This window comes from Carcharodon carcharias, chromosome 9 (genome assembly GCF_017639515.1).
Source record: "Carcharodon carcharias isolate sCarCar2 chromosome 9, sCarCar2.pri, whole genome shotgun sequence".
Classification (NCBI taxonomy): Eukaryota; Metazoa; Chordata; class Chondrichthyes; order Lamniformes; family Lamnidae; genus Carcharodon; species Carcharodon carcharias.
Genome location: NC_054475.1, coordinates 114,179,248 through 115,332,680, shown reverse-complemented (window position 1 = coordinate 115,332,680; position 1,153,433 = coordinate 114,179,248). Strand labels below are relative to the sequence as shown.

The 1,153,433-nt window shown below is 42.0% G+C and overlaps 1 protein-coding gene, 2 non-coding genes and 1 pseudogene across 8 annotated transcripts; all 4 read right to left on the bottom strand.

Moving 5' to 3' along the window:
* Positions 1-197,832: 197,832 nt before the first annotated feature.
* Positions 197,833-1,062,995, bottom strand: diaph2 (diaphanous-related formin 2). Of its 6 annotated transcripts, XM_041195327.1 has the most exons (30): positions 1,062,538-1,062,995; positions 984,395-984,427; positions 981,731-981,907; positions 938,426-938,530; positions 927,611-927,631; positions 812,789-812,928; positions 786,996-787,070; positions 780,986-781,055; positions 775,341-775,477; positions 773,907-774,015; positions 762,341-762,451; positions 761,128-761,246; positions 756,121-756,237; positions 754,100-754,218; positions 752,861-752,925; positions 750,495-750,599; positions 733,803-734,141; positions 708,355-708,469; positions 583,717-583,818; positions 583,297-583,391; positions 576,580-576,681; positions 565,503-565,742; positions 536,859-536,988; positions 536,700-536,768; positions 451,373-451,497; positions 388,812-388,976; positions 341,016-341,151; positions 301,507-301,602; positions 300,453-300,500; positions 197,833-199,078 (listed from the first exon to the last, which is right to left on the bottom strand). In XM_041195327.1, the coding sequence occupies exons 1-30, from the start codon at positions 1,062,646-1,062,648 to the stop codon at positions 199,014-199,016; spliced, it is 3,441 nt and encodes a 1,146-aa protein (XP_041051261.1). In that variant the 5' UTR covers positions 1,062,649-1,062,995; the 3' UTR covers positions 197,833-199,013. The 6 variants fall into 6 exon arrangements, with proteins under 6 accessions (XP_041051261.1, XP_041051264.1, XP_041051265.1 ...); XM_041195330.1 differs by lacking the exon at positions 300,453-300,500; XM_041195331.1 differs by lacking the exon at positions 536,700-536,768.
* LOC121282647 lies at positions 309,469-309,587 on the bottom strand. The gene has a single exon (XR_005944090.1). It is a non-coding gene; the product is annotated as a 5S ribosomal RNA (ribosomal RNA).
* On the bottom strand, positions 561,073-561,296 carry LOC121282665 (annotated as a pseudogene).
* On the bottom strand, positions 1,030,277-1,030,419 carry LOC121282700. The gene has a single exon (XR_005944117.1). It is a non-coding gene; the product is annotated as a U4 spliceosomal RNA (small nuclear RNA).
* Positions 1,062,996-1,153,433: the final 90,438 nt, after the last annotated feature.

Sequence of the window (1,153,433 nt, the reverse complement as noted above, 5' to 3'; positions counted from 1 at the left end):
AATTGTTCTGGTAGTTTTAAATGTTTTAGACAAAGTGAGAGAGTAAATATAGAAAATGGCCACAAGATTACTTTCTCTAACATTATATCAGTAGGCCTGCAAGGGCAGATACACCACAAGTAATGAAATAAATCAGCTAAATGTGGGTGTGCAACATTTGAATAGTGATCTCAATGGTACGTGAAGCAACTACTCTACTTGGAACTTGCTCATGGCAAGAGACCTAGGAGGAAAGCAGAAAAACTTCAGGAATGTCCTCAAAGCGTCCCTGAGAAAACATCCCCACCAACTCCTGAGAGCCTCTGGCTTATGACCAAGCAAAATGGAGAAGGTTCATTCAGGAAGGCACTGAGCATCTCAAGTGACTTTGCAGAGGCGAAGTCGAAGCACCGGAGAAAGCGCACAAACCTCCAAACAACTCAATTACCCAATCATTCAGGCACCACTCACCATACATTGGATTTATCACAGCCACCATCAAGCTGGAGTGGAAGCAGGTCATCCTCAATCCCAAGAGACTGCCTAAGAAGAAGACGACATGAATTAAGATTCAATCAGCAAGGAAAAAGCCATTACAAAAACTAAAGCACCATGTTGCATCATGACAGATTTTTAGAAGGTGAAAAGTGAGCTAGATATGGGGAGTGAAATGAGAAATTGTCTGTAGAGCAACAGTGGGAATTTGAAAATAGAGTGCAAACTCAAGAATAAGTATATTGCATTAAAAAAATGATGCACTGGATAAGTAAGGTTAGAAATTAATCAGAATTGAAGACGATGGTCTATGAACATATAAACATATGAATGAGGAGCAGGACTAGGCCACTCGGCCCCTTGAGCTTGCTCCACCATTCAATAAGATCATGAATATGAAAATAATCATGAAAAAACTAAAGGGGAAGATGGCAATGTAAGAAAATAGATTGAGTGAGCTAAGGAAAGTTAAGAAATGCAAATTCAAAAAACTTCAAAAGGATCAGTAAAATATTAGTAAAAAGAGAATAGTTAAAATTCTGGAACTACTACCTACCAAACTGCTCTGTGGGAGCACCTTCATTACACGACCGAAGCTGTTCAAAAAGGCAGATAATCACCACTTTCTCAAGAGCAACGCAGGATGGGTAATAAATGATAGCCTTGCTAGCAAAGCCCATAAACCAAGGTTTATTTTTTAAAAAGACAAGGCCTCTAATAGGAGATGATTGAAAAATTTGTTTATAATAATGAAAAATGGATGAAGGAAAATTCTACATAAGTTAATTTGGCTAGAGGAAGTCAAAATGCCAGGGCCCTGCATGCAACATTGAAAGGACGTCATGAGAGATGAGTGAGGGAATTATTAAGGCCATGAAACATCTTTAAACAGTTTTGGGCAGCAGATCTCAATTACAGGGTTGGCAGTTAATGTAGAAACTCTGTAAAAATCAAAGATCAGATTGATTAGTTGGATAAAAAAAAGCATTTAAAAATACGGGAACAGGGTTGATAAATGTGAGAAGAATTATTTGCTTGCCTGAAAGGTAAAAGCCAACATGAATTGACTGGGCTGAGTGGCCTGTTGTTACAATTTCTATCTATTGCTATGTTTTAGGCTGAGCAAGGAAAGGGAGTTTTAATCCCATCAGTCTAGGCTAGATTTAGCCATAATGCCAGTGGTGAAAATAAAGCATAGCTCATGTGCCATTGCCTTGTCCTTTTTTTGTTCCAAGTTACTTCAGTTTTACTCCCAATATCAAAATATGTTTTTCTGAAACTCATATAACTGGGCAATCTTCACTAAATAAAATTATAGGAAATAATAGGGCAGAAACAAGTCTTTAGCCTAACTAGTTTATACGTACATAACACAACATTAGGTAGGAGGTTCCAGGGTTTTAATGTAGCGACGGTGAAGGAATGATGATATACTTTCAAGTCAGGATGGTGTGTATCCTAGAGGGGAACTTGCAGGTGGTGGTGTTCCCATACACTTGCAGCCCTTGTTCTTCTAGGCAGTAAAGGTCATGGCTTTGGAAGGTGCAGTCAAAGAAACCTTAGCGAGGTGCTGCAATGCATCTTGTAGATTGCACACACAGCAGCCACTGGGCACCAGTGGTGGAGGGAATATATGTTTAAGGTGATGAATAGGGCATTAGCAAAGCAGGCTTCTTTCTCCTGAATGATGTCAAATTTCAGGAGTGTTGTTGGAGCTGCATTAATCCAGGCAAGTGGGGAGGTGAGGTGAGAGTGACTGCCCTTAACATCAAGGCTGCATTTGACAGAAGCTCTAGAAAAACCAGAGTCAATGGGAATCAGGGGAATATTCTCCACTGGTTAGAGTCATACCTAGCACAAAGGAAGATGTTTGTTGTTGGAGGTCAGTCATCTCAGCTCCAGGACATCACCACAGGAGTTCCTCAGGGTATTGTCCTCAGCCCAACCATCTTCAGCTGCTTCATCAATGACCTTCCTTCCATCATAGGTCAGAAGTGGGGATATTTGCTGTTGATTGCACAATGTTCAGCACCATTCGCGACTTCTCAGATACTGAAGCAGTCCATGTCCAAATGCAGTAAGACCTGGACAATATCCAGGCTTGGGCTGACAAGTGGCAAGTGACATTCACGCCACACAAGTGTCAGGCAATGACCATCTCCAACAAGAGAGAATCCAACCATCATCCCTTGATGTTCAATGACATTACCATCACTGAATCCCCCGCTATCAACATCCTGGAGATTACCACTGACCAGAAACTGAACTGGACTAGCCATATAAATACTGTGGCTACAAGAGCAGGTCAGAGGCTAGGAATCCTGTGACGAGTAACCCATCTCCTGACTCCCCAAAGCCTGTCCACCATCTACAAGGCACAAGCCAGGAGTGTGATGGAATACTCCCCACTTGCCTGGATGAGTGCAGCGCCCACAACACTTGAGAAGCTTGACACCATCCAGGACAAGGTAGCCCACTATATTAGCACCACATCCACAAACATTAATTCCCTCCACTACTGACGCACAGTAGCAGCAATGTATACCATCTACAAGATACACTATAGGAATTCACCAAGGCTCCTTCAACAGCACCTTCCAAACCCATGACCAATACCATTGAGAAGGACAAGGACAGCAGATAAGTGGGAACACCACCATCTGGAAGTGCCTCTCCAAGTCACTCACTATCTTGACTTGGAAATATATCACTGCTCCTTCACTGTTGCTGGGTCAAAATCCTGGAACTCCCTTCCTAACAGCACTGTGGGTGTACTTACACCACATGGACTGCAGCAGTTCAAGAAGGCAGTTCACCACCACCTTCTCAAGGGCAGTTAGGCATGGGCAATAAATGCTGGCCCAGCCAGCAAAGCCCACATCCTGTGAATTAATAAAAAGTATTCTGTCACAGCCCTGACTTATGCATTCTAGATGGTGGAAAGGATTTGAGTTACTTGCAGTTACTGAATGCCCAACCTCTGACCTGTTATTGTATCCACAGTATTTATATGCCTGATCCAGTTAAGTTTCTGGTCAATGGCGACCTCTGGGATGTTGTGGGGATTCATAAATAGTAATCCCGTTGAATATTAGGGAGAGGTGGTTAAACTCTGTTTTGCTGGAGATGATTATTCCTGGCACCTGTGTGTTGCAAATGTCACTTGCCACTTATCAACTTGTGCCTGAATGTTGTCATGGTCTTGTTTCATGTGGGCAAGGACTGCTTCATTAACTGAGGAGGTGTGAATGGAAATGAACACTGCAATCACCAGTGAACTTCCCCTCTTCTAACCTTATGATGGAGGGAAGGTCATTGGTGAAGCAACTGAAGAGGGTTGTGCCTAGGACACTTCATAGGAATAGACCATTTAGCCCCTTGATACAATTCTGTCATTCAGTTAAACCATGGCTAATCTGTGACCTAACTCCATGTAACCGTCTTTGTCCCAAATGCCTAAATACCTTTGCTTAACAGAAACCTATCACTCTCAGATTAAAAATTAATTGACTGAGCAACAATTGCCAATTGTGCAAAGTTCCAAATTTCTAACCTCCCACCCCACCCCCCCCCACCTACTCTAACCTGAAACATTATCCATATTTGCCTCTCCACAGAAGGTTTCTGACATGTGAAGTGTGTCCAGCATTTTCTGTTTTTGTTTCAGATCTCTAGCACCTGCAGTAATTTGCTTTTGCATCACCACCAGCTGCAGATTGCTTTTTATTTCGTTAGTGTGTCTTCGTGCAAAACCAAAGACAACATGAGAAAAAACTTTTTTATGTGTAGTGGTGGTTGGGATCTGGAATAGGGTGCCTGAGAGTGTGATTGAGGCAAATTCAATTGTATCTTTCAAGAGAGAATTGGATAATTATCTGAAGAGACATAAGTTGCAGGGCTACAGGGAAAGGGTGGGGAGTGAAACAAGCTGAGTTGCCCTTGTTGAATGGCATACTTCTGTGCTGTATCCATTCCACGATTCTTAATAGTGTTTATTGACAATCAAGTTAGGCATGTGCATCCCTGTATATGTCAAAAATATGTTCAAAAATATAATGTACCATAAATATACAGGTTCATGGTACAAATAGTTATTTTTCTCTAATGCTGATGAATCTGCTGTGCATTGCCAACTGATTTGATTTTAGATTTTCAAAATTTCTATTTTATTTGAAAAAATTGTACTTCAGTATGATGTCCTTTCATTAAGAAATTCCTTAAGAGTATTAATTGCCAAAAGATTTCAAAAACAATATTTTACAAGTTCAAATCACTATTAGAATTTTTAAGATTGCCCATTAAGAGTCTACAAAGTAGACTGCCTGTTACTACCTGGCTGGACTTGGCCTAAATAGCCAAGTGGTTATGGTACTGGGTTTGTAACCCCAAGATTAAGAGTTCAAATCTCACAATGGCAAACTATGAAACAATGTAACTTCATCTGAAACAGATGGAAACAGGTTTACTCAAAAGAGTATCAAGAGTTCAAATCTCACAATGGCAAACTATGAAACAATGTAACTTCATCTGAAACAGATGGAAATGGGTTTGTACTTGAAAGAGTTACTGCCTGGCTGCAGCTAATTGTTGCCATAGTAACACAGTTAATAGATGGATCTGCTATTGCTGCACCCTGATTGGTTAGATGAATTGCTAAACCTGTCAGAAGTTGCATTGTTGACCTGATTGTTCAGATCCAGAATCAAGATTTTCCATCATGCATAACAGAATACCTTATAACATAAAGAGGCACAGCTAGAAGAAGGTGCAAATTGGTTTCCAACGATAGGAGCATAGGAACAGGGGGAGGCCATTTACCCTCTTTATTCTGTTCCATCATTCACTGAGACCACAGCTGATTTTGACCTAACTCCACATATGCTCCACCTTTGCCTCATATCCCATAATATTTTTTGTTAACAAAAATCTATCATTCTCAGGTTTAAAATTAACAATCAAGCCAGCACGATTGATTTACAAGCATAATAATAGGACTCCAAGGGTTAAATTACAAGGAAAGATTACACAAACTAAAATTTTATTTCCTGGAAGTTAGAAGATTAAGGAGTGATTTGATCAAAGTTTACAAGAAATAAAAAGGAACTGATAGGGTAGATAGAGAGAAATCATTTTTGTTTGGGAGTCCAGAACCAGGGGTTAGTCTAAATGCTAAAGCCATTATAGCGAACTGACTCTGTACTGCCCCCAATGCAAATTTCTCCTTAAATAAAGAAACCAAAGCGGTAAGTAGTACTCCAGGTGTGGTCTCACCAATGCCCTGTACAGTTGTAGCAAGACTCCCCTACTTTTATACTCCATCCCTCTTGCAATAAAGGCCAAAATTCAATTTGCCTTCCTATTACTTTCTGTACCTTCATACTGACTTTTTGAGTTTCATGAATGGGGGCATCCAGGTCACTCTGTAGCGTAGCATTCTGTAATCTCTCTCTATTTAAATATCTTGCTGTTCTATTCTCCCTTTCAAAATGTATTACCTCATATTTTCCCATATTAGAGTCCATCTGCCATTTTTTCCCTGTCACTTAACCTATCTATATCCACTTGCAGATTCTTTTGTGCCCTCCACATAATTTGGTTTCCCAACTACCTTTGTATTTTCAGCAAATTTGGCTACAATACACTAATCCCTTCATCCAAGTCATTAATATAGATTGCAAATAGTTGAGGCCCCAGCACTGATTCCTGTGGCATCTCACGAATTACAGTTTTCCAATCCATGTTAAACATGTCTGGGCATAATTGTGTGCTCAAGGGCAATAACATCCTGTAGCAGAGGATAGAGGTATATCCTCTAACACAAGACAATCCTGAAAAAACAGGGACTGACCCCTACATCACCTCAGCAAGGCATTGATAAATTGTAAGATACTACAATTTAACAGTGAATAACATTAAGGATGACCCTAAATAACTGGTCAGCTGAATACAGGAAACTGATTGTAGTGACCACTATCTGCACCTCTAAGTATCCTGTCTGCCTGAAGGAGGTTGACTAATATGAAGGATGTTAATGAAAACAAAGGATGTTGTCTAGCACAAGTGCTCAACATGCTCCTTTTTGGTTCAGTTCTTTTATGGCATAAATATTAGAACCCTGCAGTAGCATTTTTAGGTTCATTAGATTCACTCCAGCTTTCCTTCAGGTAAAGGCATAGCTTGTAGTGTAGTAATGATAGTTCTCTCCCCATAATTGGGATGGAGATATCTTGCTGGACCCTGTAGCTTTCAACTCAAGGATTTAAGGTAAATATCACTTTAAATATTGATGGATATGTTAAATATTTCTCTGCAACATTAATAAAACTTGGATTCTCTATTAGAAAAAAGATTGTATTTTCATTTCCTAGAACTATCAACATTGTGATTACCATCAAAAGTGAACTGCATGTTCAGTTGTTCAATAAACTTTTACATGATTTAGAAAATATATTGTCTCATACAGTCTTCTGCGTCCAAACTCAAAAACCCACCTCCACACACTCTTCAGTGAAGGGATACATTGTTGAAGAGGACCCTTATAACATCTGGGCTGTTATAATCTAGCTAAAATGTGTTAAAAAGGCTAGCTAGAGAACAATAATATTCTCTAATGGTTCCTTTCCTTTAGGAAGAGTTAGATAATTTTTTCAGACCCATTTAATTGTTTGTGGGGCCTGATTTTCTCAACCTTAAATGAGAATGATCATCTGAGGAGTATGCCTGACCCAAAATGGCCACCAAAAAGGGCTATGATTATAATCCACTTCAACATCATGAGCTCTTATCGTGTCTAGTAATCTTTTGTTGTGGTGCATTATTAAACGTCTTTTGGAAATCCAAACACACTACCTCTACCAGTTCCCCTTTATCTACCCTGCTTGTTATAACCTCAAACAACTCTAATAAATCTGTCATTCATGGTTTCCCTTTCATAAAACCATGCTGGCTCTGCTTGATTGTATTCTGAATCTCTAAGTATCCTGCTATTAGTTCTTCTGTCTCTTTTCCCCCCAATTTTCTTTAATTATTGGGATGCCTTTAGTGGCTTCTACTGTGAAGACAGATATAAAATATTTGTTCAATGTCTCTACCATTCCTTGTTGCCCATTATTAATTCCCTAGTCTCACCCTCTAAGGGATAATTTTTCCCCCTTTATATATCTGTTGAAGCTCTTATTGTTTGTTTTTATATTTCTTGCTGGTTATTGCTTTTAAACTATTTTCTCCCTAGTTATTATTCTTCTAGTCATCGTTTGCTGTGTTCTAAAACATTCCCAAATTTCTGGTCTACTATTCATCTTAGCAATATTGTATGCCTTTTCTTTCAATTTAATACAATTCTTAACATTCTTAGTTAGTCACAGATGGTTCATCCTTCTCATTCTTTCTCAATGGAATATATCTTTGATGAGAGTTAGGAAATATCTCCTTAAATGTCTATTACTGCTTATCAATTGACTTACCTTTTAATCTATTTTCTGAGATTACTTTAGCCAACTCTGCCTTCATACCTTTATAATTACCTTTACTTAAGTTTGGCACGGATTTCACACCCAAGTAGAATGTGAAAGTCTATCATGTTATGATCACCTTCTCTAGAGGATCCTTTATGATGAGATCATTAATTAATCCTGTCTCATTACACATTACCAGGCCTAAAATTAATGATTAATAAATGGCACCCATGATTATTGCAGTACTTTTCTTATAGTCCCCATTATTTCTTAATTTATATTCTATCTTACTCTACCCACTGTTAGGACTATAGACTACTCCTATCACCACTACTTTTTCCCTTCCTATTTCTCATCTCCACTCAAACTAATTATACATCCTGATCTTCTGAGCCAAAATCATTTCCTATTACTGAACTGATCTCTTTATTAACAGAGCTACCCCACCTCCTTCTCCTTTATACCTTTGCTTTTGAAATGTCAAGTATCTCTGAATATTCAGTTCCCAGCCTTGGCCACCTTGCAATTATGTCTCTGTAATGGCAATCAGATCATTCCCATTTATTTCTGTTTGTGTCATCAATTCATCTATCTTATTATGAATTCTACATGCATTTTGTCTTTTTACAGTTTTTTTTCCCTATACTGTCACTATCTGCTGGTCCATTATTATGATGTTAAGCTCTGTCACTTCCTGTCACACTCTGCTTCTCATTACCTATATCCCTACCCTTCACTATTGCCTTGACCTTTCTCTTTTTAAACTTTCCCTCAGTTAAATTCTCCCACCCCCACTATTTAATTTAAAGTCCTATCTACTGCTCTGGCTATGTGCTTTGCCAAGATATTTTGGGTGAAGGCTATCCCAACAGAACAGCTCCCTACTTCCCTAGTGGTGCCACTATCCCATGAATTGAAACCCATATCTCCCACATAAATCTTTGAGCCACACATTCAACTCTCTGATCTCATTGACCCTATACTAATTTGCTTGTGGGTGGCGATCCAGAGATTATTACTTACTTAGGTCTGCCTTTTAATTTAGACCCAAGCTGTTCATATTCCCTCAACAGATGCTATTTCTTAGTCCTGTCTATGTTGTTGATACCTGTGTCAACCATGAAAACTGGATCTATTAAAAAGGGATGGCTATCAGTTGTCAAGCTTTGAGCTGGATTTTTGACTGGGTTAACAAAAAGTTGTAAACTGGTTGTCAAAGTCAGTGTTTATTTTAAACACCACATGGGTGAAATTTGACTTGAGAGAGCAGACAAAATATGCCACGTTACTTCGGGTGGTCATCATTCACCTTGTGCAATATTCAAGGCCACTGGAACTAAATATCGGACGGGACATATTACTGATGTCATGTGCAATACCATCTGTTTTGTGCCCTGCTAGTCAAATTTCATCATCCATTCCACTCACAGTTCTGAAACCTTTAATATAGAAAAATGTCTCAAGGTGATTCACATGGACAGAAGGAAAAGAAAGGACGGTGAGACGAAAAAGGAGAGTGACCAAAAGCTTGGTCAAAGTGTTGGCTTTTGGAGAGAATCTCTCAGGGAGAAAGGAAGGTGGAATAGTTAAGGGAGAGAACTCCACAGTATGGGATCTAGGCAGTTTTGACATGCATCATGTATGAACAAATACTGATGTTCATAATCAAATATAAGGTACAAGCTGTTAACAGTGGGTGAAGGGAAGAGTGAGGTGCACAAAGGCCAGAATCAGAGGAACGGACAGGTAAGAAACATTGCAGAATTAGGGATGGACAAGGCCACAGAGGGATTTAAGCACAAGGATGCAAATTGTAAACTCATTAATTATAAATACTTTCAATGGCTTCAGATATCAAGACATGATCATAACTTCACATCCAGGTTCCATCTTACATTCTGCCTAATGATGAATCTGCCAGGAGCCAACAGAAATGGTGCTTCTCTATTTATTGTTAAACAGGCCATAATGCCTCCACAATGAAATAGCTTGCTGATACTAACCAATTCAAACATGAAGAACATTCATTAAAGTGAGGTACCACAGATCTATCAGTGTCCCTGGGACAGTACCCCGACATGAACCATTGCCTGCAGAAAAGAATGGAAATTTGAGAAAAAAAACAACAACCCATCTTACTAGTGGATGTTTCCTGGAATGAATAGCCTTATGATCAAGTAGAAATGGCTGGCAGAATCAAGTTAGCAGTACACTGCAATCATAACAGTATTGTTACTTCATAGTTTGTATTCTGTACAAGATTTAATTGTCACATACACACAGTGACTCAAAGTTTTATTAACGGCCATTATTATTATTAAATTTTCTTTTCAACAGAAAAATTGAAGCTGGCATTAATAGAGATATATTGGAAATGAAATAATGGCTAGTCAGATGTTGATGTGTATTGGTTTGAGCCCATTGTTCTTTTTTGTCTAACTCATATTCCACATTCCCACAAATGTCATTGATTCATACCAAACTACCTGTTATTTTTTCATTAAATACATTTCTTTAAATTGCTTTCTTCCATCTGAAAGGACTGGCATTTTTTTTTTGTGGTCAGTTCTGTAGATGAGGGAATATGCAGTTTGTAATGAATACAGTTTTGACATGCATCATGTATAAACAAATACTGATGTTTATAATCAAATATAAAAAATTTAAAATACAAATCCAGCCAACTCAAAATGATTTATCTGTCATACTAGGAAAAGAATGAATTTCTTATAATATAGTTGATGTGGCTCCACATGGATTTAGGCGCCACTGATGCTGTTTCTAAAAAAAAAAAGATTGGTTTTGTTTCCAATGAATCAAGATAAACCACCTTCTTCTGAAAGAACTACTTCCAAATACTTTGATTTCCCCTCAGTCTGCTTCACTTCTGTGGCATTGCAAAATGTCATTCTTCTCTTGCACAAGTGGGAAAGGCCAAGCACACAAGGCTTTGCATATTTAGATACAGATGAGCAACTGTGCCAAGGAACCAAGGTGCAATGTTCTACCATCCCGCACCCCCCACACCACCCCCCCACGCCAACCAATTCTTTTTGAGATTTATGTGCTGGTTCAAAAGACCAAACAACTGGGGAATCGGCTTTCTGGCTTGCCAGTTTGCCTGTCATAAAGCAGTGCAGTTGAATACAAGGAGAAATAATCCTGTGGAAAATTGCACTCTTGCCATAAATCATAAACAACAAGCAAAACACAATATAAAGTACCATTTTATTAACTGTCTTTCAGCATTTACAGCATCATTTTTCTGGTAACTTATCCAGGGGGAGAACAATATAATGCCTGATGAGATCTATACGTGCAGGAAAAAAAATGAGATGAGAAATAAAAGGGCAAGAGAATTAGGGATTCAAGAAAGGGACAGCACTAGAAGATAAGCAGCCACCCAGAGAACAGTGCCAGTTTCATTATAACCGTGAAAAGAGATGGTATTTTTGCTGCATGTGTTGGCAATGAAGAAACATATTAATGCTGTGTCATCTCTTAATGTTGCAGCCATGTTCTTTTTATGACTACAGGCCCTTACTGGTGTGTGATCTCTTTGAATTTCTGATGTACCCCTCATCCTGTTATTTGACCTGACAGCTGCTAGCACCTTCAGAAAACTGTTGCAGTAGACATTACCTTACGGTATATTTCTTAGACTTGGCTCCCTCTTACATAATACTCGAGGGTGCCTCTGTGCCTCTTTTGGCAAATCTCATAAAGGCCTTTTGAGGCACTAATTGCTGCCTCCTAATCAGCAGCAAAGCCAATTGCTTCATCCTCTTCTCTTCCCGCCATTCCTGCCCTTCTTACCTGCTGAGAGCCCAAGCGAAAGAACAAGACTCAAAGTCACAGGTTTAGCTGCAGGTGCCACGTCATTTAATCCACCTTGTTGACTACCTTCTGACCACGTGCTACCTGATATTGGTTGACCTTCATCAGTATGCAACATTTGATATAGTGCACCCCAAGTAACTGAAGACATTCAGTTATCATTATGACATACCTCCTTCACCTAATTGAAAGCATGTCATCTTTGTTTTGTGTTTTTTTTCTTCTTCATCTGAACATCTGTCACTATCCTACATGACAACTTTCCAAGCAATGACATGAATTTTCAAAATCTAACAATAACATTTAAGTCAAATTTCTTTCACAAAATTTCCAAATTTGAGTATGACATTTACATGTAAGTCACATTTTCCATCATCACTTCCTGCTTAGTGTTTGTAGCTTAGGCTCCAATCCTTACTGAAGGTACTGCAGTAAATTTTACAAACAAACTGATTAACAAATCATTATTTTCCTAATTCACTGAGTGAATTAATTTCTTCAATTACGAATGTGAGGTAAGTTCAGTGCTTCACAATCTAATATATCTTCAGACTTATGCTCAGTATTTCACTTTCTGGAACTGCTGTTTCTCTGGGCGGAATTTTCTGTGCCCACTGGTGGCAGAGGTGATAGGTGGCATGCACAGACAATATGGCACAATGTTTCACGATGGCGGGAAGGCGCGATCGTCCACGCAGTCCGTCAACAGCAGGCCATGTTTCCTGCCAACGGTCATCTGGGAGCTCATTGTAATATATCAGCATATCATTAAAAGGCCATCCCGCCGGGCTCTTGGACTCCCAACCCCACCCCCGCCCCCCCCCCCAACCCACACCCCACCCCCACCCACCCCAGACTCCAGTCTGGCTTATGGCAGTGCGAATACCCTCTGTGAGAAGGCTCCTGTCATGGAGTTGCAGTGGATGACCTAATAATTGCTCAGTTGCAGAAAGATGATGACGACAACATAAACCTTCACATAGCCTCAGAATGTCTGACTCCTGTCTGGTGGAGGGCAGCTCTCTTCTGCTCCGTGATCAGGGTCACATCATAGAGATGCAGCCATGAAACTTCCAAACCCTTCAGGAGCTGGAGCACAGCATCACTGGTCACAGAGGCTGGTGTGATGGGGGCCAGCCCCTCCTTAAAGGTGTTGAGAGCACATTGAGAGAATGAGAGAGCTCTATGGAGCCTGCCCATTACATTCTGGCAGCAATGACCAGCACCGCCAAAGTGCAGGCATCAGTAATGTTTCCAGGGAGTGTGAGGCTGGACCATCACTGTGGTCTAAAAGTTGCACAGAGCACAGGGAAGAGGCCCTGGATTGAGACACCTGCATTTATCTTGTGCAGAAAAGGTTTCACATCTGAGTGACAAGAACACTGCTCATCAGAACAAGGAGCCATAGGCAGGGATACATTCTTGGGGGTTTATTGACAATAGTGAACAGTATGTACAAGTGATTAACATCCATGCCCAGGCTGTGCAACTGATTCTCCTTCACTTTCCTAACCCTGTTGCTACGTCTTATTGCTCCCCAGACATCGACAGCAGAGGTGGAGGCAGTCTATTGACTGCAACACCCTGTGATGACTTTGGCGGGTATCCTCTGGAGGGCCGAGACTTGGAGGACCATGGCCTGCTTTCTGGGTCACACTGTGTGGCAGTGGCACCTTCCTCAGCCTGTGGATCTGGAGCTGCTGAGGTCACAGGAAGAGGGGAGTCAGATTGGCTGGACACTCTTGGAGTCACTTGGATGAATGGGCCTGGAGCGTGCACCTGCTGATCTTCCTCCCTGTAGGTACCCGAGGGCCCCAGGCTGATTCCTTGAGGAGCAGGGGTAGCTGAAGTGGGATCGGGCTGCCTGGCACCCCTCCCGCACACAGACTGTTGGAGGCAAACAATGGCATCAGCAATGGAGTTAAGCCTGCGCAGCAGGGCAGGAGCGAAGTGCTGGACCAAGGTCTCCATGGCAGCCAAAACCTACCAGTGTTGACCTTGGTGCATTGACATGCGGCTCTATCACCTCAGTCTAAAGGCAGACAGACTCCTCCATCGTCCCTTACAACCTGAGGAGTGCAGGCAACATCCCTTCCTGAAGTTCCCTAGCTTGCCTTTGCAGCTCGAGCGACTGTGACATAACCAAGTCCAGAGGCTCGTCATCTGGCTCAGACTCAGCAACGTTCTGGCCTCCAGCAGTTCTCTGAGTGCTGGACAGCTGGGAAGTCTGTGCCGCCACCTGTAGTAGATCAGAAAATGCAATGTGCTCACTAGATTGTGACCCTGGGGTTACTCTAAAGCTAGTTTCCACCAGTGGAGGGTGGTGGGGGGGTGGCTGTCTGCGCTGTTGGAGGGTGTGGGTGAGCACTGTGATGGGACTCCAGGGAGGGTGCTCCAGATTCTTCTTCAGAGCTTTCTTCAAGGCTTGATTGGAAGCCCTGAGTCATGGATTCTGTCAGCTGTTTGGCAGATGTGCCTGCGAAAGCAAGGAGAGATAATTAGTGCATGGCAGTGGCTTGTGAAAGAGGACACATCACTCACAGCTTGGTTGCCATTGGATGTTGCACTGCTGGATCCTCACTTGGTAGAGCAGCACTGGTTTGATCTATATTTGGCCACATATGACAGCAACACCTTCTTCCAATCATTGTCATCAGTCTGAGCAATCTTCATTTGTTTCTCTAAGGATTTGTTTTATTGTTCCACTTCCCCATTTGTCTGTGGCCTTTTAAGGGTCACTCTGTGATGGTGAATGCCTGTGACTTACATGTAATCTGCAACGGTCCGTGAAATTAATTGTGGCCTATTATCTGAGTACAGAGACTAATAGACTGCGTCTTGCAGATATTTCAGTCACTGCAGACACTATTTTCTCTGCTGATGTAGACTTCATCACAGCACACTCAGGTTTTTTTTCCAGCTCTGCTTGTCTCAAGGGGATGAAACAATGACCTCAACAAGGATGTAACTCAATCAAGGAACTGATAACCTTGGGGGAAGAACTGTGGGACTTGGGGGGGGTGGGAATCAGCAGTCTTGATGTGGGTGTTGCAGCAGCTACCTGGGGGTTCTGAAGAAACACTCCTCCTTCTCCCAGCTCTACAGTCAGAGGTAAGTAACCTCTTTGGTTGCCGACATTCTATAGTGTTGCTTTCCCAAGTACCTAGACTCAGAACAAACCAATCTTGCACTGAGGACCTTGAGCACCTATTAAGCTTGATTGCCTTTTCAAAGGGATTAACATCACCTGAAGGCATGAGTAAAGGACTCTGTTTGTCCTTACCCAATATGGCAGTTGATGCATTTCAGTTGGAAGTGTGTACCCACATTCTGTCTGCCATTTTGTAGACTTAAGAGGCTGTTTAATCACTTGAAAAATGTACACTATACAGCCTAACGTGTAGGCCATAATGTGCCATTAAAAATGGTTTGATATGGTAATGACTTTTACAACATTTTCAAGATCCAGATAATGTAAAATTCAGCAGGAAAATTCCAGAAGTTGGTCTCATCTTAATTCTTTGTACCTGTCACAGGTTTACTAAAAATTAATGCAATGCTTATTTAACAAGTTTTTGCTTCCGCATCATTGATCACTTTCTCCCAACACAACGCATCATTCTTCAGCTGAACTTGTGCATGAATTACTTGTGATTGTGATGACCATATTCTAAGACCACATAAATTAATAAAGCTATTATTACCCCTGTAATTCCTGTGCTGCTGCTTTCTGCTAATAATGAGTGAAGTTTGACAGGATTTTTTTTTGTATGGCTGCAGAAAGGAAAAGACGTGCTTTGAAAGATCCCATCTGGGTTTAACAGTTAACAGGTTAAAATGAATGGAGCACATTAAATTCTTTGAGATTGAAGGGCAGTTAGGGATGGGTAACAGATGCTAGCTTTGCAATATTGTGTGAGCTAAATCAATTGCAGGAGGGCAGCTTGAGAGCACTTTCAGTTTTAAGTTACTTCTGTCCCTTCCTCATCCAAGCAATATAAACAAAATGAGCCTCCTTATAATATATCTCTCACTACTCTCTATCCATGGAGGCTCATTTGGACTCTTCATTCAGCAGCTCAGTTGACATGAATTGAAGAACAAGGCATACTTCCCCATCCTTGTGAAGTACCCAACCCAGGATTATTCAGGACTGACTGGCTAATGCTGTAATCTCAGCTTTTAGGGAACACTGACATTTTCTAGCCTGGATGCCTCCAGGTGTTATCCAGGATTAGGAAGTCTGTAGATCCAATGGATTTTTGATGAAAGTATACAATCTGAGCCTACATTGACTGACACTGCCCAAGTGACTCCTTCCTGGCTGGACAGATCCAAAAATGCAATTCTCCATTCGGAAGAAAAGAAAGATTAAGACTGCAAATGTGTGCTAAGATATAGACGTTTTAGCCTTATCATACATTAATGAGATGGGGCAATCACCAATATTGAAAAAGGTTTGTTCTGTACAGTCCTTCTCCATTCAGCAAAAAGTCTAGCTTTGTGTATTCAGTATATTTCAAACCTTTGCTGCAGTGCCAACTGGGGATGATGCAAAGAAGGAATATTTGAATGTACAGAAACAAAAATGATGTATCAATGATCAAAGCTTAACTAACAAATTATATGATGTGGGTGAGTTTCTGCATGTGCAGTACAAGTTCTTGAGAATTCTGCTCACAAGTGAAGGATAAAAGGGAAGGTCACCTGGTGGCAGCACTAAAAGTGTTAAGCATTTTTTTTAAGACTCAGCACCAGTGAAGTTAATTGAGATAGGGAGATTGTCTCATTAAAAGATACATAAGAGTAAGAATAGACAGTTGCCTTTGTATTACTTCAAGTCATTTTGTGGCCCTCAACCAACAGTGGAGAAGTATACATATTCTGGAATTTTGCTTGATTATTCCTGGGAAATATTACTGTTGAGCCTTCCCTCATGAAATTAAACAGAAGGGGTAAACATCATAGGGCAAGCCATCTAAAAAGTGTAAGCTCCAAAGGAGAGACTGCCTTTTCTCCCCTGTACTTTGGTTAACTTTATTCCCATCCTCCTCTCCTGAAGGCATGGAGTTAGGCTGGGCTATCGCTCCAAGGGTACTGACAGGTTCCCATTACCTCACCCATATGGCTATTTTACATAAGCCTGTATTTGAGTATAGGCTGGTCAGTCAACCATTGCAGGATATCACACCTGAGCCAAATCTTGGTCATATCTGATATCCATATAAGCAATGCACCCTTTAAAATTTAGCTGTCTACACAACAACTTTTTTCAGTGCATGGTCCCTTAAACATTTTTTGTGTGACCACGCATATATTATTTATCTTTTATCCAAACAACCGTGCTGTCACAATGCAACTTAGTGGGAATATTGCACACATACATTTTTCAGCAATAAGTCTAGCAATTAGCAGTCCCCTCTGAAATCTAAGGGCACTGAAGCCAATGATACCACCCCTACTATCATTCTAGCTGAAATCAACCAATTTAACAGAGGAAATGGATTAAGGCTCTCTCCTTCCCGGTTTATCTGGTTCAGTTACAGGCTAGATATAGACTTCACTAACTGAGCCATCAGATGAGCTATTACCCCCTTTCACATGTTATGATTGGAGTTTGGCTAAAGTAATGATTACTAGTCTGTAAAAAAAGTGCAAGATAAGCCATGGTTAATTTTGGTCAGGTGTAATACAAGTTGCTTTGGACCAATAAGTTTACACAGTAGTTTTCATATAGAATGTCACCTTTAAGAGAAATAATTACATGTGGGGGCATTGAAACAGTTTAGGCAATAATTATGTACAAACATTGATTCATAAGAATAGTGTTGTTCACTTTCCCCAGTGGTAATTTACCACCAATAGCAAATTAAGTCAGCAAATCAGAGCATTGTTGCAATAATAGATTTAACTGAGCAAGCTTAATAAGTCAGATCAATACAGATTACTGCACAGTAAAACTGACAGCACAAATGTGAAGAAAGTGCCTAATTAATGGAATAGACTGAGAAAACCATGATTTACTGAAAAGAAAAAGATGAGAGTGGACAAGGTGTTCAAAAGGAAACCAGACACCTTTCAAAGCAAACATCAATCTTTCCTGCCTGTCAATCCAGGGGATTACTGAAGCCATTAGACGAGAATATTCAGCTGTTGAATGCAACTTCCCTATGGAAAAAAAACTTGGATAAACATCTTAAATATTTAGTGACACTAAGAAAACTACACGCATCTGTCAGGCTCACAGAATAACAGGCCAACATCAGGAACAGGACCTCTGGGTGGGAAACTTTATGGATCACTAGGTGTCTCTTTCAATTTACTAAATGAAACATATCAAATTAAGTTCAACATTCAACACAAAGTGACACATTTAGACAGACTTACAATCCTGAGCATTGGTTCCAGCATTTTTGAAGTTGCAGATGTGTGACAAATTCCCTGCAATAGCAGCATCCACCATTACCATGCAGAGCACTTAATAGTGCCAGAAGATACAAAATTTTAAAAAGAATAAACATGGTACCAGAAAGAAACGCTAACCAACCTTGTTTCCTCCCTTCAGGAGAAAGTATTCTCTGGCATCTGTCCGCAGGTTCACAGATCTATTCCAGTGTGAGAACCCTGGAAGAGAAAGGAAAATTACAACTGGATCAACATGTGATGGAGGAACAGTTCAATATATGGCAGTTTACATTTATCACGGATAAATGTAGTTTTTTACACATGGTAGGTCTAATACTAAGGAGATGTATACCATACTATGTTCTGAATTAAAGACTGTTTAGTAGGGGAAAAGACTGAGGTGTTATTTGTTAATAAGATCCAAATCAGTTGGTGAAGCTGAAATCAGGACTCAGAATTATTCCTTACTGAGAGAATTTATTGACTTGTTCAGCCTCACAGCTCTCCTCCCACTCAACCCAGTATCCCAGCAATCCCCTATTTATATGTGCTCAAAGACAATTAATACCCATCACCAATTTCTCTTAACCTTAAAAATGTAATTGGCATGACACTAACAAACATTAACAATGTAATTGACAGGACATTAACAATTCTGAGTATGAGTCTCGAAGCATCTATAACCAGTGCCAAGAAGCTACAGCAAAGGCAAAGAGAATGTTATGATGTATAACTAGAATAGTCCACCTCAAAACAAAAAGCACCATTGTGTCCTTGTATAAGTCTTTGGTTATTAATTACAATGCCCAGTTATTGTTCCCTCACATGATGGGAAATATAAAACAGCTCTACAAAATGAGGGGAGGAGGACTACTTCACTCATACCTAGTTTAAAAACCCTTCATTATCACAATATGCTCAAAGTGCTCTATCTTTTTGCTCTGTAAAAGTGTAGACTCCAGTAATTTGACTGAAGAATTGCTTTTTAAAAATGGGCTGGGCAGTGTCCAGATGGATTAATTATTTGAATTGAACAGGTTAGAGAGTACCAGGGATATGTGTGTAAGTTACGTGGGCAGAGAACTGGTTTAGATATCAGGGTCATTGACTTTTGAAATAAATTATCTCATGCAGTTTCACTGCAACCTTTCAAAAGGGGTCTGGACAAATTCCTGGAGAAAGCTGATACAAAAGGGTGTTGGGGATTTGGATGTTATGGGCATGGTTAGCTGCTGTAAAACACTTTTATAACCTTAGGACATTAGAGATGATTTTCCCAAAATTCTATTTTCCCTGACTTGGCTGAGAGTATTTATTTAACTTCTTTTTCATTTTGCCTCACCGAGGAAATTACATCGCTGAAGGAGACGCATTGAGAGTTGTGATGCTTAATTAATTTTCCAAAAAAATGTCCCATCACTGCTTGCAGCCACAACGCACCTTCCCTTTAAGAGATGCAGGCATTTTTATGTAGCACTAGCTGTTCACAATATCAGGGCCCCTGCTGATGCACGCACCCAATGAAGAGCATGGGTAGCACAGGCTTCACACAGCAATCTTTTAAAAGATCATAGCGCAAATTTAAATTGCTGCTTGAAATGCAATGAACGGTCATAGGTTAATTCTGTAAACCCATTTTCAGGGGTTCTCCCATTACTTTTCAGAGCAGCAAAGCATTGAGCAGCTGTACTGTATCTTGAATAAGAAGATGGCACCTCCACAGTGCAGTCTTCAGTAGTGCACTGGAGCGTCAGCCTGGCTTACATGCTCAACTTTCTCAGGCGCGATTTGAACCCATGACATGCTGGTCGTAATCATCCCAGATTTGCACCAAGTGTGGCAGCCGGCGGGAAAGATGACATTTTGCCTGCCAGCTGCAATGGCAGCTTCTCATGCCATACCATCCTAGTCCCACCGCATAAATTATGCATTCCCAGGAAACACAGGTTTCGATGACGGGCGGGCTCTCATTCGCCCATGTCATCACTTTGCCACTTCATCACGCCTGGCACCATATTTAATGTGCTAACACACGCATACCTCCCAGTGCTTCCAGCCCAGGAGTGCCACATGAAAGGCATGGCCCTGAAAGGCAAAAGAACCACAGCCCCTAGGTTCAATGACGTATCCCTTGAGCACCTTTTCGACGCAGTGGAGGACCTCAGTGACGTCCTCTACCTCCACCCTGCCACAGAAAGGGCAGCAACCTCAGTAATCCAACTTGGAAGCCAGTGACAGCCATGGACAGCGCCAACACCCTGCAAAAGAGGACAGCCACCCAGTGCCATAAGAGGATGAATGATCTCCTCTGTTCCACCAGGGTAAGTCACTCTTCTCGTCACTCTCAACTCACACACTCACAACCCATCACACATCCACAGGGCCTTCACTCATTGCCAGTTCAAGGGACATCACCATGCACCCTCTCACACATACCTTCATCTGCCCTGTGGATCATCTCCTCATCCCACCCATGGCACCACTCACCACCCACACATGCCAGGCATACTTATCATCTGGCCTGGCAGGTGCCCTGCTTACACTCTCTCCATCTCTATTCATGCAGGACAAGCTGGCACACAACAACAGGGAGAGTTCGCAAACTGAAGGAGGAATGCCTAAAATCAAGGTCCTCACTGACTTTGAAAACAGAACCATCCAGCTGGCTGGCGACACTCTGGACTGGTCCTGTGTCGATGGTGAGGACGGCGCTGCTCTACCAAGTGAGGATCCAACAGTGCTTCATCCATCAGACAACCATGCTGTAACTGTTGTGCCTTGTTTCTCAAGCCACTGCCATGCACTAATATTCTTCTCCTTGCTTCTGCAAGAACGTTTGGGAAACAGCCAGAGTCCACAATGCATGGCCTCCAGTCAAGCCCTGACAAAACTTCTGAAGAGGAATCTGAAGGCACTCGCCTTGAAGCCCCATCACAGCGCTCACCAGACCCTCCACCAGTGCAGAGACACACACCTTGGTGGGGCCTAGCTTCAGAATAGTCTTAGGATCACTATCCGTGAGCACATCGCAATATCTGATCTGCAGCAGGTGGCGGCACGGACTTCCCAGGTGTCCGGCACTTGGAGGATTGCTGGAGGCCAGAAATTTGCTGCGTCCGAGTCAGGTGTTGAGCTTCTGGACATGGTTATGTCATAGTTGCGGGACCTGCAAAGGCAAGCTCAGGAATATCAGGAAGGGATGCTTGCTGCACTCCTCAGATTGCAAGGCACGATGAATGAGTTCGTCCACCTTCAGATTGAGGCAATAGCACTGGCATACCAACACACCGAGGTCAATGCTGGTAGGATGGCAGCTGTCATGGAGACCTTGGTCCAGGATGTTGCTCCTGCACTGCTGTGCAGGCTCAATTCCATCACTGATGCCATAATTGTCCTCCAACAGTGTGTACGTGAGAGGGGTGCCGGGCAGCTCAATCTCACTCCAGCTTCCCCTTCTCCTCAAGGAGTCAGCCAAGGGCCCTTGGTCACCCAGGTGCAGACCCCAGGGCCATCCACCGTGGTGACTCAGAGACCATGCAGCCCACCCGCATTTCTTCTTCTTGTGACCCCAACAGATCCAGCTCCACAGCTCGAGAGGAGGATGCCACAGCCACACAGCAAAACCCCGAAAGCAGGCCGGATCCCTCCAGGTCTCAGCCCTCCAGAGGACACCCATCAAGGCCATCACAGACAGGGCATAGCAGTCGGCATGCTGCCTCCATCTCAGCTGTGGATGACCAAGGAGCACCAAGACATAGCAGCAAGGTTAGTAAAATTAAAAAGATGTCATTGCACAGCCTGAGCATAGGTGTTAATCACTTGCACATACTGTTCACTATTGTAAATAAACTCTCAACAATGTCCCCCTACCTGTGGCTTCTTGTTTTGATGAGCAGAGTTCTTGTCACTCAGGTGTAAAGCCTTTCTGCACACGATAAAGGCATCTGTCTCAGTCCAGGGCCTTTTCCCTGTGCTCTGTGCAGCCTTTAGACCAAAGTGATGATCCAGCCTCACACTCCCTGGACACATCACTGATGCCTGCACCTCGATGGTGCTTGTCATTGCTGCCAGAATGCAATGGGCAGGTGTCACCAAGTTCTGTTATTCTCTTGGTGTACTCTCAGCACCTTTAAGTTGGGGCTGGCCCCCATCTCTTCAGCATCTGTGACCAGTGACGCTGTGCTTCTGAAGTAGTCAGGTGCTGAAGGCGGGCAAAGGATCAGGTGCTTTTAAAATTTCATGGCTGCATCTCCATGATATGACACTGATCACAGAGCACAAGTAAGTTGCCCTTTGGTCAGACAGGAGTCAGACATTCTCAGTGGCTATGTGAAGATCTATGGAGTGTCCTCACTGCATGCTGTCATCATCTTCATGCAATCCAGCGACTATTATGGCCTCACTGTGTCTCCATGACCAGAGCATTATCACATAGGGTATGTGCGCTGCCATAAGTCAGACTGGAGTCAAACATTCACAGATGCAATGTGGGGATCTACGGTGTCTCCTCACTACACGTTGTCATCATCCTCCACAAATCTAGCAGCTATGAGGGCCTCTCAAGCATGTCTTCCTTGTCTGGCCAATGTGAAGGCCTCATCGTCGTCATCGTCACCTCCTCACCCTCATTACTATCGACGTCCTCCGCATCGGCAGAGACTTCAAGCTCCTCCTCAGCCAGCTACTCTCTCCGTTGCAGCGCCAGGTTGTAAAGGACGAAGCAGATGATGACAATGTGTGACACCCTCTACGGACTGTATTGCAGGGCTCCACCAGACCAGTTCAGGAACCAGAACTCATTTTCAGCATCTCGATGGTTTGCTCCACCAAGTTGCGAGCTGCAGTATGAGCTTCATTATACCGTCACTCTGCTGCAGCCTGAGGCCGCTGCACGAGTGTCATCAACCACAGCTTCTATGAGGAGCCACCTCTGCAGCTTCAGTGGACCCTAGAAGACTGCAGTGATCGATGGCCGACTGAGAATGTAGGAGTCGTGGACACTCCCTGGAAACCATGCACAGACCTCCAGAATGCGTTTGTGGTGGTTGCACACAAGTTGCACATTCAGCAAATGGAAACCCTTGTGGGTGACATGGTTGACCGCTTGTTGCGATGGAGACCTGAGCGCCAAGTGAGTGCAGTCGATCACACCCTGCACCTGTGGGAAAACTGAGACCTGGGTCAATCCAATCGCTCTTGCATCCTGGCTGTCCTGAGCCCGGGTGAAATGGACAAATTTCTATGCCCTCGAAGATGGCATCCATGCCCCCATAGATGCATTTGTGGGTAGAGGCTTGTGATATCCCAGAGAGGTCACCTGTGGAGCCCTGAAAGAAGCCACTGGTGTAAAAATTGAGCACCATGGTCATTTTCACAGCCAATGGCAGTGGATGTTCCCGTGTCACCAAATCCTGCAGCAGCTGGCAGATGTGACCGACCAGTTCTCTAGACATGCGCAGTCTTCGGCAACACTGGTTCTCGGTCATCTGCAGGATTGGGTCTAGCTAGGCGTGACCAGTGACGGCTCATTGTGGCTCTTCGGCAGCGTTTGAAGGAGTTCCAGCTGTCTCTTCTGCCTCAGGATGCTGCCACCGATTGGTGGCAGTCTTGCCCATTGGACTGCATGCTGTGCTCTCATTCAGGCACTAGCATTCTCCTAACCCACACTGCAAGTCTGCACTGTTAGCTTGAACCATGGGGGAGACTGGTCCAAACCGGGATGTTGACATTGCAAGGGGCTGTGAGCACCTCCACTAGTGACTGCTCCATGGCCAGCTTTAGCAAGGAGACTGTACAACGTGCCCAGTCATCCGACTGTTCTGTGGTTCACTAAAATGCTCATTAGTTTGCAGTCTGTGCCCAAGGGGTGAAAAACTTGGGAGCACTTGGTGGCACTTTCATGCTTCTACATTGCTTGAGTGGGCAGATAAGCTAGAGGCCTGACTCTATGCATGTCAATGTGGCTGCATCTGAACTGTCTCAGTTACAGAGGAACGGTCACTTTATACAAGGTTTCCCTAATGCATGGCCACTTTCCTCCCCCACCCCACATGTGCTTGTGTGCTACCATCAGCATGGCAGCCCTTGACCCACCCCCAATGTGCCTCAACCTTGATGTTCAACAGGCAACCCTCATGAGCGCTGCCCAACGTTACTGTGCACTCACCAGTTGGCACAGAAATTTCTGCCCTCTGACTCAGAAGCAAGAGTGCTGCACTGAGCAAAGGCTGACACCAGTGGAGATAGGACAGTGTGCTGAACCACTGCACGGCTAGTTTCTTTTCAAAATTCCATAATGCTATATGTAAAGTTCATATCAACTTTGCAGGAACTGAGACCACTAAACAAGTTAGTAAACCTTTCCTTATGTGGAAACTAAACTATCTTTACTTTTTGTTGTTTGAACTGGCTTTGGTGCTGAAACACGATTCATTTATTTATTAATCTTGAGTCTGCCAACATGAGATTTGAATCAGCTTTGAATCATTGTCGCGAAGGTTGAATTGTTTATTTAATTTGCAGGAACATAAGAATGTGTATTTGATTACAAGATCACATTCACTTGTTTCCTTGGTTACACTTGCAGTTTTATTCCTTTAAAGCAAAGAACTGATAACTAATTTGTTCCTTTCTGAAGGTTTTGATGTAAATATAAAAAAAATGATCATACCTTTCTGCATATTCCCCACTCTACTTATGATAGCTATTTACTGTTGTCAATTCAGCATATGTAAGAAGGAAGCTTGAAATTCAAGAATGCCACTGTCACGTTGTCATAATGGTATAATGGCACCAATCACTCACAAGGGATTGATTGGGTAAGCATGGTGTGGGTTCATTTATTAAGACTAGGCCATGAGAACAGCAATACATGGACAGAGAGCTTTAAGACATCATCAGCAGAGCTGTCTGTGCTGTGCTCTGCTTAAAAGTAAAAGTGAAACTAAACCTGGGTCATGTGACACAATTCCTTTCTAGTGATGTAATATGCCTTTAAGGGACTGCAGCATGACAACAATCCCATCAAAAGTGTTGGTTTTGTCATCTATGCGTTTAAAGCAGGGGTTTGAAATACTATGGTAACAATTTGCCACTTGGTTGGAATTACATTAGACATCGAAATCTGATTGAGGGACAATGTCATACAGAACTGTTAAAGACAGTATGAAGCAACCTGCATGTTTCATGCAGAAAACAAGACTTTGTTGAATTTACTGACTTATTGGGCAGAATTTTAACTGCCAAGAAGAGTGAGCATTCAGAAGCTGGCAAAGGGTTCCATCTGAGAAAATTGCCAGTGTGTTGGAAATATCATGATCCCACCCACTTCTGGGTTTTACCAGGGCATTTTGTTATGACCCCAGCTGAGATTAATCCCAGAGTGGAACCCAGCATGATAGATCCTAACTTTTAATTATTTGTTTAGATACGTGGAGAGTAGCTACTGAACAGGGTCACAGGAGTCAGCTAATGCACTTTTTACAGTGCACTAAACAAGATGAATTACATTACAATACTCCTTCACCCGCAACTATACCTTTACAGATATATATAGATTTGTAAGGATAATTCAAGTTACAAAAACTCTAATATCCACAGTAAGTACACCACCCATATACCAATAGGCACACTGTGGTCCGAAACACCACACTCTGAAACCAAGTGACAGATGCAACCTCAAGCAGATGCTACAGATCTCTCTTCAACTCCCCCCAGATGCTTGTCACATCATGACCCAGTCTCACTGCACTCTGTCTTTCATACAAGGGTTTCCAATCTCTCATTTTGGAATCTTCTCCCAAACCTATGCTTTCTCACAGATGCCTTCTGCAAGAGTTCACCTTCAGAGTTTTGAACTCTCTTCTGATGTTCCTCTCCCCAGGCCACCACATGTATTCAAGCAGTCTTCCACGCACTCTCTCTCACCGACTCAGCTGTCAACAGTACCACTGCTTCACATGCCCATAGAAAAGAGTTACAGACCTTCAATTGTCTCTTTGAACCTCCTAACCTCTTGCAAGCTGTTCTCACTTTAAATATGCTTTCTGCAGCTTGAAACTTTAAACTTGAAGTTTGGAGTCTTTCTTTGCCCCTTACTCTGAACTTCACTTAATTGGACCTTTTCCAAGTTCCTGTCCTTTCTTGACTAGAATGTCTGCTTGGGACTTTCCCCTGTTCCATGCCACTGGATTTGGGTTCGTTTCTTTAGTTTGGTACTAGCTATCTGTCCTCTTTGCTCCAATCTCTCTCTCTCTCTCTCTCTGGCAGCTACTTCCAAAACCAACTGAACTCAAACAGCTTCCAAAATCAAACTAAAACAGAATTACCTGGAAAAACTCAGCAGGTCTGGCAGCATCGGCGGAGAAGAAAAGAGTTGACGTTTCGAGTCCTCATGACCCTTCGGGAGGACTCGAAACATCAACTCTTTTCTTCTCCGCCGATGCTGCCAGACCTGCTGAGTTTTTCCAGGTAATTCTGTTTTTGTTTTGGATTTCCAGCATCCGCAGTTTTTTTGTTTTTATCCAAAATCAAACTGCTGTTTCTCTTGTGTCTGTATTTCTGTGGGAGGGACCTACTTCTCTGGACCCTTGTTACTAGGCAACAGCCCAATTCTTCTACTCTTGGTGTTTACCTCAGCTGCAACCATTGTAAAAACCTTATTAGGAATGCAAGCACCTTTTAAAGTGAAACTAAAACTCAATTGACCTTAATGCACAAATGCAGAACTACAAATCAAACTTAAACTTTAAAGCCAAACTCATTCCTAACACCCACAAAATATAAATGTATCTTACATAAACTGTCTCCATTTCCTAACAATGTTCCGAGGCAAGCAGGAAACACCCATGGTCCTGTCAGGTCAGTCATTTAAATAATCAGATAGTCAATTAATTGAGCCTTTAATCCAGAATCCTGAATTTAACAGCCAGTGCACAGGTTTCCCAGGCTGTTTAGAACTCACCAGGGTCAGCAAGAGAAAAGAGTGATTGATCAATGAAACTGACAGAGTAGAAAGTGAAACTGCAGAGCTGTTGTTCTGCCTATGTGAAAGGTTTGTGCTCACAGAACTTCTGAGAAAGTGATTTCACTGTTTTCAAGGTGATTTCCAAATTTTTAGAAGTCATTTCACCTGCTTTGGATTTTTTTCCCACTTATTCTTTCATGGGATGTGGGTGTTGCTGACAAGCCCACCTTTTGTTGCTCATCCCTAATTGCCCCTTGAACTGAGTGGTTTACTGGACCATTTCAGAGAGCAGTTAAGAGTCAACCAGATTGCCATGGGCCTGGAGTCACATGCAGGCCAGACCAGGTAAGAGTGACAGATTTCCTCCACTAAAGGACATTAGTGAACTGGATGAGTTTTTACTATCAACTTTATCTGATTTTCCTTGATGTTAGCCTTCACTGCTGCTTGAGGGTGATTTAAACAGCTATACAGCCTGATCCACTGATGAGGAACAAGAGGAGAAACCACAACAGCAGCAGAAGTAACAAAACCCACAGCATAGCAGCAGAAGGAGCAATAACAATAGCAGCAGCAGGAGCAGTAACACCAACAGAAGCTGCCTGGCCACAATCATATACTGCTTCATAGGACAGAGGGGATGGACAGAGCTCCATCATGAATGAGACAATATTCCCAACACAGGATATGCAGAAAAATTATCAGCTTCCTGAACAGGATCCAGGAATGATGCCTCAGGAGATTCAGGTTTTTGCAGCAAGTCATTGCTGACATCTGCAGCCTTCTGGAAAAAGACCTCCTTCCAAGAGGACATGATAGGCATGCATTACCATTGACCATCAAGATGACCACAGCCCTGTATTGCTTCACCTCCATCTCCTTCCAGGGATCTGCTGGTGACGTGACATCAGAAGAGCATCCTCTACTGCATTAGTGTAAGATTTTTCCTCCACTTGCACCCTCAATCCTTGCAGCAACTCTGAGTGGCTGTTTTTTTTCACGTAGTTACTGCAGGCAGAAGAATCTGTTTGAATTGAACACAGGATCCAAAGGAGAAAGAGTAATGTCCTAAACCAAAGTGTACCCAGTCCCCCTTTGCAAAAATGTGTTAATGCCTTGTTTATTCAGTCCATTATACAAGTTATGGGATGATTTACAATGTGTTCTTACAGCTGTTCTAACTGGCCTTGATGTGAAAAGAAATGCCCTCTATCATGGTTCTACAGCCATAGGGACTGGAATACATTTAGCTCTGAATGGCTGACATGAGGGATGCCTTCCAGTCTAAGCTGAAAGGATGAGCAGACATTTCGAATGTCATTTACATTGGCCTCAGCCAGGCTGATGTGAAATCCTATGTTATTTGATTTGGAACCTTTCAGACATAGTAAGGGCCCTCTGGTCAACACTGTGCCTTTGGTGTTTTAAAATCCAAGCGACACATCTTTCGAAGTGACAACAAAAGTCATTTTGTTTGCTGGTGAGATGGTGGAAGTACTTACTGTCCCCAAAGCAGGGACATCAGTGAGTGTCACTGCTCCACCTCCGAGCTCAACTCAAAGTCTCTGAGAGGAGAATCTGATGTGTCTTCTCCTCCAGCAGTAACCATCCCTGGCTTCATGTGATAGAAATATCAAGTACAGCAAATAGGGCTGGTGCCATACAACTTTGTTTGCAAAATAAAGACAATTCTGTTAATTATTGTGTGCTGCATCTTTACATTAGGTATATTAAGATCAAATTAGAACCACTGTAAATACAAATATTGACATTTCAAGACAATTTATCTTGTGGTGAAGACTGGTGATGTGACAACAGGGCATGGTTTTTCAAGTGATCCAGTTTACAAGGCTATGCTCATACACTTTATTGATGTTCTGGAGCAGGGCTGCCTCCTCCAGACAGCAAGGAATTAGGAAGGGGTCAGCATGAAGCTGCATCATGAACAAAATGTTCATTTCTACATATTTTTAAAATTAATATTTACTCACTGTTATTCCACTTGTCCGTGTTTAATTAAAATATCTAGCAACACATGGTGGCAGCTGGACACAACCAAAAACCTAAGATGTACCAAACCACATGCAGGTTTGATCAAAATCAGAACTGAGCCTTCATGGGACCAAAATAGGAGATTCACCCACCAAACGTAAGAAGGGAAAATAGCAACTCTTCCATTGTCTGCCCTCATCCCAGAGAAATTTATTTCAAAAAGCTTAAAAGCTGAGTTTATTCAAATATTTGAGCAGTACAGATAAAACTTCTAATTGATATGGAAAGGATGATTAGTTACAGATGACAGTTTCACTGATATTCATGAAGGGGGAAAAAGAGATGATTTACTATCTGAGTAAGCAAACTGAAAGGGAGGGAGAGGAGGAGAGAAGGAGAAAAAGAGAAGGAAATGGCAGTAAGAGAGAATGAAAAAGAAAGAAAGGAGAAGGAAAGATAAATAGAGAAAAAGGAGAGATAGAGAGAAAAAGAGAGTGAGAGGGGGAAAGAGCAAGCACTGAAACATTTGTAAAGCATGTCATTGTGCATAAAAAACACATTTTTGATGACAGCAATTTTTAACTAATGAAAACAAAAGGGGGGATCTACAGACAGCTACTTTATAGCCCAGTATTCCTTAATGGTTTTGAGAGTAACACTGACTACACAATAAAATGACCTGTGACCACATTATAGATGAAGAACAATCGGTTTTGTCTGGATCGTGAGCTTACACTCGAGAAGAAATGCAAAAGGCAAGACAGAGCTGAGCTATTAAACGGAACGAGCTAGTATTACTATAACCAAATAGGAAAGAATATGTGGATCAGCTGAAGGCACAGACATCCAGCCAAAGTATCCTCTAATGCAAAGTCAGAAATGGAGAGAACCTTGCAACAGCTCTGGACCTGCATCACCAAATGCAGGGTTTATGTGACCAAAGCCCCACCGACCCCCACATCCACCAAAACATAATATGCCAAACATCTAGGAAGATGAGGCACTTCTCAGCTTGTGCTGGAATTTGTGAGCCATTCAAGAGAGTGATATGGTCAGGATTTTGAGGTTGAAGGGTGGGCATGGTTGGCAGACCTGGGAGCAGCTGGGAAACCGCCTGCTGCCCGTGATCAGCCCCCGACCGTGATTTCACACTGGTGGGCCAATTAAGGCTCACCCGGCGTGAAACGCGGCTACTCACTGGTTGGGGACAGGCGGGCGGAATGGCTGCCTGTCGGCCGTCGGGTCAAATGGCGACCCGGCAACCGGTTCAGAAATGGTACAGGCAGTCCCTGGAAGAACATCTCCTCTGTGTTGTCAATATTGAAGTAATGGAGTCAAGTGCGACTGGACACAGCAGCAGGAGGGCAGGTTGGGTGGGCACTTGATCCCCCGCTTTTTGGATGAGTGCTTCATGGACCTTCTGGAGGAGGTGGCTGCCAGGAGATACACCCTTGTTCCCAAAGATGGGAGGAGGAGGCCACTGCATCTCACAAAGAGGGCAGGGGGTGAGGTTGCAGCTCTGGTTAGCAGCCATGACATGGTGTAGTGCATATGCATGCAGTGCTGGAAGAGGTTCAATGACTTGGTGCGTTCAGCGGGGGTGAGTACCGTGTTAGCATGGGTCAGTGTGCAGAAGTGTTAAGGTGTGGCCGTTGCCATGTGGACTTCAGGGGTGCTAGAGCTTGAGTGCCAGCTGTCAGTGACGCTGGAGCTGGCCAAGCGGGATGAGCCCTGGCTACTTAGACTGAATGCCATGTGGCTCGTGGGCCATGACTCGGATGTGCCCTCCAAGCTGTTCCTCAGGTGGGGTTGGCCAGACTGCAATGCCACTGCAGGTAGAGAGAGGGCTAATCAATGCTCCTCTGTTCTTTCAGGAGAAGGCAAGCCATAACCAATTGGAGAGGTCACAGACAGGCTTAGGCCCACACAACCTGCTGCTCAGCAGGTTCGAGCAGTACACCCTGGAAATGGAGAACCGGAACGGTCCACATGCAATGGGCGTGGAGAGGTGGGGGGTGCCAGAGGAAGGTAAGAGTGCAATGCACAGAGGTGAGAGTTTTGGATTGTGCAACCATTCTAGTGTAGTCCCTTCATTGATGGGAGTCTCAAACCTGGAGTTCCCATTGATCATTGAAAGACGATGGCACCATGATGCAGATCTCTCACCAGGGTGACTGGCATGCACAATGACAGTGTGATGACTTTAACTAATTAAATGCGCTTGTTCACCCTTTTAGATTCACCAGCAGGTGCATGCTCTGTGGACCCTGAAGAGCCACCCCTGAAGCTGCAAGATCACTAGGCTTCAGTTGCACCTGTGTCACACCCACTCTCTGAAGCAGGCACCAGCGCAGATACCAGCAAGTCAGTGGGCATTAGATTGACAGCTAGAATATCTGTGCACGTTGGTGAGGGCACTTTACACTCGCTTGAGGTGCAGGCGGAGGCAGAGGGTGCCCAGGGTGCCAGCAGTCAGAGGGCTGCTGGGGAACAGGATGATGCTCAGTCGAAGGCAGGAGATGAGCCTCTGGAGCCGTCCATTAGGCGGCAGATGCTGGATGTCCAGCGGGATGTTTGGGAAGATCTGGTGAAGATCCAAGAGGGTCTGTATGCCATGGTTTCCATTGTACAGGAGTCCATGCAGAGCATCAGCAGCGCATTGACCCTCATGGCTGAGTGCACTGCCTCCTCCATGAGAGAGTGGCGACTCTCAAGGAGAGGCAGCTCCAGGGACAGGATGAGGGGTTCCTGGGGTTGCCCTCAGACCTGCAAACCCTCACACAGGCAACAACTTCAGCTGGTCCATGTCAATGTGAGAATGGCTGAGGCACGCAGTATCCCAGCTAGGTGCCCGCCCATTAATGGTGAGCAGGGAGGATAAGAAGGACCTCACGTTGGCACATGAGCTACTATCATCTCTGCGGGCTCCTCTCAAGGCTCTCTGGATGACGGCAGCTCCTCCACAACTTCACCAGTGACCGTCGCATCTGATGAGGCTGCGGCGACTGGGGAGATGCCAGACATGGCACTGGCTGCTCCCTTCTAGGCGGGACCAGTAGAGGCTCCACTGGCCAGAGGACATCCACCAAGGTCATCAAGGCCAACTAGATAGCAGAGTCAGCAGGATGTCTCCAACGTCAGGGGAGTGGGCACCAAGACATAGCACTCGGAAACCTAAGTTAAAGGTACCATGAGCACAAGAGGGACAGTTCATGGGTGATGTTCTGTTTATTTATGTTTGGTTAACATGTCTGCTGGTGTGGACATCAATGCCAGTAATGGTAATATCATTATACATTCAATGTGACAATAACATTAAATTTGCTTTGGTTCTGATGGCCTGAACGTGCTTCACCTTTTTCCTTTCTGGTGCCAGGGTACGCCAGAATGTAATACTGGATGGGAGTGGCTTGATAGTTTATTGCACAGGCATTGAGTGGACTTTGGGTGCAAATGAAAGTGTCATTTCAGACATCTGGGATGGAGGCGGCAGCCCTGGCAGGAGGTGGAAGCAGATATTTGGCAGCCTAACTGAAGGAGTGTTGGAATAAGGCATCCCTGGTGTCTCTGCCTCCCTGGAGGTTACCAAATTCTGCCTCCACACCCTTAGTGTTCTCCTCACCATGCTTCTCTTCTGGCTCACCACTGGATTCATCCTCTGTGACCTGTGCACCTGTGTCAAGATCCTTTTCCTCCAGTGGGTCCCTGCTTGCCAGTGCCAGATTGTGGAGAGTGCAGCATGCAACCACTATCAGTGACACCCATTCTGGGAGGTATTATAGTGCGCCCCCTGGAAGGTCTAGGCATTGGAAGTGCATATTGAGAAAACCTATGGTACCCTCTACCACCGCCCTTGTGGAGGCATAGCTCCTATTATAACGCTGCTCTGTCTCTGTTCTTGAGTGGGGGAGGGGCATCATAAGCCACCTATTCAACAGATAGCCCTTGTCACCCAGCAGCCAACCATCCAGTCAGGCTGGAGCACTGAAGAGCCTCGGCACCTGGGAGTGTCTCAGAATGTAAGCATCATGGGAGCTGCCAGGGTACCTTGCACAGACTTGCAGAATCTGCATCCTGTGGTCACACATTATCTGCCCGTTCATAGAGTGGAATCACTTCCTGTTGATGAAGGCACCCGGCTGACCTATTGGCGCCTTGATGGCCACATGTGAACAGTCGATGGCATCCTGGGCATGGGGAAACCCAGCAATCGCTATAAAGCCTCTGGCTCACTCAGCCTGGTAAAGAATAAAGGTCAGTACCCACCTGGACAGAACTTCTGTCACCAGCTTGATGCAACTGTGGACAGCCAATTGGGAGACTTCACATAGAGCCACCACTGACCCCTGGAAAGAGATGGAGGCATAGAAGTTGAGGGCCACTGTGTCCTTCAGAGCCACTGGCATGGGTTGTCCACCCACACAGTGGGAGCTGATCCCAGGCCCAATCATCTGACAAATGGAGGTCACACTCTCCCTTGAGAGGCAGAGCCTTCTTTGGCATTGCACCTCAGACATATTGAGGTAGCTGCATCGCCGCCTGTAAACCCTGACAGCAGGATAGTGGAGTCTTCTGCGGCCCCTTCTGCCGTGGACTTCCTGCTGGCCCTGAGCCCCTTGTGCCTGTGCCTCTCCTCCAACAGGCACCTCTCCTGAAAGCTGCATGGGACACCTGGCCTCGTCTCCCTTTTGCCCCTCTCTCCCGCCTCAGAGGAGGTGCCACCAGTGGAGATCACAATCCCCATTACCAGGGCAACAGAGGGCTGTCTGATACCTGGAAGGGTCCACGCGGTCAAAATCCTCCAGGGGCCTTGGAGACACCAATGAGCCCTGAAATGAAGCCTGGAAATGCTAAGACTGAAGCCCTGAACAGAGATGAAGCTGCCAAGTACCAATAAGGAACCAGCAGCAAACTATCTCCTAAACACCTCGCTACTCACACTGGCAATGCTGCTGACCCTTTTTATCCTGCCCTTGGATGAGGTTTTTGAAATTGTCAGCTGCCTGCTTGCCCGTTTTGCCCGTGCGACAAGTGGGATATTGCACACCATAAAATACAGCTTAATTGTCTTTTTAATGACTTTAACTGGCTTCGTTATTGAGGCAGGTGCAGCTCCGACTCCTACTTGCGCCCGCCAAGCGAAATCTCGCACGGGTGCACGATGACACTGGGACGCTCACCGAAGTCACCACCTGCTATTTTACATTCAAGCGTGTCAGGTGCACGCCTGCACTCTGAACAAAAAATTCTGGTCTATATGTTCCTGGGTGAAATACACAAAATCCCTGGACAATGGGATTGCTTCTTTATAATGGCTAACTGATTTCCCAAATGAGAAGGGGATGTGATAATCATTTCACAATTCCAGCATATATCAAAGCTAACAAATGCACATTCAAGACTGATCAAACAAAATATGTAATGCATCCAATTATAATTTGCCAGATGTTCCTGATGAAGAGATAATAGACTAAGGAGTCTGTGTTGGATACATTGTTAAGACTACTCAGTGACTCAAGAACTCTAACGCCCAGACTAACTACAGTATAAATGTGGAAAGTTGACAAAATTTCAACAGGCTGGACAAGCTTTTGAGGGGAAATGATGTAAAGCCTTTCTCCATTTCTATTCCTTAGGTGTTTGTGGGGCCCATAGATGCACACAATGAAGCTTCAAAAACCACCTCTAAGGTTTCAATCCATATTCCCATTAGTTTGCAAATTTTTCATGTCACCAATTTAGAGATTTTTTTTGCAAGTGATGCAGCATTGCTGAAAATGGATCTTGGATCCATAGGATGCTAACAAGACAAATTACTGAATACAAAATAAAAATCCAAATTGGACTAAGTTTCATGGGTTCAAGGGTTTCCATAGCTTTGGAAACTGCATAGCCTTATGGAAGTGCACATTCCTGCCTTACCATAGAACCATTCCCTTAACAGAGAGAAGGTGAAAGAATTTGCCAAGGGAGAATGGCTAAATGTTGTTTCTGCAGCATAAACATCTAGAAGCTGGTTAAGCTGCTATGGTTATAGACCTGAAACAAAATGTCAATGAATTTCTGTGAAGACTTGAACCGTGTATGGTCACTGGTTCAGGAAGTCTTGGGGAAGCTCCAAGATTGATGAAAGATATTAATGCAATTTTTCAAAGACGAACGTGAAATTTAGGACATGCCAAAGACGTGGCACTCAAACGTGGCAAGAGAATGTAATCCAGCTTGGAAACTTCACAGCATTCCTAATGAGGAGACAAAACTGCAGCAAGGTCTGCAGTGTAAAACAAATCCTGGAGTTGAAACTGAGAAACAGTGCAAGCATTTTGAGCTCACCCGTAGGACAACTTTGTCAGACTGAGAGAGAGAGAGAGCTCTGAGTGTCAGTGGATACTTCATTTGGCCTTGGTGGCAAACTAGCTTAGGAATCTAAGGAAAGGTTCTAACCACAGGCAGGTTATATTTCAAGAGCAATCAAGTAGTGGGATGCACAAATTGAAAAAAATGCTTTATCCACAATAGTTAATCATCCCTGATTAGGAAGATTTCCCATATTAAAATTGATTTCAAGTCACTCATTATTATTGGGACCTAAAAACGTTCTTGAATTACCATCACGAATAAAGAAATTTCATTGATCCCAGGAAGTTCTCTTATACCATCTCGCACCTGCAAAGAAGTGCCCAAAAATAACAACTATTGTAACGTCACATTTCAGGAATTTGATCACTTCTCCATGGAAATGGTTCTAGATATAAATTATTTCAAACGCACTTAGAGTTAAAGCCGCCTGTAAGACAGATAAATATCACAAGTCAGCCTTATAATGAAAAGTAAAACTAAAAGTTAGATGAATAGTAATGAACATGCTAATTGAAAGTTGTTTTTCCCAAAGACTCAACAATAGATATTTATTAGCTTGTCTGGAGATTCAGAAAGACATTTTATACCATTGTAGTCGGAACCCCTCCAATGCTTGTTGGTTCATGAGATCAACTTTCAAAAGTTATACAGATAAAAAAGGTTGTCGGACAGCAAAATGTTAAGGGAAGGTTGAAATTGCAGGTGGCTGTAAGGATAGGGGTTAAGATACACAAAATAGAGGACTTTGAACCTATTCACTCAGTAGTAGCCAATGTTCCTTGTCTTTGTGAAGCAGTAGTTGGTAGTCAGAAGTAATAGCAGAGGGTTAAAAGTTAGATAAGGTCCATTAGCAGGCCCAGGGATCATGATGATTGATTGCCCTGCATCCAGTCAAGGTGTTGCCAACAACATGCAAACTTTGTGTTGTCTGCTCAAGTCCACTGTAGTGACATGCAGCCCAGCAATGAATGTGCTGCTTAGTCGCTGCACACTCAGCCAGAGATCTGGATTCAGGTAAGGCTGGCATAAGTTAAAGCCAGTCTACATCTCTGTTGCAAGAATTAGAAATGGCTGGGAGAGACTTTGTTAGCAGGAAGAAAGCTGGAAATAGAGCAACAGGCCAGATAGAGGGCTCCCAGGTTCCCTGATGCAGAATTGAAAGATTTAGTGCCTCTTGGAGGCATAGTTCACCTCCTTGATGAAGCATAGCCAACATAGATACTGCTCTTGTTGAGGTAAGAGAAGCAATCTGAATACCTTAATTGGGTAAGGCCTTGTGTTGAGGGACTTCCTCCTCCAACCTCCATGAACAGCTTGTCCTCTTTCTTGCTGCCTCTGCTCCTTCCCCCTGTCATTCTACAGCCCAAGAGGACTGCAACTACAGTCCCCATGGCAGGTTTACTGCTCACAGGCCTTTCTAGTCCACACCACTCCCTTCTGACTGAAAGAACTTCTGTTAACAACTTAAACAACACAGTACGCAGTACTTGCACTAGCTTTGCAACAGCAAAGGGAACTCAAAAACACTTCATCTGAAATTGGAATGGTCACCTCATAACAAAGTTTTTGGTCGTTCCTCACGCATCTGAATGCTTGTTCAGCTCTCTCTGTTTATGAGTTGGCATTAACATGACCTTCAAAGTCAAACATAGCAGGTTCATCATCAAACCTATGTTACACACTGACTGATGTCACAATCTGAATTTTGTAGCCAGAATCTTTCTGTTGTCCTCCTCAGGCTTTCTTAGCTTATCCTGGTAGTTACAAGATTATTTTTGTTTTCTACTGCAAGACTTTTACCTCGCAGATGTAAAAGTACCCTTGCCAAAACAAGGTCTTTAAGGTGGGAGAATCAGAGGTTAGAAGTTCAATGTGCCAACACTAACCAGGTACAGAGAGAGATAAAATGTGTCAACTAACTGCACAAATTGACTTGAGACCAAGAAAGGTGAGAAGTGAGGTAATTAGTTCAAATACTGGTACTCATGTCAGATGAGGTCAGCTGGATCCAGAGAACAGAAAGCCCTGTCACCCATACAGGTTCATGAACTCAATACTTTAGAAGCTAACAGGGGCACAGAGAAAAAATGAGATCAACTCAGCTACTCTGGTTATAATGATAAGGTCGTGTAAGCTCTGGAACTTTACATTACATAGATTGTGAACTATTCGAAAGAATGGCAATCTAGAATAACCTCACCAATTGCAATAATCTCAGGTTCTGATCACTGCTATAATTAATTGTCCATTAATGCTGGTTTACAGTGTTACACTGAATTGCCTGCGCAAACTCCGTTACTCATTTGTTAAATAACTCTGTCCATTAATGGATAACTATTTAAGATGCCTTATGACCTTGACTATGGCTGTTTAAAACTATTAATTGCTCATACACTCAAATGTTTAACTTTATATTGTAATTATGTGGTAAATAATTAGGTGTTAGTACATGACTTGTTGTCTTGCTTCATCAAAGAGGTTCATTCATCCACTCAGTGTCTTGCAGTTATCTTAATTGAGGGTTGGGAAGACAATCTCAAATTCCATCCAACCTGGTTAATTATAAAATGGTTCAGCAAACCACATTCGAGCATCATTCACCCCTAAACTAGGTGATAAAATTCCAATTGGATCCATGATGAAGAGTTAAGCATGTGTGTTATGCATTCATCACGTTCCTTTGCATACTCAAGATACCGAAACCCAGCATGCAGTCAGAATCTTACAGCAGCACAACAGATAACAACACTCCTTGTAAAGGGGCAGAGAAGTTAAGTACACTCACCAGCGAGGAAGAAAAGTTTCTATCTTTCTTTCTATGATCTTTCTGTTTCTATCCAGCAAACTATTTAGAGAGAAGGGTTCAGAGATATGCTTAGAATTAGAATGTTACAATAGGTCAAGCTGGATTTTGTCCTGTTGTAGCACTGTTCAGTTTTGTTTTGTAGCTCATGTTTACAAAGGGACATAGAAACAGAAGTTAGCACTTAGCCTCTGCAGCCTGTTCCACCATTCAATAGGATTATGCGTGATATGCAACTTGACACTGTAAACCCACCTTCGCCTATATTCTTGAATACCTTTGGTTAAAAATCTATCAATGAAGTTTTAAATTAACAATTTGACATCAATTGTCATTTGTAGAAGAGAGTTTAATTTAAAACTCAAAAAAAATTAAAAGGTAGTGGTTCCCAAACTATTCCCAGTCCCCTCTGATCATAAAAATACTGGTTTTATAAAGGTGGCAGTTTCCAAGCACAAGATGAAGTACTTATACACATGATAGAAATGCAAGATACGCAAAGAGAATGCTATCTCAGTAGCATTTATGAAATGTTTGTGACAATGGACTATTTTGGAATAATGAAAAAGTAGTTTATGTAACCCCCACAGCCCAATTCAAAGAAAATATGGGCCAGAATTTTATGGGCTGGCAAAATGACAGGGGTATGTGTCAGGAGGGAAACTCATCTTCAGGTCATCATGCCATTTTTCAAGTGGTGGAATGCTGCCAGCTCAAGATCCATTTCTCACCTCTGCAGGTTTTCCCACATTGGGAGGGCCTGTCCCAACATGGGGAGACAACCAGATAAACCCTAGTGACCTCACAGTGGATTCCAGTGGGGAACATTCCTTCATGGGCACTCTATGGTCCATGAAGCGCCCTGCCCTGACAACTGCACCCACCCCCCACCCCCCCTCAACCTTAAAGACTGCCCTCATGGCAATAGCACCACCAGTGCTTCAACGCTGCATTGCTTTTGAGGCACTCTTTCCCTAGTCTTGCAATGGCCAACACTATTGGTGGCACTGCTGAACTGCCAGCCTCTGATTGGGCTGGCAGGTCTTCGGGGTGGACTGCCATTTTAAATTGGATGGCAGCCTTAATGGCAGCCTCGTAATATGCCGGCCTATGTTCCAATGCCAGCCAAAGCAGGGTTGGCTCACACCTTCAAGCAGGCAGCAGGACTTCAGTGTTACCAGCCAATTTCAGCTCACTTTCCACTGGTTTTCAATCATCATCAGCATTTTGTTTTTCAATGTTTAAGGTAAGATTCAATTGCAGGCTTTTTAGATTTATACCATTTTAAAATATCTGTACCTCTACTAAATGTGTTCTTGTTCCTCTTGTCAACATCCTCTTGTGAAGGTTACTCTGCTCTTAATCTTGCTGATATCAATACTGCTGTGTTGTCATGCTATATAGAATGCAGCAAATAAAAATTCTGATCACTTTCGTGTGATTCACATTGGAGGCCACTTCTGGTCTCATCATTGTAAGGAGAGGGGTGAGCAACAACCATTTTGAAACCTGACCACAGACTGGCAGATGTTCAAGGGTTGAGGAAACTGAAGAGATCTCTGGGGAGGAGGGCCAGAAACAGGACTCCTCAATTGATATCTTTCTCTTCTATTTCTCAGAAGATTGGGGCATACCTGTGGCTAGAGCTATTATTACTCAGGGTTCAGTGTAGCAATTAAGCTGGATTGGCCTCCAATCTGGCACCAAGGTGTATGTTTCAGTTGGTGCTACAATCTGCACCAGTTGAAGCAATATACTGATGCGCTGGTTGGGAATAGACATTCTGCTGATACAAGAGATTAACCTAAGACCTGAGCCAATTTATGGCAGATGCTTCAAGAGATTGTGAGCAGCCCAGCATCAATTTACCTTTGTGGATAGATATAGAACATAGCTTGATCAGTGGTTGTGAATGCTTACAATCAATTTCCTTTGACGTAGGAATGTTGGTAAGTTCAGGTATTGAGCTGAATCCTGATAACTCTAGGGTGTTGACAGGAATTGAATCTAATAGCCAGGATCCACTAACAGTGAGATGAATCAATCATGTCAACAATCATGTGTTGAGTCTGGAGATATTTGAGATAGGTTTCACATTTCAAAGATCAAACACCAACAATAGTACTGAAGAATTGTGCTCCAGAACTTGCCGCGCCCCTAGCCAGTACAACTACAACACTTGCATCTACCTGGCATTGTGGAAAATTGCCCAAGTATGTCCTGTGCACAAAAGGCAGGACAGATCCAACCCAGCTAATTACGCCCCATCAGTCTACTCTCAATCATTAGTAAAATGATGGAAGGGGTCATCAACAGTGCTATCAAGCATAGCAATAACCTGCTCACTGATCATCAGTCTGGGTTCCTCCAGGATCACGCAGCTCCTGACCTCATTACAGCCTTGGTTCAAACATGGAAAAAAGAGCTGAACTCCAGAGGTGAGGTGAGAATGACTGCGCTTGACATCAAGGCAGCATTTAACAATGTGTGGCATCAAGGAGCCCTAGCAAAACTGGAATCAATGGGAATCAGGGTGGAGACTCTCCACTGGTTGGAATCATACCTAACACAAAGGGAGATGGTTGTGGTTGTTGGAGGTCAATCATCTCAGTTCCAGGACATCACTGCAAGAGTTCCTCAGGGTAGTGTCCTCGGCCCAACCATCTTCAGGCTGCTTCATTAATGGCCTTCCTTCCATCATAAAGTTAGAAGTGAAGATGTTCACTGATGTTTGCACAATGTTGGCACCATTCACAACTCCTCAGATACTGAGGAGTCCATGCCCAACTGCTGCAAGTCCTGGACAATATCCAGGCTTGGGCTAACAAGTAGCAAGTAACATTCAAGCCACACAAGTGCCAGGCAATTACCATCCCCAACAAGAGAGAACCTAACCATTGCCCCTTGATATTCAATGACATTACCATCACTGAACCCCCACTATCAACATCTCGGGGTTATCATTGACCAGAAACTGAATAGGATTAGCCATATAAATACTGTGGCTACAAAAGCAGGTCAGAGGATAGGAATCCTGCGAAGAGTAACTCACCTCCTGACTCCCTAAATTCTGTCCACCATCTACAAGGCACAAGTCAGGAGTGTGATGGAGTACTCTCCACTTGCCTGGATGAGTGCAGTTCCAACAACACTCGAAGCTTGAAACTGTCCAGGACAAAGCAGCCCACTTGATTGGCACCCCTTCCACAAACATTCACTCCCTCCACCACCAATGCACAGTGGCAGCAGTGTGTACCAACTACAAGATGCACTGCAGAAACTCATCAAGGCTCCTTAGGCAGCACACTCCAACCCATGACCACTACCATCTAGAAGAACAAGGGCAGCAGATACATGGAAACACCACCACTTGAAAGTGCCCCTCCAAGCCACTCAACATCCTGACTTGGAAATTTATCACCATTCCTTCACTCTCACTGGGTCAAAGTCCTGGAGTTCCTGCCCTACACTCACAGGGACTGCAGCGGTTCAAGAAGGCAGCTCACCACTACCTTCTCAAGGGCAACTAGGGATGGGCAATAAATGCTGACCCAGCCAGCAACGCCCACATCCCATAAACAAATTTTAAAAAAGAAAGAGGAGAAGGCAGGTGTCAAGAAACTCAGTGCCTAGAAAGAATCTGTGGCACTCAGTTGTCATGCCCAGTACAGGCATGAGGATATTACAAATTTTATTATTTTAAATGGACACAACAGTTTTTAAGATGGCTGACAACATGTCATGTAGCTTTGGGATTAACCAGACAGAACTGAATCTCGAGCAAATACTTCATTAAAATGTGAACAATCCCAGCCACTCTCAGGTCCTTTTGTTAAGGATGTATAGAACAGGACAATCACATATCCGTCAACTTGTCGTCCTGGCCTATACAGCCATCAAAGCTATTCATGAAAGTCATCCACAGGGTAATGTGAATTGAATGGGTCACTCAGTTAGAATGACCTTGGCCGTCTCAAGAACTATCAAGGTGTGAAAGACCACAAGATGTGAAGAAAAACAACCCACTGCCCTTTTTTGGGAGAAGGACTTGAACTCAAGACATGATTTAAGGCAGCTATATTTGTAACCTTTCTTCTTAAAAATAACAGCAGAAGCCGTTCAGGTCAGAAACATCATCTGAAAAGCCATCAAACCAGCTGCAAGACAACACAGTCAAGGTAAAACAGCTATACCTTGGAAGAGGAAGAAGGAATCCCCCCGCCACCCCCAACCTTTTCTGACTTCAAGTTCATCTGAGAACCAGCCTCCTGGAAATTCAACTACAAGAACCATCACAGCTCATTAGATTCCTTTGCTTTACAAGACCACCACTCTAACTAATGTATCAATTTTACTGAGAAACTACAGGCTTGCTACGGAGGACACTGAAATCATTCCAGCTGGTAATTGTCTTTTCTTCTTTATCTGTAGCTCATCTGTGTGTGTGTGTGTGTGTGAGAGAGAGAGAGAGAGTGTGTATGTGGTAGTGTTGTATTGTGGGTGAGACTACACGTTCAAACCTCTGGGCCAAGTGTGTGACATTAAATAATCTTTATTTTTTTAAGATTCACAAAAGCTTGTCAATGAAAATTATTTAAATTGGGGCATTCTTAGGGGAAGGAAATACACATTAACCTCACACATTAAAACACTTTGATCACGAACAATAATAAAACTCATAATTCTCACTGTGATACAATGCATGGATCAGCAGCTGCAGTAGAAGTCGACCTGTAATTGATCTTGGTGAATAAGGCTGCAATTGGCCTCAAGTCACAACAGCATAAACATTATGAAAACTTTGCAGTCTTAAATTACTAAATTAATCTTAATAAACTTCTGCAAGCTAAATATTCACCAAAGAGTTTTTGAATTGCTTGATGGCAAAGAAAATACAGATATAGGATGATTTGTCTTCCTCTGGTGTGGAAGACACATCTAATTGTTGAAAACGGCAAAGACAACATCTGTGTGGGAAGTTCACTTGAGTCAGATCATATAGCCATCATATTCCAAGGGCAGAATTTTATGTCCCATCGGTGGGCATGCGCCCACCCCAATTGGGCATAAAATCATGCAAGATGACATCAGGCAAGTATCCCAACGTCATTGCGGCACGTGCAGCAGTCAAAAGTGCGTCCGCCAACAATTAAGCCTATTAACAGCACAATTGAACACAATTTTGTTGTAGCCCATCCAAACTTACAGTTTGGCGGATGGGCCAATCAGCCAGACGGCCTTTACGTTTTTCATGAAACCACATCCAAGGGCGGGAACAAATCTCCGTTAGGAAATAAAATAAAACTAAATATCTGGGGCAACATTTTTTATGAGGTATGCTTTCAGCTGCTTGATTGTGCTGCATGGACTTTTTTTGCAGCTTTTTTAGGTTTTATTTTATTATTTGCAGGTCTATGGCGCCCTGAGGCAGCTCTCTGCCTTCAGGGAGCTCTCTCGCAGTATTCTCTCATGCTCACAGGTGACGTAATCACCCGGCCTCTTCTCGCCCCCACCCTGGCAGTGCTGAGCTTTTCCGTGCATGTTTCACGCTTGCTGGCCTTTAATTGGCCAGCCAGCGTGAAATCATGGTCAGGGACTGATCACACTCGGGGGCCTGTTTACCAACTGTTCCCAGGCCCCCTGATCGCGCACGTCCGACTATGGAAAAATTCAGGCCTAGGATGCTGTTCATGCCTTATTTCATAAGCATGGCCAGAATTTTCAGGTTGGCGTGCGGGGGCAGGTCTGTCACGCCGATGCATAAAATGACGCATGATAACATCGGGCAGGCATCGCGGCATCACCACGCGCCATCATGATATTTCGGAAGGCGGGCGCACTTTCAGTTCTGAAGCGCGCCTGCCGTTAATTAACGGGCCAGTTAAGGCCCTTGAGGCAGTAATTGACAATGATTTTGCGCAGCCCGTGCAATTTTCAGTGCATCGCATGGGCACAATGGACAAGCGGGTTTAAAATCCTCATCCACAGGTAAGATAAACAAGGTGAGTGGGCTCGCTAATGGAAGTTGTTAGAACTTTAGTTTTTAAACTTATCACTATTTGCTTGTGTGAACAGGACAACTTTAATTCTCTTCAGAGCTGCTTTGACAGAAATAACAGGCTTCAGTTTAGGACTCTGGAGGAGCCATAAACTTGGGGCCTTGCAGGTATCAGACAGCCTTCCTTTACCCTCGGAATGGGGATTGTGCTCGCCGCTGGAGGCAGCTCCTCTGAGGAGAAGGAGAGGGCCAGAAGGGGAAGGAGGCCAGGAGTCTATATTCAGCTTCCAGGGGAGGACAAACACAGGCACAAGGGGCGCAGGGCCAACAGGAAGTACAAAGCAGAAGGGGCCGCAGAAGGCACCACTATCCTGCTGCCAGGGTTTATGGGCGGCAATGCAGCTACCTCAATATGTCTGAGGTGCAGTGCCGAAGGAGGCTCCATTTCTCAAGGGAGACAGTGACCTCCATCTGTCAGATGATCAGCTCTGAGATAAGCTCCAACTGTGTGGGTGGACACCCCATGCCAGTAGTGCTGAAGGCCACGGTTGCCCTTAACTTCTATACCTTCGGCTCTTTCCGGGGTCAGTGGGTGATCTTTGTGTAGTCTCTCAATCAGCTGTCCACAGTTGTGTAAAGCTGGTGACAGATGCTCTGACCAGGCGTACATTGAATTTCATTCACTACCACTCTGACAAGGTTAGCCAGACAGAGCGAGCCAATGGCTTTGCAGTGATTGCAGGGTTCCCCCGTGTCCAGGGAGCAATAGACTGCACACATGTGGCCATCAAGGCGCCAGCGGGTGAGCCAGGTGCCTTCGTCAACAAGAAGGGCTTCTACTCCATGAACGTGCAGATAGTATGTGACCAAGGATACAGATTCTGCAAGTCTGTGCAAGGTACCCATGCAGCTCTCATGACACCTACATTATGCTCCTGTGCGACATCGGTGGCAGCCTTAGGACGGCTGCCTGCGCCATTTTTGAATAGGTCGTCGGGTCGCCATTAGACCTGGCAGTCATTGGCCTCCTGCCATCGCCCGCCCCTTCCTGCTGATCTTGGGAGCTGCGATTTACGCAGGGCGGGCCTTAATTGGCCCGCCCACATAAAATGGCAGCATGGAGCCGATCACGGGCGGCAATCAGCTCCGTGCCCACTCCCGACCAGCCCACCTGCAATTAGTAAAATCCTGGCCCATGTTTCTGATATTTTAATGCTGTGTAAGTGTGTAATTATAATCAGGCTATTTGAAGACTATTGTCCTAATGAAATTGAAAATGGCTGGATTGATAAATAAAATTATAAAAACACTGCTTGTATGCATATGATGGGAAATGACAGCAGTACTTGAAAACATATTAATGAGTTCTTTACTATTACAGTACTAAGCTCGATTCTAATTTCCCTTTAACTTTGCATTCAGTATGTTGCTATAAGAATGTTGTTTGCAAAACTTTGGTACAGCACTCCCTACTGTACCAATATGGTAACTCCTTTTACCATAATCTCTTTCTTCAGAGTGTCTGAAGGTGACATTGTCAGATTAATAACAGCTGAGGCCTATTTTTGCTCAGAATTTATGTTCTCTGGAAACTGAATTGAAACCGTGGCATAAACCATTTCAGTCATGTCCTTAAACAGCCATTAGACAAGGGACTTTAATTCTATCCATTAATGCAAGATTCATAACTAGGTCCCAGAAGTGAAGGATTAGTAGTGAAACTGCTTTCCATGGACTACCTAAAATCTTTAATTTATCATGAAGTTGTCAAATTGTCTAAAATTGGATAGGTTAATTCAAAACACATTTTCTTATTCAGATGCATTATAATTGACATGATTGTCTGAAAGTTTTGTTTTATGTATGTTAATCAAGTTGTGATTCATTTATATTTTGAGAACTTACAAGATAAAGTACAACAAAAAGAAAACTCCAGGGATAAAGTGTTCTGTAAATTATAGAAAAAAACACCCGGCTTAACAACTACTGTATTCCAGTTAATGTATATTGAGTGACTGCCCAAATCATTCTTCCAGTTGTTCACAATTATCATTTAGTCTCTTCTGTGTACTTACTACACCATCCTAACTCATAATACACTTTGGACTGAATTTTACATTCCCCAGGCAGAATGGGCGGTTGCCCACCTTACCACTTTCCTGCCCACACCCATAATACGTGGGATGGGCAGGCGTCAAAATCTGCATCCAATTGACCCTGATAATATGCTGCTGTGCTGTTAAAATTTTGACATGGGCAGCCAGGCAGGAGCAGGCAGCCCGATTTTTTCATTTACATGTTTAAAGGGCAGGATGGAAGGGGAGGGTGGTCGCTCGTCAGGGGCTGCCCTTTGCCAGTCAGGGGACAGCACCCCTTAGGTCAAATCTCCCCCTTCCTTCCTACCCACTCCCTCCCTCATACCCACCCTCTCCTCACCCTTCTCCCTAACCTACCCAAACCATCCCGGCCTAAGACCACAGACTTAGCTGCTCCAGGGATCCATGGGCCTTGGCCTCCTTCTTCTCCAGTCCCGACCGCAGCCACTGACACCCTCTTGGTACTGTCCGGACTGATGGAGCGGACTACCAATCCGACTGGCCGGAAGCTCCAAAGGGTGGGACTTCTTCCCCAGTGAAGGGTAGAAGTTCCACAGCACTTTATGGCTGTGGGACAGGTCGGCGTAGAGCATGTCCATCCTGACTTTGTTTACGGTGGTGGGGGCGTCGGGTGGCGGGGGACGTGTCGTTCCCTCTACCCCTCCCCCATATTATTACACCCTTTGTTTCGAAAACATTAAGTCTTGTACAATAAAATCTTGGATCTTGCCAAACCGAAACACAATCACAGAGTTTGTAAATATCATCATACTTTCAGCCTAAATTGTGCAATAGTCACATTCTGGTTGTTGGGTTTAGTAGATTTTTATTGGTAGCCCATAATAGTCTTTTTTTTATTCATTGGATGTGGGCATCACTGGTTAGGCCACATTTATTGCCCATCCCTAATTGCCCTTGTTCAGAGGGCATTTAACAGTCAACCACATTGCTGTGGGTCTGGAATCACATGTAGGCCACACCAGGTAAGGACAGCAGATTTCCTTCCCTAAAGGACATTAGTGAGTGAACCAGATGAGTTTTTACAACAATTGACAATGGTCATCATTATACTTTTAGTTCCAGATTTTTATTGATTCAAATTCCACCATCTGCCAAGGCAGGATTCAAACCTGGGTCACCAGAGCATTACTCAGGGTCCCTGGAATACTAGTCCAGCGACAACTGCACCATCATCTCCCCTTATTCTGTACTGCCTCCTCATACTGTAATATTATTCTTAAGTAAACTACTTATGAAAATTCATTGGCCTTCTCAGACTCTAGAATAAAATTGTTAAGCTGATCTTCACAGCTGCCATTTTCACATTGTGAAGATACATAAATAGGGTGTAACTGTTACACTATTAACTCATTCAATTATCAACTAATTCATTGCAACTGAGAGTTGACAAATGCAAATAGTATGCAAAATTATATATGAAATGTTCAAAGAATATGAATGTAATGAGATGGCCAAAATGTTACAATCACTTCAATCAAAATATATCTGCATATTTCACAGAATAATAACCAAAATTTGAATTCTATTTACATAACTCATTTGGTACTCAGTTATTAAACACAAACTTGTGCTGGATGTGGAGTAATGTTAAAGCACAGTGAAGGAAATAAGGAATTTTTGATTCATTTGTTTCTACAGTAACTATGTCTTAAGTTGAACTAAAATATCTCTTTAAAGACCATTTGTCCTTCTAACTCTGTAAAACTATCAGTAGAATGGTGAGCAGATTTTACACAGTGATACCCATCTACGCCTTTGCTGCACTAACCACAGCCACAACAGTGTGAGTGGCAGCATCTTAGTCACAGAACTGACTTTGTCAGAAGATACAGCTGGAAGTGATTAAGATCTGCTACTCTTCTTCATTTTTTATGACAAGCATATTATTTGTGTAACCAGTACTGACTGTAATAGAACAGAATATTAATGGCTGGAAATGAATTCTGTCACTTCTGGTGACATCAAATTTTCAGTTTGCATTTTATTTTCAAATTTAGTTGTGCTGACATCAAAATATGCATATTCTATTTTATCAGCATCCAATGTTTCATTTTGAGCAAGTGGCAACATTTCAAAAATCTGATAGTCAATTATTTAATTTTGTAAGTGGGTGAATTTGATCTGCACATTTGTAAGATGAACTGTGAAGACTGTCTCCATAGGAAACTATTTCCTCTTCTATACTTCTCCTTGGTGTAGTGTAATTTGCACTCGGCACTGATTCACTGTAGCGTTCCTCTTTTATGTTTTATGAAGGTGAGGATGTTAGGACATCGAACAGATTTACAATGCACTCAGTGATAGCATCAAACACTTTCTGGACAGGCAAAAAAAAATTAGCTTCAATATTTTCCTGACAGTGTGTTTTTACACTCTCAGAAAAATGTTCTCTATTGCACACTAGTATAAAAATTCAATTTTCCACACTTTCCAAACTGTGGCCTCTTGGAATGAGATTGCTGATTTAATATCACCAGTGCCACATATGAGGATGAGATAGTTTTGCAGTGGACTTCAGTCCACTGCACTTCCCAAATGCATTTCATCAGGACGCCTTAACATCTGTCAGAGAAAGATTATTCATTCAATGCATCTGGTCCAATTTCAAATCCAGGCCCAAGGAATCGAAAGAAAATATACCAAAATATTATGCTGCGCAATCACAACATTATTCTAATTATTTTGCAGCTCAGAAAGCACGAAGAATGCAAGAGTGAAATGTGATGGATAGAAATAACAACTTCTGTGGCTTCGATTGATAGCCAATACAGACAGTCACGTCAATTTACTGGAGATTTAACAGTTAGTTCTCTCAAGCAATATGTAGCACCTTGTCTATGGAATGAGTTATCTGACATTGCCACTATAACCAAAGTTCAAGAGATTCGGGGGGCAGATGTGAGTATGGTGGCCATTACCAAGCAGAAAGTGCTAGGAAAACTGAAAGATCTGAAGGTGGATAAATCACCTGGGTCAGATGGATTACACCCCAGAGTTCTGAAGGAGATAACTGAAGAGATAGTGGAGGCGTTGGTGGTGATCTTTCAGGAATCACTGGAGTCAGGGAGGGTCCCAGAGGACTGGAAAATCGCTAATGTAACCCCCCTGTTTAAGAAGGGAGTGAGGCCAAAGACGGGAAATTACAGGCTGATTAACCTGACCTTGGTCATTGGTAAGATTTTAGAGTCCATTATTAAGAATGAGATTTCAGATTACTTGGAAGTGCTTGATAAAATAGCGCAAAGTCAGCATGGTTTCATCAAGGGGAGGCTTTGCCTGACAAATCTGTTAGAATTTTTTGAGGAGGTAGCGAGTAGGTTAGACAAAGGAGAGCCAATGGATGTTATCTACTTGGACTTCCAGAAGGCCTTTGACAAGGTGCCGCACAGGAGGCTGCTCAGTAAGATAAGAGCCCATAGCGTTAGAGGCAAGGTACTAGCATGGATAGAAGATTGGCTGTCTGGCAGGAGGCAGAGAGTGGGGATAAGGGGGTCCTTCTCAGGATGGCGGCCAGTGACTAGTGGAGTTCCGCAGGGGTCAGTGTTGGGACCACAACTTTTCACTTTATACATTAATGAAGAAACTAAGAGCATCCTGGCTAAGTTTGCAGATGACACAAAGATAGGTGGAGCGACAGGTAGTATTGAGGAGGTGGGGAGGCTGCAGAAGGATTTGGACAGGTTAGGAGAATGGGCAAAGAAGTGGCAGATGGAATACAACGTGGGCAAGTGTGAGGTCATGCACTCTGGTAGGAAGAATAGAGGCATAGACTATTTTCCAAATGGAGAGAGAATTCAGAAATGGACTTGTGAGTCCTAGTCCAGGATTCTCTTAAGGTTAACTTGCAGGTTGAGTCGGTGGTTAGGAAGGCAAATACAATGTTGGCATTGAGGACTAGAATATAAAAGTAGGGATGTGTGGCTGAGGCTTTATAAGGCTCTGGTCAGACCACATTTAGAATATTGTGACCAATTTTGGGCCCTGTATCTCAGGAAGGATGTGCTGGCCCTGGAGAGGGTCCAGAGGAGGTTCACGAGAATGATCCCAGGAATGAAAGCCTTAACATATGAGGAACGTTTGAGGACTCTGGGTCTATACTCGATGGAGTTTCGAAGGATGAGGGGGGATCTGATTGAAACTTACAGAATACTGAAAGGCCTGGATAGAGTGGATGTGGGGAAGATGTTTCCATTAGTAGGAGAGACTAGGAACCGAGGGCACAGCCTCAGAGTAAAGGGAAGACCTTTTAGAACAGAGGTGAGGAGAAACTTCTTTAGCCAGAGAGTGGTGAATCTATGGATTTCATTGCCACAGAAGGCTGTGAAGGCCAGGTCATTGAGTGTATTTGAGACCGAGATAGATAGGTTCTTGATTGGTAAGGGGATCAAAGGTTACAGGGAGAAGGCGGGAGAATGGGGTTGAGAAACTTATCAGCCATGATTGAATGATGGAGTAGACTCGATGGGCTGAATGGCCTAATTTCTGCTCTTACGTCTTATGGTGTAAATGTCACAAATACAAAAATGTCAACTTAAGTAAAATTCACTGTTAGGTTTCCAAACGGTGAAGGGATCAGATGCATCAGCTATGGCAGTGATGACCAAATGATTTTGTTACCTTCAAACTAATTGACTCCCTCCATTGCTTCCTTATATGTCAATTTATGTGGCATTAGGCGAGCTCACTGGTGCCTGGGCTCTGGAATTTAATTATTCATTAAAGAACATAAAGAAAAGTTTATTTTAATTAATAGTTTCCGGCAAATTGCATCATGCAGTTGATGATTTATTCCAATTTTTAAAACTTTGTATTTTGCTGCTTCAATGCAGATTTTATAGCACTAAAGTAACTGGTTTGCAAATCTAATTCATTTTCAGTATCAGAAAGAGTGAGAGGACATTGTCAGGCAGAAAGTTGGTGTGGGGGTCTAAGATCTTTTTTTTTAATTCATTGATTTTTCTTTCTTTGGAACGTATAAATACAGCTTCGATTTTCAGCCAGTGGGAGGGTTTTATATTTTTCTGACAAAGCTAGCATTTATCGCCCTTCAGAGGTATTGGTGAACCTTCTTCGTGAACCACTATGATATTTATGATGAAATTACTCCCACAGTGCTGTTAGATAGGCAGTCCAAATATTTTGACCCAGTGATGTTGAGGAACAGCGATCTGTGTCCCAAGTTGGGACAATGTGTGGCCTCGAAATTGGTGGTTGTTTTCCCTTGCTTCTTGTTGCCCTTGCCCTGGCGGTGGAGGTTGGGGGTTTGGAAGGTGTTGCCAATAAATTCTTGGCAAGTTGCTACAGTGCATCCTGTAGGTAATATACACTAGAGCCATACTATGACAGTGATGGAGGAATGGACATTTAAGTGAATAGGCTGGGTTCCTGTAATATACTTGAAGTGCAGGGCAGGTCTCTTGTAAGAAACATTAAACGTTACAGAGCTCCTGATGAAGCTACATGCTTGTACCAAGACCAAGACTAGAAACCTCAGCTGCTAAGATTACCCACGCTTAGAGCTGATTCATCTGTATAGTGGTATGATCCCCACAACAGTATGAAATGTTTTACTTACAATTATTACAATACCAATCAAGCTTGAGTATATACAGCAGCTCTCTCCACCATAAATACATTCTAAATATCACTCTTCTCCTTACCAGTCCTTGTAATTTAGACAAACAATGATGCCAATTAGAATGCTCCAATAATCTTATCATGCATTTTATTTCAAAGTGGTTACACTTAGAATCATATTCAGCAACATCAGACATAAAAATGAAGATTGACTAGTAACACTAATAATAGATCATGTTTACAATTCCCATTGCCAGCATTATTGTATCCAATGGGAATTAGTCATTAATTTCTACATACTTGAACTCACTGGATTCATTTTTACAGTAATGATAGACGTCTTCACCCATATGTTTTTCTCTTCTCATTAAGCAAAATATAAAGTACTAAGCACATGAATCTTGGTGGAATTAGACATTTTGGAACCTGTGACCTTTACTTCTCTTACCATTGGGAATGTAATGGCACAATGATGTACAATGTATCATAATGTATGATTGCTGTAGAGAAGTAATTACTTACTACTCATTTGTCATGATTTATTTGATGCTGAAATAATTGACCCATCCTTTGTGCAAAATCAAAGTGCAATTTATTTGAGCAACTATTGGCATTGAGAAAAGTTGAGTCCTGGAGTTAACAGGATAATACAAGTAACAGACATCACCTAGTGAAAGGTATAGACAGAAACTATTATTGTAAAATGATATTGGTCAGCAATAGCTTTGAAGTGCTATTTGCTCATACAGTTGTTAGAACATTGATTTTATGTAACATTTCAACACATTAAGATACCTAAATTAGATTAGGGGTATAAATGCAGAGAATCAACTCACCTTCTTAGAAAATGGAAAAATAACAAATGTGGCACTCTCATCTTAAGGGAATTTAACAAATGGATACAGGCTATAAAATTGTACATAATTAAAGGGAAATAAATGCAAAGTACAAGCATGTATGAACTAGTTACTACAGAATTTATTGAATCACACATCTTTTATACATTCAGGGCAAACATTCTTTAATGCAGTTTAACAGGAAGTTCAAACTTAATTATCAGTAACTTGAAAGATAACTTTCGACAATGGTGAGGTTTTGTTGGTAATTGCCTGCAGACTTTTTTTATATAAAAGCATATTGTACAGGCTCAGCTGGGATATTATGATGCTGATATCGACAAGCATTTTCTGTTGAAAATTAAGTGCTTACAATGGGGAGATCATATCTACAATGTTATTAAAACTCCAGAAAAAGCTTTAACACTTATACCCTAACCTCAGATAAAAATGATGATCTAAATGCTATTACATTGGTTCCAGTGGAATCAGAGTTAAGCAAAAATTGACAATTACAGTAATTGGCCATTCAGCAGGCCCACAATTGAAAGAGAATATCTTTAACAGACACATGCCAGCACACTGATGGAGGAATACATTTGCAGCAGATTTCATTGATTGTTATTTCTTTTATTATCACTTTGTCATGTTCATAAAGCTCAAGCTCTTTTCTCCATTTAACATAAGTTCATCGATCTGACAGCAAAATATTGAATTGAATATTACTATGAATAGCGGTGCTGCATGAAAACTTGACACATCTGAATCAGATTGCTTTCTCCACTATTTAAAGGGAGGCATTAATCGTTTTGACTAAATGAGTTAACTCCTCAGTTAAAAGTTCACATGATAACATCACACCCAGTAATCTCCAGAATAATAGAACCTTATTAATAGCAATTGCATGGATAATGGTTTTATCCAGTTCCTGCAATATTACTGATCATTAAATGTGTTTTTTTAGGGGATTAGTGAATACTGTTGATGGGCTTTAAGGCTAACAAATATCAATGTTTCAAGCAAATCGCAAATAATAAATCAAATCCAAGCAATTTTAAGCAATTGAAATTTTTCTCACCTCTTTAGTAATGCAGTCACAGGCAAAACCTGTGTGGCTTTTAATGTTTAGTCCTTTGACACATAACAAGCCAATTGTACTGAAATATTTGTAGGTCTCAGAGGATATAGAAACAAGGAAGAAATTTTGAGTTTTGGGAAATGCAAATTCAAAATGCAGATTGTTCCAAGCCTTGATGCTTTTCACAGCAACACCATCACTTATTAAACAATAAGAAAAATGATGATTTTATTCTCGTGGGCTATTTATGATTTGAAAGTTGATAACTATCCTTCAAGCTGAAGGATAAAAACAGAGCTGATGGAAAATAAATTGCAAGAGAAAAACCATGCCCTTTAAGACACAATTAATATTTCATTACTATTTCGTGTATAAAGATGTACAGAGAAGAAGAGCACACAGAGAGCAGACCTGCGTGAGAAGGGCAGTGGCGGCAGGAGACAAACACCGAAGGCAGGGAGCCACTTCAACCTGTTTCTACCTGTCAGAGCCAAAGTGTGATGTCACAGGAAAACAGATAGGTGATTCCATGTTTCCTTTGATTGGCCAAGTGATTTAAATCAGGAGTCGTTATTATAGCTGACAATAACAGTTAAGAAATTCACTTTTAAAATATTTAACATCCAAATGAATTAATTAAATAGAATAAAGGTGGCTGGGCAGGCGATGTGTGGGAGCTCGTGGATGCCAGTGCGATCCACAGTGGCCACATGTGCAGCAAATGTGGGCTGCTCAAGGAACTTTGGCTCAGGGTTGATCAGCTGGAGTCCGAGCTGCAGACGCTGCGTCACATCAGGGAGGGGGTGAGTTACCTAGACGCTGTTTCAGGAGTCATTCACACACTTTAGTTAATTACATCAAATTTGGGCTGTGGTCAGGGACAGGAGGGTGTGACTGTAAGTGAGGCAAGTAAGGGGATCCAGAATTTAACTTTGGAGGAGCCTCAGCCAGTGCCCTTGTCCAAAAGGTCCTGGCAAATCGTATAACTAGGATTGCAGATAAGACTTCAAATAAAATAGTCGGGGTGAGGGTTCATTTGAAGGGAAGTTTAAAAAATCCAAAAAGAAACGAAGAGGCGAATGACAATCAAAGTGTGACAGGATGGGGCAGAAAATATAGGCAGAAGGGTGCAGCAGAAATTAGAACCAGAATGAATAATAATGCTAAAAAGTCAAAGCTTAAGGCTCTTAATCTGAATGCACACAGCATTTGTAACAAGGTAGATGAGTTGACGGCACAAATAGAAATAAAGGAATATGAACACACAGCTATTGCAGAGATATGGTTGCCGGGCGACCCAGTCTGGGAACTCAGTATTCAAGAGTATTCCACATTCCGGAAAAATAGGCAAAAAAGAAAAGGAGACGGGATAGCTTTGTTAATAAAGGAAGGTATCAGTGCAGTGGTGAGTAGTGATATAGGTGATATGGAATCAGTTTGGGTGTAAATAAGGAATAGCAAGGGGAAGAAGTCACGGATGAGAGTTGTCTATAGGCCCCCAAAGAGTTGCCTCACTGTAGGACAAAGTATAAATCAGAAAATAATGGAAGCATGTAAAAAGGGCTCTACAATTGTCATTGGTAATTTTAATCTGCATATTGACTGGACAGATCAGATTAGCAGAGGTAACAGGTAACATGGAAGACAAATTTGTTAAGAGCAATACATTGAAGAACCTAAACAGGAACAGGCCATTTTAGATCTGGTAATGTGTAATGAGATAGGATTAATAAGAGATATCATTGTTAAGTATTCTCTAGGGGGTAGCGATCACAACATGGTAGAATTTCAAATTAAATAAGGGCAGTTACAGAGAAATGACTAAAGAGTTGTCTAAAGTGGGCTGGGAAAATAGATTAAGGGGAATGTCAGTTGATGAGCTGTGGCGGGCATCTAAGCAGATATTTCATAACGCTCAGCAAAAATTTATTCCAGTCAAAAAGGACTCAATGAGAAGGATGAACCACCCGTGGTTAACAAAGGTGGTCAAGGAAAGTATCCAATCAAAAACTAAGGCATACAAAGTGGTGAAAACTAGCGGTAGGCTAGAATATTGGGATTTTTTTAGGAACCAGCAGCAGATGACTAAAAAGCTAATAAAGAGGGAGAAACTTGATTATGAAAGTAAATTGACAAGAAATATAAAAGCAACCAGCAAGAGCTTCTATGGGTATATAAAAAGAGAAAAAGATAGAGTGGCTAAAGTGAGTGTGGGGCCCTTGGAGGATGCAACTGGAGAATTGATAACAGGGAACAGGGAAATGGCAGACAATTTAAAGCAATATTTTGCATCAGTCTTTATGGTGGAAGACACTATAAGGGGTTGACTTATCAAGAACACTAAACAGGTTAGGTATTTATGCATTAGAGTTTAGAAGAATGAAGGTGATCTTATTGAAAAATAGAAGGTTCTGATGGGGCTTGACAGGGTAGATGATGAGAGGATGTCTCCACTAGTGGAGAAATATCAAACTAGGGGACATAGTTACAGGATAAGGGGGCACTCATTTAAAACTATGCGAAGGAACTTCTTCTCTCAGAGGGTAGTGAATGTCTGGGATTCTCTACCTCAAGAATTGTGGAGGCTAGATCACTGAAAGTATTTAAAGAGGAGGTAGATAGATTTTTGAAATATCAGGGAGCTGAGGGCTATGAGGAACTGGCACGAAGGAGGAGTTGATGCCTGGGCCAAATCGGCCATGATCTTATTGAATGGCAGGGCAGGCTTCAGGGGCCGAATGGCCTACTCCTGTTCCTATTCCTTATGTTCTTATATTTCCTTTCAGTGACGGGCATATGTTTTCTCTCAAATATTTGCTCATGTGCCTCTGAATTGAGAAGGCACTTTGGAAGACTGCTGTGAGATCACCAACAGTGCCCAATTTGGCTAGCTCTCAGAACATGCATATTGTTTTCTTGCAATTTATTCCCTTCAAGCAACTGTTTACAGCCTTTACATCCCTGCCAATGACCACCATCAGCAGTGGTGACTCGTGTCTTCTCTCTTCCTATCCTCTCCAAATGAAAACAGTATCTGATTTAATCAGGAACTGAGAGGAGTGAATAATTTGACTTGAGTCTCTTTTATCTGTGGCACTTACTAACCACACAAGCCAATGTTTAACATGTCAGTCAACATTTGGGCCTGGCATTTTCCTTGTCTATGGTTAGGCTTCAAAATCAGCACAAAGCTTGTGCAAACTATCTGCTTCCAAACTTCTGGGCTACTGTTCTTAGCTCTGAAAGGATGAGAGAAAGAATTTACATTTTCATAGCAGCTTTCACAGCTCAAGAATGCTGAAAATAGATCTATAGCCAATGAAGTAAAGTTGTAAAGTAGGAAATGCGGCAGCCAGTTTGCACACAGCAAGCTCCCAAAAAACAACGTGATGATGACCAGATAATCTATTTTACCAATGTTTATTTAGGAATAAATATTGTCCGGGATCAGTAAAAACTTTAAGATAAAATCAAAATACTGCGATTGCTGGAAATCTGAAATAAAAACAGAAAATGTTGGAAAAAATCAACAGGTCTGGTGGCATCTGTGGAGAGAGAAACAGTTAATGGCCAGAATTTTCCTCTCATCGGGTGGGCTCGGCGGGAGCGGCCAGGGGCAGTTGCAGTTGCAAAGCCGACCCGCCACCCACGATTGGCTCCAAGCCGCAAATTTATGCAGGCAGGCCAATTAAGGCCCACCCAATGTAAGACGCAGCTGCGGAATGAGCAAGAAGGGGCGGGAGCTCAATATCCGCCAGGTCCAATGGTGACCCGGCAGCCGACTCAAAAGCAGCCGCTGCAGCCATTCAAAGGTTGCCAGTGAAGTACTTGCACCTCATAATGGAGCTCATAGCGGATGAACACAGGAGGGTAGGTCGGTGGGGCAGTCGGCCCTGCGTTTTTCTGATGAGTGTCTCACTGCTCTCCTGGAGGAAATGGCAGCACAGAGAGAGATCCTTGTTCCCAGGGATGGGAGGCCACCTCGCCAAAAATGCCTGGGAGGATGTGTCATCCAGGGTCAGCTGCCATGATGTGGTGAGGCGCACGTGGGTGTAGTGCTGTAGGCAATTCAACGATCTCCTGTGATCGGGAAGGGTGAGTACTGTGTTGGCATAGGTCACTTAACACAGCAGTTAAGAGCTACTCACCAGCCCCACCTTGGACCTCAGAGGTCTTAGAGTGTGAGTGGCAAATGTCAATGAGGCAGCATCAAGGGGGTGAGCCCTGGCTGCTTAGAATGAGTGCCTTGTGGCTCCAGGGTCACAATCGGCTGAGCCCTGTGAAGTGTCCCTCAGGTAGGGTTGGCCAGGCTGCAATGGCTATGCAGGTACAGAGTGGACTAATCAATGCTCCTTTCTTCTTTCAGCCCATAATAATGCTGAAAGTTTGTGGACCGGCATTGGAGTGGCCCACCTACTCATCCTCACTTAATATGAGCAGGAGGCCCTGGAGCTGGAGAGGCGCCATGTGCCTAGGTCAACCAACTGCGATGAGGTTAGGGTACCACAGGGAGGTAAGAGTGCAGTGCACTGAGGTCAGAATGTCTGTAATTGCAACCATTCCACTGTTGTCTGTGTATTGATGTGAGCCTCGAACACGGAACCCCCATTGATAATGGAAAGACAAGGACCTGACGTGGGTGCCAGGCAGGTACAGTAACAGAGTAATGACTTCAACTAATGATATGTCCTTGTTCTTCCTTTCAGGCTCACCAGCAGCCCATCGAGGTGAGGAGCCTGAAGGCCCACCACTGACCCCAGAGGACAGCAACCATCACAATGCACCAGCGTAACACCCACAGCCAAGCAGGCACCAGCACAGATACCAGCACCTCAGTGGGCATTTGATCGGAGGCTAGTATTTTGGCATGCATTGGTGAGGGCACTTCACAATCACTTGAGGTGCAGGCGAAGGCAGGGAGTGCCCAGGGTGCCGGCAGACGGAGGACTGCTGGAGACCAGGAACATGCTCAGTCGATGGCTGATAGGCCTCTGGAGTGGCCCTTGAGGCAGCAGCTGCTGGAAGTTCAGCAGGATATGCAGGAGTATCTGGCAGAGATACATGAGGGACTGTGTGCCACGGTCTCCATTGTGGAGGAGTCCATGTGGAGTGTGAGCAAAGTAATGACCCTCATGGCTGAACGCACTGCCTCCTCCATGGAGATGGTGGCGACTCTCATGGAGAGGCTCCTCCAGGAGCTGAATCAGGGTTGCCTGGGGATGCGCTCAGACCAGCAAGCCCTCACACAGACAATGACCTCACTGTCACTGATGACTGTCACTGTGGGAGATTGATTGGGCAGCCAGTATCCCAGCTAGGTGCCCAATCATCAATAATAAGCAGAGAGGTCCAAAGTGACCTCACGTTGGAGTACGAGCTGTCTGTCGTTTCTGTAGACTCCTCTCAGGCACTCCAGATGATGGCAGCAGCTCCTCCTCCTCCTGCTCCCTCCCAGACGGGGCCAGCACAGGCTCCAGGGGCCAGGGGATGCCCGCCAAGATCTTCAAGGCCAACAGGACAGCAGAGTGAGCAGGCTGTCTCCAAAGTCAGTGCTAGAGAGGGGGGAGCACCTAGACACATCACCCACAAGTGAAAACCTAAAGCACCTTAAGCACAACATGGGCCTATCACTGGTGATATTTTTTTCCTCCACTATTAAATGTTCATTGGTGTGATGGATAACACCTATCAATTTCATTTGTGTTATGATTCCCAGGCACCACATCATTAAAAATGTTTCTGTTCAACAAGCCTCTGGGTGCTTCTTTTGTTCTGCAGGTGTAGGGTAACCCATGATGTTATGAGTGGCTTGTTTGTCATTGAACTTCATTGAAATGGCACATAGTGCATGCTGTTCACCAAGCAAATGTTCCTGTCAGGTGTCAAGTATGGAGCCTGCAGCCCTGGCATGTGGTGGTGGTTCATCTTTGGTAGGCTTGCTGAAGGAGCATTGGATCAAAGCCTCCTGGATGCCCCTGCCTCCCTGGAGGTTGCCCAGGTCAGCATCTATCCCCTCAGCATTCTCCTGACCATGTTCATCCTTGGACTCACTACTGGATTTATCGTCTGTTGCCAGAGCAGCTGTGTCAACATCTTCTTCCTCCACTGTCCACCTCCCCCCCACCCCCCCTTTCCAGTGCCAGATTGTGGAGAGCACAGCATGCAGCTACAATCAGTGATACACGATCTGGGGGATATTGGAGTGCACCGCCTGAACAGTCCAGGCATCGGAAGCACATCTTGAGAAGACCGATGGCCCTCTCTACCACAGCCCTCCTGGAGGCGTGACTCCTATTGTACCACTGCTCGGCCTCTGTTCTTGGATGGCGGAGAGGCATCATGAGCCACCTCTTCAACAGATAGCCCTAGTCACCCAGCAGCCATCCATCCAGCTGGAGAACTGAAGAGCCTCAGCACCTGGGAGTGTCTGAGGATGTAGGCGTCCTGGGAGCTGCCTGGGTACCGTATACAGACTTGTAGAATCTGCATCGTGTGATCACACACTATCTGCACGTTCATGGAGTGGAAGCTCTTCCTGTTGACGAAGGCTCTCAGCTCACCCACTGGCGCCTTGATGGCCACATGTGTGCAGTCGATTGCACCCTGGACACGGGGGAAGCCAGCAATCGCTGCAAAGCCTCTGGTTCACTGTGTCTGGCTGGCCTCATCTCAGCGGTAGTGAATGAAAGTCAGTGCACACCTGAACAGAGCTTCTGTCACGAGCTTGACACAACTGTGGACAGCTGATTGGGAGGCTCCACAAAAATCACCCACTGACCCCTGAAAAGAGCCAGAGGCATAGAAGTTGAGGGCAACCATGACCTTCAGCGCCACTGGCACGGGGTGTCCACCCACATAGTTGGAGCTGATCTCAGGGCCTATCATCTGACAGATGGAGCTCACTGTCTCCTTTGAGAGGGGGAGCCTCCTTCAGCAATGCACATCAAACATATTGAGGTAGCTGCATCGCCGAGTGTAAACCCTGGCAACAGGATAGTAGTGTCTTCTGCAACCCCTTCCACCTTGGACTTCCTGTTGGCCCTGCACCCCTTGTGCCTGCATCTCTCCTCCCACAGGTGGCTCCCCTGAAGGCTGAATAGAGACACCTGGCCTCCCCCTGCTTCTGGCCTTCTCTTCCTCCTCAGAAGAGGTGCCTCCAGTGGAGAGCACAATCCCAAGGTAAGGGAAGGCTGTCTGATACCTGGAAGGACCCAAGTGGTATTATTTGCCCAGAGTCCTGAATTGAAGCCTCTTATTTCTGTCAAAGCAGCTCTGACGCGAAATTAAGTTGTCCTGTTCACACAAGCAAGCAGCAACAACTTATAAGCTAAAGTACAAACAACTCGCATTCACAAGCCCACTCACCCCTCTTATTCCGCCCATGGATGAGGTTTTTGAAAATATGGCCCACCCGCCTGCCCGTCGCGCCCATGCGACACCCTGAAAATGGCACGGGCTACGTAAACTCCGAGACAATTGGTGTCTCAGGGGCCTTAACTGGCTCGTTAATTAATGGCAGGTGCGAGACGCGGAGACTGTCTTCATTATGCGCTCACCTAGCTAAATATCGCGAGGGTGCGCGATGACATAGGGACGCATGCCTGACGTCATCGCACATCATATTACGCTCAGGCCTCCGCTGGAGGCACTTTTTCTGAGGAGAAAGAGAGGGCTCCTCTGCCCTGCTTCAAAATAGTGCTATGGGATCTTTTACATTCTACTGAGGTGCCAGATGGAGATGTGGAATCTCAAAAGCAGAATTTACCTGGAAAAGAGTAAAGGATCTGACTTTTCTCTTGAATGTGAATACTTGTCAAAGTACAGGAACGCCAGTTCACTGGGTTGTGCTCTAGGATAAACAGCTGAACATTTCTAAGGCCAGGACTGTAGGAATATATTTGAATAACTGATTTGTCATTGCTATTCATCTGTTTGAACATAATTGTGAAATAACGGCATTACATTAAAGATTGTCCATACTCCCATAAATATGAAATGGATGGTCTACCATTGAGCAACTACTCATGTACAGAATCAAATTAGGAGGAGTGTTGGCTTATTCACAACATATTTAAATTTTCTTATGAATTTTATGTCAAGGTATTTGTATAAAATTAGCTGTGCATCTGATTAACAAATTCTTCAGGAGAAAGTATATTAGAATTCTTCTGACTTCTTGCATTAACATGAACATGCTGATATTTACATAATGTGAGTTTTTTTAAAGCTGCAGTTACCATGGAAATTATTTTAACATAAGAAACTTAATCTTCAAATCATTCTATTCAACCTACAGCTCACAGCAAAATAATTTTCCTGAAATGTGTTTTGCACAAATAACTTGACTTCTTTATATTTTGCCAACATGCAACTTCTAAATTGTCACCAGCAGTTGCAGATGGGGAGTGACAATAGTAAAAGCATATGGGCTAGTGCCAAATTGGACTTAACACTCATGTTTAACTTTCATTTCAGTTGAATTTATTCAGGTAAACATCAGGAAAATATCTGTATGTCTATTTTGTATTTCTTCAAGTTCCTTTCTGTAGTAACATTTTGTTCCATTTGTTCCACTTTTAAAATGTTCATCACTGTTGTTTCATAATTTCATTGAAATGCCTGGGTGATTGTGGCATTTCAACATGCAGATTAAAGACTAAAATACATTTGTATTTATATAGTGCCCTGTCAGGGCCTGAACTTGACATCTTATCTAAAGAATGGCACCTTCAATGATGTACCCATCCCCTCAGTCATGCTGTAGACTTACTGCACAGGTTGCGTAGTTAGCTCCTGGTATAGGGCTTGAACCCATAACTTTTGGCACAGAAGTTGCTGAGCAGCTTCAAAAATACTGAGGTAGATGCAAAAGAAAGCTGACAACTCAATAAACTAACATAAGTACACCAACTGAGTCAAGCTGACAAGACAAAAACACATTCAAATGTTGGAAAATGCATCTAAATAAAATGCAAAAAAAAATTCAAATTTTTAGGTGGCGTAATTAGATGAATAAGTGTTGACACTTTTGCCTGAGGTTCATCTCAAAGAATATCACTGAGGTCATATTTCAGAAAGAAAGACTCACATTTCTATAGTGTCTTTCATGACCACAAGGCATTCCAAAGAGTTTTACAGCCAATGAAGTAATTTTGAAGCCTATTCACTGTTGTAATGTAGGAAACACAAAAGCAAACTCCCACAGCCTTGTGATAATCACCAGATAATCTGTTTTTGTGATGTTGACTGAGGAATAAATATGGGCCAGGAAACCACAGATAACTTCCCTGCTCTTCCATGAGATAATGCCTTTGGATCTTTTACATCCATCCACAAGGATAGACAGAGCCTCATTTTAACATCTCACCTGAAAGGCAGCATCTCAACAGTGCAGCACTCCCTCAGTACCGGCATTGGAGTATCACTTGATTTCTGTTCTCAAGACCTGGAGTGGGACTTAAACCCACAACCTTCTGACTCAGAGGCAAATGTGCTACCAACTTAAACATAATTGTCATGTTCCAATTGATACCAGTCCATTGTGATGGCCACTTCCCACACTCAAGCACTGGCCACAGACCTCCATAAAAAGTAAATCTTGTGGTTTCAGTTGACTACACCACAAATTAAGTTACGACAAGCCGAAGTGCTACTGCCATTTGAGTAGTACTAATTATTTTGCTTGCCAGCCTTCACTTCCAAGTGTTTTAGAATTGTCATTTTTTTTGGCTGTCAGTATTTTTGAAACAGTTCAGCTTTTTCTAAATTTCTACATTGATATGTTGAATTAAGTTCATTCCAACTCATGTCACCCCCAACTTAGCTAATACTTTAATTAATACAGTGAAAGCTTAATCATAAATGACCAAAATATTTACATTTAGGAGCATTTCATCAAGAAAATAATTAGCAATCATGGCTTGAATGATGTACCATGAATTGATATTTCAATAATAAATATTTAATTTCCAATCATCATGTGCTATTGAGTGGATTCCATTGCTTGCAAATTGAAATGTAATACTTCGAGAAGAATTTAAATGGTATGTTTGTCTTTATTCTAGTTTAATGTTAAGGACAATGAATAAAGATTTTACCAGGGAAAACAAGTTATCAGCAAACATCATTAAACTCGGCAAAGCAAAGACAACGGGAGAGCACAACAACAGTCAAGTGAATGCAGCACATGAATTCAAGGTGTTTACTCTGCAGTTAACACTATCAGTTCCTCAAACAGTATGATGCAATAACTGTGGCCAAGAGAATTTATTTAAGATGCTACAAAACAAGTGCAAGTAATTCCAAGTGCTTACAAAACACTACATACCCAATGTGCGATTTTTGTGTTATGCCAAATTTTTTGGAATCATTTTTGACAAGCAACATCCCACTTTAGTGTAATTAATCCTTTTGACAGCCTTTCAAATACCAGATATGAGTCAGGTATGGAAGCAGACCGTCCAAGGAAAATAAATTTGATCTCACTGAAAATCATAATCAACAACTGTCAGACTGAAACAACCAATAATAAACAAGTGGATTTTAAAGAAGTGGGACAAATTGTGCTACCACACATAATCACATCTCCACAAGTAATGTTTCCGCTGACTTGGGCTCTATATTTAAATGAAAAAAAATCAAAGGGAGCCTTTGAAAACGAATCACCATCAATAATGGTTTTGTGTGTAGTGAAAAAACTAACCTCTTAAATGATAGTGCAAGGTATATATCAAACTACAAATTATGTTTCACTTCAGAAACTCCTAGATTCCAAGGAAGATCAATGGAGAATGCTAAAGACATCTTTATTATGTATCATCTTTTTTAAAAAAATAGTTTTATCCTCCTGCAAATTGTTCATTATCATACATTTTAAAATGACCTGATTTATTATTTTCTTTAAACTGGTACACATTTTCTACCTGTAAATAGAAGCACCAATGTATGCCATGACTAAGACACATGAAGGACCTATACTATATTAATCGACCATACTGGCAACTTAATAAACAAATGCAATTGGAAGGAGTTAGAAGAATTATTAGTTGCCCTCCTGGAAAACAACATTTCTACAGTACTGAATTAGAAATGAACATCCTTGTTAATGACAACCTTTCATTATTGTTGTGTCTTTCTGTCTCTCATGACATTAAATAGGGTCAAAGCTATATATCAAAACACCAGGATATGTGTTAAAATGTCAACAGCTGATCAACTATTGTAACTTGTTACACTTTCTGGCCATTCACAAATTGGCATTCATGACAGGGAGCATCCACAGTATGTCATTCTGACCATCATTCTTGTGGTTTCGCCTATCTTATCCAAATGGAACAAATTATTTCCTCATGACATTTTGTCTGTTATCCTGATTAAGAACTAATGGAAACTAGTACAACTGAGGCAAATTATTGCAAATGATTGAGAGCAAAACAGAGTTAAGGTTTCAGCTCAATTACCTTTCCAAATGTGTGGTAATCTGATGTGTAATATACCTTTAAGAAGAATGTTATAATGGAAGAGTACATGATCTTGGTATCCAAAAGCAGAGTAGCGCAGGCTACCTCTGTAGTTAAAACAAAAACAGAATTACCTGGAAAAACTCAGCAGGTCTGGCAGCATCGGCGGAGAAGAAAAGAGTTGACGTTTCGAGTCCTCATGACCCTTCAACAAAACTGAGTGAATCTTAGGAAAGGGGTGAAATATAAGCTGGTTTAAGGTGGGGGGTGGGGAGAGAAGTGGGGGGGCTGGGTGGTGTGGTTGTAGGGACAAGCAAGCAGTGATAGGAGCAGATCATCAAAAGATGTCACAGACAAAAGAACAAAAGAACACAGAGGCGTTGAAGTTGGTGATATTATCTAAACGAATGTGTTAATTAAGAATGGATGTAGGGCACTCAAGGTACAGCTCTAGTGGGGGTGGGGTGGAAAGGCCAGCGGGGCATAAAAGATTTAAAAATAATGGAAATAGGTGGGAAAAGAAAAATCTATATAAATTATTGGAAAAAACAAAAGGAAAGGGGAAGAAACAGAAAGGGGGTGGGGATGGAAGGGGGAGTTCAAGATCTAAAGTTGTTGAATTCAATATTCAGTCCGGAAGGCTGTAAAGTGCCTAGTCGGAAGATGAGGTGCTGTTCCTCCAGTTTGCATTGGGCTTCACTGGAACAATGCAGCAAGCCAAGGAGAGACATGTGGGCAAGAGAGCAGGGTGGAGTGTTAAAATGGCAAGCAACAGGGAGATTTGGGTCATTCTTATGGACAGACCGCAGGTATTCTGCAAAGCGGTCACCCAGTTCACGTTTGGTCTCTCCAATGTAGAGGAGACCGCATTGGGAGCAACGAATGCAGTAGACTAAGTTGGGGGAAATGCAAGTGAAATGCTACTTCACTTGAAAGGAGTGTTTGGGCCCTTGGATGGTGAGGAGAGAGGAAGTGAAGGGGCAGGTGTTGCATCTTTTGCATGGGCATGGGGTGGTGCCATAGGTGGGGGTTGAGGAGTAGGGGGTGATGGAGGAGTGGACCAGGGTGTTCCAGAGGGAATGATCTCTATGGAACGCCGCCAGGGGGGCTGAAGGGAAGATGTGTTTGCTGGTGGCATCATGCTGGAGTTGGCGGAAATGGCAGAGGATGATTCTTTGAATGCGGAGGCTGGTGGGGTGTGATAAGTGAGGACAAGGGGGACCCTATCATGTTTCTGGGAGGGAGGAGAAGGCGTGAGAGCGGATGCATGGGAGATGGGCCGGGCACGGTTGAGGGCCCTGTCAACGACCATGGGTGGAAAACCTCGGTTAAGGAAGAAGGAGGACATGTCAGAGGAACTGTTTTTGAAGGTAGCATCATCAGAACAGATGCAACGGAGGTGAAGGAACTGAGAGAATGGGATGGAATCCTTACAGGAAGCGGGGTGTGAGGAGCTCTAGTCGAGGTAGCTGTGGGAGTCGGTAGGCTTGTAATGGATATTGGTGGACAGTCAATCACCAGAGATTGAGACAGAGAGGTCAAGGAAGGGAAGGGAAGTGTCAGAGATGGACCATGTGAAAATGATGGAGGGGTGGAGATTGGAAGCAAAATTAATAAATTTTTCCAGGTCCCGACTAGAGCACGAAGCAGCACCAAAGTAATCATCGATGTACTGGAGAAAGAGTTGTGGGAGGGGGCCGGAGTAGGACTGGAACAAGGAATGTTCCACATACCCCATAAAAGAGACAGGCATAGCGGGGGCCCATGCGGGTACCCATAGCCACACCTTTTATTTGGAGGAAGTGGGATGAGTTGAAGGAGAAATTGTTCAGTGTGAGAACAAGTTCAGCCAGACGGTGGAGAGTAGTGGTGGATGGGGCTTGTTCAGGCCTCTGTTCGAGGAAGAAGCTAAGGGCCCTCAGACCATCCTGGTGGGGAATGGAGATGTAGAGGGATTGGACGTCCATGGTGAAGAGGAAGCGGTTGGGGCCAGGGAACTGGAAATTGTTGATGTGATGTAAGGTGTCAGAGGAATCACAGATGTATGTGGGAAGGGACTGGACAAGGGGAGAGAGAAGGGAGTCAAGATAATGAGAAATGAATTCTGTGGGGCAGGAGCAAGCTGACATGATCGGTCTACCGGGACAGTTCTGTTTGTGCATTTTGGGTAGGAGGTAGAAGCGGGCCCATGATTCGTCTGACACCTTATGTCACATCAACAATTTCCAGTTCCCTGGCCCCAACCGCTTCCTCTTTTGATTATTTGCTTCTATCACTGCTTGCTTGTCCCTACAACCACACCACCCCCCCGACCCCCCCACCTTAAACCAGCTTATATTTCACCCTTTTCCTAAGATTCACTCGGTTCTGTTGAAGGGTCATGTGGACTCGAAACGTCAACTCTTTTCTTCTCCGCCGGTGCTGCCAGACCTGCTGAGTTTTTCCAGGTAATTCTGTTTTTGTTTTGGATTTCCTGCATCCGCAGTTTTTTGTTTTAACCTCTGTAGTTAGTAGTCTGTAGTCAGTAATTAGGTAGAGTAGTGTAGAGATAGAGTTTGAAGTGTCAGCACATGTTTAGTTGCTGCTGAGTACTTTTGTAAAAAAACACTGAGTTTCTACCTATGAAGTACCTGCTACTCAACAGTGTCATTAGCTCCAAATCGGCCACCCCTTACAACAAGCGTGAGAAGAGGATCCAACAAATTAGCAACGAGGATTAAACAGGTTAAACAGAAGCAAGCAAGAGAAATGAAATCGGCATTGTAACTCACACAGAAATTGTAAATAGAAGTTCTGTTCAAATCATCAAAGTAACTCTCTCACAACATGCCACAATTTAGAAGAACTGATCCTTTCGATCCAGCAATGGACGGTTGGTCCCTCTATATTGAGCGTCTCTCAATTTTCTTCCGAGCAAGTGAGATTTCGGGGGAAGAGAAGTGGCAGGTGTTCCTCTTAAGTACATGTGGGAACAAGACTTATGGCTTGATTTGAAATTTGACAGCAACCAGTGCCCCAGATTCGAGAAATTTTGATGAATTAGTGGACCTGGTGAAGAGCCATTACCAACCAAAGCCCTCAGTAATGATGCAAAGGTTCTACAATTAGAATTAGAACCCCGAGGTTGCGAGCTATGTGGCAAGCTTGAAGCAATTAACAGAGCATTGTGATTTTGGTACATCCTTATACGATATGCTTAGGGATCGTTTAGTGTGCGGTGTGAATGAGGACACGATTCAGAAGCAATCGCTATCCGAAACAACTTTGGATTTTAAGAAGGCGCTAGAGGTTGCACTGGCTATGGAAAGTGCAGTTAGATATTCAAAAGCCGTACAGGGTGCACAAAATCACGCCTTCCTCCACTTAGGGTGGGAAGCCCCAGCCAAAAAGGGTGCAAAAATGCAAAACTCTACTGAGAGGCAGGAAACAGTCGCCACTAGCAGGAAAGTGAGTAAAAAACAATTCAGCAGTGAAAACAAGGAGTAATATCAGTAGAGGTGGAAATAAACAACCTTTTAACGATTGGCACTTTAAAAAAATAGAATGTTTTTATTGTCATAAAAACAGTTACATAATGAGACAGTGTAAGGAAAGAGTCAAGCAGACTTTTAAACAAAAGAAAAAAAAAAGTGAGATCTACTATGTAAAAGAGCCCAAAGCAACAGATTCACATATTTATTTGTTGTATAACTTTAAGGTTGGAAGAACAGAACCAATCTATGCAACAGTGAATGTGAATGATAGACCTGTTCAAATGGAAGTGGACACAGGAGCTTCAACTACAGTGATTGGGGAACATACTTTCAAATGTCAGAGTAATGGGAAACCTCAATTAAATTTGAAAGAAACAACTGCCCAATTAAAAACATACATGAGTGAAGATATCCATTCAAAGGCATAAGTAGTGTAACTGTTAATTATGGGAGCCAATCAGTAAAGATACCCTTGATGGTAGTGGCAGGTGAGGGACAAGCCTCCTAGGGAGAAACTGGCTAAAAGAGATCAAGTTGGAATGGGCTGAAATTTTCCAATTGAGAGCAAGTGATTACCAGAGCTACTGCAAAAGTACGCCACATTCTTCAGGGATGAACTTGGGAAGATCCAGGGGCTGCAGGCAAAAACTCATGTGGATCCAGAGGTCACTTCCCGATTCATGAAGGCCAGATCAGTACCTTATGCATTGAGAGAGAAGGTCGACAACAGATTGGACAGACTAGAAAAACTGGGTGTTATACAACCTATGCATTTCTCAGAATGGGCAGCACCCATAGTCCCCATCCTTAAATCCGACCAGAGCATCCGTATTTATAGACTGAAAATTGATGGTTAATGAAGTAGCTAAGCTAGACACACACCCCATACCAAAAATCGAAGAGCTATATGCCAAGCTGGAAGGTGGAACCACCTACACGAAGCTTGATATGAGTTATGCTTGTCAACAATTCGAGTTAGATAATGCCTCCTGGGAATTTGTCACAAGTAATACCCACAAAGGGTTGCACCTAATTGATGTCTCCTCAGCTTGTGCCATCTTCCAGAGAACAACGGAAAGTTTACTGCAGGGACTTCCCCAGTTTTGTAGTCTATTTAGATGATGTTTTGGTGACAGGTTTCACTGAAAAAGAGCACATGGCAAACTTAGAAGAATTCTTAAAATGCTTATTACATGCTGGAGTATGTTTAAAAAAAGAAAAGTGCACGTTCCAAGCAAGGGAGGTAATCTATTTGGGACACTGAATAAATTCACAGGGGTTCCATCGGTTGAGGAGAAAGTGAGAGCCATTAGAGAGGCGCCTGCGCCAAAGGACACCTCAGAGCTCAAACCATTCCTAGGAAGGATCAATTATTATGAATGGTTCTTAAGCAATTTGTCTACAGAACTAGCATCCCTACATTATCTATGCAAAAAGAACCAACATTGGTTTTTGGAGGAACCCCAGAAAGCAGCTTTCAAAAAGGTCAAACAATTGTTGCACTCGACCAACCTGTTAGTACATTATGACCAGAGGAAAGAATTAGTGTTGGCTTGTGACACAGCCCCCCCGGAGCAGGAACAGTGCTCTCCCATCGGATGGACGATGGCACAGAACGGCCTATTGGTTATGTATCAAGAGCACTCACCAAAGTGGAAAAGGGTTACTCGCAGATAGAAAAAGGCCTGTCAGTCGTCTTTGGTGTTAAGAAATTTCACCAGTACGTACACAGCTGTCATTTTACTATCGTTTTAGACCACAAGCCATTGCTAGGATGGTTCAGCAAAGACCGCTTTATACCACCCATAGCCAATGAAAGAATACAACAATGGGCTTTAATCCTGGCAGCAGTCGAGTATACTTTCGTACGTGGGCCTGCTAGTCAAATTGCAAACGCCGATGCCCTTAGTCGTTTACCTTTACAAGAAAAGGGTGTGGAAGTCCCAGTTCCAAAAAAATGTATTTTGTTGTTACATTTCTTAGATTCATCACCGGTATGTGCTTGACAGATCAGAGAATGGACAAGTAGGGACCCAGTCCTACCACAAGTATGAGGATAAATGCTTTATGGTTGGTCACAAGAGCCTGCATCTGATGAGATGAAACCGTACTTTAACAGAAGATATGAAATAACCAGCTAGGACGGTACCTTATTGTGGGGAGCATGAGTGATAGATCCTCCAAAGCTAATTGAACTATACAGCACACATCCAGGAATATCCCGAATGAAGACCATAGCATACAGCTATCTATGTGGCCTGGGATGGATGGTGGAATAGAGAGTTTAGTAAAGAATTATGTGCAATGACAGCAACTGCAAAAGTTACCTTCAACAGCTCCATTACACCCTTGGGAGTGGCCAGGAAGACCACGGGTGTGGTTACACATTGACTATGTTGGACCTTTCAAGGGAACAATGTTTCTACTCATTGTTGATGCCCACTCAAAATGGATGGACATATATGAGGTGAAATCACCAATGTCTTCTGCTACAGTTGAGAAGTTATGTCAAAGTTTTGCCATTAGCGGGCTATCAGACGTGGTCATTTCTGATAATTGCATAGCATTTACGGATGCTGAGCTTCAGCAGTTTATCAGCCTCAATGGTACCACTGATGTGAAAACTTCACCATACTACTTTTCCTCAAAGGGACTGGCCGAAAGGGTGGTTCAAATATTCAGGGCCGACATGAAGAAATTAACTGGAGATTCCTTAACAACCAAGCTAGCATGCTTTCTTTTCCATTATAGGACCACCCCTCACACAACAATAGATGTCACACATGCAGAATTATTGATAAAATGCTGTCTCAGGACAAGATTGAGCTTAATAATAATAAGTTTAGTGGGGAAGGAGGAATGGAGTCAGGGAAGTCAGAAAACTAGACACAACTGGCATAGCCGCAGAGGAAATTTACCATTGGAGAAACTGTATACGTGAAGAACTTAGGAGAAGGATCAAAGTGGTTACCAGGTGAAATAAGTGCAGTGACTGGACCTCTATCTTACCATGTGGAGGTGGAAAGCCAAGTCATATGGAGATATGTGGATCATCTAAGGAAAAGAGGAACTATGCACCAAGAAATGATTCCACCAATGTTTGCAACCGGGTCAGCATTTCCTGTTGAAAGAATTCAACCCAGTACAGGCACATCTGTTGTTCTTTCACGAGTGGAGGATACAGGCCTGCAGGAGCCCATGATGCACCTAATATTCAGGCAACTCCAGAAAAGGAGATTCCTGACAAGGCATCTGGAGTTGTAGAGCTGAGACGCTCTACATGCACAAGGAAACCCCCAGAAAGACTGAATTTGTAAATTATTTATCAGTGTAAATATTTTGCTATCATGAGAAAATTGTAATTATAAATATAAAATGTATTTCTGAGTAAAGGGGAAGGGATGTGCTCATATGATGTGTAATATACCTTTAAGAAAAATGTTAAAATGGAAGATCTAAGTATTCAATAGCAGAGTAGCAGAGTAGTTAGTAGTCTGTAGTCAGTAGTTAGAGTAGTGTAGAGATAGAGTTTGAAGTGTAAGCCCATGTTTAGTTGCTGCTGAGTACCTTTGTAAATAAATGCAGAGTTTCTACCTATAAGCACATGTTTAGTTGCTGCTGAGTACCTTTGTAAATAAACGCAGAGTTTCTACCTATGAACTATCTGCTACTCAACTCTTTCATTAATACCAAATCGGCCACCCCTTACAACAAGCATGTGACTAGGGTCTAACAAAATGTTAACTTGGGTTTCTCTCTGCACAGACGCTGAGTGACTTGCTGAGTGTTTCAAATATTTTTTGTTTTTATTTCAGATTTCTAGCATCCACAACCTTTTTCTTTTATTTTAAATGATTGATGACTCAGGAGCAGAAAAGTATGAGCCTTTTGATTTCACTTCCACTTAATACCTTGAGTATCTGGTTCCCCATTGGAAAAACAGAAATTCCATTTAAAACAGCAAACCTTGTTTATTCACACAACAATCACTTCTTGGCCAGTTAGTCAATTCACTAGGAGATCAATTATTTCAGATGCAGTAAATGCTTTCATACGCATCATGAGCATTCATAAAAAGCTATTAACCATATTGGTTACAAAGATTCTTATTATGTCACCAAAAGTCTGGAACTTAGTCACAAATTACTTATCTTAGCAACTGCTTATATCCAAATATGGCATATACTGTGTATGGATTTCACTTCAGATCATGATTTGGGTCAGTGAACCATGGTGTAATAATCATATACTGCAGATGGGTCTTTCACATAACAAAAGCACTGGCAGGGAAGCAAACACAGATCTCATGCCTACCAGATGTGGCATCAATTTTAATACCACCTGTGAACCCAATCAGCATTTATCAAGAACAGGTCAAGTAAGTCAACTGCTCAAAAGTTGAAACACACGTTAGCAATGACCAAGGAAACCATTTAAATATTTGGCCAAGTATATGGCTTCCCCTTTTCATACTGTTCAGTAAATATCAGACTTAAGAATTGGGCATATTGGAATATATTACCATGTGACACTGTTGAGCTCAATTCTAGTAATTCTCGCAAAGGGGAGGCCAATACTAAATGGCATCTAAACACCATGGTGCATGGGTCCAATGATAGCCATGATGCTGAATAAATTTGGGCAGTAACAATCTCCAAATAAAGATGGAGGAAATTCCTTCCTTTAAATTGAATAAGTAAAATGGTTGCAAAGCTACAGCAAGTAATTTATGACAGTATGATATCATTGCAACAGTGTTTCTCTGAGGAACACTTCATTCTTTGGTATTGACAGTATACTGGAGCAAAATCCTTCATGATTACTGCCAGTTTATTATGCTTTATTTGATCACAAAGAGAAAGTGACAATGAAACAGCATCATTAAATTTCTGACAATTCTTTCAAAATACAGAACTGCATTAGATACCACATAATGATATTACGAGCAGCACAAGGTGCAATTCATCACCTTTATACATCGGGAATAGATGCTGAAACATAGCTAAGATCATTTTTTGTTCATTTATAATTTCTATCATCATTCGCTGAAAATTGTGCCAATGCATTTCATTCTAATATATTCTGAATGCACTGATGCTCCTAAAACTACTGGGGATTAAAGACATTGTCCTCCTAGTCATGTCCTAACATCCAGCCATTCCAAACAGGTGTATCACTAAGATTCTGCCAGGAACTTCTGCCAGGAACTGGGAAATACCAGGCAGTCTATTCAAAGAAACCCATTCAACACAAATTCCATTCTCAGTTCAGCAACTCATCTACTGGTCATTATTAATGCCAACACCAAACACCATGATATGATCATTATTCCTCCCTGCCGCCCCCAACTCTAATTAACCCTAAATTCAGAACCTAATAAGTTGCCTCATATCTCCCCCATCCCCAACTACACCCCACAACTTGACATACATTATTCCCAATGCAAGCAACCTGCTATGGCAATGCATTCCTCCTCCACACAGTGAGAATGTGGTGACTTCGCAATATGTATCTGGGAATGTGCAATCTCCTGAAATGTGTAATTATCTGATCCAGTATATATTGTAAAATATCTATGTGATTATATGCTGCTTATAAAGTGAACTCATAAAATGATCAGTAAGCAAAGCAAAGGCAGGTTTGTCAATGAATCCAAAACAAAACCAGAATTACCTGGAAAAACTCAGCAGGTCTGGCAGCATCAGCGGAGAAGAAAAGAGTTGATGTTTCGAGTCCTCATGACCCTTCAGCAGAACTGGGTGAATCCAAGGAGAGGGGTAAAATATAAGCTGGTTTAAGGTGGAGTGGGGGGGAGGGGGGGTGCTGGTGATGGAGAAGTGGAGGGGGGTGGTGTGGTTGTAGGGACAAGCAATCAGTGATAGGAGCAGATCATCAAAAGATGTCACAGACAAAAGAACAAAAGAACACAGAGTTGAAGTTGGTGATATTATCTAAACGAATGTGCTAATTAAGAATGGATGGTAGGGCACTCAAGGTATAGCTCTAGTGGGGATGGGGGGGGCATAAAAGATTTAAAAATAATGGAAATAGGTGGGAATAGAAAAATCTATATAAATTATTGGAAAAAACAAAAGGAAAGGGGAAGAAACAGAAAGGGGTGGGGATGGAGGAGGGAGGTCAAGATCTAAAGTTGTTGAATTCAATATTCAGTCCGGAAGGCTGTAAAGTGCCTAGTCGGAAGATGAGGTGTTGTTCCTCCAGTTTGCGTTGGGCTTCACTGGAACAATACAGCAAGCCAAGGACAGACATGTGGGCAAGAGAGCAGGGTGGAGTGTTAAAAAGGCAAGCGACAGGGAGGTTTGGGTCATTCTTGCGGACAGACCGCAGGTGTTCTGCAAAGCGGTCGCCCAGTTTACGTTTGGTTTCTCCAATGTAGAGGAAACCGCATTGGGAGCAACGAATGCAGTAGACTAAGTTGGGGGAAATGCAAGTGAAATGCTGCTTCACTTGAAAGGAGTGTTTGGGCCCTTGGACGGTGAGGGGAGAGGAAAAGTGAAGGGGCAGGTGTTGCATCCTTTGCGTGGACATGGGGAGGTGCCATAGGTGGGGGTTGAGGAGTAGGGGGTGATGGAGGAGTGGACCAGGGTGTCCTGGAATGCTGCCGGGGGGGGTGAAGGGAAGATGTGTTTGGTGGTGGCATCATGCTGGAGTTGGCAGAAATGGCGGAGGATGATCCTTTGAATGCGGATGCTGGTGGGGTGATAAGTGAGGACAAGGGGGACCCTATCATGCTTCTGGGAGGGAGGAGAAGGCGTGAGAACGGATGTGTGGGAGATGGGCCAGACATTGCCTAGGGCCCTGTCAATGACCGTGGGTGGAAAACCTCGGTTAAGGAAGAAGGAGGACATGTCAGAGGACATGTTTTTGAAAGTAGCATCATCGGAACAGATGCGACGGAGGCGAAGGAACTGAGAGAATGGGATGGAGTCCTTACAGGAAGCGGGGTGTGAGGAGCTGTAGTCAAGGTAGCTGTGGGAGTCGGTAGGCTTGTAATGGATATTGGTGGACAGTCTATCACCAGAAATTGAGACAGAGAGGTCAAGGAAGGAAGGGGAAGTATCAGAGATGGACCATGTGAAAATGATGGAGGGGTGGAGATTGGAAGCAAAATTAATAAATTTTTCCAAGTCCCGACGAGAGCATGAAGAACGCACCAAAGTAATCATCGATGTACCAGAGAAAGAGTTGTGGAAGGGGGCTGGAGTAGGACTGGAACAAGGAATGTTCTACATATCCCATAAAAAAACAGGCATAGCTGGGGCCCATGCGGGTACCCATAGCCACATCTTTTATTTGGAGGAAGTGAGAGGAATTGAAGGAGAAATTCTTCAGTGTGAGAACAAGTTCAGCCAGACAGGGGAGAGTAGTGGTGGATGGGGATTGTTCGGGCCTCTGTTCGAGGAAGAAGCTAAGGGCCCTCAGACCACCCTGGTGGGGGATGGAGGTGTAGAGGGATTGGACGTCCATGGTGAAGAGGAAGCGGTTGGGGCCAGGGAACTGGAAATTATTGATGTGACGTAAGGTGTCAGAGGAATCACGGATGTAGGTGGGAAGGGACCGGACAAGGGGAGGGAGAAGGGAGTCAAGATAACGAGAAATGAGTTCTGTGGGGCAGGAGCAAGCTGACACGATCGGTCTACCAGGACAGTTCTGTTTGTGGATTTTAGGCAGGAGGATGAAGCGGGCCGTCCGAGGTTGGGCAACTATCAGGTCGGAAGCTGTGGGAGGAAGATCTCCAGAGGAGATGAGGTCAGTGACAGTCCTGGAAACAATGGCTTGATGTTCAGTGGTGGGGTCATGGTCCAGGGAGAGGTAGGAGGAAGTGTCTGCGAGTTGGCGCTCAGCCTCTGCGCGGTAGAGGTCAGTGCATCAGACAACAACAGCACCACTCTTGTCAGCGGGTTTGATGACAATGTTGGGGTTGGACCTGAGAGAACGGAGTGCAGTAAGTTCATAGAGAGACAAATTAGAATGGTGAGAGGAGCAGAGAAATTGAAATGACTAATGTCGCGCCGACAGTTCTCAATGAAAAAATCAAGAGAAGGTAGTAATCCAGAGGGAGGGGTCCAGGTGGAGGGAGAATATTGGAGGTGGGAAAAAGGATCTGTTGAACGGGGAGAGGACTCCTGCACAAAGAAGTGAGCCCGGAGACGAAGACGGCGGAAGAAAAGTTCAGCATCGTGCCGAGCCCGAAATTCATTGAGATGAGGGTGTAAGGGTATGAAACTAAGTCCTTTGCTGAGCACTGAACGTTCAGCATCGGAGAGGGGAAGGTCAGGGGGTATAGTGAATACACAGCTGAGGCTGGGATTGGAAGATGGGGTGGGGACGGAGGGACAGGCAGGTTTGTTTTTATATGTTTTTGTCAATGAATCCTCCTTGCTGATTGAAATCACATCTTCTCCATTATCAATGTGTCCCAGTTTTCCCTAATTTTAATTGACCTTTGTCCCCCCAGGACTTTCATTACCTGCTTACCTTAAGCCAGAAGCTTTGGACTTTACTGTTGATTTCTGGATTATCACCCACAAAGAAAGTAAGACCAGCATGAAAACATCTGCTCAAAGTAATGCTTCCTGGGATGCCTTTAATAAAGTGAGAATTTTGCTTTACAGAAGCAAGAGGCCATCACTCTAAAGATGTCACTTCCTTCTCCTACAAGGGAACCCAAAGTTCACTACTGGCATAATTGATACAACGAATGAAAATTTCTCCAATTTTCTGAATATTCTGGATATCTCCATTGATCACTTTTATTTATACTTCATAAGTGTTGGGACCTTTGCTTCTCCTAATGTATATTAATGACCTAGGCCTCAGTGTAAAGGGCAAAATTTCAAAATTTTCAGATGATACAAAATTTGGAAGCATTGTGGACTGTGAAGATAGTGTAGAACTTCAAAAGGATATCGGCAAGTTGGTGTAATGGGTGGACAGGTGGCAGATAAACTTCAATGCAGAAAAATTTGAAGTGATTCACTTTGGTAGGAAGAACATGGAGAGACAATATAAAAGAAAGATTACAGTTCTAAAGGGGGTGCAGAGGTACCTAGGTGTATGTGTGCATAAGTCACTGATGGTGGCAGGACAGGTTAAGAGAATGGTTAATAAATCTTAGGCTTTATTCAAAGGGGCAGAGAGTACAAGAGCAAAGAGGTTATGTTGAATTTGCATAAGACCCAAGTTCAACATCAGCTGGAGTATCATATCCGGTTGTAAAGGCATCAGAGAGAGTTCAGAAAAGAATCACGAGAATGGTTCCAGGAATGAGGAACTTCAGTTATGAAGATAGATTGCAGAAGTTAGGGCTGTTTTCCTTGGAGAAAATAAGGGTGAGAGGAGGTTTGATAGAGGTATTGAAAATCATGAGGTCTCTGGACAGAGTAGTGAGGGAGAAACTGTTCCCACTTGTGAAAGAATCGAGATTGAGAGGACACAGATTTAACGTAATTGGCAAAAGAAGCAAAAATGATACCAGAAAAAACTTTTTCATACATCGAGTGGCTAAAGTCTGGCATGCACTGCCTGAGAGTGTGAGGGAGGCAGGTTTAATCAAAGCATTCAAAAGGGGGACTGTTACCTGAAAATGAAGAATGTGCAAAGTTACAGGGAGAAGGTGGGAGAATAGTAATAAGGGAATTGCTCATTTGGAGAGGTAGTGCAGACAAGACGGGCCGAATGGCCTTCTTCTGCAATGTAACAATTCTGTGGGCAGAATTTTACGCCTCGCAGGTGGGCCCACACCTGACCTGAATGGAAGTGAAATAGCGCAAGGTAACGTCAACTGAGCGTCCCAACGTCATCCTGCATACAATCAATGTTCAGGTCGGTGGGCACACACGGCAGTTGGAAGCGCCCCAGCCTACAATTAAGTAGGCAATTAAGCCCAATAAGGGGGCAATTGAAAGTGGTTTTCATGGCCCGTCAGCTTTTACAGTTGGTGGAAGAGCCAATCGGCCAGGCGGCCTTTACATTTTTGCTCAAACCTCAATCCGGGATAGATTGAAATCTCCGTGGGGAAATGAAATTAGAAGAGATACCTGGGGACTGTTTGCTTAGGAGGAATGCTTTCAGATGCTTGATTGTGTTTCATGGACAATTTTTTATTATTATTATTTGGAGGTCTGCAGCTCCCTGAAGCACCTGTCTGCCTTCAGGGAGCTCAGTGGAAGGGCCACCAGCACCCACTGTGATGTCAGCACCCACCCTCTTCCCACCCCCAATGGTGGTGCTGAGTCTTTCTCAGCATGCGTTTCATGCTGGCTGGCCATTAATTGGCCAGCCAGTGTGAAATCATGGTTGGGGGACGATTGCGGCTGGAGGGCCCGTTTCCCATCCACTCCTGGGCCTGCCGATCACGCATGCCCAACGAGCAAAAAATTCAGGCCTGTGATTCTGTGATCTCTGTTTAGCTCTCAGCCCTGTCATCTTCACATCCAGCTAAGGAGTTGTTAAATGGCATTGTGGAATATTCCATAACACAATGCCTAAGTTGGCAAGCAGCTCACTGGTAGCAGCACCTGCCTACCCAAAAGCGCATAAACTTGAGAAGGACTGCCATCTGTTTTCACACAGATGGAAATACCCATGTCAGTGCTTTGCCCAAGAAATGATCAAATTCATCACACATATGGTATGTGTGGTACAAGAACATCAGTTTCCTCTGGGACTCAATCCCACAAACATGAAACATTGCTTTGATATCAGGCTGCATAGAAAGTAAAAAAGGCAATAATAGGCAGAAAAATTGCAGCTGAAAAGCAATTGAGCATGTGTCACCATACTAGTTTTGGGAAGAGGTGAAAAGAAATATTAGAAACTCATGAGTAGTAATGTAATACTGTCATGAACGTATGGTTATACTATCATAGATTTTGAGGACAACTGTTTGAAAAGCACATGTTTGCTAGAAAAAGTCTTCAAAATGCCTTTGCTCAGAAAAACGATGCATGGACAGACAACTTGGCACCTTTCAGCATTGGTTCCAAAACCCTATAAAACTGCTTATCTCAAGAAGGGTCATTGTTCAATGAGCGTTCCACAAGTGTAAATGAGATCTTTCCACTTGCTGGTCTTCTTTCAGAACAAAGACAAGTAACTGATAAGGATCTTAATGAAAAGCTAAACAAAGAATCTCAGATGGGAGGTAGGCTGTTTGAATGGCCAACACCTAATATGGTTCACCAGTTTGGGAGCAGCCATCTTTGGGTTTCATATTATATAAAAAAGCTGGAAGCTGCCTAAAGGGAGAATCATCTTGAAAATCATGAGAGAGACACCTTGAATCAGAAACTGCTTCTCAACAGGGAGAAACCTAGGAAGGTTTCTAGAAACAACTAAGGAAAAATAGAAGAGAGGTGAAACATAAGCTGGTTTAAGAGTTGGGGGGGCGGGACAAGTAGAGGGCCAGTGATAGGTGGACATGGCCAAAAAATGTCATAGACAAAAGGACAAAGAGGTGTTGAAGGTGGTGATATTATCTAAGGAATGTGCTAATAGGTGACATTAAGGGGAGAAAGCAGGACAAAAGCAGGGGATCTTAAAAAGGAAATTAGGAGAGCAAAAAGGGGGCATGAAAAAACATTGGCAGGTAAAATAAAGGAAAGCCCAAAGTTATTTTACAAGTACATTAAGAGTAAGAGGATAACTAGGGAAAGAATAGGGTCCATTAAGGACAATAGTGGTAATTTGTGTGTGGAGCCGGAAGACGTAGGTAGGGTTCTAAATGAATACTTTGTGTCGGTGTTCAAAAGTGAGAGGGACAATGTGGGTATGTAAATCAGGCAGAAGGACTGTGAATAATTAAAGAAATAAGCATAGAAAGGGAGGAGTTCTAAGTGATCTGGCAGGCTTAAAAGTAGATAAATCTCCAGGCCCGAATGAAATTTATCCCAGGCTGTTGAGTGAGGCAAGGGAGGAGATAGCAGGGGCGGTAGCAATAATTTTCAATACCTCTCTGGCCACAGGAAAGGTGCCAGAGGACTGGAGGACAGTCAATGTGGTACCGTTATTCAAGAAGGGAGGAAGGGATAAACCAGGGAACTACAAGCCAGTCAGTCTAACCTCAGTGGTGGGGAAACTATTGGAAGCAATTCTGAGGGACAGAATTAATTTACACTTGGAGAGGCAGGGATTAATCAAGGACAGTCAGCATGGTTTTGTTAAGGAGAGGTCATGTCTGACCCATTTGATTGAATTTTTCGAAGAGGCAACCAAGTGTGTAGATGAGGGCAATGCATTTGACATGGTCTACTTGGACTTCAGCAAGGCTTTTGATAAGGTCCCACATAGGAGACTAATAACGAAGGTAAGAGCCCATGGGATCCAAGGCAATTTGGCAAATTGGATCCAGAATAGGCTGAATGGCAGGAAGCAGAGGGTGATGGTCAAGGCGTGTTTTTGTGACTGGTTGCCTGTGTCCAGTGGGATCGGTGTTGGGTCCCTTGCTGTTTGTGGTACATATAAACAATTTAGACTTGAACGTAGGAGGGTTGATCAATAAGCTCACAGATCACACGAAAATTGGTGGGGTGGTAATTAGTGAGGAGGATAGCCTTAGATTACAGGAGGATGTAGATGGGCTGGTCAGGCATGCTGATCAGTGGAAATTGGAATTTAATCCAGATAAGTGTGAGGTGATGCATCTGGGCAAGACAAACAAGGCACTGGGAATACAGAATGAATGGTAGGACCCTGGGAAGTACCAAGGATCAGAGAGACCTTGGTGTGCATGTCCACCAGTCCCTTAAGGTAGCGGGAAAGGTAGATAAGGTGGTTAAGAAGGCATATGGGATACTTGCCTTTATTAGCCAAGGCATTGAATATAAGAACAGGGAGGTTATGCTGGAACTGCATAAAACGCTGGTTAGGCCACAGCTAGAGTATTGTGTGCAGTTCTGGAATCAGCATTATAGGAAGGATGTAATTGCACTAGAGACAGTGCAGAGAAGGTTTACCAGGATGTTGCCTGAGCTGGAGAGTTTTAGTTATGAGGAGAGATTGGATAAACTGGGGTTATTTTCCTTGGAGCAGAGGAGGTTGAGGGAGGACATGATTGAGGTGCATAAAATTATGAGGGGCATCGATAGGGTAGACAGGAAGGAACGTTTCCCCTTGGTGGAGGGACCAATAACCAGGGGGCATAGATTTAAGGTAAGGGGCAGGAGGCTTAGAGAGGATATGAGGAAGAATTTTTTTCCCACAGAGGGTGGTGGGAATCTGGAAGGGTGGTAGAGGCAGAAACCCTCATAACATTTAAGAAGTATTTGGATGTGCACTTGCAATGCCATGGCATACAAGCCTATAGGCCTAGTGCAGGAAAATGGGATTAGAATAGTTAGGCACTTGTTTGACCGGTGCAGACTCGATGGGCGGAATGGCCTTTTTCTATGCTGTAGACTTCTATGACTCTATCCGAACCTCAAGTTTCAACCCCTTCACTTCAGAAAAAAGAATTCAAGCAATGGGGCTGCAATGATATCTCATAGAGACTGATTTGAAATCTCTTTAAGTATCTTTTCATCTTCATCTATTAATCTTTGTATCAGTGTTTTAGTTAATAACTTTATCACTTTTACCTCAGTAACTTTCAGCAGTAGTCATGGTAATAAACTAACCTTTATCTTGTTTAAGATGAAAGCTTGTCTGCTTGGTTATTTTTAAATCGAACCATTCATAGATTAAAAGGGGGCTACACACACACACAAGTTCTTAGCTCATGGACCACTTTAAGAAAACACCTTTTACGTAGTCGTGACAAACACAGAACACTCTTCTATGCAATGTCCACAGATTAGGCACAGTATCAAATATAAGGAAAACCCCTGCCCTTTTTTATGTTGGAAAAGTGCTCCCAAATTAAGAGCATTTACCATTGTATCAGTAAAGCCTTCCCATCTTCCAAACCATTAATTCTCATGTGGTGAGCGAACACATGAAAATTATTTTTATTAACTTTTTAGGGCAGTTTTGTGCTGGAACCCTGTGACAACTGAACATTGAATTGGGGTAATTTAAATATTTTTTTGCTCAACATGTTTAATAGCCAATATGGGTCCAAATAAAAATGGTAGAGATATGACATATGGCGATTGAATCCAAGTATCAGTAGTAAGGATTATTTTTTCACAGTTTGTCATGCGGTCTTTCTATCACAATGATTTTATGTTTGGTCAATCCTGGTTTGATTTATTGAATGTTCATGGATGGGCAATTGGACAGATCCCAACAAAGAGATTTATGAAGGGCTCATGATATCATTCATTGAGATTGAAGAAAATTCAAGGTTTTTTTTAAGGCAATGATTGTTCCGAGATTCATGAGAAGATGGTTCTTATTTTGTTTATGTTTTGCTCCTAAAGAACTCGCGACTCCTGAAAGACCGTCACTTTTAGTGTAAAGCTAATCAAGCTGATTCATTGAGGTGATAAACGAACATTTCTAGACACACAGGCAGACAGGCAATCTTAAGCATGATCATTTTCAAAGGGATTGCAAGAGTCCCATGAGATTAAGTCACTTAAGTTTGTTGAAAAATAACATATCAATGCACAATTTTTATGGTAATTGAGGAGACAAATGAGAGCCTGATGAAAATGTCCTTGTGCAGTTTGTTGGAAGCTGGTGGACTTATTTGCAGATGAACAGTCGGATACAAATTATTTCAATGCGTAGATGGATTTTAACACAATTTTGCATTGAGAAGCTAGTTTGTATGTGTACAATTAATTTAATATCCATTGGCTATGGTTGGTAATGAATAGTGGTAAAATTATAGATTAATGTTTTCCATCTGTCAAATTAATTACCAGCATAAACAACACCCATACTAAATATAAAGCTGTCAAGCTTCATTCATAAAATGTTAACAATGATTCTTGGCCATGCACATTTGTAACATATTTTTAGTGGGCATGTTGTAATGTGCATTTTTGACTTTGCACAGCTTGACTTTTTTAAACACATTACGACTTCATCAGGTCAACACAAGGAGCCATGACAGTTCCTGCCAGTAGACAATAATGATCATTTAGCTGTCTCAGTGATCCAGCTGTCCATTCAATTTGACATTCGCTCTAATGTCACACAAGGAACCTGAGTCCTGTGCAGTCTCTTAAGCATTTTTGTTCCTCAGATTGCTAGCTTGGCATTCAGAAAAGTACAAAAATAATTTTTAGATCTTGGTCAGTAATTATAGAATCAAAAATAAAAACAAAAAACTGCGGATGCTGGAAATCCAAAACAAAAACAGAATTACCTGGAAAAACTCAGCAGGTCTGGCAGCAACGGCAGAGAAGAACAAAGTTGACGTTTCGAGTCCTCATGACCCTTCAACAGAACTGTTCTGTTGAAGGGTCATAAGGGACTCGAAACGTCAACTTTGTTCTTCTCCACCGATGCTACCAGATCTGCTGAGTTTTTCCGGGTAATTGTGTTTTTGTTTTTAATTATAGAATCAACCTTGACTTTCATTGGCTGCAAGAGGCTGAATGCATGTCCATTATCTGGGGGAAAATGTTATGGTTATAAGCAATAATACAGATTCTTCTGTGATATCAATCAGATATAAATCAATCATAGGCGATTGAAAGTGAGCTGTGTAGTAGGTGTTCTTGTGCCTTCTTGCCAACTCTCAGGGCAGAACCTGACCCATTTGTTAACAAGTCTGAATGAAGTGCTGGGCACCACTGAATAAAACAAAGTCAGGCAGAGAAGCAGGTTATTAATGAGGGAAGCCAAGCCACTGTTTTGCTGCAAGTAATCTCAGTAGCATACATAATTAAGGCAATTCCATCAAGCTGTACTCTCCATAAAACTGAACAATGTAACCCATATCAAATATGTATTTCTGTTTCCAAGAACAGTACAATCAAAAGCTGCTAAGAGGCACGTATACACTAGAAACTGCACTGATATCAATACATACTTTCAAGTAACAATTCTGTTCAGCTGCAGAGTTGACAGAGAGAATACAGGGAAAGATGAGAAAAAGATTAAACCAGCAAAAAAAACACCCTGCTTGAAGTCTTGAAGGGAAAGAGACATTTCAAATTCCAGTCTAATTATACTAGGAAGGTAACTTTGGGGTGATGAGGACTCAGAAATTGAACAGCTTTTTTTTAACTCAGACATCTCAGTGCTGCTAACAAAAGGGTTTCATAACCTTTCCAAACACCCTGCAGCTTAGTCATAAACACATCTCTTCTCATAAATACTGACTTATTTTTCATATAGATTTTTCCCCCCATCAGCCATCACAGTAGAATAGAGTTTGGTAAAGTTTTTGAAATGTCCTTTTGAACACAAATTACTTCCTATTTCCTGGGCCTCCTCTCTTGTAAACGGAACCTGCTGAAACCAAATTTAACAGTTTAATTGATTATAAGATATTGAATAGAAGTATATGATTGTTTTGCTATTACAAATACTTTTGCTTCTTAATAGTCTTTCTTCATTGCACAAATGCTGATCCTAATATATGACTGACAGCAATGAAACTTCATCGCAGTAGTATTCAGTAGAATCCATTTACATTGAATAGCTGGATGCAATGCTCAAATTCTGATTCTCAAAACCTTTTTATAGCAACCCTGTGGGCTTTCCATTGGTTGTACTTTTCAGTTTTGTGCTATATTCCACCACATCATCCTTTTCTGATGTTGTTTCGCAATTGATGATATGAGAGTAAATTGTGCTGTTAAAGAGTTGAGCAGCTACTGAACAATGTTCCCTTTAGAATGATGGTTTGGGACTGAATGAATACAACAGAAAAAAAATAGAATCACCAATATTAAAGGCACTGTTATTAAGAACAGAAGCTGACAGATGAGACTGAATAGCTGATTAAGTTCCTAACAGGCAGCCCAACATTTCATTTTGGTACCATATACTGATCAATTGATTATACTGACTTTTTGATGATTGGCTTCTTGCTCGATGTTTACTGAATTATCCTATTAAAATATAGAAACAAAACAATGCTAAGCCAACTCTCTTCCCCCATCTTCCTCCATTATTATTTAAAATAATAGCGCAATGTATCTATGTGTCAAATTTCTTTCAAGTTTTTTCATTCAAGAAATTTTCTTTGATTAATAATTGAAACTAGAAACAAATTATATATTTCCAGCCGAATGAAAATGTAGCACCTTCCAGCTCATTCTTCATGCCTGACACTGTTTTGATCTATTGATCCAGTATCAGTTTCTAAGTAGTTATACAGCATTTCTCGGTCTGGGCTCTCAACTACAAAGTGACAATTTGCCATATTGTCCATTTAAAACATGCCCTTTTAAACATGTTTAAGTGCTCAATAATACAATAAACACTGGGGCAAAATTCCTTGGGTTCTGTTCCCCAGGATCACTCTAGGATCACATCCAGCTGTGTCCTTTGGCATTACCCTCACCAGGGTTTGTGGAGTACTAGGAGAACTAATTAGCATGGAGCAGGCTGGCATAAATCCACTGTGGATGTCCATGTGCCTGAGAATTTTGGCCTCCTGGCACCTTCAGGCATTCAGTCTTCTTGCCCATCCTGGAATCCACCGTGGGGCACAGGTATGTCTCCTTTCACTTGCTGTTGGGCCTCCTTTCACTTGAGAGGTTGTTCCCTGAATGAGGCTCAAGAACAGGGTCTCCCAACATAAGGCCTACTCAATCTGGCTGCAATCCCTAGCCACAAGTTGCCTAAGAAGCTGCCCTGTATCAGGCAATGAGGGAACTCGCAAACAAGGCAGAGATCCTGGTCTGGACCTTTCTCTTGAGTGAATGCCTGTCTCCTGTTGGAATTAAGCCAGAAAACCATGTGGAACATTTAAGTGTTTACATAGCTTCAGTGTTCAGAGGCTTAAATCAAAGTACCAATTCAAAAAACAGTTATATGTTTGCTGCTGCTAACCATGTCAAAACTGGAACAGATAATTGATGCTCCTGTTCTAACAACCGAGACTACATTTCCATACTTCTCAGATCAACCTCCTCCACCAATCATCTCAGCTACCTTTGCATTCAAAATGACTCTGCAGTTTGGGTCAAAGGAGAATATGTATACAAATGCCTGAAATGTGGATTCAAATTGATATAAATAAATCTATTTGATTTGCATCATAATGTGCAGCTATTATTTGGCATTGTTGTACATGTGAACAAGATGGAGGAGAACAAACATCCAAAATAGCCTAGAATCAACCACATCCCTTTGTTTTGATTCAGTTATTTTCTTCTGCTAGTACAAGATCAGAATGCAGCAAAGGCTTCAATGCTTCTGATGGTAGGTGGTGCAACTGTGTCTGACTAATCATTGCAGTTCAGCAGGATATTGCTCCAATTAGAACAGCACTATTTCCTGAGCTCATGCTAATCGAATTTAGGGAAGCTTTGAAACCAGCCAATAAACTGAAGGTAGGTTTCATTGTATTCCCAAAGAAAATGACTACCTTATAAATTCTGTAGAATTTTGCAGTTGCGTTTGACTAAAAAGAAAACAAGCCTAATAACACAAAGGGTTGTAATTGAAAATATTGATGGGTGGAATTTTCCACTCCCGCCAGTGGTGGGCAGTGGCACTAAATTTGGCCTCATGGAAAAAGTCAGTTTCCCACCGGCGGCAAATTGGTTTGGAATTTTGCTGTCCTGACTTGATGGTAGGTAAAAGTGGTTGAAGTTTCCCTCTGATGTATGTCGGGAACCACATTTGCATTCATTTGCATCTCATAAGTGCTCATTAAAAGGCCAACTCACCAGAACTATGTTCCTCCTCCAAATTAAGTGCCCCACCAGTAGATAATTGGCATGGCTTGTTTCCTGACTACATATAAATGGTGTGCACCGAGCAAGCTTCAGTTCATCAACAGCTTTGAGGTCAGTAGATGCTACTTAAGCTTTTCTTTACGAGTGTTGCTGTGAGATTTTAGGTGCCTGCAACACAAGCTGCACCAAGGCTAGGCAAGGGAGGCAGAGGCAGGGCTGGGAGAGGGGTGTGGAACAGGGAGAGGAAGGGAGGGGAAGAGAGAAGACAGAGGCAGGACTAGGATAGGGGTGTGGAACAGGGGAGGGGAGAGGAGGGGAGGGGAGAGGAGGGGAGGGGAGAGGAGAGGAGAGGGGAGAGGAGAGGAGGGGGGAGAGGAGAGGAGGGGGGAGGGGAGAGGAGAGGAGGGGGGAGGGGAGAGGAGGGGGGAGGGGAGAGGAGGGGGGAGGGGCGAGGAGGGGGGAGGGGCGAGGAGGGGGGAGGGGCGAGGAGGGGGGAGGGGCGAGGAGGGGGGAGGGGCGAGGAGGGGGGAGGGGCGGGGAGGGGGGAGGGGCGGGGAGGGGGGAGGAGGGGGGAGGGGCGGGGAGGGGCGAGGAGGGGGGAGGAGGGGGAGGAGGGGGGAGGGGGGAGGAGGGGGGAGGGGGGAGGGGGGAGGGGGGGGGGGAGGAGGGGGGAGGGGGGGGGGAGGAGGGGGGAGGGGAGGAGGGGGGAGGGGAGGAGGGGGGGAGGGGGAGGAGGGGGGAGGAGGGAGGAGGGGGAGGAGGGAGGAGGGGGGAGGAGGGAGGAGGGGGGAGGGGGGGGGGGAGGAGGGGGGAGGGGGGGGGGGAGGAGGGGGGAGGAGGGGGGGGGGGAGGAGGGGGGAGGAGGGGGGGGGGGAGGAGGGGGGAGGGGCGAGGGGGGGGGGAGGAGGGGGGGGGGAGGAGGGGGGAGGGGCGAGGGGGGGGAGGAGGGGGGAGGGGCGAGGAGGGGCGAGGAGGGGCGAGGGGCGGGGAGGGGCGAGGGGCGGGGAGGGGCGAGGAGGGGCGAGGAGGGGGGAGGGAGGAATGTTAGAGGCCAGACTGGGGGTGTGCAGAACATGGGAGAGGAGGGGCAAGACAGAGGCAGGAATGGTGGGGTGGTCAAGGAAGAGAGTGGAGTAGTGAAAGATTGTCCAAAGAAATGTCTGTGATTATTGTGGGATTGATATCATGCTGACGGGGACATATCAAAGAGACTGTCCTGTGGCTGTGCAGGCCATGTTAGAGGGCCTTGCATATCACATGTCTTGGTCCTGGTATTGGCTGTGGGAAGGCTTCTTTGGGTAATGATGGTCATGCAGAATATGGTGTGCAGGGTGTGGTCAGTCACTTAATGTGTTTGGTCCTGGGGGTTAGAGACATGATACTGTGAAGCAGATGGCAGTCATGGTCAGGGGTGGCATCTGTATCTTGTAAGTTGGTAGCTGAAAAGTTATGGGGTGGTACTGGATGGTCTCATGGTGGGGGTGGCGTTTCCTGGAAATATGAGGTGCATGTGGCCTCAAGGAGGGTAGGGGTCAGATTGACAAATGGCATGATGACACCAATATTAAAGGGTTCAGAGGGGAGGACAGGAATATCAACATGGATAATGATGGGATCAATGGTAACGGGGGAGACTGGATAGTGATAGGAGGAATAGGAATTAGGAGTCGGTAAGGATGGAGGAGGATGGGAGGGGCTTGATGGGTGATGGGGGAGTTTGGAAGCTGGTTTCCCAGAAGGAGGTCAGTGGCACCATTTTCAAGATCAACTTATAACGACACAGTTCAAAAAACAATGGTTGGGGAGGAGTCTCAGGGCCTGTGGGAGGAGTTCAGCACAGCAAATCTTAGACGATTGAAGGGGCACCTTCTCAAACCAATGAGAGCATGGCTCGGCTGAGTGCTGGATTCGAGGCTTTAATACACAACGAATAAGCTTGACTCCTTTACTAACGGTGTGCACTCAGGAGAGAATCCATTAAGTTTAGATGCTGCAGTGCTTTTGGTCTTAACTGGCATCAGCTCCTTACAGAGGCATGTCAGAATGAATGTAGGGTCAAAAAATCAATGGCTATGTATGCTGTACAGAGGCAGCATAGCTCTTACAAGTCTCCATGTTGCCAGTGCATTGGTTATGGCATTCAAGGCACCATGCTTGCACTCAGGACATAAATGCAAGGGCTGGGTATCCATAGTTATTGTCAGGTCCAATGGAGGACAACCAACACAAGGTTGACTGTGGCTTCTAGGACTTGGGTCTCTTGACCCTAATTAAAACCCTTGATATGAATGCACAGTCACATCTGAGGGGAAAGCTGAGCTCCAGGATGATATTTTCCTGCAAAGGGTGGTTTTGGTATGTGATGTGCAGACTAAGTGAAGGGCCGGAGACTGCATTCCTACCTTGTATATGGCGAGAGACCATTCCACGGGAACTACCATTGATTATTCAATTGTATGCGTTCCATGCGTGCAGAATTGAGGCTGCAGGCTCCAGTGCCTTCTTGATAACTTTGATTAGAATGAGGACAGTCTCTGATTGGAACAGCTCAAGGAAGACTGTTATCCTGAGGAACAAGAGACAGCAGGCCCCAGGAAGGCCCAGATGCTGATGAGGAGAGGACAAATCCACATAGCTACTTATGTAACCAAAGGTCTATAGAAGATGCAACTCATACACGGAGATGAGCAAAAAACAGTGATGCAGATGCATTTGCTTGCCTAGGAATATGGTAGCTTTTCTTTACCACATTCTCCATGAGGAACTCATGCTACACGGACTTGGAGGACATCCAATGTTGGTTGCTCTGATGATTACCTCTACACTGAACATATTGCCTGCGGGTCCTTTTGGGCTTCACTGGGACCTTTGTGGTATTTCACAATCAGCGACACACAAATGCATAATGGAAGTGACTGATGCCCTTTACAATAAAGCTTACTATTAAATGCAGTTCTGCATGGATGAAGCATGCTAGGCTGCCAGAGTTGTGGGACTCGCTGTGATCTTAGGCTTTCCACAAGTGCAGTGCGCCATCAACTTCCTACATGTGGCCTTGAGAACTCCCTGACAGCAGCTTGTGGGATTCATTAATAGGAAAGGATTTCACTCTCTTGAACGTCCATCTCTTTTGTGATCACAGAAAGCAGATCATGCATGTTTGCACTAGGTACCCAAGGATCTCACACAACTGGTGCATTTTGAGTCACTCCCAAGTACCAGAGATATTTGAGGGAGCTCGGCGTTTAGAGGGTTGGCTCCTCAGTGAAAAGGGGCATCCCCTGAAGACATGGCTAATGACGCCCATTCATCATCCACAGAGTGCATGTGGGGAGAGATACAAAGCTGCACGTTCAGCCACAAGGTCCTTAGTAGAGCAGACCACTGGCCTCTTAAAGATGCATTTCATATGTTTGGACCACTCAGATGGGGTTCGCCAATGCTCACCTCACAGTGTCCCATTGTTTTCTGTGCCCTACATAAACTAATGCTGAAAGTGGGGATGTGTTGCCACAGGGAGACATGGAGGTGCGAGATGTCTCCCTGGATGGAAGGGGATGAATCTGAACAGGACGAGAATTCAGATAAGCCACACTAGGATGTCATTGCATGGGCACGATGCGACAAATATGCCAGTGGCAACCTCACAGCTATAAAATTCCAGGAGAAATAAGGTGAAGACAGTTGTTACAAGCATCATTCTCATCGTGCTTCAAAGCAGGGGACACAATAACACCTTTGTTTTCATCTCCCACAGGTTACAAAAGGGCAACAATCTCAAATGGTCATGAAGGAAGCGTAAGTCATCTTCAACCCTAACGATGGGGCCATCCTTGGAAGGTGCAGTAGCCTAGGGACCATGTGGCCGCTGAGGAATGTGCTTAGCACTCCACAAGCACACATTCCTAAGTTACTACACACAGTGCAGTCCTTTCAACCATGGCACCAACAAGTCGGTGGCCATGGCATCCTTCAAGAGATTGAAAACCTATTGCACACATCAGTGAGCTCATGCCTGCAGGACAGCAGCTTAGCAAGGCAGCTCTAAGAGGAAAACATTTGTCAATGATTAGCACTTGACTGTCTCAAGAGGGAGCTACTTCCAGACAGCACCTTCTCTTCAAAAGCCAGAACTCAGGCATGATTAATGCACAGGTCTCTTCTTGATTCGGAGTCACATAATGTCTGCCTAAGATGCAAGGTTTACATGTATATTGTCCAGCCATCATTTTCACATAGGAAGTGCCTTTGTTCATGTCACATGACAGCATGCACCTAAAACTGCAAGTTATGTTAGCATTATCCTCGCAGAGAGTTGTTCAGGAGGACCATCATGTGATTATTGACAAACACTCATTACCCTGCATTCATCAGAAGCCTGCTAAGTTTACACCCAGCATTGCCTTGGCACCTGGCAGAGATGTGGTCCAGTCAGTTTTGACACAGCAGTCAATGATAACTTATTCCCTTCATAGATACCGATGAACATTCAGGAGATGTGCCAGGGCAGCACTTTCACGCCATTACAATCCTTGATGTTGTCCATCTCACAAAGACTAATCACTTCTAGGAAATCCAAGTCAATGAGCGCACAATCATGCGATGAATTACTAATCGATTTGCGCTCTGTGGCCTCACAGAGAGATTCCATGAAGCAACACGAGGCAGGAGCCTAGTTCAGGAGCAAACAATGATCCTCATAGATAAGTGGACAGGTTCGTTAGGATGAGCACACACACTGACATCACACACTCATTCCAATCCAGCAATCACTTCAAACGTCACTAAATGAAACCAATTCCCATCAGTCAGCGTCAAGCGTGGGAAAAGTGGGAACTAATAAAGGAATAACGTTCAACCTTAAATATAGAGACAAAATTATGCTGCAGGAGGCATGAAAGGCTATGGTGATCGCCGATGAATGCTACTTTAGCCAAAACATCATAGTCATAAAGGAAACACCATTGCACTTGGGTGAAAAGACTCCAACGTTGGTTGTGACAAATATCATAATCCCACTAACTGCAGACTTAAGAGCGACAGCATCAGGATAAACACTAATCTTGATGAACAATACTCATTAGGTCACATAATGTCTGCCTAAGATGCAAGGTTTACATGTGTATTGTCCAGCCATCATTTTCACATAGGAAGTGCCTTTGTTCATGTCACAGATAAGTTACTGAGAGGAGGTTGAATTAGAATTCGTGGAACTGAGGAACAAGATGGGAGATAATTGCGAGGGGTGGAGGGTGGTGGTGGTTGGGTGGGGGCTTTGTTTTGTACCCTCGAATCACCTTGCATCACATCAATTAGCCATTCAATACCTGAGACTTGGGGAGGCATAAAGGCAAAATATATTTACAATAGTGCAGATTACGTTCAGCTGTGCCACCAGTGCTCTGAAGAAGAATCACACAGACTCAAAATGTTAACTCTGTTTCTCGCTCCACAGATGCTGCCAGACCTGCTGAGTTTTCCCAGCATTTTCTGTTTTTATTTCAGATTTCCAGCATCCGCAGTATTTTGCTGTTATCTGACTGCTGTGCCCTGTTGCCTGAGATGACTTTGGTAGGCATCCTCTGGAGGCCTGAGGCCTGTATGGTCCCAGCCTGCTAAGGATCCCCTGCTCTGGGGCAGGTGCACCCTCCTCAGTCTAACCTTCTGGAGTTAAGGGGGTCACAGAAAGAGGGGATTTGGAGTAGTAGGACACCTTTAGAGTGTCCTGGGTGGATGCCTCCAGGGTGTCTGTGTGGCATTCCTCCCTTTGCATGCCCAGGAACCCCTCCCTGACACCTTTAGGAGAAGAGCACCTGGAGGGAGGTCGAGCTGCCCCTCTCACCTAGCCATTGCTGGAATGCACCCATGACTAGGCAAAGGTGTGCAGGTCCAAGCACAAATCTGGCAGAAACTGCTGGATTTGGCTCACCAAGGTGGCTGCAAGCACTCGCATGCTGGAGCCATGACATCAGACAGAAGCTGGGCGGATTCCTTTGTTCCAGTCTGGTGACGGCCTCTGTCAACTCTGCCTGATGTTCCCCTATTCCCCTCCTTGTCTCTGCATCTCCAACATTTCTCTCAGCAAAGCCTCATCATCGGACTTCGACTCTGCAGGGCCCGGGCTCCAGCAGTCCTCCGAGTTCCAGAGATCTTAGCTGTCACTGCCTCCACCTGTTATGGGGATGCATCCATGAAGTGATCCCCAGATTATGACCCTGAGCTTGCTCTAGAAGTAGGACCCATCAAGGTGCATGTATCTGCGCTGGTGAAGTGTGCAGGTGAACAGTGACAAGTCTTCATATGCTTCCTCTGCCTCCTCATCTGAGGTGGACTCAGGGCTGGGGTTGAGGCACTTGCACTTGCTTAGCATCTCCCTCCACCTTTTTTGCTAGTGGCTGGAGAGACAAGGGATAATTTGTGATTGACTAGGTAGGCTCCTACACTATAGGTCACTCATATCATTGCCCGCATGTGGTCGATGTATACTGGATGGGCCCTACTGGCTTGTTGGAGAAGATCAATCTTATCTTCCATGGAGGAGCGATCTCTGTCCTCACCAGCCAGCCCTGCTGCTTGCTCTTCATGAGAGGCAAGTGTCCTGAGCTCTGGGGACCCCCTCCAGTCTTCACTCCCTCCTGTCGGTTGTGGGTGTCCTTGTCCTAACATGAAGATAGATTGACTGTGAGCACTATGGTTGAAAGAGCATTTCGGAAGCATGCGTGCCTGTTGTGTGTGCTGACCATCCCCAGCAAGGGATTAAGACACTGTTTGTACATGAGACGATGATCTTAAAGTAGCTGGCAGACATTTCATGCTGATGTCCCATCCGCAGGGACTGTGAGATACCCCTGTGGACTCTAACCCTTAGACTGCCCGATGTCCTTATGAGAGTCTGAGTTTGGAGTGAGTAGAAGTTTCACTTACCATGGCAGAGCAGATCAGATTATTCTTTCATTTTCTGCACTGCAGGGACATCCTTTTTTGTGTGCCACAGACACTGACCTCCCTAGTAACCTCCTCCGAGGCCGGCATGGTCAAGTGGAAGGACCTCCTCTCGCCTTTCCTGGATGCACTGGAGAAGAATCAACAGGGAGGCCTTGCTGAACCGTGGTGCCAAGAGTTTGTTGTGTTTGGTCACCATGGTAATGCAGATGTTCAGCCCAAACCTGGCCTGCAGTGAGTGAGTGAATGTCTGTGCAGGTGCCGTTTAAATATGGTGCCAGGACCTTCGACTCCATGAGGTAATGGCAGGGTAGACAAATTACTGCCTACCCGCCATGCGGTTCAAAAAGATCCTCGTTGTTGCATAATTAATTAGCTGAAAAGCAAAATACTGGCACAAAAATCCATCCCACCGCCCAGTCGGAGTCCTGCCGCCTTTCCCACCCGCAATGGACTTAGTCTCCAGAAAAGAAAATTCCGTCCAATAAGTATAGTCATAATGCAGACAGCATATCAATGTCCACAAGACCATGAGCATCTCAGCAATGTATCAACAAATCTTCCCATCTCATGATCCTGGCAGGAAGGAAGCTTTCATCAAAATGCAGGCATCAGTTAGTCTTCACCTCACAATCCTTGAAAGCAAAGGGAAAATTAATCATAAATGGTGGTGACTAAATTTAGTGTTTGCCATTAGTATGAGAAGTTATAGACAAAATAGCAGAAGAAAGTACCAGGAACAAGAGCTATAAAACCATCTGAAAAAAATTAGATAATCCAGCTATCTATTACATTTAAAACACTTTCACTGGCTTATGTTGAATCATATAAAATAACATTTGGGACTTTGTTACTGAATGTAACATAATCTTAGGATCACAACTCCTTAAAAATGCTTCAGCTGCAAACTTGTGGTTTGTGAGTAATAAGAACTCCAATTATGTAGAAAGCCTTTAAACAAGCAAGTCGACTATTCCAGACTAACTACTGATGAGAGTTTTTTATTCTAGATAATCATATCCTCTTCGAATTGAGTGTTATGTTTTGACAATTTTTGCCCATTTTTCTACAACAGGAAAAAATGCTACTTCTAAATGTGTTTAACGTGTACTGTGTTCACACAAGAGAATCTGAGACAATAGGTAGTTAGTTAAAATACTAATGAGTTATCTTTGATATTGTTTCCCCATAGACTGTAATAAGTAACAATTTGTTGGCTTGACTCAGTAATTGAAAACACTTATACTCATTTTGATAAGAACTTGCTGAACCCAGATGCACAGGAGGGTACCTGACTGTCCTTCCCTTTCAGCTGTGAACACTGAAAGATAAAAGACAAAAGGGATAGATTTGGTTTTGGTAGCTGCTATATTTTGGGTGCTACAAGGTCCCTTAAGGCTCCAAAATAGCATCCATGGTGCAAACACACACTTCTGATATGAAGTGCACCAGGCACCATATGGGTAATGAGCACCTAACCTCTGCTGCAGCAGGCAAAGCAGGCAGATCATGACACCAGTCAGTGTGCAATGCTGATTTGACACCAGCCATTTTGGACTTTCACATTCCAGCCTATTGGCTTCTCTTCATGTCCCATAGCTGAAGATGCATTTAACACCACGAAGAACCCCTCACCAATGTTATTTAAAGGGATCATCAATTACTTACACATTAGTAACTGAATGATTTCTTCTGGTTGTTTCTGCAATTCCACACAGTTTAGGTGTTTTCCTTAACATGTTAAATGTTGCCAACAGTCTACAGGAAATGCAAAACAAAAACAGAATTACCTGGAAAAACTCAGCAGGTCTGGCAGCATCGGCGGAGAAGAAAAGAGTTGACGTTTCGAGTCCTCATGACCCTTCGACAGAACTTGAGTTCGAGTCCAAGAAAGAGTTGAAATATAAGCTGGTTTAAGGTGTGTGTGTGGGGGTCGGAGAGATAGAGAGAGAGAGAGAGAGGTGCGGGGGGGGGGGGTGGTGTGGTTGTAGGGACAAACAAGCAGTGATAGAAGCAGATCATCAAAAGATGTCAACGACAATAGTACAATAGAACACATAGGTGTTAAAGTTAAAGTTGGTGATATTATCTAAACGAATGTGCTAATTAAGAATGGATGGTAGGGAACTCAAGGTATAGCTCTAGTGGGGTTTTTTTTTATATAATGGAAATAGGTGGGAAAAGGAAAATCTATATAATTTATTGGAAAAAAAAAGGGAAGGGGGAAACAGAAAGGGGGTGGGGATGGGGGAGGGAGCTCACGACCTAAAGTTGTTGAATTCAATATTCAGTCCGGAAGGCTGTAAAGTGCCTAGTCGGAAGATGAGGTGCTGTTATTCCAGTTTGCATTGGGCTTCACTGGAACAACGCAGCAAGCCAAGGACAGACATGTGGGCAAGAGAGCAGGGTGGAGTGTTAAAATGGCAAGCCACAGGGAGGTTTGGGTCATTCTTGCGGACAGACCGCAGGTGTTCTGCAAAGCGGTCGCCCAGTTTACATTTGGTCTCTCCAATGTAGAGGAGACCACATTGGGAGCAACGAATGCAGTAGACTAAGTTGGGGGAAATGCAAGTGAAATGCTGCTTCACTTGAAAGGAGTGTTTGGGTCCTTGGACGGTGAGGAGAGAGGAAGTGAAGGGGCAGGTGTTGCATCTTTTGCGTGGGCATGGGGTGGTGCCATAGGAGGGGGTTGAGGAGTAGGGAGTGATGGAGGAGTGGACCAGGGTGTCCCGGAGGGAGCGATCCCTACGGAATGCCGATAAGGGGGGTGAAGGGAAGATGTGTTTGATGGTGGCATCATGCTGGAGTTGGCGGAAATGACGGAGGATGATCCTTTGAATGCAGAGGTTGGTGGGGTGATAAGTGAGGACAAGGGGGACCCTATCATGTTTCTGGGAGGGAGGAGAAGGCGTGAGGGCGGATGCGCGCGAGATGGGCCGGACACGGTTGAGGGCCCTGTCAACGACCGTGGGTGGAAAACCTCGGTTAAGAAAGAAGGAGGACATGTCAGAGGAACTGATTTTGAATGTAGCATCATCGGAACAGATGCGGCGGAGGCGAAGGAACTGAGAGAATGGGATGGAGTCCGTACAGGAAGCGGGGTGTGAGGAGCTGTAGTCGAGATAGCTGTGGGAGTCGGTGGGTTTGTAATGGATATTGGTGGACAGTCTATCACCAGAGATTGAGACAGAGAGGTCAAGGAAGGGAAGGAAAGTGTCAGAGATGGACCACGTGAAAATGATGGAGGGGTGGAGATTGGAAGCAAAATTAATAAATTTTTCCAAGTCCCGACGAGAGCATGAAGCAGCACCGAAGTAATCATCGATGTACCGGAGAAAGAGTTGTGGAAGGGGTCGGGAGTAGGACTGCAACAAGGAATGTTCCACATACCCCATAAAGAGACAGGCATAGCTGGGGCCCATGCGGTACCCATAGCCACACCTTTTATTTGGAGGAAGTGAGAGGAGTTGAAGGAGAAATTGTTCAGCGTGAGAACAAGATCAGCCAGATGGAGGAGAGTAGTGGTGGATGGGGATTGTTCGGGCCTCTGTTCGAGGAAGAAGCTAAGGGCCCTCAGACCATCCTGGTGGGGGATGGAGGTGTAGAGGGATTGGACGTCCATGGTGAAGAGGAAGCGGCTGGGGCCAGGGAACTGGAAATTGTTGATGTGACGTAAGGTGTCGGAGGAATCACGGATGTAGTTGGGAAGGGACTGGACAAGGGGAGAAAGAAGGGAGTCAAGATAACGAGAAATGAGTTCTGTGGGGCAGGAGCAAGCTGAGACGATCGGTCTACCGGGGCAGTTCTGTTTGTGGATTTTGGGTAGGAGATAGAAGCGGGCCGTCCGAGGTTGGGCGACTATCAGGTTGGAAGCTGTGGGAGGGAGATCCCCAGAGGAGATGAGGTCAGTGACAGTCCTGGAAACAATGGCTTGATGTTCAGTGGTGGGGTCATGGTCCAGGGAGAGGTAGGAGGAAGTGTCTGCGAGTTGACGCTCAGCCTCTGTGCGGTAGAGGTCAGTGCATCAGACAACCGCTTCCCAACCAGTATACATCGACCACATGCGGGCATGGTGGTGGCATCATGCTGGAGTTGGCGGAAATGGCGGAGGATGATCCTTTGAATGCGGAGGCTGGTGGGATGATAAGTGAGGACAAGGGGGACCCTATCATGTTTCTGGGAGGGAGGAGAAGGCGTGAGGGCGGATGCGCGGGAGATGGGCCGGACATGGTTGAGGACACTGTCAATGACCGTGTGTGGAAAACCTCAGTTCAGGAAGAAGGAGGACATGTTTTTGAAGGTAGCATCATCAGAACAGATGCGATGGAGGCAAAGGAACTGAGAGAATGGGATGGAGTCCTTACAGGAAGCGGGGTGTGAGGAGCTGTAGTCGAGGTAGCTGTGCGAGTCGGTAGGCTTGTAATGGATATTGGTGGACAGTCTATCACCAGAGATTGAGACCGAGAGGTCAAGGAAGGGAAGGGAAGTGTCAGAGATGGACCATGTGAAAATGATGGAGGGGTGGAGATTGGGAGCATTATTAATAATTTTTTCTGACAAGAGCCTGAAGCAGCACCTGAAGTAATCATCGATGTACCAGAGAAAGAGTTGTGGAAGGAGGCCGGAGTAGGACTGGAACAAGGGATGTTCCACATACCCCATACAGGCATAGCTGGGTGTTTAATTGACTGCCACTCCTCTTCAAGAAATGCCTACCTTGAAGAAGTTTTGTTCCTCTCTGCGACAAGATTTCCGTATCTCTCTTTTGCCTTGTTCACGTTCACTGCTTTCCATTTCTTTCCTGGTGTTTGCAAAGGTGTTTACTAAAATCCACTTTCACAATCATCAAGCCATTTCTTCCAGGACTGTCACTGACCTCATGTCCTCTGGAGATCTTCCTCCCACAGCTTCCAACCTGATTGTTGCCCAACCTCGGCCTGCTTCTACCTCCTTCGCAAAATCCACAAACAGTACTGTCCCGGTAGCCTGATCGTGTCAGCCTGCTCCTGCCCCACGGAACTCATTTCTCGTTATCTTGACTCTCTTCTCTCTCCCCTTGTCCAGTCCCTTCCCACCTATATCCGTGATTCCTCTGACACCTTAGGTCACATCAACAATTTCCATGTCCCTGGCCCCAACTGCTTCCTCTTCACCATGGATGTCCAATCCCTCTACACCTCCATCCCCCACCAGGGTGGTCTGACGGCCCTTAGCTTCTTCCTCGAACAGAGGCCCAAACAATCCCCATCCACCACTACTCTCCTCCGTCTGGCTGAACTTGTTCTCACACTGAACAATTTCTCCTTCAACTCCTCTCACTTCCTCCAAATAAAAGGAGTGGCTATGGGTACCTGCATGGGCCCCAGCTATGCCTGTCTCTTTATGGGGTATGTGGAACATTCCTTGTTCCAGTCCTAATCCGGGCCCCTCCCTCAACCCTTTCTCTGGTACATCGATGATTACTTCAATGCTGCTTCATGGTCTCGTCGGGACCTGGAAAAATTTACTAATTTTGCTTCCAATCTCCACCCCTCCATCATTTTCACATGGTCCATCTCTGACACTTCCCTTCCCTTCCTTGACCTCTCTGTCTCAATCTCTGGTGATAGACTGTCCACCAATATCCATTACAAGCCTACCGTCTCGCACAGCTACCTTGACTACAGCTCCTCACACCCCGCTTCCTGTAAGGACTCCATCCCATTCTCTCAGTTCCTTCACCTCCACCACCAAACACATCTTCCCATCACCCCCCTGGCAGCATTCTGTAGGGATCGTTCCCTCTGGGAGACCCTGGTCCACTCCTCCATCACCCCCTACTCCTCAACCCCCACCTATGGCACCACCCCATGCCCACGCAAAAGATGCAACACCTGCCCCTTCACTTCCTCTCTCCTCACCGTCCAAGGACCCAAGCACTCCTTTCAAGTGAAGCAGCATTTCACTTGCATTTCCCCCAACTTAGTCTACTGCATTCGTTGCTCCCAATGTGGTCTCCTCTACATTGGAGTGACCAAACGTAAACTGGGCGACTACTTTGCAGAACACCTGTGTTCTGTCTGCAAGAATGACCCAAACCTCCCTGTCGCTTACCATTTTAACACTCGACCCTGCTGTCTTGCCCACATGTCACTCCTTGGCTTGCTGCGTTGTTCCAGTGAAGCCCAATGCAAACTGGAATAACAGCACCTCATCTTCCGACTAGGCACTTTACAGCCTTCCGGACTGAATATTGAATTCAGAACTTGAGATCTTGAACTCCCTCCTCCATCCCCACCCCTTTTCTGTTTCTTCCCCCTTCCTTTTGTTTTCCAATAATTTATATAGATTTCTCTTTTCCCACCTATTTCCATTTATTTTTAAATCTTTTATGCCCTGCTAGTCTTTCCACCCCACCCCCACTAGAGCTGTACCTTGAGTGCCCTACCATCCATTCTTAATTAGCACATTCATTTAGATAATATCACTACCTTCGACACCTCTGTGTTCTTTTGTCTGTGACATCTTTTGATGATCTGCTCCTATCACTGCTTGCTTGCCCCTACAACCACCCCACACCCCCCCCACAAACAACTTTTCTCCCCCCTCCCACCTCCCCCGCCCCCCCCTCCCCCTCCCCACCTTAAACCAGCTTGTTTTTCATCCCTCTCCTTATATTCGCTCAGTTCTGTGGAGGGGTCATGAAGACTCGAAACGTCAACTCTTTTCTTCTTCACCGATGCTGCCAGACCTGCTGAGTTTTTCCAGGTAATTCTATTTTTGTTTTGGATTTCCAGCATCCGCAGTTTTTTTGTTTTTATCAAGCAATGTTTTACCCACCTTCTGCAATGGCGGATTTTCCCGCCATCTCATCCCAAACCCGCCATATTATTTATGCATTCCCGGGAAACACGCCATTTCCATGGCAGATGGGCTCTCATTCACCCACCCACCATCACCTCACCGCTTCATCACGCAAGCGCCATATTTAAAGTTCAGCCACGAGCACACATCTCAGTGTTTTCAGCCCATGACTGCTGCGGGGAAGATGTCCACAAAAGGCAAAAATACTGCAGACCCTAGGTTTAACGACGTATCACTGGAATGCCTTTTGGATGCCGCTAGATGTCCTCTGCCCCTGCTCTGGCCACAGGATGGGCAGCAGCATGACCAGCCAGGCTTGGGAGGTGGTGGCAGTGGTGGTCAGTGCCAACGCCCTTCAAAAATGGGCAGCCACCCAGTGCCGCAAGAGGATGAATGATTTCCTCTGTTCCACCGGGGTAAGTTAATCTTCTCATCACTCTCAACTCACACACTCAAAAACCCATCACACACCCACAGGGCACTTACTCACTCATTGCCAGTTCAAGGGACATCACCATTTATCCTCTCGTATTCACAGTCATTGTCTGCATCCCATCAAGGGACCACTCACCAGCCACACAGGCCAGGCATACTTATCATCTGGCCTGGCAGACATCCTGCATACACTTTCTCTATCTCTATTCATGCAGGACAATCTGGCACACAACAACAGAGAGAGGTTGCAGACTGGTGGAGGAATGTCTGAGATCAAGGTTCTCATGGACTTTGAAAAAGAGCCATCCAGCGAGCAGGTGATGATCTGGACCAGTCCTGTGCTGACGGTGAGGTCAGCAGTGCTCTACCAAGTGAGGATCCGGCAGAGCAACATCCAGCAGAGCAACATCCATCAGTCAACATGCTGTGAGTGATGCGTCCAGTTTCACCGTCCACTGCCATGCATTAATTATCTCCCCTTGCTTCCACAGGCTCATCTGGGAAACAACAATGGAGTCCATGTCCCAGGGCCTCCAATCAAGCCCCGAAGAAACCTCTGGAACAGGAATTTGAAGGCACCCTCCTAGAAGCCCCATCACAGTGCTCACCCACACCCTCCACCAGTGCAGTGACACACAGCTCGGTGGGATCTAGCTTTAGCGTAGCTCTGGGATCACAATCTGGTGTGAACATTGCACTGTCTGATCCACAGCAAGTGGCAGAAACCCGCTGGCAGTGGATGCCCTCCATGTCCCCTTGGTGCCAAATCCTGCAATAGATGGACAAATTCCCTAGACATGGCAAGTCTTCAGTGACACTGGTTCTTGATCATCTGCAGGAACGAAAGGCAATGGCTCTTCGGGGTCGTGTGCGGGAGCCCCAGCCGCCCCTTCTTCCAGAGGGAGCTGCTCCTATCTCTGCGCAACCATAGCCTCAGTCACTCTCTCCTCCCATTGTCTTTGCACTCTGTAGGTCATCAGGCATGCAGCTAGTTTACCAGGCTCCATGGTCCTGATGTGCTCATCCTGCAGGATGAAAGAGAGAGACATGTGGTTAGCATGGTGAACTAAGAACCTGTCCCGGTTAAGTGTGAAGACCCCTTAACACTTCCCAGAGAGTGCTGGCCACCACTTGGATGTCCAGAAATTAGTTCGCTGCATGGCTGCCCAAAACCCCATCCACAACCACCCCACTCCACCTGACTGATTGGCAGCAGCTTTGCCCATTGGACTGCATGCTGTAATCTCAGCTCAGGCTCAGGCATGCTCCTAACCCATAGAACCATAGAAAAGTTACAGCACAGAAGGAGGCCATTCAGCCCATCTTGTTCATGCCGGCCCGAGGACACGCAGGTGCCCTTTCTAATCCCACCACTGCAAGGCTGCACTGTTAGCTGAACCATCAGGGAGACTATTCCAAACTGGGATGCTGACATTGCAAGGGGCTGTGAGACCCTTCAGCAGTGATTGCTCCATGGCCAGCTTCAGTGAGGGGATTGTGCAACGCATGCAGTCGTCCAACTGTCCTGCAGTCCACTAAAATGCTTACGACTTTGCAGTCTGTGCTGGGGGCAGGGTGATAAAAAGCATTGGAGCACATGGTGGCACTTTGGTGCCTCTGCATTGCTTGCATGGGCAGAGAAGCTCAAAACCTGACTCCAATCATATCAGTGTGGTTGTACCTGAACTGTCTCAGCTGCAGAGGAATGGTTAATTTATACAGGTTTCCTAAAGCTTGGCTGCTTCCCTCGTCCACCCTACCCCCTACCCCGAATGCTGCCCTTGCCCTTCTCCAACTCCCCACAAGTCACCTCAACGACAGGACCGCCCTTCAGAAGTTGCCTCAATTGCAAGGTAGCGCTTGCCCCCTCACACAAGTCACCTCAACAGTAGGGCTGCTCTTGCACACCCCCCAACAACTACAAGTCTCTTCAACTGCAAGGCTGCCCTTGCCACCACACCCCCCCTCTCCATCCCCATGCTCCTCAAGCCTGAAGTCCAACAGGCAACCCTGGCAAGCACTGCACATTTTTACTGTGCATTCACCTCCGAGTTCCCCTCAAAGTGCAGCCCGTCAAGTGCATACCTTTTATGCTCTGTTGTGAAACACATCACCATGTTTTCCCGCCAACATGGGTGGATGATCCAGCGGGGGAAGGGAGTGAGGGGGGGGGGGGGGCAATTCCGGTGGGTTGGCCTAATAATGATATGCAGATGTATTACAGTGAGATTCACGACATCAGATGGCATGGAACGCGACCCGCCTTCGGCAGGTTGATTGGGCGATCGCAAACTGGTTTCACACCGTTATGAAACCGATCGCACCATATTGTCTGCTCACGCCACTGAACACACCCAACGTCGGCGGGCACGGAAAATCCCGACCTCTGTTCCCACTGCCTTTTGAGGAAGAAAGTTCCAAAGACTCACATCCCTCAGAGAAAAATTTCTCCTCATCTCTGTCCTAAATGGGCAAACCCTATTTTTAAATAGTGGCCCCTAGTACTAGATTCTCCGACAAGAGGAAACATCCTCTCTACATCCACCTCTGTCAAGGCCCCTCAGGATCTTATATGTTTCAGTCAAGTTGCCTCTTACTCTTCTAAACTCCAGCCAATGCAAACCTAGCCTGTCCAACCTCTCCTTGTTCACATAGTGAACATCCCAGGTTGCATGCCAAGTGTTAGAAGAGTGAGAGAAGGAGAGCCCAAGCATGGATTAAGGCTGGTATTGAGAGGGTGTCTGAAGGTGAGGAGGGACGAAGCAAGGGAGAGGAGGTTCAGAGCAAGAATTATGAGGTGTGGAGCCCAGAAAGCAGAATGCTCTGCTTACATAATTAAATAGTGGGAAATCTGTAAAGTTTGAAGACTGTGTGGCTCACAATGGCATTTAGGGTTGGGAAGAGGCTGCAGGGGTGGATGATCAGGCCAGGACATTGATGGACTTGTAAATGAGGATAAGGATCCTGAATTTAATGCATTTGGAGGAATGGGAGTAATAGAGGTTGGCATGGTTAGGAATAGTGAGAAGCAAAACAAGTTGTGGTATCAAGGACATGAGTGGAGTTTAGGCAAGTTGGAGTTTACACAGGGTGAACTCGGGCTGCATTTTATGCTGAGAGTGGGCTCTCTGCACCCCAGTGTCAATTTCAGGGATGAGCTCGCCTCCTCTTGGTCAGCTTACCCCACTTTAATTTTTTGGGCCTCAACCCTTTAATTTGAATGAGGCACTACTTCCCTCCATCTTCAGGGGGATGTCCATCTCATGGAGCTACCGATCAATCAGAGGCCAGCAGATGTACACACTGGTATCACCAAGCAGGAGTGGTAGCCACTGCTGATGCTGCAGATAGGGCAAGGAGGTAGTGTTCAGTGATGGACCCAGACATTCAGCTAAGTCCAAGATCTCACTGGGACTAGGCTGACAGGTCCCAGAGAGGTGGGGATCATGTTGGACAGGGTAGTGGGGGTGGGGGAGGGAGGGTGGACATAGAGAAGAAAAAACATGAAAGTGAGCCTTCAATTCACACAGGGTTCCCGGAAAGGGGGCATCCATCCCCCTTTCACTCACCAGTAGCACGCAGGCCTCTCCCACCACCTGGTATATCAGACTGGCAGTGGGATGAGGCTTTTAATTGGGCATTAATTGCCGACTTAAGGGCCTTATTGGACCCCAGAAGTACGACCCACCGACACCTCCCCAACCACCCATAAAATCGTGGGACTGAGTGGACCAGTGGCGGGTATGCCACCGAAGGTACTCCGCCCTAATTTACTGGTCTGTTTTCCCACCCGCAAGTGGCCCATGAAATTCAACCGCTCAAGCCTGGAACTCATGAAGGCATGATGAGGATTTTCACAGCGGCGGGTGTGGTTATGATGGAGGGAGAAATACAATCTTGATAATGGATAGCGCTTTAGGGGATCCAGAGCTTGATTGGCTCTGAGTTCAACAAGGCTCTAATTAAATTTGCTGATCGAGTCAAGGGCAAAATGAGGAGGCCAATCAGCCTGCTTTAGATCATGCTGATGTTAAACTGGAGCGGGTTCTGGCTTACCAACTGTTTGATGTTGATAAGCATTTAGACACGTTGTGGATCATGCTGGTGACTCAATGTACCTTTAATTTGTTTATTTTAATTTTATGAGTTACTCCTGAAAAGTTCATGGTAAAATTTACTTAAAATAAAGCCTGACAAAAATTCTCTTAACCACCAGAATAAACTGAGAGTCTTTTATTGTTGTCGCAGGGAAAACATGCCACAACTCAGACCAGTCTGTTACACAGCAGTCCATGTCTCACCATCTGCAATGCCAGCATGTAGAACACACCAAGTGCAGCAGAGTACCACAGTGGCTCCAATTATATTACAGACAGAGACATCAAGCATGCTGGGGATTCCTAATGTAATTAGTGAAACTAATGGCTGATCATTTCAAAAATAGCTTGTACAGAATAAAAAGTGCTTCTGAAAGTGGTATTAGCTTCATTGCAAACAATGAAAAGCACTGAAAAGCTCTGTACCAAGTGCCTCCTCACGATTCTGTCCCTTACTCCAGTACTCTGGGTGACTGCAAATATTTTCATTACCCATTGTTCATGAAGCACATTATCTGAGGTGAGAAGTGGCACAATTCTTTTGATGCATAATTACAATCAAAAAATGCTAACGTCATCAAGGAGACCAAATAAAAGCTCCAACTGAGAACCTTTGAAGCTGAGGGTGCATCTATGTGTTTAAAAGGTTTACCAGAAGATATTAATAATTTACAAGATATTTAACTCCTTGTATTGTGAAAGCAAAAACTCCAACAGCTGACCCGTAGCATCATTCATATAAAGCCTCTTAACAAATCAAGTTCTAATAAGGTAATGGTTTTGTACAGAGTTCTCCCATGTAAATTAGCATAATACATGTTCTGACATGCAAGTGATTTAATACTTCGGAGCTCATGTGCTACAGAACATAATGGTGAATGTTTCTTCAGATGTGTGGGATCACATGCTTACAGTTCATCTTTTTGGGGTGGTGGAATTTAACATTCGAAAGGGTGAAAACAAACACAACAGCACATTCATGAGAAAGAAAATCAAAATTCCAGTGGTGAACAAATCCCATTCATTGAACGTGTGCCTGGTTGTGGTAGGTATTTTACAATGTTCTGCCTAGGTTTGAAACTGGCATTGTGGATTGATTGCTCATCATATTGAATAATGTTATCTTGAGGGCAGAAAACATTGCTTCTGCTTAGGAGTGGCATCTCTTCATTCTGCACCCAAGCAATGCTGACATCATCATTAACCTTAAGCAAGGTCTCTGACTTGGAATTTTATTAATTACATAATTAATGAAAAACTATATTAAAGTTGGACAGTTTCTATAATTGGATGGCCAATTCACAAGTCCCGAGTGGCATGTTGAAATCCTCTATCAGTTTTGTAGCATTAACTCACTAACAGCCTATACAATATATACTAACTTCTTTAACAAAGAGATCTTTAAGTACATTTTAGAAAATGGATTTTAAAAAAGAGCATTCAGCCCACCATGACCTCTCTCCACATATTTAATCTCCTGAAGGAAAGTCCTGCATAAGTACCCTTGATCCTCCAAGTGAATCAAGCAGGGACGCTTGATTGCAGAATATTCCTGCAATTAATCAAACATTTTTGTTTGATCATGAGGTTAACTTATCTCCTTGTTTAGATGTTAGAGTCTAGGCCATGGGTCAACAACCTGAAGCTCAGAGCCAGATGCAGCTCATGAAGGGCTCATGAGAGTTTCCCAACCTGGAGTGATCAAACCCAATTTTTCCCTCAATCTTTAGAAAATAGTTATCTAAATGTGCTTCTAATTTAAAAAGAATATCAGATACATAGTCTCCTTGGAAATGGATATTTTAAAAGATAGCAGCTATAATTTGTAAAATGTTTAATTACATAAATATGAAATTCTATTGAAAAGTTGTTTGGATCAAAAGTCATGACAAGTTACATTTGCACTATTTTGTCAAGCAAATTGATGTCATGCACCTTGTGTTAATGGTTTATGCAGTGTAAGACATAACCTTCTACTTTTGACAACGCTACCGGAGCAGCATTAATTGCTTTAAGCTGAGATTTCCACCCTTATCTTGGGAAGAAGTCCTGCCTTTGAGAGCTGCCTTAAAATCCGCCAGCAAGGGAGCATAAAATCAAGCCCAATGACACTCAAAGACAATATTAAACTCAAATGTCTACTAGGTTCGGTAGGAATATCAGTTAACAAGACAATATGCCTGTTTTCAATACACTCGTTAACAATACAACTGTTGGTCACAAATGCATTAAGGAGTTATACAAACAATCAACTCAGTGAACGGTCAACCTCATGTCAATTGTACTCTTCAGCAACTGACCACATTGCTCAACTGTAGCACCAAATCACTTTTTACAATGATTTTAATACTTTTCTTTCAGATCAGGAAGAGTGGTTAGGTGACAGCTTCATAGTGTTCTTTCAAAATCCACATTAGGCTACAATTGTACAATGGAACAGCTAATTCTTTTTTCAGAGTTGGTCCTGACTTAATTGTACACTTATTTTAAACTTCCTTCAATAATTGCATCACTCTTGTTGTTGCAGTTTTCTTTAGATCATTATCAATGCACCCAGCAGCAGCTTCCAAGATAATTAAACAATCAGAGTCCCTCAAATTATTGACTTTTTACAATACGTTGCTTGGTGAATTAAAGACAGAGTTTATCTGATAAAGCCTATAAACAAAAACATTGCTCCTTGTGGACTTAGTTTCCCTGTATTACTAAAGAATATGAACTTTAATATCATCAATCAACATCAATTTGAGCCAAAAAGATAAAAACAAAAAACTGCGGATGCTGGAAATCCAAAACAAAAACAGAATTATCTGGAAAAACTCAGCAGCTCTGGCAGCAATGGCAGAGAAGAAAAAGTTGATGTTTTGAGTCCTCATGACCCTTCAACAGAACTGTTCTGTTGAAGGGTCATGAGGACTCGAAACGTCAACTTTGTTCTTCTCCACCGATGCTACCAGACCTGCTGAGTTTTTCCGGGTAATTGTGTTTTTGTTTTTAATTATATTCATTAGCTGCTAGAGGCTGAATGCATGTCCATTATCTGCAAGAGGCTGAATGCATGTCCATTATCTGGGGGAAAATGTTATGGTTATAAGCAATAATACAGATTCACTCAGTTCTGTTGAAGGGTCACGAGGACTCGAAACATCAACTCTTTTCTTCTCCGCCGATGCTGCCAGACCTGCTGAGTTTTTCCAGGTAATTCTGTTTTTGTTATCAATTTGAGCCACTTGCTGCAACTTTCAAAACATTCTGTGCAGTAACTAAGCCAGCTGAATCAGTATTTTTTTAAAAACATGTTCAGTCATGCCAATCTTTTAATCATCAGGGTTGGGTTTTAAAACCATTCAGAATAGGCATTATCTTTCCACATTTTTCGTGTACTTGTCAAAACGTGAAGTTTCAGCAAAGTTCTAACTTGGCATCAAAGCAAAATGCAGCTTTGATATATGCCTGTTTGTTGGTTTCAATCCTATTTTATGACCTTTGGGCCTCTTGGTCAAACATTTTATAGCCTGAAAGTGCTATTTTCCATCACAGATCAATGATCATGTATATGTGAAAAAAGCCTGACAATGGCTAAAACAAGAAAATACTTCACCTTTTATCTGAACCATTGAATCTGTGCTTAGGTTTGGAAATGCAATCATGTAAGAAATGTCTATCTGGCTTGCTGTGGTCATGTGACCTCTGCCATGAGGTACAGGGCTGGGGAGAGCTATCTTACATTCAGTTCAATGAAGACATTGACTATAGCATGGTACTTCTTGAGCTCATAACATGGTGTCAGAATTGGAGCTGAAAATGAATTTTAAAAAGCTGGAGAGAAGCCAGAGCAACTGAATGAGGAACACAGAAAATTCAGAGCTACTAAAAGCTGCTGAAAAAGGCCACTGACAAGGAAAAGCAAACACAAGCCAAAGGCTGTGAGAAAATCACTGGCTGATTCAAAAATAGCTGTTAATCTTCCTTTCCCTGCTCCTGTAAAAATTAAAGGTGATATGAGGAAGAAATGGCAGTTTTTCCACTTGCAATGGCTAAACTACAAGATTGCAACAGATTTAATCAACAAGCCAGAGCCAATACAAGTAGCAACACTTTTAACACTATTTGGGAGAAACTGTTACAAATTGTTTTCCACCCTTAATCTCCCTGAAGAATAGAAAAAACACACAGCATAGAGTTTGAAAACATTGAAAGCACACTTTGAACCCCAAGTGAACGTAAATTATGAACGTTCCGTTTTCAACACTGGGGGTCAAGGTGAAAAAGAGTCCATTGGTTAATATGTGGCTGCAGTAACACAGCTTGCAGAATCATGTGAATTCAGGCAACTAAAAGATGATCTCATAAGAGATCCTGCCATGAGATTAAGTCTACTGAGAGAAACGAAACCTACTCTCAAGAAAGTAATTGACATATGTGGAAACACAGGGGTTATAAAACGTCAGCTGGAGCACATGTGTGGCAGAACAGACCAGGAGTTACTTTATGCTGATAGACATTTGAGGCCAAAAGAACAGGACAATCACATTCAAAAGACAGGATGCAAATTTTGTAGAGGACATCATTCAAAGGAAAAGAAGGATTGTCCAACGTGGGGAAAGCAGCATTTTAACTGCAAGAAGCTGAATCACTTGCACACGAGTGTTTGGCTAAAAAGAAGTAAAAGAAGCCTTTACAAAGGGCTACTGGAGGGATATCAGCCGAAGAGCCTGATGAAGCACTATACACCATGCAACAGGTTGGTTCCATCAAGTCTATAGGTGATTAGTGGTTTGTGCCTGTTAGAACAATGACCACAGAAGGAGAGCATCAGGTAAACATGAAGTGTCGGATAGGCACTGCTGCATCATGCAAAATCATGACCTTTACTGACCCGTGCAAAGTGGCTCAGCATCGCGAACCAAAAATTAAGACCTCAAAAGTAAGGTTGAGGCTATATGATGGTACGATACTTATACCGAGAGGACAAATTATCCTGAGAGCTCAGTGCAATGGCAAAAATGAAGACCTGGAGTTCCAGATCATAGATGGTATGCAACAGCCACTCGTCTCAGCTGGAGCAAGTCTAAAGCTTGGACTGGTAACCTAAACCTGCCACCAGACATATGTCACAGCACAAAACCATTGACTGCTGAACAGATCCTGGAGAAGTGTTTACAGAGATTGGATGTCTACCTGGAGAATATCATCACTAAGTGGATGAAAATGTAAGACCAATTCAGCATCTGCCAAAAAGAATTCCAGCTGTACTCATGTCGAGCCTAAAAAACAAGATAGAAGAGCTGGAAAAGAAGGGAGTGGTCAAGAAAATAACAAATCTTTCAGACTGGATTAGCAGCATGGTAGCAGTGAAACAACCTGGAAAGCTGCAAGTATGCTTAGACCCAAAGGATCTAAATAACACACTGAAAAGATCTCACTACCCCATGCCAACCATCAAAAGAATTTTGCCATAACTTGCCAAGGCAAAGATCTTTGCTACCCTAGATGTGAAGGATTGTTTTTGGCAAGTGAAGCTGGATGAAAGTAGCAGCTTTCTAACCACATTCTGAATGCTGCTCGGGAGATGCAGATGCTATTTGGCATTTCCACAGCTCCAGAAGAGTATCAACATAAGCAGCATGAGTTAGTCAGTGATCTTCCCAGAGTGGAAGTTGTAGTGGTTGATCTACTAGTCTATGGATGTGAGATACAATGGAAGAAGTCATTGCTGACCACGATCAGAATCTAGTGCGACTGCTAGAGAGAGCTCATTAGATGAACCTGAAGCTGAACAAGAAAAAGCTGCAACTGAAAATGCATGAAGTCAAGTAAACAGGTCACATACTGACAGCAAAAAGTCTTCGCCCAGATCCTGACAAGGTGAGAGCTGTAGCAGTGACCAACAGATGTGAAAGCAGTGCAATGATTTTTTGGATTCATTAACTACCAAGCAAAATTTTTTGCCTAATTTGTCATCAAATGTGAACCATTATACAAGCTCACTGCCAAGGATGTGCAGTGGTACTGGAGCACTGAACAGCGCTCACTAAAATCAAACTAGTGATGGCAATGCCAGTGCTCAGGTACTATGATGTCATGATGAAGTCACCTTGTAGTGTGATTCCAGTGAGACAGGTCTCGGAGCAGCCTTAATGAAACAAGGACAACCAGTCGCATTTGGATCCAAGGCGTTAATGCAAACTGAACAACACCACACTCAGATCTAGAAAGAGTGTCTGGCTATTCTTTTTGCTTGCAAGCATTTTCATCAATATCTGCTTGGGAGAGACAAAGCAACAGTGGAGTCCAACCAGAAACCACTTCAAAGCATTTTTATCAAATCACTACTATCTGTTCCAAAGCAACAGCAAAGAATGCTAAGATAAAAGCAAAAAACTGCGGATGCTGGAAATCCAAAACAAAAATAAAAATACCTGGAAAAACTCAGCAGGTCTGACAGCATCTGCGGAGAGGAACACAGTTAATGTTTCGAGTCTGTATAACTCTTCAACAGTTCTGCTGAGTTCTTCCAGGTATTTTTATTTTTGTTTTGGCAAAGAATGCTACTTCATTTGCAGAGATATCATCTAGATGTGACATACAAGCAAGGGAAACAGATGTACATCACGACATGCTGTCGAGAGCAGCACCTCCCAATGAAGAAAGTTGAGGATGCTACAACAAAATGTGAAATCTTTGTTATGATATGGTAGGTGGTATTTTCCAGGCTGACCAAATCCCTAAGGGAAACTTGACTATGCTATCACAACAATTTTGCAATTTGTATTTATTACGAGAAGGTTTGTGCACTGAAGTCAGAAGTAATGAGTACACTACCATTTTTAAAGATTTTAAAGATCAAATTAAAACTTTTATTAACAAAAGGGAAGAAAAAAATTAAACATACATAAGATTACAGTTACACAGTTATTTATTCTTATAACAGTTCCCAAAATTTCTATTTAACTAGACTCCCAACTACTTTCAAGCAACAGTCCAAAATAGATTATTAATCTATAAAACATCCAGCAAGATTACAACAAGTACCCACTGTTGCTGTTAGGGAGCTATTTCACAGGTTCTCTCTCCATCTCGCTGGACAATGGAATTCCAAGGCCTCTTAAAGAAAATCCCTACACTCTGGAACAAGCAAGTGCTGCTCTCCGAGGTGGCTAGAGGTTTCTCCTTCTTCACAAGTCTATTTCACATAGCCAAGATCTCAAATGGCCTCCCCCATACAGCTTTCCATCCTTCTTTAAATATATAACCTCCCTTTTGAAATGTAAATTCCATTGTTTCAACCTTTCTTTGGAATTTACTTTTCCCAGAACATAAAATCTTTCATATCGTTATTATGGCCAGCACTTTTGGGAAAAATAAACACAATAACTTTACCTTACTCATCTTGTCAGTTGGAAACATCTTATCATGCCCCTTTGAAAAGTCAACAGCCTCTCCACTTATCTAAAAATGCAAATTCCATTTTTTCACTTATCTCGTCCATTAGCATTTCATAGAGGGTGGGCTCTCATTCACCTGCTCTCCATCACGCCACTGTTGCATCACGCCGGCTGCCATATTCTTTTTTACAGTTAACCTTTTTGATGATTCAAACCTTGCAGTCTGACTGTCTGTAGTTTAAGTAATTTAGTTACAGAAACAGAAGCATGCACACACACAAAGATAAGCCTGCTTTAAAGTATACCACAGTAAGAACAGGAAAAATATGATAGTTCCTTTACATCTTCCAGGTTCAGCATAAAGCTGCAGTTCAACATGCTCTGGAAGCCATCAACCCAGCAAAGATATTGGGCAGAATTTTCCCAGAATTGCACTAAGTGCGGTAGCGGATGTGTAAAATTAAGTCCTACCTGCCGACGAAAATGCAGGTTTTCACGCTGTATCTTCCCGAGCCCACCTCATTATTTATGCATTCCCGGGAAACATGCCATTTCCATGGCGGGATGGCTCTCATTCACCATCACCCCGCCATTTCATCACACCAGGCACTATCTTTAAAAGGCAGCCGCGGACAAAGCTCTCAGCCCCCCACTTCAATGACGGGTCCCTTGAGCAACTTTTGGATGCCATGGTGGCACAGCGGGATTTGGTCTAGCCCCCAATCTGGCCTCAGGATGAGTAGCAATGTCACCAACCCAGCTTGGGAGGGGGTGGCAGCGGTGGTCAACGCAAACGCCCTGCAGAGGAAGACAACCACCCAGTGCCACAAAAGGATGAATGATCTCCTCCATTCTTCCAGGGTAAGTCATTCTTTTCATCATTCCCAGCTCACAAACCCATCACACATCTACATCCTCACACTGCCAATGCAAGGGAAATCACCATTCACTCTTTCACAAGCACCTCCATTGTCCTCATCCCATCCATGGGACCACTCACCACCCACATTAGCCAGGCATACTTATCAACTGACCCAGCAGCAGTCCTGGTACACTCTCCTGATTTCTATCCATGCAGGAGAAACTGGCTCACAACAGGAGTGAAAGGTTGCAGACAGGTGGAGGGATGCCAGAAATCAAAGTTCTGGCAGAATTCGAAAACAGAGCCATCCAGCTGGCTGGCGATGACCGGGACTGGTCCTGTGCTGATGGTGAGGTCGGTGCATCTCTACAAAATGAGGATCCAGCAGTGTAACATTCATCAGACAACCATGCTGTGAGTGCTGTGTCCTATTTCACAGGCCACTGCCATGCACTAATTAGCTCCCCTTGTTTTCACAGGCACATCTGCCAAACAGCTGACGAAGTCCATGACCCAGGGCCTCCAAACAAGCTCCGAAGAAACCCCTGAAGAGCAATCTGAAGGCACCCTCCCTGAAGTCCGGTCACAGCACTCACCCACATCCTCCACCAGTGCAGAGACTCACCTCTGGGTGCGACATATCTTTAGAGTAGCCTTGGGATCACAATCTGGTGAGTACATCGCATTTTCTGATCCACAGCAGGCAGAGGCAAGGAATTCCCAGGTCCCCAGCACTTGGATGATTGCTGGAGGCCAGAATGTTGCTGAGTCCGAGTCAGACGACAAGCCTTTGGACGCAGTCACGTCACACTTTCTGGAGCTGCAAAGGCAAGCTAGGGAACAAGAGGAAGGGATGCCTGCTGCACTCCTCAGATTGCAAGGCATGATGGAGGAGTCCGTCCGTCTTCAGGCTGAGGTGATAGCGCCGGCATTGCAACGGATTGAGGTCAACACTGTTAGGATGGCGGCCGCTATAGAGATAAAGGCAAAGAACTGCGGATGCTGGAAATCCAAAACAAAAACAAAAACAAAAATACCTGGAAAAACTCAGCAGGTCTGGCAGCATCGGTGGAGAAGAGCATATTTGACGTTTTAAGTGCTCATGTCCCTTCAACAGAACTAAGTAAAAATAGGAAAGGGGTGAAATATAAGCTGGTTTGGGTGGGTGGGAGGTGGGGGGGGGTGCAGGGGTTGGGACATGAAGAGCATGAAGACCCAGTTAAAGGGCCAATGATAGGTGGAGATAACCAAAAGATGTCACAGACAAAAGGACAAAGAGCACACCCTGGTCCACTCCTCTATCACCCCCTACTCCTCAACCCCCAGCTATGGCACCTCCCCATGCCCACGCAAAAGATGCAACACCTGCCCCTTCACTTCCTCTCTCCTCACCATCCAAGGGCCCAAACACTCCTTTCAAGTGAAGCAGCATTTCACTTGCATTTCCCCCAACTTAGTCTACTGCATTCATTGCTCCCAATGCGATCTCCTCTACATTGGAGAGACCAAACGTAAACTGGGCGAACACTCTGCAGTATACCTGCGGTCTGTCCGCAAGAATGACCCAAACCTCCCTGTCGCTTACCATTTTAACACTCCACCCTGCTCTCTTGCCCACATGTCTATCCTTGGCTTGCTGCATTGTTCCAGTGAAGCCCAATGCAAACTGGAGGAACAGCACCTCATCTTCTGACTGGGCACTTTACAGCCTTCCTGACGGAATATTGAATTCAACAACTTTAGATCTTGAACTCCCTCCTCCATTCCCATCCCCTTTCTGTTTCTTCCCCCTCCCTTTTGTTTTCCAATAATTTATATAGATTTCTCTTTTCCCACCTATTTCCATTATTTTTAAATCTTTTATGCCCTGCTAGTCTTTCCACCCCACCCCCACTAGAGCTGTACCTTGAGTGCCCTACCATCTCTTCTTAATTAGCACATTCGTTTAGATAATATCACCAACTTCAACACCTCTGTGTTCTTTTGTTCTTTTGTCTGTGACATCTTTTGATGATCTGCTCCTATCACTGCTTGCTTGTCCTACAACCACACCACCCCCCTCCACTTCTCTCCGCCACCACGCCACCCCCCCCCCCACCCCACCTTAAACCAGCTTATATTTCACCCCTCTCCTTGGATTTACCTAGTTCCGTTGAAGGGTCATGAGGACTCGAAACGTCAACTCTTTTCTTCTCCACCAATGCTGCCAGACCTGCTGAGTTTTTCCAGGTAGTTCTGTTTTTGTTTTGGATTTCCAGCATCCGCAGTTTTTTGTTTTTATAAAGGTGTTGAAGATGGTGATATTAACTAAAGGTATGTGCTAATTATGGGTAGAAAGCTGGATAAACAAGCTACAGATAGCCCTAGTGGGGGTGGGGTGAAGGAATCTAAAAAGGCTAAAAGGTAGAGATAAAACAATGGATGGAAATACATTTAAAAATAATGTAAATAGGTGGGAAAAGAAAAATCTATATAAATTATTGGAAAAAACAAAAAGGAGGGGGAAAAAATGGAAAGGGGGTGGGAATGGAGGAGAGAGTTCATGATCTAAAATTGTTGAACTCAATATTCAGTCTGGAAGGCTGTAAAGTGCCTAGTCGGAAGATGAGGTGCTGTTCCTCCAGTTTGCGTTGAGCTTCACTGGAACAATGCAGCAAGCCAAGGATGGACATGTGGGTGTGAGATCAGGGTGGAGTGTTGAAATGGCAAGCGACAGGGAGGTTTGGGTAATGCTTGCGAACAGACCAAAGGTGTTATGCAAAGCGGTTGCCCAGTTTGCGTTTGGTCTCTCCAATGTAGAGGAAACCGCATTGGGAGCAACGAATGCAGTAGACTAAGTTGAGGGAAGTGCAAGTGAAATGCTGCTTCACTTGAAAAGAGTGTTTGGGCCCTTGGACAGTGAGAAGAGGAAAAGTGAAGGGGCAGGTGTTGCATCTTCTGCAGTTGCATGGGAAGGTGCCATGGGAGGGGGTTGAGGAGTAGTGGGTAATGGAGGAGTGTACCAGGGTGTCACCGAGGGAACGATCCCGACGGACTGCTGCCGGGGGTGAGTGAAGGGAAGATGTGTTTGGTGGTGGTCATTCTGGAGTTGGCGGAAATGACGGAGGATGATCCTTTGAATGCGGAGGCTGGTGGGGTGATAAGTGAAGACAAGGGGGACCCTATCATGTTTCTGGGAGGGAGGAGAAGGTGTGAGGGCAGATGCGTGGGAGATGGGCCTGACACGGTTGAGGGCTCTGTGAACCATCGTGGGTGGAAAACCTCGGTTAAGGAAGAAGGGGGACGTGTCAGAGGAACTGTTTTTGAAAGTGGCTTCATCAGAACAGATGCGATGGAGGTGAAGGAACTGAGAGAATGGGATGGAGTCCTTACAGGAAGCGGGATGTGAGGAGCTGTAGTCGAGGTAGCTGTGGGAGTTGGTAGGCTTGGAATGGATATTGATGGACAGTCTATCACCAGAAATTGAGACAGAGAGGCCAAGGAAGAGAAGGGAAGTGTCAGAGATGGACCGTGTGAAAAAGATGGAGGGGTGGAAATTGGAAGCAAAATTAATAAATTTTTCCAGGTCCTGATGAGAGCATGAAGCAGCACCGAAGTAATCATCGATGTACCGGACTGTACTGCAGGGCTCCATCAGACCGGTGCAGGCGCCGGATCCTCATCTTCAGCATCCCAACGGTCTCCTCCACCAAGTTGTGAGCTGCAGCATGAGCCTCATTATAGCAGCACTCTGCTGAAGTTTGAGGCTGCTGCATGGACGTCAACAGCCACGGCCTCTGCAGGTAGCCCTTGTCCCCTAGGAGGCAACCCTGCAGCCTCTGTATCCTGGAAGACTGCAGGGACCTACAAGTGACTCTGGATGTAGGTGTCGTGCTCACTCCCTGGAAACCGTGCGCATACCTGCAGGATACTTTTCTGGTGATTGCATATCAGCTGCACGGTCAGTGAGTGGGAGCCCTTGCAGTTGATGAAGTCCACTGATTGCAGCAATGGAGACATGGGCACCACATGATTACAGTCAATCACACCCTGCACCTGTGGGAATCCCAAGATCAGGGCGAATCCAATGGCCCTTGCATCCTGGCTGTCCTGGTCTTGGGCGAAATGCACAAAGTTGTGTGCCATGGAGAAGATGGCATCCATGACCTCATGGATGCATTTGTTGGTGTTGAATTGTGAAACCCCACAGAGGTCACCTGTGGAACCCTGAAATCAGCCACTGGCATAGAAATTGAGCACCGTGGTCACTTTCACAGCCACTGGCAATGGATGCCCTCCATGTCCCCTTAGCGCCAACTCCTGCAGTAAGTGGCAGATGTGAGCCACCAGGTCCCTAGACATGCACAGTTGTCGGCAGCACTGGTTCTCAGTCAACTGCAGGATTGGCAGGCAGCATCTATAGACCCTGGATGTCGCTAGGCACCGACCAGCCACGGCTCACTGTCGCTCCTGGGCAGTGTGTGCAGGAGCCCATGCTGCCCCTTCAAGGTTGCTATTCCTGCCTTTGCATGGCCAGCTGCCTCAGTCACTCAATCCTCCATCTTATACAGTCTCTGTAGGCCATCAGGGATACAGTTAGGTCACCAGGATCCATGATCCTGACGTGGTCCTCCTGCAGCATGAAAGAGAGAGAGAGAGAGACGAGGTTATCATGGCTACACTTAGCACCTTTCTGGCCCTGTGTGACCACCCCTTAATGCTTCCTGGAAAGTGCTGGTCACCCATCAGATGGCGAGAGATGAGTGCACTGCATGGCTGCCCTGTCAACCTGCAACATGTGGGACTTTGGTCCAAACCAGGATGTTGAGATTGCAAGGACCTGTGAGCGCCTCCAGCAGTGACTGCCACATGCCAGCATTGGTGAGGAGATTGTACAACGTGTGCAGTCCAACTGCTCTGAGGTCCAATAGAGTGGTGGCAGACTCAAAGTCTGTGCTGGGGGGATGGGTGGTGGGTAAGATATGGGGCGTTTGGTGGCATCCGCATTGCTTGCTTGGCGGGCAGGCTAGGAGCCCGACCCCAATCATATCACTGTGGCTGTGCCTGATCTGTCTCAGTTGCAGAGACATGGTCAGTTTATACAGGTGTCCTTAATGCGTGGCCACTGCCCTCACTTAGCCTGCCCCCATCTCGATTGTCTGTGCATGGGATGCAGCGCCAGGGTAGCACTTGACCACCCCCCAAACCCCCCACCCCAACCCACCTCAGCAGTCGCCTCTGAGGCTAGCCAGCACTTGACCCCAGACACTCACCCCACCCCCACTCCCTCAGCCATCGCCTCTGAGGCTGGCCAGCACTTGCCCCCAGACACCCCGCTCCTCCGCAGTCACCTCTGAGGCTGGCCAGTACTTGCCCCCACCCCTGGCGCCCTGATGCCTGTAAACAACAGGTGAGCTGTGGAGAACGCTGCTTCTCACTTGCCTCAGTTTCCCCAAAGTGAAGGCTGCCAAGTGCACGTCGCCTGTGTGCTGTTGTGAAACACGTCTGCATGCTTTCCCGCCAATGTGGACGGACGATACGCCGGGGTTCCAAAAGCCTGGCAGGATGGCCTTTTAATTATATGCTAATGTATTACAATTAGCTCTCTGCCAATCGATGGCAGGAGCAGCCCGCCATTGGCGGGCTGAGAGGACGATCGCGACCTGCACTTCATGCCATCGTGAAGCAGGCCACGCCATATTTTCCCCACACGCCACCTACCATGCCAGCGGGCTTGGAAAATTCCATTCATTGAATCTGACAGAAAACTGCCTTGCTCAAATCAAACGAACTACCTAACAAGATGCAACTCTTCAAGTGCTGCAAGAGGTAGTGATGACAGGATTGCCTGAGAGCATCAAGGACACATCCATGGAGCATTTTGGGCACAGTGAGATGAATTGACACTGAAGATGGCATCTTGTACAAAGGAAATAGAATCATTTTCCCTAAGGAAATGAGAGGAGAGATGCTGAAGCACATCCATGCAAGTCATCAAAGAATTAAACCAAGTCTGAGGAAGGTAAGAGAAGTGCCTGCTGGCCAAACATGAGCAATGAGATTAAGGCCAATGCCATGTTTGTAACAAATACCAAGCTAGAGAGCCGCTGATGACACATAACATCCCAGACAGACCATGGATGAAGCTGGGAGTAGATCTATTCACTCTAGCAGGAACTGATCTATCTTATCACTGTAGACTACTATTCTGACTGCTGGGAGCGAGACCAGTTGACTTTGGTGATGACCGGTGAGTTTGTAGAATGCCTGAAAGTGCACTTCAGTCATTACGGCATTCCAGACAGGGTGATGAGTGATATGCTCTTCTATTCATGAGTGAAAAATTGAGCTACTCCACAAAAGATTGGGAGATTGAACACGATTCATCAACGCCACACTATCCCAAGTTGAATGGAAAGGCTGAGGCAGCAGTGAAAATTACCAAAGGAATCACAAGACATTGAGTAAATCTAGCACAGATTATACAGGGCAATACTCAAGTTGAAAGAATGGAAAGTAGTGCAGTCCAAAAACAAATATTCCATTGCACCCAAACTACTCTTCCAATAGCAAAAAAGGCATTGAAGCCAGAAGCAGTAAAAGACATGGGTGAAAAAAAATCAAGATAAAAATGGCCAAATTTAATTTTGACAAGATTACCAAACCATTGCCAGAGTTGAGCATTGGAGAGCCAATCAAACCTCAATGCTCTCAACAGGAGTCAGCCCACGTGGCAACTTGGGACATGCATATAACAGTTGTCATCTCAATTGTACAAGGCAGAAATGAATGACCAAATATACTGGCACAACCACAGGCATTTACGAACAAGAAGAGAAGCCATTCTTTCATTGAAGGTGGCTGATCAGGAAGATGGGATTTCTCTCTAGCTGCACAGGGTACAGAATGGCCATCAATCCCCAAAGGTCCACCAGTCCCCAACAACATAAATGGAACAACAGCAACCATTACCATGGTGGCAATAACAAGTGCCATGGAAATGACACTCCCCAGTGAGGAGTTCGTTATGGAAAGGGAGATGTTTGGGTTTTGAAATGCAATCATGTAAGAAAGGTCCTATCTGTCTGCCATAGTCATGTGACCTCTGCCATAAGGCACAGGGCTTGGGAGAGCCATCTTACATTCAGTTCAATAAAGACCTTGTACTAGAAGCACTGTACTTCTTTGAGCTCGGAACACCCAGGTTGAATAGCTTTCTCAAATCTCAACCTCAAATTTCACTTAAAGTACGATTACAGTAGTAAAGAATATTACAACTTCTCACAATATTGTCCACTAGCTGATCATGCGAGGCAATCACAGTTGTAGATGTACATGTCAATAAAGGAAGTAACTGTGTCCCTTGTTTTGAGGTTGTTTGGCCCCAATAATTTTAATTTTACAGGAAACAGAAGCTTGAGACATTCATTAGTAGAACGATGCAAAATAAAAAGATCAGCAGAAATTTTTAAAAATTGGTTAGCATTGATATTAATTTGAAAAAAATGACATAATTAGTGGGGTTGAAATGGCTACAAAGGAGAAACACGTGTCATATTTTTCATTATTATTAGCATTTGATTACCAACACTGGCTCTTTAGATGCTGCATTTTTGAATAAATTTAAAAATATTTCTTCTTGTTATTAAGGTTGCTTGGCCTAGGCTGTGCTATGTTTCTCTTCTCTCCTCAAAAGGTTGTGTATATTTTCCCCCACATCTATCAAGATGGTTTTTAGAATTGCCACAGTACTCTAATCTTCTCTTCACTGCTAATTTTTGCACCAAAGTATTCAATATTGCTTATTTTGCCTTCCTCCATTGTGGCAGTTTCCCAATGGAATTGTAAGAAATATAAGCAATTATAAGTAAAGGAAACAGTTGATCTGCAAAGGTTGATGGTATTTCGACTGAGAAACGGATACAATGTGAATGATGTAATTATGGTTTACTGAGCACCTGGGAAACCAATAACATGATTTACCCATAATTCGTTAAAGATAAGATTGCATGAGCAGTGATTGGGCCAGAGGAATAAGCAAAAATTAAAGTAATGAGATATAAAATAAATTAAAAAGAGAAAGTGAAATAAATTGCTTCACCATTGGGGTTTTATTCCCCTTCAAGCTGGTTGTTGATACATCCACCCACCATATAATGAAATGCACTGCGTTATGTCACCTTATCATGGCTTTCAACCTACGTGAATTATGAGGAGTGAGATTTCATGAACACAAGTGTCAGACAGATTGCAAAGTCACTGAAACATGTAAAGCTGGATAAAAGCAAAATACTGCGGATGCTGGAAATCTGAAACAAAAACAGAAAATGTCGGAAAAACTCAGCAGGTCTAACAGCATCGGCGAAGAGAAAAAAACAGTTAATGCTTCAAGTCTGTATGACGCTTCTTCAGGGCTAAGGAAAAGTAAAGATGTGATAAATTTATACTGTTTAAGGGGACTGGAGCAGGTGAAGCTGGATAGAAGGCCAGTGATAGGCGGAGGCAAAGGAGAGGTTGCCAGAGATGTCGTGGACAAAAGGGCAAAGGGGGTGTTAATGGTAGTGGCTAAAGAAGGTGCTGATGATGGTATTAAGGTCAGAAAGCATATGATAATAGCATGACAAGGGTAAGCAAGCACTCTGGAAAGAACAACATGAACAAGTGACAGATGGCCCTTGTGAGTGTGGGATGGGCGGAGGGGATGGTGGTGGGGAAATAGATTGAAAATAGGATACAAGGTGGGGATAAAACAATGAATAAAAATGAAAATAAATAAAAATAAAAATAAGTGAATAAAAAATAAAAATGAAGAATATTGAAAAAAGGGGATGAAAAAGTAGGTGAGGATGGAGGAGAGAGTTCATAGTCTGAAGTCGTTGAACTCAATGTTAAGTTCAGGAAGCTGTAAAGTGCCTAATCAGAAGATGAGGTGCTGTTCCTCCAGTTGGGCTTTACTGGAACATTGCAGCAGGCCAAGGACGAACGTGTGAGCATGAGAGCAGGGTGGGGTGTTGAAGTGGCAAGGGGCAGGAAGGTCTGGGTCATGCTTGCAGACAGAGTGAAGGTGTTCTGCAAAGCAGTCACCCAGTCTGCGTTTGGTCTCTCCAATGTAGAGGAGACCGCATTGGGAGCAGTGAATGCAGTAGACCAAATTGAAGGAGGTGCAAGTGAAGTGCTGCTTTACCTGAAAGGAGTGTTTAGGCCCTTGGAAAGTGAGGAAGGAAGAGGTAAAGGGGCAGGTTTTGCAACTTCTGTGATTGCATGGGAAGGTGCCGTGGGAAGGGGATGAGGCATTGGGGCTGATGGAATGCCGACAGGGCGGGGGGTGAAGGGAAGATGTGTCTGCTGGTGGTATCATGCTGAAGTTGGCAGAAATGGCGGAGGATGATCCTTTGAATGCGGAGGCTGGTGGGGTGAAAAGTGAGGACAAGGGGGACCCTACCATGGTTCTGGGAGGGAGAGGAAGGTGTGAGGGCAGAGGCACGGGAGATGGGTCGGGCACGGTTGCATGCCCTGTCAATGAGGGTGGGTAGGAAACCTTGGTTAAGGAAGAAGGAAGACATGTCAGAAGCGCCGTTTTGGAAAGTGGCATCATGAATCAGATGCAACAGATGCGAAGGAACTGAGAGAATGGGATGGAGTCCTTACAGGAAGCAGGGTGTGAGGAGCTGTAGTCAAGGTAGCTGTGGGTGTCGGTTGGCTGGTAGTGAATATTCATGGAGAGTCTATCACCAGAAATTGAGAGAGAGAGGTGAAGGAAAGGAAGGGAAGTGTCAGAAATGGACTATGTGAAGGTGATGGAGGGGTGGAAATTGGAAGCAAAATGGATAAATCTTTTCAGGTCCAAACGAGAGCATGAAGCAGCACCGACACAGTCATTGATATACCGGAGAAAGAGTTGTGGAAGGGGGCCTGAGTAGGACTGGAACAAGGAATGTTCCACATACGCCATAAAGAGACAGGCATAACTGGGGCCCATGCAGGTACCCATAGCCAGACCTTTTATTTGGAGGAACTGAGACAAATTTAAGGAAAAATTGTTCAGTGAGAGAACAAGTTCAGCCAGACGGAGGAGAGTGGTCGTGGATGGGAATTGTTCAGGCCTCTGTTCAAGGAAGGAGGGGAGAGCCCTCAAACCATCCCAGTGGGGTTTAGAGGTGTAGGGGGATTGGACATCTATGGTGAAGAGGCGGTGGTTAGGGACAGGGAACTGAAATTTGTAAGGCATCAGAGGAATTGAGGATGTAGGTGGGAAAAGACTGGACAAGGGGAGAGAGAATGGAGTCAAGATAGGAAGAAATGAGTTCCGTGGGTCTCCCAACCCCGGGCAGCCCGCTTCTACCTCCTCCACAAAATCCACAAACAGGACTGTCCCAGTAGACCGATCATGTCAGCCTGTTCCTGCCCCAAATAATTCATTTCCTCCTATCTTCCAGTGTCAGATTTCAAGGAGAGAACAGAATGAAAGTGGGGGAGATGCATGAAAATGACATGCAACTGGAAGGACAGGGTCATTATTGTGGACTGAACAATGGTGTATCGCAAAGCAATCAATTCTGCATTTGGTCTCTCCAGTATAGAGGAATCAGCAACTAGGATTTTCCGCTCTGGTTTGTGATAGGCGTCATGGCGGTGGTAGGGGAGGGGTGGGGGGTGGAATTAGGCGTGAAGGACAGAAATTGATTTCACTCCAGCGTGAAATCACAGCGGGAGCGACTGATGGTTTCCGCCATGGCAGCCAGCGTGAAATCGATTTGTATTCCACTAATAGGATGCAAAGTAAGGTCCTACTGGAATCACCCCCCACCCCCACCACATCCGATTTACCTTTACACTGGTGGGAAAGCATGTCGGTCCAGAATAAGCCTGGACAAACGTGACAAACAAAATTAGGGATTTACCTTTAGGATCTTGCTTAGATTGCGGACATCCGAGGAGAAAATGATGCTGGAGCCATACTGCTACCAGACTCTATAGGAACACATGCATCAGATGGCGGATGGATCCCCAGGCATATGGCTCTGCTGCGAAGCAGCTCTCAGAATGTGGGAGGTCTCCACGCGGCTGCTTCGACTTCAAAGAGATTTCAGATCTTCATGGACTTCACTGATGCTTTGGACCTGCTTTGGGACTTCACGTGCTTTGCCATGGGCTCGCAACATCTTCCAGGGACTTTGCCGTGGGCTAGTACCATTTTCCAGGGACTTTGCCATGGACCAGTATGGATGAGCAGTGAGAGGGGGAGGTGGTGGAGAGGAAGGTGTAGGTGTGAGTGGGAAGATGAAGTGTGCCAGTAGGGGGAACGGTGTTAGGGGGGTGAAGTTGGGGGGGCGGGTGCAAAGATGTAAGTGGGGAGGGAGGTGAACGGAGGGGAGAGCGTGTACAAAGTGGATGGTATACAGAGGGGGGAAGGTTTACGGAGCAGAGAGGGTGTTTGGAGAGTGGAGGAGGTATGGTGTATAGAGGGTGGAAGGTTTACAGAGAGAGGAAGGTGTACAGAGGAGAGAGGGTATAAGGGGAGGGTGGAATGTCCAGGTGAACATGCAAGGGAGGGGTCTGTGGAGTCAGTATAAGCATCCTGGGAAGTGAACTCTGGGTGGGCATGATAGGATGGAATGGTGAGTGTGAGAGGAGGCAGAGGGAGCCGTTAGGATGCTTCGGAACCGGTAAAAGGGGCGGCGAGGGAGGTTGGTGGGGACACGGAGGCAAACACGGAGCCTGGTGTTGGGAATGAGGAGGTCGGGGAGGTTAATGTGGATGGGGATGGGATTTTCATAAAGGTAGTGAATGTGCACGTTCACCTGGACATTTGTGAAGAAGAAGGATTCGGGCTGTAGGGTAACGGTGGGTAGGTGGAAGGTGATGCCAGGTGTGTTGCCTGTGATGGGGGAAAGGACATGGGTGACTGGGGAAGGGGAAAGGACAGAGGAGCTTATCAAAAACTTAACGATGACCATGCTGTGCAAATCAAAAGTGAGCAGAGCCTCATGTTGGAAAGGCACAGGTGTTACATGGGAGTGTGATCAGTGGGTGGATGGAGATGCAGCTCAGCTCAGATGGACAACTGAAAGAGAACCCCGGCAGGCAGCATTGAAAATGCTCGGGATAATGAGATGAGTGTGATGGATGAAGGCTCCGCATGCGTGGGAGAGGCTGGCACGAGGCTCCGAAAGGCCTCGTCACACACACACTTCTCCTCCAGATTCACTCCTGGACCAGTTGCATGTAGCTGAATTGCAAGTGAGGAGTTGCAGGGGGATGACTTGAGAAGCCTGTAAATGAAGCTGAAAGATAACATTACACATTATTCAGTGAAAGTGAATATATTTATAGATTATAAAGTGGCAAAATGTGTTCACCTGTGCAACCATTTGTGCTCAGAATTTCTGACTTTTCTCGGCCTACCATTTCTTATAAATGTTGCCCTGACATCTGCAGCAGAGGTAGAGACAGCCTGAGCACTTTGATAACTTTGGCATCCGTCCTCTGGTGAGCCAAGGCACGGGGCTTGCTTTGGCTGACCTTCTGTGAGCCAGCTGCTCCATCTGCAGTGACAGAGGATGAGGTTGAGGGGGCCACAGGCAAAGTGGACTCAGAGGGAGAGGACAGGCTTTGAAATTCCTGAGTGGTTGATGCAGGGGTGTCCAGCTGCTGCTCCTCCTCCCTTCAGGTACCCAGGGGTGCCAGCCTGACTCCTTGAGGGGAAGGAGCACCTGGAGGGACATCAAGGTTCTCCATTTCCCTCTCACATTGCCACTGTTGGAACTCAACCATGGCTATCGCAGTGATGCGCAGGTCTGTGTGCATCTCCGCTGGACCAGGGTCTCCATGGCATTGACCATCCTTGCCATGGAGACCTCCAGACATGCACATGTGGGCACCACTTCATCACAGATCAGGCGGACGCATTCCTCCAGCTCGCCTACCACTCTATTGAGGGATTCCAGCAGCTCTGTATGTTGTTCCTCCGCCTTCTGCTGACTCTCCACGATGAGTTGGAAGGGCAAATCCAGAAGCTCTTCATCTGAATCCAACCTCATAGATGCGTCTTCCCCAGTCCTCGGAGTGCGGGGAGCTCAGCTGAGCCTACCTTCTCCTGCTGCGTACATGTGTCCGTGCAGTGGCCACCAAATTTGAGCCCAAGCCTGCTCTACATCTAGGTCCCATTGAGGTGTGTGTCTCTGCGGTGGTGGAGGGTGTGGGTAAGAGCAATGATGGGTCCTCCAGGCTGCTTATTCGTCAATGGAAGAGGTGTCCTCTTGGCTGGAGGTGAGGACCTGGATGGAGCTGAAAGATTGGCTGGCTGAGGCTGCGGTTGCTTAGAGCTCCCTGTGAACCAAAGTAGAGATAATCACTGCATGGCAGCAGAGTCAAAATCAGGAGAAAGAGAACATTCACACTTGCTTTGAGAGAGGGATGATGTGGTGCAGAATCCTCACATGAGCGTTTGCCTCTGACCTCACCATCACCGCAGGAATGGTCCACGTCCTCACCAGCCAGCACGATGGTGTGCTCCTCAAAGTGAGTGAGGGCACTGCATCCCCAGTGTGGACTTCTGCCTCCTATTGTGGGCCAGCTTCTCCTGCAAGAAAACAGGTGGAGACACTGTGAGCAAGACACATGGCACTGCATGGAATGTTTCTGTGGTGAGCGGAGCAATGGGCAGGATGATGACCTGAGCTCCAGAGGATATAAACCTGGTGGAGATGTGAGGATGTGTGTGAGTTAGTGGTATTGTCCCTTGAGGTGTGAGAATTCCTGTGGATGTGTGATGGGCTTGGGACTGTGTGAGCTGAGAGTGATGAGGTGGGTGACTTACCGGGCGGAAAGGATGAGATCATTCATCCTCTTCCTGCACTGGATGGCTGACCTCTTCTGTGCTCCATTGGTGCTGACTGCTACTGCCACTGCCTACCAGGCTGGGTTGGTGACTCTAATGGACCTCCTGCAGCAAGAGCAGGCATATAGGACATCACAGAAGATGTTCCAGTGAGGCATCACTACACCTCGGAGCTGCTGTCTTTCTGTCTTTCAGGGCCATCTGTCACCTAGATCAGTCCTGGTCTGTATACATGAAGTAGGCTGTGCTCTGGTGCACTTCAAATATGTCGCATGGAATGCGGAAGCACTGAGGTTATGGCATAGCAGGCAAATCCAAAGCTGTCTATCAGCAATCTGACCTGTTTCCTGTGCATGTATTATTAAAGAGGTGGGACGTGCCAGGAAGCGGGCGATTTGGCACAAAAACCCGCCAATGCAGCCTAGGGGTAAAATGTCATTTTTCACACCCACTTAGAGCAAATCTGGGAAAATTCTGCCCAACATTGTGAGAAGTGAATACATTATACTAAACTGGAAGAAGCCAACTATGTTTCTGTTTCACCTGGAAAGAGTTTTTGACCTAGGACAGTCGGAAAAGATAAAAGGACAAGCGTGGCATCCACTGCTCTCTCAGAGGAAAGTGCTGTGGGAAGGAGAGGTGTTGTTGGAGATGATCCAGGGGTGAATCATGGTGCTGCAGAAAGAATGGTCTCTTAGAATGCTCAGAGGGGAGGACTTCTGGACAATGTGGATGTTGATGGGTGGAAGACATGGGGAGCTGCCTTGTGGATCTGGGAGGTGGTTGTAAGAGTGAGAGCAGAAATGCATGAAATGTAACTCACCTGGGTGAGAGCACTGGCAACCATAGTGTGCAGGGATCTGAGTGGTGGGAAAATTCTCACTTTGAGAAAAAAGGGAGGCATATTTGCAGCACTGGTATGGAAAGTGGCATTTTCAGAACAGATGTGACAGAGACGGAGAAACTGGAAGAACAGAAAGGTCTTTGTAGGGAGTGGGATGTAAGGAAGTATAGTCAAGGTAGCTGTGGGAGTCAGTGGGTGAATATGGTTGATAGCCTGTCCCTAGAAACGGAGACAGGAAATTCAAGGAAAGGAAGGGAAGAATTGAAGATGGACTATGTGAAGGTGAGGGAATGGTAAAAATTGGAAGCAAGGTTGATTAAATTTTCAAGTTCAAGTGAGAGGAGGAAACAACACTGATACAGCTATCAATATACTGGAAAGAAGGAGACCAGAGTAGGTCTGGAATTATAAAGAATGTTCACATATTGCATGAAAAGGCAGACATTTGCAGTTCAATCAGATCAGCCGGATTGCTACGTCCCTGTGGTGAGATAGTACTCTTAATAATAAACTTGCGCTGGAATGAAAAAAATTAATGTAAAGGATAGTCCAGAAAAGGACCGATGAGTCTCAATGCAATTTCTTGTGTTGGGCTCAGGAAAAAGGTAAATGCAGCTGAGAAGAGTATAAATAAAACATGGATCTTTTCAACTGCTAACCTGTATATTCATCATCAGCAATGGCCAGGATTTTACGGCCTCACCCTGATGGATGCAGTGAGCAATTTAAACCTATATTCATTTTGGCAGAACTGTAATATCCGGCTGGGCGGGACCAGCCGTAAAATCCTGGTGGCCAATGTATAGTTTACCCTTTAATATGAAGCTTCAAGTGTTTAGTCCATGGGGTGTAGTGTGTCTAAGCTTTGCTTCGTAAGAGATACAGACCTGCTTATTCGAGCCGCCATTTGTACTGAGCAGAAGTGGAGCGTTGAAGGATGACCAACATTGTAACAGGCATTACCCACTTACCTAGTTTCACAGACAAAATTTACTCACTTGAGGGAGTCTTTTGGGCACAAGGATTTGAACATGTGCCAGTAATGAGATAGATTGGCTTTTAAGCACATTGTCATCCATCAGCTTCTGGGTGGCTCCTTGTATTGTACTGAACCAAATACAATAGGAATTTCCAGTCAGACCAGAACTATCCATGAGCTTGGCTGATGGCAGAATAGGTTATCAGATTGCAATTTTGTGATGCTATACAGTACTATGAACTAGTTGCCAAGTTTGTTGTATAAGATGTAACATAATAATATCACATTTAAAAATTATTACTTGTATTCACCTTTTTCCATAGCCACATTTGGATCAAAGCACTTTGGCTTCAAAACGAATCTTCCGAGCATTCTGGATGTTTGGCTCCAAATAATTTATGACTGGTCACCACCTGTCCCATTTTACTGCAATGGTTGGAAGCTGAAGCTTATATCCATACCCCAGCCTTATACATGGCTGATTATTTGCATAATCAATTCCAAGCTGTCTTGTTTCACTTACAAAAATGAACTGAGATGTCATGGAGAGTGACACAAATGGGTTTGAGTGGTGCTGACTCTGGACTCAAACCAGATCTGGCTCTAGCAATTGCCTAACACTGGCCTAGGGCACCTTCAATGATGCTCTATTTCCCTTCTGGAGGCAAAGCAATATTCAGATAAAGACAGTAGCTCCATGTGCTTGCTTGGTCAGCTAAGGCCTATGCATCTGCCATCTTTTTTGTTGTGAACCTTTATTTGAAACAGTGGGTGAGCAAATATTTCCTTGGCATAGCTAAGGGAAGGCATGCATTTTGCCACAGTTGGTTTTGACCAAGAATCGTGAGAGACAGCAAACATTTGTCCAACAGGAATGGAAGGTATAGCAAGAAAGAAGGTAAGACTAGTTAAAATGCAATAATTGTACTCAAGATGCCTAACCCATGTAACAAGCATCCTTGTTTGGCAAGCATTTGTTAGGTTGTCTCACTCAATCTGTTAAAAATGCAACAACTTGTGGGTAGCACACACTTTTGACTGCAAATGAGGTTTCCTGAGAAGAGTGCTAAGTGCAATCTGATTGTGAGAAAACATTAATTACAACATGCAACTGAATTTGGAATTGCTGACTCAGTTCTCTGAACAAAGTTTTTTTTTAAAAAAACTACTGTTTTATTTCACACATTAACTAAAGTGCAACGTTCTTTTGTCCATTGACAAGCTACAGCAAAACAACCAAACTATATTGCAGTAACCTTGAATATCTGCTCAGTTATGGTGAAATAGATTGAGTTTGGTTTGGAAACAAATTGAAAGCAGTAGAACTGAAAATCTAGGATCAACACAGTGCATAACCCACCTTCCTGTCTGAAACAAAATTACAAAGCAAAATGTCAGCATAAAACTCATATCTTTGAATGTCATAAGGCACAACTGGGGAAATCGTAGGAAAAAGAGTTTGGTTTATTCTGATTCCCACTGGAACAGGATGCAGAGTTGAAAAAAAGGTTGCTGATCTCCAGAAGGTGCTATGCACAGTGGGATACAATTCCATGCACACCACCCAACCAACTATACATCACAATTGCAGCCATTTTTAATGCAGAAGGCTTGATGGTTAGCGGTAGACTGCCAGATGGATGTCCTCTCCTGCTGGCAGGAGGCCCATTCCATTTAGGGCATGAGCCTCACTATATCACCTGACCACAAGCTGCGTGCACCAAACAGGTGACCACTGCCCCTCACCAGTTTCAGGACAGTGTAATATCAGGCAACCCCACAGTCTGATGCAATTGATTGGATGGAAGGTGTGATTGTGGAGGAGTAAGTCAGCCCCTAGCAGCAAAGGCACACATTATTCTTCTGCTGTTTATTAAATAGTTGTAATATTTATCTTTTGGCATTTCTTTTACTGTACCACCATGGTGTACTGAGCAAATCCTCCATTGCACATGCTCCACGAGTAAACTGGTAAAAATGTATATCACAGAACCTCAATGATTAGTATGGCTCACCTTAGATTCATGTTGACATCCTATTCATCTTGTGGAAGGTCTGAAGAAAAAAGACAATGGAGTGATAAGTCCACCACCTCTATTTTAACTCTACTACTGCCCCATTTCTGCCAGGTGGAAGAATGGGGGGGAATTGAAAATTCCCCGAGTCTCAGCAAGCTACTACACTGAGGCACGCCAGAACTAAGTACCATTGTTCATTGGAAAGTAACAGCAGTGGCATTCTGATTAATGCTCTAACCGCCCTTCAACAATAACCATTTGCATTTATATGGCATCTTTACTGTAGGAAAATGTACCAAGGCACTTCACAGGAGCACAGTCACAAAAATTGACATTAAACCAAATGAGATATTAGGACAGGTGACAAAATGCTGAGTCAAAGAGATAGGTTTTAAGCAGTCTTAAATGAGGAGAGAAAGGTGGAGAGGCTTAGCAGGGGAATTCCATTTTAATACAATAATATTTTTGCAATATTAATTTTCACAGTATAACCTATAATACATCTATTTTCATTTCAAGAAAGAAGGTAAGACGAGTTAAAATGCAATAATCATGCTTAGGATGCCTAACCCATTTTTATATTTTTGGTTACCCAGTTCGTTTTGTCCAGCAAACGTGAAATGGGCTCTTGATAGTAACACATTAGTTAGTGCTTTAAGCAATACAGGCAGAGAGACTGATTAACTGAACAAAAACATTGGTGGTTTATTGGAACTAAAAACAGAACACTAACACCATGTGTGCTTCTTCAATCACCTTCAGCTCTAGACTTACAGGTACCCAAGGAGGCAGCACTGTATAGCAATTGGTCGATACAGTCACGTGGTCAGTTAACTACATTCTCTTAGAAGTACATAGCACTCCACTTTACTGCACCCATGTAAGAAATATCCTTGTTTGGCAAACATTTGTTAGGATGCCAAACTCAATCTGTTAAAAAATGCAACTTGTAGGGGACACACCTACCCTCCACCATGCCTGAGACTGATTAACTTAGTGCTAATCTGGCATTGAACCTGGGTACTTTCTGGTTTTATTTTATACACTGAGTGCTTGTGGGGACTGGGAATGTCATTGCCTAGTTATTTCTTAGACATATGCACTGGTTTAGCAATACTCCAAAGATAATTTTCCCAATAAAGAATGAAAATAGATGTATTATAAGTTATACTGTGAAAATTAATATTGCAAAAATATTATTGCATTAAAATAACTAAGAAAAGCATTAAGAATTGTAAATGAAAGTTGAGTTTCTAAAGCAAAAATAAAAATACCCAGAAAAACTCAGCAGGTCTGGCAGCATCTGCGGAGAGTTAACGTTTCGAGTCCGTATGACTCTTCAACAGAACTAAGTAAAAATAGAAAAGAGGTGAAATATAAGCTGGTTTAAGGTGGGGGGGGGGTGGGGGGGAGAGGTGGGACAGGTAGAGCTGGATAGAGGGCCAGTGATAGATGGAGATAGCCAAAAGTTGTCATAGACAAAAGGACAAAGAGATGTTGAAGGTGGTGATATTATCTAAGGAATGTGCTAATTAAGGGTAGAAAGCAGGACAAGCAAGATACAGATAGCCCTAGTGGGGGTGGGGTGGGGTGAAAGGAAGGGATCGAAATAGGCTGAAAGGTAGAGATAAAACAATGGATGGAAATACATTTAAAAATAATGGAAATAGGTGGGAAAAGAAAAATCTATATAAATTATTGGAAAAAAAAGAAAAAAAGGTGGATCGGAAAGGGGGTGGGGATGGAGGAGAATGTTCATGATCTAAAATTGTTGAACTTAATATTCAGTCCGGAAGGCTGTAGAGTAAGTTTCTAAAGGTTTAGCAAGTACAATAAAGACACAATCAGGTTATGCCACCTGTAAATCCCATCAGTTTTATTGAGTAGTCATGGACAGTGATGAAGGATCAAAGAACTATGGCACTACTGCATTATGGTTGAAAAGAATCAGAGAATCATATACTTATACAGCAGAGAAGGTCATTTGGCCTGTAGGGCAGAATTTTGTGCTCTCGCTGGTGGCGAGCTTGGAGGCAGGAAGGACATGAAATGAGACGGGAAGTGACGTACTCAAACTCAAATTCCGCCGCCTTCCAGCCTCTGCCAGAATTAAGTTCTGGACAAGAAGGCCCATGGTCAACCTTCTTGCCCTGCAAATGTATCCAATTCAAAACCACCTAAGGGCCCCGTCTTATCACTGCTGGTATAAACCTAGCTGCAGGTAGATGGGCTTGTCACCGCACTGCATACACAGCAGCCATAGCTGTGCAACCAGCTTGTCACTTCCTGGGGGTTGGGGGTTCCTTAATCAAAGGCACTCAATGCCAAATCGAGGGGCTGTACATCAGAGAGGTGGGCCACTGAGAGCCATACTCTTGCTGCTGACCCCCTCTTGCACCCCTCTCCCCATCACACCCACCAGCGTACCACGCCCCCTGCCCATCACTTAGCTGATAAGTGGACCTGGTTCACCCCATGTTCTTGGAACTCCACTGCCTCCCAACAGAAGCCACAGCCTCCCCAGTGGCATGCTGAGCACAAGAGCTGCTAATCTCTGATTGGCTGGCAGCTCTTGATAGGCGAGAATTCCACCCCCAGGATTTTGACTCAGGGGGAAGGTCCACCACTGGCCTTGCCACTGCCTGATTGGCTTTGGTTTGGTGGGCATTCTCAAAAAGACGGAACATGAGTCTCAGGGTGGGTCTCCAGCTGGTAAGCAAGACCCCCAACACCTCAATGAGATTCCGCTCATTGTGGTGTGCTGGCTCTTTCATTTATCCAGAGATAAAAACAAAAAAACTGCGGATGCTGGGAATCCAAAACAAAAACAGAATTACCTGGAAAAACTCAGCAGGTCTGGCAGCATCGGCGGAGAAGAAAAGAGTTGACGTTTCGAGTCCTCATGACCCTTCGACAGAACTTGCGTTCGAGTCCAAGAAAGAGTTGAAATATAAGCTGGTTTAAGGTGTGTGTGTGGGGGGCGGAGAGATAGAGAGACAAAGAGGTGGAGGGGGGGGGGTGGGGGTTTGTGGTTGTAGGGACAAACAAGCAGTGATAGAAGCAGATCATCAAAAGATGTCAACGACAATAGTACTATTGTCGTTGACATCTTTTGATGATCTGCTTCTATCACTGCTTGTTTGTCCCTACAACCACAAACCCCCACCCCCCCCCTCCACCTCTTTGTCTCTCTATCTCTCCGCCCCCCACACACACACCTTAAACCAGCTTATATTTCAACTCTTTCTTGGACTCGAACGCAAGTTCTGTCGAAGGGTCATGAGGACTCGAAACGTCAACTCTTTTCTTCTCCGCCGATGCTGCCAGACCTGCTGAGTTTTTCCAGGTAATTCTGTTTTTGTTTTTTCTTTCATTTATCCTGTTCCCTATCCATAGCTATTTCATTTATCCTATTCTCCTGCCCTTCCCCATAGCCCTATACATTTTTTTCCTTCAAGTAGTAATTCAATTCTCTTCTGAATGTAATTCTTGAATTTGCTTCCATTTTCTTTTCAGCCAATACACTCAGGCCACAACAACCCGCTCTGTAAAGAAAATAGTTTCCGCATGTCGCCACTGGTACCTTTTTCAATCACCTTAAACCTGTGTCCTTTGGTTACTGACCCTTCTACCTTTAGAAAAGTTTCTATCTATATTTATCTTATCAAAACCATTCATGATTTTGAACACTTCAAACAAAATCTCCCCTTGGTCATCTCTGCTCTAAGGAGAACAACTCAAGTTTCTCCAATCTCTCTACAAACCTGAATCCCCTCGTCCCTGGTACCATTCTAGTAAATCTCTTTCCAAAGGTTTGACAGCCTACCTAAAATTTGTTCAGTGTTGAATACAATGAGAGAGAACATGGGGTCGATCAAGAAGTATTGTTGATGTCTTCAAGCTTGCGTGTAAATGCCTTTATATTATTTGCTGTAGGAAGGAAAGTAAGATTCAGAATGGGAGACAGTTGAAGTCTTGGTCAAAACAGTCACACACTTGGAGCTTAAAGTGAATTATTTAGGAAAACCTGACATTAAGACAAAGCACAAATGATCTAAATGAAATTTGTGAATTTTTTACAGCAAACACCTAGTGTTAGCAGTGTTGACTTTGTATTACAAATGAGCAACAACAATGCAAAATCCCCAGTCACACTGGATATGTACAGCAGGTTTTTCTCTTTCCACATTTACAATTGTTTTTAATTGGTTGTTAAACAATAAAATAATCACAGTTAATCTCATGATCAAGGTTTTTAATCTCTGTAAATTTTGATTTTAATCACATATAATTGGTCAACCACTGTATCCATTTTGTTCAGGTTTGTTTTATTAATGATGCTATTACCACCATCCAAACAAGCCAGCATATAAACCTGGTTTTGCTATTTCTGGAAAGATAATGTCAAATAAATGGATTTCATTCAGGGGAAGGTGTATTTTACTAACACCAAATTCTGTTCACTTATCACTTCTACACTGGCTCTCAGTCAAACGATGCCTCAACACATATCAGATGTGCCCGGTGAAGAGGTGTGTGGACTCGGGACCTGACAGAGAGATGGGCATGATCTTGGGTGTGGTATGGCCACAGAGTTGGGTCTTGAGGGGTGGGGAGGTGACGGCATGGACAAAGGCCATAATAGGAGTGAGGACACAGAATCAGGCTGTGACAAGTATTGGGGCACATACTCGACAATTTGCATTTATATAGCACCTTTAATGTTATAAAATGTCCCAGGGCACTTCACAGGATTATTATAAACAAAATATGACATGTAAGGGAATAATAGTGCAGATGGCCAAGAGCTTTGAGTGCCATAGAGGAAAAAACAGGTTGAGAATTTAAAGATAGTGGGCTGGATTTTCAGGCCCCGACTCTGTCAGAACGGGAAAATTTGGCCAGAATTCCAGAGTTTAGAGCCTTGGCAGCTGAAGGCATGGTCACCAAAGGTGGAGCAATTAAAATTGAAGATGCTCAAAAGGTCAGAATTAGAGTAGCTCAGAGGGTTGTGGCCTGGAGGAGATTACAGTGACAGCGAGGAGTGAGACCATGGAGGGACTTGAAAACAAGGATGAGAATTGTAAGATTGAGGCATCGTTTGACTGAGAGCCAGCGTAGAAGTGATGGGTGAACAGAATTTGGTGTTAGTAAAGTACATAAAGTGTTGAATGACCTCAAACTTGTGAAAGGTAGAATCTGGGCAGCTGGCCAAGTGTGTATTGGATAGTCAAGTGTAGAGGTGAGAAATGTATAAATAAGGGTTCAGCAGCAGATGTGTTGAGGAAGGGACAGAGCTGGATGTTGATCTTAGTGAATTCCATGTTCTGTGGTCAGAAGCTCATCTCAGGGTTAAATGTGATACCAAGGTTGTGAGCAGCCTGGTTCAGCCTCAGACAGTCGCCAGGGAGAGAGATGGATGTGGTGACACAAGGACGGAGCGGCGACAATGGTTTTGGTCTTCCCAGAGTTTAATCAGAGGAAATTTCTGCTGATCCAGTATCAGGTGTTGGACAACTTAGAGACCATGGAGGTGGTGGTGAGCTAACACTGGGTGTCATCAGCGTACAGGTGGAAACTAAAGCTATGTTTTTGGATAATGTTGACGAGAGGCAGCAGGTAGAAGAGAAATGGGGGGCAGGGTGCAAAGATAGATTTAGCTGTTGAGGTGTTGGCATTCAGTCAGGCTGTGAACAGGGGCTCAAGACTTGGGTTATGAAGGGGTGCTTAATTTGAACTGTGTCAGGAGAAGGGCTCAGACTCTGGCAATGAGATGAGGGCTTGGACTCAGGCTCAGAGGAACGTGATTTTGGGCTGTATCCAGTGGGTGTGAGGATTCAGAATTTGGTTATGAAAGTGGGGTGATCCGATTCGAGCTAATCAATTTTTAACATATGAAAATGGGAAATCTGCACAAATTGTTTACTTCTATTAGTTTTATGGAAACATTTAATGATTTCTAGTTCTGTCCTGCATTGGGCCTCGATACCTGGCATGTGTATTGGCCATTGGTTGCTACACTCCCTATCAGCTGCTTTGCTCACTAAGGCAGATTGTAATTCATTTTCCAGAAAATGGTGGCTTGAATTCTCAAGTCAAGGACTGCGGAGCACACAATGGTCCAGCTTACAGTGTTAATCACTAATATTGCCATTTTAGCCTAATGTTCCAGAGCTAAGCACTAATAAAATGAAAACCTCCATTCCAAATGATTAATTAACTACACATGGAATCTCATTTAGAATATTATGGTATGCATGTTATTTACTGGATATCGTTTGGGATATAGACGTGAGAAAAACGGAGTAGCATTTCTGCATCAAAATAAACCTTCAGTTGTCTCTATTTTTCCATTTGAAAGTGTGTTCTTGCATATTAAATATTTCCTGCAATCAGAGCACCTTTTTCCATCAGATAGTTGACGCAGTCTTTTGGAAGTTACCACCAAGACCCCCCACAAGTATTTCAATATTCGCAGTGGGTATCCATACAGAAATATGTAAAAAACCATTTAGTTAGAACATGCTTCATAAGAAGCTTACCGCAGATCAGTGTTGGATATTTCAAAGGATTTGTGTCTTCGTTGAAAATGCATCTAATTAATAATGCAAAGATTAAGAAGCAGCAATGATGTACTCAAAATATTCACCATAATCCATTATGAAGCAAATCCCTTTTTTCATCAGTGCAGGGTCAGGGAGAAAGAGCTATGGAAATATATCCTGTTGATGACAGCTTTGGATATCTTGAACATAATGTCAGAGTTGATGGACATAACACAAGTTCAGTATATGCAACAAAACTTCCACTGTAAAGACCAAAACAGACAGAATTGCAGAGCAATTTATGGAACAAAACAGAGATTTTAGGAATGCTTTTGCCAATAGGAAAAAAATTGCAAGTAAGTCTTACAAAGTGAAGGAAATTATGCTTCAATTACATAGAACCTGGGTCACATTAAATCTGGATTACTGTGTTCAGCTTTGGGAAACAAACTTCATTCAGGATAAATGGCTCCTGGAAGGGTTAAAACATCCAGAAGCATGATTCTGGGGGTAAAGGGTTAAATTATGAGAATGGGTTGCCTAATTTTGGCTGGTATCCCTTTCAGTTTAGAAGGTGAGAGGTGAATGAATCAAGGGCCCAAATCTTGTGATTAAAGTCGGAACTGAGTCTGACACTGATCAGATAAAAAGCTTGACCTGGATATGTTTAAAAGGCCAGACTTCTGATCCACGATGCAGAAGAACTCCTTCAGCACAGAAGTCCACATAGGGGACAGTGAAAAGAATCAGCACAGGAGACATGCCCCCTTTTAACAGCTCTAGCTGCAGTAAGGTAAGCTTAAATGTCCAGTGTGAATGTTAGTGAATAGTGAATGGGTGAGTGGATGAATAATTGCATGGGTAGGATGGGTAAGGTGGCCGGGGTAAGTGGGTAGGGTGGCAGGTGGATGAGATGATGGTGGGCAGGGTGGCATGTGGACAGAGTGGTGGGTGGGTGAGTGGCAGGTGGGTGAGGCAATAGGGTGGTAGGTGGATATAGTGGTAGGTTGGTAGATTGGTGAGGTGAGTAAGATGGCAGGTGGGTAGGGTGGCAGGTAGGTGAGGTGGGTAGGGTGGAAGGTGCATAGGGTCACAGACAGGGAGGGTGGCAGATGCTGGGTTAGGTGATAGGGTGGCAAGTAGGTAGAGTGGTGATTGGATAGGGTGGCAGGTGGGGGAGGAAGGTAGGTGGGTTAGGTCAGAAGAGGTTATCGTGTCAGAGCCAATCAGGTCAAGTCAAGAGATAGTTGGGTGGTGGGGGCTAGTCAAGTCAAGTCAGTGGAGGGGTAGTCGGGTTGGGTTGTGAGAGCCAGGAGATCGGGGAGAAGTTGGGGTCAGGGAGTAGTCAGGGGATCAGAGCATTAGTTGAGGTGTTGGGGGATGTGGGAGTCATGGGTGGGATGGTCAGTGTGACTGATTAGGGGGACGGTCAGTTCTGTAGATACCCAGGTGTTAGACTAGGATTTTTGTCTAACATTTCCTGGGGAAGTATCCAGGAAAGTAAATCAGAACTGTCCAAAGTCTCAGACTCTAACTCAGAGCCAGATTCTTTTTTAGAGGATCCCGGGGAGCACGGGAATTGTTAATTGGAGGTTCAAATTTCCTAGGTAATTCCGATGAAATGTCAGGACTTCTGCAGGGTCCCAACTTGCATCTTGGGTTGTACGTCCAGTCTCCACTGATCCGGAGACCAGAGGATCTGTGCTGAGCTGTTTGAAGTAACAAAGGAATTCTATACATGTACATACAGAGGATCTATTTCTCCTGCTGGAGGAGTTCAGGACAAAGGGGACACAATCTTAGAATTACAGCCAGCTTATTCAGGAATGGAATCAGGAAGTACATTTGCACACAAAGGGAAGAAGAATTCTGGAACTCTCTTCCCCAGAAAGCTGCAGATACTGTGTCAATCAAGTGAAATTTTCAAGACTAAGATTGACAGAATTTTGTTTAGTATGCAAGGGATATGGATCAAAGGCAGTTAAATGGAGTAGATGCAGAGATTAGTAATGATCTAATCGAATACTGGAGGCTCAAGGGGCTACATGGCCTAGTACTTTTTCTGTATAAAATAACCTTCTTATCAAATTTCTCGAATGAAAAGGGGCACCTGACTGACAAGGCACTTCAACTCTTCTTGCTACATTTTTCAGGAAGTTACTTTTAATTTTTCTAATCAAGTCATTTTGAAATAGATCTAGAAAATTATTCACACTGGGAAATTCCCAAGATCCAGTATCAGAATGCTTAGTCATTTTTCATGATGCTTGTGAAACATCCATCTGTTTCAAAGTATCTCGCTTCAACAGATGAAGTTTGGTGGTGTCATACATAGTCTAAGTGATTTGTTATTGTTCAGCAGCTGGCAACTTCCATTACCCCTGGGACTCAGGCAGGAAATTGCACTATGAGTAGAGAAATTCATGGAATTTAGCACAGGACGTCATGCCACACATCATGTCACTAGCCTCTGAACACATGGACTTGGATTATACATGGAGGGTGGGCTCCCTGCATACCAGCGTAAATTTTAGGGGGGAGAGGCCAGCTCATCCCCGCTTTAATTTTTTGAGTGATGGTGCTTGAATTAGTATGAGGCAGGACTTCTGTTCGTCACCTGGAGGAATTCACGTCTCCTAGACCTGTGGGCCAATGGGAAGCCAGCAGCGACGTGCCACACCAGGGTTGGTGACCACTGTCAATACTGCAGGAGGCCTGGGAGGCAGAGGAAGCATGGATGCTCCTAAACCCAGGTAACTCTGGGATCCTGCCGGAGCTGGGCTGGCAGACCGTAGCATGGGCAGTGGGTGGGGGTGGGGTGGGGGGCAGTGGTGGGGGGGTGGGGGTGTCCTGTGGGACAGGGTAAGGGGGAAGGAGTGAACACGGGGAAGAAAAACTGTTGGGGGGCCTCCAATTGGCACTGGGAGCCCAGTAAGGAGGCACCCTCCCCATCACTCACCAACTTGCAGGGTTAAACCTTCCAGATTATACACATCTGATGGCTAAATCTGAGCGGTGGTAGAATGAGGTCCTTAATTGGGCATTAATTGCTCACTCAATGACCTCAATTGAGCCATGAACAGATGGCCCACCCAACACCTCCTCTCCCACCATAAAATCATGGTGGGGCAGGCAGCAGGTACACTGGCAAGGGCATGGCGCCCTCATTTAAGGGTCCACTCACTGCCTATTTGCTCATCTGCAGAGGTCTATAAAATTCAGCCCATGGTCTCCTGAAAACAAATGGTGCACCTAACTCAGCTATCCAATCTACATTCTCCACACACCTGCAACAATGCTGCTGAAGCACAAAATGCCAATGACTCAGCACAAATAGAACACTAACTTAAACAGAAATACAGAAAAAAAATTATCCAAGCAATCCTTGCTACTTCTAACATATCGGGCCTTGATGTGTCTTTTGATGAGTACGTTCTCCTGTTTCCACAGCAACCATAACACGCAGGACAAAACATTTAAAGATATATATGAAAGAGATGGCACACAAATCAATACAAAACACTTGGTCATGTGTTTAAAAACAAGACGGCACTGAATAGTTTTGAAAGTGAATTTTGACCTAACATTACCAGAGGTTCTCTTTGAAACGAATTGTAGGTTTGTTCATAGGAACTTGAAGCAAATATGGAAATAGCAGAAGTCAATATGTCAACACAATAAACAATGGCAGAAAAATGAAATATCAGAAACTCGAACTTGAAGAAAAATTAAACTAGATAGTTGGTTACAAAATAACAGACAAATGCAGAATAACCAGGACCCCGCAACTCAAAAAATAAACCAGATATTTTAAATTCTTGAAGAATGTGGCAGTGTATGGCAATATCCTGCAGCTGTGGAAACCTGAGAGTTTGGTGAGTGGGGGAGTTTGGTGAAGGGGAGGAGGTTTTGGTTTCCTTTTGCTTTTTCTAGTTCTCTCAGCCTATGAGAATTGGTTCTTACTGCACTACAGGGTAAGGAGCTAACTGTTTGGTGAGTATCTGCTAAATGTTTATTTCTATTCTATTCCTAAGGTTTAAAGAAGTATACAAATTGGTGGTAAAGTTAATATAATATATAAAAAAGCAACATAAATAAGTGAATGATATAATTAAGTAATTAATTAAAACACATTACGGATGACAGGACAGGTGATGTGTCCAGGCTGCCATATATGGGAGCTCCTGGATTTCATTGTAATCCAAGGCAAACACAACTGCAGTAAGTGTTTGTGGCTTGAGGAACTCTAGCTCAGAGTCATTGAGCTGGCGGCTGATCTGTAGACTCTACAACACATCAGGGAGGGGGAAAGCTACCTGGATGCTTTGTACCAGAAGGCAGTCACACCACTTAGAATAGGGTCTTTCAGTTTGGTCAGTGGTTAGGGACAGGAGGGTGTGACTGTGAATGAGGCAGGTAAGGGGACCCAGAGGGTAGAAGTTCAGGAGTGTGAGCCTCTGCAATTATCCAACAGGTTTGAGGATCCTTCGGCTTGTTTGGATGAGAGTGGGGGCTGCAGGATGGAGCAAACAGACTATGGCACCGTGCAACAGGAAGCCATTCGAGTGACGGGGGTGGGGGTTTGTCAACAAGGAATGTAGTGGTAGTTAGGGACAGTATAGTGAGGGGGATTGACATGTTTCTCTGCCGCAGAGACCAAGAATCCAGATGGCCGTGTTGCCTGTCTGCTACCAGCATTCGGAACATCTACTCAGGGTTGGAGAGGAACTTGCAGTGGAAGGGGGAGGATCCAGTTGTTGTGGTCCATGTAAGTGGCAATGGCATAGGTAGAACTAGGAAAAAGGTACTGCATAGTCAGGATGAGAAGCTAGGCATTAAATTAAAAGCAGAACCTCAAAGATTATACTCTCTGGATTATTAACTCAGCTGCATGCAAATTGGCATAGCACACATAAAATTAGAGTGATGAACATGTGGCTCAAAGACTGGTGTGGAAGAAATGGGTTCCAGGCTGTGGAGCACTGGCACCAGCACTGGGGAAAGTGGGGGCTGTACTGTTGGGATGGTCTACACCTGAATCATGCTGGGACCAGTGTTCTTGTGAATCACAACTAGGGAAGTAGAAAGGGTTTTAAATTAAATAGTGGAAGCATGGGATCAAATGTGGAAAGATGTGGCATATCAAAGAGTAGAGAGAAGATAAGAGAAGAAAATAGTAATTTGGGAAATAAGGGTCAGAGAATGGTAGGGAGTGTCAAAGAGAGAAATCTTAAGAATACACGAACAAAGGTGACAAAAAAACAAAACTAAAGGCTCTTGTGCCTGGACGCGCTAAGCACACAGTAAACGAATTGATAGCGCACTTTGAAGTAAATAAATATGAGGATCCATCCTGAATATTGAGGGGTAGATGACATTCAAGAAGAATAGGAAGCTAGGTAGAGGTGGGGTGGGGGTGGGGGGGGTGGTGTGGTGGTGGGATAGCACTGTGAACCAAGGATGGCATTTGTGCAATAGTTAGAGATGACCTTGGTTCAGGAGATCAGGATGTAGCGTTGGTTTGGGTGGTGATGTGGAATAGTAGGGGAAAGAAGTCATTAGCGGAAGTGGTCTACAGGCCCCCTAACAGTAACCACAATACGGGACAAAATATACAAGAAGAAAAAGTAGAAAAAGCAGATTGGCAGTAGTAGCCTGAGGAGTTCATAGAATGTTTTTCAGATAGTTTCTTACAACAACACATTCTGGGACTAACTAGAGACCAGATTATATTAGACTTGGTATTGTGTAATGTGACAGAATTAATTAATGAGCTCAGAGGAAAAGCATGCCTAGGTAGCACAATCACCATATGATTGAATTTTACATCCAGTTTGAAAGGGAGAAGAGTGGATCTAAGATTAGTTGTCCACCTCTAATTGCCCTTGAGAAGGTGGAGGTGCTCTGAACTGTTGTAGTCCATGTGGTGAAGGTAAACCCACAGTGCTGTTAGGGAGGGAGTTTCAGGATTTTGACCCAACAACAGTGAAGGAACGGTGATGTATTTCCAAGTCAGAATGGTGAGTGGCTTGGCAGGGAAATTCCAGGTGGTGGTGTTCCCATCTATCTGCTGCCCTTGTCCTTCTAAATGCTAGTGGTCGTGGGTTTAGAAGGTTTTGTCTAAGGAGCCATAGTGAGTTCCTGCAGTGTATCTTGTAGTTGGTACACACTGCTGCCACTGTGCGTTGGTGATGGAGGGAGTGAATGTTTGTGGATGGGGTGCCAATCAAACAGGCTGCTTTGTCCTGGATGGTGTCAAGCTTCTTGGAGCTGCACTCGTCCAGGCAAGTGGGGAGTATTCCATCATGTTCCTAACCTGTGCCTTGTAGATGGTGTACAAGCTTTGGTGAGTCAGAAGGTGAGTAACTCGCCGCAGGATTCCTTGCCTCTGATCTGCTCTTGTAGCCAAAGTATTTATATGGCTAGCCCAGTTCAGTTTCTGGTCAATGCTAACCTCCAGGATGTTGATTTTGGGGGATTTATCAATGATTAATGCCATTGAATGTCAAGGGGCAATGGTTAGATTCTCTCTTGTTGGAGATGGTGATTGCCTGACATTTGTGTGGCACAAATGTTACTTGACACTTGTCAGCCCAAGCCTGGATATTGTCCAGGTCTTGCTGGCCATGGACTGCTTCAGTATCTGAGGAGTCGCAAATGATGCCGAACGTTGTGCAATCATCAATGAACATCTCCACTTCTGACCTTATGATGGAAGGAAGGTCATTGATGAAGCAGCTGAAGATGGTTGGGCCTAGGACACTACCCTGAGGAACTCCTGCAGCGAAGTCCTGGAACTGAGGTGATTGACCTCCAACAACTATGCCCAATAAGGGCAACTATGTGGGCATGAAAGCTGAGCTAGCTGAAATTAACTGGGATATGAGTCTTGGGAATAGATCAATAGAAAGCAATGACTGACATTGAAGGGAATATTTCAGAATGCTCAGAATAAGAATATTCCTACTGTAAAGAAAAATTCTAAGGGCAGGACTCACCATCCATGGTTAACTAAAGAAGTTAAGGAAAGCATCAAACTTAAGGAAAAAGCATATAACTGTGCAAAGCTGAGTGGCAGGTCAAATGATTGGTCAGAATATAAAGAATGGCAGACAATGAATAAAAGGTTAATCAGGAGAAAGAAATTAAGAGTATGAGAGGGAGCCAGCTAGAAATGTAAAAATGGATAACAAGATTTTCTGTAGGTTTTTAAAAAGGAAAGAGTAAATAAAGTGAGTGTTAGTCCTCTAAAGAGTGAGAATGGGGAGTTAATAGTGGATAATAAGCAAATGGCAGATGAAATAAACAAACATTTTGCTTCTGTCTTCACTATGGAGGATACAAAAACCGTTCCAATTATAGCTGTAAATCAGGGGGTGGAAGGGAGAGAGGACCTTAGTGAAATTACAATCACTAGAGAAGTGGTACTGAGCAAACTGATGGAGCTGCGGGCAGACAAGTCTCCTAGTCCAAATGGACTTCATCCTGGGGTCTTAAAAGAGGTGGCTAATGAGGAAGTCAATGCGCTGGTGTTAATTTTCCATCGTTCCGTCAATTCTGGAAAGGTTCCATCAGACTGGAAAGTAGCAAATATTAGCCCTCTATGTAAGAAGGGAGAGAGGCAGAAAACAGGAAACTATAAGCCAGTTATCTTGACGTCTGTTGTGGGGAAGGTGTTAGAATCAATCATTGGAGAGCTTATAGCTGGGCACTTAGAAAAACTCAAGGTAATTGGGAAGAGCCAGCGTGGTTTTATGAAAGGGAAATCATGTTTAACCAATTTATTAGAGTCTTTTGAAGGAATAACATGCGCTGTGGATAAAGGGCTGTCTGTAGGCATACTGTACTTGAATTTTCAGAAGGCATTCAGTAAGGTGCCACATCAAAGTTTATTGTGAAAGATAAATCTCATTGTGCCGGGGGTACCATATTAGCTTGGAAAGAATATTGGCTGGTTGACAGAAAATAAAGCTAATGCATAAATAAGTCTTTGCCTGATAGGCAAGATATGACTAGTGGGGTTCTGCAGGGGTCTGTGTTGGGGCCTCAACTTTTTACAATTTACATCAATGACTTAGATGAGGGGAGTGAAGGCATGGCAGCTAAATTTGCAGACAACACAAAGATAGGTAGGAAAGTATGTTGTGAAGAAGACATCAGGGGCTGAATTTTACGGCCCCGCTTTAGCGAGGATAGGGCTGTAAAATGCAGTGGGCCATTATAAATCCCATTGACAACAGCAGGAATGTAAAATCCCGCTGTCATAAAATTCTGCCCAAGGAGTTTGCAGACGGATATGGTAGGTTGAGTGAGTGGATAAAAATCTGGCAGATGGGGTAAAGTATGAAGTTATTCACTTTGGCAGGAAGAATAAAAAAACAGAGCACTACTTAAATGGAGAATGAACTCTGAGGCGCAGAGGGATCTAGGTATTCTAGTGCATGAGTCACAAAAAGTTAGTGTGTAGGTACAGCATATAATTGAGAAGGTTAATGGAATACTGTCCTTTATTATGAGAGGAATTGAACATAAAAGTAAGGATATTATGCTTCAGTTGTACAGGGAATTGGTGAGGCCACACCTTAAGTAATATGTGCTGCTTTGGTCTCTTTATTTTAGGAAGGATATAAATGCATTGGAGGCCATTCAGAGGAGGTTTACTGGATTAATAACTGGAATGAGCAAGTTGTCTTCTGAGGATAGGTTGGACAGGCTGGGCTTGTTTCCACTGGAATTTAGAAGGGTGTGAGGTGCCTTGATTGAAGTATATAAGATCCTGAACAGTCTCAACAGGGTGGACATGGAAATTATGTTTCCACTTGCAGGTGAGTCCAGAACTAGGGGGCACTTTTTAAAATTAGGGGTCACCCTTTTAGGACATAGAAGAGGAGAATTTTTTTCTCTCAGAAGGTTGTGCAACTTTGGAACTCTCTGCCTCAGGAGGTGGTGGAGGCGGGGTCACTGAATGTTTTTAAGGCAGAGGCCCTTGCTTAACAAGAACCTAAAGTTATCGGGGGTAGATGGGAATGTGGTATTCGAAACACAAACAGATGAACCATGATCTTATTGAATGGCAGGGCAGGCTTGAGGGGCTGGATGACCTACTTCTGCTCCTATTTCGCATGCTCGCATGATACTTAGCAATTCACTGTTCCCACAGAGTGAGAAGTCGTTAATCTTTGGAATTCATTAACCCAGAGAAAAGAGGAGGCTGGGCCACTGAATATGTTCAAGGCCAAGTTAGACAGATTTTTGATCTAAGAAGAAGTCAAGGGCTATGAGGGGTGAGTAGTGGGGGGGCAGACAGAAAGTGGAGTTAAGGCCACAACCAGATCTTATTGAATGGTGGAGAAGTTTGAGAGGCCCAATGGCCGACTCCAATTTCTTATGTTCTTACCTTGAATGAAGAGGACACAGATATGAGATCTAAGGCCAAAGGGCAGGAGATATTTTTCTTTTACACGGAGGATTGAGAGCCTGTGGAATGCACAGCCCAGTGTAAGCAATTGAAGCAGAGACCATGTCAACATTTAAGAATAGATTAGATGATTTTTTTAAGCAAAAGGGACATGGGAACAGGGCAAGATCATTGGATCAGGGCTACAGCTTGTGCCAATGATAAACATCAATGGAGATTGGTTGGTTCAAATGGCCTGCACCTGCATTGTAATTTCACTATAAAAACTGAGGCAGTGAGGAAAAACATTAATAATTATCAAAAATAATCAAAGTTTGCAGGCAAGTCCTGCAACAATATTCTCCCTTTAAGATTGCTCTATGATCCAACCAGATCACAGTATTCATCATGCATCCAGTTTCCATAGATAAGCCAGAAGATAAATCTGTCCAAAACACATGAAATCCAGTATGCTCATCAACACTGTGATTTCTAGACTTGAAATGCCTGCACTGCAGCACAGTCTCTCCCACTTTCAAAATATCTTCACTTCAAAATGCTACATGGCTGCATTTAGGGCACATTGGCCTGGCCCTGTCACAGCCCAAAGCGTGCCCTTATTAGGAACACATTGAACTTCAGGCAAACTCACGGCATGAAATCAGGTCAATTGGGAAGTTATCCTGAAACATAAGCATAGACAACTACAGAATAGCATTGACTTTCATATCATAAATAAAACTTATTAGCATGGCTAGGACTGATTGGGGCAAGGATCTAAACTTGACTCAATTAGTACCTGCAGCATACCAATGATATAGTGAGACACAAAAATCAGGCCATTGCCTGCTAAGGATAGAGACTTCTCCTGCATAACACTCCATGCTTTAATTAATCCTTTCACTGCTACTGGTTTCTAGGATATTACCAATGGTAAAGGAAAGGGAAGTGGAAGAGCCTGGGTAATGAGCAAGTTCAACGGGCTGAATCTTCTGGTTGATGCACGGGGGGGCGGAGCCCGCACGTCAGCGCTTAAAATGTCACGCACTGAACTCCCGCGAGCGTCCTGATGTCAGCGCGCGGCATTGCGATATTTAGGTGGGCAGGCGCTATGAAGCGTGACACACACCCGCCATTAATTAAAGACCTTATTAAGGCCCTTAACTCAGCAATTGAAGCCGATTTTGAGGAGCCCGTGCGAACTTTGGCTCGGTGCACAGGCCCAATGGGCAGGCGGGTAACTGATTTTTTAACAAACCTCATCCACGGGTGGGATATGTGGGCTCAGAGGGGTTGTTAATGTTTTATCTGAAGTATTTAATGCAGAAAGTGTTTTAAACTTGCCTGTGTGATTGTTAGCAATTCAGATCGATTTCCAATAGCCTTCTCTGTACTTTGAAGCTTCAGCTCAGCTGTCTCCAGACAGTAATATTTATTGGGCCTGCAGCTTTCCGGAGGCCTCCATTTAGCCTGGGTATGGGTTCTGACATCTCGACTGGAGGAAGGGATCGATAGAATAAAGAGGAGGCCAGGAGTGGACAATCAGCCTCCAGGGGAGCCACCTTTGGGAGGCCAGGAACAGGCACACAGGGCGCAGGGCCAAGAGGTTGTCCAAGGTGGAAGGGGCCACAGAAGACGCCACTATCCTGCTGCCAGGGTATACAGGCAGCGAAACAGCTACCTCAATATGACTGAGGTACAGTGCCAAAGGAGGCTCCGTCTGTCAAGGGAGACAGTCAACTTTATCTGTCACACGATTGCCCTGAGATCTCCTCTAACTGTGTGGGTGGATACCCCATGCCAGCGACTCTCAAGGTCACAGTTGCCCTCCACTTCTATGCATCTGGCTCCTTCCAGGGCTCGGCGGGTGATCTTTGCAGTGTCTCCCAATCAGCTGTACACACTAGTGTCAAGCAGGTTACAGACGCTCTGTTCAGATGGGCATTGACCTTCATCCACTTCCGCTGCGAACAGGCAAGTCAGATACAGCGAGCCAAAGGCTTCTCGGCCATTGCTGGCTTCCCCCACGTCCAGGGTGCAATAGACTGCACACATGTGGCCATTAAGGTGCCAGCAGTTGAGCCTGGTGCCTTCGTCAACAGGAAGGGATTCCACTCCATGAACGTGCAGATAGGGTGTGATCACAGGATGCAGATTCTGCAAGTCTGTGCAAGGTACCCAGGCAGCTCCCACGATGCCTACATCTTCAGACACTTGCAGGTGCCAGGGCTCTTCAGTGCTCCAGCCCGGCTGGATGGTTGGCTGGTGGGTGACAAGGGCTATCCCCTCAGAAGGTGGCTCATGACGCCTCTCCGCCATCTAAGAACAGAAGCTGAGGAGTGCTACAATAGGAGCCACGGCACCACAAGGGCTGTGGTGGAGAGAGCCATCGGTCTTCCCAAGAGGCGCTTCTGTTGCCTGGACCGCTCAGTGGGTGCAGTCCTGTACCCCCCAGATCACATCTCTGTGATAGTGGTAGCATGCTGCGCTCTGCACAAACTTGCACTGGAAAGGGGGGATGCAGTTGAAGATGAAGATCTTGACGCATTAGATGAGGCTGCACATGATGAATCCAGCAGTGGCTCAGAGGATGAGGAAGCACAGGGTGATGATGAGGGGCAGCACGCTGACCCGCTACTACACCAAGGAGGCAGGGACACCCGCGACAATTTAATCCAACGAGCCTTCAGCTAGCTCCACACACATGGATCAGCAGGAGCAGCATTGCCTGGCGCTTCCACACATGGCACTTAGGTGCTACATCTTCCACCTCATCAGCTGCAACTAAGAGCTTAGTGCAGAAACATCAATGTCCACTCAAACACTCATGAGATGCCTGTAAACCATACAAATGCAGCACAAAGGAAAAACCCTCAGCCATGATCAGAAAAGTTGACTTTATTCCATCCAAAATAGAACACAAACGTCGCTCAGACGTACATAAATATTTTTTCCCTAATCTTGGGCCAACACAAAATCACCAGTGACATACCCATGAAGTGCCTAATGTGCCTTATGCTTTCGCTTGCGGGTGCTACATCTAGGAGCCGCCCCATCGCTAGGGTGAGACAGCCTGCTGACTCTGCTGTCCTGCTGGCCTCGATGACCTCGGCGGGCCTTCCTCTGGCCCATGGAGCCTGTGATGGCCCCGCCTGGGAGGGAGTGGCCCGTTCCAGAACTGACACCTCCCCAGTTGTCGCAGCATCAACGAATGCAACGGTCACTGGCAGAGGGGCAGAAAAGCTGCTGCCCTTATCCAGAGTGCCCTGAGAGGAGCTCGCAGCGACGACAGGCAGCTGCTGCGCCGACATGATGTTACATTGGACCTCCCTGCTCACCGCAGATGCATGGGCACCAAGCGCCGACACTTGGTACCCAGAACATCTCCCACATTGCGAATGACCACCTGTGGCCACTACCGCTGTGAGGGCTTGCAGGTCAGAGCATAACCCAATCAGAAGATTCTCAATCTGACCGAAGTCGCCAATCTCTCAATGGAGGAAGGCTGAAGCTCTGTCCTGAGGTTCATACCATCACTGACACTCGGCCTGGATTCCCCCACCACAGAGGCCAACTGAGGCACACCCTCATGAAACCCTGCCGGATGCTCCCGTGAATCCTGCCGCTTGTCCTGCAGCTGCTGCATTGGTGACATTTCCAGAGGCACATCAGCACTGCCGGACTCAGCATGTGCCTGGTCCCCTGCAGTCCTCTGGCTGCTGGGGCCATTGGCATTCTCTGTCCATGCCATCTCCTCCAGCGATTGTGAAGTACCATCTCCACTGTGCCCCGGGACACTAGCCAACGTTATATTCCCCACCGAAGTGTTTGTCGCTGCGCTGGTGCCTGGTTGGCTGAAATGATGTGCCACGAGTTGCAAGTCTTGACCCTCAGTTGTGGAGGGGGTGCTCTGGACGTGTTGGTGGTGGCCATGCGGTGGTGATGCTGAAATTCACAACAAGGACAGTGTATCAGTTAGTGTTCAGTCAGTAACACCTTTCATCCCTTTCCCCCCCAGCCTCATAAGTCGCTCACCCTTCAATAACCTAAGGAAACGAACATTGGTGGGGTGATAAATAGTCAAGAGGAGGCCCAATCATTACATGCGCTTACAGTCAGGCTGGTCAGATGGTCTAAGGAATGCCACATGGAATGTTATGTGGATAAGTGTTTGGTTAAACACTTGGGCAAGACAAGCAAGGTATAGGAATACATAAGTAATGGTAGGACTGTGGGAACTCACGATGATTACATGGACCTTGCTGCTCAGACCCATTAAGGTAGCAGAACAGGAACGTAAGGCGTTTAACAAGGTTGAAGCCAGACTTCATTAGCCGAGGAATAGAATGTGGGAAAAGGGAGGTCATGTTGCAGGTGCAGAAAACGCCGTCAAGGCCACAGCTACACTTCTGTGTCCAGCTGTGATCAGTGCTTCATGGGAGGGATGGCATTGAAGTGGGGAGAGTGCAGGGGTACCTGACCTGGATACATGCTGGCCTGGAGAGTTGCAGTGATGAGGAAACATTGCATACACGTGACATTTGCCGTGGATCACAGGAGATTTTGCAGGTCACATTATTGACCTTCATACCGTATGAGAGGCATAGAACGGGTGGACACAAGGCAACATTTCCCTTTGGCGCAGGGATGACGAACGTGATGGCATTTATTTAAGTTGGGTGCCATGAGGTTGACAGGTGAGGTGCTGACGACCTTTTGGACAGAGTAACGTGGGATGCACTGGCTGAAAGGGTGGTGGAGGTACAAACCCTCCTAAGATGGAATAAGCCTTTGGATGTGCAGCAGCGATGCCTTGGCATGTTAGGCCATGGGGATAGTGGCCACAAATGGGATAAGGCGACTTTGGAAGATGCTAGAGACGTGCATCTTCAAGAGGCCAAGGGACCTTTGTGTTTGACCCACACGTCTGACTGTATCAGTCTGTGAATGAGCAGTGTTGCAGCATTAACGATTGCAGCAACCATCAGTGCTTTGGATGGTGGGGAGACAGGGTGGATGGGACTGTGGCCCTCAAATACCTGGCCGCTGCACCCCAGCCTTGCCGACACCTGCCGCCCTGGCCGCCTAGCTCCTCCCCAGCTCCATGGCCTGCTCCTCATAGCTGGTGAGGCACTGCTGCATGGCTGCTCCCTCATATTGTTCTCTGTTTTTGTCTGCAGAACAGAGAAGAACATTTATTGGGGCTGATCGCTCATGTACTCTGCACATGCACACTGCACCCCAACCACAGTGGCCCATCTGAGGCCTCCAGCGGCTCCTGTCCACACTACTGGTGATCAGTCTCCAGAAGATAGTACGGCTGGTCCTCCTCCAACGACACCTTGGACACATTCAGCGTCCATCACTTTGAATAACACATCGGTCTTAGTGCCCATGGCAAGGAGGCGCAACTAGGTGTGGCACCGAGGCCAGCAGATGGCTCTTGGCTACAACACCTTGAGGCTCCCCTTCCACCATCTCATCACCATCAATAAGACATGTGTTGGAGTTCTGAGTATGTATCAAGCTGCCTCCCCTGCAGGTTGCCCCCAGATTACTTAAATGCGACAAACACCAACATCTACTGTGGGGAGAACCCATCTTCTCCTCAACTACTAAGGCTGAAGTAAGCATGGTCACTATCTGTTTGCCCACCCAGCATGCACCAGATGCCCAGTGCAATAACGACAGTAAGATGGGGGAAGGGGTCAAAGGCTAAGGCTACCTGCTGGGTCAAATGGCCAAGGCTGACGTGGTACTCACCCTTCCAGTGCGCAACAATTCATTGAAGTGCTTGCGGCACTGCATTCCGGTGCGCCGCACATCGTCATGGGAGCTTACTGCCTCCGCCACCTCCTGCCACGCCTGCCTGGTGATGTGGGGGGCCCTCCTCCTCCCATCCTCTGGAAACAAAACATCCCAATGGTTGCACACGTCTTGGAGGAGGACAGAAAGGCAGGCATCTGAGAACCGAGGGGCACAGTGGCAGCCTGCCCCTCTCTTCCTCCTCTGCCCTCAAATCATGTCCTTCCCTATGAGTGGCCATGGTGAACTGCCTCAAGGAGGCTGCCTGGCCACTCTTTATATAGACTGCCGGTTCCTCATTGGAACCGGCGGCCTGAACACGCCTGCCGCTGATTTGACTTTCCCGTTGTACATGGGAGTCACAAACCTGCTGGGCGGGCCTTAATTGGCCAGCCCGCACAAAATGGCGGCGCGGCCCATTTCGGCGGCAGTGATCAGCTGTCCACCTGCCCGTCAAGGGTAAAATTCAGCCCAATATCTTTGCTAGTGAAATTGTTTATCCAAATCTTTACTCTTGTGCATCGACATTTCTTAAAAAATAAAGCTGATACCTAATTATGAATATCAATATCAGCACAAAAGAAGGAAGTACAAAAGACTTATTGGGGTGATTGCAAAACTATCTAACTTCATGCCAAATCCTGCAACAGAAGCATTCCAATCGCTATTGCAGAAGGGTGTAAGAGTGGAACTGGGATAAAAAAAAGAATTATTTAATGATGTGAAGAGAATACAATTCACAATACAATGCACAAAAAGCAGGCATGTGAAAAAAAATTAATCATAGTGCCAGTGGACACATCATCAGGTGGACTGGGAGCGTTGCTTTGTCTGTTACCAGCTAATAAGCATAAACCACATATGGGGCTGAATTTTGCTGTTGGCGAGCAGGGGGCAGGGTCCGCTCACCGACGCGCAAAATGACACAGGATGACGTCGGGGGGAACCTCCAACGGCATCCTGCTCCATTTAAATCTTCAGGAAGGCAGGGGCACAGCGAAATCAGCTGTGCACTCACCGACCTGTCAATGGCCAATTGAAGGCTGGTGGGCAGGCCAGGAGCCCCAGCAGGCTTCTGAAAAAACATGAAACCTCATCCACCGGCGGGATGAGGTTGCATGTAGGGTTTAAAAAACTTTAGTAAAGTTTTAGTGAAATTTATTAACATGTCCCACCTCATGTGACATGTTTGTGCAAGTGTACATGATCTCCCTGAGGCAGCACTTAGCCTCAGGGAGATATGTGTTCTTTCGTGCGCATGCGCAAAAAAGAGCACTCTCGCATTTGGGGAATCCCCCCCCCCACCCCCGCCCGCACAGGAAGCGACTTAGCGCTTCCCGCCGGACATCACTCTGGGCAGGCCTTAATTGCCCTGCCCACTTAAAATGGCGGCAGAACCCACTTCTCCGGCAGGGATCGGCTCCCCGCCCGCCTGAGATTGGGTTGGGCCCTCCTGCCCGGCAGGCAGAAAATTCCTCCCCAGATCAAAAGCCATCAGTGGGATAACTCAAAAATATGAAGACATAGAAAGAAATAAACCCACAGTGTTTAGTTATGGAGAGATTTCATTATTATGATTTCAGAAGGTAAGTGAAGGCACATCATAAATCATTAGAAGTTATATTTAAGCCCACAACAGAAACATCATTTGGTTTAGATGTAATGAAGTGACAAATAAGTCTGTGCAAGTTAAAACACACAATAGAAAGAAAGAACTTGTATTTATATCACATCTTTCACAACCTCAAGCTGTCTCAAAGCACGTACAGCCAAAGAAGTACTTTTTCGTTTTAAGTGTAGAGATTGTTGTAAAGTAGGAAACGCGGTACCAATTTGCAAGTTGGTGAAGAAAGGAAATGAATGCAGGGGACACAAGAAGAATAGTAATGAAGTGAAGGAACTTTAAGAAATTAAGACTGGCACATAACAATCTTGCTTATCTATTTTTAATGAGAAACTAAAATAAAATAATGCAAAGTGACAGGACACTGCAAGTGGTGAAAGCTGTAAAAAAGGATGCTAGGTCATGAGCAGATTCAATTAAAATGTGAATGGTGCCATTTTGACAAAAATCAGTGTACAGGATATGCTATTGCTCAAAGAATTGATATTAACTTCTAAAACAGTTCATCAGAATCTTTTGAATAGAAAATTGTAAATTCCATCATAACCTTATATGTCTGGCCTGATGAGGTTTCTGACCATTAAGGGTACAACAAACAATTTAAATGCAAAGAAACAATGGCAGAAGGCTAAGTGAGTTTTTTCTGTATTAAACATTGAAAATTATCTACTTATAGCAGGTTTGTATTCCAACTGTTTAATGTGCGCATGTTGACCAATGTAAAAGATGTATGACTCAGAAAATACCTCAGTATTTTTTCCCTTGTTTTCCTAATTCCTAAATAACACCCACCACACCACCACCCCCCCCCGACCCCATTGAAATTTCATGATAAACCCTCAGAATCTCATTTCTACACCCAACAAGGATAACAATCCAATGCACCTCCCTCCAGCTTTCATTTGCTGAGATATGATCCGACCTCCACTTTCTCATCAAAATATCTCCCCAGTGGTAATAACATACTGGAATACATTTTGCTTCTGCTTCTGAATGAGCCTTCTGATATAACTGTTTTAATTGCAAATCATTTTTCTGTAATTCCACTAACGTCCTTGAGTTAAACACTCTAGCTAAATTGTCCTGTACTCCTTCCTCCTGAACAATGTTATCAAACACAGTGCCAGCTAATTGGATTTCAACACCTTCTTCTTGCCCTTGAACTGCCTGCCTTTCTCATTTTTCTTGTTCTTCCCTATGAGCCTTTGATCTTTTTACAACACAATCAGGAAACAATCCAGGATAAAAACAAAAAACTGTGGATGCTGGAAATCCAAAACAAAAACAGAATTACCTGGAAAAACTAAGCAGGTCTGGCAGCATCAGCGGAGAAGAACAAAGTTGACGTTTCGAGTCCTCATGACTCTTCAACAGAATGTTCTGTTGAAGGGTCATGAGGACTCGAAACATCAACAACAATCCAGGATGTTCCTTCTGTAACACCCCTGTTTAAATCACTTCTACAGGCTGCTCAACTACCATAGGCATCACCTACATTTGCGATCCAGCTAAATCATTACCCAGAATAAACTGAACACCTGAAATGGGCAATTTTTCCACCACTCCAACTATAACTTCTCCTGTCCTCCATTTGCTCTTTAAATTTACCTTGTACAATAGAATAGATTTAGCATCTTCATGAACCCTACTTATTTTAACCTACTTCTGCATTACTCCTTTGAACAGCGAATATCACTATCCCACAACGTTAAGGATTGACTAGTTCCAGTGTCCTTAAAATTTTAATATCTTTACCTACTCCACCCTGAACACATGGAAAGGCTTTCCCTTTACACCCAAAATCTTTAAACATTTCTGCAACCTGCTCCTCAGAATTCTCTTGAGTAAACTGTGAACACCTTCCCACTTCTTCACCTGTCACTGATTCTCCCTGTTTCATCTGTACACAAACCACTGGTTTCTCCTGTGCCTGAACCTCAGAATCCACAGTACTTTTACTTTCAGAGCTTTTCTGTACCCCAGCAATTCCAATAGATTTTTCTTGCAATCTCCAACACACTGACTTCGTGTGCCTCACTTTATTACCAGGAAAACACCTCAATTTTCAAATGTTACTTCTAACTTCAGCACCTTCCTTTTTATTCTGAGAAAAAACTTCCTGGGAACTTGAAGCCACCACTCCTCCTCCCTGACTACCTACCTTCCTTTCACCTTCCCACTTTCTATCCTATTCCAATTTGAAAGATTGACAAAAAAAAGTTTTAGCTTTATGAACTTACTCATAATCATCAGCTATTTCTGCTGCTTGTCTTACAGAATCAACCCTCTGTCCCTCCACATGAGTTCTCACTACTGAAGGGATTGAATCTTTAAATTCTTCCAAAGGAATTACTTTCCTAAGAGCTGATTACATTGTTTCTATTTTTAACACCCGTATCCACCAGTCAAAATTACTTTCTTTTACTCTTTCAAACTCAATATAAGTTTGCCCAGGCTGATTTCTCATATTCCTAAATTTCTGCCTGTATGCTTCAGGAACCAGCATACATGCATTCAAAATAGCCTAGTTCATCACATCATAATTCACAGACATTTCTTCTGATAGCAAAGCACATACCTCATGCACCCTACCTACTAACTTTGACTGTAATAATAAAGTCCAGTTTTCCTGTGGCCATTTCATATGCTTAGCTAGCTTCTCAAATGAAATAAAGAATGCTTCAATGTCTTTTTTCTCAAACTTTGGAAGAGCTTGTACAAATGTAAACATATCCCCACTGGGTTCTACTCTGGAGATAAGTCCTTCCTCACCTGCTGGTATCTCTTTTTAACTGCCAAAATTTTCAGTTGGAATTCTCCCTCACTTTTTCTCTTTCCTCCTCCTCTAACTTCACAATTTCTAATTCCTTTCTTGTTTTCTTTCTATCTCCTGCCTTTCTACCTGTTCCCTTTTAAAAGCCATTTCCCTGTCCTTTACTTCTACTTCAAATCTTTTTCAGTTCCTTTGCTTGTTCAAATTTAAGTGCCTTCATTTGTAACTGAAGTCTCACTACCTCCAGCAGTAACTCACTAGTGTCAGGTTCCACTTCCAACTGGAGATGCTATGCTATACTTTTAATTAGATCTGATTTCCTGGCACCCTCAGGCAATCCCAATTTTAACTTATCTGCCAACTCTGTTAACTTACTTTTGGTTATTTTTCCCGACCCAATCAGATTTATATCTCCTACTCCCAGACACATCTTAACAATTGCCAAAGCTATCTTGCAGTCTCATGACTTCTACAAAACCTCATCAACTCCTGAATTCAAAGTACTTCTTGTGCTGTAACCTTAAGATTCATCAATTCCAAATGAAGCAAGGGATTAGAAATATTTTTACCCACTAGAGTCCCCAACTGTTATGACACAGCAGTTGGCGAAGGCTGTTAATTAAAATCCCAGAGGGAAACTTTAAACAACTGTCATTACCTATATTTTTAAGTGGTATGTTTTGAGTTGCAGCTTTAAGTTCAGGAATCAAGCCATCAGTTCGCAAGAGGTTTTTATATCTAGCTACATGAGACATTAATTAATTTTCACAAGTTAAACGTTTACACATGGCTACAAATTACTACTATCATAATTTTTAACAAATTCCCAAACTAATCTCCACTAAGGCAACAACAACCCATAGACTTTAAGCAGACACCAGGCAAAGCATTTTCACCTTACAAATTCAAAATGAGGTTCCTTTCACTTTGGTTCCTTTGCAGACAGTTGTAGGTTTACAGCTGCTTTGATGTTATATGCCTCTGACTTCCACACACAAAACCATGTTCTGTTATACCCAGCAGTTTTTGAATGTAAATTCTCATTGTATCACCAGGCCTTTTGAACTCCACCTCTTCTAACAATAAAACCCCATAGTGCCAATTTTATTTGTAATATAAAAATATTGCTTGGTCTCTCCTAGCTAGTTGCAAGATTTCACCCCTAGTCTTTGAATGCTCTATTCAACAAAATGCAAATGTCCTCTACCTCTGTGTTCACATCTCAAAACTACTATGCATTAAAGCACCCAGACTAGTTGGCTTTAATCCAATTAAAACACACACAGACACACCCAAGGACTAAACCTCTATTTTTTTTTTTAAATTCCAATAATATTATATATATTAATAGCTTCATGACAGGGGGGGCATGTCCAGGTGAACATGCGAAAGAGGGTCTGATGAGTCCATGACTGCATCCTGCTGCACAAACTGAGAGTGGGCGTGATATGAGGTCATGTTGAAAATGACCGAGGGCAGAGTGAGGCAGTAGGGTGGGAGGGTGAGGGTTTGATGATAGCAGTAGAAGGGATGACAAGGGTGGTTGGTGGGGACTCAGAGGCAGACATGGACCCTATGGGTGGGGAGGAGGTGTTCATGGAGGTGAATGTGGATGGGGATGGGATTTTTGGGAAGGAATGGAATGTACACGTTCATCTGGACTTCCCCGGATGGTGGAAGGTGATGCATGCCGAGGGATCAACTTTGATGGGGGAAAAGGAAATGGGTGATCAGGGGAGGGGAAAAGACAGGGGAGCTGATGAAAATGTAATCCAGGCCATGCTGTCCAAATCGAAAGTGAAACAACAGTCATGGTGGGTGAGATTAGGTGTAGCATGGGAGCGTGACCATTGGATGGATGGAGATGCAGGTCAGCTCAGATGGACAACTGAAAGCGAACCCCTGTAGGCAGCATTCAAAATGCTCAAGAGGTTGAGGCAAATATAATATGTGAAGGATCCATATGCCACACAAGCACTTCTCCCTCCAGGATCACTCATTGGCCAGCTGCTCCCTCTGCAGTAACAGAGGGTGAGGTTGAGAGGGTCACAGGCAAAGGGACTCAGAAGGAGTGGATAGCCTCTGGGATTCTTGAGTGCAAAACCCAGGGGTACCCAGCTGCCGCTCCTCCTCCCTTTGGGTGCCCAGGGCCCTGGCCTGACTCCTTGAGGGGAAAGAGCACCTGGAGGGACATCGATGTGCTCCATTTCTCTCTCGCATTGCCACTGCAGAGACTCACCCATGGCTCCCGCGATGGAGTGCAGGTTTGCATACATATCCACATTCTGCTGGACCAGAGTATCCATGGCATCTGCCATCCTTCCCATGGAGACCTTCATACGTGCACATGTGGGCACCACTTCATCAAAGAGCAGGCGGACGCACTCCTCCAACTCACGTGCCACTCTATTGAGGGCTTCCAACTGCTCTGTGTGATTTTTCCCTATCTTCTGCTGACCCTCCAGGATGAGTTGGAAGGCCAAATCTAGAGGCTCGTCATCTGACTCGGTCTTCACAGATGACTGATCCCAGGCAGTCCTCCGAGTGTGAGGGAGCTCACATGAACCTGCCTCCTGCTGCTGCGGACATGTGTCTGTGTGGTGACCACTAGATTATGAAACCAAGCCTGCTTCATGTCTAGGTTCCACTAACGTTTGTGTCTTTGTGCTGGTGGATTAGTGAGGTTTCTGCCCATCCTGTGGCCAGAGCGAGGGTAGAGGTCATCATGATGAGCCTTCATTGTGTCCAAAAGGCACTCGAGGGACATGTCATTGAACTTGGGGGCTGCAGTCTTTTTGCCTTTTAGGGCAATGTCTTTTTGCAGCAATGTCTTCATTGTGGGCTGGAAGCCCTGAGAAGTGTGCACGTGGCTGGACTTCAAATATGGCACCCAGCGTAATGAAGCAACGAGATGATGACAAGACGAGCAGAGGAGACCCTGCCTGACATAGAAACGACATGTTTCTCAGGAATGCATAATTAATGTGGCAGATCTGGGACGATACGGCGTGAAAAGCCACCATTGCAGCCAACGGGTAAAATGTCATTTCACCCCTCTGCTACCACACTGAGTGCAAATCTGGGATGATTCAGCCTAATATATTTTCTAAATTATATAAAAGTTTTTTACGAACGAAACATGCAATTTGCATTTGATGTTAAGTCTATAGCAACATTGATAGTTACGCAAAATAGGTATAATCTAGTTTCTATTATAGAATTCAGGTCTTAATATTGTTATAGAAAGATATTTAAGATATCCATCAATATTTAAAGTAGTATTAACCTTAAATAAACCCTTGTAGAAAGCTACAGAGTTTGGTGAGACATGTCTATCCCAGTTAAGGGGAGAACTACTATTGCTATACTACAGCAGCCACACCTTTACCTTGAGAGATGCTGGAGTGAATCCACTGAATCTAATAATCCTACTGTGTGGCACCAATATTTATACCATAAAGAGCTGGACCATCAGGCAACATGTTGAGCATTTGTGCTGGACAACATCTTTTGTTTTAGTCAACATCCTTCAAGCAAACAGGATACTGAGAGGTGCAAATGGTGGTCACTTCCTTGCTATACTAAATTTCCAGGATTCAGTTGACAAGTGATTTAGGGGCATCTTTATGGTTATCCATTGTTGGATTGTTGTATCCTACAATTTATCAATGTCTTGCTGAGGTGGTGTAGAGGCCAGTTTTTCAGGAACTGCCTTGTGTTAGAGGATATACCATATTCTATGCCACAAGATGTTGGTGTCCTTGAGCACACAATTATGCCCAGGCATGTTTACAAACTTCTAACCCTTTGTCCAGCAGATGAACTCTGCTTTTAATTTTAATCCTGACTTCATAGGGGAATCACTCTTTTTAATCTTTTAACACCATATTTTTAGCTGGATTCTCATATAATTCAGTATTTATAGCTCCTTTCCTCCACAGTCCATTCTGTTTCTAGCTCTGGTGGAGCCTCTTGGTCATCTGACTACTGATGTCACAGTTACATCATGGTCTTATTAACATATTCATTAACCCATTTCTTAATAGTTATTTGAGGATGTAACAAGCAGGGTGTATGAAGGAACATACTGAATTGTAGCCAAATTAGCTGATGATACAAACATAGGTAGGAAAGCGAGTTGTGAGAAGGATACAAAGAGTCTGCAAAGGAATATAGTCAGTTAATTGAGTGGGCAAAAAATTGGCAGGTAGAGTATAACATGGAAAGCGTGAGATGTCCACTTTGGCAGGAAGAATGAAAAAGCAGAATAGTTTTTGTGCATGCACTGGTTGGGAGCAGGCTGTGCATGTGCAGTTAAGTGTTTTAAGTTCATCAGACCAGGGACAAATGCCCAGTGCCCCTGTGTAAGGAAACAACCAGCGCAAAAACCCAATCACAGGGCCCAGGAGTAAGGCGCCATAACACTAGGAGTCCTGGGGCAGGGGACAGGGAGATGGGGCAGGGAGTGGTCCCAGGGAGATAGGGAGAACCGGGAAGGAGACACCCAGAGGAGACCACCGGGAGGAGGAGCCCACTGGTAGGAACCGCCAGGGAGAAAAAGCAGTGGGGAGAGGAGCAAAGAAAGAGGCTCCAAGCCTCTTTCTTTAGGGGAGGCGGTGGCATAGTGGTATTGTTGCTGGGCTAGTAATCCAAAAAAACAGGGTAATACTCTGGGGACCTGGGTTCGAACCCCACCATGACAGATGGTGGAATTTGAATTCAATAAAAACCCCTGGAATTAAAAGTCTGATGACGATCATGAATCGATTGTTGTAAAAATGGTTCACCAATCCCCTTTAGGGAAGGAAATCTATCGTCCTTACCTGGTCTGGCCTACACATGTCTCCAGGCCCACAGCAATGTGATTGACTCTTACATGTCCTCTGAAATGGCCTAGCAAGGCACTCGTTTGTAACAAACCACTAAAAGTCACAAAAAAGGAATGAAACCAGACAGACAACCTGGCAACGACCAAGGCACCAGAAATGACATCAGTAATCCCAACCCTGTCGACCCTGCAATGTCCTCCTTAGTAACATCTGGGGGCTAGTGCCAAAATTGGGAGAGCTATCTCACAGACAGTCAAGCAACAGCCTGACATAGTCATCCTCATGGAATCAAACCTTACAGATAACGTCCCAGACACCACCATCACCATCCTTGGGTATATCTTGTCCCACCAGCAGGACAGGTCCAGCAGAGGTGGCAGCACAGTGGTATACAGTTGGGAGGGAGTTGCCCTGGGAGTCCGCAACATAGACTCTGGACCCCATGAAGTCAAACCAGCAGCAAATGTTCATCAGGTCAAAAATGGACAAGGAAACCTCCTGCTGATTACCATCCCTCCCTCAGCTGATGAATCAGTGTTCCTCCATGTTGAACACCACTTGGAGGGAGCACTGAGGGCGGCAAGGGCGTAGAATGTACTCTGGGTGGGGGACTTCAATGTCCATAACCAAGAGTAGCACCATTACTGACTGAGCTGGCCAAGTCCTAAATTACACAGCTGCTAGACTGGGTCTGCGGCAGGTGGTGAGGGAACCAACGAGAGGGAAAAACATACTTGACCTCATCCTCAACAACCTGCCTGCCACAGATGCATCTGTCCATGACAGTATCGGTAGGAGTGACCACTGTACAGTCATTGTGGAGACAAAGTTCCACCTTCACATTGAGGATACCCTCCATCATGTGTGCCACTACCACCGTGCTAAATGGAATAGATTTTGAACAGATCTAGCAACTCGAGACTGGGCATCCATGAAGCGCTGTGGGCCATCAGCAGCAGCAGAATCGTACTTGAACACAATTTGTAACCTCATGGCCCAGCATACCTCCCATTACCATTGAGCCAGTGGATCAACTCTGGTTCAATGAAGAGTGCAAGAGGGCATGCCAGGAGCAGCACCAGGCATACCTAAAAATGAGGTGTCAACCTGGTGAAGCTATAACACAGCATAAGCAGCAAGTGATAGACAGAGCTAAGCAAACCACAACCAACGGATCAGATCTAAGCTCTGCAGTCCTGCCACATCCAGTTGTGAATGGTGGTGGACAATTAAACAACTCACTGGAGGGGGAGATTCCACAAGCACCCCCATTCTCAATGATGGAGGAGCCCAGCAAATCAGTGCAAAAGATAAGACTCAAGCATTTGCTACAATCTTCAGCCAGAAATGCCGAGTGGATGATATATCTCGGCCTCCTCAGGAGGTCCCCAGCATCACAGATGCCAGCCTTCAGCCAATTCGATTCACTCCACGTGATGTCAAGAAATGGCTGAAGGTACTGGATACTGCAAAGGCTATGGGCTCTGACAATATTCCAACAATATTACTGAAGAATAGTGCTCCAGAGCTTGCCACACCCCTAGCCAAGCTGTCCCAGTACAGCTGCAACACTGGCATCTATCCGGCTATGTGGAAAATTGCCCAGGTATGTCCTGTACACAAAGAGCAGGACAAATCCAAGTGCCCCATTAGTCTACCCTCCATCATCAGTAAAGTAATGGAAGGGGTCATCAACAGTGCTATCAAGCAGCACTTGTTAAGTAATAACCTGCTCATTGACACCCAGTTTGGGTTCCGCCAGGGTCACTCAGCTCCTGACCTCATTACAGCCTTGGTTCAAACATGAACAAAAGAGCTGAATTTCCAAGGTGAGGTGAGAGTGACTGTGCTTTATATCAAGGCAGCATTTGACAGAGTGTGGCATCAAGGAGCCCTAGAAAAACCAGAGTCAATGGGGAATCAGGGGGGAAACTCTCCGCTGGTTAGAGTCATACCTAGCACAAAGGAAGATGGTCGTAGTTGTTGGAGGCCAGTCATCTCAGCTCCAGGTCATCACCGCAGAGGTTCCTCAGGATAGTGACCTCGGCCCAACCATCTTCAGCTGCTTCATCATAAGGTCAGAAGTGGGGATGTTCATTGATGATTGCACAATGTTCAGCACTATTTGCAACTCCTCAGATACTGAAGCAGTCCATGTCCAAATGCAGTATGATATTGCAGCCAATATCCAGGCCTGGGCTGACAAATTCTACGTAACATTCGCGTCACACAATTGTCAGGCAATGACCATCTCCAACAAGAGAGAATCCAACCATCACCCCTTGATGTTCAATGGCATTGCCATCACTGAATCCCCCACTATCAACATCCTGGGGGTTACCATTGACCAGAGACTGTACTGGACTAGCCATATAAATACTGTGGCTACAAGAGCAGGTCAGAGGCTAGGAATTGTGCAATGGGTAACTCACCTCGTCACTTCCCAAAGCCTGTCCACCATCTATAAGGCACAAGTCAGGAGTGTGATGAAATATTCCCACTTGCTTGGATGAGTGCAGCTCACACAACACTCAGGAAGCTTGAAACTGTCCAGGTCAAAGCAGCCCACTTGATTGGCACCACATCCACAAACATTCTTCCATCACCGATGCACAGTAGCAGCAATGTGTACCATCTACAAGGTGCACTGCAGGAATTCACCAAGGCTCCTTAGGCAGCACCTTCCATACCCACAACCACTACCAGCTAGAAGGACAAGGGCAGCAGACACATGGGAACACCACCACCTGGAATTTCCCCTCTAAGTCACACACCATGCTGACTTGGAAATATATCGCCGATCCTTCACTGTCATCTGGGTTAAAACCTTGGAACTCCCTTCCTAACAGAACTGTGGGTGTACCTACACTACATGGACTACAATGGTTCAAGAAGGCAGATTACCACCACCTTCTCAAGGGCAATTAAGGAAGGACAATAAATGCTGGCTCCAGCCAGTGAAGCACACATCCCATGAATGAATTTTTTAAAAGCAGTAAAAGTGCTGTTGTTGACAGACTCCTAGTAGTGAGGGCATGAGAGAAGCCTTGGAAAGCTGAAAAGGCAGTGGAATGTTGGTCACTCCATACTGCAGGCCTTTGGGGCATAGGTAACACTTTAGAGCAGTGGCAGTCTGCTCGGCATTGTGAAGAGCTAGAGTTGTGCCTTCGAACTGGTGCTGGAGTGCAGATTCGGGAATCCAGGGGAACACAGTCTCAGGGGATGAGATTGAAACCCTAGGAGCTGAGCAGTTGTTGAGGCAGTCTGAGTTGGAGTCACTTTGAGGGAATTCAGAGACTTGACCTTTGAAAGTGAAAAGTTTGGAAATGCCTCATAAGGGAGACAGAGTTTAACGAGATTGTGTGGCTTACAGTGGATACAGATGTGGGGTGGGTTGTTGAGAAATCTGTGGGATCTGTCTTGGTCGCATCTGCTATACAATGACCACAGTTTGCCTATTAATTCATATGCACCTCATGTTAACTCTGAATATTAGAGTACAAGGCTGATATTATAAATTGTTTAACTTTTCTGACTTTGTGTTGTAAAGTTTATTTTATTTGTACAAAAACCATGGGATCTTGTACCTTAGCAAGTAGCTGAGGTCTCAAATTTGGTCTACTTCAAACAAAAAGTTACTGGTCACTAACCGGATCATACCAAAAACTTTAGGGGGATCTGGTCCAGGATCATTACACTGCTGATGTAGTGATTGAGTTTAGAAAAGCAAAAAATAGATTGAATCATTATTATTTATTATCGAAATCCAGCAAAGGTCTGTTTTCCAAAGCCATAATATGGTTCCATTTTCAGGCTCAAAAATTACATGTTGTGATTTTTGATAACATAAGCCAGAATTTTTCAATCAGCATGTGGGGGCAGGCCCGACATGCCGACATGTAAAATGTCATGCGATGACGCTGGGCGTGCGTCCCGACATCTTCGGGATTTTGCGATGTTTCATTCGGCGGCCGTACACCAGTGTCGGCTGCATGCCCACCTATTAAAGCTTTTAAGGAAGTAATTAAGGTCAAATTTACGCTGCCCATCCAACCTTACAGATGATGGGCAGTCGAAAAGGCCAAGCAGCCTTTATGTTTTTTAGGAAACCTCATCCATGAGCAGGATGAGGTTTCCTAAAGCTTTTATAAATCAAATTTTTTAAATTTCTGAAATATAAAAACATGTGCCATCTCATGTGACATAGTCATGCTTAATTAAATTTTTATGTTATTTATTTATTTATTTCAGAAGCACTTCAATCTCCCTGAGGCAGCTTTATCCCTCAGTGAGATTGAAGTGCTCTTTCGCGCACATGCGTGTGAAAGAGCGCTAGCCCCAACTCACCCCATCCGCACAGGTAGTGTTACCGCTTGCATCTTATGCTGGGCAGGCCTTAATTGGCCCGCTTGCGTAAAATGGTGGCACGGAGCCAAGTGCGGGTGGCGGTCAGCTCTGCGACCGCCGCCTCCTGCCGAGTCCACCTGACGTGGGAAAAATTCTGGCCATAGTTTCAAAGGAAATGGAAAACATCCTGCTCCATAGTTTTACAGAGAGGGATAAGTGAGAACATGCTGAATGCAAGTAATATTAAAACCAGTGAGCTGTGCTAAAGCTAGAGTTTCAAGTGAAAGCAGATGGATAGCAAGTATTACAGACACCAAGTTGAGTCTTAGTGCTCTCTCACTGGTTAAGGATGTGGGGGTTGAGGTGGGGGTGGAAGGGTTGGTGGAGGGGGAAATATCAGTGTTTGGGTCATTTTGAATTGATTTTGCTCCAACTCAATTCCACATTTTAAAAGAAAAAGCAACAGATGAAATTGGCCACTCATTCTAAAGCAGAGTTATGGCACAAGAGGGATGAAAAGGACAAATAAATGTATTCTTCAAACACTATTATACCAATCAAATCATTCATATTAGTTTCATAAACTATTTAGGCTGTCTACATTGTATAACATAGCACACACAATGCTAGATTATCCAACAACGCAACAAGCATTTCTATAAAAATACACTCAGACCAATGCTCTCCATGGTTCTTGTCAGAATCCATGCTGTTTGCAAAGGCATTATTTCAACTGAAACAGACCTTACACCCAGGCTGCACAGTATCGTATTACCTCATGCAACTGCTGTAATTGCTTCCAGCTCAACAACTGTAAAAACAAATCATAAGTATTCAAAAAAATGAAAGTTCCGAATGCAAAATTTCTCAGAATTAAAGAACAATTATTAATTTAACTATTTTTCTAACAACTGAATAATGCTCACAGGTCCTTCATACACTTGTGAATTCACTGCCCATACAAGCAGAATACACTGTGTGTAGGCATTCACACACTAGGGACTGAACTGTGGGACTATCTTGTGCTTGTCAGTTTCACACAAAACCTCGCTAGCGAGCATTATACAAACTATAAAAAAAATCCCTCCTTTGACGAGCTTTGCCTCACTTAGTAGTCAACATTTTCAAGTTTACATTGCCTGATCCTTTATTTTTTGTTTAAAAAGGACACACTTGTGGTTTTAGAATTCACACTATAATAGATTGTAGACCTTTTTTTAAACTAGCTATAATGATATGTTATGTACTAATTAACACAAGTTTAAAACTGCAATTATCGCTTTGAGTAGCTTTGAAAAAGACGTCATAATATAATTAAGATTTTAAATAAGCTGTAAAACACATGATTTTCTTTAATCTGTAACAAAGTGAATGTGTTTCAAAGATAGAACATTCCAAGTCTGAATTTTCTGCTGTGCATAAGAGTTTCCTGACCTCACCCCTGAATGGCCTAGCTCCAATTTTAAGGTTATGCATTCTATTCTGGACTTTCCCATCATTCAGTATGATCATGGCTGATCCTCTATCTCAAAGCCATACTCTCACTCTCTCCCCATACACCTTGATGCCTTCAGGCATTGCTGGCAAGGCCAGGATTTATTGCCCATCCCGAATTGTCCTTGATCTCAGTGGCCACTTCAGGGGGCACTTAAGGGTCAACTACATTGTTGTGGATCTAGAGTCACATGTAGGCCAGGCCAGGTAAGGATGGAAGATTTTCTTCCCTAAAGGGCATTCGTGAACCAGATGGCTTTTTATGACAATTCATGATAGTTTCATGGTCATCATCACCAAGACCAGCTTTCAATTCCAGAATTATTCACTGAATTTAAATTCCACCAGCTGCTGTGATGGGATTTGAACCCATGTTCCCAGGGCATTAGGCTGGCCACTGGATTACTAGTCCAGTGATATTATCACTATGCCACCATCTCCCCATTATATACACTCCATCAAAAGCTTTCATAATTTTAAAGACCTCAATGAGATCACCCCTCAGCCCTCTTGTTTCAAGAAAGAAAAGATTCAGCCTGTCAATCCCTTCTTGATTGGTATACCAGGGCATTTCTGGTATCATCCTTGTATACCCTGCACCTTCTCCAGTGCCTCTATATCCTTTTTATAATATGGCAACCAGAGATGCATGTGGTGCTCTAACTGTGGTCGAAGTATGTCGGACAATTATCTACAGATAATGGTCAAAATTCTAACGTTCCTTCCTTTTGAACCTGAGTGGAACAACTCTGTGCCAATTACTTCTTTACCCATCTTTCTAGCCCCACAATTGATCAACATTTTATGAACGTTAAGTTTCATAAATTTATGTGGACATCTACGTACTGCTTCAACAGTTTGCGTCCACTTAATTCATTTGTTGGTAATTATCCCCTGTACTCCGCACTTGGGGATCCCTGCTGACCCAGCTCCCTGTTGACCTCTTTAATTTTGTGAGGGCTTGTCTGAGCAATTCGTACATGATAACCAGTTAAATTTTGACCAATGACATGCATTATGATGCTGACAGAAAAAAATCATAGTAAGTTGTACAGAATGCTACTATGTACTATATTACCAAGAAATCATGAACTTAAAAGATTCTCCACCATTATCCATCTTGTGGAATCATCCATGTTAAAAGTTATTTCTCCCTGGTCCTCAATTGTCCACATCTCATTGTTAACTCAAATAAAACCATCCCTGAATTTTGTAAATCCAAATTCTATGGCCCTCCGATTTAAATTTCTCTGACAGATACCAGTCTGTTTTACTCTATCCTGCTTGGTTCATAAAAAGGTTAGTGTCCTTAAGTTAGTGGAGCATGTGTCAGTCCCCTGATTAAAAAGTTTTTTGTCACATGGAACACATCAAATTTACACACCTATTCCAATATCATGCCACACATGACATTCTTGGACTTTCAGATTACCTAATCAAGGGGAGGATTGGGGGTGGGGGGTGGTGGGTAGGGGTGGTAACTGGGGGGGTGGGGGCAATGGGATCTAGAGACTGTTGCCCACCTTGTCCCAATGTCTCAGGTGCTGCCAGACCATCAAATTGATTTTTTCTTATTGTTCAGTACAGGCAAGGACAAAAATATCTCCAAGAGAAAGTTACTATTTAACTACACTTTTCTGATTTTGACTAGAATGTACATTTATACCAAACTGATATCTTTTGATGAATTTTGCCCAGGTGATTTATGCTACTCATGGATGCGCTTACACATCTTTTCTCAGATCTTTTTGGATTTATCCTAATTCATCCAAGTAAATTATTTTAGAAAAATTCTCAGTTGGCCAGAAAATTTTCCTCCTCTGAAGAAGTCATATAGACTCGAAATGTTAACTCTGTTTTTTTATCTCTCCACAGATGCTGTTAGACCTGCTGAGCTTTTCCAGCATTTTCTGTTTTTGTTTCAGGTTTCCAGTACCCGCAGTATTTTGCTTTTAATTTTCCTGCTGCTTGCTTTATATCCTCAATCACTTCTTTTCATTCAATTTTATACAGTAATAAACATTTCATTCATGAGCCCTGGAGGAACTTTACAGTCTAAAACATAGATGAAACATTGCCACTTGGTCCAAGGTATTAACACATTGTTTATTTTACTTAACTGAGCCTCTTCTTGGACCTATCGTTTCCCCTCATTATGTTGTGCCTAAGTTCATTTTTCATTTCAAAATTATTCCAGATCCAAAGAGCTGTATTCTTGGACTTAAAGGACGTGTCAATGTCCTATTTTAATTCCCCAAAACTTTCTTCCTTGATACTCAGATTTGGCAAGGACCACCTGGAATGCACTCCTTTCTTTTAAAACAATTTGATTACCTCCTTCAGCTTCAGGTAAATTTTCCCTTCTCGAGTACTTGAACAGCTATTCATATCAATTTATATTATCAATTCAAATTTCAGAAACAAATAATACCTAGGCAGTAGACGTAGAAGTGTTTATATTCCCCCTTTTCCTGTCCTTTAGAGCTCTCCGTCTCATAAGATAACAAATGACCCCAAATGGGTTAAAGCTGACCTTCTGAGAGGTGAATCCTTTCATCCAAGTCGTCTGCAAGCTGTGACATTTGATGTTTAATGAAGTATGCAGATAGGGTTTTAAATTCTTTAAACTACTGGATCTCATTCTGCACCAACATTTTTCCCAAAGGTCACTTCGTCACTCTGCAAAGCCATTTTTATGTCAAAAAACTATGCTTGGTAATTCGCACCATCAACATTCATGTGGTTTAAATGTAACGATAAACAGAGAATCCATTGGGATTCTCTTTGAGAAGATAATTGTCAGAAAAATTTCAGTCACTTCATGGAAATTAAAAACAAAACTATGGGAAAAGACAAAAAAGCTTTTCTATTTCACTTTTTTTCTGCAAAGATGTGCACCTTTATATCTTCCTTCAAAATTGAAAATCTGCTAAAACAGCAGCAATCATGAATAACATCATTATTTACTTAAAAACAATTCTCAAATGTGTTTTGTTCAAATTAAAATGTAACTGTTTTTACCATTCATTTAAGAGGTATGTAAAATCCTCATTGCTTAAACTCTTTGGTTAGTTCAGACAGTCCAAGTACTAAATCATTGCCATAGTGATGGCAGTAGAAAATTAGATTGTCTTTTTGGATCACTTTTTGTCTGATGATAGACAAGCACAAAATCTAAAAGTGCGTCACAAAAATATGCTCTGTGTCAAATAATGATTTTTTTAATCCACCCACTGGAAACTAAAACTGACCTTTAAAAACAGAGACTTTTTAAAAAAGCAGAGACTGAGCATGACTTAGCTCACAGGCAAAGGTGGCTTACAATTTGCATCACTGTGCCCTCCACCTTCCAATCCATTGAGATGAAAACACGTCTGCAAAGTCCCATCCAGGACATTGACCTCAGGAGGATATGAAGGAGGCACATATCCTGTCACCATTAGCAAGGCATCAAGGAAATTACCTGGAACATTCAACAGAGGGTTCCCAGACATGAACTCATCTAGGAATATGCTTTAAACCCAATCACATGAACAGAAGGATCCTGGTTGAGAGAAAGGATTCCCAGACATGAACTGATTTATGCTACAAGGGGGAATACACTAGTAATGGTCATATTTGAATCACTGGGTGACAGTTACATGACAGGCCCACCCTTTGTGTGTTTAAGCTTCTGCTTTCTCTGCAGTAAGTGAAAAAGCAGCTGAGACACTGATGAGGGAAGACTGGAGTAGGGTCCATCCTTCTTCCCTCTCTCTCAAACCCAAATTACAAGCCTTCAAACCCTGTTTGCTGACTGTGGCCATCAGGTGCTTCCGTTCTGCAGACAGAGACTTCTTGAAGGAAATCAACCCCACACTCCTGTTTCCAGGAGAACAGCCAAATCAGCCACCTACACCTTTAAATTGTCACAATACCGGAAGCATCGGGACCACCAGAGGGAAGTCACAAGACTACCAAATTCAGCCTAAAGTTAAGCAAGTCACCAACCTCCACAGACTGTATACCCTTTTATTTCTCTGGACTCTAAAGGGGGAATTTTCCATTTCGCAGACTAAGTGCTGTGGTGGGTGGGTTTTGTGACACGTTTCCAGCTGGGCAGCGGGTTGGGAACTCGCACCCGATTTCATGCTTGGAAGCTCATTAATTATGCATCAGTGAGTAGCTCTCCAAATCACATGGCTGGGTGGGCAATGATTTGTCCATCTTGCCATTACCTAATGAGGTCAAAGGTCCGGGTGCCATATTTAAGCACCACCTAAACACACACATTACCCTCAGCAGGCCAGCTGTGTGCAGGAAACTTCTTGATATGGCTCCAATGAAGTAAAAAGCTGCTCCCAGGTTCAGCAATGACTCCCTTGAGGCCCCAATCCATGGTTTCCGCCAGCACTGGGATGTCCTCTATCCAAGGGATGGCTCAAAGAGGCCCACTAGCCTCACCTCGCCAGCCTGGGAGGCAGTTGCAAGGGAGGACAGCAAGCCGGTAACCCGTCCAAGACACGCCATCCAGTGCAGGAAGAGGATAAATGTTCTCATCCACTCCATCAGGGTAAGTCAACTTTCAGCTCATTCCAATCTCTCATTCTCATAATAGTACCATGCACTCAAAGAGTTACACTGCTCAGGAACCTCACACAATATTAGCGGAGGACACATCAGCACTGATTGTCTCAGGGGTACTTTAACATCACCAGCATCTCATCTATCATGCTGCACAAACTCCATCTTCAGCCCTTACTGGGGAGGGCTCAGCACACATAGCAGGCATGCTCTCCTCCATCTCTACTCATCACATTCCATTCCATTTGTCTTCATGTAGGTGAAGCTCACCCACAACTGGAGGGTGATATCCCAGATGGGAGGAGGGGCGGCAGATGTCCAGGAGCTGGCCCAGTTTGAGGAGGATGCCGCCAAGCTGGCAGGTGAAGACAAAAATTGCTCTGTTGGGAAGGCAAGATCAGCCTCTCCCAGCAAACCAGTACGGATGAGCTCTCCATGAGTTTATCACATCCTGATAATCACATTGAGTGACAGGCAATGTTGTATTCTGCTAGCTTATGAACTGAATCTATCTTCTCTCTCTTATAGGCGCCAGTAGGCCCCAACAGAATTCCGGACCATTCATTAACCCCAGCTCCAAGCCACCTCAAAGGAGGATGCTGAGGATGCATCAGATGAAGATCCATCATTGTGTTCACCTGCACCGTCCACCAGTGCAGAGACACACACCCCGGAAGGTCATGGTTCCACATCAGGCTCAGGGTCACATTCTGGAGAACACTTCACTGACACATCTCCGCAGCAGTCAGAGGCAGTGACAGCCCAGGTCTCTGGTACGCTGAGGGCTGCTGGAGATCAGGCGCCCACTGAATCTGAATCAGATGATGAGCCTCTGGAAGTGGCCACCTCAAAGGTGCTGTGGATGTAACAATAGGTGATAGAAAATCAGGTAGAGTTGCGAGAAGTAGTCAACAAACAAGAGCGAAGGATGGAGTTCTGCCTGTTGTCATGGCTCCAACAAATGAGCACCTTGAGGTCTCCATGTGAAGGATGATGGCCACCTTGGAGACCTTGGTCCAGCAGGTTCTGCTGATCATACGCTTGGATCTGCATTCCATCGCTATAGACATTGGTGGGATTCATCAGTGGCTAGGTGAGAGGGGTCAGGGCACACTGACCTCTCTCCAGGAGCCCCTACTCCTTGGAGTCAGGCAGGGGACCTTAGGCACCCAAAGGGAGAAGGGCCAGCAACTGGATACCCCAGGGCCATCCACCCAGGTAACTCTGAGAGTGTCCAGCCAATCCCAATCCTCTCTGCCTGTGACACCATCGTCTCCAGCTGTACAGGCCGAGGAGGGTGCACCTGCCTCACAGCAGGAGATCCAAAGCAGTGTGGGCCCTCCCAGTCTCAGCCCTCTAGAGGAAGCTGCCAAAGTCATCAAAGACAACAGAGCATAGCAGTCAGCCTCCACCTCTGCTGCGGATTTCGGGGACACACCTAGACATAGCAGTAGGGTTAGAAAAATTAGGAAACTTTGACATCATTTCTGGGGCGCGGGTGTTCAATCGCTGTATATATCATGCAACTTTGTAAATACATTTGTTCATGAGAATGGTCTCGTCGTTTGAAACTGTTGTGCATCTGCATCTATGTGCCCTCTTATTGTGAGAGTGAGCCACACTTCCACTCAGTGATCACCTCCCTTATGAGCCTCACAGTCATGTGATGTGTAGCTGACTCAAGACAGTTACTCGACCCTTGTGTTATGTCAGGGAGATGTGTCAAATGATTTACTGGAGGTGTTTGCAAAATGCATTAGATCCCTACTCCTTACAAGACAGCAGGGAGTTAAGCATGCGCACTAGCCTAGGAGGGTGAGTTGTAAATGAGATGGCTGCCTTCATTGGCGGTGCCAATGCACAATACCTGCAGCCATGATGGTCTCTCCAACCATGTGCACATCTCATTGTCTGCTAAAAGTTTCTCATTAAATTGATGACGACTGCATCAAGTCCTTTGACACAGCATTTGCACTATTGTGTTGACTTTCACTTCCGAGACCGCACAGATACACGGACTGACCGTTCCAAAGATTAGGGCCTGATGAATCATGCTGAAGGCTGAAGTCCAAATGCTGAACTCACTCAATGTCACTAAGCTGTAAAGGCTTTTTAGCGCACTGTTATGGCACTAAGTCACAGAAGGAATGTGGCTGTGGCCCGTTGCCTGTACCTTAATCCTTCTGGAATCTTGTGGCTATCAGTGTGGCACGAGCATGTCTTCCACATCGTGCTTCTTTGATGGCATCCTCTGTGGAAGCCGACCCCCATCTCCCTCTTCAGGTTCCTGCTCTTGGTGCTCTTCATCATCCGAGGAGCTTTCAGCTTCCTCCATGTCTCCCTCTGCAAGGGATCCCCCCTTTGAAGCACCAGGTTGTGAAGGACACGACAGACAATGATGATGCGGGATACCTCCTGTGGAAAATTCTGCAGAGCCCCACCTGAGTGGTCCAAACATCAGAGGCGTGTCTTCAGGATGCCAATGGTCTGCTAGATGATGGATCTTGTCGAGCTATGCACTGTGTTGTATCTCTCCACCGAGGTATTCTGAGGTTGTCACACAGGTGTAATGAGCCATCATTTGACCGGGCACCCATTATCCCCAAGCAGCCAGCCCTATAATCGCTGAGGTCCTTCAAATATGTGAGGCACCTGGGAGTGACTCAGAATGTATGAGTCATGAGAACTCCAAGGATACCTGACACAAATGTGCCTGATGTGCTTCTGATGATTGCACACCAGCTGAACGTTCAGTGAATGGAACCCTTTCCTGTTAATGAACATCAGGGGCTGCTGCCATGGTGATCTCAAAGCCACATGCATGCAACCAATTGCACCCTGTACTATAGGGAAGCCTGAGATAGTTGCAAACCCCAGAAATCTAGCAGCCTGGCTAGCTTCATCCAGTGTGAACCTCACAAAATAATGAGCTTTACTGTAGAGGGAATCTGTCACCTCATTGAAAAGTCTATGTGTTGAGGGCTGTGAGATGCTGCACAGGTCCCCTTTGGATCCCTGAAACGATCCGCAGACAAATAACTTTGATCATGGTGGTGACCTTCAGGGCCTTTGGCAGGGGATGAACTCCCAGTCCATGGGGCATTAGATCCTCCTGCAGAATGTGGCAGATATGATCCTCTACATCGCTTGACAAGTGCAGACGTGCGCGGCAATGTCTTTTGCTCATCTCCAGAGAGGAAAGTCTTCCCCAGTAGACCCTTGGTCGTGCAAGTTGCCTCCATGGGATGGGTCTAACCTTCTTATCCTCTAGGACTTGCTGGGGCTCCCCTAGACCATGGACCTCAGCTGGGCCTCCTCTTGAAACTGGGCTAGCTGGTGCCAGGCCCTGCTCCTCCTCAATTGGATCACTGCCATCAAGGCGGCAACATTGAGCACAGGCTCCATTTTTCAATCCTCCTTCTTGCTGTGGACTGATAGGTGCAATAGATTAATAAACACTGGGTAAATATGGTAGACCTCCCACTCGCTTACAGAGAGCCACTGTCATGCCCTGTAGCTGCGTCTGTGCTATTAGCTTTTCGCTGATACAGCCTTGTAGCTGAGGCACACAATCACATATATAGGTGACCACGATGCCAACTCTGATACGTGACATCTCAATCCCACAGAGCTTGGGAGAGGTTTGGACACATTCATGAAATGTTCCACCTTACCAAAGGCACTCCTACAATCTCTGATCTGGTATGCTGAAAGAGCTCAACTTGCACCTCAACAATGACTGGATGCCCTTTGGCCCATCATCCATGCCAACTGAAGAAAGCACATTAGAGGCTTCCATTGATGACTTGGCAGATATGCAGCAGCTGTGCTTCCTTAATGGTTGCCTGCATTTTCCATTCTCACATACCTTTCTGTTAATGCTCAAATGGAGCAACTGTGTTGTGAAGCCAATGATTCCTGCAGTCTCTCATTAAACTGCACCAAAAGGCAGTGAATCCAGTTGCACCTTCTCAAGGAAGCCTTCCTCTTTTCTCTCAGCTCTCACTCCATTTCAATGTTGTGATTCTAAGCAGTTTGAGGGTGCCCCCTCAAAGGGTCCTGAAGTCCTCCCACACTGCCTTAGACCCCTCCCGTGCAGATTCTTTTTCAGTTTCAATTTTAAACTGTGCAATAGTTTTGGGGTTTCAAGACAGTGGTGCTGTAATTTTACTTTGAGACCAGATTTGGCCCTCTCCCTGTTAGTGTTTGGGTCCCTCCAATCTTCCTGGAGCTCATGGCATGCAGGTGTAACAATCTGGTTATTCTCCAGCTTCATGGAGTGTGTGTGTGTGTGTGTGTGTAAATCAGAGCATATTTTATTACTTTACTTTGCTGGGTTAAGTGTAATATAGCAAACCTCTTTCTTGTTACAACTTAAGAAAACCTGCCAGATTGTGCCTTTTATGATCACAACGTATTAACAGTTATACACTCACTGAATTGGCAAGTATCCTTTTGACAAAAATCCAGTTACAAACGATAAGAGGGAAAAGAGGGAAGCCATTCAATCCCTCCTCACCTGATCGTAACAAGTGTTTGTTAGTTAAGTAACAGCTATCACATTCCAGCAGGGCCAGGGAGGGAAATCAAGGGCCCCAGCACTTCTCCTCTTCTGGACCCTGTATCCTCTCCTTGCCCTTTAGCCCTCCCCTCAATCATGAATGCTATTTTTCCCCTTTCAAGATTCACCAATCAATTCACTAAACAATCAACGAAAGGTCCCAGTAAAACGATAAAAACCCATTGTTGGCATCTGGTTACAAGTATCATCCAATGTGTATGCAGCATGGGTCATTAATATTAAGAGCAGCAACAATATAATGCAGTGTTAGTTTGTGTGTGTCCTATAGGTGATCCCACTGAGATTGTTGAACAAACCAGAGAGCACAAATTTTAGTTTAACAGCATCGTGCACTATTATTAATTTGACAGGAAAATGTCCCATTATTATTTATAACACTGCAGATGATAACATTGATTTTGGTGACTGCCTCGTTAACATGTTCTGTACATTGCACCATATATACATGGTGACAGTAAATTCTTATTTGGGGGTTTTAGATACCTATGCTATGGTAAGAAACCCAACATTGTATATTCAAAACTTAATCCTAATTGCTATTTTTTAAAAATGGACTTTCTCTGCTGAACAAAGAAAATTAAGATGGCTGCCAGAAGTCACCTGATCACAGAGTTGGCCCTCTGTCTGGGACTATGACTATATCCCCAGCAGTTTCAGGAATAAAATAATTCTTTTCTCAGCTTCTGGATTTTCACATTTTATTGTTCAAATCCCTTGTAATCAATGATGGCAGAATAATTACAGACGAAAAGGCTCTCCCATCCTAAACTATCACAAAAGAGAAAGATCAAACCTCTTGATACTGGAAGAGATACTAATAAGCAACTTGTCTCTGTCCAAAGGAAACACAAAGGAATTCTGGCCAGAAGCATAGAAACTAATTGTTAAGCTGCAATTTTGCATTAATAGGCCATGTCACATGACCCAAGCCTCTGGCCTTTTGGATAGTTTTAACATTGCAGCTTTGGGCATCACAGTCAGTCTGTTGTTTTAACATTGAACTGGTGAGCTAAAAAGTAGGCTCCACAACAACTTGCCCAATCCAGTCTGGCTCTGCTGGAAGATTTTGTACCATTGTCTATGGAACTGACTCACTCTCTGTGTATCTGTTTCATTTTGAGGGATCAGCATCAACTGAAAAATAAAGACTACAACTCCCCAGCTGAACTTGAATGCCAATGTGAAAGAATTCCTCATTTGACACTGGAATTCATATGAATTAATATTAATTTGCCATAGTCTTTAAAGCCACTTTTTTCTCTCACCTCCCGCCCACCCCCCTCTCCACCTCCTTTACTGTGTGTATGTTTGTGTGCAGCGTGGGAAGAGGTAAGAGCTCCTTTTTCCAGGTTTTGAATGTGTAAAATAAGCTAACCTTCTGAGTTAATCATAACTTGAACTTGCTGTGGATTATTAGTGAAATTGGATCACAAAAATTGAGGGATTCGGAAAACACGTCACCACTAATCCTTAAAAGATTAATTCAAAACACCTTCTGCTTACTGACAGGCGGTAAGAATAAATCAGTGCAGACTGACTCTGTCTCTCTCTCTTTCCTGTCTGTAACAGGGAGAATGTTATAGAGTTGATTTGCCAGGCATCTTTTCTTGGTGGAAACATCAAGCTTTATTTTGAAGACAGCAGCAGCAGCTACATGCATGCATCTAACTCCATAACTAAAGAAGTACTCTTTCCTGGAGGTTCCCTGCACTGCAAATCCATTGGTTTATACAGATCATGTGATCTTACAGCACAGAATTATTCTTAGAGCTACAGTCCTACGTTTATCAGAACTATAATTACTACAGGAAATGATTCAATACTTGCAGTTCAGATTACAAGAAAATCTCTCAGGTTTTGTTTTATATATTTCAACTACCTGTTCTGCATAGAAAAGGAGCTCCATGCTGCAGCTCAATTATTTCATTGTTGGTGTGATGATGGACATTACTTTTTTAAAAATATTTTTGGGAATATGGTAGTATTCTGTTAAAAAGAGTTTGTGTGTATGTATGTCCATGATTAATTAAACTGGGGGGGTTAATAAAGACAATTTGTCTGTGAGAACTGAGAGATAAAAGGGTCAAGGTGTTAGGTTCATACATTTGTAATGAGAGGTTATGATAAGGTTGGATTTATAAGTAAATAGGTAAGTGGAGACCTAGGCCAAAATTTTCCGGCTGGTGAGCAGGCAGAGAAGGAACAGATGAGGTCCCGATTGGTGCCCGCGATCGGGGCCATGCTGCCATTTTGCGCAAGCGAGCCAATTAAGGCCCACCCAGTGCATTTCCGACTCCCGTGGATAGCGGGAGTGTGCAGGCTGCGGCAGGCATGCACAGACCGCTGGGTCCAATGACGACCTGGCAGTCTGTTTAAAAGAAGGCCTGGCAGCCTCCTGTAGGCTGCTCGCAATGGCCACCTGGAGACCCAACCGCAGGGGGTCTGCTCAGCAGTGCACTCTGGAGGGAAGGGCAGAAGAGCAGGGCAGGCTGCAGGGTCTGCCACAGGAGCAGGGAAGGCTGCAGGGTAGGCCAACGGGGGGCCAATGTGCCCTTTGCTTTTCTGATGATTGCCATGCTGCCCTCCTCGAGGAGGTGGCATCATGGCGGGAGGTGTTGGTCCCCCAGGATGGGAGGAGGAGGCCCCCCACATGATCAAACGTGCATGGGAGGAGGTGGCGGAGGTGGTGAGTTCCTGTGACATGGTGCAGCGCACCTGGATCCAGTGCAGTAAGCGCTTGAACGATTTGTTGCATTCCAGAAGGGTGAGTACCATGTTGGCATTGGGCATTTAACCCAGCAGGCAGCCTTAGCCTTTGAGGGCCCCCCCTCCAAGTCTTACTGTCGTGACTACATTGAATCAATTTGGGCATTTCTCGTATGCTGGGTGGTCAAGCAGATAGTGCCCATGCTTACATCAGCCTGAGTGGTTCATGAAGAGATGTGTTGCTCTTAGTTGCACATGACTAGTTTGGGGGAAGCCTGCAGGAGATGCAGCTAGGCGCATACTCAGAACTCCAACACATGTCCTATTCATGGTGATGAGATTGTGGAAGGGGAGCCTCAAGCTGTCGTGTCCAAGAGCTATCTGCTGTCCTCGATGCCGCACCTAGTTGCGCCTCCTTGCTATGGGAGCTAAGACCGTGTGTTTCCTAAAGTGATGGACGTAGAATATGTCCAAGGTGGCCATTGGGGGTGGGTTGGGAGTAGGCGTACCATCTTTGTGTGACTGACCAGCAGTAGCGTGGAGAGTAGGCACTGGAGGCCTGAGATGGGCCACTGTGGTTGGGGTGCGCATGTGTGTGCAGAGTCCATGTGCGATTAGCTGCAATGAATGGTCTTCTTTGTTTTTTAGGAGAAAAATGCTCACAAAGCCTGTGAGTGTTCGCGCACTGGAGGCAGCCAGGCCCAGCTGATGATTTTGAGCCTATTCGAGCAGGAGGCCCTGGAGCTTGAGAGGCGCCATGCACCCAGATCCACAGGTGGTGGTGAGGCTGGTGTGGAACAGCCAGGTATTTGAGGTCCACAGTGACATCCGCTCTGTCTTTCCACCATCCATAGCACTGATGATTGTTTGAATCGTTATTGTTGCAACATTGCTCATTCACAGAGTGGTAAAGGCAGAGGTGTGGGTCATAGACAAAGATCCCTTGGCCCTTCAAAAATGCGTGTGTCAACTACCTTCCAACCTGATCCCATTTCTGACCGCTATCCCCATGGCCTTGTATACCATGGCATCGCAACTGCACATCCAAATACTTATTACATGTTAGGAGGGTTTCTGCAGTCACCACCCCTTCAGCCAGTGTGTTCCACGTTACTGTGTGCAAAAGTTGCTCATCACCTCACCTGTCAACCTCATGCCCCTTACCTTAAATCAATGCCACCAGGTTACTCATCCTTCCACCAAGAGGAAAAGTTCCTTTCTGTCAACCCTATCTATGCCCCTCATAACATTATAAAGCTCAATGTCACCCCTCAATCTCCTCTGCTCCAGGGGAAATATCCCCAGTCTATGCTGTGTCTCCTCATAACTCCAACACTCCAGCCCAGAATTCATCCTGGTCAGCGACCTCTGCACTCTCTCCACTCTAATCACATCCCTCCCGTGAAGTGCATTTCACAACTGCACTCAGAACTATAGCTGTGGCCTAGGCAGCATTTTCTGCACTTGCAATGTGATCTCCCTGTTCCTATATTCTATTCATTAGCTAATAAAGGCAAGTATGGCATTTACCTTCTTAAACGCCTTATGTACCTGTCCTGCTACCTTAACGGGCCTGTTGACATGCCCCTCTCATCCTCCTTACTTTCCACAGTCCTACCATTCCTCATGTATTCCCGTACCTTGTTTCTCCAGCCCAAGTACACCACCTCACACTTATCCATATAACATCCCATTCGGCATTCCTTATGCCATCTGACCAGCCTGTCTGTATCCACCTGTAATATTTGGGCCTCCTCCTGACTATTTGCCACCCCACCAATATTTGTCTCCATAGGTTCTGGAAGGTTGAGCACATAATGAGCCTGGGGGAAAGGGGTGAAGTGTGTCGCTGTGTCCACGCTAACTGATCCACTGTCCTTGTTGTTAATTTCAGCATCATCAGAGCCTGTCCACCAGGAGCAATTCCAGATGCCCCCTCTCACACCTGAAGGCCCTTAACTGTCACCTGCGTCACACCATTTCTGCGAGGCAGGCACCAGCGCAGATACTAGCACATCGGTGGGAATTGCAACATCGCCTAATGCCCCAGGGCACAGTGGAAAGGGCACTTCACAATCACTGGAGGAGATGGCAGAGACAGAGAGTGCCGATGGTGCCAGCAGCCGGAGGACTGCAGGGGACCAGGCAGATGCTGAGCCGGTGAGTCATGATGTGTCTCTGGAGTCATCCGCAACGCAGCAGCTGCAAGAAATGCGACCGTGTGTGCAGGAGCATCTGGGATTGTTGTATGAGACTATGCTTCGCTTGGTGTCTACGGTGGAAGAGCCCAAGTGGAGAATCAGAGATACAATGAGCCTCATGTCAGAGCATCATGCTTCCTCCATGGAGAGAGTGGCGACTCTCATGAAGAGGGGCTTCCAGGAGAACAAGCAGCTTCTCCTGGGGCTACGCTCAGACCTGCAAGGCTTCACAGTGCCAGTGGCCACAGCTGGTCATTGACAATGTGGGAGATGGTGTGGGCTTCAAGCTTCTCAACTCGTTGCCCATCCATCTACGGTGAGCAGGGAGGTCCGGGGCGGCAGCTGCCTGTCATATCTGCGGGTCCTCTCACGGCGCTCCGGATGAGGGCAACAGCTGCTCTGCCCATCTCCCAGTGACTGCTTCGTCGGGTGAGGCTGCGACGACTGAGGAAATGCCAGCTGTGGACCTGGCAGCTCCCTCCCAGGCGGGGCCAGCACAGGCTCCACAGCCAGAGGATGGCCGCCAAGGTTATCGAGGCCAACAGGACAGCAGAGTCAGCAGGCTGTCTCAGATGCCACTCCCAGCGATGGGGTGGCACCAAGATGTAGTGCCCATAAACGTAAGCATAAGGCACCTTAGACACACCACGGGTTTCTCAACTTTTGTGTTGGCCCTAAATTAGGAAATTATTATTTGTTTATGGTTGAAAAACGTTTTGTTTTCATTTTGTGCAATCTTATGATGAAGAAAATTAAAACCAGATATGTTAACATGGCTGAGGGTGGCTCCTTTGTTCTGCATTTGTATGTTTTACATACATGTCATGAGTGTTTGAGTGGACATTGAGGTTTATGTCCAAAGCCCTGAGTTGCAGCTGATGAAGTGACAGATGTAGCACTTAAGTGCTACGTATGGAAGCTCCAGACAAGGCTGGTCCTCCTGATCTATTTGTGTGGAGCTAGCTGAAGGTTCATTGGATTGAAATGTCCCAGGTGTCCCTGCCTCCTTGGTGTAGTCCCTGATCAGCATTTAGCCCCCCATCATTTCCCTGTGCCTCCTCATCCTCAGAATCAGTGCTGGACTCATTGTGTGCAGCTGCATCTACTGCGTCAATGTCTTCATCATCCACTGCATCCTCCCTTCCCACTGCAAGATTGTGCAGAGCACAGCATGCAACCACTATCACAGAGACATGATCTGGGGATACTGGAGTGCACCCCTGAGTGGTCCAGGCATCAAAAGCGCATTTTGAGAAGACCGATGGCTCTCTCCGCCACAGCCCTTGTGGTGCTGCTCCTATTGGACTGCTACTCAGCTTCTGTTCTTGGACGGCGGAGAGGCGTCATGAGCCACCCTCTGAGGAGATAGCCCATGTCACCCAGCAGCCATCCATCCAGCCGGGCAGGAGCACTGAAGAGCCCGGGCACCTGGGAGTGTCTGAGGATGTAGGCGTCATGGGAGCTGCCTGGGTACCTTGCACAGACTTGCAGAATCTGCATCCTGTGATCACACACTATCTGCACGTTCATGGACTGGAAGCCCTTCCTGTTGACGAAGGCACCGAGCTCACCTGCTGGCACCTTGATGGCCACATGTGTGCAGTCTATTGCACCCTGGACGTGGGGGAAGCCAGCAATCGCTGCGAAGCCTCTGGTTCGCTGTGCCTGACTTGTCTGGTCGCAGCGGAAGTGGTTGAAGGTCAATGCCCATCTGAACAAAGCGTCTGTAACCTGCTTGACACAAGTGTGAACAGCTGATAGGGAGAAACCTCAAAGATCACCCACCGAGCCCTGGAAGGAGCCAGACGCATAGAAGTGGAGGGCAACTGTGAGCTTCAGAGCTGCTGGCATAGGGTGTTCACCCACACAGTTAGGGGAGATCTCAGGGCCAATCATCTGACAGATGTATTTGACTGTCTCCCTCCTTTGGCATTGCACCTCAGTCATATTGAGGTAGCTGCTTCGCTGCCTGTATACCCTGGCAGCGGGATATTGGCATCTTCTGTGGCTCCTTTCACCTTGGACAACCTCTTGGCCCTGCGCCCCTTGTGCCTGTGCCTGTCCTCCCAAAGGCGGTTCCACTGGAATCTGATTGTGCACTCCTGGCCTCCTCCCCCTTCTAGCCCTCCCTTCCTCCTCAGAGGAGCCGCATCCAGTGGACATGTCAGAACCCATACCCAGGCTAAATGGAGGCCTCCAGAAAGCTGCTGGCCCAATAAAGATTACTGATTGCAGAGTGCTGAATTGAACGTTCAAAGTACACAGAAAGCTGCTGGAATTCGTGCTGAACTGCTACAGATCACACAGGGAAGTTTAAAAAACTTTTTGCAATAAGTACTCACAGACCAGATTGACAACCCCATTGAGCCCTCTTATTCTGCCCGTGGATGAGTATTATTACAATTTCTCTTACCCGCCTGTCTGCCTGTTGCGCCAGTGCGCCAAGCCTGAAAATTGGCGTCGATTACCGATTTAAGGGCCTTAAATGACCCGTTAATTAATGGCGGGTGTGTTTCAAACTTCATCACGCGCCCGCTCAGTGAAATATCGCGATGGCGCGTGGTGACGTCGGGACATTTGCCCAACTTCACCGTGCGTCATTTTGCGTGCTGACGTGAGGGGCCTGCCCCCCACCCCCCACCCCCCGTATGCCAAGCACAAAATTCTGCTCCTGGTTTTTTGGCTGTTGAATTTTAAATGGAAGTTTAGAAGTGACAAGGAACTTTTACAACTTCCAGCTGTTTCATAGGTGAACTGGGGGAGGTATGTTGAATTTTATTGACCCAGAAGTATAGGCAAGAGGAGAACATACAGATTTTTATATTTGGAGAAGTTGAGCTCAAAGAGATGTTGAGGCCAATGAACAGGGAAAAAGATATTTAAGGAAAGATGTTCAGCTGAGTTTGTGGCTGTGGGAGGTCAACCCACTGAGGACAGCTTCTGAGTGCTGGAGTCCTGAAAAGCTGCAAAGAATTTGAGTTGAAGAAGGCCATCCACTTTCAAGAAAGAAAAGCCTTTGCTTTCATAAAGCAGTCTGTTTCTGAACCTGAGTAGAAGTGTTTGAGGAGTCATGTGGTATACATTTATTAAAGTGACAACAATTCTTTGCCTTGAGTAATATTACTGGATTTTTATAGTTAAAGTCTGTAAGGGAGTTGTTGCCAAGAAGGTAGATTACTTGTGTGTTTTGGCCAAGTGGGTTTTTTTGAGGGCTGTTCTGTATGACTGTTTTAACCTCAATCTTATGTGCTTTTTAATAAATTATTTAAAAATCTTAAAGGTGTTACTGGAGTTCTATGCTTTTGTGGTCAGTAGCATTTCCTTCTTGTTTTCAAAAAGAAAGTTTATGATCAGTAAGACAGGTTTCCCTCTGGGATCTGGCTTGCTCAGCAAATAACATCTGCTGTGGTCGTAACAGTTGGAGATTTGTAGATGTAAAGAGGGAGGAAGGAGGACAGGGGATGGGCCCATTCACTAGTTGCTGCCTAAGCTCTCTCCTTCCTCCCCGGACACACTGACACAGCGCTGACTGACCTTGTTCAAGATAACTCAGTATCACTAGAAGCAAAGTCCCAATTCCCTGGGTGTGGCTCATGCTGTGGACATAGATGACAGCTGGGTCCAGCCTTGCACGGGGCTGAGTGACAGCTTCCCCGGGTTTGGTCTGGCCTCATTACCAGAGGAGACTCCTTGCTGTTCTTTCATTTTCTGCTTCTTCTCCTTGGCTTCCTGAAGATATCATCACAAATCGTTCAGTGTAGCTGAAAGACTCTTGCATGTTGGCCTTAACCTTTTAGCTCCATGAATTTGATGCTGCTGAAAACGCTAATGATTACTTATGCCAAGAGAAATGGTATTCTGTGGATCTCTCCACCGCTGGTCCCTGAAGAAGATTCGCTTTATTGTAATGTATTTTTAAGTTCAAATATATGTTTATTCATCTGATTCCCTAGAAAACATAAACAGATAGGTTTTCGATTGAAACCTTAAACAGCCTAGTTTCAATTCCAGCTTTGTTAACTACTCACCCCCGCAAATGATACCTGCAAAACTGGAGAGTCCAAGAAATCTTTGCTGCTTTTCCACTCCTCCTGCACACATTTCCATAATAACCTTTGTCTTCCTCTCACTCGCCATGGTTGATGTGATTATAGATGGAGGCTTTATTTCCAACCCTTCCTCTCCTTCACTCTCTACCCACCCACCACCACCCTCTCCCCTAGCATGACCACCTCTAAATGCACATCCTCCTTTTCTGATCACCCTTGTTTCCTTTTTTTCCATGAGTTGTATGCATAAATCCCAGAGTAATTGATTCAGAAAAAAAAAATCCATTCCATATTAACTGAAGGCACTGAGAAATATTTTGGAGGCCAGCGCACAAGTGGGAAAAACAGGATCTGCCATTGGACGAGCAGCTCTATCTTTCCCGCACCTGCTGCTCCTCTAATCACTGCTCTGCCATCAGTTTGACCTTCGAGCAGTTTCATGGTTGACTGGCTTAAAAAAAAATCAGAATCTCGAAGCTACCTGAAGATCGGAAGCAGCAACGCAGCAACTCAGTGAATGTGACCTTAAAGACCGGCTTTAAAAAAAACAGAGCTGTCTGGCTGACGGTTCTGATTTTTTTTTTAAAGATATTCTTTCAGATCTTCAACTCTGCCTCTGGCTGCTCAGACTGGAGACAGGACAAACTCTAACTACAACACCGAGCACGGGCCCTCCTAGCCCCCAGGCCCTGCTGATTTGTATCGGGTGCACTCCTCTCTCCTGGATCCTGCATTCCAGTATATCCAAGGTGATCAAACAAACAGCATCAACTAAAATATCCTGCAATGTTCCACTTCAAACCATGAAGTGTTTGGAAAATTCAAAGCTGCCAATTTTAGTCTCATGTTTGTAATTAGACACCACCACATAATTTACAATAACCAGAATTTCACTGTGGCCACAATGAAAGCCATGTTTTCGCAATTTAGTAGATTAGTTAACTTCAGTGTATCTCACTTAATTCAATCAAATATTTTACCAGCTAAACTCAATACAGAACAGATAAAATTACCAAAATAGCAGGCTTGCAAAACAAGTAAATCACATCATTGTTCTTCTTGTTCTTTCTTCCAATGCCTTTCAAAGGTGGAAGGAAATGTTAGTCTTTTCACAGCTACACTCAATCTTTGTCAATTCTTACACATTGAAATGAGTGAGGGCAGAGTCACAGCAGTGGCACCAAAACAGAAACAATATACTGAACTCTAAAGATTTCCTGCAGTTATTACAGTAAAAAAAGGATCAAATCTTTCCCTTTCTCCTGCTTTATTCTATAAGATTTAATGCTTTTCCGTCAAACCATGTGCAATTTCTGATGATTGCCACTGAACATATTTGGAAAAAACAATTATAACATGATATAATAATTACTTATGTGTCCTTTGAATCTGGCAATTTGATCAATCTGATTTGATTCACCCTGCTGCTGTCCACACGGGACATGGGCCGAACAGACCACCTTATTTGAAGTGACTCCGGGATTACACATTTGCAGTAATAAAATGACAAGTTAACTTGCTCTTTTCTGTTAAAAGCATTTTTGGATCACAAGTCCTCATTTTTGATAGTTGTGTGGCTTGATTTAATTCAAGGATCCTCGCCCAGCACCCACCGCAAGATCTAAAAGGGGGGATGTTTCACTTCAAACTTTACTTATCTGGCCCTACTAGGCGATGGTGCTTCCCAGTCTCAAAATTCTTGGCTAGCTGGTTTGCCCTGCTGTTCTTCCTGGCCCATGGGACAATGTTAGAAGCAGGTCCCAGACTTGCAGTAACCAAACTAGAAAAACAGTACTATGGAAGTGTTCAAACTGATTTAAAACAAGACCGTGAAGCAAAGAACGTGCAAACTGATTAACTACCAGACATCAACTGTTTTTAAAAAAGCAAAATACTGCGGATACTGAAAATCTGAAATAAAAAAACAAAAAAACGCTGGTGCAACTGGTTTGGCAGCATCCGCGGAGGGAGAAAGAGAGTTAATGTTTCGAATCTGTATGACTCTTCTTCAAGAAGAAGAGTCCAAGAGGAGTCTTCAAGACTTCAAGAGGAGTCATACAGACTTGAAGCATTAACTCTGTTTCTCTCTCCACAGTTGCTGCCAGACCTGTTGAGATTTTCTACCATTTTCTGTTTTTATATCATAGCAACTGTAACTTGTAGCTCTTTAAGGCTGAATGTTTCCTTTTTCTCAATAAAAAAAATCCATCTCCCTCTCCTTTTCAGTTGTACAAGTAGACTTTAGTCAAAGTAAATACTCACTAGGGTTCGTATGTTTAATTTAAAATGTAAAGCAAAAGGTTTGCTCCAATTTCTGGGTTCAGAATCTTAAATTAAAAAGAACACACTCAACAGCCGTATTTTACTTCATGCACTTAAGGTCTCGCTAATGGGTTATGAACTCAAAGTGACCATTCTTTACATGTTAGTCTCAGGCCAAGAGCCTAAGAAATAATCATATTGTTTAAATCAGTTTAAAACTGAAAGTATGGCTCAAAATATCCTCAAAAAATACCTGTATACATACATAGAGAAAACAATTTAACAAACTGCATACACTTGTAGAAGACAACAATTAAAATGCTTAAAATCAAAGATAAGATCACAGAGGGTTTAAGCTTCTTATAGGTCCGTTAAATATTCATAGGTTAGTGTTGAAGGGTGTTGGATACCGTTCGGTAGGTCTTAATGAAGTCTTCATAGTCTTAAGTAGGTTAACTATATATTTATTAACTACAAGAACTATGAACATATGTATGGTAAAGGGTTCAATCTAGGAGCTGTATCCGTGCTTGCTTGTGCACAGGGCTCTGTCCAACACTGCTGCAATGTTCCAGTGAAGCTCAACGCAAACTGGAGGAACAGCACCTCATCTTCCGACTAGGCACTTTACAGACTGCTGGATTTAATATTGAGTTCAACAACTTCAGATCATTAACTCTCTCCTCCATCCTCACCCAGTTTCTGACCCCATTTTTTCTAATTATTTATATTTTTAAAATATATTTTTCTTTCCCTACCTATTTCCATTATTTTTAAATGTATTCCCATCCATTGTTTCATCTCCACCTCTTGGCCTATTTTGATCCCTTCCCCCCACCCCACCCCCACTAGCGCTGTCAAATGCTCATCCTGCTTTCTACCCTTAAGGTCACCATTAGCACATTTCTTAGCTAATATCACGCCTTTGTCCTTTTGTCCATCACATCTTTGACAATCTCTTCTTTGCCTCCACCTATCATTGGCCCTCTATCCAGCTCTACCAGTCTCACCCCCCTCAACCAGTTTATATTTCACCTCATTTCTATTTTTCCTGAGTTCTGATGAAGAGTCATAAGGACTCGAAACATTAACTGTATTCCTCTCCGCAGATGCTGTCAGACCTGCTGAGTTTTTCCTGCTATTTTTATTTTTATTTCTGCCCAACACTAGACTGGCTCCTAGATATAGGTCATATAGTCTCTTACATTACTGTGTGGGTGGTACAGTACTCAGTCCCACATTAACCTTATATGTACCAGATCCTTATAACACAGTTAGCAAACTTCCATACATTTACACACATTCATATTGGTTGTCCAAGAAATGTTAGGCCTGTCATGCCTCTTTTTGCTATTCATATGGTAAATATGAGTACTCATTGCTACAAATATCCATTTGCTCTGTTTTAGTCATGTTCATACTAGCCAACATTATCAGCTGCTTCTTTAGCTTTTAACCTTTCCCGTGAAGAATTACTGCCTTCAGTGTCTTGTGGTAAATTATTGTTACGGCATGTATTATGCCTTCCTGCTACTTTAAATTTTTCTCCAACTCCTGTATAGTCTTTTGACAGTGCATATATCTTGATTATCTCTAATGCTACATTGGTCCCCCTATTGTTTGAAGACCCCACTTAAGGTTAACTCCTCTATCTTTGTTATAACATTATTATTTTAAACATTCATGCTCTTTTTGCTCCATGTTGCATATTTCTAATTTTTCTTGCACATTCAGCTTGAAAATAATCGGCTGACACTACTACAATCGTGCTTTCTTTGGCAGCTTGATCTAATTAGGTTTTCAATCTTCTGATACAGTCGCTATCTGCTTACAATTGTTTCTTTAGCTTTATAATTTGCTTTACAATCTTCCTTTATTAAAAGCATTTCATTTTAGTTTGTGTTTTAACCAACTCAATCACTGTCGTATGTTTTCTGTTTGGTCAATCAAGTGTATGACCAGTCCTAATCATTTTTCCCTATAGTTGTGGATTGTAGCACATAAATTCTCTGGTGCACCTGTCATTTTTATTTCTTTCACTTGAGGGATTGGCTGCTGTCTGTACCTTCGCCACAACTAATTATTTCCCTTCTGATTTATGTTTGCTGAGGGGTGGGTTACCATTTAAAATTCAATCACAACCAAGTATTTACCTTCTTCCTCAACTCGGAACTAGTCAAACTCTTAACACTTGTTATTTTTAAGCTTTTAGCTCAAACCCACTGAAGGAAGCCAGATGTTGGCGGTTTCCTGTGGTCACTGTCACAACAAAGGTGATTCAGTCTGAGAGGTTTTCAATAATAGGCTTTAATTTATAATCACCATAACAATATTATTTCATATAACTATTCCACATTATTATATTAACTGACAAGTAATTAATACAACGTGTTTCCTCCACAAAGTTTAAGGTAATCAGACCTGACCTTCAGCAGCTACCATTAAGGCAAATTGATTTCTTACGTCCCGAGAGCTCTAACAGGTTATGTTTTCTGTCATACAATCATACGATTTGGCTACCTTGAGCTGCATTGTCTTTATTGTCCTGCCAAATTTATGCCACACTACCAACTCCTAACATCTGTCGCGCAGGCTTGTTAATTTCTTCTCCTCTTATTCTTAAGTTTCTGGTTATTTACAATTTGTTTGAAAACAAGATCTATTATCCGTAAATCCAACCAGTATGTCACAAGGATTTTAAATTGCTGTATACAAGGCAGGGTCAAATGGGAAGATAGTCAGCTGATAATTGTTAATATTCAAATGCTACCCTGTCAAATTCTTTAATCATCTTAAATACTTCAATTAGATCACTTACTCTTCTTATTCAAGAGAATGCAGACCTAGACTGTCAGCCTGCCCCACTAACATTCTCATGAATCCATGTTGCATCCCCACCAAGCCCAATATACATTTCCTGTGTTGTGGTGCCCAAAACTGCATGCACCACATCAGATGGGATCTAAACAGAGCTCTGCACAGCTGTAACATACCTTCCATCCTTTAGAATTCCAAATCTCTTGTGATAAAGGCCAAAAGACCATTAGGCTTAATAATTATATCTTAAATTATTTTTTGTATTTTGGTGAGCTGCCTGCTGATGCTTCCATGTCAATACATGGAAATATGGCCCAACTTTCAAAATTGGCAGGTGTATCTGGCACCAAGACTGGAGGATAGCATAACTACCTTACCACCCACTGGCCACCACACCTTATATTACTACTAAAAGTAACACCTATTACAATCATCCCATTTAGCAACCATAACTTCACATCATGTTTTAAAACATATACAAGAGGGTCTTCAGAATTATTGAAGTAAATGCCTTCAAATGAAAATGAGAAGTACAAAATCAATTAGATTCTCCTTGATGACCAAGCAAATCATTCAGGTCTGCTGAGAGCAGATTCACGTTCAAACTAATCTTACACAGTGTAAGACATTTTACTAGTGCATTATCTATAGAGAGCACAAATCCATTGTCTATATTCAACTTAATGAACAAGTGACTTTACTGTGTGCATGTGTGTGTGCAACATTACTTTCAATCTTTGCAGATAAATAAATCCTGATGAAAGCTACAACAGATGTAAAGTTTTTTTTCCACATATCAAAATCCTGGAACGCCCACTCTAACAGCACTGTGGGTGTACCTACTGTTACAATCACAGCCAATGTTTTTCGCTGAGCAAGCCAAATTCCAGAGGGAAACTTGTCTTACTGATCAGAACTTTTTTTTTGTATTTATAAATGAGGGAAGAACTACTGATCCTAGAAGTATGGAATCCCTGTAACACTTGTAGGATTTTAAAATTATAAGATTTATTAACAAGAAGAAAAAAAACTTAAGCATACTGATTAAAGTTACACAGTTAATAGTCTTACAAACCACCCCCTCCGCCCCCAAAAAACCACTTGGTCAGAACACACAGGTAAACTTGGCAACAGCTCTGTTATAGGCTTTTAACCATGAAAGTCCAGTAATATAACACAAGGCAAACTGCTGTTACTTTAATAAAGATATACCACACAACTTCTCACTCTCTTCCACTCAGCTGTGGAAATCCAAAAGGTTCAGAAATAGACTGCTTTCTGGAAACAAAGACTTCTCTGGCTTAAAACTCAGTGGCTGCTCAAATTCACAACTTTCACACCATCTCCCAGCACAGATCTGGCGTCAGGGCGTCTTCCCCCACACAGCCACCACAACTCAACTCAGCATTTTTCCTTAAATATCCTTTTCCACTTTCATTTTCAATTCCATTGTCCTAAACACCTCTTTGAACTCCAAAGTATAAAAATCTTTTATGTTTTCCCATTACCTCCACTTTCGGGTCGAATAAAAGGTAATAACCTTCCCTTGTTTACGTATTAAATCTTTGCAAGTTGTCAAAGTCCCTTAAACTCACTTTTGAAATTTAACAGCTGAAAAGCCAGGTCTCTATCTATCTCTTAATCCAAATTTCATATCCAACCTTTTCACTTTAAATTCAACTTCACCATAGCCTCTTATTATAAATGCATATATCTAGCACTTTAATCTCTCATTTCCCACTTTATTAAACTTTCCCCCAGGGTAAACAAACAAACACACACACACACACACACACACACACACTCACTCTTCTTTGCAGAATACCACCATATTCCCAAAAATATTATGAAAAGTAAAACCCATCTTCACATTACACATGGACATCAGCGGTTTAAGAAGGCAGCTCACCACCACCTTGTCAAGAGCAAGTAGGGATGGGCAATAAATGCTGACGCAGTGATGCCTACATCCTGTGAAAGAATAAAAATAAATTAATTAAATTTTCCAAATGACAATGTTGTCAAAACATGTTCGTACAACCTTTAAAAAGAATACTGATCTAAGTCTTTAGGTAACATTCAATATCTTTATAACTGTCAATAAATAATATCTTGCTATTCCCATAACCAATTTGAATTTTGAATATTTATTAAATATAAAGTGATATGAGTTCTTCATTAAACAGCCCATAATATTAAAATATGGAAGTTCCATGTAGGCTGGTGCAACATTAAAATCATTCCACAAAATTAGGTCTTGCAATAACCCTAAAATTAACTTTCAGATTAGAAAGCTTTGTTTTTAAAATTCACCAATTATTTTATTATAGCAATAATGAACATTGAAGTATTTAAATATTTCATAAACATATATCCTCAATGATCACACATCTAAAAATCTAACCTCACTAATTGCAAGGACTCTTGCTGAAAGGTGACTCCATTGCTTCGCCTGGAATTTTCAGACCCACTGACAGGTTCAGCATGAAACTAGAGATACGAGAATTGTCAACAATTTTTAGTGTATTTGAGTAAAATTTACTTGTGGACTCCAATGCATTTACTTTACATTATTTAATAATTTGCATATCACTGAAAACGAGACATGCTGTTGAAGCTTTTTGTCTTATACTCATCAGGGCAGACACAAGAGTGCTAAATTTCAAAGGGAGCAACAATTTATACTGCATGAGAAAAGGATACTGATTGGCTGGCACGTCTACTCTGATTTGTCGAGATGTTGCCATGGAGAATGCACCAGGGAAATATTGTCACCCACGTTTTTGTTCAATTCCAAAAAAGCAAATACCGAGACATGTTCTTTTTTCCTGCAGAGGACAGATCCTTGTGTATGACTATATGTAGCTTCCAGCAAGCATAAATTGCCACAACTGTGCCTTTTTTTTACTACCAAGTGACAATTTGCATATTTTTATATTTATTTTTTATTGATTCTAGTTACATCATAAACAAGTCTTGAATTACACATGGATTCGCTGTAACATGTGGGATCTACTGCATACATCCAGCAAGTAGTTTCCAAATAGGTCCTTTTGTACAACTGTATCAAACATTAAAACCACTAAAAATTGACCTACAAAAACACATGGATCCCATTCTTTCATTCAGGGCCCTATTTCCGCACGACTCTGAACAGACAAAAAATGTACACTTACCTTCTTCCAATATTTCAGCGCAGTCTTCTGATGGAGGATCCTTCCAAAATGATTCAGCTCAGGAAACCTTGGAGGGAGCAGCGGAGAGAATGTGTACAGAAACCATGCCCCTTTTTTATGGCATTAGCTGCTATTTTCTATAAGTAAAGAGTTTTAAGTCCCAAGGCTTATTTGAAAAGCTATGGAGAGAAGATAAGTGTGTAAAGGGATGGGGTGTGTAAAGGGATTGGATGGTTAACGGTAAGTGGTTAATGGGGGAAGTGTGCGGTGTGCGTAGGGTGGTAAGGTCAGGTCAGGTCGGTGATGGCAAGTGGTCAGTGGGGGGAGTCAGGTGGGTCGGGGAAGTTGGAGGTCAGGGGGGAGTTGGTAGGTTGTGGACTAGTCAGGTCGGGTCGGGAATCAGGCGGGGGGCATTCTGGGGTCAGGGTTAGCCAGGTCAGGTAGGTCGGTGGGAGTCAGGGACCAGTTAGGTTAAGTTAGGGGAGAATCAGTATCAGGAGGAGTCAGGTGTGTGGGACTAATCAGGCTGGGCCAGGGATTGTTGGGGAGGCGGTGGTTAATCAGGCTGTGGGGGCTGGTCAGGTCAGGAGAGAGTCAGGGGGGTTGGGAGGGAGTCAGGGGTGTCACAGGGAGTGACTGGTGGTCAGTTGTATAGTTACCCAGAAGTTGAGCTAGGTTTTTTCTATTTACCATTTCTTGGGGGTAACCATTCTGGTAAGTGACTTATAACTGTCCAAAGTCTCTGACTCTTACACAAGAGTTGGAGGCTTTTTTTGGAGGATCTCAGGGAGCAGAATTGCCCATCCTAAGTTCAAACTTCCTGGGGAAGTCCCATGAAGTCACTGCATTGGGACTTCTGAGGGATCCCGCAGCAGATCTTGGTGGGGCAGTGGGGTACATCTGATCTTTGACTATATAGAAACCAGAAGAACTGGACCAAGGATTTCAATTATGTAAGAGAAATCAAGGTAACTTGCAAAATACGTTATAAAAGACAAAATATTCATTTTATGAACAGTGGAAGTGACACCACTGCACCACAAATCATGTATATTGTCATGTTAACTGATATATGCAAAATATACATAGCTTTATCTGTAGGCAATCGTGCTAAAATGGAGTTATGTGCAAGTCAAAAATAAGGTTTAATTTTGACAATATTTTTTCTCCCCTAACAGGTTATCTCTGAACTGATATCAAGGCCACAGGGTAAAGGTGAGTTCATTGCTTGCACCTCAACAATTTACAAAATTGTTATTATACAATAATTAGGTAAAGTTTGGAAATTTAAAAATATTTTAAATCATGTTTAATGAAATGCCTGTGCTCATTGGGTCGTAACCTCTCTGTCACTATCTTGGACATTACTTCACCAGGCTGCTCTTTTTAAGAGTAATGCTAGCATGCAATGAATCTTTGGAGTGTCTGCGGAGCCAGAACATTTGGTTTTCTTAGTAAAACTTTACAGCCTTAAACCCAAGACTCGGCCTTTACTTGAATCTCAATCTTATTCTGGCCTGTTTTAGTTTTTCTTAGCAATAGAACTAGGCAGAAACCCCAAGTCTCATGTGAATGGATTCTTATGGTGACCAATCATGATACATCACTGACAGTATCAGGGGAAGTCTGTGGTCCTGACCATCTGATGTTTCTGGCCGAAGGAAGATCTGAGTGGCATGCAAGAACACAAAAATAGGAAAGAGCTCCTACAAGGTAAAAATTCATGAAATTTAGGGATGCAATTTTGTCATGTAGGTCAAAGGTTTTGTGTACTACTATGAAACTCACTCAATTTTTTATTTAATTGACGAAGTTTCCTTTTTCGCATCAAATGACTTGACCTCTACAATGCCAGATGAATCTCAGATCCAATTTTCTATAAGTGTTCCCCCCTCACCCCCCCCCCAAACCAACCAACTACAAATCTTCATTGTGTTGGATGCTTCTTTACCATTTGCTACAATTGCAGACAAATCTGGTGTCATCTTCTAATGTCTTGAACTTCCTCCAATCTCTGCTTGCTTCTTTGGCTGATTTGCAGGGTAATTCCAGTTCAACTTTTGTAACTGGCTGCCTATTTGAGAAGGTTTACTCACCATGTGTCATTGTCATTTGTTCAGCTGTCTTCTGAGTTGAAATCTGTCAAAGGCATAGCTTCCTTCTGGCGTTTGGAACTAAATTGTACACATCCTTTCTGATGGTGCTTTCAAACAGAAGGACACTCATAATGCATACATTGGACAATAGGCTCTGGAGACAGAAAGCTGCAGCAGACTAGTGTTAAGTCATATTTCTCCCGTGTAATTCTGAGAATGTGAGCCCATGGCAAAATTACATCTCCATTATTGACTCATAGCCTTTAAGTGGAAAAGAAAGAATGGAGGGGAACATACAACCTTGGAGCGAGAAGAAGTTTCTTTAAAAAAATTGTGAAAGCACAGATAAGGCTGAGAGCTATCAGTGAAGTTATTTGCCTTGGGGAGTAAGTACTGTCAGCGAAAGCGTTAACCACTCTAAACATCATCCAGACAACATCTGTGGTAGGAAGTAGACCAGTCTCAGGCATAATTAGAATATGAATTGAATATTTCCATCAACAAAAGGGCATGTCTGGCCCAGTGGCCTAAAAACAAAAGCAGCAGCAATGTAGGGCAAAAAGGGTCAGTCAGAAACAATGGCTCCATTCAGGATGACTACAAGATGAAGATTTGTTCTGATAGACTGAGACAACTTGTTTTCACAGTACCAGAATTCATTTATAATTTTATAAAATACTTTGAATTGAGAAGAAAGCAGGTGTTGTATGTGTACTGGAAATACAATAAGTGACAACAATCTCAATAATATCAACTTTATTTTAAACATTAAAGGCATTGTGCTGATATACATTCTATTTTCAATTATATAAGATAAGCAACTCTTAAGTATTTGCAAATTCATTTACAACATACCTTTTTCCTTTATTGATTTGGGACTCTGTTGACTATTTGTAGTTGTTATGTTCTAGTGAAGATATGTGCTAACATATAAACTGGTTACTAAGTTTTAACTGAATATTTCATTGGTCTGATCATTTAAACACATATCTCAACTATTGTTGAGATCTGCTTATAATATTTTTTAAAACAGCTTTAAATAGAATGCTTTTTAAGATGCAATTTCCAAAATCTTAATTTCTATAAAACAAGCACAAGTGTTGCAGCATTGTTATTGCACAGAGTGGATATGAACAAACTTCCACTGCAGCAAAACTAACCGTGCAATAACTACATGACATTAAAACAATCCATAATCAATGTATTTTCCCATGTGACTTAAGAAATCACATGTAATACAGACTTGCTACTTAACAAATGTCATTCTTTAGTTATAGGCAGTGACAAAATAAGAATGCTGTATTCATTTTTTTCCTGAAAATATGCATATAAAGTACATCCAAGTGCATAATTAGAAAATATTTTTGCTCAAGAAAAATACTTCTTTTAGGGAAAACATAAATCTAAAATAAATCCTTCCAAAAGACAGAAAAAAGACGGCTATTTTGCCACAGTTGATTTGCTGGGTGTGTTCAGACTTTGGTTATTTTGGTAACATTCCATGGCCCCAAAGCAGAGTTATTTTGAGTTTGCTCATGTAAAGCACACACTCTAACTTACGAACAGAAAAGAATCAGAATCATGCCAAATTGGGATCCCAAGCATTTGCTTTCTTTCTCTCATTTTGTTTTGCAAAAATATAAAACAAAATCATTGAAATGAATTTCACAACACCATGGATAAAGTCCAACTACTTGCAATTCTAGGTCAGTTAGTGGGAATATAAAAGTTAAAAGTTTCTTAAGGGTCGGCAGAGAGTGTTCAACTCTGCACATTCTCAGACACAATGTTTTCATGATTCCTCTGGATCGCCTCTTCTAGCCCTCACAGATCATTGTCTGCACCACAGTTTTGAGCTGTTCTGATGCCCAAGGGTTGGTAGAAAAATAAGCTTCAAGCTTCAGTCCTCTGGCACCTTGGGATCATGCAAATGTTGTATTTCCATTGTGACGGGAACGTGACCTCTCCAAAGTAATACGCCTGTTTTCTATGACAGGAGAAATAAAAGGTTTAGGTTTTGTTGGTAAGTTTTCCAAAGAAAGTGGCAAAATACAAAAGTAAAAATATAAACATATTTTAGCATGTAAATAGAAATAGCAAGTTTAGCCATATACAAATTACATTGACGCTGAAATGCATTTAAGGATCTAAAATAAATTGCATTTTAGATCATATGAGCAAGGTGATAAAAGCTGAAGAAGAATGCATAGACACATTCCCTTGGACGCTTATGAAGCAGCAATCCCAATTAAAATTGTCTACATATTGGGAATCTATCTAAGTGAACGTGAAATGCACTTCAGATAACTTTGGGGATTGAATCATATAGTGGTAAAAATGCACAGTGACTGTTAAAAGCAAAAGCAGCTAAGCAACAAAGATTGAAATGGTAGAAATGCAAGGCAAGGTCTGCTGGCTCCCTTTCATGTAAAGTGTCTGTATTAGACAACATCATGTCATCAGTGATCCATTAATATTAACTATTTCACTGCCAGCAATACTGGAAGTTTGATATTGTACACTGGGTTCTACTGGGGGCATCCTTGTCAAGGTACTCCAGGTTGCAAGAGTGATTTATTTGACTTGCAATGCCTGAAGCCAAGATGTAAAAGTGTCATTGCAACAAACATATCATATCTGTAACCTAAGGCTACATATTTTAGAGCTAATTCACCAAGATTACAGTAGTTCAATTAGACTCCATTGAGTTATGGTCATGGAGCTATATAAAAATACAAGATATAGTTGCATTTTCACTGGGATAATCTGATATATGACTTCTGATATAAAGTGCATTGTTTATGATGGTGTTGTTAACAAAGAAAGCACATAAAATAACCTCTCTAAAAGATGTCCCTTGTTCTCCTTTCTGGAAGAGTGATGCATGGTCAGCAAGTACCATGTATAAATCAGAAAGCTTTTTCCTCTGCAGTTGTTTGATATTTCTCATTCAGGATCTGGAGGACTGCTTCTCAGTGAGCTCATGCAGTATGTTAAAAAAAAGCTTGTTGGAAATTATAAAATAAATTTTAGGGCCACAGCTATTTACAGCAACTATGCATTGGCACCAATGTGACTATTACTGCACAAGCTCGACAGAAAAACCTGAAACTGAAAACACCTGCAAATCGGTATACCTACACAACAAAAAGCACAACTGATTAACAGTAAATGTAAAAAAAAACTTTGCATAAAATTGAAACTGTCAAATTTGGTTGCTAAGAAAATTAACAAAATACAGCGATGTGAAATTAAACAAATTTTCAGTAGAAGTTTCATGTCCAAAACTTTAAGTTTGAAGAACATGAACAGTATGCCTGCTAAACAGATACACAATACATCTATTTGCAGTAAGTAACTTGCCTAATTAAATTGCTATCTGTAACTGACCATATTTTGCAAACTGTACTTGAGGGTGCAGGCAGTGGTCTCTTGCATCACCATACCATGCAACAGTGTTGTAGAATGCAGATTTGATCACCTTCTGAATGTCCAAATTAAGCCATTAAAAAGGTACCAAATAGAAGCCAGTCCCGAGGGGAAGAAAGAGTGCAAGCTCTCATGACAGGGAACAATGTTACATGCATAAAAACTATTGAATACTATACATGAAATTATTTACATGCAACAAAATACTAAATAAAATGATTAGAAACAGAGTTATGTAACGGTTTATAATTTGTTCTGCACTAGTATTTTGGAGGATAGAAGTAATAATTAGAAGTGCTTGCAATCAATATATTTATTGAATTCAAGTTTCGCCATATTGCCTTTTCACCACAGGGTCAAAACGCACCATGAGGAACTGATGTTGAATCAAAATTACAGATAACTTACAATACTGAACTAAAAATGTTACAAAGAAAATGGAGAAAATCCAATGGGGAACTGTAGAATTCATGAGCAGGGAAGAGCTGATAACATGAGTGCTAAAACATGAGAGAATTATAAGCTTTCCTCAAGAGTGGAATAGATCCCATGCTCACAGATTTATGGTTTCCTATTTGTGCAACATACATGCAACGTAAAAACACAAAGACTGAAGTAACTGCTGAAACATATTTTTTGCTTACAGCATAGGTCTATATGATAATGACACTTCAACACAGTTGAAATGTTGAGTACGATCCATAAAACAGCAGACTGAGCTAAACGACAGTAACTTCAAACGATGAACTATGCCGGAATCCGCACTGACTGGCTTTTCAGTGAATCAAGAGACTTGCAAATAACCTGTGGAGTGAAACATGCTAATATTGGGACTTGATAAGTAGGTGAGCTGCATGAGTATTGGATACTCTGCCATTAAGATTATTTCAGTTGTGGTTCTACCAGAATAAGGTAAGGGTTCTCACTAGTCTACATCAATTGTATTCAAACTGTAAATAGGTTTTGCCTCAGGAAATCAGCAAAGTGGGTCACTTCATTTGACTATTCAATGATTGCTCAATTGATGTAATGTTAATTGTTTTAAGGATAATTTTAAGATTTAATTTTTACCTCATTTTACTGTACATTTTTAAATTTTGTTTCTCAAGTGTTCCATGTATTAGCAGGGTTTTCGTAGTATAGCCTTTTTAAAAAAAACTCTCTTCAAGTTATTGCTCTTCATCTCCTTTTTCTCTCACAGATGTTCTGAGATTAGTAGTTAGACAAGTGAAAATAGTTCAGACATTTCATTCCTCTGCCTTCAAGGAAAGTGCCTGGAGTGCACTCCATGGGCAGAGTTTTAACATCCTTAAAAATAATCACATATCTCATGTTTGGGTAGCGTGCCGGATGCCTCAATTTTCTGGGAAGTGGCCTAAATGGCTGCTTCCGCTGCCCAATTAAGGATGGCAGCTGCGTTCCAGAGGCTGCAGCCCAATAAGAGGGTCTGTTATCTTAGAAGGACATCAGCCTCTCCAGCAGAGGTGGGTGCTGTCGTTGTAGGAGGGATCTGTGAGGCTATCTCCAAATTGAGGCAAAATTAACTCTGAAAAGGTTACAATTTTGATTAATAAACCACGGCCACAGCTACCAGACCAACACAGTCAAGGGGAAACCCTTCTATAGGATGGCCCATGGTTGTAGCTGTGGTCTGTTTATCCAAGTGGCTCTTTTGGGGAGAATGTGTAGACGGCCTTGCAGGAACCTCAGCCAGCCACCCCTAAGCCACTTCTGGGTACCAGCCAGGCTTTATCCTCAGCAGGGTCCTGTCCGTTGCTGCGATAGGTCCTGGTGACGTCTCCAATCTGTCCACCACTGGACACTTACTTACGCAGGTTGGCTACCTGCCACTGCCTGCTGTGTCTGTTATCATTGTAGTGGGTCTTAGATGGGGTTATCCTTGATCAGGTTTGATAGAGACTGCTGGAGGCAAGGCTGTTGGAAAATTTCACCTTTCATCGAATCTTCTACTAACAATGTACAATACAATACAAGCTTCACATAGAATTCTCTCTCTCAGCATATTGTTTTCATGTGATAAATCACTGATGATGTAGACTGTCTATTTAGATATTTAACATTAACCCTTCATACTACATCTCCCCAAGTCTCTGACTCAATTAAATACATTATTTACATCATCCCACAAATCTGGTTCACAGAGATAGGAGCGCTGATGGTTTTACTAATCTCTCTGACCTTGATCTCAGCTCTCTCAGAGATTGCATGGGATTCAAGTTTTCCATGTTCTCTCTTGAATTCAGTGGAATAGCATGTGAATCATCAGAGACTTATTGGCTCTCTGTTTAGGTTGTCTTCCGGATCATCTGAGTAGTTTATCCATTGCATTGATGGTCTTCATCTTGTAGGTACAAGTGCGCTTGTGTTTCTTCTCACTATTCCATTTTCAGTCTCTAGATAAGATCACAGATGCAGTGTTTTTTTCCCCAAAATTTAGCCTTCGAATTCTGGTCGCGATTCCAGACTGATTCACCTTGTTGGAATTCTGGTAAATCCTGCACTCTATGGCATTGATTGCAGTTTCTAATTTGATTTGCACGATGCTCATCCTCCTTCTGCCCAACTTTCTCTATAACTGCTACTTTGAGACATGGCATAAACGTGTGTGGAAGAACAGGAAGCTGAGTCTGTAGTTGTCTTCCCATCAGAAGTTCTGATGGAGTCAACCCATTCTGAAGTGGTGTGGAATGGTAGCTCAACAGTACTAAGTTGATATTGTCATTTTTCTTCAACAAAGCCTTCATCATCCTCACACTTTGTTCGGCCTTTGCATTTGCTTGTGGGTATCTGGGTGAATTAGTCATGTGGACAAATATGCAGGCTTCTATGAACTACTTAAACCGTTCGTTTACAAAATGTAAGCAATTGTCTGAAATGACTAAATTTGTAATTCAATGGGCAGGATTTTCCCCTCCATCAGAGGCGAAGTTGAAGGGCAGGCGTGTACAGGCGTGCTTCCGATCAGCACCCCCAATCGGGGGCACGGCACCATTTTACATGGGTGGGCCAATTAAGGCTCGCCCAGTGCGACATCCGCATAGAAGCGCAATGCGCTCCCTATGCGGGCAGAGCTGGGGGAGGGGGGTGGGGGGGGGGGGGGTGGGGCGGCGGCGGATCCCAAAATCAAGAGTGTGCTCTTTCACACATGCACACGAAAGAGCGCACTCATCTCCCTGAGGCTAAGTGCTGCTAGAAAAAAACAATTCCTGACATGTCCCCTCACATCATTTTTACAAAAACTTTAATAAAATTTTTAAAATCCTGCATAAAATCCCGCCTGTGGATGAGGTTTCATGCTTTTTCTAATTCCCGCTGGGGCTCCTGGCCTGCCGCCAACCTTAAGGTCCATTAATTAGTTTAATTACTCTGTCAGTGGCCTCAATTGGCCATGGACAGGTTGGCGGGTGCGCAGCTGATTTTGTTGTGTCCCCGTCACTGGAAAATTTAAATGGGGCACGGTGACGCGGGAGTACTGCCTGACGTCACCGTGCATCATTTTACGTGTTGGCGAGTAGGCCCCGCCCCCGCATCATTTTACGTGTTAGCAAGTGGGCCCCGCCCCCTGCATCATTTTATGTGTCGGCAAGTGGGCCCCGCCCACTGCATCATTTTATGTGTTGGCGAGTGGGCCCCGCCCGCGCATCATTTTATGTGTTGGCGAGTGGGCCCCGCCCCCCCCCACTCGCTGACGGGAAAATCCCGCCCCGTGTGTGTCAAGAATTTTATGGGTGATTTAATTACTGCATCTGAGGTTGGATCATGAAAACATTTCACCTCAGTCCATCTGGAGTAATAGTCAACAACTATGAGGAACGTCTTCCCCTTGAGCTCAAAAAGATCCATTCCGAGATGTTCCCATGGTCTGGACAGCAATGAGAATACCTTTGCTCCTGGTGATGGATTGCACAGGTGATGTAGTTTAAAATCATTTCTTCCAATGATTTTGAGAGCTTTCGTCATTACATGGAATTTTGCACTCTTGCATGACACTTTGTATTTCTCAGGTGTCCCTGGTGTACTTCTTGAAGATCTTGCATCTGAGGACTCTAGATATGACCAATCTCTCATTGCAAATCAGCAGGTCAGATATGACACTGAAATGTCTTCTTGCTCTAAGCATTGTTTTAGGATGAAATCATTAGGAACATGCTCGTTCCAACCATTTTTGCAGTATTATTTAATTTTAACACATTCTTCATATGCCTTTTGTACCTTTCAAATTTCATTTAGCCTCTGTGTTGTCACTGATAGAAATTTTATGGTCAATGGTATTTTAGGCTCTACATCTTTCATGAAATTTATGTCTTATTCAGGCTTTTCAACAGGAATACATGACAATGCGTCTGCTGTTGTTTGTTATTTTCCCTGGACATATTCGGTTTTAACATTGAACTTCGTGAGTCTCAGCCAGACTCTTGGTGGCATCTTTGCTAATTCTTTAGTATTTAGTAAGGTAACCAACGGTTTATGTTTATCTCAATGGTAAACTTTAGACCCGAGATGTAGTTGGGAAGGTTCTCACAGGCCCACGTAGCTGCTATTGCCTCTTTTTCAATTACAGCATTTTTTTAATTCCATTTCAGTCAATGATCAAGATGCATAGTATACAGGTCTGAGTTTCCCATATTTTCGAAGTTGATAGGGTACTGCTCTTAGTCCAGTCACTGCAGCAACTACCGTGGGCTGTTCCAGGTCACAGTGTACCAATATGTCTGGTGAAATGTACATCACTTTTATCTTTTGGAATGAAATCTGTTGATGTTCTTCCCAACACCATGCTTGGTCTTGCCTAAGCAACTGTCGCAGTTGTTCATTTACATGTGCCAGATTAGGTATGAACTTCCTTACTTGATTGACCATCCCCTTGAAGTGCTGAAGCCACGTAGTGTTGCGAGGTGGGAGAAAATCCCTTAATTACCTTGGCCTTTTGTGAATCAGCCCTAACATCTGATGCATGAACAATGTGCCCCAGAAATTTAATGGTAGGTTGAGAGAACTCACGTTTACTGTTGAGAGTCAGTCCTTCTTCTTGCAAGCATTCTAACTGCTCTCACCCTTGCATCATACTTCAGTACAGTGGGCATGTGGATCAGGATGTCATCCATATGAAGGTGACCCCTCATAATCTTTCAACAATTCCCATCATCATCCTCTGAAAAATCTCTGATGCTGATGCAATTCTAAAGGGTAGCCAATTGAAACAATATCTTCCAAATGGTGTAATTTATTGTCAGGAAGATATAATAATGTTATTGGAATTTATTGTAAAATAGTGGCATCTGTGTCCATGTGCACGTGTGAGACTTAATTGAATTAAAAGCAGTGGGCCTGAAGGCTTTGACATATTAGAAGATAAGCTAAGTTTGAAATATTAAGTAGGTAAACATGGGGGAAGTTTAGAATGTAAGGTGTAAAAGAACAGTTGCATTTTTAAATAAATCAGACAAGATTGTTTTCAAAGGAGGGGCAAAATGTGTCACCTAGCCAGGTGAAGTTCAGAAACAGTATGCTTATTCTTCCCAAAGATTACTGGTAAAATTGGTGCTATGATAAATTTTTATGATCAGGGAAGTAAAGTCCAAAGACATAGTGAAACAATGGGAATTTGCATTCAAAGGGGAAAATATGCATAAAGGAGAGAAGGCTCTGTATAACGGCATTTTAAAATCTATCAAGTGTGAAAAGCCGTCAGCATCTACGCTTCAAGCTGCTGTCTACAACGAATAGAAGTTGAGAAGCTCACTTTGAATTGCATTGTTCAGGGTATCATGTTTCTTTGCCTGGGTCTTTTAAAATCTGTGTGTCTTACTGTTGCCTTAATGGAGGTGTAACTGGGAGTCAGATTAGGGGATTTAGAAGTTATTTTAGTAGTAATTTGTCGGCAAATGTATATGCTTAAAATCATTTCTCTTATTGATAATTGTTAATGTAGGTTTGTAAAAACCTATAAGGCTCGGTGGGCTTATTTCTAATGAATTCAAAGCCCGCATCTCAAAACATACAAATTGCAAAAATAGTTATGATAGTTGTCTCAAGTTTCTCTCTGGGGTTTGAACAACATAGCATTTACCTTCGGCTGTTCCATAACAGTATATAGACAGTAGTTTGGATTCCTCGTGAAAGGTGGTTGCCAGAAGCCACTGTTTGCATCCAGCTTTATAAAAAGTTAGCTTTGCTTTTGCTAGCTTTGCCAGACTCTCATCCACAGGCATCATTGGGTGGATCTCCCTTTCCACTGCTTTGTTCAGCTTGTGTGAGGTCAACACACCTTTGTACTGAGCCATTTGGCCTTGGTACAGGAACCATACCTGAATATCACCTTGTAGGTTTGGTTACAGATGAGATGATTCCCTGATACAACGTTAACTCAATTTTTTGTTTCACCTTCTGTAAAAGCAAGTGTGGAACATTCCCTGGGGTGAACAAGCATGTTAGGTTTGCATCTGGTCTCATTGTGAAGTAGGAGGCTGTTTTCAGACCTCCAAATAATTGTGGAAATTCTGTCCTGAATTCTTTTGTTTTTTTTCTTGGCTTCCCAATTAGTCTACTTTATGAGCGAGTTGTAGGTCTTTGCATGTCTTTTTGCTTAACGGTGAACACTCTTCAAGTTTTGGATTACATATAAAGTTTCTGTGATTTCTCTCCCTTGTGGTGAGGCTTAGCAGTCAACTGTCCCTTGACCTTCAGTTGAATGCCTCCTGGACTGTGGAGCTATATGTTCGATGGCTGGAGGGATTTTTACTTTAGCTGCTGTTCTGTGTTTGAAGGAACTAAAGCTAATTTAAGTTTGTTTTATTTCCACTGATCATAATTTCTGCACTCCAATACTTCCCATTACATCCTGTAATTTCTCCCAAGAATGATACTTCATTGTCTTTTTCATCTCAATTTCCTAAATACTACATGTTTTAATTGGTTTCTCCTCGACTTTTTATATTAGGAGCTTCTTGCTGCGGCATACAGATCCTCTCCTCTTACAGGAACGACACCCCACGTTTTTGGTGGGGCATTCTTCGCACTGGTTCAGCCTCTTGCTGCCACAGCGAGAACACTGAGTAATGGTAGCTACTGCGCCTTCTTTGCTCTTTTCCTGTTTTTGAGTAGGTGCATTACTACTGTGTCCCCCAAACAGCACTGTGTCAGTTGTTTCTCTCCACGTGATCTCCTTATTGCCTCAAATAAATAGACAATTTTGCTTTCTAACTTCTGCCTGTCTTGCTAACTGCACAGCCTTTGACAGCATCAAATCATCCCTTGACTACAGAAAATCTGATGTCTCCTCCAAAACTCCAATTAGTGCAATCCCAAATTAATTTGTCTTTCAGGGCTCCATTTTCTCAATTCTCAACTAATGGATATAACTCATTATTGAAGGAATCTACGCTTTCTCCAGGTCTTTGGGTGTGTCGATTGAACTTCATCCTTTCTATGATGGCGTTCCTCCTAAGGTTGAAAAATGTGTCAAAGGCATTATGACCTCTTTATATGTCACCATCTCTTTGTTTATGCCCCGTCTGGCCATTGAGTCATCTGCATGACTGCCTATAACGTTGAGAAGGATACTGACATGTTCCTTGCTAGTTTCCTCTGCTACTCCCGAAGTGGTTCTGTAACTGGTAAACCTATAACCTCAGTTCAGGCAATTCTCAGCTTGATCCAGGCCTTCCACATGGTCAAAGCACTCAACAATAGGAAAGACTGTCTCCCATGGCTTTTCTTCACTCTAGCCTTTCTTCGAGTACTGCTGGCGTTTCTCCAGCTCTGTTGTTGTTCCACAGCCATTTCTCTTGCTGCACCTTCCATTGCTCGGCTCTTTATTTGGAGCTTTTCCTGTCATGTTTTCTCTTGTCACCATCTGTTATCATTGTTGAGGGTCTTAGATGAGGCTATCCCTGGTCTGGATTGACTGAGACTGCTGGAGGCTAGGCTGTTGGTAAACTTTACTTTTTAGTGAACATTCTACTAACTATGTACAGTACAAAGCTTAGCACGAGGCTTAACATAGAACTCTCTCTCAGCATACTTTTTTGTCATGTGATCTTACATCTGATGATATGGACTGTCTATTTACATATTTAATATTAACCCTTTATACTTCAGTGTGCAGACCTTCCTGCTTCCACCCCACCTCTGGCAAGACTGACCAGAGCAGAGAAAGGAACTCATTGCGTCACCTATCCGAAGCCCTCCTGTCCTACCTTCCTCCATGTCCCATCTTCAAGCGGAACCGTGAAGATTCCATTCAACATGGCTGTAATTAGGAGTTTAGTGTCTGTTGGGTTATCCTAAAAGTCCATATGCTACCAGCTCACTCAGAAGAACACCAATTCTCTGCAGTATAAGTTGGTACATTTCATTTCTTAGAAAAAATATTTTAGTATACCGATATACGCTGACACATTAGAAAATGTAGAGAAAAAAGTCTATTCATCCCACAACTCACTCTGGCATTAGATTTTTTACTTAATCTTTCTGCCCCAAAGCCATATTCTTTTACTTTCTGCTGAATGAAGAATGGATTAAATTCTCTTTTTAATAATTCAATTCAGTCAACATCCACTCCAGTGGCTGCCCAAATTAATAACTCAAAACATAGAAAGGCTATTTCTTATAGCTTATGTGACCAAACAAAGAGCCCAATTACCAATTCTTCATATAAACATCAACTTCTTGTGCAAATAAAAACACAAATAATATTTCCATCAGCAATAGACAATATGAATGTGGCAAACATTTTACACTGCATGTCCAAATATTGACCCAGGGCCTCTCATATAAATGGTGAAAATAACCTTTCTTCTGGCGATAGATAGGTTCTTGATTGTAAGGGGATCAATGGTTACGGGGAGAAGGCGGGAGAATGGGGCTGAGAAACTTATCAGCCATGATTGAATGGCGGAGCAGACTTGATGGGCCGAATGGCCTAATTTCTGTTCCTATGTCTTATGGTCTTATGAAATGGTCACAAGGCTAGTTTTTCAACTAGCTTCTGACATACATTCATCATACCTGCTGTCTTAGATATAGAGTCCTCAGCCATGTTAAAATGCTAAAATGCGAAAGAGAGAGAAAGTAGGAGCAAAGACAATACTCAGTTTGCTTGAAACTCAGGAACATGTAACAATGGACAACAGCAAGACTACTGCTGTTACTGCTGATCATGGCTGCATACTAACAACTAGAATTAAACTGCTGTTTCTGTTTAAGCAAAAATTTCACTTTTAAACACATTCCACCAGTTCTAATTGAATTGAACCATTATTTAAAGGCTTAAGTTCATCAATATGGATCTCAAATACGCTTTAAGGGATCCCACAATACTGCTATTTGAAACATTTATGAAAGATTGTCACACTTGAAGGTTTTGGGGCACAACTGAAACACTCATGACATTGGGCTATCAAGAAGGATAGAGTATTCATTGTCTTAAAATTGCCATCTGATTTTATCTGATTTTCAGTATATTTTGGAACAGGTTTCACACTGATTTGATTTTCCATCATTTAGAAGTGAATTCTTGCAAGTTTCACAAATGCATGAATGGTTAAGATTTGACTGCTTTTTACAACGGTGTCAAAGTAGAACTTAGGAAATTTAAAAGAAGCAACAAAGAAAGGAAAAAAAATGTTTAGTTACTCTTGTTTTTGAAGGAGCCAGACCTGAATGATTTTGTACCACCTTGTATCTGAAGGGTCTTTTATGCTGAGATTGATTATATGCTTTTAACAAGATCAAGATGCAGCTTTGTAGGGTCACCAAAAAGAAATCACATATATTCTCAGTGAGTATGAAAGTTCTGAGAGAATCAAACAGCTCCTGACATATGCTTCTGTTTGTTAATTTATCAGCATTGTGGCTCTGTCAACCTTTGTGGAAAAATCATGCTTTTAATATTGAGCTAGTATTAAACATCTGACAGCCAGGTGGTGAAGGAGGAGACCAGAAGTTAATCTTTACTCAGTTTTAGATTTCCTCACAAACTGAGACATTAGAAATGTATAGTTCCGAACTCTATAACCCACCAGCAGTGTCAATAAGTATCTCTTTATATGTGCACTAAAAATTATCCAATAAGTGTCGCCACTGGTACACACTTAAACTTAATATATACAAGTAACATCTAGCATTAGCAACCTTTTCCTTAAAGAGGCAACTTTATGAGTCCACACCACCGATGGAGAGAGAGCCATTCCCAAAGCTGTGCATATTGGAAGTTTGGGTGCACACAGTTCAAGCTTTTCTAACTACTAATGCAACAGCATGGACTTGTAAACTTACTCAATAGATGTCTACTTCCCCAACCACTTTCTTGGGGAAACAAAATTGTTTCAAGTAACCAAACCATTCACCACGTATAGTCAGTCACACGTTTTAGTTGCAAAAGACTATCAATGTATAATTATTTTCTGTTAAGTGGTTAAATGAAGGTGACTTTGTACTTTTGTTCCTTTGTCTTCTTACGTCTATGCCACTATGTATCTTCCTTTAGACAGAATTCCAGGCTTGTCCAGGGTGTAGATGCTCCCATGAATACTGTCAAAGCCACTCTCCAAAAAGCAAATATGACATGTGACTCAAGCATGGTAAGACACTGAATGCCAATTACAGTGGAATACCTAATTTCCTAACAACCCAGATGATAACAGGCTAAATTCGCCGAACTAAGTAGCAGATCCACTCGCCACCTTCTTGTGGGGAAATGATAACGGCTGCCAAAGTAAATTATTTTATTTACTGTTGCATCCTAAAGTCATGTGGTGTTTAACAAAATTCAATAACATAGAAACTAGGAGCAGGAGTAGGCCATTTGGCCCTTCGAGCCTGCTCCACCATTCATTAAGAACATGGCTGATCATCCAACTCAATAGCCTGCTCCTGCTTTCTCCCCATATCCTTTGATCTCTTTCACCCCAAGGAGCTATATCTAACTCCTTCTTGAAAACTTACAATGCTTTGGCCTCAACTACTTTCTGTGGTAGCAAATTCCACAGGCTCACCTCTCTCTGGGTGAAGAAATTTCTCCTCACCTCAGTCCTAAATGGTCCACCCCATATCCTCTGGCTGTGATCCCTGGTTCTGAACTCACCTACTGTTGAGAACATCTTTCCTGCATCCACCCTTTCTAGTCCCATTAGAATTTTATAGGTTTCTATGAGATCCTCCCATATTCTTCTGAACTCCAGCAAATATAATTCTAACCAACTCAATCTCTCCTCATATGTCAGTCCCACCATCCCAGGAATCAGTCTAGTAATTCTTCACTGCATTCCCTCTATAGCAAGAACATCCTTCCTCAGATAAGGAGACCAAAACTGTACACAATATTAAAGTTGTGGTCCCACCAAGGCCCTGTATAATTGCAGCAATACATCCCTGTTCCTGCACTCGAATCCTTTTGCTATGAAAGCCAATATATGTTGTCATAACAAATGTTGTCAGCTTGGGATGTCATTATAACAGAGATGCCAAAAATGTTACATTACTAGTTTAAATGTGTTTTTTGTAACAGATTCTCTTAATAGGCATCTCATTTAGTTGAACTCAATGCTAGTGGATACCCTTGATGCTTGGACCACTTCGATGTGCTTGCTTGATTGTTAGATATGCGTTGAATGGCCTGGAATGCAGCTACTTTTAATCCTGTGAGCACAAGGGAACAGGGGATTGCTGATGGGAGTACTATGATGCTAGTCTCCTTTATGGTCTTGTAGTTATGGTACATATTTTCTATAGATAGCAGACCAGGTGCAGAGACAAAAGATTGGCAGGTCAGATCACTCAACAGTGTTCCCCAAATATCTCAAAAAAATATGGACATGGGTATCACTGCAACTTAACTCACCTGGTGGCAAAATGATAGAGTGGGATCAGTTAAAATTACCCCTCATATAGTCAGTTACTAGGTAGTGGATAAGACTGTATGAAAGGTGCTGGGGGCATGAGGGATATTATTAGCATGTAAAGAGGAGAGCTGGAAATCAAATTTTTGAGATGGAGAAGGTAAAATAGCATGAAGAGGGCAGGAAGAGAAAGTAACAAGATAATTATGCTGTCTCTTATTTTTTTCTACTGAATTAAATGCCAAGGCTAAAATAGTGCTGTTGTGGAAATTACAGTAGATACCATAACCTCATGGCACTAGGAAGGGAAGCTGATTTTTAACTCCAAGATGTAAATAGTAAAAAATACAGTTAGGTAAAGACACTTCAGGTTATAGATTTTGGCATGTAAAGCAGATAATAAAAGCTGTAAAACTTATTTTTCCTCAGCCTAAAAGATGTGGGCTAGCACTCATTGATACTGAGCTCAATATTTTGCATCTTGGTCTTAATCTGATTCCAGCAATTAAAAACAACATAATGTGCTGTAGAATGCCCCAATCAATTCCTCTTACCATATAATTGTTCACCGTAGTTCCTTACTTCAACCAGTTATGTGGTTAGTATTGTTTTGTAACATGCTCATGAGGTTACACATTTATTCTAGCAATTATTCAAACCCTTTTAGGAGCATCTTTATAAATTTGCCTGGTTTGTATTTTTGAAGGCCACATATATTGATGTCAGTGCCAATTAGATAGTGAATCAGATGCCAGGGAAGCATCCTCAAGACAGCAAGAATCTCTTCATTTTTCTGGGCAAAAGAGATCACCAGTGCCACACAAAGCAATATAGCCAGAAAATTTCCTGTAAAATCTCTTAACAGTGAAGAAGTGATAATGATAGAACTAGTATCCATTTGAGAAGTACCTCCACAACATGATCATGTAAGTCTAAAATCATTTCCTTTATAATGGCAACAAATTAAAAATTGAAGATCTCAGTGAAAATGCAATCAAAGTGATCTAGCGATTATTTTCAGTCATTCAAACAAAATTTTTGTTAAATTTATCTCCACATCGCTATGAAGTGCAAGGAGGGAGCATCTTGGTTGCATGCTGTGTAGCATTTTACTTGGATCTTTTTACTCAAGAGGAAACCACTACTCTCAGATAAAAAAAAATCTTTTATTTCAAACAAAATTCAATCAGATTTCTCTAATCCCAGGCTGACAAGTTTACTGTTGAATCAAAGGTGTTGCAAGAATAGCACTTACAAGAATAGGGGTCAACATCCTCAGGACCACAAAGACACTTTGTTTATATTGAGGAATTGCCTTGGAATTACTGTATCACTATATAATATCAGAATGCTGTTTTCTGAAGCTTCAGTTCAATAGAGGAAAACGTCTGCAGTTAATCCCTGAGTACAATGCAATGGAGCAGTGTTAAGAATAAAAAGAAGGAAAACTGGATTGGTGCCTTAGTGGTCAGGATTACAAATTTTATTGGGGTATTTCCTATATTATGGATGGAATCAAATAACACCTTCCTAATCCACCCCAACTATCCAATTTCCACCCCTTTCTTTCCCTTCCTCTCCTCAAGTTCTAGAATCATGCAACATGATCATTCTTCTTGTGAGAGTCCAAATGTTTTTGGAGACATTAAAGCAAATCAAGAGAGGTACCTTTGTAAAAGCAAATTTAAATACATTAACACTAACACGGTATTGCGACAATAGTGACATAAGGGGCAGAATTTTCAGGTCGGCGTGCAGATGAGTGCCCGACCCGCTCGAGTGTAAAATAGTGTGTGATGACGTCAGGTGAGCGTCCCAATGTCATCGCACGCTCGCGCGCTATTTCAGTCGGTGGGCACGAGCAAAAATTGGAAGTGTATCTGCCAACAATTAGGAGGGCAATTAGGCCCATTAAAGTTGTAATTGTCCCCGATTTTTCGTGGTCCTTCCACAACACTCAAGAAGCTTGACACCATCTAGGACAAAGCAGGCTGCTTGATTGGCACCACATCCACAAACATTCACTCCCTCTACCACCAATTCACAGTAGCAGCAGTGTGTACCATCTACAAGACACACTGCAGGAACAAGGCTCTTTCGACAGCATCTTCCAAACCCATGACCACTACCATCTAGAAGGACAAGGGCAGCATGTAGATGGGAACACCACCACCTAGAAGTTCCCCTCTAAGTCACTCACCATCCTAAATTGGAAATATATCGCCGTTCCTTCATTGTCGCCAGGTCAAAATCTTGGAACTCCCATCCTAACAGCACTGTGGGTGTACCCACACCACATGGACTGCAGCGGTTCAAGAAGGTAGCTCACTACCACCCTCTCTAGGGCAATTAGGGATGGGCAATAAATGCTGGCCCAGCCAGCAAAGCCCACACCTCATGAATGATTTTTTTAAAAACCCTCACGTTGGTGGATGGGCAAATCGGCCAGGCGGCCTTTGCATTTTTCACGAAACCTCATCCAAGGGCGGAATGAGGTTTCCGTTATTAAATAAAAATAAATCTGTGGACAGAATTTTTATAACATATAAGTTCAGGTGACTGTTTGTGATGCTTGGACATTTTTGTTCTGATTTTAAAAACTTTATTTAATACTTTTGAAGTTAGCAGTTCCCTTAAACAGCTCTCTGACTTCAGGGAGCTTTCATTCCATGCTCGCCCATGCCTGCGCTTACATCAACGCCCACCCTCCTCCCGTCCCCACTCTGGCAGTGTGAGAATTCAGCGTGCGCTTTACACCGGCTGGCTGTTAATTGGCCAGCTAGCATGAAATTGCGGTTGGGGGCCGATCGCGGTCGGTGGTCTGTTCCCTGGCTGCTCCTGGACCTGTCAATCGCGCCTGTCCGCTGACTTGAAAATTCTGCCCAAGGTTTCTTTTAAATTATATTGCTAAATTCTGGTTAATACTACAATACCACAAGAGTTAGTACTATTCGCAAAAATTGACCAAAGATTTGTAAAAAGTCAAAACAAAGAACTTGCTGATCTGTTAAGTCTTTTTAATCAGTGTCTATTTTCAGGTGAATTCAGATTTATCAAGTATATCAATATGAGCAGCTCATGTTGTTTGAGCAGGTGAGACATATTTAGGAGTGTCCCTGTAGTCCATTTTTAGTATCTTACAATCAGCTTGTTTTTCTGATTATTAATTAAAAGCTAATCATTTATTGCCTCTGATAACTGTTTGTTTAAACCAATTGAAGCACTTAAACTGAATACACGTGATAGAGTAGATCATCTTGGTTGGTTAAATGCTGACGTTGGTGGAAATTGCTGGCGTCTTTAGTGATAGGGTAGGCGAGCACCTTGAACATCTCTACCCCAGAGGCTGTGCCATCACTGAATATATTTAACACTGACATTGAAAGATTTTTGGTCTCTCAGAAAATCAGAGGATATGGAGAGCAACCGGGAAAATGAAACTGAAGCCCAGCCATGATCAAATTGAATAGTGGAGCAGGCTTGATAGGTCGTATGTTCTTTGCATGCTCCTATTTCTTATGTTCTTAAGATTAAATGTTTAACACGCGATAAGTTGACAAAAGCAACTTTCCAAGTGCATCAAACTATTAGGTAACATTTTACCATAACAGCAGTAGGTAAAAAGTTAATATATAATAGAGAAATGTTTGTATACGTTAGCAGAATGAGAAAATTCCTACTTAAGAAACAGGCAATGATCACAGACGTTGATTCACCTCAGATAGAAATGAGGGATTTAAACAAACAAGTACAAGGTTTTACGTTGTTGCAGCCATCAAAAGCTTAAGCCGTGTATTCAAAACTGTTAATTTGGAAGTGACATTAGTTACAGACCATAAATTTAACCTTATTCAGCCATATGGTAATTGTGAACACTCAGCATAACTGTTATAAATCAAAATGCAGCTAATGCAAACTACTGTGATACACAAACTACTTTTGTACAGTAATGATTTAAACTCTCATTAGTCAATTACATCTACTCTAATATCTATTACAATCATGATGCCATTATAAATTGGTTTCATGCCACTTGTATATAATCATCTTGAAATAGGTAACAGAACAGGTGAGTGCTGTAAGTTTAGTTTTCCTGGAAACTGCTCAAGTTTTTATTTCTCTAGAAACAAGTATGTGGAAATAATTATTCTTAGATGATGACAGCTATACCCAGCCCGAAAAGCAGCCATGGTGAGATGAGGCCTAGTGGGAGAGCAACTGGGTAGATACTTAAAACAAACAACTATTCTATAAAGCTGCATTGGCTTTTCATTTAACCTTACTTAATTAGGACTCTGCTGGAATATAAGTTAATTAGTGTGTAAGAATAGAATAGGAGTTATTTTAGTGAATCACACCATGGCTCAATAGTCTGATAAGAAATTAGAACAGACTAGTTTGTCATTATGAACAGCTCATTAATGTGCAACATGAACAATGAAGTCTCTGAGGATAGTATTTGAGGGAGTGTCCATGGATAACAACTTGAGAACAGATAAGGAAAGGATGATGCAAGGCCTGGACTTGACTGATCAAGGACAGAAGGTATAGGAAAGGCTCAAGAAGTTGAAGGTCTGGCAGCATCGGCGGAGAAGAGGTGACGTTTCGAGTCCTCATGACCCTTCGACAGAACTTGAGTTCGAGTCCAAGAAAGAGTTGAAATATAAGCTGGTTTAAGGTGTGTGTGTGGGGGGCAGAGAGAGAGAGACAGAAGTGGAGTGGGGGTGTGGTTGTAGGGACAAACAAGCCGTGATAGAAGCAGATCATCAAAAGATGTCAACAACAATAGTACAAAAGAACACATAGGTGTTAAAGTTAAAGTTGGTGATATTATCTAAACGAATGTGGTAATTAAGAATGGATGGTAGGGCACTCAAGGTATAGCTCTAGTGGGGGTGGGGAGAGTATAAAAGATGTAAAAAAAAATAATAAATTTTTTTTTATAATGGAAATAGGTGGGAAAAGGAAAATCTATATAATTTATGGGAAAAAAAAGAAAAGGAAGGGGGAAACAGAAAGGGGGTGGGGATGGGGGAGGGAGCTCACGACCTAAAGTTGTTGAATTCAATATTCAGTCCGGATGGCTGTAAAGTGCCTAGTCGGAAGATGAGGTGTTGTTCCTCCAGTTTGCGTTGGGCTTCACTGGAACAATGCAGCAAGCCAAGGACAGACACGTGGGTAAGAGAGTAGGGTGGAGTGTTAAAATGGCAAGCGACAGGGAGGTTTGGGTCATTCTTGCGGACAGACCGCAGGTGTTCTGCAAAGCGGTCGCCCAATTTACGTTTGGTCTCTCCAATGTAGAGGAGACCACATTGGGAGCAACAAATGCAGTAGACTAAGTTGGGGGAAATGCAAGTGAAATGCTGCTTCACTTGAAAGGAGTGTTTGGGTCCTTGGACGGTGAGGAGAGAGGAAGTGAAGGGGCAGGTGTTGCATCTTTTGCGTGGGCATGGGGTGGTGCCATAGGAGGGGGTTGAGGAGTAGGGGGTGATGGAGGAGTGGACCAGGGTGTCCCGGAGGGAACGATCCCTACGGAATGCCGATGGGGGGGGTGAAGGGAAGATGTGTTTGGTGGTGGCATCATGCTGGAGTTGGCGGAAATGGCGGAGGATGATCCTTTGAATGCGGAGGCTGGTGGGGTGATAAGTGAGGACAAGGGGGACCCTATCATGTTTCTGGGAGGGAGGAGAAGGCGTGAGGGCGGATGCGCGGGAGATGGGCCGGCCACGGTTGAGGGCCCTGTCAACGACCGTGGGTGAAAAACCTCGGTTAAGGAAGAAGGAGGACATGTCAGAGGAACTGTTTTTGAAGGTAGCATCATTGGAACAGATGCGACGGAGGCGAAGGAACTGAGAGAATGGGATGGAGTCCTTACAGGAAGCGGGGTATGAGGAGCTGTAGTCGAGATAGCTGTGGGAGTCGGCGGGTTTGTAAAGGATATTGGTGGACAGTCTTCCAATCTCCACCCCTCCATCATTTTCACGTGGTCCATCTCTGACACTTCCCTTCCCTTCCTTGACCTCTCTGTCTCAATCTCTGGTGTTAGACTGTCCACCAATATCCAGCTATCTCGACTATAGCTCCTCACACCCCGCTTCCTGTAAGGACTCCATCCCATTCTCTCAGTTCCTTCGCCTCCGTCGCATCTGTTCCGATGATGCTACCTTCAAAAACAGTTCCTCTGACATGTCCTCCTTCTTCCTTAACCGAGGTTTTTCACCCACGGTCGTTGACAGGGCCCTCAACCGTGGCCGGCCCATCTCCTGCGCATCCGCCCTCACGCCTTCTCCTCCCTCCCAGAAACATGATAGGGTCCCCCTTGTCCTCACTTATCACCCCACCAGCCTCCGCATTCAAAGGATCATCCTCCGCCATTTCCGCCAACTCCAGCATGATGCCACCAGCAAACACATCTTCCCTTCAGCCCCCCTGGCGGCGTTCCATAGAGATCGCTCCCTCCGGGACACCCTGGTCCACTCCTCCATCACCCCCTACTCCTCAACCCCCTCCTATGGCACCACCCCATGCCCACGCAAAAGATGCAACACCTGCCCCTTCACTTCCTCTCTCCTCACCGTCCAAGGACCCAAACACTCCTTTCAAGTGAAGCAGCATTTCACTTGCATTTCCCCCAACTTAGTCTACTGCATTCGTTGCTCCCAATGTGGTCTCCTCTACATTGGAGAGACCAAACGTAAATTGGGCGACCGCTTTGCAGAACACCTGCGGTCTGTCCGCAAGAATGACCCAAACCTCCCTGTCGCTTGCCATTTTAACACTCCACCCTGCTCTCTTGCCCACGTGTCTGTCCTTGGCTTGCTGCATTGTTCCAGTGAAGCCCAACGCAAACTGGAGGAACAACGCCTCATCTTCCGACTAGGCACTTTACAGCCATCCGGACTGAATATTGAATTCAACAACTTTAGGTCGTGAGCTCCCTCCCCCATCCCCACCCCCTTTCTGTTTCCCCCTTCCTTTTCTTTTTTTTCCAATAAATTATATAGATTTTCCTTTTCCCACCTATTTCCATTATAAAAAAAAAATTATTATTTTTTTTTGCATCTTTTATGCTCTCCCCACCCCCACTAGAGCTATACCTTGAGTGCCCTACCACCCATTCTTAATTAGCACATTCGTTTAGATAATATCACCAACTTTAACTTTAACACCTATGTGTTCTTTTGTACTATTGTTGTTGACATCTTTTGATGATCTGCTTCTATCACGGCTTCTTTGTCCCTACAACCACACCCCCACTCCACCTCTCTCTCTCTCTCTCCGCCCCCCACACACACACCTTAAACCAGCTTATATTTCTACTCTTTCTTGGACTCGAATTCAAGTTCTGTCGAAGGGTCATGAGGACTCGAAACGTCAACTCTTTTCTTCTCCGCCGATGCTGCCAGACCTGCTGAGTTTTTCCAGGTAATTCTGTTTTTGTTTTGGATTTCCAGCATCCGCAGTTTTTTTGTTTTTATCAAGAAGTTGAAGGGCAGGTGGATAACATTAATGACTTCACCCAATTGCTTAGGCAAAGAGCTCAATGGTTTATAGGGTATTTCCAAATAATGTAAATCTTTATAAGGCAAAAAGGTCCCGTCAATAAGCCATCCATGTATCCACTCCTGAAAAAAGGTACAACTTAAGAGACTTTGGGAGGCCTCAGTGCAGTAGGCAGTGGAGAGAAACTCCATAAGGATAGATCCATGCTAATACTCTTGGGTAGCTTGAAAAGTTGTGAAGACATCAGGCACCGAGAAGAAAAGAGTGAACTGCATACAGTTCTTGTGATTGGTTTGGTCTGTAGAACTGTAATATATTTTAGAATGGGTAATGCAAAGCTGTTTAAAAGTGAGTGAGCCCCTAGACACCTGGCATTTCTGATTTAATCAATTTTATCCATTCACAAAAAGGAAAATGTTAGAATGATACCTCTTAACATAGATTAAATATCAGATGTTCTGAGCTATTCCATACATAGGGGATTTGTTCTACTGTCTACTTGGCAATCTTTTCAAATAATTGAACAACCATTACCTGGGTAACTGAATCATAGTAGCAAATAAAACAAAAGTTGCTCCTAAATGGCAAGTGCAAAAAGGTTCCTTTTTAAGCTAATGAGTTAAAAAAATAAACACAGAATCCTTTTTTTAAATGTATAATTTGATGGGATGTAGACATTGCTGGCCATGTCAGCATTTGTTGCCCATCCCTAATTACTCTCAAGAAGGTAGTGGTGACCCACCTCCATGAACCCCTTCAGTCCATGTGATGTAGGTATACTCCACAGTGCTGCTAGGCAGGGGAGTTCCAGGATTTTGACCCAATGACAGTGAAGGAGTGGCAGTATTGTTCCAAGTTAGGATGGGTGAAGCTTGGAGAGGAACTTGCAGGTGGTGGTGTTCCAGTGTATCTGCTGCCCTTGTCTTCCAGGTGGTAGAGATCACAGGTTTGGAAGATGCTGTCGAAGAAGCCTTGGTGAGTTGTTGCAGTGCGTCTTGTAGATGGTACACACGGCTGGCACTGTGCATTGTTGTTGGAGGGAGTGTTTAAGGTGGTGGATGGGATGCCAACAAAATGAATTGCTTTAGATAAAAACAAAAAAACTGCAGATGCTGGAAATCCAAAACAAAAACAAAAACAGAATTACCTGGAAAAACTCAGCAGGTCTGGCAGCATCGGCGGAGAAGAAAAGAGTTGACGTTTCGAGTCCTCATGACCCTTCGACAGAACTTGTGCCGGGTCTGCACTCATGTAAGCAAATGGAGAGTATTCCATCACACTCTTCGCTTGTGCCAGGTAGATGGTGAGCAAACTTTGGGGAGTTTGGATACAGAATTAGAATGTTATTTCCTTGGGATGTAGCATAGCACCACTTTTAGTCCCTTTCTTCAATTTATATCTGTAGCTAACAAAATCAGAGGAGGTTCAGCTGTTTGTACCATCAAGTCTTACTTATAAATTAAGTCAAAGAGAAATACAAAAAATGGACATGCACTTCACAGACTGTCCAAAATCCTGATCCGATACTTTCATGAGTAATTAATGAGATGATATAAAACTATATCATAATCCAAATACTCTACTAAAGCTGAAGGACAATAATCAGAAATGTTTACTGCCACAATTGTCTGTCAAAGATAGATCTTTATTTCTATACCATTTAGGTTGGTAAATTATGCCCTCAGATAATGACTACAGATAAAACAGCTGGAGATGCTATCGGTCACATGTCAGGAATGTACAAACTTAAACAAATTTTTTCAAACCTATGTATACCAAACCGCAGGAAATTGCACATTGATTACACAAGAGCACCACATAAAAACATTGCTAGATATCACACAGAGCAAATACAATATGGAACACATGTTTGGGTATGGATGTTGCTCTACATGTTTTCTTGAATATGTAAAAATATTTTAGTAAAGCAGACTGTTCTCACTAGGTTATGATGATAATATTCTCTGAGCTCCGCTCCGAAGCTGGATTGAATTTTTATGCTGTATAACTAGCCTCTTGACTTGAATCATTGAACGTATTTCCATTGTGCTCACTGAAATAATTCTTCCTGGTTAAATTTTTGAAATAAATGTGACCCAAGGCAAACATGGGCTCTGATTTTCAGCCTGCAGCAATAAGTTACTGTCCCATGGGGTATGAAAGTAACCATGGGAGTCCAATTTTAATAGCTTAGGCACTATGACATTCTCTCGAGTCAACAGTTTACTACTAAAGCCCCTGGCAGTGAATAACTGCAAAACTGATTAACTGTCCCAGGGACATTTCATTCTTAACAGAGCCTCCTCCTAGCATTCACCTCACAATAAGTTCTGATTAGCTATCATCCACCAAGTTCTCACAAGGTTCCAATATCTTTTACAGACAGAAATTGATGATCATCAAATTTGATCTCTTTTTAGAAATACACGCCAACTTCTCTTCACAAACATTAGGTACACTGACTGCCACCATATTTATGACTTATGGTCAAGTCCATTCACTAATAATGTCATCTTCAGAATTGAATGTTAATTTTACATCTCTTTTAAATCCAAATTCCAACTGTTGTGAAAATGTAAAGGTATTATAAGTAAGGTACTTTTAGAAGTAAATTGCAAAATGAAAAAGGAAATGCCTCAAATGTATGCTGCTGCTATATAAAATTGTAGAAATTAATTATTTTTTGGAGAAAACAAACAACACATTCAGAATTATTTTGGGTCTATGCACTATGAACTTGAATATCTGTATAAGTGCTCTACGCATGGATAGATGGATGAAACTGAAACTACCAACTTATGCATTACTGGTTTAAATATGGCAGTGAACTAAATGCCCCAACATTTTTAATTATATGCATAAAATAGCCATAAAGTTCATTTATTTGCTGACTGCTGTTGTATTACTAAATATTTCAAGTAACTTTTCTGTTAATAATTTTTAAGCCTACCACAAAATGAGCTTTAAACATCAGTCCATTTTTTTAAAGTGCATTTACCATACGTGCAACAGTGAGAGCAGCAGAACATCTAATATACCAATGGTCTATAATCAGATGCCACTTGTCGAATATTAATACTTTGGCTCTAAGCTTCTCAAAGACTTCTTCAGTTCGAAGAGCTTCTTAATGAATTCAAATAGAATTCTGCTTGGTCATTATGTGACACTGGTTGAGAATGCTTGAGTTTATTTAATTTGGGGAGAATTAATGCTTTAATGCGAAAAACCCATCCCACTGAGAATCAACGAAACTTAACAGCAGATAGATCTCAATTCCTGGCTGACAGCTCTGAATGTCAAGCAATGCTGAACACAAATCAGGAATTATCAGACTGTGAAGCTAGGAATGTAATAGCTATATTCTTGGAGTCACCATTAATTTCTGGTTAATGATAACTGCAAATTCCAGGAACATCTTTAGATCTACAACCTGGGAAAAGTAGAAGTTAAATAGGGAGATACGGCATAGTTTGGTCCTATTTAAGATTTGATCACCAATTTTCTAAGTAATGGCGATCAATTTGCTAGGTAGATTTATAACAAAAAACTTAAACTTAAAATGCTCTGTTTGAAAACAAATCACCTTTGATTTGGGCAAGTTAAGGTATTGTGGCTGCATGCTAACCTTAGATCTGTTTATATTGTACAACCAGAAATTACTCTTACATTAGTGGCAGAACACTCAACATTTTGCATAATATTCCTCTGTCTGCTAGTTTATCAGGGCTATCAACTTACTTATTTTAATTGGGTTAATGCTTATCATAATATTGTAGGCTGAGGAATGTTATATGAATGGCAGAGCGACACTAATTTCCACGCTCATATTCTTTCCATGTAGATAAAAACAGACACAGCAACCTCACTATGTCTGTTACTGAAGCTGGCAATTGATTTGGGGTTGCAAAGAGTACAAAATCTTTTTCTTAAATGGAAAATGGTTTCATGAGATAGTGGCAAGGTTATAGTTAGGTTATTTTTCAAATAAAAATAAACAGTGCTCTTACAGACCACACCTTAAACAATAATCTATGCATCATAAACCAAAACCAAAATACTCCAGATGCTAGAACTTTGAAATAAAAACAGAAAATGCTGCAAGTACTTGGTAGGTCTGGCTGCATCTGTGGAGAAAGAAACAGAGGGTGGTATTTAATGGAGGAAATGAAGGTCTCGTCCACCAGCTGGAGAGCCAGAAAGAGCCCTGCACTGCATCTTTTACGGAAGGCCCACAGTATTAAGTGCCACTCAGGCACTTAACTGGGCAGTGGCGGGCCTTCCCTGGAATCAATGACTCAGGGGACAGAAGTCCCGTCCGGCAAGAGCTGCTGGCTAATCAGAGTTCAGCAGTGCCACCAGAGAGGGGTGGCTGCTGCTGGTACGACACCCACCCGCCTAGTACTATCACTGGATCCCAGGCCACAGGTGAGTGATGGTGGGAAAGAGTCATGGGATGGGGGTTGGAGGGGTGTTGGCAACTAGGGCAGGGGGTGGCTCTCAGCTGGCCCGTCCCCCCTTTCTGATGTTGGATTTCCTGATCTGGCAATGAATGCCTTTGAACGAGGGATGACCCCCATCCACCCAACCCCAGGAGCTCGCAAGTAACCTTGCAAGGGTTTGCTTGTTGTGCTCCATTCACGGAGAGCCCCACCTCCCAACTCTGGAGTAATACCAGCGGTGGCCGGATGAGGCCCTTAAGTAGTGTCATTTAATTGGCAACTTAATTGGCTGCTGGTAATAGGGTAGGAAGGCTGTCCACAGGCCTATCCACCACACACTAAATTGGGGTAGAGCCAGGAAGACGGCAGAGTCTCTTCCTGTCTAATTAAATACCCCCTGCCACCAAACTCACCATCAACGTCAGGGGGAGGTGTAGAGGGAGCATTAACTTCCGTTCAGAGTTAATATTTTGGGTCATCAGTGGAACCCCTGTATCATTGACTATAAGACATGGGAGTAGAAGTAGGCCTTTCGGCCCATCAAGTCTGCTCTGCCGTTCAATGAGATCATGGTTGATCTAATAATCCTCAATTCCACTTTTCTGCTCTTTCCCCATAACCCTTGATTCCTTTACTGATTAAAAATCTGTCTATCTCAGCCTTGAATATACTTAACGACCCAGCTTCTACAGCCCTCTGTGGTAAAGACTTTCACAGAGTGACTAGCCTCTGAGGGAAGAAACACCTCCTCATCTCTGTTTTAAATAGGCACCCCCTTACTCTGAGATTATGCCCTCTGGTCTTGGGCTCTCCTACAAGGGGAAATAACCTCTCAACATCTACCCTGTCAAGCCCCCTAAGAACCTTATATATTTCAATAAGGTTGCCTCCCATTCTTCTAAGCTCCAATGAGTACAGGCCTAACCGACTCAACCTCTCCTCATTAGAAAATCCCTCCCCGGGATCAACCTAGTGAACCTTCTCTGTACTTCCTCCAATTCCAGTATATCATTCCTTAGATAAGGGGACCAAAGCTGTTCACAGTATTCTAGGTATAGTCTAACTAGTGCCTTGCATAGTTTTGGCAAGACTTCCCTATTTTATACTCCATTCCCTTTTAAACAAAGGCCAACATTCCACTCGCCTTACTTTTACTGCTGAACTTATATGCTAGCTTTTTGGGATTCATGCACGAGGCCCTCTGTGCTGCAGCTTTCTGCAGTCTTTCTCCATTTAAATAATATTCAGCTCCCCTATTCTTCCTGCCAAAGTGCATAACCTCACACATTATATTCCATCTGCCACATTTTTACCCACTCACTTAACCTGCTTTTATTTGCATTTATTTGGCATTGTTTTTATATTCTATTGCAAGCATAGCAAAAAATTATTTTGGATTATTTTCTGTCACAGATTTTTGTTTTAAATTTCAATGTCAGAATTGCAACTGTAATTTTCAAGTTTTAAGTCCTGTGGCAGAGTCATCATTTTTGGCTGTCACACCATATGCTTCTGGAATTGGACAATTTACAAGGGTAAAATTGCAAATTGATATTAGATCTGTAATAACCATTCATGGTATTGGATATGGTAGCATAGTGGTTCTGTTACTGGACTAATAATCCAGACTTGTGAGTTTAAATCTGACAACAGCAGTTAGGGAGTTTAAATTCAGTTAATTAAATGAATTTGGAGTAAAATTAGTAATGGTGACCACAAAACTATTGGATTGCTGTACAAACCCAACTGGTTCACTAATGTGCTTCAGAAAAGGAAATCTGCCATCCCTGATCCCGTCTGGCCTATATGTGAATCCATAGCAATGTATTTGACTTTTAATTGCCCTCTCAAGTGGCTTAGCAAGCTAATCAGTTGTATTCACAAAGGTAGTTCACCACCACTTCTCAAAGGCAATTAGGGATGGGCGAGAAATGCAGGCCTTGCTAGCGATGTCCATATCCTGAGACTGAATGAATGAATGAATAAATAAATAAGTCTGTTAGACCATAAGTAAGTGGGAACTGAGAAAGATCCATTGGTGGGTGATGCTTATATATATATATATATATATAAAAAAAAAGAAAAAACTGCAGATGCTGGAAATCCAAAACAAAAACAGAATTACCTGGAAAAACTCAGCAGGTCTGGCAGCATCGGCGGAGAAGAATTGACATTTCGAGTCCTCATGACCCTAGTTCTGTTGAAGGGTCATGAGGACTCGAAACGTCAACTCTTCTCCGCCGATGCTGCCAGACCTGCTGAGTTTTTCCAGGTAATTCTGTTTATGCTTATATATAGTTGGTTGCTAAGAGGTTTTACTGCAGCAACAATATAGGTGTATTGAACTCACAAAATAATAGTTTTTTAATTTATTCATTTTGCCACCTTTACTTCATACATTCTCCCCTTCGCTTACATAAGGTCTTAGCTTACTTTTGTTCACGCTACCAAACCATTCCACAAGAGATCACCTGTTTTCAAAGTAATTAGGCATATCTGTCAGCAGCCTACATCAATTTGAAACCTTAAAATACCTTGACAACACTCCTCTTAATTGATTACCTGAACAAATGTTCAGGACTATAAAACTAATGGTGATTATGAAATTCTACAAGGAGTATGGGGATGCTAAATATCTGTGGGAAAGCAAAGTTAGTAAGACAACTGTTTTTTCAAAGGAATATAACTGACATTGCAGAGGTCCCCTTGCCCTGTGCATTTTTTCACTAATGATATGTAGCGGCTGTGAGCCTGCAATAAGCATGTAAGTGTCCATTTGGATTCCCATCATTTTGTAAAGCTGGGCCGAGTTCCTCAAAAACAGAGTCACAGGAGACCAGAACCTGCTGAGGCTTGAAGGCATTTTTTGACAACAGCCTTCACTTCGCACTTAATATGAAAATACTGGATTTGACACTACATACACCAAGTCATACGAGAAACCCTTTCACTCTCTTCTCAAAAGAAAATCCCTGACAGAAGTCAATACCAATCCTAAGATGCAGCCACAAAATCATCAAAAACTTGAAATGAAAGTCTGAAGGGCTGTTTTTTGAGATATTCTGTAAAATATTTTATTAAACACTACGGAGAGTGCATTCTACGCAGAGGGAGTTTTATTTCTATTTCTGTACAATCTGTGCTAGCACATGCCGTTTTAAATAGCAGAAAGCAATTTGAAAGCAGTCCAGATGGACTCATCCTACATGTAACGCAAAGGACAATATGCAAAATGAGAAAAGGCTTGAATATATTGTTTGATGGAATCATTTTACTTCACTGCTACTCGAGTGTTGTTCCTTTATGTTTTTCTGCTAAAAGCAATAGTGTTTAACATAAAGCAAAAATTCATTTTTTTTCTTGCTCTTTTGGTATAATGATTTTAAAATAAAACACCACTTCAGAAACCAAAGGTAAAGTTGAACTGGACATGTGAAGAAAATGCTTTGTTTGCAGAAAAAATTACAAACAGAACCACTGTCTCTGTTTCTTGTATCCCAGTGTTATAGACTAGTGAACAAAACAAAAATTGACCTGAATCTTACATGAAAGGACATTGTATGATTCCAAAAGTTTTTTTTGTGCTTTTAATTTGCCAATGCCAACAGACATTAGCAAATAATGCATTACTAAGTTAAATGCCAAAAAGCCCCTTGAGTCATGAATGATTAGTAGATTGCAACTCTAAAGTCCACTGTTTGCTCACAACATGGAATATGTAGTTTCTACCTCACTCATCAGAAATACACAGAACAGAACAAGATTCTTGCTCTACATAATGATTTGAAGAGTAAATGAAATGTCTACATTTTCATAATTATGTAAGGATTGCTGTCCTTTCCCTCTCAAAATCAAGATTTTAATGTTGATACCAAATATCTTATTGTGATCACCCATATTATAAGCATTTCTCAACAAATCCCCTGGTCATAGGTAGCACTGAAGAATATGATGCACCCTCATCTGGACACTTCCAAATGCAAACAGACACATCCCTCTGCAGATCTTTACACTTCTTGTTGTAATAGAACTGAACTTATCTGGATAATTTCTATTTTATAGTACAAATATTTTGAGTAAGAGGTCAGCATAAATTGTTGATGTATTTTAACAAAAACCTTCTTAATTTAGATGTCTGTAAGATTGTAATTATGCAATTTAAATATAAAATCGCATGCCATCATTGCACAGCCATTTTGCCAAAGTTATGGTGGTTCAATAGTAGTAACAGCAAACAGGCAACCCATACAAGTTAAAGCACAACAAAATTGGGGACTGAGTATAATGTATTCAAGCTTGCTGAGAATTCAAAGATAGCACAACGACTGCTAAGCTGTGAGAATGATGCAATGCAATTGCAAAGGAGGAAACAATCAGTAGTGAGATGGGAAATGTGAAACTATGCACTTCAGTAGGAAGCAGACTTTTTTCAAAAGCCGAGGACTAGTAAATTTTGGGAAGTAGAGCTGTTGGGGGTCTTTGTATATGAATCACAGAAAGTTAATATGCAAGAACAGAAAGCAATTTGGAAGGCAAATGGTACATAGCCTTCAATGCAAAGGGCTTGGAGTATAAGAAGGAGGAAGTCTTGCTGTGATTAAATAGAACTTTGCTGAGACCCACACCTTGAGTACAGTGTTCAATTTTAGATCCCCTTACCCAAGGAAGGATCTCAGGTTTCCTGCACCTTTAGTAAAATAAAATTAATGACTTTTCCATGTTGATGAAGAAATTTTGAGTGGGACTCATGTGAAAGATTGGAGCAAGTTGGTCATGACTACAGACATACAGCAAATGAATCTGCCTCCACCATCCTCTCAGGCACAGCATTCAGACTTTATCTCTTCCACCATGTGCTTGATACTGCTCTGTCTTACCTTGTTTACCGTGCTCCAGCAGTGAAAAAAACACCCGCCTCATCCTCCGTATCCACAACAGCAAAAATCTGCAACTGGCACCAACGAAGAAGCTTTTCTTCACACAAGGCAAGCAAGAAAGGAGGAGCTGGGGAATTGGATGCGCACTACTTGGCCAATAACTGTTGCTGTTCTGCCAGTGTCCAAAGCAGCCAATCTGGCACGTCGATCATCCCTGATTGACAAGCTATTTGGCCAATGTTTGCTGTTGTTCTGACTGTTTCCAAAGTGGTGAATCAACGGTGGCAATGGCAGGAGGAGAACAAAATCTGCAATGATTCCAGGAATGCGAAGCGAAGCAAACAATTACATAGAGGGGGAAGTGGACATCGGCAAAACATTGGAATTCCACCCAGTCAGAAAACTGTCTTCCAGGTCTTTATAAAATTCCGTGATTTTTCAATGACTTTGGGTCTTTTTGGGAAATTTCCAAGACTTTTCCAGGTTTTTCACGGCCCACAGGAACCCTGCGAGAGACTTGCCTTAGAAGGGGTGCAATGAAAAAGTTTCACTAAACTGATTCCTGTGATGCGGTAGAGCTGAGAAACTCTAAGGGGCAAGAAACATTAGTGGGGGCTGTATTTAGACCCCCAAACTGTAGTGGTGATGTTGGGAATGGCATTAAATAGGAAATTAGAGATGCATGCAACAAAGGAACATCTGTAATTATGGGTGACTTTAATCTGCATATAAATTGGGCAAATCAAATTACTAACAATACCGTAGAGGAGGAATTCCTGAAGTGTACATCCAGGAATGTTTTTCTGGACCAATACATTGAGGAACCAACTGGAAAACAAGCCATCCTAGACTGGGTATTGTGTAATGAGAAAGCAATAATTGGCAGTCTAGTTGTGTGAGGCCCCTTGGGGATGAGTGACCACAATATGATAGAATTATTCATCAAGATGGACAGTGACATAGTTGATTCTGAGACTAGGGTCCTGAATCTTAACAAAGGAAATTACGATGGTATGAGGTGCAAGTTGGCTATGATGGATTTGGAAGCGTTACTTAAAGGGATAACAGTGGATAGGCAATGGCAAACATTCAAAGAGCACATGGGTGAACTGCAACAATTGTTTATTCCTCTCTGGAGCAAAAATAAAACAGGAAAGGTGGCCAAAACATGGCTTGCAAAGGAAATTAGAGATAGTAAAAGATCCAAGGAAGAGGTATACAAATTGGCTAAAAAAAACAAAAAACCTGAGGATTGGGAGCAGCTTAGAATTCAGCCAAGGAGGACCAAAAGATTGATTAAGGAGGGGAAAATAGAGTACGAGAGTAAGCTTGTGGGTAACATAAAAACTGAATCTAAAAGTTTCTATAGATGTGTGAAGAGAAAAAGATTGGTGAAGACAAATGGTCCCTTACAGTCTGAAACAGGGGAATTTATAATGGGAAACAAAGAAATGGCTGACCAACTAAATACATACTTTGGTTCTGTCTTCACAAAGGAGAACCACAAATAACATACCAGAAATGTTGGGGAACACAGGGTTTAGTGATAAGGAGGAACTGAGAGAAATCAGAATTAATAGGGAAATGGTGTTGGGGAAATTGATGCAATTGAAGACTGATGAATCCCCAGGGCCTGATAATCTACATTCCAGAGTACTTAAGGAAGTGGCTCTAGAAATAGTGGATGCATTGGTGGTCGTCTTCTGAGATTGGATAGACTCTGGAACAGTTCCTACAGATTGGAGGGTAGCTAATGTAACCCCACTATTTAAAAAGGGAGGTAGAGAGAAAACAGGGAATTACAAACCAGTCAGCCTGACGTCGGTAGAGGGGAAAATTCTAGAGTTCATTATAAAAGATTTAACAGCTGAGCACTTGGAAAACAGTGGTAGCATCGGACAGAGTCAGCGTGGATTTATGAAAGGAAAATCATGCTTGACAAATCTACTGGAATTTTTCGAGAATGCAACTAGTAGAGTTGATGAGGGGGAGCCAGTGGATGTGGTTTATTTGGACTTTCAAAAGGCTTTCTACAAAATCCCACATAAGAGATTAGCATCTAAAATTAAAGTGCATGGGATTGGAGGTAGTGTATTGAGATGGATAGAAAATTGGTTGGCAGACAGGAAACAAAGAGTAGGAATAAATGGGTCTTTTTCCGAATGGCAGGCAGAGACTAGTGGGGTACCACAGGGATCGGTGCTGGGACCCCAGCTATTCACAATATATATTAATGATTTAGATGAGGGAACTAAATGTAATATCTCCAAATTTGCAGGTAACACAAAGCCGGGTGGGAGGGTGAGCTGTGAGGAGGATGCAGAGATGCTTCAGTGTGATTTGGACAAGCTGAGTGAGTGGGCAAATGCATGGCAGATGCAGTGTAATGTGGATAAATGTGAGGTTATCCACTTTGGTAGCAAAAACAGGAAGGCAGATTATTATCTGAATGGCTATAAATTGAGACAGAGGAATGTGTAACGAGACCTGGGTATTCTTGTACACCAGTCGCTGAAGGTAAGCATGCAGGTGCAGCAGGCGGTAAAGGTGGCAAATGGTATGTTTACCTTTATAGAGAGAGGATTCGAGTACAGGAGCAGGGGTGTCTTGCTGCAATTATACAGGGCCTTGGTGAGACCACACCTGGAATAGTGTGCGCAGTTTTGGTTTCCTTTTCTGAGGAAGTATGTTCTTGCTATAGAGGGAGTGCAACAAAGTTTTACCAGACTGATTCCTGGGATGGGGGACTGACATAGAAGGAGAGATTGAGTCGGTGAGGATTATATTCACTGGGGTTCAGAAGAATGAGGGGGGATCCCATAGAAACCTACAAAATTCTAACAGGACTAGACAGGGTAGATGCAGGAAGGATGTTCCTGACGGTGGGGGAGTCCAGAACCAAGGGTCACAATCTGAGGATACGGGGTAGACCATTTAGGACTGAGATGAGGAGCAATTTCTTCACCCAGAGAGTGGTGAGCCTGTGGAATTCACTACCACAGAAAGTAGTTGAGGCCAAAACATTGTATATTTTCAAGAAGGAGTTAGATATAGCTCTTGTGGTGAAAGGGATCATAAGATATGGGGAGAAAGTGGGAGCAGGCTATTGAGTTGGATGATCAGCCATGATCATGATGAATGGTGGAGCAGACTCGAAGGGCTGAATGGCCTACTCCTGCTTCTATTTTCTATGTTTCTATGATTGGAAGAGGAAAGTGAGTGAGGGGAAGGGGAGTGAGGTTGGGGGGCGCGGGGGGAAACAAAGGTATCAGAGGGGAGTGAAGTTGGTGGGGGAGAGAAACCAAAGGGGTCGGGGGAGTGAGGTTGGGAGGGGAGGGATAAAGGTGTCGGAGGGGTAAGGTTGGAAGGGGGGAGGAGGGCATAATGGGGGAGAATGTGGAAGATGGGGAGGTGGGTGTGAGGGGGAGGAAGGTATAAGGGAAGGAGTTCAGAGGGGACAAGGAGTTCGGAGCAAGGGAAGGAGTCAGGGTGAAGGAAGGAGTAAGGGTGGTGGAGGGTGTGTGTGTTGGGGGGAGGATGTCCAAGTGAATATGCAAGGGAGGGGTCTGTGGAGTCAATGACTGCCTCCTGGGGAGTGAACTGAGGGTGGGCGTGGTTGGAGAGAATAGTGAGTATGAGAGGGGGCAGAGTGAGCTGGAAGGGTTCATGAGGATGCGACGGTAGTGGTAAAAGGGACGGCGAAGATGGTCATGGAGTCTCTGAGGCAGACATAGGGGAGGGATGGAGGAAGGATGGAGGAGGTCAGGGAGGTCAATGTGGATGGGAGTGGGATTCTCAGGTAGGAAGGGACTGTGCATGTTCACCTGGACATCTTGGGAAAAAAAAGGGTTCTGGGTGGTAGGTGATTTTGGGGAGGTGATGCCAGGGGGTCAACAGTCATGGGTGAAAGGACATGGGCGACTGGGAGAGGGGAAAGGACAGGGGAGCTTACCAGAAACATAACTATGGTTATATTTTTCAAATCAAAAGTGAACGGAGCCTTGTGTTTGACGGCACAGATGCTGCATGGGAGTGCAATCAGTGGGTGGGTGGAGATGCAAGACAGCTCAGATGGACAACTGAAACAGAGTGATGAGGTGGTTGACATACCTTGGTGGAAAGGATGAGAGCATTCATCCTCTTCCTGCACTGGATGACTGACATCCTCTGTGTTCCAGTGACGCTGACTGTCACCGCCTCCCAGGTTGGATTGGTGGCTCGGGTGGATCTCCTGCAGCCAGAAAGGGGATTGAGGACACCATGGCAGCCTTCCACTGCTTTCAGTAAGTGCCCCAGAGAGGCCTCATTAAATTTGGAGGTTGCCGCCTTTTTTGCTTCCGGGTCACCTGGAGCAGTTTTGGTCTGAAGACGTGAAGTAGGCATGAGCTCTGCTGTGCTTTACTTATGGCAGTCTGAGTGAGGAAGTGCTGAGGTCACAAATCTGAGCATGCCCAGCAGTGATCTGGCGTGTTCTGTGTGAATGAATAATTAATGAGGCAGGTGCACCAGGAATGGGATGATACGATGCGAAAAGCTGTTATTGTGGCTGGTGGGTAAAACGTCCTTTTTCCCACCCACTATCGCACTTTGTGCAAAACTGGGATGATTCCACCCTAGTCTCAGGATATGGAGTTTGGCATTTAGGACTATGATGAGGAGTAATTTCTTCATTCAGAGCATTGTGAATCTTTGGAACTCTCTGCCCTATATGGCTATGGATGCTTAGTCGATGAATATACTCATGACTTGGGATTGATAGATTTTTGGGCAATAGGGTCATTAAGGGATATGGGAATAGAGTGGGAAAGTGGATTTGAGGTTGAAGATAAGTAATGGTCTTTTTGAATACTGTCGCAGTCTTGAGGAGCTGTGTGGTCAAATCCTGCTTCTTTTTCTTATATTCTTTAAAATCTTTGAAATTATGTAACTATTTTCTGACATTATTAATCGCCTTTCATACAATAGCTTTCAATATTAGGAAATATTATACAATGCAACTTATAAAAGCCACTGCAGAATAATGTTTGCAAGATTTAAAATGTTAGGAAAGAGAAGTCCACCGGCTTGTACATCTCTTAAAATGGATAAATGTCTCCAAGGAGAATAAGTAATCATTCAATGCATTATAAAATGCCTAATAATTACCTCTCTCTTTATACTCAATTTTGTCAACTCTTTCTAATATTAGGCATTACAAAAGTCATAGAATCATGGAATGATTATACAGAAGGTGGTCATTTAGATCATCATGTTCATGTGGGCTCTCTGCAGAGCAAGTCAGCCTGTCTCACTCACTCACCCTTTCCGTATAGAATTTGCAGGGCTCTCTCTTCAAGTGCTTATCCAATTCTCTTTTGAAAGCCACAAGCTTTAAACTACTCTGACACTGGAAGCATAATCATAGTCACAGCTATCCTACATTGATAAATGCATGCAATGGAGGTAGGACATCTGAGATGCATTACAGGGTGGGAAAGAGAACATAATTTTATCTAATGATGTAATAAACCTTTAGTTACAAAATCTGGATAGCTCATTGGGTTTTTTTCTTTATTCCTTCATGGGATGTGGGTGTTGCTGGCAAGGCCAGCATTTGTTGTCCATCCCTAATTGCCCTTGAAATGACCTTGGTAGCTCATTTCAGGGAGCAATTAAGAGTCAACCACATTGTGAAACAGAAACAGAAAATAGCCATGATGTCAACACTACAGGCATAAATTATTTCACACAGAGATGATCGAATACACTACTGAAAACAGTCCTATGCTAGTTCTGAGCTGTATCCCATGGAATCAACCTATTGTGTCACTCAAACTACCATTTTCTGTGTAAAATAGTATGGTCATTCTCCATGATAAACACAAGCAACAACCAGCCACCATTTATTCTGCTCCTCTTGTATAGAATGAATGTGGCACAATCTTAACACTATTCATTTCTTCAAATAACTGCTGCATCACTGTCACCGATGGCCTCTGCCCCAAAACACTCATAACCTTATATATGTTCAGTGTCTAGAATCACAGCTCCTAAATGAAAAAAAAGATTTTGATTAATCATCACTCAAAAATAGGTACATTTGCAACGGTGGTGCACTTTTTCCCTGTCAGGTCCTTGTTGCTTAAAAGGCTGAGAATAACTGCAGCCACTCACAGATCAAAGAACTCAATGCAGATTCCAAAGATACACCTTTTAATCTGAGCGACACATTCCTAAACTTCTAATTTTTTTCAAGCGTAGAAAAAGTTGTCTTTCAATTTATTGTGCTAAGCATCAAAAAGGTTCAGGGAATGACTGATTTGATTATTAGAGGGAAAATAATTCCAATGTAATACATAAGATTAAAAATTCAATTTGCCTTTCCCCTTCATATAAAGTATACAAATTTTTTGGCAACCAATTTAAAAGGTATACATAACAGTTTATTACAATGTCCTTCTGCAACTTAAATCCATTTAGAATGGTAGATTAATAATTCCTTTTGACAGAAAATCAACATTTAATGAACAACTGCCACCCTTGAGGAATAACTAGTTATATATAGTATCATTTCCCTGAAATCCTAAAAGCTCTTGTCCAGGCAACTCCTCTAAGAGTACAAGGGATGTTTCCACAATCCACCAATGGTATAATATTTCACAATTGAAAAACAAATAGTTTGTGAGCTTCTCTAAATACAAATTGTTTTTTTACAGGTTAAAATATACATGATGCTGGTGCTTTCATCTGTTACAGTGTTATGCCACTTGGAGGTCCAATCTAAACCAAAAATGCATGTCATTACTTTCATATATATCAGACTATTATCCATTGCATGAATTATTTTCATTATTTATCAGTAATCTGTATGCATTGAGGGCGCAGTTATTTTGGAACTTCAGCATTGGTGTGAAGTGATTTTGGCTCTGTGTGGATTCTAAACTTGTGTAAGTTTAGTAAGTTAAACTGGTATAAATCTGGCATTAGGCCTATCCTGTCTCCAGAGCAGTGGAGAAAGAAGTCTTCCTCTAAGAAGTCTCCTTCTACTTCACTCTGATGTCAAATGAGGCCCCCACTCACGATTCACAACTGAGGTACCAAATCAATGGTAGACCAGCAACTCTCAACAATTGAAATATGAACAAAACAATAGACAAATAGAAGTAAAACTGAGCTGCTTGTGTATGAACCAAAGATATGAGTGAATTAAAAATTTAAACAAGTGCAAGACTTAATTCAAAAGCATTTCGAACAAGGTCAAAAAATGAAAGTGAATATGGAAAATAACCATTGTGCCATAAAAATATCTGCCAGCACTAATATTTCCTGTGTTATACATTCTTTAAAAGCTTGAGCAATCTTCAATTTTAGGGAAATTATTCTATTATAAGTTCACATATTTACATGTATGGAACCTGGAATGACAAAGCACAGAAAGAGACCAACATTCCTGTGGCAGTTCTTTGAAAAAGCAATCCAATTAGTCGAAGTCCCTTGCTCTTTCTCCATGCAAATATTTCCATTTCAAGTATTTATCAATTTTTCTTTTGAAAATTAGTATAGACTCTGCTTCCACATCCTTTTAAGCAATGCATTCCAGCTACAACTTGCTGCATGAATTTTTCTTCCTCATGTCACGTGGAATGTGGGCTAACATTTATTACCCATCCATAACTGCCCTTGTTCAGAGGACATTTAAGAGTCAGTCACATTGCTGTGGGGCTGGAGTCACATGTAAGCCAGACCAGGTGTAGACAGCAGATTTCCTTCTCTAAAGGACTTTAGTGAACCAGATGGGTTTTTACAACAATCTGCAATGCTTTCATGGTCATCATCAGATTTTTATTCCAGATTTGTTATTGACTTGAAATTTCACCATCCGCTGTGGGTCCCCAGAACATTAACCTGGGTCTCTAGAATACTAGTCCAGTGACAATACCACTCTGCCACTGCCTCCCCCGCCTTAATTATCTTAAGTCTGTTTCCTCTGATTACCCTGCCGCCAACATGGTTTGTAGATGTGGGTTTATCCCTCCTTTTTTTGAAGGGGAATGGGATATAACATTTTCAGCCCTCCGGTTCTCTGGCACCATTTCCATAACTAAGGAGGACTGGAAGATTGTAGCCAGGGCTTCCCAATTTCCACTCTTACTCCAGTCAGCAGCCCAGGAGGTATCCAACCTGGACTTGATGACTCTTTTTAAAACTTTGAGCATTGCCAACTCTTTAAGTACCTCCACTTTAACTACTTTTTAATCTTATTCAATCTCTCCATCACCATCTCAAGTACTGTGACATTGGCAGCTTCCTTTTCTTTAGTGAAGACGGATACAAAAAATATCATTTAGTACTTCAGTCAAGCCCTATGCCTCAAGAGATTTTTTTTTTGGTTCCTCATCAGTCCCATCCGCTCTTTGACAACCCTTTTACCATAAAATCATAGATATTTACAACACAAAAGGAGGCCAAAGCTGCCAGTTGTGCCTGTGATGGCTCTCTGAAAGAGCAGTCGTGCTTGGATCCACATCCTGATATTTGTCCCTAACCCTGTCAACTCCCCTTCTTCAAGTACTTATCCAACTCTTTTTTTTAAATCATCAGTAGCTTCCACCACCTTGTATGAGTAGAACATTTGAGATTTCAAGAACTGAGTAAAAAAAAATGCCCTCATCTCCCCTACCAACCTTTTGTCAATGATTTCGGATCCATGACTTCGAGTACCCACTGATTAGAGGGAATTTTTTCCCTATTTACACTATTAAAACCTCTCATCATCTTAAAAACATCCATTAGGTCACCTCTCAACCTTTTCTGTTCCAAAGAGAAGAGTCCTAACTTCTCCAATCTCTTCTCATAACTCAATTCCCTCATCCCTGACAACATTTAAGTGCTTATCCAAAATCATTGCAATTACATTCTCCTGTTGATTCGTTAAGTTGTTTTATCAGTGAATTACAACTGATACTGAAATTCGATGGTATACTATAAAGGGACCAAAAGGTGAGGTTGTTGTTATGATCATAGAACATACCACTTTTTCACCCATTTAATCTATCTCAAGAAAATTGGCAACTTAAACACTTTAAAGGTGCACTCACTTTTATTTTACAATGGTAGCTATAGTTAAGGACCTAGAGTTAAATTCTGACTTGACATAAATGTGAGGCAGATTGAAATTTCATAGAGGTGGGCATCTTGCTCCACTTAGCTCCAAAGACAAGCAAGGTCTGAAGGGCAGCTTTCTACTACACAAGATTAGCATCCATACAAAGCCAAAATCATGTCACCAATGCACAATAACTGCACCCTAAACGCACATACAGTCTATCAATTTGTGACACTGATAGAGTAGTTTCACTCAGTCTTCAATATTTCAGCTCTACTTCAAATTTCATTATTTGTATTTTCATTTTATCAATATAAATATATATTTGTCCAATTAAGCAACACACATGCATACATTTCCTGTTTAACACACTTCTCAGCCTTAATTTTCTGATCCAGAATAAATGGGTTATCTTCGGCTTTGAAGTAATACCGACTGAACAATTTAGCAGCCTGTGTACCTGAATTCATGTTTTTAATTGAAACCCAGGCTTGACTTGATATTTTTGCAGACACCAGTGACTCTGGTAGGTGAAGGCAGTTCCTGCTAGGATCTGAGCTTCTGCACTCTGTATAATTTCCCTGCAGCATGAGTTGCATTTTATCAGCTGAAATCATAAAATGATTCCCGGTCACCTCCAAACAGTTTGGCAAATAACAATAACATTTATTGAAAAAGCCATAAGGGTGGATGAAACCGGAATTAAAATCCAAGTGGCACACTAACTGTTCATTTCCCACACTGCAGTTATTGCCACTGTTTTCTGGGGTGGTTGAGGAACCTCCCTTGCTGAGGCACAAGCCTCATAAATAGATGCAAATTGGGCTCCTATAATGCTGTCACAGTTTCAACTGCAAAGGTCTGTTCCTCCAGACTGTTAAAAATTTAACATTAAAAAATAAGCTTGTTTGACTTCTAATTGACTGATGGATTTTCTGAAGAAAATCACGACTGAATTTTTGCCACGGAGGTGGGAACTTGGGATCGGGGCTGTTTTAGGGTCAGAAACCCGTCTATTGTGGGGGAAAACTGATTAAAGTTAATACTTTGGCATAGGGAAGCTCTTAATTGGTATGGAAACAGTTTCTTGTCCACTCAGAGCCAGTGGGGGTGGGAATTGAGGCAGGCCGGATCAAGTTTGGGGGAGGTCTGCAGCTTGTGCCAAAGCGAGGTGTCACAGGGGAGCTAGAGGTCTGGCATCCAGGGTAGGGCAGTTTCCCCTTCAGCGATGCTGACCTGAATCTAATGCTGGAATCACAGGGGAGAGGAGGGAGGTTCTCTTCTCAGAGCTTGGCAGGGGAAAGGCCACCTTGTCATGAATCTCTCTGTTTAGCAACATATTCCTGCACCTCCAATTCCTTCTCCTCTCTTACCTCCAGATCCTCCCATGATGAGCCGTTCCATTCTAGGGCCTGAACACCTCAATGGAGAGTGCACCAGGTCACCACAATGACTGAGATCCTTTCAGGGAGGGTATTGGAAGGCACCACCTGACCAATCCAGACATCGGAATCACATCAAGTCTGATAGTCTTCAATAGTGATCCTACTGCGTGGTTGTATCACTTCTGTGCCTTTATTTGAGGCTCCCACAGAGGGATAAGTAGCCATCTCTTCATCCCTTGTTCTCTAGGATTTTTTCCAGGCACTTTGGGGATTAGAGTGAAGATCTGAGACATCCTGGAATGTCTGAGGACAAGGAGTCTTGACAGCTGCCAGGAAAGTGAGCATACACATGGAAGAAGCTCTTGCGGTGGTTGCGGCCCAGTTGGACACTGAAGGAGTGAAAGCCCTTCCTGTTGATGAATCTCACTGGTTGGTCACTCGTTGCCTTGATGGCCACATGGGTGCAATTGATGATGTCCTGCACCAGAGGAATTCAGCAATGGAGACAACTCAATGTCCCCTGTTCTATAACAACAGGTCCATCATTAAATAAATGTATTTCCAGCACTGGCAAAAGCAGCATCAATGATCGGTGAGATGCAGTGGTGTGCAACTATTTTTGGGAGGCGACTAAGATTTGCAACCAATCCTTGGAAGGAGATAGAGCTGAAGAAATTCAAGGCCACTATGACTTTGACAGCCACCAGCAAGACATGGTGACCAGTGCTGTGAGACACGAGGTTGTTGGTGACAAGGACACAGATTTGTATGACCATGCATTTGGAGAGTTGCAATCTCCTGCGGCACTCATTCTCAGTTTTCTCCAGGTTTCTCGATCTTTGGCAGTAGATCCTATGTTGAGGTTTTAGCTTCTGCTGCCATCCTGCTTCTCCTTCCTCACCTGTACCCTCCTGCTGCTTGGGATTCTGCCCTTCCTGTGGAGATTGTTGCCCCTTATCGCCACTGGACTCAAAAGCAGACAGCTATGGCCCCATTGCCAGCCAAAGCCTTCTGTCTGAGCAGGTGGCTGCCCAATTGTCCTTGGCAGCTTTGCCCCTGCTCCTCTGCAACCACAATAGCAGGGTGGTTTCACACCTAATTAAGCCAGCACGCTGAGTACCCACTCTCCTTGATTTCTATGCAGCACCAAGGGCACACCTTACCAATTGTCCAGTTCCCCTTTGCCTTGCTAACCCTCTTATGGGGCTGGGGTGATGTCCTGGGCAAGGCATGGCTGGCTCTTTGTTATTTGCCTGTCTCCCTTCAACTGGTCAGTTTCTGAAGGTGTGGGTAGCTTGCCTGCCCCTTTAAAAATGTAGGATTCTACCTTTGACAATCTCTTAATGAGCTTTCTAACAGTTTTAATTGATCTAAATTGGAGGAGATTGAGATTCCTGTCCTGATTTCTCCCCGCTCTGGTGATTATTGCTAGTGTTGGGATGGCTTCATGAAACAGACACACTGGCCAGTACCAGTATTTTTGGGGACATCCTCGCCTCGATTCCCAACTTTGGGGGAGCCCTCAGACTCTGACCTCAGGACGACAATAATACCTAATATTATTTTTTAACTCAACGATACCCACCACATGGTGTACAGCTAAGTCTGTCAACAGAGTAAAATTGTCCGTTACATACATAATGTTCTTCTTATAAAGCCGTTGATCCTCCAATTTAATATGAGTAGTGCTATGGGCTCACATCTCTCCATATACCGTTCACCAGTTTATTATAAATTATTTAGGATTTTTGGTTTTTGGATTTTACTTTAAATGCAAAGTTCTGAACTCAGTTTATGTTGATGAAAATAACAAAATACTGAACATTACATAAAAAATGAAAAATTAACAGTATACTTTCACCAACATAAGAACATAAGAAATAGGAGTATGCCCTCGAGCCTGCTCCACCATTCAGTAAGATCATGGCTGATCTTTTTGTGTTTCGATTTCCACATTTCTATCTACCCCAAATAACCCTTGATTCCCTAACAAGAATCTGCCTTAAAAATATTCAATGACCCCACCTCCAACACCTTTTGAGGCACAGTTCCAAAGTCGCACAACCCTCAGAGAAAAAAAAATCTTCTCATCTCTGTCCTAAAAGGATGATCCCTAATTTTAAAACAGTGCCCCCTAGTTCTGGACTCACCTACAAGAGAAAAATTCCTTTCCATATCCACCTTGTCAAGGCCATTCAGGATCTTGTCTACTTCAATCGAATCACCCTTCATCCTTCTAAACTCCAGTGGAAACAAGCCCAGTCTGTTCAACCTTTCCTCATAAGACAACCCACTCATTCCAGGTATCGGTGCCCCAGAAGTCCACCATTCCATTCAAAAAAATCCTACTGATTCAAAAATATTTCACAAGTCTATATGTTAATTTAGGAGTACAGACCATAAACCATAAATCAGTCAGACTTCATTCTAAGATAAAAGCAAAATACTGCGGTTGTTGGAAATCTGAAAAAAAAAACAGAAAATGCTGGAAAAATTCAGGTCTAGCAGCATCTGTGGAGAGAGAAACAAAGTTAACATTTCAAGTCTGTATGACCCTTCTTCAGAGCAGAAGGATCTCTGTCACATGGACTTGAAATGTTAACTCTGTTTCTCTCGCCACAGATGCTGAGTTTTTCCTGCATTTTCTGCTTTTGTTTCCGACATCATTCGCATTGGCTACAGGGTCGAATGAACTACTGCAGTAATGCAAATTCTTATCGATTATTCCCAACCATCTTTAACCCTACATAGACACCGAGGTAAATTGAACATAGAAGTCATTTTGAAATGGTCTCCATCTGATGTTGACAGCCAAAGTAAGAGCACTTAAAGTGACTCAAACTCCATCGTAGCAGCTTGATTATTGGAGATCAGTTTTTAAAAAATAGGGAATGAAAACAAAAATTGGAAAAACCCAAGTAGTGCTCTGATATCCTTGAATGAAGGAAACCTGCTGCTCTTACCTGATCTGAGCCATATGTGTCTCCTGTCTCAGCACAAATGAAGTTGAATCTTAACTGCCTTCTGAAGTGGCCTAGCAGTTTTTGAAAAAAAACAATCAAACTGGTAAACTACATGGCTGGAAACTTGGCATCAACCTTGGGATGGATTTCAAACAGGTCTGGTAACTCAAAACTGGACACCCATGAGGCGCTGTGGGCCACTAGCACAAGCTGTTCCAGTATAGCTCCAACACTGGCATCTACCCGCAACATGGAAAGTTGCCCAGGTATGTCCTGTACAAAAAAAGCAGGACAAATCCAACCGGACCAATTATCACCCCATCAGTCTAATCTCGATCATCAATAAAATAATGGAATGAGCCATCAACAGTGCTATCAAATGGCATTTGCTTAGCAATAACCTGCTCACTGATGCTCAGTTTGGGTTTCGCCAGGGTCACTCATCTCCTGGCCTCATTACATCCTTGGTTCAAACATGGACAAAAGAGCTGAACTCCAGAGATAAGGTGAGAGTGGCTGCCCTTGGCATCAATGCAGCATTTGACTAGAGTGTGGCAACAAGGGGCCCTAGCAAAACTGGGATCAATGGGAATCAAGGGGAAAATTCTGCTGGTTGGAGTCATACCTAACACAAAGGAAGATGGTGTGATTGTTGGGGGTCAATCATCTCAGTTCCAGGGCATCACTGTAGGAGTTCCTCAGGGTAGTGTCCTAGGCCCAATCATCTTCAGTTGCTTCATTAATGACCTTTCTTCCATCATAAGTTCAGAAGTGGGGATGTTTGCTGATGATTGCACAACATTCAGTACCATTCCTCTAATAGTGAAGGAGTCCATGTCCAAATGCAGCAAGACCTGGACAATATTCAGGCTTGGGCTGACAAGTGGCAAGTAACATTTGTGCCACACAAGTGTCAGGCAATGACCATCTCCAACAAGAGAGAAGCTAACCTACGCCACTTGACATTCAATGGCATTATCATCACTGAATTCCCCACTATCAACATCCTGGGGGTTACCTTGACCAGAAACCGAACTGAGCCAGCCATATAAAATACTGTGGCTACAAGAGCAAGTCAGAAGCTGCAAATTCTGCAGTAAGTAATTCAGCTTCTAACTCCCCGAAGCCTGTCCATTATTCACAAGACACAAATCAGGAGTGTCATGGAATAATCTCCACTTGCCTGGATGGCAGCTCCAACAACACTCAAGAAGCTCCAAACCATCCAGGACAAAACTGCCTGCTTGCTTGGCACTGCATCCACCATCTTAAACAGTCACTTCCTTCACCAGTATCACACAGTGGCAACAGTGTGTACCATCTACAAGATGCATGACAGCAACTCACCAAGGCTTCTTCAACAGCATCTTCCAAAGCTGTGACCTCTACAACCTAGAGGAACAATAGCAACAGATGCATTGAAAACACCATCACCTGTAAGTTCCCCTCCAAGCCACTCACTATCCTGACGTGGAACTATATCACCAATCTTTCAAAATCACTGGGTCAAAATCATGGAACTCCTTTCCTAACAGCCTTGTGGGTGTACCTACACCACATGGACTGTACTGGTTCAAGGCAACGGCTTACCACCTCCTTCTCAAGAGCAATTAGGGATGGGGAATAAATGCTGGCCTAGCCAGTGATGCCCATATCTCATGAACAAATAAATAAAAATTAGGACACGACAAAGGCACAACCATTTCAGTCCACGGCCAAAGTCCTCCTCACTAACATCTGGGGATTGATACTATACTTAAGGGAGCTGTGTCACCGATTAGACAGACAACAACCCTGTAGTTAGACAGTATTACACATTTCAGCCTAAGTCTGACAGTCCTCTAATTATACTTTGTCCCACTGGCAAGACAGTGGCAGGTGAGTTGGATGGTGTTTACTGGTTGGTAGCTAAGTGCTGGGAGAGCAAGAGTAGCCCTAGAACCTTAAGCTCTCAACATCGATTCTCAACCCAGGAAGTCTTGTGGATTCAGGTCAAATGAGTGCAAGGAAACCTCCCGCTCATTATCACCCTTTCTGAGCTCTTCCATGTTGAACACCAATGAAAGAAAGTATTGTGATAGCAAGAGCACAGATCTTTTCCCAGTGAACACAAGAGGTCAGGAAACCAAGGACCCTCATTTGAAGCTGCCCTGCAGCAATGAGAAAGTGATAGAATATAGAGACAGAGGTAGAGCTGAGAGGCAATGTCCAAACCCACTGAGTAGGGGTAACTAAGCATGTCTTCCATGTTGAGGAAGTAAACATCTAACTCACAAAGAGCTCAATTGGTAATTATTAGTTAACAAGCTAAGTACCCATCAGGTATGTAGAAAAAGAGAAAGCAGGTGACACAAGGATCCTGTTGCGTTTTATGCACCAAAAATAAAACCCTGTTTGAAGAAGCCAGTCTTGGTCTTTATCTTATTGCCAAGCAGGTATTGGGACGTTATCACCCCATTCTGTAAGTTGAGGACCAAAGTGGGAGAGGTCACAAGGTGTCCAGATAAATGCTGCAGCAAAACATATGGCTACTGGATCCATGGTCCAGTGAGCTTAGTGTCAACTTGATGCAGCCTTACTAACACGGCATGCAGTGCACTTAGGCAATCACTTAGCTCTTTAATACATGCATGTTCATGTATATATTGCCACAAGGAAGACCTTGTGTTGCAGAAATATGGTTCTTTTGTTGCACATAAATCTTACAATTCATGTGCCTAAAACATGCTGCAACACAAGGTGTTAATGTGCTATCTTTTCTTGGACCCATGCAAAGTGGCAAGTAAGCTTTGATTTGGTGGATATAGCCTCTGCCTTTTCAAATATGACTGCGCAGTTTTATATCTTTACAGGAAAAGCTACATATAATAGGCATGTGTGAAGAGGTACCTTGAGAGAGGTCTTTAAATTACCACCTCCCATCTTGGTGAGAGAACATTGGCCTTCACATCAAAAGGCTGAAGGCAATAGGAGTGGGACACAGGAAGGTCAAAGGCTTTCCCAAAGCTCAAGACTAATATTCTTTTCTTATTTATCTTCCTCTTTCACTCAATCAGTAACACAGTGAACAGCAACAGCACAGCACACAATATATTGGCACATCATCTCTAGTTGAAGGAATTCTTTGCTGTTGCCATTCCAACACATATTCCCTTTCTGTTTTTACAGAGATCTCTGAAACTGTCAGCAAACAAGCCAGCATTTCTCAACAGCCCATCACTCATTTTCCTGCTGAGTTTTTCCAGGTAATTCTGTTTTTGTTTTGGATTTCCAGCATCCGCAGTTTTTTTGTTTTTAACTCATTTTACCTAACAGGTCAACAAAAGCAACAACAAAAACTTTTTAAATTGTGTATTTAACATCGGAAAAAAATTCTAAAGTGCTTCACAAAGGTGTACTCAGACAAAAATGGACATCGGGCCAAGGAGATATTTGATGGGGGTGCTTAAAAACTCTATAAAAGAGGTGGGTTTAGGGCAGGACTTAAAAGGGGAAAGGAAGAGGCACAGGGTTTTAGGGAGAGAATTACAGTGCATGGAATTTAAAAGTAAGACTTGCATTTCTGAAGCACTTTTCACAACAGCTGCTTGTCTCAAAGTGTCTTACAACCAATGAAGTACTTTTTGGAGTGTAGCCCTGTAGGAAACAGAGTCATTAATTTGCACTTAGGAAGCTCTCACAAACAGCAGGGTGATAATGGCCAGATTATTGGTTCTTTTGTGTGATGTTGGTTGGGGGATAAATGTTGGCCAGGACACCAGAGATAACTCCCCTCTTCATTGAAATAATATAGTGGGACTTTTACATCCACCTGAGCAGGCAGTTTAACATCGCATCCGAAATACAGCATCTCCATTAGTACAATACTCCCTCAGTAGTGCAATGGAGTGTTAGCGTTGATTATTATGTTTATTGTTATATTTTGATTATTAAGCCCTGGAGCGGAACTTGGACCTGGAACCTTGTGATTCAGAAGCAAGTGTGCTGCCAACCAAGCCACAGCTGACCCTGGGGATGAATTTCCATCCTAGCGAGCTGCCGGTCAATCAGATGGCTAGCAGCTCTGTAGCCCAGACAGTGGCAGGTTTGAGAGGTGTCTACTGCTATGACTACAGCCAGTCTCTGAAGAAGAGGAGCTGTGGACACTGAGTAAGCCCAGAGTATCGGTAAACCAGTGAGGGAAGTAAAAGAGTTTGGGGGCTGGGTTTGAGAGGCCGAAGGTGTGGGGAGGTTAATGGGAGGTATGGCCTGGACCAGGGGTGCCTCTAACAGGCACAGGAATCCCCCAAGGGAGGAACATCCCCCTCAGCTCAAGCACCTAAAGCTGCTAGACTACTTGTTTGGCAGGTGTCTCCCCCTGCTGCGGGTTAGAAAGAAAGGGGCAGGAATAGGGGCAGGATAAGGCACTTAAGTAGCCATTAATTGGTCACTTAGGGCCTTAATAGGCCCAAGGGTAGATTTCCCAATGCCTCTGATGGCCCCCATAAGATTTGAGAAAGGTTGGGGGAAGGTGGGTAGGGGGCAGGCAGGTAGGTGGCACGCAGGCCATGTGTTGAATTTATAAGCCCCGCCACCTCAATCACCTTTAAGCACTCCCACTACCTGGTGGTGGAACCTTAAAATTTAACTTGATGGGGAGGTCGTAGGCTGTAGAATGCTACAGAGATAGATATAAGAAAGTCCAAGAAGGTAGGCATTTTAAACGAGTGGCATTGTGGAAATGGAAACCAATGGCAATGAGGAAAGAGGTGAACAGAATATTGGTTAATGTAGAAGCCAGGTAGCAGTGATTTGGATGAGCTCAGTTTTACAGATGGTTGCATTTTGGGGATGGAAGTAGTCAAGAGAACATTGGAATTGTTGAATCTCTAGGTGACAAAGGTATGAATGAGGGTTTTAGCAGCAGATGGGTTGAGGTAAGGGTGATGCAGCCAATGTTAGGGGTGGACATTGGCAAACTTTGCAATGGAGAGGTTAAGGGGTCAGAAGCTCACCTCTGGGTTGAATAGGATGCCAAGTTTATGACCTGTCCAGTTCAGCCTGAGGAGGTATGAAATCAATAGCAAGGGTATTCAGTTTGCAAAAGCAAAATACAGCGGATTTTGGAAACCTGAAATAAAGAGAGTGCTGGAAAAACTTAGCATCTGCAGACAGGGGAACATAGTTAATGTTTTGAGTCCAATATTACTACAAGTTCCAAAGAAGTGTCAAACCTGTCCAGGAAATGTCAAAGCTGTCCAGGAAATGTCAAGCCTGTTGAGAAACTGTCCAAGGATTCTAGAACAAGGATACTATGTGAGTTGGCCTGAGGGGGTAAGGGCAAAGAGTGGTGGATAGGGGAAATGGGTTGGCATGAGTTGGCAATGGGTTGGTATGAGTTGGCACTAACTTGGCATAGGGGCAATGGGGTATGTAGAGGGGCACTAAGTTGGCATAGGGTGTGAAGGACCTTGGGGTGGGTGGGGGGCATAGGTTGGCAATGGATGGCGCACAGTGTGCAGGGTGGGTGGTTAGCATGGATTGACATAAGCTGGCATGGATGGGACATATGAAGTATTTAGGGAGGGGGTTACGGCTGGAGGGATGTTATTGTTTTATTATTTTAAAAATTTATTTAAACAGTGCCAGGGAACAGATGCAGGCCTTGCACCCAGCCCGCCTCCGCATTCATTCCGGGGTTGCCCTCCCCGACTCCTTTCTCAGCCTGACCCCACTACCCCTGACCGAGAATCTGACCTTCGGGCAGACATGTCCTGACTCTGCCAACCTGGCCTGGGGATGAAAATCTGGGCTATATTCTTTCTTTCACAACAACTTGTGACCCCCAGCAAAAAAAAAGTAATTCATTTGCCAAGCAACAAGTTTAAATTTCTACATCTAATCATTACTCCAAAGTTTAAAACATTCAGAAGACTTTAACTCCATGTGTTACTTTTAGCTCCCTATTTTGTAATTCTCAAAGTTGCTAATCATAGAATCATCACTGATCTCATCTTCCCATGGACTATCCTCCATTGGTGTAGAGATAGAATGAGATAAGCTGATTATTTGCTCTAGTAAGACACAAAATTTATCCAGCAGCATAATTATACAGCAACTAGAACCACATCCCTCTATGGCAGCTGTGACAACTTGACTTTTGGGGGTGCAGGGTAGGGTTGAGTTAGCATATGGCCTCATTTAAAGTAAACCTAGTGGAACTGAAATGACAAGAGTACAATATATTTCTCTGCAGACACAAGCAAGTTGAAAACATATTCATAATCAAATTCCTTTTTCTTACATGAAGCCAATTGACTAAATATACTTACTAGATGGATTACTTGTCCTTGAAGCAGCCCCATGGAACTAACACTTTATCCTTGCTAAGAGATACTTCAAGATGCTAACTGGGGAAAGGTGAGACACACGATGCAAGGGGAATAATTAGAACAATCCCTGTGCTTAAGATTCTCCTGATGTTTTAAAGGAATATTTTTATTTGGCACAGAACTGCTCACAAGTAATTGTGAAATAAACTGGGTTTTTAAACATTTTATCAATGGATAACTTTGATTCATAACATTTGAGTGAAAAACATTTATCACAGTAAGATTAGATTTTTCTACTGATAGGACATGAATATAAAACATAAGAAATAGGAGCAGAACCATTCGGCTCCTTGAGCCTACTCGGCCATTCAACATGATCATACCTGATCATCTGCTTCAACTCCACTTTTCTGCTTACTTCCCATATCCCTTGATTCAGACACTCCAAAAATCTATCTGCCTCAGCATTAAATATACTCAACAATAAATAATCCACAACCCTCTGATGTAGATAATTCCAAAGAATTCCTCAGCCTTCTCCCACGCTGCTGATGTATTCATGGCCATTTGCCAGAAATCTCAGATTCACAAGCAAACAGGCTTTCTGCCCCTCTTTCACCAAAGTTACTGTTGCTGCTGAAGAGAACCCCGAGCAAACTCGTCGCAAAAGTCATTTTGATGCATATAGATGCTCTTACCTATTAGTTTTATTTATTTTGCATAATGCAAAACTTAATTCCAAACTTCATTTGGTGGGTTGGTTATACACTATCTGCACCCCAAGAGCTCTGCATCATAAGTTTAGCATGTTAATTTTTAAGTCATTAAAACAGCAATGGCTGTTGGGTGGCTAAAAGAAGTGTCTGCATGTATGTGAATACATGACTTTTGGAGTGTTCAGGCTCAGAAATAAAAGTGACTTGCCCTTCCTTTTACTACTCATATTCCCTCCGTCCTCAGATTGGGTCCTGGTCACAGATTCAGGATGTATTTGCACAGCAACTACAAAAGCAGAGCAAAGCCAAATCAACGCTACAGGTGGAATGTGAATGTGTGCTAAATATGCAGCAATGAACTACTAATTTGGGTGTGTGTTCCATATCAAAGAATAGTGCAGTTGTAGCTAGTGATGTAAGAGTCTGGCTCCCAGAGCTCAGATCATAAACGTTTCTGTAGGTAATTTCTAAGGAGGCGACCATGTTAAGTTTCATAAAAAGTAACTCCTGTTAGGATTTGATAATGTGCAGATTTACACATCATAGTCCAGGTTTAATCAAATAGAGAAATATTCCAAACTTCATGGATATTAAAGAGAAAAATAGAGTCCTGTTTTTCATAAATATTATTGTGATCTTGTGCAAAATGTTCATATTTCATGGTAGCTTAAGGGTCATAATTCATTTAATACTCTTTGTTCTTTGAAACATACAAAAAAATCTTTAAAATATCCTTCGGTATTCCTGCAGACAGTTAAATTATTAAAGAAAAGCTACCTAATTTGCCGCACGATGTTTAAAAAATCAGAATGGTTGCTCTGACCCTTTTTATTAAGTGTTGCAGATGCACTTTTCCTACTATAAAGTCCACGTGCTTGTAATAAATTCATAAAACTTTACACAATTAGCTTCTTCAACAGGGGAAAGGAAGACTGCGAGAAAATTGATTCTCATTCCACCCTACTTCCCCCCACCCCCCCCTTAGTTATGTGTGCAACTGAAATACCATAGTACAAAGTATACCAGTTAAATCCTCTTAAGTATACACCACCACTTGGGATAATATTAACAAGGAAATGGTTAGCATTTTTTAGTTTACCATAAGAGTCCTGTTTATAAATCACCAACCCCTCACCCCCACATACACACATTGTTCTACAATAACTCCTGTTAATAACATTCATGATGATTCTATATTATAAAGGACATTTTGAAAATCATAATGTGAACAAATACATTTATGATGCAGCCTAAAAACATAATTAGTTCGCCCAGGGTTCATCAATACACTCCAACACTGTACAGAACTGGCCCGGAGTCCCTTTGCAACCCCATTTGTTTCAAAGGTTGTTATTTTTTAACATGCCTAATATACTTACTTTAACACATAATTACTGACCATGAAAAAAGCCTCGCTTTTAAGATTTTAAAATGTTGGCTCATATTTAAGAAGAAATCTCTGGCTCTAAAATGCTACACTTAAGCATTTTGAGACCTTTTTAAAAAAGGTCTTTTAAAAAATTAAATATAAACATATCACTCATTTTGTAATACTCCAGCCTCAGCAAATGAACCTGTCTTTTGTGCACTCATCATGGTTCTTTCAAATCATTCTCCTTTCCTGGATGTATAAGGAGCACAACGTGGAGACATGTGAGACAATTTCACTTAAGCCACAAACCTTCAATTTAGTTTTTGATGTCCTGCTGAAGACTTGGATCATTCCTAGGTCACTTATACCCTATTCCAACTCCTCATCCTACCTTGAATTAAATTGCATCAATAATACACCAAAAATTAACCTATAGAAAGATCACTCATTGTTTATATCTCCCTATTCTGGAGCACAACATGGAAATAAGCAGATGCAACACAGAACAGCACAAGCTGCTTGAAGAGGGTGGAGGAGGGGGGAGTGGGGAAGGGGTCACATCAGGAGGCTGTATCTGCCTAGGGTCTTCAGGGTTTTCTACCTCCATTTCAGTGAGGAACAGTGCATCGGATGTCTTGGCTTTACTAAAGTCTGCCATCTGCTGCAATCCAAAGTGCAACCGTACATGAGGGCACAGATGGCATTGCCAATGGATGTGAAGGTGACCCTGGCCATGAACTTTTATGAGACTCCTTCCATGCCACAGTAAGCAATGCTTACAACATCTTCCAGTTTGCCTTTCGCTGAGGCTTTGTAATGCAAAGAACTAACTATATTTCATTCTCTCTGACCAGAGTGAGGCAGACAGAGCAAGCATGTGACTGCCAGAATTGCAGGTTTCCTCATGGTGCAGCCATGATCGGTCAATCAATCAATCCTCATTGATGGCACACAAATCACTTTGTGGAATTTGCATGTAAATTCTGAGATATACTGCAACCAGAAAGAATTCTAGTCCCTCAATGTCCAGTTGGTGTGCAACATACCTAGCATATCATGCAGGTTAATGCCAAGCAGCTTGGCAACAGTGGTGAATGTCTTTATCCTACAGCAGTCCACTGTGCCATCTGCATTTGAGCCACCATAACAAACTAGCGGTTTCCTACTGGTGATGAGGAGATCTGTTGGCCACTTAATGACTCTGGTGCACGACTCATGCACATATGGGTAGCATGCATAACAAAAGCTATTTTGCCATACAAAATGTGATCAAGCAGGCTAAAGCAGCAATATTCCTGCCTGACCACTGCAGTAATCTGCAGAGTGACATCACAATTTGTCATGGTCTACTGCTTGTTGTACAACCTTGTCATCATGAAGGTGAGCGGCTGAGGTGGAGTAAGAGGAGGAGGAAAGGAGGAGGCAACTAGCAAATCCCCTTACTGACTGGACTGGCCAGGATCGGCACCTTACACAATAGAGAATGTTCTCTATAACTCCTCATTCATTATTCTGGCTACACGTTCATGCTCACCTTGATGTTTACTACTCATATGAATAACCCAAAGGACCTAGTGTAGGTTCATTGAAGAGATAAAGAGGAAGTTCAAAAGCATGTATCCTTTGCATCACAGCTAAACATGCATCATAGCTGTCAAGCTTACTGATCTTGTCACCTACAATCTGATAACACCCTCTCTTCCTTCTGTTACTGACCATCAGTGCGTCTTTTTGGCCATAATGCTGAAATAAAAGCCACCATAAAACGAATCATCTGCTTCCTACGCTGAGTCAAAATCCTGGAACTCCCTCCTTAACAGCACAGGTGGGTGTACCTATGCCACATGGACTGCAGCGGTTCAAGAAGGCAGCTCACCATCACCTTCTCAAGGGCAATTAGGGATGGGCAATAAATGCTGGCCTAGCTAGCGATGCCCACATCCCATGAATGAATAATGAACAAAAAAATCCCTTCTAAATTGAACTGTCTAATGGTTTTGTACAAAAATTAACTGACCACCTTGTACATTCCCTGAGTACCTGTCTAGCCTTTGCCTGTCCGAGTGCTCCTATACAGTGGTTCCCCAGCATGGACTGTGGAAGGCTGCTGACTTTCAGTGGGGAGGTTGGTAGTCTTGGAGGATGTCCTTGATCAACTCAGAAGGCCTGACTTGCAGCACCTCAGCATAGGTGGCAGCAGTCCCTGCTGGCTGACAGGCAACAGCAAGAGCACTAGTGAGCATAAATGCCATTATCCTGAGAGAGGACAACAGGTTCACTGAGCCACTCTTACAGAGCGGTGCTTCAGCAATCTTAGCAATTTGTTAGAAGATGGATTTCTGGATGGCTGTGAGATCCTGCAAGCACCTTTGAACACTGGTGTCTGCAGCTATGTTAGCATGAGCTTGCATGACTTCAGTCTGACCTTTCACTGCGGCACCCGTTTGTGTAGCTTTTGCTGAAAGCTGAGACATTGGCCATCAGATGCTGTATCATGGTTGGGTTTATAAGTGTGCTAATGTAGTTTGCCGCTTCTTCCACAATGAAAGGATGGGCTCCAAATCAGTGATAAGCCCCTTGCCAAGTTGGTGCTAGATTTCTCCATGCTCCTTGGCATTGACAGCAGGCTTTCTGGAAAAGCCTGTTAATGCACTAAGCATTTTGATGTGCATACCGATCAGCCTTTTCTGTAGGCTGTCCAACTGATGTCTTCTTCTGAGTCCTCTACAGCAGAACTTGGTGAGCTGGCAGCTGTGCTGCCCTTGTACCCTGTCCTGGCAGCAGGCCACTCATGCCTGGTGTCTCAGCATGTGCATATCCCGTCTCCATGCTATTCTCTAAGTTATATGATATCTGTACACGAAATGGTAGGTGAGTGTCTGAGAGCAGGTGATGGTATTTCTTCTTCATCTCTTTCTCTTCCACAATTGTCTGGCTAGGTTACTGTAAACTAGAAGAGATTGTGGGTTGAGGGGAAGTCATATGTGAGAAGTAGGCTCATCTTTGACGATTTCAGCTCCACTGCTGGCCATGGCCACAATCATGACTGCTCCAATGATGGTGAGCACTATTTCCTCCATATCTCCTCTGGTTAGGTATCTAGTTATAAACCCCTTTCCTTGCAAGAGAGAGGGAAGTCTGCCAGTGAGTGTGGTGCAATGTGTTTGGATGATGTGGCTGGCATGGTTGAACAGTTAGTAGTGTATTGCAAGCTATAAGATGTGGATGTGAACCTTGCAGCTATGCCAAGTGGGTGAGGGTGAGCTGAAGCTATTTTAGTTATGACCCCTGGGGAAGAATTTTCCTGTTGGCGAGCGGGGACGGGGCCTGCTCCCTGATGCATAAAATGACGTGGGGCGGAACTCCCAATGTCATCTCGCATCATTTGCATTTTCAGGTCGCCGGGGGCGCAGCCAAGTCAGCTGTGCGCCCGCCGACCTGTCAACGGCCTATTGAGGCCATTCAAAAAACAATGAAACCAATTAGTGGACCTGCCCATCCCACTTTAAGGTTGGCGGGCAGGTCAGGAGTGCTGGCGACCACCTGAAAAAGCACGAAACCTCATCCACGGGCGAGATGAGGTTTCATGACTGAATTAAAAAACTAAGATTCACTTTTATTTTAAGTTATGTCCATGTCCCAACTCATGTGACATTGTCACATGAGGGGACGTGGATGGTAAATGAAACTTTCCACAGAATAACTTTTTCACTTTGGGAACCGATCTCCCTTGATGCAGCACTTAGTCTCAGGGAGGCTGGAACACTCCTTCCCGCACTTCTGCATTTAGCATTCCCCCCCACTCCCGCACAGGAAGCGCATAGTGCTTCCGTGCGGAAGTCACACAAGGTAGGCCTTAATTGACCCTCCCATGAAAAATGGCGGTGTGCCCCCCGATCGGGGGCACCGATTGGAGGGCCGCCCACCCACACCCGCTCCCGCACTTCCCCCCCAATGGGCGGAAATGTTGCCCCTGATTGACAGAGGTTGTTGGTAAGTTGAGTAGTGCAGGATATGGAATTTGAAGATGCACTCACCAAACCTGACCACTTCTATAAAGTTATTGAACTTCTTGTGGCATTGCCTCTAGGCCATGGGCTTAGAATCCTAGCATTAAACCTCTCAGCTATCTACTCCCACTTCCTTGTGGGAGTTGTCTAAAGGGCATTCTTGCCCCCTGCCCCAAACAACGTCTCTAGTGCAGAGTTGGAAAACCTTGGAGCTCACTCTCTATCATGTTGTGTCATAATTCAATGTTCTTGCTCATCGTCTCTTCTGCAACCAGTTCCTGCACCTGCTCCAGCCAGAATGCATCTCCCCTTTCAGAGAGACAGGTTAGCTTTAAGTAGTAGAGGCTAACTTTAACTTGTGCTAGCCTCTTATCATTCCACCCCACCCCACCCCACTGACCCTTTACGAGGGTTGTAGCCAATCAACTGCACAATTAGTGTGGCTGTGTGCTACAAACATTTTAAGTGAGTGGGAAGCATAAAGTTTGCCAGCTGACTGCATCATAAGCAATTGGCAAAATTGCTCATCACCATCCACATCCCTGTGGTCAGGTTTTATCGAATTTCATGGCCTAAGACTGTGGCCATGTTACCATTTGAAGTGACATAGTTTGCTTCAACCACGAGCTCATTTAGATTTCTGGTAAGACAGTAATTAAACAGAGGCAAATATTGTGTACTTGAGAGTATGTTTGTTGACCAAAAGGTGAGAATGCATACATAGATTAAATGTTGATATGCTTACAATTCAAACATTATCCAGGTACTGAAGGGAGTCCACAGAGAACATAAGTGACTATTTTAGGTTTTCTCCCAAAACACAAGACATCAGTGCAAGAGCAATTTACAAGAGAAGTTCAGCAAACCTGACAGCTGTAATGCAGAGGTCACATGTTTCTGAACTTCCACTTTATCTCCTTAATGAAACCACACTAGATTCTTTGGGTTATTCAGATGAGTAGGAAACATTGAGGTGAACATGACCATGCAGACAGGATAGTGGGTGGGGAGTAATAGGTAATGTAGTATCTGACACACATCTAACAAGCAAGCTCTAGTCTATCAGACAATATATTGCCTCTTACTATAATTTATTGTTTTTGAATAATTTCAACTTTCAAAGGCTAAACAAATTCAAAGCCTCTTTAAAGGCAGACACTTTTGTTCACAAACAAAGAACTTGCAAAAGGTACTCCACTGGATGAAGTCCGTTAAGAATCAGATTAATTCCACAGCATACTTCTTTTATACACCTGCCAGTTCAAAATGTACCCTGCATTATGTCCCTGTGAATACCCATTTTCCTTTGGCTGCTGCTATATGGTCAATCTTGTAGTTCACTCGGCAAAAAAAAGTATGTTTTCTGGAAGAAACTGGGCCACATGGCTCGGAGGAGAAGGCTTGCATTATTTCATTCCCACCTTTTCTTCTTTTTTGGCATCTCAGAGGCTTTCTATGCCCAGAAGTGCTTCAGTCAGACTGGACCATCAAATCAATTATCACAGCAGTCTGCTTTCCAAATATGAATAGCAATGAATGACAAAGGCTAGGGTAACTTTCAGCTTAGATTTATCAGCAGTCAGGCATCTTTTGTTTCATTGGAGTTTGTCGGAGCCCAGCAATTCATCTGAAACTCGCATTGCCTGCTGCATCTGCAGTGTTAGAACCCCAAATAAAATAGCTTAAAAGAGACCTTTACCTTGCTAAGTCGATATGAATGCACAAAGAAACATTAGTGCTATAAAAGCTTCTGGGTTACTGATTTTTGAAAGCTTCTGGCAAAGCATATTTATCACCACATTTTCAACTGAGTTTCGAGTAGCTATTATCAGGGATAATTTAAAAGAACAATAACATAGAAAAAGACAACTCTGAAAATAGTGTCATTTGACTTAATTGGAAAAATGCTAAAATACTCAGAATCAGAGTTGCACACTGAAGTTACTACATAGGAGCTGAGTCATCATGAAAGATCTATCAATTCACCATTTATTAATGGTATTTATGCCAAATTCACCAATTGCGACAGCATTTTAAAGCTGCAGCATTTTTCTTGGTTGCCTAATTAAGCTGACCTTTAGAACTATCAAATCAGTACTAACAAATATATCTCATTATAATATGGCCTCTATGTGGTTAATACTTATGTATAAAAAATGGCATTGAGATGCAAGACAAAAGACTTCTGGCATAATTTTAAAATGTAGCTGTCATCTCTAATAAAACAAAAGGAAAACTCTTGCACCATTAATGGCAGATCATATGACATTCAAGTCAGTCTAATAAAAAGGAAATCATTCCATATGGAAATTTAACTCATATACAAAACAGTTTAGACAGTTTATCAAGTAAATTTTGTCTCCATCTCTATTTGACAGATATATCCTTCTACCGAGGCCTTCATTTAATTTAATTCCATAAACCAACTGATATCCAGAGTGATGTAGAAGATAAGGTTATGCGGAAAATGGCCACCATCCTGGACAACAATTAGATTAGAATATACTTGCAGCCATTTTATATCTGAACAACAGAGCCCATTATCTGAATAAAATTCTCCCCATCAATATGCCCCTATTGTACTTCTGTGGCATGGTCCCACTAGTTACATTAAGGAACTAGGTAGAACAAATCTAGTAGCCATAAAAGTAAGTCACCAATGTAAAACATGAATTCCAGTAGGAAGAAAATGTCAATACTATACTAATCATATTGAAATGGGCTTTAGGCTGTTTAACAGTATGTCATAGCTCTATACTAGCCTTAGTCAGGCATCAGTTATTCTCTTTACATCATAAAATGACTCAAGGTCTATCAGAACTACATGAATTACAGTAAGTCTATTATCCAAAATAATACTTATAGGGAGTTTTATAACCAGATAAAACAGTACATTACTTTTCAGCAAAACCTTGCATGGCCATTTGATAAGATTACAATCGTGGTCCATCATCATAATTTTGTAACCCCAAATTCTCTTTTTATGATTCTCTAATGAGTATCTTAGCACAACTCAATGAGCTAAGATGTTAAATTATCAATTGTAGACATGGTCTGGCTCATTCCAGGAATGATGCTCAAGCATCACATACATATAGACCTTGCCAGTGTTATCCACATCCCTAAAACACATTTAAAAAGGAGCTTAAAGATAAGGACCTAGGTGGCTTAAAATTCCAAAGGTGGCGAAGGGGAGGTGGGATGTACATAGGATAGCAAAGCACCCTTGACCCTGAAGATGGAAAAGATTTAATTTTATATTTTTTGATCAGCTCCAAGGAGCAAAGATGGTGGAAAATACCACATGGTAGGCTGGTGCTGATGTTCCCAGCAGCATGGTGAAGGTGGACCTGAGATTCACCAATAGAATCCACGATGTGGGCGATTGGCAGCCATATGCAAAAGATGTGGCCTCCCACTGATATTGAACTCTGGTGGGCTGATACTTGAGAGCACCAATGGGTATACTCCTGGCTTTACTGCTGAGATTGTGGCCTGTACATTTTCAGGAATTTGGTTTCTAATCACATTTCCTTACTTCTCTTAGTATCACCAGGGTAGGAAAGATGAGTGCATGGGGCGGAGGGGTCGGGGGCACAGTCAGTCAAATAGGGAAGGAAGGAGAGGCAGGGTGAGAGAAAGAATAAGGGGAAAAGAGGATGAAAAGAAAGGAGAGAAAGATGAGCAAGAAAAACAAGAGAGATAATCGTTAAATCTGGCACAAACAAATGACTGTGGAGATTGGTGAAACACAGGCTGTGGTAGATTTTTCATTTTTAATTAAAGGACTCATTAGTTACTGAGACAGCTGCTTCATCAAAACAAAAACAACAGTGCCTCTACTGGAGAAAAATGTCTCAAGACATTTAATACAGGGGGTAGAAACAGCAAAAGTTAGGAGGGGCTAACTGAAGGCACCAAATAGGAGGCTTTTGAAGTTGGGAGATATTATGAAGCACAGCTGATTGAAAAAAGAGAATTCTAATGAGAAGGGGCTCAGCAACCAAAGTCTTTTCCAGCATGGAGCAGAGGAATAGGCTTTCATCAGATGTGAACTAGAACATAGGCCTGAAAGAGGTTGCATCAGTAGACTAGAATATAGCCATGTAAGCAAGGATAGGAATTTTGAAATCAACGCATCGATGGACATGGGGTTAATCAAGGATAGCAAGACAAGAGCTGATAGTTGAGTGGGACTTAGTTGGGGGCACAATTCCAAATGTGGCGGATATGGTGCGAAAGACTTGCAGCTTTTCTTTTGTGCCTCAGAATCATACATGTATTTTTCAAATAAGCAGTGGCCAATTTGGCCACGGACTCGTCCTGCAAATGACTGAATGACCAGTCAATCTGCAAATTTTTGATGGTGTTGATTGAGGGATAAATGATAGGCAAAGATCTGGGAAAACCTCCTGCTCTTCTTTGAATAGTGCAATAGTGCCATGGGATTTTTATCTCCACCTCAACATATAGATAGGGCCTGTTTAACATCTCATTTGAAAGTACTGCACTTGAGTCTCATCTTAGATTATGTACATATGTTTTGGAGTGCACACTGAATCCACAAGCTTCTGATTTGAATCAAACTGACACTTAAGATGTAGGAAGAAAATTGGGAGATGAGAATCAAGGGTTTCAGAAGCAGAGACTAAGGATGCAGCAGTTAATTTTATGGATGTGCTAACAGATGTACTCAACATTGTGGTGAGTGCATTGTTTGAAGGTGTGCATCATCAGGGTCAGCTTGAGTAAGCAGTCAAGAAGAGGGATGGACTTGGGATCGAAGGTGCAACATTTCTCGTAGAGTACAAACATCATGGCTTTGATCTTGGTAATACTACTGAGCTGGAGAATGTTATGTCTTATCTACGATTTCAGACAAGCAACAGTAGAATGCTGCAACTGTTCAGGAGTAAAGGGTGATGGTAGAAAGTCAAATTGGTGTCACTGGAAACATATGAAAGCTGATCATTGGCAGCAATGAAGTAACAAATATGAGGAGTTCAATATGGAACCTTGGTACACATGCTTAGTGAAGACATGAAAAGACAATTCACTGTAACAGATGTGCTGGCAAGGTTGTGAGGGGTAGGAAGGAAGGAGTACTGACTCACAGGTGGGGCAAAAAAAAGAGACCCAGTAGAGGGAGATGGAGTATCTGACCACATCAAAGAGCATAAAGAAGTTGGGTATAGATAATAAGCCATGGTTCAAAAAGGCAGTGTTATTATAGTATTGTCACTGGACTAGTAATCCAGTGACTGGGCACCTGGTTTCTGCCACCACAGCAGATGGTAGAATTTGAATTCAATAAAAATCTGGAATTAAAAGTCTAAAGATGACCATGAAACAATTGTCATAAAAATCCATCTGGTTCACTATTGTCCTTTAGGGAAAGAAATCTGCTGTTCTTACCTGGTTTAGCCTACATGTGTCTCCAGACCCACAGCAATGTGGTTGACTCTTAAATGCTTGGAACCTACACCACATGGACTGCAGCAATTCAATGAGGTGGCTCACCACTATCTTTTCAACAGCAACTGGGATGGGCAAAAAATTCTGGCCTAGCCAGCAATGCCTACATCCCATGAATGAGTTAAAAAAATTGATACATGCGAACATATGAAATAGAAGCAACTCTAACCTGCTTCGCCATTCAATAAGATCATGGCTCATCTGTTTGTGTTTCGAATTCCACATTCCCATCTAACCCCGATAACTTTTGATTCTGTTGCCTAACAAGAATCTATCTATCTCTGCCTTAAAAATATTCAATGACCCTACCTCCACTGCCTTCTAAGGCAGGGAGTTTCAAAGTCGCACAACACTCTGAAAGAAAAAAAAAATTCCTCATCTCTGTCCTAAAAGGGTGACTTCTAATTTTAAAACAGCGCCCTCCTAGTCTTGGACTCACTCACAAGAGAAAACATCCTTTTCACGTCCACCTTCTCAAGATTGTTCAGGAGCTTGTATACTTCAATCAAGTCACCCCTCAGTCTTCTAAACTTCAGTGGAAACAAGCTCAGTCTGTCTAACCTTTCCTCAAAAGACAGCCCACTCATTCCAGGCATCAATCTAGTAAACCTTCTCTGAACCGCCTCCAACATATTTGCATCCTTCCTTAAATAAGGAGACCAAAACTGCACAAAGTATTTGGGATCTGGTCTCACCAATGCCTTGTACAACTGAAGCATAATATTCTTAATTTTATGTTTAGTTCCTCTTGTAATAAAGGATAGCATTCCATTAGCCCTTTTAATTACTTGCTGTACCTGCATACTAACTTTTTTTGACTCATGCACTAGAACACCTAGATCCCTCTGCACCTCAGAATTCTGTAGTCATTCTCCATTTATGTAATACTCTGCCCTTTTATGTAACATGTGGCTTTGGCCAAGGAAATCTCTGTGCTGTTGATGGGATGGAAATTCTTCAGCAGGGGTTCAAATATGGGTGGCAGGAGTAGGATGACAATGACATATTTAGGTATCTGGAGAGAATAGAGCGGTTGGAGACTCAGAAGGAACAGACAGTTTTAAATTGGGTTGTTAAAAAAAAGGAATGGGGATAATAGTTTGACAGAGGTGATCAAGTAATGCCTGAGGACTTAAAGCAACTGACTCCTACAGAGTGAGCACAGGACCAGATCAAGAGCAGGCAGAGTAGGCAGCAGCCTCATTTTAGAACTCAAGAAACAAGTTCCACACAGATATCAGAGGTGAAGTCGGAAGAAATATTTTTTCTGCATCAACCCTTTGAATTTTCTTTTATTATTTTAAGCACCTTGAATAGATTTCACCGCAAAATTTTATACTCAAGGGAATACAAATCAAGTTTATGCAAAACGTCCTCATAATTTAATCCTTTAAACACTGAAATAATTCTGGTGAATCTGTATTCTACTCCTTCCAAGGTCAAACTATCTTTCCTGAAATAAAAACAGAAAATGGTGGAAATACTTGGCAGATGAGGCAATACCTGTGAAGAAAGAAACAGTGGGAAGAATTTTCCTGTTGGCGAGCAGGGGCGGGGCCTGCTCGCTGACGTGTAAAATGACACGCGGTGACATTGGGCGGGTGTCCCGATGTCACTGCGCGTCATTTAGATTGTCAGTTCAGCAGGCGCACAGCCAAACTGTCAAAGGTCTATTAAGGATCTTAAGAAAGTCATCAAAGCTGTTAAGAATGCTGCCTGTCCAACCTTAAGGTTGGCAGGCAGGTGAAGAGTCCAGGCAGCCTTTGCGCTTTTCATGAAACCTCATCCATGAAGTTTCATGAAGTGTTTTATAACAATTTATGCTTTCATTCTTCGACATGTCCCAGCTCATGTGATAGTCACACGAGGGGACATGTTTTAAAAGTGTTACAAACCTTTTAGCACTGAAACCAATCTCCCTGAGGCACGAAAGAGTGCAGGGAACCTCTTAGGGAATCCCCACCACCCACCCAACCCCCCCCACCCCCCGCGAATGCTAAGCACTTCCAGGTGTGTGTCATGCTGGGTGGGCCTTAAGTGGCCCCCCCCCCGCCCCACATAAAATGGCCGATGTATAGAGCCGATTGGGGGCGCCGATCAGGTTCACGCTCGCTCCTGCCCGCCCCCGCACAATCCCCCCCATAGGGGGAAAATTCTCCCCAAAGTGAATGTTTCAGGTCAGTGATGCTTCGTCAGAACCAGGAATGCTTAGAGAAGTAACAGTTTTTAAATAAGGCAGGGGGATTAGAGGAGGAAAGAATAAACAGGAAAGTCTGTGGTAGGGTGGAAGGCAGGAGAAATTAAATTACAAAAGGGATGATGGTGCAATACAAAAAGACATGGTAATTGGACAACTAAAGAAACAAAAGTGTCTGGAGCAGGTACATCTGGGAAAGCAGCATTACCACCAACAGCTCTCATTGTTAAAAAAGGGGCCAGAGGTTATGATCTGAAACTGTTGAACTCAATGTTGAATGCAGATGGCTGTGAAGTGTCCAGTCAAAAGATGAGGTCCTGGTCCCCAAGCTTACACTGAGCTTCATTGGAACAGTCTATGATGAGGACAGAAAGGTCAGAGTGGGAGTGGAGCAGAGAATTAATCTGACAGGCAACCAGAAGCTCAGGGTCACACTTAAGGATTAAATGGAGATGCTTCCTGAGGTTTAATGTCCAAAACTGAATGCAGTATTCTAGATGTGGTTTGATTCTGTGACCAAGGCTCTATACAACTGAACCATCACTTTCCCAATTTTGAATTCCAACAGCCTCAAGGTAAAAGCCAATATTCCATTAGCCTTTTTGACTACATTTTGCGCATGTGCACTAGCTCTTAGTGATTTGTGTACATGGACATTTAAATTGCTTTGTTCCTCCACAGCTTCTTGCTTGATGTTGCAGCTTGAGGTTACACTTATAAGACTCTAGCATATCTTGAATGAGGCTAAAGATGCCCTTTAAGTTCAGCAGCTGAAAATCCATTTTGAATCTTTTTGTAAATTTTCAACTTGTTCCTCTTTTTGGTTGCAGCTTGTATTTTTATCCTTGCTCTTTAACTTTCTACTGTGCTTTGGCGGTAGACTTGTTCAGTCAATTTACTTGAACCCTCGTTAATTTGGCAGCACTTTGGCCAGGCTATTTCTCTGAGAGCTGTATTTTGTTCAGCACCCATGCAATGAGGTGTGGGAGTATGTGGAGTCACAGTTGGCAGAATAAAGGTCAACTGCAGAAGCTGAATGACGTCTTAGGCAGGAGGGCAGAGATGAAAGCAATTAATGACAATGGAGCCACTGCTTTACACTTGAAAGAATTGAGAGGTTGCTGGTGAGGTTGTATGAAGGAAATACATTTGGAAAAAGGGGTTAAGTGAATATAGTTTGCCTTTGTTGATGCAGGAGAGAGGGAGGGTGGTAGCTCACTAACTATAAATGGAGCTGGTGCAGAAAGAACTCTAGCAGGGCATCATTTGGAAGCTGTTGCTTCAACAACAGCTACAGCATTGCTGTTATTTTTCATGCAATTTAAAAAATCAATGTTTTCAAAAGAAAATTGGATGGGCACTTGCAGAGAATAAACCTCTGGCAGGGCCACGGGGATTGATTTGGGGAGTAGGACTGACTGGGTTGCTCCACAGGGAGCCGACATGGACTTGATGAACTAAATGGCCTCCTTCAATGTCACAAAATTACTGTAGGGCTCTATGGGTGGAATCGTCCCAGATTTGAACAAAGTGTGGTAGCAGGTGGGAAAAAAGTCATTTACTTGCTGGCCGCAATGACAGGTTTTCATGCTGTATCATCCCATTCCTGCCTCAGTAATCATGCAGCCACAGGAAACACACCATCTTGCTGGTGGGCGGCCTCTAATTTGCCCACCATGCGCTTCCTCACGCAGGGTGCCATACTTAAACTGCTGTCGCCTGCACACTTCTCAATGCTTGCAGCTCAGGACTGTTCCAGTGATGACATGGCCCCCAAAAACTAAGAAGAGTGCAACCTCCCAATTCAGTGACGCATTCCTGGGGCACTTTCTGGACACTGTGGAGGCCCGCTATGATGTCATCTATCCCCACTCTGGCTACAGGAGGTCCATCAGTCTCACCGCTCCAGCTTGGGAGGCAGTGGCAGAGGTGGTCAGTGCCAATGCTACACACAAGAGATTGGCCATCCGGTGCAGAAAATGGATGAATGATCTTATCTGTGCCGCCAGGGTAAGGCAACTATCTCATCACCCTGAACTCACACTCACAAGGCCATTAGGGATTCACTGCCATCTCAAGGTTCATCACCACTCACTCTCTCACACAGACCATCACATCTCCATCTGGCCTCCTCCTCTGGAGACTGCCTCCTCAGCCCTTGTCATCTCGAGGCCACTTGCACAGGTCAACATGTGCTCCCGCACACACCCTGAGATACCCCACTTACCCAGTACAGCCCTCACCTGGCAGCCTCCTCCCTTGCCTGAGGCCATGTCTCCCCTTCCGCAAGCAAGCCCTAGCCCTGCAGCCATTGATAAGCCACCCCCGCCTTACGATTGGTCTGACCAGTCAAGATCTGCCCATGAGCCTCGCCTAAAAGTGATGTGGTGCTGCCTGTGAAGCCTGGCGCTGATGACTATGATTGCTGCCCAAAGTAAGGTAGGCAAACAAACCATGAAGTCCTGAGCGAAGTACAGGTCGCCAGGTGCACGTTGCTTATGTACAGTTGTGAAACGCATGCCCAGATGATCCAGTATGTGGGGATGATTCCGTAGAGCAGGGCTTATAATGAAATGTTGAAGTATTGAAATTAGGTTGCAAATGTGCAACGGCGGGAAACATGGCCTGCCGTGGTGCAGCGGATGTTGCAAACTGGTTTTATGACGGCGTAAAACTGATTTTTGGCCTTCTCACCATATTGTCATCCCCCCCCCCACCCCCCCGCACACTGCACCCGCAATGACACCCAATGTCAACGGGGTTGGAAAATTCCAGCCTATGTTTCATCCATTCCTACGTCTGTTAAATGGTTCCAATAATTATGACTATTCATGCTGCTCAAAACATATATAAATACTATGCAAAAATAAGAATAAATGGTTTGTAAAATGTGTGTATGATTCAAACCAAAGAATACAATTGAATGTATCAATATCAGCAGCATAAGCAAATGGGCAAAAAGAGCATTCTGTTCAAATAACTCATATTATTCCAACGCGAAGCTAAAAAAATGTAGGATTTACCTTAGGTAATAAAAATACTTTATGATAATTTTCCTTTTCACACTACAAAACAATCTAAACAGCAAGATGACAAAAGATTTCAGTAATAGTCTAAAACAGTCCCCTGCCTCAGGTTCGCCTTTGCACAAATTTTTTTAAATGACACCAAGGACAGGCATTACACTTTACAGCTATTGTTCAGCAACCTGTCCCACAAACTCTTTGATCATTGAAATGTGCTCCAAACTCCATTATGTGAGACTCACTAGATATCCACTTGATTTACAATCTTTGAAGGTGGCAGGACAAGTTGAGAAGGCTGTTAAACAGGCATACAAAATCCTTTATATTATAAATAGAGGCATGGTGTACAAAAAAAAGTTATGCTAAGCCTTTATGAAACAGTTGTTTGGCCCCAGCTGGAAAACTGGCAATTTCTGACATCAACATTTCGGAAGGACTTAAAAAAGGTTCTTTACTGAATAAAGCCAGCAATGTGAGGCTTCAGTTATGTGGCGGAACTAGAGAAGCTGGGTTTATTCTCCTTACAGCAGAGGAGACTAAGGGGAAATCTGATAGGGCTGTTCAAAATCCTGAAGGGGTTTGGTAAGATTAAATAAGAAGAAACCATTTTCCAGGGACAGAAAGGTTGGTAACCAAAGGACACAAATTAAAGGTAATTGACAAAAGAACCAGAGCAGACATGAAGAAATTATTTTTTCACAAAATTAATTATGATCTAGAATACACTGCCTGAAAGGGTGGTTAAAGCAGATTCAAACACAACTTTCAAAAAGAAATTGAATAAAACGACATAGATGGGTTGGTGGAGTGGGCAGTGAAATGGCAGATGGATTTTAACATAGAGAAGTGTGAGGTCATACATTAAGGGAGGTCAAACAGTTACAGGGATTACAAAATAAATAGGAATATACTAAAAGGGGCAGATGAAGTGAGAGATCTTGGCATACAAGTACACAGGTCGCTGAAGGCAGCAATTCAAGTAGACAAGGTTGTAAAGAAGGCATATGGAATGCTCTCCTTCATTGGCAAAGGCATAGAATATAAAAGTAAGGATATAATGTTGGAATTGTGTAAAACACTGGTGAGGCCACAACTGGAGTACTGTGTGCAGTTCTGGTCACCACATTACAGGAAGGACGTAATAGCTCTGGAGAGTGTGCAGAGGAGGTTTACAAGAATGTTGCTAGGGTTAGAAAAGTGTAGCTACGAGGAGTGATTGGATAGAGTGGGGTTATTTTCCTTGGAACAAAGAAGGCTGAGAGGTGACTTGAATGAGGTGTACAAAATTATGAAGGGAATAGAGAGTGGACAAGGTAAAATTGTTTCCCTTGATGGAGAGTTCTAGAACCAGGGGACATAGATTCAAGGTAAGTGGCAGAAGGTGTAGGGGGGGACATGAGGAAAACTTTTTACGCAGAGGGTAGTAGGTGTCTGGAATTCGCTGCCCAAGTTGGTGGCAGAGGCAGAAACTTTAAACTCTTTTAAAAAGTACCTGGATCTGCACCTAAAGTGCTGTAAGCTGCAGGGCTATGGGCCGGGTGAAGGAAGGTGGGATTAGAAAGGGCACATGGGTATCCTTGGGCTGGCATGGACAAGATGAACTGAATGGCTTCCTTCTGTGCTGTAACTTTTCTATGGTTCTAAATGCTTGAAGGGAAAATATTTGTAGAGCCATGGGGAAAGAGCATTGGATTGGAGCTAACTGGATAGCTCTTTCAAAGAGTGGCAAAGGCAGGATGGCCTCCTCTGGCTCTACAATTCTTGTGATATATAAGTAAGACAAAAATATGAGACTATAGGAACACAAAGAGCAGGAAACTTCCTATATTCAAACAAAAAAACATTGGCTACGTTAGAGGACAAATACTGAAAATGTTCCTGTGGCATTTCAAAGAGAGGCATTCAAAGAATGGTCAGAGAAATGTCATAAAAATCATAGAATCATGCATCAAGTATTCAGTTACTTTCAGGAATATATAAAGAACCAGTTCGCTTCAGTTGTATATTACATGTTGAAAGCACAAATTCAGATTAAAAGCAGTTTGAAATTTACGACTATAATGTTTTAGATGTATTGGACAGGAAGTAATATTTGGGAATTCTTACAAGGCCAAAGGGTTGACATTGTGAATTGCGTGCACAACAATGGAGTCATATATAGTTGGCATCTGAACCCTGAGGTGAGATAACTGTTTTGACACAGTTTCAGGATATCTTTCTTCAATGCACATCAGGAACATTACTGGTTGGTTTTATTTTGTTTTTTAGTTGTTTTTTTCTTTGTTGCAGTAGCTTTCAGCACAAATTACAACAGCCAGTGAATCTGTATTTCTGACACATGATGGTAACTGTACTAAAGCATTAATGGTTTAGACACAATCATGCGTAATGAAAATGATTTCCAATTTATTCAACAAACAGATGTTCATCTGCTACACACAAAATTTAAGTGTTTCTACATCTAAGAAGTAATGGTTGTCATGTTGTAATGCAGAAGTAAACTGTGAAACAAATTTGCATTTAGTTTGTGTTAGAAAAACAGAAGAAATGTTTGTAATGACTTAACAGAAGCTGAAGTGACTCTACTTAAAATAATTCACTTCAGGTTCAAGGACCAATGTTGTCAGACCCTGGTGAGTTGCACAATATAAATACTTAAATCTCAGAGCGCTGTAGGTAGAACATTGTGTTCACGACCAGGATTTTATATATTATATGTATTTAATTTGATTGAATGCCATAATTGATTGTACCCCATAAAACAGTCTGATTGGTTCTTGCAAATGATGCTTGTGGGAGTGCATTGCAACTGTGAAACACCCTTCTTGAAGATGGGAAACAATTTCCTCACATGCAAAAGCATGATAATAGCCAACATAGAAAGGCACTAATGGTGCTCATGGCCAAGGATTAAATGAGCAATTTACACGCAAGATTAATAAAGAGGAGACGGTGAAGTGCTTTAAATAAAATATACAGATATGATACATATATGGTAGAAATTGACTAGACAGTAGTTTAGCAGAATTGTTAAGTCATAATACATGAAAGATACTTAGTGTTATCATGAAAAATGCTATTTGCAGTTATACTGGGCTGAAACATTTTAAGTACATGATGTAATTAATTATTTTTTGAAAAGCAGTGGCTGCAGTTATGAAGGCAAACTAAAAAATGCAGCAAAGCTGATTTATTGCTTTAGATATTTGTTACTTTTGATATTGTGTACAATAAATTCTTAAGTATTTTACTTACAATTATTCATTTAGTGCAGCAAATGAGGCATAAGAAAGTTGCAAAGGTATCAGACAAGAGTAATATAGGACCTGAAGGTAAATGACACTACGTAACTGAATGACTGGTACTATAGAAGCACCAGTTTTGATTCCAAAACAGACCAGGAAATGTACTACATTGAGTAAGAAGTATTTTTAGAGCAATGCAAAGTTGTATCATATCTCTACAAGATAACATAATAAACATGATTACTGCGTATGCAAGGTGAACATATGTTCTGAATAAATTCAAGTCTTGCACTGATTGTACCTCAATCCTCCTTCTGTTGATCTATTGCAGCATTTCTAGGGAACCAAGTAGTGTTAATGAAAGGTTAATGCAGGCAGTCCCAGTGTGGGACCATTTTTCTCCAATATTTTTAGTGAGTGGAGTCCCTCACTGCTTTCTCTGACTGACAGCGCACAGACTCTGACCTAATGAACCTTTCAAGCTTAAAGCTGATGCACCTCTCCAGATAAGCGATGAGCCAAAGTCGAACCCTCTGTACCCTTTCTTGGATCCCTTGTGTGCTGAATATTGTGCCAAGGTCTGAAAAACCACTGTAAACATTTATGAAGGACAGTCTCTGTAGAAATGTTGTCAAATTGATTTCCTTTCCATCAATTTACTTCCTTTAAAGAAGTTCCTGGAGAATTCTTTTCCTGTTCCTACCAATGAACTTTACTAGATAGATGGGGCACATTCTATTCTTTCTCTTTCCCACTCCTCAGTATTTTCAGCCCTCTATGCATGGATCCAGGGAGGCATGGCCAGCCCCCGTCTGATAGGTCTGTGGGCAGGGGATCTGAATTGAAAGGGAAATCTTTTGTGGCAGTGGTCCAGGCAAATTGTGTGGAGTCTGGAGGAGCAGTCCGGGTTCTCCTGGCAACATGCAGATAGAGAATCAAGCAGAAGACTAGTTTAAAATGTAAATAAGGATTGCTTGCAATACTTAGGATTCTGCCATTTTAGAACTGTACTGGGCAGACACGCACAGCCTTTTGAGGAGGAATGGAAAGTTAAGCTTTTCTTTATCTGTATGGAGCCAGGAGAACTTGGACAGCTCCTCTGAGCTCCACAAAACTTGCCTGGGCCACTGCCACAACAGATTTCTCTTCCAGCTCCAAATCCTGGCCCAAGGACCTTTCAGACCAAGGCTGGCCATGCTCATGGAGCCATACATAGAGAGAAGAAAATATTGGGGAGAGGGAAAAAAAAATAAGAATAGAATATGCTCCATCTGCCTACTAAAGTTCATTGGTAGGAACGGGAAAAGAGTTCTATGGGAACTTATTTAAAGGAAGTAAATTCTGGCTACCAAATGGTAGGCCCATGGGAGACTATAGTAGCCACAGTGACAATGGAACAGGGTGGCAAGTCACTCCTCACCACTTTCACCAAGCAGGGGGCCTCATCTATCCACAGGCTGATTTGCTTTCTGAACAAACTGTGCAACTTGTAAGGGACTACTTATTGGGAGCTGTAGCCAAGATCAAGAATTTATCATTTGGGATATAACATCTTCTTATTTGATAATAAATAGATGTGCAAGTTCCACCTGACTAACCTACCTCATTTTGTATTGCAGTTTGATTTTAAATTGCTAAACTTGAATGGTTTCACAATCTCTTTCTTTAAATTCCTGGCAATCAATAAAATGATTCAATACCTTTCAACTATTCCTCATTTTTTCTTCACTTAACCATCTTTGCAACTGAACATTTCTCTCCATCCTGCAGAGAACAATTTGAGGAACAGTCTGAAACCTTTGCTGATCTATGTTTCATTTTTATCGTGTATAATACTTTTTGACATATATGTCCCGTTTAGAAGCCAATTTAGATTGAATCAATTCAGCAGTAACTCAAACTGAATTTCAGTGGAATGCTTTATCTTTTTGCTGGTTACCTTAAAATGTTTTACAAAGAGTGAGATGACTTACTGCATTCTATTTTAAAAGATGGTAAACTATGTCCTCAACTACACATCTAATCCAACTGGCCCCACCTCCATCTAGATGAAGTGGAATGCCAGATATGACAGAGTTTATTGCTTCTATCATTGTCCCATGACAGTCTGTGAAACAAGGCAAGCAGCACCATGTTGCTGATGTCTGTTCAGTTCACTTTCAATTAAAACAGCAACCCTGGCCGGAGATCAGGTCTGTTACTGTTTGAAAACAGTTTACTTAATAGCCATTGCAATTTGCACTACTTATTGAATTACTGCATTGAAAATAGCAGGTCATGTGTGGCCTAATTGCAATATAGGCAATTATGAAGATGACAAAGATGACAAAAGGAGTAAAGGCCATTTGATCCGCCGATCTTATTTCGTCTAGGCTTCTATTAGCAATGAAGAAATGCTGCTTCTTTAACTGTGCATGAGATTTTCCAAATTAAACATTCCTTTGGTTTTCAAAAATTATAATTGAACATTATAAAGATGTTCCTTCTCTCACAGTCACACAATAGGAAAGAAAAAATAATTATTGGAAGATCTACAAATTATATTTTTTTCACAACAGCTTCATTAACCATTCAGTACTGCAGCTACATTCATTCACTGGAAATGTGACAAGAATTTCACATTTATTAATATTACACATTTCATTTTAACTCCTAATTTCCTATCAACTGACATGAGGATTAAAGGATAAAACTTTCAAACAAAAAGGGAGGAAAATGTTGGGAAACAAATCTGTTTAATTCTTAAAACAAAAGACTAAAATTCAAATTGGATAACCCTTAAGATTTCTTTATTGGTTATATCTTCTAAACAAACTTAGAAGATTGCTTTTAGAATTTGGTAATCATTTTCCTGTTACAATATGGTGCAAGATTTACTTGAATAACAGATAGATTGGAGGAGGAAAAGATGAAAATACATAATCTTTGCTTATAGTGCCATGTGTTGTCTGTAGTTTGTTCATATTATAGAATTCATTAGTCCATCTATTTTCAAATTGGGCTCAGCTCTGTCACAAAGCTCAGTACATTAGCTCCATAATTTTTCTTCTCCACATTTTGTGTTCTCTGAGCAGTGCAACGTATTTTTTTATGGGGGGGTGGTGGGAAGGAAACAAACATCTGAGGCAGCTTGAAGGCTCTGCTTGGAACATTTGGGCAGATTTCAAGCAGCAACAGGCTCAGTATGAGAATCTATGCTTACAGACTGAGTGAAACTATGCTGTTTACACAGCTGCTTCTCAGTGGAGGCCCCTCCAGTGGGATTCGTTTTTAGTGTTTCTGTTTGTGCATGTACACATTCATCTGCATGTATGGGCAAACAAAATAATTTTTATTCTATGTGGTAGATCAAACAAAGCAGTGATAGCTGAACAAAACGGAGGTCAATCAGAGCTGTGGTGACTGTTTATCATGCATTGCCTCAGTTTTGGCCCAGTGTCACATTCCGGTAGGAAGGATATTGGGTCTGATTTATATTAACATTCTTGCATTCAAGTTAAATCCAGATTTTGGGAGAACTGAAATTAACATAGCAGTTTGAGGATTCAGTTAGTGGGGAAAATGTGGATGCGTATTAAAGCTAGAGGAATCAGCTTATGAACATTTCTACACATTGTTAAAATCTCTGGGGGGGGAGGGAAACAATAAACCAAAATAAGTAAATTTACTGAATGACCCCCAAATGAAGAAATTACCAACAAGGTTCCAATTTTTGTAGCTTTTACTTTAAAAAGAATCAGAACCAATGCAGGTAACACATGGGGCATGATTTTATTTTGGCGGGTGCCCACGATCAGCGGGTCCGGGTGTGGTTGGGAAAGGACCGCCGATCGGTCCTCGACCACAATTTCACACTGGCCGGCCAATTAAAGGCCAGTCAGTTTGAAAGGTGCGCCGAAATGCTCAGCGCTGCCGGGGTAGGGCAGGAGGAGGGTGGAGCGCTGAAGTCAGTGCGGGTGTGGAATGAAAGCTCCCTGAAGGCAGAGAGCTGCCTCACAGAACTGAAGAATCCAAACGCTATAAATAAAGATTTTAAAATGCCGAAAAATTTGTCCACGCATCAGAATCAGTCATCTCCAAATATGGATGATGAAAATTCTGTCCGAACATTTTTATTTTTATAAATTAATATCAGAAATCTCATCCCGTCCTTGGATGAGGTTTCCTCAAAAAGGCAAAGGCCTCCTGGCCGATTCGCCCGGCAACTGTCATGTTGGACAGGTAATGAAAAGTCTCCATCAATTACAATGCTAATAGCCTTAATAGGTTTCTTAATTGTCGGTGGGCCCATTGCCAACTCTCACACGTGCCCGCCGACCAAAATATCACACGAGTGCGCAATGACGTCGGGACACTCATCCAATGTCATCACGTATTATTTCATGCGCGAGCAGGTCGGGCACGCACCCACCTGCTCAGGCAAAAAGTTCTGGCCATGGATTAATAGCCAAATCAAACGTCAACTAAAAAGGTAAACTTCACTTTAAATAGTCGATATATCAAAGATACATCTTACACAACCACAAGCATTTGCATCATTCCCTGCACAAACTGGAGAGTCACCCAATAACAGAAATAATGGGCTGAATTTTGCCCTTTACGGGCAGGCGGGCCTGACTGACTCAGCGGCGGGCAGGCAGCCGATCACTGCCGCCGAAATGGGCCGCGCCGCCATTTTGCGCATGCGGGCCAATTAAGGCCCGCCCAGCGGATTTGCGACTCCCGTGTACAACGGGAAAATCGTATCTGCAGCGAGTGTGTTCAGACTGCCGGTTCCAATGGGGAACCAGCAGTCTGTAGAAAGAGTGGCCAGGCAGCCTCCTTGAGGCAGTTTACCATGGCCACTCATAGGGAAGGACATGATCTGAGGGCAGAGGAAGAGGAAGGGGGCAGGCTGCAGGATAGGCCGGGGGGGGGGGGGGGGGGGGGGGGCGCCTCTGTGCCCCTCGGTTCTCAGATGCCTACCTTGCTGTCCTCCTCCAAGAGATGTCCAACCATTGGGATGTTTTATTTCCAGAGGATGAGAGGAGGAGGGCCCCCCACATCACCAGGCAGGCGTGGCAGGAGGTGGCGGAGGCAGTAAGCTCCCATGACGCTTTGCAGCGCACCGGAATGCAGTGCCGCAAGCACTTCAATGACTTGTTGCACTCTGGAAGGGTGAGTACCATGTCAGCCTTGGCCATTTGACCCATCAGGTAGCCTTAGCCTTTGAAGCCCCCCCACCAATGTCTTAGTGTCGTTACTGCATTGGGCATTTGGCACATGCTGGGTGGGCAAACAGATAGTGACCATGCTTACATCAGCCTTAGTGGTTGAGGAGAGAATGGGTTCTCCCCGCAGCATATGTTGGTGTTTGTCGCAATTAAGTAGTCTGGGGGCAACCTGCAGGGGAGGCAGTTTGACACATACTCAGAACTCCAACACTTTTTATTGATGGTGATGAGATGGTGGAAGGGGAGCCTCAAGGTGTCGTGGCCAAGAGCCATCTGCTGGCCTTGGCGCCGCACCTAGTTGCGCCTCCTTGCCATGGGCGCTAAGACCCGTGTATTATTCAAAGTGATGGACGCCGAATGTGAGCAAGCTGTCCATTGGAGGAGGGGGTTGGGAGAAGCTGTACCATCTTCTGGGGACTGATCACTAGTAGTGTGGACAGGAGCCGCTGGAGGCCTCAGGTGGGTCACTCAGGTTGGGGTGCGGAGTGCGCGTGCTGAGTACATGAGCGATCAGTCCCAATAAATGCTCTTCTCTTGTTCTGCAGATAAGAACAGAGAACAATATGAGGGAGCACCAGCGGACTGGTGGTGGGTACGCCGTGCTGCAGCACCTCACCACCTATGAGGAGCAGGCCATGGAGCTGGGGAGGAGGCAGGCGGCCAGGGCGGCAGGTGTCGGCAAGGCTGGGGTGCAGCGGCCAGGTATTTGAGGGCCACAGTCCCATCCACTCTGTCTCGCCACCATCCAAAGCACTAATGGTTGCTGCAATCGTTAATGCTGCAACACTGCTCATTCACAGACTGATACAGTCAGATGTGTGGGTCAAAAACAAAGGTCCCTCGGCACCTTGAGGACGCGCGCCTCCAGCACCTTCCAAAGTCGCCTTATCCCATTTGTGACCACTATCCCCATGGCCTAACATGTCATGGCATCGCTGCTGCACAGCCAAAGACTTATTGCATCTTAGGAGGGTTTGTACCTCCACCACCCTTTCAGCCAGTGCGTCCCACATTACTCTGTCCAAAAGGTCCTCAGCACCTCACCTGTCAACCTCATGGCACTCAACTTAAATAAATGCCACCAGGTTACTCATCCCTGCATCAAGGGGAAATGTTGCCTTGTGTCCACCCGTTCTATGCCACTCATAACGGTATGAAGGTCAATAATGTGAGCTGTCAATCTCCTGAGCTCCACGGCAAATGTCGCAAGTGTTTGCGATGTTTCCTCATCACTCCAATTCTCCAGGCCAGCATGCATCCAGGTCAGGTACCTCTGCACTCTCCCCGCTCCAGCACTATCCCTCCCATGAAGCGCAGGTCACAACTGGATGCAGAAGTGTAGATGAGGCCTCAACAGCATTTTTGGCACTTGCAACATGACCTCCCTTTTCCGACATTCTATTCCTCAGCTAATGAAGGCACTTCTGGCTTCGACCTTGTTAAACGCCTTATGTTCCTGTTCTGCTACCTTAACGGGTCTGCGCAGCAAGGTCCCTGAAATTATCATGACTTCCCCCGGTCCAACCATGACTCATGTATTCTCATACCTTGCTTGTCTTGCCCAAGTGCTTAACTGCACACTTATCCACATAACATTCCATTCTAAGGAATTCCTTAGGCCATCTGGCCAGCCTGTCTGTATGCACGTGTAATGTTAGGGCCTCCTCTTGACTATTTACCATCCACCAATGTTCGCCTTCTTAGGTTCTTGAAGGATGAGCGACTTATGAGGCTGGGGGGCAAAGGGATGAAAGGTGTTACTGAGTGAACGCTAATTGATACACTGTCCTTGTTGTGAATTTCAGCATCACCACTGCATGGCCGCCCCCAACACGTCCGGAGCCTCCCCCCCACACCTGAGGATCAAGACTCGCAACTTGTGGCACATCATTTCAGCCAGCCAGGCACCAGTGCAGCGATAAACACTTTGGTGGGGAGTGTAACGTCGGGGAGTGTAACGTCGGCTAATGTCCCGGGGCACAGTGGAGAGGGCACTTCACAATCGCTAGAGGAATTGGCACGGACAGAGAGTGCTGATGGCGACAGCAGCCAGAGGACTGCAGGGGACCAGACACATGCTGAGTCCGGCAGTGATGATGTGCCTCTGGAGATGTCACCAATGCAGCAGCTACAGGGCAAGCGGCAGGATGCACGGGAGCATCTGGCAGGGTTGCGTGAGGGTGTACTTCAGTTGGTCTCTGTGGTGGAGGAGTCCAGGCAAAGTGTCAGTGAAGGCATGAACCTCAGGACAGAGCTTCAGGCTTCCTCCACTGAGAGATTGGTGACCATCATGGAGGGGGCTTCGATCGGATTGAGACTCTTCTGATTGGGTTACACTCTGAACTGCAAGCCCTCACAGCAGTAATAGACACAGATGGTCATTCGCAATGTGGGAGATGTTCTGGGTACCAAGTGTCGCCGCTCGGTGCCCATGCATCTGCGGTGAGCAGGGAGGTCCAATGTGACCTCATTTCGGTGCAGCAGCTGCCTGTCGTCTCTGCGAGCTCCTCAGGGCGCTCCGGATAAGGGCAGCAGCTCCTCCGTCCCTCTGCCAGCGACCATTGCATCCGTTGAGGCTGTTCTGGAACTGGCCACTCCCTCCCAGCCGGGGCCATCACAGGCTCCACGGGCCAGAGGACGCCCGCCAAGGTCATCAACGCCAACAGGACAGCAGAGTCAGCAGGCTGTCTCACAAGCCACTCTGAGCAATGGGCGGCACCCAGACGTAGCACCCCCAAGCGAAAGCATAAGGCACATTAGGCACTCCACGGGTATGTCACTTGTGATTATGTGTTGGTCCGAGATTAGGGAAAAAAATACTTATGTACGTCTGAGTGACGTTTGTATTTTATTTTGGACGGAATAAAGTCCACTTTTCTGACCATGGCTGAGGGTGTTTCCTTTGTGCTGCATTTGTATGTTTCACAGACATCTCATGAGTGTTTGAGTGGACATTGATGTTTCTGTATTAAGCCCTTAGTTGCAGCTGATGAGGTGGAAGCAGTAGCAGCTAAGTGCCATTTGTGGAAGCGCCAGGCAATGCTGTCCTGCTAATCAATGTGTGTGGAGCTAGCTGAAGGTTCGCTGGATTAAATTGTCCCGGGTGTCCCTGCCTCCTTGGTGTAATAGTGGGTCGGTGTGCTGCCCCTCATCATCACCCTGTGCTTCCTCATCCCCTGAGCCACTGCTGGATTCATCATGTGCAGCCTCAAGGTCTTTATCGTCAACTGCATCCCCCCTTTCCAGCACAAGATTGTGCAGAGCACAGCATGCTTCCACTATCACTGAGACGCGATCTGGGTGGTACTGGAGTGTGCTCCCTGAGCGGTCCAGGCAACGGATGTGCATCTTGAGAAGACTGATGGCTCTCTCCACCACAGTCCTTGTGGTGCCATGGCTCCTATTGTAGCGCTCCTCAGCTTCTGCTCTTGGATGTCGGAGAGGTGTCATGAGCCACCTTCTGAGGGGATAGCCCTTGTCACCCAGCAGCCAACCATCCAGCCGAGCCGGAGCACTGAAGAGCGCCAGCACCTGGGAGTGTCTGAGGATGTAGGTGTCATGGGAGCTGCCTGGCTGCCTTGCACAAACTTGCAGACTCAGCATCCTGTGGTCACACACTATCTGCACGTTCATGGAATGGAAGCCCTTCCTGTTGACGAAGGCACCGGGCTCACCTGCTGGCGCCTCGATGGCCACATGTGTACAGTCTATTGCACCCTTGACATGGGGGAAGCCAGCAATGGCCGTGAAGCTTCTGGCTCGCTGTGCCTGACTTGTCTGGTCGCAGCGGAAGTGAATACAGGTGGATACCCATCTGAACAGAGTCTGTAACCTGCTTGACACAACTGTGAACAGCTGATTGGGAGACGCCGCAAAGATCACCCACCGAGCCCTGGAAGGAGCCAGATGCATTGAAATGGAGGACAACGGTGGTCTTGAGAGCTGCTGGCATAGGGTGTCCGCCCACACAGTTAGGGGAGGTCTCAGGGCTAATCACCTGACAAATGTAGTTGACTTTCTCCCTTGAGAGTCGGAGCCTCCTTCGGCACTGCACCTCAGTCATATTGAGGTAGCTGCTTCACCACCTGTATACCCTGGCAGCAGGATAGTGGCGTCTTCTGCGGCCCCTTCCACCTTGGACAGCCTCTTGGTCCTGCATCCCTTGTGCCTGCACCTGGCCTCCCAAAGGTGGCTCCCCTGGAGCATTCAAAAAAAAATTCCAGAAATTGCAAGTACTTCAACTCTAATTAACACAAATACAACAGTCCAACAGGAGGTTACTTTCCAAACATTTGCGAAAAGCAAAATTCCTAGAGTTTTAAAAGGCGAGGTGGGTGATGATGTAGAAGAATCAGATTTAGATGTTCAGCATCTTCCTTATTCTATCGCTCCCTTCGCCCTCAGAGGAGCTGCCTCTAGTCGAGATGTCAGAACCCTTATCCAAGCTAAATGGAGGCCTCCGGAAAGCTGCAGGCCCGATAAAGATTACTGTCTGCAGATTGCTGAGCTGAAGCTTCAAAGTACAGAGAAGGCTATTGGAAATCGATCTGAACTGCCAGCAATCATACAGGCAAGTTTAAAACACTTTCTGCATTAAATACTTCAGAAAAAACATGAACAACCCCTTTGAGCCCACATATCCCGCCTGTGGATGAGGTGTGTTAAAAAATCAGTTACCCGCCTGCCTGTTGGGCCCGTGCGCCGAGCTGAAGTTCGCACGGGCTCCTCAAAATTGGCTTCAATTGCTGAGTTAAGGGCCTTAAAAAGGCCTTTAATTAATGGGGGGGGGGCGCGCGTCACACTGCATAGCGCTCACCCACCTAAATATCGTGATGCTGCGCGCTGACGTTGGGATGCACGCGTTACATTTTAAGTGCTGACGTGTGGGATCTGCCACCCGTGCGTCAACCATAAAATACAGCCCAATGACAATTGAAACAACCCAGGCTCACGAGGAAAGACGTTTGCTTTTGCTTTTACCAAACAGACACAGTGGGCAGAATTTTGCTATCTGCAAGCAGGTGACGGGGCCCGTTCTCCAACACGTAAAATGACGCAGGATGACATCGGGCGGAACCCCTTTAAATTTTCAGGAAGGTGGGGGCGCAGCAAAATCAGCTGCGGGCCTGCCGACCTGTCAATGGCCATTTGAGGCCATTGACAGGATCATTGAAACAATTAAAGGACCAGCCCGTCCAACCTTAAGGTTGGCGGGTCGGCCAGAAGCCCCGGCGGCAAATAGAGAAAACATGAAACCTCATCCAGTGGCGGGATGAGGTTTCATGTAGGGTTTTAAAAATTGTAATAAAGTTATTCTTTAAATTATGAACATGTCCCAACTCATGTGACATTGTCACATGGGGGGACATGTAAGGGATTTTTCTTTTCTCTATTTTTAACACTTTTAAAACTCAAAGCGATCTCCCTGAGGCTGCACTAAGCCTCAGGGACATGAGTGCGCTCTTTTGTGCGCATGCTTGAAAGAACATACTCTCGATTTTAGGGATTCCTCCCACCTGCACAGGGAACGCATAGCACTTCCCGGCAGATGTCATGCTGGATAGGCCTTAAGTGGCCTGTCCACGTAAAATGGCGGTGTGGCCGCTTCGCTGGCGGCGATTGGCTCCGCACCCGCAGGCGATTGGGTTGGGCCCACCTGCCCGACAGGCAGAAAATTCTGCCCAGTATCTACCTGACTTTCCATTCATTACAATGGATGGAAAATTGGGTGGGTTCTGTTGCTACATATGATCATTTCTGCCAGATTTTCCTTTCTGTGTTTTGCTGAGGTAATGGTTGAAATCCAGGCAGTAAAGACTAAACTCTACCCCATTTTATCAAGATGATCGCATTATTATGAGAATAACAGGAAACTGTTTACACCTGGGGTGAGGGGAGAAAACAGAATGGTAGTGAGTTGAACCATACTGATCTATTCATGGGCAAACAGAGAGGCAGCAGTCAGATGCTAGCTTCCTGTCCAAGCTGAAGAGTTGAACAAAGGCTGCTGGATCAGTCAATTAGGATGGCCTGCTCAGAGAAAAGTAAGAAAGACCTAGGCAGTTGTTATGGTGCACAGCGACCTGCTTTAAAGCTTGCTTCAAAGCTAAGATTAATTAAAAACAATAGTATATTCGCCCATTATTGAAACAGCCCTGCATGGCTTCTTTTTTCCCTCATAAGAGGGAATTTGTGGTGAAGTCAATTTTGATCATTACTGCTGTAATTTTATGTCCATTTTCTGTGTGATAAAGCAATTTGATGAGTAATAACTGGCCTCCTCTTATTTAAGTATTGGCAGTCAGCCGACAGAAAGATTGTAGAGTCGCGTGTGAGGATGGCACAAAATACAGTTCAGATTGCAAGGGGACTACACTATTGCATAATTACATACCCACCCCACATTGCAGCACCTCAAGACTACCCCTACACCCAATAGATTGTAGCAAATCACCGCTCACCCACCCCTTTCTCCTCCCCCAGGTTGCAGCACCTTCTTAAACCCCCTCCCTGCTGGATTGCAACACTCCCCGCAACCCCACCCCCCACTGCATTGCAACACCTTGCTGCCTCCCCCCACCACCCCAGATCGCAGCATCTCCCTGCCCACTACCCCTGGATTGCAGCACCTCCCTAACACCCCTTTCACCCTGCTGGATTGCAGGACATCCCCGCATCAATATTCCCTTTCTCCTCCAATGGATTGCAGCACCTCTCTTCCCACCACTTTCTTGCCTCCACAGATTGCAGCACCTTCCCCTCTCCCCACCTTTCACCCCCCTATACCTGCCAATTTCCCCCTCCCCTTCCCCATTTCGCCCCGCTATTTCCCCTCCTCTTTCTCTTCAACCCCAATTTCCCCCTCTTCTTCCTCCCTCTCTCACCACCATCTCTTCCCCCTCTTTCACCCTCCTCTTCTCCCCCATTTCCCCTCCCCAGAGCAGTTTTCTTCCCGTGGAGCAGTTTCCTCCCTCACCTCCGTTTCCCCTCTCTACCCCGCCCATTCGCCAGCCCTCCAACTCCGTGTTCTAGAGTGGAGTCAGAAGAGGAAGTTGGTGCAGCTCTCCAACAATCAAACAGGCGACAAGGGGTCAATAACAGTAGGAGGCAATGGAAACAGGTGAAGTGTTGGGTTTGGGAGAGTTTGGGGGTAGGAAGTTGGGGTCGAGGGGTATGTGACTCTGAGGGAGCATGAGGTTGCCACTGGGAACAGGGTAGGAGTGGCCAGAACCAACGGGAATGGGGGGGTTCGGGGGAGAAGAAGCCCCACCATTGGGGGCTGCAGATGAGGGGCCGGGGGGGGGGGGGGGGGGGGGGGGGGGGGTGCAGGGGGGCAGCAACATCAGGAACTTGGGATGGGGGGGCAAGGAAAGGGGAGTAGGGTCACCATGTGGAGCCGGTAGGGTGAGTTCGGCTCTTTTTGGGGGAGGGGGGCTGTCAGGGCCGATGGCGTAACTCAGGCCCTATTGGAGGGGCAGGGGGGGGTGCTCCTAAGTTTGGTGCTGGCATCATAGGCCTGAGACTGGGAGGTCAGGTCAGGCAGTGAAGGCCCAAGACTGTGGCGATGTCGGGTCAGGCTGGTTAGTTTAACGCATGTCTGTTTCCAGCAGGCCTGAGGGAGAGGAGTCCAGGCCAACTTGAGGGCTGGATGGCCCGGATTTCTGGCGGGAAAAGGGGTGTTGGGAAAGAATTGAAAGAGGGGGTGAAATGCAGACCACTCCACTGGCTTCAGCAGCACCATTGCCCACCCCTTCAAATGCACCTTCAGTGAAGTGTTCTTCATCATTTTCCCCCAGAGTTGTAGTTACCCTGGCAGAGTCGGCAACAGCAGCAGGGGCAGTGGCAGCTGAAATGGCGATAGTGGATACAGTGGCAGAGGTGGCAATAGTGGAAGTGGCAGTAGCGGAGATAGCTGCTGAGGCAGCGGCGGAAGAGGTCAAGGCAGCAGCCGCAGTGGTGAAGGTGGTGGCCGAGGCTGCAGTGAAGTTGGAGGCAGTGGCTTCCAACGCAAAGGTAGAGGTGGCAACAGAAATGGAGTCAGCTACAGCAGCAGAGGCAGTAAGAGAATGGGAGCCACAACAAGATTGCCTGGCTGCGAGGCTCAGGGCAAGATGGCAACCATGAGTTGATATCTCACCTGTGCTGTCCCCGGGAGCTCCCTGTGTGGCTCCGAGTTAGCAGCATACAGGGCCGCACATTGACTGCCCGATTAGTGCTACAATTAGTGGAGGCCGGCCATCGGGAGTGGGTTGGGGGGGTGGTGGGTGGAAGGGGCCACCATCAGAAGCAGTGGGGAAGCTGCACTATCAGAAGCTGTGGGTGGGCAAGGGAGGGAATTAGGGTAGTGGCGAATTTAGGTTATTATTCTGAGATGCTCCTTGCTTTATGCTTTTAACTTAACGTGGTTGTCTCTTAATCTGCTTCAAGCGTTTTATTCCAGCATTATTTTATTTTACATTGGCCATCCTGAGTACCATTCCAGGCTTACCCTAGAAACAGGTATTCTTTCATTTGACTTAGAGTAAACAAAGGGATAAATTTATGTTTCTATTCTAAGTCTAATAATTCCTCCCATTTGAAAAGGCCTGGAAGCTTCTGCATTTCACACCAGATTATAAAAATGCTATAATTGCATGATTTCTTATCATAAAGGATTTCCAGGCTTTTTCTGTCTTCCACCAGTAACTTTTAGATCTTTTCCTTTTCAGCAGGTACATATCACACACGTCCATTATTACTATTGTCTCATTGTCCATTCTGTCTTCTCATCTGGATACAGTGACCTTGCTGCTTCTGCCAAGCATTCAACGGCCCTAGCAGAGTCAGCCACAATGATCTGAAAGTTATGTTTGGTGCTCTGGATCATGGAGCAGCTGACCAGCATCGAGCTGTTGTCTGCCGTGGCAGACAAGAATGATCAGAAAGAAGGGGAAACGCGTCAGGTGAAATGGAAGGGGCGAGTGATGTTTTTGGGAAAAATTTTGAAAATAAGTGGTAATATTTGTTCTTTATTTTTCCCACCATAATATGTAGGAAGCTGCACAGATATCCTCATGATTTCTTTTGATGCCTAATGATCGCATTCGATGCCTAGTCATTGCTCCTGACCTGTGACCACTTCTCTTATGCTTTTGATCGCTAATGATTGCCTTTGAATGTGAATGATCACTTGCACAAATTTAACAAGCTGTGATGACTTTTGAAGGTGTTTGAGCACTTTGACTCCTAAAGTAGGAACAATCAGCATGATATTAAAAGATGGCTAATTGATCACTTTCATGATCGCTGTTTCTGAGATCAAAGTTTGTTTTAATTTACACCATGTGATGTCAAATGATGTACTGATTGTTTTGAGCACAATTGAACACAAAATCGATGTCAAAACTTTCTGTTGGGGTCCAAAGATTCTTCTACAGTTTGAACAATGCACAGCACAGAAAATCAGTGCTGTCACTTGAGAGAAATAAAAGGCTATATATAGCTGCATTTCAAATCTGTTCTTATCTGGGAAGGGAAGTCTTTCGGACAACTGATGAAAATGTCATACAACTCCTAATTTATTTGTTTTCGGATATGGACTAAGGTGTGAGGTAATCCCATGAAAAAAAGATTACTTTGGTTGAAAAATAACTTTGTGAAATACATGTAAAACTTGAATTGCATAGTCTTTTCCTGATTAGAGTGTCTTTTTCTTACTATTTTCTTTTCTCCTATCAACTTGGAACTGAGAATTAGCAAATTTGTTGGAGGTTGAGGAGAGAAGAGAAGGAATCACTGAAGAATTATTTCCAATGTAGGAAATGAAGTTTATACGCAGTTTATCTCACATGTCCTGCAAAAGCCACCGTTTTGAAAATATATTTTCAATGTTATGAACTGCTGACAAGATTTGTATCTTAATATGAAAGCAACAAATGACTTGTGCTGGCAAATGTGCTGCAGCAGCCACTATATCATTCAACCACTGAAGCTGTCAGAACCAGCAGAAGCTTGGAGCATCCATTAGTACTCAGCATCCTTTGAAAGAAACAACCAGTGTTGTCTGGAGTCCAAATTATCTAACAGCCAAAAAGGACAAAGACCTCAGGCCTGAAGCATCAATTATTGGTCCTCAATAGCCATTGAAAGAATCAACCAGAAATAAACAGCATATAAAAATGGCCAGGATTACTTCAGGCCTAAGTATCCATTAGAAGGCAGTGGCATTTTGAATGTCTAGGGGAAATGATCAGTATACAGCATAAAAATTGAAACCACTTTTCAGTTATGCCCTGAAGCCTATATATGGGAATCTGCAAATGTTGGTCAGAGACAGGATTAGAAAATACAAAAAAAGAGACACAACGCACACAGCTTGGGGCTAGAATTTTAGTTAAACCTGGAATGCCATCCTGGGATCATGGATGATGACCAAACTTAATATTTTGTAGACTGGATCATGTCATAAATGTTAATGTCATGACTGAAACAATATACCAGACCCACAGACCCAAGTCAATTCACCCCTGTTCGGTAGTCAGGTCTTCATTGAGAAAAGCATGCTTCCTTATCACTCAAATTTTAGACAACAGTACAAAATATAGTGAAAACATTACAAGATCCTCTCTCTGGAGCAGCATGAAATTATATTACAAAGCATTAAGTTATCATATTAGATTTGTTTCACTATTGAACCAAGTTGGGGGAGAACAAAACTAAATTTTTAGTTTTGGAATATAAAATGATTTGTGGTAGTAATAGATGAGATTTTATCTGGTTCTGACTATAATTCCTATATATGAAAAAGCTTTTTAATGTTACTTTACACTATATGTTTCTTAAACTGAATAATTTACATCTATTGAAGCAAGAGATTTTAATATCATATTTAAAACATACAAATAAAAATGTGCCCAATATTATCTAAACCCTGTGGCGTTTAAATAAACACTAGGTGAAAGAATAATTTTTCTGCATTAAGGATCACCATAGAAGCAGAATTTAATATAAAAGTCTGAAAAAAGCAATTTTGAAACCACTTTGGTGAGTATACAGCCAGTAATAGGATTAGAAAGAAAGTTTCTGCTCATCAATCACTTCAGATATCTGTTGTTATAAAACTTCTGTTCTTATATTAGAGTGTGGATATTTACACCTACTTTTTAAAGTGACATAAAATTGACAGATCCCATCATAGCACTTCAAAACACTGTAAACTAACACCTGAAAGCTTTCCCTAAATATAGGAGTGTTATCAAATGTTTCAAAATCTAGGCAGCTACCAGAACTAAACTCTGTGCACATAAATTGTTACACAAAACCGTGCATGCATATGAAAACAAATAGGTTTAATTACTATTTTCTGCAATTACCATTTAGTGGTGTTGAACTTCAATGTAATTGGTGTTCTTTAATGCTTACAATAATTTATTTCAATGCTGCAATATGAAATATTCAATGAATGCTTCAGTGCCAACTTAGCACAGTTGGTAGCATATTTATCTGAGTCAAAAGACCATGGATTCAAGCCTGACTCTAAAGGGGGGGATTTTAACTCTCTTCACCTTGTGGAATGAGTGTTAAAACTTGAATGGCCCTTTCTCCCTCTCCAATACCATCCTGAAGTCTCCAATGGAAAATATTCTTTGACATATTTGACAAAGAAGATACATAGAGATAAGTTTAATAATTTTCAGGTGAACTTCATAATTTTTGTGTTTTTATGATGCTACAAACCTGTTGAACACATCTGGGCAGGTGAAGGTGACAATCAGAATACTTTACAAAAATCATACCCACACAGGCAGCTGCCGCTCGCATTTCATGCTGGGCAGGCCTTAATTGGCCCGCCAGCGTGAAATTGCCTTCCGGCCTTGATCGCCTCCGCCTGACATGGGTGAAATTCTGCCCATTTGATGACTGGCTGATCTTTTCCTTCTCCTCTTATTAGTAGATCACCAATTTAAGAAGAATGGTGGAATTTGATCTGAAGTATTCTAAAGGTAGCTGTCAGAAACATACATAATAATTTTGATGGTGGCTTTGAGTAACTTTTTCATAATCAAAAAGTGAATGCTCTCTTTGCCATTTGTTAGAGCTTGCAATATGCATTAGGAACTATAAGCCACCTATTGTTCCCCTTTAGAATTTCTTCACAAACTATTTTAATGCAGTAAGTTTTGGAATCAGCAGTTTATATTTTTTTAACAAATAAAGATGAAATGCGCTTAGTTGGTAGAATGAATTTTCTAGTAAGGCAGCTCTGGATTGGTTCCCAAGCCAGTCCAAAATCATGGCATATTTGAAAATAAATTGACACACATGGAAACACCATTACCTGGAAGATCCTCTTCTGTCCACTCGCTGTCCTAACTTGGAAATATATTGCCGTTCCTTCACTGTCGCTGGGTCAAAGTCCTGGAACTCCCTTCCTAACAGCATTGTGGTATACCTACACCACATGCGCTGCAGCGGTTCAAGAAGGCAGCTCACTACCACCTTCTCTAGGGCAATTAGGGATGGGCAGTAAATGCTAGCCTAACCAGCGATGCTCACATTCCATGAATGAATAAAAAACTTCAGAATGCAGACAGCCGTCCCCACCAATAACGACACCACATTTGTCTAGAAGGAAGAACATCCAACAAGATGGATGTCTTTCTTGGTAGACTGTTTTTTAAAAAAAGATATGGTTTGAATAATTTTCATGAACACATTTGGGAAATATTTTCAACAGAAAATTCTTCACCTATCGCAACCAACTTGTGAATTAAAAACAAAGCGTTATATCCTCAAATTATTTATGACTACATTATTCATAGTTGTATTGTAGTGTACACGAAAATGCAGGGCTATGGTCTATCATATCAGAAAGTTATATATGCAGTCCAGCAGTTGGTTGAGGTTCAGTTGGTTATGCACTCCAATCTCTGAGTCAAAAGGTTGAGTTCAAGGGCAGAATATTACGCTGGGTGCACACCCGACACGCCCAAACGTAAAAGGACGGGTGATGACGTCGGACGTGCATCCCAGTGTCATCGCGCAGTCTTGTGATATTCCATTCGGCGGGCACGTGCCAATAATTAAAAGGCATATTAAGGCCATTAGCAATTTAATTAACTTAAAATTTGCGTTACCTGTCCAACCTAATGGTTGGCGGGCAGGTGGAAAGGTCGAGCGGCATTTACATTTTTTAGGAAACCTCATCCAAGAGAGGAATGAGGTTTCCTAAACAAATAAACATTAATAAAAACTTAATTTTTGAATTAAAAACATGTCCCAGCTTATGTAACAGATGTCACAAAGATTCCACAACACGATTCTGAAGTAGAGCCAGGGAGTTCCCGTAGTGTCCTGGCCAATATTTATCTATCAATCAACACCACTAAAAATGGATTATCTGGCCATTATCGGAATTGCTGTTTGTACGAGATTGCTGTGCATAAATTGACTGTTTTTCCTACATTCCAACAGAAAATATACTTTGAAAATACTTCGTTGGCTGCTAAGAGGTTTGGGACAATTGGGTCATGGAAGAAAATGCAACCTTTTCTTGTTAATCATTGTTATGTATCATATACAAGGTTACTACTGATGCCATTTGTGGACAAGGGGAATTTCATCATGGTGCCTAAATTTATAAATGTTTAAATAACAGAATCACCGATGGTGATAAATGAACTGCTTATACTTCTTACTGATATGCCACTTAGAGAGTCATCTCTCAGAACGTGATTATACACAGATCTGTACCAACTTTGGCAATTTTTATTTTGCACAGAAAGCTGGTGGCTTTGCAGTCTGATTCACTTTGACATAAAATATCCTCCTTCATTTCAGTCTTTTAAGACAGCCTTATCCTCTAACACAATGGGGTGTAACAATTATGTTTCAAGATTAATACAGGGTAAAATAACTGATTGCTGTACAGACCTTTGTCAAAAGCACAGTTGCTGTGCTAAGCCTATGCTAAAATGATCCCTGATGCTTGCTGGACAATATGCACCAGCTAAAGAATTTTCGAAGGGGATACAGTTTGAGTTCCATTTCACATGAGAAAGGTAGCCCTGCTTTAGCTTGTTTATAGGAGATGAACGATTGGGCTAAAGAACTTGAAGATTTTGTCAGAGTCAGCGCTTTCAAGAAAAGGGAAGATCTGAAAGCATACTAAACTGATCAGAGAATGTGTATGTTTGAAGGCCATAAACACTGTCTGAATAGTGAGCAACTTCAAGGAGTTTATAATGTTCCCATTTCTGTCAGGATCAAATGTTGCTGGGCAAGTTGGCAAATAAAGTCCAACAGAGATAAATGTGAAGTCGTGCACTTTGGTAGGAACAATAGGGAGGTCACTTATTACTTGGAAGGGGTAAGTCTAGGGTAGGATAGAGGAACAAAGGATTCACAGAGTGCAAATTCATTAACCACGAAATGTTATGCCACAGCTTAGCGAAGCCATTGAACAAGCAAATCAACTGCCAGGCTTTATCTCTAGAGGGATAGAATTGAAAAGTAGGGAAATTATACTCAACCTGCATCAAACCTTGGTTAGACCTACTTACAAGTATTGTATGTAGTTCTGGTCACCATATTAGAAAAAGGATATAGGGACACTGGAGAGGTTGGAAAGAGGATTTACAAGGATGATACCAGAAGTACATGGGTATATTTATCAAGAAATTCACAGACTGGGTCTCTTTCTTGAAAAAGGGCGGCTGAGGGGTGACCTAATACAGGTCTTTAAAATTATGAAAGGTTTTAAAAGAGTGGAAAGAAAGAATATTTTCTCTTGTGGGGAAGAACATAACTAGAAGCCATCAATATAGGATGGTCATCAAGAAATCCAATAAAGAATTCAGAAGAAACTTCTTCACCCAAAGAGTTCTAGAATGTGGCATGTTTGCCATAGGGAGTGGTTGAAGTGAATAGTTCAGATGCATTTGAGGGGAGGCTAGACAAGCATATGAGGGAGAAGGGAACAGGGGGTTACGATGGTAAATTTAAATGAGAAAAGATGGCTGGAGGGTTGAGTGGAACATAAACATCAGCTTGGGCTGGTTGGGCAAACAGCCTGTTTCTGTGCTGTATATCCAATGTAATCCTATGATTTAGATATCTTAATTGCACTTTGAGTTGTGATGATAAACAATTTCAAGTGTAAAACCTAATGATGAAGGTATATCCTAGTGAAACATAGCTATGGCTAACCTAAGATTCTAAGGAAATAATATAAATAACAGTACTTCATATAGCATCTTATTATCATAGAATGTTTACAGCACAAGAGGAGGCCATTCAGCCCATCATGTCTGTGCCAGCTCTTTGCAAGAACAACTTCAGCTAGTCCCATTCCTCCAAGGTTTCCTTGTAACCCTGCAAATGAGATTTTTCTCTTCAGGTGCTTTCCAATTCCCTTTTGAAAGCCATGATTGTATCTGCCTCCTCCACCCTCTCATGTAGTGCATTAACTAACTACTTGTTTTGTAAAACCTCATGTCGCCATTAGTTCTTTCTGTAATCACCTTAAATTGGTGCCCTCTGGTTCTCAACCCTTCCACCAATGGGAACAGTATATATCTACTCTGCGTAGGCCCCTCATGATTTTGAACACTTTGATCAAATCTCCCCTCAACCTTCTCCAGGGGGAACAACTCTAGCTTCTCTTCTATTCACATAACTCATTTCCCTCATCCTGGAATCATTCTCGTAAATCTCTTCTGCACCTTCTCTAAAGCCTTCATGCCTTTCCTAAACTGCAGTGCCCAGAATTGGATAAAACACTCCAGCTGACGCTGAACCAATGTTGTGTAAAGGTTCATCATAATTTCCTAGTTTATCCCTCTAGTTGAAAAGCTCAGGAACCTGTATGCTTTTTTGACCATATTCCCAAACTGCTCTGCCATTTTGAACAATTTGAGCATATATACCTCCAGGTCTCTGTTCCTGCACCTCTTTTAGAATTGTGCCCTTTATTTTGTACTGCATCGCCTATACTTCCTTCCAAAATCTGCCACTTCACACTTCTCTGCATTATATTTCATCTGCAACATATCCGCATATTCCACCAGCTTGCTGATGTCCTCTTGAGGTCTATCATTATCCTCTTCACAGTTCACAATATTTCCAAGTTTTCTGTCGACTGCAAATTTTGAAATTGCACCCTGCACTTCCAAGTCTAGGTCATTAATACAGGTCAAAAAAGCCAATGTCCTAATACCCATTGTATACCTTTCTCCAATCTGAGAAACAACTGTTCACCGCTACTTGTTGTTCCTTGTCACTCAACCATTTAAGTATCCATGCTGACACTTTCCCTTTTATTCCATTGGTTTCAGCTTCACTGGCACATTATCAAATGCCTTTTGAAAGTCTATATATACATCAACCTCATTACTCTCATCAACTGTTTCTATGACTTCATCAAGAAACTCAATCAAGTTAGTTAAACACACTTTGTCTTTAACAAATTCATGTAGGCGCTCCCTAATTAAGCCACACTAATCGAAATGACTTAATTTTGTCCCGGATTATCGTCTCAAAATTTTACCACAACCAAGGTTAAACTGACTAGCCTGTAGTTGCTGGGCTTATCCTTACGCCCTTTTTCGAATAAGGGTGTAACATTTGCAATTTTCCGGTCCATTGGCACCCAAGGAATCCAAGGAGAAATGGAAGATTATGCCTAGTGGCTCTGCAATTTCCACTCTTATTTCCTTCAGCATCATCGGATGTATTCCATCTGGTCTGGTCAAACTTCAAGTACCCTTTCTAATACCCTCCTTTTTAAAATCAATTTTTAGCCCAGCCAGTATCTCAACTATCTCCTCCTTCACTATGACTTCGGCAGCAGCATATTCCTTGGTAAAGACAGGTGGCAAGTACTCATTTAGTAGTTGAGAAATGCCCCCTGACCCACTTTTTGGTTCCTAATCAGCTCAACTCCTCTTATTATATTTTTACTATTTATATGCTTAAAGACGACTTTTGCATTCATTTTGCCAGCTGCCTGTCTCTGCTCATTCTCTCCCTTTGCCTGATTTCCCTGCTGAACTTGCTATATTCAGTCTTGTTCTCACTTTTATTATCAATCTGCCATCTGTCACATGCTTCCTTTTTCAGCTTCATCTTACTCCCTATCTTCATCATCCAGGGAACTATGGCTTGGGTCATCCTACTTTTTTCCTTTGTGAGAATGTACCGCAACAATACCCAAATCATCTCCTCTTTATTGTTCCATTCCAGTTTTGCAAGTCAATCTCTGATTCCAATTCACCAGGGGCTGATTTGTTCTCACACCTGTGAAAACCCTTCTCAATTTAGTATTTTTACTTTAAATTGCTCCTTGTCCTTTTCCATCACTGGCCTAAACCTTACAATAATCCGATCACTGGTCCTTAAATGTTCCCCTACTGACACTTGATCAATTTACCCCCTCATGTCCCAGAGCTAGGTCCAGCATTGCCTCCTTTCTTGTTGGGCCAGAAACAAACTAATCAAGAAAATTCTCCTGAACACACTTCAGACTCCCTACACTATGACTATTAAGATAATTGAAGTCCTCCATAACCTCATCTCTTTTGTTTTTGCACCTTCTTGTAATTTCCTGTAATTGTTCTCTATGGCCAGAAACTCCCCCAAGTTGAGGGGGGGGGGTTGTGCAGGGGCGGGTGCAAACCCAATCGGTGCCCCCGATTGGGTCTACGCCGCCATTTTACATGGGCAGGCCAATTAAGGCCTGCCCATCATGACGCGCGCCCAGAAGCGCTGAGCGCACACTGTGCAGGTGAGGGGGGGATTCCCTGAGTGGTTTCCCTGTGCTCTTTCGCGTGTGTGCACGAAAGAGCACAGAGATCTCCCTGAGGCATCGCCAAGACACGATCACATGAGCTGGAACATGTCAAAGAATAAATGTATAAATTTTTATTAGATTTTAACAGTTCATGAAACCTCATCCCGCCCGTGGATGAGGCTTCACGAAAAATTGGGCTCTTCACCTGCCCGCCAACCTTAAGGTTGGACGGGCAGCTCATTAAATTGAGTTAATTAGGTTTCAAATGGCCTTAATAGGCCTTTGACAGTTCGGCAAGCACACAGCCAAGTTGGCTGCATGCCCACCAAACTGAAAATCTAAATAACGTGCAGTGAGGTTGGGACACCCGTGCGACATCATCGTGCATCAGCGAGCGGACCCCGCTCGCCAATGGGAAAATGCTGCCCTATATCTTTTTCACTAGTTGCTGGCCTATAAGAACACATCCAATAGTGTAATGGTATCCCACCACCACTTTTTCATAAATCTGTCTAGTACAGGCATGAAGATCTTACAAATTTTAAAGCTATATTTTAAAAAGTCAACACTGAGGCTGTTAAGATGGCTGCAGAATACCATGTGACTTTTGACATTTGAACCGTAGACAGTAGAATCTATGGCCAGTGCCTGATTAAATATAGATCTGAGTAAAGAAATCTCATAGCCATTTGTGAAATTCAAACATCTCATTGTTTAAGGGTGGACCAAAATCTAGAGACACTGGAGTTTGCAGACAACTCGTCTCCATGTTTCATAAAGGACAAAAGGAAGATCGAATCTTAATTTGTGGCAAGTCAAATTGAATAGCCACCATTAACTTCATATTATATCATGATGGCTTTGCTACTACAGCCAGAATGAGTGGGTCTCAGAAGTGTCAACCTCACAGTAATGTGACTGAAACTGGTTCAGGGATTGTAGCTTATTTGCTCTGAGAAGCAAAGGGAAAAAAGAAGAACCATCAGAAAAGCTATTTACCCAGCTGTAGTCAACTAAGCAGCCAAGATAATAAACAGCAATGCCTTGAAAGTGGGAGAAGGACTCTCCCCAACCTGGTCCAACTTCAAGTTTCCCGCAAGAACAATACCATAGAAATTCAACTCCAAGGAATCTTGCAGCTTACTGAGAATCCTCTGCTTTTCACCACCTTCACTGCAACAAAAGCATAAATTCATCTAAGAAACTACAGGCCAGCTACCAAGGAGACTGAAAGAATCCCAAGTTCGAATTGTACTTTTTCTTCTTCATCTGTATCGAAATTTAGTGTGAGTGATAGTGTGTATGAGTCGAGTGAGTGAGGTGTCGCTGTGGGATTAAAAACTAGCTTTCTTCATTTGTAAATTCACAAAGGCTTGCTGTTAGAATCAATAATATTGAGAGAACAAGTCTGAGGTTTTAAAAGTACACATACCTCACACAATGGCCAGGATTTTTCCTATGGCGGGCAGGCTGGGAGGGAGCAGGCGGGCCCAGAGCCGATCGCTCCCTGCGATCGGCTGCGCACCGCCATTTTGCACAGGTGGGCCAATTAAGGCCCGCCCAGTGTAACGCACGGCCAGTAGCGCAGCGCTACCTGTGCAGGCGGGGGGAAGAGGGAGAGTCGGGGCCTGCGCTCTTTCACGCATGCGCGCAAAAGGGAGCTGCCTCAGGGAGATTTAGTGGATAATAAAAGTTTTTTAAAAATAAAGTAAAAAATGATTTAAACATGTCCCCTCATGTGACAGTGTCACATAAGCTGGGGTATGTTTGTGAAGTTGGCAAAATTTATTTATTAATTTGATAAAACCTTCAGGAAACCTCATCCCGTCTGTGGATGAGATTTCCTGGAAAACGCGAAGGCCGCTTGGGCTCTGATTGCCTGATCGCCCTGAAGGTTGGACGGGCGGCGTTACTAATAGGGTAAATTGCTTTCTTAATAGCCTTAATAGGCCGTTGACAGTTCGGCAGGTGTGCAGCCGCCTCCAGCATGCACCCACCAAACGCAATATCGAAATGATGCGCGAAGACATCGGGACGCACGCCCGATATCATCTCGCATCATTTTATGTGTCGGCGTGTCGGGCCCACCCCCGCACGCCGACAGCAATATTCTACCCATAAATTCCGTCACCAAATAGATTCAGTTTTTGATCCCTCCAGCACTATAATATTCTCATTAATCAATATTGTTGCCTCACCTCTTTGCTTCCTTTCCCTATCTTTCTTGAACATCTTGTGCCCAGGAAATGAAGACCTTCCCTGAACAAAACCTAATGCTGATGCCTGAAGCATTTCTCTGGTGGCTTCCTTAAGTATTATAGCAAAGATGAGATTGAAAACTCAGGAAGCCACAATGCATCTTTGCTTTATGCTGCTGTTTACTGCAAAGGATTTGCACATCTTGCTACATGCACAAACACATCCAGCCATGCCATCAGCACAAAATTTTGAAAAGCTTGTTCAGACATCCTAGCATGGAGTGCAAGTGCCATTGACCTGATTGACTCTCAGTAAAAATTTTTGATTAGGTCTATAAATGGCATATATCCTGTTGTGGCTCTCTGCACTTTTCTTGTAGCTGTATTGCTGCAAACAGCATAACAGCTGTCCCACGGTTAGCCATATAACCACACCGTGATTCTGGGCTACATGTCGCCACCAAAGTCACGAAAGCAGTAATCAGAGAGCTTCTGCATGCAGATGACTGTATCCTAACTGCCCACAATATGGTTAATATTCAGACTATGGCAAACCAATTCTTGAATAATGCCAAAAACCGTGGTCTTGAAATCAGTGCCTCCAAGACCAAGGTTATGTCAGAGTACAGAATATAAGTGAGTAAAATTTGCTGATGATACCAAACTTGGAGGTGTGGTAGACAGTGAGGATGATACCAAATCAACTGCAACAGGACACATATGGGCTAGCAGAATGGACGAACAAATGGTATATGGTTTGATGGCCTGAATGTGACAACTGAAGCTCAACTTGAGATCCAACAGGACACTGAGTCTGTGCAGCATTGGGTTTAGTTTCAGCAGTCATACATGAAAGGAGCTGGAATCAGATCCAGGGTGCAATGTTTTTGGTGGTCAAACAGGGTGATTTCTGTCTGGTCAATGTTGCGCAGTGTAAATATCACATAAAGTTTATTAAAGTTTTTTAAAACAGACATGAAACCTCATCTCGCCAGTGGATTTCATGAGGTTTCATGTTTTTTCAGAAGCCTGCTGTGGCTCCTGGCCTGCCCGCCAACCTTAAGTTTGGATGGGCAGGGCCCTTAATTGCCTTAATTATCCTGCCAATGGCCTCAATTGGCCGCGCGGATGGGGCAGGATGACGTCGGGGGATCCCCCCAACGTCATCCCACATCATTTTCACGTCGGCGAGCGGGCCCCACCCCCAACTCGCCAATGGAAAAATTCTGGCCTTCGTGTTAGCTTCCAACCCAACTTAGGACTGTGCAGGAATGCGTTTGCCCTCAGATGTGGATATTCAGCTAAGTATTGGTCCTTGAAAATGATCTAACTGCAATCTGAATATTAAAATTATTTCCTTAACAAGCAGTCTTTTGGAATCTTCATGCATTCTGGTGTAACAGCAGACATTCTCCCAAGTTTCCATGGCTACCCTGAAGAAATCTTGCCCTCATATCCTTCACAATAACAGTAGAACACTATATCAAAGTGGCAGATTTCCTTGCTGGACTCTTAAGCACAACAGCCAGCTCACTGCTTGTTTCTCATCTTGACACCTCTGCCCACACATGAAATTATAAACCACCCATACCCCTTCCTATCATTCATTGAATCCCCTATCACTATGTGCCCCTGCAAATTTCTCCATTAGAAGAGGTGACACTGATAGAGGATCTATATTGGTCACTACTGTAATCTATGCATAATATAAGTACCATTAATTTCAACACTGTTCCAGGTGTTTGCCATTCCTCAGACTCTCAGCTGTCTCCATTCCTTTGCTGATGGGCTTTCAGGCACTACTGTGCCTCTTACTTTGAGTTTCTCATAAACAATCCCCTCTCCAAATTCAGTTTGAGGGCGAGCAACTTGGGTCACAAGCCAATGTCCTCAACTTAAATAAGGGCAATTATAGAGGTGTGAAGAAAGAGTTGTGTAAAGTGGGCTGGGTAAATAGACTAAGGGGAAGGTCACTGGGTGAGCAGTGACAGACATTTAAGCAGATATTGCATAACAGTCAGCAAAAATTTATCCCGGTCAAAAAGAAGTACTCGGTGAGAAGGATGAACCACCCATGGTTAACAAAGGTGGTCAAGGAGAGTATCCAATCAAAAACTAAGGCAAGCAAAGCAGCGAAAATTAGTGGTAGGCCAGAGGATTGGGAATTTTTTTAGGGACCAGCAGCAATGACTAAAAAGCAAATAAAGAGGGAGAAAATTGATTATGAAAGTAAATTGGCAAGAAATATAAAAACTAACAGCAAGAGCTTCTACGGGTATATAAAAAGAGTGGCCAAAGTGAGGGTAGGACCCTTGGAGAATGAGACTGGAGAATTGGTAACGGGGAAACAGGGAAACGGCAGAAATTCTAAACCAGTATTTTACATTAGTCTTTTTCAGGTTGGAAAGATGGAACTAGTGGAGTGCCATGAAGATCAGCCCTAGGGCCTCAATTATTTACTATCTATATTAATGACTTGGAGGAAGGGGCAGAGTGTAATGTAGAAGTTCTGTGGAAGGGTCATGAGGAATCGAAACGTCAACTTTGTTCTTCTCCGCCGATGCTGCCAGACCTGCTGAGTTTTTCTAGGTAATTCTGTTTTTGTTTTGGATTTCCAGCATCCGCAGTTTTTTGTTTTTATATCTGTAATGTATCCAAATTTGCTGACAATACAGAAATAGGTGGCGGGGTGTGGGGGGGGGGGGGGTGCAAGTTGTGATGAGGACATAAGGAATCTGCAAGGAGATATAGATAGATTGAGTGAGTGGGAAAAAACTTGGCAGATGGAGTTTAATGTAGGGAAGTGTGAGGTCATGAATGTTAGTGGGAAAATCAAAAGGCAGGCTATCATTCAAATGGGGAGAGACTCCAAAAAAGTGCAGCACAGAGGGAGCTGTGTGTTCTTGTGCATGAAACACAAAAAGGTAGCATGCAGGTGCAGCAAGTAATTAAGAAGGTAAATGGAATTTTGGCCTGTATTGCTAGGGGGTTGGAGTTTAAAAATAGGGAAGTCTTGTTACAACTTTACAGGGTGTTGGTGAGGGTGCACCTGGAGTACTGTGTACAGTTCTGGCTCCCGTATTTAAGAAAGGATATACTGGCATTGCAGGCAGTTCAAAAGAGATTCACTAGGCTGATTCCTGGGATGAAAGGGTTGGCTTATCAAGAACGGCTAAACAGGTTAGGCTTTTATTCAGTAGAGTTCAGAAGAATGATGGGTGATCTTGTTGAAATGTACAAGAATCTGAGGGGGCTTGACAGAGTAGATGTTGAGAACATATTTCCACTAGTGGGAGAATCGTGAACTAAGGGACATAGTTACAGAACAAGGGGACACAAATTTAAAACGGAGATGCCCAGGAATTTCTTTTCTCAGAAAAGTGTAGTGAATGTCTGGAAATCTCTACCCCAGAGAGTTGTGGAGGCTAGGTCACTGAAAGTATTTAAAGGAGGTAGATAGATTTTTGAAATATTGGGGAGTTGAGGGCTATAAGGAGCTGGCACGAAAGAGCAGTTGAGGCCTGTGGCAAATCATCAGCCATGATCCTATTGAATGGTGGGGCAAGTTTGAGGGGCAAAATGGTCTACACCTGCTCCTATTTTTTATGCTCTCCATGGAATTTTGAGGATCTTATATTTCCTCCTCCCTCACAAAGAGAACTTAAGGGCTTGCAACACCCTCACTGAGACAGACTCAGGATCTCAAAGGCCTTATCCTCTTAAGAGATTTCCCCACCCCCCCCATTCTCCATGCTTTTCCATGTATCCTCCCTTTCCATCCTTCTCCACCTACTTCCAATCAATTATCTGCCCCTCTTCTTTCTCTCTCTCACACTCTCCCCTACTTCTCTGTCTCTTCCTTCTCTCTAGGTGCAAGTTATTTAATAGTAATAATAATCATTCAGTACTGGATGAGCAGAAATTTCCTCCAACTAAATATTGGGAATACTGAAGCCATTGTTTTCAAACTCCAAACTCTCTTCCTTAGCTAGTGATTCCACCATTCTCCCTGGCAACAGTCTGAGGCTAACAGTCTGTTCATGATCTTGGTTTTGTATTCGACCCCGAGATGAACTTTTGGCTACATATTTGCACTATCACCAATACTGCGCATTTCCACCTCCATAACATCGCCCGACTTCGCCCCGTTTCAGCTCATCTGCTAATGAAACCCTCCTTCATGCCTTTGTTATTTGACTACAGACTTGACTATTCCAACACATTCTGGCTGGTCTCCAACATTCTACTCTTTGTAAACCTGAGATCATCCAAACTCTGCTGCCAATATCCTAACTTGCACCAGGTCCCATTCCATTGTCACCACTTTGTTCGCTGACCTGCAGTGACCTCTAGTCAAGCAATGTCTTGATTTTAAAATTCTCATCCTTGTTCTCAAATTTCTCCATGGCCTCACTCCTCCCTACCTCTGTACTCTCCTCCAGTCCCACAATCCTTCAAGAAATCTGCACTCCTCTAATTCTGGACTCTGCAGCACTCCCTATTTTAATCACTTTACCGTTGATGGCTGTGCCTTCAGCTGCCTAGGCTCTGCATTCCCCCTTACAACTCTCCACTTCACTCTCCTCCTTTAAGACATTCCTTACAGCCTATCTCTTTGACCAAGCTTTGGTCATCTGACCTAATATCTTCTTATGTGGCTCAGTGTCATTTTTTTTTATAATGCTCCTGTGAAGCATTTTGATAATGTTAAGGATCTATACAAATATAAGCTGTTGTTGTAATGTATGCCTATTACAGAACAAGTACTGGCTTTCTTTTCTGACTACCAGAGCTACAAATATATCCAGAATATTCTTTGAGTCTTTTTATATATCAAAATATATGATATTACATATGCTATATACATCTTAATTTTTAAATTTTGTTAAAAAAATTCTGATGGAGATTCACTTACATACCATTCTGCTCAAAGGCATTACATGTTAAGCCATTCTTCCTACAATGCTTCATAAAGTTTGCAAAAATGTCTTTGATGACAGAAGAATAGAATGTATTTTCCAGAGTTCCCGATGTTATCTCAGGTTATTGCACTGGACTTGTTAGTTCAGCCCATCAGCTACAAATTAATCACCCATATATGATGTGCTCATTATTTACTGTATGTGCATACATTATTTTAACCCATAAACAGAGAGGCAGGAAATATTTTGGATATGGGTTCAGTATTGTGAATTGGACACAGGAAAGAAGAAGCAAACATACAGTATTACTAACTCATTAGTGTTTTTATCTCCACGGTAACTGCAAGCAGCTCACCTTCAGTAATCTGAAATGCAGACAGAGTATTGCTATTTGGTCTATGTACTCTGCATAATCTTGATATATTGCATGACGATATTATATTACTGGGGCTCCGGTCAGTCATACATAGCTTACAGCCAGTAAAATAGGTTTTGTAACGCCCAACTTTTCCAACCAGAAGGAACATCAATTGCGGTGCATTAAGGCTATATCCAATTTGCATTAATACATTTTACACTCATGAAGTCAAATGAATTGTGTCAGATTTCTAGACAGCTTGCAGAAAAAAATCAAATTAAGAATGAAAAAACTTTCAAGAAAGCTAAAGCTTGTTTTACACTGCTATGATTTTTTTTCTTATAAAACACCTGCCAGGGTGGCACACTGTTAATGATATTGTAACTAGCTCTGGTAACTTAATCAAGAAACACAAATGAATTTAATTGGCTCATGAAAATTATGCCTGGGGTCTTAAGAGTACTATCGGGCAACTTGATGCAATATGCATCCTGATATCTGGGAAATTAGTCCAAAAAATGAAATTGAAAGTGGAGTTAATATTATTCTGTTCAGCATTCCAGAAATGAACCTATTAAAAGCAATAATAACATACACATCTTCAAAGCTGCTGTTTCCCTACGGCAAAAAAAGCAGATAAGACATAATATCGTAGACGTATTTTTGAAGTTCGAAGGACAGGGAAAGGCCAGATTCCATTAAGAAAGTTTGGGCTAGGTACAATGCTTGACATTTTGAGTTTAATGCCAAGGCACCGGTAGAGGCAACAGCTGGACGTGAAATTGATATAGTAATGCTGAGAGACCTAAAATACAGATTTTCCTAAGAACTAGAATTAAGGGAAAACTTGCCACCATCAAATTATCCTGCACTAGCCTTCTGCCTCAGGCTTAAAATAAAGGTTACGGCCAATTATCTATCTAGAGTATTTTAAGGAGCTCTAGGCTAGACTGAGAAGTGAGATAAAAGCGGGAAGGAAAGTAGTAGCACTTGAAATTTTTTCCTTTACCCTTGTCAACTGGCCATCGGGATGTTGGACTAGCTGGACTTTGTTCACCTGCAACAACCAGGAAGCACGCTATCAAAAACTGACTTTAATCGAACAACAGATGAATTTACATTGAAGGAGCCCTTTGCAGTGTGAAAACTGCCAGTGAATAAATTAACAGATTAGTCATAATGATCTGTTAAGCAACTGGGAAAATCTGAGCTGATTAAATGATATCCATTTTAATAGCTGAACTTTTTAAAAAGATAAACATAGGTAGGCACATCTGAATATGTTAGATCAGCATTATCCACCTAGCTCAAAAAAACATATTCTCAATGGCATAACTTCAGAATTATTTTTGCATACCCAAGTATTTTGAAAGGTAATTAATAACAAACATCTTTACTTGTTTTCATAAAACATACGTTAAAAAGAATGTACTAATTATTGCTGAAACTGCTGTAAAACTTGCATTGTACTTACCTGAGGCTTTGTCAACAAATACATTTTAATTTGCAAGATACACGTAATTGCATTGAAATATCCAAGTAATACTAGAAATGCTAATAGATCATTAATATCTATGTATAATACATGCATGCATGTCCATATAAGTCTAAACTTAAGAGCCAAAAATTTAAAGATTATATGCGGAAGAAATTGCATTAAAACTCAATTTAAGAATGTTATCAGGAACATTTTGTAGAATTTAAAACTTGGCTCTTCTCGTTGTCAAATTAAATATTAAAGAAAGGGTGATAAGCTGCCGATTGTATATATTGACCTTCCAGTGACTTTCATTAAGCCTATGTTTGAAGCAAAGTGATTCATAGTTTGCCATGAGGAAAAGGCATTTTAATTTTTCTTCTTTGACTATTCTTAGGGTTTGCCACTTAAATGACTACTGGACAGGCGATCTACATTTTTCTTTAATAGCAAGTGCGTTTTTTTTAAATAATCCTGAAATGTGTCTCTTAGGTTAGTGAGAATACACTTGAGGAAATGAGCATTTGAGCAATGCGGTTTTGTCTTACTTTTTGTTGCTGCACATCACTTAGACTTTATGACTTACCAAGATTTCTTGGTGTGCGCTTCCTGCGATCCCTGAATGCAGCACCTGACTGCAAGGCTTCCAGCAGGCTATCCATCACTCCTGTTTCATTACCCTCTACAGAAGTGAAACAAAAAAATTACTTCAGTTTTGCAATATAAAAGTACATTATTTGTCAAGAATATTTCAGTCTATATACTTCCAAAATCAAATAGTTAACAATGGTAGCTTAAGACCAAGACTGTTATAAATTGAATCACAAGATTAGACAAATGGGATGTGTAAATTTGAAACATAAGGCAGCAGTCAAAAATATTATATATTAATTTAACATAAATCAAAGATTCACTTCAACGTATATATCTGCAAAAAAAATCAAACCACAATTTTAGATGTCAACACATCAGCACTTCAAGATACACAATGAATAAAAACATTGACAATCTGAAAAAATCAAATGTTGTTGGTACAAAATCCTCAGATGTCAACACTTATATAGTATAAAGGTTATGAAACATTGCATTTATACTTCTTTCACTTACTTTGACTCCTTTCCTATCGTGATAGAAATTCATGCCTAAACATTCTTGGTTCAGTTTGTAGACAAATAGTGAATATGCTACTCTATCAGCTCAAAATGTCATAGGAAGACTTGAAATATTATTGTTTGTCTTCCCTCAAGACTGGGTAGCCCACAGAGCCTACGACAGAATGTTCTATCAGTTACAGACAGCTATCTATTTCTCTTTGTCATTAACCCATTACTTTTCAAAGATGTCCCAAGAATGATCTCTCAGACTTGTATGAATCATTTTATATTGTTGAGAAAAGATGTTTGAGTTCTGGCCCTAGAGGGGGTCCCTTGTACCACTTAAGAAAGCCATAGACATTTGTACCATGTAACTATATCACGGCGATTTACATACACTGCCACTGTCTGAATCTGTATTCATAGACCTTATGAACTCAGGAACTCATGCTGTTCAGTTCAGTTTTGACGACACCATGTATGCCCAAATAGAAGATATTTCCATGAGATCCCCTCTAGGCCCAGCACTCAAAAACATCTTTATCGGTTTCCACGAGAAACACGTCTTTGATGCAATGACAACTAACCTCCTATCCCTTGCATTTTTCCGATACATAGATGATATGTTTCCTATATTTGAATCCGCAGTGAATGTAAGAATTTCCTTACTGGGCCCCATCCTGCACTCAAATTCACCTTTGAAATGGAGCAGTCAAATGAGTTCCATTTCCTCGATGTGCTAGTTGGGAAATCTGCCAATAAGTTCACTATTACTGTCTACTGCAAGCCTACCTTCACAGGTCAATATATGCATTAAGATTCCTACAGTTCCACATACGATAAGGTTGGCCTTCTCGGTAACCTCAAAAATAGGGCCCGAATCATTGGCTCACTGTGCAAGCTTGATGCTGAATAGGGTGCATCAAATCCACCCTGCGGGATAATGGTTGCCCTGATCAGATCACTGTATATCGAGCAAACTCATGAATGGGCCAAAGGCCACCATTTTCTGTCCTGAAAAGTGCCCAGTCTACCTCAGATTACCCTGGAAGGGTAAGATGTCTCAAAAGTTTGAGCAACACATGAAGCTGGCTGTTTCACACTGCTACTATGCAGTAACAACACGAGTGGTATTTGCCACTAACAGGATGCTGCTGTCAAGCCAAAGAGATGTTCTGCCTATCACACAAATGAGTAATGTAATATATGAATTTCAGTGCCAGCATAATGCCAGGTATGAGGGTCATATGTCCCACTGACTGGCGGATTGTATCAAACAGCACATCCCTTCAGCTGTTTACAACAGGCAAAGTACTGACCGTACTCACCCAGTCCATGCCTGCAAAACCCAAAACATTGTGTCTAACATTAGATATGATTCTGCGATTTGACTGCACTTGCTAAGCAATCCTGATTGTGCTAAGAGTTACACTGACAACCATTTAAGATCATTAGTCAGGTTTGCAGTGTGGTCACTCACGTGTGCTATAAGCTACATATATTCACAGAGGGCCCTGTCCTTTGCAGATGCAAGGAGCATGTCCATGCAGTGCATCTTTTTCAACTAAACAAAAGGTTGGACAGCCATTCCCTGGTTCATTCCCCAGGGCAATGCCTTGACCAGAGTTGACCTGCCTGGTTTGAATTTAAACAAAAGCTTGGCAGTTAACTGTTCCCTTGTGCATTCTTCATGGCAACGCCTCTACCAATGAAAGTCCACTTGTCAACCAATCAGCACTCTCTTCTCATGCAGTGTAAATCATTTTTCCCTTTACAATTGGTGTTCTTATGGATCTGGCCTGATAAGTGCAAACTTCAACAGCATGTCTCTTCTTTCAGCATACTCAAGTTCTATACTACCCAATGACAATCTTCTTTTATTTGAACATAATTAAATCTGTGAAAGACACAAAAATGTTACCTCCCCAAGCTATCATGAATATGCCACTGCCACTTATCCACAAAAATATAAACTTTACTGGAACTAAAGAATACATGTTCATCTAAAGCATTTGGTGCTATGGTTACCAAGAAATAAAGCAGACATTTTAGCAGGGCATGAGGAGCAGCTTTAAAGCAGGAAGGGGTGAATTTAAAGCTTATGTTAGGAACTACTTCTTTAGACAAAGAGCAATCAACACTTTCCAGAAAAAGAATGCAGGCCATGAGGAAGTAATGAGGGCAAACCTCTAGAATCATTTAAGAAATATTTTGATGTTAAAATGCGTAAATTTATATGGTCCCTGGATGAATGAATTAGGAAGGGCTGAATGGCCATATTTATCAGTAATTATCTTATCTTGTGTACAAATGACCCTTCTCATTTATAAAGGATAAGGCTGCTATGGTAAAGAATCTTACTTCACTCTCTTCTACATTACTACAGATTTTTTTTTTCTTAATTCTGAAGTAGCACTTGGAATTAGATTGGAAAGCTGAGTTAATTCCCCTTGGAGTCCATTCAATGATTGAATCTAGAGGCAAGTTTTCTCTGGGTAAAATGTCTTCTGATATCTCATATCTTGTAGTATCAGTGGAGATAGCCATTTGAAGAGCACTGCAGTTCTTAAAGTAGATCTATTTCACCTGAATTATCCTATCCAGTGATGTTTGGCCAAAAATGACTTCAAGTAGCAGTTTTATTGCAATCAATGCATAAAAGAAAAAATATTCACTCCTGATTTGGCCATATTGGGTACAATTTCCTTCCAATAGATCCATTATTCCATCAAAATGAAAATATACTCCTTTACATCTTTTACATGGAATAAATGTGATTATGAAAAAACTTATTTCAATTGCCCATACCAAATCCAATACAACTACTTCGCACAATAAAATCAGCATGTCTGAGCATGATGATACTTGGTCTGATCAGAATAATTGAATATATAATGAAGAAAAACAGTCTCACTATGTCATTTGTGCAATACATGTTTATTGTGTTTATTGTGGACATGCTTTGAGTATCAAGAAGTTCTTAATAGGGACAGTTAAAAAGCAAACAGGATGATCATCTTTTAAACTAAAGAGCATACTCATATTCAATTGAGAACTAACAGAATTTAAGGTGTTTGATACCATTGTGACATTACAATACTGAAGTACAAAAGAACTGAATGTCTGAATGTGGCCACGCACCTTCAGTAAATTTTTAGCTTAGCATCAACTAATGAGCTCAAAAGCAATGGGATCCCAATGCCAATTTGTGAAAACAATTCCTTTGCACCAGCGCTATAATAATATATATCTGGCCGATGCTGCCAGACCTGCTGAGTTTTTCTAGGTAATTCTGTTTTTGTTTTGGATTTCCAGCATCCGCAGTTTTTTTGTTTTTACATCTATATTAATACCACTTTTATTATAGATAGAAGATTGAAGAACTCTGAAGAAATGCAGGTTACCTCATTTACCCCGATCAAAACCTCTGCATATAAGTATATCGTCTATATCCAACTACGTAGAAATGGTGAGTCAGTAATGATATTATTGGGATCAACAGTACTTGAATTAGGAACGAAAAGTGTTCAAAGTTCTTCACATTGTTCTCATTTCCAGGAAGAGTTTTCTAATTTGCATGCAGTGATCTCTGAGATGTGCTATCTCAAATAACAGGAAGTAATAAAGGGGACTCTAGTTGAGGAAACATCTCAACTTGAGAGAGATATGATGCAATATACCTGGTGCACACCAGGTTGTTGGGATTGTGAAGCAAGAGGCACCAACCAAAAATACTGAATGCTTTTAAGATGGAAGCTAAACGCTGACAATTCACTTGCTTTGTCGTGAGGCACAGAGCAATGCTGATCACGTCAAGCTCAGAAGCTTAACAGGTCAGTTAGCATGTTGTTAGCACGACTGAAAAGTATTTGACACAAACAACCTATAACATTTGACCTATTGTTAAAAGACAATGGATGATCAAGAGACAGAAAATACATTCTCGTTTTGAAGTGGAAACTAATAATGCAAAGAAGCTATTTAAAAAGAAAGACAAATAGGGATCTTGCCTGAAAATAAAAGCAAGGAATTGTGGAACAGTCCCTACCTGGAAAGTTTGACATCATTTGCATTCAACAGCATTCTTTTGCACTTATTTGTTATCAAAAATGCTCAAGAGCAATCATTTAACTATTGTTTGACATCAATTATGCTCAAAACCAATCATTAGCTATCATTTAGCATTATAAGTACCATAACTGACATCAATGTTACCAATTGCCCCAAACCACAGCAAACATTTGCGATTAGCATTCGGACACCAAAAACAATCATAGAGTTTATTTTCCATATTTCTAAATTACTAAGTAGAATCAAACATCATAAAACTGAGCTAACTTTAGAAAAAGACCTGTTTTTATGAGGTACTTTTATGCTTTTCTCTCTCGCCCCTCCTTCTCTCTCCCCCTCCTATTCCCCTCCACCTACCCCCCTCTTATTCCCCTCTCCCTAACTCCTTTTATTCCCCGACTCCTCCCCCCACTCCACCTCTTATTCCCCCTTCTCTCTCCCCGCATTTCCCCCACCCCCTTTCCCCTCCCTCTCTTGCCACGTCTGTCCCTTTCCCTCTTCCCCCCTCACGCTCTCCCACTTTTTCGCTCCCTCCTCTTCCACACCCAACTAACTGGAGATCTCAGCTTACAGGGCCAGCTTGAAACCAGAAGTGATGTTTTCCAGCCAGTCTTGCTGAAGATTTGAAGTCAGCACAGGAACAGTGAGGACCATTGGAACGGGGTAAGTATTGGGGAGGTCGAGAGAGTTCAGGGGTGGGGGGAGGTCGAGAGAATTCAGGGGCAGGGGGGAAAGGAGGGCAAGAGAGTTCAGGGAGAGACAGAATTCGGGAGTACCTGCAGTTCAGCAGCATAGGTGGGCCCTGGAACATCGGCAAAGCCCTGGAGGATTGGTGAGGCATGAAATTTGGTGGCATCAGTGAGGCCCATGGCCTGGAGACCTGAGGAATGGGTGATGGGAGAGTTTTGGGGTTTGAAGGAGAGGGGGAGAGGTTGAAGGTTCAAGGGAGCAAGGGGGGAGCGTTTGGAGGCTGGAGGGAGAAAAGGGGGGGGAGAGAGTCAAAACTTGAGGGGAAGAGGGGGCAGTTTAGACCCTGAGGCAGGAGAGAGAGAGGGGCGAGGGTTTGAAGGCTACAGGAGAGACAGGGGAGAGTCAAGAATGGAGGCAGAGAGAGGAGACTTTGGAGACTAGAGGGAGACGGAAGAGACCCTGAGACTGGAGGGGGGGGGGGGGGAGAGTCTGGAAACTGGAGGGAGGGAGGGTGGGGATGTTTGGAGACTGGATTTTTTTGGACTAAATGATTAATGATACATGAATTTATTCAACTTAAGTCATTTATTTCCTTGTATTTCTCAGTGCAGGCTGCTGAGTGCATTGGATAGCTTCGAGCATGCTGGACAAAGCTTTGAGCGCGCTGGACATAGCTTTGAGCGCACTGGACATAGCTTTGAGCACACTATCAAATTTGATGTCAAATTCATTCCAAATTAGAACTTTTGATGTCAAATTGTAATTGAGCGCATTGAGCACACTTGAATGTAAAAATGACATTAAAATTTTCAGGTAGGGGTAGAGTGGGCTGAATACATGTGACCATGGATCCATTTAAACAACAGTCACTATGACCATCCGAGTGTTCCACAATGGAAGCTTAAACTACCACTTGTTATCTACAAATTTCCACTCATATTCTGTGACAGTAAAACAAACGCTCACATTGAATTCAACAACTTTAGGTCTTGAGCTCCCTCCTCCAATCCCACCCCCTTTCTGTTTCTTCCCCCTTCCTTTTGTTTTTTCCAATAATTTATATAGATTTTTCTTTTCCTACCTATTTCCATTATTTTTAAATCTTTTATGCCCCCCCACCCCCACTAGAGCTATACCTTGAGTGCCCTACCATCCATTCTTAATTAGCACATTCGTTTAGATAATATCACCAACTTTAACACCTCTGTGTTCTTTTGTCTGTGACATCTTTTGATTATCTGCTCCTATCACTGCTTGCTTGTCCCTACAACACCACCACCACTGCCCCCCCGCCCCCACCTTAAACCAGTTTATATTTCACCCCTCTCCTTGGATTCACCTAGTTCTGTTGAAGGGTCATGAGGACGCGAAACGTCAACTCTTTTCTTCTCCGCCGATGCTGCCAGACCTGCTGAGTTTTTCCAGGTAATTCTGCTTTTGTTTCACATTGCAATATTAATACCACTTAAACATCAAAGGTAACTTTATCAGTTTAACTCTGATCCACCAAAGCAAAGGCAAAAATCAACGCTTTCAAAAAAGCATTTTGAAGACCTTAATTCTGTTCACTGTGTTATCCCTTTTCCTTCCATATTCTTTTGTTTCCTGTTCTCTTCTTTTAAGTTGACCTTTAGTTGATCATTTCTGGTTTTTATTTCTGTAAAACACTAACTCTCAAACAAGTAGCTACCCTTTACTTTTTCTTTTCACCTGGCTCCCATCTTACAATTAAAGAGGAAGAGGAACTTCTTTGAAATGTTTCTACCATCAAAAAATTGCACAATTTTTTTTAAAGCATCCCGAAAGCCAGAAGTCTGCAAATTAAGTTGGTTGCATTTGTCAAGATCTGATGCATTTAATGCAACAAAACTAGACGGGTAAACAAATGTACTGATCAGCAGGTTAGTGAGAGAAAGCATACTGAGATGAGTAGACTTGCCCTCGATGTGCTGAGGGTTAAAGCTGCTGCATTTTATTTTCTCCCTCATGGGGAAGAGCAGAAAGCACGGGAAGAAGTCTGTTAAATAGATGTCAGCATATATTCTGCAAATGGGGAGAAGCATGCAAGATGATTTTACTCCCTGAAAGGGAGACAAGGACAATTTTTTGTCTCTGGTTAGGCATTTCAGCAAAGTTATTACTAGGACTAACATTGGAGTGTTTTCGAGATACAATAAGAACATACAAAATCTGTAAAAAAAAAAGTCCAAAAATAATCTGTTAATTTAGGCACACCGACACAGCAATTCCAATGCTAAAATTGTTGTGCAAACACGAATTCAGATCGGCTAGCTGGCTAGTAATAGCATTAAAACTTCAAGGTGCAATCTGTTATAGCTGGGTGTTTCAAAGAGTTATCCCTCACTGAATGGTAAATCTGGTTCCCACAAATGCAAGGAATTTCAGTGATTTTTTAATGCGTGTTGTCACTGTTTCTCACTGTTTGTCAGCTGCTAACTCAGTTATTTAAACTTCAACAAGTTTGAACAAATTTTCTATTAATAATTTGTGCACCGCAGTTCCAAACCTTTATGCAACAAACATAATAGAAGTATAATAATTTGAGTATTGCTGCACAAAGAGATATGCTGTCAAAGCTTTTCATGATTTTACCATTGTGAGATTTGAACTCTTGATCTTAGGGTTACAAACCCAGTACCATAACCACTTGGCTATTTAGACCAAGCTTTTAAAGCCTACTGCACCTGGTATTCCCAGGCGGTCTCCCATCCAAGTACTAAACAGGCCTGAGTCTGCTTAGCTTCCGAGATCAGACGAGATCGGGCGTTTTCAGACTAGTATGGCCATAGGCTCAAAGCTTTTCATCTTGCACTTATTAGTGAAAATGTTGAATTGTACTGCAATAGAATACATGCTTTACGTCGGTAATTAAGCACAGTTGTCCCCAATTGGGGAAGGATTAGGGAATAATTGCAACAGTATACCAACTAGTTCACTCTGGGTGTTGGGAGGAACTGGGAGAATCTGTGACTTTGCTGTCTTTGAAATAATCCTGTCTTCAGGTACAGGCTAGCTTCAGACTCATTCTTCCTCGACATACAATTACTGGAAGTAACAAACAGGACAGTTTGCAAGAATATCAATTGTAAAGGGAAGAACAGTTCATATTGCATGAAAAGAGAATGCTGATTGGTTGGCAAGTGGACTCTGATTGGTAGAGGCATTGCCATGGAGAATGCAGCATCTTTGGAGATAGAAATGGAGAATGCACCAAGGAACAGCTAACTGCCAGGCTTTTGTTCAAATTCCAACCAGACAGGTTGCCTGTGATTGATCAAGGCATTGCCATGGAGCCAGTGCTAATCAGCACTCTCTTCTCATGCAGTATAAATTGCTGGTCCCTTTACTATTGGTATTATTGTGAAGTGTCCTGATGAATGCAAGATGAAATGCTTCAACAGCATACCATTTTTCAGCAATACTCAAGTTCTATGCTACCAAACAACTATTTATAATAATTTGCTTCCCAGTCGTAGATTCTCAGTTTCAATTTACAAAACCTTTGTGTGTCCAATTTCAATCTACAAAATAGCAATTGTGCACAATACTCATCAAATACATTCCACTATTATTAACAGAAGAACTGCAAATGATGTTCAAGCAATCTGTTTTATACTGCTAAATTAACAAAGATCAAAACATTACAAAGACAAGGCAATTTTGTCTGCTCCATGCAGATAACAGACTTGAAACCATTTGCATGCAGACTTGAAACCATTTGCTTGTAAACTGAAATGTTTAATTTGAAATTTGCTCATTTAAGAGCGTAATAATGAGTACACTTAGAAATATAAAGAAAATCATCACCCTTAATTGTTAAAATCTACCCTACCTTCTTTGTTTTGCCTGGTTCTACGATGAAGTTTTTCTCCCTGACTGCATTAGTTTTGATCAGGGTTGCACATGAAATGTTCACTTTTTATCTTTCAGATGCAGAATAACTTGCTATACAATTTAGCTCTTGACTAAAACATTAACTTTGTTTCTCCACAGATGCTGCCGTACCTGCTATGTATTTCCAGCATTTTCTGATTTTATTTTAGATTATATTAGAGCAATTTAGTAGCTTGCTTTGGAAACATTCTTTGAAATATTGCTAACAAATATAATTTCAAATTTCTTTTAAGTATTACACACTGAAGATAGTTATTGCAGGTAAACAATGTCCTTGTTATGATTACCATATTGTCACACTAGAAACGTGGCAAAGCATTAAAGCCCAAGATGAAGTTTGTAGCGTAACACATAATGAGTACCTCTTAATGCCTTGAAATAAAGGTGGACTACAGTGTTCCTGTACAAAAAAACATCATCCCCTCTGATATCTGCTTATAGAACCTATTGAAAATGGCAATAGAATTACACAAGGGAAAAGAGCAAGTAATAGGCTCTAAAATAAAACCAAAATAATGCGGATGATGGAAATCTGAAAGAAAAACAGAAAAATGCTGGAAAAACTCAGCAGATCTGGCAACACCTGTGAAGAGAGAAACTGAGTTAATGGCCAGAAATTTCTCCCCGTCGGGGGTATTGTCTGGGGGTGGCGGGCGGGCGGTTGTGTGGGGCAAACCCGAGCGGCGCCCACAAATGGGGAAAAGCTGCCATTTTACGCGGGTGAGCCAATTAGGGCCCGCCCAGCGCGATGCTCGCCTGGAAGCACTGAGCGCTCCCTGTGTGGGCAGGGGGGGGATTCCCTGAGAGGTTCCCTGCGCGAAAGAGCGCAGAGATCTCCCCAAGGAACTGAGGTGCCTTGGGGAGATTTGTTTCAGTGTTAAAGTTTTAAATAAAGGTTTTTTAACACTTTTAACCATCACATGCTGCTGCTGCTCCTTATATCCCATGGGTTTAAATTTTGCAATGTGATTGAAATATAACTTGAGAATATTTGTTGAGGAAGTTCTTAACTTTCAAACCCTTACAGTTTTGGGATTCCCTCAGATGACTGCAAGGCATTAGCTGAGCAGCTCTTCGTGAATGAAAGAGCTGACAAATCCCTCAACAACTGTTAACATTTTTATAAATTGGCTCATTTACAAAAAAATCTTTCCCTTCAAAGTAATTTAAGAATGTATAAATCATCTTTACCACCAACTGCCTCATAAACCTAACCCAATAAAATGTGAAAAAAAACGAGACAACTATTTTGAACCTACAATTGATGGTACATGACCTGCAAGTTGCTATTATCAATGTTAATCGTGCAACCAATGACAATGAAGCTGTGTATTTTGTTTTGGTACTCAGGCCTACTTCACATACTGGCAACTGATGCTCTTTGACCGAGAAAGAAAAAATGCTGATTTTTAAAGGAAAAAAAATGCACAACAGTAGCAATCACCACCTGTCATGAGAAAAATGGACTAAAACTGAGCATCAACCCTGGATCAGAATAAATAATTTCTGTTTCAGATGCTGTTGGGTCCAGTGTGATTTTCCAACATTTCCATTTTTTTGTAGCATGTACAGGTTTTTCTGACCATGTTTGAAGTAACAGCAGTCATGTCTTAACATTTTTAGTAACCCCTGGTTATTCTGCTAAGCCGAACAAATCAGACTTTATAGTAACCTATAAGGGGTCGTTCAAGATTTAATTACAATCACACAAGTATCTTGACAGACAGTCCACTATGAACAATTGCAGTCAAGATTTACTTAGTTGACCACATGGACAATACCATGACCAAAATATAGGCTGAGAACCAACATTTACCAAATGTTACTTAGTATTAATTTTCTACCAAGCATATTATGGCAGAGCAGGTGGTTGAATCCTTAAACCACTGGCATTTTGATTTGAAAGCCACTGGGATAGGGGAAATGAAATCTCCATCTAAAGCTCATACATGTAGAGTCTTGCTGGTATCAAACCAGTTTCTCAACAGCCTAAGGTGCAAAACTTCCCCACTTTGGCACTAAATTACCAACAATTGGCATTTCTATAATGCCTTTTGATATCCCAAGCCACTTCACATATGGAAGAACAAACTATTTGTAACAAAATCAGGATAGCTGATTGAAAGTGTGGTCAAAAAGACAGGAATTTAAAGGTAGAGTGAGAAGTGTCAAGCCCAAGAGGTTTAAAAGGGAAGTTCCAGAGAGGTACAACTAGGCAGTTAAACGCTCGTCTACCATTAAGTGAAGAATGCCAGTGGGAAGAGGGTGTTGCAGGAGATGGGATCCAGAGTTGGAAGATTGAGGATCATGGGCTGCGATGCAGTCGAAGGTTGTATAGTTAAGGAGAGTCAAGACCATGGAGGGTTGGATAAATGAGGTAAAGAATTTTGAATTAATTGTTTCTAAAACCAGAAGTTAGTGAGGCAGAGGTTTTGGACAAGTTGTTTGTAGAGAAAGGGGCTCTAGAGATAGAGATGATAGAGGCAGGTGATGATTTGGATGTGGAACCTTAGGGAGCATGAATATGAAACTTTAGACAGAGGATGAAGAAAAAAAGGCTTGATTTTCCAATATTTAATGAAAGTTTTGGTTCAACAATGAGTTAATAGGCAATCTGACATAATGGAGCTTGTCATAAGACATTTAGGATTGATGTTGGTGAGGTAGAGCTGAATGTCTTCAGCATCCATATACCCATGTTTGCAAATGCTGTTGCCCTGTGATAACATGTAGAAGGGGAAGATGCCAAGTCTGGAATGTTGGGGTGCTTTGAAGGTATGACACCCAGGAGGAGAAACTATTGCTGGAGAAGTGCTGAATATTAACAATGAGCTTAAAGATCTTTGAGAGAAAAGGGTGGTTAGAAACTTAATTTTAGTTGGAATGGATGGAGGATGGGTTTCTTTCAAAGGTTTTCAAAAAGAAGAGGCAATGCCTTAGCAAATGGAGCCATACACGATATTAACAGGTACTGATGCAAGGAGAAGATTTAGGTATATTGAGCATTCATGTATCATACATACAATCATGATTAGTGCTCCAGTTAGATGATCTTCTAAAATTCAGAATATTGGTACAAAGAAGAGGGAACTTGACTTTGGATCTAATTAATCTGACTTGGGACTATCCCTCATGAGATATTAGCTGTGGCTCAGTTGATAATACTCACATTACCAAGCCTGAAGGTTATAGGTTCAAGTCCCACTCCAGAAATGAGCACAAAATCATGTGCTCTTTCAGGTGGAGATAGAAGTTCCCATTACACTACTGTGAAGAAGAGTAGGAAGTTCTCCTCATGTCCTGGCCAATGTTTAGTCCTCAAATACACCACTAAACAGATTATCTGGTATTTATGACATTGCTGTTTGTGGGACCTTGCTTAGTACAATACTGTTGCTGCATTTCCTACATTACAACAGAATCAATAATTCAAAAGTATTTCATTGGTTGCAAAGTACTTTGGGACATCCCAAGGCTGTGAAAGGAGTTATAGTAAATGCAAGTCTTGCTTTATTTCATCAAGAGAAACAGAAAAAGTTATCTGAAACATTTTAGAATAGGTAAATTACATGCTGAAATTGCCATAATTAAAGACTTGGGCCAGAAATTTTCGTTTGGTGGGCGGGTGGGTGCGCCCCCGACTGAGCATAGAATGAAGCACAATGACGTTGGCTGAGCATTCTGACATCAACATACAGCATCTGATGACAATTAAAAGGCCTATTAAGGCCATTAAGTTATCAATTGATTTTAATTTTTCACTGTCCGTTCAATCTAATGGTTGGAGGGCAGGCGAAAAGGACAAGCAGCCATTGCGTTTTTTGGAAACCTCAACCACGGGCGGGATGAGGTTTCCAAAAGCAAATACAAATAAAATAAAAACACGTCCCTGCTCATGTGACACAGTCACATCAGCGGACAAGTTTCATTACATTTTTCCGCTTTTTATTATTTAAAAAAATATTTCTTCATCCCCCTGAGGCAGCTCCATACCTCAGGGAGATTATTCAGCGCTCTCTCGCACACATGCATCAAGTTCACACTAAGCCTGCTCGTACTCACCCTCCGCCCGCACAGACAGCGCTCAGTGCTGCTGCTTGTGATCATGCTGGGCGGGCCTTAATTGGCCCTCCAGCATGAAATTGTGGTGCTCTGTCGATCGCAGGTGGCAGTCGGCTTCCTGACCGTCCCTGCCGATCCCGCACACCAAAGGCAAAATTCTGCCCTTGAAATTTGAAACAGATGTTCTTACTTCTTACAACATAGTCCATCACAACTTAACTTACTCCAATATTATGTTTTATATTGTTGATTCATCTGGCTATATATTTAAAAAAAAAAATTACCTTTCATTGCCAATTCAAAATGACCTTTTGCCGAAATACTTCACATAGCCCCTCAGTAGAAAGTGGATGGGAGTAGAGGCGACAGTGACTCTCTTTCAATTTTACCCTATCAAAAAGCTCTGACTTCTTTTTAGATGCACCCATATTAGCAAACTGATTTGAGAGCTGTTGTTGGGAAACTGCGGGAGGGGGTGCATTCCATGGCAAAAAATGCCAAACGCCAAATTGACACATTAATGGCTGTCCTTGGGAAGTAGATTGAGATAGCAAAACAATTGAGAAATACAAGTTAAGCTGTACTTTAAAAAATAATTATAATGTAAACAATATCTCAGCAAGTAAAAACCTATATTGAATCAGCACCTGAATAAATAACCAACAGGTTTTTTTATAATGTTAATAGACATTTGTCATTTTATACATGTAGCACCTAGCTGGTATTTTCCCCCCCAAAAGTAATCAAACCATTGCTCTTCTGTTAAACCAGTTGTAAAGTCAAGCGAGTAAATCAACTACTGCAAGGGACCCTGACTTGGAGTTTGAAATCAATTTGCTTTTCTTTGGTTGGTATATTTCCACCATTATTATTATTATTATTATTATTTTTAATCATTCATGGGACGTGGGCTTTGCTGGCTGAGCCAGCATTTATTGCCCATCCCTAGTTGCCCTTGAGAAGGTGGAGGTGAGCTGCTTTCTTGAACTGCTGCAGTCCACGTGGCTAGATACACCCACAATGCTGTTAGGAAGGGAGTTCCAGGATTTTGACCCAGTGACAGTGAAGGAATGGCGATATATTTCCAAGTCAAGAGGGGAACTTCCAGGCGGTGGTGTTCCCATGTGTCTGCTGCCCTTGTCCTTCTAGATGGTAGTGCATGTGGGTTTGGAAGGTGCTGCCTAAGGAGCCTTGGTGAATTCCTGCAGTGCATCTTGTAGATGGTACACACTGCTGTTGCTGTGCGTTGGTGGTGGAGTGAATGTTTGTGGATGTGTTGCAATCAAGTGGGCTGCTTTGTCCTGGATGGTGTCAGGCTTCTTGAGTGTTGTGGGAGCTGCACTCATCTAGGCAAGCGGGGAGTATTCCATCACGCTCCTGACTTGTTCCTTGTAGAGAGTGGACAGGCTTTGGGGAGTCAGGAGTTGAGTTACTCATTGCAGGATTCCTAGCCTCTGAGCTGGTTTTGTAGCCAAAGTTTTATATGGCTAGTCCAGTTCAGTTTCTGGTCAATGGTAACCCACAGGATGATGAATGGGGGATTCAGTGATGATAATGCCATTGAATGTCAAGGAGCGATGGTTGGATTCTCTCTTGTTGTAGATGGTCACTGCCTGGCACTTGTGTGGTGTGAGTGTTACTTACCACTTGTCAGCCCAAACATGGATAATGTCCAGATCTTGCTGCATTTGGACATGGACTACTTCAGTATCTGAGTAGTCATGAATGATGCTGAACATTGTACAATCATCAGCGAACATCTCCATTTCTGACCTTATGATGGAAGGAAAGTCATTGATGAAGCAGCTGAAGACAGTTGGGCCGAGAACACTACCCTGAGGAACTCCTGCAGTGATGTCCTGGAGCTGAGATGACTGACCTCCAACAACGACAACCATCTTCCTTTGTGGTAGGTATGACTTCAACCAGTGGAGAGTTTCCCCCCCCGATTCCCATTGGCTAGAGTTTTGATAGGGCTTCTTGACGCTACACTCGGTCAAATGCGACCTTGATGTCAAGGGTAGTCACTCTAACCCCACCTTGGGATTTTAGCACTTTTGTCCATGTTTGAACCAAGAATGTAATGAGGTCAGAGCTGAGTGGCCCTGGTGGAACCCAAACTGAGCATCAGTGAGCAGGTTATTGCTAAGCAAGTGCCATACTGTTGATTACCCCTTCCATTACTTTACTGATGATTGAGAGCAGACTGACGGGGTGGTAATTGGCCAGGTTGGATTTGTTCTGCTTTTTATGTACAGGGCACAGGTGGGCAATTTTCCACATAGCCAGGTTGATGCCAGTATTGTAGCTATTCTGGGACAGCTTGGCTAGGGGTGTGGCAAGTTCTTGGGTACAAGTCTTCAGTACTATTGCCGGAATATTGTCAGGCCCCATAGCCTTTGCACTATCCAGTGCCTTCAGTCATTTCTTAATATCGCATGGAGTGAATTGAATTGGCTGAAGTCTGGCATTTCTGATGCTGGGGTCCACCGAAGGAGGGCGAAATGGATCATCCACTAGGCACTTCTGGCTGAAGACTGTAGCAAATTCTTCAGCCTTATCTTTTGCACTGATGTGCTGGGCTCCCCCATCATTGAGGATGGGGTTGTTTGTGGAGCCTCCTCCTCCAGTGAGTTGTTTAATTGTCTGCCACCATTCAAGAATGGATGTGGCAGGACTACAGGTCTGATCTGCTGGTTGTAGGATCGTTTAGCTCTCTCTATCACTTGCCGCATATGTTGTTTGGTACGCAAGTTGTTCAATGTTGTAGTTTCACCAGGTTGATACCTTATTTTTTAGGTATGCCTGCTCCTGCTTTTTGTGTACAGGGCATAGGTGGGCAATTTTCCACATAGCCAAGTAGATGCCAGTGTTGTAGCTGCTCCTGGCATGCCTTCCTGCACTCTTCACTGAACTAGGGTTGATCCCCTGGCTTGGTGGTAATGGTAGAGTAGGGGATATGCCGGTCCATGAGTTTACAGATTGTGTTCGAGTGCAATTCTGCTGCTGCTAATGGCCCACGTAGCCTCGTGGATGTCAAGTCTTGAGTTGCTAGATCTGTTCAAAATCTATCCCATTTAGCATGGTGGTAGTGCCACACAACATGATGGAGGGTATCCTCAATGTGATGGCGGGGCTTAGACTCCACAATGACTGTGTGATGGTCACTCTTACTGATACTGTCATGGACAGATGCATCTGCGGTAGGCAGGTTGTGATGATGAGGTCAAGTATATTTTTCACTCTTGTTCCCCTCACCACCTGCCGCTTTCCGAATCTAGCAGCTATGTCCTTTAGGATTAGGCTAGCTTGGTCAGTGGTGATGCTACCATTGAAGTTCCCCACCCAAAGTACATTCTGTGCCCTTGTCACCCTCAGTGCTTCCTCCAGTGGTGTTCAACATGGAGGAATCCTGATTTATCAGCTGAGAGAGGGTGGTACGTGGTAATCAGCAGCCATACTTGACCTGATGCCATGAGACATCATTGGGTCCGGAGTCTATGTTGAGGACTCCCAGAGCACATCCCTTCCGACTGTATGCCACTGTGCCACCTCCTCTGCTGGGTCTGTCCTGCTGGTGGGACAGGACATACCCAGGGATGGTGATGGTGGTGTCTGGGACATCATCTGTAAGATGTGATTCCGTGAGGATGACCATATTAGACTGCTGCTTGACTACTTTGTGAGACAGCTCTCCCAATTTTAGCACCAGCCCCCAGATGTTAGTAAGAAGGACTTTGCAGGGTCGACAGGGCTGAGTTTGCCGCTGTCATTTCCGGTGCCTAGGTCGATGCTGAGTGGTCCGTCAAGTTTCATTCCTTTTTCAAGACTATGTTGCAGTGTGATACAACTGGGTGGCTTGCTAGGCCATTTCAAAGGGCATTTAAGAGCCAACCTCATTGCTGTGTGTCTGAAGTCACACGTAGGCCAGACCAGGTAAGGACAATAGATTTCCTTCCATAAAGGACATTAGTGAACCAGATGGATTTTTACAACAATCGACAATCATTAGACTTTTAATTCCAGATTATTATTGAATTCAAATTCCACCATCTGCCCTGGCGGGATTGGAACCCGGGTGCCAGAGCATTACCCTGGGTCTCTGGATTACTAGTCCAGTGACAATACCATTACGCTATTGCCTCCCTCAAATTAGCAAGATATAATGAGGATGCAAAAGCAATTGAAGTTTACATATTATCTAACTGTTTTTTTAAAAATATGCTGTCCAATTCAATATAGTATATAATGTTCTGCACACTGAATAATCGATTGTCAACTCTGATATTCGTCTTCATGCCATGAAATAAACAACATGGCATATTGAAGAATTATCTTTAATCAGGCCAATCTCTGTAGTCTCCTGTAGCCCACAACTCTCCGAAATATCTGTGCTCATCTAATTCTGATCCCTTGAGCACCGCCCCCCCCTCCCCCCCGCCACCTCCCCCACCCCCTCAATCCCGCTCCCAGCCCACCCCATCAATGGCTGTGTCTTCTGCTGCCTAGGCCACAAGCTCTGAATCCCTCCCTAAAGCTCTTTGCCTCTCTACCTTTCTTTCCTCCTTTAATATGTTCTTTAATCCCTGTCTCTTTGACCAAGCTTTTGGACAATAGTGCTAATATTGGCTTATGTAGCTCAGTGGCAAACTTAACTTTATTAACACTGCTTCAAAGCACCTTGGGATGTTTTATTCTGTTAAAGGTGCTATATGAACAGAAGTTGTTATTGCTGTTGTTGTTACACTTCTGCTGTAAACTGTGACCTTTTTCCAGCCTCCACATTCAAAATGTGCACTTAAGCAACACAAATAAATTTACTGAATATTAGAGTTCAATAACTCCATCTTCTTGTCCTAGTTTAAATTCAACTATGAAACATATGGCTCTGAATCAGACTGAAAGAGTCAAGATTCAAACACCACTGGTCCTGCTTTCCTGGATGTGCCAATGCACATGTTGGACAGATATTGTCACACTATCCAGTACATTGTTGTACAGAGCTGAGGTGGTTTTGATATGTATTGTGATTACTGATAATTACCTTCTGACACAAAATAATAAGTTGATTATGAAGCAAACCTATTATCATATTTCCCTCCACTCTACGCTCCCGCACCCTGCCAATGCCCCCCACCGCCGGCCAATCCCCCTGACCCCGTGCAAGAAAATAAGCAGGCATATTTGTAAAGTTAAAGAAAAGAGAATGCACTTCCATGGAATTGTATCAGTAAAACATTGTTTAAAGCACAGTAATACATTAGATCACCAACATTCTAGTTCAATCTGCAAGATGGTCTGGTTCTGAAAGGAAGAGACTGGACTACATTTTCTGACAGGCTATCAACACCATCATGCTAGTAGAAAGTACAAACTAGTGAGGCTCTGTTTCCTATTTATCTCAAATAGAATTGGAACTCACTTTAAATGTCATTGATCGTTATTTGTAGCTTGCGTTGTGCTATAGAGGTTCCAGAAGTTTTATGCATTAATAATATTTGGAGCAAAACTTTAATATGAAATATGAGCAATGATCATAAAAATACATCCTTGAAGAGTATCTTGACATATTCTGCTTTAGAAATCCAAATGCAATTCAGACTCACATGCACAAGGACATCTTTGTGCATTGGAAAAGCAGTACTCAAACAGCTCTCAAAAGACCTTTCAGTGCACTTTAACAGCTAAATTCTTGCTACTAACATTTACTACTGTTAAAATACAAATGAACGGTGTTATAGAAAAGGAAGCACACAATTAAATATGAGCTCAACCAGATAAATCTGGAATTTAGAAGGAAATACATTTTTTTGCATCACCATAGCTACAGCTAAGTGTTTGGATTAATTGAACTTCAAGTAGTAGTGCCTCAAATAAATTTGATGGCTGTGGCATTGAAATAAAAATGGTACTGTTTAACCATTGGCTCAGAGCAGAATTTATTCCAAAAAGTTACAAAATAACTTCAACTTGATTAAGATACAGATAGGTGTTGCTAAAATTTTGAATTGTGTTTTGCATGGGTGAATCATCACATTAAATTGGGTTTTCATTAGAATACTACAAATGCAATAGGTGCTATCAGCACAATATCAGGATCACCTGTAAACTTACTCAGGATCACTTACAATAGGATACTTCACCCTTTACCACTAGAAAAAGTGAGATTAGACCAGTGTCTCTCTTTGTTCCTCCTATTGTTCTATTTTCAAATATACTGTCAAGTCATTGATGATGCGTTCTTATTTGAACAGCTCTGTTTTATTACCTTAAAATAATTGTTTGAACAGAGGTTTAATATCTCACAAAAATGTTTACAAATTACATATGATCTCAACCATGCCAAATTGTAAACTCCAATACTGAGAAAGATCAGTATTCCAGCATGGAATGAAGAGATGAAGTTAATTTAAGGAGGGGGAAAGCAAAAAGATTAGTCCTTATGCCTTGAAGTCTGCCTTGTCTGTACTCATGGATTTATCATCAATCTGAATTAAAACACCTTCCAGAACCTTTCTGTGACAGTGAGTTTTTCTTACATTGTAAACCCACGTAGCACTGCATGTCCTTGTTCTTATTTGAAACTGGGCTCATTGCACTGTCATTTTGGAAACAACATTTCAGAACAAAAACTTAGATTTGATAGCACCTTCAATGTAGAAAATAAAGGAGCAAGGCGCTTCACAGAGGCATATAAGCAGAAAAAAATGCTAAGTCAAGAAAGACAGGTGGATGGTCAAACTTTTGATTGAAGACATGGGTTTTAAGAAAGGTCCAATGGAGGAAAGAGAGATGGAAGGGTTTAGGGACAGTATTAAGCATATGACCTGTGCAACTGAAGGAAAGATCTGTTAACAATATCAATTAACCTGAGGACCAAGAGGGTTATCTCCCCTAATCCAACACTCAGTCCCATTTGCCCTTCACCCTTGTTATTGATGGCCTATGTTGGTCCTCAATGCCTCAAATTTTAACTTTTCATCCTTGCGTTTAATTGCCATATTCCTTCCTATCTCTGTAACCTTGTCCAGCCCTACAACCCTATGAGAACTCTACATTCTTTCAAACCTGACATCCTTAATTCCTTTTGCAGCCTCACCTTCAATAACTTAAAAGCTACTACATTTCTAACTTTTCCTAGTTCAGATGAAAGCTCGTGACCTGAAAAATTAACTGTTTCTCTCTCCGTAAATGCTGCCAGATCTGCTGAGTATTTTTGCATTTTCTATATAAATACATGTTGATACTGTCATTGTTGTCCAGGGGTGTCAAATTATTGAGATTTGCTCTCTTAGGGAAGAGCTGCTGAGAGACAAGTACTTTGTGGTGCAAGGCATTTCTGCTAGTGTAAATACAGCAAGAACACTTGCCAAATAAACACATTTAATGAAATGTCCCTCATCTTTGTGTTTTATTCTGTGTATATCTTTTGAATATTGCTGAAAGAGAGAGAAATATTGCCAAAGCTTTGCGACTTGCACTCATCAGGCCAAATGCAAGAATGCCAAATTTCAAAAGATCTTAATTTATATTTCAGGAGAACACGGTGCTGATCGACAAATCAACTCCGATTGGCAAGGTGTTGCCATGGAGAAATCAACGGGGAACTGTAGGCTCCCCAAGTTCCCAGGTAATTCAAAATAGGTGCAAGGCTTGATGATATTCCTTTTGTTTGCAGAGAACGGGTCCCTGTGTATGAATGTATGTTCCTTCTAGCAAGCATAAATAAGCCATGCTACAAGCTCGCCTGATTAGCTAAAATTGGTCGTCAGTGCAGCCATTTGCAAGTGCCGTCCAATTATGGAATCAGTTTTACAGTAAGAGTTTTGTTTTGCGTTTTGCAAACGTGGTCTGGTTGAGTACAATCTGTGCTCTGCCTATTATGAACAACTGAAGGAACATGCTGTTTGATTCGATCAGCCAATCATTGGGATATATGGCCTGCATACCTAGCATCACACTGGCACTGAAATTCACACATGATTTTTTCAATAGTGTGGTAGGCAAACTGTAATTTTGGACTGATGGCAGCATCTAGTTAGTGGAAAATTCCACTTATGTAGCCACTAGTAGCAGCATGTAAGGGCTTGCTTAGCCTGTTGTCCAAATTTTTCAGATACTCTGCCTTTTCAGGGTAACTTGAGATAGACTGGGTACTTTTGTGGCCCATGGTGTCTCAAAAACTATCTGAACAACAGGTTAATCAAGCCATTTCACACATCTGCATTACTTTGCTTTTGCATTTGTTCTCAATGAGTTAATTCAATAAATAGAGAGCTGAACCATCTCCCATTATGACCGACTGTGAATGCAGTTTTATTCCCACCCATTACAACACAGTTTCACAGAATGGAGGAAACCCAATTTAAATCTGACTATAAAACAGCACTGGGAATTTCTGATGGAAAATGCAGAATAATTGGGACATAAGGAGAGAGATTAGTACTATTTTGGGGTCATAAACAAGGTATATCTCAAAATCTGTTAGTGAAAGTAAGGTGAGGCATGCAATTTATATCTGAAGGATCCCAGAAGAAAAGAGCACCCTTAAAGTATTCATCACAGACAGTTTCTGAGGTTTACATATTCTTCCACACAAAGGTATCCATGGTGGGCTGTGGGAGTCAGTGAATTCAATTAGGTTCTGTTTTGGTTTTATTTATTATTTTTAATTGCTGCATATTGAACAGTCATAACATTGCACAGTTACTTCTCTGAAAGAAAGTTTTGTAGAACCATTGATAGTTACTTGATGTTTCAAATTGCAACTGATACAGTATGGGAGTAGTTCATATTCGTACAATACCTATCCTTAAAACTTTAGATTCTTTCCTGTTCTTTGATTTTTAAAATTATGCTGTAATTCATCTAATTGAAATTTTTGTATTCTAAAAAAACATGAATCCAAGATTGAAATATTTTATATAGTGCTTGATTTTTCTTACACACTCACTAAGCATTAGCATGTCACATAATCCAAACTCTGGGACATGGCTGATAAATGTTGGAAACACTACGGGAAAAATTTTGCTGTCTGCGAGCAGGCGGCGGGGCCTGCTCGCAGATGTGTAAAATGATGCGGGATGATGTCGGATGAACCCCTGACGTCACCCTGCCCTATTTAAATTTTCAGGAAGGCGGGGGTGCAGCAAAATCAGCTGTGGGCCTGCCGATGTGTCAATGGCCGCTTGAGGCCATTGACAGGATCATTTAACCAATTAAAGGACCTGTCCATCCAACCTTAAGATTGGCGGGCAGGCCAGGAGCCCCGGCGGCAAATAGAGAAAACATCCAGTACCGGGATGAGGTTTCATGTAGGGTTTTAAAAATTGTAATAAAGTTGTTCTGTAAATTATGAATATGTCCCAACTCATGTGACATTGTCACATGAGGGACATGTGAGAGATTTTTCTTTTCACTTTTTAATAGTTTTAAAAGTTGAAACGATCTCCGAGGCTGCACTTAGTCTCAGGGAGATGTGCGCTCTTTCGTGCGCATGCGCGAAAGAGCACACTCTCGATTTTAGGGAATCCCCCGGGCCTGCATAGGGAGCGCATAGCGCTTCCCGGTGGACATCACGCTGGGTGGGTCTTAATTGGCCCGCCCAAGTAAAATGGCGGTGTGGCCCACTTCGCTGGCAGCGATCGGCTCTGCGCCCGCTGGTGATTGGGTCAGGCCCGCCCATCCGACAGGTGTTATGATACAAGTGTTACGACTGGTCCCTGGGTGAGGGCCCCCAATTTGCTATGATCTTGGACAAGATACCCTGAATTGTTAACTCTGCGAACAGGACCCCAATTTTGTTATGTTCCTGGGTGAGGAGGGTTAAGCTGGCTCCCCTTCTTTCCTTCTTTATTCAACCTCCTCGGTTGGTCTCAACCAGGTTAATTTAAAATGGATCCCTTCCCTTGTGCGAAACCTTTTCCTAGTGCAAATGTATTTATCTTTTAGAAGGAGTCAATTTAACCAGGCTTTCTTAAGTCAAAGAAAGAGTAAGTTTATTAGCTACTAAAAACCCAAGAAAAAATAGAGCTGACTTTGGCAGTTGAGTAGTTGGTTTGGAGACACTTGATTCTGCAGGTTATCTGAAGGAGCTGTTCTAGTTCCTTTTTGACTGTGGCTTACATAAGAACATAAGAAATAGGAGCAGGAGTAGGCCATTCAACCCTTCAAGCCTATCCCGCCATTCAATAAGATCATGGCCGATCTGCCCCATGCCTCAAATCTTCTTTTGTGCCAGTTTCTCATAGCCCTCAAAATATTTCAAAAATCTATTTACCTCCTCTTTAAATACTTTCAGTAATCTAGCCTCCACAACTCTTTGGGGTAGAGAATTCCAGACATTCACTACCCTCTGAGAGAAGGAATTCCTTTGCATCTCAGTTTTAAATGAGTGTCCCTTTATTCTGTAACTACGTCCCCTAGTTCAAGATTCCCCCACTAGCGGAAATATCTTCTTATCATCTACCCTGACAAGCCCCCTCAAAATCAAGATCACCCCTCATTCTTCTAAACTCTAATGAATAAAGCCATTCTCGATAAGTCAATCCCTTCATCCCAGGAATCAGTCTAGTGAATCTCTTCTGAACCACCTCCAATGCCAGTATATCCTTTCTTAAATATGGGGACCAAAACTATACACAATACTCCAGGTGTGGCCTCACCAACACCCTGTACTGTTGTAACAAAGTTCCCTCTTTTCAAACTCCAAACCCCTAGCAATATAGGCCAAAATTCCATTTGCCTTTTTAATTACTTGCTGCACCTGCATTCCAAATTTTTGTGTTTCATGCACAAGAACCACCAGATCCCTCTGTACTGCAATTCTTTGGAGGCTCTCTCCATTTAAATAATAGTCTGCCTTTTGATTCTTCCTGACAAAGTGCATGACCTCACACTTCCCTACATTAAGCTCCATCTGCCAAGTTTTTGCCTACTCACTTAACCTATCAAATCCCCTTGCAAATTCCTTATGCCCTCATCACAACATGTCCTCCCACCTATTTTTGTATTGTCAGAAAATCTGGATACATTACACACTGTTCCCTCCTCCAGGTCATTAATATAGATAGTAAATAATTGAGGCCTTAGGGCTGATCCTCATGGCACTTCACTAGTTATATCTTTCCAAACTGAAAAATACCCGTTAATCCCAACTGTCTTCTCTGTGTTAACCAATCCTCAATCCATCCTAATACATAGCCCCTAATACTGTGAGCTCCTATCTTGTGCAATAACCTTTTATGTGGCACCTTAACGAATGCCTTCTGGAAATCCAAATACACTACATCTACTGGTTCTCCTTTATCAACTCTGCTTGTTATATCCTCAATAAACTCCAGCAAATTTGTCAAACGTGATCTCCCTTTCACAAAACCATGTTGACTCTGTTCGATTGCGTTAAGCTTTTCTAAACGTCCTGCTATTTCTTGCTTAACAATGGACTGTAGCATTTTCCCAGATGTTAGGCTGCCTGGCCTATAGTTTCCTGCTTTTTGTCTCCCTCCATTCTTGAACAGGGGTGTCACATTAGCAGTTTTCCAATCGGCTGGGACTTCCCAGAATCCAGTGAGTTCTGGAATATTTCGACCAATGCCTCCACTATCTCTGCAGCCACTTCCTTTTAAAACCCTTGGATGCAGGCCATCAGGTCCTGGCGACTTGTCTGCCTTTAGACCCATTAGTTTGTCAAATACTTTGTCCCTCGAGATAGAGACTATTACAAGATCTTTCCTCCAATTAACTTCGTGCTTATCTGATATTTTGGGATGTTTATAGTGTCCTCCATCATGAAGATCGATGCAAAATATTGGTTGAAATTATCTACCATTTCCCTGTTCCCCGTTATCAATTCTCCAGTCCCATCCTCCAAAGGTTCCACGCTCACTTTAGCCACTCTCTTTTTATATACCCATAGAAGCTTTTGCAGTTTGTTTTTATATTTCTTGCCAATTTACTTTCATAATCAATTTTCTTACTCTTTATTAGCTTATTAGTCATCTGCTGCTGGTTCCTAAAAAGATTTCCAATCCTCTGGCCTACCAATAGTTTTTGCTGCTTTGTATGCTTTACTTTTTGATTGGATACTCTCCTTGACCACTACTGTTAACCATGGGTGGTTCATCTTTCTCATCGACTCCTTCTTTTTGACTGGGATAAATTTTTGCTGAGCGTTATGAAATATCGGCTTGAATGTCTGCCACAACTCCTTTCCCTTAATCTATTTTCCCAGCCTGCTTTAGACAACTCTTTCTTCATACCTCTGTAATTGCCCTTATTTAAGATGAGGGCACTGGTTTGAGACCCGAGCTGCTTGCCCTCAAACTGAATTTGAAATTCTACCATGTTGTGATCGCCACCCCCTAGAGGATCTTTAACTACTATATCTCTTATTAATCCCACCTCATTACACATCACTAGATCTAAAATAGTATGTTCCCAGGTGGGCTCTTCAATGTATTGCTGTAAGTAACAATCCCTGATGCGCTCTACAAATTTGTCTTCTATGTTATCCCTGCCAATCTGATTTGTCCAGTCAATATGCAGATTAAAATCACCCATGAGAATTGTAACATGTTTCTTACATGCCTCCTTTATTTCCTGATTTATGCTTTGTCCTACAGTGAGGCAACTCTTCAAGGGCCTATAGGCGACTCCCACCTGTGACTTCTTCCCCTTGCTATCCCTTATTTCCACCCAAACTGATTCCACATCATGATCTATTGCATCTATATCACTACTCACCATTACTCTGATACCTTCCTTTATTAACAATGGTACGCCACCTCATTTTCCTTTTTGCCTATCTTTCCGGAACGTCGAATACCCTTGAATATTGAGTTCCCAGTCTTGGTCACCCTGCAACCACATCCCTGTGTTAACTATCAAGTCATATTCATTTATTTCTATTTGTGCCATCAACTTATCTATCTTGTTACAAATGCCGCGTGCATTCAGATAAAGGGCCTTAAGCTTTGACTTTTTATCATTATTACTCATTCTGGTTCTAATTTCTGCTGCACCCTTTTGCTTATATTTTCTGCCCCTTCCTGTCACACTCTGATTATTGTTCGCCTCTTCACTAGCCTGCACCTCTGCACTCCCGTTTCTTTCTGATTTTTTAAACTTCCCGTCAGTTGAACCCCCCCCCCCCAACTAATTAGATTAAAGTCCTCTCTACAGCCCTAGTTATATGATTCCCCAGGTTCAAATGAAGCCCATCCCATCCCAGTTATTTGTTGCCTTCCTCTGTGAAGACAGAACTAAAGTAGTTGTTTAATTGCTCTGCCACTTCCTTGTTCCCTGTTATAATTTCTCTCTCTGGAGTTTTCTGACGACATAACTAGCAGAATAGATAAGGGAGAAGAATAGATGTGGTGTATTTGGATTTTCAGAAAGCTTCTAATGAAGTCTCACATAAAAATTGTAAAATTAAAGCACGTGGGATTGGGGGTAATATATTGGCATGGATTGAGAATTAGTTAGCAGACAAGAAACACAGTGTAGGAATAAACGGGTCTTTTTTGGAGTGGCAGGCAGTGACTAGTGGGGTTCCACAGCTATTCACAGTATACATCCACGATTTGGATGAGGGAGCCAAATGTAATATTTCAAAGTTTGCTGATGACATGAAACTTGGTGAGCGATGAGAAGGATGTTAAGAGGCTTCAAGGAGATTTACACAGGTTGAGTGAGTAGCAGATGTAGTATAACGTGGATAAGCGTGAAGTTATCCACTTCAGTAGGAAAAACAGAATGGCAGAGTATTACTTAAATGGTGATAGATTGGGAAATGTTGATGTGCAAAGGGGCCTGGGTGTGCTTGTACACCAATCACTGAAAGCAAGCATGCAGGTGCAGCAAGCAGTTAAAAAGGCAAATGGTATGTTGGCCTTCATTGCGAGAGGACTTGAGTGAGGAGCAACAATGTCTTACTACAGCTGTACAGGACCTTGGTGAGACCACACCTGGACAGTGTATGCAGCTTTGGTCTCCTTACCTAAGAAAGGATATATTTGTTAGAGAGAGAGTGCAGTGAAGGTTCACCAGACTGATTCTGAGGATGGGAGGATTGTCATATGAGGAGAGATTGGGCTGACTAGGCCTATATTCACTGGAGTTTAGAAGAATGAGAGGAGACCTCATTGAAACGTATAAAATTCTGACAGGGATAATGATTCCTCTGGCTGGGGGGGTCTAGAACAAGCGGTCACAGTCTCAGGATACAGAGTGGACCATTTAGGACTGAGATAAGGAGAAACGTCTTCACTCAGAGTGTGGTGAACCTATGGAGTTCTCTACCACAGAAGGCTGTGAAGACCAAGACACTGAATATTTTTAAGAAGGAAATAGATAGAGTTCTGGACTCTAAAGGTTTCAAGGGGTAAGGGGAGAGCACGGGAGTATGGTGTCGAGATAGAGGATCAGTCATGATCGTATTGAATGGTGCAGCAGGCACGAAGAGCCGAATGACCTATGCCTGCTCCTATTTTCCATGTTCCAGGTTTGCAGCTGGATTTTTAACCCCTTCTCTTTTGTATTCCTAGAAGGGAAAAAAAGCAAACATGTCTTTCGCTCACCATATGCTTTCTTTCAACTCAGACCATTTCCACACTCTGGATATAACTCAACAGGAGATGGTTTCTGCTGAGATGTGGTAATCAGTCTCCACAACCTCAAGAGATTACTTTTGCATTGCATCTCTTCCTTTCAAGTGTCTCTGTCTGAAGTAGGCCTTGACACCTTTTTAGGTGTGACATTCCATGTTCTCTTTGGTCTGGTCAGTCAAGTATAATCCACACACAAATTTTCCAACAAGTGGTTACTTTACATTCTCAGCCAGCTTTTGCTTGTATATCTTTTTAAAAAAAAAAAAAATCTCCCTTTAAAAAGTTCAATATGCCCATAAGTAGTTTGGAGCTGTGATCCGCTCTCACGACATAGGCAGCAGAGCATTGAATGAGCTGAAGTTTATGAAGGATAGAATACAGAAGTTGGTCCAGGAGTCTGGAGGTGTCAAATGTATAGGAGAGGATCTCAGCAGCTTATGAGGCAGGTGACAATATTAAATATCACCTCATAGCAACAGCTTGGTTATTTTTTCTGTTTCCTCAGAAATTTTAAGTACTATTGCACATATGCAGGCAGACATCTGCATTGAGGCAGAGTGGCTACAGTGGAATTGTGAAAGTTCTGAAGTGTTAGTGTTCAGTGTGAAGCATCTCATTGCACCAAGTTACACAATGAAAATCTACTCAATACCATTAATTTATTGGCCTGAGCAGGGTTGTATGTTGCCAGTAAGTTGCTTCTAGTTGATTTACTACACATCATATCAGACCTTGACCTGAGGCATTAAAACATTATCAGGAAACTAATACCATGAGATGTCATACCATGTTGTTACTCTATCAGTTTGGGGGTGGCCATATTTATATTTTTAGTGGCATTACCATCATCAAGTCAATGGTAAATGACTAATTTAATTAATGTTTTATTTTTAGGTGCCCCAGAAGTGTGACCAGATTAATCAGGTGGCCTATTAGATAGAACAATGGATGTAGACTGTTGAGCTTCTCTCATGGATTAGGTTGGCTGTTTTATTTCCAAACTGGTCAGCTCTTGCAGCTATATAGTCAAGGCGGTGGTCAATTCTCCAACTCATCAAGCCCCCTTTGACAGCACCTTCCAAATTGTGACTTCTAACACCTAGGAGGATAAGTGCAGTAGATGGATAGGAACACCACCAGTTGCAAGTCCCCCTCCAAGCTACACATTATCCTGATTTGGAACTATATTGCCTTTACTTCACTGTTGCGGGGTCAAAAACCTGGACAGCACCTTCTTAACAGCACCACAGGTGTACCAACACCATGTGGACTGCAGTGGTTCAAGAAGGTAGCTCACTATCACCTACTCCAGGGCAATTAGGAATGGTCAACAAATGCTAGCTTTGTCAGCGATGCTCACCTTCCCTGAAAGACTGATAAAAAACTCATTTTTACAAAGCTAAATACAGCATTACCATTTAATATGAATTATAGCAGGCACTCGAAGAAACCATTGAAATTTCATCCAGAGATAACTTAGTTATTAGTAAGGAGAATGGATTTATCATACTGATGTTCAGCCACCTCTAATTGGAATTAGGCAATGCCTTGAAGGTTTTTATTATTAACTTGTAACTCATTACACCTGTACTGTTTTAGTAGTTCTGTGTTTGCTGATACTAAATTGCTAACCTCAGTAGGACTTAATGACTCTGAAGACATAGGGGTGGGCTAACAAAATTTTACAGTTTTTAATCTTTAGTTTACTATTTTGTCTTTCATTCCCTTTTTCAATAATATGCAATCAGAACACAACCTACATTGTTGTGTCCATAAATTACTGTCTACTGAGGAACAGTTGAAAACAAAATTTAAAATTCTTATCTTCATGCATAAATCTCTTGATGGCCTTGTTCCTTCTTATCTCTGCAACCTACTCCTGCCATGCAATCCTCTGAGAATGCAACATTTCTCTGACACTGGCTACTTGTGCAGAACCCCATTCCCTTCACAACACCATCTAGGCCCAAGGTTCTGAATTCTCTCCCTAAGCTTCTGATTCTACACCTCTCTTGTCCCTTTTAGCAACACCCTTAAAATTCACTTCTTTAACCTTTTAATTACCCCTTACATTGTCTTCTACTTTGGCTTGGCATCATTTTTTTATCTGATTGCACTTCAGTGAAGTGTGTGTTTTTTTTACATTAAAGGTGCTAAATAAATGTAAGTAGTTGTTGTTAACTTTGAGGGGAATTAAGAGTAAATGAAGGAAGTATGCCATAGGTTAGCAAGGCTGTTGTCAGGACAGCTCTGTGATGAAAGCATTATTGTCATCAGACTGAATGATAATTTTAGTCCGTCTGATACTAGTTGTGAAGCAAGTAATTTACCTAGGCCGTACTGAAATAGGTTCAGGCTTACATCAATGTTTCAAATCCAGCACTACTGTAACAAATCTCCAGCTTATTGTAATTACATAGCACTGTACAAATTATATGGTTTTGCAGAAGAATAGTAACCATCAAGATCAGAGATCAAAACTTCATTTGAACCTTTTATTTGTACACAATAGAATTGTTAGAAAACGTATTCCAGAGTATTTATTACAAGAACTTAACTCTAAACAGTACTACTAAAGAATATATGTTCCATTCGTAATCTTGTAACTGACTCTCGTACAATTTTCCTCTTGGTCAAACCCTTTGTTGTGGAGTAATGGACAGGGGAAGGAGTTCTTTGTATTGCCATAAGCATTAATCACAGTTGGGATTACCAATAAAGAAAGTGTTGAAGATGAAAAGAAGGTTGTTTATTAAACTAAAAGGAGAGGGCAACAGCCACAGCACATAACAAACTGCTGTTCAGTTTAGACAGCAATATAATATGGTAATGTATTTTTACACCGTAATTTGTAAATGAGGCAGTTTTACTCCAGATCCTTCCTTTGTCCCAATTTTGGCGGAAAGCCAAAAGATCTTCTACCTTTGAAAAACAGATGTGCTTGTTGCCATAATATGACCAATTTAGGTCAATTTGGACAACATTAATAGGTTTTGTGAGGGAGGGTTCATAAAGCTACCAAGGATATAAAGTGACTGGTCCCCTCTCACTAGGTACTTATTCACTGACATTGTTCATTTTAAAATCCTGCTGCATTTCATTGCACCACAGTAAAGAATATTTTTATCCCATTAGCAATGTATTTTGAACTATAAGGCCTGAATTAACAAATTGTTTTCAATTTTAGTTATCTGACATCTTCATCTTATACTGCACTGATTAAATAAGACTACTGCTTTATTGTTTTGATTGTACTTACGTCTAGAAACCTTTTCCAATTTGTAAAGTTGGGTATCGATTATTCTACAGTGAACTGTAATAAAACACGCTATTTTTTAAAAAAAGTGTTTCTATGAAAGGCTACACTCTTTTAGTATGCTGATAAAACTGTACCAAGATGGATTTTTTCCAGGAAATATTTCTTCCAACAACAACTTTCATTTATATAATGTATTTAATATCATAAAGCACCCCAAGGTGCTTCACAAGAACATTATAAAGCTAGAGCCCCTTAAGATGACATTAGGGCAGATGACCAAAAGCTCGGCCAAAGAGGTAGTTTTTAAGGAGCATCATAAAGGAGGAAAAAGAGATATAGATATTTAGGGAGAGAATTCCAAAGCCTAGGGCCTAGGCAGCCAAAGACACAGTCACCAATGGCAGAGAAATTAAAATAAAGAATTTCAAGGCGCCAGCGTTAGAGGAGACCAGTGCTCACGGGTTGTTGGATCAAATATGATACCAAGATTGCAAAAAGTTTGGATCAACCTCAAACAGTTTCTGAGGGAGAGATGGAGCCTGTAGCTAGGGAATTAAGTTTGTGGCGGAGTCCAGAGACAATGGCTTTGGTCTTCTTAATTTATTGCGGAAACTTATGCTGATCCAATATTGAATGTCAGTCTAACATTGTGGAGGAGGAATCATGAGAGGTAGTAGTGAGTTAGAGCTGGGTGTCATTAGTGTACATGTGGAAACTAATGCGTTTTCGGATGATGTTGCCGAGCGACAGCATGTAAATGAGAAATTGGAGGTGACAAAGGATAGGTCCTTAGGGAACAGAGGTAATGGTGTAGGAGTGGGAAGAGAAGCCATTGCAAGTAATACTCTGGCTCAGGTTAGATAGATTTGAATGAAACTGGATGAGTGCAGAGATACCTAGCTGGACGATGGTGGAGTGTCCTTGGAGGAAGGTGGTATGGTCAACCATGTCAAATGTTGCAGGCAGACCAAGAAGGACTAGGAGGGAGGGTTTACCTCTGTCACAGTCACATAGGATGCTATTTTTGACCTTGATAGGTGGCATTTTGGTTCTGTGCAGAGACAGAAATCTGATTGCAGTGATTCAAAATTGGAGTTCCAAGAAAGGTGGGCCTGTTCATGGGCTTAGGAGAGAACACACTGGTTTGAGATGGGGCAGTAGTTTGCAAAGATGATAGGGTTAAGGGCTGTTTTTTGAGGAAAGGGCTGAAGGCAGGAGGTTTGAAATCGAATAGTAAGAGTAACTGAGTTCAGAACCGTTAACTATCTCAGCTAACATGGGCACCAGGAAGGGAAGTTAATTTATAAAAACAAAAAAAACTGCGGATGCTGGAAATCCAAAACAAAAACAAAAACAGAATTACCTGGAAAAACTCAGCAGGTCTGGCAGCATCGGCGGAGAAGAAAAGAGTTGATGTTTCGAGTCCTCATGACCCTTCGACAGAACTAGAAGTTAATTTGTCAGCAGTTTAGAGGGAGTAGGATCGAGGGTGTGGGAGGGGGTCTCATGGACAAGATGAGCTCGGAAAGGTCATGAGGGGAAATTGGAGAGAAACTAGAGAATGATGAGAGTTCATGCTAGGGCCGGGGTATTTTTAGAGGAACTTTGCCCTGGTGAGCTCGGGAAAGAAAGCAAGATGGAAAAGACAGCTGATTGATGGCCTTGATCTTAGTGAGAAAGATATCCATGGACTCTTCGTACTCATTGTTGGAGGTGAGGAAACAAATCTGCAAATATGTTATCGTAGAAATTTGAACAAATTTTTCACAAACTTGAACATATGTTTTAATTGTATCAAACAAAATAAAATTCTCTGCAGGAGCTGCCAGTATGGATCTGAAGATCGCCTATCATTTATGGGCAACTACTTACTGAAAGCAAGCTTAAAGTAGGACACTTAATTGTGAATGGAAATCGGGATGCAAAATGAAAAAAAAATTAGCTTAATAGTAAAGTATATGAACAATAGATTTAGCTGCTATGTCAGAGTAAACTTATTTCTGTTTTTTTATGTGGGAATCAGCTTTTAATTAACTATCCCACAACTCCTCTACTTGTGCCATTAATCCCATGTTCAATACTGCAGCCTCATCCCTTTATTTATTGCTTGGCCACAATCGCTTTTGCGATAGGAAATGCCATCTTAAAATATGACCAATTGTATAAAGCACTGAAATGGTAAGGTCTGACAAAGCAGAGCTTAAAATCTGTTGCTGACAGTGCTTTTATGCTGGAAACATGTCGTGGTGTCAAATCACATCAAAGAAACAGCAAAAGGAGCATCTCCATGATGCAATGGCTATGTCCACAGCACCGTATTGAACCAAAATAAAGCAAAAGGGTCTTATTCTGCACTAAATTAACTGATCTCAAGCCCATGCTGTGGTGAAGATATTCTTATAGGAATTGGCATCCCTAGGGAAAATAAAATTTAGCCATGGCTCTATCTCCTGATCATCCTCCATTGAGCCCTAGTGAAAAGTAAGCACATAGTCACCAGATTTAAATAATTACCTATTTGCAGCAGAATAGATGACTGACACTCGTACATATGAAGAACAGCTAGCTACCAGAATTTGTAAGACAAGTCACTGCTTCAGGGAAGAAAAACACTAAGTTCAAGTAAAAGAAAAAGGAACTTGTTGCAACACAAAAGTGGAAATCAACCGGACTGAACTGCATGACTCCGTAGTTTGCCACCTTGATGTGGTGGAGAGACTTGTGTGTTTCAATGACCCCTTGAGCATGCAGTTGGGAGCTCCTTGCGGAGCTCTTTGCACTCCTGGTGGGGCACCAATGATGGCAAGGTGGGGGGGAAGTGCCAGGCAATGTATAGTGCAGTAAGTCTTCAACGGGAGAACAAGGAAGACTGCATATCTCCGTGGTTGCAAAAGCAGAAGAAGGCTGCAGCGGCAAGATGGTCTCAGTTATCATGGTTTGACATGTCACTAAAATCTAATCACCAAGCTGTCATGATTGTGTGGGCACTGGTGGTGCCCAAGGTCCCCACATTGAATAAAGTCACAAGCAGGCTTCTATAGGGTCAAATTGCCAAGTCCTGTGGCAAGGAGGATAAGGAGTGGGACAAGGCTATGAGCCTGGGAGTCATTAGTCAAGAATCTTCACGCAGGCGGCTGATGCATGAAGGTTATGGGACACCTTTGTTGGGACGGGGTGTCCTTGGGCACAGCAACCTTCTGCTCATCACAAATGGGGAGGAAGATAGAAAAGGGACCTTAAAAACAGGGTGTCCCACCTTCTCCTGACTGGGGAACCACATCCAGCGTAATCACCAATGTTGTGGTCAAAGAAAACTCTAAATTTTACAACTTGGAATGTTAGAACACTAATGGATAATCTCAAGAGCAACCATCTGGGGAGAAGAACTTTAATCATTTCACATGAACTATCAAGATTCCAAATTGTTATCCCTGCCCTGGGTGAGACCCACAATCCTGAGGAGGGGCAGCTGAAAGAACAAGCAGCGGAATATACCTTCTACTGGAACGGAAAGGCTGACAGCGACCCTCGTGTCTGCTGAGTTGGCTTTGCCATTTGGAATAGAATTCTGGATTCACTTCCAGAGCTCCCCAATTGTATAAATGAAAAACTCATGATACTTCACCTACAGCTCAAGTCCTAACCAATCTGTCAGTGTCATTCGTCACCCTTATATCTCCACCCTTGAATCCTATGAAGATGTTAAAGAAAAGCTGTATTCTGACCTTCAAGAAGTCTTCACTGCCATCTCTAGAGGACTTTGATGCAAGGGTTGGCTGTGATTCTGAAGTCTGGAGCAGAAGCATTGGAAAAAAACTGGGTGGGAAAAGCCAATGCAAATAGCGTCCTCCTGGTAACAAATTGTGCTTAGCATGGCTCCATTATAACAAAAATCCTCTTCTGCCAGAAGGACAAATACAAAACCACATGGAAGCACCCTAGATCAAAGTATTGGCACCTCCTGAATTATGTCATTGTTTGGATCAAAGATCTAAGTGATGCCTATATCACTTGATTCATGTGGTGGACAGATAATCGACTTGTTCAACTGGTGATGAATATCCACGAGGTCAGGTATCACAAGGCCCAAAAGTCCAAGATCGACGTCTCACCCCTAGAGCTGAAGAGAGGAATCCCAAATGCAACTCACGATCAATTTAGAAAACCTTCACACATCCAACTCAAATAAAGTCAGCTGCACTGTGCCTGGACTATTGGGTTCATGCATTATTGGCACCAGGACTGGTTGGACAAAAAATATGCTCAAGTGTGTGACCTCTTGGGACAAAAATATTGCCTAGAGAACAAACCAAGGTCGCAACTCAAGAAAGCTGCATTCCATCAGCTCAAGGCTGATGCCCAAATTAAGATCTGAAAGGTAAAGAACATTAGGTGGGAAGAGAAAGTCAGAGAAATCCAACAACATTCAGGTCATCATAACATGCAAAACCTTTCTGAAGCCATTAAGGACATCTATCGACTGAGATCGAGTAGAATTCTCCCATGTCCCCTGCAGTGAGTTTAATGGTGGATGGAGGGGGTGAGGTGGGGAGAATGTGGCAGGGCGTCCAAAAACTGGTTTCATCTCAGCGTAAAACGACAGTGGGATCCTCCGCTCCCGGCTGCCAGGTTGGGTCGTAATTCCCATCAGAGGCCGGCGTGGAACTGATTTGCATCCCGCTAATGAGAAATCATGCCAGTCCAAAACATCTTGGACCAATGTGGCATGTACATATTAGGACTTAACAGAAGGAGGCCTGGGGCTGCCTCCAGAGTTTGGGAACTGTGAACCCTGGAAGATGCAGTAATGGGTGGGGGAACATTTATCAGGTGTATCTTCCAGCTTCAGTGTCTACAAGGAGGTCCATTTTCCAACTTCAGAGTGTTCCTGGAGGTCTATCTTATTTCTTCAGGAGGTTCATCTTCTTTCTTCAACGGTGGGTCAGTGATGACTGGATGCCTTTTGAAAATGATACTCAGATATGATGGCAGGGTGTGAGCCATCCAGCCTGCCCCGCCACATGAAATGTTGGGAAACCCCCAATTGCATAATGAATGAGGTGGGGTTGCACTACTTCCTGGCGGACAACACTCCCTGTCCCCGTCCCTGTCATGGGAATTATTCCCAGATGGGAGAATTCCACCTATTAAATGGATAAAATCCTCTTTGTTCAAAGAATGGTATTTCACCTCTTAAGGATGGGAATGTTATCTGTCAATTCAAGAAAGAAAATTTTCAACATGCTCTCAACAGGGTGTCCACAGTGGCAGCTGATACTCTCCAGGCATTCCCCTAGTACCCAGAATCCAAAGGGTGAATGACCATCGATGGAAGAGATGCAACACGCAATCAAACAGATAAAAAACAACAAAACCTGCAGCTCTGATGGAAGGATGTAAAGGTGTTGGAAGCAGGACAGAAAAGGTTTACCAGATTAATACCTGGAATGGGTGGGTTGTCTTATGAGGAAAAGTTGGACAGACTAAGCTTGTATCTACTGGAGTTTAGAAGAGTAAGAGGCGACTTGATTGAAGCATATAAGATCCTGAGGGAACTTAACAGGGTGGATGTGGAGAGGATGTTTCCTCTTGTGGGAGAATCTAGAACTAGGGGTCACTGTTTAAAAATAAGGGGTCGGCCATTTTAAACAGACATGAGGCAAAATTTTATCACTCACAGGGTTTTGCGTTTTGGAATGCTCTTCCTAAAAAAGGTGGTGGAAGCAAAATCTTTGAATATTTTTAAGGCAGAGGCGGACAGGTTCTTGGTAAGCAATAGGTTCTCAGAGGTAGGTGAGATGCAGATTTCAGGTTACTATCAGGTCAGCCATGATTTTATTAAATGGCAGAGTGGGCTCAAGGGCTGAATGGCTTACTCCTGCTCTTTGTTCGTATGTTCGTACATTCTTCAAAGCTGTGGACTTCTTCCCACATCCAGACTCCACGCACCCATCCTATGGAATTGGGAGGAAATTGAACTCCCTACCCTGATTTCAGGAATATGACAATTGGAACGATCTTCAAGAAGAGTACTTCCCTCTTGTCCACAGCAGGGAATATTCTGGTTTGCATTCTCCTGAATTGCCTACTGCCTTGTGACAGAGGAAATCCTCCCAGGGATACAGTGTGATTTTAGACCTTCCAGAAGAGCCTTTGTTCTTTTGTTCTTTGTTCCCAGACAAATGTCAGAAGAAATGTCAAGAACAAAACCAGGAACGCTTCATTGCATTCATCGACCTGACCAAAGCATCTGAATCAGTAAATTGCAAGGCTCTGTGGATTGTGCTCGAAAGATTTGCATGTCCAAGAACCTTCAATCCTGCAGCTGCTTCATGATAATATAACTGCAACTGTCTTGACTGAAAGATGCCTTCAAAATCTGGACTGCAGTCAAGCAAGACTGTGTGATAGCCACCATATTATTCACAATCTACCTGGCAGTGGCTATTCACCACATCAAAGATAAAGTGCCCTCTGGTGTTTGTATTAAATATCACCTAGATGGAAAACTAACCTCTGTCACCTGCTGATCAAAATTACGCTGGCCACCATAAGTATCTACAGTTTGAGGATGACTGCAGTGTCGTTGCCCATTCTACACCAGATTTGCAAGCCACTCTCGATCTCTTCAATTCTGCATACAAGAAACTTGGCCTGTCCTTGAAATTTGCCAAAACAAAACTCTTATCAACTCACAGCTCATCAGCCAAATATTCCACTTCCCATATATGCTGAAGGAGAGACATCTCAGTGGCCACATCTCTCAAAAGACCACCATTGACAGGGAGACCTAACACCAGGGCAACTGTGCCAGTTCAGTCTTCTACGAACTTCAGCAGTGAGTGTTTGACAATAAAGGGCTCTGCAAGTCCTATTGTTCAGAGCAGTTGCTGTCATCACACTATTATACTGCATCAACGGCTGGACTGTGTATCAGCGAACTTGAGTGCTAGAGAAAGTCCATTAGCAATACCTCCACCACATCCCCCAGGTTCATTCGGAAGACCATCGAACAAATGCTAATCTCCTTCTTGAACCTGGATCCCCAAGCATTCAGGCAAAACTCATGCAAAATCAACTTCAATGCACTAGCCTCTGTGTCCGCAAGGCTGAAAATTGTCTCCTCTGCCAGGTTCTGTTCTCTCAAAGGGCCAATATTCCAATGGAGGACAAAGGAAACACTTCAAAAATATTTTGAAACTTTCCTTGAAACGAGAAAGCATTGACCTTAAATGACTGGGAGCAGCTCGCTACCAATCGCTCAGAACTTGTCCCTCAAGCTGCATTGCGCTTCAAGTCCCAACCCCTCACTGATGAGGCAGAGTGACTACAGAAAAGGAACCAAAAGCAAGCAAATCCTGCACTCTGGATCCCAGTACTCATGACAGAAACTCACAATCATGAGTAGATCAAGGGGCAGCTGACAATGTGAAAAGGATAATAGTTTTATGAAAATGGTTAGGATATAATCTCTGCACTCACACATTTGTTATACTGAAATTCTATGACCCCAGTATAGTTAGTAGGCTACCAGCACTCATGTTTCAGTGCACAATTTCATTAGATTTTGTCATGGTTCATCCTGCTTCTATTTGCAAATATAGATGGAATTTAAAAATATCATCAAAATGTCTAAGTACAGAATGGGTATGCATTTGAGTATTTAAGCAGAAGAGAAATATCTTTGGGACATTTGGCACAAACCTACAACCATGCATTACATAAATAACCTCCTCATATTTTGCTTGAAGCAACACTGCAAGTTTTGTATAGTGGGTAGAAGATACGTGGAATCTGGGACTCATTTCTACATGGTTTGTGATTCCAGTCGACTGGTGTTAGGAAAACAATAAGTCAAGTAGAGCTTCACAATGAGAAACAATGATTGGGCATGCTGTTTTCACAATTTTCTGTCAATTATCCAGGCAAATGATTTGTAGCAGCCAGACATTCTGTGACAAGTCCCACAAACTTCAACATTTACTATGTGTAGCATGATTTGGTGCTCAAATAGTGCAATTCATTTTTGAAAAAAGCCCTGAAGCCTGAAAAAAAGCCTGTGTCTGGTCAGTGGTTCCCAATTCATCTGTTGCTGCTCCCCACTGACCTTTGTACCATATTATAACAGAAGATTTGAGAGGGGCCAATAAGTGTGTGCATTTCAAAAGCTGAGTCACATCAACAATCCCACAGGATTGAGGAAGGATGGATGAGAAGAGCACTGGCATGCTTAGTACACAGTAACTGATTGGGTAGGAACAAGAGAAAATTCTAGCATTTAGAATTAAATAGACATACAGAGATCTGGCCTAAGAGACATCTGCAATTTCTGGTATGTTCTGCTTCAACTAATAACTTGTGCTAATTAAATTTATTATTAATACTAAAGACTTACCTTTGTTCATATCAATCAACTGTTTCTTCTTCAGTTGCCGTTCCAACTTCTCCCTCTCTGCTTTCTCTTTAGCCAGCTTTGCTCTCTTGATCTTTTCTTCTGTCTCCCTCTTCTTAATGTTTTCTTTCAGTGCTTCCTTTTTTTAGAAACAGGTATATGAGTTATTGATACTTTTGAAATAGACACAACAACACTGTCATATCACCACTGTTTTAAGATGTACAAGTGTCCACTAGCAACTGTATTCACAGTGCTGATGGTAAAAATGCATCATCTCAGGGATGGGCTTGGATATAGTGAGGGATACTCTGTCATGTGGCTGGACCATCTTATGGTTGCACTAGTTATGGATGGAAAAATTACACCATAACTGCGTTATTTAACCATATTGTTTAAAAGGCTCTTGATTTTCTCAATAAAAGATTTATTCTCTGCATTAGACTAACTGGGGCATATTCTACTCAGTCTAAGCTCATGGCCTGAAACTATTAACATTTACCCAAATAGAATGACATCTCACCCTACCTTCAAATTTGTACTCCAGGTGTCAGATGTTTAAATTAATTCAGTATGAGCTAAATCAAAAGTCAAACGGTAGGAGTTATTATAACAAACTGCAAGCAAAGTAATAACCATCACTGTTTTATACCCAAATACTTCACATGTGTGATGTGTAGGCTTGGAACAAATGAAAACTGGCACCTGCGGTATAAATAGGCTTTCAAATCATCTGTAGAAAACAGCAACATCCAAATATTAAAATATCATCACCATGGACCATACACTCCGAAGGAATTACAGTCTGCTACTTAAAGTGCATTGAGAAGATGTATCATATCTAGATGAGGTGCTATCTCCTCATGCTATTCAATGTAAAAGTTGTCAGAACAGGGAGGGAAGGTTAATAAATGAGTGGCTGCCTTTTATGAGACATGCTGCAGAACAGCGAATATGAAGAATTCCATTAATTAAAATTAGGTTTATATAACTCAGCAATCTTTCACAATTAAATAATTATGTAATTGAAACTACTCAATCCTTATTAAACCTGTGATGCAGTCAATTTAAAAATTAAAGCATAAACCACATCCAAATGATGTGCTTTTAAAGAAAAAACATCTGAAACAAAGTGACCGAAGATCCTCTTAAAAGAAATTAGATGAAAATCTTAGGTAAAAACAACAGAATATGCTAGTTTAACTTGCGAGCAGCAATGGGGGCTCAATTTTGCAGTTACCTTACAATGCTGGAAGGTAAACACTGCAGTTACTGCTCCCTCTTCCAAACTTCTTGGAGAGGCAACAATTGCAGTGAAAGTGGGACCCCTGACATTGCTACTGGAGGGAAAGACCAACATCTTTTGTGATCAAAAGGCTGAGTCAACCTGCCCAGTGTCGCTGCTTTTCTCTTAATCCAGGGTCAGGTCTGGTAGAAATAAAGTCCTGAATTGTGATTTGAAAATTTCATGTGTGCGAACTTTCCTCTATAGAATTGTTACTCTGTTCAGTTGGATTCTGTTCACCTATAATAAACAGGGAAAACTTCACAGCATAGACCAGGGATTATATCTGGAACATTCCTGCCCTATATGGCTCAACAGCCTCAATGAACTTTGTATTACGGGTTATTTCATTCTGGTACAGGGAAAGCACTGCCCTTTCCCCCTTTATATTTACAGGTTGCCACTGCTCTCCATGAGCGAGACACAGGGGTCAGGAATTAACAAATGTAAAGCTCTGGGAGCCATGAGGATCTCTTTACATACAATTAGTCAAATTCATCAGATGTGTAGAGTAAGAGACTGAACATCATAAGAAAATATAATTTTATATCAAGTGCTGATTTTTCTTTGTGTCAAACAACATTAAAAAATTTATGTTGCAGACATTGAAAAGGTTGTGGGTACCATGATAGAAATTTACACAAAGAGCAATTAGATACTTGTATAACCAAACTACACTAAGAAAAACGCCCAAAAAAGCCCAAATTTCACATTAAAAGAGCACAGATGGAGCATATGTGTATTCTCTAAAGTGCAGTCTATGCTTATCTTAAATTCTGAGCTGGCTGGTGCATTTACTGACGTAGTATTGGAGATACCAAATTATTAAGTCCAGCGTAATGTAGGTTGAAGATTATAATTTATAGTTATTATTAAACATAAATGCCTTGGGGTACCCATGGCTTGCTTGTGCTATCCAACTGGAGCCAGTACATCCATTTGACCCGGTCCAGCCACTGCTGTCATTAAGCATATACATGGAGATCTGCACTGGTATTGCCAGTGTTACCAACCGTCCCTAATGTTATGGGATTGTCCCATATTAGGGGCCACCATCTTCTGTTGAATGCTGCTGGGGCACTGTTTTTCCCGTAATCCATACCATTAAATCTCGCGCACGCACAGTACCCGCACCACTCTCGCCACGTATGTGCGCTTCCCCCTCCTCACCCCCTCATGTTCTCACAGCCCTAGCAGCAAGACCCCAACCCCAATGGACCTCCATGCCAGAGTATTCCTTCATTCTCTCCATAACAATTGATCAGCCTGGGTCTTGGGTCCCTAGTTCAGTTGTGATCTAATTTGTGGATCCTTGTGTTTGGTCTTTCAGTATAAACCACATCAACCACAACTTGTAGTCAGGAGGTTGTGGATTCAAATTCAGCTACAGATGCTGGTCAGATGGGCTGATCAGTGGCAAATAGAATTTAATCTGGATAAGTGTGAGGTGATACACTTGGGCATGATAAACAAGGCATGGGATTGCACGACGAATGGTAGGACCCTGGGAAGTACCAAGGATCAGAGGGACCTTGGTTTGCATGTCCACCGGTCCCTTAAAGTAGTGGGATAGGCAGATAAGGTGGTCAAGAAGGCATATAGGATACTTGCCTTTATTAGCCAAGGCATAGAATGTAAGAGCAAGGAGGTTATGCTGGAACTCTATAAAACGATGGTTAGGCCACAGCTTGAGTATGGTGTGCAGTTCCGGAATCTGCATTTTGAGAAAAATGTGATTACACTAAGAGTGCAGAGGAGATTTACCAGGATGCTGCCTGGGCTGGAGAGTTTTAGTTATGAGGAGAGATTGGATAGACTGAGGTTATTTTCCTTGCAGCAGAGGAGATTGAGGGGGGACATGACTGAGTTGCATAAAATTAGGAGGGGCATAGATAGGGTAGACAGGAAGGAGCTTTTCCCCTTGGTGGAGGGATCAATAACCAGGGGCATAGATTTAAGGTAAGGGGCAGGAGGTTTAGAGCGGATATGAGGAAGAATATTTTCACCCAGAGGTTGGTGGCAATCTGGAACTCACTGCCTGAAAGGGTGGTAGAGGGAGAAACCCACATAACATTTAAGAAGTATTTGGATGTGCACTTACGATGCCATGGCATACAAGGCTATAGGCCTAGTGCTGGAAAATAGGATTAGAATAATTAGGTACTTGTTAGAGCAGCGCAGACTTGATGGGTCGAAGGGCCTTTTTCTGTGCTGTAGACATTTATGACTCTACAGAGAGTCCTGGAAATAAAAAACCTAGGCTGATACTTCAATGCTGTAATGAGAGAGTGCTGCACTGTTGGAGGTGCTATCTTTCACATGTGACGTTAAGTCAAGGGCTCATCTACTCTCCAAGGTGGACATAAAATATCCCAAGGCACGATTGAAGAAGGGCAAGGGAGTTCCCCTGGTGTCCTGGCCAATACTTAACCCTCAATCAACATCAGAAAACCAGATTATCTGGTCATTATCACATTGCCGTCTTTGGAAGCTTATTGTGCACATTGACTGCCACTTTTCCTATATTACAACAATGGCTATACTATACTTGCGTGGCTATAAAGGTTTTTGAGATATTCAAAGGTTGTGAAAGGTTCTATGTAAATGCAAGTCTTTCTTCTGCTTTGTTAATATTTAACCTTTTGATTGTAATTTTGTCTTTTCTCTCACCAAAAAAGCTAAAGCTTTACTTAGTAGATTTCATATGTTAATTAATCGTTTGCATACACCACAGTAACATGGGAACAAAAGAATTTTGAAGAACAAAAAGAATCCATTAAGCCCAACAGGCCTCATTACTTTTTGATAGATCAGGCTCATTTTCTAACTGTATCCATTATCTCTTTGTCCTCACAGAAAGGGAGCTAACTGACTATTGAAACAATTACTGCTGTCTTTAATGGACTTTCTTGGTACCTTCTTGGGTGATAAGTTCTCACCAACTTTATTATTCCAAGTTTTTAAATTTTTCTCTTTGGCACTTGAACATTTCACTACAATTTACAAGTTATCTCAACCAATTGTATCAGTTCTCTGAATAGTCTAAAGAACTTCAATCTGGTTATATTGAAATAACCTTTTGTACAAAGAAGCAAGCTATACTTTCTTTAACGTTCCATGTACATCTGAATAATTTCTGTTTTTTCATCTTTCTGGCCCATTAAACCTCACTCCGATTAGGTAACCGGCACTTGGGTCTCAACTGTACATTATGTAACCAAACCATTTTGAGGCTAGAAATTAAAGTTGGTGATATTAATGAACGAATCCTTGACATGTTTGTTTGACGTTCCTCTGTTGGTTGTTTTAATAGAAGTATGAATCTATGTCTTTTGATTTTAATTTGTATTCTATTTTCTGCCTATGAAACTTATTTCCTGTTATTTACTGTAGTAAAGCACTAGATTAATTGTTTCAATTGTTACCATAACCCTATGATGGTGTCACTACTCCAGGAATTTTCTATTTAACATGAGTGATTTTCTTCTAATTCCTTCGATGACTATATTTTCACTTCAGACACCTGCACGGTATGTATTTTTTAAATTCGTTCACAAGATGTGGGCATCGCTGGTCTAGGCCAGCTTTTATTGCCCATCCCTCTTTGCAATTAAGGAGGTGCTGATGAGCCATCTTTTTGAACCACCATTCCTATTTTTGATAAAAACAAAAAACTGCAGATGCTGAAAATCCAAAACAAATACGGAATTACCTGGAAAAACTCAGCAGGTCTGGCAGCATCGGTGGAGAAGAACAAAGTTGATGTTTCGAGTCCTCATGACCCTTCAATAGAACTGAGTAAAAATAGGAGAGTGGTGAAATATAAGCTGGTTTAAGATGTGTGTGTGTGTGTGTGTGGGGGGGGGTGGTGGTTGTAGGGACAAGCAAGCAGTGATGGAACAGATAATCAAAAGATGTCACAGACAAAAGAACAAAGAGGTGTTGAAGGTGATGATATTATCTAAAAGAATGTGCTAATTAAGAATGGATGGCAGGACACGCAAGGTACAGTTCTAGTGGGGGCGGGGTGAAATAAGACTAACAGGGCATAAAAGGTATAGATTTAAAAATAATGGAAATAGGTGGGAAAAGAAAAATCAATATAAATTATTGGAAAAAGCAAAAGGGAGGGGGAAGGAACGGAAAGGGGGTGGGAATGGGGGAGGGAGTTCAAGATCTAAAGTTGTTGAATTCAATATTCAGTCCGGAAGGCTGTAAAGTGCCTAGTCGAAAGATGAGGTGCTGTTCCTCCAGTTTGTGTTGAGCTTCAGACGAACAATGCAACAAGCCAAGGACAGACATGTGGGCAAGAGAGCAGGGTGGAGTGTTAAAATGGCAAGCGAAAGGGAGGTTTGGGTCATTCTTGTGGACAGACCGAAGGTGTTCTGCAAAGTGGTCGCCCAGTTTGCGTTTAGTCTCTCCAATGTAGAGGAGACCGCATTGGGAGCAAAGAATGCAATAGACTAAGTCAGGGGGAAATGCAAGTGAAATGCTGCTTCACTTGAAAGGAGTGTTTGGGCCCTTGGACGGTGAGGAAAGAGGAAGTGAAGGGGCAGGTGTTGCATCTTTTGCGTATGCATGGGGAGGTGCCGTAGGTGGGGGTTGAGGAGTAGGGGGTGATGGAGGAGTGGACCAGGGTGTCCCGGAGGGAACGATCCCTACGGATTGCCGCCAGGGGGGATGAAGGGAAGATGTGTTTGGTGGTGGTATCATGCTGGAGTTGGCGGAAATGGTGGAGGATGATCCTTTGAACACGGAGGCTAGTGGGGTGATCAGTGAGGACAAGGGGGGCCCTATCATGGTTCTGGGAGGGAGAGTAAGGTTTGAGAGCGGATGCACGGGAGATGGGCTGGACACGGTTGAGGGCCCTGTCAACGACCATGGATGGAAAACCTCGGTTAAGGAAGAAGGAGAACATGTCAGAGGAACTGTTTTTGAAGGCAGCATCATCAGAACAGATGCGACGGAGGCAAAGGAACTGAGAGAATGGGATGGAGTCCTTACAGGAAGCGAGGTGTGAGGAGCTGTAGTCGAGGTAGCTGTGGGAGTCGGTAGGCTTGTAATGGATATTGGTGGACAGTCTATCACCAGAAATTGAGACAGAGAGGTCAAGGAAGGGCAGGGAAGTGTCAGAGATGGACCATGTGAAAATGATGGAGGGGTGGAGATTGGGAGCAAAATTAATACATTTTTCCAGGTCCCGACGAGAGCATGAAGCAGCACCGAAGTAATCATCGATGTACCAGAGAAAGAGTTGTGGAAAGGGGCCGGAGTAGGACTGGAACAAGGAATGTTGCACATACCCCATAAAGAGAGAGGCAGAGCTGGGGCCCATGCGGGTACCCATAGCCACACCTTTAATTTGGAGGAAGTGAGAGGAGTTAAAGGAGAAATTGTTCAGTGTGAGAACAAGTTCAGCCAGACGGAGGAGACTAGTGGTGGATGGGGATTGTTCGGGCCTCTGTTCGAGGAAGAAGCTAAGGGCCCTCAGACCATCCTGGTGGGGGATGGAGGTGTATAGGGATTGGACATCTATGGTGAAGAGGAGGCGGTTGGGGCCAGGGAACCGGAAATTGTTGATGTGACGTAAGGTGTCAGAGGGATCACGGATGTAGGTGGGAAGGGACTGGACAAGGGGAGAGAGAAGGGAATCAAGATAACGAGAAATGAGTTCTGTGGGGCAGGAACAGGCTGACACGATTGGTCTGTCGGGACAGTCCTGTTTGTGGATTTTGGGTAGGAGGTAGAAGCGGGCCGTCCAAGGTTGGGCGACTATCAGGTTGGAAGCTGTGGGAGGAAGATCTCCAGAGGAGATGAGGTCAGTGACAATCTTGGAAACAATGGCTTGATGTTCAGTGATGGGGTCATCGTCCAGGGAGAGGTAGGACACTCAGCCTCCGCGAGGTAGATGTCAGTGCGCCCGACAACAACAGCACCACCCTTGTCAGCGGGTTTGATGACAATGTTAGGGTTGGACCTGAGAGAACGGAGTGCAGTAAGTTCAGAGAGAGACAGGTTAGAATAGGTGAGAGGAGCAGAGAAATTGAGACAACTAATGTCACGCCGACAGTTCTCAATGAAAAGATCAAGAGAAGGTAAGAATCCAGAGGGAGAGGTCCAGGTGGAGGGAGAATATTGGAGGTGGATAAAAGGATCCGTTGAACGGGGAGAGGATTCCTGCCCAAAGAAGTGAGCACAGAGACGAAGGCGGCGGAAGAAGAGTTCAGCATTGTGCTGAGCCTGAAATTCATTGAGATGAGGGCGTAAGGATATGAAACTAAGTCCTTTGCTGAGCACAGAACGTTCAGCGTCGGAGAGGGGAAGGTCAGGGGGTATAGTGAATACATGGCCGGGGCTGGGATTGGAAGATGGGGTGGGGACGGAGGGACAGAGGGTCCTAGATGGGTGTTGGTGTCGATGAGTTGTTGGAGCTATTATTGATATTGGAAAGACTAACTTTTTCTCTCTTATTAGTTTCTGCATTTCCTCCTAAGCGCCTTCTGCGGAGATTATGGGGGAAACAATTTGAATCAAGATTTAAACGTTTGAGTTATTCAAGTCTTCAACCGAAATTTCTAGGCCTCTCAAACACAAAATATGGAGGATTTAAACAATGGCGGAAGACACAGCGAGTTTGATATTGATAAGATGTTGCATGCGGTAAATGGGATGTAGCATAGAGAGGTATAATATGACAGATTACCATTAGTTCTGTAGAAGGAGCAACTGATTAGTTCAGAATCATGGGGTTTCTTTTTGAGGAGACAGTGACATAGCGGCAATGTCACAGGACTAGTAATCCAGAGGCCCAAGCTAATGATCTGGGGACATGGATTCAAATCCCGCCACAGCAGCAGTTAATAAATCTGGAATATAAAGCTCAGTGATGGTGACCATGAAACTATCATCGAATGTCGTAAAAACCCATCTGGTTCACTAATGTCATTGAGGGAAGGAAATCTGCCATTCTTATCTGGTCTGGCCTGCATGTGACTCCAGACCCACAACAATGTGGTTGACTCTTAACTGCCCTCTGAAATGGCCTAGCAAGCCACTCAGATGAAGGGCAATTTGGGATGGGCAACAAATGCTAACCTTGGTAGCGATGCTCACATCCCATGAAAGAATGAAAAAAAATACTGTTACTAGCCAAGTGGAAATTCAGGGCACATTAGAGCTTTGTCCTGCATGCAGGAATAAAATGGGGCTACAATGCGTCTGTGCTATAAAGTAGCATCTGGGAGATGAGTGAAGAAAATGAAGCAGTATTATGACAAGGGATAAGTTTCAACTTTCATTAAATTATGATAAGAATGCAAATACCATAAATGTTAGAAACCGTTATTTTAATTAATATCTACCCATTTCTACAATTTCAATGTGTTGAAATTGTAGACAGTTCAAATTTCAAAAATGGCACTTAAAGTATCTGTATTTTAAGAACTAAGACTATGTAAGTGTAATATCTGGGACTGTTCTATATGGAAGAGTAATTACAATAAGAGCAACTTGTATTTATATGGCACCTGTAATGAGGTAAAATGTCTAAAGGCACTTCACAGGAGTGTTGTCAAATTTGACACAGCCAAATGAGATATTAGGGCATTATTTAGCCAGGAGCCAATGTAGGTCAGTGAGCACAGGAACGATGGGTGAATGGAACTTGATGCGTGTCACTTGGACAGTAGAGTTTTGAAGGATGTCAGGGTTATGGAAACTGTTAGAACCTCTCATTGTGACCACAAGCATGGTTAATGCAACAAATGTAAATATTCACACTGATGTAGCACGTGCTCATTTGAAGTTTGGGTTCATGTGCACTAAATGGCCTTTAACCTATATCTGCCTTTGCTATATCTGACCTAGAAAGGATGAGGTATCAAAAGTAGAAAAGGGTTCTATTGCCAGCATGGTCATCCCTCAGTTTAACAATCTCAAAATTCCACCAAAAATCTCAATGCAAACTCACTGGCATGAATTCCATGTGCATTATTACAAAAATTCTAGGGGCTGGGTTTTGCTGCAGGCTTTGGGACCCTGACGTCAAGATGAAATGCTGGTCCCAGACCCATACTTGTCGGCAGCATTGCCCAGTTCGATAATTTTACTGGTGGTGATTTCCTATTTGGTTGTCTGAGGAACCCACTGTCTAATTAAGGATGGAGATGGGGGGTGGACTCCTAATACTGTCAATCCAGTCTGTGGGCCAACAGCTCTGAAGCCTCAGCAGCATCACCAGGAAAGCTGGGTGCTAAGGCAGGTTGAAACTGCTTTGGTGAGCCATTCTAATACAACATCCCGCTGGTTTATCCCTCCGCCTCCATTCCCACAAGCCAGAGGCTGATAAAATACTGCCCTAAATGTTTAATTCCAAATTATAAAGGAATGTTTGTGTTTTTATGCTTGAAATTCTGACATTCCACCAACTAATATGTATAATACATATTTTAAAATGTGAAGCCACACCTTGTGAAATAATGCAGGATATTGCAACTATCATTATACAATTGGAAGAAACTTGTTTTTTTGCAAGAGTTGTGATCTGGAATGCACTGTCTGAAGCAGTTTCAATTGTAACTTTCAAAAGTGAATTAGATAAATACTTGAAGGAAAAAATGAGCTCAATGAGCAGCTGGTCTGCGACCTCAAGAAACAAATCATACAGGTTTGCACGAGATAACCAGGAAGTTGCCACGAATATACGTCTTGAGTAAATTGCAGATCCTGGACATCTTTCAGGGACCACACAGGATCCAGGGTTGATTCCTCAGTGACAAAGGGCATCCACAAAGGACGTGGATAATGACACCCATGTGGTGGCCACAAAAGCCAGCTGAGAGAAGGTACAATGATGGTCATACCGCTATCCAAACACTGGTAGAACAGACCGTAGGCATCTAAAAGCTATGATTCCAATGCCTCAATAGATCTGATGGAGCACTCCAGTGCAGTCTCTAGAGGGTCTCCCAGATCACTGTGGCTTGATGTGCGTTACGCAGCCTGGCGCTGGGAAGGGGGGAAGGTCTTGCCAGATGCCGACATGGAGATGCTCATCTCCTCCTCTGAGAAGGACATTGAAAGGGATGAGGACGATCAGGTCCAGGAAGCCGAGGCTGCAGGGCAAGAGGCCATAGCATGGGCCAGAGAAGGCAGGTGTGCACATGAGGCCTTCAGAGCCACCAGATTCGCCGAGGAGGATGGCGATCTATAATGTGTAGCCTCTTGGATCCCTCTATCGTGGGCCAGCATGAACATCAATGTTGCTATCCCTCTCATTTCAACCATGCACTTCAATCTGAGAGTGAGTACTTACACATTAGGCTCACCAGTTCTGATCCTCTGAAGGATGATGAAGTCTTGGGAGCACATGTCCTTGCTGACATAAGATGCTAACTGGAGGAGGGCACCCGGCATCTCATGTCAGAAGTTGCTGCCTCTTCAAGCAACTCTCCAGCATCCCATTCACTAAGGCAGCCTAGTATAGGCAGGAGTCCTCAGTGGACTCATAGCTGTCTGACAAAGCTCCTCAAAGAGATCCATATCCAGCAACAGGGCAACACATTCTGTGTAACCTTGATGGTGATACTCATAGGTCACACTTGGGCCAAGGCAGCCAAGGACATTCCACAGGTGTTAATCCATTTTGAGATCATTCAGTTCTCTGTGTCAGCTTCTTTTCCATCACACTGATATGCAACGCTCTCAGTTAGGGATGTTGGCCTGCATTTATCCTCACCTTTCTATGGATGTTGACCACTTGAGGATGATGATGTTCATACACTTAGCTGCCAGACATTAAAATGCCTCCTCTTTAACACAGTCTGGCCTCATGGCCTGCTCTGGCCTTTGCGAACTCCAAAATGCTAAGACACCAAGAAGCCCTCAAGGTCACATTTCTTTGATAATAAAGAGCACAATTCAGCTTCACTACATCCTCACTTCTATCCCATTTGTCATGAAAATATAAGTTTTATAACTTTATCATGATTTATTGTAAAAGCAAATTAATAGTGGGATTTGGATTAGTTTCTCTGTGTGTATATCTGTGTGTGGGGGATTTAATTGAATTGGAGACACCTTGTCTGGCAGTTTTTGAGTCATCAAACAAGAAGCTAGATTTGAAATGCTAAATATGTAAACATGGCTGAAGTTTTAGAATGTGAGGTGTGAGGAAAATTTGCATTTATAGATAAATTAAGTTCGTCTGAATTTCAAAGAGATTGTAAGATGTTACACCTAGCTAAAAGCTAAGGCAAACAGTATGTTTACTTTTCCTAAAGGTTACTGATAAAATTAGTACTATGAAAGATTTATATTATGAGAAAAGTAAAGTTGCAGAAACATATGGGAATAATGGAATTTGCATTAAAAGGGAGAAACATGTATAAGGAAAAGGAGGTTATGTGTAAGGAGAAAGCATTCTAAGATCTCACAAAATTGTGAAAAGCCTCCAGCCTCTGTGCATCAAGTTGTTGTCTACAAGAACCAAAGCTGAGAAAACTCATTTTGATTGCAACTATCCAGGGAATTGTGTTGCTTTGCCTGGGTCTATTTAAATCTATTTGTTTTTGCTATTGCCTTAATGGAGATGTAACTGGGAGCCAGATTAATTAGGAGTTTCAGGAGCTATTATAGTAATAATTTATAGACCTATGTATTTGCTTGAAATCTTTTCTTTTATTAATAAATGTTTAATTTAGTTTTGTAAAAAATCACTAAGTCTGGGTGGGCTTATTACTACTGAATTCAAGGTACGCATCTTGAAATAAAATACAAATTGCAAAATTGTTGTGACCGCGTGATCAAGTTGCCTTCGTGGATTTGATTTGCCTGGCATACATTATCTGCCACATCATAACATGTTGCTGCCCTCAGCATTGTCTAAAGCTACCATATACACTTCCAGAGTATGCTCAATGGCTCCATTGACTGCAATACGGTGAGTGTTTAGGTGAGGGGGCATCACGCAGAACGTATAGCACAGTGCTACATCCCTACATTGTGACGAGGCCACAATACAAACAGCTACAAGGTGGGAAACACTCAAGGTTGTAGGTTCAAGCGCCAGGGCAATAATGTGGCTTCAAAGGGCAGAGCTCTGGTACACTGAGGTGGGAAGGCACCACTTATTGGTGAGCTTAGAAGATGTACACTTGGAGAGTCGGCAACGTGCAAGGTAGACAGGAGCGTACATGAGCTCTGAATATAGGCTCATGGATTGAAAACCCTGTCAGATGACAGAGAGTATGCGGAGTTCCAGGATACAGGCTTCAAGACGATTTAGGCAATTTGAGTGAATGGGCAAATACATGGCAGATGCAGTATAACATGGATAAGTGTGAAGTTATCCAGTTCAGTAGGAAAAACAGAATGGCAGTGTATTATTTGAGTGGTGACAGGTTGGGAAATGTTGATATACAAAGGGACCTGGATCTCCTTGTACACTAGTTACTGAAAGCAGCACGCAGGTGCAGCAAGCAGTTAGGAAGGCAAATGGTATGTTGGCCTTCATTGCAAGAGAAATTGAGTACAGGAGCAAGGATGTCTTACTGCAGCTGTAAAGGGCCTTGGTGAAACCACACCAGGGGTACTGTGTGCAGTTTTAGTCCCCTTACCTAAGAAAGGGTATACTTGCTAGAGAGGAAGTTCAGTGAAGTTGACCAAATTGATTCCTGGGGTGGCAGGATTGTCGTATGAGGACAGATTGGGTCAACTAGGCCTGTATTCACTGGAGTTTAGAAGAATGAGAGATCATCTCATTGAAACATCTAAAATTCTGAGAGGACTGGAAAGGCTGAATGCAGGGATGACGTTTCCTCTGGCTGGGGAACCTAGAACAAGGGATCACAGTCTTAGGATAAGGGGTGGGCCATTTAGGACTGAGACAAGGAGAAATTTCTTCACTCAGAGGGCGGTGAACCTGTGGAATTCTCTGCCAACGAAGGCTGTGGAGGCCAAGTCACTGAATATATTTAAGAAGAAAATATATAGATTTCAAGACACTAAAGGTGCCGAGGGGCATGGGGAGAGAGGGGGAGTGTGGCATTGAGATAGAAGATCAGCCATGACCATATTGAATGGTGGAGCAGGCATGAAGAGCCAAATGATCTACTCTTGCTCCTATTTTTTTCAATGACATCTGATCATTCTCTATGTGTTAAAACATCTCTCCTTGTACACTACACCCTCATCCTTTCAATAATGCAGATCAGACAGGTGAATGTCACAGCCTCAATCTTACACAGCTGATTGACAATAACACAACTCATCATAAAGAGGCATACACAAGAGATGTGAAATAGGTGTGATTCTATTTACATTGGTGAAAATTATATACATGTGGTCAACTCCCGTGCCACTGTTGTGCTCCTAATATGTATTAATTTTCTTAACCTTACCGTTTCGTCTTGGTGCATTCCCACTATCCACAGTGGCAGACATTTTCTAGAGGGTTGAGAATTTGAGGGCCCCGGCCTGCTTTGGATCTCCTGCTGTGGGGCAGGAGCACCCTCCTCGGCCTGTGGAGCAAGAACTGATGGGGTCACAGGGAAAGGGGATTGGGATTGGCTGGGCACTCCTGGAGTCACCTGGGTGGATGGCTCTGGGTTGTCGAGCTGCTGGTCCTCATCCCTATGGGTGCCTGAGGGCTCCTGGCTTACTCCTTGAGGAGAAGGGGCAGCTAGAGTGAGATGGAGTTGCCCTGCCCTCCTTTCATAAAGCCCCTGATGGATGCCACCAATGCCTACACTGATGAAGTGCAGCTGTTGGCTCACTGCAGGACCTATGTCCTGGACCAAAGTCTCCATAGCGGCTGCCATCCTACCTTGATGTATTGGCATACCAGTGCTATTACCTTAGGCTGAACGCAGATAGACACCTCCATCGTGCATTGAAATCTGAGGAATGCAGCTGACAACCCTTCCTGATGTTCCTGTGTTTGTCACTGCAGCTCCAACAACTGAGTTAGGGCCAAGTCCGCAGGCTCATTTTCTGACTCCCACTCAGCAGAATCCTGGCTTCCAGCAGTCCCAAGTGCCAGCGAACTTGGAGATCCCTGCCTCTGCCTGAAGTGGACCAGATTCTGTCCTGTGCTCACCAAATTGTGATCCCGAGGCTGCTCTAGAACTAGGACCCACCACAGGGTGTGTCTCTGTGCCAGGGAGGGTGTGAGTGAGCACTGTGATGGATCTTCTATGGTGCTATCCTCTAGTTCCTCATCCAAGGTGGCCTTGAGACTGGAGACGGTGACCTGGCTTCTTGATGCCCTTGGGCACTTTCTAGAGGTGCCTATGAAACAAAGAGAGATAATTAGTGCATGGCAGGCAAAGACATGACAATGCACTTACAGTATCGTTGTCCAAGGGTTGGGCTGGTGCAGTGTACTCACTTAAGTACGTGCACTGACCTCACCATCACCACAGGTACAATCCCGGTCCTCTCCGGCCAGTGCGATGGCACGCTCCTCATATGGAATGAGTGCCTTAATTCAGGCCACTCCACCTCCAGTCTGGGATCACTCCCTCCTATTGTGTGTGAGCTTGACCTACATAATGACAAATGGAGGTTGTGAGCAGGACGCATGCCAAGGCAGATGAAAAGGATGTCTGCCTTGGGTGGATGGTGAGTGGAGTCCTGCATGGGATGAGAGTGTGAGCTACACAAGGTCTGAGCCCTGATGGAGATGTGAAGGTGTGCGCAAGAGAGTGAGTGGTGATGTCCCTTGAGCTGGCATTGTGTGAGATCCTTGTGGCGTGTCATCCTGCAAATGCCTGATGAGCTTTTAAGTGTGAGAGTTGAGAGTGATGAGATGGCTGATTTACCCTGGCACAATAGATGAACTAATTCATCCTTTTTCTGCACTGGGTGGCTGACCTCTTCTGTGTAGCATTAGGGATGACCGCCGATGCCACCGGCTCCCAAGTTGGAGGGCTGAGATTGGTGGACCTCCTCCAGCCATGATGGGGGTAGAGGGCATCCCAGCAGGCCACGACAGCATCCAGCAGATGGCCCAGCGAGGCATCACTAAATTTTGGTGCAGCATATTTCTTCTCTTTGGGAGCCATATCTGCCATGGAGTAATCGTGGGTTGCAGACACTGAGAAAGCTGTGCACGGTTGCAGTTTAAATATGGCGCCCGGAGCGATGATCTGCTGAGGTCATAGTGGGGTGGGAGAATCTGATGTATTTCTTGCTGATGCATAATTAATGAGGCAGGAAGTGGACAATACAGTGTGAAAACCCGCCATTGCACCCAGCAGGAAAAGCGCCACTTTTCACGTCCACTACTGCGCTTAGCGCACGGAGGGGAAAATCCCATCAAGAGTTAACGTTTCAGGACGAGATGACCTTTCATCAGAACTGACCAAGGGGAGGGGCCCAACATCTATTGTATTTTGCTTTTGTATTTGCCTTTTTTAACTTTCATCTGGTTTTTGAGTGCAAGTCACTGATATAAATTAGAAATGATTATGGTCTCAAATACTGAAATTATTATGCAAGGTTCAGATTTACACCTGATTACGTCACATGGGATTGACGTTAAACCAATGGTTCTCTAGTTGCCTGAATGGTTTGCCAGCTCTTTCGAATATTATCAGCATGTTGACCTGGTTCCAAGCTATTAGTATCTCCCTAGTATCCAATGACATTCTTCATAATGATTGCCAGTGCACCAAATATTTCATCCCTGCTCTCTACTTATACTCTGTAAGGAATATATCTTTTTATTTTCCGTTGGACTGCGGGTTAAAATTACAATAGCTGCAGGTTGAAAGACATGTCCACTGGAACAGGATGAGAGATATATATAATGTTGCAGTCCTGGAACAGAGTGTGCCATTTTCAGGATGGTGCCTGAAAGAAGTCCTGAACCAAGGGAGCTGCCTGCCAACAACATTTTAATTGGCCCCTGACCAGGTGACCAGGTTTTGTGTGATAAGCAATGCAGCAGAATAGCTCCTAGCCTGAAAGGAACAAGTCCTAAAGCCTCTTTCTCCTTAAAATCCATGTTTGTGTGTCTTATGTGTCTTGTATGTGAGTGTTTAGGGATTTAAGAAGGGGGTAGAGTTTAAATTATAGTGTTAGAAATTAGCAGTTTATATTTCTTTCTTTTGCTACTAGTTAACAGCAGTTTGTTCAATAAAGTTATATACTTATTTAAGTTTACAAACCTGGTGCTTGTATTTTGTTACCTAAATTAAACAGTTAGGTAGGATTGGGGCAATCTGGTGGTTTGGTCAAACCTTTTCACATTTGTTGTGGCTCAGGGAACAGTGGGGCTTGGTATTACAGTGCACTATCCCCAGTGAGTCATGACAACTCAGATAAATACCAGTGAGTATTTTAGTTGAAGACTTCCATTTCATTTAAAACAAAGTTATTAATTTTATCTTATGTTAGCTGTGTGGGATGATCACTTTTTCTCTTTTGAATACTTGGGAGGAATAATCTTCATGTTCACTATTTTGTACTTTTCCTATGCCTGTTTGCAAGTCCCATTCACCCATCAACCCTCTGCTCGCTGACTTACATTGACTCCCGGTTCAAAAATGCCTCAAACTTAAAATTATTGCCAAGTTCAAATAACTCCATGACCTCAGCTCGCCCCATCTCTGCAGCTTCCTCCAGCCCTACACCGGTGTTCCTTCAATTCTGGCTCCTTAAATCTACATGAGTAATTAATCATGTAGCTCTTTACAACTTTGTTTACCTCCCAGGTATTCTTAACATATCTGCAAACAACACCATTTTTCCCTGGATATTTCACCTTTTCTAAGCAATATCAATCCTGATTGTTTTGTTCATTCCCATCCTCTAGATTATCCATGTTTTGATATACTTCAACTCTGAACGTTGCTGCTACCACAACCACCTCTGGATCTAGTATTTGTTTCTAATGGTTCTAGTATAGGCATAGATACATTTTAATGTAGGCCTGCCTTCTTTCATGCATCCTTATGTCTTCCTTTTCCTAGTCTCTAGCTCATGTAGGTTTCCCTATATTGCAACTAAAGGGGAGGGCTTTCATGTTGGTGTGCGAGGGTGGGCCTGACACGCTGATGTATAAAATGACGCGTGGTGACGTCAGGCGTGCGTCCCGATATCACTGCACGTCATTCAGATCTTTCGCTCGGCGGGCGCGTGCCTGCCAGACTGTCAAAGGACTGTTAAGGCCATTAATAAACCAATTAAACTAATTCTCAACGCTGCCCTTCCAACCTTAAGGTTGGCGGGTGGGCAAAGAGCCCAAGTGGTCGTCGCGTTTTTCAGGAAACCTCATCCACTGAAGATTTTATTAAATAAATAATTATTTTCCCCGCAATTCATAAACATGTCCCAGCTGATGTGACACTGTCACATGAGAGGACATGTCTGAATAACTTCTTTCTTTCTTTATATCAAACTTTCAATACGAGCATAATCTCTGTCCCTCGGGGGATTTCTGTGCTCTTCTGCGCGAGAATGTGCAGGCCCCGACTCTCCCTCTTCCCCCCACCCACACAGACAGCACTGAGCGCTACCAGGCGGGTGTCATGCTGGGCGGGCCTTAATTGGCCCACCCACGTAAAATGGCGGCACGCAGCTGATCGCAGGCGGTGATCGGCTCCGTGCCCGCTCCCAACTGGGCCAGCCCCAGAGGCAGAAAATTCTGCCCATAGTTACCACTTTTCACTTTAAAAGCATTTGATTGGCTGCAAAGCATTTTGGGATATCCTGGGATCACAATAAGCATGATATAAATAGAACATTTTAATTTCTACATGTAGTCTATCTTGTCTGGAACTACAAATAGTTGTTTCACTCCACCTCCAAGCATCAAGGGAGGGATAAGGGGATGTGTCATGAATAAATAATCTGCAATGTATTTTCTAATGTTAGGTATACGTTGTCCTGTTACTAAGAGCTAAAGAATCTCAAAAAATGGCTATAGGATGGTATAATTAGGATGGGGCTGGCTGGCATTAAGGGAAGCAGTGATTGCTGCGTTCATGAGGAGGAAGAAAGATGATGCAATCAACTGGAATGCCAAACGAATTAATAAAAGCAAATGATGTATTTAGAAGTAAACAAAAAAGAGCAAAGGTAGAACATCTGATGTCCCACAAGATTAAAATAAAGAAAAAATTAGTACACTGCCTGCAAGGGTGCTTAAATTAAATGAAAAGGTATGGATTCTTAAAAGTTAAAATCTTAAATTCTTTAAAGGTTATTTTGGGTTGAACAAAAACACAAAGACTAAATATCAAAGCGGTTTGAAAAATAATTTTATCCAGAATTAATATCAACACCACTCCCGCCCAGGGTTTGGGGAAGAGAGCCCGGGACGGTCTGCACTCGTTAGTTGCACAGTTAATGGAGGAATGCAGTTTAATTATAATAAGTCTGATTTCCATCTTTGGAAATTTTTTCATACTTTCACCACCACTTCCAGCTGTCCTCAGGGTCTTAAATGCGCTTTCCATGTGAATTAGTGACTTACATGCGCTTTCTCTAATCTAGAATACTGTTTGCTGCTTAAAGTGCAGTTGCCTCTATACTGGAGGCTAGAAAAAGATTAGCTGACTGCTTGACCAAGCACCTCCACTCTGTTTGCAATTGTGACCCTGAATTTATTCAGTTTTTATAAGAAAGGGTGAACAAGATAATTTGGACAATTAAGTGTAAAAGTAACAGCAAAAAATGGGATTTGTTAATAGTGTAATTGCAAGTACCAAAGTGAAATATTTTAACATAGTAAATCTGGAAGTAAATGTACCATATTTCTTTAATTCCAAATTACACAAACATTTACTTATCATTCCATCACTAGTCCTAGTCCACAACTGAATGGTAGTGGTATCCAAAATAACATATTTAGCAGTGATGCATTTTAGGGGGTGATTCTAATATTCATTTATTGAAAACATGATTTAATTCAACCAACCAATCAATTATCTGTGGATAATAATCAAAATAATGTGAAAATCCACATTTAATTTCCAATTTGTCCTTTCAGTTTTACATAATGTCAGTGTACAATTGGTTTTGTTTTTAAAAGCACATCTATTTAACTCAATATAAATGTCCACTGCACATGCAAAACTGTGAACTGCTATGACAAACAGAACAGAGCTAACAATTCTCAGCCAATCTCTTTAGATTCTGCAGTGTAAATCACACCTATACTAACTAGGATAATTCTCAAGGTCATTTGCTCTTTTCAGCTCCCTGCTATTCTTGTCCCGGCTAATGATTCAGTTATATTTGCATACTATGACTGTGGACTGCGCAGTTGGGAATGCAGGTGTTCTAGCCCACCACCTTCCTGCCCACCACCGATCCAGTCCCCATAATACGCTAGGTGGGCAGGCACCAAAATTGGCAGCCCGCTCGCCATATTTAAATTAATAATTAAGGGTCATTTAGGCTTGTTAACAAGCCTACTTACCTGAATAACATGCTGCAGATGCCAAAATATGGTTGGCATGGTCAGTCGGACAGGAGTATGCAGGCCGATTTTTTTAAGGCCTCCATGAGAAAAGACAGAAAGGGGTGTGGGGGGACCGTCATTCAGGTGTTGCCCTGCGCTCATCTGGGGCATCACTCTCGCCTCTAAGATGTCACCACCCCCCTTTCTTCTGCATCGCCTGCCCTACAAAACCCCGGATGCCCCACCCCCTCTCCCCGGGTTCTAGGAACCCTACCAACCATTAAACCCTTGGGCTTGCCTACCCTGGACAGCCATGATCCTCTTCGCGCTTCTTCCTGCAGTCCCGGTAGTGCCCACTACTAAGCTCTGGCACTGTCAGGACTGATGGAGCTGCCAGCCAATCAGATTGGCCGGCAGCTCCCGAGGGCGCAACTTCCTCACACTGAGGGGCAGAAGTCCCACTGTCAAACAATTTAGCCTGCATGTTATGGCTGCGGGGCAGGCTCCCTCAGCATGTGTCAGCTTGCAGCCGACTTTGCTTCCGGGGTGGTAAGCAGTCTGTCCCTCTGTAAAATGCAACCCAAAATGCCAATTGAGCATTTGAAAACAAATCCAGTGCTTCTTAATAATGAATTAGAAAATTCTGGCTCTTAAACTGCAAAGAAATTTTACATTGGAACTAGTAAATTATGTTTGCAGGCAGAAAGTTTTACTTCAACGCTGCCTATTCACAAGGCTTGATTTTATGGGGCACTATGGTTCCTGAACCACCCACCTTGGCTAAAAGGTGGTGAGCTTGCGCACAATCTTGGCAATTGCTCTCTGCAGCAATTTAACACTGGGAGCAGCTTGAATTGCTTTAAGGCAAGACTTCTACCCCTATCCAGGGAGGAAGTCCTGCTTTAGAGAACTGCCACCACTGGGACTATAGTTAGGCGCCCATCTTTAAACCCACTGTTGGGGAGCATAAAATTCAGCCCATGCAATTAAATTATGGCCTGTATGTTTATGCAGGGGATTGTAAAATTAAGGGCAACAACTGGAATTGGTTAATGGCATGATTGCATGCACCTAAATGAAATATTTTGACATAGTAACTGTGAAAATAAGTCGAAGTTATATAAATCTTCAATTTCAAACTGCAAAAACCTATGCATTGATGTTATTCCATCACAAATCTGAACCCATACTGGAACGTTAGCAGTAGTCAAAATAACATTTATCAGTGATGCTAGAATAAAATCTTATTGCATATTTTCAAGCGTAAGGTTCAGGGAAAGAAACAACAAATGCTGAAAATTGACTGCAAGGCAGTGAGCAATTGTGAAGAAAAAAGAAACAGATTAACATTTCAGCCATGGGCCTCCTCCAGAGTTGGGGTGGGGGTGTGAAGAAGGAGAAAAACAATTGGTTACTTCAATAAGATAAAAGAAAAATACTGAGGATGCTGGAAATCTGAAACAAAAACAAAAACAGCCGGAAAAATTCAGTAGGTCCAACAGCATCTGCGGAGAGGGAGACAGTTAATGTTTCGAGTTCGTATGACTCTTTATCAGAACGAAGAAATATAGAAATGAGGTGGAAATATAAGCTGAAAGCAAAATACTGCGGATGCTGGAAATCTAGAACAAAAACAAAAATACCTAGAAAAACTCAGCAGGTCTGACAGCATCTGAGGAGAGGGATACAGTTAGTGTTTCGAGTCCAAATGACTCCTTATCAGAACTAAGGAAAAATAGAAAAGTGGTGAAATATAAGCTGGTTTAAGAGGGGGTGGGACAGGTAGAGTTGGAAAGAGGGCCAGCGATAGGTGGAGATTGCCAAAAGATGTCAAAGATGAAAGAACAAAGAGGTGTTGACGGTGGTGATATTAGTTAAGGAATGTGCCAATGGTGACATTAAGGGTAGAAAGCAGGACGAGCAAGGAACAGATAGGCCTAGTGGGGTGGGGTGGGGGAGGATCGAAATAGGCTGAAAGGTAGAGATAAAACAATGGTTGGAAATACATTTAAAAATAATGGAAATAGGTGGGAGAAGAAAAATATAGATAAATTATTGGAAAAAGGGGGATCGGAAAGGGGGTGGGGATGGAGGAAAGTGGTCATGGTCTAAAGTTGTTGAACTCAATATTCAGTCCGGAATGCTGTAAATTACCTAGTCGGAAGATGAGGTGCTGTTCCTCCAGTTTGCGTTGAGCTTCACTGGAACATTGCAGCAGTCCAAGGATGGACATGTGGGCATGAGAGCAGGATGGTGTGTTGAAATGGCAAGCGACTGGGAGGTCCAGGTCATGCTTGCGGAGGTGATCTGCAAAGCGGTCATCCAGTCGGCATTTGGTCTTTCCAATGTAGAGGAAAGCGCATTGGAGGCAGCAAATGCAGTAGACTAAATTGAGGGAAGTGCAAGTGAAATGCTGCTTCACTGGAAAGGAGTGTTTGGGCCCTTGGACGGTGAGGAGGGGGTAAGTAAAGGGGCAGGTGTTGCACCTTCTGTGGTTGCATGAGAAGGTGCCATGGGAGGGGATTGAGGTGTAGGGGGTGATGGAGGAGTGGACCAGGGTGTCCTGGAGGGAACGATCCCTGCGAAATGCCGCTGGGGGGATGGGGGGGTAGGGGGGGGTGAAGGGAAGATGTGTTTGGTGGTGGTGTCTCAATACCTCCATCCCCCACCGGGATGGTCTGATGGCTCTCCGCTTCTTCCTCGAACAGAGGCCCGAACATATATATATATATATATATATATATATATATATAATGGAATACACACTACTAAGAGTAAATAGTATACTAGTTTAGAGGAAGCATATGCAAATCATTACTTCACACAAAGAATTGTTTAGTACCCTGTTTAAAGAGTTCTCAGAATAGGACAACTTAAGTTGGGGGTGGGGGGATGGGGGGTGCTGGAAGAGTGAATAAAGCTGCATCTCATGTCATCAGAAATTAGCTGTGGCTCCCACTTCTTTACCTGAGGAGACGTGGTATAAAAATGTTGGTGTCTACAAGGAGGTTTGGGGTGAAGACATTTGATTAAAAAAGTGTTGTTGGGGCAATCTGTAATTTTCTGGTGTCCATTTAATTAAGCTTCAGAATTAATGGCTTAACATGTGATATCAGCATTTTTCCGTTTATTTCAGATCTGCATTTGGCAGTTTTAATTCTTGTTCCAATTTCCCTCATTTTCCACACCTTTTCCTTGTATTGATCTCTCATTTCCTGAATTTGAACATTATTTTATTTCTGAAAATATACATTTTGTTGAAGCTTTTCGTCTTGCACTCATCAGGACAACCACAAGAATACCAATGTCAGGGGAAACAACAGCATACAGTATAAAGTTGTTGCTTCCCCTGACATTAGTACTCTTGCGATTGTCCTGATGAATGCAAGATGAAAAGCTTCAACAAAATGTATTTTTTCAGCAATACTCAAGTTCTGTACTACCAAATAACTATTCTTTTATTTCTTCAATGACTTTGATTCCTTCAATGTTTCTTTCTATTGTCTAACTGAAGACAATATTTTACCTCATCCAACAATACTTTTCTATCATGCAGTTATTCAATACATTAACTTTAACCCTGTGTAGGAAAATCTTGTTTTTTTCCTCCTACTATTCACTTCCCATCCATTATTTTTGTCCTGCCTTACCCCTGGGCACTTCAAAGTGCTTTCACCTGATCAGCGAGCAAGCACAAAGTAAATACCAGTTACTAGTTTTCAGTTTCATTATAAGGCGGCCATTGCCTGAAATGTTGGGCCGTAACTTCCAACTATCACTGGAAAGAGATGGAATTAGAATAAATATATACTTATCTGCCCTTGAAAATTATGCTGACACTTCTAATCAACAGAGCTACTTGGGGCCTGCATTGAAAGACTCCTCACAGGCCACAGTGAAGTGCAGCGCTGGCAGATTCAAGAAGGCCATGCCCCCTTTTTGTATGGCACTTGCTGCTGCAAAGCAGTTAAGTTAAAGGGCCAGTGAAATTGATAGGCGAGAGAGAAGGTAAGTGCCTAAGGTAGGTGGATAATATTTTGGGGGTGGGGTGATTGGAAGGGTTCAGGTGGTGGGTGGGTTTGAAGGTCATTGGTGGGGTGGGGTGGGAGTGGGGGAGGTCGAAGGTCCAGCATGTTGAGGAGGTTGGAATTCGGGGGTGTACGGGGAGGGTCAGAGGTTGGGGCTGGGGAGGTCAGAGGCCGGGCTGGGGGGGGTTGGAGGTCGGGGAGGTGGGGGTGTCAGAGGTTGGAGGGGTGAGGGGAGTCCTGTGGGGGTGGTCAGGGATGTGGGTGGAGTCCCATGGGAGGAGGGGTTGGTGGTGGTCGGGGTTGCGGGGGGAATCCCGTGGTCGTGGGGGTGGGGGTAGCTGTGTGTTTACAAAAGTTACCCAGGAGTTAGAAGAAGTTTTAATTCTTCTAACTTTTTGAATAACTGTTGGTATAACACTGGCAGAAACATCCAAAGTCTGCAATTTAAATCACATTTTCGGATGGTTCCCAGATCAGGGCAATTGTCCAGAGGAAGTATGCACTTCTGGGCAATTGCCGTGCAAACCCTTACCTGGGAACTTCCAAGACATGCGGCGAATGAGTGACAGTCGTGGTCCTGGCATGATTCCACTATCCAGTTACTAAAGTTGCATTCTGTTAGCTGTTTTGATTGCCTGTATCTTAAAACATGTATTGTAAGTTCTTTCTGTATGTTATATTTTTGACTGGTTTTATATTAAACAGGCTCATTCTTTTTTTGAAAACATATTAAGCGTTAGTTGCTTCAACCAATATGCTTCCTCTAAACTAGTATACTATTTACTCTTTGTATTGTGTTTGCCATTATATATATATATATATATATGTTCGGGCCTCTGTTCGAGGAAGAAGCGGAGAGCCATCAGACCATCCTGGTGGGGGATGGAGGTGTTGAGACACCAAAGGAGGTTCCCCAGTGAATTTTTGGGGTACCCTCCAAAGCTTACCCTGGGGAGCTTGGAGGTTACAGCCCGTTGACTTTTTTATTTACTTCAAAGCTGTTCGCTGTCCTATTGTGCATTTCCATCAGTTTCTTTCTTTGTTAGTTTCAGGTTTCTCACACTTGTAGCTTTTATTTTTTCATAGTGCAAGGCTGGGGAATCTTTTTAAATATCATTTTGTGGCCAGATCATCTCGAATGGCAAAAAGTTGTCAGTACTTATAGGCAGTTAAACAGAACACCAAATTATAGAAGGTAAAAACTGAGGTCGAGCCAAGGGAGGAGATATTTGGAGAGGTGACTAAAAGCTTGGTCAAGGATAAAGGTTTTAAGGCAAGTGTTAAAAGATGAGAGAGAGAAAGCTAGGCAGACAGGAGGAATGGGGGTTGTCTAAGAATCACAAGTTGGAAACACAATGATGTTGGAGAGTTGTGTTGTTTGAAAAAAAAAATATGCTTTTGTATGGTGGCTTTCACAACCTCAGGGTGCCCCAAATGCTTTACAGCCTACAAAGTACATTTTAAGTACAGTATTATAGGGTGGAATTTCCCATTTATGAGTGTGATGGCGGTCAGTTTTGGCAGCGTCCATCGCGCTGGCCAGAATGGCTGGAACTTGCGCCCAATTTCGTGCTTAGAAGCTCTTTAATTACATACAGGCAAGTATCGGGCCGAATCACCTGGCGGGTCAGGAGCTGATTTGTCTGGTCGCCATCAGCTGGTGGGGTCGAACAGCCAGGCGCCACACTTAAATGCCAGACCAACACATACATCTCACACTCTCCAGCCCACCTTTCTTCAGGACACGAGCAGACATGTCTTCCACCCACAAGAAGCAGGCTGAAAGCGACAAGAAGGGAGCACCTTGCTTCACCCATCAGGCCCTCCAGGCCTTGATCAGAGGGGTGTGGGCGCACAGGTATGTGCTGTATCCCAGGGATGGCTCCAGGAAGCACAGCAGCCACATGTTTCTGGCCTGGGAAGCCGTTGCAGAGCAGGTGAGTGCAGCTGGCAACCAGCCAAAAATGCCATCCAGTGCAGGAAGAGGATGAATGATTTCATCCACTCCACCAGGGTAAGACATCCTTCAATTCCCTCCAATAACAAACTCCCATCATGCACTCAAACGGCTACTCTCTTCAGGGATCTCACACAGCCATTAGCGGGGACACTCATACTCTCGCAACACCACCATCCCATCTATCATGTTGCTCATACTTCATCCTCTGGCCCTTCTGGGGTGGGCTCACAACACACAGAGGACATGCACCTTACTCAACCTCTGCTCCATCCCTTCTCATCACATGCATTCATCATACAAGCCAAGCTGGCCCACGCAGGCGCAAAAGATCGCAGTCCAGGGGAGGGACGGCCAATATCACTGCCCTCAATGAACTCAAGGAGGCAGCAGCTAAACTAGCTGTGGAGGACAGGGGTTGATCCTGTGGGAAAAGCAAGATCAGCATCTCCCAGCAACCTAGTGGACCACAACCACATCACTTCATCAAATCCTGACAATTACAGTGACTCACATGCCGTCTTATATAGTTCATCAACTGAAACTCTATTTTCTAGGTACCAACAGATCAAGGCTGACAAGGCAACTGTGCAACAGTCCAAGCCCCCAGAGCGGTTCTAAGGAAGAAGCTCTGGAAGAAGCAACACAGCGCTCACACACACCCTCCAACAGCTCAGAGAGACACAGATTGGTGGGGCACAGATATATATTATGTGGGCTTAGGCTCACTTTCTGGAGAACAGCTCACTGACATGTCCTTGCAGCAGTCAGAGGCAGGAACAGCCCAGGTCTCTGGCACTCGGAAGGCTACTGGAGACCAGCCACACGCTCAGTCAGAGTCAGGTAATAGGCCTCTGGAACCGGCCACCAACTCAATGTTGGAGATGCAACGACAGGCAGCGCGGAACATCAGACAAAGATTCAACAGACTAGAGCGAATGGTGGAAAGTCCATCCATGTTTTGTCATGAAAATATAATCATTTTCATAATATTATTGTAAAGGTAGGTTAATGGTGGGGTTGGGATTAGTTTCTCTGTGTGTAGGTGTGTGTGTGAGAGTTTTATTTGAACCACAGACAACTGGTCTGGTGCTTTGATGTATCAGAAGCGAAACTAGGTTTGAAATGCTAAATACAACAACATGGCTGAAGTTTTAGAATGTAAGGTGTGAAGAACAATTACATATTTAGATAAACCAGAGTCATGAATTTCAAAGAGGTGGTAAGGTTTTATACCTAGCCAACAGAGGCTAAGCCAAACTGTGTTTATTTTTCCCAAAGATTACTGATAATATGAGTGCTATGAATGATTTATATTATGGAAAAGGTAAAGTTGCAAAGGCATATTGGGACAATGGGATTTACATTAAAATGGGAGAAACCTGTAAATGTGTAAGTGGAAGGCATTCTAAGATCTAACAAGTGTGAAAAGCCTCCAGTCTCTATGTACCAAGCTGTTGTCTCCAGGATCCAAAGAAAATTCATTTTAAATATCACTGTCCAGGGTATTGTGTGCTTTGCCTGGGTCTGTTGAAATCTATGTTGTTTGACTGTTGCCTTAATGGGGGTGTAACTGGGAGTTAGATTAATTAGAGGAGCTAGGAGTTATCATAGTAGTAATTTGTAGAACTATGTATGTGCCTAAAATCATTTCTTTTGTTAATAAATGCTTAATTTAGCTTTGTATAAAATCCTCTAAGACTTATTACTACTGAACTCAAGGCACACATCTCAAAATAAAAATGCAAATTGCAAAAACAGTTGTGGCAGCTGTTTCAAGTTTCCCTCTGGGGTTTGAGCAGCTCAGCATTTACCATCCGGTGTGCCATAACAGTTCTGTCTGATCTGGTGGCTCCGACATGCGAGCGCTTCAAGGTCACCATGGAGACCTTGGTCCAGCAGGTCTTGCCGTATCTGCACTCAGCCTTGCACTCCATGGCCACACATCCTAGTGGGCATCATCAAGATGTAGTGACATGGGGATGAGATTTTGACTTCCCTTCAGGTGCACCACCTCCTGCAGGAGTCAGGGCAGGGCCCTCGGGCACCCGGAGGGAGGATGAGCATCAGCTGGACACCCCGGGAGGCCTCCTCTCAGGAGACTCCAAGGGTGTGCAGCTGCTCACAGTCCACTCTATGTGCGACCCCATCCATTCTAGCTCCTCAGGCTGCAGAGGGCGCTTCTACACTTGAGCAGGTGATCCTTATCAGGGCAGGACCTCCAGGCCTCAGGCCACCAGAGAACATCCATCAAGGGTCATCACAGACATCAGGAGTAGCAGTCAGCAGGCAGCCTCCAGCTCTGCTGCAGAAGTTGGGGCTGCACCCAGGCATAGCAGTAGGGTTAGGACAGTTAAGAAAAATCTGATGTCACTTTTGGGTCACGGGGGTATGCTAAACATTTAAAGAAATTGCACTTTTGTGAATATATTTAATGGTTATGTGAATGTTTTGACAACCAAGGCATTGTGAATTTGTACATTGGGATCCTATAATGTTGAGGTTTAGTCATCCTCCTCCTCAGTGATAGTATCCCACTGTGAGATTAACATTTCTGAGATGTCAACCTTTGAGTCTCTGCACCTTTGTGTGATGTCAGGGAGTTGTGTTTAAATCTTTATTTGAAGTGTTGTTATGTAAGTGTCTTTAACCCTTCTTCCTCAAGGAAGGGAATTTCATCAGCATGGATATTCTAGCAGCATTTGTGTCTCCTCAGTGGCAGAAGGCAAGACATGCACAGGAGGAGGAGATCCCTAGGTTCGTCCACATCTCAGTTGCAGCAGTATCTGCATCATTAGATGGTGGTGAAGGCTTCAGGTCTTCTCTCCCATCAATCTTGTTCTTCAGTGGACTCTTAGTTCCCACAGTGAGCTCACTCACAGGGCATCGCGGACCAAAGCAAAGATCATGGCCTGGCAATTCATGAGGCCAGAGTGTGCAAGTGTGAATGTAGGACTCATTTTTACTGTAAGTGGTTGGACATCCCCTGAGATGAAAGGGAATGACATTGACGGATAGGAGAGATGTGGCTATATTCCCTCACTTAATTTTACTCTTCCTGGAAGCTGTCAGCAATTCAAGCATCATGGGCATTTCTCCTATGTCTTCCTTCCTCCATGGTGTGATCACGCTCATACTGACCCTAAGCAGCCTCCTGAGGTTCCTGGGTCTCCAGAACTTCATCCTCCAATGAGCTGTTATCCTCCTTTAGTTCATTCCCTGGCAGGGGTTCACCTCTTTCTATTGTCAGATTGTGAAGGGCGCAACACACTGCGACGATGCAAGAAACCCTGTCGGGAGTGTATTGGAGTGCACCACCTGAGCGGTCCAAGCATTTGAAGTCCATCTTCAGACCCTATGGTCTGCTCTATAAGGGAGCATGTGGAGCTGTGATTAGCGTTATACCTCTCCTCGGAACGACTCTGAGGGTGACGCATTGGTGTCATCAGACAGTGTTTCAGTGGGTGTCTTATCCTCAAGCAGCCATCCCAGCAGACATAACGGCCCCTTGAAAATCTCAGGCATCTGAGAGTGGCTCAGGATATGGGAGTCATGGCAACTCCCATGGTACCATGCACAAACGTATAATATGTGCTTCTGGTGATCACCCAACAGTTGCACATTGATGGAATGGTAGCTCTTGCAGCTTATAAACATTTGGGACTGCTGCCATGGAAGCTGTATAGCCACATGGGTGCAGTCTATTGCATCCTGCACTCTTGGGAAGCCTGAGATGGCAGTGAAGCTGGTGAGTCTCGCAGCCTGACTATTTTCGTCCAGAGAAAACTTGACATAATGATGGGCCTTCCTGTAAAGGGCACCTGTGACCTCCTTTATGCATCAATGTGTTGTGGATTGAGAGCTGCCTCACAGGTCCGCTGCTGATCCCTGGAAAGACCCACAGGCAAAGAAATTTAGCACTGTGGTCACCTTCAAAGCCACTGGCAGGGGATACCCTCCAATTTCACGCGGCATCAGGTCTTCACGAAGAATATGGCACATGCAATGCACTAGTGCTCAGGACAAGCACAGACAGGCACAGCATTGCCTCTCACTCATTTGTATATAGGAGACTCTTCTATGATAAACCCTAGGTCTGGTGAGTTGTCTTCATTGTCTGGGTCTCTCCTTTTGACCCTCCTGTTCATGCTCTGGCTCCGCTTGACAGTGTCCCTCAGGTATGACTTCCTGCTGGAGCTGCATGCAGCGTTGCCTCCCCCTCCTTCATTGCATTAGGAGCCTGACAAAGGCAGCATTGAGCCTGGATCCATATGTGCTTTTTCCTTCTCTCTGAATGGAAACATTGAGGACATTAATAATTTAAGGGGCAAGAAAGTGAAGCTCAGAGGATGAAACATACTCTAAGGGTCCATAGCTTTTCTTGCCCAACTTGCATGGTGGCTGATGCCACCTTGTCCCCAAGACACTAGCAGAAACATCGAGGTGATTAAGTTTGCATTGTAGATATGTAACATCTTCAGCCCTGCATGGGATGCTAGGGTCTAACTGAGATGAGTGACTCAACCTAACTCTGCACTCCAATCTCTGATGTGGCATATTAAAGACAAATCAGTTGCTCATGGTCAATAAGTTGATGCCCTTTGGCTTGTTAGGGGTGTCAATTCTGGTGAACCTTCATTGAGACCTTCATTGATGGAATGCCATTCATGAAACAGCGGTTTATGAAACACTATTGCCTACTTTCCCAAATTCTACATTCCTATGTGTTACTCTAGAGATGCAGTGACTGTGATGTGAAACCACTGAGTTCTGAATAGCCGTTTAACATTGCTAATGAAGTCATTGGTTTCCAATGGCTTTCATCGCAAGGAGGTCTTCCCCCTTTCTTTTTAAGCAGACTCATGTTCACTCTTGCGACAAGTTAGATGGCAACCCCAGAATGGCCCACTCATGTTCGCCCTTCCCCCTCACAGCCCTTCTCCCTCATTGCCCACCTTATGCTCGTCATCATTTCCACCCTTGCTTCACAGCCCACACCCAGATGAAGTGCTAGTTTCTGAAAGTGGAGTTTTGCCTGACTACCACTGCTGTCCTTGTGAAAAATGCTCTCAGCCACAGGGAGTTGACCCCTGCATTCCCCAACCCAGCTGCAATACTGGTCACTGTATGAAAATGGAGGCCAGCACAATGGTGTTCTTCAGGACAGCATAGGCAAAGAGCAGGAGCAGGCCAACCCTACATCCCCAGCAGTGTGGTGTTCATCTCAACAAGACCAGCGCTATGGCAGGTAGGCTATGTATGATCCACTCAGCTTGAAGTTACTAGCGAACTGAGGTCTGACTTGTGCACGCCACCCCTTTACAAATGGGTTTGAAGCTGATGTAATTTCCCGCTAGCATGACATGAGATTGGAAGGTCTGACAGGATTCTGGCGAGCAGCTGTTTTAAGGAGCATTCATGAGCCGTCAGTGAATGCAAATGGAATTCACACCACTAGTTGGCAGGATAACTGACCCACAATTGGAAGAATTGCAAACTGTTTTTATGATGGCGGATTTCCAACTTTTTGTCTGCCATTGGATTCCCCTTCCCACCGCTATGAAACCTGCTGCGGGCAGGATAGGAAAATTCCACCCATAATGTCTGAAACGTGGCAGCCAATATACAGCAAGCTCCTACAACAGCAATGTGATCATAACCAGATAATCTGTTCTTGTGATGTTGATTGAGTAATAAATATTGGCCAGGACACTGGGGATAATTCCCCTGCTCTTTTAAATATTGCCATGGAATCTTTTACATTCACCTGTGAAGGCAGACGGGGCCTCGGCTTAACACCTCATCCGAAACACACTTCAGCAAGCACAATGTTTCCTCAGTAATACACTTGATTGTCAGCCTAGATTTTAGTGCTCAAATCTCTGGAGTGGGACTTAAGCCCACAGCCTACTAAATCAGAGGTGAGAATGCTACCAACAGCTATGACTGACACAAAGGACGTGACAGAGACAGGGAGCGGGAAAGCCATTAAAGTATCTGAAGTGATGAGTGACTGAACTGACATAATGTCATAATTGGCAGGAGGATGTAAATATCAGTGAGACATTTTTAAAGGCAGTTTCCATCATAAGTATGGATATCAGAAAAGTTGACAACCAGAAGTAAGATTTTGTACATAGGAAGGATACCTATAAAATTTTTAATATAATTACAGGCATTCAAAGACAATCATTTACTATTTTCACAGAATGAACAGAATAGTAGAATTCAAAATGCACAGATAAAGAAAACCTCAGATCATCATTCAATAAAAACAAAAATTATCTCATTTGGTCTTTGTAAAGCAGTGGCACTAATGTTTGCACCTATGTGACATAAATGCCCCTATTGCTAAGAAGCAGTGTGTCATCTGACTCACCATAACCAACACTGGGAGGGCACGTGCTTAAATATAGAGATAGTAAAAAAGATCTTCTATGGCTTTGCTTAGACCAACATGCGTCAATCTTCAAAGAACCATAGAAAAGTTACAGTGCAGAAAGTCCATCGTGTCTGCGCCGGCCAAAAAGAGAAATATGAAACTACCACTCATTTTAATCCCACTTTCCGGCACCTGGTCCATAGCCTTGCTGGTTACAGCACTCCAGAGGCAGGTACCTTTTAAATGAGTTAAGCGTTTCAGCCTCAACCACTGATTTAGGCACTGAATTCCAGATGCCTACCACCCTATGCGTGAAAATATTATTCCTCATGTCCCCTCTACCAGTCACCTTAAATCTATGACCCCTGGTAATTAACCCTTCAGCTAAGGGGAACAAGTCTTTCCTGACTACCCTATCTAGGTCCCTCATAATTTTGTACACCTCAATTAGGCCACCTGTTCTAAGGAAAACAACCCTAGCCTATCCAATCTCTCCTCACTGCTGCAATTTTCAAGCCCTGGCAACATTCTTGTAAATCTCCTCTGGACTCTCCAGAGCTATTATATCGTTCCTGTAATGTGGTGACTGTACACAAAATTCCAGTTATGGCCTAACCAGCGTTTTATACAGTTCCATCATTACATCCCTGCTTTTGTATTCAACACCTCACCCAATAAATCACCTTCATAATGTTTGAAAGAGTGTAGCCTTCCCTAGAGAAGGCCTATTTCATGGTGAAAAGCAAACAGGATAACATCCCAAAAACATAAAGAGGCTGTGATTTGTGTGTATAGGACTAAGTACTAGGATTATGGATGCAGGTAGTGCACTCAATACACTCATCACAACTGGGATTTAAAACCCCAGTGAATGCTTTTAATAAATTTAACGGAGGAGATCAAATTGGATAATAGGAGTCATTTTCCTAGACTGCATAAAAGCACTTTTTGAGGAGTAGTTATTGATCAGAGTCTGAAACCATTACTACCAATCAGGGGCAGAGGTATATTTCTAATTTAAAAGTTACACTTCAAGGTTGTAAACAGCAGTATTTCAAGCAATCTCTGAACATCACAGATAGTTTCCATCTCAAGTTACGTCCCAAAAGACTCAATAGAGGGATTTGGGAAATTTTTATATTTATGATTTGAGTGATTATGCTCTGATACTCAAATCTAAATCTAGAGATCCAGGACATATCCAAAATGTGAGCAGAAAGGATATTCTGAATCTTTGATATTTCAAGCAGATAGATGGGTTTTATTCAGGGTGCATGGAGAATAAATAAAATCAATGGAATCATCTTCATTTCAGTATAGGTACACAGATACACAAGGGGGTTAGTGGTTATGCATCTGTCTAGAAGTCAGTTATAACTCTGGTTCTATTACCCAGCATTGTTTAAAATCAGGGATCCCACAGGGACAAACCCTATTTTGGGTTTGGGTTGGGACATAAAGAAGAGTTTCTTTGGATTTGAAATAGTAACAACTATCTTGCCAAATTGTATGCAATTATATGGTTCCAAATCCTGGATGGTTCAGAACTGGCAAATGAATCCACAGCAGGTGGTAACATTATTGGGACTTAATCTGAAGCCAAGAAGCAGGAATATCAAGATCAACGGGCCCAAGTGTTAGTTACTGCAACTTGGCATTCTAGTAATAAAGACAGAAATCAAATAGGCTTAAACCTTTGAGTTCAGTTAGACCTCTTGGGTTTTGTTGAATTGCAAAGTTTTTGTTCCAAATAAGTTAAATTGACCTTATCAAAACCTCCTAGATAGATGTACAAAATCGTTCAGAAGAGGTGGATGAGAGGTGGCAGAACATACAGTTTAATTACCCTTAACTTCCATACTAATAAAATATGAAGAGAAGATGAAACAATATTTTCTCAGAAAAGGAGATGAATATAATTAATTTTAAGACAGGGAATGTTGAAGCCACACAAATAATTCAGGGGTAAGGAAAACTGAGATGAATATTTCTAGATCAAAGTGCCACCCCATTCGTAGATAATACCTACGTTTTTGGAAGGTTTGAAGGAAACATTAAATCTTTGGGAGTATGGAGACCCCAGAGCAGAGTAATTTCCTTCCCTGACAGGCTTCTCTGGTTATGCTATTGCCTTATTGGATCCAGCAATAAACCTGATGTTTTAATCAAATGTCAAACACATTTCTGTTATACAGTCATTGGCCCAGATTTTTGCTCTCAGGTTGGGAACGTAGGGATGGGAGAATGGCAAAGATGGCCACCTGCAGGTGGGACTTTTGTTCTGGGAATTGGGGGGGGGTGAGGAGGGGTGGCAGGCTAGATTGAAAGTCAGGGTTGCTGCCCCAGGAACAAGTGTGGAAGCTGCCAGGTGAGGTGGCGGGCTGGGCGGAAGGCCTGCCTCTGTTCCAGCACTGTTTTAATATAAATAAGACAGAAGACAATAGAACAAAAAACATCTCTTCAGAATTCACACCACACCCCGCCCTCCCACTCCTGATGTCCCATCTATGCCAAGCTACCTCGTGCGCCCCACCCATCCCCTATGCCAATCCAGATCCTTCTACCCACTCCCGATGGCTCCTCATACCTCCTATGTCCTCCACATCCCCATGGTCCTTTTTAGCCCATATATCAACTTAGTGCCCCACACCCACTATACTTTGCCCTTACACTCTGCATGCCAACTCACCTATTATCCTACCATCCTTTGATAGCTCAACAGCTTTGACAGCTCCTTGACAGCTGGACAGTTCTTTGACAGCTCCTTGACAGTTCCAATGAGTTTGTGCATAAAAAGTGAATAATCGTATTCGCTTTTAACAATCCCAAAGAGTGCCTTACCTGCCCCCCAAAGGTGTACCAGACTGATCCAATGAGATACCTTACCTCTCCAAACAAATCCACCACGTTCAGACCTGTTCTAATCTCCATATTCCGGGTTTGACATGCCTGGCCTACCAAACTCCCACTTCAGTGGAGGCAGCTGGTGATCTAAATGGCCAGCTGCCTCTGTAAACAGCACATATGCGAACCTGGCACAACTCCACTCCAACCCTGCAAAAATGGAAAATGCCATGCTTGGGGGCAGGACCTAGAATTTTTGGCCATTTCAGGATTTTTGCCATGACAGAGAGCCTCTCTATTGCGATGAAAATCTGGACCAAGAAGTCATTTACAGTGCAGAAGCCCATTTGGCTCATCAATCTATGCCAACTCAGCCAGGCTCACTCTCCTGCTCGATCCCCCTAGTGCTGCAGAAAGTGTAAGCAGCTGGAGGAATTCCAGATCAGTATTACTGATCTGGAAGCTGAATTGCAAACACTGCGCAGCCTAAGAGAGGGTGAGAAGTACCTGTTCCAGAAGATGGTCTTAGAATAGGGTCATCTGTTTTGGTCAGCAGTGAAGGGCAGAATGATGTGACTGTGAGTGAGACAGGTAATGGGAATGAACAGACAGTAGCGGAGGAGCCTCAGGCTTGCAATTGTCAACAGGTTTGAAGTGCTCACAATCTATGTGGACGAAAGCGAGATCAGCAAGATGGATGAGCAGTCTGGCCATGGCACCATGGTACAGGAAGCCATTCAAGCAGGGGTAGCAAACAGGAATGTAGTAGTGGTAGGGGACAGTATAGTGAGAGGGATTAACACTGTTCTCTGCAGAAAAAAGCGAGAGTCAGAAGGCTGTGTTACCTGCCCAGTGCCAGGGTTCAGGACACCTACTCAGGGCTGTAGAGGAACTTTCAGTAGGAGCAGGAGGATCCAGTTGTTGTGGTCCATTTAGGTAACAATGACGTAGGCAGGGTGAGGAAGGTGGTTCTACATAATCAGTATGAAAAGCTAGATACAAAATTAAGAAGCAGAACCTTAAAGGATTATTATAAGCCTCTGGATTAATACCTGAGCCATGTGCAAATTGGCATAGGGTAAATAAGATTAGAGAGATTAATGCATGGCTCAAAGACTGGTGTTGGAGAAGTGGGTTCTGGTTTGTGGGGCATTGGCCCCAGTGCTGGGGAAAGTGGAGGTTGAACTGTTGGGATTATCTATACCTAAACCGTGCTGGGACGATTGTTCTTGTGAACAGCATAACTAGGGAAGTAGAGGGGGTTTTAAACTAAACAAGGAGTTGGCGGGGGTGGGGGGGGGGGGGGGCGGGGTGGTTTGGAATCAAGCTTGTGTGGATGTGGCAAATCAAGGGGTAGATTCAAGGCAGGAGACCATAATAGTAGTATGGGAAATGAGGGTCAGAGAGATAAAATCTAAGAATACACCAACAGTTAAGATTATATGTTACAAAGATAACAAAAAGACAAAACTAAAGGCACTGTATCTGAATACTCCTAACCAAGTAAACAAATTGATAGTGCACATTGAAGTAAATAAATCTAATCTAATAGCTATTATGGAGACACGGCTGCAGGAGGACAAGGATTGGGTCCTGAATATTGAGGGGTACATGATATTCAAGAAGAATAGGAAGCTAGGTAAAGGTGGAGGGGTAGTACAATCGATCAAGGATGGCACTTTTGCAATAGTCACAGATGGCCTCTGTTCAGGACATCAGAATGTAGAATTGGTTTGGGTGGAGATGGGGAATAGCAGTCACTAGCGGGAGTGGTCTACAGGTCCCCTAACAGTAACCACAATTTAGGAAAAAGTATACGAGAAAAAATATTGGGTGCTTGTGATAAAGGGTAAGCAATAATTGTGGGTGATTTTAATCTACATATAAACTGGAAAAATCAGATTGGCAGTAGTAGCCTGGATGTGGATTTCATAGAATGCTTTCAAGATAGTTTCTTCAAGCAGCACATTATGGAGTCAACCAAACAGCAGGTTATATTAAAAACAAAAACAGAATTACCTGGAAAAACTCAGCAGGTCTGGCAGCATCGGCGGAGAAGAAAAGAGTTGACATTTCGAGTCCTCATGAACCTTCGACAGGTTATATTAGATTGGTATTGTGCAATGTGACAGGATTAATCAATGACCTCAGAGTGAAGACACCCCTAGCAACCACAATATGGTTGAACTTTACGTCCAGTTTGAAAGGGAGAAGAATGGGTCTAAGACTAGTATTTTAAACTTAAATAAGGGTAACTATGTGGGCATGAAAACTAAGCTAGCTGAAGTGAGCTGGGAAACTAGACTAGGGGATAGGTCAATAGAGAAGCAGTGGCAGACATGTAAGGGGGGTATTTCAGAACGTTCAGAATAAGTATATTCCTACTATAAAGAAAAATTCTGTGGTTAACTAAAGAAGTTAAGGTGGAAAGCACCAACTTAAGGAAAATAGCATATATCTGTACAAGTAGGAGTGGCAGGTCAGATGATTGGTAAGAATATAAAGAACGCCAGAGAATTTCTAAAAGGTTAATCAGGAGTAAGAAGTTAGAGTATGAGAGGAAGCTAGCTAGGAATGTAAAAAATGGATAGCAAGAGTATTTAAAAAGGAAAAGAGTGAGAAAAGTGAGTGTTGGACCTCTAGAGAGTGAGAATGGGCAGTTAGTAGTAGATAATAAAGAAATGGTGGGTGAAATGAACAAATATTTTGCTTTTGTCTTCACTATGGAGGGTACAAAAAAACTATCTAGTAATAGCTGTAAATCGGGAGGTGAAAGGGAGAGGGGAACTTAGAGAAATTACAATCACTAGGGAAGCAGTACTGAGCAAACAAATGGAACTGTGGGCTGACAATCTCTGATGGACTTCACCCTAGGGTCATAAAAGAGGTGGTTAATGAGGTAGCAGATGCGTTGGTGTTAATTTTCCAAAATTCCCTATATTCTGGAAAGGTTCCATCAGACCGGAAAGTAGTAAATAAAACCCCTCTATTCAAGAAGAGAGGGAGGCAGAAAACAGGAAAGTTTAGGCCAGTTAGCTGAACGTCTGTCATGGGGAAGGTGTTAGAATCGATCATTGAGGAGGTTATAGCTGGGCAATTAGAGAAACTTGAGGAAATTGGGAAGAATCAGCATGGTTTTCTGAAAGGGAAATCATGTTTAACCAATTTATTGGAGTTCTTTGAAGGAGCAACATGCACCATGGATAAAGGGGAACTGTAGATGTGCTGTACTTGGACTTCCAGAAGGCATCTGATAAGGTGCTACATTAACAGTATATATTGCAGAAAATAAAAGCTCATGGTGCAGGGGGTAACATATTAGCATGGATAGTAGATTGGCTGGCTGGCAGAAAACAGAGAGTATGCATAAATGGGTCTTTGTCCGATTGGTAGGATGTGATAAGTGGAGCCCTGCAGGGGTCTGTGCTGGGATCTTAACTTTTATAATTTATATTAATGACTTAGATGAGGGGAATGAAAGCACGATAGCTAAATTTGCAGATGACACAAAGATAGGTAGGAAAGTATGCTGTGAAGAGGACATAAGGAAGTTGCAAACGGATATGGGCAGATTGAGTGAGTGGGCAAAAATATGGCAGATGGAGTATAATGTGCAAAAATGTGAAGTTATTCATTTTGGCAGGAAGAGTAAAAAAGTAGAGCATTACTTAAATGGAGGACTGCTGCAATATTCCGAGCTACAGAGGGATCTAGCTGTTCTAGTGCATGAGTCACAAAAAGTAATTCTATTGTTTATTATGAGAGGAATTGAACCTAAAAGTAAGGATGTTATGCTTCAGTTCTACATGGCATTGATGGTCCACATTTCGAATATTGTGTGCAGTTTTGGTCTCCTTATTTAAGGAAGGATGTAAATGCCTTGGAGATAGTTCAGAAGAGGTTTAGTAGATTTAGTAGATCTGGAATGAGCAGATTGTTTTATGAGGAAATGTTAGACAGACTTGTTTTCACTGGAATTTAGAAGAGGAATGACTTGACTGAAATATATAAGATCCTGAACTGTATTCATAAGGTGGATGTGGAAAGGATATTTCCTCTTGTGGGTGAGTCTAGACCTAGAGAGCACTGTTATAAAATTAGGGGCTGCCCTTTTAGGACAGACATGAGGAGAATATTTTTCTCTTGGGGGTTGTGCGACTTTGGAACTCTTTACTTCAGAAGGCAGTGGCGGTGGGATTATTGAATATTTTTAAGGCAGCAGTAGATAGGCAAGGGAATCAAAGGTTATGGGGGATGTACGAGAATGTGGAATTAGAAACATAAACAAATCAGCCATGATCTTAATGAATGGTGGAGCAGGCTCAAGGGGCCAAATGGCCTACTTCTGCTCCTATTTTGTATGTTCATATGTCCTTTAAGTGCCCATCCAATTTCTGTTTGAAATCATTGAATGTTTTGGCTTCCACCACCCCCATGTGCAGGCAGTTCCAGGTCATTACCACTCGATGCATAAAAAAAGTTCCTTCTCACATTCACCCTGAATCTCTTTCCCAAAACCTTAAATCTGTACCCCCTAGTCGTTGTACTGTTATATGTTACCTTATTATATGAAATGAGATGAGTGCTTTAAATAAGAAGTGATACAACTGGAGTTTCTTTCCCTTCATTCATTTAATGCCTTCAGGGACCATTTACGTAATAATGTATTTTCTTGAAAGGATAAAGGCAAAGGATGCATGTGTAATTTTACATGCTCCAAGCTGGAATCTACCTTTTTTCTTATTCAGTTTCCAAAGTAGACATGAATTATGATAATGAACCTATAAACATATCTTTACAATGTATACATAAGTCTGTAAGTCGCAGTGTCAATTATTGACATGTGTTTCATAATTTCAACTATTCCATTGAGTTTTGGGCTAGATTAGTTGAAAGATTAGTATGAATGGGAATAAGTTAATCATCTTTTGATAATATTTAATATTCTAATTTGAAATATTAAAGTAAGTGATTTACCCATCACATAACCTCCCCCTTAGGCTCCCACATCTGCAACATTTATGAATTATAGGTCCTCAGTACTCATTCATGATCGGCTTTTACTATAATTATACTCTTTATTTCTTTTAATTCAATTTTATGGAGCATACAAAGAGTTATAATAACAACGTAGTGCAGATCAGAGTTTAAAGCATCAAAGCTAACCTGTTTTACTAGTTCTGTTACTTGTTTACTTGTAGAGTATATAAAAGTATTAAAAAAAAGACATGTCAGCATGACTCCTTTCAAAGTTCTTTAATTTTTCTTGAGATAACTAACAGCAGAAAAAAAAAACTGCTGGCAAATTTTAAAAAATGCAAGTTCTTCAATGTTGAAGCAAATTTCAAATGCTGTTTCAGAAGCTTTGTTGTTTGCAGTGATTCTATTTCTTCTTATAAATACATTTTACTGTTGAAATTAAAGAAGTGTGTTATAAGGAAGACATTTTTGTCCTGGGGGGACTTGCGTATGAAATGCACCGCATTCAGGATCTATTAGGGTGAATGACAAGGACTTTTACTCTTAACAAAAAATAATCAATGTCATAAGCAAGGCAAACTTTTGTTGTGCAAAAATCAAAAGCACTTGGAGAATTTCCGAAATAGCAGTTGTCCTTATTGGTTTCGTGTTGTCAATCACAGATGATTTTTTCAAAACACACCTTTATAGGAGTCCATATAAATAAATTATTGCAAGAAGAAATGTAACTGAAAGACAAATCCTTCACAACTGGGCTTTGCAGCCAATGCTTTGAGTGGATAGGTAACAACTGGTAGTGTAGAAGCAGTCGTTCTTTCTGTATTTTAAATTAATTGATCACGTAAGATGATAACAAAAGTGGATTACTGAATCTATTCCACAAAAAAATCTTGGATATCAGAAATGATTTCTGTTTAATAAGATTGTCAACTTAAGGAGAGTTCTTTTTTTTCATTGTTTGTGAGTATCTGTGGAGAGTAATTTCCACTAGCAGTATTTCAGTACAAATAAATTTAGTTAACAGATTGGGATTCATACTAACCAATATTACCAGAAAGCTAAGCAAAACAAAAAAAAAACTGCTCAGAGCCAAGTGAATTTGTCAACATTTTAAACCAGATTATTCAGTAGCCAGTTCACACTTTAATTAAAATAAGGATTTGTTTTCTTTTTTTCCTCATGTACCATGAGCCAGGATAGTCCACAAGGAGAGCTTTTGGAATATTAATACCTTTTATGTTACGCTATTAAATGATACTTGCCAGTGCAACACTCCACCATTTGTGCAAGAGTAAGAGCATAATTATACTTCCAGAGGGAGTAAGCATAAGAAGATTGGCAGACTTTGAGCTCTTTATTAATCCACAGAAAACTGACTATCAATGAAAGTAGAAGACTGAATTTTTTAAAAGAAGGTACTTTACAAAATAAATAAAAGTAGGTTGCGAATCAGCTGCAGGGTGAAAATAGACAATGCAAGATCATCACCTGGATGTAGTCTTCCTTACATTAATGTTGGTTGGCACTAGTAACAGAATCACAGAATTGTTGCAGCACAGGAGGCCATTCAGCCCATCATGTTTGAGCCAGTTCTCCGAATGGCAATTTACCTACTGCCATTTCCTGCCTTCTCCCCGTAGTCCTACACATACTTTCTCTTAAGCTAATAATCCAATTCCCTCTTGACTACCTCAATTGAACTTTACTCTCAGGCAGTGCATTCCAGATCTGCTGCATGAAAAAGTATCTCATGTCTCCACTACTTCTAAAATATCCTCTAGTTCTCATTCCTTCCACCAGTGGAAACAGTTTCTCCCCATCTATTCTGTCCAGACCCCTCATGATTTTGAATACCTCTATCAAATCTCCTCGTAACCTTCGCTTCTCCAAGGAAAACAGTCCCAACTTCTCCAAACTAACTATGTAACTGAAATTCCTCACCCCCGGGACAATTCTCATGAATCTTTTCTGTACTCTCTCTAATGCCTTCACATCTTTTCTAAAGTGTGGTGCCCAAAGCCGTACAGAATTGAGGCTGAACCAGTGTTTTATACAAGTAAATATAACCTCCTTGTACTCTATGTTGTACTCCTTGGCTCTTGTATTCTATGCCCTTATTAATAAAACCTAGGTTATCTTATGCTTTATTAACCCATCCTGCCGAATTCAATGACCAATGCACAAATACGCCCAGGTCTCTCTGCTCCTGCACCCTTTTAGAATTGTACTCTTTATTTTATTGTTTCTCCACGTTCTTCCTACCAAAAGTGAATCACCTCATGCTTCTCTGCTTTTAATTTTGTCTGCCACTTGTCCTCCATTCCCCAAACTTGTCTATGTCCTTTTTAAAGTTCTACACTACACTCCTCACAGTTCACAATACTTCCAAGTATTGTTTCATCTGCAAATTTTGAAATTGTGTCCTGTACACTAAGATCTAAATCACTGATATATATTAGGAAGACCAAGGGTCCCAACACTGACCTATGGAAAACTCCACTACAAACCTTCCTCCAGCCCGAAAAATATCCATTAACTGCTACTCTCTGTTTCCTGTCACTCAGCCAATTTCACATCCATGTTGCTACTGTCCCGTTATTTCATGAGCCAAACCTTTACTCATAAATTTGTTACGTGGCACTGTGTAAAATACCTTTTGGAAGTCCATGTACATAACATCAACATTACCACTTTCATCAATCCTTCCTGTTACCTCTTCAAAAAACTCCAGCAAGTTGGTTAAACATGATTTGGCCTTAGCAAATCCACACTGGTTTTTCTTAATTAGCCCTCATTTACCCAAATGACTATTAATTTTGTCATGAATTATTTTTTCTAGAAGCTTCCACACTATTGAAGTTAAATGGACTGGTCTGTAGTTGCTGGTCTTATCTCTACATCTTTTTTAAACAAGGGTGTAATACTTGCAATTCTCTAGTCCTCTGGCATCACCCCTGGGTCTAAAGAAGACTGGAAAATTATGGCCAGTACCTCTGCAATTTCCATTCTCAGTTCCTTCAATATCTTTGGATGCACCTCATCCAGTCCTGGTCAGTACAGACAGCCTATCCAATACCTCTTCCTTATACAATGGCAGTGGACTACAGCTATGAACTGCCTGCGGGCATACTGATTTTTTTTTAAGGAAGACCTGTGTTTTTAAAGAAATACAAGCAAAGACTGATCAAAAGATGGTTGATAAGGTAAAGTGACCATTTTCTGGAGAATTCCTATGTGGATTATACTGACAGGACTCTCGGAGAGAAAATGGAATGTCGCACCTGAAGAGGTGTCAAGGCCTACTTCAAACAGAGATACTTGAAAGGAAGATATGGAAAATGCAAAAGACTGGACTTTTAATTTTCTGTGTTGCAAAGACAATGGAGGCTGATTCCCACATATCAGCAGCCATCCAAAAATTCATCTCCTGTTGATTTATATCTCAGAATGTGTAAAATGTTCTGAGATGAAAGAAAAATGGACTTTGGGTGTAAGACATACCTATTTCCCCACCCTGGAATACACAAGGAAAAATGTGTTAAAAAGCTAGCTGCAGACCAGTGTTGGTGAGTGACAGAAACAAGAAGAAACACCAGTCGTTTAGCCCTGCAGAGACAGGTGATTCGTCCTTCTCTCTCTCTTTTGCTTGAGGCAAAGTTTTAGCAGAAACCATAAGGAAACAGGATAGCCTCTTCAGCTACCCTGCAAAACCCGGGTTCCTCTAACTGAGGTAAGCCAACCAGTGTTTCCAACAAACTGTGAATCTGCCAAAGTCAGCTCAACTGAAATCACCCAACTTAACGGCCGCAATGTACTGCCATCTATGCCTCATGAACAAGCCAAGGACTGATTTGTATATATTTCTTAAACTTTTATTTGGACTCTTAACTTCCCATTTCTGATCTGTGTGTATGTATGTGTGTTTTGGTGTCACTTAATTATTTTTCCTCAGGTTTTAATAACTAATGAAGTTACTCTTTCTTTGACTCAAGAAAGCCTGATTAAATTGGCTCCTTCTAAACATTAAACACATTTGGACTGGGAAAATATATTCACGGGCGAAACATTTTTAAACTAACCTTGTTGCAACTGACCAAAGGGGTTGAACCAAGAGGGCAATCAGCTCATTCCACCTCACGCGCGATCATAACAAAATTGGAGTCCCGTCCCAATTGTAACAAATTGTGGATCTCATCTGGGAATTTAATAAATTGGGAACCTTGTCTGGGTCCGGTCGTAATACTTATCAATTCCAACTTTATAATTATGTCAACAAAAATCTCAGCGTGGTGACACCACCAAAACTAATTATAATTATACATTAAGAGTGCATCATAATGACTCATTTCAGTTTGTCAAAATGACTTCATCACCCCCACTTCAAGAGTTTCAATTTATAATTCCAACAAATTTCAATTTTACTGATCAGCCCAGCTTACAGCTGTGGTATACTGTAACCTGCCACATGGGAACTAAGCATCTCATCTCACTTCTCATTTTCTTCTCTTTTTCTTCAGAAGATAACAAACAAAGTAGAACATGGCTGCATAGAGCTTCTGGTGCCTTCCCAAGTTGCCAATTTTAACATGTCATCTAGATGATGAGTGATGTGGCCTACCTGAACTGAGGAATCACAACTACCACTTAAGAGGTGCGAACTTTCAAGCTGGGAGAAGGGTTGTCAGGGAGGGGGAGTGTTGAGATGGTAAGGGGGTTTGGGGGGAAGGCAAGTTACTGTACTATGAGCAGAAGATAGTAAAGGCATTTGTAGCATCACTACAGCTGTCCTGGACTGTAGTGCTTAGTACGACACTTTGGTGCACTCATCCACAGAGTACTAAACTGGGTTTCTTCAAAATAAACTCTGAACAGACAACTGATGCAATCATTTTAACATAAAACACAAGACCTCAATTAAAATTTGAGAGCTTCATATATTTTTTGCTTAATTCCCAAATTGAACAATGCAACTGAAGGTAATATAGAAGCCACAGAAGTACATCAAATATGAAAATCTGCGATTCCTTTAAAAGTAGATCATATAAGACCAATTTTTCTTTATTGGTTACAGAATCTGGGAGTGTAGCAGAATTAATGGCTGCCCACTTGAAGCAGAGTGTACCAAGTTTCTGGCTTCAGTCTATCAGAATGTCAGCAGATTGCAAGCACAATAGCATTTAGGTTTGGCAATTTGCTGAACATTTAAAACAAGAAAGATTTTAGGCATGAAGGATTGTTGGAGGCATTGGACCTCCTTGAATAAGGTTGTGATGCACATTATTCGGCCCATTATGGACCACAATTATAATCAGGATTATCTACAGCAGAACCACCCATTATAGGGTCTATAATACCAGTAATTGTTTCTCAGGAATAAATAGATTTAGGTTTCTCAAGGACTTAATCACACTGGTTATTGGCCTTTTTCTCTCTTAGTTATGTACAGTAGAATTTAATTAAAATACTTTTTGAAGAAAATATATTATACATTGTTTTTAGTTTCCAGCTCATTAAGTACTTCATTACAACAACTGTATTGAATATTCTTTCATTGTCACTGCATTGGAATGCTATTAGTAATCAATAGGACCAATAAGCATGAAAATATTGCTTTCCCAAAAGCATATCAATACACAATGTTAAAGTATGAAGCAGTATTACTTTCAGATTTTATATTACCTTTGCATTTTGTTGAACATGAAAGTATTTCGCAATATCTACAAATATTGCTAAGATTATAAATGAAGATGATTTAAATATATCATGAAAATAAAAAGCACGATTTAATTAGTCGGAGGTTCAAATTAATTTTTGTCACTCATGGAGACCATGGAATAATGTTCACTTTTATTACCAGATGAAAAATAAATGATAGTGAATCTGCGACCTGTTGTATACCTTGCTAGATGTTCTTGCTCAGCATGTAAATGAGGACCAAAGTGGTCAATAATACATACATTTATATAATGTCTTACCACATGCAATAGTTTCCCATCTTCTCCATTCTCACCTGCTACAGTAAGTGCAAGAAACCTATGGACTTCTTTGCCACTAGGATTGAAATAATGCAATCAGGTGCCTCTGTTGCTTTCCTCCCTGCACTAGCCCACCAGGCCAAACTTCCTCTAAACGTTTCCTACTGTTAACAGTTTTCTCCTTTCCAGTACCATTCCTCTCCACTGTAAAGCTATTATCATCAGCTTTCTCTTGAAAAAACAACTCTTGAACCCATCATCCTTGCAAATTAATGGCTATCTCCAACCTCCTTTTCCTCTCAACTCCTTGAATGTATTGTCACTGCCTAAACCCATTCCCAGCTTGTCTGGAACTCCACGTTTAGTCCCTACAGTTAGGTTTCCACCGCTGCCACATTGCCAGAGCAGCTCTCACCAAAGTTACAAATGGCAGCTTATCTGACTATGATGAAGGCAAACTATCCCTCCATGTCCTTTCACAGCCTTTGACATGGTTTACCATGCCATCCACCTACAACACCTCTCTGCTATCATCCAGCTGGTTAGGTCTGTATCAACCTGGCTCTGTTCTTATCTATTTAATTGTAGCCAGAGTATCACTTGCAATGGCTTCTCTTCCTGTTTCCACATCATTACCCCTAGTGTCTCCGAAGGATCTATCCTTAGTCCCTTCCTAGTTTTCATCTGCACACTGCTCCTCAGTGACATCATTTGAAAACAAAGAGTTAGTTTTTACGTACATGCTGACACTACTAGCTGTACCTCACCGCCACCCCTCTTCACTGTTGCTTATAAGGCTGCTTAACAGACATCCAGTAATGGATGAGCCAAAATTTCCTCAAATTAAATATTTTGGAAGCACAAAGCCATCGTCTTTGGTCACAGCTCCAAATTCCACTCTCTAGCTACTGACTCCATCCTTGTCCCATAAGTTAAAGCACTGTTCGCACCCTTGACGTCAAATCTGACCCCAAAATAAGCTTCCCATCATTTATCTGCACCATCACGGAGGCCTCCCATTTCCGCCATTGTAACATTACCCAACTCCACCTGAGCTTCAGCTTACCTGCTGCTGAAACCCACATTCATTCATCTGTTACCTTTAGGCTGACCATTCCAACACACTCCCGTCCAGGCTCCCATATTCTCCCCCCCATAAACTTGAGGCAATCTAAAACTTTATTGTGTTTACCAGTACTAAGTCCCAGTCACCTCTCACACCTACGCTCACTGACTTAGATTGGCTCCCAATCAAGCAATGCCTTAATTTAAAAATTATCTTTGTTACCAAATCGCTCCATGGCCTTGACACCTGTACCCCCCTCCACTGTTATTTCTGTAATCTCCCTCCACCCCACAACCCACTGAGATATCTGTGCTGTTATAAGTCTGGGCTCTTTAGCACTCCTGATTTTAATTGTTCCACCATCGGAAACAGTGTCTTCAGCAGCCTAGGCCCTAACCTCTCCATCTCTCTTCCCTTCTTCCTAACTTTCCTTAAAGCCTACCTCGTCGACCAAGCTTTTTGCCATCTATCCTAATGTTGCCTCATATGGTTCAGTGTCAAATTCTGTTTTTTAAACACTCTTCTGAAGTGCCTTGCTACATTATATTATGTTAAATGGTGCCATAAAATTTATAAGTGCTTGGCAAAATAAATTATTTCTGAAGTGGAATGACTGTATAAAATATATAAATAGGCCCTGAGTGAAAGGCTAACTTAAAGATGGGCTTTGAATCTTTGCAGAGGAAAATATTTTATTTTTATTGAGTTTGCCTTTACTAATCCTGTTAGTTCATTAAAATAAACCCTTTGTGATAAGTTAAAAAGATAAAGCCTTCATTCAAAGTAATAAAGTTAACATTTTATACATATATTAGAAAGATGTGAAATAAATTTGAAAGGGTGCAAAATGCTCTCTTGGTTTGTAGTACTCACCAGGAACATGGACCTGAAGTTTCTGAGATCAGTGAAGAAGTCATCAATACTGACAACTTTGGGATCAAAGACAAAGTATTCACCCAATCCTTTGTACAACTTCATCATATTTCCGTACATGTTGGAAAGTTTTTCATACTGTTCTCTTGCATGCTTGGCAAAGCTGTGAAGTTTGGTTAAGGAATTTATTGCAAAAGACATAACAGTCCATTGAAAAATAAAAAGACAGCTTTAGTTCTTGCAGCATCTCATGAATCATGTTATCTAGACAATTCCCATGGAAACAAAACAGTCCTGGCAATTTTACCTTTGCCATTAGTAGAAAATGAAGAGTATTTTTCTATTAAAACAATTCAATCTTTGTACTTTTATTCCATTCATAGCAACACGATGATTTTACACCTTTTTAACTAGCCGTGTTTCTTCTGGCTACTATGAACTCTGATTATTTGTACTTATTAACTTTTTTCAAAAATAAAAATAATTTATTTCATGTAAATGGTGTTCAGAAATTTAACAAAGTTATAGAAAAGGTGATTAGAAAGGTTAATAGGTAGAATGAAAGAAAACTGGCAAATAATCCCACAGAAGGCAATAAAAATATTTTCTGTGAACACGTTAGTATTAAAGCATAGGGCCACAAAGAGTTGAAGAGACACGGGTGGGGCATTGATGGAAGCATTAAATATGTCTACTACTTCAATTTTCAGAAGTAGAGGACATTGAAATAATAGAAGTACCAGCAGTAGGCACAGAATAAATAGTTGAGGATTTATTCATAGAGATGACCTTAAAGAGAATACTCAAATGTTCAACTCTCAATGCAGTTCTGGACATTAAAATGTTAAAAATGGTGACCAATGTCCAAGTTCTTGATTTTCTCTCTCAATTTTGGTATCAGTGACAAGTGGTGATTTAGAGAAGTCTGATTGTGAATATGTTTTGAATGAAACAGTTGGCTTGTTAGCATTCTGATCACAGAAATTTCAAGTTCAACCTTTGCGGAACCTTTCTTGTCTATGGGATTAACTTCCTTCAATTATAGTCTCCTTTTTATCATTGTGTAACAATGTCTTGGTGAATCTTTACTTTGGGAGAAGGGTAATGGAAGGCAAGTCATTTTAAATGCAGATTTTGGCATGCAATAAATTAACAGTCTGTACAGCTCAGACCCAAATTGTTTCCAACATAAAATCTACTCATCTGTGTTCTTTTAGCAGCATTACATCTCAGAAATTTCTCAAAGCACTTCATGTGAAATAAGACACTTTAAAATAAATTACTTTGCTGTTTGTACTTTGTGCACCAAAGAGATGGACAGTTAAATTCTGTTTTTTGGTGAGGCTGATCAAGGAAGGAATGCCGGCCAGGACACAAATAGAAATTCTTGATCTTCAAGACTTAAACACCTGAAGCTATGGAAACAGGCTGATAATGCTGTGTTTTTTTTTTAAATTCTTTCATGGGATGTAAGCATTGCCCATTTGTTGCCCATACCTAATTGCCCTTGAACCAAGTGGTTTACCGGGTCATTTCACGGTGTGGATAAGAGTCAAAACATTGCTGTGGATCTAGAGTCACATGTAGGCCAGAACAGGTAAGGATGGCAGATTTCCTTCCCTAAAGGACTTTAGTGAACCAGATGGGTTTTACAACAATCGATGATAGTCGCCATTACTGAGCCTAGCTTTCAATTCCAGATTTTTATTAATTGAATTTAAATTCCACTAATTGCCCATGGTGGGATTTGAATACCTGTAGCCAGAATATTAGCCTGGGTCTCTTGGATTACTTGTCCAGTGACATTACCACTATACCATCATCTCCCCCTTTCATGTCACATCTGAAGGAGGGCACCTCTGACATTGCAACACTCCTTTAATGATTACAAGACAGTGTCAGGCTAAATTACACAAATCTTGAAGTGTCATGAAGCACAACTTTCTGCCTCAGAAGAGCGCAAGATCTAATGAGTCAAGCCGACACGTCAATGTGTTTACAAGGTGGTAAAGCAGGAATTGGTGCAGGTCCCCAAATGTCTTTTCTATTCATTCCCGGAATGTGGAAGTTGCAAGAAATGTCAGCATTTATTGCCCACCCAAAGTTGATGGTGAGCTTCCTTCTCAGTGATAGTACTTCTACAATCTGTTGAATAGGGAGTTCTAGAACCTTTACCCAGCAACAGCAATATATGTCCAGGTCAAGTTGGACTTGAGGAAAACTAGGAAATCACAGCGTTCCCATGCATTTTCTAGCTATCCTTCAAGGTCCTGGAGTTTGTGGGTTTGGAAGTGCTGCGTTGAAAAAAAAATCCTCTGTCAATTCATCATTACCTACATCCATCCCAACTGCATGAACAATAACTTCTCCCACCCAGTTGCCTTGGACGTAAATAGGGACTGGGGTGGGTAAATGAGGGTTTGATAATTAATTCCTTTCAAACTGAAGTCATATACTTATGCCAATTATCCAACCCATGTAAAACAGCTGTTTTTAGTTTGAGTATTTACACTAGAATGGAAGTGTTTGGTTGCCATATGCACCCAGGACAATACATAGCTTGAAATGCAGAATCGCAAACATGGTCCAACAGAATCAAATACAATCTTGTTATTTTGTTTACTTTACCTGTGTGTGCACACTATCTCTGCATTTGCCCCCGAATATCATAGAATGGATACGGAACTTTGGAACATGATAAAATCTATTTTTTGCAATGAAAGCTTATGATTTCATCAAATAATAGAATTTGCAGAGTTTAAACAAATTCCTACAAGAGTTATAATATAATATAGAAAACAGAAAAGTGCGATTTATCATAATGTTGTCAACTTGTTTCTTTCTCCATTGTTTGCACACCATCCATTTAAAGAATGTCTTTGGGTAGAAGCAGTTTTACAATATGGTGGGGTTTCCAGGAAGTGGAGACTTGACACCTGTACATTGTTAGGTGGGATTCCACAACACAAGTGCCAACACAGAAATAACTCTGTACATGTATAATTGTTGGAAAGTTGCATTCAAAGAGTGTAGTGGGCCTATATGGACAGTCGAATGCTCAGATCTCATCTGTGCTTTAGATTGCTATGGATCAGTAGTCATCACAATGCGCATGACATGATTGGTCGGATTTTGGTTGTAGGGAGACAATGCACTGATGGACTGTGTGTCAAGGTATGTTTGACTGGATTTTATTTGTGGTGATTAGATCCTAATGGACATGGTTATCAGTGACTCTTATTCTTGGAGGCAGAAAAAGAGCGTGGGTGTCTGCACTTTGTTTTATGAACCAGCTGTGCAGTTCGAATAAGTTTTTTTGTTTTATGTGCCACTGACAGTTGAGAGTGTTTGCCAGGTTATTTCCACGCAAAGTAAATTCCATTATATACAACCATATGTATTATATATTCTGTGGGTTGCAAACCATGCGTAAAATCTATCAATTATGCTAATACAACTGAATGATGATATACAAATTTGTTTAGCTACAAAATTGTTTTTTTTTGATAAAAAGTGGAGGACTTGAAGACTGATTGTTACGATTTCAAACATTTCTGTAATTTCTGTTTCAAAAGTATCGTCCTGTTTATATTATGGGTTGGCTTCTATAACATCAGTGCAATGGGGAATAGCAGGCTTCTGGCTTTAAATTTTGACTGCTGACTTTCCATGATAGTTGGGTAAAATCTGTACAGACCAACAATCAGAAGGAATATATTATTAATAGCTTTCATCTCCTGACAAAAGCAGTGGCTTGTCCTTGCACAGGAACTGGAGGTTACAAAGAGAGTAACATTACCATTAAAATGGGTTGTTTTATTCAGCAGCTCAAAAATGCAAATGTGATATTTATATATTGGTTCCCTGATTTGCTGTAGTAGAAACTGTTGATTAATTTTACCAGGCAAGTTACTCCAATGGCCAACTACAGTGGTGGCACTCTGTCCCTCAATGGCTGGGGAAGGTCCAAACAGACTCAGCGATAGCAAACCGCTTGAGTGAGTTATCTGTAGTCATTAGGAGCAGTTCAGCTATGTTTGTTGGCTGGGACACCACTTAACGTTTAATGCTATCAGAATCATCACTTTGATTCCATTTGCAGTTTGCCACCTGCTTTAGAAGTTGCAAATTGCAAGAAAGCAAAGTATTTATACAGCACCTTTGCATATTGCTTGAAAAATCTAAAGTTGCTACACATACAATGAGTTATTTTGAAATATAGCGACTGTTGGGCTGCACAGTAAGGTTCAGCAAACAGGAATGAAATGAATCGTAGTAGCAGCAAACTTACTCCAGGGGTTTGCGCACATAATCCAACTTGACACTCCAAAGCAGTACTCAGGCAGAGCTGCACAAATGGAGGTGCCATCTTTCGGACTAGTAATGGGGCTTCCCCCACCACCTAACCATCATGTTGTGATTTACCAGCAGTGGCGGAGACATCAGGAGCCCCTTGTCCATGGTTCAATTGGGATTTTTAAGTGCCCAATTAGGGAGCACTTAAGGGCCTCCCTCCTGCTGTTGGCAAGGCTGAAGCTAAGTGTCTAGCCCACCAGGTAAAACCTGGCTGACGAGTAGCTGAGCAAGGGAGATGGGGTTGGGGGACCGGGGGGGTGGGGCGGGGAGATGTAGTGGGGGAGAATAGGTGTTCCTCCTTTTTGGGCCCCCTTTGCCTATTGAAAGCAGAATGGGCTCCATTGCTGAGTGCCTGCTTTGGTGACTGTTAAAGAAGTTGCCATCGCTGACAAAAGAGCTGCCGGCCAATCATTTGAGAGATGGGACTTCCTCCCTGCTGGGCACAAAGGCCCAATAGCCTTTAAATGGCTATCAGGAGAGCCAGCCAAGTGGAGGTGGGCTCACTCTTGAATTTTAAGTTGTGGAGGGCAGGGACACCATCCTCAGAATAAAATTCAGCCCTGTTTTTTATCTGAAGGTAGGCACCTCCCTGACATACTCAGAAAATGTATGCTCTAGTCCTCTGTTAGCTCATTATTAATGAGCTGCTAGTTTCGATGAATGGGTATGGAGGACTGCAAATTTGTTTGTATAGGACCCATATTTCGGGTAGAAAATGGTTGCAATGTTAACAAAAGGCTAGCAGTCGGATGGCTGCCCTCAATCTGTGCACATGTTTGGGTCACTACTAAATTTATCAGTTACATTTTTAGGTTTCCTTCGTGATCATCTAAAACATATTTTGAGTCGCATGTGTATCTTAGAAGCCTAATGCCAGTTGAAGGACTGCTCTGGAAAATTTGTTTGTGATGAACACAACAGGTGCAAGTGCCTGCCTAATCAGAATTCTTCAGCAACTCTTGGGGGCTGCCAACAAAAACTGTGTATGATTTTAAATTTGCAAAAATAAATTATCCTGGCGAACCATCCCCTGATTCCAGTCTTCACGTTCACCCTGCTCCTATTGCCTGCTCCAGCCCCCTCTCCCAGGACTTTGGGCCACTGTCAGTGAGGCAAGCAGTCCAATGTTCAGCTTCTTTGATCAGAGAGTAGCCTGCGCAGGTGCAACAAGCACTTTGTGCTTGTGCAAAAATGGTTGAGGCCGGAGGGTCAATTTTGCGCCAGCACTGGGTCCCCTGGGTTGAGAGCGGGTGCTGATTATGCAACACTGTCTGGGCCTGAAAACCAATCCAGACAAATTTTTACCTTAAGCGTGTTTAATGGAATTTGCAAAACTGATCACCCAATAGTTCATCTTTCTGGGTAAATAATAATATATGCACAGGCCCTGATAAGAAGGAACAAAGATTGAACAAAATTTGTAAAATGTTCATTACAAAATCATTTACTTGTTAATTACATTGGCTAGTACTTCTTTAACCTATTCACCCCATTCGTCCAGTTAATTATAAAAATTATTTCAGTTAATCAAATAATACATTAGGAACATGCATAAATCCTCATTACTAACATTTGTGGGTTTGTGCCAAAATTGGGAGAGCTCTCTCACAGATTGGTCAAGCAACAATCACACACGATCATACTTAGGGCTGAATTTTGCCATCGACAATCAGGGGGCGAGGCCCGCTCGTCGACGTGTAAAATGACGTGGGATGACGTCAGGTGGAACCTCCAACGTCCCATTTAAATTTTCAGGAAGGCGGACCCGCAGCAAAATCAGCTGCAGGCCACTGACAGGATCATTGAAACAATTAAAGGACCCACCCATCCAACCTTAAGGTTGGCGGGCAGGCCAGGAGCCCCGGCGGGCTTCAGAAAAAACATGAAACCTCATCCACTGGTGGGATGATGTTTCATGTGGGGATTTTAAAAGTTCAATACAGTTTTAATGTAATTTATGAACATGTCCCATCTCATTGGGGGACATGTTAAGGATTTTGTTTTTCTATTTTTAATATTTTTAAAACTGTCAGCGATTTCCCTGAGGCAGCACTTAGCCTCAGGGAGATGTGCGTTCTTTCGTGTGCATGCGTGAAAGAGCGCACTCTTGCTTTTGGGGAATTCCCCCCCCCAACACAGGAAGCATATAGCGCTTCCCAGTGGACGTCACGCTGGTCAGGCATTAATTGGCCCACCCACGTAAAATGGCGGTGCGGTCAGCTTCTCCGGTGGGGATAAGTTCCCCGCCCGCCGGAGATTGGGTCAGGCCCGCCTGCCTGGTAGGCAGGAAATTCTGCCCTTACAGAATCATACCATGCAATGTCCTAGACACCATCACCATCCTTGTGTCACAGGCAGGACAGACCCAGCAGAGGTGGTGGCACATTGGTGTACAGTATGGAGGGAGTTGGCCTAGGAGGCCTCAACATTGACTCCTCACCCCATGAATCTCATGGCATCAGGTCAAGCATGGGCAAGGAAACCTCGTAAGATCATAAGAAATAGGAAAGGAGTAGGCCATTTGGCCCATCAAACTTGCTCTATCATCCGATAAGATCATGGCTGATCTGATTGTGACCTTAACACCATTTTTCTGTCTGTGCTCCCATAACCCTCAACTCCCTTGTCAATCAAAAAATCTATATAACTTGTCGTTGAATATATTCAATTACCCAGCTTCCAATGAGTCTTAAGACCTTCCAAGGCAAGAAATTCCTCCTCATTTCGGTCTTAGTTAAAAACAAAAATTAAAAATATGCCCCCCACAAGAAGAAACATCTCCCAGCAACCACCCTATTAAACCACATCAGAATCTTAAATGGTTCAATAAGATCGCATCTTATTTTTCTCAACTCCAATAAGTACAGGCTCAACCTGCTCAACCTTTCCCCATCTGAGAAATCAGTCTAAAGAAACTTCTCTGAAAGCAGGTATATCCCTCCTTAAGTAAGGAGACCAATAACTATGCACAGTACTCCAAATGTGGCCTCACCAACGCCTTGTATAGTTGTAGCAGGGCTTCCCTACTTTTATACTCCATTCCTCTTGCAATAAAGGCTAGTATTCCACCTGCCTTCCTAATAACTTGCTGTACCTGCATGCTAAGTTTTTGTGATTCATGTGCAAGGACACCCAGATCCCTCTGTGCTGCAGCATTTTGCAGTATCTCTCCAGTTAAATAATATTCTACTTTTCCATTCTTCGTGCCAAAATGGACAACTGGCCTGTATTTCTTGCTTTCTGTCTCCTTTCCTTCCTTGAACAGTGCTGTTACATTTGCCGTTTTCCAATATGCTGGGAGCTTTCCAGGATCTAGGAAATTTTTGAATACTACAAGCAATACATCCACACTCTCTGCAGCCACTTTCTTTAGACCCTAGGATGCAGGCCTTCAGGTCCAGGGGACTTGTCAACCATTAGTCCCATTAGTTTTCCTAGTACTGTTTTTCTAGTGATCATGATTGTCATAAGTTCCTCTCTCCCGTAGGCTTCTTGATTTCCTACTATTCTTGAAAATTTTTCCCTTTTTATATACTTGCAGGAACTCTTAATGTCTCTTTTTCACCTCTAGTTAGCTTTCTCTCATACTCTAATTTCTCCTTCTTCATTTTTTTAGTCATTCTTTGCTGGTTTCTAAAATTTGTCCAATCTTCTGACTTACCACTAATATTTGCAGTGTTGTACACATTTCTTTCAATCTGATATTATCTCAACTTCCTTAGTTAGCCACGGAGGGTGCATCCTTTTCACAATCTTTATCTACAATGGAAAATATCTTTGTTGAGAGTAATGAAATATCTCAAATGTCTACCATTCTTCTCAACAATTTTACCTTTTAACCTAGTTTCCTATTCCACTCTGTCTTCCTACTCTTGTGATTGTTTTTATTTAAGCTTGACACTATCAGGCCCATGTTTGTCACCCTCAAACTGAATGCAAAATTCTATCATATTATGATCCCTGTTGCTGAGAGGCTCCTTTATTATGAGGTCATTTATTAATCCTATCTCATTACACATTACCAAGTCTAAAACAGCCTGCTCCCTGGTTGGCTCAAGAACTTATTGCTCTAAGAAATTGTCCAGAGTACACTCTATGAACGCATCTTTGGGTCCACCTTTGCCAACTTAAGTCATCTAATCTAATTGAATTATTAACATCACCCGTGATTATTGCAGTACCTTCCTTGCAAACTGTTATTATTCATGTAAACGCTGTCCTACAGTGTAGCTACTGTCAGAGGGCCTATGAACTACTCCCACAAGTGGCTTCTTTCCTTTGTTATTTATCTCCACCCACATTGATTCTACATTTTGCTCTTCTAAGCTAAGTTTAACTCTCACTACTGTACTGATCTCAGCCTCATTCCTTTCCTCCTGTCCTTTCAAAATGTCACTATTCAGGTCCCAGCCTTGGTCACCTTGCAACCACGTCTCTGCAACGGCTATCAGCTCAAACTTATTTCTATTTGTGCTACCAATTCATCCATTTTCTAATAAACGCTGCATGCATTCAGAAACAGAGCCTTTAATTCTGTCCTTTTGTTGTTCTTCCACACTTTGACCTTATCTGCTGGAGCACTCTTATGTTTGTACTGTCTCACAGGGCCTTCTCCTAACACATAGTCTCATTCTCCCTTATATATTTTTCTCTCCTTTAATATTTAAATTCTATTGTTTCACGTGTCTTTGAAGCTGTATTTTCCTCACAATATAAAAACTTTCATGTTGCTACTATTTATTGTTACTATTAACCTTTGGGGAAAATAAACACATTCCTTAGCCTTGCTTATCTGGTTGGTTGTAAACAGACTAAAATCCATTTGAAATCCAAATCTCCCTTCATTTTTTTAAAATGCAAATTCCCTTCACACCTTACATGCTACGCTAGCATCCATGTTTACTCATTAGCATACCAAGAACCTAGCTTCTTTTGATGAGTTAAAGCTTACAGTCTACTTGACTCCAAATGTAATTAAATCACACAGGCAGACCCAACTATACTTAGCCCCATAAAACTACTTCACAATAAACCAGAAAAACATTATGAAAATTTTTATACTTTCATGACACCTCCATCCTCATGAGAAAATTAACCATCATAGTTTAAAAAGGCTTTATTTTCTTAACCCACCTGACACTGCCTACTTAATTTATATACCCACACTATTACATTACCAGATGCATTCATTAGTATATACAAATCCTTGGTATCAACAAAAGTCTAGTGTCCAGGTTTTAAATGTCCAATTTCCCTTTGAGCATTAAACTCTCAACAATGCATCTGCAATTAAATTTTCTCATCCAGCCACATGTATAATCTGTGGATGAAATGGTTGCAATACTAAACTCCATTTGAACAGCCTTGCATTTCGGTCCTGAAATCTGTCCAGATATTTTAAAGGATTGTGATCTGTATAAACAATTGTTTCTGACAAATCGTTGGGAACATAAACCTCGGAATGCTGCAATGCTAACACCAGAGACAGAGTCGTCTTTTTTATTGTTGAACATTTTCTATATCCTATCAGTTTCTCAATACCAGTTTCAACTTCTTGCAACAGTATAGTCCCAATGCCTATATCACTCATGTCAATGGCCAACTTAAATTGCTTGACATAACTGGGTATTGCTAAAACTGGTGTCATGGTCAATGCAGTTATTAAACTGTCAAATGCCTTCTGACACTCCAGTATCCATTGAAACTTTCTTTTCTTTTTTAATAGTTCAGTCAGTGGAGCAACCACGCTGCTAAAATTTGGTACAAATCTCCGGTAAAATCCACTCATGCTCAGAAATCTCAAAACTTCTTGTTTTGTTGTAGCCTCGGGGAAATCCACGATAGCTTTGACTTTCACATCTCTCGGAGCCACCTTACTATGTCCAATGGTATGGCCTAGATATGTAGGCCACTTCTAGCCAAGTTCATCACCAAATTAGCTTCTTGTAGTTGATTAGATAATTCTTCCAGATGTTGTAAATGCTTCTCGCATGCTTGCCTGAAAACTATAAAGTCATCAATATAAACATCACAATTGCTCAGTCCTGCAATTACTCTGTCAGTCTTTGAAATGTTGCAGGTGCATTTTTCATACCAAATGGCATGACTTTAAACTGATATAGTCCATCTGGCATCACAAAAGCTGATATCTCCTTTGTGCACTCTGATAATGGTACTTGCCAATATCCTCTCAGCAGGTCAATCTTTGTGATAAACCTTGTCCCACTTTCTCAATACAATTTTCCAAGCATGGTTTGGATATGAATCTGCTTTTGTCACTACATTCGCCTTTCGATAGTCCACACACAGTCTTGGTGTTCCATCTGGTTTCGGTACCATCATAATAGGTGAACTCCAGTTACTGCAACTAGACTCAAATATGTCATTTTGAAGCAAGAACTCAATTTCTTTCTGTACTTGTGATAACATTGCTGGACTTAACCTATAAGGATGTTGCTTTATTGAAGATGAATCTTCCACACTCACGTCATGTGAATTGGAAAAATATGGGGAGATAAGGAAGAGCCAGCATGGATTTCGAAAGGGGAAATCATGTTTAACTAACTTGCTGGAGTTTTTTTGAAGGGGTAACAGAAAAAGGTCAATGAGGGTAGTGCTGTTGATGTGGTGTACATGGATTTTCAAAAGGTATTTAATATAGTTCCACATAACAGACTTGTGAGAAAAGTTATTGCTTATGGAATAAAAGGAACAGAAACAACATGGATATAAAACTGGCTGAAAAATAGGAAGCAGAGAGTAATGGTCAATGGATTTTTTCAGGCTGGACGAAGGTGTGTAGTGGAGTTCCCTAGGGGTCGGTATTGGGACCCTTTCTTTTCCTGATATATATTAACAATCTAGATTTTGGTGTACAGGGGATAATTTCAAAGTTTGTGGATAATGCGAAGCTTGGGAGTGTTGTAAACTGCAAGGAGGACAGTGTAGAACTTCAAAAGGACATAGACAAATTGGTAGAGTGGGCAGGTAGGTGGCAGATGAAGTTCAATGTGGAGAAGTGTAAGGTGATGCATTTTGGTAGGAAGAGCATTGACAGACTGTATGAAATAAGGGGTAAAATTCTGAAGGGGGTGCAGGAGCAGAAAGACCTGGGTGCATATGTGCATAAATCATTGAAGTTGGCAGGACAGGTGGAGAGAGCAGTTAATAAAGCATATAGTATCCTGGGCTCTATTAATAGGGGCATAGAGTACAAGAGCAAGGAGATAATGCTGAATTCATATAATACACTTGTTAGGCATCAGCTGGAGTATTGTGTACAGTACTGGGCACCACATTATAGGAAGGATGTGAACACATTGGAGTGCAGAAGAGATTTACTGGAATGGTTCCAGGGATGAGATATCAGTTCAGTTCTGTTACACTGGAGAGGGTGGGACTGTCCTCCTTGGGAAGAAGGAGGCTAAGAGGAGATTTGATAGAGATGTTCAAAATCATGAGGGGGCTGGATAGAGTAGATAGGGGGGAACTGTTCCTTCTCGTGAAAGGATCAAGAACAAGAGGGTACAGATTTAAAGTGGTTTGCAAAAGAAGCATACGTGATGTGAGGAGAAACGTTTTCACACAACGAGTGGTTCAGGTCTGGAATGCACTGCCTGGAAGTGAGGTGGAAGCAGATTTAGTTGAGGCATGCAAAAGGGCGTTAGATGATTACTTGAACAGAAATAATGTGCAGGGGTTTGGGGAAAAAGCAGGGCAATGGCACTAGGTCTTAATGCTCATTTGGAGAGCAGACAGGATGGGCTGAATGTGCTCCTTTTGTGCCATTAAAATTTGGTGATTCTGCGATGTGTAGCTAATTCTGTCCACCCCAGCTTATTCCCACAAATAGCTTTGTGTCATCGCATTAGCTTCTACAAATCATTTTGATGGTTGTCTGGAAGGTAACTCAATATTACATTTAAATTTTCAAGTACCACCTCATTACCCACTTTGATTAGAGGAAAATCAATTTCAGAATCCTTCATTTCTACCTCTTTCTCCTTATCTACCACCACTAATATCTCCTTTTGGTCTTCTTCCCTGTGAAAGTACTTTTAAAGTATATTTACATGACCCACCTTCTAGGATTTATTAAATAATTTATTTTGTTCAGTTTGTTTTCAATTCTGTAAGGCCCACTAAACCTTGCCTTTAATAAGTTACTCAGTATTGGTAACAAAACTAACACCTTTCCCCCAACAACAAAACTACGAGTTGTGGCTCTCCTATCTGCCTTCACTTTCACCACTTGCTGTGATATATTTAAGTGTTCTCTAGTTAAATTGCATGCTCTGTTCAATCTTTCCCTGAAGTTTAATATATAACCCAGGAGAATAGTTTCCGAATTTTGCCCCACCAATTTCTCATGAATCAATTTCAGTGGTCCCCTTACCTCATGACCATAAACTAATTCAAAAGGATTAAATCCAGTTGATGCATTAGGAGCATCCCTAATATCAAATGACAAGAATAGAATTCCCCTACCAAATCTGTGGATAGTCCTGACTATACACCCTCATCATGGTTTTTAAAGTTTGATGCCATCTTTCTAAAGCCCCTTGTGATTCAGGATGGTAAACTGTTGACTGGATGGTAAATTGTTTTATCCCCAAACTGTTCATTACTTCCTTAAACAGCTATGACATGAAATTTGAACCCTGATCTGATTGTATTTCAATTGGTAAACCATGTCTTGTAAAAACTCCTCCACAATCCTCTTTGTTGTACTATTTCTCAAAGGTATTGCTTCAGGAAAACTTGTAGACACATCCATTATTGTCAGCAAATACTGATTTCCACTTTTAGTCTTAGGGAGGGGTCCTACACAATCAATCATGACCCTAGTAAAAGGTTCCTCAGTGCTTCAATTGGAAATAAAAGTGCTGGCATAATCACTGATTGTGGTTTCCCCATCACCTAACATGTGTGACATGTTCTACAGAAGTTGACTATATCTCTATGCAATCTAAGCCAATAAAAATGTTTTTGTCTGGGTCTTTCTAATTCCCAAATATCCCCCTATTGGAATTTCATGAGCTATTCTCAGCATCTTATTTCTATATCCAGATGATATAATAATCAGATGCACTTCCATCCATTTCTCGTCTGCTGAATTTTGATACAATCACTACTTTCTCATTAACATTGATCTTAAGGTAATAACATTCTGGGATACATTCTCCCTCTGTTTTTGAGTAAGCTGTCTGATATAACAGTTTTATTCGTGGATCAACTGCCTTGAGATAAATACTTCAGCTGCATTCTCTTCTTTCTTCCTGAACAATCTTATCAAAGATTGTATCAGCTAACTGAACTTCAACACCTTTTCCCTACTTTTTAACTTCCTCTTCTTCTTGTTTCAACCTATGAGCTTATGATCTCATCACCACACAATCTGGAAACAATCCAGGATGCTCTTTCTGCAACATTTCTGTTGAAAACAATGCTATAGACTGCTCAACCACATCACCCACATCTGTGACCCAGCTATATCATTACCTAAAATAAATTGAACTCCTGCAATGGGCAATTTTTCCACTACTCGAACAATTGCCTCACCTACCCTTTAAATTTACCTTCCACAATGGAACAGATTTAGCATCTCCATGAACCCAACTTATCACCTGTTCCTACGATACTCCCTCTGAACGAATATCGCTATCCTATAACATTAAGGATTAACTAGCCCCTGTGTCTCTTCAAATTTTAATATCTTTATCTGTTCCATCCTGTACACATGGAAAGACTTCCCCTTCACACAGAAAATTTTTAAACATTTTTGCAACCAGCTCCTCAGAACTCCCTTGGGTTAATATCCCCACTTCTTTACCTATCACTGATTCTTCCTGTACATAAGCCACTGTGTTTTCCTGTGCCTGGACCTCAGAACCCACAATACTTTTACTTCCAGCACTTTTCTGCATCCCAATAATTCCACCAGATTTTCCCTGTAATTTCCAACATATTGACTACTTGTGCCCAACTTTATTACAAAGAAAACACCTTAATTTTCGATTGTCATTTCTACCCTCAGTATCTTCCTTTTTAGTCTGAGAAAAAACTTGGGAATTTCCACCTAGTCCTTCTCTTCCTTGGCTACCTATCTTCCTTTAACTTTCCCACTTTCTATCCTTCTCTAATTTAAAAGGATGACAAAAAAGTTTAGATCCATGAATTAACTCATAATCATCAGCTATCTCTGCTGCTTTTATTATCATTTTAATCCTCTGTTCCTCCGCATGAGTTCTCACTACTGAAGGAATTGAAACTTTAAATTCTTCCAAAAGAATTACTTCTCTAAGCTATATTGTCTCTACCTTTACTGCCTGTATCCATCGGTCAAAATTATTTTGTTTTAATCGCTCAAACTCAATAAATTTGCCCAGGCTCTTTCCTTATATTCTTAAACTTCTGCCTGTATGCCTCAGGAACCAAGGCCTGAATTTTCCCATCGGCGATTTGGGGGTGGGGCCCACTCGCCAACGAGAAAATGACGCGGGATGACGTCAGGAGGAATCCCCGACGTCATCTTGGTCCATTTAAATATTGAGGAAGCGGGCGGACAGCGAAATCAGCTGTCCACCCACCAACCTGTCAATGGCCAACTAAGGCCTTTGGATAATTAAGGTAGTTAAAGTCCCTGCCCATCCAACCTTAAGGCTGGCGGGCAGGCCAGGAGCCCCAGCGGGCAATAGAAAAAACATAAAACCTCATCCACTGACGGGATGAGATTTCATGTTCGCTTTAAAAATGTTTAATAAATTTTATGTGTTATTTATTAACATGTCCCACCTCATGTGACATTATCATGTTAATAATGGTTGTATTTTTCTATTTTTTAAGTTTGTAAAACTTTTACTGATCTCCCTGAGGCAGCACTTAGTCTCAGGAAGCAGTGAGCTCTTTCGCACGCATGTGAGAAAGAGCGCACTTTGACAGATGAGGAATCCCTTCCCCCACCCCGCACAGGAAGCGCATAGCGCTTCCCATCGGGCAGGCCATTGGGCAGGCCTTAAAACAGTGGCGGGGCCCGCTTCGGTGGTGGAGTTCGGTTGCCCGCCTGCCGCTGAGCTGGTGGGACCCACCCGCCATCCTAGGGCAAAATTCTGCCCCAACTCTTATGCGCTCAAAATTGCCTTTTTTTTTACTGCATCATAATCTACCAACACTTCTGCTGAAAGTGAAGCATAAACCTCATGAGCTCTAATTACTAACCTAGACTGTAAAAGTTTTCTTGTGGCCATTTCAGCTGTTTACCTATCTTCTCAAATGAAATAAAGAACGCCTCTACATCTCTTTCTTCAAACTTCGAAAGAGCTTGCACAAATTTAAACATCTCCCCACTGGGTTTTAGGTTGAAGGTTTTTTCATCATCAGAACCTTCCTCAGCATCTGAGGTCTCTCTTTTAAAGTTCAGCTTTTTCAGCTGGTACTCCCTTTCTCTTTCCTTCTCCCTCTCCTCCATTGCTAACTTATTCTTCTGGAGGTCAAGTTTGGCATTTCCATTTCTCTTTCAAATACTCTCTCTTTTTCTCTTTCTTTCTCTTTCTGCCCTTTTTTAATGCTGTAACTAGTTTAAGTCTTTTTATATCCTTCGCTTGATCAAATTCAAGCTTCTTCACATGTAACTGAAGTCTCACTACCTCCAGCTGTGACTCCGTAGCATCAGGTATCACTTCCAACTTTAAATGCTGTGCTATCACTTCAATTATGTCTGCATTCTTTGCCCCTACAAGTATTCTCAACTGCAACCTATCCGCCAACTCTGTTAACTTACCCTCAGATACTTTTTGTAACCCAATCAGAGCTATATTTTATACTTCCAAAAATGTTTTAGCCATGGATACAGCCATTTTTGCAGTCTCACCACTTTAACATCCCTCACACCAACTCCTGAATTCAACGTGCTTCTTGTACTTTCAACCTTAAGATTCACCAACTCCAAACCAATCAAGCAATTTGAAATATTCCACAAAGAGCCCCCAATCTGTTATGATGTGACAGATGATGTGTGCCAGGTAGGCCAAATCCAAGAGGGAATTTTGGTCACACTGTCACAACTGTTTTGCAATTTGTATATATTCCGAGATGATTGTACTGAATTCAGAAGCAATAAGTCTTCAAAGACTTTTAGATATGTAAAAAAATTAAGATACTTATTAACAAAATAAAAGATGTCAATCAAATACATAAGACTTCAGATTACTGCTTTAATAATTCCTAAAATTCCTAATTAACCTGACTCCCAGTTCCATCGCCTTTAAGGCAATAGTCCAAAAAAAATTTAGATTTTAAACAGATCCAGGAAATTAACACAATACCCTGGACAGTGGAATTCCAAATGGTTTTTCTCCAGCTTCACTTTTGGTAGACAGCAAGTTTATGGACAAATGCTGGAGGCTTCATCAAGGCTACACACTTCTATTAGATCTCACAGCACCTTCTCCTGACACATAGCTTCATTTTTCCTTATATATGTTTCTCTCTTTTAATATATAAATTTTATTGTTTCGTATGTCTTTGAAACTGTATCTTCCTCACGATATAAAAACTTTCATGTTGCTATTATTTGTTGTCAGTGACCTTTGGGAAAATAAACACATTCCTTAACCTTGCTTATCTGGCTGTCTGTAAACAGACAAAAATACATTTGAAATCCAAATCTCCCTTCATCTATCTAAAAATGCAAATTTCTATCACACCTTACATGCTTAGCCAGTATCCATGTTTACTCATTAGCATATCAAGCACCTAGCTTCTCTTGATGAGTTAAAGCTTGCAGTCTACTTGACTCCAAATGTAATTAAAGCACACACAGACAGACCCAACTATACTTAGCCCCATAAACCTATTTCACAGTAAACTAGAAAGATATTATGAAAATTATTATACTTTCATGACAACTGCTCTGTCCCTTCCTGTCACACTCTGATTATCATTACCCACAACACTACTCTGCTCTGTTGCCTTGCCTTTTTTCTTTAAGTTACCAAATCTCCCGAACATGATTTACCTTCTCCCCTCCCTCACCCTAGTTAAATGGCTCATCAGTGCCCCATGAATTGAAACCCACTTCTCTGCACTGATCTTTGAGCCATGCATTCAACTATCTATCTTATTCATCCTATGCCAATTTACTTGTGGCTCGTTCGTAATCCAGAGATTACCACCTTTGCGGTTCTGCTTTTTAGTTTAGCCCTTAGCTTCTCATAATCTGCAAGCAGAACTTCTTTATAGTCCTATCCATGTTGTTCCCACCCATGTGGACCACGACAACTAGATCCTTCCCCTCACACTGTAAGTCCCTCTCCAGCCTGAGCAGCTGTCTCAAACCTTGGTACCAGGCAGGCAACATAGCTTTTAAGACTGACACTGTCAGCTGCAGAGGAGAGTGTCTATCCCCTTAAACTTATGCTGTCCCCTACTATAACTACATTCCTTTTAAGTATCCAACTTTGAATGGCTTCCTGCATCACAGTGCCAAATTCAGTTCCCTGCTCTCGCCCACATAAGCAAGAAGCTCGAACCCTATTGAACAATTGCAAGGGCTGAGGCTTCTCCACTTCTACCTTCTCAATCCCTACACCTGCCCCACTCGCAGTGATACCAACCTGTCCCTGACCATGTACCAAATCTGAAGGGCTTGGCTAAGGGTTCTGACTGCCTCCTGAAACAAATTTTCTCATTCTTTGAGGCATCACAGTGACTGAAGCTTGGATTCCAGCCCATCAACTCAGAGCTGAAGTTCCTGGAGCTACTGACATTTATTGCAGATGTGGCTGTCATGGATCACACTGTTGTTCGCCAAATCCTACGTGTTACAACTGCAACACATTACCTGCCCTGAAAATCCTATTATGTTTTAGTTAACTAATTAGATATTTTTAATTTCCCAATTCCTAATTTGAACAAATACCATAATTTAGGGAGAGAAAATAAATAAGTATTCACCAATCACTGACCTTCTTTCCTGTCACGACACAGTTAGATTTTCTTTAGAATGTAAGTGGTCAGCACTGAACCCACAGACTCACCCCTAGCTCTTTAATATATTGCCTCTGTCTCACTGCTCGCTCTCAGACTCACTCTTTAAACTCTCGCTGCTGTCTCACTGCTCGCTCAGGGACTTGCTTTTGAAACTCTTGCCAATGTCTCATTGTTCCTTCTCAGCTCAGTCTTCAAACTCTCGCTGCTGTCTCACTGCTCCCTCTCAGACTTGCTCTTTAAACTCTTGCTGCTGTCTCATTGCTCCCTTTTCAAACCCTCGCCACTGCCTCCTCTCAGGTTCCTCCTGAGGTCCACTGCAACACAGATGCCAATTTTCAGACAATTCCATTCGTTCTACTTCAGAGTAACAGTACCAGTAACTGTACTGAAAACTTGTGCTCCAGAACTCTCCACACTCCTACAAAGCTGTTCCAGTACAGCTACAACACTGGCATCTCCCAACAATGTGGAAAATTGTGCAGGTATGTCCTATCCACAAAAAGCAGGACAAATCTAATCCTTTCAATTACTGCCAAATCAGCCTCCTCTTGAAAATCAGCAGAGTGAAGAAACTTGTCGTCGACAGTGGTAGCAAGTGACACTGACTGACAATAGCCTGCTCACCGATGCTGATGGTTCTGCCAGGGTCACTCAGCTCCTGACCTCATTGAAGCCTTCATCCAAATAGAAACAAAAGAGCTGATCACAAGAGGAGAAGTGAGAGTGACCGCCCTTGACCTGATTGTGGCATCAAGAAGCCCTAGCAAAACTGAAGTCAATGGGAATCAGGGGAAAAACTTTCCAATGGTTGGAGTCAGAACTAGCACACATCTTCCAGCACCAAACAGTCCATCTTGGAACATAGGAAGATAAGAACAAGCCATTCATCCCCTTAAGACTGTTCTTCCATTCAATTCGATCATGGCTAACCTGTATCTCCACTCTATTTCCTGGATTTTGCTCCACAATGCGTGATACCAGTCCCTAACAAAAATCTATCAATCTCAGTTTTAAAAATTCCAACTGACTCTGCATCCAGATTTGCATTATGTTTCTGTGAAAAATTGCTTCTTGATTTTACTGCTAAGTTTTACTGCTTTTCTAATTTAGTGCCCCCTTTTTCTGAATAATCCCACCAGCAGAAATAATTTTTCTGCACCTACTCTTTACCATTATTTTAAACACCTTGATTAGATTACACTTCAATATTTCTAACTCAAGCGAATACAAACTTAAGTTTAAACAATCTGTGTTCATAATTCATCTCTTTAAGCCCTGGGGTCAATCTGTATTGAATTAGTCCAAGGTCAATGTATCTCTCCTGAAGTTTGGTGCCCAAAACTTAACGCAATACTCTAAATGGGGTCTGATCAAGGTTTTGTGCAACGGAAGAATCACTTCTTCATTTTTGAATTCAACTCCTTTGCGATAACAGCCAACACATTATTATCCTTTCTGTTTACTTTTTGTACAGCACAAGTGCCCAGGGACACAGATACTCAATTCATATTTGCTCCTCCACAACTCCCAGTCTCCTGTCATTCTGATTTGACTTACTCAGATCCAAAGTGGATGGCATTTCTCCACATTGAACTCCACATGTCCAAGTTTTGCCCACTCACTTAATTTGCCTATATCCCTTTGTAACTCTCTGCTCTGCCACACAGTTTACTGTACCTATTAATTTAGTGCAATCTGCAAAATGGGATATACAACTATATGTTCCTTCATCCAAGATGATTTCTGGGGAACACCATCTGTCACATCCTGACAATCAGAAAATAATACTCACAAAAAAATTAGCAACATATGTCACAAGGTTTCCAATTCTGTGTCCTCTCATTTTTTCCTAAGGCTCTTAGTCATAAGAGTCATAAGTAGTATGAAATTGCCTTTGGAACACAACTTGACCCAGTTCAAATAAATTCACAAATCAGTAGACCCATGTTCAGTTGGTTCTGCAATCTCACCTGAACTGTAAAATTAAGTTACTTGCTCATTTTCTAACACTTAAAGTGGTTCATTACAATTAAAGGAAAACACTGCTCACGGTTAATATTGAACTGAGGTTACACCAAAGACTGTGAAAAACTATCCTGATGTTCCTCATTGCAGAATATTACTATCACAAAGTTCATAAGAAGGTATAATCAGAGAATCATTTTACAAATCTAAAGCAAAATTACACAGGAATTAAAAGCCTTATACAGATTATAAGATGGTTACTTTGCTGTTGGGAAGTGAAATTAGTGTCATTTAAGACTGCAGTGCTTATTATATACATGCTATTTTGGCATGAAATGAAAAATTGTTCCAATTATAGTGTAATTAAATATTTTAAGGTTTTGTCATGTAATGCTAAGACTTGTTTGAGCAATTAAAAGTCTACATAGTGATCTGTATTTATCAACACTTCAATTTGAAAATAACTGAACTCTAGTTTCTTGCCAAACATAGTGCTTTACCGCATGGTCGGACTTCCCAAAGTGCTTTACAGCCAATGGATTAATTTTCAAGTGAGCTATAGGCAAACAACAGTAGCCAATCGGCACACAATTGGATCCTACAATCGCATGAATGCTTTTTCTGATAGTGGCTGTGGCAAGAATTCTGCCCTGGACACTAGAAGAATTTCTCTTGTATTTATTCACAAAGTACTAAGGGATCTTTTACATCTCCCTGAGCTGAAAGACGAGCCCTGGTTTAACTTCATATTTGAAAGATGTCACCTCTGACAAGACAGCATTCACTCAATATTGCAAAGAAATGTCACTTAGATATGCTCAAGTTCACAGTTGGACTTGAACTTACAACTTTCTGAATCAGTAGTGAGAATATTCAAATCGAACAAAGCTGATATAGAAGACATCATAATTACAATAAAAACTTTACACTATGTACATAAAATTTGCAGGTGGAAACGTGTGCCTTTCAATGTGAAATGTACTAGACAACAATGTGAATGTAATAGATAATTTCCAAGTAATGAAGATGTAAAATAACTACATAAGCTCAAAATTTCTTTACTGTGTGATGGTTTGTGAATAATGAGGAGGCAAATGGTCAAATTGTAGTTTAACAGTAGATACGCTACAGCAACTATGCTTTCAAGTGCCAATTTAGTGTCCAGTGTCATTGCAGGATCTGCAATGGCTAGGAACAGGGCTAAGACTTGATAAGAAAGAAAACAAAAATAAAAATACCTGGAAAAACTCAGCAGGTCTGGCAGCATCTGCGGAGAGGAACACAGTTAATGTTTTGAGTCTGTATGACTCTTCAACAGAACTAAGGAAAAATAGAAAAGAGGTGAAATATAACCTGGTTTAAGGTGGGGTGGGACAAGTAGAGCTGGATAGAGGGCCAGTGATAGGTGGAGATAGCCAAAAGATGTCATAGACAAAAGGACAAAGAGGTGTTGACGGTGGTGATGTTATCTAAGGAATGTACTAATAGGTGACATTAAGGGTAGAAAGCAGGATGAGCAAGGTACAGAAAGCCCTAGTGGGGATGGGGTGGGATGGGAGGAAGGGATCGAAATAGGCTAAAAGGTAGAGATAAAATAATGGGTGGAAATACATTTAAAAATAATGGAAATAGGTTGGAAAAGAAAAATCTATATAAATTATTGGAAAAAAGGGTGATCGGAAAGGGGGTGGGGATGGAGGAGAGATCTAAAATTGTTGAACTCAATATTCAGTCCGGAAGGCTGTAAAGTGCCTAGTTGGAAGATGAGGTGCTGTTCCTCCAGTTTGCGTTGAGCTTCACCAGAACTTTGCAGCAGGCCAAGGACGGACATGTGGGCATGAGAGCAGGGTGGAATGTTGAAATGGCAAGCGCCAGGGAGGTCTGGATCATGCTTGCGGACAGACCGAAGATGTTCCGCAAAGCGGTTACCCAGTCTGTGTTTGGTCTCTCCAAATTTGATAAGAAAGAACTTGTATTTACATACTGCCTTTCACTCAGGATTTTACAAAGCATTTCACAAACAATGAATTACTTTTGAAGTGTACTTATTACTACCATCTAGGCAAATTTGATAACCAATTTGCATGCAGTGATGTACAGCCAATAGTAAATAAGACTTTTTTTGGGTGCATCAATTGAGACCCAAATGCTGGCCAGAGCCCCTCGAGAATACTCCACCTTTTCTTCAAATAGCACCAATGGAAACTTTCAGTTCTTTCTTAACATACAGATGTTACCTTGGTTTAAAATCTCATCTGAAAGATGGCATCTCTGACAATGCAGCACTCCTTCAACAGTGCATGAAAGCACCCATCATAGATTATGTAATCCATATAGGGGGTCTGCTGAGGAAAAGATGGGATTGCTACCACTGAGGCAAATTGACACATGCACAACATTAAAACTAGCAAACAAAAGCTTTTAATTTCTCTATTTCAATTCCGCTCTCGTGTCAAAACATACTGTTCTATCCAACTGTGGTAGTTATTCAAAAAGACTGAATATATTAAATAAACATGACTAAAATGGAGACACAGGAATAGATTTCAAATGTTATGAATATTTAGAAAGAAACCTTAGAGAGGAAACCCTGCAAAGACCACTGGCACATATGAACCTAAGTAGCCTTTATGTTTGCATCCAGGGGCCTTTGCTTTTCTCTGGAGAATAAGTCTGATATAAGGAATGTACTTAATTCAAATTTTGTCTCCTAGGCTACTGTTAAATCATTAATTTAGCATCTTGAATTTATTTTTAAAAGCATATCAATGTAAAAGTACTGTTTGGGAGTCAGGATGACAGTCCGACTTAAACATACCAAAACTGAAGTCCCTCTAGTGGTGACTCTCTTATCAATTAGGCTTTGCACTGATGTATAACTCTGGCTCGATTTTCCTTATAAATTATTATATTTTAGTGTGAGGCAAAAGTTGACAATCTGAATACGTTATTAAAAATGACTTGCAAACAGTCATATACAACACTCTCTCCTGGGTAGAGAGATTGCAATGTAGAATGATGTATCTCTGGTGACAAAAGTGGTGTCACGTTTCAAGATGCTAACTACTTCACCATTCAGCGATATCAGTATGACCTAGATTAACATGTTACTCTCAAATTAAAAGTTTGCTCTCAAGAGATAAGATTCATAAGACTCATGCTACAAATTCTGATTGAAATTCCGATGAAGTGTCTATTCAGATTTCTAGAGCCTATAAAGGTTCATTAAAATAAAATCCCAGCAAAATTCACACATTAGGAATGTAAGTTTAACCAGCAAGATGACAATGGAGAAATTTATCATCATAATTGATAAATACCATGAAAACCTCATCTACTGGACTGGTTGCTGAATGTGCAGCTGGACATAACACAATGAGCATAATTGTTCATTTTTTTTTAATCTTCCATTCAAATTCTTTCATCTCATCTCAAAGGCTAGAAATATATTTTGAGATTTGCTAACTGCAGAAAACAATTTTTAAGAGCCCCAGCCAAGTGCTTTATGGATTAACTGACATCCTGAATGATCAACTTCTGAGCTGGAATTGTTACTCCATTCGCTCATGCATCAATTACAAAATAAACCTGTAGGTTGATTCACATTTAACTTCAACTCAATAAATTGTTAATCAGTCCACCAAAATTGGACATATGCACATAGAAGCACATGAGAAAACAATACTCAGCTTGTACAAGAGTTTTCATTGTTAGATGACATCTGGGTCACTAAAATTAAATGTTAGGTGGCAAAGATAAACCACCGATTACAAGGGACATGGCATCCACTTACTAGAAAGACCTTTCACTCTGAATCTGAGAGAATGGCGCAGATCTCATGATGATAATGATGGCGGAACTGTCAGTATTCAGTGTCATTCATCCACTGAAACTAATAGCAACCTCTGGTGCCACGAATATTCAGAAGAACATGAAAATCCAGAATTCAGTGATTCTACGCTTCTATGGGATTTGTTGTGTTGAGGCACTCTCCAGAGTGCAGTCAATGGGAAAATACATGAATTGTTGGAAACTTCCACTTTTATGCTGTTAGTCTGACTGTTAAAACCACTGAAAAAGTTACACCTTGTCAAATGAGGTATAACTTTATTTTAAAATAATGTGTTAACTTTATAATTACTGCTAAACATCCTCACTGGCCCAGAAAAGCTAACTTCTTAATTATGTTATAAAATCCACATACTTTAATTTATTTAAAGTAAGTTTGATTGTCTTTACTTTAACTTATGCCTTAATCCGATAATAATCGCTTAAATCACTAATTGGAAATTTAAATTAAGATTTGCTTTGTGTGAATATTTCATTGTGATTGGCTGCTTGCCTGCTTGCTGATATCAGAGTTGCTGAATGTGAAGACATCCCCTTGACATGGTGCCAGATTTAAACTATTATTGGGATGGGGGAACTCTGTGCTTAATGATTACTAGATTATCATTGGCTGCAAAATCCAGTCCGATATCTAGAATAGGGCTGACATTTGTAAACTTTAGATCATGATATTTAGGATGGCATGGTTTCCCTTCCCGCCATCCAAAGAGTCAGCAGGGAACACATCCCCGTCGACACTGCCTGTCCCACAGTGATTTCACACTCCAACGAGCATTAACTGGTTGGAGGCGAGATTTCCGCCCCCTCACTCAGGAGCAAGTCCTGCCTCAGAGAGCTGCCAGCCAGTCTAGTCCCTGCAGCACCAGAAGCTAAAGTGGACAGGACTAGGACTGCATGTAGGCCCCAGAATCTTAGTCCCGGGATTCTATAAAGAGGTAGGTTTTGGGGGGTCTCAGAGTGGGGAGGGTAGAGTAGGTCTGGGGGACTGTGGACAGTGGGGGGGGGGGATTGGGGTGTTGGCAGGGAGCCTGGGGGTGGAGGTGGGGTAGAGAAATCCTGTGGTTGCCAGACTTTAAGTGGGGGCTGTGTGCCCAATGTTATGCTGATGAAGGTGGCCTATTTCCTGCCCGATACCTGAACTCGATTATTTTCGGACATACCCCATACTCGGAAACTCCTCCTGCCAGCCTAAAAATTGAGGCTGGGTGGGAAACGGGCGTTAAGTGGTCAATAATTGGCTACTTAAGGGCCTCAATTGGGGCAAGGATGGGAGAGTTGTCTGAGGCTGCACCCACCCCAGCATAAAACTGCAGAGTTCGGGGCAAACGGGAACCTAGCACGAAGCCCACCCATGGAATTTTCCACTCACTCCCAACCTATAAACCCGCCAGCGGGGAAGCTTAAAATTCTGCCGTTAAGAAACAACATCCCAGATTGTGTGTCAAATCAAGTCAAGATTTTGCAAAATAATTTTGCCTCAACTCCAATGCATTCATGATCAATTCTAAACACCAAAACTTATAATTGTATAGCAATCTAACACAACTTAATTTCACAATCACTTCATTACTAGCTGTCAGAGTTGAGCACAGGTGACTATCCAAGGTGGCAGGTGAAAGTGCTTTTGAAGAGATAAGTTTTAAGGAGGTTTTAAAAGGTGAAAATAGAGGTCTCAAGGTGCTTGTATCACGTGAAACAGTTTCAGAGAGTAGATATGAAAGGTAGTTGTCCAATGGCTTTTCCACTGATACTAGAGCACTCTGGTAGGAAAGTTGGAGAGCTTGGAAGGGGAGGGATAGGGAGCGAGAGATGTGCAGTGGATAAAAGTTGTAAATACAAAAATGAAGGGTACAGGTAGGATGGAGTAAGGTAGCAATGGAAATTATAGGCCAAAGGAAGTTGAAGTTTATGCTGAAATACGCAGAGCTAATAGGGATGAACAAGGATGTGGATGAGAGACAGGTGGAACTTGAAGTAGGCAGCACAGGATTGACTAAGTTGAAATTTATATGTAGTGCTGCCCAGGAGGCTGGGATGGAGGATAGCTGGAACAAATTAAGGTTGAAGGTGACAAAGGCATTGACAATGGAGAGAATGCTGAGAGGGATGTGACTTGTGAACAAAACATGTAATATTTCAGTCATATGGATGAAAGGTAAGTTTGTTGTGGAGGATAACAATATGATAGGACAATTTCAGCTTGAATGATATCCAGAATGTGGGTAAGATATGGGATAAAGAGCAGATTCTAGTAAGGGATGCTGGAAATTATGTAGTATTGTTTAAAACTTCAGCTAACTCAGTAGATGCTAATTTATTTCAGCTTAAACTAGATTGGTAATGCCATTAGGTACATAAAAGGTTGAAAGGACCAATAATTGTGTTTTCATCTTTTCTCACCCAATTTTACTAATTAACATTTAAAGTACTAATTAGAATAACATTGGAAGGTCCACAAAAATGCAATTATTATTTATAGATTAATATGCAATGTGCATCTCATGATTAACTTTGTATATGTCAGCCAAAGGATCCCAAGAATAATGAGACTGGAAGTTACAATCCTTTGAGAGTAATTAAGCAAAGTTCTATTTAGATGAAAAAACAAACATAAAAAGAACAATGGTGTCTAGGCATTATAAGTAAATCAAATATTTATGGACTGGGAACTTATCACGGCACATTGCATGCAGTTTTTTTTCTAAATTATGCGGGACAGAGCTGAAAGTGATTCTAATGGAGCTAGTCAACTTCTTGTACATTACAATTCAAAAATAGAAAATTCAAATTATAAACTCATCTCAGACTAGTTTGTAAGTAGAGATCCACTATTGACTGGGGTACATGTGACTTAAAATTTGAGCTAGGCCATTTAGGAATGAAATAAGGAATCACTTTTTCACACACACTGACAGAAATCTGGAACTGTCCCCTCCAAAAAGCTCTAGTTGCTGAGGCAATTGAAATTTTCAAGAATGAGATCAATAGGTTTTTGATAGCTAAGTAGATCAAGGGATTATGGAATAAAGGTAAATGGAGTTGATGTACAGATAAGCCATGATCCAAATGAATGGTAGAACAGAAATAATGACAGGGGGTTTAATATCTCATAGGAACAGGATTGGGTCAGTCAGTTGTCCAGGTCATTAAATCACAGGTGCAAAATAGCATACACCAAGATCCAGATAACAAACCTACTGGAGATTATGAGGTGTAGAAGATTCAGAAAGTGCAATTTGTCCTAACAAAATATATTTTTTCAGGTATTATGAGTGGACAAAACTGTAGGTTTCTGGATGGTGAAAATATGCACATGTACTAACTGTATAGCGTAACCCTTTACTAGGAAATTGGCATGTAATCTGCTTGCCAAAGTTTTCCAACAATCATGTCCCAACCCTCCCAACTATATTTCTGCATGTCAGTCATCTTCCCTACTCAGCCTGAATACCCTTTAGTATTGTTAGTTACCTTTTGGCAGTCAACAGTTCTTATTTTTTGAGTCCTACCTTAAACGATTTAATGATTAATTTCAAGGAGCAGAAAAATAATGAACAGATAGCCAAGGGCTGGGAATGCATAATTTCCAAATATCTGTTCCCCACCTGCACAAGAGGTACAGGAGCAGAAAACATATTCTTAATGCACCATTATTAATATGTTTGCTAAGCTGTGCAGTCTTTAATACACAAGCTATTCCATAACCAAACAACAATTACACTGTAAAGCATTAAAAATTCTCTGCTTACGCAGCTGAATTTATAAGTTTCTTTTACATATTGAAACAAAATAAGCGTCGAAAGTGGTTGAGAAAAGTTGTTTTTTTAAAATTGAGTATAAAACTTCAATAAAGTGAGTTACATAAAAATTGTGTGCTCTTGATAAGCAGTCTCTGTTCCCTTTGCTATCCCATCAACAGAGAAACAACATTCACAGATTCTGTTCATTAATGTGCTGTATACCAGTTTATGATAGCAAATGGCTTTTGTTGATAAGTTATCATCTGCTTGAAGTAAAGCTCAATAATTCACGTTTCTTTCTAAGACTTTGGAAATAGCAAAAACTCTCAAATCTTCACATGATAAAGGCACACATCTTTTGACTCTTAAACCCCTGCTGATGCAGATTGCATGGTGAGAAATCCTGCAAACTGCACATGCTTAGATATGACTGGAAGCCCATTCTATTTGCTGTCAGATAGAAAAATTCATTCAAAAAGAGACAGCCTTTCATTTAAAATAAAAAGTTGATGTGTGTTTAATAAATGTTGGCACAGTTACTAAAGGGTATCCATTGCAAATGTGACTCAAAATTATGACAGGAAATAAGATTTGTGGACAGGAACTGTGCTTCATTTGCGAAACTTGCTTATTGACTATTAATATACAAAAAAATTAAGCTCAATGTAACCAGGTGCTAGGTCGCTACAATTAAATCCTTTTTCTCCTCTCAATTCTTTGCTCCCTCGGTAAATTGGAATAAAATAATTAGGTAAATAAGTAGGTAAAACTGCAATTGAACAATGGGAGCCTTCAAAGTTGATATGTGTCAGGTAAAGAACAGGTATATTTCGACAAAGAGGAAAGGAAGGACATCCAAAGCCAGAATTCACCGCCAGACTGAAGATAGAGGAATTAAAAGAAATCAGGGTAAGAAAAGAAAATAGTACTTGAGAAATCAATAAGACTAAATTGTGACAAATCCCCTCGACTTGAATTGCATCCTAGGGTGTCAAAAAATAAAGGTAGCTGTAGAGATAGTGGAAGCATTGGTTTTGATCTTCCAGAATTGCTTAGATTTTAGAAAGCTCTCAAGGATTTGAAGCTAACAAACATAGCCCCACTACTTAAGAAAGGAGAAAGAGAGAAAACAGGGAATTATGGGCCAGTTAGCTTAACATGTAGGCAAAATGCTAGAATCTATTATTAGGAACAATGTAATAGGACACTTAGAAAATCATAAAATGATAAGCAAAGTCAACATGGATTTATGAAAGAGAAATCATGTTTGACAAACTTAAAAGAGTTTTGAGAATATAACTAGTAAGATAGGTAAGGGAGAACCAGTGGATAGGTAAGACACAGTGTAGCATATTTGGATTTTCGCAAATCATTCAATAATGCATCACACTAGAAGTTATTAGGCAAAATTAGGACTCATGGGATGGGGGTAATATATGAGCATGGATTGAGAATTGCTTAATGGACAGAAAGCTAAGAGTAGGAAAAAATGGGATAGTTTTGGTTTGCCAGACTGTAACTAGTTGGGTACCACGGGGATCAGTACTGGGGCCTCAGCGATTTGGATGAGAGGACCAAGTGTAATGTGCCCCAAATGTAGGTCAGAAAAAAAATCTTCCATTTATATAGTGCTTTTCAAGCAGTTTACAGCCAATGAAGTACTTCTGAAGTTTTGTAATGTATGAAAGTGGGAAAGTGAGGATTGAGGATACAAAGAGGCTGCAGAGGAAAATAGACATGTTGGGTGAGTGGACAAAAACATGGCATATTGGGTTAGTCTGCATGGCAGGGGGGTGGGGGAAAGAAAAGGCATTGAGGTAATGAAGGGCATACAAAAGGCGCATGGGAGATATGAGCGGATATGGAGTGGATTTGGGGGAAGCAAGGGTACATGGGTAAGACATTTTAAACTTACCTGTCAAAAGGTTCCCGATTCCAAACTAGTCACGAACCATGCTTCCTATAAAAATGGGCCTGACTCCATGAAAACAGCATGGGGTCTAAAATTCCCACCCCTGCAATGGAGTAGGCAAGGGTGGAACTGCTGAGTGTGGGCTAGCTGCCTGCACCCTTATCCTGGCACCATGAAAATCCTACACGCCGAGGATGAGGGCAGGAATCCTGCAATTGAGTCCTGCCTGAATTTTTAAATTCCCCTCCTACCCTCCCCCCTGGAGTTTAGAAGAATGATAAGTGAAGGAACTTGACAGGTGACAAAGAAATGTTTCCCCTGCCTGGGGAATATAAAACATGGGGTCAAGGTCTCTGAATAAAGGGTCTGCCATTTAGGACTGTGATGTGGAGAAAGTTCTTTTCACTCAAATGGCATTTGGAATTCTCTACCTTAGAGAGCTCTCGATGCTGAGTCATTGAGTATATTTAAGACAGAGGTCAATAGATTTTTGAGTCCAGTCAATTAAGAGATATGGGATCGTGTGCAAAGATGGGGTTAGGATAGAAGATCAGCCATAAGGTTACTTGAATGGCAGAGGAGGCTTCAGGGGCCAAATGGCCATTTCCGTTCCTACTTTATATGTTTTTGTGATGTTCTTATTAATATGAAATTCATAAGAGATTAATATGAAACAGAGAAAAAAGGCTTATGACAAGTCTAAGGCTTATTATAAAAGTTGAGATCCAAGGTGAATATAGAAAGTACACAGCAGATATAAAAAAGGCAGTAAGGGTGGAGTGAGAGTGAGCATTGGAAGGGATTAGGTGGTTAACAGAAAGGAACTCAAAGTCTTTACAAACATAAATAATAAAAATCATGGTCAAAGGAAGGATGGAACTGATTTGAGACTAAAATATTCTCATGGAAGTAGCAAGAATGGCTCAGGTACTAAAAACCTACTTTGCATCCATCTTTACTAGAAGAGTGGGTGCTTATAATGTTGCAGTAAAGGAAGTAGTAGTAGTGACATTGAATGGGATAAAAATAGCCAGCCTAATGTCGATGATAGGGAAACTTTTAAAGACAATAATCCAGGACAAAATAAATTGCTTCTTGGGAAATTAGCAGCTAATAAATTAAAGTTAACCATGATTTGTTACTGCAAATCGTGTTTGACCAACTTAATTGAGTTCTTTGATGAGATAACAAGAGCCTTGATGAGGGTGATGTGATTAATTTCATACTTTCAGACTTTCAAAAGTGTTTGATAAAGTACCACAAATCTTGTCGGTACATTAAAACCCACGGCAAAAGATGCACAGTGGCAGCATGAATACAGTTTGGCTAAGGATTAAAGATATTGGTAAATGTATTTTTTAGACAAAAGGGAAGTATACAGAGTTGCTCCACAAGGATCCATATTGGGACGATTGCTCTTTTTGATACATATTAATGATCTGGGCTTGGGTATAAGGACATAATTTTAAAGCCTGCAGATGACTCAAAACTCAGAAATTAGTAAGGAGCATGGTAATAGTCTTCAGGAGGACATAAGCTGGTGTAATGTGCAGACACATGGGGCGAAATCATCCCAGATTTGCACTAAGTGTGGTGGCAGGCAGGAAAAAAAGACATTTTACCTGCCGGCCACAATGGCGGATTTTCACTGCATATCAACTCCTTCCCGGTGCGTCATAGAACCGTGGAACCATTGAAAAGTTACGATGCAGAAAGAGGCTATTCAGCCCATTGTTCTTGCATTGACAGGAAACACAACGGATCGCTGGCAGGCGGGCTCAGACTTGTCTGCTACCCTGTGACCTCACAGCTTCCTCGCTCCAGGCGCCATATTGAAAGCACACCAGAGCTCAGTCTACTTCATGCCTACAGACCAGTACTGCTCCAGGTGACAGATGGCCCTGAAAGCCAAGGTGACAGGCAGCTCCCAAATTTAGTGATGCCTCTCTGGGGCACCTGTTGGACACAGTGCAAGGCCACTGTGATGTCCTCTACTCCCACTCTGGCTGCAGGAGGTCCACCAGAGTCACCAATCCTACCTGGGAGAGATTGGCAGCAGTGGTCAGTGCCATCCAGTGCAGGAGAAGGATGATTGCTCTCATCCATTCTACCAGCATAAGTCAACCACCTCATCATTCAACACACACTCCCAAGCCCATCACACATTCACAGGGACCTCAGGCCTCAAGGGACAACACCACTAACTCTCACAGACACCCTCGCATCTCCATCAGGCACATATCCTCTGGAACTCATATCCTCATCCCGTCCATAGCTCCATGCAGTGCCATGTGTTTTGCTTACACACTCTCCATCTGTTTTCATACAGGATAAGCTGGCTCACACTAGGAGGCAGAGGTCCCAAATTGGGGTGTGGAGTGGCCCACATTAGGCCCCTCACTCACTTTGAGGAGCGTGCCATCGTGCTGACTGGTGAGGACGTGGACCATGCCTGCGGTGATGACGAGGTCAGCGGCGAACACACGTGAGGATCCTGCACCAGGTCAGCCCCCTCTCAATGCAACTATGAGTGCTCACTTTCCAGTTTTGACACTGCTGTCATGCAGTAATTATCTCTACTTTGGTTTGCTGGGAGCTCTGCCAAACGACTGACGCCCTCAGCCAGCCCGTTCCTCAGCTCCATCTGCTTCCTCACCTTCAGCCAAGAGGGCACCTCCTCCATTGAAAGCTGGAAATAAGTAGCCTGGAAGACCCAACACAATGCTTACCCACACCCTCCACCAGTGCAGAGGCACACACCTCAGTGGGACCTAGATCTAGGGCAGGCTTGGGTTCACAATCTGCTGGTCACCGCACTGACACATGTCCGCAGAAGGAGGAGGCAGGTTCAGTCGAGCTCCCTGACACTGAGAGGACTGCTGGGGAAGAGGCACCTGTGAGGTACGTCAGATGATGAGTCTCTGGATTCAGCCTTCCAATTCATTGTGGAGAGTCAGCAGAAGGCAGGGGAACATGCTGTTGGAAGCTGTTAACAGACTGGCACGTGAGTTGGAGGAGTGCGTCCACCTGTTCTCTGATGAAATGGTGCCCACATGTACACACATGGAGGTCTCCATGGGGAGGATGGAGGATGCCATGGAAACCCTGATTCAGGAGAACATGGAGAAATGTGCAGACTTGCACTCCATCGCAGTTGCCATGGATGAGTTCCCTTGCAACGCGAGGTGGAGATGGGGCACCTCGATGTCCCTCCAAATGTTCCTTCCCCTCAAGGATTCAGGCCAGGGCTCTTGGGTACCCTAAGAGAGGAGGAGTGGCAGCTGGACATCCCATGTCACCCACTGAGGAATCTCAGAGGCTGTCTGCTCCCTCCGAGTCCCCTTTGTCTGTGACCCCCCTCAACCTCGTCCTTTGTCACCACAGAGGGAGCAGCTGGCCCACAGGAGGTCAGCCAAAGCAAGCCAGGGCCATCAAGTCATCAGAGACAACAGGGTGAAACATTGCACAGACTGTCTCTACCCCTCCTGCGGATGCCAGGGCATCAACTAGAAGAAGTGGTATGCCTAGAAAAGTTAAGAAATTTAGATCATAGGTGATTGCATGGGTGAACACATTTTGTCACTTTATAATCTGAAAACGTACTTTTACTGAATAATGTGTGATATTTTTCAGCTTAATTTACAGGCTCCGTGAGCTCTTCTCCTGCAACCCCCCAACCCCCTGCATCCCCCCTCCCCACTAGCAGTTCATCTGCATGCAGCCAGACCATGAGTGATTCTGGAAGGTGATATGTTTGTGTGTGGGGCAGGGCCTTTCGGAGCCTTGTGCAGGCACTCTCCCATACACGAGGAGCCTTCATCTATCACACTCATCTCACTGACCCAAACATTTTCAATGCTGCCTGCTGGGGTTCTCTTTCAGTTGTCCATCTGAGCTGACCTGCATCTCTGCCCACCGACTGATTGTACTCCTTTGCAGCACCTATGCTTGTCCACCATGAGGCTCCGCTCACTTTCAACTTGCATAGCATGGTAGTCGGTAAGTTTTTGATTAGTTACCATGTCCATTTCCCTCCCCCAGTCACCCATGTCCTTTACTCCATCACAATCCACACCCGGCATCACCTTTGGTCTCCCCATCATTACCCTACAGCCCAAACCCTTGTCATTTCTGGACGTCCAAGTGAACATTCACATTCCCTACCTTTCTGAAATTCCCACCCACACTCTTATTGACCTCACTGACCACTTCCTTCCCACCTCTAGCGTCCCTGTTTGCCTCCATGTCCCCACCAACCACCCTCGCTGCCCCTTCTATCGATTCTGATGCACTCTACCAGCCCCCTTTGACCCTTCTCACACTCAATATTCCCTCCTGCTACAGCCATCCTGAGTTCTCTCCTCAGGAAGCAGTTATTGACTCTACAGGCCCCTCCCTTGCATGTTCAACTGGACATTCCATGACTCCCTTACTCCTTCCTTTACCATTACTCCCTCCTCCCCCCTAACTCCCTCCTCCGAACTGCATTCTCTCTCCGACACCCCCTTTACCCCTCTCAACCTCACTTTCCCCCGACACCTTCGTTCCCCCCCTCCAACCTCCCCCTCCCCCGACACCTTCGTCCCTCCCATCCCAAACTCACCCCCACCCCCGATACACCTTCCTCTCTCACTTAAACCTTGACCTTCCTCTTTCCACCCCCACCTCCTTTGCCGATCATCCGTACCAGCCCATGGCAAAGTCTATGGAGCTCCGAAGCAGGCCCAAAGCATCAATGGAAACCATGGAAAATGGTGCAGTCTGTGAAGGTCTGAAGCAGGCCCAAAACATCGACGGAGACCATGGAAGATGGTGCGAGCCCATGGCAAAGTCTGTGAAGGTCTGAAGCAGACCCGAAACATCAACGGAAACCATGGAAAATGGTGCGAGCCCATGGTGAAGTCTGTGAAGGTCTGAAGCAGACCCAAAACATCAACGGAGACCATGGAAGATGGTGCGAGCCCATGGCGAAGTCTATGAAAGTTCGAAGCCTCAGCAAAGTCCAAGTTGCTGCATCGAGACCTCCCACCTTTCGAAAGCTGCTTTGCAGCAGAGCATGTGCATGAGGATCCACCCAGCACGTGTTGCTCCAGGGTCCGGTTGCTTTAGGGCTCCAGCATCTTCTCCTCAGAAGTCCATGATCTGAGCAAGGGCCTAAAGAAAAGTCCAGACTTCTACACGTCACACTTGTCCAGGCGTGTTTTCGGCTGGTGTGTTTTCCTGTTGGCATAATGATAAATCAGGTGTGGAGGGATGATTCTGGTCGGGCCTTACGTTGCATCCCATCAGCAGGATGCAAGTTAGGTTCATGTCAGCCTCCAGTGGGATTCGCAATCCACCATGGCGGACATGATTGGATGATCCTGCTGTGATTTCATACAGGCGTGAAACCAATTTCTGCCCGTCCAGCCAAATTCTACCCCCGGCCAATACACCCGCCAATAGGATCGGATGCTTCTGGCCATGGTATATGAAAATTGAAGCAGAGAAGCAGTGAAGCAATACATTTTGATAGAAAGAATGAGGGGAGGCAATGATTCGGATTTTGTGGTCATCAAAATTAAATGGCACAATTTTAAAGGGGGTACAAGAACAAAGAAACCTGGGGTATTTATAACATAAATTGTTGAAGGGAGCAGGACAAGTTGAGAAAGTTATTTTAAAGAAGGTATATGGGATCCATGACTTTATTAAAAGAGGTATAGAGCACAAATGCAAGAACGTCTTGCAAACTTTTACAAAATACTGATTAGACCTAAATTTGAGGGTTGTGTTCAATTCTGGGTGCCACATTTTAGGAAAGATGTCTAGGTCTTAGACAGAGTGTAGAAGATTTTTACTAGAACGGGACCAACGATGATGAACTTTTTTTATGTGGAGTCTGGAGAAGATGGAGTTGTTCTCCTTACAGCAGAGAAGGTTAAGAGTAAATTTGATAGAGCTTTTAGAAATCCTGTAGGGTTTTGATAGGGTAAATAGAAAAAACTGTTTTCAGTGGAAGAAGGGTCAATAACCAGATAATACAGATGTATAGTATTTGGCAAATGAACCAGAGGCAACATGAGAAAACCTTTTAACGCAGCAAGCTGTCATGATCTGGAATGCACTACCTGAAAGGGTAGTGGAAGCAGATTCAAAATCAAATACTTAAATAATTGAAAGGGAAAAAAAAACTTACAGGGCTATTTGGAAAGAGCAGGGAAATAGATCCAATTGGATACCTCTACCAAAGACCTGGCACTGGCACAATTGGCTAAACAGCCTGCTTCCACTGTACTGTCAATCTGTGATTCTATAAAAAACAATTGCTCATTATTAATGCTAAGACAGGAAATTAAGTTAACGCCAAACATAACATCAGATTTTGTTACTCAAAGGGCAGAAATTTCCCCCCATTGGGGGGTGTTGCGCAGAGAGTGGGGCGGGGGTGCGAACCCGATCGGTGCACCCAATTGGGGCCGCGCCGCTATTTAACATGAGTGGGCCAGTTAAGGCCTGCCCAGCATGACGCGCACCCAGAAGCGCTGAGCACTGTGCGTACGGTGGGGATTCCCTAAGTGGTTATTTGCGTTCTTTCGCGCATACACAGGGAACTGCTCAGGTAATCCCCCACCGCATGCGAGCAAAAGAGCACAGTGATCTCCCTGAGGCACAGAGGTGCCTCAGGGAGATTTGTTTAGCTTATGGAAATTTGAATAAAGGTGGGAAAAAAAATTTAAGGACATGTCCCCTCCTGTGAAACTGTCACATGAGCTGGGACGTGTCCGTTATTTATTTCAAAAATTTTTATTTAAATAATAAACCCTTCATGAAACCTCATCCTGCCCATGGATGAGGTTTCATGAAAAATGCAAAGACCGTCTGGGCTCTTCGCCTACCCGCCAACCTTAAGGCTGGATGGGCAGCTCAGTTAATTACATTAATTACTTTTTAACAGGCCTTAATAGGGGCGGCACAGGTGCAGGTGCATAGGTGGGAGCTAAGGGCAAATTTGACAAATATATTGTGGACACTGGACAAAGGGAGTGTTAATTGAGTGTTAAAGACTCAAGAAGGTGATGATAGTCGCATGGAGGTAAGAGAGCAGAATGTGTTAATAGCAGAACAAGGGTCAGCACTCTGTGAAGGCAAAACATAAGAAAAAGTGACAGATGAACCCATGGGGGTATGGGGAGGCTGGGAAAAAAAGAAAATTGCATATCTTTTTATGGGGATCATAACAAGGGCTAATTTCAATGAGGCATAGATTACAAATGTGAGGAGGTCATGTTAGAGTTGTATAGAACCTTAGTGAGGTCACAGCTGGAGTACTGTGTGCAGTTCTGGTCGCCACATTATAGGAAGGATGTGATTCCACTGGAGGGGGTGCAGAGGAGATTCACCAGGATGTTGCCTGGGATGAAACATTTAAGTTGTGAAGAGAGGTTGGATAGACTTGGGTTGCTTTCATTGGAGCAGAGAAGACTGAGGGGTGACCTGATTGAGGTGTACAAGATTATGAGGGGCATGGACAGGATGGATAGGGAGCATCTATTCCCCTTAGTTGAAGGGTCAGTCATGAAGGGACACAAGTTCAAGGTCAGTGGCAGGAGGTTTAGGGGAGATGTGAGGAAAAATTTTTTACCCAGAGGAATGCGATGGTCTGGAATGCGCTGCCTAGGGGGGTGGTGGAGGCAGGTTGTCTCACATCCTTTAAAAAATACCTGGATGAGCATTTGGCATGTCATAACATTCAAGGCTATGGGCCAAGTGCTGTTAATGGGATTAGGTAGGTAGGTAGGTCAGGTGTTTCTCGCGTGTCGGTGCAGACTCAATGTGCCTCTTCTGCACTGTGTGATTCTGAGATTCTTTGACAGTTCAGCAGGCGCGCAGCTGAGTCACTGAACTGACAATCTAAATGACATGCGGTGATGTCGGGGCGCATGCCCCATGTCACCGCATGTCATTTTACATGTCGGCGAGCAGGTCCCGCCCCCCCGCTCGCCAACCCGAAAATTCTGCCGCAAGAGCTCCTGAAAGAAAATTATAGTTTGAAGTCCAGGAAAATTGAAATGTAAAGCAACCTTCCAAAAAAAACTTTTTGGAATTCCTATTAATACTGTCACAAATTTATAAAAGGTTTAAACTGAAGTTTTAATCAAATTACAAAGTATTAATGTCTAAATATGGGTTTGAACAATTCCCATTGCAACTTTGGAAAGTTAGTTGCACCATGCAGTTGTGAACAATTCATCTCCAATATCCTCTCTATCTAACCCTCACCATTCTTTCACTGTCATACATAACATTACGAGAGAGAAAAAAAACTATCATCTGACAACAAAGCAATGTAATTTTCTCTCAGATTAGTTCCAATGCCCTCAATTCTCCTGGCATATACACACATTTTTTGCACAACATCTAGTATCTTTGGTGTAGGATAACAACTAAGAAACAATCCTGAATGTTGTATTTCTACATCGTTTGCTAAATGTAAGAACCCTGCACAGATATGTACTGTCATTTTGTTAATACACATAGACATGAGTTTTGGATCATTACGGGATTGAAATTTGCGACTTAATTATATTTTATTGCAATGCCTGTTCTTTATAATTTTAAAACAGAAAAGAGTTATAAATATGAGGAATTGTTGAGCATGTGTATACCTTTTACATATCTCTGGAAAGTAAGGGCAAGGAGTACTGTTTCCCTAAAGCATTAAAAGGTGAAAAGCCTGAAACAGATGGCAATCCTATGTAAAATTTGCTGCTGTGATTTAGTGATCTAATTGGTGTATCCAATTAGAATCACTAAATAGCATTTTTATTTGGTCTGGGAACCATTTATGCAGATTTGTGTGCAATAAAATCATCCTAAATGGTTAAAAAAACATAATCTGTTGTGTGGTACTGAGCTGAAAACTCTCAGGTTCTAGTGCTGTTTTTTGATCAATTAGCGGGGAATCCTGGCCTAATTATTACAGTGAGGGTAGTGATATGGGCAGAACAAATGGTCTTAAAGAAGAACCGAAAGGATTCTTTGCTACCCATTACTATGCATTGCCCCCACTGGAAAGCATGTATATGCTTCAGATTGCCACTTTACTGCTATTCACTTTTACTGCAATGCAGCTGCACCTTTCTCACCTTACCTTCCGACACGGGCTGGGTGAGAATGGTGCAGTGTAGCAGGCTCCCGAAGTCTTCAGTTGAATGGAGAGTCAGGGAAAAGGAAGCCACTATAAAGTAGGTAAGTTTAAAGGTCCCAGCCACTTCGAAAAGCCGGGGAGAAGATTAAGCTTTTGTGGAGAGCAAAACAGAGTTAACATTTCAAGTCCGTATGACTCTTCTTCGGAGTCTGAAGAGTCATGCAGATTTGAAACGTTAACTCTGTTTTTCTCTCCGCAGATGCCGTTAGACCTGCTGAATTTTTACAGCATTTTCTGTTTCTGTTTCAGATTTCCAGCATCCGCAGTATTTTGCTTTAATATTACAGAAGGTTAAGCGTGTAAGGTTAGCATTGGGGTTAGGGAGGATTGCTGGTTGAATGGTTAGATGGGGTGGGAGGGGGATTGGGTGGTCAGTGGGGTTTGTCAGGAGCATAGCTGGAAGGTCAAGAGGGTAGTAGGGAGTGTTGACGAGAGGGTGGGGTGGGGGGGTAATTGGGGATTCAGTAAGGGGGGAAGAGGGGGAGGGGGTTAGTACGATATTTATCGAGGCATAAGAACTGGTTTTCAGGTTTTTTGACTTTTCCTGGCTAACTATCCTGGTAAGACAATCAGTTTAAATTTGAGAGTCGGATGGCTTCCAGTGCAGGGTAATTGCCCAATGGAAGTCTGAACTTCCCAGGCGATTAATGTGTGTCCTTATGTAAGGACTTCTGGTTCTGGGTGGGGGAGAGACTCAGCATATCCTTGGGGGACCTCATAGATATGATGGCCCTCCCACCCATCCACCTGACCCCCAAACATGTTGGAACAGCCTATATAAATTCTCAATATCTTGGTTCATGGAGGATGACTGACATCAGCGATCTAGATGTCTTTCAGAATTCATTTAACCATGACTGATCATTATTCACCATTCGTTCAGATTGTTTTTCCCTGCTTGTAATTTGCTTTGTAGTACAATCCTGGATCTTTTTAATCCTGTTTATTAGAAAATTGAATTTAGGTTGCATTCCTAATTTGGCAATAGAAGGAAGGGAGTTGTGAAAATGCATGGTGTTTAACAGTGGTGTTGTGGAAGTAAAAAGTGGAGACAGGAGGGAATTTTGAGAAGCAATAGAAGGGAAAATAAAAATGTAGGAACACTTGGGATAGGTAAAAGTGGTTGTGGAGAGGGGTGGTAGTGATAGCATGAGCAGGAGTGTTTGTGGGGGAGGGGGGTCAGAGAATGTGCTGGAGTATAGGAGTGTACGGGTGAAGAATTAGTCATATAAAAGAGGTTTCCTCAGCAATATCTTAGGTAAAACTTTGGAACCATATATATCTATTGCTGATTATTTATTTTAAAAAAAAGTTCCCTTACCCAGCAAGCTAGCTCTTTTTTAAAAAAAAAACATAGTCATTAAATAATAGAGTCACAAAGCTCACAATTAGGAAACCCTCTTGGGCAATCGTGCCCCGTGATGAACTGGCTTCAAGTTCTTGAAGTGCTTTTAAAACTGCAGTAAGGACTTTAACAGCACAGTTCTTAAAGCACTTCAGGCTGGTTTTTGGCAGCAGGCAGGAGACTAATTGTCCCTTCCAGCTGAAACCAGCCCCAGTCTTATAGTTTTAACAGGTCCAACTTATTTCAAAAGTGGAGCTTGGGATGTCTCAGAAGTGAATATACAGCAGGGTCACCTGCTACAGCGATCAAGCTTAGAAAATTAAATTATAAAGTGAGTAAAATGAAGGCAGTTAAGTTTAAATGACAAAAATTTGAAAAATAGGTGTAATGAAAATAGGCATGTCAGGAAGACATATCAGGAATTAAGCGTTACACCCACAAGGTGTATGTAATACATAAGACTTATATTGTAATAAATATAGATGGATAAATATGTAGATTCTAAGCGGTTCATCTTAGAGAAAATGGACCACAGCAAGATTGGAGAGCAAACCAAGTCAACTGATTAGAAATTCATGAAACCCAAAACAAATCCCAGAAAGAAGCACAATTGCAAGACCATTTTAAAACGGTCTATTCTGGGGAAACAAAAATGCAATTAAGGTCAATTGTGGAGATGCCCTATAGTCAAGTGGCAACAGAAAAAAAATATTCCCTACGACAGGCATAAAGTTCAAGTTAGGAAAAGAAAGTCTCTTATTATGGTTGTATTAGCTCCTAATATACCTTGTTAGAGATGAAGAAAAATAATCTATTCCCTGAGCAATTTAATGAGATTCTTAGTAGGGCTAGGAAAGTGACTAGAATATTACAAGTCGGTATCAATGCCAGAAGAGAGAATGAAAGCTATGTTTGTGATTTGATAATCAAGGAATGTGATAGAGACATCAGTCAATGACAATGATAAAAAATTGATTCAGCATTTAAGAAATTAATGGGAGAGGCTCATCAGAAAAAAATAAACATTCACAAATTTAACAGGAAGATAGAAACAATGACCTTGTGTAAGTTACAGACTAAATCATTAGAACCAGATTCTGTAAAGAATACAGAATCAGCCTGGATCACTGCATTCTTACCAATGAACATGAAATAGGAACAAAGTTAACCTTTTCACTGTGAAAACACAGGTTGGGATGTTTAACCGTCCAGGAAAAGTTGTGATATAAAGCATTAGTAGATTTTTTAAAAAGTAGTTATGGACTGCAAACCTAGGAAAGTACTTGAATGAGTAGGAAATAACAGAAATAATTTTACATTTAAGAGACACCACATAGTTTACAGGGAATAACCAACAAAATGGAACAAATCAAAATACCTAACAAAATCAGAGAAATGATATGGGGGAAAAGACGCACTCACCGAAAAGCATGCAGCAAGCACAGAAAGAAAAGAGTAAAGCTGAAAGCAGCAAGGATTTTATGAATAATTTAGACATGTTTTCAGGATATTAATTCCTTCCAGGCTACTTAGGAAGCTGTGAAAAGTAACAACAACCACAGCAGAGGTTATTAAGGAGAAAAGAGGAAATGTGGACTCTTTGAAGAGAAAAGGTAGTGGAGAGAATTAAGCAGCTTTTCAAATTCAGATAAAGATAATGTAGGTTGTTTGACATATAGATTAAAATAGAAATATAAAGTACTACTTACAAAACACACTGCTGGATAACATGAGTATTTTAAAAATAACTAACCTAATCTCAGGTTTCATTTTATATGTGATATTAGTGATATTTTTGCACAGACAACACTTGTTAAAAACAGATTCAGTATAAAATTTGGCAGTAGGTGCAAACACTAAACAAACACCAACTGAAGTACTCAAAATATGAGGTAGAATTGGGCCCCAGTTCAGCTCAGTTACAAAGCAGAGCAACACAGGGTCCATTGCAAGTGAAATGTTTTGGGGATGCATCAGTGATCTAATAAAGAGCTATATAAATTCATATCTCTTTCATGAAAAGTTAGGCCATGAACATCAGAGAGGCACTACCTGAATTATCAGGTTTCTTTCTGCAGCAGTACAGTGCTTCAATTACCAGTAACATCTCAGTAGATAACTTGCTATCAATATTACTACAATTCTGGAACCCAGATAGCTTATGTAATGATTACCGTAGAGACTGACAACTTTTAAAAAGGGATTAAAACTTCCTGTTACTAGCTGAAAGAATGACATAATAGGATTTCATGTTCTAAAACTTTTACTGTAACAAATGACCAGAAACAAGCATGATTGACTAAACCCTGGTTTCTTTTTTTTAGGAAACTTATTTATAATTTAAACTACAGAAAGGAACATTCCTCTTTTATACTTATCACACATTTCACTCTCCACAGAATTACAGTCCTTAGAGCAAACAGTCCACAGTTGATCCCAGCTTCCAATGGATTTATATTTCCCCACTTCGCTGAATAGTAACTTTGAATAACCGCTTCCAACTCCTTTCCTTAGTTTTCAAAGTTTCCCAAATCCACTACCAGCAGTAAAGCCTGTCCTGACGACTGTTCCCCTCTGGTCAAGCCGTGGCAAATCTCCCAGAATCCTTAGATGGCTGTGGGTTGCATCTCTTCAATGAGAGATCAACTCTCTCCCGCTTCCAGCTGTATAGTTCACAAAGCCAAGCAGCTCCTTCTCTCTGCTGACCACACAAAACTGTGGCTGTCTGTGATAGTCAGTGATTTGTAGGAAAGCCTTACAAATGGCTTCCTCTGCATTCTTCCCCATGGCAATGTGAAACACATAAGCTTTGCACCTACGTAGAAATGCTGATTACATATTCTTGCCCTCAACTCTCTTTTATCTTTGAAGCAAAAGGATGGTTTACAGCACAACTGTTTACAATCTGATACTTTTAATACCTTAACAAAAATAAAAATACCTGGAAAAACTCAGCAGGTCTGGCAGCATCTGCGGAGAGGAACATAGTTAACGTTTCGAGTTCGTATGACTCTTCAACAGAACTAAGTAAAAATAGAAGAGAGGTGAAATATTAGCTGGTGGGGGGGGCGTGGAGGTGGGACAGGTAGAGCTGGATAGAGGGCTAGTTATAGGTGGAGATAGCCAAAATATGTCATAGACAAAAGGACAAAGAGGTATTGAAGGTGGTGATATTATATAAGGAATGTGCTAATTAAGGGTAGAAAGCAGGACAAACAAGGTACAGATAGCCCTAGTGGGGGTGTGGTGGGGTGAAGGGAAGGGATCAAAATAAGCTAAAAGGTAGAAATAAAACAATGGATGGAAATACATTTAAAAATAATGGAAATAGGTGGGAAAAAAATCTATATAAATTATTGGAAAAAAACAGGGATCGGAAAGGGGGTGGGATTGGAGGAGAGAGTTCATGATCTAAAATTGTTGAACTCAACATTCAGTCCGGAAGGCTGTAAAGTGCCTATTTGGAAGATGAGGTGCTGTTCCTCCACTTTGCATTGAACTTCACCGGAACAATGCAGCAGGCCAAGGATGGACACGTGGGCATGAGAGCAGGGTGAAGTGTTGAAATGGCAAGCGACAGGGAGGTCTGGGTAATGCTTGCGGACAGACCAAAGGTGTTCTGCAAAGCGGTCACCCAGTCTGCGTTTGGTCTCTCCAATGTAGAGGAAACCGCATCGGGAGCCACATATGCAGTAGACGAAATTGAAGGAAATACAAGTGAAATGCACTTGAAAGGAGTGTTTGGGCCCTTGAACGATGAGGAGAGGGGAAGTAAAGGGGCAGGTGTTGCACCTTCTGCGGTTGCATGGGAAGGTGCCGTGGGAGGGGGTTGAGGTGTAGGGGGTGATAGAGGAGTGGACCAGGTTGTCTCGGAGGGAACGATTCCTGCAGAATGCCGTCGGGGGGGACGAAGGGAAGGTGTGTTTGGTGCTGGCATCATACTGGAATTGGCGGAAATGGTGGAGGATGATCCTTTGAATGTGGAGGCTGGTGGGGTGATAAGTGAGGACAAGGGGTCCTGGGAGGGAGAGGAAGGTGTGAGGACAGATGCGCGGGAGATGGGCCAGACACGGTTGAGAGCCCTGTCAACCGCTATGGGTGGAAAACCTCGGTTAAGGAAGAAGGAAGACGTGTCAGAGGAACTGTTTTTGAAAGTGGCATCATCAGAACAGATGCGACGGAGGCGAAGGAACTGAGAGAATGGGATGGAGTCCTTACAGGAAGCGGGGTGTGAGGAGCTGCAGTCGAGGTAGCTGTGGGAGTCAGTAGGCTTATAATGAATATTGGTGGACAGTCTATCACGAGAAATTGAGATAGAGAGGTCAAGGAAGGGAAGGGAAGTGTCAGAGATGAAACATGTGAAAATGATGGAGGGGTGGAAATTGGAAGCAAAATTAATAAATTTTTTCAGGTCCAGACGAGAGCATGAAGCAGCACCGAAGTAATCATCGATGTACCAGAGAAAGAGTTGTGGGAGGGGGCCGGAGTAGGACTGGAACAAGGAATGTTCCACATACCCCATAAAGAGACAGGCATAACTGGGGCCCATATGGGACCCATAGCCACACCTTTTATTTGGAGGAAGTGAGAGGAGTTTAAGGAGAAATTGTTCAGTGTGAGAACAAATTCAGCCAGAAGGAAAACAGTAGTGGTGGATGGGGATTGTTCGGACCTCTTTTCAAGGAAGAAGCGGAGAGCCATCAGACCATCCTGGTGGGGGATGGAGGTGTAGAGGGATTGGACGTCCATGGTGAAGAGGAGGCGGTTGGGGCCAGGGAACTGGAAATTGTTGATATGATGTAGGGTGTCAGAGGAATCACGGATGTAGGTGGGAAGGGACTGGACAAGGGGAGAGAGAATGGAGTCAAGATAGCAAGAAAGGAGTTCCATGGGGCAGGAATAGGCTGACATGATCGGTCTGCCGGGACAGTCCTGTTTGTGGATTTTGGATAGGAGGTAGAAGTGGGCCATCCGAGGTTGGGCGACTATCAGGTTGGAAGCTGTGGAAGGAAGATCTCCAGAGGAGATGAGGTCAGTAACAGTCCTGGAAACAACAGCTTGATGTTCAGTGGTGGGGTCATGGTCCAGGGGGAGGTAGGAGGAAGTGTCTGCAAGTTGACGCTCAGCCTCTGCGAGGTAGAGGTCAGTGCGCCAGACAACAAGAGCACCAACCTTGTCAGCAGGTTTGATGACAATGTCAGAGTTGGACCTGAGAGAACGGAGTGTAGCAAGTTCAGAGAGAGACAGGTTAGAGTGGGTGAGAAGAGCAGAGAAATTGAGATGACTAATGTCACGCCGACAGTTCTCAATGAAAAGATCAAGAGAAGGTAAGAATCCAGAGGGAGGGGTCCAAGTGGAGGGAGAATATTGGAGGCAGGTAAAAGGATCTGTTTGAACGGGGAGAGGATTCCTGCCCAAAGAAGTGAGCACGGAGACGAATGCAGTGGAAGAAGAGTCAGCATTGTGCTGAGCCCAAAATTCATTGAGATGAGGGCGCAAGGGTATGAATCTAAGTCCTTTGCTGAGCACTGAACGTTCAGCATCGGAGAGGGGAAGGTGATGGGGTATAGTGAATACACGGCCGGGGCTGGGATTGGAAGACGGGATGGGGACAGAGGGACAGGCAGGGGTGGAGGGTCCTGGATGGGTGTTGGTGTCGATGAGTTGTTTGGAGCTTGCGTTCCTTTGCACCTGAAAGAAAGAGACAAAGGTTCTTGTTGAGGTGTTGGATGAGACAAAGAATAAAATGAAACTGGGGGCATGGGCAGCTGAGAAATAGGGTGCGGTGGTGCTGCTGGAGGGAGAGGTCGAGTGTATTCATATGGTGACACATGGCACTGAGTGTGGATCTCAGAATGCGACGAGAACAGCAGTCCGAGGAGCGTTGTATGTCCCGGAGATACCTGTAATCCTGGGTGGGTTCGAAACATGAGGGATGGAACTTCAGCTGAAATCCACGTGGGGTAAGTCGGAGGTGGAGACAGTCACTGAGGAAGGAAATATGGTTGTGAAAGCGGGTTTTAGTAAACACTTTGTCAAACACCAGGAGAGAATCATACCTTCTAATACCTTTCTGGGACTTTGGGAAAAAAGGCCACCCATTGTGAACTCAATGTTTGCTGTAATTGTCTCCAACCATGAACACTTACATTTTCTTCCCAGCAAAACAATTTAAGCCTCCCTTTGATCTCTAACAATCAAACTACCCAGGCTTATAGCCAGGCAGACTTCAGAACAGGTCACATTCTGTGGAGAGTAACTCATCTGCTGACTCCCCAAAGCCTGTCCACCATCTACAAGGCACATGTCAGGAGTGTGATGGAATATTCCCCACTTGCCTGGATGAGGGCACCCCCAAGAATATTCAGGAAGCTTGATACCATCCAGGACAAAGCAGCCACTTGATTGGCAACATCATCCAGTATCCAGTACCTTAAACATTCACTTTCTCCACCAATAATGCACAGTGGCAGCAGTGCGTATCATCTGCAAAGCTCCTTTGACACCACCTTCCAAACCTGCGACCTCTACCACCTAGAAGGACAAGGGCAGATGTACGGGAACATCACCACCTGCAAGTTCCCCTCCAAGCCAAACACCATCCTGACTTGAAGGGATATTGTCATTCCTTCACCGTCGCTGGGTCAAAATTCAGGAAATTCTACCCTAACAGCATTGTGGGTGCACCTACTCCACATGGACTTCAACAGTTCAAGAAGGCAGTTCACCACCACTTTCTCAAAGGCAATTTGGGATCAGCATTAAATGCTGGCCTTGCCAATGATGCTCACGTCCCTTGAATGAATAAAAAATACATGACTACCTTCATTTTACCTTAAATTAAGAGACTGCTCCAAAACACAACAATTTTATAAACCTCATAATTTGTAAAACTTGCCTGTTTTTAACATGGAGCTGCTTGGGTGGTGGTGGGCAACATTATTTAAAGAAAGCGGGAACAGGTTTTTTGTTATTTGAATCACTAAGGCAAGCACTGCTTTCAACATTGGGCCTCATTCCCATGTTGGAAGTGGGAAAAAACAGAGACAGCATTACAGTGGGATGCAAGGAAAGAAACCAGCAGCAGAAGCAAAGAGGTGAGGAGGAAAATTAGGAATGTGGAAAATGAAAGGCCATCATTTGGGGAATATATGGAAAACCTATTGTGGTACTCTCAATTGTCAGACTGCTCACCAGACATCCAGTATTGGATGAGTTGAAATTTCTTTCAATCATATCGGCTCCTGCTATAATCTCTGTTTCCTAGTTACCAACTGCTCTCTCTCTCTCTGGCAACTGTTGAAGGCTGAACCAAGCTGTTAGCAACCTAGGTATCATATCTGACCCCAGGATGAGCTTCTGACCACAAATCTGCAGCACCATTAGGCTGCCTATTACCATCTCTGTAATATCGCCTGACTCTGCCCCAACTCGGTTCATCTGCTACCTCTGCACTTAACTATTCCAACACACTCCTGCCAGCTTCCCACATTCCATCCTCTGTAAACCTGATGTCATTCAAACCTTTGTTGTTTGTGTCCTAGCTCATACCAAGTCCCTTTAACCCATCATTCTCCTGCTTTCTGACCGACCTAGGCTGCCAACTAAGCAATGCCTCAATTTTAAAATTCTCACCCTTGTTTTCAAATACCTCCCTATCCTGGCTCTTCCTATCTCTGTATAACTCCTACAGCCACATAACCCTCTGAGATATCTGCACTCCCATAAATCTGGCCTCCTGAGCGTTTCTTGAGCATTTGATTTTAATCGCTCAACCATTGGTCTCCATGCCTTCAGCTGCCAAGTCTCTAATGTCACCGTGAGTGTGTAATATGAAATTATAGATTTTTAAGGGCAACTGTTTAAAGGTACATTTTTGCTTTTTAACATTTAAATGAAGTTTAAAATCCTTTTCCAAAGTGCAGGACAAACATCTTGGCATCTTTATGTGCTTGTTCAGACCTGTCAGACTCTTATCTCCAGAACTGATCACAGAGTCATTAAAATGCAGGGCTCCTCCAGGGCTGTCCGCTGAATCTTCTAAAGGTGTGAAGATTCCTTAACTTCTGAGAGAACAGGAGGCAGGAAGATACTTCAAAGGAACTCAAGATTAATTTATTTGCCTGGAAGGATGTGGTTGCACTGGACGGAGTGCTGAGGAGATTCACCAGGACGTTGCCTGGGATGAAACATTTAAGTTATGAAGAGAGGTTGGATAGACTTGGGTTGTTTTCATTGGAGCAGAGGGGCGACCTGGTCGAGTTGTACAAGATTATGAGGGGCATGGACAGGGTGAATAGGGAGCAGCTGTTCCTCTTAGTTGAAGGGTCAGTCACAAGGGGACATAAGTTCAAGGTGAGGGGCAGGAGGTTTAGGGGGGATGTGAGGAAAAACTTTTTTAGACAGAGGGTGGCGACGGTCTGGAATGTACTGCCTGGGAGAGTGGTGGAGGCGGGTTGCCTCACATCCTTTAAAAAGTACCTGGAGGAGCACCTGGCATGTCATAGCATTCAAGGCTATGGACCAAGTGCTGGTAAATGGGATTACGTAGGTAGGTAGGTCAGGTGTTTCTTACGTGTCGGTGCAGACTCGATGGGCCGAAGTTTGTATAATGACAGGTTGAAAAAGCCATGTGTGCAGAACCCCAGGAAGTACTCAGGAAGACATCATCTGAGAGGGTTCTTGACCAAGGACATTCAGAAATCACCTGCTATTCTGTCGAAAACATCCAGGTAATCTGCAAGTGCTGTAACTGCAGAACTAGTGAGGAACAAGAAACATTCTCTCTCTTCCCAAGGCATGCTAAGTCCACCCATAAAGGCGATCACTGACTATTCAACTACAGAAGCCATCACAGCTGCTGAACACAACTCTTCAATTTTAAACCTTCACTCCAGACAACCAATGCTTCAACTACAAGCTATGGGCCTGCAACAACATCTTAAACGACTGAGCGGAATTTCATGTTAATTTCTATCTGCATTTAATCTGTGCCTGTATTCAGTTAGTAACTTTATTACATTTACTTAAGTAACTTACAGCAGAATTTTCCGTAATAAACAAACCTTTTTCTTGCTTAAGACCAAGGCTTTGCTGCTGGTTCTTTTTAAATTGAATCACTCACAAATTAAAAGGGGGCTACACACACACACAAAAATTCTTAATTTACGGACCACTTTGAGGAAATGCTTTTTATATGATCCTAACGCTAAGCTTTGGAATTCCCCTAGACCCTTCCATCTCTCTACCTCTCATTCCTCCTTTAACATGCTCCTTCAAGCCTACTTCCTGGACTAAGATTTTCATCATCTGCCCTAGTATCTCTATGTAGCTTGGTGTCAAATTTTTGTTTTATACTGTTCTGATGAAGCGCATCGGGACATTTTTATTACATTAAACGTGTTATATAAATACAAGCTCTTGTTGTTTTGTGGAAATATGCCTGTAGAAATAGCAAGCAGGCTGAGTATCAGGGAAGTTAAAAAACACTAAAATGTAAACTTAAAATATAAATTGCTCTTTATGGAAAGTGCAGTTAAATTGCATGAGAACAAAAGTTACAGGGCAGAAATTAATACCCTCCCTGAGGCAAATTTGATGACAGGGGGCCATTTAATTGGCCAGGAGGGTGGTGGGCGGGGACTGCACCACCTTCCTGCTTCAGCCCCGATCAAGTCCAGGGTGGGAAAGCCCATGGGCTGCCTTCCTGCCCCACCACCAATTGAAGTCCTTAGCCCACCGCTGATTATATTTACCCAGCAACGGTGAGGACTCACTGTTCAGCAAGCCTGAAAAGTAAATTCTGTTGCTTGCAGACATCAGGGACAGAGTGGGCTGGGTCCCTTGTTCAAAGGCACTCATTGTCTGATCAAGGGACCCAGCAAAGGAAAAGGGAGGCCCTCTGGGAGCTAGCCCACTGCCCTTGATGCCGACCTCCCTCCCTCCCCACGCGATCCCCCCCCCAAACCACCAGTCACGTGCGCCTGGGTCTATTGGCAATTCTCGGCCTTGGATGGGTGTAATACCAGCAGCAGAAACAGCTGCTTCCTCCCTGGTGGCACTGCTGGGCAATGAAGTGCTGCGGGCCTCTGACTGACCAACAGGTAGCTCTCAGGGGGCAGGATTTCCATCCCTGGGGTCCTTGATCAAAGGGGAGGCCCATTGCTGCCCAGTTATGTGCCTGATTGGCAGTGAGCAATCGCAGTGTTGTCTCCATTAACTATGGCCCATTGTTATGCAAAATAAATACAATTTCTAAAATTTTAGTCTAAGTATTCATTTGCTCAAATTCTCTAAAACATCTGTATCACACCTAGAGCATAAGAACATTGAAACAGGAGCGGGCCATTCAATGTCTTGAGCCTGTTCGACTGTTCAATGGGATCATGGCTGATCTGTATCTTAACTCTATCCACTTGTCTTGGCACCATTTCCTTTTGTTTCCATGTCCAGCAAAAATCTATCAATTTCAAGTTTAAAATGATTGATTGAGGGGGCAGATCTATTGCCTTTGTGAGAAGGGGTGCCACACTTCTATTACCCCTTGCATGAAAGGGTAGTTCATAACTTTGCTCCTTGATGGTCTGGCTCTAATTTTAAAATTACACCCTCTTGCCTGGACTCCCCACCAGGTGAAAAAGTTTCTCTCTATCCACCCCATCTACTAGTTTCAACTTCCTAAAAGCTTCAATCAAATCATTAATAACCTTCTAAATTCTGGGGGAAAAGAGCCTAGTGTATGTAATCTCTCTTTATAATCTAACCTTTGGAGCCCTGGTTACTCTAGTTGGATCAAGCTACAAACTAGACATGCTTTGCAATAAAAATCAAGATCCTGCCATTTATAGAATTCAACAGTGTCACAGTATGTGCCAATGAGAATGTTAATCCCTCCATCATCATGCTTAATCCTAATGAGTGGAAGAACAAAGATTTTTTTTAAAACAGTAACTTTACAACCAAAACTAATAACAAGGCGCAGTCAAATAAACCTCAATTAGTTTATCAGTGTACATCACAAACAATATTTCTCTTTTAATGAAACGTGGAAATGTGACACAGTAGGTTGGTATGAGAAAATACAGGTTATGATGTTTGATGTGTTCTTTCCATCAGTTCTGCCGAAGGGTACATGTTCAAAACATAACTTTTCTCATCTCTACATATGCTATCTGACCTGCTGTGTAGACCAGTGTTTTCTGATTTTATTTCTGATTTCCACAGTCTGGAGTTTTTTTATTCTATTTATTTCATGTCTTTTAATGGACTCTCTGGTGCACAAATAACCAAATAATTTGCAACATCAATCATTTGTAATGCACTGTTGCAACCCAACTGAAATTTCGGCTGTATTCCAGATATGTATCAGCAAAGATACACGTTTTATATCCACAAAACGCAGTCTTGAAAATACGGAAACTCAGTCAGGTTGAAATACAATCTCATCTGACAAATACTCCATAAGACCATAAGACATAGGAGCAGAATTAAGCCAATTGGCCCATCGAGTCTGTTCCGCCATTCAATCATAGCTGATAAGTTTCTCAACCCCATTCTCCCGCCTTCTCCCCGTATCCTTTGATCCCCTTACCAATCAAGAACCTATCTATCTCGGTCTTAAATACACTCAATGACCTGACCTCCACAGCCTTCTGTGGCAATGAATTCCATAGATTCACCACTCTCTGGCTAAAGAAGTTTCTCCTCACCTCTGTTCTAAAAGGTCTTCCCTTTACTCTGAGGCTGTGCCCTTGGGTCCCAGTCTCTCCTACTAATGGAAACATCTTCCCCACGTCCACTCTATCCAGGTCTTTCAGTATTCTGTAAGTTTCAATTAGATCCCCCCTCATCCTTCGAAACTCCATCGAGTATAGACCCAGAGTCCTCAAACGTTCCTCATATGTTAAGCCTTTCATTCCTGGGATCATTCTCGTGAACTTCCTCTGGACCCTCTCCAGGGCCAGCACATCCTTCCTGAGATACGGGGCCCAAAATTGCTCACAATATTCTAAATGTGGTCTGACCAGAGCCTTATAAAGCCTCAGCAGCACATCCCTGCTTTTATATTCTAGTCCTCTCAAAATACATGCCAACATTGCATTTGCCTTCCTAACTACCGACTCAACATGCAAGTTAACCTTAAGAGAATCCTGGACTAGGACTTCCAAGTCCCTTTGCACTCCAGATTTCTGAATTCTCTCCCCATTTAGAAAATAGTCCATGCCACTATTCTTCCTACCAAAGTGCATGACCTCACACTTCCCCTCATTGTATTCCATCTGCCAATTCTTTGCCCATTCTCCTAACCTGTCCAAATCCTTCTGCAGCCTCCCCACCTCCTCAATACTACCTGTCCCTCCATCTACCTTTGTATCATCTGCAAACTTAGCCAGGATGCCCTCAGTTCCTTCATCTAGATCATTAATGTACAAAGTGAAAAGTTGTGGTCCCAACACTGATCCCTGCGGAACTCCACTAGTCACCGGCTGCCATCCTGAGAAGGACCCCCTTATCCCCACTCTCTGCCTCCTGCCAGACAGCCAATCTTCTATCCGTGCTAATACCTTGCCTCTAACGCCATGGGTTCTTATCTTACTGAGCAGCCTCCTGTGCGGCACCTTGTCAAAGGCCTTCTGGAAGTCCAAGTAGATAACATCCATTGGCTCTCCTTTGTCTAACATACTTGTTACCTCCTCAAAGAATTCGAACAGATTTTTCAGGCATGACCTCCCCTTGATGAAACCATGCTGACTTTGCCCAATTTTACATTCACTTCCAAGTATTCTGAAATCTCATCCTTAATAATGAACTCTAAAATCTTACCAACAACCGAGGTCAGGCTAATCGTCCTGTAATTTCCCATCTTTGTCCTCACTCCCTTCTTAAACAGGGGGGTTACATTAGCAATTTTCCAGTCCTCTGGGACCCTCCCTGACTCCAGTAATTCCTGAAAGATCACCACTAACGCCTCCACTATCTCTTCAGTTATCTCCTTCAGAACTCTGGGATGTAATCCATCTGGTCCAGGTGATTTATCCAACTTCAGACCTTTCAGTTTTCCTAGCACCTTCTCCTTGGTAATGACCACCATACTCACTTCTGCCCCCCGACTCTCTTGAACTTTGGAGATGTCACTCGTGTCTTCCACTGTGAAGACTGACGCAAACTACCTAATCAGTTCCTCTGCCATTTTTTTGTTCCCCACTACTACTTCTCCAGCGTCATTTTCCAGTGGCCCAATGTCCACTTTTGCCTCTCTCTTACCCTTTATATATCTAAAAAAACTCTTGCAATCTTCTTTTATATTACTGGCTAGTTTACCCTCATATTTAATCTTCTCCCTCCTTATTTCTTTTTTAGTTGTCCTCTGTTGGTCTTTGTAGGCTTCCCAATCCCCTGGTTTCTCACTGCTCTTCGCCGCATTGTATGTTTTCTCTTCAGCTTTTATGCTGTCCCTGACTTCCCTTGTCAGCCATGGTGGCCTCATCCTCCCTTTAGTATGCTTCTTCTTCCTAGGGATGAATTTTTGCTGTGTCTCCCAAATTACTCCCAGAAATTCCTGCCATTGCTGTTCCACTGTCTTTCCTGCCAGGCTCATCTCCCAGTCAATTCTGGCCAGCTCCTCCCTCATGCCTCTGTAGTTGCCTTTATTCAACTGTAATACCGTTACTTCTGATTCCAGCTTTTTCCTCTCAAATTGCAGGGTAAATTCTATCATATTATGGTCACTTCCTCCTAAAGGTTCCTTTACCTTAAGCTCCCTTATCAAATCTGCCTCATTACACAACACTATATTTAGAATTGCCTGTTCCCTTGTGGGCTCCACCACAAGCTGCTCCAAAAAGCCATCTCGTAGACATTCTACAAATTCCTTTTCTTGGGATCCACTACCAACCTGATTTTCCCAGTCAACCTGCATTTTGAAATCCCCCATGATCACTGTAACCTTGCCTTTCTTACACACCTTTTCTATCTCCTGGTGTATCTTGTGCCCCATGTCCTGACTACTATTCGGAGGCCTGTCCATAACTTCCATTATGGTTTTTTTTTTACCTTTGCAGTTCCTCAACTCTACCCACACAGATTCTACATCATCTGACCCTACATCATTTCTTGCTACCAATTTAATTTAATTTAATTTCTTACTAACAAAGCAACCCCACCCCTCTGCCAACCTGTCTATCTTTTCGATAGGATGTATATCCTTGGATATTTAGCTCCCAGTCCTGAACCCCTTGCAGCCATGTCTCCGTCATGCCCACCACATCATACCTGCCAATTTCAATCTGTGTCACAAGCTCATTTACCTTATTTCGTATACTGTGTGCATTCAGATACAACACCTTCAGTCCTGTATTTCCCGTCCCCTTTCTCATTGTCATCCCTTTATCTGAAGTGCTTGAAGTTAGATTTCTAGCCCTTTCCAAACACTCTGTCCTATTTTGTGTTCTGGAGATTTTAATAGCCTCTCCTGGGCTCTCCTTTCTTTTCAGTTTTTTCATAATTTTCCATGAAGTTGAATCCACCCCCCCACACACTAATCTGCTGCTTTGTTTCCCATTAGTCATGCTTCTTGGAGTTTTACCCTTCCCTCCTCCCCCACTTTCTAGTTTAAAGTCCTGTTTACCACCCTATTTAACCTTTTCGCTAGAACATTGGTCTCAGATCGGTTCAGGTGGAGACCGTCCCAATGGTACAGATTCCTCCTGGTCCAATACTGATACCAGTGCCCCACAAAATGGAACCCCTCTTTCCCGCACCACTCCTTTAGCCACGTGTTTACTTCCCTTATTCTCGTGTCCCTATGCCAATTTGCACGTGGCTCAGATAGTCATCCGGAAATTATAACCCTTGAAGACCTGTTCTTTAATTTAGTTCCTAGTTCCTGATAATCCCCAAACAGGTCCTCTTTCCTAGTCTTACCTATGTTATTTGTCCCGACGTGGACCACAACAACTGGATCCTCCCCCTCCCTCTCCAATATCCTTTCAAGCCGGTCAGAGATGTCCCTCACCCTGGCACCGGGCAGTCAACATAGCATGTGGGACTCTCGATCCTGCTTACAAAGGAAGCTATCAATTCCCCTAATTATAGAATCCCCTACAAATACCACTTGTCTTTTTGCTCCCCCCTCTTGAATGGCCTCCTGTGCTATGGTGCCGTGGTCAGCTGGCTCATCCTCCTACAGCCCTCTTCCTCATCCACACAGGGAGCAAGTACCTCGTATTTGTTGGACAAGGCCAAGAGCTGAGGCTCCTCTGTTCCTGAACACAGGATGCATCTACCTGCCTCACTTGCAGTCACACCCTGCTGACCCTGACCACTGACCGGACTTGAGATACTTAATCTACCAGGTGTGACCGCCTCCTGATACAAAGCGTCCAGGTAACTCTCCCCTTCCCGGATGTGCCGCAGTGTCCAGAGCTCAGACTCCAGCTCATCAATTCTGAGCCGGAGTTCCTCCAGCAACCAACACTTGCTGCTCTGTGTGAAACAATCTTCGTGTGGCATGTATCAGGTGAGAAACAGTATCTCAATCGTTTCTTGTATGACATACAGAAAGAGCACTAAACAATTGAAATAAATACACAACTGAAAACCGATTCAGGCACAGAAAGCACTAAGGGCATGGAAGACATATAGTATGCGTAAGTTACTAAATCACACTCCAAAGCCAGGTAATAATGCCAGATAAAACTAAGTTTGAACTTTTCATCAAAATATCAACTAGTGTTGGGCTCACACATCATGAACACATTTGTGCAAAACTGTGAAACAAACAAAATCTAATAATTAAATCTTAACCTCACTAACTGGTACAATGTTAAGCCAACAAATTAATTTGACTCTGACCTACTTTGCTGCATTTGAATGGAGTGTTTTTCCTGATTTTCCTCAACAATGGCAATAAAGTACAACCTAATACAAATGCCTAATGTAGTTACATGGTCTAGGAATCTATAGCTAAATCTGAGAAATTGGTTCTTCTACCCTTCATTCATTTTGAAACCAGTAAAAAAAAAATGCCCACTATCAATTTCTCTCCATACAAAGGCTGCTGGTAGCTCCAATTAGAAGTTTCAGTTTTTCACGGTCAGGAGATCATTGTCTGTATTCGCTAAACCATATTGAAACCATAATCTAAAACATTATTTTCAAAAGATTTAAAAAAGGATTCACATTCAACAATCAACTTGGTTCCTGATCTTTGACAATGGTCGAAAATACATTCTTGTAGTTTTAGAACCTTGGTTCCAGAACTGTGACCAATGCATAGTGAAGGAGAATGTAAAATGTCAAAAGATGCACATAATTGTATTCTGATGTCTATTCCACAATACAACCTCTCTTCTGACTGAAGAAAATTAAATATGATAATTCATAGTAATAAGAGGTAAAGGGCAACAAACTGTGGGGTGAATAACAACTCAAATTCCAAAGAGTATGCATAAATTGGTTGATTTGTTAGCTAGTAGAATTACAAGTACGACTGATAATTAAAACTTACCTATATAAATAAAAGATCTATTTAAACAAAACATGGCCGTGCAGCATCACAGATTACAGTGTTTCATGCTCATCTTGAGAAAGACAAATGACAACTTCATAACTTTCAAGTGAAGGCTGAATTATCTTGCAGTGATCTAATGCCTTAAAAAAACCTGCGTTAAAGAGAGCAATAAATTTGTTTCCATTAAATATGTTGTCCAATCAATAATCTGATTTACTGTGTTGGTCACATGTAGAAACTGAGCTCCACCATTTCTATGCTGCAGTTTGTCTGAGAAGAATAGTCCATTTTATTCTATGACGTGCCTTCGGGTGTCATATAGTGATATTCTTATTTTACTCATCCAAGGAATATATGTCTAAAATGCTGGATAACCTCTGTTTATGGGTATGCAGGAGAATGGTAGCTTTAATTATCAAATTCACATAGCAATGTATCCTGCTGCTTTCTCTGCTGAGAATGATTTATGCTCCAACATCTCCTGTACATTTTCTGAAACAGTGATGCTGTTCTAATACATGTTCAGATCACTCTCCATGCAATTCCATAACAATATCATCTTTGTGCCATCAAAACCCAAACAATTCTAACAGTAATTATTAAAATACAAAGCTGAGCTGTCTGTACTAGAGACTGAATACCTCTGCACCATAATTCACATGCTGTCCTGAGGACTTATTGGGATTTTAGTACATGAACATTGTGATAAAAGGCTCTCCAGTCATAATCATTTAAATTGATTTTCAGCACATAGTTGAGTTCAAGTTCTCACACTTATTGTCATGGTTCAACTCCCAGCTTGTGTCAATTTATAAAAAGGCTGCCTTCAAGTTCACATGGAGGTCATCAAAAGATACACTGGAATTAAATTTAAGATAAATGGTAGAAAAGTAAGGGATAACTTTTGTAGAGGTTTTTTAGTGTTAAGTGAAATCACAAGATTCCAGGATTCTCAATTCAGATACACTTAAAAAAAGTCGCACAAGACTTTCCCTGTCTACCTGTTCAAGAGTTCCACCTTTTCCCCATTTTTGTTCACACTAATTAGCAAACATACTGGCATCTGATTTTTCATTTCAACATATTTTATATTTTCTTAAGACTTTACCAGTTTTCTCTATCCAACTGATGGCATTTACTCTATGTGGGAGTGCCCCGATTCCTCAGCATAAGCGGCTGGTATTCATTTGTAAGTATTAACACCGAATTCTGGTTGGCCAGTTAACTAGGGAACATAGCACAGTTGAGCCCAAAACAGTCCACACATGTACATTTCCAGCAGGTTCTCAATATAATGATCAGGAACAGAAACTCTGGATAATTTTCCTAGCCCTTACCAAGTAAACTAAGAAAACTTTAGCACCACCATTGGTTGAACATAACTGACATGAGCTAAATTAGTAGAGCGTGGGTATTGAATCTGGGTCATTTCTGGCTTTTCCTATGCAACTTCACTTCAGAGACCTGTTTGCATTGGGATAATGCGAACACATTTCATAAATAACTTTGCTCGTCCTTTCTCTTTCATCCTATTAGCATAATTTCTCACCTTTGAAGGAATCTATTTCAAGACAAGTTTGCCAATTTCTTTACAGCTTCTGGTAAGACTAGTGTCTTTATGGGGACAAATTTCACCTCAGTCGCTTATACATTTTCAGAATGATCTCCAATAGCCCTAATAATAGAGTGCTAGATTCTCAATTGAAAGATCATGTCAATCTTCACCACCAGATAGGTGTGCCAGCATAGAAGAGGTTATTTTTTCTTGGCTGTGCATGTAGCACTTCATCTTGGGCCAATGTTTCTAATCATAAATATTAGGTATTTTTTTCAATAGCATTGAGGATTAAGAGCTATTTAAGAATTTTTTTTTGCCTCAATCTATCCTGCAACTCTGCCATGGGACAAACATTATTAGTGGACATAGCAAAGGGGAATTTAAAGGAGAAACTATATGCATTTACCCACAAAGGAAAAACTAACTTCAAAAAATAAATTCAACCAGTGCTTCCCAAATTATTTTCCAATGTGACGCCCATTTTAACACTTACAAATTAATGTGACCCCAGGTACAACAAAAACAGCAATAAAGCAGAATAACAGCATAGCAACATTCATAATATAATTATTAAAATTTGGGTTTCAACATATAATAATCATATAAATATAACAATTTGTGCTTTTAAAGTACTTGGTAAAAATATTATTATTTTAAGTACTCAGCAGTCTATTAGCCACTATGAGCCACACCAGCTCATGGATAATGGCCAGGAAGCAATAGATACTATTGATATTTATATTTGCATTCAGCTTACCAATCTATAGCAATGTCACACCAAGGTTCCCCAAAGGCTATCTTGACATAATTGATTTTAATGTGAGAGGAGTGAAATAAACTTTTAATTTTCTTAGGGTTTCAAATGACTCAATATAATATTTAAAGTCCTGGGGCTGCAGTTTCACTATAGATTCTGCTACGCACAATGCAGCTTTAAAATAAAATCAATTTAATTCACAAGGTAAGTAATTTATCCAAATAGGGAGCTGTGCTCCTCCCAACCTGAGGAAAGTAGAAAGTGGAATGCTTCTAAACAGGCATAGAACATAACATGCCACAGTTACTGGCCACTGAGGTCTTAGATAAGCTGTCCATATTTCCCAGTGACAAGACTCAGTGAAGTCCCTCTCCACCACCGTTCCCTCCCCACTACAGACATGTACAATGTAATCAGCCCCTCTCCCACCTACTCGTGCATATATCTTGTAATCAGCGCCTCTCCTCACCATATAAACACCATAATTAGCCCCTCTTCCTGCCACACATATACTCCCACTGTGATAAGCTACTCTTCCCTCTCCAACACATACTGCAGTCAGCCCCTGTCCCACACCACACACACTAACTGTAATCAGTCTCTCTCCCCTATTCACACTCTCCCCCACCCCCACCTCAATGGTCAGCCAGCTGGAGGCAGCTCAAACAACCCCAGCCACAACCGGCCACAAGTGAGGCAACATTTTAAAATGGTCTTGAGAAGAACAACAAAATCCCGACACCAAATGACAGGCAAGATGCGGGCAGGGCTGGATGCTGCCTGTGCCTCTGTGCCAGTGTGGGACATAGTTTTGGAGGAGCAGGAGCTCATGACCTCAATCACTGTTTCTGGGATTCCAATTTGGTTGTGACCTACAGTTTGGGAACCACTTACTTAAACCTTTCATGATCCCAGGATGTCCCAATGCACTTTACAGCCAGAGGTAATTCTGAGCAAAGTCATTGTTGTAATGTAAGAAACACAGAAGTCAATGTGTACACAGCAAGGTTCCATAAATACCAATGAGATGACAACCAGATAGTTTGTTATAGTGATGTTGGTCGGGGGACAATTTTGGCCAGGATACCAGGAAGAACTTCCCTGCTCTTCTTTGAACAGTGTCAGCTATTTTATATCCATCTGAGAGAGTGGGTGAGGCCTCGATTTAACATCTCACTTGACAGATGGCATCTCTAACAGTGCAGCACCTAGTCTGTAATTCCAGCAATTTTTAAAATCCAATGTCTGAATGGTTATCAGTCAATGATGCTGGGTTTCACTTTAATATTTTCCATATTTAGCTGACTCTTTTGCTTATGCTTTTCTTCAATTTCCTTCCACTTTTCTACTTTTACCTCCTCCAACTGGAGGTGGAACTCTTACTCGGGTAAGATATCACAGTCACATGGGCTCGTCAGGTCTCTGCTCAAGTGAATGTAGACTATAAATGTCATTAGGTCACTAAACTGTGGAAGATCATAGCAAAGCCTAATTTTGTTCACTTCTGAAATAAATGATTTTATTAGCCACCAAACAGTAGCAAGTGTTTTGCATTAATACTGAATGTCTTGTGCTAGCTAGTATCTCCTTCAGTCCTGGGTTTAATGGTGGGCCATGGGGGACACTGAAGCTCTTAATTCCACAGTGATCGAAGTGCGAGTTTTGGGTCAATGCTATTTTTTCATGCCATGGGCTCTGTGACCCTAAAGTTTAGGCATTTAGCAGGTACCTTGCTCGTGTGAGCTGTGACTCAGTTGATAGCACTCTTGCCTTGTGAGTTAGAAGGTTGTGGCTTAAAGTCCCACTCCAGACACTTGAGAATATAACCTTAACAGGCATTTCAATGCTAGTAATGAGGGAGGGAATGCTGCACTGTCAGAGTCCCTGCCATTTAAAAGAGCCTTTTAGCCAAGGCTGCATTTGCCTGTTCAGGTGGATGTATAAGATCTAATGGGATCAATTGATGATAATCAGAGGAGTTTTCCCTGGTGTCCTGACAATATTTAATCTTCATCCATGATCAGCGCAACAGATCACCTGATCATTATCATGCTAATGGCTGTGGGTTCCAGCTGTATACAAATCGGCTGTTGCATTTTCTCTGTTACAACAGTGACTACACTTCAAAAAGTACTTCATTAGTTGCAAACTGCTTTGGGATGTCATTAGCTTGTGAAAAGTACTATGTAAATGCAAATACAATTATGGAGAGCTTGGAGTTAGACTTGTTTTACCTTGCTAAATGGGTATAAGCCTTCATAAGCTATACATTAAAAAAAAGTCCCAATCTTGTCAGATTTAGCTGGTAAAGCTTTGTGATGTAAGCTTTTGAATATAAATGCAATGTTTATTGATATTGGACGAATCCTGGCTTCCTTATTTGCAGTTGAAACTTTGGATGACTGAATTAACAGGAATCGAATAACTGTTTTGAATGATTAAAGCAGCAGTTAACGTTTAAATCATTGTTACAATTGGTGCTTCTGAACTTTAGGTGGTGGGAGAACTGCATTGACTGCTCTGCAATCGGGTCCCTTACCCCAGCATCAGATTCATATATACACATTTTAGTGAGTTTATAATGCTTTTGGGGGTAAGGGAATTTAATGTTTGCCACATTATGGAACGTACCTGACAGAGAGAAACAGACCAGGTTTCAGTTACACAGCAATAGTATAAAATTATCGTATAACTGCCATTCTAAGCCCTCATACTAACACTTCTTTAGGTCAAATTCTAATACAATAGCATCTATGAGCCAGCTCCTTGTAGTTACACTACTAAATACAGCTTCTTTACTTCTGCAGCAGAACCATAGAGTTATAGGTTGCTGGATCCTAATGCAAGGGTCACATGCCGTCAGCAGCAATCCCAAGGTTAACTTGCCAGAATCTCAAAGACCATCACCTTGGAACACAGGTTGTCTGGAATCTGACGTGAACTGGCACCAGTATTAAAACCTACTGCTGAGTCATCCACAGGATCCTTCGGATGCTTTTACATTGTGATTGGTTAATGTTTGAGCCATGGATCCCAACCTGTGTCGTGCAGCTCATGACAACCCCGAGCGTATTGCCGTGAAGTCCGTCAGCTAGGAATATTCCAGTTAAAACAAAAAAAGGCCTTTCTGGTTGCTAGTTTTGCTGAGCCCCAGTGGTTTATCTTTAGTTTTCAAATGGCTGCGGGGGACTTATGCAAGGGGTGGTGCTAACATGGTTCAAGCACAATATAAACGAGCTGCAATGTCATTTGGGATGCAGGTTTGTAAAGTAGATTTTGATCATTCTAATTAACCATTGCCAATATTGGTCAGTATGACAAAGTTCTGCAGTGTATATTAGACTTTTCAAGTTATAACCGTGAGACATATGATGCATCCAAAAAGGATATGGACATTTTTTCCACGAACTTATCATGCTCATCTTCTGTTTCAGGAAACTTCTTGATGTCACTTTCAAGGCGCTGGATTTGTCGCTCCATTGCATCCAAACTGATCTTCAGGTTCTGATCTGAAACTGAGCACAGCAAAAAATTCTACAGTTAAGAACATTTCAAAATTTGTCAACAATACCTTCGTCTATTATATGTGGTTTTAATTGAAAAGAATAGTTCTACGATATAACGGATCTTCATCCCAAATAACTGATTATTAAATCATTGGGATTTAAAAGAGTATGTAAAACTATTAAACAGCTAACAGCACACATATTAGGGAGATGTCATAATTCATTCAATCAGCTGTCAACACAATTCTTCATTTGCATGTAAATTAAATTATACATTTCAAACTTGATTGTTGTTGTTGTAATGCTTCATTTAAAAAATAATAAGTGCAGATTAGCAGTTGATGTTATATCCTCAGAATCTGGTGATGCACTTGCTCAATATGGAAATAGACTTTCTAATCCCTGAAATTTGAGCTTTGTTTTTTTTGATTAAGTTAAAACATCCTGATGAAAACGTACAAGTAAATATACTTGTATATTAAAAAATCTTACATTTAAGTGCACTTCCTGTTAATGTTTTCCTTTATGAATTCCTATGCCCATACTCATAATAGTAAATGTCCGTGTGGTAGCACATTGGATCCAAAATTGGCTCATGACAGGTGTCACAAAAGTATAATAATTCTCATAATATAATTGTGATTTATTGTGAAAGTAGGTTAATAGTGGGGTTTGGATAGTTTCTCTTGCATAGTTCTACGTGTGTGTGTGTAAGTGTCTGTGTGTGTGTGTTGTGTGTATGATTTAACTGAGTTGGAAACAGCTGGTCTGGAGGCTTTGACTCATCAAAAGAAGCTAGGTTTGAAATGTTAAATAGGTAACATGGCTGAAGTTCTGGAATGTGAGATGAGGAGAATTTACATTTTTAGATAAATCAGGGTAGTCCGAATTTCAAAGAGATGATAGGATGTTACACCTGGCCAGAGAAGCTAGGCCAAGCAGTGTGTTTATTTTTCCCAAAGGTTACTGATAATTGAGCAGATATTTATTTTTATAATAGGGATTTATATTATGAGAAAAGTAAAGTTCCAAAGACATATGGAATTTGCATTAAAAGGGAGAAATATGTATAAAGGAGAAGAGGCTGTGTGTCAGGAAAGGCATTTTAAGATCTACCAGAAGTGTGCCTCCAGTTGGGCATTGAGCTGCTGTCTACATAAACCAAAGTTGGGAAAAGTCACTTTGAATTCTACTGTCCAGGGTAGTGTGGTGACTTGCCTGGATCTGTTTAAAATCTATTTGTTTTTTTTACTGTTGCCTTAACGGGAGTGTAATGTGAAGTCAGATTCATTAGGAGTTTAACGAGTTATTATAACAGTAATTTGTAGACCTATGTGTGTGCTTGAAATCTTTTATTTTGTTAATAAAAGTTTAAAATAGTTTTCTAAAAAATCTCTAAGTCTTGGTGGACTTATTACTACTGAATTCAAGGCACGTATCTCAAAATAAATATTAACCGCAAAACCGTTGTGATAGTGGAATTGAGTTCCCCTGGTCGAGTCGAACCGCCTGGCACACAGCATCTGCTGTGTCATAACACAGGAAATAAAGGGTAATGGTCGATGGATGTTTTTGCGAATGGAAAACGGTTTCCAGTGGTGTTGCACAGGGCTCAGTGTTGGGGCCCTTGCTGTTTGTTGTATATATTAATGACTTAGACTTAAAATGTGGGAGGCATGATTACGAAATTTGCAGGTGATACAAAAATTGGCTGTGATCGTGAAGAGGGTAGTTGTTGACTCCAGAGTTATATCAATGGTTTGGCTGAATGGGCGGAGAAATGGCAAATGGAATTCATTCCGGAAAAGTGTGAGGTAATGCACCTGGGGAAGGCAAACAAAGCAAAAGAATACTCAAAAAATGGAAAGTAATTGAGAGAGGTTGAGGAAGTGAGAGACTTAGGAGTGCAGGTCCACAGGTCCTTGAAAGTGGCAGGACAGGTGGACAAAATGGTCAAGAAAGCATATGGAATGATTTATTTTATTGGGTGAGGTACTGAATACGAAAGCAGGGATGTAATGTTGGAACTGTACAAAACACTGGTTAGTCCAGAGCTGGAATTTTGTGTATAGTTTTGGTCACCATGTTACAGGAAGGACACATTTGCTCTGGAGATTTACAAGAATGTTGCCAGGGCTTGAAAGTTGCTGCAATGAGGAGAGATTAGATAGGCTAAGGTTGTTTTCCTTAGAACAAAGGAGGCTATGGGGTGACCTGATTGAGGTGTACAAAATTGTGAGGGGCCTAGATAGGGTAGACAGGAAAGACTTGTTTCCCCTAGCTGAGTGGTCAATTACCAGGGAGCATAGATTTAAGGTGATTTAAAAGATACCTGTATCTGCATCTGAAGTGCTGTAACTTGCAAGGCTACGGACCAGCGGCAGGAAAGTGGGATTAAAATGAGCGGCTAGTTTCTTTTTTTTTTAAAAACAAAAAAACTGCGGATGCTGGAAATCCAAAACAAAAACAGAATTACCTGGAAAAACTCAGCAGGTCTGGCAGCATCGGCGGAGAAGAAAAGAGTTGAGTTGACCCTTTGAAGGGTCATGAGGACTCGAAACGTCAACTCTTTTCTTCTCCGCCGATGCTGCCAGACCTGCTGAGTTTTTCCAGGTAATTCTGTTTTTGTTCTTTTTTTTTTGGCCGGCGCAGACACAATGGGCTGAGTGGCCTCTTTCTGCACCGTAACTCTTCTATGCTTCCAAGACATGCCAGGAAAAGGACAATACAGCGTGAAAGTCCGCCGTTGAGGCCGATTGGTAAAACATATTTTTTCACGCCTGCTACCAGGCTTAGTGCAAGTCTGAGACTATTCCACCCCATGTGTTTGCACGTTTGTCAAGGAGATATAATAATTCTCATAATGTTATTGGAATTTATTGTAAAATAGAGTAATAGTGGGATATGTCTGTGTGTGCGTGTGTGCATGTATGTGCGTGTGCATGTGTTTGTGTGTGTACAAGTGTGCGTGTGCATGTGCGTCTGTGTGTGCTTGTGTGTGCATGTGTGTTTGTGAGATTTAATTGAATTAGAGGCAGCCTGTCTGGGTGCTTTGACCTCAGATCAGAGGGTAGGTTTGAAAGGCTAACTAGATAAACATGGGGAAGTTTAGAAACATAGGTGTCAAGAGAACGCTTGCATTTTGAAATAAGCCAGACTAGATTGTTTTTAAAGGAGGGGTGAAATACGTCAGCTAGCCAGGTGGAGTTTAGAAACAGTGTGTTTATTTTTCCCACACATTACTGGTAAAACTTAGTGCTAAGAGATGGTTTTATTATCAGGGAGATAAAGCCCAAACACATAGTGAAACAATGGGCATTTGCATTCAAAGAGGAAGATAGGTATAAAGAAGGAGCAAGGGCTGTGTATAAGGGTAGGCAATTTAAGATCTTACAAGTATGAAAAGCCTTCAGCAGCTATGCCTCAAGCTGCTGTCTTCAAAGGACTGAAGTCAAGAAAACTTACTTAGAAGTCGACTTGTTCAGGGTATCATGTTTCTTTGCCTGCGTCTTTTAAAATCTGTGCCTTATGGTTGCTTTAACAAAAGTGTAACTGGGAGTTAGATTGAGTAGGGGATTTAGAAGTTATCATAGTAGCAATTTGTAGATCCAGGTATGTATTTAAAATCATTTCTCTTCGTAATAAATGTTTAATCTAGTTCTATAAAAATCCTATAAGACTTGGTGGTCTTATTACCACTGAGTTCAAGGCACGCATCTCAAAATTTATACAAATTGAAAATTAATTGTGACTGTTGTTTCAAGTTTCCCTCTGGGATTTGAACAGCTTGGCATTTACCATCTGCTGTGTCATAACAAAATGACACCAGTCTATGTCTGTCTGAAGCCTATTACCATCCTCCTGAGATAGCTGCAAAGCTGTTGAATCTCGCAGCCTGGCTATCTTTGTTGAGAGCAAAGCTCACAGTTATGTGCTTCGCTATACAGGGCACCTGTGACCTCCTTGATGCACCTATGTGTTGCGGACTGCAAGATGCCACACAGGTCAGTTTTGAGCCATCTGCAGACTTTAAAATTATGTCCTTATACCCAAACCCAGATCATTAATATGTGTCAAAAATAGCATTCGTCCTAATAGATACCTGTGGAGCACCACTCTACACTTCCCTTTCGTCTAAAAAAAACATTTATCACTATCTTTTATCCTTAACCAATTTTGCATTCATGCTGCCATTGTCCATATTATGCTGTGGGTTTTAATCTACTGGCAAGATAATATGGTACTTTATCAAACACTTTTGAAAGACCAAAAACACAAAATTAATCACACCACCCTCATCCAGCTTCTTGTTACCTCATCAAAGAGCTCAATTAAATTGGTCAAACATGATTGTATGGAGCTGTGAGCTGCGTTGTGCCTCTCCTTTGAAGCATTCAGAGGCTGACGCATTGGTGTCATCAGCCAGCCTTTCAGTGGGTACGCCTTATTCCCAAGCAGCCATTCATGTAGACACTCAGGTCCTTTGAAAATCTGAGGCATCTGGCAGTGACTCAGGACATACGAAGCATGGCAACTCCCAGGATATCTGGAAAAAACCTGCATTACATGCTTCCAATGATCGTGCATCAGTTGAACTTTGATGGAATGATAGCCTTTATGGTTGATAAACATTAGGTGCTGCTGCCATGGAGCCCTTAAAGTCACATGGGTACAGTCGATTGCACCCTGCACTCTTGGAGGGCCTGAGATAGCTGCAAAGCTGTTGGATCTCGCAGCCTGGCTATCTTTGTTGAGAGCAAAGCTCACAGTGATGTGCTTCGCTATACAGGGCACCTGTGACCTCCTTGATGCACCTGTGTGTTGCGGACTGCAAGATGCCAGACAAGTCCCCTGTGGATCCCTGGCATGACCCACAGGCAAAGAAATTGAGCGCATAACTCACCTTTAAAACCACTCCATAGGGCGTTAGGTCTGGACAAAAAATATGGCAGATGTGATCGACCAGAGCTCAGAACAAGCACAGATGTGTGCAGCATTGTCTCTCACTCATCTTTAAATAGGAGAGTCTTCTTTGGTATACCCTAGGTCTGACGAGTTGCCTCCGTTGTCAGGGCTTATCCTCCTGAATCTCATGTTTTTGCTGTGGCTCTCCTGCAGCCTGGACCTCAGGTGGGGCCTCCTCCTGAAGTTGCGCTCGGAGTCACTGCTCCCTTCTTCTCCTCCTCCATTGCATTAATGATTAACACGTGAACACAGTGAAGCTCACAATCTGTAACCAATAGCAACTGTAATGTTTATAGTGGCTTCAGACCGACTAGCCTTGTTGCTCATGCAGCCTTATATCTGAGGTGCTAACAGACACATCAGGTGACCGAGACACCATCCCTGAGGTTTAACATCTGAATCCCACAGTGGTTGGAGAAGGTTTGAATGACATGAGCAACCTGACCTAGCTCAGTGCTCCAATCTGTGATCTGGCATACTAATTAACAATAAGTTGCTCATGATTAATGGCTGGATGTCCTTTGGTCTGTTATAAATGCTAATTCTGGAAAGCACATGACAGTCCTCCATTGATGGGATGCCATATATACTACACCTGTGCCTCCTTAATGGTTGCCTGCATGCCCAAATTTCACATTCCTGTGTGTTCATGTTGAAATGCAGCAACAATGATGTTAAGCCAGAGACTCCTATACTTCCCTGTTACAGCATTGAAAAAGATGAGTTCCAATGGCTAGCTTGTCTTCCTCTTTTTTCTCAGCTCAGACTCCATTTTAATCTTGTTAGAGATTAAGTTAGAGACAAGTAAGAGGGCGCCCCCAGAAAGGGCACCTTACTCCAGCAGTGTGCTCCATCCATATTGCCTCAGAAATTTCCCATTCAGATTTGCTTCCACTTTCAATTTATAACTGCACCATTACTTTGATAATACAAGATGGTGGTCCTGCACTATTACTTCTGAGACCAGCTTTAATGCTCCCTCTCTTGCTGTCCATGCCCCAGAAATCTATCTGGAACATCACAATGTGAAGGTAGATATTCTTCCTGTTATTCCCCAGCCTCTGCCAGTAATATTGTTGTTCTGGTCGAAATTCTTACCCTCTCCCCTGAATCCATCGCCACATGTGGACCTCTCCCCTCCCGATCTGGAGGCTATGTGCACGGACATCTGCCGAGTAGAATCCTCCCCAGGAAAGCTTCACATACCCCTTCATGATGTTTTCCCCAAATATAGGCAGCAAATGCCTCCCATAACCATTATCATCCCATCTGCACCCCAGTTCAGAGACAAACAAGCCCATGGACAGTGACTGCGAAAACATTCTGTACACCAAGCTGTGTTTTAGTCCAATTAAGCACACAGCCCTTGCCTCTCCCAGAGTGGGACTACAATGTGGTCACCATGAATAGCCCTGTTCTTGGCCTGCTGCACCCCAGGACTATCTGAACTCTCTGACTCTTGACTGTGATGTCCATAGAGCCTCAGGACCGTCTTTACTCTCTTACTCTGCTCGCCTCAGACCAAGGACTTTGACTTTCAATAAGTTCCACACTGCCCTCATGACTGGACACTGCACAACACACCCCCATTTATGAGTCTCCGTGTGACCCATCCCTCTTGTGCCACACTAACACATCTCCCCACCATTTCCTATTCTAGAGTCTGCGTGCATCCCCTCCCATTCATACGTGGTATCCCATTCACCCCCTTCTTTGTCAACATTTCTGTTTCCCTTGTCGGGCTCCAGCTTCCCACTCCTTGGTCTTCTCTCTGCCTGCCATTGTTCCCTCTCCTCCTTCAGCACCTTACAAAGCCGTCCTGCTCCTTTGCCCCTGTGTATTCTGCTTCCCCCCAAGCCCTTGCAAAGCCTTCCTGATCCTTTGCCTCATGTGCTTGTATTCCTTCACCCACCACACACCCCTCCCCACTCTACCCCCGCCTCTCGCCGGTCGAAATGCTGATCTCTGATCGTTCAGCCCTGTCTGAGTACTGCTGCACAGTGATGTCCTTGTGACTACAGAGGCAACCACCGGGAGCAGACCAACCCTATAGCCCCAGCAGTGTCGCATTCCACTGGCATCATAACGAGACTGGCACAGCGCTGTGGCAGTTGGGTATGCACTCATCAAGAAGTCATGTACCAACAGGTACATGCCACTTTTTCAAATGAGATTCAGACCGATGTGATTTCCTGAGGTTGTGACGCAAGCTTGGAAGGCGGCACGTGATTCCGGCGAGTAGCTAATTTAATGAGCATTCATGAATGCAAGTGGAAGTCACGCCACTATTCAGTGGAACACCCGACCCACCATTGCGAGAATCACAAACTATTTTGACACCACCGGGTTTCCGACTTTTTCGCTCCTGCTAGATTCTCTGCTCCAGCCCGCCTCAAAACCCACCACGGGAAGGGTGGGAAAGTTCCACCAATGTTGTGTGTATAATTTATTATAGATTGATGAACATGATTAGCAGTAGAACATTACTAGCCTATGGATCAATAACTGAAATCGAAGTGACAGATATTTCTGGAGATTTTGCCCCTTGCAAATGTATAATTCTAGTCACTGCACTTCTCCTTGTTTTGTTGGAAATCAACAGCCATAACTTGCTGTGTTTCAGCCTTGTGTGCAATTTAAGTTGTGGGTGTTTGCTTGTGATTCTGCACATAAATTAGTTTCTCATCATGATCATGTTCTCAAGGGGAAGTATGAAATGGAGATAAGAACAAGAGGTCATTCAGCCCTGCCAGCCTGTTACACTATTGAGTTAGGTCATGGCGGGTCTGTACCTCAACTTAATGGTTTTGCACCATCTTCCTGGCCATCCATACCCAACAAAGAACCATTGACATAGGAATGAAGTACTTCCTAAAAGAGATAAATACGTGAAGGAGAAAAATTACAGGGATACGAGGAAATAGCTGGCAATGGAACTAACTGGACTGCTCTTCAAAAGAGCTGCTGCAGACATAACAGGCCAAATGGCCTCCTTCTATCCTATATGATTCCAGAAGGGGGAAAATATTAATGGACAGGCATTGAAAGCAATGCAAATCTGACCATCTCCTCCCACCATGGCGTCTGCTTAACCTTTTGATCAGGGAAAAACTGTCTTTTGTGGGGTGAGAGTGACAAGAGAAGAAAGGCAGCCATAGATAAAAATGTACTGATAAATGCAAAATTACAAGCCTGTACCAAATTTATAACATAGTGCTTATGAACTTACAACATTCCAAAAACAAGGGTGAGAAAAGATCATTAGTCCATCTAGTCAACAGTGCAATGTCACACAATGCTTATCCACCCTGTCTATGCTAATCTGGAGAAGCAAAACTATGAGGGAAAGCACTGCATTGCAGCCAATCTAGAAGAAACTCTGGGAAACTTCTCTCCACTTGACAATTATTGAAAAGGAAAAAATATCCTTTGAACAAAATAGTTATAATATCTGTAACAATTGCATTTTAAAATGCTGTGATGGCACAAAAACATGGAATATACCTGCACTATTGTTATCACAGACTAAACTTACAATTTCCCCTTGGAACAAAACTGAATTTATCATTTTCCTCAGGTCATTTATTCAAATTTTCTTCCCTCTGTTGGTCTGGGCTATGAATTATCCATGGCTAACTTCTGATACTGCTGTTTTAAACCAGCTGTCAAGTGGTGCTTGGTGCCTTAACATTTCTACAGATCAACCGTACTACTCTGTGGGGAGGTGCCTGTTCACCACCCTTGGAAATATCCATGAGATCATACCTGAAATTAGCAATGCAGGAGAAATTCCTTCTAGGACTTTCTTGGGACATTAGGGAGGTTTTATCCTGATGGCTCAGCGCATTTTATCCATGAGCAGATGGGTAAGACTACAAAGATCTGGACTATTCGCCTGTTTTCTTCTAATTTTCATTTGCACAGGAGAAAAGGTGATGAATCTGTTTCAGCATTTGGTTTGGGATGGGAATTGAAGGGTTTCTGCTCCGGATTATTATCCAGTGAGAGCCTTGCTAGAAATATGTATATGCGGACAGTAGGTGAGAGCAGAATGAGGCTTGGAAAAGATGCCTCATGGTTGATTAGCCTACTTACATCACCAACCAGAAAGCAGTATATAGTGCATCCCAGCAAGGAGATAATGGTCATGAAATTGAACAAGACCTGATAATGGGCATGGGGACCAAGATGTGTGATTAAATTAAATACCGCCCCATAGACGGTAACCATCTCCCCTTGACATTCAATGGCATTACCATTGCTGAATCCCCCACTACCAACATCCTGGAGGTTATCATTAACCAGGAACTGAACTGAACCAGCCATATAAATACTATGGCTACAAGAACAGGTCAGAGACAGAGACTTCTGGGGAGAGTAACTCACCATCTGACTCCCCAAAGCCTGTCCAGCATCTACAATGCTTAAATCAGGAGGGTGATGGAATAGTCTCCATATGCTTGGATGACTGAAGCTCCATCAACACTCAAGAAGCTTGACACCAACCAAGACAAAGCAGACTGCTTGATTGATATTCCATCCACTACCTTAAACATTCACTTCATCCACCACCGTCGCACAGTGGCAGCCGTGTGTGCCATCTACAAGATGCACTGCAGCAAATCACCAATGCCCCTGCGACAGCACCTTCCAAACCCACAACCTCTACTAGAACAAGGACAGATGTATGGGGACACCACCACCTGCAAATTCCCCTCCAAGCCACACACCATTCTGACTTGGAGCTATATCGCCATTCCTTCACTGTCATTGGGTCAAAATTCTGGAACACCCTCCCTAATAGCATTGTGTGTTTACCTACTACCCATAGGGCAGAGTTTTCCGTTCATCGGGTGGGCGGGCAGGCCCGGGAGCTGCCAGGGAACAGCCCGCCACCTGCGATTACATGCCAACCGAACGGTTGAACAGGCAGCGAAAAATAGGTTTAACTTAAATGATTAAGAGCCTTAATAGGCCTTTTAATTCTCGGCAAGCACACTGCCAATTCTTGCACGCACCGGCCAACTGAAGTATCGCAAGAGTGAGAGATGATATCGGGATGCTCGCCCAACATCATAGCATGTGATTTTACACCAATTGGGTCAGGCGTGTGCCCGTCTGAGGGACGTAAAATACTACCCATAGACTGTAGCATTTCAAGAAAGGGGCTCACCACCACTTTCTCAAGGGCAATTAGGGTTGGGCAATAAATGCTGGCCTAGCCAGCAACATCCCCAGCCCATGAAAGAATAAATGAAAAAGATGTTCAGCTGCACGAGATTAAGAGAAGGCATTTTCTGGAGCACCGATTAATGCCATTAATGACACAAGCTGCCTGCACTGCATAACTCTGTTTTCTTTCCAATGCCTGCTTGCATGTAATTGCCTTCACCAAAATGGTTTCTGTAGTAACTGACACCAGAAGTTTACACCTACACTGCAAATGCCATTGTGGAGGCACAACAGTACTCATAGCATTGAAAAACTGGGCGCTAAAGAGCCAAATTTCACACCTAATGTCTTATGGAGAGCAAAGGAGGAAACTGTTGTGGGAAGAAAAATTGGAAAAGAGTTTTTCTTTGAAACAAAAGTTAAGTCTGGGAAGTATTTCTAGTCAAAATATTCCACTTTGCTTGCTATTAAGCATGAATAGAAAAAAAATTAAACCATGTGTGAAACATCCTTGGTTAAGTGTACCCTCAGAGTTTGACATTTTGAGTTTGTTTATCGCCAGTGTTGTTCTGCTAATGGAGGTTAGAAAAACGACTGCATGCATCATGGAGTGGGTACTTCGATGTTAATGAAAGCTGGTGCACGGTGTAATCCTGGGAGCCAATCTGAGGCTGCTTTATTCAAGAAAAAATTATATGGGCATGCAGCACAATGAACTGATAAGTAATTATTTTCTGATAGCTATAGGTTAGCCCACAGGCTGCTCTGAAGCACCAACTCTCAATGAAGCAAATGAAGCTTTCTGACTGCACCACAAGTTTGAAATGTTAATACGATGCGCTATAATAATTATTGGGATATGCTTTGCATCAAAGTCTGAGCTTTAAGCCGAATACTCCCACAAGAATTTTCTTCCTCTCTAAAGAAAGCCACTTGCATTAATCATGATGTCAGGAATAAACTGGCCAATATGATTATTATTTTCACCATGGTGCTACCCTAAATCCATGGCAGGAATACAAGAAGCAGGAATATAAAATTCATTGGGCAGAATTTTGCCCTTGGTGGGCATGCGGGCCCCACTGGCTTGGTGGCGGGCTGACAGCCGGCCCCTGCCATCAAAATGGGCCCTGCCACCATTTTGAGTGGGCAGGCCAATTAAGGCCCACCCAGCGGCCTGCCCGACAGGAATGTGCAGGGGCAGAGAGAGGGAATCCCCAGCTGTCAAAGTGCACTCTTTTCGCCTATGCGTGTGAAAGAGCGCACTGCTCCCTGAGGCAAAGTCCTGTCTCAGGGTGATTACTGACAGGTAAGAAAAGTCAAAAAATAGAAAAATTAAAAAATTAACATGTCCCCCTCATGTGACAATGTCACATGAGTTGGGACATGTTAATAAAAATGACGTAAACTTTATTAGACTTTTTAAAAATGGATATGTAACCTCATCCTGTCAGTGGATGAAGTTTCATGAATAATCAGAAGCCCGCTGGGGCTCCTGGCCTGCCTGCCAGCCTTAAGGTTGGACGGGCAGGTCTTTAATTATCTTAATTAGCCTGTCAATGGCCTTAATTGGCCATTGACAGGTCGGTGGGCAGACAACTGATTTCGCTGTCTGCCCACCTTCCTGAAAATTTAAAGGGACCGTGATGATGTCGGGGTGCCCCCAAATCACCGACCGGAAAATTCAGGCTATTAAGTATTATGTGCTTTGAACATTTGGAAGAAGTTGTTTACCTCTATATTGTAACTCTTTTGTCAGGTATAAGGGGCTAAGAACAAGTGGGTGGGAGCAGAGTTGATCAGGGAGCAGTGGTTTATATATATTCTGCTGGCTAAAGAGATAATATACTTCTTTCTGTCTTGGCCAGATGAGATTCAACATTTGGGGTATACTTGTTTAAAGCTTAATAAAGCAGTATTCATTTTCTTTTGTACCTCCAGTTGAATAACTGGCATGAGAAATTTTTATCATTGTTCTGAATGATAAGCACATTACAATTAAGAATTGTGTAGTAGCTGGGAGAAATTCCAATGGAAATGATTTGATATTACTATCAGATCTGAGGCCTGAATTGGATTTATGTCAATAATAAATTGTTATTGGCATTATTAAAAACGTTGTCTGGCAAACAAAGTGAAATTTTGTGTCGTAGGGTTTGGGGAGGATTGGGTCCATATTCCTGAATTTGATGGCACCCGATAACGTTGAAGGAGGAGAATTCCATGCATCCAAGGCTTCAACTTTCAAAGGCTAATAGGTCTGTTATCAGAGGCAATGCAAAATACAAGCATTTATTTGTTACTGTATTTCCAATGAGCTCATTAGAGGACCTGCAGCACATTTTAAGCAAAATCAGAGAAAGTGATGCTCATAGATCACAAATCAGCACTTGAATACTGATTGCTCACAGCTCTTACCTCCAACCTAAGGATAGTATTAAAACTCAAACAGTTATATCTGACCTTCATCACTAATGTGCACTGTGAATCAATTAGTCGCTGAGAAAGCAGCCTTTATAAATGAGTGTCTGTAAGATAGTGATTCACAGTACTAATGTGAACGCAAAGGATGATGAGGAATTTCAGTGAGGTGTTTACAATGTCACCCTGTTTCGGTAAATAAAGAGTCTCTCTCCTTCTGGAGTGCCATACATGATTTATCTAATGTTGGGGGTTAAGTTAGAGCTCATGAGTGCTGCGAATTAGTTATTTAGCATTACCCAAGCGATAGTTAAATCAAATATCACACTTCACTAAATGCCCTTTTCTTATGACATATTTATTTTCTCAAATACTAAGTATTTTTGATTTCAGCAGCTGTTTACTACAGTGGATGTTAAAGAATGACAGCATCAATCCCTGAAGTTAGACACAAGGATGGGAGGGGGAGGGCAGAGGGTGGAACTGAGATGTAGCAGGGATGTAACGATGGAACTGTATAAAATGCTGGTTAGACCACAGCTGGAATTTCGTGTACAGTTCTGGTCACCACATTACTGAAAGGACATTATTGCTCTAGAGAGAGTACAGGGAAGATTTACAAGAATGTTGCCAGAGCTTGAAAACTGTAGCTATGAAGAAAGATTGCAGAGGCTGGGGCTATTTTCCTTGGAACTGAGGAGGCTGAGAAGTGACATGATTGAGGTGTACAAGAATATGAGGGGCTTGGATAGAGTAGACAGGGATGCCCTGTTTCCCTTCGTGAAGAGGTCAATTACCAGGGGCACAGGTTTTAGGCAATTGGTAGGAAGATTAGCGGGGACATGAGTAAAAAATTCTTCCCCCAGACGGTGGTGGGTGTTTGGAATTCACTGCCTGGTTTTATGGTGGAGGCAGAAACCCGTAACTCTTTAAAAAGGTAGCTGGATCTGCACCTGAAGTGCTGTAACCTGCAAGGCTATGGGCCAAGTGCTGGAAGATGGGATTAGGATGGGCAACTAGGATTTTATTTTTTCTTTTGTGACTGGCGCAGACATGATGTGCTGAATGGCCTCTTTCTGTGCCACAACTTTTCTATGGTTCTATGTTGGCACTCCTCACTCAATATGTTCTGGCAGAAATTACTCAAAAGTAAGTAAATTAAAAACAAAAGCTAAAATATCAGTCCAGAGTGCTTTATGCATTTTACCTTTCTTAACATCCCATTGAGGAAGCTATAGATATTAGCTATAAAACTAATCAAGTTTTAATGTCACACCATTTGAAGTTCAAATAATAAACATAGCTCGTGGACTGAATAACTTTCTACCTCCATCTTACCACCTGAATGGGTTGTGTTGCTCCTCTCCAATCTGAAATAAATAACCTTGGATTGCTTGTTTTGTCAATACTTAATTGGTGATTGATTTGGTCTATAAACAGAGCTATTTCATCTCAGAGTAATTTATCATGCTCTATATACATATGGTAAGAGAAAATGAACTACAAATATTTCATTGTTGAAATATTATCACTCACTATATAAGGTTCAAGAATACTATTGAGGCTAATGCCAGTAATAAAGAATGTCAGCAAAGAACAACATTACTTATCTAATGTTTTAATTTTTATCAAAAACAACAGTAAAATATTTGCATGTTACTTGGAATAAGAAAAGGAGCTGTGTGAACACACTATTCAACTCCAGTTTGGTAAAATGTTGGGACTCTAGAAATTCCACAAGTATAACTTTTTGGTTGGAGCAGGAAGTATTTCTGGCTACAGTTTCTTCATCTTACTGCTGAGAATACTCCACACTAAAAGTGAGCTAGTATTATTAGCAGGAAGGTGAAATCTCAAGCAATAAATCAGACCCATCAAAGAATTTTTAAAATATGTCATTGCCCCATTGAATAATAATTTAAAATGCCACAGTGTCATTTTCATTAGACAGCTTGCAACTATGAGACAGAGCTGCTTTGAAAACATTGCAATATAAGCTTTGCTAAAGGATTACACATATGTTCAGCTGCATCTGTTAAAAGTAATTCACAATGAAAAGAAATTGACTGAATTTCTATGTCCTTATGGTTGTAGACAATCAGGTGTGTCACTTACTGGTGCAAGATGCAGATTCGAAACACCAAAAGCCTCCTTCAGAATTAAATGTTATCAGAAAACTGAAGGCATAGCGTCTTGGGAAGTGCACATTCTATTGTTTGGCAATTCACCATATAAGTCTATAGGAACAAAATGGATTTTCCCTCCAATGGAGGATTAAAAATTGGCACACCACAGGAAAGCATATGGCCTCAGGGTGCTTTTTTTAAACTGAGATTTATGATGTTTATTATGTCACTTACAGGCAATTCTCTATAGGTTTAACAGCATAGTTTCTCAACTCCTTCACATTCTATAAAGCTGCTTGGCTACACTCCTAAAATCTCTAAAGAGTATAGCCTTCCAAAATATATCAGCCAATCTCTCTCGAACTTTTACTTCTTACACCATTATGCTTTTGTTTTTTTGCCATTATTTGTGACTGAACAATAGTAGCTTGGGTTTTGCACTGGAAAAGTCCTCGTTATCACTGAGTACTGAAGTACAATGTTAACATTTATAGAAATAAATTAATCAATGACATTCGCTCCATCCTAGGGTCAAAAGTGGGGATGTTCACTGATGGTTGCAGAAGATTCAGAACCATTTGCGACTCCTCAGAGACTGAAGCAGTCGGAATCCATCTGCAGTGAAACCTGACAATATTTAGCCCTGGGCTGATAAATGGCAAGTAACATTCACACCACACAAGTGACAACCAATGGCCATCTCCAAGAGAGAATCTAACTCCCCCTGACATTCAATGGCATTACCATCACTGAATCCTCAACAATCAACATCCTGGTGATTACCATTGACCAGAAACTGAACTGGACTAACCATATAAATACTGTGGCTACAAGATAAGGCCAAAGGCTGGGAATTCTGCAGCAAGTAACTCACCTCCTGACTCCCCAAATCCTGTCCACCATCCATAAGGCACAACTCAGGATTCTGATGGAACACTCTCCACTTGCCTGGATGAGTGCTGCTCCAACAACACTCAAAGCTTGACAACATCTAGGGCAAAGCAGTTCGCATGACTGGCACTCCTTCCACCACTTGAGCATTCACTTCTCCACTACCAATGCATAGTGGCAGCAGTGTATACCATCTACAAGATGCAGTGCAATAACTCACCAACGTTCCTTCGACACCACCTTCCAAACTCGTGACCTCCATCACCTTGAAGGATAAGGACAACAGATGCATGGGAACACCACCACCTGCAAGCTCCCCTCCAAACCACATACCATCCTGAGTTGGAACTATATCGCCCTTCCTTCCCTATTGCTGGATCAAAACCCTGGAGCTCCCGACCTAATAGCACTGTGAGTCTACATATACCACATGAACTGCAGCAGTTCAAGAAGGCAACTCACCACCACCTTCTCAAGGGCAATTAGAGATGGACAATAAATGCTAACCTAGCCAGCGATGACCACATCCCATGAACAAATAAATTTTTAAAAATCCAACATTGTTTCTTATTGGTAAGTGGAAATGATTTGAAGCAATACTTTCCTATTGTTTCTTTCAAGAAAATATTTATTTTTCGATATTATAAAATTGAGCAAATGAGACAACAGCAACAACAACTTATAATTACATAAAGCACCTTTCATATAATGAAACATTTAAAGGTGCTTCAGAGGAGCAATGTAAAACATAGTATGACACCGAGCCACATAAGGCGGTCATAGTTCACATGACCAAAATCTTGGGCAAAGAGGTAGGTTTTAAGGAGGGTCTTAAAGGAAGAATGTCACGTAGAGAGGCAGATAGTTATAGGGAGGGCATTTTAGATCTCGGGGCCTAGGTAACTGAAGGCATGGACATTGATAGTGGAGGATTATAATTGGGAATACACAAGAAGCCAGAATTAGAGGAGCACAGATAGCATGGAGGGTTGTGGGGTTGGAGGAGATTGTTGGATAGCTGTTTTGTCAATACTGAATTGGTGATTGATTTGGTCAGGGTTGGGGGTGACGGTGGCGGGGTTGGGGGGGGGGGGGGGTGAGAGGATTGGTGATAAAGTCATGGATGATTTGAAGACAGTAATGAGAATTTTAAAGTTAAGACATTGCTTGACTGGGAGCAAATCTAGGTTACAAGAACAGGGGTGATTGGAGAATGGGACTTGCTGCAAGTTAAGACACAGGCAGCAGAGTTTTGGATGACCTCAAGTTTACAGAGGGTAGAATGTGGGAGACCAGCTAGGAGTGCAAGGGAACAATTGAGTTTAGGGGCAACAAAGGCATAGATGAGTACTTCAGTAGCAGATAAACTGAGACAGGGGTTGGGCAATGTTACACGGGTGGAAATAGGCGGTCTTTGTGATGGCACCATATGAGGTCGAACCTTGGATTCAAATGTGAAGGCTGTAAACAGACTGGCTTAATCTCAGACTGTTGCCTGGGGGAGGGATGGAGTCAGTGGCTAGGGAACAGAGTTTGAAGCAAAGAATAAAACAATGGCTCCAGTCTGCCCAATATTTAACTGGAGGAAATTTCAGCTCATCTGATACTGTTGTTGAGCAGTCTGATAATTTAGCAACAGTGGAGAAGTCAAGATGGTTAGTGGTGAGGTAGAGCTGGCATCATTAGCATACATGTGAAAACTAACGCTGAGTCTTTGGATGGTGTTACTGAGGGGTAGTATTTAGATGAGGAATAGGAGAGGGCTATATAGATCCTTGGGGGAAATCAGAGGTAATGGTGCGGGAGCTAAAAGTGAAGGCATTGCAAAGGACTTTCTGGCTACGATTAGATGGATAAGAATGGAACCACGTGAAAACAGTCCCACCAGCTGAACAACAGTGGATAAGCATTGGAGGATAGTGTGATTAACCACATCAGAAGCTGCAGAAAGGTTAAGAAGGGCCAAGACGGAAAGTTCACTTTTATTACAGTCATATAGGTCACATAGCAGTGAAAGTAGTGTTATAGAAAGTGATAAATTTGAGTCCATGATCCTTGCCTCAACAGATTTAGGTTAAGATTGTTCTGGAGTAGATTGTTACTGTCTCAGACACAGAAGGTAAGCTATTTCAGTAAAGCCAGAAGTCAGAGTGAAATATCAGGTTACAATACCTAAGGTAGGAGGGGAATTTAAAAATTAAGCTTTTCATTCATTTATACACCAAACAATAACTGTCTTGATAATAATGTAAATCCTTTTAAATTGACAGCAAAATGTTGCAGTTTTAAAAAATATATTTTAATTGGATTTCAATTTCATGTAATTCTAAACTGTGCATAATTAATTGGTGAAGCTAATTGTAACTCAGATTTGATCTCCAATACATTAATTTGAAAAAAAACCTATAAAGTATAAAATTAAATACCCACTAAAAATGTAGCTGAGCTTTGTTAATTTATTTCTTATAGCTGTGATCAAGAAACATCTCTATTCAGAAAGTTGAAAAGAACATTCATTCATTCATTCATTCAGTACTCCAAGGTTAATTTGAAAGCATTGTATTATATAGTTACTGCAAATGACCTTCACTAATGTTATGCCTACTTGAACATACTTGGAATCTAAGTGTAACTTAAATAGGAGCATATCATTCATAATTCACTAATTAATTTTAAATTATATAGTGAAATAAATATTGTTAAAACTGCTAAGTGGCAGGCTGAAATTCACAGGCAGCATTCCGTGAGCTTGAATTGTGTACCAAAAATGCCCCTGGAACAGATGGCTAAATACAGGTCTGTAGTGCTTACAGGTAAGCAGTTCTTTCCCATCCAGCTGTTACTCTGCTTATGATCAACAGACTGTTACTGAACTCTAATGAAGAATGCTAGTTACTTGCATAAACAATCACCATTTTAAAGTATGTATATAATAATGATCTGTTGTAGCTTTTCAAGTCATTACATCTTCCTCCATTCTGAGTTTAAAACCATCCATTTTATTTGAGGGGTGATTCATTGTCTCATTTCCACTGTTGCTGTCCCAGTCACAAATGCAAGATTTGATACACAAATTACTGGGGTTGGTCTAAGCATTCCTGTGTCTATAAAATTCTGATATGGAATTACAACTTGCTTGTGAAAAGCTTCAATTTTTAGCAAGGGCCACAATGGCTTGAGTTTAAATCCTTATCTTCTTCATCATTCAGGCTTGAGTCCTTTCAATCTGTGATATTCCCAAGTGCTCATATGCACATCAAGGAGAGCCCATCATGGTAGTGGAATGTTGCATTGCAGAGGGCAGCAACATTTGCACAAAATGCCTTGCCCCTCTTGGAGGGAGAAATAATAGACAAGGAAGAAAAGGTTATGAAGTAATTCAGTGTCAAAACTAACAAGCTTCCACAGATTCATCAGTAAGCATAATAGTTACAGGCACATTCTATAGAATTTTGTGTTATGGAAACGAAGCATTAAAGAATTGACGCAACATGCAAGCAACAAATGATCCCCAGATACTATATTGAAAATGAATTTTATATATGTAAGTTTGACTTAAAGCTAATGCATTAAACTGCTGAAAACATATGAAGGTTAAGCCCCCAACACTTTAACTAGTTTTTTTTGTGTAGGAAACTCAAAAGCAAACTAGTTTACATGTGTACAACATTTGTAGGAGATACAAAGATCATAATTTAATATTTTTCTTCATGAATATGATAATGGATAATGTTGCTTGGATTTAATTCTTCAAATAAATGTTGGAATACCTGAAGCCATTGTTATTGGACCTCACCACAAGCTTCGTTCAAGTGCCCCTGCCTCCTATTCCCCTCCCTGGCCACTCTCTGAGGTTGAACTGCCCATTTTCATAACTTTTGCATACTACTTGACCCCGACATTTTATTCCAACCCCAAATTCTATTCCTCAGTAAAACCAACTACTACCATCTCTTCCCTGCCTCAGTTTATCTGCTGCTCAAACCCTCCTCCACGTTTTTATTATCTCCAGATCCAACTTTTCCAATGCTCGCCTGGCTGGCTTCCCATGTCCTGTAAACTTCAGCACATTCAAAATTCTTTTGTATGTCCTAACTTGCATCAAGTCACATTCACCCATTGACTACTATGTTCAGTGACATACTGCAGTAAATTTAATATTTTGAGCTTGCGTTCCAATTTTTCCATGACCTCATCCCTCCCATCTCCATAACCTACTTCAGCCTTACAACTTTTCAACACCTCAACACTCCTTTGACTCTGGCCTCCCTTGTGTACTTAATGTCCACTGTCCTATCATGGGCAGCCATGCCTTCAGCTGCATAGGCCTAAAGTTTGCGAACTTCTTCCACGTACCTCCCCACCTCTTTCTCCTCCTTTAAAATATTTGTTAAATTTACCTCTTTGACAAAGCTTTTGGTTACTTAGCATATTATCACCTCCCTTGGCTCAATGTCAACTTTTCTCTGGTAATGCACCTGTCCTAGGATGCTTTACTACACTAAAGGTGCTGTATAAATGCAAGTTGATAAAATCCAGCTTCAGTAAAATCTTGGTAACTTTGAGTCCTACTTCTTAACTTGATAACAGCTAAGACCTTGATGTCTTCAAAAAAATGCAAAAGAATACAAAGGTAATTAAACTTCAGCAGTTCTAATCATACCAAACACAAGAAGATTAAAGTTAGTCATGCTCAATGCTTGGGGGATTTTACAAAGAATATTATCATAAGAAAAATATCTTGTCATTTCAATGCCAAATTTCTGCATGCCATATTTTATTTCAACTTATTAGGATAAAGAGCTTGGATTTAAAGTGCTTCAGAGGAAATGATTATCAGTTTTTTGTGTCAAGCAGACTTTAGGAGTGAAATATTTGAGCACATATCTCTAGTCTGTTAGCTTTTTTCTTTGATCTCTGGGAAAAGTGTTACGACTCCTTACTCACCATACAAATTTAAGAAACCCTGCAGGCTTTCTGTTTTATTTCATCATTTTGAACACTTTTTTCTCACTGCCTCATCTTACAGAAGGTATATCCCCCAAAGACAAAGACTAATTTGATCTTGTGATCAAAGCAGAATGACTTATTACAGATGTTGGCAGCAAGAACTAAAACACTGCATGTGGAAAGTTTATCTATAACACCTCTGCACAGGAGGATGGCCTGTAGTCTTATCTGGTTCCCCCTGGGTGCCATGGGCATGCTGCTGAGAATCAATCTTGTAGAGCTAGTAAAATACCTGGCAAAGAACCAGCCTCATCAAATAGCAACATAAACCTGCACAACCTAACCTTTGCTACTTGGCACATGATGAGGAGGGGTGGTGCAGAGGGGAGGAAACGAACTAAAGTAAGGCAATTAGAAAAAAAATATGCAAAATGCTGGTGTCTTCACTTGCTTCATTGTTGAACTATACAAACTGATTGAAAGGCCAGACCAAACTAGATTTCAAAAATAATTTAGTGACCTTGCTAGGATTGGAAGCAGCTTTTGTATAAAAAATATGATTAATGGAAGTAACATAATTACCAAACCTACTAGTAGTAGTACAAAGTGGAAAAATGAATGTGCTCACAATATGTGTAAGCATGCTTAGTTACAAACCTCAGAGAGATAGCTGGGCTCAAGGAGACAGGCTGTTATGATGGCATGAAAACTAAGGCCTGCTCACTTCCTACGAGAAGCTATCAAGGAAGGACTAAGGTTTCAGTTTCACCCAAGAAATGATGCCCAAGGAAATGAACTAAACAGGATAAATGTAAAAGAGCAGTACGCAGAAGCCAAATTATATATCTTGTACATTGCATATTCACTTGGAAAAAATGAACATAGAATTACTTACTTAGCTATATAATTGCAGTTTCAATTTTTAAGTAGTCAGCTGCTGTTACACCAGTCTTAGACAGGGATGTTCACAGCAATATTGCCTCTAAATTTTTTTAAAATTGCACAGGTGATTTAAGTGTACAGCCCTTTAACTTTTTTTTGCAGTTGTGCACATGCAGTGCAATGCCTACGTGGGGACTTTCAGGTTGGTCACATACCTTACTTTGGTTCATAGTGCCACTCCTGTACCTAGGGTGTATATAACTGGTAGCAACACTGATATTTACACTCCATATTTGCTTTGAACAGCTCCAGGAAAACTAGTTTATTTTTATGTCAAGTGTGTAGCCATGGCTCAGTTGGTAGCACTCTCACCTCTGAGTCAGAAGATTGTAGGTTCAATCCAACTTCAGGATCTGAGCACAAACATTTGGCTGACATTCCAGCGCAGTACTGAGGAAAGTTCCGTCCTTCAGATTATACATTAAAACAAGGTTCCTTCTATTGTCTCAGGTACAAGGTCCCTTGGCATTATTTCGAAAAAGAGGAAGGGAATAATTTCCAGCGTCCTGAACAATATAAGTCCCTCAAAAACAGATTGTGCAGCCATTATCACGATGCTGTTGGTTGGAGTTTACTGTGCACAAATTGGCTGCTGCGTTTCCTACATTACAACAGTGACTCAATTTGGGACAGCCTATGATCATTTTGGGTGTTACATCAACATAAGTCTTTCTTTTTTTTCTTTTCAAATCTCTTTGGAAGTTGGTGTTAGGAAATTGGCAAGTTTTTACTGGTGACCTTGATGGTGCCAGAGAGCAATACATCAGAATTGAAGATGCAAGAATTTGCCCAAATGTATAAGTGCCATAGAGAACAACATGGCTAGAGGAAGCTATGCAAGCATATTGCACAGAACTCTAAACAACTTAAATTGTGCAAACATAGAATCCAAAGACAGGTAGGGAATAAAAACAGAAAATGCTGGAAAAACTCAGCAGGTTTAACAGCATCTGTGGAGAAAAGAAACAGAGTTAACGTTGCGGGTCCTTATAACTTCTTCAGAGCTGAAGAGGTAGGGAAAATCTGTTTCCCCCTCCTCCACACACAAGTATGGAGTGTGACATCAAGGAACCCTAGCAAAACTGAAGTCAGGGGAAACCTCTCCACTGGTTGGAGTCTTACCTAGCATAAAGGAAGATGGTTGTGATTGCTGGAGGTCAGTCATTTCAGCTCCAGGACATCACTACAGGAGTTCCTCAGGGTGGTGGCCTTAGCCCGACCATCTTCAGCTGCTTCATCAATGACCTTCCTTCCATCATAAGGTCAGAAGTGGGGATGTTCACTGATGATTGCACAATGTTCAGTACCATTTGCGACTTCTCAGGCGCTGAAGCAGTCAACGTCCAAATGCAGAAAGACCTGGACAATATCCAGGCTTGGCTGACAAGTGGCAAGTAACATTCACGCCACACAAGTGCCTGGCAATGACCATCTCCAACAAGAGAGAATCTAACCATCGCCCCTTGACGTTCAATGGCATTACCATCACTGAATCTCCCATTGTCAACAGCCTGGGGGTTACCATTGACCAGGAACTGAACCGGACTAGCCATATAAATACTGTGGTTAGGAATCCTGTGACAAATAACTCACCTCCTGACTCCCCAAAGCATGTCCACCATCTACAAGGCACAAGTCAGGAGTGTGATGGAATATTCTCACTTGCCTGGATAAGTGCAGCCCCCACAACGCTCAAGAAGCTTGATACCATCCAAGACAAAGCAGCCCACTTGATTGGCACCACATCCACAAACATTCACTCCCTCCACCATTGACGCAAAGTAGCAGCAGTGTGTACCATCAACAAGATACACGGCAGGAATTCACCAAGGGTCCTCAGACAGCACCTTTCAAACCCCCAACCACTACCATCTAGAAGGACAAGGGCAGCAGATAGATGGGAATACCACCACCTGGAAGTTCCTCTCCAAGTCACTGACCAGCCTGACTTGGAAATATATCGCCGTTCCTTCACTGTCGTTGAGTCAAAACCCTGGAACTCCCTTCCTAACAGCACTGTGGGTGTACCTACACCGCATGGACTGCAGCGGTTCAAGAAAGCAGCTCACCACCACCTTCTCAAGAGCAACTCTGAATGGGCACTAAATGCTGGCCTAGCCAGCGAAGCACACATTCCCTGAATGAAGAAGAAAAAAAAACAAGGGTAGAATGCTAGTGCTACTACTAAAGAAGCACAGGGTTCTAGAAATAAATCTGTTAGATGGTTTCCCATTGCCATCAAGAATGGGCTCAATGAAAAATGCTTCTACAAATGCAAGCAAAGAAAAACACAGTTAAATGAGGCTGACAATTCATCTGACAATTATCATAGACGTGCAAAGAAAAGGCCCACGAGGTAAGTACTGGCTGCTCAAATAAAGAAAAAAACTAACATCCTGAAAACTATATTTTACAACTTACAATGGACCACAGGTGGCTGCAAATAAAAACACTTCCACCTACCCACTTCCCCAGAATTTGGGACAGTATGACTTTGATCTGCTATGGAGATGCCATGCTCACTCAGGTCACATTTTCAGCCTTGGGGTCATGTCCATATAGAGAATGGACTTCCTGGTTTCTGCTAGTAAGTTACATAAGCATAGTGCCAGAGAGTTGCAGTGGCAGGGCACATAGACATAGATAAGCAAATGGCTCGTGGCTTGATGGAAAATTTTCTAAGAAACATGAATTGCATTGCACCTATTGGTGCCAAAGCACATCTGTGCTCCAGGTCCACTCGCAAAGACCCCTTTCTGAGGTTACCTCCTGTACTCTCACCGCTGGCAAATGAATGCTGGAGTTTAACAGGGTTTCATGCATCTAGAGGCCCAAATGGACAAATGGAGCCAGGGTATCAGGACTGTCCTCTGGCAAATGGAGCAAGGGATGGGAGGTTGGAAGGGAAGTGAAAATGTAATAGTGCAAGTCCCTGAGTACATTTCTGTCCCCATACAGAAAAACAGCTGGAGAGGACCTGAAAATCTAGGCCAACATTTCACTGTACACATACATCACAACTGAGATGGGAGGAGTGCGTGAATTATCAAGCCCCACTACTCCGCAGGCGGTACCATTAATTTAAACATTTAATTTTCTCATCGAAATGGCCAATTGTGCACCTATACTTCTAGTATCCAGTAAAAAGAGACTCTGACCAGGCTTCTTTATAAAGAAGTCAGAGTCTGAAAAAAGTCATACACACTCACAAAGTTAAACTCTGTTTCTCTCTCCACAGATGCTGCCAGAACTGCTGAGCTTTTTCAGCAATTTCTGTTTTTATTTCTGCCTTCTAAAGATTAACAAACTAAAGGTTCACAACTTAAGTTTTTTCCTCTCACCCATGTGATTTCCAGCAAGTTTCCAAACCTCCTTTCCAGTTTTTTGCTCAATCAATTAGTGATTGCAGTTCAAAACAACCAGATCTTCCTCAAGTACCATAAAGGTCAGGTGATTTCTTGGAAGAGGCCTCCTTGCTGACAATTCCAAGGTGAACTTATGGCCTTCTTTAATAAAAAAATCCCAAGTTAGCAGCCAAATGTCCAGATCATGCCATGTCCTTCCATTTTATAAAAGAAAAACTCAGTCTTGAGAGATATGATTCTAACACAACTACTGGAAAAGACCAGAAGGGAAAATGCAAATGTATGATTGGTAACTGTAAACAAAAACAGAATTACCTGGAAAAACTCAGCAGGTCTGGCAGCATCGGCGGAGAAGAAAAGAGTTGACGTTTCGAGTCCTCATGACCCTTCGACAGAACTTGAGTGAATCCAAGAAAGGGGTGAAATATAAGCTGGTTTAAGGTGTGTGGTAACTGTGTCTACTGGTGGCTGACAAAAACATCTGGCCACTGTGTTATCAACAGGTGAGGTGGAGTGAACAGGCTCCCCTCAAATACCATCCGAAGAAGGGTAATTAGGGATGGGCAACAAATGCTGGCCCAGCCAGCGACACCCACATCGTATGAACGGATATATACACAAGAGGTTTAAGTTTTATTTTTACGAGGAAATGCCTTTTCTAAATTAGAATGTATTTAACTAACAGTTAAATTAGTGAGCAATAAGGAGTCAATCGATGTTTTCTTGAGTTGAAGGAGGGGCAAATTTGTTAATCCCAAGGGAATAAAATAAAAATGTGACATCATACACACTGATGTCAGAAAAAGGGAAGTTAGAGTCCAATAAAAAAAGTTAAAAGATTATACGGTTGAGTGTGGATTGCTTGTCCTTGAGGCGTAGATTGTTAAACATTGTGGCTGATTTGGATCAGCTGGTTTTGTGGATGCAGTCAGATCTAGATGTTGCATTTATGACAGGATCTCGGTTCACTGGCAGATTTCTAGTAAAGTTGTCTTCCGAACTTGTTGATACACTTGTTCCAAAAGAGAGGGGGGAGCGTGCAGCTTTCAGCCTGCTTCCTCAGCTGAAAACTTTCTTGTCGCTCCCTGCAATCTTCCTGCATTGTCTGCAGCCTGACCTGCTGTACTTCACCCACTGTGCATCTCCAAGGGACTCCAAGAAGCCATTGTTTCAATATCCAGCACTTCGCATTTTAATGTTTCTTCCTTAGACAGTGATGAGGTTGAATTATAGGAAATGTTCCTCTCTTCACATTCTACTAAGGGTGTCTTGTTTGCTTTTTCACCTTCGCCTCGGAAACTGGCCTTGCATTTTTAAGTAGTTTGTTCTGTCTCATTTCAAATTGCAAAACTTCCCACCCAGTTGAAAAGTCATATTTTCAAAAATAAAGGGGCATAGCCTTGTGACAATTAAGATCTGAACTCGGTCTTCAAATTATAAATCAGGAAAGACAGCAAACATGCAATGCGCAGCCAAATAGATCAGACTCATGCCTTGTTGAAAGCAGCAAACTTTTTGATTGTCCTTTCATCTGATGATTTGTTCAACAGGAAAAAGGTACTGTCCATAGAAATCTCATGAAGCACACTTCTTGAATACTAGACTAACAATATGAAAATGTATGGCTATGTGGCACATCCCAGGACAATTGCAACAAAAAGAAATATCAATCATAACAGACTTAATTTGACTATGCAGCAACAGCATCCTGATTATCAGAAAAACTAATGTAAACAAAGTTAGGAAAAATTCAATATGTCACAATATGTGGACTAAATAAAATTTACACAAACGTACATAAACCTTAGGGCTCTCTTCTTTGAGATAACTATCAGCCCCAACCAGTATATAAAAAAATCTCAAAAACAAAATGATGCTGGAAATCTGAAATAAAAACAGAAAATGCTGGAAATGCTTAGCAGCCTTGACAATAGGAAGGAAACCTTCAAGTACATCTTCAGATCTTGCTGAATTTCAGTGATAACATAATTGGCTGAAGAAAAGGGGAGGTATAACAAGCAACTGCAGGCTTTTTTTCCCCTTTCTTCAATACATCAGGTAGGGAACAGCTCATTTCATCTAAGACTGAAGACAGAAAATTTAGAACAGCGTATATTCCTTCCAAATGCTACCTCATCCAATGGTAATATGTTTGCAGAAGGCACTGGGGCAGATGGGGTGGTGAGGCATGATCCTCGGGAAGCCCTTATACTTTATATTGGCCCAAACCTTCCGATTATCATTGGGACTGCTTTGTCCAATGCTGATCAGACAGGAAAGTACCCACTTACCTGGATATGAATCCAAAATGCAAGAAGTCCCTCAGGGCTGGAATCCACAGAGAGAGCTGTAAAGGGAATCAGCACAGAAGCCACGCTCCCTTTTTATGGCACTAGCCATTGCAATCTGGTAAGCGTTTAAAGGTCCAAGCTTTTCAGTGTGTTAGTGAATGGATGAATGAATGGGTGAGTGTTTAGGTGGGTGAGTTGGCAAGGTGGCAGGTGGGTAGGGGGCTAGTTCGATCAGGTCAGAGGAATGGTTGAGTGGTGGGGGATAGTCAGGTCAGGTCGGGAGGTGTAATCTGGTCCTGGTTGGTATGGGCTGAGGTTGAGTCAGGAGTGGTGGGGGGGGTGGAGGGGAGAAGGCAGGGCTGTGGTATCAATGTGGGTGATTGTGAGGGGTGGGGGCGGGGGGTGGAATCAGTTGTGTACTTACCTTAGGAGGTTACTCTTACTTAGGGTAATTATTCAGGTAAGTAAGCTGGAACTGTCCAAAGTCTCTGACTCTTAACACAGAGTCGGAGACTTCTACAGAGCGTCCCAGGGAGCAGGGAAAATGCCCATCAGTAGTCCAAACTTCCCAGGCAATTCCGACGGAGTCAGTGTGACGGAACCTCTGCAGAGTCCTGTTGTGCATCTTGTAGGGCACATCCAAACTCTTATGATCCAGAGACCAGAAGATCTGGGTCATTGTTACACTCGGTTCATTATACATACTTTTATTTTGCTTTTTCATTAATAGGTTTTTAATCTAAGTAAAGCAAGATAAGGGACATTTGGGCTTATCCATATTCAGCATCCAGAAAACCACTTTACCAAGAGCTGATCAGTCACTATCCCCTTCACGGAGGCACTCACAGTTGCATTCCCTTCTGATGAAGAGATGCTCTCACTGTAATTTCCCATCCTGCAGTTTACAGAGGTACTTGTCTCCTTCAATTCATAAAAGATTTTCAATCGTTTTGCAGTGACACAGCCAAGCATATGCTGTGTTCGCAAATACGCACATTTTTCATCTCTTGGGCAACAAATGATATATATTTATGCTTTCTGAAGTGACTTGTGCTTCCCATTTGCAGTGCAGAGTCTGGTCCTGGAATGAAGCAACAGATAACACAATATGGAAGAGGAAACAAACTTCAGCCACCTTTCTATCACATTTTCTAAACACAAATCTCAGAAGACCCACCAGTCACCTGTGGAAATAAACATGAAAACCCACACACTGTCCACAACACCACCAACCCAACCCTGTATCCCCATCTTGCTCAAAATCCAGAGTACTCACAACTACATCTCATTGTTCAAACCCAAAAGGGCACCCACAACAGGCTACCCCAGCTCAAGTTCACTATATGTCCACAACAATCCTACTCCCTCAAAACCCAAGGTAATATAAACAGGACATTGTGGAAAAAACAGTTTAAATCATAGGTCTCCAAACTAGGATCCTGGACCCTCCAGGTTTACACAGTTCATCAGATTTTGTATATTTCCACAGTTGGTGAATTATCAGCATGTTTCCCTTGTTATACAGTAATAATAAAAATAATCTGCAAATTACTTCGTGTAGCTGTTACTGCCATAGGGAAGTTAAGAGGGGGAGGTAAAACAGAAGATCCTTAAGGAGCATGTTAATATTTTTGGCAGGTCCCACACACACACAGGGCAGAATATTACTCTCTAGCGTGCAGGCACATGCCAGACATGCCTGAGTGTAAAATGACACACGATATTTCATTCGGCGGGCGTGTCCACCAACAATTGAAAGGCCTATCAAGGCCATTAAGAAGCTAAATTTAAATTTACGCTGCCCTGCCTAATGGTTGGTGGGCAGGTGAAAAGGCCAAGCGACCTTTATATTTTTTTAGAAAACCTTATCCACGGGAGGGATGAGGTTTCCTAAAGCAAATAAACATCCGACAAAAATTTTATTTTTGAATTAAAAACATGTCCCAGCTCATGTGACAGAGTCACATATGAGGGGACATGTTTTTTGACAATTTTATTTCCTTCATTTTTAAAAAAAATAATGCTTCATCTCCCTGAGGCAGCTCCGTGCCTCAGGGAGGTTGAAGTGCTCTTTTGTGTGCACGCGCAAAGATCATGCTGGGCCCGTTCGCCTTCTTACCCCCGTCCGCACAGGCAGCGCTAAACGCTGCCGCTCGTGTTCCACAATGGGCGGGCCTTAATTGGCCCGCCAGCGTGAAATCGTGGTGCAGAGCCGATCATGGGCAGCGGTTAGCTTCCTGACCACCCCCGCCCGCCTCCGCCGAGCTCCCCCGCCAAAAGCAAAATCCTGCCCACAAACATTGACAAAATAAACATCTCTTGCTTAAGTTCACAACAGCATTAAAACAGCACCTTTCAGCCACAGGTTAGTTTTAGTTACAGCATTTCAAATAGCTCACTTAGCTGACTTTTAGCCTCTATGCCTGCATTCTGTAGTCCCTTACTTCTGTGAATCCATGGCTCACTCCATAAGGTGAGCCCATAATCTAGGGCAACATTTAGATTATTAGAGAGTGCACTTCATGTCAGAGACTAAATCGATGACCCATCTATTTGTTCTGGTGGTTCAAGTGGCCATTAAAGTATCCTGTAGCAATGTTTGATGAAGAGCAGGGTGTCCTAGTAAAACAATCTCCACTAAACTAATAACAAACACTGATTAACTAATCGTTTACCTCAATGCTGTTGGGAATTTTTTTTTGATACATTTGTTCTTAGTATGTGGGCAATACTTAAAAGGCTGCATTTATTGCCCAACCCGAGTTACACTGGAGACTTCCACTTGATTTGTTGCAATTCATGTGTTGATGCTGCTCCTATACCAGCATCAGTAGAGAATTCAAGAATATTGACAAAGTAATGAAGGGGAAAGTAATATATAGCCAAGTCAGAATGGTATGTGAATGGAATAAAACTTGGCAGTGATGGGTGTTCCCATGACATTGCTGCTCTTGCCCTTATTTGTGGTGGAAGTCACAGTGGAGATCAGTGCTGTTGAAGTAATCCTAGTGAAATGTTGTGGTGCATCCTGTATATTGTACATATTGTATAACATAGGGTGCCAGCCGTGACTTGGTTGGCAGTGGTCTTGCGTCTGAACAAGAAGATTGTGACTTCAAGTCTTACTCCAGAGACTTAAGAGCACAAAACCTAGGCTACCACTCAAGTACTGAGGGAGTGCTGGGCTGTTGGAAGTGTTGTTTTTTGAATGAGATGTTGAACTAAGGGTCTCTCTGCTCTTACAGGTGGACGTAAAAGATCCCATGGCACTATTTCAAAGAGTAGCAGGAGAGTTAATCATGGCGACCTGGCCAATTTATCCCTCAATCAATATCAATAAAAACAATATATCTAGTCACATTGCTGTTTGTGGGAGTTTGCTATGTGCAATTTGACTGCCTCAATTCCTACATTACAACAGTGATTACACTGAACAGTATTTCAGTGGAACACAGAAAAAAAGGACATAGAAACATACGTTTTAGGAGCATGAGTAGGCTTTTTGGTCCTTGGAGCCTGCTTCACCATTTGATAAGATCATGGCTGATCTGGTTGTGGTCTCAACTCCACTTTCCTGTCTGTCCCCCCATAATCCTTGACTCACTTGTCTATCAAAAATCTAACTAACTCAGCCTTGAATAAATTCCATGACTCATCCTCTACTGCATTCTGGGGAACAGAATTCCACAGACTAATGATCCTCTGAGAGAAAAAAAAATTATCCTCATATCCACCTTAAAAGAGAAATCTCTTATTCTTAAACTCTAGTCCCACCCAAAAGAGGAAACATCTTCCTGATATCCACCCTATCAAGTCCCCTCAGGATCTTATGCTTCAAGAAGATCACCACTCATTCTTCTAAACTCCAATGGATATAGGCCCAACCTGTTCAACCTTTCTTCATAAGATAAGCTCTTCATCCCAGGAATCCTAGGGTGTAAAACACTTTGGGAAATGTTAAAATAGTGAAAGAATGCTATTTAATTGCAAACCTTTTTTTTCTATTATAATGTAGTCACATTATGATCTTGATGCAGGGATTAGATATTAAGTTCCAGAAACAGGAACATAGATCAAGTTAAATGCTGCATCTTAGATGTTATTGAATTTCAAGCATTTATGTGGTTGCACCAACCCAGGTGATTAGAGAGCATTCTATCATTCTCCTGTCTTGAGTTTTGTAGATGTTAAAGTGGTTTTGAAAGCTCAGATGAGTGAGTCATTGCAGAGTATCTAGCAGTCTCTGCTCTTGTAGTTATTCTGTTGATGTGACCAGTTCAGCTTCTAGTCTACAGTGACACCCCAAGATATTAATGGTGCAGTATTTAGTGATGGTGGTCCTGCTGAAGACAAGGGAGAGATGGCTGGGGTCTTTTTTCAAGGTCGTCATTACCTGGCTTTTATATATTGCAAAGGTTACCTACCACTTGTCAACTCAAGCCTGGATGTTATCTGTTCCACTGACCTTGATAAGGACGGGTTCATTAATAGAGGAGTTGTGAATGAGCTAAACACTGTGGGATTATCAGCCAGCAGCCTAACAGTTACCTTATGATGGACGTAAAAGTTATTGTGGGATCTGTTGAAGATGGTTGAGTCAAGAGTACTTCCATAAGGAATTCTTGCAGTGACGTCCTCGAATTTTGATGCCTGGCTTCTACTAACTGCAAACATTAACTAAAATTGGGAATATCAGTAATAACTACTGCAGCAGAAAAGGATATAATGAACTCATCAATTCAGAAATCTGTTACATTGGGAAGAAACACATGAGTTTCCAGAATGTTGTAATCCCAGATGCATAATATACATTAATTGGTTTGCCACGTTCAATGGTTGCAGATGAAGTCTACACAGACTACTGCAAGGAATTACCAGATGCTGAGTGAGAGTTTGCCCTGTAAATTACTCAAGATCTTATCAGTGGCAGAGGTCATTAGTGACAACAATGTACAGTGTGGTAGGTTGTCTTTTTTCCTTCAGTGAAAGATATTATTCAGCCTATATCACAAGATGCAGGCTCTGCTTCTAATATGTCCAGATGAATGATTTGATAGTGATAAGCCATCCCTGAGGTTCTTTATATAAGCATGATAAGGCACAACTTTGATGCATCAGATTTAATAAAAAGGGCAATGCCTCAAGGTGATCAAGGAGTATGGAAAAATATTGTATCTATAATGCAAGGAAATGATCAATAAAGTATCTTCTTGGTAGGTGATAAGTAAATAATTGAACAGGCAGCCCTAGTAGAGAGTCAGTGCAAATCTGCAGGAATTTTGCATAGCTATAATTCTATAAAATTGTACAAAATATACAAGTCTTAAGTTTTTAAAATTAAAAAATGCTTCAAAATTCAGACCTACTGCTTTGAAGATGTGCCCAATTACATCTTGCTGTCAATGCTGTGCTGAATATTATTACCAATGAACTGCAGCAAAATATTACATCATTTTTGATTTCACAAAATGGATACATTAGCTACTGACTTTACGTTACGATTGATATTATCAATTTCTCACAATTCCTCGTTACTCCACTGGACAAAATGTTAGACTTGATTCAAAAAATGTGCAAACATTTTAGCTCAAGAATTTGCTGCTTATTTTAAACTTTGTCCACTACTTTAAAACCTCAATTGTCCTAAGTTGCAAAGTTGAGACCAGTATCTGGTTAGAGAAATGCAGACCAAGTACACCCAACTGAACTCGATTCTGGCTAGGGAATATAAAGATCGGTGCACCACTCTGAGGCAGCCAAATATTGTTTAGATTTTAATGCTACACACAGTTCATTTACAGTGCCAATAACAACGGATATATGGCACTCCTGCCATCAATAGCACTCTCAACTGATAGGAATTGATGACCTATACTTCAATGGTTTCTTTGAGTTGCTATTGGATTTTCTGTCCCTTGTATCTGCCTTGGGAATAAAATGAGGCAGTTCCATTGTATGCACTTTAATGTACAGTTGCACGCTATTCAGTTTATGCAACCGTGAAAATCATGAACGCATGCATATTTTTATTTTGAAAAGGACTTCATTGGATTTACAAGAGCAGTAGCAGATTAGTTCCACCGCTTCCTCCCGCTCCCCACAAAAAAAACTTATTTACGGCTTCTACCAGATCCACCCTCCATTGGCTATAACAATCTGACTTGCAAACTTCATAGGCTTCAGTGAATTTCATACCAAGCTGCAACACTACATTATATTATGTATTGGAGGTGTGTTAGGGATCCAGAGAAAGTAGACAAACAAATTTGATGTATCATGTGTTGCATTAAATCTATAGTTTAATAAATATACCACAATTGCTCCATGTGATAGTCTTGCATATGCTATCAGCTGGAATCTGAGTAAGCCATGCCCAGGATACAGACATGGAATGCAAATCTATAAGTACCACCAGATTTCTTCCCTGCAACACATGAACAGTGTAAGATGTACTCAGCTATCCATTTGACTATCTACCTCTTTGAGCCCTTGTAGAAATGAATGATTTTTTTTAAACTGCCTAAATTGCTGTATATAAAAGATGCAATCTCAGGTATTGTAAACAACCACCAATTCCAAACCAGGTGACAATGGACAAAAGGATGGAACAATTTATTGAGGCAAAAGAAACTAAAACACTTATTAGTAAGAAGTCCAAACTAAAACTTAAGGGTTATCCTGTCAGACTGCCAAATCAAACATGTCCAATCTACAACAGAAGTTTTCAGTTCATTAGCTTTGTGAATTGAAAATAATGCTAACAAAGTGTATGGGAAAAATATTTCAGTTCAAAAGCAGTGCATATTTCACTTTACAACAACTCATTGCAATGCAGACAAAAATAAGAACATACAAGAGTAGACCATATGCCCCCCCATTCAAATATGATCATGGCTGATCTTCAGCCTCATTTCCACTCTCCCACCACTCCCCATGTCTCTTGATTCCCTGAGACACCAAAAATCTGTCTATCTCACCCTTAAGAGTATTTAATGATGGAGTATGCACAACAATCTGGGTAGAGAATTCAAAAGATTTCCAACTCCTTGAATGAAGAAGTTTCTCCTCAACTCAGTCCTAAATGATTAGCCCCTTACCCTGACACTATGCTCCCATGTTGTAGATTCCCTACACAGGGGAAACAACCTCTCCATGTCTACCCTGTCAAGCCCTTTCACAACCTAGTATGTTCCAATTTATTCTTCCAACTCCAAAGAATATAGACCCAATTTACTCAGTCTCTCATGTAAAGATAGGGTCCAATCTGATGAACATTTACTGTATGGTCTCCAACGGAAGTATATCCTTCCTGAAATATGGGGCAGAAATTTACGCTACCCCACCGGCGGGTTTGTAAGGGGTGGCTGTAAAATTTCTTGGAAAGCCTTTGCACCATGCTCCCACTTGCCCTGACCTCTCCATAACTTTATGCTGGGACAGGCAGGGCTTAGGCTGGCCCACCAATCCTTCCTCGAATTGAGGCCCTTAAGTGGCCAATTATTGACCACTTAAGGGTGTTTTCCTGCCCAGCCTCAATTTTCAGACTGGCAGGAGGAGTTCAGAGGCCTGGGACAGGAAGGTGTGGCCCGGAGGGGCGAGAGAGAAGGAGATGACTCCATCAATTGACTCCTTTTAACATCAGGTGCCTCCCCATCAACCCACCGATCAACACCACCCCCCACCTCAAAAAGACTGACCTCTGCAGATCATCCCTTCCCCCCTTACCCCTCCACCAATACTTTCAAACCCCTCTGGCCACCCCCTGCTCTGAGACCCCCAAAACTTACCTGATCCTGTATTCCCAAAAGTTAGCTCTGGGAGCTGCTTGCAGCTTCTGGCACTGTCGGGATTAAAGAGCTAACAGCCAATCGGATTGGTCTGTAGCTCTCTGAGGGGGGACTTCCTCCCCAGTGAGAGGTGGAAGCCTGGCCTCCAGCCAATTAATACTTGCTGGAACATTACATGGCTGCAGAGCAGGCAGTATCAGTGGAGATGTGTTCTCGGCCCACTCCTTGGCTGGTGGGAACGGAAACACCGCCATCCTAAAAATTCTGGTCATGGATACCAAAACTGCACACAATATTCAAGGTGTGGTCTCACCAATGCCCTGTACAATTGTAGCAAGTTTGTTATGCATTTTTTTTAGAAGTAGTTTATAATGTTTCATTATCTACATTTTGTGTACAATTTTTTTTCCCAAGGTTTGAGAGGAAGTTTTTCCTTCTATCTGTACCTTGCTCGTCCTGCTTTCTACCCTTAATGTCACCTATTAGCACATTTCTTAGATAATATCACCACTGTCAACACCTCTTTGTCCTTTTGTCTATGGCATCTTTTGGCAATCTCCACCTATCACTGGCCCTCTTTCCAGCTCTACCTGTCCCACCCCCTCTTAAACCAGCTTATATTTCACCTTTCTTCTATTTTTCCTTAGTTCTGTTGAAGAGCCATACGGACTCGAAATGTTAACTGTATTCCTCTTCGAAGACGCTGTCAGACCTGCTGAGTTTTTCCAGGTATTTTTATTTTTGTTTTTGTTTTTCCTTCAGTGTCTGGTTAAACTAATTTGCATTTGACTGAATGCAAGATCTGCCATGAACCAGCACAAAAACAAAATGTTGCTTTGAAAAATATTAACTTTATTTTTGTTCATGGGATGTGAGCATTTGCCCATCTCTAACTGTGCTCAAGAAGGTGGTGGTAAGGCACCTTCTTGAACATCTGCAGTCCATGTGGCATAGGTACACCCAGAGTGCTGTGAGGAATTGAGTTCCGGATTTTGACCAAGCAACAGTGAAGGAATGGCAATATATTTCCAAGATGGTGTGACTTGTAGATGGTGGCGTACCCTTGTGTCTGCTGCCCTTGTTCTTCTAGGTGGTAGAGGGTGCAGTTTTGGAGGGTGCTGAAGAAGAAGCATTGTTGAGCTGCTGCTGTGCATCTTATAAATGATACACGTTGCGGAGTGGTGGGGGGCATAAATGGTTAAGGTGGCAGATGGTAAAATCAGTTAGAAAACATTGAGATATACAGGAGATGATTCAAAAGACACCAGGGAATAGCTCCCAACTTCTATCCAGGGAAATAAAATTATGGAAGGTCTATGGCCATTATGACAAAATTATCTTTATTGCACGGCAGAGGGTAAAACTTTTCAGTTTTTTTATGCCAGTTGTGCTTTTAAAGTCATTTTCTGGAATTAAAATTTGGCGAATGCAAGATGTGTACAGAACATTCCATCATTCTATGAATGACCAAGCACTGTAAGCAAAACAAATGATGAAAAGTTATTAATCACTGCTAAGCTATGCTTTGCTGTATGTTTAACCTAAATTCATGTTCACCAAGTGTGGGATCAAGTATCTGTTGCTGTTGAGGAAGAAAGTTTTGAGTTCATAGAGTGTATTTGGGGCAGTTTCTTAGAACAATACATTCTAAAACCAACCAGGGAGTAGGCTATTTCAGACTTTGTAATGAGACAAGATTCATAAATGCCCATGATAAGGTAAGAGTGATCATTAACATAATAAAATGTCATATTGAGTCTGAAGGTGAGAAATGTGGGTCTAAAACTATGTCTGAATTTTACAGTCCTCCTGCTAGGCATGTTTTAGGCAGGGGTGCACATAAAATACGAGGGGTGGCAATCCACCATATCCTGCCCATCTCCGAGCTGTCCCCCATAACACATTAGATGGGTGGGTGGGTGCCAAAATTGGCTGCCCACTCACCACATATACATAAATATGTAATGATCAGTTGAGCTTGTGAGCAAGACCTGTATAATATGTTGCCCACGCCATTATACAGTTGGCTAGGCAGGTGGGCAGACCGTTATTTGAAACAAGTTTTGTAAAGGTGGGAAGGAAAGGAAGCACATGAGTCGGGGGTGGTGTGCTCTTTGTGTACCACAGGCACCCTGTCCAAGATAAAAACAAAAAAACTGCAGATGCTGGAAATCCAAAACAAAAACAGAATTACCTGGAAAAACTCAGCAGGTCTGGCAGCATCGGCGGAGAAGAAAAGAGTCGATGTTTCGAGTCCTCATGACCCTTCGACAGAATACACTCAAAGCTGAGTTAGATAGACTTTTGATCTGCAAGGGAGTGAAGGGTTATGAAGGGTAGGCAGAAAAGTAGAATTAAGACCACAATCAGGTCAGCCATCATCTTATTGGTTTGATGGCTAAATGGCCTCCTCTTGCTCTCATTTCTTATGATCTTATACATTTTTCTATGCACCTTAAAAAAGATGGCTTGCCATTAGTAGTAATTGAAATACTATTTGTTGAGTAGATTGGTGGCAAGACACAGAACTCTTGCTTCACTTGCACTATGGTCATAAATCTAAGCTGCTCTTGTAAGCTGTCAAGCGATTCTCCTTGTGCATGAATGTAATGTCTTGGCAGTTTTACGTTAATTCTTATTTTGGACAAACAGATTTGATAGAGACTACCTCCCTGCAGGAATATAAGGAAGCCAATAATGCAACAGTGCTGCAGAAGAAGTTTGCACTTTTGCTGAACTGCTCAAGATGTTCTTGGCAACATAGGAAGAAAGTAAAATGAGGACACAATATGTAGTAACAAAAACCTCTGGAAAAAGGGAACATTTATTGTGATTTCCAACATGGGTTAGGCTTTTTTCTTACTATTTGTTACTTTATGCAAAGGTCTTGGTGCTCATAAATTTGACACTGTTCAACCAAGTTTTACTTGTGTGTTCTGTACATATGTTCTAAGGTGCCTTTGCTAATATTAATATTTTTGCATCCCTGCACTTGCATCAAGGTCATTATTCTGAGAACTATGAGTAAACACTGTTATAATATTGAACATTTTGATCCAAAGGCTATGTTATAAAACAAATCACCATTCGTATATCAGATGTGTGATGAGGTGGTGCAATGTTTGTACCCTCAGAGACACAACATTCCATTTTAGTTCTGTCTACCAAAAAAAAATGAGTTCTAAGCCTCAAACATATTTTTCTAGGGCACAATGTGCTCTGTACTGAAAAACAGCTCACAAAACCACAATTTCAATGTAATCACAATTGTGTTTCAAATCTTGTGACTGTTCACATAGCTATTACACTCTTCTGAAAGGATGCAGTAGTTTATTATGTCATTATTTTAGCAATGAGAGCAATGAAGAATATAGGAATAAAGAAATGCTAAAAATGGAGCTTAAATATAAATCAGCTGTGCTGTTTTCCCTCTTCATTTAATAAGGCATACTAATTTTCAAACAAAAAGTAGCCTAAAGAATAAAAGAATCCCACTCCAAAATGTCCTGCAGGGAAAAACAATTCAAATGCACTTAGTCTCTATATAGTACACAGTATAGCATTACAGTTAAGCATGTGAAAGTGGCAATTTGGTGGATACCATATTTACTAGAGGAATGTGACCCTTCCAGTCAAAGTATAACACCACTTATTATCTGCTGTTTAGAGGCCCTCCTGCTTCCCAGGAATCAACATGCAAACATACTTAACAATGTACTGTTTTAATATTTCTCATTAATTTGTCAGAAAGCGTTGCAGTGGAGAGTCATTGTGCCATACCACGATAATTGATGCTCAAGTTCAATTCATTGTCACTGGGTTCCTGATTTTATCCATATTACTATGTTGAAATAATAAGCAGAATTCAGGCATTTATCAACATGGAATGAGGTATAATTCAGAGGGAAAGCTGTCCTTAGGCAATCTATGTGCAGATCCAAGCCACCAACTGAGATCTGTATTGGCAGACCAGGGATTAGGTTGCTCACCCTCTGGCAACAGTGCATTGATGTACTGGGCAAGTAGAATGGGGAGTGGGAGTGGATAGAGAGAGAGTTTGTCCTCAAGTTGTTCAATAAAACTAATTTTGTATAATAACTCAAATGTCACTACTTTGGTAAAACTCATGGGTTTTATGAAGGCTGAGCCACACATCTTGCTGTACCAGGGCAAGATGAAATGGTCAAACTGAAGAGAACTTGTTATCTGCATATCAAATAGTAAAAGGATGTCTGAAACTTAAGCAGCTGGGTCCTGACTACCTATCTAAAATCCTTTATTCAGTACCACAAAACAATATGTCGAACTATAATTTCAAATGATTTTTGAATACGGTGTGAACATTTGTAAGAATTTATTTAACTAGACATCCTGCAAGTCAATTTCAATGAATTAGCTGCCTTTCTTTAAACCAATGAAAAATTATTAGAAGCACTACAAATAGTTATACATATGTTGCTAAATCCTTCTTTGTCATTGCATTCTCAAGTAACTCTAATCTGCAATATGTGCACTGAGCAGAAGTAATCCATTTGCAGCTTATTCGCTGCAGGTAAAACACATCATATTCATAAGTAAAGGTTGAATGAGTCATCATTTTCCAAAATGGCAAACTGGTTGAATTGTGCATTTTGAGCCATTGCCGTGTATGCCGCCACTATCCGCATTCCTTGAAGTGTTGTTTGCTTAGAGAGCTAAATAGAATTTCCACAAACAAACTCAACTATTTACAGCATCTAGTTGTATAGGATATGACCCCTGAAATAACAAAGAAAAATATTTTTATTCTTCACAGGATCATAATAGGAGGAGTAGAGTGGGTTGAAGAAGAGTGCAATGGATTATATATTATCTATATTGTACATTATATATATCTATATATAGAATGTCAAAAGGTATTGGATAAAGAAACACATGGTATGAAAGGGATGGTGGTTAACTTGGGTATGTAATTGGCTAAGGTATAGGAGCCAGAAATTAGTGGTGATTGGATGCCTTTCTGACTGGAGAGGGACATGCATCCCTCAGGGGTCAGTATTAGAATCATTGCTTTTCTTGTATTATATATAAATGATCAGGGCCTGAGTGCAGGAGATACAATTTTGAAGTTTGTGGATGATATGAAGGATGGTTCCCAATGCTCCAAGAGTTCAAATGATTTTGGACAGATTTTAAATACCAATGGGCAGAATTTTTCCGTCGGATTGCAAGGAGGCGGGACCCACACGCTGACGCGTAATCTATCACGTGGTGACGTCGGGCGCGCATCCCGACGTCACCGCGCGCCATCATGATATTTCGGTGGGCTGGCGCATGACAATGTCCGTTGCGCAATCGCCATTAATTAATGGGCCACTTAAGGCTCCAAATAAGCTGGATTTTAAGGTGCCCGTGTGATCTTCAGCTCGTCATACGGGCGCAACGGGCAGGCGGGTATTAGAAATTTGCATGAAGCTCATCCACGGGTGGGAGAAGAGGGCTCAGTGGGTTCGCGAATCCAGACATTTAAAAGTTACTGCTCAGAAGTTAGTGAAACTTGCCTGTGAGGTGGAAAAGTTACAAGCGCATAGCAGCTGCTTGGACTGGACTCATAACTTTTCAGTGAGGATTTGTTTTGGGGCCTGTAGGTTTCAGGAAGCCTGGGAATGGGAGGTGATCTCTCCACTGGAGGAAGGGAGGGCTAGAAGGAGGAGGAGGCCAGGAGTGCACATTCAGTCTGCAGGGGAGCCTCCTTTGCGAGGACAGGTGCAGGCACCAGTGATGCAGGACCAAGAGGTTGTCCAAGGCGCAAGGGGCCGCTGGAGACGTCACTATCCTGCTGCCAGGGTGTACAGAAGGTGAAGCACCTACCTCAATATGTCTTAGGTGCAATGCTGATGGAGGCTCCTTGTCATGGGAGACAGTCAACAGTACCTGTCAGATGATTAGTCCAGAGATCTCAGCTAACTGTGTGGGTGGACACCCCCTGCCCATGGCTCTAAAGGTTACAGCTGCCCTCAACTTCTGTTTCTCCGGCTCTTTCCAGGCGTCGGTGGGTGATCTTTCCAGTGTCCCGGAGTCATCTGTCCACACTTGTGTCAAGCAGGTCACAAATGCTCTGTTCAGGTGTGCATTGACCTTCATCCACTACCGCTGGGATGAGGCCATCAGACAGAGAGAGCCAGAGGCTTTGCAGTGATTGCTGGGTTCCTCTGCGTCCAGGGTGCAATAGACTGCACACATGTGGCCATCACAGCGCTAGCAGGTGAACCCGGTGCCTTTGTCAACAGGAAGGGATTCCACTCCATGAACATGCAGATAGTGTGTGATCACAGGATGCAGATTCTGCAAGCCTGTGCAAAGTACCCAAGCAGCTTCCGCGATGCCTACATCCTCAGACACTCGCAGGTTCCAGGGCTCTTCACTGCTCCAGCCCAGCTGGATGGATGGATGGCTGCTGGGTGACAAGGGCTATCTCCTCAGAGGGTGGCTCATGACGCCTCTCCGCCATCCAAGAACAAAAGCTGAGCAGCGGTATAATAGAAGTCATGCTTCCACAAAGGCTGTGGTAGAGGCAACCATCGGTCTTCTCAAAATGCACTTCAGGTGCCTGGACCGTTCCGGGAGTGCACTGCAGTACCCCCCCGATTGAGTGCCACTGATAGTGGTTGCATGCTGCGCTCTCCACAATCTTGCGCTGCAAAGGTGGGGGACACTGTGAACGAAGAAGATGTAGATGGAGTGGCTGCGGCTGAACACGATGAGTCCAGCACTGAGTCTGAGGATGAGAACGCACAGGGAAATGATGAGCTGGCACATGCTGACCTGGGCATACTCCAGGGAGGCAGGGACACCCGGGATGCTCTAATCCAAAGAACTTTTAGCTAGCACAGCACATATGGATCTCTCCAGCACAAGCCTGGCCTGTAGCCTCCATCCTGGAGACCTTAGTGCAAAATCTGTCTGGATAGGAGCACTGACGATGGGACCAGTCAATAAATGTAAATGACACACAAATCACTCATCAAATCTCAGGAATCCACGCACTTGCTCAAGAAAAGAGGCGCACCCAGCCATTTCAGACAACACAACATAAATTTAATGCTGTAACGAAAGTCTCTTGACATAACAGAAATAAAATGGCGTTGCACTTCACACACAATCAAAAGGAACTTATAGAGGGGCCAACAAAAAACCACCAGTGATGAACCCGGGACGTGCCTAAGCTGCCTTCATTTTATGTTTGCAGGTGCTATGTCTTTGTGGTGTCCCCTCGCTGACACTGGCATCTGAGATAGCCTGCTCTCTCTGATGTCCTGTTGGCCTCGATGACCTTGGCGGATGTTCTCTGGCCCATGGAGCCTGTGCTTGCCCCGACTGGGAGGCAGCTGCCAGCTCCACAGCTCGCATTCTCACCAGTCATTGCAGCCTCATTGGGTGCCGCGGTCACTGGCAGAGGAGCTGCTGCCCTCATCTGGAGTGCCCTGAGAGGCGTCAGCAGAGATGGCAGGCAGCTGCTCCGCTGACATGAGGTCCATTCGGCCCTTCCTGCTCACTGTAGATGGGGTGGACACCGAGGTGGGAGACCTGGTGGCCAAACCACCACCCACACGGGCACTGACCATGTGAGGTCAATGCCCGTGAGGGATTGCAGGTCCGAGCACAACTCCAGAAACCCCTGATCCTGTCCCTGAATCTGCCTCTCTATGAGAGTCGCCACTCTCTCCATGGAGCGAGCTTGGCGCTCAGCCATGAGACTCAAAGCATCGGCTACGATCCACGTGCACTCCTCCACCACTGGCACCAAGCCAAGCACAGCCCCACGTATCTCCACCAGATGGTCCCGCACATCCGGCCGCATCTCATCAGTTGGCTTCATCACCGACGACTCCAGAGGCTCATCATCAGCGACGGACGAAGCATGTGTCTGGGCCCCTGCAGTCTTCCAACTGTGGGCACCATCGGCACTCTGTCTCCACCAGCTCCTCCTGTGACTGTGAAGTGCCCTCACCGCTGTAACCCGGGGCACTAGTCGAAGATATGATGCCCACCGAGGTGCCAGTATCTGCGCTGGTGCCTGCCTGGCAAAAATGGTGTGACACTTCTGATGGTGCAACTTCATGCCCCTAAGGCATCAGAGCGGGCCCCTGCTGCTCCGGGTCCCGGCCCTGCGCCACTGATGCTGAAAGGAAGGGTAAGGACATTCGATGCAGGCAATGGGAATGTACATGCCTGTCCCCCGGGTCATCAAGCGCTCATCATTCCACACACAATGGGCAAGCCATGTTGGTTACTTCACTCACTCAGCAATCAGCACTGCCATGGATGTTGGGAGACTACTGGTGACGTGAGTGCTGGCCATACATACCTGCCCATGGAATCCCAACCTCTCCAGTGGACCTGGACACGTGGTGCCTCTCCAGGTCACGGGCCCGCTGCTCAAAATAGCTGAGCAGCAAAATCTGGCCTGGCCCACCGCCAGACCTCAGCCGCTTGGCGTTGTCATAAGAATTCTTCTCCTGGAATTGAAAAAATAGCACTGATAAGTGATACTTGTATCGTCAATCTCCTGGCGGTCGGTCCTCTCCAAGCCCAGTTGCCCATTGCAGGGGTGCAGTGTAACCTTCCCCCACTGCTGGCGAGCACTCACACAAATATGCCAGGTGTGTCCTTCCCCGCCCCACCACCCCTCTTGGCCACATTCTGTCTTCATCACACTTGGGAGCACACAGTTGTACCTGCCGTTGCAAGGAGGCACAATGATGTGGAGCTCAGAGGGAAGCAGATCCATCTGTGCCATGCCACCTTGAACATCCCCTCCCACCATGTCATCACCCTGACTTCGACATGTCCTGGAGTTCGAGCAGTGCGCCTGGGTGCAGGTCCTCCAGGTTACCCCCACCACAGCCATGTGGGTGTCGGTCTACCACATGCTGTGGGTGCAGAACCCATCTCATCACAACCCTCTCAGGCTGATGGATGTATAGGGAATATCTGCAGGGCCGCCCAGCTAAGGACACATGCTGTCAATGACTCATTGCACTCAGGCCACTCAGACATGGGTGGAGTGCCAGCAGGGGAGAAGCTTACATGATGGGTAAAGTGAACAATGCCAACATGCTACTCACCTTTCCTGTGCGCAGCAGGTCGTTGAAGCGCTTGCAGCACTGGCCCACTTGCCGCACCACGTCGTGGGAGCTCACAACCTCTGCTACCTCCTCCTGTGCACGCTTAGTCAAGTGGGGTGGTCTCCTCCTCCCATCTTCGGGGACAAGCGCCTCCCACCATGCTGCCACCTCCTTGAGGAGGGCAGCAAGACACTTGTCTTAAAACCTGGTCACACAGTGACCACCTGCCCTACCCTCCTACATGGCTAGCCTCGATGTGCCTTGGCTCTGACCTCTGGCCATGTACAGCCTTGGAGCGGCTGCAGCTTAGCCTTTAAACAGGCTGCTGGGTCACCATTCGACGTGGCGGTGATTGCGGATCCGCCTCTGCCCACTCACTCCCACTATCCCCAGGGGACACCAAACACGCTGGGCGGGCTTTAAATGGCCCGCCCACGTAAAATGGTGGCGCAGTCCCGGTCGCCACTGGCGATCGCATCTGTGACCGCCAGCGCACACCCTGCCTGACATGGGGAAAACTCTCCCCAATGATGCATTTAAAAAGTCAATGATTGCACCAAACCCTTAAAACTGTTGCAAAGACCAAGAATTAGAAGCTTTCTGATGGCTCCTGATGGAGAAGAGAATCCATGTATACTCTCGGAAGGGTTTACAGGTCCATATCATAACATGATGTCAGAGGCTCCAAACGTGGTACTGGCCATATAAATTTTCCTAGCTGCCTGGCCTTAATCCACGGAGGGTTATTTTATTAGGGTGAGAAGACTTGTTTCAAAATTTTTGAAAGTCAATCGTAAGCGTGTAAGATTCTCAGAGTAGAAAACACATATTTTGCAGATGATGAGTTTAAACATTTATCTTCAGGTATTCTCATAAAGACAAGCACATAAAAGCTAAACGGGAGTCTGTCATCAGTGGTCAAGAGCTTAATGAAAATGTAACTGTCATGTATAAATTAAATAATTTTACATCATGGTTCGTTGCCTAATCTTGCAATTCTTTTTAATTTAATTGTCCAATGCTACCATTAAAATTCACTGCAACACAGCAGATAATTTTTGGAAAGTTCTCAAAAGAATGTTTACATGCAAATGACAGAGGCCTAAGAATATTTAGTCACGGACTGAGGTTAGATTCTTAGAGGTATTTTTAACAATAATGAACCTGTCAGCATAAAGTACTTGATTCAACAAGCTGCAAGTTTTGTTTTGACAAACAATGGGATGAACTAAATAACATATTGTACTGGGAGTACAATTTATTAAGAGACTTGAAAATGAATCCGCAGCAATTTTCATGTGCAAAGTTAACATCTGTAGTAGCTTTTTTGACAGCAAATGAGTTTTCTTTCTACGTAACGTAACCAATTTTGACTAAAAGGTAGAAGGTTCTAATAATAAAATGGGCCTGCATCAAACAGCCCCCAGTGCTATTAACATTTTTTGTGCTTTCCCCACAAACTTTTTTTAAACTTATGCTCAATGTTAAAGTCAGCTTCCATTAGCAAACATGCACCTTGTGAACCAGAACCAGGGGAGGAGGCTACAGAGATAGGGAGGGATATGTCCATGGATGGATTGAAACAAGAAACCGAGAATTTCAAAACTGAGGCCTTTGGTGGACTGGGAAATCAGTGAACACAGATATGATGAGCAAACAGGACCTATTTGAGGTAGAATATGAGCAGTAGAGTTTTGGATGAGCTCAGATTTATGGATGGAGGGAGATGGGAGATCGGCCAGCGAGCGTTGTAGTAGCTGAGTCTGTAGGTAACAAAAGCATTCAAGAGGGTTTATTTGTGTAGTTTATGAGCAATATCAAGAACAAAAGCAGGTTTAATTAGTTTGCAATACTTGTACTTCATTTTATTCTGTTTCACAATAATAAAAAGTTCTATGTCCTAGCAGTCCTTTTTTAGGTGCCTGGTATGTGACCATAATGGAAGGTATATGCAAGGCTGAATCCCCATGAAGTCTCCAGCCCATTTAGCAGTACATTGTGAAGGGAGACAAAGAACCTAGGCTGCCAACTTGATTATATTGCCCTATTTATTTTCAAGTTTATTTCCTATACAAAAGGAAGATTAAAAAAGGTGCCTTCAAAATTAATTAAAACTATCAATCAAAACAGATTTCAAAGCCTCCAAATCATAGGCTGCAGAAATAGATGTTAACAGGCTTCAGGTACAATAGCACCTTGAAGAGGGAACAGCAAATTGTTTATCTTTCTGATTAGTTCAAATATGGGACATCCTGGCCTTGTTGATGTAGACTGCCTGACTTTGTCATCATCTTTTAAATAAGACAAGAAAGCATCCTTGTCACACAGATAATTCCACTTAATGCATATCCTCTCAAATGTAATTAGAAGTACCACAGATAGAAAAAAAATCCTAAAGTTACACTATTTGAATATTCTCAGATCAGGAGATGCTGTGGCACTATCCTAAATGACAGGATGCACATTTCACACACTACCTCATACAGAAGAACACAGACACTTCTTCTAGCAGCAGTCGCAAAAATATAAGATTGTTACAAGCCATAAGACCAAATAAATATGAGATGCAGAGATTCTTATGATATGAAATGGCACAGGTTGAAATATCATTTGAGGTTCATATTAAAATTTCTCCATGGGCTGAAACATGCCTGTGTGAATGTATTGCAACTTTCTGTCAAGCTCTGCTTATGAAAAACTACATTGTAAAAATGTCATGAACTGGCAGCACCGATGGTGCTGTAAATAGCCACTTCCATTAAAATAATTTAATCCTACAGATCAATTTTTGAGAAACATCCTACAATTCCAGACACTCACTGCCTAGTGGCTGTGCTCCAGACCATCCCTTGCAGCAGTTTATTTCAGGTTATCCAAACAATCTGCAGCCATCCTAGCCTCAATCTCAGTAAACCTACTAATCCATTGCAAGAAAGGGAAGTGCACTATAATAGAAACCCAGACCTGCATACCCCAACTCCTCCTCTGAAACACGCAGCATATATATGAATATCTCTCACCTGTTCCCCTGGCAAAAAGGCAAGCTCCCACCCTCAATAAGACAGAAACCGGAGGCTGTATTTCATCACCAAACTCTACTGGCTCCCTCTTGCAGCCAACTCAGTGAGGGAAAATAATTGTAGTAAAGGGATGAAGACACGACAATGTTATAATGCTAACCTAGTTAGAAGGAAATTGGAGCAACCCTCCTAACTGAGGTAGCTTTGTAGCCTTTATGCCTGTGCATCCATCCCCCTCCTTCACCCTCCCATTCACCTCTTCTCACTCCAAGCTGCCTCTTTCCCTTCCTGGGTTTAATGATCTCATTGCCCTTTAACTCTGCCGGATTCAAATAATGTTGTTAAAATTGCAAAAGAATTTTTCAGATTGTACACATTTCCACAATTTCTTGATAAATTTAATCTCAATAGCTACTTTGGCATTGACAATGCCCACTTATTTATGCCATGCAGCTGTGCCTTGATGGTGTCAGAAAGAAAGGGTTTGTTAGAATATTGACTATTATTGGTTGACCATTTTCCCATTTGGTCCCACCCATATGTGGCATGTTAAAAACGAGGTCAATGTGTGGTGCTGCTCCTTGTCATCCTAGTTGAGCTTGCAGCTTTTGTTTTGGAACAAGCTGGATAAGCCAGACACTTTCACATAACAGATTGGTAACAACAAGATACTGTTCAGAGACAAGGCCAGTATGCACGTCATTAGACCCTAGCTTACAGGGTATATTTTTATGGCTATAAGTATTGGTTGAGGGATAAATGTTGGCTTGGAAGCCAGGCATTCTTCAAATCATGGGATCTTGCAGCGGTTCAAGGAGGCAACTCACCACCATCTCCTTAAGGACATCTCGTAAATGAATTAAAAAAACACCCACCTGAGATGGCAGACAATATCTCGCTTTAATATCTCAACTAAAAGGCTGCACTTCTGACAATGCAGCACATCGCTGGTATGTAGGCCTAGATTACATGGCCTCTGAAGTGGAGATTGAACATGGAGTGATCACTGCCATTTAATACCAATGTATCATTTTACAATGCAAGATTATGTACTCACGCAAATGCAATTTTCCCCTCCCATTAACCCTGATAGAGAGTACTACAAAATAAACATCTAATAAAAGGAAGCTGCATGCCCAAAAAGCAAAACTATGTATCATTTTGCTAATTCCCATTTTATTACTACAAGAGTCTGATGGAAGTTATTAATTTTTTTGGTTATGTCCAACCTGCAAATTTTGTATCATATCCCAATAACCAGTAACAAATTATATCTGTGGTTGGTTGATCTTCATGCAACCAATTATTGTAAAATGATTGCTACAAGCACTATTAGAGTAACCATGGAACAACATACAATATTCACAAAGGAATATTGGACTATATCCATTTGGAATGAATAACTGCCATAATTTAATAATTTATTTCAATGTTACTATTTCATAATATCCTGGTCATCCAATTTCAAGGTATGAAGAATTAAGTAAAAGTTTCCATCAAAATGTAACAATTAGTAAAATACACAGCACTTATACCAATCAGATAGTCACTCAATATTGCATAAGTAATGAACTACATAAAATAATGATCTTGTCATTTACAGTGTCAGCAGCATTCAAGACATGTGGGGCTAATTTGGTTACATTTATCTTCTATTAAAAAAGAGTGTCCACTTTCATTCAGCAAGTAGCTGTGGATTGTTTCCCTAATAACTTTTCTTCACCTAATGCTTTTCAATTAAAAGGGTACAAAATAGGACATATGATAAGGCTATAGCTTGGCATAGGTGCATTCTTAATTATTGTTCATCAAAATAGCTGTGGAAGCCATATTCAAAATTGCAATAAGGATCAGTCCTGAAAACCAGTGGCTCTTCCAGTGAGAAGTCCAGAATTCAAACTAGCTCACCAGAACTGATTTTAACTGGTATAACTGGAATTTATCGTAGGTTATCTTAATTTGATGTCTCTAGAGCACAATTTAAGTACAATTGAAAGCTATTAAAAGGCAAACTTTCTTGCGCAAACATTAGTACTTATCTTTATTACCAGATGAAAAGACCCTTGAGTAAGCAAAAATATGCAACATATAGTAGTTGAGAGGAAACCTCTGCTTTTTCTGCCCTGTCCCCTACACACACATTCCATCGTAGCTCTTAAATGTCACAAACACATTAGGCAAATTGAAAGTCAAATACAACCATGTTCTACACAACGTCCCAAATTCATCGCCACAAAAGAGCAAGCTATCAACACCACAAGCATCACAAGCTACCAACAAGACTGAATACCAATCTTACGTTGATGTCTATTGTTACTCAAAGAGCAGATATTCACACAAGCCAATGTTCAATTTGATACTTGTGTAGTGCTGATGTATGGAATCAGACCTCATCAATTCTAAAATTATTTAGAAAACATTATTACGCAATTATGAAATACATTGCCAACCAAAATTATATCCCATTACTTGCAGACAGTAGAAGTTGGAATACCCGTGATGCTTCAAAAATGTTTCGACTAAGCAGTTAACTTCCTGAACAAAAACAGAATTACCTGGAAAAACTCAGTAGGTCTGGCAGCATCGGCGGAGAAGAAGAGTTGACGTTTCGAGTCCTCATGACCCTTCAACAGAACTTCCTGGTTTCCTACATTAAAACAGTGGCTATGCTACAAAGCACTTCATTGATTATAAAGGACTTTGAGATGTCGCAAATCATGAAAGGCACTATATAAATGAAGATTTTCTTTCCAAGGTCTAAGATAACAACACAAAATTAAGGGACAGTGCGAATTATTACAGGTAACACACATGTTCCAGCATCAATTCTGATAAATCTTGCTCTTATTGGCCTCCTGACTCCCATGAAGATTCTCTCTGAGAAATCAAGGTTTTACTTGATTTTGCTTTTACTTCATTGAATTTAATAAGCATTTGGAACAGTTATCTCCACAACTACTTACAAAGTCTTACTGCCTCAGCAGCAGCACTCTCATCTGAGCTCCACTCTCAGACCTATAAGCAAATAATCTGAGATGACATTTGCATTACTGGTGTGAATAACTACTGCATTAATGAAAGTGCTGTCTTTATCTTTTGGATCAGGTGTTAAATTGAGAGGCAACCATCTATTCAGGTAGGCATAAAATATTCCGTGGCACTTTTTGCTTTGAAGAAAAGCGGGCAGTTTTCCCAATGCCCTGACAACATTCACTCCTCTACTCAAACCACCCAAATACATGAACTGATAATATATCTCATTGCTGTAAGTGTAGGTGCAGAAGTTAGCTGTCGAGTTTGCCAGCAAAACAGGTCAATAATCTCAAAAGTAATTCATTGGATTTGAAGCATATTGGGACATCTATAGGATGAGAAAGATACTATACAAATGCAAGTTCTTTCTTTATTGTGAACTTGCCACCTGACTAATTCAACTGAGGATGATCTGTGGCATAATTAAACAATTTCTGGCTTTGCAACAGATGTTTAGGTTTAAGGACAGTTATTTATATCTCTGAAATACTGCCAAAATTTGGTTCCCTAATCATTGAGACAAAAGTGGCTTGCAACTTTAAAATATATATTAACTATGACTTGTTATTACATTTATCATCTGTGCTTTACAAATCAATTACACATAACAGATTGCAAGTTTATGAAAAACAATCTGTTTCTGTCACAGCCAAAATCACTCCCTTGTACCTGCCCACTTATGAGTTAAGTGTCTATTTCAATAGCTTCTTTTCCTAACTTCAGTGCCCATAGTAACCTATTTTTTATAGTGCAGAAATATTTTCATGAACCACATTAAATGGAATCTTTTATACAGTAATAAGATATCAAAGCAGTCATGCCAGCATGCAGCAAAACTTTGACAACATTCAGGCTTGGGTTGATAAGTGGCAAGTACCATTTGTGTCACAAATCGCAGACAATGACTATCTCTAACAAAAGAGAATCTAACAATCTCCTCTTGACGTTAAATATCATTACCATCACTGAGATCCCAATATCAGCATCCTGGAGGGTTACTATTGACCAAGAATTGAACTGAAGCAGCCATACAAATACTGTGACTACAAGAGCAGGTCAGAGGCTGAGAATTCTGCAGCAAGTAACTCATCTCCTAACTCCCCAAAGCTTGACCCCATCTATATGGCACAAGTCAGGAGTGTGATGGAGTACTTCCAGTTGCCTGGATGAGTGCAGTTCCAATAACACTCAAGAAGATCGAGATCATCCAGAACAAAGCAACCCGCTTTAATGGCACCCCATCCACCACATTAAATACTCACTACCTCCACCCTGGCACACAGTCGCAGCAATATGTACCATCTACATGATGCACTACAGCAACACGCTAAGCCTCCTCAGACAGCACCTTCCAAAAGCGCAACCTCTATCACCTTGAAGAACAAGAGCAGTAGGTACACGAGAATACTATCGTGTTCTCCTCCAAGCCACACACCATCCTGACTTGGAACAATATTGCCATTCCTTCACTGTCGCTGAGGGAAAAACTTGGAACTCACTCCCAAACAGCACTGTGGGTAAACCTACATCACATGGAATGCAGCGGTTCAAGAAGGCAGCTCCCACCACCTTCTCAAGGGCAATTAGGGATGTTCAATAAATGCTGGCCTAACCAGCGACACCCATAAATGAATAAAAAAAATCAACAAATACATTTCAAAGCAAAATTTTGTTTTTGTAAATTACATTCCAAAATTATTGTGCTGGTTCATGGCAGATCTTACATTTGGTGATAGGCAAATTAGTTTGACCAGACACTTATGAAAGAAAACCTCTTCTCAAAACTAGAGCCATTTTTGGCACAATTTGCACTTGGATTGTTGATTGTGCCAAAAGCGGAATCTCCACCCTCAAATGCTTAATCTTTTCAAGTAAAAAAATAAAACTCTGTTAGAGCCTGCCACGAACTGCACTTAGATAAAATGGTCTCTTTCTTGTGAGCATGACCGTAATACCGTGATGGATTTCTTTATTATATGGCACTGCTGGCCTTGACTGTATTAAGATATTCTGGAATATATGTCTAGAGTGTGAATTAATTACATCAGATTTTAGACATCAAGTGTGAAATATTGATGAGATAACTACATTTTTAAAAATCAATAATGATATAATTCCCCATGCACAGCATATAGTTCATATTGTATTTAGCTAGAATTACAGTATTAATAAGCCAATGTAAGGAGTGTTGCTGGAGGCCAACTTATTACATTTTGCACAGAAAACCTTAGACTGACTCCAATCTTCATTTTTAAAAATTATCTTTCTGTATCACTGGTCACAGAATTGTAAAATTGAACATACAAATTTTCTGACATAAAATTCAGATAGTGATACATATGAGGGCAGCCGGAACTGATGGAAACACTGCAAGTTTAATTAAGCGACAAATGCATTATGTACTAATGTGTGAGGCAATAAAAGTCGCCTATGCTGGATAAATCATGAGTCCTCAGGTGAAGGCAAAAATATAGTAGATTCTTATTTTTAGCAGAGTTAGGAACTGTAACATGACACTTGTTCTGCATTACATAAGTTCTGTCCTGGTAAACAAGACTTTACATTGAAATGTTAATATTCAATCTTCCAATTAAATAATTATGCATATTTAGATACACGAGTGAAAATATAAATCTGATTTATTGTGCCTCTTAACAAATAGGGTGGAGTCAATTCATTATTCAGGAGGTCTCATGCTGGACCTGCTCACTCTCATCCCAACTCTATGATGATTCCATAGCTTTTTATTTGATAAATTTAATCCTATTTATGACTAACACTAAAGCTCTCTTGTCACAAGCAACATCTCTTCCAGGTGGGTTACAAGGAATTAAAAATGAAGATTTTTTTTGATTTCAGGAAGGTACGCAGTTCCACAGGGGTCAATACTAGGACCACTGCTATATATCAACTTGGAGTTGGGTATACAGGCATAATTTCAAAATTTGCAGATAACTCAAAACTTGGAAGTTTGGGAGCTGTGAGGAGGACAGTGATAGACTTCAAGAGTACAGACAGGCTGGTGAAATGGGTGAACACGTAGCAGATGAAACTTAATGCAGAAAAGTGCAAAATGATGCATTTTGGTAGGAAGAGTGAGGCGAGGCAATACAATCTAAGGGGTACAATTCTATAGGTTCTGCAGGACAGACAGACCAAGGGGCATATGTGTAAAAGGTGACAGGGCAGGTTGTGAAGCTGGTTAAAAGGGTATGATCTGGAATGCGCTGTCTGAAAGGATGGTGGAGGTGAGTGTGGTCTTCAAAAGGGAACTGGATCACTACCTGAAAAAAAAGTTGCAAGGCTACAGGGAAAGGGTGGGCAGTGAGATGAGCTAAACTGTGCTTGCAGACAGCTCACATGGGTTCAAGAGGTCTGTCATGAAGCTATTAATGTATATATTATTGGAAAATATTTTACTTTTAAAATAGAGGTTTAGTCTGTGGGTGTGCCTTAATTGGTTTAAAGCCAGCTAGTCTCGGTGCTCTGATGTGTACTAGTTTTGATATATGAGAGAGATAGAGTGCATTTGAAATTTTTGAACAGAACGTTCAAGAAGTGGGGTAAAAACTGATACCTATTTAGCAGATACCAAGCAATATGTTCAGATTACTAATAAAATTCGTATTATGAAAGGGGTTTTATTGTTAGAGAGGTTTAGTTCAGTGATACAATGAGAATTTACATTCATTGAACGGTGCTAGGTATAACTTCAGCAATGTGGTGTGTAAAGCAGAGGCAATGTGAGTTCAACTGCAGCTGTAAGGCTCTGTCTCCACAGGAATCAAAGTGAAAAGAACCTCATTTTGAATTTGTAAGTTGAAAATGCTTTGTCTGGTGTTTGGTTAAGCCTATGGATTGCTGTTGCCTTAATGGAGATTAGTTTGGGAATTTGTTAAAAGTTATGATAATAGTAATTTGAAGCCATGTGTATATATATTTTAATCTGTGTAAATTAATAAAATGTTTAATTTAGTTTAATGTAAAACCTCAAGAACTGGTGGTCTGATTCCTGAATTTCGGGTCGTATCTCAAAGAAAACACTTAAGATTATAGGTTATGACAGTTGTGTAAAGTTTCCCTCTGGGATTTTTAAATAACACAGCTGCACCAACTACATCGGTCATAACAATTGGGGGCTTATCCAGAATAAATTATATTTCTAATTCCTTGATTGACTAGGAATTGGTGAATCTTAAAGGTTACGAATACAAGAAGCATTTTGAATTTTGCATCGGTCATAACAACGTCCAATGGCCTCCTTCTGTGCTATGATTCCATAAGCTTATTAATAATTTATATTTCTTTTATTTATATCTATAAGCTCATCACATTGCTGTCTGCAGGAGCTTGCTATGTTTCCTACATTATAACAGTGACTACACTTCAAAAGTACTTCTTTGCCTGTTAAAGCACTTCGAGACATCCAGTGGTCATGAAAGGTGCTACATAAATGCAAGGGCAGAATTTTCAAGTCGGTGGGCAGGTGTGATTGGTGGGCCCAGGATCGGCCAGGAAACGGGCTGCTGCCTGTGATCGGCCCGCAACCACGCTTTCATGCTAGCTGACCAATTAAGGCCCACACAGCGGCTCCCCAACGGTCGGGAAGGGGCCAGGCGGAGGCAGGGGCCTGTCAGCCACCGGGTCCAATGGTGACCCGGCAGCTGGTTAAAAAAAGCACAGGCAGCCCCTTGAAGGCTGCCATGGAACGACATGGTAATAAAGTTATGGAATCAAATGCAACTGGAGATCCCAGGCAGGACGGGAAGTCAGTGGGCACTTGGCCTCCCGTTTTTCGGATGAGTGCCTCGCCATGCTCCTGGAGGTGGTGGGGCCAGCAGGGACACCCTTGTGCCCAGAGGTGGGAGGAGGAGGCCACTGCACCTCACGAAGGAAGCATGGAAGGGTGGGAGTGCAGGTCAGCAGTCATGACGTTGGGTGCAGTGCCAAAAAAGTTCAATGTCCTGCTGCGCTCAGGAAGGGTCAGAACCACGTTTGCATGGATCAGTGTGCAGATGTGCTAAGGGCTGGCTGTCCCCCTGTGGAGCTCATGGGTGTTAGAGTCTAAGTGCCGTTTGTCAATGACGCCAGAGCTGGCCAAGGGGGTGAGCCCTGGCAGCTTGGACTGAGTTCCTTCCAGCTTGAGGGCCGTGACTTGGGAGGTGCCCTGCAAGGTGTTCCTCAGGTAGGGTTGGCCAGTCTGCAATGGCACTGCAGATAGAGAGTGGAATAATCAATGCTTCTCAGTCGTTTCAGGAGAATAAGAGCCATAACCAGCTGGCGAGGTCACGGACAGGCAGAGAACTGCCCAACCTGCTGCTGTGGACCAGGTTGAGCAGGATGCCCTTGAGCAGGAGAGCCGGCACGCTCCCAGCGCAACCGGGCATTGAGAGGCTGGGGTGCCAGATGAAGGTAAGAGTGCAGTGCACATAAGAGAAGTTTCATGTGGTGTAATCATTCTAGTCTAGTCTCTTAATTGATGGGAGCCTCAAACCTGGAGTCCCTATTGATCATTGAAGACAATGGCATGATGATGGAGATCTCCACTGTCTCACCAGGGTGCCTGGCAGGCACAGTGACAGTGTGAAAACTTTAACTAACGATATGTCCTTGTTCTGCTTTAGATTCGCCAGTACATATTCTTTGGGGCCCAAAGGGCCACCCCTGATGTCGGAGGGCCGCCAGGATTCATCTGCACCGGCATCACACCCACACTCTGAACCAGGCACAAGCGCAGATACCAGCACCTTGATGGGCATTAGATCATCGGCCACATTGTCAGTGCCTATTGGTGAGGGCACATCACACTCGCTTGAGGTGCAGGCGGTGGCAGAGAGTGCCAAGTATGCTGGCAGTCAGAGGGCTGCTGGAGACCAGGGAAATGCTGGGTTGAAGGCAGGTGATGAGCCTCTGGAGTCATCCATTAGGCGGCAGATGCTGGATGTCCAGCACGATGTGTGGAAGGATCTTGCGGAGATCCATGAGGGTATGCATGCCATGGTCTTTGTTAGGGAGGAGTCCATGCGGAGCACAAACACTGCAGTGACCTTCATGACCGAACACATTGCTTCCTCCATTAAGAGTGGCGACTCTCATGGAGAGGCAGCTCCAGGGACAGAATCAGGGGCTCTGGGGTTGCGCTTGGACCTGCAAGCCCTCACACAGGCAGTGGTATCTGGTGGCCAGTGCCAGTGTGGGAGATGGATGAGGCACCCAATATATCAGCTAGGTGCCTGCCCATCAATGGTGAGCAGGGAGGTCCAGAATGATCTCACATTGGCGTACGGCCTGCTCTTTGTCTCTGTGGGCTTCTCTTAAGGCACTCTGGATGATGGCAGCAGCTCCTCCACCCCTCTACCAGTGACTGTGGTATCTGTTGAGGCTGCGATGGCTGGGGAGATGCCAGCCATGGCACTGGCTGCTCCCTCCCAGGCACAGCCAGCACAGGCTCCACTGGCCAGAGGATGGCCGCCACGGTCATCAAGGCCAAACAGACAGCAGAATCAGCAAACTGGTTCCAATGCCGCTGCCAGCGAAGAGGTGTCGGGGGGGTTACAGGAGGTCTGCCTCCACACCCTCAGCATTCTCCTCACCACGCTCCTTTTCTGACTCACTACTGGAGTCATCCTCTGTAGCTTGTGGAGCTGTGTCAAGATCCTCTTCCTCCAGTGGGTCGCCCTTGCCAATGCCAGATTGTGGAGAGCGCAGCATGCAAACACGATCTGTGACACCTGCGTGGATGGGGGAGGGGGATGTTTTCGTGCTTCCCCTGAACGGCCTAGGCATCGGAAGTGCATCTTCAGAAGACCTATGGTTCTCTCTATCACCGCCCTTGTGGTGGCATGACTTGTATTGTAATGCTTCTCTGCCTCTGTTCTTGGGTGGCAGAGAGGTGTCATAAGTCACCTTTTCAATAGATAGCCCCAGTCACCCAACAGCCAATCATCCAGTCTGGCTAGAGCACTGAAGAGCCTTGGCACCTGGGAGTGTCTCAGTCATGGAATCCCTTCCTGTTGACCTGCTGGCACCTTGATGGTCACGTGTGCATTTGATGGCACTCTGGATGTGGGGGAATCCAGCTATTGTTGCAGAGTCTCTGGCTCGCTCAGCCTGGCTGGCCTCGTCCATACGGAAATGAATGAAAGTCAATACCCACCTGAACAGAGCTTCTGTCACCAGACTGACGCAACTGTGGACAGCTGATTGGGAGACTCCACACAGGTCTCTCACTGACCCCTGGAAAGAGCCAGGTGCAAAGAATTTGAGGGCCATTGTGATCTTGAGAGTCACTGGCATGCGGTGTCCACCCACACAGTCGGAGGTGATCTCAGGCCCAATCATCTGACAAATGGAGGTCACCGTCTCTCTCCTTCGGCATTGCACCTCTGCCACATCGCCGCCTGTAAACCCTGGCAGCAGGATAGTGGCATCTTCGGTGGCCCTTAATGCCTTGGGCTACCTGTGGCCCTGAGCCTCTCCTTCCACAGGTCGCTCCCCTGGAAGCTGCATTGGGACACCTGGCTTCCTCTCCCTTCTGCCCCTCTCTTCCTCCTCAGAGCAGGTGCCATCAGTAGAGACCATAGTCCCCATTAGCAGGGTCACAGAAGGCTGTCCGATACTTGGAACAGTCCACACAGTCTGAATCCTCCAGGCACACTGGAGACATCAATGAGTCCTGAAATGAAGCCTGGAAATGCTAAGAATGAAACCCCGAATAGAGATGAAGTTGCCAAGTACCAATAAGCAAACAGCAGCAAACTAAGTCCAAAACTCCTCACTACTCACACTGGCAATGCTGCTGACCATTTGTACCCAAACCTTGGATGAGGTTCTGCAAATTAGCAGCTGCCCACCTGCCCGTTTTACCTGTGCGATGAGCGCAAAATCACTCGAGCAACGTGAAATCCTGGTCAATTGCCTTTTTAATTGCCTTAATTGGCCTCTTAATTGATGGCAGGCGCAGCTCCAATACCCAAGTTGCCTGCCGACCAACATATCATGCGAGCACAGAATGACGTCAGGATGCTCTCTCGATGTCATCTCGTGCGATTTCACACCCGGTTGGGTTAGGTGCGCGCCCGCGCAATGAGCATAAAATACTGCCCCAATTTTTTTTTCAAATTTATAAAATGTATTAGCCCAGTGACTGAGCACATTGCACAGGCAATCAGCTATATCAGAACAGTCAAATGTTCTTCTTGCTTTTGATTCCTGGGCAGACTTTCCCTTGCTGTGTTTACTGACTCTTATTGATATTAGCAACAGAATTACTCAGAAGGATTCAGCTGCATTAAATCTACAAGTGCCTTTTGTTTACTTAAATATACTTCATATAACATGTGCTGGATACATATAGTTCATACATACAGAATTATTTTAACTCAAATGCTTTTTGAATGTGATAAGTCAATGTGCATTTCAATATGCCTCATATAAAATTTTAAGAATGAAAACCCTGAACATAAGAATGAAAGAAAAGCTAAGCACGTACCTGCAACTTTTAAATTGTCTCATTATAGTTAATTTATTAACTACAAGCCTCTAATTTTTCTTGCCATTGTTATGATACGTAATATTTTCTTGCAAGACCTATGGTTTGATCAAATCTTTTATCAGATCTGATTGCAAGTGAAACCTTAGTTTGAGAATTCTCCAATGTCACAAAAGTAAAATAATTCTCATAATATTATTGTGATTTACTGTAAATGTAGGTTAATAGTGGGATTTGGATAGTGTGTGTGTGTGTGTGTGTGTGTGTGTGTGTGTGTGTGTGCGTGCATGTGTGTTTGGGGATGAAACAGTTTAAGTCAACAGCCTACCATCCTGAATCATAAGCAGCTTTGGAGAGATGGCATCAAACTTTAAAAACTTTAATGAGAGCATATAGTCAGAACTATCCACAGGATTGGGCTGGGGAATTCCATTCCAGTTATTTACTATCAGGGATGCTCCTAGTGCATCAACTGGATTTAATCCTTTTGAATTAGTCTATGGTCATGAGGTAAGGGGACCACTGAAATTGATTCATGAGAAACTGGTGGGGCAAATTCGGAAACTACTCTGCTGGATTACTTATCAAACTTCAGAGAAAGGTTGGACAGAGCACATGAGTTAGCTTTGGAACATTTAAAGATATCATAGCAAGTGATGAAAGCGAAGGCAGATAGGAGAACCACAGTTCATTGTTTTGTTGCTGGGGAAAAAATGTTATTTCTGTTATCAGTACTGTTACCAGTGAAGTGTTAGTTCTGTTACCGTTAAAGGCAAAGTTTAGTGAGCCTTGCAGAATTGAAAAGAGACTGAGTGAAGTAAATTATTCAACAAATACTCTAGAAAGAAGCAGAGGGTGTGTCACGTAAATATGCTTAAAAATTACTTTGACAGGGATGAGGACTGAAAGGAGGTAATAGTGGCAGTAGATAAGGAGAAAGAGATAGAAATGAAGGATTCTGAAATTGATTTTCCTATAATCAAATTTGATAATGAAGGAGTACTTGAAAATTTAAATGCAATATTGAGTTACCTTCCAGACAAGTGTTAAAGTGATTGGTGGAAGCTATTGCATCATACAAAGCTATTTGTGGGAATAAGCTGGGGAGAACACATTTATCTACACATGATGTGAGTGTAGAAGTTTCATCTTAGATAAGGCAATAAACTTATAGATTAAATCCAACAAAACTATCACAAATACAGAAAGAAATTGAACTCATGCTTCAAAATTATATCATTGAGTCTCGTTGCATTAACTGGAGTTAGCCTATTGTGATAGTGAGGAAACCGGATGGAACACAAAGACTATGTGTGGAATAGTGAAAGGTGAATGCAGTGACAAAAACTGATTCATATCCTATACAATGGCTGGAAGATTGCATTGAGAAAGTGGGACGATCAAGGTTTATCACAAGAATTTTGCTGAGAGGTTATTGGCAAGTACCGTTATCGGAGAGAGCAAAGGAGATATCGTTTTTTGTGACACCAGATGGACTATATGAGTTTAAAGTCATGCCATTTGATATTAAAAATGCACATGCAACATTTCAAAGACTGACAAAGTAATTGCAGGGCTGAGCAATTGTGCTGTTTATATTGATGACTTGATAGTTTTCAGTCAAACATGGAATGTGCATTTAAAACATCTGGAAGAATTATTTGGTCAGCTAAAGGAGCTAATTTGGTGATGAATTTGGCTAAAATTGAGTTTGACAAAGCACAAGTTACATATCTAGGCCATACCATTGGACAAGGTGGCTCCGGGAGATGTGCAAGTCAAAGCTATCATGGATTTCCCTATGCCTACAACAAAACAAGAAGTGTTGAGATTTCTGGGCTTAAATTACCATAAATTTGTACAAAGAATTGAGCAACGTGGTTGCTCTATTGACTGAACTATTAAAAAAGAACAAGAAGTTTCAATGGTCACATGAGTGTCAGAAGGCATTTGACAGTTTAAAAACTATAATGACTACGGCACCAGTTTTGGTAATACCCAATTATTCCAAGCAAGTTGGCCATTGACACAAGCAATATAGACATTGGGGCTGTACTGTTGCAAGATGAAGAAACTGGAATTGAGAAACCAATCGGGTATTCTTCACGGAAGTTGAATGGACAACAGAGAAGATATTCAACGATCGAAAAGGAGACCCTGAGTCTTGTGTTACAGTTGGGGCATTTTGAGATTTATATTGCAAACAAGTCGTCAGAAACAACTGTTTATACAGACCACAATCCTTTAAAGATTTTGGGCAAATTTCAAGACCGAAGTGCGAGGCTATTCAAATGGAGTTTATTACTGCAAGCATTTAATCTACAGATTATACATGTGGCTAGATGAGGAAATCTAATTACAGATACATTGGGCAGAATTTTCTGCCTGTAGGCAGAGCAGGCCTGACCCAATCTCCAGCGGGCAGGGAGCTGATCCCCGCCAGAGAAGTGGGCCCCGCCACTATTTTATGTGGGTGAGCCAATTAAGGCTCGCCCAGCGTGACATTCGGCGGGAAGTGCTAAGTGCTGCCTTAGGGGGATCGCTTCTACTCTGAAAGATATTAAAAATAGAAAAAAAAAATTCCCTAACTTGTCACATGAGATGGGACATGTACATAATTTACATAATAACTTTATTAAAATTTTTGAACCCTGCATGAAACCTCATCCCGCCGCTGGTTGAGGTTTCATGTTTTATCTATTTGCCGCCGGGGCTCCTGGTTGGACGGGCTGGTCCTTTTAATTGTTTAAATGATCCTGTCAATGGCCTCAATTGGCCATTGACAGGTCAGCGGGCCCGCAGCTGATTTTGCTGTGCCCCCGACTTCCTGAAAATTGAAAGGGGCGGGATGACGTCAGGGGTTCCGCCTGTCATCCCACGTCATTTTACGCGTCAGCGAGTGGGCCCCGCCCCCTGCTCGCCAACGGCAAAATTCTGCCCATTGTCAAGAGTTTAAAGCTCAAAGGAAAATTGAACATTTAAAACCTGGACACTGGACTGGAATGACTTCTGTTGATAACAAGCAGTTCTGTCGAAGGGTCATGAGGACTCGAAACGTCAACTCTTTTCTTCTCCGCCGATGCTGCCAGACCTGCTGAGTTTTTCCAGGTAATTCTGTTTTTGATTTGTATATATAGTTATGTCAATGCATGCACCTGGTAATGTAATAATGTGAGTATATAGATAAGTAAAGGAGGTAGTGTAAAGTGGATTAAGAAACTGAAGCCGTCTTTTTAAATTATGATGGTTCATTTTCTCATAAGGGTGGGTGTCATGAAAGTATAATAATCCTCAAAATAATATTGTGATTTATTGTAAAAGTAGGTTAATAGTGGGGTTCGGATAGTTTCTGTCTATGTGTGTGTGTGTGTGTGTGTGTGTGATCTAATTGAATTGGAGACAGCTGGTCTGGAGGCTTTGACTCATCAAAAGAAGCTAGGTCTGAAATGCTAGATGTGCAAACATGCCTTAAATTTTAGAATGTGAGGTGAGGAGAATTTGCATTTTTAGATGAATCAGAGTAGTTTGAATTTCAAAGTGAAGGTAGGATGTTACAACTAGCCAGAGAAGCTAGGCCAAGCAGTGTGTTTATTTTTTCCAAAGGCTACTGATAATATTAGCACCATGCAATGACTTATATTATAAGGAAAGTAAAGTTCCAAAGGCATATGGGAACCATGGAATTTGCATGAAAAGGGAAAAACATGTATAATGGGAAATGAGGCTGTGTGTCAGGGAAGGCATTGTAAGAGCCACCAGAAGTGTGAAAAGCCTTCAGTATTTGTGCATTAAAGCAGCTGTCTACAGAAACTGAAGCTGGTAAAAGCCTCTTTGAATTCTACTGTCCAGGGTATTGTATTGACTTGCCTGGATCTGTTTAAAGCTTTTTTTTACCGTTGCCTTAAGGGGTGGTGTAACTGGAAGCCAGATTAATTAAGAGTTTTAGAAGTTATTATAGTAGCAATTTGTAGACCTATGTATGTGTTTGAAATATTTTCTTTTGTTAATAAATGTTTCACTAATTTTCTAAAAAATTTCTAAAGTCTTGGTGGACTTGTTACTACTGAATTCAGGGCCTGCATCTCGAAATAAATACAAATTGAAAAACTGTTGTGATCGTGTAATCAAATTTACCTCGTGGATTTGACCCGCCAGGGACACATCATCTGTGGCGTCATAACACCAATGGATTGAAAAAAAGTTTTAAGTTTTTCATTGTTGGAAACAAAAGTTCAAAATATATGCCAGAAATGCAATTTTAACTGTCATTTGCAATTGTGAGCCATCTCTATTCTGCTGTGCTCCGCACAGGGCAAATTTGTTCCATGAAAAACATATACCAAGCTCTTTTACTTGGAAGTAAAGATATAGAATGAATACTCAAGATGAAAGCAAATTCATCCAATGTGAACCCTTACCACATCATAGCTTTTTAAAGCTTTCAACTTCTCAAGTCTCCCATTATAACCTCTTCAGCCTTGATATTATACTCTGCCCTTGTCCACCATTTTCATACATTTCCTAAACTGCCCACACTACTCGAAATATGCACAGAATTGAAAGGCCAATTTTAAGATAACTCGCGTGATTCAAGGAAGGTAATAGTAGATTTAAAACTACCGTGCCGCCCTTATTGCCACATCACCGTATTTACTAGGTAACCCAGGCACCAACTTGAATCTAGTGGAAGCCTCATTACTGTATGCACATTGGAGCCCAAATGACATACATAGAACCACACTGCTACTTAGACGGACATCTAGTCAAAGAGTGAACGATGTAGCAGTTAGGTACCTCACTGGGGAACCCATCTGTCAAAGATGTCACTGGTCACCTCTGACTGGAGGTTCCTGCTAAAGATATTAACTGTCTCATTTTTGAACACATCTTCTACTGTCAGCAGACCCAGTGCATGTGACCATATCAGTGTCAAATTTGCAGAGCATAACTGAGAACTTAGTCCACCTCTGCTTTTGTATTGTTATCAGTCAATACTTGTGCAACTTTCTGTGCATTTGCTTTCTTAAGCAATTCAGAATCAGCCAAGCTGTCTTCTAATTCAAGGAAGCAGGGAGTTGTGGATAAGGTTCAAAACGCCTTGTTTGGGGTTTCACAGATCAGTTCCCAAATCAGTGAAAATGGTGTTTGTACCCAGGGCTAGTAATGGTGAAGGTTGAAGCTGTAACTCGGCCAGTGAGTTGCTGCTTTCATCCCATTATCAACCCATCTGATCTATTAGCAATTCTTAGTGATCAATGTGTAAAAGGTTTTTCTCTTCTGCCTTTGTTGAAAGCACTAGCCCAGTGATGGGGGTATCATGCCCTGGGTAACTAACAGCAGTCCTCCAATACCTCACAGAAGTGGACACTTTTCAAGTAGAAAACTGAACAGCATTTTGTTATGACCAGGTGAGAAAGGGCGAAATGGCTCCCCTCTATTCATTCTTCTCGGCTGGTCACATCAAAGGTTTAAGTTTGTTTTTCACAAGGATATGCCCTTTCCAAATCAGAATGTATTTTACTATTCAAGCTGTGAGCAATAAGGAGGCAATTAAACAAGGTTTTCTTAAGTCAAAGAAAGACCAAATTTATTAACCACTAAACCTGAGAATAATAATAAAAAAGCGCATTAGGGCCCATGTACACACATATCAGATAAAAGGGGAGTTAAAGTCCAACAAAGAAAAGGTAAAAGAATATGCAGTTAAATTTCCTTTGATTGTCCTTGAGATGTAGATTTTATTCATTGCGGTTGATTTACATTAGCTAGTTTCTTGGATGCAGTCAGATGTAGAATATGTTACAATTATTACAAGATCTCAATTCGCTGGTAGGTTTTTGGCAGAGTTGGCTTCTTGAACCAGGCAACATGCTTATTTCAAAAAAGAGAGAGGGAAAGGCAGCAACCCTCAGCTTGTTCCTCTGTTGAAGACTGTTTGGACACTGTGTCACTTGCAATCTCTCTCCAGTTGCTGGCAGCCTTGCCTTGAAATAGTTCACACATTGTGCATTTTCAATAAGTTCTGGTTATGGCTGTCTGCGGAGTTCTTTCAAGTACTTTGCATTTTTTAATGTCTCTTCCTTTGACAGTTATGAGTTTCGATGAGTATCCGAATTATAAGAAATGGCTCTCTATTCACATTCCTCCTTTGCTGGTTTGTCAACATCACCTTGGAATGTGGCCTTGCATTTTTAAGCAGCTTGTTTTGTCTCAGTTCAAATCGCAAAATTTATCAGTTGAAAGTTGAAAAGTTGTATTTTCTAAAATTAAGGGGCATAGCCTTGTAACAGTTTGAATGCAGGTTATACTGCCAAATCTGATTTTATTTATCAACACACCGACTCACTCTTTCTCTTTCTTCATAGTCACTAGGTCAAAAGTATAGACCTCCAGCTGAGGTTTGAAAGCTGAGCTCAAATCAATGATCTTTTGGTCTGAATTGGCTAGTATTATATAGGGCTGGAAGTTATCTACTGAACCATCAAAGGAACTATGTAAGAAATTTCAGGTTGAATAAAGAGATGTGCATGCAGCACTACAAAGATGCTGATGCCATCAGGCACAGGATATGCAGATAGCATTGTATTCTATTCCTGATTCCCAACTGTATTGCTGAACACTTCCACCTTTGGTTGTAGAAAATTCATTGTGCAGAACAGATCATATCTTCTTTCTTTTAGAGCTGAGCTGCTTTAAAGGGAAAAAAAATCTTCCAGTTTACCACGAAATCCAAATACTCAGGAATAGGCAGAAACCATCACTCACCCTCCAGAATCTCTCTTGAAAGTGGTCATGTGAGCCAAAGCCAGGAATAGGATGACATTCAAGCCCTTTTGCCATATTACCACATGGTCACCTTGCTGAATAATCTGAATGCTGAGATCAGATTAGGCACCACTGCATTATGTCTTCTGGTTGACCCTAGTGATGTTAAACTATTGGCAGATCCTGTGCAGTCTTTCAGATTCTGAATTGGGTGTATTCATCATTAGGTAAATTTCAGCTAGTTATTCTCCCAGCCAAGTGTGTGAATCGTCTGAAGGGCAGAACTATGGGCAGAATTTTTAGGTCCCGATGGGTATGAGCACGGAGGTGGTCAGGCACAGAATTACATGCCATCACATGACACGCTGGTTCCCTGGTTGTATCCTGGCCCCTAGGCAATTTTTCCAGAGGAAAGATGGCGGCAGGACAGGTGGGATCCCCATTCTCAACCAGTGGATCACCAACTGACCCTGTTACTAGCCTTAGGATCTATTGTTCGAGGTCTCAGCCTCCAGATCTCCAAAGCTACCAAGGAACACAGCGGCTGCCAGGAGGCAGCCTTTCGGCAGAATACCAGGCGCAGCTGGTTCCAGGCAGAGGTCCTCTGCCTGGTTAACTTCAGCTGCAGCCACAGGCCAGCCTGTGCAGGGATTTCCCTCAACAATGATGGACTGACTACAAAGGGCTTTTTGTATTTTAAAGTTAAAGAAGTTGGAGAGAGGGTGCCTCCATCTTGAGGGGCCCTTTCATGGCCAGCATCTGCTTCGTCAGTATGAGAAGGCCTCTTATCAGCCCTCCAGTTGTTCATAACTGGACGTTGAGCCCACCCTCTGGTCACTGATTGACTAATTCAGGGATAATCACAAATGAATGGCCACTCCCAACAGAGTTCAAGTTTCTCACCCAGATTTGAGCCTGGCGGCGGGATCCTAAAGCCATCTAGAAAATCCTACCCTATCTTAAACTCCTACTGTAGAATGAAGGTATTCAGCACTCTGATGCTGACAGCAGATTAAGTTTCTCCTGCAATTTAGGGGACGAAGATTGGGAGCAGAACCCAGCATGACCATCCACGGTCTTCCTTCCAGCAGTAAAGGTTCAAACAGCATGGCCCAAATTTATGAGAGGTTTAATTGCCAAAGGAAAAAAGAGTCCCATGGGGGATAGGGAGAAGAGGAATTCTGAAATGGAAGGCAATTATTTTCACCTGATTTCTCTCGGAGTTGTTTGGTTGATGTATTAACCTTATACTTAACGATGAATGCTAGCATTGTTAGCCTGCTTCTAAGGCTAATGCCTAGCTGGTGTGGGTGTCAGTGTATCTCAGAACATTTGACAGAAAAAGCAACTACTTAGGAAAAGCCAAAGGTCACTCTAGTGAAGAGAAAGCTTTGCTTATTATCAGTCAGAAGTGAGACCTGGCAGCAGAAACTGAAGATGAGGCTCAGCTATAAGCAATGCTGGAGGTGGACAAATCACTGTAGAATTCAAGCTCGCATGGTACACCCTTAATGTAGAAATTTTCTGACTGGTCCTTGCTCATCTGTTGACTCTAAAACTGATGACTGCTTCACTCTCCTGGTTTGTGAGTCTTCCAGAGGTGAGTGAAATGCTTTTGGGCATTTTGGAGAGCAGTATCCCTTTTCTAGGACAAAGTTAAAGAAGCTTCACGTGTTTTACATCATGCAATGACTATCAGCAATGTCATGGATCTCTGTGGCTAGAAAACACTGTTGATGGTCTTTGCAGACATTGAAGCTAGTCAATGACACTGACATCAATTGTGGATCAGGGTTTGAATTTAGACCTGAATTTAATAGGGTACCAGCCCAGCTATCAAACATATCATTGCTGAATTGAAATGTAAAAATAAAATCAGGCTGAATAGCTGGAAACAATACCAAAAAATTGAGTAAATTTTCTCTTCCTTAGTTGACAGAAACCAGTTAGTGCTTCAGATGAGAGGCAGAAAGCTGAAGATGTGCTAGAATTGGAAGAACTAGCCCCCAAACCAGTCAAACAACAACCTGATATAGCCATACTCACCAAATCATACCTTGCAGCCATTGTCCCAGACTCCTCCATTACCATAAAATAAAAGCAAAATACTGCCGATGTTGGAAATTCAACTGCATTACCATCGCTGAAGCTCATCTTTAACATGCTATATGGTCACCATTGACCAGAAACATAACTGGAGCGGTCTTATAAATGCTGTAGCTACAAGAACAGGTCAGAGGCATGAAATTCTGCAGCAATTCTACTAGGAGGATTAGGCAGGCAGTGCAGGAGTCCCAAGTCCATTTTGCTCACTAGCCAGTATTCTGTTCTTCAGAGGAGTGCAGCCACAGCCGAATCTGTGGCACCACATGTGGCTCAGATGCACAGGAAGGGAGGAAGAAGAGTGGAAGAGCAAAAATGGTAGGGGATTCAATAGTTAGGAGACCAGACAGGTATTTCGGCGGCCATAGATGTGACTCCAGGATGGTACCAGGGTAAAGGATGTCCCTGAGGGGCTGGAGGACATCCTTATGGGGGAAGTCATGGTCCACATTGGCACCAATGGCATTGGTAGAAAGATGGATGAGGTCCTGAAAGCAGATTTTAGGGAGCAAGGAAAGAGACTAAAAATCAGGAATTCAAAGGCAGCATTACCCTCAGTACCACATGCTATTGAGCACAGAAATATGAAGATAGATCAAATGAACACATGGTTGGAGAGATGGTGCAGGAGGAAAGGCTTTAGATTTCTCAGAAACCGGGACCAGCTCTGGGGTTGGTGGGACCTGCAAGGACGACAGGCTACACTTTAGCAGGACCGGGACCAATATTCTTGCATGGAGATTTTCAAGTGCTGTGGGGAGACTTTAAAGTAGCTAGGCAGGGGGTGGGCAAGAATCTGAGAGGGAAATCAGGTAGGAGTGAAACAGAGCTGGTAATAGTAGGAGAAGCAAAACTGATGAGGAACTGAAAGAAATTAGTATTAGTGAAATAGTAATATGAGAGAAATTAATAGGGCTGAAAGTTGATAAATCCCCTGGACCTAATGATCGCCATCTCAGAGCATTTAAAGAGGTGGCTGAATAGATATTGGATGCATTGGTGGTTATCTTCCAAAATTCTAAAGATCCTGGAAAGGTTTCTGAAGTTTGGAAGGTAGGAAGTGTAACCCCACTAGTTTAAAAAAAAAGGGAGAGAAAATGGGGAACTACAGATCTATAGCCTGACATCAATAGTAGGGAAAATTGATAGAATCTATTAGAAAGGGTGTGATAACTGAACACTTAGAAAATAATGGTAAGATTAGGCAGAGTCAACATGGATTTATGAAAGAGAAATCATGTTTAACAAACCTGTTGGGAGTTTTTTGAGGGTGTAACTAGCAGAATAGATAAAATGTAACCTGAGGGTGTGGTGTATTTGGATTTTCAGAAGGCTTTCAATAGGGTCCCACACAAGAGGTCAGGCAACTAAATTTCACCGCATGGGATTGGTGGGGGGTGGGGGAATATACTGGCATGGATCGAGGATTGGTTAACGGACAGAAAACAGAACAGGAAGAAACGGATCATTCTCAGGTTGGCAGCTTGTGACGAGTGGGGTATGGCAAGGATCAAAGCTTGGGCCCCAGCTATTCACAATGTACATCAATGACTTGGATGTGGAGAGCAAATGTAATATTTCCAAGTTTGTTGATGACACAAAGCTAGATTGGAATGTGAGTTATGAGGAGAATGCAAAGAGATTTCACATAGATTTAGACAGGTTAAGTGAGAGGGTAAGAACATGGGAGATGGAATATAACGTGAAAAAACACAAAGTTATCCATTTTGGTAGGAAAAACAAAAACATAAGAGTATTTCTTAAATGGTGAGGGATTGGGAAGTGTTGATGTCTGTTCTTGTTCATGAGTCACGGAAAGCTAGCACAAGGATGCAGCAAGCAATTAGGAAGGCAAGTGTATTTTGGCCTTTATTGCAAGAGGATTTGACTATAGGAGTAAAGATGTCTTGCTGCAATTGTACACAACCTTGGTGAGACTGCACCTGGAGTATTGCATGCAGTTTTGGTCTCCTTACCTCAGGAATGTTATACATGCCATAGAGGGAGTGCAATGAAGGTTCACCAGACTGATTCCTAGGGTAGCAGGACTGTATGAGGGGAGATTGAGGACACTGGGTCTCTAGTTGAGAAGAATAAGAGGTGATCTCATCAAAGCATGCAAAATTCTTACAGGGCTCAACAAGGTACATGCAGGAAGGGTGCTTCCTGTGGCTGGGAGGGTCTAGAACCAGGGGAGATCATCTCAGAATAACGGATAGGCCATTTAGGAATGAAATGAGGAATTTCTTCAGCCAGTGGATGGTAAATCTTTGGAATTCTCTACCCCAGAGGGCTGTGGAGACTCAGTGATTGAGTATGGTCAAGACAAAGATAGATTTCGAGTTAGTAAAGGACATCAAGAGATATGGTGCTAGTGTGGGAAAATGGCATTGAGATATAAGGTCAACCAAGATCTAATTGAATGGCAGGGCAGGCATGAGGGACTGAATGGACTACCCCTGCTCCCATTTCCTATTTTCCTAATTAACTCACCTCCTGATTCCCTAAAGCCTGACCATCCATCTACAATGTACATGTCAGGGCTATGATGGAATATTCCTAACTTGCCAGGAAGAGTGCATCTCCAACAAAACTCAGGACAATGCAGCCTTCTTGATTGGTACCCATCCACCACCTTGAATATTCACTCCCACCACCAACGGTGCACTGTGGCAGCAGTATGCACCATACACAAGATGCATGGTAGCAAATTGCTCAGCTGCCTTCAACAGCAACTTCGAGACCAACATCCTCTACCATCTAGAGGGATAAGGGCAACAGATGCATGGGAACACGACTACCTGAACGCTCCTCTCCAAGCTATACACCATCCTGATTTGGAACTATATTGACATTCCTTCAGTATCACTGGATCAAAAACCTAGAATCCCCTTCTTAACAGCACGGAGGTGAAACTACGCCAGATAGTGGTTCCAGAAGGTGGCTCACTACCACCTTTTCAAAGGCAATTAAGGATGAGCAACAAATGCTGACTTTGCCAGTGGTGCTCACATACCATGAAAAAAATAAAATTTAAGTATTTCAAAATGAAGATGGAGACAATGAGGTGGCAGAAGGTCACCTGACCCTTATGCACAATGTCTTTGCTGGGGCATTATCCCTGGTGATTTCCTCCATGGGATGATAGCTACTACTTGAATGTGCGTAGAGAAAACATTTTTTAAAAAACCACTGCTCTACGAACAGAGGTCGGTTGATGGTGAAAGAAAGTGCTCTAAATGGCAATCACATTAGATAAACAGGTGTGTTCATAAACAGATAAGACAATGTTTTTGACCAGAAAATGTGAAATTCAAATGTTTTTATAGGAATATTCACTAGTCGAAAGCCAAACAAACTGGCATATCTCAACTGAAGTTGAAGATCAGAAGCAATTTTTTTCTACAGGCTTGTGGCTATGTGGATTGGTTTCAAAAAAATACATGTATTGCTGGGCTAATTGAGAGTAAAACTGAGGGCCATAAATATTGCATGGAGATGCTTTATGGGGAGGGTCTTCTGGTCACCGAGTGGGGACAGGGCCCGCTCGCCGACGCTTGAAATGACACCAGATGACATCGGGCGGAACTCCCGACGTCACCCCGCGTCACTTCCATTTTCAGGTCGGTGGGGGCATAGCCAATTCAGACTATTGAGGCCGTTAATAAACCAATTTAGGTAATTGACAGGGCTGCCCATCCAACCTTAGGGTTGGCGGGCAGGCCTGGAGCCCTGGTGAGCTTAAGGAAAAGCATGAAACCTCATCCACGAGCCGGATGAGGTTTCATGAGGATTTTAAATATTTAATAAAGGTTTCAGTAAAAGTGATGGACATGTCCCAACTCATGTGACAGTGTCACGAAGGGACATGTCAGGGAAACTTTTTAAACATTTGTCTTAAAAGTTTTAATTCCGAGGTGATCTCCCTGAGGCAGCACTTAGTCTTTCATGCAAAAGAGTGCACTCCTGCCTGAGGGAACCCCACCCCCCCCACCACCCGCCGCCTGCACAGGGAGCGCATAGTGCTTCCTGGCGGATGTCACGCTGGGTGCGCCTTAATTGGCCCACCCACTTAAAATGGCGGCACGCCTCTGATTGGGAGCGCCGATTGGAGGTGCACTTACCCGCGCCCGCTCCTGCACATCCCCCCCCCAATTTGGGGTGGGGGGGAATTTTCCTTATGAAACAAAATTGTTAATAGGTTGAAACAACTAAGGGCCTGATACCTGATGGGAAGGAGGCCTGAAATAGTGAATACCCATTTGAGCACGAATAATAATTTTCAAATAAACATGGATTTTAAGATGCATTGAAATAAAACCACCCCCTGCCTCATGATTATGTATATATTCATATCACAATATTATGTGACAGAAATAGGTGTAAAACCACTGGAGAGAGTAGGCTTGTCTGTCGTAAAGATGCCAACTGGGCTGAATGGCTTTTCTCTGTGCTGTACTGTAAATTTTATTTAACTGTATGTAATTCCACTAATGAGCTCTTGGCAAATAGTATCAAATATGAATTTTGTTCTGAAACACTAGTTTTGTACCTTGCAACAAATAAAACAATGTCCACAAAAGATAAAATAAGATCAATTCAAAATACAGGGTATATAATATATAATATAATATATATGGTAGATATTTGAGTTTCAACTAGATTATCTAGCTTTTAGAAAACAATTAAGTCAATTATTCAGTTTGTTATTTTTATGGCATTTTTTTTTAAATGCTTCAGTTTCTGAAAAATAAATTTGGTTATGGATGACCTAATTCTGCACAAGCAAAAAATCATTAAAAACTTATTTGTGGAGGATGGGCTATAAATACTTCCAGGATATGAAAGTTTGAACTCTTTCACAAAGTAATTTCAAATTAGTTTCTCCCTACCTTTTTCTATTTGATTGATTCAGAATGGAATTTTTTGTCTTTTAGTAGAAATTTGTTCCACTCTGGTTCATCGGTTTCAATGTTCTCTTACTGTTGACCAAGACTGCTACTCCTGCAGTTCAGTTAATTAACATATCAAATTATATGCCAACAATACATTACTCTAATCAAAATTCAAATGAGTCAAAGCACTGCATAAAAACATGAAATAATAGTGAAGGCACCAAGGCCAAATCCTTAAGGTAAATAAAACCAGTCTAGGAGTTAGAGAATAGCCTACTGACTATAGAATTTGCTTATCTACAAAATTGTGTGACCAGATGACAAATTCAAAGTAGATGAAAAGCACTCAAAAAGTGAATAGGCTAAAGAATTGATAAACGTATTTAGGTGCAGACAAATGCTTGTTAGTACTACCTACACTTATCACAGGCAGCAACTAATAATCATTTGCCAAAGAGTCAATTATAAATTCACCGCTTGTAACATATTATGCACACTGGCTATTTTGGATGGTTCTTTGTGTCTCATTAACTCACTATACTGTACTTACCGACATGCACTTTTGATTTGTGGTGACAACTCAAGCAAGGATCCACACTACAAATGTGTCTCCCACGATTTCCTCTATGGTGGCATACTGCCAATTTTTTTGCCGTTTTTCTGTCAGTATTGAAATCCAGCGGAGGATAGATCCTACAGCAATCCTTAATTTAGCGACCAGTACAGTTTGCAAGGTTCAAAGCAGTGGAGGTTGGTTTTACTGTCCACCACTTATCATGGGTAAATCATTTTAACAATAATGCACTCACCGTAAGTTATGCAAACTGTACTCTTGAATGCTTGTTTAATCCCTGGTTTGTACGGAGTTAGCTGATCTCAATCACTGCAATAGTCAGTGTACTACAATGGGCCTCAGTGCCTTTGAGCTAGATAGAGATACAGGTGCAGTAAAAATCAGTTACGCATGCTGTTCCTGATCCCTATACAGTATCCCCCACTGGAAAGTAAGTGTTTGTGTGTATCTGGTTAAGGACAGAAACATGTTTGCCAACAGTTGGCAGGTTATGAAAGAAAAGAGAAAAACATTGAAAAAGTAAACTTAAGTAAGGAATTTCGTCTTTGGAATAGAAACTGCAATTAGGAAAGGCAAAAAAAGTTATTTACAAATAAGATCATAAGAAATAGGAACAGGAGTAGGCCATTTAGCCTGCTCTGCCATTCAATAAGATAATGGCTGATCTGATTGTGGCCTGAACTCCACATAACCCTCGACTCCCTTGTAGATCAAAAATCTGTCTAATTCAACCCTGAATCTATTCAATGACACAGCCTCCGTTGTTCTCGGCTCAGACGACTCCAAAGTCTAATAACTCTGTGAGAGAAGAAATTCCTCCTCATCTCTGTTTTAAATGGGAGAGCCCTTATTTTTAAACAGTGCCCCTGAACATCTAACCCGTCAAGCCCCCATTAGACTGTTTCATATGTTTTAATGAGATCACCTCTCATTCTTCTAAATGCCAATGAGTAAAGACCCAACCTACTCAACCTTTCCTCATAAGACACTCCTGTCACCTCGGGAATCAACCTAGTGAATCTTCTCCGAACTGCCTCCAACGCGAGTATATCCTTTCTTAAATAAGACCACCAAAACTGTGTGCAATATTCTGAGTGCTCTGTCACCAATGACCTTCAGTGGTAACAAGACCTCACTAGGTCAATACTCCGTCCCGCTTGCAATAAAGGCCAACATTCCATTTGTCTTCTTAATCACTTGCTGTACTTGCATGCAAACATTTTGTGGTTCAGCATAAGGACACCCATATCCCTCTGTACTACAGCATTCTGAAGTCTCTCTCTATTTATTCTGCTTTAACATATGAGGCACGTTTGAGGACTCTGGGTCTATATACGATGGAGTTTAGAAGGATGAGGGGGGATTTGATTGAAATTTACAGAATACTGAAAGGCCTAGATAGAGTGGACATGGGGAAGATGTTTCCATTAATAGGAGAGACTAAGACCCGAGGGCACAACCTCAGAGTTAAAGGAAGACCTTTTAGAACAGAGATGAGGAGAAACTTCTTTAGCCAGAGAGTGGTGAATCTATGGAATTCATTGCCACAAAAGGCTGTGGAGGCCAGGTCACTGAGTGTATTTAAGACCGAGATAGATAGATTCTTGATTGGTAAGGGGATCAAAGTTACGGGGCAAAGGCGGGAGAATGGGGTTGAGAAACTTATCAGCCATGATTGAATGGTGGAGCAGACTCGATGGGCCGAATGGCCCAATTTCTGCTCCTATGTCTTATCGTCTTATGGTCTATGGTCTTTTCTATTCTTCCTACCAAAGTGGACAACCTCACATTTTCCCAAATTATACTCCATCTGCCAAATTTTTTCGAACTCAATTAACCTATCAATATCCCTTTGCACACTCTTTGTATCCTCTTCATAACTTGCTCTCCTGCCTATTTTTGTATTGTCAGTAAATTTAGCTAAATACTTTCGGACCCTTCATCCAATTCATGAACATAAATAGTAAATAATTGAGGCCCCAGCATTGATCCTGGTGGCACTCCACTAGTTATAGTTTGCCAAGCTAAGAAAGACCTATTTTCCCAACTCTCTGTTTCCTGTTATTTAGCCAATCCTCTATCCATGTTAATAGATCATCCTCAAAACCATGAGCTCTTATATTGTGTAGTAACCCTTTGCAGTACCTTATCGAATTCCTTTTGGAAATCCAAAACACTACATCCCTTTATCCACCCCGTTTGTTATATTCACAAAAAATAAATTTGTCAAACTGATTTCTCTTTCACAAAACCATATTGAGTCTGCTTAATTGTATTATAATTTTCAAAGTGTCCTACTACTACCTCCCCAATAATGCATTCTAGCATTTTGCCAATGACAGTTGTTAGACTATCTGGCCAATTGTTTCCTGCTTTCTGTCTCCTTGCTGATGTGCAACAATACAAAAGCAGTTCTTCAAATATGCAACCTGATGAAAACCACTGATCTTTTCAGCTGTCTTATCATGCCCAATAACCCAAATTGGAATGTGCTCCTGTTTTGTTTTCCTGAAGCAGAAGTCAGAAAAACCTCAGCAGCCCATCCAGTTACACTGCATAGAATATCAACAAAGTTAATCAAAATCTAAGTGTATTGATTAATAGGGAGAACACAGTATAAACATTTTGTGCAGTATTAGCTACTCTAACTTGAAAATGATAGTAGATGCAGTTGAGGCCAAGTTTAGGGCAGCAAATTATGAAGAAATTTGTACACAGCTAAACTGCTTATTACTGGAGAAAATACAGCCTGATTTAAAATGCTGATTAGTTCAGATGATATGAGAAAACAACATTTAAAATTCATAATCTTAACTTCAAACAAGGCAGAGAATGTGTGTCCGATTACTGAAGTAAGAACATAAAAAAAAGGAGCAAGGGAAGACCATACTGCCTCTAGAGGCCTGCTTCACCATTCAATACGAGCATGGCTGATCTTTGGCCTCAACTCAATTTTCACGCTGCTCCCAAGTCCCTCGATTCCCTGACAGACCAAAAATCTGTTTATCCCAGCATTAAATGTATTTAAGTATGGAACATCCACAACCCTCCGGGGTACAGAATTCCAAAGAATCACAATCCTTTCAGTGAAAAAATTTCTTCTCATCTCTGACCTAAATGACCAGCCCATTATCCTGAAACTGTGCCCCCATGTTCCAGATACCCCAGCCAGGATAAACAACCTCTCAGTGTCCACCCTGGATAATCTTGCATATTTCTAGGTTCTCCCACAAGAATAAACATCCCTTCAACAACCACACTGTCAAGATCCCTTAGGGTCTTATATGTTTCAATGAAGTCACCTCTTACTCTTCTAAACTCTAGTGGATACAAGCCTAGCCTGCCCAACCTTCCATCAAAAGGCAACCTGCCCATTCCAGGTATTAGTCTAGTAAATCTTCTCTAAACTGCTTCCAATACATTTACATCCTTCCTTAGATAAGGAGAGCAATACTGTACACACTACTCCAGATGTGGTCTCACCTATTGTCTCCTCCTCACAGCTTACATTCCCATCTTGCTCTATATTGTCAGCACACTTAGATGCATTGCTTTCTGTCTCTTTGTCTAAGTCATTAATATGGATTTTAAATAACTGAGGCCCCAGCACTGATTCTTGCAGCACCCCACTAATCGCAGCCTGGCAAGTTGAAGATGTCCAGTTTATCCCTATTCTTTGCTTCCTGTCAGTGCAAATATATTATCTCCAATTCCATGAGCCCTTATTTTGTGTATTAACCTTTTACGTGGCACCTTATTGAACGCCTTTTGGAAATCCAAATAAATGACATCTACAGGTTTTATCTATTTGTGACATCCTCAAACACTCAAATAAATTTATCAAAAGAAGTGAACATATTTAAAGTAAAACCTTTGTAGTCACTAACAGAAGCTGTCACTTGCTTATACAATCAGAACATCTGACTTTTGAGAACTGACTTGCATTGACCAAGCTATAGTTGTATGATGGCATAAGCCAGGGACTATGTTAAGCTGTTTCATTCTCCAGCTAATGTACAGTTATGACTGCATTGGTTTATTTTCAAGAATATTACCTGTCCTCATGTAATAACATAAAAATATTGAATACTCTGAACAACTCCACCTCAGTGGATCGTCTTAAAAAGATTTAATCCTCTGAATGTTAACTTTTTGAGTCTGCTTTTTCTGGGACCTCTTTGTCTTAAGATCACCTTATGTGAAAGCCAGCATTCCTTTTAGCTATCAATGTTACGTGTACACTGTGAGAAACAAAATTTGGATCGACAGGGGAGAGGAAAGGGGGCAAGGCAGGAAAGTGGAGTTAAGGCCACAATCAAATCAGCCACGAACATCTTGAGTGGTGGAGGAGGCTTGAAGGGCCCATATGGTCCAATCCTTCTCCTCTTTCTTGTGTTCTTGAGAGAGGTTATCCAATTACTCAGACAAGCTTCCAGATGACTTTCTGTCATTTGATGATTTTCATTTAGTAAATTAGGTACTCTTTACTTAGGTGTCCTTAACTGATAATTTTCTGAGAATACAACCTGCTTTTAAAACATAAGTATTAAAAATAACTCCTTTTCAAATCCTGTGGCAAGAAATTGGCCAAGGAATCCTAAATCGTGACAGTGGTCTTCGTGTGGAAGAAAATTGGCCAAGGAATCTTAGATTGTGACAGTGATCTTCAGATGGATTAAAGTAAAGCACATCCTTGATTTTCAAATGAGCCCAAGTTGACGTGTAGCTTCTCCACTGAGATATGGCAGAAAATATATGGGGTTATTAGAAGAAATGCTTGTATTCTTACTTAGAATGGTTCCTTGACACTTTAAATATAGAACATAATGCATTTTAATACCTGTTCAGCATGCAGTATTCAGGGGCTGGAGTGGGAAGAAATGGTACTGGATTCACACTGATCATACAGCTTTGACCTTATTAGAAATACAAATGAAAATTCCATGACATATAGTATCCATCTATGCAGAAGTGTTTTGCATTTTCCATTTCCTTAGGGATGAATTGTTCAATGAACTAGGGAGAGGAACAAATAACTCACTGAATTTTGATTAGGCTGTTTGAGAAAATGAGTATACATTATTATAATTGTCTCCATAAAAGCAGAAGATAATATTGCTCCGCAACCATTTAATTAACACTTTAGTTGTTATTGTCTTAGTAAATAGCTGTATGTATCGTTTGCTAATTTTTTAGAAGGCAAAAAAATTCCATTAATTTTCTAGATAACGTGCTAGAATTTCTAACACAGAAAAATTTAGGACCAGATTTTAATTTGGTAAAACAAAAATGAAATCTTCTTGCATACTTTTCCAGACTGAAAAATAGGTGCTTTACTTACTTGTTGATAAAATTAACACTGAAATAACCTAGCTCTTTTGCGATGAAGGATGCAATTTTTCATTATTTTCATTGAGGTCCCTGGTCCTCTGAAGACCCCATACGGCAATGCTGTTATTGCAGTAGCACTAAGTATGAGCTACAATAAATCACATATTGAACAAGTTCGATTGCCACATATAACAGCTTAATGGTATTTTGAGGTGAATGAATGATTGCCAGCAAATGATGTTGCAATGTCAGTAAGTAATGAATGATTTGATGCCATCTTGAGTATTCCAAAAGGATTGCATATCTGCATGCTAATTCACTGAAACTGGTCTTTTGGAATACTAAATGTCCTCGACATAGCCAGCATTTCTGAACTCTGTGCTGCCCCAAACTAATCTCAATTACTGGATTCTGTCAGAAGTGCAGAACACCAATGTATAATAAATTTAAAAAATGCTGGAAATACTCAGGTCAGGCAGCATCTGTGGAGAGAAGGCCATCGAACTGCAAAATTTACTCTGTTTCTGTCTCCACAGATGCTGTCTGACCTGTTGAGCAACTCTAGCATTTTATTTTACCATTCCAAGTTTCTAAGGTCTATAGTATTTTGATGTATACGTTGGTTATGTTTCAGGATCCAATGTGTCCCTTGCTCACGTTCTTCCTTCTATAGACTGGCTCAATCCTCAATTTAGATTAGGTATTGTCTTGGTGACTATCTTATACTGATGGCCTTCAGTTTTGTTCTTCCCCTCAGTGGAAAAACTACAGCTATCCACCAGCCACCTGACACGACACCTTCTTTCAATGAATTATTAAAAATCCGCAATGGTACTTCGGCTATTTCTTCTCTATATCCTCTTAAAATCAATTTTGCAGGAAGCGCATTTTAATCTCTGTATATTTCTGCTGAATCAAGTGTAAAATTAGGTAGGTGTAAAATAGGCAATCGACCTGAATCTGAAATGGCAGGTTAGGTTAAAATTGGGGCTCACGTTCACCAATTTAAGGAAAACATGATGCTTTTTTTTAAAGAAAAACATACATTCTGGGATTTTTTTCAGTTAGACACTGCACGATACCACAATGCAAGTCAGAAAAATGAGGTGGGGTGCTCCACAGGAAGGAGAGAATGGGGTTTATATAAATATATATATATATATATTATAATATATATATGTTAGGCAGACGGGAAGGATATAGTGTCAATGGTCATGCCTTCCCTTATCTACCTACATGAAACTAGTTTATCATGTGGAAAAAAAGTATTCAAAGCCAACCAGTACATGGATGTTACTTTGAAAGTCAATCTGACATTTTCAATACTGAACAGAGAATCAATTGGAGTTGCAAGATATAGGATTAATGTCTCAACAGTAATGTGCACTGCATGATTTCATTCAAGCAAGCAACAAAACAGTGGAGGTATGCAATATTGAAAAAATGAAATACTACTATAAAATGCTAACATTGGAAATATAATTTTTAAAAAAAGGTGTATATCATTGGAAATGAATTTCACAATATCTATATGATCTGTTTGGTAAGACACTGAGGGATAATGCAGCATGGTTACATTATCTAATTATATTCTTAAAGCAGAAAAAGTTTCTCAAAATCTATTCTGTAAAGGTAGTGGAAAGTTTAAGGTGAAGACATTTTACTACAATGTTTCCGAAAAGCTATGTAAAAAAATATCAATTTAAAAAAGGCTGTCACATATTGTGCCCCAAATAGAGAACTATCATGATGTCGCAGCTCATTTTCAAGGCTGTTCTGGAGAAGCAACTAAGACAACTCTCGTGTATTGAAAATTGTATTGTGCATTTTGTTTGCTTAAGGCTCCCTTACCTATATACCAGCAGAGGGAGTCTACAAGGAAGATAAAGGAATCCATGTTTAACAGCATGTGCAGTTCTGATTCTGAATGATCCTTAATGAATCTTTTCTGAAAGTACAAATTAAATCACAAACAATGGATAGTTCCAACTGTCTTACAGTAATAGTTATCCAGGAAAAGTTAGAAGAATTAAACCTTCTTCTAACTCCTGGGTAAATGTAGTACTTACTCCCCCAACCCCCCATGGGCTCCCTTCACATCCCCGACCTCCCCATGGGACCCCTTTGACCACCCGCCATGACCAACTGAACCTCTGACTAACCGCCTGACACTCCCCACTGACCAAACCCCACTACCAACCAACCGACTCCCTCACAGACCACCCCCATCTCCACCAGGGGTTGGGAGGTCAGTGGGGGTTGGGAGGTCAGTGGGAGTTGGGTGGATGTGTCAAGTAGAGGTCCATGAGGAGTCAGCGGGAGGTATGGGGGTTGGAGGGGGCGGTAGTCAGTACTATAGTCACCCAGGGGTTACAAGCAGTCTTAATTCTAACTTTTCCTGGGTAACTACAAGACAGTTGGAACCATCTGCAGTTTGCAATTTAAATCATACTTTCAGACGGTTCCGATTCGAGGGCAATTTCCCAATGGAAGTTTGAAACTGAGCCGGACTAACCATATAAATATGTGGCTACAGGAGCAGATTAAAGGCTAGGAATCCTGGAGCGAATAATTCATCTCCTGACTTCCCAAAACCTGTCCACCATTTACAAGGCACAAGTTAGAAGTTTGATGGAATGCTCCCCACTTGCCTGGATGAGTGCACACTCAAGAAGCTTGACGCCATCTAGGACAAAGTAGCCCAATTGATTGGCACCATATCAACAAACATTCACTCCCTCCACCGCCAATGCACAGTGGCAGGAAATTACCAAGCCTCCTTAGAAAGCAACTTCTAAACCCATGACCACTGCCATCTAGAAGGCCAAGGGTAGCAGACACATTGGAACACTGCCACCTGGAAGTTCCCCTCCAAGCCACTCACAATCCTGACTTGGAAATATATTGCCGTTCCTTCACTGTCGCTGGGTCAAAATCCTGGAACCTCCTCCTTAACAGCACTGTGGATGTACCTACACCACATGGACTGCAGCGGTTCAAGAAGGCAGCTCACCACCACCTTCTCAAGAGCAATTAGGGATGGGTGATAAATGCCTAGCCAGTGATACCCACATCCCATGAATGAATAAAAAAAAATACCAGGCAAACCTTACCTGGGGACTTCTGAGGGTGGGGATGGGGAGGGGCTGGTTGCCCTGTGCATCTTTGGCGTAACCTCCCTCCCCCACCAGTTACCATGCCCCTGAGCCCGGAAGTTATGGACCAGTGTCTCACAAACAGAGTTATGAATTGTTCAAATAATGCTTCCACTGTGGCAGTGCTTACCCACACTGGACAGAACGTCCTGCTACTGGCAAACAGTGTAAAGCTTGTGGAAAACTCAACCACTTTGCTCATGTTTATCATTCTTCAGTAAAATTAACTACTAAGACCAATACCACCAGAAGCGTGCCATGTGTGCATACGATAGCAAAAGGGTCAGGATACATAGTTAATGTAGTAGAGGATGACCCTGAATATACTTTTGTGCTCTATTTCGGACTGCCACAGTGCTCTGGCTGCTTGGAAGTAAATGTTCTCATAGATACAGGAGCATCTGTCAATGTCACAGGAGACATTCAACAAACTTCAGGGTTACCCCATTCTCTTCAGACCAGGGAATATGAAAATTTTCCCTCACAAGAGTGACAAATCACTAAAGTTCTTGGGATCTTGAAACGCCAGGCTCATTCAAAGGCACTAGAACGAATGTTGTATTCTGTGTCATATCTGGAGAATGCGAAACACCTCTCAGTTTTCACACAGCATCAGATCTGCATATAACTGTAGTCACATACATGATTCCTATGCATACCAAGAACATTACAACATTCTCAAATTGTATGCTGCTTCTCTGGTATTGGCAAACTGAAAGTTGTCACGTGCAAATTGCATGTAGACCCTAATGTGCTCCCAGTTACGCATCAACGAATACCATTTCATGCCAGAAAGTAGTCCAATAAGGAACTTCAGTGTGAACCTGACCTTGAAACAATTGAGAGAGTTGAGGGTGCCTACCTCTTGCGTTTCATGCATAAAATTGTTAAAGAAACTCAAGAGTGAAAACCAGATTAAAATCTGCATTGATACGGAGTCACCAAACCAAGCCATAGAATGAGAAAGGCACTTGACACCAATAACTGATGATATCACAGACAAAGTGAATGGTGCTAAACATTAATGAACTTGACCTTAATATAGGATACCATCAAATTGAGCTTGCAGAAGAATCAAGGTATCTTACAATATTCCCCACTCACATCAGACTTTTTTCATACAACAGGCTCAACTTTGGAGTTAATTCAGCAGCCGAGATACTTCAGCTTATGATTCAGTGTGCACCTCAAGGACTTGAAGGCATGCTGAACATCAGTTCTCATTCTCATCTATGGTCACACCAAAAGTGAACTCGAGGCATGCCTACATGTAGGCGTACAATATCTTAGTGAAGATAACCTTATCTTGAAGAAAGACAAGTGCTTATTCAATGAAAACAGAGTCAAATTCCTTGATCATGTGTTCAGGTGGAGTATCACCTGATCCACACAAAGCTGAAGCCATTGGAAATGCTGTGGATTCCACAAACGTGCAGTAAACCCAGAATCTGCTAGGACTTATCACATACGGTAGTCACTTCATTCCTGGCTTCACTACATTATCTGCCCCCTAAACAATCTGACAAAAGAGACCAAGTTGGAGTGGACTAAATCACACAAACAGACTGTGCGATCAAACAACAGCTGTCAGTAAGTTGCACAAATACCGATTTCAACCCTTAGAAAACCATCAAGCTAGACATGGATGCAAGCCTGGTTGACTTAGATGCAGTTCTTGTGCAGAAAGATAAGGCAGGCAACCCATTCTGACGGCAAGTAGATCGCTAATGCCTGTATCGCAATGTTATTTGCAAGCAGGGAGAGAAACACACTCAATCACATGGGGTATGTTACACTTTCGTTTCTACATGTATAGAAGCGAGTTTGAAGTAATAACCAATCATAGACCACTTGTAAGCTTGTCCAACAGTCCACATATCAAACCACCTATTCAAATAGAGCATTGGATACTTAAACCACAAGAGTACAAATTCTGTGTTGAGTATCAGCCAGGCAAGCTCAACTCAGCAGTCTATCCTTCACAACATCCTTTGCTGACAGTCAATCCTGCTCGTTGTGAAGAAAAAATTGCCAGACATCTTAACTACGCAAGTCTAAATGCGGTGTCAAAGATGCTAAATAGCTGACACCAAAGTGGCAATAAAACAAGATGAGGTATTGCAACTTTGTGGAATCACAAAACGGGAAAGATGTGATCAAGAGAGCATCTACAAACAAAATCGCTCGCATACTACAAGGTCTTCACAATGTTTGAAATGAGCTCTCCATCGCAACCATATCTGGTAGTGTGTTACATAATAACTGCATTGTCATTCCACAATCATAGCACATGATGTTCACCATGGAATTGTCAAAACTAAACAAGTCCTTAGGGAAAAGGTATGGTTCTCAGACTGCATGGTAGAGCACAAAATCAATCAGTGTTTGCCATGTCAAATCCTCCTGATCATCTCAAGATGTTTAAATTACCTTGAGGACCATGGATTGAAGTTAGCGTTGATTTCACAGATTTTCAACTACAGCAGACACCCAGTTGTAAAAATAGTTGTGTGTACTTCAACGGAAGCAGTCATCTCAAAGCCTGCCCAAATTTTAGCTTTGCTTGGGGTCCCTCAAAACAGTGAGAAGTGCGAGTGGACCTCATTCAACAGCAATGAGTTCAGTAAATTTGCAAACTATTGAAACTCCACATCCTATTGGAGAAGAGCTAATGGAGAAGTCAAGAGATTTATGCTTACATTGAAAAAAGTGATATGTACAGCTATAGCTGAAAGCAATTTGTCGAAATAAAGACTGTATCGCTTCACAATTACAGAGCAACTCCTCACAGAACTACTGGTAAGCCTACAGCTACACTCATCATTGCATATCCCATGTGCACACCTCTTCCTGAGCTACCCCCGCAGATCGAATGATTAACATGCACCTAAACGTGACCGAGAACAGAAGGATTGAATAAGAGTAAATGCAGAGCAAAAGTCGAAATTTAGAACTATACCATTAAAGCCAGAAGATAATGTGCTTATGAAATCTGATGCTCGTATTGGAAAGCAAACAACTCCGAATGACATCCAGCTATTTATGATCAACACAAAAGGACCAATAAGCACGGTTTGCAAATCATTACACAAAATGCTTCATTCTTCAAAGCACTGAAAACACCATTCGTAAGAATTGAACCAGATTCTAACATCGACGTTTCAGATGAAGAACTTGAGTTAAATGAAACTACACCCAAGGTTAAACAATATTCTATCCATTAGAGAAAACATCCACCATACTTAAGTGATTATATTAAGAAATGAACTATTTTCAGTTGGTGACAAAATTTTTCATCTCATTCTATATGATGGAGTGCATTGTGAAATTAATACAAAAGTTAGAATATGTAACGGTATTTCTGATGAAATTGAATGTTCATTTTATGTTTAAGTTTATTGTTTACACTTTTGGAAACAAACCAGTGAAATATAATGCCTCTGTTTCACTTAAAAGGGGAGGGACACTGTGTATTGAAAACTGCACTGTGCATTTTGTCCACTTACCGTACCCATATACAAGCAGACCAAGTCTTGAAGGAGAATAAAGGAATCCATGTTTCAAATGTTTGTGCAGCTCTGATTCTGAATGCTCCTTGCTGAATGTTACAGTTGTTCCTAAGAGCTTCACAGCAACTAAATTAACTACACTTTAGAGTAATTCTTCCATTATAATAGACACCACACGGGCTGACTGACTCAAGAGTTGATGTGTGTATGGGAGAACATGCTTCTAGAAACTTATACAGATGGCATGGTGCATAGCAAGGCTTTCTCAAGTCAGGCAGCTCAAGAATAGCTCAAATTAAAATAAATGGAGATGCTTACCTTTAATCATGTCAACAGAGTAGACCTTAAGGAACGGGACTTGACTCACCATTGAGCAGGAATCAAAGTCTTTAAATAAACATGGAATTTAAAATCCTTTGAAAAAAACTAATCCCACCCTCCTGATTATCATATCATCACATCTGATCATAGACATACCTTTGCTTGCACTTTCTATGTGGCTAATTTCATCTGTGAACTTCAGGATTTCTGGATATTTCTCTTCGGTAATCTCTGCTAAAAAGTGCATCAATGTTGCCTTCTGGTCGATTGACTTGGTGTCCTTAAGCTGCACAAGAAAAAGTCAAGACGTTTAGAAAGTAATAGAGATTTTGTTATTTTAACATTTATTCTGAATTTCTTACCCTATATTTATGATTTTTTTTCTCCCCTTGTCAATACCACATTTTTGACAGTGTTGGCAGACAATCTATTCCTTGGCCTGCCAATGCAACTCCTCAGCATCTGTGTGGACAGCATGAAGTGACTCACTCTCTGATTTCATTTCCTATGGAAAAACACCAGCGACTACTCTGCATCACCTTCAAGAAGTATAACTGAGTTTGGATGCTGACCACACATTGAAATTTACAAGCATCTTGGCAGTTTATAATCCTAGTGCATTGAAGCACCATCCCATATCAAATCAACTATGATCAATTTAGAGCCAATTATGATGCATATTATATCAAAACAGCTGCTGAACCTTTCAGCCTAACAGAGATGCATATTCAGTGTTCCAACTGATGATAATGAAAGGAATGTTCATCATATTTTCTTCCTATTTTCTCCCTTTTCCACAAAGAGCTGAAGTATAACTCTGTAATCACCTCCAACACCTTTCTCAAGTGGCCATACTTTATCTATGAACTTGTACACTAAGAGGTGTTGAAACAATTGTCATAATACCATCCCAATCCAAGCTAAGATCAGGTAACTTAGCTCTGATCAGAAATCAACCATGGGGAGAATTTTCTCCCTGTTGGGTGGGCTGGGTGGAAGTGGGCACAGGCGGGGGTGCAGGCGATGGGCACCCGTGATTGGCTGCATGCTGCCATTTTATGTGGGCGGGCCAGCATGACGCGCACCCAGAAGCACTGAGCGCTCCCTGTGCAGGCAGGGGTAGGAGATAGAGTCAGGGCCCGCATGCGCAGAAATCTCTCTGAGGTACAGAGCTGCCTCAGGGAGATTAGTTTGATAATGAAGAATTGAAATTAAGAAAAATAATTTCAGACGTGTTCTCTCACGTGACAGCATCACATGACCTGGGACGTCAATAAATTTGATTTAAAAATTTTTATTCAATTTATAAAGCCTTCCTGAAACCTCATCCTGCCTGTGGATGAGGTTTCATGATAAATGCGAAGGCTGCCTGGGCTCTCCACCTACCCGCCAACCTTAAGAGTTGGACGGGCAGCCCAGACAACCAGTTTAATTAGATTATTAACGGCCTTAATAGGCCTTTGACAATTCGGCGGGCGCACAGCCGACTTCAGTGTGCGCCGGCTGAACTGAAGATCGGAATGACGCACGGTGACGCATCATTTTACGCGTCAGCAAGCGGGGCCCGCCCCCGCAAGTCAACCAGAAGATTCAGGCCCATGGGATTTTTCTGGTCTGAGTAGCTCCATTTCACAAGTTACACAGTATTAATTCATTTATCTACCAAAAAGAGCTCTGTCAGATACATTCATTTTAGCAAACACATATATTCTCTGGGATTAATCTGCAGTATATTTTCAACAAAAAAATGTTACAAAGTAGCATAATGCATTTATTGAGCTCCTCAATACAAATCCATTTGTTTGGAATATCTGTTTAATGACTAATGCTTACATCCTAACCATGTGTGCTTGAGAGGCAATGGTTTATTTCTCCATTAGAACTATTTTGATTGACGATATCACAGTGTTCTGAGTTATCATCCAGTCTTTCAGTTCCCTTCTCAGCTGTTCCTGTCATTACTGTCATTTTTCCTCTTGCCCCTGAACAAGTTGTTTTGACAACTTTTCTCTTTCTCTTCCCTTTTATACCACACTTGCCTCTTCCAATGGACTTATTAATTTGCAAAGTTGCAGCTTCATTGTCAAGTTCTCTTTCATTCCTTTTTGTATCTCACTGACTACTTTTTCTTCAAATTGAAACTCATCTTCAGCCACAAGTTCTTTTTCTGACCTACTTTTATTCCCCTACTGAGCTTCTTATTGGTCCCACCTTCTCTCTGAGAGGCAAACACGATCAGAATTCAACCCACAGTGAACTGCTTTGGCAGTATACTCTGTGACCTATATTTAAACACAAATTATGTCCGAATTAATGGAGAAATATAAATTAAAAATGACTAGACCAACTGGAATGGTTACGTTTATAGAAAATACTAATGCAATATAAGATGTCAGCTGAATAGTTCAATGATCATTTCTAGTTAATTAGCTGTGCATCCGCATGTCGTGTTTTTTGTTGGTAAACCACTAAAGCTCAGTTATTAAGCTTCCATTGCAGTAACTGCTTATAGCAATAAACTGTTATATGCTTAGACATACAAAATGAACTGAGTTGTTACAAGGCAAGATGAATGCCAAATTCAAGAAAACTCACCAAAATCACAACCTTCTGTTTTTTTAGCTCTACTTGTGCCAAAATTCTGCCTATGATAATGTAGTTTCTGACACTACAGTGACATTTACAGAATTGTTGCAGTGCACAAGGAAGCCATTCAGCCCATCACATCTGTATCGGATCTCCGAAGGAGCAATTCACTTAGAATCATTTCCCTGCCTTCTTCCCATAACCCTAAACATTCTTCCCTTTTGAATGCCTTGATTGAACCTGCCTCCACCATAATCTCAGGCAATGCATTCTAGACCTCAACCACTTGCTGCGTGAAAATGCTTTCTCCTCATGTCGCTTTTGCTTTTCTTTTGTCAACTAGCTTAAATTTGTGCCTGCTGGTTCTTGATTCTTCCATCAATGGCAACAATTTCTCCCTATCTATTCTCTGCCCTGACCCTTCATGATTTTGAATACCTCTATCAAATCTCCTTTCAGCCTTCTCTTCAACAAGGAAAACAGTCCTAGCTTCTCCAACTTATTTTCATAACTGAAGCTCCTCGTCCCTGGAAACCTTCTTGTGACTCTTTTCTGTACTCTCTCGAGGGCCCTCACATCTTTCCTAAATTGCGGCACCCAGAACTGGACGCAATACTCCAGCTGAGGCTGAACCAGTGTCTTACACAAATTCAACATAACCTCCTTGCTCTTGTACTCTATGTTCTTATTAATAAAGCCTCGGGTACTGTATACTTTATTAAATATTCTCTTAACCTGTCCTGCTACCTTCAATGACTTATGTACATATACACCCAGGTCCTTCTGCTCCTGAACCTATTTCAGAGTCGTATCCTTTATTTTATATTGTCTCTCCATGTTCTTCCTACAAAAATGAATCACTTCACAATTCCCCGCACTGGAGTCATCTGCTACTTGACCACCTTCCACCAAATTGCCCATGTCCTTTTGAAGTTCTACACTATCCTCCATGCAGTTCACAATGCTTCCAAGTTTCATCTCACTTGCAAATTTTGAAATTGTGCCCTAAATACCATGGTCTAGGTCATTAACTTAATCAGGGAGAACAAGGATTCCAACACTGACTCCTGGGGAACTCCACTACAAGCCTTCCTCCAAAACATCCATTAACCACTCCTCTGTTCCATGTCACACAGCCAATTTCACAGCCATGTTTCTGCTATCCTTTTTATTCCATGAACTATAACTTTGCTCACAAGTCTGTTGTGTGGCACTGTGACAAGTCCATGTAGGTCATATCAACAACATTACTCTTATTAACCCTCTCTCTTGCCTCTTCTAAAAACTCCAGCAAGTTAGTTAAACATGATTTTCCCTTTAAAAAAACCCGTGCTGGCTTAATTAACCTGCATTTGTCCATGTGATTATTAATTTTGTCCTGAAATATAGTTTCTAGAAGATTCCCCAACACCAAAGTTAAACTGATTGGTTTGCTAGACTTATCTTTACACCCTTTTGAACAAGGATGTAACATTTGCAACTCTCCAGTCTTCAGTCCACCCGAGTATAAGGAAGACTGAAAAATATGGCTACTGCCTCCGCAATTTCCACTCTCACTTCCTTCAGTATCCTTGGATGCATCTCATCTGGTCCTGCTGCTTTATCAACTTTAAATATATACATATACAATCTATCTAATACCTCCTTATCAATTTTAAATCCTTCTAGTGTATTAATTACCTCTTCCTTTCACTGTGGCCTGAGCAGCAGCACCTTCCTTGGTAAAGACAGATGCAAAATATTAATTTAATTTCTCAGCATTTCTCCCTGCCTCCAAGCCTAAGTTCCCTTTTTGGTCCCTGCTCCTTCTTTTACTACCCTTTTACTATTTATATGCCTGATTGGTTTGCAAGTCGACTTGTCAATCAACACCCTTTCTCGCGTAGTATAAAATGTTGTGTGTCTGAAATTTGCCAATCTTGCCTTTGTCCTGATCAGTGCAAGACATGAAGCTTTGGTAACTCTGATAACATGCCTCTCCTTTTAGTAATACATCTGCTATCCTTGCCTGGTCTGACCTACATGTGACTCCAGACCCTTAGCAATGTGGTAGACTCTTAACTGCTCTCCAGTGCAACAAATACTAACTGTGCCAGCGATGCCCACATCCCATGAACAATTTAAAAAACACAACAGCCAAAATGAGCCATCTGCTGCCCAGTAAGGGCATGTCAAATTCAAGACTTTTAACATATGAACTTTACTCAATGTGGAATCTTTTGGAACTGACTTTTCTTTTAAAATGGACTTCATGTGCTGCAAAAGGTAACCGCCGAAAAGCAAATGACCTGAGCTGTGAGCTCAAAAACTGCCACTCTGTCTCACAAGGACAAAAAGACAGATTCCAGACGTCAACTTCTCATCTCCTGAGACAATGCAAAAGACAATCTTGAATTGAATGTGTCTCTCAGAAACAAAGGTGGTGAATGTTTAACCTCACTCCCATCCCTACCCCTTAGCCCATCCCATCCCCAAACCAGGTTTGGGCTAATCAACTGAAGCCCAACACTGTATTTGAAAAGGGAACTGTGAGAAGCCACATGGTAAGGCAGCCATTTTGGTTTCCTTTTTTTAGTTTTAAAAAGTCCTTTCTGCGGAAACACAATAGCAGCAGAAAAGGCAGTAACATCTTTGCCTAAAGAATCGGAGACTGCAATATCACAAGGTCTCAAAGCTTGTCCCTTTTTGGGTCCACCAATACAGCAAACTAACCTCCTGGTAATGAGACTACATGGAACTAATTTCTGGACCTGCAGTAGGTCCATTCTTTGAAGGAATCCTGAAAAGCACTTTGGAACGTGACACTGGTTGTTGAACTTACCTAAACCGGACTTGAGGAATGAAGACATCTTTTTCATCAAGCCTGCAACATATGTTTTCCAGAACAGGATAATGACGTGAATTATGAACTTTTCCTTTTGCTTATAACTTATAAAAGTGCACTATTTCAACTATACTTTCCTTGAGTATGTTTGCCTGTGTGACTGTGTGAGTAAGTGCCATAGCATTAGATTTCAGGGTGAGCACATGAATAAACAATCCTCTTTATTTAAACCCTTAAAAAGCTTGCTGCTGGTTATCTAAATAGTCCACACATTTCAGGAGTTAAGAAACACACACATCTTTCTTTCAAAAGCTTACTGAATATGGACTGTAGGGGAGGGAACAGAGATTTTATAGCAGATCTTTTCATAACTGCTCTGATCACTTTTCTTTACCTCTGCCATGGAAGGTGGATGGAGGGAATGTCTTCACCCCTGCTTTTAGCTTGTTTGTCTTTAAAAAAAAAATATATCTTGAAAACTAATGGATCGAGTTCAAAGAAATTTGGTACACAGATGGGGTACCGAGAAGGAACTGATAAGTTTTTGATGAAGATGGGAGCCGAAGGCATAGTGGTATTATCACTAGACTAATAATCCAGAGATCCAGGGTAATGCTCTGGGGACCCGGGTTCGAATCCCGCCACGGCAGATAGTGAAATTTGAATTCAGTAAAAAAAATTGGAATTAAAAGTATAATTATGACCTTGAAACCATTGTTGATTGTTGCAAAAACCCATCTGGTTCCCTAATGTCCTTTAGGGAAGGAAATCTGTCATCCTTACCTGGTCTGGCCTACATTTGACTCTAGACCCATGGCAACGTGGTTGACTCTTAAACGCCCTCTGAAATGCCGAGCAAGCCACTCAGTTGTATCAAACCGCTACAAAGTCACAAAAAAGGAATGAAACCAGACAGACTACCTGGCATCGACCTAGGCATTGGAAACGACAACCGCAATCATTGTCGCTGGGTCAAAGTCTTGGAACTCCCTTCCTAACAGCACTGTGAGTGTAACTACACCACATGAACTGCAATGGTTCAAGGAGGCAGCTCACCACCACCTTCTCAAGGGCAACTATGGATGGGCAATAAATGTTGGCCCAGCCAGCGAAGCCCACATCCCACGAATGAATAAAAAAAACCTTGTATTTTTTAAAGGATCCATTAACATTGGGAGATAAGGCAATTTGACTTTTTTTAAAAGAATGTTTGTTTTAAAAATGTTGTGGATTGTCTCAACTGCCGTGGTGGAATTTGTCACAGCTGTCAAAATGTGAGCAGAGTTTTCAGAGCAAATTGTTGGATGTGAATTGACCTGAAGCCTCTTCAGTGAGATGGAAGCTCTTAATAAAAAGATGCTTTTTTTCCAGCCATGTAGTTAAAGAGCATTAACCTGGCAGGGAAAAGCTTCAAGGAAGAGCTTGTAATTGTAAGTACAACATTGTGTTAATACAGCACGACAGTGGTACATGCTATACTGAGTGCCCTCTTCACTTGTCTAGTTGGTTACCTTCTGTTTATTGTTAACATTAAGATTTTCAATCCAGTTATTAGCTATTAGCTCCATAACTTTACATATTCTTTAAACATTTTTCATACATAACTGTATCAAATGCCCTCTGAAAATCCAAATAAATTTCAGGACAGATTTTGTGAATTTGTACTCTTGCTACAGAGCTTTGCAAATTAAGAGTCTCTCTGAGGAATTGGGTTGAAGAAGCTAGAAAGTCCTACAGAGCTTGTCATTCATTAAATGAAGGATGAAAAATACGGCATGGTCCACTGACCTTCACACCTACTGTTCCAAAACAAATCTTGCTGTATTAAGACCAGCATCAGAGTAGGGAATTTGTAAAATATATCCCCCATCTGCACAGGATAGTCCTCCTAAACTACTTTCACAGCCTTATCAAGTGGGATGTGATCATATTCATTTATGGTTTCCATCAACATTACATAATATATACTCATCCATGTGTGCTTAATGTTTTCGTAATATCAGCAATTGCAGCATGGTTAAAAAAATTCCATCACACTACAATATGGATAGTTGAGTAGCTTAACACTTACATATGACATTATCTGTTTTTTTAACAGAGGTAAAAATAGGCAGATAAAAGATCCACGTCAGCCACCAGCTAATATTATCAAGTTACTTGGTTCAAAAAATTTTATTGATAAAGAAAAAATAATTCACTGCAATAGTCAAGAAACAAGTTTTTTTTTGCTAACAATAGATCACTACTATCTACAGAATACACTATTATAGTTCTGTTTTGTCTGTCATGAAATCCATTGATCTTTGTTTTATAGGAACTAAAATGAGAAGTTTGTGGAGATTGTAACATTTAAGGTACAGGGTGTTCCAATGCTTGTTACATTGGTTCCTGCCTAGTAATGAGGGTGGGACCCTCTGGGACTGTTTTGATAGGTTACCAGATCAGTTCAAGGGTCAGTGAACAACTCTTCTTGAGGCAGTCAATTTGAGGCAGTCTGCCAGCCAAGAAGTATCACAGACAAAAAGGGCAGAAACAGGTCCCAGTTAAGTTAAAGGAAGAGCTGCAGGGAGCAGACTTTAAGTAAAGAGAGCCAAAGCTACTTCTTTGAAGCAGTGGCCATAGATCTGAAAGTGTGCTTATAAGCTAGTGTTGAGTGTACTCAGGAATTCAATGAGAAGGAATCTAAGGAGGTAAGACTGAAACCCTGTGAGGTGGCCCATTGTTAAAGTCGTCTGAGTGGGAGCAAACTTTGGAGAGAGTTACAATGAGATATCTTTGAAGGTGAAGCTGGAAGTCCCTCCTGAGACAGAGCTTCAATAAGATTATTTGACTTTGGTGTTTTTGACGTCTGGGTGGGTTCTTGAGAAATCCACGGACACTGTCTTGGTTGCCTATGTTGTTTACTCTGTAGCGTGGTGTGTTGGACCACCGTTAGTCTGTTAATTCACATGTACCTCATACTTAACCTGAATGTTAGAGTATAAGATACATATTGTAAATTGGTTTATCCTTCTAAACTTGTATAGTAAAGTTTGCTTTTGTTTGTTCAAAACCTGTGAACTCTTGTGGCTTTATTCCAAAAGCAGGTGTCTTGAATCTCCACCTTTAAAACTTTAAACAAAACGTTATTGGAACCAAACCAGATCCCTCGCGTCGTGGGGTCTAGCCAAGGATCATAGCACATCACATAATGGTCCATATCCTTAGAATATATGTGCCACATTTGAAATACGTTGTTGGTCCTGAACTGATGTCCCCTTTTGATTGTTGGGGAAGGGTGACATATTTCTCCTGCCTGAATTGTTAAGGGATGTCAGTACACAGCTCTCCCTCATGCACCACCCCATCTTGAAAAATAAATTGGGGATTTAATAGACCCTTTCATTCTTAATTACAGAGGTGGTTTGTTTAAACACAAAGTTTTTTCAGCTATTAATTACAATTTCTCTGGAATGAATGGTTTCACTCATGTGAAGCAGGTATGATACAGGGTACATCATGACTATTCCAGTTAGCTAGCCTATGTGTAGATGCTTATAAATATCACTTGAACTAGAGAACTCAAAGGCCAGTCCACTGCCTGTGTGCACTAAGACACCCTAGGATGTCTATAAGCTATCGCTCTCAAGCCACACAGATCAGCACAAATGTGACATGCTAACCAATTTATTAAGCATATATTTGCCTGAAACAATCTGTCGTCACACTATCTGAGTGCTTGTTATGTGTAGGCCAGTGGAGTGATTTTTTTCTGAGTTCCTTCAATATTATTGTACCAACTGAAAAAAAGAGAAGACAGGATTTAATAGGGAAAGAAAACAAAATTCCACTGAGTTTTTCTTTTGGTCACTGAAGTAAGCCTAAAAGGAGGTGCAACCTAGTTAACATGATTTAATCCGCATGAGGCTTAGACAATTTCCTCCAATCCAAATGGTGGTGGCAAGCACAACAAAAGAGTATAATATGTAAAATACATTCTTAGATATTGTCACAAAAATGCAGCATTTATGTTCCAGGACTGAAAACATGGAAAAGTGTAATTAAAAAAAAAGACATGAAATGACAACATTTAAATTAGCATTGGCAATAATTGCAAGATAACAAAATCAATACTGAACAAAATAATAAATTAGATGGTGCAACAAAAATTGGAGAAACACACAACTTGTTTTAAAAATGGTATTTTTTTGTATTGAGGTTAAATATTTAATTTCAAAGCTCTCAAATCACTGTTAGGAACTAGAGATAGTTTGAGTAAGTTATATTTGTATTTGTGGGTGTTAGGAATGAGTTTTAGCTTTAAGTTTGATTTAGTTTGTATTTCTGTATTTGTGTATTAAGAAAGGGGAGAATTGAGTTTTGGTTTCGCTTTGAAAGATGCCTGCATTTTAATGAGGTGTTATGGCTCTCGAAGGGAAATTAAAACAAACACAAGGTAGGGAAAAAACTGTGCTGTTGCCTAGCAACAGGTGCCCAAAGAGAGGGACTCACAGACACAGAGGGCTGAATTCTCCGGTCGGCAAGTGGGGACCTGCTGAACTGTCAAAGGCCTATTAAGGCCTGTTAAAAAACAATTTAAACAATTACATGAGCTACCTGTCCAACCTTAAGGTTGGCGGCAGGCAAAGAGCCCAGGTGGCCTTCGCATTTGTCATGGAACCTCATCCGTGGATGGGTTGAGGTTTCATGAAGTGTTTAAAAATTCAATAACATTTTTTTTAAGAAAAATCATTGATATGTCCCAACTCATGTGACATTTTCATGTGAGGGGACATGTTTTAAAAGTTTTCAAGTACTTTATTTAGAAATTTTAAATTTAAACAAATCTCTGAGGCACAGAGGTGCCTCAGGGAGACTTCTGCGCTCTTTTGCACGCATGCACAAAAGAGTGCACTCCCAACTCAGGGAATCCCTCCCCACCCCCCCACCCCCCCAAACTGCCCGCACAGGGAGTGCTCAGTGCTTCCAGGTGAGGGTCACACTAGGCAGGCCTTAATTGGCCCATCCACGTAAAATGGCAGTGCGCACCATATTGGGGGCGCTAATCAGGTTCATGCTTGCTCCTGCCCGCCCCCGCACAACACCCCCAGCATGGGGAAAAATCAGCCCAGAGAAACTGAAAGCAATTTGAATTCATTTTGTGATTATGCTCCAAGATGGAGAAAGCAGTTTCATGCTCCCTCTAGCTGGACATATTAGCAGAGTGCTGAGAAAAATAAATCTAAGAATCTAAAATGCGTTACTCTATTTAAAGTAACAGTGAATATCGAATGAGTTCTGACCTCAAGGGAGATACCAAGTTGTTAGCAGCCTACTGGGAGAGGGAACTGCAGGGAGCAGGTCCTAATGGAAAAAAGTGAAAGGCTCCAAGATGCCCTTTAGGTTAGTCAAAAGACCCTGTTTAGTGAAAGTGAAAGCAAGGAGCAGAGAGGAAGGCTCCAAGTTTAGACAAAGAAAGCTTCAAGAAGCAGACTCAAGGTAAAATAGGCTTGCAAGAAGCCAAAAGATCCAAGGAGACAACTAACTCTTTCCTATGGGAATGTGAAGCAGTAGTGTTATGTTGGCACGACTGAGTGAGAGAGTGCGTGGAAGGCAAAGCTTGAATGCACATGACAATCCGTGGGCGAGAAACATCAGAAGGAGGGGTCGATACCCTGGAGGTGGGCCCTTGTAGAAGGTGTCCAAGAGAAAGAGTCATTTGGGAGAAGATTCCAAGGCGAGTTTTTCAAGAATGGACATTGGAAACGCCCTTATGAAGCAGGGAATCCAGTGAGACTGGTTGGCTCATGATGTGACAAGCATCTGGTGGGAGTTGCTGAGAGACCCATAGCATCTGTTTGGGGTGGCATCTGTCATTTGGTTTCAGAGTATGGTGTGCCTGACCACAGGTCGCCTATTGGTTTACATGGACTATGTTCTTACTGTGAACATGGGGGTAAAAGATAGCTTTTGTAACTTGTGCTATCCTTACAAATCTGTATATATCTGTAAAGTGGTGGGTGAAGGAGCATTGTGATACAGTTCATCTTTTCTTGTTTAATAAATGTTTTTTTGTTAAGAATTCACAGCTGACTCCTGTGACTCTATTCAGCAGCTGCCCTCCACCTTTCTGAACAAAAAATAAAAGTTAGGATCTATCAGGCTGGGTTCCACCCTGGAATCCAACTTATCCTGCAGTAACATCAGCTAGGATCATAACATCACCAAAGGTTTCTTTTAAGAGCCCTCAAAGGGCCCTTGGTCTTTTTGTTTGTTTTTATTAAGTTCACTCACTCGATCATAAAAGGCTGCTACAAAATGCACAATCTTATTGTGCGTTTAATCACTAGCCAGTAAGCAATTATAGCTTAACATTAAAAAAATCAATATTTACATCTGTAATTTTTAAAATATATATAAAGAGGATAAAATGGTTTTGTTCATCAAGCGGTTTTTCAATCACTCAACACCTAGATCTATGATCAGTTACAATTTATTGGTTGAAATCCACAGGAATTCTGTTTTCAAACTGCCCACACACTTTCCACCCAATAGTATAATGTTGGTCATTAAGATAAATGGTAAAAAACAAGTCCACATGAATCCTGCTATTGATATAAGATCACCTTCAACAAATACAAAGGGCACAAGAAGAATATTCCAGTAATCTATAAATAGTTGTTTATCAATCTACCCTAGGAACCAAGTAGCTTATTCTCAACCACAATAGCTCATTATTCAATGATTCATTTAATTACAGCTAATTTATCCCCTTTTCCTCCTGGCAGGAGTTGAATGATGGTTTCATACATACTGACAGATCCTCTTGTTTTCTGCTCAAACACCCATTTTTCATGTAAGCTTAGATACAAGTGTTGGCTGGCTATCAATGGTTGGACAACATCACAGTCAAGCCCAATTCCTCAACTAACTTTTACATGTGAATGAATGGTAAGGAGTCAAAAACCTTGCTGATTGTTTTTTTCTCGTTCCTAGTTTAGGTACAGTAATATAAAAATAAAAGCAAAATACTGCGGATGCTGGAAATCTGAAACAAAAACAAAAATACCTGGAAAAACTCAGTAGGTCAGACCTGCTGAGTTTTTCCAGGTATTTTTGTTTTTGTTACGGTAATATCAATTTTGGTGTCCCCATTGCTGCTTTAAGATCAGCCAAATTAACACAATCGTATTGGATCTACAGCTTTCCCTGATCCGACACATATTCAGTATTTACCCAGTCTTTGGATGGGTGCAAACTCTTGTTACAATATTGTGACAAAATATTCTTCCTAATGGTATAATTGCAAGTTAAGACACCATGATATACTCCCCATAGAAGAGAAGCACAAGAACACAAGTAGCAGCAGCAGGAGTAGACCACATGGCCCATTGAGGCTGCTCCACCATTCAATGTGATCATGGTTGGTCTTGGGCTTCACTTCCAGTTTTCTGCCCACTCCCCATATTCCTTCATTCCCTAAGAGATCAAAAAATCTGTCTATCCCAGCCTTAAATGTATTCAACAATGCAGCATCCACAACCCTTTGTGATAGAGAATTCCAAAGGTTCAAAGTCCTTTGAGTGAAGACATTTCTCCTCATTTCAGTCCAAATGAATGGCCCCTTATCCTGAGACTGTGCCCCATGTGTTAGATTCTCCAGCCAGCAGAAACAATCTATCAGCGTGTTCCCTATCAAGCCCTTTCAGAATCTTGTATGTTTCAATGAGACCACCTCTCATTCTTCTAAACTCCAGAGAATATAGGCCCAATTTACTCAGCCTCTCATCCATGGACAACCGTCTCATCCCAGGTACCAATCTAGTGAACCTTGTGTACCGCCTCCAAAGCAAATATATCCTTCATTAAATATAGAGACCAAAACTGCATACAGTATTCCAGATGTGGTGTCACCAATGCCTCGCACAAATGTAGCAAGATTTCTCTATTCTAGTACTTCAATCCCCTAACAATAAAGGCCAATATGTCATTTGTCTTCCTAGTTGCTTGCTGTTACTACATTCTAATTTTCTGCGTTCAAAAACTTTGAACGTTTCACACCTTTCAAAAGATATTCTGCTTTTCTATTCTTATGACGAAAGTGCATAATTTCACACTTGCCCATATTATACTTCATCTGCCATCTTGTTGTCCACACACTTAACCTGTCTATATCTCTGCAGTCTCTCTGTGTCCTCCCAACAGCTTCACTTTCCATCTAGTTTTGTAGCATCAGCAAAATTAACTTTTAAAAAGATATTTGAATTTCCAGTGACTGACAGAAAGGATTACAACAAGATTTCAAGTTTTAAGACTTTTATTGCAACAAACTAAAAGCATTGTTGGCTGATCACTATTTAGTAGGCAGCCTATTTTTCAAACTACAGGAAAGAAATTCCCTAGTTATCTTTTAAAATTATCAAAATCCCCCGCCACTGTTATAGTTCACTCTGTCCCATGAGTGACCATTTAATTCTTCTGGAGCCAGTCCAAAGTTATTCTCCTTTCTCGGCTTCTAATCCAAGAGCTGACTTTCACAGTGGGGATGACACTGGAGATTCCTCCCCAGTTAAAACTTCCAGCTTTGTTTAAATTCTCATGACCTTGGTCTCTCCCTTCTGAGCAAAGGCTCCCACTCGCAGTCCACGTGGTTAACAACAGAGCCAGCATTTTCTCCACTTCGGGTGTAAGACTAGCTGCCTCTATCCCTCTGCTCTCTCTCTTTCTCAGATTCTTGCAGACTGACTTTTCTCTGTCAGGGTCAGTGATATCTTAAAAAATCTGTAACTCAATACTACAATGGCTTCCTCTCGGCTTTTCCCTTGCCAAGCCCCATCTCCATGGCAACATGTAACACATAGGCCTTGTAACCAGGTAGAAATATTAACTAGCTATTTTTTAGCCTCCCAATTCCATTTTGGATTGGAATTAAATAGATAGTTTAAAGTATAACTGTTTATACAACGTGATATTCCTAATACCTTCCTGTGAGACTTGGAGAGTAACAGTTTACTCATAGTCAGCACAAATGCTCTTGCCATTGTCTACAGATGTGAACATCTAGCAGCTTCTCAGCAAGCCTCTTCACTTGGGCCCTCTTTGTCTCTGTAGCAATCAAGCCACCCAGGCTTATTGTTGGGCAGAATTCAAAGCGGGTTACATGACTGCCTCATTCCTCCACTTTACCTTAAATTAAAGAGGGAGCCCCAAAACATAATAATCTTATAAACTTTATATTTGTAACAACAGGCAGCAGAATTTTGGAAAACATCAAGGTTACAGGGGCTGGAATGTGGGAGACCAGCCAGGTGTGTGTTGGGATAGTTGAGACTAGAGATAAGAAAGGCATGGATAATTGTTTCAACAGCAAATGAGCAGAGACAGAAGCTAAGTTGTGCATGTTATGGAGGTGGAAATAGGCGGTCTTAATGGTGGCATGGCTATGAGGTAGGAAGCTCATCTTGGGTTCAAATGATATCAAGGTTACGACATGATTAATTTAATAACAGACTGCTGCCAGGAAGGGGGATGGAGTTGTTAGCTAGGGTGCAAAGTTTGGAGCAGGGGCCAAAAACAATGGCTTCAGCTTACTGCTTATCCAGTACTGGATGTCGGATAAGCAATTTAGCAATGGTGAAGGAGTTGAGAGAGATGATGGTGAGGTAGAGCTGGGTGTTGTCAATGTACAAGTGAAAACTAAGATTGTGGCTTCAGATGATGTCGTTAATGGGCAGCATGTAGATAAGAAATAGCAGGAGACAAAGATCCTTCAGGGATGCCAGGGGTGATAGTGTAAGAGCAGGAAGAGAAGCCATGATTGTCTAGTGATTGTCTAGCTACGATTTGATAAGAACAGAACCATGTGAGAGCAGTCCCATCTGGCTGGATGACAATGGATAGGTGTTGGAGGAGGATAGTCTTGTCAACCATGTCAAATGTTGCAGACAGAATGAGAAGGATGCAGAAAGAAAGTTTACTTCTGTCAAAGTCACATAATATGTCATTTGTGACTTTGACAAGAACCATTTAGGTACTGTGGCTGGGGTGGAAGTTTGATTGGAGGGATTCAGACATGGAGTTCCAGGAAAGATGGGAATGGGTTTTGAAGGCGACGACTCATCCAAGGGCTTTGGAAAGGAAAGGGAATTGGGAGGTCGGATGGTAGGGCGGAGGGCTCAAGGGTTGGTTTTCTGAGGAGAGAGCAGGAACAGGCTATTTGAAACTGAACTGGACTAGCCATATATGTATTGTGGCCACAAGAGCGAGTCAGAGGCTAGGAATCCTGTGGCAAGTAACTCACCTCCTGACATCCAAAAGCCTGTCCACCATCTACAAGGCGCATGTCAGGAGTGTGATGGAATACTTCCCACTTGCCTGGATGAGTGCAGCCCCCACAACACTCAAGAATATAACAGCATCCAGGACAAAGCAACATGCGCAAATGGCACCCAATCCACAATCATTCACTCTCTCCACCACCAACGCACAGTCGCAGCAGGGTGTACCATCTACAAGATGCACTGCAGGAATTCACCAAGGCTCCTTAAACAGCACCTTCCAAACCCACGACCACTACCACCTAGAAGGACAAGAGCAGCAGAAAGATGGGAACACCACCACCTGGAAGCTCCCCACCACTGTCCCCTTTCCTTCACTGTCGCTGGCTCAACATCCTGGAACTCCCTCCTAATAGCACACTCCTGACTCGTGCCTTGTAGATGGTGGACAGGCTTTGGGGAGTCAGAAGGCGAGTTATTTGTTGCACAATTCCTAGCCTCTGACCTGCTCTTGCAGCCGTGTTTATATGGCTAGTCCAGTTCAGTTTCTGGTCAATGGTAACCCCCAGGATGTTGATAATGGAGGATTCAGTGATGCTAATGCCATTGAACATCAAGGGGCGATGGTTGGATTCTCTCTCGTTGGAGATGGTCATTGCCTGACTCTTGTGTGGCTTGAATGTTACTTGCCACTTGTCAGCCCAAGCCTGGATATTGTCCAGGTCTTGCTGCATTTGGACAGACTGATTCAGTATCTGAGGAGTCATGAATGGTGCTGAACATTGTGCAATCATCAGCGAACATCCCCACTTCTGGCCTTATGATGGAAGGAAGGTCATTGATGAAGCAGCTGAAGATGGTTGGGCCTTGGATAACTAGGAACTCCTGCAGTGATGTCCTTGAGTTGAGATAACTGACCTCCAACAACCACAACTACTTTCCTTTCTCTTTGGTATGACTCCAACCAGCAGAGGGTTTTCCCCGATTCCCACTGACTCCAGTTTTGCTAGGGCTCCTTGATGCCACACTAGGTTAAATGCTGCCTTGATGTCATTCTCACCTCACCTCAGGAGTTCAGCTATTTTGTACATATTTGAACCAAGGCCGTAACGAGGTCAGGAGCTGAGTAGCCCTGGCGGAACCCAAACTAGGCATCAATGAGCAGGTTATTGCTAAGCAAGAGCTGCTTGATAGCACCGTTTATGATCCCTTCCATTACCTTACTGATGATCAAGAGTAGACTGATGGGCAGTAATTGACCAGATCGGATTCGCCCTGTTTTTTGTGTACAGGACATACCTGGGCAATTTTCCACGTAGCCGGTTAGATGCCAGTGTTGTATCTGTACTGGAACAGCTTGGTTAAGGGTGCGGCAAGTTCTGGAGCAAAAGTCTTTAGTGCTATTGCCGGAATGTTGTCAGGGCCCATAGCCTTTGCTTAATCCAATGCCTTCAGCCGTTTCTTGGGATCACATGGAGTGAATTGAATTGGCTGAAGACTGGCATCTGTGATGCTCAGGACCTCCGGAGGAGCCCAAAATGGATCATCCACTCGGCACTTCTGGCTGAAGATTGTTGCGAATGCTTCAGCCTTATCTTTTGCACTGCTGTGCTGGGCTCCTCCATCGAGGATGGGGATATTTGTGGAGCCACCTCCTCCAGTGAGTTGTTTAATAGTCTACCACCATTCACGACTGGATGTGGCAGGACTGCAGAGCTTAGATCTGATCCATTGGTTGTGAGATCGCTTAGCTCTGTCTATCACTTGCTGCTTATGCTGTTTAGCATGCAAGTAGTCCTGTGTTATAGCTTCACCAGCTTGACACCTCATTTTTAGGTATGCCTGGCATGCCCTCCTGCACTCTTTATTGAACCAGGGTTGATCCCCTGGCTTGATGATAATGGTAGAGTGGGGGATATGCCGGGCCATGAGGTTACAGGTTGTGTTCAAGTACAATTCTGCTGCTGATGGCCCACAACGCCTCATGGATGCCCAGTCTTGAGTTGCTAGATCTGTTTGAATTCTATCCCATTTAGCACAGTAGTAGTGCCACACATCACGATGGAGGGTATCCTCAATGTGAAGGTGGGACTTCACAATGACTGTGTGGCGGTCACTCCTACCTCATGGACAGATGCATCTGCAGCAGGTAGGTTGATGAGGACAAGAATGTTTTTCCCTCTTGTTGGTTCCTTCACCACCTGCCACAAATCCAGTCTAGCAACTATGTCAGTTAGGACTCAGCCAGCTCAGTCAGTAGTGGTGCTACTGAGCCACTCTTGGTGATGGACACTGAAGTCCCCCACCCAGAGAATATTCTGTGCCCTTGCCACCCTCAGTGCTTCCTCCATGTTCAACATGGAGGAGCACTGATTCATCAGCTGAGAGAGGGTGGTACGTAGTAATGGCGGGGGGGTTCCTTGCCCATGTTTGACCTGATGCCATGAGACGTCATGGGGGTCCAGAGTCGATGTTGAGGACTCCCAGGGAATCTCCCTCCCGACTGTAAACCACTGTGCTGCCACCTCTGCTGGGTCTGTACTGCTGGTGGTGATGGTGGAGTCTGGGACATTATCTGTAAGGGATGATTCCATGAGGGTGACTAAGTCAGGCTGTTGCTTGTCTAGTCTGTGAGACAGCACTAGCCCCCAGATGTTAGTAAGGAGGACTTTGCAGGGTTGACAGGGCTGCGATTGCCATTGTCGTTTCCAGTGCCTAGATCGATGCCCAGGTGGTCCGTCCGGTTTCAATCCTTTTTTGTGTCTTTGTAGTGGTTTGTTATCATTGAGTGGCTTACTAGACCATTTCAGAGGGCATTTAAGCGTCAGTCACATGTAAGCCAGGCCAGGTAAGGACAACAGATTTCCTTCCTTAAAGGACATTAATGAACCAGATGGGTTTTTACAACAATCAACGATGGGTTCATGGTCATCACTGGACTTTTAATTCCAGGTTTTTATTGAATTCAAATTCCACCATCTGCCATGGCGGGATTCAAACCCGGGTCCCCAGGTCTCTGGTTTACTAGTCCAGCGACAATACCACTACACCATCACCTCCCCCGCAATTACAATTTATATCAATGACTTGGATGAAAGGACCGAATGACTACATTTTCTGATGACACAAAGATAGATAGGAAAGTAAGTTGTCAAGAGGAAGTAAAGAGTCTACAAAGAGATTTAAATAGGTTAAGTGAGTGGGTCAAACTTCAGAAGATGGAGTATAATGTGGGAAAATGTACACATCTACATTTTGGCAGGAAGAACAGAAAAGCAGTATATTAATTAATTGGAGAGAGACTGCAGAGCTCTATTATAAATAGGGATCTGAGTGTCCCAGCACGTGAATCACAAAAAGTTACTATGCAGGTACAGCAAGTGATTAGAAAGGCAAGTGGAATGTTGGCATTTATTATAAGGGGAATCGAGTATAAAAACAGGGAACTATTGCTACAGCTGTCTAGGGCTTTGGTGAGACTGCTTCTGGAGTACTGTGTGTACAGTTTTGGTCTTATTACTTAAGGATCTAATTGCATTAGCAGCTCCAAAAGGTTCACTTGATTCATTCCTGGATGAAGGGATTATTTTATGAGGAAAGGTTGAGCAGGTTAGGCCGATGCTCACTGGAATTTAGAAGAACAAGAGTTGACGTTTCGAGTCCTCATGACCCTTCGACAGAACTTGAGTTCGAGTCCAAGAAAGAGTTGAAATATAAGCTGGCTTAAGGTGTGTGTGTGGGGGGGCAGAGAGAGAGAGAGGTGGAGTGAGGGTGTGGTTGTAGGGACAAACAAGCAGTGATAGAAGCAGATCATCAAAAGATGTCAACAACAATAGTACAAAAGAACACATAGGTGTTAAAGTTAAAGTTGGTGATATTATCTAAACGAATGTGCTAATTAAGAATGGATGGTAGGGCACTCAAGGTATAGCTCTAGTGGGGGTGGGGAGAGCATAAAAGATGTAAAAAAAAAAAAAAATTTTTTTTTTATATAATGGAAATAGGTGGGAAAAGGAAAATCTATATAATTTATTGGAAAAAATAGAAAAGGAAGGGGGAAACAGAAAGGGGGTGGGGATGGGGGAGGGAGCTCACGACCTAAAGTTGTTGAATTCAATATTCAGTCCGGATGGCTGTAAAGTGCCTAGTCGGAAGATGAGGAGTTGTTCCTCCAGTTTGCGTTGGGCTTCACTGGAACAATGCAGCAAGCCAAGGACAGACATGTGGGCAAGAGAGCAGGGTGGAGTGTTAAAATGGCAAGCGACAGGGAGGTTTGGGTTGGTCTCCTCTACATTGGAGAGACCAAACGTAAACTGGGCGACCGCTTTGCAGAACACCTGCGGTCTGTCCGCAAGAATGACCCAAACCTCCCTGTCGCTTGCCATTTTAACACTCCACCCTGCTCTCTTGCCCACATGTCTGTCCTTGGCTTGCTGCATTGTTCCAGTGAAGCCCACGCAAACTGGAGGAACAACACCTCATCTTCCGACTAGGCACTTTACAGCCATCCGGATTGAATATTGAATTCAACAACTTTAGGTCGTGAGCTCCCTCCCCCATCCCCACCCCCTTTCTGTTTCCCCCTTCCTTTTCTTTTTTTTCCAATAAATTATATAGATTTTCCTTTTCCCACCTATTTCCATTATATAAAAAAAAATTAAAAATTTTTTTTTTTTTTTTTTACATCTTTTATGCTCTCCCCACCCCCACTAGAGCTATACCTTGAGTGCCCTACCATCCATTCTTAATTAGCACATTCGTTTAGATAATATCACCAACTTTAACTTTAACACCTATGTGTTCTTTTGTACTATTGTTGTTGACATCTTTTGATGATCTGCTTCTATCACTGCTTGTTTGTCCCTACAACCACACCCCCACTCCACCTCTCCCTCTCTCTCTCTCTCTCTCTCTCTCCGCCCCCCACACACACACCTTAAACCAGCTTATATTTCAACTCTTTCTTGGACTCGAACTCAAGTTCTGTCAAAGGGTCATGAGGACTCGAAACGTCAACTCTTTTCTTCTCCGCCGATGCTGCCAGACCTGAGTTTTTCCAGGTAATTCTGTTTTTGTTTTTGTTTTGGATTTCCAGCATCCGCAGTTTTTTTTGTTTTTATTTAGAAGAACAAGAGCTATTGAAACAAATAAGATCTGACAGGAATTGGCAGAGTGGATACTGAGAGGGTGTTTCCCCTTGTGGGAGAGTCCAGAGCTAGGGGGTCAGAGTTTTAAAATTAGCAGGCTTCCATTTAAGATTGAGATGAGAAGGAATTATTTTTCTCAGAGGGTTTAGTCCATGGAATTATCTTCCCTAGACAGCAGAGAGCTGGGTGATTGAATATATTCAAGGCTGAGTTAGATGATTGTTGATCAACAAGGGAGTCAAGGGTTATGGTGGGGCAGACAGGTAGGTGGAATTGAGACCACAATCAGATCAGTCATGATCACATCGAATGGCAGAGCAGGCTCAAGGGGCCAAAAGACCTACTCCAACAGTTTTGTGTTGTTGTTGTGTTCTTATGTCAGCAGGTTTAAAGGGGAGAAGGACAAAACCTGAAAAGAGACAAGCGTTTACAATATCGGCTAACATGCGGGCCAGGAGAAGAAGTTGGGTGATTAGCAATTTAGTGAGGCTGGATTGAGAAAACAGTGGGTAGATCTCATGGACAAGATGAGCAAGGGGAGAAGAAAGTTGTGTAAATAAGGCAAGACTCAGAAGGGAAGTGACAAAAATTCAAAGCACTGTTGTGTTCTAAATTGAACAACAAATACTATGATTAAACACCCATTCAAATTACAGTTCTAACTGGTGTTCACTCAGGGGAAATTGAAGACATTGTTATCTGACGCTGTACATTAACTTTTGACTGCAGATACTTGTGAAGACCAAACACAACCTACTGAAACACAGAAATGTTGCAATTATACAGGTTATTTGCAGATGAAAATCTGTTTTATAATTACTTTGTCAGCCCTAGTTCAGTGACAGCAATCAGGTCTGAGTCAGAAGGTTGAGCAAGCAAGCTCTGCAGCAGGACTTGAGCTCACAATCTCAGCTGACTCTTCAAATGCAGAGTGAGAGAGGACTGCATTGTCAGAGGCACTAGATCATAACTTTGGCTGGAGTGCCAAATGAGTTGGATTGTCATTCCACTCGTAATTTCTTACCTTCAAATCCAGGCACTCCTATCTCGGCCGGCCTCCAAAGCAGGCTAGCAGAGATCCATGCAGTGCAGTGTCCTAATGGACCTACCGTCGAGGGCTGTAATGTCGAAGGTAAGTAAATCATGTCCCCTTTCTTCTAGCACTAGCTGCTGTAAACCAGTTAAGTTTAAAGATCCAGGCCAGGGAGAAGGTATAAAGTAAATGGTTAGGATCAGGAGGGTTTGGGAGGCTTCAGTCGGCGATGTTGGGTGGGGGGGGGCGGGCCCAAGGGATGGCCCCAGCAGGGGAGAGGGGCTCTGCCAGGGGGAGGGGCTCTGTTATGGTTGTCAGTCGGGGGCACGGGTTAGTAGGTGGGGGAGTTAGTAAGGGCGGGACAATCAGGGAGTCAGTCAAGGAGAGAGAGTCAGTCAACAGTTGTCAATCCAGGAGAGCGAGTCAATCAGGGTGGTGGTGATGGTGCTGGTGGGGCGGGGTGGGGGGGAGGGGGGGGCCTTGTCAGTCTGGATGGCTGTCAGTCGAAGGGTGTCATTCATGGTGGAGCATGTCATTCATAAGCAGGGGCTCAGTTGTTGGGAAGGGGCTCAGTGCGGGGAGGTACTCAATTCAGGTGAAGGGGCTGAGTCGGGGAGGGGCTCAGTTTGGGGGGAGGGGCTCAGTCAGGTAAAGGGGCTCAGTCGAGGGGAGGGGCTGAGTCCAGGGGGCTCTGTCAGGGGGAGGGGCTCAGTCGGGGGAGTCAGTCAGAGAAGGTCAGTCAGTGGGGTCAGGTGGGGGAGGGGGTCAGTCAGGGAAGAGGAGCTCATGTCCGGGGAGGCCGGAAAGGAGTCATTTGGGGAGGCTTGTCAGTCGGGCAGTATTAGTCGAGAGTGTCAGTCAAGGGGGTTGTCAGTCGGGTGAAGGGGGCCAATCAGGGAAGTGGGGGTCATTTTGCGGATGGCTGAGAATCAGGTGGGGTGTGAGTCAGTGGGAGGGTTGTCAATCCGGGGGAGGGTTCATTTGTGGGGGTCTGTTTATCAGTTGGGGGGGTGGTGTCAGTTGGGGAAGGTTGTCAGTTGGAGGGAATGGGGTCAGTTGCGGGTCATTTGAGGGAGTGGTCAGTTGAGGTGGTCGCCACTCAAGAGGCGGTGCTCAGGCAGGGGTGGAGGGGTTCAGTTGAGGGCGGAGTGGGTTGTCGGATGGGGGGGGCGGTCAGGAAGGATCCCATTTTGGGCCGGAGGGGGGATGTAGTGGGGGCGCTGGGAGGTAGTTGGGGGTCCTGTGGGCAGTCGGGTGAGTCCAGGGATGGGTTGAGTGAAGTAAGTAGAATAGTTAAGCAGAAGTTAGAAGTGGTTTTAATTCTTCTAACTGTTTCTGGGTAACTATTGATGTAACACAGTTGGAACCATCCGAAGTTTGCAATTTAAAATTGCATTTTCAAATGGTTCTCATTGCAGGGCAATTGCCCATTGGAAGTTTGAACTTCCTAGGCAACTGCTGTGCAATCCTTACCCGGGAACCTCCAGGGTGTACCTCAGCGCATCTTTAGGTACGCCTCAGATACACTGCCCTGGAACTTGGGAGATTCCAGGCCGCCATCTTTTAGCTGGAAGTTTAAGTCAAGGCTCTGTCTGCCCTCAGAGCTGCATTACAAAAGGGTTGTTGGTGATGTTTATCCCCAAACATCCATTTCAAAAACAGATTAATTGGTCATTAATCTTACTGCTTTTGTGGGAGCTTGCTGTGCACAAATTAGCTGGGGTATTTACAAACAAAACAATGACTACAATACAAAATGAATTGTTTGGTGAAATGCTTTGGGATGACTTTGGGAACTGGAAGACATAAAATTGCAAATACTTAAAGTTAATTAAATTAAAAGTGCAATTTCTGGATCAGTGCAGTATTCCAATGAGCTCTTGGCTGCCCTCCCACCCTCTGTAAAGTTGAGCTCATTCAAAACACTCCTGTCCTTATCCTAACTTGCAGTCCTGTTCTCCCATCAGCCATGTATATCGAGGCTAACATCGGCTCCCGGTTCAACAACACCTCGTAATGAGATCCAAACTTACTTTATTGAGAGTGGAGGCCGGGAATTGCAACTCCTAGCATGTCTCAGGAGTTTTTTGCGTGCGCAAGCTGGGAGCGGGTGGTACACATGCAATCCAGCATTTCTGTAGTTCTCCAGGCTGAGGACAGCCCCAGTGTGTCTGCGCATATAGAGAAATAAACAGCACGAAAATGGGATCATGTGACTGGGAGTAGAGCGCCATAATCTAGAAAAGTCCCAGGCAAGGGACAGGTAGATGGGGCAGGGAGAGGTCACAGTTAAAAAGAAAGAGGAGCAGAAAAAGAGACTCCAAGCAGAAAAGGAGCTGTGGAGAGGGATTAGGAGAAATCCTGGCAATTGAAGGAGTCAGCCGAATTGGTGACTGCATGCTGTGGGCCACTAGGGCAGTGGTATTCTGCTCAGTGTGGCCAAAGAGCTGAAGTCATGCTGGAGTGCAGACTTGGGAACCAGAGGAACATAATCTTAGGAGATGAGATTGAAAATTTTGATAAACGTGTCCGCACAGCAGCAAAGTCCTGATGGCAGCAACAGCCTGGAGTAACAGGTTGTTCACATCAAAACTGAGGGGCTACCGTGCAGGTTTATTACTTTAACATGCCAATGACTCAAGTACCTTTGACTGTACAACCACAAGTTGATGAATGTCACCTGCCAGCCACACAATTGGGATTGTCCAATTTGGAGCAACTTTGGAGAGAAATCCAAGAAGTGGTGTTTGATGGTGAAGACTAGAATCCCTCATGAGAGAGAGAGAGAGTTTCAGTGAGATCAGTTGAATCAGTGTTTACAGGTTATTGAGAAATCCATGGAATCTGTCTTGGTCGCATCTTTCATTTATTATGCAATATGGTGTGTTCGACCACAGTTTGCCTTTTACTTCTTATGTAGCTCATGTTAACCTTGAATGTTAGAGTATAAGATAGGCATTGTAAATTGTTTTATCTTTCTGGCTTTGTATAGTGAAGTTTATTTTTATTCGTTTAGAACCTGAGGAACCTTGTGGCTTTATTCTCTTAGCAAATATTTTGAATATCAAACTATTTCTACCTGAAACAAAAAGTTACTGGCCCTATCTAGATTGTGCCAAACATTTGGGGGTCTGGTCCAGGATCATAGCAACCTAAAATTTTAAATTCTTATGTTCAAATACCTTTGTGACCTTGACCCTCCCAATCTCCAACATTCTAACATCCTCCAGTCTTACCTACCTCCAAGATCTCCAAGTCTGACCTTTTGTGTATCCTCAATTTCCTTCATTGCACCATTGTCACCTATACCTTTAGCTGTCCAGGCCTCAATTCTCTCCCTAAACCTCTCTGCCTCTCACAGCTCCTTTACTCCTTATAGCCTACCTCTTTGACTACCTTTAGGTCACCTTCTGTAGTTGAGTGTCAAATTTTGTCTGATAATGCTTCTGTGAAAGTCCATGGTATGCTTTTTTATGTTAAAGACACTATATAATTACAAGTTGTTGCCTATGGCTCCCAAGCTGTTGTACACTACTTCAAGTCAGGTCAGACCTATACTGACAGCTGCCTCTCCACAAAGCACATTTTAAGCACAAGTTTCCTGTGCACACAGAAGCCCCAAATGTTTGTGTACAATTTTTAAAAGCTGCTAAACATGCTAGATAGTCCAGTTGTATAAGGATCACTAACTCTGCAAGATGTTAAAAATGTACAATGCTAGTTTCTGTAGTTTTAATTAGACTGTGAGACTGTCAAGATGATACTGGAGCAGTGGAATCGTGGACCATAAGAATACAACTTTTGAAGCAGGTGTATTTCAACTGTCTGATACTGCATAGTTCTAAGGCTAGCTTTGTGGGACTACGAGCATGATCACAGTGTACGTAGTAACGAGACAAGTACAGCATATTGCTATTCTGTATGTACAAATACAAGAAGAGTACAAAGTTTAATTGAGATGCTAACCTTTCAATGGCCAGGATTTTCCGGCCCCAACGTGATGGGTTCCCCCACGACGGATTAGTGAACCATTCGAATCTCTGTTGACTTTGGCGGAACCAGAAGGTCCCGCCAGTGGGAGGGGCTGGAAAATCCCGCCCAATGATCCTGAATTAATATCCAATTCACAACCAAAAAATGCACACAACAAATGACTTCTTCAAAACTAACACTAGATTAAAATTATTAATTGATAATAGAATTCTAATTTCCTGCTCAATCTTGATCTCCATATTTATCGATCGATTGTTTTTCTTTCCATTTCTCTTCAAGACTGCAATGTTGCATGGGTGCAGGCAGGCCTCCTGTAATTTATCAAAGAGGACATATCATGGTTGGGATTTTCCCGGCATGGGATGAGTCCTGATGTTGGGGCCACATGCAGGTCCCAAACCCTGTGAGCAGGCGACCAGCGGGAACGCAGTAGTAACCTGCCCTACTGCAGGCAATTAAGATGCTGCTGCCAGGCCCAGTATCCAATTAATAATGGCAGGCAGCTCTACATCCTGGGCAGTGCCATTGAGAAAGGTGACTGCTGCTAAGGCTGCAAGGAGAACGAGAGGGCCCTTCCATTTTTAGACACACTTGCAGAGGGATATTAAAAAAATTGTTCCTGTGCCCGGGCCAGGCAGACAGGCCCTGGCGATCTGAGGGGGAACACCTCAAGCAGCTGTCTGAGAAAATGGTTGCCAAATTATTTAAATTGACTGCTCATTTCCAGTCAACCGAGCTGCTGCTTGGTTTCGTTGCTGGGTGAATGGCTAAGATGTGGTCTGCATTGGGGAGCTCTCCAGATGCGGCTCCCCAGCATTTTAACAGACTCACGGCCACTTAGACCATCAGCCGGGGGTGGGGACGAGGGAGGGGGCATGTCGGTGAAATCACTCCCTGTGTCCAAGTCAATCTCAAGCATGATCCCATTTTCCCAGCGCCCACTCGTGCACATTTTCAAAGGGGGTTAATAGATTATAAGCAAGAAACTTGGTCCCCAGTTTAGAGTATTAAGACCAATTATCAGTCTCTTCAATGGGTAATGACACTGGTTTTTGAGCAACTTAACATAGTTTTACATCTGAAGTTAACTTCAGTTCTGTTGAAATTACATATATCAGCATAGACTAGGAAATAAACACACTTTTCAATGACTAAATCTCTTTAGGCATTTTTACTACGCTGTTGAGGTGCCAGATCAGCACACAAGTGGAGAACTGAGACCCCCAATTCCAACTCTCTGTTGCCCATGTGCTTCCGCTCTTCTATTTGGGCAATGAATATAACAGGGCACTAGTTCTGGGATCCTTATTTTGTCAGTAGAAGGAGTATTATGCTCGTGCCATCTATAGCACAGATTATAAAAGTACATTTCCATTTAAAAATACTTACTTACATTTGCAAAATAGATTTGACTTTGATGCTAATAGCTTTGAACAAGTCAAAGCAGAAGCCAATAACAAGGATGAAAAGCAACCCAATGCAATATTTAACTACAAAACAAAGTTAAATCATCAAAGTAACACATATTCATTGAAAAAAACATTTGAGTACATTGAACCCAAAATATTTTGGGCAAGTAATAGAGATTCAAATTCGTAAATAACTGCCCAAACAAATGTAAACAAAATAGAATATGAAAATAAACTGCTAATGATATAAGAGAACCTGTAATTTGTGTTATCATAATTCCCAAATAAAGTCCTTCAAAAAGTATTTGTTAATTTTTGGGTAAAGTAAATTAAGCTGCATGCGCAAAGGTTTATTTCAAGCCCTTTTGAATTTCAAGGATTTGGACACCAAATAATACATGCACAATTCAAATACATATTTACATCTATTTTAGCTACTCTCTTCCTTTTAAATATTTGTAGAAGCTATAACTGTTTTTATATTTTGTGTTAGTTTCTTCTCATATTCTAATTTCCTCCTCGATTTTTTTTAGTCATCCTTTGCTTGTTTCCAAAATGACCCTATTCTTGTGGCCTACCACTAATCTTCATAGCATTGTACATTTTCTTTTCAATTTGATACCACCCTTAATTTCCTTAGTTAGCCATGGATAATGGATCCTTCGCATAGTCTCTCTTTCTCAATTAAATATTTCTCTGCTGAGCATTTTGAAATTTCTTCTTAAATGTCTGCAAGTGGATATCGACTGTCGTACCTTTTAACCTGTTTTCCTTGTCCAGTGTAGCCAACTCTGTCTTCCTACCTTTGTAGTTGCCTTTATTTATTTACTTGTTTCAGACCCAAATTCACCCTCAAACCAAATGTGAGATTCTATCATGTTATGATCATTCTTGCCTGAAGGGTTCTTTACTAATGCAATCATTAATTAATCCAGTCTCATTACATATTACCAGGTCTAAAACAGTCTGTTCCCTGGTTGGTTCCACAACATACTGTGCTAAGAAACTGTCCAGAATATACACTATGATTCATCCTCAAGGCACCTTTGCCAATTACATTGCAAAATCTATTACAGTTCTTTTCTTCCAAGCTCCCAGTATTTCATGATGTATACACTGTTCTACAGTGTAGCTATTCTAAAGGGGCCGCTAAACAACTCCCACTAGTGACTTCTTCCCCTTGCCACTTCTTATCGCCACCCAAAATGATTCAATATCTTGATCTTCTGAGTCAGGATCATTTCTCACAATTATACTGAACTTATTCTTTATGGTATCAGGGAGCAGGTTTTCAGCCATAATTTTCTATACATTTTAGGGTTTCACTTGAATATGGGAGATTTGAAATAGTCTGACCCCTTCTCCTAAGAGAAGGGAAAGTCACAGAGCGAATTATCACAGACAACTCAAGCATTGCTTGGTGGTCCAGTCCTGGCAAGAGTATCCACTTGTTCGCTCGGCAACTGTATGTGACAGCAAGGAAAAATGTGAAAATAAACAATTAATTAGATTGAAATGTAAAAATTCATTTTCAAATGATGATAAGGCTTACCTTGCAGAGATAGCTGATCTTGAAGCCAAACGTTTGTGCATTTCTGGACCCTGCATTCATGTAGTTTCCCACAAGAAGGACCAATTCCAAAATTTTACTGAAGTTCTCACTCTTTTTCACCTCCTCACATGCGATTGTTACATTCATCATGTCTGGTTTGATGTTGTTCAAATATTCTTCAAATTGAAGTCTGAAGAGAATATTGTTCAGTCGTGGTCGTAACAACTTTACGGTGCTCATCTGCAAAAACAAGATGTCAATTTAGTGCTTATTTCAAACTTTTCTGAAGGAAAAAAAATTAAATCAGGAACAAATCACGCAAGTCAACAAGTTAAGCAATATTGAGTATTTCATTCATGTTCATCCAACAACCCATTTTATGTGAAATATGATGAGTAACATGTTCTAAAATGGGTTAGTAGAAGGGATGCTACAAGTAATCTTGCTATCATCACATGGGGGAAGGGAAATTAGTGATGAAATAGGGAAATAGCCAGGATGGAGGCGGGGGGGGGGGGGGCGGTGGCAGACAAGAAAGTGGAATTAAGCCCACAACCAGATCAGTTATGACCTTATTGAATAAAATAAAAAAGGATATATTTCTTAAGGGGGTGCAGGAGAAGAGGGACCTGGGTGTATGTGTGCAAAAATCATTGAAGGTGGCGGGGCAGGTGGAGAGAGCAGTTAATAAAGCATTTAATATCCTGGGTTTCATCAGTAGGGGCATAGAGTACAAGAACAAAGAGGTTATGCTGAGTTTATACAGTTAGATCCCAGCTGGAGTAGTGTGTCCAGTTCTGGGCACCACACTATAGGAAGGATGTGAATGCATTGGAGAGAATGCAGAAGAGGTTTACAAGGATGTTTCCAAGGATGAAAAACTTGAGTTATGAAGATAGATTGGAGAGGTTGGGCAATTCTCTTTGGAGAGGAGAAGGCTAAGAGGAGATTTGATAGAGGTATTCAAAATCATGAGGGGGCTGGATAGAGTAGATAGGGATAAACAGCTCCAACTCGTCAAGGGATAAAGAATGAGAAGGCACAAATTTAAAGTGATTTGCAAAAGAAGTAAATGTGATGAGACAAAAAGTGAGAGAAACCAGCGAGTGGTTCAGGTCTCGAATGCACTGCCTGGAAGTGTGGTCGGGGCAGATGATTATTTGAATAGAAGCAAGGGTATGGGGAAAAGGCAGGTGAATGGTACCAAGTCATAATGCTCATTTGGAGAGCTGGTGCAGACACGATGGGCAGAAATCCTTCTGCGCCGTAACAATTCCGTGATTCAATGAATAGCGGAACAAGTTCCAGGGGCTAAATGGTCTACTTCTGCTTCTAAGCCCTGTGATTCTGATTCCCAAGTCACTGCCGGAAATATCAAATTACTGTTGGATCAAACACAACTGTACTGCCCTCCATCATCAAATTGCCTGCTGGCACTTAATGTCTCAGCTGAGACATGGGTAACATTCACCTTGGTGAGATACTAAGGCATAAATTTTTCCCTCATTGGGAGTGGGGGGGGGGTGCGATTGGTGGGCCCACGAGCCGTCGGAAAATGGGCCCTCGGCCGCGATCGGTCCCAAACCGCGATTTCATGCTGGCTGGTCAATTAATGGCCGGCCAGCCAGCGTGAAACGCTGCTGAAAAGCTCAGCCCTGCCGGGGTGGGGATGGTAAAAGGGTGATCGATGATGTCGCTGCGGGCTCGAGTGGGCGCTTCCACTGAGGTCCCTGAAGGTAGACAGCTACCTCAGGGAGCTGCAGGCCTCCAAATAATAAAATAAAGCACAAAAAAGCTGCAAAAAAAAAAGTCCATGCACCATAATCAAGCATCTGAAAGCATACCTCATAAAATGCTTTCCCCAGATATTTCTTTTTATTTGAATTTCCTAATGGAGATTTCATCCCGCCCCTGGATGAGGTTTCATCAAAAATGTGAAGGCCGTCTGGCCGATTGGCCCATCCACCAAGGTTGGACGGGCCACAAAAAATCACTGACATTTGCTCCTTTAATGGGCTTAACTGCCACTTAATTGTCTGCGAGCGCACTTCCGACTGCCATTTGCACCCATCAAGCAAAATATTGCGCAAGTGACACTCGCCCAACTTCATCTCATGCGATTTTATGCCCATTTGGGTTGGGCACGTGCCCATCTGCAGAACGTAAAACTCAGCCCTCGTTCCTGCTGCCACCTGTGAAATAAGACCCCGGTATAAGTCAGCATCTTCCAAGTTGAAGGAGCAAACAAGAAAAAAAGTCTTGAATTTCATCAGGCAAAAGTTGTTTTGCCAGATTATTACAGCAGATTTTCGTAATATAATTTAGTAATTGTGTGCTATGTTGTTATAACACCATAAGAAATGGGGGCAGGAGTAGGCCATTCAGCTCATTGAGCCTGCTTCGCCATTTAAAAAGCTCATAGTTGATCTGATGGTGGCCTTAACTCCATTCTTATGCCTTTCCCCCATAATCAATTCCCTTGCCAAGCAAAAATCTGTCTATCTCAGCTTAGAATATATTCAATGGCCTAGTCTCCACTGCTCTCTGGGTAAGAGAATTCCAAAGACTAATGGCCCGGTGAGAGAAGAAATTCCTCCTTGTCTCCATCTTAAATGGGAAACCGCTCATTTTTAAACTAGATTCTAGTTCTAGATTCCTGATTTGCCCACAAGAGAAAACATCCTCTCAGCATCTACTCTGTCATCTCACCTCAGAATCTTATAATTTGTCAGACAATTGTTGTAAGAAATTTGTACTTGGTCCTGATGGCTTTTATCAGGATTGACTTTAGCAACATAATCTTGCTCAGTGAAACAGTATCTGAATATCTAGAACAATATTAACCAGTTGAGCTGATTGCAGAAGGCACCACAACCAATTCATTGACAAGTAATAGCCAGGTGACAGGAAGACTTGTGTCATCTGCGCTTCCTGGTTAAGCTGACTATCACTTGTAAAGTAAGATTTTCTTTTAGTGTCTATTTCTGCTAAATATTAGAAATTAAAATCTGAAGCCATTGTTTTTGGTCCTCGCTCCACACTCCATTCTCCAGCAACTGACTCCATCCCTCTCCCTAGCATAATTCTGAGATTAAGCCAGTCTGTTTGCAACCTAGGTGTCACATTTGACCCATAAGAAGCTTCTGAACTCATATTCATGCCATCACCAAGACTGCCTATTTCCATCTCCAAATCGCCCAATTTCACACTGTTCTCAGCTCATCTGCTGTAAAACCATCATTCATGCTTTTGCCGCTTCTAGATTTGAGGTTATCCATAACTCTGCTGCCTGTGTCCTAATTTGCACCAAGTCCTGTTCCCTTATAATCTCTGTGCTTGCTGATGTTACATTGGTTCCCAGTCAAGCAATATCTTGATTTTAAAATTCTCATCTTTGCTTTCAAATCCCTCCATGATCTTGGCCCATCCCTTTCTCTGTAACCTCCTCCAGCCATACAACCCTCTGAGGTATCAAAGCTCCTCTAATTCTGGCCTCTTGTGTATCCTCAATTTGAATCATTCCACCATTGGTGGCCATGTCTTTAGTTGCCTAGGCTCCAAGCTGAAGCAGTCCATATCCAAATACAGCAAGACCTGGACAATATGCAGGCTTGGGCTGACAAGTGGCAAGTAACATACACGTCACACAAGTGCCAGGCAATGACTGTCTCCAACAAGAGAAAATCCAACCATCGCTCCTTGACATTCAATGGCAATACCATCACTGAATCCGGCACTATCAACATCCTGGGGTTTACCAGGAACTGATGGGTGAGTCATATAAACTGTGGCTACAAGTGCAGGTCAGAGGCTAGGAATCCTGCGCCGAGTAACTCACCTCCTGACTCCTCAAAGTCCACCATCTACAAGGCACAGATCAGGAGTGTGATGGAATGTTCTCCACTTGCCTGGATGAGTGCAGCTCCCACAATGCTCAGGAGGCTTGACACCATCCAGGACAAAACAGCCTGCTTGATTGGCACCACAAACATTCACTCCCTCCACCACCACGCACAGTAGCAGCAGTGTGTACCATCCACAAGACGCACTGCAAGAATTCATTAAGGCTCCTCAGGCAGCACCTTCCAAACCCACGACCATGACCATCTAGAAGGACAAGGGCAGCAGACAGATGGAAACACCACCACCTGGAAGTTCCCTCCACGTCACACACCATCCTAACTTGGAAATATATCGTCATTCCTTCACTGTTGCTGGGTCAGAATCCTGGATCTCCCTTCCTAATAGCATTGTGGGTGCACCTACACCACATGGACTGCAGCGGTTCAAGAAGGCAGCTCAAAACCACCTTCACAAGGGCAACTGGGGATGGGCAACAAATGCTGGCCCAGCAAGTGAAGCCCACATCCCATGAATGAATTTTTAAAAAGCTTTGGAATTCCCTCCCTACACCTCTCTACCTTGCTTTCATCCTGTGAGACACTCCTTAAAACCTAGCTATTTAACCAAGCTTTTGGCCTAATATCTCCTTATGTGATTCAGTGTCATACTTTGTCTGATAATGCTCCTATCAAGTTCCTTGGGATGGTTTATTATGTTAAAGGTTCTTTATATGTTGATAGTGATACATCTCAAGGGGACATTGATTGGCTGGTGGAATGGATGGACAGGTTAGAGGTGACATTTAATGCAGAGAAATGTTGAGTGACATATTTTGGTAGCAAGTATGAAGAGAGCAATATAAAATAAAGGGTACACTTTTTAAAAGTATGCAGGAATGTAGAGACCTGGGGGTACAGGACACAAATTGTTGAAAATAGCAGAGAAGGTTGAGAAGGTATACAAGATCCTGGGCTTTATAAATAGAGAAGCATAGAGTATAATGCAACTACTGGAATTCCTGCTATTTCATCCTCTGATGCCACAAATGTGCTGTTTTTTTAAACAGCAGATGGTCACAAAGCTATTGACTAGTGTGAGGACTGGCTTGCCTGGAAAGTGGTGCATTTATCTTTGCTATGGTTACCTTCAGCCCAACAGCCCTGACTAATGATGCAAGTTTCTACAACCCACCTACACCTTTGCAGATACTCCAGCTGCGTTGATACTTAACTGTGCCCACCTATGTCATTTTAATTGGCTAACACCAGAAACTATGATGTAGTCAGTTTCTTTTCTTGCTACCAGCGTGTAAAACCTGCTCCACCATTATGATTGAGGTGGATAGGGACAAGTCTCTAGCTCCCATTTTTTCTGACAAAGTGAGAAAACCCGAGTAACAAACAACTTCAATCAAACACCAAATCAAAGAGAATGCAGGGGATAGGACAAGCATTTTGCATATGGAATTTGAACTACTTAGAGGGAAATAATAAAGTCCATACCTACAACTTACAATCAAACAGCTTCCCTGATTTGTTCAACCTCCACGTGCACATAGCAACAAACCAAAGTAGTACTAGACATCACAATGGTACACTGAAGGCCTAATCCACAAGTAACACAGCCTTGTCATTCTGAAGAGTTTGTCAATCTGAGCTGTCAGGTCAAAATATTAACGCTTCATTAAATGATTTTAAATGGAACAGTATTGCTAGAACATTATCTCTTTTCCTTCTTTGTTCCCAGATGATGACAATTCCTAATTATATGTGAAAGTTGAATAGCCAAGGAAGAATACAAAATCTTCCGCTGTACAGAAGCCTATAACTGTCATTACAAAAGATCTATAATGCAAAGTAAACAACAATTACTCAAAATTACTCAACAATTGCCGCATTTTGGTGGTTTTTGAAAACAGTTATGCATAAAAAACTATTTACAAATTGAAGTTAAGCTTAACATCAAGCAACACTTTTTAAAAAAAATAAAATCTAAGTTCTGATAAAGGGTCACGTCAAACATTTGTCCAATTTTCCGCAATGTTGTTGCATCTACTCTGCATTATGTAAAATATATTCTGAAAATGTTGAAGAAACTTGTCAAATTATCAATATTTCCTGGCATGAGCTTTTGATTAATGTAATACTTTGGAAAATATTCCTACAATCCCACTAAAATAAGCTAAAATGTGAGTAATGTTTGCACCAAGCGTGCAAACATTCAAATTTGTTTTTAATAATGTATGTAGTGAAGCAGGATTTTATTTGTTAATTATATTTAACTTTAAGACTTCGGTGAATTTCAGTTTAATCTAGTTTGACAGACATCAGCCACATTAATCAAATAAACATGTAAGTTTATTATGAGGTAGTCAAAATAAAGTTCAACCACTTTCTGTTTTTGATTAGGTCCACCATTTGTTAAAAAATGTTGCCTTGTCAACTTTGTAATTCCCTGAGTTCTGGTTTCCTTTGTAGGCTTTTTCCACTTCACTGCAAATTATTTCAGTGAACAATGAATTAATCAATTCAAGGACCTACCAGTAAAATCAAGACGTGTCCGTAATGATGCACTTAAAAAAAAAACATAATTTCCTCAATGAAGCAGTGCACCTATGCATGTCTTACATTTATAATAGTTATTGACTGAACATTTATCATAATTCACTTATTTTCCCTAAGCTACAGATAAAATTGTCAAGAATGAAAAGTCAAATCTCTTGGTACATCTTGCAAAACATGATCACAACCTTTTGAAAAGTGAAAATACATTTGCCTTAGAGACAGTAAGTTTTACACATCTTTTAATTTTTTTACGATGATTGATCAAAATAGAACTTGGAGCAGTAATATGGGCCTGAACATTTACCGCGTCAGGCGGGCTCAATGGGAGTGGGTGGTCGTGGAACCGATTGTTGGCCGCGATCAGCTCCATGCCACCATTTTGCATGGGTGGGCCAGTTAAGGCCAACACAGTGTAAGACGTGAGCGGTAGCACTCAGCGCTATCTATGCGGGCGGGGAAAGGAGGGAGAGTTGGGGCCAGTGCTCTTTCACGCATGCACGCACACGAAAGAGCGCTTCAATGTCCCTGAGGCACGGAGCTGCCTCAGGGAGATTGAAGCGATTTTAAAATAAATAAATAAATGGGTTAAAATTTAAATTAAACATGTTCCCTCATGTGACTGCACCACATGAGATGGGACATGTTTATATATTTCAGAAAATGTTCTTTTTTAATTCATAAAAGCTTTAGGAAACCTCATCCCACTCATGGATGAGGTTTCCTAAAAAATGTAAAGGCTGCTTGGCCTTATTGCCTGCCCGCCAACCGTAAGGTTGGACAGACAGCGTAAAGTTGACCTTAATTACTTCCTTAATGGCCTTAATAGGCCTTTTTAAATATCAGTGGGCACACAGTCGACTCCAGCCCGTGCCCACCGAATGAAACATTGCGAGACAGTGCAATAAAGTCAGGACGCATGCCCAACATCATCGCACGTCATTTTATCGCCGACGTGTTGGGTCCGCCCCCACAAGCTGACGGAAAAATCCTGGTCATGGTTTTCACTTAATTGCAGTTCAAAAAGTGAATTGTCAGCTAATATATTTCTCTTAAGCAACCTCCAGGTGATGAAGGAGGCATATAGGAGTGATAGATAGCATTATGTTACATTTTAAAAGTAAAGCAAGGTGGCTACTCTGATGGCTCAACTGCTAAAAGCTGCAAGTATCTGAGCTATATTGACCAGGAATTCCCCAGGTATGTGATAGGCAAGTGGATTTCAGGGGCGGGGAATTATAGAATCATTAAAAAAAATGATAGTTGCTACTGTATGCGTTGGATTAATGACATCATTTTGACTAAATTCAAGGAGTTGGCAGTCTAATTCCACCAACATCTTACTTAAGTTAAGATTATCATATCACGATGACTATGGTTACAATGAGATGACTGGAATAAACTGAGGCAGCCCAGCAAAACTGCCAAATAAAAACAACCTTGAATGTAGACTTAAAGAACGTAGCTACTCTGGAAGTGTGCTGGGCACCAACTTCTTATTACTTCTGTTGCATACACAACATTTTAATGCTTGCATAGCAGGTGGGGGAGAAGGTGAAGTGCTAAAACTGACCTCTGTATTCCTGTTAGTGAGAGGGAAAACTGCCAGGGTGCTGCACTGATTACCATCCAGAAAACCTTTCCAGAAGTGTTAGTAGACCAAGCAAGAGTAAGGAAATTTCAGGCTTAGCTATGAGGCTCTATCTGTTGAATATCTTGTCACCATTCAGTCTAGATTAAATGGTCCCTTATTCAAGATAGCAGAACGGCTTCCAGTCATGGGATCATCAACAAGAACTCAATGCCTCCAGAACAGAGAAAAGAAAACAAAAAAACTTAACAATCGGGGGAAAAAAATGGTGTGGAAGCACAATAGCTCAAAGTGTAAAAGCATTGCCCAGTGTGAAACTAAACCACACCGACCCAGCAGGCCTCAGGTTTGTTCCCTGGTCTCTGTTCAGTCTGGTGAGCTAAGGGCAGGTGTGGAGTTCTACAGTTCTGAGTGTTCCTGGTCTTGTGCAGTTGGTTGAGTGGGATGGGGCGTGGTGCACGAAGATGAGAATGGTCACTTCTGATTGTGTGTTTGCGTGATGGTGAGTGAGGGCATCTGGTTGGGATGAGTTGTGATGTCCTCCACAGTGAAACATCATTCATTCACTGAGCACATACACGATCAAAGGTGAATCACACTCAGCACAAACCCACACTTCAAGATAGGAAAGGTGGGCAAATTGGGGGAAAAGGCAAGTATGATGACTGTATGATAGTGTTATTGTATGTGTTGGATTAATAACATCATTTTGACTAACTTCAAGGAGTTGGCAATCTAATTCCACCAACATCCTACTCAATTTAAAATTATTGTATCGCAATGATTATTATTATTATTAGGTTACATTGAGAATATTGGAAGAAACTGAGACAGCCCAGCAAACTTGACAAATAAAAACAACGCTGAATGTAGACTTATGGAATGTCGTTACTTTGAAAGTGTACTGGGACACCAACTTGTTATTACTTCAGCTGCATACCCAACATTAATGCTTGTATAGCAGAAAAAATAATGCATGGAAGCCAAGGAACGAAGTGTTCATTTCTAAGGAGGCCTACAGACATGATCACCAGAGAATTTTGATTATTGTCATTGTGCACCTAACCAACAGCTTCATTCAGCTGTGAGCGCCCCCTCACCATTGAAAAAATTGTTGTATCATTACTTTAAAGCTGAGCCACTGTGATTATCTCAGTGCAGTGCGGGAAAATTTGAATCCTGCTGAGTGCCACAAGCATAATAGGTCTGAAAAAATAGATGTTTGGCATGTATACAGGATGTAAATGGGAAAGAGAGTCACAAAAATGAAATAAAATTCAATATCTGTTTAAGTTTTGGCTAAAAATTCAATGCATGTATTATATATAGAGCAATAACTTCCAACTAGCATCGGAAAGTGCTGGCTTACAGGAATTAAAACAAATAAATGTACATTTAGCTGCTGTTGAAAATTATGCTGATCCTGCCGATCACCGGAGGTCCGGTGGGAGGTGCGAAGAGTCGGAAATTCGTGGGGAGTTCAGGGAGGGTGCCAGCATGTTGGGGGGAGGGGGTGGAGTCTAATGTCTGGTGGGGGGACGTCCAAGGTCTGGGGGCAGGAGTCCATAAGTTAGAAGAGGTTTTGATTCTTCTAAATTCTTCTAATTTCTTCTGAGTAACTATTGGTGTAACCCTGTCAGAACCATCCAAAGTTTGTGATTTAAATTGCTAGTTCCCAGCACAGCGCAATTGTCCAGAGGAAGTGTGCACTTCTGGGCAATTGCCATGCAAATCCTTAACCTGGGAATTTCTGAGAGGGATTCCCCAACACATCTTGGGGTACCTCCCAAATCCGATGCTGGGGAGCTCGAAAGTTACAGCCCATTGAGTGTTGCAACTTTAATAATATAACATAACAGGAAGATATTGATTTTCAATGATTTTGAAAACCACATTTTTGAAGTCCTGCAACTGTTACATTTCTGTTATTTGAGGAAAACAATTACTTTGGAACTCCTGTGCCATTTGTTAACTAAGCTGGCCACCTGCAAAAGTGCATTTGATGAGCAACCATCTTCTCCAGCCACAGCTGCAAAGAATCGCACTTCTCTCTGATTTGGAGCAACGGCGCTCAGGGCCGCATGTACAGTGAAATGTGCCTACTCTTGTCTTGCTCAATGCACTTACTAATCAATTCTGTGAAAGGAAAGGAGAAAAAGTACAGTGCATAATATGGAGTGTACATGAATTAAAGTTGAAGCTAGTGACCACAATGAAGCTAAATTGGAAGAAAATTAGAACAAAAATACCAAAGGGGAAAACTACAAAAACAAGTGAACAGACAAACCTCAAGACAGTGCTAAGGGGAAAAAGGGAAATATAAATCCAAAATTGAGTTAATCAGTATCATTGTCATGATATGGCTATGCCATTTAAAAATGCATCTCACAGACTTGTATCAAATATTATTTTTCATTTAAAGATATCCAAGGACCTTCTGTATGGTGAGGTAGCCGGAGCCAGATTAGTAGTTGGGCACCCAAAGCTCTGCTTCAAGGATGCTTGCAAGCATGACACCCAGGCCCTAGACATCAATTATCACATCTGGAAGTCACTAACGGATGACAGAGGAAAATGGTGACACCTCCAGTGGGCTGGCGTGCACCACAACGATGAGGAGTCACTACAGTGGCTTGGCTACTAACGTCAACGTCAAAACCGACTCACAACAATACTTGATACTTCATGTGAGGCATTTGTGGCAGAACCTGCCTCTTAAGAACTGCCCCTTCATCCATCAACAAAAGTGCGCCATCTGAAGACACCCCATCTTAAGTAGATTTGTTTGTTGTATATCTTTTGTAGCTAGAACAGTGCCAGTATTGCACGATTGTGCCAGTACGATGTATCTACCACATACTATACATTGCAACAGACGTATAACCCACATTTTAACACTGATGTATTTAACATTTTTAACTTTTCAGTCTGCAAGTATGAAAAGTGTAACCTCTGATATGTGCAATACTGTAAGGCATGTTAACACTTCAAAGAAAAATAATCAATGCATTATTGAAATGCGTTCACCTTTCCTTATTCTGCAGCTGCAATATATTCTCGTGTCCCTTCTGAGCCTACTTACCACCACTCCAAACTGCTCAGGTTCACATAGGTCGTCATATTCATCCTTAAACTGAGATAACGTATTGAGCTCCTTCTGCTCTGGTAAATATCTCACCAAATTCTATAAATTTAAAAACAGAAGGGAAAGCATACATTTAGAACTTTTGGGTAAGGAGTTTTTGGAACTTAGGGAAAAAAGGAATTGTCAGGGCTAGGGAACAGGGCATTTCTGACTTCTGAACAGTGACAGCATTGTACATTGTATGGATTAAACCCCAAGAAGTGTTTCAGACATGGCACCAACTTACGTGGAGAATGTTGCTGCCACAGTTCAGAATGCCACACTTCTGTATTCTGCATTTCTTGCTACTTGGACTAAGCTTAGTATTTACTTAAATTGTAGCAAGTTTGGTATAACACTGACAGACATAATTAACTTAATTTCAAGATGGTTTCCTGTCCAAGTGGATAAACAAAATTGAAAGAGACAGTTGTCAAAACTGGCAACTAAAAAAAAATAGTCACTGCCTTCTCTGAATATTTCTTCTTTCCCTTCACACAGAACCCAGAAAGCAATTTTCCCATTGGCTTGCACTGGCTACCAGTGGTAAATAAATAACTGCTTAAAATAATTTTAAAAAACAAAACAAAACTCGCTGCAAAATGCAGATCAATCACCACTTCCTGAGTTCTGGAGCTGACTATGGGAAACAAGAAAGTCATGTCACTGGTCTTTAAACTCACTCATCAAATCATATGGGAAAGTATATTGAAACTTAACTCTGTCATTATATTGAGTGTGTCATGTTGTTCGGCAGTTGAACAGTGAACTCTCAAGCGAAAGGTAATTAATTTAAGTACCGGTTCTTACTATCACTCAAACTTCCTTTTCGTTGGGGGCGGGGGGGGAGAAAAAGTTTGAAGCAAAAATTGATTGTACAAAGTCAAAGGCCAAAGTTTTACAGCTTAGGCTAATTTACATAATATAGCTTTTCTTTGCATTTTGCTGTCTAAATCGCTAGTATCATTTATGGCTATATTTAGAACAGACAACCTTTTCTGTAAATGTTGTATGTTCTCTGCATTTTTCAGTCTGGCCTACTGTTAAGTGAAGATTTCAATGATGTTAATATTTAGTGTAATATACAATTTCTTATAAAATGTGTAATACACAATTTCTTATTATTTTGCTTCCAGAGTAATATTTACCTTAAAAAATAGTTTGCTATCATTTTAAGTTATCAAAAAATTATATTGCTGGTAGGCACCATCACCTTCACATGAAATTCAATTCCACAGGCAAACAGCAGCTCCTTTCACCTATTAAGAAGATTCTTCCCATCAATGACCCCCTAAAAGCAATGATATGTTTGCTCAAAAATTTAAGAAAAGCACTTTTACTCATGGCAAACAATCTGTGCATTTGAGATTGAAAACAACACAGGACACAGTGAAAGTCACCTTGTGATTGGGCATAGGTTGACAGACACAGATTCATGAAATGGAAGTAGGGCAATTTAAAGGGACAGTGTTGCGAGAGTTGTTAACTTAACCTGCCTACATATATCTTTCTCTGGAACAAGCCACTCAGTTGTATCCAAGATGGCTTACTTCCATCCTCTCAAGGCCAATCAGCAATGGGCAATAGTTTCTGGCTTTGCCAATGATGCCTATATACCACGAGTGAATGAAGAAAAAAATGAGCTGGCAGAATGGTTGCCCTGTTCTGTAAATACCTTGTAACAATTGATCAATAGGTTAATCCTAAAGAGAAAACGTGGATCCTAAAATTGAGAGTTACAGCTTTGTTGAAGGGCAGACCTATTGTAATTGGCATAAATACAAATGGAATGAGTGACAGTGAATGTGATTTCAATTTGAATGTAATTCAACGGTGGTAAAACACTTTAACAAGTACAACTTATCTTTATATAATGATATAAAATGAAAAACACACTATGATACCACATTTAAGTGGGTCACTTTGCTTGACTTAAGCAAGATGTGTTCTAACTGTTCTACCACTATTGCTCATCCTTCTTAAAACTTTATCAGCTTTCTGTTTCAATGCCTGTCTGTCCTCATAGCATTCCTACACTCCACTGGAAGGTGCTGTGATCAGTAATCCAGTTTGGTGCAGCAGGATGCAGGGGATCTGGGATCTGTATAAACAATCACAACTCATGACTTTTACAGCATCTGTGTACCTCCTTAACCAATCAGCTCATGTCTCCTTAACCAATCAGGTTGAAGAATTCATAATGAGCAGCACAGAGTCTAAATCAGGAAATGTAAGTTAGAATATTTAATTGAATGTCAACACTCATACAGAATGTAAATAAAGAGGGAAAAAAGGTGGCATTAAGAAGGTGATAAAAGAAACAAAGGAAAAGTTAAAATAAAAAAAAACTCCATCCATGTTGATATATTACCTCCAACAATGAGCCCTTATCTTATCAAATGCCATTTAAAAATCCAAATATGCTTTATTTGCTCTTGCCTTTGGCCTATCCTGTCAGTTACATCATCAAAAACTAATGGATTTGTCCAACACAATTTCCCTTTCATAAAACCTGATTAATCATACTTCTGAGTGCTTTGTTACTACTTCCTTATTAATGGATTCCAGCATGTTCCAGATGACTGGAACCAGGCTAACTGTCTTATAGTTCCCCATTTTCTGTGTGATCATTCCAGAATCTAGGCAAGTTTAGAAGATCACAATAAATGCGTCCACAATTTCTGAAGCCCCTCCTTTAAAACCCTACGATGTAGGTCATCAAGTCTGGGGACTTGTCAGTTTTTAGTCCCATTACTTTCTTCAGTACTTTTTCTTTACTAATATTAATTACTTTAAGCTTCTCACTCTCATGAGACTATTGGTTCCCCACAGTTTCTGGCATTTTCGTTTAATGCCTGTTACTGTGAAAATCGATACAAAATATTTGTTTCACGTCTGCCATTTTTGTAATTCCCATTATAATTTCTCCTGCTCAGTCTTTAAGGGACAAATAGAATAAAACAGAAAATGCTGGAAATACTCTACAGGTCACGTAGCATCCATGGAGTTAATGTTTCAGGTTGATGGCTTTTCATCAGGACTGGGAAAAGTTAGAGAGGCAATAGATTTTGAGCAATGGGTGGGGTGGGGCAAGGACTTTCTCCTGTCCTTCACCTAATGGTGTATACCATCTACAAGATGCACTGGAGCAACTCATCAAGGCTCCTTCAACAGGACCTTCCAAACCCATGACTTCAACTACCTAGGAGAAGGATAGCTGATGCATGGCAACACTACTACCTGCAAGTTCTGCTCCAAGTCACACACCATCCTGACTTGGAACTATATCACTGTTCCTTTACTGTCACTGGAACTCCCTTCCTAAAAGCACTGGGTGTTCCTACAACACATGGATTGCAGCAGTTCAAGAAAACAGCACATCATTTTGACCCAATGACAGTGAAGGAACTACGATATAATTCCAAGTCAGATGGTGTGTGGCTTTGAGGGGAACTTGCAGCTTGTGGCGTTCCCATCAATCTGCTGCCCTCATTCTTCTCGGTTGTGGAGGTCATGGGTTTGGATGGTGCTGTTGAAGGAGCCTTGACGAGTTGCTGCAGCTCATGTTTTAGATGGTATACATTGCTGCTACTGCGCGTCGGCGGTAAATGGAGTGAACGTTGAATGTGGTGAATGGGGTGCCAATCACGTGCAAAGTTTTGTCCTGGATGATATCATGCTTGAGTGTTGTTGAAGCTGCGCTCATCCAGGCAAGTGAACAGTATTCCATCACACTCTTGGCTTGTGTTTTATAGATGGTGGACAGGCTTTCGGAGTCAGGAGGTGAGTTATTCACTGCAGAATTCTGAGCCTTTGGCTTTCTTTTGTAGCCACACTATTTTTATGGCTGGTCCAGTTCAGTTTCTGGCCAATGGTAATCTCCAGAATGTTGATAGTGGGGGATTTAGTGATGGTAATGCCATTGTCAAGGTTGTTAGATTCTCTTTTTTTTGGAGATGGTCTTTGCTTGGTACTTATGTGGCATAAATATTACTTGCCACTTGTCATCCCAAGTCCCAATGTTGTCCAGGTCAATCTGAAGATGTGTGAATGCGGTGTTGAACAATGTGCAATCATGAGTGAACATCCTCACTTTTGATCTTATGATGGTGGGTAGGTCATTGATGAAGCAGCTGAAGATGATTGGGCCTAGGACACTACCGAGAGGAACTCCTGCAGCAATGTCCTGGGAATGAGATGTTTGACTTCCAACAACCACAAGCATCTTCGTTTCTGCCAGGTATGACTCCAACCAGCAGAGTGTACTAGTCATCATGTACGTAAGATAATGACATGCAGCAAACTCGTTGGGGATGGGGTAGCTTCATAGGGTACACTTTTGTTGATGGTTGAAGATACCAATCCATGAGAGACATGTTCTGTCACAAGTGCCACATAGGCTCTTCTTTGGCAATATTATAATAATCTTATATCATCGTTAACCTCTTCAGTTAGCCACAGATTGATCACTTTCCTGTAGAGGTTTTATTTCTCAATGGAATATATATTCGTTGGAAATGATAAAACAGTTCTTTAAACATTTGCCATTTTTTATCTACCATTATATATTTTAATCCAATTGCCCAATCTACTTTAGCTAATTCACTCCTCATACGTTTGTAATAGGCTTCATGTAAGCTTATGGGCAGGATTTTACGTGTCACGAGCGGGGGTGGGACCCGCTCGCTGATGCATAAAATGACACGTGGGTTAAATTTGGGGGGGAACTCCCGACGTCACTGCATCCTAGTTAAATTTTCAGGAATGCGAGGGTGCAGCAAAATCAGCTGCGCACCCGCTGACCTGTCAATGGCCAATTGAGGCCACTGACAGAGTCAATTATGTAATTAAAGGCCAGGAACCCCAGCGCGAATTAGAAGAAGGATGAAACCTCATCCACGGGCGGGATGAAGTTTCATGTAGGTTTTTAAAAATTTTAATAAAGTTTTTTGAAAATTATGGACATGTCCCAACTCATGTGACATTGTCACATGAGGGACATGTTAGAGAAATTTTATTTTTCTATTTTAAGGTGTTTGACATTTACAGCTGATCTCCCTGAGGCTGCACTTAGCCTCAGGGAGATGTGTGTTCTCTCGTGCGCATGTGCGAAAGAGCGCACTCTCGATTTTGGTATTGCCCGCAGAGGAAGTGCATAGCACTTCCCTGCAGATGTCATGCTGGACAGGCCTTAATTGGCCCGCCCATGTAAAATGGCACCGCGCCTCTGATCGGGGGCATTGATCGGAAGCACGCCTGTGAACGCCCGCCCTTCAACTTCCCCGCCGACGGGGGGAAAAATTCAGCCCCATGTTTCAGTTTTGGATTTAAGTGCATCAGTTCAATCATATGATCATTGTTCCTCAAAGGATTCCTTAATGGGAAATTACTCATCAACCTTGTTCATTCCAGAAAACAAGATCTGAAAGAGCCTCTTCCCTGGTTGGTTTCACAATGTGTTGTTCTAGGAAACTGTCTTATACAGGTTCTGTAAGCTCTTCCTCCACACTACTCTTGCCATTTTGATCTTTCCAATCTTTATGAAGATTCAAGTATCCTAAAACCATTGCAATATATTTGTTACAAATTTCTCCCATTTCTTGATTACTCTCTGTCCAACATTACAACTATAAAGAGGTGTCATTACAGTACACCCACCAGTGTTTTCTGTCACTTGTTATTTCTTATTGTCATCCACACTAATTCTACTACCTGATTTTCCAACTCAAGATCCTTTTTCACTACGGTCCTCAAGTCATCCTTTATTACCAGGGCTGTTTTGTTTAAAATGTCAAGTAGCCAGGAGTATTTAGCTCCCACCCTTGGTCACCATTCAACCAGGTCACTGTAATAGCTATTATATCAAACTCATTTTTTCTTTGTCAGTGCCATTAATCATAGTCTTATTACGAATGCTTCATGCATTCAGAAAAAGATAGAGTATGAGCAGATGGGAAAAAATGTAGATGAGAAAAAAATTGGGGAGGAGGAAGAAAGATGCAAACAGAAGAGCTACTAACTCTTTTAGAAAATACCCTTTGTTTTGTCTCTGCCTACATGCTTTAAATCTATTTCTACATTTCGCCTGTTTCTATGCATTTTCTAATTTTGCTGATAACTAGTAAAAAGTTGTCTGGTTCATATTTTTTGCTTTTGCTCCTTTTCTTGGGAAGTCATTGAACCTCTTTTGGACAGTCACCCAATTAACCTTTTCATTTATGTTCCATTTGTATTGGGCAAAACATTGATGGACAGGGTTTTCCTGGTCATCCTTTGAAAAATTAGGATTTGCTTCAAAAATAATTTAGTATTTAAGTTTCAAAAATCCTGACAGGCAACATATTGATAAAACAATTTTTAATTACATTTTAATACATGAGAACTGTAAGGAACTCAAATCACTGACTCAGACTCCTGTAATAATCTCACTGGAAAGAATTCTTCAGATGGGGTCAAAGAACTCATATACCTTTGGGGAACAAAAGAGTGAATTTCTGGCATGATGCTTTTGTGTGTGTTTACACCACAGTGTACTGATCTCCCCATTCTGTCACAACTAATAAACATCACATTCTGTGAAATGCACTGGGAAAAAGAGACACAGATATGTTGAGGAACCTGTAGCTAAGCAAGAGGTCATATTTCCTGCTGAGCAAAATTTACTTTAAAGCTTACCTGAATCATGGGCTCACTGAGTTTCTCCTCATCCACTTCTAAAATTATATGTTTGATTTCTTCATAAGCTATGCGATATGATCCCAGGAAAATTGCTGAATGAAACAAAAAGATGCTTTAACAAGAGTTTTGCATTTTCAAATTATAATGCAATATGTTTACAAATCATGGTTATCTCTGAAAAGGTCAGTATATAATATCAGAACTTGAAAATGAAGGAAATATCAGCCATGTCAGCAATTGAAACTGTTGTGGGAATTAACAGCATTTTCAGGCTTTATTTCAAACTCTTAACAATTACAATTTTTTTTGTCTCAGTACATATCATGATTCTGGTCTATGCTTGCCTCGACAAAACTAATGCCTAAATTATACACTAACATGACTATCCCCAAAATTATTAGCATGTAAAGTACTTACACAAATTTTGAGCTGTTTTAGGGTCCAGAATTTTCAGTTCTTTTACTTTTTTCTTGGCAGGAGCAGATTTTTTCACCTCGGTTTGAACATCATCCTTTTTTACTACAATTAAAAAATGTCATACTGTTTGTGATGTGTACCATAACAAATTAGACAAGCTGTTTAAAAATTGAACAGTAGATTTTTTAAGCCTTTCAAGAACCATTGCATACAAAAATCACTACCAAAAAAAGTGGTTCCAAAATATCTGGGGAAGTTGCATCATGACAGGTTGTTTTGCATCAGTGGGGCCAAACAATTTGTTATCCATATATGTAGAGGATGTGGCAGAGCACAATACTAAAGCAAGATGTTACTTTATATAAATTCCCTGAAACTCACAAGGGAACCAAGGTAAATGGTAAACATAGTGACTAGAAAATCACAACTACACACAAAAATAAGGTTATGCGTTTTACTTGGCAAAACGTTACACCTGACTGAGGCATCTAATTAGTGAGCCAAGCAAGCAACCGCTGGGCAGCTCCTTCCTGTTTCTCCTTCCACAAACACAAATGGAAGAACCATGCTGGATAGAGGAAATCCTCTTCGGTGCAGTTAGTTTTCCATGTGTTCTCTGGTTTCAGATAGTTTCATCTAATTATTAGAAATGTTTCAACTGTAACACAAACTATCTTACAATACAAAATGGGCTACAAGCATAGGTTTGCACTCTACGTTGAATACATGCTCCATCCATGAGAAACAATTTTTAATGTATAAAAACTCTATAGGTCATTGCACATTATATTGAGTATTTTGCATTGAAAATTGGGCTCTAAATATTTGTTGTACATAATTTTTCTTTTTAGAATAGCAGAAAAGAGGAATCATGCCCAAAATGAGAAAATGTACATTTTCACGATGCATGAGCACTTGAAAGTAGTGTAACACAATGGGATGTATTTTGGGGGCCACCAGCAGACAGGAAAACAGGCAGATGGACAAATAAATTAGGGCGCCTTGCCACTGCGGTGCCACAATTCTCCAGGCAGGGAGGAAGGCATCAGGTGAGCTGCTCACCCTTTGCACAATTGAGGCCATTAAGTGAGCAATTAATGCCCAATTAACAGTCTCATCCCACTGCTGCATTGATTAACAGGTGGCAGGAGAGGTCTGCATCCAATGTGTAGCCCAGCAGTTTTAACCCAGAGGGCTGCTGGTGAGTGAAAGGGGGGTGTCTCCTTCTTGGGCTCCGTATGTCAATTGGAGACCCCGCCCCCAGAGTTTTGCCTCCCCACGTCCACCCACCCCCGCCTTGTCCAACATGACTCCCAATGTTCTCACTGGGGCGGGGCCTGCCAACCAGGCCCTGGTGAGATCCAAGACAGACATGAGGTTAGGAGCATCCATGCTTCCTCTTCCTCCTGGGCCTCCTGCAGTACCTGCAGAGGTCATTAATCCCAGTGTGGTGCAGAGCTGCTGGCTTCCAATTGGCCACCAGCTCTAGATGGGATTTGTTTCTGGAGATGGACAGAAGTCCCACCTCGTACTAATGAAACGGCCATTGCTTGAATAATTAAGCAGGGCAAGCTGGCAAAGTTGAGGTGAGCTTGCTACTGAAATTTTGCTGTGGTTGAGGAAGCCTGCCCTCAGCATTTAATCCAGCCCAATGTATCAGCAATGGGATATGCAGAGGCATGAATATTTTGACTGTTGTTCAAGATTTGGTATGGGTTAAGTAAAGATGTGATTTTAAAAGTAGCCATGCATCAACTACTTAAATACTTGTTTATCCAGGTGGCATTGAATTATACAATGCATTTTCAGATCACAGATCAGCATTTATTTAGGGACTGAATTGCAAACTGCAAGTTTGCCTTCTGTGATCTGACTCACAAGACACCAAAATATAGTTAACTTATTTTTCAAATAACAATTCAATAAACAGAGTATTTGTCAAGAGCTCAAAAATAATGATCTCAAGTACGTGTGTATGCTCTCTTGTGTCTGATTTTCTAACAGTTTTGACTTCGTTACATTTTGCAGAGCACAAAGAAAAGTTATATTTTGAACCCATCTCCATGAAAGTAAGCAGTCAGCAAGAAGGGAAAACAATTAAAGGTACATTACCACACTCAGTACAATACTTCAAAGTGCATCATTTAGTCCTTAAGTCTTCAAAGAACCAAAGAAGACCCAATGGAGCTGAGGGGAATCCTTAACATGAGTTTAGGCTAAGTGAAAACATGAAGGGTAAGGGACTGTAAGCAAAAATACTCAAGTACTGGATGAAGGTGAAGAAAATCTTCATACAAAAAGTAATCTGAATTGGGTATATTCTTAGAGGTTGTGTAGCCCAGTGGAAAAACTTGAAGATTCAAGATTCAAGTTACATGACACAGTGGGGGTATTACCATTTTTAATTCTCCCCCTCCTCCCTTCAGATGGACCAGCTAAGATAGGCTGAATAGGTTCCATCTATATGTATCTTGCAATGTTCTCTTTCTTGCAACGGTGCTGATCACAGCTGAAAGAGGACAGATTTCACAAGCATAGCTTGTGGTGTATATGTATATAATATATTTATTATATGTGGTATTATAGTAAAACAAATTTGTATTTATTTAGTGCTTAATGTGTCCTCAAGATATCCAAAACACTTCATATCACAAACTACTTTTGAGGGCAAAGTGGCTGCCACATCAGGTATAGTAAGCTGCCAAAACAGCCAATGACATGAACGGCCAAATCATTTGTGTTTTATAGTGTTAACTAAAGGGGGAATGATGATCAGCTTACCCGGATAACTCCCTGTGTTTCTTCAAAGATCGAAGTGGGATCTTCTTAATCCACCTGAACAGGCAGTTTAGACCTCAATTTATCATTTCATCTGATAGATAGCACCTCTAACAATATAGCATGCCCTCAATACTACACTGAAGTATCAGCTAGAATTAATAATCAAGCTCTGAAATTGAGGCCACAATATTCTAACTTAATAAACAAGTGTTAACTCATGAACTAAACTAGCACGAGATAAGATCAAGCCCGCTATGGTGATAAAATCACACACAATTTTTGAATGAATTCACAAAGAATAGTTGGCCATTTCTTTTACTTCTGCATTCAGAATAGAAACTGACATTTGCAGCTGTTATTGTCACCTTGAATCAATTGCTCTATACAGCATCCCATGTAAGATATTGAATATATATTTCTAGGGCAGGATTTTACACGTCAGCGAGTGGGGGCAGGGCCCGCTCACCGACATGTAGAATGACGTGCAGGGATGTGGGGGAAATTCCCAATGTCACCGTGCCCCATTTACGTTTTCAGGAAGGCAGAGATGCAGCAAAATCAGCTGCGGGCCTGCCGTCCTATCCATGGCCAATTGAGGGCACTGACAGAGTTAATTATGCAATTGAAGGACCTGCCCATCTAACCTTAAGGTTGACGGGCAGGCCAGGAGCCCCGTCGCGAACTAGAAAAAGCATGAAATCTCATCCAATGGCGGGATGAGGTTTCATGTAGCTTTTAAAAAATTTTAATAAAGTTTTTTTGAAAGTTATGGACACGTCCCAACTCATGTGACATTGTCACATGAGGGACATGTTAAGGAAATTTTATTTTTCTTTTTTAATGTTTTTGACATTTACAGTCGATCTCCCTGAGGCAGCGCTTAGCCTCAGGGAGATGAGTGCGCTCTTTTGTGCACATGCGCAAAAAAACTCACTCTCAATTTTGGGATTCCCCCCTGCCCGCACAGGGTGTGTAAGTGCTTCCCTGTGGACACTGGGCGGGCCTTAATTGACCCGCCCACGTAAAATGGCACCGTGTCTCCAATCGGGGGTGCTGATCAGAAGCGCGCCAGTGCACGCCTGCCCTTCAACCTCCCCCACGACGGGGGGAAAATTCAGCCCCTGGTGTAATATAATGGGTATTATAAATAACGTTCAAGTGGGTACAGCTTGTTACTTTTGTTATTTAACAGGGTTTTTTGGAAAATATGCTGTTTTATAATAACTGAAGCATTATATAATATTGGTTTTATGTTAACTATCTCCAGCTGCATTGTAAAAAGAGTTGTCTCTTCATTCTCTTCATAGTTCTGTCTCTGTCTCACACTGCAGTTCTGTCTATCCCCTTTGTCTTTCCTCACTGTTTGTCTTCCAGCATCTCTTCTTCTGTATACCTTTGACACACTCCCTTTCATCACTAGGTGTGTAATTCTTCATTCATCTAACTCTTGTTCTCACTCTAAGACTGCTCTCTTTTTATGGTCTGTGTTTCTTTCAATCTTCCTGTGTGCCTCTGATATGTTACTCAACTGTTTTAATTAATTGTGCGGATTTTGAATTCAAAGTCCACACCCACATTATGCATCATAACTTTGGTGAAAATCCCGGAAAAGCAACATGATTTGTAGAAATGCTACTCCGTGTTCTATTCAGACCTTCAAAAAGTGTGTACCTCAGCAAAGAGGTAAATGGAACTGAGAGCGATTTTAAAATTAACAGCAAGACTAATCACTGACAGGGTGGTGTCCCCAGTTTGAGCAGGAAGTGGCACTTACATTCTTGGAATAAGAGGCCACTAAATTGACATGCATAAAGTGAAACTGGTGTTTTCTGGGGGGTATGAAGATGGGTAGCTAGCGCCTAAGACGGAGAAGAGGACACAGTGGAATGCATTGGAGAGCAGAAGCAGATCAGATGAGTCATGAGCAAAGCTCCAGGGCGACCGAAAAGTTAGAATAAAGGAAATCATACATACCTTACATGTTAAAACTAACTCCCTATTAGCACAAGGACTGTGTGTTGTAGTTTAAACATTTAATATTATATAATTCTAGCAGAAATCCAATGATATTGCTCAAGGTGAGACAGGAGATGTGCAATCAAGGTTTAATAGTCAGGATAAGGAAGGAAAGGAAAAAAATAGAAAGCTGGAAAGGAGGCATCTAAGTGGTGATCTTATATAAATATTTAACGTAGCTGAGGGAATGGAAAAATGGACATGGAATAGTTCTTCAAATTAAATTGTGAGAGAATTGAACAAGGGGAACACAGATTCCAGCAAATTATGGAACAGACTTCCAGGAAGAGGTGAAAGGGCACTGGACTCTCCTCAGATACAAATGAATGTTGAAATAGAAATTTGGGTTGGGAAAGCGAAATTGAATATAAAAGGATATTTTGCTGCAGCTGTAAAAGGTTTTGGTTAGACTACATCTGGAGTAGTGTGTACAGTTTTGCTCCCCTTATTTAAGATATAAATGTATTAGAAGCAGTTCAGAGAAGGTTCATGCAACTGATACCTGGGATAGGGGAGGGGGTGAGGCAGGGGTTATCATAGAGGTAAGGTTGAACAGGCTGGGCATGTATCCATTGGAGTTTAGAAGAGTGAGAGATTATCTTATTGAAACATATAAGATCCTGACAGTGCTTGCCAGGGTGGATGCTAAAAGGATGTTTCCCCTTGTGAGAGAGGCTGGAACTATAGGGGACACAGTGTAAAAATCAGGGGTCGCCCATTTAAGATGAAGATGAGAAGAATTTTTTTCTCTCAGAGGTTCTTGAGTCTTTGGAACTCTCTTCCGCAAGGGGTGGTAGAGGATGGATCATTTAAAATTTAGGGTTAGATTGATGCTTAATTAATAATGGAGTTAAAGGGGATGGGGTAGACAGGAAATTGGAGCTGAAGCCACAATCAGATAAGCCATGATTATATTGAATAGAGAAGCAGGCTTGAGGGGCCGAATGGCCTCCTGTTGCTCCTAGTTCATATGTTCGTATGAATGGGGACTTTAGAATTTGACTGATGGGTTACAGTGGGATGAATAATCTTTATCACCATCAACTATCTTATGACTGGGCTGGAAAGGAGAAGGCAGGCAGTGGTGATTTCCAGAATAGGCCAGCAGGCAACAAAAAAGCTAAATTAATTATAAATTGGAGGGAGCAGCAAGCGGCTGCAATGGCATCATACTTATTTCTTTCTTTCTTTTACTTCAGTTAAAGAAAGGCAGCTAGTGAAGAAGAGATTCATTTTTAGGATGGAATATGAAAGGTTCACTTCATTGATTTTCTGGAAAGAGCAGCAGAAGAAATGTTAAAAACAAACAAACACTTAGCAATTAGGATGAGCAGTCAGCAGCTGCCTAGGTTAATTTATTTGTAGGTTAGTGGAAATGAGGGAAACCATTTTGAAAATCTACCAGTTCAAATCCACAAAAGGATCAATTACAAAAAGGCAAGCATAAATAACGAGCCAACAGCTTCAACGGCCTCAGCTCATCACTGCTGAAGCCTTCAACTGTGACTTTATTGCCTCTAGGCTCAATTATTCTTGACCAGCCTCTCACCTTGCACCCTCCATGAATATGGGTTAATTCCAAAACTCTGCTGCCCATATCCTAAATTGGATCAAGTTTTGTTCATCTATCACCCCTGCATCGCTAACCTACATTGGCTCCTGGTCCAGCAATGTTTTGATTTCAAAATTCTCATCCGGGTTTTCAAATCCACCCATGGCGTCACCTTGCCTCTCCCTACTGCAGTAACTGCCTCCTGCCTACAAGCCTCCAAGATCTCTGTGCTGCTCCAATTCTCGCCTCTTGAGGATCCTGGATTACCCTTGGTTCACCTATGGTGGCTAGGTCTTCAACTGCCTAGGCCTGAAGCTGTGGAATTCCCTCCCTAAACCTCTCTGCCCCGCCTTCTCCTTCTCCCTTCTTCGTATGTTCCTTAAAATCTACCTTGGTCAACTGACCTAATATCTCATATAGCTCAGTGTCAAATTTTGCTTGATAATGTTCCTTTGAAATGTCTTGGGACGTTTACGACACTAAAGGTGCTCTTTAAATGTAAGTTGTTGTTGCATGGTTACTTAATTATTTTAGATCAGCAGCAGTGGGAGAAATTTTCATTTTTAACAGAGGATGAAACAGGACAACCAGGCGGGTAAAAAATTTAATCAATTATATACCAAGGTGTAATAATCAGAAATAATATCAACTTGTTGCACTGAAGAAACAGCCTCAGTTCTTTGACTGAAGGCAGCTGGGAAGCAGAAGATAGAAAGGATAGCAGTGCTACTTAGTGACAGGAGGACTGAAAACAATGGCATAGTAGATGTGATGTTACCCATGTAAAGTAACATAAAGCAAATAATATTAAGTAATGGTGACATAAACGAGGAAGAATGGTGGCAAAACTGTGACATAGAAATAATATGAGGCTGTGCCCCTTTATCTTTGAAAATATGATTTTTCAACTTTCAACTGACTGGACATTTTGAAACTTGAATGAGACAAAGCAAACTGCTAAAAATGCAAGGCCATATTCCAAGGTGAAGGTGAGAAGCCAACAAATCACCCCTGAGGAGTATGAAGGGAGACATATTTCTTATAATCCAGATACCTGTAACTGCCTAAGGAAGAGACATTAAAAATGTAAAGTACTGGATATTGAAACAATGGCTGCCATAGACAAACACATCCAAAACTTCTTGGAAATACACACTGGGTGAAGTATTTCAAGGCAAGGCTGCCAACTACAAGGGAGAGATTGCAAGTGACACAGGTGGTGTCAAGAAAGTCTTCAGCCGAGGAAATAAGCTGAGGGCTCTCTAGTTCCCTCCCTCTCTTTTGGAACAAGCATGTCACCCGGTTTGAGCAGCCAACTCAACCAGGAATGTACCAGCGAACTGAGATCTCATAGTAATTACAAACCTACTAAACTACATCGGCCACAATGTTTAGAATCTATGCCTCAAAGACTAAAGGCACTTAACTGTAATTCTTTTACCATTTTTTATTGGATACAACTCCCTTTATGATATGCATGTGTATACGCATGCGTCCTGATGACTGCATGAGGGCCAAATGCTAGACTTCACATTTTTATTATTTTTCTCAGATAGTAGTTAATAAATTTGCTCTTTGACTCAAGAAAACCTTGTTTAATTGACTCCTTATTGTTTGCTGCTTAAATAGTTAAATACATCCTGATTTGAAAAAGGCATATCCTCCTGAAAAAAGAAACTTAAAACTTTGTTGAGACCAACCGAGCAGATTGGACAGAATGGAGCCAGTTCACCCTTCTCACCTAGCCATAACAGAAAGTAAATTGAGAATAGGAAATATGTCCAAGAATTTTCAGATTTTAAACACACACACAAAATCTTGACATGTTCTTACTGTAAAACATTCACAAAATAAAAATTAAGTTCAATGAGAGAATAAGGAGCCCCAACTTTTATCAGATAAAATTTGCTGTACTTTCTGTATATGATAAAAACTGTTCCTGTAGTACACTAGTTACAGAAACTAGCTGCAGCTATAATTTAAACAGATAAACTTTCTGTAAATGCTCAACTAGACCATGCAGCCTATCTTTATAAAAAAATACTGTGCAATTACCTATTCAAGGCATATTTTGCAGCCCTCCTCAGAGTTCCTGGTCTCCAAAGCTATCACATGCATCTTCACAATGATTGAAACACACAATAAAAAGGAAGGCTGGTGAAAGGCAAGCTTTAATCTTAAATCAAGGGCAGACACATCTTTGCAGCACTTCAGTGCTAACCAGGAAACTAGTCTTTTGATTCTTAGAACTTTTGCAGTTCTACTTCACAAGTGCAAACACAATAATGGGCATTCCACAGTACAAATATTACAATTCTCATTTCCAAAGCATATTTTGTCTTTGCCTGAGGTGGCAATCTCAAAGCATTTTTTAAGCAAACGTTAGCGATAGTATCTGTTACTTAGGTTCAAGTTAATTTTAGAAGTTAATTTAAAAAAAATGTCTGCCTCTAGTACCTCCTAGTTAAGATCACATTTCATTAAAGATAAGGGTCATAACCTATTTCAATATTTTTCCAATAGGTCAATTTTAATATTATCTACTATTAAATTTCAACATTTCACTATCTGTCATCTCTAATACTCTGAGCTTTAAAACAATGTGAGGAAATGATGCAATTGTCAATGCTCCTACATTTGTCCAGTCTGTCTAGAAATAAGAGTGAATGAGCAAAAGGATGGGGTGCTCATGGGGAAAGAGAATGAGAGAGAGAGAGAGAGAGAGAGAACGTGAGAGACAGAATATGTACAATTGTATAAATGAGTGAGGGAATATGAAAGTGCATGTCACAAGCACACACATAGTTCTCAATATCTAGCTTGGCACATAAAAATGAACAGTTGGCAATGTATGACACAATGAAACATCTTCAGGTTTAAGGAAATTGCAGGGGGCAGTAATATAATCAAAATCAATAGCTTTTATGAACAGGATACCAAGTTTAAATGTACTATTAATTCATATTAATCTGTAGGAAAATAACAATTGCATGAAGTTAATCTACAGAATATCACGAGGATAAACAAGAGACAAAATGCCGCAGAGCTAAAATTTGAAACAAAAACAGAAAATACAAGAAGCACAACTTCATTGACAAAGGATTCACAAAGCTGAAACATTAACTTGTCTGTTCTCTTCCTGATCCTGCCTAAAATATTGAGTATTTCCAACACTTTTGGTTTTGTTACAATACACAAATGGACTCTATTTAAGAATGTGGAGAAGCTAAAATTCAAATTTGAAATTTGATCTTAATGCAGTTGACCAGATGACCAGGGCCCCAGCATTCTTACCTGTAGCATTTGAAGGACACTAGTTCCCAGGAGCTATGGAGGGGAAATAGGGAAAAGTGGGAGGGCAGAATTATGATGCTTTGTCTAAGCCATATTACCTCTGTCCTGGCATTTTCAGGGCTTGAAGCAAGGGACAAGCAGAGCCATATTTGCATCTGTAAGGAATGTAGATCCAGAGCTGACATGCCAATGGGATGAGGGGGAGTGTTCCCAGCTCCTCTGTCTCAATGTCATCGACGAACAATCAAGGGACACCCATTTCCACGGAAAACCTAACACATCAGAAGTAGGCTTTGGACCTGTCCCCTCCCAATTTAAGTCTTAGGGGTCAAAGTAGTGCCAAGATCAGCCAACATACAAAGTGGCTGATTTCTTCCCGAGACTCCCAGTTCATTTTTGTGCCTGGAGACATTCTGGCTGTTGTTCTCCAAAAATAGCCAAAAGACCCAAAGGCTGGTGGCCAAGACCACAACTGCATTCCTGTTTCCACCTGAATTCCAACACAAGGCTCTACACCAGGGCCAACATTTTCTCCCCATTGGGGGTGATGTGCGGAAGTGGGCGCAGGCGGGCGGGTTCCCGATCGGCACCCCAAGTTGGGGGGCGTACCGCCATTTTACATGGGCAGGCCAATTAAGAGCCGCCCAGCATGACGTCCGACAGGAAGCATTATGCGTTCCCTGTGCGGGCGTGGGGGCGATTCCCTGAGCCAGGAGAGTGCATGAGCGCAAAAGAGCACACAGATCTCCCTGAGGCAAAGTGCTGCCTCAGGAAGATTAGCTCAGATTTGAAACTTCAAATAAAGATGAGAGAAAAATTTTGCTGCCATGTCCCCTCATGTGGCACTGTCACAAGTTGGGACATGTCCACTACTTTTATTTTGAAATATTCTGAGAATTTTTAATCACTCATGAAATCATATCTCGCCTGTGGATGAGGTTTCATGCTTTTTCAGAAGCCAGCTAGGGCTCCCGGCCTGCCTGCCAACCTTAAGATTGGGCGGGCAAGTCCATTAATGGTTTAAAATTAGTTTTTTAATGGCCTTAATAGGCCGTTGACAGGTGGGCTGGTGCGCGAGCGAGTCGGCTGCACGCCCGCCAACCTTAGAATCTAAATGACGCGGGGCGACATCAGGACACATGCCCAACATCACCCCGCTTCATTTTACGCATTGGCAAGCGGGCCCCGCCAACGCTCATTGAACAGAGGATTCTGCCCCAGGAGTGCAATGAGATTATGTTGATGATCTGCATACCAGTCCACAAGTATATTGAGGAAAAGGATGTGGGATGTCATATTAGCTCCAAAATGTTTCTCCCATCTTATCATCTGGAACCAAACCGGGAATACAATTCCATTGTAGAGTTAAAACAAAAGCTATTTTGGGGCATACAATGAGAAAACAAAACAGTTGGGATCCTTGAACTATTAGATCTAAGGAACATTTTCTTGACAATCTCCTTCTCTCCTCTTCTTAAGACAATGATTTGAGTTGCAGTAAAACTCGTTAGATATGTCCAAGTTTACACAGTGAGTGTAGTGTTTGTCTTTTTTTAAATTTAGTTGTTGCTTTTCCAAACTATTACTGCGGTAATTTCGGTACCAATAGTTTTAATAACAAAATTGCTGCATGAATATATTCTCCCTGTAGCTATTTTTGCTTCATTCACATCTATGGTTTTCTTATTCTATAGTTGATTATTACAAGCACAATATGACAAACCACGTTATTAAAAGCGTGAACAATGAGATGTCGTCTCAAATCCCAATTACCACATTCCACAGCTGTAAATTGGTATTTAGTTCAAACATGGGGAACCTTTTTTTTGTCAAAAGAACACAGTGTCACTACATTTCAAAGGAACAAGGGTAAAGTTTGGGCCTAATCATTTACACATTTTGAAGAAATACAAGTAAAATAAAGATGACAGGGCAGGTGATGTATTGCATCTGTAGCATTTGGATAAACCTTTGTGATCCATGGCAATAAAATCTCCAGTAAATGACTGCAGCTCAGGAAGTTTAGCGCCAGATGAGCTGGAGTCCAAGCTTCAGACATTGCAATGAATCATGGAGGAGGAAAGTTACCTGAAAAGTTATTCCAGAAGGCAATCACACCCCTTAGGCTAGGTACCACAGTTTGGGTTTGTGGTTACAGTCAGGAGGGTGTCACTGTAAGGCAGGCAGGTATGGGGGTCCAAAAGATAGCAATGGAGGAGCCTCATCCTTTGCTATTGCCCAACAGGTTCAAGTTCCATACAGCTTGTGTGGACGAGAGCAGGAACTGCAGGGAGCATGAGCAAACTGACCACAGCACAGTGGCGCAGGAGGTTATTTAAGTAGGGGAAAGCAAAAAAGGAACGTAGTTGTTGTAGGGGAGGGTACAGTTAGGGATACAGACACTGTTCTCTGCAGTCATGAGTATGAGTCCTAAAGGCTGTGTTGCCTGCCCAGTTCCAGGGTTAATGACATGTCCTCAGTGCTGGAGAGGAATGTAGAATGGGAGAGGATGGATCCACGTGGGTACCAACGACATACATAGGGCTAAATGATGTTATGCTGAGAGAGTATGAGCAGCTAGGGATTAAATGGTCCCTGGATTACTATCTGAGGCACAAGCAAATTGGCATAGGATAAACAAGATCAGAGAGTCGAATGTGTAACTCAAAAATTGATAAGGGAGAAATAGGTTTATATTTATGGAGCCCGAGCACCAGTACTGGGGAAAAGGAATATTCTTCACCTGAACTATGCTGGGATCAGTGTACCAGCGAATTGTGCAACTAAGGCTGTACAGAGGGCTTTACATTAAATAGTATGGGGGGTGGGGGTACGGGTTACTTTTGAGATGGGATTTGGGAAGGTGAAGAAAAAGGACAAGCTAAGAGTTCAGTATAGCGATGCGGGTAATGGCAACCAGAGTGTGACAGGAAGGGCCAGAGCATAGAAACATAAGAGTAAGTAGAGATAAGAAATAGCAAAGGAAAGAAATCACTGATGAGAGTGTTTTACAGGCCCCTGATAGTAGCTACACTGTAGGACAGAGAATAAATCCAGAAATAATGGGAAATAATAAAGGAACTGCAATAATCGAAGGAGATTTTAATCTTCATATAGATTAGACAAATCAAATAGGCAAAGATAGCCAGGGTGGGGGGTTGGGGGGGGTGTTGTGTGTGTGTGTGTGTGTGTGTGTGTGTGTGTGTGTGGTGTGTGTGTGTGTAGTGGGGGTCGGGGGGGAGGTGGAGGTCTGAGTTCATAGAGTGTATTCAGGACAATTTCTTAAAACATCATGTTCTGGAACCAGACAGGGAACAGGTTATTTTAGCCCTGGTAGTGTGTAATGAGACAGGATTAATTAATGGCCTCATAGTAAAGGATCCTTTAGGTAAGAGTAATCATAACACAATGCAATTTCACATTCAGTTTGAGGGTGAGAAACCTGGCTCTGAAACTTGTGTTTTAATCTTAATTAACAACAATTACATAGATATGGGGCAGAATATTACGCTCGGCGTGCAGACACGCAAACGGCATGCCTGAGCGTAAATGATGCGATAACGTCGGGGGAGCGGTGTCACTGTGCAGCCTCGCGATATTTTGTTCAGTAGGTGGGTGCCAGAGTCAGCTGCATGCCTGCCAACAATTAAAAGACCTATTAAAGCCATTAAGAAGCTAATTAAATTCAAATTTACGCTGCCCATCCAACCTAACGGTTGGTGGACAGGCGAAAAGGCCAAACGGCCTTTACATTTTTTTGGAAAGCTCATTCATGGGCGGGATGAGGTTTCCTAAAGCACAGAAACATGAAATAAAAATGCTGTTTTTGAATTATAAACATGTGACAGAAACATGTTTTATGGCAACTTCATTTCCTTTATTTTCATTCTAAACAGCACTGCATCTCCGAGGCAGCTCCGTGCCTCAGGAAGATCGAAGCGCTCTTTCATGCGCATGCGCGAAGATTGCACTAGACCCACTCGCCTTCCTCCCCCAGCCTGCCCATGAAGACAGAGTTGGCTAAAGTGGACTGGAAAAATAGGTTAAAAGGTAAGATGGTAGAGAAGCAGTGGCGGACATTTACTGAGATATGATAGACTTTGTAGAAGTATTTTGTATCTGTATTCATAGTAGAAGACACAAAAAGCATCCCAAGAGTTATAAAAAGTGAGGGAGAGAGGAACTTAAACCAATCACAATTACTAGAGAAAAATATAGGAAAACTAATGGGATTAAAGGCTGATCAAGCCCCCTGGAACTGATGGCCTGCATCCTACGCTCTGAAAAAAAGTGGTTGCAGCGGATGCATTGGGTGCAATTTTTCAAAATTTCCAATATACTGGAAAGGTCCCAATGGATTGGAAAGCCACATATGTAACATCAATATTCAAGAAGGAGGTAGACAGAAAGCAGGAAACTATAGCCCAGTTAGTCTAATGTGTCATTGGGAAAATGCCAAAAATCCATTAATTCGGGGATAGTTGCAGGACATTAAGGAAATCGTGATGAAATCAGGCAGAGCCTACATGGTTTTGTGAAAGGAAAACATATTTGACAAATTTATTAGAGCTCCTTGAGGATTTAACAAGCAGGGTAGATAAAGGAAAACTAGTAGATGTAGTGTATTTGGATTTACAAAAGGAATTCGATAAGGTGCCACATCAAAGGTTACGTCACAAGATAAGGACTCATGGTATTAGGGAGATATATTAGCATGGCTAGATGATTGGCCAATGAATAAGAAGCAGAGAGTCGGGATAAATGGGTCATTTTCAGGCTGGCAAATTGTAACTAGAGGAGTGCTGCGGGGATCAGTGCCGGGACCTCAATTATTTAGGATCTATATCAATGACCACTGTAGCCAAATTTGCAGATGATACAAAGGTAGGTAGAAAAGCAAGTTTTGAGGAGAATGCAAAGAGTCTGCAAAGGAATATAGATAATTTAAATCAGTGGACAAAAAATTGGCAGATGGAGCATGCTGTGGGAAAAAATGTAAGGTTGCAGGAATAATAGAAAAGCAGAATATTATTTAAATAGAGAGAGACCGCAGATTGTTGCAGTACAGAGAGATCTGGGTCTCCTTGTACATGAATCACAAAAAGTTAGCATGTAGGTAGATCAAGTAATTAGGAAGGCAAATGGAATGTCAGCCTTTGTTGCAAGGGGGATTGAGTATAAAAGTAGGGAAGTCTTGCTACAACTGTACAGGACATTGGTGGGATTGTACCCGAAGTATTGTGTACAGTTTTGGTCTGCTTACTTAAGGATATACTGGCATTGGGAACAGTTCAGAGAAGGTTCACTCAGCTGATCCTGGGACGATTACGAGGAAATATTAAGCAAGTTGGGCCTATACTCATTGGAATTGAAAAGATTGAGAGGTGATCTTATTGAAACACATTCTGAGGGGGGCTTGATAGGGTAGATGCTAAGATGATGTTTCCTTTCGTAGGCGAATCTAGAGCTAGGGGAAACAGTATGAAGCTAAGGAGCCTCCCATTTAAGACAAGGATGAGGAGGAATTTATTCTCTCAGGTGGTCATTAGTCTTTGGAATTATCTTTCACCGAGAGCAGTGGAGGCTGGGTAATTGAATACGTTCAAGGTTGAATTAGACCAACTTTTAAATGTCATGGGAATCAAGGATATGGGTGCAGGGAAGAAATTGGTGTTAAGGCCACAATCAGATCGGCCATAATCTTATTGAATGCGAGGCAGGTTCAAGAGGCCAAATGGCTTTCTTATGATCTTACGAAATAATCAATTTTATTGAACAAAAAAATTACAAAAACAAAACTGGGGGCTAATTTCAACTTTAGGTAATAATGTAGAATGGGCCATATTGTATGTCACCCAGTATACATCTTTCTTCATTTTTCTTTACTTTCAAATCAATTTAAACTAATCAGTAAGACAGAGAGAGAAGAGTGTAGAAGAGGAATTTGAGTTAATAACATGCAGCATGGAATGCTTGCCCTTGGCAGTGGTTGATACATAGACTGCTATAACTTTCAAGGGAAAATTGGACAAATATTTGGAAGAGAAGATGATGTAGCGCTATGGAAAGGCAACGGACAGAAGGATTAGTTTTGGATTGCCTTAATGAAGAACCAGCACTGATACAATGGGCTGAATGACCTCCTGCTATGCTGTAACTTTTTACAGCTCTGCAGATTAACTCAGGAAAACATTCAGGTAATTTGTAAGCACTAACATTACTTTAACTGAAATTAACTAAATGCAGCAGAAAACAATGATTTAAATTGCAGTAATTGTCTGTGTGATAAACTATGCTTGGATAAACTCGAGTCATTAGAGGAGTTGTGAATCACTTAGGATACTGAAGTAACATCAGCTTTTGTGAATGGATTTCTGTTTCTAAACATGCCAGTTTTTGAGATGAAATCAGTGTTGGTAAGAAAGGGATACAATTTCTAAATTCTAAATTCATGAAGCATTTGAACTCACATCTAACAGATATGGATTTGGGCGCATAGTTGAGGCCCCTGAATGCCTGAACCTGAGGAGGTGGGATCACACAATACCTTGGGGAAAGGGATTGAAATTGGTGACAGGATCCTCTTCTGACAGTTGTGCCTCTTTTTTTCTTCACTAGGTAAAATTCCATTGCAAGTGAGGTGGATGTTTGCTGTGCTCCCTCATACTTCTTCTAGATATCAGAAGAGGTGGGGGCGCTAATTGGATGAAGTAACCTGCCAAACATTCAGGCAGTTTCTCAGCCCCTTTTACGTCATGGAAAGTAGGGATGAATAATTATGACATAAATGGAACATACAAATGCTGTTTCCCAATAGCAGTCAATTCTAATGCAACTAGTAATATCACTGTAATACTGTCAGATTTTTGAAAGCCTGAGAATTGTCACTGACTGCAAGTCAACTTCTCCATTCCCAACCCTCAACTCAAATCAAAAAAAAAGCAGCCCTGATTTTGGCTAATGCCTATTTCTCCCCTGCATGCTGTCCTTCAGCGATATTCTCTGAAAACACAATGCCAGGTTCCCTATATGACTCAAGGAATTTGGGGTATATGACATTTAGCTACTAACATGGCATCTTTCTTCAGAAGGGTCATGAGGACTCGAAACGTCAACTCTTTTCTTCTCCGCCGATGCTGCCAGACCTGCTGAGTTTTTCCAGGTAATTCTGTTTTTGTTTTGGATTTCCAGCATCCGCAGTTTTTTGTTTTTATCTTTCTTCAGTGCTATTGCTCAAGTAAGCAGGTGTCAAAATCGATCCAAAATCAATTAGAAATTAGTTTGGCAGTTGATTATTTCCACTTCTTCAGGAGAGGCCAAGTTATCTTAAGGTCAGCAAATGATTCTCTCATTTATTTTGTATTGGATTCAAAACTATTAGATAGATAAAATAATGGTGTTAAGACAAATGCGATCTTGGCTTTTATATATATTGAATTGAATACAAAGCAATGAAGTGATGCTGAATTCGTACAAGACATCCGTTAGCCTATAGTTGGAGTATTGTGTTTTTGACACCCCATTATTGTACAAGACGTTAGAGCCATGAAAGAAGATGGAGAAGATTCATCAGAATGATGCCACAACTGAGAGCTTATAATCAAGAAGGAGTGTTTAAAAAATTGTAGCTTTCTTCATTTGAGCAGGGAATAATGGGTAGGGAGTCTACAGGAGATTTTCAACTTTTAAAAAGGGATTCAAGAAGATAATGAAAAGCTTGTTTCCATTGGTTAATTAACTAGTGACTAGGGGAGTACAAACTCAGGATTATCACAAGAACAAAAAAATGGGAAATTAAATTCTTTTTACACAGGTATTTATTAAAACATTAAATGGTTTATTACAGGTGGCTTGAGGCAGATACTATATCGTTTAAAAGCAAATTTTATAAATATTTGAAAAAGAATATAAACAAATATGGGAAAAGATAGCTGTAGATGAAAAGCAAACTCTAGCACATGTGTGATATCATCCCCCTCTGCTATTGATTCTATAATTTCTTGTTAGTCTTCACTGAAAGATAACAATAGAAGCATAGAATAAAGTAGTTGAAGAGGAACCTGTGAATGAGCTGTATTTAGATTTCCAGAAGACATTTGACAAGGTGCCACATCAAAGATTACTACGCAAAATAAGAGATCATGGTTGGGGGGATGGTCGGGGTAACATATTAGCACGGATAGAAGATTAGTTAGCTAACAGAAAACACAGAGCAGATATAATTGAGTCATTTTTGGATTGGCAAGATGTGACAAGGTGGGGTATAAAGTGGGAAAATGTGAACTTGTCTACTTTGGCTGGAAGAATAGAAAAGCAGCATACTATTTAAATGGAGAGAGACTGAAGAATTCTGAGGTACAGAGGGAACTGGTTGTCCTGGTACATGAATCACAAAAAGTTAGTATGCAGGTACAGCAAGTGATTAGGAAGACAAATGGAATGTTGTTGCTTATTGCAAGGAGAATGGAATATAAAAGCAGGGATGTTTTGCTGTAGTTGTACAGGGCATTGGTGAGACCACATCTGGGATACTGTGTATAGTTTTAGTCTCCTTATTAAATTAAGGATATAAGAGCATTAGAAGCAGTTCAGAGAAGGATCACATGACTCATAGCTGGGAATGGGGTTATGAGGAAAGATTGCGTAGGCTGTGCCTGTATCCACTGGAGTTTAGAAGAATGAGAGGCGATGTTATTGAAACAAAGAAGATCCTGAGGGGGCTTGACAGGCTGGATGTTGAAAGGATGTTTCTCCTTGTGGAAGGGGCTAGAACTAGGGGACACAGGTTAAAAATAAGGAGTGTCCCATTTAAAACAGAGGTCAAAAGAAACATTTTGCTCTCAGAAGGTCGTGGATCTTTGGAAGTCTCTTCACCAGAAAGTGGTGGAAGCATGGTCATTGAATATTGTTAAGGCAGAGATAGATTCTTGACTAACAAGGGAGTCACAGGTAATGAGAGTGTAAGCGGAATGTGGAGTTGAGGTCACAATCAGATTAGCAATGATCTTATTGAATGATGGGGCACGCTTGAGGGGCCGACTGGCCTACTCCTGCTTTTAATTCATAAATTCAGAATGAGTCAAGACCATTCAGTCCATCAGGCTCACTCTTTTATAAGGACATCCTCTTGAAAATATTTTTGTTTCTAGTGAGGGAATTTGATAAATATAAGGAATTATTCAAGGCATTTGTGAATTTTCTGTTGCTATTTTCATGAAAAAAAACAGATTAGTACAGCTCCAAGAATCAGTAATTACTATTATGCATATATGTTACATGTTATATTTACTAGCTTTAAAAAAAAAAATTGTTCCAGATGTGGGCTTTGCAGGCAAGTCCTCCGTTTATTGCCGACCCTTAATTTCCCTGAGGAGCTGGTGATGAGCATCCTTCTTGAACCACTGCATTCCATGTGTGAAGAGGCTCCCACAGTGTTGTTAGTAGACACCAGGATTTTGACCTAACAACAATGAAGGAATGGTGATATGTTCCTAAGTCAGGATAATGTGCAACTTGGAGAAAAAGTTGCAAGTGGTGGTGTTCTTAACAGCATATTTCTCTTGTCTTTCTAGGCAGTAGAGGTTATGGTTTGGGAGGTACTGTTGCAAAAGCCTTGCAGAGTGGCTGCAGTGCATCCATTAGCCTTGGCAGTTATTGCCACTGCATGCCAGTGGTGATGGTAGCAGTGAATGTTTAAATGCCAGATAGGGTGTCATTCAAGTGGGCTGATTTGTCCTGGATGGTGTTGAGCTTCTTAAGTGTTATTGGAGCTATAACCAGCCAGGCAAGCAGTGAATATTCCATCACACTCCTGACTTATATCTTGTAGATGGTGGAAAGGCTTTGGGGAGTCAGAAGGTGAGTCACTAAAGTACATTAAACTGAATTACGTGCAATCACAATCTTTATATTAAGTTGCAGCAGATTTTGATATGGTAGAATGGTTTGTGTAATATTTGAAATTAATATTATGAGGGTAGTAAGCTTGAGCTAATGTATATAATTGCAAAGTGAAAATATTGATTGTTGCCACATTTTATTAACATAAAATAACCAGAAATACGCAAAATAAAATCCAACCTCTGGGCTCCACTGGCTTTTTTCTCCAAGCATTGCTTTGAATTCTCTTAATGCAGACTCAATAGTCCCTCCAAGTAAAGTAATATTGTAAAGTCAAGGTATGGCAGGGCTGCTCAGTCATGTTGTAAGGAACATATCTTTTTATTTCTGTTGGACTGTTGTAAAGAACATAGCTTTTTATTTTCTTTTAGACTGTGGGTTAAAATTACAATGGCTGCAGGTTGAGAGCCATGTCCACTGGAACAGGATGAGAGATATATACAACGTTGCAGTCCTGGAACAGAGTGTGCCATGAAAGACAGGATGGTGCCGGAAAGGAGTCCTGGACCAAGAGAGCTGCCTGGCAACAATGTTTTAATTGGCTCCTGATCAGATGACCAGGTTTTGTGTGAGAAGCAGTGCAGCAGAATAGCTCCTCGCCTGAAAGGAACAAGCCCTAAGACCTCTTTTTCCTGTGTCTGGAAGATTCCAGTAATTCCACAATAATAGCTCACTGCCTTTTTCTCCTCATCTCTATAGCCTGTTCTCTCTCTGAAAACCCCTGTCAAGAGGCAAAGGGGAAAATCACTTTTAGAGACATTGAAAGGCAAGTGCTCAACCATGAATCAAATACTGAAAGTGCTAGAAAATCACCTCGTGTCATAAACAAGAACTGAAAGGAATTTGGAAGACATTTCTCAAATCAACCCATTGAATCCTCTACTCCAGATTTGGTGCTATTGAATTATTTTATCCCACAATCAAAATCCATGTTTTTGTGTGTCTTATGTGTCTTGCATGTGTGTGTATAGGGATTTAAAAATGGGGTAGAGTTTAAGTTATAGCGTTAGAAATTAGCAGTTCTTATTTCTTTCTTTTGCCACTGGTTAACATCAGTTTGTTCAATAAATAGTTATTTACTTATTAAGTTTATAAATCTGGTGCTCGTATTCTGTTAACTTAAATTAAACAGTTAGGTAGGATTGGGGCAATCTGGTGGTTTGGGCAAACTTGTCACTTTTGTCATGGCTCGGAGAACAGTGGGGCTTGATATTACAGCATATTATCCCCATTGAATCGTGACAACGTGGAATGTGCATTCTGTGACATGTAAGAAATAATGGATGCTTCCCATGGCCGAGACGACCACATGTGCAGAAGTGTCACCAGTTTCAGAAGCTTGAGCTCCAGGTTTTGGAACTCGAGTGATGGCTGGAGTCACTTTGGAGCATCTGCCAGGCTGAGGACCAGGTGGATAGCATGTTTAGGGAGTTGGTCAGACCACAAGTTCAGAGGGTACAGGGAATGAGTGACCGCCAGACAGTCTAGGAGAACCTGTCAGATAGTGCAGAAGTCCCTGAGTCCATCCTACTCACTAATCTGTTTTCCGTTTTGGATATTGGTGAGGTGATGGTTCCTCAGAGGACCATAGCCAGAGCCAAGTCTGTGGCACCACAGGTAGCTCAGCTGCACAGGAGGTGAGGAAAAAGAGTGGATGAGCAATAATGGTAGGGTATTCAATAGTATGGGGAACAGACAGGCGTTTCTGCAGCCGATGATGTGACTCCAGGATGTCACTGAGAGGCTGCAGCACATCCTTATGGGGGAGGATGAACTGCTAGAGGTTGTGGTCCACATCGGTACTGTGCGCAGAAAGAGGGATATGTTCCTGAAAGCAGATTTTAGAGAGCTGGGAAAGAGATTAACAAGGACTTTGATGCAGTAATCTTAGGATTACTCCCAGTGCTACATGCTACTGAGTCCAGAAGTAAGAAAATAGAGCAAATGAACCCATGACTGGAAAGGTGGTGTATGAGGGAGGCCTTTAGATTTCTGAGACATTGGGACTAGTTCTGAGCTTGGTGGGACAAGGAGTATGGATTACACCTTAGCAGGACTGAACCAATATCCTCACAGACCCAAACCTCCCTGTCGCTTGCCATTTTAACACTCCACCCTGCTCTCTTGCCCACATGTCTGTCCTTGGCTTGCTGCATTGTTCCAGTGAAGCCCAACGCAAACTGGAGGAACAACACCTCATCTTCCGACTAGGGACTTTACAGCCTTCCGGACTGAATATTGAATTCAACAAATTTAGGTCGTGAGCTCCCTCCCCCATCCCCACCCCCTTTCTGTTTCCCCCTTCCCTTTTTTTTCCAATAAATTATAAAGATTTTCCTTTTCCCACCTATTTCCATTATATAATAAAAAAAACCCACTAGAGCTATACCTTGAGTGCCCTACCATCCATTCTTAATTAGCACATTCGTTTAGATAATATCACCAACTTTAACTCTAACACCTATGTGTTCTATTGTACTATTGTCGTTGACATCTTTTGATGATCTGCTTCTATCACTGCTTGTTTGTCCTTACAACCACACCCCCCCCCACCCCTCCACCTCTCTGGCTCTCTATCTCTCCGCCCCCCACACACACACCTTAAACCAGCTTATATTTCAACTCTTTCTTGGACTCGAACTCAAGTTCTGTCGAAGGGTCATGAGGACTCGAAACGTCAACTCTTTTCTTCTCCGCCGATGCTGCCAGACCTGCTGAGTTTTTCCAGGTAATTCTGTTTTTGTTTTGGATTTCCAACATCCGCAGTTTTTTTGTTTTTATCCTCACAGGGAGGTTTGCTAGGGAGGTTAAACTAGCTTGGCGGGGGATGGGAACCATAAACGGGAATTCAGATAGGAGAGAAGCAAAACTGGTAATGGGAGGAAGAAAAGTAATAAGCAGAATTGGAAGGCAGTGGAACAAATGCCAGCATCAAACAGGGTTTAAAATTTAAAAAAATGCTAAAAAGGCAAAATTAAAGCCACTCTATCTGAATTCACACAATAATCGCAACAACGTAGATGAATTGATACAACAAACAGAAGTGACCGGGTTATGATCTAATTGCCAATACAGAGACATGGCTGCAGGCTGACCAAGACTGGGAACTGAATATGCAAGGGTATTGAACATTTAGAAAGGATAGGCAAAAAGGGAAAACAAGTGGGGGAGCTCTGTTAATAAAGGATGAGATCAGTATATTAATGAAAGAGGATTTTAGATCAGAAGATCAAGTTATAGAATTAGTTTGGGTGGAGCTAAGAAACAACAAGGAGCAGCAAACATTGGTGGGGGTTGTTTATAGGCCACCAAACAGTAGTGGTAATGTAGGGCAGGGTATAAATCGGGAAGATAGAAATGCATGTAACAAGGATAATACAGTTGTCATAGGAGACTTCAATCTCCATGTAGACCGAGTAAATTTAATTAATTAGCACTAATGCTGTCGAGGATGAATCCCTGGAATGTATGCAAGATGGTTTTCTAGAACAGTATGTTGAGGAACCAAATAGGGGACAGGCTATTTTAGATCTTGTGTAATGCAACAAAAAAGGGCTGATCAATAATCTCATAGTAAAGGAGCCTTTAGGGAAGAGTAGCTATAACATGATGGAAACAAAAACAGGGACTGTAAAAGCTTCTATAGTTATGTAAAAAGGAAATGATTAGCAAAGACAAAGGTGGGCCCATTACAGGCAGAGACAGAAGAATTTAGAATAGGGAATACTTTGCATCTGTCTTCACAGAAGGGGATACAAAAAAACTGCCAGAAATACAAGAGAACCATGAGATTAGCAGGAATGGGGAATTAGTATTAGCAAAAAAGTAGTACTGGAAAAATGGGACCGAAAACTGATAAATCCCCTGGACCTGATGATCGCCACAACAGAGTGTTGAAATAAGTGGTTGTAGAGGTGCTGGACGCACTGGTGGTCTTCTTCCAGAAAGCTATAGATTCTGGAACAGTTCCTGCAGATTGGAAGGTAGAAAATGTATCCACACTATTTAAGAAAGGGAGGGAAAGAGAAAATGGGGAGCTACAGACCTGTTAGCCTGACATCAGTAGTGGAGGAATGCTAGAATCTATTACTGAGCATGTGGTAGCTGGACACTTAGAAAATAAAGGTAGGATTGGGTAGAGCCAACATGGATTTATGACAGGGAAATCATGTTTAACATGGACAAAAGGGATGAACTCCAGAGGTGAGGTGAGAGTGACTGCCCTTGACATCAAAACAGCATTTGACCAAGTGTGGCATCAAGGGGTCCTAGCAAAACTAGAATCAATGGGCATCAGGGTGAAAACTCTCCACTGGTTGGAGTCATACCCAGCATAAAGGAAGATGGTTGTGGTTGCTGGAGGTTGATCATCTCAGTTCCAGGATATCAATGCAGGAGTTCCTCAGGGTAGCATTCTAGGCCCAACCACCTTAAGCAGCTTCATCAATGATGTTCCTTCCTTCATGAGGTCAGAAGTAGGGATGTTTGCTTATGATTACAGAATGTTCAGCACTACTCGTGACTGCTCAGGTCCTGAGGCAGTCCATGTCCAAATGCAGCAAGACCTGGACAATATCCAGGCTTGGGCTGACAAGTGCCAAGTAACATTCGTACCAGATGCATGGGAATACACCTGAAGTTCCCCTCCAAGCCACACACCATCTTGACTTGGAAACAAGTTCCTTCACTGTTGCTGGGTCAAAAGCCTGGAACTCCCTTCCTAACAGCGCTGTGGCTGTACCTATATCACACAAACTGCAGCAGTTTAAGGTGGCAACTCACCACCACCTTCTCAAGGACAATTAGGGATGAGCAATAAATGTTGGCCTAGCCAGCAATGCCCACATGCCAGGAATGAAAAAAAGCAAGGGGTGTGCCAGTTGGAGGCATGAAATCATGTGATGAAACTTTCTAAAGCCCAACTACAGTTGACAACCTTAAATCACTATCACTTGCAATTCATCTAAATTTTGTCAACTCCACTATGCTTTCTCATCAGCATGATCGTTAATCATACCCTGTATGAATAACTTTCCAACATTAATCTTAAATTTGCCATTCACAAGGCTGAACTTTACTTCTCTAACATTGTCACACTTTAATTTGAAATAGTTTCCTGAATTGAACTTCTCTTTACCGTTATTATTTTAGCCATTTGTACGAGCTTCCCTTTCACTTGTCTCCTGTCAAGATTTAAAAAAATACAAATTACTGTAGTCTTTCTGTATAACTCTTGCGACTCTTTTTGCATTCTCAAGGAATTGAACTTCTCTGCTGTGTCTCACTGATTTGAACTGGGCATAGTGGGCTGGGTGTTAGTTCTGGAGTCAGGACCCCAGGTGACCAATGTGATTTTTGATAAACTGGTCAATTAGTAGTCAGACAGAATACTCACCATCCTATTAAGGATTACAGGCAAGCACCTGAGGCTGGAGGACCAACAGGTGGCCTTCCCTGCCCTGAGAGATTGGCAGTCCCACTGATAGAGGTGGGTGTTATTGATGCAGAGAAGCGAGAGACAGTGCATCAATATGAATATACCTTCTCTACACTTTTCAAAATGAGCATTTAAAAACTGGCCACAGCTGCCAGACTAACTTTGTGGAGGTTGTGACATTCTGCATGGATGCACAAAAATCAGATCTCTGTATTTTGCACTGATGCTCTACAGGTCTATATAAATTTGTGAATGACACCAATCTACGTAATACAAAGGAAGATAGCAGCAACATACAGGAAGACATTATGCAACTTGCAGAATAGGCATGTAATTGGCAAATGAACTTCAATATACTTAAGTGTGAAGCAGTATATTTTGGTAGGAAGAATAAGGAGGCCAAAAACTGCTCAGAAATAGTGTCTAAATGGAGTGGGAGAACAGAGGGATCTGTGGGTACAAATAAAGAAATCACAGAAGTACTGACACCGATTAATAAGGCCATAAATCAAGTAAACAAAGCTATGCGGTTCATTTCTAGAAGAATATCATTCAAGAGCAAGGAAGTTATGTTAAACTTGTAAAGAAACCACACTTGTTGAGCACCGTGAACAGTTCTAGTCTCCATGTTATGAAAAGGATATAGAGATGCTGGCGAAGTTGCAACAAAGATTTACTAGATTGATACCAGCACTGCAAGATTACACCTATCAGTAAGGATTCAACAGATTGAGGCTCTTTCTTCCAGAAAAGAGAAAGTCGAGAGGTAGCATGGTAAAGATTATGAAAGGGCTTGAAGGGGTAGATGTAGAAAAGATGTTTCCACTTGTGGGTCAGGGCAGAAGCAGGAACTGTACATACATATAAGATAATAGCCAATGTTCCCACTAAGCAGCTTGGGTATGCGACCATCATGCACCCTGAAAGATACTACACTGACCTTCAGTCATAAATAATACATCTGTGTCACATAAAAAGATAGAGGGACCACACATTGAGAAAACAGGGCCACCCACAAGTGATCATTGATCATCACTAATGAGTCCAAGCGTTCCATATAAAAATAAAATTAAAAAAATTCAAGAGAAATTTATTTACCCCAAAAGTGGTTAGAATGTGGAATTCGCTACCACAGGACATGAGAGGCAAACAACATAGGTGCATTCAAGGAGAAGTTAGATGAGCACAAGGGAAAAAGGAATAAATGGAAAAGTGGGGTTAGATGGAGGAGGATGGGATGAGGCTTGTATGCAGCATAAACACTTACTGGGCTGAACGGTCTGTTTCTATACTTGAATACTTCAAAAATTGGGAAGGGCACAAATTGCTAACTTGTGTCGGGAATGAAAATAGAATAGAGGAGATATACTTAGTGATTCCTCGTTACCAGTACCTTTTTATTCCATATATAATTAATTTTCTTGCATCTAAACTGCATTGGACAAACAAAAGAAACAAACAAAAAAAACAATGGTGGGAAAACATGAACAGTTTATTCTTTGGATTGGTTAGAATTGCTTTCCTTTGGCTTTCTGGGTCATCAGAGACCAGACACACGATGGAAGGTGTGTGTCAGAATCCTGCGGAAGTGCTAACGCGCGGACCTAGGTGGGAATTGCCCAGGAAGTTTAAGCTTCCAATGGGCAATTCCCTGCTGCCCAGGACCCTGTGTGAATATCTCTGACTCTGAGCTAGAGTCAGAGATTTGGGACAGATCCACGCAACTTATCTTGATAGTTACCCAGGAAATGTTAGACAGTTTAACACTTGGTTAACTCCACAACTGGCCCCCAATCAACCCCACTAACCATGCAACCATCTCTCAACTACACGGCTAACCCCCGACCCTACCAGCCCTTGACCACCCGACTAACCCTACCCTGCCTGACCCAAATATCCACTGACCACCCAACTAAATCCCTGACCAGACCCGACTACACACTGACCACCCAACAACCCCTCTGACACGAGCCGACTACCCACTGGCCACCCTAAGCCCCGACCAGACCAGACTACCATCCCCAATGAGACCAGACTACCCCCACCCAACTTGACCCAACTCACCCAACCATCGCCCCACCCCCTAACCACTACCAACCGACTACACTGCCGACTACCCCCAACCACGCCTCCAACCCAACTCGCTGATCCCCGAGCACTTGACTATCCCCCTCTGCCCATCCCACTGACCTGACCATCCAACTACCTCCCCCGACCAAACCCAACTACCCTACTGACCAGACCTGACAACCAACCATCAGCCTGATTCAATTACTTCCCTAACCCGACCCAACAACTCCCTTCCACCCCACCCAACTTTCCTCCCAACCTGATTACCCATTCATCCACCTCACCCACTCAACTACCTACCCACCTCACCCACACCTAACCCATCTACCCATTCACCTGCCTCATCCACACATCTATCTCCCCATGTCACCCACATAGCTACACATGCACCTGACCCACCTCACACACCTAACCCCGCTCCCCATCTTACCAACCTAACCATTCACTCTCTCACCTATACACTAATCTATACTCATTCATTCCATTGGCAATTTTAACTTCAAAAGAAGTATTCTTAAAAGAATGCTCATGCCCTCAGTTCATTTCTCCTCTAAGGACATCAGGTGGAAGACCTTTGTAACGCAAGCTGGTGTGACATAGATCCAAGAAACTCAAAGGAATTACTAGGGCACAATTTATTGCAATTTTAGTGTCAAACTACCAAAGCCTTTCTATTTGAGAAAAGGAGTTCACTGAAAGTTCTTGAAGACACTATCACATTTTCTTTATAACACTGCCTAGTTCTATAAATACAATTTAAATGCTAATGAATATGACAATGATTTCAGCCTCAGAATCTGGTCTGCTAGATTTCCGGGTTGAAGCTGATAGAAGACTAAAGTAAATTCTAGTGTACGATGCCACTGCAAAATAAGGTAACTGCTAGCCACAGGCAACCAAAGACATAAGCACCTGTATTACAATGGCACAGCTTGCTTATGACGAGAATGGTACAATAGTTGAAAGGCAAACTGTCCATAAAAGCTAACCAATACACACTAGTACTTCTTCAACTGATATATTAACACATATCCCAGAAATGTTTGCCTGTATATTTTCATTAGTTACATAAAAGTAATCAGGTGACACTATGTTCAAGGAATCTGTAAAATAAAGAATGGTGCCAATGACTTAAGAAGAGTTAGCAAAGCATCAATTTATAAAATGTAGCACAAAGAACTACAAGTAAGCTCAACATCTGTAACAGTTATAAAACTGGAGGCTTCTGAAGAAGAAACTAATGAAGCTTTTTGGTGAATAATGAAAAGCCAGTATGGCTTTATGTGCAAGGTCAGAGTTCATCGAAGAAAGGACAAGCTTATTGGACTGAGAAACTCAGTAAAGCATGACGTTTTCAAGGCTTCAACAAAGCTTTTGCCATGGTGCTATAAAACAACTGCATTTATATAGTACCTTTAAAATAGTAAAGTTATAACCTTGGCTCTTCTCATTTCTCATGTTCATGCACAGGGGTAATGGGCAAACAGGACTCGGTGCAAGTTGGCACACAGGCAGCAGAGTTTTGAATGAGCTCAAGTATATGGAGCAGCAGGTGAGCTAAATCAAGGACGGAGACAAACAACACTACAAAAACACTTTCACAAAATTGGGAGACACTGAGTGGGAGTGGTGTGAGCCAATGAAATTCTGAAGTAGATCAGAAATTGGCTGAATGAGTGGAAACAGAGGGTAGCTGTACAATGAGATGTGTCAGCATAGATGGAGATTACTAGTGGGATATTTCAGGGATCAGCGCTCAGGTCATCAATGTTTACAACATTGATTAATGACTTGAAAGTGGAGAAACAAAAAAGCTAAGTTTGCTCATGATACCAAACTGAAGGAATGGGAGGGATAAATAAAAAGCAAACACATTGCAGATACTCACCAAACTTAGCATGGCAGCACCTCTCAGCTCTGTACCCTCACCACTGAGGAGGGTAAGAGCAGTAACATCATATTTTCAAGTCACATATTAATAAGTTACAACATTTTCTTCCACCTCTTCTTTTGTTTTCATTGTTATTATGATGGTTTGTGCAATATGGGTAATATTTTCACACAAGTTTTCTTTATTAAAATTATATCAGCCAACTGCATAAACGTTCATGTCAATGTCTCAGGGAACAGCAATCATGTGGTTCCACAAAGCAACAGGGAGGAACGATTTTTGCTGTTCACTTCGCATACAGTTGCCCAGAGGCTTGTCAGCAGAGATTTGCTAATCAGGCATCTGATCCTGTGTGACACTGTCTCCAGTGGATCTATCTTTTAGCGCAGGCTTCAGGGCCCTGATTTGGGGATCAAAGGGAGTCATTAGCCTGCCTCTCTCCAATTATGGATTTTAGGCAGGTTCCTAATGATGTACTAGAAGAAAAATGAGAAATGTATTCACAGCCTTTGCATTCAGGTACTTCATAGAGATATGATTTCTTTTCCTACAAGTAAGGTAATGCCATAATGCAAGAATAGCAAAGTTCTCATTGAATTCTGATAACTTTGTGGGGAAGTAAAAATCCTTTCACAGCGTGATTTATTTGGTTTATATTTCACGTTTATATATTTCACATTTTAAAAAAAAACATCCAAAAACAAGACTACACAAGGTGACCAGCCTCTGTCTCTTTGAATTCTGCAGTCAATGTTTATGTAGTCTACTACTAGGAGTCTTTGATTATGTAATATACGGGTTACTTTAGAAATCAAAATCTCGAGCAATGCTAAAGTATTTACCCTCTAGTAATCTAGAGTGACCCCTACTGTTATGAAGCAATGTTGGTTCAAGAAGCTTGAAGACATTGTTGAATAGCTTGGATACGAGAGTGACAGCTCTTGATACCAAGGCAGCATTTGACCACGTGGTATCAAGGAGCCCTGGCAAAATTAGATGTTAATAGAAAACGGAAAAAACTCTCCACTGGTTGGAGTCATACCTAGCACAAAAGAAGATAGTTGTGGTTGTTGGAGGCCAATCATCTCAGTCTCAGGATATTGATGCAGGAGCTTCTCAGGGTAATGTTCTAGGGCCAACCATCTTCAGCTGCTTTATCAATAAGGTCAGAAGTTGCATGTTCGCAATGTTCAGTACCATTTGCAACTCTTTAGGCACTGAAGGAGTCTGTGCCAATGTGCAGCAAGAGCTGGGCAACATTCAGGCTTGAGCTCATAATTGACAAGAAGCATTCACGCCACAAGATAACCATCTCAATAAGAGAGAATCCGACCATCTCCCCATAATATTCAATTGCATTATCATCACTGAATTCTAAATATCAGCATCATGAAGGTTACCATTGACCAAAAATTGGACTGGGCCAGCCATGTAAATACCGTGGCTACAAGAGCTGGTCAGAGGATGGGAATTCTGAGGCAATTAATTCACCTCCCGACTCCCCATAGCCTATCCACCATCTGCATGCCAGAAGTCAGGAATGTGATGTAATGCTCTTCACTTGCCTGTATGGGTGCAACTCCAACAACACTCAAGAAGCTCAACACCATCCATAACTTAGCAGCCTGCTTGATAGGCACCCTATCGACCAACTTAAGCATTCACTCCTTCCACCGGCAATACACAGTGACAGCAAAGTGTACCATCTACAAGATGTACTGCAACTATTCACCAAGGCTTCTTCGACAGCACCTTCCAGATCAGCGACCTCTACCACCTAGAAAGACAAGGGCAGTAGATGCATGGGAACATCACCATCTGCAAGTTCCCCTCCAAGCCACACACCATCCTGACTTGGAACTATATGTACGCTCTTTCACTGTCGTAGGATCAACATCCAGGAACTCCATTCCCAGCTGCACTGAGTGTGTACCTGCAACAGATGGACTGTTGCGGTTCAAGAAGGCAGTTCACTAGCACCTTGTCAAAAGTAAATAGGAATGGGTAATAAGCTGGCCTTGCCAGCGATACCTACATCCCATGATTTATTTTTGAAGTAGCATTTCTATAATTTGTTTTGATGTACAAGAGACATAATAATTGAAAACAAATATATTTTCAAGCAATTTTACTTATATATAAACTGACATTATTTATTAAGAATTGATCATGGTAGTAACTGGCCTATTCTTCTAAATACAGTATTCTGCAAGATGTTGTACCCGATTTAGGAGAGCTATAAAGAAAGAGATATTTTATTTGATCAGTCAATAATGGAGAATCGTTTGAAATGTTGTTTTGATAAAATATGGCTTAACAGATTCATGGGCTCGGGGGTACAATACATCCATCACTATTGCAGTTTTCTTTCAGAAAAAAAAATCCTTTTTGAGCATCCCCCGTTCCAGGCATTGCATGTAGCTAGTCCATTCTGAGAGTTTTAACTTGGATGTTTTTGGCATTCAACTTTTGTAAAATAAACTGCGCTTCTCTGTGCTGTGAGGCTCTTCAATGGAAGATTTCCTACTTCTTTCACGAGATTGTTATGTATGAGGAAGGCCGATCTTAATTTATTCTTTCAGAATAACTCCACAATCTTATTGTCACCTCAGGTGTTTCTTAGTTATTACAACACTTTTGCCTCTATTGTGCTATCTGAGAATACAATTGTTGGTTGCTCTGTGCATGAAAAGCCATCTCTTGATATCACTTCTGGTTTTACCAATTACTAAAACTTATGCCTATGTCCTGCAATTTCAACTGCAAGTCTGAGGGAATTTTTATACATCTAAAATCACTAGCCAGTCAAAATGTTTTATTTACTGATCCTAACCTCCTCACAAATGAAATTAATTTCTATAATAAACAAAAGTGTGGTTTGCAGCATCAACAGTGCCACTTCCAGTACTTATATTTGGGTGCAAGCTTATGTTTCCTGAGGCCTTTTTTTTTTTGCGGGGAGGGGATGGGAGGGGGGTTGTGTGAAAAAAGCAAGGGGAAGGCCCAGATCATATTCCACATCTACTTTGAAGTTAATTTCCTGTGAGGTGCAAGTGATTTTAAACGAATTGTTACAATCCACAGATTGTGCATCATACTCCAACAGAAACAAACTTTTAAAAATGTGCCATGTTGCCAAAGTTTACATTATTTTATTTTTAAGTTCTTTCAGAGATGTGAATGTTGCTGGCATGTCTACAATTTGTTGCTCATCACTATTGGCCTTGAGAAGGTGATAGTGAGCCACCTACAGTGCTGTTAGGAAGAGAGTTCTGGGATCTTGATCCAGACACAGTGAAGGAATAGTGATACATTTCCAAATCAGGATTATGTATGTCTCAGAAGGGAGCTAGCAAGTGCTGGTGTTCCTATACGTTTGCTGTCCTTGTCCTTCTAGGTGTTAGAGGCTATGTGATGGGAAGATACTGTCAAAGGAACCTTGTTTAGTTGTTGCAGTGCACCTTGTACATGATACACACCACTGCCACTATGCATCAGTGGTGGAGAGAGTGAATGTTTAAGGTGGTGGATGGAGTGCCGATCAAGCGGGCTGCTTTGTCCTGGATTATGTTGAGCTTCTTGAGTGTTGTTGGAGCTACATTCATGCAGGCAAGCAGTGGGTATTCCATCACACTCCTGTCTTGTGCCTTTTAGGTGGTGGACAGGCTTTAGGGAGTCAAGAGATGAGTTACTCACAACACAATTCCCAGCCTCTAACCTGCTCTTGTAGTCTCAATATTTATGCAGCTGGTCGAGTTAAGTTTCTGGTCAATGATAATCGGCAGGTTAGATTGCCAGTGGAGGATTCAGTAATGGTAATGTCATTGGACAATAAAGGGAGATGATTAGATTCTCTCTTCCTGGAGATGGTCATTGTCTGATGTTTATCTGGTGCGAACGTTACTTGCCACACATCAGTACAAGCCGGAATGCTGTCTAGATCTTGCTGCATGTGGACACGGATTGCTTCGTTATCTGAGGATCAAACATGGTATTGAACACTGTGTAATCATCAGAAAATATCCTTCTGACCTTACGATGGAGGGAAGGCCTTTGATGAAGCAGCTGAAGATGATTGGGCCTAGGGCACTATACCCTGAGGACTTCCTGCAGCAATGTCCTGGGGCACTAAAACATCACTTAAATTTTGTCTTAAAAAAAAATCCAAATTAATATATAGCCATCTACCTTCTAACTCTGCAGAACAAATGCATGTATAGGTTAAGTTTAAATATTCGATGTTATATTTTCAACAGCTAAGTAACATGGCTGCAGCCATCTTACATATCTTTCTTCTAACTTTGCTGCTTTTTTCAATGAAATTCACACTGGAAATCATGCTTCATGGATATTTGTTTAAAAGGGGAATAGAAATGGTGAGGATGGAAGGAAATTAAAAAATCTGTGTCAAAAAGTAACATGTTGGGCATATACAAAAAGAAGCGCCTAGCTGTTTTCATTTTTTTCTGTTTGTCTTTAAGCTAGCGGAAATGAGGCAGAAAGGTGAGAGATCAATAAAACGAAAGGGAACCTGGCAGCTGGGTAAACACCATATATCGTTATCACCATTGCTGGCAAAGTTGTCCACAAGATAAACAGGGTAATTTTAAGAGTAATGAAATCTAACTGTAAAAATGTACATTCCAAATGGGATTATGGGCAACATGTGTGGCTGATTGTTTAAGTAAGTTTTAATGAGATAGTTGATATTACTGCCGAGCTACCAAAAACTTTATGAAATTAGAAAAGACAACCTACATCTTGATTTTTCACGAGAAATGTTAAGATTTCATACTACAATTCCTTGTAAAGAAAGGATGAGCACAAGTCTGCTCAATAGGAGAGTGAGTACTTCAAAAATAGTACAATTAACTATTGTTGAAATATCATTGCATACTAGCTTTCTTTGTCTCCTCACTAGGACAAACTTTGAAAGATGACAGCAGGGTCAGTAATAAGGAGCTGTAGTGATGTGACTTTCATTCTAGCGTTCAGACCTAACAAGTTTCAAGCGTCTTGCAGGATATGGTGCTATTCAAAAAACATGTAAGCAACATCTTTCATCTTCTTTAAGCTCTGGCTATCAATGTTTCATGCTGTCTTCGACTTTAAACGTGTCAAATTCATACAATAATGAAACTCTCCTTCACGGCACTGCAGTGTAAAGCGTATTTTTTTTAAAACTGTAACAATGATACAAGGCATGGGCTATAATATGTGTTTCTTAAGCCCTCATTAGATTTTTAAAAATGGGAATTTATGATGAAATTAAAGATTAGGCATCCATAGGAAGACCATTTACAACTTCCGGTTCAAAAGCCCCTGGTGGTTGGTGGATTTTTCTATTTTCTTCAAGTCCTTAATTTTAAACTGAAGGCTGTATGATGGATGAAGGCCAATTTAAAAATATTTGTTTAAATCCCCAATGTAAGCCAGTAGAGGTTGCTTAAGAACTCACTAGAACCATAGAACACTACAGCACAGAAAACAGGCCATCTGGCCCTTCTAGTCTGTGCCGAAATATTATTCCGCTAGTCCCATTGACTATTTTTGATTTGTGAATTTATTCCAATTCTTACTATATTTCCTCAGTCAAATAAATTGTCCCATGAAAACTATTAAATAATTAACATCTGAACAACTAATTTTGTTTCAAATTAAGTCACACCCATATTCACTGCTCCCACACATTCTCACTGCATGCAAAGAAAAGCTGGATGAATATTTTATGAAAAATTAACATAGTGTTAATTATTTTTCCATATATCTTTGCGATAGCTGAATTTTGTGTCACACTATTGCCATCGCTTTCCCCAAGCACCAACTTAGGAAAGCCTATCACCTACTAGACACACTAATCAGGAGTATGAATCAATCTACCCAACTCCCCTCCCCACTCCACTCCACCCACCCCCCACCCCCCACCAACTTGTTTGGAGAAGGACAGGCACAACAAAACCCAATAAGCTCAACTACATCCAGAACAAAGCAATTCATTTCACTCCTTATCTACCAGACTAAACATTCACTCCCTTCACCACCAGAATACTGTGGCTACAGTATGTGGCATCTATAGGATGCACTGCAGCAAATTATCAACATTTCTTCTACAACACCTCCCAAACCTGTGGCCTCTATCACCACAGATAAGGGAAGCATGTGCAGTAGAACACTATCACCCCCAATTTCCCTCCAAGTCACACACCATCCCGATGTGGACATTTTGTCATGATCCTTCATTGTTACAGGGTCAAAATTCTGGAACTTTCTACATAACCTTCACCACATAGACTGGTTCAATGTGACCCACTACCACCTCCTCAAGGGCAACCAGGGATGGACAATAATTACTGATTTTGCCTGCAATGCCCACACCCCAATAATTATTTTTTAAACTTGTCATATATAGCCAGATGCAAGCTAAATGTAAAACTCCCACAACTCACCAATATCAGCTTGTTATAAAGATCTGCTGAAATAGCAGGGAAAATCTGGAAGTGCTAGGACATTACAAAAACACCTTAGTAGTAGGTTTGGCAAAGCAAATACATAGCCACACTTCAGGTTACCAACCCTGGTTTGACAAATTTCTGCAGCTCTCATCATGTAGCCTCCCACCTCCAACCACCCTTCTCAGTCAAACACATTTTTTTTACACATCCCAATGACTGTTCTCCTGGGTTTCCTACAGCAGCATGTGGAAGATTTATCTTCAAATCCTGGAGATTTTAGGGTAATGCTAGAGGGTTACTAATCCCAGCTACACTGGATAAAGTACAATTAATGGTGCAGATCAACTAAGGATCACAAAGCATGATAACGTTTAACAGTGGCCAGTTATCTTTACTCAGGCAAGCAATTAAAATTGCCATTACCATAGCCTCCCCATAGCAAAATATCAATTTTTATAACTGAACCTGTACAAGTAAAAGAGTTGTTGTTTAGTACGTTGTCTTGTGTACAAAAGCGGCTTTACTTGCGATACAAATGTCAAGTCTCCCTGGCTAAATGAGTTTCTCCAGCAAGTAACTGAGCCCTGCAATTAGAAGGTTGGATTTCAACTGTGCAGTGCAAGATGATCTCAGCCAGGGTACTCTTACAAGCAATGAAATTTACCTTAACACTTTGGCATTAAGTAATGCTAGCGAGGGCTCCCCTCCCAATGATTATTCAGTAAACAATGGGCTAATATGGTGCCTGGAATCAAAAAGGGTATTCAAAAAGATGCAGGAACTGAAAGATCCATGAGTCCTTATTCAGTCCATGTAAAATAATAGAATTATTAATCAGGAGTAAACTTGGCATTTCTGCACAAGGACATAGCAAACAGTGGTCAACTTGACTTTACACAGGGAAGATCTTGCCTAACCAATCTCCTTAATTTCTTTGAGGAAATGACAACTCAGGTTGACTGAGGCAAACCAAGTAACATTGTGTATTTTAGATTTTCAAAAATTATTTCAAAGAACCACAGACACTTATGATGAAGGAAGAGGCCATTCAGTCTGTCGCTCTCGGAAAGGGCAGTTGTGCTTGGTCCAACAGCCCCAGCTTTTTGTGCATAACCCTGTAAGCTCTTCACAGTCACGTGCCTGCTCAGCTATCTATTAACATTTTTATGAAATCAGCTTCAAGCATCTTTTCAGGTAGAGCGTTGTAGGTCCCTACAACTCTCATGAGTGAAGAAATTTCTCTTCATCTTGCCCAGGAACGTTGAAACAAAATTAGGAAATTTAGCCATTCAATGAGATCACGTCTAATCTGCAAATAATCCCATGATCTTTGGCAATGATTTTGCATCCATAATCTCTAGTTATTGATCCACTCACCAAACAGAACAATTTTTCTCTATCAAAACCTCTCATCATCTTCAAGACCTCTATTAGGTTATTTCTTAACTTTCTATGTTCCAAGGAGAAGCAGTCCTAATTTTTCTAATCCTTCTTTGTAACAGAAATCATACCCACCCTTGATAGCATCCTGGTCAATCTCCTTCTGCCTTTTCTCAGGCTTTTACACCTTGTCTATAGTGTGTCATGAAGAACTGTCCACAATATAACAGCTACAACTTACCCAGTGATTTATAAAGTACCAGTGTGATCTCTTTACTTTTATATTCTATACCTTTGTATATAAACCCAAGTAACCCATGTGCATTCGTAACTATTTTATAAACTTGCCCTGTCATCTTTAAGGATTTGGAGATTTGAACACTAAGGTCTCTCTCTGATTACCTACACTTTTCAAAATCATGTCATTTATAACATTGTATCTTACTTTCCATACATATGGGCAAGAGAGCAGGGTGGAATGTTGAAATGGCAAGCAACAGGGAGGTCTGGGTAATGCTTGCGGAGACCTCCTTGTCGCTTGGCATTTCAACACTCCACCCTACTCTCTTGCCCACATGTCTGTCCTTGGCTTGCTGCATTGTTCGAGTGAAGCTCAACGCAAACTGGAGGAACAGCACCTCATCTTCCGACTAGGCACTTTACAGCCTTCCGGATTGAATATTGAGTTCAACAATTTTAGATCTTGAACTCTCTCCTCCATCCCCACCCCCTTCCCGTTTCTTCCCTCTCCTTTTTGTTTTTTCCAATAATTTATACAGATTTTTCTTTGCCCACCTATTTCCATTATTTTTAAATGTATTTCCACCTATTGTTTATTTCTACCTTCTACCCTAGTATTCCCCCAACCCCACTAGAGCTATCTGTACCTTATCTGTCCTATCTTCTACTCTTAATTGGCACATTCCTTTAGATAAGATCACCACCTTCAACACCTCTTTGTTCTTTTGTCTGTGACAGCTTTTGGTTATCTCCACCTATCACTGGCTGCTTGTCCCAACAACACCGCACCCCCCCCCCCCACACACAGTGGATGAGGCTGCACATGATGAATCCAGCAGTGGCTCAGAGGATGAGGAAGCACAGGGTGATGATGAGGGGCAGCAGGCCGACCTGCTACTACACCAAGGAGGCAGGGATACCTGGGACAATTTAATCCAGCGAACCTTCAGCTAGCTCCACACACATCGATCAGCAAGAGCAGCATTGCCTGGCACTACCACACGTGGCACTTAGGTGCTACATCTTCCACCTCATCAGCTGCAACTAAGGGCTTAGTGCAGAAACATTAATGTCCACTCAAACACTCATGAGATGTCTGTGAAACATACAAATGCAACACAAAGGAAACACCCTCAGCCATGGTCAGAAAACTGGACTTTATTCAGTCCAACATCAAACAGAAACGTCGCTCTTGTATACATAACTATTTTTTCACTAATCTAGGGCCAACACAAAATCACCAGTAACATACCCGTGGAGTGCCTAACTTGCCTTATGATTTCGTTTGCGGGTGCTATGTCAAGGTGCCGCCCATTGCTCGGAGTGGCTTGTGAGACGGCCTGCTGACTCTGCTGTCCTGTTGGCGTAGATGACCTTGGCGGGCATCCTCTGGCCCGTGGAGCGTGTGCTGGCCCTGCCTGGGAGGGAGTGGCCAGTTCCAGAACTGGCACCTCCCCAGTTGTCGCAGCCTCAACAGATGCAATGATCACTGGCAGAGGGGCAGAGGAGCTGCTGCCCTCATCCGGAGCATCCTGAGAAGAGCTTGCAGTGACAACAGGCAGCTGCTGCGCTGACGTGAGGTCACATTGGACCTCCCTGCTCACTGCAGATGCATGGGCACCGAGCGCCGACACTTGGTGCCCAGAACATCTCCCACATTGGGAATGACCACCCCTGGCCATTACTGCTGTGAGGGCTTGCAGGGCAGAGCGTAACCCAATCAGAAGACTCTCAATCTGATCGAAGCCCCTCTCCATGAGAGTCACCAATCTCTCAGTGGAGGAAGTCTGCTGCTCTAACCTGAGGTTCATGTCTTCACTTACACTGTGCCTGAACTCCTCCACCACAGAGACCAACCGAAGCACACCCTCATGAAACCCTGCCAGATGCACCCGTGAATCCTGTCACTTGTCCTGCAGCTGCTGCATTTGTGACATCTCCAGAGGCACATCATCACTGCCGGACTCAGCATGTGCCTGGTCCCCTGCAGTCCTCCGGCTGCTGGAGCCATCGGCACTCTCTGTCCTTGCTGTCTCCTCTAGCAATTGTGAAATGCCCTCTCCACTGTGGCCCGGGACACTAGCCGACATTACATTCCCCACCAAGGTGCTTGTCACTGTGCTGGTGCCTGGCTGGCTGAAATGATGTGCCGCAAGTTGCACGTCTTGGCCCTCAGGTGTGGGGTTGGGGTGGGGGTCCGGACTTGTTGGCCACGGCCATGCGGTGGTGATGTTCAAATTAACAACAAGAACAGTGCATCAGTTAGCGTTCAGTCAGTAACACCTTTCATCCCTTTACCCCCCAGCCTCATAAGTTGCTCACCTTCAAGAACCTAAGGAGACGAGCATTGGTGGGGTGGAAAATAGTCCAGAGGAGGCCCAAACATTAGATGTGCATACAGACAGGCTGGTCAGATGGCCTAAGGAATGCCACATGGAATGTTATGTGGCATTGGAGTGGGGAGAGTGCAGAGGTATCTGACCTGGATGCATGATGGCCTGGAGAGTTGCAGGGCTGAGGAAACATTGCAGACACTTGTGACATTTGCCGTGGAGCACGGGAGAATGACAGGTCACATTTTTGACCTTCATACTATTATGAGGGGCATAGAACGGGTGGACAGAAGACAACATTTCTACTTGGCGCAGGGATGAGTAACGTGGTGACATTTATTTGAGTGCCATGAGGTTGACAGGTGAGATGTTGAGGAACTTTTGGACAGAGTAATGTGGGAAGCACTGGCTGAAAGGGTGGTGGAGGTACAAACCCTCCTATGATGCAAAACGTCTTTGGATGTGCAGCAGCGATGCCTTGGCATGTTAGGCCATGGGGATAGTGGTCACAAATGGGATAAGGTGACTTTGGAAGGTGCTGGAGAGGCGCAACCTCAATGGGCCGAGGGACCTTTCTGTATGACCCACACGTCTGAGTGTCTCAGTCTGTGAATGAGCAGTGCTACAGCATTAACGATTGCAGCAACCATCAGTGGTTTGGATGGCGGGGAGACAGAGTGGATGGGACTGTGGACCTCAAATACCTGGCCGCTGCATCCCAGCCTCACTGACACCTGCTGCCCTGGCCGCCTGCCTCCTCCCCAGCTCCATGGTCTGCTCCTCATAGGTGGTGAGGCGCTGCAGCATGGTGTGCCCACCACCACTCTGCTGGCACTCCCTGAAATTGTGTTCAGTTTTTGCCTGCAGAACAGAGAAGAGAATTTATTTGGGCTGATCTCTCATGTGCTCTGCACACACACGCCGCACCCCAACCACAGTGGCCCATCTGAGGCCTCCAGTGGCTCCTGTCCACACTACTGGTGATCAGTCCCCTGAAGAAACTACAGCTTCTCCCAAACCCCTCCCCCAACGGCCACCTTGGACACATTCGGCATCCATCACTTTGAATAACACATGGGTCTTAGCGCCCATGACAAGGAGGCACAACTAGGTGCAGTGCCGAGCTTGAGGATCCCCTTCCACCATCTCATCACCATCAATAAGACATGTGTTAGAGTTCTGAGTATGTGTCTAGCTACCTTCCCTGCAGGTTCACCCCAGACTACTCAAATGTGACAAACACCAACATCTACTGTGGGGAGAACCCATATTCTCCTCAACCAGTAAGGCTGACGTAAGCATGGTCACTATCTGTTTGCCCACCCAGCATGTGCCAAATGGCCAATGCAGTAATGACACGAAGACGTGGGGGGGAGGGGCTCAAAGGCTAAGGCTAGCTTTGCGTCAAATGGCCAAAGCTGACATGGTACTCACCCTTCCAGAGCACAACAAGTCATTGAATCGCTTGCGGCACTGTATTCCTGTGCACTGCACATCGTCATGGGAGCTTACTGCCTCCGCCACCTCCTGCCACGCCTGCCTGGTGAAGTGAGGAGCCCTCCTCCTCCCATCCTCTGGATATAAAATATCCCGACAGTTGAACACCTCTTCGAGGAAGACAGCAAGGCAGGCATCTGAGAAGCGAGGGGCACAGTGGCCCCTCACTGGCCTATCCAGCAGCCTGCCCCCTCCCCCTCCTCCTCCTGTGCCCTGAAAGCAGCATGTCACTCTCTGTCAGTGGCCTTGGTGCATTGCCTCAACGAGGCTGCCTGGCCACTCTTTATACAGACTGCTGGTTCCCCACTGGAAACCGGTGGACTGAACACGCTCGCCGCCGCAACGATTTTGGCGGCATGGCCCGTTTCGGCAGCGGCAATCAGCTGCCTGCCCACCGCTGAGTCAGTCGGGCCCGCACCCCCCGTCAAGGGCAAAATTCTGCCCATAATATATTTGACCACACCTGTTAATTCATGTTTACCTCATGCTAATTCTGTAGGTTAGAGTAGAAGATAAATAGCACTGATTGTTTGTTTTGTTGGCTCTGGTATCATAAAGTTTCTTCTGTTTGTTGAAAGCCATGGGACCTTGTGGCTTTATTCTCTTAGTATAAATTTCTGGGATTTCAAATTTCGTCAACTTTAACGAAAAAGTTACCAGGTGCTAACAGGATCATAACACCATTACCCACTCTGAAAAATATGCATCCACCATCACACTTTGCATCCTGTCATTATGCCAATTTTGTATTCATACTGCCATTTTCCACTCAATTCCAAGGGCTTCCATGTTCTTATTAAGCCTCCTATGTGATACTTTATCTAAACACCTTCCACAAGTCCATAGTTAGATTCAGTGCACTACCTTCTCTGTTACCTTATCAAAGAATTAAATCAAGTTCGTCATACAGAACTTGCCTTTAAGCACATCTATATTGGCTTTCTTTGATTAACAAATGTTTTCTCCAAATGATTTCCAATAACCTCCCCATCATCAACAGGCTGACTGACCTGTAGTTACCTGGCTTATCCTTCTCCCCTCTCTTGAATAGTGGTATAACATTAGCAACTCTAAAGCCCTCTGGCACTATTGCACTACTCCTGTATCCAACAAGGATTGAAAGATTGTGATGAATGTGTCTTCTATTTCTACCTGTGCTTCTTTCAGCAAACAAGGATGCATTCCATCTGCAACAGATGTCTTATCAATTTTCAATAAAGTTAATATTCTTGGTATGCCCTCTCTACCTATTCTGTCAATTGCTGCCGTCCTCTTTTAGTGTAACTTTCACATCATCCATTTCCTTTGTGAAGGCAGATGCAAAAGATTCATTTAGTACTTTAGCCATGTACTCTGCCCCTACATGAAGGTTTTCCCTTCATAGGCCAAAGTTTTTCTCCTAGCAAACTAGTTTAACATTTTATGAGCATAAAGTGCAAGAAGGGTTCAATTTAATGTTGCCTGCTGATCTTATCTTGTAACCTCTCTCTTTTTGCCTCCCACATTAACTTTTTATTCGAGTTTCCTCTTGTAATTTCCTTCACCTTCCTGGTTATTAACTGAATCAGGATCCTGTCATTTGGTCTAACCATTGCTCAGTTATTGCTTTACCAGGCAATCAACTTTTCCAATCTACCTGTGCAAAGTCTCTTCTTAAATCACTGGAACTAGTTCCTTCCCTGTTGATCATTTTACCTTGGATATTTTCTGGTCTCTTCCCATATTTTGTTTATACCAAATTATGTTAGCTAAATAATCTCCTCCTATAACACCCTACATTTTCTGTACTTCATTTCCCCGAGCCAGATCCAACAGTGCTCCCTTTCTTGTTTAACAGGAGTTATACTGATCTAGAAACTTCACCTGTACATATCAAAAAATCTCTCTCCTCCCCTAACTTAGACTATGTTTCTCCAGGTCTATATAGGGGTAATTAAAATCTATTGCTGGTCTGCTTTTGTTACAAGTCCTTGCAATTTGCTGTTAAATTTGTTCATCTATCTCCTCATTGTTTGAAGCTCTTTAAAACAACTCCTAACAATGCAACAGCTCCCCCCCTGTTTCTGTGTAGAATTGTAGCATCTTTATTCAATACTGCCACACCCCTCTTTTTCTTCTCGATCATTCCTGAATACTTCGTAGCCAGGAATGTTAAAATTATTATCTGTGTTCCTCTCTGCAGATGCTGCCAGACCTGCTGAGTTTTTCCAGGTATTTTTATTTTTATTTTATGTTAAAATCTCATTGAGCCAACCAAGTCTTTATTAACTCAATTACATCACACTCACATGTAGCATTTTGTGCCTGCAGCTCATCAACTTCATTAGTTAGGCTACAAACTTTGAAGTACATAGAATTTAACAACTCCTCATCACTTTTGCTATTTTCCTGCAATTTTTGAGATATTTCTAATTTGTCTGCTGTTTATCTCTCTGTCTTCAGCTCTCATTTCAGTATCTTCTGCAATTTTTTGGTTTGCCACATAAAAATCTACTCATTAAGCTGAAAGCTGAGAGGATCCAAGGAAAAACCTTAGGAATGATAATAAATCATCCGTGGAGAGAAATAACAATGTCAGGATTAAGTGGAGGCTTTGTGTGCTTCTGTGCCTGTGGTAAACTGCATTTGCAACAGACACAAATAAAAAGCCAGATATTTTGAGAAACAAACAATGGTTATTGTCCTTTAAAGAAACAGCTGACTGACAGAACACAACTTTAGAGCTTTGAGATCAGCACAAATTACTCCAGTTTAGTTTACATAATTTAAGGACATCAAGAAAATCCAAACAATTGCCACTACTTTTACACAGTCCCACCTTTGATGAGTGAGAGCAACCATAAAGAATTCTGAATACTTCCTAGTTTAGGGGAGATGGTATTGACACTGGACTAGTAACCCAAAGCCCCAGGGTAATGTTCCAAGGACCCAGGTTCGAATCCCATAACAGCAGATGGTGAAATTTAAATTCAAAAAAACTCTGGCATGACCATGCAGGTTCACTAATCCAGTAAAATCTGTTGTCTGGCCTACATGTGATTCCAGACCCACAGCAATGTGTTGACTCTTAAATGGCTGAGCAAGTTCACAAGGGCAATTAGGAATGAGCAATAAATGCTGGCCTAGCCAGTGATGCCCTCATCTCATAACTGAATTTTTAAAAATTGCAGTTTTATGAATTGTATTTACATCTAAATTTGAACGTCATCTGTACTCAACTTCTTATATTTAACTACCCGTGAAGAATAGGTTCACCAGAAGCTTATGTGATCAGCTCGGCACAGATGACTCCAAAGAGCCATGGTGCCCTGACTTATAAGGTGAGTGGGCAATTCAGCTGCACTCAATGAAAATACATTTTTTTCACAAAAAGATCAAAATATCCTATTATGCACATTCAACATTTTTCATTTGCCATCTAATTTTCTCACTGTTTTCCTTTAATGCAGGAACATCACTTCAACAGTCATATATTTTCATAGTATCTCCATTTATACCATGCTGGAAAAAATCTTCGATTAATTTCAACATTACCATAAATCTCACTAATAACCACTACATAATGTAGAATTTCAGAGATGAAAATAAGCCTAAATATACGTGCATGCTTCATACTAATTAGTCCCTGCACATGTAGCTGCTTCCCTTGTGCACTTAGTACATGTGTCCCCATTACAGAATTGCTCATTAAATCTGATATAGTTCATTTCAACATTGTATAATGGAGATTGAACTAGGTATTTGTAAATCAAAGCCTGTCACGTTTCCCCAGTGTATATGTTTACAAAATCCTACACACACCAGTGTAGTTTCTAGTTTAAAAAAAATTGAAATTCTGGTTACAACAAATAAGTGATTCAAGAAACACACCTTCAATCATCAATCCCTCACAAAAAGCCAACAGCATCAGCTTAACTGCTCAGTTATATTACATTAAAGAGAAATGCTAACTTTTTAAAAAAAATGTCAACTTCAATAATTTATTAAGGAAATCACCTGTCAAGTGTTCTAAATCATATACAAGTTTGTTAATTTTGAATCATGCCAAAAAAATGTGAGCTCCCCAGTTCTCATTGTTTCACAAATTTACCATCCTACAAATTTCAGGTAATTCTGCACACTCCCACATATTGACAAAAATAAATGTGCTGTTTGAGTTTCCCAATTGCTAAATGAGCTTATCCAGTAAAAGTCTGAGCCATACAGAAAATGACATAATCTGTGCTGAGTGGGTTGTAGCTGGGGCAAGGTGAGAGGTACAATTGGTAACAACTTATTTATGTAAGTAAAGGGAAAAACTCTTGGATCTAGCTCATGACCAATACTGGTAATGCATGGACTGTGGGTGAGGCGAGGACCAATGTTGGCTGCAAAGTCCTCGAATAATTAAATAGGTTTCAGACATCCAGGATCAAGGCTCGCACATGAAAATAGTTAAATAACCATAGAGTACCTAGCTGTTATAGAACTGTATCCCAGCACAGAATCAATACTTTGAGATGACATAGAAAAAAAATTGGTGAGGAATAAATGGAGGAATTAGCTTAAGTTTTGATGCGGTGAACAAACTTTTGTTTGGAAAAAACTGGGGCTTACTGATTTGTCATGACTCAAAATGTTTGATGCATCAAGTTGCTAAATATACTTTCCACTATTTTAATCAGACTTACAGATCAGGATGAGCTCCAGCTCCATCTCTGGTTGATGCTGAGCTTACAGATTTGTCACTACACTTGGTACCAGTTTACTGGGTAACCAGGGTTCATGAAACTATTTCCCAACATGAGATTGTGTGCTTTCGTGCCTCTCCAGTTACATACCTTGTCAACACTCATTGTTAAGGTTGCCACATGGATAAACACACCTGCGAAACAGCACTCAGCAACAGCAATAGAATGAAGGCAAATATAATTGTCAAGATAGAAGAGGCAATATAAATGCCCCTCTTATTAACTTAGTTCCATGGAATTAACCAAAGATTAATTCAGTAAATTGATTATTGGAGAACGCTAGGATATCCACTACAAATCGATACAATAATTGGCTCGTATTGCTAGAATCATAGAATCTAACAGCACTGGAGGAGGCCATTTGGCCTATCATATCAGTGTCGACTCTTTGAATGAGCTGTCCAATTTAGTCACATCCCAGCTTTTTCCTCATAACCCTGCAAATTAGTCTCCTTCAAGTCCATAGCGTTTCGAAAGTTGCTATGATGTCCAAATCCACCATCCTTTCAGATTGTTTATTCCAGATATTAACATCCCTCTGTGAGAGGAAAATATTCCAATTTCACCTGTTTTCTTCAGATAATTATTTTAAATCTATGATCTCTGATTATGCAGACTAGAAATATCGTCAAGGCTCTTATTTAGATTTATTTACAAATGAGAAGCAAAGACATGGCTGTGATACTGTACAGCACCAATCAGCAATTAACAATATATAGAACTGAGACAACGATTTAACAGAGTCCATTGTTTGTCCAGCTTCTTCTTACAAACTACTGGCAAGGCAGTTTCTGAAGGTAGACACATAACTCTACACAGTGCTATCTATAACACTATGACCAACAGAAAATAATGAGCATTAGAAGGTTATTTCTTTTCCTTTCAAATTCAAGGAACTTCCTTGAAAGGTGAAGCAAACAAAATGTTAACCATCTTCACACTCAGGTAAATAATGGGATAATGCTTTTTGGGAGGTTACTGCCACAAGACACATTCACTGATAATAACATTCATAGGATCACAGAATGGTTGCAGCACAGAAGGAGGCCATTCAGTCTGTGGTGTCACTGCTGGACCTCCAAAGGAGCAATTCCCCCGTCTTTTTCCAATCACCCGGCAAGTGTTTCCTTTTCAGAAAATGATGCAATTGCCTTTTGAAAGCCTCAAGTGACCCTGCCTCCACCATTCTTCAGGGAGTGCATTCCAGATCCTAACCACTCACTGCATGAAAAATTATGTGTGCGCATTCCCACATGTCTATCTCAACAAGTCCTCTTGATCTTGCCATTGTCTCTAATTTGTTAGACTGCATGTCTGGCATCCAGTATTGAATGAGCAGAACTTTCCATAAGCTAAATAGTGGAAAGACTGAAAGCATTGACATAAAGCAAACTCCGTTTTCTAGCCACTGAATCCATCCCTCTCTGCAGCAACAGTCTGAAGCTGAACCAGACAACCAGACCAATCACACCTTGGTGTTGTATTTAATACCAAGATAAGATTCTGACCATACATCCACACCATCACCAAGACCACTTCATTCTACCTCTAAAATCGTCTGAATTCACCCTTACCTCTGCTCATCTACTGCTGAAAACGTCATCCATGCCTTTGTTACTTCTAGATTTGACTATTCCAATGCTCTCCTGGCCAACCACACACTTTACACCCTACATAAAGTTGCCCTAATCTGAAATTCTGATGCCCGTGTCCTTGCACCTGGCTGGCACATAGTCCTGCAAAACTTCAATTTTAAAATTCTCATGCTTGTTTTCAAATCCCTCCATGGCCCCTCCCCTCCCTATTCTGTAACTTCTCCAGGCCTATGACTCTGCAAGATATCTGTGGTCCTGCAATTCTATTCTCTTCTGCATCCCCAATTTTAATTGTTCTGGAATTAACTCCTTAAATCTCTCCTCCTACCTATTTCTCCTCAAGATGTTCCTCAAAACCTAACTCTTTGACCAAGCTTTGGACATCTATCCAAACATCACCTTATGTATTTTTGTTTCAAATGTTTTTTTGATAATGTTGCTGTAAAGCATCTTGGAACATTTTACAATTTAACGGGGCTATATAAATGTAAGTTATTGTTGTTTGAAATGGTAAACACAGAAGAAGCATTTAAAATACTCTTCCCCTTCAGAGATATTTTTTAACTTGATTAATTCTTGCTGAAAGATGCCTCTTCAGATCCTTTTCAAAATATCTGGAAAGCCAATTCAATTCAGCACTTGGAATCCATTTCTGAACACGTTCAACATCACTTTTAACAGATATTTACGCCAACAGCATTTTTAAGTTGGCAGACTGTAACAATTGGAGTGCTGCAAAAATCAGTGCCAGGGTCTCAGCTATTTACAATCTATATTTATGACTCAGAGCAACGTAAATAGTTTTTCTGACAATACAATGCTCAGTGGAAATATAAGCTGTGAGGAGGACACAAAGAGGCTGCAAAGAAATATAGACAGGTTAAGTGAGTGGGCAATAAATTGGCAGATGGGGTATAATGTAACGAGTATAATGAGGTTGTGCACTTTGGTAGTAAAAACAAAATAACAGAATTTATTTTAGAGGGCATTAAACTTTGAAATGTTGATGTTCAGAAAGGCTTGGGTGCACATGTGAAAGCAACATAGAAAGTTAGCAACCTCCACAACATATTTTCCTACCTATTTTGTGTCATCTGCAAATTTAGCTGCTATGCCTTTCCTCCCCTCAGCTAAGTCATTGATATAAACTGCTAAAAGTTGAGGCCACTGCAAGACCCCTGCAGAAGCCCACTCGTCACATCCTGCCAATCAGATAAAGACCCATTAATGTATACCCTGTTTTCTGCCGTCAGTCAATTTCTACCCATGCTAATGTGTTACCCCATACACCATGAGCTTTTATTTTCCAAAATAACCTTTGATGTGGCACCTTATCAAATGCCTTCCAGAAATCCAAGCACAGGATCCCCTTCATCCATGGTGCGAGTTGCTCATTCACAGAACTCCAATAAATTGTTTAAACATGATTTCTCTTTCAAAAAAATCATGTCAACTCTTCCCAATTACATTGAGTTTTTATAAGTAGCCAGCTATAACCTCCTAAATGAATGATTCTAGCAGCTTCCCCATGACTGACGTCAGGCAAATTGGCCTATAGTTTCCTTTTTCTATTTCCCTCCCTGCTTGAGTGCAGGGGTTTTATTTGCGATTTTCCAGTCTGATGGAACCTTTCCAGAAATTTTGGATAATTAACACCAACATATCCGCTACCTCATTAGCCACCTTTTTAAGACCCAAGGATGAAGTCCATCAGGACCCGGAGACTTGTCAGCCCGCAGCTCCAACAGTTTGTTCAGTAAGATTTCCCTAGTGATTGTAATTTCACCAAATTCCTCTCTTCCTCTCACCTCTTGATTTATGGCTATTACTGGAATGTTTTTTGTATCCTCTGTCATGAAGACAGAAGCAAAATATTTGTTTATTTCATCCGCCATTTCCTTATTATCTGCCATTAACTCCCCACTGTCACTCTGTAGAGGACCAACACCTACTTTGTTTACTCTTTTCCTTTTTAAATACCTAAAGAAGCTCTTGCTATCCATTTTTACATTTCTAGTTAGCTTCCTCTCATACTCTAATTTCTTTTTCCTGATTAACCTTTTAGTCACTCTCTGCCGTTCTTTGTATTCTGACCAATCATCTGACCTGCCACTAATCTTTGCACAGTCATGTGCTTTTTTTCAAGTTTGGTGCTTTCCTTAACTTCTTACCTTACCTTAACCAAGGATGGTGGGTCCTCCCATTATAATATTTCTTTATAGTCGGAATATACTTATTCTGAATATTCTGAAATATCCCTTAAATGTTTCCCACTGCTTCTCTAATGATCTATCCTCTAGCCTAGTATCCCAGTTCACTTTAGCTAGCTCAGCTCTCATGTCCACATAGTTGTACTTATTTAATTTTAAAACATTAGTCTTAGAACCACTCTTCCCTCCTTCAAACTGGATGTAAAATTCAATCATATAGTGGTCGCTGTTATCTAGGGGTGCTTATACGCTGAGGTCATTAATTAATCCTGTCACATTACAGTCAAATATAACCTGCACTCTGATTGGTTCTAGAACCTGATGCTCTAAGAAACCATTTCAAAAAATTCTATGAGGTCCTTATCCAGGCTACTGCTGTCAATCTGATTTTTTTCATTTTATATGTAGATATGTAGATATGATTATTGCCGTCCTTTTATCACAAGCACCCAATATTTCTTCCTGTATACTTTGTCCTACCTGTGATTACTGTTAGGGGTCCTGCCTCACTAGTGACTTCTTTCCCCTACTATTTCTCTTCTCCACTCAAACCGATTCTACATCCTGATTTCCTGAGTCAAGGTCATCCCTAACTATTGCACCAATGCCATCCTTGATTTACAATGCTACCCCTCCACCTTTACCTAGCTTCCTATTCTTCTTGAATTTCATATACCCCTCAATATTCAGGACCCAATCCTTTACATCCTGCAGCCACGACTCAGTAATGGCTATCAGATCATATTTATTTACTTAATGTGCGTTATCAACTCATTTACTTTGTTACGAATGCTACATGCATTCAGATATAGAGCCTTTAGTTTTGCCTTTTTGACGTCTTTGTAGCATCTAGTCTTGACTGTTGGTGCATTCTTAGGTCTTTCCCTTCCTGCCATTCTCTGACCCTCATTTCCCATATTACTATTTTGCTCTTCTGCTTTGACTCTACCCCATGATTTCCAACATCTACCCCAAACTTGATCCCTCAAATCCCCCTGCCCTCTCTACTTCCCAAGTTATGTGGCTCACTAGTACACTGGTCCCAGCATGGTTCAGATGTAGACTGTCCCAACAGTACAGCCCCCACTTTCTCAGTACTGATGCCAGTGCCCCACGAACCATAACCCACTTCTCCCAGTATTTGAGCCACACATTCAGCTATCTAATCTTATTTGCCTTATGCCAATTTGCACATGGCTCAGCTAATAACCCAGAGGTTGCCACCTTTGAGGTTCTGCTTCTTAATTTTGTACCTCGCTCCTCATACTAACTATGCAGAACTTCTTTCGTAGTTCTACCTACGTCGTTAGTACCTACATGGACCACGACCACTGGATCCTCCCCCTCCCACTCCAAGTTCCTCTCCAGCCTTGAGCAGATGTCCCGAACCCTGGCACCAGGCAGGCAACACAGCAGTTCGGACTCTCCCTTTTTGCTCCAGAGAACAGCGTTAATCCCGCTCACTACACTGTCTTCTACTACCACTACATTCCTATTTGCTCCCCACATTTGAATGGCTTCCTGTACCATGGTACCACGGCCAGCCTGATCATCCACCTTGTAGATCCCGCCTTCGTCCACACAAGTTTTGAGCATCTCAAATCCGTTTGATAATTGCGATGCCTGAGGCTCATCCACTCCTGCCTGCCCAGTCCCTTTAACTGCCTCATAAGGAAGTCTTGCCACAACTGTCCAGGGCCTTGTTGAGGCCACACCTGGAATATCACACCTGCAGGACTGTGTGCAGTTTTTCTCTACCTATTTAAGGAAGGATATACTTGCATTGGAGTCTGTACAGCGAAGGTTCATTAGATTAGTTCCTGGGTTGAGATGTTGCCCTCAGATGAGAGGCTGTGTCTGGGCCTATGCTCTCTGGAGTTTAGAAGAGTGAGAAGTAACCTCATTGAAACATACAAGGTTCTGAGAGGGCTTAACAGGGTAGACACTGAGAAGTTATTTCCTCTGGCTGGGAAATCTAGAACATGGGGAACAGACTCAGCATAAGGGGTCAATCATTTTGGATGGTGATGAGGAAAAATGACCTCATTCAAAGGTTTGTGAACATTTGGAATTCTCTACCACTGACCCTTATGGTTGTGGATTCATATGAACATACAAATTAGGAGCAGGTGATTTGGCCCTTCGAGCCAGCTCCATCATTCAACAAGATCATGGCTGATATGATTGTGGACTGAACTCCACATTCTGCCCAACCCCGATAACATTTAATTCCCTTGTTAGTCAATAATCTATCTACCTCTGCCTTAAAAATATTCATTCATCCTGCCTCCACCGCTCTCTGGGGAAGAGAGTTCCATAGATTCATCATCCTTTGAGAAGAGAATTCTTCTCATTTCTGTCTTAAATGGGAAATCTCTTATTCTTAAATTGTGCCCCCTAGTCCCCCACAATTGGAAACATCTTTTCAGCATCCATCCTGTTAAGTCCCCTCAGGATCTTATATGTTTCAATAAGATCACCTCTCAAATCTTCTGAACTCCTATGAATACAGGCCCAGCACATCCAACCTTTCCTCATAAGATAACCCACCCATCCTAGGTATTGGTCAAGTGAACCTCCTCTGAATTGCTTACAATGCATTTATATCCTTTCTTAAATAGGGAGACCAAAATTGAACCTAATACTCTAGATGTGATGTCACCAACACTCTGTACAACTGTAGCAAAATGTCCCTTTTTAAATTCCATTCCCCTTGCAATAAACAACAAAATTCCATTTGCCTTCCTAATCACTTGCTGTTTCTGCATACTAACTTTACCTGATTCATGTACTAGGATACCCAGATCCCTCTGTACCTTAAGAGTTTGGCAATCTCTCTCCATCTAAATGTCCCACTCCACAGCCCTGTAGCCCTGAAAATTAATAAAGCATACAGTATTCTGGGCTTTATTAATAGGGGCACAGAGTACAAGAGCAGAAAGGTTATGCTGAGTTTATATAAGACACTAGTTAGGCCTCAGCTGGAGTACTGTATACAGATTTGGGTGCCACACTATAGGGAGGATGTGATCGCATTGGAGAGAGTGTAGAAAAGGTTCACAAGAATGGTTCCAGGGATGAGAAACTTGAGTTATGAAGGTAGACTGGTGAGATTGGGACTGTTGCCTTGGAGAGGAGAAGGCTAAGAGGAGATTTGATACAGGTGTTCAAACTCATGAGAATATAAGAACATAAGAACTAAGAGCAGGAGTAGGCAATTCAGCCCCTCGAGCCTGCCCCACCATTCAATACGATCATGGCTGATCTCATTTCGACCTCAACTCCAATTTCCCGCCCTCTCCCCATAACCTTTCAACTCATTACTAATTAAAAATCTGTCTATCTCCTCAATTTTATTCAGCGTCCCGGCATCCACTACACTCTGAGGTAGTGAATTCCACAGATTCACGACCCTTTGAGAAAAGTAATTACTCCTCATCTCTGATTTAAATCTACCACCCCTTAGCCTAAAACTATGGCCCCTCGTTCTAGAATGCCCCACAAGGGGAAACATCCACTGCACATCTCCTTTGTCTATCCCCTTTAGCATCTTATATACCTCAATTAGTTCTCCTCTCATCCTTCTAAACTCTTGGGAGTATAGGCCTAAACTGCTCAATCTCTCCTCATAAGACATGCCCCGCATCTCCGGAATCAATCTAGTGAATCTCCTCTGAACCGCCTCCAGTGCAACTACATCCTTCCTCAAGTAAGGGGGCAAAAACTGTACACAGTACTCCAGGTCTCACCAATGCCTTGTACCATTGCAACAACACTTCCCTATTTTTATACTCTATTACTTCAGCAATAAATGCCAAAATTCTATTTGCCTTCCTTATTACCTGCTGTACCTGCATACTAGCTTCCAGCTATTCATGCACGAGGACACCCAAGTTCGTCTGCACTGAAGCATTCTTAAGTTTCGCTCCACTTAAATAATAAGGCACCCTTTTTATTCTTCCGACCAAAATGGATAAACTCACACTTATCCACGTTAAACTCCATCTGCCAAATTTTGACCCATTCACCTAACTTGTCCATATCCATTTGTACATTTCTTATTTCTTCATTGCAACTTGCTTTCCCATCTATTTTGGTGTCATCTGCAAATTTAGCTATAGTACCTTCTATCCCTTAATCCAAGTCATTAATATATGTTATAAATATTTGGGGCCTAAGGACCGAACACTGTGGCACCCGCTAGTTACAGCTTGCCATCCAGAAAAAGACCCATTTATCCCGACTCTCTGCTTTCTGTTGGTTAGCCAATCCTCTATCCAAGCTAATATATTACCCCTAACTCCGTGTGATCTTATCTTGTGTATTAATCTTTTGTGCGGCACCTTATCAAAGGTCTTCTGGAAGTCCAGATATAATACATCTACAGGATCCCCATTATCCACTTTGCTTGCCCCATCTTCAAAGAACTCTAGCAAATTAGTCAAACACTATTTACTTTTCATAAAACCATGCTGACCCTGATGGATTGCATTTTGACTTTCCAAATGTCCCATTACTACTTCCTTAATAATGGATTCCAACAATTTCCCAATGACAGATGTTAAACTAACTGATCTATCGTTTCCTACTTTCTGCCTCCCACCCCCCCAACTTTTTGAATAGGGTGTTATATTACCATTATATTATCATGAGGGGGCTGGGTAGAGTAGATAGGGAGAAACTGCTCCCGCTCGTCAAGGGCATGGGTTTAAAGTGATTTGCAAAAGAAGCAAGCGTGATGTGAGGAAAAAATTTTTCACACAGAGAGTGTTTCAAGTCTGGAAGGCACTGACAGGAAGTGAGGTGGAGGCAGGTTCAACTGAGGCATTTGAAAGGGCAATATATTTTAATGTTCTTATGTATGTAAGTTTTTTCTGGCCACAGTATCTGGCACTACATTTTTATTTTAGCCTTTACGAAATTAAAAATATGATCGTTTACAGTGATTTTTTCTTAAGCTGAAGAAATGATTCATGTTTAAGCCTTAATGAGTCGGGTATCCTGAATTATTTGAATGGAAACAATATGCAAGGGTATGGGGAAAAAGCAGGAGAACGACATTAGGGCATGATGCTCATTTGGAGAGCTTTTGCAGATACAACGGGCTGTAACAATTCGGTGATTCTGTGAAATACAGCCACTGTATTTATATGACTAGTTCAGTTATAGTTCCTGGCTGATGGTAATCCCTAGGATGTTGATGGTGGGAGATTCAGCAGTGGTAATATTATTGAATGTCAAGAGAAGATGATTACATTCTCTCTTGTTGGAGATGGTCAATGGCTGGCACTTGTGTGGCACAAATATTACTTGCCACTTATCAGCCCAAAACTGAATGTTGCCCTGGTCTTACTGCATATGGACACAGACTGCTTCAGTATCTGAGGAATCATCACTATGTTTATTTAAGGCTGAGATAGAGAGGTTTTTCGTCTCTCAGGGAATCAAAGGATCTAGGTAGCAGTCTGGAAAGTGGAGCTCAGGTAGATCATCTATGATCGTATTGAATGGTGAAACAGCTCAAGGAATGGTATGGTCTACTTCTACTCCTATTTCTTATGTTTTTAATGTTCTTATGTATGTAAGTTTTTTCTCGCCACAGTATCTGGCACTACAGTTTTATTTTAGCCTTTGTGAAATTTTAAAAAATGATCGTTTACAGTGATTTTTTCTTAAGCTGAAGAAATGATTCATGTTTAAGCCTTAATGAGTCAGGTATCCTGAAAATCTGATGCTGTGCCAAAACTGTTTCACAAACCGGTGCGAGAGACTGAGCTCCGTAGCTAGTCCTGCTAGCAAAAGCCTGGTTTCTATATATGATGCTGAAAATGCTGGTCCAAAATTTGGGGTTGCAATGGTAATGGGACCGCCAGCAATATGCTTTCAGAAACTGACAGAGACTTCTGGCATCTGCACAGGTGGAGTTGAACATGGAAATCTAGAAGGCTCTGTCAGTGATCCACAGTTCCTCCACCTGGTGTGCTGTTGAAGCCTTCGTTGAAGCAATCTTTCAAAATCATTGAAGTGATGAAAACTTATCCTTTCGTGCTGTAATATTGCTGTTAAAAACCTTTGGAAGTAATGCATTGTTTATGAAGTGTAACTGGGTTTTTAAGCAATGTACAAAGTCATAATTACTTTTGAACAAACTCCCTGGCTCAGAAAACTAACTTTATATCTGCGTACTGTCATTTATTTCCATTATGCTAAAAAGTACAACTTAATAATGTGAATGGCTACTTATTGACTTGATAACATCACTATTTCTAGAGGTCCCATGAATTGGCATCAGATTCAAATTAATGTCAGGAAAGGTGTATTCCACATTACAAAGATCGCAAGATCTTTGGAGTTTCCTTCGATGTCAATGGCACGAACTGTCGCTTTGCTGCTGACCACAAAATCTAGTCATTATGATGTGGTGTTGCCTCTGAAGCCATCTGTAGAAAGCACCGGTCATAGTCCTGTGTACGATACCGGAAGGCAGAAGGACCACTGCCTTACTTAATGCACAAAAAAAGTTTCTGCCCTTAAGCAGGCAATTGAAATTTATTAATTTATACTACAGGTTATTTCATCTATCATGCCACGCTTTTGAATTCTGTATAAAATACAGAAGCCCATTTGTCCTTAATTGTAGCATTTTATACCTGCATTCCACATTTAAAGATCCTTCAGACAATATAACTTATCTTTTAATTAGAACCCCCAGGTTCTGATAAACGTAGATCTTAGCGTGTTTAAATTGCACATAAATTTTTCCAAACTTGAACTATGTTGTTTTCATAGAATTGTTTTTGAACTATGTCAAGTTTGTGTGGTTTCCCTTGGATTGTAATACCATACATAAAAATGTCATATGTAGACATATCAAGAAATTTACACAATCTAAGCAGCTGGTAGTGCCGCAATGATAAGACTGAGGCTTTTTCACTGCAGGAAATGTGTTGAGCAAGCAATTTCTGTGAAGAACTCAATGGGCACTGTGCTCGCTTAAGGATTTGGTAGCATGAATCTCCCTGTAGCTCCCAGGCGTGCATGTTTCCTACTTCTCGCAGAAAGTGAATACCCCACAGCATTTGCAATGTGACACTGTACAACAAGCATGTGAACAAAGAAGTTGTGGGGCCTTTTGCTAAAATTAGGAAATAAAGCACAGAATTCACCTGGAGCTGCATAGATATGGGCGATGCGGTGACTCTAAGAATCTGATCCATTCAATTATTCCTCTCCTCCATAGTCAAAAATTCACTCAATTGCACTTGTTTTGAATAATGAGGCTTCAAAATTTAAATAGGGCTTTTCTCAATGTTCCCAAGTAAAAAGATTGACACTAATAATACAACACTATTACATTAAATTACTAAAATAAAGTATGCAGAGCAAGCCTTCATGTTTGTTAAAATATGGTAAAGTTAGATTAGTGCATATTCATTTCAGCTATTACTTTGTTACAAATGGTATTTAAATTCACTTGCCAACATACAGATTGCAAGATTTCCCAAGTACATCAGAAAGGTCACTCTTTTCTAAAAAAAAGCAGTTATGCTATCTCTTCAGCTAGTTTTGGGGAGATTTTAATCTCTTAGTGCACGCGGCAAGAAGAGCAAAAAGTTCTTCCAGTGCCCTGGCCAACATATGACCCTCAACTAACACCGAATACAGATTAATTGCCTTTCATTCATCTGTCGAACACAGATAGGTTGTTGCTGTTCCCAACATATCTGACTGGATTCAAAAGTAATCAGCAAAATATCGCAGCTGTTGCAAACCAAGAACAAAAGTGCAAATGCTGTTTTGTAGTAGGGTCTGCAAATCAAAATGTTAACTTGCCTATTCTGTCCAGTAATGTTGGTTGACCAGCTGGCTTTGTGCTTCAAATGTGTTTTCTTTTTGTTTCTAAATTAATTTATTGGTTGTAAAATGCCTTGGGACATGCTGAGGACATGGCAAGTTGTTACCTAATTCTTTCTTCCCCTTCTTTCTACCTAGCAAATTTGTGAATTGTTGGTTTGGTACAAGATTATTCTCAATTTCTGACAGTTAACTTTCACACTATAGCTTTTATAATTCTGCTTCTGATTTTACAGAAAAATGCTCAGCCTAATCTAGCAATTTGTAAGAAAACCATAAAAAGCAATGCTCATCCAAAGAAGGCATTTTTACAATGCGCCTGAGGACGTGTCTGTATACAAAGAGTGCAGTATTCATGCTAACACATGGTCCAGATGTAACTTGATAAAGACCAACAGCAGATAAGCTGGGCCAATGTTTACAAGTGTCCCTCCCTTGTTGGTGGCTTTGGTTTACTTAAGCGTCACTGGAATGCACCCTTTATGCAGTCCTTTTGTGTGAGGATGAATGGAATGGCTACTGAAGCTCTGGAAAAGAAAAGCCTCACATGCTCCTTGAATAGAAGCAGGTGCTATCAGAGGCTACTGTTTGCACAGTGGCTCCCATGACAAAAAAATTGCACAAAACAACACACAAATTAATCCCGTACCACATACTCAGTGGTCTCACAGACAAAAGTCCAGCTGCATTTTATCCACATGTGTCATTCTTAAGGTCACACCAGTTGGGCTACCATTCTCTTTCAATATTCCAATGTAATTTATGAACCATGAATCACAGCACTGTGATTTTAGGGTTAAATTCATTTTACTTGGTGAACATGCAACTGTCTTTTTTTAAAGCAACAATTCTTCCAGTTAGCTGCATCTATTGCTGAAATACCATTAGTGACTACAGCACAAAAACCTTCACAGCACTTATTCACTGTTTATCACATTATAGCTTATTTTTTGAAGAGACTTGATCCATTATACCAAGGAGAACAAACATGTAAGCCTAAAACTTCTGATCAGTGGCAATGTTGCCTGCGAAGATTTTCCTGGCCCAATGCTGCTGCGCATTTCCTCTGGGATCTTCCAAGTCCAGCTATGAAAAAAAAATGTAGTGCAGTGACTCCTGGGGACCTCCATCAGATCGCACTCAAGGTGGCTGAAGACCCCCCACTTTTACAACACTAGTTGCTATATTCAGCTAAGTTTAAAGGCCCAGTCTTTGAGCGTGAGTCAGTGAATGGATAGGTGAGTGAATGGGTAGGAGGGGGAGGTGCATAGGAGGCGAGGTGGGTGGTAGGATCGGCAGTAATTGGGTTGGCGGGATATTTAGGTCAGAGAGGGGGTAATCAGTAGGTAGATGCGGGGGTAAGATGGGTCAGGTCAGGGGGTAGGCATAGGGTAGAGGGGTAGGCGGGTCGGGGAGAGGGGTTGGGTCGAGGTGTATGAGGGTTGGGTCAAGGGTATTTGGGTCAGGCGGGTGGGTGGGGGGGAGATGGATCAGGTTGGCGGCAGGGGTGGGGGGAGAGACAGGTCAGGTCAGGGAGTGGCAAGGGGGAGATGGGTCAGGTCGAGGGGTAGACGGGTTCAGTTGGGTTGGGTCGGTTGGGGGGTGGGGGTTAGTCAGATGGTCGGGAGGGTTTTTGGTGACGTCAGTTGTGGAGGGATCCCAAGGTTTTAAGCTGTCTAACATTTCCTGAGTAACTAACAAAGCAAGTCGTGCAGACGTGTCCAAGTCTCTGACTCTAGATAAGAGTCAGAGACATTTGCGCAGGGTCCTAGGCAGCAGAGGGATTGCCTATCAGAAGCTGAAACTTCCCGGGCAATTCCCATGTACTTCTACACATCAGGACTTCCACAGGACTCTGATGTACATCTTCCACCAGTTCTCTGGTCTGGTTTCCGATGATCCGGAAGATTTGGGCCGTAATTTCCTGCACCTTAAAAGCACAAAAGTGACAGCTTATGGGAATGTAGTGAACTGCAAAACGTTCTCAAAAGTATATTTTACATGCACCGTCATTACTACAATCAAGACTTTTCTTGCCCTTCTAAATTTTAGCACTTATACCATTCTGATTAATTAAATTTCCCATCGAGTTTAAAGTAGGCTTTAAAATCCAGACAGAAGCAGCTTTCCAAATCTGACCTGGTACTAATAAACTGTAAACAGGATTTTAAAAAATTATGAGCTGTTCTGTAGTTACATTGAGTCAATACAAAACAAAAACAAAGTTGAAGAGTTATTCTATTACAGGTATGCAGCCAGCAACCGAACTTCCCAGGCATGTAATTATCAAATGAGTTCCAATGGACATTACTCTGCTTAAACAGGAATAAGGATAAGAAGTGGTAGCTTTCGTTCTTAATAACAGAAACTGCTAGTTCAAACACAACACTGAACTAACAACAAAATCATTCCATCAAATTATGACTGCAAACCAAAAACACATTTGATTGTACTCTTGTTCAACCAAATGTAGCTGGGTATCAGATACTTGGACCTCATTTCAGACAATCACAACGTAGTCACAAAATCTTAGCCACTGCTGATGCAAAGTTGTTATTAACTGCGCCAGTGGAGGTGGAATCTGGGTCAGGATTTAATTGCATTTTGCTTCTGCTCATCTTTTGTATACCCCCAAATTCCACCATAAGTGGTCTTACATTTGTACCCCCTCTCTGCAGGTGGCTGACACCAGATGAGGCAGGACTGGCTGGATAACATTTTCCACCGGAACTCCAGCCAATTCACTCACTTTAGGCCGAACACCAAGTATATCTTCATGCTGTGAGCGTACATAGCATGCAATGATCACATCCTGGAAGTCCCATTACTAAACATCCATCTAGCAAGTGAATGCCACTAGGAAAACAGTGAACTTAAAAGTCACATCTCGGTTCTCTTTACAAAAAAAAATAAACATCCCATCGGTGAAGTGGTCACCAGAGTTTTTCTAAAATGGCACAGGCACCAATCAAAATATGCAAATTCTCCTGGCTTTGACATTTCAAAGAGTCAAGGATGTGTCCCAAAGTTGAAGGATGTTCTGTTCTGCCCCCTGGAGGCTGCCTCAGGAATTCAGGATTTTGATGTAAAGCTGCTGCCACCAGAAATGAGAATGGAATGAGGTGGAAATTTAATTCCTTGTTCTATAAAATTGAGTTATTGCTATTCTTATGCTCTCAAAACCATTTCATTTCCTTAAGTTACATGCAAGTTGCTGATTAGCAATGAAAAGATAACCACTGGGGCCTTATTACACTTTAGTGATTCATTTCCATGGTCCTAATAGGTTGTCAGCGTCAGACAATCAACTATGATATGAAGCATTCTTCTGAAATAACTACAGGCTACCATTGATCAGCAATTATAAACCTAAAAAGTAAACATATTGCTATTATGATTGATAACTTAGCCTTAATGCCAAAATGAACGGATTAAAGCCGTCTTGCGATACTGATATTTGCCAAATGTTGCAAATAGAATGAACAGCTTTTTAAAAATATACGTTTTTTGATATGTGTTTATCAGCTTTCAATTGCACAATATTTAAACAGAAAAAAATGCATGCCGATCTTAAACAAAGCAACCCTGAAACCTTTTAGCAAAATTGTTTGGGACTCAGTTCTAAAGACTCAGCATTCTAACTGCGTTCGGAAGTTATGAAACATTCAGCTTTTATTCTGTTCTAACTCATTCAAAAATGGCTCTTCAATAAACATGACCACACACCCATAAAAGCCTTCTTCAAACAATCAGTTAAATCTGCTAAAAGAACTGGCCATTTGATACCCACAGACTAGCATACAAGGCACAATCTGTTCCAGGCCAGTTGTGTACTGAAGAACATCCACATGAGCTACAAGAAAATGTTCATATTAACAGATTTAAAAATCAAATTTATATTATATAGCCATTTTACACTTTACTCAGGCTTCTGAGATAAAGGAATTTATCTGGCACGTAACCATATTAGTTTTGAATCAGGGCTCTGACCACAAAAGTCAATGGCAAATTCCAGGCATGGAAAACTTTTAATCATTTAACTATACATGAGTTCAAATAAATAATTGTGTTCAGCATCAGAAACCAGCATTATTGTTCGAACATATGCATCAGAGCACAGTGTAGAAACTAAATATAATTCAGTACACAGCATGAAGGGTTTTAAAAAGAACATTAGGGAGGTTGATTTTTTGTTTATTGTTAACGATGGCTGTAACTGCGAAATTTAACTTCAGTAAATCCTGCAATTTAATTCAATTTTACACACAACTCTATACTGAATTGACCAGTCGATCTGCTGAGGCAGCCTGCTGGCAATTATACACCATTCATTCCCCAACCTTGACAAGACAAATCTATTTTTTAAAGTAAAGTAAACCATGTGCAAATTGGGGTTTGCTATTGTTTCTCTTCAACATCTTTGTGGGTAATCCCTAGGGTGTCTTTCTATCTCCAAGTCTGCCTTGCAAGCACAGCTACAAGTGACAGTTCCCATTCATTTGGCAGACATACCCAAACTAAAATAAACAAACAGTGCTGCCAAGCACTGAACAGATAGAAATTATATTGTCTGGAGGCAATTCTAAACTGCTGTAATTTAGTGAGACTCAAAATAATATCACAGAAAGCTCACCTAAAATACCACTAACCTGCAAAATAAGTTTCTCTTAAATTCTACATTTTCTTGCACAAGAGCAGAGTTGAGATTGTCAGCATTATCTCTGAATGATGTGACAGATTGCCTGAGCCCGACTAAATTGATAACTAGTAACCCAATAATTTGGCCATCAGTTCTGATGTGGCATACATATCTAAATCATCATAATCTGTCTTTTTCCCTTTAGAGGTGCTGACTGGATGTCTGTATTGCTTCCAGTATTTTTGAATTTTATTTCCTATTTCTAGCACTTATGGTTGATCCTTTTTATTCTTCCTTAACGGCATTTAGAGTTCTGCAAAAATAACTGCACACAACCTTCCCATCTTTGATTTTAAAAAGTGGCCAAAAAACCAGAAAATACTCAAATTATGTTCATATTATGACCAAGTATTTAGTCACAAATATTGTTGAAAATCCAAAGAATATTTGGGTCCCATTCCTCTAAATTCCTCTTCGCCTTCCTCCACAGAGCTGTCAGATTTCAGATGCCAGCACTGCAATTAAATTCTGTCTGCACCAAGTCTCTTACCCCAACCTCCCCCACAATCCCCAACAGGATCCTGTTGAATCCGAAGAATCACACTTCCCCTATCTACTCCCACATTTCAGACTCCTTCTCAGTAGTCACAAATCTATAGGCTGCATTCCCCGTGCTTCATGATCCAAGAGGTAGCTCCAGTGCTCCAAATTCTGCTCAATCCTTCTAGGTTTCATGGGTCCACTCCCTGTAATCCCAAAGCCTACCCACAGTTTCAAGAGTGCTCCTCTCCAGTGTTGTCAAACCCTGCACCCCGTGCCGGTAGATCCAGATGCCAGAGACACTTCTAATTCTGATAAAGTCAGCGCCTTTATGCTTGGCACAACATCCTATTGTTTGAGAAGGTCTAGCTCACAGTAAGCAACACCGAAGATATCTGTTAATAGATACAAATCTCTAAATTTGAACATTAAATTAGAGAAACACATAGACCTAATTTCTTTTGTAAAATTATCTAAGGGGAAAAAAGTAAACCAATCTGAGTCTTTATTTGGTACAAAAGAAGAAACAAATTGCAAGCCTGGTGATAATATTGGTAAGTATGGCGTAAATTGAACAGACTTGTGGAATGCAGGCTATTTCAGCTCAAGAAGCATGGGACGTTACAATTAGCTTCACCATCTGCACCCTAGGAAGGTAAAATGAAAATTGTGAGGATTTTGCTTCCAACTGCTAACCAGCAATCCTTGCTGGAAATCTCTGATAGTGGGTGAGGGCAGCAATAAGCTTTGTTGTCACGGTCCCCAGAGTAAAATAAGTTACCAATGCTCACTAAATCTTTTACACTGACCTCATGTAGTATTTGCTTCACTAATTCCTGACGTCACAGCAGCAACCACAATGACACTTGCCAGGTTCACCAAGAGCTGCCTATGGGAAAATCTGCCATTTCAGTTACTACAGCAAATTTGTATTCTATGCGTGATCAGCTGGTGCCTCAGGCACCAATGTAAAGACCAATGTAAAATCAGCAGTAGTCCTTCACGTGGAATGGCCATTTGAGGGAGGTACCAGAAGAGTACCAGTGCCCTATCACTTAATGAGAGAAGAGACAAGGGGAGGAAACAAGACTGAAAGGTGCAAAATGGTTCCAGCGGTATTTCATTTTCTCACATACCTAAAAGTTATTAACTTTTAATCCCAGTGGGAACTCCATTGTCAATATATTCTTTCATCCAAATCCCCAAAAGTAACACCTTTGCAAAAAACAAAAACTTTTCTAATTAGCGAACAGAAATGGGTTGTCACTATAGGCTATATTTAGTCAACAGAAGAAATGCAAACAACAATGTGTCTTACAAAGAGATCTGGAAGATAAATACAATTTCCTCTGTGCAAACCAAGAACAGTCCTAATAGCACTAACCAGTCACCTTTATGAATGACACAAGGATTATTTGGCTGCTGGCCTCAGCTTAGTTGTTCACAGTTAAAACAAAATGTCAGCTGAAATGCTACATTTTACTGACAAACAGGCCATAGCAATATCTTTGACCTTCACAAGACAGTTTGAAGTCTGGTAGCATGTCATTATCTGTCAACAATCCTTTTTCTTCCCTAAACTATACCAACATTGTACACAGACACAGATAGCAATTACTGAAATAAATAATTTCTGCTAGTATGACTGGTCTAACTGCTTCAATTGTGAAACTGGAGGGTCAAAAATGCCCTTGCCTAAGCCAACCTATTATTGTGGCATCTTGGTAGAAGCTAATGAAAAATCAAACGGGATTAATTTTTAGCTTGAAATGACATGGCTAAATCAAAATAATTATTTGTCACACTTGTTATTAATGCCAAGTCAGCATTTACAAACTAGTCAAAATAACTGGGCTGCTCAAGTGTGTGATCTCACTTTTTACTAGTTTGTTTGGTTAACGGCTTTAAAACTAAGTACTGAATGAGGGTTTATTGGAAAATTAGCTGTGTCAGACTCAGCTGAAGAACCTAAAATGAGAAACACAAAGACCAGTCAGCATTATTGAGAGAAAAGGTCAAGATTTTTAGCAAGGCATGATCTGATCAAAGGGTTCAGCTCAAATTCATGACCAGTCTTTTCTCTCGAGAGATGCACTGTGTATTTGTAGCACTTGCCGTTATTTGCTTTTTGTTTCTACTGTAGAAGTATGGATTTAGAGTCAGACAGGCGGACTCTACACTGACCGAGCTCCAGGCAATGATATTAAGCCAGCGGAGTAGTGGGAGTTATTGAAATCTGACCTACAAGAAACAACTGAAGAAGCGATTGGCTTTTTAAGAAGAAACCAAGATTGGTTTAATGGAAATGACATGGGAATCCAAGAGCTCCTTGAAAAGAAACACTCCTCTACATAGATTACTGCATGCTGTGCTAATCTGATGTTTAATATATCTTTAAGAAGAATGCTATAACGAAAGATCACTTGATCTTAGAATCCAATAACAGAGTAGCGTGGGCTATCTTAGCAGCCAGTGGTCTAGAATTAGAGTCTGTATTATAGAGACAGGGTTTGAGTTGTAAGCACATAAGTGTAACTGCTGAGTCCCTTTGTAAATAGATAGAATGTGTTCTACATAAGAACTGTCTGCTGATCTACTCTATGACACCAACTCGGCCATCCCGAAACAAGCGTGCAACACGGATCTATTAGTCCAACTAAACTAGTGACCAGGATCCAACACATGACCTGATGACCAGGTAAAGAAAGTTGCATCAGGGAGGCCTGCGGTACTCTGCAAACCAAACTCCCAAGTCATCCAAGACAACTGATGGATAGCACTTGCTGAGAGGTTACAAATGTATACATTTATAGGAGTCTTGAGGTCCTTCAACATAGCCTTGAGATCTCTATATGGACTTGCCTACCAAGTGCAAGCACTACTGAAATCTTTGGATGTCACAACCCTGCTTACAATAAAGAGTCCATCTTGGAGCGATGATCAGAACACTTTGACAGTCTACATAGTGACCAGTGGATGGTGCAAGAGATATTCATCACAAAGATCGATCAGAGGGAAATGAAGTTTGGGCTAGATGAACCACCAACCCATAAAGCTATCAAGATTATTGTGGCACAATTAAAATCACACAAAGCCCCCGGAATTGAGGGATTCCAGCCAAGTCTCTAAACAGGGAGATGTGATCCTTGATAGACGTAAAGATCTGTTTTCAGCATACTGGGAGAAAGGAACAGTGCCTCAGGATCTTTGAGATGCAGTGATTTTCACTCTCTGCAAAGAAGTCTGATTGCTCAAACTACAGAGGCATCACCTTATTCTCCACTGCAGGCAAAATCTTGGTCACAGTGCTTCTTAATAAACTTGTTCCAATAATAGTTGAAGAAAGCCATCCCGAAAGTCAATGTGGATTAAGATCTAATAGGGAAGCTACAGACATGATTTTTGTGCTGAGATGGATCCATGAGAAGTACAGAGAACAAAACATGGGCCTGTACACTACTTTTTTAGGTATCACCAAGGTATTTGATTCAGTCAGTTTTATAAAATGCTGTATAGATTGGGGTGCCCTCCAAGGTTCCTCACCATTCTCTGTCAACAACACAAAAGCCAAAAAAGGTCAGATCAAGCAGAATGGAGCCCTCTCAGACTGCTTCCCCATCTCCAATGCTGTTCTGGCACCAACCCTTTTTCCCATTTTCTTTAGTATAATCCTTCAAGAAGCAAAGGCAGGCTTGACAGAGGGCATGCACATCCGCTTCCGCACAGACAGCAGTCTTTTCAACCTGCAACGACTACTGTCACATACTAAATCCACAGAAGAGCTTACCATGGAACTTCTGTTTGCTGATGATTGCACCCTTATGGCACTCATGGAAGAGGCTATGCAGCTCATTGTAAGCAGCTTCCCTGAGGCAGCAAATGTCTTTGGCTTACAATTAGCCCAAAGGACATAAAAGCACTGGGCCAATCATGGCTCCAATGAAAATTAATATCTTCTGGAGATCAGTATTGACAGCATCAAACTCAATGCTTTAGGATAGTTCACCCATCTACATCACATTATTTCAAATGATGCCACTATCAGCAAGGACACATATAGTCAACTAGCCAAGGTCAATGACTCCTTTGGCTGCCTCTTGAAGCATCTCTGGCAAAACCATTCATTACATGTCTCTACCCAAACTCATGTATGCAGAGCTGTAATTGTCACCACAGAATCACACATTCTGTAACAAATGTGACTGCTGGAGCCCTTCCATTCACACTGTCTTCAATCCGTCATGAACATCAGATGAGAGGACTACATCACAAACAACAAAGTCCTCAAGAGAATCGATTTACCAGAACTGAATGCATTTTCTTACAATGCCAACTGCAACAGGCAGGACATATATCTTTTATGCTTCCCCCACCCCTACTAGAGCTATACCTTGAGTGCCCTACCATCCATTCTTAATGAGCACATTTGTTTAGATAATATCACCAATTTTAACACCTATGTGTTCTTTTGTTCTGTTGTCTGTGACATCTTTTGATGATCTGCTTCTATCACTGCTTGGTTGTCCCTACAACCACACCACCCCCCTCCACTTCTCTCCCCCCACCCAAACACCCCCCCGCCCCCCCCCCACCCCCCCACCCCCCCCCCACACACACACACACACACACACACACACACACACCTTAAACCAGCTTATATTTCACCCCTTCCTTGGATTCACCTAGTTCTGTTGAAGGGTCATGAGGACTCGAAACATCAACTCTTTTCTTCTCCGCCGATGCTGCCAGACCTGCTGAGTTTTTCCAGGTAATTCTGTTTTTGTTTAGGACATATATCATGCCTGGAGGATACCAGAAAGCTCAAAGCAATGCTTTATGGTGAACTGTGTTCCAGTCAGTGAGAGATTGAGGTGCATCTTGCTAATGACTTCAAAGACCAGATGAAAAGATAGCTCTCTGTGACACTGACTATCAGGTATGGGAGCAGGAGGCTGCTGGCAGAGACAGCTAGTGCACAACAAACAGGAAAGCAACCTACAGGTTTGAAACAAAGAGATGCGAGACTGCTAAAGAAAGATGCAGACAATGGAAGGAATCTGCTTTTACCAGCGCCTTCCAAACAAGAGTTCCTGTGTCCCAACTGCTCAAGAGCAGGCAGATCAAGAATTGGCCTCTGCAGTCACCAATGATCATGGCAATTACTACAGAGACAAGCCTTCCCATGAACTTTGCATGCAAAGCATCTATCATCAACATCGGAAATCTGGAATAACTTTGGGCTCAGAGTCAGTTTTAGTAATGACAAATGCAAGGAACCAGTGCACAAATGTCCTGCAATTTAAATTACAGGAATTACAAATAGTTACGGGCTTCTTTTCACATGTCTTGTTTATGTTCATATCAGTAGCCAGTGTCCTGATCAGTGTGTCATTCATTCTGTTAGTGAAACTGCCCCAATATGCATTTCTGCCAACCTGTACACAATTGGAATGTTTTGTGTTGCAAAGTGCAAGGCAACTGTATAATATTTTCACAAGTTCAGCTCTTCTCAGCCATAACTCACTCGATCCTTGTAAAAGGTCGAGGCTGCAGCACTGATCCCTGTGGCATGCCACTTGTCACATCCTGCCAACCATAAAAAGACCTATTTGTGCCAACTATCTGCTTGTATTGAACTTTGTCTTTGCAAAACGAGTGACAAACAAATTAAACTGTATGGTGAAGCAAGTTGCAGATGTGTCCTTTCAATTCTAAGCACTGTACTCAATTCCAGCTTAGACTGATGGGAGTCACATGTGTAGAGGATAAAGGTAATCTGTAGATGTACTGTACTTAGGCCAGGATTTTACTTCTGGCGTGCAGGGTAGGGCCCGCCATGCCAGAACGTAAAATGACACATGACGACATCAGGCATGCGTCCCGACATCATCTCGCTGTCCCGCGATATTTCATTCAGCGCCAGAGTTGGCTGTGCACCCGCCGATAACTGATAAGTCTATTAGGCCATTAACGAAGTAATTAATTTCAAGTTTACGCTGCCCATCCAACCTTATGGTTGGCGGGCAGGCAAAAAGGCCAAGTGGCCTTTGTGTTTTTTAGGAAACTATATCCATGAGCGGGATGAGGTTTCCTAAAGCTTTTACAAATTAAATAAAAACTTTTTATGAAAAATAAAAACATCTTGTAAGCCACAGTCACATGAGAGGACATGTTTCATTAAAGTTTTTATGCATTTATTTATTTTTTTCAGAAGCGCTTCAATCTCTGAGGCAGCTCCGTGCCTCAGGGAGATTGAAGCGCTCTTACGTGCGCATGCATGCGAAAGAACGCTGGACCCAACTCTCCCTACTCCCCCCGCACACACAGGTAGCACTCAGCCCTACCGTTCACATATTATGCTGGGCAGGCCTTAATTGGCCCGCCTGAGTAAAATAGCCATGCGGAGTCGATCATGGGCAGTGGTCAGCTCCGCGACTGCCCCCACCTGGTCCTGCCAAGCCCACCTCACCTAATGCTGGAAAAATTCAGGCCTTAGATTCCCAGAAGGCATTTGATAAAGTGCCACGTCAAAGGTTATTGTGGAAAATAAAAGCTCATGGTGTAGGGGTTAACATTTTGGCATGGATAGAAGATTAGCTACCTAACAGGAAACAGATAGTTGGCACAAATAGGTCTTTTTCTGGTTGGCAGGATGTGACGAGTGGCATGCCACAGGTATCAGTGCTGCAGCCTCGACCTTTTACAATTTATATAAATGACTTGGATGAAGGGACCAAAGGAATGTTTGCAAAATTTGCTAATGACACAAAGGTAGGTAGGAAAGTAGATTGTGAAGAGGACATAAGGAGGCTACAAAGTGACATAGATAGGTTAATTGAGTGGGTAAAGATCTGGCAAATGGGGTATAATGTGGACAAATATGAAACTGTTCACTTTGGCAGGAAATGTGTTCTGAGATTTAAAGGAATCTAGGTGTCCTAGTGCATGAATTACAAAAGGTTAGTATGCAGATACAGCAAGTAATTAGGAAAACTAATAGAATGTTATCATTTATTGTGAGGGGAATTGATTACAAAAGTAGGGAGGTTATGCTTCAGTTGTACAAGGTACTGGTGAGACCACATCTGGAGTATTGCGTACAGTACTGGTCTCCTCATTTAAGGAAAGATGTAAATACATTGGAAGCAGTTCAGAGAAGGTTGACTAGACTAATACCAGAAATGGGCGGGTTATGAGGAAAGGTTGGACAGGTTAAGCTTGTTTCCACTGGAATTTAGAAGAGTAAGAGGTGACTTGATTGAAATCTTTAAGATCCTGAGGGGTGTTTGACAGGATGGATATGGAGAGGATGTTTCTTCTTGTGGGTGAATCTAGAACTAGGTGTCACAGTTTAAAAATAAGGGGTCACTCATTTAAGACAGAGATGAGGAGAATTTTTTTCTCTCAGAGGGTAGTGAGTCTTTGGAACTCTGTTCCTGAAGAGGCAATGGAAGCAGAGTCTTTGAATATTTTTAAGGCAGAGCTACATAGATTCTTGAATAACAAGGGGGTGAAAAGTTATCGGGGGTAGGCAGGAATGTGGGATTGAGGTTACAATCAGATCAGCCATGATCTAATTGAATTGGTGGAGCAGGCTCAAGGGACCAAGTGGTCTACTCCTGTTCCTAATTCATATGTTCGTATGTACGTAAGATATCTTCAATCTACTGTTGGATCTTTTGCGAAATTAGTTTGATCAGTCTCAAACTAGTTCTTTATGGGACAAGCCCATAGCACTAAAACTGGTCCCAATTAAACCCTAACTGGCAATTCATTCGGAGCAGACCATAAGAATGGTTGATGCCAGAAGTGAAGGGGAGAAGAATCCATCATTGATGGGAGTGCCCCTCAAGTTGAGCCAGAGTAAAGGAATTGCTCTGCAGCTGGCCATGCTTTTGAGAATAAAGGATAACAGAACTGTCAAAGTGATCCATTCCTTTCACAATCTTCACTTTGCTGATGATAAACCTAATTTAAACAAAGGCAAGTTAACGATATAGGCACTTCAAGATTTTGTATGAATAGTCAAAATAACTGCAGATTTGTCCATTAAGGATTAGATGGTGAAAGATGAAAACAGTGAACTTTTGATGCTATTTCTGATCTGTTTTTTCAGTGACTAATTAAGACATGCCCAGAATTTACAGTTATAATGATGGTGAAACTGTGAGTGCTTGCCATCAAGATAGCATAAAAGTGACAAACTTCTAGCATCTGTGCATGTTCAGTTAAACACTGAATTTTGGAAGTTGTTGGCATTGATACCCTGCTCCTCCACAGGGAGCACTGTAGCAGTTTCCATTCATGCAATCAGCACAGAATAAGCAAATTGACATGAACTTCAAATTTTTATGCACAATTCCTGCTATAAAAACACTGGAAATGCCAAGACGTTTATAGTAAGGTGTAACTGGGATTTTAATAGTTTTCAACATTCTAGTTACTATTCAACAACTTCTCCAACCCTGAAAAACTAATTTTCTAAGTTGAGAGAGCCATTCCCTCAGAACAATAAACACATCTATGAATTTTAAAATAATTGAAATTATTTTTATTATTTGATATTTCATGGTCTACCTCAATTCCACCTGTATTTCTGATTTCTGTACAATGATTAAAAAGTGAATTATAATATATGTTCTTTACTTCCTGCTTTGCTGTCTATGAGAATTCTTCATTCTGACTGGCTGATCAACCTGCCTGATGACTAGATGCTGCAAATCACCTCTAGATGATGTCAGACTCAAAGTCATGTTGGAAACTGATGCTTTGGGGCTCATTAAATCATGGTGGGTATTTTTTTCCAAGTGAGTGGACGGTGCTGTCCCTTCGCCACTAAACATAAAATCTGGATCTATATTTTTCATCAAATACTCTGGCTCTACACATTCAGGCTTGGGGTGATGAATGGCAAGTAACATTCCCACCTTGGAAGTACCAGGCATTGACCATCTCCAACAAAAGAGAATCTAACCATCTCCCCATGACATTCAATGGCATTACCATCATTGAATGGCCCATTATCAACATCCTGGGGGTTACCATTGACCAGAAACTGAACTAAATATTGTGACTACAAAATCAGGTCAGAGACTGAGAATTCTGAGACAAGTAACTCACCTCCTTACTCCGCAAAGCCTATCAACCATTTATAAGCACAAGTCAGGAATGTGATTGAGCGCTCTCCACCTCTTTGGATGATTATGGTTCCAACAACACTCAAGAAGCTCGACACCATCCAGGACAAAGCAGTCCACTTGATTGACAACTTAAACATTCACTCCCTCCATCACTGATACACAGTGGCAGTAGTATGTACTATATACAAGATGCAATGCAATCACTCATCAAGGTTTCTTCAATAGCACCTTCCAAATTCCCTCTACCAACTAGGACAAGGAAAGCAGACACATGGGAACTCCACCGCCTGCAAGTTCCCCTCCAAGCCACATACCATCCAATTTGGAACTATATCGCCATTCCTTCAATGTCACTGGGTCAAAATCTAGGAACTTCCTTCCTAACAGCAGTGTGTGTGTGTACTTGCACCATGTAAACTGCAGCCATTCAAGTAGGCAGCTCTACCACCTTCTCAAGAGCAATTATGGATGGGCAACAAATGCTGGTCTCGATGGTGACACTCACAGCCCATGAAAGAATTTAAAAATGCAATCACGTGTTTTTTTTACAAATTTAGTTGGAAGTTGGAACAGAATAATTTTCAAACTTTGTGAAAACTTGCCTAAATCAATGTATGTTGAAACTTGACTGAGTACCCTACATGCCACACTGATTTTTAAAAATATTTGTCCCCCACGTGATTTTGATTCCTGAGCCATTCTCAAAACATGGGACTGTGCAGTTCACAGGCTGCCTACCCTAGGGACAAGATCAGTTTCCTCAGTTTACTTCTTTTACCATTAAATTCATTTCCACTGCTACTAACTGTCTTCCCAAACATAAAACAATTCCGATTCAAATCGGCACAGGTTTAGGTTTCATTACATATTACGTTTTTCAATTTCTACAGACCACTTTTACCTATAGGCAGATCTTCAGACAAGTCTATTTAAATGGAGCTAATTAAGTACTATTAATAACTGCTTATTGCCATCTCTTTCTCCATACCTCTGACTCTCAATTCTCAAACGTCCATTTGCCCTGCAGTTTGTATGTTTAATATAAAATTAACTACAAAGTGAGCACACTTGATGGTAGGAAAATGAAATGTTGGCTGAACTTTGGGTTAATGCATTAACTGCTTAAGGATTGCAACCATACATTTCAATTTTATCCTTCAAATGTTTCGCCAAATTTCTTGAAAGCACTAGCTTCTGTTGGAATATTGGTTCTGCTGAAGGGTCATGAGGACTCAAAACGTCAACTCTTTTCTTCTCCGCCGATGCTGCCAGACCTGCTGAGTTTTTCCAGGTTATTCTGTTTTTGCCTTCTTTTTGTGTTAGTCTTCGCAGCAAGTGCTGTTATTTGATCAAGGCAATGGGGGAGGGGGTTGGGGGTGTTGGGGTGGAGTATGCGGTGGCTGGTCACGACCAGGCCAAATCATTGCTGAAACCCAAATCAGCAATGGGAACCATTGTTGAATTTTTGTTCCTAACCACAGGGGCAGAGTTCAGCTATGAAAACCCCTAAAAATAATGTAAAATAAAAACAAAAAATGTTGGAAAATCAAGTCGGTATGACTCTTCTTCAGAGTCATACGGGCTCAAAACATTAACTCTGTTTCTCTCTCCACAGATGCTGCCAGACCTGCTGAGTTTTTCCAGCATTTTTTTTGTTCCTATTTCAGCATTCCACCATCTGCAGCATTTTGCTTTCATCTTAATACAACCCCTACCTCTGTCCAAGCTAGGATTGACCAACTTTGTCCAGGCCAGGGATTAAACCTCCTAGTCGATGTCATTGTCAATCAGAAGCTAAGAGCGTTTCAGTGACTTTTCTTTTTAAACTAGGGCAGTATTTTAAACTAGGACCAGGGATATAAAAGTTCTGTATTAATTTATAGCTTAACTACTTTAAATTGCTTTGCAACTATAAATAACCGTTGCGTGATATTTCCAGCCTTGAAACCCTAATAAGTTAAAAAATAATACAACAGAAAGGACAAGAGAGGTGATGATCTGCAGCTTCAGTACGTGGGAGCTGATGGACACCAGTGTGATCCACAACAACCACATCTGCAGCAAATGTCTGTATCCCGTGCAATTTGTGTTTAAAATTGATGAGTTGGGCCAGAATATTGCCGCCGACTTGTGGGGCGGGCCCGACATGTCGACGCACAAAATGACGCAGGGTGACGTCAGGTGTGTGTCCCAACGTCATTGCGCGTCATTTAGATCTTTTACTTGGCCAGCGGCGCCGGAGGCAGCTGCACACTCACTGAACTGTCAACAGCCTATTAAGGCCATTAAAAAAGTAATCAAGCTTATTAACAACACTGCCCGTCCAACCTTCAGGTTGGCAGGCAGGCAAAAAGACCAAGTGGCCTTCACGTTTTTCAGGAAACCTCATCCATGGGCGGGATGACATTTCCTGAAGGTTTTATAAAATAATTAAATAAATTTTGCTACACTCACAAACATGTCCCAGCTCATGTGACACTGTCACATGACAGGACATATGTCAATAATTTTTTACTTTATTTATTACAAATTTTTTTATCAACTTAATCTCCCTGAGGCAGCTCCATGCCTCAGGGAGATTGCTGCGTTCTTTTGCACGTTATGCTGAACAGGCCTTAATTGGCCCACTCACGTAAAATGGCAGCACACAGCCAATTGTGGGCGGTGATCGGCTCTGCACCTGCCCCCGTCCACTACCAAAATGCCTGCCCAACATAAGTAAGATGCAGCCCTTGGAATCCAAACTTTGGAAACTGCGATGCATCAGGGAGGGAGAAGTTTATCTTGACACTTTGTTTCAGGAGGCAGTCATAGCCCTTAGGTAAAGTAGTTCAGAGTTGGTCTGTGGTCCAGGATAGGAGAGTGTGACCACGAGTGAGGCAGGTATGGGGATCCAGAAGGTAGCACTGGAGCAGCCTCACCCAATGCACCTCCAACAGGTACGAGGTTCTTGCAGTGTGTGTGGATAAGAGCAGGAACTGCAGGGATGATGAGCAAGCTGACCATAGAACCATGGTAAAGGGGTCATTCAAGTGGAGGGGGTCAAAAAGAAACTAGTAGTAGTAGCCAAGGAAAACATAGTTAGTGGGGGTAGGCTCTGATTTCTGTGGCCAAGAGTGAGACTCAAAGTGTCTGTGTTGCCTGCCCAGTGCCAGGTTTAAGGACAAATCCTCAGTGCTGGACAGGAACTTGGAATGAAGGGGAAGGATCCAATTGTTGTGGGTCCATGTAGGTACCAATGACTTAAGCTGAACTCAGAAAGAGGTTCTGCTGAGGAAGTATGAGCAGCTAGGGGATAAAATCAAAAGCAAAACCACAAAGATAATAAACTCCAGATAACGGCTAGAGCCACGAGCAAATTGGCATTGGGTAAAAAAGATCAAACAATTGAATGTATGGTTCAACAATTGATGTGGGAGAAATGGGTTTCAATTCATGGGGCACCAGAATCAGTACTGGGGAAGGAGGGAGCTGTTCCATTGGGATGAGCTTCACGTGAACCAGTATCCTAGCAAATTGAATAACCAGCTGTAGGGAGAGCTTTAAACTAAGTAATGGGGTAGCAGGGGAGGGTTCAGATATGGGGAAATTTAGAAAGTTAAAGTAAGGATAAGGCAATAGGGCAAGGTAATAATACAGTTAATGATAACCACAGGGAGGGACAGGGTGTAAAAAATTAACAGTGCACCAGTAAGCTGTGTCAGAATAGAGAAAAGTGGTAAAAATGACAAAATTAAAGGCTGAATGCATATTGCGTTCATAACAAGATAGATGAATTGATGGCATAAATAGAAATATATGGGTATGATATGACAGCTATTAGAGATGGCTACCTGAGGCTAGGAACTGAATTTTCAAGGGTTTTTGACATTTCAAAAAAGGCTAGGAGAAAAGGAAAAGGAGGTACCTCTGTGAATAAAAGATGAATTGAGTACAGTGGTGAGAAATTATCATGGCTCAGGAGAGCAAGGTGCACAATCAGTTTGGTGCAGATAAGAAATAGTAAGGGGAATAAATCACTAGCGGGAGTCATTTTTGGGCCTCCTCAGAACAGCTACAAAGTAGGACAGGGTATAAGCCCAGAAATAATAGCGGCTTCTAAGAATGGTATTGTAAGAATCATGGGCAATTTTAAACTTCATATAAATTGGACAAAGGTAGCCTTGAGAATATACTCAGGACAGTTTCTTGGAACAATACATTCTGGAACCAACCAGAGAGTAGGTGATTTTACACTTGGTAATGAGTAAGCAATAATTAATTCGCTCATATTAAATGATCCTTTAGGGAAGAGTAATAGTAACATGTGAAATTTCACATTTAGTTTGAGGTTAAGAAGCTTGCCAACCAATCAGCACTCTGTTCTTATACAGTGTAAAGTTGTTGCTTCCCCTGACATTGGTATTCTTACTATGTGTCTTGCACTCATCAGGACAAAAGCTTCGACAAAATGCCTCTTTCTAGCAATACTCAAGTTCTGTACTAACAAACGGCTATCCCTTTATTCATTGACCTCTAGAAATGATCCTGCAATATTTACCAGCTCAAACTAAACTAATATTTTGAGCTTCTTCAGCTTCACTTTTTCTACTCCAGCAAATAGTCCTAGTTTTCCAAATTCACATCAACAGCTAGATTTTCTCGTCCCCAGTATTACCTTAAGATATAAAAACAAAGAACTGCGGATGCTGGAAATCCAAAACAAAAACAGAATTACCTGGAAAAACTCAGCAGGTCTGGCAGCATCGGCGGAGAAGTAAAGAATTGACATTTCGAGTCCTCATGACCCTTCAACAGAACAGGGTGAATCCAAGGAGAGGGATAAAATATAAGCTGGTTTAAGGTGGGTGGGTGGGTGGCGGGGGGGGGGGGGGGGGGGGTGCAGAAGTGGAGGGGGGTGGTGTGGTTGTAGGGACAAGCAAGCAGTGATAGCAGCAGATAATCAAAAGATGTCACAGACAAAAGAACACAGATGTTGAAGGTAGTGATATTATCTAAAGGAATGTGCTAATTAAGAATGGATGGTAGGGCACTTAAGGAACAGCTCTAGTGGGGGTGGGGTGGAAAGACTAGCCTGGTATACAAGATTTAAAAATAATGGAAATAGGTGGGAAAAGAAAAATCTATATAAATTATTGGAAAAAACAGAAGGGAGAAGAAACAGAAAGTGGGTGGGGATGGAGGAGAGAGTTCAAGATCTAAAGTTGTTGAATTCAATATTCAGTCCGGAAGGCTGTAAAGTGCCTAGTCGGAAGATTAGGTGCTGTTCCTCCAGTTTGAGTTGGGCTTCACTGGAACAATGCAGCAAGCTAAGGACAGACATGTGGGCAAGAGAGCAGGGTGGAGTGTCAAAATGGCAAGCAACAGAGAGGTTTGGGTCATTCTTGCAGACAGACCGCAGGTGTTCTGCAAAGCGGTCACCCAGTTTACATTTGGTCTCTCCAATGTAGAGGAGACCGCATTGGGAGCAACGAATGCAGTAGACTAAGATGGGGGAAATGCAAGTGAAATGCTACTTCACTTGAAAGGAGTGTTTGGGCCTTTGGACGGTGAGGAGAAAGGAAGTGAAGGGACAGGTATTGCATCTTTTGCGTGGGCATGGGGAGGTGCCATAGGTGGGGGTTGAGGAGTAGGGGGTGATGGAGGAGTGGACCAGGGTGTCCTGGAGGGAACGATCCCTACGGAATGCCGCCGGGGGGGTGAAGGGAAGATGTGTTTGGTGGTGGCATCATGCTGGAGTTGGCGGAAATGGCGGAGGATGATCCTTTGAATGCGGAGGCTGGCGGGGTGATAAGTGAGGACAAGGAGGACCCTATCATGTTTCTGGGAGGGAGGAGAAGGCATGAGGGCGGATGCGCGGGTGATGAGCCGGATACGGTTTAGGGCCCTGTCAACAACCGTGGGTGGAAAACCTCGGTTAAGGAAGAAGGAGGACATGGTTCTGAAGGTAGCATCATCAGAACTGATGTGACAGAGGCGAAGGAACTGAGAAAATGGAATGGAGTCCTTACAGGAATCTGGGTGTGAGGAGCTGTAGTCAAGGTAGCTGTGTGAGTCGGTAGGCTTGTAATGGATATTGGTGGACAGTCTATCACCAGAGATTGAGACAGAGAGGTCAAGGAAGGGAAGGGAAGTGTCAGAGATGGACCATGTGAAAATGATGGAGGGGTGGAGATTGGAAGCAAAATTAATAAATTTTTCCAAGTCCCGACGAGAGTATGAAGCAGCACCGAAGTAATCATCGATGTACCGGAGAAAGAGTTGTGGAAGGGGGCCGGAGTAGGACTGGAACAAGGAATGTTCCACATATCTCATAAAGAGACAGGCATAGCTGGGGCCCATGCGGGTACCCATAGTCACACCTTTTATGTGGAGGAAGTGAGAGGAGTTGAAGGAGAAATTGTTCAGTGTGAGAACAAGTTCAGCCAGACGGAGGAGAGTAGTGGTGGATGGGGATTGTTCGGGCCTCTGTTTGAGGAAGAGGCCCGAACAATCCCCATCCACCACTACTCTCCTCCGTCTGGCTGAACTTGTTCTCACACTGAACAATTTCTCCTTCAACTCCTCTCACTTCCTCCAAATAAAAGGTGTGGCTATGGGTACCCGCATGGGCCCCAGCTATGCCTGTCTCTTTATGGGGTGTGTGGAACATTCCTTGTTCCAGTCCTACTCCAGCCCCCTTCCACAACTCTTTCTCCGGTACCTTGATGATTACTTCGGTGCTGCTTCATGCTCTCGTCGGGACTTGGGAAAAATTCATTAATTTTGCTTCCAATCTCCACCCCTCCATTTTCACGTGGTCCATCTCTGACACTTCCCTTCTCTTCCTTGACCTCTCTGTCTCAATTTCTGGTGATAGACTGTCCACCAATATCCATTACAAACCCACCGACTCCCACAGCTACCTCGACTACAGCTCCTCACACCCCGCTTCCTGTAAGGACTCCATCCCATTCTCTCAGTTCCTTCGCCTCCGTCGCATCTGTTCCGATGATGCTACCTTCAAAAACAGTTCCTCTGACATGTTCTCCTTCTTCTTTAACCAAGGTTTTCCACCCACGGTCGTTGACAGGGCCCTCAACCGTGTCCGGCCCATCTCCCGGGCATCCGCCCTCACACCTTCTCCTCCCTCCCAGAAACATGATAATGTCCCCCTTGTCCTCACATATCACCCCACCAGCCTCCGCATTCAAAGGATCATCCTCCGCCATTTCCGCCAACTCCAGCATGATGCCACCACCAAACACATCTTCCCTTCATTCCCCCCTATCGGCATTCCGTAGGGATCGCTCCCTCCGGGACACCCTGGTCCACTCCTCCATCACCCCCTACTCCTCAACCTCCTCCTGTGGCACCACCCCATGGCTACGCAAAAGATGCAACACCTGCCCCTTCACTTCCTCTCTCCTCACTGTCCAAGGGCCCAAACACTCTTTTCAAGTGAAGCAGCATTTCACTTGCATTTCCCCCAACTTAGTTAACTGCATTCGTTGCTCCCAATGTGGTCTGCTCTACACTGGAGAGACCAAACGTAAACTGGACGACCGCTTTGCAGAACACCTTCGGTCTGTCCGCAAGAATGACCCAAACCTCCCTGTCGCTTGCCATTTTAACACTCCACCCTGCTCTCTTGCCCACATGTCTGTCCTTGGCTTGCTGCATTGTTCCAGTGAAGCCCAATGCAAACTGGAAGAACAGCACCTCATCTTCCGACTAGGCACTTTACAGCCTTACGGACTGAATATTGAATTCAACAACTTTAGATCTTGAACTCCCTCCTCCATCCCATCCCCTTTCTGTTTCTTCCCCCTTCCTTTTATTTTATTCCAATAATTTATATAGATTTTTCTTTTCCCACCTATTTCCATTATTTTTAAATCTTGTATACCAGGCTAGTCTTTCCACCCCACCCCCACTAGAGCTGTACCTTGAGTGCCCTACTATCCATTCTTAATTAGCACATTCCTTTAGATAATATCACTACCTTCAACATCTGTGTTCTTTTGTCTGTGACATCTTTTGATTATCTGCTGCTATCACTGCTTGCTTGTCCCTACAACCACACCAACCCCCCTCCACTTCTCCTCCTCCCCCCCCAAAACTTAAACCAGCTTATATTTCATCCCTCTCCTTGGATTCACCCAGTTCTGTTGAAGGGTCATGAGGACTCGAAAGATCAACTCTTTTCTTCTCCGCCGATGCTGCCAGACCTGCTGAGTTTTTCCAGGTAATTCTGTTTTTGCCCAGTATTACCCTAGTTCATCGATAATGAAACTTTCTGATTTAAATAGTCGTTCTACAATAGGGTGCCAAGATTGAACTATAGCCTAATCATCACTTCCTCAAGTTTATATTTAATGCACTTGTTTTTGGATTTTGGAATCGTATTTGCCCTGTTTATACTTTCTTCCATTGTCAAGCTTGCTAAAGATCCCAATAAAATGAACTCACGGCTAAGTCACTCCCTGTACCCTTTAACTCTCAAGTACACAACCTTCAACTTTCTGTGACATCTCTGAAGCTAAGAAACATAAGTGAAACTTTTTTTAACTCACAGTCTGACTGCTTTATAGTAACTTGTACCAGCTTTTTGCTCCAGATTCATTTAGTTGTAATACTTCAAAAATACTAAATTCAAAAACTAAATTTGTCCTGTAAACCAGCTACACTATGGATGCTCATTATTGCATTCAGGGGTAGATTGCATATTTTGCACGTGTCATCTAGTGACACCATGACATCACTCTAAAACAAAAAAATGCACGTTTGGGACACCATGACATCACTGCAAAGTAACATCACTGCCACTGGGGTAGGGTGCTTCTGGGGCCCAGTGAAATAAATGGGTGAAGTTTATTTTTATGTGACCACTGGCTGCTCAAGATCCATGGCACAGGAGCAGATTGCCAAAGAGCAATATAAAAATAGCTCAAGTATTTATGATTACTCCTTGTTATAATCGCCAGCCGTTTTCCTACTGATGTCCAAGCTAACTTATGCATAATTAACTAGATTCTTTACTCTTTACTTTTGCATAATATTTATTTATATTGCACAATATTCACCACTCTTCAGACCTGGGATGCAATTCCTGTTTCTAAAGAACTTTGGTAAAATTAGACAGTCACTGTCACTTCATGACTAATGTCCGTTTGTATTCCTGTATCTTATTATGACTCTATCAAAATATACATGAAAGCAAGCCAAGTCCACAATTCATAACCATGCAAACAACTTGCCGTTTTTGGTCAAGGTGCTGGAAAATCAAATGCCCAGAGGAGATTCCAACCTCCAATTCCTTATGTACTGTGACCTAACCTTACAATTAAAGATGTTACAAGCTGAACCTTCTTGTTCCTTCGTCAGCAGAGGGAAACATCCAAGAACATTTTTTGCTGCTGTTACTAGCATTGTATAACACCAGAAGCCACGTAGATAACTGCTGATTCACATGATTGAAAAGATACAAAATCCTTCCAGTTGTGATCAACTCAGTATGGAACAGCCCACTGAAGCAATGTATAAAAGGAAACAAATAGGCAGGCAAGTGTGAACGTGCCTGGAGCAGAGCTAATCTCTCTTTACTGCTTCCAAATGCTAACATCAAGGCAGTGATGAAACTGGATAACTGAACAGGTTTGACAGTTCATGGCAAAAAAATTATACTCTTATGACACTATAACCATTCAATATCAAAACAAAAAACATCCAGGTTTTCAAAGGCGCTAAATTTTTAATGTGTACATCGAGGGAGGAAGAAACCCCTGCCCAAGAGCAACCAAGTAGCTTGTCATTAACCTCAAAATGTAATTGCTTCCATCGGGTCCCGATGCAAATCTTTTGACATAAATCTGGTCTCCAATGATCTGGACAGCAGATGATTTAGGCCACTGCCTCATCCCTGAACTTCATTTCTACTCCAAAGTCCCAAATTCAAGCCAATCTTTAGGTAGCTCTTTGATTATGTTTTCAGGTTACTGCTTCTACTAAAAACCTTAAAACTGGCCTAACCAAAGTTACAAATGACATCTTCAGTGACCATGACAACCTGTCCCTCCTTGGCTTTACACTTCTGAGACACCTTAGAATTTGCCTTACATTAGATATGCTATATCCATGTAATTGAAAACCTTATTAATTGAAAATAAATTCAACTTAGCTTTCGTTAATGTTAAATTAACTTACCTCATTTACAAGTTTATCCTTCAGCTACAAACTTGTGCTATCTTGCCAATTCTGTTGCTTTTCTCATTTTCTCTGCAGCTTCGAAAATTTACTAGATGACCCTAGCAATATCATATTTAATACAACTTTGTTTAAAATTCATATGCTGTCACCAGAGGCTCCAACATGTTGGCCCCAGTGTCGAATTCATGAAGCTAACTACTCACTCCATGTTGAACAGAATGACCTTCAGCTCCGAGTGAAGCCCCAATACAAGTTTGAGCTGGAATCCTCCATGTCCCAAGCCATTTTATGCAAGCTCTCCAGCATATTGCTCAAAGCAATCAGTTTTTCCTGGTGTATACCTTTTTGAGTAGCTAGGCTTGCAAAGCAAGCATTGGGTTTTCTGCAACAGAATTAGTATGTGATCTTGCCCTCTGGCATGCTGGCATCTGTGGAATCTAATCCCTCTGTCCTAGCTCCTGCACACTTGTGGCCGGTGATTCACCACATGAAGAATCCTCCTCTAACCTACCCTGCTCCCTAAAATACATGTGGTACCAGCCCTTGACATTGTAATCTTGGGATTCAAGCACCATGAGTTACTCAGCATTTCAGTAAGTCTTGTCTCCTCTTTCTCAGATAGTAATAAATAGGCATTTGCACAGTCAAAGAAAAGTCTTTCTGACAATCTTAACATTACCATTAACATTAGCTCTTACGATTTTTTTTGAATGTCAAAACATCTTAATTGAATGTCAATGTGAGATGTTTAATCATTTAGATACAGAGCTAAGGATTTTTAAAATTCAGTTAAAATCAGTTATTTTCTTCATCAAGGTTCAGGTCAAATGTCCTTTAACCGTAAATTCGAAAACCAAACATCCAAAAACTGCACTTTTTTTGAACCTCATTGACTTTTAGCACAAGAAGTGTGTGACTCAAGCCGACACAACCCGAGCTGACACAAAGCTGGCTGGCCACGCTCTGTATTTATGATTCAGTGGTAAATCTTACTTTTCTAGCCATTTTATTTACTTTGCACTACAGCTAGCCTAGGCTTCGGCCACTGTAATGGAAGTTGGCCTAGGCCCAAATTCAGTATCCAAAAACCCAAAATTATTTGAAATCCGAAATACAATTGGCCCAGAGGGTTTCGGATAAATGATACTCAATCTGTAGTATAGTGTTTTGTTAAAAGCTTAGGAGTGGGAAATTTCACTGAAGTAATCTTTTCATTTGAGTGAATATTCAGAATCTTATTTGTGTGCCTGAAGCATAAACACCTGAATTTTAAATTTGAAAGAAACACAAATTATTATACCAGCTGCATGAAATAAACATAAACATAATATAAATATCAACAAAGCAGAATATATTTGCTAGTGCCTGTATGCAGGAAAACTAAATTTATTCACATACAAAAAGCTCTGAATTCCCAACTTGAGTAATGTACAGTTCAAGTTCTCGTATATAAACAAAGTACCTTTACAGCTGGAAGTGGTTTATGTCAGCCAAACAACTAGGTGCACATACTGCATTGGGTTAAATCTACCAGAAAGGTACTACAGGGCTGCACAAAGCAGATAAAACAGAAAAACAAAAAACATTGTGGTATTGTCAACATATAAGAAATGGAAGATATTGTACTGTGCAGTTGGTGAATGTACTAACATTTGAAAATCAAAACAGTTGTTGTAACACTGTTTCAAGAACATACTATCTTTTCACTATGCATGTTGTGAATGCCTGCTGTTGGGAAAAGAAGCAAACTATTCAACAATTGGAAATGTGAAATGCCTTGAGATTTTTTTCTACATTAAAGGCGCTTTATAAAGGTAAGTTATCCTTAAACTCATTCCCTCTTTTCAAAATACCATTTGTAAAGTTAAAACAGAATTATTCAATCCGTGGTTATTATTGCCAAACTATTTCAGCATTTTCATTAGGATCTGCACTTAAAAAAAAAGATGATTAGTGGGACTAAATCTGTGCCCCTGCCCAGTTTCTGTTGGGTCAGCAGGCTTAAAATCTAACCTGTAATGTCTCCATTGCTACAATTATAAGATTTATAAGTCTATGATGTTTTGGACTGTGTCTTAGATTTAAGATAAAATGATGGGGATCATGTGACCTGTTCGATGTCTGCCTGACAGTAAGCTTCAGTGGTTTGACTCTTAAGGAGCAAAGGAAGGCTTAGATTGTTTTATTACAAAGAAGGTGCAAGGTATTTATGCCTGGAGGCAATGAGTTCACAAAGTGTAAACTCTGACTCTTATAAAAAATATAAAAAGGTTTACATTTTCTATATGTGTCATGAAGTCTGTGGGTGTGTCTTAATTCGATTAAAACCAGTTAGTCTGGGTGCTTTGATGTATACGAGTTTTGAGATATAAGAGAGGTAGAGTGCATTTGCATTTTGTTGAATAGAGCATTCAAGAAGGGGAGTGAAATCTGGCACCTAGCTAGCAGAAACCAAGCAATGTTTATAATACTAATAAAATTGTTAATATGAAAGGGGTTTTATTATTAGAAGAAGTGGAGTTCAATGGGGTTGGTGATACAATTAAAATTCACATTCAATGAGTTGTGCTGGGTATAACCAATAGCAGTTTTGTGTGTGCAGAGCAGAGGCAATGTAAGATCAAAGCCTGTAGGCCTAACACTATGTCTGCAAAGGAACCAAAGAGAAAGGAGCCTCATTTTGAATTTGTAAGGTGAAAATGCTTTGTCTGGTGTCTGATTAAAGTCTATGGGCAGAATGTTACACAGGGCATGTGGGCATGCGCCCGACACGCCCAAGCGTAAAATGACACACAATGACGTCAGGCAAGGGTCCTGATGTCACTGCGCAGTCTCGCAATGTTTTGTTTGGCAAGCTGTGCACTCGTGTCAGTTAAGAGGTCTATTAAGGCCATTAAGATGCTAATTAAATTCAAAGTTACACTGCCCATTCAACCTAATGGTTGGTAGGCAGGCAAAAAGGCCAAGCGGCCTTTACATTTTTTAATGTGCTTCAGGGAAATTGAAGCGCTTTTTCACGTGTATGCACGAAGATCATGCTAGGCCCGATCGCCCTCCTCCCCCTGCCCACACAGGCTAGGTGGACCTTAATTGGCCTGCCAATGGGTTCGGCTTCCCACCCACCCCCACCAAACACCCCCACCAAGGGCAAAATCCTGCCCCATGGTTTGCTGTTGCTTTAGTGGAGATTGGTCAGCGAACTCGTTTAAAGTTATGATAGTAGTAATTTGTAGTCATGCGTATAAATTTAACTTGTGTAAATTAATAAATGTTTCATGCAGTTTGATAGAAGAACTTCCCGAGAACTGGTGTCTAATTCCCGAATTTAGTGCTGCATCTCAAACATACCACTTAAAAATATAGGTTATGACAGTTGTTTAAAGTTTCCCTCTGGGATTTTTAAATAACTTAGCTTTACCAACTGCTATGTCATAACAATATGTTTGTGTGCTTTGTTAAGTAAAGAGTTAATTTTTAGATCTGTACTGCCTGTATAGCTTAAGTTAATCAGAACTAGATGGAATGTGCATGTGTTAAAGCAATGTTGTTTGGGTCGTGACCATGAGTCGTGATCATGGTCAATGAGTTAATGTGAGCATTGACAGACAGATAACAAGATCAGAATATAACAACAGTGGAAGAGCCCCTGGCAACAGGGGTAAAAAGAGTGGACTTGGAAAAATTTGTTCAAGAAGATCAAGAAGATATAGGAAGAGAAAATAGAAAAAAACAGGAGTCACACGTCATCTGTAACTTCTAGAGTCAGTGGGAAGCGAGAACCATTTGAGCTAGGATACCAATTGCCTTTTTTTTGTAAAGTATAACTTATGTTGCTTAATAAATTGTCCTAATATGACTGCATCAAGTCTCTCCTTGTCTGATTTTTTTTTTGTCTGGTCTCTGAACCACTTATAGTCTCCCAAATTTACAGAAAGGTGTTGTTGATATTGGGTTCTCAACAGTTGTGTTTTAAACTCTCCATTTATTTCTAAGATGAATAGGAATTGGGAGTCAATGGATAGATAATCAGCATTTCTACATGGATGCAGGGTTAATGTGTTTCATGTTGGCAAAGGAAAGAGGGCACAGGGTGCCATTTTTGAGATCAAGTTACAGGCTTCTCTACAAATCAATGAAAATCACAGACAGACAGCAGCCCTGTCTAATCAGCATAGAGAAGAAAATTGCTTAGCCGTGAGAGTGACCACAGCTGGGTGCGGAAGGGAGACAGTCTCCAGTCAAAGAGACATACCCTGCAGCCTTGTAAGGATTCTGGGAGGTTTGTCCTGGCGCAATGACTTTATTGCTGGTGGTGGTTTCAAGAAACTCTCCAAAATTCAGCAGAGTGTCTGGAGACAGTCACGCTAATTTATGACTTGGTGAAACGGGGATATGGGACATACTGGAAGCTGAGAGCAACACAGGATTGTCTGCTGTAAGGATTGTAATTCTGTGGAGGGTACAATGTGTGGTTAGGTACAAAAGGGCAACATTCCTTTCTGTAATTTAAAGTATAAGTTGCATACAAAAGGAAACAGAGTTTTTAGTCAATAGTAAAAGTTTAAAACGTGAAATCTTGTTGCGTTAATCTTACAGCTAGTATATAGGTTACGACAGTTGTTTAAAGTTTCCCTCTGGGATTTTTAAATAACTCAGCTTTACCAACTGCTGTGTCATAACAATACTAGCCATTTTATGTCAAATTTTGAAGAACAAGAAATGAAAACAGTAGTTTGATACCTAATCACTGGGTAGGTGGACAGTACTGCTATATCATATTGAGGCCATGTCATCGTAATACTTTTTTGCAATGATGTTACAATCTCTGTAGGGACTGATAACTTTTAAAAAGAAATATGAACATCATTGCAAAAAAAATTACAAAGACATGGCCTCAATATGATATGGTAGTACTATCCACCTACCCAGTGATTAGGTATCAAACTAGTTTTCATTTCTTGTTCTTCAAAATTTGACATAAAATGACTAAACAATCCAGCTAAACTAAAAGAAATCCAACAACACAAATAGTCAAACCCAGGAATACATTAAACAGGCACAATACCCACGCTATCACAAAACCCATGCAATGATTTTAGGAAAGCTATCACAAATCAATCTAATTAGCGAGAAAGAAATTAGACACCACTAATTAAAAGAACAAATGCTCAAAAAGACTAATCAAAGTTAATTACAATTTAAATTGCGACTTAAATTTAATTTTCAAATCCACTCCAATAAATGAAGGGTAATTCTTCAAGCGAAGGCTTATAACAGAGGATATGCAAATTCACATTTAGAAACTACCATACGTCCCCATCTAATCATCTCCCCTTGACATTCAATGGCATTACTATCTTTGAATCCCCCCATTAACATCCTTGGGGGTCACTACTGACCAAAAACTTAACTGGAGCAGCCAAATAAATAGTGCAGCTACAATGCCAGTCAAAAGTGGGAGTCTTTGGTGCATAACTCATCTCCTGACTCCCCAAAGCCTGTCCCACCATCTATAAGGCACAAGTCAGGAGTGTGATGGAATACTCTCCACTTGCCTGGACGTGTGCTGCTCCAACACCACCAAGAAGCTCAACACCATCCAAGACAAAGCAACTGCTTGAACGGCACCCCGCCACCATCTTAAACATTCTCCATCCACTACAGATGTACATTGGTAGCTCTGCGTACCATCTACAAGATGCAGTACAGCAACTCACTCTGCCTCCTTTGAAAGCACCTTCCAAACCCACTGCCTAGGAGGACAGAGACAGCAGATGCATGGGAATACCACCACCTACAAGGTCCCCTCCAAGTCACACACTATCCTCACTTGGAACTTTATATCTGCTCCTTCACTATCACTGAATCAAAATTCTGGACCACCCTCCCTACCAGTACTGTGGGTGTACCTGCGCAATATGGATTGTCGTAGCTCAAGCAGGCACGCACCACCATCTGCAAAAAAGGGATGGCCATTAAATACTGACCTTGCCAGAGGTGCTCACATCCCAAGAATGAATTAAAAAAAATATGTATAGGAAACAGATGAGCCAGAACCTTCATTTGGGTATAATAAGTAACAGGCTTAAGTGACTATGAAGAAATGTATACATAGAATTGAGGCAAGAATTGGTGAGGAGGTAGGAGGCACAAAGTAGGTATTTATTCAAATTCACTGGACGTGATAGATCTGTACTGGGGTCTCAGCTATTTGCTATATTTATAAATGACTTCTGTAAAGAAATAGAATACTCAAGTTTGCTGATAACGCCATCCAGGTGGCACATTAAATAATATAGACAGAAGCAGAAAGTTGCAGAGGAGATTAATTGATTAAGTGACTGTACAAATTTGGTGTTCAATATGGGGAAGTGGGAAGACATCCACTTTGAACCTAAGATAGATAGATCAGGGTATATTTTAAATGGTAAGAAACTAGGAACTGCGTAGAGAACAGATAATTAGGGGTCCAGGTCAAAATCACTAAAGTACTGTCAGCAGGAACAAAACATAATTAAGATGTCTAATGGAATGTTAGTCTTTATCTTCAGTGGGCTCAAATACAAAGGGATAGATGAAAGTTGTGCTACCATTACTCAAAACACTGGTGAGACACCATTTGGAGTACTGCGTTTAATTCCAGGCACTGTAGCTTTGGGTAATATATATAGTTTTTATATATTTATTATATTGTTATGAAGATGTGCTATATGGAATTTATCAATATATATGAGAGAGAGACTTTCTTTTAAAAAGAAAAATATACTTTTGCTAAACAAAGGACACTGGCCTGAAGTAGCTGCTAACTTGCACCTGTGAAGTCACATTCCATTCCATGGAGACACAAAGCCTACAGAGAACCCAACAGAGACGATTGTACCCCTGGAAGTCTGAACAGCTCTTTCCTATCTCACCAAGATGGAGGATGGAGCATTCAGGAGTTAATGGATGCGATATGAAAAATTTAATCACCTTGGCTATGAAACAATGGCTAAAGCGAAGCTAAGCAAGACATGGACTGGTCCTGCAAATTCAATGGAATAGACAACTGACATGGAGAGGAGTCACGTGATACAACATTTTGTGTGGATGCTGGAATTGGGACCTGAGCAGAGAAGACACACAAGCTGCCATAGGGAGTAGGGGGCTCCCTCCACAATATTTCATCTCAGTCTGCACCTGCTTTACTGAGAAACATGACTACATCCCTGCACAAAACAAAGACTATACTAAAAAGCCGTTAGATTTTCTATAATAGTGATTCCAGGAGAAAAGGGGATTTACCAGCCATGACTGGAAAGCAACTTCTTCAGTGAAGAACCAGAGTCTGGACATAAATAGTGAATCTTTATTGACTTTGCCTTTTTATCTGCATCTACTTGGCCAGGTTTAACATCTGATACTCTGTAAAATTGTGTTTTCTTTTTTGCATGCTTAGGGAGTGTGTGTTTGTAGACATTTTTGGGAAGTAGGACAGATCTGTACAATTTTAACATTTTTAATATTTTTACCTGGATGCATTTTAGCAATAAAACTAATCCTTTATGTGTTTAATTTAAGGATAACCTGACTCTTAAATTCTTAACGTCTGCACAGTCAAGTACATATTGAATCGGCAATGCAGTATCCTTTTAAAATTCAAAAGCTCTGCTGCATCCGAACGAGATGTATCAAAAGAGAAGTCATTGCACCCCATATAGAGTTGATTTTCCAGGCAACTTTTCTTGGTGGAAACATTTAACTTTATTTACCAAGATAACAGCAGCAGCTACATGTGTGCATCTAACTCTTTAGCTAAAGAAGAACTCCTTCCTTAAGATTCCCCATGCTGCTAACTCATTGCTTTACTCAGGTCATGTGATCTTACAACACAGGATTACTCTTAAAGCTATAGTCTTACTTTTATCAAAACTATAATTAGTACATTCCTGCCTCTTTAACTTTTCTGTACATTTTGTACTAACAAGGATATTTATCTCATGGCATTACAATACTTACACAAGTCATGAAATTACAAGTTCAGTCTTTCAGGTGGTTTCTTGACCCATGTGGAACATCACAGCTCCATGACTTCTGATTCTTTGACAGGAACCACATTCTCTGGAACTGCATTAACATCAGGTACCTCATTAGGCAAATGCAGTTCAGTCTCTTTCACTTTCACAGAGACATCAGGGATGTCTGCCCTTGGTTGAGCAACTTCAACAGGAACCACAGGTTCAGCAATGGTTACAGATGGAACATCATTTTGTTGGGGCGTCTCCCTTTTTCTTAAATGATCCACATGCTTATGGGTGATCTGGCCTTCCACTTTCACATGGTACAACAATGTTCCCGTCATAGACCTTACATTACCAGGTAACCACTTCTGTCCTCCACCAAAATTCCTCAAATATACTGCTTTTCCAAGGGTGAATTGACATTCATGACTATGCAAATCATGAGTTGCTTTTTGGTTCCCTTGACTTTTTGCCATTTTCCCCTCCAAATTGGGAAGTATCAGGCTTAGTCTCGTTCGAAGATGGTGCCTCATCAGTAATTCTGCATGTGTTGCTCCTGTCATTGTATGGGGGGTTGTTCTGTAGTGAAATCCTGCTGACTACAGTTCCTATTATTTCTGACAAATACATGAATAGGATGGGAATAGAGGGATGCAGACCCCAGAAGTACAAAATGTTTTAGCTGATGGGCAATATGATCGGCGCAGCCTTGGAGGGCCGGAAGGCCTGTTCCTGTGCTGTACCTTTCTTTGTTCTTTGTTCTTTTTTCTTTGAATAAGAAATGAGAAAGTCTAGTTTCCAACAATTCACATGTTAACTTCTTCACTCTCGCCGTAAAAGTTTGTACTGCTCTTTCCACCTGTCTGTCAGATCACAGATGATACGGTGCAGTCTTCACATGATTGATACCATCGAGGCTGACAAATCACTGAAACTCAGCGCTCGTAAATGCAGTACCAATATCTGAGGCGATTACCTCTGGCAATCCATGGATGGATTGACATAGTTTTTCTATAATGGCGCTTGACGTTGGTGATTTTATCTCATAAACGTCTAACCACTTGGAACGAGCATCTATAATCTGCAGAAACACGGTTCCAAGGAAAGGACCAACGTAATCTATGTGCAATATCATTCAGGGTCTACCAGGCCATTCCCATGAGTGTAATGGGGTTTCTACCGTCAACTTTTGTAGCTATTGACATTGCACACAGTGTTTTACCACCTTTTCAGTATTGCCGTCCATCTCAGGCCACCAAAGATAGCTTTGCGCTACAGGCTTCATTCGTGATATTCCTGGAAGGGCACTGTGTAGCTCTATTAGGAGTTGTTCCCTTCTTTGTGAAGGAACTACTGTTTGTGTACCCTATAATAGAATACCATCTTGACTACTCATCTCATCTTCGGTTGAAAAATGGGTTCAATTCATCAGGGGTTGGTTCCTGGGACCAACCATGTAACACTAGGTCTCTCACTCGAGACAGGACTGGATCATGACTCAAGTTTTTTTTTATCTGCCAGGCACAGACGATGAGGAATCCAGGAAATTCATCACTAACACAAGCTCTTGGGGAATTGGGACATGATCATTGTTCTCTTGCAAAGGAAGGCAACTTAGGGCATCGGCATTAGCTATATGAATCCCTGATCTACATATAAAGGTGTATTCATGTGCCGCCAAACTTAGGGCCCATCTTTGTATTCATGCAGAAGCTATGTGAGGTGTAGCCTTTTCCTTGCTAAACAGACCCAAAAGTAGTTTGTGGTCTGATACTATCGTAAAATGTCACCCATGCACATATTGGTGGAATTTCTTTTACACCAAAAATAATCGACAGACCTTCCTTTTTGATCTGAGAATATCTTTTCTCAGCTGTCGTAAGTGTCCTGGATACATAGTTTATCGGCCTCTCTGTACTGCTGTCCATCTTGTTAGATAGTACCACTCCCACTCCATAGGGGGACGCATTGCAGGTTAGCACCAATTCCTTTGTTGGGTCATAATGCACTAACAAATTTGAAGAGTGCAAGAGCTGTTTTACTTTTATGAAGGCTTCTTCTTGGGGTGACTTCCAAACCCAATGCTGGATTTTCTTTAGCAGTGAATGTGGAGGGGCTAGAACCGCTAATATTTAGTAGAAATCGGCAATAATAATTTACCAGCCCTAAAAATGATTTAAGTTCAAAGACGTTCTTAGGTGCAGGTGCCTCTCTGATTGCTTTAAACTTCTCTTCAACAGGATGTAACCCTTGGGTATTAAATGACTTTGTTGCCCGAAAAGTGCATTGTTCCCTCTTTAGGCACACTCCTACTTCTAAAAATCATTGCAGGACTTCCTCTAGATTAGCCAAGTATTCCTTTTCTGTGAATCCAGTTATCAGTACATCGTCCAGGTGAACCACAACTTGAGGTAGTCCTTGTAGCAAGCTCTCCATACTCTTCTGAAAAATGGCACAGGCCAAGTAAACACTGAAAGGCAGGCATGTATATTGATATAACCCTTTATGGGTATTTGTGGTCACAAATTCTCAGGCGGCATCATCCAACTCCATTTGCTGATATACGTGCCTCATGTCATGCTTTGTATATGTCATCCCTACTGTTGGTTTAGCATGGAGGTCTTCAATCTTGGGAATAAGGTACCTGTCTAGTTTGGCTGCTTTGTTGACCATTCGTTTATAGTCCCCACAGATCCAGACGGTCTGGTCTGGTTTAAGGACAGGGATTATGGGTGCTGCCCACTGAGAACTGAACCGCTTTATGACACCCAGCCTCTCTAGCCGGTTCAACTCAGGGTCAACCTTCTCTCTCAGGGCATATGGCACCGGTCTTGCTTTCAAGAAGTGTGGGGTTGCTTCTGGGTAAATCTTGGCCAGTAGGCCTTGGATTTTTCCCAGTTCATCCTTGAAGAAGGATTTTTTTTTTTTTAGCAGCTCTGGCAGTCCCCCTGCTCGTAACTGGAAGATTCCAAACCAGTTTAATTTAATCTCTTTCAACCAATCACGACCTAGAAGGCTTGGTCCCTCACCTTCTACCACCATCACTGGTAGCTGTGCCAACTGGTATCTATAATGAACAGTTACTCTGGTGATAGAAATCTTTCCTCGCCTGTGTACGTTTTCAACTTGGCAGAAGTTTGTTCCAAATTTAATTGCTGAGCAGCTTTATTTAAATATCTGAAAGTGTGTTCTCCTAATACAGTGGTAGAAGCACCAATGTCTGCTTCCATTTTTAAGGTTTTACCATTCACTTGCAATGTGAAAATAATTGGCTCTGTCTTCCTAACTAATGAATAAATGTATGAATTGGTTGTTTTTGGCTCTTCTGTAGTATATCCTTCCTTCATTGGACTTCAATTGTTGCCTGGAAACCTGTGTAAATTTCTCTTTGCAATGATTCATTATGTGTCCACTTTTTTGACAAAAATAATACACTACCTTTGTAAATTGTTAGGAGTATGATTGTTTTCACATCGATACAAATTAGTTTTCGACTTTGCCGCTAAGCTGTTGCTTCTAAATTTTCGGTTAACGGGGGCTGCTTCCCGTCTTGTCGCAGAGTCCCCACTTTTCACGCCACTTTTGACAGACTGTTCCCGCCCAACTAGGAGAACAACATAATTTTGTGCTGCTTGAATCGCTTGTGAATCCCTTACAGTGCTTTCTATCATGAGCACTATTTCTAATGCTTTCTTAAAATCAAGTTCCACTTCAGCCAGCAATCTTCACTGAATAGCATCCTCTTGCAAGCTACAGACCAAACGATCCCTAAGCATATCATTCAGGATTTCACTGAAATTAAAATATTCTGTTAGTTGTTTTAATTTTGTCACGTAGGTAGCAATGGTTTCCCCAGTGCACTATTCCGTGAACTGAACCGGAACCTCTGCATTTTGACTGAGGGCTTGAGTTGAAAATGTCCCTTAACGATGTCTACTAATTCAGTGAAGATCTTCGAATCAGGGACACTGGGGGCCATCAAGCTTCGAATTATACTGTAGGTCTTGCTCCCACAAATGCTCAGGAGGATTGCTCTCTTCTTTTCCTCCCCCATGATTTTGTAGGCTGGAAAATAGAATGCAAGACCTATATATTGAGACCAGTCATCTGTTGCTGACTCAAAGGGGTTGATTCTGCCAAACTGTAACATCTTGGATGAGTATAACTTCCTTTCTTTTTAATTATTTTAGATACTCAATCGCTGGGCAAGGAACAGTACCGGATTTGATCTATCATCACTGTCAGTTTGTTATAGAGTTAGTTTTCCAGGGAACTTTTCTTAGTGGACACATTTAACTTTGTTTACAAGACAGCAGCAGCAACTACATGTGTCCATCTAACTCCAAAACTAAAGAACAACTCTCCTGTAGAGGTTCCCCATGCTGCTTACTCATTGGTTTACACAAGTCATATAATCTTACATATACATATATACGTATATATATAAAACTCAGGAACAACCAGGAAATGGTCCACCACCCGTAAATGGCCCCCAAGCACATTTTCATGCTGGTAGGCCAATTAAAGCCCGTCCAGCATGAAACACAGCTCCGCCCTAGCCGGGAAGGTGTGGACGGGGGCAAGGGCCTGTCGGCCACCGGGTCCAACGGCGGCCCAACGGCCAGTTAATAAAAGGCCCAGGCAGCCCCTGGAAGGCTTCCATGGAAGGACGTGGATTCAGCATTCCCAATGGAGTCACGTGCGGCTGGATACTGCAGGTGGAAGGGCAGGTCAGGTGGATACTTGGCCTCCCGCTTTTCCAACGAGTGCCTAGCCGTCCTGCTGGAGGAGATGCCTGCCAGGAGGGACACCCTTGTCATCAGAAATGGGAGGAGGCCACCACACCTCACCAAGAAGGCATGGGAGGAGGTGGCAGCAATAGTGGACAGCCATGACATGGTGCGGCACCCATGGGTGCAGTGCCAGAAGCGTTTCAAAAACCTGCTGCATTCAGGAAGGGTAAGTACTGTGTTGGCATGGGTCAGTGCACAGAATTGTCAAGATGTCGTTGTCCCCCCGTGAACCTCAGGGATGCTAGAGTCTGAGTGTCAACTGTCAATCACACCGGAGATAACCAAGGGGGTGAGCCCTGGCTGCTTGGACTGAGTGCCTTGCAGCTGGAGGGCCACGACTTGTATGTGCCTTGGGAGGTGTTCCTCCGCTGGGGTTGGCAAGGCTGCACTGGTGCTGTAGGTAGAAAGTGGACTAATCAATGCTCTTCTGTTCTTTCAGGAGAAGACAAGCCATAACTAGGCAAAGAGGGAACATACAGGTGGAGGGCAGCCCAAACTCCTGCTGCTCAACAGGTTCGAGCAAGATGCCCTGCAGCTTGAGAGCCGGCATTCTCCTTGTGCAACCAGGCATGGAGAGGCAGGGGAACCAGATGAAGGTAAGAGTGCAGTGCTCAGAGGTGAGAGTTTCGGATTGTGCAACCATTCTCGTACAGTGTCTTCATTGATGTGAGCCTCGAACCTGGAGTTCTCAATGATCATTGAAAGACAATAGCACCGTGATGCAGATTTCCATTGTCTCACCAGAGTACCTGGCATGCACAGTGACAGTGTGTGACTTTAACTAATGAGATGTCCTTGTTCTCCTTTTTAGGTTCACCAGCAGGCGTTCGCTCTGCAGGCCCCAAAGGGCCACCCCTGATGCCGGGAGACCATCGAATTTCTGTTGCACCTGCGACACATCAGCTCTCTGAAGTGGGCACCAGCACAGATACCAGGATCTCGGTGGACATTAGTTCGGTGGCTAGCATCCCAGTGCACAATGGTGAGGGCACTTAACACTCGCTTGAGGTGCAGGCGGAGGCAGGATGTACGCAGGCCGCTGGCAGTTGGAGGACTGCTGGGGACCAGGATGATGGAGGAAGAGAGGAGCAGGAGGGAGAGGAGGCCAGGTGTTCCAATACAGCTTCCAGGTGAGGGACCTGTGGGAGGAGAGGCACAGGCACAAGGGGCGTAGGGCCAGCAGGAAGTCCAAGGTGGAAGGGGCCGCAGAAGACACCATTATCCTGCTGCCGAGGTTTACAGGCAGCGATGCAGTTACCTCAATATGTCTCAGATGCAATGCCAAAGGAGGCTCCGCCTCTCAAGGGAGACAGTAACCTCTATTGTCAAATGATTGGGTATATCAGCTCCGACTGTGTGGTTGGACATCCCATGCCAGTGGCTCTGAAGGTCACAGTGGCCCTCAACGTCCATGCCTCTGGCTCTTTCCAGGGGTCATTGGGGGATCTGTGTCGTGTCCCAATCAGCTGTCCACAGTTGTGTCAAGCTGGTGACAGAAGCTCTGTTCAGGTGGGTACTGATCTTTATTCTTTACCTACAGACAAAGCCAGCCAGGCTGAATGAGCCAGAGGCTTTGCAGCGATTGCTGGGTTCCCCCACATCCAGTGTGTCATCAACTGAACACATGTGGCCATCATGGTACCAGTGGGTCAGCTCGGTGCCTTCGTCAACAGGAAGGGATTCCACTTCATGAACGTACAGATAGTGTGTGGCCACAGGATGCAGATTCTGCAAGATACCCTGGCAGCTCCCAAGGTGCTTACACCTTCAGACGCTCCCAGGTGCCTACACCTTCAGACGCTCCCAGGTGCCGAGGCTCTTCAGTGCTCCAGCCCAACTGGTTGGGTGGCTGCTGGGTGACAAGGTCTAGCCATTGAAGAAGTGCTCATAACCCTGCTCCACCACCCAACAACAGAGGCAGAGAAGCATTACAATACGAGTCATGGCCAGTGGTAGAGAGGGCCATAGGTCTTCTCAAGAAGAGCTTCCTTTGCCTAGAATGTTCAGGGGGTGCACTACAATAGCCCCCAGAGTGGGTGTCATTGATCATCGTTGTATGCTGCGCACTCCACAATCTGGCACTGGCAAGGGGCGACCCACTGGAGGAAGAGGATCTTGACACAGCTGCACAGGAATCCCCATTAACAGGGTAACAGAGGGCAGTCTGATACCTGGAAGGGTCCACACAGTCTGAATCTTCTGGGGCCTTGCAGATACCAAGGAGTCCTGAAATGAAGCCTGGAAATGCTAAGAATGAAACCCTGAATAGAGATGAAACTGCCAAGTACCAGTAAGTCACCAGCAGCTATTTACCAAATTCCTGACTACTCACACTGGCAATGTTTTTTTTCACTGATCCTTTTTATCCCACCCTTGGATGAGGTTTTTGAAAATGTTGGCTGGCCACCTGCCCATTTTGCTTTTGCAACGAGCACAAAATCACAAGGCAACGAAAAATCACCATTAATTGGACTGTTAATAGCAGGCAAAGCTCCGGCACCTGCTCGTGCTTGCTGAGCAAAATATCATGCGAGTGCACGATTACATCAAGAGAAGCATGTGTGGGGAGAGCACACAGAGCTGCCTCAGGGAGCTGAAGAATATTCCAATCAAAAATAAAGATTATAAAATTAAAGATTATAAAAATATGTCCCCACATATGACTCAGTCACATAAACAGGTGCAAGTTAAAAATTATGTTGAATTTTTCTTTTCATTACTGTTGGAAACCTCATCCCGCCTATGGATGAGGTTTCGTAGAAAATGCAAAGGTCGCCTGGCCTATGCACCTGCCCACCAACCCTAAGGTTGGACAGGCAGGAAAAAACACAAATTAATTACTTGCTAAAAGCCTTTAATAGGTCTCCTAATTGTCGGCAGACACGCTGCCAACTCTTGCACACGCCCACTAAGCAAAATGTCGCATAAGCGCGCAATGACGTTGGGATGCTCGCCCGATGTCATCGTGCACAGCTTTACTCCCGATCGGTTCGGGTGTGCGCCCGCCCATGGGACATAAAATTCTGCCCATACTTTTCTTACCTTATAAACATGACACTGCAATTAATGTTATTACTGTGGTCACTAGATTAACTGAACAGTCTACTCAAATGGGCTAATCCTTCCCTATAGTCACTAAACATTCAGTTTGTCAATTACAATAAGCACCTGCTGATGGGTGGGAAAAAGCTAAAATTCAAAAACAAAAATTCCACAGATAATTAAAATATCTTTCTTTCATGGAGCCAGCTGGTGAACAACTTCATACCGACTCTTTTATCCTTCTGGAAATACTACGGCAGCAACTTTGGGGCGTAGAAGTTAGCACCAAAGCAAATTCTTGCTCCTGTAATAAAACCACAAAGCACTGGAAAAATTCAACAAGTCTAGCAATATCTGAGAGAGAAACAGAGTTATCGTTTTGAGTCCAATGTGGCTATTCTTTGGAACCAGCTCTGAAGAAGAATCATATTGGACTCGAAATGTTAACTCTGTTTTTCTCTCCACAAGTGCTGCCAGACCTACTGTGTTTTTCCAGCACTTTGTTTCTATTTAAATTTCTAGCATCCACAGTATATTGCTTTTATTTTCTTGTAAACTGATTTGGAGACAACGAGAAGCTAGGCAGAATATCACTGCATTTATATCACTGCTAAGTAGTGAAATCATTTAGTAATGCAGGAATACATCATGTTTTAGACTGCATTAGCATTGGTGCAGAATCTTTACAGCAGGTTGCTGAGGGGGCCACACGGGCAAGCAAGTCACTACAAATGAAATGTACATGAATTCATGCCTTACCATCCTTTAGTAATACTTTGAACATTCTAATGATTAAGATCAAGCAAGTAAAGGCTTTTTATTCTCACTGGAAGGCAAGGCATAAATAAGAGAGTTCAAATTTAAGAATTTAAGAATAGGTTGGAATACACTACTTTTTAGGATGTAGTTTGAATGTGGAATTCTCTGCGAGACACCATGGCTGAAGCAAAGTATATGAATGCTTGTTAAAGGGGATTAAATAGCTTAAAAAGAATGTTGTGGTGTTTAGGAAGTTGTCGGGAGAACTAGATTAAACAAAGTAGCTCGGGTGAGGAAAAGTACCAGCACAAGCTTGATAGTCTGTTTCTATGTTCTAATGTTCTCATTCCATGAAAATGTATTATCCCCTTGTGCAGTACAAGGGCGAGAAAGCACTTACAAGTCCAAAGGTCAATTTGGTCATGACTGGGATCAGTTAAATTACAAATAAAATGTTATTGCATTTATGTCTTTGCAACCAAGTCTGATTCTTTCATATTTTCAAAAGCCGATTAAGGTCATGACGTTTTAAAGGCAATATCTGCCAGGCACAAATGCATTCTTGATGCACACAACTGTATTTCGTGTCAGGACCTCTGGCACAATTATTTCCTACAGAAATACATGTCACACATAATCAAAAAGAAATAGAATAAACAAATTTATTAATGGGACTTAAAAAAAAAGCGATTCATATTTGATACCATAGAAAATAGCAGAAACTGTTTCCAGTCAGTAAAACGTACATTTGCTTCGACCCAGATATTTTGATTAAATCTGCTTATGTTTTGAACACTTCATAGAATCCAATTTGCTGGAAACTGTAACTATAAGCAAAGGTAATGTCCCATCATAAAAATACTGCACCAAGCACAGCAAATTGCAAAGAATAACAAAGATGGTTCTTTAGGAAAAAAAATGTGTTTGCCGATCTCCCAAACAGGTACCAGTTTCTTACATCTTCAGTATAATTAGTGTGTAACATCCTTCAATATAAAAATATGTAATTTAAATGAATACGATTTTTAAATTGAAGAAAGCCAAGATTGGTGCATCTGTTAGTTAATTTTTAAACTTTTTTTTACTTATTCATGGGATGTAGGTGTCGCTGGCTAGGCCAGCATTTAGTGCCCATCCCTAATTGCCCTCGAGAAGGTGGTGGTGAGCTTCCTTCTTGAATTGCTGCAGTCCATGTGTTGTAGGACCACCCACGTACTGTTAGGAAGGGAATTCCAGAATTTTGACCCAGTGACAGCGAAGGAACTATGAGGTATCCTTGTGGCAATAAAAAGCAAATAAAATACAAGGGATCAAATGGGTAAGTAAACAGGAAACACAAAATTAAGTGGCATGGTGTACAGCTCGAAGGAGTGTTGCTTCAACAGAGTACTTAAATTGGGGAATTTGGGGAGTGAGTGGGAGAGAATCTGGCACCGTGAGGGAAGAGGTGCTGTTCTGGTCTTTTAGAAAACAAGGAGTGGTCCAAGGAAGGGATAGAGAGACAGCAAGACATGGCAGGAGCAACAATGGCAGATAAATTGGAGCAGGTGAAGAGCAGGATTTCCATGGAGTTTTCCAAAAAAAAACAAGGAGTGATGTCAGATATACCATAAGTGATTAGCTAGTTAGATTTTAAGATTTTTTTTCTCTCTCTCAACTAAGGTAATGGGTCAAACTGGAAATGATAAAGTACTGTATTAATTTTACAACTTAGCTTAATAAATAAACTTCAAACGGGGTAAGTATAACAATAAGTGAATTAATAGGTATTTACACAGTCCAGGTATGGAGACATTATTTAAAATTAACAGCTTATACAAGGTGCTAACTAGATACTAAATAAGGGAAAAGAGATTTTTTTCTAAGTTCATGAAGCCTGTTGCATGCCTGTGCCATATCGGATCTTCAGGATGCTTCATGGAGCATAGAGGACCATGTGGATAAGGTGTATCTGCAGTTGCTTGGTCTCAGACTCAAGATTTCTGAGCTTGAGGAGCAGCTGCAGTCGTTGCGGGCATCAGGAAGGATGAGCGTTTCCTAGATTGTATGATTCAGGAGGTGGTCACCCCATAGGCTGTGCGTGTTCAGGACAATAGTTTGGTAGCTATCCAGAAGAACACAAAGACGCAGGAGGTACAGCAGCTTTTGGGGTGTGTACCACTCTCAAACCAGTACTCAGCTTTGGAGACTGCTGGGTGTGATAACACCTTCAAGGGCTGCAGTCCAGACCATGGCATCAATAGGAAAGGGACTGCACAGGAATAAACAAAGAGTAGAACTGCTGTCATTATAGGAGATTCCATTATTACAGGAACAAATGGGACTGTTTGTAACTATCATCATGTATTCCACATGGTGTGTTGTCTCTCTGGTGCCAGAATAAATGACATCACTGATGCGGTAAAAATTATCTGCATGGGGAAGGAATAGGTCAGAAGTTGCGCTACATGTCAAAACTAATAACATATAGACACCTGGTATTGAGGTGCTACAGTCAGTTATTCAAGAGCTAGAAAGGAAGTTAAAAAGTAGTAACTCGAAGGTAGTCAGCTCTGGATTACTCCCAGGGCCACACAGCAGTGAGAGCAGAAACAGGAAGATAGGAAGGATCAATGTATAATTTGAGGCATGGTGCAGGAAGGAGGGCTTCAGATTGTTGAAACATCGGGACCAGTTCTGGGGTAGAAGGCACCTACATAAAATGATAGAGGCACCCCAAAAGCAATGGGACCAACGTCCTCACAGCAAGATTCAGGACTAAGGAGGACTATGAGGAATAGAAAAGACAATGCATGTATGTAAACACACAAAATGTGGTAAATAAAGTTGATGAGCTACAAGCACAAGTAGCCATATAGTAAGATGGTGTAGCTGGCATAAAAGGAAATGTGGCTTAAAAATGGTGAGGGTTGGGAATGTAATATCGAAGGATACAATTTTTTTAAAAAGATAAGGAAAGAATAAAGGTAAGCGGGATAGCAATACTGATTAGGGAAGACATTGTGGCGTTGGAAAGAGAGGATGTCCATGAGGAGCATGGTTAGAGTTGAGAAACAAAAAGGGTATGCTCACACTACTTCGGTACTGGAATTGCCCAGGTGAGTTAGTTTTTAAAACATTTTAGTCAATTAAAATTAATGGTTGGGACATTATGAAAATGTCTGGTTTAAGGACAACTCTGGCTTTTCGACAGCAGATTTGAGACACTGTGCCTTTAAAGAGTAAAATTTCAAAATTTGATGATAACCAAACTTGGAGATGTGGCTGATAGTGAGAATGATACTAATCAACTGCAACAGGGCATAGACATGCTAGCAGAATGGGCAAACAAGTGGCAAATGGAATTTAATGCAGAGATGCTAGGTGATGCATTTTGTCAGAAAGGATAAGGAAAGACTAAAGGTACAGCTCTGAAGACGGTAAAGGGACAGAGGGAACTGGGGTGCATGTGTATTGATCTGTGAAGGTGGTAGGACATAATAAGAGAGTAGTTAGCAAAGCATGTGAAATTTTGGTCTTCAAAATAACAATAATTGAGTACAAAAGCAGCAAAGTTATGCTGAACCTTTCTAAAACTCTGGTTAGGCCAAAGCTAGAACAGACTGTCCCGTTCTGGTCACCACACTTTAGAAGAATGAGAGGATCATTGAGAGGGTGCAGAGGAGATTTACTAAAATGTTTCAGGGGCAAGGCTTTTAGCTGCAAGATTAAGTTGGAGAAGGTGGAGCTGTTCTCCTTGGAGAAAGGGAGATTGAAGGGAGATTTGATGGACATGTAGAAGCTAATTCTATTTAAGATGAGGTAGAGGACAGTATTGAGTGAAAGTCAGAAATGTGCGGCACTGCAGCTCTATTTAAGATGAGGTGGAGGAAGGAAAGCTGATCCTATTAGCTGATGGTACAAGGACCAAGGAACATAAATTGAAGTTTTTGAGCATGAGGTGCAGATGGTTGTGAGGAAGACTTTTTTTTAAACACAGCAAGTGGTAATGGTTTGGAACTTGGCTGGCTACACAGGTTGCGGAAGCAGAGATGATGAATGATCTCAAAAGAATTTGGTGGGCATTCAAGGGAAATAAACTTACAGCACTCCAGGGATAGAAAAGGGCAAATGGAACTGATTGGATTGTTCTACAGTGAGCCAGCATGGACTTGGTAGACTGAATGGCTTTGGCTTGTGCCATAATGATTCTAATGACAACATTTTAAAAATATATTCACATCAAAGCTCTATGCAGCCGCATGGCTTTCTGCCGCCTTCCTCCTATGTTGTGTGTGCAATATATTTGCTAATATTCTTATGGTCATTGAGTAAGGAAAACACTATTATTTCAAGAACCAAGTAGGAAAAACACTTCACTAACCCTGCATCATACCACACCACCACACACCAACCCCCTCCACCCCACCAACAAACAGATTTCTCTCCAAATTCTTTCCAGGTCCTTCTAACAGAAATGTGAATCCCTTATGTGGTCCACCTTCCCACCTTCTGATTGCCAGCAGGAGGGCCTCAGAAGATCTCCCAGTATTACACAATAATGCATTGTGCATGACACTGCAAAATGCTTGTAATTGCATAACAGGATATTCTCAAACTCACTACAAACAACATTCAAGAAAATTCATTGCAATATAAATAGGTGAATGTAAGACTGTGAGCTAGTCTTGCGCTTTATAGTTGTTGTTTGAACCCCTGAAGCTTTGCTCTCTTGCTGTTTTCTGAACCACAAGGGCAAATTATTCACTTTCAACCAACCAGACAATGGGCTTTGGAACATGTAGTAACTGTGCACAAATACCCGCATTGCACAAGTACTACTGACAACCATATAAGCTAAATAGAAATTACAGACAGTGTCTCAAAACACAGCAGAACATATTTAACTTTCCTTAGAAACAAGATTCCACAAATGCAGAAGAAAGTTTAAAGACATCACTACTATGCAGTTATAAAAACAAAAAACTGCGGATGCTGGAAATCCAAAACAAAAACAAAATTACCTGGAAAAACTCAGCAGGTCTGGCAGCATCGGCGGAGAAGAAAAGAGTTGACTTTTCGAGTCCTCATGACCCTTCAACAGAACTGAGTGAATATAAGGAGAGGGGTGAAATATAAGCTACTTATAACTATGCAGTTGCTATATTTAAATGTAACTGATGAGGTGTTCTTCTGCCTAGTGCAGCTTAGTCTAACCACCAAAGATCTTCTGTTGAAAAGGTTTTGTTAAATTTATCATTTTTCATCATTTATACATTTGGTGGAAACAATAAAGTGAAAAATTTCTCAATATGGCATGTAATGCCACAATGATTTTTGGACAGTAGATGATGAAAGGAAGAACCTATTTAGTACCTACAATTTCTACAATTTTATACAGGCCGTGTAAAAATGAAGATAAGCTTCACGAAAATTCAAGGCGATAGCAGTTGTAAAGTTGAACCACCCCAGAAAAACCCAAATTGGGAAAAAAAAAAATTGGGAAAGCTCACTTTAATGCAATAAACCATTTTTGTTACAAGCAACTGCAAATAGGTGATGGCAGGATAAATCATATAGTGCTGAATTTTTTGCCTGTCAGGCGGGCGGGCCTGACCCAATCTCCAGCGGGCGGGGAGCCGATCCCCACCAGAGAAGCAGGCCCTGCCGCCATTTTAAGTGGGCGGGCCAATTAAGGCCTGACCATGACGCCCAACGGGAAGCACTATGCGCTTCCTGTGCAGACTGGGGGGGGGGGGGGGGTGGGCAGATTCCTCAAATGCGAGAGTGCAATTTTTCATGCATGCGCACGAAAGAGCACACATCTCCCTGAGGCTAAGTGCTGTCTCAGGGAGATTGCTGAAAGGTTTTCAAACTTTAAAAATAGAAAAACAAAAAAATCATTAACATGTTCCCCTCATGTGACAATGTCACACAAGATGGGACGCGTCAATAAATTTCACAAAAACTTTAATAAACTTTTTAAAAACCTGCATGAAACCTCATCCCACAGGTGGATGAGGTTTCGTGCTTTTTCAGAAGCCTGCCGGGGTTCCTGGCCTGCCCGCCAACCTTAATTGTTTTAATTATCCTGTCAATAGCCTCAATTGGCCACTGACAGGTTGGCGGGTGGACAGTTGATCGCGCTGAGCCCCCGCCTTCCTGAAGATTTAAATGGGGCGGGATGACGTTGGGGGTTCCCCCCGACGTCATCCCACGTCAGAGAGCGGGCCCCGCCCCCTCGCCAACAGAAAAATTCAACCCATAGTTTGAGCTTAAGTTTAGCAAAGGGACAAATTTTCATATTGTACTAGGTCAGTTTTTCTTTTTAAACGATATTGTGCAAAGGTGAAAAAGATTTAAGAGCTTTCTGGCATCATCATGTTTGTATATGGAATGCATGTTATAATACCAATTGCATAGTACTTGTGATTAATTTAATTGAGCATCCTATACATTCTGCACAATGCTTAGAGTTGTAATCATGTTTAGTCTTAATGAAAGATTTTACTGAACATTGGCTGGGGGATACTTTGAAGAGTATGTGCAGGAGTTGAAGCATATGCTGTGGTCACTCCCAGGGTCACTTGAGTTGTGGGCACATTTGTATCTCCAAGAAATGGGCTGATGTTTCCTGTGTTATTCAAATTGCATACACCCAAGCAATATTTGAACAATTGCCAAAAGTGCCATTGTTCATTGTGCTTGCATTGCTTTTGGGTACTGTGTGGTTGCAACACAGCAGGTGAATAATTTTGTTACCAAAAATAACATCTGTGCAAGTCATTAAATTTGGGGTTACTTACTGTGCAACAGCAGGCCAAATATGTTTGGTATTAAACCTAGTGGCATGATAACCCACCTAGACCTCTGCTGGCCTTCGGAATCTCCATCCAAAAAAGTGTCTGTGGCCGCAATTCCATCAGTGCTCATCTGTCAGGGTTATGTGGAATTTTCTATTTCTGCAGTTGTGTTAGACATGTTGAAGGAGTCTAAGCTAGTCTTTCTAATTCTGCTGCAGATACAGATAGAGAGAATCAGTCTAAAAATCTCCTTCCCTTGAGAATGGGGGTGCAAAGTCATGCTCCCAGGAGCTATTTAAGGCTCGTGTCACTGGCACTGAACTGAACAGTATTAAGCAAAGGACAGAAATGTGCCGATGCTGCAGCTCTACTTAAGAAATCCAGTTCTAACAAGGTCAGTTGCGAAGGTAAAAATCAGAAAGCAGCAACAGTAACCATTATCTGTGGATTAAATGTAATTGTAAATATGAAGTTTTATAAACTGCACTAAAAATATTACAAGCACAATTTCAACAAAATCTTTCTCCTCCACCCTCTTTTTCATTCTGCGGAATGGCAGCACAATCATGGGTTACCCTCACGTATCTCACCCAAATAACCATGACTCTCATGTAAGTCAACTCAGTAAAGGTGAGAAGATTGTGATCAGGATTTGCATGGTTGATTTTATCTTCCTAAGCTTAATAACGAAGCTAATTATTACGTCGCAACTGTTATTATGTCTCAATAGAGATCAGCTATCTGACTGAGTAGGAACCTAATCCGTAACCCCTTCATCTGCATAACTCATTTCACCTCGTCATCATCATTAGCCTTGCCATCAGGGTAGAAAAATATTTAAAAACCATTGCAGTTTACTCACAGCTTACTTATTGATTATAGCCATGCTTAACTTCTTAAAGGGCCCCTAAAGAAATGAAGGATAATCATTGATGCATAAAAATTTGCAGAATTAAACTGACCAGAAAACTGTTCAGTAACCATAGTTTGCAGGATTGCTTTTGAATACCCAGCAGGCCCGTTTCTTCCTTGCCATTTAACATAGAGCTAAATAATTCACTTACATACACATATTAACATATATTCTTGTAACAGGAATGTTGAATTTGTCATGCATTTTCTCACAACTTCAATTGTCAATGATACATCACAGCTGCATTAAGATGCATGTGCTCCAGATTACACTGGACTATGTACTGTTTGATGACCAATTTAACCAAATAAACATAATGGCCTCAAAGGCTCCCGATAAGTTGTATGGCAGCTATTACATAAGTGAATGAATGTTAGATTCTGTTCATGAAATCACTGGCTTACTGCTTTCCCCTATAGAAAAACATAGCATGCAAACAGTCTTATGTTTTGATATTAATTTCTCTTAGCTTACCAGCTGTTCTTTTAGGAAAGTAATTCAGGTTCCTTCTATAGTTAATAGCAGCACAGTCACCTCCCCTGTCTCTCAAAAGAATGTGTCTAGGCTTTAGAAGCATAGAATCCATATGGCTCAATGAAGTTGTTACTTTTAGATGTACATTGGCATTTAGCAGTAAGTATATTAGCCCAAATCTTCTGGTATCCAGATTGTCAGAGACTTGACATGAGACTGAAGATGCACATCAGAACCCTGTGAAAGTCCTCACATGTGGGCCTAAATGGGCATTGCCCGGGAAGTTTAAACTTCCAATGGACAGTTCCCCGCTGCCCGGGATAGAGTTGGAAACTTCATTCAGATTCATGGCACTTACCTAGATAGTTATCCAGGGAATCTGAGACAGATTCAAACCAGGTCTAATACCAGAGTAACTACACAACCAATCCTCCAATCACCACTCTGACCATCCGCCTAATCCCCCAACCACTGCTCCCGATTGGACTGAACTACCCGTCCGACCGAACTCAACTACGCCTGCAACCCAGCCATCCCATCTCCAAATCCGACCCAACCTGACTACCCCCTGACCCGACCACCCAAATAGCCCCCTAACCACTCGACCAGCTTCTGAGCATTCAACAAACGTTCCCCAACTGACCCAAACCCACTACCCCACCCCCAGATCCGACCCGACCACTCCCCGGGCCAGACGACCCCCACCAACAGGGCCCAACTACATCCTTCCCCAGACTACCCCAATCTGACTATCCCCTCGACTCCCTACTGACCCACCTAACCAAGTCACCCACCTAACCTACTCACCCACCTTATCCACCTAATCCACGTATCCATCTCACCCAGCCCACTCAGCCACCTGCCCACCTATGAACTATGATAAAAAAAACTTTTAAAAATCGAAGCGATTGATTTATCATAATGCAAAAAATTGACATTACACAAATATAAAAATTAGTGTTCCTGGGGCAAAGAGGTTAATCAGCAATAGTTATGACTTAGTAAGCTCTTAAAAACCCAGTACACCTCATTAGCAGGAATTATCATAGTTCTTACTATCTTAACTTTATATTTTCTCCCCTTGTCCAGTCTCTTCCCACCTACATCAATGACTCTTCTGAAGCCCGAGATTATTTCAATAATTGCTAGTTTCCCGGCCTGAACAGCTTCCTCTTCACCATCCGATCCCTCTACACCTCCACCACCCCCCTCCAGGGCAGTCTGACGGCGCTCCACTTTTCCTTGAACAGAGGCCCAACCAAATCACATCCACCAGGCTGAACTTGTTCTCTCATTGAGCAATTTCTCCTTTATCTTGCTTCACTTCCTCCAAATAAAGGATGTTACTGTGGGTACCCATATGGGTCCTAGTTATGCTTGTCTTTTTGTGGGGCATGCAGAACACTCCTTGTTCCAGTCCTACCCAGTCCCCTTCCCAAAACTCTTTTTCTGATACATCCTTGACTGTATCAGTGTCCTTTCATGCTCTCGTCCAGAACTGGAAAACTTAATCAATTTTGCTTCCAATTTCCACCCTTCTCTCGCATTCACACAATCCATCTCCAACGCTTCCTTTCTCCGACTTCTCAGTCTCCATTTTTGGGGAAAGGCTGTCGACCAATATTCATTATAATCCCAACATCTTCCACAGCTACCTCGACTGCACTTCCCCATACCCTGCCTCCTGTAAGGACTCCATTCCATTCTCCCAGTTTTTCCCTTTCTGCTGCATCTGTTCTGATGATGCAAACTTCCACAACAGCACTTCTGATAGGGTTCCCCTTGTTTTCACTTTCCACCCCACCAGCCTCCACTTTGAAAGGATCATCCTCTGCCATTTCTGCCATCTCCAGCATGATGCCACCAAACACATCTTCCTGTCCCCTCCCCTGTCAGCATTCCAAAGGGACCATTACCTCTGGAACACCCTCGTCCACACCTCAATCATCCCAACACCTCGTTTTCATGATACCTTCTCATATATCACAGGAGGTGTAACATTTGCCATTTTATCTCCTCTTTCCTTAATGACCAAGGCCCCAAACACTCCTCTCAGATGAAGCAGTGATTTACTTGTACTTCTTTCAATTTAGTACACTGTGTTCTCTGATCATAATGTGGTCTCCTCTACAGTGGGGAGACCATATGCAGATTGGGTGGCCACTTTGCAGAACACCTCTGCTCTGCAAGCCTGACCCAAAGCCTCCAGTTGCTTGCTATTTTAATTCTCCACCTTGCTCCCATGAGCATGACATTCCCACTGAATGACTTTTTGAATTCCATTTTAACTGCGTATGTGCAAACACCAGAAGCCACTGCCAGTTTCATAGTGCATTGATGGCAAAGGCTGACAGTTACAGCATCATTATAAACATAAAATCCAGTCCAATAAAAGTTACCATGACTTAATCATTCAAAGTCCCAATGAAGTACTGAACTAGGTAAATTATTGCTTTGAATTGTACCTACTGTTGAAGGAACATGGTTAATAAACATAAATGGCTAGTCAACTGTCAAAAGAAAATGTTTGAGGCTACAGAGCACAGAATCATCGCTAAGATATAAAGACTTTCACAAGGTGACATTTTGTATGTGGCAATTTTCACCACACATCATTCTATTATGTTCAGCTTTCCTTTCCTTTCTGGCTCTATTCTTCAAATAACAAGTTTTCTTCTGCAATGGTTATAATTTTGAAATTTCTTTGTAGTGCCATTTTTCTCAATGGTCCAACAACATTTTGTAACTAGATGCTCATCACTATGACGAGCAAGCTGCACTTACACTATGCCCTGAAATGCATACACAAATAGCTTTAAAAAAATAATTGGAGCATTCTGCTTACCAAAGTTAACCAATTAGTCCAATGCTATCAAATTCTTAGACTTCTAGACTATAGTAATAGCCTTAGCAGCACAACAGGAGACTATTAATTAAAGCATTCATCATTGCCATCAGTCCCTCTGTTATGGCCGATGCAGTTGGTAAAGCTGGGTTATTTAAAAATCCCAGAGGGAAACTTTAAATAACTGTCATAACCTATAATTTTAAATGTTAAGTTTGAGATGTGACTCTAAATTCAGGAATCAGACCACCAGTTCTCGAGGTTTTACATTAAACTAAATGAAACATTTAATTAATTTCACAGGTTAATATGCATATACACATGACTACAAATTACTACAATCATAACTTTTAACAAATTCCCAAACTAATCTCCATTAAGGCAACAGCAAGACATAGATCTAACCAGACACCAGGCAAAGCATTTTCACCTTACAAATTCAAAATGAAGTTTATTTCAGTTGGCTCCTGTGGATACAGTTGGAGACTTACAGCTGTGTTTTGATCTTACATTGCCTCTGCCCTGCACACACAACACTACTGAAGTTATACCTAGCATAACCCATTGAATGTAAATTCTCATTGTATCACCAGCCTCTTCTAACAATAAAGCCCCTTTCACAATACCAATTTTATTAGCTTTATAAACATATTGCTTGGTATCTGCTAGATAGGTGTCAGTTTTTACCCCACTTCTTGAATGCTGTATTCAAAAAATGCAAATATACACTACCTCTCTTACATATCAAAACTAGTACACACCAAAGCACCCAAATTAGCTGGCTTTAATCCAATTAAGACACACCCTTGTAACTAGATGCTCATCACTATGACGAGCAAGCTGAACTTACTCTATGCCCTGAAATGCATACACAAATAGCTTTAAAAAAATAATTGGAGCATTCTAAACCTCTATTTTAAAAGAAAAATATTTTCCAATAATATTATATACATAAATAGCTTCATGACACCTGGTCTTGGCCCTGCATAGGATGTTGGAACTGAAAACCACTGCTTGACCCTACAGGCCCAATGTTATTGATTTCTTTGTGTTGTTAAGGAAACATGGCTTGTTAGCAATGAACGAGGAAGAGAAGTGAGAGCTAGTACAGCCATCAATACCATCGGCCTCATCAGCATTTCATCAGCTCCAAAGGCAGTCCACCCATCTGGAGTTGACAGTCAATGCATTCACACATAACCAAGCCAGGGTGCACACTGAGCAGGGCATGCACATGTGCTTGTTGATAATAGCACACATCCTGACAGAATTGCTATTCAGCACCAGCAACTAGTTTCACATTTAATAAGTAAAACAAAATTAATATATGTTTAGGTGTCCTACTAATTTTTATACAGTAAAAATAATTATGTTGCGTTATGGGATCCATACAATTTTTATAGCACGGGGTCTGGGGTTTCAAAAGCAACAAGTTGGGAATCTCTGCGCAGGTGTGTGCATTAGATTATTTACCCAACATGTTAATTGAACAATAAACCGATTCAACAACTTATGGGCTTCAACAACTTCCAATGGAGTGGCAATTGAGTCGCATTGCTACTCAGTTCAAAAGTTCTTACCTTAAATTCATTAATAGCTTCATGACACCCTCGAAACGGGGATGGCGTCTGCCAGGTTTCATGATTTGTGTCCCGTTAGGTGACTCTGCAGGCCAATCCTGGAGCCACAAGTCTTTGGGCAAAGAGTTGTCCTGATGAAGGGGATTCTCGAACCAAGGTTCTGCTCTTTCTCCTTCCACCATTGTTGCTTCTCTGAGGCAGAGTTTGTGCAATTAATTTCCAACTGTGTTGTGGTTTGTTGGATGATGTACTGCCATATGGTATATGGTTTGTTGCAGGTTTACTCCCATGCACCAAAGTCAATTTTCAATTTTCAACCTTTTTCAATGGGGCCTTCTGAGTAACTCTAAAACATCTTCCCTGTACTCCTTGAGATTGGATGCCATCTTTAAGTTGTGAAAATAGAATCTGTTTCCAAAACTAAAATTTTGGCACGTGGATGCAATGTTCAGACCAGCGGAGCAACCAGGCCTTTGAAAACTGAGATCTCTAAAGCACTACAAAGACTTGAGTCTGCAAACCCGTTGTCATCATCACCCTTCAACATGGCATGAGGCTTGGGTCACCTGCCAAAGGCCTCTGCAGGCGCTGGAGAATTCCCACCAGTGGTGTCTCCACAGGACACTCAAAGTCAAGTGGGAAGAGAGGTGAATAAACTCCAGCATCCTCACAAAAGCCAATTCCTCCAGCATTGCTACTATAATCATGCAAAATCAGCTTTGCTTGTCTGGACACTGGATCACATTTAAAGTATTAATCTGTAATGGATCAATTAGCCTTTGGAAGTCTGGCTTCTAGCTAAGTTAAAAAGACTCCGTTAATAATAAAGCAAAGTTTTTGTTGCCTTATTTAAATCTTTGTTCAATCTCACACATGCCTTGTTTTCTTTTAGTCAAATCAAGCCAGCCTAGACAAGACTCTTGGGGCAACATTTACCCACCATCGGCGGGGGGGTGGATGTGCAGGACAGGCCGCAGGCAGGCGGGTTCCCGATCGGCGCCCCCATTTGGGGGTGTGCCACCATTTTACGTGGGTGGGGCAATTAAGAACCACCCAGCATTGATGTCCGCCAGAAAGTGCTATGCGCTCCCTGTTTGGGCAGGGCGGGATTCCCTGAGCTGGGAGTGCGCTCTTTCACGCATGCACACAAAAGAACGCACAGATCTCGCTGAGGCAAAGTGCTGCCTCAGGGAGATCGGCTCAGGTTTGAAACTTTAAATAAAAATGAGAAAAAAAATTACTGACATGTCTCCTTATGTGCCACTGTCACAGGAGGTGGGACATATCAATTTCTTTTATTTAGAGATTTCATACAAATTTTAATTTTAATTCCCGCCCATGGATGAGGTTTCATGTTTTATCAGAAGCCCGCCTGGGCTCCCTTAAGGTTGGACGGGCAGGTCCATTAATCACTTTAATTACTTTTTTAATGACCTTAATATGCCTTTGACAGTTTGGCGGATGGGTAGCTGATTCGGCTGCGCGCCCGCAGAACTGAAAATCTAAATGACGTGGGGTGATGTCAGGACGCACGCCCAATGTCACCTCGCGTCATTTCACGCATCGGCAAACAGGCCCCACCCCCTGCTTGCCAACCAGAAGATTCTGCCCTTGAGCTATTTCAAACTGCCTGCTTTTAATTCTTAAGCATCAAAGCCAACACTTCCATCAACTCTGAGATTTCAAATAAACTCAGCAATTCTTAACAGAAATATCTAATTAAAAATAGGAAATGGATATCACAACCAGAATAAATTATCAAAACCTGAACAATTAGTATGCCTGATCCATACACACAAATTTTTGTAATAGAGCAGACCAGCTATTTTACTTTACATCAAATCAAGTAAGGTTTCCTTTTGTCATGGCTGATAGAAGCTCAAGAAACAGGGCCTCATCTTTTGACAAGGCACATTACAGACTCAACATAGAGCTCAACAATTTAAAATTAATTTATTCTTCCCACACAAATGAATGAATCCATTATTGCCATTTGCACATCCTCTGGACCAATGTTCCCTTTTAAACTCAATTGCTGCGCACTGCCCATTTTTCACTGTGTGGTCCATTAAAATGTTTTGCGGAGCTGCACACATTCATTCCTTCTCACAGAACAGGACATGCTGTTATGACACAGCAGTTGCTAAAGCTGAGTTATTAAAAAACCCCAGAGGGAAACTTTAAGCAACTGTCATAACCTATATTTTCAAATGGTATGTTTGAGAGGCAGCTCTAAATTCAGGATTCAGACCACCAGTTCTCGAGAGGTTTTATATCAAACTACATGAGGCATTTATTAATTTACACAAATTAAATATATACACATGGCTATAAATTACTGTTATCATAACTTTTAACAAATACCCAAACTAATCTCTACTAAGGCAACAAAAACCCATAGAATTTAAGCAGACACCAGGCAAAGCTTTTGCACCTTACAAATTCAAAATGAGGTTTCTTTCACTTTGGTTCCTTTGTAGTCACAGGGGTAGGCTTACAGGCTTTGATCTTACATTGCCTCTGCCCTGCATACACAAAGCTGCTATCAGTTATACCCAGCACATCTCATTAAACGTAAGTTCTCATTGTATCATCAGCCCCTTTGAACTCCAAATCTTCTAACAATAAAACCCCTTTCATAGTACCAATTTTATTAGTAATACAAACATTGCTCAGTCTCTGCTAGCTAGGTGCCAGATTTCACTTCCCTTCTTGAATGCTCTATTCAACAAAATGTAAATGCACATTACCTCTCTTACATCTCAAAACCAGTATATGTCAAAGCATCCAGACTTGCTGGCTTTAATCCAATTAAGGCACACCCACAGACTAAACCTCTATTTTAAAAGAAAAAAAATCCAATAATATAATTAATAGCTTCATGACATCCCCCTCCCTATCGAAGAATGAACTGTCATAATTCTAAAAGATGGTTTCATTTTAATAACCCATCTCACACTATCTCCAAACTTACTATACTATTACATTACCAGATGCATGCATTAACATAATATACATACAAAAGTCCTTGGCATCAACAGAAAACACTCCAGTTCAGTGACTAGATTTTAAAAATGTCCAATTTTCCTTTAAGCTTCAAACTCATGATAACGCATCTGTGATCAGATTTTCCCTTCTGACAATATGTATAATCCGTAGATTAAATGGTTGTAATAATAGATTCTATCTGAAAAGCCTTGCCCTTTTATCTCAAAATTTGTCCAAAAACTTCAAAATATAATGCTTTGTGTAAACAATTGTTTCTGATGAATTGTTTGCAACATAAATTTCAAAATGCTGCAATGCTAACACCAAACCCAGTCACTTTTTTGATCGTTGAATATCTTCTCTGTTGTACATTCAGCTTCCTATCAGTTTTTCAACTCCAGTCTCACATTCTTGTAACAGTACAGCCCCAATGCCTAAATTGCTTGCGTCAACTGCCAGCTTGAATTGCTTGGCATAATGGGGTACTGCCAAAACTGTTAGTTTTGATGTAGTTAATACAGTTTTCAAACTATCGAATGACTTCTGACCCTCCAGTGTTCATTAAAACCTCTTGTTCTTTTTTAATAGTTCAGACAGTGGAGCAACCACTTGGCTAAAACTTGGTACAAATTTCCAGTAAAACCCACTCATACCCAAAAATCTCAAAACTTCTCGTTTTGTTGTAGTAACAGGGAAATCTACGATAGTATTGACATTTGCATCTCTCTGAGCCATCTTACCACGTCCAATGGTATGGCCTAGATATGCAACTTGCGCTTTTGCAAATTCACTTTTAGCTAAGTTCATCACTAAATTAGCTTCTTGTAGTCACGTAAATAATTCTTTCAGATGCTGTAAATCTTCTCCCATGCCTGACTGAAAACAATTAGGTCACCAATATAAACAGCACAATTGCTTAGACCTGCAATTACTTTGTTTGTCAGTCTCTGAAATGTCCCAGGTGTGTTCTTCATACCAAATGGCATGACTTTAAACTGACATTGTCCACCTGGCATTACAAAAGCTGAAATTTCCTTTGCTCTCTCCGACAATGGTACCTGTCAATTTCTTTTTAGCAAGTGAATCTTTGTGGTAAATTTCGATTGTCCCACTTTCTCAATGCAATCTTCCAACCATGGTATGGGATATGAATCTGCTTTTGTCACCACATTCACCTTTCGATAATCCACACACAGTCTGTGTGTTCCATCTGGTTTCGGTACCAGTGTAATAAACAAACTCCAGTTACTGCAACTAGACTCAACTTTTTTGTACTTGTGATAACTTTGGCAGATTCAATGTATAAAGGTGTTACCTTATTGAAGATGAAATTTTATACATACATCATGTAAAGTTAAATGTGTCTTCCCCAACTTATTTCCGCAAATAGGTTTGTGTGACTGCAATAGCTTTTCCAAATCATTTTGACACTTGCTTGGAAGGTAACTCAATGTTTCATTTAAATTTTCAAGCACCCCCTCATTATTCAATTTGATTAGAGGAAAATCAATTTCAGAGTCATGCACTTCTACCTGTTTCACATCATTCACCATCACTAACACCTCTTTTAGTTCCTCCTCCCTGTCAAAGTATTTTTAAACTTATTTACGTGACACACCCTCTGCTTCTTTCTTCTATCTGGAGTATTTATTAAATAATTTACTTCACTCAATTTATTTTCAATCCTGTAAGGCCCAATAAATCCCGCATTTAATGAATCATCTAGTGATGGCAACAAAATTAGTACTTTCTCTCCAGAAACAAAGCTGTGAGTTTTAGCTTTCTTATCTGCCTTCACTTTCCTCACCTGTGATATCTTTAAATGATCCCTTGCCAGCTCACATGCTCTGTTCAATCTTTCCCTGAAATTTGATACTTAATCCAGGAGAATAGTTTCTGAATTTTGACCCACTAATTTCTCATAAATAAATTTCAATGGTCCCCTTACCTCATGACCATAAACTAGTTCAAAAGGGCCAAAATCAGTCGATGCATTAAGAGCATCTGTCATAGCAAATAACAAAAATTGAATTCCTGTATCCCAATCCTGCACATAATCCTGACCGTATGCTCTCATCATAGTTTTTAAAGTTTGATGCCATCTCTTCAAAGCTCCTTGTGACTCTGGGTGATAAGCTGTTGACTTAAACGGTTTTATCCCCAAACTGTTCATTACTTCCTTAAACAGCTGCGACATGAAATTTGACCCCTGATCTGATTCTATTTCTTTAGGTAAACCATATCTTGTAAAAAAAAACTAAATTAACTCCTTTACAATCTTCTTAGTTGTAATATTTCTTAAAGGTATCGCTTCAGGAAACCTGGTAGACATATCCATTATTGTCAGTAAATACTGATTTCCACTTTTAGTCTTAGGGAGGGCCCCTACACAATCAATGATGACCCTGGTAAAAGGTTCTTCAAATGCTGGCATTGGGATTAAAGGCACTGGCTTAATCACTGCTTGGGGTTTTCCTGTTATTTGACACGTATAATAGGTTCTACAGAATTTAATTACATCCCTATGCAATCCTGGCCAAAAAAAACTCTGTATCTTTTCTTGTGTTTTCCTAATTCCTAAATGTCCCCACATTGGAATTTCATGAGCAATCCTCAGACTCTCATTTCTATACTCTAATGGGATAACAATCTGATGCACCTCCTTCCAGCTTTCATTTGCTGAGAAATAATTTGACCGCCGCTTTCTCATCAAAATATCTCCTCAATGATAACATACTGGAATACATTTTGCTTCTCTTTCTGAACAAGCTTTCTGATATAACTGTTTTAATTGCAAATCATTTTTCTGTAACTCCATTAACTTTGTTGAGTTAAACACTTCAGCTAAATTGTCCTGTATTTCTTCCTCCTGAACAATGTTATCAGAGTGCCAGCTAATTGGATTTCAACACCTTCCTCTTGCCTTTGACTGCCTGCTTATCTTGTTTTTCTTGTTCTTTGCTATGAGCATTTGATCTCGTTACAACACAATCAGGAAACAATCCAGAATGTTCCTTCCATAACACCTCTGTTGAAAACACTTCTACAGGCTGCTGAACTACCATAGGCATCAGCCACATTTACAATCCAGCTATATCATTATCCAGAATAAACTGAACTCCTGCAATGGGCAATTTTTCCACCACTCCAAACTATAACTTTACCTATCTTCCATTTGCTCTGTAAATTTACCTTCCACAATGGAATAGATTTAGTATCTCCATGAACCCCACTTATTATTACCTGCTCCTGCAATATTCCCTTTGAACAACAAATAACAAGACAAACTGCTGTTTCTAGCTTTCCTTATGTCTGTGGGAGGGACCTGCCTCTCTGGACCCCTGTTGCTAGGCAACAGCCCAATTCCTCTACTCTTGTGTTTGCTTAACTGCTTAAGTTGTAAAACTCATATGAAATGTGAGCACCTTTTTAAAGTGAAACTAAAACTCAATTTGACCTTTTTTAACACAGAGATACAGAAATACAAACCAAACTTAAACTTTAAAGCTAAAACTCATTCTTAACACCTACAAATACCAATATAACTTATTTAAACTGTCTCTATTTCCTAACACTCTGTAGTTGTCAGAAATCTCAAAATGCAACAGTTGCACTTGACAACTTCATTACACTTGTTGTCCTGAATGAAGCCTGACTTAGAAGCATGGCTTCTCGTTAATTATATTTTTACTGAGCTGTATTTCAATTAAGACATAGCAGCTGCGCCAACAGCTTGTAAACTAAGGCATCAGAAAATGAATCACTTAATGCACTGGCAAAATATTGCACCTAATTCAGCAAGATGTAGCAGGAAAAACACATCCATTATTTGTTAGAACCACTCTCTTCGTGTCATGCATGAGCCTTTTAAATGTTGCATTTCCTTCATCTTTGTTTAAATTCAAGTTAATTGCCAATCATATTGTTCAAAATATAAAGACTACTGTTAATACTTGAAGGGATTGTACAATCTACAAATTGATTTTTTTCCAGCAGGGTACAGATTAAAACATGCAACTATTGCCAAATATTCAAGCGGTATTTTAATGGAATACACCAAGTTTTCATTTTTGTTCTTACATTGTATAATTTTGTACTTCAACACTATAATGATGACACTCAAATGTGATACTATTGTAGGAAACCAAAAATGTTTGGCAAAAAACAGGCAACTTCTTCGGCAAACCAGATCATCTTGTCTTAATCTTAAAGTAAACTTCTCTCATGTCAGCAATGGCACTCGTTCCATGTCAACTCAAAAGAATAAAATATACGTTGAAAATAGTTGTGAAAGTAAGTCTGCAGCAGAATGTTTCATCTCATCTCCATGGTAAGAGCAAGAATAAACTCTGTGTCGATAATAAAATAGATTCCCATTGCTATTTGCAGCATGTCACCAATAATAATGGAAACATGCATGGCATAAGTGGTTTGGCGTAAACAACTTACTTGTAATTCACTCCAGTTAACACAATTTGCAATTTATGCTACTTCATTTGAAAGGTGATCTTTATTTCACATAACATTTGTAAGCAGCTATAAGCTGCTAACTGCTATAACAGGGAATTTAGTTTTTGGTCAGGAAGTCATAATGGCATTTTATCAAGGAGAGATACAAAAAAGGGGGTTACCAAATTGAAAAATGTAATAAAATATTTTTCTCCCTCTAAATTGAATGAAGATAGATATCAACATATGGACTGTTACACCTGGGATAGGAGGAATGCGCAGTTGATCTAGCTCCACTATTCTGCAGATCGCACCATTAATGTTAATGTAGGGTAGTGTCCTCGGCCCAATCATCTTCAGCTGCTTCATCAATGACCTTACTTCCATCATATGGTCAGAACTGGACACTGCAAATGGTTGCACAACGTTCAGCAATATTGGCAACTTCTCAGATACTGAGCAGTCCATGTGCAAATGCAGCAAGACCTAAACAATATCCAGACTTGGATTGACAAGTGGCAAGTAAAATTCTTGCCACACAAGTGCCAGGCAATAACAATCTCCACAAAGAGAGAATCTAACCATCACCACTTGATATTCAATGGCATTACCTTTGCTAAATCCCCTATTATTAACTTCCTGGGGGTTACCATTGACCAGAAACTGAATTGGAACAGCCATATAAATACTGTGGCTACAAGAGCAGGTCAGAGACTGGGAATCCTGCGGTGAGTAACTCATTTTCTGACTCCCCAAAGACTGTCCATCATTTACAAGGCACAATTTAGGAGTGTGATGGAATACTCTTCACTTGCCTAGATGGGTGCAGTTCCAACGACACTCAAGAAGCTCGACACCAACCAGGACTTGATTGGTACCTCATCCACCACCATCTCCAATATCTACTCCGTCCACCACAGATGCTCAAGTGACAAGTGGCAGCAGTGTGTATCACCTGCAAGGTGCACTGCAACAACCCATTAAGGCTCCTTCGATATCACAACCCACAATCTCTACCACCTAGGAGAACAAGGGCAGCAGATGCATAGGAATACCATTACCACCAGCAAGTTCCCATCCAAGCCACATACCATCCTGGACTTGGAACTACATTGCCGCTCCTTCACTGTCACTGGGTCAAAATCCTGGAACTTCCTCCTTACCGGCTGTGGGTGTACCTATACATGGACTGCAACATTTCAAGGCAGTGGCTCACCACTACCTTCTCAATGGCATTTAGAGAAGGGCAATAAAAATGCTGGCCTAGCCAGTGATGTCCACTTCCCGTGAAAGAGTAAAAAAAGACTAAACGAGACCCAAATCAAGAATTTGAGTTCGAACTTTAATGCACTTATGGTGCAAGTTTGCTTCCCAATTTGATTTCTTTGGGGTGGTGGTAGCAGAAGCTGGTCACATGGGTATGATTCTAATGATCAAATATACCCTCTGACGTTGTTTTGTTATCCTAGTAGATATATAACATGCATACCACCGTTTGAGTCCGCATTATGTGCTATTAATTGATATGAGTCAGAGCAGCAGCTGTGCTACTGCGTGCGGTGGGGAAGAACAGCAAAATTGGTACTGGTTCCTGTTCCTGATAACTATACATTGAATTCCTGATAATATACATTGGATTCTATCAGGAAATACCTGCTGGATGTAAAGAGGGAGGGATTTATTTACAATCTAATGGCATGCTGAAAACTCAAAATCCAGAACAAAACTTGTACCTTTGGTGGGATTCTAGGAAGAAGAAAATACATGTCCTAGCATGATCAACATTGAGGATAGCGAGACTTGAGGTACTTGTAAACTAGTCTGATCTAATTGAGAGGGGGGAGGGTGGGGGTAAAGGTCTTTGTCACAGTCCTGTTACAACTTATTGCTCAAAAGATAAATTGTTTTTCTGTACAATACTTGTTTCTGCATGAACTTCATAATTCATAGCTTTTTCAAACCAAGCTCTTGACAGTGCTGATCCTGTTTACCTACTGTTTCAGCTTCGAATTGATTTTTGTGGGGAAAAGGAAGACCAAGTCCCTCAGTAATGCTGCCAAATAAACTTAAGCATGTATTGTAAATAATGTTTCCCAGCTGTCTTTCTGGATTTTATTCGAAATTCAAGCCTGACTATCCCTCAGACCTTTGGTTTCATGTGAAAACTTCAGGCTCAATAGTTAAAATGTGTTCTTGTTGCAATTAATTTGCTTTGTTACCCCAAGGATTGATAAATGTATGTGACTGTTAAATGTGTCATAGAGCTATTAAATTTGAGATTTACCTAATAATGTGTTGCACTTTGAAACTCTGTGGATTGGTATTTGAAATAATACGGTTTTATTCTGATTCACAAAATGTTAAGATGATCACTTGGAAGAAAATCAGCTGAACATGTATTTTAATGGTACTGAATACAGCCAGACTAATGCATTTGTGTGTCAATTTCACAATTTATTCATAACACATTTGTAAGTATATTAGTTGATTAAAGTATCTATCTTAGTTTACATGTTAACTGATTTATTTAAATTGATTACCATTACACAATGCTATAGCAGCTGTTTACTACTTAACCTCATATTTGCCAGTTTGACTGCTACATAATCATTTCAGCACTGGATTTATTCCAGCTTGAAGTTAATTATTTTTCTACTAGGTAATTTATACAAAAAGTGTATTAACATGCTATGCAGTTGATAGTTGTCATAATTTTTCATTTGGCTGATTTTGACACCATCCAGAAAACAATGGTTGAAATAAGTTATGGACTTTTATTGAAACCGTTTTCAGGATCTCAGTGTCTGGGGCAGCACTGTGTCACGAGCACTGATGATGCTGATGTGCTGTAGATTACAAGGCTTTATTTTCTGGTTTCAATAAAATTTAATAAACCATGTGTCTTTCTACTTGAAATTTTACTTTTTATGCTGCGTTGTGAGTCCTTACAAAATGCTGTGCTTAGATAATAGAACCATAGAACGTTTACAGCATAGGAGGAGGCCATTTGGCCCATTATGTTTGTGCCAGCTCTTTGCAAGAGCAACTTAGCTTGTTCCACTCCCCTACCCTTTCCTTGTAGCCCTACAAATGAATTGTCTCTTCAGTGGTTATCCAGTTCCCTTTGGAAAGCATGATTGTATTTGCTTCCACTACATTCTCAGGTAGTGTATTAACTGTTTGCTTTGTAAAACCTCATGTTGCTGTTGTTTTTTTTGCCAGTCACAACTCAGTGTCCTCTGGTTTTTGACCCTCCCACCAATGGGAAAAGTATCTCTGCATAGACCCCTCATGATTTTGAACGCTTCTATTAAATTTCCTCTTAACTCCTCCAAGAAGAGCAACCCCAGCTTCTCCAATCTATCCATGTTATTGAGGTCCTTCATCCCTGGAATCATTTTTGTAAATCTTTTCTGCATCCTATAGCCTTCATGTCTTTCCTAAACCACAGTGCCAGGATTGGACAAAATATTCTAGTTCATTTTATAAAGATTCTTCATAATTTCCTTGATTATGTAGTCTACCCCTATATTTGAAAAGCCCAGGATCCTGGATGCCTTTTTGACCACATTCTCAACCCACCCTGTCAACTTCAAATTTTGCAAATGCACAATAGATCTCTTAACATGAAAATGGAAAAAAAGAAAAGCTAGCATTTGAGTTGATTCTTCACTAGTGCTCATGTAATAAGGAACAGACTGATTTTGCAAACAAATAAATATAAAAGAAGGATGTGAAGGAGTGCCACAGATGACTATTAAGTTCAGATATGTTGGCCTTAAGTGACTTGCAACCAGCAAAATTAATTCCGTCTTAAGATATTGGAGCTAACAACCAACCCTACTTCTATTTGTTATTGGTGGCTCTATTTTCCTTGTTCACTGGCAATGGACACGAGTTTGAAATTTCAAAGGAGAATGAGAAATAGGGTAAACACGATCAAGAACATTCTTAACCATGGACAAAGGGAAAACCTATCATATAGGAAAAAAAACTCTGCTACAGATATGACTTTTGTTTGGTGTGCCTCTATTCCTTCCATATCTGAATCATTTTGGAGACTATTAATTTAATTACACAGAATTGTTATGCCACAGAAGGAGGTCATTTGGCTCATTGTGTTTGTACCGGATGCTCCTCTGAAAATAGCAGCTAACATATCAGCCTCCCTACCTCCCTTCCCATCCATACCTGCCATTTTCACCTTGAATTAGAATGACAAATTTTCACATCAGGTTTTCCTGATCTCCTGCCATAACATCAGCGGGTCCATGGAAGTAGAGGTTGGGGCGATTACCAGTATCACTGGGGAAACAGTATTACCAGCTTTTTACGCATTGAATCCTCCATCCACACGCTCATTTAACCACCCGGATCTAGTTGTCAATATCTCTAGGCATTGTTGGTTTAATCCCTTCTCTCCCCCAGCCTCCCAAGTCCAATTTCTTTCAAGTCTCTCCTTTGACCTATGCTACTGACACTGTCAAACCACTAATTTTGTACTCCTTTTAATGGACTAACATACACCCCTTGTTTAAAAAAAAACTTCAGTACCAATATTTTCACAAACAACCAAATACACACGTGAATTTTTGACTGACCTGGATGTCATTTTTGCAGGGTAGCTGTCAAGAATTCAGATGTGAAGATAGATAGGTATTTCTGTTTGCTCATTTCTCAAGGATCGAGAATTATTTACATGCGGTTTTCCTTCAGGAGATTGAACATATGGTATAATCCACAATAGGAAAAACTACTGTGGAAGGAATGGGGCTGATGCCCAGGATAAGGTTGTTTTTCACCTTCCACACATTCATGCCCTTGTACAGCAGAGATGGCAAAGACTCAAACTGACATGCATTCTGTATGATAATGTGACAGGAGTCTTTGCCAGTGAATGGTGCCTTAAACACAAGAGCCAAAGCAATCAGTAAAATACACGCCTTTTACACATCATTAAAAGTCAACATTTTCATAAAATTTCCAGCAATTTGAAGCTATATAGCCCGAATCTATGACCCCACACAAATTATTATAGTGTTCAGCATACTACCATGATGGAAGAAGTACATTTATAATTGCATAAATACGAGTTTACATAAAAACCACGATAGGGGAGCACATCTTGAGAGTCTCATCTTCAAAGTTAAATATGACCAACAATAATTAAAATCTGAAGGATTGTGACTACATACTTGCAAAAGTAAATTTTCTGTGTCAGAGATGTAGCTAGGTAATAAATATGTCATGCCATTAAAAATTCACTTAAATTTGAATGGACAAGTCCCAACTTTTTCTGTTGTGTTTAATTAGTATCTAGTGGGTAAATACCATAGCTTCACACTCTTTGTATAAGAGAATCTTGAATTTCCCGGCAAGGTACCAGCATGAAGATTGTACAGGAGCAGGACAAATCAGACAGCAATTTCCTGATTTGCACATTTAACTGTGCATGTTTAGATGTCACAAGATATCCAACTTAGCCTCACCATTATTCTTTTTGCAAAACCTAGATATTTTTCTCCTTTAAAATAAGGTAAAGATGTTTAAAGTAAAACAAATAATCTTTTATTGCTGTGCCATTGATAATCCTAATGCCATTTCTTTTCAAACAGTAATCTATGTTTAAAATCCATCATTCCCATCAGATTACACAACCTTAAACTTTCCATTAGCATACTGTCATTAATACACAATGCTGCAATTTGAATTATCCCTTTTAATATAAAAAATGGACTTCAAATACTGGCTGAGTTCATTCCAATTGACTTCACAAATTGTTAGGCACTATTTGAGAGAAATGAACCTCAAAAGAACAGAAGGGAAGCTTCCATTTCATCACAAATGAACTTTCAACCCAAGAGTCAAGAACTAATGTAGGCAACTTTCAAACTCAAGTTAGATTTAGCTATTATGGACATCAAACCAAGATGATCTAATATACAGATATCTAGATTTTATCACTCATTTAATAATCTGAAAGGAATATTTTGCTCATTATAGCAGAAAGCCATGGCAGTAACATTGTGCAGTTCAAGTCTCTCACCTGAATCTGTCACTGTCTACTATGTTTACCTATGCCCTATAACATTCTGTCACTTGAAAAATTAAATTCATATTTTTAGATTCACCATATTCAAAGCAAAAAGGGCAGCGTCGTACATGTTTTAAGTGATTAAGCTGAATTTGCTTCAGGCAGAAGTAATATTTCAAATAGGTTCTGAATGTTGTTTGCATTGTAAATGTAATTAGTTACAGTAATTAAAGCAGTTACCTTTTGTTTGTGTGGCGAAACTAAGCATTAGTTTAGCAAACAGATCTGGACTCTCAAACTTTTCCTCTTTGGCTTTGATCCAAAAACATGTTTCTGTCATTTCCTGAGGTCCAATCTGGAATTAAGATATAAAATTAATTGATTTTGTTGATAATATTCCATATTTATCATAACTGCAACAATGAATCACCATCCAAGAACAGATTATAATTAAGTAATGCAGGTCATTAACACTTAAATTAGTTTTTTTTTCGTTTTAGGCAATTGTCTGCTAACCTTTGGGACTATGCACAAATGAAACATTAACGTTCCTCTTTTTACTATGTTGCACAAATGTGATTCTCCTTAATTGAAAAAACAATTAGCAAATTCAAAATAGAGGTTCTATTAAGAAAATTACATTTTCTCTCGTCATTCATAAATTTGAAATGGATTATTACATTTAAAAAACTCTCCAAACAACAATTAAAATTTGAAAAGAGACTGCTGCTACTAATAACAAAGTATTATAAAATATTACTGCATTAAATAATACTGGTACACACACAACATTTTTTAATGTACAAGGCATCAGCAAGCAATGAGCTGTCAGCATCTTTCCGTAGCTTAGACTCTGGTAGACTGTGAATTTGAAGTACAATGTCACCAAATACTCTACATTCAAGAAAACAGTTCTCCTTCTAGATAACTGCACATGCAAGGCTTAGTTACAATTTGATTAATTTCCACTTTTCCTATTATGAGGATATCAAATCTATACAGTTCAAGGACCATGTTTTGCTTCCTTTTATTCATTTCTCCATGTACGCACACACTGATATTTAGCAGTCTTGTATCATAAAAGTAAAAGTTTTGGAAAATCCAGTAATCCTCTACAGCAAAAGTAGAGTTCAAAGAAAACAAAAATAAAAACAAGCTGCTGGGAAAAACTCAGCAGGTCTGGCAGCATCTGTGGAGAGAGAAACAGATTTAACACTTCGAGTCCAATATAATTCTTCTCCCAATTCTGCACTGCATTAAAAACGTTTTTCCTCATGTTGCTGTTGCTTTGCTCTGGTGTCCTCTGGTTCTCAATCATTCCACCAATGGGAACAGTTTCTCCCTATCAACTGTCCAAACTCCTCAGGATTTTAAGCACCCCTATCAAATCTCCTCTCAACCTTCTCTTCTCCAAGGAGGTCAGCCAGCTTCTCCAATCTATCTCAGTAACTGAAGTTCCTCATCTCTGGTGTTTAAAATTTAAATAATTGATGTGTTGAATCACTGAATGTTCATTTTCACCTTGAAGCATGCACCGTTCTCACAGACAGTAAAATATACATATATGAAAATCAACTACAAGACTATTGAAAAATACAGATTCATTGAAAGCATAGGTTTTTACTCATTAAGCGTTGGAGATTACATTTCTGGAAAAATTTAGTAAATAAAATTTTGAAATAAACTTAAAAATTATAATTATGAAAAGCCACATTTCAGAAGTTTAGCATGTTTGCTAATAATGACCATATCTATTTATGCAGTCATTCTTTATTATTTCTTACATTTTGACTGATTGGCATCATGCACAAAAATCCACTGTCTATCACATATGCAACATTATTTACTTCTATTTACTGAGATACGCAGGGAGGTCAAAATAAAGCTATTGTTGACAGGCTTTAGTGAAACACAATGCAAAATGTGTTGGTTATCTTCCATATTCTTTGTCATTTAAATATGTACATAAAAACTGCAATAATGTATAATGTTTAGTATCTTAATGATCTAGAATTTGAATCATGTACAAGGTAATATACAATGTTATTAGAAATGTTCTGAATAAATTATTTTACTGTGGCTTATTTAATAAGACTATGACTAAAGTCCTCAAGAGGGCTAAATATTTTTGGTTTACAGTATTTAAAAGGTCATTACATATCTTAAACTCCCTTAGGTGCAGACTAAGCACTTTGACCTTTGACCGGAAGCAGTACAGGGAGGAAAATTTGTAATTTTATTAAAAGGTCTATGGGATCTGTAACTGCTTTTAGGTATGTATGAAAGGGACTTTTAAGAGTTTACAACAATTGTAATTTTCTTGGATAATAAAAAAATATTGGTTCCTGTGACCTCGCGACCCTCGATCTGGAAGCAGTACCAACAGGAAGGAAGTTAAGACCAGAAGCCGTGTGGCTGGCAGACATAAAGGAGAGCTACAAGCAGAAGAACCAGAGGGTGAAGGCAATCAGCGCACAGGTGCTGACACAGGGGAAAACAGACAGACGCAGAAATTGTAACAGAAAGTTCTAGCCCTATTTTTGAGTGTGGCAAGAAAATATAGTCATATATTTATTTCACCTTTTGCCTATTAACTTTTCAGTTATTGAAGGCTTAAAACCTGGCTAGCTGTGTGAATAGCTCAATGACACTAAAGAGCTGGGTGTTTTCCCATAAGTGTCCAAACCATGAATTGATTGGTCAGTTGAAACTCTGAAAAGCTACACCATCAGAACAGTCGTGACCAAAGGGAGAGAGTTCATAAAAGTGTGCCCTGCTGATGCAAATTGTATCCATGAAACTTGAATGTGAAAGCTGCTGTCGGATAGGACTCCTGACCTACTCTGCATGATTAAAGAGTTTTGCACATTTTGAAACTCTGTAGCTACAAAGTGTCACATTTGTGCAGGGAGCAATGTGAATGCTTGTGGTTGTGTAAAACATATCTTTGTTTTGACAGCCACTTAAAGCGAAATTTACCATTTTATTTGAAGCGTCATTTGCCTGTTAATTCATGTGTAATTTCATGTGCTCGTTCTGATTTGTGTTAAAGTAAAAGCTACAAAAAGTTGAATCTTGTTGGTATTTTTTTCATTTGGGGTCATTCAGTAAATTGTGTGCTTTTGGTTTATAGTTCCTCCACGGGGATCATAACAACTCATTTACTTTTCCTGAATCTATTTCTTTGCCTTTATCAGTAAGCTCCTTTAACTGTCAGTTAAATTGCTATGTATCATTATACCTTCTAGCTCTATTTTTGAGTGTAGCTAGCAAGAAAATAAACATGTATTTACTTCACCTTTTGCTAGTTAACCTTTCAATTATAGAAGGAACCAAATCAACCAAATCTCCTGAACAAAGCCAGACAACAAAAGAACATTTTTGTCTCATCACACATTTTGTTCTACATCTGCAATGTGAAAAATATAAATTCTGATCAATCCCATCAACGTACTATAACTTTTGTTATGGTTGACAGCACAATGATGCCATTTACAGGACTCTGCTAGATGGTATCTTAAATATTAAGGAAACATCAAAGCATTTGACATATTGGCAAATTTTAAAATCCTCAGGTAGCTTGGGAAAATAATTCTCCAATACTTTGACACATTTTGATGCTTCCTGAATACATATTTTGACAGAGGTTGGAGTTACAATCTGACTGCAAAGTACTTGGTACTTGTACTTGCTGCCGGTAAAAATCTGCTATGTATTCTCATTTTTCCATCCACATTTAAAACTTATTCTTGCAAAAATATGTATTCTGGCAAATGGAAAACAGCTGCACTATTTGCTGAAGCGAGGATTAATTTTCCAACTATTCACTTTCTATTTAATATCTTAATTTTGTGAACAACAAATTGGGAGTGCAATTTTGAAGAATAGCTTTGAAAGAGAAACTGGAAGCTCGGTGTATTCAGTAGCATTCAGTCAATTTACCACAATGCTAAAAAGTAACTCAACAGAGCTCAGATGTTGATGCCAAACTACTTGATTAAATAGATCCAAACACTAATTTCTTAACCCTGCTGTATTTTAATTCTAAGCCCCTGGTTATTGGCCAGTGCTAAGGGAAGTTGGTCCTTCCTATCCACTCTATCTAGGCCCCTCAATTTTATACACCTCAATTAAATTTCCCTTCAGCCTCTTCTGTCCCTAAGAAAACAATCCCAGTCTCTCCAATCTTTCCTCAAAGCTAAAATTTGACATTTCTGGCAACATGCTCGTAAATTTTTCTGTACCCTCTCTAGTGCAATCACATTCTACCTGTAATGTGGTGACCAGAACTGTACACAGTACTCTTATAGCTATGGCCTAACTAGTGTTCTAAACTTAACTAGCTTAACCTCCCCACTTTTATATTCTATGCCTTGATTTATAAAGAAGACATTAATTTTGCTTTCTTAACCACCTTATCAGCCCATGCTGCACTTTCGAGGGTCTGTGGACATGCACTCCATAGCCCCATTTCCACTTCTTTGCAACCTACAATTTATTGTGCATGCCCTTGCCTTTCTTGTCCTTCCCAAATGCATTACCTCACACTTCTCCAGGTTAAATTCACTTACTCGTTTCCTCCCACTTGACTAGTGCACTGGTACCTTCCGGTTTTATTCAGCTTTCCTCTTCACTATCAACTAAATGACCAATCTGCAACTTTTTAACCATGCCTCCTACATTTAAGTCCAATTCTAGACACAAAAACACGCAATCACCATTCACCATTAGTGGAATTTTGGAGCCATAGAGCCAATTTTGGATCCAACTTGCCACTTTCTCTCAGATCCCATGCGCTTTTACTTTTCTGACAGTCTGCCATTTGGGACCTTACAAAAGCCTGATTCAAATCCATGCAGAGTACATCAAATATGCTACCCTCATCAGCTCTCCTCGTTACCTCCTCAAAAGGATGAATTTGACAGACCGGCCTCCCATTCAGAAATTCACCTGACTGTCCTTAATTAATCCATGTTTTTCTAAATAACGATTAATACCATTCCTTAGGTCATCTTCGAATAATTTGCCCACCAGTGAGTTTCCATTGACTAGCATGTGATTTCTTTGTCTCCCTCTTCCTCACTTTATAAATAACGGTACAATATTGGCAGCTGTCCAGTCCTCCACCAGCACATCTGCAGCCAGACAGGTTTGGCAAGTGATGGTCACAGCCTCCATTATTTCCTCCCTTGCTTGCTTAACAGCCTGGGATAAATATTATTGTCAGATGGTTTATCTCCTTTAAATGAATCCCTCTTTTCACCTTTCTTATCCCATCAATATTTCATACCCCTCCTTAGCTACAATGTCTACATCATCCCCTTCTTTTGTGAAGGTGGATGCAAAATATTAATTGAGAAGCATGCCCCAGTCTTAAACCTCCATACACATGTTCCCTTTTATGGTCTCAAATTGGCCCTACAGTTTCCTCAGTTATCCTCTTGCTCTTTTCTATAGTAGTAGTTTGATACAACTGAGTGGCTTGCTAGACCATTTCAGAGGATAGCTAAGAGTCAACCACATTACTGTGGGTCTGGAATCACATATAGGGCAAACCAGGTAAGGACAGCAGATTTTCTTCCCTAAAGGACTTTAGTGAATCAGATGGATTTTTATGACAAGTTGCCATGGTAGGATTTGAATCTGCAGCCCCACAGCATTCACCTGGGCCTCTGGATTACTAGTCCAGTGACATTACCACCACCCCATCATATCCCCTATGGTTATTGCTGTGGGTGTCGTAAAATGTTTTGGAAAATTTTACCACAACGAAGGAGACAGGAGGTGCAAACAGTGGCATTTTTCATCTCCCAGGTCTTTGGGAAAACATCAAGTGGTTGTAGGAAATTTTCTCAGGAGGGACCAAAAGAGGAAAAAAAATAGAACAGGTTATTGCCTGCTGCTCAAAAGCATGTTCAATTGAACAGCTAGAGCAATCACCATAGATACCAGGATATATATTAGCTCCTGTTCATTTAGATGAGGAATAATAGTGTACAGAGAAGCTTCAAGGGAAAATAAAGTAAAAATTAGGTATGTGAGTGAAGTCAAAAAATACTCAACAGTTTTAAATGAAACACTGCTGATTCAATATTTGATGAACAACCATGAATGTTATTTACATGCATTAAAACACATCTTCACAAATTTATCAGCAACACATATTTTTCATATGATTCACAGTCACAAATGGCAGAGGCTGTGATTTCACATTCACCTAAGAATGCAGTTCAAAATATCAAACGATATTCAAGATAACACGAAAAACTGCTCTGGAGATTCTAATAATCTGAAGCCCAATTAATGAAAAATGTCAAAGGTTAAAACCTCTGCATTATTACCTGACTCGAGTGCAAATTGGCATAGGGTACTTAAAATTAGAGAGATGAATACGTGGCTCAAAGACTGGTGTAGGAGAAGTGGGTTCCGGTTTGTGGGGCACTGGCACCAGTACTGGGGAAAGTGGGGGCTGTACCATTGGGACGGTCTATACCTGAACCGTGCTTGGACCAATGTCCTAGTGAGCCACATAACCAGGGAGGTAGAGAGGGTTTTAAACGAAATAGTGGGGGTAAGGGCTCAAATGTGGAAAGGTGTGATATATCAAAGAGTAGAAACAAGATAAGGGAGGAAAATAGTAAATGGAAAATGAGGGTCAAAGAATGTATAGAGAGAAAAAAGCCTAAGAATGCACAAAGAATCAAGATTAGATGTTACAAAGATAACAAAATGACTAAACAAAAGGCTCTGTATCTGAATGTGTGTAGCATTCATAACAAAGTAAACAAATTGATAGCACACATTGAAGTAAATAAATATGATCTGATAGCCATTATGGAGACATGGTTGCAGGATGACAAGGATTGGGTTCTGAATATTGAGGGGCATATGACATTCAAGAAGAATAGGAAGCTAGGTAAAAGTGGAGGGGTAGCAATGTTAATCAAGGATGGCATTTGTGCAATAGTTAGAGATGACCTTGGTTCACGATGTAGAGTCGGTATGGGTGTAGATGAGGAATAGTAGGTTAAAGAAGTCACTAGTGGAAGAGGTCTACAAGCCCTCTAACTGTTACCACAATGTAGGACAAAGCATATAAGAAGAAATATTGTGTGCTTGTGATAAAAGGGACGGCAGTAATCATGGGTGACTTTGGTCTAAGTAGGCTGGAAAAATCAGTTTGGCAGTAGTAGCCTGGATGAGGAGTTCATAGATTGCTTTTGAGATATTTTCTTAGAGCAGCAAGTTCTATAACCAACCAGAGAGCAGGTTATATTAGACTTGGTATTGTGTAATGTGACAGGATTAATTAATGACCTCAGAATGAATGTACCCCTATGTAGCAGTGACCACAATATGGTTGAATTTTACATCCAGTTTGAAAAGGAGAAGAGTGGGCCTATGACTAGTAGTTTAAACTTAAATAAGGGCAATTGTGTGGGGATGAGAGCTGAGCTAGCTGAAATGAACTGGGATACTAGGCTAGGGGATAGATCAATATAAAAGCAGAGGCAGACATTTCAGAACACTCAAAATAAGTATATTCCTACTATAAAGAAAAATTCTAAAGGGAGACATGGTTGAGGGAGGGGCAGGATTGGCAGCTCAACATTCCAGGATATAGAATCTTCAGATGAGACAGGGGAGGGGGTAAAGAGGGGGATGAGACATTGCATTATTAGTTAAGGAGTCAGTTATTGCAGTAAGGAGAGATGATATCTTGGAGGGGGCATCGAATGAAGCTTTGTGGGTAGAGCTTAGAAATAAAAAAGGGGCAGCCACATTGTTAGATGTTTATTATGGAGCCCCCAGATAGTCAGCGGGAAATTGAAGAGAAAATATGTGCACAATTCACAGAGGTGTGTGAAATTAATAACAATAGGGTAATTATATTAGGTGATTTCAACTTTCCCAACATTAATTGGGATAGACATAGTGTTAAGGGCTTGGATGGAGTGAACTTTTTAGGTCAAAATGTAGAGGGTTCAACAAGGGACGGTGTAGTGCTGGACCTAATTCTGGGGAATGAAGCTGGACAGGTGGCTGAGGAGGTGGTGGGGGAGCTTTTTAGTGATAGCGACCACAACATAGTACATTTTCAGCTTGTTATGGACAAAGAAATAGATGAGTTTTGGATTGGGGGAGAGCAGATTTTAGTAAAATAAAGCAGGACCTGGCCAAGGTAGACTGGGAACAGCTACTTGTGGGGAAATCCACAGAGGAGCAGTGGGGGGGGCGTTCAAAAAGGAAATGGGGGTGGATACAGGCTCAATATGTTCCCTCTGGAGTGATAGGAAGGAGTAACAAGCCCAGAGGACCATGGATGACCAGTGATATTCAGGATACGATGAGAAAGAAAAGAGAGGTGTTTAGCAGGTACAGGGAAGCAAATCAGCCGATGCATTAGTGCAGTACAGCAATTGCAGGGTGGAGCTTAAGAAAGCAATTAGATGAGCAAAGAGGGGATATGAGAAAGCCCTGGCTGGTAAAAGTAGGGAAAATCCTAAGATATTCTATAAATATATCAATGGAAAGAGGATAAGCAGGGAAAGAGTAGGGCCCATTAGGGACCAAGTGGGCAATCTATGGGTGGAGCCAGAAGACATCGAAAGAGTGTTGACCGAATACTTCACATTTGTCTTCACCCAACAGAATAAGGATGAAGGTATGGAACTGAGAGAGACAGACTGCAAGGTTCTTGAGCTAATTGACATTGGAGGTGTTGGCAGGCTTAAAAGTGGACAAATCTCCACGGCCGGATGATATGTGTCCCAGACTGTTGAGGGAGGCAAGGGAGGAGATTGCAGGGGCTCTGACTCAAATTTTTAATTCCTCTCTAGCCACAAGGGAGGTGCCAGAGGACTGGAGAACAGCTAATGTGGTTCTGCTATTTAAGGAGGGTTGTAGAGATAAGGCAGGGGACTACAGACTAGTGAGTCTCACGTCAGTGGAGGGGAAACTATTGGAGAAAATTCTGAAGGAAAGAATCTATCTCCACTTGGAGAAGCAAGGTTTGATCAGGGATAGTCAGCATGGCTTTGTCAGAGGGAGGTCATGCCTAACAAATTTGATTGAATTTTTTGAGGAGGTGACCAGGTGTGTAGATGAGGGTAGTGTAGTTGATGTAGTTTATATAGATTTCAGCAAAGCCTTTGACAAGGTCCCACATGGGAGACTTATAAAGAAGGCAAATGCACATGGGATACAGGGTAATTTGATAAGATGGATTCAAAATTGGCTTAGTTGTAGGAGACAGAGGGTGATGACAAAAGGATGCTTTACTGACTGGAAGCCAATGTCCAGTGGTGTACCACAGGGATCTGTGCTCGATCCCCTATTATTTGTCATTTGTATAAATGACATAGGCGACTATATGGGGGGTGGGGGGGGGGGGGGGGGGGGGGTGGGGGATAGGTTTAGTAAGTTTGCGGATGACACAAAGATTGGCCGGGTGGTTAACAGTGAGCTTGAGTGTCTTGGTCTACAGGAAGACATAGATGGGATGGTCAAATGGGCAGATAAGTGGCAGATGGAATTTAACCCTGAAAAGCGTGAGGTGATACACTTTGGAAGGAGTAATTTGACAAGGAAGTATTCAATGAACAGCATGACACTAAGAAGTCCTGAGGAACAAAGGGACCTTGGCATGTGTGTCCATAGATCTCTGAAGGCGGAGGGGCATGTTAGTGGGATGGTGAAAAAGGTATATGGGACACTTGCCTGTATCAATCGAGGCATAGATTACAAAAGTAGTGAGATCATGTTGGAGTTGTATAGAACCTTGGTGAGGCCACAGCTGGAGTAGTGTGTGCAGTTCTGGTCGTCACATTATAGGAAGGATGTGATTGCACTGGAGGGGGCGCAGAGGAGATTCACCAGGATGTTGCCTGGGATGAAACATTTAAGTTATGAAGAGAAGTTGGATAGACTTGGGTTGTCTTCGTTGGAGCAGAGAAGACTGAGGGGCGACCTGATCAAGGTGTACAAGATTATGAGGAGCATGGACAGGGCAGATATGGAGCAGCTGTTCCCCTTAGTTGAAGGGTCAGTCATGAGGGGACATAAGTTCAAGGTGAGGGGCAGGAGGTTTAGAGGGGATGTGAGGAAAAACTATTTTCCCCAGAGGGTGGTGACAGTCTGGAATGCGCTGCCTGGGAGGATGGTGGAGGCGGGTTACCTCACATCCTTTAAAAAGTCCCTGGATGAGCACTTGGCACATCATAACATTCAAGGTTATGGGCCAAGTACTGGTAAGTGGGATTAGGTAGGCAGGTCAGGTGTTTCTCACGTGTCGGTGCAGACTCGATCGGCCGAAGGGCCTCTTCTGCACTGTGTGATTCTGTGATCCTGTATATAATTTTGTACAGATTCAAAGCTCAAAAAATAAATTTCAAATTCATTTACGTAGATCTTAGAAATAGCCATAGTTAACTGAAGTAACTATAAGCTTAACTCAATAAAAAAACAGTAATTGTTTGTTTACAGTACAATCAGTCTTCACAATTGGTATTTTAAAAAATAGATGGTTTACATTTCATCTGATCTATAACAGCTCTACAATTGTCTCAATATTTTATTGACATTTAAAATAATAAACTAAAGAAAATACAATATAAACTCTTATTTAATTCAACTAGCTCATTTAAAATAATAATACTATACAGTATGTAGTATTAAAAAAAGCATGTTGAAATATTTTCTAGATAACAATCAGATTTCAGATGGGAAACGGAATGTGAAATGATGGACCATTTCTAAATATTGAAAGATCTGATATCTTGCTGAGATTGACATTCATTTTTCATCACATGAAAAGTGCACCAAGTATAGTGGATAAAGTTTACCAAATATAGTGGATACATAACTTCTCAGTGTTCAGATTCTGTCTTGATAAATCTGTAGTGATGTCATAAGCCATCTCAAAAGCAACTAAAGATGACCAGTATCAATTGTGTATGATTGTGCTACCACTTCCATAGGTAAGATAATTCACCTAACCCTCACTGTTTTTTTTAAAAAGGCAGTTTCCTCATAGACTTGACTAAATTAATCTTCAAAGATCTGGACTGGAGACCACCCTTTAGAGTCAATGAGCAGGAGTCATTGATGAAAGAAGAGGACCAAAAAAATGGCTTGAATTTCATGGTCAATGGTAAGTAAGCAAGCGTACAATTGACCACGAAGAAAGCCTCATTTAGGAGATCTAATAACCTCTGCAATGAGAACATTGCCGCCTCTCTCCATGCAACAGCCTATAGAGTAGTTTAATGGCAATTTGTAGCTTAGAGCTGCCATGAAAACATCAAGATGTCCAAGCAGCCAATCATTTTGAAGAATTCTCACGTATAGCCAACCAGGAAATAAAAAGCACTAAAATCAAATCACTTCTTAAAAAAATTTACACATAGCAATATAAGGATTGGGGCATCCACATGGGGTGAAAGTGGAAGCTGAAATTTAAAAAATAGTTTTAAAAGATGTTTAAGCAATAAACCCTAATGGTGACATTTAACAACACTCCAACAACAATAATTTACATTTATATACCACCTTTAACATAATGAAACATCCCAAGGCATTTTGAAACAAAGTATGACACCGAGAAACATGTTGACATATTAGGTCAGATGACCAAAAGCTTCGTCAAAGAGGTAAGCTTTAAGAACTATCTTAAAGGAGAAAGGCGTAGTAGAGGTGAAGGGAGAGAATTCTTGAGCTTAAGTGACCTAGGCAAGTGAAGGCACTCCACAAATACAAAATTATATTTTCAGTATCAGGTCAGTTGTTCAGCAATAGTTATTACACAGGTCATCATCAAAAACATAGTTGCAGCTTCTTTAACACATTGCAACATGTTATAGGGTTTACACAGTGGGAGGCCGGTTAGAGGAGTGGAGATAAAAGGAGTGGCAGAGAGAGAGAGAGAGAGAGATCTGAGAACAAATTACCAAAAAAACTCAAGGAGTGAAATCACAGGGGAGCAGATAGTGATTGGTTGCTGAGTATTGCAGCTTTAATTTTGCTCTTTAAGCAAGGGAGGTGTGAAACCTCAGAGCTAGGGGCCTGTAATTTAATATTACTTGGGCAGCAAGTAGGTGATTGCATAGAAACATAGAAACTAGGAGCAGGAGTAGGCCATTCGGCCCCTCGAGCCTGCTCCGCCATTCATTATCCAACTCAACAGCCTGCTCCCGCTTTCTCCCCATACCCTTTGATCCCTTTTGCCCCAAGAGCTATATCTAACTCCTTCTTGAAAACATACAATGTTTTGGCCTCAAATACTTTCTGTGCCAGCGAATTCCACAGACTTACCACTCTCTGGGTGAAGAAATTTCTCCTCATCTCAGTCCGAAATGGTCTACCCCATATCCTCAGACTGTGACCCCTGGTTCTGGACTCCCCCACCATCGGGAGCATCCTTCCCGCATCTACCTTGTCTAGTCCTGTTAGAATTTTATAGGTTTCAACGAGATCCCCCTCATTCTTTTGAACTCCAGCGAATATAATCCTAATCGACTCAATCTCTCCTCATTTGTCAGTCCCGCCAACCCAGGAATCAGTCGGATAAACCTTCGCTGCACTCCCTCTATAGCAAGTACATCCTTCCTCAGATAAGGAGACCAAAACTGCACACAATATTCCAGGTGTGGTCTCACCAAGATCCTGTACAATTGCAGCAAGACATCCCTGTTTCTGTACTCAAATACCCTGGCTATGAAGGCCAACATTTGCCTTCTTTACTGCCTGCTGCACCTGCATGCTTACCTTCAGCGACTGGTATACAAGGACACCCAGGTCTCGTTGCACATTCCTCTCTCTCAATTTATAGCCATTCAGATAATAATCTGCCTTCCTGTTTTTGCTACCAAAATGGATAACCTCAAATTATTCACATTATACTGCATCTGCCATGCATTTGCCCACTCAGTTAGCTTGTCCAAATCACACTGAAGCATCTCTGCATCCTCCCCACAGCTCACCAGCCCACCCAGCTTTAATTTTGCTCCTTAAGCAAGGGATGTGTGTCTGACTCAGAGCCAGGGAAGCTATAATTTAATATTACTTCAGTAAATTAAAACAATAAATAAACTTTTTATATATAAGTCAATAAGTCTTTAATTATTTCTGTTAAGTTTAGTTTTCTAATAAATAGAGGAATGGCAGGAGATCTCAGTCCCTGTGCAACTGGTAACTCCACATACTTCTAGTGTCCTGGACAACTACTTGTATAGGAATTGCCATCACCAACGGACTGGAAACTGTCGAACCCCTCGGTTGTATGCTTGACATGAAATGTATATGGTAAATATTACGTGTATTGTAGTTGTAGTCAGACACCTCAGAGTGCAACATGCTGTGAAGAGAAAAGCTGAATTTTATTGCCCTTTCTGTAATGTTCATTTCAAAATGTCTTGGAATGTACTTTTACAAATTTTATGAAAAGTATACTTTTGGAAAAAAAATCCTGTCAGCCGGAGCAGCTGGAGTTCTGGGTTTCTCAACTTGAGCAGTAGCTAGCATCACTGCAATATAGCTGTTGAGGCTGACAATTTTGTGGATAGCACATTTCTGGAAGTGCTCACCCTGCAGCTGAAGGGTGGGCAGACAGAGAGGGGATGGGTGACTGCCAGACATTCAAGACGGACCAGTGCAGGAGGCCCCTGAGTGCATCTCATTCTCCAACAGATATTTAGCAGTGAGTACTGGTCAAGGTGATGATTCACCTTGAGTGTGCAGCCAGAGCCAAACCCACGGCACCACAGGTGGTTCAGCAGTGTGGGGGGAGGGAGTAGGGGGTGGGGGCAGCAGGGTTGAGAGTGGTAGGAGGAACTTTGGGAAAGCAATAATGACAGACAATTAGTTGGGGGAATAGGCAGGCACTTCTGCAGCCACATTTGCTAATCCTGGTCAGTATGTTGCCTCCCTGGTGCCAGGGTCAAGGATGTCACTGAGCAACTTCAGAGCAGTCTGAGGGGGGAGGGTGAACAGCCAGGAGTCATGGTCCATGTCAATGCCAACAAAATAGGTAGAAAGGGGGATAAAGTCATGCAGACAGATTTTATAGGGAGCTAGAAAGGAGACCAGCAACCAGGACCTCAAAGCTGGTAATCTACAGATCTGTGGCTGAAGGGATGGCTTTAAATTCCTGGGACATTGGGACCAGTTCTGGTAGGTGGGACCTGTACAGACTGGACAGGTTGCGCCTCAATAAAGCTGGGACCAACATACTCACAGGGCAGTTTGCTAGTGCTATTGAAAAGGTTTTAATTTGACTTGGTAGGGGGATGGGAAACAATAGCATCAGGAAGGATAAACAAAGTGCACAAACGATTGAGAGACACAGATAGCACTAGAGTATGAAATAGTATGGCATCAGGTGGGGGCCACACTAAGGTGAATCTAATTCAGTTTTCCAATGCATGCATGTAAATTCCTGGTGCATGGTAATAAGGTTAATGAGCTATAGGTGCAGATAAGGGATACCTGGCTCATAAAAGGGCAGGACTGGGTACGACATCTTCCTGGATATAAGGTGTTCAGGAAAAATAGGGAAGGAAAGAAAGTAGGGCGGCTTGATTACAGAGGACATTACCATGCTGGAGAAAGAGGATGCCTGGAGTGGTCACGGATTGAATCTATTTGGTTAGAATTAAGAAACAATAGAGATACAATTATACTAATAGGGATATTCTCGAGGTCACCAACTAATAGAAAAGATTTGAGCAAGTTTACAAGGAAATTACAGAGATGCAAGAAGTATAGCGTAATAACAATTGGTAACTTTAATTGTCCTAAGAGACTGGGATAGTAATAGTGCACAGGGTAGAGAAGGAGAAGAGTTCCTGAAGGGTATTCGGGAGAATTTCTTGATCAGTACATTTCCAACCCAATGAGAAAAGAGGTATTTATTGCTGGATCTTGTTCTGAGAAATGAGGTGGGTTAGGTAGATTAAGTATCAGTAGGGGAACATTTAGGGATCAGTGATAAGATTTAGATTAGCTATGAAAAACGACGAGGAGCAACAAGGAGTAAAATACTTGGAAGGCTAATTTCAGTGTGTTGAAAATGGACCAATCCCAGGTAAATGGGAATGAAAGACTGGCAGGCAAAACTGTAATGGAATTCAAAAGAGGAGATGATTCAAGTGCAGTCAAGGTACATTCCCAAAGGGGAAAGGTAGGACAACCAAAGCCAGAGCTCCCTGGACGATGAAAGAGTGAGAAAGTAAGGTGCAATAGAAAGAAAAGGTACTGTGACAGATGTCTGGTCGATTATACAAGTGACAACCTGGCTGATTATGGAAAGTTCAGAAGGGCAAGGGAAAAGGAAAGAGAGGCACAGAGAAAGCATTAGAAGAGACAGAAAACTAACATAGAAAGGGAATCCAAAAGTATTTCAAAGGCACATAAATAATACAAGGGTAAACAGAGCAGGGTTGGAGTCAATTAGGGGCCAAAAATGCAATCTATGCATTGAGGCAGAGGGCATGGATGAGGTACCAAATGAATACATCACATCAGCCTTTACCAAAGAGAAAGATGCTACAAGCCATAGTGAAGGAGGGGGTAATTGCAATTATGGAAGGGCTATAAAATGATAAAGAGGACACATTAGAAGGGTTAAAAACAAAAAACTGCAGATGCTGGAAATCCAAAACAAAAACAGAATTACCTGGAAAAACTCAGCAGATCTGGCAGCATCGGCGGAGAAGAAAAGAGTTGACGTTTCGAGTCCTCATGACCCTTCAACAGAACCTTCTGTTGAAGGGTCATGAGGACTCGAAACGTCAACTCTTTTCTTCTCCGCCGATGCTGCCAGACCTGCTGAGTTTTTCCAGGTAATTCTGTTTTACATTAGAAGGGTTGGCTGTATTAAAAAGTGATATGTCGCCAGGACTGTTTGGGATGCATCCAAGGATACTGAGGGAAGTGAGAGTGAAAATCGTGGAAGTACTGGCAATAATCTTCCAATCATTCTGAGGTTGGGGAGAGGGCTGCCTCTCAATTGTATATCAATTGTGTTTAATTATATGCAGATGGAGATGCACAAATTGAGTTTTTTTTTATCACAAAGAGACAATTACTGAAACCATAAGTGGTTGAGTTCGGTGGTATATGCCTGTCAGGTCTCACTCTCCAAATCAGGGCTGTCCAAACCATGTGTTGTGACAGGTTCAAGATCGTAAAAGCAACCATGGAGAAGAGACTCTCTCCTGGGTTCGGCTCCATGATGCACATAACCGATTTGTTTTTTCCGGCTCAAACCTCATTAGAGGGTAGTAACCAAGTGTCCACAGGCAGCCTCATTGGAAATCCTGAATGGAGGGACAATAAGTGGGGGAGGGGGGGGAGGGGGGACATGGTGCAATTGGAGGGTTGGGGGTGAGAAGGTGGGTCCAAGAAGTAGCCTCTGCATGTGTAAAACTCCTGAATTCCTAATTGGCATGGCGCTACTCAAAACTCAGCTGAAGAGAGACATTTCAATAATTACCAGCAATTTTCAGGACACACCATGGACAAATGTCTTAGCACAGCTTCTATGTCCAGCAGACATAGAATATGTCTTCAACAGTGCGATCAAGTGACACTTACTCAGCATAACCCGCTCACTGAAGCTCAGTTTGTTTTCTGCTGGATGTTTTGTATCCTGATGTTTTGTTTTAATTTGGCACTTTAATAACGCAATAATGAAGATTATTACTATGTTTTTTTGTTTAATTTTGCTGCTGACCCCCCGCCTCTACCCAAACCCCACCAGTTAAAGAACTGAAGGCCTCCCACACAATTCTGGTGTCAACCAAGTCTGAAGCATTAAAATGGTGTCACACTGGGAAAAAGTCTTGGAAGCACTGATCTAAACAAATATTTGTCAGAGTGAAAACTGGCTCCAGTATTATCCTTCACCAACCGGCTTTCTGGAATATAATGCCAGAGGACTGGAGAATTCAAATATTACACACTTTAGGAAGGATGTGTAGACTTTAGATAGGATGCAGAAAGGTTTATGAGAGCAGTTCCAGGGATGAGGGATTACAGTTACAAAGACAGATTGGAGAAGTTTGGGTTGTTCTCCTAAGAGAGGATAAAGCCGGAGGAGATTTAGAGAGGTGTTCAAAATTATGAGGGGCCTCAGAGCAGATGGAGAAAAAGTGGTGTTGGGTGTATCAGTTGTGATTGAGCTGGGAGAAATCTTGCCTCTTGAGTCACAAGGTCCCAGGTTCAAATCCCACTACAGGACTTGAGCACAAAGATCAATGCTGACTCTCCAGTGCAGTACTGAGGGAGTATCGCACTGTTAAAGGTGCTATCCTTCGAATGGTAAGTTAAACCATCTTCAGCCAGAAGTACCAAGTGGATGATCCATCTCGGCTTCCTCCTAAGATCCCCAGCTTCACAGATGCCAATTCGAATCAGTCCACACGATGTCAAGAAAAGGCTGAAGGCACTGGATCCAGCAAAGGCTATGAGCCCTGACAACATTACAGCAATTGCAATGAAGACTTCTGCTTCAAACTAGCTGTGCCCCTGGCCAAACTGTTCAGTACAGCTACAACACTGGCGTCTACCCAGCAATGTGGAAAATTACCCAAGTACGCCCATCCTCAAAAAGCAGATCAAATCCAACCCGGTCAATTACCGGCCCATTAGTCTACACTCAATCATCAAGAAAGTGATGGAAGGTGTTATCGACAGTGCTATCAAACAGCAAATACTCAGCAATAACCAACTCTCTGATGCTCAGTTTAGGTTCCAACAGGATTACTCAGCTCCTGACCTCATTACAGCCTTGGTCCAAACATGGACAAAAGAGCTGAACTCAAGAGGTAAAGTGAGAGCCACTGCCCTTGACATCAAGGCCACAGTTAACAGACTATTGCACAAAGGACCCCCAGCAAAATGGCAGTCAATGCAAAAGATGGGGTAAATAGGAGAAAATCCAACCACCTCCCCTTGACATTCAATGGCAGTACCATCACTGAATTCCCCACTATCAACATCCTGGGGGTTACCATTGACCAGAAACTGAACTGGACCAGCCATATAAATACTGTGGCTACAAGAGCAGGTCAGAGCCTGGGAATTCTCTGTCAAGTAACTCACTTCCTGACTCCACAAAGTCTGTCCACCATCTACAAGGCAAAAGTGTTTTGGAATACTCTCCATGTGCCTCCATGAGTGCACAAAGGAGCCCCAGAGACCCGGGATGGGGTGCCAGGGCTCCTCCAGTGACAGGTACCTTTTCACTGAAGAATTTCCTCCAGGTGTGCACTTACCTGTTGACCCTGGCGAGGTGCAGACTTATCATGGAAGCTGAGCACTGTTCAGAAAGAAGGAATGTGAGGTGAAAAGGCACTTAATGGCTTTTTAATCACTTCAATTGCTCTCCCGCCAGATTCTGCAGAACCCAGATCCTACAGAGCTCAGATTCTGCCCTAGGGAAAGTCAAAAAAGGGCAGGATAATGTTGGAATCCAGACACATCATTTTCTGGGACTTTTCTACCCCTATAACCCACCTCCACCTAGCTGGAAAAATCCTATCTATTAACTCTGTTTCTCTCTCCAAATGCTGCCAGAGAATGCTGGACAAATCAGGGCGGGGGGCTTGGCACCGGTAAGTTTTTATTTATTCATTCATGGAATTCGGGTGTCGATGGCTAAATCAGCATTTACTGCCCATCCCTAATTGCCCTTGTAGAGATGGTGGTGAGCCGCCTTCTTGAACCGCTACAGTCCATGTGTTGTAGGAACATCCACAGCGCTGTTAGGAACGGGGTTCCAGGATTTTGACCCAGCGACAGTGAAGGAACAGTGATACAGTTCCAAGCCAAAATGGTGTTTGGCTTGTATGGGGTAAGTGGTAGAGGTCATGGGTTTGGCAGGTGCTGTTGAAGAAGCCTTGGTGAGTTGCTGCAGTGCATTTGTAGATGGTATACGCTGCTGTCACTGTGCGTTGGTGGTGGAGGAAGTGAATACTGAAGATGGTGGACGGGGTGCCAATGAAGTGGACTGCATTGTCCTGGATGGTATTGAGCTTTGGAGCTGCCAAACCTGCTGAGTGCTTCCAGCTTTTACTGCTTATATTTCAGATTTTGAATAAGTGCAATATTTTGCTTTTTAATGCATACATTCTCTGACAGGAATAAAATGAGACTACAAGAAAGTTCAAACAGTCCTATGGAAATTGATTCTCTCGCAGTCCACCACATCTAAATGATGAGAGGCAGCAACAGAGACAACTAAAAAGCTGGCTCACATTGGCAAATAAGTAGATTTCAAATCCCCAGGAAGTAAAGTTGAATCTGTTCAGTGCCGTGTCTAAGCCACACCTGGGGCAGGATTTTACTGTTGGCGAGTGGGCGCGGTCACATCAGGCAGAACTCCCGAAGTGACCGCACCACATTTAAATTTTCAGGAAGGCAGGGGCGCAGCAAAATCAGCTGCACGCCCACCAACCTGTCAATGGTCAACTGAGGCCATTGACAGATCAATTAAAGTAATTATTAAACCTGCCCGTCCAACCTTAAGGTTGGCGGGCAGGCCAGGAGCCCCAGCAGGAAGTAGAAAAAACATGAAACCTCATCCACAGGCAGGATGAGGTTTCATGTAGGGTTTTAAAATTTTTAATAAAGTTTTTTGGTAAATTATGAACATGTCCCAACTCATGTGACATTTTTTTTTATATTTTTAATTTTTTTTTAACAGTACAGCCAATCTCCCTGAGGCAGCACTTAGCCTCAGGGAGATGAGTGCGCTCTTTCGTGCACATGCGCAAAAGAGCGCATTCTCGATTTTAGGCATTCCCCCCAGCCCGCACAGGGAGCGCATAGCACTTCCCTGCGGACGTCACGCTGGGTGGGCCTCGATTGGCCTGCCCATGTAAAATGGCGCAGTGCCTCCGATTGGAAGCACGCCCACACGTGCCCGCCTATCAACATCCCCCCCCGACAGGGGGAAAATTCTGCCCCTGGAGTAGTGCATTCAGTTCAGGGCACAATGCATGTGAGCCATCCAGACTCTGGGGCAATACCAATGAGGTACAATGAAGCTGACCTGATGCTGGAAACAACAGCAATGAATGATAACTTGTAAGGTAGGGCTTGACAGCATTGAGAAAAAAAATCTCAGAAGGAAACTCATAGGAGTTAAGTAAAATATTTATCAAAACAGAGAAAGTAAATCCAAAACGGCATTTTCAGTTATTCCAGGGCAGTAGAATAAAATAACAAAGGCTAATGATCACGATAAAATTTAGGATAGACACCAGAAATATGAAGAACAGTTAAAAGAGGTTACCAGAAAGGTAGATTGAAGCTGGTGCAGAGCACTTAATCCATGTAAGAAACAGTGTGATTCCAGAATGCGAACCAAATTAATTTAAGAAGGAAGAGATCCAAAGAATTTAAGGGTTTTCTTCATCTGAAACTATATTCTGATTTTGTTTTGTATAACATTTTGACAAGGAAATTTATCGTAATGTCTTGATAAGATTACTGCTTTGTAATCACTATTATAGATTCATAATTCGTCTAAGATCCAGGAAAATCTGATGTCAAACAGGTTTTAAAAATGTACTTTTCATTGCAGTTACAAAGTTTACTTTGTCAATCTTTTGTGGTCACAAACAAAACTTCTGATGTCATCACTACTGAAGTAAGAAAAATAAACAAACACTTTAACAGAGGGTATGATTTTAAAATCCATCTGAAACCATATTAAGGAGCTGCTTAATCTTAGAAATCAGCAAAATGCAAAGCATATCATTGAAACAACACAAAATACAGTACACACTTTTAAAATACAATCCATGTAAACAGATGTGTGAAGCAAAAACTAGGCAGTTAGATTGAAACTCACATAATCCACGTAACACCAAATATAATGAAGTTCTGATCCGTTTGATTTAGAGACACGAACACAACAAATTAATACACAACTCAGATTTTTGTATTCCACAACTCCCTTTAACTTATTTATATCACTTGGCTCTGTACTTCAAATAGCATTCATTCATGGGTATTTCACCACTTCACTCAATGTAAGTGATTTTCCAAAATCCAAGCAGGTTTCTGGAATTTATCTAAAATAGTCCCTCTTTACAATAGGAGTACAAGACATTAGTCAAAACGCAACATGATTTTTTTTTCTCCCCAGTTTGCTGCCATGGGTCAGTGAAGGAACAATTATCGGTAACAGCAAGTTTCCAAAAGGCTGTGGTATCATATTTTCATTTAAATTCAATGACATGCAACAACTTGCCTTTACATTACATCTTTAATAAAGGAAAAATTTGTCCCAAGGTGCTGCACAGAAGTTGAAAGAAGAGTACAGGCATGGAGCTAGAGAAAAAAATTATCCTGCAAATTGCCTGAATTATGGGCCCAAATGGAATTTTAGCTTAAAATGTCAACACAAGATGGAGGTAGTAGTGGAACTGAATGCTAGGAAATTACTGTGAAAATACAATTGTTCAAACAGCGAGTATTTTAACTAACAAAAGACTCTCACAGCTAATCAATCCTTAAAATTTTCGAAGGTAAAAGCAATAAAGGTTTGTGCAGTCAAGATCTTCGTTAACAGCGTTAGAAAGCCGTTTAGAAGGGAATTGTAGCCAGTGAAGGACATCTACATAAAGATATCACATTCCACCACATTTTTATGAGACCCTTGAGAAGTAGAAAATGTTTAGGTAAAATGGGGTCAGTCTGAGAAATCCCATGCTTCACCAAATTAGATTTCTCAGCAAATGTACTGGCAAATGATCAACAATAGGGGTGAAAACCTCTAAGACACACAGCACTCAAATTGGTCAGTTGAATGCAAAAAGCTTCTTTTGAATTTCACATATAAAAAAATAGGCCACATGCAAACCTCCAGTTAATGTTAGAGTAACAGTCTTTATCTCATTTATTCTCTTAGCTGGAAGATTCTCCATCTTCTCCCATAGGTAGTCTATACCTACCAGATGTGTAAAGGTACTTGAGGACACAAAATGGGCTGATTTTCCCACTGGTGTAGCAATCCCGCTGTGAACATGAACTCCAGGTCGGGGACCTGGAAGAATGAGTGTGAGACATTGGGTGTGATCTTCCCGTAGGCAGTCACTTAAGAAGTTGCCTCCAGGAGTGCCATCCAATTAGGGACAGTGTAAGGGCACCGGACAAGGGAGGGTCAGAGTGGCAGGACGGAAGGGTGGCCAGCATCCCCAATAAGAATGGTGTGTGCTGCTCAGGTGAATGAAGAGGGAGAAGGCAGACAAGATTGAGGCATGCTACTAATGCTGGAACCAGCAGACAAAGCCTTACACCTAGAACTATCAGGTAGATCTATCGACAGGGAAAACGCTTCCACTTGAAAGAATTTGCCTGCAGATGTGCTGAATGAAACCATATATGTTCATTTAAAGATAACTGCACATTCATAATGCCCCAACCTCCTGCAAGGAAACAAGCTGTAGACACAGTGGGAGTCTCATGCGCCTCCAGTAAACTGCCAATGCCTTAGGAAAATGCCAGTTAATTGGTGCCATAATGACCTTACTTGGCACTCTGCTGCTGGGCAGATTGTCTCCCAAGCATGCAGGCCCCACTGGGAAAAGCAGCCAGAAGCAAAAGAACATTAGGAAGCCAGCTTAATACACTTCTTTAAAAAAAAACTTTCCCAGCCCTGCTGCCTCTAAACCTGCATCCAAGGGGCTGGGAAAATTATCCCACAGCTTCTGGAAGTTAAAATGTATGCCTACGGTAGTCAGTTACAGGCATAGGTAAGTCACAGATAGTGACACACGTACATTAGTGGGGTCAACCAAAACTGAAGTTTCAAGTGAAACAGATAATCCTGCCTCAACGGGGGCTCAGCAGCTCAAAGCGCCAGGGTTTTGCTTCCAAGCTCAAAAATCTGCCCCACAAAAGGGAAGAGATGCACTCAAACATATCACTTGCAGACTTAGCTTTTGAAGATCTGAAAATATGCATCTAGACATTAATCTATCCAAAAAACTGGCTACCTAATGCTGTTAATTTTTTAGTAATTTTTAACATCTAATACTGTTAACTTCTCCTAACAGCACTGTGGGTGTACCTACACCACAGGGACTGCAGCAGTTCAAGGAGGTGGCTCACCACCACCTTCTCAGGGGCAATTAAGGTCCAGCAATAAATGCTGGCCTAGCCAGCGACGCCCACATCCTATGAAAGAAATAAAAAAGTTATCTGGAGATGTAACCCCAATTTAACCTTCCCAATTTCTAGTAGCCTTGCAGAGAGTTCTAATTTAATACACATGTCCCAGTAATGCTAAATTACCATGATACACTGATGTGCTGTTGTTCATTTTATCCAGTAACTCTATCCATTAATTATTTGTTGTACAAGTTGCTAGATGGCCCTGACTGCATCTATTCACATCCTTTAATTTCTTGTTATTCAATGTTTATCTTTAAGTTGTGATCTACTAGTCAATAAATACTTATGGTGCATGATTTGCTGTCCGACTTCATCTTGCATGATTTGGAAAGTCTCAGTAAGTTGTGGGATCCCAACTGAGGGTAGACAATATGAACGTAAATTCAGTCTAAACTAGGTTATATAAAATCATGCTATGAGTCAACTGGGGCATCAATCACTCCAAAACGGCGTGGTATAAATCCCCAGATAGTCCCTTAGTGAGATTTTAAGCAAGGAGGTTAAGGATTTGTATGGATTCAGAGAATCATTCAGCACAAGAGGCAGCTATTTGGCTCATCTTTCCTATATCAGCTCTTTGATACAGCCATCAAATTAATCGAACTCTTCTGACTTTTTTCAATGTATTTATGTTTCTCTAAATACAAGTTGACAGGTACCAAAATCCAGAGTTCAGAACAAAAAGGAGTAGGAGTTATTAAGAGATGTGTGTAATAGTTTGGTCAAAGAGATGAATTTTAAAAAGATGCTTAAAAGAGAAAAGGGAGGCAGATACTGAAGTGCTGGGTGGAAGAATTCCAAAATGTAGCACCTAGACATCTGAAAATAGAGTCACCAATTGACAGTTGAAGAGTTGGATGGGGAATACTTTGCAGAATAGGAAAACGTGATACCGTTGAAGGATTTAAGCAAAAGACACAGAACTGTATATTTGAAGTACTGGGGAATAAGGATAGAAATGGTACAGGATAGGATACGGCAGCAGAGTTTTGGGTGGGCTGATGTTTTTGAAGGATGGTGTGCCAGCAATTGCAATAGCCAAGTCTACAGGTGACAAAGGTATGAAAGAGAGTTTCAGCAGCAGATAGAAGCAGATAGTAGCATTGATGAATAAATGGATCGGGTTGCCTTGGTGAGGGACAAGAAATTGGGTCAGAAGTCTTGCTAGGGAATTACAAGCTTCATACAGATTCAGATTCTGACAGTGTTTACGGAAGGGGTAAAGCCAGTGGAAAAAGCACGCAGTTCATGGTGGCAGCCAAAGACAAAGGCGTCAATATCCAAATTTTTAAATAGAAGTGACTGTGGCTCATCTAAGGCGAAATATCAGATAATCAGTCCAACAGCACAGACGCAGTCGAAGGATTGAGAGAGATGGATTTGGGTGTCATAAGCATACATGTGGACAGCTCATTCTGGCCCTAATCGAAGGCTATAGAGGGATCATGGAGGGAAACTGCACGATAGTCACTGTCTCAAAGAATAACATTAGTGAATTTGGTTACAGCCATTTTGATGTTGTTAAAGGGCAGAAACCTGATTGAAGGAATTCAAACAGGGACCTGTGGAAGAGACGAATAATGGTTCAGGCAAGCATATTCAATGATTTTGGTGAGGGCAAGGTGTTTAGAGTTGGGTGCTTGTTAGTAACATACAGATCATGGGGAGGTTTTTTGAAGGGATGGAAATAGGTGGTAGTTTTGAAAGGGAGATGGACTGTCTGAGAAAAAGGAATTACTTACAATCTTAGGTGGCTTGATTTCCAAGAAAGGAAGTTGGATGGTTATGAGTTTAGTGAGAATGGGCTCAAGGGATTAGGAATCCAGGGAAAAATATAAGAGGGTAGGGTCAGAATAAGAAAGGGCCAAATGACGAGAGATGAACTTGGTAGTAAAGGGAAAGGATAAGATGCAATGCAGCTGAAGTTTGGCCTCCACTTTGCAGATAAGGAAATCAATGAGCTCTCTGTATGTTGAGTTCCCTGGTGGAGGATGAAGATTTTGCTGGCAACAAGGATATTAAAGTTGGAGATGTGAGACTGGTTGTGTAAATCTTATTTGAGGGAGCTACATTCCAGATATAGCGACATTAGAATCATAAGGCAAAGGTCCAGCAATTTTTGCTGAGTTTTTCCAGCAATTTTTGTTTTTGTTTTGGATTAGTGATGGGTTCAGGTAGAGATTAGTGTGGGCAAAATGTGATAAGGGAGAAATGGAAGGTGGGATGACTGTGCAACAGGAACAAGAGAGAAAAGCAATTTGAACATATTGGAAACCTGAGCTTTTCATTATTTAAAATAATTCCTTCTCCTACAGTTGGAACATTTAGATTATATATGTAGTCTGCTTTGAGCATTTGCAATTTTGAGCAAAGGTTATTTCATGAAACAAAAGCTACCTGCAACAGTAATCTTTCAGGCAGGTTGTTTAGCATCAAAAGCTAAAGCATCCAAGAAACAATATTTGACATGGGAAGAAATACACTTTCATTCAACAAATGCTCACCTTAGACCAGTTGGCTCTTCGCAATGGAGCTTCTGGATTGTATTGCTTTTTCGGCTGTAGTCCATGCGGCAACACTGCAGGAGCTCCCAAATGAGGTGGTGCACCCCTACACGATGGTGGGGGAGGTGGACCCCCAAAAGGCGGTGGTGGTGGTGGTGGTGGTGGTATCCCTGGACCACCAGGAAGTGGAGGAGGTGGTGGTGGTCCACAACCTGGAAGGGGAGGTGGAGGAGGGGGAGGAAGAATGCCTCCTGGGAGGGGAGGTGGGGCTGGAATTCCACCAAGGGGAGGAGGTGGTGGGGCTGGAGGGACACCAGAAGGCAAAGGTGCTGCTTTCCGCTGCAAAAATAATTAAAATCACATAGTTACTATCATAAAGATACATAAAAGCTCACAAAAATAAGATGTGCAACTAAAGCACTAATGAGATCATAGTTCATGTGAATGACTGAGAAATATAGGATGAATAGATAAACCATGGGTCAATCATCGATTCAAACAAAATTTGCACAAAATATTTTGAATCTTAAGTAGATTTTAAACATTACAAATACGTTAGCAGTGTGACAATCAGCTGTGATTGGATAACATATATTGTCTACTGTGCTAAAAACATTATCAAGTACATTGGATAACATATATTGTCTACTGTGCTAAAAACATTATCGAGTACAGTACTCATTAATTCAATTTTTTTATTAAACCATTTATCCCATTTATACAGATTAGCATTCAAGTACAAAAGAACTGCTACACCCACTCCTGAGCTCACTTTGGATTGATACAGTACTTGGTAATTACGTTTAAGTACTGAAGACCGAGTCCTCACTCTCCTTACTTCAGCCCAGAATTCAAATTAATTTATTGTGCTTAACCAAAAGTCCAATAAGCTTAGTCAGTGATAAAACCAGAAAGTGCTGGAAATACTCAGCAGGTCTGTCAGCATCTGTGGAGAGAGAAACAGAGTTAATGTTTTGATTCAAATGTGATTTCTTCAAAACTGAAGGGAATTAGAAATGTAAAATAAAAGCAAAATACTGTAGATGCTGGAAAGCTGAAATAAAAACAGAAAATGCTGGAAAAGCTCAGCAGATCTGGCAGCATCTGTGACGAGAGGAACAGAATTAATGTTTTGAGTCTGTAAGCCTTCTTCAGAGCTGAAGAGAGGTATGAATTTGATGGATTTCGTACAGTTGAAGAGGTGGTGGGGAAACGGAACAGGTGGAGCAAAATAGAAGGTTAGGGATAGGTGGGAGGTCAGGAGAGATTTGCCAAAGATGTCATGAACACAAGACAAAGGTTATGTTAATGATAGAGTAAAAGACTAAAGAAGGCGCTAATAGTGGCATAAAGGTAAGCTAGCAGAATGTGTTAATAGTAAAACAACAGTCAGCACTCTGTGAAAGCAAAACATGAGAACAAGTTACAGATGGCCTGCTGGGGATGGCACTAGGAACATTACAATTGGTCACCATGTCTCTATTTTAGGGCATGGAATAATGAGCCAGAGTTCCAGATCCTAAATCACTACAACATCAGGAACACATACAGGAAATGCATATGAACTTTAACTGGCAGGACTAGGCTCAGATGAGAATAAAATTAGGTTTAACTATGAGGATCCTAATAGTTGAATAGCTTACCAAAACACATTTTCCAGCTAAATATTGCCACAATATCATTGTGGGTACTTAAGAATGGAATGCTGGTTCATCTATATCTCTAAGAAACTCAATAGTGATGTTGCTGTTGTTGTCATTTATGCCTGACTTTCTCTTTCTGGATCCCACTTCAAAGCAAATGGAAAAAATATCCATGAGACCTGATGGTTATTCAGGTAGTTTCATTGAAAATTAGAGCCCCAGGGTGTAGAAAGCTGATGCATTCTTTAGCACTTTTCAAATTACTCATTTGATCTAAAAGATGGCAATAGGAACATTACAATTGATCTAAATGCCATCTGCATTCTTGCGCACGTTTTATGTGCTTTCACACAGTGAATGTTTTATTTAAACCATATTACTTCTCATTAAGTACAAGAGAGGAGGTTTCAGTTAAAGGCAACTGAATACAAAGTGAAGGGGTTTTTTTTGAATTAATTTTTAAAAGAATTTCCCTAGAGCATTGAAGTTTGAAAGATTATTTGTGTCAGTTCAGGTATCATGTATTTGATAAGCATTACAAACCATGCCCAGACATTGATTGATTGCAGCAGAGGTCAACACTGTAGCAAGTCAATCTTGCATTGCAGCTTTTAAAAGTATTCTGCTAGTAACACGTGTTACCAAGAGAATGTTCATTTATGATCCTGATTAACATAATGTACCCCTAAGCAAGTATTTCTATTACAAGTTAGCAACAGTATTTTAGTCAAAGATAGACAAGCCAAAAGCAAAGGATTATGTACCAGTATATTTGTGTGACAGCTCTCCTGCCTTTCTGAAATGTAATATCAATCTGGGAGATCACTGAATGCAATCTTAGCATATTTTGCATTATGTGTTAAGGGGGATAAGGACCCCTAAATCTAGATAACGCATTTTTTAAAATCTACTAAGCAAAGGTTCTAGTTTTACGACCACAGCGCTAATCAAATGAATTGGGCCCTTTGCTTTGAACCAAACATCATCAGAATTTATTTATTTAGCCACTGGCTTAAACAGATAAAAATTAATTTTTCTGGTCTCCCCAAAATACAATTGTCATTTCCTTCATTATTAAGTTATTTCCTTTATTAGACATTTTCTGCACTTGTTCTTTTCCCGCACATTTTATCCCAAAGGTTAAAAAATCTATATAACGCACATCCATATCTCTTTTAAATCACGTGCTCAGTGGTGTAAGCAATATTTGATACTCATAAAAAAAACAGCAAACAAGTATAAAATATATTGCTCAAAACTGCAGTTATCAGAGAATTAATGAGGCCACCCAGAAGATCTTGGGCAAGTCTGAAGATCTTTTCTCTCACCCCCTTCATTTTCATCTCTCTCTTCTCCTTTACTTTCATTGGGAATATTTGAACAGGAGTAGGCTATTTAACCCTTCAAATATGCTCCACTGTTCAATTGTATCCTGGCTGATCAGGTACTTCAACTTCATTGACCTGCCTTTGCTCCATATCTTAACCCCATGAAAAATCTCAGTTCTGAACACTCAATTTCGGATTTCTACTATTCTTTGTATGAAAGATGGTTTCCGGATTTCATGCCTGAATGGTCCATCTCTAATCTTAAGACTGATTCTCATCTCTCCTGGAGTTAGAGTAGTAGTTAGCATTACTGTGCTACATCTGTGAGGCTGGGAGTTTCACGAATGGCATATTTTTGAATGTGGTTACTCCACAAATTAAGAGTACGCAGGCTTGAAATGGATGACCTCCAAGCAGTCAAGAGGATCAGGTATGTAGTGCAGGAGATACAAGTGCCTTTCACTCTCCATTCAGTATTCCTTTCTGAATACTGGTGACAGTGATGGTTCATCTGGGGAGTGGTGCCAGAGGAAGTCCATGGCACCATGGCTGGCTCAACTGTTGGGGGGAGGGAGTGAACAGGTGGAAGATTAGGCAATCAATAGGGATAGGGTATCAAACATATAGGCATTTCTGCAGTCATGAGTCCAGGTTGGTATGTTGCCTCCCTGGCACCAGGGTCAAGAATGTTACTGAGTGTACTCTTGAGGGGGCAGAGTGAACAGCCTGGGGTCATGGTCCATATCGGTAACAATGACATAAGTAGAAAGAAGGATGAATTGCTCTAGGCCGATTTTAGGGAGCTAGGAAAGCAAGCAGAACCTCAAAGGTTGTAATCTCCAGATTACTCCAGGTGCTATGCACCTGAACATAGAAATAGGAAGATAGAACAGATAAATGTGTGGCTCCAGAGATGATGCAAGAGGAAGGGCTTTAGATTTCTGAGACGTTGGGTCTTGTTCTGGAGGAGATGGGATGTGTACAGGCCAAATGGGTTGCACCATGAAAGGAGCCAAAAGCAATCCTTGCAGGGTGATTTGCTAGTACTATTGGGGAGGGTTTAAACTAACTTGGCAGGACTGTGGGGACCAAGTGGTAATAATAGATGGCAATTCAAGTTGCACAGAGAATTGGGAGGGACAGACAACACTAAGAATAAGTAATAAAGAAGTATTAGGTGGGGTCAGCATAAAAAGGAAAGTAATCAGTTCTAAATTAGGTTTATTGCACATGTATGTAAATGCAGAGTGTGACAAACAAGGTTGGTGAGCTGCACGCAGATACGCACGTGTGAATATGATTTTGTGGCACTAACAGGGATCTGGCTCAAATAAGGGAAGGACAGGGTACTTCACATCTGCTGCCACCATAGACCATTTGCGACAGAGTTTTGCAATGCACGGGTTACCAGAGGTGCTCGTGTCAGACAACGGGACTGCATTTACCAGCGGGGAGCTCCATAGGTTTACAACCCTCGCCTTACCACCCCACTTCTAATGGTTTGGCTGAACGGACAGTCCAAACTTTTATGTCCAGGATGAAAAAACTGGACAGGGATTCCATCAGCACTAGTTTGTCAAGATTCCTGTTCGTATACTGGATGACACCACACGCGACCACGAGTATTACCCCCGCTGAATTACTAATGAAGAGACATCTCCGCACTCATCTATCTCTTATCAGGCCGAAATTAGGGGTGGGCAGAGAGAAGCCAGGAGGCCCAGAAGATGTTGCTGAATCAGAATTAATTATGTTTGGTAAGTTTGAGGTAATGATTCAGGGCACAGAGGTTCCCAATGCCAGGACAAGTGAAAACAAGTGAATCTGGTGGCACTATTTCAAATTAGAGGAAGGGAGTTCTATTTGTCGGTCAAGCAATGTCACTGGAACAAATAATCTGGTTGTTCACATTGGTGTTTGAGACCTTGCTGTAGGCCAAGTAACTGCTACATTTCCTACATTACAACAATATGTACACTTCAAATAAAAAAATAAGTGTGAGGTGATGCACTTGGGCATACACGATGAATGGTAGGACCCTGGGAAGTACCGAGGATCAGAGGGACCTTGGTGTGCATATCCACCGGTGCCTTAAGTAGCAGGACAGGAAGATAAGGTGGTTATAAGGCATATAGGATACTTGCCCTTATTAGCCAAGGCATAGAATATAAGAGCAGGGAGGTTATGCTGGAACTGTATAAAACACTGATTAGGCTACAGCTAGAGTATTGCGTGCAGTTCTGGAATCTGCATTACAGGAAGGATATGATAGCACTAGAAAGATTGCTGAGGAGATTTACCAAGATGTTGCCTGGACTGCAGAGTTTTAGTTATGAGGACAGATTGGATAGGCTGGGGTTACTTTCCCTGGAGCAGAGGAGATTGATGGGGGACATGATTGAGGTGTGTAAAGTTATGAGGGGCATAGATAGGGTAGACAGGAAGGAACTTTCCCCCTTGGTGGAGGGATCAATAAACAGAGGGAATAGATTTCAAGTAAGGGGGAGAAGATTTAGAGGGCATGAGGAAGAATTTTTTCACTCAGAGGGTGGTGGGAATCTGGAACTTGCTGCCTGAAAGGGTGGTAGAGGCAGAAACTCTCACAACATTTAAAAGTATTTGGATGTGCACTTGTGATGCCAAGGCATACAAGGCTATGGGCCCAGTGCTGGAAAATGGGATTAGAATTGTTAGTTACTAGTTTGACCGGTGCAAACTTGATGGGCTGAAGGGCCTTTTTCTGTGCTGTAGACGTCTATGACTCTATAAACATTCCTGGATTCAAGGTGCTCAAGAAAAGAGCGAGAAGGAAAGAAAGGAGGAGAGGTAGGAGTATTGAGTAAGGAGAAGTGCTGAAGAGTGAAAATGTCCTAGAGGGGTCAAGAGCAGAATCTACCAGTTACTGTTAAGAACAGTTGAGGTACCAATACCTTTCTGGGGGTAGTCTATAGGCCACAAACTAGTGGGAAAGATATAGAGGAGCTAATTTCAAAGAAATTACAGAGACGTCCAAGAATTATGAAGTAATTATAATGGAGACTTGAAGTATACTAATATAGACTGGAATGGTAGTAAAGGGCAAAGAGTGGTGGTTGGGGTGGGGTAAGAGTAAGTGCATTAAGTGTCAGCGAGATATAATAATTCTCAATGTTATTGAAATTTATTGTAGAGTAGTAGTGGGGTCTGTGTCTATGGGCAGGATTTTGCCCTAGGCGGGTTGCTTGGTGGGAGTGGCATGGACGGTCGGAAAGCCAATTAAGGCCCGCCCTGAGTGGATTGCGAGCAGCAGCGCCGAGCGCTGCCTGTGTGGGAGGAGGGAGGAGGGAGAGCAGGCCTGACACACAGTTCGCGGATGCGCGCAAAAGATCACTTCGCGGAGCTGCCTCAGGGAGATTGAAGCACTTTTTTTAAAAAATCAATAAAGAAAGTAAAAATGTAATAATACATGTCTCCATGTTTTTAATTCCAGAATATTTTATTTATTTAATTCGTATTAGCTTTAGGAAACCTCATCCAACTCGTGGATGAGGTCTCCTAAAAAAATGTAAAGCTGGTTGGTTTTCACCTGCCCATCTACAGTTAGGTTGGACGAGCAGCGTAAATTTCAAGTTAATGAGGTTGTTAATGGTCTTAATAAGCCTTTTAATTATTGGCGGGTGCATAGCCAATCTGGCATGCGCCTGCCAAATGAAATATTGCGCAAGTGCACAATGACGTTGGGCATCGCACATCATTTTACACTCAGGCATGTCAGGCACGTGCCCGCACGCCAAGCGTAATATTCTGTCCTATGTCTCTCTATATGTGATTTAATTGAATTAAAGGCAGCTGGTCTGAAAGCTTTGACGTAACAGAAGATAAGCTAGGTTTGAAATAATTAGTAGGTAAAAGGTGTAAAGGGAACATTTGCATTTTTAAATATTTCAAAGGAGGAGTGAAATATTACACTGAGCCAGGAGAAGTTCAGGAACAGCGGGCAGAATTTTACGGCCCTGTTTCGGCGGGGACGGGGCCGTAAAATGCGATGAGCCATTATAAATCCCATTTACTTCAGCAGAAACGTAAAATGCCACTACTGTAAAATTCTGTCCAGTGTGTTTATGTTTCCCAGATTACCTCTAAATTGGTACTATGAGAGATTTTTATCATCAGGGAGGTAAAGTCCAAAGACAGTGAAACAATGGAAATTTGCATTCAAAGAGGAAAATATGGATAAAGGAGAGAAGGCTGTGTGCAAGGGAAGGCATTCTAAGATCTAATAAGATTGAAAAAACCTCCAGCATCTAAGCCTCAAGTTGCTGTCTGCAAAGATCTGAAGTTAAGTAAACTCACTTTGAATTGGATTGTTCAGGATGTTGTGTTTTGTGCCTGGGTCTTTTAAAATCTGTGTCTTGCTGTTGCTTTAACGAAAGTGTAATTGGGAGTTGGATTAACTCAGGGATTTGTAGATCTGTCTGTGTGCTTAAAATTATTTCTTCTATTAATAAAGGTTTAATTTAGTTTTGTAAGAAGCCAAAAAGACTCAGTGATCTTATTACTATTTAATTCAAGGCACACATCTTGAAATTTATACAAATTGTAAAACAATTGTGGCAGTTGTTTCAAGTTTCCCTTTGAGATTTGAGCAGCTCATCATTTCCAATCAGCTGTGCCATAACATCAGGAAAAAATTCTCGATCAGTATGCTGCTAGTTCAATGAGGAAGGAGACACTGTTGGATTTGGCTCTTGAGAATGAGCTGGATCAAGTAGATCAAGTGTCAGTAAGGGAACAGTTAGAAGACGGTGATCATGATTTAGATAGGCTATGGAAAAGGACATGGAGTAATCCAGAGTGAAAATAATTCAATGGGGTGAGAACAGATTTGATCAAGATAAATTGGAATCAATGATTGGAAAGCAAAACTGTAAAAGGACAATCGGCTGCCTTTAAGGATGATATAGTTTGAGTACGGTCTAGGTACATCCCCACAAGAGGGAAAGGTAGGACAAATAAATTCAGAGCTCCTTGGATGACAAGAAGTAGAGCTGAGAAAAGATGCTTTTGACAGATGTCAGGTGGATATGACAATTGAGAACCAGGCTGATTATAGAAAGCTTAAAATGAAAGTGAGAAAATAAATGAGAATCGCAAAAAGAGAATGAGAGGAACTGGCACCTAACTTAAAGGGAATCCAAAAGTCTTCTACTGGCACATAAGTGGTAAAATGGTGGCAAAAGGAGGAGTGAAGCTGGTTAAGGACCAAAAAGGGGATTTACAATTGGAACATGACTGTGTTACTAAATAGGTACTTTGCACCTTTACCAAGGAAGAAGATGCTGCACAAATTATAGTGAAAAAGGTAGCTGAGACATTGGAAAGACTAAAAATTGATAGAGAGCAGATATAAATAGGCTAGATGTATTTAGAGATAATAAGTCACTTGGATCAGATGTCATGCATCCAAGCATACTAAAGGAACAAACAGTGTGTTATAAATGAGAGGTTTTATATATAATTATGTTTTGGGAGTGTTTATTTAATTCCAAGTAAAATGGGATAGTGAAGGGAGTCATGTGATCAGTTCCGAATTCTGGCCGCCACAAGCATGGGTGCATGGTTACTGGGCGGGGGTGGGGGGCAGGGAGGCCCAGGGTGAGGCTTACTGGGAGCAAAGTGTAAAACATTTACATGAAAACAAAGCCAAGAACAGGTAAGTTGACTGTGGATAGATTTTCAGTCTGAGATTTTGAACAGAAAGAGTGAGGGAGGAAGGTCTCAGAGAGACAAAGGCTACCGCTGATATGGTCAGTAGAGAGAAGAAGCTGCGAGTCCTCTGAGAGCTAGTGGAGCAGAATGCTGGAGAAAAAACAGTCTCTGATCTACAAGGCACCTCCGGTTGCAATCTAAAGACTCTGGAAGAGTTGCCCTGGCATGGTCAGGAGAAAATTCTCAACAGAATATCTGACTGCTGGTAGTTGGTTTGGAACTTCTCCAAAAATTGAGAAAAGTGTCTTTTAATGGTCACTCGATGTTATGACTCAGTCTTATGGGGAAAAGCAAACCCATAGAAGCTGAGTGATGTTGGACTGGTTCTTGTGAAAACTGCTATTCTGTGGAGAGCGAGACAAAATATAACTGTGGTGTGAGGTTTTCAGTCATGTTAAAAAGTTAAAGAGGATATCATTCCTGTTGTTTACAGTACTCGTTGGTCACTAAGTGTGTATAGTCAATGTTGCTTTAGTTTGTTTGTTACAGTAGGAGTCTTAAAACATGAAATCTTGTTGAGAGTGTCATTACATTGGTCACTGGGAATTCAAAACTCTTGTTTACAATTATCGGTGTTTACGGGATCTTAACAGGTGGAAATTATGGAAGTACTGGCCATAATCTTCCAACCCTTCTTAAATATGTGGTGGTAGCAGAGGGCTCGAGAACTGCAAATGGTGCATTCTTGTTCAAGGGTGCAAGGGTAAGCCGAGGCAACTACAGGCCAGTCAGTTTAACCAAGGTGGGGGGGAAGCTTTTAGAAAACAACAGTTCATGGACAAATGCTGACTATTTAAGGAAAACCAGTACAGATTTGTTAAGGACAAATCTTGAGTAACTAATGTGCACAGGTTTTTTGATGCGGTAACAGAGAAGGCTGAAGAGAGTATTATATTTGACATGGTGTACATGGGTAAAGTGTCAGCAAGGTTAAAGCCCATGGAATAAAAAGAAACAGTTGCAGCATGGATGCAAAGTTGGTTGGTTGATAGGAAACAGAGAGTGGTGGTAAATGGTTAATTTTTTGCCTGGAGGAAGATATATAGTGGGATTCTCCAGGGGTCAGTTTTAGGACCACCGTTTCTCCTGACATATATTAATGACTTGGGTGTACAGGGTGGAATTACAAAATGTGCAGAAAACTTGGAAGTATTGTGAAGTGCGACGGGGATAATGATAAATCTCAAAAGGACATAAGTTGGTAGAATAGGTGGACAGGTGGCAAATTCAATTAATTTTGATAGGAAGAATGGGGAAAAGCAATATAAAAGAGAGGGTACAATTCTAAAAGGGGTGCAAGAGCAGAGGGACCTGTTGAAAAACAAATTGTGTGTAGCAGGGCAGATTTAGAAAGCAGTTAATAAAGCATATGGGATCCTAGGCTTTATAAATAAAAGCATAAGAGTGCAAAAGCAAGAAAGTTATGATAAACCTATGTAGAACACAGATTTGGGCTCATATGGAGTACAGTGTCCAATTCTGAGCTCTACACTTTTAAGAATGTGAAGGCATTAGAAACGGTACAGAAAAGAATTGCTCCAGGGATGAGGGAATTCAATTACAAAGACAGATTGGAGAAGCTGGGGCTGAAGATTAAGAGGAGATTTGATAGAGATGTTCAAGTTCATGAGGATCTGGACAAAGTAGATGGGGAGAAATTATTCCGATTTGTGTTAGATTCAAGAACCAGAGGACACTGATTTAAGGTGAATGGTAGAAGAGCAAGATGCAACATGAGGAAATCCTCTTTATGGAATGAGATGTTACGATCCAGAATGCACTGCCAGAGCACGTGATGGAGACATTCAATCAAGGCTTTCAAAAAATATCTATACAAATATCTGATGAGAAAAAAAATTGCAGGGCTGAGGGAAAAGTCAGGAGAGTGGGGCTAGATGATTTGGTCTTGCTCTAACCACTCTATAATTTTAAAATTGTTTAACTCTCGATTCTCCACCAAAGAAAATAGTTTCTCTAGTCCTACCAATGAAATTCATTTAACATTTTAAACACAAGCCAAGTTAATGCAACTTGTTCTCACAAATTAATTCCCTAAACCCCTGTATAATTCTGGAGCATTCTTACTGCAATCTGCCAAGACCAGTGTATTTCCAAAGCTGAAAGTAGTTCTTCACACTGAGTCCAAGCAAGGCTCTACACAGCTAGACATAACTTCCTATCCTTTGTATTCCAGCCTTCTTGAGGTAAAAGTCAACATTCTAATCACCTTTTTAATAGCTTTCCGTATCTGTCTGCCAACTTTAATGATTTGTGAATTCAGACTCCTAAATCTCTGCTCCTCCATAGCTCCTAGTCCCTCACCATTTAGAAAATGCTCTAGCACCTTTCTTTCCAAGCTCAATTCATAAAGATTATGCCCATATGTCTTGTTACCCTCATTTCCCAAGTAACTATCTTCCTTTTAAACACACAAATTCACATTGCCTTTCTGGAGGAATGCATTTCTCTGAAAGAAGATTTATTTTTCCTGGATTTGCTTTTAATTAGCTGAGTTTCAACTACATTATGTTTTAAATTTACTAAAGGAAAATGCATTTAATATCCACCTTGTCGATTCTCTTTGTTATTTTAAATGCACCGTATCATGCCTTATCCTTCCTTACTCCAAAAACTTTAACGCAAATTGATCAGTTAGACATCAAATCTCAGTGCCTTCATCATCCTGGTGATTTGTCATTGGACTTTCAAGTGGTGGCCAGCACTCTCTGGGATGCATTAAGGGGCCTTCAGACTTAACCAAGAGAGGTTCTTAATAGACCAAGCTAACCCATGCATCTCCCTCTTTCATCCTGCAGGAGTACAACATTAGGAGCATGGAGTCTGGTGACCAAGCTGTATGCCTCATGGCATACAGAGAGCGGAGACGAAGAAAAGAGCGACAGAAGCGCCTGACTGGGCATAGGGAGGAGCAGCACCCTGAGGAAGAAGGGGCAACCGGGGCTTCCGTGCACATCACTGAAGACCCACAATGAGCCATTGCTGGTTGGTGCCTAGCTAGACCTAGGGTCTCTAGACAGCATTTGTCATTCCTGCAGATAATAGAAAATCAGCGTCACTGAAGACTGCGCGTGACCAGGGAACTGGTCAGTCACATCTGCTACCTGCTGCAGGGTTTGGCACCACGGGGACATGGAGGGCATCCACTGCCTTGGCCATGAAAGACAGATATGAGGAGGAATTTCTTCTCTCAGAGGGTACTGAATCTGTGGAATTCTTTACTGCAGAGGGCTGTAGAGGTTGGGTCATTAAGTATTTTCAAGGCTCAGGTAGACAGATTTTTAATCAGTAAGGGAATCAAGGGCTATGGGGAAAAGACAGGAAAGTGGAATTGAGCATTATCATATCAGCCATAACCTCATTGAAAGGTGGAGCAGACTCGATGGACCGAATGGCCTACTTCTGCTCCTGCATCTTATGGTCTTAAAGTGACCGTGGCACTCAATTTTTATGCCAGGTGACCTCTGTGGAATAGCACAAGCCTCCACCCACAAATGCATTCATGAGGTCACGGATGTCATCTTCACAGGGGCACACAGCTTTGTGCATTTTGCCCAGGATCAGGGAAGCCAAAACGCAAGGGTGCTGGGATTTGTCCAGATATCAAGTTTTCCACAGGTGCAGGGTACCATTGACTTCGCGCACATGACGTTCAGATTTCCATGGCAACAAGTGGTCAACTTCTTCAACCGCAGGGGCTTCCACTCGCAGGTTGTTCAGTGCAACCACCACAAACACAGCCTGCACGTCTGCACACGGTTCCCAGGGACCGTCTATGACTCCTATATTCTCAGTAGGTCACAGATCTCTGACAGCTTCCAGGATCCCTACAGGCTGCAGGGTTGGCTCCTCAGGCACAAGGGCTACATGCAGAGGACATATTGGATGACACCTGTGCAGCGGCCTCAGAGTACAGCAGAGAGAAGCTACATTGAGGCTCATGCTGAAACTCACACATTGATGGAGCAAGCCATTGGAATGTTGAAAATGAGGCTCCGGTGCCTGGACTGGTCTGGTGGAGCCCTGCAACATAGTCCACAGAGGGTGTCACATACCATCATCGTCTGCTGCACCCTTCAAAGCCTGGCACTGCAATGGAGAGAGGGGCTGGCTGAGGAGGAGATGGAGGAGCTACACATCTCCTCCGACGAAGAGGACATCAATGGGGATGAGGGTGAGGAGGTCCTCAAAGCTGAGGATGATGGCGATGAGGCCACCCACACTTGCCAGTCAAGGCAGGTACCCTCGGGAGGCCCTCATAGCTGCTAGATTCATAGAGGATGATGATGACGTGCAGTGAGGAGACACCATAGATCTTCACTTTGCATCTGTGAAAGTTTGATTCCTGTCTGGCTGAGGGCACCTCATTTGCACTCTGTGCACAGGGTCATATCATGGAGATGCAGCAGGGAAACCTTGACTTCTCCTGATCCTCTGACATCCTTCGTGAGCTGAGCCCTTCAGGACCACACTGTCACCAGACACAGATGCTGATAAGATTGGGGAGCCCAGCCACACCTCAAAAGGTGCTGGGATCACACAGAAAGAAAGATGGACCTCTCTGCCACCGGCCAGATCATTCTGGCAGCAATGATAAGCCCCATTGAGGTACAGGCATGACTGATGTGTTCAGTGACAGTGAAGGTGCACCATCAGTGTGCTGGGAAGGTTGCAAAAGCACAGGGAAGAGGCCCTGGTCTGAGAGACCTGCCTTTATCTTGTGTGGGGACCAAAGTTTCACATCTGAGTGACATAAACACTACTCATCAGAACAAGGAGACACTCTTAAGAGTTTATTCATGAAGTGAAAATTATGTACAAGTGATCAACACCCGTGTCCAGGCTGTGCAACTGTACCTTCCTAAACTTCCTAACATTGCCACTGCGTCTTGGTGCTCCCCCGACATTCACAGTAGAGGTGGAGGCAGCCTGCTGACTACTACACCCTGTCTGTAATGACCCTGATGGGCGTCCTGTGGAGGGCCAAGACCTGGAGGGCCACCGGCCTGCTTTTGGGGTCCTGCTGTGTGGCAGTGGCACCTGCCCCAGCCTGAGGAGCTGGAGTCACTGCAGTCACAGCAAGAGAGGATTTGGATGGTCCAGATACTGCTGGAGTAACCTGGGTAGATGGCCCCAGGGTGAGCACTTACTGATCCTCCTTCCTATGAGCGCCCTAGGGCCCCTGGCTGACGCCTTGAGGGGAAGGGGAAGCTGGAGTGAGATCAAGCTGCCCCGCAACCCTCTCGTGTTGATACTGTTGAAGGCCAACTATGGCGAAGCGATGGAGTTCAACCCAAGCAGCAATGCAGGACCGATGACCTGGACCAAGGCCGCCATCCTACCAGTGTTGACTTCAGTGCAATGGCATTCCTGCGCTATCACCTCAGGCTGAAGGCAAATGGACTCCTCCATCATGCCTTGTAATCTGAGGAGTGCAGCAGATATCCCATCCTGCTGTTCCCGAGTTTGCCTTTGCAGCTCCAGCAACTGAGGGATGACCGAGTCCAGAGACTCGTCACCCAACTCGGACTCAGCAGATTTCGGTCTCCAGCAGTCCTCCGAGTGCCGGACACCTGGGAAATCCCTGCCTCCGCCTGCTGTGGATCAAACAGTGCAATGTGCTCGCCAGATTGTGAGCCCAAGACTACTCCAAAGCTTGGTCCCACCAAGGTGTGCATCTCAGTGCTGGTGGAGGATGTGGCTAAGTACTGTGATGGGTCTTCAATGAATGTTTCAGCAGCTTCCTCTTCTGAGGAGCTTTCAGGGACTAAATTGAGGAACTAGGTCATGGACTCCCTCAGCTGTTTCCCAAATGTGCCTGCAAAAGCAAGGAGAGATAATTAGTGCATGGCAGTGGCCAGTGAAGCAAACACATCATTCACAGGATAGTTGTCTGATGGATGTTGCACTATTGGATCCTCACTTGGTTGAGCACCGCCAACCTCACCATCAGCACAGGAATGGCCCAGATCTTCATTGGCCAGCTGGATGACTCTATTTGCAAAGTCCAAGAGGACTTTGATTTCAAGCATTCCTCCACCAGTCTTCGACCTCTCCCTTTTGTTGTGTGCCAGCTTGTCCTGCATGAATACAGATGGAGTGTAAGCAGGATGCCTGCTAGGTCAGATAATAAGCATGTCTGAATGTGAGAGTTGTGAATGTGAGAGTTGTGAATGATGAGAAGAATGACTTACCCTGGCATAATGGAGGAGATCATTCATCCTCTTGCAGCGCTGGGCGGCTGTCCTCTTTTGCAGGGCGTTGGCGCTGACCATCGCTGCCACCACCTCCAAAGCCAGATTGGTGATGTTGCTAGCCCTCCTGCGGCCAGAGCAGGGTAAAGGGCATCACAGCAGGCCTCCATGGCATCCAAAAGGCGCTCCAGGGACGCATCACGGAATTACGGGTTGCTGTCTTCTTGCCTTTCGAGGTCATGTCTTCTGTGCAGCAGTCGTGGGTGGAAGCACTGAGAGGTGCGTGTGCGGCTGCACTTTAAAAATGGTACCTGGCATGAGGAAGCAACGAAGTGACGGTGTGGTGGGCGAATTGGAGGCCACCCGCCAGCGAAACTGTATGTTTCCCAGGAATGCATGATTAATGAGGTGGGATTGGGACAATACGGCATGAAAAGCCACCATTGCGACCAGCAGGTAAAATGTTATTTTTCTTGCCATTACAGCACCTAGTGCAAATCTGAGACCGTTCTGCCCTACATCTTTAAGTTAGAGTAAAATGGAGGAATGAAGGGGGTCATGTGAACCTATTCTCAATTATGCCCAACAAACAGCTTGGATGGCTTTGTGGTTAAAGGGGGCCCAGGATGTCTCACTGGGAAGAAGGTGCGATATATTTACCCCTGTAAACAATGACCAGGAAAGCTGTGCTGATGATGGATAGACCATTAATCTCCAAGCTACAGGGAGGTGTTAGGAATAGCAGTTGTTTGTTAAGAAGTTATACTTTAAATTGTCTAATTAATTCCAAGATAGAATGGCATTGGAGGTCTAGGGAATAGCTAATTAGCATTTCTATCTGGATTCAAAGCCCATGTGATTCAGGTCACTATGGCTTTGAGTGGGGAAGAGTCCATTGCAAACCCTTGTTGTATCAGGTTACGGAACTTCTCTTATGATGTCCCTGAACCTCACAGATGCTCAGTCTGCAAGAATCTGAGAGACAGCGAGCGAGAGAGGCAGCCAATCTCTACTGTTCAACATACAGAATCTGGGTGGGAACTCACATTTGGATTGAAAAGACGACGTTCATGAGAATTTGAATAAGGCTGAAAGATTCACCTAGATTTGACTAAAGAGAGGGATCTTCAGGGTGGCCCTCGTTATGAAAGTCAGTTTGGGGATTATAAATTATCCAGCTAGAAAAGAAAACAAGCAATCAAGAGCTGAGAATAGTCTTGGACTGGTTCCTGGAGAATGAAGTGTCCAATTAAGGGACAGAGTGAAGTATAACCATACAGGTGGATTATCAGGTATTTTAAAAGTTAAATGAGGGATCTTTTCTGTAGTTACAGCATGAGTTGCATAGCAAATAGTGTTTAAACACTGTTGCTCCAAGTTTGTTCATTGCAGTAAAAGTCTTATGGCTTGCAATCTTGTTGCATGATCATTTCAGTCCACACTAGAATTCATTTTTTAAAAAGTTTTACGTCTTTATGGAGATCGTAACAACATCCCATCAATTTCTGCCCAGGGTTACTTTCTGCCTGAAGTTGAGGAATTTTGATAGCATATTAAATTCACTATTCAATTACATATGGCAATTCAAATCACCATCACATTGGCATGCATTGAGAACAATCTTACTATATGATTGCCTAAAACAGTTGAATTTATCCTTTAGACAGTCTGATCTTGCTGGAAGTATTCCACTATTCTCACATGGCTTTCTAACCATTGCTCGATCCTGAAATTTGACAAAAAAAAACATGCATTTATTACCTCTGCTTCCAGCTGATTGAGTTTTGCTTCAAGCTCTTTTATTCTTTCATCCTTCTTCTGATTTTCAGTCTGTGCCTCCTGCCGAGCTGTAAATTCTTCATCAAACTGAAACAAATACATCAGTAAAGCCTTCCAGGTATGCTCAGTTTAATCAACGTGCATGTACTAACATATATATATATATGGATAAACAAATCACTTACTAAATAAGGCAGTTTGCTTTATTTTTCCATATCTACCAACTTAACCCAAGCCACACTTAAAGCAGTCTATGTCCTTGTTTCTATTCAATTTTGTTAGCTTTGTCATAAAAAATTGCCAAGAAACAACTCACTCCACCAGCAACTGAATGTTTACAGAACATAACTCCTGGCTGGAAGGAAGAGAATCAAAATATATTGCGATCCAGAAATAAGTGTTACAAAGAGAAGTAACTACAATTGCCACTACCACAAACGTTACTAAATATCAACTTCACTTTGAGTAAATGTCAGCCAATAAAGCTTTGAACATCATTTTGGTTTTACAAATAACCTAAACATATTGAGTCACAAGGACATTTGTACTCTCTACAAAGGAACTGTATCAGCTAATTAAATTGCACAGTGAACAGATTAAGCATGCCCACTTCTCAGTACACATAATAATGTGATCAGATATGAGAGTTTGCAAAGCTAAAATGGGACTTCTACTGCAATTTAAAAATTCAACACAGATGTAAAAATCAGGAAAACCTTCATTTAAAAACATACAGTTCAACAGTTTCCTTTTTACCCTCTTGTATGTCATAATACAGTTCCAAACTAGTATATTGAGATACAGACTCGCTTCAACCAAATAGACATAGAACTCTATTTTAAAACAATAATACTGCAAGTACTCAGGGAACTATAACCCTTATGATCACTGTGTTGAGATCATAATTTATCACATCAATAGCTCATTCTTCACCAGAATATTGAAAGTGTGGAAATGCTTTGCCTCATCAATTCTACAATCAACATGTTTTCAAAACTCAAAACTGTAGCTACTCAATCACTATTTAAAAGAGTAATGTAATTATAAATTTATACAAAACAATGATAAAACAGCACAGTCAGTTCTAGGTGTCGCAATGTATAAAGGGCATGAAACGAGAGAGAGCATACAATGTTGGAAACTAAAGTTACAAGCAGAAACTTAAGATACTGATTTTTTTTTCCACTGGGACCAAAACGTTAAGACAATATTTAACGGAGGTTTTTAAAATTATGAAGGGTTCCCAAGGTGCAAATTGAGAAAAATAATTCCTTCTGGATGAACAGTCAATGATGAGTGGGTGGCCAATTTCAAATCATCACTCAAAGTGAGGAGAGGTATTAGGAGAAATCACTTTACTTAAAGGCTTGTTAGAGCATAGAATGTTTGGTCAGTAGGATGGCTGAGGAAGAGATCATTGCACCAGTTCAGGGAAAGTTGGATAAACATTTGAAGCAGAGAAAGGTATGGAGAGAGGAAGGCAGTGGGATTAATTTTGCATTGCTTTAGCAAAGAGCTGGCATTGACATGACGGATCTAAAAGCCTCCTTTGGTGCTCAAAATGTCAGTGCTCTATCTCTTGATTTATCACATATTTTTCCAAATCCTTTAACTTCGGCGGTGTCCTGGCCTTGGCTTCTCAACAATAAAAAACTAAATAACTTGCTAGATTAAACTCATCATTCACGTTATTGGCAGAGTTGTGCTTCACCATGCTTGGATTCAGTCTTGCAACTGGGATTCTTCCAAAGTCTGTTCACTACAAACCAATATTCAATTAGCAGTTTACTACAATAGGTAGATATAAATACATATTTGAAGGAGGAGGAAAGATTAGACAGGTTGTGGCAATAAAGCAGAAATAAACAATTAAGCAGATAGTTCTTTCAAGATGCTGGTACAGGTGCAATGGACTGAATGTCTTCCTCTGTTGAAAAATTCCATGATCCCCAAAGACTTTGGAAAAACTGTATAACTCAGTGGGAAGCTATCATTCCTACAACTGATCAATACTAAAGAAAATACAAAGGAGTACCAAATTAAGTCATGTCATGTAGAGTTTCATAAAGCATTACTTTCTAATATCTTTCTATAGTCCTGAAACAATTCATCTCAAATTGAAGACACCTAGTTTGTGTTGATGGCACTCAGGGCTTTCTGATAAATGTGCAATGCCAATGTATGTAATATGCTACAAATTTTAGCTAGATCATATTAACACAACATAAAGTTGAAAAAGAGTACCCCTTCTTCATCTCTTCCTCTTGCATACCCATATCAAAAACACATTGTTTCGTCAATAATCAGTTTTGTAAATTATGGCTTCAATTTTTTTATTATAGACTTACCTTTTTGGAATACTCTAATGCCATTTTTTCGCTTTCTTCTACTTTCGCTTTGTCAACACATTGATCTGTCAAAATATACCGATTGATTATGTGCTCCTAGATTCATTGCATCTTACAAGAAGAAACTGTATTGAAGCTGAACTCCAATACTATAGATAGTATTCCTTTTGACAGCCAATATTTGTGTTAAATTAAAATTACAGAAAACCTTCAGAGCACACCATCTAAAAAAATAACAATCCACACGTCTGCATTCAAGTGGAGTTATATTATCAGTGCTTTAATAAAACTTAATATCATAGTGTGACAAAACCTAATGAAATATACACACAGTAATAATATGGAACAAATGAATGAAATTCTGTTCTGAAAATTTGCTCGTCTCAAGTCTCCAAAGTCTTTAATATGGTATAATGTATCGTTGAACTATGTGAATAACTTGCAGGATTTCTACCGAATATTGCTGGGCACCTCGACAGATGACGGGCTCTTCTAACTGTTATGTAGCATAAAAACAATAGCACCTTTTCATAAAAACTTTGATATTTTCATGAAGTGCACACTTTTCAGCTTAACAATTTGCAAAATTGAATCTGAACAAAATTAAACTTAGTTAATGCAAGCAGTTTTCAGCCAATTTTTTTTTCAAAACTTAGACATTAACTTTCTCTTGCATCATGGAGATTTGAATATAGCACTTTTAAATGCTTTTCAGGATCTCACTGTTCTGTACTTGCCTGTTTTTGAATGCTAGTTAGATTAAACCAGGAGTCACTCAATAAGGAATATGGCTGCGTGTGGACAGTCAACAGATAAGCAGGAAGAATTGCAAGCAAGCTCCAGCCCATTTAGATTGAATTTTTAGCCAACAATTAACTCAACTGAGTAAAGAATATTAAGTTGCTTCGCATACTGGTTTCTTATTGTGGAAACAGCAGCAGTCATCTGTTCATGAGGATCAGGTTAGTTCAAATGAATGTGGCATTGCTCTACTATGACATATTGGGTGGTTCATTGATGATTACATTAGTTAACTATTGTTCTGTTGATTAAAAGTTTTACTTAGTCAACAGCTGTACCTTATTTAAAAAATGTCATACTATTTTAGAGTCGTGTTTGGAACTTGCCGGAAATTACATCAGAGATGTAATGCAACAGAAAACATGAGTACTTTGAAAACTTCAAAAGAATTGACACAGCTTAAAAGTTTTAATCATGTTACTGAATATTCAAACATACCTATAAGATGACTAAAATCTACGTCTAATCGTTTACGATATTCAAAATCAGGATCTACTCCATTTCGATGCAATACTATCTGGGAAATACATTCCTCAATTATCTTGTAATACTGTGGTCTAGAAGCACAAAAATAAAGTAAAAATGATTTTCATGCAGTACAAATCAAAAGTAACACAATACAAAACACCATTAAAGATCTTATATTAAATTCAATTGTTTATTAAATGAACTGAGCATAAGGAGCCCAGCATACTAAGTCATATTCAATTGTGAAGTTTTCACAAAATACCCTTCCAAAGAATTATACAAATGGCATTAAAAAACCAAAAGCTGCATTAGAAAACTCAAGCTGCAATCTACACACAAATAATTTAAGTTAAAACAGAACAGATATCAATTAACCTTAAGAGCAGTGGAATACAAGCAATTTAGTAGTATCCTTTTCATGAGTAAGGATACATTAAAGCAGTTGAAATACCAGTCAGGTTTCAAGGTCTTACTCTAGACTATGATGGAGATGTATAGGAGTTGTCAGCAACTTGTAATGAGTGGTCTCCTCCCCACTCTCCCTTCCCCTTCATACAAGCCAGGGAGAGCTTTAGTGGTACATCTTTGAGCCAGTCATGATGCAAATAACTAGAGCACGATCAAAAATAAGTCCAGTTTTACATTCAAAAATCATACAGAAACACTAGATTTTTAAAAATTCATTCATGGGATGTGGGCTTCGCTGGCTGGGCCAGCATTTATTGCCCATCCCTAGTTGCTCTTGAGAAGGTGGTGGTGAGCTGCCTTCTTGAACCGCTGCAGTCCATGTGGTGTAGGTACACCCACAGTGCTGTTAAGGGAGGGATTTCCAGTATTTTGACCCAGTGACAGTGAAGGAACAGCGATATATTTCCAAGTCAGGATGGTGAGTGATTTGGAGGGGAACCTCCAGGTGGTGGTGCTCCCATCTATCTGTTGCCCTTGTCCTTCTAGATGGTAGTGGCCCTTGGTTTGCAAGGTGCTTTCTAAGGAGCCTTGGTGAATTCCTGCAATGCATCTTGTAGACGGTACATATTGCTAGTACTATGTGTCGGTGGTAGAGTGTGAATATTGTGGATGTGGTGCCAATCAAGCGGTCTACTTTGTCCTGGATGGTGTCAAGCTTCTCCAGTGTTGTGGGGGCTGCACTTATCCAGGCAAGTGGGAAGCATTCATTTACACTCCTAACTTGTGCCTTGTAGATGGCTGACAGGTTTTGAGAATTCAGGAAGTGAGTTACTCTCCGCAGGATTCCTAGCCTCTGACCTGCTCTTGTAGCCAAAGTATTTGTATGGCTAGTCCAGTTCAGATCCTGGTCAATGGCAACCCCCAGGATGTTGGTAGTGGGGGATTCAGTGATGGTAATGTCATTGAACGTCAAGGGGCGATGGTTAGATTCACTCTTGTTGGAGATCATCATTGCCTGACACTTTTGTGGCACGAATGTTAATTGCCACTTGTCAGCCCAAGCCCGGATATTGTCCAAGTCTTGTTGCATTTGGACATGGACTTACACTTGCATGATATTTCATGTAACATATCTTTTAGAAAGCTATTTCATAATTACCTCCCTATTAAATGGTAGCTTTTTTTTCCATTTCTGGAAGCAGATACACAAAGGAATTGTATTTTGTGTAACAAAAATGCAAGAGAAAGAACTTGGCTCCTCAAATTCTCAGATTTAACTTCATAATCCATTTTCTATTCTACATTTACTACAATTTGATGAAAATTATAACCTCGTTATACTTTTGCGTTGCTTACTTCAATCTGTGTTGAATAAATTAATCATATAATATTCACTTAAGCAAAGTGAACTCAATATATTCAAAAGGCATCTTCTACAAGAGTAATAATTTGCACTTCAAAAATTGGGCATCTCATCAATTTACTCACATTACTGTTGTAACTATTCTTAATGCCTGGTTCTTGTCGTGACTACTTGGTTGGCATTCAAAATAACAAAGACTTTACTCAGAGTGACCTCTCACCTGATATAATAATCATTCCTGATGAGCAGTAGGTGTTGCAGCATTGAGAGAAAATAATTCTCTGCAGCAGTGTCCTTCACCATATTAGACAGCAGATGGTAGACTTCATTCATGTCAGTGCAAATGAAGTTAAGAATAAAAAGCTATTAAATACTAATTACATTTAACATAAATAATAACATTTATTGATTCCCATTTCCATTGTAAAGCATTCGAAAATGAGCATGACCAATGTCAAATTTATTTCCTATAAAACAGCATAGAATTTCACATTTCAAAGTGTAAAACTTTAGAATATTTTCCAGTACTGATTTCTGTCTGCTCAAACTTCAATATATTGATACTATTGTGATTTGATCCTGAGATGGGCTTCCGACCCCATATCTGCTATGTCACCAAGACCACCTATTTTCACCTCCGCAACATTGCCCTTCTCCACATCTACCTCAGAACATTTACTGTTGAAACCGTCGTCCATGCTTTTGTTACCTTTAAACTCAATAATTCCAATACTCTTCTGACCAGACTAAAACTTAACACCCTCCATAAGTTTGAGCTAAATTAAAACTCTTGCCCGCATCCTAACTTGCACCAAATCCCATCAATCCATGACCCTCACACCTGCTGATATACATTGGTCTAACAACATTCAATGTAAAAATTCTCATCCTTGTCTTCAAATCCCTCCATGGTCTCAGCCCTCTCTATCTTTGTAGGTCCTCCAGCCCTACAACTCAGATCTCCTCGCTCCTCCAATTCTGGCCTGTTCAGCATTCCCAAGTTAATCATTCCACCACTGGAAACTGTGCCTCAACTTTGGAATTCATTCCTTAAACCTGCAGGCTGCTCCATCACTCTCTCCTCCTTTAAGACACTTTAAGACGTTCCTTAAAATTCAACTCTTTATCCAGGCTTTTGAGTCACCTGTCCTATATCTCCTTATGTGGTTCATGTGAAATTATGTCTTTCTGTAGGTAAAATAGAAATGTTAATAAAGGCAATCATTATTTCACGGGAAGAGATCAGGTTTATTCTCACCCAGACTGTTTTTAACTTAAAACATAGCAAGTTTATTGTGGTTGAACTGCGAGGTACTTGGACATATTTAACAGCTGGTTCAAGAGAAATGTTTCAATGAAGCAAGAAGAGCTAAAGCATGGAGTTATTGTTATACAAACAATTAATCAACAGGAGCAGAGAAGCAGAGCTTTAAAAAATAAATCACAAGCACATTAATAAATGAATAGTTAAGCAAAAGAAAACTGAACCAAATATTAGATAAAATGTTTGATACAGATTAGAAAGCTGAACTTGTCATGAATACATCACATGTGAACCATGACCAAAGACAAGATTTCCTTAGAAAAAAAAATAATCAAATTAATTCTGATCCTGTTGATAATAAATCAACCAGTTGCTTCCACCTGATCTCATGTCTTCATTAAGAGTTAGTTTAATATCCATGCCCTCTTAATCTGCAACTGAAAAAAACTTTTTAAAAAAATTCCATTAATCAGACAAACAAACCAGATATCATCAATATTGACATAAAAGCCAACCTTTGAAACCACAAAAAAATCCCTCCAAAAACAGGGTTTGACTTGTGATCAAGTATGACAATGAACCACCCGTGTGGATGTGGGTGGTGGCCATTTTGCAATGTCATCAGCATCCAATACAATGAATGAGCAGGTTGTTATGAAAGTTTAATAATTTTCATAATATTTTGCTGGTTTATTGCAAAGTAGGTTTATGGGGGTGAGCACAGTTGGTTCTGTCTGTGTGATTTCATTATATTTGGGGTCAGGTAGACTGCAAGCTTGGAATTATCCAAAGAAGCTGGGTGTAGAAATGTGTTTGAATTGCTGATGAGTAAATATGGATGCTGGCTTAGCATAGAGTCATAGAGGTCTACAGCACAGAAAAAGGCCCTTTGGCCCATTAAGTCTGCACCAGTCAAATAAGTACCTAACTATTCTAATCCCATTTTCCAGCACTAGGCCCATAGCAAGCGCACATCCAAATACTTCTTAAATGTTATGAGGATTTCTGCCTCCTACCATCCTTTCGGCAGTGAGTTCCAGATTCCCATCACCCTCTGGTTGAAAAACTTCTTCCTCACATCCCCTCTAAACCTCCTGCCCCTTACCTTAAATCTATGTCCCCTGGTTATTGATCCCTCCACCAAGGGGAAAAGTTCCTTCCTGTCTACCCTATCTACACCCCTCATAATTTTATACACCTCAGTCATGACCCCATCAATCTCCTCTGCTCCAGGGAAAATAACCCCAGTCCATTCAATCTCTCCTCATAATTAAAACTCTCCAGCCCAGGCAATATCCTGGTAAATCTCCTCTGCACTCTCTCTAGTGCAATCACATCCTTCCTATAATGCAGATTCCAGAACTGCACACAATACTCTAGCTGTGGCCTAACCAGCATTTTATACAGTTCCAGCATAACCTCCCTGTTCTTATATTCCATGCCGCGGCTAATAAAGGCAAGTATCCCATATGCCTTCTTCACCACCTTATCTATCCGTCCCACCACCTTAAGGGACTGGTGGACATTCAAGCAAGGTCCCTCTGATCCTTGGTACTTCCCAGAGTCCTACCATTCATTGTGCAATCCTGTGCCTTGTTTGTCCTGCCCAAGTGCATCACCTCACATTTATCTGGATTAAATTCCATTTGCCACCGATCAGCCCATCTGACCAGCCTGTCTAAAGCCTCCTGAAATCTAAGGCTATCCTCCTCACTATATACCACCCCACTAATTTTCGTGTCATCCGCGAGCTTACTGATCAACTCTCCTACATTCAAGTTTAAATCATTTATATATACCACAAACAGCAAGGGACCTAACACCGATCCCCATGGAACCCCACGAGACACAGGCATCCAGTCACAAAAACACCCCTTGACCATCACCTTCTGCTTCCTGCCACTCAGCCAATTTGCCTTGGATCCCATGGGCTCTTACTGTCGTTATCAGTCTCCCAAGCAGGACCTTATCAAAAGCCTTGCTGAAGTCCAAGTAGATTACGTCAAATGCATTGCCCTCATCCACACATCTGGTCACCTCTTCAAAAAATTCAATTAAACTGGTCAGATGTGACCTCCCCTTAACAAAACCACGCTGACTGTCCTTGATTAATCCCTGCCTCTCCAAAGGTAGATTAACTCTGTCCCTCAGAATTGCTTCCAATAGTTTCCCCACCACTGAGGTTAGACTGACTGGCCTGAAGTTACCTGGTTTATCCCTTCCTCCCTTCTTAAACAACAGTACCACACTGGCTGTTCTCCAGTCCTCTGGCACTTCTCCTATGACCAGAGAGGCATTGAAAATTATTGCTAGTGCCCCTGCTATCTCCTCCCTTGCCTCACTGAACAGCCTGGGATACATATCATCTAGGCCTGGAGATTTATCTACTTTTAAGCCTGCCAGACCACTCCTCCCTTTCTATGCTAATTTCTTTAATGTAAGCATGTAAGGTGTGAAGTGAATTTGCATTTTTAGATAAGTGAAGGGATTGTTTGGATTTCAAAGGGATGTTAGTCTGTTTACAACTAGCCAGATAAGCGACACTAAGGTGTGTGTTTATTTTTCCCAAAGGTTACTGACAATATTGGCAACATAAAGTTCTTATGTTATGGAAAAGGTACCATTCCAAATACACATGGAACAATGGAAATTATATATTAAAGAGAGAGAAACATATATAAAGGAGAGTGAAAGGCTATGTGAGGTGATGGTCATGTAAGATCTAACAGGTGTGTGTGAAACAGCCTTCAAGAAGCCTCTAGCCATTTATGCATAAATCTGTTCTGTCCAGTAACTGAAGCTGGATAAAATCATTTGGAACTCCACTGTCAAGTGGGTACTGTGTTAACTTGCTGGTTTTCTTTTAAATCTAAAACTTATTTTGGACGGTTGACTTAAAGCGGATTTGTAACTGGAAGTCAGGTTAATTAGGAATTTTAGGAGTTGTTATAGTATTAAGTAACTGTAGTCTTATGTATGTGCTTACAAACTTGTATCTTGCTAAGAAATATTTTAATTTAATTTTTAAATCTTTAAAGGTCTTGGTGGACTCATTACTTCTGTATTCAGTGCACACATTTTCTTGTAATAAATACAAATTGCAAAACTGTTGTGAAAGCGTGACCAGGTTTCCCTTGTGGGTTTAGTCCACCTGATACACATCATCTGTCACGTCATAACAGTGTCTTAAATTCCCATGCATCTTCACAACATAGCACATATCACCTGCTTGATCCCTTGCGCCAAGTTATAAGATGCAGGTAAGTAAAACATGAATTTGCAGGTGAAAAATTGGGACTGACTACTAATGCGAGTATAGCATGTTGTGGCTGAAAAAGGTGGGGGGCAGACTTATACACAGAGTATATGCAAAAATACGATCATCTTATAGGCCACGATTTATGGTGGCTAGAAGTTTTCTGAAATCGATAATGTAGGTTTATGAATTTTCTGTTGTACTCACTCGTTTTTACATGTGCAATTAAAAATAAGTTATTGAAGGACAAGTTATCCAACATAGGCAAACGATAGTCGCCAAAATAATCAAATGAAATAAACAAAACACCCAGATTGCATCAGTACATCATGCTGGGGAGAAGAACGACTTTAGGGAATATCTGATGAATCGCTTTGTTCATTAAGTAGCACCTATTATTAAAGAAACACAACAAGGGGAGTACATTCAACAAAAGATAGGGTTGACAGGTCTATTAATGCAATCACTTTAATTAGATTAAAAATACAAGCATACTTCTCATATTTAAATATGTAATAAAAAGTAATGCTTCTGCATATAACGAGCTTGCAATGAAATAATCTGCAGTGTCATTACTTTAATATGACAGTGCTTTTCTACTATAATTTATTGACAAAACAAATTAGCCCAAGAAATAATAGAAGAAAAACATTGTTATGTTGAAGTAGCCTGAAAAACACAAAAAGAAAATGATTTGATAAGGATATTCCATCTCAGATCGTATGTCTTCTAGTCGATGTGATACTTCAATGAAGTCTTCTTCTTTGTTTTCATCAAACACTTTTAATTGAATATCTAGTTCTTCATTTTCTTTCTCTTTCAGTATCTAATAAGTTCAAAACGCACCAATATAAAAATTGCATGACACCAGAAGAGCAATCAAAAATGGTAGCTAAAGCAGGTTAAGGCTCAAATTAATGGATATTAGTAAATTATTTATTTCTGTTCAGAATTCTACATGGCTGCATTTGAATTTCAATAAGCTTTTTATTTCAATCCTTCCATTATTATTTAAGACAAAGAAAGGAACTAAATTGGTGCAGTTAAAGCCAAAACAACAGTGCATTAAAGGCTTTCTTTCAAGCACTTTCATTGCAACTTCAAATATAATAATTTCTCCAGAACCAATATTCATGACTAAGTTATCACTACTTAACCAAGAGCACATATACTAAGAATAAGCAACAACAAGGTGATACTTCCCTTCAGATGGACATCATGCCATGTGGAGAAACGTACTGCAGAGGATATGGAACACATTTTTAAGCAATATGAATTATTGTCTATGTTAATTCAAAGCTTGATTCTGGACTTGACAGATGTTTCTTTCCCTGCCTTCCCAGCCAATGGGTCTCACCAACAGTCTTTCACAATTGTCGTTTATTTTTGTGATGTGAATTAAATTTGATCCAAATCGCATGCAAGAGTTTCTATACAATGGAAAATGCCTTGCACTCAAATAATTGCACAAAGTGTGATAAGTGCTGTGCCACCTAAAAATTGAAGTCATTACAAGTATTTTTCTCCTTTTCCTGGTTCCATGTCACCCCTACCAAAAATGAATGGAATCTCTAAGATGCATATTGAGTAGGATCCCTTAAATAAATATATATAACCAAGTGATGGTTCATGAATAAATCTGGTTTAAAAAAAGATGTATGATTCCCCGGAAAGCCATCCCCCAGCCCTTCTGAGAGATAAGACACTTTTACATCAGTATTGCAATCATCGAAAGGTGTGCTGCAGCTTTATAACTCAACTTTTAGTTTTTCAAACATCTTCCATTAGTTTGTCAGCATTTGAAATACATACATACTGCCACATGCTAAAACAAAATGTAAAACTCATTAATGTTATGCAGTTAACAGTAGCAATTCCATGTCAGTTATAAAGTTATAAAAGAATGGACTTTCTTCTTACAGGAAGTATCTTTTTCAAACCACAGCGCAAGAATTCATTTCTCAAGTGTATCCTGAAATCCAAATCATCTGGAGATGTGACCAGGGCATTAATTAACTGCATACAGGCAACCTAAAGGAAAAAAATGATAAACACTCAATGTCAGTTGGAAAACACAAGTTGAAGCAATGTTACGACTAATACTAAAATCTCTTGATGATGTCAATGAAATTTATTATTCAGCAAGAGATGGAAATATCAGTCATACTTCACTGCTCAGTCCCTCATTTAATTTTAGATTTTAGATTCAGCTATCATTTAGTTTCCTATGAAAAATCTACACCTCCCTGTAAAAACAGATAATTCTAGCAGAGAAACCATCAGTGATGGGAATGCAAATCACACCATTACTGCCATTGATCAAAATCTGGATGTGGCAAACAATGATTGTAATTCACAAGCCAGTTTTAACAATGTGAAAAAATCTTACTTGTTAAAGGATAAGTCAAGGACAGTGCTATAAATATCACTGTAGTGAACTTTAATGGATATGCACAGTCCAAAGAGTATGCACATAATAATTAATGGCATGGATGTAAATGAACAGTAATTAGTTGTACAGCAATTGAGCAGAAATAGTAAAAGCTCATTTAATATGTTATTACTTACATATGAATTGTAATAGACCAGCATATCTACAAATTACAAGTAGGAAAAGATTAAAAGGGTGAATGGTGTTTATGGATAGATATGGCAGGGAATACTACAACAGGCCAGAATCACATTAATCAAGCCAAAGACAAAATCATTAAAACTCCTACACAGTCCTGAAGAAATAAATATCTTACCCAACTTTCCGAAAGCTTATTTCCTTCCTTAACTCTCTAGTTTCTCTAAATAGTCATGATCTCCTTCATATCTCCTACAGATTCTGAGGTTGAGGTGCAAAAATTACTGTACCATCACTGGGCCAAGCGCTTTCAGAGCAGACCTCAGATCAAGCTTGGTTACAGCTTACAAGTGCCACCATCCACCAGTTCAAATGCAATTGTAGGTTCTCATGCACATACAGATAAGGTGGCACTGGGTGATGATCATGCACCAGTGTGAAGCAGGAGGTAGCAGAGGCAAATGTGGGAGCCCCCCTTGGAGGATGGAGAACAGACACAGCCCTGTTCAGCTGCACAAAGATGTAAGGCCTTGGGAGTGACAGAAAATGAGATTCTACCTTGAACAGCAGAAACTGATGTGTTCTCACATGTCAGAATTCCCTGAGGCAGAGCAGGGTAATAGGCTGAGAATGCTGGAGTCCATTCAGCTCATGTGTGCCACCCGGGCTTTGAGCTCCTCCATTCAGAGAGTGGCCAACCTCAGACAATTATATATAGCACCACATGGAGTGCATGCAGGAACTGTGCACTGACGTTAACAGAATGCATGCCACACTCCGTAGACGTGACCAGTCAGTGGTGTTGATGGCATAAAAAGATTTGGAGGGGCTGTCAGTTGCCTCCAACCATTGGAGCATCAGCCATGGACTGATGCTCCAACCATTGGAGCATCAGCCATGGACTGATGCAGTCACCGGGGAGTAAGGGTGCTGCCCCTCAGAGACGCCAAAATCATCATCAGCTTCTGTGGGCCCGCTGGCAAATGGAGTATCTGTGCAGCAGAGCCCAGTGCCAGAGGCTGCTCCTCTTATCTCACCCCTGTGGGACCCAAAAAATCAGCCCCATATCTTTAACATCAAACATGGTTTTGCAGCTGTCCTTTTAAATTTGTAGAAGCAAAAGCCAAAAAATATTACTGGTGATACAAGTGGATGAACTCAAAGCATTTACATAGCATTCCGCTGCCCACTACTTTAATGCAGACATTATCTATCACTATAAATTAGTTATTTAAAACAGCTGAGGAATGGCACACTAACTGCTTAATGTTCAATTTTGATCACCAACAGTAACTTCTAGTCACATGCCTTTTAAAATATGAACGGTTATCTGGACTCAGAGCAATCAATATTTATGGCATACAATGCTTCTGTGACGGGCAGGACAGATATCACATCGATCAGTCTTGTCTAGTATACTGAGCTTTTCAAACATAACTTCAAACATAACACCTATTATGTTCCTTATGATTAGTGTTTTGCATTAATGCTGTCCAACTTCAATATTTCTATTTCTAAAACATTAGGCAAAGGATCACTATCCTGAAAAATTCCAGAAGAATGGTGCTGCATAGAACAAAATAGAACTGAGCTAGGTGGCATTTTCAAACTTCTCCAAAGTTTTTTTGCACAATGATTTATAGCACAAGGTCAAGCATTTTGCTCAGTTCGTAAAATACCATTTTAAAAATCATGGCTATGCCAATATATGTAGAAACTTCTAAGAAGAGAATTACTACCACAGCTAGAAACCAGTTCAAAGTGGCACTAATATTTATTTTTCCATAGCGTTTTTGGGTGCCTCTGTCCACAGATTAGCAAAAGTGTTCTCTGCCAAAAGCTTTTAAATGGATTGTTTGTAATGATGTTGGGATTATTCTAACATTAGTACAAATTAGGCTGATGTGTCCCAAAGCAAGAGAGCATGGAATCTGTTTATTCATGTGAAAAACTCAGAAAGACAACTATATTTTTAAAAATTGTACATCTCAAAATTGTTTTGTTTAGGTAATAGCTCTTGTGGTAATCAGCAACAATACATATTGGCCCAGGTCTTCCAGTCTCTGGGTCATCGGAGACTAGATGCATGACCCAAGATTCAAAATGGGACCCTAAAGAAGTCCCAATGCACTGACCTCTATGCGAATTGCCCGGAAGTTTTAACTTGTGACAGGCAATTTCCTTGCGCCCCCAGACCCTCTGCATCTGTCTTGAATTCTGAGCTAGAGCTGACTACCCATCCTGACCCACTTAGCTCAATCCTTAACCACCCTACCCATTCACTCATTTATCCACTCACCCATTCACGAACATTCATCTATTCACCCATTTACTAACATTCACACTGGACCTTTAAACTTACCATGCAGCAGCTGGTGCTGTAAAAAGGTGGTTTGTCCTGCTGCTACAGTGCTGCGATCAAGTTCTCCAAGGGATGCTACGCTCCACATTTCTGGAGAAGACAGGCCTGGAAGACCCGACAGGAAATGCGGAGCGGCATCCAGGCATGGAAAAGCTCATAAGAAGCAAAATAAATCTCTATGGTCACCAGCTCAGCACAATTTAAAGGAAAAATTGTTCTGACCTTTTCATTGATGCTACTGCTTTGTTCATGATAGTTAGGCTTCTACAAAAGCATCTTAAACATGACATTTTCTAGAAAAGGGCTGGTATATGGTACATTCTGTTTTATTATGTCCACAGTGATTTGTCTTATTTATGTTGTATGTGATATATTTAGCAAAACAGAAATTAAAATACACACATAGCAATAGTTTAAATTTAACTGAAAAATGTCCTTATGTACAAGTAAAAAAGTGAATATGTTCTTCAATTTTCTCTTCTAGTTAACCGAAGGAAGTATATCATGCTGTCGTTTGGTTGAGTATGCATCGAAAGTCACTGGTAGCCTAGACCAAACATTATTTCAGGTAAGCCCAGATGATGAGCTTCAGCAAGCCATTTCATGATGGGAATGGGAGCTTCATATCTGAGCTGCGCCGTGTCCTCAACTGATGTATACACATGTACATACCATCAGCAAATAGTGGCCAGTTACTGCAATGAAAGCCTCAGTTTTTCCCCCTCTCTTTCTAGCCTAGAAGCACATGTACCAATTGTAGTTGCTGATACATCTGACAGGGTAGATCAGCTCACTCAGTATAAACTGGTCAAAATCAGGATCTTACTGATTTGTATGCTCAGTTGTTATAGTCGGCTGTCCCCTGATTCATCAGTTTCTGCCATGGGCTTTGTGCGCCTGAGCAGACCGATTCTCGACCCACATAACTTTCAGCACATGGGGCAGGACATACAGCTAGATAGAGGAGTCCAGAGAGTAGGATTTGCTTCCTTTTCTTTCCCTCTCTGCCTCATCATAGACATTGTGACTCAAAGTGTGATGGATAAGTTGTTGCCATTCTGAATGATTAGTACTAAGTATCAAATGGCCAACATTCCAGGAGAGGACAAAGAAAACGCTTCAAAGACTCTCTGAAGCTCTCCTTAAAGCGCAGCAGCACTGACATTAAAGACTGGGAGAAGTTTGCTACCAATCATTCAGAATGATTCAGTGCCGCACAGAAATTGCATAGACATATTCAACCAATAGTTCACATTGTAAGAATCTATCAGTAAATAAATCCAATAAGACCTCAGTTTAATATAATTATTTTTACTGCCAGTGCAAAAGATAAAAATTTCTCCCAAGGACTCTAATTGGGTCACATTATTCCCTGTTGTGTCCTATTCTCAAATCTATCTTAAACCAACTTCAGGGCAAACTCCCCATAAATATTCACTCTGGTGAATCCGTCCACCACTTTTAATAATGAGGCTTGCCTACATATATTATTTCTAAGGAGGTACTGTGGCGCAATGGGTAGCATCCCTGCCTCTGAGTCAGAAGCTCCGGATTCATGTCCCACTCTGGGGGTTGATGGCCAAGGAAGATGTATTCATTAAGTAGCCTAACAGTGTGAGTATCAGTGTGTAAATCCTTCCAACATATGCCACTGGCAAGTGATAAGAGCTGGAGAGTTTTGCTGAGAGCCATGTGATGGAAAGAAAATTGGAGCCTCTACCGTCACTATTCATAGCTCTGGACTACAACATGCAAGTAAAAGTGTATGTTGTCACAGCTACTCTAGCTCCTTGGGGAGTTGGTTGGTTCAGCCTGTGCGGAGCAGACTGCTGCCAACAACATGGGGTTTGATCCCTGTTCCAGCTGGGGTTCTCACCCTTAAAATCCATGTTTTCTATGTCTTGTGTGTGTGTGTGTGTGTGTGTGTGTGTGTGTGTTTATGTATAAGGGTTAATTAAGAAGGGGTAGAGTTTAAGTTATAAAGTTAAAAGTTTGCAGTTCATATTTCTTTCTGTTGCCACTGGTTAAAGACAATTTGTGTAATAAAGTTATTTACTTGTTAAGTTTACAAACCTGGTGCTTGTATTCTGTTAACCTAAATTAAACAGTTAGGTAGAATTGGGGCAAGCTGGTGGCCTAATCAAACTCTGCACATTTGTCTCGGCTCGGGGAGCCGTGGGGCTTGATATTACAATGCACTATCCCCAGTGAGTCGTGACAACATGGAACATTTATTTCCACAGAACAAATTCAATGATTTTTTTTAACTCTTTCACAAGATGTGGGTATCAATAGCTAGGCCAATTTTTATTGCCCATCCCTAACTGCCCTTGAGAAGGTGGTGGTAAGCCGCCGTCTTGGTCCACTGCAGTCCATGTGGTGTATGTACACCCAAAGTGCTATTAGGGAGGGAGTTCCAGGATTTTCACCCAGCAACACGGCTGAAATATCCCATCAGGAAAAGGGAGGAAAATCAATTGCACACGGTGTGTGTGGGTGTGTGTATGTGTGTGTGTGTGTGAGAGAGAGAGAGAGAGAGAGAGAGAGAGATACAGAGATGTGTGTGAGTGAGTGTGCTGAATGTGTGTGAGTGGGTATGAAAGATTGAGAACATGTGTTTATGTGATACTTGAATAAAAGCATTAAAGTCACAGTACTCAGAGATATGCCAAAAATATTTTCTCCAGTGATATCTGCAGCTAATTGGACTCATGAGGAAGATCTATGTAGCACAACTTAATCATGCCTGCTGCAACTGAAAATTATTTAAACCTCTACACTCGTAGGTTAAGTTTTGGGTTTTGCTGTACAAGCTGAGGTATTTTTTTCATGTATGCATAATAGATGAGATGTTAGTCATCACCAGGATCATTGCCAGGTGTGGTAATTTGCACTCTTCCCAAGCACTGAAAAGTGCCTGCAGTCATCTCCAGCTGGTTTAGAACAAAGTTTAATTGAACAACTGTGAATTTTAATTGATTTATTAAAATAGAAACAGGCAAAAAATTGTCAAGGAGCTGATACACATTAGTTGGATATATGGGGTCACTGGGGAAAGTCTCGTGTAAAAAAATTATTGCAAATTCCAAAAAGGTATGAACGCACAATCATTCGTTTTTAGAAAAATTAGAAGCAATGAGCACAGCCATTTTAAAGTGTATTAATTGTTTTCATTAGGCTCTTAAATGTCAATTGTGTTAAAACACAAATGCTTTGTTTTTGTCCCTTCTTGTACAGGCAGCTTCCAGCCTTCTACATCAGTTAACCAAGCAAACTTTCAAGCAATGACCTTAGCCATCAATCTTCCCATCTAAATGGCTCAAAATAGAAAGCTAGATTACAGATAACATCAAGAGTGAACAAAGGAAAACACTTTAGCGGCATCAGAAGTAAGTGGAATGTTCAAGATCAGAAAGGTCCTTCAACAGGTGAATTGAGTAGAAATACTATGGAGGCCCATTACATGGCAGAATTTTGGAATGAATTTTTCATGTAAATATTCACAACAGGTGGCTATGGTCCAAGTCCAGATCGAGTCAAATTGACTCAGAAGTTTATAGTGCACCTAGGGCAATTAAGCTGATATGATAAATAAACATAATACAGTAAAATTCCTAAAGAGTATTTCAACTACATTGAGAAAGACACAAAAGAAATGAAAGAGAACTAGGCATGGTTTTAGTTAATTCTAGTTTATAGAAAACTTTATAGACTATTTAGTTTAAAGAAAACCTTCTTAAATGGATTGGTTGTTCATGAGCAAAGCAAATTTTATCATAATATTAAAAAATGAGGGACAAACCTGAATTATTGTCCAGTGGGAACAAATACCATGAAGAGAAAACAACATGGAGATGAGACAAAATATTTGCTAACAAATCTATCAGAATTTTGAGGTGGCAAACTAAATTAGTTGGCGAAAATTATTTAACTTACCTGAGTTTTCAGATGAAATTTCATGATGCCCAGTTTATGATCTTTCAAAAATGGCTTAAACTCATGGAGTTTAACAACAATTCAGCTAGCTCACTGAAACTGGCTTGGCAATAGAAAGCAAGGCACTAAGATGGAATGGGAAAAAAGTTCCAGAGAACAAGAATGACTAATGGGAATTCTGCAGAAATCTGTTATAGGACCCTGCTGTTAGTACTTTATAAATGATAGAGGTGGGTACTTTCCATACTACTATAAAATCTATTTATGATACTGGGCTAGATGGTCAGCTGACTTGTCTAAGGAAGATTTGATACCACACAAGGGGATCCAGATCATTTAAGTAAAGAGGGTAAGGAACAACAGGTGGGCTTCAATTCAGAAAAATGTCAGGTAACTCACTTTGGAACAAAAAACATGAAACATGCATATAAAAACTTAAGAAAAAGCAGCAGGAGTCAGCCTTTCGACCCCTCATGGCCGATCTGCCCCAGGCCTCTAATCCTCTTTCGTGCCAGCTCCTCATAGCCCTCAACTCCCCAATATTTTAAAAAAATCTATCTAGCTCCTCTTTAAATACCTTCAATGATCTAGCCTCCACAACTCTCTGGGGTAGAGAATTCCAGACATCTGTCATCCTTTGAAAGAAGAAGTTCCTTCACATCTCAGTTTTAAATGAGTGTCCCCTTATTCTGTAACTATGTCCCTAGTTTGAGATTCCCCCACTAGTGAAAACATCTTCTCAACATCTACCCTGTCAAGCCCCCTCAGAATCTTGTATGTTTTCAATAAGATCACCCCTCATTCTTCTAAATTCTTATGAATAAATGCTTAACCCATTTATCCATTCTTGATAAGTCAACCTCTTCATCCCAGGAATCAGCCTGATGAATCTCTTTTGAACTGCCTCCAATGCCAGTATATCCTTTCTTAAATATGGGGACCAAAACTGTGCGCAGTACTCCAGGTATGGCCTCACCAATACCCTGTACAGTAGTAACAGGACTTCCCTACTTTTTAAACCCTAACCCCCGAGTAATACAGGTAAAAATTCCATCTGTCTTCACCAATGTATATTCATCATCAACAGAAGAAGAATTTTGATGCGATGAGTGGTCATTCATTGAGAATATCTGCCACCTTGAAGCTTATTAGCCAAGGTCATCAATTGTTGGAATTGTTTAAAGGCATTTAATTATATTCAAAACAAGGTATTCAGTATCAGAAATTAGACAGCAGCAACATTCAGAACATCATGTGCAAATTGGGCATTATACCTCAAAAAAACACCAGTGGGTCAAAAAGTAATCAGAATGATTTCAGAACTTATAAATTCTGAGCGATAAAAAGTGGCATGCAAAGCTGTACTTCTCATCATTGCAGAAAGGACGATAAAAAGTATGAGGCATCAACTAACTCTTCAACTTGGACTAATATCACAAAACTAGAAAATAAAGAAGTGCCAAATTAACAAGCCTAAAATGTAGAATAAAATGGCAATGCACCAGCTCCTTAAAAGAAAAACTGAATAAATATCTAGTTTACTAATCAGAATAATAATAAACATAGGCAATTAAATATTTCACAGTGATGATTCCTATGCTGCTGAGATGAGAATCATCTTTGCAATTGGTCACATCTGATAAGTGAGAGTTGTAAGATTAGATTAATATCCTGGTGTTGTGACCTTGGATGGTCCAGGGGAAATTTCAAGGATTTTTTTATTTTAGATGCTACCTCTGATTTGTTCCTAAAATTAATCTGAATAGATAGATCTCATGGCAGAGAAAATGGATCTAGGTTCCATAATCAAAGAACGTGTTAGCAGAAATTTCTGTTTCTAGTGGTAAACTTGTTCTACGTTCTATCCTAACAGCATTAGGGCTCTTTAAAAATCAGAACACATTGAAAAGCAAATACATTCAAAACTACAGTATTTCGCCAGAGAGAATTCTGATGAGCAATTTATCTGGATAGGCAAATGAAGTCTATTCAAAGAAAAGATGAATGCAAGTCTTCCAGTGCTATTGTAAAGCCTTTAACATATCATGGTTTGAACAAAATGGGCCCTGGACAGCATTAACATATAAATAACTTGCCATACAAAAACAAGCTCTTCAAGGTAGTGAATAAGATGTGTGACAATGAATTTATACATGATAAGCATTTACTTTTAAATGCATCACATTTTTAGCTGGTATTTTCAAAATGGAAGAACCAGAGATTAGAAGTTTTCCAAATACACCCACAAAGTGCCATAGATTCTTTCAGTAAGACATTTTCCACCCTCTCCCTTTAAGGAAGTTCTATTCCTTCATGGAAGGGCCATTTTTTAAACCATTGCCAAATGAGGCTAACTCTATTTCTATCATAAGATTCCAGGAATTTTGTTGACATTTGGATGATCGTATGTCAGGATGTATGTTCATGTTTTCTATAAAAATCACAAGTTAACAGCCCTTTTCACAGTTGCATTGCATTAATATGGGTTGCCATGTCATCGAATTATCTCTCTCCGCCCTGCTTTTCAATGCTAATATTCTCTTTTTCCCCCAAAAGAACATGATTGTAAAAATATCCTAAAAGCAGTTATGTTGATTGAAAAGATGCAAGAAATAGGATGCTCTAATACTGGTGTCCAGTTCAGTGCATTATTTGGATACATACTAAATAATGTTGGTGCACACACAGGAAACTAGAAAAGATTAAAAATCCTGTAGGTTTATAGTTGCTGAATACCAAACATCTGTCACTCAGAACTGCAGTTTGGTCACATTGAACACCTAGGGAAGACGTGTGGTGGGAAACACGAAGTGATGAGATTTTCAAAATATTGCCAAAAACTAATGCATGGCAATGCTGCCCAAGTGCGCACCATCCAATGAGATACCTATGTATGCAGTGTAATTGCAGTCTTTTTGACCTTTCATGTGAAATCTAACAAAATTGTTCAAGCCCCTAAACAGCCAAAGTGGAAGCATACTATGTGGAAGAGGCTCATATTTGCATGAGGATGACCTAATAAGATGGGCTATATTTCTAACATATTCAGCACCCTCCATATTACATGCACTAAAAAAACAAAAGCCCCAGGAATGGGGGTATGTAAGGCGACTCCTGCTACTAGCACACATTTATAAATTGAATTATGACACACAGGTGCCGAGGGCAAATTGTATATATTATCTGCCATAAATTTTCAAGATATCCGATCAGCAGCTGTGAAAAACAAGTTACTGGTTTATTAGCTTTTCTGACAAAGGCAGCAGCAATGGGAAATGAGTCCTATTTTGCAATCTCTTGCATGGAAACTGACTCTGCTGGGGTCTGAAATCATTTGAGACACTAAGGGCAGAATCTTTGGCTCAGCGAGCGGGAGACCTAAAATGACACGTGGTGACGTTGGACGTGCTTCCCAACCTCACCATGCGTCATTTAGATTTTCAGTTCGGCGGGTACGCAGCCAACTTGGCTGCGCGCCTGCCGAAATGTCAAAGGCCTATTAAGGCCATTTAAAAAGCCAATAAAGCAATTAGCTGAGCTAACCGTCCAACCTTAAGGTTGACGGTTAGGCAAAGAGCCCATGTGGCCTTCACATTTTTCATGGAACTTCACCCACAGGCAGGATGAAGTTTCATGAACATTTTTAAAGTGTTTGAAAAATTTTTAATAAAATCAATGGACATGTTCCAGCCCATGTGCCAGTTTCACATGAGCGAACATGTCCTTAATGTTTTTTTAACCTTTCTTCAATGTTTTATAAGTGAAAGCATGCACGAAAGAGCGTACTCCCCGACTCAGGCAAACCCCCCCCACCCACACAGGGAGCGTGCAACATTTCCTGGTGTGCTTCCGGGCACGCGTCATGCTGGGCAGGCCTTAATTGGCCCGCCCACGTAAAATGGCAGCACCCAGCCAATTGGGGGCGCCAATCAGCTGCGTGCCCACCCATGGCCGCCCCCGCACAACCCCCCCAACGGGGAGAAAATTCTCTCCTAAGTGTCATGTCTGACAAATTGATTCACTGGATTCTGTATAAAAATACAAAACTGTATAATCAACTTTACGGAAGAAGCCCAGATTTACATTCAACTCTGTGCGAAGATAGCAAAAAGCACAATTATTTCCTGGCCAGATGGAAATAAGAAATTATCTTTAGCAGGAAACAAAGTGTGGATTAAGGGCAACTCAATCAACATAACAAATTAAGCACCGTTGATCAGTGACCAGTATGATTTAAGCACAAGAGGAAAAATGATTTAAATTTGTTGGAAAGTCCCTAACGACTCAGATTTATAAATTCCAAAACAATGGTCCTTAGGAGAGAAAACTGAATTGGCACTCCAGCACACACAGGATGCTGAATTTGGAAGAACAAAGGCTAAAGCTCCATAAAGTCTGCTATTTATGCTGTAGGTAGAGGGGCAAACAGTTATCAGAACATTATTTTCAAAGCAGTTCTGTTTGTGCCAAATATGAAATCTGGGTAAAGGTGTAGTCCTACATTGCCAGTACTGATACACACAAATAATATTTCAAGTGATTCACTAAAGACAAAGTGCATAATCATGACATGTTCCCTTCAATTAAGTTAGAGACTACATAGTGCAACAAATATTCACCTGCAGCTGAAGCGCTTCATGATTGTCCACTCCTTCCACAATGGGTGCAAATCGTTCTCTGTTATTCTGCTCTGCAACTGTAGTTATAGCTTCCAAGATTTTATCAAGGCTAAAGAATTAGGAAAAAGCCTTAGCAGCATGTTCATAAAATCACTTTCCATTTTAAGTCTTCTCTAATGACTATACATGTTCAAAATAAATATATAAACATTTATGATACACTGCTACATTCAAAATGCATTTATGGCAATAGAGGAAATCTGCTTCACATTAAAATAGTCATTTCTAATGAAACAAGCTATTTAAAATCACTTAAACTACTACAATGCCTGCTAAACTCAATCAGCAAAAACAGTACAATATGGTGCAGCAAATTGTTGTTTACAGCCTGTTGGGGGATTAACATTAATTTGAATTTAATAAATACATTTCCAAATAACTATCTTCAAACATATATGTTTCAAAAGCCAGAAAGTAGAATCCAATACTACAAAACAAGAGAAGCTATTTCCGAAATGCTAATTAAAGATTACAATTTTATTTAGAAAGCTTTGTTTTCTTGCCGAATTACATTATTTTGACCTTTTGCAGAATCAAATTACACAAACACATCTATTTCCCTCTGACTAAATTTGAATGTTCTATCCCTGTTAACTTGAAGTGAAAGACAGAACAAAAAAAAAATCACTTCTCATAGAACAAAATTTATTGGGTGAATCTTATTTCAAATGAGATGATATCCATTGATAGATTTGTTTCAAATATTAAATCTATTTCTAATAATATAAACAAGTCAATAGGGAGCTAGTTAGCTAGATGGTTAGTGTATGCATCAGAGTAACACCAACAACATGGTGTTCAATCCCCATTCCGAATGAGATAGAATCAGGGCCTGCCCCCTTACTCTACTCCTAGTATAAACTCTCAGCTTTCTGCTATGATTTGCAAAAAGTTGCCAAGGACCTGCCTTCAAGAAGAAGAAGAAGAAGAAGAAACAAGTCAATGACAAATCAAAGCAAATTTATATAGTCTGGCAGCATCGGCGGAGAAGAAAAGAGTTGACGTTTCAAGTCCTCATGACCCTTCTGTCGAAGGGTCATGAGCACTCGAAACGTCAACTCTTTTCTTCTCCGCCGATGCTGCCAGACCTGCTGAGTTTTTCCAGGTAATTCTGTTTTTGTTTTGGATTTCCAGCATCCGCAGTTTTTTTGTTTTTAAATTTATATAGTTTTTGTTTCTGAAAGTTCAATTAGTTAATGATATTCTCCACATGCTTTCCCTCCTCTCCTCAGCCTCATCAAGAGACAGCATAATAAACAACAAATCAAGTACTCAAAAGAGTACAACTGAGGTATTGTAAGAAAGCATTGAACTATTTTCCACAGAATAAAAGTACATGCATGAGTGTAGAAAACATAAACATGTTTAACTTACATATTTTCTTCTCCAACAATGCAAATTGCAGAGAGAATTTTGACAATTTCTATCATCATGTTTGTTTGCTTTGGGTCAATCGCTCTTGCCAATAACAATAGGCTCCTTTCATCACCGAGTATTCTTTGTAAACCAAACTAAGTAGCAAACAAAAAATATAGATTAAAGGTTAGATGATGATTTTGATGAAATTACATTGTAGTGTTTTATCAACGTCTAACCATAATATTCACATAGGGAACTTCATTCAAGCGAACAGAAACAAAGGGTGGAATTTTCCGTGCCCACTGGCAACTGGCATCATGGTAGGCATGAGCAGACAATATGGCAGAAAGGCCAAAAATCAGTTTCATGACGTCATCAAACCAGTTTGCGATTGTCTGCTCCGCCCATCAATAACGGGCCAAGTTTCCTGCCTCCAGAAGTCAGGAATTTCAATTTAATACATCTGCATATCATTATAAGCCCTGTTTGCCGGAATCATATCCCCATGCTGGATCATGCTGTGCACGTTGGCGTGTTTGCACGCCAATGTGTTTCAGAACTGAACATAAGCGACATGCACCTGACTCAGGACTTTGGGGCTTGTTTGCCTACCTTGCTTCAGGCAGCACTCACGGTCATCAGCACCTGGCTTCGCAGGCAGCACCACATCACTTTTAGGGGGACTCGTGGACAGGTCTCTACTTACAAGACCAGCTGTGAGGCGGGGGCGGCTTTTCAATGGGGTGCTTGGGGAAGAGAGAGATGTGTCCTCAGGCAAGGGCAGAAGCTACAGGGTAGGGCATTACTGAGGAAGAGGGTTATCCCAGGGTGTATGTAGGAACACATGTTGATCTGTGCAATCTGTGCCTCAAGAGGATGAGAGCTGAGGAGGCAGTCTCCAGAGGAGATGAGGCCAGATGGATATGTAAGAGTGTGTGTGAGAAAGTGAGTGATGTCCCTTGAGCTGGCAGTGAGTGAGTTGCCAGTGAATGTGTGATGGCCTTGTGAGTGTGAGAGTTTAGAGTGATGAGATGGTTGCCTTACCCTGGAGGCACAGTTGAGTTCATTCATCTTCTTTCTGCACTGGTTGGCGAATTTCTTCTGTGCAGCATTGGCACTGCCAACGCCTCACAAGGCGGAGTGGTGACACTGATGGGCCTCTTGCAACCAGAACAGGGGCAGAGGACATTGTGGGGGGGGCTCCAATGGTGTCCAGAAGGTGTCCCAGGGATGCATTACTGAATTGGGGTCTGCAGTGTTCTTACTTTTTGGGGTCATATCTTCTGTGCAGCAGGTCTGGGCTGGAAGCAAAGTGAGGTGTGTGCGCTGCTATACTTTAAATATGGCGTCTGGAGTAAGGAAGCAGCGAGGTGATGGCATGAATGGCAAATCGGAGGCCGTATGCCAGTGAAGCAACATGTTTCCAGGAATGTATGATTAACGAGGTGGGATTATGACGATATGGCTCCAAAACTCGCTATTGCGGCCAGCGATAATATGTTCTTTTTCCCTCACCCGCTGCCGCATTTAGTGCAAATCTGGGAAGATTCAGCCCAGAGATAGTAATAAGGCACAAGATTTTCCTGAGCCATTGAACAATAACATTCAACGCTGAAGCTTGAAGAATTATAATGGTGTAGAAGCTTTAAAAGTTTGTATCTGGCCACTGATTCAATCAAGTAACGTCTCAAGGTGCATGCATAATTTGTCAAGTTAAGTTACTCTGCAATCACAATTCTTGCCAGATATGACTTAACCAGCAAGAAATGTAACCATTCTCTCTCATGGCCAAATTTCATTACCATAGCTTTATTGCATACATCAAGGTTTACTTAACTTCCTTTTCACCGTTATAAATTGTCTCTTCATTATTTTTACTGCCAGCTACACAGTTATATCTTTCTCTTCTAGTCCTGCGACTGGCCGACCAAGGCCACAGATTTGTCCTTTCTCAGCCGCCAACATCCTGTGGCCCTGCGATCATAGCTCACTAACACATACCATCCTTCTCTAATCTTTTAACATTTTCAATAGGAAAAGATTAACTAAAGCTAGTGTTGGTCCTCTAGAGAAAGAGGCTGGGAAATTGATCATGGAAAACAATGAATTGAGTGAGGCAATGAACAGGTATTTTGCATCTGCCTTCACTGTAGAAGACATAGAAAGCTTCCCAAAGGTACTTGAAAATCAAGAGGTGAACAGGAGGGAGAAATTTAAAACAATCACCATCAATAGGGGAAAGGTGCTGGGAAAACCATTAGGCCCAAAGGCTGACAATTTCCCAGGACCAGATGGCCTGCATCCTAGGGTCTTAAAAGAAATGGCTGCAGAGATAGTAGGTGCATTGGTTATAATCTTCCAAAATTCCTTAGATTCTGGAAGGGCTCCTGTGGATTGAAAAATAGCTAATATAATACTTTTAGTCAAGGAAGAAAGGAGGCAGAAATCAGGAAACTATAGGCCAATGAGCCTAACATCTGTCATAGCGAAATTGCTAAAATCCATCATTAAGGAGATTATAACAGAATACTCAGAAAATCATAATTTGATCAGGCAGAGGCAACATGGGTTTGTGAAAGGGAAATAATGTTTAATTAATTTATCAGAGTGTCTGAGGAAGTAACAAGCAAGATGGATGAAGGAGAACCTGTAGATGTGGTGTACTTGGGTTTCCAGAATCCATTTGATAAGGTGCCACATCAAAGATCACTACACAAGATATTACATGGTGCAGGGGTAACATATTAGCATAGATAAAGGACTGGTTAGCTAACAGGACTAGGAATAAATGGGTTTTTTTCAGGTTGGCAAGCCGTAACAAGTGGTGTGCCTCAGCTATTTACAATCTACATCAATTATATGGATGAAGGGACCGAATATATGGTAGCTAAATTTGCCAATGACACCAAGACAGTAAGTTGTCAAGAGGAGTTAGAGAGTCTGCGAAGGGATACAGACAGGTTAAGTGAGTGGGCAAACATTTGGAAGATGGATTATAATGTGGGAAAATGTGAACCTGTCCACTTTGGCAGGAAGAATAGAAAAGCAATATACTATTTAAATGGAAATAGATTGCAGAACTCAAATGGTACAGAGGGATTTGGGTGTCCTGGTACAAAGAATAACAAAAAGTTAGTATGCAGGTACAGCAAGTAATTAGGAAGGCGAATAAATATTGGCATTTATTGTGAGCGGATGGAATATAAAAGTAGGGAAGTTTTATTGCAGCCGTATTCCAGATCACATCCTGTATACTGTGTACTGTTTTGGACTCCTTATTTGAAAAAAGATATAATTGCATTAGAAGCAGTACAGATTAATTCCTGGGATGAAGGGCTTGTCTTATGAAGAAAGGCTGAACAGGTTGGGCCAATACCATTGGAGTTTAGAAGAATGAGAGGTGATCTTATTGAAACATAAGATCCTGAGGGGAATCGATTGGGTAGATATCAGGAGGATGTTTCCACTTGAGAGAGACAAGAACCAGGGGGCACAGTTTAAGAATAAGAAATCTACCGTTTAACACAGAGGTGAGAAGAAATGTTTTCTCTCAAAGCTACAGTAGTATGTAGAATTCTCTTCCCCAGAAAGCAGTAGAGGCTGGGCCATTGAATTTATTCAAGGCAGAGTTAGACAGATTTTTGATTGGCAAGGAAGTTAAAGGTTATGGGGGCAGATAGTAAAGTGAAGTTGCCCACAGCCAGATCAGCATGATCTGAAAGGCACAGCAGGCTCAAAGGGCTGAATGGCCCACCCCAAATCCCGAGTCCGATGTAACAGCATTTATCATTCTAATTGTCAATACCATCTCTTCTGTACAATCCGTCTCTATGGCATAGCAGTTTCATGGTTCTACTGATATCTGTCTCAACATAGTCTTCATCTTCCTTCCATGTCCTGCAGTTACCTACAATTTTAACTGGAGTCCCATCCTTGTTACCCTCCTAATCATCATTTGCATGATCCCCTTGGCAAATCACCTTCACGGGCCAGCATCCATGTGATGAGATCCAATTCTATCCCTCTGCTGCCACATTGACACCATGGACATTACTACAATGTTTAGTTGCTGGACTTATATCAAGTAGCGTAATTTAAAATTTCATTCTACTCAAGTCAGCAAAGCCATATGACATCCACTTTAACTTCAATAAGCAACTACTTGGATTGCGTGTGGCTCAAATCCTATTAACATCCTCAGGTTAAATGCAGTGGCATCTTGCACAAGTCCAGTGCATCAGAAAGAATGCATTCACCTCTGGAACTTACCTCTTTCCACCACTGCTCAAGTCATACACTGAGTCTCAAGCATTTTCCCCACATACATATTTTACCTAAAATCTAAAACACTGTGGCATGTTCCTCTTCCATACAAAGAACTACAAACCTCTCTCACCAGTTCCTGCCAAGCTACACAGCTTTAGTATCCCAATGAATCAACTTCTAGATGCTTGCTTTCAACATCCCACCAATGTCCACCCCAATTTAAGCAATATTTCTCAAACTGTAACCTAATGGAATGTTAGCCTTTGTCGCAAGAGGATTTGCGTACAGGAGCAGTGAAGTCTTGTTTCAATCGTATAGAAGCTCGGTTAGACCGCACCTGGAGTAGTGTGTGCAGTTTTGGTCTGCTTACCTGAGAAAGGATATTACTGCCATAGAGGGAGTCTAATGAAGGTTCACCAGACTTGTTCCAAGGACGATGGGACTGTCCTATGGAGAGAGATTGGGGAAACTGGGCCTATATTCTCTAGAGTTTCAAAGAATGAGAGGTGATCTCGTTGAATCCTACAAAATATTTAAAGGAATAGACAGGGTAGATGCAGGTAAGATGTTTCCCCTGGTTGGGGAGTCTAGGACCAGGGGACACAATTTCAAAATAAGGGCAAAGCTACTTAGGACCGAGATGAGGAGAAACTTCTTTACTCAGAGGGTTGTGAATCTTTAGAATCCTCTATACCAGAGGGCCATAGACATTCAGTCATTGAGTATATTTAAGGTAGAGATTGATAGATTTCTGATTAACAATAATGTAAAGGGTTATGGGGATAGTAGGCATTGAAGTGTTCAATCAGCCATGATCGTATTCAATGGCGGAGCAGGCTCTACGGGCTGATTGGCCTTCTGTTCCTATGGTACTCTTTGCTGCTTTGACTTCAAATCATTTCTTGTGCCCCATTTCATCCAGTCCACGATCTACGGTCAACCATTCAGTCTCAGAATGCTTTTCCATACAGCACGAGAAATTATTTTTCTTTTCTTCGAAGTACCTTATTAAATAGGTTAACCTTGTACTACACATAACAGATGTACAAAATTCAGCGGGTGCACTTACAGCTTTAGCAGTTTAAGTTTAAATATTGTAAAATTCATATTAAACATAGCTGGAATAGATATTGTGCATGATGCAACATATTACGGGATCCAAAATTCAAATATCAGACTAAAGTGACAGCCAAATGTTGTTCAGCATTAGCTTTTCGCCAATAACACCATAGATACATGCTACATAGAAGAGACTTTCTAAGTTGGATATATAACACTTCCTGTTAGGGAATAATGATTGACAGTGACTGGTTCTACAGGTAAAATTCTGAAATAGAATGATGTCCCTTACATGCTATTTTGATGCGTTGTGACTTGAAACATAAAGGTCTTACCTTGTTGTTCATAAATGCTTTCAGACATTGGATAAGCTTATGTTGGTTTCTTTTGTCAATCATTTCTTGTCTAGAATAAAAACAAATATGAGGATGCATATTCTTCAAACAATAGTTCTCATGCTTTATTAAAATTTGAATGAATGAACTTCAATAATTTGTTTTAAACATAGATGGTTAGACAAAATATTCACACTAGTAGTATTTAAGATAGCAAGATGGTTTAATCGAATGCCCAGGGCATTGCAGACATGAGGTCAAGATCAAAGGCAGCATTCACATCCAGCAGGACTAAAGGGTAACAATTAAAGAAGAATAAAGGGGAAATTTTAAGGAGTCCCTGCAGGCATGCTTGAGATGGATTGGGGGGGGGTGGGGAGGAGACACAAATTAGGACAGGTGGCTAACCCACTGCGTTCCCACCTACTCACAAGCAGTGCCCCTTAATACAGTGTGCAGGTAAGGCTTCAGCCAGCCCACCCACCCTTAATTGTATTGAGGCCCTTAACCGGCCAAGTAAAGGGAAGTTAAGGGCCTAATTCCATTATCCCCACCACCATAAGTCGGTGGGCATTGAAAGGCGGAGGAAATAGGCCAGCCTGATTTTTCACCAATGCTGGTGAAAAGGCGGGAAGGATTTGGGGTTGGGGGCAGTGGGGTAATTCCTTTGGGGGGTGTCCTGTGTACATCGGGGGCACCCCCACCCCAAGATATTACCCTTCCCCCTTGTGTCTCCTCACCTGGCTTCCAAACTCCAACTCCACACCCTTCCCCCTCTTCCCTAAGGTCCCCGATCCCTTCATGTGCAAAAATCCCTGGAATTACCTTTCAGTCCAGCATCCATATTTGCCCTTCTTGGGGCTCCAGCAGCAAACACTACTTGCTTCTGGCACTGCTGGGACTACTCAGATACCAGCCAATCAGATTGGCCAGCAGCTCTTGAGCACAGGACTTCCTGTTCCTGAGGGGCAGAAGTCCCACACTCACCTCATTAAGGCTACACCTAGCACATTAAAAGAAGGCTGCCCCCACAATGATAAAGTAGGTTAGTTCATGACTGACTTTTCTATTCGGGGGGAGGGGGAGGTGGAGGTGGTGGGTGCAAAAGATATACTGCCCCCACTCCCCTCCCACCAAGAAAATCCCACCATTTGGAAAGAGTACAAAAGTGTTTATTATGGAAATGTGAAGAGAATTGGGCTGAATAACTTGTTACCTAAGGCTCAAAATTCATAAAACCTAATACTGTATTACTAAAATTTTAATATGCTTTGGTGCACTGGCACCAAAGGTGCCAGTGTGGGGAGCTGGAATTGAATTGAATTGAATTAAGCATCCTCAGCGCCCTGAAGGAACATGGCATTGTAGGGGTAAAAGCATAGGCTCAGACATTTACTGCACAGGAGGCCATTTAGCCCATCATGTCCATGCCAGTCAACAAAGATCTGACTATACTAATCCATTTTTCCAGCGCTTGGCCTGCAGCCCTGGAGGCTATGGCAATGCAAATGAATATCTAAATATTTCTTAAATGTTACGAGAGTTTCTGATTTAATCATCCCTTCAGGCAATGAGTTCCAGACTCCCACCACCCTCTGGGTGAAGAAATTTCTCCTCAACTCCCCTCTTAGCCTTAAATCTATGCCCCCTAGTTATTGACCACTCTACTAATGGAAAAAGTGCCTTCCTCTCCAAACTTATCTATACCCTTCATAATCTTATACACCTCTATTAGATCCCCTCTCAGTCATTGCTGCTCCAAGGATAACAACCCCAGCCTATACAATCTTTCCTCATAGCTCAGACTCTCCAGCCCAGGCAGCATCCTGGTATATCTCCTCTGCACCTTGTCCAGTCCAATTGCATCCTTCCTGTAATGTGGTGACCAGAACTGCACACGATACTCCAGTTGTGGCCTAACCAGCATTTTATACAGTTCCAGCATAACTTCTCTGCTCTTGTATTCTATGCCTTGGCTAATAAAGGCAAGTATCCCAACTGTCTTCTTAACCACCTTATCTACCTGCCCTGTACCTTCAGGGATCTGTGGATATGCACACCAAGGTCCCTCTGATCTTCAGTACCTTCTAGGCTCCTACCATTCATAGTGTAATCCCTTGCCTTTAAAGCCTTCCCCAAGTGCATTACCTCACACTTTTCCAGGCTGAGTTCCATTTACCACTGCTCTGCCCACCTGACCAGTCCATTGATATCTTCCTGCAGTTTATGGCTATCCTCCTCACTATCTACCATCCTACCAATGTTCGTGTCATCTGCAAACTTCTTGATCATTCCCCTTACATTTAAGTTCAAATCATTTATGTACACCACAAACAGCAGGGGCCCCAGCACTGAGCCCTGAGGAACTCCAGTGGAATCAGACTTTCAGTCACAGAAACGTCCCTCTACCATCGCCCTCTGCTTCCTGCCTCTCAGCTAGTTTTGGATCCAATGTGCCACTTTGCCTTGGATCCCATGGGCTCTTAATTTCTTAACCAGTCTGTCATGAGGGACTTTATCAAAAGCCTTGCTAAAGTCCATGTGAACCACATCAACACTCCTGGTTACTTCCTCAAAAAGTTTGATAAAATTTGTCAAACATGACCTTCCTTTAACAATCCATGTTGACTATCCCTGATTAATCTGTGTCTCTCCAAGTGTAAATCTATTCTATCCCTCAGAATTCTTTCTAGTAACTTCCTCACCACCGAGGTTGGACTGACTGGCCTGTAATTTCCTGGTCTATCCCTTCCTCCCTTTTTAATAATGGGACAACGGTAGCAGTCCTCCGTCCTCTGGCACCTCACCTGTGGCCAGAGAGGATTTGAAAATTACTTCCAGGGCCCCTGATATCTCTTCCCTTGCCTCCCTCAACAGTCTGGGATACATCTGGGCCTGCGGATTCATCCACTTTTAAGGCTGCTAAACCTGTTAGTACCTCCTCTCTCTCAATGTTAGTTTCCTCTAATATTTCACAGTCCTCCATCCTGATGTCTATATCTGTGTTGTCCTTTTCCATTGTAAAGATCAACCAAAAGTATTCATTGAGGACTGTACCCACGTCTTCTGGGTCCACACACAGATTACCTCTACGGTCCCTAATTGGCCCTACTCTTTCCCTAGTAATTTTCTTGCTCTTTATATATTTAAAAAACCCCTTTAGGTTTTCCTTTATTCTACCCCACCAATGCTTTCTCATGCACTCTCTTAGCTTTCCTAATTTCCTTTCTAAGTTCCCCTCTGCACTTTTTATACTCCTCTAGGGAATATGCCATATTGAGCCCTCAGTATCTGCCATTACCTTCTCTTTTTTCTTAATCTTAACTTTTATGTCACTTGACATTCAGGGTTCTCTAGACTCAGTTCCCCACCCCTTTGTCTTTACAGGAACATATTTGCCCTGTACTCTCGCTATTTCCTCCTTGAATGCTCCCCACTGCTCTGACATAGTTTTATCTGCAAGTAGCTGCTCCCAGTCCACTTGAGCCAAATCATATCTCATCTTAGTAAAGTTAGCCTTTACCCAGTTTAGAACTTTTATTCCCAGCCCAACCTTATCGTTTTCCATAATTATCCTAAATCTAACTGACTAATGGTCACTATCTCCAAAATGCTCCCCTACTGATACGCCTTCCACCTGCCCAGGCTCATTTCCGAATATTAGGTCCAGAACTGCCCCTCCCTTGTTGGGCTTTCTACATACTGGCTAAAAACATTCTCCTGGATGCAACTAAAGAATTTTGCTCCTTTCCTACCTTGCACACTAAAACTATCCCAGTTAATATTTGGGCAGTTAAATTCCCCGACTATTACTGCCTCATTATTCTTACACTTCTCTGAAATTTAATTACATATTTGATCCTCTATCTCTCCCTGCCCATTTGGAGGCCTATAGTATGCACTCAACAGTGTGTTTGCCCCTTTTGTGTTTTTTACTTCTACCCCATATGCCTCCTTTGATGATTCTTCCAAGATATCATCCCTCCTTGCTGCTATAATTGATTCCTTGATCAATATTGCGACTACCCCCCATCTCTATCTCATCTGAATATCGTATAACCAGGAATGTTGAGCTGCCAATGTACCCTTCTTTTAGCCAACTCTCAGTCATAGTTATGATATCACACTCCCACATGTCTATATGTGCCCTCAGCTTGTCCGTCTTATTCCTCAGCTCCTTGCATGAAAATATATTCAATTTAGTCTTGCTAAACTCACTCCTTTCTTATCTAGCCTACATTTCCTCTGCCTTCCAGACTCACTTACTAGCATTTTAACTTCTAATTCCATCTCAACTTCTCTTCCATCTGAACTACTTTTCAGGATCCTACCCCCCTGCCAGTTTAATTTAAATCTGCCCCAACAGTCTCCCCGCGAGGATGTTGGTCCCGTTCCTGTTCAGATGTAACCTATCCAACTTGTTCAGGTCCTGCCTCCCCCAGAAACAGTCCCAATGCCCCAGGAACCTAAAGCCTTCCTCCTGCACCATCTCTCCAGCCACGCATTCATCTGCTCTATCCTTCTGTTCCTATGTTCATTGCTGCGTGGCACCGGGAGTAATCTGGAGATTACTACCTTTGAAGTCCTGCTTTTCAATTTCCTACCTAACTCCCTAAAGTCTGCTTGCAGGACCTAATTTCTCTTTCTTCCTATGTCATTGGTCCCAACATGGACCATGACCTCTGGCTGTTCACCCTCCCCCTTCAGAATGCCCTGCAGCTGTTCTATGACATCCTTGACCCTGGCAACTGGAAGGCAACATACCATCCTGGAGTCAAGTCCATGGCCGCAAAAGCACCTGTCTACTCCCCTCACTAACAAATCCCCTACCACTATTGCCCTTCCACACTTCTTCCTCCCTCCCAAGCAGCTGGACCATCCACAGTGCCATGGTCTTGCCTCCGGCTGGCTTCCACAGAGGAAGTATCACGCTCACTGTTTTCCAAGGCCGAAAAACAGTTTGCAAGCAAGATGCACTTGGGATTCCCTCTCTACCTGCCTGGTCCTCTTCTTCTGTCTGGCAATCACCCATTTATTCTTTGCTTGCACTTCCTTAAGCTGTGGGATGACCATATCCTGAAACATGCTATCCATGAAACTCTCAGCCTGTCAGGTTTCAGGATTTTATGGCCTATTTTCCATGAGCCTTGCACCATCACCTGGAAGTTCCCCTCTAAATCACTCACCATCCTGACTTGGAAATGTATTGCCATTCCTTCACTGTGGCTGGGTCAAAATCCTGGAGCTCCCTCCCTAACAGCACTGTGGGTGTACCGACACCACATGGGCTGCAGCAGTTCAGGAAGGCATCTCACCACCATCTTCTCAAAGGCAATGAGGGATGAGCAATAAATGCTGGCCTAGCCAGCCCACATCTCATGAATGAATTTTTAAAAATGATTAAATGTAGTGCCTTCAGTAAAACCAGAGAGAGAGTGAGTGTGTGTGTGTGAGAGAGAGCACGTGATAGAGAAAGAGCAAGAGAATTGAGAAATAGAGGCAAGGAGATGAAAAATGAGAGAGAGAGACAGAAAGAAAGAAAGAAAGAGAGAGACAGAAAGAAAGAAAGAAAGAAAGAGAGAGAGACAGAAAGAAAGAAAGAAAGAAAGAAAGAAAGAAAGAAAGAAAGAAAGAAAGAAAGAAAGAAAGAAAGAAAGAAAGAAAGAAAGAAAGAAAGAAAGGAGAAAGGTAGCAAGAGGCAGAGAACAGCTGGCAACTGTGGATCTGTACTCAATCTCACCAACACCTATCAGAAAGAAGGGAAGGAAAATACTAAGTTTGGAATAAACTCTAAATTAAGTCCACCATTTTGGAACAAGTACAAAAATGTATATTATAGTTATATGAGGAGAAAAATTGTGTTGAATAGCTGGCCATTTAGAGTACAATGTGAAGAATACCTGAACAGTATATCACAAAAGTTTTGAATGCCTTGGTGATTTTTTTTTGAATCGCCAACTCTTCTCCACATCATCTTGTCCTTAAATTGAAACAAGTGGTGAGTACTTACTGTTTTTTGTCCAAAAGTTTCTCCAAAGCATCAAGCATGAGACCAAGTCCTTCATGACCAAAATTATTAACCCAGCTGAAAAGCAAAAACATTTATTAATTATATTTATGCTGCTAGAAAATACATGGAAGAAAGAAAGTGGAAGATTGTTAGAAAATATAATCAACTATCCATACATATATTGGAAAGTTCTACAAACTGCACTTGATAGATAGGTTTGTAATTCCCTTAACTATTCAAAACAAACACATACTGAACAAGGCCAAAATTTTGAGAGAGGCTGAGTCCTTGAGGTAAAAATGTTAATCTTTAAAGTCACAAAAATAACTCTACTGATGAATTCTGAAATGTCACTTTTTGTTTCATACCTTATTTTGTAAATTACATATTATTGCAATGAGAAAAAAATGGCAAATAAATGGACTTAAGAGAAATTTTCTTCCGCAATTTGATTGGTGCACTTTCTATTAACATTTATCGTAGTTTTTTCTCTGGTCATTCAAATAGCTTGTTCCCATTAAATAATTTCTCATTGATGGTTTTCTTAAATCAAATAAAAATTAGTTAAGAAATAGTTAAATCCAAAGTAATTGCTGATTTACCTGATAGTTGTAAATCAATAATGTTACAGCTTAGACTTTTTCCTCGTGTGAAAATCTTGGCATAAACAACTGTGTTCCCTTTCAAATAAGACTTCCATTCTTTGTATTCTGCCATTCTGTTAGTACAGCCCGAGTTTCAATTAACCTTGATCGTAGTAAATTGCTTTTTGGAGAATAAGTAGGATACCCACTAAGTTTCTTGTCAATTCTGACACGAAAACTATCACACCATTAAACCATTTTGCTGATGCTTTCAAGTGTATAATTTCAAAAACATGACTCATAAGAAAAAAAAGGCAGGAAAATACTAAAGAGCATAATATTTAGATAACTAAAATCACTCCATGGCTAGTTAATGGACCCTCTTCAGAAAGCTGCTCTTTTATTTAGAGTTCTGTTAAATTTTATAGCTAAATGTTTTCCCTTATTTCTCATGCATATCTTCAAGTTTCCAAATCCATATCTGGGGGGTTACATGTTGGAAGTAAAATGAGTGGGGCTATGCACCCATGAAGTCCTCCCCAAAACTAAAACCCATCGGATACAATTGGAATCTTAATCTTCTGAAACCTTAAATGTAAGGTAATTTTCCTTTTATGTCAAACAACCAAAATGTTAACAGTCATCATACTGTGATTTGCAATGGGATAGCAACCTATACAGTTGTGTTTTCAGCTATTGATTTGTTCTCATACAAGTCCACAATTAAAAATGATGGCCTAGAAATTTGCTTATGTCAATCACATTCTCGTAGTGGCATGGCTGTCATCGTAGTCCTGTACTGCAGCTGTTGACCAGGTAGTCACATGCCATTGGCCTCTTTGGCCAATAGCCAGCCTGTAACGTGACATCCAAAATTATAACGCCATGTGTGAAACAGAACCCTGGCAATGGCTAACAATGATTGTACGTGCAAATCTGGCAACATAAAAGTTAGCCTCTCCTTCAATTTTCTTTTCTTCTAAAACATTAGTAGCTGAAATTGGCAATCAGGTCCACAAGTACCACCAGTTCTCCAAGATCTATTTCAAATAGCCATTCTTGAAGTGTGAAACTGGACATTCAGTGTTGTCAGGGTATTCCATCATGGAGGTCTTCACAGACAAGACCAAACTAAAATGACTTAATATTCATCCACAGGCCCTGGATAGCAACCAGGAGTGCGAACTATGGCTGATTTTATTGCGCCCAATGGCACTGAGGCTATCTGTAGCACCCCAAATGATGTCTTAGCTGAGATCTGAAAACCCAGATCAGAGGACCTTAAGCCCTGTATAGTTCAGTGTCATATGACATAATTATTTATTGTACTAATAGCTAGCAATGCATACATTTGCATATTGATGAAAATTATTACCTTATTACCTTGCATACATGCCTGCCCAACAATGAAATAACAATCCACTGATAACTATAAAGATGAACAGGTATTGTATCCTGTTATACTTATGTTATCCCTCAGTTCAAAAGTTGAATCAAAATGGTTTACAATAGCTGAACTAAATTCAAATAATCCATTAGCAATTACTAGTACTGTAAACCTCCATGTTTTAAGAATACAATGCGAAAAGCATTACATTGAGAAGGTTACACATTGCAGAATTTCTCAAGTCTGAGCTGCAAGAGATCTATTTTTTGAGCAACAAAAGCCAGCTCATTTCATACATTTCAACTGAACTCAGCACTTCACATTTCTTGATGAATGACATGACATTTGTTTAGGACTACAACATATGCCAGGAAGCAAAATTAATATGTTGACTTGTGTAGTAATTCAGAGCCAACCAGAGAGCATCTTAACAAGGTTGAATAAATATTTTTACACAAGTTTTTCTCTGCACCTTTGCACCCGTTTTAATTTCTGCTTCATTTTAAAAATAACTGAAAAAGGATTGCCATGTACCAATGACCATTACGTCCTTTCCATCCTAAAACTCACTCTAAATATTTTATTCTTCTGTATCCATTTGAAGTCATTTGAGATGCTTTGCAAGTGGTTAAACAACATATACAGCTTTTCATAAGACCCCTGACAGGACTTCAAATGCTTTACATAAAAGACAACATTTGATCAACAAAACCTTTAGACAGAGTAAACAGAGCATCCTACTAAACTACAGAAAAGACAGTTCATAGCATTTTCACAAAGAGCACAATGTCAGAAATAAAGTTACTCATCAAATTTGATGAAAAATCCAGTAATGAAAGGCTGTAACAAAAATGCTCCTGATTCTTGCACTGTATATAGATTGCAAGTTTACTAAGTTATTGAATTACAACTTAATTTTTCATAGGAACCTTTAAACCCCTCGGTTTTGCTCTGCCAATCCAATTAGATGAGGGCTGTTCTGAACCTCAACTCCATATTCCATGAAATCTATCTCAGTTTTGAAGCTTCAATTGACCTATCATCCACATTCTTTTGAGAGATGGCGTTCCATATTGCTACTAATTCTAGTACGAAAAAGTGCTTAATTTCCTTCCTGAATTGCCTAGCTCCAATTAAATCCCCTACAAAAGGAAAAAGTGCAACTGCAGAAGGTGCAACAACTGCCCCTTTACCTCCTCCTTCCTCACCTCCCAAGGGCCCAAATATTCCTTTCAGGTGAAGCAGGCTTCACTTGCACCTCCTTCAAGTTGGTCTACTGCATTTATTGCTCCCAATACGGTCTCCAATACGGGAGACAAATGCAGACTGGGTGACCACTTTGCGGAACACTTTCGGCCTGCCCACAAGCATTTCCCAGAACTTCCTGTTGCTTGCTACTACACCATCCTGCTCCCATGCCCACAGGTCTGTCCTTGGCCTGTTGCAATGTTCCAGTGAAACCAAATGCAAACTGGAGGAACAGCACCTCATCTTCTGATTAGGCACCTTACAGTCTTCTGGACTTAGCATTGAGTTCAGCAACTTCAGACCATGAACTCTCTTCTATCTACACCCCATTTTTCAAAATTCATTTTTATTTTTTATCCACTTATTTTTATTAATTTTTATTTTCATTCATTTATTCATTGTTTTATCTCCCTTTTTATGCCCCGCCCCCTACTTACTTCATTTTCAATCCCTTATATATATCCTCTATCTGCCTTGGATGGCCAACCTCTTCTGTGAAACATTGGCACTGATCACCACTGCCATCGCCTACCAAGCCGGAGTGGTAATGTAGCTGCCCCTCCTGCGGTCAGAGCAGGGGTACAGGACATCACGGCAGGCCTCCAGACTCGAGGGCTGCAGTCTTCCTGCCTTTCGGGGCCATATCTTCTTTGCTGCAGTCCTGGGCTGGAAGTACGGAGCGCAGCTGTACTTTAAATGTGGTGCCTGGTGTGACGAAGCAGTGAGGTAACGGCGTAGCAGGCGAATCGGAGCCTGCCCACCATCAAAACGGCTTGTATCCCAGGAATACATAATTAATGTGGCGGGTTTGGGACAATACGGCATGGAAACATGCCATCGCGGCCAGCGGGTAAAACGATGGCACTTAGTGCAAATCTGGGATAATTCCGTCCAATACTCGAATTGGGGCAGAACCAATGTTTTATAAAGGTTGATTATAGATTTCTTGCTTTTGTACTCCATGTATTGCAATGGGGGAATCGTGCTGAGCCCTGACTTCCAACTCCGGTCTTTGGCATGGGGCTGGAGGCCGGACTCTTGATTCCACCTTCTGCCAGACACACTCTGCAGAGCACTTCACCGCGACTGTTGAGCAGCTCTGTCAGTAGGCGGTGATCATGGAGAGCGACATCTTCCAGGAGCAGAGCCAGAAGCCCTGAGCTCAGACTGAGGGGGGAGTGGAGTCAGAAGCCCTAACCTTGGCAAAAGTGAAGGGGTAGAGCAGAAGCTTCGAGGAGAGGGAGAGAGCAGCAGCAGGCCAAAGAAGCAGGAGCCCTCAAATGGTAAGCTGCAATGTGGTAGGAGCAAGAGCCATAAATAGAGCAACTTGAAGCCTTTGTCAGCATCTGGAAAACTGGTGAGGGAAACTGGAGCAGGCATACAGCTGCTAGAAACCAAGGAAGACTCTCTGGACAGCACAGAATCCCCAAGCCTGAGGAGCCCCAAGATGAGGCAGGTACCTTTTGTGATCTGTAAGGCAAGGTAATCTAGCTCACACGGTCGAGGAGAAATAGCAATAGGAGTACTATGAGTGCGCCGGCTCCCAACCCTATTTCTTTGCTGCATTCACTAACCGTTGCTTGCCGCGTCCAGCAACAAATCCCTGCTCCCTTTGCTCTACAATCAAATCCGCAACACAGCTGCTTCAAGATGGAGTTGAGCTCTTGCCAGTTTTCTTGTGTGTGTGGAGTATCGGATCACACTCATCCAATGTAAAAAGTTAATTTGAGATGAGTTTTTCATGAATGTATTTATGGGTTTGATGTTTGTGGAGTAAAAATCACTGTGCTGGAACTTTTGTGCATTCCCTGTGCTGAAATCCTGTGTTACACTATTTATAAAGCTCAATGTCCCATTGCCTTGTTAACCACTTTCTTAATGTGTCCCCAGGTCTCTCTATTCAGACACACCCTATGGAATTGTACTCTTCAGTTTATATTATCACTTCCCATTCTTCCTACCAAAATGTTTCATTTCAAGTTTTTCTGCATGTAATTTCAACTGCTACATGTTCACCCATTCCATCAGACTGTCAATGTCCTCTTGAAACCTATCACTGTTCTCCTCATAGGATACACCACAGTGACACCATTGCCACTCAAGATCCAAAACCCAGAGCTGAAGCTCCCCTAGCTAATGACACTTTTTGAATGCGGTTGCCCAGGACACAAGAAGCGTGGAACAGTTATATATCTTATGAAAGACATTTTTCAATGTAAACATTACTTCAGAATTACACCCTTATAATAAAATATTTCCTTTTTAAAATTATATGTCCACAAGGTATTGAGAGAGCCTACAATGGTGATCAATATTCCTCACTCAAAGAAACCAGGTCAAATCATGGATCTCTTCAATGTGTGATCCTGCTATGCACAAAATAGCTGCTCCATTTGCCAACCCAAATCACAGCATCTCAAAGTAATTCATTATTTTTGTAACTTCTCAAAATTGTGAAGGGACTATAAAGGCAAGGTTTTTCAAATATATATTTTTTTCTTTTTATACCTGCTCTGAATTCAGATTTTTCTTAATTATGCACAGTAAAGCTCAAAATAATTAGAGGAGATTCAGACTGTTGGAAAAAATACAATGACTAGCAATGCTTATCCGACTACAACAGGTAACTGTACCAAATCCAATTACATGCTTCTATTTATAGATAACTTCTAGATTCTTGCCTTGGCACCTGAAGAAATATTCTATTCTATATACTGGTCTATATAAACTCAGTTTAGGTAAAATATATGTCAGGAAGATTTAATAATGTTATTGGAATTTATTGTAATATAGTGGTGTGGGTGTGTGTGTGAGACAGACAGAGAGACTTAACTGGATTAAGGGCAACTGGTCCAGAGGCTTTGATGTAAACAGTAAACATGGGGGAAATTTAGAATGTAAGGTGGAAAAAGATATTTGCGTTTTTATAGAAAGCAGACTAGATTGTTTTCAAAAGGGGGATTGAAATATTACACCTAGCCAGGTGAAGTTTGGAAATAGTGCGTTTATTTTTCCCGAAGATTACCGGTAAAACTTAGTGATATGAGAGATTTTTATTATCAGAAAGGTAAAGTCCAAAGACACAGTGAAACAATGGGAATTTGCATTCAAAGGGGAAAATATGTATAAAGGAGAAAAGGCTGGGTGTAAGGGTACACACGTTTAAGTGCTAACAAGTGTGAAAAGCCTTCAGCATCTATGCCTCAAGCTGCTGTCTTCAAAGAACTGAAGTTAAGAAAACTCACTTTGAACTCCTCTGGTTCAGGGTATTATGTGTCACTTTGCCTGGGTCTTTTAAAATCTATGTGTCTTACTGTTGCCTTAATGAAAGTGTAACTGGGGGTTAGATGAATTAGGGGAGAGAAGTTATCATTGTAGCAATTTGTAGATCTGTGTATGTATTTAAAATCATTTCTTCTATTAATAAAAGTTTAAGTTAGTTTGGTAAGAAACCTGAGACTTGATGGTCTTATTACTGCTGAATTTAAGGCATGCACCTTAAAATTTACACAAATTGCAAAATAAAATTGTGGCAGTTGTTTCAAGTTTCTCTTTGGGATTTGAGCAGCCCAGCATTCACCATCAGCTGTGCCATGACATATAAAAACAAAAAGCAACTAGCTTGCAGAATAAATTGTAAATATACATTTAATATTTGAAAAGTTATCAAATCTAGATTTTCAGCATCTTTTCAGAATTGATAAGATCTAAAAACATATTTGGAAGGAAAGCACTGTTGTTAGTAATATGAACAAATTTTTAAAAAGTTAATTTGCTAAAGCTTCTCAAATGTTTTTTGGAATGCATTCAAACTTTTGGTCTGTCCATCCTGTGGCATTAATCACGTTATTACACAGCTGTTCATGCAATGTTAGAGGTTAACATACAAGGCAAGGTGTCGTGTGCAATACAATGCATGCAGACTCTTGCTCCCATTCTACTTTAAACTTTCACCTCAAGATACCTCAGGGCTAAATAAAATGGATTTGATGGCACTTTCAGAGAAATTGAAGCTTTAGAGCAAGATCTGGGAATCAGGTTTAAAAAGAGCTTCTCAAAGTATTATTTACAGAAGCGACGGATGATATACAACCAGGTACGAAGGATGTTTAATTTGTCAGGTAGAGTGGGATATTTGGCAGAAACAGAATTTGTGCTTATGCACTTCACTTACAAGTGGTTACTAATAAATTTGTTGACTAATTGTCATCATAGGATTATACAAACCGCAGGATTTGATTAATACATTATGCATGTTCAGAGGCTTCAAAGAGTACAGGGACTTCCTCCTCCACACAGCAAGAAATTAGTAGCTGACAGGACTGGAATTTTATGTGCTGTTGCAGTAGAATGCATTTACGTGAGCTAATATTCTTTTTTTTATTACTCCACATCGGAATTTGATTCGAACAGCTCACACTTATTCAGGCTTGAATCTAAAGTATCCTGGCATCAAGTATACACTATGAAACATCACTAAAAATAAGGTGCCTCAACATTATCAAAACTTGATGGTACATATGTGAGTAGCCATCATGTTAGCAACTAATTCTGTTGCTTAGTTTCACTGCTACTGTAATCTACAATGTGATTGTGATTTAATTATGACTTAATAGACAGACAAATAAGCATAAAAACAAAAAAACTGCAGATGCTGGAAATCCAAAACAAAAACAGAATTACCTGGAAAAACTCAGCAGGTCTGGCAGCATCAGCGGAGAAGAAAAGAGTTGATGTTTCCAGTCCTCATGACCTTTCGACAGAACTTGAGTGAGTCCAAGAAAGAGTTGAAATATAAGTTGGTTTAAGGTGTGTGGCGGGGGGGGAGAGAGAGAGAGAGAGAGAAGTGGAGGGGGTTGGTGTGGTTGTAGGGACAAACAAGCAGTGATAGAAGCAGATCATCAAAAGATGTCACAAACAACAGAACAAAAGAACACATAGGTGTTAAAGTTGGTGATATTATCGAAACGAACGTGCTAATTAAGAATGGATGATGGTAGGGCACTCAAGGTATAGCTCTAGTGGGGGTGGGGGGAGCATAAAATATTTAAAAATATTTAAAAATAATGGAAATAGGTGGGAAAAGAAAAATCTATATAAATTATTGGAAAAAAACAAAAGGAAAGGGGAAGCAGAAGGGGATGGAGGAGGGAGCTCAAGACCTAAAGTTGTTGAATTCAATATTCAGTCCGGAAGGCTGTAAAGTGCTTAGTCAGAAGATGAGGTGCTGTTCCTCCAGTTTGCGTTGGGCTTCACTGGAATAATGCAACAAGCCAAGGACAGACATGTGGGCAAGAGAGCAGGGTGGAGTGTTAAAATGGCAAGCGACAGGGAGGTTTGGGTCATTCTTGCGGACAGACCGCAGGTGATCTGCAAAGCGGTCGCCCAGTTTACGTTTGGTCTCTCCAATGTAGAGGAGACCACATTGGGAGCAACGAATGCAGTAGACTAAGTTGGGGGAAATGCAAGTGAAATGCTGCTTCACTTGAAAGGAGTGTTTGGGCCCTTGGACGGTGAGGAGAGAGGAAGCGAAGGGGCAGGTGTTGCATCTTTTGCATGGGCATGGGGTGGTGCCATGGGGGGCGTTGAGGAGTAGGGGGTGATGGAGGAGTGGACCAGGGTGTCCTGGAGGGAACGATCCCTACGGAATGCTGACAGGGGGAGTGAAGGGAAGATTTGTTTGGTGGTGGCATCATGCTGGAGTTGGCGGAAATGGCGGAGGATAATCCTTTGAATGTGGAGGCTGGTGGGGTGATAAGTGAGGACAAGGGGGACCCTATCATGTTTCTGGGAGGGAGGAGAAGGCATGAGGGCGGATGCGCGGGAGATGGGCCAGACACGGTTGAGGGCCCTGTCAACGACCGTGGGTGGAAAACCTCGGTTATGGAAGAAGGACATGTCAGAGGAACTGTTTTTGAAGGTAGCATCATCGGAACAGATGCGACAGAGGCGAAGGAACTGAGGGAATGGGATGGAGTCCTTACAGGAAGCGGGGTGTGAGGAGCTGTAGTCGAGATAGCTGTGGGAGTCGGTGGGTTTGTAATGGATATTGGTGGACAGTCTATCACCAGAGATTGAGACAGAGAGGTCAAGGAAGGGAAGGGAAGTGTCAGAGATGGACCACGTGAAAACGATGGAGGGGTGGAGATTGGAAGCAAAATTAATAAATTTTTGCAAGTCCCAATGAGAGCATGAAGCGGCACCGAAGTAATCATCGATGTACCGGAGAAAGAGTTGTAGAAGGGGGCTGGAGTAGGACTGGAACAAGGAATGTTCCACATACCCCATAAAGAGACAGGCATAGCTGGAGCCCATGCGGGTACCCATAGCCACACTTTTTATTTGGAAGAAGTGAGAGGAGTTGAAGGAGAAATTGTTCAGTGTGAGAACAAGTTCAGCCAGACGGAGGAGAGTAGTGGTGGATGGGGATTGTTCGGGCCTCTGTTCGAGGAAGAAGCTAAGGGCCCCCAGACCATCCTGGTGGGGGATGGAGGTGTAGAGGGATTGGACGTCCATGGTGAAGAGGAAGCGGTTGGGGCCAGGGAACTGGAAATTGTTGATGTGACATAAGGTGTCAGAAGAATCACAGATGTAGGTGGGAAGGGACTGGACAAGGGGAGAGAGAAGGGAGTCAAGATAACGAGAAATGAGTTCTGTGGGGCAGGAGCAAGCTGAGACGATCGGTCTACCGGGGCAGTTCTGTTTGTGGATTTTGGGTAGGAGATAGAAGCGGGCCGTCCGAGGTTGGGCGACTTTCAGGTTGGAAGCTGTGGGAGGAAGATCCCCAGAGGAGATGAGGTCAGTGACAGTCCTGGAAACAATGGCTTGATGTTCAGTGGTGGGGTCATGGTCCAGGGAGAGGTAGGAGGAAGTGTCTGAGAGTTGACGCTCAGCCTCCGCGAGGTAGAGGTCAGCGCGCCAGACAACAACAGCAAAACCAGACAAATAAGCATTTGCATTGCAATCTTTGGTCATTGACATGCTAATACAGACATGTCAATTGTCAACAATGACTTCATCTCTTGAATGTGGTGTGCTTTTGGACGTTCTGAGAACATGAAAAGTGCTAAATAAATGCAAAAGTTCTTGCAATACTGAGATGATTGTATTCTACACCACCACAAAATTCTAAAAGAATCTACACACTATCAGAACAGATTCATTCAGAAATTACAAACGATGTTTTAAAGTTTCAGTAAAATGTCTGCTGAGATGTAACAACTTTTTGTGCTGATCAATATGAGGAATTTTAGTGCTGGAGAATGGAACTCTTTCAGCACAACACCACTCACACGTGCAAGATGGCAAGTAAGGCTCCTCTCGTGACCCATGCTTCAGTCCTAATGTAGATGGACGCTTAAAAAATAGAACACTTTGGGCGGAATTTTCTGTGCCCACTGGTGTCGGGCGTCATGGCAGGCGTGAACAGACAATATGGCAGGAAGGCCAAAAATCAGATTCACGACGTCGTGAAAACAGTTCACAATCATTCGCTCCGCCCATCAGCGGCAGGCCGTGTTTCCCGCCATCGGATATCCGGAACTACATTTCAATATATCTGCATATCATTATAAGCACTGTTCATTGGAATCATCCCCCACACCAGATCATCCAGGTACGTCATCGTGATTGCAGGTGTTTCACATCGACATGCAACTGACGAGCTGCACTTCGCTCGAGGCTTTAAGGCTTGTTTATCTACCTTGCTTCAGGCAGCACTCGCGGTCATCAACGCCAGTCTTCAGAGGCAGCATCACATCACGATTAGGGGGGCCCATGGACATGTCTCTACTTACGAGCCCAGCGTAAGATGGGTGTAGCTTTTCAATGGCTGTAGGGCTTGCTTGGGGAAGGGGGAGAAATGGCCTCAGGCAAGGGAAGAGGATGCCGGGCTAGAGCACTACTGGGTGAGGGGGTATCAGAATGGAGATATAATGGACAAATAAAACTCAATGCAGATAACAGTGGGGTATTACATTTTGGTGAAAGCTCTGTATCTGAATGGACAAAGCATTTGAAACAAAACAGATGTACTGATAGCGCAAACAGAAATAAATAAATACAGAGATAAAAACAAAAAAACTGCGGATGCTGGAAATCCAAAACAAAAACAGAATTACCTGGAAAAACTCAGCAGGTCTGGCAGCATCGGCGGAGAAGAAAAGAGTTGACGTTTCGAGTCCTCATGACCCTTCGACAGAACTTGACAGATGATCTAATAAATAAATACAATCTGATAGCCATTAGAGAGATATGGTTGCAGGATGAAATAGATTGGGACCTGAATATTGAAAGGTGCATGACATTTAGGAAAGACAGGCAGCTAGGAAAAGGTGGAGGGATGGCTCTGTTAATTAATGATGGTATTTGCACAATAGCAAGGGATGATCTAAGTTCAGGAAACCAGGATGTAGAAGCGGTTTGGGTAGAGATGAAAAACGAGAAAGGCAAGAAGTTATTTGTGGGAAAGGTACTGAGGTCCCTAACAGTACCCACACGGTGGGATGGAGTATAAAGGAAGAATTAATGGGAGCTTGTCAGTAAGGTAAGGCAATAATCCTTTGGGGTGGGGGGGGGGGGGGGTCTAATTTACATATAGACTGGAAAAATCAGATGAGCAAAAGTAGCCGAGATGAGGAGTCCATAGAATGTTTTTGGGATAGTTTCTTAGATCAGCATATTCTGGATCAACCAGACAGCAGGCTATACTAAACCCGGTATTGTGCAACGAGATAGGATTAATTAATAACCTCATAGTGAAGATGCTCCAAAGTAGCAACAATCATAATATTATTGAATTTTACATTCAGTTTGAGGGAGAGAAGATTGGATCCAAAACTAGTATTTTAAACTTAAATAAGGCCAATTATGGGGCACAAAAGTAGTGAACTAGCTAAAGTGTACCAGCAAATTAGGTTAAGGGATAGGTCAATAAAGATGCAGTGGCAAACATTTAAAGAGACATTTCAGAATACACATGATAGATACATTCGAACGATAAAAAGAAATTCCAAGGGGAGGACCCAACATCCGTGGTTAACCAAAAAAGTTAAAGACAGTACCAAACTTAAAGAAAAAGCATATAATTGCACAAGGATGTCTGGCAGGTCAGGAAATAAAAACCAGCAAAGAATGACTAAAATATTACTAAAAGATTAATAAGGAGAGAAAAATTAGAGTACAAAAGAAAGCTAGCTAGAAATATAAAGGCAGATAGTAAGAATTTCTATAGGGCAGTTTTTTCCAGTTGGTCAGCAGGGGCGGAGCCCGCTCGCCAACGCGTAAAATTACACGTGGTGACCGGCGTGCATCCCGACGTCTCCCCGCGTCATTTTGATTTTCAGTTCGGCGGGCGTGCAACCGTCTACTAAGGCCATTAAAAAAGTAATGAAATGATTAATGGGCTTGCCCGTCCAACCTTAAGGTTGACAGGGAGGCGAAGAGCCCAGGCGGCCTTCCGAGAAAGCATAAAACCTCATCCACAGGCGGGATGAGGTTTCATGAGGCATTTAAAATTTTCGGAATATTTTTAAATAAATGTAATGGATATGTCCCAGCCCATGTGACAGTGTCACATGAGGGGACATGTCTGGAAAATTTTTTCTAACCTTTAAAATTTTTTTATAACTTCAACCGATCTCCCTGAGGCAGCACTTTGCCTCAGGGAGATCTGTGTGCTATTTCACGCGCATGCGCGAAAGGGCACACTCCCGGCTCAGGGAATCCCCGCTGCCCGCACAGGGAGCGATCAGCGCTTCCAAGTGGACGTCATGCTGGGTGGCCCTTAATTGGTCCACCCATGTAAAATGACGGCACGCCGCACGCCGCCCCCCCCCCCCCCCCCCTCAACCGGGGGCACCGATCAGGAACCCATCCACCCACAACCGCTCCCGCACAACCCCCTCCGACAGGGGAAAAGTGCTGCCCATAGATTTTTTTTTTTAAAAAGAAGAGGGTTTACAAAGTGAGCACTGGTCCTACAGAGAGTGAGTCCGGGGAATTAATAATGGAAAATAAGAAAATGGCAGATGAATTGAACAGGTATTTTGCATCGGTCTTTACTATAGAGGATACAAATAACATCCTAGAAATAGCTATAAATGAAAGGGAAGGAGGGACTCAAGAAAATTACAATCACCAAGGAGGTGAGGCTGAGCAAATTGTTGGAGCTGTGGGCTGACAAGTCCCCAGGTCCTGAAGGATTTCATCCCAGGGTCTTTAAAAGAAGAGGCTAGTGAGATAGTTGATCCGTTGGTTTTAATTTTTCAAAATTCCCAGATTCGGGGAAGGTTCCATTGAATTGGAAAATAGTGAATGTAACTCCTTTATTCAAAAAGGGAAGGAGGTGGAAAGCAAGAAACTACAAGCCAGTTAGCTTAACATCTGCAATAGGGAAATGTTAGAAGCTATTATTAAAGATGTTATAGCAGGGCACTTAGATAAATTTGAGGTAATCAGGCACAGTCAATATGCTTTTGAGAGAGGAAAATGGGGTTTAACCAATTTATTGGAGTTCTTTGAAGGAGTCACAAAACAGTTGTACTTACTTAGATATTCAGAAGGCCTTTTATAAGGTGCCGCAACAAAGGCTATTGTGAAAAATAAAAGCTCATGGTGTAGGGGGCAACATATTAGCATGGATAGACGATTGGCTATAGGAAGCAGAGAAAGTATAAATGGGCCATTTTCTGGTTGGCAACAAGTGGTGTGCCACAGGGGCCTCAACGTTTTACAAGGCGGAATCTTCCGGTCGGCATGCAGGAGCGGGCCCCGCACACCGACACGTAAAATGCCGCACGGTGATGTCGGGCATGAGTCTCAACGTCACCACACCACACTTCAGTTCGCAGGCACACACCGGAGTCAGCCGCACACCCGCCAAACTGTCAAAGGCCTATTAAGGCCATTAATTAACTAATTGAAGTTGTCAGGGCTGCCCGACTAACCTTAAAGTTGGCGGGCAGGCGAAGAGCCCAGGCGGCCTTCGCATTTTCATGGAACCTCATCCATAGGCGGGATAAGGTTCCATGAAGGGTTTATAACTTTAATAAAATTTTTTATTAGAATTCATTGACATGTCGCAGCTCATGTGACACTGTCATGAGGAGCACGTCTGAATAATTTTTTAAATTCTTTTTTTCAAGTTTCATAATCACATTAATCTTCCTGAGGCAGTTCTGTGCCTCATGTAGACTTCTGCGCTCTTTCGCAAGCATGCACTAAAGGTCTCAGGCCCCGACTCTCCCTCCTCCCAACGCCCACACAGGTAGCGCTGAGTGCTTCAGGGTGCGCATCACGCTGGGTGGGCCTTAACTGGCCAACCCACGCAAAATGGTGGCACACAGCCAATGACGGGAGATGATCGGCTGCACGCCTCCCCTTGCCCAGCTCGCCTGACAGGGAGAAAATTCTTCCAATTTATATAAATGATTTGGACGAAGGAACAAAGAAATGGTTGTTAAATTTGCTGATGACACAAAACTAGGTAGGAAAGTAAGTTGTGAGAAGGATGTAAGAAGGCTACAAAGGGATATAGATAGGTTAAGTGAGCGGGCAAAGATCTGGCAAATGGAATATAACATGAGAAAATGTGAAATTGCCCATTTTGGCAAGAAGAATAAAAAAGAAGCATATTATCTAAATTGTGAGAGATTGCAGAGCTTTGAGGTACAGAGGGATCTGGGTGTCACAGTGCAAGAATCACAAATAGCTAGTATTCAGGTACAGCAAGTAACTAGGAAAGGTAATAGTGTTATTACTTTATGCGAGGGGAATTGAATACAAAAATAGAGAGGTTATTCTCCGGTTATATTGGTGACAGCACATCTGGAGCACTGTATACAGTATTGGTCTCCTTATTAGAGAAATGATGTAAACACATTGAAAGCAGTTCAGAGAAGGTTTACTAATACCTGGAATGGGAGGGTTCTCTTATGAGGGAAGGTTGGACAGGGTAGGCTTATATCCAATGGAGGTTAGAAGAGTGATGATTTGATTGAAACATATGAGATCCTAAGGGGTCTTGACAGGGTGGATCTGGAAAGGATGATTCCTCTCATGGGAGAATCTAGAACTAGGGGTCATTGTTTAAAAATAAGGGGTTGCTCATTTTAAGACAGAATGGAGTAGAATTTTGTTTTAGGAGGGTTCTGAGTCTTTAGAACGCTTCCTCAAAAGGCAGTGGAAGCAGAATCTTTGAATATTTTTTAAGGCAGGTCTAGATAGATTCTTGATAAACAAGGGAATGAAACATCATCGGGGTTAGGTGGGAATATGTAGTTGAGGTTACATCCGGATCAGCCATGACCTTAATTGAATAGTGGTGCAGGCTCGAGGGGCCAAGTGGCCTACTCCTGCTCCTAATTACATGTTCATATGGTAAAAAAGAAATCAGGAGGCCACATATTAGCTGGAAAATAAGAACCTAAATGGAATAGAGGAGCAAAGGGATGTGGGAGTGCAAATACAGAAAACATGAAAGATATGAAGATAACAAGGCCATAAAAAAGCAAACAGGGGATTTTACCCCCAGAGGATAGCATTGAAAAGCAGAGAGGTTACATTAAATGTATATCAAACCTTGGTTAGACTATACTTAGGAGTACAGTTCTGGTCATTCAAATATAAAAAGCATAAACAGACACTGCAGATGGTGCAAAAAAAAATTTACAAGAAAGATATCAGAAATACTTGGGTATACGTATAAAGAGGATGAAAAGGCTGGTTATTTTCTTTTGAAAGAGTGGCCTAATCAAGGTTTTTAGAATTATTAAAAAGTAGGTAGAGTTTTTTGACTTGTGGGAACAGTCATCAAGAAATCAACTAGGAATTTGATAACACAGAGCCTACTACACAGGGAATGGTTGAGGTGAATAGTATAGATGCATCAAAGGGGAGCCTAGATAGTTTATGAAAAAGAAGGGAACAAAGGGTTATTCTGACACAGTTAGGTGAAGAAGGATGGATGTTAGGGGAAAATTAAAAATGCTAAAAGAGAACACTAAGAATTTACTGAAAAACCCTAAAATCTCCAGGTAAACATGGATGCTAAACATATTGACTGCTGAGGGTAAGCAGATGGATATTGCACACAAAGGAACTTTGAGTTTTGTGTGATTTACAAAGTTTCAAGAGATGAGCTAATAGCTACGCACAGACAGAACCATTGAAGTGGTAAAATGGTGCCTTGAGAGCTGGACTAGAGATAAAACATAACATAAAAGTTAGTTTAGGTATACTCCTCTCTCAGATAGGAAAGGGGCAGATGGTTTTAGCTTAGATATGGGAAACCATACAATGGACAGAGGGGTCTTTGATAAAACACCAGCAGTCTTGAATTGTGAGAACCAAGATCTTGCACACGAGTTTTAATTTTGGTTGGATAATATAATTATGTATACACCCTTTAGAATAATTGGTTAGCAGAATCGCATATTTTTGAACTCAATAGGATAGTTTTAACAGGGCACACCTGTGTGTCAGTTACCGAGTGGATATATTCAAATGTACTCAAATGTATTGTGATAAGAAAAAGCATATAAGTTACGAGAGCGCCCCTTGATGGATTAAAAGGCGGCTCTCCCTGCATATGCTTGTACAAGCTTGAAGAAACCTTCTCGTTTGAGAATCCAAACAACGGACGTCCTGAGTTATTTGTCCTGACCCGAGACCTGGTCTGAGCCATAGTTAAGAGGGCAGCTGCTCCACGCGAAAGCCAGATCAACCCGGGGTCTCAGGGAAGGAGGTTGAATCTCGCCTACAATGGATAAGGATTATCATTGACCAGGAACTTAATTGGACAAGCCACATAAATATTGTGGTTACAAGAGCAGGTCATAGGCTGGGAATTCTGCAGTGAATAATTCACTTCCTGACTCCCCAAAGCCTTTTCACTACCTACAAGGGCATAAGCCAAGAGGGTGACAGGATACTCTCCACTTTCCTGGATAAGTGCAGCTCCAACAACACTCAAGGAGTTCAACACAATTCCTGAACAAAGCAGCCCACTTGGCTGGCATCTCATCCACCACCTTAAGCATTCACTCGGTCCACCATCAGAGCAATGTGACTGCATTGTGCAGATGCATTTCAGCTACTCTTCAACAGCCCTTTCTAAATCCATAATAGCTACCACCTAGAAGGACAATCAGAAGGTGCAAGGGAACAACATCACCTACAAGTTGCCAAGTCATCTTGCCTTGGAAATGTATTGCCATTCCTTCTCTGTCACTGGGCCGAAGTCCTGGACCTCCCTCCCTAACACAGCACTCTGTGCCTATATCACATGGACTGCAGCAGTTCAAGGCATTGGCTCACCACCTCTATTATATTACACCTTGATTTTCTGTACTTGAAGGAATACAAGCCCAGTCTATGCAATCTGTCTTCCTAATTTAGCCCTTTTAGCCTCTGTATACACCTTCCAACAGTTTTAAACATAATTTTCTGATGTTAGTATACAAATGATCAGATTCATCAGATTTGCAGGTTACCATGATGGAGTTTGAACTCCCAACAATTTCAATTTACATAGCACCTTGAACATAATAAAGCTTCATCAGATAATATTTGATACCCATATGAAGAAATATTAGATCAGACCTAAAGTTTAATCAGAGGAGTAGGTATAAGGTAATTAAAAGAAGTAGAGAGAGAGAGAGAGACAGAGAGGTTTAGGAAGGGAATTCTAGAGCTTAGGACCCAGGCAGCTGAAGGCACAGCTGCCAACGTTGGAGCAATTAAAATTGGGAATGTACAAATATGCAAGGATCTTGAACAGTTGTAGGGCTTGACGGGGTTGTAAAAATAGAGAGGAGCAAAACCATGAAGGCATTTGAACACATGGGTTGCTAGCCTGCTGCCGTAGCCATTAGGTTGCTCTGTATGTGACTGCAGAGTATAGGGACATAGGCACAAGCTGGTAAGGGACTATTAAATTGCCATTAAAAAGTTCCAGTTAATACAGAAAGTCAATAGTATAGAAAGTTAATAATTAGTACAGAAGCTAAGTACAAGTCCATAATCACAATACGAATATAGGAGCAGAAGTCGACCGTTCAGCCCGAAGTCTGCTCCACCATTCACTTAGACCATGGCTGACCTATACCTCAACTAAATGTATCTGCCTTAGCTCCATATCATAAGAGCATACGAATTAGGAGCAGGAGTAGGACATTCAACCCTTCAAGCTGCTCTGCCATTCAATAAGATCATGGCTGATCTGGTTGTACCCTCAACTCCACATTCTTGCCTACCCCCGATAGCCTTTCACCCACTTGCTAATCAAGAGTCTATCTACCTCTGCCTTAAAAATTCAAAGACTCTGCTTCTTCCACCTTTTGAAGAAGAGTTCCAAAGATTTACCACCCTGAGAAAAAATTTCTCCTCATCTCTGTCCTAAATGGGTGACCCCTTATTTTTAAACAGTGGCCCCTAGTGCTAGGTTCTCCCACAAGAGGAAACAAGCTTTCCACATCAGCCCTGTCAAGACCCCTCAAGGTCTTATATGTTTCAAACAAGTCGCCTTTTACTGGATATCACTTGATACCTCTATCTAACAAAAAATTTGATCAAACTCATCTTGAAAATTCCAATTATCCCAGCATTCACAATCTTTTGGTGATGAGAATTCCAGAGTTCTCCTGTCTTTTTTGAGAAAAAAAATGCTTCTCAATATTCCGCTAAATGGCTTAGTTCTAATTTTATTATGGCCTCTTGGTTTTGATTCCCTGCCAGAGGAAATAATTTCTTTGGGGGAGGCGGTGGCATAGTGGTATTGTCACTAGCTAGTATTCCAGAGACCGAGGGTAATGTTCTGGTGACCCAGGTTCGAATCCCAATATGGTGAAATTTGAATTCAATAAAAATTTGGAATTAAAAGTCTGATGATGACCATGAAACCATTGCCAATTATTGTAAAGACCCATTTGATTTGTTAATGTCCTTTAGGGAAGGAAATCTGCTGTTCTTACCTGGTCTAGCCGACATGTGACTTCAGGCCCACAGCAATGTGGTTGGTTCTTAAATGCCCTTTGAACAAGGACAATCAGGGATAGGCAATAAATGCTGGCCTAGCCAGTGACGCCCATCAATGAATTAAAAAAAAATCTATTCTACTGTTTTTTTTAAACATTAAACAGTGGCCCCTAGCACTAGGCTCTCCCACAAGAGGAAACATCCTCTTGATCTATCAGATCATCCCTCAATCTTCTATGCACAAGGGTTTACAAGCCAATTTATGCAACCTGTCCTCAATTTAAGCGTCAAACCAGTAGTTGAAAAAGTGGACAAGGCTTCAAAATGATTGTGCTCACCCCATTATTTTTCACCCCAATCTTTCAAAATGCCCTCTAATAATGTTTGGACAGCAATGTGGAATTAATTAGTTTGAATTCAATGTGGAAATATGATGAAGGAAAAGTGATCTTTGTAACTTGCTCCACAGCACTTATATTTTAACATTTAGACTTTTTGTAATAGGACAGATAGGGGAACTTACAGGTTTATGGACAAAAGGCAAGCCCATGATGGGCCAAACTGCCTCCTCCTCTGCTGTAATATTCTATAAATGTATCCTTAAGGTGTGCAGCATTCTGATAAGTACAACATTCTGAGCAGTACAATAAAAACACTTAAATCCTGAAATTCACCAGTTGACCAGTTCTATTCCTGTCAGAAGCCACATCAGTTTTTCACCCATGTGCACTGCATATCCCTACAAATAAAATTCTCGTTAGGCTCAATATTTGAGAACAGATGAAAAAAATTATCAATGAGCTGTTGAACTCCAAAGTTACAATGTATTCACCATTTTCTACTTCTATAAATCTCTCTCTGCCTCTTCATGGCCTCAATTTTCCTGCTCCATTCCATACATGGCAAACCTAGCTACAGATGTTTGAAGAAGTGCTCATTTGCAATTTACTCAATGATCATTACATTAGAAGTAGTAATAGACCACAAACAGGTATCATGTCTCCTCATTCTCGACGTGCAAAGCAAAACAGGCTCTGTATTTTCCCAGGGTATGGAAAGAACTACTTCTTACAGTTCTTAAGCTGCTTCTTACAGAATCAACGCTAAATAGAGCTAGTAAATACTAAATTGTGCACCATTTCATTCTAGCAATACTTGCCTTCTTAATAAAAGAAATTCTTAATATCTTTGCTCATCATTAAAAATTACTGACGTATTAAATATTGTGAATTGTTCTCTTCCCCATGGCCTGAAACTTCTGGTCGGCATGCAGGGGCAGGCCCCACTCACCAATGTGTAAAATGACACGCGGTGACGTCAGGCGTGCGTCCCGATGTCACTGTGCGTCATTCAGATCTTCAGTTCGGCAGGCGCACACCGGAGTCGGCTGCGCGTCCGCCGAACTGTCAAAGGCCTATTAAGGCCTTTAATAATCTAATTAAGCTGGTTGACTGGGCTGCCCGTCCAATGTAAGGTTGGTGGGCAGGCGAAAAGCCCAGGTGGCTTTTGCATTTATCATGAAACCTCATCCACAGGCAGGATGAGGTTTTATAAAGTGTTTATAAATTGAATAAACATTTTTATTAAGATTCATTGACATGTCCCAGCTCATGTGACACTGTCACACGAGGGGACATGTCTGAATAATTTTTTTTTTCTTTTTTTAATTCTTCATAATCAAACTAATCTCGCTGAAGCAGCTCTGTGCCTCAGGCAGATTTCTGCGGTCTTTCACGCATGCCCCGACTTGCGAAAGAGCGCATGCCCCGACTCAGCCTCCTCCCCCCACCCGCACGGGGAGCGCTCAGTGCTTCTGGGTGTGTGTCATGCTGGGCAGGCCTTAACTGACCTGCCCACGTAAAATGGCGGCACACAGCCAATCGTGGGGGGGGCGATCGGCTGTGCGTCCGCCCATGCCTGCTCCCGCTCAGGACCCCCCCACGGGGAGAAAATTCTCCCCCATGTTTTTCTATGCTACCTTTCTCCAGATATTTAACAACCCAACCAGCAAAAAGAAAATTTTGCGGCTGTGATTAATCTTCAACCTCAGGGGCTTGGTGATATCCAGTTCCAGCATTTAGCAGCTCATGGATTAAAAAGTTTTGCACAAAATATGAACATTTTCCTATTAAGTGCTGCCCAGCACTCTGCTCAGATTTTGATCTTATTTGACTGACATGACTGAATGAATGAACTGGTATGACATTCACTCCGATCTATCATACGGTCAGGATATTATGCTAAGAATGATTGCAGCAAACATAATGCTGTGTACTTACCTAGAAACAACTCAAAACATCGAAGACTAGGAGAACTTGAAACAATTTGTGTATCAAGCTCAGGAAACAGTGTATTGTGCTAGTGGAAGTTAACTACTTTTTCACTGGTTTACGCCATTGATTTAGCGAGTTTCTGAGTGGATCTCTTTCTAGTAACAAACAATTTGTAATTTAGCTTGAAATAAATATATTGGCAATGTAGTGGCATCCAGTACTATTTCTAGTGTAATGAGTACATTGTATTGCCTCCCATTTATGCAGATGGTATCTTTGGTCCACTAGTGACACAGATCTAGCTGTGAGAGATGCTATGTGCGAAGGGATACAAGTAAGCAGTGCTAGCAAATGGCTCTAATTATACCATCATACTCAGAAGCCAACATACCTTTCACTCATTGAAAACAGTCGCATGTGGCCTAGTTGAGACTACACCAAGAGTGCTGTATGCAGTTTTAGTCTCCTTACTAAAGGATTAATTTGCCTTAGATTAAATGCAACAAATGTTCACTAGACTGATTTCTGGGATGAGATGATTGTCTTATGAGGATTGATTGAGTACACTATGTCTATATTCCCTACAGTTTAGAAGAATAAGAGGTAATCTAATTGAGATATATAAAATCCTTAAGGAACTTGACCAAGAGGATATTTCCTCTGGTTGGGAGTCTAGAACTAGGATTTGACAATAAGGGATCAGCATCTAAGATTGAGATGGGGAGAAATATCTTTACTCAAAGGCATGTAAATCCTTGGAATTCTCTACTCCCAAAAGTTTTGGATGCTCATTGAGTATATTCAAGATGGAGATCAATAAACTTTTGGGTACTACAGGAATTACAGGATATGGTGGTAGCGTGAGGTGGAGTTCAAGTGGAAGGCCAGCTACAAACTTACTGAATGGCAGAGTAGGCTTGAAAGGTTGAATGGCCTACTACCACTTCTATTTCATATGTTATGCCAGTACATTAGTGAGAATGAAGTTATGAATGCGCTTGGCTATCATGGAGAAATTAGCTTCATGGCCAGGATTGTTGGGCAGCTACGGTGGGTGGGCCCAGGAGCGGTCGCGAAGTTGAACACCGCCCACGATCGGACCCCCACATAGATTTCTCACTGGCTGGCCAATTAATGGCCAGCCAGCATGAAACGCATGCTGCAGTGCTCAGCGCTACTGGAGTGGGGACAGGAGGAGGGAGAGCGTGGAAGTTCGCGCATGCGTGCAAGTGTGCACAATGAAATCTCCCTGAAGCACAGAGCTGCCCTATGGAGCTGAAGATTTAAAAACCTTAAAGTAAAAAACTTAGTAAAGTTAAAAACATGTTATAAATTACATTTAAAAATTTTTATTCAATTTTTAATTGCTCTTGGAAACCTCATCCTGCCCAAGGATGAAATTTCCTAAAAGATCCAAAGGCTGCTTGGCCTTTTCACCCGCCCGCCAAATGAACGGTTTGATGGGCAGTGAAAAATTTGAATTACTTAACTGATTAATGGGTAGAAAACTGGTTGGCAGGCAGGAAAAAAAGAGTAGAAATAAATGGGTCTTTTACTGAATGGCAGGCAGTGACTGATGGGGTACCACAGGGATCGGTGCTAGGACCCCAGTTATTCACAATATATATTAATGATTTAGATGAGGGAACTAAATGTAATATCTCCAAATTTGCAGATGACACAAAGCTGGGTGGGAGGGTGAGCTGTAGGAGGATGCAGAGATGCTTCAGGGTGATTTGGACAAGCTGAGTGAGTGGGCAAATGCATGGCAGATGCAGTATAATGTGGATAAATGTGAGGTTATCCACTTTGGTAGCAAAAACAGGAAGGCAGGTTATTATCTGAATGGCTATAAATTGAGAGAGGGGATGTGCAACAAGACCTGGGTGTCCTCGTACACCAGTCGCTGAAGGTAAGCAAGCAGGTGCAGCAGGCGGTAAAGAAGGCAAATGGTGTGTTGGCCTTCATAGCCAGAGGATTCGAGAACATGAGCAGGGATATCTTGCTGCAATTGTACAGAGCCTTGGTGAGACCACACCCTGAATACTGTGTGCAGTTTTGGTCTCCTTAACTGAGGAAGGATGTACTTGCCATAGAGGGAGTGCAGCGAAGGTTTACCAGACAGATTCCTGGGATAGCAGGACTGACATATGAGGAGAGATTGAGTCGGTTAGGATTATATTCGCTGGAGTTCAGGGGAATGAGGGGGGATCTCATAGAAACCTATAAAATTCTAACAGGACTAGACAGGGTAGATGCAGGAAGGGTGCTCCCGATAGTGGGGGGTCCAAAACCAGGGGTCACAGTCTGAGGATATGGAGTAGACCATTTAGGACTGAGATGAGGAGAAATTTCTTCACCCAGAGAGTGGTGAGTCTGTGGAATTCGCTGCTACAAAAAGTAGTTGAGGCCAAAACATTGTATCTTTTCAAGAAGGAGTTAGATATAGCTCTTGGGGCGAAAGGGATCAAAGAATATGGGGAAAAAGAGAGAGCAGGCTATTGAGTTGGATGATGAGCCATGATCATGATGAATGGCGGAGCAGGCTCGAAGGGCCAAATGGCCTACTCCTGCTTCTATTTTCTGTTTTTATGTTTCTATGATTAAAGGCCTTAACAGGCCATTTAACTGTTGGCGGGCGCGCTGCCGCATCTCACGGGTGCCCGCCGAGGGAAATATCGCGAGTGCGCGCGATGACGCCAGGACGCTCGCCCGTCCAACGAGAGAAAAATTCAGCCCCATGTGTTTGAAACAGTGTTGAACATAATAGCAGATGAAAATAGCAGATATTAAGGTACAAAATAGACAGAATTTGTTCACTCAATCTAGTGGCAATCTGCACAATTGATTTTCCCCATATACTGTTGTTATGCTCTGCATACTATTAATTAATGTATCTATTCAGATCTACTGCATGAAGTCTTCTCACCTTGTTAAATCTGGCATGTTCTTCATAAACCTGCTCAACAGTCATAGTTTCTAATTAGTATAAGGATGTGCACTAAATCCAAGACTCCACACTCCAAACACATTATCCTACATGCTCCATTCATTGGCTTAACTTGGTAGTTGTATAACCATCAAAACACAGAGTTTAAACTAAGTAAAAGCTAATGTCTAATACACCTCTATGTTTCAGTAACTGGTATTGTCATTCAGATCACTAACTCAAACATTAAAATGACTACAATGTTTCAGCATACACTATAAAAAAGTACCTAACCCCCATCTGGCCATCTCAGCTCCTATGTTTGTAAACACAAAATTGAATTCTGAATACAAGTTCACAAACACCAGTCTCTTTAAGGAGTTAATTAGTTCAGTTAGCTAAATAGCTAAAGTGTAGTACAGCATGATGCCAACAACACAGGTTCAATCCCAATACTGGCTACACAAGTTCATGGAGGCCTGCCTCCTTGCCTTGCCCAACGTTTGATGTGCAGTAGTGCCCTTCAAGCTATATAACCAAATGTCTTTCTGAGAGATGCCTATGGACCTTCATGGACTATGGCTAATTACCAAAAAATACTAGTCTTTTACTCTATAGTAGTTTGCCGTTACATATTAGATTCCTGCTTCTTTCTTTGTTTCCAGTTCTGTTCCATTTCACTGCCCTATTCTGTCTCAAACACCTCAAGTCTTGAAGCTTTTCATCCCTTTTCTCACAATTTAAGTTGTTTTTTCCAGAGCCAGTAAGGAATCCAAACTACACTATCCTAGTTGTTTGTATTCGTGTATCTTCCCTTCCTTGTACATCGTTTATACTCCTTTCATTACTCCTGGCTTTTCTGATGAATCGGCTGTGTCAGTGCACTTCCAGGATGGAAAAACAATGATTCAACTGCTAAACAATCATCCCTTCTTTTGTTTATGCAAAAATACATCAATCTTAAAATTGAATCTTTAAGTTGAAGATGCAAGCTGCCAATTCTTTTTATAACTATTTATTATTGATAAAATATAACAAATGTAGTTACCTTTACTAAGCATGCTAATATCTTATATATTACAGTAATTTTCATTTTTCTACCTAAATCTGCTTATCATCAACAAAGCTATTTAGCCAGAAAGAAGGGATAAATCTTAGCCAGAGGCCATTCCATAATGTTATATCATGTCCATGTCATGAAGACAATGATAAATATGCTCAATAAACATGCAGCCCTGACATTCAAAATTGCAATCAGGTGATAATTACTTAACCATCCATGATGCCAGACTGTCGCAGATCGTACTATGCCTTTCTTCAATCTCCCACAAGCTTAATGATTTGTAATATGGTCAGCGTGTTGATTTAAATTTGGCTCCTACCAAAGATCCACTTACCTAACAGGATTGCTGGTCAAAGAAACTCTCAGTGATTCCAAGCAGTTAAGGAGTTTATCATCAGTAATTCCAGAACGTAACTCATGAACATATTCTTGGGATGACAGAGTACTTTCATGCTTGCTGTTCCTCAGGCCACCCTGTATCAACAAAAAAGAAACAGTTCTCACCAAGTACATTAAACTTATACATCTCATGACTCCTATGATTCATATATAAAATTTTACAATCTGGGTACTTAAAAGTTCTAGACTGTACTTCAGAATAGCTGTTGCTTAAGTTTTTGCATAACAGCCACCTGCCAGCTTATGTAAATGTTAAGGTGTCAAAGACTTTTTTTTAAAGGATAAGTCCACTATACATACACACAGGCCAGGATTTTCCAGTCCTGCCGAAATTCCCGCCAGAGGTCAAGGAACCTTTTGCTGGTTCGCCAAATTTTCCATCCTGCCTGCCCATCCAAATCCTGGCCACAATATCAACACTTACTTACAGACTTTATGTTTAAATTTATGAGTAGTTTCCTGTATCATTTCAATAATGGGATCATTTCTAACAGAACATAGTGTTGCAATATGAATTTGTATTACTGTAAGCAAAATTTATGTTCGAATACTTATTGTTGGTAGTTTCAAAATCAATAGTTTGTGTGACGGCCACTTTTGAAGTCTGAATCAATGTTTTTTAGCATAGCAAACTAACATGGTCAGAAGCCATTTTGAACTAATCTAGAAGATATTTTAAAAACTAAATCAACCAGATTAGTCAAGTAGAGACAATTAAAGGATAAGTAATTAATCAATGGATGTATTGGTAAGGCTTGTAATATGACCTGTAACACAAAATGTTTTATATTTTATAATTACACATAACTGACACGACTTTAAATACACTTATCATGAGAATTGTAAAATGGTGCCTCTCCCGCCAGACTGGAGAGATAAGGTGTGCTAAACTTGAAACTTTGAAGACCTTGGCGAGTTACATTAAGATTGGGAATGAATGGGGCACTATCCAATTGGAATCATTACTTGCAACATTAAGTCATAAATCTCGATTAAAAGTTGTGCGCTTGTGTGGATGCTGTAAGATTGCATCAACTAATTAGACTGAAAAACCAGTGATCTATGCCCTGTCAGCCAATAACTTACAGAACCATTTTTGTTGTGTCAATTTGGATTATATCGAACAATATGGAATATACAGCACACAAATGGACTATTTGGTCCAAATGGTCCATGCCGGTGTTTATGCTACATGAGGCTCCTCCCATCCTGCTTCATTTAACCCCATCAACATATCCTTCTGTTTCTTCCTCCCTCATCTGTTTATTCAGCTTTTCTTTAACTGCAGCTATGCTATTCATTTCAAATATTCCCTGTGGTAGCAAGCTCTACATTCAATCTACTCTCTGGGTAAAGAAGTATTTCCTGAATTCCTTTTTTGAATTATTACTGATTATCTATGTTTATGACTCTTTGAATAGGTCTTGGCCAGAACAAAAGTGAGAAGATCTTCTCTACATCTACCCAAGTAAATCTTTCATAATCTTAAAGACTACTATCAATTCACCTCTCAGCCTTCTCTTTCCAGAGAAAAGAGCCCAGCCTATCCAGCTTTTCTGATCGATATAAGCTTTCAGTTTTCATATCATTCCTGAAAATCTTTTTTGCATATTCCCTTGTCCCTCTATAACTGTAGCATACAACAATATGGAGAGCAGAACTGTTCACAGTATTCCAATTATGGTACAAACAAGGTTTTATACAAGTTTAACAACTTCTCCGCTTTTCAATTTTAGCTCTCTAGAACAGAACCCCAGGCTTTGTGTTTATTTAATGGCCTTACTAATCTGTCACTACTTTTAGTGATTTGTGTTTCTGCAATCCGAGAGCCTTTTGCTCCTCTACCCCACTTAGTCTCTCATATTTATTCCAAGGAATGGCCTCCTTATTCCTGCTACTAAAATATGCTACCTTATACTTAACTGTATTACAACATTCATTTGCCAGCTGCACACCCATTCTGCAAGCTTATTAATATCTATTTGCGTTTTACCAGAACAAAAATCTTTAGTAGTAGGGAGGATAAAAAAGTAAAAGCAAATTGATTTACATTATTGATCTGAGGATGCAGAGAAACTTTGTTGAAGGGAGAAGGGATCTTTGTCTCTAAGGAGGAATCATGTTATGAGACAGTAGATTTCTGATACTATGAGCAGAAGCATAGGAGTTATGAAATGTTTGTCATAGCAGAATGCAGCAATATCTCTCTTCCTGATTGGGTGAAATGAAGAGTCACCCAACACAAAATCTGACAAAGAATTGATCACAAACCGTATAAAATTTCACCTAAAGCAAACAGCCCAAATTTCAAACACAGATACTGAATTCCAGACTTGTAAACGGTTTCTCCAGAAAAGTGATAAGCTAAACAGAACAAATGATATTGCAATGTACTCATGAACAATTTTAGCAGATTGTGGAATGGAACTGCCTTAGTGAAACACTTGCCGTAATTTTTGTATGTAACATGCTTTAATATAGAACACGGACTCGATAGGCCAAATGGCTTCCCTCTATGTCGTAAATTAGTCTTTTATATCCAATTTTGCTTAAGGGCTATAATGTACATTATTGTCAATTAAGTGACACTTCAGTTACCTATGTGAATCTCCTAGAAAAGTTCAATTTAGTTCAAAACTCATTTATAACAAAATCCAAATTCAAATGCATTTGATCAGTCCATAGAAACATAGGATCAATTTTAGTCATTCGGTAGCACAGAACTTGAGTATTGCTGAAAAAAGCAGACATGCTATCGAAGCTTTACGTCTTGCAATCATCAGGACAGATATGCAAGATGAACCAACAGTAAAGCAAACAACAATTTATACTGCATGAGAAGAGAGTGCTGATTGGTTAGCAAGTAGACTTTGGTCAAGACATTGCTATGGAGAATGCAACAGAGAACAGTCATGTCTCGTTTTTTCAGCAAGGTTCAATTTTGCTAACCAGCCTTTTTGTGGTACAGGAAGAGGTCATTCAGCCCATCGGGTCCATGATGGTTCTCTGCAGAGCATTTTAATCACTCCCATTTCCCTGTTCTATCCCTGTTGCACTGCAAGTTTATTTCCCTCAAGTACACATCCAATTTCCATCTGAAATTATTCATTGTCTCCGCTTCCACCACCCATGTAGGAAGCGAATTCCAGGTTATTGCCACTGGCTGCGTAAAGAAGTCTCCTTCTCACATAATCCATATAACACTTGCCCAAATCCTAAAAGCTGTGTCCCCCTAGTCCTTGTATCACGAGCTAATGAAAACAGCTTTTCATTGTCTACCTTATATAAGTCTGTCATAATCATATACACCTCTATCAAATCTCCTCTCAATCTCCTTTATTGCAAAGAGAACAACTACACAGCTTCTCCAACCTAACTCTGAAGCCAAGATCCTTCAACCCCAGAACCATTCTGATAAATCTCCTCTGCACCCTCTCAAGGATGTTCACATCTTTGCTAAAGTGTGGTGACTAGAATTGGATGCAAAATTCTAGCTGTGGCCAAACTAGAGCTTTATAAAGTTTCAACATATCTTTGTTGCTTTTGCATTCAATACTTCTATTTACGAACTTCCAACATTCTAAATGCTTTGCTAACTACACTCTCAATATACCGTGTCCATTTCAAAGATTTAAAAAATGAGTACACATGAAATCCCAGATCACTAACTTCGCACACTCTTTAGAACTGCATCATTATACTGCCTCTCCCTATCCCTTCTGTCAAAATGCATCAACTCAAATATCTCTATACAAAATTCAATTTACCATTTGTCTGCCCATTCTGCAGGCCCATCCATGTCCTGCTGCAGGCAATTGGTACCATCCTCAACATCTGCCACGCCTCCAAATTTGGTATCATCAGTAAATTTTGAAATTTTACTGTGTTCCAATATCCAAATCATTTATGTGTATCAAAAAAGCAGTGGTCCTAATACTGACACTTCCAGTCTGAAAAACAACCACCTATCACAGTTCTGTTTTCTGTCATTAAGCATTTTTTTTATTTAAGCTGACACAGACATTCCCATTCCATGAGCCTCAATTTTGTAATCAGCCTTTGTGTGGTATTTTGACAAAGGATTTCTTATCCATATAGACAACATTCATTGCTTTCCATTCATCAACATTTGCTGCTACTTTAATCAAAAAATGTAATTAGATTAGTCAAGCACAAACTACCTGTTATACAATTTGTGCTGGCTCTCCTTAATTAACTCAAACTTCTCCAAGTGCTTGTTGATTTTTTTCCCTGGTTATTGTTTCCACCTTCCCATGACTGATGTTCAATTGACCAGCCGGTAGTACCTAGGAATGTCCATACACCCTTTCTTGAATACAGACACAGGAAGAAGTTCAAGCTACGGAGTGGGAAAGGGCTAACAAAACTTGTAATTGCCAAATTTGAGGGGATGAGAAGTTCCAGGTGAATCAAAGGATAGAAGATGCTAAATGGAATAGAAAAGGTAAATTTGTAACAATACTTCAACTAAACCACAACACGAACAGCATCGGTTCAGATTAGTGAAAGGTAAATTTCAGACTGATGTCAGAAGCTTCTTGTTCATAAAAGAAACGATCAAAATACCAAATAGACTTCCTGGTAGGCTAGTAGAGGCACAAAACCTTGGAATAATTTAAGGAACAGTTCAATTATGTCTTGAGAACATGATATAGATGTTCCTGTATAGATGTGATAAGGTGGGCTAAATAATCCTATGCATCCAAAATTACCTTGTGATAAAGTGCCTTTCACATAGAACAAGCTCTTAAAATAATTTAGAAAAAAAAAAAGTACACTGCTGAATAGGTTATGGGAAGTAACTGAAGTCAGCAAGGACAGGGACTAAGATAGGTGGGTAGGGAAACCAGAGTCAGAGAAGAAAAAGGTGCAGATCAGGACATGTGCTGGAGAAATCTATTGACAAGATTTTTTTTTCTTTCACAGGATATGGAGGTCGCTAGCAAGGCGCATCCTTAACTGCCCGGTGGATAGCCAACTTGATGAACAACTGCAATCCATGTGGTATACATGCACCCACAGTGCTATTAAGAAGCGAGTACCAGGATTTTGATCCAGCAACAGGGAAGCAACGGCGATATAGTTCCAAGTCAGGATAGCATATGGCTTGTAGGAGTATTTGCAGATAGTGGTGTTCCCATGCATCTGCTGCCCTTGTCCTCCTAGATGGTAGAGGTCATGGGTTTGGAAGGTGCTCTCAAAGGATCCTTGCTGAGTTATTACAGTGCATCTTTTAGCTGGTATACACTGCCACTGTGTGTCAGTGGTGGAGGGACTGAATGTTTAAGGTGGTGGATGGGGTGCCAATTAAGGAGGCTGCTTAATAGTGGTAAAAACAAAAAAACTGCGGATGCTGGAAATCCAAAACAAAAACAAACACAGAATTACTTGGAAAAACTCAGCAGGTCTGGCAGCATCGGCGGAGAAGAAAAGAGTTGACGTTTCGAGTCCTCATGACCCTTCGACAGAACTTGAGTTCGAGTCCAAGAAAGAGTTGAAATATAAGCTGGTTTAAGGTGTGTGTGTGGGGGGCGGAGAGAGAGAGAGGGGGGCCCTACAACCACACCCCCACTCCACCTCTCTCTCTCTCTCTCTCCGCCCCCCACACACACACCTTAAACCAGCTTATATTTCAACTCTTTCTTGGACTCGAACTCAAGCTCTGTCGAAGGGTCATGAGGACTCGAAACGTCAACTCTTTTCTTCTCCGCCGATGCTGCCAGACCTGCTGAGTTTTTCCAGGTAATTCTGTTTTTGTTTTTGTTTAATAGTGGCGGATGGTGTCGAGTTTCATGAGTGTTGTTGAAGCTGCACTCACCCAGGCAAGTGGAGAGTATTCCATCGCATTCCTGATTTGTATCTTGTAGGACAGGCTTTGGGAAGTCAGGAGGTGAGTTATTCGCTGCAGAATTCCCAGTCTCCAACCTGCTCCTGTCGCCACAGTTTTTATATAGCTTCTGGTCAATGGCAACCCCTACCTGTTGTTGGTGTGGGATTCAGCAATGGTAATGCCATTGAATGTCACAGGGAGATGGTTAGGTTCTCATTTGTTGGAGGTCATCATTGTCTCGCACTTGTGTGCCATGAATGTTGCTTGTACTTATCTGTCCAATCTTGCTGCATATGGATACGGATTGCTTCAGTATCAGCGAACATCACCACTTCTGACCTTATGATTGAAGGAAGGTTGCTGATTAAACAACTGAAGATGATTGGATCTAGGACAACCTAGAGGAACTCCTACAGTGATGTTTTGGCACTGAGATGATTGATCTCCAATAACCACAACCATCTTCCGTTGTGCTGGGTATGACAACCAGCAGAGAATTTTACCCCAATTTCCTATAGACTTCAGTTTTGTTAGGGGACCTTGATGCCAGACTCAGTAAAATGCTGCTTTGATGTCAAGGGTAGTCACTATCACTTCACCTCGAGTTCAACTCTTTTGTCCATGTTTAGGCCGAGGCTGTAGTAAGATCAGGATCTGCCTGGTCCTGGCAGAACTCCAACTGAGCGCCAGCGAGCAAGGTATTGCTGTGTGGGTGCTAGTTGTATGGCATTTCCATCACTTTGTTGATGACTGACAATGGACTGATGAGGTGATAATTGACCAGGTTGGATTTGCCCTGCATTTTGTGCACAGGACATCATGGGCAATTTTCCACACTGTTGGGTAGATGCCAGTGATACAGATACAACAAGAACAAAGGGGATTTGAAGATAAGAGCAACAACCCTGGAAATTGGTATGTTGAGAGCTGGCATCCTAATATGGGTCAATTTTTATAAACAGCATAGACTTGGGGATAAGGATAAGCATTAGAATAGACAGTGATGACCATAGTTGTGTACTTCAGGGTGACACAGACAAGCTGGTGAAATGGGCAGAACCATGGCAGTTGGAGTTCAAAATAGAGAAATGTGAAGGTGTGCACTCTGGAAGAACTAATATGGAAAGATAGTTTACTATAAATTATTTTGTAAAGTGTTGATAAGCATTGAGATTTTCTGTCCGTATACTCAAATCCCTTGTCACGAGCACGTTGCATATGGGTTAAAACTAGGGACACAAGTTAAACATAAAAGGTCTCCCATTTAAGATGGAGATGAGGATAGTTTTTTTTCTCTCAGAGGGTTGTTAGTTTGTGGAATTCTCTTCCCTAGCAATAAATGGAGGCTGTGTCATTGAATTTATTCAAGGCTGAATTAGATAGATACTTGTTAGACAAGAGAGTCAAGGATTATGGGGGGAAGACAGGAAAGTGGAGTTGAGACCACAATCAGATCAGCCATGATCCAATCAAATGTTGGAGCTCACTCAAAGGGCCGACTGGCCTACGTCTGCTCCTAAGTCCTATGGCCAGGATTTTATAGGCGGTGTGCGGGGGCGGGGGCGGGCCCGACACGCCAGCATGTAAAATGACGCGCGATGGCATCGGGCGTGTGTACCGATGTCATCACGCTGTTCTTTAGGTTTATAAATAAAGGAATAGCATGTAAGAGCAAAGAACATGCTTATGCTTCATAGGTCATTGGTTGGGCCTCGGTTAGAGTCCTGTGTTTAATTGTGCACACTGCACTTTGGGAAAGATGGAAAGGCCTTAGACAGGACACAGAGAAAGACTATCAGGATGTTGCCAGGAATGAGGGACTTCAGTTTTAAGGAGAATTTAGAAAAGTTAAGACTCTCCTTAGAACAGAAGAGATTAAAAGGGGTTTTCAGGATAATGATTTGACAGACTATTTAGAGAAAAATTATGATTCTGTGAATCAGGAGCCCATGGATTTTGGCAAGGATAAGTTAATTCTTGTGTGGGACAGAACAAACATGAACCATGAATTGACTGAGAGATGAGTAGCGAAACTTGTAAGGAAAGCACTTGATAAGTCAATCATTGAAACAAAGATTATGGCCAGCATTTTACAGTCGGCGTGCGGGGGCGGGCCCGACACGCCAGCATGTAAAATGATGCGTGATGGCATCGGGCGTGTGTACTGATGTCATCACGCTGTCTCACTATGTTTCATTTGGCGGGCCCGTGCCGGAATCAGCTACACGCCAGCTGATAATTAAAAGGCCTATTAAAGCCATTAATGAACTAATTAATTTCAAATTTATGCTGCCCGTCCAACCTAACAGTTGGCAGGCATAAAAGCCAAGCAGCCTTTACGTTTTTTAGGAAACTTCATCCATTTTACAAATTGAATAAAAACTTATTTTTAAAAATAAAAACATATCCCATCTCATGTTTCATTAAATTTTTATTGCATGTATTTATTTTTTCCAAAAGCATTTCAATCTCCCTGAGGCAACTCCATGCACAAAAGAGCGCTTGACCCAATTCTCCCTCCACCCCTGCCCACTCACATATTACGCTGGGTGGCCTTAATTGGCCCGCCCGTGTAAAGTGGTTGTGCAGAGCCAATCGCGGGTGGCGGTTGGTTCCGCAGTCGCCCCTGTCTGCTCCCACCGAGCCCGGGAAAGATTCAGACCTATGTACGTTTGAATACTAACAGAAGGAGAGAGGTGTACAACTGGGTGATGATATGGAGCTACAATATGGAATATGGAGGGTAACTCAGCACTAAACAAAACACAAAGGCAACCTACCATCTGTTTCACTCTGAATAATCTGACAGGGTGATTGATGGAACCACAGCACAGACAATGAGAGACTTGTGTGAAATTTGCTTGGGATGTGCTTAAGAGACTTAGGTTTATTTAAGACAAAATCAGACAAGCAGTTAAATAGGCTTGGAAAGGCCTTGGAAATGATGCTGTTGGCAGAGAAGTACTGCATTCTGCTCACAGATACTGTTGGGAAAGGAACAAGGGTACAACCCTAACTACCTATTACAGTAGATTAAGATATCTGAAGAGGTGCAATGGCTATCCTTGAACAGAATGGGAATAAGCCATAAGAGAGTACTACAGTAGAAATAGAACATAGCAACATTGGAGAAAAACAGAGTGGATGACTATCAAAAGTAAGGATTGGAAGGGGCAATCGGAAAAAAAATTATGCAGGTAGTGCATCATGGGATCCTCGAAAATATGGAGTCATTGTCTTGAAACGGTGAGAACTGAATTTTCCACAAATTCTATGCTCTGCTGAGCAAGGATAAATACTCACCCCAAAAGTACCTTAACAGTGAAATTAGCAGATTCTTTTTAAGCTTTTAAATGACTAGGGTGCTTATTTCAGAAATTTGTTACACAAAAAAAAATAGAATGCATGGATACTTGAAAGAACTATTTCTAAGTATCACGGAAGCATCATACTGCTTATCTGATAAGATGATATTCAAAATGAAGCATAAAGGACCTGTTTTTGTTGGTGGGGGTGGGGGCAGCGTGGGACAGGCGAGGAGAAGCCGAGAATCAAATCCAACATTGAACTCTGTGCATGCGAATTGAGTGTGTATCTTGTGACAACCCTTCAAAGAGAAAGAAATGACTTTCCACTTGGTTGGCCCTTCCTTTCAGTAATTTATGGCACAAGTACAAAGTGAAAGTACCAATGAGAGTCATGAAGGAGTTCTGGGGTCATCTGTCCTACCCACCAAATTAAGGAATTATGCGTGAAGGTGAGCAGCTATGATTTTTACCTATTCTTAGAGGCTTCTTCTCAAACAGTATTTAAAGACTACGAGAAACAGAAACAAATATTATTTTCAATAGGTTAAAGTACCATTGTGTAACAGGACAGCAGAGCTTAGTTCTGATCCGTTGGTTGTGGGATCACTTAGCCCTATCTATAGCATGCTGATTCCGCTCTTTAGTATGCATGTCGGTCTGCGTTCTAGCTTCACCAGATTTCCACCTCATTTTTATGTATAAAAGCAAAAAACTGCAGATGCTGGAAATCCAAAACAAAACAAAAATACCTGTAAAAACTCAGCAGGTCTGGCAGCATCTGCGGAGAAGGACTAAGTTAACATTTCTAGTCCAAATGACCCTTCAACAGAACTGAAGGGTCATTTGGACTCGAAACGTTAACTGTGTCCCTCTCCGCAGATGCTGCCAGACCTGCTGAGGTTTTCCAGGTATTTTTGTTTTCATTTTTATGTATGCCTGGCGTCGTACCTGGCATGTTCTCCTGCATTCCTAATTGAATCAGCGTAATGGTAGAATGAGGGAAATGCCAGGCCACGACGTTATAGATTGTGGTGAAACAATTCTGATGCTGCTGGAGGTTCACAGTGTTTCATAGTTTCCTAGTTTTGAGTTGATAGATCTGTGTCATGTCTGCCCCATTTAGCCTTTGAGGTCCACCATACAGAGTACATCGCGTGGCCTTGCTACGCTCAGTGCATCTTCCAAGTGCTGTTCTATATGAAGAAGCACTGATTCATCAGCTAAGGGAGGGAGGTTGGTGTAATCGGTAGGAGACAACCTTGCCCATGTATGGCTTGACGCCATAAGACTTTATGGGGTCTGGAGTCAATGTTGAGGACTCCCAGGACATTAGCTGTTAAAGTATGATTCGGCAAGTATGGCTATGCCAGGCTGTTAAAAAATTATGAAAAATAGAATAACCAGCCTCTAATGTACTATTTCCCATGAACTGTGGAGCAGGAACTGCTCTCATTGTTCCTTGCCTGGCTTTACACAGTGAGTTGTAAATAATAATTTCATAATCACTTATTAAAAAGTAAGGTGGACATTAACTAATTGTTTTGTGTCAAAAGTAAAGAAAACAGTTTATTTCTGAAAATATTCTGCCATTAGATTGTAATTGTGTTAATATGCAAGCAAGATGGGTTCATTCAAATACCACCATCAGTTCCTTGCCTCCATCATTCAGAGTTTTTGAACCAAGGCCAAATCTTAGAACCATAAATTCCACCCACATGCCTGGTAATAAACACTGCCAACTAATACACCACACAGTAACTCCCAATACATTGTCAGCTCTCAACCATATCATTTGGAACTGGAAAGCTCCAGGGATCACTCAATAAAATAATTTTTCAATCAATCTAACTTTTCTAATCAAGAACATTTGCGGAACATCCATTCCATAAGCTCCACAACGTTAATTGTTGCACCCATTGAAAATCTCCAAAGTCATTCTTTTCAACAGAATACTTGGGAGCTATTACTAAACTTTCAAACATAAAGCAAATCTTTCTTTAGCATTGAACTGAGTAGACATTCTGGGGGAAAGTTTCCACAGGTTCCTCTCAACCTCCCTCCATTACGTTAGCAGAAAATTGGTAGCAATACTCAAAAGGCAGGTTAACAACCGTTTTGGCTTTTTTTAAAAACAAATTTCCTCTCATCTTCCATTGAAGTTCCAGTAGGAGAATAGGAAGGCCACTGCAGAAATTCCAAGCAAATATTTATCAGGAGTTCAACTAAATGAATCATTTAAGATCTTTGAAGTTACGTTTTCAACTCAGTTTTTCCACTCATACTATTTTAATACCACGAAGCCGAAGAATATGGTAGGGCATAAGCAAGAACCTTAATTAAATTTATGTATTTAAACTGAGAAATACTACACAGGTTCCGCATAATTCTTTAATTTTACTTCAAGTTGTGTGTTTTTTTTAAATCAAATAGTAACCAAATTTTCTGTTAATTTTGATGGAGGAAAATGGCTCCTATCCAAGTTCATTGTCACCTCACATCTATTTCCTCCTTTTTCTCTCCTTTTGTCCTGTCATGGGTCTTGCTAAGTTGCCAGAAGTTGTTTGGCACCTGGTCCAAGTGGTCAATTCTCACATCAGTCCAGAGCAGTGTTTTCAAATAGAAATTGCTGATTTGCCACAATTGTAACTACGACAACACAGTTCTTACCACATGCGTTAATTTTAGTAGAAAATAACTTACATACACTCACACAATATAAGTAAATCTACTTCATGTGTGCATTTCCTTAATATCTACCACCATTTAGTAACCAAGGGGAAAAAAATTAAAAACACTTGTACACACTATTTTTAGTCTTACTTTTTTTTACCAAGAAACATCCAAAAAGATTGATGTACGTGTACATATAGCATGTGGTTAGAGTATCTGAAAACAAATGCCCAACAACGGTGTCTAATAATCATTTTTAATTTACCAATCAGAATTCAAATTCAATTAGCAGCATCTGGATTGCAAATGGTCACACACAATCATTGAATAAAATTACAGAGCAGTTACAGTACACAACGCTGCTGTTCGCCCTGTTGAATCCATGCCAGCTCTGTAAGAGCTACCCACGCACCTGCTTTTTTCCGGCAGCCCTGCAAATTTCTCTTCAGATAATTATCCAATTTCCTTTTGAAAGCCACGTTTGAATCTGCCTCCAGCACACTCTCGGTCGGTACCTTTCAGATCCTAATCACTCACTGCATGAAAACGTTTCTTCTCATGTTGCCTTTCGTTCTTTTACCAATCATCTTAAATCAGTGACCTCTCCTTCTTGACCCTTCTGTCAAAGGAAACAGTTTCTCCTTATCTACTTTGTCCAGATCCCTCACGATTTTGAACAACTCTATCAAATCTCCTCCCAATCTTCTCTTCTCTAAGGAGAACAGCCCAGTTTGGTCAATTTATCCTCATTACTGATGTCCCTCATTCCTGGAGGCGTTCTCGTAAATCTTTTCTGCACCTTCTCCAAAGTCTTCACATCCTTCCACGTGACCATAATATGACTGAATTTTACATTATGTTTGATAGTGAGGTAGTTCAATCTGAAGCCAGGACGTTAAATTTGAACAAAGGAAATTATGAAGGAATGAGGAGCAAATTGACTGAGGTGGATTGGGAAAATACATGAAAAGGAATGACAGTACATAGGCAATGTATAGTCTTTAAAGAATTATTACACAGCTTACAGTAACTATACATTCTTTCAAGGCAAAAAAACCGAAAAGAAAAGTCAATTAACCGTAGCTAACAAAGGAAGTTGAGGATCGTATAAGATTAAAAGAAAAGGCCTATAAAGTTGCCAGAAATAGTAGTAAACCTGAGGATTGGGAGAATTTTAGAATACAGCAAAGGAGAGCCAAGAAATTGATAAAGAAAAGGAGAATAGATTATGATTGTAAACTAGCAAAAAACATAAAAAACAGACTGTAAAAGCTTCGATAGATATGAAAAAGGAAATGTTTGGCTAAGGCAAATGTGGGTCCATTACAGGCAGAATCAGGAGAATTCATAATGGGGAATAGACAAATGGCAGAGAAGCTAAATGATTACTTTGTGTCTCTCTTCAATGAGGAAGATACAATAAATCTCTCAGAACTAGAGATTGAAGGGTCAACTGAGATTGTGGAATTAAAGGAAATTAGTATTAGTAAGTAGGCTGTATTGGAAAAATTAATGGACTGAAGTTTGAGGAGTCGCAGGGCCTGATATTCTACAACCCAGAGTGTTGAAAGAGGTAGCTATGAAGATAGTGGATGCATTTCTGAACATCTTCCAAAATTCTATAGATTCTGAAACAGTTCCTGCAGATTGGAATGTATTAAATGTCACCTCACTATTTAAGAAGAGAGAGAAAGAAAATGGGGAACTACAGCCTTACATCAGTAATAGGGAAAATGTTAGAATCTACTATGAAGGATGTGTTAAATGGACACTTGAAGAACAATGATCTGACTGGGCCTTGTCAATATGGATTTATGAATGGGAAATCATGTTTGACGAACCTGCTGGAGGTTTTTTTTGAAGATGTTACTAACAGAATTTTGTAAAGGGAGTCAGTGGGTGTAGTATACTTGGATTTTCAGAAGGCTAAAAGTCCTCCACAGGAGGTTGATGAGCAAAATTAAAGCACATGGGATAGGAGCTAATATACTGGTATGGATTAGGGATTAGTTAACAGGCTGAAAACAGAAAGTAGGAACAAACTGGTCATTCTTGCATTTGTGTAGTGGGATGCCTCAAGGATCAAGACTTAGGCCCCAGCTGTTCACAATATATATATATATCAATGATTTGGATGTGGGAACCAAATGTAATATTTCCAAGTTCATGGATAATACAAAGCTAGGTGGGAATGTGTGTTGTGAGGAAGATGCAAAGCAGCTTCAAGGGATTTGGACAGACATAGCGAATGTGCAAGGACTTGGCAGATGGAATATAATGTGGAAAAATGTGAAGTTATCCACTTTGGTAGGAGGAACAGATGTCCGGTGTATTCCTTAAAAGGTGAGAAGTTAGAAAGTGTAGATGTACGAAGGGACCTGGGTCTCCTCGTCAATAATCAGTGAAAGCTAATATGCAGATGCAGCAAACAATTAGGAAGGATAAGGGTATGTTAGCCTTTATCACAAGAGGATCTGAGTACAGGAGTAGCGAAGTCTTGCTTCAACTGTATAGAACCTTGGTTAAACCACACCTGGAGTACAGTTTTGGACCTCTTACCTTAAGAAGGATATTATTGCCATAGGGGGAGTGCAACAAAGGGTCACAAGACTTGTTCCCGGGATGGCAGGGCTACCCTATGGAAAGAGGTTGAGGAAACTGGGCCTGTGTTCTTTAGGATTTCGAAGAATGAGCGGTGATCTCATTGAAACCTACAAAATACTTCAAGGGGTAGGGACAGGGTAGATACAGGTAAGATGTTTCCCTGGTTGGGGAGATTAGAAACTGGGGACACAATTTCAACATTAGGGGGAAGCAACTTAGGACTGAGATGAGAAGCTATTTTTTTACTCAGAGGGTTGTGAATCTTTGGAATTCTCTATCCGAGAGGGCTGTGAAAGCTGTCATTGAAAGCAGAGATTGACAGGTTTCTAAATACCAATGACATAAAGGGATATGAGGAAAAAGGCATTGAAGTAGATGATCAGCCATAGTCATATTGAATGGCAGAGCAGGCTTGATGGGCTGAAAGGCCTACTCCTGCGTTCCTAAAATGCGGTGCCCAGAATTGGACACAATACTGCAGCTGAGGCTGAGCCAGTGGTTTATAAAGATTTGCCATAACTTCCTTGCTTTTGTACTCTTGTGCTTTTATTTATAAAGCCTCAAATTCCATGTGCCTTATTAACTGCTTCCTCAAGCTGCCCTTCTACCTGCAATGATTTGTGCACACATACCCTGAAACCCTTTGCTCCTGCATCCCCTTTAGAGTTGTAGCTTTTATTTTAAATTGTCTATCCTCCTGCTTCCTACCAAAACATATCATTTCATACTTCTTTGCATTAAATTTCATCTGCCATGTATTTTCTCACTCGATCAGCCTGTCTATGTTCTCCTGAGATTGATCATGGCCTTCTTCACAGTTCACAATGCACATTAGTAGACTGTTCTAAATGGTAGTGGCTCCACAAACAAACTTGACCATTTTCTTCTTTGACGTACTCATGCATTTGTCAACAGAAAGTTGCCAAATAACATCTTGAGTTCCTGGATGCAAAGTTAATTATAACATCCCAACTACTGCCCTTCTTAAGATCAGCTGGCTTAACGGGGACTGACCAGATATGGAAGCTGCATGAGATCTTCATACTGGTATATATGACTCTACATCCATATATCCAAGTGCTATACCCATAATTAGCTTTACCTATTAAGCCATTGGAGGAGTTCCAGAAGAAATTCCTATGTATGGCACAGCTTGAAGCATTTTAACTATGGTTATGTGTGGTTAGTCAGTTACCCTTCAGTGCCCTGAGTGAATTCTACTCATTTGAATTCTTTTCAATATCTATATCACTCAAGTCTGAAACAAAATACAAACGTTTACATTCATTGGTTCTTCTGTTCTGATTTGTTAGCTGTCAACCAGTCCAAAAGAAATTCGGGTAATTTTAACTGCTCAGGCAGAGACAGCCTAGATTTATGGTATCAGACACAGTTACATGAAATGCCTGTTGGAACATTCCAAAGTATGCGTTCTGACATTTCTTTAATATGGATGATTGCTCTTCCAAAATGTGGAAAACTGGGTAACAGTAGGAAGTACTTGATACTACGTCACCTGTCCAACTTACTCACTGAATATCTCATTTCAATACAATGTTACTGGTAAGTTTAGTCACACAATTCACTTATCAAATATTACCAGATAAAGATTACAAATAAACAATTATATTATTTAGATGAGCCAGTAGATTATTAATAGAAGATAAAAGCTGTATTACAAGTTAAAATTGGGGGCCTTATTCATATTAGAATAAATGTCCATTCTGACAATTTAATTTGAAATATACAGCACAAACTTAAAACTTTGGATTTGTGAAAAGTGTTTCATTGCATGATTGTAGACCTTTAGATTGCAGAACAACTTCAGCATTGGTAACCGATTTGAGATAATCATCTGATTGATATTATGTCATTCTATGAAGCAATCAGGTCCAGAAAGTATATCCTGCTAAAATACACAAATCTGCTACAAGTTCCCTGCTATCCAACCAATTCTCACCATCTTATCAGATTAGCAGGACTTTCACTGATACCTGATTGTCCACACCAACTTTGTAGACTCAAATTGGATGCCCAGTCCCTTGTACAACCCGCAATCAGTATCCTAATTTCACACCAATCCTAAGTATTTGCCTGTGGTCCAGCCACAGCATAGATTTCAACCTGGAACCTTCTTTGTTGATTACCATCCCCATAAGTGGCCATACAAGATCCAGCCTTGGACTTGTCCTGTACCATCAGCCACTATCTGCTGCCCTTACACTAGCCCAATGTTAGTTTCCAAAGCCATGTTCAGCTCGAAGTTTCCTATTACATTAGTATGAGCTGGTTTTAACTCTCTATTTCCTTTGCTTCACATGAACCATCAACCCCTCTTTAATGCACGGTTTGTTCAAGATGTTGATGGATATTTATATTTACAAGTATTGTAAATATTCCACGAACTGGGGGTGAGGGGAATTCTCCATCCATAATAATGGTGACGCGACACAACACTGCACCTCCCCGATCAATCTGACATCCCAAGTAGCAGAGACTTACATGCATCTATGCTGTAATTTTGCATGGTTTGAGGCTCTCTTCAAATTATGGGCAAAGCTTCAGGTGCAACAAGAAACAGTAACTTTTCTTTTGCTTCATTGCGATTTTGTTTAAGTGTTCTACTTTATCTATGAGAGGCAGGCTCTGCATTTTCTGTTTGAATATATTTTTATGCCATCAGTACAAATAATATTAAAAGTTTGAAAGCTTAATTGTGCTTAATGTGCATGAATGGTGGTTAATGGAGCTGAAATTTAATTTTCAAAATTAAAGTACATATGGCATGAGTTTAGTGCTTTCCTTGGGTCGCAAGTGTTTCTACTGATTTCCACTAATTTACTTTTTGCTTGAGATTTGAGGGAAATTTGAGCGGAACTTGAGAATCGGCAGAATTGGTATAGGAATGGGTGCATCTTCGGGTCTAACTTATTGTTGATTGAGGAAATTAGAGGTCCTTAACATCAATTATGGATTGCATACGGTTTTCATGCTCTAATTATATGATAAGCACAGACACAAAATACATTGATTTTTGTGCCACTTAGACTTCCTTTTCCAATGTAGTACTTGAGAGACACAAGCTTATTTCTGGATCAAAGAAGTGCACTATTCATAAAAAATAATGTTTCTTTTCTGCCCCATACCATACACTTTGGCCCCGGAATCCTCTTCTTTCATTCAACCTCTCCTGTCACAGGCCTTCCTTTGTCATTATTCCACCAACTCTGGCTCCAAACCATTACAAACTTTTCCTAGTTCTGATGAAGGGGCACAGACCTGAAACTTTACCTCTTTCTCTCTTCACGGCTGCTGCCTGACCTGCCGGGTTTTTCCAACATTTTCTGTTTTTATTTTAGATTCCAGCATCTGCAGCATTCTGCTTTTCTGGAATTCCCTGCTTATTTCATATTTATAATCTTACATGTACTATTTTCAATGAACAGAATGTTTTCTAGCGATTTCTACAGTTTTTACACATATCAATACTTGCCAGGCATTCAAAAAAGTCCAAAGGCATTGGGCATAGGAAAGTCAGCAAATAGCAACAAAACAACGATCGTTAAACAGCAGAATAAATAATTAGAATAATAGGACAGAAATATGTGCAGTACCTATAAAGCTGCCACAAATCTAGTGGCAGAAAGAAAAATCTTGTTTTCAAGCAACAAAAGTAAATTGTTGCAAAAACTGTTACATATTTAACAAAATCTTTAATTTAGATTTCCCAAGCGTCATGTTCCCTGGAGAGACCCAATAACTCTTAAAAAAAGAAATTCAAACTACCAGTTGATAGCTGAAAGGATGGCACAACAATATTTAATGTTTTAAGACTTTTACTGTAACAATAATTTGGCACAAAATTATTTGTCACTTGGGCCAAAGCTGGTTAATTAAGGAAATTAAGGAAAGCCAGCATGGATTTGTTAAGGGCAAATCATATTTAACTAACTTGCTTTGGAACTCTCTTCTCCAGAGAGCGGTTGAGGCTTGGTCACTGAATATTTAAAGGCAGAGGTAGATAGATTCTTAACTAACAAGGAAGTCAAAGGTTATTGGAGGTAGGTGGGAATGTGGAATGCGGCCACAATCAGATCATCTTATTGAATGGCGAAGCAAGTTGAGGGGGCCAAACAGCCCACTCCTGTTCTTAATTTGTTTGTGTGTTTGTAAGAATTTTCATGCCTGCCTGCCTCCGGACTTGTCCCCATTATCCTGCAGATCTTGCACACAATTTTTCCCACTATGTATCAGCAAACACTGCAAATTGGTACAAAAAATAAACATAGATGTCTAGAAATTTATTATGTTGTCTGGTTCTTCGCCAATATTTATACATAACTTTCATGAGTTAGGCAAAGAACAAATCAATGTGACACAGCACAGTCAAAGGAATTACATTTTAACATATTAAAACAATGGGTGAATGAAGTGAAATTATTATTAAACAATATATGATCACTTATTTATATTTACTAATCAAGCAAGAATATGTAATAGCTCAATGATCGCAGTCCACATATGAACAAGTTATTGCAACTGTAATCAAAAATATGCTATGCGTTGGTTTTGAGGATGTGCCAACAATACAGAATTTGAATTTCAATGCGTGATAATTCAAGCACATGAACACTTAAGCATGTAATTATAGTAATTTTGCTACAAATTTACATTTGGAAAACAGAGAATTGCATATAATTTCAAAGTAATAAAACTAATTAACATGATGGTGATTTTTTTTCTTTTATTCAAATACGCATTGGAAATATAGTCTCACATTAGGAAGTTACTAAACACTGATAAAGTCCCCGAACTGCATGCTCCAAAAAGAACAAATAATGTTCCATCTCAAGTGGAAAGCGTCGTCTTTACGTCCCCAGTTGTGGGATTGTGATGCAAGTGCATAAGATTTTAAGCAATCTCATGAAATATATCCACAGCAGTTACTTTAAAATATACAAAAATTATATGTGATGGACTACATGCTTTGGGGAGAAAAACCTTTCCAGCCCCGCCTGCCATTGGAGTCTTCCAGTCCTGCCAGAAGTCAATGGACATTCCCCGCAGCGAATCCCACCTCGTTGGGGCTGGATAAACCCGGCCCTAGATTTTATGTTGAGGTGATGATCCCTTTAAGAACTCAATTTCTCTGAAAGATTGTGAAAGGCAATTTGCTTCCAGTAACTGATCAAGTGACCAAGCTTCCAGGGAGATAAACAATAATAAAAGATGCGGAAACAAGAAGTTAATTACAGGGAGAAATGGATTACTGTGTGTGGTTGTATTTTTCAAGCAGTATAATTTTGAACAGACTGGCTAGAAGGAATATCTTGTTCAAGCTGAATTCAGCTGAAATTCTGTATGCAGGCTAAAGGCGATTAAATCCTTTGATAACTGAGGGACTCCAATAACAGTGAGTTGGACTTCTGGAATAGCTAAGCTGAGAAGAGAGAAAGAGAGAGAGAGAGAGAAAAATCCTAGATGCAAGGCTCCAGAGTTAAAGAATATTAGAATTCTCAACATTAAAACCAGGAGAGTTCTCACTCGAGGTGGCAATGCTTAAGACACTGGCATTGAGAGTCTACAACTGTGGGATGGTTGGAAGAGATTTGAATGAAGAACCATGACAGAAGTAACCAGAAGATCCAAGAAATCCCAACCCTTTTACAAATCTTTGGAACAGTACTCGAACCAAATGGTTAATCTTCCAATTTGGAAACCAAGCATGCCGGAATTCATGCATTTTTTCCTCAGTGTTCCAGCCATTCCCTAACGTACAAGATTTTGTGGGGATCCTTCCATTAGCTTCTGACTTTCCTTCAAAAGCTCATGACTGTGGACTTCTCAGCTCAAGCTTGAGCCTCACTACACTTGTACACAGTGGCCTCCATGCTCCTTGTCCTGGCTTGGACAGATGCAGACTATTTTCTCCCAGACTAATTGCCTTTTACTAAGAGAGTTACTGTAGGCTTCTTCCTCTAGCTCAGCAAGCCTCTTCTCTTGACAAATTGTCTTCAAGCAGATGACCATGGAACCATTGTCGATTGTTGTAAAAAACCTACCTGGTTCACTAATGTCCTTAAGGGAAGGAAATCTGTCGTCCTTACCTGGTCTGGCCTACACGTGACTCCAAACCCACAGCAATGTGGTTGACTCTTAAATGCCCTCTGCAAGTCACTCAGTTGTAATAAACCTCTACAAAGTCACAAAAAAGGAATGAAACCAGACAGAACACCTGACACTGGCCTAGGCACCAGAAACAACAACAGCAATCACAGCCCTGTTGACCCTGCAAAGGCCTCCTTACTAACATCTGTGAAATTGGGAAAGCTGTCTCACAGACTAGTCAAGCAACAGCCTGACATAGTCATCCTCAAGGAATCATACCTTACAGATAACGTACCAGGCACCACCATCACCATCCCTGAGTATGTCCTGTGCCACCAGCAGGACATGCCCAGTAGAGGTGGTGGCACAGTGCTTTACAGTCGAGAGGGAGTTGCCTTGGGAGTCCTCAACATCGACTCCAAGCCCATGATGTCTCATGGCATCAGGTCAAACATGGGCAAGGAAACCTCCTGCTGATTACCACATACCGCCCTCCCTCAGCTGATGAATCAGTGCTCCTCCATGTTGAACAACACTTGGAGGAAGCACGGAGGGTGGCAAGGGTGTAGAATGTACTCTGGCTAGGGGACTTCAATGTCCATCACCAAGAGAGGCTCAGTAGCACAACTACTGACTGAGCTGGCCGTGTCCTAAAAGACATAGCTGCTAGACTGGGTCTGTGACAGGTGGTGAGGGAACCAAATAGAGGGAAAAGCATACTTGAACTCATCCTCACCAACCTGCCTGATGCAGATGCACCTGTCCATGACAGTATCGGTAGGAGTGATCGCCGCACAGTCGCTGTGGAGACGAAGTCCCACTTTCAGGTTGAGGATATCCTCCATCATGTTTTGTGCACTACCACTGTGCCAGATTGGACAGATTTTGAACAGATCTAGCAACTCAAGACTGGGCATCCATGAGGTGCTATAGGCCACCAGCAGCAGCAAAATTGTACTTAAACACAATGTGTAACCTCATGGCCTGGCTTATCCCCTACTCTACCATTACCATCAAGCCAGGGGATCAACGCTGGTTCAATGAACAGTGCAGGAGGGCATGCCAGGAGCAACACCAGGCATACCTAAAAATGAGGTGTCAACCTAGTGAAGCTGTAAAACAGGACTATTTGCATGCCAAACAGCATAAGCAGCAAGTGATAGACAGGGCTAAGTGATCCCACAACCAACGGCTCAGATCTAAGCTCTGCAGTCCTACCACATCCAGTCGTGAGTGGTGGTGGGCAATAAACAACTCACTGGAGGAGGCTCCAACAAATATCCCCATCCTCAATGATGGAGAAGCCCAGCACATTAGGGCAAAAGATAAGGCATTTGCTACAATTTTCAGCCAGAAGTGCCGAGTGGATGATCCAGCTCCGCCTCCTCTGGAGGTCTCCAGTGTCACAGATACCAGTCTTCAGCCAATTCGATTCACTCCAAGTGATATCATGAAACAGCTGAAGGTACTGGATACTGCAAAGGCTATGGACCCTGACAATATTCCGGCAATAGTACTGAAGACTTGTGCTCCAGAACTTGTTGCACCCCTAGCCAAGCTGTTCCAGTACAGCTACAACATTGGCATCTCCCTAGCAATGTGGAAAATTGTCCAGGTATGTCCTGTACACAAAAAGCAGGACAAATCCAACCTGGCCAATTACCTCCCCATCAGTCTACTCTCGATCATCAGTAAAGTAATAGAAGGGGTCATTAACAATGCTATCAAACAGCACTTGCTGATGCCCAGATTGGGTTCCGCCATTGTCACTCAGCTCCTGACCGCATTATAGCCTTGGTTTAAACATGCTGAACAGCTGAACTCCCAAGGTGAGGTGAGAGTGACTCCTCTTGACATCAAAGCAGCATTTGACTGAGTGCGGCATCAAGAAGCCCTGGCAAAACTGGAGTCAATGGGAATAAGGGAGAAAACTCTCCACTGGTTGAAGTCATACCTAGCACAAAGAAAGATGGTTGTGGTAGTTGAAGGTCAATCATCTCAGTCCCAGGACATCACTGCAGGAGTTCCTCAGGGTAGTGTCCTCGGCCCAACCATCTTCAACTGCTTCATCAATGATCTTCCTTCTATCATAAGGTCAGAAGTGGGGACATTTGCTGATGATTGCACAATGTTCAGCACCATTCACGGCTCCTCAAGTTCACTAATGCCCTTTAGGGAAGCAAATCTGCCATCCTCACCTGGTTTGGCCTATGTGACTCCAGATCTGCAGTAATGTGGTTGACTCTTAAATGATCTCTGAATTGGTCTAGCAGGCCATTCAGTTGTAACCAAACACTAAAAAGTCAATACATTTAAACCAGATGGACCACTCAGCATCGACCTAGGCACCGGAAATGACAACGGCAAAGCCAGCCCTGTCGACTATGTTTGTCCTCCTCATTGATATCTGGGGGCTTGTGCAAAATTGGGAGAGCTGCCTCACAGCCTAGTCGAGCAACAGCCTAATATATTCCTACTCACGGAATCATACCTTACAGATCATGTCCCAGACACCAACATCACCATCTGCAGAGGTGATAGCACAGTGGTATACAGTCAGGAGGGAGTTGCCTGGGAGTACTCAACATCGACTCCGACGCCCATGAAGTCTCATGGCATCAAGTCAAACATGAGCAAGGAAACCTCCTGCTGATTACTGTGTACCGCACTCCCTCAACTGATGAATCACCACTCCCACACTTGGAGGAAGCACTGAGGGAGGCAAGGGCACAGAACTCTGGGTCAGGGATTTCAATGTCCATCCCCTAAAGTAGCTCGGTAGTGCAACCACAGACTAAGCTGGCCAAGTCCTAAAGGACTTAGCAGCAAAACTGGATCTGAGGCAGATGGTGAGGGAACAAACAAGAGGGAGAAATATACTTGACCTCATCATCACCAAACTGCCTGCTGCAGATGCATCTGTCCATGAAAGAATCAGTAAGAGTGATCACCGCACAATCCTTGTGGAGATGAAGTCCCATCTTCATATTGAGGATACACTCCATCGTGCTGTATGACAATCCCACTGTGTTAAATGGGATAGATTTCAAACAGATCTAGCAATTCAAGATTGGGCTTCCATGAGGAACTGTGGGCCATCAGCAGCAGCAGAATTGGACTCAACCACAATCTTTAACATCATGACATGGCATGTCCCCCACTCTACCATTACCACCAAGCCAGGGAATAAGCCTTGGTTCAATGAAGAGTAGAAAATTACCCAGGTGTGTCCTGTACACAAAAAGCAGGACAAATCCAACCTGGCTAATTACCCGGCCCGATCAGACTACTCTCCATCATCAGTAAAGTGATGGAAGGGGTCATTAACAACTCTATCAAGCAGCACTTGCTTAGCAATAACCTGCTCGCTGGCACTCAGTTTGGGTTCCGCCAGAGTCACCCAGCTCCTTACCTCAATACAGCCTTGGTTCAAACATCGACAAAAGAGCTGAACTCCAGAGGTGAGGTTAGAGTGACTGCCTTGGACATCAAGGCAGCATTTGACTAAGTGTGGCATCAAGGAGCCCTAGCAAAACTGCAGTCAATGGGAAACAAGGGGAAAAACATCTACTGGTTGGAGTCATACCTAGCCTAAAGGAAGATGGTTGTGGTAGTTGGAGGTCAATCATCTCAGTTCCAGGACATCACTGCAGGAGTTCCTCAGGGTAGTGTCCTGGGCCCAACCATCTTCAGCTGCTTTATTAATGGCCTTCCTTCCATCATAGCGTCAGAAGTGGGGATGTTTGCTAATGATTGTACAATGTTCAGCGCCATTCGCAACTCCTCAGGTGCTGAAGCGGTCCATGTCGAAATGCAGCAACACTTGGACAATATCCAGGCTTGGGCTGACAAGTGGCAAGTTACATTCATGCCACACAAGTGCCAGGCAAAGACTATCTCCAACAAGAGAGAACCTACAAATCACCACTTGACATTAAATGGCATTGCCAGCACTGAATCTCCCACTATCAACATCCTGGGGGTTACCATTGACCAGAAACCGAACTAGATTAGCATATAAATACTATGGCTACAAGAACAGCTCAGTGCTAGGAATCCTGGGGCAGGTAACTCAGCTCCTGACTCACCAAAGCCTGTCCACCATCTACAAGGCACAAATCTGGAGTGTGATGGAATACTCCCCATTTGCCTGGATGAGTGCAGCTCCAACAACACTCAAGAAGCTTGACACCATCCAGGACAAAGCAGCCTGTTTGATTGGCACCCTATCCACCACCGACGAACAATGGCAGCAGTGTGTACCATCTACAAAATGCACTTTAGAAACTGACCAAGGGTCCTTAGGCAGCATCTTCCACACCCATGACCACCATCATCTAGAAAAACAAGGGCATCAGACACATGGGAACACCAACACCTGGAAGTTCCCCTCCAAGCTACTCACCATCTTGACATGGAAATATATTGCCATTCCTTCACTATTGCTGGGTCAAGATCCTGGAACTCCCTCCCTAACAGCACTCTGGGTGTACCTACACCACAGGGGCTACAGGTTCAAAAAGGCAGCTCACCAGCACTTTCTCAAAGGCAATTAGGGATAGGCAATAAATGCTGGCCTATCCAGCGGCATCCTGTAAATGAATTTAAAAATCCTATATATTCATATATAAAATATACAGTAATAATGTATAAAACAAAAATTACCCAAGTTATTTTCCATGTTTCCTGAGCATTTCTGCCCTGTGCACAGTTAAATAGGAATATTAACTGTGCAAAAACAACAGCAATTGAATAACTGCAATTTTTATTATTTTTAAAAAACTGCTGTGAAACAATGAGCATCCTAACTGTTTTTAAAGGTTTTTTTTTGACTGAGTGTTATTTTCTTCAACAGTGATCGTTAATAATAACTTAAGAACTTTACAAAGTATGCTAATAACCCAAGTAAGTTAGTCCACGTTGCAGATGTTACAGAATTTAGAAATTGCTCAGTAAGTAAAGACAATTGCCGTAAGTGATGCCCAAAGACTTCATTCTTTCAAAGATAGGCAAGCAGCACAAATGGAGTCAATGAAAGGCGGTACGCAGAAAGATTTTGCTGGATACAATACAATAGGTCACTCAATTTTCAGGTTCCATGGTCCAGACCTGAAACATTAGCTCCTTATTACTGTGATATTCAATAAGCTAGAGAATACACCATAAAAAAAGTGATTGGCATTTATAGATAATGCTTAGAAAACAAAGGTAACACAGCATGAAAATATTAAAATTGACTTCTGCCCGCAAGCAGCGGAATCACATATTACGCCTCTAAAATGAAGGCCACTTAAAATGCTCTTTGTCATTCAATCACAAAGATTTCTTCTGTCACAAATGAGAGAAACTTGAAAGAAAAGCAATTTAGCTCAAAGCAAATTTTGTCTGGTCAACTGCAGTTTCAAAACATGAAGGACATTTACTGTATAGCAGTGAAGCTGCAGATTTCTTGGAAGCATTTTCCCAATAGATGGCTGAATTTCTTAATGCACTGAGAAGTGCAAATGATGCACTGGGTTATCAGCACAGTCCAAATCAAAATTTGCTTGGGCATTCTGACCCAGTTAAAGCTCAGTGCATTCTTCACTTTAAACAGAGCACTTGCATTGAACACATCAACAATCCCGCTGACCGGTTACAAGTCCGGTCATAAAAACATAGCGAATTCACAACACAGGAGGAGTCCATTGAGCCAATCATGTCTGTGCCAGCAGAAAATGAGCTTTCCAGCCTCGTCCCACTTTCCAGCTCTTGGCCGTAACCTTGTAGGCTACGGTACATCAAGTGCATATCCAAGTAGTTTTGAAATGTTTTGAGGGTTTTTGTCTCCATGAGCCTTCAAAGGTAGAAAATTCCATACCCCCATCCCCCTGTGCATGAAAATATTTCTCCTCAACTCCTCTCCAATCCTTTTGCCAATTACTTTAAACCAGTGCCCCACTGTGAAGGAAAATAGGTCCTTCCTATCCATTCAATCTTGATGCCTCATCATTTTATCCACCTCAGTTACATCACCCCTCAGCCTCCTTTATTCCAAAGGACTTCACCCCACTCCAATCATTCCACATTAACTTGTTCTTGGATTCTTTGGGCTCTGATCAGCCTGCACGTGGGATAGTCAGGAAGGTGTACTTTATGCCAAATAATGATTTTTAATCCGCCGGCTGGAAACCTGAATTCAACTTTTAAAAAGACTTTTTAAAAACACGGAGACTAAAGTGACTTAAAATAACAGTCCTAGGCGGCTAACCCCAATTTGCATTGCTACATTCCACAATACAATATTTCACACTTAATTCATTGGAGTGGAGTCAGTCTATTTGCAAAACACATCAAAGATAATGACTTTAGGGGAGTGTAAAGGACTCTCATCTCCTGTCTCATGAGCAAGGCATCTATGGCAATCACCTGAGGTATTCAGCTGTTGGAGACTGGCCATTAAGACTTGGACAATCAGAGCCTGGCTAAGTTAGCTTCCAGGCATGAGCTAATCAATTCAGCTTTGGGATACAGGGACAATGAAGGAAGGTCACATGACAAGCCAACCCTTTGTATGCTTTAAGCACATGCTTTCTCAGCAGAACTAAGCAGCTTAGGGAGAAGACCCAATTGGGGTCCCTCCTGCCTCATTTTTCTCAACTCACCTATTAAGCTTCAACCTGTTTGCTGACTGTGATCGTCCAAAGACACTATGCTGCAGACAGATTTCTTAAAAGATTTCAACTCAGCACTACAATCGCCCAAAGAGCAACCAAGTCAGTCATCTACATCTTTAAATTGGAAGCATCGAGGCCATCAAATTCAGCGTGAAGCCAGCTTCACACTAAACATTTACTTTATTTTATGGACTCTAATTTGGCCAACCTATCTTTCCCCATTCTGTAATCTATGTTTGTGTGAGAACTTCAAGAGTGTGTGCATGCGAAAGTCAGTGCCTATTTTATTATTTTACTTGATCAGTTTAAGTATAATAAAGCTAATCTCTTTCTTCGTTAAACTCAAGAAAACCTGTCCTATTGCTTTATGATCACAGGATGTAAACAATTAAGTACTCAGAACTGGCAAGCATATTGTTTTCCAAACAAAAAAACCTGAGAGCTGTACCATTGGGACTGTCTTCATCTGAACCGTGCTGGGACCAGTGTTCTGGCTAGTCGTATAACTAGGGTGGTAGAGAGGGCTTTAAACTAAATAGCTGGGGAAAAAGGAATCATACGAGAGGAGATGTAGTAAATTAAAGGGAAATAACAAGGTAAGAGAGTAGCGATTTGGGTAGGGAAGGGACAGAGAGTATAAACTTAAAAGAGTGCACCAGCAGATAATGGCTGGAGAGTGAAAAAATGGCAAACAGACAAAATTAGAGGCTCTGTACCTGAATGCACGCAGCATTCGTAACAAAATGGATCAATTGTTAGCACAAAGAAATATATATGACCTGATAGCCATTACAGAGACATGGTTACAGGGTGACCAAGGCTGGGGCCTAAACGTTGAAGGGTATTTGACATTTCAAAAAGTTTGGAATCTAGAAAAAGGTGGTGGTGTAGATCTGTTAATTAGAAATGTCATTAGTGCAGTAGTGAGGGATGACCTTGGCTTGAAAGAGCAACACACAGAATCCATTTGGGTAGAGATAAGAAATAGTAAAGGTGAGAGGTCATTTGTGGTGGTAGCCTATAGGCTCCCTAACAGTAGTTACATGGTAAGACAGGGTATACAGAAAGAAATAACTGGGGCACGTCAGAAAGGTGTAGTAATAGGATCTAGGTGGGCAAATCAGATTGGCAGAGGTAGCATGGAACATGAGTTCATAGAGTATATTTGGGACAATTTCTTAAAACAGTACGTTCTAAAACTAACCAGGGAGCAGGCCAGTCTGGGCCTGGTAATGAGTAACAAAGCAGGATTAATCAATAACCTCATAGTAAAGGAGGCAACGATCATAACATAATGGAATTTCATGCTCAGTTTGAAGGGGAGAAATGTGAATCTAAGACTAGTACTTTCAACCTGAATAAAGGTAATTATTAGGGTTTAAAAACAGATCTAGCGAAACTGAATTGGGAAAGTAGGTTAAACGATCAGACAGTCAAGTTGAAGTGGCAGACTTTTAAGGAAATATTTAATAACTCTCAACCAAGATTTCTCAGTGAGAAAGAAAAGAGTTTTTGAGAAAGATGCATTTTAAATAGCTGAATAAGGAAATTCAGGATAGCATCAAATTGAAAGAAACACTGTACAAATATGCAAAGATTATATTAGGTCAGACAATTGGTCAAGTTTTAAGAACCAGCAAAGAATGGCTAAAAAAAATGAGCGAGAAAGAAAAGTATGAGAAAGCAAATAGTAAGAGTTTCTACAAGTGTTTAAATAGGAAAAGAGCAACTAAAGCTCGTGTTGGACCTCTAGAAAGTGAGTTTGGGAATTGATAATGGAAAACAAGGAAATGGCAGGGATGTTGAATAGGTATTTTGTGTCTATCTTCACTGTAGAAGAAAAGTTAGAAAACTTCACACCAATGTTTGAAAATTAAAAGGTGAAGAGAAGGGAGGAACATAAAACAATCACCATCACTAACGAAAAGGTGTTGGGAAAACTATTACACATAAAAGCTGACAAGTTCCCTGGACCAGATGGCCTGCATCGGAGGATTTTAAAGGAAGTGGCTGCAGAGATAGTAGATGCATTGGTTACAATCTTCCAAAATTCCTTAGATTCGGGAAAGGTCCCAGTGGATTGGAAAATAGCTAATGTTATTTCAAGAAAGGAGGGAGGCAGAAAGCTGGAAACTATGGGCCAGTGAGACTAACATCTATCATAGGGAAATTGCTAGAATCCATTATTAAGGATGACATAGCAGGATACTTAGATTTAATCAGGCAGAGTCAACATGGGTTTGTGAAGAGGTAACAAGCAAGGTGGATAAAGGGGAATCCATAGGTGTGGTATACTTGGATTGCCAGAAGGCACATGATAAGGTGCCACATTAAAGGTCATTATACAATTAAAGGATACTATACAAAGTAAGATTACATGGTGTAGGGGATAATATATTGGCATGGATAAAGAATTGGTTGGCTAACAGGAAGCAGATAATAGAGATAAATGGGTTTTTTTAAGGTTGGCAGACTGTGACAAGTGGAGTGCCATAGGGATCGGTGATGGGGCCTCAAAAATTTACAATCTACATCAATGATTTGGATGAAGGGGCCAAAAGTATGGTAGCTAAATTTCTCAATGAACTAAGATAGGTAAGAAAGTAAGCTGTCAAGAGGAGGTAGACAGTCTGTAAAGGGCTAGAGACAGCCTTGAATGAGTGGGCAAAAATTTGGCAGATAGAGTGTAAAATGTGAACTTGTCCACTTTAGCAGGAAGAAAAGAAAAGCAGTATGCTATTTAAATATTGAGAGAGATTGCAAAACTCAGCGGTACAGAGGGATCTGGGTGTCTTGATACATGAATCACAAAAAGTTAGTACACAGGAACAGCGGGTGATTAGGAATGTTGGTGTTTTGCAAGAGGAATAAAATATACAAGTAGGGAAGTTTTACTGCAGCCGTATAGGTCCTCGGTGAGACCACATCTGGAATAATGTGTACAGTTTTGGTCTCCTTATTTGAAAAAAAGGACAGAAGTGCATTATAAGCAGTTTCTGGGATGAGGGGCTTATCTTATGAAGAAAGGTTGAGCAAGCTGAGCCTATGCCAATTGGGGTTTAGAAGAATAAGAGGTGCTCTTACTGAAACATATAAGATCCTGAGGGGATTTAATAGGGTTGTTAATGGGAGGATGTTTCCACTTAAGGGAGAGATTAGAACCATCGGACACAGTTTAAGAATAAGAGGTCACCCGTTTAAGACGGAAATGAGGAGAAATCCTCTCTCTCAAAAAGTAGCTAGTATGTGGAACTCTTCCCCAGAAAGCAGTGGAAGTCGGGTCATTGAATTTATTCAAGGCAGAGTTAGGCAGATCTTTAATAGACAACAGAGTCAAGGGTTATGGAGGGCAGACAGCAAAGTGGAGTTGACAACACAACAAGATCAGCCATTATCTTACTGAACAGCGCAGCAAGCTCAAAGAGCTGAATGGCCTAATTCTATTCCTAAGTCCTATGTTCCTATGCCTCTAGTCCTAACAATGTGAATTCCTTCCAATTTCTATGAGTGGACAATGCTTAATAACTCATTATCATTAAATCAGAAGCAGTTCTGAAAGATCCAAATAGAGGTGGGGATACAAACATCCTGTATTGTGTTGATAGTTGAATAATGCATTTCCTCTGGTTAATCAAGTCTGCATATTAAAATACAATACTGTGACATCTGCTAATTGCTGCACAAAAGTAGATACACCTGAAGAATTTGACTATTTGAGGAACACTCTCACTACATGGCTGAAGGCTGAATCAGCATCTTGAACTTCTCAATATTATTCCCCAGTTTTTAAAAAACTAATAAGATTGAAATCTGTCATCTTCATTGAAACTACAACAGTTAAATGAATGGGGGTAGGGGGATGTGGGGGTGGGGGGGGTGTGTGAAATGTGTTTGAATTGAATACATCTTTGGAGTGGGCGTTCAGCCAAAAGAGGCATCAGAACTTCTGCCCCATGGCGACCTAAGGATTGCTGAAAGTAATGTTATGTACCTGACTTAGTGATGTTATGGTACCGCTTATGTGATTTCTTCCCAACAGAAATTGATTCCACTATTGGATCACTCTAATCCTGCATGAAGAATGGGATATGTAGATCACCAAAAGGTGGGCTAAAAGCTTAATTTCAAAACTGAACTGACAGAGTGAAGAGAGGTTGGTTATCTGTGACTTTTGTCCACTGAAAAGAAATTACTGAAGAGTGATATGATTAAGGTATTTAGATTATGAGAGGGTTTGGAGAATTTGAACCTGGATTTTTTTTTCTGCCACGTTCTAGGCTCAAGAACATTGTCCCAATTGTTTCTAACTGAAGATGACTACAGAAAAAGGGAAACTCAGGTGTTTGTTTCAGTAAAAGTATAATAATCAAACAGGCCTCCAACAAGGATAGTGGAAGAATAAACTATGATAATAGTTCCAAAAGGGACTGGAGGTCGTTAGCAAATAAGATTCATTTTTGCTCGATTTATTAGGTTAAATTAATCAAGAAAGTTTTGTGGAGATTTAAATGAGTTGGATAGATGGACCAATAGTCTGCTTTACTATGATCAGACATTTTTATCCATCCATTGAGTCAGTGACAATGAAAAAAAATCCCTGGAATATACATGACTGGAGAATAACACAGCTGGAAACGAGTTCCAACTATAAAGCTCACTGATGATAATGTACACTCGAAATAGTTACATTTTCTATTGTTATATTAAGACAACATACAATGTGCATGGGTGAAGTATGGGGAAAACATTATGGAACTACTGATAAAGTTTAACCTGAAGATGTGCAGATACCATAGTACTTAGTATCGATGTTTTGAGTTCATCAGTGGATTGTTGTGAACTAAATTTTCATAGATTATAAATGATTTGGGGGAAAAAAGTTCTACATTTTCAAACTTAACATTGCATACTGAATTTTAAGCTCTACCATGTTATTTTCCTTGTCATCATCAGAATTCATGAATGATTCCTAAATTTTGCCAGTAGGTATCCAATAATAAAATTTTATCAGTCAATTCTGATGCTAATGGTATTAGAACCATATTACAATGGTTTTTGTCTTCTGTTAGTGGTAGCACAAGTGATTAATTGCAGCAAGGATTTGTCTAGACTCCATTTGGCTTGTGTTGTATTTCTCAAACTCTAGAGACCAACTCATTTTGATTTTTCCAGTTATCTGGGGCTTTACTCTGCTTAGCTACAGCTCCTTTATGAGGTACATCACAGATTACAAGCACTTTATGGCTTATTCTCTGCCTAATACTGGAGAGTGTGGCACTCTCCACTTTCCTACCATTCAATAAACATTCCTTGCCAAATGTTTGTGTGTTTTAAGAACAATATGGTAACATTATATTGGTACTATAAAAAAAACACAGTACTTACCAGAAGAGCCATTACTAAGAACCATAGAAAAGTTACAACACAGAAAGAGGCCATTCAGTCCCATCGTGTCTGTGCCAGCTGAAAAAATAAACTAGTTGCCCATTCTAATCCCACCTTCCAACACCTGGTCTGCAGTGTTGCAGGTGACAGCATTTCAGGTGCAGTTCCAGGTACCTTTTAAATGAATTGAGGGTTTCTGAAGGCAGCAAATTCCAGACACCTACCACCCTCTGGGTGAAGAAGTTTTTCCTAATATTCCCTCTAATTCTTCTACCAATCACCTAAATCTATGTATATTGGTAATTGACCTCTCCACTAGGGGAAACAAGTCTTTCCTGTCTATTCAATCTGGGCCCCTCATAATGTTGTATTGGTCAACACTTTCAGCAGGTGTGAGAACAGAATGTCCGGTCGCGGTAAAACTGGAGGCAAAGAACACGCTAAGGCCAAGACTTGCTCCTCCAGAGCCGGGCTCCGGTTCCCTGTCGGCCGTATCCACTGGCTGCTGCGCAAGGGTCACTATGCCGAGCAGGTCGGGGCCTGAGCCCCTGTCTACCTGGCCGCCGTCCTCGAGTACCTGATGGCCGAGATCCTCGAGCTGGCCGGCAACGTGGTCCGGGACAACAAGAAGACCCGCATCATCCCCCGCCACCTGCAGCTGGCCGTCCGCAACGACGAGGAGCTCAACAAGCTGCTGGGAGGGGCCACCATAGCCCAGGGTGGGGTCCTGCCCAACATCCAGGCTGTGCTGCTGCCCAAGAAAACCAGATACCCCAGAAAGGTTTACGCCTGAAGGGGCGACACCAGATAAATATCAAATTGCCCCTCAGCCTCATCTGTTCTAAGGAAAACAAGCTTAGCCTACCTAATTGTTTCTAATAGCTGCAATCTCAAGCCTTAGCAACATTCATGTAAATCCCCTCTTTACTCTCTCCAGAGAAATTACATCCTTCCTGTAATGTGGTGACCAGAACTGTAGGCAAAACTCTAGCTGTGGCCAAACGAGCATTTTATACAGTTCCAGCATTACATCACTGCTTTTGTATTATGCATCTCATCCAATAAAGGAAAGTGTTCCATATTCCTTCTTCATTGCCTTACCTACCTGTCCTGCCACCTTCAGGGATCTGTGGACATGCACACTAAGGTCTCTGATTTCCTCTACCCCTCTCAATATCCTCTCATTTATTGTGCATTCCCTTGCTTTGTTTGTCCTCCCAGAATGTATTGCCTCACACTTCTCCTATTTAATTCCATTTGGCACTTTCCCACCCATTCAACAAAACCATTGATATCATTCTGGAGGCCACAGCTATCTTCTTCACTATCAACAACATGGCTGACTTTAGTGTCATCTCCAAATTTCCCAATCATGCCTCCCTCATTTAAGTCCAAATCATTAGTGTATACCACAAACAGCAAGGGTCTCAACACTGAGCCTTGTGGAACTCCAATGGAAACCGCTTTCCATTCGCAAAAACATCCATCAATCATTACCCTTTGTTTCCTGTCACTGAGCCAATTTTGGATCCAACTCGCCACATTCCCCTTTTATCCCATGGGTTTTTACTTTTCTGACCAGTCTACCATGTGGGACCTTGTCAAATACCTTACTAAAATTCATGTAGAACATGCCCACTGCACTACACTCATCAATCCTCCTTGTTACTTCCTCAAGAAATTAAATTAAGTTAGTGAGACATGGCTTTCCCTTAACAAAACCATGCTGACTATCCCTAGTTAATCCTTACCTTTCTAAGTGACAATTTATTCAGGCTCTCAAAATTGATTCCAATAATTTGCCCACCACTGAGGTCAGACTTGACCAGCCTGTAATTATTTGGCCTACCCCTCACACCCTTTTTAAACAATGGTACAACGTTCACAGACCTCCAATCCTCTGGTACCTCACCTGTATCTAATGAAGATTGAAGCGTGATCCTCAGAGCATCCGCTATTTCCTCCCTGGCTTCCTTTAACGTCTTGGGATACAATCGATCTGGCCCTGGTGATTTATCCACCTTCAAGGGTGTCAATCCATCCAGTACTTCCTCTCTCATTATGCTTATTGAATGTCTGCATCATCCCTCTCCTTTGTGAAAACAGAGATAAAGCAGCTCACCATCAGCTTCTCAGGGGCAATTAGGGATGGGCAATAAATGCTGGCCCAGCCAGCTATACCCACATCCCATGAACGAATATAAAAAAAAGTACTCATTAAGAACCCTGCCCACATCTTTTGCATCAATGCCTAAGTTACCTTCCTAACTGGCCCTGCCTTTTCCTTAGTTATCCTCTTGCTCTTAATGTACTGATAAAGCATCTTTGAATTTTCCTCGATTTTACCTACCAAATATATTCATATCATCTAAACCGTGCCCATAGAATCTCGCCTTTGAATGCCTCCCACTGGTCTGTCAGTGATTTCCCTTGAAGCAGCTGTAACAAGTCCACTTTCGCCAGATCACCTCTCAGCTTCGTAAAATTTGTCTTTCCCCAATGTAGAATTTTTACTCTTGTTTCATCGTTATCCTTTGCTTCTTCTACCTTTCAGAGTCACACTAATTTTCTGTCTCCTGTTGCCTGCTCTGAATTTGGCCCATCTGAATTTACCCTCAAGTTCCCATCCATTGCTTATTAAAACAGTTATCATTTTTATAGCCCACTCCACTTCGCAGACAATTACAATATACACTTACGCTTACATTTCAATGGCATTCCATTCTAGGCAATACCAATCTGATCTACTTCTGGATCAGTTGATGTCCTTCCACCTGCTAAAAAAATACTCTAATGCAAGGTGACACTGCACTGCAATCCTGCAAGCGAATCCATCAATCATTGGTGGCTGAGCCACAGGGCATAAGTTTCACAATCTATTGGCTGTTTTTCATTATAAAGTGAGAATTAAATTGATGCATTAGTTTACTCTAGTAGCTGAGGTAGTTTCGAAGATTGAAACAATGTATTCGTTAAAGCCACTGACACGGAATACACCTGCACATACCAACTTTTGGATCAATTGGTATGCGAAGATGAAGACTAATAAATTGCACGCGAAGAGGAAGTCCCATCGATTACAAGTGTTTAAATAAGAATTACATGCTTTCCCCTATTAAAATTGTCCACAATTCTGCCTTTGGGAGCCACACAGCAATGTTCAATGACACCAGGTTATTCAGCTAAAGCTTATATCTTAGAAAAGGAAAAGAAACAACAGCATTTTCAAACACAAGTTCAAACAATTGTAAGAAATCAGAAATGATAAGAGAGGAGATGCTTTACATCATAAAAAAAACATTATTCTGAATCACAGCATTGTTACTGCACAGGAGGAGACCATTCGGCTCATCGTGTCCGCACCAGCTGTCCAAATGAGCATTATGACTCAGTGCCATTCTCCTGTACCCTTAAACATTGTTTCTATTCAAATAATCATCTAATGTCCTCTTGAATGCCTTGGTTGAACCTGCCTCCACCACACTTCCAGGCAGTGCGTTCCAGACTCAAACCACTCGCTGTGTGAAAAAGGTTTTCCTCACATCACATTTGCTTCTTTTGCAAATCATTTTAAATCTGTGCCCTCTCGTTCTCAATCCTTTTACAAGCGGGAACAGGTTCTCCCTATCTACTCTATTCAGCCTCTATCAAATCTCTTCTTAGTCTTCTCTCCAAGAAGAACAGTCCCTCACCAATCTATCTTCATAATTGAAGTTTCTCATCCTTGGAAACATTCTTGTAAACCTCTTCTGGACTCTCTCCAATGCATTCACATCCTTCCTATAGTGTGGCACCCAGAACTTTACACAATACTCCAGCTGAGGTCTAACTAATGTCTTATATAAGCTCAGCATAACATCCCTGCTCTCATACTCTATGCCCCATTAATAAAGCCCAGGATACTGCATGTTTTATTAACTGCTCTCTGCACCTGTCCCGCCATCTTCAATAATCTACGCACATACACACTCAGGTATCTCTGCTCCTGCACCCCCTTAAGAATTGTTTTATACTGTCTCTCCATATTCTTCCTAACAAAATGCATCATCTCACACTTCTCCGCAATGAACTTCATCTGCCACCTATCTGCCCACTCCACCAATTTTTCTATGTCCTTTTGAAGTTCTATACTATCCTCCGCACAGTTTACAATGCTTCCAAGTTTCGTATCATCCGCAAACTTTGAAACTGTCCCCTAAAGATCGAGATCCTTAAAATATATCAGGAAAAGCAAGGGCCCCAATACTGACCCCTGGGGAACACCACTACAAACCTTCCTCCAGCCTGAAAAATACCCATTGACCATTACCCTCTGTTTCCTATTACTCAGCCTATTTTGCATCCATGTTGCTATTGTCTCTTTTATTCCATGAGGTATAACTTTTCTCAAGTCCGTTGTGCGGCACTGCATCAAATGCCTTTCAAAAGTCAACGTACACCATATCAACAGCATTAGCTTCATCAACCCTCTCTGTTACCTCTTCAAGAAACTCCAGCAAGTTAGTTAGATAAGATTTCCCCTTTAGAAATCCATAGTGGCTCTTTCTAATCAACTCACATTTTTCCATGTGACTACTAATTCTATCACGAATAATTGTTTCCAGAACCTTTCCCACCACTGAAGTTAAACTGACTGGTCTGTAATTGCTGGGCTTATTCTTACAACGTTTTTTGAACAAGGGTGTAATGTTTGCAATTCTCCAGTCCTCTGACACTTCCCCAGAGTCTAGGGAAGACTGAAAGATTATGGCCAGTGCGCCTGCAATTTCCACTCTTACTTCCTTCAATATCCTTGGATGCATCTCATCCGGTCCCGGTGCCTCGTCAACTTTAAGTACCGACAGTTTATTCAACACTTGCTCCTCATCAATTTTGAAGCCTTCTGGTGACAGCGTTTCCACGGCCTTGGTAGCATTTCAAACCAACTTCAAGGTCAATGTTAAACTTATCACTGTCTACACTTTCAGTTTGACATGTACATGTGATTGAAAACAGTGCAAGAAGAGAGGTGATTGGGAGATTGAAAATAGCATGAGAGGAAAGGTGATTGGGAGATTGAAAACCGTGTGAGAGGAGAGTCAGTCGGGAGATTGAAAACAGCACGAGAGGAGAGGTGATTGGGAGATTGAAAACAGCGCGAGAGGAGAGGTGATTGGGAGATTGAAAACAGCGTGAGAGGAGAGGTGATTGGGAGATTGAAAACAGGGCGAGAGGAGAGTCAGTCGGGAGATTGAAAACAGGGCGAAAGGAGTCAGTCGAGAGATTGAAAACAGCGCGAGAGGAGAGTCAGTCAAGAGACTGAAAACAGCGTGAGAGGAAAGGTGATTGGGAGATTGAAAACAGCACGAGAGGAGAGGTGATTGGGAGATTGAAAACAGTGCGAGAGGAGAGGTGATTGGGAAATTGAAAACAGCGCGAGAGGAGAGGTGATTGGAAGATTGAAAACAGCATGAGAGTCAGTCGGGAGATTGAAAACAGCGCGAGAGGAGAGTCAGTCAGGAGATTGAAAACAGCGCGAGAGGAGAGTCAGTCGGGAGATTGAAAACAGCGCGAGAGGAGAGTCAGTCAGGAGATTGAAAACAGCGCGAGAGGAGAGTCAGTCGGGAGATTGAAAACAGCGCGAGAGGAGAGCCAGTCAGGAGATTGAAAACAGCGCAAGAGGAGAGTCAGTCGGGAGATTGAAAACAGCGCGAGAGGAGAGTCAGTCGGGAGATTGAAAACAGCGCGAGAGGAGAGTCAGTCGGGAGATTGAAAGCACGAGAGGAGAGTCAGTCGGGAGATTGAAAGCGCGAGAGGAGAGTCAGTCGGGAGATTGAAAACAGCGCGAGAGGAGAGTCAGTTGGGAGATTGAAAGCGCGAGAGGAGAGTCAGTCGGGAGATTGAAAACAGCGCGAGAGGAGAGTCAGTCGGGAGATTGAAAGCGCGAGAGGAGAGTCAATCGGGAGATTGAAAACAGTGCGAGAGGAGAGGTGATTGGGAGATTGAAATTAAAAGGAGGGGATGCTGAAGAGGAGCGGCCAGCGTGTGAGTGGCCCAATGAAGGAGTGGAGCTTTGAGCCTTTGGCTTGAGAGGCTTCGGCGAGCAGTGGCTGAGGACGAAGGGTTTCTACAAGTATATTAAGAGTAAAAGGATAGTAAGGGACACAATTGGTCCCCGTGAAGGTCAGAGTGGTCATCTATGTGTGGAGCCTCACGAGATAGGGGAGATCTTAAACAGTTTTTTTGCATCAGTATTTACTCAGGAAACTGGCATAGTGTATAAGGAAGGAAGGGAAACAAGCAGTAGTGTCATGGAACATATAGATTAAAGAGGAGGAGGTGCTTGCTGCCTTACAGCGAATAAAGGTAGATAAATCCCCCGAGCCTGACATGATATTCCCTCGGACTTGAGGGAGACTAGTGTAGAAATTGCAGGGGCCCTGGCAGAAATATTTAAAATGTCCTTAGCCACGGGTGAGGTGCCGGAGTATTGGAGGGTAGCTCATGCTGTTCTGTTGTTTAAAAAAGGCTCCAAAAGTAAACCAGGTAATTACAGGCCAATGAGGCTGACGTCAGTAGTAGGTAAATTATTGGAAGGTGTTCTGAGAGATCGGATATACAATTATTTGGACAGCCAAGGGCTGATTAAGGATAGTCAGCAAGGCTTTGTGCGTGGTAGGTCATGTTTAACGTACCCTGTAGAGTTTTTTTGAGGAGGTTACCAAGAAAGTAGATGAAGGAAAGGCTGTGGATGTTGTCTACATGGACTTTATTAAGGCCTTTGACAAGGTCCCACATGGGAGGTTAGTTCAGAAGGTTCATGGTATCCATGGAGACGTTGTAAACTGGATTCGAAATTGGCTGTGTGGGGGAAGACAAAGAGTGGTAGTGGATGATTGCTTCTCAGACTGGAGGCCTGTGACTAGTGGTGTGCCTCAGGGATCTGCGCTGGGACCATTGCTGTTTGTTGTCTATATCAATGATCTGGATGATAATGTGGTAAATTGGATCAGCATGTTTGCTGATGACACTAAGATTGGAGGCGTTGTGGACAGTGAGGAAGGCTTTCCAAGCTTGCAGAGGGATCTGGACCAACTGGAAAAATGGGCCAGAAAATGGCAGATGGAATTTAATGCAGAAAAGTGTGAGGTGTTGCATTTTGGAAGGACAAACCAAGGTAGGACATACACAGTAAATGGTAGGGCACTGAGAAGTGCGGAGGAAGAAGGGGATCTGGGAGTTCAGATACATAATTCCCTGAAAGTGGTGTCACAGGTTGACAGGGTTGTAAAGAAAGCTTTTGGCATACTGGCCTTCATAAATCAAAGTATTGAGTTTTCCAGGTTTTTCTGTTTTTGTATTGAGTATAGGAGTTGGGATGTTATGGTGAGGTTGTATAAGACATTGGTGAGGCCAACTTTGGAGTAGTGTGTGCAGTTCTGGTCGCCTAACTACAGAAAGGATATCAGTAAGATTGAAAGAGTGCAGAGAAGATATACTAAGGTGTTGCCGGGTCTTCAGGAGTTGAGGTCAGGGAAAGATTAAACAGGTTAGGACTTTATTCCTTGGAGCGTAGAAGAATGAGGGGAGATTTGATAGAAGTTTACAAAATTATGAGGGGTATAGACAGAGTAAATGTGAGTAGGCTCTTTCCACTTAGATTAGGAGAGATAAACACGAGAGGACATGGCTTTAGGGTGAAAGGGGAAAGGTTTAGGGGGACCATTAGGGGGAACTTCTTCACTCAAAGAGTGGTGGGAATGTGGAATGAGCTGCCATCTGACGTGGTAAATGCGGGCTCACTCTTAAGTTTTAAGAATAACTTGGACAGATACATGGATGGGAGAGGTCTGGAGGGTTATGGACTGGGTGCAGGTCAATGGGACTAGCGGAATAATAATTTTGGCACAGACTAGAAGGGCCGAATGGCCTGTTTTTCTGTGCTGGAGTGTTCTATGGTTCTATCTGGGGTGGGAGGACGACGAGGCGCAGTAGTATTGTCACTGGACAAGTAATCCATAGACCCAAGGTAATGCTATGGGGGCCTGGGTTCAAATCCCGCCATGACAGATGGTGAAATTTGAATTCAATAAAAATCTGGAATCAAAAATCTAGTGATGACCGTGAAACCATTGTTGATTGTCTTAAAAATGCACCAGGTTCAATAATGTTCTTTAGAGAAGGAAATCTGCCTTACCAAGCCTACATGTGACTCCAGACACACAGCAATGTGGTTGACTCTAAAATGCCCTCTGAAATGGCCTACCAAGCCACTCAGTTGTAACCAACTGCTAAAAAGTCAAAAAAAAAGGAATGAGCCAGAATTGACCATCCTGTATCGGCCTAGACACCGGAAACGACAATGGCAAATCCAGTCCTGTCAACTCTGCAAAGTCCTTCTCACTAACATCTGGGGGCTTGTGCGGAATCATGCCTTACAGATAATATCTAAGACACCACTATCATCATCTCGAGGTATGTCCCGTCCTCGATGGGAGGGAGTTGCCCTGGGAGTCCTCAACATCGACTCCAGTTCCATTGACTCTCATGGCATCAGGTGAAACATGGGCAAGGAAACCTCTTGCCGATTACCATGCACATCCCCCCCCCCCCAGAGCTGATGAATCAGTGCTCCTCTATGTTGAACACCACCTGGAGGAAGCACTGAGGGTGGCAAGGGTGCAGAATGTACTGTGGGTGGGGAACTTCAATGTCCATCACCAAGAGTGGCTCGGTAACATCACTATTGATCAAACTGGCAGCATCCTAAAGGGCATAGCTGCCAGACTGGGTCTGCAGCAGGTGGTGAGGCAACCAACAAGAGGGTAAAACATGCTTGACCTCATCCTCATCAATCTGCCGGCCGCAGATGCATCTGTCCACGACAGTATCAGTCGGAACGACCAGCGCACAGTCCTTGTGGAGATGAAGACCCATCTTCACATTGAGGATGCCCTCCATCGTGTTGTGTGGCACTACCACGGTGCTAAATGGGTCTAGCAATTATCAACAGCAGCAGAATTCTACTCAACCACAATCTGTCACATCATAGCCCAGCATATCTCCCACTCTACCATTACTACCAAGCCAGAAGATCAACCCTGGTCCAATGAAGAGTGCAGGAGGGCATGCCAGGAGCACCACCAGGCATACCTAAAAATGAGGTGTCAACCTAGTGCAGCTACAACACAAGACTAATTGCGTGCCAAACAGAATGAGCAGCAAGTGATTGACAGAGCTAAGTGAATCTACAACCAATGGATCAGATCTAAGCTCTGCAGTGATGCCACATCCAGTCGTGAATGATGGTGGACAATTAAACAACTCACTGGAGGAGGAGGCTCCACAAATATTCCCATCCTCAATGATGGAGGAGCCCAGCACATCAGTGCAAAAGGTAAGGCTACAAACTGTAGCATTTACTACAATCTTCAGCCAGGAGTGTCGAGTGGATGTTCCATCTCGGCCTCCTCCGGAGGTCCCCAGCATCACAGATGCCAGTTCAGCCAATTCAAATCACTCCACTTGATATCAAAATATGGCTGAAGGCACTGGATACTGCTAATGCTATGGGCCCTGACAATATTCTAGCAATAGTACTGAAGTCTAGTACTCCAGAACTTACCACACCCCTAGCCAAGCTGTTCCAATACAACTACAACTCTGGCATCTACCCAGCAATGTGGAAAATTGCTCACCCATGTCCTGTACACAAAAAAGCAGGGCAAATCCAACCCAGCCAATTACCATGCTATCAGTCTTTGCTCTGTTTGAATTCCGGCAGGGTCACTCATTACAGCCCTGATCCAAACCTGGACAAACGAGTTGAATTCGAGGTGAGGTGAGAGTGACTGCCCTTGACATCAAGGCAGCATTTCACCAAGTGTGGCATCAATGAGCCCTAGCAAAACTGGACTCATTGGGAGTCAGGGGTAAACCTCTCCATTGGTTGGAGTCATACCTAACATAAAGGTTGTGGTGGTTGAGGGTCAATCATCTCAGTTCCAAGACATCACCGCAGGAGTTCCTCAGGGAAGCTCATAAATGACCTACCTTCCATCATAAGGTCAGAATTGGGGATGTTTGCTGATTATTGTACAATGTTCAGCACCATTCACAACTCCTCAGATACTGAAGCAGTCCATGTCCAAATGCAGCAAGGCCTGGACAATATCCAGACTTGGGCTGACAAGTAGCAAGTAACATTCGCGCCACACAAGTGCCAGGTAATGGCCACTGCCAACAGGTGGGAATCTAACCATCGTCCCTTGACATTCAATAGCATTACCATCGCTGAATCCCCCACTATCAAAATCCCGGGGGCTTACCTTTGTTAAGAAACTCAACTGGACTAGCCATATAAATACCGTGGCTACAAGAGCAGGTCAGAGGCTAGGAATTCTGCGACGAATAACTCACTTCCTGACTCCCCAAAGCCTGTCCATCACCTGCAAGGCACAAGGCAGGAGTGTGATGGAATACTCTCCACTTGCCTGGATGAGTGCAGCTCCCACAACGCTCAAGAAGCTCAACATGATCCAGGACAAAGCAGTTGCTTGATTGACACCACTTCCACAAGCATTAACTCCCTCCACCACTAACGAACAGTGGCAGTAGTATGTACCATCTACAAGGTGCATTGCAGAAACTCACCAAGGCTCCTTAGGCAAACCTGAGCACCTTCCGAACCCACGACCACTAGAAGGACAAGGCTGGCAGGCACATGGGAACACCATCACCTGGAAGATCCCCTCCAAGCCACTCATCATCCTGATTTGGAAATATATCGCTGTTCCTTCACTGTCACTGGGTCAAAATCCTGGAACTCCCTTCCTAACACTACTGTGGGTGTACCTACGCCACAGGGACTGCAGTGGTTCAAGAAGGCTGCTCACCAGCACCATCTCAAGGGCCATTAGGGACGGTCACTAAATGCTGGCCTAGCCAGCAATGACCACATCACATAAATGGATAAAAAAAAACATCAAGACATCTATCAATTCAACACACAAGCAGTAAGCTTCAAGCTAGTTCAAATTATACTATAAATACAAAGAAAACTTGAAGATAAGAAAGCTGTGTAAGTGTTAATTAGTTAATTTAGATCTTCAAATTTCAACAGTGGTACCAGCTCAGAAGTATTACTTTAAAGAAATCTTGCTTGCTCTCTTTTTCTAGGTTCAGAGACCTGTTTTACACACAATTGCAAATTAAACTTCAGCAATAATTTCCCATGTACTGAGCATATCAGTTGGAAGACTAGTGAGCAAGCATCACAGCACTACTTTGAGGGTCAAAAGCAAGCATAAAAACATTTAAAAATGGGCAAGGAAAGGCCATCGAACCCATTAAGCTCATGTCTGATTATAACATACTTGTCAAACTTCGCAAGGCCAACTGTAGACTAGTTAACCTTTTAAAAACACAACCATGGAAACAAAAACATCAGCTGCAAATTGGGGTACTGTATTCCTCTGTTAATGAGTTTTGAATTTGATGCAATACCCGCTATTTTTGTTGGAAAAGCACATTTGCAGAGAAAATGCTGCAAGTAGCCTTTTTTTTAAATAGTTATTTTACGTTTATGGAAAGTTATTAAAAATAACTACCCCACTGATAACAAGTGTAAACCCCTCTGAATCCATGCCCGGGCCTGGTATTTTCAATCTGCACAATACAGCTGCTGCTATTTGTTAATTAACATTATCTGCACAGCTGCCTATGCCACTTCCCTCCCTCCCTCCCTCCCCCAGTCACCAGAGTCAAACTTCCCCTCGTGTTTCCTGCTGCCTTAGCCCTGAACTTGCATCTTTCTTTAGATTCTAACCCATCTTCTGCCTTGCTCTTGCCCAGCTCATCTTGTCCGAGACCCAGCTCCTGCTCCCTTGACCCTATTCAAACCTGTTGAACTGTTGACCACCCAACCTCCCTTCCTGTCTCAATGTTAGCTGATATTGTTAACAGTTGCCTTTCTCCATGTGGTGTCCCCTGCAAATCTGCCGTCATCATCCTGCTTCTTAAAAAAACCCACCTTTGACCCCTCTGTCCTAACAAACTATCACCCATCTCCATCCTCACTCTCCTTTCCAACTCCTTGAATGTTTTTTCACTTTTCAAATCTGCGCCCAATTTTCCTGCAATTCCTTGCCTGAATCCCTCCATTTGGCTTTCCACCCAGCCATAGTACAGAAATATCCCTTTGAAGTTATAAATGACATGCTTTGCAACTGTAACTATAGTAAACTTCACTTCTCATCTTTCTTAAGCTATTTGCAGACTTCAACACAGTTGACCTCACCATCCTCCTTCAACACCTCTCCTCCATTGTCCAATGCGTGCAACTGCCCGTCCCTGGTTTCATTTTTATATCTTGAATCATAGCCACAGAATCACCTACAATGGTTTCTCTTCCCACTCCTCCTACAGTATCTCTGGAACCCTCCAAGGATCTACCTTTGGTCTACTTCAATTCCTCATCCACATGCTGTTCCTCAGTGACATCATCCATCAGGTTCCATGCAGGTTCTGACAACACTCAGTTCTATCGCAGTACACCTCAGCCCTTCTACCAGCTAATCTGTCACTGTTTGTCCAATATCCAATACCGAATGGGCAGAAATTTCCTCCAACTAAATATTAGGACAATGGAAGCCATTGTCTTTGGTTCCCTTCAAACATCACCGCTTCCATCCCTGGCAACCCCCTGAAGCTAAGCCTGACCATTTGCAAACTTGCTGTCATGTTTGATTCCAAGGTGAGCTCCTGACCACATATCCTACTTTCACCTCTATTGCAATACTGAATCCTAACCTGTCATCTGTTGCTGAAATCCTCATCTATGCCATTGTTATCTCTAGATTTAACCACTACAATGCTCCTCGCAGGCCTGCCATCTTCCATCTTTCAATCTTATGCTGAACCAGACAATTTTCAACCCAGTTATAACCCTTTAAAAGCTCCCTTATAAAGACCACAGTTTCCAGCTCTGTGACATAATCCCTTCACCCTGACTTCAGCCTATTTTCTACTGAAACATGCATTTATATTTTTGGCACCTCCCACTAGAGTATTTTAATACTCTGATGAAAGCAAAAAACTGTGGATTTTGAAAATCCAAAACAAAAACATAAATATCTGGAAAAACTCAGCAGGTCTGACAGCGTCTGCAGAGAGGAACACAGTTAACATTTTGAAACTTGACTCGAAATGTTAACTGTGCTCCTCTCCGCAGATGCTGTCAGACCTGCTGAGTTTTTCCAGGTATTTTTGTTTTTATTTTAATACTCTCACGGCTAGTTTCCCATCTTCTACCTTCTATAAACTTCAACTCATCCAAAACTCTGCCACCCATATCCTATCCTGCACCAAGTCCCACTGAGCCACAATCTTTGACCTCATTGACCTGGATTGATTTCTGGTCCCTGAACACCTCCAAATTAAAATTTTTATCTTCCATGCTAAAAACTTTTCATAGCCTCACCCTTCATCATATCTGTGACCTCTAAGCCATCATACTGCCAGAAGTCTTCGATCTCCTACTCTGGCCCCTTAATGCTTTTCTCACATTCTTTGCTCTGCCAATCATAGTGTGCTTGCAATCATCTCAGCCATATGCTGGGGAAATTCCCTGCCAAAAAAAATCATCTTCCGTTGCAAGACCTGCCTTAAATAACCTTTTGGTCACACGTCCTAACACTCCATTTGATTCTCCACAGTTAATTGTAAGAACACAGTGGGTATTTTTACCTTTTGATGTGTTATGCGTGGGGGTCCTGGAGGTTAGCGAGAAACCCAGAAGTGTCGGTTTCTCCACAAACCGTGGAGTTATAACACATTATACGTCTTAAATCATTGGCAGATTACCCAACTAGAAATCAGCCTGACTGACGGCCTTGGTTTCAAATTGGGTGGGGAACACTGAAGATGAGGCTGCAGGACTGGTTAAGTCCAATCAAGACTGATCCTGTTGACAGGGGAGTGCTGAGGTCTGGGATGGGATTTTATGTGGATGGAATCAAACGTTTATGAGAGCTCTGGGGGACCAGAATGAAGCATTCCTGTTCCTCCAGGCTGACAAGAGGTGTTCCCGAAGCCTGAACTCACTTTGCTGCAGCTGCCAGGTTTCCACCAAGACCTCCCGGTGGTGGGTCGGGTCCCCACACCTTGCTTTGCCTGATTAAAAGCTAGCTTCCAGAGACACTTCTATTTATTAGCCATTTAACCCACTTCTGCTTACTTTGTCCCTGATCTCTTCTGTACAGCCCTCATACATTATAAATACATCCGGCTTTTAACTCTTACTGTTGTTAAAGCATGGCCTTCAGAGTAAGATGCTGGTCAAAATGTACCGGGATCAGATGCAAAAGCTGCCCAACAGGTGGTGAAACGTGCACAGGTGAAGAGGGAAACGGTGTGCCTGCGGGCTCAGGGCCCAGTTAAAGTTAGGAAAGTTGGAACATGGGAGTACATGGTGGGATGGGGCTATGCCTGAGAAGCAAGGACAATAAAGCCTGAAATCATGAGGCAGGGATAAGCAAGTTTTTAATTCCCAAAAAGTAGTTTTTGACAAAATTGCAACAATGTTCCTTCTTTTTACGGTTAAAAGATAATTCATGTTTGTACTTACTGTAGAATTATGAATACTGGAAATGCACAAAATAAATTTTCAAAACACATTTTCTTGCAGGGGTGGGGGGGTGGGGGGGTGGGAAAAAGAGAAGGCATGCCACAGACCTCCCTCTAAAATACATTTTGCATCTGTAACATTTATACATTTCTTCAAGCTGTTATGTAGTAATTCTGCCCTATTCAATAAAAGAAGGAAAGGCTGGTATAGCTACGATTTAAACTGAAGCATACATGCCTCCGCATTTCATATATAACTTCGTTTCACACATGATTAGGTTATATTTAAAGCAGTTGAGGAGTTTTCAGCTTATTTGAGGTGATATCAGGTAACACAACTGACAAATATTGCTAGCTTTCTAGATCGACATGTATGAATCATTATCTTCTGCTGCATTGGATGAGGGGCATCACTAAGCCAGGGTGGGGGTTGCACCCACAAGCATTGCTGAAGTTAATGAACCCTGGGTTAATGATAAGTAATTCTCAAGATCAGATAATGGCATTAACATTGAAATAAATATATTCACATCTGCAAACATTTTTTAAAATAAATTACAGGAATGTACAAAAGTGGTTAGCACGGAGGTTATAAAGTACAACATCATCTTTAGCATCAAGGCAAATTGTATTTGCAACCTTTTCTAATTTCAACAAAAATTCAAACACTATATAAATAATACAAAATTATTCAAAACAATAAGAAGAAATCCAGAAAAAGAGAAATGTATGATTCTCTGATGGATTTTTGTTAACAAAAGCAGCTTTCTGTTTCCTTACAATGGTTTTGACAGTGATAGGAAAAATAGATCATACATCACCAAGGTCACTGAGGAAGTCATGGACCATTTATTACTAATGCATCTCTACCAGTGCTTTTGTCAGACATCGAAGCATAATTTTCATAACACTTCTTATAAAGTATGTATACACTGATAACCATAAGTACCTAAGCCAACCCTTCAGGAATCCTCAATTCCTTTTAACACAATTTACAGGTGTTTACTGATTATTCAAAAAAAATGAGAACTCAGAAGGGAAAGTTAGCACTGTTGATTATCTCCCTCCCTGAGGTATGGTCAGGCGAAGTATCACTTTCTCTCTCTCTGGGGTACTATAAGATGTGCCAACTCCCTTTCCTCAGGGTAGTCTTTCCCCAAAGTGCAGTCCAAATGGGGGGGTGGGGGTTGGGAGGTGGAGATGGCACAGAATGTAGGGTAACAGGGCATGAGGAGGGCAGCATGGAATGACATGGGAGAGATAAAAGCGAGGACAGGGATGGGAACGGCACAGGAATAAGGAGTGGGATGTACAGGTCACAGCCTATTTGATGAGCAGCTGTTATGTTGAGCTTTGAACAGAAATTTGCCTGCTTCTGGTCTTTCCATGACTTCCATCTCTATTGCCACTTTCCATTTGGACAATATTCTTTACTGAATTGCATCTATTCCAGTAACTAGTCTGCTTATACACGGTCACTTTTCCCCACCAGTGAATTTTTAACTCTACGCTGAGTTGATATGTTTCTGGTTCCTATCTTGCTTTTTTTTTCTCTTGCTACTGAATAATCTTTGTTTTGCTTATTCCACTTACTTGTCATGGCTGCTAACTCCACTCAATTCTTCAAAGCATCTCACTGGTCTGTGTTGGATTTGTTTAACAAGCTCCAACTTCTTCTCCTGTTGGAGTGTGAAACATCATAGAACTACATCTTAGACTACTTTTTTTCCACCTTTCACTCTTTCCTGGCATCTGATTCAACGGCTAGTAAACTGGATACACAGACGCACGCCATTAACATTTGAAGTCATTATGTACCTCCATTAGACCTCTAGATCAGTCCCTGCTGGCATACAGTCAATTCTTCACTCATCATCAGCCGCAAATTTTCACGATTCAACCTTCAAAACTCCACTTACTGATATTCCACTGTGAGAAAAGCTCCTGAATCCACTCTCTCTCTACGTTGTTTCAGAAGTTAGACATGGTTTAATCTATGCTCCAAGATAACTCTGCTCTGTCTACAAGTCAAATTCATCAAAAGTACTGGAAATCAGATTTCAACCTCGGTATCGCCCACATCAACTCCTTGCTGTCCGCTGTTGACCAACAGATCACATTTTTAACTCCCACTTCAAGACTATTACTTTTCTCTAGATCTTTCTCAAGTCCTCTTCTCTTGCCTGTCACCTAGTCACCTGACCTTTCTTTTCTCCCTTCCTGGACACTTTTCAACACCCTAATCCCTATCCCAATCCACCAATACTCCTGTGCTTTCCTACTCTCCTACCAATGTCTTAGGCTTTTATTCTACTTGGAAAATCCCATCGCTACCCCTTATCATTAAAGTATAATAATTTTCACAATATGTTTCTGGTTTATTGTGAAGTAGATATGGGATGAGTATAGTTGGTTCTGCCTGTGTGTGATTTAATTACATTTTGTCGTCAAGCGGACTGCAAGTTTAAATCATTAAAATAAACTAGGTGCTTGACATGCTAATGAGTAAATATGGATGCTGGCTTAGCATGTTAAGTGTGAAGAGAATTTGCAATTTTAGATAAATGAAGGGATATTTGGATTTCAAAGGGATCTCAGTCTGTTTATAACTAGCCAGATAAGTAAGGCTAAGGAATATGTTTATTTTTCCCAAAGGCTACTGGCAATATTATCACAATGAAAGTTTTTATATTATAAGGGAGATACAGTTTCAAAAGCGTATAAAACAATAGGATTTACATATTGAAAAGAGAGAAACATATATAAAGAAGAATGAAAGGCTGTGTGTCAGCAGAAGGCCATGTAAGATCTAACAGGAATGTGTGAAATAGCCCAATGAAGACCCCGGCATTTGCGCTTAAGTCCACTATCTACCAAAACCGAAGCTAGAGAAAAGCCATTTGGAATTCCACTGTCCAGGGTATTATGTTAACTTGCCAAGTTTGTTTTAAATCTAAAATCTATTTTGGACAGTTGCCTTAAAGGGAATGTAACTGGGGAATCAGGTTAATTAGGAATTTTAGGAGTTAATATGATAGTAATTTGTAGTCAAGCTTGTGCTTGAAATCTTTTATTTGTTAATTAATATTCTATTTTGTTTTAAATCTCTAGAAGTCTTGGTGGACTTATTAATTCTGAATTCAGTGCATGCACCTCATAACAAAAACAAATTTCAAAACTATTGTGATAGCATGACCAAGTTTCCCTCGTGGATTTGGTCTGCCTGGCACACATCACCTGCTATATCATAACACTCTCAGGGGCCGATGAAGGCACTTGCAACTTTCACCAGATATGTAGCAACCTCAACTGCCTCATCCTCCTTTCTCTCCAGTCTTTCTGTTCAGCAGACTAATTGGCACCAACTTTGCCAACTTTTTTCCATCCCCCACACACACTCCATACACAACAGCTTCCTCAGATTCGACCACAAATAAACAATCACCGTCTCCTTCAGCATTTCCCTTTAGAATGTTGGTTCACCCAAAAAGAAAAGTGTCCTTCCCATTCACAATCTATAGTGGTGGACAACTATACTGTCAAGGCTTTAACTGAAAGCTGACTTGCAGATTCTAGCAGACTGGAGTATGGCCATAATCTAAGGGTTAATATCCAAGCAGAAAAGAAAGAAGTCAATACAAAAACAAGGCTGCAGATTGGAAGAGAGGATTTAGATTTAGAAACAGGAGGAGTGAGCTAGCTGCAAAGAGATGGAAACGGAAACTGGCACACATGATAGTGCATTAATACTGTGATATAATTTCAGGGAAATGTTGTGGACAGAATTTGTGTGGTCCCTTCCAGTCCATAATCAGGATGTTTGTATGTAAGTTGTGTGTCACCTTACATATAGAGTCATAGAGGTCCACAGCACAGAAAAAGGCCCTTCCGCCCATCGAGTCTGTGCCAGTCAAACAAGTACCTAACTATTCTAATCCCATTTTCCAGCACTAGGCCCATAGCCTTGTATACCATGGCATCGCAAGTGCACATCCAAATACTTCTGAAATGTTACGAGGTTTTCTGCTTCTATCACCCTTTCAGGCAGTGAGTTCCAGATTCCTTCCATCCTCTGGGTGAAAATATTCTTCCTCACATCCCCTCTAAACCTCCTGCCCCTTACCTTAAATCTCTGCTCACTGGTCATTGATCCATCCACCAAGGGGAAAAGTTCCTTCCTGTCTACCCTATCTATGCCCCTCATAATTTTATACACCTCAATCATGTCCCCCCTCAATCTCCTCAGCTCCAAGGAAAATAACTCCAGTCTATCCAATCTCTCCTCATAACTAAAACTCTCCAGTCCAGGCAGCATCCTGGTAAATCTCCTCTGCACTCTCTCTAGTGCAATCACATCCTTCCTATAATGTGGATTCCAGAACTGCACGCAGTACTCAAGCTGTGGCCTAACCGGTTTTTATACTGTTCCAGCATAATCTCCCTGCTCTTATATTCTATGCCACAGCTAATAAAGGCAAGTATCCCATATGCCTTCTTAACCACCTTATCTACCTGCCCCACTACCTAAAGGAACTGGTGGACATGCACACCAAAGTCCCTCTGATCCTCGGTACTTCCCAGGGTCCTACCATCCGTCATGTTATCCCATGCATTGTTTGTTCTGCCCAAGTGCATCACCTCACACTTATCCAGATTAAAGTCTATTTGCCACTGATCAGCCCATCTATATCCTCCTGTAATCTAAGGGTATCCTCCTCGCTATTTAACACCTCACCAATTCTCGTGTCATCTGCGATCTTACTGAGCAACCCTCCTACATTCAAGTCTAAATCGTTTATATATATATATACCACAAACAGCAAGGGACCCAACAATGATCCCTGTGGAACCCTGCTGGACACAGGCATCCAATCACAAAAACACCCCTCGACCATTACCCTCTGCTTCCTGCCACTCGGCCAATTCTGGATCGAATTTGCCAAATTGCCTTGGATCCCATGGGTTCTTATCTTTGTTATCAGTCTCCCACGCGGGACCTTATCAAAAGCCTTGCTGAAGTCCATGTAGACTGCGTCAAATGCATTGCCATCATCTACACACCTGATCACCTCTTCAAAAAATTCAATCAAATTGGTCAGACATGACCTCTCCTTAACAAAACCATGCGGACTGTCCTTGATTAATCCCTGCCTCTCCAAATGTGGATTAATTCCGTCCCTCAGAATTGCCTCCAATAGTTTCCCCAACACTGAGGTTAGACTTTTTGGCCTGTAGTTCCCTCGTTTATCCCTTCCTCCCTTCTTGAATAATGGTACCACATTGGCTGTCCTCCAGTCCTCTGGCAACTTCCCTGTGGCCAGAGAGATATTGAAAATTATTGCCAGCGCCCATGCTATCTCCTCCTTTGCCTCACTCAACAGCCTGAGATACATTTCATCCAGGCCTGGGAGATTTATCTACTTTTAGGCCTGCCAGACCACTTAGAACCTCCTCCCTTTCTATGCTAATTTCTTTAATTATATCATAGCCCTTCTGCCTGATTTCCATACCCACATCATCCCTCTCACTTGTAAACACCGACACAAAATATTCATTTAGAATCCTACCTACGGCTTCTGGCTCCACACATAAATTACCACTATGGTCCTTAATGGGCCCTACTCTTTCCCTAGTTATCCTCTTACTCTTGATGTACTTGTAAAATAACTTTGGATTTACCTTTACTTTACCTGCCAATGTTTTTTCATGCCCCCTTTATGCTCTTCTAATTTCCTTTTTAAGATCCCCCCTACACATTCTATACTCCTCTAGGGCTTCTGCTGTTTTGAGCACTCGGTATCTGCCATAAGCCTCCCTTTTTCTCTTTATCCAATCCTGTATACCCCTCGACATCCAGGGTTCCCTGGATTGATTGGTCCCACCCTTTATCTTTACTGGAAAATGTTGATCCTGTAATCTCCCTATTTCATTCTTGAATGAATCCCATTTGCTGTGATGCAGATTTACTTAAAGTAGCTGGTCTCAGCCACTCTGGCCAATTCATATCTGATCTTATTAAAAATCAGCCTTCCCCCAATTTAGAACTGATTTCTGGCCCTTGTCCCTTTCCATAACAACCTTGAATCTAACAGAGTTATGATCAATATCTGCAAAATGTTCCCCCACTGATACCTCTACCACTTGTCCGGCATCATTCCCTAAAACTAAGTCCAGGACCGCCCCCTCTCTTGTAGGGCCTTCTACGTACTAGTTTAAAAAGTCCTCCTGGATGCATTTTAAGAATTCTGCTCCCTTTAAACATATCACACAATGACTAACTCAGTTAATGTTGGGTAAGTTGAAAACCCCCCACTGTTACTACCCTATTATTTTTACACTTCTCTAAAATTTGCCTACATATCTGCTCTTCTATTTCTCTCTGACTGTTTGGGGGCCTATAGTACACTCCCAGCTATGTGATTGCTCCTTTTTTGTTTTTAAGTTCTACCCATATGGCTTCATTTGAGGAGTCTTCTAAGATGTCATCCCTCCTGATGCTGTAATTGATTCCTTGATCAATATTACTATACCCCTCCTCTTTTACCTCCTTCCCTGTCTCGTCTGAAGACCCTATATCCTGGAATATTGAGCTGCCAATCTTGCCCCTCTCTCAACCATGGGCAGAATTTTCTGCCTGTTGGGCAGGCCTGATCCAATCTCCGGTGGGCGAGGAGCTGATCCCCGTCAGCAAAGCAGGCCGCGCCGCCATTTTACGTGGACAGGCCAATTAAGGCCTGCCCAGCATGACATCCAGCGGGAAGCGCAATGCATTTCCTGTGCGGGCAGGGGGGATTCCCTAAAAGCGAGAGTGCTCTCTTTCGTGCATGCGCAGGTAAGAGCACACATCTCCCTGAGGCTAGGTGCAGCCTCAGGGAGATGGCTTCCACTTTCAAAAATATTTTAAAAAGAAAAAAAAAATTCCTTAAAATGTTCCCCTCATGTGACAATGTCAAATGAGATTGGACATGTTCATAATTTACAGAAAAACTTTATTAAAATTTTAAAACCATGCATGAAACCTCATCCCGCCGCTGGCTGAGGTTTCATGTTTTCTCTATTTGCCGCCAGGGCTCCTGGCCTGCCCACCAACCTTAAGGTTGGATGGGCAGATCCTTTAATTGTTTAAATGATCCTGTCAACGGCCTCAATTGGCCATTGACAGGTCAGCGAGCCTGCAGCTGATTTTGATGCGCCCCCGCCTCCCTCAAAATTTAAATGGGGTGGTATGACATTGGTGGTTCCGCCCAACGTCATCCTGCGTCACTTTATGCATTAGCGAGCAGGCCCTGCCCCCTGCTTGCTGACGGCAAACTTCTGCCCCATGTCTCTGTGACAGCAATGACATCATATTTCCGTGTGTTAATTTGTGCCCTCAACTCATCTTCCTTATTCGTCAGACTCCTTGCATTAAAATAAATACCAGCCAACCTTGCCAAACTCCCTTGTGCCTTAACTGGCCTATAAATTCTATGCCTTCCAGACTCACTTGCTGTCTCTTCTAATTTTGGCTGTACATCTCCCCCTGCTGAACCTCCTCTCAGGATCCCATCCCCCCGCCAAATTAATTTAAACCCTCCCCAGTAGCATTAGCAAATCTCCCCGCAAGGATATTGGTCCCATTCTGGTTCAGGTGCAACTCATCTGCCTTGTATAGGTCCCACAACCCTCAGAAATGGTCCCACTGTCCCAGAAATCTAAAGCCTTCCCACCTGCACGATCTCTCTAGCCACGCATTCATCTGGACTAACCTCCTATTTCTATACTCACTAGTGCATGGCACTGGAAATAATCCAGAGATTACTACTTTTGAGGTCTTGCTTCCTAGCTCCCTAAATTCTGCTTGTAGCACCTCAAGCCCTCTTTCTACCTATGTCAATGGTACCAATATGTACCACGATCTCTGTCTGTTTGCCCTCCCCCTTTGGAATGCCCTGCAGCCATTCAGCGACATCCTTGACCCTGGCACCAGGGAAGCAACATACCATCCTGGAGTCACGTCTACGGCTGCAGAAATGCCGGTCTGTTCCCCTTGCTATCAAAGTCTCCTACCACTACTGCTCTTCCTCTGTTTCTCCTCCCCCTCGTGCAGCTGAGCCAGTCACAGTGCCATGAGTGTGGCTGCATTCCCCAGAGGAATCTTCACTTTCACCATTTTCCAACTCAGAAAAATGGTTCTCAAGCAAGATGCACCCTGGGGATTTCCTGACTACCTGCCTGACACTTTTCTTCTGACTGATGGTCACCCCTTCCCACTCTGTCTGCACTTCCGGAAGCTGTGGGGTGAACACGTCTAAAAACATGCTATCCACGAAACCCTCAGCCTCTCAGATGCACCTCAGTGCGTGCAGCTGCTGCTCAAGCTCTGAAACTCAGAGCTCAAGCGGCTGCAGCTAGTGGCACTTCCTGCACACATGGTCGGTCAGAGCACAAGGAGCATCAAGGACTTCCCACATGTTGCAGGTGGTACATAACACAGGTCTGAGCTGTCCTGCCATGCCTCTAGTTGAAAAAAATCCTTACTTTAAGTTAAATATAGTAAAAAAAATTAAATTATTTATGTGCTTTAAATAAAAACTAGAACTCTTACCTTTCCTTAGCTTAATCTATTTTAAACTGGAGAAAAACACTTACCCACTACTCACCAATCAGTTCTCACCTTTGTGCTGACATCACTTTTTGAAGTTTCTCCGCACTCTCGCTGGCTCTGATCTCTCCGCCGCTCTCTATCTCGCTGTCTTGTTATGTCACTTTTGTTATTTTCAACAAGGACTGACTGCAGGACACTCTTCCCAGACTGCTTCACTGCGATGCTGACTGCAGGATACTCTTCCTAGGCTATGTTTAATTATGTTAATTGTTTTCCAAATTGAAGTAAGTTCCAGCAGCAGAGTTTTTTGTGATTTTAAAAAAAAGGTTATCTATTATCACACACTTGCACCATTTGTTTGAAATGCAACAGCTCAATCACTCTTCTCAGTCACACTATCACACATGCAAAGACTAGATACAGATGAAGCTAAAGCCATGGTTATAAAAATGGAAATTATAGCTCAGTTTCTATGTCGATGCAGGCCTGATGTCTTCTTAGTTGATTTATCCTTTCATTGGAGTGAAGGCCTCTTAAAAACAAAGGATTCCCATGAAGCTGTGAAGCTACTCGTGGATGAATAGTCAGGAGATTGGTTCTCATGTAGATTTGGAAGCTGGAACAAGAACAGTACTTTGGCTGTATTAGAAGGCTTTCAAAACAAAAAACTGCGGATGCTGGAAATCCAAAACAAAAACAGAATTACCTGGAAAAACTCAGCAGGTCTGGCAGCATCGGCGGAGAAGGGTCATGAGGACTCGAAACGTCAACTCTTTCCTTCTCCGCCGATGCTGCCAGACCTGCTGAGTTTTTTTTAGAAGGTTTTCAGTTATTTCTGGTGTTTCAGATGTTTCTCTGCTGGATTTGCTTTGTGCAGGATATTTTAAACTGCAGTCAATGAAAGTTAGCTTCAGTCACATGAGTGCATGGTTGACACTCCTAGGGTCCAGACTACCACGATACAATAGCAGTTGACAACTCTCATCTCTGTCCCAACTTGAGCTCAAATATTCTTCTTGGTCTCCAAGTGCCATATTGAACAAACAGTCTAGAGATTCCATATTCCACAAACACTGATTCATCCAGAAACAATGAGATGCTTGAACTTCACATGTGGCTGCGAAGTTCCCTTATTTAAGTCAATGTTTAGCTAAGTATTTGCCACAGAATTAAATAATATCCATAGTTTAGTGTCCAAAATCACGTTAAGTTACAGCCATTTTAACAGATTTTGTGGCCACTTTTAGAGTAAGATTTTACAGTCCATAATATCCAATATCTTCATGCTTGTACTGCACATGACAAAAAGAAATTGAAGTCTTGGAATGCTCATCATTAATAAGACTATTTACCTACAGCATTGTGAAATTTAACATAAAGAGGTTACACATGAATTCAAATTGAAGAAAAAGAACATACACTATGATCAAAATGAGAAAATGCAAAAAAGGAAAGTGGCTGCTAGTTGTACATTAACTGTGTTTAATTGGATGCAGGTGACAAGCACCATCTCGGGATTCACTTGGACTTCTAGAAATAGAAACAGATTGGTACAGGCATTGGAGTTAGGAGGTACATGCTATTAATGTGCATCTCTGTGAACAAATGTTTGCAAGTATAAAGACTGGGTCCTGTTTTATCTGGCCAGTAACAGTAGTTGAGAGAGTGGCAAGGAAATTTTTTTTTTAATTAGTATAGCAGGGCACAAACATGTCAATAAATAGAGAATTAATGGGCCGAATTTAGTGGCCACAGCATGGTGCTGTCCATTGACCAGAAAACCAGGCAACACCGCCGCAGTAATTTTCAGATGCTCCGACAGAATTAAATGTCAATCCGACAGTTAACTGTCTTCTGATGGGGCTTCTGCACCTTTAAGGACAAAGATCCTGCCTCCAAGAACTGCCAGCCCACGTAGTCCCAGCAGCACCACGGGGACAGGGGCCAATGTTGGTGCTGCAGCTGGTCCAGGAGCAGCATCATGGAACATGTCCTGGATGCAGCTAAGTGTGAGAGGCTCACCAGGGCAAGTCAGGCAAGGGGGGGTTGGGTTCATTCTGGAAGGTGTGGGGAGGGGAGGGGGAGCAGGGGGGCTGTTACTAGGTGGTCTAACCATGTCCCATGCACCCCTCCCACCGCTTAAGAACCTCAAGTAGGGGCAGTGGAATGTCACAAAGGCAACACGTCTCCACCTTCCATCACCCCCTTTCTCACCCAATTCTACAATCACTCACTGTCTCCCAGCCCACTCCTGTGGTGGGCGGATGGGGCAATAAATTGAATCTGAAGTGGAATCCCTAAACAGGAGAGGATAATGAGTTAGTACAGAAGCAAGAAATGTTGGCGAGAACTAAAATCCTGAATTGGGTAGAAGTGAACTAAGAGGTATCCCCATCAGAACATTTTGACATTATTTGCAATCAACAGCATCCATTTATGCTCAATTGGAATCAGTTGCGCTCAAACGCAATCATTTCGCTATCATTTGACGTCACAAGTAGCAATCAACTGACATCACTGTCATTAAACCACAGCGCTCAAACATTTGCAATTAGCAAAATTACTTAAGCATTCTGATACCAAAACCGAACAGAGTTTATTCTCCATATTTCTGAAAGCCTCAAACATCTAACTTCAGAAAAAGCAGACTCTGTTTTAACACACATATTTTGACTAGCTAGCTTTATTTTTTCTTCATAACCTATAAATAGTGCAGCACGCCCCTCCCTCCCACCGCCCCATACCTCTTTCCCCCACCCCGCCGAATTGCAGCGGTTTTCTCCCCTGACTCCCAATTGCACCCTACTGGAACAGTTTTCTCCAGAATCCCCAACACCACCACCCCCACAATAGTTACACTATTTCAAAGAGGAGGGGGCAGTTCTCTTTGATCTCCTGGCCAACATATATTCGTCAACCAATGTCACTGAAAATACTGATTATCTGGTCATTTCACAATGCTATTAGTGAGGCCTTGCCATGAACAAACTAGCTTCCACACTGACCAATCTTCAAAAGTCCCTAATTGGCTGTAAAGTGTAGTAGATCATCCTGAGATCATGGGCAGAAATCCGCCCCCCCACCCGATCGTTGGGGGGGGGGGGGGGGGGGTGTGTGTGTGGTCATGCGGGGGGTGGGCGCAGACCCGATCGGCACCCCTAGTCAGGGGCCCACCGCCATTTTACATGGGCGGGCCAATTAAGGTCCATCCAGCGTGGCATCCGCTCGGAAGCGCTGTGCACTTCCTGCTGCTTCAGGGAGATCGCTTTAGCTTTTAAAAAGATAATAACGGATGAGAAAAATTTTATTGACATGTCCCCTCAAGTGACACTGTCACATGAGCTGGGACATGTCAATTACTTTTATTAAAAATGTAACACAAATTTTAAATCCCTCATGAAACGTCATCCCGCCCATGGATGAGGTTTCATGCTTTTTCCGAAGGCCGCCTGGGCTCTTCGCCTGCCCCCCAACATTAAGGCTGGACAGGCAGGTCTATTAATCATTTTAATTACTTTTTTAATGGCCTTAATAGGCCATTGACAGGTCGGTGGGCACACGCCCGCCAAGCTGAAAATATAAATGACGCACTGTGACGTCAGGACACTCGCCCGACATCACCCCGCATAATTTTACGGGTTGACGAGCAGGCCCCGCCCCCACTCACTGACCTGAAAATGCTGCCCCATGAAAAGCTCCATATAAATGCAAGTCTTTCTTTCTTTCCGAGGGTGCATAATTTAAGTTGAGCCAACTTCATCCAGTTTCTCCATGTGTTTCTGATTTCACTTGCATCTCTCAACAGGATTTGCTTGACAATTCAAATTTAGGTTAATCAACAGAACAGATAATAAATCCAGATTAAATTCTAATTCTGAATTAGATCTACATTGAATGAACTTTTAAAACAGCTAACATAGGTTCAACCAACAGCTTCACAACCCAGAGGAGATACCCCCACATGTAGATCAGAAAATCATTTCAGGTAGACCTTATTCCAAAATGAATTTAGAAGCCTGTCAATTTAAATACCAGCTGCACATGAAATGGATTCCATCTCCTACTGCAACTTATTTCTACATCAGTTTCTGATATAGAAGAGTTTGTTTGTGTCTTAATATTTGTGTGTACATTTGTGTGTGAAACATTCAAACACTTTTACAGTATTATTGGTATCCACCAGTATAGCTGTATCTGAACTGGATGCAAAATGTGGAGTAATCTATTCCCCAGAATTTACTTACCTTACAAAGTCCCTGAATTGAAAATACTAAAATAAAGATGCCTTTCTTAACCTGTTTTCCACAGCCTTCTAGGTAAGAGGCAGTTCTGAGATATTATTTATTAGTAGCCTAATTGGAACTGCGCACAAATTTACTTTCTAACACAAGGGAAAAAGGAACTACTGGCTTTTTAGTTCAGCCAAAAGCTCTCAGCTATCAGGCTCACTATAATTAGAATCGCTGCTGTTTAATGGAACAAGAACAGTTCTGCCATTTGTGTAATACTTCCATGTTATAGCTCAGATAGGGTTACTGCCTTGGAGATAGCTGATCACGAACATAGAAAAACATTGAGGAAAAATACGAGAAATGCTCACAAGAAATTAATAGTCTAAAAATGTCGTTTTCAACTGTTTGACACAGGTATTTTTCAGCAGCACTGTGTTATGATAAATCTGTATTAGCAATGCTATTTCAATAAATCAAAGATATATGGAGTATCTGCAGAATTTATCCTATCATTTTGAAGAGTTCAATCAATAGGACAAGCAATACATGTGTCCATTGTATTGGGAGAGTCTAAGGCCCGACTAGATGTTTATCGTCAAATAGTGCATTCTTTTCAAAATTTATGGCATGCTGGGTATTTTTTATGTTGGTCCTTGGCTGCTTTTGCAACATACAAGACCTAAAGATGTAGAACCCCAATGGGTCTGAAATTGGTGTTTCACAAGCATATATTTGAAGAGAAAACTATATTCTACTTTGATTTCTCTCCACTGTTTCCCCCATCCACCGCCAAGTTGTTTTTCTATGGGTTTGTTTCATTCCCGTGATAGAACAGCAAACTTGAATGCATGTTATTCCATTGGATTTCTTCAATGAACATCAGGACATTTCAGCGCAAAACTGTTTCAAATGTACTGAAGAGCTTGACACACAAATCTTCACATAGCAATCATTCTTTCTATCATTTGCCTAGTACAAGACAGTGGCTGGAAGCTTTGTAATTAAGATGCAAGTTATTTACACCTCAAGGAGAGAAATTTAGGGTTGAAGGCAAGCTCAAATTGATGATACAGGAAACTGTCATATAGAACTAGATTTTCTTCCTTTAGCACTGATCGAAACAATTTGCATTTCTAGTGGTCTATCCTGTGTGCATCTCCAGTTTGGCTAGAGTGTCCATGAAGTCAACAGGGGTCAAAAAGAAAACCTTCCAATGTTGAAGTCATGTTGAACACAAGTGAAAGTTATTGAAGGGCATTTGCCACAGCCCCTGGACACACAGCAGGAGCTCCTCAGGGGAGCATGTTTGGACCAACCATCTTCAGCTGCTGCTGAATGATCTTCCTTCTGACCCACAGTCATGATCTGAACTGTTCACTGTTGATTTCAGTGTTTGGTTCCATTGACATCTCTTACAATAATGAAGTAGCATGTTTCAGCCTAGAACAGGACCTCGATAACATTCACAATCGGGAGACAAAGTCATAGATAATGTACATACCAGCGAAGATAAAACCGATCATGTCCACTTACTCATCAGTGGCACCACCATTACAGAGTCCCCATTCTAACCAAGTCCTGGGTGGTCACCGTTGACCAGACACTAACTTAGACTAGCTATATCATCACCATATCTACAACAGCAGAACAGAAGTTGGGTACACTACAACGAGTGGCTCACCTCCTGGCACCTCGAAACCTCTACAGCCATCGACAAGACACAAATCAGGAGTATTCACCAGGAGCAATGCTGCTGCAACAATGCTCATGAAGCCTGACATCATACAGGACAAAGGAGTTTGTTTTTTTTGTTGTTGCTGCCACTGGAATTAGCATCCTTTAATTCCCACCACATTAAGTCCAGTATGTTCGAAGCACTGCAGCAATTAATCAAAATGATTCTCTTCCACTACCACCAACAGTAATGCTGTGGACGCCTTCAAGTTCTACACACCATCTTGACTTGGGCATGCATTGTTATTCTTTCAAGACTCAGTCAGAGCTCTCAAATTCTCTCAACTGATACCATGTTTTAGAGTTAAATTATGAGGACAGGTTTTATAAACATATATCCTTGAGTTCAGAAGGTTGTTGAATGATCTAATTAAAGTATTTGAAATTATTTTTTTAAATATGCGATAGTATAGATAAAAGGAGCTATTTCCTCACGTGGGGGATTCCAGAACAAGGGGGTCAATATTAAAATGAGAAAGATCCTAACAAGGAGTGAAATCGGGAAGCATTTTTCCATACAAAAGATATTCCAAAATATGGAATTCTCTTCTCCCCACCCAACCCCCAAAAGGCTGTGGATATTGGGTCAGTTGAAAGGTTCGCGAGTGAGATCAACAGACTTTTATTAGATGAGGGTGCAAGGGATTTGGCTCAAAGGAAGATAAATAAAGCTGACTTACAGATCAGCCATGATATAACTGAGTGGCAGAATAGGCTCAAGGGGCTGAATGCCCTATGATCCTGGAGGAGGAGGAAGAATTATATGGTTCACACATCATCTATTCCCTCAGCAGGTTACAGTAGGCAATGAGCCAAACTAATTCTATTTCTATTCAAAGCAGTTCGTCTTCTTCCACACATGGAAAATATTGCAAAGACTAAACTGTTGCTGGGAATCTTAAGGCTTTCGTAACAAAATTTTATTTTACTGTTTCGCTAGTGTATTTAGGTGTATAGAACATTCTTTCCCGTCAAAATTGCTGCATCTGTACCTGAAGCATGATGTCAATATTCTCAAAGAGCCCAATAATGCAGCCAATGCTAAAAAATGAAGATGTATTCGCAAATGCGCTGCACCAAGAGATGCTGTGCTTTGGCCAGTTGCTCATAACAGCGTTATATCCATTAACATTTAGCTGATCAACAATTATCCCCACTTCCTTTCCTATCATGTCCTGCTTGTAGCTACTCCTACCAGATCTGCTGTCATAGTATGTCATGCTGGCCTATCTTGCGCCATTCTCACACATCCACTGTAACTCGTGTGCAACCACTCTATGACATCATTTATCGAGCTATGCCTAGGTCAACCCCTCTTTCTGCTGCCCTCCACCTAGCCCTCTAGGATATCTCTGTAGCTTTTCAGCTCTGATCAAAATGGCCAAAATATTAACATTTTCTTTTCCAGATGACACTTTTTAAGAGTTCTTTTTTGGGCTTGCAATTGCCTTGCCTAGTATCTAAATATGAACTTATCAGTCTTGGCCACAATACCATCAGTGGAGCATGTTTAGTCTCGCTCAAGAATGGAATGTGGAAAGTCACATCATACTACTGGGTCTTCTGAATAGTTACTGAGTCCTTTTGCCTTTCATACAGGTACATGGCAAGTTTATAAGTTACTAACCATCAAAAAGTGTAAATGGATAGATAAAGTTCGGATAGAGATCAGCCATGATCTAATCGAATGGTGAAACAGACTCAGAAGAGTTATTAGCCTACTACTGTTCCTTTGTAAAGAAGTAAAACGTTGGTCATGCTGAAAAGATGCAGAGATATGTTACATCTTTTTCATTTTCTTCTGGCTTCCCTGTGGAAAACATTTTCATATCTTAATAGATAGTGCAACTGAACTAAAACCATATTATTGTGCTGTACTTATATTCACCACAAGTATGCCATATGTGCTTAAATATACTAATTGTAATAAATGCTGCTGAAGGTATCTTTTTTACTTGTCTGTATTCAACACACATTCAGTAGATAATTTATACAAATTAGTATTACCCAAGGTTCTAATTCATACGCAACAACAGAGAAACTGGTGAACCGAACCAGCTATAAAGTACTTTCAATTTTACCTGGGTGTAAATGTTCAAGAGAATATATGCAGCGTTTAGGATAAGACTGTTAGATTTTAAAATTGTGTTCCGATTTCTGACCAAAAAAAGGTGTCAGATGGTTACAAATTGCAGTAAACTAAAACAGTTAATAATAAATGTCAATGGAACTCACACTATCAACAACTCACAACAAGCTGCTCACACAGAATTATTTCACTGAGACATTAGGAAGCAAGTTCTCCAAGAATAGATTTGCCAGTATGAGAATTTAACATACACTGCCTGGGGTTTTCTGGAACCCTAATGTACAATGGTAGGCAGGAACTAATTCTACATAAAATAATGGAATATACTGCCCATTTGGCAAGCTGGTTGCAGTTATGAGATGGATGCCTCTGTGCAAAAACTGCAGTTTGAAATTTGAACTTTCCTATGCTTAATTTTTAAGACTGAAAATTAACTTGCATCCTTTGTGCTGGCTTTCCTAAGCTGTTGTATATCTTATCTTTGGTACCTGAAAATGAAGCTTCACTTATCACTCAATTTCATAAAAAAATATAATGTGGTAGTTGGTGTAGAACATTTCAATATAATTTAACAGTGAATGCTGAATGGTGAGTTGAAAGCACACATGTGCTCAAATATTATAAATATGATAAATATACTGAAATTTGAAAGTCTGTTTAATAGTTACAATGCTAACCACACAGTTTATGCCTACAAGTATTATCCCAACTTTAAATCTGAGACTGCTGAAATCAAATTGAAACAGTTAGCAATTTAGTTCCCAAGATCACGATATTGTTAATACATCCTTTTAGGTAGAGGAGGAAAAGGGATTTATTTTGCACAATACCGCTAGATAATGAAATTATTACAATACTGCACAAAACACAAGTGTTGCACAATGGATTCTGTACGAACACATTCAGCAGGTCTTCTGTCAGTTGCACAAGACCTTTGATTAACGATATCACAGTTTGTAATGCCAAGGTTTAGCAATGCTATCAGATTCAGTGTATTCAAATCATATCTAAGTCAGAAAAACATAATAATTTATTAACCTATAAAGAATGTTTGAAGGAACGAATTAATAACAAACAAAGTCAGGAAAATATTATTAAATCTTTGCCTGCACAGGATCATTTAAGGTTAAGTAGTACTTTTTCTTTCCATTTTGGTCCATCCCAGAGATCTTCTAAAAGCACCCATTCGTGTTGGCTTCCCCAAATAAGCTCTTCAGAACCTCATACAACTAACCACTTTTAATATGTCGGCCTTAACAATAGGTACCAGAATTCTATTCAACATTCAGGAAGCTAAATTCCTCTGTGAACCAATACCCACACACATTGCAATAGAAGTCACTTAATGATGATCTGCAATGCAAACACACACAGGTTTTACTCATTTCAAGCCCAGAAACTAGTTTCCCCACTAAGATCAGCTAGCTCAGCACAGTCCAGGAATGGAATCTTGTCTGCAAGGATCAGTACCACAGCTGGGTGATTTATTTACCTGCGGAGCCATTCTAGTATTTTAAAAGTTAAAATTAGTGGTCATTCAATTGAGCTTGAATTCTTATGTGCCTGAAAGCCACTGTCCTCTTGAATGCCTTGATTGAACCTGCCTCCATCACACTTCCAGGCAGTGCATTCCAGACCCAAACCACCAGTGTGAAAAAGATTTTTCTCACGTCACATTATAATACTCTTAAAAAGTACATGTATACAGTTATCTATCCCATTGCCTGAATAGGATGCATTCCACCACACTAGTGTTACAACAAAATAAACTTCTACTTGAATGAGTTTTTCAATGTAAAGAAACATTCAAAAAACAGGAGGATTATTTGCTGGGGGCGAAGTAAAGCAGTTTTATATAATCCTATGTAAAACAACACCATTATGATTTTTCCTATAAATGGGTAAGAGTGAAAATGTTCACCATGAGTAGTTCCATATGCTAACATTCAATTCACCGCTTTTGAAAGAGGGGAGCGGGACTCCATTTAAAACAGGGCGAGAGGGGAGCGGGACTCCATTTAAAAAAGGGCGAGAGGGGAGCGGGACTCCATTTAAAAAAGGGCGAGAGGGGAGCGGGACTCCATTTAAAACAGGGCGAGAGGGGAGCGGGACTCCATTTAAAACAGGGCGAGAGGGGAGCGGGACTCCATTTAAAACAGGGCGAGAGGGGAGCGGGACTCCATTTAAAACAGGGCGAGAGGGGAGCGGGACTCCATTTAAAACAGGGCGAGAGGGGAGCGGGACTCCATTTAAAACAGGGCGAGAGGGGAGCGGGACTCCATTTAAAACAGGGCGAGAGGAGAGGGGGGCCCCATTTAAAACAGGGCAAGAGGAGAGCGGGACTCCATTTAAAACAGGGCAAGAAGAGAGCAAGTCACCATTTAAAACAGCACGAGAGGAGAGCAAGTCACCATTTAAAACAGCACGAGAGGAGAGTAAGTCACCATTTAAAACAGCACGAGAGGAGAGCAAGTCACCATTTAAAACAGCACGAGAGGAGAGCAAGTCACCATTTAAAACAGCATGAGAAGAGAATGGGACAGGTGAGGTTTTGCAGAAGATGTCAGCGTGATCCAAGGCAAACACATCTGCAGTAAGTGTGGCTTGAGGAGCTTCGGCTCATAGCGGGAGGCTGAGCAACGGACACTGCAGTTCATCAGGGAGGGGGAAATTACCTTTTATGTATTTGTTCATGGGATGTTGGCGTTACTAGCTAGGCTAGCATTTATTGCTCATCCCTAATTACCCTTGAAAATGTGATGGAGTGCTGCCTTTGAACCACTGCAGTCCATGTATTGTAGATACACCCACAGTGTTATTAGGAAGTGATTCAAGGTTTTTGACCCAGCAACAGTGTTAGTAGGTGATAGTATAGTCAAGGGGATAGACACACTTCTCTGCTTTTGAGAGTGAAAGTCCAAGGCTGTGATGTCTGCCTGATGCCAGGGTTCAAGACATCTGCTCGGCGTTGGAGAGGAACTTCCAAGGAAGGGGGAGGTCCACGCAGATGCCAATGACATCGATAGTACTAAGAAAGAGGTTCTGCATAGGGCATACAAGCAGCTAGGAGCTAGATGAAAAGCAAAACCTCAAAGGTAATAATCTCTGGAGCAAATTGACGTAGGGTAAATAAAATTAAGGAGTTAATTAGTGGTTCAAGGATTAATCTGGGGGAAATGCGTTTCAATTCATTAGGCATTGACACCAGTTCTGGGGAAAGTTGGAATTGTACCGTTCGGACAGTCCTCATCTGAACCATGCTGACACCAATGTTCTGGCAAGCCATATAACTAGGGCAGTAGAGGAAGCTTTAGGGAGTGGGGGAATGGATCATGTGAAAAGATATGTGGTAAATCAAAAGGAAACAAGGTAATAAAGCACAGTAATAATTTGGATAATGAGTGTGGCAGGAAGGGACAGAGTGTACAAAAGAAAGAGTGCGCCAACACATAAGCCAGAAACTGCAAAAATAGTGAAAAGGCAGAGTTAAAGGCTCTGTATCTGAATTCATATTGTGAGAATGGATATTATTTTTGAAGTATTTTTGGGAATATTGTGTTATTCTGTAAAGAAGGCTGTGTGTGCCCGTGTCCATGTGGGTGTGTGTGTGTGTGTGTGTGCGTGTGTGTAAATGATTTAATTAAGCTGGGGTAAATTAAGAGAAGACAGGTTGACTGGGAGATTTAAGGCATAAAAGGATAGAGACATTAGGTTTGAGGTACAAGTGAACAGGCTGGATCTAACATTTGCATTTTTAGATAAATTGAGAGTTCAGTTGAATATCAAAGGGAAGTTAGAGTTGTCAAGAGACATGTTTGTATCTTGCAGGAGTTCCATAGGTAAATAGAAGAGGGTATATTACATTTTATTGACCCGAAAGCAGAGACAAAATAGAAACATGAAAGATTTCATGTTTGGGACGATTTGAGTTTCAAAAAGTTGTGAGAACAATGGAACCTGGAAAAGGTATTTTAGAGTTACTGTGGAAAGCCTAAAGGAATTGGTAACTGTTGGTTGTGTGAGGAAGATCCCCAAGAAACAGTTCTAGACTGGGAGAAGATGCAGTTTCAATCACACCAATAAATTATTGGGCTACAAAAAGCAATCTTGTTCTAAAGGCTTGGATTTCTACAGCAGAGTGGGAGGGAGTTTAATAGATCATGTGGTATGTCTCTATTAAAGCTACAGCAGTTTGCCATGAGTAATATTACTGGATTTTTATAGTTGAACTTCTATAAGGGAGTGTTGCCAGGAAGGTGTTTACTTGTGGGTCTGACCAAGTAGGGAGTCATTTGCGGGAATGTTTTGTAAGACTAATTTTAACTGTGCAACTGTAATCCTGTGCACTTAAGTTTTCTTTTACTCTTGTTAATAAAACTTTTACTTTTAATTTTTAAAATCCCAAAGATGTTATTGCATTCTTGCTGCTGAGATCACTTGGTTTTCTTCTCGTTTTCAGAATAAAAAACGGGTATGGCTCATAAGCCAAATTTCTCTATGGGATTTGGTGTGTGCAGCAATTAAATCTGCTGTGGGCATAGCAGTATAGCATTTGTAACAAAATGGATGAATTGTTAGCACAGATAGAAATAAATATGGACGACTTAATAGTACATGCAGAGACATGGTGCAGAGTGACCATGGCTGCGAACTGAATATTGAAAGGTATTTGACATTTCAAAAAGACAGGAAGCTGGGAAAAGGTGCTGGGGTAGCTCTATTAATGAAAGGTGCCATTAGTACAGTCAGTGAGAGATGACCTTACCTTGAAAGAGCAAGATGTAGAATCTGACTGGGTAGAGATAAGAAATAGAAAAGGTAAAAGTTTACTTGTGGGAGCAGTTTATAAGCCCCTCTAATAGTAATTACAATGTAGGACAGAGTATGCACAAATAAATAAATGGGACATGTAAGGGTACTGCAATAATCATGGGTGACTTTAATCTATATATAGATTGTGCAAATCAGATTGGCAAAGTTAGCCTGGAAAATGAGTTCACAATGTGTATTTGGGAACATTTTTTAGAGCTGTATGTTCCAGAGCCAACTATCAGGCAGGGTATTATGGACTTGGTAATGTGCAATGAGACAGGATTAATCAATAAGCTCGTGTTAACAGAGCTTCTATGTGATAGTGTTCCTAACATGATAGAATTTCACGTGGAGTTTGAAGGGGAGAGGTGTCGGACTAAAACTAGTGTTTAATCTTAATAAAGGTAATTATAAAGGATATGAAGGCAGACCTAGCTAAAGTCAACTGGGAAACTAGGTTAAAAGGTAGGACAGTAGAAATGCAGTGCTAGACTTAATACTCAAGAAATATTTAATCCAGTGAGAAAGACTGACTCTGAGATGGATGCATCATCCATAGCTGAACAAGGAAGTTAAGGATAGTATCAAGTTGAGATAAACGCTACAAATATGCAAAGATTATGGTACGTCAAAAGGTCAGTCAGATTTTAAGAACCAGCAAAGAATGACTAAAAAAAAATAAAGAGGGAGAGAGTACGAGAAAACTAATTACTACCTAACTAAAACTAAAGAGATAGTAAGTGTTTCTACAAGTATATAAATAGGAAAAGAGTAACTAAAGCAAATGTTGGTCCTCTAGAGAGTGAGTCTGGGGGATTGATAATGGAAAATAAGGAAACGGCAGAGGCATTGAACTGATATTTTATATCTATTTTCACTGCTGAAAACTCAGAAGACTGAGAAAACTTCCCAAAGATACTTGAAAAATCAAGAGGTGCAAGAGAGTGAGAAACTTAAAACAATCACATCACTAAGGTAAAGGTGCAAGGAAAACCATTAGACCTAAAGGATGACAGGTATCCTGGACCAGATGGCCTGCATCCTAGGGTCTTAATGGAAGTGGCTGCAGAGAAAGTAGATACATCCAAAATTCCTTAGATTCTGGAAGGGTCCCAGTGGATTGGAAAATAGCAAATGTAACACCTTCATTCAAGAAAGGAGACAAAAGACAGGAAACTATAGGCCAGTTACCCTAAAATCTGTCAGAAGGAAATTGCGATATACCATTATTAAAGAGGTTATAGCAGGATACTTAGAGAATCATCTTGGGATCAGGCAGAATTGATTTGGTTTAGGAAAGGGAAATTGTGTCTAACTAGCTTATTAGAATTCTTTGAGGGAGTAACAAGCACAGTGGATAATGGGCAACCTGTAGATGTGGTATACTTGGATTTCCAGAAGGCATAACACAAGAACACATGGTGTCAGGGGTAACTGTTATGATGCAGAAGATGATGTGCCAGGCGGATCAAATCCATAAGGGAAACTTGTCAAGCTATCACAACAGTTTTGCAATTTGTATTTATTTTGAGCTGCATGCCCTGAATTCAGAAGTAATAAGTCCACCAAAACTTCAGAGATTTTGTTAAAAACTAAATTAAGCATTTATTAACAAAAGAAAAGATTTCAAGCACATACATAGGTCTACAAATTACTACTATAATAACTCCTAAAACCCCAAATTAATCTGGCTTCCAGTTACACCCTTGTTAAGGCAACAGTTAAAAAAATAAAGATTTTAAACAGATCCAGGCAAGTCAGCACAATACCCTGGACAGTACAATTCAAAGTGGCTTTTCCCAGCATCAGTTTCTGTGGACAGCAAGCTTAATGCACAAATACTTGAGGCTTCTCACACTTCTGATAGTCTTACAATGCCTTCCCTGACACATAGCCTCATGCTCCTTCATACACGTTTCTCCCTTTTAATCTAAATTCCATTGTTCCTATATGGCTTTGCAGCTTTACCTTTTTCATAATATAAATCTTTTCATAGTGCTAATATTGTCAGTAACCTTTGGGAAAATAAACGCACTGTTTGGCCTAGCTTCTCTGGCTAGGTGTAAACATCCTACCATCTCTTTGAAATTCAAACTACCCTGATTTATCAAAAAATATAAATTCTCCTCACCTTACATTCTAAGACTTCAGCCCTGTTTACATATTTAGCATTTCAAACCTGGCTTCTTTTGATGAGTCAAAGCCTTCAGACCAGCTGTCTTCAATTCAATTAATTCCACACACACACACACAAACACACAAACACACACACACACACACACACACAGATACACAGACACACACAGACACTATCCAAACACCACTATTAACCTACTTTTACACTAAATCACATTAATATTATGAGAATTGTTATATTTTCATGACAGCAACATATTAGCATGGAATAAAAGATTGATTAGCTAACGGGAAGCAAAGAATAGAGATAAATGAGTATTTTTTGGGTTGGCAAGCAATAACTAGTGGAGTGCCACAGAGATCAGTCTTGGGGCCTCAACTATTTAGAATCTATATTAATGACTTGAATGAAGGGGCCAAATTTATGGTAGCTACGTTCGCTGATAATGCCAAGATAGGAAAGTAAGTTGTCAAGGAGAGGTAAAGAGTCTACAAAGGGATATGGATGGGTTAAATGAGAGGTTAAAATTTTGGAAAATGGAGTATTGGAAAATGTAAACTTGTCCACTTCGGCAGGAAGGTTAGAAAAGTAGTATAGCATTTAAATGGAGAGAGATTACAGAGCTCGGTGGTGCAGAGGGATCTGGGTGTTGTGATACATGAATTACAAAAGATTAGTAGGCAGATACAGCAAATGATTAGGAAGGCAAATGGAATGTTGGCATTTTGCAAGAGGAATGGAATATAAATGCAGGGAAGTTCTACTGCAGCTGTATAGGGCCTTGGTAAGACCACACCTGGGGCAGAATTTTCCTGTTGGCGTGCGGAGGCGGGCACATGTCCGCACGTAAAATGATGCGTGGTGACGTCGGGCGAGCGTCCCAACATCACCGCGTGCCATCACGATGTTTTGTTGGGGGAGCATGCGATGATATCTGCTATGCGCCCGCCATTAATTAACAAGCCCTTGACTCACCATCAATGCCGATTTTTCCGTTCCCGTGCAATCTTCAGGTCAGCACATGTGTGCACGGGCAGGATAAGAGGGCTCACTGGGGTCGCAAGTGTGCACTGTCAAGCATTCATTTTTCAAAGTTTTTGAAAGTTGCCTGTGTGATCTGCAATACTTCAAAACACATTCCAGCTGCTTTGTCTGCTCTCTTCACCCTCAGGTCAGCACTCTGCAGTGAGGAATCTTTTTTGGGTTGCAGGTTTCTGGAAGCCTTCCCATAGCCTGGGAATGGGAGCTGAATTCTCCACTGGAGGCACCTCCTTTGAGGGGAAAAGGGAGGGCTAGAAGGGGGAGGAGGCCAGGAGCGCATATTCAGCCTCCAGGGGAGCCACCTTTGGGAGGACGGGTGCAGGCACAAGGGGTGCAGGGCCAAGAGGTAGACCAAGGCAGAAGGGGCCGTAGAAGACACCACTATCCTGCTGCCAGGGTATACAGGCAGCGAAGCAACTACCTCAATATGTCTGAGGTGCAGTGCCAAAGGAGGCTCGATCTCTCAAGGGAGACAGTCAACTATATCTGTCAGATAATCGGGCCAGAGATCTCCGCTAACTCTGTGGGTGGACACCCCATGCCAGTGGCTCTAAAGGTCACAGCTACCCTCAACTTCTAATCCTCTGGTTCCTTCTAGGGGTCAATGGGTGATCTTTGCGGTGTCTCCCAATGAGCTGTCCACACTTGTGTCAAGCAGGTTACAGATGCTCTGTTTAGACGTGCATTGACCTTCATTCACTTCCGTTGGGGCCAGGCAAGTCAGACACAGCGAGCCACAGGCTTCGTGGCCATTGCTGGCTTCCCCCGCATCCAGGGTGCAATAGGCTGCACACATGTGGCCATCAAGGCACCAGCAATTGAGCCCGGTGCCTTTGTCAACAGGAAGGGATTCCACTCCATGAACATGCAGATAGTGTGTGATCACAGGATGCTGACTTTACAAGTCTGTGCAAGGTACCCAGGCAGCTCCCATGACACCTACATCCTCAAACACTCCCAGGTGCCACGGCTCTTCAGTGCTCCAGCCTGGCTTGATGGCTGGCTGCTAGGTGACAAAGGTTATCCCCTTAGAAGGTGGCTCATGACACCCCTCTGCCATCCAAGAACAGAAGCTGAGCAGCAGTACAATAGGAGCCACGCCTCCACAAGGGCTGTGGTGGAGAGAACCATCAGTCTTCTCAAGATGCGCTTCCAATGCCTGGATCGCTCGGGGAGCACACTCTAGTACCCCACAGATTGTGTGTCGGTGATAGTGGTTGCATGCTGCACTCTCCACAACCTTGCGCTGGAAAGGGGGGATGCAGTGGATGATGAAGACATCAACGCAGTGCCTGTGGTTGAGTCCAGTAGTGGGTTCGAGGATCAGCATGATGAGTGGGTAGACGCTGACTTGGGCATACTGCAGGGAGGCAGGGACACCTGGGAGGCTTTAATCCAACGAACCTTCAGCTAGCACACCACAGATGGACCTCCAGGACAAGCCTGGGCTGTAGAGTCCATACTCGATACCTTAGTGCCAAATCTGCCATGTTAGGAACAGTAACTGAGGGCTTTGTTGATAAAGCTGAATGTCCCACAAAGCACTCCCAACATTTTTTGAAACCATACACATTCAGAAGAAGAGGCACCCTCAGCCATGGTCACATCTGAATTTAATATCACAGGCAAAGAAACTTAAGAGGAAGAATATTCTCATTGGCGAGCAGGGGCAGGGCCCGCTCACCGATGCGTAAAATGATGTAGGATGACGTCAGGTAGGACTCCCGACGTCACCCCGTGTCCCCCCAACGGGGGGAAAATTTTTCCCAATGAAACAAAATGACAACAGTGTTTCAATTCAAAGCAAATCATAAAGACCTCATCTGGGCCAACACAAAAGCACCAGTGATAAGCCCTTGGCGATCTTCCTCTGGCCCGTGGAGCCTGTGCTGGCCCCACCAGGGAGGGATCTGTCAGTTCAGCAGCTGGTATCTCCCCAGTCGTCGCAGCTTCACCAAATGCTATAGTCACTGGGAAAGGGGCGGAGGAGCTGCCACCCTCATCCTGAGAAGTGCCCGCAGAGACGACAGGCTGCTGCACCGACATGAGGTCGCTAAGGACCTCCCTGCTCACCGTGGATGGATGGGCACAGAGCAGGGAAATTTGGTGTCCACACCATCTCCCACATTGGCACTTACGAACTGAGGTTAATGCCTGTGTGAGGGCTTGCTGGTCAGAGCACATCCCCAGGAAGCCCTGATGGGTCTCCTGGAGGAGGCTCTCGACAAGAGTCACCACTCTCTCCATGGAGGAAGCATGGCGCTCAGACATGTGGCTCATTGCATTGGCGATCATCCACATAGACTCCTCCACCACGGAGCCCAAGCCAAGCAAAGCCTCATGTATCTCCCCCAGATGCTCCTGCAAACCTGGCCTCATTTCCTGCACTTGCTGCATTGTGGTCGACTCCAGAGGCATATCATCAGGCACCGATTGAGCATGTGCCGGGTCCCCTAGAGTCCTCCAACTGCTGGTGCCATGGGCACTCTCTGTCCCAGCCAGCTCCTCCAGTGACTATAAAGTGCCCTCACCGCTGTGCCCTGGGACATTAGCCGATGTTCTAACTCCCACCGAGGTGCTAGTATCTGCGCTGGTGCCTGCCTGGCAGAGATGTTGTGATGCTGGTGAGACTTCAGGGCCCTCAGGTGTGAGAGGGGGCCTCTGCTGCTCTTCCTCCTGGCCCTGCTCCGCTGATGTTGAAAGGAAGAACAAGGATATTGGATCAGTTAACATGGAGCCAATGACAAAGTGCATCCCTGTCCCTCGGATTACCATGTGCTCATCCTTCCTTCAGCAATGGTCAAGCCATGTTGCAAAATTAAATCAATTAACATTCAGCACTGCCATGGCTGTTGGAGAACAATGTTGACCTCACTACTGGGCTTACGTACCTGGCCGTGGCACTCCAGCCTCACCGACACCAGTGGACTTGGGTGCATAGCGCCTCTCCAAATCCAGGGCCTCCTGCTCAAAGCAGCTAAGATTGGCAATCTGTGCCTGGCTGCCGCCAGTCCTCACGTGCTCTGCAGCATTATGAGCATTCTTCTCCAGAAAATGAGAGCGCATTGATTTGGGCAAATTGTACATGGACTCTCTGCGCGCAGGGCCCACCCCAACCAGAGTGGGACATATCAGGACTCCAGTGCCTCCTCACCCCGCTGTTGCTGAACACTCACACAAATGTACTAGACCTGTTCCCCACCCCTCAACACCCCCTCCCCTTGGCCACATGCTACCTACATCATATTAGGCACCACACTATATCCTTCCATAGCAAGGAGGCACAAGCACATGGAGCACAGAGGGCAGCAGATGGTTTGTTGCCAGGCCACCTTGAAGCTCCTCTCCCAGCATGTCATCGCCCAAACTTGGACATGTCCTGCAGGTGAAGCACAGTGCCTACGTACAGCTCCTCCAGGTTGCCCCCAAAACAGACATGTGGGTCACAGTGTACCATATGCTGCAGGTGCAGAACCATCTCTTCACAACCCTCTCAGGCTGACCTCAGCATGGGCAATATCTGCTGGCCCACCCAGCAAAGGACACATGCCGTCAATGATTCAATGCAGTCACTACCATCAGGCTTGGGGGGTGTGGGTGGGTGGTGGGGGTGGTGCAGCAGGGTGGAAAGCCAATCTGCTGGGTTAAGTAACCAATGCCAACATTGTATTCACCCTTCCAGAGTGCAACAAGTCGTTGAAGCACTTGCGACACTGGATCCAGGTGCATCACACCACATCATGGGAGCTCACCACCTCCGCCACCTCCTCCCAGACACGTTTCATCATGTGGGAGGGTGTCCTCCCGTCCTGGGGAACCAGCACCTCCCGCCGTGCGGCCATCTCCTCGAGGAGGGCAGCATGGTAGTCATCGGAAAAACGAGGGGCACACTGGCCCTACCCTCCAGCCTGGCCTGCCCCAATGGCCTACCCTCCGGCCTGGCCTGCCCCAATGGCCTACCCTCCAAACTTGAATAACCTCCATTGCCCCTCTGCAGAACTCTTCGCCCAGCCATTGTGAGCAACCTTTCCAAGGTTGCCAGGCTTTTATACAGACCGCCGGGTTACCATTGGACCGACGGGCTGAGCGCACCCACCACCGCCCGTTCCCGCTATGCACGAGAGTCGTGAAGCACGCTGGGCAGGGCCTTAATTGGCCCGACCACATAAAATGGCGGTGCGGATCCGATCACAAGCGGCGATCAGATGGATACGTGCCAGCTCTGCTCCCCCGCCATCCAGGAAATTCTGCTCCTTGAGTACTGTGTACAGTTTTGGTCTCCTTGTTTGAAAAGTGATAAAACTGCATTAGAAGTAGTTCAAAGGTGGTTAACTCAACTAATTCCTAGGATGAAGGACTTATCTCATGAAGAAAGTTTGAACAGGTTGAGCTTATACCCATTGGAGTTTAAAAGGATGAGGGGTGATCTTATTGAAACATACAAGATCCTGAGGGGCTTTGATAGGTTGGGCATAGGGAGGATGTTTGTGCTTGTGGAGGGAATCTAGAACAAGAGACATAGTTTAAGAATAAGAAGTCTCCCTTTTAAGACAAAAATGAGGAGAATTTTTTTCTGGTGGTCATTAGTACGTGGAATTTTCTTCCCATGAAAGCAGTGGAGGCTAAGTCTTTGAATTTATTCAAGGCTGAGTTCGATAGATTATGGTAGATTTTAGGGAATCAAGGGTTATGGGGAGCAAACAGGAAAATCGAGTTGAGACCATAATCAGATCAGCCATGATTTTATCTAATGGCAGAGCAGCCTCAAAGGGCTGAATGGCCTGCTCCTTCTCCTAAGTCCTATGTTCCTATGTTCCTGTAAAATATTCTTGCAATTTCAGTTTAACAGAATGCAAGTGCAGTAAAGATTTTATGCATTTCCAATTCAAACTTGAGTCAAATATTTCATAAGTGTTTGTCTGCAACTGTCTCAGGGTTTACACCATATCAGATAATGAATATTACCTGCAAAATTCAACAATGTTCGGACATTAATCAGTGCAAAAATATAGTAATCCATTTAAGTGGTAATAGGGCTCATTTGTAATTCAAAATCTATTATAAGTACCAGAATAGTAATTCTTCACATAAAAGTATTTGCTAAAAACAATTAAACATTATAAAGTCTGTACAGTACTCAATGAATATTAATTATCCCTGGTCTTCATGTGTCTCTTTGAACAAACATTCTTAAAACTGCTGGGAGGGATCACTTATCAGCCACCTGAATTTATTCAATATTAGAAGGCATTTGTCGAAAATTCTTAATTCACTTAATTACCGCAACTGATTAGTTCCATTTCCTACACCAAAATAAGACTCCAAGGAAATACATCAGGTTCCTTATTCAAGCTTTTCTGTTCAAAAATCAGTAAGGGTTTTGACCACTGAGAGTGCATCTCTCAAATCCTTTTGCATTCTATTAAATCTCTTGCTAATAAATGTAATTTTGATCCTATTTCAGTGCTGGCAGCCACTTGGGCAATGACAATATTTAAATAACATTAAAAACAAATCAAGAATGCATTTAGTGTAATGTGGTAGTAATTCAACTTGAAATGCAACTAAATAACAACTTTTGTGTTCTGAGCATAATAGAAGTAGCACCTACCCATTTCAATTGACAGCTGTCCCCTCAAACTTATTGCACTGTGTATAAGGGATGTGCAGCTACAACCTAAGTTAGCATGGTACTTTACAATCTTCCCCAGGAAACAACACAATAAAATAGCACGTGATGTGTGTTCAGTAATCATATTGGGGATAAATCCGTTTCATTGCCCATTATAAATTTCAAAAATGCCTGCAAACCTGCGTAATTTGTTAGAAAAAAATAAGACGTAAAATTAGTAAGGTTGAAAATCAACTGGAGATTTGCATTTTTGGAAAAATCATCAAATGCAACTCCATTCTGAAGGGACAATCTATGTCTATCCATTTAAATGACTGATGGTGTGGAAGGCAACATGTACACCATGTGGAATATAAGGCATACGCTGAAAAGCCCACATAATTATAAGTAAATTGCAACATCTTTCCAGGGGCCGGGATAAGAGAGGATGACCCAAAACCAACGGCTGAAGTAATTATGCTGTGATATGAACACATACGTTTAAATATATCTTTCCTCTTGTACAATATTAAAATACACTTAAGATGGCCATAACTTCAACAACGGACAACAAATGCCAAGCAATACATCCACCAAAAGTTAAGTGGTTTTATTTTAAACACTTGTATGAGCACCATGAGCAGTTGATTCCACTTAAAACAGTAAATATATACCAACAACTACAAAATAAATTCACCCAATTCTTTGATTGAGGTTCACAGCAAAAAGTGCATTGAATAAGCAGGCACAAATCTTTGTGCTTGACGAAACATCAGATCTGTATGATATGATTGGGATAGCGAACCACAAGGCTTAATTACACTTTTACAACGTTATTTTCACAGGGGATTCCACCAGCTGATCACCATATCCTGTGGCCAATCCAAAAAAATTAACTCTCATGGGTCAGCTTGGCACCAATTGAAGTCTGCATGTTCACTTAAGTAAATTGTTTTATTGTTGTAGGCATGACAAGCTTGATTTTCATTACACGGCTTATCCCAGTCAGTTGGATTCCCTTGGCTTTACTTGCCATAATGGCTCACAATTGGGAGTACAATTACATTTTCTTGCCTTAATTGCAGAAATCCGCAAGATCACTATAGTTCAATGATAGGATAAAAAAACTAGGATGAACGCTTTGAAAATTACAGTCCTAAAGGGGCATGTTGGAGTTGAACCATTAACTTCTCCCTCCACAGAAGCTGCCAGACCTGCTAAGTTTTTCCAATATTTTCTGCTTTTACTTTAAAATTAGATTTAATTAAGGAATTTGTGCAGAGCTATCTCACACAAAGCAAGCGAATTACTATTACTTTCACATTATTAATCGTTCAGCACTAAGTGACTTCTCATCTTTCAATCTCCATCTCAACTGATCTTATTATCTCTGCTGAATTCACAAACCTCCTGCCTTTCCATAACCTCTCCCTCCATATTCACCCATGCTCACAGCTACCCCTTTGACAATGCGATCTTGTGTTCATCTCTATTCCTTTGGCCTCAATCACAGATAAGGCCACCTCTGAAAAATTCTTGCTACCGTCACCGCTCATTGTCCTTCCCCTTTCCAATCTTACTTCTTTCTGTATCCGCCTTGGAACAAACTCTCCCTTATGTCACTTACAACAGCAATTTCAAACTCCCAACCATCTGGCCCTTGACCTTTCATTTATCATGATACTTCGGCAGCAACCAATCTTAATCACACCTTCACCTCCATCTTTATTGTCCTTGTCCCCAGCATAACTTTCATTCTCTCCCATACTGGTCATTTCCCTTGGTACAGTCCTCATGTTCACTCCTTTTGGAACCACTTTTGAAAAAAGACTTGCATTTATATAGCACTTTTCAAGAATACCAGATGTCTCAAAGCGTTTACAGCCAGTTAAGTACTTTTGAAATGTAGTCACTGATGTAGGAAATGCAGCAGCTAATTTATACACAGCAAACTTCTACAAACAGTAATGTGAGGATGACCAGATAATCTCTTTTTATGATGTTGAATGAGGAATAAATATTGCCAGGACACTGGAGATAACTCCCACACTCTTATTTGAAAAATGCAACGGAGCCCTTGACATCCACCTGACCAGGCAGATGGGGTCTTGTTATAATGTCTCATCTGAAAGATGGCACCTCTGACATTGCAGCACTCCCTCAATATTGCACTGGCATGTCAGCCTTAATTTTTGTGCTCAAAACCTGGAATGGGAGATGGACCCTGGAACAGTGTGACACAGGAGGTGAGAGTGCTTATAGCTTTCACCGAAGACAAATATAAACATTTATACACAATTGTTTCTACTATTCATTGCCATATCTGGCTGGACCACATCAAACAGCATCGGACTCAGTTCATACCTACTAAAACAAGTTACTAGACCGGGATTGAGAACAGTCCGAAGCTCTGGAATTCTCACCTTTATATTTCTCACTCTCCATATCTTCCTCTCCTCCTTTAATAAGCTCTTTCAAATCTATACTGTTGATTAAGATTTTGGTCACCTGCCCTATTGTCAGCTCCGTGTCACCTTTTTGTTTTATTTTGCTTCTACAAAATACCTTGAGATCTATAACTACTTAAAGGTAATATATAAATGCAAATCATTGTTACTATAGTTGTTGAATATGGAAAAAGTTACTTAAGTAAACTTATAAATTAAAGTAGAAGTGGGTCCAAAAGGTAACTTAATCTTCCTAGAGAGATTAAACAAGATAGAAGAAGGGACGGGTTAGATCATTCAGATGGGTTTGGGGGAGTTTATTGTACTAAAAAAAATGCTTTCTGGACTAATTTTAACCTTATACTAACTGAAAAAAAAGACAATAAAAAGACCATCAATAAAAGTTTCCAACAAGCTAAGAGTTTAGGAAAAAGAATTACGGTTCAACTTATAGAGCTAGAACAAATGCACACTGCTCGATAACTTGTTGATATTACATATTTAAACAGGACAAGAAACATTTCACTTAAAACCTCAAATGGTCAGAAATTATTCAGGCAGAAAACATCATGAAAGAAGAGGACAGAATATGGATTACAACTACAATCATGCTAAAATTATGTATTTGTTTCTGAAAGTTTTCCATGAATAAAATAAAACTGCCTATAAAACCATGTGGCAATTTGAATATATAATTCTAAGCCTTGGGCTTTAACAGGCAATTTAAGTAAGAAGTTGCGATAAAAATCCTCAGCCTAATACAGTGCCAAGATAGCCACCTAAGATTGATTTAGGGAAGATTAGATCGATGACACCTAAATTTGATCAAATTGCCATTGTCATGGCATGAGACCCATGGGCCTAAAAAATGAAGATACCTCACAGATAGCCAAGCACAGTACTACAGAAAAACAAACTAACTTTTGCTCAATAACTAATCCTAGGTCAATATCTTTGATCAAGTAAAATATTTTCCCTCCCTCTAAGACATCAAGGATTCATTCATGAACAGAACAGAGGGAACAGTCCAGCAGGTTGACAGAAACGGAGACCAATACTGATGTTACCAAGTTAATCATTATAAATTCTACACAATAGCATAAATTTTAAGCACCACTGCCTCAAAGTGTAAATTCTTTGTTCCAAATTTGCATACATGAATAAGAAATAAAATATGGCGCATATCTTCAAAATTCTACTAATAAATTCTTAAGCAATTTCCCAAGCTACTGTTAGCTTGTCATTTGTAAGGTCACGCATTCATGTTTCAATGAGTCATCCACAATGTTCAATTAGATTAAAGGATAAGTCGGCAGTTCTTTTTTAAAATAAGGATCTACCTTACATCTGAATGTTTTCTCAATTTTTACCATCTGTTTACCATTAACATTTCACTTGCCTAAATTGTCATTTATTTAAATTCCTTTAAAATTACTGTATCATGATTACGTAGAGAGAATGCAATTAGGCCACTGATCTAATTATGCAAGTCTGTTCTTCTTGTCATTTGCCAATTTATAATTAATGCAAGTTTAACAGTAGCATGTGCATTTTTGTGCTAAAATGCAAATGATACGAAGCTTTGAACTTTTAAAATGTCAATCTTTGCAAAGGAGATAGGGATAAATAAAAATATGAGCACCATAGGGCAGAATTGTCCAAAATTCGCCAGTCACCACATGCAGCTAATTGGGAATACAGATGTGACCAAATGCATTTTGAATTAGTAACTTAATAAGACAAGGCCATTGGGCATAAAAACAGGACATGATAGAAATACTCAGCAGGTCTGACAGCATCTGTGGAGAGAGAAACAGAGTTAACACTTCACGTCAATAACCTTTTGTCAAAAGTGGTCAGAACAGTTTCGCTCTCCACAGATGCTACCAAACCTGAGTACCCATAGCATATTCTGATTAATTTCAGATTTTCAATATTCCAGTATCCAGTATTGCATTTATGTACTGATGTTGAGCATGTGATCTCAATATTCATATTCTCACGTCATATGAAAATGTGCTTGTTGGTAAAATGTAAAGACAAAAGACAGAATGCGCAAGTATTTTTTGATCCCAGTGCTTTACTTCCTTACTGAATGATGATAATTATTTGTTCAGTAAATATGCACAGATCATGCAGAATAGATAAGGGGGAACCTGAGGGTGTAATATATTTGGATTTTCAAAAGGTGTTCAAAAAGATGCCACAGAAGAGGTTGTTACTCAAGATTAGTGCTCCCAGGATTAGTGATAACATATTAGCAGGGTCGGTTAATTACAAGAAAACAGGGAGTAAGAATAAATCGGTTATTTTCGGGTTGATGGGTTCTAACGGGATACTGCAAGGTCAGTGCTTAGATATCAGCTATTTACAATCTATATCAGTTACTTAGATAAGGGAACAGAGTATAATGCATCCAGGTTTTCCAATAAACCTGACAAAGCTAGGTGGAAAAGCAAGCAGTGAGGAAGAAACAAAGAGGTTGCAAAAAGATGTGGACTGGTTGAGTGATCGGGCAAGAAGGTGTCAGATGAAATATTGTGTGGGGATGATGTGAAATTATCCACTTTGGTAGGAAGAGTAGAAAGGCAGAGTTTTTTTTCCCAAAAGGCAAGTCAAGTAAAGGTTGGTTTTCAGAGGATCTGGCTACCTTGTACACAAATCACATAAGGCATGCAATTAGGAAAACAAATCATGTGTTAGATTTTGTTGCAGCACAGTTGCAGTTGTATTCAATACTGAGATCAATTGATTTTTGGGTATTAATCAAAAGGTAAAATGAGAAAAAGGGGGAGATTTGGTTGTGGTGCAGGTTGTATTTCAGTCGAACTGGAGAAAACAATAAGTCTTTAAGGGGCAGTCAGCACAAACTAAATAGAATTGCACAAAAATGTTGTCTAAAGTGTATCGGGTTTTGTGTCCAGTTTTGCTGGGACTTAGTTCTCAGCTGCTAGAGTAGTTAGAGTGTTAGTGCTGTCTAAGCTAGTCCTGGGCTGAAAGAGGGAGCTTATTCTTTCCTCATACAAGCACTTATTTGTGGGACGTATTCAATTGAAGATCAAGCAGGAACCTGATTGATTTCCCTTCTCCCAACCTGGGGCACCATCGACTGTCAATACCCACCTGCTGATAAAAATTCATCAAGTTGATATTGCTCAATCTTCTCCATTATCAAATGCAGAAATTAAGAGAGTTTCTCCATTCCCTCATTTTTTTTAAATTCATCCATGGGGTGTCTCTGGCTAGACCAGCATTTACTGCCTATCCCTAATTACCCTTGAGAAGGTGGTGGTGGGCTGCCTCCTTGAACTGTTGCAGTCCCTGTGGTGTAGGTACACCCACAATCCTGTTAAGAGAGGGAGTTCCAGGGTTTTGACCCAGCGACAGTGAAGGAACGGCGTTACAGTTCCAAGTCAGGGTGGTGAGTGATGTGGCGGGGAACTTCAGGTGGTGGTGTTCGCATGTATCTGCTGCCCTCGACCTTCCAAGTGGTAGTGGTCATGGATTTGGAAGGTGCTGTCTAAGCAGCCTTGATGAGTTCCTGCAGTGCATCTTGAAGATTGTACACTCTGCTGCCACCATGCGTTGGTGATGGAGAGAGTGAATGTTTTGAATGTGGTGCCAATCAATTGGGCTGCTTTGTCCTGGATGTTGTCAAGCCTCTTGAGTGTTGTTGGAGCTGTACTCATCCAGGCAAGTGGAGAATATTCCATCACACTCCTGACTTGTGCCTTGTAGACAGTGGACAGGTTTTGGGGAGGCAAGAGGTGAGTTACTCGCCGCAGAACTCCCAGACTTTGATCTCTTCTTGTAGCCAAAGTATTTATATGGCTAGTCCAGTTCAGTTTCTGGTCAAGGATGTTGGAATTCAGCCATGTTAGCCTTTGAATGTCAATGGGAAATGGTTAGATTCTATCTTGTTGGAGATGGTCATTGCCTGGCACTTGTGTGGCACAAATGTGATTCGCCACATATTAGCCCAAGCCTGGATATTGTCCAGGTCTTGCTGCATTTGAAAATGGACTGCTTCATACACTAGAATGTGTTATAAATTTTCAGAAAATAATTTGCTACCAAAAATGAAGTAATTTATAAATGTGAAATAGCTTATTGACCCAGGTATTGTACAGCCATTTTATTATCAGGCAGTGCAAAACCTTCCTTCCATGGTATTCTGTTTTTACCACAGAAATGACTTTAGCCCCCTAGCTAAATCAATAAGGCATACACAACATTAAATGTTTGACTGAAGGTCATTTGATAACTGAAAGTTAAAAGCTTATATGGAAAATGTAATCTTATATCCAGATTTCAAAGGTTCAACCACCTGCTATCTGAATTTTAAGCCAAACATATTTTGAAACTATTCAAGAAACCTATTTTCTCAGAAAACATATTTTCAGATATTTCTTTAGCTTCCACACAAAAAAATCCCAAAACTTCTGACATTCATCCTTAATTGTGTCCCCAAAAGCAGATTGATTATGTAGGCAACATAATAGACAAATAGCAAAGATGGAAATAAATGCAGCTAACTCAAAATCTTTTATACAAAAATTGAAAATGGCACACTTGGCTAGCACTCTCACATCACATAAGAAAAATCTACTCTAAGGAATTAAAAGTTCAGAGGAGACCCCATCTGCCTATTTTGATTATTTCATTAGATAATGAAGAGCCCTTGGCACTTTTCAAAGAAAAGCAAGCAATTCATCCAAATATTCTGGCAAACATTCCTCCCTCAATCAATGACACCCAGCAACAGCTTTAACAGGTCCTTCATCTCCTTCATGATCATAAAATTTGGTGGACAACAATCACGTCAACTGAAAGAAATTCTTTGGCCAAGACTTTGCTGTTCTAATAACAGCGAAAGCAAGGATTTGCTGTTGCTGCTCTGTGAATCTAATAGCACTTCTGACGTCTCTATGTGCGCAGTTAAATCAAAACATCCAAAAGTTGCTACTGGCAATATCCCACTCTGCCAGTGTGCACAGCTGAAGTCCTTGCAGACGAAAATCACTGAACTTACAATTTTTTTTACACTATTATTCATGCTATTAAGAACAGTTGAAAATATTATCCCCTGTTGAATGAAATGGAACTGGGTTGTTAACAATGTGCTAAGTCAGAATTACTGCTGTGGAACCTCTCCGGCCATGAAAAACTGAATTTTATATTTGTGCAAGCTTGTTTATAGTATTTCAGCTTCTACCTGAATCCCAAGTGTACTTCTCAATATTTGTTTAGCTTTCTGGAAAAGTACAAAAAGTGAATGATAAACCTGCTTCTTACTTCCTGGCTTGCTGTCTGTCAGAATTCTTCAATGTAATTGCCTGCTTAGCCAGATTGATGATATCTCTTACTGGATAGCAGAGGTTTTTTAAAGTTGGCACAAGAATTAAAGTATATTTGGAAAAGTGAAGTTGAAGTCTCAGAGTTTTTAAATCTTTGTGGGCTGGTTTCTACAAGGTTAGCAAAAGTGCCATCACTTCGCCGCTGACCACAAAATTGAGCCATTATGCATGAGGATTTGCTGAGAGATTTAAGAAAAAACAGGATGCAAAACACCCAAGGTTCATGGAGAAGAAGTAAATGTACAATTAACAGCACTTTGTGTTTCTAATTGCTTTTTCAGTTTTTATTTCAAGTTGTTTGATGTGAGAAATTAGATACACCACCCATAGTGTTAAATTGCACACATTAATACGTGCATGGGATGTTGTAATGTGATTCACTGTCAAGCAATTAAACAATTGTGTGATTTCTCTCCCTCACACTGCCAACATGACCCTGTTTCTGCTTTATCTCCCCAGTTCTTTATGGAAATGAAAACCAATAGCATAAAAATTTACATGGAGCAGAATTTTTAGCTCAGCAGGCGGGCAAGTGCCCGATCCACTCAAGCGTTAAATAAAGCGTGCTGACATCAGCCGAGCATGCCGACATGAATGCGCACTCTCATGATATTTCGCTAGGTGGGCGTGCGATGCAGATGGAGGTATGCCCGCCATTAATTAAGTGGCCAGTTAAGGTCCTTGAGGCAGCAATTGTCTCTGACTTTACGCAGCTTTTAGGCCATCGCATGGGCAAAACAGGCAGGTAGGGAGGGCACAATTTGCAAAACCTTATCCACAGGCAGAGTAAGAGGGGTCAGTGGCCTTGTCAAAGCAATTAGTGAGGAGTTTAAGATATCACTTGCTGCTGGTTGCTTCTGTGAACAGGACAGATTCATTTAGTCTCAGAACTGCATTCAGAAAATTTAGTGGCTTCAGTCCAGGGCTCAGTGTTGTTTTCCAGGCCCCCAGAAGAGTCACACCGTGTGGATCCTTCCAGGTATCAGGCAGCAATTCCCTCACCCTGGTAATGGGGATTGTGATCTCCGCTGGAGGCACATCCTCTGAGGAGGAAGAGAGGGCCAGAAGGGGAAGGAGGCCTGGTGTCACTATTCGGCTTCCAGGCAAGCAACCTGTGGGAGAAGAGGCGCGGGCACAAGGGACACAGGGCCAACAGGAAGTGCAAGGCGGAAGGGCCACAGAAGATGCCACTGTCCTGCTGCGAGGATTTAAAGGCAGCGGTACAGCCTGCTGCAAGTGTGTGCAAGGTACCCTGGCAGCTCCCATGACACTTACATCCTCAGGCACTTCCAGATGCCAAGGCTCTTCAGTGTTCCAGCACAACTGGATAGATGGCTGCTGGGTGACAAGGGAAATCCCCACAAAGGGTGGCTCATGACACCTCTCCACCAACCAAGAACAGAGGCTGAACAATGGTACAACAGGAGCCATGCCTCCACAAAAGCGGTGGTAGAGAGAACCATCAGCCTTCTAAAGATGTGTTTCTGATGCCTGGACTGTTCAAGGGGCACACTCCAAATCCCCCAGAATCATGTGTCACTGATAGTGGTTACATGCTGTGCTCTCCACAATCTGGCAATGGAGGAAGATCTTGATGCAGCTGCACAGACAACAGGTGATGAGTCCAGTAGTGAGCCCAAGGACGAGCATGGTGAGGAGAGCACTGAGGACACAGATGCTGACCTGGGTAACCTCCTGGGAGGCAGGGACACCCGGGACACTTTGATCCAATGCTCCTTCAGCTCAGCTACCAAGTAACTACCACCACCTGCAGGCTCCATACTCAATCCCTGACAGGACCAGTTCCTTGGTCAACAAAATACACCATGTGCCACTGCAATAAAATTTCAGGAGACACACGCCCATCATAACATTATGGTCTACCCTGCAACTACGGAACAAATAAAGCATACAGAGGCCAGTTGCACAAATAACATCTCATTTACTTGTGAATATGAAACATTGCAGAAATCAACATTAACCGGTGTTTTCCATCACACCATTAAAAAAACAGAAAAATGGGGGAACCAAATATCATCTGTGATAAGGCTGTCTTGTGCTTAAGGTGCTTCAAGTTTTCACTTGCCGTTGCTAAATCTAGGTGCTCCCACCTCGCTGGCAACGGCATTGGAGACACCTTGCTCCATTCTGCTGTCTTGTTGGCCTTGATGACCTTGGCAGCCCATGGAGCCTGTGCTGGCCCCGACTGGGGGGAGAAGCGGCCATTGGCAGGGCTGGCATCTCCCCAGTCACTGCAGCCTCATCAGATGCCACTGTCACTGGCAGAGGGGCGGATGAGCTGCTACCGTCATCTGGAGAGCCCTGAGAGGAGCCTGCAGAAATGACAGGCAGCTCGTGCTCCAATTTCAGGTCACATTAGGCCTTCCTGCTTACCCCTGATGGACAGGCACCTAGCTGGGACACTGGGTGCCCAATCCATCTCCCACACTGACACTGACCACCTGAGGTATTAGCCAGTGTGAGGGCTTGCAGGTCCATGCACATCCCCAGGAACTCGATTGAGTCCCTGGTGGAGCCTCTCCATGAGAGTCGCCACTCTCTCCATGGATGAGGCACTGTGTTCGGCCACAAGGGTCAATGCAGTGCTTATGCTCTGCAGGGACAAATCCACAATGGACACCGTGGTACGCATTCCCTCATGTATCTCCGCCAGATCCTCCCGCACATCCAGCTGGACATCCAGAACCTGCTGCCTCATGGACGACTCCAGAGGCCCATTATCAGCCATTGACTGAGCATTATAATATAAAAACAAAAAAGTGCGGATGCTGGAAATCAAAAACAAAGACAAAAATACCTGAAAAAACTCAGTGGGTCTGGCAGCATCTGCGGAGAGGAGCACAGTTAACGTTTCGAGTCCGAATGACCCTTCAACAGAACTAAGTAAAAATAGAAGAGAGGTGAAATATAAGCTAGTTTAAAGGGGGTTGCGACAAGTAGAGCTGGATAGAGGGCCAGTGAAAGGTGGAGGTAACCAAAAGATGTCACAGACAAAAGGACAAAGAGGTGTTGAAGGGGATGATGTTATCTAAGGAAAGTGCTAATTAAGGGTAGAAAGCAGGACAAGCAAGGTACAGATGGCCCTAGCGGGGGTGGGGTGGGGTGAAGGAATCAAAAAAGTCTAAGAAGTAGAGGTAAAACAATGGACGGAAATACGTTTAAAAATAATGGAAGTAGGTGGGAAAAGAAAAATCTATAAAAATTATTGGAAAAAAAGGGGGGGGGGAATCGGAAAGGGGATGGGGATGGAGGAGAGAGTTCATGATCTCAAATCGTTGAACTCAACATTCAGTCTGGAAGGCTGTAAAGTGCCTAGTCGGAAGATGAGGTGCTGTTCCTTCAGTTTGCGTTCAGCTTCACTGGAACAATGCAGAGGCCAGGGATGGACATGTGGGCATGAGAGCAGGGTGGAGTGTTAAAACGGCAAGCAACAAGAAGTACTGGGTAATGCTTGCGGACAGACGGAAGGTGTTCTGCAAAGCGGTCACCCAGTCTGCGTTTGGACTCTCCAGTGTAGAGGAAACCGCATTGGGAGCAACAAATGCAGTAGACTAAGTTGAGGGAAGTGCAAGGGAAATGCTGCTTCACTTGAAAGGAGTGTTTGGGCCCTTGGATGGTGTGGAAAGGGGAAAGGAAGGGGCAGATGTTACACCTTCTGCGGTTGCATGGAAAGGTGCCGTGGGAGGGGGTTGAGATGTAGGGGGTGATGGAGGAGTGGACCAGGGTGTCCCGGACGGAATGATCCCTGCGGAATGCCGCTGGGGAGGTGAAGGGAAGATATATTTGGTGGTGGCATCATGCTGGAGTTGGCAGAAATGGCGGAGGATGATCCTTTGAATGCGGAGGCTGGTGGGGTGATAAGTGAGGACAAGGGGGAACCTATCATGTTTCTGGGAGGGAGAAAAAGTTGTGAGGGCGGATGCACAGGAGATGGGCCGGACACGGTTGAGGGCCCTGTCAACCACTGTGGGTGGAAAACTTCGGCTAAGGAAGAAGGAGGACACGTCAGAGGAACTGTTTTTGAAAGTGGCGTCATCAGAACAGATGCGATGGAGGTGAAGGAACTGAGAGAATGGGATGGAGTCCTTACAGGAAGCGGGGTGTGAGGAGCTGTAGTCGAGGTAGCTGTGGGAGGTGATAGGCTTGTAATGGATATTGGTGGACAGTCTATCACCAGAAATTGAGACAGAGAGGTCAAGGAAGGGAAGGGAAGTGTCAGAGATGGACCATGTGAAAATGATGGAGGGGTGGAAATTGGAAGGAAAATTAATAAATTTTTCCAGGTCCAGACAAGAGCATCGATGTACCGGAGAAAGAGTTGTGGGAGGGGGCCGGAGTAGGACTGGAACAAGGAATGTTCCACATACCCCATAAAGAGACAGGCATAGCTGGGGCCCATACGGGTACCCATAGCCACACCTTTTATTTGGAGGAAGTGAGAGGAGTTTAAGGAGAAATTGTTCAGTGGGAGAACAAGTTCAGCCAGACGGAGGAGAGTAGTGGTGGATGGGGATTGTTCAGGCCTCTGTTCGAGGAAGAAGCAGAGAGCCATCAGACCATCCCGGTGGGGGATGGAGATGTAAAGGGATTGGACGTCCATGGAGAAGAGGCGGCTGTTGGGGCCAGAGAACTGGAAATTGTTGATATGACGTAGGGTATCAGAGGAATCACGGATGTAGGTGGGAAGGGACTGAACAAGGGGAGAGAGAATGGAGTGAAGATAGCAAGAAATGAGTTCCGTGGGGCAGGAACAGGCTGACACGATCGGTCTGCCGGGACAGTCCTGTTTGTGGATTTTGGGTAGGAGGTAGAAGCGCGCCGTCCGAGGTTGGGAGAGTATCAGGTTGGAAGCTGTGGAAGGAAGATCGTCAGAGGAGATGAGGTCAGTAACAGATGAGGTCAGTAACAGTCCTGGAAACAATGGCTATTTGTTCAGTGGTGGGTCATGGTCCAGGGGGAGGTAGGAGGAAGTGTCTGCGAGTTGACGCTCAGCCTCTGCGAGGTTGAGGTCAACGCACCAGACAACAACAGCACCACCCTTGTCAGCAGTTTTGATGACAATGTCAGGGTTGGACCTGAGAGAACGGAGTGCAGCAAGTTCAGAGAGAGACAGGTTAGAGTGGGTGAGAGGAGCAAAGAAATTGAGATGACTAATGTCACGCCGACAGTTCTCAACGAAAAGATCAAGAGAAGGTAAGAATCCAGAGGGAGGGTTCCAGTGGAGGGAGAATATTGGAGGTGGGTAAAAGGATCCGTTGAACATTGCCTGAGCATTGCTCTGCTCCCCAAGAGTCCTCCGACTGCTGGTGCTTGGGCACTCTCTGCTTCAGCCTGCACCTCAAGTGAAGTGCCCTCACCAATGTGCACTGATAGACTACACAGCGATGTTATGCCCACCGAGGTGCTGGTATCTGCACTGATGCCTGCTTGACAGAGAGGCTGTGATGCATGTGTGTGGTGAACATGGTGGTCCTCAGGAGTCAGGGGTGGGCCTTCAGGCTCTTCATAATGAATGGCTGCTGGTGAGCCTAAAAGAGAGAAGAAGGACATGTCATTAGTTTAAGTCATGATACTGTCAATTTGCATGCCTGGCACAGTGATGAGACAGAGATATGCATCATAGTGCCCTCGCCTTTCAATTATCAATGGGGATTCCAGGTTCAAAGCTCACATCAATATACAGACTACATAGGAATGGTTGCAATAACTGACATTCTCACCTCAATGCGCTGCACTCATACCTTCCTCTGGCACCCCAACCTTCACTGCAGCCGCTTGAGCGAGGTGCATGGCCCCTCTCTGGCTCCAAGGCCCCCTGCTCGTAATGCATGAGGATGGGGTGATGTGGGGCCTTGGTCTCTCAACATTGTTCTGGGGTGTCTTCTTCTGAAAGAGCAGAGGAGCATTGATTAGTCCACTCTCTACCTGCAGCGCCATTGCAGCTTAGCCAACCCCACCTGAGGAACACAATCACAGGGCTCAGCTGATTCGTGACCCTGAAGCTACAAGGGCATTCAGTCCAAGCAGCCAGGGCTCACCCCTTTGGCCAGCTCCTGCCTCACTGATATTTGATACCGACGCTCTAACGCCTCTGGGGTCCATGGGCGTATAGGCAGACCTTAACTGTTCGGCAAAGTGACCCATGCCAACATGGTACTCACCCTTCCCAATCGCAGGAGATCGTTGAAGAGCTTCCAGCACTGCACCAATGTGCGCCTCACCACATCATGGCTGCTGACCCTGAATGCCACCTCTTCTCAGGCCTTTTTGGTGAGGTTGGGGGGGGTCTCCTCCTCCTGTCCCTGAGGACAAGGGTTTCTCTCTTCACTGCCACCTCCTCCAGGAGGGCTATGAGGCACTCATCTGAGAAACGCCTGCCCTCTTGCTTGCCGTGCCCACCCACGATGGTTTCCATTGACAAGACTTCTGCGTCCTTCGGTAGCAGCCTTTGAGGGGCTGCCGAGGCCACATTTGAATCGGCCGCCAGGTCGCCAGTGGACAACATTCCCCCACTCTGCCCATCCCTTCATGCTCATTCCCAAGCTGTGTATCGTGCTAGGTGGGCCCTAACTGACCTGCCGACATAAAATCACTGAGCGCTGCCGATTGCAAGCAGCAGTCGGCTCCCCAACTGCCCCCACCAATCCCGTAAGCCAAGGGCAAAATTCTGCCCATGGGAATTTCTCTCTTCAGAGTATTTACATAAAGACACAAAGAGAAATGATGGGTAACACTTTATATCTGAAAGATGGACTTCAAAGAATATGAAGATGATAGTAAATAGGACTAACATACTATCCTCAGTTGTTCAACGTCACAAGAGCAAGCACAATTATACCGAAGTAGAAGAAATTAAAGTAGGCAACTCACTGAATGTTGACGTTAATTTGGAACACTGAGACAAAATTTGTTTCATATTAAATAGATCCAAACATAGATAGCAGCCACTATAAAAAAAGTACAGAAACTGTTCCATGTTCTTGCCTAACAAATTAAATCCAAAGAAACCAAGTCAAACCACTTCTTCAGCAAAGTGTCCACTGCAAGTATGAGATTTAATTCTGCCCCTCAGTTCAGAACTAGCAAATTTGAAGACAAAAAAGTATATTCAACAGCACATCCCATAATGCGCTGTTGGAGTTGTGCACAAGCTACTGAATGAATTAACTCTCTCCATAATTTATCATATACATTGAGCAAAGTTATGAATTAACAATTGGGTCTGTGCAGTTAGGGCTCAAGACAAGTCCTGGGGAACTGAGAAGGTGACAGAAGATCACTGGCTCCATGCTGGAAAGGGCTAGGGCTCAGAAGAAGCCCCGGGAGCCATTTATAATTTGGTGTAGCTAGGGAGATTGGAGTTTGGTGAAATTCAGGAGCAGTGCCAGTCCGGTGAAGCTAGCCAGCTATTAAAGAGCTGAAATTGCACAAGTAGAGGCTGGAGTGCAGACTCAGGAATCCAAGGGAATGGAGATTGAAATACTGGGAGGTACGCAGTCATTGAGTCAATTCGAGTTCAAGCAGCTTTGAGGGAAATCAGAGGCTTGATCTTCAAAAGTTAAAAGTTTGGAGTTCCTCGTGAGGGAGACAGAGTTTGAACAAGGTTAGTTGACTCAGGGGCCTGAATTTCACGCACCCCCCCCCCAGCGGGCTTTTACGTTGACAGAATAGGATTTCCTCTGTGTTCCCACCCATCTGAACCTTGCAACAATTTTATGTGGGGCAGGCAAGACCTCGGACTGGACACCCACCCTTGCCCCAATTGCCTCAATTTTTAGGCTGGCAGGAGAATTTATCTGGCACAGCGAAAGCCTGAAAATTAACTCTGGAAATTAAGATATGCTACAGAATTAACTTTCAAGAACAATTTAATGTGAATTTTCAAGTGTTTCAGCTTTAAACTGTTCAAATTCAATTCTGCCAAATTCTCTGAACCTTGACATTGTTTTAAGGTGCAAATCAATAGCCAAATAAAGCAATTACTGTACATTGCAGAAATCAGTCCCCTTTACAAGCCTATCAAAATAACTTTTGCAGCACAAAAGGAAATTAGAAACAGCATTGATTTTTTGAACATGCTTTTTAAGGCAAAATATTCCTCGCCAGTTTATTTCCAATAGAACAGATTTTAGCAGCTGATTCAGTCCCTTTATACATAACACACGTTAGACTTCCAAAAACCAATGTTTCTGTTAAAAGTACAGTTTATGTACTAATTGCTGACCTCAGCCCTCCAGATAAACTGTGTAATATAGATAAAAAAATCAACAAATATTTACTCAACCATGCACTGCACAGGTCTGCAAGGCAGTTAAACATTTGTCACATCTACAAGAAATTCTGGATTTCCTAGCTCCCTCATATCCAGCTGCACATTCTAAACACAAAATGAATGGCTAATAATTTTAGCTGGCAAAAGCTCAATAAGTTTGAACTTCACCATCTTCTCTTCACACTGAGCAGACACCAATATCATGCTTGTTATAAACTGATCAAGTATCTTAACCCAATTAAAATGTGGCAAGAAATGTGCAATACACTATAAGCAAACTAAATTCTAATTTTTAAAAAATGGTGCACTGATCTGCACACACTCTTACCATAACTAAACATTTTTGGGCACTATCTTAATCACTCATAAATCTGTACTGCAAGTTACTTTACATTTAGAGACTGAGAAAGAATTACATAGAAATTACAAAATGGAGAAGTCATTGAGCCCAAAACTCCATATTGGGGTTTATCGTCCACACACATGTTCATGCTAATTCCTGTGTACCACTCTATTCTCGTATCCCTTCATGCCCCTTTCCTTCAAATCACCTAACATATCCGTAAAAATAGCATGGTCTCCTCATAATTTTAAAACATCATTATCAAATTACCCACTAAGCTGATCTTTTTTAGTGTAAACGGCAACCATTTTCAAATCTTTCATCATTTTTGTATTTCCTCACACCACGCAGCATTCCAGGGAATCTACACAGTGTTCACTCCATGGCTTTTAAGTGCAGCCCAAAATTGTACTTAACATTAATATTATAACTGGAATACTGTGTCAAGGTTCACCATTTACTTAGAGATACTGTAGTTCTTGCCATAAAACTCAGTTTTCCATAAGCTTCTATCAAGGTTTTATCTACTTGAGATGTAATTTTCAATGTCTTTCAACTTGAATCCTGTCTGCTCTTCCATATCACTCAGCTTATCCCATTCAATTTAGAATTACCAGCTGACACTGAATTCCATCTGCCACTTCCTTGGCCATTCTGCCATTTTATCAATATTGCTTCGGTCCTCAGAATTATTCATAAGCCTATTTCAGTATTGTCAGAAAATTTGGGCACCCCTTTTTCCAGCTTTAAATTCAAGCCATTGATACACACAAGTGAACAGAAGTGGTATGATAATTGACCTTCCAGTGAACATAGTAGGTCATTAATAGTATCAATAATGACAACAGAACTATAATTTGGATTATGTTTGCTCTTAGTTTGTTAGCATCTCAATTCTAGCTGAATGTCCACTCCGGGTTTCAAGTTTTTACTATGGGTTATCATGTGACAAAGCAGGCCAATTTTTGGCCTGCAGCTCTTTGGGCACAAGGGACCGGATGTCCATTGAGGTAGTGCATTCAAGAGCACAATATTTTGTTTCTTTTGTTTTCTTCTCTCCCGTCACTCTGCCCCATCATGAAGCCTCTAGGACTCGAAGCGTGATGCAGGTTGATGGACAACTTGTCACCAGTCTGAGTGATTAGTAGCAAGCTCCTCCCAGTCATTAAGGCCATTTTTCAAGGAGACCTTCAAAGTGTATCTGAAGCATTTTCTTTGTCCTGTCCTGGAATGTTACATTTGAGAGTGAAGAGAAAAGGGCCTGCTGGGGAATTTTCAGCCATGCAGACAAGTGGACAGCCCACTGAAGTTGATTTTACAGGAGTATTGCCTGACTGCTTATGGACCTGGTTTCAAGAAGGAAATTAGCATTTGTTTAATTGTCCTCCCACTGAATTTGGAGGATGCAGCAAAGGCACCGCTGATGGAATTTCTGTAGTACCCTTATGTGTCGCCGATACATAGTCCAGCCCTTGATGCAATCTAGGAGTGTAATTATGGCAATTATTCTGTATATTAAGGTTTTTACTGACTTTTGGAAGTCTGTTGTCAAACATTCCTTGCAGTAATTTGCAGGAGCTGAACTATCACAACTGATTCAGTATTGGATCTCCTAATCAATGGTGGCCTTTGGAGAGAGGTGACTGCTGAGGTATGGAAAGTGTTCTTTCTTATTCCTAAGTCTCTTCTTCAACATAAATGGGAGGAGGAATATTTTGCTGACCAGTTCATTGGGCACATGGGGCAGGGTGTCCCAAAAGACAGTGGGATCTGGCGTGCAGGATTTGTTTCCTTTTCTTTCCTCCTATGTCACAGCTCTGCCTCTTTATTGAGATGTAGGGATTCAAAGTGTGATTCAGCTTGATGGACAAGTTATTGCCATTGTGAAGGTCTCTAGCAAGCTCCTCCCAGTCACTGATGTCAATGCTGCCGCTCTTCAGGAGGGGCATCACAGTGCCTTTGAAGTGTTTCTTTTGTCCTCCCCAAGAACATTGTCTATTTAGGGGCAGAGAAAATAAGACCTGGCAGGAGAGATGCTTTTGACCAGTCCATCGAAGTTGAATTTGCAGGAGTTTTGCTTGAAGGCTTGTGGAGCTGACTTCAAAAGGAAACTTGTATTTATTTGATGGTCCTTCCATTGAACCTGGCATAAAGGGTTAACACAAGAATATATGTGATGCCGATGTAATAATGATGGCAGACAGATCACATGACAGAGAAGTAAACGAGATCTGGAAAGAGGTTCAACCTCATGTAGAGGTCCGTATGTAAATGCCTGCTGTAAATAAAGAGTAATGGCTTTGAGAAACCACAACATATTTTGGGAGAACAGACAATCCCCACAACCCCAACGAGACCCTGAACGCACAATGAAACACGGTGGCAGTGAGTACAAAAGACCCAGCAAACCTAAAGATGATGATACAGAGCTGGCAAGAAAAACAATCTTCAAAATTAAGGACAAAAAGACATAACTAGCAGAATAGATAAGGGATTTTCAGAAAGCTTTTAATAAAGTCCCACATAACAGATTAGTGTGCAAAATTAAAGTATATGGGATTGGGGTAATATATCGGCATGGATTGAGAATCGGTTAGCAGACAAGAAACAGAGAGCAGGAATGGGTCTTATTCAAAATGGCAGGTGGTGACTATTGGGGTACTGCAGGGATCAGTGCTTGGGCCCCAGCTATTCACAATATATATCAATGATTTCGATGAGGAAACCAAATGTAATATTTCTAAGTTTGCTGACGACAGGAAACTTAGTGGTAATGGGAGCAATGAAGAGGTTGTTAAGAGGCTTCAAGGTGATTTAGACAGGTTGAGTGAGTGGACAAATACATGGCAGATGAAATATAACATAAATAAATGTGAAGTTATCCACTTCAGTAGACAAACAGAATGGCAGAGTATTATTTAAATGATAAAACATTGGGAAATGTTGATGTACAAAGGGCCCTGGGTGAAAGCAAGCACGCGGATGCAGCAAGCAGTTAAGAAGGCAAACAGCATTCACTGCGAGAAGGCTTAAGCAAGGATGTCTTACTACAGCTCTACAGGGCTTTGGTGAGACCACACCTGGAGTATTGTGTGCAGTTTTGGTCTCCTTACCTAAGAAATGTATACTTGCCATAGGGGAAATGCAGCAAAGATTCACCAGACTGATTCCTGAGATGGTAGGGTTGTCGTATGAGGAGAGATTGGATTAACTTGGCCTGTATTCACTGGAATTTAGAAGAATGAGAGGGGATCTCATTGAAATAGAAAAAATTCTGACAGGGTTGGACAGACTGGATGCAGGGATGATGTTTCCTCTGGCTGTGGGGGGGGGTGGTGGGTCTAGAACAAGGGGTCACTGTCTCAGGATACAGGGCAGGCAATTTAAGACTGAGATGAGGCGAAATTTCTTCATTCAGAGCATGTTGAACCTGTGGAATTCTCTACCACAGAAGGCTGTGGAGGCCAAGTCACTGAAGATATTTAAGAGTTAAATAGATAGATTTCTAGACTCTAAAGGCTTCACGGGATATGGGGAGAAAGTGGGAGAATGGCTTGGGGATCAGCCATGATCATATTGAATGGCGGAGCAGGTTTGAAGGGCCGAATGCCCTACTCCTGCTCCTATTTTCTATGTTTCAATGTTTCTAAAAGAAAAAAAATTAAGACTCACCAAGATGTCGGAACATCGTGATGCAGCAGATACAAGCTGAGACACAGACCTGGAGACCGGACAGCAGTGAGCACAGACCTGAAGCAGCAAGCAGCAATACAAAAGCAGGAACAATCCCAGGGTTCAGCAGAAGTGTAGAATCCACATACCACTCCAGAATCATTTCAGAGTGCAGAAAGCTTGCAACTGGCCCAGAACTGGGGCAACTAGTGAAAAGGGTTCACAAGGTACAGAACTGCTTCAGGATTACACAAAATAAAGCAAAAAGACCGGGTCAGTACACTACTTTTTGCAGTAGGATCTATCACTGATGACACTGATGAGACTTCAACTTCTTACGAAGACATCTTGCAAGCTCTCAATTCTTATTTCAGCGTCTGTTACAATTTAATAATAGAGGCTAAATTTAATAAAAGAAAGCAAAGAGCAGGCGGGAGCATGGATTCATTCAGCAATGAGCTCTACAGGCTGACAGGAACTGCAATTATGAAATCTTAAAGCATGAGCTGATTTGCAACATAATCGTAGTCGGGGTCCTAGACAAAGCATGATCAGATCTCTTAGAGACAAGAAAGGATTTAACAATAGTGAATGCACTGCAGACTGTGAGGCAAACAGAGCTCAAGAAATAGAATTGTGCGTTTGTTCATGGGAAGGTGAGGTCCTGTGGAGAAAATCGAGTGAGACCATTCAGTTTGTAGGCCATATGAGAGAAAGCATGCCAAAGCCTAAGCTCACCAAAACAGGGGAAAAGGCGCCAACCACCAATTTGAAGTGTCTTCGGTGTAGCAGGAACAAACTGCACAAGGGGGGAGAATGTTCAGCGCGGGGACAGAGTGTCATAGCTGTGGAAAAATAGGCCATTTCAAAACTGTTTCTTTCTCAAAAACCCTGACAACCTTTAAAAAGGGTGCAAAAAATTTAAATCAGAGCTACATACAAGAAGTGGAAGAAATACAAGCAAAGAAATTAACGTCACTGGGGCAGGGAAATGATACTGAAAACAAGTATTGGATTATTGAACTCTTAGTAGATGTACACCCGACAGAAGTTGATCTAGATACAGGAACAGTGGTTTCTGTCTTATCAGATGAAGTCAAATGGCTTAAAACAGATGCCATTGCAACTCTCATCTATTAAATTACAAGGTCTTGGCGGGACAACTTTAAAAGTCAAAGGCCAACTCATGGCAAAGTTGAAATATGAAGACCGAGAAATCCTTGAACCTCTCTGTATCATTCAAAATCAAGAGTGTTTGCTCCCAAGCAGAAAGGCATGCCTAAAGCTGAAATTAATCTATCAAGTGGACAAAGTTGCTGGTGAGAGCTACAGCAGCGCATTCCAAAATGAATTTCCAAAATTGTTTACAGGCCTAAGGAAGTTAAAAACCAAGTACCTGGAGCTAAAGCTAACCTAATTTGCTTCTTTACACTGAGGAAAGTCCCTCATCCACTCACTCTTGGACAAAGTCAAGGATGAAAATGAGTGGATACAGGAGTTCTCTCATCAGTCACCGCACCAACAAAATAGTGTTCAGAAACAGTTACGGTCCCAAAGCCAAATGGCTCTATAAGAATAAAAACAAAAAACTGCGGACGCTGGAAATCCAGAAGAAAAACAGAAATACCTGGAAAAACTCAGCAGGCCTGGCAGCATCGGCGGAGAAGAACAAAGTTGACGTTTCGAGTCCTCATTCAGGGTCATGAGGACTCGAAATGTCGGCTCTATAAGAATCTGTGTGGATTTAACTCAACTAAATAAATCAGTGGAACATGAGTTCCTTCAAATGCCTCAGTGGATGAGGGCCTTGCCAAAGCAGCCAAGAGTACTTTATTTACCAAACTGGATTTACCTAATTGAATACCAAACAGTGATTTTTGGCATAAATTCTAGACAAAGAATCCACATTACTCACCACATTTATAATGCCATTTGGTTGTTATTTGTCATTTGGCCCCAAAGTTTACAGGGAGGGAGAGAGGGTGTGGGTAGAGCGCAGTAGCGAAGGAAAGGAAGGAAAAAGGTGGGGGTGGTGTTGGTGAGGATAATGGAGGGGGACAGAGGTCACCAAATGCAACAGGAGCTAGAGAAAGACTGGAATCAGCAGAAAGGGAGGCTGAAGGCTTTCTTGAGGGGTCAGAGCAAACACTCCTGCTCTTCCTGCCAACACAGAAAGCATTCTGTTTTGGAGTCAGCAGCTCTCACCACTATTTTGCTGTTTTATTTCCCGAGCCATGGGAAATCCAACCAGCAGTAGTTAAATCGGATTACCAATTTAACCCTCACCTACCTCCAGCCGCCTCTTGCCTGTGATGGGCAGGTTAATATGGAGGTCCTATTTTATGAACTAATGGTGGCCCACAAAAGTATCACAAATTTCAGCAGTCCTACATCTCTAAGTAAATATGTATAAGTATTGTGCAGGAGTCTAAAATGTAGACCAAATTAAGTTCACATATCTAGCAAATTTTACTCTTTCTGATTATGTATGTAGAAATGATTGGAAAAAAATGAAAAACAACTGCCAACTGAATAAGAACAGAAAATGCTGGAAATACTCAGCAGGTCAGGAAGCATTTGTGGAGAGCAAAACATGGTTAACCTTTTAGGTCAATGACTTTTCATCGATAACCTTTTGAGCATTTTTCATTTTAATTACAGGTTTCTAGATGCGCAGTTTTTTGCTTTTGTCAGCTAAATAAAACAATTTGAAGTCATGGGGTTTATTGAAAATGTGGCCTGCACCACAATATTTTTTAGGGGAAGGAAAGATACAGAATCATCATACCTAATCATATTACTGAATAATGTGTTATTAAAGTCAAATTTACTCAGTCAGATAGCAAAAAATCAAGTATCACTATTTATTCTAGTTTAAAAGCTGTTCATTTTTTGAGTTACATATTTCAAAAGGAGAAAATGAGTGGATCCTTCCTTGCATGCCAGCTGCAGTGACAGATGTAATAGTGCGTCCAGCAGTTTGTAAACATGCACATTTAACAAAAATTCAGCCTTGATAAGGTGCTCATATGTACTCAATTATAAACTCTGCTCACCTGCAGTACCAGTCAATTTACAGTAATAGTAATAACAATCTCAACATTAAGCTTCTCTGAATTAAGAATTTCAACCTTCTTGTAACAGGATATGATATCAGCATATGCTCTACATGCACCACGTCAATGCACTCATGTATGCTATTCCAATGCATTCCAGACCAGCATGTTTGGAATTAGCAGCAAGTGTCTATTTTTTTGGGGATACCTGTTTGTACAGGTAGCCTGAACTCGGTTGGTGGTAAGATTTTAGAGTCCATTATTAAGGATGAGATTTCAGAATACTTGGAAGTGCATGGTAAAATCGGGCAAAGTCAGCATGGTTTCATCAAGGGGAGGTCGTACCTGACAAATCTGTTCGAATTCTTTGAGGAGGTAATGAGTAGGTTAGACAAAGGAGAGCCAATGGATGTTATCTACTTGGACTTTCAGAAGGCCTTTGACAAGGTGCCGCACAACAGGAGGCTGCTCAGTAAGATAAGAACCCATGGTGTTAGAGGCAAGGTACTAACATGGATAGAAGATTGCTGTCTGGCAGGAGGCAGAGAGTGGGGATAAGGGGGTCCTTCTCAGGATGGCGGCCGGTGACTAGTGGAGTTCCACAGGGATCAGTGTTGGGACAACTTTTCACTTTATACATTAATGATCTAGATGAAGGAACTGAGGGCATCCTGGCTAAGTTTGCAGATGATACAAAGATAGGTGGAGGCACAGATAGTATTGAGGAGGCAGAAAGATTTAGACAGGTTAGGAGAATGGGCAAAGAAGTGGCAGATGGAATACAACGTGGGAAAGTGTGAGGTCATGCACTCTGGTAGGAAGAATAGAGGCATGGACTATTTTCTAAATGGAGAGAGAATTCAGAAATCTGGAGTGCAAAGGGACTTGGGAGTCCTCGTCCAGGATTCTCTTAAGGTTAACTTGCAGGATGAGTCGGTAGTTAGGAAGGCAAATGCAATGTTGGCATTTATTTTGAGAGGACTAGAATATAAAAGCAGGGATGTGCTGCAGAGGCTTTATAAGGCTCTGATCAGACCACATTTAGAATATGGTGAACAATTTTGGGCCCCGTATCTCAGGAAGGATGTGCTGGCCCTGGAGAGGGTCCAGAGGAGGTTCACGAGAATGATCCCAGGAATGAAAGGCTTAACATATGAGGAACGTTTGAGGACTCTGGGTCTATACTCGATGGAGTTTAGAAGGAATAGGGGGGATCTGATTGAAACTTACAGAATACTGAAAGACCTGGATAGAGTGGACGTGGGGAAGATGTTTCCATTAGTAGGAGAGACTAGGACCCGAGGGCACAGCCTCAGAGTAAATGGAAGACCTTTTAGAACAGAGATGAGGAGAAACTTCTTTAGCCAGAGAGTGGTGAATCTATGGAATTCATTGCCACAGAAGGCTGTGGAGGCCAGGTCACTGAGTGTATTTAAGACCGAGATAGATAGGTTCTTGATTGGTAAGGGGATCAAAGGTTACGGGGAGAAGGCGGGAGAATGGGGTTGAGAAACTTATCAGCCATGATTGAATGGCGGAGCAGACTCGATGGGCCGAATGGCCTAATTTCTGCTCCTATGTCTTATGGTTTCACTATACTCATGTCAGAATTATACACACAGAAAGAAAGAACTTGCATTTATGTAGCACATTCCACAACCTCAGGACATCTCAAAGCACTTTACAGCCAAGGTGGTACTGAAAAATAAAATGCTGAGGAAATAACTATGCAAAAAAATAATTTGTGGCATACAAAACAAAGTTAATTGAAAACAAGTAACAAGATTAGCCCTTTAACCTACAAACTGTGAGAAAATAACAATCTCTGCTGTAGTTCACAAGGAACATGTAAAATCTATACCACACTGGTAATCACATCTCTACATACGTAATTTAAACAAATATGATCAAGGTACTGGGTAATGCATCAGGTAGTACAAAATATCTTTGCCTGTAGGACAGGGGTTAAAATAAAACTCAGCGTGATGAGAATCATGTTTCCTATTAGTGCAAATGGTAAGAACCCTATGTGAAAGATTTCGAGTACAGGTACAATGCCCAAAATCCAGCTCCCCAAAAACTGAAACTGTCTGAAAACAGGACATATTTCACTCATGTTATCAGGGCATCACTTCCGGACCAGAGTAAACATGAATGAAGAGGCCATTCTCAGGCTGATCCCAGAGGATGGAATCAGCAAGAGCTGTGCACAAAGAGAACCCGAGTTCATCGGAGCACTTTAAGATCTGCCTTATGCCCCACCACCGCCGTGACCCACCGTCCTCCCTATTCTCCGGACACAACAACTATCTGTTCCATCTGGGGATTGGGTGGGGGATTCTCTCCGCACTTCCACTTTCAACATTCACAGCTGCTTTCAGGGGAGAGGATCAAAAAAATTGTTTCTCTCTGTCCCCATAAAGCCTGTGTGAAGGAATATTGGATAAACCTTAATTATTCATTACATTCGCTCAATTGATTCAATGTTACATGTGACGTATGAATCAGTAGATGCAGACAAAATACCGTAATCCAAAATCCGGGAAAATCCAAAATCTGGCACAGTCTTGGTCCTGAAGGTGCCAGGTCTTTGAAACATACTATAATTCTCAGCTCATTATTGCAGGATGCAGGCCCACAGCAAAAAAAATGTCTACTAACAAATAAAAACTGGCATTCCCCCTCAGAAAGATCACAGATGGCAAATCCATAATAAATAATATTCCAAGAAATTATTTCATTTTCACCCCTAGTCTGAATGGCTAATCATTTGCAAATTGAGGTACAATTCGAATAGAGGTCCAATAGCTAGTGGGGTTCAGTAAACTGTTTAAATGAAAATTAAAATCAAGCAGATGATTCAATAAAACTGCAAAGTTTAGAGGGACAAGTCAGTAAAGTGGGATGAAGCTGCTCACATCCGTTGCCTATGAGCTTTTTGTGAATTAATTTAAGTTGTATCACATGACCTCTCTCCATGATGGCTGTATATCCTGAAAGAAAGTTGATAGCTCATGTCTGGCACAGCTTGTCTTAGCCATTATGATAGCCCGGGTGATTAATTTTTATTGTTCCAACAATTAATTCCTGAATGGTTCATTCTTCCATGGGATAGGAAGAAAGCTTTTCACACCTTCAGGAAGGTAATTGTCTGTTGCAGTCTCCATAGATTCCATGGGCAGAATTTTACGGCCCTGTCACGGCGAGATTGGGGGGTGGGGGGGTGGCGGTAAAATGCATTCTTTCTTTTTTAAAAGTTTAATATGTGAAACCAGCTGATGAGATTTCATATAGCACATGCATCTTTGTGACATAACAAAAATGGGAAAAAAAAACTATATCAATAAAGTTTGGGTATTAAGGCACATTGCTCGGGCAGAATAAAGGGATGCTGCAGAAAAGCCCTACACAAAACCTGGAAGTACTTGATGCAGACATTGGCCAACAGAGGTAAAAAAAACCTGTCCATATCAATAGTTCAGACATCTCTTACAGAATTGAAAGAGTCACAGAAACAAGGTACAGTCTGCATCTACTAACTGATATGTCACATGTCACACATGTCCTGAGTCAAACTAATGAACAATTAAGACTTATCCAATATTCTGTTAAGGTATGTTAAGGCATTCAGAGTGTGGCATGTCATCTTTTGCTTCACTTTAACAATTCTAAATAAATATCTCCAGCTGGACTGTACCAGTATTGGCAATAAGTATTTTTCTCTTACAAAATCATGTTAAGCAGAAGCATGAAATGTGGATAAAAGCTACTTTCACTACCAGGTTTAACAAGCATGCAAGTTGTCACACACGATTATGGTGGCAGCCAAGAACAAAGACTTCAATAAAAACGGAAATCATCAAAATTTGCCACATGGTATTTCTACACCTGTTTTTACTATCACATTCCTGTCAAATAGCCTAACCATTAGTTTGTGTGTTATTTAATGAAGAACTTCAAATCCACCTACAGTCCCATGACTCAAAGCATAGCCTCAGGATAAATATGGTGCAAATTAGCTCCAAAGTACAGATCAAATTTAGAACAGGTCAACTGATCTTCCATATTTGCAGACATTATTACAAAAGCTATGAACAAAATATCACACAGTGCATTGTTATATGAATGAAATTGTAGCTGTATGCAATTAAAGTTTAGAAAATATTGGCATACTTTGCATTAACAACTCAAAGTTTAAATGTTTTCGTTTTACGAGTTAAACAAATGCACTGTTCAGAAATTTAAGATGAACAATTTACAAATTCCTTATACTGATTTTCAATAGGACATTTTATTTAGCCACCTGGAAATCTTTTGAGAAGGACAAACCAATGCCCCATATGAATTTTTAAATCCATGTCTTTCTCATGCAGTCGTTCCTGAGTTTGCCACTGAAATGACAGAGAACTAGTAAGAGCATCCCTTTGCTGGTAAAGTTGTGACCACACTTTTAGAAGTTATTATATTAACAAAAATATTGACTGGTGCTTTTAAAGATGTTTATTGCAGTTAACAGGCTGATAAGAAATGTGATCACTGTGCACAAGTGCAGGCTGTAACTAATTCATCAGGTTTGGTAGATTAATTCGGTATTGACTAAATTACATTTCAGTCCAAGGACCCCTGCCTGAATTATATTGCACATGCCACGGATGAATATAATTTCCGGCATTTGAGAGTCGTTATTAAACAAATTTCAATATAATACTGTAAAGGGTGTCTGGCAGAGTGGAGAATTTTCCTTAGCTGAAATGGATTCTTTATTGATCTGCAAAACTAAGTCTAAATCTATAATAATTTATATAAACATAAGAAATTGCCTTATACTATTCTCAAATTATTTTGCAAAAAAATTCCAATATCAAAAGATTAGTTTAATGATTTTGGGTAGCTGATCTGTAGCAATTCAATTATAGAAACAGGACTCTGTCAAATATGTATCAATTTTTAAAATATGATCTTAATGATTTAGATTTCCAAGGTACAGTTACAGGCTCTCAAAGGTTTTTTTTTGCAGATACAACAACTAAGTACTGTACATTGGCATATCTTATGTAGAATTAGATGTTTGCTGCTTGTATTGATAATTTGAACTTCATGGAAAGGCAATATATGCTGAAAACGAAAATGATTCTGCTTTCAATTTACATGAAACACTTTTTGTTCCATTCAGAAATCTCCATAAAGATTACTGAAATAGTATCATAGCTTTACCATCAATTTAAGAGACAAATTAGTACAAATTTTAAAACTTAATCCAAAAATGTAAAATTTCAAAATTTTTCAAGCCATCAATTGCTCCTGTCATGGTGCCATCCTCAATTTGGTCCAAGAAAACTTCAGCTAAACAGAAAGATAATGCAAGAATCCCATTCTTGTGCATAAATTACAAAGAAAAACTTTCAATGAAGTCAGTTGTTTTTCATGGAGGGAGGAAATTACAGCACTAGTGTCAAAAATTTGAAATCTAATGCAATAATTTTTGAATATCCAAAGAGCTTTGTCAATGTGTCAGTAATTACATTGTCAAAGTCCAATAACAATCTTCTTGTTGACTGGCAATTACATTACATAGCAATTACATTGTTAAGACAACTGCCTTGTTAAAACAAGTGATGGGCTATGGCTCACCCATAAATGGGTACAGCTATAACACGCTGGGGTGGAAGGAACTAGGAGAGGCTGTTACTCTGCAGAACTGTCTTCAGAATAAACCTGCTTGAGGTAAAAGATAGCTTTGGACTCATTCTTCCACGATAAGCACTTATTAGAACTAACTAATTAGAATATAAAGTACTACCTTTCTGCATTGTGAAACTGCTTTGTTTTAGATAATAATTTCTGCCCCATTCTTGTGTTACGTTTGTTTTTTGTTGGCTCAGTTTTCTCTTTATTCTTCCTTCCTCCCTTTACTTTGCATTGGAACTGCTGCTGTCCAGCCATTCACACCTCATCTGCACATTTTTTGTTTCTTTACCCATTGCCATTCCCTTTGGCTTCTGAAACATAAAACGTTTTGCCATTTAATCTTTCCTACCCTTACCTTTTCTGTTCTTCTTCCCTCTTCTACCCCCCACATCACCCCAATTCAAAACCTATTAAATTTCTGATGAAAGGTCACAGACCTAAAATGTTAATTCTGCTTTTCTCTCTACAGATGCTGCTATGTATTTCCAGCACCTTCTGTTCTTGTTATGGAATGCAGCAGCAAGAGGGGGGATTGGAGATGCAGGCCTTGGTTGATTCATAGAATGAAAATTAGACTGCTCCCCTCGCAGACACACAGTATTGAAGCTGTTTACAGTAAATGCCATGAAGAAAATGCAATAGTTAGCCAATGTCGGCCTAATTCAAAGCCTTAAACACATGAAGGAATCGATTACTTCAAAAGTTTTTTCACAGATGGTATAAGTATTTAAGATATTTTAAAGGAATTATATTCTTGTAGGAAGAAATAAAATGTTCCAAAAATATTGTATAGTAATTCAAACTATAATCATGTCACTGCAATGTTTGTTAATGTACAGATTTGTAGTTTGCTACTAATGAGCCATACCAAATATTATGTATATGGCAATCTATGTAATCTTGGCTTTACTGCCATATTACATCATTGCAGTCAAGAACAAAATAATCCGAGAGTTTACTGTTCAAAAAGTTCAAGAGTCCATATATTTAGTGTTTTTCATATTTATTTGTGGAACATAAACCCTCCAGGCAATTTATTACCCATCCCTAATTGCCCTTCAGAAAATAGTGGCGAGCCTCCTTGAACTGCTGTAGTCCATGTGATGTGGGTACACCACAGTGCTTTTAGGGAGGAGTTTCAGGATTATAACCCGGTGACAGTGAAGGAACAGCAATATAGTGCCAAGTCAGAATGGTGCGATGCTTAGAGGGGAGCTTACAGCTGTATTCCCAAGCACCTGCTGCCCTTGCCCTTCTAGGTGGTAGAGGGCATCGGTTTAGATGATGCCGTCAAAGGATCCTTGGCAAATTGCTGGAGCGCATTGTGTAGATTGTATACACTGCTGCCATGAATCACCGACGGTAGAAAGAGTGAATGTTTAAGATAGTGGATGGGATGTCAATCAAGCAGGCTATTTTGTCCAGAATGTTGTTGAAGCTGCACGCATCCAGGCTAGTGGAGATTATTTCCACACTCCTGACTTGTACCTTGTAGATGGTGGACAGGCTTTGGGAAGTCAGGAAGTGAACTGTTCACTGCAAAATACCTCTTTTAGCCAGATTTTTTATATGGTTGGTCCAGTTAAGTTTCTGGTCAAAGATGACCCCAGGCTGTTGATGGTGGGGATTCAAAAAGAAAAAGACTTGCATTTATAGAAAGCTTGTTGCGACCACCAGCCTTCTCAAAGAGCTTTACAGCCAATGAAGTGCTTTGTTTGAAGTATAATTACTGTTGTAATGCAGGAATAGTGGCAGCCAATTGCACACAACAAACTCCCACAAACAGCAACGTAATAATAACAAGGTAATCTGCTTTTGTGATGTTGATTGAGGGGTAAATATTTGCCAGGACACCCTGTATAAACTCCCTTGCTCTTGTTCGAAATAGTGCCATGGGATTTATTACATCGAGACAGGCAAATGGGGTGTTGATTTGAGCAATAGAGCAGCACTCCTTTAGTACTGCACTGAAGTGTCAGTCTTGATTTTTGTGCTCAAGTCCTAGAGTGGGGCTTAAACTCAGAACCTTGTAATTCAGAGGTGAGTGTGCTTCAAACTAAATTAGAGGTGACATTCTGTGATGTTAATGTTACTTGTGTGGCACGAATGTTATTTGTCACTTAAAAGTGCAAGCCTGAATGTTGTCCAAGTCTTGCTGCATATGGGCACAGACTGCTTCAGTATCTAAGGAGTTGTAATTGATATGGATCCCTGTGCAATCATCAGTGAAAGTCCCCATTTCTGACCTATGTTGTAGGGAAGGTCATTAATGGAGCAGCTGAAGATGGTGGCCTAGGATATAACCTTGAGGAACTCCTTCAGCAATGTCTTGGGTTTGAGATGATTGGCCTACAAAAACAACCATATTCTTTTGTGTTAGGTATGACTCCAAACAGTGAAGAGTTTCTCCCCATTGATTCTAACTGACTTCAATTTTTTGTTGAAATTATTTGATGCCACACTTAGTCAAACATTGCCTTCATGTCGAGGGCAGTCACTCTCACCTAACCTTTAGAATTCAACTCTTTTGACCAGGTTTGTGCCAATGGTGTAAGAAGGTCTGAAGCCAAATGACCCTGGTGGAACCAAATTTGCACAGCTTTATTAACATATCTAACTCAGTAAAGACTATGTTACAAAAATGTTACAACATTTGTGCTCAGTGTATATAAATATATGCAGAATTATTTGAAACCATTGTTTAAGGGTTCATACAAAGTTGCACATGAAAAAGTGAGGTACTGATAATTTTAATAGCTTATCCTCATTATTAAACATGAAATGAGTGATTTTTCAGCTCAGTAGGCTTATGCATACATAAACTACCTTCACACGGCACACAAAAATGGAGTTTCAGCTGGAAATACAAGACTTTAAAAAATTCTACAGGAGTGCAAATTTTAATTTTAGTCAATTATTCCAACAAAGATTGTCAAGGTCAGTAATAATACTTCAGACAACACTGGTAAACACATCAAAAGTGCATATGTTTTGAAGGCACACAATCCTATAATTTATTTAATATATCAAAATTTCTTGACCTAATTGGCTCCAGGCCAATGATTGAAATATAGTCACTTTCAGATATTAGAATAGAAGTTAGCCAAATTTAATTTAAGACTGTGCTGCAGTATGTCAATACGCATATTATTTCATCTCAGGAGAATGAGAATTCTTTTTAAAATTAGGAACATGTCACACATCATTAGATTATATGATGTAAGTATTGTTACCCTTTGTTTTATTTTAAAGTAGTTCAGTCTTAATTACAAATTATTAACCTACAAATTGAAAGGGAAAAGGATGTCACCTTTTACAATGTCTCTTATGATATTTGCGTTCTGAAAAGTCAACTGGCTGTCATACTGCTTGAAACAAAAGTATGTTCTTGGCATGCCCTTAATTAGGTCCCAAAGGAGGGCATGGTGATTGCAAATAACATCAAAGAACTGCCCAAACAATTCACAAATGGAGAAACGCCAAAAAAAAGAGAGAAGCTATGTCTATGAAGTTTAAATTCTATCATGCAGACAATATAATATCCTCTTATTCATGAAGCTTCCATATATAGAAAGAATATTGAATTGGTGTGATCAGAGAACTTGCAACTTCATGGCAGCTAACAACCAAGCAACACAAAAGTGTTCATCCAGAATGGTTGAGATAAAAATATGCATACTGCTCAAAGTCATATTACTGTTGATGGATAAGAGAGAAAGACTGTAAGCCAATATGTTAGTGTTTATCAGAGCAACAGCAGCAGCTGAAATCCAGCAGATGACTTCATTAATGGGGGGAGTCTGCTAGTTTAGCATTACTATGCTTTGTTTTAAGTAAGTATAAAGTTTAACTTTTATTAATCGAGCATGATATTAGCCTGGATTTTGCTGCAATAATAATGGTGAGGCTATCCGCACTCTCCATTATCACAGAGTAATCATCATCTGTGCTCTGCCTGAAGGCAGGTCCTTAGCTTATTGATAGTCTTTCCATGTCCCTCTATCCTGTGCCAATGTTTTCATTTGCCAATAACTTCCTTCAATTCTCAAGCCACACAACATTGATATGTTCTTTCTTATACCTCATTTTCCTTGAAATCTTCCCTGCATAACGTCTCTTACAAGTTTGTTTCCTCATTTTTATGGAATAAGCATGACAGCAGATTCACACACCATACATGCAGTTATCCAGAAGTTGATGTCAGAGATACCCCTGACTGTCAACTGGCTACCCTGTTGCAGATCTCCCTGACAGACTGCACAGAAATCAGTATAATGGTGCAAATCTAGGTACTTACTTACCAGTACAGCGCTAAGGTAGCTCAAAAAGTAAGGGTTAATTCATTCGGAAGTTTCAAAACAGCATAATAAGTGTAATTACTCCTGAATAACATCTCCGGCTCTGAAAATGTTATTTTATAAGTGTGGAGTTTCACTCCCTTGGAATAAAATTCATGCTCCAGGTTTTTTTTTTTACTTTTTCTGTTTTTCCTCATCTCTCTCCTTTAATCCCATCTGTGTTTTTGATTCTTTATTTCAGTTCCAGTACAAGACTTGAATACAATTTACATGTTCTATATTTTTTACTTACTGGTTTGCATTCTGCACATCTCCACAAGGATATCTCAATCTGATTAGTTTTACAGGCTCACTGTTACTTGCTCTTTCGTAGATGCCACAGACACCTGTCCCCTCCCTTTCTCTGTAATTTTCTCCGGTCCTACAACTCTCTGAGATACCTGTGCTCCTCTAATTCCAACATCTTGAGCATCCGAGATGTAATCATTCCATCATTTGTGGCCGTGTCTTGGGTGCCTGGACCCTGAGTTCTGGAATTCACTCCCTCTCTGGCTCTCTGCTTCACTTTCTTCCTTTAGACACTCCTTAAAACCAACGTTTTTGAACAAGCTTTTGGTCATCTGACCTAATATCTCCTAATGAGGCTTGGTGTAATATTTTGCTTTACAATGTCTCTGTGAAGCACCTTTGAGATGTTATATTGTATTAAAGGTGCTATATAAATTATTGTTACTGTCATAAAGATCAACTTCATTTTTAAAACAAACATATGTCTGATGAGATAGACATCAAGCTAAATTATATTTCAAGACCTGGTGCATGATTATCTGACACTGGTATGCATGTAAGCACAATAAAAGTGGTTTGAATGTTGACTCAAAAAAAAAATAAAAACAACAGCACTAGACATTCTAGCTTTTTCTATAGTAAAATAAGAATATACATGGCCAATCCAATACACAATACGTTTGTCCAAAGTCCACTTCCCAAGAACGAAACATGAAAATACTTAATTTACAAAACTTCCATCTTAGCAACACAAAACGTGGTACAGTAATTTTTTTATTATCTGGCATGCGCCAAGAACGGGTGCTACCAGTTTATCAAATACAGAGAGTTTGAGTTATCGATGGAGTGCAGTGCAATACTTGTAGCATGAACTAATATGTGAGTATTCAGAAAGTAAAAAGTATTCTTTTTACTTCAAATCTTCAACAGTACATTAAACATAAATTGAAGTATAAAATAAATACAGTAGACAGGTACGGATTCTGGATAATTTCACAACTGTTTCCGATTGGTAAAGTGACAACTCATGGGGGAACATCAGATATTTCAGCTAGTAGAAAATTCTGGTTGGTAGCGTACCAGATAACACAAAGTTTACTGTAGCTTTGCACATCAGCTAAGTCATACAAGCCTTTAAATGAATCACAAGATGGTCTTTACAACTTCAGCAATGATTTCCCCAACTGAATCTTCAGGAAAAAATATGGTCATATCTCAAACAAAGTCATACTATTCCACAAATACTTTCAAACAATAATTCTGCTTGGTAAGGTGAAAGCTAACTTTACTGGAACTAAAATCCATTTCCAAATACAAAGGACAGGGCAAGGACAAGATCCTGTCCCCAAAATACGAGATAAGCAGAAGCACAAATTTGCAAGAATCTCTTTTTCAATCACCTTTTGAAAAAATTCTAATGAGAGTCTGGGTGATTCAACTGTCAACACACTGTTCTCTCACTTCTGGGAATTATATCTGAATCTATCCCATATTGATCATATTGAAGGTTTTTGCCTTTTCTACCAACTGTAAATTAACAATCTGAAACAACCAAGTGAATGTGGGAAATGGAAATGGCACAATAGTAGACTAATGACAGGTTGAAGTTAAGATTTTTTTTGGTGCTGGGGGTGAGCAAAACAATGAGAGCTTTCTTCTGGCTCTAGCAAATCTGGAAGTGTTCAATACCAACAGTGGGTACAAAAAGTGGATATGTTCAAGTGAACATCACAATCATAGGGCAGAATCTTGTTGAAGAATCGGGGGTTTTGCCTGCTGACTGGAGAGCGGGTGACAGACCCATGCTGCCTCTTTCCAGAAAGGCCCAACAAACTACAAGCCAATCAGGCAGTGGTGAGGCCAGCAGCAGGCCTTCCCCTGGAAACAGGGAAATCTTGCCTATCAAGACCTGCCAGCCAATCAGAGCTCTTGCACTCAGCCACTTGGGAGGCCATGGTCGCTGCCGGAAGAACAGGCACCAGAATCCCACAACAACCCAGGCCACAGGTAAGTACTGAAAGTAGGGAAAGGAGGTGGGGAAAGGAGGGGTGGGAAGAAAGAGAAGAGGGTGAGCTTTGCAAGGTAGGGTCACGGGGAGAAGGATGCAGGGGGATCGGCAGCAAGGGAGGGGCGGGGGTGACTCTCAGCTGGGCCCCTCTTCTGACGTAGAATCCCTTGAACAAACTCTGAGTGCATTTGAATACCTTTGATCAAGGGACACCACCACCCCCCCCCCCCCCAACCCCCCACCCCTCCAACCTCCCCCACCCCAGCAACCCCTCCTCCTCCAGAGGTGACAAGCGGGCTGCGCAGTTTTACCTGTCATGCACGCCACATGTTGACAGGCCCACCCGCCACTGGGTTATTGCCAGCGGCAACAGGGTGAGACCTTTAAGTGGTCATTGACTGGCCACTCAAGGTCCTCAATAAGTGGCAGAGCAGGAAGGTCAACCATGGGCCTTCCCACCCAGAATTTAACTCTGGCAGAGGCAGGAAGGCAGAAGGGTTGCAATACACCACCATCCTGCCTAATTACATGTCCTTCCATACCTCCAAGCTCACCACTAGAAAGAGCACAAGATTCCACCCCTACCCTACCAAGCACAAAAGAGTTTCTCCTGCTTTCACACGTATCATAAAATATTTTTTAAAAACTTAATCCAGCACAATTTCCTCCCAACAAATAAGCCAAAACCTTGCAACAGAATATTTTAACTGACAGAAAACAATTAACTTAAATGTCAGACAAGGCAAAAGAATGAAAATCTGCTGTCAAACATCAGCAGCAAAACAATGAAGGTCATAGCATAGACTTAGCTTTATTTAAAATGCAACAAAGATCAACTGCTTGCCCAAGGCTCAAATTTCTAAATATGTTCCAGGTGATTATTCCACCTCCCTCCTTATTACTTTCTCTCAACAAAACTTGGTAGGATGTCAAATATGTCCCTTGGAGTAAAAAGGCTGAATAAATGAGTGCAAACATATCAGGGTTTTTTCTAAGATGACAGCAGGTAGGGTGAAAATGTTCTGAAGGAAGTCTTTAAAAAGTACTCAAAACATTATTTTTGTAGCAAGTTCCAGTCAGGTTTTGCGGCCTGCTTGTCACATCTTGGGGGATTGGGAGGGGCGCCTTGATCAAAGGCACTCAAACGCACTCAGAACTTGTTCAACAGATTCTAAATCAGGAAGGGGGGGTGCCTTGCTGAGCGCAACCACCCTTTGTGCTTGCAGCCGATCCCCTTGCATCCGTCTCCCCATGACCCCTACCTTGCGAAGCATTCCTGTCCCCCTTATCCACATTACTTATGTGTAGCCTAGGTTGCTCTGCAATCCCGGGACTCCAGTGCCTGTTCTCCAGCAGCAGGCACAGCCTCCCAAGTGGTGCTGCTGAGTGCATGAGCTCTGATTGGCCGGCAGCTCTCAATAGGCAAGACATCCACCCCTGGGGTTTTGATTCCAGAGGAGGGCCTGCCACTGGCCTTGCCACTGCATGATTGGCTTGTGGGTTGGCGGGCCTTTCCAAAAAGAGGCAGCACGGGTCTCTCACCAGTCATGTTTCAATTGCACCAATAGTAAGTATTGATAAAGGTGCCACAGAAAACAAATGATGTACTCATGCAGCTTTATCATATTTTGGGAGCATTCCAATCTGTAAAACAGATGTAGAACTTATTTATTCAAAAAACCAATTGATTTGAATTAAAGTAGAATTCAGTGATCTGTGAAGGCTCTTAGAGAAAATGTCTTGTGGAGTGCCAGTGTTCTTCCTCATTAAATAACTCTGTTTGAAAAACATGAGTGTTTGGGTAAACCTTGACTTAAATCTGCACTAAAATTCAATCTAGTGCTATAAGAATAAATGAAACTAATCAGCAGTACTCACCGAAACTTTGCTTCCAGTTATCTGAATGCAGTGGTTAGTGCAGTGTAAATTAATAGTGTGGGGAGAGACAAAACAAAAAAATCAAAACAGCATTATTAGTGAGCTCAATTTTACATTGGTTAATTATAACGCAGTTTAGTTACAGTATTAGTAATACATTTATAGCTGAGGACTGCAGATTTCCATTCAAAACTGAAAATCATTTTTACAAAATTTCTGATAAAGGATTTTAGCAGGTTTCACAGTGAAATGGTACCAATCTTCATAAAAACACAGGGTCAGTTGTGATGCATTTAAATTTACCTCCTGGCACAACAAAATAAGTAACTTACAGAGTCGAAATATCACATGCAAAATGAGTATTTTAGATATCACTTTTTTATACCACATGCGTAAATCATATTGCTTCTTTCACTTAACTTCAATTAGAATTAGCAATTCTAGGATGCACAAATATCATTTTTCCATGAGGATATTTAAAACTAATGTAACCACAGGCAGGAACTTCATATTATATCATTAAGCTGTTACTTTTTTTTTAACAAATTACATTTAACTTGCATTCTTTTAGAATAATTGTGACTAGATTAGTTTAGATGACTAGGTTAGTAATCTTTAGATTACTTGTGTCTACTAGCCCCAAAACTGAGTGCCTCAAAACTAGCACAGTTCACCAGTGTGGCCATGAAAGATAGATTAGGCAAATGCTGAACAATAAATGTGGAGCATCTCCCAAAATTGTTGTTTCCATTGCATTACTACACATTTATTTTACAAACAAGGTTAACTCCAATAGATTATTTTTTTTGCTTTTCTTTATTCTCAGTCTGACCTTGCTAAAAGAAGTTTGTTACAACCAATGTTTTATTAATTAGTTTCAATTAAGCTGTATGAAGATTTTAAATGTGATGGACTAGTCAAAAATACTCCTTTTTTATTATTCATTCATGGGATGTGGACGGCATTGATTAGGCCAGCTATTACTGCCCATTCCTAACTGCCCTTGAGAAGGTGGTGGTGAGGTGAGCTGCTTTCTTGAAGTGCTGCAGTCCATAGGCTGTAGGTACAACTGCTGTGCTGTTAGGGATGGAGTTGCAGGATTTTGACCCAGCAACAGTGAAGAACCAGCAATGTATTTCCAAGTCAGGATGGTGAGTGACTTGGAGGGCAACTTTCAAGTGGTGGTATTCCTATCCATCTGCTACCCTTGTCCTTCTAGATGCTAGTGGTTGTGGGTTTGGAAAGTGCCGTCTAAGGAGCTTTGGTGAATTCCTGCAATGTGCCTTATCGATGGTATATGCTGCTGCCACTGTGTTTCGGTGATGTAGGGAGTGAATGTTTGTGGATGGGGTGCCAAACAAACAGGCTGCTTTGTCCTGGATGGTGTCAAGCTTCGAGTGTTGTTGGAGCTACACCCATCCAGGTAAGTAGAGAGTATTCCATCACACTCCTAACTTGTGCCTTGTAGATGATGGACAGTCTTTGGGGAGTCAAAAGGTGTTCGCCACAGGATTCCTAGCCTCTGACCAGGCCTGTAACCACAGTATTTATCTGGCTAGTCCAGTTCAATTTCTAGTCAATGGTAACCCCGAGGATGTTGATAATGGTGGAATTCAGCAATAGCAATGCCATTGAATGTCAAGGGATGATTTGTAGATACTCTCTTGTTGGAGATGGTCATTGCCTGGCACTTGTTACTGGCGAATGTTACTTGCCACTTGTCAGCCCAAGCTTGGATATTGTCCAGGTCTTGCTGCATTTGGATATGGACTGCTTCAGTAAGTGAAAAGTCACGAATGGCGCTGAACATTGTGCAATCATCAGCAAACATCCCCACTTCTGACCGTATGATGGAAGGAATGTCATTGATGAAGCAGCTGAAGATGGTTGAGCCTTGGACGCTACCCTGAGGAACTCCTGCAGTTATCCTTGAAATGAGATGACTGATCTCCAACAACCATAACCATCGTCCTTTGTGCTAGGTATGACTCCAATCAGCAGAGAGTTTTACCCGATACCCATTGGCTCCAGTATTGCCAGGGCTCCCTGATGCCACATTCGATCAAATGCTGCCTTGATGTCAAGGGCATTCATTCTCATCTTACCTCGAGTTCAGCTCTTTTGTCCATGATTGAACCAAGACTGTAATGAGGTAAGGAGCTGAGTGACCTTGGCAGAACACAAACTGAGCATAGGTGCACAGCTTTTTGCTAAGCAAGTGCTGCTTGATAGCATTGCTGATAGATGACCCTTCCCATCGCTTTACTGATGATCAAGAGTAGACTAATGGGATGGTAATTGACTGGGTTATATGTGTACTGGACAACCTGGGCAATTTCCCACATTGCCAAGTAGATGCCAGTGTTGTAGCTGTACTGGAATAGCTTAGCTGGGGACGCATCAAGTTCTGGAGCAAAGTCTTCAGTACTATTGCCGGAATATTGTCAGGACCCATAGACTTTGCACTATCCAGTGCCTTCAACCATTTCTTGATATCATGTGCAGTGTATTGAATTGGCTGAAGACTGGCATCGGTGATGCCAGAGGAGGCTGAGATTAACCATCCACTAGACACTTCTGGCTGAAGATTGTAGCAAATGCTTCAGCCTTATTTTTTGCACTGATGTGCTTGGCTCCTCCATCATTGAGGATGGGGATATTTGTGGAGCTTCCTCCTCCAGTGAGTTGGTTAGTTGTCCACCATTCACAACTGAATGTGGCAGGATTGCAGAGCTTAGATCTGATCCATTGGTTGTGGAATCGCTTAGCTCCATCTATCGTTTGTTGCTTATGCTAATTGGCAAGCAAGTAGTCCTGTGTTGTAGCTTCACCAGGTTGACACCTCATTTTTAGGTGCTGCTCCTGGCATGCCCTCCTGCACTCTTCATTTAACCTGGGCTGATCCCCTGGCTTGGTGGTAATGGTAGAGTGGAGGATATGCTGGACCATGAGATTACAGATTGTGGTTGAGTACAATTCTGCTGCTGATGATGACTCACAGCGCTTCATTGCTGTCCAGTATTGAGTTGCTAGATCTGTTCAAAATCCATCCCATTGAGCACAGTGGTAGTGTCAAACACAATGGAGCATATCCTCAATGTGAAGTCGGGACTTCGTCTCTACAAACACTGTGCAGTGGTCACTCCTACTGATGCTGTCAAGGGCAGATGTATCTGCAGCAGGCAGATTATCTGAATTGAGTGAAATTGTACTTGCTACCTGAAAATGTTCAGCAAACCTGGCTGAATACCTAGCAGCATCAATATCTTGTAACACGGAATTAAACACTGTATATTGCAATCATATTTTTAATAGCTGAGATCTTCGATCACCCCATGGACCTGGAAAGAGATCCCATTTTTTTTTATTCATTCACAGGATGTGGGCTTCACTGGCTGGGCCAGCATTTATTGCCAATCCCTAGTTGCCCATGAGAGGGTGGTGGTGAGTTGCCTTCTTGAACTACTGCAGTCCATGTAGTGTAGGTACACACACAGTGCTGTTAGGGTGGGAGTTCCAGGATTTTGACCCAGTGATAGGGAAGGAACGGCGATATATTTCCAAGTCAGGATGGTGCATGACTTGGAATGGAACTTTCAGGGGGTGGTATTCCCATCTATCTGCTGCCCTTGCCCTTGCCCTTCTGGAAGGTAGTGGTCGTGGGTTTGGAAGATGCTGCCTAAGGAGCCTTGGTGAATTCTTGCAGTGCACCTTGTAGATGGTACATGCTGCTGCTACTGTGCGTTGGTGGTGGAGGGAGTGAATGTTTGTGGATGTGCTGACTTTGTTATAAAGAAAGAGTTGGCTGAAGTTGACTGCAAAAATAGGTTAAAAGGTAAGACAGTAGAGAAGCAGTGACAAATATTTTAGAAGATATTTCATAACTCTCAACAAAGATATATTCTAATGAGAAAGAAAGACCCTACAAGAAGGATGTATAATGCGTGGATGAATAAGGAAGCCAAGGATGGTATCAAATTCAAAGAAAAGGCAGGCAAATGCTGCGAAGATCAATTTATATTAATGACATGGATGAAGGGACCAAGTATATTGTAGCCAAATTTGCTGACAATACAAAGATAGATAGGTACACAAGTTGTGGGGAGGACAAAAAGAGTTTGCAAACTGATATAGAGATAATGAGAGGGCAAAGATTTGGCAAATAAGGTTTAACATGGGAAAATGAGAGGCTGCCCACTTTGGTAGGTAGAATAGAAAAGCTGAATGTTATTTAAATGGAGAAAGGCTTCAGTACAATGTGGCACAGAGGGATGTGGGTGTCCTCAGACCAGATTCATTAGTTAACATGAAGATATAGCAAGTGATTAGAAAGGCAAAGAGAATGTTGGTGTTTTGTTGCAAAGGGCATGGAATATAAAAGTTGGGAAGCCCTGTTACAACTGCACAGAGACCATACCTAGAGTGCTGCAAAAAGTTCTGGTCTCCTTAAGGAGGGGCTATACATTCATTGGAGGCAGTTCAGGGAATGTTCACTCGGTGGATTCTTGGGATGAAACAGAGTTGCCTTATGAGGAAAAGTTGAGCCTATACTCACTGGATTTTAGAAGACTGAGCGGTGATCTCATTGAAACACAATATACTGAGGGGTCTTTACAAGGTCGATGCCAAGAGGATGTTTAACCTTGTGAGGGAACCTAGAACTAGAGGGCACAATTTCAGAATAAGGGGTCACCCATTTAAGACAGGGATGAGGAGAAATTTCTTCTCTTGGAGAGTCATTAATCTTTAGAACTGTCTACCCCACAGAGCATTGGAGGTTGGGTCATTGAATACATTCAAGGCTTGGTTAGACAGACTTTTGAAATATCAAAGAGTCAAGGGTTATGGGGGCTGACAGGAAAGTGGAGTTGAGGCCACAATCACATTAGCCATGATCTTATTGACTGGTGTATAGGCTTGAGGGGCCAGTGGCTTACTCCTGCTCTTAATTCTTACCTTATCTGCCTATTAGTTTAGTTATTTAGTTTCAGTATGAGGTAAGCTGGTAAAAGGGATAAATAGTAAGTGAATTGGTTACTCAGGAATCTGACCCTGAGTTCTGTAAAAAGTGGTCCTATCTCAACAACTTGGTTTAATATTTTTGAATAAGTTACGAAATTAGTGGATAATGGTAGCTGAGTTAACATTGGAAAAGGCATTTTGAAAGTCTAGGTAAGCAAAGTGCAATACAACAGTTGTAATAAAGGTTGAGGGATTGGCAGGGAGATAATGGACTGGATAAGGAACTAGTTAAAATGGGCATTAGCAACATTATTTCATTATATGGTACTAAGAGGTCTATTTTCCATCATTTGCAAATTTACCTTTAAGCAGGAAAGGCTAGAGTTAAAGGATGCAGCACGCAGCGGGTACAGGTACCATATGGCTAGGCACCCGTCAGTATGTACCATCAGTCCTAATAATTAGATTGTACCATCAGTCCTAACAATTAGATTCACACAGATAGACTGGTACATAGAGCAACTGGCTGGAGGCGAAAGGGGCACATCATGGGTGGGTGGTGGTGGTGGTGGTGGTGGTGGGGGCAAGTAGCCAAAACTTCAACAGAGGTAGAAGCACATTACCTGTACTGCCCCTGTACCAAGGCACTTGTCTAGCCATAATTGGAGGCGTGTTCCCACAGGGTGAACAGTGTGTTTGGGGGAACAGGTGATCATGTAAAGCAGGCCCACGTGACCAGGTTCTGTGGAGGGAGATGAGATTGTGGCACAGTTGAAAAAGTTGAACAGGAAGGCTGGATCCAAGAGCAGATGCAAAGGAAAAATAAAGTTACTGTTGCTGCTTCAGTTTAAGGGAATCGATTGACCAGAATCGGCCATACCATGTGCAGCAGTGTTGCTGAGGGTTCAGATAAAGGTGATTCTGGCGAATCCGCATCATCAAGAATGTTTGCAACAGAGCTGAGAAGGTTCTGCAGATGTGTGCCATTTTGGTGAAGACCAAGCCCATGGAACTTGGGTTGGTTGTGAGTTGCTGTCAAATGAGGATCAACGACTGCATCCTCAAAGCAAAGAAGCTGGAATTCTACCTGAGGAAGTTCAGGGCTTCGACAGGCTTTGTGACTGAAATTAGTGCCGTACATGTTAACTGGACTGCCCATGCAAACCACGAGATCTATCTTTGTTGTATCTGCAACTTAATGTGCAAGTTATACTTTGTATTGACCACAGTTTGTCTACTAATTCATATTTAATTTATATTAATTTTGGTTTTATTGTTAAAGTAAAAGTTTTAAAAGTGAAATCTTGTCCATTGCTTTTCTCGCTGGGGTCATTCGGTAAATTTGCCTCTTTTGGTTTGTTGGTCCCTACTGGGACCTAATACAGGTGAAGTCGCACAGCCCAGAATCATACTTTCCTAACATATTATTTCAGAAAACTAAAAGATTATAAGACTGCATTAAAACTCCACTTGATCATGAGTGGAGAGTAAATGTACAGTGAAATTAAATGAAAAATGTTAATTACTTTATACAATGCAATGAACCGCAGCATTTCTCAACATGCTATTAACTGCACTGCTCTCAATAAACAAACACTTAAAAAATCCATACATTTAAAAATGTTAAAGTCTGCTGACAACTTTGTGACCTTTTACTGCAAAACCTGCTAAATTGTATTAAACATTCTAAATGGTGAAAGGGCAATACAGATCTGTTTTACATATCAAGTCAAAATATAACATTGTTCCTCAGCATACAATTGCATATTTTTACTGCACTGTCCTTTGGTTTTCAAACTGATATAGAATATTCTCTTAATTCAAAGTTCACATATTTTAAATTATTTAATAATGCAAATATTTTTAGCATAAAATCCCCACTTAGCTGTCTGTGCTTTTTACATGGTTAATTCCAAATTTTGGACAAAACAATTTTGAACAATTCAGATCAGACCATACAAGCCAATGGTTTCAGAGTAACCAGTTACTCCTATTCTGCCTCCTTAGAATAACTGGAAATCAGAGCTCCACAAGTCGAATTTCAAATTTGATATATCGAAAATCTCAATATAATTAGTGTTATGGTGCACCCCCAGACTTTGCCATTACTGTTGAATGTAAATGCAAAGTACAGATTTTTTTCTGACCATGTTGCCTGTTCATCATCTTACAGCAAAGCCAATGGAGGACTGATCACTTGTTTTGTGCCATGCCACATTGTGGCATGCTAATTCTTGATGAATGTGGCAGAAAACAGGATAATTGTGAGCGTATACCTGATAGCACCCAATCCAATTTTAGCTCCAGGAATCCTAATTAATGCTGTTTTTTGCTCTGGACTTGAGTTAGTTTAACTTAGCATCTACAAATGAAAGCAACAATAAAATATTTTACCCAAACAAGAATAAATAATCATTCTGTCAGCATGCTCTACTCATGGAAAATCCAAGGCAATTTACCAATTGCTTGGGTTTACTGAAAAAATGCAGTAGTGTTTTAAACAATCAGTGACAAGGATATATCCGGCACAGAAATCAGAAGTTTAATATACCAAGCTTTCTGCATTGTTGCATTTTTATCCAGGCAAGCTGTGAGATATTTTTTAAACTTCAAAATTCAGAGGAATTTGGTATGCTGTACAAACTCCTGCCAAACAGAAAACTTAAACTCAAAAGGACATAAAAATGTAATGTTCAGGGAAAAATAAAATAGCATCTTACATTACTAGCATGCAAGAAAAGGTCGCTAATGTGAACTGAAATCCAGGATATTTCAATAATGTAAGCATGTGCCCAATGACATACAAAAGCAACAAAGATACTTGAATGACAACACAGCTTCTCAAAGAGTGGGTCTAGGTGCTGGACAGGCACAAGATAGCAGCGTAAAGTTAACCTGAATGTAGGTGGTTTCATTGCTCACCAAAGGGACATTCAGCATGTTAACTCAACCAAGATAGTGGTTTGCTCCAATAATCAAAACTATACTCAGCTCAGAAATCAAAAGCATATAGAAAAAAGGTAAGAAAAGAAAAAACGGAGGATAATATCTGTATAGGCATTGTGAAAACATGAAGGCCTTCACAAATCTATGTTTTGTCAAATTAATGAACACGACGGTTAACTAACTTTTGAGAATTCTACAAACATACAATGGCAACCAAGGTTAAGCACAGCTGGATTTTCCTATCTTTAGCAATGAAATGAGAATACCTCATGTTTAAGAAAATAATCTGAGGGTTATTTAATAATTAAGGAAGAGAATATGCATCGATGGAGCTAACGAAACAAATCGTTCTTTAACAAATCATTCTCACCTATAACTTACACTTCTACTTAAATAAAGTGTATAAAAATATGTTCTAGACCTGCATCTCTAAAACTTCTATCACATGTTTTGGTTCTGACATGAAGCAAATTCTGATCTTTTAAGCTGAAATCGTCAGTTTGAGCAGCTTTAAACTTAATGTCAGCATATATTTTAATTAGGTATTAATGTTCAAATACTACAACTGTGCTTGGAACTGAAGTTGTACAGTTTATGACATCTTACTGCTCCAACTCTCTAAGTGTCAAATCCAAGCTTCAGTAAGCATGTTGACGCCTTTCAGGAAAGAACTGATCACCTTGTAGAATGTCACAATGCATTGTTTGACTGGTTGGATACCCAGAGGCTGAAAGAAAACCTCACATAATCTTCTGCTTCAAAAAACAATCTCCAGCTTTTTATTTTAACTATAACTTCAGTATAGTTCTCTATTTCATTTTGCTTCATTTTAATTAACAATTCTTCAGACATGACTGTTAGCTCAAGAGAATTAATTTTTGAATCGCATAGAGCATTTTTAAAAGCAAATCAAAACCTTATTTTGAATATATCATAACCTTGAATTATCCTGTCATACATGTATAGCACCAGTGTAAAATGCACAAACAGCTTTGATCTTCTTCTATTTATACAACCACCAACCATTCCAAAGAACACATGCTCAAACGACAGCCATCTGCAAGAATCTGCAATATTTTGGAAACTAGAAGCTAACAATTTGCCTCTGCAAGGACATGTTTGACCATAAAGAGATTCCCAAAATATTCCAAAAGCGTTACCTTGACAAAGGCAAATGGTTAATCTGACAAACTGCATGGCAATAAACAAATAGACCAAGCCTGTGATTGACAATATGCACCACAGGTAAGGAATAATTTGCAACATTTTAGACAGAAGCATCAATTTTGAATTCATAAGATAGCCAGCTGAGAAAAGATCAAAAGTGATACCAACGAGCAGCTGAAGCACGCGTCAGATTCAACTGAAACAGAACTTTCCAATTTAATTCTGAATCACAGGTAGTTTTTAAAAATTCTGTAGAAGAGCATGGTTACATTTGCCCTACTACAATAGCCTTCAGCCTGCAGTGTCTTAATTTTGAATTTTTGTTGTGTATTTGTCTGCCTGTATTTCATCAAGGAGATACTCTTATATATGGCTTTTCTGTATGTGCAAAATCTTTGCAAATCCTGTTCATCAATTATGTCATAAGCGTTTTAAACAAATAGTGATTGAAGTAGCATAACCCCTGAAATGAAAAAAATCCCAGGAATGCTTTTGTAATAATTGAAGTATTTTTGAAGTAAAGTGTTAATATGTACAACTGTTAGAGAAAATTGCATAGTGTATTTACTAACAAATCAAAAAACTACAATATTCATTCATTTCTCTTTATATGTCGATTGAAATAGATATCCATAATATAAAAAATAAAATGGATGAATTTCAGTTTATTAAATCACCATCGGGCTCCCTGCACTCCCACCAATGTTTTAGGTTATTTCAAGAAAAAATTATATCAAGTATTTATTTCATTATAAGCAGCAGCTTCTGAGGGATATCTGGGTACCCAGCTCCAGAAAAATAAACAAAGAAAAAATAAAATCAGAAAATCAAAGTAAAACCTCATGTATGGCATGACTTCATGCTTACAGCAATTTCTGTTATCACTTGAAACATATTTCTGCCCTCTGATATCAAGGACAAATTTAAAAAAGTTTTTTTTATGCTCCAGCAATTTTACTTGACCATGTTCAGGAACATTTTTGAACTGCAGCTCTGCTTGATTCAAAAATATTTGTTTAAAGATTCTAAGCAGGTGACGTCCAGATAGTATTCAATTTTGTTTTCAGATAACGGTAACTTAATAATATTGCATTATGCTTCATGAATTTTGCATTGCTCAATTCAAACTACTAAAATTACATCACAGGTGATGAGCTTAGGAACAATAAACTCAGTCATACAGGTTAATAAGCAGACATTTTCAATAATAGAAACATTTTGTGCGAAAAATTTGCATCCAATTCTCTCAATGACTTGTTCTGAACAATCAATATTAGCTGTTCTATTTACCCTTAAAAATAATTAAAATTAATGGCCAAGTGAAATTCAATTTTGTATGTGTTAAAGGGTGAACAACTGTAATTGGCCTACAGAGTCTACTCCTGGCACAGAACATATCACCCAAGATTTTAAAATCACATGGATTACCCCAGGGCAGTAGATGCAGGAAGTACTAATAGTTTATAGTAATAAAAGCATCATGTTTCAGATTAGAGTATTTTGTGTGATGTGTGCCAAATCCTCATGAACAATTTATCCACAGTAGAAGGCATTTTAAAACCACATTATTAAACAGCCGCTTTAAGCAATGAAAAAGGGAACATTTAGGCAGCAATCATGGATTACAGCTTAGCAAAAGCCAAAAGCAGATCATTCTAAGCTTATTATATCTGACTGTCTGAGAAATGGCATTTACTATGCTGTCTTAAAAATGGTAATTTTATTTTAAAAGAACCTTACAGATTTGGCAGTTGCAGAGATGTATTGAACCACCATTTCTCTCTTTGTCGTCAAATCCTTTCCTCGGAGTGGAACCTTACGATCTTCATTCAGATTCATGTCTTCCTGTTGACAAATAATTAAGGAAAAATATGAATTAAGCAATTAATTTCAATAAGCACAGTTTCCAGCTCTAAGAACTTTAGACCATTCTCATCAACGTAGGGGCATGTCTTTCTAAAGATAAAAACAAATTATGGACAAAAAATAAATATATTTGACAATGAAAATGTGTTGCACTATTAACAGCCTCGGAGTCCAAAAAATAAATTAATTGTACCAAATGCATGACAGAATCGACATTATAAGACCAGCCATTTTTCTTGGGTCAATATTTGCTTTTCGGCCTGAAGTATTATGCATCTGTGACTCACAAACAGACATAAACATCAACCACGATCAAAAGAATAGGAGATAATAGACCTGCTATTTCAAATTGAAATACAACAGCCTTAAGGTTTCTTTCAGAAAATTGGGGTAGAATATTGTGCTCATTGGTGGTGAGCTTGGAGATGGGAAGGATATGTAATTAGGCGGGATGGTGGAGGACCAGAACCCTACTGCCTTCCCGCCTCAGCCAGAATTAAGCTCTGATGGGAAGGCCCATGGTCGACCTTCTCGCCCCACTGCCTATTGAGGCTCTTAAGTGGCTAATCAATGACCATTTAAGGGTCTCATCCGAGCGCCACTGATATTAACCCATTGGTGGGTGGGCTTCTCCACATGTGGCGTGCACAATAAATAAAACTGTGGACAGCTTGTCACCTCTGTGGAGTGGTGATGTAAGAGTCCCTTGATCCTAGGCAGTCAGAGAAGGAACCCGGTGAGAACCACACGCCTGCCCTTGCTGCTGATCCCACAATACCCCTCCCTACCCTCCAACTCTGTGAAACCACCCACCCCTTCCCAACCCTCCATATTACTTACCCGTGACCTGGGTCGTTCCACAATCGTGGGACTCTGGTAGGTGTTTTTCCTGCAACAGCCATTGCCTTCCGTGTGGCACTGCTGAGCACAAGAGGCCTCTAATTGACTGACAGCTCTTGGTAGGTAAGGCTTCCACTCCTGGGGCCTTGATTTGAGGGAAAGGCCCACCACTGCCATCACCACTGCCTGATTGGCTTGTGGTTCAGTGAACCTTCCCGAAAAGAGGCAGCATGGGTCTCTCGCTGGCTCTCCAGCTGGCAAGCGATACCCCGACACCTCAACAAGATTCCGCCCATGGAGTTGAAACCATAACTGCTGGACTTGACTGCTATCTGTGGTTGAGCTTCATAAGTTTTGAATAGACCATTAGATAGTATGCATCAATCTAAGGAATCCCAACTGGAAAGCCAACTGATTTTCTTACTATAGCTAATTTCTTTATAATTAGAACTCCAAAATGCAACTTTTTTAAGTAAAAGAACGACAACAACTTATCTTTGTTTAAAGACAAGCACCTGTAAAGTAATGAAAAATTCCAAGGCACTTCATTGGAGCATTAAAAACACAAATATTACAGCGATCCACATCCACAGATTTTAGGGCAGATGGCCAACTGCTTGGTCAGAGAGGTAGGTCTTAAGGAGCATCATAAAAGAAGAATGCGCAGGAGAGACATGTATGGGCAGAATTCCAGAAGTTAGGGCCTAAGTAGCTGAAGGCATGGGCACCAATGGTGGAGTGATTAAAATCTGGGAAGCTCAAGACTACAGAATTAGAGAAGCATAGAAGTTTGTGGGGCTGGAGAAGATTACAGAGATAGAGAAGGGGTTAGGACATGGAGGGGTTTTAAAGCAAGGACAGGAATTTTAAAATCAAAATGTTGCTTGAATAGCCGCCAATCAGCATGCACAGGGGTGATAGGTGAATGGCACTTGGTGCAAGTTAAGACATGGGCAGCCAAGTTTTGATGACCTCAAGTGTATGGAGGCTAGACCAGTCAGCAGTGCATTGGGATCGTCAAGTCTAGAGGTAACAAAGGCATAAATGAGGATTTCAGCAGCCGATGAGCTGAAATGGGGAACGTTACAGAGGTGGAAGCAGGCAGTTTTAGTGATGACACAAAATGTAGTCGGACATGTAGCTAGGCCGGTGTGTGGGCGGGGGGGGGGGGGGGGGGGGGGGGGGGCTCTGGAGAAGGAATACGTAAGCTAACAAAGGAAAAGGATATGGCAGCATTGCAGGGCAGCTATTCAGGTACTGTTACCCAGAGTGTGACAGGAAGGGACGGAGTGTACAAACACAACAAAACAGCCGCAAATAGGGTCAAATGGGGATAAAAATGGTAAAAAGGCAAAATTAATGGTTCTTTACTTAAATGCATGTAGTATGCAGAACAAAATAAATAAATTAATGGCACAAATATAGAAGTTAATGGTTATGATCTTATAGCCATTGCGGTCATTTGGTTACAAGGAGATCAAAGATGGGAACTAAATATTCAGAGGTATGTGACTTTTCAAAAGGACAGGCAGAAAGGAAAAGGCGGTGGGGTAGTTTTGTTAGTACGAGATGGAATAAGTATGATAGCAAGAAACAATCTTCGATCGGAAGATGTAGAATCCATATGGGTGGAGATAAGAAATAACAAGGGGAAGAAGTCACTAGTGGCAGTGGTCTATAGGCCCCCTAACAGTAGCTATACTGTGGGACAGAGAATAAATCAGGAGATCTTGAGGGCATGTAAAAACATTAATCATGGGTTACTTTAATCTTCATGTAGATTGAGAAAATCAAATCGGCAGAGGTAGCCACGAGCAAGAATTCATTGAACTCGGGGCAGTTTCTGAGAACAAAATGTTGCGAATCCAACCAAGGATTAGGCTATTTTGGATCTGGTAATGTGTAATGAGGCACGTTTAATATATTATCTCAGTGTAAAAGATCCCCTAGGAAACAGTGACCATAACGGTAGAATTTAGCATTCAGATTGAAAGTGAGAAACTTGGGTCGGAAACATCTACACTAAACTTAAATAAGGGCAATTACAAAGGAATGAGGACAGAGTTGGTTGCAGTGGACTGGGAAAGGAGTTTAGCAGAAAAGACCGTTGATGAACAATGGCAGACATTTCAGAAAATGGTTCATGACTCGCAACAAAGATATATCCCTGTGAAAAAGAAGGATTCGAGGAAGGGGATAAACCAACTATGGTTAACCAAGGAAGTTAAGGAGAGTATCAAATTGAAAGAAAAAACATACAATGTGGCAAAGGTTAGTGGTAAGCCAGAGAATTGGGAACTTTTAAAAACCAACAAAAGATGACCAAAAAATATTAAGAGGGAGAAAATAAACTTTGAGGGTAAACTAGCAAGTAATATAAAAACAGACAGTAAGCTTCTTTAAATATATAAAAAGGAAGCAAGAGGCTAAAGTGAGCATAGCCCCCTTAGGGAATGAGGCTGGGGAAATAATAGTGGGGAACCAGGGAATGGCAGAATAGTTAGATGGTCAACTGCTTGGTGGGAATAGGGCAGAGGGAGCAGGATGAGAGTTTGCTGCAGATGAGCTCGTAGAGGGCATGAGGGGAGATAAGAGAGAAACTGGACAAAGATATGAATTCTGGGATAGGGCAGCAGGGATCATGAGAGCAAGTTTGGCGAGTGGGAGGGAGGAATGCGGCAGTTACGGCTGATCAGATGGGCTTGAGCTTAGTGACAAAAAAGTGAGCTCTTTGCATACTGTTCAAGGCAAAAGGGGAGATGGATTCAAGATGCTTTGCAGCAGGAAAAAAAAAAGAGCCCAGCTTGGACACTAGACTCTGAAGACTCAAAAACGCTGCCAAAAATGTTAGTTCCAATCAAACTAGTTTTGAAACAAATCTCTGTGTCACCTAAAATGGCAGCAACAGATTAAATGAAGCTCCAATGCAATTTATTAACATACTAGAAGGAATGCAGAATTGCAAAATTAGTGTGCACTAATTACCACATTCGCTGTAGCTTGTACAATGCAGTACATTATCTTTAATATTTAAGATTTCTTCAAAAACTCCAATGTCAAAGCTGCATTATAACTCTGTGACCTATGCATGACAGCTGGATTGCAATCTTCATAACTATATAGTGACTAGGCAGCAGAACACCATAATAGTAGCCAGAAGACTGGATAATAAGTGGTTTTTATATATTTGTGTTTAGTAGCAAGAACCGAGACTCATTTATCATTAGAAGGATTTGTTTTGCAATGCAATTGCATATGGTACCATCAAAAAAAGTGAACTGCTGCTTATGAATTATAAAAACTCTTGTGTCTAGGACAGCATAAACTTGGCAATGGCAAAGCAGGGCAAATAGAGCTTACCACATTTTAAGATTCAAAATTTTTTCCATGAGCAGACTTCTATAGCCCAAGTGTTAATTTTGACAGCCTGAAAGGCTTTATGTGAGATATCAGCTTTAGCTCAGTGATGGTACTCTCACCTCTGAATCAGATGGTCATGCACTCTAGCCCACTTCAGAAGATTATGCACATAAACTTGGCCGACACTTCAGAGTCCAAGAGTACTGAGAGAGTGCTGCAGTAGTGGAGATGCTGCTTTTCAGATGAGATACTAAACACCTGTCTGCTATTTCAGATGTATGTAAAAGATGAGAACTATTGAAACAGCAAAGGAATTCACCTAGTGTCCTGGCTAATATTTATCCCTCAAACATTATTCAAACAGATCATTTGGTCCATTGGCTCACTGTTGCTTGTACGATCTTCCTGTATGCCAAATAACTGTCAAATTTCAATAGTGACTATGTTTCAGAAACAAAAAATTAATTAGTTATGAAGCACTTAGGGATGTACTATAAGGAAAGAATCTTTTTCTCATTTTAATATTCCAAAGGGAAGCTTACTTTGTTAAAGCACTCTGAGACGTGCTATGTAAGTCATGTGGCTAAAAATGGACATTGTGCAGGATGGTAAAAAAGAAAACAGGCTAGGAGTTGAATCCAATTCAAACTGCACGGTTTTTAAGAAGACTTCTGGAAGCAGTGGGAAAGATAACAAACAACAGGATTTCAGGAAAGAGTTCCAAACAGCAAAGACACAATGGCTGAGAGCATAACTGATGTGGTGGACCAGGGCAAACTAGTCTCACTAAAGTCATAACGATACATTCTACAAATATATGACCAGAGATTGTTATGAAAGGTGCATGTAGCAAGGGCGCAGAGGGATTTGAAAATGTTTCAAAACAATTTACTAGTGCATAGTTAAAACATAGCAAGGACAAGAATGACAGAATGCCATAATTTTGTCCAGTGAGAAAAACACCCCACAGCATTCTGAATGAACTGTAATTTGTGTGGAGCTGCTAGGAGAAATCTGAGAAGTCAAGCAATGAGTTGAAAGGCTTAAAAAATGAAAACGGTAGAGGAAATGGGAAAGTAAGATGGGTGTCATTGCAAAGGTAAAGGAATTCAGTCTTGGTAATGAATAGAATGCAAGGAAGGAAACTCAGCTCATAAACAGCACACCAAGCCATGGTGGCAGTCCCCAAGGCAAACATAAGCAAACGACTCACACTTGGCATGGATTGTTTAGTAAAAGAGTTCCCATTTAAAATCTCAGTGATTCATTGAAACAGACTGTGACGACAATGATGATGGTAGAGCATGCACTATTAGTTCCTCCAAGGCTCATGACCCAGATGATATGGCAATATTATGGGAATATGTGATTTAACTGAACACAAGGAAGTTAGCATACAAGGTAAAAGCAGGAAAACTGTACCTCCGCATGGGATTGAAACGGAGATAATCATGAATGAATTATATTGAACCATGGAGTCAGGGAAAAGACATATGCAAGTATCATTTTGCCTTAAGTCAAATGATTTCACCTAGTACTAGCTAACAGTTCCATATCTTTTTACTTGACATCTTATTTCAATTAAAATATTGTTTGTGCAATTAAGGGTCAAAATGAAAAGTGAAAAATTGTTTTTAAAATCTGGATTTATGGAATGGATCAGTAGGAAAATAATGAAGGTTGGATAAGTTACATTGAAAATGCTGGACTTAATTTCTTAACTGCACAAGAAAAATTAAATACTCTTTTTATTACAAATATTATAAAAGTGCTGACATTTTTTGACCCTGGTGTTATTTTCAAAGGGTTCCAAGGTTTGATGCTGTAAGAAGAATGGAATTATTTAAAGTTTGCTTGATACTATAACCAAAGCTGAGCCTTGATAGAAACCTTGAGGCTGCTTAGAATGACATCAGCAACAAATTAATCCACTGCTCACACTTATGTCAACCAAACTCATATTTAAGATATGCCACCTGCAAATAAGGCATACCACAACGTAAAATGCATCACCAGTTACCTGCCAGTCCCCACAAAGAGCGGCTATCTACAATACTGGCTATTTCACTTGTGAAATATTTGAAAATTCAAAGCTAACCTGTAAAAGTCTAATCATTTTCTGAAACATTTAGTTTATAAATCTCTTTTCTAGGAATATAATTCTTCAATGGCAATACATTTATAAAATTCTACATTAGCTTGTGCTTAAGAATTGGTCAAGAAGTCCAGTAAATGCACACATTATACACAAGGCTTTTAATGCATTATTTCTAGATATCCTAGAGCATTGCCCAAGCTAACTCGGGAGGGATTCTGATTTGGACCAGTGTGGACTTTGGCTTTGCTGGTATACACAAACAAATAGAGGAAGCAGCAGGGGAGCAAGGCTAATATTGACAAAAACTGATGGAGAGAGAGGATGGCTGAAAAAGCCGCAAGAGGCAGCTGAATGGATGCTAGGGCCTAAACAACACAGTGGAAGAGGCAGGAGGTGCCTGGGAGAAATCTTAACTGTCAGTAGATCTGGAAGCATGGCTTTTTGAAGGAAAGACGACTTGGAATAATGACCACTTACAGCCATGTAGCAGTGATCTGCCCAAAAACAAGTCCTCAGCTCATCATTCTAAGCCTCACGGTCTTCTGCTTTTCTCTTCTCTGCTTGTAGGATCCTCCTGTTTTCAATTTCAAGTTGTCTAACATCATCATTCACTTTCTCCCTCTTGGTCTACGCCCATCTAATCCTCCCTCTGTCACCTTCTGCAGCAAACCTTCATGCCTTGGAAACTAGCCAATCAAACCTTGTTGCCTTTTCTTGATGATATTCACTAATGATCTTTCCTCCTCCACCATCCTATGAACTTCTTCATTGCTCTTGTGTTCTCTCCAATTGATCCACTCCATCCTTCTCCACAACTTTCTACTCCAATTTTCACAAGCTCTACATTTCAGTCCCGTACAACAAGACACTTCAAAATCATTGTCGTGATAATTCCATTCTTAAGGTCTCAACCCATTCCAATGCTGAGAATTCTTTATTTTGGATAATGCATTTTTTTGCCATTGATATTCTAGCTCTAATTCCTTTACGGCAGTAGCCATCTTTTGACAAGATGCTTCCCAGCAAAGAAGCAAATGCAATAACAGAGGAAGACAAGAGAACAGCAGCAAGAGGGTAAATAAGTGCAAGTTCATTTTTTTATAATAAATCAAATTAAAAACATTTCCCAAACAAAACTGAAAATAGGTTAAGAAAGAAAATGATAATGGGCCTGAGTGACTTGTGCTACAGCATTACCTAGATTACCTAGTAGTTGGAAGCCCACATTGACAGTATAACAAGCAACTCTTATATAAGAATTCCCATTCTGACAATTTACGTAGCAATTTTACATGGCATAAAAGCAATCGAAAACTGTAATATGGACAGCGATGCCCTATGAAAACCTTTGATATCCAAATTTATACTAACTGAAAACAGTTACTTGGATCCATAGTCTAACCTATGTTTCTCAAATATCCATTTAGTTGTGTTTGAGCAATCATATGTACTTGCATGCTGTGCACTAACTCAATACAAAATAAAAAAAATTGTATCTAACATGATGAACTCAATATTAAGCCACACATACAAAACTAATCGAGGCAAAATATCAACCTTCAAAATACTCCAATTAATTTTCAAGGGAAAAACAACAGAGAGGTATCTTGTGACCGGCATTATCTGAATGTTTAGTGCCCATCTTTGTCAGACATCTCCACAACCAATAGCCTGTCTCTGTTTCAACCCAATTTATTTGACATATGAGAGGTAATAAAACTCAGTATATTTAAAACAAAAAGCTCTCCCATTTTTAAGTCACAGTGGTTAGCACGGTGTTTGAATTAAATGGATAATACTGCAGCAGAATTTGCCACTAGAGGGCATTCAGATTCAATATATTTATCATTCAAGTTTTATAACATGGCACAATTGTCTATAAACCACAAGCATAATCTCTAAATACTACATTGGCTCCCGTACAAATTTATGCAATGCATCAGAGTGGAGTAAAGTGCCAATGGTAACTGCAGCTGTAATCTAACATATTACCATCACTGTACCTCTTGTGGCAAAATATCTTGTGGGAAGCTTGACTTGACAATCCTGCTCAATTAAAGATGCTAATATTTCTACAATACAGCAACAAACCATGGTTATTTGTATGGCATGTCTTACTTACAGCAGAAACATATTAGATTAGATTAAAAAAAAGCTTGATGGTTAGCTTCAAGGTTATTTCAATTGAAGAGCTTCAATGAGACCAGTCAAGGCTGGGACCTTTATGAGCATCAGCAGAAGCCACAAGGTTATGTTGCAAGTTTAAAATCATTGTCAATTAATGTCAGCTCTCCACAAGTCTTTTGAGCATTCTTTCAAAGTAATGGCAGACCCAAAAGTGAGAGGAATGTGACACAGATTAAGGGATATTGAAAAGATAATCTGATATTGTAGCAAGACCAGTAAAATGTTCAGACTTGCACTGTTAAGTGCTAAGCAATGACCAGCTCAAACAAGACAGAATCCAACCATCTCCCCTTGATATTTAACGGCATTATCATTGCTGAATTTTTTTTTATTCTTTCATGGGATGCAGATATCGCTGGGTAGGCCAGAATTGGTTTCCCATCCCTAATTGCTGCTGAGATGGTGGTGGTGAGCCGCCTTCCTTAATCACTGCAGTCCATGCTGTTGGGAAGGGAAAATACTCTGGGGAGTTAACATTGACGACAAACTTAACTGGATCAGCTACATAAATACTGTGGCTACAAGAGCAGGTCAGAGACAGAAAATTCTGTGGCATGTAACTTATTTCCAAACTCTCCAAAGCCTGTCCACCATCTACAAGGCGCAAGAAGTATGATGGAATACTCTCCACTTGCCTGCATGAGTGTGGCTCCTCAAAAAGCTCGATGCAATCCAGGACAAAGCAGCCCACTTGATCTGTACTCCAGCCACCACCTTAAACATTCAATCCCTCCACCACCAGCGCACAGTGGCAACAGTGTACCAACTACAAGATGAATTGCAGCAACTCACTATCCCACGACCTTTAATACTTGGAAGAACAAGAGCAGCAGATGCATGGAAATATCACCACTGCAAGATCCCCTCTGATTAATAAATATCCCGATTTGGAAATATATCCCTGTTCCTTCACTGTCGCTGGGTCAAAATCCTGGTATTCACTCCTTAACAGCACAGTGAGTGTACCAACATCGCACAGACTGCAACGGTTCAAGGCAACGGATCACCATCTTCTCAGGAGCAATTGGGGATAGGCAATAAGTGCTGGCCTTGACAGCAAAGCTCACATCAGGGATGAGGACAAAAAAAGTTCTGAAGGCTCAAAGTAACAAAAAAGTTAATGAATGTCTTTGTTCTCCAGCAACTTTTGTCCATTCATTGTGACCATAGCCTTAGTGAGGTCTTTAGCATTATCTTGTTTCTTCTCTGGCTTGTTTCAAGCTTTCCCAGTTCAAGTCTCAATGCTATCCACCCATCCGAATTGTCTCCTTCCTCTTGTTTTTACCCTCAACTTTTCCTTCAATTGTTGTCAGGACAAGGCTGTCAGGTCATCGTTTCCAATATCCGTATTTGGCTATCCTACTCTCTCTAACTATACTTAACAACCCTTTTGATCCCTGAACTTCTACTCTTGTTGTCATTTTGTCCATCCTGCTGATTCTGACATCCTCCACCATATCCATCTTTCAAAAGCTATTATTCCCTTCTCATCCTCTTCCTTCAGAGTTCAACTCTCTCACACCTACAGTGAAGCATTCCACACTTGTGACTGTCCTAGTCTCCAGCAACAAGTCATCAAGAATAAAGAATGGAAGAGTGTTACAAGGCTATAATTCACAGTAAAGAAAGATTAAAGCCAAGATCTTAAATTATAATATTTTGCTGAATTGCAGATTACAGCATTGAATTTACAAATTTTAACAATTCTTAATAGATGTAACTTGCACTAGCTTTGCAAACCTGCAAAATAATTGGGGCTTTTGCAATGAATTGGACAGTTTCCATGTTCTGAAATATCTCAGACAAGTACTATGGTTAAGTTTAGTTTTATGCATCTCCAATTTGATTTCTCCAGTAATCCATAGGTCTCATCATTTGCACCCACATTTCTTTACCCAAAATCACAACATATTTTCCCATGTCTATAATTTCTCAATTTTTCTGAATCACTCCAAATTTGATCGCTTTTAAGTTACTCTTCTCCAAACTTTACCAGCTATGAAGTCACAAACAAGTGAGAGCAGGCAAGGCAGGATGGGGAGGGTTCCTTTCTTGCTAAATGAACCAGTTGGGATTTGCAACAATCTGACAGCTTGATGATCAGTTGTATTGACAGTCACTTTTTAATTATTTTCTTCTCTTCCATCCAGTTTTTAATCCAAATTGCTACCCTTCCCCTAATTCCATATCTATCCTTTAATGTTTCTCCAGAGGACGGGAGTAGTAGTACCTTGCCAAAGTCTTCCTGAAAGGCCCCTTATCCAACATATATGGCATCTCCTCAAAGAACTTTACTTGGTTTCGCATGAATCAAATACCTTTCTCAGATCTGAAAGGTGGGTTTTCTCTGAACAAACCGTTCCTCACAATAGTCAAGTAGTTGAGTATTAAACTAGAGTTAACTACCTTCCTTCAAAAATGTATTTCAAAGTAAACAGGCAAAATGAATATCCCCAATTCAACAAGCAATTTGTAATTAAGAAATAATTTCTGAACCTTGGCACCGTCAAAGGGAAAACTGATTCAGGAAATGTTGACTTTTTTTAAATAGAGAGTTTAGTAAATGGACAATTAAACAACAAACAGGAGGAGGAGGTTCTACAATTACCCCCATCCTCAATGATGGATGGCGAGCCCAGCCCATTAGTGCAAAAGGTAAGCATTTGCAACCACCTTCAACCAGAGGTGCCAGGTGAATGATCTATCTTGGCCTCTCCCGAGGTGCGCAGCATTACAGGCAAATCGACTCACTCCACCTGATATCAAGAAATGGCTGAAGGCACTGGATACTGCAAAGGCTTTGGGCCCAAATAACATCCCAGCATGGGGTCACACAGTGGGAAAATGTTTGGGGAGCACTGCTATAAATAATTGAGACCCAGCACTGATCCCTATGGCGCGTCACTAGTTAGTTTGCCAAATGAAAATGACCAATTTTATGCAGCTGTGTTTTCTGTTAGTTAGCTAATCCTCTATTCAAACCAGTATAGTACCCCAACACCATAAGCTCTTATCTTATCCGACCCACAATTTAATTTAAAGCCCTCATTATTTGATTTGCTGGGACAGGTCCCAGCACGGTTCAAACGAAGTTTGTCCCAGCAGAACAGTTCCTTCTTTCCTAAGTACTGGTGCTTGTATTCTTTGGATTAAAACCCATTACTCCTACGACAATCTTTGAACCGCAACATTCAACTCTCTGACCTTATTGACCCAATGTCAAATTTGCTCAGGGGTCAGGTAGCAATTCAGAAATTATTACCTCTGTGGCTCTGCTTTTTACTTTTGCCCCTAGCTGCTCATACTTATTCAGAAGCTCTTAGTCCTGCGTACCTATGTTGACCACAACATCTGGATCTTTTTCCTCCCACTTCATGTTCCTCTCCCTGGCACCAGGGAAGTAATAAAATGGCTGCAGACCTATATCTATCCCTCTAGTGATACTAGCTCTTACCACTACTATGTTTCCTTTTACTCCCACATCTTGAATTGCCCACAGTACCAGGATGCTGTCGTCAGTTTGCTCATCCTCCCTGCACTTTGAAACAGCACTGAGGGTGGCAAGGGCACAGAATGTACTCTGGGTGGGGGACTTCAATGTCCATCACTAAGGGTGGCTCGGTAGCACCACTACTGTCCAAGTCCTAAAGGACATAGCTGCTAAACTGGGTCTGCCGCAGGTGTTGCGGGAACAATATACTTTACCTCATCCCCATCAACCTGCCTGCTGCAGATGCATCTGTCCATGATAGTATTGGTAGAAGTGACCACTGCACAGTCGTTGTGGAGACTAAGTCCAGCCTTCACATTGAGGATATACTCCACCATATTGTGTGGCACTACCACCATGCAACATGGGATAGATTTCGAACAGATCTAGCAACTCAAGACTGGGCATCCATGAGGCACTGTGGGCCATCAGCAGCTGCAGAATTGTACTTGAACACAATCTGTAACCTCATGGCCCACTCTATCATTACCATCAAACCAGGGGATCAACCCTGGTTCATTGAAGAGTGCAGGAGGGCATGCCAGGTGAGCAGCACCTAAAAATGAGGTGTCAACCTAGCGAACCTATAACACAGGACTCCCAGGGCAACTCCTTCCCGATTGTATACCACTGTGCCACCACCTCTGCTGTCCTGCCGCTGGGGGACAGGATATACCCAAGGTTGGTGATGCTGGTGTCTGGGACATTGTAAGATATGATTCCATGAAGACGTCTATGAGACAGCTCTCCCAATTTTAGTAAGGAGGACTTTGCAGGGTCGACAAGGCCGATAAGGGTCTTTTCCGGTGCCTAGGTCGATGCTGGGTGGTCCCTCTGCTTTTGTTCCTTTGTGACTTTGCTAGTAACGATATTGCTGTTGGTTTGATGTCACATGTAGGCCAGACCAGGTAAGGACGACAGATTTCCTTCCCGAAAGAAAGGAAAGGACATTACCGAATCAGATGGGTTTTTACAACAATCGACAATGGTTTCATGGTTCAGATTTAATTTCAGAATTTTTATTGATTTCAAGTTCTACCATCTGCCATGGCGGGATTTGAACCCAGGTCCCCAGAGCATTACCCTGGGTCTCTGGATTATTAGTCCAGCAACAACACCCCTATGCCGTCCGTCACCTCCCTGCTATTAAGTGCTATCACTGACGCCCAGTATCAGTTCCGCCAGGGCCACTCAGCTCCCGACCTCATTACAGCTTTCGTTCAAACATGGACAAGAGAGCTAAACTCATGAGGTGGGGTGAGAATGGTTGTCCTTGACATTAAGTCTGCATTTGACCAAGTTTGGCATCAAGGATCCCTAGCAAAACTGAAGTCAATGGGAATTAGGGGGAAAACTCTCCATTGGTTGGAGTCATACCTAGCAGAAAGGAAGATAGTTGTGGTTGTTGCAGGTCAGTCACCTCAGCTCCAGGGCATCACTGCAGGAGTCCCTCACGGTACTGCCCTCAGCCCAGTCATCTTCAGCTGCTTTATTAATGGCCTTCCTACCATCATAAGGTCAGAAATGGGAATGTTCACTGATGATTGTACAATGTTCAGGCCATTCACGACTCCTCGGATGCTGAAGCAGTCCATGTCAAAATGCTGCAAGACCTGGACAATATCCAGGCTTGGGCTGACAAGTGGCAAGTAACATTTTTGCCATACAAGTGCCAGACAATGACCACCTCCAACAAGAGAGAAGCTAACCATCGCCTCTGACATTCAATGGCATTACCATCACTGAATGCCCCACTATCAACTTCCTGGAGAGTTACCATTGACCAGAAACTGAACTGGACTAGCCATATAAATACTGTGGCTACAAGAGCAGGTCAGAAGTTAAGAATCCTGCGACAAGGAACTCACCTCCTGACTCCCCAAAGTCATCACAAGGCACAAGTCAGGACTGTGACGGAATATTCCCCACTTGAAGGGTGGGTGCAGCTCTCACACTGCAGCTCCCACACTCTAGAAGCTTGACACCATCGAGGACAAAGCAGCCTGCTTGATTGGCACCACATCCACAAACATTCACTCCCTCTATCACCAACGCACGGAAGCAATGTGTACCATCTACAAGATGCACTGCAGGAATTCACAAAGGCTCCTGAGGCAGCACCTTTCAAACCGATGTCCACTACCATCTAAAAGGACAAGAGCAGCGGTTCAAAAAGGCAGCTCACCACCACCTTCTCAAGGGCAACTTGGGATGGGCAATAAATGCTAGCCTAGCCGGCAAAACCCACTTCCGGTGAATGAGTTTTTTCTTTAAAGTCCCTGTTCTCATCTACCCTGCAGACCCTGCTCTCATCCACATAGGCTGCAAGAACAGGTGCAAAAGTTGAAACTTCTCCATTGCTACCTCCTGGATCCTCATAACTGCCTCACCCTTAGTCACAGTTTCCTGTCTCTCATCCTGAACCAGATCTGAAGTATTTAATCTAAGGGATTTGACTTCCTTCTGGAGCAATGTGTCCAAGTAACCTTCTCCATCCCTGATACATCACATTGTCCAAAGCCTGAACTCCAGCTCATCAACTCCAAACAAAAATTCCTCAAGCTACAGACATATATTGCAAATATGGTTGTTGTGACTCACATGGTGACCACCAGTTCCCACATGCTCCATCTGCCTTGCCTTCTCTAGCGTATTTTGATTTGATTAAGGTTTCAAGTTTAGAAGTACCACTCAAAGATAATTTGTATTTATATTAAGTAGTCTAAAAAATGAGAGTTAGAAGAAAAAAAACTGCATTTACATCACACCTTTCACATCTCAGGATATCTCAAAGAATTTCACAGCTAATGAAGTGCAGTCACTGTTGTAATGTGAGAAAATTTACACACCACTAGATTCCACAAACAGCATATAAAAAGACAGAGATGTGGATTAACATAGCAACTTTAATGACCTCAGGACATCCCATGGCGTCATGCAGCCAATTTAATTCTTTTAAATGCTGCTGAAGTGTAGTCATAATGTAACATAGAAAATGCAACAATTTGTGCACTGCAAGATCTCACAAGCGGAAATGGGATAATGATCAGATATTTGTTTTAGCAATGCTGCTTAAGGGAGAAATATTTATCAGGGCACCAAGGATAACTCCCTTACTCTTCAAAAATACATCGTGGGATATTTTACATACAAGTACAAGGCAGACTGGGTCTCAGTTTAATGTTTCACCCAAAACATTGTACCTTCCAAGGTACCGATTCCCTCAATACACCATATGGGTGTCAGCCTAAATTTTTATGTTCATGTCTCTGTGCTGGTACGTGAACCCACAACCTTCTGACTCAGAGGTGCAAGTGCTACCACTGAGCTTCAATTGACAGTAAACAGCCTTGATAAATGACTAGATAATCTATTCTTTTATACGCGGTCACAGTACAATCTAAGTTTTTTTTAAACAAGATTCACATTGACTTTCTCATTAAGATAATTGGCGAGATGGATTTCATGCCCATTTCTAAATTAGACAGCTAACGAGCTGACAGTGGTGTTAATATACTCGTCCCTAAGTGCCATGGAATGGGAATGCACACAAGTTAGCATTTCACTCTGCTCAATTCCTGTATGCAATTTGGTTATGTGAAGGCCGTGGAGATGTTTTGGAGAAAAGCCAGAGAACCAGTAGGAATGTCAGCCTTAGTCTTGTTGGTAGCAGGCTGCTGAGCATTAGCAGTGGCACGGAAACAAGCCAGGTCTCCACACTCTGTAAGAGAAGTGCCAAGGACCAAGGGAAAAGAGGATAGAAACACTAGCCTAACCAAAGTCAAATTGAAATGTGGCAGACCAGATTTTCATGTTATTCATGCCTAAACCGCACAGCAACTTCCGGGTTTTCCCATGCACATGTGCACTAGTCCGAAGTTGCTGTCCAAGACGCACAGCTCTCCAAGAAACATGGACCTATTCTTACTTTATCCTGACACTAAGCAGTTTTCAGGAACTTTGTGAGTGCAAGCAGCATAAGCAATTGTGCGATATAGCAACAATAAATATTTCTCTCTTCCTTGGACTTAATACCTTAGAATCACTTACTGGACACAGAATCCTGTATTTGCTATGAGTCCAAATTTCAAGATTACGGGGAACCTTTCCGCAGAAACACGCCTGCTCATCCACTGTAACTTCATCAGAAAGGCCATAGAAACTCCAGAAAAACAGCGTAAACAGCATCTGTCTGGGTTTTTGCTGTTCCACTAAATTAATACCAGATGAAAGGAAGAAATCTGGTAGAATAGTCAGTCCCTTAGACCCTGCTTGAGAAGAAAATGTTCTTCTCTTTCGTAGCAAAACAAAAAGTTGACCAAACTACAATACAGCATCCCCATGTATTTGACTATATTTTTAAGCTTAAGGGTTAAGCAAATTATGGATCAAGATCAAACATTATATTTTGCTAAACGCTATACATCAGTTCAATGTTTTTAGACAATTCTTATGAACTCAGTGACATTTGTTGTCAAATCAGAAAAACTAGAAGCACTAAATAAAATGAAACAAAGCAACAACATTAAAAGGAAAAAAATGTTTTTCTTCCAACTGAATGATAGGAAATACAAAGGTTTAGCTTACCATGGCATTTAAATGCAGCCCAAATACAAGGCTTTCTATCACCTTGTTACTTACTACAGTGGTTTTCATTACTCAAGTTCAAAAATATTTATGAACATCAAGTGCATGCATTGAAAGTTGTTCAATTACTTGAGAAAGGGGCTGAAATGATGAATAATATTTAGCTATTTCTGTTTATTATATAAAAAGGAGAACAAGTTGTTGTATAAGTACTAAATATTTGAGGCTCTGAAGACTCTGATTTTGGCAACATTTTCTTTTTCTAGAAAGTCTCTCTAAATAGATAGTTAACATACAAGGGTTAATTATTGTTCTGAAAATGCATAACAGCCTATGAAGGAAGGAAGGTAGGTTTTAACTTTGACCAGCTGATTAAGGGTATATAAACACATTATACAGTCTACATGCTTAATTTCCAAGTTAACAAATACTTAGCATTCCAGAGCATCGACAAGTACTTTTTAAAAACTTGCCATATGAAACATTCAACAGAATATACACTAAAACATTTGGCATGCCAGACTGTTGGCTCAGTTGTCCAATATCCAGAATGGCACTGAGAAGCTGAGCACTCCTCAATCAATGAGGGTATATTAAGTAAACAACATTTAAACTAGATTACTTTCATCAAGCTCAAAATTGACATTTCAAGGTTGAGATTGACAGAAGCCTGAGATAAATCAGATAGCCCTCTGACCACCCAAGGATGAAATATATGCATTCATGTAGTCATTTATCACATCCCTCAGAAATATCTCAAAGCATTTCACCTACAATCAATTGCTTTCAAGTGCATTCACTTTTGGTAGCTAGGAAAATACTGCAGCCAAATTAGCACAAAGCAAAGCCCCACAGATCAATGTTCAGTTAATCTATCTCTGGTAACAATGCTGGTCAAAGTGTTTTTTTAAACAGCACATGCAATAGGTTTTTCTACTGATGTACCATTGTTTGTTGGCAGTGGTCTCCAACGATCACCTGAACCCTGAGCCACAGGAATATGTCGCCATGATTTAACCATTTCATCTGAAGATAGGCACCTATGGCAATGAAGCCACTCCATCAGTACTGCTGGGTAGGGGAGAGGCTAGCTGGCTGCCGAGCCAGATGGAGGAGGGAGAGGCTAGCTGCTGGGCCAGGTGAGGGAGGGAGAGGCTGGCTGCCAGGCCAAATGGGGGAAGAGAAAGGTGGTGTGGGCAAGAATTGTAAGGGTGAAGAGACTTGCTAACCAGTAGTGTGGGAGAGAGAATGAGTGAGTGAGTGTGGGAGTAGGTGTGGGAAAGAAAGAGAGTGAGTGAGTGAGTATGGGAGAGAGAGTGAATGAGTGTAGGAGAGAGTGAAAGATGGAGGGGGAGAGAATGAGTGTGGGAGAGAGTGTGAGTATGGGAGTATGTCTGGGCTCACTCGCAGTCTCAGGATTCCCAATCACCCACACAACACACAATTGCACCCACTCAGTGGCTGAGGGTGAATGAGTGAGCTTGGGAGTGAGCCAGACAAAAAGACTCTGTCCCTCTCACAGTTTAATGGTGATCTTCATTAATTACTCTTTTAATTATCAATTTATTGCTTTGACATTGCTTTATTTTGTCAGCAAGTTTTTTCTTTTCTCCATACCTCAACTTTATTTTGAAATTCATGGTTAATGTTGTGCCAAACCTCATCTTTCCGAAACTTGCTCAATGGCCCCTTGAGTGAGAAAAAATGGAAACGTGGCCCCTCCAAGTGAAAAGGTTGGATAAACTTGCTTTACACCATATCTCGTCTACATTATATCTGATTTGGAAGTGTCTAACTACTGGGAAACTGTACAGAATTACAATGTTCACCATTTGTTGGTCATTACAAAATTCAATAAATAATTATCAACATTGTGTTATACGCTTCAACTGTGTTAGGTATTTCATTTTTGTTTAAATGGCAGGAGTGCTCCAGAAACTCAATGATTTATGCCGTTCTTCTGTTAGCTTTGTGAAAACAGCTTTTCCCCTTTAACCTTGTGAGTTTCATGAAGTTGATGCATTTGCGCATTAACTGCCACAAAAAGTTAAATCTAATAATTAATAGTGCAGGTGCTCTTCTAACGATGTGATATTCGTGACTACCAATCAACATCTCTGGCCCAGAAAGTCAAGAATTAAGTGTGGAATCTCATTTCCGCACGTATTGAAATATTGCTGGAGATTTTAAAAATGTGAAATATAACATTTTTGCATTGCTTTCATACTTTTCCTTTCTGCCTCTTTTTTTCTCTCTCAATCCAATCTTCCCTTCCCTCTCTTTATTTCTATGTCTGCAACTGATTTGACATTAAATTCATGCACTCTAATTTACACTTGCTTCTCAGTACTTCCTGATTATTTCTCAATCCTTAAATCTCTTTAGTTAAGGGCATACACTATTTGCCCTACCATTCATAAGGGTCCCAGATGCCCCATTGCACTCGGTGCGCCATCATGAGTTTGCATTTCCGGCAACTTACAGAGCTAAATATTTTTAATGTGAAGGGTATAAACATACGTCTAAGTAACAGCACTCACTCCAGCAAATTCTGAACCATTCTGCCTGCAACAAATGTCTATCTGTTGCAGGAAAAATAAATTTGTCAGCAACACAGACAACTCATTGCTTAACATTTACTTTGGCCAAGACAATTAAAACTAGAAAACAATTCATTAATCTATATAATCACTATAGTTCCTAAAACTTGTGCAACGTGCTTACAAAAAAGCACAGGTTGAAAATTAGCAAACACCATGAATATATTGAACAAAACATCCATCTCACTTGGAGTTCAATTTTTAAGTTTATTGCTATGCTGCCAGAACAATATTGTAATGCCACAGCTATTGTGTCGCTACAGCTGTTTAGGGCCTTAATGAGACTGCATTTGGAGAACTGTGTACAGTTTTGGTCTACTTACTTAAGAAAGGATATAATTACATTAGCAGTTCAGAGCAGGTTCACTCAACTGATTCTTAGAATGACAATGGTTGAGCAGGTTGGGCCTATGCCCACTGGAATTTAGAAGAATGAAAGATGATCTTATTGAAGCATAAGATCCTGAGGAGATTGACAGGGTGGATGCTCAGAAGATGTTTCCCTTTATGGGGGCTATAAACTAGGAAACGCAGTTTAAAAATTAGCGGTCTTCCATTTAAGCTGAAATGATGAGATTATTTTTCTTTCAGTGGGTTGTTTGTGTTCGCTTCCCCAGAGAGCAGTGGAGGCTGCATCATTTAATATATACAAAGTTCAATTAGACAGATTTTTGATCGTCAAGGGTTATGGGCAGCAGACAGAAAAGTGGAGTTGAGGCCACAATCCGATCAGCCATGATCTTAGCGAATGGTGGAGCTGGCTCAAACGGCTGAATGGCCTGCTCCTGTTCCTAATTCTTGTGCCCTTGTGTAATGCAACACAGAGACAGGCAACACAATTAGTACTTTAAAGCAAAATTAAATTATTTTATAACATGGAAGTCTAGATGGCATTTTGTTTCATCGCAATTGGGAACCTTTCAGAAAACATGCACAGAAACTATACATTAACACTTTACCCTTTGAAATGAAAGCTGAAATATTTACAACTGCTGACAAACAGTACTGTGCTTTACCTGAAATCTAGCATGATGATGAAACTAATTGATTGCTGATTCTGATCAAAAGTAGACAAGAGCTCTTGAACAATGTGTCTGGCACAGTAGTAAACCTAATAGAAATGCGTGGCATTTCAAAAGCAGCAGCTGAACCAAAAGAATTTTGAAAAAAACTACAAAAAGTTTTAAGGGCATAATTTTACGCTGATGGGGCGGGTGCACACCCAATTCCAACATTTGTGAAATTGCAAGAGATGTCGTCAGGTGACCATCCTGATGTCACTCTGCGCAATATTTCAGTTGGGCACAAGCAAAAGTCAGAAGCGCACGCCGCCAACAAGAGGGCAATTGAGCCCATTAATGGCGCAATTGTCTGTCATTCTACTTAGCTGTCCAAACTTACGGTTGGAGGACGGGCGAATCGGCCAGACGGCCTTTGCATTTTTCAACAAACCTCATCCACGGGCAGGACGAGATTTCCGTGATGAAATAAAATATAGATAAATTTCTATGGACAGCATTTTCATAAGCTAAATTTTCAGGTGACTGATTATGATGCATGGACACTTTTTTCAGCTTTTGAAACCTTTAGTTTTGCTGTTTCAGGTCTTCAGCTCCGAGGCAGCTCTCTGCCTTCAGGGAGATTTCTGTCAGCGCTGACCCAAGACCGTGTTGATGTCACCACCCGCCCTCTTCCCGCCCTCACCCCGGCAGCGCTGAACTTTTCAGTGCGTGTTTCATGCTGGCTGGCCGTTAATTAACCAGCCAGCATGAAATCGCGGTCAGAGGCCAATCATGGCTGGCTGTCCATTTCCCAGCCTATCCCGAGCCCACCGATTGCACTCGCCCGCTGAGCTACAAATTCAGGCTTAAGTCTCCCGAGGGCTTGCAAAAATCAAGTTACACCTTGATGATAATACTAGCCACTCAACTGGTAAATCAGTCAAACTTATCTTTTGGATTTCCAGCATCCGCAGTTTTTTTGTTTTTATCTTTTTACTGCCTGCTATTTCATGTTTCATGGGATATTTAGGCAACTTCATCCAATTTTACTGCAGAATGTTATACATTTCCACTAAAATACTTTGTCCAGTTTGCCACAGCACTCCTTCAACAATGTCATGAAGGTATTAATGTAGATAATGTTATTGGAAATTATTTTAAATTTTACTTGTTTTAGGGTCTGTGTCTGTGTGTGTCTTAACTGGATTAAAACCAGCTAGTCTGGGTACTTTGTACTAGTAGTTTTGAGATGTTAAACAGTAAGGTAGAGGGTACCATTTGCATTTTGTTGAATAAACTATTCAAGGAATGGGGGTGAAATCTTGCACCTAGCTACGAGACACCAAGCAATGCATTTATACTACTAATAAAATTGGTACTAAGAAAGGGATTTTGTTAGAAGAGGTGGAGTTCAAAGGGCCTGGTGATACCATGAAAATTGGCATTCAAGGGGAAGGCTAGGTATATACAGAAAAGAGTTCTGTGTGTGTATTCAGAGCAGCCTGTAGGCTCTACAACTGTCTGCAAAGGAAACAAATTGCAAGGGACCTCATTTTGGGTTCATAAGATAAGATGTGCTTTGCCTGGTGTCTGTTAAAGCCTATGGGTTGTTGTTGCCTTGGTGAAGATTTTTCTAGGAATGGTTAATTTGGGGATTTGTTTAATAGTTATTATGGTAGTAATTTGCAGACATGCATATGTGTTTAATTTCTCATTAAATTAATAAATGTTTAACTTAATTTATTTTAAAAATGCTCTTGTGGCTTGGTGGATTTCATTCCTGAATTCAGAGCTGCATCTCAAACATACCAATTGAAAATATATGTTATGACAGTTGTTTAAAGTTTCCCTCTGGGATTTTAAATAACTGAGCCTTTACCAACTGCTGTGTCATAACAACAGTAATTATTCTATGATCTTTGGCAAGTATTATCTGCAAACCTCATGCACACTTTGTACTGATGTTTAAACACATTCACATACATCACAACAGAACCAAATAACCTGAAACTGCGGAACTTCCATTCTGCTAGTTGAAGTAAAATCCAATAAGGATAATCTATGCTGAGCTTTTCCTCTAAAGGCTTGATTTCAACTCAATTGAGTAATCTTAACTGTGCATACTGACTTTTTTTCTCATGCCATTGCTTATGGATAACTGGTGTAGTTTGTTCAATACATTAGCTAATTAATTGGGAACTTAGAATTGATCATTCCCGAATGGTACACAAAATATGACTGATAGACAACACTTATTGGGAATGTGATCGTAGTACTCATACTTACATGTGTACTTTAACCATTTTGTGCATTTGTGGGTGAAATGTTATGATGGAAAGCAGAATGTGCTATCGCTTTTGAATTATAAGTGCTCTAATTCCTTAATTAGAGTGGAGGTCGTTGTTAAGTAAATATACACATCTGAAGTACATTTAACTTGTATTGCATGTGAGTGCAAGGGCTTTTCTACTAAACTTAGTGCATGCACCTAAAACAGTAACTGTAGCCTACAAGCTACTCGTTACTGAAACTAATTCATGTTTAATGTACGTGAATGTTATTAGCATCAATTTAAAGTGCTCATACAGGAGAAGCTTCTTAATACCAAACTCCAGTAACAAAGTGTTCCAATAATAGTTTTTTCTCCTGTTAAACAAACACTATTAAAGATATTGATCCAATCCACACTGCAATAGCAATTTTGTAAAAGGAACCAGCCTGTGCAGTGTAAAATATAGTCCTTAACTAATAAGTTTTTATAAGTTAACAGTGGACTGTGTGGAAAAGAAATTGGTGCCTGTGTAAATGTTTTTCAAACAAATGTTCCTATTATTCAAGTTTTCGTTACCTGCCTATGTTCTACCATGCGTCTGATCATGTGCCCAAGAACTGAAGTTATTGTCTCAATGTATACCTAGGTTGAAGATGCAAGGACACTGACTAAGCTCCTTTAGGAGGTTCTGCAAATTGTATTCCATACATTAGCTAAATTTAATTCTTGAAAACCCTAATTAACACACTTGGTTGCAGCGTTTGCTTGTGTTTGAAATAAATCAAAGCCATTGCTTTTCTTTCCTCGTAAGAAGATGGGTAATACAATGTACTTCTGTTCTCAAGAGAAAATATCACCTGATTATATTTGCTTATGGATGAATGGGGACTGGCAGAAAGGAACTTACTCTACAGTTAATGGAGGCTACTTTTTGCAATCTGTAAGCTTTCAGCATCTTTCAGAATATGCTCAAAATCTTGGAGTATAGTTCAGGTATATCCCAAAACATATCAATAAAGTGGATGGTGTCCAAAAAATGGTACCTGATGTACCAGTTGACTCTCGTAATGCAAAGTAATGCAAAGTGGTGAACAGAAGTGCCATGTCCCAAGAGCAATAACCCACAGCATTGTTCAACAACAACTAGTTTTGTTTATATAGCACATTTAACCTAGTGAAATGTCCCAAAACGCTTTACAAGGGCAATATCAATAAAAACATTTATAACTTTTTTGGCATTGAGCCAGAGAAAAACAAATCAGGAAAGATAACGTGAAATTTGATCAAAGAGGCAGGTATTAAGGGCCATCATAAAAGAGGACAGAGGTAGAGACGGACAGAGATTTAGGCAGGGAATTCCAGAGTTTAGGGCCAAGGCAGCTGACAGCATGACCACAAATGGTGGAGCAATTAAAATCAGAGACATGCAAGAGGCCAAAATTGGAGGACAGGATCTCCAAGGCTTAACTGGCTGGAGGAGGATACATAGACAGAGGGACAAAGCCATAGAGGAATTAAAAACTTAGATGAGGATTTCAAAAACTGAGACATTATCATACAAGAAGCCAGTGAAGGTCAGCAAGTACAGAGATAAAGGATATAGAGATTTAGAGTGATTTAAGATATGGGCAGCAGTGTTTTGGATGAGTAAAGATGGGATGATGGCCAGGACAGCACTGGAATAGACATGTCTAGAGGTAACAAGCGCATGGATGAGGCTTTGAACAGCAGATAAGCTAAGGCAGGGTCAGACACAAGCTATGTTACAGAAGTGAAAATAGGCAGTCTTGGTGATGGTGCAGATACATAGTTGGGAACTCAAATCTGGCAATGAGGGATGGGTAATGAATGCTGGCCTTGCAAGCAACACTCCAATCCCACAACTTAATACAAAAAAACCCACAAATGTTAATGGCAGATAAAGGTATGGACTTTGGGGGGCTAGAAAATAAAAAAGTGGTTTGCTGTGATAAAGAGTTGGCACAGACAGGATGGATTGAATGATCCTCTTCTGTTCTGTGTGCTTTAATGGTGTATAATCTTCTGAATTTTAAATCTGGTGTCATTACTCCTCTCCTCAACAAAACTATGCTTGAGCCCTCTGTACTTGTAAAATAATACTCCATTTCCAACTTGCATTGCTCTCCAAGGTCCTCAGACAGGCTGTCACTTCAAATTCGTACCCATTCTTCTCAAGGCTGCAACTGGTTTTGCTCAGCCTAAGACAGTTACCAGGGATAGAAACAATGATCAAGGATCAGAGTTCATGGAGAGAACTAAAGACAACGGCTTCAGTCTTTCCTGTCCTTAACTGGAGGAAATTTCTGTCCATCCAATTTTGGATATCAGCCAAGCAATGCAACAAGTCAGATATAGTTGAGGGGTCCAAGGAGTTAGAACTGAGATAGAACTGAATGTCATCGACAAATACATGGAACCTGATGTGTTCTCATATGATATCGTGAAGCAGTAGCACACAAATGAGATATAGAAGGGGGACAAGGTAGATCCTTGGGGAACCCCAGAGGCAAGAGTTGGAGAACTGCCACTGCTACCATGAGATAGAGAAGAGTGAACCAAGGGAGTTCTATTCAGCTGGTCAACAGGGCAGAAATGTTGCATAAGGATAGTGTGGTCAACTGTATAATAAGCTGCAGACAAGTAAAAAAGGATGAGAAGATATAGTTTATCAGTCTCAAAGATTGTCATTTGTGACTTCAACAAGGACCATTTCTGTACTGTTGCTGGACTAGGAATCTGATAAGACAGATTCAAAGATGGACTAGTTTGTGGGAACCAAAATTAATCTAGTTTCTTGACGCTCACTGAAGTCATTAAGTACAGCTTTTTCCCTACCGTTCAAAGCATATTTCTATATCATGTCAAGAAATTTCAACTTACCTGATTCCAGAAGAGAGGTCAGGAACTACAAGTTCCAGCATACCCCAGGAGTTTCTGTCCATAGGCAGATCAGGAGCAGGCTGTGCATGCACAGTCCAGCTTTGGAGTTCTTTGGTCCATGGACAAATGCCCAGTGTGCCTGCGTGAAAAGAAAGGCACGAAAACCCGATCCTGGGGCCCAGGAGTTGGGTGTGATAAGGAGGAGTCCTGGTACAGGGGACAGGGAGAGGTTCCAAAGAGAGAGAACCAGGGAAGGAGCCAACAAGAGGAGACCTCCACCCCACCAGGGAAAGGAGCAAAGAAAGGGGCTCCAAGCGTCAAAAGGGTTGCAGTTAGCAGGCGCCCTGGAGATCCAAGAAAGCAGCAGGAGGTTGGTGATTCCATGCTGAAGGGTGCTGCAGTAAAGATAACCCTTTGGAGCAGTGGGATTCTGCTCTGCGTGGATGAAGAGCTGAAGTTGTGCTTGACTTGGTGCTGGAGTGCAGACTTAAGAATCCAGAGGAACGTAATCGGGAGACCAGGCTGAAACCCTGGGAGTGAGCAGTTGTTGAGACAATCCTAATCAGAGCAACTTTTATGAGGGAAATCAGAGGTTAGATCTTCGAAGGTGAAGACTGAAATCCCTCTTGAAGAGACAGAGTTTAAATGAGATTGGTTGACTCCCAGTGTTTACTGACATCTGGATGAGCTACTGAGAGAATCATGGGATCTGTCTTGGTCGTATATGCCAGTTATTGTGCAGTGAAGTGTGTTTGACCACAGTTTGCCTGTTAATTCACATTTACCCTCATATTAATCCTGAATGTTACAGCATACAGTAGAGATTATAAATTATTTTATCTTTCTGGCCTTGGATAGTGAAGTTTATTTTGTTTGTTCAAAAACCATGGAATCTTGTGGCTTTATTCTCTTAGCAAATTTCTTGGATCTCAAACTTTGTCTACCTTAAACAAAAAGTTACTGGTCCCAAACTGGATCCTATCAAAAATTTGGGGGTCTGGTACAGGATAACATAAATATGAGGCTCTTGCAGGATTTTGAATCCACAGACAAATACGAGTGCCGGTAGTTGTTGAGGTTAAGGTTGATAAGGTTTCCACAATCAATTTTACTATGTTGACTGAAAAGCAGACTGTCTTTGTCAATGGCTATGACTTTTCTGGAAAACACAGACATATCCCTGAGTAATTTGCAACAATAAACAAGGTTAGGCCAATAGCATTAGCAGAAAAGATGAAGTTAGAGTTGAAAAAAGGGGCTAAGAAAGCAGACATAATTGAGCCAATAGCACAGCATCTGGGATTGAAGAAAAAGTTAATCTGGATAACAATTCAGTTGATTTGACTAGAATTCAGTTGCAAATTAAAAAACTTGAACTGGAAGAAGAAAAAAGGGAAAGAAATGGAAATGCAAAAGCTTGAGCTTGAGTTTCAAAGAGAGAAAGAAATAGAGCAATATGAAATGGTTAGAGAAAAGCTTAGGTTACAGGGCGAGAAAGAGTCTAATAATTTGGATGATCAGTTGAGGCCCACTCCCAGCTTCGATATAACAACGAATCTTCACCTAATGCCTAAATTCACTAAGGGCGGAGTTGAGAAATATTTTATCTCGTTTGAAAAGGTGGCTACAAAGCTGAGTGGCCAAAGGATGCATGAACTCTCATTTTGCAAAGTGTTTTGGTCGGGAATGCGATGGACGCCTAGTCTATTCTTTCGGGAGAACAATCCTCAGAGCACCTGGTAGTTAAAACTGTGGTAGTTAATGTGTATGAGCTTGTCCCTGAAGCATATCAGTTGAAATTTTGTACATTAAAGAAAAGGCCAAACGAAACATTTGCAGAATTTGCTAAGGAAAAAGAAATGTTGTGGGGCCGGTGGTTTCGACCCCTGAAGTTAGAACAAAATTTTGAGAATGTGAGGAAGCTAATTATAGTGGAAGAATTTCGAAACAGCATCCCAACAGCAATTAGGTCACACCTGGAAGACTGCAAGGTTTCTAAGATACGGGAAGCAGATGGGTATGATATATCATACAGGCAGCTAGGGGGCAATAGATCTCCATTTGTAAACCCACAGGGAAGCTGGAGGAACAGAAAAGAATTTAGCTTTATGCAGAAGGCAGAAATTGTTCCAGTGAAGAAAAATGATAGTGTAAACAATAAATGTAATGTAAAGAAACCAGTCTGCTTTTATTGTCGTAAGACAGGGCACCTCAGAACCCATTGTGGGAAGCTGAACAGTAAACCGGTGGCAGTAATAGGAATGCCTAAGGAGTCTTTAGAAAAGGCCGTACCACAAAAGGAAATTGGTGTTAAAACCATAGCATGAGCACAAGTGAAATGTGTTCTATCAGAACCTACTAGAAAGGGGGAATATGGTTCAGGACAGTAAAGGGAATTCTTCCTTGACTACTGCTAAAGTGGATCAGGCTACTGTGGGTTTTAGGGGTTTTATTTTCTTGAAGGGAGAAGTGTTCCCTTACTCTTCCAACAAAACAAGTAAACAAATTAATATTTTGAGACACACTGGGACAGATCAGTCGTTGCTCTGACTTGAATGCACAAATTGAGGTAAACGGGTATGATTAAATTGCTATTAAGGAGGCTACAGGGTGACCAAGATTGGGAACTAAATATCCAAGGATATTTGGCACTTAGGAGGTATAGGTGAAAAGGAAAAGGAGGTGGAGTAGCACTCTTAATGGGACAAGGTCAGTACATCTACATTAGATCGAATGATCAAAATGTAGAATCAGCTTGAGTGGAGCTAAGAAACAGAAAGAGGCAGCAAACAATAGTGTGAGTGGTTTATAGGCCACCAAACTGTAGTGATAATGTTGAGCAGGGTATATATCAGGAAATTAAGAGATGTAACATGGATAGCACAGTAAAAATGGGCATCTTCAATTTCCACATAGACTGGGTTAATCAAATCAGCACTAACATTCTGGAGGAGGAATTCCTGCAATGTGTATGAGATGGGGAGCAGTATGTTGAGGAGCCAACTAAGGACTGTGTTAATTTGGATTTAGTGTTGTGTAATGATAAAGGGCTACTTAATAGCCTTGCTGTGAAGGAGCATCTGGGAAATAGTGACCATGATATGATAGAATTTAACATTAAGTTTGAATGCGATATAGTTAATTCTAGGGTTTTAAATCTGGACAAAGGAAATTACGAAGGCGTGAGAGGCAAGTTGGCTATGGTGGATTAGGAAAATACACAAAGGTTTGACAGCAGACGGACAATGGCTAGCATTTAAAGAAATGCTACACAGTCTACAACAGATATACATTTTTCTAAGGCACTAACATCAAAGGGAAAGATACATCAACCATGGTTACCAGGAGAAATTAAATATTGCATTACATTAAAGGAAATTGCTTATAAGGATGCCAGGGAAAGTGATAAGCAAGAGGATTGGGAGCAATTTTGAACCCCGAAAAGGAGGACCAAAAAACTGATTGAGAAAGGGAAAATAAAATATTAATGCAAACTTGCGAGGAACATAAAGGAGGGCTATTTACGTACATGAAAAGGAGAAGATTAGTTAGGACACGTATAGGCATATTACAGGTTGGCACAGGAGAACATATGGCAGAGGACAGGGAAATGACAGAGAAACTAAACAGTTGTATTTGCATGTGTCTTCATGGAAGAAGATACAGAAAATCTCCCAGAAATGCTAGGCAACCAAGGGACTTGTGAAACTCAGGAACTAAAAGAAATTAGAATTAGGAAAGAGGTAATACTTGAAAAGTTAACTGGATTGAAAGTTGATAAATCCCTTAGACCTGATGAGCTTCATCTCAGAGTGTTGAAGGACGTGGGTAGAGAGATAGTGGATGCATTGGTGGTTATCTTTCAAAATTCTTTAGATTCTGGAAAGGTTCCTGCAGACTGAAAAGTAGCAAATGTAACCCCACTATTTAAGAAGGCAGGAAGAGAGAGAATGGATAACTACAGACCTGTTAGTTTGACGTCAGTAGTAGGGAAAATGTTAGAATCTATTACAAGGGCACCTGGGTGTCCTCGGGCTGGCATGGATAAGATGGGCCGAATAGCCTCCTTCTGTGCTGTAACTTTTCTATGGTTCTATGGATGTAATAACTGGACATTTAGAAAATAATGATATTATTGGGCAGATTCAACATGATTTTATGAAAGGGAAATCAATTGTGACAAACTTGTTGGAGTTTCTTGAGGATGTTACTTGTAGCATAGATGAAGGAGATGTGGTATTTTTGAATTTTCAGAAGACCTTCAGTCCCTTATCGGGACATGATAAGGTCCCATACAGAAAGTTAGTAAATAAAATTGGAGCACATGGGATTGGAGGAAACATACCAGTATGGATTGAGAATTGGTTATCAGACAGAAAACAGACAGTAGGAACAAACAGATCATTCTCAGGATGGCAGACTATTATTAGTGGGGTACTGGAAGGATCAATGCTAGCTCCATAGCTGTTCACAGTCTGTTTTTATGCTTTGTATGTGGGGACCAATTGTAATATTTCTAAATTTGCTGATGACACCAAACTGTCTGGGAACTAAGTTGTGAGAGGGATGCAAGGAGGCTTCAAGGGAACTTGGACAAGCTAAAAGAACGATCTCGAACATGGCAGATGAAATATAATGCAAATAAGTGTGAAAGTTGTTCAATTTAATAGAGAAAACAAGGCAGCAGAGTATTTCTTAAACGATGAGAGATTGGGAAGTGTGGGTCTGCAAAGGGACCTGGGTGTCCCTGTTCATGAGTCACTAAAAGCTAGCGTGCAGGTGCAGTAAGCAATTTGGAAGGCAAATAGCATGTTGGCCTTCATCGTGAGGGGATCTGAGGGGATCGATGATTGGGTAAGGTTGCCGTGCTGCAGTTATATACAGCCTGGGTGAGACCTCATCTGGAGTATTATGCACAGCTTTAGTTCCTTTATCTAAAGAAGGATATACTTGCCATGGAAGGAGTGCAATGGAGGTTCATCAGGTTAATTCCTGGGATGGTGAGATTCTTTTATAAGGAGAGATTGAGGAGACAGGTTCTGTATTCCCTAGAGTTTCAAAGAATGAGGGGTGGCCTCATTGAAACTTACAAAATTCTTAGAGGGTGTGACAGAATGGATGTAGATGGTGGTGAGTCTAAAACCAGGAGACGGCCATTGAGGTGAGGAGGAATTTCTTCACTCAGAAACTGGTGAATCTTTGGAATTCTCTACCCCAGAGGGGTGTGGAAGCTCAATCATTGAGCATGTTCAAACCAGAAATCGATAGATTTCTGGAGACCAATGGTACCAAAGGATATGGAGATAGTGCGGGAAAGTGGCATTAAGGTAGATGATCAGCCATGATCAAATTGAATGGTGGAGCAGGCTCAACAGGCTGAATGGCCTAATCCCATTCATATGATAGTGGCTGATGATACAATTTGTGTTTCAGATGGTTTGATCAAGGACAAAATATTAATGGGGATATTAATGGGGTTTATGAACCTGTTTCCTTGTGTAAAGTCAATTAACAAAGTGACTAATTATGACAATTGACTGTGACAATTGTTCCTGTTTTACCAATTGAAGGTGTAGTTTTTTTTATTGGGTAATGATTTGGTTAATGGAGACAGTAACAGGACGATGACTGTATTGCAGCAAGCACTTGATCATGCTGATGTTGCTAAACTCCTAAAAATTACTGTGGCCAAACACGAAAAGCTTATTGCTAATAACTAGCAATTGAAAGGAAATCTGATTGGTGTAGAGAACCAACTTTCACACACGAAAGGTGAGTTTGTTAATGAAAAAACAAGAACCCATGATAATACTTGAGCATCTGTCACAGGAAAAGAAGTTAATGATGAATCAGAACAGTTGTTGAATGTAAAATGAAAAATGATGAACTGTCAGAACGTCATTGCGAAAGAGCAGTGAAATTCTGATACCATTTGAAGAACAAAAAGAATGAAATGTGTATATGAATGGGCAAATCCAGACTTCAAAAGCAGATCAGGAAAATTTAAGAAACAGACTATCTAACAAGTGAATTGAGTCTAAGGAGCAGTCAGTAACCATGGAAGAAAGATTTCAAAATGAACCGAATACCAATGTCAGCTTGGTAAGTTTGTTTAACAATTCTGCAGATAACTCAAACAGATAACTGAACTCACCACTGTTGCTGAGCTGAATGAAAAGATTAATAAGCTTGGAAAAGAATTAGAAAAATAAGAGAGTAAATAAATATTTGGATAAAATTCTGAAAAAAGTGGAGATAAAGGTTCAATTTTTCAAGCGTCAGCGAGAAGAATATGGAGGATTATGGAACATCTCTTGGATAAGCTAGAAAATGACTTGAGTAAAGAGAGGAAAACTCCCTCAGTGCAAGTTTATTCATCTGACATTGATCAAAACAATGAAAACAGAGTCTGAAAGAAGAAGTGATTGACAAAGGTGATTTTGAAGCTGGTTGCCAATCAGGCATTCACAGTTCCCATAGCAAACTTGAAGGACCCATGAAGGCATGTTTCCATTAATAGAAGAAGAAGAAGAATGCCATGTTCTTCTCTATTAAATTTGAGAAACCTATGCAAAGGTGATTTGTAACACATAGCATGACTAATATACATCCACATGTGAAGAGAGGAAGACCACCAGAATACTGGTTTGTAATCACAACGGCAAGGTTGAAAGGCCTGGTACAAAAAATAGATACAGGCTGGTCAGAGTGTTTCTAAAGAAAACTTTAATGTATCTTCTCAACCTTTAGTTGACTATGCACAGATTATGGCCAAAAACCATGTAACTGTTGGTGTTCCATTCAGAGTTTAAAGAAAAGGTATAGGAGAAATGGCAAGTTCTGAGTTATGCTAATAACTAAGCTATGATTACATGTACTGGCTTTTGTTTTGATTAAGCCTTGGTACCTTTATAATAAGAGGTGTGCAATTGCGCGACAAAATGAAAAGTTTATCTGTATAGTATGTAATAAGCTATTTGTTAGAAGTTTCTGATGTTAATACTTCCTGTGAAGAAATTGTAAAGCCATTGTATAGAAGCTTTCTTTCTTCCAAGGGAAAGGTGTTATGAAAACTATACTTACCTCTTTGGAGAGCGGGAGGACAGGAACTCCAAGTTCCAAAGGACCTCGGAGTTTTTGTGCATGCTCAGACCGGGAGTGGGCTGCACGTGCGCAATTCTGCATTTATTGAGTCTTTTTAGGCTCAGCAGAAAGAAAATTGGTGCAAAATCCCGGATCAGGTGACCAGGAGCAAAGTGCCATGGAAGGCTAGTGCCCCGGGCAGAGGACAGGGAGAGGTCCCAAAGGGAGAGGAGAGAGTGAGAGGTCCCAAAAGAGCCCCAGAGAGGAGTGAGGGACAGGAAAAGGTTCCAGTGAGTTAAAAATGGAGATTTAAAAAATTTCCTAACAGGAAAAGAGCTGCAGGGAGCAGACTTTAATTGAAGAGGGTTCAGGAGAAGTCCTGAAGATCCAAGAAGGCAGCCGAAAGTTGTTGACTCCGTGCTGTGGGCCACTGCAGCAAAGGTACCCCTTTGGAGCAGTGTTCTGTTCAGAACTACCAAAGACCTGCTTGTGAGTTGGTGCATACTCAGGACTCTAGGAGAAAAGAATCTCAGGAGATGAGATTGAAACCTTGCGAGGTGGGGCATTGCTCATGCCGTTCAAGTTGGTGCAACGCTTGGAGAGAATTCCAACATTCGAACATAAGACTGAAATCCCAGAGAGAGAGAGAAAGAGAGTTTTATTGAGATTGATTGACTCAGTGTTACTGATGTCTGGGTGGGTTGTTGAGAAATTCACGGACTCTGTCTTGGTTGCATTTTTTGTGTAGTACGGTGTGCTCAACTAGAGTTGGCTTGCTGATTACACGTACTTATTCTGAATGTTAGAGTATAAGGTAGATATTGTAAATTGTTTTATCTTTCTGACCTTGTGTAGTAAAATTTAGTTTTGTTTCTTCAAAACCCCATGGAATCTTGTGGCTTTATTCACTTAACAAAATGTTATTGGTCCCTTTATTCACTTAACAAAATGTTATTGGTCCCTAAACGAATCTTACCAAAAACTTGGGGTCTGGTCAAGGATCATAATAATGAATCATTTCACAAGATGTGGGCATCACTGGAAAGGCCAGAATTTGTTATCCATTCCTAATTGCCCTCAAGAGGGTGTTGGTGAGCAGACTTCTTCTACCACTACAGTCAATGTTGTGAATAGTCCCACAGCGCTATTAGTTAGGGAGTTCCAAGAATTTAAATTAGTGATGATGAATGAACATGATCTATTTCCAAGTCTGAATGGACTGTGACTTGGAGGTAGGCGTCCTCATGCACCTGCTGCACTTGTTCTGCTAAGGGGTAGAGATTGTGGGTTGGGAACTGCTGTCAAAGAAGCCTTAGTGAGACATGTGAACAATAAAGTGCATTCACTTCATACAATTTGACAATCTATTTGAAATTTCCTCTTAGTGTTTATAGATCTTCGAAAGATGATAATACTGCTAAATAAATGAGGATAGTCTAACTAGAATCACATGTAAGAACTACTATGATGTCAACATTGATAGAATGTAGACCAGAATGTTCAGTGTCCATTCTATCAGACTTTGACAAAGTGTAACTTGGCTCAATTCACAAAGACAATAGCTAAAGTGCAAGGGGTTTTCACTTGATCAGTTGCCATACACATAACAATTCTATCATGGACAAAGCAATGACAGTCCACATTTGCACATTTAGGTTCTATTAACACTATATGTCAAAACTCTTAAGACAGTTATATGGAGAAGCCTGTTATCTCCAAACAAATCACCAAAAACAAAAAGAAATTCAGCACCAACATCTCTTTCAAAGAACAAGATGTTGAGAATTGTCAATAAAACCATCAGGTGAGATCAAATAAAAGCCCAACCAGAAGACTAAAAAATGCAGCTCCTAGTCTGAAACACAGGCAAATCAATTGATAAGCCATTATGCTTTATTCCAAATTTCCTGACAAACCATGAACCAGATGTACCCTTAAGTTCAACTTTTTTCTTCAGGTCAGGAAAATGGAATAATTGCACACAGAGAAATAAAAAATAAAAATAAGCTCACCAAAATACCTGCAAGGGAAGGTATTCAGCAAAATTAATATAGAACCAAGCAGAAATAAATGAAAAGAATGATTGAAGGGGTGGAGAGATGGAGAAAAAAATACAAACTTTGGCAGGTGCAAAAAATAATAATTAAAATTATTTTAGAACAACAATATGCGGGTAATTAAGAGATGAAATAAAAACCGTAAGAGATACAAGCAGGGCCAAAATGAAGGGCAATCAAGGTAATATTAACAGTTGTCTCTTCCAAGTGTGCACTAGGGAAGACTTGTGCAACCATGTCCTCCACAAACAGAGGAACTTTAAATTAATTTGCAAGAATAGGAAAAGGGAACAAATTTAAACTAATATCAAAAAGTCATCAACATGTGGGATGGGCTTCCAAAAAAAAAGAAAAATATTGGAGTCATTTAAGAAATTATTAGTTCCTGAAATTAGATAGGGAACTCAAGGTTCTTTCCAGATAGATCAAAAGAAAATGGACTGAACAGCCTTCCTCATCGATAATTATCGTGAATTCATGTTTAGCTATATGTTTTAAGTTGTTGTACAAACACTTGAAGTAGAAAATTAAGCCTGGAGTTTTTGTATGCTTTCTGCCAAATGAAACTTTGCTGCTGCCATTTCTTCAATTTGATCTGCCCTTGGTATCCAAGGCCTGTGACCATTAGTTAACTGAAGTCACACAGATGTGTCCTGTTCTGTTGTCGTAATTTGTTAATTGAAGTCAGCAGTGACCAGGATCCAATTGAAGCCAATAAAAAAATAAGGCCAAGAGTATTAAATTCGTCAACTAATCGCCTCTGTTTAAAAAGTTGAAGTATGCAATACAGCTCTTCTTTATGATGTTGTGCCAATCACAAATTGATTATCTTGCTTTATTGAGCTGATTCACGAGAGATTTTACATTCTGGCTTTTGCAATTGAGTTTTGCAGGGACATGAATGTGATTTCACCTTGGCAAAACTAGCTCAATGTCCACTGCATTTTGCTGATAGCAGAAACTCCATGTCAACCTTGTACAGAGCTGCACTGCAGATATTTACTAACTAGCTTTGAATTTGAAAGGATTCTATTAGTTTTGTTGTTACATTCCTGAAAAATCTATTTGTTTCAATTAGCGGCATTGCTATATTATCAAATTATTGCAATTAGAAATTAGATTGTCTTTAGTATGTATGACCTTCTCGATTTTGTAATGGGCAATAAGCGGCCTTTAAAGAGAAGATAGTTCAGGTACAGTCAAGATACATTCCCATAAGGAAAGGGAGGGCAATCAAAACAAGAGCTCTGGGATGACAAAGGAATTAGAGAGTAGGATGAAGCAAAAAATGGCAGATATCAGCTTGACAATACAAGGGAAAATCAGTGTGAATAGGAAAAAGTAAGAAAAAAGGCAATAAAAGGAGCAAAGAGACTATATAAGAATTGATCAGAAGCTAAAAGGGAATCCAAAGGGGTCTTCTATAAGCATATTAACAGTAAAATGATTGTCAAAAGAAACAGTGAGACTGATTAAGGACTAAAATGGAGATCTATTGGTCAAGCCAGAAGATATGGTCGCAGTAATAAATGAGTCTATTGCATCCAGAAGGAAGATGACTCTGCCAAAGTTCTGGTAAACAGGAAGCTGCCAGAATACTGAATGAGATTTTAAGAAGTAAATAAAGAGGAGGTTCTATAAAGGCTGGCCATACTTATTTTTATTTGTTCATAGAATGTGAGTGACACCAGCAAGGCCATCCTTAATTGTTTTCCAGAAGGTGGTGGTGAGTCACCTTCTTGAACTGATGCTGTCCATGTTGGGTAAATACACCCACAGTAGTGTTGGGAAGGAATTTCAAAATTTTGACCCAGCAAGTGAGAACAGCAACATATTTCCAGTTCAGGGTGATGTGTCACTTCAAGGGGATCTTGTGGTGCTCCCGTAAATCTGCCAGCCTTGTTCTTCTAGATGGTAGAGATTGCAGGTTTGGAAGGTGCTGGCAACAAACTTGTAGTGGATGTCAGCTGGTCTGGATGAGATACATCCTACGTTGCCAAGAAGCAAGTTTAGAAATTGCAGAGGTATTGACCCATAATCTTCCAATCCTCCTCAGATGCAGAAGTGCTGTCAAAGTACTGGAGGATTTCAAATGTTATAACCTCATTCAAAAACAGGAAGAAGGACAAACTGGACAATTATAGGCCAGTCAGTTTAACGTCAATGGGAGGAAACATGAGCAAGAGAAAATTAATAGCCACTTGGGCAAGCATGGATGATTAAAGGAGAGCCAGCATAAAATTATGAGCAACAAGTTTTGTTGAGGTAAAAGAAGAAAGGGTGGATGGGACCAGTACTATTGATGTTGTATATTTGGACTTTCAAAAGGTGTTTTATAAAGCATCACATGTTAGGCTTAACAGCGTATGGGATAAAAGCAGCAGTAATTGCAGATACAAAATTTGCTCAGGCACAGAAATCAAACAGATGTGGTGAATAGCTATTTTATGGAATGCAGAGAGGTAAACAGTGAAGTTCCCCAAGGTTCAGCGGTAGAACTTGAAGTTACAGATCAAAATTTCAAAATTTGTAGATGACACAAAACTTGGAAGAGTAGTAGTGAGGAAAATAGCAATGGACTTCAAAAGGACAAGACAGACCCATGGAATGGGCAGACACATAGCAGAAGATGCATCTGCTCATTTTTCCAAAGTGTAATACAATTTTAGTACAAGTGTAATACAATGGTACAATTTTAAAGGGGGTGCACAAAGAGAGAGATCTGAGGGTTTTCTGCAGAAATCTTTGAAGTGGCAGGAAAAGTCAACAAAGCAGTTAATAAAGCATGCGAGATTCTTGGCATTATAAATAGAAGCATAGAGTACAAAAGCAATGAGGTTGTAGTAAATCTATATAAAGCACTAGCACAGCCCCAGCTGGAATAATGTCTCCAACGCCGGGCAAAACACTTTAGGGGAGGGTACGAAGGCTTTGAAGAGGGTACAGAAGAGAAATACTAGAACGGTTCAAGGGATGAGAGAAAACAGAGTCAGGTGGGCAGACTGAATAAGCTGAATTTTTATCTCCGAATAAGCTGAGTTTGTTCTACTTTTGTTTTTATTCATTCACGGGATGTGGGCTTCGTTGGCTGGGCCAGCATTTATTGCCCATCCCTAGTTGCCCTTGAGAAGATGGTGGTGAAGTGCCTTCTTGAAATGCTGAAGTGCTGTTAGGAAGGGAGTTCCACGATTTTGACCCAGCAACAGTGAAGGAATGGGAATATATATCCAAGTCATGATGGTGTTCCCATCTATCTGCTGCCCTTGTCCTTCTAAATGGTAGTGGACATGGGTTTGGAAGGTGCTGTCTCAGGAGCCTTGGTGAATTCTTGCAGTGCATGTTGCAAATGGTACACACTGCTGCTACTGTGCGTCGGTAGCGGAGGGAGTGAATGTTTGTAGATGTGGTGCCAATCAAGCGGGCTACTTTGTGTTGGATAGTGTTAAGCTTCTTGAGCGTTGTAGGAGCTGCACTCATCCAGGCAAGTGGGGAGTATTACATCACAAACCTGGCTTGTGTATTGTAAACAGTGGACAAGCTCTGGGGTCTCAGGGCGTGAGTTACTTGTTGCAGGATTCCTAGCCACTGACCTGCTCTTGTAGCCACAGTATTTATATGGCTGGTCCAGTTCAGTTTCTGGTCAATGGTAACACTCAGGATATCGATAGACGGTAATGCCATTGAACGTCATGGGGCAATGGTCAGATTCTCTCTTGTTGGAGATGGTCATTGTCTGGCACATGTGTGGCATGAATGTTACTTGTCACTTGTCAGCCCAAGCCTGGATATTGTCCAGGTCTTGCTACATTTGGACATAGACTGCTTCAGTATCTGAGGAGTCACGAATGGTGCTGAACATTCATCAGCGAACATCCCCACTTCTGACCTGAAGATGAAGCAGCTGAAGATGGTTGGGCCAAGGACACTTCCTAGAGGAACTCCTGTGGTGATGTCCTGGAGCTGAGATGACTGACCTTCAACAACCACAACCATCTTCCTTTGTTCTAGGTATGACTCCAACCAGCAGAGAGCTTTCCCGCTGATTCCCATTGACTCCAATTTTGCTAGGGCTCCTTGATGCCATACTCACTCAAATGTGGCCTTGATGTCAAGAGCAGTCACTCTCACCTTATCTCAGGAGTTCAGCTCTTTTATCCATGGTTGAGCCAAGGCTGTAATGAGGTCAGGAGCTGGGTGGTCCAGGCGGAACCCAAACTGGCATCAGTGAGCAGGGCCTGAATTTTACCCTTGGTGGGCGCACGTGATTGGCAGGCCCACAACCAGTCGGAAAACGGGCACCACCCGCAATCGGCCCCCAACCACAACTTCACGCTGGCTGGCCAATTAAGGCCCGCCCAGCATAAAATGCATCTTCCCAATGTTCGGGAAGAGCCAGGCGCGGGCCTGTCGGCCGCCGGGTCCAATGGCAACCCAGCAGGTGGTTTTAAAACGGCACAGACAGCTTCTTGAAGGCTGCCAAGGAAGAACATATTTGCAGCATTCTGAAGACCTAAGTTATGGCCTCAAGTGTGGCTGGAGACACCAGGCGGGGGAGCAGGTTGGGTGGGCACTCAGCCCCCGATTCTCGGACGAGTGCGTCACGGTCCTCCTGGAAGAGGTGGCTGCCAGAAGGGACACCCTCGTCCCCAGAAATGGAAGGAGGCCACCGCACATTACAAAAAGAGCTTGGGAGGAGGTGGCAGCGCAAGTCAGCGCCCATGAAGTACTGTGGTGCACATGGGTGCAGTGCTGCAAAAGGTTTAACAACTTGCTACACTTGGGAAGGCTGAGTACCAGGTTGGCATAGATCAATGTATTGAAATGTTAAGGTCTGGCCGTCCCCCCATGAAGCTCAGAGGTGTTAAGAGTCTGAGTGCCAATTGTCCATGATGCTGGAGCTGGCCAAGGGGTTGAGCCCTGGCTGCTTGGACTGAGTGCCTTGTGGCTTGAGGGTCACGACTTGGATGTGCCCTGCAAGGTGTTCCTCAGGTGAGGTTGGCCAGCTGCAACGGCGCTGCAGGTAGAGAGTGGACTAATCCAGGCTCCTCTGTCCTTTTAAGAGATGACCATAACAACACTGAAAGATTGTGGATAGGCAGAGGACCCCCAAACCTCCTAATCCTACCCAGATTTGAGCAGGACACCTTGGAGCTGGAGGGGTGCCACGCATCTCAGTCAACCAGCCAAAGAGTCGCTGGGGTGTCCGACAAAGGTAAGAGTGCAGTGCACAGAGGTGAGTGTTTCGGATGGTGCAAACATTCTTGTGTACTCTCTTCATTGATGGGAGCCCCAAAACTGGGGTCCCCATTTATCATTGAAAGACAATGGCACCGTGATGTAGCTCTCCATTGTCTCACCAGGGTGCCTGGCATGCACAGTTGACAGTGTGATGACTTAGCCTAATGACATTTTGTTGTTCTATCTTAAATTCACCAGTATGCACTCAATCTCAGGACTCTGAAGAGCCACCCTCGATGCAGAGGACCACCAGGCTTCACATGCTACCTGCGTCACACCCACTCTCTGAACCAGGCACTAGTGCAGATACCAGCACCTCGGTGGGCGTTAGATCTTCAGCTAGAATTTAGGAGCACAGCAGCGAGGGCACTTCACATTCACTTGAGGAGGAGGAGGAGGCAGAGGCAGAGAGTGCCCAGGGCGCCGACAATCGGGGAGACTGCTGGAGCCCAGGACCATGCTGAGTTGAAGGCAGATGATGAGCCATCCATTAGGCGGCAGGTGCTGGATGTCCAGTGGGATGTGCGGGAGATCTGGCCGAGGTCCATGAGGGTATGCACACTGTGGTCTCTGTTGTGGAAGAGTCCATGCGAAGCATAAGTACTGCGTTGACCATCATGGCCAAGTGCACTGCCTCCTCCATTGAGAGTGTCGTGACTCTCGTGGAAAGACAGCTCCAGAGAGAGAATCAGGGGTTCCTGGCGTTGCGCTCAACCTGCAAGCCCTCACACAGGCAATAACCTCAGGTGGTCATTGCCAGTGTGGGAGGTGGAAGAGGCACCCAGTATCCCAGCTAGGTGTCCATCCATCAATGGCGAGCAGGAAGGTCCAGAGTGACCTCTGGTTGGCATACGAGTTGCTTGTCATTTCTGCAGGCTCCTTTCAGGGCGCTCTGGATGACGGCAGCAGCTCCTCCACCCCTTTGCCAGTGACCGTGGCATCTGATGAGGCTGCAATGGCTGGGGAGATGCACTGGCTGCTCCCTCCCAGGGGTTGGCCATCACAGGCTCCACTGGCCAGAGGGTGATGCCAAAGTTGTCAAGGCTAACAAGACACCAAAGTCAGCAGGCTACCTCCAATGCCTGGGTGTGGGGGGGGGGCACCAAGACATAGTGCTCGCAAACATGTTTAAAACACCACGAGCACAAGAGGGACTGGTCATGGGTGAACTTCTGTTGTGTAATGTTTTGTTTATGTTTACTGGTCTGGAATGAAGACCAGATAAGGTTATGTTAATTTGTTTGGATTGTCAAAATGAGATTAATTTTGTTTTTGTCGTAATGGCCTGAGTATGCTTCACCTTTTTTGGTGCAGAGTACACCAGTATGTAGTGCTGAACATGAGTAGCTCTACAGGCACTGAGTGGACTTTGGGCTCAAATGAAAGGGTCATTTCAGACATCTGGGGTGGAAGCAACGGCCCTGGCACGAGGTGGAAGCAGATCTTTGGCAACCTAGCTGAAGGAGTGTTGGATGAAGGCGGCCCTGATGTCTCTGCCTCCCTAAAGGATAGAGGTCTGCCTCCACACCCTCAGCGTTCTCCTCACCTTGCTCCTCTTTTGACTCACTACTGAATTCATCATCTGAGGCCTGCGCAGCTAGTTAAGATCCTCTTCTTCCGATGGGTTCCCCCTTGCTTGTGCTAGGTTGTGGAGTGCGCAGCATGCAACCACTATCAGTAACACCCACTCTGGTATTGCAGTGCTCCCCCTGAGTGGTCCAGGCATCTTAAGGGCATTTTCAGAAGACCTATGATCCTCTCTGTCACCACTCTTGTGGAGGCATGACTCCTATATAACGCTGCCTCTGTTCTTAGGTGGCAGAGAGGCATTGTAAGACAACTTTTCAACAGATAGCCATTATCACTCATCAGCCACCCATCCAGTCAGGCTGGAGCATTGAATACCCTTGCCACCTGGGAGTGTCTGAGTATATAAGCATCATAGTAGCTGCCAGGGGACTGTGCACAGACTTGCAAATCTGGATCCTGTGGTCACACACTGTCTGGGTGTTCATCGAGTGGAATCCTTAAGAATGAAGCTCAGAACAGAGATAAAGCTGTAAAGTTCAAATAAGCAATCAACTGCAAACTATCACCTAAACGCCTCACTACTCACATCGGCAATGCTGCTGACCCTTGGATGAGGTTTTGCAAAATGTGAGCTGCCCGCCTGCCCATTTTGCCTGTGCTATGAGCGCAAAATCACACAGGCAACATAAAGTCAGGTTCAATTGGGTTTTTAATGGCCTTAAGTGGCCTCTTAACTGATGGCAGCTGCGGCTCCGACACCCATATGTGCCCGCGGACCTGAAGACTGCACACATGCGGGATGACGTCGGGACGCTTTCCCAATATCTTCTTGTGCTATTTTACGCCCGATTTGGTCGGGCGCACGCCCACGAGTTGTAAAATTCTGCCCCAGGTTATTGCTAAGCAAGTGCCGCTTGATAGCCCTTCCATTACTTTACAGATGATTGAGGGTAGAGTGAGGGTAATTGTCCGGGTTGGATTTGTCCTGTTTTTTGAGTACAGGACAGGGTGGGCACGGGGAGATAAGAAGTAGTTCTTCAGAGGTTAAGGTCAAATTCCCAACAACGAATTAAAATTCTGATGCAATAATTAGCAGTTGCTAGTTTAGCTAATAAAGCAAGCCACATGACATGCTAGTTAGGGCAGTAAAAGGAAAGTGTAGGAACACAAATTAAGTTTGGAATGAGTGGAATAGAAGGAAATCCTACAATATGGAGGCTACAGAACTTCCTCATTAACAGCATATAGGAGGATAATGCTATAACCATCAAGAAATTGGAGTGAGTAATTGTTTTGTTATAATGTCCAGTGCTTCCAAGCCCCTAACATATATTAAACAATATTGTTCAGCAGGGGTGTAAGAACTGCTTAACATGATGGTCCCCTCAGACAGTGTGAGGCAAGTTTAGAGTCACCCCACGATGTGAAAATGGCTGGGGTGACAGTTTCTTTGATTGCACCTGGCAACTGGTAACACATATTCAGCAGTATAGCCGAAGAACTTATTTTCTGAAAACAGAAATTTAGGTCCACTATTTTGCAAAAATATTGATGACATCTCCTTCGCAGTTTCCTTCAAAATAAAAATCTTATAAAAATAAGCTCTATCTTTTGGTAAAATTATATAACATAATGGAAATATTCTGCAGGACTTCATCAGGTGACTCACAGATACCCACATTTAATGCAAAAAAGGGAACTGTAGTTTGAGTATTTTGAAAAAATGCTGATCCTGCTACATTTTGCATGATAATAAAACATTGTGCAGCACACTACAGCGTCATAGAAATTTCTCTAGAAATACAGCTACACATGCACACAGCAAATAATATTACAGTTCGTTCATAAGAAGTTAAAAATGTCTGAAAATGTTTGATCAGTGGAGTCTTAAAGAAATTATAGAATGTTTCTCTTCATTAAAAAAACAGTACTTACCATCATTTTTTCAAAGAGATCTAAAATCTCTTTCTCAGAAAGATTCATAAAACATTCCTCAAACACTGGTTGAGCTAGTGGCAAGTCACACATAGCTGTTTGAGAGTCAGTAGGATGCTGTATGTGAGGTTTCTCTTTTTTCGTAGCTGACTTTCGAAAACTGGTTAATCTGTCACGCTGTCAAAATAAATAATAATAAATAAATTATATTAAAATAATGCCATTTAAAGCTTCCTGCATTTATACATTTGTCTAAAATATTGTGTTATGAGCACATCCTTTACAAAATCATGCATACTTGCAGTGATTTTATCTGTGAATAATACACAGCCTCATGCTTAATTTGTGACAAAGCAGCATAATTATAGTTGAGTATCAAATGAAAGGTTACACCTTGCCCTTAAAATGCTCATGCACTAAATAAATTGTGGTAGGATAATTTGATTTTCAGTTTGCTAGGCAGTTTTGATACACATAACACCTTAACAATCATATAGTTTCACTGATATGCATGCAGTCATAGCTTGTTATAAAATAGCTTTGGCCTTATTCTAGATAAGGTTCCTTTTAATTAATAAGAGGATAAACAATATAAATCGCAAATAAAGGATTTCCACACTTTATCAGCCGTGGCTCACTTAGTAGCATTCTCACCAGAGTGACAACGTTGTGGGTTCAAATCACATTCCAGGCTTTGAACACAGCAATCTAGGCGGACACTCTAATGCAGCAACTTCAGAAGTGTCATCTTTAGGAGACGACATTAAAGATGAGCATAAAAGATCCCATGGCTCTACTTCAAACAGCAAGGAAGTTCTGCATCCTGGACAATATTTGTCCTTCAATCCATGTCACAAAAATCAGGTTATCTGGTCATTTTCACGTTGCTATTCTGGGAGGCCATACAATGCTTAAATTGGCGCTACATGTCATACATCACAACAGTGACTATAATTCAAAAGTGCTTCACTAGGGAATCCAGTCATCATGAAAGACACTATATAAATGCAAGTCTTTTTTTGTTTTAACGTGGTTTGACTGCAGGTTAAAGTGTAGACACTGAAGCACTAATGTCAACTGATGCATCAAAATGTCAGTTGGTTAAACTATTTATACTTTATGTAGTTTAATAACCCAACTTTTCTGAAGTCATAGCACAGTGCAGTAGTGATTCAACACACAATATCATACAAATGGTACGATGTACCTTTGTGCCTTTGTAACCCACATGACAAGACCCTGAGCTCAGTTTGCTGTTGGAAAAGATGCAGAGCAGAGGTTTGCCCTTTCAGGCAAGTCACCCTAAGACAGCCTCACACACTATGATGTCCAAAAACAGTTATTCATACAAGTCTTAAAAATTGATAGGTTGTCTGCCTGTTTTCTCAAAAGTGGTGATGGGGAACCTAATGATCGAGACAAGCACACTTCAAAATAAGTTTAAAGTGAAATTCAAGATACTTAGCTATTTTAAAACTCAGTCACCTGAATAGCAGAGTCGTCATAGTCATTCAATAATGGAAGATTTACTTATGTTGTGCCAAGACAATAAAACATTCAACAAAATCTATATCAATTTTAAGTGCCCTGTATCAGTTGTTAGCTTGGCATGCATAGTTAGAACATACATAATGTAAGTTAGGAAAACCTCATTAAGTATAAAGACGCTTTTAACTGGCTCGTTCATGATCGATCTTGTTGAAGTGCCTGTAGGTTGAGTTTCTGTCCATTAATTCAGCTTAATATAAATTATCTCCTCAGTCATGAGAAAAACACCAGGAAAATCCATTAATTATGGAATATGCTTGTGTCATGCACAATATATAACAATCCAATCTCAAAAGAATATATCTTGGGTTAGAATTCTGATTAATAAAATAACAGTCACCAGGAATAGGCAATCCATTTATCATCATATTTAAAATAAATTTAGAACCTGCATAGTCATTAACAGGAAATAATTTGTATAATGTTCAAATTGTTTTCAAGAATGGTCAGGGGCTCCCAGTTTAGCACAACTGATTTTAATTTCTCCACTCAGTACAAGTGTAGCAGTGGCCAAGATATCTCTGCAAACATTGCAGTTTAGTTTTAATTTTTTTTTAAATGTATTTAAACACAAGATTGAATTGTTATTGTAAGCACCTTGTTGATAACAATGGCTTACTAATTATAATCACATTTAAATTCCTTAGAATGGTGAAAATTCAAACGTTTATCCTAAGTCATGATGGGTCTTAACCATTTCACCTATTTCTTTTTCTAGAGTCAAGCAGTGCAATTCAAATTTTCCGAAATTTCCTTTAACCAGCTTATTGACCATCTTTCTTTTTGACTGAAGTACTCTTGTAGCTGTAAGTTTATTCAATACATTATATGCAGAAGTCATAAACTCTGAAAGCATAAACTTAAGAAAGGAGTCCTATTTTAACTAATGCAATCCCATAGAGTGCTAAATAGGTTCATTCAGCAGGCTGAGAGAGTAGATTTAAAATACTAGAAGCAAAATTGAGGAAATGCATTAAATGTTCTCATTAGTACCAGGTTATTCCTGAGGCAGAACAACTAATGCCCATTTCTACAAATATTGAGAAGGGATGTTAAGAACTACAATTTTTAGCATGCATGGTTTAGTGATTTAGGTAGATTCCAGAACAGGCTTACCACATCATCCGCCAAAGTTTTTATGTTAAGGTTCTGTAGAAGGCAGAGAAGAAAAAAAAAGAAAACATCACCCACAGCTGCAAAATATACCCAACCACCATAACAAACTTTTAAAGCAGTGGATCATTGTACTGAAAAGAAGAGTTGAGTGTTAGGAGTCTAGATTTAGAAAATCCAAAACTAAAGTGTTTCCGGTTATGGCTGATATTTTGAGACCTGGAGTTTTGTTGTACTCTCCATAGAACTCCCAAGCTGAGTAGAAATTGTTTTCCTTATGCACAGAGCTGCACCAACATTTTTTCACAAAAGAATTTCCAGTGATATTGCACGATGCATTGCTGAAATGTAGCTTAAGTAAGGAAAATAAATGAACTAAAACCTTAATTATTTCCCACTTTACGAAGTGAAAATGTTCAATCAAATATACAATGATATTTCAACCTGCATACTAAAAGAAATAAAAACAGAATTACCTGGAAAAACTCAGCAGGTCTGGCAGCATCGAAGGGTCATGAGGACTCGAAACGTCAACTCTTTTCTTCTCCGCCGATGCTGCCAGACCTGCTGAGTTTTTCCAGGTATTCTGTTTTTGTTTTGGATTTCCAGCATCTGCAGTTTTTTTGTTTTTACTAAAAGAAATACTCCATTAAGTGTGCTACATCACCTCAGACATCATCCCTTTTGGAATTTTGTACCAAATAGCTTGTTAGTCAGAGGATCTTCCTCACTCCTCCAGATTCCTATGTTTCTAAGTAGGTGCGAGCACAAAGGCCGGTTTTGACAGAATAATAAGGGTAAGATCCCAATTGCATCAGATCAGTTAGAGAAAGATGAAGGAATGGTGGACGTTTTGCACATGGAGGTATAAAGTAAATTACAGAGAAGTACATAATACAACATTTTCTCGTTTAGTGTATCTCTTCATACAAGTGATAAACCACGTTAAAAGACTACAGCATAATTTTACTAAAGGATTACATAGGATACACAGCACAGAAACAGGTCATTCGGCCCAACTTATCCACCCAAGCCTCCTTCCATCTTTCCTCATCTAAATCTATCATCGTAAACCTCTATTGCCTTCTCCCTCAAAAGCTTGTCTAATTTTCCCTAAAATGCATTTATACAATTCACTTCAATCGCTCCCTGTGGTAATGGATTCCATATTCTCACTGCTCTTTGGGTAAAGAATTGTCTTTTGAATGCCATGTTGGATTTCTTGGTAACCATCTTATATTGATGGCCTCCAGTTATGCTCTTCCCCACAAGGAGAAGAATTTTCTGTATCCACTCTATCAAACCTTTCATAATTTAAAAACTTTCTGTTTGGTCATTAAAAAGAAAAGAGACCTAGCCTGTCAATCCTTTCCTGATATGTAAACCCACACATTTCTGGTATCGTCCTTGTAAACTGTCTCTGCACCCTCTCTCCAGTAACTCTATGTCCTTTTCATAATATGGTGACTGGAGTTGCATGCAATAAATGTGGTCTAACCAAGGTTCAAATCAAAGTTTAGCACAACTTTTCTATTTTTCCAGACTCTCCCTCCAGAAATGAAACCTTGTGCTAGGTTTGCTTTTTTTAATGGTCTTGCAAACTTGTGGCACAACTTTTAGTGATCAATATACTTGTACTTTTGTTGCTTACAAAAGATCCTGGGCATCACATAACGGGACATCACCACCAATGTAGAAGTGCTACAAAGAACTGGTCAGACACCTGCGGGACATTGTGACGGAGAGACAACTAGGACTGGCAGAATACGTACTTCGCTTCCCAGATGCACATCCCAGTAGGCAATAGGATGGACACCACCAGATAGAAAAAGAAGATAGGCTAGCCAAAGGAGACCTGACAAAGTACGTTTAAGGAGCACGTTCAAGAGCAGGACACCACCTGGGTTAGAGCGAAAAAATTGCAATGGGCTGAGGCTAGCGGTGGAGCCTTGCTACCTATTGTCCCGCATGGGACTAGAGGAACTAAGTATAAGTAAGCAATTGTATTTCTTAATAATTTTGAACGACCAATCAATGCCAGAAAAGTTGAGTGAAAGTATCAAATTGCTCAGCCATGATCTAATCAAATGGCAGGGCACACTCGAGGAACCAAATGGCCTACTCCTGCTTCTAATTCATATGTATGTATATACTCTAAATGATTAACACGTGGGTGGAATTCACACAAGAAGAATTTCCCAAGCACAATTTCATAACTACGACACGACAATGAGTTGGGTGCTGCATCATCTGGAGCTGTTATCATAACTGACAATTTATGTAAAATCTATTTCTATGTAGTATCATGGGCCTTTAAGGAGCAAACCTCTAGAAACGATTACCAAGTATCCACCATTCTACGAGGAGAAGGGGAGAAGCGGCACTCGGTAAGCTGCTCCTTCAGAGAGCCAGCACAGACACAATGGGCCGAAAGGCCTCCTTCTGTGCTGGAATCAACGATTCTAGTGAACTCACACTGGCATACTCAATGGTTACGCTCTCAATCAAGAGCTTGGTAAGTGTCACTTCCATTCAGGACAACAGGTCATGTCTCTCTGAGATTTGAATTTTGCTGATGCTCATAATGACAACATGTACACAGTACCATTCCTCAACAATTGAGTTGTTCATATGTTTTCCAAGTTCATACCTCCTCAACTCTAATGATCCTTAATACAAGGAAAAAATGAACAGAGGTATAAATAACTTAACTCTCCTAATTCCTGCAAACATAATCAGTGTGTACTTGAGAAAGGGTACAACTAATCAGAGAAAAAGTGTGAAAAAGAAAGTTAAAACATTGTATTAGTCGTTGCCGTGTCCTGACCTGCTAACATTAATACCACTCAGAGGAGTCACAAGGGTACTTAGCATGGGGAAACTGAAAAACGATTTTCAGAGTTACAAAGGAAATAGAGGCAGGAGTAGACAATGCTGCACCTCAAGACTGCTCCCCCATTCAACACAATGACGGCTGACCTTTGGCTTCAACTCCATTTTCTCCCCCCCTAACCCCCCATCACCAGGTCCTTCAATTCCCTGACACACCAAAAATCTGTTCATCTCAGCCTTAAGTATATTCAACAAAGGTGCATCCACAATCTCCTGGGGTAGAGGATTCCAAAGATCACAACCCTTTAGAAAGAAATTTCTCCTCATCTTAGTCCTAAATGATCAGTCCCTTATCCTGAGACTGTGCTCCCATATTTTAGACTCCCCAACCAAGGGAAACAACTACTGTATCTACCCTGCCAAGCTCCTTCAGAATCTACTATGTTTCGATGAGATCACCTCTTATTCTGTTTGTTTCTATCTAGTAGCCAGTCATCTATCCATCCTAATACATTACCCCCTAACTCCATGAGCCCTTGTTTTGTACATTTAACCTTTTGTGTGGCACCTTCTGGAAATTCAAGTATACCAAATCTACTTTATCTACACAACCAGTTACATCCTCAAAAAACTCTCAATAAGTTTGTCAAACATGGTTTGATCAAGGGGAAACTATGTTGAACCTGTCTGGTCATGCTATGAGTTTCCAAGTGCAATACTAAGACTTCCTTAAGAGATGTCAGCACTTTCCTGACAACTGATATCAGGCTAACTGAACTGTAATATCTGATGTTCTCTCCCTCCTTTCTTGAATGTCAATGTTACCTTTGCTAACTTAATGTAGGGAATTTTAGAATATCATAACTAGCACACCCATTATCTTTGCAGCTACCTATTTTAGGACCCTAGGGTGTAGTCCCTTAAGTTTCTCAATACTTTTTCTCTGCTGATATCAATTACCTTAAGTTCCTCCCTCGAATTAGCCCCTTGGTTAACTTCTATTTCTGTACGTAATGTGTGTCTTCTGTTGTGAATACAGCCACAAAATGTTTGTGCAATGTCTAGGCCACTGCCTCAATTCCTTGAAAATTTCTCCTATCTTTGCATTTAAGGTCCAACCTTTACTTTAGCTACTCTCTTCCTTTTTATATACTTCTGAAAGCTCTTACAATCTGCTTTAATTATTTTTTCATTCTTTCATATGATGTGCACATCACTGGCATGGCCAACATTGGTTGCCCATTCCTAATTGCTCTTCAGAGGGTGATGGCAAGCAGTCTTCTCAAACCTCTGCAGGCCATCTGGCGCAGGTACACCTACAGTGCTGCTGGGAAAGGGGTTCCAGGGTTTTAAACATGCAACAATAAAGGAACGACGGTGATATAGTTCCAAATCAAGATGGTGTGTGGCTTGAGGGGAACTTGCAGGTGATGGCATTCCTATGTGTCTACTGCCCTTGTCCTTCTAGGTGGTAGAGGTTGCAGGTTTGGAAGGTGCTGTCAAAGAAGCCTTGCTGCGTTGCTGCAATGCATCTTATATATGGTATACACTGATTTCACAGAGTTGGTGTTAGAGAGACTTAGTATTTAGGTTGATGGATGGGATGCTGATCAAGCACACCGTTTGGTCCTATATGGTGCCAGGCTTCTCGAGTGTGATCGCAGCAGCGCTCATCCAGGCAAGTGGAGACTATTCAATCATATTCCTGACTTGTGCCTTGCAGATGGTAGGCAGGTTTGAGGAGACAGGAGACAGGACTTGCCTCAGAAATCCTAGCCTCTGACCTGCTCTTGTAGCCACAGTATTTATATGGTTGGTCCTGTTCAGTTTCTGGTCAATGGTAACCCCAGGATATTGATAGTGGGGGATTCAGCAATGGTAACGCCATTGAATGTCAAGTCAAGATGGTTAGATTCTCTCTTGCTGGAGATGGCATTGCCTGCCACTTGCGTGGCACGACTGTTACTTGACACTTGTCAGCCCAAGCCTGAATATTGTCCAGGACACAGGCACATGGACACAGGCTGCTTCAGTATCTAAGGAGTCACACATGGTGCTAAACATCATGCAGTCAGCGAACATCCCCACTTCTGACCTTATGATGGAAGGTCATTGATGAAAAAACTGAAAATGGTTGGGCCTAGGACACTACCCTCATGAACTCCTGCAGCAATGTCCTGGCGTTGAGATGATTGGCCTCCAACACAAAAACCATCTTCCTTTGTGCTGGTACGGCTCCAACTCTCTAGTGGAGAGTTTTCCCCCTATTCCCATTGACATCAGTTTTGCCAGGGCTCCTTGATGCCACCCTTGGTCAAATGCTGCCTTGATATCAAGAGCAGTCACTCACCTCAAATTCAGCTGTTTTATCCATGTTTGGAACCAAGTTATAATGAGATCAGGAACCAAGTGACTCTGGTGGACCTCCAACTTATTATCAGTGAGCAGTTTGTTGCTGCATAATTGCCATTTGATCGCGCTGTGAACAACAGCTTCCATTACTTTGCTAATGATCAAGAGGAGGCTGATGGGGTGGTAGCTGGCCGGGTTGAATTTGTTCAGCTTTTTGTTGACAGGACATATCTGGGCAATTTTCAATTTTATTCCTTGTTAGTTTACTCTCATTCTATTTTTTTTTTAAACTTTTTACTCCACTTTTTGGTGGCTCTTCATTGGCTTCTAAAATCTGCCCAATCCTCAGGCTTACGACTATTCTTCACAGCGTTATTAACCCCTTCCTTTAATCTAATGCTATCTTTAACTTCCTTAGTAAGCCATGGATTAATGGATCTTTCTTACTGAGCTTTTGTTCTTTAATAGAATGTATTTTTGAGGAACATAATGAATTGCTTATTTACTATAGTACCTTTTAGTCTATTTATGCAATCAACCTTAGTCAGCTCTCCCCTCAAACCTATATAATTAGAATTGTTTAAGTTTCAGATTCATGTTTGGGACTGAGTGTGTCATTTTCAAACTTAGTATGTAATTCAACTGCATTATGATTATTTTTTTTCACCAGTGGATCTTTTATATGAGATTGCTACTTAATCCTGCCTCATTACATAGTACAAGATCTAAAATAGGGTTATCCCTAGTTGGTTCCACAGTGTCTTGTTCCAGAAACTGTCACAAAAGCCTTCCACAAACTCATCTTCCAAACCACCTTTGTCCATTTGATTGGTCCAGTCTGTATGAAGATTAAAGTCACCCTACACTGCCTTTTTTACAAGTTTATATTCAAGAACAGTGAGCAGGGCAAATCAAGTTTATTCAGCATCTAAAATAAAAACAACAAGCGCAGAAAATACTCAGGTCAGGCACCAAAAATGCAGAGGACAGAGTTAACATTTCAGGTCAATGATCTCGCATCAGGACATCTTGTTTTCATTTCGGATTTCCAGCAGTCACAGTATTTTGATTTTGGAATTAACATCTCAACTTGACATATCTGAGCCTCGCTGCTTGACATGAATGCTGAGTGATGACAGCATCAAACTTGTAATCATGTTGTGCCTTAAATGCTGAAATAATTCCCAAGTAGGAGAAAAGATAGGAATTCCAAGTCTAAATCAGCTGGGGAGCATCATTTGAATATGTTAACACATGACAAAGTGTAATGCTGAATGCTTCTTCAAAAACACATGCAATGCTTCTAGTTCCATAGCAAGAAGGAAGGTACGCTAAGCTGTTCAACACTCAGCTTACCAGGTTTAAAGCACCTTAGAATGTGCTGATAAATTTTAAAACTGAAAGTTTGCATGGCAGCACTTGTTGATTTAGTCATAATAGCTCTTATGAAATGAAAGCTGATAACTAAACTTCAAGAATCCATAGATTTCATATTATGAAATGAGAAAAGGCTAATTAATAACCTTGCTGTAAAGGAGACTTTAGGAAACCTTAGGAAATAGTGACCATAATATGATGGAATTTCACATTAAGTGTCCTCAGCCCAACCATCTTCAGTTGCTTCATCAATGGCCTTCCTTCCATCATAAAGTCAGAAGTGAGGATGTTTGCTGATGGTTGCACAATGTTCAGCACCATTCATGACTCCTCAGATACTAATGCAGTCCATGTCCAAATGTAGCAAGACCCGGACAGTATCCAGGCTTAAGCTGACAAGTGCCAAGTAACATTCGTGCCACACAAGTGCCAGGCAATGACCATCTCCAACAAGGCAGAACCTAACCATCGCCCCTTGACATTCAATGACACTACCACCACTGAATCCCCCACTATCAACATCCTGGGGTTACCATTGACCAGAAACTGAACTAGACTAGCCAGATAAATACTGTGGCTACAAGAGCAGGTCAGAGGCTGGAAATCCTGCGACAAGTAACTCACTTTCTGACTCCCCAAAGCCTATCCACCATTTATAAGTCACAAGTCAGGAGTGTGGTGGAATATTCCCCACTTGCCTGGATGAGTGCAGCTCCAACAACACTCAAAAAGTTTGATACCATTCAGGACAAAGCAGCTCGCTTGATTGGCATCACATCACAAACCTTCACTCCCTCCACCACCGACACACAGTAGCGGCAGTGCACTACAAGATGCACTGCAGGGATTCACCAAGGCTCCTTCGACAGCACCTTCAAAACCCACGCCCACTACCATCTCGAAGGACAACAGCAGCAGATAGATGTGAACACCACCACCTGGAAGTTCCCCTCCAAATCACTCACCTTCCTGACTTGGAAATATATCACCATTCCTTCACGGTCACTGGGTCAAAATCCTGGAACTCCCCTCCTAACAGCACTGTGGTGTACCTATACCACGTGGACTGCAACGGTTCAAGAGGCAGCTCACCACCACCTTCTCAAGGCCAAGAAGAATGGGCAAAAAATGGTGGACCAGCCAGTGAAACCCACATCATTTGAATGATTTTTTAAAAATGTTTGAAAATGATATAGTCTTTCTGAAACTAGGATCTTAAATCTGAACACGAAGCTACACAAAATGAAGCTACAAAGGCAAGTTGGCTGTGGTAGATTGGGAAAACACACTAAAAACTTTGATGTAGACAGTTAATGGCTGGCATGTAAAGAACTATCACATGGCCTACAACAAATAAACATTTCTCCAAGATACAAAAACCCAACAGAGGAAAGGTGAATCAACTGTCGCTAACAAAAGACGTTAAAGATTGCATTAGATCAAAAGAAATGGCTTACAAGATCAACAGAAAAAGTGGAGAAAGCCAGAGGATTGGGAGCAATTTAGAATCCAGCAAAGGAGGACCAAGGAACTGAAAGAAAGGTTAAAGACAATATGAATGCAAGCTAGCAAGAAACATAAAGGCAGACTGTAAAAGCTTCTTTAGGTATACAAAAAGGGCAAGATTAGCAAGGAAAATGTGGGTCCATTACAGGCAGGGACTGGAAAATTTATAATGAAGATTAGGGAAATGGCGGAGTTCGTTTGTGTTTGTCTTCATGGAGGGAAATACAAAAAATCCCCCAGAGTGTGAGAAAATGAAGAACTGAAAGAAATTAGTATAAATAAAGAAGTAGCACTCAAAAACTTGATTGGAGTGAAGGTTGTTAAATCCCCTGGACCTGATGTTCTGCATCCCAGAGTGTTGAAGGAGGTAGCGATAGATAGCAAATGTATTGGTAGTTATCTTTCAAAATTCTATAGATCAGGTAAAGTTTCCTGCAGGCTGGAAAGTAGCAAAAGTAACCCCGCTACTTAAAAAGGGAGGGAGAGTGCAAATGGAGAACTGCAGATCTGTTACTCTGACGTCAATAGTACGGAAAACGTAGAATCTATTATAAGGGATGTAACGACTAGGCTCTTGGAAAATAATGATATGATTGGGCAAAGTCAGCAAGGATTTATGAAAGGAAAATCAGATTTGACAAACCTGTTGGAGTTTTTTGAGGATGTTACTTGTGGCACAAATAAGGAGAACCAGTGGATGTGGTGTATTTGCATTTTCAGAAGGCTTCCATTAAGGTCTCACACAAGACATTAGAAAACAAGATTACAGCATATGGGATTGGGGGTAATATACAGGTATGGATTGCGAATTGTGAACAGACAGAAAAAAAAGAATAGAAATAAATAAATCATTCTCAAGTTGGCAGGCTGTTACTAATGGGGTACTGCTGGGGTCACAGCTATTCACAATCTATATAAATGATTTGGATGTGGAAACTAATTATAATATTTCCAAATTTGCTGATGACACAAAGTAGATGTGAATGTAAGTTGTGAGGCGGATGCAGGCTAAGTGAATGGGCAAGAACATGGCAGATGGAATATAATGTGAATAAGTGTAAAGTTATCCACTTTGGTAGGAAAAAAAAACAGAAAGGCAGAGTATTTCTTAAATGGTGAGAGGTTGGGAAGTATTGAAAGGGATCTGGGTGTCCTTGTTCATGAGTCGCTAAAAGCTAGCATGCAGGTGCAGTAATCAATTAGCAAGACAAATGTTACATGGGCCTTCATCGTAAGGGGATTTGAATACAGAAGTAAAGATGCCTTAATGCAATTGTATAGAGCTTTGATGAGACCTACCTGGAGTATTGTGTGCAGTTTTGGTCTCCTTATCTAGAGAAGGATATACTTGACCTAGGAGTGCAATGGAGGTTCACCAGATTAATCCCTGGGATGGTGGGGTTGTCTTACTGGGAGACACTGAGGAAACCTGATCTGTATTCTCTAGAGTTTCAAAGAATGAGAGGTGATCTCATTGAAACTTAGAAAATTCTTAGTGTGTGTGACAGGTAGATGTAGATAGGATATTTCTCCTGGCTGGTGAGTCTATGGCCAGAGGACACAGTCTCAGAATAAAGGGCAGGCTACTTAAGACTGAAATGAGGAGGAATTTCTTCACTCAGGAGGTGATGAATCTTTGAAATTTACTACTCCAGAGGGCTGTGGCAGCTCAGTCATTGAGCATATTCAAGACAGAAATTGATAGATTTCTGGATACGAATGACATTAAAGGATATGGGGATAGCACAGAAAAGTGGTATTGAGGTAGATGATCAGCCATGATCTAACTGAATAGCAGATCAGGCTCAATGGGCCGAGCCTGCTCCAGCTCAGATATTCCTATATTCCATAGGTATGTGGAGATAGTCATGTATGAAAACAATGCTATTTATGGAAAATGACATCTTGGAGATTGATATGCATTGTGAAGTCTTCTACAATGCCCACCAAGGTTTCTTCTGGACAAGAGCAGCAATTTCATGAAAACAACATCACCGTCAAGTCACACACCATCATAATTTATGCATATATTGCCATTCCTTCATCATCACTAGGTCAATATCCTGGAACTTCCTACTAAATTCTATTGCAGGGACATCATCATTACTGGGACTGCAGTGGTTCAAGACAGCCAATCATTGACTCACACAACTAGGATAGACAATAAATGCAGCCTTGCCAACAGCATCCAAAAACAAATGAAAAAAAAAAACTGAAATCAAAAGCAAAATCCTTGTGTGTGCTGTTATAGTTCCAATTGTTTTTAATCACCGGAGATTTTGTGACCAATATCAACAGTATGGATTTAACAAAGCTGCAATTTACTACTATCTTCACTCAGATTTAACATTTTTTTTGAAGTGACAACTTCTGTCCTTCCCTCTCACTTTATTAGTGAGGACAGAATCAAAATATTGGCAAGCACTCACTGTCAAAACTCACAAATGAATAGTTATCACCTGGCTATGGAACAGAACCCCAGCAACAAATCAATGCCTTCAGTAAGAGGTGGTGAAGAGAGCAATTTTGCCAAGAAACTCCCAGTTGGTTCAGAGCTACAAATACACATGGCAGAATCGATTGCAGTCTGCCATTTGTTGTCAGGTATTCTGCAAGAAACATATGCAAGATAGTGGTCAGAAAACCGATGCAATCCCAGTGTTGGCAGAAGTTAATGAAAAGCTAGAAGATTAGCTGAATTACCGAGACAATTACAGATAAGAGTGGGTTGATTAACAAGTTGTTGCGGTCACTCAGGATAACAAATTCAGTATAAGTGTTGGTCTGATCAGTGGCAAAGGAGAAGCAAAGTAAACACGATGATGAAACGTTAATTTCTGCAGTTAATGCCTCCAGTGCAGCAAAATGCTGAATGTGGATAAATGCTAAACTATTACATTCTTTAAGCAGTTTTACAAGTTGTTTTGAAAATCTAGTTCATAATTCACGTGTTTTAGTATATAACTTAGTTTTAGGAATTAACATTTAAACTGTAGAAAAATGGGGCCTCTGGGTGAGAAACTGATAAGCAACCCTGAAGTAAATGCAATTCAGTCAAGTTTGGAGTTAATTAAAAGCTAAACTGTGTTTATCTTACAAGGTCAGAGTCGATAGAAACAAAAATTTAAACAATAGATGGCCCATTTCTGGACCTCTTGGTAGAGTCGAACTGTCTATTGTTATCTCCATAAAAGAAGATGAAAGCTCTCAATTCTGGAAAAAGGTCAAAAAACTCCATTAGAGATAGAAATTATTCATTTGGCCTGCAGAATCAGAGTTGTATTCAAGGTAAAATAAGTTGTTTGTATTTCTGTTTCAATTGTCCTAAAACATGCCATGTTGCAATACAGTCATTCAGGGTGCAGCCTTAGTTAGAAGGTTCTTTTATTTAATTTATCTGTGTGCGTTTGCTGTCAGAAGCTGACAGTTCAGTTTGGGCTTCATGAGGGAAAAGCAGCTGGAAGATGTGCTTTAGCTTGCAGCTAGTGGAAGAAATCTATCGTGGTCCTCACAGAACCTTGTGGCAGAAAGCAGTCAGCTTGAATAGTTAGCTTGGCAAGAGCTATACTGAAGCTGTGGCAGCAGGCTGGGAAAAAGCAGTCTATGTATGCCCAAAGTCAGGACAAGGAGCTGGAGAGTCCACAGCCGCAAATCTTTAAAGAAAATTGGAGAATCACTTAGCTGAAAGCTAATGGAAGGGACCCCATTAAATTTGTACCTCGAGGAATAGCTGGAACATGAAGGAGCATTTAGGTAAATTCCAAAGGGCTGTGGCATACCTTTGGGCTGGTCCTGGGAAAAATGAGTGAATCTTCAAGACTTCACAAGACAAGAGAACTCTTGGCAGGGTGGGTAGGTGGGGAAGCAGAAGTAACAAGTGAAAATGAGTTCAAAATATACGTGGTTGTAAACTATAGTGTTAACTTAATAGTGCTTTCTTTGTTTAATTCTTTTTCATATTCAATAAAGGTTGTTTTTGTTGAAAACTGAAATCTTGTGATGTAGTTCTATCAGTTAATTGATGGGTATTTGATTTCTTATTTAAACGTTAATTGTCCCTAATAGGATCATAACAAAATGTGAAATGAAATAGTCTGATCTGAAACTTGGGTCCTAAATCTTAAAGGAAACTACGAAGGCATGAGGCATTGGTTGGCTAAGATAGATTGGGGAAAGTCATTAAAAGGCATGACAGTAGATAGGCAATGTTTAAGGAACAAATTTATGCACTTCAACAGTTATACAATCCTTTCTGGCACAAAAACACACCAGGAAAAGTGGTCCAATAATGGCTAACAAAAGAAATTAAGGGTAGTATTAGATTCAAAGAGGAATCATATAAATTTGCTACAAAAAGTAGCAAGCCTGAGGATTGGGGGCAGTTTTCAATTCAACAAAGGAGGACCAAGAGATTGATTGAGGGGACAAATAGAGTACGGGAGTAAACTTGCAAGGAACGTAAAAGCGGACTATAAAAGCTTCTATAAGTATGTGAAAAGAAAAAGAATAGCGAAGGCAAATGTTGGTCCCTTATAGTCCAAAACAGGAGAATTTATAATAGAGAACAAGGAAATGGCAGAGCAATTAAACAACTCCTTTAGTTCTAGCTTCATGGAGGAAGACACAAATAACTTCCCATAAATGCTAAAAAAAACCTGGGGTTTAGTGAGGAAGAATTGAAGGAAATTAATATTACTAAAATAATACTTGAGAAATTAGTGGGACTGAAAGCCAATAAATCCGCAGGGTCCGATAATCTACATCCCAGGGTACTAAAGGAGGTGACCATGGAAATAGTGGATGCATTAGTTGTTATCTTCCAAAATTCTGTAGATTCTGGAACAGTCCTGACAGATTCAAAGGTAGCAAATATAACCCCAATATCTAAAAAAGGAGGGAGAAAACAGTGAATTAAAGACTGGTTGGCTGAACATCAGTGGTAGGGAAAATGCTAAAGTCTATTACAAAGGACGTGATAACAGGACACTTTGAAAATATCAACAGGATTAGACAAATCAATATGGATTTATGACAAACCTACTGGAGCTTTTTGAGGATGTAACGAGCAGAATAGATAAGGGAGAACCAGTGGATGCCGTGTATTTGGATTTTCAGAAAGCTTTTGATGAAGTCCCACAGTGTGTAAAATTAAAGCACATGGGTTTGGGGTTAATATATTGGCATGGATTGAGAATTGTTTAGCAGACAGTAAACAGAGTAGGAATAAACTGCTCTTTTTATTTTAAATGGTGGCAGGTGGTAACTAGTGGGTGCCATAAGGATCAATGCTTGGACCCCAGCTATTCACAATATATATCAATGATTCGGATGAGGGAACCAACTGTAATATTTCAAAGTTTGCTGATGCTACGAAACTTGATGTGAATGTGAGCAGTAAAGAGGCTAAGAACAGTAAAGAAATATCTCCCAAAAGGTTTAATTTAATTTAAAGGGGTAAGTCATGGCAGGAGAGCTCAAAGTCATGGTGTGCTCCTTGGCTCTATGTGTGAAGCCGGGAACATTTCCAGTGCCTGGGGCCAGCATGTGTGCAGGAAGTATCTCCAGCTGCAGCTCCTGGAAGCCTGGGTTTCAGAGCTGCAGCGGAGGCTGGGGACACTGTGGAGCATCCGCAAGGTGGAGAGTGTCATGGATAGGTGATCACACCGCAGGCTGAGAGTCCACAGGCAGGAAGGGAATGGGTGACCACCAGGCAGAGCAAGAGGACTAGGCAGGCAGTGCAGGAATCTCCTGTGGCTATTCCCCTGAAAAACAGATATACCACTTTGGATACCATTGGGGAGAATGGTCTTCTCAGGGGAAAGCAACAGAGTTGTTGCGCCACAGTTGGCTCTGCTGCACCGGGAAGGGGTAAAAAGTTTGGGAATGCAATAGTTATAGGGGATTCAATTGTAAAGGGAATAGATAGGCCTTTCTGTGACCGCAAACGAGACTCCAGGACGATATGCTGCCTCCCTGGTGCTAGGGTCAAGGATGTCTCAGAGCGGCTACAGAACATTCTGAATGAGAAGGGTGAACAGCCAGTGGTCATGGTACACATTGGTACAAGCGACATAGGTTAAAAAAAAAGGGATGAGGTCCGAAAAGCAGAATGTAGGGAGTTAGAAAGTAAGTTGCAAAGTACAAGCTCAAAGGTAGTGATCTCAGGATTACTACCAGTGCCACGTGCTAGTCAGAATAAAAATAGCAGGATATATCGGATGAATACATGGCTGAAGAGATGGTGTGAGGAGGAGAGTTTCAGATTCCTGGGACATTGGGACCGGTTCTGGGGGAGGTGGGACCAGTACAAACTGGACGGGTTACCCCTGGGCAGGACCGGGACTGATGTCCTAGGGGGAATATTTGTTAGAGTGGTTGGAGACAGTTTAAACTAACATGGCAGGGGTATGGGAACCTATGCAAAGAGTCAGAGGTGGCAGAATCAAGGACAAGAACAGAAGACAGAAAAGGGAATAAGAAAAGTGATAGGCAGTGAAATCAAGGGCAAGAATCAAACAGGAACACAAAATAGTGGGAATGGGACAAGTAATGTTAAAACAACAAGCCTTAAGGCTTTGTGCCTGAATGCGAGGAGCATTCGCAATAAAGTGGATGAATTAACCACGCAAACAGATGTAAACAGGTATGATATAGTCAGGATTATGGAGACATGGCTGCAGGGCGACCAAGAATGGGAACTGAACATTCAGGAGTATTCAGTATTTAAGAAGGACAGACAAAAAGGAAAAGGCGGTGGAGTTGCATTACTGGTTAAAGAGGAAATTGACGCAATAGTGAGGAAAGATATTAGCTCCGACGATGTGGAATCGGTATGGATAGAGCTGAGAAACACGAAGGGGCAAAAAACATTAGTGGGTGTTGTATATAGGCCCCCAAACTGTAGTGGTGATGTTGGGAATGGCATTAAACAGGAAATTAGAGACGCATGCAATAAAAGGAACATCTGTAATTATGGGTGACTTTAATCTGCATGATTTGCACATGGGATTGGGGGTAGTGTATTGAGACGGATAGAAAACTGGTTGGCAGACAGGAAACAATGAGTAGGAATAAGCGGGTCTTTTTCCGAATGGCAGGCAGTAAACAGTGGGGTACTGCAGGGATCATTGCTGGGACCCCAGCAATATATATTAATGATTTAGATGAGGGAGCTAAATGCAATATCTTCAAATTTGCAAATGACACAAAGCTGGGTGGGAGGGTGAGCTGTGAGGAGGATGCAGAGGTGCTGCACTGTGATTTGGACAAGCTGAGTGAGCGGGCAAATGCATGGCAGATGTAGTATAATGTGGATAAATGTGAGGTTATCCACGTTAGTAGCAAAAACAGGAAGGCAGATTATCCGAATAGCTATAAATTGAGAGAGGGGAATATGCAATGAGAGCTGGGTGTCTCGTACACCAGTCGCTGAAGATAAGCATGCAGGTGCAGCAGGCGGTATAGAAGGTAAATGGTATGTTGGCCTTCATAGAGAGAGGATTCGAGTACAAGAGCAGGAATGTCTTGCTGCAATTATACAGGGCCTTGGTGAGACCACACCTGGAATAGTATGTGCAGTTTTGATCTTCTTATCTGAGAAAGGATGTTCTTGCTATAGAGGGAGTGCAGCGAAGGTTTGCCAGACTGATTCCTGGGGTGGCGGGACTGACATATGAGGAGAGATTGAATCGGTTAGGATTATATTTGCTGGGGATCAGGAAAGTGAGGGGAGATCTCATAGAAACCTATAAAATTCTAACAGGACTAGACAGGGTAGATGCAGGAAGGATGTTCCCGATGGTGGGGGAGTCCAGAACCAGGGGTCACAGTCTGAGGGTATGGGGTAGACCATTTAGGACTGAGATGAGGGGAAATTTCTTCACCCAGAGAGTGGTGAGCCTGCGGAACTCGCTACCACAGAAAATAGTTGAGGCCAAAACATTGTAAGTTTTCAAGAAGGAGTTAGATATAGTTCTTGGGGTGAAAGGGATTAAAGGACATGAGGAGAAAGCGGGAGCAGGCTATTGAGTTGGATGATGAGCCATGATCATGATGAATGGCGGAGCAGGTTCAAAGGGCCAAATGGCCTACTCCTGCTCCTATATTCTATGTTTCAATTTCCACCATTCCCTAGCCTTCACATGGTCAATTGCCAACTCTTCACTTCCTTTCCTTGCATTTTCTGTTTCCATTTCTCGAAACAGGCTAATGACCAATACCCACTGAATACCACCACAATCCTGTTCTTGTGTTAACCAGGAAGCAGAGTGCTGATGAGAATGATTCCCTGTTTGAAGAGATGAGACTTGTAGAGATTTAAAGACCAAAGTCACCAGAGGATGCCTTGCCATTGGAAATCTGGTCAATGGTGCTCAGGAAATTGAGCGAAGGGACTTTTTAAAGGACATTGAAAGACTCATCTTGGTGCAGCAGGGAGACGGGATCTTGTTGGAAAGTAAGGAGGAGTTTGGGATTTTATCAACAAAGCCACATATCTGCTGAGAGAGTGTGGCGTAATGTATAAACATGGCCTTTTGGTTGTGTTTGTTAGTTAACGGGAAGAGTAATTTAGTGTATTAGATGCTTACCAAGTAATGTTTAGTTGTGTTGATTTTATTTTGTTTGTTACCGTTAAGTATAAAAATGTGAAATCTTGTTGCCAATTGTTTCAGTTGGTTGCTGGGAAATCCCTATATTTTCTTACAGTGTCTCTGCCAGGATCATAACACAATTTATATGAAGTTCCCATTGAGTTTCATACAGAACTACTTAGAACAAAAGACTTTGATTAGTCTGACCTTAGTTCTTTTGGTGCACAAATATAGGAGCAAAGCTTTTCCTAACAGTAACCATAGAATTCACAAAAAAGCACTCAGATCAATTAATGGAAATGCCAGATGACCAGAAATGAGCCATGATGAAAAAGCAAATGAGGTTTTATAGTGGGCTGAGGCAAGTTTCCATATTAATACCAATCTTCAATTGAGTAACTCACCTCCTAACTCCCCAAAACTTGTCCACCATCTACAAGGCACAAGTCAGAAGCGAAGTGGAATACTTTCCACTTGCTCCAACAACACTCAAGAAACTCAACACCAACCAAGGCAAAGCAGCCCACTTGATTGGCACCCCATCCACCACCTTCAACATTCACTCCCTCCACCACTGACACACAGTGGCAGCAGTGTTCATCATCTACAAGATTCACTGCAGCAACTCAACAAGACTCCTTTGACAGCACCTTCCAAACCTGCAACCTCTACAACCTAGAAGGACAAGGACAGCAGATGCATGAGAACACCACCAACTGCAAGTTCCCTTCCAAGCCATACACCATCCTGTCTTGGAACTATGTCATCCTGTCTTGGAACTATATCGCCATCGTTCCTTCACCATTGCTGGATCAAAATCCTTTAACTTCCTTCCTAACAGCACTGTGGGTGTACTTACACAACATGGACTGCAGGGGCTCAAAAAGACGGCTCACCACCACCACCTCCCAAAGGCAATTAGGGGCAGGCAACAAATGCTGGCCTATCCAAGGACACCCACATCCCATGAAAGAATAAAATATTTTTTAAGAAAGTGCAGCCCTTCTTCAGGTAGTTCAACATACAATGTACATGGAAAAAGCATTGAGTCATATAAAACACAATGACCATATTTCATCCAGGTCTGAGTAAACTGATTTTGATCTGTGGAGAGAATGAGAGTCAGCAATGGCAGCTCTACAATAGGAATTAGCATCCCAAAGTAAATGGTGAAAATAAAAATTGGTTAGCTCTTTCTCCAATTTCCATCCACAATACAGAGCTTACAAAGGTCAGGAACAATAAGCTCTTACCATTTCATCTTCAGATAGACAGATGTGGAGTTAAATTTGGCAACATTGGCCTGAGCAGTTCTAAGTTCTGTCAGCATTCACTGTCTGTGCACATACTTGTATGGTCAATTGGCCAAGAAATCAATGAATGTAACAGCACAAGTGAAAAAACTACGCACTAAATTTCTAATGCAATACATCGGAACCCAAAAAGATTGAGCATTAGAAGTATCCACAGATAGAAGGTTTGAATCTTAAGAGCGACATCACGTGGATATCAAAATATTTGGGAAGATATTGAATTTCTCTATCACAATTGTAAACTACTGAAGTGTGGAAGTTATTCAAAATCATGCCCGTCACTCTGGCATAAATCAATAAATAATGAATAGCTCCATGTATTCAAGTTGATACAAACATCAATCTTGGATAAAAATGATCTCTAAAAAGATTCTTCTAGTACTTGCAAAGTCCAACACACAAATCTTAAAACTAAATAACTCTTCACAATCAGAATTTTTTTTACATTATGGACTATAAATAATATTATTTTTACAGTCAGACACTGCAAAAATAATATTAAGATTTCCTGGTAAGATAGACTTCCGTGCCAACCATGTATCCTTCAGATTATTGCTGAACACACCAAGATAAGATGCTGAAACAATGAACAAGCACATTTTCCTTTATCCCTGGGATCGATGTTTGAATCAAACTTAGTTCATAGACTGAAAGCCTTTTCTCTGTCAGGTTTAAGTGTTCCATTTTAAATTAATTTGGGCACACAATAGTTCCAAATGGACAATTACAAAATACAAAACTATGATCAAATATATACAGCTGCATTCAAAGCTGTTCTGCTTAAGTCCAGTAGTCTTTGATACTGATGTTGAGTATGAAAAACACGAAAAGAGTTTAACCTCAGCACCAAAATCCCTCAACATGAAAATCATAAAATTTAATACAGAAATGCAACTTCAGCTATTAGACAGAGTTCAGAATATTTAAAAGCTGAATAACCCAAAAATTCTTCTACTTATTTCAGGAACAAATAAGTTATTTTGAGAACAGCAAGAAGTCATTGACTGCCCCTCTTCCGGTCAAGACATAAATATAATAACAAATTCATCAAATGTATGAAATCTTTTTGTACAGAAAAGTTACTGTCAACCTCCTTTAATCAGATGTTATTCTACAAGCCACAGTTTCACATGGTTAGAACAGGCAAAATCAAACAAGTTACAAGCAGCAGTAAATTTGATTCAGATCCAATCGACCTGTGGAAGTTGTACAAAGAAATAAGTTGAGGCTGTAGTATCCAGCACATACCACTAGAAGCCACTATATTATTGCATAGTCCACTCGGTGCAGAAGCACAATTTCAGTGCAACTGCATAGTATTAAGCAGAATTGGAAATGTGATCATAACACTTCAAAATTTGGATGTTAACGTTGTTGATTAGATATAAAAAAGAAAAATGTAGCAGCATGCTTCCACAAACAACAATGTGATAATGACCAGATAATCAGAGCACTTGGGAAGATATTGAATATCTGTTTTTGTAATGTTGATTTACAGATAAATATTGACCAGGACACCACAAGTAACTCCCCTGCTCTTTTTCAAAAAGAGGGATACAGTGCCATATGCCACACAACTCAATTAGAAACATTTAAAAACAAATCAAATCTGTTCTATTCCAGAAAGCCAGTAGAAGAATAGAACTAGATCCAATCTTTACACATTTTTATATTTATTTACAGAGTAACACATCACAAGCATCCAGCTCCTAAACTAACAATTATAGTTAAAAGTGAATGCCAAGTTAATGCCCACCACCTACATACAATTAAATACAATTAAAACTTAACTGACAACCTCCGTAACGTTTGCATTGAAGTTTAATTCTCCTTGTAATTTAGCAAGTCATTTCAAATGAAAGTCAACTTCTAGACAAACTGACAATTTTCTTTAGGAACTGTAAATTTAAATAACTCAATTTTCAAAGCATTTTTGTCCTCTCCATCCACTATCTGATCTCTTGATCTCTCCAAGGTCCTTAGATTCAGACTAGGCGCTTTACAGCCTTCCGGACTGAATATTGAATTCAACAAATTTAGGTCATGAGCTCCCTCCCCCATCCCCACCCCCTTTCTGTTTCCCCCTTCCTTTTTTTTCCAATAAATTATAAAGATTTTCCTTTTCCCACCTATTTCCATTATTTAAAAAAAAACACCCCCACTAGAGCTATACCTTGAGTGCCCTACCATCCATTCTTAATTAGCACATTCATTTAGATAATATCACCAACTTTAACACCTATGTGTTCTTTTGTACTATTGTTGTTGACATCTTTTGATGATCTGCTTCTATCACTGCTTGTTTGTCCCTACAACCACACCCCCCCCTCCACCTCTCTCTCTCTCTCTCCGCCCCCCCCCCCCCACACACCTTAAACCAGCTTATATTTCAACTCTTTCTTGGACTCGAACTCAAGTTCTGTCGAAGGATCATGAGGACTCGAAACGTCAACTCTTTTCTTCTCCGCCGATGCTGCCAGACCTGCTGAGTTTTTCCAGGTAATTCTGTTTTTGTTTTCCTTAGATTCAAGGTGTGTGGGGGGGGGCGGAAAGAGAGAGAGAGAGAGAGAAGTGGAGGGGGGGGTGTGGTTGTAGGGACAAACAAGCAGTGATAGAAGCAGATCATCAAAAAGATGTTGACGTTTCGAGTCCTCATGACCCTTCGACAGAACTTGAGTTCGAGTCCAAGAAAGAGTTGAAATATAAGCTGGTTTAAGGTGTGTGGGGGGGGGCGGAGAGAGAGAGAGAGAAGTGGAGGGGGGGGGGGGGTGTGGTTGTAGGGACAAACAACCTGTGGAAGTTGTACAAAGAAATAAGTTGAGGCTGTAGTATCCAGCACATACCACTAGAAGCCACTATATTATTGCATAGTCCACTCGGTGCAGAAGCACAATTTCAGTGCAACTGCATAGTATTAAGCAGAATTGGAAATGTGATCATAACACTTCAAAATTTGGATGTTAACGTTGTTGATTAGATATAAAAAAGAAAAATGTAGCAGCATGCTTCCACAAACAACAATGTGATAATGACCAGATAATCAGAGCACTTGGGAAGATATTGAATATCTGTTTTTGTAATGTTGATTTACAGATAAATATTGACCTGGACATCACAAGTAACTCCCCTGCTCTTTTTCAAAAAATGCCAGGGATACAGTGCCATATGCCACACAACTCAATTAGAAACATTTAAAAACAAATCAAATCTGTTCTATTCCAGAAAGCCAGTAGAAGAATAGAACTAGATCCAATCTTTACACATTTTTATATTTATTTACAGAGTAACACATCACAAGCATCCAGCTCCTAAACTAACAATTATAGTTAAAAGTGAATGCCAAGTTAATGTCCACCACCTACATACAATTAAATACAATTAAAACTTAACTGACAACCTCCGTAACGTTTGCATTGAAGTTTAATTCTCCTTGTAATTTAACAAGTCATTTCAAATGAAAGTCAACTTCTAGACAAACTGACAATTTTCTTTAGGAACTGTAAATTTAAATAACTCAATTTTCAAAGCATTCTTGTCCTCTCCATCCACTATCTGATCTCTTGATCTCTCCAAGGTCCTTAGATTCAAGGTGTGTGGGGAGGGGGCGGAGAGAGAGAGAGAGAGAGAGAGAGAAGTGGAGGGGGGGGTGTGGTTGTAGGGACAAACAAGCAGTGATAGAAGCAGATCATCAAAAGATGTCATCTTTTGACATCTTATTGTTGTTGACATCTTTTGATGATCTGCTTCTATCACTGCTTGTTTGTCCCTACAACCACACCCCCCCCCTCCACCTCTCTCTCTCTGCCTCCCCCCCCCCACACACCTTAAACCAGCTTATATTTCAACTCTTTCTTGGACTCGAACTCAAGTTCTGTCGAAGGGTCATGAGGACTCGAAACGTCAACTCTTTTCTTCTCCGCCGATGCTGCCGGACCTGCTGAGTTTTTCCAGGTAATTCTGTTTTTGTTTTGGATTTCCAGCATCTGCAGTTTTTTTGTTTTTATCCTTAGATTCATCATTCATACACATCTCTGTGCTCACCTCCCCCACAACTGCCTCTTCCAAATCCTTCAGTTTCATTTTAAGCCTGGTTTAAATACTATCAGATTGATAATACTGCAATAAACTAATGTACAAAACATCATCAGCTGCACTCTAATTCTGGTCAATAGGGCTTTTACAGGAATTTTATTTCTTTTAGAAAAAACATTTTGGCAACAGTTGTCAAAATGGTAAGCACAAAACAAAGCTACATCAAAAGTCCCGGCAAGAGGTAAACAATGAATCAGGCTGTGCTGAGAACCTCCTCCTCCCTCTGGTCTTTAGCAGGATTAGATAAGGAAACTTCCAAACTGCCAAGGAATGTATTATAACTCTAGTGGCAATATTCCAACCCCTAGACAGATTTACTCTCAGAAGAGAATCAATTGGTAATTCTTACCACCTATGAGCTTAAAGTAGAGGCTAGCGACTAACTAAGTGTCAACAAAATCCAAAAGATTTCATGCAACAGTCAGGGACAACCTCAGTCCCCCCCAAACTAATTTCACTTTCTTCCAGCTTATTCTCTCTGAACAGTTAGTATGTTAACTGTGGGTGACACATAAGATAATCATTTGATAACATATAATAAATAAGGTACAATTTAGATCTTCAACTCCAAACATAAAAACAGAAATTGTAACAGTGGCTTAAATTCCATTAGTCCCCATGAACAGAATTACTGTGCAAAAAAGGCAATGTTTGGTAATGTAATGAAAAGCAAAATAGAGCCACAAATTACTTACAGGCATATTGAACTTTTTAAGAACACTTGTGTATTTTTAAGAAATACAAGCAAGGACACTGAGCAAAAGATGGCTGATAAGGTAATGTGACCGCTTTCTGGAAAATTCCAATATGGATTATACTGACAGACCTGTCCCAAGAGAACTTGGAATGTCGCACCTGAGAAGATGTCATGGCCTTCTTTAAACAGAGATGCTTGAAAGGGAGATAGGGAAGATGCAAAAGAATGAACTTTAATCTCCTGTGGTTGCAGAGAAAAAGACTAATTTGCATGTCTCAACAGTCACCCAAAATTGAGATTTACATCTCAGGATGTGTAAATAGTTCTGAGATGACTATTGCCCCTCATAGAATACACAAGGGAAACAGGCTAAAAAAACTAGCTGCACAGCAGTGCAGTGTGTGCTGTGAGAGTGACAGCACAAGATGACCAACTAGTCACCCTTACAATTGCAAGCGAAGTCTCTCTCTTTGTTGCTGGAGGCAAGGCTCAGCAGAAGCCACAATCAAAAAGGAAATAGGACAGACTATTCAGCTACCCTGCAGAACCAAGTGTCTCCAAACTGACTGCAAAATTGCCAAAGTCAGCTCTACCGGAATCACCTAACTAAACGGCCACAATGAACCACCATCTATACCTCACAGACAAGCCAAAGGCTGAGACGTTTTTTTTTAAACTTTTATTTGGACGCTTAACTTCTTATTTCTGATTCAGTGTGAATGTGTGTTACGTTTTTATTATTTTTTCTCGGTTTTAGTAACTGATAAATTTACTCTTTCTTTGAATCAAGCAAGCTTGGTTAAATTGGCTCCTTCTAAAGAAAACAATACATTTGAACTGGGAAAAGGTATCCAAAGGGGAAGGGATCCCTTTTAAATTAACCTTGTTGCGACCAACCAAGGGGGTTGAATAAAAGAGGGAAGCCAGGTCATTCCTCCTCACCCAGGAGCATAACAAAATCGGGGTCCCATCCAGCAAGTTAACAACTTGGGGAACCTCACCCGGGAACCAGTCGTGACAACAAACAAGTACTTGGAAACGTGGAGTGGGTGTTGGTACAGACCTGTAAGATGTAGGACAACCACATCTGCATAAAGGTATTGCAACTCAAGGAACTTCAGCTCAGAGTTGTTGTACTGGAGTCTGAGTTGAAGGCATTGCAAGGCATCAGGGAGGGAGTGTGTTACCGGGACAGTTTGATCCAGGAGCCAGCCACACCTCTTAGGTTAGGTAGTGGTGCAGATCTGATTATTGGTCAAGAACAGGAAGGTGTGGCTGCAAATTAGGTAGGTAAAGAGCACTAGGTGCAATATTGGATTAGCCTTAGCTTTTGCCCTTATCCAAAAGGTAAGAGGCTCTTGCCTCCAATAAGGATGAGGGCAAAGTCTGCAGAATGGATGAGGAAACTGGCCATGGCACCACGGTATAGGAGGCCATTCAAGTCGGGGGAACAAAAAAGAATGTGGTCATGACAGGAAATATTGATACTGTTCTTTGCAGTGGCAACCAGAAGTTCCAAAGGTTGTGTTGCCTGCTAGTGCCAGGTTTAAGAACATCTGCTCATGGCTGAAGAAGAATTTGGAGTGGGAGGGACAGGATGAAGTTGTTGTGGTCTACGTAGGGACCAACAACAGAAGTAGAAATAGGAATGAGGTTCTGCTGAGAGTTTCAGGAGCTAGGGTGAAAATTAAAATATAAATCTTCACAGGTAATAACCTCTGGATAGTTATCTGAGCCACATGCAAATTGGTGAAGAGATAAACAGATCAGAAGGTTAAATGTGTGGCTGAAAGACTGGTGTGGGATCAAGGGTTTTGATTTATGGAGCACCGGCATTACAACTGGGGAAAGAACCAAATTATTCTATGGGATGAGGACCACTTCAACTGAGCTGGGGATCTCCTGGTCAATTGAATAACTAAGGCAGCAGACAGGGCTTTTAACTATTGAAATGGAATGGGAGGATTCAGGAAAGCATAAATTCTGAAGCAGTAATGTAAATGACAAGGATACAGAGCAGGGCGGTGATTTGGGCAACAATAAGCTTAATGAGTCAGGAGGGGGCAGGCAGCTTAATAAAGAGAGCATTAGAGATTAAGAAAACATTAAGGAAAATAGATAAAAGTTAAAGCTAAAGGCACAATATCTGAATGTGTGAAGCATTTCAAAATCACAAAATTGCAGAATTTTAATGGCACAGGAGGCCATTCAGCCCATCGTATCTACACCAGCTGTCCAAATGAGCAATATGATCTACTGCCATTGCCCTGCCTTTTCCCTGTGCTCCTGGACATTATCCCATCCTTTATTATCAATGTTATTGCTCCTCCTTTGCACTTTGCCTATCTTTTCTAAAAGTCAAGTGTCCTGGAATATTCAGTTCCCAACCTTGGTCACCTTGTCCCCATGTGTTGATAGTAACTATTAGATTCAACCCATTTATTTATATCTGTGCTAGTAATTCCTTTGTTTTGTTGCAAATGGGCACTAGATGATTATTTGAATAAAAACAAAGGCAGTAAAGAGAAAGAGCCTTGGTTCAGAAAATCAAGATGTAAAAGCAGTTGGGTAGGGCTAAGCAACAAGGGCAAAAACACCAATGGATTCTTTATCTTGATATATGTTGGACAAAACCATGTCTTTGAATTAGACTTAGGTTTGTTAATATCTTGATCTGTTAACCATATGTATAGCATAAGAATACCTATATTTCATGACAACATCTTGCTAGGGATTGCTAACATTTGCCTTAATATCCTTAGTATCTATGTGAATAGGTTAATATGTGTATGTGAATTGTATACAACACTTTACATTACTGATAATAGATTGTAAAACTTTTGAATAACTGCAGTCTGTATCTAAAAGAATGTGTAATTTGTTCACAATGTAACATAACCTCTTGGGGCCCAGAAAATACAAGATGGACATTTGTCTCAGCCTACATGACTCTAGTTACAGAGGTGGGATGACACCAGATGACCCTCACCGTTGGCCAATGAAAAGGGTTAATTTGGACAACTTCTTAATAAGACAATCAGAGACAGTCAGAATTAAGGATAAAAGTTGGAAACTCAGAGTTTTCCTCGGCACTGTTCCATCATTGCTTCTGTGGTATAATTTTTCTGTGACACAGTTCAACATCATTTCAGAAACAGAAGAAAACTACATATAAATATAATATTGTACAACAAGACAAGGTTAATTAATAACATGGCAGTAAAGGAGCCTCTGCGGGTGAGTGATCATGACATGTTAGAATTTTATACTGGATTTGGTAATGATTTAGTTAATTCCAAAACAACCATCTTCATCTAAACAAAGCAAACTATGCATGAGGGTCGAGGTAGCTAAAGTAGATTAGGAATCTATATTAAAACATGTGACAGTAGATAAGCAATGGCAAACATTAAAAGAATTAATTCATCATTCATACTGAATATACATTATATTTGGGAATAAAAACCCCACGGAAGAATTGACCCTATGGCTAACAAGAGAAGTTAGGCTTGTATTAAATTAAAGGAGGAGTCTTAGAATGTTGCCAAAAAGTTTGTAAACTGGGGTTTGGAACTATTTTAGAATGTAGAAAAGGATGACCAAGAAATTGATAAAGAAGGAGAAAACAGATGCGAGACTAAATTAGCGAGACAGATAAAAGCAGATTGTAAAAGCTTCCAAAGATGTGTAAAAAGGAAGAGATTAGAAAAAGCAAAAAAGGGTTCCTTACAAGAACTGATGGTCGATATCCTAGGGTTTTAAAAGGAATGGCTACAGAGACAGTGGGTACATTGGTTTTAGTTGCACAGAATTTGTTAGCATAGGGTAGGAATAAACATGTCAGTTTCCTGTTATTCCAGCCCAGTTATTTATAAAATATATCAATAACTTAGATGAGGGGATCAAGCATAACTTAAACAAAATTCTCAAGGGCACTTTAGAGATAGCCAGTAAATGATGGTCTTGCCAATAATGCCCACATCCCAAGAACAAATAAAAAAAAGTTTGCTGACAATACAGTTAGTTGGGAAAGTAAGCAGGGAGGACACAAAGAGGCTGTAAAGGGTAAAGGGATATTGACAGGTTATGAGAGTTGGCAAGAATATAGCAGATGGAACATAACATGGGGGATATGAAGTTAATCTACATTTAGAAGGAAAAATTGGAAAGCCACATTTTGTTTAAATGGTGTCAAGACTTGAAAAATGGTGGTATTCACAAAGACCTGCCTTGGAGAGAGTGCAACAAACATTTACTAGGCTGATTCCTGGGAAAAAGGGATTATCTAACAGGGAAAAACTGAGTAGGCAAGGCCTATATTTCCCTAGATTTTACAAGAATAAAAGATGATCTCAACAAAACAAATAAAAGGCTTGGCAAGGTACACAATGGGAGGACTTTTTCCCTGGCCAGGGAGTATAGAACTAGGGGTCAAAGTCTTAGAATAAGGTGTAGACCATTTAGGACTGAGTTGAGGTGAAATTTCTTCACTCAAATCAGTCATCGAGTAGACTTAGACAGAGATGAATAGATTTTTGGATACTAATTGAGTCATTGAAAATGAGGATAATGCAGAAAGGAGGAGTTGAGGTAGTAGATCCACTATGATTTTAGTGAATGACAAAGCAAGTTGATGGTGGAATAGTCTACTCCTGCTCCTGTTACATTCTTATGAACCACATGATCATAGTTAAGTCACGTTAAACAACTAAACTGAACAGGTTCGAAGAGGAATTTGTAGGTAAAGTGAATACTGAACTGGGTAACAATGACACGCTGGAGGACCCAAAGGGGAAACAGAGGCTAGCAAATAAAGATGTAATAGGTGGAGAAGACGAAACGGGTTGAGAAGGTATAAATATGACAGTCAATACAACGCAATTTGACAGACAGTACAATATTTTTAATGGGGAAATAAAAGAGTAGCTCTGCAAATATTAACAAAATTTTAATTTTGGAAGAATGTTACTTAACTACTTGGTTTTCTTGCATGAGATAAAAGCTGCAGCAAACTTGATTTTAATTGTTCAGAATTGATGTAAAAAAAAGTGACAGGAAAGGGATTTGATGAAATAGACAATACAAAATAACAATTTTCATTTAATGCGCAAGTTGCTGAAAATCAAAGTTGAAACCCTTAAATGAGCTCACTGAAGCATGAAATCCTCCTCCAGAGAGTAGTGCAAAATGTTACTGAGAAAAAGCAGTTACATTCTATTAGCTTGTGACTCTGCATTTTACAATGTTGCCTATTTCTATTTAGCCATGACAAAACAATTTGTGAACAGTCTGTGGAAGATGAACTGTTCTGGCCATTTCAAAAATGCTACATTTTTCAAGGCTAATCCAATCTCATCAAAGAAGCAAGGTGAGTCAAAGCTTTCATACGCATTTGATACTTCTTCATTGGTACGATCCAACATGGTCGGTTGTGCTTTGTGGGTGTTTTATGAAAATTACATCTGAGGCAATCAAGTGAAGGCAAGGTTCTTTGAGGTGCAACATTTGAAAGTGTGTCAGAAACGTGCCAAATAGAACATAAAGCTTTAGCTCAAACTTTTTGTGATCTTGTATGCTGATGCTGTTAGCCCAGGCTACATTAAACAGTCAAGAACATTCAAAATGAGCATGCTCACCCTGAGAGGGAACAAAGGATTGTTTGCACATTTACTTGCAGGAGAATGGTTAGAAGGAGCAATGTGTACTAAACTGCTCTTATCAGTTAATAAGATTAAATGATCTAGTATAGCAAATGCAGGAAAAGAGGGTGGTTCTTTTTGACAGAGTGAGAGAGAGAGAGAGAGAGTGCCTCCTTTTTACAAAAGCATCATCATAAACTCTATATTAAAAACAGAAAATGCTGGAAAAGCTCAGCAGGTCTGACAGCATCTGTGGCGAGAGAAACAGTTAATGTTTTGAGTCCGTATGACTCTTCTTCAGAGCTGCCAGGCATAAAACTGCCAGTAAGGAGGTCAAATTAATCTCAGGTCTACCAGATTTAGAAGCAAATGAGCAAGAAGTTTTCATACATCCCTAAATTAATAAGACCAATCAACCTTCCTTGGCACACTTTCTACATATATCTCACAATGGATTTGACATACTTTTACCAATCAGGGTTGCCCTTTCCAGGCAACTGAAGGCACAGGGCATCTGCAGTGGAGCACTCTAAAACCTTTCACCTAGTATGAACATGTTCTGTTCAGCACCACTGTCTCTCACACATCACAGCATGACTGATTTACCATTTTCCTTGCAGTCAATACCAATGTTCCCTCAAGACAGCACAGGTGTATGGCCACATGGCAATCAGGGATGTGCCGCCCAGGGAACAAACAGGCCATACAAAAGTCACATTCCCTTTGTGACACTTGATTGTGCAGCCGTGCATAAATCTTTAAAGGGAGCCATACAGTATAATGCAGCCACACAAAGCAAACAGGGAATTTAGAGGGAACATTTGCCAGAACCAACTCACTATTAATAGCATCTTACATTTATGTAGTGACTTTAATGTAGTAAAAGGTCTCAGGGTGCATTGCAATGGCAAACAAAACATCAAACTACATGAGGAGATATTGGGGCAGATGACCTAAAACTTGGACAAAGAGTTGGTTTTAAGGGGCACCTTGCAGAAGGAAAAGGAGATCAAGAAGCAGAGGGGTTTAGGAAGGGAAATTCAGAGCTGGGTCCTCAGGAGCAGAAAGCGCTGCCACCAATGATGGATTGATTAAAATTAGAGATTCTTGAGAGGCCAGAACTGGAGAACGATATATATCTTGGTGAGAAATTTGCCATGGTACTGGGGTGGGCAGTGGAGAATGATGACTTTAAATGAGAGCCAAGAGAAGTGAGCCTGCCTTCAAATTTGAGAAAATGTAGAATTCAAGGCATTAAGTTGAACCATAGGGTCTGCCATCAACAGCAGTTTGATGCTGCACACATATCAGTGCAGCGCTGCAGTTGGCTTTGCACAATTACAGACTTTTGTGGACTTAAAGGCATCTTTATAGCCACCCTCAAGAATGCTGCACAGCAGAAAGGACAATCACACAATGGTACTACTTTACAAACATTGGGATTGCCACTATGGAAACCATGGGTATTCAGACTCTTATCGCGTTAAGACGATGAAATTATTTGGGAACAGCAGTGGTGGTGGGCTTCACTTACCTTAGAGATAGATACCTATCGATCAGTCTTGTACAGTTTACCAGGCTTCCAGCTGCAGTGCCCAGCACCAGCCAGATGAATGCAAAAAATTCAGATAAGGGTGCTTCCTATCAAGATGACCACACATTCTTCCAATCTAGCCAAGCCTCAGTAAAGATTGAGTTTCAAGCAGAGGCAGGCACTGGCAACCACTCCATTGTCATACATGGCTACAAGGATGCCTGGGACCATGCATCCAGAGGATTATGACAATAGCCATGTCAGGAGGCTCTCAGTAACATATATTTACCAGCCACCATAATTGCTTTTCTCAATCAGAGAGCACTTTGGCAAAATTTAAGGTTAAACAGCTGATGGACTACATTTTATACATCACCCAAGGAAGTCACAAGTGCAGCAAATAACTCATGTAAATTCTGTAGCCTAATACATTCTAAAATTTGATTTTCCTTTTGGTTGCATATTTCAATGCTGTTTGGGGAGAAAGGGGAGTACTTCAAAAGCAGAGAACTGTACACATCCTACCAATTCAGGATAAATACACAGAAAGTACTATCTGCATTGCTTCCATTGAGTGAAATCAGTTTGCTTTAAAAAGTAGATGGATGTGAATCTCACTTTCTGTATGATTGTTTCAGGCCACTCCCTGCCTAACAATCATCACCCTCCATATCTGCTTCCTTTTTTCCCCATAATTTTTTTTGTGGGCCTGCTTCCCAATTAGGCTCACTATTCTTCAACTGCACGCTCAATCTCAGTGAATTGAAAAATTATGCAGCATACGGTGGACAGTAATCATTCTGTGCACATTTAATGCAACAGTGCCCTGCCCAATCTGTCCAGGCAACAGAAAAAATTTCTTTGCGCTCTGATAGTGTACTCTACAGTGATGGCGTGAACCTGTGCTTTGTTGCAGTGTAGAGTTTTAAAATTGAAGTAAAAGACACTATGGACTGCTGTAAAATGAAAACATCATATTCATAAACTGCACAACAGGCAACACGAAGAATGTCACTGTTGTTTGGGAAACATCTGCACTTTAAAGGAGTGGTATGCCTTCGTGTTGCAAAACAAAAGGTAAGAATAGAGAAAAAACTGGAGATACACACAGAGACAAAGAGCAAGAGGAAGATGATGACATGCAAGAGACCACATCTTTTAATCTTCTAAGTGTAGCATTATAATAGAGAGGCAAAGGAAGATATTTAAATTCATAATATTTTTAATGTAACAACTGAACTTCAGAAATTTTAAGACAGTAACACCAATCCATGGAGAAAGCAAATAGGAGGTAATCAGAAACTTGGCTGAAAAGATGTGTTTAGGGAAGGATTTAAAGTAAGAGAAATAAGAGGAGAAATAAAAATTCAGAAAGCCACTGGGGGTCAGGCAAAATGGGATTTGGAGTAATAGGACAGAATATAGGCAGCTGCAATTTAAACAAGTTGGAGTTTATGGAAGCTAGAAACAGGGGCACTGGAATATTGAAGTTTGGAGATGACAAAAGCACGGGTGAGTGTTGCAATGGTATAGAGGAAGGCAGATAAGATGCAAGTAGAAATGAGTAAACGGATAGGAAACTGAGTTTAAAGGTTAATAAACGGTCAACAGATTGCCAAGGTTTCATTTGTTTCATTTTGGCAAATGGTCTGGAACAGGGATTGAATCAGTACCAAGTCAGCAGAGTTTATGGCAAAGACTGAAAACTTTGCTTTTATTCTTTCTTACATTAACAAGGAGAAAGTTGTGGCACAGTAGTTTGATATTTATCTTGCAGTCTGTGAAAGCTAAACCCATTTCTGCAGATAATGTCATCAAGGGCAGCATGTAGTTAAGAGAAAGGCACAAACGGTTAAGCTTAACATTTATTAGAATTCAGTTCTATACCACAAAATTACATTAAATCCAAAAAACAGAAGAATGCAGATGTGGTAATTGCTGATCACTTAAATTATCCATAAGGGCATCAAAAAGATATTCAAACAAAACAGTTACATGAAGCTGAAAATTGCAGCATTCAACTACACTGTACTGAAGACCATAATTTAGAATCTGTTGCTGAAATGGATTGCCTTTGCAGTCATAGCTTTGACATCAACATAATTTCTGTGACCTTAGTAGCTAATGATGTTCAATATACCTTAGATCAGAGAAATCAATTATGAATTGAAAATAGTATCTATGACAGTAAAAATATAAGCTTGACCGTTGGTAGTTATAAAAACATTAGCAGAATAAAGTATAATTTCAATTGTGGCGCAAGGTACTGGAAAATGTTCTTCACTTTTAGCACCGAGATTCCTATAAAAGCTATGGTTTTTATATATATTTCAACAAAACTTAAATATAAATGGATTGTATGAACCATACCTACCGCCAAGGAGATCAGATGTGAAACACTGACATACTCACTGTTATGCTTTAAAGACATTTGCCAATAGGAGATCAGGACTAAGTCGAACACTGTAGCAGACAAGTGTACAACACCTCAACAAAAACAGAATTACCTGGAAAAACTCAGCAGGTCTGGCAGCATCGGCGGAGAAGAAAAGAGTTGACGTTTCGAGCCCTCATGACCCTTCGACAGAACTTTAGTTCAAGTCCAAGAAAGAGTTGAAATATAAGCTGGTTTAAGGTGAGTGGGGGGAGGCGAAGAGAGAGAGAGAGAGAGAAGTGGAGGGGGTTGGTGTGGTTGTAGGGACAAACAAGCAGTGATAGAAGTAGATCATCAAAAGATGTCACCAACAATAGAACAAAAGAACACATAGGTGTTAAAGTTGGTGATATTATCTAAACAAATGTGCTAATTAAGAATGGATGGTAGGGCACTCAAGGTATAGCTCTAATGGGGGTGGGGAGAGCATAAAAGATTTTAAAATATTTAAAAATAATGGAAATAGGTGGGAAAAGAAAAATCTATATAATTTATTGGAAAAAAACAAAAGGAAGGGGGAAGCAGAAAGGGGGGTGGGGATGGGGGAGGGAGCTCAAGACCTAAAGTTGTTGAATTCAATATTCAGTCCGGAAGGCTGTAAAGTGCCTAGTCGGAAGATGAGGTGTTGTTCCTCCAATTTGCGTTGGGCTTCACTGGAACAATGCAGCAAGCCAAGGACAGACATGTGGGCAAGAGAGCAGGGTGGAGTGTTAAAATGGCAAGCGACAGGGAGGTTTGGGTCATTCTTGCGGACAGACCGCAGGTGTTCTGCAAAGCGGTCGCCCAGTTTACGTTTGGTCTCTCCAATGTAGAGGAGACCACATTGGGAGCAACGAATGCAGTAGACTAAGTTGGGGGAAATGCAAGTGAAATGCTGCTTCACTTGAAAGGAGTGTTTGGGCCCTTGGACGGTGAGGAGAGAGGAAGTGAAGGGGCAGGTGTTGCATCTTTTGCGGAAATGGCGGAGGATGATCCTTTGAATGCGGAGGCTGGTGGGGTGATAAGTGAGGACAAGGGGGACATTATCATGTTTCTGGGAGGGAGGAGAAGGCGTGAAGGCGGATGCCCGGGAGATGGGCCGGACACGGTTGAGGGCCCTGTCAACGACCGTGGGTGGAAAACCTCGGTTAAGGAAGAAGGAGGACATGTCAGAGGAACTGTTTTTGAAGGTAACATCATCGGAACAGATGCGACGGAGGCGAAGGAACTGAGGGAATGGGATGGAGTCCTTACAGGAAGCAAGGTGTGAGGAGCTGTAGTCGAGGTAGCTGTGGGAGTCGGTGGGTTTGTAATGGATATTGGTGGACAGTCTATCACCAGAGATTGAGACAGAGAGGTCAAGGAAGGGAAGGGAAGTGTCAGAGATGGACCACGTGAAAATGATGGAGGGGTGGAGATTGAAAGCAAAATTAATAAATTTTTCAAGGCCCGACGAGAGCATGAAGCAGCACCGAAGTAATCATCGATGTACCGGAGAAAGAGTTGTGGAAGGGGGCTGGAGTGGGACTGGAACAAGGAATGTTCCACATACCCCATAAAGAGACAGGTATAGCTGGGGCCCATGCGGGTACCCTTTTATTTGGAGGAGGTGAGAGGAGAAATTGTTCAGCGTGAGAACAAGTTCAGCCAGACGGAGGAGAGTAGTGGTGGATGGGGATTGTTCGGGCCTCTGTTCGAGCAAGAAGCTAAGGGCCCTCAGACCATCCTGATGGGGGGTGGAGGTGTAGAGGGATTGGACATCCATGGTGAAGAGGAAGCAGTTGGGGCCAGGGAACTGGAAATTGTTGATGTGACGTAAGGTGTCAGAGGAATCACGGATGTAGGTGGGAAGGGACTGGACAAGGGGAGAGAGAAGGGAGTCAAGATAACGAGAAATGAGTTCTGTGGGGCAGGAGCAAGCTGAAATGATCGGTCTACCGGGGCAGTTCTGTTTGTGGATTTTGGGTAGGACATAGAAGCGGGCCGTCCGAGGTTGGGCGACTCTCAGGTTGGAAGCTGTGGGAGGAAGATCCCCAGAGGAGATGAGGTCAGTGACAGTCCTGGAAACAATGGCTTGATGTTCAGTGGTGGGGTCATGGTCCAGGGAGAGGTAGGAGGAAGTGTCTGCGAGTTGACGCTCAGCCTCCGTGAGGTAAAGGTCAGTGCGCCAGACAACAACAGCACCACCCTTGTCAGCGGGTTTGATGACAATGTCAGGGTTGAACCTGAGAGAATGGAGTGCAGTAAGTTCAGAGAGAGACAGGTTAGAATGGGTGAGAGGAGCAGAGAAACACCTCACTATGTGCATGAATCAAGTATTTTTTGCTGCAGAGCCCCCATCATAAATAGTTCAATTTTGCCTTTATTAGTTTGCTGGGATACTTAAAAATGGAAACCTCAAATCGAACCAAATGTGTATTTTACTACACCAAGTTATTTAAATTTGATGTGATGTCTGAAACCAAAATCTACACATACTATTAGATCTAGTACATTTGGAATCCCAAAAGACATTCAATAAGGTGCCACATTAAAATGCTACCATGCAAGCTAAGAGCTCGTGGTGTTGGGAGTAATTAATTAGCATGGACAAAGGATTGACTAACTTATAGGAAGAAGAGAGTTAGGGTAAATGGGTCATTTTCAGGTTGGCAAACAGTAATGAGTGGGGCCCCACAGGGATCATCGCTAAGGCTTCAGGTATTAAGAATCCATATTAATGATTTGGATGAAGGAACCAAATGTATTGTAGCAAAATTTGCTGATGGTACAAAGATAGGTGGAAAAGCAAGCTATGAGGTAGATACAAATAGTCTGCAAAGGGATTATAGATGGGTTAAGTGAGTGGGCAAAAAATCAGCAGATGGAGTATAATGTGAGCTTCTCCACTTTTCTCAGAATATAAGGTGATAAGAAATAGAACAGGAGAAGACAATTTGGCCACTTGAGGCTGCTCTGCCATTTAATAAGATCATGGCTGATCTTGCTTCGATTTCCACATTCCCATCTAACCCCGATAACCTTTGATTCCCTTACTAACAAGAATCTATCTGCCTCTGCCTTAAAAATATTTATTGACCCCGCCTCCACCACCTTCTAAGGCAGAGAATTCCAAAGTCGCACAACCTTCAAAGAAAATATTTCTCCTCATCTATGTCCTAAAAGGGCAACCCCTAATTTTAAAAACAGTGCCCCCTAGTTCTGGACTCACCACCAGAGGAAACATCCTTTCGGCGTTCACCTTATTAAGGCCGTTCAGGATCTTGTATACTTCAATCAAATCATCCCTCATTCTTCTAAACTCCAGTGGAAACAAGCTTGGTCTATCCAACCTTTCCTCCTAAGACAACCCACTCATTCCAGGTATCAATCCAGTAAAACTCTTTTGAACAGCCTCCAATGCATTTACACCCTTCCTTAAATAAGGAGATCAAAACTGCATACAGTATTTGAGGTGCAGTCTCACCAATGCCCTGTATAACTGAAGCATAACATCATTACTTTTATAAAAACAAAAAAACTGCGGATGCTGGAAACCCAAAACAAAAACAGAATTACCTGGAAAAACTCAGCAGGTCTGGCAGCATCGGCGGAGAAGAAAAAAGTTGACGTTTCGAGTTCTCATGACCCTTCGACAGAACTTGAGTTTGAGTCCAAGAAAGAGTTGAAATATAAGCTGGTTTAAGGTGTTTGGGGGGGCGGGGGGGGGGGGGGGGGGGGGGTTGTGTGTGTATGTGTGTGTGGAGAGAGAGAGAGAAGTGGAGGGGGGTGGTGTGGTTGTAGGCAAAAGCAGTGATAGAAGCAGATCATCAAATGATGTCATAAACAGCAGGACAAAAGAACACATAGGTGTTAAAGTTGGTGATATTATCTAAACAAATGTGCTAATTAAGAATGGATGGTAGGGCACTCAAGGTATAGCTCTAATGGGGGTGGGGGGAGCATAAAAGATTTAAAATATTTAAAAATAATAGGTGGGAAAAGAAAAATCTATATAATTTATTGGAAAAAAACAAAAGGAAAGGGGAAGCAGAAAGGGGGTGGGGATGGAGGGGGGAGCTCAAGACCTAAAGTTGTTGAATTCAATATTCAGTCCGGAAGGCTGTAAAGTGCCTAGTCGGAAGATGAGGTGTTGTTCCTCCAGTTTGCGTTGGGCTTCACTGGAACAATGCAGAAAGCCAAGGACAGACATGTGGGCAAGAGAGCAGGGTGGAGTGTTAAAATGGCAAGCGACAGGGAGGTTTGAGTCATTCTTGCGGACAGACCGCAGGTGTTCTGCAAAGCGGTCGCCCAGTTTATGTTTGGTCTCTCCAGTGTAGAGCAGACCACATTGGGAGCAACGAATGCAGTAGACTAAGTTGGGGGAAATGCAAGTGAAATGCTGCTTCACTTGAAAAGAGTGTTTGGGCCCTTGAACAGTGAGGAGAGAGGAAGTGAAGGGGCAGGTGTTGCATCTTTTGCGTGGGCATGGGGTGGTGCCACAGGAGGAGGTTGAGGAGTAGGGGGTGATGGAGGAGTGGACCAGGGTGTCCCGGAGGGAGCGATCCCTACTGAATGCCGATAGGGGGGAATGAAGGGAAGATGTGTTTGGTGGTGGCATCATGCTGGAGTTGGCGGAAATGGCGAAGGATGATCCTTTGAATGTGGAGGCTGGTGGGATGATAAGTGAGGACAAGGGGGACATTATCATGTTTCTGGGAGGGAGGAGAAGGCGTGAGGGCGGGTGCCCGGGAGATGGGCCGGACACGGTTGAGGGCCCTGTCAACGACCGTGGGTGGAAAACCTCGGTTAAAGAAGAAGGAGAACATGTAAGAGGAACTGTTTTTGAAGGTAGCATCATCGGAACAGATGCGACGGAGGCGAAGGAACTGAGAGAATGGGATGGAGTCCTTACAGGAGGCGGGGTGTGAGGAGCTGTAGTCGAGGTAGCTGTGGGAGTCGGTGGGTTTGTAATGGATATTGGTGGACAGTCTATCACCAGATATTGAGACAGAGAGGTCAAGGAAGAGAAGGGAAGTGTCAGAGATGGACCACGTGAAAATGGAGGGGTGGAGATTGGAAGCAAAATTAATAAATTTTTCCAAGTCCCGACGAGAGCATGAAGCAGCACCGAAGTAATCATCAAGGTACCGGAGAAAGAGTTGTGGAAGGGGGCTGGAGTAGGACTGGAACAAGGAATGTTCCACACACCCCATAAAGAGACAGGCATAGCTGGGGCCCATGCGGGTACCCATAGCCACACCTTTTATTTGGAGGAAGTGAGAGGAGTTGAAGGAGAAATTGTTCAGTGTGAGAACAAGTTCAGCCAGACGGAGGAGAGTAGTGGTGGATGGGGATTGTTCGGGCCTCTGTTCGAGGAAGAAGCTAAGGGCCCCCAGACCATCCTGGTGGGGGATGGAGGTGTAGAGGGATTGGACGTCCATGGTGAAGAGGAAGCGGTTGGGGCCAGGGAACTGGAAATTGTTGATGTGACATAAGGTGTCAGAAGAATCACAGATGTAGGTGGGAAGGGACTGGACAAGGGGAGAGAGAAGGGAGTCAAGATAACGAGAAATGAGTTCTGTGGGGCAGGAGCAAGCTGAGACGATCGGTCTACAAACAGTTCTGTTTGTGGATTTTGGGTAGGAGATAGAAGCGAGCCGTCCGAGGTTGGACGACTATCAGGTTGGAAGCTGTGGGAGGAAGATCCCCAGAGAGATGAGGTCAGTGACAGTCCTGGAAACAATGGCTTGATGTTCAGTGGTGGGGTCATGGTCCAGGGAGAGGTAGGAGGAAGTGTCTGCAAGTTGACGCTCAGCCTCCGCGAGGTAGATGTCAGTGCGCCAGACGACAACAGCACCACCCTTGTCAGCGGGTTTGATGACAATATCAGGGTTGGACCTGAGAGAATGGATTGCAATAATTTCAGAGAGAGAGAGATTAGAATGGGTGAGAGGAGCAGAGAAATTGAGACGACTAATGTCGCGCCGACAGTTCTCAATGAAAAGATCAAGAGAAGGTAAGAATCCAGAGGGAGGGGTCCAGGTGGAGGGAGAATATTGGAGGTGGGTGAAGGGATCTGTTGAATGGGGAGAGGACTCCTGCCCAAAAAAGTGAGCCCGGAGCCGAAGATGGCGGAAGAAGAGTTCAGCATCATGCCGAGCCCGAAATTCATTGAGGTGAGGGCGTAAGGGTATGAAACTAAGTCCTTTGCTGAGCACTGAACGTTCAGCATCGGAGAGGGGAAGGTCAGGGGGTATAGTGAATACACGGCTGGTGCTGGGATTGGAAGAAGGGGTGGGGACGGAGGGACAGGCAGGGGTGGAGGGTCCTAGATGGGGGTTGGTGTTGATGAGTTGTTGGAACTTGCGTTCCTTAGCACTTGAGAGAAAGAGAAAAAGTTTCTTGTTGAGACGTCGGATGAGTCGAAGAATAAAATGAAACTGGGGGCACGCGCAGCTTTGAAAAAGGGTACGGCGGTGCTGCTGGAGGGAGAGGTCGAGTGTGCTCATATGGCAGCGCATGGCACTGAGTGTGGATTTCAGAATGTGACGGGAACAGCAGTCCGAGAAACGTTTTATGTCCCGGAGATACCTGTAATCCTGGGTGGGTTCGAAACATGAGGGGTGGAATTTCAGTTGAAATCCACGTGGGGTAAGTCGGAGACGGAGACAGTCACTGAGAAAGGAGATATGGCTGTGAAAGCGGGTTTTAGTAAATACCTTGTCAAACACCAGGAGGGAAATGGAAAGCAATGAAGGTGAGCAAGGCAAAAGAGAGGTATGGAAATCTTGTCGCAGAGAAGAACAGAACTTCTTCAAGGAGGTAGGCATTTCTTGAAGAGCAGTGGCAGTCAATTAAACACAGAGATAAAAACAAAAAAACTGCGGATGCTGGAAATCCAAAACAAATCCTTACTTTTACGTTCAATCCCTCTCATAATAAAGGATAGCATTCCATTAGCCTTCTTAATTACTTGCTGTATCTGCATACTAACTTTTTGCGACTCGTACTAGAACACCCAGATCCCTCTGCACCTCAGAATTATGCAGCCGCTCTCCATTGGTTTTTTTGTTCTTCCTGCCAAAGTGAACAACTTCACATTTGCCCATATTAAACTCCATTTGCCAGATCTTTGCCCACTCACTCAACCTAACGATATCCATCTGCCATCTATATTCAAAAGAATAAGAAAGCAGAATGTTATTTAAATAAAGGAGCTACAGATTTCTGCAATACAGAAGGATCTGGATGTCCTTGTCTGTGAATCACAAAAAGTTAACATGCAGATACAGCAAGCAATTAAGAAGGCAAATAGAATGTTGGCAGCTATTGCAAGGGATAGAGTATAAAAGTCAGGAAGTCTTGCTACAACTTTACAGGGCTTTTGTGAGGCTGCATCTGGAGTACTTCATACAGTTTTGGTCTCCTTAATTTGGTTTGGGGGGTGGGGGGGGGTGGGGAGGAGGAGGAGATATACATACATTTGAGTTAGTTTACAGAAGGTTCACTTGATTGATTCCTGGGCTGAAGGGGCTGTCTTATGAGGAATAATTGAGCAGGTTGGGCTTATACTAATTGGAGTTTAGAAGAACAAAAAGTAATCTTATTGAAACTATAAATTCTGGGAGGGCTTGACAAGTAAGGTGCTGAGAGGACGTTTCCCAATTTGGGGAAATTTAGAACCATGAAGATCAGTTTCAGAGGAATGGGTCTTCCATTTAAGACAAAGGTCAGGAAGAATTTTTTTTTTCTCTCAGAGTGTCAATGATCTTTGAAATTCTCTACTCCAGAGAGCAGAGTGAGGTTGGTCATTGAATATATTCAAGGCTGAGTTAGACAAATTTTTGATCTATAAGGGAGTCCAGAGTATTGGTGGGGCCAGGCAGGAAAGCAGGGTTGAGGACCTGATCACATCAACCATGATTTTATTGAATGGTGAAGCAGGTTCAAGGGGCTGAATGGCCTACTCCTGCTCCTGTTTCTTGTGTTCTTATTTAATCTCAGCTCTAGCCTCTGCTGGAAAACAGTTTTTTGGGCACTGGGCAGGGCCAGAATCAACTGCAATGCTCTCCATAGTAAAATAATCTGATCATCACTGACAAAGCCAAGTGTTAAATTTACCAGAAAGCTGCTGATCTCAATGTAAAATGAGTTCATCACTTCAGATGAAGTGACAGGAACATTCTCAAAAAAACTGGAAATAAAATTACCTTTTGCGCCCCATTGACATCTTCCTCTTTCAGATACCTCAAAGAAATGATTCACTAGTAAAGGACTATTTATAATCTTAGCCAAACTTAAAGGCAATCTTGAACATATGTGGTATCTCAAAACTAATAGGAGACATTTGAGGAACAGCATTCCTTCAAATACTGTCAGTAGCAATGGAATGTGCTTTTTCATAGTATCACATTTAACCATTATAATTTTCTTGGTTCACAAATTGAACCAGACCAACAAAGGTTCAGTGCACTACTGGGATGAGGGGACTGTTCCATGAGGCGAGATCAAGTAGTCAAGGTCTATATTCTCTAAAGTTTAGAAAAATAAGAAAGAGGTGATCTTATTGAAACATACAAGATTCTGAAAGAGTGTGACAGGGAAGATGCTGAAAAAAATGTTTCCCCTGGTTGGGGAATATAGAACATGGAGTCACAGTCTCAGGCTAAAGGGTTGGCCATTTAAGACCAAAATGAGGAGAAATTTCTTGGTTTGATGGGCCTAATGATCTACTCCTGATTTTATGTTCAATAAAAGTTTATCATCTGTCAGAAACAGAACTTCCTGAAAAGCTTTAGTGAATTGCAGCTATGTGTAGCTTTTGATATACTACTCTGGTGGAATTACAAAAGGGAACGATTTTATAAACAGTGCTCAAATCTCAGCACCAAAAAGGTGCAGTTATTTGTCCTCTGCCCAGATATAAGGGCTGTCAAGGGTGATTGAACTATTTTAGTTCTCAATGAATATGTGCCAGCGGTTAACCTATTATAACTATGTTAATCTGTCAAATCTGTACTTTAAACTGGCAAAATGAAAATGACTTTTAAAACCAATAAACAACCAATGAAAATTTACCCTCCTAAATTTTGCACTTCTGAAGCAAATTAGGAGAAAATAAAAAAAATGTACGGAAATTGAACAGGCAGAAAGTAATGAGGAAATAATAGGGAAAATAGGAACTGCGGCAAGGCATCAACCCTTGAATTTAGTTTTTACAAACTGTTCTCTGAACGTGAGCGTCGCTGGCAGCATTTATTACCTATCCTTAGTTACAATGGAAAAATTGAATTATTAAATTTTCAAAAATTTCAACTGCAGGCTTATTACTATAGAAGAACATTAATTTGGAGTTTGTTACACTTCATATTTCCTAATATCTAAAATTATGGTCAAATATTAGAATTCGATCAAAGAACAGTCAATCACTACCAAGTATCTGAGATCACAATTATTCAACATAACTCAGAAAAGAAAAAAGTTCAGAAAACAAAGAGACATGCTGTAGAAGCTTTTCTTCTTGCAGTCATCAGGACAGACGCAAAAATGCCAAATTTCAAAGGGAATAACAAATTATTCTGCAGGAGAAAATGGGTGCTGATTGGTTGGTAAGTTGACCCTGATTGGTCAAGAACTTACCATGGCAAATGCACCTACTCAGAAGTAATTTCTGTTCTTTTCACTGTACAGTAAACTCATTTATCACTTGGTCCAAATCTTTGAAAAACATACCGCGTGTGATTTTCTCTCATGCAAAACAAAAGCTTATTTTCCATCTCACAATAAATGAAAATTCACAGATCACGGCCCAGCTTTTTTACCTTTATCCTTTTTGAACATGTCACGCAAAAACTGTTGTATTATAGCAAAACACACCATCCTCTCCTCACCTGACATCCAACACACCCACTTCCAGCAAAAATTCATTGGATTAAAAACATTCCTGTTGCCAAACCCAGAGACCTATATGCCAAATGCAAAGATTCATCTAAATGTTGCGCAACCATTAGAGCCTTTGGAAGAAATCAAACTGTACTTTTTTTTTTTAAGTAGACTAGCTAAATGAACAAATAAGCAAAATTTTTATCTATGTAGCACCTTTATCATAATGAAACATTCTAAGGTGCTTCACAGAAGTATGATAAAAACAAGAATGCCACTGAACCACATAAGGAAATTCTAAATCAGATGACCAAAAACAATGATAGTTTTTCCATCCTTAGATATCGTAATCTTCTTTCATCACAAGAAAAAAAAATAGCTTGACATAGTTTTCCAGTAAAATTTTACCTCAGCCAGTAGAAAATTCTAAAATGTATCCTCTGGCTTCTATCAAAACTTGTGGATAAGTAAACTCAAAATTGTTTGAGGAATGGCAAAGAAAGAATCATACTGATTGATGTTGAGAAATTCTCCATGCAGCATGTATTCAGACAGCAGAATCCTGCTAGCTCTAGGCACAGGTTGTAGTTAGTAGCTTCCTTCAGTTGGCACTTATTTTCCCAGAGGTGTAACAACTCAAATTCCAAGCTTCTGAAAGTAACAGAGGCTCCTTGAAGTTGACACATTTAATAAAGCTAAGTAAAGACAAAATCATTTGCTAGGCAAGCTTAGTCATGTTACTGCACAATTTTGTATGTTCATGCGTGTATGTTCTTGAGCCCGAAACATTTAAGTTTGTGAAAAAGTAAAATGGCATGAAAAAAATAAGCACCTAGTAACTTAATGTGTTCAGCTTCTTTTAGTAATACCGATAGTTTTCACTTGTAATCTGTATGAAAACGAAATTTAAGCCAACTACTGCAAGAAACATTCAGAAGATAAATTCATGGGATATGCAGCTTTTAAACCAGATGGACAGTAGATAAAATTCAAGTTATTAACTGCATAAATTACTTCAGAGCTTTTCAAAATCACCTTGTACCTCTGTGAAAGCGAAGGCAGTGAGCACATAACTGCAAGCAAGAAAAGAGTCAAGTTTGTGTCAAATTGCACAGATATGTAGGTCAAGGAATTAAGTCCCTTAGGACTCTAGGCAGTGTGATGTTTTGTATAAAATATGACCTGGGACATTGAAACTTTCCATATGCTACATATAAAAGTAATATTGCTGGGCAAAAGCAAAATACTGCGGATGCTGGAAATCCGAAATAAAAATGGAGAAGGGTGGAGATACTCAGCAGAACCCCAATCTGATGAAAGGTCACAAACCTAAAATATTAACTATGTTTCTCTCTTCCCTCTCCATCGGTGCTGCCAGACCTGCTGAATAATCCCAGCATTTTCTGTATTAATTATGTCTGGCTTTAAATCTCAGAATTAAATAATTATTTGCCACTACAGTAATAACCCATCAAATATCAATCCAAGCATAAATGTTTGCTCCATTCATATTTATCAGGATAAACGTTAATTGGTTATCAGCAACAACAGAACAGATTATTTCAATTGTCAGTTGTTCAGTTTGCCTAAACAGTAACCTTTTAAGATAGTTTTATAAAAGAACATCTTGTTCAGTTCCAGCGTGGGAAACGACATTAAATTGTCTTAGTATAGATTGTTAATGCCAAAGATCACAGTGGTAGATACAGAGACCTTGCACAAGTATGCTATGCTCTGCATTTTTTTTTGAAGATATGTTAGTTAGTCTTCAGCACCCCAAACTAGAAACGGTGGGAGGCGGTGAGAGGGAAATGTTTTGGAGACAGGAAGGCATTATCAGCCAGGGTTCCTGAAAACTTCCCAGCAGCTTCTGCAGACATTCAGATGCAAGCTCTGGTTTAGCTACAACTCATCCCATGGATATTAATGCTAGTTTATATCATGACTTGGATTCAGAAACTCAAAGCAATTTAGTGAAATTTGCAGCTACTACTAAATTAAGAGGAGCAATTAAATCTGAGCAGGCAGAAAGTTCAAAATGTAAATAGATAAATTAAATGACCGGCGTAAGTACTTACAAACAATGTTGAAATAGTTAAGGATCAAGTTAAAAGAGATCTTGGCCTTTCAAGAATTCTTGATGCAACATATCTAATATTGAAGCAGTAACTATCAATATTGAAGTAGGCTGCTGAATTTGACAGCTGCAACAAACAAATAATCCTTTACATCAGAATAAACTATGAGGAAAAACTTGAAAGTTTTGAGTTTTCAAACTTGAAAGGAGGCAGTGGAGAGGTATAGAAGATAGAAAATGATACAGAAAAAGCAACACGTCATTTCTACCTATATCATAAGAATAAGGTAAGTGTACAACTGCAAAAAAGTAAAAAAAGCAAACTTAGGCTGACATAGGAAATGCCTCTTTACATAATTATGGACACATCAAATGGACTCCTGGCAAAAACACTAGAATTATTTTGGAAACATTTGGACGCTGTAATGGATAACTATAAAAGGTTTTCTGAACAGATGGCTTAAAATGGATCAAGTGTCCTTCAATTATGTCCATATTCTGATACTCACTGCCTAAACTTTTACATGAAACTAACAACTACTTTACATATTTTACATGGAGAAGCCATGATAGGGCTTTTAATACCCATACAATCATATATCACCTTTAGTCAGCACTTTAAAGAAAGACGACAAAACTAGTTTTCAGATCACCATAATTTCAAAATGCAAATTGTTGATTCCTATCAGTTAAAAAATCCTGGTGGATGCCAACTTTAGTTTCTGTGCAATTCTGTAAACTGATGAAGGTCTGACATACAGATAGCATGCAGACCCGAAGTTGGGGGGTGGGGAGGAATGATGGACAACAAAGACACTTCCAGGTAGATAAAGAGAATCATCTCTGGATAGACCCACAACACAGATTACTCACAACCATTCACTGCTACACGCTGAAACTTGTTTAGGTCAGGATGTAGCTTAAGCCTTTGTCAGACATGGCTGATTTTTCCCAACAATTAACAGCGTATAATCCACTGCATAAGTTAAGTTGGTTCTTCACTCATCCAGTAGAGTTGACCTTTAGAATAAATCCTATTGTTTCAATTGATAAAAGCTGAAATTCAATCAACATACACTGCTGAAGGTAGCCCAGCATCAGTGCAATAGTTCCTTCATTTGACATTTATGGGGAGGAAATCCCAGAATCACAGACCAATATAATTGAAGTCTCTTCTGCAGAGAGGCTGTAATAGTTGTATTTAAAATGGGCTCTGATGATATTTATTCAGTTGCTAGTGGACTTGCCTGCAAAATTGTCCCAATTGATGTCACTCAGACCAGCAAATGGGCGGTGCGAGATGTTACATAACCTCATTAGTTGTTAGATGGTTGAAGTTAGACAATGTGGAGGATGGCCGTTGATAGATTTAACTTTGCCAACAGTTACTAGGTTATCAGTTGAAGCCTTTAACAAAATGATCATTGGAAGTCACACCAAATCCCAGAAAAATAGAGATATGTAGGCTGGACTTCTCAATTGCCTAGGTATTCCTGCAGAAGGCTATTTCTGGGTCTTCCGGATAGCAGGACTTCCACAGCAATTTTCCAACGTGCAGCCAATTAATATCAGGGCTACAAGGCGGATTTATTTTTCACTCTTCATGGAGACTTATGAAAAATCACCATTGCCGGCTATATTTCAAACCGCCATTGCAGGGTATTGGGAAAAGTTTTCAATAAGCAATAATCGTGCCTCAGTTAAACCTCATCGGCTACAATGCTGCCATTGTTGTATCAATTAACGTTAAGTAGACAGAGGTGGAGGGTACTGATTGGATGGTTACTTGAGTGCATATAAAGAGACAATTAATGACAAGAGTTAAATGGAGTCAGGAGATGCATAACCTGTAATGTTCCACACTGTGAATAACTCTATCCCAAGTAAAGCTTGGCTTTGAATTCTTCCTTCGTCAACTGGCTATCAAGAATATAATCGGTGGGAAGGGGATCACCAATAAAGGAGGGCGGAAGGTAGATAGTATTGGCAGAGAGCTTGAGGGCACCATTTTTGAAGGGGAATCGACAGCCTTCATACAAGCTGCATAGAAAGCAGGCGGAAGGAGGATTGCAGTGGAAGGCATGGAGTGGGATGATGGCTGGAACACAATGAACGGTGGCTCCATACTTCAATGATACCTCCCTGGAGGTGCCTCTACAGGCAGTGCAGGAACGGAGAAAGGTGCTATTCCCAGAGGATGGGAGGAGGCAGCCAGCAGCCTCACATAGGAGGTCTAGCTGGCAGTGGAAAGCCACAGCATCCTAGCACAAACTTGGATGCAGTGTTATTAGTCTTTCAAAACCCTGATGGCTGGCAAGGTGAGTTGGATATATTGTGGCAAAGTGCCAGGCCTGCATGGGTAATGTGGTGGCCATGATGTGTTGCAGCATAGACACCCTATACACAAGAACTCAACAAGCACCCAAGAATGCATCAGGACAGAGAGTAGCACAACATTAGGGCACCCTGGCAAATCATTAACACTTGATGAATCCCTGCAGCAGGCTTCCCTGTGGAGCAATAATGGCTTGAGTAGTGCAGCCTTAGGAGCAGCGTAGGGCAGGAGGGCTGTCATTGCAAAAGGAAACTCAATGCAAGGAAGCAGAGATAAATGAGTGGTGGGGTGCCCTTTGCTACTATAGCACAGATAGAGGGGGCAGCATTGGAAATTGGCAGGGTGGCAGCAGGCTAGACTGTTAGTAGAGGAAGAGTTGGTGTAGAGTCCAAAGAGTGAGAAATATAATGGCAGCAGACAGGAAGCTTTCTCATGTGTCATTTCTCTATGGTCCACAATGACCATACAAAGTTCATGAGAATATATAGCCCAGAGGACACTGCTGCAGAGCGACATAGATAACAATGCTCTTCTCTCTTCTGCAGGGCCAAATGGACATCAGAGTCAGCAGAGACTTCAGAGCAAGAGACCAACTGAGAATGCACTGCCATGTCAGTCCAGCACTTCCTCCACCAGCATAGATATTCTCACATCAGTGAGGCAAGAAGTGGCACCAACTGGAACACAGCACACTTGCACAAAAGCAGATGACAGAAGCAGCCCTTGCTGCAAACAGTCACTATCTGAGGAGTGAGGGCAGATCCAGCAATGCTCAGCTCTACGCTGATGCTGCACCTCAGGGGTTAACAGCAAGGTAGGTACTGAAGAGCAGAAGCAGGAAATGTGTGGACATCTGGCAGAGTTTCCAGAGGTTATTCTCTCCCACGCATGCAGGGCAGAGGCGTTGATCCATGCTATGAGTGGTGCTATGTCTCTGGCTTACGAGCACATGGGGCTCCTCCATTGAGAGAGGTGACCCTCAAATACAACAGGCTGAGTAGATGCAGGAGGTGCACACCATCCAAAGTATTGCACCAACCTTGAATAATGTTGAGTGCTGGGTTGACATGATGGCTCAGAAATGCCTGGACTCAATGTCAGGGGGCAGGGAGCTCCTGGTAAGCAGGGAAGTGCAGGTGAGCCATGAAAGAGTTGAGGAACAGATGACTATAGGCAATGCGGACTGCTAAAGACAACTACCACTATCTTTGCACCTGCTCTGATTGTGTCACAAAGGCTGCTTGCTGCAGTGATGACAGAGGTTTCCAGTGCACAGATTCAGGCGGCACAGCCTCCATCAGGCCCAAGGGCAGAACAACCCAGAAGACATCCATCATGGAGCACCTAATGCACCAGAACAACAGTGTCAGTTCCAGACACAGGGGGAGCACAACATAGTGTTAGGAATGTGTAATACCATGATTCATATATTTTAAGACAACAGGTAGTCCTCTCTTAGCTTCTTAATGGAGCCAATGAGTCAGGTAAGATTGCAGTTGTCTCCATTAGAAATATAAGTTATCCATGTAATTTTCCCAGATCAAGGGAGAGTTTGAAAGCAATTGGTACACAAGAAACATCTTAAAGTATCCATGTGCTCTTCAGATCAAAGAACAGGTTTAAATCTGAAGATAATTAATTTGAATCTCTATCTGGGGCATCCCAGGTGTGCCATGTTGCCACACGAGTAGATTGTAGGGTGTTTTTTCTCATTTGTTTTGGGTTTATCTTGGTAGTGTTTTCACAGAAATAAACTGTCAGCTTGGGAGCAACTTTGAAACAGGTGGTTGCAGACTGGGTCAGAAGCTGTAAAGAAGGTTTATCAGAATCCAAAGGGTGATTTCTGATTTGGAATCACTAAGCAAGAATGCAGCGAGGCCCATCCTTGAGCTGGGATGTCCACAATCATGAGGCACTTGAGGGCTGCCTTGCCGGATGTTACTGGAAGGACCCTAAGAAATTTCATACTTCAGGAGAATAGCGGGAACTCTTAGGAGAATCAAAGTAAATTCCTGAGAGCTGTGGCACACCCTGGTTTGGTCCCAGGAGAAAGAAAGGAATCCTCAAAATCCTGTAAAGTATAGGGGAACTATTGGGTGGAAATAAAAGTAAAATGAGGAGCATTGTTGCAATTTTCGGGTTCAAAGAATATGTCTTTATGAAATAGAGTGTTGGGTAGTAGTACTTGCTTTGTTTAACCCTTGCACAGTAAAGGTTTTTGTTTAAAAGCTGAAATATTTTATGTAATTCTTTTTAAAAGATGTTGGTCGCAATCAGAAGCAAACACATAACTGACCATATTTGCACAATAGGTATCACGGCTTTGCCTTTATTTCATATATGACACTGTGTGATTGGTTTGTGTGCCTAAACAACGTTTGATACTTTTTTTCAATATGTCGTGTGATTTTTACTACCATAGCTGGCGACGACAAGATGAAGGTGCATGCAAACAGAGTCTGTGAAAGGTCACTGGTGACTGAAAACCAAGGATGAATGATGGATAAGCAATAAGCTCAAGGTGCTCATTGCACTGTAATGGCATGGCATTGCATGCCACCCAGGCATCCACAGAGAAGGGAATGGCTCGGGTTCACTGGCAGCATAGGTCACCTCAGCTGAATCTATTATGACATCGGCGTCTCATGTGCATGGCCACTTTCCCCCAGATATATATCCGCTCCCCTCTTATTGGAGGAGGTTCATGCAAGAGAATCATCTGCTGCCAGTTCAACTCCTCTTTGCTGCCCCAGATTGTGCAGCGCACAGCAAACCCCCATGATACCAGAGACCCTTGTGCATCCATATTAGAGGTCACCGACACCACCCCATGCCCCCACCCCACTCCACCGAGTGGTCTAAACATCTGAAGTGCATTTTCATTCGATCAATTGCCCGCACAATGTTTGCCCTTGTAGACAGACAACTGCAGATTTAGAAATGTTCCACCTCGTCGTAGGAGTTCTACATTGGTGTAAGCAAGAGCAGCCAAGTCCTCAGTGGATACCCCTCATCACCCAGGATCCATCCACAAAGGCTTTCCAGTGCAGTGCACAACTGAGGCAGCTAGGACTGCCACAGAAATAAGGGCTCATGGCAACTTTCCAGGAAGCTTAATAACTTCCATCAGGTTATCCCTCATCCTTCTCTTTTCACCCTGTTCAGCTTTTCTTGATAAGTATATGCTCGCAGTTGTGGTATCGCCCTTTTGAGTCTTCTTTGCACCATTTGCAAAGCTTCTAAATTATTTCGATAATATTGAGTGCAGAACTGTACAGCATACTCCAAACCTAATCTAACCTCTCCGTTTTTCAATTACGTCCCTCTCCAAGTAAATACAGTAGCTTGGTTTGCTGTTTTGTGGCCTTTAATAACCTATGTCATTGCTTTTAGTGATTTATGATCCTGTATCCCTCATCCAGTTGCTTCTCAACCCCATTCAGAGTATTATCCAAGCAGTATGTGGTCTCCTTAATTTTCTGACCAAAAAACACCACCTCATAGTAATCTATATTGAAATTAACGTGCCAATTATATGTCCAATCCACAAATTTATTACTTTTCCTGTATTTTGTTGCATTCTTCTTTTGTATTAACTGAAAAGTATCACAAAGAGCAAAAATGAATGATCAGATTATCTGTTTTTGCTGGTGTTGGCTGAAATAATTCCAGCAGCGTGCTTTTTTGCGAATTTAAAAATAAGCAAGGTTATTCTCTATCACACAATTGTCCTGGAAGTTTAAAGCAGCTCACCCACGCAATCACTCACAAGAAGATTAGACACAGGTAAAGAAATAACAATACAATTACAATGTACAATTGTCCCAGTCGCTCCTTCATGGCAGGCCTATAGTTTCTTCGATGAGTTGATGGTTTAATTGAAGTGAAAGTCTTGTACTGCAGAGGATTTTCATAAGTTGCAAATTCTCTTGTAGTCGACTTTCCAGGAGGTTGGTTCTCAGGTGAACTTGAAGTTGGAACAGATTGGGGAAGGGTCCTTCTTCCAACTTCAAGGTATGGTCATTTATTACCTTGGCTGCTTAGTTAACATGCAGCAGGTGCAATAGCTGTCTGATGCAATCCTGCCCAGAACAGCTCCCTGCTTTTTTAAAAGCAGCAGTAAACATAGCTGTCTTACCATGTAACCTATCACAAGTCTAAAGTCCCTTTCCAAATAAGGAGGGCGTCTAGGTCAATCATACATCATGTGTGATGATTTTCACACCTTGAGAGTTTGAGACCGTGAGTGTCTTTGTATCTGAGTGACCCATTCCATTTGAAATTAGACTTCTAAATTAGTTTCAGGAAAAGGCATAGCGTAAACATCAGTCTGGAAAATTCCTTTTGTTTCCTTTGGAGATAAACAAGAGTTTCAATCTATGTTATGAAGCTATTAATATATATGATATTTTGGAAAATATTTTTCTTTTGAAATAGAGGTTTAGTCTGTGAGTGTGCCTTAATTGCATTAAAGCCAACTAGTCTGAGGGCTTTGATGTATACTAGTTTTGATATATAAGAAAGCTAGGGTGCATTTGCATTTTTGGAATACAGCATTCAAGAAGTGGGGTGAAAATGATACTTATCTAGCAGCTACCAAGCAATATGTTTATATTACTAATAAAATTGGTACTATGAAAGGGGTTTTACCGTTAAAAGGTGGAGTTCAGAGGCTGGTGAGACAATGAGAATTCAATCAGCGTTGGTAGGTATAACAAGACAACCGTTTTGGGTGTGCAGAGCAGAGGCAATGTGAGATCAAAAGGCAGCTGCAAGCCTCCAACTGGCTCCATCGGAACCAAAGTGAAAAGAACCTCATTTTGAACTCGTAAGGTGAAAATACTTTGCCTGGTGTTTGGTTAAATCTATGGGTTGCTGTTGCCTTAATGGAGATTAGTTTGGGAATTTGGTTAAAAGTAATGATAGTAGTCATTTGTAGCCATGTGTATATATATATATTTTAACCTGTGTAAATTAATAAAATGTTTCACTTAGTTTAATGTAAAACCCCAAGAACTTGTGGTCTGATTCCTGAATTAAAGTCACATCTCAGATATAACACTTAAAATTATAGGTTATGACAGTTGTTTAAAGTTTCCCTCTGGAATTTTTAAATAACTTCGCTTTACCAACTGCATCGGTCATAACAATCCACAAGAGAAATCAAGTGATCCTTGGGCGGCTATCTTTTTGTAGCCTTTTGTGGTTTTTAAAAATATAAAGTATTGACTAAAAGTCCATAATATACTGGAACATGACATTTTTACACCCATCTAATTAGGCATTGTCATCGCAACCAAAAGACAGCACCTCTGACAATGCAGCATTCGCTCTGTAATGTATTAAGTGCCATTGAGGATTTTTAACAATTCTTTCATGGGATGTGGGCATCCCTGGCAAGGCAAGAATTTGCTGCCCATCCCTAATTGCCCTTGAACTGAGTGTCTTGATAGGCCTTTTCAGATGGCAGTTAAGAGTCAACCACATTGCTGTGGGTCGAGAATCAGATTGTTGGAGGGGGGCAGGGAAAGATTGCAGAAGTGAACCATTCATTCATTCACCCACTGTTCAATTTCAGACAAATATATAGGCATTCTTTCCAGCTGGCCAGCCCCATAGGTAGATTCTGCATCCCCTTAGAAACATAGCTTGGTGCAGTACTAAAAGCAGGCCATTCAACTCATTAAGTCTGTGCCAAATCTTTCGAAGCAGTCCAAATAATTCCACTCCCTACTTTTTCTCCATATTCTTGCAAAGTTTCTGCTTCAAGTATTTATCCAATCCTCTTTGAAAGCATTAATTGAACCAGTATTCACCATCCAAATAGGCAGTGCATTTCAAATCCAAATCATTAGGTGTATAAAAATAGCTTCTCCTCATGGGTCTTTTGCCAATCACCTGAAATTTGCCTTCTGATTACTAACCCTTCAGCTATTGGAAACAGTTTTTCTTCATTTACTCCACCTAAATCCTTCATGACTTTAAGCACACATATCAAATCTCCTCTTAGTCTTCTCTGCTCTAAAGATAAAAAAAAACTGAGCTTCTCCAGTTTATCTAACAAACTGTAATCATTCATTCCTGGAACCATTCTCGTAAATTTCTTCCACACCGTCTACAAATCCTTTGCACACTTCCTAAAGTGTGGGGCCCAGAATTGGACACAATATTCCAGCTGGGGCACAGCTGAATGAGACAACTGAGTCACTTGCATCAGTGTCTACTAACGAAGAGGATTTTACTATCAAAGTAAAAAAGGAAACTGCTAGGATACTGAATGTGGTATAAAAAATAGATGGAGGAGAAAGTCTGTAAGTACTTAAAGTGGATAAGGCTACCCAATATCTGACTAAACAATACTGTGACCTATGCAGTCACAATAAATGCTGGCCTAGCCAGCGACACCCACATCCCCTGAATGAATGAAAAAAAAGACTCCTTGTGACATGTATTAGATACTGCAATCTTGCATATGTGGCCATACTGCAGACTGAAAGCACACTCTAGTGAGGTGGGGCACAATTATCAACCAACATAAAAATGGAAAATGCAGGAAATACTCAGCAGGTGAGGCAGCATTTTTGGAGAGAAGCAATGTTAATATTTCAACTTGATGGCCTTTCATCAGAACGGGGAAAATGTATAAATGTTACGTGCTTTAACAAATATGGAGGCAGGGAGAAAAGAAAGAGGTGAAAAAAAAACAATAGGGGAGGGTCTGTGATAGGGTGGAAGCCAGGAGAGGTTTATGGGCCAGATTTTCACCATCAAGACAAGAAACTCAAGTTGGCAAATGACTTGGTAGAATTGTCTCCAGGGAAACGATCCCCTCATACATCATTTTTGATCTGGGGGAGCAGAGCTGTGATCAAGTCAGTTATGCTACCTCCAGGGGCAGTTCAAAGATGTCCAAAGATGGCAGTTCAAAGAAGCTGGCAAGTGCCAACAACAGGCTGGTTAGAAGGCCCACTTCCATTCACTGAGATCTCGGCCCAGTAGTATAAAAAGACCATTAGATGCTCTAGCTCTCACCCCTCACACTCCCGCTCACCCCCATGCCTGCTCATTCACTCATGTCGCCTCCATGCCCCCTCATAATCCCAAACTACCTCCATACCCCCTTAAAGCTTCATGCCATTTCCATGCCCCCTCAAAGCTACCATGCACCCTCCATAGCCACTGATCAGTATCCATTATGAGCAGACCTCAGGAGCCATGTGAAGAGGAAAAAACTGAAACTTATAACAATCTAAGAGAGCAATCACTCACACACACTTGATTCTGAAAAAAATCTCAGTTGAGAGAGTTGACTTACTGCCTCCACTAGTAGAAATTGATTTGCCAAACAATAGCACCATCCTTGTCTGAAAGTTAATGGCAAATGTTAGTGTTGGACCTGAGAGGAAAAAGTGCTACAAGTTCTTGTGTTTCTTTACTTGTTCCATTACCTCCTCCTTCTGCCTTATGCCATTATCCCCTTCGTCATTTGACCTTTCCTGCTTTCCACTATATTAAGACTCCCTTTTGTTCTTATTCCTGTTCTCACATTTAGCTGCCTGAGTACTTCCTTAAAATCTATTGCATCTCTAACTTTTTCCAATTCTAATCTGAAACGTTAACTCTGTTTCTCTGAATTTCCCAGCGTTTTCTATTTTTATTACAGATTTCCAGCATCTTGCTTTTGTACGGACGACATGAAACCTATGAAGCAACAGAATACAATTCATACAATGTAATTCGAGCAATTCTTTTCACTCCTCATATTAATAAATAACCAAATACATGATTCCATAACTATTATAGGTTAAATTCACTTATAAGTTTGGTTAGCTGAGGAATACTATTAGAAAGGAGGGTAAATATATTATAAAAAATTTCAGTTATATAAATTTCAAATAATACTGTGGTTTTAAAAAGGATGTAATTATATAAAACAGGACTCCAGGCTCAGTGTTCCTATGCAATAATCTACTGCATCAGTGGTGCAGTGAATCATTCAATGCATCATATTGCTGCTATGCAAATGATGTAATTTCCTTAAGTAGTTTAGGCCAATTTCCTGTGAAATATGGGTGTACCATGCCAAAGATTACTGTTGACAAACCAGTTCTTTTGAAACAAAACTCTACCAGCTATAAAAAATTTGTATTAACAGGTAAAAACAACAAAAACCTTTAGTTTCCCAGCATAACTCCAATAAGTAAGGTTGTAAAATCAACAGTAAACTATTCCATGGCATACTGAGGCATGAACACATTTACCCAAATATAAGTGTGAACACATTCCAATGAAATGCTCATGCATAAAAAGTCAACACTGTATATTTCTCTCCAATGGCACCATATCAAGCCCACTTCCAATGATTGTTTTTGTTAATTTATAAATGATAGTCATTTGACTGATGAACCAGGATGTTTATCAAAACTATTTCAAAACAGAGAAAGCAATGTAGGGATGGCGAACCGGGGGACTAGCTTTGGACTGCTCTAGCAAAGAGCCAGAAGACATAATGGACCACATGTCCTCCTGCAGTATTGAAAAATTATTAGGATTCTAAAATGACTATGTAATTACAAATAGTAACATATGAACACAGAAAACATTAGGTTAGAATTGATCAGCATAAATTTAAAATTAAGCTGAGATAGTTTTAGAAGTTGGACTAATTCCACTTAAAAGGCTAAATTGAAAAGAATTAAGCAAAGCAAAAACAAATTTTGCAATGAACTTTCACATTCAACAGGCTGACATAACCATTTTGATATTCATACTAATGTATAGTTTAGAAAAGCTGCAATGGTTAAACTGCTCTCCCAATAAACTCAGTTTACAATGCAAAAACATTATCATTTTATGTTTCCTTTTTGACTTCACTGCTATCTTAAATACTGGCACTTTCAAAATTAATGCATTATAAGTAAAAAATAACATCCACAATGCAAGTTTATGAATGGAAATATTTTGCAGATATGTTGTGTACACAATCATCCACTGTAGGTAAATATTTCAGAAGCTGCTGTTCTACTCAATAAGTCAAAATTATAAACTAATCAAAAGAAGAGAAGCTGATTTGCAAACCACTTTAAAAAATGGACAATTCTACCATTAGCAGCAATGAATGAATTTGTGACCATGTAAGTAATTCTCAATATTTCAATGTCAGTGGCAAATGGGGTAATGAATGCTCACTCCATCCCCACTGCACCACCCTAGGTTTAAATCTTAACTGAAAGTGCCAGAAATTCACTGAAATGGAGAGATTCAGCAAGTCAACTTGCAACTCTTTCTTGAGAAGTTGGACATAATGGATTACTTCCAAAAGCATTTTGACAAACTAATTGAATTATGAAGATCAGTAGACCAAAGAACCAATATATGGACCCAAATTACTGAGTCTAGTGAAGTACTGCCTGCAGAGAGAGAGAGAGAGAGAGGAAGAGGAGAAAGGCCCAAAATCAGATAGAAGGGTGCAGTGGTGAGAGATTTAAACACAATAAGATTGGAAGAAGATGGAGTGACTGACAGGAGGTGATGGAGAAGAGTCATCAGTCAGTGTTGTGGTGACCCCAAGTAAAATGGGAGAAGCTAAAAGAAGAAAAATTGAATTCAATTATTTTATTATCACTGATGCCAGGTTTACTTGGAAATAGAAACAAGTTAGGTAACTGTAACCATGACTTCAACCTTCATTACCCTCTTATATGAGGGGAGTCAACACTTATTGCAAGCAATAGCTGATGCTGAATGCTTCAATATTACGGAAAGATGCTGATCAAAATTTTGGAAGGAAGGCTGAAGGAGTAGACCTTTCTTTGGTGCACATGGATTAAATGCATTTCATTTCTGGTAGATTCTCCCCAATCTGAAAAACTGTATACTTAGATCTTTAGCAACAGCTGGTTCACTTGGTGTGGGGAAGCCACATTAACATTCCAGTCTGTATTCTTGTACTTTGAAGAGAATTTTCATCCCAAACAAAGAGGGTAACCATCTACCACCTTTGTGTTTCCCAAGGATTTTGTGGTATGATGGAGAAGCATAATACATAGGCAACTTGCCTCTACACTTTCCAGAAATCTAGCATCACACCTGCTTAGGCTGTTTCATCCCCCTTACATTAATGCAAAAAATAAAATGAGGCAAGTTAGTGCTGACACCTTCTTACTCAATATTGCAATAGCAAAATGCCAAAAATTGTCCATCCAACAACTATGTTATTCTTTGAGTATGAGGTTAAGGGTTCCAGAAAAGAAACATTGTGATAGGAGGTGGGGACACCAGGGGAGAAACATCACTAGGCTTAGCATTAGAACAACTGGAGAAGCATGTTTTCTTTGTGCAAAGAAATTAATACTAAACTATGGCTGCAATGTTCTCTTGCATCAAAGACTTCAGTTCAAAACTATTACAATTGGCTACAAAAGTGAAAAGCAAAATATGTTTATGTATTATCAATCAGTCCCTCAGTCACTAATCCACTGATTTGTAAATTTTGGTAAGAAGCTTCAAGAATGGATGGGTGACATGGGAAACAAACAACACACAAGCATGTTTTTGACAGATATTCATCTAATTTTGGAATTAAAAATTTTGGTTGCAGACTTCACCCTGCATTAATCCTCTGACCTTGGATTTGAAAATGTTGGCACTGAATACCAAAACAGAAAATGTTCCCTCCCCTAATAAAGAGATCTTGAATTTTGATGATCAAAGTGCTTATCCAAATAAACAAGAAAAGTGCAACCTGAAGCATAACATAAATGCTGTAGATTATGATATTTTTCTCCCCTTTCTCCAGAGGAGATATAGTGTGTCACAGTAGATAAATGTTCCACTTTCTGATCAAAGAATTTGGCCGTCCTTGAATGAAACTAAGCCACTGGGGTTCACAGTTTAAGCTTTGGTCAAACTGGGATTTGAAAGTTCTTCGCATATTATCAGGTGAAAGATTAGTACTTGCAGGATAGATGTGCTTCCAAATTAAAATATATGCCACAGGAAGCCACTATTAGCAACCAGCAAACTAGTGACTCACTATAGTTCTAACTATAAAAAGGAGATTCATAAATCACATGCAATGCAAGCACAGAACTCACATTGGGTCGCTGCATAAATGTGTAACTTTTTTGGCCCTTTCTGTATGATTAATGCCTGCAAACTGTGGAAGATATTAGCAGTGTGCAGATTCTGCTAAAATCAAGGGCTTGGATATTGAGGTCAATAGTTAAACACAACACTCACCACTGACCACAAGCAAAGTTTTCCACAAAGATCTACTATTTTCATGGCACAGATTTTTCCTTTCCTGACATGAATTTAAATCAGACACCAAGTTAAGGGAATCTCCAAACATCTAACCAGAGATTTCTTCATGTAAGATAAACAGCCAATCCCATTGAAGAATTCTCATGAAACCGCAAAGCAAGAAGTAAAATGCATTATCTTTCATGTTTTATAAAATTTAAGAGGAGGTTGAAATAAAGATTGGAAAACGCTAGCTAATATATCATAAGCAAAAGATATAATAAAATCTAGGATAGTCTTATCACGCTGTTTAAAAACTCAGCCACATCTCAGTAGCCAAGCATAACCTTTTTTTGGGGTGTTTTAACAACAATATTACAGCATAAAATGGGAAGTTCTTGTCAGTTGAGTGATTTCTGAAGATTCCCATCTGTGGAGGAGCAGAGAATCAGTGACAGCAACGTGTCGATTTGTGAACTTTACTGTCTATGTACGGACACCAGAAGTTGCTGTCAGTTTCACGGGGTAATGACAGTGACACTGCCAATTTTACCACCATTGCAACTGCAAAATCTCAGCCAATATACAACTATCAATACGAAAAATATTTGCCTGATGATTTAAGAATATGAACATTTTTCTACAAGGTAAGGGTGACTCACATGCTGCTGTAATCATGTTGCCTTTGGTTCTTTTGCCTTTCACTTTCAAAAGGTGAACCAGTGCATACCAATTTAAGGTAGAAGAACCAAAGGCGACATAAGGGAAAAGCTTCTTAACGTAGTGAGTAGATAGGGTCCGGAATGCACTGCTCGGGTGTGTGTGGAGATATTTAATCAAAGCTTTCAAAAGAAATTGGATCATTATCTGAAGAGAAAAAATTTTAGGGACTACAGGGGACAAGCGGGGAGCGAATAGGAAAATTGAATTTCTCTTGCAGAAAGCGAGCATGGACACGGGGGGCTGAATGGCATCTTTCTGTGCTGTTAACCATTCTATGCAACTTGCTTAGAATTACACAGAATGCACAACACAGAAACAAATAATTTGGCCCAGCTGGTCATGCCTCCACACGAGCCTTCACCCACCCCTCTTAATCTAATCTTATCAGCATAATCTTCTATTCCTGTTTCCCTCATGTTTATTTAGCTTCCCCTTAAATGCATCTATGCTGTTCACTTCAGCCACTCATTATGGGAGCAAGTTCAACATTCTATTCAACCCTCAATAAAGTAGTTACAAATTAGGAATGCAGTACGCAATTTCTCAAATTCTAAATATGCACTAGCTAAATGAAATAAATTATAGGAAATGGAATGATATTTTAAAAAAGGAAACAGAGTCTGGTGCTAAATGTCAAGAACATTCTTTGAAAATTCTGAAGTATCAAAATGTTTAACTGAAGCCTGAAAGCAAGGCTCAGAAATCTCACAAACACTGACTGCTTCATACTTCTAGAAGTAAAGCTCTGTTCTGGCTATTTCAAACCACAAGATAAGAATTCTACTCAGACAATACAGTTAACTCTACACTGGTAAACCACTGCCATCTGGAAACAGAACAGATGCACTGATTTGGTGGTTTAATGTTACCAAGGTGTGCTGGACTTTTAATTATAGAAAGTCAAAACACAAAACCTAGACAGCTTAGCAATGTTAGCAACCTCTTAGCTGCACTTAAAAAGAGCTCTACTTCTATGATTTTATATAGTGATGAGAGTTGGAATTTTCTATTATGATTTACATCTAATATATGGTAAACCATTTATCTACTTATTTGAAATATCGTTGGAAAACATTTCCAAATACTAAATCAATTTTATGGTTACCTAACGGAAAAAATAACTTGCTTTTCGCACTCCCTACCATTTTCAATGTTATGACGCGGCAGATGATATGTGCCAGGTGGATCAAATCCACATGGGAAACTTGATGACGCGGTCTCAACTATTTTTCAATTTGTATTCTATTTTGAGATGCATGCCGTGAATTCAGTAGTAATAAGTCCACCAAGACTCTACAGATTTTTTACAAAACTAAATTAACCAATTATTACCAAAAGAAAAGATTTCAAGCACATACATAGGTCTACAAATTAGTACTATAATAACTCCTAAAACCCTGAATTAAACCAGCTTCCAGTTACACCCTCATGTAGGCAACGGTAAGAAAAAAAGATTTAAACAGGTCCAGGCAAGTCACCACAATACCTTAGACAGTAGAATTCAAAGTGGCTTTTCCCAGCTTCAGTTTGTGCAGACAGCAGCTTAATGCACAAACACTGGAGGCTTTTCATACTTCTGGTAGATCTTTCAATGTCCTTCCCTCTGACACATAGCCTCTTTTCCTTTAGACATGTTTCTAGCATTTTAATGCAAACTTCATTGTTCCCATAAGTCTTTGTAACTTTACCTTTCTCATAATATAAATCTATTTATGGTGCTGATACTATAATTTGGGAAAAATAAATGCACTGCTTGGCCTAGCTTTTCTGGCTAGGTGTAACATTCTACCATCTCTTTGAAAATCAAACTACCCTGACTTATCCAAAAATGCAAATTCTTCTCATCTCACATTCTAAAACTTCAGCCATGAACTTAGGCATTTCAAACCTAGCTTCTTTGACAAGTTAAGGCCTCTGGACCAGCTGTCTCCAATTCAATTAAATCCCCCACATACATACAGAAACTATCCAAACCCCACTATTAACCTACTTTTACAATAAATCACGATAATATTATGAGAATTATTATACTTTCATGATACCCACTCCTTACAAGAAAATGAACCATCATAATTTAAAAAGACAGCTTCATTTTTTTAACCCATTTAACACTGCCTCCTATACCTATCTATATACTCACACTATTACATTACCAGATGCATGCATTAACATAACAATATATACACAAATCCTTGGAATTAGCAGAAATCATTCCAGTCCAGCATCCAGGTTTTAAATAGTTGACGTTTCGAGTCCTCATGACCCTTCCAGGTAATTCTGTTTTTGTTTTGGATTTCCAGCATCCGCAGTTTTTTTGTTTTTATCTGTGTTTAACTGACTGCCACTGCTCTTCAAGAAATGCCTACCTCCTTGAAGAAGTTCTGTTCGTCTCTGCGACAAGATTTCCGTATCTCTCTTTTGCCTTGCTCACCTTCATTGCTTTCCATTTCTCTCCTGGTGTTTGACAAGGTGTTTACTAAAACCCACTTTCACAGCCATATCTCCTTTCTCAGTGACTGTCTCTGTCTCCGACTTACCCCACGTGGATTTCAACTGAAATTCCACCCCTCATGTTTCGAACCCACCCAGGATTACAGGTATCTCCAGGACATAAAACATTTCTCGGACCACTGTTCCCGTCACAATCTGAAATCCACACTCAGTGCCATGCGCCGCCATATGAACACACTCGACCTCTCCCTCCAGCAGCAGCGCCGTACCCTTTTTCAAAGCTGCACGTGGCCCCAGTTTCATTTTATTCTTGGGCTCATCCGACGTCTCAACAAGAAACTTTTTCTCTTTCTCTCAAGTGCTAAGGAACGCAAGCTCCAATAACTCATCGACACCAACACCCATCTAGGACCCTCCACCCCTGCCTGTCCCTCCGTCCCCACCCCATCTTCCAATCCCAGCACCAGCCGTGTATTCACTATACCCCCTGACCTTCCCCTCTCCGATGCTGAACGTTCAGTGCTCAGCAAAGGACTTAGTTTCATACCCTTACGCCCTCACCTCAATGAATTTCGGGCTCGGCATGATGCTGAACTCTTCTTCCGCCATCTTCGGCTCCGGGCTCACTTCTTTGGGCAGGAGTCCTCTCCCCGTTCAACGGATCCTTTCACCCACCTCCAATATTCTCCCTCCACCTGGACCCCTCCCTCTGGATTCTTACCTTCTCTTGACCTTTTCATTGAGAACTGTCGGCGCGACATTAGTCGTCTCTATTTCTCTGCTCCTCTCACCCATTCTAATCTCTCTCTCTCTGAACTTACTGCACTCCATTCTCTCAGGTTCAACCCTGACATTGTCATCAAACCCGTTGACAAGGGTGGTGCTGTTGTTGTCTGGCGCACTGACCTCTACCTCACGGAGGCTGAGCGTCAACTCGCAGACACTTCCTCCTACCTCTCCCTGGACCATGACCCCACCACTGAACATCAAGCCATTGTTGCCAGGACTGTCACTGACCTCATCTCCTCTGGGGATCTTCCTCCCACAGCTGCCAACCTGATAGTCGTCCAACCTCAGACAGCCTGCTTCTACCTCCTACCCAAAATCCACAAACAGAACTGCCCCGGTAGACCGATCATCTCAGCTTGCTCCTGCCCCACAGAACTCATTTCTCGTTATCTTGACTCCCTTCTCTCTCCCCTTGTCCAGTCCCTTCCCACCTACATCTGTGATTCCTCTGACACCTTACGTCACATCAACAATTTCCAGTTCCCTGGCCCCAACCGCTTCCTCTTCACCATGGACGTCCAATCCCTCTACACCTCCATCCCCCACCAGGATGGTCTGAGGGCCCTTAGCTTCTTCCTTGAACAGAGGCCCGAACAATCCCCATCCACCACTACTCTCCTCCGTCTGGCTGAACTTGTTCTCACACTGAAGAATTTCTCCTTCAACTCCTCTCACTTCCTCCAAATAAAAGGTGTGGCTATGGGTACCCGCATGGGCCCCAGCTATGCCTGTCTCTTTATGGGATATGTGGAACATTCCTTGTTCCAGTCCCACTCCGGCCCCCTTCCACAACTCTTTCTCCGGTACATTGATGATTACTTCGGTGCTGCTTCATGCTCTCGTCGGGCCTTGAAAAATTTATTAATTTTGCTTCCAATCTCCACCCCTCCATCATTTTCACGTGGTCCATCTCTGACACTTCCCTTCCCTTCCTTGACCTCTCTGTCTCAATCTCTGGTGATAGACTGTCCACCATTTTCCATTACAAACCCGCCGACTCCCACAGCTACCTCGACTACAGCTCCTCACACCCCGCTTCCTGTAAGGACTCCATCCCATTCTCTCAGTTCCTTCGCCTCCGTCGCATCTGTTCCGATGATGCTACCTTTAAAAACAGTTCCTCTGACATGTCCTCCTTCTTCCTTAACCGAGGTTTTCCACCCACGGTCGTTGACAGGGCCCTCAACCGTGTCCAGCCCATCTCCCGCGCATCCGCCCTCACGCCTTCTCCTCCCTCCCAGAAACACTTATCACCCCACCAGCCTCCACATTCAAAGGATCATCCTCTGCCATTTCCGCCAACTCCATCATGATGCCACCACCAAACACATCTTCCCTTCATCCCCCCTATCGGCATTCCATAGGGATCGCTCCCTCCGGGACACTCTGGTCCACTCCTCCATCACCCCCTACTCCTCAACCCCCTCCTATGGCACCACCCCATGCATACGCAAAAGATGCAACACCTGCCCCTTCACTTCCTCTCTCCTCACCGTCCAAGGGCCCAAACACTCCTTTCAAGTGAAGCAGCATTTCACTTGCATTTCCCCCAACTTAGTCTACTGCATTCGTTGCTCCCAATGTGGTCTCCTCTACATTGGAGAGACCAAACGTAAACTGGGCGACCGCTTTGCAGAACACCTGCGGTCTATCCGCAAGAATGACCCAAACCTCCCTGTCGCTTGCCATTTTAACACTCCACCCTGCTCTCTTGCCCACATGTCTGTCCTTGGCTTGCTGCATTGTTTCAGTGAAGCCCAACGCAAACTGGAGGAACAGCACCTCATCTTCCGACTAGGCACTTTACAGCCTTCCGGACTGAATATTGAATTCAACAACTTTAGGTCTTGAGCTCCCTCCTCCATCCCCACCCCCTTTCTGTTTCCCCCTTCCTTTTTTTTTTCCAATAAATTATATAGATTTTTCTTTTCCAACCTATTTCCATTATTTTTAAATATTTTTAAATCTTTTATGCTCCCCCCACCCCCACTAGAGCTTTACCTTGAGTGCCCTACCATCCATTCTTAATTAGCACATTCGTTTCGATTATATCACCAACTTTAACACCTATGTGTTCTTTTCTTGTTGTTTGTGACATCTTTTGATGACCTGCTTCTATTACTGCTTGTTTGTCCCTACAACCACACCAACCCCCTCCACTTATCTCTCTCTCCCCCCCCCCCAAACACCCCCCACCCCCCCAACACACCTTACCCAGCTTATATTTCACCCCTTTCCTGTAAAAGGTCGAAGGGTCATGAGGACTCGAAACGTCAACTCTTTTCTTCTCCGCCGATGCTGCCACAGCTGCTGAGTTTTTCCAGGTAATTCTGTTTTTGTTTTGGATTTCCAGCATCAGCAGTTTTTTTTGTTTTTATCCAGTTTTTAAATGTCCAAGTATCCTTTGAGCTTTAAACTCTTGACAATGCATCTGCAATTAGATTTCTCATCCAGCCACATGTGTAATCTGTGGATTAAATGGTTGCAGTAATAAACTCCATCTGAATAGCCTTGTACTTTGGTCTCAAAATTTGACTAATAACTTGAAACGATTGTGGTCTGTATAAACAATTGTTTCTGATGAATTGTTTCCAATTTAAAAATCTTAAAATGCTGCAACGCTAACACCAGACCCAGAATCTTCTTTTTCGATCACTGAATATCTTCTCTGTTGTACATTCAAATTCCGTGAAAAAAAAAACCCTATTGGTTTCTCAATTCCAGTTTCATTTTCTTGTAACGGTACCGTCCCAATGCCTATATTGCTTGCGTCAATGGCCAATTTAAATTGCTTGGCATAATTGGGTACTGCCAAAACTGGTGTCATAGTCAATGCAGGTTTCAAACAGTCAAATTCCTTCTTACACTCCTGTGTCCATTGAAACTCTCACCAACTCAGCGTTATCAGTACACCACTGCTGCACACTGCCATAGCAAAGAGTTACAAGCCTTCAGGTGTCTCTTTGGGCCTTCTTGCCTCTTGCAAGCTGTTCTCATTTTAAATCTACTTTCTGCAGCTTTTGTCTCGAAGTCTGAAGCTTGGAGCCTTACGGCTGCTCACTCTTAACTTCACATAGCAGGACCTTTTCCAAGTTCCTGTCCTTCCTTTGGCTAGAAGGTCTTCTTTGGGCTTGCCCCTCTTCCACTCCCCTGGATTTGTGGGGTTTTCCTTTAGCTTGAGACTTGCTATCTGTCCCTTTTTAGGCCGCTTCTGCTTCACATCTGTCTTCAAACCAAGTGAACTCAAACAGCTTCCAAAACAACTTTAATTGTCCCACTTTCTCAACAATATCTTCACCATAGTACAGGATATGAATCAGCTTTTGTCACTGCATTCACCTTTCGATAGTCCACACACAGTCTACATTCCATCCAGTTTCGGTACCATCACAATAAGCAAACTCAAGTTACTACAGCGAGACTCAATTATGTCATTTTGAAGCATGAAGTTGGTTTCTTTCTGTACTTGTGATAACTTTGCTGGATTTAATCTATAAGAATGTTGCCTTATTGAAGATGAATCTTCCACACTCACATCATGTGCGGCTAAATTTTTCCTCCCCAGCTTACTCCCACAAATAGCTTTGTGTGACTGCAATAACTTTTCCAACTCATTTTGACACTTATCTGGAAGGTAACTCAATATTACACTTAAATTTTCAAGTACCCTCTCATTATCCAATTTGATTGGAGGAAAATCAATTCCAGAATCCTTCAATTCTACCTCTTTCTCCTATCTACCACCACTAATACGTCCTTTTGGTCTTCTTCCCTGTCAAAGTACTTTTTAAGCATAATTAAATGACACACTCTCTGCTTCTTTCTCCCATCTGCAGTATTTATTAAATTCACTCAGTTCCTTTTCAATCCTGTAAGACTCACTAAACCTTGCATTTAATGAATCACCCAGTACTGGTAACAGAACTAACACTTTTCCCCAGCAACAAAACTACGAGCTGTGGTTCTCCTATCTGCCTTCACTTTCATCACTTGCTGTGATGTCTTTAAATGTTCCCTAGCTAACACACATGCTCTTTCCAATCTGTCTCTGAAGTTTGATACATACTCCAGGAGAGCAGTTTCTGAATTTTGACTCACCAATTTCTCATGAATCAATTTCAGCAGTACTCTTACTCCATGACCACAGACTAATTCAAAAGGACTAAATAAGAACATAAGAACTAGAAGCAAGAGTAGGCAATTCAGCCCCTCGAGCCTGCCCCGCCATTCATTACGATCATGGCTGATCTCATTTCAGCCTCAACTCCAATTTCCCGCCCTCTCCCAATAACCTTTCAACCCATTACTAATTAAAAATCTACCTCCTCCTTAAATTTATTCAGCGTCCCAGCATCCACTGCACTCCGAGGTAATGAATTCCACAGATTCACGACCCTTTGAGAAAAGTAATTCCTCCGCATCTCTGATTTAAATCTACTACCCCTTAGCCCAAAACTATGACCTCTCATTCTAGAATACCCCACAAGAGGAAACAACCACTCCGCGTTTACTTTGTCTATACCCTTTAGGATCTTATATACCTCAATTAGATCTCCTCTCATCCTTCTAAACTCTAGCGAGTATAGGCCTAAACTGCTCAATATCTCCTCATAAGACAAGCCCCGCATCTCTGGAATCGATCTAGTGAACCTCCTCTGAACCGCCTCCAGTGCAACTACATCCTTCCTCAAGTAAGGGGACAAAATCTGTGCACAGTGCTCCAGATGCGGTCTCACCAGTGCCTTGTACAGTTGCAACAACACTTCCCTATTTTTATACTCTATTCCTTTAGCAATAAATGCCAAAATTCCATTTGCCTTCCTTATTACCTGCTGTACCTGCACACTAGCTTTCAGCGATTCATGCACGAGGACACCCAGATCCCTCTGCACTGAAGCATTCTGAAGTTTCGCTCCATAGGTCACCTTTTCACTCTTCCAACCAAAATGGATAACCTCACACTTATCCACGTTAAACTCCATCTGCCAAATTTTGGTCCATTCACCTAACCTGTCCATATCCATTTGTACATTTCTTATTTCTTCATTGCAACATACTTTCCCACCTATTTTGGTGTCATCTGCAAATTTAGCTTTGGTGCCTTCTATCCCTGAATCCAAGTCATTAATATAGATTGTAAATAGTTGGGGCCCAAGGACCAAACCCTGTGGCACCCTACTAGTTACAGCTTGCTGTCCAGAAAAAGACCCATTTATCCTGATTCTCTGCTTTCTGTTGGTTAGCCAATCCACTATCCAAGCTAATATATTACCCCTAGCATCGTGTGATCTTATCTTGTGAGGCACCTTATCAAAGGCCTTCTGGAAGTCCAGATATACGACATCTACAGGATCCCCATTAACCACTTTGCTTGTCACATTTTCAAAGAACTCTAGCAAATTAGTCAAACATGATTTACTCTCCATAAAACCATGCTGACTCTGGTGGATTGCATTTTGACTTTCCAAATGCCCCATTACTACTTCCTTAATAATGGATTCCAACAATTTCCCAATGTCAGACGTTAAACTAACTGGTCTATAGTTTCCTACTTTCTGCCTCCCCCGCTTTTTGAATAAGGGTGGTATATTAGCATTTTTCCAATCCACTGGAACCTTTCCAAAATCCAGGGAATTTTGGAATATTATAGCCAATGCATCCACTATCTCCGCTACCACTTCCTTTAAGACCCTGGGATGTAGGCCATCACGTCCTGGGGACTTGTCACCCTTTAATCCCAATAGTTTGCTCAGTACTTTTTCTCTAGTGATGGTGATTGTTCTAAGTTCCTCCTTCTCTATATCCTCTGCACTACCTGTTGCTATTGGGGTGGTACTAGTGTCCTCGACTGTGAAAACTGAGGCAAAATATTGATTAAGCGTCACTGCCATTTCTGCTTTCCCCACTATTAACTCCCCAGTCTTGTTCTCCAAGCAACCAACATTCACTTTAGCTACTCTCTTTCCTTTTATATACTTGTAAGAGTTTTTGCTATCATTTTTTACATTTTGCACTGGTTTTCTTTCATAATTTACCTTTGTTCTTTTTATTTTTTTTTAGTAACCCTTTGTTGATCTTTAAAAGTTTCCCAATCTTCCAGCCTGCCATTGATCTTTGCAATTCGGTATGCCTTAGATTTTGCCTTTAAGTTATCTTTAACTTTCTTGCTTAGCCATGGATGCTTTTTCCCCCTCTTACCATCTTTCTTCCTCATTGGGATATATTTTACTTGGGAGGAATTGAACATCTCCTTAAATATCTGCCACTGTTAATCAACTGTCCTAACTTGTAGTCTTCCTGCCCAGTCCACTAGGGCCAAATCTGCCCTCATACCTATGTAGTTACCTTTGTTTAACTCCAGAACACTAGTATGGGACTCAAGTTTCTCGCTCTCAAACTGAACTTGAAATTCTATCATGCTATGATCACTCTTCCTAAAGAGTGATCCTTTACAATGAGATCATTAATTAATCCCATCGCATTACATAAAGCCAAATCCAGAATAGCCTGCTCCCTGGTTGGTTCCACAACATATTGCTCCAAGAAACAATCTCTAATACACTCTTCCTCAAGGCTACCCCTGCCAATTTGATTAGTCCAGTCTATATGCATATTAAAATCACCCATGATTATTGCCATGCCTTTCTTACATACTCCCAGTGTTTCCTGGTTTATACTGTGCCCTGCTGCTAAACTACTGTTTGGGGACCTATAGATTACTCCCACCAGGGACTTCTTTCCCTTGCTATTTCTTATTTCTACCCAGACTGACTCTACGTCTTACTCTCCAGTGCCTATATCATTCCTCATATAGCACTGATCTCTTCCTTTGCTAACAAAGTTACACCACCTCCTTTTCTTTCCTGCCTATCTTTGGATATTCAATTCCCAAACCTGTTCTCCCTGTAACCACGTCTCAGTAATCGCCACCAAATCATATCTATTTATCTCTATTTGCACTGTTAACTCATTTGTGTTATTCTGAATGCTACGTGCATTCAGATACAAAGCCTTTAAGTTTGCCTGATTGTCAATTTTCCCTACTCTAATATGATTCTTTTGTGCAATATGGCGTTCACACATTCTGTCCCTTCACTTTTTGATAGCAATCAGCCTCGACACTAATCTGCAGTTAGTTTAAATCCCTATCTACGACCCTAGTTTTGCAATTCGCCAGGAAACTGGTCCCAGCATGATTCAAGTGGAACTCATCTGAACGGAATAGCTCCTTCTTTCCCCAGTACTGGTGCCAATGTCCTATGAATTTGAACCCACTTCTCCCACACCAATCTTTCAGCCACGCATTTACCTCTAATCTTACTGACCCTGTGCCAACTAGCTCATGGCTCAGGTAGTAATCCAGAGGTTATTACCTTTTTGGTTCTACTTTTAAATTTAGCCCCTAGTTGCTTGTATTCCCTCAGCAGAACCTCTTACCTTCTTCTACCGATAACGTTAGTACCTACGTGGACCATGAAAACTGGATCTTTCCCCTCCAACTCCAAGTTCCTCTGCAGCCCAGATAAGATATCCTTAACCCTGGCACCAGGTAGGCAACACAGCCTTCGGGACTCTCAATCCTGGCTACAGAGAACAGTATCTATTCCCCTAAATGTACTATCACCGATTACAACAACATTTCTTTTTTCTCCTCCCACTTGATCCTGTACCATGGTCAGTTTGCTCATCCTCCCTACAGTCCCCACTCTCGTCCACACAGGGAGCAATAATCTCCAACCTGTTGGATAAGAGCAAGGGCTGAGGCTCCTGCAATGCTACTTCTGGGATCCCTCTACCTGCCTCACTCATAGTCACTCTCCTGTCCCTGACCAATGGCCGAGTTTAAGGTAGTTAATCTAAGGGGTGTCACTGTCTCCTGAAACAGTATTCAGGTAACTCTCCCCCTCCCTGATGCGTCACAATGTCCGAAGCTCAGACTCCAAGTCATCAACTCTGAGCCAGAGTTCCTCTAGTAACCGACATTTGCTACAGATATGGTCACTAGGAACCACAATGGGGTCCACCAGTTCCCACATTATGCAGCTACAACATATCGCCTGGCCCTGCATCTCTATTTTATTTAATTAGTTTTTAAATTTCCCACTGGTCTTTAGTTTATCAATCTGTAAAATATTTCTCCTATTTACCTTTAATCTGAAAGCAAGTTAGAATAGAGATTCAAAATACGCTTTTTAAAATCAATTAGAACTCGCTCTCTTTGCTGAGTTGAAGCTGAAGTGTTAGGCCTCCAATCCTGGGCCCCAGTAGTCACCCTTAATCTGAAATCAATTTAGAATCGGTAGTTCAAACTAGCGGTTACTTACCAACCAATGAACTTACGGTTTTCCTGTGATTTCACTCTTTTTTTCACTCAGCGACGGTGACTGCAGAGGACACTCCTCTCGCTTTCTCTCCTCTAGCTGCTGCTGACTGCCTACCCCAGATCCTCCTCTTGCACTCTCCTCTAAATGCTGCTGACTGCCTGTCCCAGAGTCCTCCTCTTGCACTCTCCTCTAGGTGCTGCTGGCTGCCTGTCCCAGGGTCCTCCTCTCGCACTCTCCTCCAGTTGATGCATTAGGCTCATCTCTAATAGCAAGTAACAAGAATCCTGTGGATAGTCCTGACCATATGCCCTCATCATGGTTTTTAAAATTTGATGCTATCTTTCCAAAGCCCCTTGTGATTTAGGATGGTAAGTTGTTGACTTAAACTGTTTTATCCCCAAACTGTTCATTACTTCCTTAAACAGCTGTGACATGAAATTTGAATCCTGATCGGATTGTATTTCTTTTGGAAAACCATATCTTATAAAAAAATGTAGTCAACTCTTCCACAATTCTCTTTGTTGTAATTTTTATCAAAGGTATCACTCACTTCAGGAAACATTGTAGGCACATCCATTATTGTCAGTAAGTACTGATTTCCATTTTTATTCTTAGGGAGGGGTCCTACAAACTCAATCATGACCCTGGTAAAAGGTTCTTCAAATGCTTGAATTGAAATTAAAGGTGCCAGCTTGATCACTGCTTATGGTTTCCCTATCACTTTTCTTGTGTGACATCTTCCACAGAATCTGACCACATCTCTATGAAATCCAGGTCAATAAAAATGTTTTTGTATTTTTGCCTGTCTTTCTAATTCCTAAATGTCCCCCCATTGGAATTTTATGAGCTATTCTAAGAATCTCATTTCTATATCCAAATGCCATAACAATCTGATGTATTTCCCTCCAGCTTTCATCAGCTGAAACTTGATACAGCCACCACTTTCTCATTAACATATTACCCTTAGGGTACTAACATTCTGGAATACATTCTGCCTCTGTTTCTGAGTAAGCTGTCTGATATAACTGTTTTATTCATGGATTCTTTCTCTGTAACTCTACCCAACTGCCTTGGGCTAAACACCTCCACTGCATTCTCCTCCGTTCTTTCTTCCTGAACAATCTTAACAAAGACAATGTCAGCTAATAGAATTTCAACACCTTCTTCCTGCCCTTTCACTTCCTGTTCTTCCTATTTCAAGCTGGTTATCACACAATCTGGAAACAATCCAGGATGCTCTTTCTGCAACACTTCTGTTGAAAACATCTCAACAGGCTCTCAAGGCATCACCCACATCTGTGACCCAGCAATATCATTACCTAAAATAAATTGAACCCCTGCAATGGGCATTTTTTCCGCTGCTCCAAAAATCAGCTCGCCTGTTTTCCACTTACTCTTTAAAATTTACCTTTCACAATGGAATAGGTTTAGCATCTCCATGAGCCCCACTTATTTGGTTCATTCCCCACTACTAAATTTAATAGCGAATCTTGCCTTGTTGGGCTTTTTAACATATTGGGTTAAAAAGAAGTCCTGGACATTTTATTGGAACTCAATTTCCTTATTCTTTTATTTACCTCTTCTCTAATTAATATCAGAATAGTTGAAATCACCCATGATTATTGTTCTATGTTTTTTTTACTCAGGTCCCCAATTTGTCTGCGTATTTCTTCCTCCACCTTAAGTTCACTATTAGATAGTTTGGAAACCAGAACTATCCAGATGGATTCTATTTTTATCTTGCTTTAGTTTTAAGCACAGATACACCACCTTACCTTATTTTTCCTCTTTACATTTTCTAAATATACTGCACCCTGTAATGTTTAATTCTAGAGCTGATTTTTCTGCAGCCTCAGCTCAGTAATCCTTACGTCTGGTATTTCCCAAGGCACGATTACCTCCAGTTCCTCTGTTTTATTATGTACTGTGTGCATTGCTGTACAGATATTTTAATTCATTTCAATAGGATTTCCTTTCATTTTATGTTTAACCATCTTTTTAGCTTCCTGTTCTATAGCTCTATCTATTCCCTTGCCCTCAATGTTTTCTATTATTTTATTCTTTCCTCTTCTCCCTTGCCCTGTTTTCTTTATAATTAGGCTGCTTACATTTCTTGTAAATGCCACCCTCTCCTTATTTTAAAACCTTCGTCATCTCCCTATTTATGCTTTGCACAAGGGCACAGGTCCCATCACAGTTCAGATGGAGTCCATCCCATCACTACAGCTCCTTCCTGTCCCAGAACTGTTGTCAGTCTCACTTGAATGAACAACTTCAGTGTTTTTCTAGTCTCAAAGTTCGATTTGTAAGGTTTTATTGCAGCAAACGCCTGAATGGTCAATTGCTATCACCAAAGAAAATGGAAATAAAGTATGTAGCAAATGTATTTATTCATACTAGTATAACACATTTATCATAAAGTTGTGTCACACATTTATTTCAAATACTTCCAGTCTATAAACAGATTCTTAGATGAATTTATTATTGTACATTACTGCTCTAACCCTTCAGCTCGGCCACAGTAGTTCTTGCATTGGTTAGAAAGTAGTATGCATTTGACTGCAGAGCAATAAACCAAAATTTATTTCGATGGTTCCCCAACAACACATTTCGGGTCTCGATTCAGCCGGCCAAGCAAGCATTAAACAGAATCAAGCCTTGGCTATCACTTAACTCTGCTGCATTTTATTTTGAACAGCATATTCCAAGACATGCATGTATCATGGATGTCAAGATGATGAGGCACATGATCAATGATGCACACATGCACAATACACAAGGCTGGTTTGAAATCTGTTCAAATGCCCAGAGGATGTAGTACATCCTGTTCTGGAGCAGAAGTAGACTCCATGGGGGACAACTGTAAATTGCTTCTGACATGTTACATTTCACTCTGAAGTGAACTCCAAAAAGCCTGTGAACTGACAAATCTTTATGAAATGCATCATTTCATATGAATCACATTACTATTTTTATGTTGCTTTGAGAACAGAAACTGTTCTGCAAGGAGAGAGTTGTACAATATGGTTGTACAATTGTAACTTAATTAAAAGCCTATATGAGGATGCCATACAACTTGTAGCATCACTACAAAACATCTTCAATCTACAACATTAAAACTGTAGTGCAAGTGTCTAGAATCAGAGGACAATGTGATACCAGAGAGCAGTGGCAAAAGATTACTTGCAGTCTTAACACCAGTTGTGCTGAACACAGCTTGGAGTATCAGACTCGGTTTAAAAAATGTCCAGGACCTTAGTACTTTTTAAACCTTTCCTGGAGTTTATTTAAATGGTTCGCTGGTGCAGCCACCGGGAGAGAACCATTGCACATGCACTGTTGTACAGAATTCTCTCCTGCATCCCAGAGAGACTACAAAAGCATGCTGCCTAGTTGAAACCAATATTCAGCCCATTAGTTTTACATTGAGCCATAGTATAAATGTGCTATTACTAGTTCTGCGCCACACTGAATTTACATGACCGATTGAAGCAAAGTACATCTGAATATGACCACTTGTGAAGCTTGGTAATAAAATTGTTTCCTACTCCTCCTTAGGCAGTCCCTTGGGATCAAGGATGACTTGCTTCCGCTCCAGTTCAATAGTTTCTAAGATGGCTGGTAAGTCCAATGCACGATCTTCAGACTCTACCACATGCAGGGCAGGTGGTGTTCAAAGGGTCAGGCAGATGCGATGTTTGGAGGTTTGTGTGCTTCCTCCCACACTTTGACTTCTGTGTGCTTCTGGAAAAGTCGTTATGTTCAGTGCCTTCCCAAATAAACCTTTCCTATTTCAGTCACTAACAAGCCAGAGTCTCTACTCAGTCAGCAGGCATGTTTGACCTCTTCAGGGAAGCGTTTACACTGCCCTCCTAGGAGTCACCTGCGGTCACCTGATTGAGGTCCGAGTGGAATTTCCTACTGCACCTCAGCACATCAATACACAAGATTATCCCACTGTGAACAGTGAGGGAAAAGCATTTGAATGCATTCACACAGTGCTCATTTACAATTATTTTTTCTACAAATTCAGCTGGTAGAGAATGTCTCAACTGCTTAGTACTGACAGCCATGTTCAATAAATCGTAAATTTAGTCAATTTATATGGAGTTAAAAATACAATACCAAACTTGTAGCTTGTACCAAACTTGTACCAAGCTTCCATTTATGAGGGTTGAACTTTTTTTTGATCTACAACTTAGAGAAGCAAGTTAGAGCATCCATCTCCTCTTGTGTCAATCATGAAACTCAGGTTACATTGCAGCATTAATTTCAATGGAGAAGCAAAAAAAAAGTCTACGTACCCGTTCATTTATAGATACCATAGGTTTGACAGATGATAGCCAAACTTTGACTTTAACATGTGGTACACTATATGTTTAATTCAGACAATGCAACCACAAAAAATACATTCTAAAATTTGCCACAGGCCATTATTTTTGCCTGCTAATCAAGTCTTGTGCAAGAAAAGGATTGCTGAGATCATTTTTTTTTACTTCAATAGCACACTGAGTCATCTGTAGAATGTAAGTGTACGAAGACGAATCAGTACAGAACTGACATGATACATTATGGAACATAGTGGTGACACAGAATTAAACTGAACAGTAGGGGACCGTTTGACCCATCATGCCTGCTCTTTGAAAAAGCTATCCAATAGTCACACTCCCCTGCTCTTAATCCTAAATAAGTTTTTGTTCAACAATTTGTCATTTTGGTAGGCCATCAGTTGCACAATTCCCTATATTGCAAGCCTGGTACCAAGGCACATTTTGTTTAAAACATTAAAATAGCAAGTGGAATAATTTGCACAAAATGTAATACTTCTTTCACATATATAGTAATTGTAATACCGAGTTTACTTTTTAAATACTTAGCATCCAGCCCTAACATGATCTAACTAGTCATCACATCTAAACTTTGGGTGACTCTGCTTTCTGCAGAAGGTTGGTTGTGATTACAATTGTCTGGAATTTCTAAAATAGAAGCATAAGAATTTCAGCCAAGTTAAAAAGTTGGCAGGCAAGATAGAAACATGGGAACCATTTAGCCCCTCAAGCCTGTTCCCTCATTCACTGAGATGGCTGATCTGCAGCTTAACTCCTCCTTTGTCCCAATTCCATAATAGGTTAAAAGGTTAACAAAAATCCACAATTTCAACTTCAAAATTAATTCATCTAGCATCAGTATCCATTTGAGAAAATGAGTTCTAAACTTCTGCCACCCTTGGGCAGAGTGTTTCCTAATTTCACTCCTGAAATGTTTGGATCTGATTTCAAGACCATGTTCCCTAAGCCTAGTTTTACCAACGAGTGGGAAGTTTCTCTCCTAAAATCTTATCTGATCCTCTTAATATCTTTTTGGGATGTGCAGTTATTGAGAATTCTAACAGGTTATAACTGAAAACCAATGGCGTGTTTGAGAAAAACGATGGTCGAGTCCTGAATTAGCAAGCTAGCTAAAATTCAGGATGCAAAATCTTTAAACTTCATTATAGGATGAAACCACTGCCAAGTACAGTAACCACTTTGTATCTTCAAGCACACTAAATCGAGTCACATCATGTACTCAAGAAATGACTGCCTCTGTTAGGCTTGCACATTTCCTTGGAAGGTCAACTCTATAAAATAAATTGAAAAAAGAATGCCTTACAAGGTTTAATCACATAGTTCACAACTGGCAACTCTGCAGATCTGGGTTGCCAAACTAAGTCATATTAAGAGTGGTAAAACCACTATATTGCATTCACTGGACACACTGAACATTAATGTTCAGAAGGATGCCAGAGTGAAGACAGGTTGCTCAATTAAAGGCCACAATAGTTGTAATGGAATGCACAACTCAGTTGGGGGGGGGGGGGGTTGGCGGCAGCAGTGGTGGTGGCGGCACTGGCAAGGGAGGGGGGGCTGCCAAATGTAAGTTTTTCCTTATAACTATTAGAACGTTGATAACAGTCCGATGACAGCATTTCACCACATTTTCCTCAAATGCTCTGCCTAATGGAGATTTAAACTTGGAATGATGCAGACTCCTATCCAAAAAGAATTTCACTAGTTGAACAATCCTAACCAATTCAGTAGGTATGGACATGAAAGAAAGAAGGAAAACTTCAAAACAGTGTTAGATATTGAAATCTGCATGTTTACATTCGGCATCCACATGCTTATGTTTGACAAATTACTGATCCCAACATAAGATACCAACCCCTAGAAGAATGAACATAACAAGCCCAAGCAACAGGCATGAAAGTTCATTTGAAATAAACCAAAAGGACACTTTGGAACACCAATAAAACAACCAATTGTATCTTCACATATATTTAATAGCACATCCACTGCACATGGGAGGTGGGGGAAGAAAGTGTCTAATTGTTAATTTCAATATCTCTAAAAATTGATACATTTTTACTTTTAAAATCATCAGTAACTGGTTACTTAACTTGACAATATTAATTACAGGAGGCGAATGTGAATCTTTCTTACAACACCTCAATCATTATCAGCACTTTTTAGTGATTTAACAGCTGATTCACAACATTTATACACGAAGTGTCACAATCACTTGCCCTTAAATTGGCATCATCATGTTAAACTGTCATATCCAAGGACTTACTAGACAAAATGTTTTTACAAGATATGTATTCAGGGTATTTTGCCCAACAACATGTCCTGCCTAAGGAGATTTAAACTTTTTCTTTATTCTTTCATGGGATGTGGGTGTCACAGGCAAGGTCAGTATTTGTAGCCCATCCCTAATTGCCCCTGAACTGAGTGGCTTACTAGGCCATTTCAGGGTGGGGTTAAGAGTCAGCCACGTTTCTGTGGGTCTGGAGTTACATGTCAGACCAGACCAGGTAAGGATGGCAGATATCCTTCCCCTAAAGGGGAAAGGGAATTGGATAGGTTTTTATGACAGTCGATGGTAGTTTCATGGCCACCATTACTGAGAATAGCTTTATATTCCAGATTTATTAACTGAATTCAAACTCCACCAACTGCTGTCGTGGGATTTGAACCCATTTCCCCAGAGCATTTGGATTACGCCAGATTACTAGTTCAGCAACAGTACCACAATGCCATTGTCTCCTCATGTAAACTTGGAATGCAGACACCTATCCAAAAAGAATTTCAGTAGTTGAATAATCCTAACCAGTTCAGTAGATATGGACATGAAAGAGAAAAGTAAAACTTCAAAGCACAGTGTAAGATTTGAAATCACATGTTTACATTTAGCATCCACACGTTTGTGCTTGGCATCAATAATTCGTCAATGTTCGGGTACATGAATTGAAAAAGCAGCCAATTTCTTGTCCTTTCTTTCTGTTCTGATTTTCAGGGTGTTCAGTCTTATCTCCAGAGAAACTGTCCTGACATCAAATGTTCCCAGTTCCATGTGTTAATGAGGTTTGAATCAAATCGTCACAATCCGGGACACAGGTTTATCTATGTGGCTGTTGTGCACTGAATGTGGATATACTAAAATGTTAAATTAACGCAGCCTTTTTTCAGGGAATAAATACAAAGTGGCTGGTTCCTTTCCCGTACAAAATAACAAATTTACAGGAAATCGGAAGAATGTTATGTTCTTCGGTTTATTTTTAATAAATAAATCGTGGAAATTTACACTGATCACCAACGAACACATTTTAGCCCTCAGGATCTCTCACAAGGGTGACTGAGTTGCACAATTTAGAGCTCTGAGTTAGAGGACGAGTAGTTCATTCACAACATATGCGCCAAAAAAGATGAGCAAGCTGCTGATAAATGTAATTGTACACTTGACAGTAAACTATATATTTTTTTAAATGAAGGCTTCAAAGTGTTCAGAAATGCAACAGATATCATTGGTGTGCACTTGGCATGTACCAACAGGAAGGGCCTGCAACTGCACTATAATCTGATTTTACTTAGAGCCGGCTGTTAATTAACTGTTTCAACAGGGGAAGGGAGAAACACAAGTAATTGAAGTCTGTGAAAGGTTATGGAGCACTCACCAGCTTTGGTTTGTTTCTCGGGTCATCTTCGGGAGGTTTCTTCTTTGAGGAGGACCTGTCCCTGCTGCGGGGCGGCGATTCGCTTCCTGTCGGCGGCTGCAGCCCGTCCATATTCGGCAGTTTAGAGAGAGAGGATCGTGGCGCGCTGTCTCCCCAGGAGGAAGGGTGTGTATTTATCTACAAGTATCAGCGCTGGGCGGCAGGGCCCCGGCCCAACATTGCACTCACAAACCGTCCTCGCTCGCTCACCCCTACGCTTCTTCAAGTTTCGCTTACGATTCTAATATTTTAAATCCACATATCTGCAAAAAAAATCACACACAACGGGAATTTTTTTCTCTCTCTCTCTCTCTCCCTCTGGTTGTAACCAGCGATCGGTGAGCCCAAGTTCAGCGCCCTCTGGTCATAACCCGGAGAGCGACGCCTCCTCCTCCTGTCAAACCCACAGCCGCTTCCACCCAACGGCGCAGGCGCAGGCACCGGGCCACGCCCCTCCACTCCGCTGCCAACTTCCCTCCGATTGGCTGGTTGTGACGACAATCTGGAACCCGGCTTGCGGTTACGTTACTGAGTGCCTTTGGGGTGACGTCAGGGGCGGACTGACTGACACATGTGTATCCAGGACTGGGTCAGGGATGAGATGACAGCTGTGACCTGAGAATCCACCTCCACACACAACACAATGATGCCAGGTTCTCGTGAGGGAGGGAAGTCCCTTGCTCTCAGTTTTAAATATTCATATATCTCAGGGCACTAATATATCAGAAATGTCTTAAAATGGTAGTGGAAGCAAATTCAGCAGTAACTTCAAAAGCAAATTGGGTCTCCACTTGCAGAGAACATTTGGCATCCCCAGAAGGAAAAACAGTAAAACTAGGGATAAAAACAGAAAATGCTGGAGAGACTCGGCAGGTCTAGCAGCATCTGTGGAGAAACCGAGTTAAGATTTTGAGTCCGTATGACTTCTTCAGAGCTCAAAATAGGTAGAAATGTTATATTGTTGGAGAGGGAGGTGGAGCAAAATTGAAGGTCAGGGATATGTCTCAGGAGAGATTTGACAAAGATGCCATGGACCCAAGACAAAGGGAGTGTTAAAGACTCAAGCAGGTGCTAATAATGGCATAAAAGTAAGGTAGCAGAATGTGTTAATAGTAGAACAAAACAAGTTACAGATGGGCCTGAAGGGGGAGTGGGGTTGAGAAAAAAAAATAAAAATCAGAATGGAGGAGAGAGCTCATGGTCTGAAGTTGTTGAACTCAATATTAAGTCCAGAAGGCTGTAAAACTTGGGAAATGACTGGTACTGGTCCAAACTGGCCTCCCAGAAGGAAAAATCGGTAAAACTTGGGAAATGACTGGTACTGGTCCTGTATACCTTAAAATGGAACTCCAGTTCAGACTAATACCAGTCATTTTAAAATTTTACTGTCTTTTTCCTTCTACCATTCAATAATATGGCTGATCTTGTACCTTACGCTTTCTCATCTGATCCTCACATTCCTTGATTTCCCCACAGTCCAAAAATCTATCAATCTTAGCCTTAAATATATTCAACAACTTAGCATCCATAGTGCTCTGGGGTAGAGAATTCTAATCAAAAACAAAAATTGCTGGAAAAACTCAGCAGGCCTGACATCTGTGGAGAAAAAGACAGAGGGCTCTTTTTTGAAGGATGGTAATGGTCCCTGGTATCCCTCAGTCAACATCACTAAAAATAAATTATCTGGCCATTTATCGCATTACTGTTTGTGGGAGCTTGCAAATTGGCTGTCACATTTCCTGCCTTATGACAGTGGCTACACTCCGAAGATCTTTTGTTGGCTGTGGACACCCTGTAAAAGACACTATATTTATGCAAGTTCCTTTTTCTCTTCATCTGAACCCATCAATATATCAAACATGGTTTTAAAACAAATTGAGGAAATTCACACAGAAACCATGACATGAAAGATAGCGTCCCCACAGGATGATTGGCTATCTTGGTTTTCCTGGTTCTCTCCTTACTGAACTTTTTTCCCTCACTCAACCTGATGCTACATGGAGCTGCCACTTATCTGTTACTGCTTGCCTTTGCCATTCACTGCTCACCGTTGTTCCTCTCAAATCTTCCCACATTCATCATAAAATCTAGGCTTAGTCACATGAGAAGAAGAAAAGGGCAGTTCTCCAGAGATCTATTGTCACTTGCTGTCATCCTTGCAAGCACCAGCTCAGAATACTAACAGTTAATTACAGGTGTCTTTACTGAGTGAATCACTGAGTGCAACTGAGCAGGAACAAAGTCAGGGGGAAAGACCAGGTCAGGAACCAGATGTACAAAGAAGAAGCTTGTGTTCTAGCCCCACCATAGATGCTACAGATCAAGACATCCAGCAATTAATGATATCTATATACTAGCAACTACTCAATGTTTTGGACTGCCTGCCTTAGAGCTTTCGCACCTCATCAGACACTCAGGCGACTAAAAGCATTGGGTACAATTCCAGTAGACCAAGGGCACCATAAAAACTTTAAGGACAACTGTCCATATTACCAACTGACTTATAGATGCATATAAACTGAAAATATACACATAACTTGTTTCCACTCGAGTCCATTTCTTTAACTGAATCTGATTTTAACTCTGAAGGTACCATAAGAAGAAAGCAATTCACAAACGTTATACCACACAATAAATAGAGATGCTTCTCTTTAGCATATTTCACCCTCTGTATTTGGTACTATAACACGCAATCCTTAATAGAGCTTAATGCAAAAGTCCTCCAGCCTCAAGCCCATCTTCTTGGGCTGCCTGGTGATTTCAGATTTACACCTCATTCATGGGGTTTTTCCTAACCTCCAAAGGACCAAGTATACTCCTATTAGGGAGGAATGGGCCAAGTATACTACTGTTATGAAGCAATGGTTCCTGTATCTATGGTCTGTCTCAAACACAACTGAGACCTGCTGATGTACCCAATGCCATGGTTTCTCGGAAGTGATCTACAATGATAGGGTCATAATTCTTCAGTCTGCCATTTGGGAAACTAAATCTTTAGTTCAGGGCATTCTGGAATCAAGACTTCAAAGTCTATGATATTTTGCTATTAAAATCAGATTTAAATGGATTGTTTAATGCTGCAAAATAGAATCAGTGAGGACTCTGAGTCCTCCAATGCAATAGGTCAGAACACGGCTTACAAACCTCCATCTGAAGACAACATCAATTGCTTACCATAGACGATGACTATAAGTTATATAGGTAAACTATAAGTTTACCTTTGAAGCCTTAAAATATCCTTCCAAAAACAGGGGGTGACTGATATACTGTGAGTATAAAAGTGAACCAGTGGCATGAGTGTGGTTGGTAGCCATTTCAAAATATCATCAGCATCTAACAGAGCATCCTGCACATGTTTGCAACACAACCCATCTCCCCTGCTTGATTTCTTGTACCCAGTTATAAGGTACCAGGAAGTAAAACATACATTTGTAGGGTGAAAAATTGAGGCTGACTACTAATGCGAGCATTGCATGTCGTGGCTGAAAAGGGGGTTGATTTATAGGTTGAGTATATACCAAAACATGACTTTTGGAGCCAGAGAAATGAAGCTGTTTTTTATGCTGGGTCGACTTATATGTCATGATTATGGTGACTCTAAAAATTGAGGATGCATGCTGCAGGAGAATGTGCTCTTGTAACATTTAAGAAGTATCTTGATATTCACTTCCATTGCCATAGCCTCCAGGGCTATGGGCCAAGCACCGGAAAATGAGGTTAGTGCAGTTAGATCATTTGTTGACTGGTGTGGACATGATGGGCCAAATGGCTTCCTTCTGTGCTGTAGATGTCTATGAGTCTATATGCTATACTGTGCAGGTGTTTGAACAAAGACTTAACTTGAAGCATGGCAGCAAAAATTATCCATCCAATATCAGTACAACTTCTTCACTGTCACTTGTGGTCATCATTAGTCAATTACTTTATTTAAGTGCATTACTCAAACTATGTCTTTTTGTCACAATAATTGTTTACAATTATAATATTATAAATAAATAATATTATAAAATAAATAATAAGCAACTGAGGTTGAACATTAGTTTGTCTTCCCTTTTCTACCCTTCTGCTTATTTTGGTGTGCATCTTTTACAAAACTTTTGTTTTTAATTTGAGGGCATCCATCTTGTGAAACAGTTTACTTATTTTGCTCTTTATAGCTAATTACTTTGATAGCAACCATAGTTTCTTCCATTGCTCCTCCTCTAACATCACTTTATTTTGCCTTTTTGAATTTTAGTTTGTGTTGTGCTTTTCTTAAGAGGTCCCAATCCCATGTATATGGTGCGATTTAATATTGCATCCTGCCTCACACTCATATGGGGTCTGATCTCATTCTTAGTTAGTGTTTAGTGGGATCACAGCAGTACCACTCCACTTGCTGCAATGTGACAATGTACTGAGCCATGTTTTGCAGCTGTGCTACTAACTGAACAGCAATCTCATTAAGAAAAATCCCTTTGGCCTGCCCTGGTTTCATTCTTGGATCTGTGGCACCTCTATGTGGATTATTTGGCTATTGAATAAGATGAAAAATGAAAATGAAAATATTCTTACCTATCATTACTGCCATTTAGTTAGGGTAACATGCTAATAAAGTTGGTCAAGGGGCATGGGAAAAGATATATTAAAGATTCTGACCTCAATAAGGAAAAAGAAACCTAGTTTGGTGCTCAGTTTTTACTGGGTTGCTAACCCCTCATCCTATTTTGCCTGGACAAGAAAAGATTTGGAAAGTCAAAAGTATCTGTCAATGGTGCATATGTTGTATCCAACGGTGCACAACTGTGCAAAGATCTCTACTAGCAGGAAGATTGCATCCTACATATTATATCATCAGCATCAAGTAGACTGTTGTGGTGGTCAATAAAAGAGCATGAGCTCTTTGTTTCTGCAACAGAGGTGTGCAATTTTAGATTATCATCCTTGCAATGGTGGAAGGTTTCATGTTTGTTTCATGGGGCATGCTGTGGTAATGTAGTGGTATTGTCACTATACTAGTAATCCAGAGACCCAGAATAATGCTCTGGGCACCCGGATTTGAATCCCATGAATCGAATGGCCGATGGTGAAATTTGGAAACAAAAAAATCTGGAATTATCAATTGTCGTAAAAACCCATCTGGTTCACTAATGCCCTTTAGGGAAGGAAATCTGTCATCCTTACCTGGTCTGTCCTACGTATAACTCCAGACCTACAGCAATGTGGGTGGCAATTAAATGCCCTCTGAAATGTTTGAGCAAGCCACTTAGCTCCCAAGAGCAATTAGAGTTGGGCAATAAATGCTAGCCTAGCCAGCAACACCCCCATCCCATGAATGAATTAAAAAAAACAGTTAAAGACATGTCATTGTGGATAGTGTTTGTTAAGCACTGGTCCAAAATTGCCACTTTTCAACTGTCTTTTGGAAGGTGTGCAGAAGTTGAAAGGTGTAAATTAATTTTAGATTATCATGCTTGCTATCATGAAAGGCTTTGTGTTTGCTGCATGGCTTCCTATCAATATCAGGAACTAGCTTTGTGGGAATTGTACATATAAAGCACAATCTGCTGCTCCTTGTTAGTAGACCATTGTCGACTGTTGGAATGTGATTCTGGTCATAAAATGTCAGAAAAAAGCACCTATATAAAGTATTTGGTATTTCTAACAAATGTTAATTTTGCCTACATTACATCATAACAACATTAACTTGTGTAAAAACTCTGAAGTCAGAAAATTAGTTGTACATTGTGCTAGGTAATGAATTTCAATGTCACTTTGGCATAAAACAACACACAAGACTCTCCAGAGGGAATGTGCATGATTGTAATTTAAACAGATATTCATGGTATGAGCTGTCAGGTTGCTAAGCAACAAAAACACAACAGAAGTACCACCTTCACAGTCTAAAATTGTCTTGCTGATGCTGGCTGCAACTTTAGGCTGAATGGACATAGGTAACTCACAATTCATCAATCCGAACATTATGTAAATAAACACCTCTTGTTATATACCAGAAAGCCAGCTGGTGAACAATAGAATTGGAGCCAATTTTTCATACTTTTATAAACATTTATTTACAGAGGTGCATATTACAAACATGCACTTCCTAAACTAACAATCACAACTTCAGTCTGTTTCCCATTTATAAGAGCAAAGGTGAATTCTGGGATATTGCTTATCACCTGTATACAATTAAATATAATTAATATACAATTAACAGCTTGGACCATTTTCATTCTTTCTGCTCTTGTGTAAGCTATTTTGAGCCGATATGGCACTAAATGTATTTTCCCTCAGCTATTTCTATATTTTTGAGTAGGTGTTTCATTTAGATGTACTGCTTTTTAAAAGCTGTTCATTTTTATAGCATGTAAATAAAATCTTTGAGGCCAGAAAGTTTTATTTTTTGCATTATGGTCCATTTATTTTAGTGAACCTGTTCCTGAAATGATTCTCCAATTCCAGGCCTATGGCTGTAGAAACTGCACAGTTGCTTCAAAATTGCCAACTATTTCTCTAGTGCTGGTACCATCCACAGCACTGAGGAAGGTTCAATATCTTCTGCTGTAGGAAAACAGCTGGCACTACCTATTGACAAGAGCATTTCAACCACATAGTTTAGCAGTGAGCAGGTTTCGAGCATCCTCTACCTCTGATGGCATACTACTGTTGGATGTACATTGAAAGCTGAGGCTGCACTCTTTGAGAGGTGCCCTCTGACAGCAATAGCATCACTGCATTTACAAGAGGAGTTTGTTACTAACGACAGCAGTGGAGTCTGTGGAACACTACTGATACTGTGTGATATTAAGTTGCCAAGATGCACACTACATTGTTGAATGAACAAATCCTGCAGAATCGTATAACCTATTCTTTTCCCTCATCACATGAAAAATTTTGCATTAGATCAACAGGGCAGTAACCAAGCAAAAGTTGCATGTTTCTTCACTCTGAGGGAGAATGGGCAGGCAAGTCACTCCAAGATACTATAAGTGCCACATATTTTCTGGCTGTACAATAGCATTGACAGAGGCTTGCCTTGCCAGCCTTAACAATATCAGGATTCCCATCCAAAGTCTACCTTCACCCTTTAATCCAAGCCCTTAGCTACAGTGGTATAGTGTTGCCAGAGTGTACTCCACCACTCGCCACTCTGGCACCTTCTATTTAAAGCAGACTTGCCGAACTCATTGCAGCCCAACCTTGTTGGACATTCAAGTGAATTATATTTGAAAAATGCTGTAAAGCTGCTCATCCAATCCCAGGCTGGTTCCTCCCTAGATTTGCTGATAGGTTCACTCGTGAGCCTCTCAGCAGCAAATGCGGAGGGAAACCAGCCTGTTATTGGACGAGTAGCAAAGAGTGGGGAGAGAAGTTTTGAAGGTAAGGTCCAGGGCCTGGAGTGTGGGGCAGCCAGAGCAGCAGGGCCAAGGTGAGGCAGCTGGAACAGGGCCCAATGGCATCTATGTAAGTGAGTGACTGGACACTGTGTGGGACAGAAAGTGTGAGGGAGTGGGAGGAGAGCTGGGAGGAGAGGAGACCTCGGTGCACTGGAATACTGGTGCTATCACTTTAGCCTGAAGATGGACGGACTCCTCCATCGTGCCTTGCAATCTGAGGAGTGCAGGGGACACCCCTACCTGATGTCCCCTAGCTTGCTTTGCAGCTCCAGCAACTGTAACATGACAGGCAGAGGCTCGTAACCTGACTTAATAGGTTCCTTGCCTCTAGCAGCCCTCCGAATGCCGGGGATCTGGGAAGTCCCTGCCGCCCTCTGCTGTGGATCAGACTGTGCACTATGCTCACCAGTATGTGATCCCGTGCCTATTCTACAGCTAGGTCCCATCGAGGTGTGTGTCTCTGCACCGGAGAGGAGTGTGGATGAGCACTGCGATGGAACTTGCAGGGGGGTGCATTCCAGTTCCCCTTCAGATGTCCTTTCTAACTGGCTTTGAGACCCTGGGTCATGGACTCCATTGGCTCTTGGAGTAATGGGCCTGCGGAAGCAAGGGGAGATAATTAGTGCATAGCAGTGGCCTATGGAATGGAACACATTACCCATAGCATGGCTGCCTGATGGATTTTGCACTGCTGGATCCTCACTTGGTTGACCAGCGTCAACCTCACTGTCAGCACAGGATTGGTCCTGATCATCGCCAGCCAGCTGGATGACTCTGTTCTCAAATTCCGTAAGGACCTTGAATTCCGACATTTCTCCACTGTTCTACGATCTTTCTCTCCTGTTCTGTGCCAGTTTGTCCTGCATGGATAGAGATGGGGAAAGTGTACCAGAATGCCTGCCAGGCCAGATGGTACATGTGCTTGATCTGTGCGGGTGGTGAGTGGTCCAATGAACAGGCTGAGGACAACACTTGTGTGTGTGTGTGAGAGAGTGAATGGTGGTATCCCTTGAACTGGCAGTGAGTGAGGGCCCTATGGATATGTGATGGGTTTGTGATTGTGTGAGTTAAGAGTGATGAAAAGAGTGATTGACCCTGGTGGAACGGAAGAGATCATTCATCCACTTGTGGCACTGGGTGGCTGTCCTCTTCTGAAGGTCGTTGGTGCTGACCACCGCTACCACCGCCTCCCAAGCTGGGCTGGTGACATTGCTGCCCATCCTGTGGCCAGAGCAGGGGTACAGGACATCCCGGTGGGCCTCCATGTCATCCAGCCGTCGCTTGAGGGACCTGTTATTGAAGCAGGGGGCTGCAGTATTTTTTCCTTTGCTGGCTATGTCTCCCGGGCAGCAGTGGTGAACTGGTAGTGATGAGCGCTTTGCTGGTGGCTGCCTTTTAAACATAACGGCTGGCATGATGCAACGAAGGGATGATGGCTGGAGGGCGAATGAGATCCCGCCCACCATGAAAATGGTGTGTTTCCCGGGAATGCATAATTAATGTGGCGGGTTTGGGACAATACGGCGAGAAAACCCACCATTGCCATCGGCGGGTAAGACACCATTTTGCCCTCCCGCTACCGCACTTAGTGCAAATCTGGGGAAATTCCACCCAATTGTTCTGAAAGGTTAGCTGTTAGAATAAATAGGTATCATCAGACAAGATCAATGGCTTTTGATCATCACTTATGCCAGATATTTGCCACCTGCATCTTTTGTTTAATTGGTGGTAATCTCAAATACATAGAAGTTTTAAATCTAAATAACTTGTTCACAGCAGGTTATATGCCATGGTGTGTAGGCAGAGGAAAGAATTAATTGACAGCCGCCTTCCTGTGCAAAAATATATTTGGTGCCTTTTTTGCCAATTCAATGCAACTTTTTTGTTCCATCAAAGTAGAAATAATCATCTGAAGGTTCTTGTGGTCACCTTAACCTCATAACGTTTTAATCTTACAGATGCTGTTAATGATTTCACATAATTTGGAGAGTTAGTGAAGCATCACATCTTTTTTTATTTTATGAAGCAGGAAATATAAATTAAAATTAATTTACTGGACTCTGCTTTGTTCATCTTCTGTTACCATTTAATGTTTACTTTTAATAAACCTAATTGGTAGGTTATAACCTGAGCTGTGGAATCTGACAGAAAGATTATTCTTCCATTAACTGATGACTAAGCAAGCATGAAATGCCTCTGCATTTCCACTGAGCTTATTGCAATATTCTTCCAACCTGAACAATACTATCTCAAAAGGCTCTGTGCATTTTGGCTAATGTTTGAATGTGTAGCCAATAATGATTCATTTATGGGAGTGATCTTTGATGCTTACCTTGGAATAAATATTTAGTATGCATTCAAACTTGTTACATTGGATAAATATTTTTTAAAAATGAAAGTAACAATAATATGCTGATTTGATTTTTTGATACAAAAAATACACATTTATTTTACCTCCATGCCAAAAAAATTTTCTTGCTTTTGTTCACTCAACAATTTTCAATTATTTGAGTGTCTTGAGCAGGATTTTGTACAGATGGACTGGATATTGGCCAGGAAAACAGTCAATGAGCAAAGGCAGAGATACATCAGGTGGAAACCAAGCATATTCCCATTAGGAGGATTTTTTTTTGACAACGGTCAGGTATGGAATACAGTCAAAAGCCAGAACTGATGGAAGCTGGCCAGCCTTGCCCGCCTGAGATCCAAGACAAAAGTGCACCAACTCCCCATCAGAGTGCTAGACTATGCTGATCCTGCTACACTAGTAATCTAAATCGATGAATGCCTTCAGTGGCAAGTGGATTGAATCTCTCATAACTGTAAAGATTTGGTTTGACCATCAGCATGAGAAATGTCATAGTCCAGGACATATGAACACAAGAAAGAGGAACAGGAATAGACCATGTGGCCTGTCGAGTTTGCTCCACCATTCAACATGATCATGGCTAACCTTGGGCTTCAACTCCACTTTCCTGCCCTCTGCCCATATCCCTTGACTCCCTGAAGGACCAAAAGTCTGCCTATCCCAGCCTTAAATATAGTCAATGATGGAGTGTCCACAACCTTCTGGGATAGTAATTTCCAAAGATTCACAATCCTTTGAGAGAAGAAATTTCTCCTCAGCTGTACTAAATGATTGACTCCTTAACCTGACATTGTGCCCCATGCTCTAGATTTCATAGCCAATGGAAACACTTCTAAATTTCTATCCTGTCAAACCCCTTCAGAATGAGATTACTCCTCATTCTTCTAAACTCCAGAGAAAGTATGCCCAATTAATCTGCCCAGGACAATCCTCTCATGCCACAGACCAATCTAGTGAACTGGGTGTGGTAAGAGAGAGGACTATGAGGCTCAGAATCAATTGAAATAAAGTTCTCCATCCCAACATGGACTCACCATTTCCAACCGTCACATCCATTTTAGCCTCCCCACATCAGCCAATATCAATCAATAAATGGTACCAACAAAAATCTTCACAAAACATCCTCGTTCAGGAACACATCCAATTATACAAACAGCAATGAACTATTCACCCTTATGCAAGCTCCTATTGACTGTCTTGTAGGTGCCTTTGCTTGGCCTCATGTCCCTAGGCAATGCTATCCCAGCTGGTTGGAAGGTTGCTGATTTTCATGAGGAGAGATTGCAGATGGCCTTGCAGGATATCTTTGAGCAGCTCTGGACCCTAGTCCTGCTTTGGACTGCATTTCTTTGGCATAGGCAGCAGCAGTCTATGTTGGCTGACTGAGAGGCAACATTAAGTACACTGGAGGAGTGGCAATGCTGGGAGCACAAATGCTGTCATTCTGAGAAATGACAGCAGGTTTGTGCTCCACCTAGCCACTGCCACTCTCACAGTGTGGCACCTCAGCAATCCCAGTAATTTAATGAAGCGCAGTTTACTGGACTACTGTGAGAGCCCTCTTGTCCCTGATCACTCCTATGATTACAGCAGTCTGAGATTGCTTGGTAGCACTCATGGATTTCATAATCTTCATTTGAGCTTCCACTGCAGAATTTTGATGTTGGGAGGACTCCAGCTGTGCTGTAGTGTAAGCTGAGACAACAGCCCCCAGATGTTCCATAATGGATCAATCCACCAATGCTATCATAGAGTTGGACATACTTCCACAGTGGAAAAGATGGGCTCTGGGCTCTTTGAGAAACTGTGTATTAGGTTGGAAGTGGACTCCTCCATGCTCTTTGACAGTGACAAGAGCCTGTCTTGGTAGGCGTGCCAATGCACCCAGCAGCTCATCAACATTCTCTTGTATGTTATCGCACTAAAGAGCTTTATCAGAGTCCCCTGCACAGAGCTTATCTGCAACCTTATCCTCTGGGGAGTTGATACATAAGCCATCCTTTTCTTCCTGCTTAGCCCATTTGTGCCCGGTAACTCACCGTATGCTGATCCCCACTCTCTGTTAGGCTCTAAAGTAAGCACGGTGCCTGTATCTTAGCTGTGTGTGCTCAGCCAGCAACATCTGAAAGCATAAAGGCAGAATGGGAGGGTTAGGCTGAGGGATGATTGGTGGGGAGGAATGCAGAAATTCCATAGTCACCTGCAATTTCCACTCGATGCACATCTCAGAATGAGAGTGAGGAAGGAGTTGAGAAGCAGCATAAAGTAGTCACTTAATGTCATCCCAGATGACCTCAGCATTGCCAGATACCACAGGCACTGCTGCTTTCTGACTCTTGATTTTGAACATCATCTCCTCAAGGGAGTTCAGCGGATGGAGTCGTGGTGAGCCCACACCCCCTCTGGTTTTCTGGGACTCCCTTGTGTTATGTATGCTCATTTCTTGCAAGAGAGGCTGTCAGTGATTGTGTGGCACTCTGTTTGGCTGATGTGCCGGTCATAGTTCAATAGGTGGAAGTTTGTGGAGGCAAGAGAAGGTGAGTGTTATACCTATAGCATTGGAAGGTGTATGGTGATGAGATGGAGTATGCTGTTATGATCCCTTCAGTCTCGTTCCCTTAATTTTGAACAGAAAACCAACTTTTCCAAACATTCTGCTTATTCGTTAAAACAAAAATAGCTCACTCTGCTCTTCACAGCGGTATGCTGCTCCTCCACACAACAGTAATTCCTTTATCTCTCTCTCTCTCTACACTTCTCTGCATCTGTCTCCAAATTAAAAGAGATATTTAAAACATAGCTGTCTTGTAAAGTCCAATGTTCGTAACAATGTGAATTTTAGGTGTGAGTCCTAAGTGCTAGGGAGTGCTGCTGAGTCAGTGATGGGGGTAGTTGTTATGAGATGCCATGTAAGGATGCATTCACTTACCTTGACTGCCTGTTTGAGGCCATCGTGCTTCTTCCAGCACTTCTGCCATATTCTCGGAGCCAGGTTCTTGATATTGCTCTCCCCTCGACAGCATACTTCCAATCCCCGCTTCCCGGCCCCTGGAGAAACATAGCATCTTTCCTGGAGTCCATCTTGGTGACCAGAACTTCCAAGGTGAAGTCACTAAATCTAGGAGCTCTGTCCCTACTCTTGTATGCCATTGTCCTTCACCTTCAGCTGCTCAACTCATTTTCTAGTAGCCTTGAGCTAATTTGTGCAGCCTCCCTTTAATATGGAGTGAACATTTAATAAGAGTAGGCTAGCAGCACTATGTGGTTTGTGAATGACAGTACTTGGCTCCCAGACTGACTGAGAGAAAGCTGGCAGGATTCAGAGGAAGGAAACAGTGTGGATCCACTCAGCCAGATGTTACAATTGTTCATATTCGTTTGGTTTACTAAGTTTGACTGTTGTCCACCTTGTTCTGAATGAACGTAAATTAGCATGGCTTGTGACCCCATCGCTCAATACAGAGTAAACTAATTTTTAGTCTATAAAAAATAAAAAGATAGTTAAAGAAATGGTAGGGCTGATTAGGGAAAACAAACAAAATCTTGTAGAAGGCCTAATGAGATATTGAATGTCTAATTTGCTTCTGTGTTCACAAAAGAGGATGACGTTAGTTTTGTGTTAGAAGTGTGATTGTGGACATTAGATAGGATAAAAATAGATAGAAAGGAGGTGCTAAACACATTGGCATAACTCAGAGCTACCAAGTTGCCCAATCCAGATAGGATGCATCCTTGGTTGCTCAGGAAAGCTAGGTTGCAGATAGCAGAAGATCTGACCACAATGTTTCACCCCTCATTGGATATAGGGGGGGTCGGTTGGTGTGTGAGCATGGGGAAGGAGGTGTTGTCAGAGGACTGGCAGAATACAAATTCTACAAACCTATTCAAAGAAAGGGAGAGGGATAAATCTGATAACCACAGGACAATAAGTTTCATGTCAGTGATGGGTAACTACTAGAGACCATTGTCAAGGACAAAATTAATTCCCACTTTGAGAAGCAGGGGATAATAAGGGGCAGCCAGCATAAATTTGTTAAGCACAAATTGTGTTCAAGTAACCTAATTGTGTGCTTGGTGATGTAACCAAAACGATCATTGAAGGTGGAGTTGTATGTATGGACTTTCAAAAAGTATTTGATAAAATACTGCATACAGACTTATTCAGAATTGGAGCAGATGGCATTAAAAGGATGGTGGTAACTTGGATACATAATTTGCTAAGAGATAGGAGGCAGAGAGTGGGTGGTGAACTGATATTTTGCTAACAGGAGAGGATTCTGCAGTGGGATCCCCTAGGCATTGGTATTAGAACCATTGCTTTACTATATATATGGCTTGAGTTTGTGTATAACAGTGCAATTAGAAGTTTGTGGATGAGACAAAGCTTGGCAAAATAGTGAAGGGCGAACAGGATAGTTGCAGGTTACAGGAGGACAAATGGCAGACACATGATTGATGCAATTTATTGTGGATATAAGTACAAAGTGATGCCCTTGAAAGAAACAATATGGAGATGCAGTATAAATTAAATAGTTAAAAGCCATAAACTGCAGATGCTGGAAATCCAAAACAAAGACAAAAATACCTGGAAAAACTCAGCAGGTCTGACAGCATCTGCGGAGAGGAATACAGTTAATGTTTAGAGTCCGAATGACTAATTAAATAGTGCTATTTTGAAGGGCGGGGAGTGCAAGAGCAGAGTGACCTGCAGGGTGCACATTCACAAACCCCTGAAAGTGGCAGGACAGGTTGACAAGGCAATTAAGTAGGTGTATAGAATGTTTGGCTTTGTAAATAGAGATATTGAATTCAAAAACAAGGAAGGCATGCAAAATCTTTGCAAATCAATTTCCTCACCTGGAGTATTTTGCATAATTCTGGGCAAGGTACTTTTGGAAGAATGCCAAGCCCTTGGTGGGGGTGGAGGTGCAGGGGGTGGCGGGGTGTTGCAGGAATGCAAAACAGAGCAAGTATACCAGGGCCAGATTTTTTAGGATGGTGGGGGTTCGGCTCCCCCTGAAATGTCTGACTAAATTGGATAGCTCTATTTGTTTTTTGTGCATTGCCATCCAGATAGAGCCTCTTAAAAATGGTATCACTCATAATAAGAATTAGATGATTAGCCATTTTCAGAAGTCAAAATGACATTTAGACATGCAAATAAAATGACAAACACATATGTACCTTAAGCAGCCCAATAGGACTTATGTATTTGAATTAAATGCCTTTGTGAATTGTTTTGTTTCAAACACTTTGAATGATCAATAGTATGGCTGCCCATACCAGGACAGTGGTAGCAATCAATCTGCACATAGCAGGGACTTTCTTGATTTTACTGTGTCTCTGTTGTATCTTGAGGTACACATATCAGTCTGTCTGGGTTATGTGTTTTCTACAGCCTGCAAAAACAGCTAGAAGTAACCACATTTTATTCCAGTGTGCATTGTGGCTAGGAGGAAAGAATCCAATTATCAACCTATGAAAAAATACTAAAGTTTTAGTATAATAGCCCTTTAGGGTTGAATGGTGTACTCAGAGATTCCTGTGGTATGGCAGGGATGAAGAGAGTTCATTGCAATTGTCAGCTGTCCTCAGGTTTTGTAAAAGGACCACAACTGCTGCAGAACATCATAATTAATCCACCAGAGTCTAGGAATGCTAGAACAAAACCTATGGAGAGGGATATCATTTCTGGGAGATTGGGGAGAGACACAAAGATCTGTCAGCACAGGGGGCCAGAATGTAATAGGACTGAAGACAGTCATGGAGTCTGGACCACTGCAAGGAGGAATTGCTGGAGTCTTTCAGAACTGGGGCATAGGTTTCTTGGGGTTTGTAAGTATTGTCAGGATGTCCAGTAGCAAAGGGACTGGAAGGAGTCTAGCAACACTGTGGTAGGGGTGGGGCCCAGTAAAACACTGGGAACTAAAGATCTGAATTGTTTAGCTGGAACCTAGAGGTTGGTTTAGTTGGAAACTCCTGGCGTCTGACTGTTTATGGCAACAGTGGGGATCTCCAAAGCATTGTAGCACTGCGGGATGAGGGTGAAGAAGCTGGTCCTGGGGCCTGGAGGGAAGTCCTAATTCATGGCTGCAATGAGGTTGCTGGTGGGGTCAGGAGCACCAAGGAGGTTTCTACAATGTGTCAGAACTGGGGTTCCAATGCTTGGTGGGGTTGGGAGGCACGTCCTGGTGTTGTAGTATTTGGGAATGTAACAGGATCTAGAAAATTAGGGAGGGTATTCTGGTTTCTGGGAGCAGTAGGGAATGTAACCCTGCTCATGCAGTACTGTGGAGTAGATTTCTAGAGTCTGTTGGCAAGTTGTTCTGATCCTGGGTTTGAGACCACTGTAGGGATATGTAAGCAATAATGTAGTGCCAAATTTTGAGGTGCAGGAGCTGTAAGAAAATGTGTATCATTTCTAGATCTACTATTACATTGTTTTCCATTGTAATCATTTGAATCTCCAAATGTCAGTAAAATGATGCTTTTTAAGTGGAAAATATTACTGCTGGTAGGCATTTTGTTTTGAACCATGTGGTATTTTGAATCATTAGTCTTTAGCATAGCTAGAATTTCATTATGTAATAGTTTAATTATTTAATTCAAACCTATTAAAAGCATGAATTACAGAAAACTTTATTTACTTCTGACTGGGAGATGGTATATAGAGAGACCACTGCTTTACTTGATTTATATTTATAACCTAGACCTGGGTGAAAAGGGAACAATTTCAAAATTTGAAAGTGTTGCAAGACTTGGAAGTATTGTGAATTGTGGGGAGGATAGTGATAGGCTTCAAGGACATAGACAGGCCGGTAGAATGGGCAGACATGTGGCAGATGAAATTTAATGTAGAGAAGTGTGAAGTGATTTTGGTCAGAAGAATGAGGAGAGGTGACATTAAATAAAGTGTACAATTCTAAAGGAAATGCAGGAGCAATTATTGAAGGTGACAGGGTAGGTTGAGAAAACTGTCAATAAATTAAACTGAATCTTGGTTTTATAAATAGGGGCACAGAGTACAAAAACAAGTTAGTTATGAACCTTCATAAATTTCTGATCTACAGATCTTCTCTGTCCATGGTACCAACTTGGTCACCCTGAAACAATGATGCAACCCGGATCATTATGTCCCGACAAACCAAGGTACAGGATCCAACAATCAGTATATGCTTCACTGTGTGCAGTTTGTAAGAATTAAGCTAGACAAGCATTCTTGAGTTAAAAACGTAAAGGGGTTGGTTTAATTGTGCTAAAACTCACCCAGGTAAAATAATATTTAAAAGTGTTAAAAATTTTACAAATAGGTCCTACTTCCCACTAACTCATGTAAACTTATACTCAAACCCCAAGCAAAAAAAATACATCTTTACAGCTTATCAGATGTTAAACATGGCCAATTAAGTAGGATGCAAGGTAAAGACCATAAAGAATCATTGATTATGTCTGGACTCCGGTTCTTCACTGAAGAAATTGTTTCTCAGTCAGGACTGGATGTTTCCCTTTTCTCCTGGAATCATTATTGTAGAAAATCCAAAAACATTTTATCGAGTTTGCTACAGGAATGGAGACACTTTTCTTAACAAAGCAGGGTGCAGATTTAGATGAAAGAGGAAGAGCGAGAGAGAGAGAGGGAGATCTCTGCTCCTTGTGGCAGCATGTATTTTCTCCATTTAGGTCCCAATTCCAGCATCCACACAAAAGATTGTGTGACATGAGTCCTCGATCTCCATGTCAGTTGCATATAATATAGATGACTAGTTATGTCTCTCATAGCTTCCCTTTGTTTCATAGCCAAGGTGATTAATTTTTAAATATCCCAGCCTTACTTCCTGAATGATTTAATTCTCCGTCTTGATGAAATAAGAATGAGTTGTTCACACCTCCAAGAGGTGCCGTTGTCTCAGCTGGGGTCTCCGTAGACTTTGTGTCTCCCTGGAATGGAATGTGAGTTCACGGGTGCAAGTTAGCTATTTCAAGTAAGTGTCCTTTGTTTGGCAAAAGTGTATTTTTCTTTATAAAAAGGCTCTATGGCCAGCTGACGAAATTGTAAATTAATATTCCGTATGGCTCATCTTCATGGCATTAGAAAGAGTCCAGTTTCTATTTCTGTCATAACTATTATAGAATATAATCTCTGCAACTGGTTTACTTCTGGAACAACATCATAATTAATCCTAATTTGTCCAAGGCACTGACCACTGCAGTAGGTTAGCATCCAATTCTGTTGACTATGCATGGTTCCAAAAAAAAATAAGTTTTCTGTGCTCTGTAAACTTGAAGAATCATGCTTGAAATATGTTTGAACAATCTCAGGTCACTTTTTATTGTCTTTAAGTCCACAGCAGTAAGGCTACATCAGATTGAAAATGTCTCTCAGGAGATTTTGTATGTGCAACAATCCGAAAAATTGGTGCATCTGCAGCGGTGGTGGGGGCAGGGTGTGGGGGAACACTCTTGTTCAGTGGATGTGAAGCTCCATTTTAATTAAAGTTGGGTTTTAGAGGAGAGGCAAAGCGGCCATAACTCTTGCAAGTTGATTGTGTGAATTGGCTGCATGTTGTTTTGTTACGTGCACCAATGGCTGAACTTTAAGCCATTGATGCACTGGGAGTTGGTTTTGATGGTTGTGGCTTCCAGGAGTATGCAGGAAACTCTAAAGCTAGTACACCACATCTCTCAATGGCTTTTTAACCAAGCTACTGCGTGTTTCTGTGTTTTCTGACCAATGAGCATAAGTTGGGGAGATGACCAATGCGCATAATTTTAAATCAGCTCCAGTATTTTCAGGCGCACTGCAAACATGCTATTTATTTGATGGATTTTGGAGTTGGGAGCACAACAGAAGTAATTGGTAGAATGGAGATCAGATGTTCAAAGATTGTGAAGAAGAATCATATTCGACTCGAAACTTCAGCTTCTCTCTCCACAGCCACTGCCAGACATACTGAATATTTCCTGGACTTTCTGTTTTTTCAGATTTCCAGCATCCACATATTTTAGTTCAGAGCTTGTGCCTCATTTTAGTGCTGCCAGGGGTGGGTGTCCACAGGGAAAAATGCTTCCTTATTGACAGGAGGAAAACCCTTGCCTGTGAAACAAAGAAGCCATAGGTGAAGATTGCCCAGAAACTCAGCAGCAGGATTGTGGTGCCACGCTTGTGAATGTAATACTGAAAGTGGTTTAATGACCTAAGCAAAACCAGAAAGACGAGTACAGTGATAGGTTCATCAACATCTTGGGGGGGAGGAGTTCTACAACCCCGCCCCTGACCCCCTGTGGGAGTGGTTTCGGTGGAGGGGTACGTAAAATTGGTCAGATGGGTATCCCACCGCCTTCCCACCCACCCCCAGTCCGGTCCTCACAATACAGGGGGGGTGTAAAGTGCCAGCTAGGCTGCCTACATTTAAGCCTATTGAGGCCCTTAATTGCTCAATTAAGTGGCAATTAAGCACCTAATCTTCCCTCCACTGCCTTAATACACTTGTCATTAGGAGGTGGCAAGAAGGGATGGCAATTTTTTAAGCTGGTGAAAAGGCTGGAAGGAAAGGGGGAGTGCCCTATGCTTATCAAGGGCAACTCACCGCCCCAACGATCATACAACACCTGCGCTTCCCAGCCTGGCCTTCAAAACCCACCTCCCTCCCTAAAGTGCCAGATCCCTCAACACCCAAGGAAGCCCAGACTCACCTTTTCGGTGTTCATTGCACTTCTTCATTAGCTTCGTTGCAGCCCCAACAGTACCCACTACTCTTTTCTGGCGCTGCTAGGACTGCAAGAGCAGCTGGTCAATCTGATTGGCAAGCAGCTCTCAAGGGTGGGACTTCCTTCCACTGAGGGGCAGAAGTTTGACCCTCAGCTTGTTGAGGTCACCCCCCAGCATATTATCATTGTGGACGGCTTTTTGTAAACTCGATCAGTTTGTGACCATCTGTCCATCCACACTGCCATAACCCTCCATCCTTGTATAATGCAGGATTTAAGTACACAGAATGCACGAAAGTGCTGGAGCAGTGATCTTTTATTCCACCAGCATCAAACCTATAAATACATTTGTTCAACTACATTGCAACTATTGCTCGAAATTACAAAACATGGAAAAAGACATTGAGAGCTCAACGATAAAGACAAAATACTGTGGATCCTGGAAATCTGAAACAAAAACAAAAAATGCTGGAAATATTCAGCAGGCCTGCCAGCATCTGTGGAGAGACAGGTAGAGTTAATGTTTTGAGTCCATATAGCTCTTCTTCAGAGCTCTCATTAAAAAACAGATTATCTGGTTATTATCATATTGTTGTTTGTGGGAGCTTGCTGTGCACAAACTGATTGCCAGGATTCCTACTTTGTAAGAGTACAAAGAGTACAAAAGTACATCATTGGCTGTAAAATTCTTTGGGGCATCCTGCAGTCTCTAAAGGCACTATATAAATGCAAGTCTTTCTTTTTCTTTTCTCTCAACTAAGAACAGTAGAGGAGGAATCTAAAAATCAGTGAAGTTTCAGTGCGCTTGGCTGTTAGAAATAGGGTCCTTGCAGTTACCTGGTAACATAACTAAATATCATGCAGACAGATACATGGCATATAACACTATCAAATTGATGTCAGCAGCAAGTAACATATGATCATGTGAATAAAGATCACTTAAAACATTCTTATCCTGATAGTTCTAATTCAAGTCTTTGACCTCCCACATCTAGATTGATACTCCAGTGCCTGTCAGCTTCCTACAGGAGCTGGTGCTGAAGATTGATGGTGATCCCTCAGATGAGCCTGCTCACTCTGAGAGTGCACCATCACAAGAGTCATGCAGATCATATACTAATTTAAATACTCACACTTTGGTGGGACTGCTACAGAAGATGTTTAGGCTTTGAGCTGGTGACTCTCACATCAAAGCAAGAGCAGTTGGTGGAGACAGGAACAGCAGTAGAAAATCCAGGCTGCCCGCTGCTCCCAGTCCTGCTTGGTTGTACTCAGATGCTGCCTCTTGGCAACTGCCAACAAAGAGGGTACTCCTGGAGTAGTAGCGAAGAATGCACAGTGTACTGGCAGGCATTATAGCTGTATTGTGCATGCTTGCATGAGACTGGAGGTGTCCATCTCAAACATGAATGGCATGATGCCCTAGGCCTTTGTGATGATGTGTTCCTCATTGAAAGGAGGTTCACTCACATGAAGCATCAAATGTGGCAGTCAAATTAGTGCATGCAGGCTGTCACCAGTGACTTGAGCATTTGAATGCCACCTTAATTAGGATGTATAATACCCTAGCCTTAGTCATTCTTTGCCTAGTGGTCTTCAGCAAGGTGTTCTCCAATTCATGGCTTCCAGAGAAATGCAGGTGGCCATGAGACCACGATGATGGTGAACAAGCAAGCTCTATGCTATGCAGTTAATATAGCATAAGTGTCACCTATGCTGATATGAGAGATCAGAGCTCCAAAACCTCCAAAATTGTCAATACAACTTCCAAGGTTACAAAAGTAACCTCCAAAGTTCTCAAAGTTCCTTCTGAGGACAAGTACTGTAAGCAAAACTTTCACCCAAGTAGGAAAGAAATCAGTTTTGAGCTTTTTAATCTTTATTGGCATTTCCCTGTCATGGTTTCAGTCCCCTCAATTACCATCTCGTCTTGCTTTCACTGGAGGGTTCCAGGAAGTTTAGGAAACCCGTGGAGCCGCAGTTAAATTGCAAAAGCCATACTCGCAATGCTGGACTTGATTGATTAACATACTGAAATTGACAACCCAGCCTTCCAGAGGTGGTTGCTCGCATGCAGACTAACATGCTGAAGTTAAATGTGGAAGTTGCCAGGTCATAGCAGGCTTCCTGATACATTGTCAATTTCTCCATTTTTATACCAAACCCACACACACCTTCATGTTAAAATTCAATCCCAAAGCTTCCTGCAGTCATGAGAACTGATGTGCTATCAGTCTTGATAATGAAGCTGTGAAAGCATTTGAAATATTACATTGTACTTCAGTGAAATGAGCAATTTCAGTGGGAAAACAAAGTGCAGCAGTTATCAGCAAAAGGCAGGTTCATGTAGAGCGCCCTCTGTTCTTGTAATAGTTGGAATGAAAAGGAAATAGGATATCCTTAGAGGGGACAGGAAAGCCTGTGACAATGTAACAGCAACTGCAGGCAAGGGAAATGATGTTGTGCCCACTTCTTAAAACTCTGGACAGGAAGTACAAAACGAGGAATATGAATTGAGGGAAAGCGATAAGATAGACAAAACTCACAATTGTGTTTATATCTTTTGCATGGGTCATAAAGGTGGGTTTAAATGATGTAGTTGTGAATTTTGTAATGATCAGAAATGCACTACCTGAAAGGATGGTGGAAGTAGATTCATTATCAACTTACTTAAAAAGGAAAGACTTGCAATGCTACAGAAAAAGGAGGGGAAATGGGACTAATTGGATAGCTCTTTCAAAAATTAACAAAGTTAATGGTCCAATGTTCATTTGAATCATACAGCAGGAGCCTCTATTTTTGTAAAACTATTCCAGAAACCTCTCTTTGCAGGATTATCTGTTATTAACAGAAGAATGCAATCAGAAATTAGGAATGGACACCCCCACAATACATTCAGCAACCATCTTTGACAAATAAATTGTGGATGTTAAGAGGCAAGACTTCATAGGTTATAGGTGATACCCATATATGGACTTGTTCATGCTCTGAGAAACGCATACCCTCATCCCATCAAAGCATTGCTATCTTTGTCCTGGCTGCACAATAATTTGATGCACTGCTGCAAAAGGAAAGTGCTGGAAGACCTGTAGAAGTCACATAAATGATGCACATGTGAACACTGAAAACCACTTGCTTTCACTGTACCTTCAGAAGAAACTGAGCCAGAGACTGAGTCTTCCTGTAGCCAGCAGTCAACAGTGCATTTGGAGTCACCATCAACTGATACAATCAACATTCAGACATGCATTACCAAGAAAAAGATGTACAAAGACCTAGAGATGGGATCACAGGGTATTGAATGGAGCATGGGTGAGAAAGTGACATGGAGGGAGGCTAAGGGAGGGTCAGATATTACGGGAAAGATAGCATGCATTTTCATTGTTTGTTTAGTGATGCTGAGGAATTCTGACACAACTAGGCCTCTAAACAGGAGGATCCTGCTTTAATCCAGATGATATAAAAGGCAGTATGCATGACACATGTGTCATGAACAAGCATGTGGATGCTATCATAAAACATGAATCCAGCCTGCACAAGGTACTATTGCATCATTAGAGTAAACTGCAGTGTATGTTATGTGCACAAGTCCAATCAGAGCAAAGAAAATAGAGATAGGCCATGCAGGGAATGTGTCAGGAAGCACTTCTTCATGCAAAGGATAGTGGAAATCAGGAAGTCTTTTCCCCAAAGAACTGCTGAGACTAAAAATTTCAAAACTGAGGTTGATAGATTTTGTTAGGCAAGATTATTAAAAGATATGGAACCCAAGATAGGTAGATGGAGTGAAGATCCAGATCAATGATAATCTAACTGAATTACTTGGAGACAGGATGCTGAATGGCCTATTCATGTTTCTAAATTCCCCTTTATACCCATCATCTCTACCTCTCCAGTTGCTTTAGTTGCATGAAAGTAACACAGCCGACTTGCCCTGTAACTTGTATTCCAGCTCTTAGTACAGTTGCTCAGGACAGTCCTAGCTACAATCAAGAACTCACAGGACAGGCATCCACAAACCTAAGTATCACGTAATGCGAGGTAGAGCAAACCTGACCACTAACACAATTGAAGCCATACTGTAATGAATTAAAAAAAAGTTAAAAGGTAGTTATGCTGAACATACATTGTATATGGGAGCTTTTTAACTTTGTGCTTTAGTGACATTTTTCAAATGTATAAATTACATTGGTAGATCATCAGATAGAGAAAATATGCAATTATGTTGTACTAGCTGCCCCCTCACTGAAAATGTTTCTAATTGGTTCTCTTGAGGTTAGGAACTAATTAGCATTTTAATGCCAAAAAATGCTCAACTATTCATTGGCATAGATTTAAGTCCAAGACCAGAACCTACTTAAAATTTATTCTAAGCTTCTGCATTATTTATGACTGTGGGAGAAAATCGGTGGCAATAGTCCAAACCTATACTCTCTGGAGTTTGGAAGAATGAGAGACGATCTTATTGAAATATACAAGATCCTGAAGGATAGGCAGACATGGAGAGATTGTTTCCCCTGGCTGGGGAATCTAGAACATGGGGGCACAGCCTCAGGATAAGGGGTGAAATAAGAAGAAAGTTCTTTACTTAAATGATTGTGAATCTTTGGAATTATCTACCTGAGAGGGTTGTGGTTCTTCCATCATTGAGTATATTCAGTTATATAGGTTTACAGAGGATACACACATAGAAACGGGCCATTCAGCCCATACTGGTGGCATGGCTGCTGGCTTCAGGTTTTTTTGGCCTATCTTATCGAGAGAGACTGTAGTCATCCTCTGGTAATTTCTTCAAATTGGTTTATTAACATTATGTATAAGATAGGTTACAGAGTGGGTATGTCTCCCTTGAGTATGGACTGTTCCATCCTATCTCCTGAGTGTCTAGTACATGACTGCTGATGTCATTGTTACATCATGGTCTACATCACTCATTACCATAACTATTCGATTAACTCTACATTAATAAGATAAGAGCCCATGGTGTTGGGGTAGTATATTAGCATGGATGGAGGATTGGCTAACTAATAGAAGACAGAGAGTTGGGATACAGGGGGTGCATTTTCAGGATGGCAACCTGTAACTAGTGGATTAGTGGATTAGCCATAGGGATTAGTGCTGGGGCCACAATTATTTACAATAGATTTTAATGGCTTTGATGAGGGAAATGAATGTACTATCACCAAGTTTGCAGATGACAGAAAAATAGGTGGGAAGGCAAGTGGTGAGGATGACACAAAGAGTCTACAGAGGGATATAGACAAGTTAAGTGAGTGGGAAAAATGTGGCAGATGGAATATAATGTGGGAAAGTGTCAGGTTCTGCACTTTGTCAGGAAGAATAGAGGAGCTGAATATTACTTAAATGGAGAAAGACTGAAGAAAGATGCAGCACAGAGGGACTTGGGGGTTCTCGTGCATGAATCCCAAAAATCTGGCATACAAGTTCAGCAGGTAATAGGTAAGGCAAATGGAATGTTGGCCTTTATTTCAAAGGGAATGGAGTATAAAAATAGGGAAGTCTTGCTAAAGCTATATAAGGCACTGGTTATACCACACCTAGAATACTGTGAACAGTTTTGGTCCCCTTATCTAAGAAAAGATATGCTGGCACTGGAGACAGTCCAGAGAACATTCATTAGGTTCATCACGGGGATGGAGGATTTTCTTATGACGAGAGGTTGAATAGGTTGGGCCTGTACTCATTGGAGTTAAGAAGAATGAGAGGCAACTTTATTGAAACATATGAGATTCTTAGGGGGCCTGACAGGGTAGATGTTGAGAGGTTGTTTCCCCTTGTGGGAGAGCCTAGGACCAGAGGGCATAACCTCAGAGTAAGGGGACGCCCATCTAAAACAGAGATGAGGAGGAATTTCTTCTCTCAGAGGGTAGTCAATCTGTGGAATTCTTTACCACAGAGGGCTATAGAGGCTGGGTCGTTAAGTATATTCAAGGCTGAGATAGACAGATTTTTAAACAGTAAGGGAATCAAGGGTTATGGGGAAAAGGCAGGAAAGTGGAGCTGAGGATTATCAGATCAACCAAGATTTCATTGAATGGCAGAGCAGACTCAATGGGCCAAATGGCTACTTCTGCTCTTACGTCTTATGGTCTAAACCAGCCTATGCTGGCATTCATGTAACCTTCTCATCTAAATCAATCATCGTAATCATCTATTCCCTTCTCCCTCATATATGTTTTTTTATTCGTTCATTGGATGTAGGCATTGAATGTGGAAGGATGTGCCCTCCTTCAGAGGGCATTTTTTTTTAAGAGTCAGCCACATTGCTGTGCGTCTGGAGTCACATGTAGGCCAGACCAGGTAAGGACAACAGAATTCCTTCCCTAAAGGGCATTAGTGAAGTAAATAGGTTTCTATGACAATCAGCAATGGTTTCATGGGCCAGAATTTTTCCCTCGTTGGGTGGCCTCGGTGGGAGCGGGCGGGGACGATTGGGAAGCAGACCGCCACCCACGATTGGCCCCGTTCCGCGATTTCACACGGGTGGGCCAATTAAAGCCCGCCCTGCTTGGATTGTGAGCGGCCGCATTGAGCGCTATGTGTGCAGGCGGGGGTAGGAGGGAGACTGGGCTTAGCATGCAGTTCATGGATACGTGTGAAAGAGTGCTTCAATCTCCCTGAGGCATGGAGCAGCCTCAGGGAGATTGAAGCGCTTTTTAAAAAAATTAATAAAGACAATAACAATTTAATAAAACATGCCCCCTCATGTGGCTGTGTCACATGAGATGGGACATGTTTTTAATTTCAAAATAAAGTTTTTATTTAATGTGTATTAGATTTAGGAAACCGCATCCCGCTCGTGGATGAGGTTTCCTAAAAAATGTAAAGGCCACTTGGCCTTTCTACTTGGCCTTTCTGCTTGCCTGCCAGCCATTAGGTTGGACAGGTAACATAAATTTCAAGTTAATTACCTTGTTAATGGCCTTAATAGGCCTTTCAATTATTGGCGGGTATGCCCGCCGAACAAAATATCACGCAAGTGCGCGATGACATCGGGACGCACGTCCGACATCATCATGCGTCATGTTACGTTCAGGCGTGTCAGGCATGCAAAATTCTGGCCATGGCCATCATCAGACCTTTAATTCCAAATTTTTACTGAATTCAAATTTCACCATTTGCTCTGGTGGGATTCAAGCCCAGGTGCCGCAGAGCTTTACCCTGGGTCTCTGGAATACTAGTCCAGTGACAATACCACTATTCCACCACCTACTTGTCTAATACCCCATTAAATGCATCTATAGTATTCAGTTCAACCAGTCCCTGTGATAGTGAGTTCCACATTCTCACCACTCTTTGGGTAAAAAAATTCTTCTATTTCCTAACTGGATTTCTTGGTGACTAACTTATATTGATGACCGTTACTTATGCCCTTCCCAGGAGAGGAAACATTCCCTCTGTATCCACTCTATGAAAAGCTTTCATAATTTTAAAGGCCTGTATTGGGTCACCACTCAGCCTTCTTTTCTTCAAGACTGAAATTGATAGATGAGAGAGAGGCTCTCTCCTCTCCATCATTAGCTTGCCTTCTCCCCATACCTGGTCATTAACTGTTTCCATCTCCATTGTGTCCCTTTCCAATTGTCCTCCATTTCCTTATCGCCAGCAGCTCTTCCAGTCCTGATGATTCCCTGGCCCGATTACACTCCTCTTCTGGTCACTTTCATTCTTACTTCCTTCTCTCATGGTTATTAATTTATTGCCCCTCTCTTGCAAGTCCTACTTAAACTGCTGGCAGTGACCCAAAACAAAAAGGATCTACACTGGTGAGCTGCCTGGGGAACCCAGCAATTATCAAGCAGCCTGCCTGTCTGATGCAAATGAGCCCCGAAGCCCAATTTGGTGTGGGCATTGGGTCTATCACCTCCAGAGCAGTGAGCTACTGCTTGCAGCTCTCTTCCTTGAAGCAATTTCTTGGCTATTGACTCTGATATTAATGGGTAGACGAGAAGGGATTTCATGGCAGGGAAAGCCAGAAGAATTTAACTGAAGAACCTGCTTATCGTTTTTGGACACCATTTCCCAAATTGAGACCATGGCTGGTTGTCAGGTGAGTGGACTTTTGACACCAGAATTCAGTTGGGGTTCAGAGTGAAGGAATGGGACATTGATGGGAAGTGTGATCGGGGAGAAAGGGAAAGGGCTACAGCAGGGGAAAAGATCGTGAAAGAGACCAGAAAGATCAGTGTAGGAGATTGTGGTCACTGGAGGACCTCAGCTGGGCATCTTTTCACAAATGGGCTGGGGGTCTGATCTCGGGGAGGATAATAATCTTTCTAATGATCAACCTAAACAGAGTTGGTGTATTTGGTGACCACTTTGGTGCCTTTGGAGACGGCATATTTGGCCAGTTCCCCTGGCAGCATGAGGCAGACAGCGCTCTGGATCTCCCTGGCCAAGATGGTGTGGTGCTCGTTGTAGCGAATGAGGTGCAAAGCCTTGGAGGCGATGCGCTTGAAAATGTCGACAATGAAGGAATTCCTAACACTCATGGCCTTGGATGAGATCCTAGTAGAAGGGTGGACCTGGGTCAGCAACCTGTACAATAGAATGGGATAGCTCTGCTTATGAGATTTCTTCCACTTTTTAGGTGGCTTCTTGGTGACTTTAGTCAGCAACTGTTTCGATGCCTTGTGGGACGCACTGCCCTTCACCGCATCTGTCACCTCAGGCATTCCACTCGATTTGGACAAACTCAGGTCAGTTCTGAGGAGGGTCATAGGTTTGCTTGGTAAGTGGTGTGGAGAACACCCTTACCTCTCCTGGCCCACAAGCAGTGCTGGAAAGGCAATTACCTGTTTCGCACAGCGGATCTCACCTCTCTTTTGCTGCTGGATTTCCTGAGGCCCAGGAAACCCTGCCAGCCAGTGTCTAACTGGAACAGCAGAAAAAAATCTTAAATACTTAAGTTAATGACCTCATGAGATGAGGGTCCCTCTTTGGAGCATGGATTGCTGATTCTCAGTCCCCACCCCCTTCTAAACTAGAAGTCAGTGAGCTCAAGGTGTGTTGCATTGGCAAGTTCAGTACTTTCCAACTTTATCAAAAGTCATTGTGAGTGGATAGTGGGCACCACATTACAGGACCAAAATTAGCAAATGCAGGACACTTTCCTATTTGCATTAATACACTGGCTCAGTTAACCATGCACCAATAGAACACAGATTCAAACCCAATGTCCCAAGGAGTTCCAAGCCCACTGAAGTTGGTGTGGAAAGAGGCAGAGTGCATCCATAGGTTTGAAAACAGGGCAGTATGTCATGCTGCACTGCCCTTGCACTCCACTCAGTGGATAGAAATTGTACTGTGGTCTGAAGTATGTGCCACACCATACGGTCTGTCAATGTGACTTCCAACTTTGGTAGGGGTGTATACCATGTGATATTGGATTGGCTGCCGGATTTTCAATGGAAAGGGAATAGTTGGAGGAATTTATAAGGACCAACTGATCCAATAGCACCCATTTTATGTTCCTGTCATGGTTGAAAGTTATGGATATCACGCATCATTCACACTGGCACAGTCAACATTTAGGAGTCATATTGGGCCAGTCTACACTGAAAATCTTGTTCCACTAATATGAAATCAGTGCAATTAACTTTCGTACTATGTCTAAAAATAATTAAAATTACTTTCTATTATGCCGAGTGATTATGCTGGTTCATAGAAGATTTTACAATTTTGATTACGTATCTACACTATATTTATTCCAGATGGCACACTGACCACCCCGGAGAATCAAGGAGAACCCACACATATATGTTTTAAAAAAAATAACACTTTGGTACATTACAGCATTATCAAAAAGGAATAATCAGGCAGTAGCTATGGTGAATGCTTTCAGCATCTGCGAACATAATGTTTGAAGATAATACCCAAGTTTGCAGTTCTCTAGCTGACTGATAACAGGTAACCTCACACACGATCAGATCTGTGGTTTTTAGCTGCACCATAGGAATTGAAAATCTTGCACTGCAGATTTGTTGTTGCCATTGTGTGCTGCCTAATGCAGCGCAGCCATGTAATTCCTTTTGCTCAACCTTGTTCCTGGCTGATTGGGTACATAACATGTAGATTTTGAATTTAAGTACTGCAGGAGTTGACATGAAGAACATTTAGATCAAATTGAGAAACATAGGAAACACGGGAAATTTCTGCTAATCCTTTTTCTAAAAGGGTCCAGTAGGAAATCAAAAAGCAATTGCTTAAATATAAGTGGAAAGTGATTATCCCCAGATGGGCTACAAAAGTTGTTCTAAGTGCACTCTACTGATGAATTGGGTATGAATAGCATTTTTCACTTGTAAAACAGATGTTCAATACAGAGCATTACCTTCAAATGTTAAATTACCTAAACATCTCACATAATAGCAAAGAAAAAATTAAGATAAAATAGCCCAGGAATTACTGTTAGCTGAACTAATGGATGGAACCGTTGTGTTTTTTTCACAATCTTTAGTTTTTTTGTTTCACTGCATTTAATTTGTTTACTTTAACGGTTTAACGTCTCTGAACAGGTAACAAAGGAACAACAATAACAACAGCTTATGTTCATCTGGTGCCTTTAATGTAATGAAATGACCCGGGGTGCTTCACAGGGGCATTATAAAATAGAACATGACACCTAGCTATATAAGGAGAAATTGGGTTGGATTTCATGTTCCCGACATGGGTCCCGCCCACCAGTTGGAGAACAGGTGGCAGACCCATGTCAGTTCCATGGGGTAGGCCTGACCAAATTATGTGCCTCAACTGGCTGGCGTCAAGCCTTCCTTGGCATTTAGGACCTCAGGGTGCAGAATCCTGCCTGTCAAGAGCCGCCAGCCAATCAGAACCTAGCAGCACTCCATTGCTGGCAGTGTCATTGGGAATGGTGGCTGCTGCCGATAGTGCTGCATGGACATTACTAGGGATTGTTGCTGGATCCCTGAACTCAGGTGAGTAAGGGCAAGATGAGTATTGCGGGGAGGGTAATTGCAGGAGGTAAAGGCAGGGGGTGGCTTTCAGTGAGCCCCTTCCTGATGCTACGCCTCTTAATTGGGCATCGAGTGTCTGATAACGATGGACACCCCATGGTAGGTCACTGGTGAACATGACAGGGTTTGCTGGGCAGCCTTCGGGAGGCACAGGAGAACTACGTGACTCCCAGTTAATCCCTGAGCCACCACTAAATTTCATTGGGTTCAGGATAATTGGTGTCAATTAGCCCATTAACAATCCTGATTAACATCCCAACGCGAGTGGGCAAGTTTCCCACATGAGCCCCTTCACACCTCCGACTTAATCACACGAAATTTTCCCACTGCTCGGAGGCTGACGCCTGGCCTCTCCCAGAATTAAGTCTGCTCGGCTGTCATGTTTCCTGGCAACAATGGGATGGATTAAATTCCATCTATTAGGTCAGATGACCAAAAGCTTTGTCAAAGAGGTAGATTTTAACAAGTGTCTTAAAAGAGTAAAGCAAGGTAGAGAGGTAGAGAGGTTTAGGGAGGGAATTCCAGGTCTTGGGGTCTAGACAATAGAAGACAGGACCACCAGTGGTGGAGCAATTATGACTGGGAACATGGTAATATTGCTTTAAGTCTTTGCCTGCTATTTTGATAACAGTAATTTCTAGGTTAATAGGTCTTGAAAAATATTACATTACTTCAGAAAATAAATAGTAAAATTTGTTATAAATATTTATAACACTCAGGGAGAAATGGAAGTGTTTATTCCCAAATTGGGCTGATGTGGGGCATTTTACTCTCATGCTGGGAAATTGGAAAATTACCCTGGGGACTGTTAATATTCTTTGTTATTGAACTTGTGTCTTGATTCATGTATTCAGGAATAAGGATTAATTTCTAACTTGGCCTCCAAAATTGCCTGGGTTAATACTCTGAACAGCATCATTTAATTATTTGGCAAGGAGCTGGCTCAAATGTCTATCTCTGACTCGCTGCAAACATAAATGTATTTTAAATTGAATAATTTGTAAAAGAACTGAGTTGGGGCACTTGCAATAAGCCAAAGTATTTGTTAAAAACAAAATACTGCGGATGCTGGAAATCTGAAATAAGAACAGAAAATGCTGGAAAAATGCAGCAGGTCTTCTAACTCTGTTTCTCTTTGCACAGATGTTGCCAGACCTGCTGATTTTTCCAGCATTTTCTGTTTTTATTCCAAGGTTTTTGTTATTGGCTATTAGCCATAAAACAGCAAGCTAATACTGACAAGCTATAGGCATTTATTTCATATTCCTGACGTAAAAAAAATCAGGGTGCTTGAAATTCAAATTAATTCAATGAAAAGATATTGGCCTGCATTTTATGCTTCCCCCATCGTTGAGGTTTTAAGGGATGGGGGGAGGGAGCGTGAAATTGCAGGGATGAGATTCCCTCCGGATTCCCTACCTGCCCTGACTCCACAGTGATTTTATGCTGGGATGGGCAAGGCCTCAGATGAGAAGCCCACCCTTGCCCCGACTGAGGCCCTTTAATGGCCAATTAATGGCACTTAAAGGCCGTTTCCTGCTCAGTGTCAATTTTTAGGCTGGCAGGAACATTGAACCTCCATGGGAAAAGGCTGGGAAGAATCAAGGTTCAATTTCAGGTGGGAAAGGCGGGAGGGGGTGGTGCCTCGACCAGAAGACCCTTCTGAATGGGGCCGCCTTCCCCTTAAGGCCCAGCAACCTCTAGACTTCCCTCCACCCTCCTAGCCTGTCCCCTAGATCTCAATCATCCACCTCGTGACCCCTGTGAGCCTTCCCTACCCTCCCTGCTCTGGGACACCTTACACTTACCCTCCCTTTGGCTCTGGCACTTAGGCTCCGGCAGGGTGGTGTAGTTCCTCTTCTGTTCACAGCAGCGCTGATACTGCAGGGGCTGGAGAGCTGTGGGCCAATCAGATTGGCTGGCAGCTCTCTATGGCAGGACTTCCTCCTGAGTTTGAGGTGAGCCCCTGCCATCTATCCTAAACATTCAGGCCATTAAAACAGGAGTCAGCATTATCTGTACTTGGTAATGCTATTATTCCACTATTTAACACAAAGTTGCACTTTGCAAGCTGAGTTCAACATTAAATATCAATAAAGTCACCAATTAAAGGATAGTTCTGATGAGCTAATGTACCATTTTCTGCATTTGTTTTGTGTTTTAAACATATATATTTGAAATTACTTTAACCACTCAAAGTAAGATTTAGGCCCAGATTTTCAACCATTTCAGGTTGGCAGAGTCAGGAGATTTCCCAGCTCCTGAACTTGACCTTCAAAAATGTCCACCAGTAGGTTTGATTTTCAGTTGGAGTGGGGTGGGGGTGGGGGGCTGAAACAGGAGTTGGGGTCGAGTGACCCTGGAACAAGTTTGGAGGCTGCTAGGTGCAGAGGCAGGTTAGGCTCAAGGCCTGCCTCTGTGCTTCAGCACTGTGTTTAAGTAAATAAAAAATAATAAAACAGAAAACATTCCTTCAGCTCCCACCCCTCAACCCCCACACACTCCCTCTGCCCCACTCATGGCAACCCATGTACCCCATAACCCCTATGCCAGCTTAGTGCTCCTCCTACCCATAACCATTGCCCAATAACACTCATGACAACTCTTTGCCAACTCATGCCAACCCATTCCCACCACCCTTTCCCCTACCCCCTTCATGCCATTTTACCTAGCATCTTTGGACAGTTCCTTGACATTGTTGACACTCTCTGGATCGCTTTGACAGTTTGACAGGTTTGACACTTCCTGGATAGCTCTGACACTTTGACAGGTTGGATGGCTGAACAGCTCTTTTACAGTTCCTTGACAGCTGGACAGTTCCTATGTTTATGTGCTTAAAAACCGTATAATCATGTTCACTTTTAACAATCCTAAAGGATGCTTTACCTTTCCCAAAGGGTGCCTCACCTCTCCCAAATGTTTCCCAGGACCCTCTACAAAGGGTTACCTTATGTCTCCAAAGTGGTAACCTCACTATCCATAAGAATCCAGCAAGTCCAGACTTCGCCTTACCTGTTCTAATCTGCATACTTCAGATTCCACATTCCTGTTCTTCCAAAATCCCACTTCAGTGGAGGCAGCTGGTAATTTAAATGGCCAGGTGCCTCGGTGAATCATGTATGTGCAGACCCCACCTGACTCCAGTCACACCCTAGCAAAGATGGGAAATGCTGGGTTCAGGGGCAGGACTTAGAACTTGTGGCCATTTCCGCGATTTTCACCACAGTGGGTTTTTATATTGTTTGCTTTGTGATAAAATACATAGTTTCAATTCTCCTATTTAGGCCCTGTCCCATCTAAAAATATAATGATTAACACATTTATTGTCTTGCTGTGATAGGTCCAAAGAAGGTCAGGGAGAAATAAGCTGGAAAACACACAGAGGGGCTATTTTAGACAATTATGGGGTGGCTAAGCTGCGGTCTTAAGCTGCAATGCATGTTTGACGTGGGTTTAGCACAGGTTGCCATCTAGATAAAAGAGTTAAAGCCAGTGCTGGGAATGGCAGCCCAGATGACCGTTAAGAGTCAGATAGACAATTAAAATTACTAAGATAAAAGCAAAACTGCGGATGGTGGAAATCTGAAATAAAAATAGAAAATGCTGGAAAGACTCAGCAGGTCTGACAGCATCTGTGGAGAGAGAAACAGAGTTAATGTTATGAGCCCGTATGACCCTTCTTCAGAGCCCTTCATTATTAATTAAAATGACTATGCTTATTAAAGTGGCTGCAGGCCATTTCGATGGATAACGCTTAATTTAATGACCTTTCCTAACAGTGACCAGCTGAACATGAGTAAACAAGTCATTGCTGAGGATTTTGAGCACCAAAGTTATATCACATTATACTGCACACTTGCAGTTGAGGTTTGAGGAGAACATTTGAAATGCATGAGAATACATTCTAGAATTCTTTGCCAAGGCTTCAGCAACACTCAACATTTATTCTGGCAATTCTCTGAGGGCGTCACCTAAAAAGAGTAAATGCTGTACTACTCTACCTTATTTAACTACTAATATAAATCACCAGGAGAAAGGGACTGCTCAGAAGGAATCCCCTTGATCTGCAGGAGGAATGGGAGGAGGACATGAGGCCAGTGTGAGCAACATCAGCTGCTACTAGGAGGATGAGTCCTGACCTTCATCCTACGGGTTTTTTTAAAAAGTCATTCAGGGGTTTGAGCATAGCTGGCAATGTCGGCATTTATTCTCCATCCCTAATTGCCCTTGAGAAGTGATCTTGAACTGCTGCAGTCCATGTGGTATAGGTACACTCGCAGTGCTGTTAGGGAGGGAGTTCCATGATTTTGACCCAGTGACAGTGAAGGAACGTCATATAGTTCCAAGTCTGTGTAGCTCCAAGTGACTTGGAGGGAAACTTAGGGGTGTTCCCATGCATCTGCTGCCCTCATCCTTCTAGGTGGTTGGTCGTGTGTTTGGAATATGCTGTTGAAGGAGGTTTGGAAAGTTGCTTCAATGCATCTTGGATATATTATACACTGCTGCCACTGTCCATTAGTGGTGAAGGAGATGAATATTTAAGGTTGTGGATGGGGTGTCGCTCAAACAGGCTTGTTTGTCCTGGATGGTGGTGAGCTTTTTGAGTGCAATTAGAGCTGTCCTAATCTAATTCATGTAGGATTCCTATAGCCTGCAAATTTCAGCCAATTTTTCTTCTTTTTGTGCGGATTGTTTATGCCCAAGGACACTGAATCCATGATCTAAATAATCAAAACTAAAATCAGCTATAATGAAGTGCTCAAAATGATGGCATGGTCCCAGAGTATTTAGCTTAGCAAGCCATCATAAAATGGAGTACAGTTGCCTGTTCCCTAAACTTCAAAATAACCTGAACATTGCCAGCACCTGCCTGCTCAAAGAATTGACTTGACAGGTCTTCAAAAACGTTTACATTAAAAAATAGCTAAACAGTTTCTAACATGAGTTCAATGTTCTTATCTCCTCACTGTTTCTCCCTGCATGACAGAGCTGGTAGCCAACTCCTCATTATTCTGCAAGTATGGAAAAACATCTCAAGCCTTCATCATCAAAATGAAAGTTAGATTTAGACTTATGTGAACCTGTATTAAAACATTTAATATGCACTGCCATTTACCATGAAATGTATTGCTTTTATCCACTGCTGTTTAGAACCATACAGTGCACAATCAGCTCTTTGTTTTATTTTGAATATTATGAAGTCAGCGCAGGGTCCTTATCAGTCCCTTGCAGCAATGTGAGCACTTTGTTTCTCCCTTTCACTGCTAAGTTTGCATCTTCAAACACTATTCAATCTAGAAGTGCCATGAAGTCACTACCACTCTCTGATTTGGACAGCAAGAAAACTTACACTTGATTTGATTCCTTCAGTCCTTCAATAGCCTTTGTGTTATAAAGTTTGCTTTAACGCTATGGTAGAAGTTTCAAGGACCCTGCAGCCTTACAAAGGCTGGAGGAAACATCTTTAAAGTTGGCAGGGGATTCTGAACAAATTTTCTCTTGTTCTTTCAGGAAGTTACTGATGTCAAAGCCAAAGTATAAGCTAATATCTTGAAATATGAAACAAATATTGCCAGGATCTCAATCTTCCCTTGAAGGTGGTACCATTAAATGATGCATTTTGGAAGTGTTACAATCCTTGGCCAGTTGTTGGTAGGATTCGGTTAGGGACCAATAATGTTTTGTTTAAAGTAGTCAAAGTTCGAGATTCAAGAAAGGTGCTTTTGAAATAAAGCCACAAGATTCCATGGGTTTTGGCAAAACAAAAAGAACAAACTTTATGATACAAGTTAAGAAATATGAAACAGTTTACAAGAACTATCTTATACTTTAACAGTCAGGGTAAGTATGAAGTACATGTGAATTAACAGACGAACGGTGATCACACGCACCACGCTACAGAGTAAGTGACAGATTCAACCAAAACAGATTCCATGGATTTCTCATCAACCCACCCTACATTAGACCCACTATGAGTCAACCATTTTCACTTCATCCTTTTCATGATGGTTTCCAATCTCCACCATTGAAGATCTCTCCTTGGAGTCTTCTCCAAAAGTCGCTCCCACTCGGATTACCTCAATGACTGCTCACCTCCTAGGGTTCCAACCTTGTCTCCCCTGGATTGCCAAGTCTGTACTTCCACCTCTACTTACTGGTGTAATTTGAGCTCTTTGCAAGACAGCTAGCATCACTGAGCTGCCGCTACCTGAGTTTCTCTGAACTCCTGTCTCCAGGCTGTACCCAGTTATATATGGCTCCCAAAGCTTCTCCTGAGTCCTGATTTTTTTCAGCACTGAGCCAGTGACCATCTGTTACCTTTACAGCTTGTCCAGATTTCACTGAGCCCTAACTGCCTGAAGTCTGCTAACAGCAGCCCTTCTCTTGCCTTTTCTTCTGCTGCACACCCAGTCTCTTGGGCTTTCCTGTGCCTGAGCTCTCAGCTGCACAAAATTATCAATAGCTCCCAAGGCTTCTTTTAAGCCTGAATTCTCTCTCAGCAGCACCAAACCAGCAAACGGCTCCCAGGGTTTTGTCTATGTTACCAAATGGCTCCCAGCCTTCACTGAACCCCTGACTTAGCTCCTCAGAGCTAACAGCAACACATTGGCTGCATGGAGCTTCATTGAACTTCTCAGCTTCTGTTGAGCCAATTCACTTAACGTCTGCTAACTGCAGCCCTTCTCATGATTTTTAACTTAACTGGCACCTGTCCCTTTCCTCTGTCTCTGTGACTCTTGCAGGCTGACTCCCCAAAGCTGACTGCCTCCTAACTTCTGTCTACCGACCCTTGAACTGATCTGGTGACCTATCACAACACTCCATGAGGGTCCCACCCTTGTTGCTAGGCAGGAACCAATGTAACAAACATTGGAACATCCTGTACCTTAAATATTGCAATCTCTACAGACTACTAATTTAGCACTCAGGGACACAGAAGGAATTAATTTCATGACAGGAGGAAGAAGGAGGGTAGGCATTATAAGTTAATGGTACAATTTTAAATGTTATTGCAGGAACAGAGAGACCTGTGGGTGTATATAGACAAGTCTTGGACAGTTGAAGGATAAACTGTGAAGGCTGTTAAAAAAGCATAAGGGATCATTGGCTTTATAGATAGTGACAAATGGTAAATTTTAACCACAAAAAATGGACATGGGGTTGGGTGGAGGGTAAAGTCTTAAAAATCAGAATGTTGTTATCAATTCTTCTCCAACCCATTCACTTCTGGCTTTAACAGGTGGGATGGTGACCAGGAAACTAATAGGCTCCAAGAAAGTAGATGGCACTTCAGTAATGAGACCATGAGCTTCATAGTTTTCAACACCTCAAATTTAACTCTGGACAGCCAAGTTTCCTGAGCCTCAGGAAAACCCACAGCAACAACAGTTGACGACTGGAGGAATCCAGGTGGTAAATGCCTTTGCATCTCCCCTACTCCTACAAATGGCCAACCCATTCCCAATCTTCCCAACGAGGCCTCCAACTTCCACCCTCTGCTGCCAATTTCTCCCTCTTCCACCCCTGGTCTTTGATCCTCACCTTCTGGCATCCAATTCTCTTTCCAGGCCTCAGATGACCACTCCAATCCATCGATCTCCCATCTCACCAGTGATGGCTGGATGAGTGCAGCTCCAACATCATACAAGGATCTTGACACAATCCAGGACAAAGCAATCCACTTAATTGCAGCTTCATCTGCCACCATAAATATTCATTCCCTTCTCTAATGGTGCATTGATGCAGTGCAGCAACTTGCTAAGTCTCCTTCAAGAGCATCTTTAAAACCCGTGACCTTTACCATCTAGGAGAACAAGAGCAGCTGATGCATAGGAATGTCACTACCTACAAGTTCCACTCAAATTAAGCCACATACCATTCTTATTTGAAACTTTATCATCGTTCCGTCACTGTTGCTGGGTCAAAATCCTGGAAATCCCTTCTTAACAGCATTTTGGGTGTACCTACATGGCATGGACTGCAGCAATTCAAGTAGGTGGCTTACCACCACTTTCTCAAGAGTAGTTAGGGATGGGTAATAAACGTTGAACTTGCCAGGGATGTCCACAATCTGTGAATGAATATAAAAAAGTACATGCGTTCTAGCAGAGGGCAACAGACAGCAATCAGGAAAAATGGCCTTTTCCCAAAATGGCCCTTTCCCAACCTCTCCCCCCGCCTAGTCTGTAATACCAGGAATAATATTCATGTTGGATGCGGGTGGATCATTGGCGGTCATGGATCAGCCGCCATTATATCTGTAGCGTAATTTTCCATTCCACAATGGAAAGGGATTTCGGGCACATTTTTTTTCATCGGCTTCTGATCAATATTTGCCTACTCCCAAAGTATATGATTCCTGCTGTGCTCGGTTATAGTGTCACCAATGCTAACTTGGCTGGGATCGGTTAGCTGAATACAAAGATCAAACTGGGAACTTCAGGTTAGATCAGGAGCACATTTTCCCATGCTTCCCACCTTGAAAGAAACTTGCATTTATTGTTTCTCCTTCAGTTGGTGTATATCAGTTGGATTTTCCAGGAATCAGCAATCAAAAATGCCCAGTGTTTACAATTTCCTATTATTTATTCTCTGACAGATGTTTTAAAAATGTATTTTAAGGAAGATGAATAGGATTACAGGGATGAAGTGTAATTATCTGAGATTTATTTATGACCACGTCATGAAATGCATTGAAAGCCGTGAAACCGAATAATTGTTTGTGTACAAAATCTTGGTGCTTTGATTTTTCTTTAAGCTTTTAACATTTTTATGAATTTGACAGTGCTTTCTACAGGTGTTAGAGGACATTTTCAATTTCACTGCTTTCAGTTTCCAGGAGGAATGTGGGGCCGAGCTTCAATGCATTGATTCTCTGTCTACGCTACTATACAATGAGATTTTCTTGGCATCCCAGATGAGAAGAGTTGACCCTGTACAGGAAGTAGGTGGAGGTCCTTTGTACCCTCTCAAATGAAGTGGGAGAGGGTGTTACCTTTAGTTACTGTGGTAATGTATGAAGAGGAGAATCAGATTTTTTTTTATCCTCCTGCATCCAGGATGACCTTAAGGTTTCAGGGTCTTCTGGTCACTGCAGAAGATCAACAGCCAGGAGGTCCTGCTCCAATAGCTAGGAGCATGCTGAACTTCCAGCTAGCCTCTACAAACACATTTAGATCCCAGTGCAAGGCCCTGTTGGCGGTTGGGCCTGTGCTGGGCCATGCAAATGGGACAAGACTGGAAACTTGGAAGCCTCTCTCCTGTTACAGGTATAGCACAGGTCAGGAGCATTGCAGCTTTCAGGTGTCCGGCTCACACCCATGGAGGAATATCTACTCTGTCTTTCCAAGGTTTTTTCTCTCAAAACAAAATCTCTGTGCTTCAAAAAAACCATTAAAACTTGGAAATGAAGGGTACCAGTAAAACTTTTCTGAACTGGTCTTGTATACCTTAAAATGGAACTCCAGTATTACTGGTGCCAGTTTTACTGATTTTTACTGGGATTTGACAATTTTGAGTGTATCATCGTCCTTTGTTATTTTCAGGTAGGGACTGACTCCTTGGTTTTGGAGCTAGATTAATATATTCACAAGTTAGCAATCTTAATTCTGATTAAACCCATTTTCTTCTGAGCTTCAGGTCTACATATAATAGAGTCAAGAGGAATTTAAATACTGCAGATGCTGGAAATCTGAAATAAAAACAGCAAATACTGGAAATATACTATGCCAGCCTGGCAGCATTTATGGAGAGAGAAACAGAGTTAATGGCCTTGATTTTATGGGGTGCTTAAGGGCCTCACTGGCCCAAGGATGGGTCACCCAACGCCTCCCTCGCACCTAGTCTCCCTTAAAATTTCAGATAGATCGGGATGAGCAGAAAGGTGGTGAGATGGCCACCCACTGGATTTTATGTGCCTCCCCACCTTCAAACCCGCCAGCAGGGAGTGTCAAATCCAGCCCAATATTTCAGGTTTGTGACCTATCATCAGAACTCAGTGAATTCTATTTCTCTCTCCACAGATGCTGCCAAATTCAAAAGGAATGTGGTTAGTTTCTCTGACCAAATTATTTTCAGAAAAGAAGAGCAATCTCATATCAAAGCAGACCAAATTGTGCTCGGGTCAAGAGATAATAAATTATGGCTGATTACATGGCTTACAGCTTCTGTTGTTCGAATCACATTGGTTGGCTACAACCTTGCAAAATTAAATTATTTCTTTTTTTCTGGAGATGATTAACTTTGAAAGAAGTAGGGTAAATAGGAACTTCAAGTTTATAAGCCAATCTAATAGTTGCAGACAAATGGTATCCTTGCAAGATAGCACTACAATGGCTGCTGTGAATAAATACAATTTGGTTGCTGTTGAGTGCAGTCTTTTAAAGATAGGCTCTAGAAGATTCTATTGCCAGAATTCAGCATGCCTGACATGCCCGAGTGTAATATGACACACGACGATGTCGGGTGTGCATCCCGACATCATTGTGCACTCGCGCAATATTTTGTTTGGTGGGCGCGCAGCTGACTCTGGCGTGTGCCCGCCAATAATTGATGTGCCCGCTAATAATTGAAAGGCTTATTAACAAGATAATTAAAATCAAATTAACGCTGCCCGTCCAACCCTATGGTTGGCCGGTGGGTGAAAAGGCCAAGCGGCCTTTACATTTTTTAGGAAACCTCATCCACGAGCATGTCCCAGCTCATATGACAGAGTTACAAGGAGATATTAAAAAAAAAATTCTGTCTTTTTTAAAAAAGCGCTTCAATTTCCCTGAGGCAGTTCTGTGCCTATTGAAGTGCTCTGTCACGCGCATGCAAACTGCACGCTAGGCACAGCTCTCCCTCCTTTCCCGGCCTGCACAGGCAGCCCTGAGCACTGCTGCTCGCGATCCATGCAGGGCGGACCTTAATTGGTCCGCCCACGTGAAATCGCGGAGCGGAGCCGATTGCGGGCGGCGGTCGGCTTCCAGACCGCCCCCGCCCACTCCTGCCGAGCCTGCTCGTTGAGGGAAAAATTCTGGTCTATAATTTCACCTGTTCTGAGCTGTAACCACTTTTCTTCCTCTAAGCAGTGACAATCATTTAGTTGGAGATTGGATTATATCCAATACTTAATCTCCCTGGGAATGCAGACCAAAATGCTAAATTTAACAGCTATTTTCCAGTCTACTTGTGTTTATTTGTCTGTAAGTTTCCCATACATGGGGCCCTAGGAAGGATTTTCATGGTTACTTCACAAACAATAACAAGTTGAGTTCCGTTCCTTACAATCTTTTCTAAACATTACAAGCTAAGGGAAAAGAAAAGCCAGTTTTAAAAAAAATAATGATAATATTGTGTACCAATACAGAATCATTCTATGATTACATCTTGTTGGACGTAACACTAAAACAAATTTGCACTGTTAGGTTATTAAACACTAAGTAAAAAACAATGCAATGCTAACGTGCTGCAGTCCAATTCAAGGCCTTCTACAGACAGCTGGTTAAAGTCATTCAGTATGGCCATCTGCAGTCTCCCCACTGAATGCCAGTAGCTTTCCACCAACCATGCTGGAAACACTGGGGTAACACTGCATAAGAGCATTAGGCCACGCAAAGGCATGTAGAAGACAGGCAACAGAGAGAATGCACAGGGGTGATTAGTTGACTTTTGTATGGTGCTTTGAATGGTTTGGTTTATAGGCCAGAACTTTCTCATCAGCGTGTGGGAGTGTGCCCCCGCATGCCAACGCGTAAAATGACGCGTGGTGACGTCGGGCGAGAGTCCTGGCATCACCATGCACCATCGCGATATTTCAGTGGGCGGGTGCATGATGATCTCTGATGTGCGCCTGCCATTAATTAACGGGTCATTTAAGGCTCTTGAGGCAGCAATTTACGGTGAATTTTCGGGGCCCAGCGATCTTCAGGTTGTCGCACGGGCGCAACGGGCAGGCAGGTAGGCCACATTTATATAAACCTCATCCAGGGGCAGGATAAGAGGGGTGAGTGGGGTCGTGAATGTCATTTGTCAGACATTTAATGCTTAAAGTTACTGCTACTTGCCTGTGTGAGCAGGAATACATTAAAACTCTTCACAGCTGCTTGGACAGGAGTAACATCCTTCAGGTCAGGACTCTGAGTGAATGTCATTTCTGGGGCCTTGCTGGTTTCAGGAAGCCTTCCCATAGCCTGGGAATGGGAGTTGTGCTCTCCCTGGAAGCACCTCCTCTGGGGAGGAGGCCAGAATGGGGAAGAGGCCAGGAGTCTACATTCAGCTTCCAGGGGAGCCACCTTTGGAAGGAGAGGCACAGGCACAAAGGGCACAGGGCCAACAAGAAGTCCAAGGCGGAAGGGGCTGCAGAATACGACACTATGCTGCTGCCAAGGTTTACAGGTAGCAAAGCAGCTACCTCAATATGTCTGAGGTGCAGTGCTGAAGGAGGCTCTGTCTCTCAAGGGAGAGGCCCTGAGATCTGCGCCAACTATGTGGGTGGGCACCCCATGACAGTGGCGTTGAAGGTCACACTGCCCTCAACCTCTAAGCCTCTGGCTCTTTCCAGGGGTCGGTGGGTGATCTTTGTGGAGTCTCCCAATCAGCTGTCCACACATGTGTCAAGCAGATGACAGATGCTCTGTTCAGGCGTGCATTGGTTTTCATCCACTATCGCACGGATGAGGCCAGCCAGGCAGAGCAAGCCAGAGGCTTAGCAGTGATCACTGGCTTCCCCTGCAGCAAGGGTGCAATAGACTGCACACATGTGGCCATCAAGGCACCAGCGGGTGAGCCCGGTGCCTTCGTCAACAGGAAGGGAGTCCACTCCATGAACGTGCAGATAGTGTGTGATCACAAGATGCTGATTCTACAAGTCTGTGCAAGGTACCCAGGCAGCCCCCATGACGCTCACATCCTGAGACAGTTCCAGGTGCTGAGGCTCTTCAGTGCTCCAGCCCAGCTGGATGGATGGCTGCTGAGTGACAAGGGCAACCCCTTCAAAAGGTGGCTCATGACTCCTCTCCGCCATCCAAGAACAGAGGCTGAGCAGCGGTACAATAGGAGCCACACCTCCACAAGGGATGTGGTAGAGAGAGCCCTTGGCCTTCTCAAGATGCGCTTCTGATGCCTGGATCGTTCAGGGGGCACACTCCTATACCCCCCAGATCGTGTGTGCTAATAGTGGTTGCATGTTGCGTTCCCCACAATCTGGCGCTGGAAAGGGGGAAAGCAGTGGAGGAACAGGATGTAGACGCCGCTGCTCTGACTGTACATGATGAGATCGGTAGTGAGTCTGAGGATGAGCATGCACAGGAGAATGCTGAGGGGGTAGATGCTGACCCAGGTATCCTCCAGGGAGGCAGGGGCATCCGGGAGACTTTAATCCAATGAACTTTCAGCTAGCCCACCACAGATGGATCCCCAACACAAGCCAGGGCTGCAGGCTCCATACTCGATACCTGAGTGCAAAATCTGCCTGGGTACGAACATTAACTATGTGCCTTATCAATAAAACTAAATGTCAAACAATTCATTCATAACATCATGGGTTCCCATCCACCTGCAGAAGTAAATAATCACCCTGAGCCATGCTTGCATATCAAAATTTAATGATTTAACAAAATGAAATAATAAAAAAATTGCAAAGGTGTAACTCATCACACCAAGTAGTCATTAACTAATAGCGGGGCAACATAAAATCACCAGTGAGAAACCCGTGGTGTGCCTAAGATGCCTTAAGTTTACGTTTCTGGGTGCTACGTCTAGGTGTTCTCCCCCTCACTGGCACCGGCATTGAAGACAGCCTGCTCACTGTGCTGTTCTGTTGACTTCAATGACCTTGGCGGACACCCTCTAGTCTGTGGAGCCTTTGATGGCCCCGTCGGGGAGGGAACAGTCAGTTCCACTGCTGGCATCTCCTCAAACGCCGCAGCCTCATTGGATCCCTAGGTCACTGGCAGAGGGGCGGAGGAGCTGTTGTCCTCATCCGGAGCACCCTGACAGGAACCCGCAGAGACAACAGGCAGCTCCTGCGCCGTGAGGTCGCTTAAGACCTCTCTGCTCACCATTGATGGATGGGCACCAAGCTGGGATACTTGGTGCCCAAACCATCTCTTATACTGGCACTGACCAGCTGAGGTCAATGCCGATGTGAGGGCTTGCAGGTCCGAGCGCAACCCCAGGAGACCCTGATTTCTCTCCTGGAGCAGCCTCTCCATGAGAGTCGCCACTCTCTCCATGGAGGAAGCATGGCACTCAGCCATCAGGCTCATTGCATCGGTGATGCTCCGCGTGGACTCCTCCATTACGGGCACCATACCATGCATTGCCTCATGTATCTCAGCCAGATACTCCCACATACCCTGCTGCATTTCCAGTACTTGCTGCCTCAAGGACGACTCCAGAGGCACAGCATCAGCCATCGACCAAGCATGTGCCTGGTCCCCAGCAGTCCTCCGACAGCTGGTGCTGGGCACTCTCTGTCTCCACCCGCACCTCAAGCGAGTGTGAAGTGCCCTTACCGCTGTGCCCCAGGACACTAGCAGATGACCTAATTCCCACTGAGGTGCTAGTATCTGCACTGGAGCCTGCCTGGCAGAGATGGTGTGACATTGGTGAGTCCAATTGTTCAGGGCCTTCAGGTGTGAGAGGTGGCCCCTTGGCCTCCTCCTCCCGGTCCTGCTCCGGTGATGCTGAAAGGAAGAACAAGGACATTTGATTAGTTAAAGTCGAGACAATTCAACGTACATGCCTGTCTCCCGGATCAGTGTGCGCTCATCCTTCCATAATCAATGGTCAACCCATGTTGCCATCTTCAATCACTGAGCATTCAGTGGTGCCATGGCTGCTGGGACACACATGGTGACTTCAGTGCTCAGCACTCTTACCTCCCGATGGCACCCCAGCCTCATCCCCACCGGTGGACCTGAGCGCATGGTACGTCTGCAGATCCATTGCCTCCTGCTCATATCTGTGACGATGGCCAATTGGGCCTGGCCTCCACCAGTCCGCATCCGCTCGGTGGCATTATGTGCAGTCTTCTCCTGAAAAGGAGAGAGAACATTGATTAGTCCACCCTGTACCTGGATTCCCATCACATCCCTGCCACCCCAACCAGAGGGGGACATTGCAGGGCTCCAGTGATTGGTCACCCTGCAGCTGCCACATACTCACACCAAGAAGCCAGGGCTGATCCCACCTAACCCACATGCTGCCTCCATCACATTTGGTACCACATGGTCTAACCTTGCAAAGCAAGGAGGCACAAGTACGTGGAATGCCAAGTGCAGCAGATGGATTGGTGCCCCGCTACCTGGAAGCTCCCCTCCCAGCATATCAGCACCCTGACTTTGACATGTTTCACTGTTCCAGCACTATGCCTAGATGCAGATCCTTGAGGTTTCCCCTCAAAACAGTATACTGGCTCTCAGTGTCACACATGCTGCGGGTGTAGAACTCATCTCAGCACTACCCTCTCAGGGTGAACTAGGCATGGGCAATATCTGCTGGCCCACCCAGCGAGGGAAACATGCCGTGAATGATTCAATGCAGTGACTACACTCAGAGTTGGGGGGCGGGGGTTTTGGGGGAAAGCCTACCTGCTGTGTTAAGTGACCTCTACCAACATGGTACTCACCCTTCCCGTGTGCAAGAGGTCATTGAATCACTTGTGGCACTGGCCTCTCATCATAGAACAACCCTCTCATCTCAGGTACCAATCTTGTGAACCTCCCTTGTACTGCCTCAATGCAAGTGTACCCTTCCTTAATTATGGAGACCAAAGCTGCACACAATACACTAGGTGTGATCTCACCAAAGCCCCATACAATTATAGCAAGATGTCTTTTTTCTTGTATTCCAATCCCCTTGGAATAAAGATCAATATGCCATTTGCCTTCATAATTGCTTGCTTTTAGCTCTATGTTAACGTTTTATGTTGCTTATACAAGTACACTCAAGTCTCCCTAACCATTAACATTTATACGTTTCATGCTTTTAAAAAAAATTCTACTTTTCTATTCTTCTGACCAAAATGAATAACCTCACATTTCTCCACATTATGCTCAATCTGCCACCTTGTTGTTCAATCATTTAACCTGTCTATATTGCTTTCCAGCCCCTTTGTGTCCTCTTCACATCTTGAATACCCACCTAGTTTTGTATTATCAGCAAACTTAGATACATTACTCATTGTCTCTTTGTTTCAGTCATTAATGTAAATAGCTGAGGCCCCAGCACTAATACTTGTGGCACACCACTAATCACAGACTGGCAACTTGAAAATGTCCCATTTATCCTTACTCTCTGCTTCCAGTCCGTTAAAAAATACAAACATATGAACATATGAATTAGGAACAGAAGTAGGCCACTCGGCCCCTTGAGCCTGCTCCGCCATTCAATAAGATTACGGCTGATCTGAATCTAACTGTCATGAAGCTATTAATGTACATAACGTTATTGGAAATTATTATTTTAAAAATAGAAGGTTAGTCTGTGGGTGTGTCTTAATTGGATTAAAGACAGCTAGTCTGGGTACTTTGATGTATATGAGTTTTGAGATGTAAGAGAAGTAGAGTGCATTTGAATTTTGTTGAATAAAGCATTCAAGAAGGGGAGCAAAATCTGGCACCTAGCTAACAGAGACCAAGCAATATTGCTGATAAAATTGGTAGTCTGAAAGGGGATTTATTGTTAGAAGGGGTGGAGTTCAATGGGGTTGGTGATACAATGAGAATTTACTTTCAAGGAGATGTGCTAGGTATAACCGATAGCAGTTTCGTGTGTGCAGACCAGAGGCAATGTAAGATCAAAGCCTGTAGGCCTAACACTATGTCTGCAAAGGAACCAAAGTGAAAGGAACCTCATTTTGAATTTGTAAGATGAAAATGCTTTGCTTGGTGTCTGCTTAAAGTCTATGGGTTGCTGTTGCCTTAATGGAGATTAGTTTGGGAATTTGTTAAGTTATGATAGTAGTAATTTGTAGCCATGTGTATGTATTTAACTTGTGTAAATTAATAAATGTCTCATGTATTTTGATATAAAACCTCTCGAGAACTGGTGGTCTGATTCCTGAATTTAGAGTTGCATCTCAAACATACAAAATAAAAATATAGGTTATGACAGTTGTTTAAAGTTTCCCTCTGGGATTTTTAAATAACTCAGCTTTACCAACTGCTGTGTCGTAACAGTAACCTCAATCCACATTCCTGTCTACCCCTGATAACCTTTCACCCCCTTGTTAGTCAAGGATCTATCCAGCTCTGCCTTAAAAATATTCAAGGACTTTGCTTCCACAGCCTTTTCAGGAAGAGAGTTCCAAAGACTCACAACCCTCCGAGAGAATAAAATTCTCCTCATCTCTGTCCTAAATGAGTGACCCCTTATTTTTAAACAGTGACCCCTAGTTCAAGATTCTCCCATAAGAGGAAACATCCTCTCCACATCCACCCTGTCAAGACCCCTCAGGATCTTAAAGGTTTCAGTTAAGTCGCCTCTTACTCTTCTAAATTACAGTGGCTACAAGCCTAACCTGTCCAGCCTTTCCTCATAAGACAACCCACCCATTCCTGGTATTAGCCTAGTAAACCTTCTCTGAACTGCTTCTAATACATTTACATCTTTCTTTAAAAAAGGAGACCAGTGCTATGCACAATGCTCCAGATATGGTCTCACCAATGCCCTGTATAATTGAAGTATAACCTCCCTACTTTTGTAACCAATTCTCCTCACAATAAATGATAACATTCTACTAGCTTTCCTAATTACTTGCTATCCCTGCAAACTAACCTTTTGTGATTCATGCACTAGGACACCCAGATCCCTCTGAATCTGAGCTCCTCAATCTCTCACCATTTAGATAATAAGCTTCTTTTTTATTCTTCCTGCCAAAATGAACAACTTCACATTTTCCCACATTGTACTCCATTTGCCAGATCTTTGCCCACTCACTTAACCTATCGATGTTACTTTGTACCCTCCTTACGTCCTCTTCATAACTAACTTTCCTACATATCTTTGTATTATCAGCAAATTTAGCAACCATTCCTTCAGTCCCTTCATCCAAGTCATATATATAAATTGTAAAAAGTTGAGGTCCCAGCACTAATCCCTGTGGCATGCCACTTGTCCTGCCAACCATGAAAAAACCCATTTATGGCAACTCTCTGCTTTCTGTTAGCTAGCCAATCTTCAATCCATGCCAATATGTTACCGCCTACCATGAGCTTTTATTTTCTGCAGTAACTTTTGATGTGGCACTTCATCAAATGCCTTCCGGAAATCTAAGAATAGTACATCCATCAGTTCCCCTTTAACCACAGCACATGTGACTCCTTCAAAGAACTCTAATAATTTGGTTAGACATGATTTCCCTTTTACAAAACCATGTTGATTCTGCCTGATTGCCTTGAATTTTTCTAGGTGCCTTGCTATAACATCTTTAATAATAGCTTCTAACATTTTCCCTGTGACAGATGTTTGGCCAACTGGCCTGTAGTTTCCTGCTTTCTGTCTCTCTCCCTTTTTGAATAAAGGAATTACATTTGCTATTTTCCAACCTAATGGAACCTTCTCCGAATCTAAGAAAATTAAAACCAGTGCATCAACTATCTCACTAGCCTTCTTTCAAGACCTTAGGATGAATTCCATCCAGACCTGGAGACTTGTCAGCCCGCAACCCCAAATATTTGCTCAACACCACTTCCCTGGTGATTGTAATTTTCCCAAGTTCCTCCCTCCCTTCCGTTTCCCGATTTACAGCTATTTCCGGGATGTTACTTGTGTCCTCTATAGTGAAGACTGAAGCAAAATAACTACAGTTTAATTCATCTGCCATCTCCCTACTTTCCATTATCAATTCCCCAGGCACACTCATTATAGGACCAACACTCACTTGGTTAACTCTTTTCTTATTTAAGCATCTATAGAAACTCTTACCATCTGACTTTATATTACTAGCTAGCTTTCTCTCATATTCTAATTTTTCCCTCCTTATTAATCTTTTGGTCATTCTTTGCTGCTCTTTATATTTTTTCCAATCTTCTGACCTGCCACCCGTCTTTGCGTCATTATACATTTTTTCTTTAAGTTTGATACTATCTTAAACTTTTTTAGTTAACCACGGATGGTGGGCCCTCCCCTAGGGATTTTTCTTTCTCATTGGAATGTATCTATTTTATGTATTCTGGAATATCCCTTTAACTGTCTGCCACTGAACTTCTATTGACATATCCCTTAACCTCATTTGACAGTTCACTTCAGCTAGCTTTGCTTTCTTGCCCTTATAATTTCCCTTATTTAAGTTTAAAATATTAGTCCTGGGCGCACTCGTTTCTGCCTCAAAATCAATATAAAATTCAATCATATTATTATCGCTGCTATGTGGGGTTCCTTCACTAGGAGGTTATCAATTAATCATAATACCCGATATAGTATAACCTGTTCTCTGGTTTGCTCTAGAACTTGCTGTTCTAAGAAATGATCCTGAAAGCATTGTATAAACTCCTCATCTACGCGACCTTTGCCATTCTGATTTTTCCAGTTTATAGGTAAATTAAAATTCCTCGTGATTATTGCTGTGCCTTTATGGCAAGCTCCCATTATCTCTTCTTTTATACTCTGTCCTACCATGTAGATATAATTAGAGGGCCTCTACACTGTTCCCACATGTGACTTCTTGTCTTTATCATTTCTCATCTCAACCCAAACCGCTTCTATATCCTGGTTTTCTGGACTTAGGTCACCCCTCTCTAATGTGCTAACATCATCATTAATTAACAGAGCCATCCCTCCACTTTTTCCTAACTTTCTGTCCTTTCTAAATGTCACATACCCTTCATTTTTCAGGTCCCAATCTTTGTCATCCTGTAGCCATGTCTCTGTAATGACTATCAGATTGTACTTATTTATTTCTATTTGTGCTTTCAGTTCATCCATTTTGTTTCAAATGCTACATGCATTTAGAAACAAAACCTTTAGTTTTGTCCTGTTATTTTTGTAGTGTCTAGCCTAATCTGCTGATTTACTCTTAGATTTGTATTCTCTGTCCCTTCCTGCCACAGTCTGTTTATCATTTCCCATATTAACACCTGTCTCTTTTACCTTGTCTCTACTCTTTGGTTTATCACATCTTCCCAAATTTGATCCCTTGCCCCCACTATTCAGTTTAAAACCCTCTCTGCTTCCTTAATAGGTGGCTCGCGAGGACACCAGCTCCGGCACAGTTCAAGTGTAGACATTCCCAATGGTACAGGTCCCACTTTGCCCAGTAGTGGTGCTAGTGACCCAGAAACTGGAAACCAATTCTCACACACCAGCCTTTGAGACACACATTCATTTCTCTAATCTTATGTGTGGTATGCCAATTTGCACGTGGCTCAGGTAATAATCCAGGAATTACTACCTTTGAGGTTTTGCTTCTTAATTTGGTGCCTAGCTCCACACACTGACTATGCAGGGCCTCCTTCCTCGTCCTCCCTATGTCGTTGGTACTTACATAGACCACGACCACTGGATCCTCCCCCTCCCACTGCAAGTTCCTTTTCAGCCCTGAGCAGATCTCCCAAACCCTAGCATCGGGCAGGCAACAAAGTCACCTGAATTCATGCTCTTTGCTACAGAGAAAAATGTCAATCCCCCTTACTACCACTACATTCTTTTTTGTTCCCCCCACTTGGATGGCTTCCTGTACCATGGTGCCATGGTCAGTTTGCTTATCCATCCTGCAGTCCCCCCCCTCCACCTCATCCTAACAAGCTGAGAGTATCTCAAACCTATTGGACAATTGCAGAAACTCACAATCCTGCACTCCTGCCCTCTGGGTCCCCTTACCTACCTCATTCACAGTCACACCCTCCTGTCCCTGACCACTAACCAAATCAGAAGACCCTATCCTAAGTGGTGTGACTGCTTCCTGGTATAAAGCATCCAGGTAACCTTCTCCGTCCCTGATGTGTTGCAGAGTCTGCAGCTTCACTTCCAGCTCAATGACTCTGAACCAAAGTTCCTCAAGCTGCAAACATTTACTGCAGATGTGTTTTCCCTGGATCACAATGGAATCCAGGAGCTCCCGCATGCTGCAGACTTGACACATCACTTGTCCTGCTATCCTTAATGTGTTTTAAATAGTTACTTAATAATATTAGTCATATTAAAATATTAATATTTTGCTTTCTTATATATTTTATTAACTTCACCACCAAATTATATACTATTTTAAACCTTAGGGATAGAATAGAACTTACCCACTTACCAGATATTCAACAAACAGCTAGTTCCTTTCCCTGCAGCAGAGCAAGAACCAATTTCTATGGAGTGAGAAAGATAGAAAGAGAAAGCAACCAACTCCTTCCCCTTCATAATCTATCCATGCTAATATAGCACCATCGCTCCCCCCAAACCCATGAGCACTTATCTTGTGTATTAAAGTTTTGTGTGGCACCTTTTTGAATGCCTTTTGGAAATCCAAGTCTATTACATCCATTAGTTCCCCCAATTCTACCCCACTAGTTATATCCTTAAAAAAATCTCTAATAAATTTGTCAAACAGGATTCGGAAAACCATGTTGTCTTGTTCTAATCACACAATGCTTTTCTAAGTGCATTGTTAAGCCATTGAAGCAATGGAAACATTGTTTTAGCACCCCAATGGTCTGTTCGATTACATTTTGCATGACAGCATGACTCTTATATGCATGTTGGCCATGTGCGTGTGGGTTGTGCACTGGAATCATGGGCCAGGTGGTCTGGATAACTCTCATCTCCCAGCAGCCACCCTCTGGTTTCTCGTGGTGCCTCAAATGCTGACATGCACTGTCACAGAATAAAGGCTTCATGAATGCTGACAGGATACTGGGCATTGACTTGCGTGATGCACTGTGTATGGTTGCATCCTACTGGATTTTAAGCGAATAGAACCCCTTCTGGCTGCAATATGTTTCTAAATTTTTATTCACCTTTTGCAGAGTGATGTGCATGTAGTCAATGCATCCCACACCATGGGGAAGCCTGTTATCCTGACAAAGATGGAGTTTTCCCCAACTACTTCTCTCTGGCAAGGCAGAGTGAAATCTTTCCAGTTCTTTGTGCATACAGAGACTCAGCGACCTCTCTTATTAAAAAAGTGGATAGTAAACTGTGAGATGTTGGAAATATGCCTGCTACAGTCTGGATGCAGTCCAAAGCAAAATAATTCATGGCCACGGTCACCCTCACAGTCACTGTCAATGCCATCCTCGCTTGGCTCTGAGACTGCAGATCTAAGTGCCATGGGTGGCAAATTTCAGTGAGCACCTCCTTGGTGAAATGGAGACATAGCACATACTTTTTTTCACTGAGATTGAGCTAAGAGAAAGAAGACCCTGGGTGGACCTGCTGCTCCCCCTCCTCCTCCCTCTTCCAGCAGCTTATCCTCCTCTGTGTCACTTCTCATTCTCCATCTGATGCTGCAGGTCAGGGGAAATAGAAACTGCTGCATCAATGACTGTGAGCACATTATCTGAGCAGAACCCTTGAAGGGAGAACCAAGGTTTTCACCACATTCCAAACCACTTCCTGTAAATTTCATCAACCTTAAGTGGCTCTACAAATTTCCACTTTTCCTACCTCAGCAGCAGCCAGTAGAAATACATCAGTAACTAACCTGTGAATGTTTGATTATTTGTTTAAATTGTGTTGGTGGGATTGGAGTGGGGGATCCTTCTTGCCTCTGAACGCATGTTCATCTGTTTGATATTAAGAGAAAGCATTGGCTAATGGAGTGTTGAGGTCAAAAATAATACTGTTAGAGTCAAATCAGCATTATGCACTAACTGATGTCATTATTGGACTACTATACATACTTCCAGCAGAGTGAGCTGAAGTGACTGCACCTGGTCATTTTGGACCTGAATTGGTACTTATTGTGTTGAAAATACAGGTGCTGCAGAACTAAATTTTGCGACCCGATGGTTAAAATGTGAGTTTACATAAACTAAGATTGCATTCCCTGAAATTTAGAAGGTTAACAGGTCATTTGATCAAAATTTTCAAGTTATTAAGGGGAACCGATAGGGTAATCAGAAATAAGCTATTTTGGCTGAGTTTGGGATTCTAAGACGAAGGGACATAACCAAAAATTATAGCCAGTGCTTTCAGGAATGAAGTTTGGAAACACTTCTACAGGCAAAGGGAAGTTGATTGTTGATTGTTAATTTGAAATTTGGGATTGACAGATATGTGTTAACTAAAGTTGTCAAGGGACATGAGGCAAAGTTGAGTATATGTACTTAGGTCACAGTTTAGCCATGAACTCACTGAATGGGGAAACAGACATGAAAGACTAAATGGCCTACTCCTGTTCCTATTTGGCTCAAATTGCTATGTTGGAGTGAGGTGCAAGGGTGAAGCACAGCTGAGATTGGCAGTTTGATCAGGAACTAAAGACTGGAAATTGTTCAAAGGATATTCAACTTTTTTTTGGCAAACAACTTCCAACAGCTTTGCTAATTTGTCTTCTAGCAACAAAGGTGCTTCACTTTTCTGGCATGGCTGTGTAAATTTTGCTCAAGCAAGTTCAGCCTAGGTGTGATGTCTTCCTTCTTGCAGAGGGTCACTGCGATCCACAGTGAGTTGGGAAAGACGTTTATCAAGAGGTAGTAGCATTGTTCCAAGGGCCTTGCCGCAAAGCACAAAAAAGTTCAATGATCTCAGCAGCTGTGCCTTCATATCTCGTTTCAATTGTAAAAAACAGGATTAGTGCCCATGCTTCAGTACTTTGGACGCTTTACATGTTTGCCATTATATTGTCACATCTATTATTTGTTTTCTCTCATACCCTAAAACTGTTCTGTTGAAGAGTCATATGGACTTGAAACGTTAACTGTGTTCCTCTCTGCAAATGCTGTCAGACCTGCTGAGTTTTTCCAGGTGTTTTTATTTTTGTTTTGGATTTCATGCATCCGCAGTTTTTTGCTTTTATCTAAAACTGTGACAATCCCTTTCAGCTATTATACCAGCATGATGCTTTTTCTTGTAATCATTTACTTTATGGTTAACAAGCTAATAATTAAGGTTCTATTGTTCTCCTACTAAGATCAATTATTTATTGCCTTTTCCTTTTCTTTCAGAAGAGGGTGGCCCATAAGAAGAAGGAGAGAATCCACACAGTAAGACACCCTCGGAACAAATATCAAAAACTAGGAAGAATAAGCAGAGTTCAGACAGAATTTATCCAGACACAATTCCCTGATTCCTTTCTGGGGCGTAACAGAGACTGAAATGGTCTAAATAACTATATTAAATTAGGACACAACAAAATTTCATGTAAATGCATCAAAAGACCGTCAAAACCAGTTTGAATTGTCTATGTAAAAGTTGTATTGTGCGAGATTTTTAACCCAATAATTGGGAGAAAATCAGTGGAAAAATAATATTTCCATTTTGGGGAAATTGCACCCGTTATGAAAAGTGCTTTTCCCTTTCAGAGTTTCTGCTGAAACTGATTTGCATATCATCTAACATAAAATCTGCCATGAGTCAGTGCAATAGTGTAGAGTTTTAAAAAGTCATCTTTATAAAAAGATATAAATATTTGTTGATAGATTCAAGCATGGTAACTTGGGCTGAAATTTTGGCTCAGTGGGCGGGTGCACGCCCGAACTGTTTGAGTGTGAAATGACGCGCGTTGACGTCGGCCGAGCGTGCCAACGTTAACGCGCAGTCGCCGGTAGTTCGTTCTGCGGGTGCGCACTGGAGTCGGTAGCACCCCCGCCAACAATTAAAAGGCTCATTCAGCTCATTAAATAATCAATTAAGTTAAATTTTTCACTGCCTGTCCAACCTAACGGTTGGTGGGCAGGCGAAAAGGCCAAATGGCCTTTGCATTTTTTTGGAAATCTCATCCACAGGCAGGATAAGGTTTCCAAAAGCAAATAAGAATAAAATAAACTTTTAAAATTGAATTAATAACATGTCCCTGCTCATGCAACAGAGTCACATGAGGGGAAGTTTTATTACGTTTTCATTTTCTATATTTTTTTATATCTCTTCATCTCCCTGAGGCAGCTTTGTGCCTCAGGGAGATTTGAAGTGCTCACTTGCACATATGCATGAAGTTCACCCTTTGCTCGCTCGTCCTCCTCCCCCAAGCCCCCAACGCACAGGCAGCACTGAGTGCTGCCGCTCACATTTCACACTGGGCAGACCTTAATTGGCCCAACAGCATGAAATTGGGGCCCAAAATTGGTAAAGTTTGCCTATCTCAGCTGAAAATAGGCTTATCACAAAAAAATAAGCATTTCAAATCAACCTACGCCTGTGACTCACTCAATTTTCAATTACTGAAAATGACTTTTACAAAATGTACTAAACGATTTTCTAGTTATATTGTGGTACTGTATTCAATTCCTTATTAAATTCAAATAAAATCATTCAAAACCTTTCAAAATGCGCCTATTAATGTTCTTATGTTCAAACGATCCAGCTTAATTTTTTGAACCTCTTTGAATAAGACCCATAACATTACAACAGCAACTGTACTTGAAGAAAACTGTACTTGACTGTAAAGCACTTTGAGACATCCGGTGGATGTGAAAACTATTAGATAAATGCAAGGCTTTATTTTTCTTTCAATTAGTGGAAACAAGGTGATTGATTCACTTGGGTGGTGTGGCCGGTTGTGTTGGTGGAACTTACTTTTAACGTGATGTTTTTAAAACTAATACAAAAGTTTCTGGAAATTTGAGTTGCGCTAAATGTAATTTGTGCTTAAAATTCCATGATCTTTTGTGCTAATATTGGAGAAATTGCACAGTAAAATTAGCACAATCAAGCTCCAGGTCAGAGTACAGAAAGGAGGGTAAATTTGGAAAAAAATAATTGAAAATCTGGCTTTCCTTTACACATCATGAAAACCTGTGAAAACCAACAAGAAATTAATGTGGCGCATAATTAAATTGTAACTTACAATTATTAGGTCCAGGGCATCAATGATAGTTCACAAAGGGTTTTTTTTAAAAGGGATTTGCTCCTCTGCTTTTGATCTCCTGCCTATCCAAACACCTCAAGCACCATTGTCATTGGTTTCACTTTAGCTGATGGTGACCTCAGCTGCTTTATCCTGACATAAACAGGAAGACAGATATGTTAAGCAGGCATGAAGCAGTATGACCAGCAACATCAACCAGTGAACTTATCCAACTGGTTTCATCTTCCGAATTTGGTGCTGGATGTGGGGTCTCACGTTACACACACCTTGTGCTGGTGCTGCCATTGTGGACAGTATCATCATGCTAAATTGCTCATTGCAATGCATGTGCATTTTGCAGTTCACAAACAGCAGGAGCAATCATGGTTCTGAAAATAAAAGTTTGACAAAGATGCATTTCTATGAGTGGCCAATCAAGCGAGCCTGGGAATTTATTGATGCAAATTGTAAGAAGTCATTTTGGAAACTGTAATTACACCTCAGAAATAGCACATTGAGGCAATTGTCTTATTTGCCAGACCATAAGACACAATTTTCTTCTCAAAAAAATTGTCTAATTGCCATGAGCCTCACAGTCTGAAAATTACCTCCAGCTGTACAGATCATTAACACGTGCTTTAGAGTTACGCACAATAATTAGTTTGTTATATTTGCTTTGTAAAATCAGGTACAGAGCAAAAACGGTTTTCTTATATCATAGAATTCAACTTGAAGTGGCAAGGTATGCCAAAGAACATGGATACTGGCTGCAAAACATTTTAATTTCTCAAAAACGATGCCGAATGGATGAAGCAAGAGGAAGAACTCATGAAAATAGAGAAGGGAGCCAAACTTTTCATTAGCATGCTGCAAAATGTCCATAACTAGAAAAAGAGGTGAAAAATTTGATAATAGGCCACAGGAAAGATAAAAATTTCTGTATTTACCAAAATAATTGTATGCAAAGCAAGAGGAGTAGTGGTGACAGTTCACATGTTGAAGGTGACAGCAGTTATGAGGAATTTTTGGGCATTACTGATTTTGTCAGGGCAACATCTTGGTAATTTCAGATTGATGAAAAGGTATTGGCTAAGCTTGGATATTAGAACAAGGATAGCACAGAAGATGCTAGCCTCATATGGAACAAAGGCATTTGAATTTCACAGGTTTGTGATTAATACAAGGAAAGTAATGTGGAATATGGATGGAGAGGTGACATGGGTGAAGTTCTGCTAACTTTTGATGTTTCATTGAACAAGACTGCTGAACATTTAAGGTGCTAAAACAATACCAACACAAGCTTTTGACCATGAGAAGACCACCCACTACACTGCTGTTTTCACATGTTGCTCTGACTGCAAAAAGCTGCCACTGTTACTGATCTTGAAGAGAAAAGCTCTACGAAAGGATGAAATTCCATACTGAGTTTCTTGCACATTTGTCCTAAGGGGTGGATGAATAAAGACAGGGTGAGCTTGGGCCTGGGAAAAGTGTGGTCAAAGCATCCAGGCGACCCTATAAAAAAAACAGCCATGGAAGCGCGCGATCATTCTGGGCCTTAATAACTGAGGCCACAAAAAGGGTTGTAGAATAGCTGTTAGCTGTGATTCCACATGGTATTATGTGCCAGTTAAATCCCCTGGATATTTCATTAAGCAAGCCATTTATAGCATACATGTGTGAATGTGGACGGGATGGATGGAGGCTCCGAGGCATGACTTGAGACACACAGGGCGAATGAAGCGACCCGCCATGTGAGAAATTAGTGGTAATTAGTGAAATATGAGGCAATTGTGAAGTCATTTAAGAAATGTGGAAGAGCAATACCCTAAACGGCAGTGAAGATGATGTACTGTTTTAAGTGATAGTTCACATGTTGAGGCTGACAGCAGTTATGAGGAATTTTTGGGCATCTATGATTAATATAACTTGATGCTGTATTCTTCTTTTAATATACTCTGTCACTATTTTTGTTCAGTACAGTAAAGGTAAATATTAAATACCTATACGCACTGAAATAAATTTTCTTAAATATTTCTGTTCAAAATCCTGATGTGTCTTATGGTCCAGCAGATATGATAAATCTTCTAATGTGTTTCAAATTAGTTAAGCATCAGAGATCTGAGCAGGAGAAAAGACACATAAGCAATCTGAGAATTATTACTAATTTGTGCGAGGGAAGGGAAGTAAATCCAGAAAATAAAACATAAAGGGCAGAATTTTCTGGCTGGCGTGCGGGTGGCGGAGCCCTCAAGTCAGTGCTTAAAATATCGTGTGAGCGTCCCGACATCAGTGAGTGGCATAGCGATTTAGGTCAGTGGGGGCGATGTGCGCCCGCCATTAATTAAAGGCTAGTTAAAGTGCTTAAGTTGCCAATCGACGAGGATTTTGAGGGGCCCCTGCGAACTTCAGCTTGGCGCAAGGGCCCAACGGGCAAGTGGGTAAGTGATTTTTTTTAATCAAAACTCATGCACCGGCGGAATATGTGGGCTCAGAGGGGTTGTTCATGTTTTTCATGAAGTATTTCATGCAGAAAGTGTTTTAAACTTGCCTGTGTGATTGTTAGCACTTCAGATCAATTTCCAAGAGCTTTCTGTGTACTTTGAAGCTTCAGCTCAGCACTCTACACACAGTAATCTTTATCGGGCCTGCAGCTTTCCGGAGGCCTCCATTTAGCCTGGGTATGGGTTCTGACATCTCCACTGGAGGCAGCTCCTCTGAGAAGGAAGCGAGGGATAGAATAAGGAGGAGGCCAGGAGTGGACAATCAGCCTCCAGGGGAGCCACCTTTGGGAGGTGAGGCGCATGCACAAGGGGCGCAGGGACAAGAGGCTGTCCAAGGTGGAAGGGGCAGCAGGAGATGCCACTATCCTGCTGCCAGGGTATACAGGCGGGGAAGCAGCTACTTCAATATGACTGAGGTGCAATGCTGAAGAAGCTCCATCTCTCAAGGGTGACAGTCAACTATATCTGTCAGATGATTGGCCCTGAGATCTCCTCTAACTGTGTCCATGGACACCCCATGCCAGCGGGGTGAAGCTCACAGTTGCCCTCCACTTCTATGCCTCTGGCTCCTTCCAGGGCTCGGTGGGTGGTCTTTACGGTGTCTCCTAATCAGCTGTCCACACTTGTGTCAAGCAAGTTACAGACACTCTGTTCAGATGGGCATTGACCTTCATCCATTTCCGCTGAGACCAGGCAAGTAAGGCACAGTGAGCCAGAGCCTTTGTGGCCGTTGCTGGCTTCCCCCGTGTCCAGAGTGCTATAGACTGCATGCATGTGGCCATAATGGTGCCAGCAGGTGAGCTCGGTGCCTTTGTCAACAGGAAGGGATTCCACTCCATGAACCTGCAGATAGTGTGTGATCACAGGACGCAGATTCTGCAAGTTTGTGCAAGGTACCCAGGCAGCTCCCATGACGCCTACATCCTGAGACACTCCCAGGTGCCGGGGCTCTTCAGTGCTCCGGCTTGGTTGGATGGTTGCCTGGTGGGTGACAAGGGCTATCCCCTCAGAAGGTGGCTCATGACACCTCTTCGCCGTCCAAGAACAGAAACTGAGGAGCGCTACAGTAGGAGCCTCGGCACCACAAGGGCTGTGATGGAGAGAGCCATTGGTCTTCTCAAGATGTGCTTCCATTGCCTGGACCACTCAGGGGGCACACTCCAGCACCCTGCAGATCGCGTCTCTGTGATAGTGGTAGCATGCTGCACTTTGCACAATCTTGTGCTGGAAAGGGGGATGCAGTTGACGATGAAGACCTTGATGCAATGGATAAGGCTGCACATGATGAATCCAGCAATGGCTCAGAGGATGAGGAAGCACAGGGCAATGATGAGGGGCAGCACGCCGACCCGCTACTACACCAAGGAGGCAGGGACACCCAGGTCAATTTAATCCAACGAACCTTCAGCTAGCTCCACACACATTGATCAGCAGGACCAGCATTGCCTGGCGCTTCCACATGTGGCACTTAGGCGCTACATTTTCCACCTTATCAGCTGCAACTAAGGGCTTAGGGCAGAAACACCAATGTCCACTCAAACCCTCATGACTTGTCTGTGAAACATACAAATGCAGTACAAAGGAAACACCCTCAGCCATGGTCAGATAACTGGACTTTATTCAGTCCAAACTCAAACGTCTCTCTTACATACATATCTATTTGTTCCCTAATCTAAGGCCAACACAAAATCACCAGTGCCATACCCGTGGAGTGCTTAATGTGCCTTGTGCTTTCATTTGCGGGTGCTATGTCTAGGTGCCACCCCATCACTTGGATTGGCTTGAGAGACAACCTGCTGACTCTGCTCTCCTGTTGGCGTCGATGACCTTGGCAGGCATCCTCTGGCCCGTGGATGCAACGGTCACTGGCAGAGGGACGGAGGAGCTGCTACCCTCATCCGGAGCGCCCTGAGAGGAGCTCGCAGCAACGACAGGCAGCTGTTGCACTGACGTGAGGTCACATTGGACCTCCCTGCTCACCGTAGATGCATGGGCACCAAGCACTGACACTTGGCGCCCAGAACATCTCTCACATTGTGAATGACTACTCGTGGCCATTACTGCTCTGAGGGCTTGCAGGTCAGAGCGTAACCCAATCAGAAGACTCTCAATCCGACCGAAGCCCCTCTCCATGAGAGTCGCCAATCTCTCAGTGGAGGAAACCTGAAGCACTGCCCTGAGGTTCATGCCTTCACTTATACTCTGCCTGGACTCCTCCACCACAGAGACCAACTGAAGCACATCCTCATGCAACCCTGCCAGATGCTCCCGCGAATCCTGCCACTTGTCCTGCAGCTGCTGCATTGGTGACATCTCCAGAGGCACATCATCACTGCCGGACTCAGCATGTGCCTGGTCCCCTGCAGTCCTCCAGCTGCTGGCGCCATCGGCACTCTCTGTCCTTGCCTTCTCCTCCAGCGATTGTGAAGTGCCCTCTCCACTGTGATCGGGACACTAGCCGACGTTACATTCCCCACCGAAGTGTTTTCACTACGCTGGTGCCTGGCTGGCTGAAATGATGTGCCGCAAGTTGCACTTCTTGGCCCTCCGGTGTAGTGGGGGCAGGGGGGGTGGGGGCGGTTCCGGACTTGTTCCTGGTGGCCATGCGGTGGTGATGCGCAAATTAACAACAAAGACAGTGTATCGATTAGCGGTCAGTAAGACCTTTTATCCCTTTCCCCCCCAGCCTCATAAGTTGCTCACCCTTCAAGAACCTAAGGAGATGAGCATTGGTGGGGTGGAAAATAGTCAAGAGGAGACCCAAACATTAGATGCGCTTACAGACAGGCTGGTCAGATGGCCTAAGGAATGCCACATGGAATGTTATGTGACATTGGAGTGGGGAGAGTGCAGAGGTATCTGACCTGGAAGCATGATGGCCTGGAGAGTTGCAGTGATGAAGAAACGTCGCAAACACTTGCGACATTTGCCGTGGAGCACAGGAGATTGACAGGTCACATTATTGACCTTCATACATCTATGAGGGGCATAGAATGGGTGGACACAAGGCAACATTTCCCCTTGGTGCAGGGATGAGTAACGTGGTGGCATTTATTTAAGTTGAGTGCCATGAGGTTGACAGGTGAGGTGCTGAGGGCCTTTTGAAGAGAGTAATGTGCGACGCCTGACTGAAAGGGTGATGGAGGTACCAACACTCCTAAGATGGAAAACGTCTGTACAGCAGCGATGCCTTGGCATGTTAGGCCATGGGGATAGTGGCCACAAATGGGATAAGGTGACTTTGGAAGGTGCTGGAGACGCGCATCCTCAAGGGGCTGAGGTATCTTTGTCTAAGGCCCACATGTCTGACTGTATCAGTCTGTGAATGAGCAGTGTTGCAGCATTAACGATTGCAGCAATCATCAGTGGTTTGGATGGTGGGGAGACAGAGTGGATGGGACTGTGGACCTCAAATACCTGGTCGCTGGACCCCAGCCTCGCTGTCACCAGCCGGCCTGGCTGCCTGCCCCCTCCCCAGCTCCATGGCCTGCTCCTTGAAGGTGGTGAGGTGCTGCAGCAGGCTGTGCCCACCACCAGTCCTCTGGCACTCCCTGAGATTGTGTTCGGTTTTTGCCTGCAGAACAGAGAAGAGGATTTATTGGGGCTGATTGCTCATGTACTCTGCATGCGCACACCACACCCCAACCACAGTGACCCATTTGAGGCCTCCAGTGGCTCCTGTCCACACTACTGGTGATCAATCTCCAGAAGATACTACGGCTGGTCCCAACCCCCTCCCTTAACGGCCACCTTGGACACATTTGGTGTCCATCACTTTGAATAACACACAGGTCTTAGTGCCCATGGCAAGGAGGCGCAACTAGGTGTGGCACCGAGGCCAGCAGATAGCTCTTGGCCACGACATCTTGAGGCTCCCCTTCCACTATCTCATCACCATCAATATGACATGTGTTGGAGTTCTGAGTATGTGTCTAGTGGCCTCCCCTCCAGGTTGCCCCCAGACTACTTAAATGCAACAAACACTAACATATGTTGCAGGTAGAACCCATCTTCTCCTCAACCACTAAGGGTGATGTAAGCATGGTCACTATCTGTTTGCCCACCCAGCGTGCGCCAAATGCCCAATGCAGTAACGACAGTAAGACATGGGGGGCATGGTGGGGGGGTGCTCAAAGGCTAAGGCTACCCGCTGGCTCAAAATGCCAAGGCTGACATGGTTATCACCCTTCCAGAGTGCAGCAAATCATTTAATCGCTTGCGGCACTGTATTTCTGTGCGCTGCACATCGTCATGGGCGCTAACTGACTCCCCCACCTCTTGCTATACCTGCCTGGTGATGTGAGGGGCCCTCCTCCTCCCATCTCTTGGATACAAAATATCCCAACAATTGGACACCTCTTCAAGGAGGACTGCAAGGCAGGCATTGGAGAACCGAGGGGCACAGTGGTCCCCCGCTGGCCTATCCTGCAGCCTGCACCCCCCTCCTCCTCCTCCTGTTCCCTGAAAGCAGCATGTCCTTCCCTATGAGTGGCCACGGTGAACTGCCTCAAGGAGGCTGCCTGGCCACTCTTTATACAGACTGCCAGTTCCCCATTGGAACTGGCAGTCTGAACACGCCCGCCGCCGATTCGACTTTCCCGTTGTACACGGGAGTTGCTAACTTGCTGGGTGGCCCTTAATTGGCCAGCCCGCGCAAAATGGTGGCGCGGCTCATTTTGGTGGCGGCAATCAGCTGCCTGCCCGCTGCCAAGTCGGTTGGGCCTGCACTCCCATCAAGGGCAAAATTCTGCCCAAAGGGAACAATGACTAGAAAGTTGGCACTCCACTCCAACAATTTGCAATCCAGCAAAACTCCAGACACTTAAAATGATGTCTTGGGTATCAGTATAAAAATTGACCACTGAAGAATGCTAAAATTCCAAGCTTTTGAAGATTGCCAGTTTCTTTTGTAGTTCTTCCTTTAAAGCCCTATACTTTGCCGAATCTAATTCCTATCTACAGCCTATACCATTCACTTTGTTATTTCAAACACTGTAGCACTGTCAGCTTTATGAAAATATAAACTATGCATTGTTTTCTTCAGATTGTATCTGTTCTGTCTGGAAACGATCAAATCTTTCCCAGCTGTATGACTCAGGGGTTTAGTTATGATTTTCAATGAATGCTTTGGCTTTGGTTTACACTAATTGTCTTAATAACAATCCATCAGGATTTGGCTGATTTTCTGGTGGATTTTCTATACTTGCTCTGATGGATCCAGGGTTTTTGTTATTTTCAATTTTAACCAGAGACGCTTGTCTTCAAATTTACTGGACACAACAGGATGGCACTGACTTTCAATTTGAAGTAAAACAAATGCAGCATTTCAACCAAAATGGGTTGCAGATTTGAATCAGGTTGGACAACAATTTTCTAGGTTCTTTTGAAGAGTCTTCCTCCATAAAACCATCAGTTGGATTCAACATCTTTGTCAAATAAAAGTTAAAATAAATAAGTTTTGTTGTTTGTTGTCTCATGAAGAGGCCTAGAGGCTTGTATGGTTGAAAAATAACTGTTTTTTAATAACACATAACTATATACAAATATCGGATACAGTCCTGACTAGGTGCTATTTTCATGCTGACTTCTACCAGGCTCGCTACTACTCCCTATCAGTCCCATGTGACTCTCTCTCGCATAATGTGGGGGATACTGTTTTCCCAGTCTCAAAGTAACCCTTACAATCCTGACCACCCTAATGCTACAAGTTTTATTTGCATCACAAGTGTTTGATTTGCTCACACATAAATCAATTAAAAATATTGTTCCCTGGCTTTTACAAGGAGGGGGTCATACACACTTGGTTAACTGCACAGTTTTACCTCTTCTAATAGCTTGTCTACATTTCTTCCCCTTGCAAAGTTTTGTTGCCAGCTTTTATAATTCGGCATTGCTAGTACTTGCAGTGTTGTTAACAATATATTGATTGTCGCCATTTTGTTAATATGTACAATTCAGGAACAGAGCACTGGAGAGAAAAATTATCTCTCATTCTTCTACATTTGTGAATTTCCCATCAAGACAATAGTGCAAAATCAATAAATTGTTGACAAAATCATGTTGGCAGCAGTGAGTTATCTTTCTGAGGTATAATGGACCCCATTTAATCCATATGTGAAATCAATATTTGGACCTAAGACAATATAGAAATGTAAATATCATGTGTTGTGTTTTCCATCACTTGAACACTGTATGATGCCTTTGCGTGTTTGGCACTATTTGGCAATCCCTTCAGTGAAGGTGAAGTGACTGATCAAAATAAACCAGAAAAGAATTGAAGTTGAATCATAACACAAAATAAAATTGATTTGCCCTTTATACAGTTGCAGGACTCTGATGAAAAAAGTATACAATTCCTTGTATTGAATCATGTAGCTAATACTTAATGTCATCTCTGCACTCACCGTATGCAAAATGATGTGATTTGTTGTATTTACAATAAATTCTGCCCGTGAAGAACATTCTTCTTTCCAAATAACAGGTTTCGAAACAAGTGTTTCACTTTAAGAGAGAGAAAAAAAGGCAGTTCAAATTACCTGCAGAGAAGTCAAGGGTAAAGGCACTTACGGTGCTATGCAGAGCTTTAAAACTATCGGATACAAGTACCAGTATAGGCCCGAACAATTCATGGGATCTGCTCGGTTATTTGATCTCAGCCAGGTCAGCAGTTGAGCTGGTACAATTGAACTCAGTACCCCAGAAGTGGGTAGGAAAAAGAAAGTAGCCACGGATCCCATGCCTTATTATTATCCAGTAATTGTTTGCTGGAAATTTACATGTGGATCTTGAGCGACACCACCCTGGGCTTGGTTTTGATCCCTGGGCTTGGTATGTTGCAATATCCTGCCGACAATCACTATCTGTCCTCACACATGAAGAATGTTTGCTGGATGAAGTAGTAGAGCCAGTGCCTCTGCAATTGTGATCTAGCGAGCAGAAAATTTGACAAAAAAAAACACACCCTCATTACAGGTTAATTTAAAATTTCATTTAAAAACGTGCATCAGTCATGGAAACAATGTATAGCTTTTATTGCGATTCTTCAGGATTTCATTCATGGGTTAAATTGCATATTTGTAATTAAACCATCCCTTAATTAAATGATATGCAAATCTCTCCCATGTATTGCATTTAGTCCTCTCAGCAATGCAATGCGAACATGACCTCTTTTTTTAAAACTGGAGCCATTTTCTGTGGCCCAATTGAGAAATCAGCAAAAAAGATTGTTCTTTCTCTGCCAAATACAAAACACCCCAACACAGGCATGTTAGCTCTGAAAATCAAGTTCTGAGTGAAAATGTTGACTTTTTGCTTCTGCTCCTCCTTGCATCATAAAAGGATGAGGCAAGGAGCCAAGGAGTTTTGTTGTCATAGCAAATGCAGCACAATTCTTGGAAATGGCAACAAAGATTGAACTCTTGGAGAGCTAATGCTTTAAATTTTTCCCTGTCTTTCCTAATTCTTGAAAATTAACCCATTCTAATATGAATAGATGTAAAATCGTGTCAAATATGGTGAGAAATGATTAAAATTAATCAATAAATCAGGAGTTCATTAACAAATACATCGCATGTTAACCTCTTGCAACATTTATCAACAACAAATTAACAGAATTTGCACACTAGAAGCTGACTTGGCCAATTGGTTATTACGAATTGAGTTGAGCTCAGAGACACTGAGAATCAAAATTGTTTGAAGACTGACCGTCATCCATCTTGTTTAAACTAACTAAAAATATTTGTCTAAGTGCACTTATTATTTGGTAAGTTCAATGTCCTTAGGAACATAACTAGGTCATCAAAGGATGACAATCCTGCCAGAAAATGTTGATACAGATCCTCTTTGCTAATTAATAATTTAAGAAGCGCTAGCTTCATTGCCAGGGACAGCTTCCAAGTTCCAGGAAAAGTTGCCTGACAGCCTCCAAAACAAGACTGCATATGAAGTTGCATCATCTTTTTCTTTATAACTGTGCAATGGTGGCTTCAATAGCTTAGTTTTCACAGGCCTACCTTTCCTTTCTGTCCAATGCAAAGACTGACAAAATATTGTGAATAAAGTCACTTCCATTTTTTAGCAGATATCAGAGAGGATGCTGGGAATGCTCACATGTCTTGTTGCATTCCTTTTGGCTTATCAATGGTGCCCGAACCTGTAATTATGATATACAGATTTTAAGAAAACTGTTTTAGAGGTACATTTCTGTTTTATACTTTTACAACGGGCGGGACATTCCACATCTGCCTGCCGCCGGGATTGCCGGTCCCACCGCAAGTAAATGGACTTCTGGCTGGGGCGCCGCCTCGCCTGCGGTGGGTCCCGCCCACAACAGGCCAGAAAATCCCGGCCATTGAGTTTAAAAGCCTTTTACAAACTGGAGATATGGACAAACAACATGGTGCTTTTCTATGTTTGTTCAAACCTTGTCAGACTCATATCTCCAGAAATGGCTATAATGAATCATTAAAATGCAAAGACACCTCCAGGAGTGTCCACTGAATCTTCTAAAAGATGTGAAAAACCTTTTTACATCTGAAGGGTCAGGAGAGAGGGAGAGACTTCAAAGGACCATGACTGTTGTAAGTTTTATGTTCAGTAGGTTTCATGAAGAGGTTCTGAGTCTTGTATGGTTGAACATTAACTGTTTATTAGTAACACACAATTATGTACAATTTATAGATCCAAGTTATGAGATAACTCCATGCTTGCTTCTACACAAGTCTCTGTCCTGTCCATAACTGAATCTAGTCTCAGGTCATGTGTCTCCTTACATCACACTGTGGGCAGTACTGTTTCCCAGTCCCATATTAACTCTTGGTATGCCAGATACCCTTATACTACAACGATGTAATGAAATTCTTTAAGATAAAAGCAAAATACTGCAGATGCTAGAAATTTGAAATAAAAATAGAAAATGCTGGAAAAACTCAGCAGGTCTGACAGCATCTGTGGAGAGAGAAATAGAGTTAAAGTTTGAGTCCGTATGACTTACTGACTTGAAATGTTAACTCTGTTTCTCTCTCCACAGATGCTGTCAGATCTGCTGAGTTTTTCCAGCATTTTCTGTAAATTCTTTGTCTGGTGAAACAGTGACTCATTGAAATTTAAAATAGTAGCCATTTTTGTGTCCTTAAGCTGCATAAAGGAGGCTGTAAAAAGTCATCTTGAGAAACAGGGTGTAGAACTCTGAGAGACAACGTCAGAGAGGGTTCTTGGCCAAGGCAGTTCAAAAGGAAGGTATTAAGAAATCATCTGTTGTTCAGCCAAAAGAGTCCAGGCAATCTGCAAGTGTCGTAACTGCAGAATTAGTGAGGAATAGGAAATATTCTCTCTCTCCCAAAAACCTGCTGGCCTACTGAGTCCACCTGAAAAGGAAAACATTGGAACATTGAACAAAGAAACCCTCTCAGCTGCTAAAATGAACCTCAAGCTTCAACCCATTCATTTCAGAAACAAGGAATTCAAGCAATGAGTCCGTAACGGTATCTCAAATAGATTGATTTGCAATTTCATTTTAAATATCTTATATTTATTTCTCTGCATTTTAATCTTTTTATCATATTTTAGTTAATAAGTTTATCACTTTTACTTAGATAACTTAGTTTTTCTGGAATAAACTAACTTTATCCTGTTTAAGGTTAAAGCTTTGCTGCTGGTTATTTTTAAATGGAATCATTTACAAATTAAAAGGGGGCTACGTAAATTCATACAACTTCTTGTTTCACTTTGTGGAAACGCCTTTAATGTAGTCGTGACAATGGCCTTTCTTCCACTGACTTTGTAGTGATAGAGAGTCGGTGATCTATACAGTCACTAATGATTTGATGAAATTTATTTTGTCAGTGAATGCCTCATTTGCTTTGCAAAAGGAAGTTCAATGTATTGCAGGTAGATGGCTTTCTCTCCTCTTCCAACTTTTGATTGGCTGCTGTGATTTAAAAGAGTGATGTATATGGCATGGGTTTTGGGAGAAATGCAAATTCTGAATCAATTATGAAGTCAGGATGACAGTAGTTTTCTGTTTTCTGGTTAAACTTGTTAAATGTTACATTCTGAACTCTAATCTCCATCCCAAGAAATAAACTAACGAAATCCATAACCATCTGATCCCTGCTGAACTTGGGGAATACTGTACTCAAATGAAAATTGAACCTACTTATTGACACCAACCATCCAAAGAACAATGCCATGTTCCAACGTAAGCAGCCCATTGACCTGTGACAACCGAATCAGGAGAACAGAATTGTACTTCTAGATTAGTGCCTCAACTAAAAGAAACCACCAAAGGACTTTGGCAGATCCCAATTCAGAAGGAGTAGACCTGAAAAGTCCAGGAATGTCTCACCTGGAATAAAACTGCCCAACCACAGCATCAATGTAATGAAAATTCAAGTGGATGTGCGCAGCTTATTTTGGGGAAAAATTGGATAAAACCTGAAAACAAGCACAAGAGTCATGATGCAGGATTAACCTGTGCCCCCTCCTTACAATGAAGGCAGCACACAAACTTGGTTCTGCCTATTAATTTAAATAACAGTATATTAATCCAGATACTAAACACACTGTTTAGTGGCAAAAAGGCTCCAGCTCAGCAGGGGGCCCAAACTAGTCTGCACCTCTTAAAGGGATGGTGTATTCTGACCATAGCAGGTGCTGATGTGGCTGGGGAAGACATTCTGAGCATGAAGAAGAGTGAATATGGCACCACAGGACAGGGATGTGCTCTGATGCAGTACTGGAGACCTTGGTATGTGAGGAAAACAGGAGGAGAGAGGTCCTCTATGCACGTATGTGTTCATATTTTTAGGCGGTTGGGGCCAGGGAACTGGAAATTGTTGTTGTGACGTAATGATTACTTTGGTGCTGCTTCATGCTCTCATCGGGACTTGGAAAAATGTATTAATTTTGCTTCCAATCTCCACCCGTCCATCATTTTCACATGATCCATCTCTGACACTTCCCTTCCCTTCCTTGACCTCTCTGTCTCAATTTCTGGTGATAGACTGTCCACCAATATCCATTACAAGCCTACCGACTCCCACAGATACCTCGACTACATCTCCTCACACCCCACTTCCTGTAAGGACTCTACCCCATTCTCTCAGTTCCTTCGCCTCCGTCGCATCTGTTCTGATGATGCCACCTTCAAAAACCTTCTGCCATGTCCTCCTTCTTCCTTAACCGAGGTTTTCCACCCACGGTCGTTGACAGGGCTCTCAATTGTGTCCGGCCCATCTCCCGGGCATCCGCCCTCATGCCTTCTCCTCCCTCCCAGAAACATGATAATGTCCCCCTTGTCCTCACTTATCACCCCACCAGCCTCCGCATTCAAAGGATCATCCTCTGCCATTTCCGCCAACTCCAGCATGATGACACCACCAAACACATCTTCCCTTCACCCCCCACTGGTGGCATTCCGTAGGGATAGTTCCCTTCATGACACCCTGGTCCACTCCTTCATCATCCCCTACTCCTCAACCCCCATCTATGGCACCTCCCCATGCAAACGCAAAATATGTAACACCTGCCCCTTCATTTCCTCTCTCCTCACCGTCCAAGGGCCCAAACACTCCTTTCAAGTGAAGCAGCATTTCACTTGCATTTCCTCTAACTTAATCTGCTGTATTTGTTGCTCCCAATGTGGTTTCCTCCAAATTGGAGAAACCAAACGCAGACTGGGTGACCGCTTTGCAGAACACCTTCGGTCTGTCCGCAAGCATCACCCAGACCTCCCAGTCGCTTGCCATTTTAACACTTCACCCTGCTCCCTTGTCCACATGTCTGTCCTTGGCTTGCTACATTGTTCCAGTGAAGCTCAACGCAAACTGGAGGAACAGCACCTCATCTTCCGACTAGGCACTTTACAGCCTTCCGGACTGAATATTGAATTCAACAACTTTAGATCTTGAACTCCCTCCTCCATCCCCACCCCCTTTCCATTTCTTCCCCTCCCTTTTGTTTTTCCAATAATTTATATAGATTTTTCTTTTCCCACCTATTTCCATGATTTTTAAATGTATTCCACCCATTGTTTATTTCGCCCCACCCCCACTAGAGCTACCTTGCTTGTCCTGCTCTCCACTCTTAGTTAGCACATTCTTTTAGATAATATCACCACCTTCAACACCTCTTTGTCCTTTTGTCTGTGACATCTTTTGGTTATCTCCTCCTATCACTGCTTGCTTGTCCCAACAACCGCCCCCCCCAACCCACTTCTCCCCCCCCCCGCCCTTAATCCAGTTTATATTTCACCCCTTTCCTATTTCTACTTAGTTCTGTTGAAGGGTCATGAGGACTTGAAACATCAACTTTGCTCTTCTCCGCCGATGCTGCCAGACCTGCTGAGTTTTTCCAGGTATTTCTGTTTTTGTCCTCTATGCACATATCAGGTAGCATTCTAACATGTTAGAATCATATTTCTCAAAACTGAAGTTTTCTTTTACAAAACGGAAGGATTTGGCATGATGTGGTCACCTGGATGCTAAGCTGGGATTTTTTTTTAAAGAAGGTCATAAATTCAGCTTGAAACTGTAAACAAGCAGGCTACTCCTAAGAAATCACCTAACCTATATGGTACTTGAGAAGGAGTTGTTTGTGTTCAACAGCAAAGCAATTTACTTAATGAAAAGCTGAGAGACAAAACAGGCAGTCACGTGGGAGAGAGGGAAAACATTTAAGTTGTGAACCTACTTGTTTTGAAGGTAGTCTTGTTGGAGAACAAGCTGAGGAAAGAGGACTACCTTGACTGGCTCCCTCTCTCTATCTTGCCTAAAATTGTGTGCGGCTGTCAACCTGTAGCCAGAGAACCCTCATCTGAGTGTAACTAGTCTGCATTTAGACCTGTAAAGCTGAGCCAAGCTGATGAGAACATCCAGGCATTCACCAGGGCCTGTCTGCACACAAGAGAACTCCCAGTTGATAGAGTTGAGACTCTGTGGACTTTATCCTTTATTTTATAATGACCATCCTCCAAAGACCATCTCTGCAGAGAGACTCTATTGGTTTATACTCTGTTTGCCTGTTTGTGTGTGTGTGTGTGTGTGTGTGTGAGGGTGTGTGCTTTGGCGAATTCTTTAGGAAGAGAGAGACAGTTGTACTTCCCTATTGCAATTATGCGCTAACCAGTACGCGCAACTTGTTAAAAGAAATTTTGTTTTAAAATAAATGAATGCTTCTGAGTTTTTGGAAGAAGTATGGTCAGAGTCTCTTTTCTTCTGGGTACTAGAGGTATAGACACACAATTGGCCATTTCAGTGAGAAAATTAAGCATTTAAATTAATAGTACGGCCTGATAATTAGCACACCCCTCCCATCGTGGTCATAGCAAACAGGCACTGAGAAGGCAGTGGCAGAAGATAGTCATCACTATCAAGGCCAGCAGACTAGCCATAAGAACCTGAAAGCAGTGCAGGAAGAATTATAAAGACCTCACATGATTGGTGAAGGTAAAGAATGCAGCTTCAAAAGCCATATCCCACCAACTTTACCATTAAAATCACACACTGCTTCAGTCCCCACCATCTCCAACCCCTTCACAATGTTTTATTCTCCACCCCCGCCCCCTTCACACTGCTTAATTCCCCAACCCCACCCATTCACCCTGCTTCTTTTCCCACCCCCACCCCTTTCACACTGCCTCATTCTCCACCCCTGCCACCTCAAACTTCTTCATTCCCCATGCCCACCCCTCCACACTGCTCCATTCTCCACCCCCCCAATTCACAAGGCTTCATCCCCCACCACCCCTTAACATGGCTTCATTCCTCATCCCCGCCCCTTCACAATTCTTCATTCCCCACCCCCTCCACAATGCTTCATTCCCCACCCTCTTCACGCGGCTTCATTCCCCACCCCCTTCATACGGCTTCATTCCCCACCTCCACCCACTTCAGGCAGCTTCTTTCCCCACCCCCACCGACTTCAGGCGGCTTCATTCCCCACCACCACTCCTTTTAAACTGCTTCATTCCCCACCCCTAGCTCCACCCCACCCCCGCCCTCACCCCCACTCCTTCAAACCTCTTCATTCCCCACCCCCACCCCTTCACAATGCTTCATTCCCCACTCCCACCTCTTCAAACCTCTTCAGTTCCCACCCCCACCCCTTCACATTGCTGCATTCCCCACCCCCACCCCTTCATACTGCTACATTCCTCACCCCCACCCCTTCATACTGCTACACTCCTCACCCCCACCACTTCATGATGCTTCATTCCCCACCCCCGCCCCTTAACATGGCTACATTCCCCACCTCCACCCCGTTTACGATACTTCATTCCCCACCCCCACCCCTTCACGATGCCTCATTCCCCAACCCACCCCATTTCCCTGCTTCATTCTCCATCACCCCCACCCCCAGCCCTTCACACTGAATCATTCCCCAACCCCACCCCTTCACACTGAATCATTCCCCACCTCCACCCCTTCACACTGCTTCATTCCCCAACCCCACCCCTTCACACTGCTTCATTCCCTACCCCGAACACTTCAAACCTCTTCATTCCCCAACCCCACCCCTTCACACTGCTTCATTCCCCAACCCCACCCCTTCACACTGCTTCATTCCCCAACCCCATCCCTTAACCTGGCTTCATTCCCCACCTGCACCCAGTCATACCTCTTCATTCCCCACCCCCACCCCTTCACAAAGCTTCTTTCCCCACCCCCACCCCTTCACACTGCTTCATTCCCCACTCCAACCCCCTTCACACTGCTTCTTTCCCAACCCCCATCCCTTCACGATGCTTCATTCCCCACCCCCACCCCTTCACAAAGCTTCTTTCCCCACCCCCACCCCTTCACACTGCTTCATTCCCCACTCCAACCCCCTTCACACTGGTTCTTTCCCAACCCCCATCCCTTCACGATGCTTCATTCCCCACCCCCACCCCCTTCACGATGCTTCATTCCCCGCCCCGCGCATTTTCATTGCTTCATTCTCCATCACCCCACCCCCACCCCTTCACACTGAATCATTCCCCACCCCCACCCCTTAACGTGGCTACATTCCCCACCCCAACCCCCTTCACATGGCTTCAATCCCCACCCATTAATATAGCTTCATTCCCCACCACCATCCCTTCAAACCTCTTCATTCCCCACCCCCACCCCTTCACACTGCTTCATTCCCCACTCCAACCCCCTTCACACTGCTTCATTCCCCACCCCCACCCCCTTCACGATGCTTCATTCCCCACCCCCACCCCCTTCACGATTCTTCATTCCCCACACCCACCCCCTTCACACTGCTTCATTCCCCACCCCCTTCACGATGCTTCATTCCCCGCCCCGCCCCTTTTCATTGCTTCATTCTCCATCACCCACCCCCACCCCTTCACACTGAATCATTCCCCAACCCCACCCCTTAACATGGCTACATTCCCCATCCCAACCCCCTTCACATGGCTTCGATCCCCACCCATTAACATGGCTTCATTCCTCACCCCCACTCCTTCAAACTTCTTCATTCCCCACCCCTTTACACTGCTTCATTCTCCACCCCCACTCCTTTACACTGCTTCATTCTCCACCCCCACTCCTTCACACTGCTTCATTCCCCACCACCCGACCCCCTCACACTGCTGCTTTCCCCACCCCTACCCCTTCAAACCTTTTCATTCCCCACCCCCACCCCTTCACACTGCTTCATTCCCTACCCTCACCCCTTCACACTGCCTCATTCCCTACCCCCACCCCTTCACACTGCTTCATTCACCACCCCTACCCCTTCACGATGCATCATTCCCCGCAACAACCCTTTTCACTGCTTCATTCTCCATCACCCCACCCCCACCACTTCACACTGAATCATTCCCCACCCCCACCTCTTAACATGGCTACATTCCCCACCCCAACCCCCTTCACACTGCTTCAATCCCCACCCATTAATATAGCTTCATTCCCCACCACCACCCCTTCAAACCTCTTCATTCCCCACTCCTTCACACTGCTTCATTCCCCACCACCCGACCACCTCACACTGCTGCTTTCCCCACCCCTAACCCTTCAAACCTCTTCATTCCCCACCCTCACCCCCACCCGTTCACACTGCTTCATACCCTACACCCACCCCTTCACAATGCTTCATTCCCCACCCCCACCCCTTTCACACTGCTTCATTCACCACCCGCACCCCTTTCACGATACTTCATTCCCCACCCCCACCCCCTTCACACTGCTTCATTCACCACCCCCACCCCCTTCACACTGCTTCATTCACCACCCCCACCCCTTCATGATGCTTCATTCCCCGCCCCAGTCCTTTTCACTGCTTCATTCTCCATCACCCCACCCCCACCCCTTCACACGGAATCATTCCCCACCCCTTAACATGGCTTCATTCCCCACCCCCACCCCTTAACATGGCTTCATTCCCCACCCCCATCCCCTTCACACTGCTTCATTCACCAACCCCACCCCCTTCACACTGCTTCATTCTCCCCCCCCACCCCCTTCACAATACTTCATTCCCCACCCCCATCCCTTAATATAGCTTCATTCCCCACCACCCCTTCAAACTTCCTCATTCCCCACCCCTTTACACTGCTTCATTCTCCACCCCCACTCCTTTACACTGCTTCATTCTCCACCCCCACTCCTTCACACTGCTTCATTTGCCACCACCCGACCCCCTCACACTGCTGCTTTCCCCACCCCTACCCCTTCAAACCTCTTCATTCCCCACCCCCACCCCTTCACACTGCTTCATTCCCTACCCCCACCCCTTCACAATGCTTCATTCCCCACTCCCATCCCTTAATATAGTTTCATTCTCCACCATCACCCCTTCAAACCACTTCATTCCCCACGCCTTTACACTGCTTCATTCCCCACCACCACCCCTTCAAACCTCTTCATTCCTCACCCCTTAACACTGCTTCATTCCCCACCACCCCACCCCCTCACACTGCTGTTTTCCCCACCCCCAACCCTTCAAACTGCTTCATTCCCTACCATCACTCCTTCAAACCTCATCATTCCCCACCCCCACCCCTTCACACTGCTTCATTTGCAACCCCCACCCCATCAAACTGCTTCTTTCATCATCCTCCCACCCCTTTACATTGCTCCATTCCCCACCACCCTCACCCTCGCACTGACTACCAACTATCTCTATTGACCATAACTCATATTTCACATTCATTTTCACTTCACATTTAGACACATAGCATTGCTGCAAGCCACACACACACACACACACAAATCACAGCTTGCTCACACTGTCACACTAGCTGTTGCATATATACTTCACTCTCTCTTGCAGGACAAGTGGCGCATAACCGCAGGCAGAAGGATCCAATTGGTATGAACATGCATGGCTACATATCCTCACCCGGATGGAGAAGATAGCATTCATCATCACTGGTGCAACCATGAATGAAGTTGGGGAAGCAACACTGCTGAAACCATAAATGAGATGGAATGCTTATACCTAATCCATCTTTTCACATCTAACATCTCCCCCATCCCACAATGCCTTTTGATTTACAAGTCACAGATTAAGCATGTACCAGTTGTTTTGCCTCCTTCTCTCACCACAATGCTATCCTTATGCTTTTCTACTTTCAGATATCCAAGAACTGTAACCCGGCCAGACCGTGAAGCAGGAGTGAGATGTTGAAGATGAAGAAGATGAAATACTGTCGCTTGACCTTACACTCATAATCACCACCTCAGGTATTGGCACTGTGCTTAAATAGAGGGTAGCATAAATGCGGGACCTGCACTTAGTGGGCTGAATTTAATGGCTGCTCTGGTGGCCCCATCCACTAGCCAGAAAGGCAGTAGCAGCCCCACTGCAACCATTTCCTGGGGCTTTGCAGTGGTATTTAATGTCAATCAGGCAGGTAACTGCTGCCATAATGGTTTCCATGCCCATATGGACAGCGATTCAACCTCCAACGATTGCCAGCCACTTAATTGGCCACTTAAGGGCTTCAGGTGGCATAGGGCGGGAAGGTCGACCTTGACCTACTACATTGCTGACTTAATCAGGCGGAGTTTAGAAGGTGATGGGCTTTCCACCCCATGCTTTCCCACCTGATTTTATGCCCCCCTGCTCCCAGAGGGTTAATTAAATTTCACATAGCGAGTCATCGGGCACATGTGGCCTGCTGCCAGTTTGGTGGTATAGGTATATGAATGATTAAAAGTCAGCATGCAGGTTCAGCGAGTAATTAAGAAGGAAAATGGAATGTTGACCATTATTGGTGAGGGGGTTGGAGCAGAATTAGGGCAGAATCTTATGCCTCGTGGGTGGGTGTATACCCAACTTGATCAGGCGTGAAATCACACGAGATGATGTGGGGCCAGCGTCCCAATGTCATCCTGCATACGAGCAATCTTCAGGTTGTTGGGTGTGTGCGGATGTTGGAGCTGTGCCCAATATCAATTTAAAGGCCACTTAAGGCCATTAAAAAGGAAATTGATCCCAATTTTATGTTCCCCTGCGATTTTGCGCTTTTGCACGGGCAAAATGGGCAGGTGGGCAGCCCACTTTTTGCAAAACCTCAACCAAGGGCAGGATAGAAAGGATCAGCAGCATTGCTATTGTGGGTAGTGAGGAGATTAGGAGATAGTATGCTGGTTGTTTATTTGAACTTGCCAGCTTCATCTCTGTTTTGAGCTTTACTCTTAGCATTTCCAGTCGTCATTCCAAGACTCATTGGTGTCTCCAAGGCCCCTGAAGAATTTTGACCATGTGGACCCGTCCTGGTATCAGACAGCCTTCCGTATTCTTGGTAATGGGGATTGTGGTCTCCGCTGGAGGTAACTCCTCTGAGGAAGAAGAGAGGGTTAGAAGGAAGAAGAGGCCAGATGTCCCTATGCAGCTTCCAGGGGAGGGACCTTTGGGAGGAGAGGCGCAGGCACAAGGGGCACAGGGCAAGCAGGCCAAGGCGTGAGGGATCACAGAAGACGCCACCATCTTGCTGCCAGGGTTTACAGGCGGTGATGCAGCTACCTCAATATGTCAGAGGCGCAATGCCAAAGGAGGCTCCGCCTCTCAAGTGAGAGCGTGACCTCCATTTGTCAGATGATTGGGCCTGAGATCACTTCTAACTGTGTGGGTGGATACACAATGCGTGGCTCTCAGCTTCTATACCTCTGGCTCCTTCCAGAGGTCAATGGGGGATCTTTATGGAGTGTCCCAATCATCTGTCCACAGTTGCATCAAGCTGGTGACAGAAGCTCTGGTCAGGTTGGTAATGACATTTATTCATTTCCATATGTACAAAGCCGGACAGTGAACCATAGGCTTTGCAGCGATTGCTGGGTTCCCCCGTGTCCAGGGTGCAATCGACTACACATGTGTGGCCATCAAGGCGCCAATGGGTCAGCCGGGTACCTTCATCAACAGGAAGGGATTCCACTCAATGAATGTGCAGATAGTGTGTGACCACAGGATACAGATTCTACAATTCTGTGCAAAGTACCCTGGCAGCTCCCACAAAACTTATATCCTGAGACACTTCCAGGTGCCAAGGGTATTCAGAGCTCCAGCCTGACTGGATGGATGGCTGCCGGGTGACAAGGGCTATCCATTGAAAAAGTGGCTTATGACACAAGAACAGAATCAGAGCAGCATTATAATAGGAGCCATGCCTCCACAAGGGCATGATAGAAAGGGCCATAGGTCTGCTGAAGATGCACTCCCAATGCCTGGGCCATTCAGGGGGAGCTACAATATCCCCCAGAGTGGGTGTCACTGATAGTAGCTGCATGCTGTGCTCTCCACAATCTGGTACTGGCAAGGGAGGACCCACTGGAGGAAAAGGATCTTGACACAGCTGCACAGGCCACAGAGGATACATCCAGTAGTGAGTCAGAAGAGGAGCTTGGTGAGGAGAACGCTGAGGACATGGAGGCAGACCTCTGTAGCCTTCAGGAAGGCAGAGACACTGGGGATGTCTTGATCCGCTGCTCCTTCAGCCATGCTGCCAAAGATCTGCTTCCACCTCATGCCAGGGCTGCCACCTCCATCCAGGATGTCTGAAATGACCCTTTCATTTGAACCCAAAGTCCATTCAGTGCCTGTGCAATAAAGTTCAGAGCCACTCAGGTCCAGCATTAGATACTGGCATACCCCGCATCAATAAAATAAAAAGGTGAAGCATACTCAGGCCATTAAGACAAAAGCAAAATTTATATAATTTTGACACTAACAACAAATGAACATTACCATATCAGGTGCTCATGCCCATATCAGTAAATCTATAAACAAAACATGGCAGAACAGATGATTATCCGTGACCAGTTCTTCTTGTGCTCATGGTGCCTTAAACTTATGTTTACAAGTGCTGCGTCTTGCGGTGTACACCCCCCACCCCCTAGCATCCTTTGAGGCAGCCTGCTGACTCTACTGTCTTGTTGGCCGTGATGACCTTGGCGGCTATCCTCTGGCCGGTGGAGCCTGTGCTGGCCCGGCCTGGGAGTGAGCGGCCAATGCCACGGCTGATATCTTCCTAGTAATTACAGCCTCATCAGATGCCATGGCCACTTGCGGAGGGGTGGAGGAGCTGCTGCCATCCTGAGAGGAGCCCGTAGAGACGACAAGCAGGTTGTGCGCCGTGAGGTCGCTCTGTACCTCTCTGCTTACCATTGATGGATGGGCACCTAGCTGGGATACTGGGTACCTCATCCATCTCCCATACTGACATTGATCAGCCCAGGTCATTGCCTGTGTGAGGGCTTGCATGTCCGAGTGCAACCCCAGGAGCCCCTGGTTCTGTCCCTGGAGCTGCTTTTCCATTGGAGTCATCACTCTCTCAATGGAGAACACAGTGCACTTGGCCATGATGGTCAAAGCAGTGCTCATGCTCTGCATGGACCCCTCCACAACAGAGACAGAAGGCATGCATACCCTCATGGATCTCAGCTAGATCCTCCCGCACAGCCTGTTGGACATCCAGCATCTGTCACCTAATGGACAACTCCAGAGGCTCATCATCTGCATTTGGCTCAGCATGGCCCTGGTCTCCAGTCGTCCTCTGATTGCCAGCACCCTGGGCACTCTCTGCCTCCGCCTGCTCCTCAAGCGTGTGTGAAGTGCCCTCACTGCTGCGCACCGACATTCTAGCCATCAATCTAATACCCGCTGAGGCGCTGGTATCTGCGCTGGTGCCTGGTTCAGAGAGCGGGTGTGACGCAGATGCATCTGAGGCCCGGTGGTCCTCTGGCATTAATGGTGGCTTTTTGAGGTCCTGCATACGAGTATGTGCTGGCGAATCCAAGTGAGAACAATGACATACCATTAGCTTAAGTCATCACACTGTCACTGTGCATGCCCTGGTAAGACGATGGAGATCTGTGTCATGGTGCCAGTGTCTTTCAATGCTCAGTGGGGATTCCTATTTTGAGGCTCCCATCAAGATGAGACGACACAAGAATGTTTGCACAATCCGAAACTCTCACCTCTGTGCACTGCGCTCTTACCTTTGTCAGAGATTTCTGCCTCTTCATGACCAGTTGAATGAAATGGGTTGCGTCTCTCCAGCTCTGAAGAGTCCAGTTCAAACCTGGTCACGATTAGGAGGTTTGTGAGACCTCTCTTTGTTTTTATGGGCCCTCTTCTCCTGAAAGGACACATCGATTAGCTCACTCTCCAACTGCAGCGCCATTGCAGCCTGGCCAGCCCCACTTAAGGAACACCTTGAAGGGCACATATGAGTCGTGGCCCTTGAGCTGCAAGGCACTCAGGCCAAGCAGACAGGGCTCACCCCTTTGACCATCTCTGATGTCATTGACAGCGGCACTCAGACGCTAACACCCCTGAGCTCCACGGGGAGACGGCCAGACCTTAACACTTCTCCACACTGATCCATGACAACTCAGTACTCACCCTTGCTGAGCCCAGCAGGTTGTTGAAACTTTTGCAGCACTGCACCTACATGTGCCTCATGACGTCCTGGTTGCTGACCTCGGTTGCCAGTTCCTCCCAAGCTTTTTTGATCTGATGCAGTGGCCTCCTCCATTCCTGGGAGCAAGGGTGCCCCTCCTGACACCCACCTCCTCCATAAGGACCACAAGGCATTCGTCCAAAAAAGGGGGCTGAGCGCCCACCCAATCTCCCCTCCTGCCTGACCTCTCCAGCCATTGTTGAGGTCATTGCTCCAGCCCCCAGAACACAGAATGATTCTGCCCTGGCAGCCTTCAGGGAGCTGCCCCTGTCGATTTTAAACCGCTCACCAGGTCGCCATTAAACCTGGCATCTGACGGGACCCCGCCTGGCCCTTCACGACAATTGGGAAGATGCGTTCCACACTGGGCAGGCATTAATTGGCCAGCCAGCATGTATTCGCATTCATTGCCTATCGCAGTCAGCGGTCTGTTTCCCAACCGCTCCGGGCCTGCCAATCGCATGCGCCTGCTAGGGGGTAAAATTCAGGCCATAGAAAATGTAGGAATGTAAGAGCAGGATTAGCCCGTTCAGCCTATTGAGCCGGCTCCACCATTCAATTAGGTCATGGCTGATTATCTACCTCAACGCCGCCTTCCTGTGTTATCCCCATATCCCTTGCTGTCAACAGGATCCAGAAATCAATCAACTTATATCTTGAACATTGTGAGAATGGATGTTATTTAAAACATTTTTTTTAGGGAATATTGTGTTATTCTGCAAAGAAATGTGTGTGTGTGTGTGTGTGTGTGTGTGTGTGTGTGTGTGTATGTGTATGTGTGTGCATGTGTGATTTAGTTAAGCTGGGCAGAGATTAATAGGAGTCAGGTTGTTTGGGGGATTTGAAACATGAAAAGGAATAGAGGTGTTAAGTCTGAGGTACACGTAAATAGGTTAGATCCAACATTTGCATTTTTAGATAAGTTGAGAGTTTGTTTGATATCAAAGGGGACTCAGAGGTAAGCAGAAACATCTTTGCATCTTGCCTATCCTTCCTAAATGACAAATATCCTTGAATAATCAGTTCCCTGTCTTGGTCACCCTGTAACCATGGGCAGAATTTTCCGTTTGGCGTGCGGGGGTGGGCCCGTCACTGATATTTCGGAAGTGGACGCGCTATGAGTTCTGAGGCATGCCCACCATTCATTAACTGGCCAGTTAAGGCCCTTGAGGCAGCAATTGAAGACAATTTTTCGCAGCCTGTGTGGTTTTCAGGGCATCGCATGAGCGCAGCAGGCAGCTGGGTAGGCCACATCTTTAAAAACCTCATCCACGAGCTGGATAAGAGGGGTGAGTGGGCTTGCTAATGTGAGTGGATAGAACTTTAATTTATTACTTACTGCTACTTGCTGGTGTGATTAAGACAACTTCATTTCGCTTCATAGCTTTGACAGGAAGAACAGACTTCAGTTCAGGACTCTGGAAGAATCATAACACTTGGGGCCTTCAAGGTATCAGACAGCCTTCCCTTACCCCGGGATGAGGATTTTGCTGTCTGCTGGAGGAAGAGAGGGCCAGAAGAGGGAGGAGGCTAGGAGTCCACATTCAGCCTCCAGGGAAGCCACTTTTGGGAGGACAGGCGCAGGCACAAGGGGCGCATGGCCAACAGGAAGTCCAAGGCGGAAGAGGCCGCAGAAGGCACCACTATTCTACTGCCAGGGTTTACAGGCAGTGATGCAGCTACCTCAATATGTCTGAGGTGCAGTGCCAAAGGCGGCTATGCCTCTCAAGGGAGACAGTGACCTTCATCTGTCAGGTGAGTGGCCCTGAGATCAGCTCCAACTGTGTGGGTGGACACCCAATGCCAGTAGTGCAGAAGGTCACGGTTGCCCCCAACTTCTATGTCTCCTGCTGTTTCCAGGTGTCAGTGGGTCACCTTTGTTGTGCCTCCCAATCAGCTGTCCACAGTTGTGTCAAGTTGGTGACAGACAGTCTGTTCAGGTGTGCATTGACTTTCATTCACTCCCGTTCAGATGAGGCCAGCCAGGCAGAGCGCGCCAGAAGCTTTGCAGCGATTGCTGGGCTCCCCCACATCCAGGGTGCAATCGATTGCACACGTGTGGCCATCAAGGCGCCAGCGGGTGAGCCTGGTGCCTTTGTCAACAGGAAGGGATTCCACTCCATGAGTGTGCAGATAGTGTGTGATGACAGGGAGCAGATTCTACAAGTCTGTGAAATGTATCCAGGCAGCTACCACGACGCCTACACCCTGAGACACTCCCAGGTGCTGAGGCTCTTCAGTGCTCCAGCCTGGCTGGATGGATGGCTGCTCGGTGACAAGGACTATCCCCTCAAAAGGTGGCTCATGACACCCCTTCACTATCCAAGAACAGAGGCTGAGCAGTGGTACAATAGGAGCCACCCCTCCACAAGGGCCGTGGTAGAGAGAACCATCGGCCTTCTCAAGATGCACTTCCAATGCCTGGACCATTTAGGGGGCGCACTACAATACCCCCCAGATCTTGTGTCACTGATAGTGGTTGCATGCTGCGCTCTTCACAATTTGGCGCTGGATAGGGGGGACGCAGTGGAGGGAGAAGACGTAGATGCAGATGCACCATGACCTCTGGCTGTTCATCCTCCCTGAGATGAATGTCCTGCAGTCACTTTGTGACACCCTTGACCCTGGCACTAGGAAGGCAATATACCATTGGGGAGTCACATCTGTGGTCTCAGAATGCCTGTCTGTTCCCCTAACTAATGGATCCCCTATCACTATTGCTCTTCCACTCTTCTTTCTCCCCTCCTGTGCAGCTGAGTCACCCATAGTGCCACGGACGTGAATAGTGTTGCACTTCTCTGAGGAACCATCACTGTCACCAATATCCAAAATGGAAAACTGGTTAGCAAGAGTGAATGACTCAGGGGGCTCCTACACTACCTGGCTGGTTGTCTTAGCATGCCTGTCAGTCACCCATTCCCTTTCTGCCTACATGCTCCTAAGATGAGGTGTGACTACCTCCCTAAATGTGCATGTAATTCCTGCCTTGCAGATGCACCACAGTGACTCCAGCCAATGCTTTTGCTGGCCGGTGGCACTTCCTACAGATGTGTTTGCCTGGGAAACATGGTGCCTCCATGATTTCCCACATGCCATAGGATGCACATTCCACTTGGCTGAGTTGCCCGCCATACCTTAACTTTAAAAACTAGTTATTATAAGTAAAATGACTTACCAGTTACTCACCAATTAAGTTCTTTCCCTGCACTGAAATGACAATCAAGAACTGGAGGCTGAAAACGATAGAAAAGAAAAGGAGTACCCCTTTCCCCTTGTCATCAAATTCCTCACTCACCAAACTCCAAGCTGCTCAATCTGTGAAGTCACACTGAGTATACAAGCACAGATGTGTTGCTGCAACTGCATGGGGCATTGGTGAGACCACACTGAGAATACTGTGTACAATTTTGTTCACCTTACTCAAAGAGAGACATACTTGCATTGGCAGAAGTTCAGTGAAGGTTCACAAACTTGATTCATAGCATGAGGGGTTTGTCTTAGGAGGAAAGGCTGTGCAAGTTGCACATTTACTCACTGGAGTTCAGAAGGATGCGAAGCAATCTTATTGAAACATATGAGGTTTTGAAGGAGCTTGACAGAATGGATGCTGAGAGGGGGAATCTTGTGGGGGAATCTAGAACTGTGGGGGAATCTAGAACTGGGGGTACACTTAAAAAAAAATAGAGGGTCTCCCATTTAAGACAGAGATGAGGAGCAATTTCTTTTCTCAGAGGATCGTTAGTGTTTGGAATTATCATCCAGTAGAATTCAGTGGAGCTGGTTTATTGAATATATTCGAGGCTGAGTTTGACAGATTTTTGATCTACAAGGAAGTTAAGGGATATGAGGGGCAGGCAGCAAGGTGGAGTTAAAGCCTCAGTCAGATCAGCTATGATTTACTGAATGGTGAGAGCAGGTTTGAGGGCCGGAATAGTCTTCTCCTGGTTCTATTTCTTATGCTCTGCAGTCTGCCCCATTGAAAGTCTGCAGCCTTCTACTAGCAAATGCTGCAGCCACGGGGGTAACATCGTGCAGGAGTGCTCAAACATGCAAGGACATGTGCAAAATAGGCACTCAGGGATGCACAAGGGTGATTAATTTACTAATATTGGATGATTTGTTTGATAAAATTGGTTTGGAATGGTTGCTTTGTGGTAGCTTTTATTTCAGCATTGTGACCATGAGGATGCTGTGATGGTCAATGAAAAAGGGAAGTTACAGAGTTGAGACTGTTGTAGAGTGGACAATTGGAGTTATGTTCATTGGAACTACATTTGGATGAGGTAATCGTGGCGAACCCAGCTGGAAAAGTGGTTTCCTCCTCCCTTCCTCCTGCTCCTGTTCTTCATTGTTCTCCCACTCTTCAGCTGCTGACTGTATACCTGGTGACATGGCTGTGCTGTTATGATGGCAAGGTTGTGCAAGGTACAGCAGACATGACAAATCATGCCACAGGCTCTGGTGAGTACAGCTGGGCTCCTCCATAATGAGACCAGCAACAGGAGTTTTGCTTGAGTGCCCCAGTGATCCCAGTGGCCTTCTGTTTTAGAGCATGGCACTTATTATATCCATGCTGCCTATGTGTGCTTGTCAAGAATCAAGAGTCATGTGGGCAGCAGATAGCCCTTGTTAACCAGCAGCCACCCTCTGGTTTGATGCAGTGGCTCAAATACCAGTGGAACAGCTATTGGCACAGAATAAAGACATCACGACCACTGTCAGGATAATGGACATTCACCTGCATGATGTGCTGAGCATGACCACAGACCAACTGTAAATTGAGCGAGTGATAATCTTAATAGGCAGTACATCTCAGCATTTAGATGTGGCACCCGTAAAGCCATGTGTGTGCAGTCAATGTCAACCTGCACATGAAGAAGCCAGCTTATCCTGCATGCCCCTGCTTCTCCCTGGTCAGAGAATACTCAATGCATTCCCTTCTCATGGCATCAAGAGTATAAAGCTTACACAGCAGTGGATGGCGACCTGCAAGATGTTGCCTGCTCCAGCCTGGAAGGATCACAATGCAAAGAAATTCACCACCATTATCGCCTCTGATCACAAACACTGGCAGCCCCATCCTCACCCTGCTCTGAAGCTGCAAGTCTGCCTGCAAGAGATGGCAGATTTCAGTGAATACTACCTTCATACTGTGGAAATATTACACAACGTTCCTCACTGAGGGTGATGTAAGAGAAATGCTCCCAGGAGACCCTGGCTGGAAAAGGCTTTTGCTGACAGCCCTTCTCATCTCCATCTTGTTTACCGCTGCTCCGTCTCCACATCATGTCACAGCTCAAGAAGGCCTATAGCAGCACCCATGATTGGGACCAAGTGGTCTGAGCTAAACTCTTGAGCTCAGATCCAAGTCTTTCATCATAAGTAATACCGTTCCTTTCAGGCTTTGCCAATTTTAAAACCAACTACAGGACTCATAGCTCTTCTATAAACTCAGATAGAGCCAGTCAAAATCACTTAACAACTAACCTGAAAGTAGTTAATGATTCCTATAAAAATCCCTAATGCTGGAGGGGAAGATGGGTGCGGGAAGTTGGGTGGTCCTTTCTGCTGCTCAATTCATGTTCAGCTGTTTATTTTTAAGGGATAGTGTTAGCTGGAGCATTGAGGTTGAAAATGGCACCACTGGTGTAAATTCAACTTTAAACAATCACTGACAGCACTATCTGACTACCCTGAAAAGTTCCGGCACACGGTCTTAATGTGCACACCTCAACAAAATGGCATCAGGTGGAAGACGCAATGGCTGTTTGCTTATGTGGCACAAATGTCATTTTGGTACTAAAGTTGCACTTATAGCACCAAAAATATGGACACCAAAGAGTTGGTTTTTTCAGACGTATTAGATTAGATAAGTAAAGAAATGCAAGGAAGCCTAGGGGGTTAGAGGATTTTTTTCCCCCTGAGAGTAATGCGAGAGATAATTGGAATTGACTTTTAGAAATGGTTCATGCTTTTGGTGAACTCCTTTAAAAAGTACCTTGGTGAATATGTGATTGAATATTATGAACAGAAATGATTAAATACTCTGCAGAGCACTGTGGCTCCTGTGCTCTTTGGATCATTGGAATACCATATATGAAGGTTAGGTTTTAATAATCTGGATTGTGATGCTGAATTCATATTTTGCAGATTTGTAGCCTGCCACGAGATTAAATAATTTAGGCAGAGTTCATCAAATTGTGCCTAGTGCATGATCTGGTGGAAGGCTTCCTGGGCCTAATTTGGAAGCATATGCACTGATTTTACTTCCAAATCCTGATGCATATTTCTTTTTTACCTGAGTCAAATAATGTTTGCTCATTTTTGAACACCAGTGGATTCATTAAATCTCTCTTTACACGTTAAAATTGGCTCTGTGGAATTTTCCCATGGACTGCTCGCTTTGGATATGAATTACAATTACATCATCTGCCCTAGATCTCTTTATTTTCATCTGATGCCTCATCAAGTCAGAACATGTGCACGTCTATGTTTATTAAAAGCATACTGAAAGCTCACTGGAGGTTGACCTTGGAAGTCTAAACATTATCCTCATAAAGGTTGTGTGCTGAATACAGATTTTAAAGGTATGTTTGAAAATCAGAAATAATGCATTTACTTCAAATTTTGTGAGTCTTTTAGAAATAAATAATGCTTTTAGCTGATCTTCAAGTAGACACCCTTCATTCTTTCATATTTTTACAAGTAATTCTTTAATTACCTTTTACTATTTGTCTCAGGCTCTCCCCCACTTCTCTACATATTTGAATAGTTTTATGTTTAACAATGGGGTAAAACAATTGTCTCTGTCAAGGTGGATGCTGCTGTGCACCAAAGTGATCAGATAGAAGGTAATGAACCTGAATTCTTGTTTTGGTAACTCCCTATCTTTAATTGTGAAGCAAGCTTTTGGCAATTGTTCAACATAAAGGCCATGAAATTGTGCTATACAAATGTCAACTTATGAACAAGTTAATTGCTTGTACTCCAGCATTTGTATACTGTAATTGCAAGGTTAAAGCTTGAAATATTTTTGTACAATAATGGTAGTAGTTGACTGTCATTTCTACACTTAACTACACAATCCTAGTGAAGTGACCATTCAGAAGACTATATGATTATTAATTTTTACTTACTTTATTACCTTATTTATTGATTTTATTTATGATTTACTTATAAACCAAACCTTAAGTTATACATTACTAGATGGTTATATCCTGACTGAATAATCTCTAAAATCCAATGACAGGCACCAATGTTTCCCCATCTGCCTCCTACCATTGTCCTTTTTGACATAAACAAGCTCAAAATTTTGATGAAGAAGGACTATTAATTTCATTTATAGTCCATTGCTTTCTCCAATTTTATCATGAATAATTTTCTGAGTTAAAGAAAGCAGTGAAGTAACCATTAGGCTGTTATCTACTCCAGGAAATGTTGTACTCTCAGGGCCTATGGAATTTTTAAGACTTCAAGCTGTGGGCCATGAAACTGAAAAAACCCTTTTGGTACCAATTTCCTAATAAAATGTCAAGGATAGCTTTATTCCTTTAATATTAAATTGATATAATTGAAACAAACTTAAAATAATTCAAAGAAAAACGTTTTGGGCCTTATATTCTGCTCTGCTTATTTAACCACATTCTTTTTTTTCTATCTTTTTCTTGGTCTTTCTTACATTATTAGTTCATCTCTCCTCTGTTCTTCCATCATCTGTTCCAAAATGACAATCTACCACAGTAAAATATGTTTCCTTGATTTGGCTAAAAACTGATCCCGAGGCCTGGATTTGTTGCAGGAGGCTGATCATATAAGTTTGACATAACCTTCTTACTGGAGCAATATATAAAACTTTTCTTGACTAATGTGAGAGAAATGAAAGTTCCAGATAAATAACTTGGTGGTGAGTAATGCTCCTTCAAACTTCCATGTGCCATGTGTGGCTGGCTGGTTGCATTGTGTGGTCTCTTTAAGATTGACGCACAGCCATACATGGGTGCATCTTATAGGGACTACTGCTTGTCCCTTGCAGGGTATATTCCTAAATGCTGCATGACCATGTACCTGCATAGCTTAAAAGGAACATTAGTGTAACAAATTGTTAGAAGCAGAGATGTTGAAAATAGCCATTAATTTTAATTCTGTAGGAAACTTCGTATTGCAAGGAGAATTTCCTGCCAGGAAAAACACGCTTGCACTACGTGCTCTAGGACATCTCCTGAATAATTTGCTCTGTTAGAGGTCCTGAATGGTTAATTGGACTGATTGCAATTTATACTGTTGGGGGAGCTGGTGGCATAGTGGTATTGTCTATTCCACTGGTATTCCAGAGACCCAGAGTATGGGGGATCTGGGTTTGATGCCCATGAGGGCAAGTGGTGAAATTGAATTCAATAAAAAAAAGTCTGATGATGACCACAAAACCATTGCTGATTGTTTTAAAAGCCTTTCTGATTCACTAATGTCCTTTAGGGAAGGAGATCTACCATCCTTACCTGGTCTGGCCTATATATGACTCCAGACACACAGCAATGTGGTTGACTTTTAAATGACCTCTGAATGAGGGCAATTGGGGATGGGCAATAAATGCTGGCCTAGCCGGTGATGCCCACATCCCATGAATGAATAAAAAAACTTGCTTTATCTAAGTGCATGGACTGTTTCTTGTTTAGTCATGATAATGAAAACTCAAAGGATTATAGAAACACAATTATAGTTTTTCTTACCAAACTAACACAATGACAATTGGTTGAACAAGCATATATCATTGATGCACAATTGTCATTTTTCTAAAATACACAACAAAAGTGGAATTTAATGTTGAGGCTGGAGCACTGCCCTGGCATAAAAGGTGGCACTGAGCCTGGCACCTTTCTAGTCCTAGCAGTGCCACTGGGAGTCATGGCCACTTCTGGGACTGCAGGTAGCCCCCAATGTGATTGTGGTTGGAGCTGGATTAGAAGGTGGCTGAAGGTGTTGGGGTGGAGTGGGGGTTGAGGTGGGGGTGGGGTGGGGGGGGGGGGGGGGGGGGGGGGAGGTGGGGGGGGTGGGGGGGGGGGGGGTTGATGGGCAAGTAGGGGGTGCCAGTGGTGGGGGTTTCACTGAGGCCAGGCTGGCAGGCTCTGGCAAGGGGGTTGGGGGTCTGAGATCAGGAGGGAAAAGGTGAAGGAACATGTGGGGGCAAGTAGTACCACGGGGTGGGGGCGGACTCTTTTGGGCATAGGGTTCCCAAACAGGATTGTCTCCCACCCAGCCCCAACAAGGCTGCCAAGGATCACCTGGTGGTCTTAGCACATGACATGGGCCTGCTGCGCTGCTGGAAAAATACCACTGGCAGTGGGTGGAAGCCCTTAACTGGTCATTAAATGGTCGCTTAATGGCCTTAACTGGCCTAAGAAAGGATGGGCTATCAAATGCCTCCTTGACTGCTGACAAAATACCAGCAGCAGGGGTAGGTGATGGGCATGGCATCCCTGCCATACCACCCGATTTTAAACTCCTCCATCTCCCAGCTCCTGGGGGGATGGGGGAGGGCATGTAAAATTCCAACCCATAGTTTGCAAATATTTAGTTCTTAGAACCATGTGGACATCTCCATAGAGAAACACATTTATGCCCCTCTGTTGTTTCATGAAATCCGTAATTTTCTAATTTTAGAATTATTGTAATTTGTTAATAGCAGTTTTGTTAATAAGCATTTTATCTTGCATTCATCAGGACATGTGCTAGAATGCCAAATTTCAAAGGCTGCCAATAATTTATACTACATGATATTTCTGCATCTATCCTGATGCGCGCAAGTCCAAAAGCTTTGACAGCATGTCTCTCGTTTCAGCAACATTCAAGTTCTGTACTATCAAGTGAAGGTTTCTTAATTTTCCTTCTTGCTTTTTTACACAGATTATTTCCCCACATCATTGCAGAAATTCCTTTTGATCTGGTTACCCTATTTCCCTGGTCTTGAATCTATCCCAGAACTGCAAATAAAGTGGATGGGTTTATCTTGTGTTGCCATTAGCTTTGATAAGAATAACAAATGACCCAGGAAAGAAGCTGACTACAGGGACAACACACCTCTAATTAACACG

Bases quoted from the DNA above. Each gene is read 5' to 3' on its own strand.
- diaph2 (XM_041195327.1), bottom strand. From the start codon at position 1,062,648: ATGGACGGGCTGCAGCCGCCGACAGGAAGCGAATCGCCGCCCCGCAGC. The intron at 774,016-775,340 runs GTAAGTTAAACA...CTAATTCTTTAG, and splicing joins ATTGTTGGAGAAGAAAATAT to CCTTGATAAAATCTTGGAAG. The intron at 388,977-451,372 runs ATATCCTTTTTG...ACCAAACTTCAC, and splicing joins AGTTCGTGGAAAAAATGTCC to AGCTTTGCCAAGCATGCAAG.